General features: G+C 44.6%; 2 protein-coding genes across 5 annotated transcripts in view; both read left to right on the top strand.

Moving 5' to 3' along the window:
* Positions 1-118,351, top strand: part of EFCAB2 (EF-hand calcium binding domain 2) — a 385,449-nt gene extending 267,098 nt beyond the window's left edge. For all 3 annotated transcript variants that reach the window (XM_069234448.1, XM_069234450.1, XM_069234449.1), the window contains exons 3-7: positions 8,273-8,345; positions 93,756-93,835; positions 113,024-113,066; positions 113,154-113,220; positions 115,455-118,351. In XM_069234448.1, coding sequence (XP_069090549.1) covers positions 8,273-8,345; positions 93,756-93,835; positions 113,024-113,066; positions 113,154-113,220; positions 115,455-115,570 — 379 coding nt within the window. In that variant the 3' untranslated portion in view covers positions 115,571-118,351. The remainder of the gene's footprint in view (positions 1-8,272; positions 8,346-93,755; positions 93,836-113,023; positions 113,067-113,153; positions 113,221-115,454) is intronic.
* Positions 118,352-419,690: 301,339 nt separating this feature from the next.
* On the top strand, positions 419,691-997,242 carry KIF26B (kinesin family member 26B). 2 transcript variants are annotated; one of them, XM_069234446.1, is made up of 15 exons: positions 419,691-420,109; positions 422,901-423,332; positions 564,790-565,326; positions 635,547-635,713; positions 759,936-760,119; positions 873,872-874,078; positions 885,916-886,009; positions 902,774-903,036; positions 913,103-913,286; positions 916,391-916,550; positions 958,487-958,649; positions 962,682-966,075; positions 990,390-990,592; positions 991,786-991,936; positions 995,848-997,242. In XM_069234446.1, the coding sequence occupies exons 1-15, from the start codon at positions 420,047-420,049 to the stop codon at positions 995,994-995,996; spliced, it is 6,351 nt and encodes a 2,116-aa protein (XP_069090547.1). In that variant the 5' UTR covers positions 419,691-420,046; the 3' UTR covers positions 995,997-997,242. The 2 variants fall into 2 exon arrangements, with proteins under 2 accessions (XP_069090547.1, XP_069090548.1); XM_069234447.1 differs by lacking the exons at positions 419,691-420,109; positions 422,901-423,332 and adding an exon at positions 545,956-546,030.
* Positions 997,243-1,153,433: the final 156,191 nt, after the last annotated feature.

The raw sequence follows: 1,153,433 nt of genomic DNA, 5'->3' as shown, positions 1-1,153,433 counted from the left end.
GTGTGTGTGTGTTTTATGGCTCAGTTCCCAAGACTTCTTATCAGATTCTGTGTGTATTTGGCTAACCCTATCTCCTGCTCACATTCTTTAAGTCAGTTTTTCAATTTAACAAGAACAAAGAATATTTGTTTGTGTTATAAGCATTAATTCCTCTAAGCTTGCAAACACAAGTTTTCCTTAAACTAAGACCTTGCTGATCACGCACTCAATTTTCCAGTGAACTCTTCACCTGTCTTGCATCTTTGTGGAACTTAAACCTACACTGTTCTTTCACCACGTATAACTCTGTGACACTCTCTATTTATGTCTGTGATGCAACTTCTTCACATTTCATTTTGTCTCTAACATTCCTCCCTCGAGATGATATTTCAACTACTGGCTCTAATCCTAAGTCTGCACTTGGCACTAAATGATATGTATTGCCCAGAGCATCTACTACTCATGGTTGACTCCTAACTATAAAAATCCCTCCCCCCTTTGTACTGATTCTTCTACAACATGCTATAATTAATTGAATAACACAACATATCAACAACAGTGTTACAAGGGCTGGCAATAAAGCTTTTAACACTCTCAACATCCAGGATGGTAGTAAAGCAAACCAGTCTGTGAACCAATTATCTGGGGCACCTCCTACACCTACCATTTTCTTCTATAGATTACGCAAAGTTTGAATAGCCTCTGACGAAGTTCCATTGTCCGTGTCATGTGCTGGGACATACGTACAACAAGCAGTTCCTATCTTGACACATACCCCCTTTCATGACCGTCATAAGGTCAAGTACATAACGGTGCTGCTTTACCATCAATCTTATGGCACACAGCTCTTCATTTATGGCATTAAGTCCATCTTTCATGGTCTTAACTATCTTCAGAAGTTTCCATCTATTTATTTGTAGCCATCGAGCAGTGGCCTTTGCCTGAACAAATTGCAAAATACTTCCAAAGAATAACTGAACATCATTAAACCACCTGTACTCTTAGGGAACATCCTTCCGAGTGGTGTGCCATAATATTCTGCAGCTCTTCTCCTTCAGTGATGATGTAAATAAAATTGTTGGACAGCTCATGGGGTGATCATGTAGCATAGACAAGTTGACTCCCAGAATTAGCAAGGCAGGGGCTTGCAAAGTCACTAGTGAACAAAGGCTTCTTTAGTTCAGCGAGCATGCCATAGTTCTCCACACTGCCAGTAATAGTCCATGAGACTTGTAGTGCCCCCTTGCATGTCGGCATTATCTGTTGTGGCACTGCAGTTGATATTCTGTCCTACGTTAACGTTGCTCTTTCCTCTGAAACCTAAACAGCTGTTAATCACATGACTGACTGAGGGCATACTGTACTATCCTTCTAAGTGTTTAGCAGAATATTATCATCCCATATATATGCACAGTTTTTTACTGCATCCACTAATAGCAGTACCATTCCATAAAGACATGGCCCTACAGGAAATTTCAATATCAGAATGCTATTGATCATAGGCATCCACTGATTCGGTAACTCTAAATTCTGGCCTACAAACGCTATCTGGGGGTAAAGAATTTACCAAATAAATATCACACTCGGGGGGTGGGCGAGTTGCTCCTGAAAACCCTAAACCTAAAACCATTTGTATCCATTCTGCAGTGTTAAGATAGCACCTGTTTTCTTCATTTTATCCCTAAAGACCTGCATGTCTTTAAAGGTATATAAAACCTTTGCTAATTAGTCATATTTTGTGGCATTAAATAGAAATGTTATTACCCTAACATATGTTGGCTGCATTCAGGCCTTAATCCTACACAGTTAGAGATGTAAAAGACATAAAGCTGTGTGTGAGGGTACTTCTTTAGTTAAGTGTAACCTCTCTGATCCTGTGGCATGAGGAATTAATGAGCACACAAAACACGACTTGGTACTTTCTAATACTATGTCTGATTTGTGTTTACACCACGTTATCTAACAATCTAGTGTGAATACTGTGAGACATATTAGACAGTTATTTAAAATGTACATTACTATAAAGAAACAATAGTGGAAATGATAGTGTCAAAAGACAAAAAAGAAAAAGACAGAGGTGGGGGGGTGTTTTTACAGTCACATTTCTCCCCCCCCCCCTAGTTCCATTCACATTGCTGCAGATGCTTGGCGTGATGCTGGGTTCACCCAAATATCTGATTGATGGATCCATGGCTTCCTGCCATCTACATTGAGGGCAGTGGGAGCGACCATTGTTACAGTAAAAGGGCTGTTGAATTTCAGATCTTTCTATTTCTGGACAAAGTTCCTCACACACACCTTGTCTCCTGTGTGCACAATTGGGAGGTCAATCTCAGCTGTGGCACGCTTTTCCTTTCCTTTGGTTACCTGTTTAGAAAATAACTTTTCAGCTTTCATTTCATCGGTGAGATAACCATGCATTTCAGCATTCAAAATTTCAGCTGTACTTTCTCCTTTCTCCCTTTATATTACTTGTAGTGGCATGTATTTGCGTATTCATATGCCTTCTGGTTAATATTTGATGGCGTGTTAAGAGATGATCAGGACTAGGTGTGTTTCAAAGGGAGAATAGTGCTAATGGTAAGCAATACAACCCTTTTTATGCAATGTGGTGTATAGCATGCTGATCTTATTCTTCAGTAAGCCGTTTAGGCGCTCAACAATGCCATTACTCTGGGAGGATAAACAGAAGATAGTTTATGCTTTATCCCTAACATTGTCCTGAGATGTGTGAACATTGCTTTAACAAAGTGTGTACCGTTATCAGATCTTATCTGTGCTGGAATTTCCTGGGAGGGGATTCACCTTTCGAATCAGAAAAGTAGTACCTGACGTAGCATCACAGTGAGCTCATGATCCTGACAAAGCACAACTATGAGATAGCCAAACCGCCAATCTCATAATGTGTCAGTATGCACCGCCAGCCTGTTGGCGGTCATACATAATGAACCCCATAGTATCTTTTCTACACTGTTGTTCTGAAGGACTGCAAATTAATATGTTATCAACATACTGCAACAATGTACTGTCACAAGGAAAGTTTGACAGATCTTTTTTCACCACCCTGTTGAAAATGCTAGGGGATTCACTATTCTCTTGAGGCATACGGGGATACAAATACTGAGTTCCGTGATAGGCGGACGCTATCAAATAGTGACTGTCTTGATGGGGAGGGATGCTAAAGAAAGCATTCTTGAGATCTACGACAGAAAATAATTTAACATCCTAAAGAATATTTGTCAAAATAATGGAAGGTTTGGGAACAATTGGGAATTCTGGTACCATTACATTGTTCAGGGGATGCAGGTCTTGAACCATATGCTAAGTATTACCCTTACATTTCTTGATTGGAGAAATCTGAATGTTTCAAGGAAACACTCCAGGGTAAACTACTCATTGCTCTACTCCTACATATTTACTCTTTAGATGTGTAAAAATGTGTTCTAATATTTTATCATCAATTGTCCCTTCTTTTGGCCAGGGATATGTGTGTTTCTGAGTGGCCTTAAACCATTCCTCACAATACTTTTTTAACCTTTTCTGATCACATGGAAAGGTCTTTTGCATGTGTTCTCTGTAGTTCCCGTATTCCTAGCAGCATTTCCAAATCTAAGCTTTTATCTGTCTACTTAATGTTTTTCACACTAGCCCTCAAAAATAAAAAATCAATCTATCTTTTCGGTCATATATTAAACATTATGGGGGTCGTTATGACCCCGGCGGACGGTGGTAAAATGGAGAAAAGTACTGCCAACAGGCTGGCGGTACTTTTCCCCATATTAAAACATTGGTGGTTTGGCTCAAGCCAAACCGCCAATGTACCACACTGTCCGCCATGGCGGTAACGGCAGCCTGGCTGGAGACTTCAGTCTCCAGCCCGGTGGCCGTCACTAGCCCGCCTGCAGGATTATGATCTCGCCTACCGCCATGGTTTTCGTGGCTTCCTTACAGCCACAAAAACCATGGCGGTAGGCACTATCAGTGACAGGGAATTCCTTCCCTGTCACTGATAGGAGTCTTAATCCGGCTGACGGCTGGTAGCTGCGGCGACAATCTTTTGGCGGTCATTGCCGCAGCGGTAGGCGGTATATACCGCCAATGTTATAATGAGGCCCTAAATGTCACAATAACATTACACAGCAACATCACTCTGTGGCCACATATCTATTTTTAGGCACCCATGCACAGTCATCATCAACATATTTTACAAATATAAACACTTCAACTCTTTCTAAATGTTAATCATAATTGTTTTGACTTGAGCTGTAAACTTAGTCGGTACCAACTGGTCACTTCCCTCCCCGCCTAAGAGAGGATAACTCTCAAACCGTACGTCTCATAGACTATAGAATGACTTCTGGACATTAGGTCCAGTCTGGTGATTCGAGTGTTCAGATCGTACTTGGAGATAAAGTTTAGCGACATCAGCCCTTCAGCCATCCCTCTATGTCAAAATATTAGAACACATTTTGGACTCCCAACTTTGAATCACCTACATTGACCACTTCCAATTTGCATTGGGATAAACACTCTACTGAATATGCAGCGCCTTAACTTAATATTGTGTGACCCTTGTGCACAGTCTTGCATGCAATAACCTTACTTACATTATACCTAGGTTTACCATTGCCAAAATGACAATTCACATTATATACAAAACCTGGAACGGAGTCTGCATTATCCTCACCTTAAAGAAGGCAACTCCTAGTCCTACCTGCTTCTGTGAACTGGCAGAACTTAAGTCAACACAGTGTCTGCTTACCTCATCAAAGATGCACAATAATCTATGCAGCGGTGGTAGGCGGTATTCTGGCAGCAGCAGTTGTTTGAAGAAAAATGAGACTCCTATCTGGCCTGCCAACTGTTGTAGGGAAACTGAAAAAAATAAAAAACAGGACTCCACTTGGCAAGGCAAAAACAGGTTTACTGTCATGGCAGGGAGAGTAGCTATCCCCACACAGGTAAACAGCGGGTCTCAAATGGCTTTTCACAGACAGACCCTCAAATAGTTACATCAACAATGTTTTTACAAAAAGTCAAATAATAGGTTCCCCAACAAGTACATATTTCTTACTAGAAAATCACATCACCTGTGTCCTCAAACTCCTAACCTTTTCTCTACACATTCTTCATTGTAATTCTAACAATCCTTAACAAACCATTTAATTTCATCTTTCATATGCATGTGTGTTTTACTGCTGTGCTCCCAAGACTTCTTATTAGATTCTGTGAGTACTTGGCTAACCCTGCCTCCTGCTCACATTCTTTCAGTCACGTTTTCAATTTACTAAGAACCAAGAACTAAGATCATGTGCTTGGGTGCTGTGGCCATAAATTCCTCTAAGCTTGCAAACTCAGTTTTTTCTTTAACTAAGACCTTTCTGATCATGCACTCTATTTTCCAATGAAATCTTCACCTGTCTTGCATCATTGTGGAACTTAGGCCTACTCTGTTCTTTCACCACGTATAACTGTGTGACACTCTCTTTTAATGTCTGTGATGCAACTTCCTCACATTTCATTTCCTCTCTAACAGCTCCTTCCCTTTCCCAGTGGGCACGTTGCCCTACAGATACTTCAAGGCAGGGTGAGAGCTTCTTCCTTCCATGTCAAACTCCAGGAAATGTCCCTTCACCTCTGGGAAGCTGTCTGCCATGAAGACACCAGTTCTGGCTGCACAGGAGTCCTCTGAGTGCTCTGTGGAGCACTCCCTTCCATCTGCAAAGAAAGCTTGGAACTTGAACAAGTGGGTCAGTGGCTCCCACTTTTATACAGTCAGACAGGGGGTGTGAATTTTCTGTATGTTCTTTACAGAACAGGTTTTGGTCAGTTCTTCTTTCATTTGGTTTGTGCAAAGTAATGCTCCATATAGCAGGGTAGTTTCCAGGTGGAAACACCTGCAACAGATGCACAAAGAGGGTTAGCTTTCTGCATCTGGCTACCAAGAGACAAACTGAACTGTGATCAGGAAAGCGATGAAAGTCTGGCTTCACCTAAAGGACCCATCACGTTCTGAACAACAGAGACTGCAGCCCACCCATTCACCGCAACCATCTACCAAGGGACAGTGTTCAGGAAGACTAATCAGTAGATCCTCTCAGTAACAGAACATAATTTAATTACTCTTTTCCCCTCTAGTGTCTAGGTTGAATCCTCCTTCCAGGTTCAAGGATGTCAGAAATACACTTATACTGTCTGGGAAAACATCCTTACTGCCATTTTGTGCACATGAACAGGCCAAGGGCTTCCAAGAAGGAACCAGCAGGCCTTCATGACTCTGGTTCACTCATACACACAATGTATGTGCCACATAGGCTCACACATAATATACACTTGGGGTGTTAGCGCTCTGATCTGGGTTAGCGTATAGAAGCAGAATGTTATGTGAATGGGCCAGGAGGCTCCCAAACCAGTCACACAGATAGAAAGGTCTGGTCACAACTACAGCCTTGTGGAACCCTGCCTAGCTACAGCTTAGATTATTTTAGGAAACAGAAATGTGACTAAGTGTCTGATTTAGACACAGGAAGATGGGGTATCCAATCACAAACATAACAGATATCCTGTCTGCCTTATTACAAGTGCGGTAGGATATAATGCACTTGTAATACGACGGGCAAGATAACCGTCATGTTTGTGATATTGTAACCAGTCTGCCAAACTCCAAACCAGCCCCTAAGTCTAAAGGTAAAGGCTTGGAACAGCAGGAGGCTTCAAAAGGGGCAAAGCAAACTAGGCATCCATGAAATTCAGCTTGGTCTCCCTTAGAGCTTTTGGCAGTAATACCAGTGGCCTCAACCGGAGCTCATCAACCACATATCCAACTTTAAAGAATTTGCCGGCTTCTGCCTTGGACAATCTTCCTCTGGAGTAATCAGACATCCAAAAAGTAGACTAAGTAAGGAGGCACAGATCTTGACTAGGATGACTTGCTTGGGTGTATCTGACCTCTGCTCCATCGTGGACCGCCTGAAATCATACATAGGTCCTGATCTGCCTCAAGCTGATATTTTTCAATAGCACTCTGCTTTCTCTATGCACTTATTGCTTTAAAACTTAAAAAAAGTTAACCTTGGTTCACCTTGTTCACTTTTTAACGTCTTATTCTAGATTAAATCTTTCTCTATTGTTATGAATGGGTTTAGACATTTCTTTGTGTTGTTTTCTGGACTTTGATGTTGTTGGCGCTGCATGAATATAACACCGATTTCTGCTGGAAATTGCCTGCTGCTTGTCCCATTATTACCCGGGATTGAGCAGAGTGCCACTGATACTTGTGTTGAAACCTAATGACAGTGTGTTTATTAAGTTGATAAAGGTTCCTCATTGCCACTGCTTTACTGTCAAAAGTCAAAACTGCCAGACATAAAGTTCCTCAGAAACTTGAATGGCATTTGAGTGTAAAAAAGAGATAATGTAATGAAAAAAATTGAGTAGGACAGTAGCATGCTTAGATTTGGTAGTTCTCATTTTGTTCAGCCATTGCCCATCTGTTCTCTGACCTGTGAGCCTTGTGAAAGCACCTTTTTATATATGTCTCTAAAGGTTTGCTTTTATTCTAGTCCTCGCTGCCTGGTCCATTCTCATTCTCCCTCCTATTACCCATAAACTCTGTTCTCACCTTTAACAAAAGGCCTTTTCAGATTGGAAGCCAAGTACGTGTAATTTTTTCTTTTAGACAAAATCTAATTCTGTCACTCTGAATGCCAGGCCCAGCCAGCAAAATGTTTTGAGGCTTTGGACACTGCAGCTCAGGTCTTCCCAGGGAGTTAAGCCTTTACTTGCCTTATTTTCATCCAGTGCCTCTGGCCTTGGGACGCTTAAGGATTTTTAACGGAAAATTCATGCTATCCTCTGCTATATCGAAGCTGGTTGCAATGTCTTGGGCTACCTTTCCTTATTCCTGGGCAATTGGCCCCATCCTGCAGAACTTTGATATGGCATGGTAGCACAAACTGCTTCTGTCAGCTTTTCAATGTTGAAGGCTGTTGTCTTTCCACCTAGTAACTTTGTGCCCTTAACTTTGACTAGAAATGTCTTGGTGGCAGCGGTATTACCCTGTTCAGTCTACTGGGCACACCAGCTCTCACCTGCTGCTGAAGAGTGGAGCCTTTGTCTGCCTTGTTCATCCAGGAACAGTGGTGAAAGACCTCTGATGACAAAATCACAGAAATAATAAAAATATGAGTCACTTAAGCTCGAATCATTAAATGATTTGGTGTATTCAGACATTCCCTGAAATGTCAAATGTCGGGATTACATGCAGACTAATAGAATGTTTACTTTTTTCCAGAGAGATCGGTACAATAGTTCGGTCACTGGGATGCTGTCCAACTGAAGGAGAACTCCATGACATGCTTGCTGAAGTAAGGACAAAGTTTCTTTTGGTCTATTTCTTGAATAATTTTCTGTTTAGTCTCCAGCTCTATTGCAGAACTGCATTGCTTTGTGCAAGTGCGTGCAGACGATGGGCATGAGCACTCATTGCTGGGATCAGGACTTATTTTTTATCCTTAGACTTTGACTCCGAGCGAGAGAAACAGGTAGAAATGGGAAAAAGAAGGGGATGAAATCGAGGAAAACAGTGACAAAGAAAAAAAGTAGGGACAAGAGAAGTTGCAACAGTGAGATAAAGGGACAAGAAGTGTACAAAGTTGGCTTATGCTATTCAACAATCACAGCATTTAGCAGCACCGGAGGCAAGCTCCTAAAAAAAATGTAGGTCCCTAAACGTACTTTATTTAAAACAAGTTAAGCATTGGTGTTTAGTCTGAAGGTTTTTCTTTGTTCTGAACTAACTAAAGTATGGCTGTGCTGTTAAAAGACTTTGGGATGGGTGAATTAAGAGGTCAACTTGCATTCTCTGGTATTTGCAAAAGTATTTTAAAATCTGATATATTTTTACAGTAAGAAGGTAGTATATCTAATTTGTAAAATAAAGACATTAATCTTGCCTTTCAAGATAGGCCACACTTGGGATTGACACTGCCGTGTATGTACTACTGGCGATCTTTATTTCCTTGTACTGGCACACTCTTGGCCTTATTACGAAATGCCTAGCTCCCGCATTTTAATTTTGGGTGGGATTGCCCAGTATTATTTTGTTTATGTTTTGCATTTTCACCAATCTATTTCAACTTACTCCTATTTTACTACTAGTTCTTACTTGTGAGGAAGCTTGTCAGTGGAAGAGGGATTGCTGGACCCCAGTTAGCACTTTTTCTTTGCCGATTGGTTATTACTCGACGACGCCATCTATGATAGGCTATTAAGTGGACCATCACCGCAAAAACGCGTTCGCACAGATGCCTATAGGCCACACTTGGGATTGACACTGTTGTGTATGTACCGCTGACTAACTTTATTTCCCTGTAGCGACACAATCGCGGCCAAATTGGAAGATGCCTGACTCCCACCTTCGCCAGATTTCTCGGCGGGATTGCCCAGTTTTATTCAGGTTATGTTTTGCATTCTACCCATTTATTTTACCTTACTTCTATTTTACCAGTAGTTCTTAGCTGTGGGGAAGCCTGCCAGGCGAACAGAGGTTACTGGATCCCAATTAGCACTTTTTCTTTGCCCAATGGTTATTTCTTAGCCACACCCTCTATAACGGGCTACTTAGTGGGCCAGGGAGCGTGTCCGCACATCGGCCTATAGGCCACACTTGGAACTGACACTGCTGTGTATATACTGCTGGTGAACTTTACTTCCTTGTAATGGCACATTCATGGCCATATTTGGAGGTGCCTGTCTTCCGCCTTTTAAGTTTGTTGCATTTCTGGGTAGAATTGCCCACTTTTATTTAGTTTATGGTTTGCATTTTCACCCATCTATTTAAGCTCATTCTTATTATACCAGTAATTCTTACCTGTGGGTGAGCCTGCCAGGGGAATAGGGGCTGCCAGACCCCAGTTAGTGCTTTTTCTTTGCCCATTGGTTATTACTTGGCCAAGTCCTCTATGACGGGCTTCGTAGTGGGCCGGAGAGCGCGTCCGTGCAGCAGCCTGTAGGCCACCCTTGAGAATGACACTTCCATGTATGTGCCGTTGGCGATCTTTATTTCCTTGGATTGGTACACTTGTAGGCATATTGGGAGGGGCCTGGCTTCCGCCTTTTAAGTTCGCCAGATTTTTGGGCAGGATTGCACAGTTTTATTTAGGTTATGTTTTGCATTTACACCCATTTATTTTAGCTTAATCTTATTTTACCAGTAGTTCTTAACTGTGGGGGAGCCTACTGGGGAAACCGGGGTTGCTGGACCCCAGTTAGCACTTTTTCTATGCCCATTGGTTATTACCCGGCCACACCCTCTGCGATAGGCTACTTAGTGGGCCGGAGAGAGCGTCCGCTAAGGAACCTATAGGCCACACTTGGGATTGACACTGCCGTGTATGTACTGCTGGCGATCTTTATTTCCTTGTATTGGCACACTCGTGGCCATATTGGGAGGTGCCTGGCCCCCCTCTTTTAATTTGGCCAGATTTCTGGGCAGGATTGCCCAGTTTTATTTAGTTTATTTTTTGCATTTTCACCCATTTATTTTAGCTTAGTCTTATTTTACCAGTAGTTCTTATCTGTGGGGAAATCTACGGCGGGAATATGGGTTGCTGGACCCAGTTAGCACTTTTTCTTTGCCCATTGGTTATTACTCGGTCATGACCTCTATGACGGGCTACTTAGTGGGCCAGAGATCATGTCCACACAGCAGCCTATAGTCCATCCTTGGGAATGAAACTGCTGTGTATGTGCCGCTGGCGATCTTTATTTCCTTGTATTGGCACACTCGTGGCCATATTGGGAGGTGCCTGGCTCCCGCCTTTTAAATTTGCCAGATTTCTGGGTGGGATTGCTAAATTTTATTTAGTTTATGTTTTGCATTTCCACCAATTTATTTTAGCTTACTCTTATTTTACCAGTAGTCCTTAACTGTGGGGGAGCCTGCCAGGGGAACAGAGGTTGCTGGACCACAGTTAGCGCGTTTTCTTTGCCCATGGTAGATTAGTCAGCCACACCCTCTATGGTGGGTGACTAAGAAGGCCGTAAAGCACTTCTGCACAGAGACCTGTAGGCTACGATTGGGAATGACACTGCTGTGTATGTACTTCTGGCAATCTTTATTTCCTTGTATTGGCACACTCGTGGCCATATTGGGAGGGGCCTGGCTCCCGCCTTTTAACTTCGCCAGATTTCTGGTCGGGATTGCACAGTTTTATTTAGTTTATGTTTTGCATTTTCACCCATTTATGTGAGCTTATTTTTATTTTACCAGTAGTCCTTACCTATGGAGGAGCCTGCCAGGGGAATAGGAATAGCTGGACCCCAGGAAGTGCTTTTTCTTTGCCCGTTGATTATTACTCTGCTCCACCCTCCATGACAGACTACTTAGTGGGCCAGGGAATGTGTCTGCTCATCGCCCCCTAGGATACACTTGGGATTGACACTGCCGTGTATGTACTGCTGGCAATCTTTATTTCCTTGTCTTGGCACACGAGTGGCCATATTGGGAGGTGCCTGGCTCCCGTCTTTTAACTTCGCCGCATTTCTGGGTGGGATTGCCCAGTTTTATTTAGTTTATTTTTTTAATTTTCACCCATTTATTTTAGCTTACTCTAATTTTACCAGTAGTTCTTATCTGTGGGGGAGCCTACTGGGGAATATGGGCTGCTGGACCCCAGTTAGCACTTTTTCTTTGCCCATTGGTTATTACTCGTCCACGCCCTCTATGACGGGCTACTTAGTGGGCCGGAGAGCGCGTCCGTGCAGCAGCCTATAGGGCACCCTTCGGAATGACACTGCTGTGTATGTGCCGCTGGCGATCTTTATTTCCTTATAAAGGCACACCCAAGGCCATATTGGGAGGTGCCTGGATCTCTGCTTTTAAGTTTGCCAGATTTCTTGGCAGGATTGCCCAGTTTTATTTAGTTTATGTTTTGCATTATCACCTATGTATTTTAACTTACTCTTACTTTACCAGTAGTTATTAACTGTGGGGGAGCCTGCCAGGGGAACAGGGGTTGCTGCAACCAGAGTTAGTGCATTTTCTTTGCCCATAGTTTATTTCTTGGCCACATCCTCTATTATGGGCTACTAAGTTGGCCAGAAGGTGCATCTGCACAGCAGCCTATAGTCCATCCTTGGGAATGACACTGCCATGTAATTGCTGCTGGTGATCTTTTTTTCCTTGTATTGGCACAGTTGTGGCCTCATTCGGAGTTGCCTGGCTCCCGCCTTTTAACTTCGACAGATTTCTGGGCAGGATTGCCCAGTTTTATTTAGTTTATGTTTTGCACTTTCACCTATTTATTTTAGCTTACTCCAATTTTACAAGCAGTCCTTAACTATGGGGGAACCTACCGGGGGAACAGGGGTTGCTGGACTCCAGTTAGCACTTTTTCTTTGCCCAGTGGCTACACCCTCTATGACATGCCACTTATAGTGGGCCAGAGAGCGTGTCCACAGAGCAACCTATAGGCCATACTTGGGATTGACGCTGCCATGTATGTACTGCTGGCGATCTTTATTTCTTTGTATTGGCACACTCGTGACAACATTGGGAGGTGCCTGGCTCTTGCCTTTTAACTTCCCCAGATTTCTAGGCGGGATGGGCAAGTTTTATTTAGTTTATGGTTTGCATTATCACCCATCTGTTTTAACTTACTCTTACTTTACCAGTAGTTCTTACCTGTGGGTGAGCCTTCCAAGGGAGCAGCAGTTGCTGGACCAAAGTTAGCTAATTTTCTTTGTCCATTGTTTATTACTCAGCCACACCTTCTATGATGGGACTCTAAGTAGGACGGAAAGCGCGTCCGCACAGCGGCCTATAGGCCACACTTGGGAAATACACTGCTCTGTATGTACCGTTGGCGATCTTTATTTCCTTGTATTGGCACACTCATGACCATATTGGGAGGTGCCTGGCTCCCGCCTTTTAACTTCGCCAGATTTCTGTGCTGGAATATCCAGTATTATTTAGTTTCTGTTTTGCATTATCACCCATGTGTCTTACTCTTACTCTTACCTTACCAATAGTTCCTTCCTGTAGAGAAGCCTGCCAGGAGAACAGAGTTTGCTGGACCACAGTTAGCGCATTTTCTTTGCCCATAGTTTATTTCTCGGCCACATCCTCTATCATGGGCTACTAAGTTGGCCAGAAGGTGCATCTGCACAGCAGCCTATAGTCCATTATTGGGAATGACACTGCCATGTATGTGCCACTGGCGATCTTTATTTCCTTGTCTTGGCACAGTCGTGGCCTCATTGGGAGGTGCCTGGCTCCTGCCTTTTAACTTCGCTAGATTTGTGGCCAGGATTGCCCAGTTTTTTTGTTGTTTTTTTTTGCATTTTTACCCATGTATTTTAACTTACTCTTACTTAACCAGTAGTTCTTACCTGTGGGGGAGCCTGATAGGGGAATGGAGGTTGCTGAACCCCAGAAAGCTCTTTTTCTTTGCCCTTGATTATTACTCTGCTACTCCCACTGTGACAGACTTCTTAGTGGGCCAGGGAGCGTGTCTGCACATCGGCCTTTAGGCCACACTTTGGATTGACACTGCTGTGTATGTACTGCTGGTGATCTTTATTTCCTTGTATTTGCACACTAGTGGCCATATTGGGATGTGCCTGGCTCCCTTCTTTTAACTTCGCTGCATTTTTGGGTGGTATTGCCCAGTTTTATTTAGTTTATGTTTTGCATTAATACCCATCTATTTTAACTTCTTCTTATTTTACCAATAGTTCTTACCTGTAGGGGAGCCTGCTGGGGGAACAGGGGTTGCAAGACCCCAGTTAGTGCTTTTTCTTGGCCCATTGGTTATCCCCCGGCCTCGCTCTCTATGTCGGGCTGCTTAGTGAGTTGGGGAGGTCTTCCGCACAGCGATCTATAGGCCACACTTGGGGTTGAAACTGCTGTGTATGTACCTCTGTTGATCTTTATTTCCTTGTATTGGCACATTGGTGGCCATATTGGGAAGTGCCTGGCTCCCGCCTTTTAACTTTGCCGCATTTCTGGGTGGGATTGCCCAGTTTTATTTAGTGTATGTTTTGCATTTCTTCCCATTTATTTGAGCTTACTCTTATTTTACCAGTAGTTCTTATCTGTGGTGGAAGCCTGCTGGGGTATCAGGGGTTGCCTGACCTTAGTTAGCGCTTTTTCTTTGGGCATTGTTTATTACTCTGCCACACCCTGTATGATGTGCTGCTTTGTGGGCTGGGAAGTGCGTCTGCACACTGATGTATAGGCCAAACTTGGGATTGACCCTGCCATGTATGGACTGCTGGTGATCTTTATTTCCTTGTCTTGGCACGCTCATGGCCATATTGGGAGTTGCCTGGCTCCTGCCTTTTAACTTTGCCAGATGTCTGGGCAGGATTGCCTTTGCCCATTGGTTATTACTCAGCCACACCCTCTATGACGGGCTACTTAGTTCGCGGGCGAGTTCGTCTGTACAGCGGACGCAAGCAGCAGGTGCACCAAAGGCGAGTTTGCCTGTGCCCGGACTGTGCGGTGTGCCAGAATCCCTGGAGAGGGTGGTGTACTCAAGGAAATCGCTTCTCGACCTTGGAGAACCCAGTAAGTCGGTTAGTCATGTAATTAGTTGTATTGTTTTTAACTGTGTCTCCCATTCTAGCCAATTAAATTGTTCTGGTTTTGGTTTCCGTACTAATTTAATACCAAGTCACTAATTTAATACCAAGTCCCGACCAACATGACACTTTTAGGCCCAAGGGACCCTATTTATCACCTTTGGTAAAGCATATTGAGGGGTCCTTATCCTGCATGCTATTAAACACCAGATCTTTAGGAAGACATTGCTATGAGTTTGCTCAACTAATAGACAGCCATGCCCCAGAAGTAGCATTTTTTACAAAGCATCGGGGCCAGAATTTAAAATAGTTATAACAGATGGCGATGATCTTCCCAGACATGACCGAATAGGAAAACGGGGTTGGAGAGTTGCTATAGTTCACCAGAGTAGCTTGAAAACAAGCTTAATACAATAGTTGACATGGAAGTAGAAGCTTTGTTGTTTACATTAAAATTAAACAATTAAGAATTTTGCACCAGCTTCCTACAGTACTGATATACACGCACCTAGCACCAGAATGAATTTTATCAATACACTGCAAAATCTGCTTGATTCATGTATGGAACACTCCAACTTTACACTATTGGGGGCCTTTAATTTTCATTTGGGCCTTACAGAGAGTTGGGAACCCTTTTACTTGGTTGACTGTTACAGTAGCTTTGATTTATGGCAAGTTGTCAAGGACCCCATTAACAAGTCCAATCACATTTTAAATGGTATGTATACTACTAACATGACCTTACCATTGACAAGGTTTTGTCTTTGATATGAACAGGTCGTAAGGCTGTATTTTTCAGTCTAATGGGTGCTAACTCAAGTCCTACAGTCACTGGCAAACCATGGATAGTGAGACCCTTGCTGAAGGTAGGCAAATCCAAGCTTGAACGGGCCTTACTAGAAGACATTCGTCTAATAAATGGTGCAGATTATACCACCGCAGAGGATTACCTTTGCTGGATGAAGCGCCTGTTACCCTGCTTGCTCCAGCAAAGTAAAATAAAAAGCCACAAGAATTGTCCCACTGCTCCTTGGTACTCTCTGGAACTTAAGAAAATGAAACAAAAATGCTGTACTTTGGGGCGTAAATGGTGGAAAGCCTATGACTACATAACCATACTGTCTTATAAAGCAGCCTGTGATGAGTATGAAGCGCCAATTATAACTATAAAATCAAAACAATATACAAAGAAGATAAGTTGTGCTAAAACTTCAACAGCTGAATTATTCAAAACTATGACTTGTCTCTCAAAACAAAAGCTTCTCTTTCGATCAAGATTTCTCCAACGAACTAGCAGATTTCTTTCATGCTAAACTCAATTGTGTTTTTGAATCATTTGTGGCTGGCTCAGGGGAAACTGATCCCAGCATCCATACAAGCTCTAGGTTAGGTAAATCCCTCTCCTGCAATAAGGAAACCGGGAACATCAGGGGCCAACAAAACTTCATTGGCTTAACAGTAGATAAAATCAACAAATTGCAGGAAATTACTAAATCGGGTTCTGCTGCAGACCCATGTTCACCATATGTGTTAGACACTGTTTCTAACATCACAGCACTACATCTGACTGAACTCTTAAATAACCTATTGGACGTCTGCTACTTTCTCACAATTTTGCCCATTCGAAAAAAAAACTTCAACGGACTGTTTTATAGTTAGAAACTATTGGTGTCTCTCTAGGCTACCTTTTCTGGCCAAAATAGTGGAAAAGCCCTAAAAGAAATCCTCATTACTTATTTGCACTCCCATGATCTTGATCCAGCACAGAATGGTTTCTGTTCCAAACATAGGACTGAGTCGGCACTTCTCTGTGCAACTGAGGAAATGCAAAAGGTGGTAGATAATGGCGCTAAGGCTGCGCTGGTTCTTTCAGATCTCTCAGCCGCCTTTGGCATGGTAAATCATTATGTTTTGATCAACTAGCTGGTAGGTATTGGGATACGAGGTGTAGCACTTGAAATGTTCAGCTTCTTCGTATCTAACTGGGAACAGAGAGTTGAGATGGGTGGTTTTAATTCCATTCCCTTCACCCTTCCCTGCGGAGTTCCCCGGGGACCCCCTGTCACCGATACTGTTTAATAACTATTACTCCTCTTATGAAGCTTATTCAGTCGTATAGCTTTGTGATTATCTCATATGCAGATGACACTCAGATAGTTGTGTCCTCATCCATGGTGGCTACCAATTTTAAATGCTGCCAGAGACAGGGCTCAATGTGCTTGAGGGAAAGCTGTCGAAATTGAATTCTGAGAAAATGAGGTATTACTGTTTGGAAATGATCTGGATTTTTCAAATATCTGTTGGTGGCCGGATAATCTTGGGCCTCTTACTGTCCCTGTCAGCAAAGCTAGAAACTTGGGGGTGCTATTTGATGATCAATTGGGATTCTGTGGCCAGATTAATTCCATTACCTCTTCTTGTTTCTACTTAATTAATTCCTTGAAAAAGATTTTTACTTTTGGTCCAGATGATATGCAAAAGATGGTTGTCTTAGCCCATTTACTATCAAGAATCAATTATTGCAAATCTTTGTATTTGGGCTTGAGTAAGAAATCACAAGTTAAACTGCAATCTCTACAAAAGTCAGCTGCACTGCTGATTTTTAAAATCCCTAAGTTCTGTCCCATCTCGGACAAAATCAAGGATCTGCACTGGTTGCCTTTCTTAGGCAGAATGAAGTTCAAGGCCTTGTGTATTACCTATTGAGCCTTGCATGGCAGTGGTTCTCAATTCTTACAAAACACAGCATAATCTGAGATATTCAGGTAGTAAATTGGCAGTTATACCTAAGATCAACAAAGCAAGATGGAAGGGGCAAAAGTTTTTAGTTCGTCGCTGGTAAAATCTTTCCTCGCTCCTCTGCTGGCCAGCACGCCCGCACCCAATCTGGGGCGCAAGCTCCTTCAACTCACAGTCCCAGCCACCGTGGTGAATGCACCAAAGCAGGTGCCTGCTTATGCCCCGGGGGCACTACACACAGCCTCTACAAAGGATGGAGAAAGGGTTCCAACTAGGCCTAACTGGTTCTAGGAGTGTCCCCTGTCTCCTCCAGCATATGCTCCAGACATCAATGGGGGGTAAACAAGCCCTTTGTGTGAGGCCTTTACAAATGCAGGTGTGACCTGCCACTTCCTCTTCCTCTCTCAGCCCAGGCAGACCATTCAATATGCAGATGCACCTCTGTGACACCTCCACCCTCCGTGTGTACAGGCTGTCTTAAGGCATGCACAAAGCCTGTCACTGTTCTCCAGACGTGGATTGGAATCAAGCTGCAAAACACCAGAATCATAAGCACAGGGAAATGCTCACTTTCGAGCAGTGGCATTTCTATAATGGTAATAAAAAATACACCTACACCAGTAAGCAGCATTTCTCACTACCATTACAACCATACCAAACATGCCTACGCTACCCCTCATAGATCAGACAATACCACCTAGATATAAGGTAGGGCATTTCCAATACAATCCTATGAGAAAGGCAGCACTCACAGCAGTGGGAAACCAAATAGGTTGTTTGTCACTGCCAGGACAGGCCTCACAACCATGTCCTGCCTTTTACATACATAGCAGCCTGCCCCTAAGGCTAGCTAGGGCCTACCTTAGGGGTGACATATGTAGTAAAAGCGGAGTTCCAGGCCTGGCAAGCAAATTTAGATGCCAGGTCCCTGTGGCAGTAAACTGTCCACGCAGGCCCTGCACTAGCAGGCCTGCGACAGGTTTGAAGGCTACTTCTGTGGGTGGCACAAGCTGCTGTGCAGGCCCACTAGTAGCATTTCATTTATGGGTCCTGGGTATAGGGATACTACTGTACAGGTAAATTACATGTGCTAATTACAAGGATGTGGAATTCCTATCACCTGACACATATTGTTTGGGGTCAAGGGCAACAAGTTTTCATGTTTATTTTGTCCTTGGGACAGGTAGGCCCAACCCCCTGCAGCACAAACCCTTTGGCTGCTAGTTTACACAGAAGGGAACTATCTGCAGTTGAGGTAATGTGTGCCCATATGTTAATGCTGTTCGAACTTGTATTTATAGTTCATTAATGAAAATCCTTCATTATTAGGGTGAGCACTATAAATAAACGTTTTAAGGTCACAGTGCACTATTGACAATGGTTCCAGTAAAAAGAAAAGTGTACACACGTTTGAAAAGTTTAGCAATATGACGCTAAGTATAATGCTCCTAGAATTCTCTCTGATTAGATGCAAATATTTGCAGAAGCTTATAAGCAAGAGGCATGATTTTTTGCTTTCAAAATAAAATGTTCAACCAAAAAAATGCAAGTAGGAAAAAAAATGTTTCGCTACAATGACGTTTTAGGTGCCATTTCTCTGAAGCGGTATTTAATAAAACGTGTTAATGCGTGTTAGTATTTCCAAAAAATATTCCTAATGGAAAATCAGTGTAACCATTTTTGACAAGATTATAGGAAGCATTAAAATAAACAAGCATTGGCAAAGCCAAACGATCCGACATATTTATGAGTCTTTTGGTTTTGTCAATGCATGTCTTGTTTTGACATGGCTTTTCTAACACTTTATTGTTGTAGGAGCTGTCAGCCCTCACCATTGTAACAAACACTGGAAAAAATAAAAAAGCTTTTGTTCTCCAAAAGCACACATTGCCACCAGTGGAGTAACAAGTGCCCTACAGCCCTCCTACAGGGTGCCCCCTCAGCAAAGCACCTACCCTGAGTGAGTCTGGAGGGGGGCTGCTCTATATTCTTGTGGGGGGCCCCCTCCATATTCTTTGCAAGGGGGGCCCTCCATATTCTTTGCAGAGTGGGGGGCTCCAGTTTTGTTATGCCACTGATTGCCACAGTAGTTCCTGGCACTGAAAAAAAATACTTTGTGTGCTAATATGCTCCTGTGAAAGAGCAGAATGCGATAATTCACAGTAAAGCCAGCTGATAGATAGAGAGAGAAATACAAGTTTAATAAAAACAAAAAATGTCTTTGTAAACGCCGGCCCTAATTAGGGACCCAATTCTTTAAAAAAGTCTCAAAAGTGCACCAATTGGTAGGTCCTTGAATTAGTGGCGTTCATGAATGCAGAAGAAAGAAGAACTTACAGAAGTAGATCAGGAAATTGTACTCCTAGAAAATATTTGTTAACTGTATTTTAGCATGAGCAAATATGCATGTGTAGATTTGCTCATGTGAAAATACATTGAGCATTTGCAAGTTCACTTTCCATCCAACCACTTTTTTCCTAACCCTGGGAGAACCTCTACTTCTGCCATTGTCAGGAGTAAACTTCCAATGATTCTCATTATGGGACAAGGTTAGAGAAGAGCTGGTGAAAATCTTTAAAACATGCAAGTTAGTAGGTTTGCAGACTCAAAAGCGTTCCAGCCCTGGAACTTCTGCTGCTTCCTCCAGCCCCAGTATGTAGATCTGCAGAAAGGTGGCAAAATAAGGAGATTGCAATAGTAGGGATTGAAACTGCAAGTATTCAAGCCCTACTATAGTAATTAGAGAGGCTATTGTCAGAGTGCTTACATAATGGGATTAATTTGTCGACGCACCACATGGCACCAAAGGGACAAGTAGATTTTTTTACAGGACAAGTAGATCTAAGAAGCAACCTGTCCCATGGACAAGTAGATATTTTATTAAATTCCACACCCCTGCAATTAGGTGTAAGCCAATCATATTGGTGGTTACTGCTTAGAATCCTATGCTGGTACTTTTTTTTAACCACCGGTGTGCCTTTGTTTCTGAATTCTATTGTACTTTGTTTGAGTGCCAAGTTGCTTCCCTAGGACATTTGACTCTGTATAGCAAGGGAAAGTATACCTCTGGACACAGCATATAACATACGCCAAAATCAATGTGCAGTGAATGTTACAACTACAGAGAACAATAGGAGCTTTATGTGTAAGTAGATTAAAATGAAAATTTAAAAATAAGATAAATACAAATACTAGAAGAGACTAACACCCTGTTGGTCTGAGATATATCCCCAAATATGTTTTTCACTCCTTAGTGCTAGCCGTCATTCTTTTCACCGGAACAGGTACAATGCAGTTGTATGGAGTTGTGGTCAAGAAGTCTCTGTATTCTTCAAAACTTGTTATCTTCTACCTAGCCAAAGAATGGGATGTTTCCTTGTAAGGAATACAGGTTTGTGATTGGAGTACAGTTTACAGTGACTCTGACCAAATCTTTTAAGTAGTGCAGCTTTAAGAAGCTAAAGCTTGCATGGGATTCAGATACATGGTTAGCAAAAAGTACAAACGTCTATGCAGGCATTCAGACAGAAAACCACCCACCAAAAGGAAATCCTTATTTCACCCCCAAATTATGTTAGCTTAGAAGTGGAAATCTCTGGTCCAGTTGACTGGTCACTGGGCTGGTAACTAGTCCTATATGTGGCAGCATAGCACGGTTCAGCATCAATTTGGGAACCCTTACAAATGTTTAAAGGTTTTTAAATATTATTTTTGGAGACAAAGTTGTGGTTCCATCCCTCTGCTCAGTCCAAGGTTTTGGCTCTTGTATCTTGTGAAATGGGTGAACCCTGTCAAGTAATAGCATAGCTCCCTCTGAGCACCCAGGCTTCACCAGATTAATTTGGGAAAGGGACTGCTTGGGTAGGGTCCTGCCACTGCTGTAAGCAGTGGTGTCTCTGGATCTGTAAGAGTTAGAAAGATAATTTCAACTGTTTGGGAATCACCAGAACCACCTAAAGAATATGGAACCATCTCCCACACAGAGGATCTGAAAGTGTGAAACTTCCTGGATCCTCTGGAGGGGAATGGAAAATGTACAGCTCTCCTGAGGGTCCTCAATGTGTCTTTGCTCTTTGTTTCTTTTGGTGTGATGGGTTGTGGACTCTTGCATATCCTGGGCACTCTCATGACCTCAAATGTCCTTTATAACTGATAGAGACTTCTAGCTGTGATTCCTTACCTTAGAATTTCCAGCTGTCAGCTTGGAATCTGGAATTTTTGCTGAGTAGTACCCCTGCACGCTGTTGGGTGGCTTCATTTGGATCCATGTGCAGTCGTCGGTGTTGTTGGAGCCGTCTATGATGTCACCATTACCTATAAAGACACCACCCAGTTGTGTGTACGTCAGTTCTTTTCCTTCCATGCCAATTAAGCACAGATCTGGATAGAGTTATCCCTCTGTATTCAACCTTTTTGGTGGATATTTTTTCATCTGTGCTGAGGATGTCATCCAGGAAGACGCAACTTAAGCCGTGCAGCACCTGCCATTGCGCCATGTCGGATCCCTATTTGATATGTCTTTGGCGTCCGAAGCGTGGCCATGACTCACAGTTGTGCTTGGACTGCTGAGCCATGGCCCCGAAAGCTTTGAGGAAGCAGTCCCTAAAGCTGCTGGTGGTCCGGCAGTCGACATCGGCTGGTGCGACTCCTCAGAAGTCACAGTCCCTGTTGAGGAGAAGGTCGCTGGACCGCTCAAGGAGCCCCAAGTCCTCTTCGTCCCATTCAAGGTCCTCTAGGAAATCGGGGAAGAGGCACAGGAAGAAGTCCAAATGGACTTCAACTTCACCTCGCCCGTGAGCCGAAGAGGCGATTCGGGAACATCTACGTTCCAGGCACAGTTCAGCAGAATCGTTGCCAGGGCCAACTCCACACCTCCCTACTTTTCCAGAAGCTGGAGCGACCCCTGCTCAATTCAAAGAATTGTACAAGGCCATGTGTCTTGTATTTGACGGCCCCATCAGGCTCTGTGCCGTCAGCTTTGGCCCCAGCTCCAATGCTCATGGATCCAATCCCAGATCCGGAACAGCACCAGCTGCACACAGTCGACCTTCTATGGCGCCGATACTGGTGCCATAGGTGGCGCCAGCCCCATTCTAATCACCAATGATCTGCAGCCTGGAGGGCGCTGCACGACGCCGATTCGGGGGCCGATCGAGCCCACAGGTACCGGATCATTGCCTGAGCATTTATTAGACCAGCCAGACACTGGTGAGAAGTGGGAGGGATCTCTGGACCCTTTAGCAACCCAGAACCCCTAGACTGGTTTGAGAAACTAGTAAAGGTCACCGGACATGACTCCTCACCAGATTCTGGCTTGCTCTCTCCTCCTACTGTGGGTACAGAGCAGAGTGCATCATATGCATAGTGGTGCATAGGGCAGCGGAGGTCCTGGACTTCCTCTTCTGAACCAGTGTTGCCCTTTAATGTAGCCCTCACTGATGTCCTGCTGGGGACGTGGACCAAACCCTACACAGGGGCTCCTGTAAACAGGACAGTCGGTCACCGCCATTACCCTGCACCAGGCTACCCTAGTTTCCTCACTCAACACACCACCCCTGACAACTTAGTAGTCCAAGGCTCCACCTCCCAGGGCGCCTTCCATTCCGCACCCCCAGATAGGTAATCCAAGAGGCTGGATCAGCTTGGAAAGAAGATATTTTCTTCCACCAGCCTGGCATTGAGATCGGTGAACATTTCATGCTTATTGGGCCATTAATCCCACACATTGTGGGATATGGTGGTGCAGGTGCTGCCCCAGACCACAGAGGACGCACAGGACATTCTCTCCCAAGCAGTGAAAGACGGGAGAGATGCAGCGAAGTTCACCATATGATGTGGCTTGGACATGACTGACTCGCTGGGCAGAAAGATTTTGTTGACAGTAGCCCTTTGGCGCCACGCCTGGCTGCATACATCTGGGGGATGTCCAGGCAAACCTAAGGACATGCCCTTCGATGGGACTCGCCTATTTGAAACTCGGCACTGGAGTGCTTTAAAGAATCTTGGACTGTGGCCAAGCCCATAGGCCTCTCGTGACCCCTCGACCACTGTCTGCCTTTCATCCCATCCGCGTCTACAGGAGGGACACAGTACCACGGCACCCACGTGTCAGCCACTGTCCTGCACCAGGCCCACAGCTTGTGCGAGGACACGGTCGTGGTGCCTTTAGACCTAGACGGTCTAGCCAGAAGTCATTCGCCACCCAGCCCCCTGCCTCTACAGCGTCCAAGCATCCGACGTTTTATTCTGCAAGACCATACTTGTCCAGTTGGAGGGAAGATTCGTCATCATCTCCCTCACTGGCGCTCCATGACATCGGACAAATGAGCCTTGCAGATCATACAGAAGGGCTATTCCCTCCCTTACTAGTCTTTCCTTTCCCAATGCCTCCCCAAAAGAATGGCTAATGGAGGCTTGTTTGGTTTTGCTCCGCGACAAAGTTGCGGCTCTCTTGACCAAGGAAGCCATAGTAAGGGTCCTGATATCAGAAGTAGGCAGTGTTTGTCATTCCTGCTACTTTCTGATACCTAAAAAGAACAAGGGTCTTCCTCAAAAAGGAGAAATTCAAAATGCTCACTCTAGCTCAGGTGTTGTCGGCCCTAGACCAAGGAAACTGGATGGTAGCATTGGAATTGCAGGATCCATATTTCCACATCCCCCTCCTGCCGGCCCACAGTCATTACCTGCAGTTCAAGGTAGACCACCAGCACTTTCAGTTTACTGCACTACCCTTTGACCTTACCAATGCCCCTTGGGTGTTCACCAAAGTGATGGCGGTGGTTGTAGCACATCTGTGCAAGTTAGGGGTTTCAGTCTTTTCCTACCTCGACGGCTGGCTGTTGAAGGCTCCTTCGCCCCAGGCTGTTGTTTCACACCTCCAGACTATGGCGAACCTCCCTCATTCTCAGGGGTTCATTATAAACATGCCAAAGTCACACCAGACTCCCTTTCAGATGCTCCCTTTCACAGGGGCTGTTCTAGAAACAGTGCAGTTTCTGGCTTATGCTTCTGAGTAGCGAGTCCAGGATATTCAGGTTATGATTCCAATGTTTTGGTCTCTATTGTGGATTTCAGTGAGACAGACTCTGAGGCTGCTGGGCCTTGTGGCCTCATGCATCCTGTTAGTAAAACATGCCAGATGACATATGCTGGCTCTGTAGTGGGACCTGACGTTCCGGTGGGCGAAGTATCGGGGGAATCTCTCCTACACTGTTCACATCTCAGAGGGAACTGCAAAAGATCTGCAGTGGTGGTTAATGAACTGAAATTGGGCCAGAGGCAGATTACTCTTCCTTCCCCAACCATATCTTACAATAGAAACAGATGCCTCATTTCTGTGATGGGGTGGCCATCTGGGAGAGGTGGAGATCAGGGGACTCTAGGCGGAATCTGGAATCTATATCAACTTACTGGAGCTCTGGAAAATCTGGCTAGCGCTGAAAGCATTTCTTCCTGTTGTCAATGGGAAGATTGTGCAGGTGTTCATGGACAACATCACCACAGTGTGGTACTGCAACAGGCAGGGTGGTGTGGGGTCGTGGACCCTTTGTCAAGAGGCCCTGCACCTTTAGACATGGCTGGAACAGCAGGGCATAACCCTGGTAGTTCAACACCTGGCAGGTTCTCTGAATGCCAGGGCAGACAAACTCAGACGTTGATGCCTAGCAGATCACGAGTGGCATCTCCATCCGGAGGTGGCACAAGGACTCGTTCAGTAGTGGGGAGAGCCTTGGTTAGATCTGTTGATCTCCGAAGAGAATGCACAATGTGAGCAGTATTGCGCATTAGAGTTTCTAAGACGGCACTCGCTCTGCAATGCCTTTTGTCGCAAGTGGAGCTCAGGCCTCCTGCACACCATTCCATCCATACCACTTTTGTCAAGAGTTCTCAAGAACATCAAGAACAATCGGGCCCAAGTAATCCTTGTGGCTCTGGACTGGACACAGAGTCCAATCAGGCTGCCCCTTTGGGAAGATCTTCTGTAGAAGCAGCAGGAGAAGATTTTCCTCCCAAACCTGTCAACTCTGCGCCTTTAGCATGGAGATTGAGTAGCAGCAGTTGACGACCTTCGAACTTCCCCAGACATCTATAAAATTATTCTGGCAGCCTGAAGTCCCTCCACCAAGATAGTATACGTCTGACGTTGGAATACGCTTTGTCGATTATTGTGCAGAAAGATCTATTGATCCTTTTTCTGCCTCTCTCTCCGATATCCTCCTCTTTATTTTGTCCCTTGCCAGGCAGGGCTTTACATTGGGCTTATCTTCTTTTCTACAGCTACCTGATCAGCCTTCCCTCTTTAAATAATCTATTGTAAATAGATTTCTCAAAGCGCTTGTACATATGTTTCCTTCTTTGCCCTTTATCATGCCTCAGTTGGACTTAAATCTTGTTCTCACTTATCTTAGGTGTGCTCCCTTTTAGCCTCTGCTCAACTATCCACTCCGGCTGCTCAACATCAAGACAGACTTCTTAATGGCAATAACATCTGCCAGGATGGTGAGTGAGATGTAGGCTCTATCATCCAAGCCTCCGTATCTCACATTGTTTCCAGACAAGCTAGTGTTCGTACTCATGCCTTTTTTCCTCCCTAAGGTGGTGACCCTTTTTCACCTGGGTCAGAATATCACCTTGCCCACCTTCTTTGCACCCCCGCATCCCTCTAAGGAGACTTCACCAACTGGACCCAAAAAGAGGGTTGTCGTTCTACCTTGACTGCACAAAGAGTTCTGGGTGGATGACCAGCTCTTAGTGGGGTATGTGAGAACAAAGAATGGTCAGACAGTGCAGAAACGAACCATTTCATGCTGGGTCATTCTCTGCATAAACATCTGCAGTGCATTGGCCAAAAAGTAGCCCCCTGAGGGTTTTAGACCCCATTCCACCAGGGGCAAAGCTGCTACCACTGAGTTAGCACGAGGTGTACCAGTTCTGGACATCTGTCAGGCAGCAACATGGGCATCTCTGCCCATGTTGGCAAAACACTATTGCCAGGACAATCAGGTCTGCAGAGACTGGCATTTTGCCCATTTGGTGCTGCAGGAAATTTTAGTCTAAGTGAATTTGTTTGCAGTCCACCGCCAGGAGTTTATGGCTTGGGTATCTATTCTAAAGTAAGGAGTCTACAGCTAGAAGTCTTTATCAGATGAACAAGTTACTTACCTTCAGTAATGCATAATCTGGTAGAGACTCTATCTAGCAGCAGATTACTTACACCCACCCATGCGTTCCCGCACTACGGACTCCTTTACTAGGGTTAAAGGTCGTTCCTTTCGGGGCTCTAGTTTTGTCACAGACAAAATTTATTATTTTCTTCCATGGCTCTGTACTTCTGGCGTGGACGTTTATGAAAAAGTAACTGATGTATGTGCCTGTTGGTGGTGCCTTTATAGGTGACATCATAGAGAGCTCCAAGGACACCACGCAGATCTGAACGAACCCACCCGACGGCGCTGGGGTATTGCTCAACAAAAATTCCGGATATCAAGCTGACGCCTGGAAATTGTAATGTAAGGAACTAGCTAGATCGGCTCTACCAGATAATGCGTTACCTAAAGTAAGTAACTTGTTTGTCAATTCTCCAATTAGCTGTAGCTTGCACAGATTTTCCTGAAATCGGGATGTTCCATATTCTAGAAAGCAGTCTGGCTTCTCTTTCAGACAGTTAAGTTTACCTTCACTTTGCATCTCACGCAGTCTAAAGGGAATGCAGCATCCCAGGAGAGATTCAGTTTGTGGGATTACAGTTTGATTGCATGGGTGCACAGAATACGAGGTTGCCAGTACCTGTACTTGTAAGACCCAGTTTGGGGGTTCCTGGGCATTGACTGGCTACTACAATACAACTTTGTGGGTAGTAGGTGTTTACCACTGCTATCTTGCTGCCTTATTTACCATGGCCAGGCAGATTCAACATCAAGTGCACCCCTTTTGCACTTGACTGTTAATGGTAGACAGGGGCGGGCAGTCTAAAGCTTATCGGGGAGGTGGTGGGGGGCTAAAGACTGCGATATCAGCAGTGCACACAATAAACCTTGCAGTAATTAAAATGTCCTGGCAATACTTGATACCCTTGAAAGATAAATATTCTTACAGTAAACCAGTACTATGCAAGATCCCAATGGATACAGGCACAACCCAGTACAAAACTCTACTCCACTGTAGTATTACTATGCTAAAACGCTGTACTACCTCAGGAGTCCATAGTTCGAATATTGAGAATAATAGGCTTATGTTTAACATGAATATGGCAGATGCTTAGACTATCTTACCAACCCCAAGTAGGTGACCATTTTGGTATTCTCTGGTATCAGTGTTTAGAACCATTTCCCTTGTTCGGCCAGCCTCAAAGGCGGAGCAGTTTCACCTTTACTTGGGCTGCAGAAAAAGTTCAGCCTCCACTGGTGTCACTGATGACCCTGCTCCGTTTCTTGGGCAGCTTCCCTAGAGCCAATAGTAGAGCGGGGAGTCCGCACGGTATGCCCGTGGGGGGCATAGATCAATTTACCATGCAAGTTGGAGCGGATTCAGAACGGACGTCCTCACAGATTCTCCTTGGTGTGTAGGGTCGTTATGAGCACGGGTTTCCCCACACAGGCACTTGCATGACAAAGTGGCCCAGCTGCACTAGGTCTCAACATTGTTGCAGCACGGGCAGTCACACAGTAAAGTGGCAACGCTGCACTGGGGCACAACAATGTCAGCAGCACAGGCAGGTCCACATTGAAGTGGTACAGCCCTCCCAAGATGAGGCATTATGATTTCAGCAACATGGCTAAATGCTACCACACAGGGCACAAACTCAGTGCCACCGTTTTCATCAGCCACTGCACTGACACAGCTACTGTACACCTCAGTTATTCTGAGCAGTCTTGTTCCGGTGTGGTGCCACCAGCACTCTACCACTCACCTCACAGACTGGCCAGAGAGTAGGGAACTCTATCTGAGTTTCTGCCTTGGGAAGACGCTTTGCAGGGACACCTCCAGTGCCTCTCTCTCTCGGCTCAGTAGTCCCCTTTCCAAGGCACATTCTAAACAGCCGGTTTCAGTCTTCTGGGGACAAGGTCTCTCACCCCTTTGGGAAGCTGGCAGCCTTGGGTCACAGAAGACCTTCTGCACCCCTGTGGCTAAAGCCTTTCTTGATAAAGCCACTCTATATACAGTTCTACCTGATATCCTTGTTGATTTTAGAACTCTGCTCAGAAATTATTTCTACATTGTGCCACCATTTGGTGTATTGGCTCCACCTATGTCAGACAGTCTTCTTCTTTAGGTGATAGCAGGGAAACATATGGGTCCGGAAAGCTCTTTCTCAGGGCTACCCAAAAACAATGACACACAAAGGAGGAGAAGTCATTCACAATTGCCAGTCAGCTAGCTTTTATCTGTAGCCAGTGGGGTAACATAACTTGAGCCCCCCCCCTTGCAAAGTGAACAGTATACTGTGCAGTTGGGGTCACCCGGGGCTGTCCCCCGCACCGAGGGTGCTGCGAGGGCTTTTGTTACGCCACTGTCTGTAGCACTTTGTGAGAACAAAAAGGCTGGACATGCCCACGGATCACATTTGCACTTCAAAGACACCACTATCTCCTGTCCTCCTACACCCAGTTATTTCATTAACTTCAAAAGACTAGGTCTTCGTCAGGGTTCTGCAATTCACATAGTCCACCAGGAATGTACCTTCCATTTTGTACACAGCAGAAGCAAAATATATTCGGTAGTGTTCCTGGGTAGAGACACACTTACTTATCGCCCACTTCTGGGACTCATGCAAGTTATAGGACACATGCAAATACACCGAGTCCAGAGGGATGTAGTACAGGACCCAGTGGTACTGAACAAAACAGACAAATTACATGGCAAGGCTAGGAGGCGACTCACCTCCGTAGATATGAGGAAAAAGCCACGTCCTGCTAAAAATTCAGGGTGCTGCCACCACGGTCATTACCTCAAAGCCAGTGAGAGGACAGTAGTCCCACTCTCTAAAGAAACCATGTTTGGTGCGTTCCTTAAGACCACAGAGCCACCCCTCTGGGACCCTGTCCTTTACAGTAACTATCTACAGTAGCTCTGAGTGCACACACGATTGTTGTGTGTGCTGAGCACTAAACAAAAATTTAAAACTGGACAGAAACTTGCACGTCTGCTCAGTCAGGGGAGAAACCCATGCCGGCAAATCACGCATGGTACAGTCATGTTCGATGCATATAATCAAGAAAGCAGCGTGACCCACGTAGCTGCCTTTGTCAAAGTCCAAACACGTCCAACATTCATGGTTAAGTACATCTTCCCTTTGTGCCCAGTTTTCTAAGTCACCTGGAGCAAGGTCTCACACGTCCGATCAGATTGAAATTCTCAAGGTAATTTTGTATATTGTGATTGAGAGAGAAAGAGCCTCAGCCAGGAGACAGTTACCAGGTGACCAACAGCAACACAGGATGATTTGGAACAATGGGTTTAAATTAAACCGGGGGAAACCTACAGTAACCAGGGTATACACCGGCATCCTCCCTGCACCCATCAAGTAAAACATGTTAGAGGGAAGAGTCCTACTCAGGAATATGTGCAGGCTGACAATTTCACCTTGGACGAAGGCTTCCTGCTTAAAGGATGGCCACTGTCATGTTCAGTATGCACACAGATTTAAATAGACCCCACTGTAGGAAGGTCACTCATTTTGGCATGTTTACCACCAGTTTTTGCCTGTTTATCAGTGTGTTTAGATTGTTTTCCCTAGGATCCTGCTAACCAAGACCCCAGTGATTGTGCTCTCTCTCCTCTAAATTTGGTTGCTTTGTTACTCTTTACACCCCACAATTGACACACTAGTGTACCCCTGAAAGGCCCTAGTATATGGTACTTAGGTACCCAGTGTATTGGTACACTAGGGGTCCACAATGGGCTCCAGCATGTATTATGCCACCCATGTGAGCCCATGCAAACTATCTCTCAAGGCCTGCCATTGCAGCCGGCTTGAAAAGGTGCATGCACCCTTTCACTGCTGGTCACTGCACCAGGTCACTGTAAGTCACCCCTGTGGTAGGCCCTCCTAACTCAAAGGGCTGGTTCAGGTCCCTGTGTGTGAGGGCACCCCTGCATGAGCAGAGGTGCCCCCACGAACTCCAGCTCCAATGCACTGGACTTTGTAAGTGCTGGGAAGCCATTTTACCCATGTACTGGCCACAGGTCACTCACTACCTGTGGTCCAGCTATATAATGGTAACTCTGCACCTAGGCATGTTTGGTGTCAAACATGTCAGAATCATACCCCAATACTAATGTCAGTAATGGTAGCATGATTTCATGCACTCGGGGCTCCTTAGAGGACCCTGAGTATTGCTTCTACCAGTCTTTCAGGGTTTGTGGGCAGCCCACTCTGCTGCAGCACCTCAGACAGGTTTCTGCCCGCCTGCTGCTTGACCAGCTCAAGCAGGGGAGGGCAGACCAAAGGATTTCCTGTCATAGAGTGAGGCAACACCCTCTCCCTTGGAAATAGGTGTTACAAGGCTGGGGTGGGGTAGCCACCGGCTTGCTTTGGTGCCCTCCTTGCATAATCTGGTTTGCACCACTCCAGGGACCCACGGTCCCTGCTCTGGCAGAAAAGCACACAAAGTAAAGGGGAGTGACCACTCTCCTGTCCATCACCACCCCAAGGATGGTGCCCAGAGCTCCTCCAGGTGGCCCTGGATTCTTCCATCTTGAAAACAAAGTGTGCAGAGGCCCCTGGGAGCACCTATTTGGTCAGGACAGGTGACTGACGTCAGAGCCCCCCTTTTGAGAGATGATCACCTTGCAGAGTGACGAAGCCCACTGTTAGGGTTATTTAGGGTTTCTCTTGCTGGGGGGTCCCCAGATTCGGCGTGCAAGACTCCATTAGGACTCCTCTGCATCAACCTCTTCTGCTCCTGTCCACTGGAACCACTGCTGGACTTCACAGGAAAGCAAACAAGCCTGCAACTCCTGAGAAGACCTTGCCTTGCAACAATGTTTCTTCGACTCCTTCAGGTAATTGCAACATTTTCACGGTTGTGTATCCTCTGGGGTTCGCAAGACTTCAGATGCACCAAAGAAGAAGAAGGAATCTCCCTTGGAGTGAAGGAGTCACTCCCCTGCATCCACAGGCACCTAAGGCAATGACGTTCGGCTGATGGAATCTGCTTTACTCTGGAACTGCGTGGACTCTGCAACACAGGTGGTGGCATTAAGTGGTCTTCTTGGTCCTTTCTTCCCTCTGTCCAACTTGGGAGAAGGTAAGCCCTTCCTCTCCTTGCAGGACAGTACCCCTGTGCACCACGACTCTTGCAGCAACCAAGGCTTGTTGACTCTGGCTCCAAGGGATCTTCAGGGTCCAAATAGCCCCGGCCTTCAGCGCTTCATCCTTCCAAGGACAGTCTCTCCTCTGCTGCTCCAGCTATGTGGGACTCCTCTCCAGGTGTGCTGATTGGGCCTCACTGCAACTTACTGTGCCTGCTGCCAGTGGGTTACCTGTGGGTGCTGCGACTGCTTCTGCTGGCTCTCCCAACTGCTGAGGGCCAGCCTGGACTCCCCTCAAAGGGTGAGTCACCTGGACCTTGCTAATTCTCTTCTTCTCTGCAAATCTTCCTTTTCTCCAACTTGCATTTACCAAGGCTTGTTGATGGTCCTCCTGACCACTGACCATCTGTGACCTGGCGACCCACGTGGGACATTCTCTGCATGACTCCAAGGACCTCTATGCAGCTCCTGGGCTCCACAACTGATCTTCATCTTTCCCCGTCGACCCAGATCTTCATCCACAAAAGGGTGGGTAGTGGCTCTTGCCCCGTTTGGACACTCCGGTGTGAACTAGACTCTGTCCCATTCTTTTTCAGGTCGTCTTCTTCTGGAATCCAATGTTGGGCTCCACTGGACTGGTCCTGGTCTTGCAATCTTCCTTTTCCAAATCCCCTTGTTAGTTTTTGGGAAAACCAGGTAACTTACCCCTGCTCTCTTGGTCGCTGGGGTTCATCTAGGTACTCACCTTTAGGGATCCCGAATTCTCCTAGCTCCCTTCCACATCCTTGGGTGGTGGACTTCACTTTGCATTCCACTATTTTAGTATGTGGTTTGCTCCCCAACCCCCCATAGGGCCATATCTATTTTTCACTATTTCTTGCCAATGCTTGTTTTGTCACTATATGCTAATTCCTAATATTTACTGCATTTATCTAGTGTGTAGTTACCTCCGGCTGGGGGAGTGCCTATAAGTAATCTGGTTCAGTGTTACTATTATAAAGTACATTTATTTTTGCAAAGCTGTGTGCTTCCTTTCAGGTGTGAAAGGTTACTGTTTGATGGCTGTGTTATTGCAAGTGCTTTACGCTCACCACAGCTACTAACAGAGAGCCCTGGCTTCCTATACACAAGCTTTATTCACTAATATGGGTTGCCTGGGCCTGGTATAAGGTGCAAACACCATAGATGTCCACCACACAACAGGCCACCTTTCTCCACCCACCGTTCACTCACATGTAAAACACATGCCACTCATGCACACAATCTCCAAGTGTTATTCACTTGAGTAAAGCAGGAGGCCCTGTGTAGGGAAACTGGAGAGACATTGGACATTCTTCTCACTAGGGGACAGTAAAATAGATGATTAGCAGTGCTAATAATTGATGACAGGGCTGCCCATCACCACATAGCCCGGGATGAGGTGGAAGTAGTCACCCTCAGAAAGAAATACACTTTGGGTGTCCCTCTGTCCTCAGAGTGCAGCTCTAATGACGAACAGTAAAACTAAAATACAGATCCCCTTTAGTGGGCATGCATGATTAAGTTCACAGAAGGAGAAATGGGTCTAGCTCAGAAAAACAAGCAGGGAATAGAAGCACAGCATTTTCAAGCCATGCAGAGGACTTTCACCCCAGAAACCCCAGTAATTAATAAACTTTTAAAAAGTAGAATCTGACAGAGATTTCTAGTTGCAGATTCCTTACCGTAGAATTTCCCCAGACATCAGCCTGGATCTGTAGCGTTGGTTGACTGCGCATGCGTCGTTGGGGTCACCGTGATAACATCGTGGTCTCTTATAGGAACTGCCCCAGCACGCTGACATCAGTTCTTTTCTTTCCGAGCCAGCCTATGTGCAGATCCAGAGAAGATCTACCATCAGTCATTTTTTGACTGACTTCAACCATTTTGTTGTCATTTTTTGACACTTTTTGGTGTGTCAAGGATGTCACGCAAGTCTGGCTTCAATCTGTTTGACTCCTATCACCGTATGATGTTGGTGACGGATCCGCTCCTCATGTGCTTTTGGTGCCTGGAGAGCGACCACAACCCAAAGTCATGCTCCAAGAGCTGGGCCATGAACCTGAAGGCTTTGAGGGAGCGGTCCCTAAAGCTCATAGCGGCCCGGTGCTCTGCTCCCGGTTTCCCTTGAGAGGAAGGTCACGAGACCGCTCGCGGAGCCATCACCACTCTTCTTCGTCTCACTCAAAATCCTCTGGCCATTCGGTTCACAAAAAGAAGAAGTTAAAGAATAACAAACGTTCTTTGACTTCACCCCATCGCTCACACGATGCTACGCAGGAAGAGCATCAATGCTCTAGGCCTCCATCATCGAAGCCTGCTTCCGGGTTGGCTCCACACCTCCCTGAGTTTCCGGGAGCCAGAGCCACCCCTGCCCAAGTGCGAGTTTTCTGGGGCCATGCGCCTCATTTTTGAGCAGCATGACCCTCCTATAATGCCTTCAAGCCCAGTAGGGTCAGTTGGGGCCTCCTCGAGTTCCACGTTGGTGGCTACAGCCCGGCTCTGGAGGGCCCTTCCGGTTCTGTTATCAGATCCGTGCCAATGCCGGTCATGCCAACGCGACCTTCCCCGGCAAAGATGTTGACGTTTCTTACGTCGGTTAAGCCCACGATCGACATTGATCCTATACTTATACCTGACTCTGATGCGGAGCCGGACCAACATAGCTCAGCCCTGGTTGGGTCTTTGACGGGGCCTACATGCCAGAAAGTTGGATCCTGATCTTTATTCTTATGGGTACGGGGAAAGTTTAGAGGGGTCACTGGACCCTTTAGAATTCTATCTGGATGAGCCTGAAGAGGACTGGGCACAGGAATTGGGCAAAGCTAGAGATCTGGATACTTCTCCTGATGCTGGCATGCTTTCTCCCCTACTGTGGCTATGGAGGAGGAAGCATTGTACTCTGTGGTGGTGAGAATGGGGGCTGAGGTCCTCGGCCTTGAGCTACCTTCTGTGGCAGTCAGGACGAACTTCCTGACTGAGGTGCTTCAGCCTGGGGCTTCCACCTCTGAACCCCTTTTACCATTCAACAAAGCCCTCGCTGATGTCCTACTGTGTGCTTGGTCCAGAACCAGCGTAGGGGCTTCTGTGAGCAGGACAATCGCCTGCTGCCATCGGCCTGTGCTGAACATTAAATTCCTGACCCAACACCCCATGCCTGAGAGCCTTGTCATCCAGGCTTCTTTATCATCCGGCGCGTTTCCATTCGCTCCCCCAGGCAGGGAATCAAAGAGACTGGATCAAATTGGGAAGAAATTGTTCTCTTCCTCCAGCCTGGCATTGCGGACTGTGAACACTACATGCCTTTTGGGCGACTATTCCCATACCCTAATGGATACAGTTGCGAAAGTGTTGCTTGAGGTCCCAGAGGAGGCCTGTGATGTTCTCTCTCAAGCCGTTGCTGACACGGGAGATGCAACCAAGTGCTCAACATGTTGTTGGTTGGATACGATCAATTCACTGGGTAGATGGGCTGCATCAACAGTGGCCCAATGGCGCCACACCCAATTGAGTACTTCTGGCTTTTTTGGGGATGTCGTACAATCTTTTATGGACCTGCCGTTCGATGGCACCCGTCTCTTTAGAGACAAAGCAAACTCAGCGTTCAAGCGCTTTAAGGAGTCCCGGGCTATGGCTCGGTCCATTGGCCTCGCAGCTACACCTCGTTCCATGCAGTCCGCTTTTAGCCACCCCTCCACGCATGCTGCATGGCTGCAGATGCGGGATCCAACATGCCCGTGAATCAGGCAGCCAGCAGTCTGCCCCATCTACCTCTGCCCCCGCTGCATTCTCCAACCCTTCCTAGTCTGTCCCACCATCCTGGACCAGTTGGAGGCAGGATCTGCCATCACTTGCCCCTCTGGGAATCCATCACGACAGACAGGTGGGATCTGCAAATAATCTGAAGGGGCTACGCCCTCTCTTTTGAGACTACACCTCTGGCCATGCCTCCATCTTACAACCACATGATGGAGGATCACTTGGCACTTCTCCACGAGGAAGTTACGGCTCTCTTTGCCAAGGGAGCCATAGAGAGGGTCCCGGTGCCAGAAGTACATTGTGGTTGTTATTCCTGCTACTTTCTGGTGCCTTAAAAGGCCAAGGGCCTTTGCCCTATCCTAGACCTCTGGTTCCTCAGTCTCTTCCTCAGAAAGAAAAAGTTCAAAATGCTCACCCTAACTCAGGTCCTATCTGCCCTGGACCCTGGGACTGGATGGTAGCATTGGACTTGCAGGACACCTACTTCCACATACCCATCCTGCATGCCCACAGACGTTACTTGTGGTTCGTGGCAGGTCATGAGCACTTTCAGTTCACGTGCTCCCCGTCGGCCTTACCAGCACCCCTCGGTGTTCTCAATAGTGATGACGGTGGTCGCAGCTCATCTGTGCAGGCTAGCGGTTTCAGTCTTTCCTTACCTCGACAACTGGCTGTTGAAGGCAGGCTCACCCCAGAATGTCGTCTCCCACCTCCAGACTACGGCGAACTTCCTATATTCACTCAGGTCCTCTATAAATGTCCCAAAGTCACACCTGACTCCTCTCAGATGCTCCATTTTATCTGCACTGTTCTGGACACAGTGCGGTTTTGGGCCTACCAGGATATTTCGGGATATTCAGGTTAAGATACCGGTGTTTCGGCCTCTATCGTGGATTTCGGTGAGAATGACTCTGAGGTGCTGCGCCTCATGCCTTCCTGCTAGTTAGGAATGTCAGATGGGATATGCAGTCTCTGCAGTGGGACCTGATGTTCCAGTCAGCGCAACATCAGGGGAATCTCTCTGTCATGGTCCATATCTCGGAGGGAACTGCACAAGATCTGCAGTGGTGGCTTTTGAATTGCAATTGGGTCACAGGCAGATCCCTCTCCCATCCCCAACCAGATTTTACACTATTGACAGATGTGTCACTCCTGGTATGGGGTGGCCACATGGGGGAGGTGGAGGTCAGAGGACTCTGGTCTCTGGTGGAGTCAAGGCTCCATATCAGTCTTCTGGAGCTCAGAGGGATCAGGCTCACATTGAAAACAATCTTTCCCTCTCTTAAATGGAAAGTGGTGCAGGTGTTCACAGACAGTACAACAGCCATGTGGTACAATCATGTAACTTACCTCCGCTCCTGGTTGCTGTGGACCTTCTGGGTACTTACCTTTTGGGGTTTACTCTCTCCCAGCCCTTGGCTAACTACTCCATAGACTCTGGTGGGGGACCCATTTTCAAATTCCACTTTTTTAATATATGGTTTGGCCCCCCATAGGGCCCTTGCTGTTTTATGCTATTTCTGAGTACCTACCTGTGTACATATTGTGTGTACTTACCTCCAGAGGAGGGTATACCTGTAGTAGTCTAATCTGGTTTTTCATGTATGCTAATTTACTGTGTGACTACTGTGGTATTGGAAGTGCTTAACAGGCCTTTTAGATATGTCTTGACTTGCTCACCATAGGTACCACTAGAGAGCCCTGGCTATCTAGACACTATCTAATAAGGGTTGCCTGGACCTAGTATAAGGTGTAACACCATAGGTGGCCACTACACAATGGGCCAGCCTCCTACAACGTTCACGGAACACACTGCCTGGACAGTCATGTCCACAGGGACGGCTACTTTGGCCGTTCGGTCCGCAGGACTTCTTAGTATGATTTTAGTTTGCAGACCTGGGGGCGGTATTGCTTGGGTATCTATTCTAAGGTAAGGAATCTGCAACTAGAAATCTCTGTCAGATGAACAAGTTACTTACCTATGGTAACGAATTAGCTGGTAGAGACATATTCTAGCTGCAGATTCCTTACCAACCTACCCATTCTTCCCACTCTGTGAACTGATTTCTAGGACAGGAACTTTCCTTTCAGGGCTTTAGTTCTGGTGCAACAGTTTCAGTGTTCTTCATGGCTCTGTGCTTCTGGCGTGGAAAGTCATAAAAATAAACTGATGTCATGTGCCGGAGTGACGCCCATATATGGCTACAATGTGACCACGATGCCATCAATGGATTAGGAGTCAACTGATGCCACATGACTGTGCGCAAGGATACTGCTTGAAGAGAAATCTCAGGATCCAGTCTGACGCCTGGGGGAAATTCTAAGGTAAGGAATCTGCAACTAGAATATGTCTCTAACAGATAATTTGTTACCGAAAGTTAGTAACTTGTTCTTTAAGCACAGTACCACTTCATTTACCTCCTCGTCTGTCTTTCTTGTCTCAGGCCTCATTTAATAAGTATTTTGCCTCCATCTAAAGTATTGACTGCCTGTGCAAGTTTAAATACAATTTACGATTCCAATATGGCTCAACCTGATTACATAAACTTTACTTCCTGATTAAAGAAGCAGACCTTCTCTGAAAGCTTCCACTTTTTTGTTTATTGGTGGAGCGTGATAGCTCCCTTTCATCAAGTGTTAAATAACATTATATGTTGTAATATTTTATGTTTTTTGCTTACTTTGTGTTGTTGAACCTGTTCTAGCAGTTAATTTCCATTAGGAGCACATCCATCTGCTCTTCGTTATGTTACTCAGCTTTAGCGAGCTCCAAGCATCAAAAAATAAATATTTGTTTTCATTGAGTGGCTGGTTTGTCCTTTAAATCTGCCAATGATCTAGACTCCAAACAGTTGTAATTTCCCATAGACTCTAGTTTGACGGGGGCATTACAATACCAGTCAGCCGCCTCGTAGCCTATTCTAACAATGGTGATGATAATCAAGTCTTGAGGAGATGCAATACCCTTGCTCCTAGGTAATTGACCAAGCAGGAAGTTGCTTGCTAAGACCATCAAGTCAAATAATGGCGTTTTCATCTTTCAGTCGGTATTCTACACCAGAAGGCAAGCAAAGCAGTCAATTCTTGCCAGGTTCAAAAGAAGCGCATAAAAAAGAGAAATAAGAACGTTCTTCTGATTCTTTTATGGCAGATGTAGCAGAGACTGTATCTTCCTTGTCCCAGATGACACTTTGGGGACATTCAGGCTACAGATGTTTTGGTCAGAACAGTTCTACATCAAAACATTGTGTTTGGAAACCTCTCTAGGTGATTACACGCTAGATAATGTGGAAGAGGAAGCCAGAGACTGTTTCATTCAAGGCCCTTGTCTAGGTGAGATTTTCTAACATCTAAGGGACAATCTGCTGTACCTGAACCCGTTGTGCAGCCAGTAGATGGTGGTTTATTTGTCCAATAGCAAAATAAATACCAGATTCCATGCCAATACATGCTACGGTCTGCACAGGTTTTAGAGTTTCAATAGAAGGAAATGCAAAAACTCTCATCTTCACGTTTCTTGGATAAAAGGTATCCATTGCAGATCTTTGTGGTTGAATTTCCTGCAATCCATAAATTAAGCACTTCAATGGTTGTGCAAGGGGCTGACAGAGCTGCTGCATGGACCGCCGCTTTCTAGAATTAGCAGCTTGGCAATGTTTTTTAGCCCCTCAATTATATATATAAAAAAAGTAAATATTTTAGTTGCGGGCAGCACATAATTTTTTTATTTTTTATTGGAAATCTGCAAAGTAATGTGTGTTCCAAAATTGTTGAGATGGGAGTGCGAGATCACCAAAAGGTTTTGATCTATCGTTTTACATGGAGCATCACAGTCACCTTCAAAATGGTCCCAGTCAAGAAAAGAAAAACACAGGCTCCTCCAGCAAAGAGAATATACAGGGCGCACTGAATATTCGCATGTTTTCTGCCGATTAGCTTCTAAACAGTGCGCTCTTAACATGCAGATGGCCAGACAGAGAATCAGAACTAGTGTGACCCGGAAATCATACAGAGAAGCGCATGGGTGAGGTGCGGTCAAATAAGGGTAGTTTTTAATCTGAAGAAATAAAACATGGCGTAACAAAGTAATAAAGTAACAATTCCAAAGCAGTACAGTGGGGGATCCTTCAGTTTCAAAAAGGAGCTCAACATTAAAGCCTCCATAAGGAAACAGAATAAAACACTTTAGAACATGCTTGAAACTATAGATACATTTGTTTAATAGCTAATAGACTGCTATTTTCATCCCTTGCAGCGACAGGAACATTATTGCCAAAAATTTGCATTCCCCACACAGGCACACAATGCCATCAGTAGTTCCAACACACGGTTCCGGCCAGGCCATCCACGACCGTAAGAGCCAATCAGATGCACCCCGCCTTTACAATACCTAAGGCAACCCTAGGGGTAGATCTGGAAAGTCCAGTAACATCCACAGGCTGGTCCCACCTCTACTCAGTCCTGAGCCCGGAGAATCGTCTCCGCTATGTAGGGTAAACCAGTGAAATAATAAGCTTATCTGATAGAGACTTCTAGCTGCAGCTTCCTTACTTTAGAATTCCCTGGCGTCAGCTTCGAATCCGGAGTTTTTTGTGAGCAGTAGCCTGCGCGTGTGCCGTCGGACGGCGTAGTTCGGATCCGCGTGCGTCGACCAGCTCCGCGTGCGTCGTCAGCGTCATTGGAGTCTTCTATGACATCACGGTTGTCTATATAGACGCCGTCTCGGTGCGCGTACGTCAGTTCTTTTCCTTCCGTGCCGGTTAAGCGCAGTTTTGGAAAGAGCTACCCTGCTTCGACGGTTTGTCGATGCTTTTTTGACTGTTTGGAGTCATGTCTTCGAGAAAGACAGGATTCAAGCCGTGTGGTGCATGTCATCGCACCATGTCGGTGACGGATCCGCACCGAGTTTGACTTTGGTGCTTGGACAAGGACCACAATTCCACCTCGTGCTCCGATTGTCGGGCCATGGCGCCAAAGGCCTTGAGGGAGAGATCCCTTAAGCTTCTTGCGGCCCGACATTCGTCTTCGGTCGGCGCGACTCCGCGGAGGTCACGGTCTCGCAGTAGGAGGAGGTCGCGGCACCGCTCCCGGAGCCCCAAGTCCTCTTCCTCGCATTCGAGGTCATCGGAAGGTAAGAGGCACAAGAAGAAGAAGAAGTCCAAGTGGACTTCGTCTTCGCCACACCCGTCGACCGACGAGGCGTCTAGGGAACGTCGACGTTCCGAGCGCGGTTCTGCTGAGCCGTCGCCAGGGTCGACTCCGCGTCTTCCCCCCTTTCTGGGGACCGGATTGACCCCTGCTCAAATTAAAGAATTTTATGAGGCCATGCGTCTCGTCTTTGACCGGGCTGTACCCTCGGGTGGGACTTCGGGCCCCGCAGGGTCAGCAGGGGCCCCTTCGGATTCGACGCCGGCGGCTTCGGCGGTTTCTCACAGTCGACCTCCTTCGGCGCCGGGTCTGACGTCGACGATTCCGCCACCGGCACCCACCGGTGGCAGCCCCATCCTTATTCCGGATGATCCAGAGCCGGAGCGACGTCCTTCGGCGGAGCCGATTCGGCCCAGATCATTGTCTGAGCATTATTTGGAACAGCCAGACGCCGGAGAGGAATGGGAGGGGACTGAGGACCCTTTAGAATCAGGATTGCAGCAGGACTGGTATGTGGATCTAGGGGAGGCATCTCCAGATACTGGTATGCTCTCTCCTCCTAAAGTGGCTACGGAGGAGGGGGCTTCTTTCACTATGGTGGTGCATAGGTCTTGGACCTAGATTTGCCTACGGTGCCAGTCAGGACAAATATCCTGACAGAAGTGCTTCAGCCGGGGGTGTCAACATCGGAACCGTTGTTGCCCTTCAATGAGGCTCTTACAGACGTCCTTCTGGGTACGTGGTCCAAACCCAGCACAGGGTCGTTGCCATAGACCTGCTCCCAGCGACCCTAGTTTCCTGACACAACACCCCACTCCTGAGAGCTTGGTTGTCCAAGCCTCTACTTCACGTGGTGCCTTCCCTTCCGCTCCCCCGGATAGGGAATCCAAGAGGCTGGATCAGCTTGGGAAGAAGAGGTTTTCTTCCTCCAGCCTGGCATTGAGGTCTGTAAACACCTCTTGCCTATTGGGCCGTTATTCCCATACTTTATGGGATACGGTGGCGCAAGTGCTGCCCCAGGTCCCGGAGGGCGTACGGGACACTCTCACCCAGGCTGTAAAGGATGGGAGAGATGCAGCTAAGTTTACAGTCCGGTGTGGCTTGGATACGACCGACTCGCTGGGCAGAGCGATTTCATAGTCAGTGGCCCTTCGTCGCCACGCCTGACTACGTTCTACTGGTTTTTCAGGGGATGTCCAGTCCAGCTTGATGGACATGCCCTTTGATGGCTCTAGCCTTTTTGGCGAAAAGGCAGACTCCGCGCTTGAGAGGTTCAAGGATTCTCGAGCCACGGCCAGATCCTTGGGCCTTTCAACACCGGCACGACAGCAGTCTGTCTTTCGTCCCTTCTGAGTCTTCGGGAGGGGCGTGGTGCCACGCCAGCCACAATTTAGCCACTGTCCTCAGGCTTCACAGCATCCCGGAAGAGGACGTGGTCCCATCAGACCCAGAGGGTCTGGCCAGAGGTCGACCGCCACACAGCCCCCCTCCACTGCGCCCAAACCCTCCCAGTGTGGTTCTGCGGGATCACGTCCGTCCAGTTGGAGGGAGGATTCGTTTTCATCTCCCTCACTGGCTTTCCATCACCACGTACAAGTGGGTCCTGCAGATCATACGGAAGGGCTACTCCCTTCCCTTCCAGTCTTCCCTCCTTCTATCCCTCCGACAAAGGAATGGCTGATGGAGGACCATTTAGCTTTGCTCCGCGAGGAAGTTTCGGCTCTTATGGCCAAGGGAGCCATAGAAAGAGTCCCGATATCAGAAGTAGACAGTGGTTGTTATTCCCGCTACTTTCTGATTCCCAAAAAGAAAAAAGGCCTTCGCCCTATTTTGGATTTAAGGGACGTCAATCTCTTCCTCAAGAAGGAGTAATTCAAGATGCTCACTCTTGTTCAGGTTTTGACTGCCCTAGACCAAGGAGATTGGATGGTAGCGTTGGATTTGCAGGATGCGTATTTCCATATTCCTATCCTGCCAAGCCACAGGCGTTACCTGCGGTTCAAGGTGGGCCACGAGCACTTTCAGTTTACCGTGCTTCCTTTCGGTCTCACCAGTGCCCCTCGGGTGTTCACAAAGGTGATGGCGGTGGTGGTGGCTCATTTGCGCAGGTCAGGGATTTCAGTCTTCCCCTACCTGGACGATTGGCTGTTGAAGGCTTCTACGCCTCAGGCTCTCGTCACCCACCTCCAGACGACGGCAGACCTCTTGCATTCGCTGGGGTTAACTATAAATGTGCAGAAGTCACACCTGACTTCCTCTCAGAAGCTCTCTTTCATTGGAGCTGTTCTGGACACAGTGCAGTATCGGGCTTATCCTCCCGATCAGCGGGTTCAGGATATTCAGGTTACGATTCTGATGTTTCGGCCTCTATCCTGGATCTCGGTGAGACAGACTCTGACGCTGCTGGGACCCATGGCTTCCTGCATCCTGTTGGTCAAGCATGCTAGATGGCGCATGAGGGCTCTGCAGTGGGACCTGAAGTTCCAATGGGCACAACATCAGGGAAATCTTACTGACGTGGTTCAGATCTCGGAGAGGACTGCGGAAGATCTGTAGTGTTGGTTAGTAAACTGCGAGTGGGTCAAGGGCAAACCCCTCTTCCTTCCCCAACCAGATCTAACGGTAGTGACAGATGCGTCACTTCTGGGATGGGGCGGCCATCTGGGGGAGGTGGAGATCAGAGGTCACTGGTCTCCGGCGGAATCCGGGCTCCACATCAACTTGTTGGAGCTTCGGGCGATCCGGCTAGCATTAAAAGCATTTCTTCCTGTTATGAAAGGGAAGGTGGTGCAGGTGTTCACGGACAACACTACCGCAATGTGGTACTGCAACAAGCAGTGCGGTGTGGGGTCGTGGATCCTTTGTCAAGAGGCTTTACGCCTCTGGACATGGCTGGAACAGCAGGGCATGACCCTGGTGGTTCAACACCTGGCAGGTGCTCTGAACGCCAGAGCAGACGAACTCAGCCGAAAATGCTTAGAGGATCACGAATGGTGTCTCCATCCGGAGGTGGCGCAAGGACTCTTTCAGCAGTGGGGAGAGTCTTGGTTAGATCTGTTCGCCTCCGCAGAGAACGCGCAATGTCAGCAGTTTTGAGCGTTGGAGTTTCCAAGGGGGCTATCGCTCGGCGACGCTTTTCGTCGCAAGTGGAGTTCAGGCCTCCTGTACGCTTTTCCGCCTATACCACTTCTGCCCAGAGTTCTCAAGAAAATCAAGAACGACCGGGCCCAAGTAATCCTTGTGGCTCCGGATTGGGCACGGAGAGTTTGGTATCCAGAGCTTCTCAAAATGAGCATCGGTCCTCCAATCAGGCTGCCTCTTCGGGAGGATCTTCTGTCGCAGCAGCAGGGGAAGGTTCTCCACCCGAACCTGTCAACTCTGCGCCTTCATGCGTGGAGATTGAGCGGCGACAGTTGATGGTTTATGATCTCCCTCCCGAAGTCTGTGATGTCATTCTGGCAGCCAGGCGTCCCTCTACTAAGTCGATCTACGCCTGCCGTTGGAAACGTTTTGTTTCTCATTGTTCAGAGAGGTCTATTGATCCTCTTTCTTCTTCTCTGTCTAACATCCTTTTGTTTATTTTGTCTCTCGCCCAGCAGGGTTCCTCTTGGGGACTCTCAAGGGCTATCTTGCAGCCTTATCGGCTTTTCTTCAGTTGCCTGATCAACCATCTCTGTTTAAATCACCTATAGTACAGAGATTTTTTTAAGGGCTTGTACATCCGTTCCCACCTGTGCCTTTCGTTATGCCCCAGTGGGATCTTAATCTGGTCCTTACCTTCCTTATGTGTGCTCCTTTCGAGCCCTTGCATAACTGTCCTCTCCAGCTGCTCACTATTAAGACAGCCTTTTTGGTGGCAATTACATCTGCCAGGAGAGTGAGTGAGCTGCAGGCTTTATCTTCTAAACCTCCTTATCTAATGATATATCCTGACAAGGTGGTGTTAAGAACTCGTGCCTCTTTTCTCCCCAACGTGGTGACCCCTTTCCATCTGGGTCAAAGTATCACCCTGCCCACCTTCTTTGCACCACCGCATCCCTCTAAGGAAGAGGAGCGTCTCCATCGACTGGACCCAAAAAGAGCGTTATCGTTCTACCTTGACTGCACTAAAGAGTTCCGGGTGGACGACCAACTCTTTGTGGGGTACGTTGGTGCAAAGAAGGGTCAGGCAGTACAGAAACGATCCATTTCGCACTGGGTCGTTCTCTGTATAAAAATATGCTACACTTTGGCGAAGAAGCAGCCTCCTGAGGGGTTGAGAGCTCATTCCACTAGGGGGAAAACTGCTACCACTACGTTAGCACGTGGCGTACTGGTGGTGGACATATGTCAGGCCGCAACGTGGGCTTCTTTACACACGTTTGAGAAGCACTACTGCCTGGATAGCCAGATGAGGAGAGAGGGGCATTTTGCCCGTTCTGTCTTGCAGGACTTCCTTATATAAAAAAAAAAAAAAAAAAAATCTCTTGCAGACCCACCACCATGGGTTATAGCTTGGGTATCTATTCTAAGGTAAGGAAGCTGCAGCTAGAAGTCTCTATCAGATGAACAAGTTACTTACCTTCGGTAATGAAGTATCTGGTAGAGACTCTAGCTGCAGATTCCTTACACCGCCCAAGCCTCCCCGCTCTGGGGAATTTTTTTTCTTATATGCATATGTGTATATATATATGTATATATATATATATGTTTCATTTTGGCAACTTTTGCCTTTCTTACAGGCATGATAGTGTTTTTCTCCAAACAGTCAAAGAGGTTAAAAGTGTATTAGTTGGTTCTTCCATGACTCTGTGCTTCTGGCGCGGGAAGTTGTGGAAAAAAACTGACGAACGCACGCCGAGACGTCGTCTATATAGACAACTGTGACGTCATAGACGACTCCAACGACACTGACAACGCACGCGGAGCTGGTCGACGCACGTGGATCTGAACGACGCCGTCCGACAGCGCGCGCGGCGCGCAGGGTACTGCTCACAAAAAACTCCGGATTCGAAGCTGACATCAGGGAATTCTAAGCTAAGGAATCTGCAGCTAGATAGAGTCTCTACCAGATACTTTGTTACCGAAGGTAAGTAACTTGTTCTTTAGGGTAGGTCAGTTAATTTGTCTGCTTCTTACTGCCTTTTGTCTTCACAAAAGTCAGTGGGTAAGTGTTTGTTGCGTAGCCCAACCGCCATAGTCAGTACAAACAGCAGAAGATCTGCCAGCAGCCTGACCTGAGGGCAAAGAGGAGGACCCAATACCTGCCTCTGCATTTAAATCCGCGGGGTCCCCTGGGTGTCCCAGAATGATGTCACATGGGCAGAAGGCAAGAGGTAAGGTAGCTCGAGCTTCCATTTAATGCTCGTTGTCCCACAGAAGCCAGATAAATGGTCACCAGGTTAGGCCTCCCCCCACCACATCCAGACACAGAAGTAGAGGTAAGTCAATAATGTGTAGGGCCCATGCCTGTGGAGCGACCGAGGACGCCCCTTCGCTATTAGCAGATGTTGTGGCTCGCAGTGTTAGAGGGGGCAGGGCAGCGCGTGCAGGGAGATATTAATAAAATAAAAAATAAAAAAAGAATAAACTTACCTGGACCACCGCCACCTGGAGAACCGCGCTGCTCCTCACCTCTGCCTGCAAGCACAGGCTCCCAGCCTGACCCCGCGGCCATTCCTGACGTTGCTCAAAGCAGCGTCAGGATTGGCTGGGAGCGCCCAGCCAGGGCGCTCCCAGGCAGACTGGGAGCCTGTGCAGGCTGGAGAGAGGCCAGTGTGCATGAGTGTTTGGCCGGCCGACTCTGGCCGCAAGATTCAGACTCTTCTTTTCTTCCACAGGTCCAGAAGGTGTTCTCAGGAAGGCTGGGAGAAGGTTCACCTTTGTAGGGTTCACCAGTCTGTGGACGGGGAACTCTCTAAGACACTCCTAGTCCCTCTCTGACCAGTGAAGTAAATGTTCCCAAGTCGGTGTCAAACACTAAGATGTTACTGATATCACACCAGAGACATGCTGCCATTATCATGCAACTGTTCATCAATACTCCTGTGAAAATAAAATTGGGTAATGGATAATTCATCACATTTAGAAAAGTATACTTTTTTCCTGCCCTGGGGTTGCATTGTCTTCAAAGGAACAAACCATGTTGGCTGTTAATGTGTGATTTGTTTGATAGTTGAGAAAAAATTAAGGATGACTTTTAATTGGCCACTTGAACTTTTGTCACCTCAGTGTGCTTTCTTCTAATTGGATCATAGTATTTCTAGGCATAAGGTTGCAGCATTGCCTGTAGCAGCTCAGTACTGGGAGGAGGAGCACCCATGGCTATAGTCACACTGTGAGAAAGTAGCCTCTTTCTAGCCTTGTTACCCCCACTTTTAGCCTGTTTGTGAGTGTATGTCAGGATGTTTGTCACTGTTTTCACTGTCTCACTGGGATCTTGATGGCTAGGCCCCAGTGCTCATAGTGAAAACACTATGTTTTCAGTATGTTTGTTATGTGTCACTGGGACCCTGCTAGTCAGGACCCCAGTGCTCATAAGGTTGTGGCCTATATGTATGTGTCACTGGGACCCTGTCACACAGGGCCCCAGTGCTCATAGGTGTGCATGTATGTGTTCCCTGTGTGGTGCCTAACAGTCTCACTGAGGCTCTGCTAACCTTAACCTCAGTGGTTATGCTCTCTCATTACTTTTAAATTGTCACTAACAGGCTAGTGACCAATTTTACCAATTCACATTGGCTTACTGGAACACCCTTATAATTCCCTAGTATATGGTACTAAGGTACCCAGGGTATTGGGGTTCCAGGAGATCCCTATGGGCTGAAGCATTTCTTTTGCCACCCATAGGGAGCTCTGACAATTCTTACACAGGCCTGCCACTGCAGCCTGAGTGAAATAACGTCCACGTTATTTCACAGCCATTTTACACTGCACTTAAGTAACTTATAAGTCACCTATATGTCTAACCTTTACCTGGTAAAGGTTAGGTGCAAAGTTACTTAGTGTGAGGGCACCCTGGCACTAGCCAAGGTGCCCCCACATTGTTCAGAGCCAATTCCCTGAACTTTGTGAGTGCGGGGACACCATTACACGCGTGCACTATATATAGGTCACTACCTATATGTAGCTGCACAATGGTAACTCCGAATATGGCCATGTAACATGTCTATGATCATGGAATTGCCCCCTCTATGCCATCCTGGCATAGTTGGCACAATCCCATGATCCCACTGGTCTGTAGCACAGACCCTGTTACTGCCAAACTGCCCTTCCTGGGGTTTCACTGCAGCTGCTGCTGCTGCCAACCCCTCAGACAGGCATCTGCCCTCCTGGGGTCCAGCCAGGCCTGGCCCAGGATGGCAGAACAAAGAACTTCCTCTGAGAGAGGGTGTGACACCCTCTCCCTTTGGAAAATGGTGTGAAGGCAGGGGAGGAGTAGCCTCCCCCAGCCTCTGGAAATGCTTTGTTGGGCACAGAGGTGCCCAATTCTGCATAAGCCAGTCTACACCGGTTCAGGGACCCCTTAGCCCCTGCTCTGGCGCGAAACTGGACAAAGGAAAGGGGAGTGACCACTCCCCTGACCTGCACCTCCCCTGGGAGGTGTCCAGAGCTCCTCCAGTGTGCTCCAGACCTCTGCCATCTTGGAAACAGAGGTGCTGCTGGCACACTGGACTGCTCTGAGTGGCCAGTGCCACCAGGTGACGTCAGAGACTCCTGCTGATAGGCTCCTTCAGGTGTTAGTAGCCTATCCTCTCTCCTAGGTAGCCAAACCCTCTTTTCTGGCTATTTAGGGTCTCTGTCTCTGGGGAAACTTTAGATAACGAATGCATGAGCTCAGCCGAGTTCCTCTGCATCTCTCTCTTCACCTTCTGATAAGGAATCGACCGCTGACCGCGCTGGAATCCTGCAAACCTGCAACATAGTAGCAAAGACGACTACTGCAACTCTGTAACGCTGATCCTGCCGCCTTCTCGACTGTTTTCCTGCTTGTGCATGCTGTGGGGGTAGCCTGCCTCCTCTCTGCACCAGAAGCTCCGAAGAAATCTCCCGTGGGTCGACGGAATCTTCCCCCTGCAACCGCAGGCACCAAAAAGCTGCATTACCGGTCCCTTGGGTCTCCTCTCAGCACGACGAGCGAGGTCCCTCGAATCCAGCGACGCTGTCCAAGTGACCCCCACAGTCCAGTGACTCTTCAGCCCAAGTTTGGTGGAGGTAAGTCCTTGCCTCACCTCGCTGGGCTGCATTGCTGGGAACCGCGACTTTGCAGCTACTCCGGCCCCTGTGCACTTCCGGCAAAAATCCTTTGTGCACAGCAAAGCCTGGGTCCACGGCACTCTAACCTGCATTGCACGACTTTCTAAGTTGGTCTCCGGCGACGTGGGACTCCTTTGTGCAACTTCGGCGAGCACCGTTTCACGCATCCTCGTAGTGCCTGTTTCTGGCACTTCTCCGGGTGCTACCTGCTTCAGTGAGAGCTCTTTGTCTTGCTCGACGTCCCCTCTCTCTTCAGGTCCAATTTGCGACCTCCTGGTCCCTCCTGGGCCCCAGCAGCGTCCAAAAACGCCAAACGCACGATTTGCGTGTAGCAAGGCTTGTTGGCGTCCTTCCGGCGGGAAAACACTTCTGCACGACCCTCCAAGGCGAGAGGGATCCGTCCACCAAAGGGGAAGTCTCTAGCCCTTTTCGTTCCTGCAGAAACCTCAGCTTCTTCTGTCCAGTCGAAGCTTCTTTGCACCCGCAGCTGGCATTTCCTGGGCATCTGCCCATCTCCGACTTGCTTGTGACTTTTGGACTTGGTCCCCTTGTTCCACAGGTACCCTAGATTGGAAATCCACAGTTGTTGCATTGCTGGTTTGTGTCTTTCCTGCATTATTCCTCTAACACGACTACTTTGTCCTTAGGGGAACTTTGGTGCACTTTGCACTCACTTTTCAGGGTCTTGGGGAGGGTTATTTTGCTAACTCTCACTATTTTCTAATAGTCCCAGCGACCCTCTACAAGGTCACATAGGTTTGGGGTCCATTCGTGGTTCGCATTCCACTTTTGGAGTATATGGTTTGTGTTGCCCCTATCCCTATGTTTCCCCATTGCATCCTATTGTAACTATACATTGTTTGCACTGTTTTCTAAGACTATACTGCATATTTTTGCTATTGTGTATATATATCTTGTGTATATTTCCTATCCTCTCACTGAGGGTACACTCTAAGATACTTTGGCATATTGTCATAAAAATAAAGTACCTTTATTTTTAGGATAACTGTGTATTGTGTTTTCTTATGATATTGTGCATATGACACTAGGTGGTACTGTGGTAGCTTCACACGTCTCCTAGTTCAGCCTAAGCTGCTCTGCTAAGCTACCATTATCTATCAGCCTAAGCTGCTAGACACCCTATACACTAATAAGGGATAACTGGGCCTGGTGCAAGGTGCAAGTACCCCTTGGTACTCACTACAAGCCAGTCCAGCCTCCTACATTGGTTGTGCAGTGGTGGGATAAGTGCTTGAGACTACTTACCACTCTTGTCATTGTACTTTTCATAAGAGAAAAATATACAAAACAAGGTCAGTGTATATACACATAGCCAAAAAGTTTTGCATTTCCTCTTTTCACTCTTTTCTAAGTGCTGAAAAGTACTCCTAAACTTTCAAAAAGTTCTTAAAAGTTTAAAAAGTTTTTTTCTGTCTTTCCAAAAAGTTCTGAAAACTTTTGTCTCTTTCTCTATCACTTTAACTCTCTCAAAAAAATGTCTGGCACAGGCCAAAGTGTTGATCTGTCCAAACTTGCATATGACAACCTTAGCTGGAAAAGAGCAAGGAGTCTCTGTATAGAGAGAGGTTTGAGTGTAGGGAAGAATCCTGCCTTGGAACTGTTAATTAACATGCTTAGAGAACAAGATAAGGCCATAGGTGCCCCATCTGTTGAAAAAGTACCTAATAGTTCCCAATCTGATTCAGGGACTCCCCCAGGAAAAGATTCAGGAAAGAAACTTCCTAGCCTGCCCATTACTAGACAATCTAGCATAGATGGTAATGATGATGAGCCACACCAAATAAATAGTGTTGTCTCACATCATAGCAAAAGCATTTATTCTCACCATACTGGTAGTAATGTTTCTGTAAACCAAGCTGTTAAGTTGGCTTCTGTAAGGGACAGGTCTCCTTCTGTTCATTCCCATCATAGCTCTGTTTCTAGAAATGTCCCTCCCACCAACCCTGATGACAGAATGTTAGAGAGGGAACTCAATAAGTTGAGGGTGGAACAAACCAGACTGAAGCTTAAAAAGCAACAGCTGGATTTGGATAGACAGTCTTTTGAATTAGAGAAGGAAAGACAGAAGTTGGGTTTAGATACCCATGGTGGCAGCAGCAGTATTCCCCATAGTCATCCTGCAAAAGAGCATGATTCCAGGAATCTGCACAAGATAATTCCCCCTTATAAGGAGGGGGATGACATTAACAAGTGGTTTGCTGCACTTGAGAGGGCCTGTGTTGTACAGGATGTCCCTCAAAGGCAGTGGGCTGCTATCCTATGGCTATCATTTAGTGGAAAGGGTAGGGATAGACTCCTTACTGTGAAAGAAAGTGATGCCAATAATTTTACAGTTCTTAAGAATGCACTCCTGGATGGTTATGGCTTAACCACTGAACAGTACAGGATAAAGTTCAGAGAGACCAAAAAGGAGTCTTCACAAGACTGGGTTGATTTCATTGACCATTCAGTGAAGGCCTTGGAGGGGTGGTTACATGGCAGTAAAGTTACTGATTATGAAAGCCTGTATAACACAATCCTGAGAGAGCATATACTTAATAATTGTGTGTCTGATTTGTTGCACCAGTACCTGGTAGACTCTGATCTGACCTCTCCCCAAGAATTGGGAAAGAAGGCAGACAAATGGGTCAGAACAAGGGTGAACAGAAAAGTTCATACAGGGGGTGACAAAGATGGCAATAAGAAGAAAGATGGTGAAAAATCTCAAGATAAGCATGGGGATAAGGGTAAAACCAAAGATCCCACTTCAAATCTTAAACACTCTTCAGAGGGTGGGGATAAAACAAATTCTTCCTCTTCTTCCCAACCTGCACACATTAAAAAGCCTTGGTGCTTTGTGTGTAAAAACAGAGGCCATAGGCCAGGGGATAAGTCCTGTCCAGGTAAACCCCCTGAGCCTACCACCACTAATACATCAAGCTCTAGTGCCCCTAGCAGTAGTGGTACTAGTGGTGGGACTGCTGGCAACAGTCAAGTTAAGGGTGTAGTTGGATTCACTTTTGGGTCCATAGTAGAAACTGGGGTAGTCAGTCCCAAGACAGTTTCTGTCACACCTAGTGGCATTGGCCTTGCCACACTGGCTGCTTGTCCCCTTACAATGGATAAGTACAGGCAGACAGTTTCAATAAATGGTGTTGAGGCCTTGGCCTACAGGGACACAGGTGCCAGTTTCACTTTGGTGACTGAAAACCTAGTGCACCCTGATCAACACATCATTGGACAACAGTATAAGATTATTGATGTCCATAACTCCACTAAGTTTCTTCCCTTAGCTATAATTCAGATTAGTTGGGGTGGAGTTACTGGCCCTAAGCAAGTGGTGGTATCACCTAGCTTACATGTAGACTGTCTTTTAGGTAATGACCTAGAGGCCTCAGGTTGGGCTGATGTAGAGTTTTATGCCCATGCAGCCATGCTGGGCATCCCTGAGGAATTGTTCCCTCTCATTTCAAGTGAAATGAAAAAGCAAAGGAGAGAAGGCCTGAAAACTCAGGATCCCTCTCCATCAACAGGTAAAAAGGGTATCACAGTATCCCCTAACCACCCTACCATTCAGGATACTATTCCTGTGGTGGGAGAAACCTCTCCTGGGGTGGCACCTGTTCCAAGGGAATCATCAGCTGCCAAAGCTGGACTCCCTGAGGTGGAAGTACCTCTCTGTGGGATAACTAACATTGGTGAGAAAAACAGCACCATTTTAGTTAACATGGAGCATCCCTCCAACCCTCCCAGAGAAACTTTAGTGCAGAAACCCTGCACTACCTCACAACACTTAGGACAGCATCCCTGCCCTAGTGTGGAGCTCATAGGACAGCACCCCTGCCCTGCTCCAACTCAAGAGAAACAGCATCCCTGTTCTCTCTTCCAGCCAGATGGACAAAGTTTTTGCCCAGCTATGGCTTTTCTGAGACAGCATCCCTGTCTGGCATTTCCATCACTACAAATAGGTTCAGTGGACAATTCCCACTGCTCTAAACTAAAACTTACTGATAGAAACTCTGAAAATACATCTTCACATTGTTGCTTAGCTAAAAAACTTCAAACAGGGTGGTTTACATCCCCACAGGGAAGTAACCATATAGTGGATGATAAAGGGAGTAACCAGTCTATTGCAGAGCTACTCTCTACTTATCACCACTTAGACAATAAAGTCTCAACTGGCCAAGGTTAGCCTTATTGTCCTTCGTTTGGGGGGGGGTTGTGTGAGAAAGTAGCCTCTTTCTAGCCTTGTTACCCCCACTTTTAGCCTGTTTGTGAGTGTATGTCAGGATGTTTGTCACTGTTTTCACTGTCTCACTGGGATCTTGATGGCTAGGCCCCAGTGCTCATAGTGAAAACACTATGTTTTCAGTATGTTTGTTATGTGTCACTGGGACCCTGCTAGTCAGGACCCCAGTGCTCATAAGGTTGTGGCCTATATGTATGTGTCACTGGGACCCTGTCACACAGGGCCCCAGTGCTCATAGGTGTGCATGTATGTGTTCCCTGTGTGGTGCCTAACTGTCTCACTGAGGCTCTGCTAACCAGAACCTCAGTGGTTATGCTCTCTCATTACTTTTAAATTGTCACTAACAGGCTAGTGACCAATTTTACCAATTCACATTGGCTTACTGGAACACCCTTATAATTCCCTAGTATATGGTACTAAGGTACCCAGGGTATTGGGGTTCCAGGAGATCCCTATGGGCTGCAGCATTTCTTTTGCCACCCATAGGGAGCTCTGACAATTCTTACACAGGCCTGCCACTGCAGCCTGAGTGAAATAACGTCCACGTTATTTCACAGCCATTTTACACTGCACTTAAGTAACTTATAAGTCACCTATATGTCTAACCTTTACCTGGTAAAGGTTAGGTGCAAAGTTACTTAGTGTGAGGGCACCCTGGCACTAGCCAAGGTGCCCCCACATTGTTCAGAGCCAATTCCCTGAACTTTGTGAGTGCGGGGACACCATTACACGCGTGCACTACATATAGGTCAGTACCTATATGTAGCTGCACAATGGTAACTCCGAATATGGCCATGTAACATGTCTATGATCATGGAATTGCCCCCTCTATGCCATCCTGGCATAGTTGGCACAATCCCATGATCCCACTGGTCTGTAGCACAGACCCTGGTACTGCCAAACTGCCCTTCCAGGGGTTTCACTGCAGCTGCTGCTGCTGCCAACCCCTCAGACAGGCATCTGCCCTCCTGGGGTCCAGCCAGGCCTGGCCCAGGATGGCAGAACAAAGAACTTCCTCTGAGAGAGGGTGTGACACCCTCTCCCTTTGGAAAATGGTGTGAAGGCAGGGGAGGAGTAGCCTCCCCCAGCCTCTGGAAATGCTTTGTTGGGCACAGAGGTGCCCAATTCTGCATAAGCCAGTCTACACCGGTTCAGGGACCCCTTAGCCCCTGCTCTGGCGCGAAACTGGACAAAGGAAAGGGGAGTGACCACTCCCCTGACCTGCACCTCCCCTGGGAGGTGTCCAGAGCTCCTCCAGTGTGCTCCAGACCTCTGCCATCTTGGAAACAGAGGTGCTGCTGGCACACTGGACTGCTCTGAGTGGCCAGTGCCACCAGGTGACGTCAGAGACTCCTGCTGATAGGCTCCTTCAGGTGTTAGTAGCCTATCCTCTCTCCTAGGTAGCCAAACCCTCTTTTCTGGCTATTTAGGGTCTCTGTCTCTGGGGAAACTTTAGATAACGAATGCATGAGCTCAGCCGAGTTCCTCTGCATCTCTCTCTTCACCTTCTGATAAGGAATCGACCGCTGACCGCGCTGGAAGCCTGCAAACCTGCAACATAGTAGCAAAGACGACTACTGCAACTCTGTAACGCTGATCCTGCCGCCTTCTTGACTGTTTTCCTGCTTGTGCATGCTGTGGGGGTAGCCTGCCTCCTCTCTGCACCAGAAGCTCCGAAGAAATCTCCCGTGGGTCGACGGAATCTTCCCCCTGCAACCGCAGGCACCAAAAAGCTGCATTACCGGTCCCTTGGGTCTCCTCTCAGCACGACGAGCGAGGTCCCTCGAATCCAGCGACGCTGTCCAAGTGACCCCCACAGTCCAGTGACTCTTCAGCCCAAGTTTGGTGGAGGTAAGTCCTTGCCTCACCTCGCTGGGCTGCATTGCTGGGAACCGCGACTTTGCAGCTACTCCGGCCCCTGTGCACTTCCGGCAGAAATCCTTTGTGCACAGCCAAGCCTGGGTCCACGGCACTCTAACCTGCATTGCACGACTTTCTAAGTTGGTCTCCGGCGACGTGGGACTCCTTTGTGCAACTTCGGCGAGCACCGTTTCACGCATCCTCGTAGTGCCTGTTTCTGGCACTTCTCCGGGTGCTACCTGCTTCAGTGAGGGCTCTTTGTCTTGCTCGACGTCCCCTCTCTCTTCAGGTCCAATTTGCGACCTCCTGGTCCCTCCTGGGCCCCAGCAGCTTCCAAAAACGCCAAACTCACAATTTGCATGTAGCAAGGCTTGTTGGCGTCCTTCCAGCGGGAAAACACTTCTGCACGACTCTCCAAGGCGAGAGGGATCCGTCCACCAAAGGGGAAGTCTCTAGCCCTTTTCGTTCCTGAAGAAACCTCAGCTTCTTCTGTCCAGTCGAAGCTTCTTTGCACCCGCAGCTGGCATTTCCTGGGCATCTGCCCATCTACGACTTGCTTGTGACTTTTGGACTTGGTCCCCTTGTTCCACAGGTACCCTAGATTGGAAATCCACAGTTGTTGCATTGCTGGTTTGTGTCTTTCCTGCATTATTCCTCTAACACGACTACTTTGTCCTTAGGGGAACTTTGGTGCACTTTGCACTCACTTTTCAGGGTCTTGGGGAGGGTTATTTTGCTAACTCTCACTATTTTCTAATAGTCCCAGCGACCCTCTACAAGGTCACATAGGTTTGGGGTCCATTCGTGGTTCGCATTCCACTTTTGGAGTATATGGTTTGTGTTGCCCCTATCCCTATGTTTCCCCATTGCATCCTATTGTAACTATACATTGTTTGCACTGTTTTCTAAGACTATACTGCATATTTTTGCTATTGTGTATATATATCTTGTGTATATTTCCTATCCTCTCACTGAGGGTACACTCTAAGATACTTTGGCATATTGTCATAAAAATAAAGTACCTTTATTTTTAGGATAACTGTGTATTGTGTTTTCTTATGATATTGTGCATATGACACTAGGTGGTACTGTGGTAGCTTCACACGTCTCCTAGTTCAGCCTAAGCTGCTCTGCTAAGCTACCATTATCTATCAGCCTAAGCTGCTAGACACCCTATACACTAATAAGGGATAACTGGGCCTGGTGCAAGGTGCAAGTACCCCTTGGTACTCACTACAAGCCAGTCCAGCCTCCTACACACACTAAGGACTAATCAGGAGCTTGCTAGGTTTATGTTTTGTCATAGCCTCTTGCATTGTGTATCTTAAAAATAGTTGTTTAGTTATTGGTATAGCTGGTCTCATTGTGAGACACAGTATTACTGTTTTAATGTCTACTCTGGTTTTCTACCCAGGACAGTTAGGCCTGCAACAGTGAAAATAGCTTTTATAGCCTCGTCATTGTAGGGACATGTTGACATTAATTTGTTACATGTCCCACTTTTAAATACCATGCACCCTACCTTGTGGGCTATAGGACCTACAGGGGGTGACTTGCTAATATATAAAATGTGCTTCTCCAATATTGAATCTTTTATAGATTCATATGCTTGAATCTTACCCATCGTCATGGTGGGAGCCCCATGGTATTTGAAAATAAGCAGTACCAAAAGTACATTAACAGGCCATAGAAAATCAATTGCTTACCTATTCACATTGTTTTATTAGACTCAACTTCAGCCAATCAAAGGCTAGACCCGTGACCACTTAACCCCTGCAGAGCCAAACCTACCTCAGATTTCTAAGCACATGTGGTGTGTTAGGGAGTCTCCCTGAGCTCTGCTCGGTTGCTACAGTTTGTGAACTTTTCACCTCTCTTTTACTATTCAGGACCTGTTAAAGTCATTTTTGTGGTACTGTACTTTGTTTTTGGCCATATCTGAGAGATCTAAAAATAAGCTTTTCAGGACACGTAGATCTTGTGGAAAAGCAAGATTGTTTTCTGAAGACCCTCCCTCCCCCATAAGGAGTGCCTCTACTGCTGCCATCCTAGCCATGTGCCCAGGGACTGTAAACACTGCAGAACTTTTTCTGCAAAAACTCTTAAAGACAGAGAAGCCAGGTTGCTGTTATGGCTCCAAAAGAAAAAATCCAGGTCTCATTCTGGATCTAAATGAGGAAGGTCCTAGTCACTCTTCCCAGGAGCACAAACGTAAAAATGAGGGCTCAGTCTCATCTATGAAAGATTACAAAAAGGTAAAAACTGGAGATAAGGACTTGTCTAAGACATATGAACAGAAGAAATCTCTCTCATCATTTTCTGTGCCTGTTACTACTCAAAAGACATCCTCATCAACGATGGTGAGACAGTTGATGGACCAATCAATGAGAAAAGCAGAGTCAGCAAAGACTTCATTGACGGCTATTTCTTTGGTGAGGACGATCACATTGATGACTACTACCACAACTACTGCTTGTAAACTGCAGCTCCGACGACAACCGCCATTTTCTAGTTACTGAAGAATCAGAAGATGAGGGTATTTTCGGGCCTGCATACAACCTTCGCAGCTGTGTTTGAAATATCAGAACTCAGAGGATGATGATGACAATCATGGCAAGGACACTTCCAGTTCCTTGGAAGGTGACTGCTCTTTTACAGCCTGTGACCAGCCCATCATGCACAGATATCACTCTTTTCAAGAGCACTAGCCTTACTATGAGCAGGAGGAGGAGGGGCAACACCCTGTGCAAAAGGATACCATCTCAATACCGATCTCACTCATATCTGATTTGAGACATATGCTCAATGATTACTACAAGCACTTCCCAGATTCACATGCACCAACCCCTCTCATTCTGGGAAATACGGTCCCACCTGTTGAACATCACTTACCTGCAACCCCTGTACCAGAAAAGACTAGAGAACACAGGGTAGAAACTCCCACTATAACCATAGGGGATGACTACTTAGATAGTGATCGGGATGACCAGCCTGAGGAAGGAGAATTGCTTAATGATCCAGGTACACCTGGTGACGAATGGGACAATTACATTGCGCCTTCATCTCCTTCACCAACACAATCTCTGACTCGATCCCTGCCCAAGGATATAAGGAGATTCCATGTATTAATGGAAAGTGCATCCATGAGGTTCGATTTGCCTATTCTAGTTAAGCAAGGTGAGTGCTTTATATATGACCTTAAAGATTTCATGAGTAAATCTGTCCGTTCCATCCCAATTGTAGATCACATTCAGGAGGAAGGTCTAAAATTAATGAAAAATCAAGCATTGTTCGCGGCTGTGGCTCCATGGATGAACAAGAAATATAAAGCTCTAGATTCCTCACCAGCATGCTTAATAGGTCATCCTAGAGTACATTCAGTGGTGATGCAAGCAGCTCAAAAATGTTAATGGAACCCATCCGCCCCTTGTTGTATGGTGCCAGTAGTGGCCTTCTTCAGAAGACAGGGTAACCAGGTATTTGCTTATATGGACGACTGGTTGATCAAAGGTCCAACATTCTGTGCTGCAAGAGACTCTGCCTTAGGTTGCAAGCAGCTGTTCAAGTCTCTGGGGTTTCAGCTGAATGTCGAAAAGTAATTTCACACTCCAACCCAGTCGTTGACTTTTGTAGGGGCCACCCTAGACACTAAGGTAGCCAAAGCTTATCCAATTAGGGAAAGGGTACAAAAGATAATACATTTGGCCTTTTCCCTGCTGAAAAGAAGGTCTATTTCAGCCAGGATGTGCAAGTCAATGTTGGAGATGCTATCCTCATGTGTCCCATTAATTCCAAACTGTCTTCTAAAAATGAGACCTCTACAAGAACAGCTAGATGCTCAGTGGGTTCAGAGTCACGGATCATTCAAGGACATCATCAGCATATCTTCAGGTCTCACCTTTGAAGCAACACAACCCAGTTTCTTAATGAAAACTGATGCTTCATTTGAAGGCTTTGAAGCGCATCTTCAAGAGCTGCAAATCTCCTAGAAATGGCCCTCAAAAGAGGCTCAGATGCACATCAGCTGAGAGCTGTCTTCCTGGGCCTCCAGTCATTTCTTTGCAGAACCTGTGACTCCTCTGTTCTAGTCAGAATTGACAACACCACCACAATGTTTTTCCTAGCAAAGCAAGGTGGCACAAGGCCACAGACCCTATCGTCTCAGGCCTAGCAGATTTGGAATGGTTACTGAAACACACCATATCACTAAAGAAAGAGGACATCCCAGGCATAGACAATGTACAGTCGGATTGTCTCAGCAGGGCAACTACTCAATACCACGAGTGGGAAATAGATCAAAAGCTGCTTCATGTTTTCAGAAAATTGGGCACACCAAGTACGGGCCTATTTGCAACTCTATCTAACAAGAAGTGGCAAATGTTTGCAAGCCGATTCCCACCAACAGGGTCTTGGGGAAATGCGCTCCAGATCCAATGGACGGGAATGTTCGCCTATGCATTTCCACCCTTCCCCCTTTCCCCCAAGGTGCTGCGCAAGACAAAGAAGGAGAAATGCCATCCTATTTTAATAGCCCCAACTTGGCCGAGACAATACTGGTACATAGAGCTGCTCTTGCTTTCGATATTGCTCCACATACATTTCCAGTCGGAGAGCAATCATAAGATCAATGAACAACAGGCAGATACTGCATCCTCAGATACAGCCTCTAAATTTATCAGCATGGCACCTCATAAGCATGAGTTCGGATCCCTAGTAATACCAGCGGAATACACATCTATACTGGGGCAGGCAAGAATGTTTTCCACAAATACATCTTATGGTGCAAAGTGGAAGAGGTTTTGTTATTGTTGTACCAAAAATTAGATTCATACTTTTTATTCTCTCCAGAGCAGATATTACCATATCTTCTGCACCTGGCTAAGTCAGGCTTAGTGTACTCTTCCATAAAGGTAAATTTAGCAGCAATCTCCAGATTCTGTAGAAAACCAGGTGAAGTCTCTCTCTGGTCCTACAGGCTTGTCAGAGAATTCATGAAAGGCCTTTTCAGGGCCTTCCCACCAATAAAACCACTGGCTAAAACTTGACAGTTGAATACGGCTCTATCCCAGCTAATGAAGCCTCCCTTTGAACCCATTCATAAGGCGGACATGAAGTATGTCTCATGGAAGACGGCCCTTATAGTGGTCCTCTCGTCTGCCAGGAGGGTTCACTAAATTCAGGCTTTTTCTATCTCTGAGCCTTTTCTGCAGTTCAAAAATAATAAGGTGCTGTTGAGAACAAATCCAAAATTAATTCCTAAGATTCCTTCCTCCTTCCATCTAAATGAACCAATAATCTTGGCAACATATTTCAAAGACTCATCTTCTGAGGCAGAGAAGGCTCTTTACTCTTTGGATGTTAAACGCTGCTTAAAATTGTACATCCACCGGACAAAACCTTTCAGGAAATATGATCAACTGTTCATTTCCTTTGCATCTCCCTGAAAAGGGTATGCTCCTTCTAGATGCAGCATCTCATGTTGGTTGTCGCCAGCTATTGCATTTTGTCGTGGCAAAGAGGGAAGACCGCTGTCAAAGAATGTGATGGCACACTCGACTAGAGAGAGAGAGAGAGAGAGAGAGAGAGAGAGAGAGAGAGAGAGAGAGAGAGAGAGAGAGAGAGAGAGAGAGATTCAAAGGTTACATGGACGTTACAGTTAGATTTTGAATGTACTTGTCAAAACCTTACAAATTCAGCAATTATAGATAGAAGAGTGCTATCAAGTAACTATAACTTGCGCCTTAAGGTAGCTATAACTTGTGCCCTTATCATGCACAGTTTTCTTATCAATAATGTTATTGCAAACGTTGCAGTAACATAATATGTGGATTAATTAGCTGTGCATGGCGAAGGAGCGAGTTATAGTTACCTTAGGGCATAAGGTAAAGTTATTTGAAAGAACTCTAACTATATCTCCTGAATTTCTGTTGTTTTGTACAAGTGAATTCAGAACCTATTCATAACCTCCCTGTGACATTTGTTTTTTCAGTGAATTTTTATGTTTTTTTAACGTAAAGTAATTTTAATTTTACGTTATTCCAACCCCCGTCTCCACTGGCTTGGACCGTGCGCGGCTTGATTGCAAGGTCTGGCCCTGCAGCCAAGTCCTTATAACCACCCAATACCACACCACGCTGGGCCTTCAGCCATGAGAAAGTTGGCCACAGGGCCTGTTTCTGTCAGTGGATGTATGAGTGGGTGCATGAGTGTCTGAGTGGGTCTGAAAGTTGTTGTGTGAGTCTATGAGTGAGTCTGAGTGGGTGCATGAGTGAGTGGGTGTATGAGTGGGCACATGAGACTCTGAGTACATGAATGAGCAAATCAATTAGTATGTGTTTTTCTTTCAAATGTTACCATAATCATGAATATTTCACAAAATGTGTGCATTTTCATGAATATCACTCGCTATGATGCAAAATTATATTAAACCCACAATTTACCTGTAAAATACACCGCTATCACACCCCTGGGGTCAAGGTACCTTCACCGTGATCCCTCATGCTACTTTCAATTTGAATTTTCACCCCGAGGACCGTGTTCCGTGGAATAAAATGGCGATTGCAACTTTCTAGTCAGGTTGCGATCAGCAAATTGCAATGCTTCTTTTCACACGCATATTCACAAAAATCTGCTGATTATTTGCGGCCGGAGATATACACATTTATTTGCCCTTAAATATCTCCTAAATTACTCAACAGATTTACACCAAATAACCAAAAGCACAATCTCCGTACCGGCAGCTAGCTTTCTGACAAATTTGCTGTAATTCCGTCCAGTGGTTCAGGCTTTAGATGTGTTGAGAGGTCAGATGGGAATTAACATGGGAAACGTAGCATTTGTGTTTTTGAGCCCCCTTTTTCTCAGCCCCCACTTGACAGATCGCCCAGAAACTTCCTGTGCACAACAAGAATCACCGGGGCCACTTTTTGGGAACATTTTGTGAAGATTCTTTAAACAGTGCCAAAGATATAGGCAAGTCAAAAAACGCTTTTTCTATGGAAACATGGTCCTAACTATAACTACCTACTGGCAACCACCAGTAGGTTATTTATATATATACCGGCAGAGAGGCGCGTCGCTATCAAAGGCCAGTTTCTTGTGATATATATATATATATATATATATATATATATATATATATATATATATATTTTACCTGCTATTTTTTTCTTCTAGTTGTCTGCTAATGTATTATATATCACAATGCCTTGAAGCTTATTTTAAGTACCTTCTCTTCAGCGTAGTACTGCCTAAGCACTCTAAGGTTATTTACTGCTAGCTATTTTGATTCAAGCATGTGAATCTATGAAAGATTTAATACTGGAGAAAAAACTAGTTACTTACCTGTACACTGTGGTTCTCCAGTATTAACATCTTTCATAGATTCATATGTGAACCCTCTACCTCTCCATTTATGCATACCACTCTAATATCTCAGATATACATGGATACCTCTTCATATATATTCACACTAAGAAATCTGAGGTAGGTTTACTCTGCAGGGGTGGAGTGGTCATGGGTCCAGCCTCTGATTGGCTGAAGTTTGGGTCTATTAAAACAATGTGCATTTTGCACACTTGTATTCTTTCTTTGCACATTTGCTACATTAGCTACTATTCTGATCCTACTTTTAATGATGAGCAAATATTTTTATCTTTTGTATTTTTAAATTTCTAGTCTGCCAAATCTAAGAGGAATTGTGTAACATTGGGGGCATTTGGTCAGTAGTTTGTATCTGGGGCCATCGTTTGGAAGTGGTAGAGGGAACTCGACTCCAGACACGGAAAGGGTAGTTTTCCGACTGCTGTCTTGTGAAGTTAGCTGTCTAGTCTTTAATTGCAGGAGCCATGAAGACGGGGTGCTATGCAGCTGCACCGCTTGCACACTTAATACAAGCCCATCTGCAACTGACCCTGCCAGTTTTAAGGCAGATAAACAGATAATCGCCTAAATTTGCGATTCCCTTCTGGGTTTGAGCAAAGAATCTACTCATAATGCCCTCGTATGTGGGAAAGAATCTCTCGACAAGATAGAAGGGCCATTTTCTTGTCAGCATTGTAAATGTGTCAGACGGCAGGGCAGTGAGCGCTGCATGGACTTGCTAAAAAGTGGGACAGCTTTTATATTAGACTGTCAGTATTTCAATGCCAGGTCAGTGTCCAAACATTGCTCAGAGATCTGGGATATAATTAAGGAGGCTAATCCAGACCTGGTTTTTATTAACAAAACCTGGCTTAAAATATCCACATTGAGTCTCCTTTCAGTAGCCATACCTGCAGGTTACAAAATGGTAAATTACAATAGAGATGATCGCTCTGGAGGGGTCACGGCCATCATGTTTAAAGATACGTTTATTTGTTCTGTTGAACTTGAGTCTAAGTCAAACGATTGTGAGATTCTAGCTTGCTTATAAAAAAAAGGAAAGGTATGGTCCTTTATAGACCTCCAGGATATAACTCGGTTTGGACTTAGAAGATTCTTATTCACTTAACGGAGTTAAGCATAAAATATTAACACTATCTTAATATTAGTGTCTTTAATATGCATTTCAAAAACCATGAGTTCCTGATGGATACAACTACCTGTAGATTCCTCACCTTATGAATTCTCCCAATGTGCCAGCATTCAACAGAAAATTATCTTCCTAGATGTTCTCGCCTGCGTACTGACATCAGTTCCCTTTTTTCCGTGCCTTTCGATGCCAACGGCTTTTTCCTAGCTCTTGAGGAGCTACTGTTTCGAAGGTGTCTTTTTGTCTCTAGTTACAATGTCTCCTCCTAGAAAGTCAGGGTTTAAACATTGTCGTGAGTGGGGGGGGGTCGTATGTCTGTCACGGACCCTCATGATGACTGCTTATGGTGACTAAGTTCGGAGCATGACGTGGAGGAGTGTGTGTCCTTCCAAAGGATGAATCCAATGGCGCTGAAGTAGAGAAGCCAAACTCTTTCTGGCTATGGAGAAGAAAGGACACAGGAGTCATCGGAGACCGTCTTCCCATAACTCATCGAAGAAGCATAAGAAGCGGCGCCGGCATGACTCTCGGCGTTGTTCAGCTAGAGGTCGTTCACGATCCAGGTCTCCATCTAGACGGCATCGTGCAACGTGGGAGGTTAGTCCTACTGAGACTCCACAGCCTCAATGTCCTCACGCTTCTCCGGCGCCATCGGTCTTCAAGGTGGTTGGGCCTCATGAGAGTCCTTGCTTTTCGCCTAAGGTGCAGGATTCTGATGCCCAGCTGACCCAAGTGCCGCAGGAGGATCAGTGGTATCCTGCCTTCCCTGCTCCGGGAGCGGATCCGGCGGAATTTTTGAATGCCATGTTCAACATGTTTAATGCTATGGCCCCTGCTGGTGCACCAGCTAGTCCCACGGGTCCTTTGGCATTCTCCTTGGGCTCTCCGGCTCCATATAAGTCGGCACTGTTCATGCCTTTTTATCCAGCTGAGGGTGCTGTTTCGGCACTGATGACATCGCCTCATAGGCCTACGGCACCGACGACATCGCCTTATAGGCCTGCTACGCCGGTGACGTTGCCTCATACACAGTCGACGCCGGTGACGGAACCTCATGTGTCCACGGCGCTAATGGGATCAGCTTTGGCGCCGGATGGATCCCAATTGGATCGTAGTGTGTCTCCTTCTTTTCCTGGTTCCTGGTCCACGTCTGTTGGTCCTGAAGCCGGTGTCGTCGACATCGTCTAACTCTGTCGACGCCGAGGTTGGAGGCCAGGTTGAAACCGTAGAGGAGAGCACTGAGGCTCTTGGAAGAACAGGAGTACCAGCAGCTGCTGGAAGAAGGAGAGAGTGCTGGGCCCTTGGGGGAATATCAGGGCCTAGACTCAGCTAGTGGGCTAGACACTTCCCCTGAGTGGGATCTTTCATCTCCAGGGGAGTTTACAGAGGAAGCAGCTTCCTTCCATTCTCTGGTCAGGAAGGCGGCAGATTTCTTGGACATTCCAGTGCCGGCTGCTGCGGTTAAAATGAACATTTTGACTGAGGTCCTGCATCCTTCTCCGGCTTCAGCAGAACCCTTGCTTCCATTTAATGATGCTCTTACAGAGCCTATATTGGAGGTTTGGAGGAAGCCTGTGACATCGCCAGCTGTAAACAGATCAGTTGCAAGACGGTACAGGGTGGCTCTGGGAGATCCGGGATTTTTATCGCAGCATCCGACTCCAGAGAGTTTAGTGGTCCAGGCCTCATGTTTGGCACATTCTGCACCAGGCTCCGTCCCTGTTACTCCTTCGGACAGGGATTCAAAGAGGATGGAGCAGTCAGCCAAGAAGACTTTTTCATCCTGCAGTATGGCCCTAAATTCGGTTAATGCTACCTGTGTGTTAGGTAGATATGTGCACGCCCTGATGGACGTGACTAAAGCTGTAGTTCCTGACTTACCACAGGATATGCAGGGGCAGTTCAGTGAGCTCCTGTCAGACGCTCAAGCTGCAGCTAAGCAGATCATCCTCTGGTCTCGATACTACAGGTTCAGTGGCCAGGGCGATGGGTACTTCAATCGTTACCAGGAGGCATGCGTGGCTGAGGTCTTCTGGCTTTTCTACAGATGTCCAGACCACTTTGATGGACCTGCCTTTTGACAGAGAAAAGTTGTTTGGGGCCGAAGTTGGCTATGCCTTAAAGCGCTTCAAGGACAGTAGGGCTGCAGCGAAGTCTTTGGGTCTACAAGCTTCCACTACTACCCCTTTCAGGTCCTTGCAGAGGTTTAGGGGGTTTGGGCATGGAGCCGATTATCGTGGAAGACCCCAGTCCACAGTCCAACAGCCTGCCAGCCTTCCATATAGATCCTTTAGAGGGTGAGGGAGAGTTCGGACAAGAGGGGCCACCCAGCAGCACCTTGCATCATCCTCTTCCTCTGGGGGAGAACCCACAAGGGAAGCAGCCCTAGTTTTATACCTATTTTGAGCAACACTTCTCCAGTAGGGGGAAGGTTACTTATTTTTCTCCGTGACTGGGAGTTAGCCTCATCAAACTCCTGGGTTCTAAATATTGTGAGGAAAGGATATGCCTTTCCTTTTCAGGAGTTCCCCCTCCCATCCTTCCCCATCCCTCGTTTTGTTCAGAAGACAATCCCCTATTGTTGCAGCAGGAGGTTCAAATCCTGTTATTAAAAGGCACAGTGGAGTTGGTTCCAGAGCAGGAAAGGGGTCAGGGTGGTTATTCAAGATATTTCCTGATCCCCAAGAAGGATGGTCGATTGAGACCTATCCTGGATCCGAGAATTTTGAATTGGTTCTTCAAGCAGGAGAAATTCAAGATGCTGACTCTGGCGCAGGTGCTTCTGGCATTGAACAAAGAGGATTGGATGGTGTCTGTCGACTTGCAGGATACTTACTTTCATATCCCTATTTTCAAGTCGCACAGGAAGTATCTCCGGTTTGTGGTGGGGTTGCAACACTATCAGTTTGTGGTCCTTCCTTTTTTTCTTACTTCAGCACCTTGAGTCTTCACGAAGGTGATGGCGTGGTTGCAGCAAGTCTCAGGAGGAAGGGAATAGCGGTATTCCTTTACCTGGACGATTGGTTGATCAAAGCCAAGTATCCAGAACTCGTGCTGCATCACCTGCAAATGACAACTCAGTTGTTGTTCGACCTGGGCTTTTCGGTAAACGTGCCCAAGTCTCACCTGGATCCCTCTCAGCGCCTCCTGTTCATAGGGGCAGTGCTAGACACAACATTCAGTCGGGCCTATCCTCCGCCTCAGCGGATTCAGGATATTCAGGCGTTGATTTCAATGTTTCAAAATGAAGCGGTTGTTCCAGTCCTCAAGGTCCTATGTCTGCTCGGTCTGTTCGCTTCTTGCATTCTGTTGGTCACTCATGCACGCTGGCACATGAGGGCTCTTCAGTGGTGCCTCCGCAAGCGGTGGTTTCAACACAAAGGGGATCTCAGAGTCGATAACGATCTCCAGAGATGCTGCAGCAGATCTACGATGGTGGGTGGTGGAAGGCCGTTTGCTCTACCACCACCAGTGGCCATGGTCATAACGGATGCATCCACTTTAGGGTGGGGTGCTCATTTGGGGGACCTGGAGATCAAAGGTCTTTGGTCTCCAGTGGAACAGACTTTTCATATCAATCTGTTGGAATTGCAGGCAATACATCTGGCTCTCAAGGCCGTCCTCTCTTCCCTTCGCGGTCAGTCAGTTCAGGTCTTGACGGACAACACTACCGCAATGTGGTATATCAACAAACAGGTAGGAGTAGGGTTGTGTCTTCTCTGCGGAGAGGCTCTGCGGCTCTGGTCCTGGGCTCAGGACCATCAGATTTGCTTGGTAGTAAATCATCTGGCCAGAGTTCTCAACGTAGGTGTGGACAGTCTCAGTCGGCATTTCTCGGCCGATCACGAGTGGCGTCTCCATCCGGACCTGGTCCTTCATAGCTTTCGGATGTGGGGTTTTCCGCAGATAGACCTATTTGCCACTCGGGAGAACGCGCCCTCCTGTCGTTCTGCATCCTCCAGTATCCGGTGCAAGGAGCTTTGGGGGACGTGTTGTAGATGTCTTGGTGCGACCAGTTGCTTTACGTGTTTCCCCCCATACCCTTGATTCTTCTGGTTCTGAGGAAGATTCGCCAAGATCGGGCTCAAGTCATTTTAATAGCTCCGGATTGGCCGAGAAGGGTGTGGTACACGGACCTTCTCCAACTCTCACTGTGCCCTCCGCTCCGTCTCCCTCTCCGGGCAGATCTCCTCTCGCAGGTTCTACACCCCCACCTCCAGAGCCTGCACCTTCATGCCTGGAGATTGAATGGGGTCATCTGAGTTCTTTCTCTCTCCCACCAGAAGTAGTGGATGTTATTTTATCAGCCAAGCGATGCTCCACTAAGACTATGCCGACATGTGGGCAAAATTTGCAGCTTGGTGTGGAGAGAAACAAATTGATCCCTTGAGAGCTCATTTGTCTGATGTTCTGTTGTTTGCTTTAACTTTTGCGTAGAAGGATTGTGCAGTTGCGACTGTCAAAGGCTATTTGTCGGCTCTGTCATCCTTTCTTTGCCTTCCGGATCAACCTTCCTTGTTCAAATCACCTATAGTTGTTAGGTTCTTGAAAGGTCTAACAAATACATTTCCTCCCACTCCGTTTCTTATGCCTCAGTGGGATTTCAATCTGGTTTTGAATTGCTTAATGGGCTCACCATTTGAACCTATGCATTCTTGTTCTTTAAGGTTGTTGGTCTTTAAGACAGTTTTCCTTATAGCTATTATGTCTGCTAGGCATGTGGGTGAGCTCCACTCTCTTAGAGTCAAACCTCTCTTTACATCATTCTATGCTGACAGAGTGGTGCTGAAAACCAGGGCGGCTTTCCTTCCTAAGGTTGTCACTCCTTTCCATATGGGGCAGTCTATTGCTCTTTCATCTTTCTACCCTCCTCCTCATCCTTCAAAAGAGGAAGAAAGACTCCATCACTTAGAACCAAGAAGGGCTCTCAGTTTCTATATTGAGAGAACAAAGGACTTTTGTTTGGATGACCAACTCTTTGTTGGATATGTGGGCAAGATGAAAGGCAGAGCTGTTCATAAAAGAACCATATCCAGGTGGGTCATTCTTTGCATTAAGATCTGTTATCAGTTAGCAAAGAAGATTCCTCCTGAGGGTATAAGAGCTCATTCTACCAGGGCTAAGGCTGCCACTTCAGCTTTGGCTAGAGGTGTTCCAGTGGTAGATATTTGTAAAGTGCCAACTTGGGCTTCCCTCCATACTTTTGTGAAGCACTACTGCTTGGATTCAGAAGACAGGAGGGATGGCCATTTTCCACGTTCTGTGTTGCAGGATTTCTTAGTGTGACTAGTCAGACACCCACCTCCGAGTGCGGTACTGCTTTGGGACTCTATTCATAAAGTGAGGAATCCACAGGTAGTTGTATCCATCAGAAGAACAAGTGACTTACCTTCGGTAACGCTTTTTCGGGTGGATAGACTAGCTACCCTATGGATTCCTCACACTCCCCCCCCCCTTCCTGTTGCCTGTCAGGGCATACCAAGACTTTTTTATTATAAGTGTATATATGTTTTGATTATTTTTTATATTAATAAATGTTGTGATTGTATTGCATCCATATGTATATGTGTGCTATTGTGAGGTCGTTTTTCACCTGTTTGCCTCAAAGGCACGTAAAAAAGGGTGAAACTGATGCCAGTATGCCAGCGAGGACATCTTATTGCCACGATGACATCAGACAGAGTTGCGTGCGGAGCCATGCAATTGTGACATCCTCGTCGACATGGAGAGCTGGGAAGAAAATTTTCCGTCGCTTGCTGGCGCATTGGGAGAATTCATAAGGTGAGGAATCCACAGGTAGCTAGTGTATCCCCCAGAAAATGCGTTACCCAAGGAAAGTAACTTGTTCGTTAGACCTGTCAGCCTTAGGGTGGTCTTCCCCGAAACCGTTTGCCTGCTTGCCTCTTTGTCCATCTTGTCTGGGTTTTTGCTGTGATGGTCATTGGTAATCTGTGCACTTAACCACTGCTAACCAGTGCAAAAGTGCATATGCTCACTCCCCTAAACATGGTTTGATTGGCATATACCTGATTGACATATTTAAAAGTTCCTTGTAGAGTGGTATATCATATACCCAGGGACTGTAAATTAAATGCTACCAGTGGGCCTGCAGCACTTATTGTGCCACACGCTTAAGTTGCACCTTGAAGGCAGTGTCTCACTGCCTTGTCAACTTGACATTTGAAACCTCTTTTCAAGCCTTAAACTCCACTTTTATTACATATAGGTCACCCCTATGGTAGGCTGTAAGTAGCCTATAGGGCAGGGCGCTGTGTAATTAGTAGAAGGTAGGACATGTACTTTTTAGTTTTGCATGCCCTAGTAGTGAAGAACTCCCAAATTAGTTTTCTCACTACTGAGACGCCTACCTCTCTCAAGGGGTAACACTGGGGATTCCTTATTCAAATTAATAAATTGTAATTCCTAAACCAGAGGTGGGTGTGGGTGATATGTCAGGGTTGGTACCTACAAACTTTTAACAAGTGGGCATTTTCCTGCCCTTAGCCCTCTGTGCCTGTAACCTGCCTTAGGTCACATGACTGGGTGTAACTGACAGTTGGGACTTTGTGAATTCATACCAGCCAGTCACACAATGAGGATTAGCAGAGCCTGGCTGTGCCATTAACTGACTTGATGGGGTGGGGTGGAGCTAAGCAACTGCAACTGAATAGGCTGGGCTCTGCCACCTCACAATAGGCTTAAAGACCCTGTATTGTCAGTGCAGCCAGCTAGTAGCCAAGACAGAGGAGGCAGGAAATTCCTGGAATATCAGAGAACCTTTCTGGAAATCTCTCCCAATGTCTGGGAGCAGGGCACCAGGGTATAAAAAGAGTGCTTTCAGACCTGCTCTTCTGTTCAATACTGGACCTGTGGAAGATCTTTGAGGACTGCCTTCTGCTGTGATCTGCATTGCACTCTGCCAGGCTGCTGCTGTACCTGGGAGGACTGCTTTGCTGCCTGGAGCCTGCTTGGGACCTTCAGAGACCTGCCTTGCATCACCACTTACACCCAGGACTCCAGAATTGACTCCAAGGGCTAGTTCAGCAGGTCTCCTGTTTTGAGCCACAGGGACATAACAGGCTGCCACCATCTTAAACCTGCACCTGGACCCAGCTTGAGTGAGTCTTGTACCCCTAAGAGGTCTCCCTCCACTCCTGGGACCTTGTCTGTGGTGGTAAAGGTGCCATTTTCTAAAACCGAGGACTTGCTATTTTGAACCTTAAACTTTAAAAATTCAGAACTCTGGTTGGATTTTCATGATTTTGGTTTCCAATAATTTACTAAAATGTTCTCAATTTTTCTAAATTGGTTTGGGATTTTTATTGCATTGTGTTTTCACTTTGTTGCTGTTTGTGTACTGCATAAATATTTAACACATTGCCTCTAAATTTAGCTTGATTGCGTTTTATGCTTGGCTACCCAAGGTTAAGCATAGATTAATTTAGTGACTTTTTGTGGTTCACCCTGCAAGGGATTGTGGCTGTTGCTTGACCAGGCTTCACACCCCAGTCAACCAACAACCCAATTTCTCACATTTGTGTTCAGCAGTGTGGATGAAGGCTTGTGTTTTTGCAGTACCATACAGTGATTGGTGTTACACAAAAATCTCAGATAAATAATTTGGCATCAGGACTGACTTTTTAAATTCTCCTTAGTCTCTATTGGAAGTTGTTGTTATTTTTCTAAATTTAACTGACCCTACCTTCCTCTGCTACCATGGGGGTGGATCTGATCAATGTTGACAGCCTCAGCAAGCAATACACTGTTCCTAAGAGACCAAGGTGAACTATAGAAAGTACTCTGGGATCCTAATTGATAGGAGCAAGAGTCCTCACACACCCAAATGGGTGTCCTGCTTCATCATCGGACCAGCTCCTCGTCAGACCGGCGCTGCAATGTCTGACGGGCACCACCCAGTGGGGGGCTCTTTGCCGGAGATCTTTTTCTCGATGATGCCTCACTGTCCCGCAAATGAGTAGGGAGGAAGAAACGGGGAGAGTTCAAAGAATGAAATAGAAATAAAATTGGCTCAGGACCCTAGATAAATGCTAACTTTATTCTGTTTGTGTAGGGTGAAGGCCAAGATTAAAATATCAAAAAGAGAAAGTGAGATAGAGATGATGCTCAGCCACTTTCAAACTATATGTCTAGTGATGGGAGGGTCAGGGTACTACGAGACCCACCTCAAAATTGACGATTACCTTTTTGACTATCAGCAACACTACATATTAGCTAACTTAGAAGTTCTTTCACACTAGGTCCTGAAGAAGCGTCATTGGATCCGTTCTGGACCACCGAGACGCGAAACATGTCGACCCAATTTTGAGGTGGGTCTTGTAGTACCCTGACCCTCCCATCACTAGACATATAGTTTGAAAGTGGCTGAGCATCATCTCTATCTCACTTTCTCTTTTTGATATTTTAATCTTGGCCTTCACCCTACACAAACAGAATAAAGTTAGCATTTATCTAGGGTCCTGAGCCAATTTTATTCCTATTTCATTCTTTGAACTCTCCCCGTTTCTTCCTCCCTACTCATTTGCGGGACAGTGAGGCATCATCGAGAAAAAGATCTCCGGCAAAGAGCCCCCCACTGGGTGGTGCCCGTCAGACATTGCAGCGCCGGTCTGACGAGGAGCTGGTCCGATGATGAAGCATGACACCCATTTGGGTGTGTGAGGACTCTTGCTCCTATCAATTAGGATCCCAGAGTACTTTCTATAGTTCACCTTGGTCTCTTAGGAACAGTGTATTGCTTTAATAGTCACTTGCATTGGAGGGTATACACTGGACCTTTAATCCTCCCTATCCCCATTATTTGTGACAGCCTCAGCAAGGCTGAGCTGCAAAAGCTCTTCAAGGAGAGGGGGGCTAAAAGTGGCTGAGAAGGCTTCTAAGGTAGACCTACAGATAGCTCTCCAGGCCTATGAGGAGGCTAAGAGGCTGCAAACAGCAATAGAAGAGGATCCAGAAGGGGACCTGGGACTGGATGAGGAAGAGGGCCAAGTCCCCCGGGAGAACCAAGGGGTTCAGAAGGAAAACCCTTGCCCCAGGAGGAGAATCAATATACCCAGGATGGGGCAGGGAGCAGTATATTTTTCAGAGGCCTGTCTCGAGCTGGCACTGGGCAGGCTAATGGTGGAGGAGAAAAAGATCATGCTGGCTCATGAACTGCGCCTCAAGGAGCTGGACATTAAAGCCAAGCAAGCAGAGTCCAGCAGAAATGGTGGCAGTAAATCAACAGTGTCTTCTGGATTGGTGAGAGTCCACATTTCCAAAGACCTGGTGCCCAGTTATGGGTGGGGGATGATATAGATAAGTGGCTTTCAGCCTACAAGGTATTCATGAGGGCCCATAAGGTTCCAGAGGAGCGCTGGGTGGGGATGTGGGGGGTTGATTGTGGAAATACATGCCTCCAGTGGGGAGGGACACACTCCTGACTATAGAGATAGAGGACCGGACTAGGTATACCGCCCATGAAGGCCATTCTTCTTTCTAATTTTGGGTGACCCCTAAAGAGTATAGACAGAGGTTCAGGGACAGCCACAAGCTTCCCAACCAGTTTTGGGTGGACGTTCTGGATTATGCTTGCAAGGCACTAAAAAGCTGGATAGGGGGCAGCAAGGTAGATGATTTAAATGGGCTCTACAACTTGATTCTGAGGGAGCACATGCTCAATAGTTGTTTTACAGAGCTGCGCCAACACCTGGTAGACGGCAAGCTGACTGACCCCAGGAGACTTGCTGAGGAGGCGGGCACCAGAGAGTCCAAAAAGGCATCGAGGGGACTCTCAAAAAGGTGGTTAGGGTTCCCACCAGAAGAAAGAGGGGGGAGATCAGTCCTCTCAATGTCCCCAAAATAGTTGTCAAGGCAAAGGCTCCCCATCCCTATCTGGCTTCCACAAGAAAGGCTTCTCAGGTAAAAACAAATCTAACCCCAAGTGCTCTGAGTGTATGAGTATGAGTACTACAAGGGTGACCCCAAGTGTCCCAAGAGGACACAGCCTCTCACTCGTGGTAAACCCCCAAGGTTGGCAAGTTTATTGCTTGGGGAGGAGATGGCCCCAGTTAGTATGGGGGAAGTCAGTGAGCTTACACTAGTGTCCCTGGGTGATGAAAAGATGGGGCCCAAAGCCCACATGCCTTACAATACTGCAAAGTATAGACAGTGGGTCACCATCAATGGGCAGAGCGTGGAGGCGCTGAGGGACACAGAAGCCAGCATGACTATAGTAAGGTATCATCTGGTATCCTCAGAGAAAGTCATTCCCAATACATTCCACCAGGTTCTAGTAGTAGGCATCTGGGAGAGCCACTACCCTGTAGCTATAGTTCCCTTAGAGAGGGCGGGTGGGTCTCAGGACTTCTGAAAGTTGCTGCGAGTCCTGCTATAACTGTAAACTGTCCACTAGGAAATTACCTGGAGCACACTGCCTGAAAGGAAGTAGGGCTCAGGTCCCACCATAGAATGTTGGGGCTGTCTGAGTGGGTCTGTGTGACCACCAGGACCATGGCTGCCCAGAAAGGGAGTCAAAACGGTATGGAGACTGGAAAGTGGCCCACAGAACTTCCAGAAGAGGAAAGGACAAGGGGCGTGGGAAACTGGCCCCCGTTTGTTTCTCAGAGGAGGTGGATAGGGTGCCAGAGAAGGCCGCCCCAGAACCTACTGAGGAAGACTTTGTTTGCCCTGCCTGAGCTCGCTGGATGGCAAGCAGAAGTGGGACCAACCAGTGAGGAGTTCTATCAAGCACAGAAAGACTGCCCAACCCTGGAGGGAATGAGACAGCAAGCTGAAGCCCAGGCAGCTGCTGAAAGCTCTGGAGATCACTGCAAATATTGGGGGAATTGCCTCCTGTACAGTGAACCCAAGGCATCTTTGCATGGGGCAAAAGAGCCCTAGATGTTCCACAATGCTTAATGGCTTTTCTAGTAAAGTTAGTCCATGAGATTCCCCTGGCAGGACATCTTGGGCAGGACAAGACATTTGCCAGGCTTGTCCCCCACTTTTACTTGCCAAGGGTGAAGGTATTTTCAGATGCATTCTACAGGACTCATGTGACTGGCCAGGCCAGTGTGAATGCAGGGAAGAAGCTGAAAGCTCCTCTTCAACCCTTACCTGTCATTTGCAACCATTTTGAAAGGTTGGTCATCAACATCATTGGGCCCCTGGACCCCAAGACAGCCTCTGGCAACAGGTTTATCCTGGTCTTGGTGGACCATTCTACAAGATACCCAGAGGCCATGCCTCTGAGAACTGCAGCTGCCCCTGCAGTAGATAGGTGTCTATTGCGGATCTTTACCAGAGCGGGTTTCCCCAAAGAAGTGGTGTCTGACAGGGGCACCAACTTTCTCACCTTATATGTAGTCTATGTGGAAGGAGTGTGGAGTTACCCATAGGTTCTCCACACCCTATCATCCACAAACCAATGGGTTGTTTATGAGGTTCAACAAGACCCTGAAGGGCATGATTGGGGGCTTGCCTAACTTCCTGAGGCAGAAGTGGGGTGTCCTCTTACCCTCTTTGCTTACACGGAGGTACCACAGAAACGGGTTGGATTCAGCCTCTTTGAACTTCTGTATGATCACCCTGTAAGGGAACCTCTCAGTCAAGTTAAGGAGGATTGAGAGCAAGCACCCTAGAAACTTCCCCAAGATGTGGTTAGCTTCATGCTAACTCTGAGGAAACAGATAGCCAAGTTCTGGAAGAAGGCTTCTAAAAACTTGGAGGCAAGGCAGGAGGTGATGAAGCAGTGGTACGACCAGAAGGCTACCTCTGTGGAATTCCAGCTGGACAGAGAGTGTGGGTGATGGAGTCAGTGGAATCCCAGGGCCCTCCAAGACCGTTGGACTGGGCCCCATGAGATAATTGAGAGAAAAGGGGATGCCACCTACCTGGTGGACTTCAATGCCCGGAGCACCCCTTAAGGGTTTTTCACATCAACTGTCTCAAACCCCACTATGAGAGTTCTGAGGTCACCCTGCTTTTGGTGACATGATGGGAAGGAGGAGGAGAATGAGCCTTTCCCTGACTTCCTGTCATTAAAAGAGCAGGATGGGGCAGTGGAAGGTGTGAACCTTTCCTCTACCCTGACCCCAGAGCAACAGAGGGACTGTCCCCAGTTAATGGGACAGTTTCCCTCTCTGTTTTCTCTCACTCCTGGGCTTACACACCTGTGTACCCATGATATTGATACTTGAAACAGCCACCTGTCAAGAAAAAAATGTAGAGGTTGTCTGACAAAGTGAGGGCCAGCATCAAAGAGGACGTTTTCAATATATTGGAGTTGTAGGTGATTGAGCCCTCCAGTAGGCCTTGGTCCAGCCCTGTGGTGCTGGTACCCAAAGCTGCACCACGAGGTGCTACTGTAGAAGTCAGGGTCTGTGTGAATTACAGGGGGCTCAACTAAGTCTCCAAGACTGATGCTCACTCCATACTTAGAGCTGATGAACTCATTTATAGGATAGGGAATGCCAAATTCCTGAGCACCTTTGATTTAACCTCAGGCTACTGGCAGATTTCACTAACTGAAAAGGTTAAGGAGAGGTCAGCCTTCTACACTCCAGAGGGCCATTATCAATTTAACGTGATGCCCTTTGGATTAAGGAATGCCCCTGCACCTTCCAGAGGCTGGTAAACCAAGAACCATCTGGTATAGAGGCCTTCCGTGCTGCCTACTTAGATATTTTAGCTGTGTTTAGTAGCAGCTGGAAGGACCAATTCTTCCATCTCCAGGATGTGCTCCAGGCTCTACAGGATATACTTGAAAAAGGGGGGGTTCTATAACCCTATCCTGCCCAGGGCCAGCCACTAATCATAAACACAAAAGAGCGGCACGTAGGGACAAATACACTGATTAGTTAAAGAAAGCAGTACTCAATTCTAGTTTTCTTGGGGTAATTTCTTTCCCTTATTTATTTCAATTATTCTAAAAAAAGGGGGGGTCAACTATGGTTGTACAGTTAACCTTAAAACACTACATCATTACAAACATACATACTATATACAAAACATCAAAATATACAAAATGACACTCACAAATATGACAACTGATTAGATCTCTGAAAATTGACGGTATACAAAAGAGAATTATGCCCCACATATTTTCATTGTGGTCACTATCATGAGATTAGAGTTGTAATCCACTCAAAATGCTATGGATGTGGACTTTTACTGCACTTAACTGTCACAAACCTATATATTTCTTTCCACAGGTATTGTATGGTGCATATCAAGTCTCTTAATTAAAGTGTATTGTTTAACGAGCCCACAAACTTGCAGGGGAAATGTCAACGCGTTTCGGCCTCGTCAATCAGGGCCTCATCAGGACTGGAGAACGGCAATACCATCTCTTGAATTCATTTGGACAAGAGCTGCTGGAAGTTATACCCTTATTTACTTCTGCAGAGCGGTTTTTAGCCAGAATAAACTGGCAATGGATGCTATACTGGGCGCCGGAAACAAACCTCAGTCGCGAAACAGTAACCGCTTGCGTGTATACGAATCCTGACGTCTGGGAGAAACTTGTGCACCCAAATGCGTACCGAAATGTTACATCGGACGTTCACACGAGAGGCTGAAATAGACGCGAGTGTGAACGTCCGATGTAACATTTCAGTACGCATTCGGGTGCGCGTTGTTGCCACAATACAGACGCGGAGGTAGAGCAAGTTTCTGCCAGGCGTCAGGATTCGTATACATGCATGCGGTTACTGTTTCGCGACTGAGGTTTGTTTCTGGCGCCCAGTATAGCATGCATTGCCAGTTTATTCTGGCTAAAAACCGCTCTGCAGAAGTAAATAAGGTTATAACTTCCAGCAGCTCTTGTCCAAATGAATTCAAGAGATGGTATTGCCCTTCTCCAGTCCTGATGAGGCCCTGATTGACGAGGCCGAAACGCGTTGACATTTCCCCTGCAAGTTTGTGGGCTTGTTAAACAATACACTTTAATTAAGAGACTTGATATGCACCATACAATACCTGTGGAAAGAAATGTATAGGTTTGTGACAGTTAAGTGCAGTAAAAGTCCACATCCATAGCATTTTGAGTGGATTACAACTCTAATCTCATGATAGGGACCACAATGAAAATATGTGGGGCATAATTCTCTTTTGTATACCGTCAATTTTCAGAGATCTAATCAGTTGTCATAATTGTGAGTGTCATTTTGTATATTTTGATGTTTTGTATATAGTATGTATGTTTGTAATGATGTAGTGTTTTAAGGTTTACTGTACAACCATAGTTGACCCCCCCCTTTTTTTTTATAATTGAAATAAATAAGGGAAAGAAATTACCCCAAGAAAACTAGAATTGAGTACTGCTTTCTTTAACTAATCAGTGTATTTGTCCCTATCTGCCGCTTTTTTGTGTTTATGATTCCAGGCTCTACAGGAGGCAGGCATGACAATCACGGTAAGTAAGTGGCAGATAGGGTAGGGGTCAGTGGTGTACTCAGGACACCTGGTGGGCAAGGGAAAGGTGCAGCCGCTCAAGGCCAAAATAGAGACTATTCTGACCTGAGAGCCCCCAAAAAACTCATGCGGAGGTGAGGGTCTTTTTGGGACGCATAAGTTATTGTAGGAGGTTTGTCCAGGGGTATGGCACCATTGTTGCCCCCTTGACTGAGCTGACTTCAAAGAAGCAGCATAGAAAGGTGATCTGGAAAGAGGCCTGCCAGAATGCCTTTGACTCCCTAAAGCAGGCCAGGTGCACAAGCCCTGTGCTCAAGGCCCCTGGCTTTTCAAAATAATTTATATTCCAGGCAGATGCGTCAGAGTAAGGTGTAGGGGCAATACTTTCACAGCTTTATGATGAAGGCCTAGACCAACCTGTTGTCTTCATCTCTAGGAGGCGATTTCCATGGATCTGAGTACTATTGAGAGAGAAGCCTTTGCTGTTGTCTGGGCAATAAAGAAGCTGTACCTGTTTGGGGCTCACTTCAAGGTTCAGACTGACCATGGGCCCATAAGGGCAAAATGAGGGGTGAAAATCCAAACTTTTGGATGTGGTCCATCACTCTACAGGGAATGGACTTCATGGTGGAACACAGACCTGGGTCAGACCACGCCAATGCTCATGGTCCATCCAGGTTCTTCCGCCTTATTGATGAGAACTCCCAGGAGGTCGGGTAGTTCTTCCCACTTTCAGCTTGGGGGAACACGTGTTAGACCTGTCAGCCTTAGGGTGGCCTTCCCCCAAACCTTTTTCCTGCTTGCCTCTATTTTGTCTAGCTTTTTGCTTAGTTGGCCTTAGGACTCTGTGCACTCTACCACTGCTAATCAGTGCTAAAATGCATGTGCTCACTCCCCTAAACATGATTTGATTGGCATATACCTGATTGGCCTATTTAATTTACATGTAAGTCCCTTGTAGAGTGGTATACCATATACCCAGGGCCTGTAAATTAAATGCTAAAAAGTGGTCCTGTAGCACTTATTGTGCCACCCACTTAAGTGGCAACTTAAAACCTGTCCCAGGCCTGCCATTGCAGCCTGAAGGCAGTGTCCCGCTGCCATATCGACCTGGCATTTAAAACCCCTTGCCAAGCCTTAAACTCCATTTTATTACATATAAATCACCCCTAAGGTAAGCCCTAAGTAGCCCATTGGGCAGGGTGCTGTGTAAGTAAAAGGTAGTACATGTACTTTTTAGTTTTACATGTCGTAGTAGTGAAAAACTCCCAAATTGGTTTTCTCACTACTGAGAGGCCTACCTCTCCTATACTCAACGTTCGGGATTCCTTTTTAAAATTAATAAATTGTAATTCCTAAACCAGAGGTGGTAGAGATGTGATGTTTGGTAACTATGAACTTCTAATGATAAACCTTCTTTAATACTAAAGTCAGATATATCATCACAAGTTTGAAAGTGCCACTTTTAAAAAGTTGGCATTTTCCTGCTACTAGCCCTCTGTGCCTGTAGCCTGTCTTAGGCCAAATGACTGTTGTAACTGACAGTTCGCACTTTGTGAATTCACCCCAGACAGTCACACAATAGAGGGAATCGCAGAGTCTGAATGGGCCATTAACTCACTTGACGGGGTGGAGCTAAACACAGCCCCAACTGCAACTGAATAGGCTGGGCTCTGCTACCACACAAAAGGCTTAACAACCTTTTATTTTCAGTACAGCCAGCTAGGAGCCAGAGCAGAGGAGGCAGGAAATTCCTGGAACCACAGAGAACCCTTCTGGAGACTTCTCCCAGCTTCTAGGAGCAGGGCACCAGGGTATAAAAAGAGCGCTCTCAGACCTGCTGTTCAGTTCACTACTGGACCTGTGGAAGGACTCTCAGAGGACTGCCTGCTACTGTGACTTGCAGTGCAATCTGCCAGACTGCTGCTGTATTGAGAAGGACTGCTTTGCTGCCTGGAGCCTGCTTGGTTCCTTCAGAGACCAGACCTGCTGCAGAGCCCTGCATCACCGCCTACACGCAAGACTCCAAAAATGACTCCAAAGGCTAGTTCAGCTGGTCTCCTGGTTTGAGCCATAGGGACATAACATACTCCCACCATCCTAACCCTCCATCTGGGCCGAGCCTGAGTGAGTCTTGCACCCCCAAGATGTCTCCCTCCATCCCTGGACCCTTGGTTGTAGCACTAAAGGTACCCAGGTGGCCATTTTCTAAAACTGAGGAGTTGCTACCTAAACTTTGAAAATTCAGAACTCTGGTTCTACTAATTGGATTTTCATGAGTTTGGTGTCAAATGATTTATTAACAGTTTCTCGATTTTGCTAAATTGGTTTGGGATGTGTAGTGTGTTGTGTTTTCACTATGTTGCTGTTTGTGTACGGCATAAATACTTAACACGTTGCCTCTAAGTTTAGCCTGCTGCTTTTTGTGCCTAGCTACCCAGGGTTAGGCACAGGTTAATTTAGTGACATTTTGTGGCTTACCCTGCAAGGGTGTGGGGCTGTTGCTTGACCCCAGTCAACCATCAACCCAATTTCTCACAATGAGGATGTATTATGCAGGCAATTGTATGATGTCATGGGTATGCTACATTTAACACTAGATGTCATGTCCAACCCAAGGAGCAAAGCACACATTAGACATCCTATTCTCTAATAGTGGGTGTGATTCCTCTCACCTGGACAAATCATTCCTTGATGGCTTTTTCAGCTATTTTACCTGGTGACAAAATTCATTTGGTAGACATTCCCTTAAGGCTCAAGTGATCATGGAGACTATAACAGAGCAAACATTTTCTAATCTCTTCACTTTCTATATGAAATATACTATGTAATCCCTCTCTAATCAAATTGGATCATTCAACACTGCTATTATAAACTCTCTTGATGCATGTGCTCCACTCAAAGTGAATACATTTACTAGGAATTCCCCCTCAGAAAAATGGTATTCAGTGAAACTGAAAGTAATGAATGGAAAGTGTACATACCTCAAACAAAAGTGGAGGTCCTCAAGAAATAAAATACATCATATAAAATTTAAAGAAGAGCAAAACAAACTACAAAGCCTTGAAAAGATCTAAGGAGGAATATTTTATTCACCAAATTGAAGAGAATAGTAGCTGTTCGAAAGAATTATTTTAAATTGGGAAGGAACTCGCCCAGCCCAGTTGCCTTTTTCGCTCAATTCCCCACACAGAGGCCTGCTGTGAGGAAATCAGGAATTTATTTACTGATAAAATTTTAAATATTTACTCATCCTTCGAGAACCAACCCCATCTTTCTGATGTGGCTCAGGCTTTCCTAGACCCACACCCAGATGCTAAGGTTAATCTGGAAACCTTTGAATTACTGTCAGACACACAACTAGCACAGTTGATGATAGAAGTTAAATCTGGTTCTCCGTTTGACCCATGCCCTCATTTTATTTACTCTCAATTAATTATGATTCTAGTCCCCCATTTTACTCAAATTTTTAATCGATCTCTGGCAAAGGCTACTTATCCAGAGATTTGGAAGGAAACTGTACTACTACCCTTTGTTAAACAAATCTGGTGTTGATATGTCAATTCTCTCTTAATTATCAACCTTTATCTCTTTTAACCTATATGTCTAAAATTCTAGAAAAATTGGTGAAGAAACAAGTGACACATTCTTTTTAGAGGTCAACAAGTTGTTGGATCCCTCTCAGACGGGTTTTCAAGCTAATAACCGCACCAAGTCCACAGTGCTAGCTCCGTTGGATAATATCAGGTCAGAAGTTGTTCAGGGCGTGGTCATGGCCCTGATTCTACTTGACCTGTCTGCATCTTTTGACACCGTCTCTCACAGCCTGCTGATTGGCTATCTTCATGAGATTGATTGACATCCTTATGCCCTTAGATGGATGAGCTCTTTCTTAATAAACAGAACACAGATAGTCTACATTGGGGCTTGTAGAGCTTGCCCCTTTATATCTAAGTTTAGAGTTCCTCAAGGCTCCTTGTTGAGCCCCACTCTTTTTAATGTTTATGTAGCTCCACTGGCAAAAATCAGCAGGAAATGAGACTTTGAGGTCACTTCTTATGCAGACGATACCCTGCTGATGATATCACCGGATGAGAATCACAATGTGACCTGAAGAATGCTAGGGGATTCCTCACCGAAGTGGATGGATGACAAAGCATTGTCTAAAACTTAATGCACAGAAAACAGAGATCCTGCTGCTCTGTGGTGCACATCTAATTTAGGATGCCTCTTTGTGGCCTGAGTCATTAGGGGAGATGCCCATGCCTAAGAAATCTGCAAAAAATGTGGGGTCATTATTGGTGACCAATTCCCTATGCAAAAATATGTCAAGGCTTCGTGTGGCAAGTGCTTTGGCACTCTCAAGCTTGTGAGAAGGCTGTTCAAATAGATCCCAACAGCCTGGTGGAATCCCATAGAGCAGGCCCTCATAATCAGTAGACTGTATTATGGAAATTCATTATTTGTAGGCATGGCTGATTACCTGTTCACAAGGTTGCAGGTATTCCAAAATGCCGCTGCCACGCTAATCTGTAATATGGACAGATTTGGCTCTTCATCGGCCTGTATAGCCACTTTATATTGGCTGCCTATGCATAAGGGAGTTAATTTTAAGCTCTCATGCTACACTCATAAAGCTTTGTACAATGTGGGTCTGGAGATCCTACAAGCCAGAGTGAAATTTTACAAAACCACTCGTGATCTCATAACTTGGCCCTAGCTAAAAACCAAACCTATAAGGGAAGTCAGGTCAAGGGGCTGATCTTTTCTTACCTGGTGGCTCCTCAGTGGAATTAACTTCCTATGGATATTCATCTCATTGACAATCATAATAGGTTTAGGAAATAATTAAAAACCTGGCATTTTCTGGGTAATGGACTATATGATTTTTTTTGGTTCAGTTGATAGGTTGGCCAACTACTTAGCACTGTGACATCTGCTAGAGGATAAGTGTTGCATTGTACGAATATGCTAAAATAAAATAACAAAATAAAAATTTCTATGATCCACTAACAGTCCCCTCAAGGCTGACACACTATGCCCATCGTTTACATTATGACCCTGGCGGAGGCTCCACAGTCCGACCGCTGGCATCACCAGGTTGCCACCAGTCCTACCCTAGGCATTATGAGTCCCCTCTCCGCCGGCTTTTGCTTAGCAGTTCCACTGGGACTCGGAATGTGCAGTGCAGGGACCTCCCTGGACATCCCCATTGCGCTTTTCACTGCCCGAATTATGGGCAGTGAAAAGCATAACGGGTGCTGTCGCACCCGACGCACCGCAACATTGCCGCCTGCTCAATTATGAGCCAGTGTCAATGTTGTGGTGAGTTTCCCGCTGGCCCAGCGGAAACTCATAATAGGGCCAGCGGGTGGAAAACCTGAGTGGCAGTTTTCTGCCCAAAGAATTTCATGGGCAGCCTCTGCCGCCTGCCAAACTCACAATGAGGGTCTATGTCTGTGTCAGGCATGGGCCTGCCTAGTCCAGTTTTCCTGGCTCCTTTCTCTGTAATGGCACTGGTAGCCCCTCCAGGCTAGTAGTGGCCTCACCCATCTATGTCTTGGAGTCCTCTCCTATCACAGTAGGTAATCCCTGGCTGTCTGGTCCAGGCGCTGTGGGAGCATTTGCCTCCTCCCTCTTACGTTCCTCTCAGGTCTCTGTACCCCCACCTTAGGGACAGTACCCTAAAAAAATCTGCAGTGGGCCAACTTGGGTGCTTCCACCCAGTGGTTCCCTACTGTCATGTAGTAGTTCACTGTCAAAAATGCATTCATTGGCAAAAGAGGGCACACATTCACCCTTCTCTGGGCAACTACGCCCATCCACTCTAAGGAGACTATGGCCACTGGGCAATCAGACTTCCCCATACACCATGGTCTGGTTGGGCACAAATATCTTGCAGAGCAGTGACAAAGTCCCCATTCACTGTGACACTCTGGAAGTGATATGTAGCCCCTCCAGGGACCACCAGTTTACCTTGTGGGTCAACCTAACTAAGGGAAATTAGTGTATGGTGTGTGCCCTCTTCTGAGTAGCCCGCTCTCCCTGGTGCTCTACTGGCCACCACTATGGTGTGTCCCTTAGGCTACAAGAGGCAAGTTTTCTCATGCCTCCTTTTTGAGGCATACAAAATCTCACTTCTTGTACCCTGACTACTGACAGTCAAACATCTGCACTTTTCTAAGGGTTTATTTCCCCTGTTTCCACCTACCTGCTTCCTGAAAGAGTGGGATGGGACTCTTTCCACTCAAAATTCTGATGCCCTAAGTATTTCTCATTTTGCTGCTTCCCTCCTTTTTCTTCTGATGGCCTGCCCCTTCTACCCCATGGAGTATACTGAACAACCTAGTGCACATCCACAAATCAGCTGTCCTTCTTGGTTATCTGCAGTCAGTCAGCTTTGAGTCTACAAGATGCAGGTCTAACTCTTCAGAACAGTACCACAAGATGTGCTCCTTTGTAATTATATTGTGTAGGCCATCATAAATATTTACTTTACTGCCCTTCACCCAGGCCTTTTGTGCTTTCATTGAGATGTCTATGAAGTCATCCCAAGAATGTTTGCGCATATCTCTAAAATTCTTATGGTACTCTTCAGGAGTGAGATCAAACATATTCACTAGTGCATCCTTCATGTGGCTTTAGGGGACTGCTGCTTCCTCATTTAGAGTTATGAGTGTATCCTTTTCCTGTGTAAGCAACAAACCCCTCAACAATATTCACCAGTGCTGTATGTTCATCCTGTGCATTCTCAATGATTGTTCATCAGAAGGGAACGATTTATCAATGTCACGCCCAACTGCAAATTTAGTCACAGCATCTTTAGACAATCTAGGGAGTGACACTGCTGATGACACCACCTCATCCTTGCTGCCACCATCTTATTTGGACTGTAGTCCAAGCTTGGCTTCTTCTCTTCTGGGACCAATTTCTTCTACTTCAGTGCAATCTCCTTCTCCACCAGGCCAGTAGGAGCCAGCTTGGTCTAGTAGTTCATCTTTTACTGCATGTCATGGTAATCCACCTGGTGGACTGCCAGTTCTGGGGGAGGGCTTAGGCTGCTGGAGCCCAAACTCCTAGCCCTGGAAGGTACATGAGGGAAGTCTCATTGAGAGGAATTGTCATTTGCCTTGTCTTCTTCCTGGGCTTCATTATTCTCCTCTGAAGTGGTCTGAAGCTGATGAACCTCTTTCAGAACCTGAGGGATTTGTATAAATCCTCTTTCTTGGACTTCTTGCACAACATCAGCTCTCTCTGCTTGGCCAAGGTTCACAGCCTTCCAATCCGGAGGCTCTCCAGTTCATACAGATCTACCTCAACTTTTCCAAAAGATGTAAGATGAAATAAATTGGAATAAAAAAATGGATTTGAAAAAAAAATGAACCTACCAAAAATCATGTTTTTCTGTCAACTCATTTTGACTTTTGAAGCTGAGTGACAACTGCTAAATATAAGTTCTGGAACCCACCACTGAGCACCAATGTTAGAAAATGGGTTATTAGTTGGTGAGAATTTGGGGCTTTCCAAGGTAATAAGTCTAAATTCTTGTCAGGTTCAATACACAAGTTCATGAATAAATTCTGTTATAACCCCTAGTAGCCATGGCACACAACAGGCAGCCTTAACTAAATAAAACCAGTACCAAAATAATTAAACAGTAAAGACACAACACAATAAAAAATCTCACAACCAATGTCTAAAAACAGAGAATTTTAAAGTACACCAAAATATTTAAAATCCAATACGGGAATGGGAGATATAAATTTGTGAAGTTTTAAGGTAAAAAAGTATCAACAAAAAGTAAAGTGGCAAGCAGAATTTGCTGTCCTTGTTTGACCAGTACTTAGGTGCAATTCCAAGCCGCCTGTTATTGAGCAGAGATTAGCTACACCAAGCGAATCCCTATAACACAATTTAACCTTCGGACTTTTTCTTGGAAATTGAACTAGAAAAATTGGAGGCTTTCTAAGTCAAATATCTGTCAGAGTAGGTCCATTTGAAGTTACTAGTTTTGATGAGAAGAGTTCAGAGCTGGAAAATTAACATTTTGCAGCCACCAAAATCATCTTGTTGAACACATACTTTCACACACTTGCCTGATCGTGATTTCTACTTTCAGACTTAAGACCTGATTTAGAGTTTGGCAGACGGGTTACTCCATTACAAATATAACGGATATCCCATCTGCCCTGTTACAAGTGCCATTCAATCTAATGCACTCATAATATGATGGACACAATATCCGTCACATTTGTGATCAAGTACCCTATCCACCAAACTCAAAATCAGTCGCTTAGTCTCTTTTTTTTAGAGGTCAAAATCCTTCAGTGGGGCAAACCTGAAGTTGTAGCTGACAAACTTCCCACCAAATTTTAAACTGTTGCAGCGAGGTCCCATTAAAGCTCCAGAGGTCTTGGAAATCCTAAAAAAATCTAAGTACCAAATTTTCTGACTTTCTGGAGCATTTCCTCTTGTTCTCTCCTAAGTTTTTCAGGATCTCAGAGACAGCACTTATGGGCCAGAACTCACTCCAGCAGTGTCAATACCAGTGCCTGCTGATGCCAGGCAGCTGGTCACTCTGACAGAGGCATCTTGTAGTTTGTTGTTTCCCTGTAGCTGCACCGGAGGTCAGCTAACTGATCCTTGGAGTCCTAAATTTCAGGCCTCAACGCAGGTCACAGTCAACAGGTCCAGTCCTTTCCTATTCTTCCACAGGTCCAGAAAGTATTCTGGTGAGCTGGACGAGAGGTGCTACTATTAAGATTCATTGAGCAATGGATGGAGGTGACTTCATGACACTCCCTAACCAAGTGGTAGAAGGTTCATAGGTGCAACTCCTCCCTCTTTGCAGCACAAACTGTTTCCTATACCACAAGCTATCCTACTGCACTTTTCTTAGTTAAATCCAACGTGGCTGAACTCTTCTGCCCTTGGAGGTGGGTGTTGTCCAGACCATAGGGCGTATCTAGATAAATGCAGTTCCTTCTTCCTCAGCCACAATAAATTGGTTCTAGGATCAACTCCCCCACTGCACTGGTGCACTTTAGCTTGGCATCAATGAGCTTCCCTTTCACAGGCCTCCCTTTACACTTAACTATGAATGAACAGGCCTCACTATGGTCCTTTTTCAAGTTACTGAGGTTCTCGCAATCTTCCCCTACCTGAGCAGAAATACCTGACACTCAGGTCTTCTTGCCAAAAGGCCAAGCCCTTATTTCTGACTGTGAGCATTTTTGATATCTCATTTAAGGGAATCACTTGCATGGTTAGCTGCTGGCAGGTTTATGCTAATTAGCCCGCTAGAGCTTCAAGCAGGCAAAGTTTAACTTTTAAAAGCTATTTTCCCAGCATATATATCATAAACTCTGCTTCACAAATAAATGAAATGTATAGTTAATATTAAAAACAGTGATTGAATCATTTCTGTAGCTTATCCCAGACCAAATATAGGAAAAATAGTAGTTTACTTTAGTTCTTCCCATAGGACCAACTTTGGCCTTTTACATTGAAAATAGCTTTTTGAGGTAGTCACTATAGGAAAATACCAGCATGAAACCTTTAAATACTACACACCCTACCTGCGAGCTACAAGACCTACTTAGGCTGTGACTTATATAATGTTTAAAAGAAGGGTCCTTCCTGCCAATTAGGATTATTTTGATAGATTTTCCTGCGGGTTCAACAGCTGCAGCAATTGGGCTTCACGTGTAGACATGAAACCATGTTTTTTTCTTGTCAGCCAAGAGGGTGCCACAATAGGTGTTGAAGTCCACAGGTGACAAATTCCAATGCCATTGATGTATTCTCTGGCACCATACACTGTGGTCTTACTGGAAATTTAAATATGCCAATTGGGGGTTAGCCCATTTTCAAACACACAAAAGATTATGTGAGGAATGTTTGCAATAAGTCTTACCACTGGCAATCGCTCAATTGCAAGTGGTTAGAATTTTTGGGAGCATCCTCACATCACTTTTTTGTGTGTTTGATGTAAGACCCTAAGTGGCCAAGGGCATGTCCAGACATGGGTTCCTTGCGCGCTGTGCCACTGCAGAACCCCAATCAGGGCGAAACTGGTCTTGAGATGCTGATGTTCATGTTTCGGAAGGACCTGACTTGGCAGTTCAGGTTGGACTGTTCCCACTGGAGCAGGACTATGAATGATTTGCATATGGCTGTGTCTAATCTAAGGTGGCATGGTGGGCAAAAGAATTATGGATTTTAATGCTACCACTAGAAATTGCCAGTGTTGCAAACAACATCTCATCATGTGTTTGATTAGCCAAATTAACCATGATTTAGAGGTTAGAACACATGCTCTGGTGACTGGATATCAGTATCTTAGTGTACAGTGTTCAGAAACCAGCAATACAAGTCAGTAAAAATAGACTGATCACACAAAAAGAGGGATTTTATCACACTCTCCTTTTCTGGTCCCTAACCCAGTATTATTGGTTCCTCAGTTTACCATTCAAATCAGAAACTTGCACTTCTGAAAATCATGTACACTCATAACCAGCAAAGTTGTGTCCTTTCCTTCGGGAACCTTCTCAAAACTCCTCTCTTCGGTCTTGAACTAAATTTGAATCTTACAAGTTACCCTGTTCTCCCTAATGAACTTCCACATGGTATTTTTACCAAACATTTTACCTATGTGCTCTTTAATTACATATAAACTGACGTAATACATTTTTGGTCCAGCGGTGCCATTGAGGAATGTTAAGTAAAATAAATTATACCATTACCATAATGGCATAAGCAACAGTCAGCAACCCTTCAACTCATAAGTGTCACCCTACAAGTGACGGCACCTAACAAAACCTCCACAATGCATGGACGTATACATTGTCTGCAGAGCATCCAGTTTATCAGTCACAACAAACTTTGTCATGTCTTGGTCGGGAGTGTACGTTACTTTTAGTGGGGTGCAAAATGTAAGAAAGGGAATATGAAACTGGTGTGACTTCAAAGGCGTACCTAGGGAACCTCCAGAGGAAGCGTGGCGGGTCAACACAGCTAAGAGAACAGCATAATACATTGAATTAGAATCATGTACTGGACAAATCCAGAAATGTACACTTACTGGGCAAACAAATATCCAATGTTGGCAGGCAAAAGAAGACCTTTATTTAACGGTTTATAGAGCATCATATCTTGGGCCAATATCAATAAAACACTTGACAAGGTAAATTTAAAAATAAGTGGTGATAACCTGGGAATTCAGTAGGAATTAAATGGTATCTAAGGCCCTGAGACATGAATGGTAAAGTACAGCATCTACCGTGTTGCTTCGTCTGTGTCACAAAGAGCATTTCCAATTACATTGCTTTGCAGCTCTGGGAGGTGACATGAGAGCATAGGCAGTTTTTAGGTCTTCGGCACAAACAGCTTCAGTTGGCAGACCTATTTTTTCCAATGTGTAAGGTATACTTTGAGTAGACTTTGGTTCAGCCCCTTCCCATGATTTAATGGCTTTCTTACCTATCTCGTGTGTCTGCTCTTGATATAACAGTTTTTCTCCCTGTTGTTGAGTTTGTTTCACTCAGGATAATCTTGGCCTCACTGTGTTCTTATTGTATGAGGTGCGTCCTTCCCCGGCTGACTGAAGGAGTCCCTTTCTTTTGCAGTGAGCACGTCACCGGATTGCATGTGTTTCCTAGCTTCCCCACGTGTTCTTATGCCCTCCCCCACACTTTGTTTTATTGCCCTCCCCTACTTCCCATTGCTTCCCAGCGCACTCTACGGATTAAATGTGTATCAATTTTACATGAATGTATTTACTTACTGCACATTGCTAACAGGAGGTTTTCTTCCTTTATTTGTGCCACTTTGCACTTCTTTTTTTTATTTATATAAATGTACCCTTCTGAAATGGCCATTCTCCATGTTAAAATGGTAAATTAAAAATTGAGAGCTGTGCGTCACAACATCCATACACTCATGCATTACAACGGATGTATGCATATGGTTTACGATCCATGCATGCACATGCGTCAGAATGATGATCAACGTTGTAACGTCTTTAATATGCCTGGGTGAAATTGAAATTAGAGTTTGAAATTAGAGTGTCGTAATTCACAGAACACTTGTTACGTGAAATTTCTGACATTATGCCACTTTGCGATATTACTCAACATTTACGGTAACATTTACCATGAAACGCGACATCCGTGGTAAGAATAACCGAACACAAACTGTCGTTTTTGGCTGTGCTTTCTTTAAATGCATCCTTGGGCCAAAAATGTATGTTACGATGCATTTTGTGCTAAAATATAGTGCAAAATGACTAATTTGCATTACACATAATTTAGCTGAAAGTTTGTGTAATAACGCACAAGCAATTTCGCATAACCCTAGACTTATACTGATGTACTAACACTCACTCAGTACTTGCTGTAAAGTTGACACATTGTGCTCATTAAACCATGCCCTCAAACGAATTTCCTTAAAATTAAGCAAATGCCATTGGGGGGTGTAGAAGTTACTTTCTTGTTGCCTCCTGCACTGCTACTAAAGAAATCCAAAACAACTGATATACATCATCATGTAAATCTCTGTTGTAGTTAATATGTTTTTTAGGAGTACGCTGGAGGAATTAAACACACGCTCTCGTCTACAGAGCCCACTTTGAAAGCGACGGTACCCAATATTTTGGCTCCACCACGTGGCTTATTTGTGTACTTCCAGTTTAAACTGGATGAATGTGTGGTGAATAAAATTGTTAGGTCGCTTGCCTACCTACACAAGTTGACGAGCTCAAAACAAAAAGAAAATGGGGCGCAGAGGTGGGAAAGGCAGTCGATTAACTAGGTCTGTGGGAAGTTAGTCAAAAGGACCGTAGCACCAGTCCAGCCATACAAATATTTGATATATAAATTACGAAACAAACGTAGTGGTACAATACGATAAAGTTCTACAATTCAATAAAACAGTCTTTCTTTAAAATGTAGACGTTTCCATTTAGCGAATTACCTGACAGCACTGAGTGACATTTTTTAAAAGGGCGCATTTCTAAACATCAACATTGAAAAATTCATGACATTCCCCATTCAGAAAAGGACGCCACGAGTGAGCAAAGACGCACAGTCTGGTGTCCTATGCCCTTAGAGTAACACCGTTATTGTTGTTATAGATGGGTAAACATTATTGTATATTATACCATACACACAGGAAGGTTTTTGTTCACTTCTCGAACTGAATTATTTGAAGGTGCCCTGGAGAGTAATGAAAATAAGACGCTACGAAGTAGTAATTTGACAAAGATCACCCAAATTGGTCAAGCCTGGAAGCCATCTTCCTAATTACACGTTATGCAATGTAGTCGCTGACCTGATATCTTCTCCTCTATCCCGTGTAACACAGGAGGTGTGAAGAATACTCCGACGCGCAGCTTTAGGATTTGAAGTTCGTAGTAACAAGAGTCCCCATGCAACTCCGCAGCTCAGCCAGTTCATGAACTCCTGCTGGCACTTGGGGCCCTGGAATGCCTACGAGGCAACATCAAGTGGGGAGATAACAAAATGGCTGAGGCGAGCACAGCACAAGTGCCATATGTAACACAACTTTTCCACGTACTCAATATGGCCAAATGCTTCAAATGGGCTCTTAAAGCCAAGAACGACACCCAAGCCTCGCCTGAATGGAAAATTGGCGAGGGTAGCACTGATTTATCGACTCTCCACCAGGATTTGATAAATGAGGTGGAGGGATTTGTTTCTTAACTGAATGCACCTCTTATCAACTTTACTTTGTGCTGATTCAGCTATCCTGGATTTTCAAGACCTTGGTGTGAAGGGTTGAACAAGCTAAAGTGGCGGAGGAGGGAGGGAGGGAAGCTGCTTCTATATCAGGGGTGGATTGGGGGCCACAATTAGGCCCGGGCAGCCAAAAAAAAGTGCCCCCACATTAGCAAATTGCAACCTTTCGTTATAAACTGCTTGGTTATCATCACGAAGCTGAATGAGGCAAACGTGTGGCAATACAAGTATTTTAAACCTCGTAGTGCCATTACTTAAATAAGAAATTAACATTCCAATAGAAACAATATACTTTGGAAGCACTAACTGGTTGATGCTCGTTGAGAGACATGGCATGGCATAGACCTAGACTGCCTTTTACATTCGCACTGGGCTTTTTTGATATTCATTTTATTTTGTAGAGTACGTGAGAGAGACCCTCCAATGCTTAGAGACAGGTGAAACATGCATCCGTTTTTTTTTTTGCTTTACTTGCTGCTAGCATCATGTGCTCATTCTGAGAAAGGGAATGATGCTAGGGTGTAAATGCAAAACATTTTGTCACTTCCCTTACATGCAGTGTTATGTATTACAAACTTTGCCATGGGGCATTGGAGCGCTTTACGTGAGCACCGGGTGGCATCGCAGAGGGTCATATTAACTGTCTTAGGTTCATATACATTGTCATTTGCCCAGACTCACAGGCTGCCGGGCTGACGCTTGGACTTCAACTTGGTCTCCCAGTTTCAGGGTCGACTAAGGCCACAACCTGTCCCTGTTAACTGGAATAATTGATATCTGGCAGAGGAGAACAGAGACTGATTTATCTCCGCCTGTTGCATGTTGCACATATAAAGTGAGGAGCGCCCGCTCTGGCCCCCACAGTCCCCTCCCCTGCTGCAGTTCCTTGCTAAGCAAGTGCTAATGGCTTCCCTTCAGCAGCTCCCTGTGGCCTCTGTCACACCTTGGGGGAGCCAGATGGCGGGGACACGTCATGCTGCGACAGCCGGAGCAGCCCATTGTCACTCCGCCTCTGACTATTGGCGGCTGGAATGACCTTGTGCATGGGGTCAGGCTTACTATATGTTTGGTTAGGCTGTAAGAAGAGCCTTTCACGTTGTTTGCTAGGAATGGAGTCCTTAGGAGACCAAAAAACGACCCACCTACTGGCCTCAGCCAGAGGCCCATCGGAGATGGCAGAGTAAAGGGATGGGTGGATTGCAGTGCATTGTCTAGTTTCATGACAGTTTGTTTTACATACTCGTATAATTACGCCACTTCCACACAAGTTTTGTGTAGCTTGGAAATTCCATAACTTTAAATGACGTGTGTATCAGCTGTTCATGTCCTCGTGCCACTTTTAAAACAACGTTCGGTTCGTGTAGTGAACTGTCTTCATGAAGAACAGGAGGGTGTGGAGTCATAGACTAACACCAGCATCGGATTGGCAAAGCGGGCAATCGGCCAATCTAGAGAACTGTTACATCCAAAATGATAGCTGGTGCGATTTAATGTTTTTACACAAACAACAGTCGTAGAGGCACGCGAGACGGCTTGTAGATTCACAAATTTGATGTGAATAGGAGAAATATGTATTTTGTCACTCACGTTTTCAGATTTCTTCATACATGTTTTTTATTTGTATTGAATACGTTTACAATGTATCAAAACGCAATAAAAACATACTCAAGAAAACTAATGCTCTAGTGCCAAAGTTTTCAAATTTAAAAACTGATAAAGTCAAAGACAGTGAAGAAAACTATGGATTTTTAAAGAACTGCGTTTACATTTTCTTTCTTATGAATGTGTCATAGACATTGATTATACATTGATTCTGAATTCCTCTTTCGCTGTTTCAATTCAATGCCAGCACCTTTCCTGAATATCAGAACTATAAATGGCGTAATGCTATAGTGCAGTGGTTCCCAACCTGTGGGCCTGGGACCCCTGGGGGTCCGCGAAGCCTCCTCAGGGGGTCCGCGGCTGCTTAAAACATTTAATAATATTAGGTCCCAGCTATCAGTAATGACTCCTCGGGGGTCCCCGTATTCCAATAATGATTCATTTGGGGTTCCTGGGCTCCAGTATTGATAAAATGGGGGTCCACAGAAGTCAAAAGGTTGGGAACCACTGCTATAGTGTATTTTGAATGTACAGTGTCTACAGATGCTATGGCACTTGACCAAGATTATCAGGAACCTGGCTTATCGAAATTATATGTTTTATTCTTGTTTTATTTGTCGTTATTAAATAGATCTTTCTTTTTCAGGTTGAAGAAGAAGAACCTACTGGTTTCATCCGTTTTGAAAAATTTCTTCCAATGATGACGAAGGCGTTGCTAGAAAGAAGGTAGATTTAAAAAAAAAACGCACATTAGTAGTTTTTTTTTTTTTTGAAGAGATGTATTTATTTAGGGAGCGTGCCAAAAAGAGTATACACAAATGAAAAAAACACATTCAAAAGACTGCAATTTGCTATATTCTGATTTACCTAGACAAATATATCATTAAAATAAATAAACAATGTTAATATCTAAAACAAAAGCGACAGTGCTTGAGATACAGTGTTCATGTTATGAAGTTAAAACAAATTTACTGATTGGGTCATGCAAGTGTTAGCACAGTTAAAAAAAAAGTCTGTGGCCCAGATTTACAAACACTTTGCGTTGGATTTGCGGTTCTTGATGAAGGTGATGTTGTAGCTCAAAGCTGTGCTGTAGGCTGTTTTGCATTACTTTGCGTCATTGAGTTACTTTGTGCATTTCATAGATGGTGCACGGCCATTTCAATGCAACTACAAAGAATTGTAGACAGAATCTGCCATTGTGTAAAATATCTATCTATCTATCTATCTATCTATCTATCTATCTATCTATCTATCTATCTATCTATCTATCTATCTATCTATCTATCTATTGGAAAAACAAAGGTTACAGGGACATTATAGTTCGGTATTAGCATTAAAAAAAAACCTTTAAAATTCACTGAAAAAAACCCCAAAGTTTACAGGGACGTTATAGTTAGGTTCTGAATTTACATGCACAAAGCCATAGAAATTCAGCTTTTTTAGTTAGTTATTTAAAGTAACTATAACTTGTGCCCTAAGGTAACTATAACTTGCCCCAGCCATGCACAGTTTTCTCCTCAATAATTTTATCGTAAATGTTGCAGTGATAATATTAATGATGCCATATATGATGTCCTCAGTGATATAATATGTGGGGTAATTATCTGTGCATGGTGAGGGCACAAGTTATACCAGGGGGATCCCTGCATCAGGGATAGTGAATCAGAGTGTTCCTACCTTACCCCCTTTTCTTTATTTTTACTTTTTTGGGGGGCTCACCTGAGTCAGAGTCCCAAAACAGCTGCCAGCACTACCTGACTGAAATGTTGGCAGCCAATTAGATTTCAGCACGGGGACTGTCAGATCCACAGAGGATCTGTGTCCCTAGATATACACATTTATTGTTCCTTTCATAACTTCAAAACTACTGAATAGATTTACACCAAATCACAAAAAGCACAGTTTCTGGACTAAGAGCTAGCTTTCGGCCAAATTTGGTGTAATTCTGTCCAGCGGTTCAGGCTGTAGCCTTGTCTAAGATCTCTATGGGAAATTGCATGGGGAAAATGTGTTTTGGGACCCCCCTTTTTCTCGGCCCCCACTTGATGAATCACCCTGAAAATTTCAAGACAGCAGTTGAAGTGAGTGGCAAAATAGTTATGAAAATTTTGTGAAGATTTTTCAAATGGTGCTAAAGGTATTGGCAAAACAAAATATACTTTTCCTGTGGAAACCACGTCCTAACTATATAACTACCTCGTGGTGACCGGCAGTAGGTAATATATATTCGTGTGTGTGTGTATGTATCCACTGAAAAAAAATGAAGGTTAAAGTAATGTTAGAGTTAGGTGAACATTTCAGTGACAACGTAATATTTTAACATAAAAAACACAGAAATTCACTTGTTATAGTTACTTATACTTAAGACTTGAGATGACTTAAAGTGGTGAATTTCAGTGCTTTTTTAGTTTAAAACTTTGTTGTCACTAAAATCTTCACCAAAGTATGACATTATTTTAATCTTTTTTCAGTGACTTTCTAGTTTTTTTTAAACATAAAGTAATATTTGATTATTATATGTAAAGCCAACCCAACAGCCATGCACAATAAACCCAAAATGAAAAGGTCAATAGCCAGCTTCCAAAGACAGAAAGAGGACATTTTCATTTAAAAATATTATTCCACCACCTTTATTGGTATTTTTTTTTAAATCAAAAATACCTTCCCTCTGTCTTTGGAAGCTGGGTATTGATGTTTTATTTTGGGTTTATTGTAGTTTTGTTATATTATGTATTGTATTAGTGATTTTATTTATGCATGCTTTTGTCTGTGTTAAAGTACAGCCCTGAAGACGTTCACAGTGGTGAACGAAATGGGTTGGCTGTGTTGTTTTGCTGTAACACTTGGATCTATATGTCTACTGTACAAGCCAAATAAAGAAGATATGGAGCATTCTACATTTTGATTTGCTCATTATTATTTACTGTTGGAGCACCACTATATGTATTTTTCTGTTTTTCAATATTAATTGCATCTATACATTAGAAAATAGGCATCAAAAGATCATTTTTTTTTAAAAAAAGGCATTGATTAATTGTTTTCTATGATATAGTAAATGTCATCCATCTTGCAAATTTCCTTTGAACAGCTTAGGTGAAATGGTTTCCCAATAAAAGTATTCCATGAAATTGTTTTTCTGTGAAATCACATACACGCACTGTCATGATCAATATGCTAATAATCAGCTTGTTTAACTGCAAAAGGGTAAGGTATGGATCGCCATACACACAAATATACACACAGGTAAATTTACACATGTAGATTTACTACGACTGAATTTACTCTTATATTTTTAGTAAATTTACTCCTTTTGGCTATTGTCCATTTACAAGTATAACGTTACTCTGATGCATAGGCTTACATGTTGCCAACTCCTGAGTTTAGGAGTGGAGTCTCATTTATGATTGTCAAGTTACTACATTATTTTTTCACACTTAGGGCCTGATTTGAATCTTGCTAAAGGGGAATACCCCAGCACAAATGTGATGCATATCCCATCCGCGGTATTGCAATCCAATTATATCCTATGGAGATCATATTACGGAAGACGCTATATCCGTCACAGTGGTGACAGAGTATTCCATCTGCCGAAATTTAATAGTGCCCTTAGGCTTAGGTCTAAAACACTGAAGTGAAGATCTCCCTTTGGTAAAGTATAGGGAAACGTTTAAAAGTTTATTAAACTCACAAAAAATAGCAAAAATATTTTAATGTGGAATATTCATGTTACTTAATTTAAAATCTATATTTTAACCATAGAACAAAATAAAAAATGCAACAGCATTATTAACTCAATTTATAATTAATTGTATAATATATTAAATTATATTAAAACATTTTTTTCACAATTATAATAAAAACACACCTATAGTATAACATTTATATTTATTATTTAGAAACATTATTTTAAGTTATGTATAGAATGAATTGAAATTAACTTATTTATTTTAATTATTCTTACATTTCTTTTTGTAAATTTTAAAAGTTGCTTTGCATAAACTAATGATTGTATTTTATGTATGCATTTCTTATCATTAAAATAAATGCATTTATATTATTGAAAAGTTAAAATATGTTAGTTTAATTTGACATCAGTTTCTATGTGCTTCTAGTCCCCGCCTCCATTATTTTATTGGAGGTTCTTACAGTGCCAGTGGTTGAATCAAACAGCAACTACAGAAAAGGTGATGGGGATGTCCTACTGATGATGTGTTGTTTCAAAAAGTAATCCTTCTCAGTACCAGAGGAACCGCAGGTTCAGACATTTGGTGTATGTGCTTGTCTGAGGAGCCAATGGGGCGAAGCTACGGTCTGTGGGATTATGGCTGAACACCTCTAAGTCAGAATCCCTCCTAACCCATAATGATACAGCAGTGCTGTGGAGCGTGGGTTGGCCTGAAATAGCCAGCCTCATTGGCCAGTGTGTAGGTAACGTGAGCTGGGAATAGTCCGTTGTGGGGCATGTTATTTTTACCTATGATGATGTATTGTTGCAATAGTAATAGTTGTAATAACCTCTGGTAATCGCTCAGGGTAGCATTCCACCTCATAATTTTTCACTGATTGTGACACTACAGACAAAGGATTGCCTTACAGAAATCAGTATTAATCTATCTCCTCATGAGAACAGTCTATCTCTAACTGTGAGGCTGGACTCCCTCCAGAAGGGAACATGAGCCACTCCAGACTGGTTTTGGCCTTGTTAGGCCTCATGAATTGAGTATAGCTTGGATCGTATGGCACAGTGAGCAAAAGACCCATATCCGGGTATCCCATGACCACTTAGGCAGTTAAATCAATCACACAGAATGCTGGCCATGTATTGTGCTTGACTCAATTCAACATTGAGCTGGATGACATTTACTACTGTTTTAGGTCCTATAGAACTACAGTTTGAATAGAATAGCAGTGGGTTTACTCTGTTGTCATTGCTTACATTTCCATCCCTAAACCCTCCCTAGCTCTTCCTTAACCCCGCCTTACTCCTTCCAAACCCCTCCTATTTAATTGTAAGTATTCCCTATTTTCTAGACACTCCCCCGTTCCTTCCACATTTACTACTGAAAAGTATATCTATATGTGCAGAGATCTATGCAGTCGGGCAGACATTTTCACACATAAAAGATAGGAGTGGTGTGTGTGTTTACCTTCGGATGTAGGTGATGAGTAGCACTTTGTAGTACTATTATAGTACTTCATAGCATAGAGGTGGAAGAGCCCACTAATTAATAGGGAGAGCTGAGCCAGAGCCGAAGTTTAGTGCCAGTGTTCAAGCCAAGCCCTGAAAATGTGTTAATCCTACAACGAACCACGTAAAATATGATAAAGTCTGTTCTAAGTTAACTAAAGTGTATTTCCCTAACATGTGAAAACTTTGACATTAGTAAGGTACATTATAGCACTGCACTGAGAAATATGTATTAAAAGTGATTGTTTTGAACAACCGGTAGTCTGAACTCAGATATTCGAAAATGCTTTAATGTACAATAATGAAGAAGAAAGAGTTTTGGTGAAATAAAACATTTGTTTAAAAGCTCACAGTTTATATGGGGAATCTGTTGTTTATCTAGCTTTTCTCTGTACAAATGATCCAATAAATGGGTATCCATTTGCCTTTCTGCAGTATGTACTAAAGTATGAGCTGAGAATCTTAGGAGTAGAATGGAACGTTGTGATGTCATAGTAGGAGTTGGAGGAGATAAGCTGTCAGTTGGACGTTTTTGGGTGGGACCTCTGTGTCTGAAATAAACCTTGTTTTGGATCACAATTCAGCATCTTTATTTCTTCCTGGAATATCCCACTTTACTACACTTTCCTTATGTTAAGGCTTTGTTAGCGCATCCTTCTGCAGTTTTAACATATAGCACTGCTAGAAATTGGGTTGTTGGTTGACTGGGGTGTGAGCCCTGGTCAAGCAATAGCAACAATATTTTGCTGGGTAAACCACAAAAAGTCACTAAATTAACAAAAAGCAGACATGCTTTACTTAGAGGCAGTGTGTAAGGTATTTATGCAGCACACAAAAAGTAATAAAGTGAAAAATCCCGAACCAATTTAGACAAATAGTGTAAATTTTAATAAATTATTTGACACCAAAACGACAAAAATCAAATCAGTAGAACCGGAGTTATGATTTTTAAAAGTTTTTAATGAAAAAAACTAGTGCCTAAAAGACCAAAGTGCCAACAGCAGACATCTAGTTGCGCACAACAGAGTCAAAGTTGAAAAATATGGCCTGCCTTGATGGAGTGAGGCTCAGATACAATAGGTGGATTGGTCCCGGTCAGCACTTATCTTTGGACTTAGAAGAAATTCTGAGAAAAAATGTCTGAGAAGTAAAGTTCAGCGAGGCAAGAGGAGGAACCGTCATTGTAGGACATTGGGGCAAAGCCACAGTGAGGATTTCTACATTTGGACTTAGTTGCTGGAATGTAAATCGAAAGTCTCCAGTGGAACAGTCAGAGGGCTGTAGTCAAAGACAGTTCAACGAGGTTAGATACTCCTATGGTGAAGGACCGCTGAAAAGGATTTGCTGCTGTGAAGAAAAACATAGCGGGAGAAGCAGCAAAGTCAATCCGACCAGCGATGCACCACGTTTCCAAGTCTTCAGTTTTGGAAATTGGTCATGTGAGTACCTTTGGCACCACAACCAAGGGTCCAGGATTGGTGGGACCCCTCTTGGGGGTTCGGGACTCACACAGGCTGGGTCCAGGATCACGTTCAAGATGTTAGGTGCCTTTTATGTCTCTGTAGCTCTGACCAGGAGGCCAGCAAACTAGCCCTTGAAGTCATCTCTGGTGGTCCTGGGTGCAGGTGAAGGTCTAGGGCTTAACAGCAGGGCTGGCCTATGAGGGTTCAATTCAGGCTGCAGGCAGCAAAACAGTCCTTCTAGGTACAGTAGTAGTCTGGTAGAGTGCACAGCAGGTCACAGCAGCAGGCAGTACTCTGATAGTCCCTTCACAGGTCCAGTAGCGAACTGATGTGTGGGCCTGAAGGTTCTATTTTTATACCCAGTGCCCTTGTTCTGGAAGGTGGGAGAGGCTCCTAGAAAGTTTTCTTTTTTTAAGTGCATGGAATTTCCTGACTCCCCTGCTCTGGCTCCAAGCTGGCTCCAGTGACAAAACAGGGTTGTTAGGTCCTTTGTGTGAAGGCAGAGCACAGGTCATTTAGTTGTAAGTGGGGGTGTGCTCAGCTCTAACCGTATCCTGGCAGCAGATGGCACATTGAGACACACCTAATCCCTCTGTCGTATGAATGTCTGGGAGGAATTCACAAAGTCTAACTGTCAGCTATGCCCAGTTGTTAGAAATGGGGTCTCTATTTGGCAGTCGGTTTGCACCCTGTCCAAGTAGGGACCCTCACTCTAGTCAGGATAAGGGAGATACCCACTCAGATAACCCCTGCTCGCCCCCTTGATAGCTTGGCGCGAGCAGTCAGGCTTATCTCAGAAGCAATGTGTAAAGCATTTGCACATAACACACAGTAACACAGTGAAAACACTACAAAAGGACACCACACCAGTTTTAGAAAAATAGCCAATATTTATCTATTTAAAACAAGACCAAATACAATAAAAACCCAACATACAGTAACAAAAATATGAATTCTACAAGATTCACTCAAAAATACAGTTCCTTGAAGTCAATAGCTCCACCTGGGGCTATCACAGCGTCATGAGCAACAAAACCAACAGTTAAGGCCGGCCACGGCCTCGCGGGCCAGCTAAGGTGTCAAGAAAACCCACAAACAGTACCTTGGATTTGCAGGACATTGTGATCCTCGCGGTGAGCTCTGGAAAGTGGCGTCGCGGTGTTGGTTCTGCAGTCGGTGCGGGAGTCGTCGAGCCCTTGAAGTTCACACGCGTTGCGGATGGAACTACAGGCTGATGAAGTCAGGTGCGCCGGCGTGGATGGCATCGGTACTGCGGTGCGAGGTGGGACGATGCAATGTGCGGTGCCCACAGGTTACGGTGCAGGCAGCGGCTCAGTGACGGCGTCCAGTGGCGTCGTGAGACCAGGGCTGCAATGTGCGGTGTCCACAGGTCACGGTGCTGGCACAATCGTCGTCATTGCTGAAGCGCTGTCGTTGGTAGGCCCAGGCCAGCGGTGCGGGACGGGACGGTGCTTTGTGACCCTCACGAGCGGTGTCCACAGGCCACGGTGCAGGCAGGATGCCTGGTGACAACACAGGAGTCGATGATGATGGCGCCGGTGGACCGGGACTGCGGTGTGGGACGGGACAGTGCTTTGTGTACCTCATGAGCGGTGTCCACAGGCCACGGTGCAGACAGCGGCGCCGGTGTCAGCAGGAGCGTCGTCGTCGGGGATGCCCATGCTGCAGTGTGAGCAGGCGATGCCGGAGTGTGGGGCTGTGGGCCTGTGGGGTCGCGGTGTGAGCAGCGGCTCGGTGACGTCGTCCGATGACGGCATCTGTGAGACCAGGGTCGCGATGCGAAGCGACTCCGTGCGGCACTGGCAGGTCACGATGTAGGCCAGTGGCATCGTTGGCAGCAGCGCAGTGGTTTCTCCTCTTGAGCAGCACAAAACACACAGTTCCCAGTGTGCAGGTCGAGGAAGTCGTTGGTGTCCCTGAGACTTCCAGCCGGAGACAAGCTCTACTCCAAGCCCTTGGAGAACTTTCTCAAGCAGGACACACAGCAAAGCTCACCCTTTGCACTCTTTTCAGGCAGAAGCAGCAACTGCAGGCCAGTCCAGCAAAGCAACACAGCAAAGAGACAGTACTCCTCCTTCAGCTCTTCAGCTGTTCTCCTGGGCAGAGGTTCCTCTTGATTCCAGAAAGAGTCTAAAAGTCTGGGGTTTTGGGGCTTCTTCTTAAAGCCAGTTCTGCCTTTGAAGTTGGCAAACTTCGAAGCAAAGTCTCAAGTGTTTGCAAGATCCTTCCTTGTCCAGGCCAGGCCCCAGACGCAAACCAGGGGGTCGGAGACTGCATTGTGTGACGGCAGGCACAGTCCTTTCATTTGTGAACAACCCCTCCTCCCGCCTCTCTAGCTCAGATGGCTCATCAGGATATGCAGGCTACACCCCAACCCCTTTTGCGTCACTGTCTAGAGAGGTGCAAAACAGCCCAACTGTCAAACTGACCCAGACAGACAATCCACAAACAGGTGGAGTCACAGAATGGTATAAGCAAGAAAATGCCTACTTTCTAAAAGTGGCATTTGTAAACAAAACAGACAATTTAAAAACCAACTTCACTAAAATATGTATTTTTAAATTGTGAGTTCAGAGACCCTAAAGTCCATATTTTTATCTGCTCTCAAAGGGAATCTGCACTTTAAGGATATTTAAAGGCAGCCCCCATGTTAACCTATGAGTGAGATAGGCCTTGCACAGTGAAAATCAAATTTGGCAGTATTTCACTGTTAGGACATATCAACCACACTAGTATATTTCCTACCTTAAACATACACTGCACCCTGCCCCTGGGGCTACCTAGGACGTACCTTTGGAGTGCCTGGCATGTAGTAGAGTGGTAGGTTTAGGCCTGGCAAGTGGGTACACTTGCCAAGTCGAATTGACAGTTTAAAACTGCATACACAGACACTGCAATGGCAGGTCTGAGCCATGTTTACTGGGCTACTAATGTGGGTGGCACAACCAGTGCTGCAGGCCCACTAGTAGCATTTGATTTACAGGCCCTGGGCACCTCTAGTGCAATTTACTAGGGACTTACCAGTAAATCAAATATGCCCATCATGGATAAACCAATCAACAGTACACTTTACACAGAGAGCATATGCACTTTGGCACTGGTTAGCAGTGGTAAAGTGCCCAGAGTTCTAAAGCCAACAAAAAAGGGTCAGAAAAAAATAGGAGGAAGGAAGCAAAAAGACTGAGGATGACCCTGCAAAAAGGGCCATTTCCAACACCAGTTATGTGTCCCAATACAGGGTGATTGCATAAGAGGGCTAAGTGAAGGAAATCGCAAACTTTCTAAAAGTGGCATTTTTTAAATTGTAATGAAAAATCTGAGTATACCATTAAAGAGGGGTTATCATCACAGTTTCATAGGCACCAAACATGGTATACATACCTGCTCCCAATTAGAAATTACTGATTATTTAACATAATAAGAAATCCCCAATGTTATCCTACGTGAGGGGTAGGCCTCACAGTAGTGACATTCAAATTTAGGAGTTTTTCACTACCAAGACATGTCAAACTTAAAAGGACATGTCCAACGTTTTACACACACAGCACCCTTCCCTATTGGCTACCCAAGGCCTATCATAGGTTTGCCTTATATGTAAAATGTAAAAAATGGGAGTTTATGGCGTGGCAAGGGGGTTTAAATGCAAAGTTGACATCTCAGTTAAAAACTGCATTCAGGCTGCAATGGCAGACAGGGCTGGACATTTTGTAAGGTGATACTTAGGTGGGTGGCACAATAAGTGCTGCTGACCAACTGGTAGCATTTAATTTACAAGGCCCTGTGTATATGGTGTACCGCTGTACAAGGGACTTCCAGGTAAATTAAATATGCCTATTGGGTACAAGCCATTTTGACCATGTTTTAGTGAGAGAGCACAAGCACTTTAGCACCCTAAGTTGAGTGAGGGAGGGAAGCAGAAGCCACATGAAAGCGCAGCTTGTTATGGGCTTTTGGTCTCAACAGGACTGCAAGCTGAGCCAGAGCCAGGCTTCAGGGTTGAGCTGTCAGTGGCTCACCCACCTCTAACTAAACAGACTATAAAATGCAGTTTGTGAATAGGCCCCTCAGTCTCTAATACCAGGGTATCTCATTGCACATTTTTACAGAAATACAGCTCCCAAAAATATATTGCTATTTTTAAAATATTTTAACTGCTTTTGTTGACCTCTTGCTCATCTCGTTTTTCAGAGCACCAAATACACTAGAGTGCCTTAATAAGTGATAGGGATACGATTTAATTATTTAGTTTAAGAGCTCCATTGTTTTTTCTTTCTTGTATTTTAGTGTAATACAAAGGTTCTAGAAATCTTTTTACAGTCTCTTCCAGATTATGTGCAGCAGTATAGCAATCTTTTAGTACCTGCTGAAGCCTTCTCAGTGCTTTGCAGATAACAACAAATAGGTGGGGGAGTGGAATGGGTGACTACAGAGGGTATATCAGAGTCCGCAAGGGTTGCATGGGGTTTGCCCCAAGGAATTCTGGGACTCTGGATTACCGCAACGTCTTTATACATTGTGCTGCTCTAATGTCACAGCCTGGCCTTTATTTGTATGATTTTCTGCATCTCATCAGGATGCTCCAACAAAACAACAATGCCTTCCCCCAGCAGCATCCAGCAGCATATATCCACCTATGCATTAATCTCCTTCAACCCCTTTCGGGTGTCATACTGTTATGCCTCACTGTGTAATGTTTCAGTGACCTGCTGCGTTACAGTCACACTCCAGCTAATACCTAGTACGCCTTCCACCAATTTCCCTCTGGCCAGGGTAAGAGTCTTCTTCCTATGGTCCATCCGCCTGTGTTGTACTCTGCCAGTGACCTGAGCACCTTCCCCTCAACTGTCCTCACAATTTCCCTGGGGACATCTCCTCCAGTGTTCCTCTGGTTCAGGACACTAGTTATTAAAAATAGCCTTTCCTCTGTTAAGGGGCAAACTACCTATTCTAGAGTTGAGGCATGCACTACCTAAATATCTACAGAGGGCTTTTCAGCAGTGCACAGATCCATCTGTATATTTTCTTCCTCAGAAGTTGCCAACATGGTTGAGGTTGACATGTGTTCACTCTCTTCCCAGAGATCTGGTGTGCAGGACTGTGATCCCCACAATGCCTTCTTAATGTAATCTTTGTTTATTTCTGCTTTAAAATCCCCCATTGTGTGTTATATATTTGTTTTACTCAGTTGCCTATTTTACAATTATAAAAGCATAGTGCATTTAACATTACTTGGTTTACACAAATATGTTGTTTTAAGTTTGTTTCAGTATGATTTGATAGTTCAGCAGTTACTTTCTATATGCTGCAGAAGTGCTCACCAATGCTTCATTGTATTTAATGTTTGTTCGTGCCATTGTTCATATGTGTTCCAGAGCCAATACATAGGTGAAATGTCATGTTGATTATTGCTTTTTGTAGTATTCAATAAAAGGTAAATGCTGATTGTTATCCTCAATAGAATTCTATGGATAAGCTCAGAAAGATATATATACACCTTATCCAAATGAAAGATAGAGAGAGAGGAGGTTCCAGGGGCTAAGAGACTGAGGTTTGGCCCAGAGGCGGCAAACATCTTGTTCTTCAAAGACGAGGACACTAGCTGTCTCCTTAAGAACTTCAGACAGCCTTATCATCTTTCGGAGAACACCATAAACACTGGCTCTCCCTTTGTGCAAAACAGCATTGTAAGGAAATGCCTCCTTGGCATGGTTACCCTCTGACTTTTTGCCTTTGCTGATGCTAAGTTATGATTTGAAAGTGTGCTGGGACCCTGCTAACCAGGCCCAAGCACCAGTGTTCTTTCCCTAAACTGTACTTTTGTCTCCACAATTGGCACAACCCTGGCACTCAGGTAAGTCCCTTGTAACTGGTACCCCTGGTACCAAGGGCCCTGATCCCAGGGAATGTCTTTAAGGGCTGCAGCATGTCTTGGGCCACCTTAGGGACCCCTCACTCAGCACATGCACACTGCCTCTTACCTTGTGTGTGCTGGTGGGGAGAAAATGACTGTTGACATGGCACTCCCCTCAGAGTGCCATGCCAACCTCACACTGCCTGTGGCATAGGTAAGTCACCCCTCTAGCAGGCCTTACAGCCCTAAGGCAGGGTGCACTATACCACAGGTGATGGCATATGTGCATGAGCACTATGCCCCTACAGTGTCTAACCAAAACCTTAGACATTGTAAGTGCAGGGTAGCCATAGGAGTATATGGTCTGGGAGTTTGTCAAACACGAACTCCACAGTTCCATAACGGCTACACTGAAAACTGGGAAGTTTGGTATCAAACTTCTCAGCACAATAAATGCACACTGATGCCAGTGTGCAATTGATTGTAAAATACACCCAGAGGGCATCTTAGAGATGCCCCCTGAAAACATACCCGACTTCCAGTGTAGGCTGACTAGTTTCTGCCAGCCTGCCACATACCAGACATGTTGCTGGCCACATGGGGAGAGTGCCTTTGTCACTCTGTGGCCAGGAACAAAGCCTGTACTGGGTGGAGGTGCTTCTCACCTCCCCCTGCAGGAACTGTAACACCTGGCGGTGAGCCTCAAAGGCTCACCCCTTTTGTTACAGCGCCACAGGGCATCCCAGCTAGTGGAGATGCCCGCCCCTCCGGCCACTGCCCCCACTTTTGGCTGCAAGGCTGGAGGAGATAATTAGAAAAACAAGGAGGAGCCACCCATCAGTCAGGACAGTCCCTAAGCTGTCCTGAGCTGAGGTGACCCTTACTTTTAGACATCCTCCATCTTGTAAGTGGAGGATTCCCCCAATAGAATTAGGGATGTGCCCCCCTCCTCACATGGAGGAGGCACAAAGAGGGTGGACCCACCCTCCAGGACTGTGGCCATTGGCTACTGCCCTCCCAGACCTAAACACACCCCTAAATTCAGTATTTAGGGGCTCCCAAGAACCTAGGACACTAGATTCCTGCAACCTTAACAAAAAGAAGGACTGCTGACCTGAAGCCCTGCAGTGAAGACTGAGATGACAACTGCTTTGGCCCCAGCCCTACCGGCCTGTCTCCCAACTTCGAAGAAAACTGCAACAGCGACGCATCCAACAGGGACCAGCGACCTATGAAGCCTCAGAGGACTGCCCTGCAACCAAGGACCAAGAAACTCCAGTGAACAGCGGCCCTGTTCAACAATCTGCAACTTTCTTGCAACAAAGAAACAACTTTAGAGACTTCACGTTTCCCGCCAGAAGCGTGAGACTTTCCACTGTGCACCCGACGCCCCCGGCTTGACCTGCGGAAAACCAACACTTCAGGGAGGACTCCCCGGCGACTGCGAGCCCGTGAGTAGCCAGAGACGACCCCCCTGAGCCCCCACAGTGACGCCTGCAGAGGAAATCCAGAGGCTCCCCCTGACCGCGACTGCCTGTAACAAGGGACCCGACGCCTGGAACCAACACTGCACCCGCAGCCCCCAGGACCTGAAGGAGCCGAACTCCAGTGCAGGAGCAACCCCCAGGCAACCCTCTGCCTAGTCCAGGTGGTGGCTACCCCGAAGAGCCCCCCCTGTACCTGCCTGCATCGTTGAAGTGACCCCTGGGTCCCTCCATTACTTCCTATCTAAAACCCGACACCTGTTTGCACACCGCACCCGGCCGCACCTGTGCCGCTGAGGGTGTACTTTCTGTGCCTGCTTGTGCCCCCCCCCCAGTGCCCTACAAAACCTCCCTGGTCTGCCTCCCGAGGACGCGGGTACTTACCTGCTGTGAGACTGGAACTGGGGCACCGCTATTCTCCATTGAAGCCTATGTGTTTTGGGCACCTCTTTGACCTCTGCACCTGACCGGCCCTGAGCTGCTGGTGTGGAAACCTTGGGGTGGCCTTGAACCCCTAACGGAGGGCTACCTTGGACCCAACTTTGAGACTTGTAAGTGTTTTACTTATCTGCAAACTTAACCTTTACTTACCTCCCCCAGGAACTGTTGATTTTTGCAGTGTCCACTTTTAAAATAGCTTATTGCCATTTTTCCAAAGACTGTACATGCTATTGTGATTATTCAAAGTTCCTAGAGTACCTAAGTAAAATACCTTTCATTTGAAGAATTACTTGTAAATCTTGAACCTGTGGTTCTTAAAATAAACTAAGAAAATATATTTTTCTATATAAAAACCTATTGGCCTGGAGTAAGTCTTTGAGTGTGTGTTCCTCATTTATTGCCTGTGTGTGTACAACAAATGCTTAACACTACCCTCTGATAAGCCTACTGCTCGACCACACTACCACAAAATAGAGCATTAGAATTATCCCTTTTTGCCACTATCTTACCTCTAAGGGGAACCCTTGGACTCTGTGCACACTATTTCTTACTTTGAAAAAGTATATACAGAGCCAACTTCCTACAAGCATCTTCGTAGTACCATTATGGCATGCAAGAGAGAAGCAATGCCACCTAAAATGCTTACAGGCTCCTTTTAGTGCTAAGCATTATCACAAAATAAAATGATTGACAAGTGTTGAAACTTTTCAAAAATTCACCCCCAGTCACAGATTTTGGTTTAATCCATCGTTATTTTGCTTGCCATGTCACCCCAGTTCAGACTCAGCTCTATGCAAATCAGTCTTGACCCTGCTCCGGCCATCATTTTATTTGTGATAATTCCTTTTAGTGCCAAAACAGTTTAGCTAGAGTCTGGAAGGTAGGAGTTGGAGGACGGATGCAGTGGCATGCTGGATTACCTTTATATTGTTGTAGATTTTCCTTTTATTTAGCCAAATAGCCTGTTATCGCCACTATATTGTTTGTTCTTATAGTTAAATATTTTAAGCACTCGTTTAGTACTTTGATCTTTCTATTTTAAACAAAATCGATGAAGTTATATCATTAGTGTGTATGTGAAGGAGGTTTGGGGGATTGTAGCCCTCCACGTTGTGAGTCTCAGGATTGGTACATTGACTAAGTTGTTGATACTAAAGAATCTGGGGGAGTTCGGGCTGTATTGCAGATAAACCAAGGAGACGTATCATTCTGTTTTACATCTTCGTTTTGGGTCTTGTACCCTGATAGTTTCTTGCTGAGCCCCATGTTACTGGCTTACATTGGAACCATGACAGTGCTGATGGTTGGATACCTTCGTCCGGTAATCAGCAGATTTTAGGGCTCTTCCTCAGCAGTATTTTGGGCCAATAAGTTCTGTGATTAACAGGCATTCCAATTCCCTGACTACTACTCACTGCCCCTTTGAGGCATAGGAAACATGGACCACCCATTTGAGCTAGTTTCCACATTCTCTTTGATTGAAGATCTGCGGTGGTGGAGAACATAGCCCTCAACATGCATGAGTCTTTGAGTCATGTCTGATCTCAGTCTCTAACTCATGCTCTTCACCTTCTTTAAAGTCCTTGATATCCTCTGTCGGCATTGTGTCCATTGTTGTGCCAGAAGATATCCCCTCAACATTTTGCTACTCATTGGCTGATTCCTTGTTCTGAGTTCTCTTGATCTCTGTGGATGTCTCCAGTGACTTGAAGACAGTTCTCTAACCTAGAGATGGGTGCCGGCTCTGGGTGCTCTACAGTGCTTTTGGGCTGCAGTTAGTGGTGTGACCACATGAGTATGAATGTGGGATGATGACTGGGTCTGTGCTTAACTGGGCTGTCTCCTTGCTGTCTGATGATTGGATTGTTTGGTGCAGGTGACGTGAACACATATTGTCCCAATTGCTATGGCTGTCTAAACTCCTCCAGTATGGTGGAAGCCTTTATATCTTCTGCAGGCAGAGCAGTGGTAGAGACACTAGTAGGTTCTTCTAGTCCAGTAGTCTCCTGCCATGGGTACTCCAGTGAAAGATCTCCATCTGATCACCATGTTGAGAGATCATGTACCAGGAAAACATTATGTGTACCCCTCTCTGAGGAAATGTGTTACCTGATCAGTCTTACGTACCAGAATTATGATGGCTCTTTTTTCCAGTGCATGTATAGTATGCCTCCAGGGAGAGGTCTGGACTCCGAGGGCTCACCATAAGGTGGCTGCTCAACTGACATTGGTGAAGGCAGGCCTGGTGCATGGGGCTCTGACGTGTGTCTAGTGCTAGGGAAGCTGTGACCACGTCCACCAACTATGCTGAGGGTTCAACTGTGCTGCCCCCTTCAGGGACATTTTAAGGATTTTGGGAGCAATGGGCCAAAAGTTTTTTGGTGGCCCGTGTTCGGCCCAGCTTTTATTTACAATCCAGTTTCAGCTCTTTCATGTCCTCTTTAGCCATGTCACTGCATATAGTTCTCCCATTCCTCATACGTGATGCCCTGTTTTGATCTACAAGGAACTATTTGTATGTATGTTGCATGAAACATGCAAAATGTCTGTAATAGACTCTCACACATTCACACATTAAAAAAATTACAGGTAAACAGTATTTAAAATAATGTTAATGATTTATTCAAGGTCATCAGGCCAAGACTCTCAGAAGAACAGAGCTGACTCTATCAGGGGGCCCCGTAAAGATTGGGGCCCTGGGCAGAGCCCACTTTACCCGTGCCTTAAAACATCTCTTGCCCCCAGAGAGTGCATTGGCTCAGTAGCATTTACGAGGTGTGCAAGGTGTCTGAGAAGCTCGTAGCCGCTGGATGGTACTGGGCTTGCCCTCACTCAGTGCGCTGCACTCTTAGCATCTTGTTACTGTCAGCTAATGCACTCATCCACCAGGGTTTCTGGGCTCATTGTAATAAAAGAAATATACAGAACACAGGGCATACAGTTTTCAGAATTTACAACTCTGTAAAGACAGACACCACTGAATATACAAATGTTCTAATTTGGAAGTGAGTTTTTCCTCATCTGGTTTAATCCCTCTTAGATCTGCTTAACATGCCAGACAATGAGGTCCTGCACCAGGAAATGACACCTACACAATGATTCCTTGTTTCATCCAACTCTACTATCTGAGAAGTGTCTGAGACAAGTGTAATTCCTTATCACCCCTTAGTCCTTAAGTGTAATGAGGGCCCTGCGTCAGACTCTAGTTCCTTGATCCCATTGACAGGACCGACAATGGGGCAAATTGAGATATCTGCAAGGAACGGGCTTCCCATGCCTTTGGTGGGCGATGGCAGCATCCAGTGTGCTGTGCCCTATGTGGTTGTTTCTAGTACCCAAAGCAGTCTCCTTTGCTGGAGTATATGAATGGATGTTAACTGCATTCACATAGGTTACCTTTGGGAAGTTATTTTCAGACAGAGGATCTAGTCCACACTTTCCAGGACTAGCCAACAGTAACACAACCTATGTCATTCATTTGGGGATACACTCACCCATACAGTGTAATTGACTTCTGCAGATATAAAAGGTGTAGGAAAATGGTAGTAAGATGACACTGACATCCCTTTGTTCTTCCTCAAGCCAAGCCAGCCTTGCTAATCTACGTATGGTTCCTGTGTATCCCTTAGCAGGTATTTCACCGCCATCTAGAATATGAAGGGCACTCTAGCAGGCTAAATTATGCAGTTCCTATGTCTGATCTGGGAAAGCCCCATTTAAACGCCCTTTTAGGCCAAGAATATGGAGATGCACCAACCTTGGGCATAGTAGTGGAAGGCTCAAGCCAACACGCTGTTTGTGGGCCCGTGACTCCATGCTTTTTTTCAATAGCTTGATAAAAGCTAGGCCTACCCTAACCAAGGGGTCGGGTAGTAGTACATTAAATGATTAATTAAACTAGAAAAGGATTTCATAGATAATTTTGAACCAACAATGGGGCTTGTTCACAAGAGTAACTCTACACATGTGTCCTCATTCCCTGAAATAGGGGTTTGATCAGTAAAAAGGCCATATACGACAGTAACGTTACTAGTAGTGGTGACTTTACAGTGATATTTGACCTTCTGCACACTTAGTGGATGAACAGCCTGCCCATATAAAGCACACTGGAGAAAAGGCTTGGGAGCTGGCAGCTTAAGTATGTTTGCTGGGCAGGTTATACCATAGTTATAGTACACAAAGGGAGCATTATGGTTCACTGACCAGCTCCAGATATTCTAATCCCAGTGCCAGTGTGAGTTATTCTGCCTGTAATATGGAATAACGTACTAGGTCACAAAATGCATACTGATGCCTATTCTAGACAAATAAGGGGCCCTTTCCACTCCCATTTGCCACCTGCCCTTTCCACTCCCATTTACCACCTGCTTCTAGCAGGTGGTAAATGGAAGCATGGGGCAGGGTGTTGTCCATGACGGGGAAATCTGTTGGTAGTCATGGGGGGTGCTCAGTGCTCCCCCATTCTGTAGGAGAGGGTCAGGTAGGGGTTGTGCTTCTCATAGCAGCCAAGTTTCTTAGGTCAATGCGTGATTTGCTGCTCCAGACCCGTTTTTATGGGCGATCACAAAGTGCTCCGTCCATTCTGTAATCTCTCTTTGGGCTTGAAACCACGCCCATGCCACGCCAGTCACTTACATTAGTTCGTGGGCTTGCCTTTTAAAATCTGCTTGCTTTCATTTATGAAAGGCATGCATACGTCATGCCTTTTCCAGTGTTTAGCCCACAGCACCAGTAAAGTACCAAAAACATACGAGGCTCGATGTTTCCACCTGGAGTCCGGACTACTTTATTTGTTTATCTTCCACGCAGCGTTTTACATAGCGCGATCGCGCTGCTTTTTTTTTTGCTTTACAGCGCTAATAGCTATAAACCGAACAAGTGCGAGACCTGTTGCATTGAAAATGCTTGTTTATTTTGAATTCTGGGACTTGTAATACTGTTTTATAATGAAATAAACATGCCTAAAATTCCCAGAATTCAAAGAAAAAACTGTACTAGAGCAGCACATCATGCATGGACTTGGGAATCTTAGCAGGGCTGGCTGCTCGTATGACCACACAGCCCTTGCTAGGATTCATTCTCGGTTTTACCTGGTATATTTTTGGTAAAATCGTGCGATGTTCCGAAACCAACTACTCCCAAGTTCGGCTACTCTGGACCACTTGTGTTTGACTAAAGCGGTGCCTCCCATGGGGTTTCTGCTGTGGCTGATTTGTAATCTAGCCTTGAGTGACCATAACATTAACTACATGTATTTCAACCTTGACTTCATACTGTTCCCCAGAGCTAAAAGGTTGGCTACCCAATCACTGAAACCCTAAAGAAATAGATTTTCTTCTTTCAGATTTTTTGGAATTGTTACTATTCAGTTACTCATCACGGAATTGATCTTCATCTTAATATACATTAGTGTATTGCGTGAACAGCTTTTCTCAAATCAAACACTTTCTTTCAATATTTCAGGTACAGACCAGTTCCAGAAGACGTTCTTCTCCGAGCATTTGAGGTTTGCATACACTGATATATAATCTCATTGAAGTGAGAGTTACCATCATTATTGCAATGTATTTACAATGCATATCACTTTTTAAAGGTTTTGGATCAGCAAAAAAATGGATTCCTAACAAGAGACGAGCTAACCAAATATATGACTCAGGAAGGTAAGAGTTTGCAACTAATTACTGTAAAGAGTGCACCCTTTTGATGGTTGCCTGATTCATTTCTTCAATTAAAGATCCCAGAAGTGTATATACAGTGTTTTCTAAATTCAGATATTTGGGCCCTAAATTATAAGTGGCCTGTTAATTCCGATGGGCCCTGTGACAGGAGTTACTGGGACCATCAGAATTATGAGTATAGCGTGGACACTGGTGCTCGTTGGTGTCACACTCGGAGATTCCACCTGCTGCAAGCAGTCAAAGTCTTTGTGGGGGGAACACCAAAACTGATATGCAGAAATCTGCACTTTGTCAGGGTGCTGCATGCTATTTCCTTAAAACTCATAATTGCAAATAGTTCCTCCCGCCAACATTACGAGGACCACGCACATGGTAAATGTGGAGAGGAAAAAACAAGGAAATTTACAGGCTGCTCTCAATGGGGGCATAAGTGCCAGAGGCCACTCTACGCTCCTATATTTTATGAAAGATTCGATTTTGTATGGCCAGTTATTGGAAATGCTTCCTAGAAAATGTTATTTCTGTGAGAATTGTCAATTGCACTTCACCTTGGATTGAGAGCCAGGCCAGAGGTCCCAGAATGTTTAAGAGTTTATTGTCCAGACTTAGACATTTCTTCATTTCTACATAAGAAACCTAGCAGTCATCATTCTATTATTATGGTTCTTGCCACAGCAGCCGGATCCTCAACGAAAAGGCATGGCTATCTCTCACCTAGATCGTATATAACTTTAGAGTTACAAAAAATGTGACTAGGATTTCCAGGCCTAGAGGCCTCTGAATTAACTGGTGAACTGTTGTGAGTGGCAGCAGTTATCCTCCACCGAAACCTTTTAAGGAATCTGCATACTTAGGGATTCCGGGTATCGGTTTACAGAGATAAAACTCAATAAAAGTCCACAAACCAAAAATATTAGAGTTCTGTTTCAACTGGAATCCACCAAGTTTCAGAGTCCAAGCATAACAAATAGGTAGGCAACACAATGAATCATTTTCTGACTCCCAGGCAACCCCATTTATTCTTATTGTGAAGAGGCCTCCAACAATCGGGAAGAGGGACTGAAAGCACTGGGCACTGACACCAGTCTCAATCGCGCCTGCCTTGCTCTAAATTGAAAACCTGGCATATCTTCTTGTAAATGGGCCTGAGCGCCACTCAACGCGAGCAGAGTCATGAACCCACAATCCTGTCCAGTCAGAAAGTGATTTTGACAAATTCCATGAGGCTAGCTGTTCTGCTAACAGGAAACTGAAGGCATGGCATAGAAAGTTGCCACCAGAGCAGATGCTCACAACGTGCACCATATTCCAGTAGATTGCCATCAGAACCATTTACTTTTAGACCACCTGTAGAGATGTTACATTTTAAAGAAGGCTGATCTACATGCGGGTGGGGCTTCTTTGACTGTCAGTAGAGTTGTGGAATCTCCCACTTCCGCTAACATGGCACTTGAAGCTGGTCGCAGAGGCCTAAAGTATAAATCAGGGCCTAAATCCTCTGATGAAGGATCTTACAGTTTTGGGGAATCATTCAGGAAGATTTACCACTTCTTTCACCAACTGGTGGAGGATTTTACATTTCCTGCTCAGTACCTAAAATTGTGGAAACGTGCATTATATAAAATGCTGCATGTTCTACCCCTGCACGCAGCAAGCACAACAGTGAGGTTTTCTTGATTTGTAAATTTCTAAATATATCGAGGCCTGAAGAGCATTTTCAAGCACTTCCAGTAGAACTGCTGTAGCACTCTTAAACATGCTCTTAGATGCCTTTGTGAATTGGGTGAAAACGTAAATTGTAAATGCAGAGGAAACACTCGTGGAAACTTCATATATAAGTTAATACAAGTGGAAAGAACTGTGCCCTCTTCAAACGTTTAGTAATAGGGAGTTGGACGATTCGGGGATTCACAGGAGCATGAAAGACTGTGTACAAAAATACTCCTGTAGTACTAGGATACTCATAAATGTTGATATACTTCAGCCCCTTATGTTATAAAGAATGTTCAGTGGCACATGATGTTGATTTGCAAACTTTCTGTGCTGGTGAAAACCCATACGTGAGAATAGCTAATCATGTGGTCCCTGACGCACTGGCAAGACCTTTCCCTCTACCATGTTATGATGCAATGTGTTGCACCGAGTTACGCCTGCTGAGCAGGTTCCACACACTCACATTGTGCAGACGATGACGCAACTTTTCTGCCTTTTTGCAGGGGAGCCTTTCACCCAGGAGGAGATGGACGAGATGATCTCTGCTGCCGTTGATCCCGAAAAAAACATCGTTCTCTACAAGGAGTACGTTTCCATGCTGGTAGTGGAGCAGCGCTAGGCGGCCTGTGTAATTGACCTGGGGGAAGGGCAGCGCGTGTAAAACTGGAGGTGTTTACCATGGACCTGTTGCTTTCAGCAGCTTGCGTCTGCAGCGCCAAGAAAGCGTCTGGTTGGGTAACACAGCAGGAGAGTGTTTACACAGCTGCTCGGTGAACCCTTAGGCTCATTAACTTTAGATTAGCTATCAAGAGAAACAAAAGTTATATTGTAAAGCTTGTGATTGCCGTCACGTCACCTTTGCGTCAGACAGTTGAAAGTGCCAGATACCAGGATACATGTCTAGTATTCGGCGTAGCAAGGACGCCATGGGCCCCGGGCATGCAAAGAATATTGACCTTTTAACTGATGAGGAGGTCGTTAAAACAGCAAATATCTGAACTCAATGGGTTACTCAGGGCTCTGGGCCCCGGTGCCACTGCACCTTCTGCACCAACGACAGCTACGTCACTGATCTCCATATACCGTGCCCTCCTTTTCCACTGCAAGAACGACTGCAAACCAACATTTTGATCCCTAAGTGTCAAACCAAATGCTCGATTTGTTATCTTGGTTGCCACGGCTGCCGCCCTGACTCACTTGCATTCATTTTGCAACCCTGTTGCTGTACCACTCTCTCACCTGGTATATATGTACACAAGTAACCGTAGAAGTCAGGTGTTTTTAATTATGAGCTATGCTACGAGTACCATCACATAGATAGATGGGCGTGTGTGCTGGCGTCCCCATTAACTATACATTTAAATCCTATTAGTAGGGCCACTACACTTCTTACAAGGAACAGCACACGAGTGCTGCATGTGCATCCATATGGACGTCTTATAGGACAGTTTTGTAAGACAAGCAGAGGGCTAGTGCTTAGGTGGATTTGCCTATTTCTGATCACCCCAATCTTCTGCCTTTGACTCGCAGGGTGCGTTAGGCCTGGCGTGGAATGGGTTATCTGTTGCTGCCCGTGGCCTGAACAACTGATAAAGCATACCAGATCTATGGAGGGGGCTTGGTCCAACAAAAAAGCGATGCAAGGTCCCTCGCTCCTTGTACCCAGAGCTGGCCTTTGCTCAGATAGCGCACTGGGCGAAACCAAATTTGTGCCACCTCGCACTCCTCCTCTTTATTTGTCGATGTATTGAACGTTTGGGAGGAGTAGGGGGAAGGTGAGGGAGGGAGATTAGGAGGCCGCCATGAAAATAAAAACAAAAAAAAATGAAATCAGACAGGGTGCCAGCAGCCTTCAGAAAAAGTGTTTAAACATCTTTTTCTACGGACCTAAGTCGTAGCGAGACTGCTACAGGGAGCTCCAGCAGCTCCCTGGAGGCCAGCCGCCTAGGCTTGGGTCCCTGCTTGCATCCATGGTGGTCAGCAGACAATGGCTTCCTAAAGAAGTTCAGTGATGGCACCATTAGTCCCTGCCTGTGCTTGGGCAGAGGTTTGTGGATGGTGGAATACCTCAGGACAGATTCCGCTATTCACCTATGCAAGGAGAAGTCTAGGTTGCTGCAGCAGCACTATGCCTGTGCTTCTGGAATCTGTCACGACCTCCTGAAGGTTTAGCTGGTGGGGAGAGATGAGTTATACCACTGGCAGGAACATTTCAGTCTTAAAGCCTGATGGCTGTATGTGGCAGGTCATTTTGACAGCAGGGCCCAATGATGTGCTTGGCCTTTACTTGTACAGTTTGTCCTATGTAGGACAGCATGCAGCTCGTCTGTGCACTTGAAAACCAGAGATGGTTTTCCAACATTACACCATTCTCCCCTGTTTTAACCGGTTCACTATTTCACCTGATTCTGAGGAAATGATGGTATAAATGTCTGGAGACCTTCATGTTGGGCTCCAAGTTGCCCCACCTTGTAAATTCTGTGTTATGTCAAAGTGCTCTGAAACGATTTCTTCTGGGCACTATCTTGGCCCTGCCTGCTCAGTTGTTTTTCACCTTAAAGAGCATTGTTATGGAGCGTGCGTTAGTGAGATACAAGTAACTGTGAGTCTTTGATTCTAAGGTACTTCTTCAAATCTCAAGTTAGCAATGATGCCTGTGCCCACGTTCTCCCACCTCACTTCTGCAAAGATGACACAAGTTGGAATTTTTCAGTGTCTTCTTGTGCCCAACAGCACCTTCTCTAAGGGTGGAGAAACTGGAGAGCAGGTGTAGAGTAGCTATTTTAGGACGATTACAGATATGCAGTTGTTATTTTTATGCATACTAGTAATATGTGGTCATTTTTTCAGCTACTCACATCACTGTTGTGCATCATTGAATATTACTTGCGATATGTTCTCTTCAATTATGTTTGCATGTACTCTTGATACTCATTAATCCTCTTCTTTTTGTACTGGAGGCACACCGTTTATTTTTAACATTCCTGTAACTTGACAAAGTCGATGTAATTGATACTCACGGGAAATCACCATTTGATCCAAACTTGTGGACCAAAATCTGCAGTAAAAATGTGAAATTATTAATATATTGCCAGAATGCCTACATCTGATTTTGGAATGTACTGAAGCAACATCATAGACATCCTGTACGTTAGTTGCATGGGTGACATACTGTGATTATTCAAAGCTTTTCTAAAGTAAATTTATATATGTTGCTTGTACAGCAGCGCGGATTATCAAAGATGTACATGCGACTTTGTCTTCCCTGGGCGTTTTACCTGTAGTATCCATCTTTAGGTGCACTTTTTGTGTTTAATTTAATTGACTGTTTTTTTCCTATGCAATTCATGGCAAATGCATATTGGGGATACATTGAATAAACCATTGCTACTCGTTTCTATCTGCTCTGTATTCTTGTGTTTTTTATTTCATCAACAGCGATACATCTTGATTAATAACTATTTGTTTCAATTCATTTAAGGAAGGCAAAAAATCCACGTGTTAGCCTGAGTGGACAGTGTCCACAGACATTAGCATCATATCGCTGATCCACACAGACGTGCACTTTGGTTTCTCCTCTTTTAGAAAGTGTTTTTGGATGGAGAAACAATGCAGTTTAAATAATAACTATCCTAATGCTCAAACCCATTTGTCAAAAATTAAGGTGAACTAACTAACCTCAGCCACAAAAGAATTGAGTAAAAGCGATAAAGTGTCAGTGGTAAAAGATGGGTTTTTGTAGGTCATCCTTAACTCATTTGCCTGCATGTACCTTAAAAACAAAACATAAATCGGGAGAAACAGCAATTCAAAGAGTTACTTTGATGAAAATTAACTAACCACAAACTAAGCAATATTAAATATAGAGTTAAGAATAGTCTTTTATCCAAAAGGTCCTCTAGAAAGCCTCAGCACACCAACATGATTAACTAAATGACCTTGAAGCTCCCTTTGCTTTTTGATTCACATTCATGTGCGAAAAGAAGTTCCACTGAAAGCACTCTAATAAATGTAAAGTCACTTAACAAGCGGAAGAGTGAGATATCTTCATATGGCTTTAACTAAAAGTAAGTAGAACTGGCACGTGAACAGAGCTTGGTGCCAGGAAATTCCAACAGCATAACTTCTTGGTATGCATTTTTCTGCAGTCTTCATAGAGGGCAAACTTCGATCTGAAGAGCACCACACTTCATTGCACAAGGTTACATATTTTTATTTTCTTTATTTTTTCTAATGGGGAGAATAAGTGATTTGCACATTGCCAGTGTGTTGAGCCGATACGGGCTGGAACCTGACTACCCAATGCCAAAGTCAGCAGCTCTGGCTGTTAGGACATCTCTTCTCCTCATCACACCTGATCCCACAGTTTCAAAGTCTGTTTTTTTTGTCTGTCAGGGCATCTCTCTACCGCACCTGGTTCCCCAGCTCCAAAGTCAGCAACTCTGGCTATAAGGCCATCTCTCCTACTCATCACACCTGGTCCCCAGTTCCAAAGTCAGTAGTTTTGGCTGTTAGGCCATCTCTCCTCCACACCACACCTGGTTCCCAAGTTTGAAAGTCAGCAGCTGTGGCTGTTATGATATCTCTCCTCCTTACTGCACACGGTTGCCCAGTTCCAAAGTGGCAACTATGGCGTTAGGCTATCTCTCATCCACACCACACCTGGTTCCCCAGTACCAAAGTTGGCAACTATGGCGGTTAGGCTATCTCTCGTCCACACCACACCTGGTTCCCCAGTACCAAAGTCGGCAGCTCTGGCTGTTCGGCTATCTCTCGTCCACACCACACCTCGTTCCCCAGTACCAAAGTCGGCAGCTCTGGCTGTTCGGCTATCTCTCGTCCACACCACACCTCGTTCCCCAGTACCAAAGTCGGCAGCTCTGGCTGTTCGGCTATCTCTCGTCCACACCACACCTCGTTCCCCAGTACCAAAGTCGGCAGCTCTGGCTGTTCGGCTATCTCTCGTCCACACCACACCTCGTTCCCCCGTACCAAAGTCGGCAGCTCTGGCTGTTCGGCTATCTCTCGTCCACACCACACCTCGTTCCCCAGTACCAAAGTCGGCAGCTCTGGCTGTTCGGCTATCTCTCGTCCACACCACACCTGGTTCCCCAGTACCAAAGTCAGCAGCTCTGGCTGTTCGGCTATCTCTCGTCCACACCACACCTCGTTCCCCAGTACCAAAGTTGGCAACTATGGCGGTTAGGCTATCTCTCGTCCACACCACACCTGGTTCCCCAGTACCCAAGTTGGCAGCTCTGGCTGTTCGGCTGTCTCTCGTCCACACCACACCTGGTTCCCCAGGAACGAGTTCACCTTATATAAAATGGCATAAAGAAAACAATAACATATTAACTGAAAAATCTCACCAGAATCTACTTTTGATTCACTGAAGATGTTACGAAGGTTTTGCATCTTTCCCCACTTTCTGAACCTGTACAACTCAATGAGTGACTTCATCTTTTTTATTTTTAAGGCTGGGTGTAATGAATGCCCTCCTCCAAAACGTTTTAAAATATATAAAATGTTCTGCTGAATTTGCATTGGGATTGTCAGAGCTAAGCCTCCTTCATATCAGAAATTTGGTTTAGCTGCAGCTACTTGCAAATGTGTCTTCTGCTGGTTTCAAGTGTAACGCTGTTAAAATTAATCCTGATTTCAGAGAAACAAGGAAAATATATTGCACGCAGTCTATCTGGTGCGCATTAAATCGCTTTGCTTTATTAGTCAGAAGCAGGGCGAGGTACGGATGGTGTGATTTCCATTATCAGTAGTTCACTAGAGCCATGGACATGGGGTTTCTGATTCGGTAAATCAGAAGGTTTGGGAACATCAAATTCCCTTTTTAAATTCCCTAAACCCATTCAACGATTTGGAAAAGGTTTTCCAATTTGTTACATGGGTTTAGGAAACCATTAGGATTCGCTACTTGGAATGAGGATGTTGAGGGTGCCCCTTCTAAATACCATTTCCTTAAGGTATGTATTGGTGCTTTACATCTGTAATCTGGTTGCAAAACCTTCATATTTTACAACCAACTCAAAGGAGGCGCTAAACCATTCACAAATGAGAAGGGGTTCCCAAGGGAACGCATCCCCTTTATGAATGTTGACAAAAAAAAGGTTTGTGTAACTTTTCACTTTTCTACCACATCCTATTTTCTATTAAGAAAAATGGGTACATTAAAAAAGGATTGCTTTGCTTAAAAGCAAGGATTGACATGGTGGACTGCTGACCTCAGCAGGCCGTCATTGCTGTGACTATGGCCAATCGTAGTGGTTAGCAATTTGCAACCTACTTCATGAATATTGATGAGGTAGTTTGAATTGCGACCCACTGCAAATCTGTATTTTGTGTACTGACCTGTTAGTAAATGTGTCGCTTTGCTAAATACCATTTAGTGCCTAAAATGCAACCACTTTCATTAACTTTATATTTTAGTGCATTCCAAAATAAGAAATTGCAAATCGTTATTTGCCACAATTTACGATTTGATCTTTGGAATCTTTGTACATGAGGCCCATAGTTCTATGGCGATTACTTCAACAATGCAAACTCCTCCCACCATCCTGAGCTAAGTAAGTCAAAAAATACTGTAATAGTACATTTCAACATAATTATTTGGCGATGTTTGATGTGTTAAACTTGATGAATAGCCCATATCACACAGTCCCCCTGTCTAGCTCATTCTCAGAAAGGTTCTGCATTCACACCAGTGCCGGAATAGAACTTGGGCTCCGGTTATGGTCTGTTCACTAAATTGTGAGAAGTGTTGTAAATTGTACTACTGCACATATTGCAATTACAAGTTTTGTGATAAGCGAAGCTGGCCTTGTATAATCTTTTTGCAGATAAAAGCTGCTGTAATGTAATGGTGGAAAAAGTGCCTGATACATAACAGACATGCCTGTGTTGATTTTGTAAGAACCAAAAAACACAAGTTATGCCCCCTTTCCATGTCAGTAATAGTAATTAGGTGCTATTTATCGCACCTGATCATTTCAGATGGGGTGCAATAAATATTGCACCCTTTTTGGGGGGTGACTGTAGTCGTGGCCTTAGTCTTTAAAATAAGATTCATGTCAATTAGGGTTGGCACCTGGCAGCTTCTTTTACTGGCTTGGCCTGTATTTTGATGTCCAGGCTTTTAATAATATTGGGAACATCAGTGAAATCCGTTTTTTTCCTTTTTGACATCAATCTAAAACAGCAATAACAAAGAAATCTGTTAATACATTTTTTGAATTGTCTATCTATGACAAATGGATAAATGGACCAAACAGAGGGATAACTGCTACATCACATAAGAATACTCACAATTTTACACATACCCTTTTTCACCTATCACATCTTGGCCGTTCCAAAAAATGAGAACGTAATAACATTTCCGATATTTATTTTTTTAGAAAGCAGCGACATATTTGAACCCCGTGGTGCTGCATGTTTCTTGAATTGATTGCTCTGACGCCTTAATAAGCTTTTTGCAATACGCACGGCGGTTGTTGATACCGGTGTGCTGTGTCTAAGCACTGCACCTTCTGTGTCTGAAAGTCTATACGTGTTTAGAAGGGCACTGTTTAACGCATTCACAATATTCCATCCGATATCAGTGCGAAATGAATGCAAGGCATGGAATCCATTGATCAAACCTGTGAAGGGTGGCTTAAACTTGTAGAAATTAACGTCAAGAAAAAGTCAGGAGCTCAGAGACTAAAGTCGAGGGATCAAGGCCTTTTCCCACGGCCTTGATCTCTTGTAATAAGCTCCTGGTTAGAAGGCATGCCTACACTTTTTCTACTGTATTTTGTGTTTTTTTTCTCTCTTGTGAAGGGCATTGATCTAAGGGGTTTAAATGCGAAGGAAGTCAGTACCTAAACCTGAGGGAAACCAGGCCTCGGTGATGTTCCAGCCTCCCTGCAGATCACATCTCAGGATCTCAGGGCCTAGATTCACTTTCAGTTTAGCAGCAGCGGTTCAGTAATACTGACAGACGTGCCAGAGGCCGACCCACTAACTCTGTAAACACTATTGTTACCCATGGTATTATTTTTATATCTCGCTGAAATAGATGCAACAAGAGATAACGTGTAAAGCGATACAATTAATCCTCGATCAGGTAGATGTGTAAGGTTAACAGAGACCTTGCTCCACGATGGCACTGTGGCACCCGATATGTTTTATTTTCACATTTTTTTCAAATATACTCTATTGATACGACGCGTGGCCTAATGTTTTGTCATGTACACTTCTTAATTTGTGGACAAAAAAATCTTAGTGGGCCGCCGCCCACTTCCACTACCGCTGCAGACTGTTACTTCATAGGAACCTCCATGTATTGCGACCTAGCTGACCTTTGGTTGTGGCTGACTGCAGGGCACATGATACAAACACCTACAGCCAGTATCACAAAATAGGGATACTTATATCAAACTTTATAAATGGGTGGCAGAATGACCAGCATTACATTTTCTGCAGTTTTTAATTTTGCCACAGGGTGGTGCAAGACCCTCATAATAAACCGATACTAGATAATCAGGACTGCCGTTCGTTGGACAAATAAGTGTCCTGGTTTCCAAAAATAAGTGCTGTGATGCTCATGGGTAACCACCAGATCGAATGAAGCAATGCTTATGTATTTAATGTATTAACAGTAGAGTGTTAACTTTCATGCTCTTGCTTGATAAATATGCATTTAATTGTGCTAATAGTCCTGTATTGCTTTAAGCAGATGTATCAACGAATCAGTGGCTGCTGGTTAAATTTTTAAGTGGTGCCCGAAAACATCCTTCAAGAATTGCACTGAACAGGATAACAATGCCAGACTGTCTCTTCGGAAGAGGGGTGGGGTTGCGATTAGGGAGGGTTTTGGCATTTAACAGTACAGTACCAGTGACACCTTTGTCAAGTTGTACTACTTGTCCAAATTTAAATGTTGTTCAGCAATGCTTATTTTTTGTAATGCTTGCAGTGGGGCGAGGCCCAAGGGTACCTCGTAGAGAGTAGCAGAACTCTCATCCCCAGGTACGTGCTGATGCTTGGCACATAACCTCTTGTACTTAGGGTGGGAGGCGAACTCCGTTCTGCTCATGGAGTTTGCAGAGTTTTTCCCACTCCGCACTCCAGTTAGAGTGCGGAATTCCCCAAAACTCTGCATAGCGGAGTATATTCCTCACTCATATTCACCAACGTTAAGTTGGCGAGCGTGAGCGAGGAAAATCTTACTCAAGACCACCTCCCAGTGAGATTTCTCAGTGCTGGCGGTCGCAGATGGTCGTTACCGTTCACGTTGAGAAACTTTCCGTTCGCGTTGAGGAAGCTGACGCCCGAGTAAAAGATCTACTTGAGTAGCAGAAAAGAAGCAGCGCCCTCTTGCTCTGTGTGTGGTGTCGTTCACACTGATTTTGCAGCACGGAACAAAAACCAGGCTCTATAATTCAGTGTGAATGGCGAGACCTAACACACTCTGTCGCTTTGCGTAACTCCGCATAGCGCAGTGGAGTTTTTTGGTCATGTCGCAGAGTTCCACATAGCGGAACTCCGCCCAGGCCTTCTTGTACTCTAAAGGTGAGAGAAGAGCCACAATGTGCAACAAACACACAACAGGAAAGTGAGTCGGGAAAAAGAATAGGGGAAAACCTTTACAAGACAATAATCTTAAAATGTGACATCTGCTACAAAGCAAGTGAAAGCTGAAAAGATTAATTCTGGCGAGGGTTTCCAAATAATGGCAACGTTGAAGACTATTGCTCCCACTGGGAAAATAAACAAGCAACAGCATTTCAAACAGCAAGCAGTAATTATCCTTAAATACAGCATGTCAAAAAGAAGCACAAATTATCTAAGCTGCATTTATCTGTCTAACTTTTTAACTGCATTAAGTGAGATGAAAAAAGGTGGGGACTCGGAAAGGGCCATGGCCTAAGAAGCGTAACTAGGAATCATTTCCAAGAGGTGGAGCCTATGTAAATAAGGGTGTGGCTTAAAACATGTGAACTATAATTCTGCACTTCCCGTAGTGTGCCACCCGAGCAGTATTTTAGTGCCTCTCTGAACTTTCTCTTATTGCATCCAGACATATCACACAATAAAGGACAGACACCTAAAATAAGCCATCCTAATGGCTTTATTAGCAGTATCAGATAAATGAGTAACAACAACTTTGTTGTGAATAATTAGAATTAAAAATGGTTAACTTCTGAAAACAAGACAGTGAATTAAACATTACTAAGGTCTGTGGCAGTGGTAGTGGTATTTGGAAAGTCTCAATCACTCCTGTTCTTCCCTGTGCATCATTTTCCTCTTCAGTCTCTCTCGCTCTGTTAAACACTTGTTATGTATATTTGAGTGCACTATCACCTGCAAGGGTATTCTGGCACTGAACAGGTGTGTGTCTAGCTCTGCCTAAGGTAGGTGGGTTAATTGAAAAGCCAGGTCTTCAGCTTCTTGCAGAATTCAAGAAGAGAGGAGGCTCTAATGTGGAGTAGTAGGATGTTCCATGTTTTAGGAGCGATGTAAGAGTATGCCCCTTCTCATGACCTGGTTCTGTACATGCATGGGATATGTTAAAGTAGGAGTGATCCCGAGCATAGGTGTCTGGATGGTTGGTGGAAGGAGATGCAACTGTTCAAGTAAGTGTGGCCTACAATGTGTAATGCCTTGAATGGGTGTGTGAGGAGTTTGAAGTTAATACATTTGTGTATCAGGAGTCATTGGATCTCCCTAAGGTGTGGTGTGATGGGAGTTCTGTGTGGGAGATTGAGGATGAATCTGGCTGCCAAGTTCTGTCTGGCTTGTAGTCTTCTAGTGAGTTGCTTCATGATCTCAGCATAGATGGTGATCCCATAATCTAACTTACAGGTAATACGGGGGTGAGTGACAGTTCTTCTAGTGTTGTGTGGGAGACTTTTGAAGATCTTCCTCAGCATCTTCAGGGTGTGGAAGCAGGATGAAATGACAACATTGACTTGGGCAGTCATGTCCAGTTTGCTATTGATGTATATAATGAGATTCCTGGTGTGGGCAGGCTACCAGTTTGAGTGTCTTGGTGAGGCGATCTTGTGGACGGTCACTACTTCTGTCTTGATGGTGTTGAGCTGGAGACAGTTGAGTTTCATCCAGTTAGTAAATGTGGTCATTCAGGCGGTGAACTTTTTTTCTTGTATTTGGGGCTTTGCCCAAGAGGGATGATATGAATTGCATGTCGTCGGCGTAGGAGAGGATGTTGATATCATTCTCACCACATCTTTCTGAAATTCTCCATCTGCATACCTCATGCCTCATCTCTTTCATCTTGAGCACCCGTAAGCACTGCATTTTCTTTTCTTTCATTTGGACAGTATTTCAACAGCTGTGCACTGCCTTCACAATTACAATTGCACTTGTGACTATTGCTCTGTTCTCTCTGCAGAGAGTCAAAGGATTGGATAAGCCTGTATTCTGATCGTCTTAAGTAACAGCTGATAGACACTGTGATACACTTGCACTATCTTCAGTCTCAACTCTACAGGTGTCAATCTTAGCCCTTATAAATAACCCCCCACAACCTGAGCTCGCACAGGCTCCTAGAGGCAATTCTGTTCATAGTATGCACACTAACAGTAATATTCTGCATGAAAAGATAAAGAAACATAACATCCTGGAAAACGCAAACACTCTTAGGGAATGCAAGATTAAGTAAAATATGGGAAATTTACATGGGAACTACATAGCTGCCATGAATTACCGTTACAAGTTTTATAGTCCTTGTTCAGGAATCAATCAGTGCTTTTTTTTGTAAAACTAGTAACTTGAACATACGGCCCAACAGGAACTCGTTTCAAAGTCAGGTTTCAATAACTGCCAGGTCTTATACCCAGGAGACCTGGCCCACTTAAAGCTGTGACTGCATTAAATAAATTCAGTTAAATTTTTTATCACTCACCCTCACACATTGACTCTGTCAGTACATAGTAAATAGAAGTCAGTGGTTGGGCAGAATGCCTTCAATTAAACATTTAAGGCGGATTGCTGAAAAGGGAACTTAAACTCTGACAAAACATGAGTGGATGACTTAATCACTCTAGGCCTTAGCGCCCATCGCCCTGTGAGACCAAATTCCACTATGCAGCAATCTTGCACTTGCTGCAGTCCCTCTGTTATGTGATTATGGGCTGTGAAAAGGTAAGCCTGGACACGCGTAGTGTGCTGACTTTCAGAGCCTAGATTAATGGTCAGGCTCTGTACAAGGGTCAGCCAGCACGGTGCTTTTAGCACTGGTTGGAAGACTGAGGCAATGTATTTTACCTTTGTGGAAACTGAAGGGGTGGGCCCCCAAAACAGGAGCCGCCTCTGGTTGCAATAATTTCAAACGTGATGGTACAGGGAAAGAGGGAATGGGGCCTTAAATTGATGGGGCTGTGGGGAGAGGACGGGGCTTTACTCCCCCACCCCACAACCTGCTGGCCATGATTAAACGGCAACCTCTACCCTGCCCCCTAGCAAAACCAAAGGCACCTGGAGCCGCATAGAAAGTCCTGGGAGGTGTTGAAGTCTTAACTGATCTCTTCAGTGTAGAGCATTCACACACAAGCTGGGAACCCACTATATGCAAGAGTTTCCAACCCATTTTGCTTTTCACCGTATGACAGCTCCTTTTCTCAGAATGAATGTGGGATTAATGCTGTAACACACTGCAGCACTGTGTGAGCTGGAAAGTGTAAGTGCTGCTAAATTAATCTGTTAAATCATTGTTACTTTTACACTGTGAATAGTCAGGTAACAAAGAATTTAAGGTAGGTTTGACTGTTTACATGTTATACTTAACAAAAGGCCTTTTTAACAAAGCCAAATGGGTTGGCACATCCAGCATGGATAAATAAGGAAATGAGACACAGAAGAATAGTGGAAGTAAATGCATGTTTGATATATATATAATACATATAAAATCACAAAATGGTATCCACCCACACCGCAGATATGCCCGGACACAGCTTGTAATTGAAGGAAGGATCGTGATTTTATTGAAGTTAAATCCCCAACGTGTTTCTGACCAACAGGGACCCGTGATCAAGGACCGTATTGGGGATTTAACTTCAATAAAATCAAGATCCTTCATTAAATTTTAAGCAGTGTCCGAGCGTATCTGTGGTGTGGATGGATACCATTTTGTGATGTGAATGCGTTACCGGACCTGAGCTTGGATCGCCAATTGCAGCCGAGGAGCCACGGAGCACTCTCGGAAATCCAGTCATCATTTTATTACCAGTGAACGTGTTTCAGCCATTGCCTTCCTCAGCACTGGTCAAATAATTTGTTGTTATTTGCTAATTGTTTAGGTTGACCTGTTGTAAGTCTTGTGAGTTTTCAACCAAGCACATCACTTTCACTCATTCGTGGGCTTGCCTTTCTAAAATCCTTTGTTATCATTGGTAAATGCTTTACGTTTGTCCCTCCTTGGGGTGGTTTTGTTACCGCCTTGCAAACTGTCCCTGTTATATGGACAATTGCACGTTTGCCCATATGTTTGACTGTGAATTAACTTCTTTTTCCTTTTGTGTCTCTCCTTCACACTTCTGCTCATGGTGGCCGTTGGGCTTTGAATCGGCTTGCTTATGTGAACTGTTTTACTTTTAATTTTCAATTTATGTGGCAAGAAAAGTCCAGTTAAGAATTTACAACGCTAATAGCTCTAAATCAAACAAACACGAGACCCATTGCATTGCAAATGCTTGTTTATACTCCGCAGATGTATGTAATATTAATTGATTAATGATAAAACTCAAAAGGACTGCCAGCATCCTAGCTGATGTTTAAAGTCCATGACAGCCATTACTAAATATGTAATTATCATTGTGATACCAATGTTTGCATCTGCGCTGTGCCCTCCATTCATGATACAGGTCATAGCTGACATAATGACCCATTTTTCTTGTATCAATATACAGCACTGCAAATGCTTTACGCCATCCTGTTAACTCCATGATTACTCATCACAAGCAATCCAAAAATCCATGCTGTCATAAGTTTAATTTTACCAATGCCACAACCGTTAAATCCAATTCGGCTAGTGCTGCACTTGTTAGAGTCGGACTAATGTCCATTATGCCATCAATTTGAATAATTGCCAATTATATTGACAAGGCTGCCCTTTCAAAATGGTACACGGCGGTGCAGGCCCCTGTACTTATACTGCAGTTTCAAAAATTTCACCAGTAACTTGCCGGCTCTCAGGACGGATGCCTCCGTTACATGGTGGTGCACCCCCAATATATGTGTTTCAGAAAAACAAACGCTGAGTGCTCTCGCGATTCCAGCCATCATTTTATTCCAGCCATTGCCTTCTTCAGAACTGGTCCAATAATTTGGAATGGCTGCACCCAATATCGGAAGCGAGACTTTGGCCCTCATTACAACTCTGGCGGTTGGTGTATAAGTGGCGGTAATACCGGCAACAGGCCGGTGGTAAAAAAAAATGGATCACGGCCACGGCAGAAACCGCCAACACAAACAGCCACTTTAACACTCTGACCGCCACGGTGGTAGAAACAAACACTGCAGCGGTAACCACCAACAGACAGGCGGAAGACAATGTACCGCCCACCCCATCACAACCCCCCTTTCCATCAGCTTTTCCGGGGCAGTACCAACGCGATCAAAAGCACGGCGGAAACAGGACTTGGAAGGGAAACCACTCACCTCTCGACACTCAACGAAGAACCAGGATGCCATGGAGCCCGAGCTGCAGGTCCTGCCCATGCTGGTCTACCTCCTCAACTACCAGGAATACGAAAGACGGCGGCAACGACCACGGTGAGTACTGCATCTAGTACACAGATGGGTGGGAGGAAAAAGAGAGTGACACACACACACAACACCCCCACCCTCACCCACAACACCATACACACAAACACATGCATCAACATTACATTTACACCCCGTAACCCCCTGGAAGAATGCAAGGACAAAAGGAATTGATTTAAATCAGTAATATTTTAGAAATAGGCAGATATACGTAAGAAATAGAAAAACTGTATTTACAAAAATATACAATATGTACATAAGACGCTACATTGTCCATTCAAAATGTCCGTGGGCCACTGGGCCAAAAATCATGGGCCAAGCCCACACTTGACTCCTGCCTCAATACGAAGAGAAGACTGCAGGGGCATCAGGTCGAAAACACACAGGCACCTCAGGGGGACGGGGAAGAGGGGGGCACCTCAGCCGGAAGATGGAATAATGCCACTGTTCCTCGAGGGGACTCCATGCCCACTGCTTGGTCCTGGGGAATGTAAAGCCACAGTCTCTCTAGTGGGTGGTTTGCCCACTGCTTGGTCCTGGGGAGTGCAAAGCCACAGTCTCACAAGTCTCTCCAGTGGGTGGTTTGCCCCCTGCTTGGTTCTGGGAGTGCAAAGCCACAGTCGCACAAGTCTCTCCAGTGGGTGGTTTGCCCACTGCTTGGTCCTGGGGAGTGCAAAGCCACAGTTTCACAAGTCTCTCCAGTGGGTGGTTTGCCCACTGCTTGGTCCTGGGGAGTGCAAAGCCACAGTTTCTCAAGTCTCTCTAGTGGGTGGTTTGCCCACTGCTTCGTCCTGGGGAGTGCAAGGCCACAGCCTCTCAAGTGGGTGGCTTCTTCCACTGGTCCTGGAGGGGACTTTATGCCCAGTGTGCTTAATCCTGCCAAGGAGGGGGTGTGTGGATGCCTTTCTCTACTGGTTCTGGAGGGGGCCTTGTGTCCAGTGATGCAACACTTGGGGTGGGACAGTTCACAGTCCCTCACCTGAGTGTCTGAGGCACGAGATTTGCAGGGAACAGGTTGCATGATAGTCGATGGAGGCAAGGCTTGACTCCATCCTGCGGCGGCTAAGGCTGAAAACTGGTGGTAGTGCCGGTGCTGGTGGGGGTGCTGCCAGTGGTGGTGGGAGGCTCCAGCCCTTCTCCTGCAGCCTCGGACGGGTGCCCACTGGGGCTGCTGCTGGTAGTGGTGCTACTTTCAGCAGTGCAGGTAGCAGTACTTGCGGTGGGGCCTGCAGCGGTGCAGGTGGTGTGACCTTGGCTCTGGCAGCTGGAGTCTTTGAGGTGGCCTTGCTGGGTGGTTCGTGCTCCTTGCCCTTGCTGCATGCTGTCCCCCTCTTCACCTTGGCAGGTGGTGGAATGGTTTTGTCCTTTGCGGGGGTTGGTGGCACACTGGCTGGGCTGATGGGTGCCCCCTTTGAGCCTCTGTGAGCTGCAGGAACCACAGTGGACGTCGACTTGGTGGCTGAGGTGCTGCCTGGGTTCTGGACACCCTGGCCCAAGGGGAAAGACGGGGGGTAGGGGAAGGGAAGAGGTCAATGTTTGCCTGGATAAGCTTCTTAGAGACACTGGGATGGGAAGAGAGAGAGAGGGTTTGGGAGTGGAGGAAGAGGGAGTGGTTGTAGGAGGTGTCTGTTTGCTGAGTTTGGGTGCAGGTGCATGGGCTGGACACTGTTGTGAGGTGGATGGCTGTTGGGTGGGTGGGTGCTTGCGTTTGTGTACTTTGGGAGGAGGGGTCACAGACACACTGGAAGAGGACACAGGGGACATGTGCATGGATGTGGGGGTGGTGACTGCCCATGAGGGGTGTGTTGTGATGGGCGTGCTGATGATGGAGGTAGTGGATGAGAATGTAGTGCATGCAGGTGTGAGTGGAGACGCTACTGGGAGGGAGGTGGATGACGAGTAGGAGGGGGACACAGTGGAGGCAGTGGATGTTGGTGTGTCTGCATGGGGATGGTGCTTGTGTGTGTGCCTGTGAGATGAAGTGTGGTGCTTGTGTTTGCCTGAGCCACTTTTGTGTGTTGATTTGGGTGAATGCTGGTCTGAAGGTGTGCTTGGGATAGGCTGGAGTTAATGGGATTGGGTCTGGGTAGAAGAAGTTGGAGGTGGGAGGCTAGAGACAGGGACAAGGGCTGCCATCAGGGAGGAGTCCAGAGCCCGAAATGCTCTCTGTTGGTCCGCCACGCCAGAGTGAATGCCCTCCAGGTATGCATTTGTTGCAAATGCCTCTTGACACCCTGGATGGCATTCAGTATGGTTGACTGCCCAACAGTGAGGGATCTCAGGAGGTCAATAGCCTCCTCACTGAGGGCAGCAGGGCTGACTGGGGCAGGGCCTGAGGTGCCTGGGGTGAAGGAGATGCCCACCCTCCTGGGTGAGCGGGCATGGGAAACACGCTGAGGGGCTGCTGGGAGGGCGGTGCTAGTAGGGAGGGTGGTGGCTGTACCTGTTGTTGGGGTGGGCACAGAGGAGTCCGCCACCACCAGGGAGATTCCATCGGAGGAGGAGTCGCTGTCTGTGGTCTCCCCTCCTGTCACCCTCGGTGGATTCGGCCTCCAGACCCATGTGGGATGCACCTCCCTCCATTGTCGGTGCCTCTGCTCCTCTGCCAGCTGATGCTAATGCACACAAGGACAGGGTAACAAAACAAAAAGGGGGGGAGACAGAGGATACACTTGGTCAATGCCAGCAACACCACTACCGTTGGTGTACACAACACACAGGGAGCAGCCCTATGCACTAGACCATGCACTAACAGTTACTAAAATAGTCACCAGCCCATGGGGAACAATGCCTACCGCCATTAGCTGCACATCTGAAACCCACAGGACCCTGCCCAGTAGTAGATGCCTACTAACACTATTGGGGTAGGAGTGCGTCAGAGCCTGCCCAACAAGGGACCCACCATGCCATCTTTGCCCTGGCCTAGGGGCACCCACAGCCAACATCCCCCACCCAGGTAACCCTTAACGCGCGCAAAGTCAGGATTCAGAATCTGTACTCACCCCCTTGTGGCTGCTGTGATGCCTTCTAGCGCCCATCCAACTCCGAATAGGCCACCGCCAGAATGCGGCACATCAGGTGGGTCAGGGTACAACGGGCACCCCTTCCTCGTTGGGAGGCCATCCTCAGCTGGGCCTCTGCCATCTTCTTTGCCCTGCGGCGCAGGTCCTCCCACCTTTTGCGGCAGTGGGTGCTCCGCCTGTCAAAGACCCCCAGGGTCTGCACCTCCTTGGCGATGGCACGCCAAATACCCCTTTTCTGGTGGGCACTGACCTGCTTGGAAAAGACAGCAGAAAAGGGAATTAATCAACTGTCCAGACCGTCACACTCATGGCCCACCAGATCCCTCCCATCCTCTGATGCACATACATTGACCACCATACATGCAGCACTCTGGCCAGGGCGCCTCTGCCCCCCCACATGTGGCTTACACACACAGCAATGCATACATTCATGGCCCACGCATCATGCTCAGTGTACTCATCCGTTTGTCTGGAGGACCGTAGAGTAACATGTACTGGGTAGGACCCCATCCACCAGTTTCTCCAACTCCTCTGCAGTGAAGGCAGGGGCCCTTTCCCCAGACACATGAGTCATTGTCGCTTCCAGACACAGGTCAGGCAGCCTGCCATTTCATGGGGGCACAAGGCATGGCTCCTAACTGCGTTACAGCAGACACTGGCACATCAACTGATTCTCGGATTCACATACTGGTTCTGTAAAGGAAAAAATGCATCATTAATGCAATAGATGTGTGAATATGACCCTCTGCTCACTGTTTTTTGCCATAGGCTTCAACCGCTGAGGCTGAATATGAGATGGCGGCATCCTCCGGTGTACAGACGCCTGGTGGACCTTGCAACAATGAAGGACAGACACATTATCATAACCTACAGATTTGATCAGGCCACAATCCAAGAACTGTGTGCCCAATTGGAGCCAGACCTAATGTCAGCTATCTGCCAGCCCACCAGCATCCTCCCCTCTAGTGCAGGTCCTGTCAGTGCTCCATTTCCTGGCAAGTGGTTCCTTCCAAACAGCAGTGGCCATGGCATCAGGGATGTCTCAGTCAATGTTCTCCAACGTGTTGACCAGAGTGTTGTCAGCCGTGTTGAAACACATGCGTAGCTACATCGTATTCCCCCAGGTGGAGGATTTGGCCACAGTGAAGACTGTTTTTTATTCCCTGGGACATATCCCCAACATAATTGGTGCCATTGATGGTACACATGTGGCATTTGTCCCCCCGCTGGAGAAATGAACAAGTTTTCAGGAATAGAAAAATCTATCACCCTATGAATGTGCAGATGGTGTGTTTGGCAGACCAGTACATCTCCCATGTGAATGCCAAATATCCTGGCTCTGTGCATGACGCCTTTATCTTGAGGAATAGCAGCATCCCATATGTGATGGGCCAACTCCAGAGGCACCGGGTGTGGCTAATAGGTGAGCCCAAGGTCCTCACACAGTATAAGTAGGTGTCTCAGTTGGGGTTGTCCCTAAGGGTTAGTGTGTGTCTAACAGTTGTCCCTCGATATTTGCAGGTGACTCTGGTTACCCCAACATCTCATGGCTACTGACCCTAGTGAGGAATGCCAGGACAAGGGCAGAGGAACGTTACAATCAGGCACATGGGTGTACAAGGAGGATTAATGAAAGGAACTTTGGCCTCCTGAAGGCCAGGTTCCGTTGCCTCCATCTGACTGGTGGATCCCTGTACTACTCACCCAAGAAGATGTGCCAGATCATCATTGCATGTTGCATGTTGCACAGCATGGCCTTGAGGCGCCAGGTTCCTTTTCAGAAGGAGGATGTGCCTGGAGATTGTCTTGTGGCAGCGGTGGAGCCTGTGGACAGCGAGGAAGAGGAGGCAGAGGAAGAAGATGTTGACAACAGAACTAATATAATACAGCAGTACTTCCAGTGACACACAGGTAAGACACTGTAACTTCACTTTACTTTTCAGTTTTGTGTTGGACATTGTACATGGCAGCCTGATTTCCCTATGTCTATGACCACTTACTGTACCATTTGGCATCTCTATTTTCAGACCTCTGTGCCCCACTCTGGCTCCTGGTGTGTTTACTGCCGCCCACTACAGGTCATACATACCAATGTATATGTAACTGTACATATGAATTGAAATGTTTTCAGATTGTTGTACTAATACATATTTCAATCATTTGACAGACTCCTGATTTGTATTTGTTCCGGGGTGTTTATTTAAGTGCTCAAAAGTAGAGGGGGATGTGCAATGGGCTGGGGTGGTGGTGGAGGAATGTCCAGTTAGAGCCCAGTCTCTTGGTATCACAGGTGCATTGTCGAAGGTGGTATAGGAAGGGGAGTAATGGCAGTTCAAGGCGGACAGGGTGACAGAGTGGGACACATGGGTGACAATCAGGAGAGTCTTATTTCCTGGCGGGGTCTTGGCAATGTTCTCTTGCTTCTGCCTGGATCGCAGGAACCGTTTGCGGGGTGGTTCTCCTTCTGCAGGGGGAGGGGTGCTGGTGGCCTGTAGTTCCCGTGGCGGGACCTCCTGTCCACTAGCGCCAGCGGAGGTGGAGGGCTGTTCTTCGGTGTGGCTAGTGTCAGGGGCCCATTGGTGTGCCACTGCCTCCCTCATGGTGTTGGCCATGTCAGCCAGCACCCTTGCAAAGGTGAGCAGGATGGTGTAGATCTGTTTGAGGTCCTCCCTGATCCCCAGGTACTGTCCCTCCTGCAGCCGCTGGGTCTCCTGCAACTTGGACAGTATCTGGCCCATGGTCTCCTGGGAATGGTGGTATGCTCTCAGGCTGTTGGTGAGTGCCTCGTGGAGAGCCGTTCCCTGGGCCTGTCCTTCCCCTGTCGCACAGCAGTCCTCCCAGCTTCTCTGTTGTCCTGTGCCTCTGTCCCCTGAACCGTGTACTCACTGACACTGACCCCAGGTCCCTGATCATCCTGGGTTTGTGGGGTTGCCTGGGGTCCCTGTAGTGGTGGACACACTGCTGATTGATGTGTCCTGGGGACAGTGGCATGGGACCGCTGGGTGGGTGCTGTTGTGGTGTTTCCTGAGGGTTGGGACTGTGGCAGGGTAATCGACTGTCCAAAGGTCTCTGATGGGCCAGGTTGGTCATCCTGATCCAGGCGTGCAGAGCTGCTGCCATCACTGTGGGCCTCTTCTATGGGGGGACTGGATGTAGCTGGCACCTCCTCTCTGGTGACGTTGATTAGGGGGCCTATGGGGATGCAAATGCAGTGTTAGTGTATCTGTGTGTGCCATCTTGTGCATCTTGTGCATGGGTGTGATTCCCTGTATGATTGTGATTTCCCTGTCAGCTTTGCCTTGTGTGCGTGGTGATTTTGTGGGCTGGGTGATTCTCTCTACTGGGCATGCTGTGGTGATGGGTGTCTATGCAGGTCTGTGATGGGGGTCTATGAATTGGTGTTACATGCAGGGCTTGGTATTGGGATGGGTGGGTTGTGATAGTGGGGTATGTGTGAGTTGGTGGAGTGATGGGGGTGAGGGTAAGGGTGGGAGTTTGTGATGGCATGCAGGTAGGGTGGGGGGGATAAAGTAGTAAATATTTGACTTACCAGAGTCCAGTCCTCCTGCTACTCCTGCGAGGCCCTCAGGATGCATTATTGCCAAGACTTGCGCCTCCCATGTTGTTAGTTGTGGGGGAGGAGATGGGGGTCCACCACCAGTCCTCTGTACAGCTACCTGGTGTCTTGCAACCACGGAATGTACCTTCCCCCGTAGGTCGTTCCACCTCTTCCTGATGTCATCCCTAGTTCTTGGGTGCTGTCCCACAGCATTGACCCTGTCCCCGATCCTCCGCCATAGCTCCATCTTCCTTGCAATGGACGTCTGCTGCACCTGTGATCCAAATAGCTGTGGCTCTACCCAGATGATTTCCTCCACCATGACCCTTGCTCCTCCTCTGAAAACCTGGGGTGGTATGTGTGAGGATGTGTGGGGTGATGTGTTGTGAGGTTTGTGGATGGTGTATGGGTGATGGTGTATTGTGCCTCTGATTGAGTGGGGGCTCTTGGCTTGTCTCTCTCTACTTGCTATCTTTTTTTCACTGTAAGGGGTTGTGGGTAATGTGGGTGTGTGTTTTATATTGGTGTGGTTGTGTGGGTGTGGTGTGTGTATGTGTGTCAGGTGTGTTTAGTTTGAATTGTCCAATGTGGTGGTGCTTTGTAAATGTGTGTGTATTTCGAGCGCAGTGGTGTGTACCGCCAATGGTTTACGGCGGTTGAAAGACCGCTGCGGTGAATCGTGGGTTGTGATACTGTGGGTGTTTTCCTGTTGTCGTAACGGTGTGGGTTTTGCTATTGCCAGTTTATCACTGACCTTTGGTCTGGCAGACTTGTGTGGGTGTCTGTATGGTGGCGGATTTCTCAGTGTGGGTTATAATACCCGTAGAGGAATACCACCGCGGTCACAGTATGTTGGCGGCCGTCAGCACGGCGGTAGGCGGCATTTACCGCCAGGGTTGTAATGAGGGCCTATATTTGTTGTGGGATGGTCCAGAGGGATACCAATCCTGAGTGTGGGTACTATACTGAGTACTATACTTACTAGTGACTGTCTCCACTTAAGAGAAACTTCTGATGTTGATGAGGCCTGAACAAAGAAAGAAATTAGAAGTGTGAACTGGCAGCCTTTGGTCCAGAAAGCTTGCTTTTTGTTACTTGATGTAAATTAATTCAGTAGTTTTTGAGATATTAACGAAAATCCAAATTTGTATATCTGGGTGGAGCCTAAGCACAGATCACATGGTGAATCTGATTTGCTGACAGCACTTCAACCAAAAAGTGATGGCAGCGATCTTGGGAGCAATATACATGATAGTCCCCCCATTGAGATGCATTGTAGTGAATGGCAGGTTTTGAGGGTCACAAAAAGGAGAACTTATAAAGGGTGATAGCAGATTTTAGTTACAATATAAATCATTTGTTGCTAAGGTGATTATACCCTGTGAAAAAGCCTTCTGGTGGGATTTCATGAATTATGTTTGAGAGAAAACTGTTTTGTCATGATTTTCCCATGGAAGGTACTCCGGAAGATAAAATGAGAGCATATTGTCTGTAAATTCACACTATCTTTCTCATTGATATGAGAATATAGGGGGTCATTATAACCCTACCGGTCGGAGACCGCCAGGGCTAAAGTGGCGCCTGTACTGCCAACAGGCTGGCGGTACGGAGACCCATATTTTGACCGCGGCGGTAGCGCCGTGGTCGCACCAGCGGGGCCGGCGTTTTCCCGCCGTTTTAGCCCCGGCGGTGATAATCCGCCAGGGCAGCGCTGCCCTGGGGATTATGACTCCCCTACCGCCAGCCTGTTTCTGGCGGTTTGCACCGCCAGGAAGAGGCTGGTGGTGAGGGGAGTCCTGGGGCCCCTGCACTGCCCATGCCACTGGCATGGGCAGTGCTGGGGCCCCCGTGCAGCTTTTCACTGTCTGCATAGCAGACAGTGAAAAGCGCGACGGGTGCTACTGCACCCGTCGCACGGCCGCAACACCGCCGGCTCCATTAGGAGCCGGCTCCTATGTTGCGGCCGCATCCCCGCTGGGCCGGCGGGCGTAAACTAGGTTTGCGCCCGCCGGCCCAGCGGGGATGTTGTAATGGGGAGTGTGGGAGTGCGGCCGCACAACGGTTACAGCTTGGCGGGCGGCGGTAGCCGCCCGCCAAGCTTGTAATGACCCCCTAAGTCTGACATTCTCACTAACACCCGTACTTCCAACAGGAGCAGTGTAGGAAAGTACCATCTTGCCTGCCATGTTACTCCCATTTTCACTGTATGTATGTTTGTTTTTGCCCTTGTGTCACTGGGATCCTGCTAGGCAGGACCCCAGTGCTCATAATGTATGCCCTGTATGGGTTCCTTGTGTGGAGCCTAACTGTATCACTGAGGCTCTGCTAACCAGAACCTCAGTATTTATGTTCTCTCTGCTTTCTAAAATTGTCACTGCAGGCTAGTGACTAACTTTACCAATTCTCATTGGCACACTGGTACACCCATATAATTCCCTTGTATATATGGTACTTAGGTACTTAGGGTATTGGGGTTCCAGGAGATCCCTATGGGCTGCAGCATTTCTTTTGCCACCCATAGGGAGCTCAGACAATTCTTACACAGGACTGCCACTGCAGCCTGAGTGAAATAACATCCACGTTATTTCACAGCCATTTTTCACTGCACATAAGTAACTTATAAGTCACCTATATGTCTAACCCTCACTTGGTGAAGGTTAGGTGCCAAGTTACTTAGTGAGTGCGGGGACACCATTACACACGTGCACTGCACATAGGTCACTACCTATGTGTAGCGTCACAATGGTAACTCTGAACATGGCCATGTAACATGTCTAAGATCATGGAACTGTCACCCAATACCATTCTGGTATTGTGGGGACAATTCCATGATCCCCTGGGTCTCTAGCACAGAACCCGGGTACTGCCAAACTGCCTTTCCGGGGTTTCCACTGCAGCTGCTGCTGCTTCCAACCCCTCAGACAGGATTCTGCCCTCCTGGGGTCTGGGCAGCCCAGTCCCAGGAAGGCAGAACTAAGGATTTCATCTTAGAGAGGGTGTTACACCCTCTCCCTTTGGAAATAGGTGTGAAGGGCTGGGGAGGAGTAGCCTCCCCCAGCCTCTGTAAATGCTTGATGGGCACAGATGGTGCTCATCTCTGCATAAACCAGTCTACACCGGTTCAGGGATCCCCCAGCCCTGCTCTGGCACAAAACTGGACAAAGGAAAGGGGAGTGACCACTCCCCTGACCTGCACCTCCCAGGGGAGGTGCCCAGAGCTCCTCCAGTGTGTCCCAGACCTCTGCCATCTTGGATTCAGAGGTGTTGGGGCACAATGGACTGCTCTGAGTGGCCAGTGCCAGCAGGTGATGTCAGAGACCCCTCCTGATAGGTGCTTACCTCTCTTGGTAGCCAAACCTTCTTTCTTGGTAGCCAAACCTCCTTTTCTGGCTATTTAGGGTCTCTCCTCTGGGCTATTCCTCAGATAACGAATGCAAGAGCTCACCAGAGTTCCTCTGCACTTCCCTCTTCAACTTCTGCCAAGGATCAACTGCTGACTGCTCCAGGACGCCTGCAAAACCGCGACAAGGTAGCAAGACGACTACCAGCAACATTATAGCGCCTCATCCTGCCGGCTTTCTCAACTGTTTCCTGGTGGTGCATGCTCTGAGGGCTGTCTGCCTTCACCCTGCACTGGAAGCCAAGAAGAAATCTCCCGTTGGTCGACGGAATCTTCCCCCTGCCAATGCAGGCACCAAACTTCTGCATCACAGGTCCTCTGGGTCCCCTCTCATCCTGACGAGCGTGGTCCCTGGAACACAGGAGCTGGGTCCAAGTGTCTCCCACAGTCTAGTGGCCCTTCTGTCCAAATTTGGTGGAGGTAAGTCCTTGCCTCCCCACTCCAGACAGAAAACCTGTGTACTGCGTGATCTGCAGCTGCTCCGGCTTCTGTGCACTTCTCCAAGGATTCCTTTGTGCACAGCCTAGCCTGGGTCCCCAGCACTCTGTCCTCCAGTGCTCAACCCGCTGAGTTGGACTCCGACGTCGTGGGACCCTCCTTTTGTGACTCTGAGTTCACAGTTCTTCTAAGTGCCTGTTCCGGTACGTCTGCAGGTGCTGCCTGCTTCTGCGGGGGCTCTCTCAGTTGCTGAGCGCCCCCCCGTCTCCTCCTCCAAGGGGCGACATCCTGGTCCTTCCTTGTCCCCAGCAGCACCCAAAAACCTCCACTGCGACCCTTGCAGCTAGCAAGGCTTGTTTGTGGTATTTCTGCCTGGAAACACTTCTGCAACATCCAGCACGCCGTTGGACATCTTCCTTCCAAAGGAGAAGTTCCTAGCCCTTTTCGTTGTTGCAGAATCTTTGGCTTCTTCCACCCAGAGGCAGCCCTTTTGCACCTTCATCCGGGGTTTCCTGGGCTCCTGCCCCCCCCTGGACATTATCGCGACTCTTGGACTTGGTCCCCTTCCTTTACAGGTCCTCAGGTCCAGGAATCCGTCTTCACTGTTTTGCTGGTGCTTGTGGTTCTTGCAGAATCCCCTATCAAGACTATTCTGTCTTTCTGGGATAGTAGGGTAACTTTACTCCTACTTTTCAGGGTCTTGGGGTGGGGTATTTTGGACACCCTTACTGTTTTCTGGCAGTCCCAGCGACCCTCTACAATCTCCCATAGGTCTGGGGTCCATTTGTGATTCGCATTCCACTTTTGGAGTATATGGTTTGTGTTGCCCCTAGACCTATGTTTACCTATTGCATCCTATTGTGATTCTACATTGTTTGGACTACTTTTCTTACTGTTACTTACCTGTTTTGGGTTTGTGTACATATAACTTTTGTATATTACACACCTCCTAAGTGAGGGTACTCTCTGAGATACTTTTGGCATATTGTCACTAAAATAAAGTACCTTTATTTTTAGTAACTCTGAGTATTGTGTTTTCTTATGATATTGTGCTATATGATATAAGTGGTATAGTAGGAGCTTTGCATGTCTCCTAGTTCAGCCTAAGCTGCTTTGCTATAGCTACCTTCTATCAGCCTAAGCTGCTAGAAACACCTCTGTTCTACTAATAAGGGATAACTGGACCTGGCACAGGGTGTAAGTACCACAAGGTACCCACTATAAGCCAGGCCAGCCTCCTACAAGTAGCCTTTCAGTTAATTCCCTTGTGTTCTGCTCCAGCCTTCCAGAATGTTCTAAAGAACAACTAGAGTGCTAACAGTCTTACTTATGACAAAAGTGTGGCACACCTGAAGCCAACTTGATTGAATCAAATTGGTAACAATTAAACATTTAATTTCGAAAGCAACAAAATTAATGTTCTGAATTTATGCCAAAAGTGTGGCATATGTGACCGCCATGTTGATGAAATCAAAGTAGAAGACTGAAAGAATTTTCTACTGAGGATACTGCAGTAAATGAGGAGATTATGGAGCTTCATAACAAAGAAATGTTCCACAACGGCCACCAGAGAAAAAAGAGCCCAGATGTAGCACAAGTATCACCCAAATACAGCCCGAGCACAGCCCAATGATTGAAGTGTACAATACACATTTTTGCTGTTTTTGCAGTTTTATATAGCGCAGACTTGACTCAAATGTATTGGAGTGCCTTACATGGGCATCAGTTACATTACAGAAGAACACATTCCTTTTGGTCTTTAGGCATGGGTAAATTAAGTGATTTGCCCAGATTCGCAGGATGAACTTGAACCTGGTTCCCCCTTTGCAAGGTATGAAGCTCTGACCGTAACACCACATTCTTTCCCCAAAATGCAACATATAATTAAGTGATCAACTGGATAAAAAAAATCAAGATAGCAAATAATTTAAAACTGCTTTGTCATTATTTGAGAACTCAGAAAATGTATCCTCATTTCAGTTTGTTAGAGCACTAACCATAATTTCTATGGGAATAAGACCCTCTCATTGTAATCATTTCTAAAAGAAATTATTTAGGTATTACAGTTTTGATTAAATCAAGATGACATCAGGTGTGCCACACATGTAAAAAATATAGAATGTTAGCAATATAGTTGTTCATTAGAATTATGTGGGATGGCAGCTGTCAGGGGGCATAGACTTAGGTAATTGAGGGCAAGGAGGAGGGTGCAGAGGTAACATGTTGACAACGCTGGGCAGGCATGAGGGGCAGCTGCAGCTCAAGGGACCATGGAGGGCATGGGCAATAAACCAAACATGTAGGACAGCCAAGAGAGGCTGTGGCAATTTAACAGACCATTGAGGGCAGAAGGAAGAGGCAGTGGCAGTACAACCATACATGACAACAGACATAATTGAGGTAGGAGACCTCTGATGTTTTTAAGCCCAAAAGGGCATTTTTATGTCTCCTAATTTTCAATGTGAGCATTCAAAGTACACATGTATGGAAACCACCTGCATGGTTAGATGATGATTTTGTAGAACATTTGTATCGCTTTGTTTATTGTCTTATTTTATATTAAAATTGTGATTTATTTTTGTTTCGTATTAATGCTGTTAGATATTTTTTATTCTTTTTAAATAAATAGGGGGATGTGTTGTGGACTGAATGACGTATAGTAGAATTGTAATGGGTTAGGTTGTGGGGAGGTTCTATCTAAGGTAAAGAAGCAGTTTTGAAGGGAGGAGGAGATGAAGGAATGTGTGTGCTGCCCTGCTGTTTTAATCTCTCCTGGTTTCATAAGAATAAACTTCTACTAAGCAGGCATGGACTCCTTTACTTGCTTGCAACACCCACCCTCTGATACCTGTAGTGTGGCATAAATGGACTCCCTCCACCTTTGAGATCTTCCGCATCGACCGGGATGGGGCTGCATCCCAGTGGCCATCTTGCCTTGGGCTCACCCCTCATTCCTGTTAGCTCTCCTCCAGCACCATAGAAATGGGATTGTGTTCTTTTTTTATGCTGGTGGCCATCTGTCTTGTAAGGGCAATCTATTGTGCAGGCACTCAAGATCCATTCAGAGACTGCCCTCTGCTTGAGCTGACCTGAAGCCTTATTTGCCCCTATATTACCTCATCACCTATTGCTTACTGCCACAATCACCTACGGTCTTTGCTTACTGGCCATGTACCCCAGAATTATTAATCACCACCAGAGAGTTAGTTTGGTCAACTACTGCCACTCCCTAGAACGCTCTTCTTTCTCCTCCTAGTGCCACATGCCAAATCGCAAACCCAAGCCGGCTAGGCAACTGTTGTTCTGAGAGGCACTGGCTAAACGCACCCAACCTGTCCCATCACCTGCAGTCATGGACCCCAATCCCGATTCCCTGATGCTGCCTTAAAAGCACTGCTGGAAGAGCTAGTGAACATCAAGTTATCCATTGCTTCGGTGAACTTGGTGTTGGGAACCTTGACTGTGGAAATCCAATCTCTCAGGAAGAGAGAGTCATGTTCAGAACGCTTTGAAGGGCAGAGTTGAAGATTTGGAGTACAAACCGATGACACACCAGACTAGGGGAATGAGCTTTGGCAATTGTGCAGAAAAACTTTAGCCTTGGAGGATCTAAGCTGCAGAGGCAATGTATGCATGATAGGTGTCTCGAGAACATGGAAAAAAGGACCTAACAGCTTTTCTGCAATCCTTCACCCCAGCAACACTGTATCTCACCTTCAACCCTCGACTGGAGTTTGACAGGGCCCACTGAGTAAGAACACAGTTGGTCTCTGCATTTACTTGCGGGTGCTACATGCTGATCTGCTGCACACTACATTTACAAGCCTGGATGTTCATAACAGCGCCCAAGAACAGGCTATATCAACTCGTAAACTCGATTTTCAGTGCAGCAGACGTCTCACCTGACAACAACACTAAGAGAAGGAGATGTATTGCTCTCAGGCCGATTGCAGAAACTGGACTTTAAGTTTGGTCTCTTAGAACCAGCTTGATGATTGTATCACTCAATGGCCACACAAGTTAAATTCAAACTCAATGAGCACTATATAATGGAAACGGAAAAATCACTTTACCACCGTCACCAAGGCAACTACAAACAAGGTGAAAAGGAGGAACAAATACTATCCTTCCAGTTGCTTCAAACAGTGGCTTCTCACTCCATTCCATGTCGTCTGAGCAAAGATGGGGAATTAATCAGACACCCTATGTAGACTGTTGGAGCGTTCCAGTTGTATTGTGAATCTATTTACACCTCAGATATCCACCAGGTAGAAAGTGTCTCATTTCTGCCTACACAGTTTGAATGGGGAAGAGGTAAAACTGCTAGAAGTGGTCAACTCGGAAGAAGAAGTTGAGTCAGCAATCAAAGGCATGACAACCAGCAACCCCCAGAGGACAATGGGTTCCCCATCGAATTTTATCAAATCACTAAACCCATTTTTACCCCCTTGCTGGTTTTGTTATTTCGATAGGCGCTTGAAAACAGTTACCACACCGCTGAATTTGCCAGAGCCCGTATATATGTTACCACCAAACCAGGGAAGGACCAGCTGGATTGTGCCACTTACAGACCTATCTCACTAATTAATGTGACCTTAAAAGATTTGTTGCGGACGCTCCTTTTCCAACTGTCCACGGAAGCTTTCTTATATCCTTTGGCAAGTTAGATCATATGCAGTAGATAAAGTCATAGGGTTATGGATGCTGAGAAAGCGTTCAATCAAGTGGAATAGGCCTACTTGTTACGGACAATGGCAAGGATGGGAGCTGGCCGAGACTTCATCACGTTGGTCAGGGATATGTACAACAACCCTACAACATCGATCACTTGCCGGGAAAATACGGCTCTCTTTTTTTGTATTTGTGCCACTTATAATTCGTGACAACCACCAAATTGTAGAAGTACAGACCTGGTCGGGGAAATCAAAGCATTTATTATGCTGATGACATTCTTGTGACCGTTTCCCGTCCTCCTGATTTACCGAAGGCCCTAGTGAAGTGGAGAGAATCATTCACAGCCTTTTCAGGCTACAAGATAAACTGGACGAAATGCTAAGCGGTGGCGCTCACATCCACCGCCATGCAGAACCTGAATCAGGGGCATGTAAACGTGGCACCAACCAACAGCTGCAGTCCTCTCTAGACTAGGGGGGGTTGGGGAGCATGTTTCAAAAAGTCCCACGCTAGGATGTGGAATCAATCTGAATTACTGAACACAAGATGGTGAAAAAATGTGTACGTTGAAACATCCCAATGAGTACACGCTGCAGCGTGGCAACCTTAGTCTACTACAGACCACGCTGTTGGTCATTACCAATACAACTATAAACTTGACAGAGAGAGGACACACCAGACAGGGACACAAGATAACAAGTGCTACAAGAAAGACCATTGTGCAATACTGTCCTGAGCAAGCAAGCAAAGCAATTAAGCATTGGGGCATGCAATGCCACCAACATGATGATGATCCTCTACCTAAATATACATGGTACCTTAATTTTAGCGCATTAAGGAATTTGTTTTGACTTTTTAGAGTGTGACAACAAGGGAACCTCCCCTCTCCCCCAGACTGATGAGGCCCTTCCCTGACAGTTGCAGGGTAAGTACAAGTACTTCTTAGTATGAGAAAATATATAGTGATTATAGCGTAACACTAATTACCTGCGGGCAAAGGGTACAAAGGGAGTATTTATACACTATCGGTATTCACTATGTGCAGTATGTGTTTCATCCACTGTCGTGTGATTCACTTAGGGTGTCAAGTGGACTTAAAATACTGTTGTCTTATGTACTGGCCTACCATGACAAAAACTTCCCTTGTGATCCTTGTGATCTATTTCACAGGAGACAAATAGATGCATGCTAGACATAACAGACATGCTATAAACAGTAGGGCTTTAAAGACGGTTTGCCCTGAAGAAGGCTGGAGGACGAACGCCTTGAAAAATAGATTTCCTGGCAGGTACCTCCCAGTTGGTCAAAACATGTTGGCAGAATAAACAAGTGTAGGGATCCATCATAGATCCATTAAACACTGTGATCACCCTCAGAATATAAGGGGGTACATTTGTTTTAACCCTATCCAGCAGCATCCATAATAAAGGAAAACATTTGGATAGATGTTGAGGTAGTTTTATCTTTTTAGCACACTGGAACCCTATTGACCAGCAGACACTTTATAAGGATCTCCCTGCCCCAGAAGGAGCAGCTCTCCCCTGGGACTACAGTTGAGACCGCCAGGTTAGTACTATTTCAACCCGGATGGTTGGACTAGCCGATGATGAAACATGCCACTATCAAGTGGGTGAGGCTTTCTCATACATAAAGGGTAGGCCCTCTAGTCTAGGGTATAAACACACGGTAATAAGTAGGAATCAGAAGGGACTTAAGAGTGGATGAAAGCTTCCACCTCATTTGTGGTTATTTTACCCATTAGTTAAGTGCCTAGTTACAGTTTGGGTTGAGCGCAAAAAAGCTGAGAAGCTAACTAAACAGATTTCATCCTTACTGCTGGGATCTCTGTACAACTGTATGTGTAATCTTTTGGAGACAATAAAATGAGAAACTTCGCAATGCATAACAACAAATATCTTGTTTACTGAGCAGCAAAACTGAAGATGCAGTTGCTATATAAACGACACTTTCTTACGAGGCCTTCTGAAAGTGTTTCCTGGCCCCCGATCGCAGCACAGCTGCGATCGGGGGCCTGGAAGCACCACTAGACACCAGGGATTTCACTTGGGGGGGTCAGCCCCCTCCGAAAACCAGCAACAGTTTAGCCAATAGCAGAGATGGCATCTTGATGGATGACTGCTGCCGTCACTCGGGTTATAGAGGACAGCTCTGACATAGGATCAGAGACTGAGACATCAGATACTGAGACAGCATCTGAGGGATAGGACAATGGCGCAGACTCTGGGAGTGATTTTTCAGTCAGAGGAGTCCCATTCCTGCTGTCCCTCCGCAAGCAGTCTGTGCAACTGGGTAATAGTGGGTTAGCCCAACCCAGAGAGCAGGTGAATGCGGCGGCAGGCAGAGAGAGAGAGAGAGTGCTCTCTTGGGAGCTCCCCAATTTAGTTCAGTCCCAAATTCCACCGCCCAAATCGTATTGTGGAGACATCAAAATTATCTATCTCAACACAAACTGGTTTTGTAAGGCAGGCACCTGTGTTTTTGGTCCTGGGTTCGGTGGCCATTTAGAGAAACACACTAAACCCAAACATTTCTGGAAACTAGACATTCGGGGGAGTCCACAGAGGTGTGACTTGTGTGGATTCCCCAAAGTTTTCTTACCCCAGAATACCCTGCAAAGCTGAAATGTTGAATAAAAACTCTATTTTTCTCGCATTTCTGTCACACAAACTACAGGAATATGCTGGGATCCACAAAATTCCTACCACCCAGTGATTCCTCACCTGTCCTGATAAAAACACTACCCCACTTGAGTGCCTACACCTAGTGCCTGCGTCAGGAATGGATCACCCCAGGGTCAACAGCTGCCTCATGTAAGGACCAACATTGACCGTTGTGTGATCTATTCCTGTCGCGGGCACCAGGCCTACCCACACAAGTGAGGTACCATTTTTATCGGGAGACTTGGGGGAATGCTGCGTGGAAGGAAATTTGTGGCTCCTCTCAGATTCCAGAACTTTCTGTCACCGAAATGAAAGGAAAAAGTGTTTTTTTGGCCAAATTTTGATGTTTGCAAAGGATTCTGGATAACAGAACCTGGTCAGAGCCCCACAAGTCACCCCATCTTGGATTCCCCTAGGTCTCTAGTTTTCAAAAATGCACAGGTTTGGTAGGTTTCCCTAGGTGCCGGCTGAGCTAGAGGCCAAAATCTACAGGTAGGCACGTAGCAAAAAACAGCTCTGTTCTCTGTCAAAAAATGGGTTGTGTCCACGTTGTGTTTTGGGGCATTTCCTGTCGCGGACGCTAGGCCTACCCACACCAGTGAGGTATCATTTTTATCGTGAGACTTGGGGGAACGCTGGGTGGAAGGAAATTTGTGGCTCCTCTCAGATTCCAGAACTTTCTGTCACCGAAATGTGAGGAAAACGTGTTTTTTTAGCCACATTTTGAGGTTTGCAAAGGATTCTGGGTAACAGAACCTGGTCAGAGCCCCACAAGTCACCCCATCTTGGATTCCCCTAGGTCTCTAGTTTTCAAAAATGCACAGTTTTGGTAGGTTTCCCTAGGTGCCGGCGGAGCTAGAGGCCAAAATCTACAGGTAGGCACTTTGCAAAAAACAGCTCTGTTTTCTGTCAAAAAATGGGATGTGTCCACGTTGTGTTTTGGGGCATTTCCTGTCACGGGCGCTAGGCCTACCCACACAAGTGAGGTATCATTTTTATCGGGAGACTTGGGGGAACGCTTGGTGGAAGGAAATTTGTGGCTTCTCTCAGATTCCAGAACTTTCTGTCACCGAAATGTGAGGAAAACATGTTTTTTTAGCCACATTTTGAGGTTTGCAAAGGATTCTGGGTAACAGAAACTGGTCAGAGCCCCACAAGTCACCCCATCTTGGATTCCCCTAGGTCTCTAGTTTTCAGAAATGCACAGGTTCGGTAGGTTTCCCTATGTGCCGGCTGAGCTAGAGGCCAAAATCTACAGGTAGGCACTTTGCAAAAAACAGCTCTGTTTTCTGTCAAAAAATGGGATGTGTTCACGTTGTGTTTTGGGGCATTTCCTGTCACGGGCGCTAGGCCTACCCACACAAGTGAGGTATCATTTTTATCGGGAGACTTGGGGGAACATAGAATAGCAAAACAAGTGTTATTGCCCATTATCTTTCTCTACATTTTTTCCTTCCAAATATAAGAGAGTGTGTAAAAAAGACATCTATTTGAGAAATGCCCTGCAATTCACATGCTAGTATGGGCACCCCGGAATTCAGAGATGTGCAAATAACCACTGCTCCTCAAAACCTTATCTTGAGCCCATTTTGGAAATGAAAAGGTTTTCTTGATACCTATTTTTCACTCTTCATATTTCAGCAAATGAATTGCTGTATACCCAGTATAGAATGAAAACCAACTGCAGGGTGCAGCTCATTTATTGGCTCTGCGTAACTAGAGTTCTTGATGAACCTACAAGCCCTTTATATCCCCGCAACCAGAAGAGTCCAGCAGACATAACGGTATATTGATTTAAAAAATCTGACATCGCAGGAAAAAGTTAAAGAGTAAAACATAAAGAAAAATGGCTGTTGTTTTCAGCTCAATTTCAATATTTTTTTATTTCAGCTGTTTTTTTCTGTAGGAAAACCTTGTAGGATCTACACAAATGACCCCTTGCTGAATTCAGAATTTTGTCTAGTTTTCAGAAGTGTTTAGCTTTCCGGGATCCAGCATTGGTTTCACACCCATTTCTGTCACTAACTGGAAGGAGGCTGAAAGCACCAAAAATAGTAAAAATGGGGTATGTCCCAGTAAAATGCCAAATTTGTGTTGAAAAATGTGGTTTTCTGATTCAAGTCTGCCTGTTCCTGAAAGGTGGGAAGATGGTGATTTTAGCACCAGAAACCCTTTGTTGATGCCATTTTCAGGGAAAAAACCACAAGCCTTCTTTGGCAGCCCTTTTTTCCCATTTGTTTGGAAAAAATCGAAATTTTCACTGTATTTTGGCTAATTTCTTGGTCTCCTCCAGGGGAAACCACAATCTCTGGGTACCATTAGAATCCCTAGTATGTTGGAAAAAAAGGACGCAAATTTGGCGTGGATAGCTTATGTGGACAAAAAGTTATGAAGGCCTAAGCGCAAACTACCCCAAATAGCCAAAAAAGAGCTAAGCACTGGGGGGTGGGGGGGAACGGCCCAGTAGCTAAGGGGTTAAAAACGATTGTAAAAATGGTGCAGTGAAATCTTGTAAATTTCACTCTGCCATTTTTTGGGCCTCCCTGCGTGGGAACGACTCCCTTGCATACATTATACCTGGCCAAGAATAATGTGGTACAAGGGGTTACAAAGTGGCGCAATGCATGCATTGTGCCACATTGTAAATAAGGCGCATGTTAGGGGCCTCCTTAACACCTCATTAGTGTAAAAAAAAAAAAAAGAATTACGCTTGGACGGCACAAGGAGGCAAGGGGCTTGTAAATATGCCCCTCAGTGTGCAACTTGGATTGTTTTCTTATATAGATCGGAATGTTTGTAATTATTGGTATATACAATGGTGATACCTTGGGTAGTATAATACATTTTATAGTCCACAATTGCAGTTTCTAATATATTTATTGCAATGTGTTAACTGCTTTGGTCCAAGTGGGGGTGGCATAGTGAGCAAAAGAACGATGGATTAAACCCAGATCTGTGACTAGGGGTGAGTGTTTGCATTGTTCAGCACTTCGTCCATCATCCTTTTGTGCTGCTGAAGTTGCCCTAAGTGGGAATGGTATGCCCAGACATGGGTCCCTTGCTCACTGTGCCACAGGATTCAAGCTAGCCTGGCTGATGAAGGGTGATATCCTGAAACTGGTCCCAGGATGCTTGTTTCCGGTACAGGGAGGACCTGGCTTGGCAGTTCGGGCTGGACTGTTCCCATGAAAAACAGGGTCACGACTGATTTGCATATTTCTGGGTCCAAGCTGGGGTGGCATGATGAACAAAAGAACAATGGATTAAACCCAGATCTGTGACTGGGGGTGAGTGTTTGCATTATTCGGCACTCCATCCATCATCCTTTTGTGTTGCCATAAGTGGGAGTATGCCCAGATGTGGGTCCCTTGCTCACTGTGCCACTGGATTCAAGCTAGCCTGGCTGATGAAAGGTGATTATCCTGAAACCGGTCCCAGGATGCTTGTTTCCGGTGCAGGGAGGACCTGGCTTGGCAGTTCGGGCTGGACTGTTCCAATGAGGAACAGGGTCAAGACAGATTTGCATATGGCTAGGTCCAAGCTGGGGTGGCATGGTGAGCAAAAGAACAATGGATTAAACCAGGATCTGTGACTGGGGGTGAGTGTTTGCATTGTTCAGCACTCTGTCCATCATCCTTTTGTGTTGCTAAACTATATAAAGATAACACTCCACACAAGGTGGAGGTTGACAGTGTACATTGCACTCCTTCATGATCAAACAGAACTTGCAAACATTTCCTATCCCCCTCTTCTCTATTTCTCTAGTGATGGCTGAGAACAATATTCTACACTTGTGGCAAACTGGTGCAGTTTCGCCACTCATATGTGATCACTCCCGATGGAATTTCCATGGATAGATCCAAGGTACAGGCCATCCTGGATTGGGTAGCCCCAAGGTCCATCAAGGAAGTGCAACAGTTTTTGGGCTTTACAAATTTGTAACTGAGATTTATACCCCACTTTTCTACCGTGGTATCTCCCATAACTCGTCTCCTACGAAAGGTGGTTAAGTTTCTCTTGGATGCAGAAGCTGAGAAAGCCTTCCAAAATCTTAAAAACACATTCACTGAAGTACCCAGTCTCCATCATCCCGACCGGCTCAGCCATTTTTCGTGTAAGCAGATGCTTCCCAAATGGCAGTGGGTGGTGTCTTGTCCCAACGTGATCCTGAGTCTGGGCATTTCCATCCAGTAGCTTACATCTCAAAGAAATTGCTACGCAGAGCAAAATTACACAGTGACGGAGTGGGAACTTCCGGCCATCAAGCTTGCCTTCCAGGAATGGCGTCACCACCTACTAGGAGCTAGACACAGCGTAACTATTTACACAGATCATCGTAATTTACAGTTTTTTCAAGCAACCAAGGCCCTGACACCTCGTCAATTATGCTGGCTTCTATTCTTTAATGTGTTTGACTCCGTAATCACCTATAGGCTTGGTACTACACAATAAAAGGCAGACACGTTGTCTAGGATGGGTTTCTCCTCTGATGTTGCGCTAGAACAGGTCAGAAGCATTATACCTCCAGAAAAAATTGTGGCTGTGTGCACTTCCCAAGAGTTCCTTGAGAAAATACAGGTAGCCCAACACAAGGTTCCCTGTTCAACTGATGTGTATGAAAAAGAGGGTTTACTATACCATGCTGATCAGTTGTACGTCCCTACCAAAGAATTACGGGATACAGTGTTACATTGGGGACATGATTCTGTCCTCGCAGGTCACCCGTGTGAGAAAAAGATGTTAGATCTCTGTCAAAGATGGTTTTGGTGGCCCACACTTGTGCAGGATGTCAGAAGCTACGTCCAGACTTGTTCCACCTGTGTTCGGGCTAAAACCCCACATACTCCAGCCACAGGATTGTTACTTCCCATGCCAATTCCGGTGGCCCCATGGCATACCATAAGTACGGGCTTTATTTCTGATCTCCCAGCTTCCAATGGACACACTGTCATATGGGTGGTTGTAAATTACCTAACTCAAATGGTTAATTTTGTTCCATTAAAATGCTTCCCTATGGCTTCCAAGCTCTCTGATTTGTTTGTCCAACATATTGTAAGGCTTCATGGGTTGCCCACCACAATTGTTCCCAATCGTGGACCCCAATTTACATCACGGTTTTGGCGTAGCTTCTGTTCCTCAGTCGGTATGGACGTCCGCTTGTCCTCTGCATATCATCCACAAACGGATGGGCAGACAGAACGTGCCAACCAATCGCTGGAGCAAATCCTGAGATGTTACATTGACACATGGTCTACTGAGTGGGATAAAGCTTTACCTCTTGTTGAATTTGTATATAACAACAGTGTCCCATGGCTACAGGAGTATCCCCATTTTACTGTTTGTTTGGTCTGCACCCAAGAATGCTACCTATAACTGGGTCCCAAAAATCCACAAGAGTCTTATCAGTACAGAAACACCAAAAGAGTTACAGGAGATTAAAAAACAAGTACAACCCCATTTAAAACTCTACCAAGCTCAAGTAAAAAAACAAGCAGACAAAAGAAGGAGCCATCCTCCCTATTATCAGATAGGAGATCAGGTGTGGCTCTCATTAAAAAATCTCCATCTTGCAGGATCCAGGAAATTAAACCCCCCAATTTGTAGGCCTCTTTCCTATTGCCAAAATCATCAATACTGTGGTACGAGAAATGACATTGCCAGATGATTCCAGGGTACACCCCGTATTTCATGTGTCGTTACTCCGTCCCTATTCCCCTGATACCCGCGATGCACCACCACCTCCCCCGGTAAAAGTACACGGGCAATGGGAATTTGAGTTACCATAATTCTTGCCTCCAGGCACGTCCGTGGTGTTCTACACTATTTATTGGCTTGGAAAGGCTATGGGTCTGACGATAATTGCTGGGAACCTGCGTCCACAGTTTATGCTCCATGTCTTACTGAAAAATTCCATCTCCTGCACCCTTCCAAGCCCCGCCCTTTGAGAGGGTCCTTGTTGGGGAGGACTGTCAGGAATCCCCAAGGTGCCTCCTGCGTTATCTGTCAGCATCCCCAGGGATTAGGGTTAAATCATATATTTGTTCTTGGTTAAACCTTCATGTTTCTAAGTAAACATAATGTGCTTTGTTACACAATTGGTTTTATCAATGCTTGTCATACCAATGCTTGTTTGCTAATGTGAGCAGGTGTAGACATGTGCTTCTAATTGGGTGTGGTGTAGACATGTGCTTCTAATTGGGTGTGGTGACTCATCCACATGTGGAAATTCAACTGCTTTCCTGATTGGCTATAAATAGCAGAGTGAAGCATGCCTCCCTGCTTGGCTCTGTTTGGCTTCCTGATCTCAGCATCTGATTTGGCAGTCCAGCCCCTGCTGTCATCTTTGTATTCGGGACTTTTGAGGCAATTCTTTTCTTTGTTCCTGTACCAGCTGACACCAGGCATTCCTCCAGCACTCCGGAAAAGACTGCAGCTAAGTGACTATTATTCTCCAGGGAGTTTGTTCTTTGAGCGCCGCGCTTTCCTAGAACAGCTGCCGTATTTCAGACCTTGTATTTTGGCAGAATGCTTATCTTGAAGAGACAAATGCATTTCTGAACATTCTACATTATTATTGTAGTTACTTGCCTAAATGTGCTTGAGGAAATCTGCTTGAGCTCAAGTACTACAAAAAGTGACAGTGCAATTTTAAAAGAGCATTTACGTGACTTTTCTTTCTCTAATAGCATAACTCTTGGATTTAAATTGTGTCATTCATGCCTGTGTTTCAAGTTTGAGGAATTTGCTTTTGAAAGGTTTTTCACACACACAGTGAAACCAAACCAAACTGTGCCAACCTAACTGGTTAAACCCAGTGTGGACATTTGTATTTCTTGGATTGTTTTTGTTCCTTTTAGTTTAACCCTATGCATGCAGGAAAGTTATATGTGATATAATTAATGCCCTTGTTTGTCTTTCTTGTGCATGATTAGTGCAACCACAGTTCTAACTGTAGTGTGCACCAGTGAATCTCTGTGAAGCCAGCCCTAGTGTTGCAGTACTTATTGTTATGGTACTCAGTTTGGGTTTTTGGTAATGCAGTGTTAGTAATTGTGCCAACAGTTATTATTATCCAAGAAAAGTGCTGGAGCATCCCGGTGTTCTTCTTCCACTCCCGTGCCCATATCAGAAAGAGAGATTCAGTTTCAAGGACGTTGAGTGCACTACCTCTACTATCACTCTGTCAACAATGACCTGCCCCCCGAAGATACAGGGTGCCTGGCTGGACCAGCAAGACGTCTTTCTCTTCCAGTCCCCCTTTCTTTTTGGGACACCTGCTGGGATTTCTGTGTCCACCAGGTAGTGCTAAGAGGTGTTCCAGGAGGTCGGGGGCATACCATCGCCCCTGCAGATATCCTGCTTTTCGTGTGAGTGGCCCGTCTCAACATAAAGCCAAGCCACAACATACAGGGCTGCCTGGGCGATAGATTCCTCAGTGGGTACTTTGAAAGGTTTAGCACAGGCTTTACCAGCTGATCAGGATGCTCCATCTTTATTAGATTTAACTAGGGTCCTAGCGGGATTACAGAAGGAAGTTCTTTCATTAAAGCAAGAGAACCTGTAGTTGCACACTGAACTACAGCGGTATAAACCACAAGACACCCCCTGGGGAGGAGTCAAACTAAACAAAGATCTCCAGTACTACAGGCCCCTCGGTTTGACCCATATAATCATGTTCATAGACCCGATTCAGACCCAACGACTTCCACTACACAACCCATGCAGGTAATGGTCACAACACCAACCCCTTTGCCATTAGCTTCTCCAGAAAGGTTTTTTGGAGATAGTGCCAAGTTCAACATTTTTCTTAACCAGTGCCAGCTACAGTTTTTGTGTCGGGCAGCTGCATTCCCCAACGATGCCGGGGTTTCTGTGTCGACCAGGAAGTGCCGAGAGGTGTTCCAGGAGGTCTGGGGCATACCACCGCCCCTGCAGACATCCTGCTTTTCAGGTAAGTGGCCCTGTCTCGACAACCAACAATGGATATTAGAAACATACACCGCAAAATCCATCCCATTGTTATAGGCTATGTGGGGCACACTTACAAACCCTGCCCCCCAACCTATGTACATCACGCTTCCTTGTATAAGTTCCATGAATTCCAGATCTTTTCATACTTCCAGGGACAGCCCCTGCTCTTATAGATCACCTCCTCAGCTCATTGGCACCATTCCAAGTCCCTTTATCAATCTTGGACATCAGGGGGTCGGCTTTTTCCCTATGCCCTCACTATGTTCCTCTTAGCCATCCCAGTCACCAGCATCAACCAAGTCCTCCGGTGCCTGGGCCACACTTCTTCTCCTGTTATGCGGAGAATAAGCAACCTGGCTTCCAATGGCACTTTGAGACCAGTGACCCATGTCATAATGTGCGTTACTTCTTACCAGTATTTTTGAATTATGGGACAGTCCTATAGGATGTGGAAGAAAGACTCCACCATACCACAGCCTCTAGCACACAAAGAAGAGTTGCATGCCCCAGTCGGTGTAAAAGTGGCCAAGAGTAATATGCACGATGTTGTATCCTGAGCTGTATTAAACAAAAGCAAACTCTTATTGCTACCTCTCTGAGACTCTGGAGTGTCCCGACCCAATCTCTGTCCTCAAACGACCCTATATCACCCTCCCAGGCTTCCCACAGGGTTTGCAGAGGGTCAGGGGAATTAATCATTTATTTTGTATAAGTCATTGAGATGGCCTTGTCTGACATGAGATCTAGCAATAGTCAGTCCTCCAGCAGAGCTGAGTCCGGCAGCGGCACTCCTTCCATCACATGCCGCTGCAACACATGACCTAGCTGCAAATATTTAAACAGTTCTGATTCCCCCATGTCATGGTCTCTCTTCAAATTGTCAAAGGACACAAATGTCCCCCCTCTCCAGATATCCCTAAGATATTCGATAACTATCAGGCTGCATTTATGAAAACCTTTCAGGAGTCCCACTTCCTCTAGCTGGTTGCTTTCCAATAGCAGGATCATATCAGTACGCTTGTTCTCCCATCCCAGGAATTTGGTGGCCTCTCTCCATGGCTGCACTGCTGACTGTGTGTCCTGTGCCGTTATGTAGGGTGAGGGAGCAGGAGAGTGCTCCATTCACCCTCACCCTTTGCAGGGGGTCCCGGTATAGTAGTCTTATCCAGCCGCAAAATTGAGGGCCAAAGCCCAACCTGTCAAGGGCTCCAAACAGGTATGGCCATTCAATGCTGCCAAATGCCATCCTCGCCTCAAAGGACAGCAGAACAGCATTTGTGTCGTATGGTGTTCCGGTCATATGCAGGACTCAGAAGAAGCGTTGGAGGTTCCATATTGTGCCCCTACATGGCATACATAAACCTGGACTGATCCGGGTGGATCACCGTAGTAATTACTTTATGCAATCTATTAGCCAAAACCTTTGCTAGGACCTTGGCCTCTGCTCTCAGTAACGAGAGGTCGGTATTAAGTACAGTCCATGGGGAGGCTTGCCTTTTTTAGGAATTACAATGATGGTGGCCATTCTCTGGTCGATCGGGAGGAGACCTTCTTGTCTAGCCGCTTGGAACATATCCAGCATAAATTTGGCAGCTTTGGCAGACACGCATTTGTAGAGTTCTAAAGGGAGGCCAATGGGTCCAGTCACCTTCCCGGACTGCAACTCCCTGATTGCCCTCCCCACCTCATCTACTGTCAAATCAAAGTCAAGTGCAGCCCTGTCATTGCTAGATAGGGTCTTGAGAGAGAAATCTCGAAGGAAATCGGTGCAATCTTCAGCAGAACTGGTAGTTGCAGTGAAATATGTTCCTTCATAATATGCTGCAAAGGCCTCAGCTATGGCCTCTCCAGTAACATGTGTCTCTCCCTCAGCATCTCATATCTCGACTAGCAAGTTTCTATCCCTGACTCGCTTATCCAGCCAAGCCAGAAGCTTGCCGGCATTACCACCAGTATCATTTAGATGCCGCTGTCCACCCAGGGCATGGGTTTGTGCTGCATCCTCTGCCAGGTCCCTAAGCTCCTGTTGTGGGAGTCAAAGCCTGTGAGATTTGGCAGGATCAGGAGTCCCATTGCCCAATAGCTATTATTCTAGTTTAGCAATATCCCTCTCCAAGGCCTCATATTGCACAATTATTTCCTTGTGAGATCTGACTATCAAAACCTGAGCATGGCCTCACAAGACCGTAATGAAGGCCTCCCACAGGGTAGAAGCTGATTCAACTGTGCCTTCATTCTCCTGAAAATATTGTTCTGTATGCTCCCTGAGTTCGTCCTGAAAGTTTTTATTTTTGAGGTGCCACAGGTCTATCCTGGGGGACTGTGTATGGATTCGGGTGGGGCGAGGGAATACCACCTCCACCAGAGAGTGATCTGAGATACCACACACTAAATGGGCTACACTAGGAAACTGGCCTGCATGGGTATGATGGGTAAATATATAATCTAGCCTAGAGAAACTGCCATGCATCGCCGACAAATATGTAAACTGTCTCATAGTTGGGTAATGTTTAGGCCATAAATTTATGAGCCCCAGGGTATCTACAAACATCTGGAAGGCGGTGCTGTCAGTTCCCCCCAATGCACCTGACATCCTATCCATCTCTGGTGCCATGGTGGCGTTCATATCCCCAATGAGAATCAGAGTACCAAAGTACATCTTGAGTAGGAGAGCACTAATCACTGGTAGCGTGTCTGTGTGGAGACTCGGAGTTACGTAGACCGAACACAGGTTAAGTGTATGGCCCTCCCAAGTACCAGTCTGAGCCACGAAGTGGCCGAGGGGATCATGCCACATTTTACCTAGTGTGTAGGGCACCGAAGATTTAATAAGAATGCCAGTACCCCAGGAATTAGAGGTAAAACCTGCATGGGCCAACAAGGCATACCCCATTCGATCTAACGCTGTGTAATGATTGCCTTTTAGATGTGTTTCCTGTAATAGGACAATATCCGAGGCATGCCTACAGATATATTGTAACACAACAGTGCATTTAATTTTGTTGCCCAGGCCATTAACATTCCATGTCATGACCTTTAAGTCTTTAGAACAAGTGTGAGGTAGCATGCTGTTGCAGGTAGTGTAACAACCTTACCCAATGTATTGAAGCACATGATTAGATTATCCCTCCCTCCTCATGTGTGTGAGATTCTCCCCACAGTGCCTGACATTACTGAGCATAAGCATAGTAAACCGTGCAAAACCATCAAAACAATGCAATGCTGTAAACCCCAACAAACTCCCCTAACCCTGCAACCCTGCTTAGTAGACTATTACATGCTCACCACTCTAACTTTCAGAGCACCTGTCACCCTAAGTTCAACAGAAAAACCATTAAGGGTTGGCTAGCTCAGCCAAGATATATCTGGCTACACTGACCCATCTGGCGAAACCCATATTATTATAATGATATAATTTCCCCACATCTGAAGTGCATATAGGATAGAGAAGCATAGCTACCTCGCGTGGCGAGGAACATCCCATGTGCACCCTGTGTCTCATGTGCCAAAATCTAGAGTATCAGTAATCCCATATCTCAGTCAAGATGTAACCTCTCTTCATCACCCCCATCAGTATATCCCCGGACAGTATGGGAGGGGCCACATCACAAAGGGGACCCATCAAGGACAGCTGTCAGTCTCTGGTCCCAATGACCGCTGTAGGTTGATGATCAGGCTGCTCTGACAGGTCATCCATACACTGTCCCATGGGTCGCTCCCCTTTCACGGGGATCACCGCTTTGGTATGTGCCAGCCCTCGATCCAGTCCCATGGCTCTCCTGGTGTAGTAAAGTATCATGATTTGTCATCTGCCAGTGCCCGCAGTTTCGCTGCATACAGCATCATATATTTGAGGTCTTTAGGAGCAGAGTGCCTTCTTGACTTCATCGAAACTGCGGCGTTGGCGCTGCACCTGCAGGGTGAAGTCCAGAAAAAAGGCAACCGTGGTGTTATCATAGAGCAGATCACCATGTGAGCGAGCCGCCTGTAGGATAGCATCCTGGTCTTAGTGGTTGAAAATCCTCTCTATGATGGTCCTCAGTGGGGCCCCTGGCGGCGGCACCAACGCCCTATGTGCCCGCTCAATAGAAAAACGTTTTGAGAGGTGCTTGAGACAGAGGGTGTTAAGCATGAGATCTTCAAGAAAAAGGTCTATGCTAGGCCCCTCTGCTCCTTTTGGGACTCCCACCGCTCTAATATTGTTCCCTCTTGCCCTGCCTTCCTGATGTTCGAGCTTGGCAGCCATGAGTGTATGTTGCTTCTTGAGAAACTGGACTTGTTCTTCCATTCATTTTGTAGTAGATTGCAACGTGTGGATGTGTGACTCGGCCGTGATGACTTTCTCAGATATTTTCTTGAAATCAGCCCTCCTAAGAGTGCTATCTACTGTCACAGCATCTATTTTAGATTCAAGCGTGCTCTTGAGTCACAGATGGCTGCCATATTGGCATTTGGGAAAGGTTCCTTTACCCCAGACCCCTCGGTACCTGGCTCCTCCCTGCCCAGTGATGGTCTGGTCACAGTGTATTTATCCATTTTGTTGGCCTGAGTTTGCGCTAGTCCCTTTGGTTTCACCATTGTCCCAATAAGCCTGGGCAAATTATAGTGGGAGAAGTGACGTCTCAGCCACCAATATTGTAGAGCGAGTGCTCTGAAGGATGCAGCAGGGCCAAGGTCACCAAGTATCTCTACATAAGCAGGGACCGCACGTCTCACACTAGAAGGATCTTGCAGTGCCTCCCCTCAAAGTGTACATGACTTCCACTCATGACTCCAGGGGACTCCGAACTCAGTAAGCCACACGTAGAAAAGTGCGGTAGGAGGGGAGGTAGAGGGGGAAGCCCTTAATCTGCAACCCACAGAACTTTAACTCCAGCACCCACAGCGTGGGGTATATTCCATCCCACCGAGGGATTCACGACTAGGTCCAGGTTGCTAGGCCACAGTGTAGGCCCAAGAGTCCAGCACACACCCTGAGCCGCCCAATAAATGGCTTCCCCAAGCGCCATGCATTCCCCCTTGATGACAGTCTACACCCCCTCACCAGTGTCACTACAGCCCCACAGGCCCCATCCGACCAGTCTGACCAGTTCCAGCTGCAGCACTCTCCTCCTCACCATTAATGCTGGGGCCCCAGTGCACCAGTCAGTCACTGCCAGCCTCCAATGTGGCAGGCCGCCACAGGTGTCAACTCCAGGCCGTGGACCCTCCCACCTCCTCTGAACTGCTCGAGGGAGAGTGGCGTCCCAGGCAAGCAGTTGCGGAGCTGACGGGCACCGCAGTTCCTCTCAGGCAGACTCGTAGTCACTGGTGGCCCTGCAGCCGCTCAGCTGCACACCCATTATTATCGTGGCTCCAGACAAAGGTAGCCCTTATTCTCCCTGCTTTTGGGCCTGCCGGACCCTCAGACACACAAGGGAGGGTGCAAGCCCAGGGCAGATGTGGACGGATGAGCGGACGGATATTAGGGGTTTAGGTTTATGTGCTGCGTAGTGGGTTCAGAGTGCGGCTATTCTAGCTGGAGCCAATCCATGCCCGATAATTGTGCATTGTTAAGATAGTTAGAATCAGATGCCTCTTTTCACTCTCTTGAGACAAGAGACTTCTCCCCTACTGCTCAATGATTTGGACTCCAAATACATTCTCACTTACTTGACTGACTCTTCATTTGATTCTGCCTTTAGAGGCTTTACTTACTGACACCTCCTGCTTGACTTCTCTCCTAGATTTCCTGATTTCCTTTAGCTGAGCATATTAGGGATTTTTTCATTCAGTGAAAACTGAATTTGCTTGATTTGCTTTTTGACAACTCAGCATTTTGTATAGATTCACAAATGTGAAATTGATTTGAATTACATAACAAAGATAAGTAGGTACTTTCCATTTAGCTTTGATAACCGTGATTGATTTGATTTTGTAATTTTGCTAATCTGTTTATTAAACCGTCATGTTTTGCAAATCTGCTATTCTGTCATTCTTTTGGACCCCAGTATGCTTCACTGTCATTGATGTAATATTGATTTGTTGATGTTAAACCTCAGCCTGAGACTAAACATCCATCCGCTTGAGTGCAATATGTACTTGAGTTTGCATCAACGATCTGCGCTGTGTAAATCTGATCCCGCTCAACAACCACTTCCCACAGCATGAGAAGAACAGGAAGTACTCAAGCATTGGGCAGTGCAGAGTAAGTGTGGATGGAGATAAGCTACCCCAGAAGTAGAGAGCAAGAGGGCAGAGATGGCTTTTGAGCGATAACGATTTAAGAGTACAGAGACAACAGATTGCATGAAAAATTTGTGGTATAAAGGTGAACTGACTCAGTGGACAATAAATTGTCACATGTCTTCCATTTGCTCGTACCTATTATAAAGGTCATTTAGCGTTGATGAATGGACAAACTACAATGGCAGAGGGCCGTATTACAACTCCCTTATAGCCTATAGACAGGATAGCCCTCATGCTTGTGACAGAGTAACTCCATCTGCCAATCTCTAAATCGGGCCCTTAGTTTCCAGTGCCTTGAGACCCTCACGAGTGATTTGCGGCACTTTACAAATCCTGGATTATTATTCTTATATGTATTGACATGTTGAGAAATGTAATATGGCATTTTTAGTTGAATCAATACTTGGCCTGCCCCTTTCTTCCTCTGAAATAAATCCGCGTTTTCTAGGATTATCTGAGTCTCAATAAGCGGAGTTCTGTATGCCACGAGCCCAGTGTGATAGCTATCAGCTCTGGGATTGCCATGTGTGTTATCAATGCTTCCCCTTGAAGAAAGAACAGCGGCCGAGCAGGGTCACCGCTTCCGGAAGAATCGAGATTTTTATCATTAATATCAAACTTCATAGCATGGGTTGTATGTCAGAATATTGTAACAAAAATATCTGACGTGCACATTATGCCTAACACCATTTACAAAAAATGTAGTTCAACTCAGTGGAGATTTTCTACTATTAACTCCGAAGCTGTGATCTTTTTGTAAACAATATTTAGGTTACAATATTGTTGCCAGTTGATATTTACGTCAATATAATGTGGTCCCATACCACCAAGAAGAGATTTAGCAAGAAAGACTCCAGCGTCACACAGAGCGATCTTGGGTTTAGTGCACCAGTAATTGAATTTCACTCTATTTACAACTTAACCGTGCTGTCTTTAAAGGAGTGCACTTCTTGTCTTAAAGAAAACATGTAAGGTAGCCTTTGATTGAAAGGGAAATAAGAAATAAGCAGGTCAAATTCTGGCCAGCCCAGTAACAGGCTCTTCAACAGGTCTGGCGTCTGACAGGCTTCTTAAAAAAAGTGGTTTTATTTGTAAATTCTCCTCTAAGTTTGATGTGGACAGCAAACTGTTTTCATGGATGTTTCAAGAACTGTACCATAGATGCACTGGTAAAGGGCGTATGAATTGCATCTTGTTAACCTTACACGAATTCACAGCGCCGCTATTTAACCACACTAAGGAAAACAAATTGCACTGATTTGTATTAGCCTAACGTAAAGCAAATCATGCACATTTTGATTGGAACTAATGTGTCATATTATTAGCTTATTAAACAACAAGCCTGGATGACCTTACAGGTGATCCCGAGCACTCGATGATGCCCTAGGGTGAATACCCATCGCCATAGAAACCACCTACTAAGTACCAGGTTCTGTTTTTACGGTCAGGTGTTAATTTTATGGACCTGCCCACCTCTGGACCCATCAGCAAAGAGAACATTGCTTCCATGCTAGACAGAGCTATACAAGCCCAGGTCAAATTTTCATCAGGATTTTGAATTGTTCTTGAGGAATATGGGGAGCCCTTGATTTCATCCTTAGGCCCTTCCATAAAGACTTCCGAGGTAGTACCTCGTAGCCACCCTCCTCCCCCTTTTGACCATTGCTGGGGTTCTTTACTGACCAGTTTACTTCAAACCACTCAGTAACTCCACCCACCTTTGTCGGTAACTACCACCGCTATCACACCTCTCTTTAAGTCACCAAATAGCCTGCCCACCTTCTAAAACTAAACATTATGGTGCTGGGAAGGTGGATGATGACCTGATTACTTGCCATAACTCTTCATTACTCTTTGTCTTACTCATACTTGTCCAAGTAATTAGTCATGAGTTGAGTCCCACAATGAGTCACAGGAAACACCACGAAATTAAGATGCACCCCACCCCCCAACTTGGTGACACAAAAGGGCTAGCACTACTAGCATCCGTGTGGCACACACAGTTAGGATGACGTTCGGAATAATCAGGGAGGATTGGACAGGTCTTAATGACTAGGGTAAGGGTGAGCAGGGCTAAAAGTAATGAAGATTACAAATAAGTAATCAAAACACTACAGTAAACAGGGTGCAGGCACAAAATGGTTAGGACAAGAAAATGCCAAGCTTTTAAAAGTGGCACTTTCAGAAGTGTGAAAAAAATCCAATTTTACTTTTAAAGAGGATTGTAAATTACATTTCCTTAGACACCAAATATGATGTTTCTATCTGCTGTCAAACAAATGTTATCACTTTTTAAATGTAATAAGCTAACCCAGTGTTATCCTATGGGAGAGGTAGGCCTCACAGTATTGAAAAATAAATTTGGGAGTTTTTCAGTACCAGGCCATGTAAAATTTTAAAATACACTTCCAACTTTGTAAATACCATGCACCCTGCCCAATGGGCTGTTTAGGGCTTACTTTGGGGGTGCTTTATATGTAATAAAAAGGATTCTTAGGCCTAGCAAGGGGTTTATTTTGCCAAGTCGAATTGGCAGTTTAAAACTGCATACAGGCTGCATTGGCAGGCCTGAGACACATTTAATTGGATGGTACAATAAGTGCTGCAGGCCCACTAGTAGCATTTAATTTATCAGCTTTGAGCATGTAATATACCACTTTAGTAGGGACTTATAAATATATTAAATATGCCAATAAGGTATAAGCCAACTTTACCATGTAGGGAGTGAGCACAATCACTCCAGCACTGCTTAGCAGTGGTAAAGTGAACAGAGTTCTAAGGCCAACAAAAATGAATTCAGCAAAACAGGAGGGATAAGGCAAAATATTTTGGGGGAGACCACCCTAATTCTGACAGGTCCAACAATTATGTAGATCTTAAAGTCTATAATGTTCCCGAAACGTGGGAGGAGAAGCTCATGTTGCAGCCCTTCAATTTTCTGCCATAGAGACTGTAAGCCTTCTTCTTGCCCTGCCCAATTCCAATCCATGAGAGAAACATCTGAGATAGAGCATTCATCTCCATTGAAATTGCGATAATAACTGAAGCAGAAGCCATAAAAGGGAGCAACGAAACATCTTTATCCTCTGGAGATGTTAGTTGGGAATCTCTTCCCAAACTTATAGTGACTTAGGTAGGGCACATTGAGAATATTATATTTAATCTCATTGATGCCCCAAACATTCCCATAGTTTTGGGAACTCCTTGATTTTATCTACATAAATCCTGTGCTGGCTGGAGAAAGCATACTATTACACACAATTCAAACACTGTCTTTCCTATTCGGACATTCAAATGACCAAACCTTTAAAATGCTGTGTCTAGGAATCATCTTCTACAAGAGATCATTCCAGAAGCATACAAAAATGTTTTGATGTGTTCAGGGTTAAAGGAACTGATAGGTTAACACCACACAAACATTATGACTGTCATTGAACTGATACTATCAAGATTGTGCATAGTCATGCATACTTCCCTTAACCAAGAAGGAGGATGATGTTCTCTGGCAATGTCTTTAAACAAATGAGTAAATGGGTTAATTCATCATTTCAGTCCACATGCGGCGTGCCCGTCTTTTTTATATCAAAATCGTATTGACAAATTCGGACCCTGAATTGACTATTAAGAACTGAATGCCATGATGACAAGAAATCGTTATTCCCCGACCATAATCACAGTATTGCTGAGATAAAATCGGCAAAAGTCTTCTCCAAATTTGGTCTTCAAGGGCCATATAATCTGGCATGGTTTAGGTCTAGAGATGTATGGAAGATTACATTAAACAAATGTTACTGCCATTGCAAGTATCTGATCATGATATTTTGCTTGCAGTGCCCCCACAGCATTTCAATATCTTCTAAATACATTTTATCTGACATCTTGGATTTTTATCTAATGTACCTTGATGATATTCTCATCTTTTTTGGAAAACATCAAACAATGTCAAAAGCATATGAGAGAAGTTCTGTCCTGTTTCCAGAAACAAGTTTATTTGCCACGCCTGATAAAAGTCTCTTTGAGGTGTCTACTGTCACCTTTTTGGGTACCTTTTTTCTTTATAAGAAATAAACATGGATTACAGTAAATCTTGTGCTTCCACTTTAGAGGTTTTTATGGTTTAAAAGTTTTACGGACACTTCATTCACGACATTTCAGCCATAGTGGCTGTCATTACCAAGTTAACCAAAAAAAGACAGAGCATTCAGATAAAGTCAAGAAAAGGAAGACACCCAACTATGCTTTCACATCTGCACCCATTATTCATCACTTTGATCTCAATTTACTATTTATAGATGAGGTGGACCCTTCAGCATTCACCATATGGGGTATTCTGTCACAGCGCACTCAGGACGCACGAGCTTTGCGTCCTGTTGCTATTTTGTTCATGGATTGCCAGGTTTTCAGTCAGAACATAAATGAACAGAAATGGATGATAAGGTACAACGGAGAAACAGACACTAGGGAGTTTCCAGGAAAGAATGGAGACTATAGAGGGCTGACTCATGGAGACTGGGGCACACATGCACAGGACTACAGAAACACTCACTTTTGGGTCATTGCCAGCACATACAGTATTGCAATCCAATTGACTGCCTTAAATATGATCAGAACCAGCAGGATGGCACATAGAAACGTTTCCTTTGTTGAAGGACTTCTTCTCTTGCTTCATTCAGGTCTGGCTTTGCGCCCCCTACCTTTGTTGTTTTGAGTTCCGCCTCTGTTCCTCTTCTTTCCCCCCATTTGAAGAGATTCCTAAGACTTTTAGGGGCATATTTATACTCTGTTTGCGCCGGAATTGCGTAGTTTTTTTGACGCAATTCCGACGCAAAACTAACTCCATATTTATACTTTGGCGTTAGACGCGTCTAGCGCCAAAGTCCATGGAGTTTGCGTCATTTTTTAGCGTGGACACCTACTTTGCGTTAATGATATGCAAGGTAGGCGTTCCCGTCTAAAAAATTGACTCCGAGGCATGTGCGCCGTATTTACACTCCCGGGCAAAATTCACGCCCGGGAGTGGGCGGGTCAAAAAAAATGACATCCGGCCGCTTTTGCGCCGTTTTTTAGCGCCTGGTCAGGGCAGGCGTTAAGGGACCTGTGGGCTCGGAAGGAGCCCAGAGCTGCCCTCCCATGCCCCCAGGGACACCCCCTGCCACCCTTGCCCACCCCAGGAGGACACCCAAGGCTGGAGGGACCCATCCCAGGGACATTAAGGTAAGTTCAGGTAAGTTTTTTTTTTTGTTTTTTTTTGTGGCGTAGGGGGGCCTGATTTGTGCCCCCCTACATGCCACTATGCCCAATGACCATGCCCAGGGGACAGAAGTCCCCTGGGCATGGCCATTGGGCAAGGGGGCATGACTCCTGTCTTTGCTAAGACAGGAGTCATTTCAATGGGGGTTGGGAGTCGAAAAAAATGGCGCAAATCGGGTTGAGGCGAAAAATTTGCCTCAGCCTGACTTGCCCCATTTTTTGGCACCCAAGCTCCATACCCCCCTACGCCGGCGCTGCCTGGTGTACGTCGTTTTTTTTCACGCACACCAGGCAGCGCCGGCGGCTAACGCCGGCTAACGTCATTGAATAAATACGGCGCCCGCATGGTGCTTCAGAATGGCGTTAGCCGGCGCTAAGTTTTTTGACGCAAAACTGCGTTAGCGCAGTTTTGCGTCAAAAAGTATAAATATGGCCCTTAGATTTTATAATATTCAGGACCATGTGCCAGTAGTTTGACGGGATCTACAGTACCAGTTCCTTTGGGATTCTGGGGTGTTTCCAGCAGGGGCTCAACATTGTTCACTCTTTTGAAGGATCTGTTGACTCACAAATATGCTCTTGGAGGGCACATATGTTGTGGTCTAGGATAATGTATTTATTTATGGTGGTATGATATCTTAGTAAACACCTTTGACCCAAAAGTTAAACAGACACTGCCGTTGTCTGAATTAGTTCTGAGATGCTCCTCCTGTGTGCAGGCGTGTTCTCTATTCTCTTTCCTCCCTCACCATGAGCTCTGTTATCCACACATGGGATGTGTTCTTAGAGTTGTATACATTCTTTTAACTCGGATAGATGGCAGAATTAACCTTCAAATCCATTGAACCACATTCCCCTATTTGGGACAGGGAAATTCCTAAAAAGAATTCTCAATATTACATAAAAGTCATACAACATTTATAACAGTCTACTCTAATAATAATCATATTGCCATTTCAAAAGCGAATGGCTATTTCACATGAGCTGTCCCAGAGCTAAGAAAGTGTCTATGGAAAAAGAGTTGCACGCAGACAGAAAGAGCTTAGCTGGAACCAAAAAGCCAGTTTTCAGTTTTTCCCTGCAATTCAGTTCAGAAGGGCCTAGCCAATGTTCCACAGGTAATCAGTTCCATATTTTAGGAGTGAAGTGACTGAAAGCACAGCCACCAATCCTAGCTTTTCAAAATCTAGAAACGGAGGGCAATTTGGCCATGACTGACCTCAGATTTCTGTCTGGATCATAGGGAGCAACCATAGCATGCAAGTAGACATGGCCTTGACAGGAAAAGCCTTTTTATAAAAATAAAAATGAGCATTGAAGGTTATTCTTTGTTTCACTGGTAACCAGTGCAATCTCTACAGTGCAGTGCTAATAGAGGCTCATCCTGAGAGCCCAAGCAGTGTCCAAACTGCTGCATTCTGCACATGCTGATGCCTAGTCAAATGCGATTGGGTGACACCCAGATACAGAACAGTGCAGAAGTCCAGTCTGGATATAACCAGTGCTTGGACTACTGTTTTCTGGGCGGACTCAGGAATGAGGTGAATAATTTTTTGGAGAGATCGCAATATCCTGAAGCACTTTCCAGCGAGGACTTTAATCTGGGCATCGAAAGAAAGCTTATCATCAAACCAGATTCCCAGGTTCTTAACCTTGGGTTTGGGAGATGGTAGAGGGCCAAGGTTATCTGGCCACCATGCAGAACCTTAGTCTTCTCAGCATTCAGTTTTAAACAATTAAGATACATCCAAATGGCAACATCCACTAGACACTCACGAAGGGAAGAGGCCATTGTGTCATCAACATATGAGATAATAGTAAAACCATACTGCTCATTAACCCCCGCCAGAGGGCTGACATAAACATAAAAAAGAGTTGGACTTGAAGATTAGCCTTGAGGAACTCCTTGCCGCAGAGAGCAAACTGATGACTGAAATGGTCTTTGTGACATTCCAAACCACCACAGCCAGAGTGGCAGTAATATCCAGCCAGCCTTTTCATCATTCCTCCCCTCCGTCTTTGAGGCCATCATCAGCCAAACACCACAGTACCTCATGTTCCCCAACACACAACTGAAACAACTGGAAAATAAGCAGGGCTTCTATTCCATTGCTGGGTTTCCACATGTGTTTGGGGCAATGGATTGCCCCCATGTGGAAATGGTGCTTCCTGCTGCTACCTCCCACCTGTATCAAAACCATAAGCACACATATTCCATCACTGTACAGGCTGTAGTGGACCATTTGGGGATGTTTATAAATGTGCTGAAATTGCTCATGATTCTACATCTTCTGACATTCCATCATCAATGAGCGCTTCTAGAATGAGGGATATGCAAATGGCCTACTGGTTGGTGAGTAATTTCAAGCACATGAATCACCTCATTACAGTCAATTATGGTGCTCATTTTAGCAATATTCGGGTTGGGAGAGTGAGGCAGTGTATTCTCTGCAGGTGGGTGCCTCATACTTGCAAACTTACACATGGCACATGTGCTATGCAACCCTACAACTCACATATGTCAAGACCTGTAAAACCAGGGTGGGCCTCATGTACAAAAAGCCTGTACTTCTGGGGTGTCTATTTCCATGATGCTCTGGTGAGACAGGTATCTCAATCATATTGATGAGGCTATGCAAAGTCACCCTGTGTACCTTGGCATGGCCTCATAGATATGGACAAAGGCAAAGCAGTGCAAAGTGCTGTGTTACATTACTCTGCATCAAGGATGTGTCACATGAGCCTCATGTTGAGTTTATCCATGCAATACCTAATTCATTTGATACATTCTCTCATGTAAAAGGATGTGGAGAGCTACACATTTTCTACATATATATGCCTCCCCAGGGGAGGTGTAACAAGGACAGCATAACTTAATTGTTATTGTTAGTAACTCTTCATATGTGTGCTTCGTTCTGCAGCACTCATACAAAGGCTCTCATTTACAAGAATCTGACACATCGGCTCAGATGGGTCAGATTTCTGGTGCGGCCCTAAGCCCACCTAACGACACCTTGGTAGCACTATAAGCACTATATTGATGATACAGCACTCCATGCCGCACATTTCTACAGATGCGCCAGAAATTCTGATGCATCTGTGGTGCTAAAGTCACGCATTGCTGGACTAGTGTAAAAAATGACACTACTCTAGAAATGCGAGGAGGCCCCCATATACAAGAGCCCTGCATCAATTTAATGCCCGTTCTGAGCAGGCGTTAAATGTTTGATGCAGAGAAGGCACAGAACGACGCAGTGAAATCCTGTAGATTTCACTGCACCAGTTCTGCATGGCTTTTATATCTCAATATATCTTTATTCCTGGTGCAGGTATAATGTGGAGCAAGGTTTTACAAACTGCTGCAATGGTCCCATAGCGCCAGTTTGTAAATGTACAGGACTGCTTAATGCCACTGCTGGGTCAAAAAAAATTATGCAACAGTGGTGCTAGGGGCTTGTAAATAAGCCCACAAAGTGTCATAAGCCTACCTTGTTTGTCCATATGCAGGAAGTTTTCCATTATGGCATAAAACAAGTGAGTCCACAATGCAGACACACCTGTACTATGGTACAAGGGGGCATGTGTTGCCACCATTCACCAATCTGTGATATTGTACATGCATAAGAAACCCAAATGTGCTGTCTGTCACTAATATGGCACATTCCTGCCCCTTTCATTTAAGGGAAAAAGGGCTGCAGGAGAATTCTTGAGGTTTTTTTCCTTGAAAATGGCATCAACAAAGGGTTTGTGGTGCTACAATCACCATCTTCCCAGCTTTTAGGAAAAGGCAGACTTGAATCAGAAAAGCAAATTTTTCCACACAGTTTTGGCATTTTACTGGGACATACCCCATTTGTACTATTTTTTGTGCTTTCAGCCTCCTTCCAGTTAGTGACAGAAATGGGTGTGAAACCAATCCTGGATCCTGGAAAGCTAAACATTTTTGCAAACTAAACAAAATGCTGAATTCAGCAAGGGGTCATTTGTGTAGATCCTACAAGGTTTTCCTACAGAAAATAGCAGCTGAAATTAAAAAAATTGTGAAATTGAGGTGAAAAAAACATAAATTTTTCTCCACGTTTTACCCTGTAACTTTTTCCTGCGATGTCAGATTTTTGAAAGCAATATACCGTTACATCTGCTGGACTCTTCTGGTTGCGGGGAAATATGGCGCTTGTAGGTTCATCAAGATCCTAGGCACCCAGAGCCAATAAAGGAGCTGCACCTTGCAATGTATTTTCATTCTATACTGGGTATACAGCAATTCATTTGCTGAAATATAAAGAGTGAAAAATAGATTTTTGAAAGCAATATACTGTTACGTCTGCTGGACTCTTCTGGTTGCAGGGATATATAGGACTTGTAGGTTTATCAAGAACCCCTAGGTACCCAGAGCCAATAAATGAGCTGCACCTTGCAATGGGTTTTCATTCTATACCGGGTATACAGCAATTAATTTGCAGAAATATAAAGAGTGAAAAATAGGTATCAAGAAAACCTTTGTATTTTCAAAATGGGCACAAGATACGGCGCTGAGAAGCAGTCGTTATTTGCACATCTCTGAATTCCGGGTGCCCATACTAGCATGTGAATTACAGGGCATTTATCAAATAGTCATCTTTTTTACATACTGTCTTACATTTGGAAGGAAAAAATGTAGAGAAAGACAATGGGCAATAACACTTCTGCTACTCTGTGTTCCCCCAAGTCTCCCAATAAAAATGGTACCTCACTTACGTGGGTAGGCCTAATGCCTGCAACAGGAAATTCAACATGGACACATCACATTTTCGCAAAGAAAACTGACGTGTTTTTTGGCTAGTGCCTAGCTGTGGATTTTGGCCTCTAGCTCAGCCAGCACCTAGGAAAACCTACCAAACCTGTGCATTTTTTAAAACTAGACACCTAGGGGAATCCAGGATGGGGTGACTTGGGGGGCTCTCACCAGGCTCTGTTACCCAGAATCCATTGCAAACCTCCAAATTTGGCCAAAAAAACACCTTTTCCCTCAAATTTCGGTGACAGAAAGGTCTGGAATCTGAGAGGAGCCACAAATTGTCTTCTACCCAACGTTCCCCCAAGTCTCCCGATACAAATGGTACCTCACTTGTTTGGGTAGGCCTAGTGCTTGTGAAAAGAAATGCCCCAAAACACTTTGTGGACACATCACATTTTCCCAAAGAAAACAGAGCTGCTTTTTGCAAAGTGCCAATCTTTGGATTTTGGTCTCTAGCACAGCCGGCACCGGAAGAAACCTACCAAACCTATGCATGTTTTAAAACTAGACACCTAGGTGAATCCAGGATGGGGTGACTTGTGGGGCCAAAAAAACACTTTTTCCTCACATTTCGGTGACAGAAAATTCTGGAATCTGAGAGGAGCCACACATTTCCTTCCACCCAGCGTTCCCTCAAGCCTTCCGATAAAAATGGTACCTTACTTGTGTGGATAGGCCTAGTGCCACATCAAAATTATCAAATACTAAACTACCTGTTTTTGTGGGGGTGGGGACCTGCGTTTTTGGTCCTGGGCTCAGCAGCCATATAGGGAAACCTACCAAACCCAAACATTTCTGAAAACTAAACACCTGAGGAAATCCAGGGAGGTGTGACTTGCGTGGATCCCCCAATGTTTTCTTACCCGGAATCCTCAGCAAACCTCAAATTTAGCTAAAAAAAAATACATTTTTCCCACATTTCTGTGTGGGATCACTGCACTGGGACACATTTCCTACCACCCAACGTTCCCCTCAGTCTCCCGGTAAAAATGATACCTCACTTGTGTAGGTGGGCCAAGTGCCTGTGATAGGGACGAGCCAAACACATGTCAAAATTGAGGGGGAACCAAAGCAGGTCCAAAAGGACAGTTTGAAAAAAATACATTTTTAGGCTGACAAGTGTGGCAGAATTGTTATCAGTATAGATGAGACAATGCTGGGTGGTAGGAATTTTGTGGATTCCTGCAGATTCCAAAAGGTTCCATCACAAAAAAGTGAGAATGATGTGTGATTTCCAGCAAAGTTGGAGGTTTACCGGGCACATTGTGGGTAAGAAAATGGTGCGGGGTGCATGTGAAGCACACCACCCTGGAATCACCCAGATGTTTAGTTTTCAGATGTGTCTAGGTCCTATGGATTTTTCTACATGACAGAGTCCCAAAGTCCAAAAAGTGCAGCCCTCACCTTTCCAAGTGGGACGATTTTGAGAGTTAGCCAAGCTCTCATGGCCCAAATGTAAAACCAAAACCCAAAATAATCAAAAGTCCTTTTGCCTGCCGTGGGATAAGGTGTTTTAGTGTGCGGGGGAGAGCTGAAAGACTGTTACCCCCTTCAGTTGGGTTGGGGGCATAATCAGGCCCTTACTGGTTGGTAGCCACCACCCCACTATTTTTTTATTTCCCTGGCATCTAGTAGACTTTCTGCCCCACCGGTGTGGATTGGGGGTAATTGCCAAATCTGCCCACTGGTGGGCAGAACAACTTTGGCCCCATTTATTTGGGGTGGGGCTATGGCCATAACCCCAACCTCTTATTTTGAAAAAAGATCTTCCCTCGTCTCTGGTGGGCTTTCTGCCCCCCTTTGGGGCAGATGGGCCTTCCAAAAATAGGCCGATCTGCCCAATATGGCCAGCAGTAATGTGCCCCCATGGGGAGCGGACCCTGCCCAAGGGGCTGCCCCCCCAAACAAAACACACACATACACACACACCAATCCCTGGTGCCTAAGTGGTTTCTGCTCCCCCCCTCCTGGGCAGATTGGCCTAATAGAAATAGGCCGATCTTCCCCCAAGGTGGGCAGTAATGGCATAAAATAAATGTAAGTGATTTCCCTTCCAGCCCTGCCATGAGGGGGTGGGGGATGCCCACAGCGGAGCACTAGTGCTCCCTCCGAGCTCCGGTGCTGGGATGTAATGGTTATGTCCTCGGCACAGGAGCACTGTGCCGCGGGACATAACCATTACATCCCCGGCACAGAACCAGTTAATTTGTGCTTTGTATTTGTTTATGGTATTTTTTGTGTATTGTTGGGCGTCTGTCTTTTGGGTTTCTATTGTTCTTAGGTGTAGTTGCGTTTTTTTTTTTTTTTTTAGGATTTTGTTGGGGTCATTTTGTTGTTGGGGAGGAACATGTCTGGGAAGGGAAGGGCACGGAATATGAATGCCCCGGAGTTTGGAGGCTTCCTGTGGCTCATAACCCACTATCTGCCCAACATGATAGCCAGTGGTGGACGGTTGATCCAAGGATACCCCACGCAGGAGCGGAAGAACAGATGGGAGAAGGTGCAGCAACATACGATGCACCTGTACAACACTGAGCAGACGCTCCACCAAATAAAACATTGCTAGGCGGATGTGGTCAGCCCGGAGGGTGACCTCCTGAGCTAAATTGGAGTCCAAGTTGAAGGAGAAGCTGTGCACATTCTGTGGGATCTTCCCTGTGTCTCATTTGCCTATAGATGATTTGTGTTCATAGTTTCTATGGCCCACATATGTGTTTGTGCAAATGTGTCATACCCCTACAAAAGTGTCATGCCCTCATTTACGAGCCCTGTGGCGCAGGGCACCGCTTGCTGCGCCACCCTGTGCCACGGAGAAAGGGCAGAAATGTGCATATCTATAAGAGTCTGGGCATTTCTGTCCTCTCCCCCTGTGCTGCTGTACACGTTGCTGCCTAGCGTCAATGCAAGCACCCTTGCACCATGGCGCTAGGGGGCCTGCATTGTGGGAATGATTGTTTTTTTTGCAAGGAGGAACACCTTCCAACACAAAAACAATCACAAGAGGTGTTTTCCATTTACGATGTGTGCTGCAGAATGCAGCACACATAGAAAGAGGAAAAAACAGGGAGAAATAAAGATATTTCCCCCATTGTGCCATTCTTATGCTACCCCTGAGGTGGCGTAGGGATCTGATGTATTCCCAGATGTGTAAATCAGTGAATGCGTCAGATTCCTGTGGGTTCCATGGGTGTTGCATAGAAAGACTCCAAGCAACACCCATGGATCTCCCCTTTCACACAGTGTTATGTGTGAAAGCAGCCCATATTTACAAGGCCTTGAAAAGCCACGCAAGGTGGCTTTGCGTGGCCTTGTAAATATGAATTGGCATGCTGCGTCACTGGACAAAATGACGCTCTGGTGGTGCAGTGTGCCGCCAGGGCCTTGTAAATGAGGCCCTATATTTAAAAGACGAAGCATGCCACAGAGGCATTAAAACACTGGACTGTCATGAGCCCTCACTGGCCATTTGCCCTATTATACATAGTTCATACTTTCTCTGTTTGCACCATTGTGCACATGAAAACAGGTGTGCTATGTGCAAACATATAAAGTGTGCACCATTCTATGTAATGGCCTGCACCCCGGGCAGCCACACACTTGTGGTGCTCTGGAGTCAGTGCTCTTGCCTGAACAATGGAGTGTGTTTAAAGCAGCAGTTCAGTGTTTCACTGTGCATGCACTAAGCAGCCTGCACTTTTAAGTGTTTATAGATCCCCTTGTAGGCGGGTACAGTGAGTGACTTTACCTGCCTGCAAGGGGATGTCTGGGGGGCTACAGAATATCCCCTTTGACCCCTCCAGGGGGCTGCCATCATGGAGCACACTGACAGTGCAGACAGCTTACTTGTCTTCATGTTTGTGTCTAATATACAGCAGAAACAGAGAGGCAAACGGATTCCCTCATTTGCAAGTGGCCATGCCTCATGCAAATGAGGGAACATGCTGTGGCGATAGCATTGTGCTATATGTGTCCCAGTGCTATCTGTGTTACAGACAGGCCCACACAAGTGTCTGTGGCCCTTTTGGTAATACAGAATTGTTCCAGGGAAGCTTAAAGCAGCCGCACATGTCCTTAACACCCCCATGCCACTTCTCTGATACCAACACAGGTAGTGCAGGGCAGCTCCAGATGCGCTTTTTGCACCACAAGCATCTGGAAGGTACTGTTGTAATGGGGCATTACAGAACTTAAGTGACCCACAAAGATTTCAGCAAAACCACTTGGAAGGGCAATTCACAAGTTATGATGCATGGGCAGTTCAACAAGGCTTCTGGCTGTGCTGGCAAGCATCAAATTGAAAGTGCAGAATTGGTCTGACGTCATGAAATATGGGGCATTCCATTGCTTTATGTCTGCACAGGTCGACTAATTGGTGCCTTTAGCAAACCCAGGAAACCTTTCCCCATGGTGCTGGTGTGTCTGCATTGTTGACACAATTGTTTTTGTACTGGAAGGGACACCTTCCTGCACAAAGACATTCAATTGAGTTGTTTTCCATTGTTTTCACACAACACTGAAAACCACAAAGATAATTGCCTATGACCCTCCTCCTTATGCCCCCCCCCATGGGTAGGCATGCAGTAATGAGCCCTTTCTTGCTTTACATAGTTTGGCAATTCTGAGAAGGTGTTGAAACACATTTATTTTGTTTGGGATAGCAATTTCAATGGAAAAAGGAATGCTTCCTTAAGGTAGAGTATGGCTATGCTGTGCTTTGCGTTGCCTTCTCTTACTCCATACCCCTGAATGCATGCCAAGCTACTCAGGGTGACTTTGAACGTCCTCATACAAAAGATTGAGACGGCTAAGCCATTGGAGTGGTTCTTATAAATAACACTCCAGTTGTTCATGCCTCTTGTGAATGGGGCCCGATGTATGTTACAGGGGACCCCACTCACATGTAACTTTATCCAAATGTCTGCCAGACTGAATTGGACACATCTGGAAATATCTCATACATGTTGGTGTTCAATTTTTTAAATATCACCTTTGGGGCTGCACAGAACATGTATGGGCAATGTCTGGTACTATGCAGTACAGACAGGTACTGACCTCTGTTAAATTGAGGAACAAGGATAGCTGCTGTGTGATATAGAAAATATAGTCAAGGTCATGTAAAGATATGCGAACGGCACGGGTATTGCAATACCTTGCAGAGTGGGGTATGTGAGTTATTTAGGTGCACAGAGCCATGAAAGTTAGCTACCCTTGTGACATTTTGTAGTAATGAGGTATTTGAACAGGTTCAACAATCTGGCCATCAGATGCATGTGTTGGCTCATCATATGTGCGTGCAATTCAGCCTCCCTTACCGTAGGGTATCATTTAGGCATGTCAGCTGTGCCATTTGATTCATTACAACCCGAAGAGTTGCATAGCTAATTGCCATTCATATGCACTGTGCTTCACTTGCCCACAGTGTATGTGTTCCACATATGCAACTGACATGCATTTGAAAGGTTTACCTTCCCCAGCCATGTTCACCTACGAATCCGCTAACATATATTTTCTGAGACTATGGCATTATGGTCATGGCTCCTCTGTCAGCCCATCTATCACGTTATGTCTTGTAGGTGAACCAGACCCATACACAGTCGGTGCAGTGGAGAGCTTTAATGATCCGGATATTACCAGTCAGTGTCATCCTGAATGCTTATTGTGTAGTGCAAGGATTGTGTGTAATGTAGGATGCTGTGTGCAATGCCATGTCCAATGTGCATCCCTGACACAGAGAAAACCTATGTCATATAAAGAATAGTTCAGAAAGCTAGATATTATTTGTAGCGTCTACAGTCTCATTTGACTAATTTCAAGGTGAATATATTGCCAATCTCTGATGGACCACATGACAGATGGGCTGACAGAGGAGCTATGACAACCATGCCATAGTCTGTGAGAATATGTGTAGCGGATTCATAGGTGAACATGACTGGGGATGGTAAACCTTCCAAATGCATGTCAGAGGCACAATTCTACTGTATTTGCTCATATTGCATTCTCTGTCCAATTAGTATGGCTAGTCCACGCAGGAGGGAAGGAAACACACAACAGTAAAGACAGAAAGACTATGGCCCATATTTATACTTTTTTAGCGCCGTATTTGCGCCGCTTTTTGACACAAAAGTGGTGCAAACTTACAAAATACAATTGTATTTTGTAAGTTTGCGCCACTGTTGTGTAAAAAAATGACGCACATGTGGTGCTAAAAAAGTATAAATATGGGTCTATGTGCTATATTTACAAAGACATGAAAACAGTCACGGCTGGCAGTGGGGCAAAGCAGAGGGGTGGGGGTAGGGTGAACAAAACAAATACTTTTTTTTTTTAAACTTTCCTCGCCCCTCCCACACCACCACTTTTCAGGTCTCCGTTGGACTGCAGTCTCCCAGACACACGCTCCCAGCCTGCCCTGCAGCCAATCCTAATGCTGCTCCCATGCTGCTGGCAGCATGGGAGCAGCATCAAGATTGGCCTGAGCACCTTGGCTTTGTGCTTCCAGACTGACTGGGAGCCTGGGCCTACTGTCTCTAACCCGGAAACACAGTGCCGGGTTGGAGAGAGCTCAGTGCGCATGTGTATTTGGCCATCCTGAGACAGCTGGCCAAACACACATGCGCACTGAGGGGAGTGAACACCACTCCCTCTCAGTCCCTGTTATCCCCCATGGGACGTTGTTTATTATCATTTTACTTTTAAAGGTTCTGCAGCTGCTGGCAGGGGGACAATGCTTCTCTGCCATAGTGGAGGAGCCACCGCTACATGAAAAGCCAGGCAGGGGGTCTTTACTTGGGCTTGTAAATATGGCCCTGCTGTGTGAACCACAGGACCGTCACTAAAAGTGACATTCTGGTGGGACAGAAGGGTTTGTAAATAAGCGCCTAAGTGTAGAAAGGCCAAGTGTCACCATTCCACACTTTAATGCATTTGAAGGTCTCATTCATGTTGTCTAATGGCCCATACAGTATGGTGGATACATAAACATACATTTGCCCTGTCTTCTTAACAGAAATGCCAAGGTGTGTTTGACCACAGGTATGTCTGCACAGTATAGTCCTCCAACATGCAATTGCCCAATCCACCTTTAGATTCTGTTGCACATGATAGTCTTTGACAACAATTGCTATTTACATCACAAGATACCTGGGCAGATGAGATGTAGAACATGCATGCACACACCCATCACATGGATGTGCTGACTGCTGATGTGCAAAAAGGTGATATTAATATCTGACATCTAGGCTGTGTAGGGGGCACATGCTATTACATTGGCTGCATGTAATGAGCTGTGGCATGGTCCACCATGGAGTTACATCAGTTCATATAGGAGATGTTTTATACATCTTTGTGTGATGTTAGTTAGCTATCCACCCTCCTTTCTTAAATCTAATACCTGGCACATGTTAAGTCTAAGTAGCGATACGTGTCCTTGCCATGTCAGGTACACAATATTGCAATACAATACATGTACTTTACAGACATTGCTCATCTTACTTTGGTTCATGTCAATGGAATCAAGCCCATGTCAGGATGCAGAACGTACACGAATGATCAATAATTATGACATGTGTATCATACCATGGGTACACAACAGCAATGTTCCTAAGGATACTCTGTACTCATATAGTCATACCTAGATGTGCTAAGATGATGCAATTGCATTAGTCAACATTTGCCTCAGTACTTTAGCATTAGCAAATTTGGAGATTATAAATATCAGGTAGATGTATGCTCACTTTAACCTTAGAGATGATTTTTGGGTTTAGGAAATGCTGCATGCGATGTTGGAAACAAAAATTACGTAGTATGGTAATTGAACCAATTCCTAGTTACCCTCTGTCTGACAGTTTTTTATTCTACTTAAACAGACAACATGACCCCCGGAGAAAAGGATGACACACTACATCCGCGCTGAATGTTACCACCACATCTGTCTATAAGGCAACGGGGAAGCAATTTCTTGAGGAGGGTGCACCAGGGAAATGGCACATAACACCACAGGGACCACCAAAACTGGACAAGGCTACACAAGACCAGAATGTTGATGCAGACAAGGGTGGTTCTGCAGCTCCTGTTGCCAGCACCTCCACCAACCAGCCCACAGGACAGTCAGGCCACAGGACATGGTAGGTCCTTTGAATATTGAAGGACGTTTCTGACCTAAGTACTGAGTTGCTGGCAAGTACAAGGTGGACACAGTAATTTGGCTCCTCCAGGAAGTGAAACAGGCTGTGGATAGACTTTCAACCCACTTCCCCCACAATGAGCCACAGGGACACTTTCTGCCCTGCCCCATGTGTATATGTAGGTATAGTAGTTTTAAGGTTTTTTTGGTGGGGATGGTACAATTTTACTGGGTGGGGACGTTTAGGGTTTTTTGTGGTTGATGTGTTGTATGTGTTTGAAAAATTACAATATGTGTAGGTAGTTTTTGTATAGGTGTAGTATATGTTGTTTCTATATGTTGATGTGTATTAAGGGGGGTGGGGACTGATGTTTAACCTGTTGTGTTATATGTTTAGAGCAAGCTGATTAGGATAAGGTTGTTTTTAGACTTTTTTAGGATAAGATAGTATAGTTCATATAGTATAGTTTAGAAAAGGTTTGATATAGTTAAAGTAGGTCAAGGTATTGTAGATTAGGTAGTTTTATGTAGGCTAAGTTTTATATTTACATTAAATCTGTTTTAATTATACATAAGGTCTAGCTCATGTTTACTGTGTAGGTGTTAGCATATGTCCCTATGTAATGTTAATTACATGCATTTGAATTTGATAGCATTCTTTGTAGACACGCTTAATTTGGTGAAATGCCTATGGTGATGAATCTGTCAGGTTGGGCACAAGATGGCATTAGGATTGACCAACATTTTAGTGCTCTGTAAAAGGCACTTTTAATGTGAAAGGGGAGATGGACCAAACCATGTTTGCTCACTTTATTGCTCTGTCTGTCTGTGTCATGCCACAGGCATTGTAGGTGTGGTGATGTAAAACCATTACCATAAATCCAGGATATCTGTGGTCACACACTGATTGACAGGCCCTTCCACATTGGGTCTTCCATCATTTCCTTGTCACAGCAGTGTAGTTTTTTTACCAGTGTCCGTGGATAGACTAACCACTAGTACTGTGACTTAATTCATCCTCAACATTGACTGCATGGCACATGTTACACGTCATGCTTGGAACCTTGAGCGACTAGAAGCTAGTCTACATACACATAGGGTTCACATGATTGATTTCCCTCTGACTGTAGAGCTTTATCCATGGCACCAGTACACACGTGTCCCTTTGGGGAGTTTGTTTTCTTTTTGCCTCACACAATCTACCAGGTTCTATTTACTACATACTCCTACAGACATACACCACACAGATTTGACTCAGTGCATTTATTTACATGTGCAAAATATTTTGTATCACAGGCACAGTTCCTACAGGAACAACTCCACACATTCTTTTTGCCATTGAATGTTCAGACAGAGTCCATGGGTGAACCACTGCATGCGCCATGTGGAGTAGAGGAGTGTTTAAGTGATGAGGATTATGAACAAATTGCCCATAGGGAAGACCACATTAACAATATACACATGGGTGAGGTCAACAGGTGTGATAGAAAATTTAAGACATTACCATTTGTGACGTTTACCGACATAGTCATAAGCACTGGGCAAAAGAGGAAGTGGTATCTTGGTACAGAAAACTGCTACCGGGCAGTTTTACGCTGGAATGAGGTGAAGTCCACATCCACCTGTGAGAGGGGTGTTGTAGGTGCTGGAAGTGAAGGCAAAGGAGGCACACAGACATCAGGGGCAGAGACGTGACTCCCCAGTCCCCAGAAGCATTCCTTTGTGCCAAGAGATGAGGCAGTACTGCACTGAGAAGAGCCTGCTGGTTAGTCAGCACAGCACCAAGGTCACAGTGGTAGGCACTCATGGAGGTAATGTATGTGTCATGCTTCTGCTCCATGGACTCCAGGATCTTTCATATATCCCCCAGCTGTGTGGCAACCTTGCTGGTGCCACTTTGGCAGGGCAGTTGTTTATGCTTCTGCATCATGACACCAGCGATATCAGCTTTGGATTGTTGGAGTCCACAGAGCGGAGTGTAGGTGCCTCGTGTAGTAGACAAGGTGTCCTTATTTGGACTGAGGCACCTATGGGCTGCCTCTAATTTGCTCACCATGGTCTCCATCTCCACCCGCACAACATCTAGCATCTCCCCCTGGACTCCTACACAACGTTGAAATTCTTCTTGGAGGTCCTCAGAGTCCAGGCCTGGGGGTGGTGTGGCAGGTGGTGTTTGTTGTGTTCTGGGTGGATCACCTGGAGACCCAGCAACACTGTCAACCCTTTCGGCACCCGGGATGGTGTGTCAAGGGAGCCCAGGATTTCCAGAGGGCATCTTGATCAAGGGTGGTCAGGCTGTCATACTCAGCCAGATTGTCATCCAAGACAGGCAGCTGTTCGGGAAGTGTAGGTACATCCTCTGCAATAAGACACAGCAATGTTAAGGGTGTCCTTTGTGCGATGTTGACATGGCTAATTTGTTTGACAATCTGACTTGGTAATGTTTGACTTTCAAAACAACATTTTTGAAAAGGATGTCTGTTGCACTGAGTCTTTGAGTCCAAGTTGCACTTTGATAGCCTTTAAAATGGCTGTATCTCTGCATTATCACTACAACCACTGTGTGACCAGACAGACTTTTAGACTCCTGACACATAGTGCAACACTGTTACACAGGTGACTGGGACTACCATTCCTTGATGTATGTAAAGAAATCTTGTCCACATCTGTCATGTTGATTTGCATTGGTTGATATGATGCCTATAGTGATTCTGTTTTGACATGTTGACCCCACTACTGTTCTGATTGCACCTATTCCCCAGGGTGGCTGCATTCCCTGTGCCAGTATTCATCCCACTGCTCCTGTGCATGTGATGTGGCTCTGCTCATTATGTTGTCATGATCCTGCCATCTGGGTTTCACAATGTGCCCTGTGGGACTCTGCCTTGTTGTGCTGTCTGCCATGCACATCATGTATTCATGTGTTCAAGGGTTGATTTTCCTGCACAACCTTAAACACATAAAAAAGTGATAGACTTAAGGAATGTGTGTGGGCATGTATTTCCCTTGTAGTACCCATTTCTGTCTCCTCATTTGTAATGCATGAATACACTTTGGGGTCCATCATTGTGGACAGTGGGCACTATGTGCCAATTCAGAGGCTATGGTCATTGTCACACTAGGTAGTTTGCTAGCACTGACACTCACCCAAGTTGATACTTGCTAGATTTGAGTATTTGCATAGGCTGATACATCCTTCGACTGAGATCAACTCACTTGCACATGTACATGCTTCCTATGCCACTCCTCAGTTTGGCCCAGGGACACAGCTTACTGCTACACAGTGATGTCACCCAGGTCTTACATTGACTCTCTTGTGCATACAATACCAACAATATGTGTGACCCTGTCCAATATACACTGACATGTCTGGCTTTTATCATGGGCTAGGGTTCAAGCTGTAACACACATGGTAGTAGTACTGGAAATGGTGACAAGTATCTAACTGGTTTTGCAACATGACTGATAGCACCCACCTCAGTCTTCAACCATCACTGACTCCTGCCCTTTGTGTTGGCAGAGAGAGTATTTTTACATGTCCCTTGACAGATCCATATTTCATATCCTCCAACTTGGAAATATCTGGCAATATACAATTTCCCTTCAGGCTCCCTCCAGCCTGATGCTACGTTTTCACCCAGTATGACATAACATGTAGGATGTTGTACCCACTGGCCTATTCTCTGTCATCCCTTCCCAGCTGCAACACACACGTGACACTGTCAGACACAGCAGTGCATGCGTATTGTTTATGTTACCTTGCAGAACACATATCCATTCTGATATCCTTGCTATGCAACGCCTCCCCATTCAGACACAGTGGCAGTTCCAGCTACTCAGCCAGCACTTACAAGATTTTGTGACTTTGGTAATGCTAAAAAGTGTAACACCTCCCCATGTGAGCCACAACAAGGAGAGGTATCTTTTATTATCCTACTTATATTCTTTTTTACATGTGTGCTGCATTCTGTGTCACACATAGCAAGGGACAAAAACTGACATGATTGTTTTTTGTGCAGGAAGGTGTCCTTTTCTGCACAGGGACAATCCTGTCTGCAAAGCAGGAATCCTTGCAACATGGATGCCAGGGTGCTTGTGCCAGGCAGCCCAGTGTGCATCAGCACATGGGGAGTGAACAGGGATACATGTCAACTGGTTGGTACAGAGCATTCTTCGCCTTTCCATGTGGCACAGGATGGGGAAGCAAGATGTCTTGCATTGCTGCCCTCTACCACTTAGCTTAGGATTGAGCCTCCAGGGCATATTTACAAGTTTCTTACACTGCTGGTGCTTCACTTGTTTTGATGCACTAGTAGCACAGGCCCATAGCCACAAGGCCACACAGCGCCACCTTGCGTGGCATTACATGGCCTTGTAGATATGGAATAAGGCAACACATTATGGCGCTGCGTTGCCTTATACTTTGTCAAAGAGGTATTCCATGGGTGTTGCAATGGGTGTTTCCAAGCAACAGCCGTGGATTTTGACACATTCCCAGATTTACAAGGGTATGTAAACCTGGGAATGCGTCAAAAGCCTACGCCTTCCCCAGGGGAGGCGTAAGGGAGGCGCAACAAGGAGAAATACCTTTATTTCTTCTAGTTTTTTCCTCTTTTTCCCTGTGTAACATTTTGAAGCACACATAAGCAGAGGAAAACACCTCTCTTGATTATTTTTGAACAGAAAGGTATCTCTTCCTGCACAAAAACAATCATCCCTGCAACACAGGCACCCTTGCACCAATGTGCAAGGGTGCCTGCGTTGGCGCATGGCAGCCCATTGTGTGCCAGCACAGGGGAAAAAGACAGGAATGTGCCGTATCTCATAGATACAGCGCATTCCTGCCCTTTTCTATTGACACAGGGCAGCACAGCAAGAAGGCTTGTGGCACTGCTCGGCGCCCAAAAGTAGCAAATATGCCCCCCATTGTTTTTAAATTTCTATTGTGTGACTTGTAGTTCTGGTGACCCATGTTGTGCATAGCACTACATGTGCCAGGATACGCAGGTGCGGGATGGACTGGTGCTGAACTTCACAAATGTTAGGGATACATGTGTTGGAGCCTGACTGAGCTATGCAACATATTACTGGGCAGTGTGAGTGACCTTTCAGTGACATTAATGGGAACTGATCCAGATTTCTGCCCTGTGCCCTGCAGGCAGTGCAGTGGAGCACTGGAACATAGCTAGCAGAACTGCATAACTTGACATTTGTTGCACCCATTTCCCCTTATTGATACTTGCCATGAGTCTGTGGTCATTCCTCGTGTGCTACACTGTCTTGTCGGGGGACTCCCGCCACCAACTTGTTTGGGATGATAGCTGCCACCCACTCGCAAAGGCATCCAGCTCCTCCTGGGACACAGGGCTCCCTCCTCCAGTCTGCATTGCTGTCTTTGAGTTCTTAGCCAATTTCTCCTTTGTCCAGCACTTATAATTATGCCAGCACTTCTTGCAATAGGTAACGGTCCTTTTCACTTGTCCCACATTTGACTTTCTCCACAATGGACTGCTAAATTGCCTCTTTCCTCCCTAGTGGCAATTTTGATGTGTCAAAGAGCTGATGCTGGTGCTCTGTCACCTCAGTGAACATGATGACATTCTCCTACTCACTGAAGTTAAACTTCCTCTTCCTCTTGCCCTGTGATGGTTGGTGCTGGGGTTGTTGTCTCTGCCACTACTGCCTGCTGCCTGATCCATGGCTGCCTTCTGTGAAGTGTGACATTTGTTTTCTACAAAGCATCATATTTTGACACATTCTATACTCAAAAGAGACGCAGGGCCAATTTGCTTCATTTTACTTGTCGCAAGTCAGCACTGCGTCACTTTTGCAGCAGTAGCTTCAGATTTCGCTATGACATGCCGCACATATATGCGTCAGCTTTTTTGATGGTAACTGGAACCTTATGCCATGGTGAGTCATATTGTAAATACGACACATCCATGGCGTAGGATTCTGTTATATTGGGGTGCAAGGTTTTCTTATGCATTGCTACCGCAATGCAGCATTTCTGGTAAGTATGGCCCTCAGTGTCAAACGTGGCATTGACCTTGAGCATAAGAATAGCCACCATGTTGCCCTCATCCATATTCTGCCTTGCAGATTCGGAGGCAAGTAGCAAGGCTGACTCTGTTCTATAAGAAGGGCAAAAGCCTGGTTGAGTTCTGTGGAGGAGCTTTTCATCTTCCAAGAAATTGGAAAGCTGTCTACTTACATGCTTTCCCGCTAACTTGCCACAAAGGGACAACAATGATATGTGTCGATAATTTTCAGACCTCTACAGATCCAATAGCATTTTCTTAACCAAGGGGCCAACATGGCATGTTCCCATTGTTAGGAAATGCAACGAGAGGGCAGGGAGCGGTTAATCACTTCACCAACTACACGTTGGATCATCTCACAGCCCTGTTCCAAGATGGTAGGGGAAATTAGACCCACTGGAGAACTAGGTTTAACAATGAATCAGAGGGAAGTCAATTCAGTAGTGGAGTTTGGGTTAAACTGCAGTAACTCGACACTGATGGTGACCGAGTCAAACAACATCTCTAGCTGAAAGTGACCCCTGTTTTTTATAGGAAAGGAAGTATAGATTTTCGCTACTTTTTGAGTGAAAAGAATGCTAGTGCATTTCAACTATCTTCAGAGGGCAAGGAAGAAGGTGAGATAGAAGATAATGACATGAGAGTTTTTACAATCTGAAAAATTTGACATGCAGAATTATTAGCAGCTGAAATCTTCAGTGAGAAGTATGCATGCTTGGACTGAAAAATAAGCCAATGTTATGCTTTCAGCTCCATCTTATAATTCACCTTACAACAGGGGTCATCGTTTGTTCACCAAAGGCACTCAAGCCTCTTACACTCTTCTTTAGAAGCAAGAAGTTCATTGTTAAACCACCCACCTGAGGTTGTTTGTCTCCTAGAAGCTTGTTTGACCACTGGAGCAATTTGGTCAAGGGCTTCTTTTAGCCAAGTGTCCAGTTGAGTGCTGGCTTTATTTATATTGTCATCCAGGCTCAGACTATTATTTATCAGGGCATGATTGAGCCTCACTGGTGTCACTGTAGACCACGGCCAAGCTCAGGAGGGAGAGGGAGTAAAGCTCACTAGCATCCTATCACAGGTTAGATTTAAAGGAATGGCTAAATGATTTGACCAAATTAGTTGAATAGCTGTGCAAATTTCAATTTCCTCCATGTTAGTAAACACGGGGTCAAGAATGTGACCCAATCTGTGTGTGAGGGTAGATACTAACTGGTACAGCTGCTAATTCTCTAAGTCACCAGTTTAAGTGCTTGCTATCTGGCCATCGGTATCATCTAAATGAATATTAAAATCACACAGGCCCAACAGATTAGCATAACGCAGCGCTAAAGGGGACAATATGTCGGCTAATGAGGTGTAAAAGTTCAACACCAGCAACCCTGGATGACAGTAGAGATGTACTCCAGACATAGCAAAATGTTTAGAGAGGGTCAAAGAAAAGAAAGAGGCTTTACAGCCTTCAATAGGTAGGTCAGGGAAAGAACATTTAAGGTCTCCCATAAAGATCATAGCGACCCTCCTCCCCTTCTCTGTGAAAGTTTATCTTGCTTGACAATAGAATAACCTTGCAGGATGGCCTGAAGCATGTCAAGAGAGAACTCCTCATTGAGCCATGTTTTGGTTTAAAAACTGAGTCTGGCCTCAGTTCCTCAATGAAGTCATACATTTCAATCATATGCCTGACTAGCAACCTGCAATTAATAAGAGAAAGGAATTTAAATTTAAAAGGGTCGAGAACTGGTATTGCATGGTTAGTTCTAGTTATCGTAGGAGTGGGGGTTGGGAGTTAAAAACCGCAGTGGCTGCATGTAGAGTCCAAACTTCCCAAATTTATAAGCCCACTGCAGGTTTTGGGCAAAACAGGGAGCAGGCCCATAAGATCATGTTTAGTATACACAATAGGTACTAACTTGAAAGGACCAGGGGTCCTGGCCCCTGCTGCTGCCAGATGCAGACAGCTTGCCTTGGGTGTGCCTCCGGCGTGCCAACAGTGTAGCCATGTAGCACCCTCGCTTTTATGGCTAGCTTCCGTAAAGACTAGAACGCTGACCAAGATGGCACTTGAATCTCCATGGTCGCATGGCTTAACACGCACCACTGCCAATCTGTACCACCTCCTGCACTGAAAGGGGTATAATGCCTTTGACAGATCATTGGAACCAGGTTATTATGTTTATCATCCCAGGTTAGTGCCCTCCTGTGATGAAAGGCTCAGTGAGGAGTTCTTAAGTGGGATTTTGTCATGGTCGATATCAAAGGGCTTGCCACATTCTGTGGTACCCACTAAAGGATTTCCCTTAGCCTAAGTTTTAAGCTATTTACAATGTGACAGAAAACTCAGAGCACTTGTTACACATACTCACTTCACTGGTATGACAAGGGAGGAACTCAATTCATGAAGAGTCATGAAGAGGAATTGAGCATGTAGTGAACTTGGGAGACACATACTGGAGGCCGTAGTCCAAGAGAGCAAGAGTTCACTAAGAACTCATTTTATCCCTTCCACTTTGCAGGTTCAGTTCTACGTAATCATGGGCAGTGATAGTACATGCTTGTCTGTTTCTCCATCATCAGTGTGCTTTGTTGCAAATTTACCTCCAGGATCACAAATGGTTCCTGGTCTTCCTTTGGCTCATCATGGTATTTGACTTGTCAGTGGCAGTTAATTTTTGCTATGAATTCATGACTGAGAAACTTTAAATCAATAACAGTGCATTGTTACACTCACTGTGCATTATCTTTTTCTGCAGAGGTGTTGTCTGCATGTTTAATGAAGTCAACTCTGGGACTTCTACATTTACAAGCCAGTACCATCTCTGCAACTGGTCCAGTGTTTTTCTTTCTTTGCAACCTCTTCCCCTGCATTTTGACGTATCACTGTGTCTTCTACTCTCAGCACAGAGGTTATGGGAGGGTAGGGAGTAGATCCCAACGTTACAGCCCCAACCTCTACTGGAGGTCTACAAAAAAGAAGACAAGTCTGGGCATTGGGCATTGTCCAGAGAAATGAGCAGATCTGGATACCTCCTGAAGATTTCCTGGAACACTGACTGAGTGAGGGAAGGGTCCTAAGAGGTTGGGAAGACTGTACTTGATAATCTGCTTGAATATTATCTAGTCCTCTGATATGAACTGCTCTTACTGATAACAGAAGATGTTCCAAGAACAACCCTATCAAGGCTACTAGCATGCCCAGAGATTTGGATCTTCGACCTCCCTGGTGATATATGTACACCACTATCATCATGTTGTGTGACCTCGCTAACACACGATGACCCAGAATGTGAAGGTGGAAATCTCTCAATGCCCCGAAAACTGCAAATATTTCCCACCAATCAGATGAACAAAGACCTTCCTTTAAAGTCCTCTAGCCCTGGGTTGACATGCTCCCTAAATCTGACAGCTGACACCTGTGGTTACTCACAAAAGAGTGCTGAGATGAAGAAGTATGTCAGATCCAGTCACCAATGGAGTGTTCTCTGAATCGCTAGTGATACTGGAGTTAACAAGTCTGAGACCAATGTGTGTGAATGTGTAGCAACAGAAAATGAAGATGCAGATGAATCCATTTGATGGTGAACACAAAGGATGCCACATGTCCCTGAACTTCCAGCCGCCACATTCTTTATGGTCCTGACTAAAGAGAAAACAGAGTTGACAGGAGGGGGTGCAGTTTCAGTGCCCTGGATTCTGGAAGGAACGCCATGTTATGGTCCGGTCCTTTAAATATTTTAACCATGAAGTCCCCTACTCCAATCAGAGAAATGGTTATCTGCAAGGTTTCCGTTTTGAAAGGTAAAGTCTTCACTGTACTGCTGAAACACTTCAAACCTATCACCAACCTGTAGCCTCCAAAACCCTGTGGACCAGGAGCACAATGGAGTATACTCCTAATCCTCTCCCTGGAGCAGGAACTGGAATCACTGTTTCCTTGGACTGGAGATCCTGGCTTGCCTTGGGGAATGTCTCTTTCTTCTTCCTTTACAGGACAATCTGGCCAAAGAAATTTGAAAGAGAGGAAACATTGATCTGGTAATTTTTCTTGACAATGTGAAGTGCCCATGAGTCTGTAGTAGATCTACCCAGTCGTAACAGTAAGTGAACAATGTGCCCTTCTACAGCTAACTCAGAGCTAGACTTAGCAAAATTAATGCTGTTGTTGTTTCCCTAGTGAATCTTGTTTCTGTTTTTTGAGTATACAGACTAAAGGAACCTTTGCCACAGTACGTCCATGGGTGCATCCATTCTTCTTTTTTAGCCCCAAACACATGATTTCCTTTAAAGGGTATTGGTAAGGTAGAAGATATATACTTGTGACACATTTGTATGTCAAGCTTTAAGAAAAAGATTGTGAAAGGTGTTAACGCTGATTTTAATAATGAATATTCATGTATTTTGTGTCTTGGATTTGTGTAGAAAATGTAATAACTTAGAGAAAACTAATCCAAGCTTTTGAAAGTGTGCCCACGTGAGTGGCCGCCACTCTTCACGAAGTATACTTATTAATTTGAAATGTTGAGCTTTTGTTTGATTAATGTAGTAATATGTATTATGTACTTATTATGTATTAGCTTTATTAATTGTAGACCTTAACTTAGTGGAGGTCTTGGCCTACTTGCACAGCCTCATGTCAAGCTGCATTTCTTAGGCATTTAATAAGATGTCTGCTTAGAGAATTAAATTATGATTTCCCACTGTACTGTCCATGTGTTCGTAGCTGAAGTCAGTTCACATTAGAAACCACTTGCTAGAAGATGCTGTACTTGCTAATGCAACAATGTTTTAAGTAATGTATGTGAGACTGACTTTCTCAGGAGAGGACAATGGAGACTCTGACTGGAGTATAAGCTGCAACAATATTGATACCTGATGAGCCAAATGACGAGAGTGGGAGAAGAGGAGCCAATCATCAACATGTGAACCATGTAGTAGAAGAACTTTATATTAAAGGTTTTAGTTTTATTGGACAAAGTTTGAACATGCGATCCCTTGACCAATAGGGACTTGGGAAGTAGTTTTAGGAAATCTAACTTAGCTAGGCTGCACCAAGAGGAGGGGGCCATTCTGCGATACTCTTCTTAACTGTCTTGAGCTTAGTTATATTCTATCAAACTGCTTAGAGAGGCATTGCTTTTCCTGAACTTTGATGCTGAATCCTGATGCCTTGCTGACCAGACTGATGTCCTGAGGACGAAGACTGTCACAGCTTGCTGATCCAAACTGAGGATAGGTATATTGACTATGATGTTGTTTGCCATGTCTATTTGCTTTTGTTTCTAGGTACCAACTGCTATTTTGATAGGGCCATAGTTAGATGTTTTCCAAGTTTGTGTTGACTAAATTGTTTTGCATGAAGCCCAATGCTAATTCTAATCTGGTGCTAGTTAGGGTTCTCACTGATGAAGTCCGCTATATGTAATAACAACAGATGTCTTTCATTTGCTGAATCTAAATGTATGTAACATAGTTTGCGCAGTTATTCTTGTTATTAATTTGTACTGTAACTTTGGAATGTGTAGTAGCTCAAGCTTTGATTAGACTGTGATTCTTTCACCGCTTTGGTCAGCCAGTGTTGTTTCTGTATGTTTATCAATTGATTTTGAGATTAACCTACGTGACATTAGTATTGTTAATATAGGGAAATAAATATTCTAACTTTTATATGAAGGTGTGGTTATTCATGACTGCATGGTCATGGTGTGTGACAATTACTGACTCTTATCGATTACTAATGTTATTGATTGTTATTGATTATTGATTTGCATGTACAGGATATATGGTGGGAAAACCTCGAAACAAGTCAAAAGGTTCATCGACCTATTCACGTCTCCCTTGTAAGTTTACTTATTAAGGTCTGACGCGCTAACAGACATGGTAGCAGAGGATGGTTCATCTCCTTAAGAGCCCATCATGGATGCCCGGTACAGGTTCCTCTCCTTAAGAGCCCATCATACAGTCCAGAAAGAGAGCTGGCAGAGTATTTGGTCCCAGAGATTGTAAGCAAGAAATAACAGGTGTCCCCAGAGATGGTAGTAGGGTAAGGATTAGTTTTCCAGAGAGAGCAAAATCATTTGCAGATTTGGTGAAATTGGTGAAGATTTTGATTTATATTTTCAATGATACAAATTGGAGAGAAAATGTGCCCCTTAATACCTAAAATTACTTTCCCAGATTCTTGGAGTTTGTCAGTGGTTGTTTGAAGATGTTCTCGGCGTTCTAGTGATGGTGTGAATGAAGTAGGTTTTGCTCTTGCACAGATTATGCAAATTGCAGGTGAACTGTGATGTTTGTGAGGGTTTAGGGAGTTTGCGTACTCCAAATGAAGTTGTAGAAGGAGTGTGCGTACTCCGCAGTGTGAGAGTAGGGAAGTTGTCGAACTTAACATGTGTGTGGCGCTTTGTATCCATGTGGTTGTTGATGTATGGACCTTGCAGGGCCTAAGACTCCTGAGTATATTGAAAAGTGTGTGGGACACTTGGTTTTTGTTGTAATTTGTCTGGTTTAATAGGTCAATCAGGCGTGGTCGACAAGTCAAAGTGTGAGTCAAAGTGAGTGAAAGAATTTGTGAAATGAATTCTGGCGAGTCCTATGTGCACCAGGACAGACCCACTGATCAGTTGAGAGTGAAATTTGAGGGTTGAATTTTGCTTGCGACTCAGGGAAACTGAGAAAGAAGGAGTAGCTGCTAGAGCGAGAGCCGTCAGTGAAAAATCCGTAAACTTTCTGAAGCCATTGTGTTGCCCGACCTGTGGTAAATGGACAAATTGGGTTTTGAATGTGTTTAGTGCTCGCAAAAATTTTGCATTAGTTTGGTGTGAATCTGAGTTTGGGAGAATAAGCCGCAAGACTTTGTCAGCCACAGTGCGTGTGAGTGTGACGTCGTTGGAGCAACGCTGGGATAGGTTCGTTAGTAAGAAGGGCCGCGCACGGATTGCCAGCCGTCCGTGAAGCGCAATTGGTTGAGAAGGTGGATGAAGAGAATGCTTGGATTAAAAGTCACTTCATGATTTGATTTTGAATAAAATAAGGGTCATTTTTCAAAGCTTTAAAGAGTGCTTTAAGGGGAGATACATACATTACAACGAGTATAGGGGATATTGCACCTCCAGAAGGTACATCAGCTTACATTGTAATTGAAGAAAAGGGTGTGGCGCCATGTCTTTGGTTAACATAGTGGTGCAAAGTGACAGAGAAAGATGGGAGTTTAGCGTTTCATGTCAATGGAACATTTAATTTGAGGAATTGAGAGCATTTGAGGAGGCTGCTGTATGATCTGAGTCCCCCTCCAAGACAGCACAGTTCGAGGTATTAGCGATCTGGGAGTTAGTAGCCAGACAGCAACAGCAACAGAAATTTGAGAGGAGAGTGAGAAAAGCAGAAAATACACTAGCAGAGGCTAGATGGGATCATGCTCAGAAATTTTGGAGAACCAAGACTTTGCTGGGGATTAAATTATTCCCAGAAATTACACAAGGTAGGGAAGGAGAAGGAAGGAAAGCTACCAGAAAAACAAACAGGAGCCCTCCGAGAGTAGGGAAGGGAGACCAAAGGAGTCTAGAGGATCAGTGACATTTGAGGAAGAATCAGACGATGATGAGTTTATTTTACAGTTATGGAGGAATCATCCTCTACCGTATGTAGCACAAGAGAACCGTCCGAGCACCAGTGTAAATCCTTCAGCCCCGACACAGGTTAACGTAACGATGAGTACAGTACAGATTAACCCGACTACGACATAGAGCCCAATGCAGAGCAGTCTTAATGCACCTACTACTCCAGTGGTCAAAAAACAGATGCCACAGCCAAATGTCTGGTGAATTAACCCTGATGTGCCCATTGTGGAAAGTGCCACAAACCTAATAGTGTTAACGGGACAAGCTTTCCCGAGCCCGATGTTGGTTCAGACAGAGCCAACTCCAATTTTACTGCCTCAAGTGCAGTCACAGACAATGCTAAAGTACACTCCGATTACAGGGATCCAAACAGATACGTCTGTACTAATGAGCCAGAATATGGGAACTATGTACCAATAGAACTTAAGTGTTAGACCAAGTCCAGATGCTGTATCTGTACCTGTTACTATTGGTCCGATTGTGCCTCTGTTTGCACAAGAGAAAACCAGTGCAGATGCACAGGGAGTCCTGAGTCAGAATTCATTGAGAGGAGGACTTAATGAGAATGTCCAAGTAGTCTCTCCTGTGGGACAGACATTTAACAAGAGAAAACCAATGCAGATGGACACGGAGTCCTGAGTCAGAATTCAATGAGAGGAGGACTTAATGAGAATGTCCGAGTAGTCTCTCCTGTAGGACAGACATTTAACAAATCAAGATCATTGCTAGACCTTAGTCTATTCGGAGTTCCTCCGGATACTGTGATAGAATCGAATGTTTGTCAGAGCCTGAAATTAATGACGCAGCTGACCCCGAATACAGTAGTACAACAGGTGCCACCTGCCCAGGCCGATAATATTTTTAGCAAAGTTTGACTGCCCAGGAATTGACTGAATGGTTAGACAAGCTGATTACCCTGCAGAGTTCTCCTAGGGGAGAGGAGTAATTGAACTACTCGAGACTAGGAATGGAAGCGGGTGAGCTCATTGAAGGAACTATGGGTGTGAACAGATAAGAATCCTACAAAGAAGCAGAGTTGAGATATCTGTGCCTGAAGATTACGAGGGAAGTAAGCAATGAGCATCAAACGCTAGCAGATTTGGCAGATAAATACGACATAGAAAGAGAAAACAAAGCATTTTAAAAGGAGTTACAGGTTAGATTTTGAGACTAAAGATTTTGAACACATGAGATCTGCCGGAATGAAGGCACACCTTAGGGAGTTACTCCAAAGTGTCCTGACATGGGGAGCCTTAGACAAATGGGAAGGCAGATGGGCAAAGAAAAGAGATAAAAGGAAAAGGGATTTTGCAGAGCTGACTGCAAATGTGCCACAGGGCAAGGATCCAGTGAAAATTTTACCAATGAGAGAGATTCCAGGAGGGAATTGTGTTCATGTCCCTTGGAGCAGAAGTGACATTCTGTCCTTTACAAATGATTATCCCAGGTTGAGAGAGAAGCCAGTAGAATGGTATCAGCAAACAAACAGGTTGGTGAAACTTGCAAAGTGCCTTCGGGAAGACATGAACACCTGTTTGAAGACAGTAGTTCCAGCTGATTTGTGGATGGAATGTAAGAGGAGTATAGACTGACCGACAAAAGAACCAGAGAGAGATCAAGTTACAGGTGCGCAGTCTCCTGAGGTAATGAAATATTGCAATAAAGTGATTGAATTTTTGAAGACGAGAATTTCGCCCAAAAACAGTGACTGGCAGAGAATAGACAGGACAGCTGAGGAAACAAAGGAGTCAATACATGCGTACTATGAAAGATTGTTGCAGGCATTCAAGCATTACAGTGGTACCGAAACAATTGAGCCGAAAGATATGATTCATTTTGTGTTCAGATTTGTGGAAGGATTGAGACCTGAAATTAGCCAGTTGATTAAGAGTCATTTAATTTGCTGGCAAGCAAAGCCGATTGATGAGGTGTTGCAGTATGCAAAGTACTGTAGTGATTAGATTGAGTTGAAATAGAGAAAATTGAAGGAAAAGGCAATGGTGATGCAGATTAAAGCTACACAAACAGGGATGCAGGGAAGTTTTCCACAGCAACAACAGCAGCAGCAGGGAAGTGTGTTGTTTCAGAACCAGATGAGAGGTAAAGGTGGCCGAGGGAATGGAAATCGAAGTCCTGATTTGAATTCTGTAGTGGTTCAGAATGATGTGCACGGAATGAAGAGAGTGATGCCTTGTCCTGCTTGCGGAGCGGTCGAGTGTCTGATAATGGCACAGGAAGGTGTCGTCCAGCAAACTAATGACATCAATTCATTCCAAAACATGAGAGGACCGAGAATGTGGGGTTATAATCCAAATTTTCAAAATAATGTGAATCAGATGCAGAATTTTCAACCCATGCAGCAGGTGCAAATGCCAGGTGTACAAATGACACAGTTGCAGCCAATGCAACAGCAGGTCCAAATGGTACCTAGACAGCAAATTCAAATACCTCAAGCCCCAATGGAAAAGCAGCAGGTGGTGCTTCCTCAACAGGCCAGTGGTCAGAGGTCCAGCCAAAGTAATAACACAGTACACCAATTCCCGTTACACAGTGAGATTGGAATAAATGATGATTGGGTGAGTGAGAGTTCAGATGAGGAGGAATGCAGGCACGCAGCTTCTTTGGAAGTAGATCAGAAAGGTCCCTAAGTGAAAGGAAAAGTCATAATTCACAGAGTTTCATTGTTGGTTGACACAGGAGCTACACACGCTACAGTGAGAACTGTAGCGGTTCCAAATTTGCCTGTTTTCAGGAAAGACAGTCCAGATTGTAGGAGTAGCGAATCAGTATTTGACCAACCCAATTACAGAACCAGTTCAGGTTAAAATTGGCAACTATGAAGGATTGTACAAATTTGTAGTCTGTGATTCGAGTCCAGTATCCCTATTGGTTAGGGACTTGTTGTGTAAAACCAGGTGCTCGATTACTTGCTCAAATGATGGAATCGAGATACAGATGAATAGTGAGGATGAGGATGACCCAGCCCCAGAGACCGAGTATGAGACGATAAATGAGGAGTACCCCCTGATTAACTTCTTTCCAGTGTTCACAGTGAAGGAGCTTTGTAGGAAAATGGCTCCCTGTTGCAGCTACCCCCTACTTTTTGCCTGATATTGATGCTGACTTGACTCAGAGGTGTGCTGGGACACTGCTAACCAGGCCCCAGCACCAGTGCTCTTTACCTAAAAATGTACCATTGTTTCCACAATTGGCACACCCCTGGAACACAGATAAGTCCCTTGTAAAAAGGTACCAGTGGTACCAAGGGCCCTGTGACCAGGGACGGTCCCTAAGGGCTGCAGCATGTGTTGTGCCACCCTAAGGGACCCCTCACCTAACACATGCACACGGCCATTGCAGATTGTGTCTGTTGGTGGGGAGAAAAAGGCAAAGTCGACATGGCATCCCCCTCAGGATGCCATGCACACAAAATACTGCCTGTGGCATAGGTAAGGCACCCCTCTAGCAGGCCTTAAAGCCCTAAGGCAAGGTGCACTATACCACAGGCAAGGGGATAGCTGCATGAGCGATATGCCCCTACAGTGTCTAAGTCTATTCTTAGACATTGTAAGTACAGTGTGGCCATATTAAGTATATGGTCTGGGAGTTTGTCAAATCGAGCTCCACAGTTCCATAATGGCTACACTGAGCACTGGGAAGTTTGGTATCAAACTTCTCAGAATAATAAACCCACACTGATGCCAGTGCTGGATTTATTAAAAAATGCACACAGAGGCTAAGATGCCCCCTGCATTTTACCCCAGCCCTTCAGTGCAGGTCTGACTGGTCTGTGCCAGCCTGCCACTGAGACGAGTTTCTTACCCCCTGGGGTGAGAGTCTTTGTGCTCTCCATGGGCGGAAACAAAGCCTGCACTGGGTAGAGGTGCTTCACACCTCCCCCCTGCAGGAATTTTAACAACTAGCAGAGAGCCTCAAAGGCTCAGGCTTCATGTTACAATGCCCCAGGGCACTCCAGCTATTGGAGATACCCGCCCCCGGACACAGCCCCCACTTTTGGCAGAAAGTCCAGAGGAAATAATGGGAAAAACAAGGAGGAGTCACCCTCCAGCCAGGACAGCCCCTAAGGTGACCTGAGCTGAGGTGACCCCTGCCTTAGGAAATCCTCCATCTTGCTTTGGAGAATTCCCCCCAATAGGATTAGGGATGTGCCCCTCCCCACAATGAGGAGGCACAAAGAGGGTATAACCACTCTCAGGACAGTAGCCATTGGCTACTGCCCCCCAGACCTAAACACCCCCCCAAATTGATTATTTAGGGGCGACCCAGAACCCAGGAAATCAGATTCCTGCAACCTGAAGAAAGAAGAAGGACTGCTGACCTGAAAGCCCAGCTGAGACGACGGAGACAACAACTGACTTGGCCCCAGCCTACCAGCCTGTCTCGAGACTCAGAGAACCTGCACAGCGATGCATCCAGCGGGCCCAGTGACCTCTGAGGACTCTGAGGACTGACCTGCACCTAAAGGACCAAGAAACTCCTGAGGACAGTGGCTCTGTCCAAATCTACAACAAAGAAACCATCTTTAAAGGAGACTCCAGCCTCACTCCGGAAGCGTGAGTCTTCACACTCTGCACCCGACGCCCACGGCTCGTGTCCAGAAGAACCAACACCGCAGAGAGGACCCCCAGGTGACTCCAATGACGTGGACACCCTGAGTCAACCTCCCTGCACGCCCACAGCGACGCCTGCAGAGAGGATCCAGAGGCTCCCCCTGACCGCTACTGCCCGGTAACAAAGGAACCCGACGCCTGGAAGAAGCACTGCACCCGCAGCCCCCAGGACCGAGAGGAACGAACCACCGGTGCAGGAGTGACCAGCAGGCGGCCCTCATCCTAGCCCAGTCGGTGGCTGGCCCAGCAAGCCCCCCTGTGCCCTGCCTGCATCGCCAGAGTGACCCCCGGTCCCTCCCTTGACTTCAATACAAAACCTGATGCCTTGTTCACACACTGCACCCGGCTGCCCCTGTGCCGCTGAGGGTGTATTTTGTCTGCCTGTTTGGGACCCCCCAGTGCTCTACAAAACCCCCCTAGTCTGCTCCCAGAGGACGCAGGCACTTACCTGCTAGCAGACTGGAACCGGAGCACCCCTGTTCTCCATAAGTGTCTATGTTATTTGGGCCCTACTTTGACCACAGCACCTGACCGCCCTATGTTGCTGGTGCTAGGTGTTAACTTGAACCCCCAACGGTGGGCTGCCTATGCTCAGGAGACTGAACTTGTAAGTGCTTTACTTACCTGAGAAACTAACCAATACTTACCTCCGCCAGGAACTGTTGATTTTTGCAGTGTCCACTTTTAAAACAGCTTATTGTCATTTTTGCCAAAACTGTGTACATTACTGTTTTAATTCAAAGTTCCATACTTACCTGTGTGAAATACCTTACAACTGATATACTTACCTTAATTCTGAATCTTGTGGTTCTAAAATAAAGTAAGAAAATAATATTTTTCTATATCAAAACCTATTGGCCTGGAGTTAAGTCTTTGAGTGTGTGTTCTCATTTATTGCCAGTGTGTGTACAACAAATGCTTAACACTACCCTCTGATAGGCCTACTGCTCGACCACTCTACCACAAAATAGAGCATTAGTATTATCTAATTTTGCCACTATCAACCTCTAAGGGGAACCCTTGGACTCTGTGCACACTATCTCTCACTTTGAGATAGTATATACAGAGCCAACGTCCTACAAGCTTCCTCATGATTTACAGGGAACAGTTAAGGAGAAAGTGTGGGATCTGACAGGGAAAGAGATTGGTCTGATGAAGGGAGTTGAGCCAGTTAAAGTTCCTGTAAAGACGAACACGATTTTTCCTCAGATTCCTCAGTATCACATGCCACAGGATGTCCTTATAAAGGTTGCCCAAATAATTGCAGGATTTGAGAAACAAAGGGTTTTGAAAGAAGTGTTGAGCAGCCCATGTAAATCACCGATTTTGGGTTTGAAAAAGCCCTGTGGGAAAGTTCGAATTGTCCAAGATTTTAGAAAAATAAATGAGATTGTGATTAAATGTTGCCCCGTGGTGCCAAATCCAGCTGTGATAATGTTTCAGATTCCATGTGATGCTGAATGGTTCACTGTCATAGACTTGTCACAAGCCTTCTTTTCTGTGCCTCTTCACGAGGATAGTCAATTTCTCTTTTGTTTCAAATTTTTGGACCCAGTTTACTGTTGGTTTTGAATTCCTCAAGGGTTTTCAGAGTCACCTTCCATATTCAATCAGATCTTGAAAAACAAAATCGGATTGTTGGAATTGCCTTTCCAATCGACCTTGGTACCATACATTGATGACTTGCTGATTGTGTCCAAAACAAGGGGCAGTGCAAGTATGACACGATTGCCTTGCTGAACCATTTGGGAAAGAATGGTCATAAAGTGTGTCCACTGAAATTGCAGTACTGTCAGGAGGAGGTAAAATACTTGGGTCACCAGATTGAGAAGGGATCCAGGAAAATATCCAGAGAAAGGGTCACAGCCATATTGCAGATGAATCACCAGACCTCACAGAGAGATGTCAGGATGTTCTTAGGGATGGTAGGCTATTGTCGCCAATGGATTCCCAATTTTTCAGTAATTTCCAGCCCATTGCAGAAGCTGACCCACAAGGAGGTTACCGATCCCATAGTATTAGACCAGGCTTGCATTAAAGCGTTTTCTGAGTTGAGAGAGAGTCTGTGCAAAGCTCCAGCTTTGGGTATGCCTGATTTCATGTTGTTTTGTCATGAGCGTGATGCGTGCTCATTGTCTGTCTTGACACAGGTCCTTGGTGGTGTAAACCGCCCAGTACCATATTTTTCAGCAACTTTGGACCCAGTTGCAGCAGCCTTAGCAAGCTGTTTACGTGCAGTTGCAGCGGTTGGACAGAGCTTCACACAGTGTGAAGGCATTGTGATGGGACACCCCCTTAACAAAAATGGTCCCTCACTCAGTCGAAGTTTTACTTACCAGCACCAAAACTCAACATCTAACTGGTGCCAGATTGACCAGATATGAGACGAATATTCTAGGGTCACCAAATGTGTCATTGAAAAGATGTACAGTGCTGACCCCGGCAACCTTGCTTCCAAATGAAAATGTTGAAATTGAAATGTTGGAAGACATTGAGCATGATTGTCTTCCGGTAACTGACTTGTGCACAAAACTGAAACCTGACATTAGAGATACCCGATGGAAGAGAATGACCAAATTATCTTTGTTGATGGTTCTTGTCTAAGGGACAATACAGGGACACTGAGGGCAGGATATGCTGTGTGCACAGTTTCTGGTATCCTAGAAGCGTCTTGGCTTCGAAGAAGTATATTCTGCACAAGTAGCGGAATTGGCAGCCCTTACTAGAGCGTGCCATGTTTCTGCTCAACTTAAAGTTACTATCTATACAGATAGCCAGTATGGATTTGGAATAGTCCATGATTTTGGCCAGTTGTGGGCACAGAGAGGTTTCATGACCTCTTCTAGTTCACCAGTGAGAAATGGTGAGAGAATTAAAGAACTGTTGCAAGCTATCCAAATGCCTGAAAAGATTGTCGTGGTAAAATGCAGTGCACATCTGAAATTGCAAGATTTTGTGTCAATGGGGAATGGATATGCGGATCAAGTCGCAAGGTTTTGTGCATTGAACTGTATATCGTTCAATGATAAGTGGGAATTGTTACCTGAAGAATATGAAACATGTCAAAGTTATGCATTGCATGTGATAGATAAATTGAAAGAGTTGAAAACATTGCAGAATAATGTTGACAGGGAGGAAAAACAATCCTTGAGCAAAATTGAATGTGTGCAGAGACAAAATTAATTGAAGGTTAAAATTGAATGTGTGCAGAGACAAAATGAATTGAAGGTTTCAGAAGAGGGAAGGTTGGTTTTGCCTAACAGTCTGTTGTCTCAAATGGCTAGGTATTATCATGATCAAGCACATGTTGGGAGGGATGCCATGATTCGGCGGTTTAAACATGATCTGTTCAATCCTAGGTTTAGACAAGTTGTTGAAGCAGTTTGCCATTGTTGTGTCATTTGCCAGCAAATGAACGCAGTGGTTAATTTGAGCCACACTTCAAGAGCAGGAGGTCCATTCAGCAGAATGCAAAAGGATTTTATTGAAATGCCTGTGTGTGGAGGTTTGAGATATGTGTTGGTGATTGTCTGCATCTTTAGTCACTGGATTGAAGCATACCCTACACAAAGAAATGACAGCCTCCAGTAGCGAAATTACTGATTAGGGAACTGATACCACGTTTTGGGTTTCCGATCTCTTTAGAATCAGATAGGGGAAGCCACTTCAAAAATGAAGTCATTAAATTACTGTGTGCAGCATTGAACATTGAGCAGAAGTTACCGCCCTGAAGCATCATGACTAGTGGAATAGATGAATGGCACTTTAAAATCAAGACTGGCAAAGATGTGTGCATCCACAAATCTTAAATGGCCTAACACACTACCATTAGTTCGGATGACAATGAGAAACACATCCGACAGGAAGACAGGATTGTCACCACACAAAATCCTCATGGGCAAAGCAATGAGGTTGCCGGCGGTGCCTGCACATGTGCTTGTGAGCATTACAGATGATATGATGCTGCACTTCTGCAAACGTCTGGCTGATGTGGTTCGCTCTTTCTCTCAACATGTGGAAGCCACCACACTGCCACCAATCCATGACCCAGGACACCACCTGAGAGTAGGTGACTGGGTTGTGGTCCGGAAACCCGTGCGGAAGACGTGTTTGGAGCCTCGCTGGAAAGGCCCGTTCCATGTAATTCTGAGCACTACCACAGTTGTGAAGTACGCTGGAGTTCCGAACTGGATCCACGCCAGCCACACAAAGAAAGTGGCATGTCCTTTGGACACTGAAGACGAGTTGTTGAGAGTACCAACAACTACAAGAAGACAAGCCTCAGAGCCGGAAGGAGAAGAAAGAGGAACTGAAACCGGGTCTGAGCCCATTGAGGACGGTTCAGTCAATCCGGTGAGAGATGAAAGAGAAGACCTCCAGGAGGGTGACAGTGAGCCAATCCCAGATGAGGCAGCAGGAGAGCCCAGTCAGAGGAGGGCTTTCCCAGAAGTAGATGATTTTGAGAAGAGACAAACAGAGCAAGTGCCAGACCCCTAGGGGGAAGGAGTTGAGGCAGATCAAAGCCAATGTGATCTAACTCCTCCTGAACCAGTTGCAGGTCTGTCAAGAGAAAATCCTGCAGAGCAAGAAGAAGTTTCAAGTTCAAAATTGAAGAGAACACTGATCAAGGGTCCACCGAAAGGAGATAAGTGGCTGGAATCACAAGCAAAGAGAAAGGAAGCAGTTGGTGAAACAAAAATCGAGGAAAAGTAGATACAACAAGGAGAGAAGATCTAAACGGAGGAGAATTGAATGGAGATCATAAGTTGAAAAGAAAGAGAGTAGGAAGTCGAAGGTATGCAGATCTTGAATGGGCATATGCAACTACAAGTGAATGGCAGAAATAATTTTTGTCTTTTTGTTTTGATCGAGAAATTCCAGGTCAATGTTTTGGCACTTGAAGGAAACTAATGAACTGAACTGATGAGGCAAATTTGAAAAAGTGCAAAGAGAAAAGAGACTGTTGAAAGTAACCGGAAAATACTTTAAAACCTGATTTGACAAGATAACCTGATTTGACAAGCTGCTAAACCTATTTTGACAAGCTAAACTGATTTTTGAGAAAAGGATCCTGAGAGTGAGACTGAAAGCTGAAATAACTGCAGAAAGAAGATTTTTGTTTTTGATTTTTGCTGCATAGTTTCTAAATTTTGCCTTTTCTACTTTCTGATTCTTTACAGATCATGGGTAACATTAGTCAGCAGAGTAGGAAGAACAGGTGCTGTAAATACATGAGTATTGGTTTGGCAATTGTGTGTGTGATATTGTTTGTGATATTGATTGTGGGTATGACTGTCCCTGATAAGAATTAAGCCAACCATACTTAATCTTTAGAGACAACTAATGCATTAACAGCAATAGAGAAGTTTAGGTTAGATGAGAAGTATCTACACGTAGGTAGTAATGCACAAAGGGAACTTCTTTCTAAAGTCTTCTATCTCTTATTGAGTGAGTATGTTGAGACGATGGCTGCGAAGAATTGTTATGTATGTACGCAGATTCCTTCATCAGTCGAAGAAGGAGTTACTTATCATAGTTTGCTTCTTAGTTATGGGGTAAGTTGTAGTCTGTTACTAACAAGATTCTATAACCAGGAGTACATTCAGTACTTTTACTCCAACCATGACGTGGTGCTTTCGTTTATCCCCATAATTAGGTATCTTAGTAGATAAGGAGAATGACATAGTATTAGTTAGAGGTTCCTTTGAGCCTACATTAACTTTTGGCACAGCTTATGTGTACAGAAACAATCTGAAATTCTTGCTTACACCTTTAGAAAAGAGCTTCTTAAATCACACAGATGACAGTAGAAAGGCATTGAAAGAGAAGTCAGAAAAGGGCTTAGAAAAAAATACATTTAGAAATGATTATGCTTATAGTGCAATAAAAACACAAGGGAAATTGGTTTTAGATGCGCAACATGTAGGGAAGCTTTGTATATGTAGGCCTAAATCTCGCACTGACAATTTATTTGTGGGAACGAGTGAATGTAGACATGTGTTTTTGTTTCAGAGTAAGTGGACAGTTATGTTGAATGTACAGGATCCAGCGATTCCTTATATATATTACATCTGTGGTCCTAACGCTTATTACTGTCCTCTGAGGGGATGGTATGGTACTTGCTATTTGGAGGTAGTTTTCCCAAAGATTGTTCAACTTGACGACTTAAAGAAATTTCCGAAAATGACCGAATTACAGCACATTAGAGAAAGGAGATTTAGAGATATATTGGGAGATATATTTGGAGCAGTGATACCTTCAGTAGGAGTTGCTCTGAATTTGCTAAAGATTTTAAAGTTGTCTACTATTGTGGATAACACGCTGACAAATTTTTCTGGAGCCAGGATCCTAATAGATACAGAATTAGCTGCTGAAAGAGCTATGACTCTTCAGAACCGCCTTGCATTAGACATTCTTTTAGCAAAGGATTGCAGAGTTTGCAAAATGCTTAATTCGAAGCATTGCTGTTCATTTATTCCTGATAATAGTAAAGAAATTAGAAGCTCACTTACTAATCTGACTATTGAGAGTGCTGATTTGAAAGAATTAAAGGAACCAGGGGTTTGGAAGAAAGTTGGCAAAGGATTTGCTTTCGTGGGAAATTGGCTCAGCAACATTGGGAAAGGGATCTTATTGAAAATAATACAATGGATATTGACTTGTGATTTCTATAATTGGAGTATGGGCAATATGTAAATTGTGTAAAAGGATTAAACTGAAGAAAATGAAAAGTGATCAGAGGAGGGAAGAAATGAAAAGGGAAAAATTTGTTTAGAAGAAATTTGAAGAAGGGACAAAAATTTGAAGGGGTAGAGATGACAGAATTTTAGCTGATGCAAAAATTTGTGAGTGAAGGTTTAGTGTGATGACACATTTAGTCATCAGAGGAGGGACTGTTAACACAAATTTTAATAATGAATATTCATGTATTTTGAGTGTTGGATTTGCGTAGAAAAATGTAATAACTTAGAGAAAAATAATGCACACATTTGAAAGTGTGCCCACATGAGTGGCCGTCAATGTTCACGAAGTATACTTATTAATGGCCTATTAATATGAAATGTTGAGCTTTTGTTTGAATATTGTAGTAATATGTCATATTAGGGTAATGTATTATGTATTAGCTTTATTAACTGTAGGCCTTAACTTAGCGGAGGTCTTGGCCTAGTTGCACGGCCTCATGTCAAGCTGCATTTCTCAGGCATTTAATAAGATGTCTGCTTAGAGAATTAACTTGTGATTTTCCACTGTACTGTCCATGTGCTCATAGCTGGAGTTAGATCACATGAGAAACTGCTTGCTAGAAGATGCTGTACTTGCTAATGCAACAATGTTTTATGTAATGTGTGTAAGACTGACTTTCTATGGAGAGGACAATGGAGACTCTGACTGGAGTGTAAGCTGCAACAATATTGATATCTGACGAGCCGAATGACGAGAGCAGTAGAAGAGGAGCCAATCATCAACATGTGAACCATGTAGTAGAAGAACTTTAGATTAAGGGTTTTAGTTTTATTGGACAAAGTTTGAACATGCAATCCCTTGACCAATAGGGACTTGAGAAGTAGTTTTAGGGAATGTAACTTAGCCAGACTGCACCAAGAGGAGAGAGGCCATTCTACGATACTCTTCTTAACTGTCTTCTGAGTTTAGTTATCTTCTTTGGAACTGCTTAGCGAGACATTGCTTTTCCTGAACTTTGATACTGAATCCTGATGCCTTGCTGATCCAAAATGAGGATAGGTATATTGACTGTGATGTTGTTTGCCATGTCTATTTGCTTTTGTTTCCAGGTACCAACTGCTATTTTGATAGGGCAATAGTTACATGGTTTCCAAATTTGTGTTGACTAAATTGTTTTGCATGAAGCCCAAACATGCTAATTCTAATCTGGTGCTAGTTAGGGTTCTCACTGATGAATTCCTCTATATGTAATAACAACTGATGTCTTTCTTTTGCTGAATCTAAATGAATGTAATATGGTTTGCACAGTTATTCTTGTTATTAATTTGTACTACAACTTTGGAACATACACTTAAAAAGCCAAAGGTTACAGGGACGTAATAGTTAGGCTCACACATCAAACGTACAAAACCATTGAAATTCAGAAGTTGTAGTTATGGTCAGCTCAAGTAACTATAACTCATGCTCTAAGGTAACTATAACTTGTGCCCCCACCGTGCAGAGTTTTCTCATCATTAATTTTACTGCTAGTATTGTAGTGATATTATCAGTGATGTCATAAGAGATGTTAAAGTGATGTGGCGTAATTAGCACTGCATGGTGAGGGCGTGAGTTATAGTTACCTTAGGGTAAGAGTTATATTACTTGAGATAACCATAACTATAACAGCGGGATTTCTATGGTTTTGTACGTTTGAAATGTGAGCCTAACTATAATGCCCCTCTAACCTTTGTTTTTTTAGTGAATTTCAATGTTTATTTTAAAGTAAAGTAATTTTAATTACTTTACATTAATCCAATCACCGCCGTACCAGGCCCTGCGGCCAACCTCTTATAACCATCCAGCCCCACGCCACACACGCCCTTCGGCCTTGCTTGCCTTGGCCATGTGCATAAAGTTATGATGTCTAGGGGGCTGCGGAGGAAGCCTCAAAGCCCCAGCAGTCCTAGCTAGCTCCCTGCCTCCAGCTACCTCCCGAGGATGGATACCTCAGGAAGAGGCAGGAGCCGGCCCTGAGAGGGTCGCGGTCCCCAGGGCCATGTGTGAGTCCAGGAGGGAGGCAGAGTGGCTCCCCTCCTTTGATCTGCATGGGCCGGCCCTGGGGAGGTCGTGGTGCCCGGAGCTATATATGACCCAGGAGGGGGGGCATGCAGCCCCTCCTCATATTAAAAAAAAAAACTGTTTGGCTCCAGGGATGTGGTGGTCCCTGGAGTCCAGGGGGGCCACGTGGCCCACCTTTTTTTTTGTGTGAAATAGCCCTAGGGAGGTAGTGTATACCGGTGCCCTGGGGGTTCCACAGGGCCCCTCCTTTTCTTTTTTAATATGTAGCCCCGGGGAGGTGTGGTCCCTGAGGCCCGGTGGTTCTTTGCACCCCCCACATAATTATCTAATATAGCCTGGGGAGGTGGTAGTCCCTGACGGACGGTGGGGTCAGTAGCCCCCTCTTTCATTTTATTTTGTAGCCCTACGCATTAGTGGGTCCCCTGGGCCTGGGGTGGTCCACATGGCCCCCCCTGCATATTTATAACATTTTGTAGGTGGTCTCTGGGGCTTTTTAGAGCCCTAGAAGCTGTGCACCCCCACCTCATTTTTAATAAGAAATTATGCCCCTGGGACATAGCCCACTTGGAGACAGAAAATAAAAGCAAGCGTGGGTGACCATGCATGTTTTTTCTTTCAATCATGGCAAAATTTGTGAATATTCACATTCTCTTTGATTTAAAAAAATGCTTTTTTGCTCTGGCAGGTTTCTAAAGGGACCTCTGGACCAAGGCTAGGGGCTCAGGATATTCCTACCTTGCCCCCTTTCTTTTTTTATCTTTTTGTTGGGACTCAGCTGAAGCCGAGCCCCAAAATGGCTGTCAACACTTCCTAGTTGAAATGTTGGCAGCCAATTAAATCTCAGCACGAGATCGGGACTATTCGCAAAGTAGTCACGCTTCTAGATACACAAATCTGGATTTCCTTTAATATCTTGAAAACTGCTGAACGGATTTACACCAAATAACAAAAAGTGTGATCTACAGACAAAAAGCTACCTTTCAGCCAAATTTGGTGTAATTCTGTCCAACGGTTCGGGTTCAGGCATGTCTAAAGAGTTCATGTGAATTAACATGGGAAATACACTTTTTTTACCCCTCCCTTTTTCTCGGTCCCCCCTTGACGGATCACTTCGAAACCTTCCATGCACAACAAGACCCAACGTCACACTTTTTTGGGGGAAAATTTTGTGAAGATTCATCAAACGGTGCCAAAGATTTTGCCAGCTGAAAAAATGTGTTTTCTATGGAAACTGCATCCTAACTACAACCACCTACTGGTGACTGCCAGTAGGTATATATATATATATATATATATATATATATATATATATATATATATATATATATAAACAAAGAGAGCAATGGCCCAGAAATGTCTTCCTGTGTGAATGCCCTTTAGATGGTGGGAACCTTTTATATTGAAAAATCCAGAATAACTGAGTGTGAGAACCCACTTGTAATTTTGTTATAATGTCCAAATTAACTGAATTGAAAACTTGCAAAACTGTCCTTGAAGTTGAATCATTTATTCAATTATTTCAAAATAGATACAGCCATATGGGTACAGCCGACACGTGTTTCACCCTTTATGATGCCTCCGCCTAGGGCTTTCTCAAGGCATCACGATAATCAATCAGAAGATTAGAGGATGTATAATCAAAATACTGATTCAAATAACAAAGTACATCATACAATGTTAGGTCGTCAGCCTTCACCCCGAAGAGCTTCATATATTTATATATATGTCCACAGTAATGTGATATAGGAACAAAATTATGCAAATTACTAATGAAGTGACTTGCGAATGAACTCTTTGCTCAGATAGGCTCTTCATGCACAGATGAAATACTGCCACCCACAATAGCAGCAGGAAGAAAATACCCCGCCATATGCTTATTTGAGCCAATGGTTGCAGTTGGGGACCCTCCGGTACTTATTGTTGGGTTTTGGCACTTATGTTTCTTCACAGACCTCATCAGACTTTGACCTAGAGCAAGCAAGAGAAAACATACAGGGGGAAAGAAGGAGGAAGAGAAAGACATCAAAACATGTGACAAAGGGAGAAAGCAGGGCTGAAAAATCTCTTGCAAGAGTAATATAAAGAGGCAGGGAGTGCCTGATGGTGGATAAAAGAGGCATGAGGTGTAATCAAGACTAATTAGCTTTGGTTTTGGGTGCGCCAACATTCAGTAGTGTGTTACACAGGCTTCTGAGCAAAACTTAGGGCCAACACTTATTTTTTTCTACAAATTAAGCACTGGTCCCACCTCAAAATGGCTGTAGGCCTAAACCAATGCAATAGACATTGGATGGTTACAAATGTCAGTCAGAAGACCCTGGGGTCAGCGAGACACTGGACACTGAGAGGATCGCTTCCTACTGCAGTTGAAGAACAGGAAACGGTCAAGCAGTGGGCAAAACTGAGTGGATCCGCGTAAAGTATGGTGGTAGATATACTCACCCAGAAGTACAGGACAAGAGTATAGCGGCGGCGTTGGAGTGACTAAGATTTGAGAGAAGAAATACAACAGTCGCTACGGAAAAAATGTTGAACAAAGCTGATCTGACTAAGCGGACAGGAAACTGTCACGTGACTTCACTATAAAGGCCAATCAGCGTCGATTGAAACATGGGCGATGTACCTAAAAGTCCATATACAATGACGTGTTGAAAAACGTGAAATGGGATTTTGAATCTGAATTATTACTTTGTATTTCTTTTATTTCCTCTGGAATAAATCGTCGTTTTCCAAGATTATCTCGCTGGTTTTGTATCTCAATAAACGCAGCTCGAAATGCCACGAGCCCTGGTGTGATAGCTAACAACTCCGGGATTACAAGTTGCGTGAAATCAATGCTTTCCCCTTGAAGAAAGAACCGCTACCGAGCAGGGTCACATTGTAAGCTTCACGGACCGCTTCACGGATGCTTGAGATATACATCTTTAATATCAAACTGCGCAGTATGGGATTCCCCATTCAGAGCGATAGCGAGGATCATACCAAGAAAGAATGTGGCATCATGCAGGGCGAACTTGGGTTTTGTGTACTAGCGATTGAAACTTCCATTGTTCAAATTTAAACGGACGCTGTTTTTGAAGGACTGACACTAATAGTTTTGTAGAGAAAATGTAAGGAAACCTGTGCTTGAAAGGGTAATAACATGAATTATACCACAGAGTTACATTTTTGCTACTTTTTAGGAGCGACAATTAACTAGCATATTTGATGACATCACAGAAATGGTGCCACATAAGCTTTGTACATCTTACAAAGCTTATCCTTGTCGCAAACGGCCCGATTGGCAAAATCACACAATATACAAACCCAGTTTTGCGATTAGGTAATCTCTTTACCAAATCGCAAAAAGGGTTTTGCAAGTCGCAATTAGGAGGGTGTTCCATGGGCATCCCTTCCTAATTGCGAGTCGCAGTGGTATGTATGATTGTTTTGTGACCGTGAATGCGGTCGCAATATAATCGCAGTTAACACCAATTTCAAAATGGTATTAACCCATTAGCAAAAAATAAGTAGTCCCCAAGGGACCCCTTCTCTTTTGTTAATGGAATCAAAAATATTTTTTCAGAGTAGGCAGTGGTTCCACGGACCACTGACTACTCTGAAAAAATGAAAAGAAAACTTCATTTATTTTTTATTTTTTAAATGCATCCCATTTTCCTTTAAGGAAAACGGCCTGCATTTAAAAGAAAAAACCCTGCTTTATTTAACAAGAATTTACAATGCAATGGGTCTCGCATTTGTTTGAGGTGGCATAGGAATATGATGCGTTCCCAGACTTGTAAATCTGGGAATGTGTCAGATTCCTTCTGGTTACCTGGGTGTTGCGTGGGAACACTCCAAGCAACACCCATTGTACACCCCTTTCACGCAATGTTATGCGTGAAAGGGGTCCATATTTACAAGGCCCTGAAAAGTCACGCAAAGTGGTTTTGTGTGGCTTTGTAAATATGGGCTGGCCCAGTGTGCCACCGGAGCATAAAAAAACATGATTCTCCCAGTGGCGCAGTGTGCTACAAGGACCACGCAAGTGAGGCCCTGAGTGTCCAAAGTAGGATGACCACCTCACATGGAGGAAAATTCAGGACAGTGACTGTAAAAATTCAGGACAAAAATGTATGTCAGGAGGTAAATTTTATCAACACATTTGAGGTGATCGTGCTATTATAAAATAGATGGTTTGCATATCTACAAATCAAAATGGGTTTATGTTCTTTGGTTTGTTTCATATACATCAAACACTCACATGTAGCTGGACTTAATTAAGGATTAGAAAACTACCCAGCATGTACTCATTAAAAGAATTTGACAACTAACATCAGACGGTAGCTCGCAATCCTACTACCATACCACATTTACCTTGTTAATGTAGGGATTTGTGAAATTCCAGAAACAAGGTGCTTGGGGTACTTTGGCATTTTGATAAGCTATGGCAGCAACGACCAAGCAATGGAACTGAATAACTACGAATGGCCAGAAAAATTCCAACAGGAACATGTTTGAATGCAACAATTGAAACATGAGGAATGTTTACACACCATCTTACCATATAGTACTGTATAGCTCAACCGTATCTTTCCCATGGGGAATATGTACTAAAACACTATGTAGAGCCATAGGGTATGCTGAAATTTGACCACCACCACAGTTTTATCATTGAAAACGTCTGTCTCCATAATGCTTATCTGTCCTCCATTTATCTTTCTTATTACTTCAATTCACAAATTCATCAATACATTTTCTGCCTACACTTCTCATAAAAAATAAAGAAATATGTCCCTACTTGCACTTTGTGCTCCTCAACATCTTTTCTTCTAGCTCAACCTTTCTGTAGAAATCTTTCTTAAGGTGAGAAACCATTCCCTTACTCATAACGAGTGAGACTGGAGGTCTCTACTGTATAGTTTAAATTTTGGGATGAGAGAGTGATGAGATCTAAAGAATCTCCAACAGGCCAGCATTCAGCAAGTGTCTTGAAAACAATGAAAAAGTGCTCTAAATTCACCTCATTCTTTGGGGACAGAAAGCTGCTTTCATGAGTTCTGTCATAGAGACATGCCATTACTTCTCATATGCCTTCCTCCCCAACTGTACTAAAACTATGAGAGTATATCCTCAAAAAGCAAAAACAGGAAATTCACTTTAAAATATTTTACCCTCTTTTATTCACCTAAAAGCATTCTTCCCCGGGAATCACACTGTTCTGTTTGCCTCTGTTCAAAGCGAGATTTCAATATGCCATCAGACCATACGTAAGCCAGCTAAGACATAACTATGCACACTTAAAAATGCAGTGTTTGTTGTCCAAATTGGTTCTTTAAAAGGAGCCAGTTGTAATATAGCAGACTGTGGAAAAAGCAGCATTTCACAACTGACAGCTACCAGTCACAGAGCATTGAAGAGCTGCTCTAGAAGGCCAGTGTCTCTGCTGCACATGCCCCCGCCACTGTTCCTTACCACACTATAGCCCAGATTTAAGAGGGCCTAGCGCCATTCCAATGCCACATTAGCGTAATTTTTTTTACGCTAATGTGGTGTTGGAAGGCCAAAAATGCTGCACCATATTTACAAAGTGGCACCATTTTTATTGGCTAAGAGCAGGTGTTAAAGAGAGGCTCCCATTGTTTTCAACTCGCCCTTGGGTGCTTTGCAGGATTAGCCTCAGCATTTTTTACGCTAATACTGCAAAGTGCTGGATTAGCGTAAAAAAATTATGACGCTAGCACCCCTGACTCCTGCCATGGTGTGCCGTATTTTAAATATGATGCACACATGGTGGCGTTAGGAGGGCGCTAAGTGGTGCAGCACCACGTTTCATAAATCTGCCCTCATGTATGTAGCCAAGGCAGGGAAAATATCACCATACTTAAAAAATAAGCAATGGTACATTTCAGTGTGAAAGTGCCTGACCTTGTAACTGTAGTACACAGGAGTCCTGATTAGTGGTTTATCCAGTATGTGTGCAAAACTAGAAGCCTTCCAATACAGAACAGTTTTAAAGTATGAACCCTACAGGCAGGGGAAGTAGATCTACCATGCCAGATAAAAAAACAAGTCAAAGTACATGTGAAAATATTAAGGTGGGTGATGGATGTTGTGGAGTGCAATTGCATGTCACAAACATGTGCCAGAGGCTGTTTCACTCTCTTGCTATGAGCTCCGCCCATAATACCTGCCATGGTTACTACTTTATAGGCATATGAGCCAGCAAACCCAACAAACCAAGGCCCAAATTTACAAAAGTGTTAAAGATTGGTTGGCAGCAACCAAAATTTCTGCACTGTGTTGCTTGAGAAGGAGAGAGCAGAAAAGCAGAATATCTCCCAAGATATGGCACTATCCTGCACTCTTTCTTGCTTTGGCACAGTCAGGCTGTCTAGCACCAAACACCCACCTTTCCTCCATAGTGCAAAAGAGTCTACATCGTGTGTAGCATAGTTTTTATACTGGAAGGTCACCCTTCCAGAATAAATAATAACGATGCACAACTGCACTAGCGCAGTTTTGTGTAATTTTTCATAAATACGAGCATAGTGTTTTGCCATTCCAGGTGCTGGTCAGTGCCATAAAGCAACCCAGTAGGTCAGCCCATGTGCAGCCTGGGATGAAGGATGTAGACATCTTATGCAAGATCCCTACTTTCCTAGAGTTGAAGGTGAAGCCGGCATGCGCTAGTAAGGAGGAGCCCAACTGGTCTACCACCTTATCATGATTATCTTTCAGGTGGGTTTCCTGTGGGGGAACAAGGTCTGGAGCATGCTTACGCAGATATTGCAGGACAATAGTGTGCTTAATTTTATTGCCAACGCCATTCACATTCCCTGTCATGACCTTCTGTGGCAGGTGTTTAATTGCCCCTATATTGTGGTTTCATGTACAGTGGGCCTGGTGAGCAGAAGGCGTATCGGAACTACATCCCTCTTGCCCCATACCGCCTAAGTCTCCCTTTTCTCCTTTGGTATGGCGGTGCTGAGCAGAAACTAGAAATTACAATAAAGGTAATTAAACTGTTATATAACTGTGCCCCTCAAACGATCTGCCCCCTCCCAGCTACCCTGGTTAGTAGGTTTGAAACTGCCCACCCCCCCAACTTGCAGAACGCCTGTCGCCCGAACTTTAGCATTGAGCTGCACATTCAGGCCCTCCATCACCTGGTCTCTCTCTGCCTCCCAACCTGCCCCATATAAACGGCCACAAGCGACAGTAGCGGGTAATGCCACAGGTGATGCTGGCGACAAAGGCAGTCACGCCCTCGGCTCCTCTGTGGTGCGGTGGTATTTGGGGCAGTCTCCCTCGGGACGCAGCCCACCAGGGACATAGCAACCATGGCGATCTTTATTCGAGTGGCCTCCCTTGTAGCACGTGGCCCCGATTTTCTAATGGCCATGACCAGAGCCCTCGGAAGGCTCCAGATAGCACTCTCCCTTCTACATTCACCAGGCACTCGGGGGCCAAAAGGGCAATCATTTATGATATAGATGCCAGTAGATTATGTTCAGATGTCGAAGTTTAATGATTAGGTGCCGTGGACCTCTGTCAGTGTGCAACCATCTTGGCGAAAGCCAAGCCACGCCCCCCCATGTCGTGTTATTTTGGACAATAAAATGGACTGGTATTTTATCCAGTAATGAATATGAAAGCTCTCAGGAAATTCACAAGGCATCTCTCTTCCAAGACAGCAGCATTACAGCCCATACTAAAGGACAGAGGAGTTTTGTCAGACAGAGCAACATCACAGGATCACAAGATTCAGCTGCCCAGAGCCTGCATGCTGATCAGAGTAGCTCTGTTTGAATTCAAAATGAAGTCCCTAAGATCCATAGGAGCGCAACAGCAGACACTGGGGCATCACAGGTCAAGTAATCCATTCACCCAGAGCTCCACCAGCCAATCAAGTGAATTGCCTGCTGCCAGGGTAAGGACAAACCTTCTTGGTGTATAACTTATGACTAGAAAGCTTTGGACTCCCATTTCCCCCTAAAACCAGAGGCCAAATGCAAGATAAATGATTAACTGCCTACAGTATGAGGCAAATGATCAATGAAGTGTACCGATGATATTATCAAAGTTTTAAATTCACTTGTGAAAAGAAAAATATTAAAATAGTCGAAGAAATACTTTGCAAATATGTGTTGGGCCCGTGTTTTAGAGTCTGCTTTCTAAGACCATGTGATATATGTGCAATTCTTCCCATCAAGTATATCCCATTTTCACCATTGATGATCAGATGGCAGAGGCAAATTCTGGACAGTGACAGTATAATCACTGGGCAATGGGTAAACATTTAATTAAAAAGAAATTCGGGACACAGTCAAAATAAATGACAAAACAATGTGGGACAAAATGTCAATATGAACACAATTGAGAAGGGCATGCAATAATATATACGTAAGTGAAAAGACATCTAACACAAGTATAAGTCAAACTAGGCTTATGTTCTTTGGTCTGATAATACATACCATTGTTGGCTGTGCATTTAAATGTAACAGGGCTTATTCAATTGTTAAAATTCAGCACAATAAATTATGGAGCACCCCAACTGTTTAAAAACACTCTTCATGCTTGCCCTTAACTCTGACTCATGGGAAGTCAAATAATTCTGTACTAGGAAGTCAAAGAACTGATTTTCTGCTCTGTCCTTTTAGGTGTTCCACATTATTCTGAGGATGTCTGTATCTTCGGGAATGCTCAGCTCATCCTTTTTTAGCTATAGGATAGATGTGGTAAAAATGAATAAAATGTAGTGGAAAAGGCAGGTGTCACATTGTTATGTTGTGACATGGTGACCTCCTCACTTTCATGTCCTAAAATTTCCACATAGCTTTGGATGCTTTTTCTTGACCAATAGAAAGGAAATATGATTTAAATGCTGCCCAGTACTTCAAAAGTCAATCAATGGCTGGGAATAAGGTGAAAGAAAGGTTATTACTTTAGGTCTACATGACTCTGCTGTTCGCCAAGCTGAGGAGAAATGATTATAAACCTGTAAAATAAATTATCCCATATCAGTCCGCAATCATTCATGTCTCCTTTAGACAAGTTATGTAGGATGTGGACAGGAAGTTTGCAGGAAGAATATCTTCATTCACTCTCTTCAATAAGTCAAATACACAATGATGTCACCCAAAGTTCACACTTTTGTTGTCTCCACAGTCTGCAACTACACGTTCCAGTTTCAATCCATGTTCAGTTAATTTGGTTGTGATCTGCAGTGCAATTGCAGGATGGGTTTCAGCTGCATCATTTTAGAAATCCAGCAGTGTGTAAGTCACAACAGAAGTGAAATTGAAGTGCCTCAATGAAAATGGATACAGGTTATTGTTACCTTTGTTAATTGCATCATTTCAAACCAAAAAACATCTATGTTGTAAGTCTTCATATGCTTGCTGCAAGCTTAGAGGTTTAAGCACATATTTTGTAATAATGAATGTTTTTGTGTTGCCACGGGGTGCCTCCATTGCGATGGATGAGGCTGGATAAATGACATTGGACAGTTTGAACCCACAATCTAGAGAGCGGTAGGAGATGTGATACTTGATAGCATGGTACACTTGGATCACCTCTGTAGCTGTGATCTAAGATGAAGCGAAAGTACAGATGTATAAGCAGCCTGCAGAGAAAGTCTCCAATGATTAAAAAAATAGTTAACACATCGGTGCTTGGAGCTGCAAATTCAAATTAAATTAAATTAAAGGGGCAGCTGGCAATACAAAACAAGTATAATGTGCTCACTGCCCAGAGTTAATGTGCACAATTCTAGGCAAGACTCAGAACCACAGCCAATGTGCCAAACTCTTTCTTCATAAGCCCCATTTTGAGCCACGCAGGCAGGCTCTGGCTTGCAGCAGAGGCTTGCATGCTTGTGATGTACAGGACCCTGCAAGAAGAAATAGGTCGCTATGTAAATGTATACATAAAAAGCACACAGTTATTGCACTTTCTTTACTGGGTGAAGGTCGGAGTAGTGGTGGCTGCTGAACACGGACTTTAGGTCGCAGCCTTGCCACCTGTGAGGCACCACATAATACTCTGGGCCTTACCGACACTGTGCTAATTATTTAACTGCCAGTGTGCAGGTCAGCCCCTCGGCTAATCCCCAAGCCCCTGATGACGGGAGTGACAGGAGGAAGGGCTGAGGGGCTGAGCAACGATCTATCTACGGAGTGAATATAAAAAATGCGAGTCAACTACGATACCCTCACCCAGGCACAATCCATTTTATTTAGTAGACACACCACACATGCCCCAGACAACACAGTATGGCTTCTAAAATGTGGCTGTCAGAGTGCACATCAGTGCATCCCCAAGGTCAATCAGGAGCCATACAGAGCAGCAGTGGCAGGATCCCAAGCACTGCCTCAGCTTCTGATAGGGCTGTGCTTCCAATCCTATCAAGAATGCTGGAGAGGGTTTGATGTGGGTCTTTTCCTCAAGCCTGGTCTTACTGCTCTATCTGGGTCCTCATTGGGCATCATGTCTTGCTTGCTCCAATTTTTGCTAGATTCATGTCCTACTGCTGCCCTTGATCCTTGGAGTTGGCACTAAAGGTAGAAAGGTAAGTTAAAGAAATACACTAGTGTTGATTCTATGTGAATGTGGGAGTGAAAGTGTGTTTGAAAGGGACTGAGAGAGAATGAGATTGAGTAAGAGTGGGCGCTACTTTACTGTTTGAGTGTCAATGAAAGTGAAAATGAGTGAGAGTCAATGAGTGAGCATAAGCAAGTTTGAATAAGTGAAAGTGAGAGTGAGGAGTGAGTAAACGAGTGTAAGTGAGTTAGGATAAGTGAGTGTGGGGGTGATTGTGCAAGAGAGTGTGAGTGTGTCAGAGTTGCACCAATGCTCAAAGGCCTGAGGAGCCTACTGAAACCTAATTATTATGCAAGAGTGCCTGTACACCAGGAACCCAAATTAGAGCCTTCTGTTGACCAGTAGTTGTGAGTGAGGGTCAGTGGTTGTGAAAGGATGTGTGTGTATTTGTGAGTGAGTGAAAATCAATGAGTGTGAGTGTGTAGGTACACTCGTGTGTGAGTGACAGTGAGTGGGTGTGAGTATGAGTTAGAATGAGTAAGTGAGAGAGTGTGAGTGAGAGGGAGAGGACGTTAATAGGACAGGGAGTGAGTCTGAGAGAGGGAGGGTAAGAGAGCAACAGTGGGCTTGTTTGCGTTTTTTATGCTTGTGAGTCAGCTGCTGGCCGTGGCATACCCTTAATAATTCTTGGATTAGGGGGGTAACCAAGGAAATGTGCTGTTCTTGACATATTGGAACTAATTACTGGTATAAGATGCAGGGCTCAACATACTGAAACTAATTATTGGCATACGTGAGACACCCATGGCAAAATGCTGTTCAGGCATACTGGAGGTAATACTTGGCAACCCTGGCATATTAGGGGAGGAGGGCTGGGTAGGGAAGCAAGCTATGAGAAAATGTGGGCTCTGACATACCCGAGGTAATGTTTGATATGTGGGTCACCCATAGTATAAGAACAGAATCAATGGCAAAATTCTGGTACTGACATATTGCATGTAGATCTCCGCATAACGGAGTACCCACAACAAAATTCTGGTATTGAAACACAGGAGATAATACTTAAGCAAATAGCAAATTTTTGCAAGTATTGCGCCTCAGCAATTTCAGCGACGACCAGCTGCCCCGGTGCTCAGAGCGATTTATAGCTAAATGTTTGTATCCTTGTGCAATGACAATTTTTAAATTTCCTTTTGCTCTGTTCAGAATGTTCTTTTCAGATAAGACAAACAGTGAATGCAGCGGTGTGGATTCCGATCTCGTGAAAAGGCAAGGAAGGGAATACGATATTCCTCATAAGACATGAATATTAATATAATATAAGGGAGAAGCAAATTAATGTGACTAGATATCTCGACTCATATAGATGTTAAAGGCATGCCACAACTTCATATCCTGACAGATAAGTCACAGCAAATGTATTTCCATCAAAATATCACATTCTGTAACTGGACTACCACAAACATAACTTAAACACAAAGAAGAAACTGAATATGTAATTATGTGTTTATACGACTCGAACCACACCTAATGCCACCCACTGAGATTCAGGGGTGCATTGCAGATTAGAAGAAGAGTCACGCCAAACTTGTTTATCAAAACTCAGCTACGATGCTAAATTGTGCAACTAGCAATAAACTTGATGTTATTCACTATTTACAACAAGCTCGGGCAATTCCTGTAGGTCTGGTTTTAAAGTCAAAGCATGTAAACAGAAGCATGCAAAAATGGGCACATCAAGAAACACGAACCGTAGTCTGTATGCGATTAATAAATAATGCGTTTAGGATATGGCATGTTGTACACTATCCAGTAACAGACTGCTAATACGGATGTTGAATTTATTCCTCTATTCGAAAACCTATAATATTAGTTAGTTGGTAGTGATTATATTTTGTTTTATTTTGTATTTTAGTGATTTATATAACATCAAATAAAGCTGAGGAAGTGATTGATTCGTGAAACATGCGCTGGCCAAAGTGTGTTTTTAAAGAAGAAAAAAAGCAATAATAAAGGACATTTCATACGACTTGATAAGGATGCCCCTCGTCTATTATTTGGCCCAATAAAAAAATAGGCAACGAAAAACGTGAGGAGTTTTACATCTACTGCAGCGGATGCTGGTCTGTATGTGACTGGTGCATTTACTTACAGAAGACCACAACAGTATTAATATTTAAGTGTTCACCACATTCAGCACTGGTCCTAACTGTGGAATAAAAAAAATGGTAATATATTCAAAAGGTTAAGGGGAAGGAGAGAAACAGAAAACAGGCAGGAATGGTGCACAACAAATGAATGAATAAATGAACGATAAAATGTATAATGCGCTCAAATATTCCTGTGAGTGTCCGGGGGCTAAGAAAAATGGACTTTGTGAGAAAAGTGGGCTGATTGCAGAAGGCCCTTTACATTTTGCCCCCATTTGTAACTAGTACTGGTGTTTTCTGACTCTCATGGTGCCCTGGGCACAGCTAACCAGTCCCAGGGCCTGTGCTCTGATTAAAATGCAAAATTGGGCATAATTATAATTGGCTCTGACAACCTACTTATACGTCCCTAGTATATTGTAGAGCATGTAGGTCTAGGGACCCCAGAATAGTTAGTGCGCCCAAAGGTGCACTGCTGTGGTGTCCAGTGTCATTTTAAAGGCTGGTCTGCCTTGCTGGCTGCTTGTAAATTAAAGTTAACCCTAAATCCAACTTTGGAATTAAAAGTACTTATAAAGTCCTAAACTACCTTATTTTTTAAATAGAAGTCAACCCTAAGTTCTGCCCTAAGGACCAAGGGTTGGGTGTAGTGTAAATATAAGCAGGGACTTTATAACATATGTTTTATAAGCCCTGGTGAAGGAAAAACAGCCAAAGTCATTTTTAATCATTGTAGTGTATTAGCTCCATAGGCTCCCCAGGCTAACATTGGGATTTATTGGATTTATTTTAACTAGCACAGAGAAAGAATTTTAGATTTTTTTCTGAAAGTTACTAAAATCACCCCTGCAGTGCCCATCCTGATTGGTCAGTCTCTGGAAGCCTGAGCCAATTTGCCTTTATGGGGTATAAAGTGGCCGGGGCTGAAACAAAGGAAGCATCTGGTGGGAGGGTAACTGCTGCAGCAGATGGCAGAGCAGGATGGGGGGACAGTGGCCAAACTTGTTTTCAAAGGAGGGCAAGCCATCTGGGACAGAAACTGGACCTCCCACATTTCCTGTTCCCCAGCCAGATGGGAGCCCCAATAATTAGATTAGGAGAGGGGCTGGTAGGAGGTGTGTTAGCCAGGTGTATCTTTCAAGGAGAGATTTCCTCCATGTTGGATTTTTAAAGAACATTGCTTTCCTGGATTGCTTTTTGCCACAGTTTACAGGAAGTGGTCAGCCCAGAGGGTGGCACCCTGCACCCCGTTGGTCAGTGCCCCTCCCCTCCCTCCTTACCAACCCTAAAGCAAGGATACATAAAGCAGAGCTGCCCAACAAATCAGATCTCTGCTGGAGAAGAAGGGCTGCCCTGATAAACCTCTGGTCTATACCTGAAGGACTGCACCCACGAGGGCTGCACCAGCTGCAGACTTTGGGCTTCACCAAGAAAATGACTTTGCCTTGCTTCTGAAACTCCAAGAGTGGACTCCCTGGAAGCTGCAGGCACAAAAGAGCTAACCAGAGACCCCTGCATCAATTCCTGCAAGAAGGGCCCAGCTGACCAGCTTCCAGTGGCCATTTGAGGATTCTGATCAGGTGCATTCTGGGAACTGTACTCCTAACTTCCAAAGAGAAATTCGGAGCTTCTGAAACCTTGGATCAAGTTTGTGGACACTTCAAGGACCAAAAAAGGACCTCTAGAAGAAGATCCAGAAGTTTGGGGCAACTGTTGTAAAAAGCTCCATAAGTTGAAGAGGTGCATTGTGGGAGTTGTAGTCCCAGATCACAAGAGGCAAACCAGAGCATCTGAACCTTTGGCTGGTGCTGTGGACCACGTTCCTGAATCAAGAAACACTTCTGAAAGTAAGTGTAACAGTGTTACATTGTGGGTGGCCTGAACTCTGGACTTTGTCCCTGTCCAGTGGGACCTTTTTTAACCTTTTGAATGCTATTTGCTTCTAAGGGCTAGGTTTACTTTTATTCTTTAAAAATTCATATCTCTTGTTCCCTACACTGGAATCTTGTTTTTTTGGTGTCATTCTAAAGATACAACTATTTCCTATTTTTATTAATTGGTCGTATATTTTTATTGGGTGTTGTGTTTTACTTATTTACTGCTCTATTGATATTAAATTCTTTACACACCTTTCTCCTCAGTTCAGTCTAACTGCTCGTGGGCAAAGCTATCAAGGGTTGAGCAAGGATAAATTTATTGAGACATTGACTGGGCCTAGTAGGGGACTGTGGTCTATTGCTAAGTGTAGGTATCTACCTGTCCTTGCCAATAACCCACTTTCCAACATTTGTGGTGCACAGTGGTGGTATCTAGTACTTGTGTTTAATATCATCATACAGTGTTTAAGTGGAGGAAAGTAAAAATCTTTCAAATTGACTGAGAGCAAAATTATGTTTGATTTTTCAAATTTGGACAAATTATTTTTTAATTACTTAATTTTTTATTTTTCTAAATCATTCCGATCAATGTGTGCCAAATTTTTTTTGTGACCCAAAACTAGGGATACCATGGAGCTTGACCTGGCTAGCCTACCCACACTCACGGCAGGTGAGCTTAGGGTGTTGTGCAGAAAGAGGAGGTTACCTGCTGCTAACAACCTTAGGAAGACTGAAATGGGTGAGTCCCTTGAAGACTGGGCTGTGCTAGGAGAAACAGAGAAGGCTCTAGAGATAGAAGGGGAGGGGAAGATTCCTCTCCAACCTCCAGGAGGAGAATGATGATCACCTGTCCCTTACTTCAGAGATCAGGGCCTAGTACTGAACTGTTGTGAATGGACGGTCTGTAGCATCCACCCAAAAAGAAGCAGAACTGGTCCTCAAGGAGAGGGAGCTTGAGGCCCAGTTAACCTAAATAGCTTTGGAGGCAGAAGTGTTGGCCCTGGAGAAGTGGAAGTGGGCAAGAGGAGAACAGAGAGATGGTGACAGCGAAGTAGAGTTTGAGGTGTCCAGGGGTGGTGGGGTTTGCCCCAGAGTACCCAAGGGGATACTACCAGGAGGGTGATGACATCAACACGTGGCTGACAGCCTTTGAGAGGGCTCTCAGGATGAGATGGGTTAGTCCTCAGCATTGGAGTTCACTTCTATGGGAACTGATCACAGTGTCTGGGAAGGATAGGTTCCTGACCATAGGGGAGGATGAGACAGAGTCCTACTGCAATATGAAGAGATATCTCATCAAAAAGTTTGGTCTCACCCCAGAGCAGTATAGGATGATGTTTAGGGACACTCAGAAGGTCACTACCCAGTCCTGGGTTGACTTTGTAGATAACTCAGTTAAGGCACTAGATGCCTGGAAACAGAGTAACAAAGTGAGTACTTATGAGAGGCTGTACAATTTGATCATGAAGGAGCACATCTTGAATAATTGTATCTCAGAGAAGTTATGCCAGTATCTAGTGGACTCTAAGCTGTCTGGTCTCAGAGACCTGGGAGAAGCAGCTGAAGAGTGGTTGAGAACCAGAGTATTTACCAAGACCCGGGGGGAGGAGGAGACTCTTAGAAGGGGGCTCAGGTCCACAAAAAACCTAAGACGGCAGGTTGTAAGACCACCACAGCAACCCCCTCAGTACTCCAGAATCCTAAAAAACTCTGACCAGCAGACGCAGGGAGACTGAAGGTTAAAAAGATCTTGGTTAACAGGGCCTGCTTTGATTGTCAGCAGACAGGACACTTCAGAGGTGATGCAGCCTGTCCCAAGAAGGTGGTTAGCACTGGGCTGTCCAGTGTAGGCATAGAGAAGGACTCCTTAGATGATGAGGCCCTCATAGTGATGTACTGGGAGCTAGGTCCAGATGGTAAGCTGGTGATCCCTCAGGGTGGGAGTAGGCACTTTTGCCCCATTTAGGTGAATGGGATCCCTACCACCGGCCTGAGGGACACCTCTACCAGTCACACCAGTCACACCATCGTGAGTGACAGGATAGTGTCCCCAGACACATATATGCCAGGAGAAACAAGGAGGGTAAGGGTAGCCCCAGGGGAGGTCAATACCAAACCTGTAGCCACAGTACCCTCTAGACAGGGAGGGAACGCTTGGCTGGTATAAGATGGCGGTCAGTGCTAACCTCTCCTTAGATTGTGTCTTGGACAAAGACCTCCCAGAGGATGGTCTGATCCCAGGTGGGACAGTTGTCCAGGGTGCCCTCCCATCCAAAGATACTGGGAAGCCAATCCCTACAGTTAGGAGACGGGCCCCCAAAAACAGGGAAAAAGAAGAGGAAAGGTAGGCCACTCTTAAAGAGAGGGCCAGTGAGCCAAGGGCCTTCTGACCCAGTAAGGGGGAAGCCCAGTGTTTGCACAGGTAAGGCTTCACCTGACCCCAAGCAAGTTGCGAGTAGTCAGGCAGTTGTTCAGCTGCAGGGTGTCACCCCTGCACTGACAGAAGGAAGAGTGGATGAAGGGTGTCTGCCACAAGATGTGGTAGCCCCCATTCTGAACAGCAAGAGAGGTGCAGGATCCCACAGTTGCCCCTAAAGCAGCTCACCCACATGTCAGTGGAGAGCTTATGGTGTGGTTCTGGTTTCTGATAGCTGTCACTATCCTCTGCTGGGTGCTGGCCTTCATGGCAGCACTGCACTTGGCATGGGAGGCAGACCCCAGGGTCAAAAGCAAAGTAGGCCCAATGACCCTGTTGGTCACAGTGGGGTTACTCAAGTGCTTGGTAACCCCACCATGATGAACAGGGTCAGTGGGCCTACTTTGCTTTTGGCTATGGGGTTTGCCCCCATGCCAAGTGCAGTGCTGCCATGAAGGGCAGTGTGGTGCCTACCTCCCCTATCCCTAACTGTGCTAGGTGTTGCCCTAGCACCGTTAGGGATAGAGGTGGTGGGCACCTCACTGCCCAAACTAGCAGAGGGAGAGGAGGAAGACACCTCTAGAGGGAGGTTTCAGTTTAAAATAGGCCTATTTACTGTTGAGGAGGGTCAACTGCCCAAAGGGAGTGACTGTGACAGGAGGATGTAAGGCAGAGTAGGTTCTGCAAAAGTACAGACAGTTTTCTTCACTGTCTTCCTGGCCTGGAAAACTCTCCCAGGGTTGGGCTGAGTCTCCTGGACATGTGGGCTGGGGGAATGGTTGTATGAGAAAACTGGGCTGATTGCAGAAGCCCCCTCACTTTTTGCCCTTGTTTGCAACTAGTACTGGTGTTTTCTGACTATGTTTGTGCCCTGGGCACTGCTAACGAGTCGGAGGGCCTATGCTCTGATTAAAATGCAGTATGCAAACTAGGCATAATTATAATTGGCTCTGACAACCTACTTATACGTCCCTAGTATATGGTGGGGCATGTAGGTTTAGGGACTCCAGTATAGTTAGTGCACCAAAAGGTGCACTGCTGTGGTGCCTTTTAAAGGTAGGTGTGCCTTGCTGGCTGCTTTTAAGTTAACGGTAACCCCAAATTCAACTTTGGAATTAAAAGTACTTCCAAAGTCCTAAACAACCTTATTTTTTTCATATAGGTCACCGCCAAGGTCTGCCCAAAGTGCCCCAAGGGTTGAGTGCAGTGCAAATATAAGCAAACTTTATAAAATATGTTTTATAAGCCCTGGTGAAGGAGGAAACAACCTAAGTCCTTTTTCCTCAATGTAGTGTATTAGCTCCATTGGCTAACATTGGGAGACTTTATTTAAAATGAATAAAGTCTCATTTCCACTAGAAAAGAGCTGAAGCTGTCATCTTTGGTATCAAATAAAAATTTTGAATAAACCCCACAACTTGCCAAGGTTGGATTTATTATAACTAGCACAGAGAAAAAGTTTTAGAACTCTTTCTGAAAGTTACCAAAATCAGCCCTGTAGTGCCCTTTCCTGATTGGCCAGTCTCCGTCAGCCTGCGCCAAGCTGCCTTAATGGGGTGTGAAGTGGCCTGGGCTGAAACAAAGGAAGCATCTGTTGGGAGGAGAACTGCTGCAGCAGATGGAGAGAAGGATGGGGGAAAGTGGTCAAACTGGTTTTCAAAGGAGGAAACACCCCCTGGGACAGAAATTGAGCCTCCCCCATTTCCTATTCCCCAAAACAGATGGGAGCCCCAATAATTAGATTAGGAAAGGAGCTGGAGGGGGTGTGTTAGAGAAACTTCACCACATCAGATGTAACCTTCAAGGGGAGATTTCCTCCATGCCGGATTTTTAAAGAATGTTGCTTTTTTAATTGCTTTTTGCCACACTTCACAGAAAGTGGTCACCCCAAAGGATGGCACTCCTGTTTTGCTTTCCTTATCTTATGACCGAGCTGACAAAACATCTCTGGAATGCACTTCTTAGTTTAAAGAAGACATGTATTAATATTATTACTTCACCACGAGGTTCCTGAAAGACGAGATTAGTAGGTTGGAAGTACACGTTTAAAAGTAGTTGCAGCAATGAAAGCAAAATATATCAAAGTACTTCTCAGTTGCAATGTACAAAGCAAATACATGTGATTATATTATAGCATAACTTCAAAGCAAAGAATAAAAGTAAAAATTGCATCACCGTAGGGCCTATCACTGCTCGTCATCCTTCTCATGCCTGCAAGTTGATGACTCCTGTTCAACTGCGGGATGGAGATTTTCCACCCAAACGGGAGGCCAGGCAGCTGACGTCCGCTCCTGACTGAAGTGCTGGAGAATCTCCCCTCGCTGCCGCCCAGGGACACCGTTAAAAAGCCTGGCCCCTTCCTCTCAGACCTGGGAAATAAAACAAGCTATTGGAGATTGGCCAGATCTCCTAAGCCTCTCCTCTTCCCAAGGCTGAGCAGAAAGGAAAACACCAAATATACGCTCTCTTATTACGTTAGGGTTCGTGTGAATTCAATTTGAAAAACACAGCTCATCTGCAATGTCTCAACTGCAATGGATAACTCCACGTTAAAGCCGATAGGCAGCTAACCTAAATACCAAATGTAATGTCTAATGCCAAGTTTAAAGCCAATAGGCAGCTAAACTGAATACAGAATGTAATGTCTAATGCCACGTTAAAGCCAATAGGCAGCTAAACTGAATACAGAATGTAATGTGCTTCTGATGAACATTGAACAACTAATATACGCAGTGGTGAAACACAAAGTCATTGGTCAAACACAATTAATGGCATGACAACCCTGCACCCCATTGACTTGCAGCACCCCCTCCTTACCATCCCTGGAGCAAGGATAAATATGGCAGAACTGCCCAACAATTCAGATCCCTGCTGGAAGAAGATACTGGAGATGAAGGACTGCCCTGCAGAACTCCTGGTCTGCATGTGAAGGACTGCACCCACAAGGACTGCATCAGCTGCACACTTTGGACTTCACCAAAAAAAGGACTTTGCCTTGCTTCTGCAACTCCCTGAGTGGGTCGACTCCCTGTAAGCTACAGGTGCAAAGGAGCTAACCAGAGTCCCCTGCTTCAAAGCATGCAAGTGGGCCCAGATGACCAGCGTCCAGGGGCCATTTCAGGATTCTGACTAGGTGCATTGTGGGAACTGTACTCCTAACTTCCAAGGAGCATCTCAGAGCTTCTGGAACCTTGGATCAAGTTTGTGACACTTCAAGGACCCAAAAGGACCTCTGGATCCAGAAGTTTGTAGACGTTTGGGGCAACTGTTGTAAAAAGCTCTATAAGTTGAAGCGGTGCTTTGTGGGAGTTGTAGTCCCAGTCCCCAAGAGGAAAACCAGAGCCTTTGAACCCTTGGCCTGTGATGTGGACCATTTCCCTGAATCATGAAACACTTCTGAAAGTAAGTGTAACAGTGTTACATCGTGGGTGGCCTGAACTCTGGGCTTTGTTTCTGTCAAGTGCGACCTTTTTTAGCACTTTGAGCACTATTTGCTTCTACGTGCTATTTTTTTACTTTTTGTCAGAGTCACCAGATCCTCGGGGTCTGTGCACGTTCCCAACACTTCCACCACAAGACAGCACCAATACTCTGATTAGATTTGTCACAGAGTCTAAGAGAGTCCAAGTGGGGAAAAGGGGATTAGGAAGGGAACAGCTGGGAAGGAGAACTGTAGGAAGCAAAAGGTTAAAACACACAACATTAAAATTACATCTCATGAAATCAGTACTAGGCTATGACTCTAAGCATCGTCATTCTGAAAACATGAACAACCTAAGAATAGACTTAAAATGACTAGGCTTCAAGATGACTGGATACCTGTGAGGGAATCAAGAGAGGTTAAATGAAACTTTCAAATTCAAGTACTTTCCTTTGCATGATAATCAGGAAAACAATCTGGATAAGTTCTGAACCATCATATGAACCCTTTTTGAGAAAAAATATTAGGAACACACAACATTACATCTAAAACTCTGGCTTTTTGTTCTCTCTAAATGTTGGAACATGAATTGCGCACATTGGAGATTTTCACATAGGTAATAAACACCATAGAAGGATTGTGCACCATGAATAACACAACGTAGATTCAAGGAATAAATCATGGGACTTGTCAACTCGAGTACTACCAAGCAAATACCTTAGAATGGTAGCGCACAATGAATAACATGAATTAAGCACGAGGAGAGAATTGAATAGTGAGCACGTGGAGCTGGGCTGGCTTCCTTTTATAGAGTCTTGGCCCAGCCCACAACCACACCCAGGCATGCTGCTGGGAAAGCTTCTAGAAGGCCCTGAAAAGGGACCACACCCTGACACACTCTGAAAGCCTGCAGCAATCCATTGCAAATGAACAGTATTTATAAGCACCTTAAAAATAAGCCTTCAGGATTAAACTCTGCAATGCAAAAGGTTAAACAACAACATATCAGCACAATGCATAAATTACGTTATCTTGAGAGTTCTGGGTTTTTGCATTCTAGTTGCCCGTTGAGCGCGCACTGCCCTGGTGCTGACAGTACTCCCCTCTCCCAGACGTGCTCTAGGGCCTGGTTTGTCTGGATTGAGACGATGAAAGCATCTCACAAGTACTGGAGCTTGAATATCAGATGCAGAAACCCATGAGTTACTTTTAGGGCCATAACCTTTCCATGAGATTAAGGGCCGTATTTATACTCTGGTTGCGCCGAATTTGCGTCGTTTTTTTCGACGCAAATTCGACGCTAAACTAACGCCAACTAACGCCATATTTATACTATGGCGTTAGACGCTTCGGGCGCCAAAGTGCCCGGAGTGTGCGTCATTTTTTAGCGTGAACCCCTTCCTTGCGTTAATGATATGCAAGGGAGGCGTTCCCGTCTTAAAAAATGACTCCCAGGCCTTTACGTGGTATTTATACTCCCGGGCAAAAATGACGCCCGGGAGTGGGCGTGGCCAAAAACGGCGCATTTGCGCCGCTTTTTAACGCCTGGGTCAGGCATGGCGTTAAGGGACAAGTGGGCTCAAAATGAGCCCAGAGTGCCCTCCCCTGCCCCCAGGGACCCCCCCTGCCACCCTTGCCCACCCCAGGAGGACACCCAAGGACGGAGGGACCCATCCCATGGACATTAAGGTAAGTTCAGGTAAGTATTTATTTTTTTATTTTTTGTGGCATAGGGGGGCCTGATTTGTGCCCCCCTACATGCCACTATGCCCAATGACCATGCCCAGGGGACAGAAGTCCCCTGGGCATGGCCATTGGGCAAGGGGGCATGACTCCTATCTTTACAATGATAGGAGTCATGTTGATGGGGGATGGGCGTCGAAAAAAAATGGCGCAAGTCGGGTTACGACGATTTTTCCGACGTAACCTGACTTGCCCCATTTTAAGACGCCCATACGCCATTTTCCCCCTACGCCGGCGCTGTCTGGTGTACGTGGTTTTTTTCCACGCAAACCAGGCAGCGCCGGTCTGCTTGCGCCGGCTAACGCCATTCCATAAATACGGCGCCCGCATGGCGCTTCAGAATGGCGTTAGACGGCGCTAAATTTTTTGACGCTAAACTGCGTTAGCGCAGTTTAGCGTCAAAAAGTATAAATATGGGCCTAAGTACCATAGGTTACGCTCTCTCAGTTTAGAATCCAACACTTTCTTGACTTCGTATTCTTCTTCCCCCTGTACTAGAACAGGAGCTGGATGAGGGCTGACCTTCCGGACTGCCTTTTTTAAGAGGGAGGTGTGGAACACTGGATGAATCCGTAATGATCCTGGCAATTGCAGTTTATAGGTCACAGGATTGATTTGCTGAAGGACAGTGTAAGGACCTATGAATTTGGGGTTGAACATGTGCTTCTTCTTGAAGTCTATATGTTTTGTGGAAAGCCACACTTTGTCACCTGGTTGATACTGCGGTCCCTCACAATGTTTCTTGTCATAATGCTTTTTGTATTTTTGTTTGGCTTTTTCTAAATGCTGTTGAATCAGTTTCTGGGTTTGATGCAAATGTTGAATGGTTTCTGACACAGCTGGAGTAAGAGAACTTTCTTGAGGGATTGTGATGGGCAAGGTGTCAGGATGATAGCCAAACAAACCAAAAAAGGGTGTAACGTCAGTAGAAGTGTGGAATGACTTATTGTAGGCTAACTCAGCTAACCAGAGAATTGATGTCCAAGAATGAAGTGCTTTTTCAGCGTAAGCACGTAGGTATTGCTTCAAAGTCTGATTTAGTCTCTCCATTTGTCTATCTGTTTGAGGATGGTGGCTAGTAGATAGTGTAGATGTCACTTGGAGTGTTTTACACCATGTCTTCCAGAAATTAGGGGCAAATTGCGACCCCGATCGGAGAGGATCACTTTTGGCAGTCCATGATAACGAACCACTCTATTCAGGAAAATAGTTGCCAGTTCACTAGAGGTGGGCAATTTCTTACAGGCAATGAAATGTCCATATTTCGTGAGACTATCTACTACCACCAGAATGACTTAATGCTGTTGAACCACTGGCAGACCGGTAATAAAGTCTAAAGAAATGTGCTCCCACGGACGACTTGGAGTTGGGAGTGGGTGTAACAACCCTTTCGGTTTAGAATGACTTGTTTTAGTGCGAGCACAGACTTCACAGTTGTTTACCATTGCTCTTTTGTTAGGGTAGGCCACTAAAAATAGCGTTGGACTAATTCAAGAGTTTTAGGAGTACCTGGGTGACCTGCCGTAGGTATAACATGCAACCAATGAAAGACTATCTTGCGAAGTTTGGTAGTGGGCACGAACAAACAAGCATCATGAAAGGGTAGTCCTTGCTTGATTGACCTTTTGGGATCTGCTTGGGCCCACGTCTGCCATTTCTCAACAGTGAAAGAATTGCGGATGTCTTCAAAGAAATCTTCAGTTTTTATGATACACAGGGCCTTGTTAGGAGCAAAGATAGCTCTGGAGGTTTGAACTGCAGGCAACGTGGTAGACTCTTGGCGGGACAAGGCGTCAGCTTTCCGATTATCTTTACCAGGCTGGAAGGTTACCACAAAATCAAATTAGTCAAAAAACAGCCTCCAGCGTAATTGCCGAGGAGGCAAAAGTCTGGCGGAACTCATGAATTGAAGATTGCAATGATCAGTATATACTGTGACAGTGTATTTGGCACCCAACAAATGGAGTCTCCATTCTTTAAAGGCATCACGAATCGCCAGAAGCTCTTTTTCAACAATGACATAGTTCTGTTCGGCTTCGTTCAACTTCGGATACATGAAAGCTACCGGATGAAGTTGACCAGTGTCTTTGTTTCGTTGCGACAAGACTACTCCTATCGCCCCATCTGAAGCATCAGCTTCCACTATGAAAAGTCGATCCGCATCATGATGAGTCAAGATTGGGGCAGTGGAGAAACCTTCCTTCAAAGTTGAAAAGGCTTGGTCAGCTTCTGGGGACCATACAAATTTTTCCTTCTTTCTTAATAGCTTAGTGATTGAAGCCACTGTCTGGGAGAAATGATTTATGAACCTCTGGTAAAAATTTGCAAACCCCAGGAAACATTGTACATCACGAACAGTCTTTGGGATGGGCTAATCAGATACGGCTTTTACTTTCTTTTCTGCCATCACCATACCTGGAGGGGTAAGGATAGCCCCTAAAAACTCCACTGTGATAACATGAAACTCACACTTGGTTAGTTTGCAATATAAATGGTGCTTTCGAAAGGGTGCAAGAATTTTCTTGACATGTTGGACATGTTCATTTTCATTGTCTGAGTAGATCAAAATGTCATTGATGTAGACTATGGCAAATATGTCGAGTTACTCTCTAAGAACGTCATTCAAGAAAAATTGAAATGCTGCTGGAGCATTACACAGTCCAAAAGGCATGACAGTGTATTAAAAAAGGCCATATCTTGTCTTGAACGCTGTTTTCCATTCGTAACCCTGTCTCATTCTGACCAAATGATAAGCACTTCGAAGGTCAAGCTTCGTGTAGATTTTTGCTTTCTTTACTTGTTCCAGAAAGACCGGAATTAGGGGCAAAGGATATTTATTCTTGATGGTGACTTTGTTCAATCCCCTATAGTTGATAGAAGTTTGAAGTTCTCCATTTGCCTTCAGAACAAAAAACAAAGGAGAAGCTGCGGGAGACTTAGAGCGGCGAATGAAACCATTCTCCAAGAATTGATCTAGGTATTTTCGTAAATGTTGATTTTCATGTTCTGACAGGGCATACACACGACAGTTGGGAAGTATCACACCTGGGACTAGATCAATTTGACAGTCATAAGATCTATGAGGAGGTAGTGTCTCTGATTCTTTCTCATCAAATACATCTTTGTAAGATGAATACTGTTTGGGCAGCTGAACTTCTTTCTCCGCGGCAGTAGCTATGTAAGAGTTGCAAACTTTTGATACTTGAATTTTTTGGAGGCGTTGTTCTTTACATAGCGCAGATGAGAACACAACCTTTCATTCTGCCCAATTAATCTCTGGATTGTGATGAGTTCACCATGGCAAGCCAAGGATAATCCCATACTGGGGAGCATGGATCACGTCAAGGATGATTTTCTCTTTATGTTTCTTTCTTTGATTCTTATCTTCACAAATCACCGACAAGGGGACAGTCTGAAAAGTTACTGGACCTCCATTTAAGAGTTTTCCATCAACTGCTTGGATGATTTCTGGGGTCTTCTTTTCAATACATGGGATTCCCCATGCATGAACCAATTGGGCGTCAACAAAGTTCCCGGTAGCCCCAGAATCAACTAGAGCCTTCTTGAGATAGGTCTTTTTCTTAACCTGAACTCTTATTCCCAGTTGAAGATGTCTTGATTGTGAAGGGTCCACGGTGACACCCTTCTCTGCATCTTGGGTGCTTTAGATCTTCCGACTCGACTGGTGCATTGGCTGCAACCTTCTGAACTGGACCTCGCTTGTTCTTTGGTTTGATTGGACAATCTTTGGTAAAATGACCTTTCCGCCCACAATAGAGACATTGTCAATTTTTTCTGCGTAGGTCCTTTTCATCTTTGGTCAAAGGTCTCCTGATGGTTCCAATTTCCATCGGTTCCGGCGTTCTTTCTTTCAGAGTTCTTGAGTCTCTGTTATCGTGAACACGCCAGGAATATTTTTCAGTCTTTTTGCGTGTTCCTTTTCGTTCTGTTAAATGATGATCAAGCCTCAAGACAAGGTTTATTAATTCTTGACAGTCTGTAGGTTGCGGATCGATTTGCGTTAAGATATCTTTTAGCTCCTCTTTGAGTCCCATTGTAAAACAAGGCCGCTTGTTTTTCTTCTGGCCAGGATGTCTCCGCGACCAGACGATTAAAGTTGGCTAAATATGACACTAAGGTGGTCATTACAACCCTGGCGGATGGTGTTAAAGCGGCGGTAAGAACGCCAACAGGCCGGTGGTAAAAAAATTGGAATTACGACTGTGGCGGAAACCGCCAACAAAGACAGCCACTTTAACACTCCGACCGCCACGGCGGTACAAACAAACAGCATGGCGGTCACCGCCACCAGACAGGCGGAGGACAAAGTACCACCCACAGTATCACAACCTACCAATCCGCCACCTTTTCCGGGGCGGATTCACCGTGGACAAAAACACGGCAGAAACAGGACCTCGAAGGGAAAACGCTCACCTCTACACACCCCACGAGGAACCAGGACACCATGGAACCAGAGCTGCAGATCCTGCCAGCCCTTATCTTCTTGCTCCTCTACCAGGAGCACGAACGCCGGCGGCAAAGACCACGGTGAGTACTGCACCTACGACATAGGGGAGGGAAAAAACAGGGGGACACACACGCAACACGCAACACTCCCACCCCCACCCTCACCCACGACAACACACACACTAATACATCAAGATACATCATAGTTAGACCTCCTAACCACCCCAGAAGAATGCAAAGACAAAAGAAAATGAGTGTAACCATTGTAATATATTAAAATCCAGTACGCAAAAAATATATATACACCATAAACAAATATATACACCAAGAATAGTAGTCCAGGTAGTGCTCCATTGAAGTCAGTGGAACACTGGGCCCACACGGTAAGGGCGAGGCCCACACAAGATCCCCGACCATGACGGTGAGAACACTGCAGGGGCATCAGATAGCAATAAAACAGGCACCTCAGGGGGAGGGAAAGGGGGGCACCTCAGTGGGTTGAGTGTACAATGCCAAATCCACAAGGGGGCCACATGCCCACTGTTCAATCCTGGGGAGTGCAAAGCCACAGTCTCTCAAGTCTCTACAGTGGGTGGTTTGCCCACTGTTCAATCCTGGGGAGTGCAAAGCCACAGTCTCACAAGTCTCTACAGTGGGTGGTTTGCCCACTCTTCAGTCCTGGGGAGTGCAAAGCCACAGTCTCACAAGTCTCTACAGTGGGTGGTTTGCCCACTGTTCAATCCTGGGGAGTGCAAAGCCACAGTCTCTCAAGTCTCTACAGTGGGTGGGTTGCCCACTGCTGAATCCTGGGGAGTGCAAAGCCACAGTCTCTCAAGTGGAAGACAGTCTCCACTGGTTCTGGATGGGGCCTTGTGCCCAGAGTGCTTCATCCTGCCAAGGACTGAGGTAGTGGATGGATCTCTCCACTGGTTCTGGAGGGGGCATGGTGCCCAGAGTGCTTCATCCTGCCAAGGACTCAGGTAGTGGATGGATCTCTCCACTGGTTCTGGAGGGGGCTTGGTGCCCAGAGAGCCTCATCCTGCTCGTGATGGACTCAGTAGTGTCAGTGCCCTTGGCGATCATGGGCCAGCGGTGCATGTGCGGTGGTGCCCTGTTCAGCGGTGCTTGTGGCGGTGGTGCCCTGTTCAGCGGTGCTTGTGGCGGCGGTGCCCTGTTCAGCTCTGCTTGTGGCAGCGGTGCCCTGTTCAGCGGTGCATGTGGCGATGGTGCCCTGTTCAGCGGTGCTTGTGACGGTGGTGCCCTGTTCAGCGGTGCATGTGGCGGTGGTGCCCTGTTCAGCGATGCTTGTGACGGCGGTGCCCTGTTCAGCGGTGCATGTGGCGGCGGTGCCCTGTTCAGCGGTGCTTGCGGCGGTGGTGCCCTGTTCAGCAGTGCTTGTGGCGGCGGTGCCCTGTTCAGCAGTGCATGTGGCGGCGGTGCCCTGTTCAGCGGTGCTTGTGGCGGCGGTGCCCTGTTCAGCGACTCAGCTGCTGGCGGTCCTTCATGGCCCAGCGGGGCTGGTGCTGGCGGTCCTCTCTGGCTCAGCGGGGCTGGTGCTTGCGGTCCTCTCTGGCTCAGCGGGGCTGGTGCTGGTGGTCCTCTCTGGCCCAGCAGGGCTGGTGCTGGAGGTCCTGTCTGGCCCAGTGGGGTGGTGCTGGTGGTCCTCTCTGGCCCAGCGGGGCTGGTGCTGGCAGTCCTCTCTGGCCCAGCGGGGCTGGTGCCGGTGGTGGCCACTTGGGCAGCAGGACAGGTGCTGGCAGTGGCCTTTTGGGCAGCAGGGCAGGTGCTGGCGGTGGCCTCTTGAGCAACAGGGCAGGTGCTGGCGGTGGCCTCCTGGGCAGCGGGGATTATGGTGGTGGGCTCCTAGGCAGCGGGGATGATGGCGGTCTTCTCCGCTGTGCTGCTCTTCCCAGACCTGCTGACTTTCTTGTGGCCCTTCCCCACCTTGGAAGGTGTCGCAGCTGACTCCATACTCCCACCTGTACCCCTGGGAGTGGCTTTGGTGGCTGGAGTCTTCCCCCTCTCCTGCCGGGCACTGGCCAACTTTTGATGCTTCACAGGTGGGGGACTGTCCGTGCTGTGGCTCCGTGCCACACTGGCTGCCCTGGTGGCCGGTACACTCCAGATTCCTGTGACTACAGGCACCACTGGTCCCGGAGATGTTGTGGCTGAGGTGCTAGGTTGGGACCTGGAGAGTCGGGCCCTAGGAGACGGACGGGGTGGGGCAGGTGTGGGAAAGAGGTCAAGGTTGGACAGGAAAAGTTTTTGGGAGAAACTGGGAGGGGTAGCTGGAGGGGGTTTGGGAGTGGAGGAAGAGGTTGTGGTTGTAGGAGGTGTTAGTTTGGTGACTTTGGGTGAAGTTGCATGCGCTGGAGGCTGTCGTGAGGTGGATGGCTTTTGGGTGGGTGTGTGCCTGCATTTGTGTATCTTGGGAGGTGGCGTCACAGACACACTGGGAGAGGACACAGGGGACGTGTGAATGGCAGTGGAGGTGGTGACTGCACGTGAGCGGGGTGTGGTGGTGTGTGTGCTGGTGATGGCAGTAGTGACTGTAGATGTAGTGCATGCAGGTGTGAGTGGAGACGAGACTGGGAGGGAGGAGGGAGACGTGTAGGAGGAGGACACAGTGGAGGCAGTGGATGTTGGTGTGTCTGCATGTGTGTGATGCTTGCGTGAGTGCCTGTGGGATGTGTGGTGCTTATGTTTGCCTGAGCTTCCCTTTTGTGTTGACGTGTGTGCATGCTGGTCTGAAGGTGTGTTTGGGATAGGCTGAGGTAGAGGGGATTGGGTCTGGGTGGAGGAAGTTGTAGGGGCGAGGCTAGACACAGGGACAATGGCTGCCATTAGTTCTGAGGCCAGAGTCTGAAAAGCTCGGTGAAGGGCCGCCTGACCAGAATGAATGCCCTCCAGGAATGCATTTGTTTGCTGCAACTGCCTTTCTACACCCTGGATGGCATTCAAAATGGTAGACTGCCCAACAGTGAGGGACCTGAGGAGGTCAAAGGCCTCCTCACTGAGGGCAGCAGGGGTGACTGGGGCAGGGGCTGAGGTGCCTGGGGTGAAGGTGCTGCCCACCCTCCTGGGTGAGCGGGCACGGGGCAAAGGCTGAGGGGCTGCTGGGAGGGCGGTGCTGGTAGGGAGCTCCCATCAGAGGACGAGTCCGTGTCACTGGTGTCAGCTCCTGTTCCCGCCGTGGAGCTCCCCTCGCCCTCAGTCCCACTGGTGAACTCCGAGTCCGTTGTCTCGCCCTCCAGGGCCATGTGGGATGCAGCTCCCTCCTGCTCCGTTGCCAGTGCTTCTCCGCCTGATGATGCTAATGCACACAAGAACAGGGAGACCACAAAAGGGGGGGACAACAGAAGAAAGACATGTTGAGTGCATGCATTACCGCTACCGTTGGCGAACACGACAGACACAGAAGCTCCCTGCACTACGCCGCGCACTTGGCCTCCACTGTTTAATCCCTGGGACATGGCCTACAAGGCTATGGACGACATCTGCGCACATGGATGACACAGGAGCCCGACTAGGTGTACTTGGCACTGTACACAGGTGGGGTGGGGTGCCACAAGCTCTGCCAGAACAAGGGGACCTTGCCTCCTAAACTCGCCCTGGCCTAGGGAAACCCACAGCCCACCTCCCCCACCCAGACACCTCCACTGCGCGCAAAATCAGCAGAATGAGAGTGTAATGGATGGCTGTTGGGTGGGTGTGTGCCTGCGTTTGTGTATCTTGGGAGGTGGCGTCACAGACACACTGGGAGAGGACACAGGGGACGTGTGGCTGCTGTGATGCCCCCAAGTGCCCATCCAACTCCGGGTACGCCACCGCCAGGATCCTGAACATCAGGGGGGTCATGGTGCGATGGGCACCCCTCCCACGCTGGGAGGCCATCCCCAGCTGGGCCTCCACCGTCTTCTTGCTCCAGCGGCGAATGTCCTCCCATCTTTTCCGGCAGTGGGTGGTTCGTCTGTGGTAGACCCCCAGGGTCTGCACGTCCTTGGCGATGGCACGCCAAATATCTTTTTTCTGGTGAGCTCTGACCTACATGAATTGTACAGGGGGAAAAGAAAAGTTATTACCAAATGCACCGTCACAGTCATTGGCCCCCATCCCTACCCTTGCCATGATGCACATGCACTCACCATCGTTTCATGCACGCCTCAATCTCCCCCCCATCTTTCATCCACCCCACTCCACACAGGCATAGCCCATACAGCATGCTCCCAGTGTATTTACCTGTTTGTCTGGAGGACCGTAGAGTAGCGTGTACTGGGGGAGGACCCCATCCTCAAGTTTCTCCAACTTCTCCGATGTGAAGGCAGGGGCCCTTTCCCCAGTCGCACGAGCCATTGTCTCTTCCAGACCGAGGTCACAGCAGCACTTGCAGTGTAGGTTATCTCCTGTCGAAGATCAGTTATCGAGTGATTGAAGAGATAGAAAATGGCGGTCACGTCCGCGGCGGTGCGTATTGTCACCGCCGGCGTACATCGTCATTGGCTCCTGGGACCCATAGGGTCCAATGTTAACCAATGCAGCATTCCGCGACGGTGTACAATGCCAGTGCAGTTACCTCACATCCCATTGTTCCACTTTACAGGTCAGGCAGCCGCCATTTCAGGGGCCCACATGGCTTAATTTTTAACTGCGTCACACATACCTAGACATTTATTAATATTATTACTTCACCACGAGGTTCCTGAAAGACGAGATTAGTAGGTTGGAAGCACACGTTTAAAAGTAGTCGCAGCAATGAAAGCAAAATATATCAAAGTACTTCTCAGTTGCAATGTACACAGCAAATACATGTGATTATATTATAGCATAACTTCAAAGCAAAGAATAAAAGTCAAAATTGCATCACCGTAGCGCCTATCACTGCTAGTCATCCTTCTCATGCCTGCAAGTTGATAACTCCTGTTCAACTGCGAGAAGGAGATTTTCCACCCAAACGGGAGGCCAGGCAGCTGACGTCCGCTCCTGACTGAAGTCCTGGATAATCTCCCCTCACTGCCGCCCAGGGGCACCGTTAAAAAGCCTGGCCCCTTCCTCTCAGACCTGGGAAATAAAACAAGCCATTGGAGATTGGCCAGATCTCCTAAGCCTCTCCTCTTCCCAAGGCTGAGCAGAAAGGAAAACACCAAATATATACGCTCTCTTATCACGTTAGGGTTCGTGTGAATTCAATTTGAAAAACACAGCTTGGTCTACCATGTGGAAAAACACAGCTCATCTGCAATGTCTCAACTGCAATGTCTAACTCCACGTTAAAGCCAATAGGCAGCTAACCTAAATACCAAATGTAATGTCTAATGCCATGTTAAAGCCAATAGGCAGCTAAACTGAATACAGAATGTAATGTCTAATGCCACGTTAAAGCCAATAGGCAGCTAAAATGAATACAGAATGTAATGTGCTTCTGATGAACATTGAACAACTAATATGCACAGTGGCGAAACACAAAGTCATTGGTAAAACACAATTAATGGCATGACGTCTCCAGCCTATGACCAACGACTTTTGTTTACATACCTCTTATTTAAAAAAAAAAAAAAAAACAACACCAAAGAAACATTATAAGCAAATCAGATTTGAATGATAAAAGCAATCACTGTAAAGCAATGGAAGTGAATTAACATATTAATCTCATAACCTTTCAAATCCGATATATCTACAATGAAAAGACTGAAGCTTATATTCTCTGATTGGGATAATAGTGTCTCTAAAACAGCAAGTTGATGTAGCATGAGTTCTACTCATGTAAAGGTACACAGTCCACCTGAAAGGTTTGTTGGAATGTAAGTTAAAGTCAGGGTTCCACACGAAAAAACACAGACAGTTAACTGGCAATGTTGCTTAGTTCTAGTGGAAGAATGTAATCAAAAAAGTTGACAAACTTTATATTGATCCCATGTAGAACTTACACTGAACGCGCCAGTTGCGCAAACTGGATCCATGGGGTTTGTACTTTAATCAATCAGGTTCAGGTTGGGGGTTCGGTCCCTCCCCCGACCCCACACGCAAATAAGGGAGACCACACCGCACACACATGGTCAGTGGTGAGTCGTGGTAGGATCTGCATAAGAAAAAAGTATGACTTTTCTTGCAAATAACATTTGTCATCTGAAATGTGCCCTTCTTCTTCCTTTCCTTGTTTTATAATCAGCAGGACATTATTGGGGCCCTTTGTTATGATTTCTGCAGGTTCTGGAGGGTCATTTGGGGATTCAAACCACACCTTAGCACTGAGGTTTTTATCTGCTGCACCACAGCTTCCCTTTCCTTGCACTGTCAGAAGGGCTGGGGCAGACTCCTTCTTTACCAAACCTCCATTCACTGCACTTTTGACAAGTTGGGCAATTCTGTCTCCAATCTGTATGAATGAATCAGATTCTCTTCTAGTTATCAGAATAACTTTTATTTCGGCTTGGTAATCTGCAGCAATCACTCCCCCTAAAACCTGATCAATTTGCCACATCTGTCCTGGTAACTTTCCTCTCCCCAACTGATCTTTGACTGTTTATGGGACAGATCTCTGTTGTGCGTGCTGACAAATAGGACATTGCAAAATCACAGTTTTTATCAAATGTAGGAGAATGTGCATCTCATAATCTCTGCCCACCTGTAAGTGGCTTTTCCTCCCAGATGTCCACATTTCTGGTGCACCCACGTAGCCATCCCCACCAAGTCAGAATTCTGGGTTGACACTTCTATCTCTGAAATTTTGGCTTTAACCTCTGCAAGGGAATTGAACCAGTTATGTGCAAGCCAAGTGGAAAACCAAACGGCTAATCCATTGGCAGTGAACCAAGAATCAGTGTAAAAATGACACATCTCAAGCAGCTCTTGCTTTAAAGTCTGACACATATTGTGCAACTCTATATATTGGTTATTTTTTCATTCTCCTGTGGTAGACAACAACGTTTCAGTAACTGGATTGTATGACACTGCTTTCCATTGTCTTTTAGTACTCATGCATTTCAATGAATCATTAGTGAAACAAACACGCTTTTTATCCTCAGGGGACACAAATTCAAATGGTGCACTCAATTTCACTGGTGACTCTTTTACCTGTGGTACTCTCTGCACCCTCTCCTCATCCTGAAAAGGGGCCTGTGATACCTGTTCATGCAGGGCTGCAGTGACTCGAGCCTAGTTTTGTATGTACCAGATCCAGTGTATGATACTAGCCTCCTGTGCCTGTCCTATACTGTGAGATTTAGGTGAACTCATCACCCACTGCATGATTGATAGTTCAGGTTTCAGAATTACATTATCAGTTAATGTCATTTGCTCAGTATTCACTAGAGCCCAATAACAAGTCAAAAGCTGTTTTTCAAAAGGAGTACAGCGCTCCACAAAGTCAAATGGTTTTCTAATCCAAAGTTCCAGGGGCACTCTTGTCCTCCCCTGTTTCTGATTTACAGGTAATTCAGTTTTCCCCTCTTGCACCGCACACAAATCTAAAGTCTGTTGAATTATTTAATTTGCCAAATCAAAAGCGCGCAGCTGCTTCTCACTCCATTTAAACTCATGTTTTTTCCTAGTTACTTTGTACCAAAGTGTTAAGATTTTAGTCAGATGAGGGCTATACTGTTTCCAAAAATCAAATAAGCTCATGAAACTCGGTGTCTCTTGCTAAGTGCAAATAGTAAGAGACTCTAAAATCTTTTGTTTTACTTGTGACAACATCTTTCTATTTTCTGGATTCCACTGAGTTCCCAGAAACTGCACATTTTGCGACAGTACTTCTGCCTTGTCTGAATTAATTTTAAACATCGTACTTTGCAAAAGCGGTCTGAATATAACATTGTCAACTTCGTGCTCAGTGTAATCTTTTAAGGAATGCACTTCAACTGCCAACAACCGTGGGCTCCTCTGCACACGGAGATCTACGCTTTGTTCAAGAGGTTCACACTGGCCCCCACCTTTTTTAACCACCTCATTACTGGAATGTGAAAAGACAGATTCTCCTGCAATAGTTTTATAGATTTTAGCATTATCTTGCAATAATTTGTTCTGGATAATTTGCTCACGTAAATTCTTATTTTCATGTTCTAACTGCCTACATCTCTCATGCATTTTTCTGTAAGCAGACAAAAGTATCCAAACCCTTCTGTCAAGAACAAAAGGGACATCATTTCTTTCAAAAAGCACATTTTCAAAGTATGAAAACACTTTTGCTTTATCCAAGCACTCATCCCAAGACTCACAATGTCCTGATAAACAAGAAAACATGTTTTCACAGCACCATCAATCAATCAATCAATCACTGCATTTGTAAAGCGCGCTACATACCCGCGAGGGTCTCAAGGCGCTGGGGAGGGGGGGGGTGCTACTGGTCGAAGAGCCAGGTCTTGAGGAGTCTTCTGAAGGCCAGCAGGTCCTGGGTCTGTCGTAGGATGGTGGGGAGAGTGTTCCAGGTCTTGGTGGCGAGGTAGGAGAAGGATCTGCCGCCGGCGGTGGTTTTTCGGATGCGGGGGACTGTAGCGAGGGCGAGGTTGGCTGAGCGGAGGCTTTGGGTGGGGGTGTGGAAGCTGAGTCAGTTGTTGAGGTAGGTGGGTCCGGTGTTGTGCAGTGCTTTGTGTGCGTGGATCAGGAGCTTGAAGGTGATCCTTTTGTTGACGGAGAGCCAGTGCAGGCCTCTCAGGTGGAGTGTGATGTGGCTGCGGCGGGGGACATTGAGGATGAGTCGGGCCGAGGCGTTCTGGATGCGTTGGAGTCGTCTCAGGAGCTTGTTTGTAGTTCCTGAGTAGAGGGCCTTCCCGTAGTCGAGTCTGTTGGTGATGAGGGCCTGGGTAACGGTTTTTCTCGTGTCGAGGGGGATCCATTTGAAGATCCTGCGGAGCATACGGAGGGTGTAGAAGCAGGATGCGGAGACGGCGTTGACTTGCCTGGTCATGGAGAGAGTGGAGTCGAGGATGACTACCAGGTTGCGTGCGTGGTCTGTGGGTTCCGGGGCTGTGCCTAGTGACGTGGGCCACCAAGAGTCGTCCCAGGCTGATGGGGTGGGTCCGAGAATGAGGACCTCCGTCTTGTCTGAGTTCAGCTTCAGTCTGCTGTCCTTCATCCAGTCATCTACGGCCTTCATTCCTCTGTTGAGGTTAGCTTTGGCGGTGTGGGGATCTTCGGTGAGGGATATGATCAGCTGGGTGTCGTCGGCGTAGGAGATGATGTTGAGGTTGTGTTGTCGTGCGATGTGAGCGAGGGGGGCCATGTAGATATTGAACAGTGTCGGGCTGAGGGAGGATCCCTGTGGGACGCCGCAGATGATCTCGGTGGTTTTGGAGCGGAAGGGTGGGAGGCGGACGCTCTGGGTCCTGCCGGAGAGGAAGGATGTGGTCCAGGCCAGGGCCTTCTCTTGGATACCGGCGTCATGGAGGCGTGCTGATAGGGTGCGGTGGCAGACTGTGTCAAAGGCTGCTGATAGGTCCAGGAGGATGAGGGTGGCTGTTTCTCCTTTGTCCATCAGGGTCCGGATGTCGTCAGTGCTGTGGTGACTGCGAAAACCAGATTGGGACAGGTCCAGGATGTTGTTCACTTCGAGGTAGCGGGTCAGCTGTTTGTTGACAATCTTCTCGGTCACTTTTGCCGGGAAAGGGAGCAGGGAGATGGGACGGAAGTTCTTGAGGCCCTTGGGGTCCGCCTTGGGCTTCTTCAGAAGGGCGTTGATCTCGGGGTGCTTCCAGCTTTCTGGGAAGGTTGCTGTCTCAAAGGAACAGTTGATTGTTTTCCGGAGGTGGGGCACGATGGCTGCGCTGGCTTTGTTGAAGACGTGGTGAGGGCAGGGGTCCGATGGGGATCCGGAGTGGATGGAGTTCATGGTTTTGATGGTGTCTTCGTCGCTGGCGCTGGACCAGACGGTCAGGCGACTGGTGCGAGTGGTAGTCGCAGGGGTGTTGGACTCGGTGGTGGGTGCAGGGGGGTCGGGGTTGAAGCTGTTGTGGATGTCGGTGATCTTGTGGTGGAAGAAAGTGGCCAGGGAGTCGCACAGGTCTTGAGATGGCGGGATGTCGTTGGTGATGGAGCTGGGGTTGGAGAGTTCTTTCACGATGCTGAAGAGCTCTTTGGTGTTGTGTGCGTTGTTGTCTAGGCGGTCCTTGAAGGCGGTTTATTGGCGGTCCTGATGAGTTGGTGATGTCTGCGGGTGGCGCTCTTGAGGGCTGTGTGGTTGTCTGGTGTTCGGTCGTGGAGCCATTTCTTCTCCAGCTTCCGACAGGTGTGCTTGGAGATCCGGAGGTCCTCAGTGAACCAGGCGGCTTTCTTGTTGGTGTGGTTGGTTGTAAAGGTCTTGAGAGGGGCAAGGGTGTTGGCGCAGTCGTTGATCCACTGTGTGAGGTTGGTCGCGGCAGTGTCTGGGTCGGTGGGTGGTCTCAGGGCGAGGGCGGTAGTCAGTTGGTCCTCGGTGACCTTGCCCCAGCAGCGGCGTGGTAGCTGTTGGGTGCGGTGGTGTGTGGTGGGTTTTCTGAAGGTGAAGTGGACGCATCTGTGGTCGGTCCAGTGTGGTTCGGTGGTGTGGTTGAAGGAGACGTGAGGGCTTGCGGAGAAGATGGGGTCGAGCGTGTGTCCAGCGGAGTGAGTGGGTGTCGTTACGAGCTGTTTGAGTCTGAAGTTGGCGAGGTTGTCGATCAGGGCGGTGGAGTTGGCGTCGCTGTTGTTCTCGAGGTGGGAGTTCAGGTCCCCGAGGAGGATGAAGTCCGTGGAAGCGAGGGCGTGGGTGCTGATGAGGTCGGCGATGGTGTCACTGAACTGTGGGCGGGGTCCGGGAGGTCTGTAGATGAGAGTTCCTCTGAGGGTGGTGTTGGGGTCGGTGTGGATCTGGAAGTGCATGTGCTCGGCGGTGGTGAGGGTGTCATCGGTGTTCTTTGAGATTTTGATGGAGTCTTTGTGGATGATGGCAATTCCTCCTCCCACTCCGTTGGTGCGGTCTCTGGCGGAGATCTTGTAGCCCTGTGGGATGGCTATGGCGATGTCTGGTGCTGAGGTGGCGTTCAGCCAGGTCTCCGTCAGGAAGGCGACGTCGGGGGCAGTGGAGTCTAGGAGGTCCCAAAGTTCGATTGCGTGCTTGCGAGCGGAGCGGGTGTTGAGGAGGATGCAGCGGAGGTGGTTGGGTTCTCTGGCTGGTGGTGTGGAGGGTTGGATGCTGGTGAATCTGCAGTTCCGGCAGGTGAAAGGCCCCTGGGTGCGTTTCGGGGTGGCCCGGTAGCAGGGGTGGTCTCGTCTGGTGTTGAGTGCGTGGAGGGTGCTGTCACCAGGCAGGTCGCTCCCCCCATCTGCCACGCAGCCCCCTGTGGGTTGAACCTCCGTTGCCGCTTTTGCAGCCTGACTACTCGCTCCCTTTTTTCTGTACCCCTGCGCTTGGCTTCTGTGCCACTTTGTTTTTTTTCATTCTGTGCCCCTGTGTTTTGCTTTCTCTACCCCTGTGCTCTATTGTCCCTCTCCCGCCGTCTTTTCCTGCTGTTTTTTCCCTGGGTTTTCCCCTGGGTTTTTCCCCGGGTTTTTCCCTTGCTGCTGAGCCCCTGCTGCCCCGCCCCCTTCACTCCCATTGGCCGCCCCGCTCCCACCTCCCAGCTGCTCCTCCCTCCCTCTGCCCTCATATGGAGGCTGCGAAGCGGGCGCGCCAATGGCGCGCCTAAGGCAAGCCCGTCTGCGCCCGTCCACGCCTGGACCGCACCCAGCACCAGAACCCCTGGAACCCTCACCCCCGCAACGCCAGACTGCACTACGACGCAAGCATAAGGCAGTTTAACTTCACATGCATTTTCAAACATGGTCTGCCGTGCTTCTTTAATTCTCTAAACAACAAAAAAAATTACACTTTTAAATAGTGCACTTTCAAGCTCCAATTCGACTCCCAGACTGCCGACTAACGCCAAAATGGTTTGCTTTCCTTATCTTATGACCGAGCTGACAAAACTTCTCTGGAATGCACTTCTTAGTTTAAAGAAGACATTTTTTTTTTTTAATGAAGAGATTTTTATTGTTTTAAGAGAATAAGGAATTACATCATATCAAAAATGTTAAAACAAAATTAACGCAGTACAATAAGTTGCTCCTTATCAACATATATTGAATAGTGAATACTTTAGGTACTTGGTTTGGTTTGGTTTTGGTCAACCCGGTCCATCTGAAAGCATAGTGCATGATATCTGTGCCTCCCACTGGCAGGAAGAGGATTAGTCCCGGACCCCAGGTGTCTGCAAATACAAGGATGAGGGACAGGTCGGGGTGCGGGTCCCGCTTCTGGGTCGAGTGTTCCAATCATGCGTTGAGCTCTATCTTACTCTAGTCTTCCGCCAAGGCCTCCCACTTCCCCCATACTTTGTCGTGTTTACTTGGGCATCCCCTGACCTCGTAAACCAACCTCTCCCACTGTGCACACCAGTCCACTCCCCACCTCCATTTATTCAGGGATGGTGCCACTCCCGTCTTCCATTCAGTCATAATGTCCCTTTTAGCAACCAAGCACGTGATTCCCATGAAAGTCCGGTCTGCTCTCCTTAGTTCTGTATCCCCTACTTCCCCCAGTAGGAACGGGTCCTGTAGGGTCCTGGAGATCTGAGTTTTGATTGCTCCCCAATAGGCCTCTATGACTGGGCAAGTCCATGTCATGGGAAAGAAATCTGCCTCTGGTTGAGAACATCTCGGGCAATCAGTCACGGAGCGGAGGCCCGCCCTATGTAATCTTTTGGGTGTCATGTATGTAGTGTGCAGGAAGAAGGATTGTAAGAGATGGAATTTGGTGGATATTGTCAGGGCTCGGAGTGCCATCAGGGCCTCTTCCCATTCTCCCTCTTCGATTGGTACCACCCATCCCTCCCATTTGCGACGGAGCTTCTCAAGGGAACCCAAGAAGACATTTATTATTATTATTACTTCACCATGAGGTTCCTAAAAGACGAGATTAGTAGGTTGGAAGCACACGTTTAAAAGTAGTCGCAGCAATGAAAGCAAAATATATCAAAGTACTTCTCAGTAGCAATGTACAAAGCAAATACATGTGATTATATTATAGCATAACTTCAAAGCAAAGAATAAAAGTCAAAATTGCATCACCGTAGGGCCTAGCACTGCTCGTCATCCTTCTCATGCCTGCAAGTCGATGACTCCTGTTCAACTGCGAGAAGGAGATTTTCCACCCAAACGGGAGGCCAGGCAGCTGACGTCCGCTCCTGACTGAAGTCCTGGAGAATCTCCCCTCGCTGCCGCCCAGGGACACCATTAAAAAGCCTGGCCTCTTCCTCTCAGACCTGGCAAATAAAACAAGCTATTGGAGATTGGCCAGATCTCCTAAGCCTCTCCTCTTCCCAAGGCTGAGCAGAAAGGAAAACACCAAAGATACGCTCTCTTATCACGTTAGGGTTCGTGTGAATTCAAATTGAAAAACACAGCTTGGTCTACCATGTGGAAAAACACAGCTCATCTGCAATGTCTCAACTGCAATGGCTAACTCCACGTTAAAGCCGATAGGCAGCTAACCTAAATACCAAATGTAATGTCTAATGCCATGTTAAAGTCAATAGGCAGCTAAACTGAATACAGAATGTAATGTCTAATGCCACGTTAAAGCCAATAGGCAGCTAAACTGAAGACAGAATGTAATGTGCTTCTGATGAACATTGAACAACTAATATGCGCAGTGGTGAAACACAAAGTCATTGGTCAAGCACAATTAATGGCATGACAACCCCGCACCCCATTGGTCTGCAGCACCCCCTCCTTACCATCCCTGGAGCAAGGATAAATATGCCAGAACTGCCCAACAATTCAGATCCCTGCTGGAAGAAGATACTGGAGATGAAGGACTGCCCTGCTGAACTCCTGGTCTGCACGTGAAGGACTGCACCCACAAGGACTGCATCAGCTGCACACTTTGGACTTCACCAAAAAAAGGACTTTGCCTTGCTTCTGCAACTCCCTGAGTGGGTCGACTCCCTGTAAGCTACAGGTACAAAGGAGCTAACCAGAGTCCCCTGCTTCAAAGCATGCAAGTGGGCCCAGATGACCAGCGTCCAGGGGCCATTTCAGGATTCTGACTAGGTGCATTGTGGGAACTGTACTCCTAACTTCCAAGGAGCATCTCAGAGTTTCTGGAACCTTGGATCACGTTTGTGGACACTTCAAGGACCCAAAAGGACCTCTGGATCCAGAAGTTTGGAGAGGTTTGGGGCAACTGTTGTAAAAAGCTCCATAAGTTGAAGCGGTGCTTTGTGGGAGTTGTAGTCCCAGTCCCCAAGAGGAAAACCAGAGCCTTTGAACCCTTGGCCTGTGATGTGGACCACTTCCCTGAATCATGAAACACTTCTGAAAGTAAGTGTAACAGTGTTACATCATAGGTAGCCTGAACTCTGGGCTTTGTTTCTGTCAAGTGTGACCTTTTTTAGAACTTTGAGCACTATTTGCTTCTACGTGCTATTTTTTACTTTTTGTCAGAGTCACCAGATCCTCGGGGTCTGTGCACGTTCCCAACACTTCCACCACAAGGCAGCATCAATACTCTGATTAGATTTGTCACAGAGTCTAAGAGAGTCCAAGTGGGGAAAAGGGGATTAGGAAGGGAACAGCTGGGAAGGAGACCTGTAGGAAGCAAAAGGTTAAAACACACAACATTAAAATTACATCTCATGAAATCAATACTAGGCTATGACTCTAAGCATCGTCATTCTGAAAACATGAACAACCTAAGAATAGCCTTAAAATGACTACGCTTCAAGATGACTGGATACCTGTGAGGGAATCAAGAGAGGTTAAATGAAACTTTCAAATTCAAGTACTTTCCTTTGCATGAGAATCAGGAAAACAATCCGGATAAGTTCTGAACCATCATATGAACCCTTTTTGAGAACAAATATTAGGAACACACAACATTACATCTAAAACTCTGGCTTTTTGTTCTCTCTAAATGTTGGAACATGAATTGCGCACATTGGAGATTTTCACATAGGTAATAAACACCGAGAAGGATTGTGCACCATGAATAACACAACGTAGATTCAAGGAATAAATCATGGGACTTGTCAACTCAAGTACTACCAAGTAAATACCTTAGAATGGTAGCGCACAATGAATAACATGAATGAAGCACGAGGAGAGAATTGCGTGTCTTGCCGATTCAAATGCCACCATGTAACTGCCAAGGAATGGTAGCGCACAATGAATAACATGAATTAAGCACGAGGAGAGAATCGCGCGTCTTGCCGATTCGAATGCCACCATGTAACTGCCAAGGAATGGTAGCGCACAATGAATAACATGAATTAAGCACGAGGAAAGAATCGCGCGTCTTGCCGATTCGAATGCCACCATGTAACTGCCAAGGAATGGTAGCGCACAATGAATAACATGAATTAAACACGAGGAAAGAATTGCGCGTCTTGCCGATTCTAGTACCAGCATGCAAATGCCACAAAAACGCCCAAGCGCACATTCACACACGCAAGAGTAATTTGTTTATCATGCAAGAATTAGGCCCCAGAATTCGAGCGTCCTTGATAACGGGGTCGGGGGCCCAGCCCAACCTCCGTCTTACCGCCCTGATTAAGGATCACCAATGTAGAATGAAGGGCAGAGGCCTGGAAGATCAAAGTAGGCCACCGGAACAGGAGCTCAGGAAGTTGCTGCTGCTCTGCACCGGGACCTGTGAATAGTGAGGACGTGGAGCTGGGCTGGCTTCCTTTTATAGAGTCTTGGCCCAGCCCACAACCACACCCAGGCATGCTGCTGGGAAAGCTTCTAGAAGGCCCTGGAAAGGGACCACACCCTGACACACTCTGAAAGCCTGCAGCAATGCATTGCAAATGAACAGTATTTATAAGCACCTTAAAAATAAGTCTTCAGGATTGAACTCTGCAATGCAAAAGGTTAAACAACAACATATCAGCACAATGCATAAATTATGTTATCTTGAGAGTGCTGGGTTTTTGCATTCTAGTCGCCCGTTGAGCGCGCACTGCCCTGGTGTTGACAGTACTCCCCTCTCCCAGACGTGCTCTAGGGCCTGGTTTGTCTGGATTGAGACAATGAAAGCGTCTCACAAGTACTGGAGCATGAATATCAGATGCGGAAACCCATGAGTTACTTTCAGGGCCATAACCTTTCCATGAGATTAAGTACCATAGGTTACGCTCTCTCAGTTTAGAATCCAACACTTTCTTGACTTCGTATTCTTCTTCCCCCTGTACTAGAACAGGAGCTGGATGAGGGCTGACCTTCCGGACTGCCTTTTTTAAGAGGGAAGTGTGGAACACTGGATGAATCCGTAATGATCTTGGCAATTGCAGTTTATAGGTCACAGGATTGATTTGCTGAAGGACAGTGTAAGGACCTATGAATTTGGGGTTGAACATGTGCTTCTTCTTGAAGTCTATATGTTTTGTGGAAAGCCACACTTTGTCACCTGGTTGATACTGCGGTCCCTCACAATGTTTCTTGTCATAATGTTTTTGTATTTTTGTTTGGCTTTTTCTAAATGCTGTTGAATCAGTTTCTGGGTTTGATGCAAATGTTGAATGGTTTCTGACACAACTGGAGTAAGAGAACTTTCTTGAGGGATTGTGATGGGCAAGGTGTCAGGATGATAGCCAAACAAACCAAAAAAGGGTGTAACATCAGTAGAAGTGTGGAATGACTAATTGTAGGCTAACTCAGCTAACCAGAGAATTGATGTCCAAGAATGAAGTGCTTTTTCAGCATAAGCACGTAGGTATTGCTTCAAAGTCTGATTTAGTCTCTCCATTTGTCTATCTGCTTGAGGATGGTGGCTAGTAGATAGTGTAGATGTCACTTGGAGTGTTTTACACCATGTCTTCCAGAAATTAGAGGCAAATTGCGACCCCGATCGGAGAGGATCACTTTTGGCAGTCCATGATAACGAACCACTCTATTCAGGAAAATAGTTTCCAGTTTACTAGAGGTGGGCAATTTCTTACAGGCAATGAAATGTCCATATTTCGTGAGACTATCTACTACCACCAGAATTACTGAATGCTGTTGAACCACTGGCAGACCGGTAATAAAGTCTAAAGAAATGTGCTCCCACTGACGACTTGGGGTTGGGAGTGGGTGTAACAACCCCTTCGGTTTAGAATGACTTGTTTTAGTGCGATCACAGACTTCGCAGTTGTTTACCATTGCTTATACATCTTTTGTTAGGGTAGGCCACTAAAAATAGCGTTGGATTAATTCAAGAGTTTTAGGAGTACCTGGGTTACCGGCCGTAGGTATAACATGCAACCAATGAAACACTATCTTGCTAAGTTTGGTAGTGTGCACGAACAAACGAGCGTCATGAAAGGGTAGTCCTTGCTTGATTGACCTTTTGGGATCTGCTTGGGCCCACGTCTGCCATTTCTCAACAGTGAAAGAATTGCGGATGTCTTCAAAGAAATCTTCAGTTTTTATGATACACAGGACCTTGTTAGGAGCAAAGATAGCTCTGGAGGTTTGAACTGCAGGCAACGTGGTAGACTCTTGGCGGGACAAGGCGTCAGCTTTGCGATTATCTTTACCAGGCCGGAAGGTTACCACAAAATCAAATTTGTCAAAAAACAGCATCCAGCGTAATTGCCGAGGAGGCAAAAGTCTGGCGGAACTCATGAATTGAAGATTGCGATGATCAGTATATACTGTGACAGTGTATTTGGCACCCAACAAATGATGTCTCCATTCTTTAAAGGCATCACAAATCGCCAGAAGCTCTTTTTCAGCAAAGACATAGTTCTGTTCGGCTTAGTTCAACTTCCGAGACATGAAAGCTATAGGATGAAGTTGACCAGTGTCTTTGTTTCGTTGCGACATGACTGCTCCTATTGCCACATCTGAAGCATCAGCTTCCACTATGAAAGGTCGATCCGCATCAGGATGAGTCAAGACTGGGGCAGTGGAGAAAGCTTCCTTCAAAGTTGAAAAGGCTTGGTCAGCTTCTGGGGACCATACAAATTATTCTTTCTTTCTTAATAGCTTAGTGATTGGAGCCACTGTCTGGGTGAAATTATTTATGAACCTCCGGTAAAAATTTGCAAACCCCAGGAAACATTGTACATCACGAACAGTCTTTGGGATGGGCCAATCAGATACAGCTTTTACTTTCTTTTCTGCCATCACCATACCTTGAGGGGTAAGGATAACCCCTAAAAACTCCACTGTGGTAACATTAAAATCACACTTGGTTAGTTTGCAATATAAATCGTGCTTTCGAAGGGCTGCAAGAATTTTCTTAACATGTTGGAAATGTTCATTTTCATTGTCTGAGTAGATCAAAATGTCATCGATGTAGACTATGGCAAATATGTCGAGGTACTCTCTAAGAACATCATTCAAGAAAAATTGGAATGCTGCTGGAGCATTACACAGACCAAAAGGCATGACGGTGTATTAAAAAAAGGCCATATCTTGTCTTGAATGCTGTTTTCCATTCGTCACCCTCTCTCATTCTGACCAAATGATAAGCACCTCGAAGGTCAAGCTTCGTGTAGATTTTTGCTTTCTTTACTTGTTCCAGTAAGACCGGAATTAGGGGCAAAGGATATTTATTCTTGATGGTGACTTTGTTCAATCCCCCTATAGTCGATAGAAGTTCGAAGTTCTCCATTCGCCTTCAGAACAAAAAACAAAGGAGAAGCTGCGGGAGACTTAGAGGGGCAAATGAAACCATTCTCCAAGAATTGATCTAGGTATTTGTGTAAATGTTGATTTTCATGTTCTGACAGGGCATACACACAACAGTTGGGAAGTATCGCACCTGGGACTAGATCAATTTGACAGTCATGAGTTCTATGAGGAGGTAGGGTCTCTGCTTCTTTCTCATCAAATACATCTTTGTAAGATGAATACTGTTTGGGCAGCTGAACTTCTTTCTCCGCGGCAGTAGCTATGTAAGAGTTGCAAACTTTTGATACTTGAATCTTTTGGAGGCATTGTTCTTTACCTAGCGCAGATGAGAACACAACCTTTCGTTCTGCCCAATTAATCTCTGGATTGTGATGAGTTAACCATGGCAAGCCAAGGATAATCCCATACTGGGGAGCATGGATCATGTCAAGGATGATTTTCTCTTTATGTTTCTTTCTTTGATTCTTATCTTCACAAATCACCGACAAGGGGACAGTCTGCAGAGTTACTGGACCTCCAGTTAAGAGTTTTCCATCGACTTCCTGGATGATTTCTGGGGTCTTCTTTTCAATACATGGGATTCCCCATGCATGAACCAATTGGGCGTCAACAAAGTTCCCGGTAGCCCCAGAATCAAATAGAGCCTTCTTGAGATAGGTCTTTTTCTTAACCTGAACTCTTATTCCCAGTTTAAGATGTCTTGATTGTGAAGGGTCCACGGTGACACCCAAGAGCAACCCTTCTCTGCATCTTGGGTGCTTTAGCTTTTCCGGTTCGTCTGGTGCATTGGCTGCAACCTTCTGAACTGGACCTCGCTTGTTCTTTGGTTTGATTGGACAATCTTTGGTAAAATGACCCTTCCGCCCACAATAGAGACATTGTCCATTCTTTCTGCGTAGGTCCTTTTCATCTTTGGTCAAAGTTCTCCTGATGGTTCCAATTTCCATCGGTTCCGGCGTTCTTTCTTTCGGAGTTCTTGAGTCTCTGTTATCGTGAACACACCAGGAATTTTTTCAGTCTTTTTTTCGCGTTCCTTTTCGTTCTGTTAAATGATGATCAAGCCTCAAGACAAGGTTTATTAATTCTTGACAGTCTGTAGGTTGCGGGTCGATTTGCGTTAAGATATCTTTTAGCTCCTCTTTGAGTCCCTTGTAAAACAAGGCCGCTTGTTTTTCTTCAGGCCAGGATGTCTCCGCGACCAGACGATTAAAGATGGCTAAATATGACACTAAGGTGGTCATTACAACCCTGGCAGACGGTGTTAAAGCGGCGGTAAGACCGCCAACAGGCCGGCGGTAAAAAAATTGGAATTACGACCGTGGCGGAAACCGCCAACAAAGACAGCCACTTTAACACTCCGACCGCCACGGCGACACAAACAAACAGCATGGCGGTCACCGCCAACAGACAGGCGGAGGACAAAGTACCGCCCACAGTATCACAACTTCCCAATCCGCCACCTTTTCCGGGGCGGATTCACAGCGGACAAAAACACGGCGGAAACAGGACCTCGAAGGGAAAACGCTCACCTCTACACACCCCACGAGGAACCAGGACACCATGGAACCAGAGCTGCAGATCCTGCCAGCCCTTATCTTCTTGCTCCTCTACCAGGAGCACGAACGCCGGCGGCGAAGACCACGGTGAGTACTGCACCTACGACACAGGGGAGGGAAAAAACAGGGGGACGCACAGGCAACACGCAACACCCCCACCCTCACCCATGACAACACACACACTAATACATCATGATACATCATAGTTACACCCCCTAACCCCCCCGGAAGAATGCAAAGACCAAAGAAAATGAGTGTAACCATTGTAATATATTAAAATCCAGTACGCAAAAAATATATATACACCATAAACAAATATATACACCAAGAATAGTAGTCCAGGTAGTGCTCCATTGAAGTCCGTGGAACACTGGGCCCACACGGTATGGGCGAGGCCCACACAAGATCCCCGACCATGACGGAGCGAACACTGCAGGGGCATCAGATAGCAATAAAACAGGCACCTCAGGGGGAGGGAAAGGGGGGCACCTCAGCCGGTTGAGTGCACAATGCCAAATCCACGAGGGGGCCACATGCCCACTGTTCAATCCTGGGGAGTGCAAAGCCACAGTCTCTCAAGTCTCTACAGTGGGTGGGGTGCCCACTGTTCAATCCTGGGGAGTGCAAAGCCACAGTCTCTCAAGTCTCTACAGTGGGTGGCTTGCCCACTGTTCAATCCTGGGGAGTGCAAAGCCACAGTCTCACAGGTCTCTACAGTGGGTGGTTTGCCCACTCTTCAATCCTGGGGAGTGCAAAGCCACAGTCTCACAAGTCTCTACAGTGGGTGGTTTGCCCACTGTTCAATCCTGGGGAGTGCAAAGCCACAGTCTCTCAAGTCTCTACAGTGAGTGGGTTGCCCACTGCAGCATTCTGGGGAGTGCAAAGCCACAGTCTCTCAAGTGGAAGACAGTCTCCACTGGTTCTGGAGGGGGCCTTGTGCCCAGAGTGCTTCATCCTGCCAAGGACTGAGGTAGTGGATAGATCTCTCCACTGGTTCTGGAGGGGGCATGGTGCCCAGAGTGCTTCATCCTGCCAAGGACTCAGGTAGTGGATGGATCTCTCCACTGGTTCTGGAGGGGGCTTGGTGCCCAGAGTGCCTCATCCTGCTCGTGATGGACTCAGTAGCGTCAGTGCCCTTGGCGCTCATGGGCCAGCAGTGCATGTGCGGCGGTGCCCTGTTCAGCGGTGCTTGTAGCGGCGGAGCCCTGTTCAGCTCTGCTTGTGGCGGCGGTGCCCTGTTCAGCGGTGCATGTGGCGGCGGTGCCCTATTCAGCGGTGCTTGTGGCGGCGGTGCCCTGTTCAGCGGTGCTTGTGGCGGCGGTGCCCTGTTCAGCGGTGCATGTGGTGGCGGTGCCCTGTTCAGCGGTGCATGTGGCGGCGGTGCCCTGTTCAGCGGTGCTTGTGGCGGCGGTGCCCTGTTCAGCGGTGCATGTGGCGGCGGTGCCCTGTTCAGCGGTGCTTGCGGCGGCGGTGCCCTGTTCAGTGGTGCTTGTGGCAGCGGTGCCCTGTTCAGCGGTGCTTGTGGCGGCGGTGTCCTTTGCAGTGACTGAGCTGCTGGCGGTCCTTCATGGCCCAGCGGGGCTGGTGCTGGCGGTCCTGTCTGGCCCAGCGGGGCTGGTGCTGGCGATCCTGTCTGGCCCAGCGGGGCTGGTGCTGGCGGTCCTCTGTGGCCTAGCGGGGTTGGTGCTGGCGGTCCTCTCTGGCTCAGCAGGGCTGGTGCTGGTGGTCCTGTCTGGCCCAGCGGGGCTGGTGCTGGCGGTCGTCTCTGGCTCAGCAGGGCTGGTTCTGGCGGTCCTCTCTGGCCCAGCGGGGCTGGTGCTGGTGGACCTGTCTGGCCCAGCGGGGTGTTGCTGGTGGTCCTCTCTGGCCCAGCAGGGCTGGTGCTGGTGGTCCTCTCTGGCCCAGCGGGGCTGGTGCCGGTGGTGGCCACTTGGGCAGCAGGACAGGTGCTGGCGGTGGCCTTTTGGGCAGCAGGGCAGGTGCTGGCCTCTTGGGCAGCAGAGCAGGTGCTGGCGGGGGCCTCCTGGGCAGCGGGGATTATGGCGGTGGGCTCCTAGGCAGCTGGGATGATGGCGGACTTCTCCGCCGTGCTGCTCTTCCCAGACCTGCTGACTTTCTTGTGGCCCTTCCCCACCTTGGAAGGTGTCGCAGCTGACTCCACACTCCCACCTGTACCCCTGGGAGCGGCTTTGGTGGCTGGAGTCTTCCCCCTCTCCTGCTAGGCACTGGCCAACTTTTGATGCTTCACAGGTGGGGGACTGTCCGTGCTGTGGCTCCGTGCCACACTGGCTGCCCTGGTGGCCGGTGCACTCCAGATTCCGGTGACTACAGGCACCACTGGTCCCGGAGATGTTGTGGCTGAGGTGCTAGGTTGGGACCTGGAGAATCGGGCCCTAGGAGACGGACGGGGTGGGGCAGGTGTGGGAAAGAGGTCAAGGTTGGACAGGAAAAGTTTTTGGGAGAAACTGGGAGGGGTAGCTGGAGCGGGTTTGGGAGTGGAGGAAGAGGTTGTGGTTGTAGGAGGTGTTCGTTTGGTGACTTTGGGTGAAGGTGCATGCGCTGGAGGCTGTCGTGAGGTGGATGGCTGTTGGGTGGGTGTGTGCCTGCGTTTGTGTATCTTGGGAGGTGGAGTCACAGACACACTGGGAGAGGACACAGGGGACGTGTGAATGGCAGTGGAGGTGGTGACTGCACGTGAGCGGGGTGTGGTGGTGTGTGTGCTGCTGATGGCAGTAGTGGCTGTAGATGTAGTGCATGCAGGTGTGAGTGGAGACAAGACTGGGAGGGAGGAGGGAGACGAGGAGGAGGGGGACACAGTGGAGGCAGTGGATGTTGGTGTGTCTGCATGTGTGTGTAATTCTTGCGTGAGTGCCTGTGGGATGTGTGGTGCTTATGTTTGCCTGAGCTTCCCTTGTGTGTTGACGTGTGTGCATGCTGGTCTGAAGGTGTGCTTGGGATAGGCTGAGGTAGAGGGTATTGGGTCTGGGTGGAGGAAGTTGTAGGGGGGAGGCTAGACACAGGGACAATGGCTGCCATTAGTGCTGAGGCCAGAGTCTGAAAAGCTCACTGAAGGGCTGCCTGACCAGAATGAATGCCCTCCAGGAATGCATTTGTTTGCTGCAACTGCCTTTCTACACCCTGGATGGTATTCAAAATGGTAGACTGCCCAACAGTGAGGGACCTGAGGAGGTCAATGGCCTCCTCACTGAGGGCAGCAGGGGCTACTGGGGCAGGGGCTGAGGTGCCTGGGGCGAAGGTGATGCCCACCCTCCGGGGTGAGCGGGCACGGAGCAAAGGCTGAGGGGCTGCTGGGAGGGCGGTGCTGGTAGGGAGCTCCCATCAGAGGACGAGTCCGTGTCACTGGTGTCAGCTCCTGACCCCGCCGTGGAGCTCCCCTCGCCCTCCGTCCCACTGGTGAACTCCGAGTCCGTTGTCTCGCCCTCCAGGGCCATGTGGGATGCAGCTCCCTCCTTCTCCGTTGCCACTGCCCCTCCGCCTGATGATGCTAATGCACACAAGAACAGGGAGACCACAAAAGGGAGGGACTACAGAAGAAAGACATGTTGAGTGCATGCATTACCGCTACCGTTGGCGGACACGACAGACACAGAAGCCCCCTGCACTACGCCGCGCACTTGGCCTCCACTGTTCAATCCCTGGGACATATGCCTACAAGGCTATGGACGACATCTGCGCACAAGGATGACACAGGAGCCTGACTAGGTGTACTTGGCACTGTACACAGGTTGGGTGGGGTGCCACAGGCTCTGCCAGAACAAGGGGACCTTGCCTCCTAAACTCACCCTGGCCTAGGGAAACCCACAGCCCACCTCCCCCACCCAGACACCTCCACTGCGAGCAAAATCAGCAGAATGAGAGTGTATTCACCTGGGAGAGGACACAGGGGACGTGTGACTGCTGTGATGCCCCCAAGTGCCCATCCAACTCCGGGTACTTCACCGCCAGGATCCTGAACATCAGGGGGGTCATGGTGCGACGGGCACCCCTCCCACTTTGGGAGGCCATCCCCAGCTGGGCCTCCGCCATCTTCTTGCTCCAGCGGCGAATGTCCTGCCATCTTTTCCGGCAGTGGGTGCTCCGTCTGTGGTAGACCCCCAGGGTCTGGACGTCCTTGACGATGGCACGCCAAATATCTTTTTTCTGGTGGGCGCTGACCTACATGAATTGTACAGGGGGAAAAGAAAAGTTATTACCAAATGCACCATCACAGTCATTGGCCCCCATCCCTACCCTTGCCATGATGCACATGCACTCACTGTTGTTTCATGCACGCCTCAATCTCCCCCCCATCTTTCATCCACCCCACTCCAAACAGGCATAGCCCATACAGCATGCTCCCAGTGTATTTACCTGTTTGTCTGGAGGACCGTAGAGTAGCGTGTAGTGGGGAAGGACCCCATCCACAAGTTTCTCCAACTTCTCCGATGTGAAGGCAGAGCCATTGTCTCTTCCAGACCGAGGTCACAGCAGCACTTGCAGTGCAGGTTCTCTCCTGTCGAAGATCAGGTATTGAGTGATTGAAGAGATAGAAAATGGCGGTCACGTCCACGGCGGTGCGTATCGTCACCGCCGGCGTACATCGTCATTGGCTCCTGGGACCCATAGGGTCCAATGTTAACCAATGCAGCATTCCGTGACGGTGTACAACGCCAGCGCAGTTGCCTCACATCCCATTGTTCCACTTTACAGGTGAGGCAGCCGCCATTTCAGGGGCCCACATGGCTTAATTTTTAACTGCGTCACACATACCTAGGCCCAGCCTCAACACACATACAGGCCAATTTTCGGATTATAATTTGTGTTCTGTGTAAGCTGTGGGTACATACCTCTGAGTTGTTTGACTCTGTGCTCGCTGTTGTCCTTCATAGGCACCGTCCGCTGGGACATGTGAGGAGATGGCAGCATCCTCCGTTGTACAGACCGCTGGTGGACCTGTCGACAATGGAGGAAAGACATGTGATCATCACCTACAGGCTTGACCGTGCCACAATCCAGGAACTGTGTGCCCAGCTGGAGCCAGACCTGATGTCAGCTATCCGCCATCCCACAGGAATCCCCCCTTGCAAGTGGGTCATTTCAAACAACAGTGGCCATAGCATCAGGGATGTCCCAGCCTATGTTTTCCAACGTGTTGTACAGAGTGTTGTCTGCCCTGCTGAAACCCATGCAGAGCTACATCGTTTTCCCTCCCGTGGAGGATTTGCCTACAGTGAAAGGAGACTTCTATGCCCTGGGACATATCCCCAAAATCATAGGTGCCATTGATGGGACCCATGTGGCTTTGGTACCCCCCGCAGGAGTGAACAGGTGTACAGAAACCGGAAGAGTTATCATTCCATGAATGTGCAGATGGTGTGTTTGGCAGACCAGTACATCTCCCATGTGAATGCCAAGTTCCCTGGCTCAGTGCATGACGCCTATATCCTGCGGAATAGTAGCATCCCTTATGTGATGGGTCAACTCCAGAGGCACTGTGTGTGGCTAATAGGTGAGCACCTGGAAGCAAGTCAGTGGAAATGGTTGTCTGGGTCTGGGGATATCCAGGTTAGTGTGTGTCTAACAGTTGTCCCTCGCCATTTGCAGGTGACTCTGGTTACCCCAACCTGTCATGGCTACTGACCCCAGTAAGGAATCCCAGGACAAGGGCAGAGGAACGCTACAATGAGGCCCATGGGTGAACTCGGCGGATAATAGAGCGAACCTTCGGCCTCCTGAAGGCCAGGTTCAGGTGCCTCCCTATGACAGGTGGATCCCTATTCTACCCACCAAAGAAGGTGTGCCAGATCATCGTGGCCTGCAGTATGCTTCACAACTTAGCTTTGCGACGACAGGTGCCTTTTCTGCAGGAGGATGGTTCAGATGGCGGTGTTGTTGCAGCTGTGGAGCCTGTGGACGGTGAAGACGAGGAAGCAGAAGAAGAGGACATGAACAACAGGAACTCGGTGATCCTGCAATATTTCCAGTGAGACACAGGTAAGAATACAAACCTGCCTACTACATGTACTTTAACACTACTACCTCTCTACTGTCTGTCGTTTTCACCCAGTGTATGGTCACTGAGTTGTCACTTTCTCTTACGATTTCACAGATGTGTGTCCCACAGTGTGACATCTGCTTTGTTTCCTCATGGACTAGAGCTGTGTAACATAGGTATGGTGACATTACAATTGAAAGAACATTTTGCCACAGTAATTGCTAATACACTATTCTGAAATCACAGACTGACTCCAGATTGTTTTGTGCTTCAAGGGTGTTTATTTAAGTGCTCAATATTGGAGGGGGTTGTAAAATGGTGAGGGGTGATGGTGTAGGAATGTCCATGGCAGAGTCCAGTCTATTAGTCTCACAGGTGCATGCCCAAATGGGCATAGGAAGTGGAGCTGGGGCAGTTTGAGGATGGACAGGGTGACAAAGTGGGACAGAAGGATGACATTCAGGGTGGTCTCATTTCTTGGCGGGGGTCTTGGCCTCATTCTCTGTCTTTGTCCTGGATCTCAGGGACCATTTGCGGGGTGGTTCTCCCTCTGCAGGGGGTGGGGTGCTGGTGTGGTGGTCCTGTGGCTGTGCCTCCTGTCCACTAGCGCCGGCGGAGGTGGTGGGCAGTTCATTGTCCATGCTAGTGTCAGGGGGCCCTTGTTGTGCCCCAGTGTCCCTCCTGGTGTTGAGTACTTACTTCAGCACCCCTACAATGGTGCCCAGGGTGGAATTGATGGCTCTGAGTTCCTCCCTGAAGCCCAAATACTGTTCCTCCTGCAGGCTCTGGGTCTCCTGAAACTTTGCCAGTACAGTTGCCATTGTCTCCTGGGAGTGGTGGTAGGCTCCCATGATGGAGGAGAGGGCCACGTGGAGAGTGGGTTACCTTGGCCTGTCCTCCCCCTGTCGCACAGCAGCCTTCCCAGTTCCCCTGTGTTCCTGGGCCTCCGTCCCCTGGACCGTGTGCCCACTACCACTGCCCCAGGTCCCTGTTGTTGTTGGGGTGATGGGTTAGCATGGGTTCCCTGTAGTGGTGGATACACTGCTGATTGATGTGTCCTGGGGACAGAGGTATGGGCCCGCTGGGTGGGTGCTGTGCTGGTTTTTCCAGAGGGGGGAAGCTCTGTAGTGGCCTGCAACTGTGTGAGGGGAACCGACTGTCCCGAGGTCCCAGATGGGCCGGGCTGGTCATCTAGATCCAGTTGGACAGAGCTACTTTCATCACTGTGGGCCTCTTCTGTTGGTGGTGTGGACATGTGTGGACCCTCCTGTCCGGTGACGTTGGGTAGGGGTCCTGCAGTGGTATAAAAGGATGTTTATTACATCTGTGTGTGCCATGGTGTGCAATGGGTGGGTGTCTGTGCACCCCAGTGCTTGCATTCCTGTGTAGGACCTTGTGTGATGATGGTTTAGGGGGGTGTATGGGTATGTACAGTGGGAATGCTTTGGTGATGGGTGTCCATGCTTTGTTGTTGCATGCAGGGCTTGGTGTTGGGATGGGTGGGTTGTGATAGTGGGACATTTGTGAGGAGTAGGAATGATGGGGCTAGGGTGGGGGTATGTGATGGCATGCAGGTAGGGTGGGGGATGTAATAGTTAAGATTTGACTATTCCTCCATCTACTCCTGCGAGGCCCTCAGGATGCAGAATCGCCAAGACCTGCTCCTCCCATGTTGTTAGTTGTGGGGGAGGAGGTGGGGGTCCGCCGCCAGTCCGCTGAACTGCAAGGTTGTGTCTTGAGACCACGGAATGCACCTTCCCCCGTAGGTCGTTCCACCTCTTCCTGATGTCATCCTGATTTCTTGGGTGCTGTCCCACTGCGTTGACCCTGTCCACTATTCTGCACCATAGCTCCATCTTCCTAGCTATGGAGGTGTGCTGCACCTGTGATCCGAATAGCTGTGGCTCTACCCGGACGATTTCCTCCACCATGACCCTGAGCTCCTCCTCATAGAACCTGGGGTGTCTTTGCCGTGCCATGGGGTGGTGTGGGTGATGTGTGGGGTGGTGTGTGTAGTGATAAGTGGGGTGATATTTAGTGGTGTGTTGTGTGAGGTGCGTGGAAGTTCTGTGGGTGATGGTATTGTGTGCCTGTGGATGCTTGGTAGTTGTTTGTGGTGTCTCTCTCTGGCCTTTGTTGGGGTTTTGGTCGTAGGGGTTTGTGGGTGATATGGGTGTGTGTTTTATATTGTATTGGGTGTGTGAGAGTGGTGTGTGTATGTGTATCAGGTGTGTGTGTTTCGAATTGTCGAGTGTGGCTGTGTTTTGTAAATGTGTGTGTATTTTGAGCGCGGCGGTTTGTACCACTAATGCCATACCGCGGTTGAAAGACCGCCGCATGGATTCGTGTGTTGTGATAGTGTGGGCGTAGTTCTGTTGGCGTGACGGTGGAGGTTTTGTTTTCGCCAGTTTATCACTGATCTTTGGTGTGGCAGACTTGTGTGGGTGTCTGAATTTTGGCAGATTCCGTGCTGTGGGTCATAATAGGTGTGGCAGAATTCCGCTGCCGCAGCGGTGTGTTGCCGGTCTTCTGCACGGCGGTAAGCGGATTTTACCACCAATGTTGTAATGAGGGCCTAAGTCCTGATTCCCTTGGCGTAAGTCTAATAATTCACGATCTGCTGTGTTACAGTTCTACGATCAAAAACTTGCTCAAACTCACGAAAAAAATTACTCCAGTTGCACAAGAGGAATAGCCCAGGTAGCTGCATCTCCAGGCAGATATGATAACAAGAAAGCTACTTTGGACTGGGCATTGGGGAAAGTATGTGGTCTGCAGGTGAAATGTAGTTCCACTTGAACGAGGAAAGATTGCGCTTTCAAGGGGTCACCTGAGAAACATTCTTGGGGAGCTAAAGGAATGGCTGAAGGAACATTGAGGGAAATTTTTGTTGGATTCCCTCCAGAAGTCTGAGAGGAAGTACCTGGCCAAGACACACCTGTGGGACTTTGTTCCTTCTTCTCTACCTTATCCTGTAACTGACTCACTCTCTCAGCTAGGCTAGTTGCCAAATCTTTTGATGATACCACCTCTGCCTGGAGCTGGGTGATAGCCTTGACTAGCTCGTCCAGTGTGGCCATGCTGAGAACATACACAAACCAGGAGGATAATAATTTGTGGGCTCACTATTCTGTCAGAGTCACCAGATCCTCGGGGTCTGTGCACGTTCCCAACACTTCCACCACAAGACAGCTCCAATACTATGATTAGATTTGTCACAGAGTCTAAGAGAGTCCAAGTGGGGAAAATGGGATTGGGAAGGGAACAGCTGGGAAGGAGACCTGTAGGGAGCAAAAGGTTAAAACACACAACATTAAAATTACATCTCATGAAATCAATACTAGGTTATGACTCTAAGCATCGTCATTCTGAAAACATGAACAACCTAAGAATAGACTTAAAATGACTAGACTTCAAGATGACTGGATACCTGTGAGGGAATCAAGAGAAGTTAAATGAAACTTTCAAATTCAAGTACTTTCCTTTGCATGAGAATCAGGAAAACAATTTGGATAAGTTCTGAACCATCATATGAACCCTTTTTGAGAACAAATATTAGGAACACACAACATTACATCTAAAACTCTGGCTTTTTGTTCTCTCTAATTGTTGGAACATGAATTGCGCACATTGCATATTTTCACATAGGTAATAAACACCATGGAAGGATTGTGCACCATGAATAACACAATGTAGATTCAAGGAATAAATCACGGGACTTGTCAACTCGAGTACTACCAAGTAAATGCCTTAGAACGGTAGCGCACAATGAATAACATGAATTAAGCACGAGGAGAGAATCGTGCGTCTTGCCGATTCGAATGCCACCATGTAACTGCCAAGGAATGGTAACGCACAATGAATAACATGAATTAAGCATGAGGAGAGAATCGCGCGTCTTGCTGGTTCGAATGCCACCATGTAACTGCCAAGAAATGGCAGCGCACAATGAATAACATTAATTAAGCACAAGGAAAGAACTGCGCGTCTTGCTGGTTCGAAGGCCACCATGTAACTGTCAAGAAATGGTAGCGCACAATGAATAACATGAATTAAACACGGAGAAAGAATTGCGCGTCTTGCCGATTCTAGTAACAGCATGCAAATGCCACAAAAACGCCCAAGCACACATTCAAACGCGCAAGAGTAATTTGTTTATCATGCAAGAATTAGGCCCAAGAATTCGAGCGTCCTCGATAACGGGGTCGGGGGCCTAGCCCAACCTTCGTCTTACCGCCCTGATTAAGGATCACCAATGTAGAATGAAGGGCAGAGGCCTGGAAGATCAAAGTAGGCCAACGGAACAGGAGCTCAGGAAGTTGCTGCTGCTCTGCACCGGGACCTCTGAATAGTGAGGACGTCGAGCTGGGCTGGCTTCCTTTTATAGAGTCTTGGCCCAGCCCACAACCACACCCAGGCATGCTGCAGGGAAAGCTTCTAGAAGGCCCTGGAAAGGGACCACACCCTGACACACTCTGAGAGCCTGCAGCAATACATTGCAAATGAACAGTATTTATAAGCACCTTAAAAATAAGTCTTCAGGATTGAACTCTGCAATGCAAAAGGTTAAACAACAACATATCAGCACAATGCATAAATTACGTTATCTTGAGAGTGCTGGATTTTTGCATTCTTGTCGCCCGTAGAGCGCGCACTGCCCTGGTGTTGACACTTTTAATCTTTAAAAGTTAATATCTCTGTTTCCCTGAATTGGATTTTTGTTGTTTTAGTGTCATTCTAAAGATAAAAAGTATTTCCTTTTTTTATAAATTGGTGTTGGATTTTTATTGTGTCTTGTGTTTTACTTATTTACTGTTTTGCTGGTATTAAATGCTTTACAAGCCTATCTCCTAGGTTAAACCTAACTGCTTGTGGGCGAAGTTATCAAGGATTGAACAAGGATTTATTTATTGGGACCTTGACTGGGCCTAGTAGGGGATTGTGGCCTATTGCTAAGTGTGGGTACCTACCTGCCCTTGCCAATAGCACACTTTCTGACAAACTGACAGACTCAGAAAACCTTGTTATTACATAAAAAGCCATGTTTTAAGGGGGCGTGTCCTGAACGCCCATCATGGCATTCGCATTTTAGGACTGCTCCACATGGGCAACCTAAATCCAACACGATCCAGATATGCACATCAGTGGAGGTGCCGCCATCCTAAGCGCGGTGATCCTAGGAAGCACATATGGTGAGAAGGGCACACTTTTGCTGATCGAGACATCCTAGGAACTTTTGAGATAAGAAGCGGTCCTCTGTGACTTCTGGGCATGGCCGCAAGGCAAAGATGAGGGCCTGCGGCGGAGTTGAGGTGACGTGCCTGGCCTTGCTAGGCACGGATGGTTGCAGAGCTCTGTGGCTAACCCCCCTGCACACCCAGTGGTCCCCTCTGAGGGGCTCCCACCCAGCACAAGGTGTGACAGGCCCTGGTCCAGCCACCTGGGAGCTGGAAGTTGCCTGGCTTTGACAGTTAGCTTGTTGCCAGGGTGGGCCTGTGCTGAGGCCCAGAGCATCAGGGCCAGTGAGAATGATCGAAGGGAGCCACACCTGGTTGGGCGGTTCACAGAGCTTTCTCCAGGTGGCTGCCGGCAGTTAGGAGGTGAGGAGGCGGCAGACACTGAGGGAGAACAAAGGCAGTGGGGCCCGGTGAGAGGGACGAGGACTGGGCCATGCTGCGGCCAGGAGCCGTTTACCCATACATAGGCCCCCAGGCACAGGAGGTGTAGTGGTCCCCATTGCTTGGGAAAGGTCCTGGCCAGGGGTGCATGGACTACCAGGCTGCGCTAGCACACATGGGCACTGTTGCATAGCTGGTCGGGGGCCTGACTGCCTGGTGTAGGCTTTGGGGCTGAGCTCACTTATGGGTGGCCCCCCAACGGTCTGGGGTGTATCTGAGGCTATCTGCAGGAAGTGTCTGGTGGCGCTCCTAGGGACACTCAATCATTCCATTGCCACTGAACCGCCCCCCCCCCACAGACGAGGATACAGCTTGGGGACTACATTGCGCATTAAGCCCTACATTGCAGTGGACTCCAGGTGTGACTGGACAGAATCGTGGCCCTGGGGCTTGTCACACGGAATGTGCCCCTTTCCTCTGGGGGCGCCGGTGTGGCAGAGTTCATGACAAATGGACCTTTGGTGACCCTTCTTGGTGATCTTCCTTGGTGATGTGATGGGGTGGTGAGCCCCACCCGGGTCACTGAACTATTGTAGCGTGGGACCCATTCGGGGCCGTGTCGGAGCCAGCGTGCTGGTTGCTGGGAAGGCTGAGTTTGGTATCAGTGTGATTTGTGGTTGGGTGCACTTCCCCCATTCACCACTCCTGAATATCATTGTTGTCTCCCCGGTCTAGGTAGTGGACCTTGGTATACCAATGTCACCAGGGATTCAGAGCTCTGACTGCTTGTGCTGCCATGGTGCCATGGTGGCCGTCTGGCAGGTCAGTTGAAGTACCAAGTGAAACGAACAGTGGGGATCGTGTCCTGTTTCTCTCTGTGTAAAATGGCCAAGGATAATGCTCCATCCGGTGCCAAACAGAGCAAATTTGTTCAAATGGGGGTGGAGGGACTGCCTCGTTGTCGGTGGCAGGTAGCCACAATGCACTAATTCCAGACAATGCCAACCCCCTTGTGGCCATCACGCAGTTGCAAAACGTCCTCGATACCAAGATAGGTGCAGTGGGCTTGGGCATCACATTGCTCTGTCAGGACCTCTGAAATGCGGTGGATTGGATTGTGGAGGCAGAGACCCAGGTCTCAGGAGTTGAAGACTCAGTTGCGTCTTTGCAGCAAACAGTATCTAAGCTCACCTCCGTGACCAGGGAACTGGTGGCATGAGTAGAGGGTGCGGAGGGTAGAGCATGCTGCAACAACCTACAATTCATTGGATTCCCCAGTGGATGGGAGGGCCCTTCAATGTAACGTTTCATTGACAAGTGGCTCTGTGAGATAATGACGCTGAAGACCCTCTCTCCATGCTTTGTGATTGAGCGGGACCACAGGGCTTCAGTGCGGGCCTTGCCCACCACCGTGGGGGCTAGGCCTAGACCGGTCATCACAAAACTCCTGAACTATAGGGATTTGGACGCCATCCTTAAGCATGCCCAGCTCCAGGACAAAATTCTGTATCAATTACACACTATCATGATTTTCCCAGACTACACCAGGCTGGTGCAGCAACAGCATCAATCCTTCCAGGCAACCAAGCAATGTCTACGAGCGCTGAATATTCAATACATGCTCCTTTTTCCAGCAAACTGAAAGTTCTATATCAGTCCCAGATGCTCTTCTTTGAGGATGTTTTTCAGTGGACCAATGAAAGGATTAATGTAAAATCCCACTCTCTTCTGTGTATTTAATCAAATCCCTTCCAAAGGGATAGAAGGGTTAGCTCTCTCTCCAATACCCCAGCAAAGCACTGTAACCAGTCCAGCTCATTGTGGAGGAACTCCAAGTGAACAACCAACAATCCTGCTGCTGAGGGGGTGCTCTAAGCCTCCCAGACATTGGGCACAGAATCTCTTTAGTGTGAATGGGATGGGGCCATGCTCCATTTGGGACCTCCTACTACTCTGAAGTGAATATCAATATAGATGGCCATGTAAATTAGCAAGTGTTACCCAAACAGTTTGCTAATGTTGGGCATGGGGATCCATTAGGGCGGACCAGGTGGTGTTCCCTGTTAGGGCCCGGCAAAGGTCTGCTTCGTGACAGATATTTCCTGTTACTGAAGTATTGGGGGGATTAATTGGTTGTTTTAATTGCTGATGCTGTTGCACGCTATTGTTATTATGTGTTATTTGTTATTCAAAACAATTTTTGCATGCCAGCCCAATGCCCGCTCTCCACATGTCCCTCAAATAGGTACCATTGCCCTGCATCACTATGAGTGTATTACCACAGCCTGGCCCTGTGGGGTGCCTAAAATTTGTGTTGTCGAATGTCAACATCCTACTTGATAAGTTCAAGAGAGAGGCAGTCCAAAAGCGGGCCAAGCGGATGGGGGAAGAGGTCCTGCTTTTGCAGAAAACTTGCCTCTTTGGGAACAAACTCCCATGTCTTGCTCACTGTGGGTACATACAGTTCTACCATTAGGACTTCATAGGGGGTTCCAAGAATACTGGGGTCTTGATCAGATACGCAGTTCTGTTCCAGCACATCAAGACATGAACAGACAGAAATGGTCGGTATACTGCTGTCACGGGTACCGAATACGAGAATCTCTCACACTGCTTAGTATATATGCCCCACACCCTTCGGACAATCCTTTGTAGATCTAGTGATGAGGCTCTGGGGTGTCCTTCCTGGAGGACTTATAGTAGTGGGGGGTCACTGGAACGGTGTGGTGTCCCCTGTTGTAGAGAGGTGTCACCTCCAGGGGCAGTCCCCGCAGATTGAGGCAACAAACTTATCCTCCTTTACATCATTATGGAGTCTGGTGGGGGTTACACATTCTTCTTGAAGGTTCATGGCTCCTACTCCCACCTTGATTACTTTTTTGTCCCTCGCGCCCCTATGCACAGAGTGTCTTACATTATCATATTACCCAGAGGACAGTCCAACCATTCTCCAGTGGCGCTGGGGCTCCAAGCGGGCCACTTACTACCGGTGTTCCATTGGTGCCTATTGCTGTGGTACCCTCCGGAGCCCAGATTACTGTAAATACATGGAGCACTCTATTGATGACTACCTCGTACACAACGTAGATACTGTGACATCCACTGTGATGCTGTGGGAGGCACTGAAGCCCACATTACGGGGCCGGACATTAGATATTGCACTGGGGAGCAACGATGCAGGACACAGGAGTTGATAGAGCTCGTGACCCGGATTGTGGACCTGGACACGAAAGGTCAACAGAGCGATAGCCAAGTGGCATGCAGAGAGCTCAGTCTCGTACAGCAACAATGTCAACAGACTCTTTTGGTCATGGCTAGGCCTGTCTGGCAGACATCCCAAAGTTGCATATTTCAGTGGGAGACAAATTGAGTCAAATGCTCCATAGATTAAGTCAGGATTTCCTCGATCACGCCCCTTTCCCTTGATCAGGGATAGGTCCTGTATGTTACTCACGAACCCTGATGTGATAACGAGCAGCTTCGTTTCCCACTTTGAGGGGGTCTACGCAAGGAAAGAGGTGCCACACAAGGTGTAAATAGAGGAGTTCAAGCAGGCACTCCCCCTCAAGATCCTCTCCCCAGCTGATTGTGAATTGTTGGACTCTGCATTCACAGGAGAGGATCTCTCATCAGCCTTAGCGGGGTTGAACACAGGTAAGGACCCAGGCCCAATGGTTCTTCTGCAAGTTTTTCATAGCTTACGTTCCCAAACTCCACAAAACACCTGCTGAGGTGGTCCAGTCCATGGTGGCCGAGACCGTTCTGCCATCTGACTTACGCCACACAGAGATTGTGGTTTTCCCAAAGCTGGGCCAGCCAGAAGATGACAACTTGTTGTATCGCCCAATTACCTTTCTTAACCCAGAGGTCAATATCTTTGCCAAAGCACTAGCAAATAGGCTGATAAAGCACATCCAAGATCTGGTACACCCAGATCAGGATGGCTTTATACCCTCCCAGGCCACCCGTCACAATATCTGGTGTGTACATAATGTGCTAACGCTGACAGGTAGGCCGGAGGAACCAGCGATAATTCTACTGGCTGACATGGATAAAGCATTTGACTCTCTGAGTTGGGAGTATCTGTTCATTCTCCTTCAATGTCTAAATTTTGTTCCACGGTTTAATTCTTAGCTTAAACTGCTATATACTGGTTTAATGGTGTCGGTGCGGGTGGCAAGGGCCAGGTCAGATACATTAGGGAACATGGGCAGGATGACCCTCTCGAACTTGCTATTCACTTTTGCCATGGAGCTACTGGCGGTATGGGTAAGGATGGACGTTCAAGTGCCGGACTTTCAGTGATGGGAGAGACTCTCCAAAAGGATTGCACTGTATGGAGATGACGTCCTCTTCATTCTTACCTCACCCACCACCACGGGGCCCAGAATATTGCAAATTATGCCTGTATTTGAGGAAACATCGGGCCTTCACGTCAGTACTTCCAAGTCCATGGCATTCGAAATGGGCACTGGCCCCCAGGGGCTTGGGTGGGCATCCAGACTGCAGGTCGTCACCTGTGGGTTCCAATATTTGGGCATGTTTGTGTCTCCAGATGAGACAGTGGCATGGATGGCTAATGTGTAACCAGTGCTTGCCTGTCTGCAGGAGGATCTGGTCAGTGTTCCCCGGTCCTTGACTGGACAGTCAGCCATCTTCACGATGGTGTCTCTGCCCAGACTCCTCTATCAGCTACAGAACCTCCTTTACAACATTCCATGGCGGTGGTTCCGCAAGTTGAATTCCCTCCTTATTGTCTTTTATAGCAAATGCATCCAGTCTACTTATTGTGGGGGTGTAGCAGCAGCGGATGTCAACTCATACTACCTGACAACCCACCTCCTTATTATAAATGACTGATGGTGTGATGCTCGAGGTGACCCAGTGCATACATTGGATAAATGGGTGATGGGAGCTATCCCCCTTGAGCGTACCTATACAGGTGGGGGTGCAGGGTCTTCCCCCGGCTACTAGGGTGGTGCTGAATCTTTGGCGCTCTTCCTCCCAATGCTTAAAGTGGTGGGGTAGCCTGACAGGGCAGATGCCGCTATGGCAGGGCCTTATACTTTTGCAGGTGGCCTCTTTAGAGGGATTGTGGAAATGGGACCTCAATGGAATCTCAACCTTGGGATCTTATGTACGGTACAGTCCTCAAATTATTCCAATCTCTGAAGCCTGAGTACTAACTCCACCACAGCCAATTTCATAAATATCTTCTGCTCCACCATGGGCTGACATCCTACATAGCCACCTTATCCGACCAACCCGAATGTAACCCTTTGGAGGGGAAACTACTTATGGGCAACCTAGGTGATCATAAAGTCATGAAAATCAAACAGTTGCTGATCTCCAATTAACCCAACACCTTTGTTGCCTTCCATGCGACTGTAGAAGCATTAGAAAATTAAGACTGGATGGAAATCTTGGAGAGACCAAGCGAGGCTGCTATTGCGGCCAGGCTCCGGCTGATCCAATTATCTTCACAGGGTCTACTATGCAAGACACAGGCTTTGGCGGATGGGGGTGTCCGCCTCACCTAACTGTCTTTGCTGTGGTACGAGAGAGGGCACTTTTTTCCATACAGTGTGGAGCTGTCACGATTTAGATAAATTCTGGCAGGGAGGGGTGGCATTCCTGGGTAGGGTCCTGCCATGGCAGATCCCGAGGGACCTAAGACTCGCCCTCCTCCACCTCACAGACGACGTAGGTGGGGATAGGTATAAGCTGTCCTTGCTTTACCTAGGACTGATACTAGTAAAACAAGACATGGCCAGGGAGTGGAGGGCAGTGACCCCCCCACCGTTAGCAGTGTGAAAGAGGGGGATGGGCCACTGTATGGGATTGGAGGTTGAGGCAAAGGGCTGCCCCCATAAACACCCCAAGACATGTAAAGGATGTACAGACTATAGAGGCATAGAATTGAAGCCAATCTATCCCATAAGCCACCTAATTGATGATGAATGTTTCGGTATTCTGGGAAGGGGAGGTGGGAGGGAATGGGATGATTAGTCCGCCATTGGGCTCTATACAGTCTTGCAGATGATATGATAGAGAGTGGAGGAGAGGGATATGAAAGTCAGGCATATTTTGTTGCTAATGTTTTCTTTTTCTTTTCTACTAGTTTATCATTATCTGAAGGCCACGTGGGCCATGTTGGATATTGCAATCTCAAAATATATAAAATATGTTATAAAAAAAGTCATGTTTTAAGAACTTTACCGAACTAGGGTTCCTTGCTGATGGTGTAGTTTTTGAGTGGAGTCAATGCTGGTTGACTTTGGGAATCTGATTTTGGGAATCACTGCAAGTAGAGCATCAGATGAACATAGAGCATCCAGAGTACGGTAATGCATAAATCTATTAATGAGGTCTTGAGGGCCAGACCCATAAAAGTCCCGGTGAGGAGATATTAAAGTCTTCAAGAAAATCCTTTTCTTGATTGGCAAACAATACAAGCCAATAAGGTAATGAGAAATGCGGTCGCATTGAGGAAATTTTAACAAGCAGCCACCTCATTTTGTATGGTCTGTAGTTGGTTGATGAGAGAAGCTGATAAACTCAACTACAAGCAATTGTGTGGTCTGGAAGTAATCCGAGAATATACCATGGCTTTCCTGCAGTGAAATAGTAAGAAAAAAATACATGTCTTTAATGCCCAAAGCAGCATAAAGCAAGAACCCACCACATCGGATACCTGGGGCTGAAATGAAAGATGCTAATCTAATTTAACTCCCAGATTCCTAGGCACTAAGGCAGGGGGTGGTGAAGGCAACAAGACTTGTCGACTATTCTCCCACCTCAGGAAAGGCAGAGACAAAACAGCAAATTATGGCGGTCATTACAACATTGGCGGTAAAAGGCACTTACTGCCGTGCAGAAGACCGCCAACACACCGCCGCGGCTGCGGAATTCCGCCACAGCTATTATGACCCACATCTCGGAATCCGCCAAAAGTCAGACACCCACACAAGTCCGCCACACCAAAGGTCAGTGATAAACTGGCGAAAACAAAACCTCCACCGCCACGCCAACAGAAATACGCCCACACTATCACGACACACGAATCCACGCGGCGGTCTTTCAACCGCGGTATTCCATTGGCGGTACACACCGCCGCGCTCAAAATACACACACTCTTACAAAACACAGCCACATTGGACAATTCAAAATACACACACCTGATACACATACACACACCACTCCCACACACCCATTACAATATAAAACACACACCCACATCACCCACAAACCCCCACGACAAGAAATTCAGAAAGAAGGACAGAGAGAGACACCACCAGCAAGAACAACAGCATCCACAGGCACACAACACCATCACCCACACAACTTCCACGCACCTCACACAACACAACACTACATATCACCACACTTATCACCACGCACTCCACCCCACACATCACCTACACCACCCCATGGCACGGCCAAGACACCCCAGGTTCTCGGAGGAGGAGCTCAGGGTCATGGTGGAGGAAATCATCCAGGTAGAGCCACAGCTATTCGGAGCACAGGTGCAGCACACCTCCATAGCTAGGAAAATGGAGCTATGGCGAAGAATAGTGGACAGGGTCAACGCAGTGGGACAACACCCAAGAAATCGGGAGGACATCAGGAAGAGGTGGAACGACCTACAGGGGAAGGTGCGTTCCGTGGTCTCAAGACACCACCTGGCGGTTCAGCGTAATGGCGGCGGACCCCCACCTCCTCCCCCACAACTAACAACATGGGAGGAGCAGGTCTTGGCGATTCTGCATCCTGAGGGCCTCGCAGGAGTAGGTGGAGGAATGGACTCTGGTAAGACAAAGCTTTGCTATTACATCCCCCACCCTACCGGCATGCTATCACATACCCCCACCCTCACCCTCACCCCCAGCACCCCAACTCCTCATATATGTCCCAACATCACAAACCACACATCCCAACACCAAGCCCTGCATGCAACAACAAAGCATGGACACCCATCACCAAAGCATGCACACTGCACATACCCATACACCCCCCTAAACCATCATCACACAAGCTCCCACACAGGAATGCTAGCACTGGGGTACACGGTCACCAACCCATTGCACACCATTACACACACAGATTTAATAAACATCCTTTTCTACCACCAACAGAATAGGCCCACAGTGATGACAGCACCTCTGTCCAACTGGATCTAGATGACCAGCCCGGACCATCGGGGACCTCTGGACAGTCGGTTACCCTCACACAGGCACAGGCCACCACAGACCTTCCCCCCTCTGGAAACACCAGCACAGCACCCACCCAGTGGGCCCATACCTCCGTCCCCAGGACACGTCAATCAGCTGTGTGTCCACCACTACAGGGAACCCAGGCTAACCCACCACCCCAACAACAGGGACCTGGGGGCAGTAGTAGTGGGCACACGGTCCAGGGGACGGAGGCCCAGGAACACAGGGGAACTGGGAGGGCTGCTGTGCGACAGGGGGCAGACAGGCCAAGGGAACCCACTCTCCACGAGGCCCTCTCCTCCATCATGGGAGCCTACCACCACTCCCAGGAGACGATGGCAACGGTACTGGCCAAGTTTCAGGAGACCCAGCGCATGCAGGAGGAACAGTATATGGGCTTCAGGGAGGAACTCAGAACCATCAGCTCCACCCTGAACACCATCGTAGGGGTGCTGAAGGAATTCGTGAACACCAGGAGGGACACTGTGGCACTACAATGGGCCCCTGACACTAGCATGGACGATGAACTGCCCACCACCTCCGCCGGCGCTAGTGGACAGGACGCCCCGCCACAGGACCACCACACCAGCACCCCACCCCCTGCAGAGGGAGAACCACCCCGCAAACGGTCCCTGAGATCCAGGAACAAGACAGAGAACGATGCCAAGACCCCCGCCAAGAAATGAGACCACCCTGATTGTCATCCTACTGTCCCACTTTGTCACCCTGTCCATAATTAAAGTGCCCCAGCTCCACTTCCTATGCCCATATGGGCAATCCACCTGTGAGACTAATAGACTGGACTTTGCCATGGACACTCCTCCTCCATCACCCCTCACCATTTCACTACCTCCTCCAATTTTGAGCATTTAAATAAACACACCTAAAGCACAAAATGATCTGGAGTCTGTCTGTGATTTCGAAATAGTGTATGAGCAATTACAGTGCTAAAATGTTTTTTAAATAGTAATGTCAACATACCTATGTCACAAAGCTCTAGTCCATGAGGAATCTAAGCAGATGTCACACAGTGGGACCCACATCTGTGAAATCGTAAGGGAAAGTGACAACTCAGTGACCATACACTGGGTGAAAACGACAGACAGGAGAGAGGTAGTAGTGTTAAAGTACATGTAGTAGGCAGGTTTGGATATTGCAGGATCACCGAGTCCCTGTTGTGCATGTCTTCTTCCTCTGCTTCCTCCTCATCACTGTCCACAGGCTCCACAGCTGCAACAACACCGCCATCTGGACCATCCTCCTGCAGAAAAGGCACCTGGCGTCGCAAAGCCAAGTTGTGAAGCATACAGCAGGCCACGATGATCTACCACACCTTCTTTGGTGAGTAGAATAGGGATCCACCTGTCATGTGGAGGCACCTGAACCTGGCCTTCAGGAGGCCGAAGGTCCGCTCGATCACCCTCCTAGTTCGCCCATGGGCCTCATTGTAGCGTTCCTCTGCCCTGGTCCTGGGATTCCTCACTGGGGTCAGTAGCCATGACAGGTTGGGGTAACCAGAGTCACCTGCAAATGGCGAGGGACAACTGTTAGACACACACTAACCTGGAGGGATATCCCCAGACCCAGACAACCATTCCCACTGACTTGCTTCCAGGTGCTCACCTAATAGCCACACACAGTGGCTCTGGAGTTGACCCATCACATAAGGGATGCTGCTATTCCGCAGGATGTAGGCGTCATGCACTGAGCCAGGGAACATGGCATTCACATGGGAGATGTACTGGTCTGCCAAACATACCATCTGTACATTCATAGAATGATAACTCTTCCGGTTTCACCCCTGCTGCCCTCAGTGAGGAGGCCACTGACCTCCTCAGGTCCCTCACTGTTGGGCAGTTTACCATTTTGAATGCCATCCAGGGTGTAGAAAGGCAGTTGCAACAAACAAATGCATTCCTGGAGGGCATTAATTCTGGTCAGGCGGCCCTTCACCAAGCTTTTCAAACTCTGGCCTCAGCACTGATGGCAGCCATTGTCCCCGTCTCTAGCCTCCCCCTCCAACTTCCTCCACCCAGACCCAATCCCCTGTACCTCTGCCTATCCCAAGCACACCATCAGACCAGCCTTCACACACCTCAACACACAAGGGAAGCTCAGGCAAACATAAGCACCACATCCCACAGGCACTCACGCAAGCAACACACACATGCAGACACACCAACATCCACTGCCTCCACTGTGTCCTCCTCCTCGTCATCTCCCTCCTCCCTCCCAGTCTCATCTACACTCACACCTGCATGCACTACCTCTACAGCCACTACGTCCCTCACCAGCACACCCACCAGCACACCCCGCTCACGTGCAGTCACCACCCCCACTACCATTCACACGTCCCCTGTGTCCTCTCCCAGTGTGTCTGTGACGCCCCCTCCCAAGATACACAAACGCATGCACACACCCACCCAACAGCCATCCACCTCACGACAGCCTCCATCGCATGCACCTTCACCCAAAGTCACCAAACGTACACCTCCTACTACCACCACCTCTTCCTCCACTCCCAAACCCCCTCCAGCTACCCGTCCCAGTGTGTCCCAAAAACTTTTCCTGTCCACCCTTGACCTTTTTCCCACACCTCCCCCACCCCGTCCATCTCATAGGTCCCGAAGTTGCACCTCTGCCACAACATCTCCGGGACCAGTGGTGCCTGTAGTCACCGGTATGTGGAGTGCACCGGCCACCAGGACAGCCAATGTGGCACGGAGCCACAACACAGACAGTCCCCCACCTGTGAAGCATCAGAAGTTGGCCAGTGCCCGGCAGGAGAGGGGGAAGACTCCAGCCACCAAAGCCGCTCCCAGGGGTCCCATTGGGAGTGTGGAGTCAGCTGTGACACCTTCCAAGGTGAGGAAGGGCCACAAGAAAACTGGCAAGTCTGGGAAGAGCTGCACGGCGGAGAAGACCGCCATCATCCCTGCTGCCCAGGAGGCCACTCCAGCCCCAGCCCAGCTGCCCAGGAGGCCACCGCCAGCCCCAGCCCAGCTGCCCAGGAGGCCACCGCCAACCCCAGCCCAGCTGCCCAGGAGGCCACTGCCAGCACCAGCCCTGCTGGGCCATGAAGGACCGCCAGCACAAGCCCCGCTGGGCCATGAAGGACCGCCAGAACAAGCCCCGCTGGGCCATGAAGGACCGCCAGCACAAGCACCGCTGAACAGGGCACCGCCAACTCAAGCACCGCTGAACAGGGCACCGCCAACTCATGCACCGCTGAACAGGGCCCCGCCATATCAAGCACAGCTGAACAGGGCACCACCAACTCAAGCACCGCTAGCCCATGAGCAGCAGGGGCACTGACGCAACTGGGTCCGTCACGGGATGAGTGATGCACTCTGGACACCAGTCCGCCTCCAGAACCAGTGGAGAGATCCATCCACTACCTCTGTCCTTCACAGGATGAAGCACTCTGGGCACCAGTCCCCCTCCAGAACCAGTGGAGACTGTCTCTAGAACCAGTGGAGACTGTCATCCACTACCTCTGTCCTAAACAGGATGAAGCACTCTGGGCACCATGCTCCCTCCAGAACCAGTGGAGACTGTTATCCACTTGAGAGACTGTGGCTTTGCACTCCACAGGATTGAACAGTGGGCAAACCACCCACTGTAGAGACTTGAGAGACTGTGGACTACTATGCCTGGTATATGTTTTGTACATGGTGTATATATATATATATTTCTGCCTACTTGTTTGTAATATATTCCGATGGTTACACTCATTTTCTTTGGTCTTTGCATTCTTCCGGGGGGTTTTGGGGGGTGTAACTGTGATGTATTGATATGCATTAGTGTGTGAGTTGTAGTGGGTGAGGGTGGGGGTGTTGTGTGTGTGTGTTCCTGTTTTTTGCCTCCCCCCTCCCCTGTGTCGTAGGTGCAGTACTCACCGTGGTCTTCGCCGCCAGTGTTCGTGCTCCTGGTAGAGGAGCAGGAAGACTATCGCAGGTAGGATTTGGAGTTCCGGTTCCATGGTGTCCTCGTTCCTCGTGGAGTGTGCAGAGGTGAGCGTTTTCCCTTCGAAATTCCTGTCTCAGCCGTGTTTTTATCCGCGGTGAATCCGCCCCAGAAAAGGTGGCGGATTGGCCTGTCATAATAGTGTGGGCGGTACATTGTCTCCCGCCTGTCTGTTGGCGGTGACCGCCGCGCTGTTTGTTTGTACCGCCGTGGCGGTCGGAGTGTTAAAGTAGCTGTCTTTGTTGGCGGTTTCCGCCACGGTCGTAATTGCTATTTTTTTACCGCCAGCTTGTTGGTGGTCTTACCGCTGCTTTAACACCGTCCGCCAGGGGTGTAATGACCACCTATATGTCTTGTCAGAGTTGCATGGTAGGTTACTGGCCACATCCAGTTTAGAACCGTCCCAAGGCAAACTTTTAAAGACTCCTGAGGGGCAGGGCACTCATTCTCAAACGAGAGAAATTAGGTTTTTCTAACAGCTATGTTGTTGCTGAAAAACGAAAAGAAATACCCTGCTGGCTTTGTTGCCCGTACAAAATATGTGCCTACTCTCCGGTGTAAAGAGGTTTCATGCCCTAGGGCCAGGGATGGTATGCAAGCTCTATTCAACAAGAGCGCTTCTGTTAAAAAAAAGAAAGAAAGACTGCTGGTTGATTTGTTATTACAAAATGTGTGCCTGTTCTGCTTTGTAGAAATGCTTTGTGCCACTTACAAGCATAGCCAGGTTGTCTTTTGATGCGAGCATAGCTCGGTGGGGTGCAGTTCATATTGGCAGCTGGTTATTGCATGCCCCCAGCTGGCTTGTCTAAGGGGCAAGGTTGGCACTGCTAACATAAAACATACTGGCTTTAGTAATGCTTGTTTTTTTCTTTTATGAGAAGAGCTGTGAAGACCAACCACTATCTTGAGAGGTACTATTTTGTATGTGAGCCACCAACTAAACACAGACAGTATAAATATCTGAAAAAAGCTTTGGAATGCTCCCAAAACCGACAACTCTGCATGTCAATGTCTAAATGGCCTTCATCCAAAAAGAAAGAATTTTGATTCCAGTTTAGGAAGGGGGGAAATATTATTTTACCAAGAGATCCATGAATTTGATAAGTTTATTCCATAGTATGGCTGTCATAAACATTTTAGGCCGCTTGGAAAGGAAACTTTATGATGTCGCTTAATGGGCTGCCATCGCTGTTTCAAATGCGCGTAATTGTTTGTAATTGAATAGTAATGTTGCGTTATAGATCGGTATAGGTCGGGGGAAAGCCTCTAAACAATAGGTCACAAGATCCTATAAGTTAAGTGTCCTCGACCAGTGGGTGTCCGATGCTCAGTGAAAGAACCTTGAGTTGGGTCGCTTCTTTATTTAAGATACAATGGATTGTAGTAATAACATGCTCCAGAGAAGATGTCGCCCGCATAATGGGGCAGGTTTATCATTCTTTCAGGCAGCAAGCCCCCTTGCTGCATGAAAGGGCAGGAATGCATCGTTTTTAACATTATACGGCGCGTTTCTGTCCTTTTCTAGTGTTGTCGCACCTTAGGCCGGCTAGCGTCTCCGCAGGCACCCCGGCATCATGGTTCAAGGGTGCCTGCGTTGTGGGCAGGATTCCATTTGTGCAGGAAGTGACAACTTAGGCACTTATGCAGCAAGATTGACTAAATTGTGGGGCAAGTAAAGACAAATTTGGCACATTTTGTGATAGTATTACTTCATTATTTTGTTTGCACTTGTTTGGTAGCTCCTCATTTAAAAATAAATTGTATTGGGTTTTGTATGTAAAGAGTCATAGCAATGACATTAGCAATGGCAACATTATCAGTAACGACAGTAATTACAATACAACATCAATATAATAATTACAAAAGTCATATGCATAAGCTTTGTAAGCTGTACTAGGGAACAGGTTGAGTGATAAGCTTTGTAAGATGTAGTAGGGGACAGGTTCAGGAGTGTGAAGAGAGTGAAAAGAGGAGTTAAGAGTGGGATAAGAGAATCCATGGGCCCAGGTAACCGACTGGGCTGAAAGGAGAATAGGTTGACTCGATGGAGACCACATTTGAACTTTTTTTAGTAGAGCCCGAGCCCGTATGATAGCACCTCATTAGTACCTTTGCAACACCCAAATATAGCAATATATAACAGAAAGGAGACCAGCTAACTTTTGCAAATGTCCCGTCACTGCACGAAAACATGCGTCTCTGAGTTTAAATAACTGTTAAACCATTTGAACTATAAACTTTTTTTTTGTTGTTAAAATTTGCAGATTTCGCATCAGATACATTATGTGACAAATGCGGAAAATCTACAATCATGCGAAAAATGCTGTAGCTGCACAGTTGCATAATTCCAGTGGCCTTGAATATTAGTAAATCTGGACTTGGTATCTTGCTCTTTCATGTTCATTCCAGCCATGAATAATGAAAGCACAATTTGTGTGAAATTAAACAAATCAAGAAGCAGTTAATAATTGTTAGACCTGGCATCCTTGGTGTAGTCTCCCCAGTCTTTGTGCCTCTGCTTCCTATGTTTTGACTGTGTGCTGGACTTTGTTTTTGCTAGTTTTTGGAACTCTGGGCACTTTACCACTGCTGACCAGTCCTAAAGTGCAAGTACTCTCTGTGTAAACTGAATTTGTAATGGGCTTTTCCATTATTGGCATATTTAATTTACTAGTATGTCCCTAGTAAAGTGCACTATTGGTGCCCAGGGCCTGTAAATCAAATGTTACTAGTGGGCCTGCAGCACTGATTGTGCCACACACATAAGTAGCCCTGTAAACATGGCTAAGACCTGCCACTGCATTGTCTGTGTTTGGAGTTTTAAACTGCCAATTCGAGCTGGCAAGTGTAACCAGTTGCCAGGCCCAAACCTCCCCTTTTTTTTTACATGTAAGCACCCCTAAGGTAGGCCCTAGGTAGCCCCATGTGCAGGGTCCAGTGTACGTTAAAGGTAAGACATGTCTTAATGTGTTTTACATGTCCTGACAGTGAAATACTGCCAAATTCGTTATTCACTATTGCAAGGCCAATCTCTCTCATAGGTTAACATGGGGACTGCCTTTAAAAATCTTTTAAGTGCAGTTCCCCATTGGGAGCAGCTGTAGATATGGAGTTTTGGGTCTCTGAACTCACAATTTAAAAATACACCTTTTGGTAAAGTTGATTTTTAAATTGTCAGTTTGAAATGCCACTTTTAGAAAGTGGCCATTTTCTTGCTTAACCATTCTGTGCCTCTGCCTGCCTGTGTAATGTATGTCTGGGTCAGACTGACAGGTGGGCTGTTTGTGAATCCCCTCTAGACAGTGACACAAAAGGAGCTGGGGTGTAGCCTGCATATCCTGATGAGTCTCCTGGGCTAGGGTGGGGAGGGAGGAGCTGGCACTTACACCTAAAACAGCTTTGCCTGTCCTCACAAAATGCAGTCTCCAACCCCCTGGTGTGTGTCTGGGGCCAGGCCTGGGCAAGGCAGGATCTTGTGGACAACAGAGACTTTCCTTTGAAGTTTGCCTACTTCAAAGGCAGAAAGGAGTATAAGTGGTGGACCCAAAACCCCAGATTTTTAGATTACTTCTGGATCAAGAGGAACCTCTGCCAAGGAGGAGTTGAAGAGCTGGAGGAGGAGTACTGCCCCTTTGCCTGTGAGAGTGCTTTGCTGGGTTGGCCTGCAGTTACTGCTTCTGCCTGAGAGTGGACAAAGACTAGACTTTGCTGGGTTTTCCTGCTTGTGAAGTGTCTCCAAGGGCTTGCACTGAGCCTGCTCCCTGTTCTGAAGTCTCAGGGCCATCAAAGACTTCCTCTGTCCGCACCTGGACTCTCTTGCTGAGACTCCTACCCTGCCAAGTGGTGCCTAATCCAGTCCCTGGGCCCTTGAAAAGAGAAGCTGGTGGAACCAAGACTGAAATCCGAGCCATGCAGGAGAAAAATCGACACAGCACCTGCTTCACGGCTGAAAAATCAATGCGCCACCTGCATCGCGGCTGGGAAATTGACCCAACACCCGTGTGCGGCTACCAAAACCGATGCACCACCCACACAGTGCGGTTCTTCACTTCCGTGCACCAGGATTTTACAAGCATCATCACTGGGCATCAAAACCACAGTGAACCTGGGCGGATCCGAGGCTGCCTGTTCGGAAATCGATACATCGCTCTTCTATGAGAGAGAAAAATGATGCATCGCCTGCCCAACCAGAGAAGAAACGATGCATGTCCTCACTTGCAAATAAGTAATCGCCGTATCGCTGACTTTTCCAATGTACACTCGCCTGTGCGGCTTTATTTTTGATGCAAACCAGGTACTTTGTGTAAAAACAATGCATCCATTGATTTCTATGTATTAAGACTTTTTAATTTAAAAAGTCATAACTTTGTGTGTTGGATTTCTGTCGTTTTGGTCTTGTTTGATTTAGATACATATTGGCTATTTTTCTAAACTGGTGTTGTGTCCCTTTTGTAGAGTTTTCACTGTATTACTGTGTATTTTGGTACAAATACCTTACACATTGCCTTTGAGATAAGCCCGACAGCTTGTGCCAAGCTACAAAGGAGGTGAGCAGGGGTTGTCTGAGGAGTATAACTCCCTTACCCTGACTAGAATGATGGTCACTGCTTGGATAGAGTGCAAACTGACTGCCAACCAGAGACCCCATTTCTAACAGTATTTTCTGAAAATAAAGTATTGGACTCATTTTAAAGTAGGTAAGGTTAAAAATGATGGGGCTCAGATTGTTCAAAAACATGCATAGATTCTCTTTTTCCTGCAACGGAATATATCATGGACAATATAAAGATGTTGCCATAAATGTCTTCTTTCTGTTGATCACTTTTTCATTTTAGAAAAACATATCATGAGAAGGAAAAGACAGTTCCTATTTTCATTTTTTAAACTGCAACTGTATGTATGCTTTGTGACCTGCCTTTCATCCTTTCTGCTGGCTCTGACAAGTTGCCTGTAACAAGAGAAATAGAGACAGGCTTGTGAAAAGGGGTTGCAGACTTCCATGTATTATAATACACACACTTTTTTTCTACACAACAATGCTAAAAGTATAATATTTTCATTCAAAGTAGTGTTTTTTTTTTGCTGAACATCTGCTCATTCCACAAGGCAGTTTTATAACATGGACATAGCTGCCATATTTTTACATTACTTATGTGTGACAATTTGTTGGTTTCAGTAAACTTATGAGTGTCATTCTATTGTTAAATGTGTGACTCTTTGAGAGACACTTTCTCACTAGTAAAACCAATCAATGGAGCTTGCAACAGGATGCCATGCCACCAGTGATCACCTGCACTACTGACTAACTACCCCAGCCTGTGCCACTGAGCTGATCATGACCTCAACTCATCAATTACGTTCTAACTTTCCTGTGTTGAACTGACTCACCTATGCCAAGAGTTAAGTTCTGACCAGCAACAGTCTAGCAAGCTGAGACAGGTCTTCGGGCTAGTCAGGAGTGCCACGGGTTGGTGCTGATTATAGGCTGAGGTGGAGAGGCTGGGCCTGGCCTACCATGGCTAACTTAGGGCAGTACTCTAATAGAAGTTGCAGCTCACAACTCCTATGCTAGTGCACTAGCTTAATGAAAACCATTAACTGTGTGACTCTGCCTCATCCTTCTCTACCCATAACGCTGTAACTGGACGCACAAGACGAACATAGGATCAAAACAAAAATAATATCTTTCAACCCAGACACACTAAATGGTGTAGAATGCTGCCCTTGGAAGCAAGGACTTCAGCGCCCCACATAGGGATAGTGAATGCTATATAAATTTTGCAATACAGAACAACCAAATAATTACTATAAATGGTATTCTTTTCGGCCAGTTTCTGATCACGCACATTCACTGCCCTGACCAATTGAACTCAGGATCACAGTTACCATACACCAAAGACAGTAATTGCATTTCCAAATCGCTGCTACAGAAATTTTTAACTAAAACTCACATAAAATGACACCACATTCATTTGCTTTTTCAAGTACAATCGATGACTAGATAGATAGTTATATAATCACAAACTCTATCATCACGGTCAAATTTGTGAAGAAATTGAATAATATTTTTTAAACAGTGTGAAGAACACCTCATTATGAATCTAACTGGGCCTGGCATTTGGTACTCACTGATTGAAAATGTCTTTAGGTGCACATAGATTGCATTTTGTTCCACTTAGGGCCTGATTTAGAGTTTGTTGGGTGGGTTACTCCGTCACAAACATGACAGATATCCCGTCTGCTGTATTACAATGGCCATAGAATGTAATGGACTCATAATACGGCAGACGTGAGGTCTGTCATGTTTGTGAAAGCGTAACTCCATCCGGCAAACTCTAAATCAGGACTTTAATTAGAAATGCACACCTCTTAGCACTTTCCTCATGAGAGAAGGATAAACCGCCCTGTTACACTTGGTTTTATTCAAAGTATAAGTGGCTGACGTTACCTAATTGTTGTGAAACTTCAGAGGTTGTTCTCCACAGAGAGGCCATCAGATGGGCCCCCAGCAGCAAAGTCGTTGGCAAGGTCTGTGGGGGGCTAAGGAGGCGAAGACCTGACTTATCTGCCAGACAGGAGACGCAACAGCGGACTGTCCTGTCCGCAAGGCCCGGAATGGGAGTTTGAGGGACAGCCGACTAAGAGAGGGTCTGTTTTCTGGGATCTATTGGGGTGAATGGAGCAGACTAGCGCCTGTGCTCCTTTTAGAGCTACAGCAGTTAAAGGACGTAGCCCAACGGTATTTAAGTGGCCATTTTGGGCTGTCAAGCACCATTTTGACAGGCAACACGGTGGCAGCCCAACATATTCAGGGTTCCCCCTCATTTCGGGATGCAGCTGAAGACAAGATCCAGCAGGCTTTCTGCTTGCTAAAAAAAGCGGGACGCGTGCACCTTTGACAGACAGCGTCCTCGCCAGTACGGCCCAACCCGCTAAACTGTTTCCACCCAGTGTTTTTCAGGCAAACATGGTCCCAGCCAGAGTTGCTGACACCCGGCTACTGGAAAGGGGGCTTCCACTAGCAAGGTAGTAGGCTACAGAGTGAGCACCGACCTTAAAGCCAGGCAAGGACAAAAGGGCCACGGTGACAGCTCTGGTGATGGTGTCCACTGGAATAGATGCAAGGAGGGAAAGAGATGATGAGGGTGCTAAACTGAGGAAAGGCCGGTATGTGAAGGATGCAGGGCTGGACACAGAAGAACAGACTTTGAGCAAAGGGGGAGGGGAGAAGGCGTCAGGAGGAGAGGCTCGAGGATCGGGGAGTATAGGAAAAAGCGTGACTGTAGAAGCGGGGGAGGGTCAAGAAGACAAAGTAGAAGAAATTGGCAGTAAAGAAAGCAAGGAGTTAAAATAAAGAAGTTGCCATACATGAAAATGACCTAACCCTTAGGGGCACACCTTATGCTTCCCACTAAGGAGAAAATATGGAGGGGCGAATACATGTAGAAGTTTAAACTTTTCCACAGGGAACTTAGAGCAAAAGAAGGGTCTAAAGAGGAGGAATATGAGTTTCCCAAGATGCCTAAGGTCCCCATGATGATAGAAAATTGGACAGCAGCATTTCTAATCTACTGCGAAAAATACCCCAAACACAGTGTGGTGCTTTTCAAATATATGGGTGTCATACGCAAAGCACAGATTACTTATGGTAGGTATGCGCGGGCTCAATATGATGACGAGTTCAGAGCGCTTACGAAAGAAGACCTGGAGGTAAAATAGGGAGAGATAAATTTTGACCTTCAGCAGCGCACTATGGGCCCAGCAAAATTTGGAAAGATCACGTTTATGGTTAGAGTTCCTGCCGATAGTATACCACCCGTTTCAAGGGCGCCCCACATAGGGAGGAATGAGAACGCCAACAAAATGACAAGGAGGGTCTCTAGGGGCGTTTTCGGACTTTAACAAAGGCCTCTGCACAAGGTCATACTGTAAGGTCTGCCACGAATGTTCCAAATGTGCAGGGAAACATGCCCTCATTCATTGTTTCGCAACAACACGGGTGCAGCAAGGAGGTCACATAGGGTGTCATATGGGACAGTGGCAGCAAAGCCAGGGTGGCGCCAGTACACCTCATCCCACAGGGGGCTATTGGGAGGTAGGGGGCACAAGGACATGGTGGGAGGAGCTCATATGCCAATTATGCTGGATAGTTTGGATTTTTGGCTACAGGCATACCCTAACAGAAAGGATGCAGCGATTCTACAGGAAGGTTTTTATGGAGGTTTCAGGTTGGGGTTCAAAGAACCTAGGCCCATATTTATACTTTTTTAGCACCACATTTGCGTTGCTTTTTGACGCACAATCGGCGCAAACTTACAAAATACAATTGTATTTTGTATGTTTGCGCCGTTTTTGCGTCAAAAAGCGGTGCAAATGCGGCACTAAAAAAGTATAAATATGGGCACTAGATCGCGGTGGTGGGGCAAAAGATTTCAGATCCGTCAAAGACCATCCACATGTAGTGCGAGAAAAATTACAGAAAGAAATACAGGAAGGTACAGTGCCCTTTGAGGATTGACCTATGGGTTACCTTATTGTGTCCCCCGTTAATGGTGGTTTCCAAGAAGAAACACGGATAGCTTCACCTAATACCAGATTGGTCTTGCCTGGAAGGTCAGTGGATTAATGATTTAATTCAGTAGATGTGGCTATGGCGCTGGTAAAACAGGCAGGGGTAGGAGCAGAGATGGCAAAGAGTGACATTGTGAGAAAGTCATTCTTTTGGCCCTGATCACACCCCACTGTTTTGACCTATACTGGTGGTTACTGACTCTGACTGTGTCCTGGGCTCTGCTAACCAGGTCCAGCATCAGTGCTCTGTTTAAGAGGTATATGCTAATTAGGTATAGTTATAATTTGCTCTCACACCCTACCTGTAAGTCCTTAGAATATAGTAGGGCAAGTAGATTTAGGGACCCCAGTGGAGCTAGGACACCCATGGTTGCACTGCTGTGGTATATGGTGTCATTTTAAAGGCAGGCCTGTCTTGCTGGCTGTTTTTAAAATATTAAGCCCAAATTCGAATTAAAAGTACTTCCAAAGTCTTAAATGTCCTTATTTTTACTTTTTACATATGTCACCCCTGAAATCTGCCCTAGGTGCCCCAAGCGCAGGGTACAGTGTAATTATAAGCAGGGACATTATAAACAGCGTTTTAGAAATCCTGGTGAGGGAAAAACTGCCAATTTCGTTTTTCTCCATTGTAGTGCTCAGCTCCATAGGCTAAACTGGAAAGGCTTTTTTTTTTTTTTTTTTAATAAAGTCTTGCTTTTGATAAGAGCGAGCTACAAAATGTCATTCAAGATATCAAATTTTTTGTTAGAATAAATCCATCAACTTGTCAATGCTAGATTTATTATAAATGTTAGAAATGGGGTCTTTGGCTGACAGTCAGGTTACCCCCAGTCCAAGCCTGGACCCTCACTCTAGTCAGGTCAAAAGAGAAACACACCCGGTTAACCCTTGCACACCCCCTTGGTAGCTTGGCATGAACAGAAATGCTTAACCAAAAAGACAATGTGTAAAGTATTTGTACCAACACACACAGTAATACAGTGAAAACACTACAAAATGACTCAACACCAGGTTAGTAAAATAGCCAAAATTTATCTGAGCAAAACAAGACAAAAACAACAAAAATCCAACATACACAAGTCAAGTTATGAATTATTAAAAGATTAAACTTCAATATAGCGCTTAGAAACACAAATGCTTTGAATTGATGATATCACAGCATTGTGACGGAGTCGTTCCCAACAATCCGATGCTAATGGCACTGGTCACGGAGTCACACGGATCCCCAGGTACAGTACCTTGTGAAAAAAATGCGGAAACAAGCCAGTGCATGGAGTTGGGGATCGCTGTGGCGCTGGATCCGAGGTGACGTTGGTTCCGGTGCTGCAGAGCCAAGGAGCGGAGGCATCACAAAGAGGCGTTGGGTCCATGCTGTGCAGCGATGGAGGTGAGGCAGCGTCGGTGCAAAGCATTGTATCCGCATCCTTCCAGCTGAGTCGATATCCGGTGGGCATGACGTGGTGCAGCGACTTCCACCGAGTCGCGGACTTCAGCGACGCTGCAGCAGTGTCAGACCTGTGAGGACGTAGCACTCCAGCGAGGACCACGGTTTCGGTTGCAGGTGGTGTCCTGGGATTCGGCAGCAGCATCAGTCAGGAGTCGTCTGAAGTCGGTTTCCTTCGATCTTCTTGATTTTCCACCAGCTTCTCCTTTCAAGGGCCCAGGGATCGGATTAGGCACCACTTGGCAGGGCTGGAGTCTCAGCAGAGAGTCCAGGTGCTGGCAGAGGAAATCTTTGATGACCCTAAGACACAAATGAGTGACCCCTGGGATCAAGGAAACCAACGAGGAAAACTGTCCCACCACCTGGTGACAGTCCCTCTTTGACTCTGGGGCCAGTGAGGGGGAGAGGTTCAGACCCTCCACAGACCCATCTTTCTCCTTAGCAGACAGGAGGTCAGGAAGAGGCTCACTGTCTTCTTCCACCCCATCATCTGTTGCTAGGAGCATTGTCACCTCTGTCCTCTCAAAGTGAGGTTCGAGGCGGTTCACATGTAGGACTCTCAAAGGGTTCCTAGGAGTCTGCAAGTTCACCAGATAGGTGACATCACTCCTGTGCTCCACTACCTCAAAAGGCCCAGTTAACTTGCCCTGGAGCACGCGAGGCTCCACTGCCGCCATCACCCACATTTTCTGTCCAGGATGAACCTCAAACAGATTGGCATTCTGGTCATACGACCGTTTAATATCTTCCTGGCTTGCTTCTAGGTTCTCTTGAGCGAGCTTCCTGAAGCGGGAAGTCTGGTTCCAAAAAGCCAGCATGTAACTGAATACATCTTGGGGGGGCTTACTGGAGGCTTCCTCCAAGCCTTCCCTAACCAGACTCAAAGGTCCCCTGATAGGGTGGTCATACAGCAATTCAAAAGGGCTAAATCCAAGAAACGTTTGTGGCACCTCGCTGTAGGTGATCAGAAGGCATGGCAAGAGGACGTTCCACTTCATCCTCAAGGGCTCTGACAGGCCCATGATCAGGCCCTTAAAGGTGGGTTGAATCTCTCAACCAGACTGTTTCCTTGGGGGTGGTAAGAAGTGGTAAACTTCCACAGAGACTTCGTATATGTTGATATGAAGTTGGTGCCCCTATCATATACCACCTCCTTGGGGAACCACATGCAGGTAAAAAACCCCATCAACACACAGGCCACCACAGGGGCTGTGATTGATCTCAGAGGCAGAGCTTCTGGGTATCGTGTGGCATCTTCAACCAAGACCAAGATGAACCTGTTGCCCATAGCTGTCTTGGATCCAGAGGCATCAACAAAAATGAGAGGGACTGGGAGAATTGTGGTCCAGTGTACAGTCTCCCGGAACCTAAGTATATAAGTAGAAATAGTACTCTGTTCCAATAAGTGTGTATGCAGGGAGAGAAGGGGTCAGTATTGGTAGGAGAGCCCTCACGCATCCACTAGGATGCTGAGCATCATCATTGGGCTACCTCCTTCATCAGACCGGTGCTGCAATGTCTGGCGGTCCAAACCACACATGGTGGTGGCACTCAACCGAAAGTAATGTAGCAGAGAAAATGAGGTCTGCGGAAAATACTGACAAAAGGAGAGGAAAAATACAGTTAAAATTGACTCTGACACATAAGCATCATAATTTAATGAATCAGGACAAAGATCATGCCAAGATTAAAAAGAAACAACAGGAGTTGAAACGGGGAATAATGTCCCACAGCACTCCAGAGAAAGGAAAAAGAAAGTGTACCTAGTCCTAACACAGTGTGGTCAACATGTTTCGCGCCGCTATGATCACAAAAATGATCCCTTGTCGCTTCATCAGTACCAAAATAACTACTTCTCCTAATTATATAAAACAATTGAAATAAGTGCTTAAAGGTCACTTACAGAACGAAGACAATTTTGTCACCGTCAAACAGTCAATAGGTCGCCTATCCCATAATAGAGAAAAGGCATCCTAGTCATGCGCAAACCTCAAGTCAAAGGGAACATATTGGAGTTTCACTGATGCGGCAATTAACCTACCCAGGGTCGCGTGCCTGCAAACATCCAGAGGCCCCACAATGTCAATACCAACCCTTTCAAAGGAGGTGCTGACAACAGGAAAAGGTTGGAGGGAAGCTTTACACCAGGTCACTGCCAAGCAGACAATCTACAGACATGGCTGGACTCACAGCTACTCTCAAGGCACCTGAGGCCTCCCCCATTCAAAGGGAACCTGTGCCACTCTGCACAGGTGCTCTGAGTTGTCTACCACAACTACTTGGTCAAGTACATGGAGATCTACCTGCTATTCAGACACCAGGTGACTTCTCACAGTAGTCACACTGGCTCCTATGTCTCTCAGAGCCTCCACCCTCTGTCCATTGATCGTCATCCACTGCCTGTACTTTTTAGTGTTTTCAGGCACAAGTGTTCTCTCGACCATATTACTGTCCCCTAGTGAGTCAAGGGTCTTCTCAGCTGGCTCTCACTCACCTGGAACCAACTCCGCCCCAATCGCTACACTGGCCAAACCCTGTGACTGAGCACCAGTGGGTGCCCGTGACCACTTCGGACATTTGGGATACCCCTCACATGACCCACCTAGTCACATGCATAACACTTGTGAGGACCCCTCTCTGCAGGTTTCGCTTTAGGAAACCATGGCTTCTTTTCAACTGGGGATTGGGACTCCTTACCCTGGGAACTAGGTTGGGGCCCTTTAGAGAACTTCCCCTGTCTGCCCTTACCCACCCACTTCTTCTGAGAGGGACTCTGCCCACCCTTGGCGTGGTCTCCCCATACCTCTTTTGAATGTTGGTGCTCTCCCAATGGTCCACTGCCCGTGCAAGTTTCCTGGGGTCAGTCAGCTTGCTGTCAATCAGGTGCTGGAGCAGCTCTGGAAAACAAAGAATGTACAAGTGTTCCCAGGCAATTAAGTTGTAAAGCCCCTCATAAGATGTTACCTTACTGCCCTTCACCCAACCATCCAGTGACCTGCAGAAAGAGTCAACACATTCTAGCCAAGGTTGGGATTCCTTCTTCTTGGATCTTCTTGATTTTCCACCAGCTTCTCCTTTCAGGGGCCCAGGGATTGGATTAGGCACCACTTGGCAGGACAGAAGGCTCAGCAGAGAGTCCAGGTACTGGCAGAGGAAGTCTTTGATGGCCCTGAGACTTCAGAACAGGGGGCAAGCTCAGTCCCAGGCCTTTGAGATTCTTCTCAAGCAGGAATATACCAAAAAGTCCAGTCTTTGCCCCATTCCTCAGGCAGAAGCAGCAACTGCAGGTTAGCCCAGCAAAGCACAGTCACAGGCAGGGACAGCACTTCTCAGCTCTTCTCCTTGGCAGAGGTTCCTCTTGGTTCCAGAAGTGAATCTTGACGAAATCTAAAGTCTGGGGTTTTGAGTCCAATACTCATACCCCTTTCTGCCTTTGAAGTTGCCTAACTTCATAGAAAAGTATCTGTTTACATGATCCTGCCTTGCCCAGGCCTGGCTCCAGAGGCACACCAGGGGGTTGGAGACTGCATTGTGTGAGGGCAGGCACAGCCCATTCAGATGCAAGCGACCACTCCTCCCTCCACTCTAGCCCAGATGGCTCATCAGGATATGCAGGCTACACCCCGGCTCCCTTTGTGTCACTGTCTAGATGAGATTCACAAACAGCCCAACTGTCAGTCTGACCCAGGCAGAGAATCCACAAACAGGCAGAGTCACAGAATGGATTAAGCAAGAAAATGCCTACTTTCTAAAAGTGGCATTTTCAAACTAACAATTTAAAAACCAACTTCACTAAAACCCAAACTCCATATTTCTATCTGCTCTCAAAAGAAACCTACACGTTAAGGATATTTAAAGGCAGCCCCCATGTTAACCTATTAGAGAGATAGGCCTTGCAACAGTGAAAAATGAATTTGGCAGTATTTCACTGTTAGGACATGTAAAAACACACATGTACATGTCCTACCTTTAACATACACTGCATCCTGCCCATGGGGCTACCCCGGCCGTACCTTAGGGGTTCCTTACATGTATAAAAAGGGATGGTTTAGGCTTGGCAAGTGAGTGAACTTGCCAAGTAGAATTTGTAGTTTAAAACTGCACACACAGACACTGCAGTGGCAGGTCTGAGACATGTTTACAGGGCTACTCATGTGGGTGGCTCAACCAGTGCTACAGACCCACTAGTAGCATTTGATTTACAGGCCCTGGGCACCGCTAGTGCACTTTACTAGGGACTTACTAGTAAATCAAATATGTAAATCACAGAAAAGTCAATTACACATACAATTTCACATAGGGAGCACTTGCACTTTAGCAGTGGTCAGCAGTGGTAAAATGCCCAGAGTAACAAAAATAGCAAAAACAGAGTCCAGCACATAGCCACAACCTGGGAAGTAGAAGCACAAAGTTAAGGGAGACCACGCCAAGGATGCCAGGTCTAACAATAACTATTACACGGAAAGAGTTTTAGAACTCTTTATAAAAGTTACCTACAATCTGCCATGTAGTAGCACTTCCTGATTGGTGAGCTTCTGGCAGGCTGAGCCAAGCTACCTTAATGAGATGTGAAGTGGCTTGAGCTTAGACAAAGGCAGCATCTGGTGGGTAGAGCTCTGCAACAGCAGATGGCAGAGCAGGTAGGGGGCTAGGTCGCCAAACTAGCCTTCAAAGGAGGGAAAGACACGTGGGACAGAAATCAGACCTTCCCCATTTCCTGCACCCCCGGCCAGATGGAAGCCCCTATAATTAGATTAAGAGAGGGGGTGGAAGGGGAGTGTTAGGGAAAGTTAGCCACCTCCAGGAGAGATTTTCTCCATCTTGAACTTTTAAGAAATAGTGCTTTCAGGGATTGAAATATGCCACACTTCACAGAAAGGTAGCACCCTGCACCCCACTGGTCAGGGCTGCCCCCTGCTTGCCAGCCCAGAAACCTACATAAATATGGAAGAGTTGCCTAGCAAATCAGATCCCTGCTAGAAACAAATCAGAGAAAGAAGGACTGCCTTGCTGAACCCCTGGCCTGCACCTGAAGGACTGCACCCACAAGGACTGCACCAACTGCACACGCTGGGCTTTACCCTAAAAAGGACTTCAATTTTCTTCTAAAAATCCAGGAGTAAACTCTCTGTAAGCAACAGGTACAAATGAGCTACCAAGAGTCCCCTTCATCAAACCCTGCAAGAAGGGACCAGCTTACCACCGTCCCGTGGACTATTAACCAGGTGCATTCTGGGAACTGTAGTCCCACGTCCCAAGAAGCAACTCAGAGCTTTTAGAACCTTTGCTCAAGTTTGTGGACACTGCAAGACCCCATAAAGGGCTTCTGGAGAACGACCCAGGAGTTTGGAGACGTTTGGAGCCTGGAGAGGAGCCCCCCTCGACGACGGGAGAAAAAGCTCCAGAAAAAAAACTAAGGGGCATATTTATACTCTGTTTGGGCCGGAATTGCGTCGTTTTTTTTTACGCAAATCCGACGCAAAGCTAACTCCATATTTATACTTTGGTGTTAGACCCGTCTAGCGCCAAAGATCTTGGAGTTTGCGTCATTTTTTAGCGTGGACACCTACCTTGCGTTAATGATATGCAAGGTAGGTGTTCCCGTCTAAAAAATGACTCCAAGGCATGTGCGCCTTATTTAAACTCCCGTGCAAAAATGACGCACGGGAGTGGGCGGGTCAAAAAAATGACGTCCAGCCGCTTTTGCGTCATTTTTTAACGCCTGGTCAGGGCAGGCGTTAAGGGACCTGTGGGCTTGGAAGGAGCCCAGAGGTGCCCTCCCATGCCCCCAGGGACACCCCCTGCCACCCTTGCCCACCCCAGGAGGACGCCCAAGGATGGAGGGACCCATCTCCGGAACTTAAGGTAAGTTCAGGTAAGTAATTTAAAAAAAAAAAAATTGTGGCATAGGGGGGCCTGATTTGTGCCCCCCTACATGCCACTATGCCCAATGACCATGCCCAGGGGACAAAAGTCCCCTGGGCATGGCCATTGGGCAAGGGGGCATGACTCCTGTCTGTGCTAAGACAGGAGTCATTTCAATGGGGGTTGGGAGCCAAAAAAATGGTGCAAATCGGGTTGAGGCAGATTTTTTGCCTCAGACCGACTTGCCCCATTTTTTGACGCCCAAGCTCCATTTTCCCCTACGCCGGCGCTGCCTGGTGTGGGTCATTTTTTTTTACGCGCACCAGTCACCTCCGCCGGCTAACGTCATTCCATAAATAAGGTGCCTGCATGGTGCTTTGGAATGGTGTTAGCCGGCGTTAAATTTTTTGACGCACAACTGCGTTGGCGCAGTTGTGCGTCAAAAAGTATAAATATGGCCCTAAGGGCCTGAGTACTGTAATGCGCATCTGTTTCAAGAAAGCGGTCTTCTTCACACACAAATATGAGTCAGGGGTCCATGCTGCACCTCTCTCACCCAAGGGCAACATCTTGCAGCCAGCACAACTCTACTGACAATATCCGCACCACTGAGGGGGTCACACGCCAGTTCTTCTGCTGAGGGGTGGGACACTAATGGCTGATGAAGTGCAATTAAAAAACAAAGTTGCAGCCTGTCACCTCTGTGTCTGCCTGGTGGGCCACTCATCTCCAGAGTGTAGTCACCACAGGTGTTACCTGCTGCACTGGAATACAAAAAAATAAAGGAGCCTCTCAGGTGCACATGTGCTGTGGTCTATCCGGCAGCCGAGTGTGCTGTTCATGTTTCACTCTGCTGAGAAACCACGTGGTCCAGGTCCGTACATTAACACCAAAGGCCAATTCCATCTAGTTCTGAATCCCAGGGTAGATAGCCATGACTGTAAATACAGACTGACCGTCGCCAGTAAATGACCATTTGTGACACAAGCCAATTCATTTGTCAGAGGCAGGCTGATGAACAAGCCAATTTTAAAGCACTGGAAAGCTGCTTGATATGGTTGTTAATGCAGCTGAGATTGAGCTCTGGAATTAGCCTGCCTCATGGTGGGGTGATCCCAGGGGCGCTCTAATGCGTGACAAATGCATTATAGTACATGATTCAGACAGCAGCACTACAATGCGTTAGTCTAACACCCTGATGCATTGCAATTGGCAGGGCTGCACACAGAGGTTGTACCCTACATACACAGGGGCAGATTTCAGCATTTTGAAATGGGGTTATATTAAAATTGTTTTTTAAAGTCCAGTGGGAATATGACAGTGTCCATGTCCAGCAATAGATTTAAATGGTCTGCACAGTTTCTCAGTGTTGCACCCACATATTAGTAGAATATCTTCATTTTTTCAAAGAGTGGGGCATGAATAGACTGTTCTTCACTAACAGCATGATACATTGTTTAATCATCAAACTATAAGCTCATATACATGCTTACAGAGGCTGGATTTGTGACTTCTAGAAGCAAATGAGATTTGCCTGCCAACATCACTTACATCCCCAGGCCCGGAATCCTGTGTCTTTATTGGGAGGCAGAATGATGTTCAAGACAATCAAGCACTGCATCAACCCCGTGCGGAACCTACCTTTGTTTCACTCCACATAAAATTGTAATTCCATCAACATCTTCTTCAGAGAAAAAATACAGAAGATTCAAATGCACATTGATGATGCCGAGGCTGCTTCATCTCTCTCATCCACCCCTTTGAGTAGAATCCTGCAATAGTCAGCCCTCAATGCCCTGTCTCGCCAAGATATCACTAATATGCTCAGCTCTCTCAAAGTTACTTATTATGAAGATGATGGCTTACCATCATCCCTCATCAAAACATTCTCTGAGGATGCTTTCTTTCCCCTACTTACCATTGTCAATGTCTCCCTCACTCAAGGCATCTTACAAGAAGCTCTCAAGACTGCCAGATCCTCCCACTCCTAAAGAAATCTACACTAGACCCTAATGACCTCACCAACTACCAGCCCATCACTCACCTACCACTTTTTTTATTTAGTAAGATCACTGAAAGAGTAGTCTATGTTCAACTCATATCAATGCTTGCCATCTCCTGCATGGCTACTAGCCTGGCTTCAGATCATGCTGCAGGATGGACACTGCCACCTCATACATTGTAGCCAGTGCTCTCTTGATCACTGATGAAGATGACCGCTGCCTCTTGATATTGATGGACCTCTCAGCTGCCTTCAGCACAATCAACCATTCCAACTTCATACACACCCTCAAATCACTAATGGGATTCACTGGCCATGCCCTTCACTGGTTCTCTGCCAATGTGTCAAACCAATGTCAGTGTCAGCTTGTTCCCATGGGCACCTCCAGGTCACAAAAGATCTCTATCACCTGTGGAGTCCCCCAGTGTTCCATACCATCTCCTGTCATCTTCAACCTTTACATGAAGCTCCTTGGTGCTCTACTCACACATAACAACATCAAGACTCACCAATATGATGATGTTACACAACTCTATTTGAAAGTCTCCTCTGTTTCAGACATCCAATGCCTCAAACTCTGTGTGCACATCATCCAGACCTGGATGTACGTTGCCTACCTGAAGCTTAATAAAACCAAGACAAAGTCCTTATTATTTGTCAAAAACAAAAAACAAGGTATAGTACAAACCTGGCTTAATGATAGGAAACTGGATGGCTTTGAACCCCAACTTGCACGGAACACCAGACCACTTGGATTCACCCTGGTCACCAATTTCCCCTCAAGGAAAACACTGCCAAAAAACAAAGATGGCCTGGCACCAGCTGTCTCTTCTATAGAAACTCAAACAATTTCTTCCAGAAAGCAACTTCAAAACTATTGCTCAAGCCCTTGCACCCATCCATCAAGATGGTGGTAATGCCCTACTCTGTGGCCTCACGGACTCCATCCTGGCACCTTTTAAAGGCATTCTACAAGCCCCAGCATATTTTATCCATGGCCTGAAGAAATAGCAAACCCATCCTGATAGACTTCTATTGACTCCCCTTGCCTGCCAGTACCATCATCAAAATAAACTGCATCTTTATAAAGCCATCACAAGTAGCAAACCACTTATCTTGTAGATAACCTCACCATCTCAGGCGGTTATTCACATATCCACAGCCGGTATACCATCAGACTACAGAATAATGGGAAAAAAACAACATGCCTTTTCCATTCATGCACTCAGGATCTGGAACAACCTCCTCATATCCATGAAGTCTGCCTCAACGCTCCTCTAATTTAGAAAAGTGTTGAAGATTCATCTATTTAAAGCACGCTACTCACAATACATTAACCGTCCACAACTGAGCTTCCTATCGTATTACTCGGTAACTTTAAGCTTACTGACTTTAACCTTACCATTGGCCATGTACAGCTCTCAGCTGCTTTTTGGCTACATTTTCATATATATATATATATACATATGGAAAGTTTCCGGGAGATACGTCACGCTGGGGCAAAAACTATGGTGGGGGGTCCCAAAACATATTTTTCCCATTCATTTTTCCATAGGGATTTTGAACAGCGAAAGCGCCAAAACCACTGCATAGAATTACACCAAAGTTAGCAGAAAGGTAGCCCTTGGTCCAGAAAGAGGCCTTTTTGTTATTTGGTATAATTCCGTTCAGTAGTTTTTAGAGAAATTAATGAAAATCGAAATTTGTACATATAGGGATGCAAGGGATTCCCGACCCCTTCCAAATCTCGTACTGAGATCTGACTGGCTGCTAACACTTCAACAAGGAAGTGTTGGCAGCCATGTTGGGACTTGGCTTCAGCCATGCACAGTTTTTTATGAATAATTTTTCAAAAAATGTTTCAGTGATGTTATGAATTATGTTATCAAAGATGTCATTTGTGCCATAATTTGTGGGATAATTAGCAGTGCATTGCGAGGGCAAGAGTTATAGTTACCTTAGGGCAAGAATTGTAGTTACTTGAAATAACTATAGCTGTAACTGGTGAATTTCTAAAGTTTTGTATGAGTAAATTCAGAATCTAACTATAACAGCCCTGTAACCTTTGTTTTTTTTAAATGAATTTCAGTTTTTTTTTTTAATTCTATTTCCTAACTGTAACATCCCTGTAACCTTTGTTTTTTCAGTGAATTTCTATGTTTTTTTTAATGTAAAGTAATTTTCATTACTACACATTAATCCAACCACTGCCTGCACCTAGGTCTTTAGCCCTGTGGCCAACCCCCTTTAACCACCCAACCTTGCTTCATGCATGACCTTCGGTTGTGTACGGTGGGGTTTTGGCCACCAACTCCCCTAACCACCCAACCCTGAGAAAGAGTGAGAGGGAGAGAGAGAGAGAGAGAGAGAGAGAGAGAGAGAGAGAGATTTAGGCATTGATGAATTAAATACTTAGAATGAGATATTTCCGGACAAATTAAAAAGAAAAATGTTTTTGTCAGTTAAAAAAAAGTAAGATCACATTTCAGTATGAACCTTACAATGTTGAAGTTTAATGAAATTAATGAAGGAAGATGACCATGGATACACCTGGAGTAGAACCCTCAAATTTCAGGGTGAAGGTATGTGACTTTAACCTTTGGGCCATAGGTGACTCCTTACTGCAATGCTTCCAAACATACCTATGACAGTCAACCCATGCAGGTGATTGGAATGAAATGTGAATGTTCCTTCACTAGGAAGGTTTACCAGTTAAAACACTGGTAAATAAACAAACACACTGCTAAGCTATACTAGGATTTGAACCTTCAGTCTACTTAGTGATAGCACAAGACCTTGACCATTAGGCCAGAAGTGACGCTGTTCCGCTCTGCATCCAAACGTAACTATATCATTCATACAAAACATCTTGCTAGTCTGACTCTTTGAAGTCATTGTATGGAGAGACCATTGCAATAACAATCTCTCTCTTTCATCCGTTTATGGGATGGAAGACAGAGAGAGAAAGAGAGTGACAGGACTGCGTGGGGAGCCTCAAAGCCCCGCGTTGCTAGTCGGCTCCTGACATCCTGCGTGAGCCAGCATTGCTCCCACAAGCAGGGTGCTGCCTTAAATAGCAGCTCCCTGCTTGTGGGAGCAATGTTTTCATCGGTTTCCCTGCATGCATATTTGCGTGCAAAGAAACAGATGAAAACTCCACTTTCTGCAGGTGAGAGCTGTTTGACAGCTCTCACTTGCAGAAAGTGAAGTGTTTGCTCCAACGTGGCAGTAGCTGTCAAATTTCCTGCTAAGTCAGAGAAAAGAGCTATGAACTGGGTGTGGGCACCCTGGGACATAGCAGGAGCCCTTCCTGGGGAGTAGCGGTCCCCAGGGCCCCCCTCCAATGTAAAATAGTCCCGGGGAGGTGGTGGTCCCCGGAGCTGTGGGGGGGCACACGGCCCCCACATTGTATTTGACTAAAGCCCTGGAGAGGTCATGGTCCCCGGGCTACAAGGGGGTCATGTGGCACCCCTGCATACAATTAAATCATTGCCCCAGGTAGGTGGCGGTCAACGGGACTGTGGGGAGGGGCCACATGGACCCCTAGATTGTATTTGATTACTGCCCCAGGGAGGTTGTGGTCCCCAGGGCTGTGGGGGGGGCGAATAGCCCACCGCATTTTATTTGATTGCAGCCCTCCCCCCTTCATTCATTATAAATAAGCCCCAGGGAGGTGGTGGTCCCCGGAGCATCAAACTGGCCTAGGAGGAAGCCCCATGCTCCCCCTCCTTTATTTTAAAATGCCCCCAAGACCTGTCCCACCCGGGGCTTCTTAAAAACAAGCATGGGAGTCTGTGCCTGTTTTATTTTTTTTATTTTTGCCACAAATTTGCAGATCCACCACAAATTTGCAGCAACATTGAAAAAAAAAACGTTTTTTAACCCTGTGGGGATCCGTCTGGGACCCCAGCAAATGGGCTAAGGGATCAGGGTGTCCTTGCCCTGGCGTCTTTTACTTTTTTAAATCTTTTTTTGTGGGACTTGGCTGAAGACAAGTCCCAAGATGGCTGCCCAACACTTCCTGGTTGAAGTGTTGGCAGCCAATCAGAGTTCTGCATTTCCCTGCACAAACTCATTTTTATTTGCAAACCCTTTGCGTCTCTAGATATCTATATTTAGTTTTCTTTTAATATTTAAAAAAGTACTGAATGGATTTACATAAAATAACAAAAAGCACTCCTTCTGGACCACAAGCTATGTTTCTGCCAAATTTGGTGTAATTCCGTCCAACGATTTGGACTGTAGTCGTGTCTAGAATCCCTATGGGAATAATAATTGGAATCGTACATTTTTTGACCCCCCTTTTTCTTCGCCCCTGCTTGACGGATCACCTGGAAACTTCCCATGTACAGTAAGATTCACTGGAACACTTTGGGAAAATTACGTGAAGATTCTCCAAGCGGCACCACGGATATAGGCAAGTCCAAAAATGTTTTTTCAATGGAAACATAGTCCTAACTATAACTACCTACAGGAAACCTATAGTTAGGACCTAGTTTCCATAGGAAGAGTGTTTTCTGTTTTGCCAATAACATTGGCGCCCCTTGACAAATCCTCATAACATTTTTAAAAAGTATACTTCAGTTGATTCAGCTTCTGTCTTGAAAGTTTTAGGGTGATCCATCAAGCTGGGTCTGATGAAAGGGGAGGTCCCAAAACACGTTTTCCCCACGCATTTTCCCTCAGGGATTTTGAACACGACTACTCCCCAAACCTGTGGACAGAATTACATCAAATTTTGGCAGAAATCTAACTCTTGGTCCAGAAAACAGTGTAAATATGTTCAGTAGTTTCTGAGATATTAGAGTTTATGAAATATAGATATATAGGGACGCGTATCCTCTGTGGATCCGGATCCGCAGATCCGGACTCGGATCTCAGGGGAAAAGCAAGGCCCTGATTGGCTGGGGCAACCTGACAGAAAAGTCCTGTCCCCCATTTTTTTTGTAGTATCGGCTGAGGGGTGGGAATGGAAGAGTGCAAAAACACATAAGGGGTCAGGATACAAGTATCCTGACCCCATAGGACATATATATTGCCCAGTTTTCATTTTCTCCAATCCGCGCATCTGTGGATCCGCGCAGTGGATCAGCTGATCCAGAGAAAAACTGAAAATAAAACACCCACTGCATCCAAACTCATGCTGCCCACAGCCAAAGGCCGTGTGCAGCTTGGGTTTGGGTGCATGCAGTAGTGTTGGTGGCCAGGCCTGGCCATAGAACAGACCCTGTGGCCAACCCATGCTGTGAACGGCCGCTGGTTATATTTATGTTTCCGCATGTTAAAAAAGCCATAAAAATTCACGAAAGGTTACAGGGACGTTGTAGTTAGTTTCTGAATTTACTTGCACAAAATCATAGAAATTCAGCAGTTATAGTTATGGTTAATCCAAGTAACTCTAACTCGCTCCCTAAGGTAACTATAACTTGCGCCTTTGCCATGCACAGCTAATTACTCCACATATTACATCATTGCTGACACCTTCTTGGGCATCATTGATATTATTATTGCAATATTTGCAATAAAATTATTGATGAGAAAACTGTGCATGGCGGGGGTGCGTGTGGTAGTTGCCTTAGGGTGTGAGTTATAGTTACTTGAGTTAACCATAAAGATAACTGCTGAATTTCTATAGTTTTGTGCGAGTAAATTCAGAACCTAACTATAACGTCCCTGTAACCTTTGTTTTTTTCAGTGATTCTATCTATCTATCTATCTATCTATCTATCTATCTATCTATCTATCTATCTATCTATCTATCTATCTGTATATATACATACATACATTACCTTCTGGTGGTCGCTAATAGGTAGTTATAGTTAGGACCATGTTTCCATAGAAAAAGCATTTTTTGTCTTGCTTATATATTTGGCACCATTTGACGAATCTTTACGGAATTTTTTTTTAGAAGTGTGTCAGTGATTCTTGTTGCACATGGGAAGTTTTGGGGTGATCCGCTAAGCGAGGACCGAGAAAAAGGGGCGGAGGTAAAAAAAACATCCATTTCCCATGTTAATTCTCATAGGAGTTTTGAACACGACTACAGCCCGAACCACTGGACGGAATTACACCAAATTTGACAAAAATCTAGCTGTTGTTACGCAGATTGTGCCTTTGGGTTATTTGGTGTAAATCCATTCACTAGTTTTTGAGAAATTAAAGGAAATCCAAATTTGTATATCTATGGCCGTGATGACTTCGCAAATAATAACAAGCTAGTGCAGAGCTCTGAATGGTTGCCAACACTTCAACCAAGAAGTGTTGGCAGCCATCTTGGGACTCGGCGTCAGCCAGTTTTTATGAAGTCCCCAGGTGGGCCAGGTCCCAGGGGCATTGACATTTTGAATGCTGTGGGGCCACTCTCCCCCCCTGCAGACCCTGGGACCACCACCTCCCTGGGGCATCTAAGTAAATTAATGCAGGGTGCCCACCCGCCCACAGCCCAGGAGTCTGCCACCTCCCCAAGGCTTTAAAGAAAATGAATGCGGGGACCACGCGCCCCCCATGCATCCCCGGTCACCACCACCTCCCTGAGGCATCTAAGTAAATGAATGCAGGAGGGACCCTCAACCCCTCCGCAGCCCTGGGGACCACCATTTCCCCATGGCTTTAAACAAATACAATGCAGGGGGTCCACATGATCCCCTGCAGCCCTGGGGACTGCCACCTCCCTGGGGCACAATTTAAAGAATGAAGGGGTTCCGTTACGCATCCTCAGCCCCAGGAACCACCACCTCCCCGGGGCTATTTAGGTTGGAGGGGGGGCGTGCGGCCCCCTGTGGAGCCAATAATTGCCCTGGGGACCACCAACCACCAGGACTGGCTCCTACTATGTCCTGGGGATCCTACCCCTGGGACATAGCTGTTTCCTCTCGCTTGACAGGAGTTTTGACAGCTCCCACCAAGTCAGAGCAAACACTTCACTGATTAAAACATTGCTCCAGCAAGCAGGGGGCTGTTATTAAAGCAGGTCCCAGTTTGTGGGAGCAATGCCGGCTCCCACAGGATGTGGGGAGCCAGCTAGGACTGTGGGTGCATTGAGGCTTCCCCCTCGGTCCTGTCACACTCTCTCTCTCTTCCATCCCATAAAGGGATGAAAGAGAAAGATTTCATTGCAATAGTATCACTTGGCAGTGTTTTTTTTTTATTTACTGGTGGTGTGACTGTTAAACCTTCCTTGTGATGGAAGATTCACGTTTCTTTCCAATCACATGTGTGGGTTGACTGTCATAGGTATGTCTGGAAGCTTCGCAGCAAGAGGTCACCTATTGCCTAAAGGTTAATGTCACAGACCCTCACACTGAAAATTGAGGGTTCTACTCCATGTGTGCTGTGGTCATTTTCCTTCTTTAATTTCTTTTAAACTTCAAAAGTTTAAGGTTCATACTGAAAGGTGATCTCACTCTTTTTAACTGACAAATACATTTTTCTTTTCAACTTATCCAGAAATATCTTACTCTAAGTATATCATTCATCAAAGCCTCAGAAACTCTCTATCTCTCTCCCTCTCACTCTCTTTCTCTCTCTCAGTTTCTCTCTTTCAATCTCTTTCTCCCACTCAGACCCTTATGCACCCACTCACAGACCCACTCAGACACTCACGCACCCACTCACAGCCCCACTCAGATCCTGACACACCCACTCACAGACGCACTCAGAAATTCACGCACCCACTCACAGACCCAGACAGACACTCCCACAGCCACTCTCACACCCAGATACACCTTCTCACACCTATTCTCACTCCCAGAGCGACAGGCAGTGCATGGCACGGAGTTGGGTGGCTATTAGGCAGCAGTCTTCAAACTAGGGGTGGACCTTCCTAGGGGGGGCTCAAATGATCCTGGGGGGGGGGGGGTGCCAGGCTGTGGCCAAAAGAAGCATCATGCTGAAGACAGGGCTTTGTTTTAAGCAGAAAAACATTATCAGCACCAAACAGCTCTGGAATGAGCCATCACTAACATGCTTTGTCATTTATCCAAGAGAAGGGACTCCAAATACTCTTCAGAACCCTCACCCCCAATTTATCACACTGTTGATACTTTAACACATTAGTAAGGCTTGCCTGACCAGAATAGTATGTTTGGCATCATGTATTTGATTGCATTTTTAAAACACTAACAGACCTTTACTGCAATGTTTAAATAAGTCTAGGCATATTTAAACTTTGCCAATTTATTAGAATAATTGTGAAGAATTTGGAAGGGGGTCTTGATGATTTTTTTTCCCACTCGGGGCACAGCATTAAAGAGTTTGAAGACCACTGCTATTGGAGGTTGGCTGCAGTGCCTGGCCACAGGCCAGGCCTTGCGGCAAACCTCTGCACACACGTGACCAAAGGCTGTGTGTGGCAGGGGTTGGATTAACATATAGTTATGAAAATTACCATACGTTAAAAAGAGCATAGAAATTCACTGAAAAAAACAAAGGTTACAGGGATGTTATGGCTAGGAAATAGCATTTTTTTTAAACCATGGAAATTCACTGAAAAAACAAAGGTTACACGGACGGTATAGTTAGGATCACATTTCACACATCCAACAACAGTGAAATTCAGGAGTTATAGTTACTTCAACTAACTATAACTTGGGCCTATTCAGTCGGGTGTAGCTTTGTTCAAGTAATAATATGAGCAGGAGGACACACGTCTGGGCATCACCTTAGCTACAAAGGGTGTTACATCAAACAAACAAGGGTGATGGGAAGAATGCTGGCCACAAGTCTAACCACTGGAAATCGCTTGTGGTAGCATTCCAACCCATCATTATTTTGTCCACTATGCCCCCTCAGATTAGATCCAACAATATGCAAACCTGCTTTGGTCCTGCCCCTATAGTAACAGGAAAAGCCCAAACTGCCAAGCCAGGTCCTCGATAAACTGGCACACAAGCAACTAAAGACTGGTTTCACCCTGCTTCTTGAGTCAGGTGGCACAGAGATTAAGGGTCCCACATCTGGTCATACCCTTAGCCACTAAAGGCATTATTTCAAACACACAAAAGGTGATGGGAGGAATGCTTGCAATAAGTCTAACCACTGGCAATCACTCGGGTAGCATTCCAAATGATTTCTCTTCTGCCTACTATGCCACCGCAGATTAGGCCCAGCCATATGCAAATGAGTCTTGGTCTTGCTTCAATGGGTACAGTCTAGCCTGAACTGCCAAACCAGGTCCCTTCTGGACCTGAACTCAAGCAATCCAAGACCTGCTTTGGCCTGATTGGGCCTCTTCAGCTTGGAGTAGCTTGGTTCCTTTGACAATCACTCAGGTAGTCTTCCATCCCATCTTGATTTTGCGCACCATGCCACCTCTGATTAGACTCAGCCATATGCAAATCAGTCATAATCCTGCTCCATTTGGAACACTGATAGCTTGTACATGATCCATAAAAGACTTATTTTTGACCGCAATTTGGAATGTCAGGGCACAACTCAAGCCCATTTACATTACGGAGGCAAAGGAATCTAACACGGCTTGAACAGAGACGTACTGGCCAGCATGGACTTAAAGAATTGAATCCATTACACACAAGCATGAGTAGAATCTTCTGCACCTTTCTCCCTTACAAAGAACAGGATCTGGCATTTTCTCTGTAGCCTGGAAGGCCAAACAGTACATTCTTGCAGCAGGTGATTTGGGCTTGCCTCCTAAGGGAGTAAGGGCCAGGAAGGCTGAAAGACCTGGAATGGATTGCTTGGTTCAGTGCAACATTCTTGGTGCTCAACTTGTCCGATTTCAGGGATTGTTGCTGGAAGACAGCAGCCAGGCCTGCACCAAAATCCATGCCAGAAACAGTCTGAAATTTTGGCTTGCAACCTGTTCAGACCTGGACGCGTACCTATAATCCGCACCTGGGTTTTCTTTCTGCTCTCTGAAGTACAGGTGACTTTTTCTAGAAGTCACAATGTTACCACATGCTGGAATATGTGTTAGGCAAGTGCTCTCAAGAAGATGCCATCTTCTCAGGAGGCAAAAGACAAAGGTGTAAAATACCTCCTTGCTGGATAATGACTTCAAAGGATTGAAGAAAACCAGGAATCCAGAATCCGATAGTGGAATTATTCAACTCCAAGGAGCCAGGATCAACAAGTAGAGGGAGCAAGGAAAGAAGTGAAGGAGCACAACTTTGTTGTAATGCACTCTCATCAGACTGAAGTCTTCATATAGAACAGTAAAAAGAAAATACATAAAATATCAAACAACAGGAGACACAAAGAATTGGGAAAAGCAGAACAGAATCAAGGAAAAATAACCAGGATGAAAAAACAGAATAGGTCTAGCTGCAGAACAGCTTCAAAAGGCAGCTGCAAACCCTCAAGTAAGTGTGTCATCTGTACTTCAAAACTGTCACCTTGCCTATAGCTTCACCATGGCAGGAATCCTTAGACTACCATGCTTGCACTCTGAATGTTAACAAAACAACTTTTTGGGACTATGCAAAACAAACATACTATGTGTATGCATGGCATGCATCCTGGGCATTTGCTGAGCATACTTCCTAGTCAACGACACATCTTCAGGGTCAGTTTGTCAGTAGATCCCTTGTCCAAAATGGAACTGCAGTAGATGAAACCGATGGAACACTGACAGGTAGGAGAGACAAAGCAATGGCCCAATCAGCAGGCCAGTGGACCTGCCACAGAAAGTGAAAGGTCGCAGAGAGGAACAGGAAGGTATTGACAACAAGATGAGAGAGAGGAGGCAGGAAGGGTAGAAGGGTGGAAGTCATAGGATGCCAGACAGGCGAGCACACTGCTGTTTTCCCCATGCTAATGTCATTAAATAAAGGTAATTGTGAGGTGGTGAATTTGACAACACAGTCTGATGTGATGAGAAGTGACCCTGCAGCGGAGCAAGAGACAAAACAATGGTTCCCAAGGATTTACTTGAAATATCTATAGTGGAATGAGACTGTTTTTCAGAAAGTTAACTGGAGCCTAATAGCACCTGCCCCAATAGGACTTGTCTCTACAATACTGGGAGGAAAGAAATATGAACCTGGTTTCCCAATTGACATATGGATTAAAAGGTTCCACACAGAGTAGCCTGAGCACTATGGCATAGATAGGGACCTGATTAGATCAAAAGCAGGCATCTCTTTATTATTGCCTAAAAACACTAAAGGCCTACATTTATACTTTTTGTGCACCGCATTTGTGTAATATTTTTCTGCAAAAGCGGCACAAACTTAGAAAATACAATTATATTTTGTAAGTTTGCGCCGCTTTTGCGTAAAAAAAATGACGCAAATGCGGCGCAAAAACAGTATAAATACTGGCGTAAGAGAGGAAACATGATGGAGTACACTATGCCCAATGTCAATAGAGCTCCATTGATAGCTTGTACATGATCCAGAAAATACTTCTTTTTGACCGCAATTTGGAATGTCAGGGCCCAACTCAAGCCCATTTACATTCCGGAGGCAAATGAATCTAACATGGCTTGAACAGAGACGTACTGGTCGGCGCGGACTTAAAGAATTGAGGGCCGTATTTATACTCTGGTTGCGCCGAATTTGCGTCGTTTTTTTCGACGCAAATTCGACGCTAAACTAACGCCAACTAACGCCATATTTATACTATGGCGTTAGACGCTTCGGGCGCCAAAGTGCCCGGAGTGAGCGTCATTTTTTAGCGTGAACCCCTTCCTTGCGTTAATGAGATGCAAGGGAGGCGTTCCCGTCTAAAAAAATGACTCCCAGGCCTTTACGTGGTATTTATACTCCCGGGCAAAAATGACGCCCGGGAGTGGGCGTGGCCAAAAACGGCGCATTTGCGCCGCTTTTTAACGCCTGGGTCAGGGATGGCGTTAAGGGACAAGTGGGCTCAAAATGAGCCCACAGTGCCCTCCCCTGCCCCCAGGGACCCCCCCTGCCACCCCTGCCCACCCCAGGAGGACACCCAAGGATGGAGGGACCCATCCCAGTGAAGTACAGGTAAGTTCAGGTAAGTATAATTTTTGTTATTTTTCAATTTTTTTTTGTGGCATAGGGGGGCCTTATTTGTGCCCCCCTACATGCCACTATGCCCAATGACCATGCCCAGGGGACATAAGTCCCCTGGGCATGGCCATTGGGCAAGGGGGCATGACTCCTATCTTTACAATGATAGGAGTCATGTTGATGGGGGATGGGCGTCGAAAAAAAATGGCGCAAGTCGAGTTACGACGATTTTTTCGACGTAACCTGACTTGCCCCATTTTAAGACGCCCATACGCCATTTTCCCCCTACGCCGGCGCTGTCTGGTGTACGTGGTTTTTTTCCACGCAAACCAGGCAGCGCCGGTCTGCTTGCGCCGGCTAACGCCATTCCATAAATACGGCGCCCGCATGGCGCTTCAGAATGGCGTTAGACGGCGCAAAAATTTTTGACGCTAAACTGCGTTAGCGCAGTTTAGCGTCAAAAAGTATAAATATGGGCCTGAATCCAATACACACAAGCATGAGTAGAATCTTCTGCATCTTTCTCCCTTACAAAGAATAGGATCTGGCATTTTCTCTGTAGCCTGGAAGGCCAAACAGTACATTCTTACAGCAGGTGATTTGGGCTTGCACAGACCTCCCTTACACCTTCAATCCCTTTCGGCGTTAGATGGGCATCTGGTGGACCCAGGATGCATTTGTTCATCAGGAACATCAGGCAGATCAAGTGAAAGATTAGTAGTTTCAGTAGTTGGCTCATTTGTTCATCAGGAACATCAGGCACATCAGGTGAAGGATTAGTAGATTCAGTAGTTAGCTCAGCCCACCTAAAAACTTGGGAAAGAGGAGTGGAAATGAACCTCTGGGGGCACATTTACAAAACATTTATCCAACACAGGGCAGCAAACAAAGTTGCTGCACGCAATGCATGAAAGGAGAGAGCAGAAATGCTTCATATGTACAGTGATATGGAGCATTTCTGCTCTCCCTTGCGCTGGAGTAATGTGTGCAGCCTAGCGCCAGCACAGGCACCCTAGCACCAGGTCACCAAAGTGCAAGGGTGCCTGCATAACAGGTAGAATTGTTTTTGGAGAGGAAGGGACATCAGGCTGCACAAAAACAATCCTTAGAGGGATTTTCCTCTTTGTATGTGTGCTGCAGAATGGAAAGAAAGAGGAAATAATAACGAGAAACTAAGATATTTCTCCTTGTTACACCTCTCTTGGTAATGCATAGTATTTTGTTGCAGTCCAAGATTTACAATTCTTTGTAAATATGGGAATGCACGCCAATCCATGGGTGGATGCATGGGGATGCTTATGCTCCACCCATGGAATTCATCCCAAGTTAAAATGCAATGTAACGCAGTGTAAGCTGCTGCCTTGCAATACATTTCTTTACAAAACCTCACAAGGCCATGCAAATCAGGCCTTGCATGGCTTTGTACATATGACTGAAGCCTTTGCATTGTCTTTTGGTTGCATTGCCTCACACTCTGGTAACTATGTTATTCTCTTTCCTTTCTTTAAGTCAGTATTTAATCAAAATAATTTGATCATAGATTTCACCAAATATGGAATCCATGGGAACTCTTGCCAACTCATCCTTTAACTCATCTTTTACCCCTCTTCGGAATAAGGTCATCTGAGTGTTTTCCACCTAGGTGGGGGCAGCTGCAAGCACAGGAAATTGTGTACAATAGGAAAGTACATCACAACTTCTCTGGGATATTCCAAACTAAGTGCCCTCTGCAGGAGCTTAACGGTCAGTTCTCTCAAATATCTTCCTAAAGTGTGCCAAAAAATTGCATAATTGTTTAGACAAGGGTCTGCTTTGACAACTAAGGGAGTTGCCCAAGTGAGAGGTGCACCGGTGAAGGAACCAATCAGATACTCCTCTTTGGATCTGTCAGATGAAAATCGTCCAGGTAAAAAGGCAAAATAAACCAGCATGTCATCCAAAAACTCCTTTAATCTTAAAGTAATACCTAGAATTGAAGGACTGATGTCAGGAAGGCTGAAAGACCTGGAATGGATTGCTTGGTTCAGTGCAACATTCTTGGTGCTCAACTTGTCCGATTTCAGGGATTGTTGCTGGAAGACAGCAGCCAGGCCTGCACCAAAATCCATGCCAGAAACAGTCTGAAATTTTGGCTTGCAACCTGTTCAGACCTGGACGCGTACCTATAATCCGCACCTGGTTTTTCTTTCTGCTCTCTGTAGTACAGGTGACTTTTTCTAGAAGTCACAATGTTACCACATGCTGGAATATGTGTTAGGCAAGTGCTCTCAAGAAGATGCCATCTTCTCAGGAGGCAAAAGACAAAGGTGTAAAATACCTCCTTGCTGGATAATGACTTCAAAGGATTGAAGAAAACCAGGAATCCAGAATCCGATAGTGGAATTATTCAACTCCAAGGAGCCAGGATCAACAAGTAGAGGGAGCAAGGAAACAAGTGAAGGAACACAACTTTGTTGTAATGCACTCTCATCAGACTGAAGTCTTCATATAGAACAGTAAAAAGAAAATACATAAAATATCAAACAACAGGAGACACAAAGAATTGGGAAAAGCAGAACAGAATCAAGGAAAAATAACCAGGATGAAAAAACAGAATAGGTCTAGCTGCAGAACAGCTTCAAAAGGCAGCTGCAAACCCTCAAGTAAGTGTGTCATCTGTACTTCAAAACTGTCACCTTGCCTATAGCTTCACCATGGCAGGAATCCTTAGACTACCATGCTTGCACTCTGAATGTTAACAAAACAACTTTTTGGGACTATGCAAAACAAACATACTATGTGTATGCATGGCATGCATCCTGGGCATTTGCTGAGCATACTTCCTAGTCAACGACACATCTTCAGGGTCAGTTTGTCAGTAGATCCCTTGTCCAAAATGGAACTGCAGTAGATGAAACCGATGGAACACTGACAGGTAGGAGAGACAAAGCAATGGCCCAATCAGCAGGCCAGAGGACCTGCCACAGAAAGTGAAAGGTCGCAGAGAGGAACAGGAAGGTATTGACAACAAGATGAGAGAGAGGAGGCAGGAAGGGTAGAAGGGTGGAAGTCATAGGATGCCAGACAGGCGAGCACACTGCTGTTTTCCCCATGCTAATGTCATTAAATAAAGGTCATTGTGAGGTGGTGAATTTGACAACACAGTCTGATGTGATGAGAAGTGACCCTGCAGCGGAGCAAGAGACAAAACAATGGTTCCCAAGGATTTACTTGAAATAACTATAGTGGAAAGAGACTGTTTTTCAGAAAGTTAACTGGAGCCTAATAGCACCTGCCCCAATAGGACTTGTCTCTACAATACTGGGAGGAAAGAAATATGAACCTGGTTTCCCAATTGACATATGGATTAAAAGGTTCCACACAGAGTAGCCTGAGCACTATGGCATAGATAGGGACCTGATTAGATCAAAAGCAGGCATCTCTTTATTATTGCCTAAAAACACTAAAGGCCTACATTTATACTTTTTGTGCACCGCATTTGTGTAATATTTTTCTGCAAAAGCGGCACAAACTTAGAAAATACAATTATATTTTGTAAGTTTGCGCCGCTTTTGCGTAAACAAAATGACGCAAATGCGGCGCAAAAACAGTATAAATACTGGCCTAAGAGAGGAAACATGATGGAGTACACTATGCCCAATGTCAATAGAGCTCCATTGATAGCTTGTACATGATCCAGAAAATACTTCTTTTTGACCGCAATTTGGAATGTCAGGGCCCAACTCAAGCCCATTTACATTCCGGAGGCAAATGAATCTAACATGGCTTGAACAGAGACGTACTGGTCGGCGCGGACTTAAAGAATTGAATCCAATACACACAAGCATGAGTAGAATCTTCTGCATCTTTCTCCCTTACAAAGAATAGGATGTGGCATTTTCTCTGTAGCCTGGAAGGCCAAACAGTACATTCTTACAGCAGGTGATTTGGGCTTGCACAGACCTCCCTTACACCTTCAATCCCTTTCGGCGTTAGATGGGCATCTGGTGGACCCAGGATGCATTTGTTCATCAGGAACATCAGGCAGATCAAGTGAAAGATTAGTAGTTTCAGTAGTTGGCTCATTTGTTCATCAGGAACATCAGGTACATCAGGTGAAGGATTAGTAGATTCAGTAGTTAGCTCAGCCCACCTAAAAACTTGGGAAAGAGGAGTAGAAATGAACCTCTGGGGGCACATTTACAAAACATTTATCCAACACAGGGCAGCAAACAAAGTTGCTGCACGCAATGCATGAAAGGAGAGAGCAGAAATGCTTCATATGTACAGTGATATGGAGCATTTCTGCTCTCCCTTGCGCTGGAGTAATGCGTGCAGCCTAGCGCCAGCACAGGCACCCTAGCACCAGGTCACCAAAGTGCAAGGGTGCCTGCATAACAGGTAGAATTGTTTTTGGAGAGGAAGGGACATCATGCTGCACAAAAACAATCCTTAGAGGGATTTTCCTCTTTGTATGTGTGCTGCAGAATGCAAAGAAAGAGGAAATAATAACGAGAAACTAAGATATTTCTCCTTGTTACGCCTCTCTTGGTAATGCATAGTATTTTGTTGCAGTCCCAGATTTACAATTCTTTGTAAATCTGGGAATGCACCACAATCCATGGGTGGATGCATGGGGATGCTTATGCTCCACCCATGGAACTCATCCTAAGTTAAAATGCAATGTAAAGCAGTGTAAGCTGCTGCCTTGCAATACATTTCTTTACAAAACCTCACAAGGCAATGCAAATCAGGCCTTGCATAACTGTATCCCTGTTTTGTGACAATACAAAGTGAATGCATCCATGGCATTAGTCTGCATCTTCTGTAAGACGTCTTTATGAGGTGGATGTAACAGAAAAACTAGCAGGTAGCCTCAAAAAATCCCCGAGACCCCCACCAACCTCCGCAAAACCAAAGACCTCCTACTCTTCAGAAAAAACCTCAAGACATGGCTGTTTGAACAGTAACCGCCCCTTGCCCCTCCCCCCCAAGAGCACCGTGAGACCCTCACGGGTGAGTAGCGCGCTCTATAATTTTTTTTTTGATTGATTGATTGATTGATTGCGGGACACTGGCACTTATTTTTGAGGGCCGGCACTTCATTTTCTGCATCAGGCATTAACTGCGAGCAGACAACACAAACGGGAAAGGCAGAAGACTAGAAAAACTAAAAATAATCAGAAAGGGAGCAGAAAGCTGTAGGAATGAGCTGAAGGGGCAGGAGTGGCTGTAAATGTATTAAAGGGGCTGGGATGGCTTCAGGATTGTGCTGCCTCAGTATTCCATGCTCGCACATTCAAATGCAGCAGTCACGTGTTTCAGAGGAGAGCTTTAGGCACCAACAGCTTTTTAATTACAAATTAAGCACTAGAAGGCTCTAAATCAAGGATAGATCCTACAACACACAGCTCTTATCTCTAAATGGAGCCAGGAAAAATCAAGAATGATCATACAACTATAAACTAAATATAGTACAGCATGGAATAGACAGGGCTAACATTTACAGAAAATTCAGTTTAGAAAATCTTGTCTTCGCAGAAGAGGGGCATTAAGGTACTGAACATTGTTTTCAGCACTTCACAGCCTAATATGTATCCACGTATTTATATTTGTGTTTCATTGATGTGATAAATGATAGAATTATTTCCAAATCCATGGCCATGTTTATGGCCTGGTATGCGCTGCTCTTGCATCACACAACATGGTGCAAGAGCAAATCAAACCTTAAGTGAGATTTAGGAAGCCACAAAAATGTTCACCTCCAGCGGAAATGACTGCCCCAGATGCAAGGAACCAGAAGCAGGCCTGGAGCATATGCTTTGGAAATGCCAGCAGGTAATCCCATACTGGATGGAAGTATTTAAAACCTTGGAAACGATAACGGAACGCAGACTGCAACCTTCCCCGATGTCAGCACTGTTGGGGGACTTTCCACGCCCAGCCAACAAAAAAACAACTAATAAATTCATCGATTTAGCATTACTGCTAGCTAAAAGAGAAATAACGAGTCACTGGAAAGCATCGACCGGCCTTCAAATACAAGGATGGTTAAGTGCAGTATTAAAGTGGGCGCAAACAGAAGGACGTATATTACATAGAGAGGCAGCCCAAGGAAGGAGATCCAGAGATACTGCAAGCCAATGGGACACAATAATAGACAAACTTAAATACCCCGAAGAACCAGAATCAGAACACTCACAAAACGTATCAAATTTAAGCTCTGATGAAGCCTCTTAGAATACATGACAAGAAGTTAATGACCTGAAGAAACACAGACTCACTATACCATGGGTACTCACAAACATTTTCACAGGGGCCAAAAAGTTTGGTCTGTGATGTGCCCGAGGGCCGCATCAATGCCAGAGGAATGGCGGCCTGGCGAGGGGATTAGGGGAATTGGCTTTTTGGTATGGGTAGGCGAAGTGAAGGATAGACGCCTAGGGACTGAATTAAGCAATATGAAACTAGGAAACCTGAGATTAATCTCCGCTTTCCCACTTTTCCAAATTGTGTGATCCTAGACAATTGCTCAATTTCACTTTCCCTCCTTTTTGTCATTATCACATATGAGGACAGCAACATTTCAGCATCTGCACTGTAAAATAAACAATTCATTCTCTATTTCAGATATTTTATTTGTAGAGCTGAATCTAGTGAACAGCAGCCCTTTACTCCTGTTTCTCAGGGGGCCGCATGTAAAGGTCAGGAGGGCCGCACTTTGAGTACCCATGCACTATACAGTACTCAATTATGTATTAGGACATAAACAAAAAGATGTAACTTTTGCTGGATGTAAGGAGGGAGGGAGGGGACAGTTGGGGAGTATTTATTATTATGCAAATGGAAATGTTAACCCATATTTGAAAAATTAATAAAAGATATTGTGTAAAAAAAAAAAAAGAGATTTAAGAAGCCACGCAAGGCCACCTTGTGTGGCCCTGCATTGCTTCATAAATCTCGAGTAATGTAACGTATTGCAAATCGCTGCATTACCTTGCTCTACGCCAGGGAGGCATTTCCAAGGGGGTTGCTTGGATGTTCCCATGCAACATCCATGGATTTTGTCACATTCCCAGATTTACAAGAACTTGTAAACCTGGGAATGCTCCGAAAAGATACGCCTTCCCTCTTTCTATGTAAGGGTGCTTGCGTTGGCGCTAGGCTGGCAAAGGTGCACCAGCGCAGGGATAAAGGACAGGAATGTGCCGTATTGGTTACATCAGTATATATGCAAGGGGGGGGGTTGGAGGGACCGGGAGACTATGTGGTCCAGTGTACAGTCTCCCAACTATAATCCTATGAATTAGAGTACACTGTTCCAAAATACTCTGACCTCCTGGGGGACCTGTAGTCTCAGAAGCAAGAGCCCTCAAGCATCACAATGGATGACTAGCATCATCATCGGGAAATGCTCCTCACCATGCCGGCACTGCAACGCCTAGTGGGCTCCCCGAGGGGGCTCTTAAGCCGTACTGTTCTACTTAATTAAGTGTGTAAACCTACACTCGGAGTAGAAATTGAGTACACTGATACATTATTTTAATCTTGGTCTTCATCCACCCCATACTGATTAAAATTATGATGTTTTGGCGCGATGAATAACCAATTTTAACTCTTTTCTCTGTTCTCTCCAACTCAATATCTACTCCGAGTGTAGGTTTACACACTTAATTAAGTAGAACAGTACGACTTAAGAGCCCCCTCGGGGAGCCCACTAGGCGTTGCAGTGCCGGCATGGTGAGGAGCATTTCCCGATGATGATGCTAGTCATCCATTGTGATGCTTGAGGGCTCTTGCTCCTGAGACTACAGGTCCCCCAGGAGGTCAGAGTATTTTGGAACAGTGTACTCTAATTCATAGCCGTATTGGTTACATACAGCACATTCCTGCCCCTTTCACTGTGATGCAGGGCAGCGCAGCAGGGTGACTTGCTGCGCTGTACTGTGCCACAAAGCCCATAACTATGGGCCATAGTTTATAAAATCTGAGAGCCCATATTTACATTACCGAGTCCGGTCATCTAGACTAGTAGTTCTAAACCAATGCTGGAATCTGGGGACCCCCACTGAATCATTATTCGACTTGGAGAATTCAACTGAGTAATTACTGGAAGCCGGGCACCCCTGCCTAACCAAGTTTCATGATTTGAACGGCAAAGGAATTAACAAAAATACATAAATGAGCATTCAGCAAACAGATACACAAACGATGCAATATTTTATTTTTTTATTTAATTCACAAACAAATATATACAAGAAATCAATATTTTAATTTTAATAGGAATATTGGAGGATTTCCAAATTCAACTAATGCCACCTTCAATCCATACTATTTTCTGTCTGATGCGCTTGCACTACTCCCACAACTCGATCCAAGGATGCCAACATCAATTTTAACCTCCAATTTCAAATCCTTTCACATTTACAGAATATTTAAAAAGGTTCAGTTTTCAGTGCTGCTTCTTTATTTATATGCACTTTATTAATCTATTAATATTATTAATTTTTGTAAACACTAGTGGACCCACTGAGCAGATGTCACAGACCCCATGGCTTGACACCTGGCCCCAGAGATCCTTGGACCACAGAATAAGAACAGCTGATCAAGACGTCTACTCTTTTGTCTGGTTCCAGCTTGTTCCTATGGACTTCGAGAAAGCTGTTTGCCGGAAAACAAAGCCATGATCATGAAAGAGAACAGTAAAAAGTGCACAGCATAATGTGTCTTGAAGGACAATCAGTAACAACTTTTGTGAAGAGTTGTGACCTAGAGAAGATGTTGATGTCAGTACTGCTTGTTATCACCACATATTGCCTCCTGATTCAGTAGGCCGTCAGGGAAAAAATATCCTTTGCTTTCAAGCTGGCTCAGTGATAGCCACATGTGAAATGATTCTATCTTTACAAGCTCTCAATTTTGAATTGTACCTTCAATATGGGTAATGAAAATAACATACCTATCAAAGGCACATTCGATGTAATGTAATGTCTCATATGTACACATTTTTGTAGTATTATACTAATAATGAGCATTTATATAGATCCCAATACAAACTAAATTATTTTGCCACTTAGTAGTAGGTGCTAATTACTACTTGTCAGAAAGTGGGTTGTTCTTTTGGGAGAGGGGGTTCTTACCAACTTAATAAACACACCCTGGTTAAGTCTTGGTGCAATTCTGATCATGCCAGATAGCTATTCCACATGCAGCAGGAAATTCCTTTAGAAAATGAGCCTTATAAATACATCAAAATCATTAAAAGTGGCTAGTGGGAACTGAGGATATGATTGTTTATATTTGTGTTTACTTTTTTAGGCAAAAAGCACCTAGAACAAGCAAAGTGCCAATGTAAAGTATCAGTTCATGGTTGAATTGTGCGATTTCATGCTGACCGCAATGAGCAGTGGTCAGATACACAAGGAAGGTTTCATCACCCAAAGTTTTTACTGTAACTCTTATGGAGGTCAGTTTCTTCTATCCAGGCAAGGTCCAGGGTTGAAGCCCACAAGTGTCTCGCCGAAGTCAGATACATTGTTTTGGGCTCACAAAGAAACATTTTATTTTGGCTCCAAGTGCTCTAAACGAGACAATCTGTATTGCATATCCACTTAAGTCGCTTGCTGCTGGGTTAGATTTGCAACTTTACCCTAATCCTAGGTTTTAACTGCGGTGCTTGTCACTTTTTATTCTCAATATCCTACATTAGGAGAAGGCTTGAGAAAGTAGGTAGGTAGAGCTTCGCACTGCCATAAATCAGATCCACAAGGTCCTGCTGAGCATGTTTTTACTGTGGAAGAAAGCTCCACGTGGGACAAACATGGTTTTCATGCCCCCCCCCCCTCCCCCCCCTTGTGTGCTTATCCAGATCCTCCAGAGACGGGAAGAAACTGCTGCTGAAATTCCTCCTTGTAACTCCTGCAGCCCTTTTGTTCTGGAGCAGACAAATAGAATGACAACCACCCTTGGAGGGCAATACCAGTGCCTGGGTGCCAGCCTGAAGTCAGGGCTCCTTCAGTTTTTTTTTTCTTTCAGCAGGGCCTTCATCTTCAGGTATATTGTTCATGGGTTTACAAATGTTCTGAGGAGGTGGTGGTAAGGTGGCAACCTTCTTCTGTTCACTAACCAGCAATTGGAGAATACTCAACCCTGTCTACTTTCTGACACCATGATCACCTCCTTTTTCAGTGTTTCCTCTTTGTTTTACTAATTCCCAGAAGCTCTAAATCCAAAATGGATAACCCCATCTTCAACCTGAAGGATCCTTGGCTCCATAACCTACTAACCTATTTAGATGAGGTCTTTTCACTCTGTCAAGGTCAAAAACTGTTTTCCTGTGCTGGATTTGGAGGCAGAATGCCAAGGAAGGCAATACGAATAAATGGGAGAAGAGCCTGTCAGCCCCATTTGGGATCTCCAAGTCAAGAGTAGAAATGTAAAGGATGTCCTCTGTTCTTCCAACTGTTTCTTTCTATTTCACAGATGGCCAATCCCAGTTAAACATCTTATTGCTGAAACCACCACTGCCTTCCTGGGCCCAGAGGCCAAACCATTGCCCTCTAGATATCAAGGCTGTTAACTTGAACCAAGAATGTGTATTGGACCTCTCGAGGTGAGAAAAGTGTCAAAACGGGTTTTAACCCACTTTTTATTCAAGCACTTCAAAGTACATTTTTACTTTTCCACTAAAGGTATCATACATCTAACATCATCATTACATGATCATTTAGTGGAAATAAACTTTGATTTAAATATTCAAGCATTTTCCCAGAAGATAAAAATGAATTATTTTAATTAAACCTAGGACTGTTGATAGATAATCTAGCTGGACCTACACAGTGAAAATAGCTTTTGGTTATTTAGTCACAGTGAGAAAGCACTATATCAAATATGAAGTGTGACACTTTTTATATTTTAAGCACCCAGCCCTGTAGGCTCATAAGGGACACATAAGAGGTGTCCTATAAATAAATTGATTGCTTTTCCTGCTTGGCAAAGGCACTTCTCTTTTCCATCTGTCACTGCAGTGTTTTAAACTAGCTCAGCAACAGCATAGTAGTGCTCCTCCCATGGCCATACATTTGTGCCATTTATGTGGGTTGCATAAATAAACACTGCAATCCACATACACCTTTTAGGTTCCATTAGACAAGTACATTTTCTAAACCACCTATCGTGGCTTTTCAGGAAATGTAAATAAACTATTTGGGTGAAACTAGTTTTGACAGTACAATTTTATAACCAGAGCATGCAGACTGTGGCACTGAATAGCAGTGTCAGTGCACAGTACGCAGAGTCCTAAACCTGTAAAAATTGGGTCCAGAAAATGGCAAAACATCCAGGGTAATTGCGTAGATAAAGTGAATTTCCAGCACTACCCAACACAATGCTACTCAGTTTTACTGTCATCATATGATTGGACTTAGCCATAGCTGGATTCACACTCATACCTTTTTGGGTCCATGCAGTTGTGTCTTATTGTAATCTGCAGAAAACACATGGCTGACCACAAAAAACACACTGGACTTAACTACATGCAGTTACACACAGTGCTCTGCAGAAGGCCCATTAGCCTGCTAAGCAGTGATTAATGTGTAAAAAAAAGAAAAAAAAGTGCTGGGCACAAGATGTTTCTCAGTGGTTGCTGCAGCTTGTATCTCCTACTGCCTGTGCAGGTGCTGCCAAATTCCAGTACAGAGGCTACTTGCTAATCATCACACTCCCACATATGTGATAATTTGAACTATTCCAGGTCACCCAAATCTGTAGGAATGGTTGGAGTGTGCTGGTATTTCTTTTTTTAATGGAGTTTGAATTGTTTAAAAATGCTCTTGGGGTGCTCTGTTCAAAATTAGATAAACAGCGTCACTGTGTGGTTGAATAAAATAAGTGTGCTGGTTTTGAAAGAATAGTTCAAAACAGCAGCACAAATTAAGCATTGCTGCCAGGATATTTTATGATTTTTCAAACCTATCACAAGCTGATAAGATACACAGTTCTGTGTTGAGTGCATTAACCTCATGGGCTTTCTTGCCAGTATTACACTGTGACAGTTCCTGTGTGTACCAGATATCTTTGGTAGATATTGATGGCCTGCAGGTATAGCAACATACATAGCTCAGTGGTTAACCCTCCTAGGGGCAGACTCAGGAGCCCCAGCACCTCCTTGTGCCACATTAGCGTAATTTACTTTATGCTAATGTGGCTCAACAAGGCCAAAATCGCCACGCCAAATTTACAAAGTGGCGCAATGCATGCATTGCACCACTTTGTGATCCTTTGTGCTACATTATGCCTGCGCCAGGCATAATGTATGCAAAGAGGGCGTTCCCCCGCTAGGAGGGCAAACAAAATGGCACAAAGAAATCCAAGAGATTTCTTTGCATTATTTTTTTCAGCATTTTTAACGCCCGCTCTGAGCAGGCGTTAAAAAGATGCACACCATTGTTTACAAAGGGCCTCAACGGCCTTTGCAGGATTAGTGTGAAAAAAAACAAATTACACTAATCCTGCAAAGCTCCGAACTAGCATAAAAAATGATGACGCTAGTTCCCTAACTACCGCCATGGTTCACTGTATCTTAGATAAGGTGCACACATGGTGGCGTTAAGGGGCGCTAAGGTGCAGTGCCACTTTTCTTAAATCTGGCCCCTGGTGTGGCAAATTGGAACCAACTTCTCAGGTTCTACTCTTTTGGAGTCAATAGGGTAATGATGTTAAGTCTTGTAGACTTTGTTATTGAACTTCAAAATTGTAGGAACTGTAGTGAATCCTATCTTGTTTTAATAGGAAGCAGGAGTTAGCTTAGCCTTTTGGCTTGCAGACCTGTGCCCACGTCACCCAGTGACTTTTACCCTACTTAGCTTGCTCTGTTTTAGCGCAATTATTTAATTATAGGTTTCCAAGATGGCTGCATTGTTTTTAGTTAGGACAATGTTTTAGTTTCCTGCTATCAGTACCACTCTGCTAAGGCATCACTATCAGCGACAGAGATAGATAAGATGTAGATATTCATATTAGGTACTTTCCTATTTTGTGCTTTTGAGGGAATTGTTTATGTAATTGCCGCCCCAAGGATGTCTTGTTATCTATTGTTTGGGAACAGACCTATGTCTGAGCAGATCTGTATAAATGCACCTCACTTAGACAGATAATCAGAGGGATTCCATCAACGCTATCCATGCTACACGTCACCTTGACGCTGACCCAGTCTTCATGGTCCTACAGAGTCTGAGCTAGAGACCTAATTCCAAGGTAACGAGGGTTGGGGGGCTCTTCTCATGGACATGGCATTGGCAGATTAGGTTTAACACACCTAGCACTCTTTAGGTTAGAGATTAGGTTCATCATGCTAGGGTATTAGGACATATTTCATATCTCATGTCATTTTATGTTATTGCAAGATAGTGGGGGTCTTTGTATTAATGACTCTTGTGTTCACAATTCTGTTTCTTGCATTATTCTTTATCTTTATCATTGCAGCCCATACAACTTATCATAGATTGCAGTTTTTTAAATAAAACCTATTAAAAACTTTACTGCATCTCCTTCATTGCCTGTGTTTGATTGAGACATGTTGTTCATGTGAGAAAGGGGTAATCTCCGTTTAACCACGACACTCCCTGAGATGTCACACTCTTGAGTCCATGCATAAAGGCTGCAACAAATCACCTTATACTGTTTGGGTTTTTGGTGAGGTGTTGCTTGTGAGCCAGGAGGGTTGGGACAACAGTTGCGACTTGTAGGACTGGCAGAGTCGCCTACAAACATAAGTACTGTCATCCTTAAACCAGCAGTCTTGCCTAGAGCAAGAGTCAAACTACGACATGGCGCCACCAACGATGGTGTTTATGCACTAATTTACAGATACCCTGACTATCACTGTCCCAGATACAAGAGGTACCCTAAGTACCATTATACGGAGACGTCCGTGGTCTTGGGTAAGATCCTCCTCAGCTATGCACCTAACTGGGCTGTAGGTTGTTTGAGCTCGAACGATTATAAGGACTTTTCTTCCCACTTGGTGTTCCATCTCTTTACCCACTTCACAATATGGCTAACGCCATAGACATTCCTGAGAATGGTAGACAAGCATTAACATTACACCTAGTAGCGCATGGCTTAATAGATGAGGGAGGGGATGTCACATTCATAGTAGAAGCTAGTGAAGCTTACCAAACAGAAACATTCTACTCTTGGGTCACCTTTCCTTAGGAAGATCAAAGATCATTCACATTTCACACGTACGGAATTGCAAACGTACCTCAACAGTACCAAGTATACCAGTATCTTGAAATCCTGATTACTTATCAAGAACATCAGAACTGGTTTAATGGTGCCTTACCACACATAATATAACTCGTGAGATTAGGTTTCTTAGGTAATGATGGACCAACGTGGCCTATATTTGCCCCATACATACCTCACCCAGGTATACAAAACATACAGGCAGCAGACCTGCGACATCTATACATTGAGCTAGTAACACTATATAGATGACTTGTTCAGTTCGTAATGTGAACTCTGAACACTACACCAGTGCATCCAGCACTACCAGCACCTGCTGGATACCAATTGGCTACTACTGGGATCAGTCCCCAAACAGGAGATTCTATCATGGGTAAAATGCCCACAGAATGAGAGAAACTTTAGATCTGGATAGCCCAGAAAACAAATCAGCTGGAAGGTGTGTTTTACCAAATGGGACCACAGGAGAAACCTAGAATTCTCACAATGTGCTTACCCTTCGGGATGGTTCCCTCAGTGGATGACTGCACCACATGGGGTACAGTCTTCGCTGCAATATACACTTGCACACATGGTACCCCAACACTTGCCAATTTGCCAGAAGTGCTAAAACAAATTCAGAAAGAGCATGGGCCAGCTTCTGCCCTAGACTTCGGGATGAAATTAATGCGTAACTTTGACACAGTCTCCTCAATCATTCTCAGTAACATGAAAGGGGAAGTAGTAGCACTGGCTATACGCCAGCGCCTCCGAGAGATTCCACATTTGGACCAGGAGAAACAGCTACCAAAATAATTTCTGGCACCTATACCAGTATAGGGCGGGATAGTTTGAGAGCCAAGCCCAAAAAGCTTGAAATACAGAGTACCACCCCTAAAGAGGGTACTAGACATGCACAGGCGGGTTCTAAAAAGTGCTGGGATAAACAAAAGCAATTTAAAGACAGACGAAATCAGAGAGCAGATTCTCCACACCCGGAGAACTCCGGCAGGAGATATACTCTCAGAAATAGAGAAAATATAAAAGCTCCTGGCAGATATACTGATTCACGTCCCTCTCGTTCCTTTCAGGACGCACCGGATAGACGTTGCGAGAGAGTGGGCTGGTCAGAGCGATGTCCTGACTATGTGAAACAGAAGAAAGACTCACCACAGTCTTCAGACAAAAAAGAAGACAAGTCCCCACAACAAAAGCCACAGTTTAAAAAGAAAAAGGTGGCAGCACTGTCAGTTACAAATGCCACTTGAGAACATTGCTGAAGAACAAGACATGGGCAGTGACACTGTTAGACAGTGCAGCAGAGGTCACAATATGTCTCCTGAGTCTGAAAGATCATCTGGATGCGACAGCAACTAGCGATTACATTGCAGTTGAGACTGCGGACGGGCACGTCCTCCCACCCGACAGGGTTTATGATTTAAAAATACAAATTGAGGGAGATGTAGAGCATTGGTGTGGTATTCTGGGATGAACTTAGTAGTGATATCCTGCTGGCCGAGGGGAAGTGGCCACCCGAGTACGTCCGTAAGCTCCCACATGGGGAAGATGTCATTTTGCCTTCTTTCTCTGATCTTGTTCCAGAAGCTGTAAAACAAGCCTACACTGTCATTTGGGCTTTAGTGCATGCACCTGCATTGTACTGCAGACATGTAGGTTGGGACAAGGATTCACCTTCTCATGTAATACCTATCAGGTACACACCCCAGCCTCAACCATAATATCCTGTTAAACATGAAGCTAAAGCTCCGGTGAGGGAGATCCTCACTCAGCTCGAGTACCAGGGAGTAATTGAGCCCTGTGTCTTTGCAAATAAATAACCCATTATTCCCTGTTGCAAATCCAGACCATTCCTACAGAATAGTCTTTATTACAGGCACTTAAACAGTCATACATGCACATACGCTATACAAAATTCACATAGCACAGCACTAATTGATAACATAGTGCGCAAAAAAATACAAAACAACCTTGGATATTTCCAGTGTTTTTTTCTGCCGGAATTTAGCACATGAAAGTCGGGCCCTAAGTGCATTCTCATTTGGCTCACAAAAACACTTCTGCCGTTTGCCCCAAGGATACAAGAACAGCCCAGGGCTGTTCTCAGCAAGTGTAACATCAATGTTACATTATATTGATCCTGAGGTGTTGTCTTAAGTGGATGACATCTATCTCACAGATGACGATCTCAACATTCATCTTGCCAGGGTTGATCGGATCATTTTGGGATTTGCAGCCCATCGTTACAAATGTAACTTTAGTTAAACTAAAATAGCCTTTCTCAGCGTATTGCTCCTGGGATACAAGCTATCAAACGAGGGCAAGAACACGGCCCCGCATTTTCTTGAAAAATGTGCTCAACTCCAACCACCGAATACAATCAAGAAACTACAGTCTTTTCTTGGTTTCTTCAACTTTGGCAGAACTTACATTCTTGACTATGCACAACATATCAAGGCACTTTATGACTTAATATGCCCTGATTTTTCTAGCAGACACTGGCCAGTTGAAGACACATGCATCCTTAGGGAATTGCAACAGGACATGCTAGAAGCAAAACATTTGCACACCCATGACAGCAAAATGAATTTGGTCATCAGAATAATTGCTGGTGCCATTGGGTTCTCTTATGCCACCTTTAACAAAGGAGACACAGTGCCCATAGCATATAAATCACATCTATAGTCCAACAACGTTTTGTACCCACAGAAAAAATTCTAACTGCAGTTCAGATGGCTGTCGTTAAGGAGAGGCCACTTGCCCAAGGGAAACGCATTATTGCTGTTATCCCGGTGCCAGCCTTAGAGGCCGTCACCAAAGCAAGTGTTCCTAACGCCAAAGCATTACATCCACGCTGGATTCAGTGGGCAACCTCCCTGACTGCTACAGATGTTGATTACATCTTTGACCCAAAACGTCAGACACAAGAATTTCTCCAATAGGAACAGGAGTACCCCACACCTCTAGATATTTTGCCCCTTGACAGATACCATGCTGCCATTTACATGGATGGTTCAGCACAACCAGCGGTAGGTACCAAACATCAATACTTAGCCGCTTGCACAGCTGTGAGGAAGTTATGAAGGATGGCGTATTCCACCCTCATAATACCTACATGCAGACCATAGGGGACTGCACAGCTCAGCTGGCTGAACTCAAAGCCCTTATTTTAGCACTAGAACACACAAAGCCAGGATTACTGACTTTGATTGTTTGTAACTCATACTACTGCGTTGAGTCCTACAATGATTATATTAATCATTGGCGATTGAACAGGTTTAGAGACTCCAAATGGACCATCAAAAAACACAGACCTCTGTGGGGGAGGGTGGCTGATCTCAAGGATAAGCTAACTTGTCTCTATGTAGCACATACATTGGGCCACCAACGTGTAGGAGTACATGTTATTGGCAACACTTTGGCTGATGAAGCAGCCAAATCTGAAGTAGCTACAGCTTCTGTGGCTGCAGTGACTCATTCTCAGACGAGATTGGATAATGAAATTATGGCTGCCGGGAAAGCTTCGGCTGAAGGCAAGCCTCTCCCAAAAGTATACCCAACAAAATACTCTTGCCACATAAGTGCACAGAATGTTGCCAACGCAACACTTCCTGGGGTTGGAGATCGAGTGATCCCCAACCAAGATCAGAGGTTAGATTTAATGAAAGCAGCGCATGAGGGTGTTGCATATGCTCATGCTGGTAATTCGGCCACAGTAACACTCTTACAGAAATGCTTCTGGTGGCCAGGTCTATACAAGCAGACCAAGCAATATGTCCTTTGCAGTGACATCTGCCAGCAGATAAAGGGCTCAAATATCAAAAGCCCACTGCAGACATCCCTCTTAGTGTCCAACAAGCCACTACAATGTGTGTACCTGGAACATTGTGGTCCCCTACAACCTGATGGTGTATACAAATACATCCTAGTCGCTGTCGATTCTTGTTCTAGATTCCTGTTGGTGTGGCTCAGCGGTTGGCTGACGCTCGAACTGTTATCAAAGACTTGCTGATCTTTATCGGTACGTATGCAGTTGCAGCATTCCATTCAGACCAGGGGCCTGCTTTTGCCTCTAAGGCATTTAGGGATACCATGGGGGCGATGAGTGTTGAACTCCATTACTCCTCACCATACCATCCCGAAGGAAATTCAGTTGTGGAGAGGATGAATTGTGATCTAAAACAGCCCTTAACAGCTAGAGTATTAGGTTCTGGCTGCAGCTGGCTTCATCACCTATATGGGGTCCAGAGAGCACTGAATAATATTCCAAGACATCCTTGGGGGGAACGCACTCTCTGTGAGGTTGTCTTTGGGATACCTATGTATGTCCCAGTTCATGATGGCCCTGGTTTGGTGGCAGCAGATACAGCTTTTGCCATAAATGAACATCTCACTGTCCTACAGGAGCTTCAGCAATTTTGTGATGATAAATCATCTGCCAGTGCTGCCACCTTAGGAATAAGGGATTTGCCAACAACTTCTACAGGCTGGATTCCTAAAGTTGGGTATCTGGTTTGTGAGAAGATCGCTGTAAAGAAGGAATTTGGTCCTTCCTACAGAGCACTGGTCCCAGTCCTGGGAATACAAGGAACCAGAACCGTCATCCTACCACCGTTGCCTGGTTCAAAAGCAAACAGATTTGTCTCCATTGACAACATCAAACTTCACCATGTGGCCAGTCCTGCACAGTAGACCCAGAGGTACCTTGGGTATTCCCGGTTCCCTCTCACTACCCAACAGGACATACTGCTTCAAAGCAGAAACAACAATACTTCTGACTACACAAGCATGTCCAACGATGCTACAAATACCTCCTCAACCATGGGGAGGGCGGAAAATGACCTCTTGCTGATTCCAGTTACCACTTCAATGACAACACCTGTCCAAGATGTGGCTGTTTTCTATTCCAACACAACACAAACTGACAACATCATCTACTATGAACCCCCACACAAAGTGCATCCATCCACCGGTAAAGCACCTGCTCCTACGTTTATAGAGGCTGCTTCTGGTTATTTCATAAACATTAATGACTTTTCTTATACTCTATCGGCACCTGCTATTGAAACTGTTTCAAAGACACGTAAGCTGTATCTATGTATAAGGGAATGCCTCTTTGGCATGGTTACCCCCTGACCTTTTGCCTTTGCTGATGCCAAGTTATGATTTGAAAGTGTGCTGAGGCCTGCTAACCAGGCCCCAGCACCAGTGTTCTTTCCCTAACCTGTACCTTTGTCTCCACAATTGGCACACCCTGGCATCCAGGTAAGTCCCTTGTAACTGGTACCCCTGGTACCAAGGGCCCTGATGCCAGGGAAGGTCTCTAAGGGCTGCAGCATGTCTTATGCCACCCTGGGGACTCCTCACTCAGCACAGACACACTGCTTGCCAGCTTGTGTGTGCTGGTGGGGAGAAAATGACCAAGTCGACATGGCACTCCCCTCAGAGTGCCATGCCAACCTCACACTGCCTAAGGCATAGATAAGTCACCCCTCTAGCAGGCCTTACAGCCCTAAGGCAGGGTGCACTATACCACAGGTGAGGGCATAGGTGCATGAGCACTATGCCCCTACAGTGTCTAAGCAAAACCTTAGACATTGTAAGTGCAGGGTAGCCAAAAGAGTATATGGTCTGGGAGTCTGTCATACACGAACTCCACAGCACCATAATGGCTACACTGAAAACTGGGAAGTTTGGTATCAAACTTCTCAGCACAATAAATGCACACTGATGCCAGTGTACATTTTATTGTGAAATACACCCAGAGGGCATCTTAGAGATGCCCCCTGAAAACATACCCGACTTCCAGTGTGGGATGACTAGTTTTGCCAGCCTGCCACACACCAGACATGTTGCTGGCCGCATGGGGAGAGTGCCTTTGTCACTCTGTGACCAGTAACAAAGCCTGTACTGGTGGAGGTGCTTCTCACCTCCCCCTGCAGGAACTGTAACACCTGGCGGTGAGCCTCAAAGGCTCACCCCCTTTGTTACAGCACCACAGGACATCCCAGCTAGTGGAGATGCCCGCCCCCTCCGGCCACTGCCCCACTTTTGGCGGCAAGGCCGGAGGAGATAATGAGAAAAACGAGGAGTCACTGGCCAGTCAGGACAACCCCTAAGGTGTCCTGAGCTGAGGTGACTCTGACTTTTAGAAATCCTCCATCTTGCAGATGGAGGATTCCCCCAATAGGATTAGGGATGTGCCCCCCTCCCCTCAGGGAGAAGGCACAAAGAGGGTGTAGCCACCCTCAGGGCTAGTAGCCATTGGCTACTAACCCCCCAGACCTAAACACACCCCTAAATCGAGTATTTAGGGACCCCAGAACCTAGGAAGATAGATTCCTGCAACCTGAAGACGAAGAAGGACTGCTGACCTGAAGCCCTGCAGAGAAGATGGAGACATCAACTGCTTTGGCTCCAGCCCTACCGGCCTGTCTCCCACTTCGAGAAAAACTGCAACAGCGACGCGTCCCCCAGGGTCCAGCGACCTCTGAAGCCTCAGAGGACTACCTTGCATCTAAAAGGACCAAGAACTCCCGAGGAAAGTGGCCCTGTTCCAAAGAAACTGCAACTTTGCAACAAAGAAGCAACTTTTAAAGACCACACGTTTCCTGCCGGAAGCGTGAGACTTTCCACTCTGCACCTGACGCCCCCGGCTCGATCTGCGGAAAACTAACTCTACAGGGAGGACTCCCCGGCGACTGTGAGCCCGTGAGTAGCCAGAGTTGACCCCCCTGAGCCCCCACAGCGACGCCTGCAGAGGGAATCCAGAGGCCCCCCTGACCGCGACTGCCTGCTTCAAGGAACCCGACGCTTGGTAAAGACACTCCACCCGCAGCCCCCAGGACCTGAAGGATTCGAACTCCAGTGCAGGAGCGACCCCCAGGAAGCCCTCTTCCTAGCCCAGGTGGTGGCTACTCCGAGGAGCCCCCCCCTCGCCTGCCTGCATCGCTGAAGAGACTCCTGGGTCTTCCGTTGAAACCTATAGCAAAACCGACGCCTGTTTGCACACTGCACCCGGCCGCCCCTGTGCCGCTGAGGGTGTACTTTTTGTGCCTGCTTGTGTCCCCCCGGTGCCCTACAAAACCCCCCTGGTCTGCCCTCCGAAGTTGCGGGTACTTACCTGCTGGCAGACTGGAACCGGGGCACCCCTATTTCCATTGAAGCCTATGTGTTTTGGGCACCAATGTGACCTCTGCACCTGACCGGCCCTGAGCTGCTGGTGTGGTAACTTTGGGGTTGCCCTGAACCCCCAACAGTGGGCTACCTTGGACCCAACTTTGAACCGTGTAAGTGCTTTACTTACCTGTGAAACTAACAAATACTTACTTCCCCCAGGAACCGTTGATTTTTGCAGTGTCCAATTTAAAAATAGCTTATTGCCATTTTTGCCAAAACTGTACATGCTATTGTGATGATTCAAAGTTCCTAAGATACCTGAGTGAAATACCTTTCATTTAAAGTATTGTTTGTAAATCTTGAACCTGTGGTTCTTAAAATAAACTAAGAAAATATATTTTTCTATATAAAAACCTATTGGCCTGGAATTGTCTTTGAGTGTGTGTTCCTCATTTATTGCCTGTGTGTGTACAACAAATGCTTAACACTACCCTCTGATAAGCCTACTGCTCGACCACACTACCACAAAATAGAGCATTAGAATTGTCTCTTTTTGCCACTATCTTACCTCTAAGGGGAACCCTTGGACTCTGTGCATGCTATTTCTTACTTTGAAATAGTACATACAGAGCCAACTTCCTACACTATGGCTTAAAAATAACTAGTTAATTCACCCATGGGCGTATCTATGGTTATCCTTGACATGAAGTCTTAACTCCATATCATCCCTCACATAAGGTCCGAAGAGATTTGTCCCTTGTGAACATTTAAGCTGTACCAATTCCTGATGGGATTGTGTGGGATAAAGTTCCATTTGATATATACGGGCCTACTGAGATCATTCAAATTTCACATCTTCAAAATGTCTGTGACTGATCTAATTACACCTGATGTTGTATCAGATGATTGGGATGTCCAGACAGTTAATTCTATGTTAACTGAAATGAAGGACTATTCAGTATTTCAAAGTGATGATGTGTACACCAATACAAAGAATTATGGGGAAATGTTCTTCTATAACAACTGGGGACATTACTACTTGCACCGTGCAACTAGACATAGATCAATCTTTAACTACACAGAGTTGGAACACTGTTCAACTCCAGCTCTGGGGAGCCCAAAACATTATTCGGATAAAATCACTTATTTTTCTGGGCATGACACAAAAAATCCAGAGTCATATTATTTCAACTTACCTCCTTCAAAGATTAGGAAAAGTTTTCTGACTGACACAAAGCTAATTTATTCAGATTTTTTTGTTTCCCGTCTTGCAGTTGAAGGTTACGAATACTGGAAGAACACTATTGATTTAAAGAATTTATGGGGAACACAAGATTGGGAAATACAGGGTAGGGAAGCTTTATTTAGAGTGTGCCTTATTGCTGTGCAATTGAACTTTTTAAATGATACCAATCAATAGACATCCTGTCTGGGGTTAGTGAAAATGAAAGAAATAAGGCCCGTATTTATACTTTTTTAGCGCCACATTTGCATCATTTTTTGACGCAAAAGCGACGCAAACTTACAAAATATAGTTATATTTTGTAAGTTTGCGCTGCTTTTGCGTAAAAAAATTATACAAATGCGGCGCTAAATAAATACGGACCTAAATGCGCCCAGTATCCCCACACCGGCAAAATTTTATAATTGGTAATCCTTCCTGAATGTCACCGAGGAAGAACTAGATGCAAAGGTTCAGGCTGGTACCTATAACTCATCACTTTCCAGTCCGGCGGGTGGTTACTATGGCCAATAGACACAAATGGGTGTCAGGCACATTTTTTGAATTCCTCAGGGGGTTTTAAGATTAGCCGGCCAGACCATCGCTATGTCTTGGGTCAACACACGGGTATAGTTACAACATACAGTGTGGGTAAACTGTGTCAACAGTGGGTACAGACTAACACGTTAGCCGCAGTTAAGGAACATCTTAACACTCTTTCTGAAGATATAGACTTGCAGGACTTCTTGTTAGGTCCTAGAAAGCCATGCTCTAAAAGATTAATCCTTGCCATATATAATGAGATCTGGAAGCTTTCGCAGGGAGCTGCTGTGCGTTTAAGGCAGATAGACAAAATTTAGAAAAGGATTTAGCTGTTGTCGATAACGGCATGAACACTCTGTCCAACACTTTTTCCCTGATGAACATAGTGTTGTCTGCAATTGATATTATTCAGACAGACATCTCTTTTATACCATGGGCAAAGTCAGCTGGGCTCCATTATGCATTAGGTTGGACATTACAGGCTCTGAAAAACGGCTGAGTTCCTCAGAAGTATATTAACGGTAGTGACTTGTTTGCTGCTTTTCATTTATCCAAAGAAGAACAGACAATGGCTAAAAAGGAAGTGAGTTTCACCATGCTTCACATAGAAAAGTTTGAAAAGTTGCCTTTCACAGTTGTAGAGAGTCCATCGACAGTATGGCTCCTACATGGCATTATAAATCTGCCCATTTCCACTTTTCATTTTTCAAAATGCTTGAAAAATGCTATGGTCAGACACGAGTGGTTAGGCGATAGCTATATTAAAGAAGAATGGGAGTTCCCCCTTGAATACAAGTGTCTGAACGGCGAAACAGAGATCTTTCTCAGCGGAACGACTGTGAGACTACTGTTTGTCATTGAATGATCTGCAAACAGGTGTTCCTTCGTGGCTTTTGCAATGCGGGGTGCGAACCTGGCCTGTTTTCTGAAGGGTCCTCCCGTCCCTTTGATTCAACCAGCATTTCATGTACTTTCAAATGGAAGTTATGTGGTGCTGAGCGACCAAAGCTGTTGCGGTATGCGACCAGGAATTGCCTACGCAATTTCAGTCTCTAAGGTCGGTACGTGTTGCGGACATGTTTAATCCCCCCCCACACGAGAGATAAGAGTATCAGAAATGTGGTCTCACATTGACACTGCTAATGTCTTTAAATTGTAAATTATGACAAGTTGAGCAGACTAAAGGCACTTCTGTTCCAAAAACAAGTTGCGATGACATTGGCTAGAGAGACATATGCTCTCCAGATAGCAAGATCATTAGCCGAGATACAAACCCTATTAAATACCATCTTCCCCAAGCACTAGGGAGAGCTGGTATCCAGAATTTTCAACGGTTCGAGCACTATGGGGATTGTCCATTTCTTTAAGGCTGTTGGGTCTGGATTTGTGTCCATCTTCCAGACTGTCTTCGGAGTCATTCCTTCGGCCATCCATACACTCCTTTTAAGTGTGTTTGGCAGCTTTCATATGACTTTGGCATTAATAGGCGGAGTATTACTGCTACTGCTTTTGATTCTCAGTGGTTGTGCCTTTCCAGCTAAGCGGAGTGATGGAGCCACTGCTACCAGTTCAACTGTGCCATGAACACATGGTTCAGTTCTTTAATGCTCAGTTACAGTAAGAGTTGGAGCATGCCTTGTCAGTGTCATTCAGACCAGTCCTATGGTGTGTGTAGCCCGTCTTTCGCTGCGTTTGGTGTCTCTTCGAACATTTGTCTACAGTGTGTCTTGCTGTTCCACCAGTGCCTCTTATCGACCAAGAACTGCTGATGTCCCCGATGAGGGTTCATTCACGGTCGTGCCCCTTGAGACTAAGACTGATTCGCGAGGTCACTTATGAGCCGCCATTGGTGAACGATCCGGCTCTTTTTGGTGCTGTGGAGAGTGCCACTCCTGCAGGTGGACCTGCACAAGAGACTGCCACGCACTACTGCTCCATGGATCCATCTGCCTATCCTGCCACTGATCTAACATCTGACGATGTGGCCTCTTTTCTGAGGTCCTTCCCATTCAATTGCTTCGAAGATGCTCTTCAAGATCATGAGTATTGTTAAATAGATTTGATGATTGGCTTATCTTACCAAATTCACAGTTTGCATTTATTGCCCTCACTTTGGCATGCTGTGCTTATGATGGTCGACATTATGGCCCTCATTTGAACCCTGGCAGTCTTTTTACCGCCAGGGTTGATGTGGCAGTATTACTGCCGACAGGCTGGTGGTGTATACCACCACATTATGAGAGTGGCAGCCCACCACATTACCACTCATACCGCTGTAGCAGTATGAACCGCCGGGCCGGAAAAGTGTATCTCCGACCTGGCGGTCCCACATGACCGGCAGCGGTATAATGAGCCGGCATACCATCATGGGTTTAGCGGCGGTACCACCGCCAAGAAACTATGGTGTAGGGCTACCAGAGACATGGAATTCCTTCCCTGTCACTGGTAGAAGGCTCCCCCCCCAGCAATCACCAAACCCCTCCACCACCCTCCAGAATCACAGTGCCCCCCAACCCCTCAACCCCCCTAGAATCACAGCACCCGTCAACCCCCACATCCAACACTCCCAGAATCACAGCACCCACCCAACCCTCCACCCCCAGAACCACAGCGCTCCCCCAACCCGCAGCCATCCACCCTCCCACCCTCCCCGCAATCATGCACACACACGCCCACACGCACGACACATGCACCCATGCACCACCACTTCCATACACACATTCACTCACACATGCTCACATGCATTCACACTGACATGCATAGATGCACTCACTGTAACATTCATACACGCATTCACTCACATGCATACAACCATGCATACACCACAACACACACAGTTGCATACACACACGCACACACACAATCATACACACAGACACCCCACACTCCCACACAACACCCCCACACTCCACTCCCCTCCCCTGACGGTCACCCGACTTACCTTGTCCGGCGAGGAGGTCGTCCGGTAGGGAACAGGAAGGGGTGCTGCTACCACCAGCACTGCCCTGCCAGCAGGACACCCCCAGGCCATATGAATGGCCATAATACAGCTGACGGCGTCCTTCTGGCAGGGTGGTGCAGGTAGTAGCACCTCCCAACACCCTCGCCCGCCAGCACGACTAATGCCAGATTTCCACCCTAATTGTGACGGAAATCTGCCAGTGGGCAGAAGACTGCCATCAATGGCGGTTTTCTGGCGCCCATGGCATCGGCGGTCTTGGGAAAAGACTGCTGATGTCATAATGAGGGCCAATGTCTCTTCGTATGCTTTTAGCTGTTTTTTAACATGTTTTTAAATAAACAATTTTTGCTAGTTTTTATGACTTTAGCTTTTTTAGTCCAGGGCATTTTAGCTTGGGTTCATTCGCCTTCAGTGGTGTCATCCTATGGCTTCATACTTCTTCCGGCAATCAGGAGGGTATAGTGAATCCTATTGTGTTTTAATGGGAAGCAGGAGTTAGCTTGGCCTTCTGGATTGCAGACATGTGCCCACGTCACCCAGTGACTTTTACCCTTCTTAGCTTGCTCTGTTTTAGCGCAATTATTTAATTATATGTTTCCAAGATGGCTGCATTGTTTTTGTTAGGACAATGTTTTAGTTTCCTACTATCAGTGTCACGCTGCTAAGGCGTCACTATCAGCGCCAGAGATAGATAAGATGTCAGTATTCTTATTAGGTACTTTCCCACTTTGTGCTTTCGAGGGAATTGTTTATGTAATTGCCGCCCCAAGCATGTCTTGTTATCCATTGTTTGGGAGCAGACCTATGTCAGGGGTCTGAACAGATCTATATAAATGCACCTCACATAGACAGATAGTCAGAGGGATTCCTACCAGATGCCATCGATGCCATCCATGCTGCATGTCACCTTGACGCTGACCCAGTCTTCGTGTCCCGACGGAGTCTGAGCTGGAGACCACATTCAAAGGTAACATGGGCTGGGGGCTCTTCTCATGGACATGGCACTGGCAGATTAGGTTTAACACACCTAGCTCTCTTTAGGTTAGAGAGTAGGTTCATCATGCTAGGGTATTAGGACATATTTCATTTCTCATGTCATTTTATGTTATTGCAAGATGGTGGGGGTCTTTGTATTAATGACTCTCGTGTTCACAATTCTGTTTCTTGCATTATTCATTATCCTTATCATTGCAGCCAATGCAACTTATCGTAGATTGCAGTTTTGTTCATAAAACCTATTGAAAACTTTACTGCATCTACTTCTTTGCCTGTGTTTGATTGAGACATGTTGTTCATGGGAGAAAGGGGTAATTTCCATTTAACCACACACTCCCTGAGATGCTGCACTCTTGATACCATGCATAAAGGCTGCCACAAATCAACTTTTACTGTTTGGGTTTTTGGTGAGGTGCTGCTTGTGAGCCAGGAGTTTTGGGATGACAGTTGTGACTTGTTGTTGGACTGGTATTATTGCCTACAAACATAAGTACTGTCATCCTTAGACCAGCAGTCTTGCCTAGAGCAAGAGTCAAACTATGACGGAATAAGTGGCATGAAAAAGTGAATTTGTCTATATTTGCCTACATGTAAAAAAAGCTTCAAAATGGTGTCTCATTTTCAAGAGCGCAGGGCTTAAACTGTTGATTTATTTCAAGGAAAGGTAGTAAACATTTTCCTAACCTAGGCAAGGAGTCGAACGTCATGACTTGAAGCAGCAAGTGATATTTAAAAAGTAAAGTTATTATCGTTAAAGATTTCCTTCAAACGGTCATGAAATATAATTTATATAAACAGCAGTGTATGGGAATAGGCAGAGCCGGCCTTTGCTAAGATAGCGCCCTAGTCGTGGGCAGAGAGAAATTTCGCCCTTGCTGATGGTGTTGAATTAAATGAGATGGCAGGGGTCCCTTTTGTGTTCACCAATCAGTACGTGACTGAGCAGCAACAAGCCCCTGAATACAAGGGGCATATTTACAAGAAAGTGGCGCATCAAGCCACTTGTGTTGAGCCCCCCTCTAATGTCACCATGGTAGTGCCGTATTTACAATACGGTGCACCGTAGCGCATGTTAACACAATAGCATTGAAAAAATTTACACTACTGTGGGGCGTTGGTCGACCAGCTCCAAAAACTATGGTGCTAGTCCAGCAATGCATGGGGAAGCCGCTTGGAAACAATGGGATTGTCACTTTAACACCTACCTTGGTTGGGCAGGCGCTAAAAATAACAGGAAAAATGGTGCTGTGAAATCTCATAAATTTCACTGCATCATTTTTCTGGGCCTCCTAATGGGGTGAACATACATTATGCCTGGCACAAGCATAATGTGGCGCAAAGGGTTACAAAGTGGCGCAATGCAAGCATTGAGCCACTTTGTAGATCTGGTGCGGGGAAAAGGCCTCCTTGACGCTGCCTTGGCGTACAGAAAAAATGATGCTAGGGCCGCACAAGGGGGCGCTAGGGGTTTGTAAATATGCCGAAACATTCCCAGACCTTCCCCAGATCACCTAAATCAGATAGCTTTGCTGCCTCACGCAGATGATGGTTTTGTTGATGTGTCAGCAGGGCGCTGAAGGGGTGTTAGAACATCGCCCCCGGTATGGTAATGAGAGACTAAAACCACTTTAAACTGGCAAATCAGACAGAAACAAACAGCCAGGGACAAGGACAAGGCTGGAGCAAAATGAGGCGGGCGCTGCTGTTGGCATAGCCCTAATGCGCACAGCTCCATGCCTTCCTCAGAATATTGGCGGCCTGTGTCCAGCTCATGCTAAAGGCATGGGAATAGATTTCAATGGAGCTGGTCATCTACCACATGCTGAATATTTTTCTGATGCCTTGTCGTTTCAATGTGTCTTGGCTCCCTGAATTAGATCTGCGACCTCTGTAGATTTACAGAAGAGGGCGCTCCAGCACCACGAAAACACAAGCGGACGAATGAGAATAAAACCGGGTTGCCCTAATAGCACAGTCACAACATTTCCCCGCAGGGAGTAAAGAGGCGGTGTTTTTTAAATGATTTGTATTATTAATATTAACAATGCCTAGTATTGCATGTGTTTGGATGGAGCTCTCGCGGCTTCCGCCCACTGCCATGTGTATTTTTCGCTTTGTTTTTACACTCTGCTTCAACCGGTCACGAAGTCGTTCATCCTAAATTGAAAGCAGAGGGCGCCAACTCAGGTTCTTGTCCTTGGTTATCAGTGAAGGTTCCCTGTTGCTCTTTCGTCCCGCTGTCTGTTTTCAATGACGAGGAGAGGTTGTGGCTTATTGACCACAGCTGCCAATTTTGGAGCTGGAGAACCACGTTGGAGTCTCGCCCTGGGCTCAACATCCCGTGATTTTGGGCATATTTACAAGGAACTGGCGCATTGGCTCTGCTGCACCAGTTTCCTTACTCCTAATGACACCTTGGTAGCGCCGTATGAATAATATGGCGCTCAATGCTATTGTGGCTCTTTGCTGGACCAGAATTTTGATGCTAGTCCAGCAAAGCTCAGGGAGCGCCATAGGAAATAGCCTAGTGCAACTTTAACGTCTGCCCGCGGCAGGTGTTAAAAAAATGACGCTAGAATGGCGCGGTGAAATCTTGTAAATTTCACTGTGCCATTTTTAGGCCTCCCTGCAGGAGAATGCCCCCTTGCATACATTATACCTGGGGCAGGTATAATGTGGCTCAAGAGTTTACAAAGTGGCGCAATGCCAGCATTGCGCCACTTTGTAAATATGGTGCCGGGTGAGGGACGGTTTAGCGCCGCCTTAGGGTCAAAAAATATGATGCTGCGAGGGCTCTAAGGGGCTCAAGGGGCTTGTAAATATGCCCCTTAATATCCCAGTGCCCTCTAAAAAATGAATGTGTTCTTGTGTAACGTAAAAAGTGCTCTTGTACAGCGCTCCAGTATCTTCTGGTCGATTTTTGCACTATATGATAAACTGCAAACAAAAAAAACTCCTTTCTAACTCCAGACTGCTCCCCTCCTACTCCCAATAAAGTCCTCGGTGTCCATCACGAATTTGACCCATATAATGGCTGCAGGGTCTCTGGAATTTTACTTGTTTACATGATCTGTATGTGAGATGGTTGCAGGGTATTAGGTGCAAGGGCTGAAAATGATCCAGTGAAGGTGGTAGTCCAAGGTTTTTAGTTTGAACTGGCTCCATCAGGATCTCACACCCGGTAATAAATAAAAACGAACATTGAAACAGGTCCCTATCGGGACTCATGTCCTTAATTTTACTGGCAAAAACACTGATTGATTTCTGAAAAATAAATATAAAAAAGTTAAGGTAATCCATGTCAGCAATTTAGTTCCTGTTTATATTTCACATTTCACTTAAATTTACTTTCCTTGAGAGTGTTAGAAATATGCAAGAATCTGTGTTTCTGTGTAGCACATTACTCTTGTACAGTGTATACATTGAAATTAATCGCCTCCAGGTCCCGGATTTACTAACATTGCACTTCGAGGTTGCACTACTTTTGTGATGCAGACACACCACAAAATGTTAATTTTGATTTACAAAGCCATGCAAGTCTTGATTTGTGTGGCTTTGTGACACATTTCCCCAAAACAGTAACACAACTTACTTGTGTACGTTGTGTCGGGTAAGCATTACAAGGGTGGAGCATGGGTGTTACTGTGCATCCGGCCATGTATTTTCATACAAACCCAGATTTACTAAGGTCAGTAAACCTGTGTTTGCGATAAACGGGTGTGCCTACCAGAGAGGGGTGAAAAGAGTAAAATTAACTTTATTTCTCCTTGTTAATTCCTCTTTGAATGTGTGCTGCGTTCTATAGCCCACATGCAAAGAGGAATAAACCTCTAACAATTGTTTTTTGTGCAGGAATATATTTCTTCCTGCACAAAAAACAATCTTCACCACAACACAGACACCCTTATACCATGGCACAAGTCTGACTGCATTGCGCTAAGCTGCCACAAGAGTGCCAGTTTAAAAGAGAGGGCAGAAATGTGCAATACCTTAATAAACATGGCACATGTTTGCTCTCTCCATTTCATGCAGCACAGCAAGCTCCCTCCCTTTGTTTAGTTAAAGATCAGTAAATATGGACCAAGGTGTTTATAAGGAACCACAATTGAGAACTCTGCAGTTGAGGCAAAAGGCAGTACAAGTTTCTCACGGTGCCTGTCAGTGGGCCAAAAAGGTGTTTGGAAAACATGGTCATCCAATCCTTGGCTTCTCCATATAGTGCACAGAGCAATGGTCACAAATTCTACTTGCAATTGTGATTCTGTACAAATTTGTGTGAAGACAGTTGTCAAGGTTTTGACAAGGCGAAATTAAAAGAAAATGCAGTGCTTACAAGTGAGTGTGTATGTTGTGTGATGGAGGGTGGTGAAGTGAAAATGATGCGAGAAAGTGCATTCAGGAAAGAGCAAAATGAGAGAGCTGAAGGGGAAAAAAATTAGATTCAGGATGTACATAGAGACGAATTGTGGAGGGAAAAAGAGGGTACATTTCTAACATGGAGTCAACATAACAAGGAGTGACTGAAACACTCTAAAAACCACTACCCCTGCCAAATGCCTCAGTAATGTTTAACAGATTAACTGAAAGTTCAGAGAGCAACCAAAATACTAGTTGGGTGGCACACTATAGGAATCACAGAAATGTATTTTACATATATAAGCCACACCCTTAATTACAAAGGCTACACTCCTTTAAAAGACTCCACTTTTTTCATTCCACTTAAAGCCATGGTTGTAGCTCAGAGGTATCCAGACCTGCTTACTTTGCATTCATTTTCACCATATGAGAAGTGGTGGGGACTTAAAGGGACATGGTCTATGGAAGGGGTGGGACCATGAACCCTTTGCTTTTTATAAGTCATGAAGAAGCAGGGCTTTGTGCTGAACACTGATCCCCCTGCACCTCATAAAAAGCGTCCAAGGCTGTGGCTAAGTCCTGGGGAGGTTCCAACACCCGTCATGGAACATCAGCTCTGCCTATCCTCTAGATACGCCCTGGGAACACAGACTGTGCAGTTCATGTTGTCTCTACAGTGTGACATCGGCTTCTCACCAAGAGACTGTGTGAGCAAAGCTGATATCATGTGACACGCGGTAGCACATTTTGTGTCTGGGGTACCTCCTAGTAACAGGAGTGTGGTTTGATGGTATGTTTGGTCAAGGTCTGGCTGCCAAAGTGCTTAGTGTGAGAGAGTCACTGGCTAGACCAGTGACTAGTTGTAGGTGAATTTTACCTCGGCCAGTATGTTCAGGTAGAGAGAGGATTCTTGCAAGGTAGGTCCTCTAAAACCCTTAGGAAGGGCCTATCTAGGACAGAAAAGGTTGGAACTAAACCAAAGGAAGATCACAAGAGCTAGAGAGATGGGCAGTAGACCAACCAATGCTTCCGGGTGGGTGGATGATCACTATTGATAGCATGACCACCTTTGCTGCTCCTGAAGGTGGAATAGCCATGACTTAGCAAGTGACGCAGACGCAATACAGTAGACTCCAAGAGGAAAACTGCAAGTGGGGGAGAAATGACCATCACCATTAGGGCCAGCAAATTTATCTATACATCTGGCATGAGTAAGTTCTCTGTCCTCTGTCTGGGATGGGTGCTTTTTGCCATATTGGTGGTAGATGGGGCACCAGCCTAGCTGTCCTAGAGGTAGATGTCATTAGTAACCCATTGCTCATGTCAGTCCTCTGAAGAAGGAACAGGGTGGAAGGGCCCTTTACTTTGGCCCACAGATATGCACTGTCTTGCACAACACCATTTCTGATTCACCAAGCTGGAGGGTGTTGCTGAGTTACGGACACCACAGGAACTAAGATGACAGTGTAGTCTAGAAAACGAATGCAGGTGAAATCTACTTGTAACTCTCCTGTACCTCAATTATGTTGGAGGCTTTATGTGTGACTATACTATGTGACTCGCAACAGTGTACGGAAGGTCTGCATTGCCTAATCCCATGAAATAGGGACCCCGTAAGGGTTCTCTCTTGTGGGAGTACAATCCACACACACCTTGTACAACAGCACATACCCTAAACCAGAGGTCTCCAAACTTTTTAATGCCGCGCCCCCCCAGTTGAAAAATAAAAATCATTGGGCCCCCCTCAGAATTTTTCACAATTATTTTATAAACATGGCAATGTTTAAATATGTCTAAACCTATTTAAACATTGCAGTTAAGTACTGTTACCTTTTTAAAACTGCAATAACATGCTTCTGCTTCAAACAAAGGCGTGTTATCTGTATAATATTTATTTTGGCCAGAGTCTGGGCCCCCCCCTACGATCACTTCAGGCTCCCCTAGGGGGGCCCACCCCCCACTTTGAAGACCTCTGCCCGAAACAAAGTCTTGGCACATTTATTAGGTGTCTGTGGTTCCTGGGGAGAAGTGGTGTGAGTATGCAGTTCTAGGCCTCATAAAACAGGATTGAGGCACTACTTGTTTCCTTTTAGTTGGAGTGTGCACACTGCACACATTCATTCTTTGGATGTTAGCCCACTCCTGTTCACTAGCACAGGCTATGCCAGTCTGGGTCCTACCCTTTGAGACTTTTTTTCGCTGTGGCCTTCTCGCCACATAGTGGGTCAGAATATATGAGGGCGGCAATGTAATTAAACTGTAGGGGTACACAATAGTTTAAGCTACATAAAAACATATTATTATTGGTTGTAGTGTAAGTACTATTAAAATAAAAGGTTGGCCTAAGGAGAGGTCAAGTGGGTGAGATCTATGGGGAACAAAGTGCCTATCCTTATTTTATTTTAGAAAAACAGTTCCCAATACGTTTTGCTGAAAAACAACTGTCCCTGGATGATTAATGCCAACCTTCAGGTGCCTCTGGCTAAAGGTGATGGAAGCGAGTCTCCAGTGCTGTGAAGCAGCAAGGGAGGGACAGAGAAATAAAGAGGTAACAACAAGCCTTCTGGCCAGGGTGCAGGTACCTGAAAGAAATGCAAATGTGTGCAATTGGTTAATTAGCAAATTAAAAGACTGCTTGGGAGAAAGTATAGGCTTTAATTAATGGGTCATTTGAGGCCTCATGGTGACAAAGATTTATTTGGTTTGAAAGGTAATGTAACGGGGTTACCAGCTGAGATTTTAATCGGCTTGCATAAAAAATGTTTGCACTAGGTAAAGCCTGATTGCGTGTTACTAAAATATATTTTTTGAAAGCACTTTTATCGTTAACTCTAAGGCCCTGATTTAGAGTTTGGTGGACAGAGAAAAGATGGCTAAGGGTGGCCAAGGATTTTACATTTGCTACCCTGCCTTTAATAAGACCGCCAGATTAAGTTTACACCTCTGGCTCTACTATGGGCTTGTATGAGCTGCTGTTATGGCAGTTTATATAAAACCATTTAAAAGTTTGGTGTGCATCTTTCAAAGAAGCTTGCATCAAACTTTAAAGTTTTGCTCTTTTCCCAAAAAATATTCCAAAAGCAAGAGTTTTTTTGTTGGAAAAGTAAATACTAATGGCGCCAGCACCTACTGTGTGCGGGTAGGCGAGGTGAGAGCAGTTGCTCGGACAGGGTGCCTCGCTACGCCCAACCGGTAAGAGAATTGCAGACTTGCTGGCGAGCTGCAGCTTAGGGTCTGCAGCACAAAAGTGGGGGTCTCTTTTTTTTTTACTGCCCTTCAATGATAGACAGGAAAAAAAAGTCATCCATCACCCACTCTAAATAGTGCGGAAGGTCGGGTAGCTTACCTCCAACAGCCCGTTCTGCCTCGGGCCATCGGAGGAAAGTTTACACTGACGGAGTAATTTTTACTCCTTCAGCACAAACCTGGCAGTCCTTCCAACCTGGAAAACGGCAGATGGATAGAGAGATTGGCTGAGAGGGTACTCAGTCGCTGTTGCAATGGAATACCCTGTCTGTCCACTTCTAAACGATGGCCATGGGGCCTGCTTTCGAGTTTAATGGATGGAGTAAAGGCTTTCAGGGTGACAGAGGACTTTACATTCAGAACTCTGCCTTTACTCCACCCGCCAAATTTGGAGTTCACCGTCAGCCCTGCGAAGAGCTCTCTGGGCTTGTATTGATTGCTGTCACAGTGGTTCATACAAAGCCATTTAAAAGTTTGGTGTGCATTCAACACTGCGGTTGACGCTTACACCAAACTTCTAAAATGTTTCTTTTCCAACAACAAACTCCGCAAGCTCCATCAGAAAAACCTGGTGGTCTGCCCAACAGGGCAGGGGTACCAAGAGTTTTTGGGTCAGGGTACTCTGGCACCACTGCGATGTATTACTCTGTCTGCCAAACTCTAAATCAATCTCTAAATCAGGCTCTGAATCTTTTTGTACATTTCATGTCGATCTACAGTATCTTATACTGTGTGTAATACAATTTTAAAAAGGTGACAAATATTCAAATTGTGTCTGTAATAAGCTAGAGCCCTTGCCACTATAAATACAAAAGTCACTACTCCCCTTTGTGCCAACCAGGATTCAATTCTGTGACTGGTTACACACAAATACATCTACAGTGATTGCACTAAGCCCACCAGGGGTGCTGCCGGGCCGTTGCCACACACCGGGAGGCGGCCTACAGAGGGACCCAGCCCTCCGACGCAACTGATGGTTGAGTTTACATGCGGAACCCCACCACTTCACCTCCTCTCCCTGGTTTGCAATATAACATGTGGCGAGGCTGCTGCACAACTCGTCGGAGGCCTGATTCTGGTCCCTGAACCCACCGCTAGTGAAGCTACTGGCTGGATCCAGGAGCCCCAGAGTACTAAGAGGCCTGCCCCTCGCTGAGTCCAGACGAGGGTCCTAAAAAGATCTTTAGAGACCTGGGCCCCAGAAGAGCAGTGACAGTGCCAGGCGTAAGCTGGTGGGTGGGGCCTCAGTGATCGGGAGTCCACAGTGCCAGAGGAGGCCCCTTCCTCCTCTGGACCATTGGCTGACCGCTACCTTTGCCAGGGCACAGCATCATCCTCCCTGCCTGTCTGCTGGGGATCTATGCGCCACTGGTGCCCTGAGGAGGGCCAAGGGCCTTCATTGTACATGGAGACACTGATACCTGAAGCACTATGGCCCTCCTGATCACTGAACCCTTGAGGCTAAGGTCATTGCGGCAAAAGCAACTAAACTGACGAGCTGGCCGCTGCTGGCCTAAATGCAGATGATAAAGTCCCTGGCCCAGCCACAGCTGCCCTGCTGGTCACACAACCTATGGCTCCAAATAATTCATGTCCTGGTGGGATCTCACAGTGCCCTGTGTGCGGATGGTCATCGCTCATTGTCTGCTGAGTGTCTCCTAGAGACTGCCATGCTGAGTGTGGGCCGCACCAACTCTCCTGCTGCCCCCCCCCTTTGTGGTCCTTGAATAAAACGCAATGCCCAGTACATGGAGGCCTTAGCAATGTCAGCGCCCAGGGGTAAGAGAGATCGCTCACTCAAAGATTTGTTGCCTAAAGCTCAGAGAGGACATATGGGGGAAAAGCCCCCAGCAGGAGACCATTGACCCTGCCCAGGAACCCGGAGACGATGAGAGCCCTGTCATGCAGTCATTCCTGAAAGCTCTGTTTGCCTTCCTCCATGAAGACCTGCAGACTGTCAAAAAAAGACATCTTCTCTGACCTTCGGGATGTTTGGTATGACCTGGATGATGTTGCAGAAACGGTGACAGCCTTGGAAGACAAGGATGCTGGACACAATGAAGAGATTGGATTGCTTAAACAAGAGATTATGGGGCTGCAGGAGCAGCAAATCAACCTCCGATCCCAAGCCAAAGACCTAGAGAACCGCTTGAGATGGAATAACATACGTATTCAGGGGGTTCCTACAGCTGCGGAGGGCTCTGACCTGGGGGAATAAGTTGGTTCCCTCTACTGCTACATCCTGGGGGTCTGGCTAAAACGGAGATTAAATTGGACCAACTCCACCATGAAGGCCTCCCAAGGTCTGCCAATTGCCCCAGTGGACATTTTAGTCTGCGCACGTGACATTCAAATTAAAGAATCAATGCTACGCAGGGCCCGAGACCAATACCCACTCCAGTTCCGGGGACACACCCCATACTTTATCAAGACCTAATGGCTATCATTCTGCGAAAGTGACGGGACTTCCGACCAGTCACGGCCCACTTGAGAAAGGAGGGTTCTCCTATTCCTGGGGTCACCCATTTCAAATAATCTTCAAACACAGCAGCAAACTAAACCAAATCAGATCACTCAAGGAGGCATGCTGAGTGCTGGGCATAGAGGAACCTACTCCAGAATCCTGGCCGATCAGCCCTCAACATCCCTTGATTCATAAACAACAGCACAAATGGGAGTCCCGCTGGTTCTTAGATACCATACGTCCAGACCTAGCGGCCATGGCACTTGAGAGGCAATCAGTTCTGGACTTGCTCAACAGGGCCTCTGACAGGCCAGGGAGCTCCTGAGCTGAGGAGCATGTCCTCTGCTATAGGAACAGAATTGGGTAGGGAATTTAGGGGCAGGGCTGGACGTGGGAGACTTCCACTAGCTCATCCCTACACTTTCAACCCTAATAAACATTAAGGAGACATAAGGGGATCTTCTATGGGGAGGAAAGTGGGTTGCATGTGAATCTGTGAAAGATACCAATACTGGAGGACTGGAGTTACAGGCAAGTAACTCATTTTCTTCTCCAGTATTGGGTCTTTCAGAGATTCACATGCTTGAATCAGAATATCAAGCAGCTTAAAAATATGATACTCTTTTGCTTGTTGTACTTTGTGGATGGTGGATAGTAAAATTGATAGCAAGAAGAAGAGCAATAATAAGAATAACATCAACAATAATAATAATAATAACAATAACAATAATAATAATAATAATAATAATAATAATAATAATAATGACAAGCAGAATATACATTTATCATGTATGGTGCTAAATATATAATGCAATCTGAGATACAAAACACTGAGTCAAATGAGAAAAAATAGTGAAATCAGAGGCTCACCTTACTGAAATAGATGTCTTAACACAGCCTGTCTGACTGTTGAGTCGCTGGGGTGTGATGAATCTAAATAACAGTGTTGAGTGAACGTGTGTACATTCTTCCACGTTGCAGCACGACAAATCTTTTCCACTGGAACACCTGTGAACAATGCATCCGAAGTGGAAACAGCTCTTGTAAAGTATGCTTTTGTCTTGGAAGAAAGAGGTTTGCCCGCTGTAGAATGGCAAAATTATATTGTTGCTGAAACACACTGTGCAATGGTTGCTTTTGTAAAAGCAGTGTCTTGTCGTGACTGCACATATGCTACAAATAGCTGTCGTACGATGCAAGTAAAACTTGAGACATCTTCTAATGTCTAAAGGATGCAGAGATTGCTCTGCTGAGGTGGTTGGATTTGGGAAGAATGTCCGTAAAACTACAGGTTTGTTAAGATGAAACTGTGAAGGTACTTTTGGAATAAACGTTGGGTTAGTTCCTAATATTACTCCATTTGTGAATCTGAGGAAAGGCTCTTGGGTTGTGAACACCTGAATTTCACTCACTCTTTTAGTGGACGTTAACGCCAACAGTGTGGCCACTTTCCAGGTAAGGTATTTCAAGTCCACTTTGTGAATTGGCTTAAATGACGTTTTTTTCAATTGAGCAAGGACTATGTTTAAATATCATTCCGAAGATGGTGGACGGACTGGAGGGAAGACATGGAATAAGCCTTTCATGAATTGTTTGACTATCCTTTTTGAGCAGGGCGAAGTATTCTGTGAAGTGCATCTGTATCTGGATATAGCTGCGAGGTGTGCTTTCACAAACGCATGCATCAAACCTGAGTGAGTCAGGGAAAGGAGATAAGGTAAAATGTGCTCAGGTGATGTCCTCAGCGGGTGCAAGTTTTCTTTTTGACACCAGAAGCAAAATCTCTTCCATTTTAATCTGTAGGATTTGTTGGCTGAATCTGCTCTTGCAGGGATATCTTTGCATTCTTGGGGAAATGTCTATATTCTGGAATTCATGGAATTCAGGAGCCGTGCACATAATGGAAGAGAGTCTGGATCCGGGTGAAGAACTTGTCCCTGGATCCTCATCAGCTGAGTTTGTTTGGTGAGAAGATGAATCGGCTTGGTCTTGGACAGGAGAAGAAACTCTTTGAACCAGTGTTGTCTGGGCCACTTTGGGGCTATTGGAATTAAACGGCGCTTCTGCGCCTTCATCTTTCTGAGCATTCTCTGTATCATGGGTATGGGGGGAAAAGCATATGTAAATATTCTGGACCATCCTATTGAAAAGGTATTCCCCCATGATCCTGGGAGTGGGTGCCGACTGGCTTAGAAATGGCATTTGTTGTTCTCCTTCGTAGCAAAGAGGTCTAATTCTGGTTTGTCCCAAAGGTGAACATTTTTGTTGAGTTCTTCTTGATCCACCTCCCATTCATGGCAACTCTCCATAGATCTGTTGAGGGTGTCTGCCAATATGTTGCTTACCACTGGCACATGTTCGGCACTCAGAGTGATGTTGTGAACTGTCAGCTAGTGCCATATGTTCTGCGCTTCTCAGGAGAGTGCTTGTGACCTTGTACCTCCCTGTTTGTTTATATAATGCATGCGAGTCGTGTTGCCTGTGTGTACCAGCACTGACGATCCTTGTATACTAGGTAAAAAGGCCTGGAGAGTGAGGAAAATGGCTTTGAGCTCTAACCTTTTGATATGCAAGGACCTTTGAGAGATGGACCGTTTGTCCTGGATTTGCAGGTATTGGAGATGACCGCCCCAGCCTTCCAGAGAGACATCTTTTGTGATGGTGAAATCTGGTATCAATGGTAGGGGAAACATCCTTTATTACGAAGTCTTTTTAACGAAGTCGTGGTTAACGAAAGCGCAACAACGCTTTTTTTAACCACGACTCCGTTATTTTGTGCCTTAACTACGTATGTTCTGAACTACGAATACGCGTGGTTAAGGTACAAAAAAGGGAGTTGGCGAAGGAGGAGGATGCAGGTGACAAGGGGTCGACTAAGGTAAGTGGGGGGTTTTAGGTTTTGGGGAGGGGGTGGGGGGTCAGGGGGTTTTAGGTTTTGGGGCGGGGTTGGGGCATTTTTGGTTTTGGGGAGGGGGTGGGGGGTAAGGGGGTTTTAGGTTTTAGGGTGGGGTTGGGGGTGGGGCGTTTTTGGTTTTGGGGAGGGGGTGGGGGGTCAGGGGGTTTTAGGTTTTGGGGTGGGGGTGGGGGGGTGGGGCGTTTTTGGTTTTGAGGTGGGGGTTAGGGGGTTTTAGGTTTTGGGGTGGGGTTGGGCGTTTTTGGTTTTGGGGAGGGGGTGGGGGGTTAGGGGGTTTTAGGTTTTGGGGTGGGGCGTTTTTGGTTTTGGGGAGGGGGTGGGGGGTCAGGGGGTTTTAGGTTTTGGGGTGGGGGTCAGGGGGTTTTAGGTTTTGGGGCGGGGTTGGGGGGGTGGGGCGTTTTTGGTTTTGGGGAGGGGGTGGGGGTGTGGGGTGAGGGATGTAGGGTCAATGGTGCCTATTTGTAATGCTTTTATCAGGAATGCCTTTACAACGAAAATCGTTGTTAAGGCATTCGTGGTAAAATCATTAGTAGTAGCAACGAGGTCGGTGTTCCGACCTCGTTGTTAAGGCACTAGTTGTTTAGGAAATCGGTGTTCCGTCGTACAACCAATGGTAGGAACGTAAGCCCCTTGGAGATGTGAGTCCAAAATTCCAAAGCTTGAATTATTTTTGGAGTTATCGTTATGCGGCCCCTGAAAGACCCTTCTGTCTGAATCCATTGCTTTTGAAGTTCCTCTTGTAAAGGTAGCATTTTCAGGTGTGCTAGGGGAATCGGGTTTATTGCTGAAGACATCATTCCTAGCAATGACTTGCACTGAAACGGACCTCCTTCTTGATATTGTGAGGGCTATATAAGTTAATTTCTGTTGTCTCTCTATAGTGAGGAAAGCCTTGTCTTGTTTGATATCTAGGATGGATCCTAGAAATGCGATCTCTTGTATAGGGATTGATTTTGATGGTTCAAAGTAAGCCCCAATTTGTGGAACAAAGTCACACAATCCTTTGTGGCTTTGGCCGCTTGAACGTGTTTGTGCCTTTAGCAATCAATCGTCTAGGTATGGGAATATTGTGTGACCGCGTGCTTTGAGAGCTGCTGCAACTGGGACTAGGCTGTTTGTAAAAATGTGGGGTGTTTACTTGAGGCCAAATGGGAGGACTTTGCACTGGTAATGGCTGCCAGCTATGGTGAAACAGAGATATTTGCGATATTTCTGGTGTATGGGAATGTGGAAATATGCATCCTGCAGGTCTACAGTAGGATGTCCGTTATAGTGACCATTCGGAATGATTGCTTCTTGAGAAATTTGTTGAGTTTTCTGAGGTCCAAAAAAGTCTCCATACTCCTGTTTTCTTGCTTACCAGGAAAAAAACTAGAATAAAAACCTGTGCCTTTCTGGTTGGATGGTACCTTCTCAATCTCTCCCTTGTCGAGCATAATGTGAGCTTCCTTTGTAATAAGATGAGGAACGCGCTCCTTTTGGTAGCATGTTTGGTGGTTTCTGAATGAATTCCAAGGTGTGACCATGGGTTATCAGATCTAGTACCCATTTGTACGTTGTTATTTCCCACCATTGAGAAAGATGTTTTGAAATGTTTGCACCCAAGGTATGTGATTTGGTGGTAGCTGGTACCCAATTGAATTCATTGTTTGTGGACGGTGTCCCTGGATTGAGTAAATTGTCTTCTTCTCCCTGCCTGTTTGTTGTAGGTTGCTGTTGGTGGCTGACTGTACGGATGGTGGTGGTATGGAGGTCTAAATTGTGATTGAAAGGGCTGTTGATAGCGCTGCTAGCCTCCTCTGTAGGTAGAAAGACTTCTATTTTCTGCTCTGTGAAAGGGAAACCAGCGAAGCTGTACTGTGCCTAAGGACTTGGCAGTATATGTATCTGTCTTGATGTAGAGTAGGGTATTGTCAATATGCTTCCCAAAAAGTGTCTCAACATCGTATTCCATCAAGTATTTTGGACTGCACCTCTGGCCTAAATGATGTTGCTTTGAGCCACTCTTGTCTCCTCAAAGCAGCAGCCCCTGCCACTTGCCGGAATCCGGTGAAGGCGATATCCACTGCACAGTCTATTATCTCTGAGGATGTGCGCTCCCCTTCCTGTAATATTTTGCACACCTCTGACTTTCTGTCCTCAAGTATCAGATCTAAAAGGCACCTTTATCCGACCACATTTGTCTATCGTATTGGCCCAAGATGACTAGTGAGTTTGCCGCACCAATTGTGATGGCAGACATACTGGATAAGCACTTACCAATGTCGTCTAAGTGTCTTCCCTCTTTGTCACATGGAGCGGTAATTGGGGTAGATGGGTTTTTGGAACACCTTTGCGCTGCTTGTGAGACTACTGAGTCTGCATTGGGGTGCCCTGTAAGGCAGGAGGGAGAATTATCAGGGGTCTTATACTTTTTATCTATGCATGGCACCACTGCCACCACAGATGCTGGAGTTCTCAGAAGTTTGAGGCCCTCTTCCCAGGTGTGATATGTTATAGGAATGGCTTGAATAGACTTCCTTGCTTGCTCTTTGAAGTCATACAGGGAGCATTCGTAGTGATTATCTGTAATAGCTAAGTCAAGGCTTACTGCGGCCCTTTCCATCAAATTGTGGAAACCCCCGATGTCTTCAGGAGGGGAGTCCAAGGGATGTGGTACTTGAGGGGAGGGCGTGGGAAAAAGAGAATCATGTCATTCATCTTGAGGAAGGCGGGTGTCCTGTGGTTCACCTTCTTCCCTGTCATCATCAAATGACGAGGGGTCATCTCTTGGTGGTGCTGCTATTGACGATGCTGGAGTAATTCTTGGTGTCATTGACAGAGCAATAGGCCTTGGTGTTTTAGGAACCGGTGATGGAGGAGGAGGAGGTGGTGGTGCATTGTCCGATGGTTCAGGAAAGCATCAACGGTAATACTGCAACATAGCATGCAGATCTTGGGCTAACTGTAGTGGTACCTGCACTTCATCCCTGGGATGTTATTCATAGGTGTGGTAAGGTGGATACTTACGAGTGAGTTGAGGTGTATAATATTGTCTGTAATAGGAATCATTGCCTTCATCATCATCTTCTTGATATTTTACCTGCAGCTCAGAAGGTTATGAGCTGGGCCAAACAGACCTTTGTAATCAGAGTCCTCCAGAGCTAGCAGAGCACTTGGAGAATATGGTGATACCTTGCTGATAGAAGCGTCCTGCTGTTTGAGAAAGGTTTTGCTGACCTTAATATAGGTTGACGGTATCGTTGACAATGTCGTCAACGAGGGAATATATGGTAATGATGTTGTTGTCGACAGAGGTGGCATCGACGATTATGATGCTGCCTCCAACTGTGTCACCGACGATGGTGCTGTCGACAGTGGTAAAGATGATGGTCCCGTCGACGATGGTTCAGTCGATGATGGTCTTGTCAACAATGTTTCAGTCGATGGGGGAGTCTTCGTCGACAAGGACATTTTAATAGAGGGTATAGGTGTGTCGACGGCGGTTGTCGTTGTAATCATTGTTCCAGGTCTCGTCAATGACGCAGTACTTACCATCATTGTTGTCGTCGTCGACAACAGCATGTTCATGGGGAAGTTTTTGTCAACGGTGTGGAAATATGCTTTGTAGACTTCACAGACGGAGTTGGTCGCTCAGATAAGGCGGTTTTTGTGGAGACTTTAACAGATTTCTCCTTTTTGCCACTGTCTGTCAGCCCATGGTGGTAAGGCTTTAGGGCCTTTCAAGCTACCTCAGAGGTCCCTTGATCAACTGACTTTGCCCTCTTCTGAGAATGAGGTGAAGCATTGATCTCCTCTGAGGAAGTGGCTTGGTCTTCTGTAGCCACACAAGAAGTCTTGCTTCTCTGCCTTTAACAGTCTTTGTAGAGAAAGTTCTGCATACCTTGCAATCCATAGGTTTGTGGTCAGGTTGAAGGCAGTACAGGCAGCTTTTATGTGGGTCATCTACATGTAATTTCTTCCGCCCACAAGTTTTGCAGGATCTGAAGAGCCCCTTTTTAGTAACATCTGATATCTTGATGCTTTCAGAAGCTGAAGTAAGGAAAAAACTGAGCAGAGCTCAGGGAGACTCCCTTCACACGACATGCGGTAGAAAATCTGAGAGACTGGAGCTTCTGTGCTGAGGGTTGTAGAGGATGCTGTCACTCGATTGGCTGGACTTTAGGTATTTTCTAATGATGCAAAAAAACTGTGAAAGTGAATGTACTTTAACATTGTTTTCTTTGGAAATTTGCTCTATACTGCTTTTTTAAGGTACTGTGGGACTCCCACTTCGATGACGGGGATGATTCAAGCATGTGGATCTATTAAAGATCCAATACTGGAGAACAGAATTGTTTACCCACCTGAACCAAGACCATTCTACACCCAAATCTAAAGGACAGGTCCAGTGGGAGGCTGAGCTGAGTAGACCTCTTACTGTGAAGGAATGGGAGGATGCCTTTTACAGGGCTCATTACACAGTGCACATGTCCAGCTCTGAAATGACAGATTGTCTCTTATTGGTACTTTACACCGCGAGGATGCAATGGGGGAAGTGTGGCAGCTCCTCCGAATGTTGGCAGTGGTGTGGAGGCACTGGGACTCTTCTACACCTACTGTGGCCCTGCCCCAAGCTAATGCGCTACTGGGAACAAGTTCTCCAAGATATTGACAGTGCTTTCAACACCTCCATCCCGAGATTACCAAAAATATACCATCCTAAGACTTCCTAATCCCCTGACTTATCCTCTTTGATCTCTTCGAGGTAGACATAGGGCCCTAGCCTTAGGAGCAGCCCATCAGGCCATACTCTCTTTATGGGGCACGGATATAATGCCTGAACACATTTCATGGCTACATAGATTGTGGTATACAATGGGTATGGGGAAGCTATCCCTCGCAATGGACCCCCAACCGCACTGGCTACGTGGACAAGTGGGTCCCCTTCATTGACCTACTTTCCTCTGAATTTCGGGAGCTGACATCCCTGGGATATTTGAGAGTGCTCCATCTGATCCCTGATGGACCCCCGGGGGGCCTAGAGTAATCCTTTCTACCAACCACATAACCACCACACCACTTAATACATGCCCACTGAGCTTCCTCTTTAGCCACGGATAGCTCGGAGTCTGGGGGGTGGGATGGGAGAGTTATGGGAGTTTCACGATATGTATGTCTTGTTTTTTTCTCCTTAAACTGCCTATTTGTCGCTGCCGGCTACCGGGTTGTAGGCAGAAGCTGTGGACATCATACCTTAAGTTTTCTGCTCACCCTTGCAGCCGGCCCCTGTGGTTGTAGGCATCATGCTGTGTAAGTAAAAGTGGCAGCTTTATTAATAAACAGAATTGTTCCTAAAATAAAACACAAGAGTACAGAAACAAGTATACATAAAACAGATACAAAATAAGTTATGAAAATTTTTATTTGATTCACAAACAACATACACAAAAGTCAAAATTATATTGGGAAGTTTGGAACTTAGCAAAATTGACTTTTATATATAAAAGATGAAGCAATATGCTAGATTTTATCATATCGCTTTCTCTTTTTGATTATTTGCATTGCTTTCTCTTGTCAGCTCTTACCAATCCTTCATTTGAAACCACCAATCAGCCATATTAGATGCTATATATTGTTTTCAATAATTTATTTCCTCGTGAATTCAGAGATCAGAAAAAATCATTACTCAATTTAATTTGCTTTCACTTGTAACTTTATTTTCGACCACTAAGATCATAAAAGTATATGCTTTAATAATAAATAGTACATATTGGTAAAAATCCTGCAATCACCCGGATTAAAGTACAATATTACAAATACATTATTGTAAAATCACAATTGTAAAATAATAAAAGACCAAGGCATCCAACAACTTGAAACAGCCATATACAAAAGAGTGAGCTTCTTGGCGAGTTATTGTACATTGTTTATTGTGGATAAACAACAGATGCAGTTCCTATTTAAAATAAAGTTACCAGTGCAGTACCAATTTCTCTAACATTGAGAACCATATTTAAGCAACGCTTCTGATTACCCTAGACAGTTTTTCAACTTACCATGAACAAATGCAGACTCTGTGACCATTCCGTAACACAGGATGGAGTTAAACCATATATAGCACAAACATACATATTACATGAATTTTCGGCTGGTACATTTGCGGCTAAATGGCAGCATCTCGCCCCACTTGTCACTCTGGGTTGTTGTATTATATCACATAAAGAAAGAACAAGCACTCAACCTCCCACTTCGCTATCTAGACGCTTGGTACACCTTAACCGTAGTGCCATTAGATATTTTGCCACACCGAACACAAGTACTCTGCTTGTGCCAGTTTCCAAGATTCTAAAAGCATCAAGATACCTCCCGGTACCCACTTTCTTACAGAGGGGCACAATTCACTTAACCTGGAGTTTAAGATAGTTAGGACAGAAGAACAGTATGTGTTCCAACGATTCTGTACCCCTGTGACAAACTGGACACTGGTCATTTGACTCACCCTTTTCATGCCTTTTAGATCTAAATGCTTTAATGGGTAGGGTGCCATCTCTCAATTGGAGATATAGCTTGCGTGCTAGAGGTAGAACAATTTAATTGACGGTCACCTTATAGCGCACAGGGTGTTACATCAATAAAGTCTAGTGTTAGTCTTCCTTTGCTGTGCGTCATGATTTCAGCGGCCATGAACTCCCAATAATGTTTTTTTTATCCTATTTCTTGAGAACCGGCTCATCGACTCTGAGGAGGACCAATAGTTGTCTAGCCCTAGTTTCTGCAACGGTGACTTTAGAGTTCTGAACCAGGGGATCATCTCTAAGCAATGGGGGGCCATAAGATCAATTATGCCTTCCTGATACATCTCAAGGGCTGGAGTGGTCCACAACCGGTGGCAGAAAGTAAGAAGTCGGCATTCTATTTTGTGCGAAATCTTTCTCTGTGCTAGATCTAAATATACTGGCATAAGGGGAGTGCTTGGCGGAAGGGTTAATATAGATCTCAAAAACCTGTTACACAAAGTCTAAACTGTTAGTATTTGAACTGCCCCATAGTTCGGAGCCATACAAAACAGATCCCATTGACTTTACATTATACATTTCAAGGACTGGGACAATCCTCCTCGATGAGGCCCTACCCGGGAACTTGGCTATCGTTGCAGTCTGCTGGATAAGGGACTTTTGGGCCTTCTCCAACTGAGGAGCCCAACTCAAGTTGGGTGTGAGTCTGACAACTAAGTAATCAAAAGCAGCTACCAGATCCAAAGGGGTGATACACACAAGCATGCAGCAACTCACCTTGCGGTTGGAAAAGAATATACACTTGGTCTGGATGCTATTAAGCTCCATGCCCCGCTCATCGCAAAAGGAATTAAAGAAGTTAAGCAGTAACTGGAGCCCCGGTGGTGACTTAGAAATCAGCAGGGTATCATCTGTGAAAAGGAGGGCCAGAATCTTCCTCAAGTTTGGGGGCATCACACCCATTCCTGCTTAAGTACTCTATCACCCCATTAATATAAAGGAGGAACAGGGTGGGGGAAAGGACCCATCCCTGGATCTACTTTGAAGGTTTTATTCACCTGCCCATCGTCCCCCATCTCACTTGGGCCATATTATCAGCGTGCAGCCTTTTCAAGATGTTCAATAGGGGAGCAGGATTGCCCATTTTCTTTAGCACCTTCCAAAGCCCTCTCCTCAGAACCAGGTCAAAAGTCACATATAAATCAACAAAAGCAACAAAAAGCTTGCCCTTGTTGATAAACATCTCTCTCCAAAAAATGCAAGAGAACCGGACAACCGGATCTAGGGTGCTAACACAAGCTCTAAAACCCACCTGTAAATCAGACAGGACACCCTCTTCTGAAATCCAGTCGTGCAGATGTACCAGCACTTGCTTGCAAAATAATTTTCAATGAAATCGATAGGGCTAATAGGTTTATAGTTCCCTGGGATTACCTGGTCCCCCTTCTTGTAAACTAGGATGCTCTCTGCTAGGTTCCAGGAAGTGGGAACCAGAAAGAGTGCAAATTCATAGGATGTTTATATATGGGCCCCACACTTCTGGGTTTGCCTTATATAGGTCATTAGGTATCCGGTCAGGACCCGGGGCCTGGAAAGGGATGCAGGAGTTAATTGTGACCAAAGTCTCATTTAATGAGAAGGCAAGGTAATTGGGATTATTTATGTCACCCTCATCTAAGGACACTCTATCACCCTTTTCAATAGCGCTCCTATTTGTTTACAGCTTGCTAAAATGGGCCACACACTCGTCTGGTTGTACACAGAAATCAAACTCAGTTTGGGGCCATTTAGGCAGATTGTTGCAGTCCTCCAGAAAGATATATTGGCCCTCATTATGACATTGGCGGTAAGTACCACTTACTGCCATGCTGACTGCCACCAACATACCGCCGCAGCGGATTACCGCTACCTATATTATGACACACACATAGCAATCCTTCACTATACAGCCCCACACACACAAGTCCGCCTGCCCAAAGGTCGGTGATAAAAAGGCGGTATCCAAACCCACACTGTTACGCCAACAGAACTACACCCACAACATTATGACCCACGAATCACCATGGAGGACATCGAATGGCAGTAAACCATTGGCAGTACAAACCGCTGCACTCAAAACACACACACATACAAAACAACACCACATTGGGCAATTCAAACTACACACCTTCACACATCACACCCACACACCCACACCACTATAAAACACACACCCACATTACCCACAACCCTTTACAACTACAAACAAGTGCCACAAGAGATATAGCAAGACCACAGACAAGACCACAGCCACACACCACCATCACCTATACACCATCCGCGCACCTTACATCACACACCCCAACACATCACCCTACACACCCTCACCCACACCATGGCACTCAATGACACCCTAGGTTCTCTGAGGAGTTGCTAAGGGTCATGGTGGAGGAAATCATCTGGGTAGAGCCACAGCTATTCGGATCACAGGTGCAGCAGACATCCATTGCTAGGAAGATGGAGCTATGGCGGAGAATCGTGGACAGGGTCAATGCCGTGGGACAGCACCCAAGAACAAGGGATGACATCAGGAAGAGGTGGAACGACCTTCGGAGGAAGGTGCGTTCCGTGGCAGCAAGACACCAAATAGCTGTACAGTGGACTGGCGGTGGACCCACCTCCTCTCCCACAACTAACATCATGGGAGGAGCAAGTCTTGGCAATCACGCATCCTGAGGGCCTGGCAGGAATAGGAGGAGGACTGAACTCTGGTAAGTCAACTCTCTATTACTATCACCCCCCTACCTGCATGCCATCACATACCCCCACCCTCACTCCCATCACTCCACCACCTCCCTCAAACCCCACCATCAAAACCCACTCATCCCAGTGCCAAGCCCTGCATGCAACACCAATGCTTGGACACCCCTCACAGACCTGCATGGACACCTATCACCACAGCATGCACACTAGAGAGAATCACCTTGCCCACCAAATAACAACTCACACAAGGCAAAGCTGGCAGGGCAATAACATCCATAGAGGGCAACACACCCATGCACATGATGTCACATGCAGAAACAATAACACTGCATTTACATCCCCACAGGTCCCCCAGCCAACGTCACCGGAGAGGAGGTGCCAGCAACATCCAGTCCCCCCCCAGAAGAGGCCCACAGTAATGACAGCAGCTCTGGACCCCTGGATCTGGATGACCAACCTAGCCCATCAGGGATCTCCGGACAGTCGGTTACCCAGGCACAGTCCCCTACTACCACAGAGCCACCCCCCTCAGGAAACACCAGCACAGTACCCACCACCCGGGCCCATACCTTTGTCCGCAGGACACGTCAATCAGCAGTGTGTCCACCACTACAGGGACCACAGGCCACCCCACAGAGGACGATCAGGGACCTGGGGTCAGTGGCAGTGGGCACATGGTTCAGGGGACAGAGGCGCAGGACAACAGGGAAGCTGGTAGGACTGCTGTGCGACAGGGGGAGGACAGGCCCAGGGAACCGACTCTCCAAGAGGCACTCACCATGATCCTGGGAGCATACCACCATCCCTAGGAGACGATGGGCCAGATACTGGACAAGATGCAGGAGAACCAGTGGCTGCAGGAGGGACAGTACCTGGGTATCAGGGAGGACTTGAAAGACATCAACACCACCCTGGTCACCGTTGCAGGGGTGTTGGCAGACATGGCCAACACTATGAGGGAGGCAGTGGCACACCACGGGCCCCTACCACTAGCCAAACCGATGAACAGCCCTCCACCTCCGCTGGCACTAGCGGACAGCAGACCCCGCCACAGGACCAACAGGCCACCAGCACTCTTCCCCCTGCAGAAGGAGAACCACCCCGCAAACATTCCCTGTGATCCAGGCAGATGTCAGAGACTATTGCCAAAACCCCTGCCAGGAAATAAGACACTCCTTAATGTCACCCTTGTGCCCAACCCTGTCACACTGTCCACCTTGAACTGCCATTGCTCCCCTTCCTATGCTCCCTAGGACAATGCACCTGTGATCCACATAGACTGGACTCTGTCCTGGACTTTCCTCAACCATCACCCCAGCCCATTGCACATCCCCCTCTACTTATTAGCACTTAAATAAACACCCTTTGAAAAAATACAAGTTTGTCAAATTATTTAACTATGTATTAGTTTAACAAAGTTTAAACACTGCAATACAGTAGTAATGTATACATAGGAATGACCTGTAGTTGGCTGCAGTCAACACACCAGGAGCGATAGTGGGGCACAAATATCTGCAAAAAGAGATGCCAAAGGGTACAGTGAGTGACCATAGAAGTGGGAAAATCAGCCTGCCAGTGACAATGTCAAACACAAAACTGTCAATTAAAAATGAAGTTACACTGCCTTACCTGTGTGTCATTGGAAGTATTGATGAATTATTGCACTTCTGTTGTCCTCATCCTCATCCTCTGCCTCCTCATCTTCACTGTCCACAGGGTCGACTGCTGCCACATGCCCATCTCCAGCCTCATCCTCCTGCAGAAAAGGCACCTAGCGACGTAAGGCAAGGTTGTGCAACATACAGCATGCCACGATGATCTGGCAGACCTTCTTGGGTGAGTAGCACAGGGAACCACCTGTCAGATGGAGGCAACAAAACCTAGCCTTCAGGAGGCTGAATGTCCTCTCTATAATTCTTCTTGTTCGCCCATGTGCCTCTTTGTAACGTTCCCCTGCCCTTGTCCTGGGATTCCTCACAGGGGTCAGTAGCCATGAGAGATTGGGGTAACCAGAGTCACCTGCAAATATCAAGGGACACCTGTTAGACATACACTAACCCTTAGGGCCCACACCATACCCATACACCAACATCCACTGGGTGGGAACCAGGGCTCATCTATTAACCTATTAGCCACACCCGGTGCCTCTGGAGTTGAGCCATCACATATGGGATGCTGCTATCTGCTATTCCTCAGGATAAAGGCATCATGCACAGACCCAGGATACATTGCATTGGCATGGGAGATGTACTGGTCCGCCAGGCACACTATCTGCACATTCATTGAGTGAAAGCTCTTTAGATTTCTGAACACCTGTTCATTTCTCGGGGTGGGGGGACAAATGCAATATTTGTACCATCAGTTGCCCCAGTAATGTTGGAGATATGTCCCATTGCATAGAAATCAGCTTTCACTGTGGCCAAATCCTCCACCTGGGGGAAAACGATGTAGCTGCGCATGTGTTTAATCAGGGCAGACAACACTCTGGTCAGCACTAATGAGAACATTGGCTGTGACATTCCTGCTGCCAAGCCCACTGTCACTTGGAAGGAGCCAGTTGCCAGGAAATGGAGCACAGATAGGACTTGCACAAGAGAGGGGATTCTGGTGCGGTGACGGATAGCAGATATCAGGTCAGGCTCCAACTGGACACACAGCTCTGTGATGGTGGCCCTGTCCAGTCTATAGGTGAGGATAATGTGCCTGTCCTCCATTGTTGCCAAGTCCACCATGGGTCTGTACACAGGGGGATGTCTCCATCTCCTATTCATCTGCAGCGGTTGCAATCTATGGGGAAAAACGGTGAGCAGCTTGTCAGTATCCCATATTTCCAAACACTACACTTCAACACATGTTGTGATTGTAACAGTATATTGTTGGAGAGGTCCAAATGGTGCTTATGTGTCCTGTGATGCAGTTAGGTGCCATGGCCTGCCCCCTCCCCCCTGAAATGGCATCCACCTGTCCTGTATGGAGGGACATGTGGAAATTAGGTAATTCCACTGACGTTGTGCGCCGTTGCGAGAGGTGGCCGAGAACCGCCATGCAACTCCTCTTTGGTTATCATTGGGCCCTATGGGTTACAGTGGCCAATGGTGATGTACGTCGGCGGTGATGGTACGCACCGCCAAGGACGTGACCGCCATTTCCTATCTGTTCACTCACTTGCTACCTGACCTCCAACAGGAGAGGACCTACACTGCATGTGCTGCTGTGATCTGTGTCTGGACCCAAATATGGCTTGTGTCACAGGGGAAAGGGCCCCTGCCTTCACCACAGCAGAGTTGGAGAGACTGGTGGATGGGGTCCTATCCCAGTACCGAATGCTGTATGGGCCTCCAGACCAACAGGTGAGTACACAGTGAGCACAATGCATGGGGCATAAATGCATGGAGTGGTGTGTGTGAAGACCTCGTGAGGGGGGGTGATGGAAGGGCCCTCGGCAGCGTGCTGCATGTATGGTGGGGCATGTCTGTGCGTAAGGGGATGTGAAGAGTTATGGTGGGCCATGAATGTAACAGGCAGGACGGTCTGACTGATACCTTTTCCTATGTGTATTTCTCTGCAGGTCAGCGCCCATCAGAAAAAGGGTATATGGCATGCCATCGCCAAGGATGTGCAGACCCTGGGGGACTACGGCAGGCAGAGCACCCACTGTCGGAAACAGTGGGAGGACCTGAGACGCTGGGCACGGAAGACGGCAGAGGTCCAGCTGGGGACCCTGACCCGCCCCTGATGGGCCGCATACTGGCTGTGGCCTACTCGGAGATGTATGGGCGCTTGTGGGCATCACAGCAGCCAAAGGGGGTTTGTACAGTGCCCAAATATACTACTTGCACGTGGTGGGGTGGTATCCGGTTGGGGGATGTGGGCCCGTGGGTGCACCTAGGCCAGGCCGGACATTGCAGGGTAGGTCCCATGTTGGGCGGGGTTTGATGTAAACTTCCTCCAACCAAGCTAGTAGGCATCCACTACTGGGCAGGGGTCTGTGGGTCTCAGGTATGCTGCAATTGGTGTAAGGTGTCCCTGTCCATGGGCCGGTGACTACCATTGTGACTGGTAGTGCATTGCCTAGTACGTAGGACTGTTCCCTGTGTGTGTGTGTGTGTGTGTTGTGTACGCCAACGGTTGTGTTGTTGCCGCCATTGACAAAGTGTATCCTTTCTCTCTCCCCCCCTTTTTGTTTTGTCACCCTGTCCTTATGTGCATTATCATCATTTGGCAGAGGAGCAGAGGCACCGGCGACGGAGGAAGCTACATCCCACAGGGCCCAGGAGGCCGAATACACCGACGGTGAGGGCACCAGTGGGACATAGGGCGAGGGGAGCACCACAGCAAAAACTGGAGGGGACAGTTCGGACAGTGATACCTCCTCCGATGGAAGCTCCCTGGTGGTGGCGGACACCACTGTGCCCACCCCAACTACAAGTACAGCCATCACCCCCCTTCCAGCACCTCCCTCCCAGCAGCCCCTCAGCATGTTTCCCGTGCCCACTCACCCAGAAGGGTGGGCAGCTCCCTCGCACCAGGCACCTCAGGCCCTTCCCCAGTTAGCCCTGCTGCCCTGAGTGAGGAGGCTATTGACCTCCTGCGATCTATCTCTGTTGAGCAGTCAATCATTGTGAATGCCATCCAGGGGCTGGCAGCCCAAATGCAACAGAGAAATGCATTCTTGGAGGACATTCACACTGGCATGGCGGCCCAACAGAGATCAATCCAGGCTCTGGCCTCCTCTCTGATGGCAGCCATTGTCCCTGTTTCTAGCCTCCCCCCTCCAACTTCCTCTACCCAATCCCATTCCCCTCAACCCCAACCTATCCCAAGCACGCAGGCAGACCAGCATGCACACAAGGCAACACACAGGAGTGGTTCAGGCAAACACAAGCACCACACATCATCCCACAGGCACTCACACAAACCCCATCCAGATGCAGACATACCAACATCCACTGCCTCCACTGTGGTCCCCTCCTCCTCCTCGTCCACCTCCCTCCCAGTTGCGTCTACACTCACACCTGCATGCACTACATCCTCATCCGCTACCACCATCACCATCACGCCTATCACTACACACCCCTCACTGGCTGTCACCACCCCCACATCCATGCACACGTCCCCTGTGTCCTCTCCCACTGTGTCTGTGCCCCCTCCTCCCAAAGTGCACAAACGCAAGCACTCAGACACCCAACAGCCATCCACCTCACACCAGCATTGAGCCCATGCACCTGCACCCAAAATCAGCAGACATACACCTCCTGCAACCACTTCCTCTTCCTCCACTCCCAAACCTTCACCCTCTTCCCGCCCCAATGTTCCTAAGAAGCTTTTCCTCTCCACCATTGACCTCTTCCCTACCACTCCCCCGTCCTTCATGTCAGGCCAGAGTGGACGGAATCCAGTCCAGCACCTCAGCCACCCAGTCCACGGCCAAGGTAGTGTCAACAGCTACTCCAGGTGCGAGAGGATACCGGGCACCAGGCAGCCACTCTGAAAAGGTGCCTGCACCAGGTGCTGCAGGGAATGCCAAGGAGGCACCACCAGCTGCGTCAAGGAAGGGCAAGGAGGCACCCTCAGCTGTTTCAAGGAAGGGCAAGGAGGCACCCCCAGCTGCATCAAGGAAGGGCAAGGAGGCACCACCAGCTGCATCAAGGAAGGGCAAGGAGGCACCACCAGCTGCATCAAGGAAGGGCTAGGAGGCACCCCCAGCTGCTACAGGGAAGGGCAAGGAGCAATCCCCAGCTGCTGACAGGAAGGGCAAGGGGCCTGCACCAGCAGGCAGGAAGGACAGGAGGCCTGGTGCTGTGACTCATTCAGAGCCACCACCACCAACCATGGGGGTTCAGCCGTCCGAGGCTGCAGGGGATGGGCTGGAGCTTCCCCCTACAAGCGCCAGCACCGCCGCCAGTACCGCCACCAGCACCACTGCCAGCAGCCCCAGTGGGGAGCTGTCGGAGGCTGCAGGGGATGTGCTGGGGCCTCCCCCCACCACTGCCAGCACCACCACCAGCACCACTGCCAGCAGCGGCAGCCCCAGTGGGGCAGCCTTCCAAGACTACAGGGGATGGGCTGGAGCCTCCCCCACCACTGCCAGCAACGCCACCAGCACCACTGCCACCACTGAGCAGCCGTCAGCGCCGGCGGACAGTGTGTAGTCCTGCATCCATGGGCTGTTGTGCGGCCTGGCCCCGGCAAATCCTGTGGGTGTGACATCCAGGTGAGAGACTGTGACCTTGCACTCCCCAAGATCTACATCACAGGGCACAATGCCCCCTCCAGAACCAGTGGAGAAGCCATCCACTCACCCCATCCTTCCCAGGATGAAGCACACTGGGCACTATGCCCCCTCCAGGACCAGTGGAAGAAGCCATCCACTCACCCCATCCTTCTCAGGATGAAGCACACTGGGCACTATGCACCCTCCAGAACCAGTTGACAAACCACCCACCAGAGAGACTGTGGCCTTGCACTCCCCAGGACCAAGCAGTGGGCAAACCTCCCACTTGAGAGACTGTGGCCTTGCACTCCCCAGGAGCAAGCAGTGGGCAAGCCACCCACTTGAGAGACTGTGGCCTTGCACTCCGCAGGACCAAGCAGTGGGCAAAGCACCCACTTGAGAGACTGTGGCCTTCCACTTCCCAGGACAGTGTACAGGGCATGTTGCCCCCTCCAGGACCAGTGGTGTTGTACCATCTTCCGGCTGAGGTGCCCCCCATTCCCTGTCCCCCTGAGGTGCCTGTCAATTTCGACCTGATGCCCCTGCAGTGTTCTCTCCGTGTTGTTGCAGGAGTGAGGTGGGGCCCACGGACATTGAGGTCTGGGCAGTGTCCCTACGTTTGTAAATATGGATATAATTTTGTCCTTGCATTATTCCTGAGGGGTACGGGGTAAATATGTTATTTTGCTGCATCTGGTTCTGTCTATGGTGTTGGGAGTGAGGGTGTGTGTGTTGCCTGTTGAGTGTGTGTGTCACTCTCTTTTTCTTCCCCCCTTTCCTTGTGTGCTTGGCAGAAGTACTCACTGTGGTCGTCATCGCCGCCGTTGGTGTTCATAATGAAGCAGAAGGTAGACGAGCATCGGGAAAACTTGCAGCTCGGGCTCCATGGCGTCGTGGTTGTTCCCCGAGTCTCCACAGGTGAGTCCTTTGACTTCTGAGATCTGTTTCCGCCAGGCTTTTGATGTCGTTGGTATTGCCCCGGAAAGGTGGTGGATAGGCCAGTCATAAAAGAGTGGGCTGTATATTGTCTTCCGCCTGGCTGTTGGCAGTTACCGCTGTGGTGCTTGTTGATTCCCCCCGGCTGTCAGTGTGTTAAAGTGGCAGTCTGTCTGAGCGGATTGCGTCGTGGTCATGATTCCATTTTTGTTCCCGCCAGCCTGTTGGCGGTATTACCGCCGCTTTATCAGCGTCCGCCAGGGTTGTAATGAGGGCCATTGTCTTTTTTAATCATGGCTTCATGTAGTGAAGACCACAGGGAGTTCTCTCACTTATTTTTTGGCTGAAAGCATATAAACAGCAATACAATAAAAACAATTACACGTTGTTTATATAATTAAAATCATTAAAATCACTGGTACATGTTCAATCCAGCTATGCAATGAAAAAATATATATTTACAATTTTAAGAAAGGTCCAAAAAGTTATGCAAGCAATAGCAAATGTTTGAGAAGGAGGATTTAACACTACCAAAAAAACTCCCTTGTACGTTTTAATAGCATATTTTGAGATAATTAATCTTATATATTTATTTCAAATAATAAATAGCCCCAGGCACAACAATAATACATGAACGCTATCCCTCACAGAGCAGTCACTGTACCTACATCCAGGATGTACTCAAATTCCTTCCATATTACATCAGACATTTTCTCCTACTGGTAATAAACCACGTTTCCATGTCATAGACGTTCTACATGCAAAAAGGCACAGATTTACTTTCAGATAATACTGCATTTATATCATGGATATATACATGCCAGATGCTCTTTTAAGGAAGATTTTCCGCGCTGAGTAATAGGCGAAAGCATAGCTGATAATCTGGCCATAAAGCCTATATGCTAAATCGGTCAATCCTAATTGCAAACATAAAATGTAACAGAACTAGAATGGCCAACCCTTAAGTAAAACACCCAAAGATTTGATTCTACAAAAGAATAGATTTTCAACGCACTTTTAGACTGAGTTTCAAATGTGTATAGAGCAACTGATTGAATTTTAGCTACATACACTTTTAGGAGTGATTGTATACCTACATTGCCTACTGCTCTAAAAATGTTCTGTAGCCCATACCTAATTTCTTTCACCTTCGCTGACTGAGCTTTTACACGATTTACCCATGATACATTGTTTGAAATACTCACACATAAGTATAATCTCTTACCAGAAGTAAGTATCATCTCTTACAAGCTCTAATTGAATTCCTTTATAATACTAGTGAGGAGAAATATTTAATTATTTTCCCCCTTTATCATTATTTTTTTCCCCCTCATTTACTTATAGATTGTGATGTTCTGAGAAAGTGGCCAATATAGCTAACTGTCTCTGTAAGCCTACAGAGATGAGAGACATTAAAACTAGATGACCCGCTTACATTAGTGTAGATATTTCATTCCCTCCGCCTCTAGGAATGGGTATTAGCTTTGGTTATGCGCATCGGAAAATCAGATACATTAAAAAAAATCTGTTTGTTGTATTTATGCTACTCCCATGAATCAAGAAAATGATATCACCTATTTTTTAGCCACCAATTTGAATTTCTATTCACCATTACAAAACATTTTAACAGGTTTAGTTTGTAATTTTGCTTTACGTGTAGGTGTACTTAATTAATCTGCTAATAATATTTTACTTTTTAAACGGGTGCAGACCCCCTGAGTAGGTGTAACAGCCTCTCTGGTGTCCACTGACGACAGGTTTAGAACCACTAATTTAAGGTGTGTGCTTTATTTTACACACAGCTACATGTAGGTGAAAGATCATAATGTAGTAGCGAATATTTTGTTCTTTTTTGCTAAGTCTCTGACCATGATCCACAGCCACTATTTGTAGGAGGCTGGACTGGCTTGTAGTGAGTACCAAGGGGTACTTGCACCTTGCACCAGGCCCAGTTATCCCTTATTAGTGTATAGGGTGTCTAGCAGCTTAGGCTGATAGATAATGGTAGCTTAGCAAAGCAGCTCAGGCTGAACTAGGAGACGTGTGAAGCTACTACAGTACCACTTAGTGTCATATGCACAATATCATAAGAAAACACAATACACAGTTATACTAAAAATAAAGGTACTTTATTTTTATGACAATATGCCAAAGTATCTTAGAGTGTACCCTCAGTGAGAGGATAGGAAATATACACAAGATATATATACACAATAGAAAAAATATGCAGTATAGTCTTAGAAAACAGTGCAAACAATGTATAATTACAATAGGATGCAATGGGGAAACATAGGGATAGGGGCAACACAAACCATATACTCCAAAAGTGGAATGTGAACCACGAATGGACCCCAAACCTATGTGACCTTGTAGAGGGTCGCTGGGACTATTAGAAAATAGTGAGAGTTAGAAAAATAACCCTCCCCAAGACCCTGAAAAGTGAGTGCAAAGTGCACCAAAGTTCCCCTAAGGACAAAATAGTCGTGTTAGAGGGAGAATGCAAGGAAAACACAAATCAGCAATGCAACAACGATGGATTCCTGTCTGAAGGTACCTGTGGAACAAGGGGACCAAGTCCAAAAGTCACAAGCAGCTCGGAAATGGGCAGATGCCCAAGAAATGCCAGCGGTTGGTGCAAAGAAGCTCTTACTAGGCTGAAGAACTGTGAATACTGCAGGAACGACAAGGGCTAGAGACTTCCCCTTTGGAGGATGGATCCCCCACGCCTTGGAGAGTCGTGCAGAAGTGTTTTCCCGCCGGATGGACGCCAACAAGCCTTGCTACACGCAAATCGTGCGTTTGGCGTTTTTGGACGCTACTGGGGCCCAGGAGGGACCAGGAGGTCGCAAATTGGACCTGCAGAGAGAGGGGACGTCGAGCAAGACAAAGAGCCCTCACTGAAGCAGGTAGCACCCGGAGAAGTGCCAGAAACAGGCACTACGAGGATGCGTGAAACGGTGCTCGCCGAAGTTGCACAAAGGAGTCCCACGTCGCCGGAGACCAACTTAGAAAGTCGTGCAATGCAGGTTAGAGTGCCGTGGACCCAGGCTTGGCTGTGCACACAGGATTTCCGCCGGAAGTGCACAGGGGCCGGAGAAGCTTGCAAAGTCGCGGTTCCCAGCAATGCAGCCCAGCGAGGTGAGGCAAGGACTTACCTCCACCAAACTTGGGCTGAAGAGTCACTGGACTGTGGGGGTCACTTGGACGGTGTCGCTGGATTCGAGGGACCTCGCTCGTCGTGCTGAGAGGAGACCCAAGGGACCGGAGATGCAGCTTTTTGGTGCCTGCGGTTGCAGGGGGAAGATTCCGTCGACCCACGGGAGATTTCTTCGGAGCTTCTGGTGCAGAGAGGAGGCAGACTACCCCCACAGCATGCACAAGCAGGAAAACAGTCGAGAAGGCGGCAGGATCAGCGTTACAGAGTTGCAGTAGTCGTCTTTGCTACTATGTTGCAGGTTTGCAGGCTTCCAGCGCGGTCAGCGGTCGATTCCTTATCAGAAGGTGAAGAGGGAGATGCAGAGGAACTCGGCTGAGCTCATGCATTCGTTATCTGAAGTTTCCCCAGAGACAGAGACCCTAAATAGCCAGAAAAGAGGGTTTGGCTACCTAGGAGAGAGGAAAGGCTACTAACACCTGAAGGAGCCTATCACAAGGAGTCTCTGACGTCACCTGGTGGCACTGGCCACTCAGAGCAGTCCAGTGTGCCAGCAGCACCTCTGTTTCCAAGATGGCAGAGGTCTGGAGCACACTGGAGGAGCTCTGGACACCTCCCAGGGGAGGTGCAGGTCAGGGGAGTGGTCACTCCCCTTTCCTTTGTCCAGTTTCGCGCCAGAGCAGGGGCTAAGGGGTCCCTGAACCGGTGTAGACTGGCTTATGCAGAATTGGGCACCTCTGTGCCCAACAAAGCATTTCCAGAGGCTGGGGGAGGCTACTCCTCCCCTGCCTTCACACCATTTTCCAAAGGGAGAGGGTGTCACACCCTCTCTCAGAGGAAGTTCTTTGTTCTGCCATCCTGGGCCAGGCCTGGCTGGACCCCAGGAGGGCAGATGCCTGTCTGAGGGGTTGGCAGCAGCAGCAGCTGCAGAGAAACCCCAGGAAGGGCAGTGTGGCAGTACCAGGGTCTGTGCTACAGACCACTGGGATTATGGAATTGTACCAACAATGCCAGGATGGCATAGAGGGGGCAATTCCATGATCATAGACATGTTACATGGCCATATTCGGAGTTACCATGGTGAAGCTACATATAGGTAGTGACCTATATGTAGTGCACGCGTGTAATGGTGTCCCCGCACTCACAAAGTTCAGTGAATTGGCTCTGAACAATGTGGGGGCACCTTGGCTAGTGCCAGGGTGCCCTCACACTAAGTAACTTTGCACCTAACCTTTACCAGGTAAAGGTTAGACATATAGGTGACTTATAAGTTACTTAAGTGCAGTGTAAAATGGCTGTGAAATAACGTGGACGTTATTTCACTCAGGCTGCAGTGGCAGGCCTGTGTAAGAATTGTCAGAGCTCCCTATGGGTGGCAAAAGAAATGCTGCAGCCCATAGGGATCTCCTGGAACCCCAATACCCTGGGTACCTCAGTACCATATACTAGGGGATTATAAGGGTGTTCCAGTAAGCCAATGTAAATTGGTAAAAATGGTCACTAGCCTGTCAGTGACAATTTGGAAAGAAATGAGAGAGCATAACCACTGAGGTTCTGATTAGCAGAGCCTCAGTGAGACAGTTAGTCACTACACAGGTAACACATACAGGCACACTTATGAGCACTGGGGCCCTGGGTTACCAGGGTCCCAGTGACACATACAACTAAAACAACATATATACAGTGAAAAATGGGGGTAACATGCCAGGCAAGATGGTACTTTCCTACACAACCCCCCCCCAAACGAAGGACAATAAGACTAGCCATTACCTGATGAGTCTTCATTGTCTAAGTGGAAATATCTGGAGAGTCCATCTGCATTGGAGTGGCTACTCCCAGGTCTATGTTCCACTGTATAGTCCATTCCCTGTAGGGATATGGACCACCTCAACAATTTAGGATTTTCACCTTTCATTTGTTTTAGCCAAAGTAGAGGTTTGTGGTCTGTCTGAACAATGAAGTGAGTGCCAAACAGGTATGGCCTCAACTTCTTCAGAGCCCAGACCACAGCAAAGGCCTCCCTCTCAATGGCAGACCAACGCTTTTCTCTAGGGGTCAACCTTCTACTAATAAAAGCAACAGGTTGATCCTGGCCCTCAGAATTAAGTTGTGATAGGACTGCCCCTACTCCTAATTCAGATGCATCAGTTTGGACATAGAATTTTTTAGAGTAACAAGGGCTTTTCAGGACAGGTGCAGAGCACATGGCCTGCTTCAGCTCCTCAAAAGCTTTCTGACAGTTTGCTGTCCATAATACCTTTTTAGGCATTTTCTTGGATGTGAGGTCATTAAGAGGGGCTGCAATGGAGCCATAGTTCTTAATGAACCTCCTGTAATACCCAGTGAGGCCTAGGAAGGCTCTCACCTGAGTCTGAGTGGTAGGGGGAATCCAATCAATAATAGTTTGGATTTTCCCCTGAAGTGGTGCAATCTGTTCCCCACCAACAAGGTGTCCCAGATAAACCACTTTACCCTGCCCTATCTGGCACTTTGAAGCCTTGATAGTGAGGCCTGCCTTTTGCAGGGCCTCCAAAACTTTCCAAAGGTGGACCAGGTGATCATCCCAGCTGGAGCTAAAGACAGCTATATCATCCAAATATGCTGCACTGAAAGCTTCCAGCCCTTGCAGGACTGTGTTCACCAACCTCTGAAAAGTGGCAGGTGCATTTTTCAAACCAAAAGGCATTACAGTAAACTGGTAATGTCCTCCAATGGTAGAAAATGCAGTCTTAGGTTTAGCATCTTCTGACATTTTGATCTGCCAATACCCTGCAGTCAAATCAAAAGTGCTTAGATACTTGGCAGATGCCAGTGTATCTATTAGCTCATCTGCCCTGGGTATAGGGTGAGCATCTGTTTTGGTTACCAAGTTGAGACCTCTATAGTCTACACAAAACCTCATTTCCTTCTTTCCATCTTTAGAATTGGGTTTTGGTACCAGTACCACAGGAGAAGCCCATGGACTGTCAGAGTGCTCAACCACTCCTAGTTCCAACATCTTCTGAACTTCTTGCTTTATGCAGTCCCTGACATGGTCAGGCTGCCTATAGATCTTACTTTTGACAGGTAAACTGTCTCCAGTATCTATAGTGTGCTCACACCACGAAGTGGTGCCTGGCACAATGGAGAAGAGTTCTGAAAATTGTCCTAGGAGATTTATGCAATTATCTTTCTGCTCAGCAGTAAGACAATCAGCCAAAACTACCCCTTCCACAAGAGCATCTTGTTCTGTGGAAGAGAAGAGATCAGGTAGAGGATCACTGTCTTCTTCCTGTCCCTCATCTGTTGCCATGAGCAGGGTGAGATCAGCCCTGTCATAGTAGGGTTTCAGGCGGTTGACATGGAGCACCCTAAGGGGACTCCTGGCAGTGCCTAAGTCAACCAAGTAGGTGACTTCACCCTTCTTTTCAACAATTGTGTGTGGACCACTCCATTTATCTTGGAGTGCTCTTGGGGCCACAGGCTCCAAGACCCACACTTTCTGCCCTGGTTGGTACTGAACCAAAACAGCCTTCTGATCATGCCATTGCTTCTGGAGCTCTTGGCTGGCCTGAAGGTTTTTACTGGCCTTTTTCATGTACTCAGCCATCCTTGATCTGAGGCCAAGTACATAGTCCACAATATCCTGCTTAGGAGCTTTTAAAGGTTGTTCCCAACCCTCCTTTACAAGTGTGAGTGGACCCCTAACAGGGTGTCCAAAAAGAAGTTCAAAGGGGCTGAAGCCCACTCCTTTCTGGGGTACCTCCCTGTAGGCAAAAAGGAGGCATGGTAGAAGGATATCCCATCTCCTGCGGAGTTTTTCAGGGAGTCCCATAATCATGCCTTTGAGAGTTTTATTAAATCTCTCCACCAGTCCATTTGTTTGTGGATGATAGGGTGTTGTGAACTTGTAAGTTACACCACACTCCTTCCACATGGCCTTTAAGTATGCAGACATGAAATTGCTTCCTCTGTCTGATACTACTTCCTTTGGGAAGCCCACCCTGGAAAATATTCCCAGGAGGGCCTTTGCCACTGCAGGAGCTGTAGTGGTCCTTAAAGGAATAGCTTCAGGATATCTTGTGGCATGGTCCACTACCACCAAGATAAACCTATTGCCTGAAGCAGTAGGAGGGTCAAGGGGGCCAACTATGTCAACCCCTACCCTTTCAAAGGGAACCCCAACCACAGGCAGTGGGATAAGGGGTGCCTTTGGAGTGCCACCTGTCTTGCCACTGGCTTGACAGGTTTCACAGGACTTACAAAAATCTTTTGTGTCCTCAGACATCCTAGGCCAATGAAACAGTGGTACCAATCTGTCCCAAGTTTTCATTTGACCCAGGTGCCCAGCTAAGGGAATGTCATGTGCCAGTGTTAGGAGGAACTTTCTGTACTCCTGAGGAATCACTAATCTCCTGGCAGCTCCAGGTTTAGGATCCCTTTGCTCAGTGTACAAGAGGTTGTCCTCCCAGTAAACTCTGTGTGAGTCACTGACATCCCCATTAGCCTGTTTGACAGCTTGCTGTCTGAGACCCTCTAATGTGGGACAGGTTTGCTGTGCCACACTCAGCTCCTCTCTGGCAGGCCCCCCTTCACCCAAAAGCTCAGCAGTGTCTGCTTCCAGCTCCTCTGGTGTAGGTTCTGCACAGGGAGGGACTTCTTCTTCCTCAGAAGTAGAATCCACTGTAGAGGGAGGGATAGTAGGAAGTGGTTTGCTTCTACTAGCCCTAGCTTTAGGGAGCACTTGGTCCATTGTTCCAGGATCCAAGCTTCCCTGTCCTTTTTGCTTTTTGGCCTGAGCCCTTGTCAAAGCAAAAATATGCCCTGGGATGCCCAGCATTGCTGCATGGGCCTCCAACTCCACATCTGACCAAGCTGATGTCTCCAAATCGTTCCCTAATAGACAGTCTACAGGTAAATCTGAAGCTACCACAACTTTCTTTGGACCAGATACCCCCCCCCAGTTGAGATTTACAACAGCCATGGGGTGGCTTTGTGTTATGTTGTGAGCATCGGTTACTTGGTACTGGTGTCCAAGTATGTGTTGTTCAGGGTGCACCAGTTTCTCAATCACCATTGTGACACTGGCACCTGTGTCCCTGTAGGCCTGGACCTCAACACCATTTATTAGGGTTAGTTGCTTGTACTTTTCCAAGTTATGGGGGCAAGCAACCAAAGTGGCTAAGTCAATAGCCCCTTCAGAGACTAAAGTAGCCTCTGTGGTCTCCCTAATCAGACCAACCCCAACTAAATTACCAAAAGTGAGCCCAGCTACTCCCTTGGATTGGCTATTAGTAGGTTTGCTCCCACCACCACTGCTATTAGTAGGGACACTAGGTGTAGCAGTAGGGGTTGTAGTGGTAGGAGCTGTGGTGCCTTTCTTTGGACAACTGGGATCTGTTGTCCAATGGCCTTTTATCTTACATAAATAGCACCATGGTTTCCTTTCCTTGTTCTGATTAGAGGAAGGTTTGGGCCCACCACCCCCACCAGAGTGTTTTTGTGGGCCTGATGAAGACTCATTTTTAGATTTGTCCCCACCCTTGTCAGAAGACTTACCATCCTTCTTTTTGTTGCCATCTTTGTCACCCCCTGTATGAACTTTTCTGTTCACTCTTGTTCTGACCCATTTGTCTGCCTTCTTTCCCAATTCTTGGGGAGAGGTCAGATCAGAGTCCACCAAGTACTGGTGCAACAAATCAGACACACAATTATTAAGAATATGCTCTCTCAGGATTAAGTTATACAGGCTGTCATAATCAGTAACTTTACTGCCATGTAACCACCCCTCCAAGGCCTTCACTGCCTGGTCAATGAAATCAACCCAGTCTTGTGAAGACTCCTTTTTGGTATCTCTGAACTTGATCCTGTACTGTTCAGTGGTTAAGCCATAACCATCCAGGAGTGCATTCTTAAGAACTTGGAAATTGTTAGCATCATTTTCTTTTACAGTAAGGAGCCTATCCCTACCTTTTCCAGTAAATGATAGCCATAGGATAGCAGCCCACTGCCTTTGAGGGACATCCTGTACAGCACAGGCCCTCTCAAGTGCAGCAAACCACTTGTTAATGTCATCCCCCTCCTTGTAAGGGGGAACTATCTTATGCAGATTCCTGGAATCATGCTCTTTTGCAGGATGACTATGGGGAATACTGCTGCTGCCACCATGGGTATCTAAACCCATCTTCTGTCTTTCCCTCTCTATTTCTAAAGACTGTCTATCCAAATCCAGCTGTTGCTTCTTGAGCTTCAGTCTGGTTTGCTCCACTCTCAATCTATTGAGCTCCCTTTCTAGCAATCTGTCATCAGGGTGGGTGGGAGGGACATTTCTAGATACAGAGGTATGATGGGAATGAACAGAAGGAGACCTGTCCCTTACAGAGGGCACCCTAACAGCTTGGCTACCAGTATAATGTGAGAGCACATCATCAGTATGATGTGATTCAACCTCTGTACCAACTATGCTAGACTGTCTAGTAATGGGCAGGCTGAGAAGTTTCTTTCCTGAACCTTTTCCTGGGGGAGTCCCTGGATCAGATTGAGAACCATTAGCTACTTTTTCTACAGATTGGGCACTTATGGCCTTATCTTGTACTCTAAGCATATTAATTAACAGTTCTAAAGAAGGATTCTTCCCTACACTCAAACCTCTCTCTATGCAGAGACTCCTTGCTCCTTTCCAGCTAAGGTGATCATATGCAAGTTTGGACAGTTCAACTTTTTGGCCTGTGCCAGACATTTTTTAGAGAGAGTAAAAGTGATAGACAAAGAGAAAAAAGTTTTCAGAACTTTTTGCAAAGACAGAAAAAAAACTTTTTAAACTTTTAAGAACTTTTTGAAAGTTTAGAAGTACTTTTCAGCACTTAGAAAAGAGTGAAAAGAGGAAATGCAAAACTTTTTGGCTATGTGTATATACACTGACCTTGTTTTGTATATTTTTCTCTTATGAAAAGTACAATGACAAGAGTGGTAAGTAGTCTCAAAGCACTTATCCCACCACTGCACAACCAATGTAGGAGGCTGGACTGGCTTGTAGTGAGTACCAAGGGGTACTTGCACCTTGCACCAGGCCCAGTTATCCCTTATTAGTGTATAGGGTGTCTAGCAGCTTAGGCTGATAGATAATGGTAGCTTAGCAAAGCAGCTCAGGCTGAACTAGGAGACGTGTGAAGCTACTACAGTACCACTTAGTGTCATATGCACAATATCATAAGAAAACACAATACACAGTTATACTAAAAATAAAGGTACTTTATTTTTATGACAATATGCCAAAGTATCTTAGAGTGTACCCTCAGTGAGAGGATAGGAAATATACACAAGATATATATACACAATAGAAAAAATATGCAGTATAGTCTTAGAAAACAGTGCAAACAATGTATAATTACAATAGGATGCAATGGGGAAACATAGGGATAGGGGCAACACAAACCATATACTCCAAAAGTGGAATGTGAACCACGAATGGACCCCAAACCTATGTGACCTTGTAGAGGGTCGCTGGGACTATTAGAAAATAGTGAGAGTTAGAAAAATAACCCTCCCCAAGACCCTGAAAAGTGAGTGCAAAGTGCACCAAAGTTCCCCTAAGGACAAAATAGTCGTGTTAGAGGGAGAATGCAAGGAAAACACAAATCAGCAATGCAACAACGATGGATTCCTGTCTGAAGGTACCTGTGGAACAAGGGGACCAAGTCCAAAAGTCACAAGCAGCTCGGAAATGGGCAGATGCCCAAGAAATGCCAGCGGTTGGTGCAAAGAAGCTCTTACTAGGCTGAAGAACTGTGAATACTGCAGGAACGACAAGGGCTAGAGACTTCCCCTTTGGAGGATGGATCCCCCACGCCTTGGAGAGTCGTGCAGAAGTGTTTTCCCGCCGGATGGACGCCAACAAGCCTTGCTACACGCAAATCGTGCGTTTGGCGTTTTTGGACGCTACTGGGGCCCAGGAGGGACCAGGAGGTCGCAAATTGGACCTGCAGAGAGAGGAGACGTCGAGCAAGACAAAGAGCCCTCACTGAAGCAGGTAGCACCCGGAGAAGTGCCAGAAACAGGCACTACGAGGATGCGTGAAACGGTGCTCGCCGAAGTTGCACAAAGGAGTCCCACGTCGCCGGAGACCAACTTAGAAAGTCGTGCAATGCAGGTTAGAGTGCCGTGGACCCAGGCTTGGCTGTGCACACAGGATTTCCGCCGGAAGTGCACAGGGGCCGGAGAAGCTTGCAAAGTCGCGGTTCCCAGCAATGCAGCCCAGCGAGGTGAGGCAAGGACTTACCTCCACCAAACTTGGGCTGAAGAGTCACTGGACTGTGGGGGTCACTTGGACGGTGTCGCTGGATTCGAGGGACCTCGCTCGTCGTGCTGAGAGGAGACCCAAGGGACCGGAGATGCAGCTTTTTGGTGCCTGCGGTTGCAGGGGGAAGATTCCGTCGACCCACGGGAGATTTCTTCGGAGCTTCTGGTGCAGAGAGGAGGCAGACTACCCCCACAGCATGCACAAGCAGGAAAACAGTCGAGAAGGCGGCAGGATCAGCGTTACAGAGTTGCAGTAGTCGTCTTTGCTACTATGTTGCAGGTTTGCAGGCTTCCAGCGCGGTCAGCGGTCGATTCCTTATCAGAAGGTGAAGAGGGAGATGCAGAGGAACTCGGCTGAGCTCATGCATTCGTTATCTGAAGTTTCCCCAGAGACAGAGACCCTAAATAGCCAGAAAAGAGGGTTTGGCTACCTAGGAGAGAGGAAAGGCTACTAACACCTGAAGGAGCCTATCACAAGGAGTCTCTGACGTCACCTGGTGGCACTGGCCACTCAGAGCAGTCCAGTGTGCCAGCAGCACCTCTGTTTCCAAGATGGCAGAGGTCTGGAGCACACTGGAGGAGCTCTGGACACCTCCCAGGGGAGGTGCAGGTCAGGGGAGTGGTCACTCCCCTTTCCTTTGTCCAGTTTCGCGCCAGAGCAGGGGCTAAGGGGTCCCTGAACCGGTGTAGACTGGCTTATGCAGAATTGGGCACCTCTGTGCCCAACAAAGCATTTCCAGAGGCTGGGGGAGGCTACTCCTCCCCTGCCTTCACACCATTTTCCAAAGGGAGAGGGTGTCACACCCTCTCTCAGAGGAAGTTCTTTGTTCTGCCATCCTGGGCCAGGCCTGGCTGGACCCCAGGAGGGCAGATGCCTGTCTGAGGGGTTGGCAGCAGCAGCAGCTGCAGAGAAACCCCAGGAAGGGCAGTGTGGCAGTACCAGGGTCTGTGCTACAGACCACTGGGATTATGGAATTGTACCAACAATGCCAGGATGGCATAGAGGGGGCAATTCCATGATCATAGACATGTTACATGGCCATATTCGGAGTTACCATGGTGAAGCTACATATAGGTAGTGACCTATATGTAGTGCACGCGTGTAATGGTGTCCCCGCACTCACAAAGTTCAGTGAATTGGCTCTGAACAATGTGGGGGCACCTTGGCTAGTGCCAGGGTGCCCTCACACTAAGTAACTTTGCACCTAACCTTTACCAGGTAAAGGTTAGACATATAGGTGACTTATAAGTTACTTAAGTGCAGTGTAAAATGGCTGTGAAATAACGTGGACGTTATTTCACTCAGGCTGCAGTGGCAGGCCTGTGTAAGAATTGTCAGAGCTCCCTATGGGTGGCAAAAGAAATGCTGCAGCCCATAGGGATCTCCTGGAACCCCAATACCCTGGGTACCTCAGTACCATATACTAGGGGATTATAAGGGTGTTCCAGTAAGCCAATGTAAATTGGTAAAAATGGTCACTAGCCTGTCAGTGACAATTTGGAAAGAAATGAGAGAGCATAACCACTGAGGTTCTGATTAGCAGAGCCTCAGTGAGACAGTTAGTCACTACACAGGTAACACATACAGGCACACTTATGAGCACTGGGGCCCTGGGTTACCAGGGTCCCAGTGACACATACAACTAAAACAACATATATACAGTGAAAAATGGGGGTAACATGCCAGGCAAGATGGTACTTTCCTACACTATTCCCTCCCCCATTGCGCTCAGGATCACAGTTCCTATATTTTTAATACACTTTGCCCACTGGAACTAGTGAACGCACAGGCACTGTGAGGGATAGAAGGATGCAACGGGACACTTCTCTCTTCACACTCTACTCCAACCTGAGGGTAAGTGCTTCTGAGGTGAAAGTGTTTCTGCTACAGTGACTTTTAGAGAACACTTGCCCACTGAAAGTGAACAGCCCTGCCACCATATCTCCTGCTCTGCCGCCTATCCCCCACCTCAACTCCAGGTTGGATAGTCTCTACAAGTCACCAGCTCTGTGTGGGAGATACCACATAGCTGCCAAATGTCCCAGGTCCATGTGTGATGTAATGCTCCAGTCCAGAAATTTTCCTTTGAATTGTGGGACGTATTGTCCTGTTTTATAACGGAATAAGCAAGACTGCAGTACCCAGATTTCAAAGCAAAAACCTGGACTGAAGCAGCACATCATGCATGGACCTAGGAAACTTGGCAAGGCTGATACCATGATGTTGGCAACTTCCGAAAAAATATTGTAGTATCATTCAGTATGCCATACAGCAACAATTTACTTTGGAAATGTGTTGTAATCAATGATGGATACTCGTAGGTTATAAAACAAGTAGGTTTATTAGCTTAGTTGTAGGTTACAGATAAAGCCCCACCAGTAGCAACAACCTGCCGCTCAGCCCTTCTCACTCCAACTGTCCACTCATCGAAGCACGAACACTGTCAACATTCCAACCATACAATGACCTCACTCACTGGCTAGGCAGCAGCATTGTATTATCATTCAGTATGCAATACAGCAACAATTTACATTGGAAAGGTTTCGGCCCAAGGTGAGAAAGAAGAAGACAGGGACACAAGAAAGGCTGATGTGGGGGCTTCGGTGTCATATGAATTCCCATGGGGAGCTAAAAATACAAAGTAAAGAAATGCAGCGGGCAGCACAGTGGGCTACAGGGCAAAACGACAACCACTGCCGTACACACTGAGAAACAGACACAGTACTGCATATTAAAAGGCACCCACGGCCCTGCACACGGAGAAACAAGCACGGTACTGTTGATTGTGGGACACCAACAACCCTGCATGTAGATAAGGACACAATACTACAAACTGGGAAGTAGAGACCTGCACATGGAGATACTGACACAATAATGCAGATTTGGAGACATGCACAGGCCTGCACACAGAGATAAAACACACAATACTGCAGATTGAGAGACATCCACAGCCCTGTACACAGACATATATGCACAATACTACAGACTGAGACACAGCCGCAGACCTGCACACAAAGAAACAGACACAGTACTTCAAAAAGCGAGAACAGCTGTGCACACAGAGACACAATACTGAAATGATGACTAAATCTTCACCATTCCACAGGAAGAGAAAGAATAAACTTTAAGGCTTACACTGCTGTCGCTGGGTGGACTCCACAGGGTAGATTCTACAGCTATTATAACTCCTGAAACACACAACCATAAAATGTTGCCCAGCCCCTATCAAAATTGATGTAGACCAAGCAGCTTTAAAGTAAAATCCAAAGACTCACAGTCAAGCACACTCTGCTCCAACATGGTAGCAGACTGAAACTTGCCTGCATTTAAAACAATCTTTGACAAAGTCAGTAGGCCTTGCCTCTGGGACCCATTGGCTTTGCCAAAACCTTTTGGTGATGCTGTAGAACATCAGCAGAAATAGAAAAGGCACAGAGACCACACTACTGGCAATTGCACCATTCTGCTGATGGAAGCATGATGTCATATGTGTGTGCATATGTCACAAAGGATGTGACTTTCATATGGATGATGGGGGCGCCATCTGCTTTGTTTTTATTTGCCAATTGGGTTAGTAAATAAAACAATGAAGAAATTAGAGCACAAAAGCACAAAATTAAAAAAAATAGTCAGCAGAGGGGAGTGGGAGAGGGCAAAGGAAGAGCGGGTGGGAGATAAGTTGAATGGCAATGCGCAAGGAGGAGAGCAACACGTGGAGATGGGGGAGAGAGCAAAACGGAGTGGGTGAGAAACACATGATGGAGTGAAGAACAAGGAGCAAGAGGTGGGTGAGTGGAGAAGTATAGGTAAGCAGCATGTGAGGGTCACAGAAACAGGGAGTGGGGAAGAGCAGAGAAGGGAGAAAACAACTTAGGGAGAGAGGGAGAAAAGTACACAGGAGAGAGGAGAGTCCATGGAGGCAGATACCACTAGGGAGTTCTTCACACACTGTGTGATTTCAACTGTATGATGCAGACCAGTCTAAGGTGATAGATACCCGCAAGACTGTGTCTCATATATATACCAATAGTCTGGTGGGAAAAATCCATTGCATGTGGGTGAAATTAAGAGAAATTGAGTAAGACTGGACTTTGGTTACGATTCATAGATAATCGTCTGATCATTTGTGATGGTACAAAGAAGGACTTTTAACAATATTACCAGGAATTGGGCATGAATGACTGTAGGAAGGTAGCCTCTTTCTAGCCTTGTTACCCCCACTTTTGGCCTGTTTGTGAGTATATGTCAGGGTGTTTTCACTGTCTAACTGGGATCCTGCTAGCCAGGGCCCAGTGCTCATAAGTTTGTGGCCTATATGCTTTCCCTGTGTGGTGCCTAACTGTATCACTGAGGCTCTGCTAACCAGAACCTCAGTGTTTATGCTCGCTCTTTGCTTTAAAATTGTCACTGCAGGCTAGTGACTAATTTTACCAATTCTCATTGGCACAATGGAACACCCTTATAATTCCCCTGTATATGGTACCTAGGTACCCAGGGTATTGGGGTTCCAGGAGATCCCTATGGGCTGCAGCATTTCTTTTGCCACCCATAGGTAGCTCAGACAATTCTTACACAGGACTGCCACTGCAGCCTGAGTGAAATAACGTCCACGTTATTTCACAGCCATTTTTCACTGCACATAAATAACTTATAAGTCACCTATATGTCTAACCCTCACTTGGTGAAGGTTAGGTGCCAAGTTACTTAGTGTGTGGGCACCCTGGCACTAGCCAAGGTGCCCCCACATTGTTCAGGGCAAATTCCCCGAACTTTGTGAGTGCGGGGACACCATTACACGAGTGCACTACACATAGGTCACTACCTATGTGTAGCGTCACAATGGTAACTCCGAACATGGCCATGTAACATGTCTAAGAATATGGAATTGTCACCCCAATACCATTCTGGTATTGGGGTGACAATTCCATGATCCCCCGGGTCTCTAGCACAGAACCCGGGTACTGCCAAACTGCCTTTACGGGTTTCCACTGCAGCTGCTGCCAACCCCTCAGACAGGTTTCTGCCCTCCTGGAGTCTGGGCAGCCCAGTCCCAGGAAGGCAGAACAAAGGATTTCCTCTGAAAGAGGGTGTTACACCCTCTCCCTTTGGAAATAGGTGTGAAGGGCTGGGGAGGAGTAGCCTCCCCCAGCCTCTGGAAATGCTTTGATGGGCACAGATGGTGCCCATCTCTGCATAAGGCAGTCTACACCGGTTCAGGGATCTCCCAGCCCTGCTCTGGCGTGAAACTGGACAAAGGAAAGGGGAGTGACCACTCACACCAGTGTGTCCCAGACCTCTGCCATCTTGGATTCAGAGGCGTTGGGTCACAATGGACTGCTCTGAGTGGCCAGTGCCAGCAGGTGACGTCAGAGACCCCTCCTGATAGGTGCTTACCTCTCTTGGTAGCCAAATCTCCTTTCTTGGTAGCCAAACCTCCTTTTCTGGCTATTCCCTCTTCGACTTCTGCCAAGGATCGACTGCTAACTGCTCCAGGACACCTGCAAAACCGCAACAAAGTAGCAAGACAACTACCAGCAACATTGTAGCGCCTCAACCTGCCGGCTTTCTCGAATGTTTCCTGGTGGTGCATGCTCGGAGGGCTGTCTGCCTTCACCCTGCACTGGAAGCCAAGAAGAAATCTCCTGTGGGTCGACGGAATCTTCCCCTTGCCAACGCAGGCACCAAACTTCTGCATCACCGGTCCTCTGGGTCCCCTCTCATCCTGACGAGCGTGGTCCCTGGAATACAGGAGCTGGGTGCAAGTGTCTCCCACAGTCCAGTGGCCCTTCTGTCCAAATTTGGTGGATGTAAGTCCTTGCCTCCCCACACCAGACAGCAAACCTGTGTACTGTGTGATTTGCAGCTGCTCCGGCTTCTGTGCACTTCTCCAAGGATTCCTTTGTGCACAGCCTAGCCTGGGTCCCCAGCACTCCGTCCTGCAGTGCTCAACCCGCTGAGTTGGACTCCAACGTCGTGGGACCCTCCTTTTGTGACTCTGAGTTCACAGATCTTCTAAGTGCCTGTTCCAGTACTTCTGCTGGTGCTGCCTGCTTCTGCGGGGGCTCTATGAGTTGCTGAGTGCCCCCCCATCTCCTCCTCCGAGAGGCGACACCCTGGTCCTTCCTTGTCCCCAGCAGCACCCAAAAACCTCCACCGTGACCCTTGCAGCTAGCAAGGCTTGTTTGTGGTATTTCTGCCTGGAAACACTTCTGCAACATCCAGCACGCTGTGGTACATCTTCCATCCAAAGGAGAAGTTCCTAGCCCTTTTCGTTGTTGCAGAATCTTCAGCTTCTTCCACCCAGAGGCAGACCTTTTGCACCTTCACCCGGGGTTTCCTGGGCTCCTGCCCCCCCTGGACACTATCGCGACTCTTGGACTTGGTCAGCTTCCTTTACAGGTCCTCAGGTCCAGGAATCCATCTTCAGTGTTTTGCTGGTGCTTGTGGTTCTTGCAGAATTCCCTATCACGACTATTGTGCCTTTCTGGGGTAGTAGGGTAACTTTACTCCTACGTTTCAGGGTCTTGGGGTGGGGTATTTTGGACACCCTTACAGTTTTCTCACAGTCCCAGCGACCCTCTACAATCTCCCATAGGTCTGGGGTCCATTCGTGATTCACATTCCACTTTTGGAGTATATGGTTTGTGTTGCCCCTAGATCTATGTTCACCTATTGCATCCCATTGTGATTCTACATTGTTTGCACTACTTTTCTTACTGTTACTTACCTGTTTTGGGTTTGTGTACATATAACTTGTGTATATTACTTACCTCCTAAGTGAGGGTATTCTCTGAGAACTTTTTGGCATATTGTCACTAAAATAAAGTACATTTATTTTTAGTAACTCTGAGTATTGTGTTTTCTTATGATATTGTGCTATATGATATAAGTGGTATAGTAGGAGCTTTGCTTGTCTCCTTGTTCAGCCTAAGCTGCTTTGCCATAGCTACCTTCTATCAGCCTAAGCTGCTAGAAACACCTCTATTCTACTAATAAGGGATAACTGGACCTGGCACAACGTGTAAGTACCACAAGGTACCCACTATAAGCCAGGCCAGCCTCCTACAATTACCTAAACCTGAGATTTGCTTTTGAAATAAGCAATGGAAGAGTGGTATTTCAAGACATGGAAATATTTATTGAGGATGGAATGCTTCTTACTATACAACATTGAAGCTGTACAACATAATATCTATCTTATGTCCCTATCTGAGAACAACACAGAGGTCCATTATGTCTTACAGAAACTATTCCCTGACAATGTTGATGATTTATCCTACTATGTTAGTAGAGTACATGAGCCATTAATATCCATCAAGGTTGTATGTTGAAATATTGACAGCAAAAACACTGTCAAAAATATCACTGAAAAAATATAGATACAGTAAGTGCTTATAGGTAAGTATAGGCTATTTATTGTCAAGGTACATATATGTGGAGCTACATAAAGTAAGTCTATACTTACCTATATAAACTCACCATATCAATATTTTCATCCTCAACATTTTTCAAATGATATTCGGCTCCCACAATACTTTGAAGTCAATATTAAGGTGGAATACCATCTTACAACATAAATATATCTAGCATTTTGCTAAAATGTTTCCAATTAGTTCATATGCCACTTCTACTTTATCCTCTTCACCTCTGACATCTTCTTGGCTTCCGTCTCCAACATCACCCTTGGGGTCCAGCTGGCAATCATCATCTCGGATGAGTGGGAAGTTTCCCCACATGGAAGTGTTGTGAAGCATACAGCTGAGCGCTATATTCTTGCAGAACTTGTCAGGGGAGTATAATAAAGTTACACCAGCCTAAGCAAGCCTTTTGAAACAGGCTGTTTGGGAACAAAACATCAGCTCAAAAAGTCCCCTGGTGCATACATGTGTCTCCTTGTACATGGCTTCTGCTGGTATTGTTGCGTTCCTCAATGATGTCAATAACAAGAACCTACTAGAATACTCTGTATTGCTCACAAGAATATATAGTTAGAGTTATTTCAAGTTACTAAAACTCACACCCTAAGGTAACTATAATTCGCACAATTTACTGCAGATGTTACAGTGACATTATCAATGATGTTATCAAAGATGTCATATGTGCTGTAATTTTTGGGGTAACTAGCAGTGCATGGAGAGCGAGCGTGTTACAGTTACCTTAGGGCATGAGTTATAGTTTCTTAAAATACCTTTAACTATAACAGGTGAAGTTCTATGGTATTGTATGTTTCCATTGTGAGCCTAACTATAATGTCCCTGTAACCTTTGTTTTTTTCACTGAATTTCGATTATTTTTAATGTAAAGTAATTTTCATTACTATATGTTAATCCAACCACCGCCGTGCACGGCCAAAGGCTTGGGGCCAGGACCTGCAGCCAACCCCTATAACAACCCAAGGCAGGACTCTTCTTTAAATAGCGGCTCCCTGCTCCCTGCATATTTGCGTGAAGGGAAACAGATGAAAACGTAGCTTTCTCCCGCTGTTAGAAAGCGGACTTTGTTTACTTTTGCTTGCTGGGACAGTTGGGCAGCAGCTAGTTGGTAGTTATAGTTAGGACCATGTTTCCATAGAAAAAGCATTTTTTAACTTGCTTATATCTTTGGCACCATTTGACAAATCTTCAGAAACATTTCCAAAATAAGTACCCCAGTTATTCTTGTTGCAGATGGAAAGTTTCGGGGTGAACTGTCAAGCAGGGATCCGAGAGAAAGGGGCAGTCAAAAAGGTTGTGTTTCCCATAGGATATTTAGATACTACTACAGCCCAAATCACTGGCTGGAATGTCACCAAACTTGGCAAAAAGCTAGCTTTCAGTATGCAGATTAAATTTTTGCTTATTTGGTGTAAATCCGTTCAGTAGTTTTTGAGAAATTTAAGTAAATCCAAATTTGTATATCTCTACCTGCGAGCCTTCACAAATAATGACGAGCTAATGCAGGGAAATGCACAGGTCTGATTGATACCAACACTTTAACGAGGAAGTGTTGGCAGCCATCTTGAGTCCCTCTGAAAAAATGTGAAAAAAAGGAGGCCACTGTAGAGACACCTTGATCCCTTAGCTCTGGTGTTGGGGCTACAGAGGAACCCCACCAGGGCAAAAAACATTTTTGTATTAAAAAAATGTTGCCGTGAATTCATGAAATGTGTAGCAAGAAATTAAAAAAAAAAACAAGTGTGGGCTCCCACTCTTGTTTTTTTTACAGCCCCTGGGGACTGCCACCCCACACCGGGGCTTTTTTATTTGAATACAGGGGCTGCGTGCTGCCCCGTAGCCCTGGAGACCACCACCTCCCCAGGGCTTGCTTCTATTAGAATGTGGGGGGCGCGTGGGCCCCCTGCATCCCCAGGGACCACCACCTCCCCAGGGCAAATATAAAAAAAGAAAGGGAGGTCTGTTTCAGACCCCGAAGCCCGGGAACCACCACCTCCCCGGGGCAATACACATTGGAAGGGGGACTGCGCGGCCCCCCTCGAGCAGCCAATGATGGCCCTGGGGACCAAACCCCCCCCATGGCTAGCTTCTGCTGTGTCCTGGGGTTCCCACCCCGGGACATAGATGTTTGCTTTTGCTTGGTTGGAACTGTGTAGTTCCCATCAATCAAAAGCAAACAAAGTCCGCTTTCTGTAAGTGAAAGCTGTGGAACAGCTCTCACTTAGAGAAAGCAGAGCTTTCATCTGTCTTCCTTGCACGCAAATATGTGCACACGGAAGACAGATGAAAACATTGCTCCTGAAAGCAGGGAACTGCTATTAAAAGCAGCTCCCTCCTTGGGGGAGCAATGCCAGCTGTCTCAGGACCGGGGAAGCCAGCTAGGACTGTGGGGGCCTTCGGGCTCCCCCGCCATCCTGTCATTCTCTCTCTCTCTCTCTCTTCCAACCCATAATGGGATGGAAGAGAGAGAGATTGTCACTGAAATGGTATCTCCATGCAATGACTTTAAACAGTAAGACTAGCAAGATGTTTGGGACGAGTGTTATATTTACATTTGGCTGCAGAGCAGAACAGAGTCACTTCTGGGCTAATGGTCAAGGTCTTGTGCTATCACTCAGTAGGCTGAAGTTTCAAATCCTAGTATCGCTTGGCAATGTGTTTGTTTATTTACTGGTGTTTCAACTTTTAAACCTTCCTAGTGATGAAACATTCACATTTCTCCCCAACCACATACGTGGGTTTGACTGTCTGGAAGTATCAAGGTAAGGAGTCACTTATTGGCTAAAAGTTACAGTCACAGACCCTCGCACTGAAAGTGGAGGGTTACACCAAGTGCGCCCGTGATCGTTTTCCTTCTTTATTTTTTTTTAAACTTCAAGGGCCAGATGTATGAAAAAAGCCTTTTGCGAATCGGAAATAGCGATTTTTAATAAATCGCTATTTCTGAGTCGCAAAATGCTATATACCATATTTGCGATTTGGTAATAGCGATTTCTTAAAAATCGCAAATGCTATTACCGAATCGCAAATTGCGATACAGCCCCCATTCGCACCTATGGGCCTGTCGGCCCATAAGTGCAAATGTTTTGCATTTCCCAAATTGCGAATTCCTAACTGGAATTCGCAAGTTGGGAAATGCAAACTCCAGGGTGCTGGGGGCCTAAGGCCCCCTCTGCTGCACCCCAAAGCAATTTTGGAAGACATGTAAGGTGCACACATGCCAAAAGGGCATGTGCGCATTACATGTCAATTTTAAAAATGCATTTTTAATGCATTTTTAAAATTTGCACATGGTTACCATCAAGGTCAACTTGGTGGTAATAGAGATTCCTTAATGCCAAATTCGCATTAAGGAATTGCTTCATACATGTGCTTAAGGAATCGCAACTAAGGATTCCTTATTTGCGATGCCGCATTTAGAGAATCGCAAATTGCGATTCTCTAAATGGGGTCGCAATTTTAAGGAATCGCTATTTCAGCGATTCCTTTAAATTGCATTCAGAATGCCTTTCATACATTCTGAAAGGCCTTTTTGCATTCGCAAACGGGCATTCGCACTGTTTGCGAATGCAAAAAGGCCTCATACATTTGGCCCCAAAAGTTTAAGGTTCATACTGGAAGGTGATCTCACTCTTTTTAATTGATAAATACATTTTTCTTTTCAATTTGTCCAGAAATATCTCATTCTAAGTATATCATCCATCAAAGCCTAAAAAAACTCTCTATCTCTCTATCTCTCTCCCTCTCACAGTCTCTTTCAATCTTTTTCTCCCACTCACACACCCACTTGGACCCTTACACACCCACTCACTGACCCACTCAGACACTCACGCACCCACTCATAGACCCATTCAGACCCTTGTGCACCACTCACAGGCCTACTCAGACCCTCATGCACCCACTCAGACCCACTCAGACTCTTGCACACCCACTCACAGACCCATTGAAACCTTCATGTACCCACTTACAAACCTGCACAGACACTGACGCACCTAGACACTGATGCACACACTCTCAGACCCAGACAAAGACTCCCACAGCCACTCTCACCCCCAGATACACCCCTCACACCTATCCTCACACCCAGACAGACAAGCTGAAGCCAACTCCCACCGCGCATGGCCAAAGGGCCTTGCGCAGCATGGGGTTGGTTGGTTGGGAGGGTTGGCTGCAGGATCTGGCTGCAGGCCAAGCCTTCTATGCAACCCCTGCCATGCACGGGCAAAGACCCTGCATGGTCCAAGGTTGGGTTCCTTTTAGGGGGTTGGCATCAGGGCCGTGGCCTACCACCGACATGCACGGAGGTTGGATTCATGTATAGTAATGAAAATTACTATTCGTTAAAAAAACATAGAAATTCACTGAAAAGAAACAATGGTTACAGGGATGTTACAGTTAGGCTCACATTTTAAATGTAAAAACCATAGAAATTCATCTGTTATAGTTAGAGTTATCTCAAGTAACTATAACTTGTGCCCTAAGGTAACTGTAACTCGTGCCCTCGCCATGCACTGCTAATTACCCAACAAATTGCAGCACTCATGACATCGTTGATAACATTACTGATAATATCAATGTAATATTTGGAGTCAAATATTTTACGAAAAAACTGTGCATGGCGAGGGCCTTGGGACGGGTTTCAGGGTATCACTCCTCATCTACCAGGCTTTTAGTGTTCTTAAAGTTGCCCTAAGTGGCCAGGGTATGTCCAGATGTGGCTCCCTTGCTCACTGTGCCACTGGATTCACGCTAGCTTGGCTGATAAGCGGTGATACCCAGAAGCCGGTCCCAGGATACTTGTTTTCGGTCCAGGGAGAACCTGGTCTGACAGTTCGGACAGGACTGTTCTCATGGAGAGCAGGGCCAAGACTGATTTGCATATGGCTGGGCCCAAACTGGGGTACATGGTGAGCAGAAGAATGATGGATTAAACCCAGATGTGTGACTGGGGGTGAGTGTTTGAAGTTTCTGAACTCCCTCCATCATCCTTTTGTGTTGCCAGTGTAAATATGAGCCATTGTCCCACAGATTGCTTGATGACACCGTCTGCTAGATGAACAGTGATATGGAGGTAGGCTGTTGTCAATCACCCACGATGTTCTCTACTATTTGCCATGTTTACAATCTACCATGTTGAATCCATCATTGCTAACAAGGTGGGAAACTGTACTGAAGAAATCCCAAGCTGCAAAGGCTCCAGAGCCAAACAGAGAAAGCAAAACATCTAGAGCTGCGGATTGAGAATCATATTCGTGAGAAAAAAAACGCAATGAAAAGGGGGAAAATAAACTTTTTCACAATATACTTTAAGTTTAAGCTCAGACAGAAGCAAAGATTCATGATGAGCACTGAAGACCAACAGAAGCCATCCAAAATGACAGTATGGCCATCGACACCAGTTACTAAGCCACAGGGTACAAGTCCTAAGGAAAATACTGAGGAGACTAATAATAATAATAATATGATATTCACAATAACGTCACAAGAAGTGATGTCATGCCCTCATACAATCAAGGGACCATTTTACAAAACAGATATTCACATAGGAATGTAGAAAGAACATTTTTTGTTTTACATTTATACATTACATGTATTTTTTTCAGATATCAATTTTAACTGAGTTTGGAAAGGACTGAACCTAGCAGTATATTTAAATCTTTATAATGTCGACTTTGTTGGTAGCTGCATCCTGGGACGTATGCATGAGCACACACCAGATTAACAATATAGTTTTCTGAAGTGCTTTTGGACGGATCACTTACCAGGATTGCACACTTCAAAACTTTGCCACCGAGTATATGGAGAAAATTTGTGCATATTTGATTATAGAGGTGTGCGGTTTACCACCAAAACAGTCAGTATTTTAAATGGCCATGTGGAAATAACATTTTTAAACTCATTTTAGTGGCGAGTAAACAAAATGTGCTGGGTGCATTTTTAAACATTAAACTTGCTGTATGAGTGTCTGTTTTCTGTCGGAGTTCGTTATCCAGCAAAATAGAGCTTCATATTTGTTATACCTTAAGCTATAGAAGGGTTAACTGTGTCAAGTTATCGGAAAAGAGATTAAGACATAAGGCCATCCTAAACTACTCTGTCAAATAAAGGGGATGCTGCCAGTGGGGTGGAAGTTTACAAATATCCTAAGGCAGTCACAGCCCACAACAACGAGAAGGGGCGGGAAGGGGCGGCGCGCGCTTGGCGGGGGAGGGGTGTAAATACAAATTAAAGAAAAAGAAAAACACTCACCTCCCCCGCCTCGTGCTGCTCCTCTGTTCCTTGTTGCAGCTGCAGGCACAGGCTCCCAGCCTGCACTGCAGCCAATCCTGACGCTGCTCAAAGCAGCATCAGGATTGGCTGGGAGTGCCCAACCAGGGCGCTCCCAGGCAAACTGGGAGCATGCGCAGGCTCTCTCAAGCCCGAGAGAGCCTACTGAGCATGTGTGTTTGGCCGGCCTGAGACAGCCGGCTAAATATACATGCGCAGTGAGGGGGGGGTGCTGAGCACTCCCCCTCGCTGCTCTTCACCCCCGTGGCCCCGCTCCTTTAAAAGAAAAGGATAATAAACATAGTTTATTATCCTTTTCTTTTAAAGGTTTTGCAGCTGCCGCTGCTGGCAGGGAGACGATGCTCTTCCGCCCTAATGGAGGAGCCGCCCCTGTCCTAAGGCAAGGTTATATGCATGCAGTGTTTGCAAATGTAAGCAGCTGCAATGCAGAGCCACAAAGAGGCAACTTTTAGTTTTGGACTAAGGGGAACATAGTCCTGTTTTAAGAAATAGTGAAGGGACTCCTATCAGCATACACCCCTGACTTGTGCCCTTTGGAGCCTGGTCTGATGGATGGAGAAAACCTACAGGTAATGCTGTGTCGTAGGATACCAGAGTAATCAATGTCTTAAGAAGCACCATGCTCCTGTCTCGGGCCCTTATTTAACAACCCAATGCATATGTAGAAGTCCAATTTCCTACTGGGCTCCTACTGATAAATTGACAATATAGGTTTCAAGATTGAAATGCTTGTCTGATTGGAAGACCTATGATTTTATGCAGTCGGTGATGGTGGGTGACAATCCAGGATCTTGTAGAAAATATCTGCTAGAAATCAGAGTATTCCTTGCTCTTATGTGTGTTTTGTCCACTGCTCTGACATCAGCCAGGTGTAACACCACGCTTGTAGGCCAATGCTCTGGGTGTCGGTGGTGGTCTACCTCCTCTGGATCTCCAGAGACGTGAAGGAGGTGGAGGAACGGAGGTGGCACTAATGCAGTATTTGCTCTCACTACTTATTTGATGTCATTGAACTTCTCAATGGAAAACAACACGTTATTGACAGCTACCCATCTTTACTTCTATATTCTTTGAAGAAGCACACAATATAGCATGTCACTGAGTTATAACCAAAGAGTTAATCACTCTACAGGCCTTGCCAGCAGAGACTCACCAAGGAAGTACTGAGTTCAGGTACCTCTGCCAAAGCTCTGACAAGCAGGACTCTACAAAATATGAAGAGGTTACAGTCAAAAGCTGGTAAACAGCATGAATTGGAAGAAAACTGGTTCTAATTTTCTTTGTTTTGGTTTAAAAAATATTTTGCAAACACCTAGATATTGGACGAAAGTTGGAAAAACAGTTACACCGCTACAGACAGGGAGACAGTTTCAACCCTACATAAAAAGAGACACAGTGATGATGATATTTAGCCATGTGCACACAGGTAGATACAGATTGTACACGTTCTCTGACCCCCTGCCATTCACTAAGGGAGACCGTTGCGACCCCAAACGCAATCTCGACACGTGACTGACCAAAGAGAAAGGGACAGCTGCTCTACCCACCCTCTCGCCTGTCTTCTGTAGCAGAAACAATCAGTCAGAACCCTGAACTCAACATCGGTGCTGAGACTGGCTTCGGCCTGCGCACGAGACATGTAGCACAGTACCCCGGTGAACAGGGACAGGGCACGCGCTGAGAGACAGCGCGTGGGTGCGGCCTGCAACTGTAAAGTCCTGAACCTCAGAAAGAGGGGCTCGGGCTTCTGTGCCCAGTGAGAGACCGGTGTCCGCTCCTCAGCACAGGGTCGCGGCTGTCCCTTCAGCGTCAGGGGGCGGACATCCTGCACGCCCATGTCTGAGTGGATCAATCACTGCCTGCACTGGAGGAATTTCTATTTCCGCTGCTCCAGGATGTGCCGAGAAGTCTTCTTGTACTGACAAGATTTATGCACCTCGTTCTCAGCGTGCTAATTCGGAAACGAAGCAAGGTCACACTAGCACAGGCAGACGCGTGTGCCCATGACGCGTGTATTTGTAACGAGATATCAAGTGAGGATGTTTACGAGCAGTACAGTGGTGCAGGCAGGGCGTAGCTTCCATTGGTGAAACAGGCGCAGTGGAACTGGGGCTCGCCGAGCCCTCATTGTAGCTGTATTTTATAATTAAACAGCTTCCGAGGGGGTATTTCCTTCCTTGTACTAAGGCCCTGACGTACTGGCTTAGCTACTGGGTGCAAGGACCATTTTCAGAGTTGGGTGTTCAAAGTTCTTATTTGTAAATGTAAATTAGCACTTGTATAGCGCACTACTCACCCGTTAGGGTCTCAAGGCGCTGTACTCATACCGCTATGGAACCCCTCCTGGCTTTTCCCTGTGAGGCGCCCACTCCTGAGCACCCCCAGGGTGAAGCCAGGCATCCAAGCCTGTTGGGGCCTTTGTGGAGATTAAGCAAGCTATTGCCCAGAGTTGCAGAGTGGGACCCATGAATTAGATTAGGCACCGAGGCGAGAATTATCTGGTCAAGGGGAATTGAGCCCAAGACCTGCCGAAGCGGGACTTGAACCCTGGTCTTGAGCCAGATCTCTGCTTCAGGGTCTGCCGCTCTAACCATTGAGCCACACTTCTCCACTATTTCAAATTGAAAACTAAATTACAGTCCTCAAGAAAAGCGAAGGGGTTCCAGCTGCTATACAGCTGCCAGTAGCAGTGCTTCACTGCCACGTTACCAATTCGGCTGGTCCTTGTGTTTAAGCAATAGCACACTGCATTCTGGATCTTGTAGTTTTGATGTTATTATACTACGTGCTTGAAAATGCCATCGTATAAAGCTTATTTGTCTACAAAGCCGGTGAGGAACGTATCTGATTGAAAACCATATATGTTCTGGTGTAGGGTTTGTACTAGATGAGTCAGTGTTACCAAGATGCAGTGCACCTTTCAAGGACTTCCTTCAACCTATTGTATTCTGAGAGTTGTTGTCCTTCTTCGGTTGAACTGATCCAATTGAATAAATACACCTGAAAACAATGATTTTAGCATTGCTCATTCACATATCCATATAGTGGGGGGGGCTAACCGACAAATTAGCAGGACAGCAGGGCCAAGGGTTTGGTTCTAAGAGCTATGCATGAGCTGAGCCATAAGAGTATTTCACATGTAAAGCATGCAACAGATACTGCGTAAAAATACAATAAAGCCTCAATAATAAAAACATTGCATTTCTTTGAGGCACTGAAGTATTACGCCTAGGCTTAGTATATCCGATTATATCAATGGATTGAGAGATATTTATTAAAAGTGATAATTTTTAAGCATGGAGTTCCAGACCCTGGCGACAGTCAGGGGCGTCCGCAGAAATGTTTTCAGGCAGGGGGCATATATCATACCAGTGCAGGCAGCGTAACATTATGGCGGCCGTAGTGTTACGATGCATTGTGAGCCTGCACACCAGGCTGTACCTAAATCCAGGGGTGGGTCAAATGTTTCCCCTTTACCACCACCTCCCCCCCCCAACGGATGCCCATGGCGACAATGCTATTAGTGAACTTATTGGTAAATCTGTTTTTATGGTTGGTTTAGATTCATATTATACTTGGAGCAACTCAGCAACATTATAGTCAAACTCAAGAGATTTTTGTACAGTACACATCCTGAACTCACATATATGAAGGCTCTTTCAGATGCAATAATGAAGAAAAAGGAGGCTGAATACAATAAAATATTTGCCTGGGATCACACATTTTAGACAAATAGGGAAGCCAGGATTAATCCCAGGTTATCTAGTTTCACATTGTGCAATAGCACTAGATGGGCTTCTCTCTCTCTCTCCTATTTTACACCGAAGGTCGCTACAATGATTTGTCTTTAATTCTTGGTGCATATATTTAGAGCGTGGGTGGCTGGCAGAAGCCACATTAATGCTCGGCTCATTTAGGGCTCAAGGGTTAAAGAGGACCTCGAGCTGACCCACACCCATGCACCTAGCTCCAGCCTGGTTCTCCCACCTCTACGTTCAGACAGACAGACACACACATGCACACACACAAACCCAAAGTCTAGGCTCCTTCCTACACTCCCACTTATTAGTATTGATCTGTTTTGACTGTTATTTTCTCTCTCTATTCTAGCTCCCCATTGTCTCTCATTATAGCTCCACCTCTCTTCTGATGCACTTTTATCTTTTCTCTCTCCTTTCTTCCTTCCCTTCAATATTATTTTTCTTTATCTTATACTTTATCTTTCTTTCTCCTTCCATATATCAATCACCCATTCTATCTCCCTTGATGGACATCCTTCCCCAGCTCTACCTCATTTTCTTTTACTCCTTTCTTTCTCTTTCCTTGTGCCACTTTTTCACACTTCACCCTCCCTCACACTTTCTCCACATCTCTCTCTCTTTCTCCTTGTTCTTTCTGTAGGTTGCACTCTGGTGCTCTGTCTTTGGTTAATTGGTTTGTTCTTTTTAGGGTCGAGCCTGCGTTGCATGCGCTCGCGCCTGCGTATTGCAGCAAGACTCTTTTGTATTTAGAAAAGGGCTCGGAGCCCTGTCAACTTCACGTCAGTGTTTTTTATTGGTTCGTGGGCTTCCCTAATAAAATCTGCTTGCTTTCATTAGTCGAAGGCACGCATATGTCATGCCTTTTCCGGTGGCTAGCCCTCCTCGAGCGCAGCGACCAAGTACAGAAAACATGCGAGGCTCGCTGTTTTCCATTGGGCTCGTGGACTTTTTTCCTCTAATTTACGAGCACGATCTCGCTTGGCAGAAGTCGAGCGCTTTACATACTTGATTTCACTTTTTCGGGTTATGTACATAAATGCACTTTTGCCCGATAGGTGAAAAGTCGGGTTAAGAGTTTACAACGCGATCAGCTCTAACATGAGCAAACGCGAGACCCGTTGCATTGTAAATGCTTATTTTCTTTCCTGTTGCTTACTTGTTCTTTCCTAACTCTCTTCGGTTTCATGACATATTCCTCCCTTCCCATGGCATTATGCAGGTTTGATTTCCAGAGCCACAGGGGGCTGGCTAATAGTTATTATTGGGGCAGGGGCAATGGTCAAAGTGGGCGGGATGGGAGGGGCACGACATAACCATACTTTTTTGATTTGTGAAAAAAACATTTCCCCACTTTGTGTAAAAAGACAACCATTCGGGATGGTTAATTTCAATACTTTAAGTGCTCTAGCTGAAGTGTCATTCAGTGAGTCTCCTGTGTTCTGAAACAGAAGCCAGGCAGACAAATAAACAAGCCTTCCAGCCAGGGTGCCTAGTTGCCTGAAAGAAATGCAAATGTGTGCTACGAGTTAATAAGCAAATCTAAAAGGTAATCTGCACATGTAAAGGATGTGCTTTAAATGATAGAATCACTTGAATCTTTATGATGACAAAGATATAGGCCCTGTTTACGAGTCTGGCAGTCTTAAAACCGCCAGACTAGCAGTGGCGGTCGGACCCCCAGGGGCGTGGCGGTCAGACCGCCACATTACGACAGTGGGGGAGCTGCCACGGTCTGACTGCTGACACTGCCAGGTTGCCGCCAGTCGACAGCCTGGTGGTCTCAGTGGTTGTAATCCGCAAGGGTGGCACTACAAGCAGCACCACTCTGGGAATTACGACTCCCTAATCCGCCAGCCTTTTCATGGCAGTTTGACCGCCATGGAAAGGCTGACGGAATGGGGACATCAGGGGCCCCACAGGAGCCCCTGCTCTGCCCATGCACTTGGCATGAGCAGTGCAGGGGCCCCAATGGACAGCACCGTTGTGCTTTCCATTGCGAAAGCGCTGTGGTGCTGCTGCACCTTCCGCACTGCCACATTGCCGCCAGCTCAATTACGAGCCGGTGTCAATGTCAAGGCTTTGTTTCCCGCTGGGCTGGTCGGCGGAAATGCTGTTTCCGCCCACCTGCCCAGCAGGAAAGTTGTAATAGGGCCGGCGGTGTTCTAGCCGCACTGGCAGTCAGATGGCGGTACGAGTTTGGCAGTCGGCACATGCCGCCCGCCAAACTTGTAATGAGGGCCTTATTCTTTTTGAGTGGTAGTTCAAAGAGCTAACAACTGAGCTGTGAAGTGCCTGCTGTTAATTCTAATTGTATTTATATAGCGCTTACTACCCCTAGAGGTGTTGAAGGGACAGTAATGTAAAAAAATTGCATTAGCTGGGTCTGGGTTATACTGAAATCTATATTTTGGAAGCACCATTTTATCTTAAACCTTTTTGCGCATTTTGTAGCAGTCTATCTTATATTGTAATGCAAGCTTAAAATAATGACTTCCATATTCACAGTGCTTTCGGTCACAGGTTGTGATCTTGTAGCACTAAAGATATACAACCCACCTATCTCCACTGCACCAACCAAGATTTAATTCTGTGGCTTCCTGGTTACACACAGACCTCTGCAGTGCATTAACTGAGACAGGGTAAAAGACAAAAAAATTGACAGAATATTTTGTTTTGTTACACAAACCTTTGACCCGGCCCCCACTGCATGCAGCATCATAGTTCCCATACTTTTTTAATGCACTTCGGCCACTGGGCAGAGGTAGCATGACCAGATTCTGAAATCTAAAAACCATTACATGTTGCAAAGGTAAAAGAGCTACAACTGTATATCAGCCGGAGGGCACAAGGACAGCGCTCTTTAACATAAACACACACACAATGAGGCACAAAGGAAATAAATAAAATGCAGTTTTTAAAACCAGTATTCTATCTATTAATTAAATTACGTTCTCTTAACAGCTGATAGCTAGTCCTGCTTTAGAACACATGCAAACATGCATCCCCCTGTTTCAGTCGACCCTCTGAAAATAACATGAGACAAATTTGCAGAAATTTGTCTAAACAGCTGGTGAAATACCAGGGCTGTCTCAGCAAATTCGGAGTGCCTGATCACCTTATTTTCTGTTACCTCTCATCTCCGTAGCTCTGCCGGCCTTGATTCATGCTCCTGATGTGGCCACCAATACGGAAGCTGCAGCTGGCTGGGAGCGGGAGTAGGGCCCTAGTGTTCTGCTAAGGCATCACCATGCGGTGCTAGGTCTCTCAACGCCTGGGAAGACAGAAAGCTGCCCGCTGTAGCTCTCTGTCTCTCAAGGAACTGAATTATAGAGTAACTGCATGTGGCAGCAGTGGCGTAACAATATCTGCAAGATATACCGAGGCCCCCCAATCTCACATCAGTAGGGGATCGGGGGGCCCCTTTGATATGGTTAAACCTGGTGGACCCCACACTGCGGGAACCTCGGTCCCGCATCTGTACGGCAGGTTGGGACAGTCCCGAACAGAGCCAAGGACAGGGGGTCAGGGGAGAGTCCAGGGACTCCCAGGCTTGGGGTGAAAGCCATGTGCAATGCGTCCATTACTTACCGGTAATGGCATTACTCCTAGTCTACTCCCTCGCCTTCCTTTCCCAACCAATGAAGCTCCTTGCCTCCCCTAGACCCCTCCTTCCCCTTTAAAATGTTCCCTCCACCCCCAAAACCTCCTGTACAGAAACAAGCCCATAACAGCAACTCAGGCATCCCGTACCGGGAGGGCGGGAGGGAACGGAAAGGAAGGCGAGGGAGTAGGACTAGGAGTAATGCCATTACCGGTAAGTAATGGACGCATTACCTCCCGTCCCTCCCTCACCTTCCTTTCCCAACTAATGAGATGTAGCAAGAGAAACACATGAGACAGACACTGAGTTGCAACAAATTTAATCACAACACATCAGGACACCAGAAAAGAACCCCCCTATTGCTTCATTGAGGACAACACACGGTGACCCAATACCGGCTCCAAACGCCCCTAGTCCGCAAGTCTGAAATGACGATCAAAAGTGGAAGGATAGGCCCAAGCAGCCGACCTGCAAATTTCCACCACAGAAGCGCCCTGTAACTCAGCCACTGTAGCAGCGATACCCCAGGTAGAACATCCCTGGATCCCCAGAGGAGGCACAACCCCTTTCAAAGAATAAGCCAACAAGACCATAGAGTGGGCCCAATGACTCAAAGAAGCAGTGGACGGTTTCTCCCCCTTCTGAGCCGGACCAAAGTTTACAAACAACTAATCCCCATTCTGGAAAGGAGCAACAACCCGCATGTATTCCAACAATGCCCTACGCACATCCAAAGAATGCAACCGAAGCTCCTCAACCGAGGAAGGGTCGGGACAAAAAGCAGGCAGAATAACCTCCTGCTGAGCATGGAAAGTGGAATTCACCTTGGGAACAAAAGAGGGAACAGGCACAAGAACAACCCGATCCGGAAAAATCTTACAAAAAGGAAAAGTGCAGGCCAAAACCTCTAACTCCCCCAAACGCCGGCCCGAAGTGATGGCCACCAGAAAAAAGGTTTTCAACGTCAGATGACGCAAATCAAAGGACTCCAAAGGCTCGAAAGGAGGACCAGCCAAGACCTCCAACACCAATGAAAGATCCCAGGCAGGAAAGGAACACACCGGACGAGGAAACAAGTTGAGCAGGCCTTGAAAAATTCTAGGCATCAAATGACCCTCACCAGAAAGATTACGGCACAGACCCCAAAAAGTCGGAATAGCTGCCCATAGGACCCGCAGAGAGGCCACAGGCAAACCTAACTGAGCCCCATCTTGCAAAAACTGCATCACCTCAAACAGAGAAGCCCCTGTAGAATCCACTAGGTGACGCAAACACCAGGCTGAAAATACTTTCCACTGACCTTCATAGGATAGAAACGTGGAACGATGTCGGGAAACCAGCAAAGTCGAAGACAAAGGGACTGGAACCCCCAACCCCGTCAACCCCGGCCTTCAACTGCCAAGCCATTAAGTGCAACCGCCGCAACGACCCAAGAGGGAGGCAAGGAAATGCGAGAGGAGAGGGACAGAGAGGAAGAGCTCACATCTGCCCGGAGGCCATCAACTGAAGCAATGGAAACCAATTTGCCTGTGGCCAATAAGGCGCGATCAAGAGAACCCCCGCCCTCAGTAGACCTCCCTCCACCAGAAAAGCCTGGGGGACTGGAAGGGTGGGAACGTGTACAGAAGACCCCGAGGCCAAGGACACGACATCCCGTCCACCGCCCAAGACTGAGGGCAATGAAACTAGGAGCAAAGGCGCCTCACCTTTGTATTTTCTGGGGCGGCAAACAAATCCATCACAGGAAGATGCCCACATGCGAACCAGATGATGGAACAGAGACAATTGGAGAGAAAAACTTTGGTAGGAGGGAATGACCTGGCTCAACCGATCCGCTCGAACATTGACCACCCGCAGAATGTACGTGGCCCGAAGAGACAGAACCCACTCCTAAGCCCAAATGAAAATGTCCCTCGCAATCCAAAGCAGAGACCGAGACCTGGTCCCACCCTGCCTGTTCACATAAGACTTGGCGACCAAGTTGTCCGTCTGGAGAAGAGCATCCCAGCCCCTCAGGGACACCTGAAAATGCACCAGAGCCAGAAGAACCGCCTTCAACTCCCTCCCAATTTGAGGATCGGGATGACTCCTGAAGAGACCAAAACCCCTGGACCTGCTCTGACCCCAGCCAAGCGCCCCATCCGGAGAGACTGGCATTGGTTGTCACTACAACAGGCCCCAAAGGAGCCAAAGGCACCCCCAACCTAAGATGAGCTGGCACCAGCCACCAACCCAACTCCCTGCGAAGGAATCCCGACACAGGAATCTTTGCCCGAAGAGAGCCCGGACCCGGAGACCAATGGGAGAGAAACCAGTTCATCAGGCAAAGAAGATGAAACCATGCTCAAGGCACTAGAAAAATCACCTATGCCAAATGACCCTGCAGATGCAACCACTGAAGGCCCCTGGGAGCTCTCTGCAACAAGACCTGCAACACCTGTGACTGGAGGCTCAACAGCTGCTTCTTCTACACCGTCACCAATCCTCGTAGAGTCAGAAAGCATGCCCCAATGAAAACCAGATCCTGGGAAGGAACCAAATCTGACTTCCCCCAGTTGACCAAAAACCTGTGACTTTGCAGGACCATCAAAACCCTTGCCACATGAATTTCCAACAGAACCCTGCTGGGAGCCTGAATCAGAATATCGTCCAAATATGGATGGACAAACACCCCCTCGGAATGGAGAAGAGCCACCAGAGGAGTCAGCACCTTGGTGAAAATCCTGGGAGAGGATTTGAGGCCAAATGGAAGAACACAGAATTGAAAATGGTCCCGGCCTACTGCAAAGCGGAGGAACCTCTGAGAAGACAGAGCGACTGGAACATGCAGGTAAGCATCCTGCAGATCCAGAGATCCCAGGAAATCTCCCAGGACTGATCAGTGGAAAAATTGTCTGAATGGCCAGCATTTGGAAATGCACGGTCTTGATCCAGGTATTCACCCATTTGAGATTTAGTACAGGAGAAAAAAACCCCGACACCTTTGGGACCAGGAACAAGACGGAATAAGAACCCTGTCCCCTTTCCCCCACAGGAACCCGGGATATGGCCCCTTTCAACAGCAAGTCCCGGACCCCATCCAGCAATCTGCTCTCTTTGCACTGTCCGCAGGCAGGGGCGTTGGACGAACCCCCGTATCTGGAGCAACCTGGTAGAAGTCTATGGCGTAGCCATTTTCCACAACGTCCAGCACCCAGCGATCAGCGACATCCCCCTGCCAAATGTGAAGAAAATGCCTCAGTCGACCCCCAATCGGCCAACTTCCAGGCCCACAGTGATTGTCAGGAACCCTTTTTGAGGCCATCCTGAACCAAAGGACCCGATTTCTTAGGAGAAAAACGGGCCTGAAAACAACATTTCCTGGAAGAAAAGGACTTGGAATCAAATTTGGGAGAATAGCGAGAATGCTTCCGCCAACCTTTGCCAGACGATGAACCACCTTTGTAAGGCGTGTTTCCTCTCCTTAAAAGCTTTGGAAAGCATGGAAGCCAATTGATCCCCAAACAAAGTGTGACCTTCAAAAGGAAACCGCAGGAGAGCAGCCTTATCCCCTGGATCCGCTTTCCACATCCCCAACCAGAGAGACCTACATGCCCCAATCAATGCCCTAGAAGCCAGAGCCGAAGTGTGGACCACATCAGAAGACATGTCAGCCAGCAACCTGGCCTGTTGCTCCATCCCTGCCAGCAGCTCCGAACATTCAGAGCACTCCTGCACAGCAACCGCAAGTTTGTCAAAGTCCTGCACCAAAGATTGGGCAGAATATGCAGAGAAAATACCAGTCCTGAGGGCCAAATTCTTCACAGCAAAGGCCCTCTTCAGACTCGAATCCACCTTCCTGTCAGTGACTGCATTCTTGCCAATCAAAGTAGCCAAAATGGAATCCAGCTTAACGGAAGGAGGCAACACCTCCTCCCCCTCCAGCAAGTTCAACTTCTTCAGAAAAGGAGGAACTTGAGACTTGTCCACATCCTTCCACTCACGCAAAACCAAGTCCTTAACTGGGCCCTGGAAAGGCATGGCAAACAGAAAAGGCGTGACATACTGCGATAACAAGTGGGAATCAGCCCCAGAAGGCTGAAAAACAGGAAAACCCAAATTGTCCCGAACATGTGCCAGAACATCCCACATCTTCGCCCTGGAGACATACTTCCCACCAGAAGACGTAGAAAGAGCGTCATCATCCGAGGAAGAGAACCCCTCTGCCGCCCCGAGGGACGGGAGGCAGAAGAACGTCCAGGACTGGGTGCCCCGGCCTGAAGGGCCTTAGACACAGCCACCTCAATCATGTCCTGACCCTACTCCCTGGACATGAGAGGAGCAGGAGCCCCCAGCGTAACCTGGCATCCACCAGGCGTCTGAATGGGAACCGCAACATCCTCCCCCTCAGAAGAAGAAGAAGACACAATCCGGGGCCATTTGGAATGACCCTGCATCAACATGCTCCAAGAAAAAATGCACACCATAGCAGTCCCAACAGCAGCCAACTAAAATAGGGGAGAGACCCCCCCCTTACAAGCAGCAAATGAAAATGTTGCACCAATTACACAAAAATAAGAAAAAAACGCGGGCAGAATCGCCCGCCCTACCGTAGCTGCAGGAAGATGACACTACAGTAGAATCAGCCCAGCAAACGCCAGGCGAAGAGCCGGAAGTGCAGCCCCAGCCACCAGAGAGCCGACCGACTCCGTCAGCCCACCTGGAAGTGTTTCCCAAGTCAGCACAGCCGACCTCCTGGAAGACGCTACCGCCGGTGCACCGCACAAGCAGAGAGTCAACTTGAAGCTCCCCCAGGCTCCGCCGTGGAGGAGAAAGAGAAGGTAAGTCTAGCAGGCTAGACAAAAAAGAACAGGAGGTGTTGGGGTGGAGAACACTTTCTAAAGGGGAAGGGAGAGGTTTCTAGGGGAGGCAAGGAGCCTCATTGGTTGGGAAAGGAAGGCGAGGGAGGGATGGGAGTCAAAGCATATTCACAAGACAGCAGGAGACCAAACAAACAAGGCCTGATCCGTAGACTCCGCCTCCGAACCACTCTTTTCCCACCTTGTCATTGGATGAGGTGGTGCCAGAGAACTTGCTTACTTACCCCAGCCTGCAACAAGGCGGGGAAGGTACAGTCAAAAGAAGGTGCAGGGATGATAGACAGTTCTCCTGCTTCATGCCGAGCTGCACGGTCCCACGCCTGAAACATGGATTACATTTTTGGCCATGGCCCTTGAAGTACTTTTTGTGCCTCAGTGGGAATTTACAGCTGCCATAACCACATCCCCACACAGAAGGCATCTCTACTCCCTCGAGCCATCAAAACATTAGGGGGCGTGGCAGGCAGCAATAATAGACAGCATTTTATTGTTGAGTACAGCTGCACTGTTTACTCATCTCTAATAGACAGTGAAAAATATGGCAGGGTGAAGCCCAAGCGCCCATCTGGAGGCTTTACCACTGGTACTAGATGAAATGCTTGAATTAATCTGAACTCCTCTGGTCATAACAGAAGGGGACCAACCACATACAAATCAGCCTTAACCCAGCATCAGTAGAAACAGTCAATCCCAGATGTGTTTGCCCTGTACCCTCTGAACATAAAAACAAACAACCCCAGATGGACTTTGGCCTCACTGCACCTCAGTGAGTGGGAGCTTAAGTCCCCCTGGTACAGTGAGCTACAGTCCCGAGTCTGGACACACTCACGCCACTATAATGTCACAGGTAAACTACAAAATCATGGCATGAAATGTCCATGGAATAATTTTCAGTGGTTCAAGTTTAATCAAGCACTTCCATCCATTGTTTAATTACTCAGTGGTTAGCAGATCCAGCAGTCCTCAAAGAAATCAGCCAATACTATGACGCATCAAGAGCTGTACTTTGAGACCCAGCATGCACTGCCTTGAAACAGGACTGGTGCCTAGAGATCTTTATGGTTTTTTTCCTAGGTTTGACTTTTTTCTAGTTATTCACTGACCTTTTCACGCAAGTTTGCATCCATCTGACATATAAAGAGTATATGAGAGGTAAGGTTGGTCATTGTCCTACTGCGTTTCTTGCCTTACTTGTCAACTATTGCCAAACCTGTTCGTATAACTTTGAGCTGCATCTTATTTTTCCATCTTTCTTCTTTCAGCCCCACTGCCTGACTCTAGGAAAAGCTCGGTCAGACTGTAGAAGTTGCAATAGGAATTATTCAATACCATATCAACCTCGGCATCTGTTCAAGTTCTCTCAATCTTCAGGTTGTCCAAGTGAAATCCCGGATCATCAAGGATGCACAGATAAGTGGGGTCTACACCAGTTTGGAAACATGTCATGAAGGATGCATGGGACTGTCCGACTGGAAGCAGGAGCCAACCTTTTTGTTTACCTTGGGCTATGGAAATCTCTGGCGGATGGGTTGGAACAATAGTTTTCACAGGCTAATTGTTAGAAGTCACATCCATTACTCTCGTTTCTGGGATGACCTTGGTCTAGATGAGAGTCGCACCAATGATCTACTGAGTCAGTTTCAGAGGTGGAATGGCTTTTTGGACTTTTCTCAATAATATTGATATATCATGCCGCATCAGGAGGAAAAAACTCAGTTAATGTGTGAGAATCAAATGTGGAATTACTGAAGAAAATCCTCCTGTTGCTTGAACAATTAGAGGTCCTTACAAAAATTGATCATTAGGAAAAGTACCATTACATTCTGATACATCATCGTTACAGGCAAAAAACTGTCTGTGATTCACCTTGTTAGGCAGACAATAACAGTTTGTGGTCCTACCCTTCAGTCTGAAGACGTCATCAATGTCCTTGACAAAGTGATGGCACCAATCCTGGGGATTTTCTAAGGGATGGAGTGAAGGTCCTTCCACACCTATACAATAGATTTATCCATGCCCACACAAACAAACAAGCATTGCAGATAATTGTGTTGCCGTGCTTAATTTGCATAAAAATATAGGTGCCTAAATTGTTTCTTAGGAGGTCACTGCCCACTCGCTCACTGGCACCTCCCACTTCTGCCACTGGTGCTACCAAGTCTCCTATTGGCACCGTCTACTACATGCATTGACAGGGCGCAAAGCTGATTCCAGTGAGTGAGCAAAGTAAACAAGCCTGCCTTCCACAAAATGTACTCAGGTGAAAGAGTTCCCCGCACCACAACATTTTGAAAAAAATGGGTCAAATTGTGTATTTTAGAGCCCAATTTTCTCTCTCAATTGCTAAAAAGCTATAATCTGAAAGTGCGTTATGCTGAGGTGGTGAAGTCAGTGATGTGTGTCTAGAACTATTCAAGAACCCTAAACATACACATTGTACCAATCTTCATTTTTCGGCCCCCTTCAAAGACTACACACCAGGAGAGCTAGAGAGGAAAGTCCATATGCAGTTATGATTTCAAACCCACACAAATGCAGAGTTCCACAGCCTATTTTGGTGCAAGAACCATTGCTCTCTGACTGTACTTGGGCCATGAGGGTTATGTCCAGGAATGTATCCACCATTAAATCAGCGTGTTCAATGGTACTGGGGTTTAGGGATGTAAAGGTTCCAATGAACCCCAACTATGGCAGTATGTCGATTCCTGATACCAGCCCCTTTCTGTCAGGTGGTTCCTGATCTGGGTGTAGCCCTGGCCTATTTGGTGGTTCCTCTTCTACCTGCATACCAGCAAGATTGGTATACCAGTACATTGCAACTCCCCTGGCTTGCTCCTGCTGTTGAATTATCAGCTTCTGCTCTGCTCCTGTCCTGTGTGCTCCAGCTACTCTCCGTTTACAGATTCAAAACGTTGGCCATAAATGCAAAGTCCTACAATTGGGACAAATACCTTGGAGCTTTCTTCTGCCTTCAGTCACATTCTTTCATGTGCTGTCAGTCACTACTTTTCAGGTGGCATCCTGTGTGTAACATGTGTTAAACCTCGCACAGTGTAGCTTGCAGAAGGGGTCACCCTCTCTTCCGAGCCTCTGAGAAAGTAGTGAAGTACCAAACCCCACGTTCTCTCTTTGACACCATCCTTTTGCCCTGTTCCTCTTGTTGGCCTAAGCGGGGTCATGAGCATCTTGTTAACCACATCCAAGTCATTCGCCGAATTACTTACTGTCATGCTTTGGGTGGAGAAGTGAACTCACTGAGAATCTCAGCCTTCCATGAGTCCCTTCAAAGGCCTTGAGCACTCCCCTCACCTCAGCTTGGAAAGAAGAGGGGAATAGGGAAGGGGAAGAGAAACATAGGACTGCTTCCTGCTGAGACTGTGCTTGCAAAAACCCAGCCTGGATGATGTCAGATTTCAGAGTGGTACGCTGCCTGACTGATTCACGAGGTGGAGTACATTCTGTATAGGAATGGTAAGTGTCATAGTGTTCAGATACAGGCTGGCAGCAGAATCTGTAAGGTGCCTTTCAAGGCCAGAGGATGTTCTTACCCTGCTGTCTGCCCCAAGATGGATGGATGGATGACGAGACCAGATGTCAACCAGGATAATCGTGCTGACAGCCAGAATGCCAGAGAGCAGGGAGAACTTGAACATCAGAAATAACCAGGTGGTAGGCAAACAAGAAAAACAGACTACAAATAAGCCACAAGCACAAGGAACTGGAAAAGAAAATTAAAGAGGTGTAGAGAAACAAGGCAAAGTGAATGAACCATACTGGAACAGAGAGCACATACAACACAAGTCGTTCTTAGGCAAAGAGCTGTCATTGGAGTTATGTTAAATATGCTCTACTCGTGTTGACCCACAAGTGACCCAGACACTATGAAGATCCCACGCTGCAGTGATTAGTGGTCTTGTTGCTTTTAGCTGCCATTGTCCTGTCTTCCATATCCTCAAGCCCGTACCATGTATATGCTGGGTAGTTCTATCATTTCATTGGGAAACCATGGTGTGATGGCTGGTTTTACCACCACTCTCATCTCAGCTGTTGGGGATTTCCATTTTTGTTTTTAAAGATAGAGTTGCATGAACCTCCAATGTCAAGGTACCAATAGCCTTTGATGGTAATTCTAGATACATCATGGACATTTCAGAAAAAAAGTTACCTAGTTACCACACCATTTTGAAACTGCTGGAAAAAGTGGCTCTACCCCCTCCATGATTTCTTGTTATTGCTATTGAATCTGATCTTACAGTGGTTAGAATGTGTTGCATTCCTGGATGTATTGAATGCACAGCTGCAATCAAGGTGTCATTAGAAGAGTCCAACTCAGTTGATCCTAATTCTACTGGTTTTACCTTGGGAAAGTAAAATGCTGGCCTTTTGACTCATCAGTGCCTTCAGCAATACTAGGTGCAAGCACTATCAATTTGTTACATGCCTGATCAACCCACATTGTAAGTAAACCGATCTTTTTTTCTCAATATACATGCTTTCCAATGGAATTTCTGAACCTCCAATACCTTTAGGCACAAACCTGTCATTAAAAGGAATTATAGAAAGAGCTGCTGATTCACAAACTGCACTCTGTTGTACGTTTTAAAGTACTACAGTAGTACTACAAAACGTACTATACAGAACTATTAATAAACTGCACTTGTGTAGTAACATACATTTGTAGTAAGTCTCTACCCCATTATTTTCTATGAGTGTGTTGCAGTACCAGTGATTGGATGTGCAGTGCTGCACTTACTACAAAAGTATACGTTGGTACAAAAGTGCAGTTTGTGAATACCAAAAAGTAGTAAACTTACTCAAAGGTGTAAACTCAAGAGTGTAAGCTAACCTTGTGAATCAGGCCTCTACCCTCCATGCACGTCAGCACAGATATCCCTTGAATAGCTGCTCCAGGGAAGCCTGAGTAAAGCAATTTTGGAGGCAATGAGCATCCCCCCATTATTGATCCATTATTACAGGCGTGGATCGCCCCAGTACTAAATATAGGAACTCCTCGTGCTATTCTTGTGTATGACATTGCGGCCCAGCTTTTGGGGTAGTGAATGTTAAAATTTAAGATTTACCTTGTTTTTTTATGGCCTTGATCTGTCGAGAAATTTTACATCTGCACTGGCCTCGGCTTTGTGCAAAATCGGGGCAGTGTGTGAATTTCCATATTTTCAGGGTGTCAGCGTGAATGTTACTTTGAGCCAAAATCGTACCTCTCCCTATAGTTCGGTAAAAAGGAAAGTTATAAAATTGGTCCATAAAGCTGCATGTTCCATTCAGAATCTCATATGGGATCTTTGACCATCAATGGCACAGAAACCGACGAGTAGAACAACAACTTGGCGGTGAGCCAGAATCTAGACCAAAGAAGTACACTATTGCTTTGGGGCGTATCTGTCGACTAGCTTTTCAAAAGCCTACTCCACCTCAAAAACACAAGTTTTCAATAGATTGACAGTGTTGTCCATGAAGCGATTTGAACTTGAAATGTGGTTTCCAAATTGCTTTCTTAAAAATAAAATCTGTGGCGATCTGGGGCAGGGCAAGTGCATCCCTAAACTAATAGGGAGGAAATGCCCTTCTTAAAAAAAAATTTAAAAAACTAATTGCATTGTTCTGTTTATATACCGAAATGCAATTTTTTAGGTAGCCTTTAGAGTAATGTATAAGTGCTTGATGGTCACCCACTCTCAAAAAAGAGGATAGACACTATACGGTATCTCTCTATAGCAGGTCTACATGTTTCGCGTCCGAGTGGTCCAGCCGGATCCTATGACGCTTCTTCAGGACCAAAAAGAAAATCTACTCCAAAATTCCAAAACAAATATTCAAATATTCAACAATGTCTAAGGATAAGTAGTCACTTACTTAGTTCTACTCATACAAAAAAGTCACCCATCCCCAATATCAGGATATTGAAAAGGACACAGGTCTCCAGGGTAGGTTAATCAGCCTACTGCCAAGGAATTAGAAAATATTAGTTCCTTTTCCTGACCTTGATCCTTCAAGCGCTATCCTGATATTGGGGATGGGTGACTTTTTTGTACGAGTAGAACTAAGTAAGTGACTACTTATCCTTAGACATTGTTGAATATTTGAATATTTGTTTTGGAATTTTGGAGTAGATTTTCTTTTTGGTCCTGAAGAAGCGTCATAGGATCCGGCTGGACCACTCGGACGCGAAACATGTAGACCTGCTATAGAGAGATACCGTATAGTGTCTATCCTCTTTTTTGAGAGTGGGTGACCATCATTCATCACCCTTCACTCTCTGACTTGTTTTTAATCTTGGTCTTCATCACATAAAACTGATTAAATTATGAGTGATATTTGCTGATGATGAACCAATTTTAATTTGTTCTATTCACTCCATTTACATTTGGGTTCTTCGAATTGGGCACCCAGTCTAAACAACTGTTTTGGATGTGCGACTATTTGAGCACCCCGGTTAAGAGCTCCCCCGTGGGGGGAGCCCGTTAGGCATTGCAGTACCAGCTTAACGAGGAGCTGTCCCAATGATGAAGCCAGTCATCCATTGCGATGCATGAGGGTTCTTGCTCCTGTAGATATCTTGTTCACTCTAATAGACTATCTAGATAGGAACAGTGTACTCTTAGATTCATAACGTTTACATTGGGAGGCTGTACACTGGACCTAGAATCTCCCGGTCCCTTCTCTATTTATCCGCAAAAGCTAGTAAAACAGGCAGAGATTTTAATAGACTCAAAACAAATCAAGATGCTTTACTGAGTGATGCATTCATGATAATATTCACTGAAACCCGATTCTTGTACATTATCATTTGTGTGCTATATTGTTTCATCAGTGAATCTGTATGTCTATGCAACTTTAGTGGCCATTTTAATTGAAAATATGTAGTCTGTAAATGACAGTGCGCTACCACAAGATGCTTTAGTTGCACTAAAAAGCACCGCCTCGTGTCCATTGATGTGATGTGACGTGAAACGATTGCTAAAGCGCACGGTTACTCAAAAGAGTTTCCCAGCTCTACACAGTATATTCAGAGGAGAACAGAAGGAGATGACAGTTACTGTGAGAAAGGTCAAGTCCTACGTTTTTTCTTGAATAATGCTTCGTCGTTTATCTATTGCACATTCAAAGGGAGATTGTTCCACCCAACAGGGCCTAGGAAAGAGAAAGAACACCCTCTGCTCTAGCCAGATGAACTCTTGGGATTCTGGCCAGATGGTTATTGGAGGAATGCAGGACTCTTATCAGGTTACAGTAGGCAATCCTGGCAGATAAGTAGGCAGCTCCAGAATGGTGGAGTGCTCTGTGCATTAGCACGGAGGACTTGAAAATAATCTGTTTTTCCATGGGGAGCAGGTGCAGATTACATAAGGGCACAGTGATGTGCTCTCATCTAGAAAGACAAAGAACCGGCCTAGCTGCTGCATTTTGATTAGTTTGACGTCTTCTCAGCTGGTACTTTACCAGGCCTGCATTTAGTGCATTGGCATAATCCAGCCTGAACATATCCAAGGCCAATACCACTGTGATCCTAGCTGAAAATTAAAGGAAATGCAGATTATTTTGCCATGCGTTAGATGGCAAATTACATGCCTACCACTGAGATAATTTAGTTATGAAACAACATTTTATTATCAAATTTGATCCCCAGGTTTTTTACGGAGTCTGCTTGACTATCCGGAGGAGATATCCAGTGGACATCAGAACTAAGAACAAAGTTGTGTCCAAAACTGAACACTTCTGTCTTTTCGGTGTTGCATTTCAGTTGGTTAAAGATCACCCACCTAAAACCATGCCGAAAGACAGGGTGGAATGGAATCCTGTTCAATGGGTAACCCTTTACCAAAGGTGAAAAAAAACTAGGTGTCATCAGCATAAGAAATAATCTTAGCTCCAAAGATTCCACCACCTTAGCTAGAGGGTGCATAAAGATGTTAAACATTGTGGGGCTAAGCCCTGAGGAACTCCTACTAAGACCCTATGGCTTGCTGAGGCGTAAGGAGGTAGTTATACTTGCTGACTCCGGTCCTCAAAAAAGGAACATTAAAGGTAGGTGGGACGTGAAAGTTTGTTGTTCTAAAAATTGGGTTGTGGTTCTAAAAAGTTTGGGGAGCACTGTTATTCCATTGGTGGATTTTTGTCCTGAAGAATGTGCTGTGCTTTCATTGATGCAGTTGGGCATTCACACACGTTGATACAGAAATATGAAGAATGCATCTTTTTGACTCTTGTTAATTTTAATCATGCTATATGTAATATAAGGGTAAACGATCTATCCCTACACATTTTACTTGTTTTGTGAGGCCCTCATATGAATACTGTGTCACTGAACCTTTCTTTTTGTTTTGCCTACTGACTCATGACACTCTGTGCTCAATGGATGATCCCGGGTGCTAGATAGGAGAGCTTGAGGTTAAGGCATGCCTTTATATGTAGGAGAAGTCTTTCGTACCTGTGAGTGTTATAGTCTATTTGAGACCAGGATCATTTTGGTAGGATGCTACACAGGTAGGGCAACAATTCACCTTGATTTATATTACTAGTGATGTAACAGAGGATATTACTGATGCAGTATCATGTGCAACAATTTACAGAAAGGAGACACCACCATTACCAAGGACAGACTTTCTTACACTCTGTAGAAAATAGATGCTGCACTGAAATTCAACAGATGTCCTAACAAATATTTCATACATAAGAAAGACTTATAATACAGAGACAATCTGCATGTGCCCTACAGAGAGATTACGTAGAAACAAATGGTGGTTCTATTGACATTGGCAGCAAATAGATTATCCCACAGAGTGAAGGCTGTATTTCCTCCCCAAGTAAACAGATGTGAAAAAGTACAATGGTGTGTTGGTTCAGTGAGATTGCTAATGAAGTCATTGGAAATGTTTTTTGTCATGTTATTTGTCGTGTTGTCTATGAGCAGTCATAGGCAGTGGTTTGGAGTGTGTTTTGTTTTTGTAGCTTACCTTACTGTGAAATGTCAGGTTTTTTTTTAGGTTTCGGATTGTGAACATAATGCTTCTTGAGCTTAGTTTAATGGGATTTATATCTATTTTATGACATATGTTAGTTTCTGATCTTAGTAGCCAACCACAATGGCCCCCTAAAAAACGATTTGAATGTGAACGTCTTTGTTTTCATACAAACAGTTCTGGGGCCAGGGCATATATAGCTGCACCTTTTCTTTTAGTCATATATTAAACTCAAGTATATTTTTTTGGGGACAAGTTGTGCACGAGTCCAGAAGATCAGCCCCCTAATCCTCAATCACCAAACTGGTGCTGTAATAATGAACCAAGGCTCAGCACAGACGTAATCCAAAATATGAACAATGGAAGACCTCCTTAAACATCTTTGTGTCCTTGGAAAGTAATATGTATGTATATCATTCCATCAGTCAGATCATCTTTGGTCATGAATGATTTTATTGATTCACTTATGAGTGTCTATATAAAACTCAAAACGTGATAAAAAACAATGCCATAGCCAACGTGTTTCATCCCTCAGGGCTTCTTCAGGGCGCAAAACGTTACATGCATTCTTCCTTCCATATGAATCCGATGCGGCGACAGAGAAGCGAGCAATGCCTTTGGGCAAAAAGAGCTACTCCTTCTCCCTGTCATGATCCCTAGCCCCCTATCTTGTTTTGTGTATCAGCCTTAACTGCTGCAGCTTCCAAGACACACATCTTTCAACTGATGCGAGCTAGACTGGTGCTGGAGATGGTGCTTCAATGACAGCCAAATATCCATAGACAAAAGGGCTTAAGAGTATGGGGACTATGATCTTGAGTGCAATGGTGATGGGGCCAGAGACACAGCTAAAAAATAACAAAATGTTCTGCAACTATTTTGTTGGCCTTTCTCCTTCAGGTAAATACATATCAAATATAACGCACACATCTTGAATGAAAAATAAATGCAACTTAAGGTAAACGGTTGGAAATTTATTATTTTACGTTATGAAAGCTCTGCTCTAAGCTGGGGGATGTTATCACTGCAGATGTCTGTATGTGTAACTAGACAGTCACAGAACTGAGTCCTGGTTGGTGCTCCGAGGAATAGTGCATTTACAGTGCTACAAGGCCCAACCTGACACTGAAAACAAGGTGAATTTACAAGCCACTATTTTGAAAAAAGTATCACACACATTATAAGGCTGCTGCAATATTTGCAGAGATTGTTTAAGATAAAACCTGCAAAGAGATTTAAGGGGTCATTATGACCCTGGCGGCCCTGCACTGCCACGCCGGTGGTGGCAGCCAGACCGCCAACAGCATGGCAGTGCAGGACCACCAAATTATGACAATGGTAGTGAACTGGCTCCATTGCAGCCAGTTCACCACCCATACTGCCAAAGGAGTAGGACCGCCTGGCTGAAGGTTGACCACCTTCGACCCGGCGGTCCACTTAACACTGCCTGTGGTATTTTGAGAATCCTTACCGCCAGGTATTCCGCGGTGGCAGCCCCTCCACAAAATTCCTGGTGGTAAGGATACTGCCGACAGAAATGCTCATTCCTGTTGCTATTACAGGACTCCCCAACACCCCCCTCCATGTAGGTGCCCCACTGACCCTATCAGAAGCCCCCACCCCTCAATCCCCATTCTGTACCCCTCTAACCCCCATCCACGCATGCACACACCACACTTGCATATATACACGCACACACCACACATACATACATGCATACATCCACGTTTACTCATACACGCACACATGGCCACAACAGTCCCCCCACCCCCCACATACATGCAGTCACACAGGCACACAGACACTTGCACACACACACACACAAACACACACAACACCCCCATCCCCCACCATTCACACACACTCCCATTCACGCACACAACACTCAACACCCCCCTGTTGGTCGATCACCTTACCTGGTGGTCACGGTGGCCGTCCAGGAGGGAACTTGGTCCATGGAGCTTGCTCCATCGACTGTGCCCCGCCAACACAACACCGCCACACCGTCTACAATGTAGTAATACGGAAGTCGGTGTTGTGTTGATGTGGCGGTGGCGAACCAGCAAGCTCCTCTAGACCAACAACCGCCAGTATGGCTGCTGGTGGCTTTCCCGCCAAATAGTGGCAGAGAGCAGCTAGCAGCCATAATATGGTGGTCATGTGGGGGGCAACTGCGGCGGTCTAAGAAAAAGATCGCCGAAGTCATAATGAGGGCCTTAGTGTTTAAGATAAAACAAGAGTATAAACATATATATTATTTTAGCAATATACAATCATACTGTACCTAGTACAAACCTCTTTATTTAAGTTTCCATTAGAAGAACACTCTCTGGGGCTCAGCTGAAAAATATCCTTATTTTACCTCTCAAAAACAATACATTGTAGTTGTAGTAACCATGAAGCCTTGAATTACTCCATCAATTAAAGCCATATGCTAGCTTCCAAGCAACCTTTAGATATGCCGATTAACCAATTGCATACTTGTACATTTCTTTCAGGTAGAAGTCATCCTTGTCAGAAGGTTTTTTCTTATTTTGATGTCTCTTCTCCTTTGGATCCACATCATAGGACACCTCTCTTCGTTCCATTCAACCGGAGGAACCTGAAGATCTGTATTATCTGTTCAGCAACAGTTTTTTTGACAAAAAGTATAGCAACTGTTACTGTAAAATTTTAAAGTTTTGGAATGTGGTTTTCAATAGAGCCTGCACACTTCAACGGAGGCCATCCAAAAGCCATTTGCAGGTAGAGAAGGCTTTGTTTTTCAGTGCTACTTGTGCTTCATGGTATTGCCGTTCTCTATCTAATCAGCCCACTTGCAAGATGCCCATAGAAGACGTAGGCCTGATTGGGAACTCTACCGAGTGGAATTCCAGTTTAAAAGAGGTCCAGTGTTCCTGTACTCGGATTTACTGTGTGCAGGAACACCAAATGCGATTTTACAGACAGGAAAATCCAAAAGGTAAAATCACTTTGGGAAAAAGCTGCATTGAGGCCGGACCTTTTCTGTGTCTCCTGCTCAAACCTCAGACAAGACACAGGTGAGCATTACATGGTCTCCCATGCCAGCCAACATTCTCCACTACTTCCTTCAGCTCCATGATCCCCTGCCTCCACCCTCACAAGAGCCCCCACACATTTTTACCACAACCTCCTGCACACTTTTATCACCTGCAGACACCAAGGAAAAGGGAATACCAACGATAAATCTGGGTGAGTACAGTAATTCTCCTTTCTGTGAGGTTTAACTAGTAACTGTGCAGTACTGGTGGGCGTTACTGGTAAATACTGGTTCGAGGTTTTCACCCTGTAAGCACTGTACAACTTGTAATTGTGGCCATGGTGGGCTACTTAAAGCACCTGGGATATATCAACAAGGATGAAAGGCCCAGTTATCACATGCCGCCACATATAAAAATAGACAGCAAGGTACTTCACCACACTTTACCTTAAAGAAAAGGCAAAAAATGCAAGATTCTATTAGAATGTAATAAAGAGAGGCAGTGATATTATACTGTATATTCACTTGTATAGCACTTACCTAGCCATTGAGAGGGCCCAAGTCTGTATCTGACAGAAACGTTGCTTTGTTTTATTTTCTAAATGATTTGAAGCCAGCAGGCAGTATTTAAAGAAAAACTGAAAATAAAAAGTATATATTCTGCCATTAGGTTTTAACAATGCTTTTAGTTAATGCCTCAACCCTCCAAAGCCTGTACAGTTTCCTGATCCCAGATTCGTGTTGCATTCAGCAAAGTGTATTGTGGGCGCCACAGCCCTGTTGTACTGAGAAGTTAATATGTTTTTTTCCGTCCACACGAGCTGTTTTGGGGTTGATTGAAAGCACTCTTGGGCATCATGCCTGCCAGAGTACCTGAGTTTGCACCACTCAAGGGTAGCTCCAGCCATCTCTGTGCACTTTCTTAGCCATATATTCTATGTGGTTGAGCTGTTTATACACAGACCTCTCACAGATGCCAGGTATTGGCTTGTGAGGCCATGTCTATCCTTACACGTCTCTCCTACACCCATGTCTAAGCATAGCTACACACTTGTTTATCATAGATTACATCAGTTGCAACCATATTCACACACTGCAATACTTGAAACATAGGCCAGACTGCATTCACACACTTCTGTCCAACCCATCAATTACAATTGAATGCTTAAGAAACCTATCTCTTACTCATTTTCTATTCAAATCCATGCAGAACATAGCAATAAAACGTATTAAGCGTGTAACTCTGGTCCTAAACACCTGTTTTCATCTGGCACTTTCACTAGTGGATCAAAAAAGATCATTACATTCCTTTTTAATAAATCAAACATGAACTGCAGTGCATAGCTAACTATAGGCTCATGTTTCTTTTGCTAGCAGTCACTAAAATTGGCCATACGTTCTAGCTCACTAATTTACTAAACATCTTTAAAAGCACCAACTACTATATGCTAGCTGGGTAACTTTTATTATTTTACAATGAAAACTGTATTCAATTGTATTGTCTTTTACAATAAAGTGTCAAGTTTAAGACTGGTAATTGTGAATATTGCCACATTTCAGCACAAGCAATTTACAGCACTGTTCAATCTAGGCCATAGTTATATAACCATATTCCTCAGACCCTGGTGTGTTTTCTTAGACAATCTAGGGATTCGTAGGTTGGCTCTATAAGTGAGGCATTCAAATCTATTGCATCACTGCAGCCGACCCGTGTCAGAGGGATGGGGAGCACCAGCATCTTGTCCAGCATAGTCTTCCACAAAACCCAGTGGGGCTATCCTTGGGGGCGGCGTTCAATATCATCCCCCACCAATTCTGAGATCTTCGCAAACGCTCTTTGCCAATAGCTCTGAATAATGGGACATTCCCATGTGACATGACAGAAGTGGGCCTCTGCCTGTTGACACTGACAGCAGAAGAGTGCAGGCAATTTATTGGCCTGCACAAGTGCAAGAGTGTAAGATAGGTCATGTATGAAAAGTTAATTGATAAGTCGAAGTCTGGATAGTATCGCCAGTACTCTCGGAGACATACAAGTTTCCCTCCAGACCAGTTTGTTGTAGGGGCCCACCCATTGTCCCCATTTGTCTTTAAGGGAATTGAGAGAGTTATTAACTAGTGATTTGTATATCCAGGAAATGCGCCCTTTCCTATGAAGCCTATAAGAATGTGTATGTTGAAGGGGATGTACTCTAGTGCGGATTGCAGTAGTGTGTATTGAGGCTGGAGGGCTTGTCACTGCTATAAGTATCAGTAGAACTGGGATTTGTGTAAGGAATATTCACTTTGGAGGTCCACGAAGGTTTTTTAATGGGATCCTTGCCATATGTCTCCTACTATAGAGATTCCAATGAGGCCCCATCCCCTGAGCTCTTCAAGATGGGGAGTGAGGTGTAACCATGTGCCTGCCCATTGAGGGGTTCGAGGGTGAACGTTCTGACTCAGCTCATCCATTTGAGGGCCAAATATCATGTCCTGAAACCATTCTCGTGATGTCTGGCAGAGTCCAATGGCAGTGGGCATCCATAGGGCATGTGAAGTATTTGATCTTGCCCCATTTTGGCTACCTCGAGTCGAAATACAGGGCCCTGTCCTCCACCACTCAGCCAGTCATTTACGGTCAGGAGTTATGAGGCCCAGTAGTATAAAAGCAGATATCTGCCATGCCCATTCCCCCATCATATATGGACCGTACACAGGTGCCAAATGCCACTCTGGATGGCTTGTTCAGTTGAGTGAATTTAACATCTGATTTAGGCACCGAGACTTACCTGTGGATGTAACAAATGACGTCAGACAAGATTACAGTGATGGCATTTCCAGCCAATTCATTGTGCTCATGCCTCACTGACCTATGCCAGTTCTTACTATGTTGGCTTTCCTGGGTCAGCTTCAAAGCGTTCCCAATATGGCAATGTGACTTCTCATGAATATCAGGAAATGTAGGAGGTTATCCAAGGCTTGCTTTAAGCTGCACTAGTTGCCAGTCTCTAGAAGGGTCCATTAAAGGTTGCTTTGCATTACCCATGGAGTCTATTACGAACCAGGTCCTATGCTGCTTATGTATTTGCTTCCAAGTCTGAGTGATCCCTTTATTTTGCTTCTTCCCTCCTGCTATCAGTCTACTGATTTAGAAAGGCTCAATTGGATGTGGGCATGTTTGTTCTTTTTTGTTGCTTTCTCTATTTGAAATGCACTCTGTCTTGGCCTGCGCAAAATGGGGGGCCATTCTGTGGTTTGGAAAGTTGTTAACATTCATCTATTTTTACTGATTCTCTTCATATCTTTTCAGATATTGTTAGTCATTTCTGTGCTAAGGTGCCTTAGGTTGCTCATTGCGCTTTAGAAGTAAAAATTCAACTCCTATTTTGCACTTACAGGTTTTCAATATATTTAGTATGTGTCCTCAGGCACTAATTGCAGGGCTTTCATCAATTTCTGAAGCAATCGAGCAGAAAAGATGGGTTGTGGTGCTTGTCCTTTGGGGATGGAGCACTGTCACCTGAGGGACAGCTCAGGTGTCAGATGCCTGACCTATTCGGAGGCTCACTTTCTCAAAGTGTACTGTAGAGTGTATAGAATGTGCTTTGACATATGCCTTATGTGTTTTTTCTACAAAATAGTGTCTATGCAGAGGCAGTACACCTGCATTGCCCTCACGTAGGTCTTTTATCGGTGTGTCCTGCCTCTTCATACTAATGCAATTTGACAGCAAGCGCTTCTGAAACATTATTCTGTTATAAAGCTAAGCCTGAATCTGCAATTAGCAGCATAACTCTGATATTGAGCACAATAGGTTAGAAACACAAAAGCACTGCACAATGAAAACCCTACTTTGTGCACTACTTGTTGCAGAGTTAGAATAACAAACTGGTAGCCATGTTGCCTGCCTGGTATCTCTCTTGTGCTTCATTTAAGCGTGTTCCTTTCTCTGCCCAGGTCAGGCTAATTGCTATAATTAGGATAGACATTTAGTAAAAACCATTGTAGAGAATATGTTCATTCTTCTCTAAGGAATTTTGGACACATTTTAAACAAATGTTGCATTTTACAAAGTGCATTGTCCTTGCAGGATTTTTTTAAAGAAAATGCATTGATATTTTTGTGGATTTGACAATATATGTACTGGGGCCTAAGAGCAGAACCAAAAACATGGTTGCTATTGTAACACAAGCTATTAAGAAGAGCTATTTGTGTTTCTGTTGAGATGATCTCTTTGCAGTACATTGCCCATCAGCCATACATTCTATGTTTTCTGGAGGTGGAAGAAATAGTTCTACCCTTTGCATGTTAGAACACCATTCATGGCAGTTATTTCAAGGGAATTATGTATGTTTGCTAATTTTCCAGGGCTGGTGGCTTTGTGCATGGATGTAGCTCGGTCATCTTGTATGAGAACTGCTCAATGTGGGGGTTCTAACAACAACAATTTTATTTTGATTTGGGATAGCAGATTCCTGACAGAGTAATCAACAGGTGATATTATCGCCATTGGTCATTACTCACTTATTCTATCTCAGGTGGAACGGTAGATGCATTCGGAATCAAATCTGAGACTTGGCAGTCCTACATTACGAAATCAGGTGCAAGCTCAATATTCTGAGACAAGCATATGTGTGGCCGCAAACAAGTATATGCTACAGTGTCCTGATGAGCAAACGGCAAAATGTACCTTTGGTCAACACTCAAACAGAAGCATCTTTCTAAAGATGGAATTAAAAATATCTCATGCGCTCATTGTCATTTCATACAAGGAATTTTTTGGAGCATTGCCAAAAAGGATCATCTTCGGGAACTAACTTTGTGAAAACTAGTTCCAAAGTGCTTTGCAATGAAATGTGCAGAAGCTGCTTTTTTAGTTGTCAAATCACTCATCCCCTTTTTTAATGAATTGTCAGTAGCATATGAATGTTGTCAAAATGTATTAAAATGTGTTGTAATTGTGTCGGGTTTGACCAATATGTTTAAACGTGCAATTTATCACTCTATTTTCTTTTATTGGCTCTAAATGTAGCTCTGCCCCATTGGTTGAAGTAGTAGTCATGTCTGCTTTGCTTGACCTGTCAGCACTCCCACACACATACACAGAGTAAATGGTGGCATGTAGAGTGAACTTTGATGACATCCTGTGCACGCCCCTTGCTTCTAACCTTAGTGTTTGCCGTCTATGCCCTCCAGCTGTGCCTGGCAGGTATTTAGAAAATGGCATAGCCAATGCCAAGCCCTGTGACCAGTACCCTTTGGAGGTGCTCTACTGCAGTATCCACCTGACCCTGGGTAGACTGTGGGGCCTCCGACAAACCATTTGCCCTGTACTCAGAATTAACCTGCTGAGCCTGGCCTGCAGCAGCGGTTGCCGCAAATTTCAATGGGAGGGGTGGGCGGGGGCAGGGTTAGGGTGGGGGGAATATAAAATCATTTTTAAAAACGTACCTCTTCCCGTCGCCGCCACCACCTGCCTCCTCAGTCCTCTTCTTCTGGTGTCTCAGCATTCACTGGGACACGAGCACAGGCTCCCCAGCAATCCTGATGCTGCTTTCATGGTAAATCTAGTGTGAAAGCAGCGTCAGGATTGGTCTGAGCAGCTTGAAATGCCACTCAGACGCTGGCCTGGTGTCTGTGCAGTTACTCCAGCCTGGCTGTTCAAAACAGCTGGCTGGAGAAACCTAAGTGCACATATGTGTTTAGCCGGCCTGAGACCCCCGGCCAAATATACATGAGCACTTAGGTGCACTCTCTCCTCCTCCCTTCTCCCCACTCCCGTGGCCCAGCCCCGCCACTCCCTTCACATGCTGCTGTCTGAATCAGCAGCTGAAAGATAAAACGATAAAGAAATATGGTTTTATCTTTCAGCTCCTGGCTTAGCTGGGGGGCGACGGTCCTTCCCATTGCGAAGGGTCCGCCCCTGCCCTCCTGCACCTGTGCCTATGTGAGCTGACATTGGCCGTGGCCCTCCAGCCATGTCTTGCCCTCAGTATCCCTGGCCTCAATAGCTACAAGCTATCTATGGCCATGCCAAGTCTGCAGCGGGTGTGAGGCATGACCTTCGGAAGCACCAGGTGCACAGTACCCCGCCCCCCAGTGCCTACTGGGCGAAGAGAGCGGTGTTTGGCCCCTGAGAAACGCAGGCTACACTGCCCTGAAATACAAAGGATATCCACAGACGATCCGCGGAGTGCACCTACGTTGGTGCCGCAGGTGCAGTGGCACCAGGGCCCAGATCCCTAAGAGGCCCATCGCTATATTTTACTACACCACACAAAAGTCAAAGGGGTCATTTTCCTTGGTTGCACAGGGGGCCCACGGCATCCTTACTTCACCTTTGGATCCCCGTCCTCTGCCCTGTAGCAGGTACCCTGAGGGTCTCTGCCTATCCCCTGAGTTCCAAGCAGCGGTCCCCCTCCGCAGGACAGTAGCCCCGGATCCCCAGTGCGCATCCCCGTGCAGTGCAGACCAGTCTCCGTCGGGCTGGAGGAGCGCAGCGCAGCGGCGGCGGCAGCCCCTTTAATAGCCGGCTGCCCCGGGCCCTGCCCGTGCGTTGCTCGGAGTGGCTGCCTCGGCTCAGGCTCCTCCCCGGCCGGATCCCCGTGTGAGAGAGCGCTGTGGGCGGGGAGGGCTCCCTGCTCTTAACTCAGTTACAATCCCGGCTGCAGGGGAGCGGAGCGCCGCTGGCAAAGGGAGCCTGGCCGCGCCGTGCACCCCTCTCTGGACCTCCTCTCCCATGGGGGGCGTGTGTGAGCCCAACAGCGAGCGGCCACGGTCTCTCCGTCGGGGGGCGCTGTGACAGCTCCGGGGGTGCAGGACCGGGGATACCCCGGGGAGAATGTGAACCCCACCTGTGCGCACTGCTGCCCTGTGCTCCCGGTGGGTCTGCGCACGGCTCGGGCACTGGCACCCTGCGCAGCCGAGCGGCTCCTCGTTGGATTTGGTTGATTTTTTGGGGGGTACTGTGGATGTGAGGGGCGCCTCGTGAGGAACGCAGCAGCACCATGAATTCCGTGGCTGGGAATAAAGAGCGGATCGCGGTGACGGCCAGGGGCAGGAAATATGGGGTACGTGTCTGTACATACAACCTACCTGCGCGTCCTGCGCAACCTCTGCAGGGCACACTGGCCATGGCAGCGCTGGCCACCGTGCGTGGGTCTGGGTGAGAGAAACCGAGGGGTGCTTTAGTGATATATGGAAACAATCTGTCTGCCAGTCTATCACTACCCATTTACCTATGTGTCCATTTACCTATTACTATTTCATGTGAACATTTGCACATTAACCTATATCAAAATATCGGTCCATTAATATTGTTGTCTATCCTTCTATTATCTAGTACATGTGCCTGCCTGTCCATCCCTCCCTATAGCTATGTCTCGCTATATACTGCATTCTCGTGTGTATTAAATGTGTATCTGTGCTTTGAAATGTGAAATGAGAGCAACACAAGGTGACCAGTGCACCCCCCTGTGCCCGCAGTCCCTTCCCCATGTTTAACCACCGCTACCTGCGCAGCCGCCACGCCCCCTCGCGCCTCCGTTTCAAGGGTATTCTCTCTTCCTGCCAAGGTGGCAGTGCGCTCACGCCCTCTCAGGGCTGCTTTTCCCAACGCTTGCAGTGTGAAGGGGATGCTTTCTCTTGCGTTTACCTGTAATTGTGGGGGCGGGGTGTGCCGTCGTTGCATGTGAACCGACTCCAAGAGCCCCCTCCCAGCACACCAGCTCTGTGCACGGGCGCCAGGGTACGTCAGTCAGGCGTGTGCTGGACAGACCGATAACGGTGATGCGCGTCTGCATCGGAATGTGGCTCGTTTTTCACCCACTCTGTACCTGCACTGCCTTATTGTACACCCCGGGGTTGCTCATTGGCGGTCCTCCCTCTCCATGCTTCTCTGTCGATTAGAGCTCCCCCTTTTCTGTGTGATGTCCTTGTCCCACTCTCTCTGTGCAATATGATTTATTACCAAAACGCACAATGGCAGATGCGTAAAGCGCCAAGTGATTATTCCGCTTGTAGTGCGCGCTACACGAAAGAACCCCGAGATGCTAATCTTTTAAACGTAGAGGTGACTGTGCCACGTCCAGTGGTACCGTACCCTGTCAGCCCTACAAACTGAATGGCACCGCCCAGGCGAGCCCAGGATCGCAGAGTGAGAATCACTGGTGACAGATGTCACGACACGAGGAGAGGGCGCCCTCACCTCAGCGGTCTGTCACCTCACGGCTGCTGCTCCACCACGGATTCAACCAAAGAGTGGACTGAACCAAAGAGCGCTTTAGGGGGCTAGGGAGTCGTTGGTTCGGGAGGGGGCATTGTTTTAAGATGGCAACGGACCAACAGCGCGAGACAGTGATATCTATGAGCAGAGGTGTGCAATCTGAATCCTTGAGGCACGGGCTCTGATCATAGCTTCCACACTTGACCGACTCCATTGTGTAATCCCGGGCAACATCTATTTTTGCCAGTGAACTCCAGTCTCCTACAGGCAATGGCACCGAAGGCTATTATAAACCGCCTAAACGCATCTTAAGCGCTATATTAAATGAACAGCTGTATGGCGCAGTTCTTGTTTTCAACATTCTTTGTGCTCGCCGTTTACTGATCCTCATAGGTGCGGTTGATACCCCATTGGGAAAGCGCCACAATTACACACGGCGTCTAGTTTTCAGGATGCATGTTTTAATGAACGAGTTAGAACTGGCACCTAACGAAACCGAAGCAATACACCTCGAATAGAAGGTCCGCTCAGACGACAAAGCGAATGATGAGACAGTAAATTATAAAGATTTCGAGGAGCACTTGCGCACGACCTCATACCCAGCCCACCTTCCTGCTTCAAGGCGCTCGCCCCGCGCTAAGAAGAGCACAGCTGCACAAACTGTTCGCTTGCCCTCTTTCCTTTGCACCTGATGGAAGTGACGTCATTTTAGATGGTCGAGATAATTTTGGCATCGTACCTCGGTTTAAATCCCCTGATTTGAGATCGGCTCTCGTCATGGGAGTGCATCGAAGCAGTATAGTGTCTATTACAAGTGCCATTCACACAGAAAGGAAAAAAAATCGAGGCATTTAACAAAGACGTTTCAGAAATTAAAATCCGTGCACATCTGCATGGCTGTGGGAGGCTCTGCCCAGCTACCACCACCAGGCACCACCAGTTTGCTTTATTCTTATGTAACAGCCAGAATTTACTGGATGAAAAATCTGTTTTCTCCAAACCTTCTCATATTTCCATTTTAGCAAATGGGGAGGAAACGGGTTCCTTACACAGACATACTATTAACTTTACCAAAAATGTAATTTTAGCCAAGGTGTCATCCCGCCTTTTTAGTAAAATGGCAGCATCTTCTTGCGTCCCCCCATCCCCCTCCCCCCCGTGGTTAAGCCCTCTTGCATGTGGCATGTTTAGTTCAAACCTCTTTATGCTCCATTGTCTCTGGGTCACATTTTAACCTTGAATAATACATACTTTGTCTACAAAACCTGGGTCTCTTTTATGCTTCCCCAATCCATTGGGTGTGTGTTGAAATGCTGATCTATTAGGCACGTGAGCGTGGAAATAAGGGGTGGTGTCTGCAGCCCCACCTTCCCAGTGAAATGACTTTAGTTTGTACTATTTTGAATAGGATGAGGAAAATGTCGATTTATTTCCCTTTAAGCCATGATTCAGTTTGGAGAGGAAATTGAGACGAGGAGGCGAAGGAGGGACAACAGGGTAGCACCATCGTGTACGCTCACACTTGTGCTTCCACTCCTGGGATGCAGTTCCCGTGCGTCCCCCCTCATTCCCAGCATAGCTTTCTCTGTGTGGTGCATATTTCCTCATTGTGGGTTTTCTTTCTTCCCTTTCTGTAGGTAAATGACGTCTGCTCTCCAACCAAATCCACAGCTCCCTTCTCCCCAGAGAGCTGGTACCGGAAGGCCTATGAGGAGTCCCGGGCTGGTGGGCGCCCCGCCCCAGAAGGAGCCGGATCTTCAGTGGTGCCACCCCCAATTGGCGGTTCCTCAGGCACTCCCTCCCCAGGCTCAGGTACTTCCTCCCCTGGATCGTTTGGTGGATCGCCTCCAAGGCCCGCTTCACCTGCTGGTGGGATTGGCACCAGCTCTCCAGGATCCCTGGGGGGCTCACCAGGCTTTGGCACAGGATCTCCAGGCTCCGGCAGCGGCGGAGGATCATCACCTGGTTCTGATCGTGGGGGTGTCTGGTGTGAGAACTGCAATGCCCGGTTGGTGGAATTGAAAAGGCAGGCCCTGAAGTTGCTCATCCCTGGGCCATTCTCCAGCAAGGTAAGACCACAGCGAGTTGCGTTTCACTCCTGGTATGTAGGCATGACCAATATTGCTGCAATCAAGTTTTTTATAGATAAATTACTTGATTATACAGCAACAGTTCTAGCACTGGAGGACTGACAGTGGGGCAGCCTATCAAATCCCTCAAAATGTAGTTTGTAACTGCTGGTATTGGACTGTGGAATCTCAGAACATAGTTTAGTTCAAGAAGTGGCACCTGGCAACAGTTGGCAAATGAATATCTGTTTCAAGGGGAGTAGTGTGCTTGGAGCAATACTGATAGGGGAGTTAATCAATGTTTCTAATTATTGTCCTGTACCGTTTTAAGGTTTCACCAACTAGGTAGCTTAAGCTGCCTAGTCGCAAAATACCTTTTGTGAACTCAGAGTGGACTTGCAGCTCATTGTTTACCATTGGTTGGCTTTACTGTCACTATCATTTGCTTGCTTCTTATTCAATGGCTTGCCTCCTCTTTTTGTGCTTGTGCTTCCATAGTAGCAAAGCCTCTTTACCATTCTTCTGATTGGCTAACTTGTATCCTTTCACTGCTCACGGTTAGAGAACTATGGGGGTTATTACAACTTTGGAGGAGGTGGTAATCCGTCCCTAAAAGTGACGGTAAAGTGACGGATATACCACCAGCCGTATTACGAGTCCATTATATCCTATGGAACTCGTAATACGGCTGGTGGTATATCTGTCACATTTGGGACGGATTAACACCTCCTCCACAGTTGTAATAACCCCCATAGTTTTTATTTTTTTTGTTAGGCACTCTATGAGAGTCCATGTGTTTTTTGTCTCCCTTTCTCTCCCCCATGTGCCAGGTCCAAAATGTGAGACCTATTGATGTTGACAACGCTTGCATCCCTCTCCTGTGACTTGAGCATATGAGATGGATGAGGGCCAATCACAACTGCCGTTTACATTCTTCACAGTGCATATTATATCTTGAATTATTCCAGATGAACTGTAGGCCTCTGATCTTGTGCCACAACCAAGATGGCCTAAAACATCAGATGGTAAGGCAGATAACACATGGAGGGTGGAGGGCAGGTGGGCTTAGTTCTAATTTTTAGGGTCGAGCCTGCATCGCATGCGCTTGCGCATGCGTATCGCTAGCGAGACACTTTAGGGATTAGAAAAGGGCTCAGAGCCCTGTCGACGTCACGTCAGTGTCTTTCATTGGCAAATTGGCTTGCCTGTTGGAATCTGCTTCTTTTCATTAGTGGAAGGCACGCCTACGTCATGCGTGGTTAGCCCTCCTCGAGCGCAGTGACCAACTACAGAAAACATGCGAGGGTCGCTGGGTTTGTGGACTACTTTTTCTCTGTTTTCGCAGCGCGAGGCTCGCTGGGCAGAAGTCCAGCACTTCGCATACTATCGACCTTGTTACTCAGTTAATTGCACTTTTGACAAATCTTTTATTAGTGTGAACTGTAGCAGCGCGATCACACAGTTTTAATTTTTTATGCAAGAAAAATCCGGTTGGGAGTTTACAACTGTGAACAGCTGTAACTCCGACAAATGCGAGACCCTAGTACATGTGCAATGGCTGGAAACCGAACTTTTCAGTTTTGTAGCACCTAGCCATCAGTTGTACAGAAATGCGGATCTACGGTGCAAGTCCTAAACATCAAAACTGTTTGATGTATGTGGGGCAGTATGCATTGGATATGTCTTGGCATGTGTGTTCAGGTAACATGCGATTTCCATTCTGAGGTGACCAAAGTACCTCTTTAAGATTTACCTTTTGATCATTTCATGGCATAAGCTCCATATAGGGCAATGGCAACCCTGACTGGAAGAACACCAGAAAAAAGACTGGCATGGTAACCGCCCACATATGTAACTTAAGCATATCTTAAATGTGGAACCTTTTCCTTTGAATGACCACAAGTGCGCAGAATTTCTGGCGCTGACCTGGTGGAGGTGGTATTCGGTCAGCTGTCCCGTATGCCTCACCCAGCAGCACCCCTTGGTGTCTCGGCCTCGCTCTCAGTGCCCTGGTGGTAGAACTGCAGTTCGAGCAACCAGCGCAGCTGCACTACACTCACCAGTCCGACAGATGGCCCCCTCGCTCCTTGCACAGCTCTATGACATGCAGCTGTTTTTACTATCGCTTTTCTATATGCGACAGTTTGTTGAGCCAGGTGCCTTTTGTTTCCACTAAAGGAACATTACTCTGATATTGTTTTTTGTATTCCCATTATTATAAAATGGTCGTTTGTGTGATGCTATAACCTCAATAAGGCATTAATTGTATAATAAATATCATACGCCGGTGCACAAGCCTTTTGACATTTATCATTTAAACAGACGGGCATCTGAAAGCTGCAGAACACACAGCTGGCTGTAGGTATCCTTGTTCGAGGACTGAGAACGGAAGTCTCCCGGTTATCACCGACCAGGCACAGAATGGGCAGCCAGCCTTTAAGGCCCACTTACTGCCCCTCCCACCAAGGCTACTCACGCGATCATGAAAGAGGCAATCCCAAAAGGGGTAGCCTTGGATGAACTGTACCTAAAATTGTGAAAGTTCCAAGTCCCTTTTTAGGAAGCCTAAATAACTTCCAATCTTAACCATTTCGGAATAAACGATTCCACTAAAAATAATTAATGCCAGGGAGATCGTTCTCATCGGAATTTTCAATTCTTCGAGGAAACGTGGAGTTAAAGCAAATGGGGCGCGGGCGTAGTTTGCTGTAGGAGTCCTAATCTAGGGACAGACTTTGACTGGAGAGACCAGTAGATACTAAATGGAAACAAGTTGACCCCATTGGTTAAGAATACATAAATCACCAAATATGGGAATCCTAATTTAATCATACAACTATCCATAAGTCTGTGACTTCATGGCTGATATTTTTGGATTTTTCTTTTTGACTTAAAATGTCTTAACGGTTTTAACTGCAGCGCTGCATGTACTTGAGAAACCCACTTCCTCTGTGACGTCTTCATCTCAGTGGTGAAAATGCAACCCCACCCCCCCCCCTTCTTCCACAGGGGCCACTGGATGCCAAATGTAGGACTATAGATGCCTATCAATGAAAATGAGCTCCATTCACTCTGTCCACTAAGCAGCCACCAGTTGGTCACGAGCTCGAGCCACTTCTTGGCTCTTGGATTAGAACTAAATACCGACGGGTCAAAGGTTACAACAACGGACCACCTGCATCCTCGGACCACCCGATGCACGTGATTTGGTTTTATACAGGCTTAGGACAGTGTAGTGTGGAGCTCCTTGCGATGCAAAGTGGGGAGACGTGTTTGGAAATTGTTGTTTAAACAGATACTCGCAGTCAGCTGCCCTGGGATAAATTAATGGGCGGGTCTATGGGTGAGATGGGAAAGGAACTGCAGTTTACCGACAGGAATGTGGGCGTGACTGGCACTAAGCATTAGTGCGGAATTGTTGCTAAGGCATGTTGTACAACTGTTTACCTTTATTGTTTGCCGTTTTATGTGGCACAAACACGGCCCGGGGGCATGAGAGCGCTTTAATTTGTAAGATTACCTCACACATTAGTTTTGTTAGGCACGAGGAGATCAGATTTGCGTGGACGTTGTGCCGAGGCCGGGACACACGGCTGGTTCCTCGGTTCCAAGGTCGGTAGCTCTGACCGTTAGGCCGCATCTCCTCCCTTTATTTAGCTTGAAACCACGGGCCTATGTTTTTTAAACTTTTGGCCTACTTGCCCAATAGCGTGATCCCGTATGAATTAAGGTAAATCTGTCGGACTTCTGCAAAAAATGGAGTGCTCAGTCGCATGAAGCCCTTATTATATCGCTATTGTGTATGTTAATTTGGCACCCTCATAATGTAATTAACTCGAAATGTGTTGAATGTTGTTTAAAAAACATATGGACAAATTCTACCGATAACCTCTGCCACCGCTTTGGAGCCCGGGCTACCTACCACACCTCTAAAGCACAGCGGCTCCCCCTAGCGGTGCACGTGGGGTACGACTTGCCACGGAGCAAGACGTCAGATAGCTCATGAATGGAGCTGCTTCAGATAATTACATCTATACGAAGGGGCGGGGCTATATGTACAGTGCATTAAGCAAGGAGCGTGTTGTGAAAGGATTACAGAGAGCATGGCATGATAGTGCTAATTTGAGGGCAACAGAGTAAATTGGCCGGAAGCGTATTCCTTTTTTAGCCAGTTATTAATATCCAGGATCCTGGGTTCCAAAATCAACAGTTTAGCCACTCAGCCATATAATAATAACGTAACATATGAAAATACTGGTAATGATAACAGTAATTATTTTGATACTATTACGTATAGTTATATCAATGATCAAAATGAAATGAGAAAACGATACTAAGAACAGTAATAATATGTGGATGCTAAATATAGAATCATAATAACAATTCTGATGGTTATAACAACTCATTTGGTAACAATGTGTTGCCAAACCCAGTAGGCATAAGATGAAAGTAAACAGATACGCCTTAAAATCAGATCTCATAAGATGAAAGTAAACAGATACGCCTCTCTCAGTCAGACAGTGTGTGCAGAACAGGCTTCCTCCTTACAAACAGAAACTGCGGCCCACAGGTGGTCTGCGCATTCTAGTCTCTTTGTAGATGATTCCTTGTTTGATGTCTTGGCTACGCCTGGCTGCCAGGCTGTATGTATTGTGGAAGATGGGCGCCGCGTCCCACCCGCAGAGGGAGGGGATGGCCCTCCCTCTTCTACAACGCACTGGTCTGTGGGAAACTGTGCAGTCTGAAATGTGGTCCTTATTCCATCTAAGTGTAAAGAAGTTCCAAACCGGAGAGGAGAGCTTCCCTATGGAGACAGAGATGCCTTGGGAGTGCCAAGAAGCTGTGTTTGGTCTTCTCAGCCCCTGGCATTGATCAGAGTTCCTCGACTACTCTGAAATGACCACATGCAACCCAGACCATGTGAAATCCACAACATCATGACACTCTTAAACCCATGCCTGGGACTTCTCAGTTAAGATATTCCAGGCTGAACGTCTGGTAATATACTGATGACACTTAGCTGTATCTAAAAATACGTTTTTAAAAAAGCAGGAGGCAATGAAATAGGGCCTTGAGAAGACTCAAGATGGCTCTGCAACCACTTTTAAAACTATAACAGGACAAAATGGGTTCCAAGCTCTTCACTCCTAATAACAACAGCACTCTCGCTCAAAACTTGGAGACAAACTCTGAAGGCCAGCTATTGTAATCCAAGCAGAATTGCTAGGCTTCATCATGGATAGCAAACTCCTTATGAAGAACCACATGAAATACATAACCAAGAATACTCATTGTCAATGTAAAGCAGCTAGTCCCGGCACAATCCCTTAGCACTCCTCTACAAGCATTGGTTCTCTCCCGACTTCATCACTAAATTGTTCTACTCGCAGGCACCCCCAGCTCCAGCCTTGAACCCCTTAAGTGGCCTTGAACATAGCTGCAGCAGTGCTTAATTTGAGGCAGTTGTTGCAGGTGGGGCCCATCAGCACTCTTTTTGGCGACCAGCACCAATTTGTTCCTTATTGGGTTTTGACACAAAGCAAGAGTGAGAAAAATACACAACGGGAAGAAGGAGGTAGAGAAAGTTGGGAAAATCACGACAGATGGAGAAGGAAAGAACCTGCAGTATTGCGATAAAAGAGCAGGAAGGGTCTAGTTTGGATTAAAGAGGCATGAGGTGGAATTAGGACTGCACAGCCTTAACATTCGGCACCCCCAATAGTCAATTGCATCAGCTGACGGCTATTGACAAAACTAGGGGCACCAGGCACTTATTCTTTTACAAATTAAGCATTGAGCAGTCGGGCTTGACTATAACTTGAAATAGACCAATCACATCTCACCAGCTGTAAGAGCTCTGAAATGGCTCCCAACAAATGGAATGTGCATTCTTGGAACAGCATGCATCACAGATGAGGCTCTGCATCTTAATCCACACTCATACCTAACATAGCAACTGAAAATTATAGGACTAAACAGAAATTATAGGAGCCGAGATAAATTGACTTTAGAAATACCAAACTTTAAGAAACAAAAAACTTCAAACAATCCTTTTCATAGCCAGCCCTCTGAATCTAGAATGCCATCCCCCAGTGCCATGAGCAACAACCTCTGATGGTGCCTCCAATAATAAAATGAAAGTGTTCTAACTAGGTAGGGCACTCAACAACATAGTGAGCAGTTCCCCGATGTGATCTCATGCTTAGATAGAGCGACTAAAGGCCATATACCAAAAGTGCCCCAGGCTGCAAGAGGCTTGTGCACCTGCTTCTTGCTCCTTTGGGACACTTTAGTATTCTAGAAAGGGACTCAGATGCTTGTGCAGCTTCTTGTGTAACATGGATTGCACCGGTGCAAATTTAGCATCAGCACAATCACAAGGGAGATTCACTCATTTGCAGGGCCCCATGCAAATGAGTAAGCAATTTGCCTTGCTGCTTGAGCCATATTACAGAAGCAGACCAGCGACTTAACAAAACTTGAGGAACCCCCTGCGAAGTGCATGAGGATCTCTCAGACGGGGGGAGCGCTGCTCGTGCATAATGTACTGTGCTGAGGGGGCCTCCAGACTACAGGGGATAATGTTACGCCTCTGAAGCAGACACAGAGCAAAAGGAGCAGTCAGGAGGTGCACTGACTGTGCCGCACAAAGAGGTGTAGCACAGCCAGTGAGCCCCCAAAGTGTTCCCCTGGGACATATGTATAGGGGCCTTAGGACCTCATCTTCAGGCAGGTGCAGTCATTCACTAGATATCCGCTCCACTTTGAAATGCATGCTGGATTGCCACCTACATTGAAAAGCATTCCGGTGGCTTAAAACAATCAATTTACTTTTCCTAGTTTGTGCCTGACACACTGTTCAAGGTGTTTTGTGGTGCAGAGGGGGACAAGGAGGAGCGGCTCACAGGGCTTGGGCAGGGTGAGGGGAGCGGGATGGTGGGGGAGGCATCGGAGAAAAATTAATATATATATATTTTTTAAATCACTTACCTGCTCTGCTCCAGCATCACTCCTCTCCCATCGCTGCTGCAGGCACTGGCTCACAGCCTGCCCTGCAGTCAATCCTGACGCTGTTCAGAACAACATCAGGATTGGCTCGGAGCACCCAGCCAGGGCGCTCCCGGGCAGAGAGAGACCTGTGCACATGTATGTTTGGCCGGCCCCAGACAGCGGGCCAAAAACACATGTGCTGTGAGGGGAGTGCACAGTGCACTCCCTTCTGCTCGTCACCCCCAATGCCCACCCCTTTCACAAGGAAGGGATGATAAACAGAGTTTATTATCCCTTCCTTGTGGAAGGATTTGCAGCGGTGCTAGAGGAACAAAAAGATAAAGGCGACAAGGTCAAAATTAAGCCAATGACGAAACTGTGAATAGTGGGGCTTTACATTTTCCTCGGTGAAAGCATAGATGGTTTTCTGTGTGTCTAAGATAGAAAGGTGAACAGATCCAGAATGGAGCTAAGAGAACAGAGACGGTCCTGCCACCCAACCTGAGTTTCTTTTATTTTAATGGAACTGCCTCTGGAGACAAGCCCCGCTTCGTTGTTCGGTGGCCTAGGCTAAGTAAGCCGCTCCCAACAGCTACCAACGTCCAGGGTGTAGTTTATTTGATATCATTGGCGCCAGGGCCCTCGCGTCGTGGGTGGACTCTAGACAGGAATTTTGTGATGGGATGGGAGGCGTTAAGGTGTGGTTTAAAAGTTATTACACAATGTGTGCAGAGCACAATAGTATGTGATAGTATGTAGAAGAATAAAGACATCTGTTAGAAAGCTCTGTGTGTGGTGTATTCATTCACATGCTTCCGGGCTGGGGAGGGCGATACACAGGGTTCAAGAAGAAACCGAAAACACCCCTCTTCTCATCACACCGCCAACTCCAAACGCGGGGAATGCTTGAAGGTGGTTCAGTTAACAGTGCTGTGTTGCGCAAGCCTGCCCATTCATGGTACCTCACAGATAAAGACACTGAGAAACCCTCGTCCATGTTTAATTCTTAGTGGGTGCAGCCAACAACGGATGTGTTTAGACGCTGGATAGCTGTGCTTGTGCTTTTGAATCGTTGCTTCTGAGCGCTGAATAGCTGATATTTGGCATTTAAATAGGTAGAGGTCTGTGTACGCTTGAGTAATAAATATCTGCTCAGGGTACTCAATTCCTTCTTCTGGACACTGAATAGTTGTTTCTTCTGTTGTGTGGCTGATTCTGAGTGCTAAAGGCTTGTTCGGGTGCTGCTGAAAGGGCGGCGTGTGGGCGCTTGACGGCACTAACTGGGCGCTGAGTGTCTGTGTCATGACGCTGAATGGCTGCTTCAGGTTGCTCGCTCTGTGGCTTCTTCTAGGAGTCAAATCGCAGCCCTAGGGTACTGACTTGTTGGCTGTGAGCACGAACGGCTACTCTGCAGGCGCCAAATTGCTGTGTCTCTCTGCTGAACGACTGCTTCGGGTCTCTGAAAGTCTGCTTCTGTTCACTGACGTGCTGCTTAAGTGCGCGTGCTGGCTGCCTCTCTGGGCGCTGAGTGGCCGCGTCTGGCGCCGAATCGTTGCTCCAGGTTGCTCAATGGCCTTCTTGTGCCTTCACTACTTCTGGTTAACGAGTGACCGCTGCATTGCTGCCTCGTGAGGCTGACCGGCTTCGGAGCGCTAGGTGCCGTATTCAGCGTGTATTGCGCAGTTTCATTGAAAGTCTGACCTCCTGTGCTTTGAGGAAAACGCGAGATCTCGTTTGAAAGGGGCCTTCGGTGCTTACTGCGTGCGTCTTTGTAGGGGGTGGGTGCTAGTCATTAAGAGGCCGTGATGTCTTACCGTGTGAAGAAGGTTCTCTGCCTCCGGGTTATATAGAGGAAGTGGGGGGGGGGGGGGGAGCCACGACTCCATTAGTGGAACGAGCTGCTTCACTGCTGCTGGGTGGGGGGGGGCTCCGTCACGTTTGTGCTGATGCTGCATTCACCGGCATCTCGGGTTCGCGCGCGCGCGCACACACATATAGATTAGTGTAATCATTGATACAACGAAAGAAAACGGTGGGAATGCTGAACCAACGCAACGTGCCGCCAAACAGACACACACCTACTTAGCCACACAGAAACAGAAATACAGAATCCACACACGTGCTGCACACAGCCACCCACACACAAAGACAAGAAACCACATATATAGATTCCAGTATAGAATCGAGGGCAAAGGTGCGCACGACACATGCAATTACGCACTCACACAGCCTCACATTTCAGACGTACACTCCTACCCCCTTTGTTTCACACCACAGGTAACCCACTGTCCTAACAAAGCCCCCTTGCCCCACCAGTGCGGGAGGAGAGTGGGGCAAGGGGCTAGCTTCTGGGCCCCCCCTCATCGCAGCACACTGTGCATGGGCGGTGGACCTCTGGCCAGACAGCTGCTGGCCGCGTGGGGAGGGGGCCCTCCATGTACTATGCAGGAGGCCCCCTCAAGTTTCATTACACCACTGAGGTAACCACACACAAAACACAGATCCCTAAAGCCTCACTTAGACGCACGCTCAAGACCGATTTGCATGCATCCGGTCTGTCAAAAGTGGTATAGTGAGCGAAACACTAAGGAATAGAATGGCCCCCAGCGCTCACCAGTGGCTGAAATTCATTCGTGCATTCCTCCCTTCACTTTGTTGTTTGTCACACACGCAGAAACACAGCACATGCAGGATCACACATTTTAAGTTTCACCACACAGTTGACCACAAACAGCCAAAGAGACAGACTGGCTGGTGATGTGTGGCTAGACTGGCCGTGTGACACCGACAGACAGAAGCCTACACCCTCGCACAGACGCAAAATGCAGAGTCCAGGCTGTCTCTCTTGAAATGGCACCGCTCTGCTGGGCTCTGTTTGTTGAGAAAAGCAGGTTTTACTGTATATAACCTCCCTGTTCACCTCATGCTCTCCGACTCACTGCACCCCAGGAATGCCAGCCACGAGCAATTAGAACAAACCCCAGACGGATTGAAACCCTAATCGGTTGATAGAGCGTGCCTGTATATCTCTGCATCTCCTTATCCGTCTGTGAGTGTGTGAGGCACCGCTGGGGCTGCTCACCCGGAACAGAGGTCTGGACATAGTGCCCTCCTAGACGTGGGTGTGCAGTGGGGTTGTGGGCCAACGTGTGGGAGGCGATGTGGGCTAGTTGCCAATTAGCCAACTGTGGAACCAGACAAGGGGTTTTGACCTCGTTTCTAGCGCAGTTGTGTGATCCTGGGCCAACCGATTTATCTGCCTGTGCCTCAGCGCCCCCCCCTCCATCAATTGCCACAATATGAGCGTTTAGAATTCCACTAATAACTACTAAAAAGAAACAAGCATTGGCAAAGCCAGTAGGCCTCGCTTATGCAAGAGTTATTGGCCTTGCTAATGTGTTTTAGCAATGTTGTTCACCATCGTGGCTGCTGTTCGGCATGACTAAAAGTGGCATAGAGGAGAATGGTGTGTTGTAGAGTGGAATGACAAAGAGCGGCATAGAGTGTTGCTAAGAGAAGTGGCAGAGAATGTCATGTACTGGAGTGGCTTTGTGTGGAGTTGCGTGTAGTGGCATATCTTAGAGTGGACTGGTGTGTAGCGCATTGGCGTAGAGTATTTCAGAGTATAGAGGCATAGACTGCAGTGGTGTTGAATGTAGCAGCGTACAATGCACCATTGTAGAATGCAGTGGTGTAGATTAGAATGGTGAATAGTAGAGTGGAGTGGCACAGAGTGCAGTGATGTAGTGTGATGCAGAAGGCAGTGGTGCAGAGTAGAGTCGAGGGGCATAGAGTGCACTGGGTAGAGTGTGGAGTAGAGTGCAGTGGCATTGAGTGGTGCAGAGTAAAGCAGCATAGAGTGGTGCAGAGTAGAGAATAGTGTTAAAGAGTGTAGTGGCATAGAGTAGGGTAGAGTAGTGCAGAGTACAATGGTGTAGAGTTCAGTGGCAGAGAGTGCAGTGTTGCGGAGTAGTGGCAGAGAGCAGTGGAGTACAGTGCATAGAGAGCAGTGGTGTAAAATACAGTGATGCAGTGAAATAGAGTGTAGTAGTTAAGAGTAGAGTGGCATAGAGTGCTGTGGCATAGAGTGAAGTTTTGCAGAGTGTAGTAGAGTGCAGTGGCATAGAGTAGAGCAAAATGGTGTAGAGTGGAGTGGTTCAGGGTAGAGTGCAGTTGCACAGAGTGGTATAGAGTATAATGACATAAAGTGGTGCAGAGTTCAGTGGTGCAGAGTAGATTAGAGTGGCGTACAGTGGATTGGTGTAGAGCGCAGAGGCATAGAGTTGAGTGTTCCAGAGTAAAGTTAATTGACATAGAGTGTATTGGCATAGAGTGCGGTGTTGCAGAGTGGCGTAGGGTACAGTGGCATAGCGTGGAGTTGTGCAGAGTAGATTGGTGTGGCCTAGACTCAAGTGGTGGCAAAGAGTGCAGTGGTGTAGAGTGGCAAAGAGTGCGTTGGCATAGAGTAGAGTGGTACTGGGTAGAGTAGAGAGGTGTAGCGTGAAGTACAGTGGAGTGGTTCAGAGTGCTGTGGAGTGGTGTAAAGTGGAGTGGTGCAGAGTGAAGTGGTGTGAAGTGGTGCAGAGTACAGTGAAGTGGCATAAAGTAGCGTATTGATTGTGTGGTAGCACACTGCAATTACAGACAACACATTTTCAATTGAAATGACCATTACATTTGCACAGACATACAGTTTTACTAATAAAACTATACATTACACAGACAAAAATGTGTGAACATTTTATCAACTAGTTTAATGAATTGTTTTGCTCATATTAATGTATTTGTTTCCAACACAAATAACAAAAAATGTGCTTCATTTGTGCATTCATAATTCTTATATATTCTGAAATGCTTACCTAGTTTATTTAAATGTTGTCGTGTGTTAGAAAAACATTCTTTCCTACCCCGGTATCCAGCAAGATTGCCACAAAAATTCTCTCAGTTTGAAGTCAGAGAAAGAAAAGTAAACAAGTGCCCTTGGAAGACAGCACCTGACTTTTGACCTCGGCCTTTAAATGCACAACAAGTGTGTCGAGATAAGAAAAAGATTTGAAGGCCTGTTAATAGAAAACAAGTTTGTGGAAGAATACAGAAAACAGGGTTTAGGCAACAGGAGGGACAAACTAAACTTGGAGAGCCTAAAACGAATAAATCCAGCAAATGGAGAGTCAGAACGTGTGAGCTACAAACCATAATGCCAATGATAATGAACAAGCAGAATCCATTCCTAGGTCAACTTTCTGAAAGTCTCCAAGATATCTTTAGCAAACCAGACAGCTGTGCTGTCTGGCAGGCTGCGACCTAAAGAAGCATTTATCTTTGACTTGAAAATTCAGGTCTGCACCTACACACTTGTTGCTCGCTATGAGCAACTCTTGTAACACTTCCTTATGCCACACTGCTGCACTCCCTGATTCCTCAACCCAGCATCAGATGGTGCCTACTATTGAGTCTGGAGCAAGTGGGAGACTAGGGGTTTGAGACTGCTGGTGAAGAATGAACTCTACCCCAAGCCCCGCTGCTTCGGGCAGGCGGTCCAGTCCAAGAGTGAAAGATGAACAATTGTTTATAGGCCAGGGTTGGGTGGGGTTTGTTGGGCTTGAAAGGGTTAGCAGCTGTTATTGACCCCTTCCTTTTAGGACTTGCCTGCGGACAGCGCATGTGCTGTCACTGCAAAGGGTATTGTTTACAATAAAGGGCTCGGAGCCTGCCCATTGCTTACCATTTGTTGGCTTTATTGTCACTTTTCTTTGCAGCCTCCTAATTCGCTAGCATGTACCAGGTATCACTTCCTTTTTAATCTATGGAGCATGGACCAAGCACAGATTGCTTCCTCTTGATTAGTGTCTGTCCGCTGATTGCACTGTGATTGAGAAAGTATTTCTTCTTCTCTTCCCACCCACTCCTTCTCCATGTTGCTGCCCCCATGCTGCCACCCCTCCCTGTTGTTGTTGCTTGCCCATACCTCCACTCCCTTCCTCGTCCCTGCCTGCCATTCCGCCTAAAAATAAGCACTATGATGTAGCACGAACGCTGGTCACATCATAGCCCTTGTTTTCTAACTTTAGTTTTAGCCATGCTGCAGAGCAACAATACTGTACAATATGGCTAAAGGACAATGGCAAAGAGAACAGCTCGTGCATAGGAAGCAATATTGACTTTGCAGATGCTTGTTCCTTTTCATAGAGCTGCACATGGTTGCTGATGAGCAGGCTATGGGCAGGTGGTCGCGAAAAGGAATTTGCAGGAATTGAATGGCATTTGGGTTATGTTAGTTAGCACAATGAGCAGAGTGGAGGGGGGGTGGCACCCTGAAAGCCAAGACTAAGATAGCAATATCTAACTATATGTTGGGATGTTACTGGTAGATGCATTTCGGGTGAGGAAAGTGTGTCATTGTACAGGGGAATGTTTAAGGGATTGTTTAGGTGTGCGGGGGTTGGACAGGTTATGAAATGTTTAGTGGGGCTTGGGTTTTTTAGTGTGTATGGCAAGTGTAAAGGGAATATTTACCAGAGTTATGCACCTGTCTCATTAAAGCAGCCTTTTTCACATACTTGGACTGCTGTGTTTTCTGCAAGGAACATCCCGCCCCATAGTAATTCTGCCCAGTTGAAGTGATGTCTTGTGCAGTTTAATAGCAATGCTCCCCTAATGAGCAGCAGCATGGCACCAGCCAGCCTTTCACCTGTGGACTCTGCTTATTGGACCAATTCTGACATGGTTGTCTGTTCCGGCCCCCTCTGACCACTGGAAAACCGATTTCGGGTCATGATGCGTATGCAGTCAATAGAAAGGGTGTTGGATACAAAAGTCAGAGTTAGTCGACACCCCTTTTTCCTTGCTTCTCCAGCACCCAGATGTTGTGCCATCTGACCACTGATAGTAATAACATTATTTTGGATAGCATAGCGATAACCGGGCTCAATGATGAAGCTTCCGAATTTCTCAGAGGTCCTGGAATCCAGTATACTTATGTGACATAAATTTGCACAGTGGAGTAATAAAACCACATGGTTTTTGTGATGAAAGGAAGAAATAGCCAGGAGGGCAGGTGACTTTTTAGAGGCTTCACTGATGAAGTCCCTTTTTGACTGAAGCGTTGCACGTGGCTAGCAGGAATCCCGAGGTGCAGGGAGGATACGGAACCGGACCTCATTGGTTGGTACAGAAAAAATGCGTTAGGATTAATTCTAGGTAAAAGAAAAACTTGGCCTGCAGATTGCCCCTGCAAGAAGCAAATGGGCATAAATGTCGATGAAGGCGAAGTCAAAATGTCCTTTTGCCGAGGATGGTACATGAATAATAACACCGGCCCTGAGAGGAGAGACAAAGTGAAGCTCCCCCCACTTCATTTATACTGAAACCTGAAGCTCCTGTCTAAAGTGATTGGGTTGGGACTATTTCTTGAATCAAACATTAACAAATCAGTGACAATTCTTATCTTTGAAAAATAGAAACCTAGAGTTTTGGGGAATAGAAATATAATGCTCTTGGACAGATGAAAACGTGAATTTGTTAGAGTTGGGGAAAAAAGAGGATTAATGGTAGTTAGGGGGAACATATTTAGTGGTTTTCATAACTATAGGTTTCCCTGTCATCCTGATGGACGTCTCTTTACATCCACCCTACTTTTGCAGCATAGTGTATTAGAAAGTCAGCATCTCAACAGAATAATGTGTCATCAAATATGGGGGATTATGACGTTTTATATTTCTGCACAAGCGTTTAGGGGCCTCACCTTGCATATTATAGTGTGTCTCCCTTTTCTGCCCAAGGGCGGAAGAATTCCCAAAACTACTTCAGCCACAAGGCTTCCCCTACAACTCATTGGCCTAATGAGAGGTAGGAAGCTGTACAAAACGACAAGGAGGGGCTGTTGGGAGCTGCATTAGAGCACATTTTTGTCATGAAAGAGGAAACAAACTAGCCTCCAAAAAAGGGTGGATTTCATAGCAAATGAACCTAACAAAATGTTGTCAGAAGTGAAACTGTAAGCCATCTAGAGGCTCTGGTGCCCTAAAAAGGCACTGGAACGGGTGCAATAGCCTGTCTGGCATATTTTATCTGGCATTGATTTCTCACTCTCCAAAGGAAATTTATTAATCCGAATTTCTCAATATGCGGCATCTCCTTTATTCATGCTTTAGATGTACTTTGAAGGCATAATTAATTTTTGCTGCCGTGGTCACCTGTCGGAAAACTGTGAAATAAACAGCAGGGTTGGGTCCGAGATAAACAATAGGCTCAGCCAACAAAATAAAAATGTCTCCCATTGCCGAATCAGACAGCTAAAAAAGTGTCCCTTCATTTGCAGATGGGGCAGTTTTGATGTAGAGAAGACACACCATAAATGTGTTTTCCAAGGTATGGGAGACTACATGCATTTGTGCTTGTTGCTGTCACTGTTTATGATAATATCAGGGACATGATCAGTAACAACAGGACTACCAGACTATAAAAGTGGCCCGCAAACAGCCAAAATAACAAGCAGTGGCAAAGCCAATAGGTTTCACCTATTCAAAATCTACTGGCTTAATGTTTTTTTTTTAACAGGTTGCACAGCAGCGTGAGCTTCTGTGCAATATGGCTTAAGGTAAAAAAAATAAAAGCAATGTCATAGCCCTTTTTTTCTGTGATGTCATGTTGAACAGCAATCTGCGCTGCTGCGCAACATGTAAAGAAAAAAAAACACCGAGGGGATGCTAAGGCAATCCAAATGCGCAATATTGGGCCAGCAGCAGGGGTCGGGGTGAGGTGGGGGGAAGTTGTTTGAAGACAAAAACAATGGCAAGGTGGGTGAGATGGGGGTGGCTGAAATCATCCACTTGAGAGGGCTTGCAAATCCCACGCAGGACTTGTGTGCACTTGGAGCAAGAGGGTGTCTTAAAAAAAACAGAGCTACGTTCGTAGAAACAGATATGTGATGATTAAGAAGAATGGTTTGTTGAGCAGAATGTATGCAAAGAAAAAAAAGGAAAAACCAGAAAGAAGGAGCACAGAGGATGGAGTTTTAAGAATGAGGGCGTCATGCACACCTTTGATCCTGTGTACTCATATAGAAAGTGTGCATGGTGTATACCATCTACGCGTGTCGGCGGTTAATGAAAAGAGTACATGCAGGAGCCTGCAGTAGAAAGACACTGGCCACCGGAAGCAGAACTTGGTCCAGGCTTCACGGCAGGATCAAGACTAGAAGCCCAGGAGGAAGACGGATGCAAGGAGGAGGAGGCGCTGACCAATATAAATCAAGGAAACTAGAGTGATGTGGGAGCCACGTGGAAGTCAGCCAATGGTCAGTAAAGTGATGTGAAAGCCATGTGGGAGCCAGTCAGTGGTAAGTAAAGGTAAGTAATGGGCGGGCTCTAAGCGTCTTTTAAGATTTTTCATTGTAAAATACAGGAGATTTCGCAAGCACATCGCAAGTGCAGTGCAGGCAAAGCCTAAAAGCGGCCCACCCAATGACCTGCCTGTTACAAACTTCCCTATAGACCAGTCCGAACCTGGTAAACTGAGGTATTGCCTCATAGATTATGACTACTGCTATGTCAGTGGGAGCTTCCCCACCAATGGGCATGCCATGGACAATCCGCAGAACCCTAGAACCACTTATGTCCTCTTATAGTTTTGCTGCCTCCATGGTGCTACTTATGAACCTGCAAGTTCTGTTCAGAAGTACACAGCAGTCTGCTGTTTTGGCATATTCAAATGAGGAAAATTATTTGGCTCCTCCCCATCTCTACTCAAAGAACTATTGTACAGTCTTTGATAACCTCTAAATTGGACTTTGAAAATGTTCTCTATTTAGATGCTAATAAAAAAGCAGTGAAAAGGCTTCAAAGTGTGCAAAATGCTTCAGCCTGTCTTCTTTATCACTTTCTTATTTTTTTCTCAGTTTTTCCTCATTTACACACTCTCCTGTTGCTCCCTACCAGCAAGCGTATTCAAGGCCTTGTGCTATTTGCACAAGGCCTTGTGTGGGTGCAGTCCTTCCCATCTAAGCTGAGTTTGTTCAACCATACACTTCTAATCGTGCGCTTCGATCACACAAACTGAATCCCACAGTGATATCACAAATGTAACCGTCAAAGCAAGGAGGGAAGTCTTTTGCCTTCTTAGGCCCCACTTTATGGAATGCTCTTCCCCTGAAGTTACGCATCTATGCCTCTTTTGTGAAGTTACAAAAGCTACTGAAACCTGGCTATTGTAGTCCTTTTGCCCGCCATCTGCAGCATAGTTAGCTCTGTGAAACCCCACTCTCTATGCAATAGAATAGAATACTGGCCAATGACCGAACCAAGAAAGGAATCCTGTGATGTTCCAAACACAGTTGAAGAGCTGTCAAAATGTAAAGCATCTATCAGCAAAGCTCTAAATCACTTGTCCAAAAGTTTGTGTGGAGCAGAGAAGTACCATCCTTGCCCATTGCTTTCTGACCAGAATGGCTAATACAGTTTGTTATGTGCAGTACTGGAATTGCATGATTCCTCAGACACATCCATTTCCACGAAAATGTGGAGTGTCCTATAATCCACAATTTGCCAGATACTTTGCAGCTTGTAACAACGTAAACTGTTTCTAGACCAAGTGGCCCAACAGCTACTAAAAAAGCTGCACATGTGGTGCAAGACTTTGCCAGACACTTGGTAAAAGTTAGAGGTTCACCTTTCAGCCACTGATTGCTGTTTTATTGCATTAAAAGTTGAGAATTTTGCCCAGATGGTGTTAATGTGACTAATTTAGGAATGTCAGTAAGGCCTTTCTGCAGACAGAAAGGATTCCATTTGCACTGAAATGTAACTAAAAAAACGTATGTTTCACTGTTCGTGTACACTTGTGTTTTTTATCAGAGGCACAGAGCTAAAACTAGGCATAACTCAGCAAAGCACAAATATTCAGAGAACTATTTTTATCGTAAACACGTGCCTCCATAGGCCCTGTTGTGTAAACATATATATATGTTTGCTCGAGTTAAGGCTATTAGCGTTGTAAACTCCTAATCGGACTTTTCTTGCCACATAAACTGAAAATGAAAAGTAAAACAGTTTCACATAACTAACTGGACTTTTCTTGCCACATAAACTGAAAATGAAAAGTAAAACAGTTTCACATAAGAGAGCCGACGGTGGCCATGAGCGCAAAGCAGACACACAAAAGGAACAGAAGTTTGCTCGCAGTGAAACGTATCGGCAAAAGTGCAATTGTCCATGTAACGGGGTCGATGTCATGCAATCTGCTCGACTACTGCCCAGCAAAATTGCGCTGCCTGCGAAATAAAGAGAAAACATAGTCCAAAAACCATACCGAAAACATGGAGCCTCGTATGGTTTCAGTAGCTGGCCGGTGCACTCGAGGAGGGCTAAACACCAGAAAAGGCATGACGTATGCATGCCTTTCACTAATTAAATCAAGCTAATTTTAAAAGGCAAGTCCACAAACCAACCAAACTGATGGGATGGGCATGGGCATGGTTAAAAGCCCACAGAGAGATTACACCAGGGACAGAGCACTTTACGCTCGACCCTAAAAAAGTTAAAACTGTTCCTATAAAATTGGAATCCGAATTGCTTCAATGTGTGTAATGATGTTGAAAGAGGGTGATACCACTACAGAATGGTTATAACTTGCCTTTAATTACTTAATACACGTAGTGTAATGTGCCTTTCCTTTGATGCAGAATTTTGCAGTTTTCTGCCACGTGATTTGGTTTTGCCTCATAATTTGTTGTAACTCCAATGGCTGCGATTACATTGCACTCTTGCCATTGGCCGATGACCGTTCAAATCGATTTGGAGTGTGGGGGCTCATTCCTGCTCCCACAGTTGTTTTGTGAAGCCTTCTCTACCGAGTCACCTCACCAACTCGCACATCTTTAAAAAATTATTTGGCTTACCCTGCTATGGAGCGGCTTAGGCAAAACGCCGATGATCGACGAGGGCCTAACCCACCTCAAATCAGACCTTGTTTTTGGAAATGCCTCGCATCGAGGCCATGTGGCCCTCCCCCCACTATTACCATAATAGCGATGGGGTGACCATGAGTCCAAGTTTTCCCCAGACAGTCCAGATTTTTTTTCTTAAGGACTGTCCCGACCTCCCCATACTTTCTGAGAAGGCATACATGTCCCGTTTTTCGAAAGAGGGTCCAATGAACGTGTACAATATTCACAGAGTTGTGCAGGCCCACGTTTTATCCGGCCCGTTTATTGCACCAGCGACACAATTTATGACGTGTGGCATTTAGTCCTGTTACAGTGTCTGTGCTCGTCCCGGTTTTTTGGTGGTGCAAATCTGGTCACCCTTCATAACGAGCGGTGCGCCATCCACCGAGTGACATATGTTCCTATCAGGCTGGTGCTGCCGGCGCCATTCCCAGCAGAGAGGGGCCTATAATGAACCCTCGCCCGCAGCTTAGCGAGAGGCAGAATAATGGGATTTCATTTCCGCGCAGGCCTTTAATTTGTGAACACGAAGGGCCAGCCAGAACGGTGACTTGATTCACTGTGCAAACATTTCCAGCACCTAATCATTTTGTCCGGCCTCATTGTAATGCAGCCTGGATTACTGCATTAAAGATGCGATTTTAGAGCGCCTGGGGGCATTCCTTTCATAGCATATGGAGCGTTTGACTCCATTTTAGTTTCTGAGGCACCCGCTGCTATTTTACATTGCGTCACGGGTCGCGATATCGAACATTCACAATAACTTGTCCCTGCAAGCACATCTATACAAGTTGTTGAGGGTTATGCACAAGCATAATACCTGCTAAAAGTGCATACTATCTATGAAGACAACCAGGGCACAAATCCTAAAAGAATAAGTGGAGGGACTACCAAGTTAGGCAGTATGCAAGTAACATCGGGGTGCCTGACATTGCACGTAACGTTACAGGAAGTGACATCACAGGAAGTGGCATCACAACCCATGATTTTACAGGAAGTGATGTCATAAGAAGTAACATTAGATCTCAAGACCTCACAGGTCTATCATGAGTACATTTGAGCGCATTATGAATATGCATACATACACTGCTGATTTAGACATAAGACTCACGTTTGTGTATGCTACACATAAAATAATCTTGCCTTTTGTCAGCGCATAGCTTCCTTTAACCAAGGACTGAATATACTAACACCATCCGGCATAGTAGTCCATAGGCAGCTCACTTCATGTAGATGAAATTGCTTTAGCTGCCTGTGCATGTGACGCTTCCTGACGCAAGGTAAAGCAGGCAACATGTGATGCTTTGCATATGTGGATTTTATTTGTTTTTTGTTTTTTTACAAATCAACGCAATCGGGATTCGTGTTGCACTATAAGTCCCAAAATAGATTTTGCATCAGGGTTGCGCCAGAAAAGTGACACAACCCTAACGCAAAATCTGTGCCTCAACTTTTGCATTTGTTTTTATAAACCCTGCCACAAACGAATTGGCAGCAAGGAGAAAAGGGAAAGCAAATCTGATCTGCTTATTTGGTTGCAAAGTCTGATCTTTAAAATATCTTTTGGGATTTAGGTTCCTCTGCACAGATCTTTGGGTTCCCAGTAAATCTGAGAGAATAATAATAATGGTAAGAACGCTTTGGTGTTTAACAAGTTTGCTGGACAGTTCTTTGTTTTGTCTACTGACCCTTTTGACTCAAAGTAGCATAGAAGGTCAGTGTTTCCTGCAAAGCACATCATGAAACCTGTAGGACACAAATTTTTATTTTATGTAAATAGGGAAGTTGGTTACTGCTTTTAACACAGTGATACTTTTGTTACTTGCAGTTCATAAATTGTAATCCTTCTAATTTAGCACAGTGAGCTATGAAGGATGATATGCAACTTCTACACCCTGTAACCCTCGCTGTCTTATATAACATATCCTGAACATTGATGTACAAACTCGTATGATTGATTGTCAATGTAATGAGTATGTTTGATTTAAAGCACTTTGACAGCCTGCATTTTGATCAGTAGCGCTATAACAGTAATACAAAAAAATGGTGGTATTTATATTGTTATTTTCTGAAAATACTGGTACAGACCAACACATCTGACATAATTACAGTGAATGTATAGCTTTCATACGCAGGGACTGAACAAAGTGAAAAGTGTTCCTCTCTTGAGGACTTGTGAAGTGCTTACAAGTTGTGAGCCTTTGTTTCTCCTCCACTGCATTTACATCTAGATGCTAGGCTCCAGATAGGTGCGAGGCAGGATACTCCGACAAAAGGAGGCCTGATGGCCCTTTAAATATGGCCTTTGTCATGGGCTCAGCTGGTGCTTGAATTAAGAAAGCCCCCTTGCTGTCTGAATGCTGTTGCTTGGATCAAAAGCAGACAATGTGTAGGCACCGCTGAATGTGTCTCATTATCTGAAAATTATACCGGGACACGTTCAGCATTTTACAGTAGGGCCCAACCTCTTCTTGACAGGATGGACGGTGTCCACCCTTTGAAAATAATAGGTGGATGCCGTCCACCCGTGTGTTCCCCCGACTTGTGTACTGACAACATCCCTGCTCTTGTTAGCAAAGACCTAGAGGGCTATTGGTCATCCATTTTCCATCCATTGACCCACTCAAGTGTCATTCACATTTTCCACCCACTCACCGTAGTAAACAACATGGGGCATTGGGTTGGCCCACTTCAACCAATGGCTACCTTCACTGTGAGTGACAGCATATCGCTTACTTACATAAATCTTTATGATGCAGAATTATTACTTCATATTACTATCATGCTGGTAATGTCTACTGAAAATATTTGGAAAAAAATCATAAAAATTTGAGGTTTACCAAGCCAAACAAATTTGCTTTGCTAATGCTAGTTAACACTGTATTTCAGATTGGAGTTACAGAATTGTAGGGTAATATATTTTGCTGAAATGCATTGTTCAGCTGTGTATCAGGTGTAATATCTGTGGAAAGTGTAAATTGGTCATGAGCACATTCGGGCTTCTCCAATTCATGAGAACATTTTGACACAGCATAACACATTCCAATTGTATTTTTGGATTCGGTTCTATTTCTAGAAGAGAATGTTCATCACAAGTGCTTTCAATCACAGACATCGCAGCATTTTTGGAAATTCAAAGCACCAAAGTTCTTACTGGACACAGAATCACTATGTATAGTTACTGCATCTTGAGGGTATTACATGTTTCCTCTGCCTGATTCTGAGTTTGCCATTGAGGCATGGTGAATAACATGCAGAACTAGCCTTATTGACTGGTATTACTGTCCAGTATACCACTTTGCGCATTGTCCAAGCAGCAGCTTCTATGACAAATGTCCATTGGTGGAGTTTATGTGGTCAATCCTGGCAGGAGGAAGCACTATGTAAGCACTATAGAATCTGCAAACTGCATTTGGGCCCAATTTAAAGCTTACAGTGACACTCATGTCTTTGACCTTGTATTTGGTTCCTGTGTGTGCTTGTCCTGAGCCATTTAAATTGTGGAAGCATATCCTATGATGGAAGGCTATTCATTGAAATCCCTTCAAGACATGTATTGAAGTAAGAAAGAGTCATACGCAAGGCAACTGCCTTTGGCTAAGGAGTCAGGAAAGCATCACAGCCATGATCTATTTCTAAAAGGTCAATTTGGCTCATGGACTACCACAAAACGTCGCACAGCAAATTACTTCAAGAGAAATGCAGCCTCTTTCACATTGCGGTGCATCCTGAAGGTGCATCCTGAAACACCTTCCTAAAACCTTTGGCATGAGCTAGGGTCAGAATGGGTGTGGTGCTCTGTACAGTAGATGTGGACTAATTGATCCAGGGGCCGCCTGGTATCGTTCATAGAACTTGTCTGCTAGTACCTTTCTAGGAATGGAGACATATCAACTAGACTATGTAGTTTTCCAAATATCAATGGTCAGAGAAGGATAAATTTAAGGAAATATGAAGATGTATGGTCTTTAGTCAAATTATGTTAGAACTGATTTGCTGTCTTGGTGTAGTTTTGTTAAGTCCCCCATTGTCTATCCTACTGTATGTGTTTTTATTTATATATTTGTATGCATAGTTTCATAGGTGCAAACTTTATTTTGGGCATGCCTTGTAAGAGATTTCTTTTTTACCATGTAAATACAGTTACGTGGTTATTCGGACTATATGTTTGAACAAAGAGTTTGCTCTTAGAGGTATATGTTTAATACATTTCTTTAAAATAAAGTCAAACAAAGAGGCAGAGCTGGAGGATGAACCTCGTGGGCCTGCCCACTGTTCCACATTTCCTTTATCTTTCCTGCTCTTATGATTATACTATTGTCCATGGGAATCTCGGGGTGGGGGGCAGTGGGTAGTACTGCTGTTATCGCTTCTGCGGTCCAAACTTGTTTTAAGTGAAAACCTCAGAAGTGATACTATATTCTCCAGGCATCCTGTTGAACCGCCTTTGCTATGCCAGTAACAGTGAACTTAGTAAGCATTAGACAGGATGTCTAGCGCTTTGATTTGCTGTGTTCCAGGCTGGCTCCAGAAAGCTAGTCTGTATCGCTGGCTGTCACCAGTCACCCCTGCCTCTGATAGGGACTGGCCTCATGCTTGCAATGGTTGACTGCAGTCAGATAGCACTAGAGACTTCATCTCTTTGGTATCGGGAACCTTATACGCAGACCTCCAGAAGGGTGTAGAGAGGAATTTGTGGCTCTTCAGTTTGTGGAGAATGAGCTAATGCACCCATTTTCAGTTTAGCAAAGTGCATTTGTCCTACTTTCTAGCTGTAAACCTCCCTTGAAATGATCTCTTAATGGGATTACCACTGCAAGGTCGATTTCACCAGAGGTCTCCGAGAGTATTCCGCACAGAATATAGCTTCCTCCTGTGCCACTAGAAGCTGAGCATTAAGTAAGATATTCTAAAAACAAATCCTGACTCTGTGCCAAAACCTCCATATTGTGTGTCCAACATAAGTCCAGAATCAGAGGATCCATGCTAAATGTTCATGTCCACAGTAGTATCGTACCCTGTGTCATCTTAAGGATTTTTGGGCCCTGGGCAAGACTTTTTTGGGGGCCACTGCAGGGATCAAATTTGAATGTTTTTACCCTTTTCCTGCTAATTCAAACCTGCATAAGGCCAAATAATACTAAATTATATATTACATTTTAAGATGATGACCTACAACAGTTCAAATATGTCTTGCCCCGAACCCCAAAAGTCCTTAAGACAAAACAAATAGCGAGACCTAGGTAGATGAAAACAGAGAAATTGAAAGGACAGAACTCAAATGTAGAGAAAGTTCACTTTCCCAGGGGGTCCCTTGAAATGCGGGTCCGTGGGCAATTGCCCACTTTGCTCCAGCCTTAAAACTTAAAACGTCTCTGAGCATAGCCAGTGTGTCCTCGGCCTTAGTACAAGGAATGAAGTGGCCAGTCGGCTGCTCTTTGAATTATAAAATACAGCAATAATTAGAGTTCAGTGGGCCCCAAAGGCCGCTGTGCCCCAGTGCCACTGCTCCTGCTGCACCAATGGAAGCAGCGCCCCTGATCCAGAGGAGATACATTTAAATAGAATGAATCTAAATGTAACGTGTTTATATAGAGGTTATCCTGGATTTGTGGCTTCGATCCAGCAGGGTACACCTGACGGTTTATATTCAGAAAATATATTTTTCCAGAAGGTGTCCAGCCACTCCTTAAGCCAGTGCTGGATCATTTAAATTGCTATTTCTGACTTAAAAATTAAAGTGTAAGTAGACACCCGGAGGACTTGCCTGCTGGGATTTGGCTTCGGGCCTTTGTCCAGAGTCCCACCACAGCGCATCATGGACGCGCCTCCCCTGACAGTGGCGTGCGTGGCTGTGTCAACAGGCACGTTGGACGGCGGCCAGGGGACGGTGGGCCTGTCAGCATTTGTTGACAAGCTTCCGAACAGCACCCGGATCGGACTCCTGCAGGGCTATCGTGTTTGCTTGTTTAACCTCCCGCCCCAGTTTGCTTGTTTAAACTCCCATGGCAGTTACCAGGACCGGCTCGCACTGTTTTGGTAACGCAGGACTGAAAACGCTTTCAAGTTGATACCAGGCCATGTTTTCTTGTTGATTAGTTTCCACAAGCACTCAAGAGGTAATCTGTCTCTTGGGGAAGCCCGTGTGGTGCAGTGGTAAGACCCCGGGGTAGACACGGTGGCAGAGCTGGGCTGGTCTTTCGGGCGGCCTGGCACTGCGAGATGGGCCACCTTGAAAGGCTAAGTGAGTGGGCACGTTGCTTTGCTTCCTGTATTTTCCACAGGACTAAAGAAATCGGCCCACACCGCACTCTGGCCCTTTCAAGCTGCTCTGTCTGGCAGTGCCAGTCTGCCCAAAGGCCAGTCCAATACTGACTGGAAGGCTCTAGATGCCCTCAGGGCCACGGAAATGCCACTCATTGCTTTTCATGCTTTGTTAATAGATCCACAGTTGAAAAGGGGAGGGAAACGAGTGCGCCACATAGCGTCTGTCAACCCCATTTTGTCCGCCCATCACCTTCTCTGCTCTACCACGGTATACGCCAGCGCTGTCTTTGCACAGTTACTGTCCTGTGCCCCGCATAAGCCTTGTTGGTTACTAATTTAATTCACGCCTGCCAGAAGTCTTGTTATTTACCACTGCGAGCAATGCATGTACATTGGCAACTTGGTCCACACCCACTAATCAAAATGCCTGCGGTTCCACCCTTCACCTGGAAACACATGCTGGAGATGGAGAGAGTCTTTAGGCCTGTGAAGCCGAGTCTGGTGGTCGTGTGGACTAATGCATCCCATCAGAGGTATGTGTTTGATCCCCATAATAATGGGTTCAAATCCCAGTGGATTCATTCTCCCTTTGCATCCAATATCTGTCTCTAGTAAAGGTAGGTCAGTCTGCTGGAATACACACTCAGCGTATACACCTAATGTGTTACATTTTCTTCGTAGTGTAGACCTTTCTGGACAATAAAAGATGTCCACACTTTGTTAATCTGGCCAGCCTTCTCTTATAGGGTTGTGCTGTGCTAAAGTAGTTCTTTGGAAGTTAATGACCGTTTCAAAGCTGTTGAAGTCCACACTTCCCAAACGGAATATGCTAGTACCATTTCTCACAGGATACGCCTATAACAGTGGTCAGAGATTGGTAATTAACTAGAATGTATAGAACCACAGTATCAAGTTTCAAATATTGGCTATAAAAATACTATAGCAAAAATATCAACATTCAAAATATTTGCAAGATTTAACTATTCTTAACTATACATATATGAACAATGATTGTATATACATGTTGATGGTATGTAGATGTGGTGTTAAACATGCCATTACTGTTATTGATGTTCGGACATGCAATTGTGCCAGATGGGAGGAGCTTCATGTGACTTACTCTCTCTGAAAGTGAAACTGAATATCACATTGGTAGGGTCTTAATCCTGATCCTGTGTAAAACAAACAATGCTCCTGTAGCTTTTGAAAATGTCCACTTCCTTCTTCCTTTGGCGGTTGTCTTTGTTGATTCCTGCTTGAGGGGTTAGACTGGTGCCAGATCAGTGTTTTAAATATGTTTGTTGGCACTTTGACAATGATGTCGCATTTGTTTTAGTTCACAAAATGAAGGGCTGGAATGCTTTGGCATTCTTTTCGCAGGTGTGCAAACTACTTGCAACTAAAGAAGCTTTGTGTTGTTTGTAAGGCGCACATGACTGAAATGCGTCTAATCGCTGTAAGAGGTTTAACTTAAAGATCACCTTTGGGAACAGCAAAACGTGTGAGACCAAATCACAGAAAACGGAATTGATATAGAAATAGTATCTAGTCACAGAAGATTGTGTCACTCTCTGAGAATAAGCACGACTTGCCCTGGCCTCTTACTGAGTGATTATCAAGAAGTACTCTTTTATTAGTTTATCAGGCAACGGGTGTGTGTGTGTGTGCATATATATATATATATATATATATATATATATATATATATATAATATTGTGAATAGCTTCTTGTAGAAAAACACTGTACTTGGTGTAGATACATGCTGCTTTAGTCTTGTTGAAGATGGAGGTTCCTTCATAATTTTCTGGATGCCACCATCCAAAAAAGTATCTTCAGTTTCTTCATGGGTGTGTTACTGAGACCAATAGATATTTTCTCCTACTCTGGATTGTTTGCCAAACCCGTGGCCTACTTAGTTGAAGCTTTTGCTATACTTTTTCAGCCCAAGGGTCACCAGCACGTGGGCGGTGTGAGGCTGGAGAAGTGAAAATGGCGTCCTCCCTTTATACATGGTGAATATTTAGTTTACCTCTCCCACTTCATCACACTCTAGCTCTTGTAAACTAATCACACTTCAAATCAGAAGACTGGGCTGGACTTGAAACCAAAATAAACCCTGGCAAAAAATGTTAAATCCAGTCCCTTCCAGCAGAATAGGGTGTTAGCTCCTGGTTAGGTCATAGCTTCCCACTTGCTTTGAGCCCTAGCCTGCAGCGTGCCAGGAACGTCCCAGAGTGGCAGAAGGGCCAGTCCAGCCCTACCTGAAGTGTGAGCATGGAAATGGGCAAATAAGACGAGCACGCTGGTCTGAAAATCCACCACAATCTGTTTATCTGTGAGAATGTTCACTGGATAAAGTAGTTCTTGTTTTTATCCGCAAAGCATCCTGCAGCCTTTTATCGTGGGTTTGTACCCCATGAACCAAGGCCCAGCTAGAATTTGCAGACGGTTACCTTTAAGTGCGGAATAGTCATACCCTGCACTTTCGTGGTGACATTCTTCAGCAAACGTGCAGTGGGGTGTCAGGTATGCGGCGGGTCAAGAAGGATATATCTTTTGAGATCTGCTCTAGAGTGAAGATTAAAACTCACGTTGGGTACCCACCAAAGCATAGAGACTGTTTGGAAATGGCCACAGACAATTTTTGGCTCCAAGATGATACTGTGGGATGGATATTGTATGTGCAGTCTGTTGTAGTTCGCCCTTTCCCATGATGTCTGAAAGGAAGGGTCTCTTTTGCAGTTCTTTTTAAATCTTATATGCCATACTGTTTTTGGCTGCGTCTAGCATTTTGACAGAAATAAAATGCATTGAAATTAAATAAAAAGTGTCTACCACACAGATACCATCACAGACTGCAGCATCTATCAGTACTTCAAGGTGCTCCAATTGTTTGACTGACACATTTCTCGAATAGTGTGTTCTTTATCTATTTGTTTATTAATAGCACTGCATTTGAAGGTATATTTTTGTCACCCCTCACTGCGAGTGTTTTACAAACCTTCCTTGCTCACCCGATGAAACAGTGCACCATGGTGATTTTAAACTCGTGACACTCTATGCGTCAAGTACACAGAATAACATTTACGACGCACATAAAAGCACAAACAGTAAGGCCTTTCTGTCGGCATTAACTGTTACCAGAATGTCCAGATGCATTCCTTACCATAAATGCATAAATGTTCCCCTCCCACCCCCTGAGGAAACCGCACAAGTGGCTACCGCGCCAGTCTCTCGGAGTCTTGGTTTCTCGCACGATGTGCGCCCGTAGAAAGCTTTTATTGGAGGTCGGGGCGGCTAATAAAGTGGGACATGCAATTAAAAAGGCATAGAGCCAAGCGGCCATTTCCCTGTCCCTGCAGGCCGGCAGTGCAGGAATGGCTCGAGCCTGCAAGGGCCGTCACGCTTGGATTTTATTGGCACTTTTGCAGGAAGCTGGGCAGTAAATGGAACACAAAGGTGCCCTTTTAATGCTGCTAACCAGGTTCCTGAGTTCTTCCGGTGCGTGGCGCGCCACTGCAGAAACAGGCGTTGTGATATCAAGTGGGAGTCTTAAATGTGCGTTTTGTTCTTGTGCGGGATCCTGTGACAGTGTGCGGTTGGTTTCATTTTTGCGCCAGCGTCTACCAAATGTTATTCCTTGGCCCTTGATTAGATTCTGTAAAATACATATGTGGTTTGTATGACACTGATTGATATGTTAACATTTTGCCATTTGCTTTGGGACTGTGGCGCAATCTCGATTTATGTTTACCTGGGTCTTATAGCTCGCGCACTCCCCTGCCTATAATATGGTGGTCACGTGACCGTGTTAAACAGCATTCATGAAGCGGTCCAACATAGCTGGGATAAATATACATGCCAACATTTCTAAGTTAGAAAGTGGGAGATTTCGGAAAAATAAGGAAATGGATTGTGCCACTTACTTTCTATCGGAGCAGATGTAATATCTGGAATGACAGCAAAAACAAAACCATGTTTGGTTTCAAAAATCGGCAGTCTCCAGCCGGATTCGCGTCTTTTTGGCATTTATGGATAACCCACGGAGAAGCAGAATTGAGTAGTCTCCTCGTGTTTGCCCAGTTGCATAGAGTTGAACAATAGCTCAAGTGGCGTACAAAACTTGAATGCCCCCCCCTGCAATGTATGCTGAAGCCCCCCCCCCCCCCGCCCCACACTCACAGCAGTAGAGCCTGAGGGTGCAGCCTTCGTTATGGGTAAGCCAGGGGGCCCCGCGCATCGCAAGGCTGCAGGTGCCTCTGTTAGGCCCCTAGATAGCCCAGCTGCAAAGATTGCGCAATAAAGTTTAGAATTAGGCCAGGGCCAAATCATATTTTCCTCTTCCAAGATTGATTAGATGAGTCTTATTGAGTTTAACAACACCTTTTTTTTAGTGTCACCCAGAACATACTATTACATTTATAGCGTATGATTCCTAAGCAGTAGTTAGACCAGTTAGGGCCAAGACGTTATTTATTTCACAGTGCATGCTTTACAAATTATAGCACTCACTATTATAATAATGTTTAATATTGCTGTTAATTGTTATTGTACCTCATGTAGGTATGTGAAAAGGAAGTCATTGCAGAGCAGGTCATAGATGGTGCACTAGTTTGCCATGTGGTTGACTAGTGTGTTGACAAAGAGCAAATGGTATGCGCCTCATCTGTCCTGCAGATTCATTGTTGGGGACCTTTAGATCCAGGCAAGGTAGGCTTTGAGGGGAAGCTGCAACACAACAGCATTTCTCTTGAAGACCAGAGAAATGTAGTGTTAGTTTGACTCTACCTGACTTTGCGTTAGAAACCATTGTTAATCCTATGGCAAGCAACCTGTGCCTAGGTGCCCCTACCACAATTTCAGACTTTTCAGAACCTTACATCTGATAGGGACTTCTGGCTGCAGATTCCTTACCTTAGAAATTCTCCCAGGTGCCACCCTGGTGCACTGATGTCAGATCTTTTCTTTCTGTGTGAACCTATGCACAGATCTGAAAAAGAGCTACCCCTACAGTCACTTTTTGACTGGACTTTTTGAATGGACTTTTTGACTTTTGTTTAAGATTTTTTTACATTTTGGTGCGTCAAGATGTCATCACAGAAGACTGGATTCAAGCCTTGCGACTCCTATCACCGGATGATGTCCATAACTGATCCGCACCTCATGTGTCTCTGGTGTTTAGAGCGCAACCCAAAGTTGAGCTCCGAGTGCTGGGCCATGAACCTGAAAGCTTTGAGGGAGCAGTCCCTAAAGCTACTTGCGGCCCGGTGCTTGGCTTGGTTGCTCCTGGTCTTGGTCAAGAGGAACGTCCTGAGACCGCTTGTAGAAACCATACTCTACGTCGACCCACTTCATGCCCTCGGGATGTTCAACTAAGCATAAGAAGAAGTAGATGAACTGCAAGGGTTCTTCGGCTTCACCCCGTTGGTCGGATGACGCGACATAGGAAAAGGAGTGTCATCTTCTGGGCTGGCTTTGCACCTTCCAGTTTTTCCAGGAGCCGGAGCCACCCCTGCCCAACTGCATGAGTTTTACAAGGCCATGTGCCTCATTTTTGGGCAGTCCAACCCCAGCCGGAGTGACTTTGGGCCCCACAGGGTAAGCAGGGGCCACCTCAGGTATCGCGCCTGTAGCTTCAGCTTTGGCTCATGAGGGTACCCAGGGATCCAGATCCGAACCGGCGTTGCTCGGGACACTGTGACCTTGCTCAATGATGGTTCAGATGTTGACGCTTCCAACACCATCCAGGCCCGTGGTTGGTGTCAATCCTATACTCACGGAGCCGGACTGGAATTGCTTGGTGCATGTTCCGACACTGAGATCTTGCCCCCTAGGTCAGATCCTGACCCTTATTCTTAAGGGTACGGGTACAGTGAGAGTATGGAGGGGTTGCTTGACCTTTTAGAATACCAGCCTGATGACCCCATGGAGTGGGCTCAGGACTTGGGTGAAGACAGTGGTCTAGACACTTCCCCTGATGCTTTCTCCCCGTACCGTGGCTACAAAGGGAGCGTCCTATTGATTGGTGGTGAGGAGAGCGGACTAGGTCCTGGGCCTCGAGCTGCCTTCGGAGGCTGTCAGGACTAACCTCCTGACTTAAGTGCTTCAACCTGGGGCTTCCTCTTCAGAACCCCTTTTGCCCTTTAATAAAGCCCTCACTGATGTCCTGCTGGGGACTTGGTCCAAACCCAGCACAAGGGCTCCCGTTAATAGGACAATTACCTACCACCATAGACCAGCGCTTAATGACCCAGTGTTCCTGATGCAACACACCACCCCGAGAGCTAGGTTATCTGACCTTTGCATCCCCAGGCGCATTCCCTTCTGCACCTCCAGATAGGAAATTGGATCTGCTTGGGAAGAATATGTTTTCTTCCTCCAGTCTGGCATTGTGGTCCGTGAACACCACATGCCTTTTGGGCCATTACTTCCATACCTTATGAGACACGGTTGTGCAGGTGCTGCCACAGGTCCCGGAGGAGGCCTGGTCCATTCTCTCTCAAGCTATTGCTGATGGGAGAGACACAGCGAAGTTCACCATATGATGTGGACTGGATACAACTGACTCACTGTGTAGATCGGTTGCATCAACGGTGGCCTTGAGGCACCATGCTTGGGTAAGAACATCTGGCTTTTTGGGTGATGCCTAAGCCGCGTCTATGGACATGCGCCTCAATGGCACCCATCTCTTCAGAGACAAAGCAGACTCTGCGCTTGAACGCTTTAATGAGTCCTGGGCTACTCCCTTGTCCTTGGGCCTCACAGGTGCTCCTCACCCCCTCACTCTGCTTTTTGCCCTTTCATGGCTATAAAAGGGGTGCCCAACCAAGTCCCTTTCCCTCAAGCCACTGTGCCACGCATGCTGCCCAGCCTCTGTATGGTGGGGAAGTGGGATCCAACATCCTATTGGATAAGGGGGCCAGCGGTCTGCCCAGTCTACCACCCTTCCCGCAGCAGCCTCCAAACCTCGCGTTTCCCCATCAAGGACCAGTTGGAGGCAGGATTCACCATCACCTGCCCCCCTGGCAAACCATCACATCGGACAGGTGGGTTTTGCAAATATTCCAAAGGAGGTACTCCCCCCCCCCCCTTAGAAAGTACCCCTCTATCCATGCCACCATCCTACGATTGGATGACCGAGGATCACCTGGCACTTCTTCGCAAGGTGGTTCCGGCTCTCATGTCCAGGAGAGTCATAGAGAGGGTCCCTATGCCAGAAGTAGGTTGTGTTTGTTATCACCGCTACTTTCTGGTGCCCAAAAAGGACAAGGGCCGCCTCCCTATACTAGACCTCCAGTCCCTCAATCTATTCCTACAGAAGGAGAAGTTCAAAATGCTCACTCTGGCTCAGCTCCATTGTGCCCTGGACCCAGGAACCTGGATGGTAGAGTTGGACTTGCAAGACGCATATTTACATATCCCAGCCATGACTGCCCTACTTGCCCACAGATGTTACTTGCATTTCACAGTAGGCTATGAGCATTTTTATTTACCGTGCTCCACTTTTGCCTTACCAGGCCCCTTGGGTGTTCACCAAAGTGATGGCGGTGGTTGTAGCTCCCAAAGTCTGTAATGCTATCTTGGCAGCCAGGCGTCCCTCTGCCAAAATGGTATATGCCTGTTGTTGGGACAAATTTGTGGCATGGTGCACAGACAAGAGTGTTGACCACCTTTCTGCTCTCCTCTCAGAGGTCCTCTTGCTTGTTCTTTCTCTAGTTTTACAGAGCTCTGCTTTGGGCACCCTCAATGGTTACTTGTCTTCTATCTCTGCTTTCCGGAGATTACCTGACCAACCTCCTTGTTTAAATCTCCTATTGTTGGCAGAATCCTGAAGGGTCTTACTCATATGTTTCCTCCTTCACCGATCTTAATGCCCCAATGGGATTTGAACCTGGTTCTTGCTTTTCTGATGTATGCTCCTTTTGAGCCACTTCATAACTGTCCAATTGGGCTTCTTTCTCTAAAAACAGCCTTCCTTGTAGCCATCACTTTTGCCCTCAGGTTGAGTGAGCTGCAGTCCCTTCCATCGGTGATACCCTTCATTTCCATCCATCCTGACAAGGTGGTGCTTTGTACCAGAGCTTCCTTTTTACCAAAAGTAGTCACACTCTTTCATGTAGGCTAATCCATCACATTACCTACCTACTTTTTATGTGCCCCCACATCCTTCTAAGGAAGAGGAGAGACTCCACCGCCTGACCCAAAAAGAGCGTTGGCGTTCTACCTTGATCGTACCAAAGAGTTCTGGGTGAATGATCAGCTCTTTGCGGGTTATATGGGTGTGAAGGAAGGTCGGGCAGTGCCAAAGGGGACCATCTCCAGATGAGTCATTCTCTGCAGTAAAATATGCTTCACATTGGATAACAAGCAACCCCAGAGGGGTTCCGTGATCACTCCACTAGAGCAACAGCTGCAACCACTGCATTCGCACACAGAGTTCCAGTCCTGGACATCTGTTAGGCAGCAACGTGGGCGTCTCTGCACACGTTCACCAAACATTACTGCCTGGACAGCCAGATCCCAAAGGACGGGTATTTTGCCCATTCGGTCCTGCAGGACTTCCTAGTATGATCTTGATTCGCAGACCCACCTTTGGGGATGGTATTGCTTGAGTATCTATTATAAGATAAGGAATCTGCAACTAGAAGTCCCTATCAGATGAACAAGTTACTCACCTTTCATAACGCATTATCTGGTAGAGACATATTCTATTTGCAGATTCCTTCTTGACCCACCCATCCTTCCCGATCTCTGTGAAGTAATTTCTTGGGACACGGACTTCCCTTTCAGGGCCTAGTTCTGATGCACAAGGGTTGGTGTTCTTCATGGCTCTGGGTTTCTGGAGTGGAAAGTCATGAAAAGAAACTGACATCAGTACACCGAGGTGGCACCTCCTTAGAACCTGCAACATCATATCTGGCAAACACAATGCCAACGATGGATGCAGAGTCGACCAATGCCACCTAATGGTGCACAGGGGTACTGCTCAATAAAAATCTCTGGATCCATACTGACGCCTGGGGGAAATGCTAAGGTAAGGAATCTGCAACTTGAAGTCTCTATCAGATGAACAAGTTACTCACCTTTGGTAACGCATTATCTGGTAGAGACATATTCTAGTTGCAGATTCCTTCTGGACCCACCCATCCTTCCCGATCTCTGTGAACTAATTTCTTGGGACATGGACTTCCCTTTCAGGGCCTATTTCTGATGCACCAGGGTCGGTGTTCTTCATGGCTCTGGGCTTCTGGAGTGGAAAGTCATGAAAAGAAACTGACATCAGTACACCGAGGTGGCACCTACTTAGAACCTGTGACGTCATATCTGACGAACACAATGCCAACAATGGATGCAGAGTCAACCAATGCCACCTAATGGTGCACAGGGGTACTACTAAATAAAAATCTCTGGATCCAGACTGACTCCTGGGGGAAATGCTAAGCTAAGGAATCTGCAACTAGAATATGTCACTACCAGATAATGTGTTACCAAGGGTAAGTAACCTGTTCAATTAGCATGGAAGTTCGTGTTAACTGCATTTAAGCCTATTATGATTGAAATGTTCAGTGGCAAAGTAGGGCTCATCTTTGTCTACATGGATTTTGTACAGTAAAATGATGTTGCAAAGTCTCTTCAGATGTCAATCGCCATCAAGCTTTACTGCTCTCTAACCCGTGATTCAGTATTACCAGAACAACATACATTTCTACACATGCAGAATTTTTGCAGTGCTGACTTTTGGATTAATGGTGGGAAAATGTCTGTTTTTGGGAGAAGAACAGGCAGGTAGTGAGAACCCACAAAATTGTAACGTTGTGGAGTTATTCACAAACATTTGCATTCAAATGCTTAGTATTTTTATGCATATCATGAAGTTTTCAACAAAGCCTGGGTTTATGTCCACCACTGCCATAGCAACTATTTTGTATGTTAATCACCTCTACTTCAAGACTCTCAGATTTTATTTTAAACCGGAAACATTGTCTGTGCTACCTCTTAAAATCTAGTTTGGCTTGGATATGTACTTGTCCAGTAGCCTAGTAACACTTTCCTGTCCTGAATGTGGTGTCCCTCATGTTCTGATCCCATTCACAGTTTTTTTAGACCTGGCATTGGAAAAGCTTGTGTTGTAACACTAGCACATATTTAAAAAATGACAAAAATAAAATACATACATAAAATTAGTGGAGCTTTGGATGAATTAATTGATTGGGCGGTTCAGCTGTCATGCACAGTTTACTTCTGTCACCACAGCATACGGTATTGGATAATGGGCCATCTTATGTCAGCCATTGACTCTTTTGACTGTGAGTGACAGCATTTTGCCTCATCACATATTCCTATTTGCCTAAAAAGAAGTGAACCGTAGTGCCAGGGCTAGTGGGCCAAAACTCTACTGTGCCAATGGTTTTATTTGTATTAATCTTCATGTTTAAACATTTGATTCAGGTTATAGTAATTGTTTTTGTGTGTCAGTAAGAATCATATTTCCAGTGGTTTGCTTAAATCTTAATTAAAAAAAAACTTTCTATAACCATTCCAAGTACACCTCCTTGCGCAGAAGCACCCATACCATTCTATTAAAATTATATACGAGGATTCGTTTTTTTAATTACAATTTTTATTACAAGCATACTGCTAGTACATTAAGGAAGCATCATGTTTTTCTTGTTTACATTGTTTGGCATATGCATGTAATGAAAAATAAAAAAAATATGCACTAGTTTGCCAGTGCTTGTTTTAGTTGGCGCCTAGGTCGGCAGTTAAGGTTTGCCCCTTGGGGGTTCACAGGACCCAGTCCCTTTCATAATCATGCTAGTGGGCGAGATGTGAAGTCTCTGTCATTCTCTCTCAGTGTCAGTCTCTCCCCAGACAGTCCTAGTTTGATTTGCTGCTTTTATGTGTCATCCTTTATTCAAGCCCCCCCCCCCCTTACTCTGAGCTTTGTAATTTAACTGGCCCGAGTGCCCTTTCCAGAGATAAAGGTCTCTTTTGAGGTGGATTGAGTATGGAATAGATGCAAGCTCCGCATACAGTCGGGGAAGCCTGGAGCTGTGGAGTGGCTGCATAGCTTTTTGAAGTAATGACAGTGATGAATGGCCAGGGTTGCAGGCATACTTCTTTTTCAAGTGTTTTTCCGTCCCTTCGGCCCTGCTCCTCTTTGTGAGTAAAGTTTCAGCTCAACTATTGCCCAGCTTGGGTGGCTGAGAATGAAACTAACAACACTAACTGCTTTAAGTACATTTATATCTGCGCATGTGTTTCTTTAATGCTGTTCCTAATTTTTGTAGTTATTTTTTTTATTTTCAAAATATCTTTTTCACTTTTGTTTTGTTCACTCTATCCTAAAAATATAGATTTTAAAGTCATCAGAACCTCGAATTTATTTTGGGAAGAAGTTCCACTTCTACTTCTAAGGTTTGATCTGTATGTAGAATAAACTAGGCTGGTGGTCTAGATATTTTCAAAATGGTTGATGAGCAGAAGGCCAATGCTCTGGTATTTCAGGTCCCCTTTGTGCTAGTATGTTGTATATGTTGTGTCCAGCTCAGTTCTCGCCATCTGGATGGCGGCATGACTGGTTCCTGTGGCTCAGGATGAATTAGGTGAAATAGGGCACAAGTGATCAATAACTGAAAGACTTGCTTGATGACGATAAAATATGGAATTTTGGTCTAAGCAGAAGTCCTATTCCCCTAATTCAGACAATTGAAGGATGAGCAAGGTTGTCAAGGAAGGTACTGTGGAAGAAGAACATAAACATAAGGTGGATAAACACCCCTTCAAAGACCAAGCATTGGCAAAATCAATAGGTCTGGTGTTTGCCAACAGCGATTTGGCTTCGTCAGTAGTTGTTTTGCTATGTCACGGTTTTTACAAAACCTTATTGTTGAGAGAGCTACTGGCTCTCGACAGTCTACAAAAAACGTTGGCTGTAAGCAAAAATAATGGGACTTCAGGTCCTTTCTGAATAGTGTCGATCCCCAAACTATTTAGTTGATAATCCGAAGGGGTGATCCTAAATGACAACAAGCGATGTATTGAGTCTTTTCATGTGATTCTTCTTTGACACTGCTCCAAAAGGCGATGGGTGGAAGTGAATTTACCAGGTGTTGCACCTTCGACTGGGGTAGCAGATCTTATAGTTTGTGCTCTAAAAAAACAAATCCTGTGCTTTGAATCGGTGCACCTGGAAGGGGCTTGCAAAGCAGACTACATGGCTAGTGAGCCTGTATGACTATTGGTGCTCTGTGATTGTCCTGCAGTGTTAAGGTTCGAGCAATTATTCCTGCTCAGTGCAGTACAATAAATAATGAATACTTCAAATATGTGTGCGCACTGCGGTGTTATTTGCTTTCCTGTCTTTTGCCAGCAGCAGAGACTGGGAAATGGGTGAGTGACCACCATTAGCATTGGTAGGAAGATGGAAAGAAGCTATTACCAGCAAACCGGTGTTGCAGCTTATAGCTGGTGCTGTTTTATTTATAAATGCCTCCATGCTGCTGCTCACTCTTGTTTTGTTTGTAGTTATTTTCTAGTGGAATCGTCATGGTGATGGCTGTATTGCTCTCTTGTGGCTCTTCTATCACTGGTGATGTCTTCCTTGATGCTGCCTGCTTCTGGACAAAAGGAGGCTGAGAATGGATGTGCTTACATTGGATAAGAATGTAAACTGCACATATCATGATGGGCAGTAGATGTAATGATGTTAGCATGGTATGTGTCCAGTAGCAATAGAAAGAAAATGTTGCCGCCAATTTAGGGCTCGAAGGAAAGCGTTTTAATGGCATTCATAGACTATGAGCAATTACTTTATGTAGTAGGCTTCCTACAGAGATTACATTTGCACCTCATTCAATGTTTTAATCCTAGGCTGGATAATTCTTATCTATTTACTTGGTACTTATAGAGGGCAGACCTAACCACAAGGTCAGTGGGTCGCTTTACATGCAACGTAACACAGGTATATTAGAACACATTCACATATTATATGATTAGCAACATAAAGGAAACAAACGTGCAGTAACTTCAGTAAAGAACTCGTGGGGCAACAGAGCGCATGCAGATGTGAGGGTTGGTGCTCCATCTGTAGACGAGGAGATAGTTTGTACAAAGGTTGGGGATCAGAGTTTAAGCCAACATTTAACTTGATGGGTAGTGCTTGAGCCGGGGAGTCTTAAAGTTTTTTTTATGATGGCTAGGAGATTTGGGTTGAGTCTGATGATTCCATGTAGGTGGATCCGCAGTCTAGCTATTAAGCTACTTTGTGTTTTGTTTTTTGGGAATTTAAAGCAAGAGGAGAGATTTTCTCCTAGTTATTTTTTCACCTCCTATGGTTTGTAGTTTGTCCTTTAGGTGGGGGTTTGGTGTGCACTGCTCTTTTGGTCTCACAGTAAGAATGGCTTAAAAAGTGGTTTCTCATCCAGCTGAGTTGTCCACCACTCTGTCATATGTACACTGGTCCTGAAGGGTACAACATATCCAGGGCAACTGTAATTATGTGGTAGGGGAGAACCAAATTACGTGTCAGGGTGACTAAATTATGGGGCAAGAAAAGCTAAATTATGAGGCATAACGCAGTACATTTCGTGACAGCACTATGTCATTATTTTGTCACTTTTACACATGGTAACACTGTCTTGGCAAATATTTCACATTGTTACTGCCAATTGAACATGCACATTCAGCAATAAATAGTTGAAACATGACCAGTTAACTTTTGCAAAGGGCTTTCCATTATGAAGGAACAGGTACCACTGCACTTTTAGTAACTTTTGATCCATTTGAGCTAGAAACAAAATGAATCCTTTTGGTTAAAATCTGCAGATTATGTAGCAGATGATGGATTATGTGTCAAAGGTGACCAATCCATAATTATGAAAAAACGCTGAACCTACATAATTGCAAAATTCAAGTGGCCTTCACCGTACCTGTTAAACCCATCTATGAGACGAATGTAGCAGATGCAATGCCGGTGCTCCGTGCACCACCTGCTGTGCCATTGATGCCTTACCAACTGGATGTCCGCTTGTGCTAGTATTCTGCATCAACCACCTCAGTTGTTTTTAGCTCTCTGAAGAGGGAGTGAGGCAACATGTTTGCATGCAGCAAAACATATAGATAAATTTGGTAGCTAGGAACACAGAGTAACGTTGGCCTTTTTCTTGAAACATGATTGTCAAAACCTACAAACACATTTTGTCATATCTTAGACCGTCCACTAAATTATGCTGGACAAATGTCTTCTCTACAAACCTTGCCTTTTCTTACAGTTGAGTATACAAGACAGTAGTGTAATCCATTGATTAACATATTGGCAAAACGAGTGTTCTGTTTTCTTGTCTTTTTGTTAAATATGTGATTGATGATTTTGTCAAAGAATTGGCAAAGACATACACAGCAATTATAGCAAGTATAAAATATAAGGCCTAAAAGTGAGCCCTCAGGTTAAAACGTAGTAATTTACATTATAGCGTAATGTTCTGCTTCCTTCTAGCAGTCTGGTTGTTGAGCGTCTACGGCAAGTGAACATTCCCATGTTAGCCCCTGGATCTAGAGCCAGCTCTTGTCTCCCTCCTAGATCTGCACAGTAACATTATGCAGCTGTGAGTTTCTGTGTGCTGTTCTAGGTCCTTAAGTCAGATAGACATTTCACTAGACATTAGGCCCTACACAAGTGCTCATTTAGAATGTGGTGTATATCAGTACTCTAGTCAATGATCTATGAACATGGATATTTGTCTATGAAAACAAGTGGATTTGTTTTCCTTGCCGAAAACCATTTACCTCACCTTGTCCTTCATCATGTTGTGTTGCAGTCCCAGTTTGACTTTTCTACAGCTGGGGGCACTCACTTCCCTGATGTGGTGTTGGGTGCGCGATGCCTTTGTGCACAAAAAGCGACAACCCTATGGAGGCTTGTAAAACAAAATATTATGCAAAATATTCAAAGTACCAGACAAGATAGGTGGGTCGGATTTTGGATTTAGTTGAAGAGATGGTTCTTCAGATGCCTTCCAGATGAGGAAAGTTTGGGAATATGTCTGAGGAGTTAAAGGGGGTGATTCTGACCCCGGCGGTCAAGGACCGCCGGGGCCAGGGTCGGCGGGAGCACCGCCAACAGGCTGGCGGTGCCCCACAGGGCATTCTGACCGCGGCGGTTTGGCCGCGGTCAGAACAGGAAAACCGGCGGTCTCCCGCCGGTTTTCCGCTGCCCTCATGAATCCTCCATGGCGGCGCAGCTTGCTGCGCCGCCATGGGGATTCAGACACCCCATACCGCCATCCTGTTCCTGGTGGTTCGCCCGCCAGGAACAGGATGGCGGTATGGGGTGTCGTGGGGCCCCTGGGGGCCCCTGCAGTGCCCATGCCAATGGCATGGGCACTGCAGGGGCCCCCATAAGAGGGCCCCACAAAGAATTTCAGTGTCTGCTTAGCAGACACTGAAATTCGCGACTGGTGCAACTGCACCCGTCGCACCTTCCCACTCCGCCGGCTCCATTCGGAGCCGGCTTCCTCGTGGGAAGGTGGTTTCCCGCTGGGCTGGCGGGCGGCCTTCTGGCGGTCGCCCGCCAGCCCAGCGGGAAACACAGAATAACCGCAGCGGTCTTCTGACCGCGGTGCGGTATTCTGGAGGGGGGAACTCTGGCGGGCGGCCTCCGCCGCCCGCCAGAGTTAGAATGACCCCCAAAGTGTTTTGGAGGGCCTTTCCGCCCTTATAGAATCCACTGCCTCCAGGGAATTGATATTTCAAAGTGGGGTGGATTTTCTAGCTCAACAGTTAAATCTCGAAAGTGTGGGCGTCTCCCAGTGACCTAATTAACTTTGAGAGACACTTTGCATCCATGCTGTACAGTGACGACCAAGAAGAGTGTCCTTAACTATCATCTTTCTTTCATCAGGAGTGAGATGTGACTGAAGGGGACGCTGTTTGAAATGAGTCTAGCACCCTAGGCCTGCTGTATCTGGAGTATCTTCAAGATTGCAGAATTTGTACTTTTGAGGTAGCTAATTACAGAGGTCATAATGCAATTCTGAGTCTGAGCTGGTTAGAATGTTTAGTGTAGGTGATTTATTGGGCATTCCCAGAGCACCTCACTGATTTCATATGATAGTTAACTCATAGTTGACTCTTCCATTCTTTCTTATAAGGAACATAAGTTCAAGGTTTTTAATCGTAATAGGACAAAAATATGATGTCTTATTGAACTGCTTCTGTGGAGAATAGAGGTGCGAAGTTTTGGTTCCGGGAATGTAGCAGTAATGGAGAGAGGCAACGGCTTTGTATGGTGAGAGAATGAATCTGCCTTCAGAAACAAGTAAATACATTAGCAAGCACTCCTTTAAATCGGGGTTGTCCGGAGTTGGTCCACAATGACTAGAGGCACGTCTGAGTTTAAGGACACTCTCATGAGATGCATTTAGAAACAGGGGATCTAAATAGGAGACATTCATAATGTCTGTGCTTATAATTAAAATCAAGCATGGCACTGGCCCCTGAGGACGAGGTTTGAATGCTCTTGCTTTTATATAGGCACCCTGACAAACTAACAGTTCACACATGAACGTACAACCTTTGTTTGTATGTTGTGAATATTAATCTTGAAAACATTCACCTCTAATGTAGGAGAAAAAAAGAACCAGGATACGGGCAGAACTATGTTTTGTATTCTATGCCATGTTCACACGTGGGCTGGTGGCCTGTATTATTTTGTCTTTCAGGAGGAGGGATAACAACTCCTAACGTGACATTTCATACTTCCATTTTCATGTCTTTTGTATGTCTACAAGTCATCTTTCTGTTTCTTTTGGCAAGGACTGAATGCTGGTAGCGGCCCTAGTTTAGTTTCTCACAATTCTTTCAGCCAAAGACCATTTACCCTCAGAATGGAATACATATAATTTAAGGGATAAGGAACAAAGCTTGTACAATCAAGTAACACAATTCAAAGGCTAACTACAATCCTTGGAGCACAAGTGAAGCAAAGGACACTCTTTGAGGCAAGTTTGGTGTGCATTTCTATGCGTCAACACAGCAATGTAGCACAGTATGAGTAGAGAAGGCAACAGTCCTGAGCATTTACCTTAGTACTATTTCGGTGAAGCATGCTTGTGGGAGCTGGTACAAGTCGTTTAATTGTACATTTTGCCTCGGGTTGTGCTTACTTAGTAGCCTGTCATTGAGCCCCGCCGGCAGGTGCTCACTGATGTGGAGTGATACTAAAAATCTTCAACCCTTAGGAGAGAAGGGGAGGCTGCTACGCTACCCGGCGTCCTCCCGGATCACAAAATCCCTATCACAACAAGTATGGTAGCATGAAGATCTTATAGACTGTTGCCCAGGATGGGTCAACAGACTAATGGCCCATGTTGTGAAATGACCGAATTACTGGCCTGACAGAACACAAGGGAGGCTTTTCCTTATGGAAGAGGAAGCCTCACACACTTATTTGTGTCATGATTCAACATCAGCAACCTCTCCCACCCCTGGTAGGAAAGTGCCACCAGGGTGGACTCAACCTCCCGATGAACCTAGACCAGAGGGAGTTCTTAGATAAAAGCAGAAAGGGGATCCAGATACATTTAAGAAAAGTACATTGAGGATTACCGGTGTATTTGCCTTTAATAGTGGTGTTCACAGTTTGACTAAAAACATAAAACAGGGTCTGATGGTACTGCTGAGAATAATGGCTCAGTCTGTCTCAGATGGCAGGCATATTTTGGGCCTCACATAGAGCCTGTCTAGGTCTCGGGCATTCCTCAGGGCTAGGGCTCCCTATCAGGAACAGCAAGCTAACGCTGAAACCTAACTTATTAACTGTAGAAACACTCAAGTCCTATGTGAGTGATGGTGCTGATACAATGACCTATTTAGAAATAAAAAATTGAATGTAAAATTGTTGTTCAAACCAATGAATTACTTTCCGTTTATGTAATGTGTTCCTATATCACATAAAAATGTGAACATGCAAGTGGGAAAATCACTGAAAGTCATTGCAAACCAAGTGAACATTGAGTGTTTATGTTGGAGACATGCATTCATGTCCACACAGAATCATATCACTGCTGGTGGTAAATTATGCACTTGAAGGTATACAATTTACAACCCCCAGCATTGCGTTCTACATCTCTGTTAACTAAATGACGCAGAAACCTATGAAGCAACACATGATACTATTCCTTACCCGAGATTGCTCCTGGTCTGGGAAGGGGATGGTTTCCTTTGTAGTCGCACACTAATAACAAGGAGATGTTCAAAGAAAACTCGTAGAGAAGCTATAATCCTTAAACTGAGTGGTATGATAGCCAAAGGCCCATCTTCAATATTTAGTTATTAAACGTTAATTATATGGGGCACATTTGGGGAGTGTACTCTAGTGAGGTACTCATGATCCACGTTGCCGCAAAAAAAGTGGGGGGGGGGGACACAACGCCCCCCACTAGCATTAGGGATTGCGTGTTTATTTATTGAGTGTTCCTTTCTTTACATAAGCATCGTGCTTAATTCATGTTACCTCCTCCCATCAAGCACAAAATAGCTAATACTCACTTGTCCCTCGCCCCTCCTCCTCCTTTTTTCTGTTCTGACATGAATTTGGCCGCCCCTTGCTGTCCTTGGACTTCACTGTCCTAACACATTTACTGATGTGGCTCTGTAGCACAGATGCTTCGCTAAACTTTATGTGTCGGCCTTCTCTGAAATCGTGCTTTGAGAGCCTTACAACTGAACGGTTCCAGCTCCCAGCTGTCAGAGCACAATTTCAGGGAAGGTACTAACACATGAGTACCGAATATGTATTTTTCATAATTTTAACCGGCACTGAAGGGACCACATCTTGTTCTTACAAAGTTATTACATTCTACATTATACAAATCATTGCTTGGTATGGGTTACCCGCTGCCCGATAGACGTCTGGCTAATTGCTAGCTTCCATGAACAGGCTTACCCCAGAGGAGAAAATCAGGGCTAATATCTAAACATTTATATTTTTGCCCAGTAGTCCATCAGAGTGAGAGAGAAGATGCTGTGAGCCAAAGGTAAAGATCTAGCAGGCAAAATGAGTGGGGCTCTAGTGAAGCCTATAGGCCCATATGGATTGGTCAGGAGTGGCTCTATGCGCCAAAGCGTGAGCACGACTTAAGACATTTGTAAATAGAGCAGTTCTGTTGGCCCATCTGGTGGTAGTAAAGAACAGTGCATTTGATTGGTTGATGATGGTAACCTGCACGGCTCTCTCTGTTGCAGCTTCTACTCACCGAACTGCCACCTGGCCTCTGTTGTGCACACCTGATGGGCCTATTTTTACAGCCAGGTGAGGGAAGGATATATAACGTTTCTCCAATTAAATCGTTTGTTTTAAAACCCCGGGGCTACTGTCTTAGAAACTGAGGTTTAAAGCTATGCAGCGGCCCTGCACGTGACAAGATCTGGTTGCCAATGGGGTTACGGCGAGAACATTTAAGTGAGTCTTTTCCACACCCAGGGGCCAGAACGGATTGCAGTTGTTAGCTATAATTGCAGGCTTCACATCCCTGGCTCTAACACCATCTGAAATTTAGCAAGCTAAGGATCTCTGTCGGAGTTTGGGGGGAGAAGAGGGTTTTACGAGCGCGGCCTTATCTTTCAATGAACACGCCTTCTGTGTGTGCAAAAATATGTGTCTTTACATATATTGCAGTAACATTTTTTGACCTGTGCAATTTTATTTTTGTGCCCCACCCCGACTCCCCTGGACCTGGAGAAGGGACTAGAAATGCATAAGAACACAGATTTGCTGTGCTTCATCAATACCATGACTGCCCCACTCCAAGCAATCGCCTTAAGGACTACTTTGCCCTAGGTATATAAATGATAATATGCAACTTCCCTTTTTCTTTTTTAATATATTAGTTTAATATTGCAAAATACCAGTGAAATGGTAACCCCATCATTCGCGTGAAACAAACGGGAGAACTCTTACAGGTTTCACAGCAGCCATGAGTACCCTTCCAACGGGGGTACGAAAATATGCCTTGTCTTTCCACTGCTTTCTTAATATAATTTTCGTGGTTGGAACACAGGGAGGTATTTTAAATACCATGTGACTTCTGTAAAGAGTACAGAAATGGGAGAAAAACGCCTGCTTTATCGCACAGCAGGAAAATACACCCGGTGTGACAATTTACTCACAACACAACTTGCGCTACCCTTTGCGTCTCTTTATAAATGTGCTTAACCCGAGAACATCACGTCAGCAGGTGCCAAGGGTTAGCACACTTTCTATAAGAAGTGTCCACTTTTTTGGTTCATATATTCCATTCTCTTAATGCAGTGTTACATATATATTACAGAGGTACTAGACAATGACAGCCTCCCTTGAACCTGTTTGGAGTTTCTAAATGTGAGGTACCCTTCGGTTTAAAGCACTGGTGTTACATATGTCTAAACCTGCGGCCTAGAGTCAGTCGTCTGCAGCAAGTGTTGAACCCACCGAGCTACTGGATGAGCCATCAAACAACTGAGCAGACTTCCTCTAGCCCTCAGGGGAGGGCAGAGCCCCCAAGACTTTATCTCTGCATCAACCTTGAATGTCTATAGTTTCAAGGTGTATGCAAAATAGAACATTGTCCATTGTCTTCTTTCAGCTTCTTTCAAACTGGTTTAGTCTTTTGTGATTAGTTTTTCTCCTAGTATTGATCACAAGGAAAAATCTCTGGAGAGGCTTTTACTTCACTTTCAGCACTAAAGTGACTAATTTCTCTGGACAATGAAATCATGTAGGAGGGCTTAGGCTTGAGCAAGATTGTGTTTTTCTTGGGTTTTGCGATATTTTTATTTTACAAAATAAAATAATTGCATTAGGACAGTTGTCACCAGTCTCTCTTTTGAGGCCTATTTTGACTACGTTTGTGAATTATGCCCTGAAAATGTATGTGACATGATGCAACCCCTTGAATGCTTCTAGGATATTAAGAGCTACCAAGGAGTTGTGTGACTAGACATGGTCTTGAAGACTTAGTGTGCGCTCCTGGTTCAAGATCAGATATGGGCTGTCAGGAATTGTGTTCCTATTGTGACAACTACAACATCAGCTATGGGCTATCAGGAATTGTATTCCTACAGTGACAGGTACAACATTCGCCATGGGCTGGCTGGAATTGTGTTCCTCAAATGACCAGTACAACATCAGCCATGGGCTGTCTAGAATTGTGTTCCTACAATGACAAGTACTACATCAGCCATGAGCTGTCTAGAATTGTGTTCCTACAGTGACAGGTGCAACATCAGCCATTGGCTATCTGTAATTGTGTTCTTGCTGTGACATGTGCAACATCAGCCATGGGCTGTCTGGAATTGTGTTCCTCCAATGAGAAAGTACAACATCTACCCTGGGCCTGCGGCAATTGTAGTCCTACAATGACAGGTGCCACATCTGCCATGGACTGGCTGGAATTGTGTTCCTACAATGACGGTAAAAGAAGCAGGATCCTCTGCTAGTTATTCAACTAGCAGCTAGTCGTTCCTGTATTTGCATGCAACAGAACTTGGGGAAGAAACACAGCCCTCACTCACCATATGATCGAATATGACTTTCATGGTACTGCCCACAGTGATCAGTCGCTTTCGAATTCCCTGCATTTCAGGAGGGTGGAGAGGCCTAGCCCCCTCTTGCTATCAGAGATGACAGGTCTTTCCTAACATCTTCCTTAGGTGGGCCTGGCCAACCAACAAACCCATCCTCAAAGGGCATGCTCCTGCATGCTTTCTGGTAGAACAAATTAAGAGCATTGTAGGAGTCACAGCATTGGCGATTTGAGCTCAACATTTATGGTTTCTCACCCACACCAGTAACTGAGGTTAAATCAATCAGTAGGAGGATTGATGCCCGTTTGTCTGTAGGCTTTCACATTGCTCGCACTGCTACCGCTCTAAGAGTATCTCTTCACTCCTTAAAAACTTAAACCCATACTTCATCCTCAGGACTTCTACACTACTGTTCAGGCTATTGTTCTACCTCACTTGGAATGTGGCAACTCCACTCTTCCAGGTGTGCCACACTCCTCATTAGCGAATGTGAAAGCCATTCTAAATTCTGTGGCTAGGACAATATCTAGAATAAAAGGTTTTGCCCACATATCACTTGCATCAAAAGCACTTCACTGACTTCATCCAGAAGCCAGATTAAATGTTTTAATGAGTGTGAATCACATACTAGGACATTCACAAGCTACACCTGCACTACTTGAAGGCCTCTCTTACAAATGCTGATGGTGTGGAGAACTAGACGTATCAATAAGGTCAGTCTGGAATCCAAAAAATAAACTCAAGCAAAGCTGCCTCACAGACTTTCTCCAGTGCACCTCTTCATCATCAGGAACTCACTGTCAGCTGCTCTGATTTGCTCTTAAGACCTCAGCCAGTAACTCATAGGACTACAAATGTGCTTAATGTTCACTTAAATTAATCGTCTTCACTAGCCCCCTGCTTATTCCTACCTCTTTAGTTTTAAATCCCTGACTCTACAGACCTAACTTCTGCATCCGTCATCTTTGCCTCTTTTCGCATCCTAAGCCTAATTCTGCCCTTTCCATCATTCACCTTGCCTTATTGTTTACCCTTCACTCCATCTGCGTGAGGCCTCTTACTCTGAGTGTTTCCATTCTTTATTATCCTGCACATTACTCTCTCTATCTATGTCCCCATAAACCATTTCATGTCCTTCAATTCATTGATCCCACCCTCTTGTCCTTATGTCTCTAACTTTTTATATCCCACTGTACACCTACTATGCGCCTTCACCTAACTCTTAGCTTCTCACTACTCGAGTCCCCACCACTTGAGGTGTTATTGATTTGTCCTAATCCCTCTCCTTTATAGGCATCTCCTCTAGGCTTCTCGTTTACTCCAAATCTCGCACGTTTCCTTTTTCTCCCCTCTTACTCCCCCAGTGACATCAGTCTACTGTGTTCTTTATTCACTGATCTCTTACTCTCTGCTCCATTTGACACTGTTTAATTCGTTCATTATCCTTTTGACTTCCTTAGTTACTTTTCTATTATATGTAAAGGGCTAACTCACCCCCACTTTGTGTTCTATTGTCCATCACGCAGCCATCTATCCAGTTAAGTTGCACTTTATAAAAGCAAGAAATAATGAACATAATGACTGTAATCACATAAAAAAAGTAGTGGGGTGCAGAAGCAAGATAACGCGTTGAGGGCTGCAATATTTTTTGCAGCCGTTTTAGCACATCATTCTGAAATGCTCCTCCCACATGGTGCTAATAGACACACTGAGTAACTCTTTAGGGTGGGTGGAGCTGATCACCTGTACAGCTTTCTTAGCTGTTTATGTTTTCAGAATGATCAATTCAGGGTCATTTAGTGTCAAGTGCTTGGCGATGATTTATTTGATAATATGTGCTTTGTAAATAGTTTTTAATAGTATTTTTTTCTGCAGTTTTATTATAGCACGAACTCGACCCAGAGGTATTGGTGCGCTTTACATGAGCACTAGTTACATTACAGAAGGTCGCGTTCTTTTTTTTTTGGCACAGTCAGATCAAGTGATTTTCCTAGAATCACAGACTGTTGAGCTGATCCCCAGTTCCAAAGTTGGCAGTTCTGACCCTAACACCACATCCTCTCCCAGAATTCTGTCAAACACGTACTGCTTGGCCAAAATTCTGATTGCTAAAAATGTCTGAACACTGAGATCAGAAATGAGACAAAAAGATGAACCATCGATTTTGCTTCCAGCATATTCGAAGTAAATCAGTTGTGTTGAAATCAAAGTTATTGGCAAGTTCTGAGGGATTGAGCTGGAATGAGGAAAAAAAGCATTTCATCATTCCTACTAAATATATTTGTCCTGTATTCCTTGCCCCTCTCTCCCACCCGTAGTGATCCTTTTTGGTAATATCTTGTATAACATGAAATCAGGATTTCCGCTCTTCCCTCAGCTCAGTGCGGATATGGCTGCATGTTGCCTCTTGCCTCCTCTCCGTCACTCCACACATATCACATGCGTTATCATTAAGCCAAGAGTATGCCAGAGTAGTCCACCCGCAGCTTCGCCTCAGTAGATGACAATCATACTTAAAATGCTGCGTAAATCTCTCCAAATAAATGGGGGTCTTGCCAGTATGGGCATAACCAGGATAAGTTTCGTGTCGCCCTACAAGACGGGCCGCTGAAGCCAAGATTAGGAGACTCCATCAGAAAAACCATCAATTGTCTTTCAGGCTTACCAGCTCCTCATGACACCTCTTAAGCTGAGGGTGACAAATACATTATGCAAAACAAAGGAATTCTGGGACGTGACGCCTTTGTTAAATATGCACATACGCGCACGGAACAGATTTACATAGGTACACTCATGCACTATAAGGATCATTCGCAGCCAATCATTGTAAGACTTTTAACACAGGATTTCTTTATTGCTTGATACGCTGAACGGTATGTTGTTTAGTCGTCTTGCATTAGAAGAAATTTCCATGAATTACATCTGCTATCTTTTTATTAGGTCTGGTGCAGCCATAACCTTTTGTTGAGAGCTAATATACAGAGAGAGGCTTCAGATCAGTCCCTTTCAATGGGTATTTGCTTTGGGTCAGTCTCCTTCAGACATTGCTTGTGAGGAGTGTCATGCACGTTTTTAGGACAGTTTTTATTTTTTCACTGGTGACTGCAAAAGTAATTTGTGTCTGACTATACTGTTGAGTTTACTATGGGTTCAGGTAGGTGATTACTTTGAGTGATTTATCATGCTTTTTCAGAGAGAAGTGATGTCGTGAGCCACTGTGTAGCGGGAGAAGCAGACTGGACATCTGTTGCTATGTTACGCTGGCGGGCAGCGACCTTCGCGCACAGAAAAGCTGTGCTTTGTGTAAAGAAAAATAGACTTGTACGCTGCTTATTGAAATTAAATGGTTTAGTCTGCAGACCCCATTAAACTGTGAGGGAAATTACTTCATGGAAGATGGGCCCCACATAGTAATGCAGCTGGCATTATCGATGAGGGACTTCTGTGTTTACCAATAGGAGCCAGCCCTCCTCAACCTGATTGTAGCAACAGGGCTCTTCTTGCACCATAGTCTGCAACTCATGCACTCCTCCTCCTCCCATTAAAGAATCGGCAAGACTCCAGAGCTTTTCTGTAGGTCCTTCTCTGCCCTTAAGCATGGGACTCCAATGAAGTTTCCAGATGACATCTCTACTTTTCTCCCACTTATAGCTGTGGAAGTTTCTTTTCTTTCTCCGTTTGCGTGTTTATTCTCCGTGCTGGTTCTGTAAAGATATTTTTGGGGAGCACAGAATCTCTCACTCCTCCCTGACCCATCCATTTTCCTTTGGCTAATGCTTTTTACGCTCCATAATCCTTCCTGTCTTGTGGTCTGTGATAACTCGCAGAGCTTGGTGATTTCCTTCCACTTTGCAAGTTAGGAGTCAGTGCTTCCCTCACCCAGCTTACTTTACTGTGTTAGCCAGTCTGGAATGGGACATTATCATTTCAAGATGGCCGCCAGAATCCTCGAAGTAAGTGCTGAGTGGAAGGCACACTCTGCCTCACTTTGGCAGAGAGTGGCAGAGTTAACATCAGTGATAAACATGGGTGACAGTCCACTATCCTGGGGCAAGGAGCCCCTGCTACTTATTGTTGGGACCCCCGGCAGTCTCTCTCATATTTAGTGTAGGTGAGTCCCACCCTCTCAGCAGCTGTACAGGGGGAAGCAGTCATAGTGGGGTAATTAGCAAGCACATGGGTATCCTTTTTAAACTCTCTGCTGCAACATCCAGGAAAATTAGGCAAATCTGATGTTGCACTTCGTGCCCTCTACGGAGGCTACTGTCCACCTGCCCACCAGGCCTGTCTGCAAAGAGCTGAAATGAGCCACCATCACCCACAGCCACCCCCCACCAATAATTTGACATCACTCGAGCTTTGTACCTGTCCCATGATCTTGTTAGTATTTAATACTCTTCGAAATTTGTAATGTGCGTAAGCCTTTGCAGACCGACTTGGTTAAGAACTGACTTGGCCACAGGTCTATTAACAATACAAGCTTTCACTTGCAAGTGACCCAAATCCTTTGCGGCTTGCATTGAAGGATAACAAATGCCCTGATCAGGGATAATTTTCCTCATCGCAAGTGTGGTGATTAATTTGCTTATGGGGTTGCGTGCAGCGAGCACCCACATATATACATGCCAATAGACCCTATTCAGGCGGGGGACTCCCGATTTTTTAAAGTCAAAAAGGTCTTTCTTTTGTCTGTCTCCCACCTGAAATTGCATCTCTTTCAATAAAAGTTAATGGGGGAAATACATTGTCCTGATTATTTCTTTTTGGAAGCACCCTCTTTCCTCTTCTAAAATCATGGCATATATAAGCATACCTTTTTGTGAAGGAATAGAACTATGGTAAAACAGTGAAAAGGGTTGAAACCTAAACTGCAAAAATTAGATTAATTGACAGTGATTTAAGGGAGTTATGATGTGCAATCAAGACTAGTGAGCCTTGGTATTGACGACCCCGTCCCTAAAAAGTGAAGGCAGGTGACCCTAAAATTCAGAGCTCCTGCACTTATTTTGATGATGAAATTGTTGTCAGCGCTGTACCTTTCAAGAAGTCACAAAAAAACCCGATGGTAAATTTCTGGCGGCGTCCATTTTGTGCCAAACCGCCGCGTCCGCCTTTAAATTGCCTCCGTGCATCAGCGTCCGACACTAGACGCTGCAGATGGATAGCGGGCCCAGAGCTACAGAGAGCTTTGTCTTTCGTTGCTCTTTGTGTTTTGACAGCTTGTCACTCCGCCGCTACAATACAAAACTGACTTTGGGCAACCCGATCCCATGTTTGCCTCGCTGGCATTTTTTCTCCTGACAGAGAAGTGGATAGCAGACGCCCAAGAAGCAGGCAGAGTTTAGGGGGTTTCCATGGAGATATATTTCTAGGGGTTGGAAGAAAAGTAGGTTTTTGGGATGTTGTGGAATGTATCTATGAGTTTCGTCGTTTTGATCCGTTGTTATGTAGAGTCCTTTCTGTGAGAAGGTAGCCTCTTTCTAGCCTTGTTACCCCCACTTTTGGCCTGTTTGTGAGTGTATGTCAGGGTGTTTGTCACTGTTTTCACTGTCTCACTGGGATCCTGATAGCCAGGCCTCAGTGCTCATAGTGAAAACACTATGTTTTCAGTATGGTTGTTATGTGTCACTGGGATCCTGCTAGTCAGGACCCCAGTGCTCATAGGTTTGTGGCCTATATGTATGTGTCACTGGGACCCTGTCACACAGGGCCCCAGTGCTCATAGGTGTGCATGTATATGTTCCCTGTGTGGTGCCTAACTGTCCCACTGAGGCTCTGCTAATCAGAACCTCAGTGGTTATGCTCTCTCATTGCTTTCCAAATTGTCACTGACAGGCTAGTGACCATTTTTACCAATTTACATTGGCTTACTGGAACACCCTTATAATCCCCTAGTATATGGTACTGAGGTACCCAGGGTATTGGGGTTCCAGGAGATCCCTATGGGCTGCAGCATTTCTTTTGCCACCCATAGGGAGCTCTGACAATTCTTACACAGGCCTGCCACTGCAGCCTGAGTGAAATAACGTCCACGTTATTTCACAGCCATTTTACACTGCACTTAAGTAACTTATAAGTCACCTATATGTCTAACCTTTACCTGGTAAAGGTTAGGTGCAAAGTTACTTAGTGTGAGGGCACCCTGGCACTAGCCAAGGTGCCCCCACATTGTTCAGATCCAATTCACTGAACTTTGTGAGTGCGGGGACACCATTACACGCGTGCACTACATATAGGTCACTACCTATATGTAGCTTCACCATGGTAACTCCGAATATGGCCATGTAACATGTCTATGATCATGGAATTGCCCCCTCTATGCCATCCTGGCATTGTTGGTACAATTCCATGATCCCAGTGGTCTGTAGCACAGACCCTGGTACTGCCAGACTGCCCTTCCTGGGGTTTCTCTGCAGCTGCTGCTGCTGCCAACCCCTCAGACAGGCATCTGCCCTCCTGGGGTCCAGCCAGGCCTGGCCCAGGATGGCAGAACAAAGAACTTCCTCTGAGAGAGGGTGTGACACCCTCTCCCTTTGGAAAATGGTGTGAAGGCAGGGGAGGAGTAGCCTCCCCCAGCCTCTGGAAATGCTTTGTTGGGCACAGAGGTGCCCAATTCTGCATAAGCCAGTCTACACCGGTTCAGGGACCCCTTAGCCCCTGCTCTGGCGCGAAACTGGACAAAGGAAAGGGGAGTGACCACTCCCCTGACCTGCACCTCCCCTGGGAGGTGTCCAGAGCTCCTCCAGTGTGCTCCAGACCTCTGCCATCTTGGAAACAGAGGTGCTGCTGGCACACTGGACTGCTCTGAGTGGCCAGTGCCACCAGGTGACGTCAGAGACTCCTTGTGATAGGCTCCTTCAGGTGTTAGTAGCCTTTCCTCTCTCCTAGGTAGCCAAACCCTCTTTTCTGGCTATTTAGGGTCTCTGTCTCTGGGGAAACTTTAGATAACGAATGCATGAGCTCAGCCGAGTTCCTCTGCATCTCCCTCTTCACCTTCTGATAAGGAATCGACCGCTGACCGCGCTGGAAGCCTGCAAACCTGCAACATAGTAGCAAAGACGACTACTGCAACTCTGTAACGCTGATCCTGCCGCCTTCTCGACTGTTTTCCTGCTTGTGCATGCTGTGGGGGTAGTCTGCCTCCTCTCTGCACCAGAAGCTCCGAAGAAATCTCCCGTGGGTCGACGGAATCTTCCCCCTGCAACCGCAGGCACCAAAAAGCTGCATCTCCGGTCCCTTGGGTCTCCTCTCAGCACGACGAGCGAGGTCCCTCGAATCCAGCGACACCGTCCAAGTGACCCCCACAGTCCAGTGACTCTTCAGCCCAAGTTTGGTGGAGGTAAGTCCTTGCCTCACCTCGCTGGGCTGCATTGCTGGGAACCGCGACTTTGCAAGCTTCTCCGGCCCCTGTGCACTTCCGGCAGAAATCCTTCGTGCACAGCCAAGCCTGGGTCCACGGCACTCTAACCTGCATTGCACGACTTTCTAAGTTGGTCTCCGGCGACGTGGGACTCCTTTGTGCAACTTCGGCGAGCACCGTTTCACGCATCCTCGTAGTGCCTGTTTCTGGCACTTCTCCGGGTGCTACCTGCTTCAGTGAGGGCTCCTTGTCTTGCTCGACGTCCCCTCTCTCTGCAGGTCCAATTTGCGACCTCCTGGTCCCTCCTGGGCCCCAGCAGCGTCCAAAAACGCCAAACGCACGATTTGCGTGTAGCAAGGCTTGTTGGCGTCCATCCGGCGGGAAAACACTTCTGCACGACTCTCCAAGGCGTGGGGGATCCATCCTCCAAAGGGGAAGTCTCTAGCCCTTGTCGTTCCTGCAGTATTCACAGTTCTTCAGCCTAGTAAGAGCTTCTTTGCACCAACCGCTGGCATTTCTTGGGCATCTGCCCATCTCCGAGCTGCTTGTGACTTTTGGACTTGGTCCCCTTGTTCCACAGGTACCTTCAGACAGGAATCCATCGTTGTTGCATTGCTGAGTTGTGTTTTCCTTGCATTCTCCCTCTAACACGACTATTTTGTCCTTAGGGGAACTTTGGTGCACTTTGCACTCACTTTTCAGGGTCTTGGGGAGGGTTATTTTTCTAACTCTCACTATTTTCTAATAGTCCCAGCGACCCTCTACAAGGTCACATAGGTTTGGGGTCCATTCGTGGTTCACATTCCACTTTTGGAGTATATGGTTTGTGTTGCCCCTATCCCTATGTTTCCCCATTGCATCCTATTGTAATTATACATTGTTTGCACTGTTTTCTAAGACTATACTGCATATTTTTGCTATTGTGTATATATATCTTGTGTATATTTCCTATCCTCTTACTGAGGGTACACTCTAAGATACTTTGGCATATTGTCATAAAAATAAAGTACCTTTATTTTTAGTATAACTGTGTATTGTGTTTTCTTATGATATTGTGCATATGACACTAAGTGGTACTGTAGTAGCTTCACACGTCTCCTAGTTCAGCCTGAGCTGCTTTGCTAAGCTACCATTATCTATCAGCCTAAGCTGCTAGACACCCTATACACTAATAAGGGATAACTGGGCCTGGTGCAAGGTGCAAGTACCCCTTGGTACTCACTACAAGCCAGTCCAGCCTCCTACACTTTCTACCAGTACTAAAACCAAAATGCTTACAGGAAGTGGAATGGAACTGAAATAAGCATTGACAAAGCCAATATGTCTCCCCTTTGGGACTTAATTGCTTTGCCAATAGCTTTAGCAATATGTTACTGTATTTGAGCTGAATATTTTACAGAAGTAAAACTGAATGTATTAGCATTTTAAATCTGTTTTTGATTTAGTGCAATTTTATACTGTAAATGGAAGTTACTTCTCTAAGTATTGCCAAAGCCAAGAGGTCTGGGCTCCGAAAGGTGGTGTTATTGGATTTTCCAATGCTTGCATGCTACATGTGAGTTGAGTAGCATTTAGGTGTCCTGGTGAGTTCTGGTTCTGGGAGGGTGTTCATTATGGGGCACATCTGAGAGCTCTGAAGCTAAGTCAGAAGCAAGTGTGAGTCAGTGGGCCATACCGGTGTTCAGATTACATGTTCATCCAACCCCTGGCCTCTCTCTAGTGTGCACAGAGTGATGATCAAATATGTATCATTTGTCATGATCAACTATAATGATTAACAACAAATCATTTTTGTTACTCATTTATAGCAAACTACCAGCAAGCACACGCAAATCTAGTTGGTCTGGCTTATTTTAGTCATGTGTTTGTTATGCAATATATCTGTTTAGAATAGTAGAAAACATTCAGAGAAGGACCTAAATGCTTGCCAGGCAACATGCTGTCAAAAGCACAGGATTGTAGTTCACATGTTTTAAGCCACGCTCTTTATTACTTAGGTCACACCCCTTTTAAAGACCTCCCTGCACCTGTTTCATCACTTAAAGCACTGCTGTCCACAATAGGCTTTGGCATATAGGCAGCTAACCTCAAAGGCTGGGCTCCAAGACCCCTCTGTTCTTCGTAAGCCACAATATGCTTTGCAACAGGCTGCACATGAACTGTCTAATAGACTCATAATGGAAAGCACTAAGGTGATTGGACTTTCAGAGCTGGCTGCAGAGCTGTGCCTTATCAGGATTTGATTCAGTATGTATAAAGGTTGCTGCTATGGCCTGGTAAGTCTGAAGCTCTGTAAACAGCAAGAGTAACAATGGTGCCCGGCAAAGTATGGCCTGCACCAGTCAAGAGTCACTGTAAGCCAGGGTGCTGGAAGGCCCATACTCCAGGAACTGGAGGATGGCAAAAGAGAACGGAATGCGGATTAATGCAAGGCAAGTGTTTGCCATCCCAAGTTAAAGATGCTCTTTATGCATATGGAGCACAATTGTAGATAGTTTTCAGGAAGCACAACACCTCCCTTGACGTCTCTGAATGGCTTCACAGAGCTTAACAGTAGACCGACCAAAACCCATCCAAATGGTGGGTGCATGGGGAATCCCACTTTCCTGGATGTGACATGAAAGCCTTTGTTAGCAGCCAACCCTGCGGTATCCAGTCTAGAGGGAAGATGTGCCTGTTGGAGGAAAGGACTGGCTCCTGTTCGGTTTTCAGAATCTATTAACTGAGCAAACAAGGAAAGGAGGCCAGGAGGAGAGCAGCTGATGCACACCCAGCACTGTCAGGCCTGTGGTCTGGCACAGAAAGGTGGCCCTGGATGCTGCAGTCATTCATTGACCCTGTCTTTATTCTAAACGTCTGCTGCTCTAGGCTTTGTGGGCATATGAGTGGGCAGCAGAGATCTCCAATGAGGTGCCTTATAGAACCAGCAGTTGCCGTGGAGCTAGGGTGGGTACTAAATAAATGTACAGTACTGGGCATGACGAAACCAAGGACGCACACCTGACCCACCACATGGCTGGGCTTCTTTCTCTCCTTTGTGAACAGTGTGGAGCAGGAGCAGCAGAGGAGCTGGGAGCACATAAAGTGAAAAGAAAAGCAAAAAGAAATAGCTGAGCAGGCTAGGGAGAGGGAAGCAATGAACTGTCTGGGATGGGAGTAACAGTGGGGGGCTGGGATGTGAGGAGGGAAGCAGCATATGAGAGAAAGAGCTACAAAACAAGCACAAACTTATGGAGTGCTGAAAGAAAAAAAGAGTTGCCTAGTTATCAACAGTGGAAGGATACAAGTCAGCCAATCAAAAGGATGGTAAAGAGGCTATTCCCCAGGGAAGGGACAAACAGAGGAAGATAAGCCATAGAAGAAGAAGCAAGCAAATGAGAGTGGCAAACCACATACTAATGTAAGTGTTTGTTAAGCCCACAATCAGTCTTTTGCAACCACGTAGCTTGCACTGTCTGTTAGGTGAGACATAAAAATACCACTGTCACACTGGGTAGTGAAGAAGAATTCTGTTAGCCTACATAAACAAGCATTTTCAATACAGCGGGTCTCGCATTTGCTCGAGTTAGAGCTATTAGCGTTGTAAAGAAAAAAAACGCAGTGCGATCGCACTATGTAAAATACAGCGCGATCGCACTGTGTGGAAAATAAACAGATAAAGTAGTCCGGACCCCAGGCTGAAAATATCGAGCCTTGTATGTTTTTAGTAGTTTACCAGTGCTGTATAGGTGGGCTAAACACCGGAAAAGGCATGACGTATGCATGTCTTTCACAAATGAAAGCAAGCGGATTTTAAAAGGCAAGCCCACAAACCAATGTAAGTGACTGACGTGACATGGGCGTGGTTTGAAGCCCAACAAGAGATTACAGAATGGACGGAGCGCTTTGCGCTTGCCTATAAAAAGGGATGGATGGATGAGGAAAACGTGTCTGCTGTGGCTGTTCGCTATTAAAGCACTGAAGCTGCTGGAGCCTGATGGGGGAGAGGTGGGAAGAATTGTGCTCTGAGGGTTAGGTTTTGACAAGTACACTAAGGAGGTAACACAACAGATGCAAGCAGCACACACACATTAGATGAATATCCACACCTGAAGCTTTCCTCAGTACCCCGCCCGCTTACTGATAACAGCAGCACATGGGATTATCAGTGGGCAGGCCCTGACAGTGAGAGACGGTGCAAAGAAGTAACAGCAGAAAAGGGGAAGGGCTCACAGGAGGTAGTGTACTCCCCAGGCTGTAAGTTGGGGTCCAGTCAGACTAAGTACACCCTGGCAGAAGTCTGTTTGCCAGCAGTGACTTGACTTTATTTATATATGTCTTCCGGCTGGCTTGGCTCAGTGCCCCAGTTGTCTAACTCACTTTCACTGCCACGCCAACAGTATGAGAGAGAGAGTGTGAGAGAGTTTACCCTTCATGAGTCTTTATATGGCTGTCCCTAAATGTTGTGTCTTCTAATGCTCCTCGTTCTTTAATGTTTAACGTTTCACAAATATAGCCATCACACAATGGAGGTGGCCATTTTGGAGATAGGCAAGCAGTCAATGGTGAAGTGTCTTAGGAGGTGGCGGTTTTAGGGACTGTCATGGTCTGACCTCCAGAAGCCCAATTTTAATGAAGTGATTACATGCTCTGTGAAGGGACACGCTATAACAGGAAGGCTGCATGGGGCAGAGAGAGAGGACATAGGTTGATTTTTATTACAGGTGATCACATCACAATGTTTGCTGGATGGCCGGAAGTGAGGAGGTTTTACAGTTTCCTTTTATCTTCTTTTATCACCATGAAACGGGCCTCTTCACCTTTTTGCACTGAGGTGGATAGTAAAAGGCCCTGATGCCTTAGCCCTGCTGCCTTCTTTGTGGGGAGTATCAGGGTACAGTACTTTTGTTAATTTCTCATTCCCATTCTTTCATTCTGTCTCTCCATTTCTATGTCTCTATCTCTGTCTCTCTCGAACTCAATTCCTCTGTCCCTCTCCACCAGCCAATCAATCGACCAATCATGGATAAATCTTTTCCAGGATTGTGTCGAGGGCAGAATGTTGGGACTGGAGAGAAAGCACAACATATCCCATCCAGCACAGAAGGTGCACAACGCTTCTCATCATAGGACTAAATTAGGATACCCAAAGGGCCTGATACCCAATTAACAAATTGTTGAAGCAATACACGATCATATAAATAAACAATCTTTGAACAGATTTGCTGTTTAAGAGTTGCCCCATTTACTTGGATCATAGGGCCATATGTACGAACACTTTTTCCCATAGAAACAGAATGGGTAAAAACCTTTGCTACATCTGGCCCATAGTTCTTTGTCCCTAAGGATACTAACCAGCCAAGCTGCAAGACAGGTGTGCTTAAGCCAAAACTGCAGAGATCAGTACCCTGCCCTATGATATGCACCAAGTGTTGCATAAAATATGAATGTAACCAAAAGCAACTGTTTCCATGGGACTCTAGGGGATGCTCGCTTGCTATAGATCCTGTTTAATTCCAGCTTGCCTGCGAAACATAGCAACAAGCGTAGGGTGGGAGTTGTAGGCGAGCCCTACCTGTGGCCCCAAAAGTCTAAAAACAAGCATTTACAATGTAATGATCCTTGTGTTTGCTCGAGTTAGAGCTGTTAGTGTTGTAAACTCCTAACCGGACGGACTTTTTGAGTCACATGAACTGAAAATGAAAAGATAAACAGTTTCACATAAGCGAGCCGACGGCCGCAAAGCAAACACACAAAAGGAAACAGAAGTTAGCTCGCAGTGAAACCTATTGGTAAAAATGCAATTATCCATGTTACCGGCAAAAGTACAATTATCCATGCAACCGGCAAATGTGCAATTATCTATGTAACAGGATTGATGTCATGCAAGGTGCAGGACTACTGCCCAGTGAGATTGCGCTACCTACAAAACAAAGAGAAAAAGTAGTCCAGAAAAGAGGTGGAAAACACGGAGCCTCGTATGTTTTCAGTAGTTGGCGTGTGCGCTCAAGGAGGGCTAAACACTGGAAAAGGCATGACGTATGCATGCCTTTCACTAATCCAATCAGGCAAATTTTAAAAAGGAAGCCCACGAACCAACCAAAGTGATAGGTGTGGTTACAAGCACGTATAGAGATAAAAGCAGGGACAGAGAGCATATGCACAGCGTCCCAAAGGCACTGTTTACCCTCTCCCATTGTAGCGTAAGAGGAAACGCCGGCTGTAGAAAAGCCTGGGCCTACAATTTCATAATACACAGAGAAATACTTAATATGGCGACATTCATGTGCATCTATCTGAATATATACTGCAGTAGCAACTCAACCCAATGAGCCACATTACCGGGTACTACATGTCTTTCGAAAGGCAGATTCGTTGAGAAAACGTTGTGGGGGTGAACCTCAAGAATGTCTTCCTCTTTAATCTGCTGTTTTGGGCCACATCAAAAGAAACAACGTAATTCATTCAAATCTCTGTGGAATGGTATAAATGTGCACCCCCTGGGAGACCGGCCTTGCTCGAGGGAGGCTCGCGCGCTTTGCGGCCTCGAAGAGGCAATGTTTCGCACTTGTCCGACCGGCAGCATGTTCTCGCCACGCGCACGACGCCACCCTGACGGGGCGGCTACAGGAGTGAAGCGATCTCTCCTGCGCGCGGACAGTCGCGGGCGCTTAGTTGCCACACGCCTCGTGCCCATGAAGAATGCAGTGGAAAACTCTTGACCATTGCCAGCACAACACTATACAGATTCGCCTGCAACTCTGTCTGGGCAGTTCATGGACAGGACACGTCTACAAATCATATTTACGCTTCCTATGCTAGGGGATTCTGTTGCTCTAATTATTTTTGTGGCTCCCGGTGCATGATGGTGATTTGCAGCGCCAGTCAGACGCAGATGCAGTTATTAAAATGACAAAGATCTCATGCTACATTGTTCAGCCAGGTACGGGGTAGTGTGCCCTGCAAATAGATATACGCAAACTAAAAGAATCCGTTATCAGTGCGGTTCTTATAGGTACTTCCAGGTCGCTGCAGCTTTATAGAACTGCCAAGTACTTAGTTTATCAACTGAAGATGGAGGAGTCCCGAGTTTGCATTATTGTGACTTGAACCCGAGACTAGCAGGCATCATCTAGGCAGTCTTCATTTGTAAAGTAATGAGTGCTGGTGCTCAAAGCTCTACTCCAGCGGCGCTTATAAAAATATATTAGATACATTAAAACATATTTGCAAAAGTCGTTTTTAAAAACTGAGTGACTCAATAGCAAATGACAGGTCCTGGGACCTTCAAAAATATGAACCGCCCTCTTTAAAAAAAAAAAAAAAAAGTATGCAAAGGGCGGTGTGGAGGAGCACTAGAGGAGCAGGGCTGGGGGAGAAATTAGTGGGTAGGAAGCAGCAGGGAGTGGGTGGGGTACCAAAGGAGAAGCTTTAGGTATGATGGGGAGGAAATAAAAAAAATAAAAAAAAATATCTGAGTTGGGGGAAGCAGTGGAAGAACTGGGTGGAGGGAAGAGGAAGGAAAATGGAGCACTTTGGGGGGCAATGTATTTGCAGTGGCTGGGAGAATGCAGGGAAACACATGCACTCTCAGGGAGTGCTGTAATGAAGTAAAAAGTAGTTCCATGATTCTGAACAGTGTAAGGATACAAGTCATCCAATTAAAAGGAAGGTAAAGAAGTTACGTGCAATGGGAGGGACAAACAAAAGAAGTGAAAAGAAAACCAATGAATGAGAACCAAGCAAATGAAAGTGACAAGAAAGCTAACCAATAGTCAGAAATGGGCTGGCCCAAAGCACACTGTAAGATTTTGGTACTCTCCACAAGAGGCCTTTCAGCAGCTAAAAACTGCCTGTATGTGAAACCCTAAAAAGGTCATTTGGGTTTGAGAATGCCCTCTCTGAACCAAAGAAATGGAGAGAGAGGTCCTCTCTCCCATTTGGTACTTGTGAATGTAGGCTGGTTGTCTCCATAATGCCAAACCCTGTTCTTTGACGCAGCAAGGTACTTCAGAAGCCCTGTACAAGGTCACTAAAATTTGTAGGTATTCACAATGCACAGTTCACACGTGCACCCATGTTATTAATGACCATTCCTCACAAATGTATGACTTGCAGAAATCTCTTTGTGTCCGATCTTTTTCTGGTGTGCCCCTCCTCTCACTCAGCCAACTACCAACCACTGTTAGCACTTTAAGAAGTCTTGTATTGCTGTGCATGTTAAAGAGTGGTGTGGGGAAAAATGATTTCTCCCTGCACTATTTGTGTGAGGTTGAGGTGCCCACATCAGGTGGCTTGACCACCATAGATTTGCACAAAGATCCAGGTTTCCACCCCTCCCTGCACTATTGGGTCTGTAGGAGCCTACTTTACTGCCTTACACGAGTGCCTAACACACTAAAGCACATCTGTTTGAACTTTCAGCACTGCTATTAGTGGGATTAACTGCTAACATATATTACTTCTATGCTGCCTACTTCTGCATGAACGTGCCAGAATCATGATACTTTGATGTAACCTGTCGTCATATCTTCTTATCTTTGCAAAGTACTGTGCAGTAACACAGCATAAAGCAATATAACCCAACGCAACAGTGTAAAGAAGATATTTTGTCAGAGTTAATGATTCCAAAGCCATCATTGATGAGTATGTGGTTTCATACTTTCTTTACATCATGAAAAATTGACCGCAATAGCTTAATGCTGTGATTTGCCTGGCCCTTTTTGAGTGGCAATGTGACTTTGTACAACAAGGCTTTCGTCTACCACCCACCAGAATATTTATTATTGAATAAGTGATTTAATTAGGGCAAGCAAAGGCAATGAAGTACAGATGGTGTGAAAATGGGCTTCCGTCTTGTGTGTTTGGATGGAGAAGAAAGTGACACATCATGTCTTAGCGGCTGCCACTTGCTGCGAGTGGCGGCGTGCCAAATGAGGAGTGAAGAGGAACAACTCCTATAGGTGGCTGTTTCATATTATTTATATTTCCTTCAGAGCTGGAAACTTGACAGCGTGGTATAAAAATAATTCCACCATCTGCCAGCTGAGTTCAAAGACTCCTGGTACAAAGGCATAAAAGCAGATCCTTATTTTCAGTCTTCCCAACAGAACACTTGCTGATCTCCAGCAAGTGTGCATTTAATACTGTGCATCTCTTGCTTCAAGTGGTATCTACGTTAGCGATTTGTCGGTAGGAGCGAGAGCTTGGTTCACTTCTTGGATAGGTAAAACCTTGTATTGAGCTCACCTAGTTCTTGCTACCAGAGATACTCTGTTTATGGTCCAATTTTTCCCTCCAACCATTAGAGGCAGCTGGAGATCAAGCAATGACCAGCTCAGGCATTTCTCTCTCTCTCTCTCTCTCTCTCATTCTTTCCGAAGTGTGCAAATTTAGCACTGCTCATCCGACATATAAATAGCTGATAATTTTTGTGTGTACTTCCACAGAACCAACGTTTCTCCTCCTTCACTCCTGTTTTCCCATAAACCTACACTTGAAAGCTTTCAACCAATACTATCTGTGTTTGAGCACTGTTTCCACAGTTTTTAAATCCCTGCTTTTGGCAAAGGGGACCCCTTTTAGTTGTGTGCTCTACTGAATATTTCCAGGTTTCACTACCTCGACTTGTGTTTGTGTTACTTGCTTGGTGGGTATGGTACTGGGGAGTGAATGTTTGATAGTAGATTGTATAGCGAAACCACCACATTGGAATCCCTTGTACTGCCCGAGTTCCAAAGCTTGTGGTCCTGGAAATCATTCAAAGAGATGCCTTAGTTGCCCATCATAGGGTCCCAAAGTGGAGCTTGGAAAAACTTGAGAGATTTGTTGGCAGCTGGTCTACGGGATGCAAAAGAGTCCAAAAGATTCCACTAGTCACCACAACATATCAGCTATCGTGTGGACTCCCCGATCTAGTAGTGTTTGAATTCCTCATCTGTGCTTTGAGTGGTGTTATCAGATATTTGATTAGAAGTAGGCAACAATGTGGGTAGAACATTAAAAGAAATAACAAGCAGCAGACCTGCTGCCAACTTCATAATTAAGGAACTCATGTTTTAAGGTGTAGTACTTAAATAGTTTTTTTTTTTATTTTACAGCCCAAAAGTGGTCATGAATTCTTTTTACCTAGGCAAGAGTCGCTATGTCTGGGATTGATGGTATGAGTTTAAAACTCTTATTTTCTCACTCTTGTGATGTGTTGTGTGTTATTGAGCTGGATTGAAATTACTGGCCGAATTAAATGCCACCAAAATTGATGTAGCCAGTTTACCATATTGCAATTATTCAATACGACTACATGAGTTGAGAAAGAAGAAACTGCATTTAAGATAAATAATCAACAATATATTCAGCAGGGTGTTGTAAAACTGTGTGGGCAGTGCATGCTAGTTTGAAGCTGATTTGCCCTTTCTCCCTGCTGTCCATTTTCAGGGTATGCTGTTAAATTTTCTTCCATTGAATAAACCATAAACAAGCACTCGCACAATATTTATAAACAGGAACATAGGCATGATCATGAACCCCAATTTAATGCTAAAGTAATTGAACCAGAACTTGTATTAGATCATTGATCGACTGAACCTCAGTTTCTACCTTTGGGTTGGTAAATTTGTAGATGTTGTTCCTACACATGTTCAAGTGCAATGGCACAATCCTGGATCTTCTAACACGATTAATGTACACTCACGCAGCAAGATTGCACTCTTGAGCTGGCGGTAGGGTCTTTGCTGATGTCAGAACAATGCTTTTACCAACCAACGGCAAACACAAAGGGCCAGATTCACAGTGCAGTTTGTTCAATTTGCTACACTAATGGTCGTTTGACTAGTGTAAACTCACATTTTTGTATTCACAACACATGACTTTGCTTTCTCAAAGTGACTAACTTAAACGTGTAACCTGCAGGTTTCGCACAAGCATCATCTGCAAGCTATGCCATTGTATAAACTCGTGTGTAGATGCCATGTTGGTTTCTTATATAATGCTTTATGTTGCCTTTAGCTATGGAATATTCATCTCCTTAGACAGGTTCATCTTAGCCTGCCAATGCATTATTTTGCTTGGACCAGAACTTTACACCTTAACACAATGTCCCATTCAGCACATGTTCCCAAGCCTACTCATAATTGTGATTGTTTGATATTTTGCCTGATGTCAGCTGATGACTTGCCACAGCATTATGGTATTTTCAGTAACAATGAAGTCAGCAAACCCAGACATTAAATGATAATTATGGTTAAGAACCGTACAGTGATGAGAAGAGTCAGTGAAGAGATATGGGAGACATGTCAGCTCTTCAGAGCGTGAGTCATCTCGCGCTGGATTCCGGAGGGCTGTGTGACCCAGGATGTGGTAAGATCTTACACTGAGAGAGGAACCTTTTGATGCGGGTTGCTGGGCTAGTGTTTTTAGTTCTTCTGGAATGTTGACTATCCTTTGCAGCGTGTCTCAGAGAGATCACCTTAGGTAGATATGAACCGGGGCTCTCTAATTCACATGCTTCTCTCTGCGCGCTTGTAAACCAAGAAGGAAGACCCCACTACCTCCGCCGCTTATGCGGAGCACTGCTCCTGGCATAAAGGTGCATTTGCAGATTTTAGGATTCTAAGGCTTATGCCTCTGATTTATATAAAGTTTCTCTTTTCACAACATTGTCCAAACCCCCATGCATAAAAATCTGTAAGACAGGTGGATTTCCAGCTCTATATCAAACCACAGGCATGATATACATTAAATCTGAACTTCGGCCAGTTTAAGGTTTAAGTCCACTTTTATTTTTTGCCATCCACCTGGAAAGATGACCCCCTCCCCCCATCCCCTTCCCCCTGCAGAATATATGGGTGTCTCTCTGTGTTTTCACTCTAAGGCCCTGATTATAAGGGATGGGGACAGGGTGATGTATTCACTTACACCCAGTAAATATCAACACTCCAAGGTGCAGTATTTACCAGATATGGTAAATACCTCCATATTCCTAATTTTCCTCAAGGAAATGAGCGTTTACACGTGGAAATGGTACTCTGGCAAATATTTGCCCTGGTAAATTGAGTTGAATTTGACATATCGAAATTTATCAAGTGAAAAATGCAGGGCATTGTTTAATGCAGTGCTCAGAATTCACATATCTGGTCAAACAGGGTAGTGCACAGGTATCTTACTTTACCAGCACAGGTGTGATTGGCCGTGCATGACATCCCCTACAGATAGCTGAAAGCTGCCTGCTAGGCAAGACCTAAAATTAGCAAGCATCCTTTTAAAAAAGACGCTACCGCCTGCGGAAATGTACAGTGTACTTTTTCATATGCATTTGAGTACTCCTGTTTGTCTTCAACAGTCGCAGCTTCCCAGGAGTACGCCTATTAGTCTTTAAGAATTTGAGGAAAGACAAAAATTCCTCTGATCCTAGGTGTAAACCCAATTGATTTAATTTGACTTTGTGCTTTGGAATTTTGTAAATCGGTCATCAGTGAGCGACTGTTGCCAATCAAAGGATTACAATGAGGACCCCAGTAGGTATGTTTTCCTATTTCTTAGCTATTTATGTTTAGTGTAATCTGACCAAATTGCCACTGAGTGTACAGTTCTGGGCCACTATATATTTTTGTTTGTGACGCCAACTTTTGAGACGAATGCCACCGCATACTAATGGGATGCTGGCACAATGAAATCGAAGCCGGATTAAAGGTATTTCGAGGAGACTTCTTCCTCTCCTGTTTGACTGTTCAGCAGCATGTCCCCTTCTGCTACTGAGGATAACCTGCCCTGTGCGTATGGTGTTCTTGTGAGCCTGCAGGAATGTAAATAAATGCATCTGCTCAGCAACAGTGCATCTGGAACAGCACAGTGATTGCATATTAGTAGATTCTGGGTACCAGAATCCATCTCACCACAAGCCCTTTGCAGAGTATCCACCCAATATGTTTATGTGTCCTGCTGTGGGTGCAGATGCCACACACATGGGAATATGGCTCAGAGAGTTCACGCTCAAGTACCATTACCTTGTTATTAATAGAACTTAAGCGTTGAAGAGTGTGGTAGGAAGCTCTGTATTAATATCAGTATATTATTATTGTTAAACCGATCTCGCTGTGTATGTTTATTACTGATATTTTTATTTAGCTCTTAGTGGAACAAAGACTCTGCCCACATGTAGGTAAAAGGGGAAGTATGATGGGTCGAGAGAATGAAAAAGAGCAACTGGAGGAAGAGTTTCTGGTGATTGTAAACAAGTGTGGAATCTGCACTGCAAACCTAAGAAAGTTCTGGGGTCTTTTGGAGAGGAATAAGTAGAAAAGTTTATGTCTCAGAGTAGAAAGTGCCTGGGTGAGGTGACCAGAGGGACGAAGACAGTGAGAATCTGCAATTAAAAAAACAACGAAATTAGCCATGCGGGGCTAAGAATTTCATGTTAAACCAAAATTCGTTCATCTCATGGAATGACTCTGTGTTTGTTATCCAGCAACTAAACAGATGGCATGTGGTGCAGGAAGACGGGGCCCGAGTTTCATGGACTACTAATTTATGATACCTTTTACAGGTAGGTAGCTTCCCTCTTTCATTCGTGGGCTCAGCAATAATTTACTACCATGTCTCCAGTTTAGGGATCTGCCTTCTCCCTGTCCCAGTCCACTCATTAGCAGATTTAGGTTTGGTCCACAGCTAAATGTAAAATGGGTTCATTGCAGCTTTTGTAAGTTGTAACGTATATAAATAGAAATCGACATTCGATAGAGAAATAGCTTTATCACAGGCATTGGGAGAAAAGCTGTTCAAAGCAGGTCCTTTAATATATTACAGTGACCTGATGGGCAACACCTAGGTGTGGTTGGGTCGGGGATAACAGATCACAAGAACCTAAAGTCACCAAATGATATCTTTGCATATACAAAGACACTGGTGCAGCAGAACCTACTTGTAAGTAAGTGGTTTTGAGAGGAGCGTAGACCAGGTCTGACCAAACCTAGACGTGAATGACAAAGGGAGTTAGGTATGGTCATCTCCGATAATCAATGGCAATACTGTTGTTCAGTCGTCAAGACCGTTTCATTAAACGACAGACATAGGTTGGAACATTTTAAATATATTAACCGGGTATACTATACCTCGGAAACACTATATCCATATGTATTAAGAGACAATTCTGACCGCCAAAGATGCGGAGAGGATGAGGCAGGATTCCTGTATACTGCATGGTTTTGCCCTGCTGTGCGCGAGTTCTGGCAGTCAATCTTTGAGTTGGGGCAATCATGGGGACTCCAATAGATTGCACTCCAATGCTTGCATTGCTGACGGGGAGGTACAACGTGTGATAGCTATAGGACTGCTGCTGGCCAGACACAGGGTCGCTTTGAGATGGGCCTGTGGTCCTCCACCAACTCTCACGGAATGGCATGTGGACTTGGTTTACTGCAACACGCAAACAAATACATATGGTGAGCTATTACCCCCTCAGAGTTGCACCAGAGACCCCTGGCACCATATGAAAGCTATCTTCTTGGTGGAAGGAGAGAGGAGACCGGCAGCACGGGTACACCCAATGGGACAGATGTGTGATGGTGATGCTGCAAATGATTTTATGAATCCCATGTGTGTCCTCCGGCAGGGAGGGTGCACACTCCTTCCCCAGTCTCTTGATGGTATACTTTAGGCTGACACCCCTGTGTATGTGCCCTTGGGCTCCAGTGGAATTTTCCCCCTATTTCTTCTCTGATACATGATGCCTTTAAGCAGCGATGAAGCTGACTCGCTAGTTGTCCATCTGTTACCCATATGTATGCTCTTATGCATATATACTTTCTTCATTCTAAGCAAGTGTCTGTAGCTGGGATGTATTGCTTTCTGCTGTGCATGACCGAACTGCTTGTATTTCAAAACGCTTAATAAAAATATTTTTTTTTTAAGTAAGTGGTTTTGGGGTTCAGCATGTCTGCCTCTTTTCTATAGCTGTCAGTGCTAGGGGTCAGGCTGCATTTGAGGGCTCCCAGTTTCAATGAAGGCGTGCGGCGATGAAGTGATTTGGCCAAGATCTAACAAGTTCACCAAGTGGAGAAGTCAGGAGTTTATAACAGGTCTCCTGGTTTCCATACTTGATAGTTTGCTTCCGGGCCATATCTTAACCAACATGAGGGCTGGAAATAGCTCTTATCAGCACCAGAACGGATCCAGCTGTTACACATCACATCGGACCTTACTGTGGTCGTTTATCATCGAAACGAACTGACTTCACATACATGCAAACTTATAAATACTACAAAATGATTGGGACCCTCTCAAGTACTTTTAATTGTCATTATCCCACAGTCTTCTCTTTGGCGCATAAACAATTGTAATTGCGTTCAGATTTCCTCAAATGTGTTGAAACTGGGCATCTTCAAATCTGTCATCTTACGTGTTTTCAAATCAGAAATTATGGCTTGGAAGTCAAAAAGAAATAAAAGTGAAATTCACTCTTGCTCCTCCTGCGTTGGTTAGAATCCCTGCCAGGCACTGGGGGTGCCGGGCTGACTCTGGGTGGGGGTGTGTGTAAGTGGATGGCGCGGGAAACAGACCGGCCAGGTTTGTGTTACTGTAGTTTATTGTGCTGGCTTGTTTGCAGGCCTTTGTGTGGCAACAATCTGCCCAGCAGGGCGCCCCTCCAGCGCCTCCTGTAAGACTGGCTTCCTATTAAGTGTTTCAAGCAGACGAAGGACCCTGATGTGTGCAGCATTGTGAGTTGGACAAGAGGCAGGCTCTCCCCAGCCGGCTCCATAAACAGCCTGGACCAGGCCCAGCGGCAGAGAGCACTTGCGGCCACCCCTCGTCTTCTCTTCACAATGGAAAGCTTGTTTTGTAGATTGTGTTGTTGTTGTAGACCTAGAGCATATTCAAAAATGATGAAGAAGCTATACCTGTATGAATATATATATATACTTGCTTGTTTTTTTTGGTTTTGTTTTTGTTTTTGCTAACATGTCGTCTACGGACGTTTGTGAGCTTAGACCGACTGCCCATGCTACACCATAAAAAAACCTCTCGACCCAGTCTGGACAGCCCACAATGAAATGCCGCACCTTTTGTGTTTAGTCTCTTACTAATGTCGCAACCCCACCACCTCCCCAACAGCTGAGCCTACCCATGGATAGGCTATATCCAAACTTAGCATCACACGATGACTGATAATCTGACCTGTAATAGAAAGCATATGCAAAGTATCTTGCAGTACCCACAGTGGTACTTTATTTATGGTTTTGATATAGCACATCAAGGCCTGGGCGCAGGGTGGCAGAGAGCTTTACAGGCAATGAAAGAAATTATATGAGCAAGCACAAATTAGGTCACGGCATTACCACAGCCTAAGCATGCGCTATACAAATACCTCTAACATAACATAATCTCCAAGCATACCCACCCACTTCCGAAAAAAGGGCCAATCATGATTCAGAGTATCCCTCTTAGCAAGTCAGTGGTCATTGAGACTAGTGTCCAACAGTGTGACTGAGTTCAGTTCTTGGCAACTAAGTTAAACCCAACCTGTGCTTCTCTTGTGTCTTCACATTTAACCCCCTAAATTGTGGACTGTTAGCCCCTGGCATACAAACCGCACACTCACCATTGCCAGCTGCAGATGTGGTGCCCTTCCTCCCAAAGAACAGTGGTAATGAGGGTGGTTTAAAAATGGAAGCCAATTTGCACCCATATTACTAAACTGTGCTACTAATGTCCTCTACCACAACTTTCTTCTTAATTACAGTTCCCTTCTGCCTGGCCACTCATATTTGACCTACTTCTCCAGGCCCCCTGAACCTCTCCTGTTTCCTTCTACACCACACCAAAACCTACACTATATGCCACCCTGCATCCCTTGCACCTTTTTGCTGTTGTCAGCCATTAGCTCAAATCAAAGGTTCAGTCATGATGGAGCAGGAATCCCCTCTCTTTAATTCTAATGCTAGTGAAGCTTGCACTCCTGCCATCTATCCTGTATCCCTTGTGTGTGACATGAGGTTTCATCACTGCTGCCCATTCTGTGCCAGGGGTATTCTTTTTTTTTGTTTTATTGAGGCCTGAGAAAACCTTTTCATTATACATATTGTAAACGGATGCCTTTGTCAAAGCGTGTTTACCTTAGCCTGTCATCACACTCCCTGTTTTCACTTTCATTACCCCCAACGTTTTGGAGAATACTGAAATCAGCAAAAACCTTTTCTGGTGTATGTTTTCAATTTATATCTCACAGTATCACTATTGTTGCCCCTGACATTATTCTAGCTAATACTCAAATTTGCTACAATGTGTCTAGGGAGTTTATTGCGAAAATGAAGATTTGCTATGACCGAGAGGATTTTTTTTGTTTTATATACAGGTCTAAAAGAAAACCACAGGGCATTATAAAACTATCACAGTAACGTACTCTATCTCTATGAATTAGTGTAGGTAAGATTATTATACTCCCCTATAGCTGAAGGGTCAGTGCATCCTTGGGTTGCTCCCCTGTAGCGTCTAGATGGGCACTACATGGCTTATAGCCACGTTCTTACCAGAGTGTCCTGGGGTTGTTTCACTGTTGATTCTTGGTGGACGTCACATGACATATACTACTCTGCTTAAGGTTGTACCTCTCTTGCACCTCGGTGAACACTACATGGCATAATGCCCACTGCCTAACAGAGTGCTCTGGGCTTGTTCACCGCCCTTCCACAGTGGTTGCAACATGATATGTATCCTACTACTTACCAGTCTTTTCAGCTTTTGAGCCTCTGTCGCTCCTTGGTTGACGTGATACAGTTTCTCTCCAGCTGCTTGACAGTGCTCCCTGAAGTTAGCCTGTCTAGCTTCCAGTTTACTTCATGTAGTTAACTTACTGGCTGTTTAACAGCGCTTGGGCCACTGTCGGTCCTGGTTGACACCACATATAATTTACTCACTGGCAGTGCTGGGCCGCTGTCGATCCTGGTTGTTCCAGATATTTTGCTCACTGGCAGTTCTTGGGCCACTGTCGCTTCTCGGAGATCCCATATATAATTTACTTACTGGCAGTGCTTGGGCCACTGTTGCTCCTGACTGACTCCATATACTTTAATCATTGACAGTGCTTGACCCTCTATCATTCCTGACTAACATTATTTCTATTACTCACTGACTGCTTAACACCCCTTCCAGGAGTTGGGGTTCTGTTGCTCCTGGGTTGACTCCTATAGATTTTAACTTGGTTGCATAATTGTGGTACCAGGGGTTGGGGCTTAAGTTACTCCTAGATGGACCTCATAGAATACATGCACTACTGAGTCGGCTAAACCGTATCAAAGGAATCTCTGTGATACAGACTGTTCTTAATATTGGCATGTATATGCATTCATGACAGCGTCTGTTCCCACATTCTATGCAACTAAATAAGGCACAAAGTAAACAAATGAGTTCAAGACCTGCACGGGTGAGTAGCGCGCTTTATAAATGTTAATGATTTGATTTGAAGACGGGAAGCTGCCTTACGGCACTATCACGGATAGCCAAAAGAGGGCACCAGATTCCAACAAATGGACTCCTGAAGGCTGTGTTGGGAGTGATAATGTTCACACCTGCAGAGCAAAATATCAGTTTTCCAGGGGCTTTTGAATACTTGCAGTAGAGCTGATGCTCTTCGCTTCCTTCCTGTGCCCTTGTGTTTGTTCACATGTGCAGTAAAATTCATGAATACCATTTTTAAGGTAACCTTAAAAATATGGAGCATTCCATTTTGAAACAAATACATAGATAAGAAATACAAATATAAATTATGGCTTCATAATCAATTCTTCGCCTCACTAATAGTACTCCTGGGAGAACATACAAATCTGATTGAACTTACGGCTTGTACACTCTACTGTTTAGTCTGGCACACCTTCAGAGCTAATTATCTTTTTGAACTGACCCCAGGAAAATGTGTAAACAGCAAAGTTTGATACTGACTCAGAATCAATGGCAATTATCTGATGGAATCAGCAGTTGATGTCTTTTCATCCATGGTGCTACCTGTGAGCAGCACTTCCCTTCCAAGACTACCCCCTTAAAAGCATACGTTTGACAGTTAAACATATTCAACTGTCCCATAGCGTCAAAAGAAGCCTACGGCATTGGTGCGGCTTGATATTGACTCAGGACACCTGAGTTTGCTATCATAGTGCCAGTATTCCTTACCGTAAGACACAGATGCCAGTCAGACTGAACAGATGCATGCAAAAAGGGATGAAATACAAGCAAATGATTGAGACAACACTTGTTTGTGGGGCAGAAAACCATGCTGCAGAATAATTAATCAAGGAAATGGGTTAACTTACAGGTGATTCAAGGGCAACCAGCAATAAGACCTATGCTGGCTGCCTGCCTGATTAGCCCCAAAACACCATCTACTACACTGCATCTGGTGCTACACCTTTTGGGACTTGTTCCAAATTTAGAACCGTAGTCCATGAATCAGAACTCACAGCCAGGGTGGAGCATTTCTAGGCAAGCCCTAGTTGTTCTGGCTTGCAGCTCCCCATGGAACTCTCTTAACTTCACTATCATCGCAGGGTCATGCCACTTTGGGCTCCTTCCTGTCGTTGCGTTCTATACAAAGTCCTCTGGATCACCCTGTAATTCCACCTGCAATACAGAGCATCAAAACTTATATACAACATTGTTCAGCTCAAAAATAAGACTGATGATAGGGAGGATTCAGTTTGAAAAACTGCTAAAGAGGAGGCAGCCAGGCAGAAGCCTGCCTTTAAATCTCCACACTGCCTCACTACATCCAGGTAGTGACCTCAAGAGATGGGTTGGGCTGCTGCCCTGGAAAAACAAACTTCTCCTGCATAATAAGTGGTGGGAGCATAGGGTTGCGTGCTCTGCTAAACCTCTGTCTGCAAAGGAATCTCACTGGGTGCGATGCGGGCACTCACAATGTATAAACTATACAGTGCATTAAGTTATGGGAAATTGGACAAAATAGAAAAGTTGTATCGCAAATGAAGACAATTTGGTTCTCATTTAAAAAGAGAAAACTTGTGCATCGAGGAATGTTGGCTAGGTCACCAGGATTTCCATAGATTTGCCCATTTTTGATAATTCACAAAAACCTCTAGTAGTCCATAACCAGATCTTTTAAAATCACATATATGCAGGGGTACTCCAAGTGCCCAATTTGTAGTAGTCATTATGCATCTACAGAGCAGTGCAGTACTGATGTCTTGGACAATCCCGCTTGAGGTCTCTATATGGGGTGTTGACCAGCAAACAAGCCAGCAGACACGATTCATGCGGCAGACTCACAAGTGTAAAGTGCAAAACGGCTTTATTTTAGGTCGCCTGCCTAAAATCCCCTCCACTTTAATGTTAATCTATAGGGAAAATCATTTCACCCATTTTTGTTTTTTAAAACATCTCCCTCTTATCACTTTCATAATGTTGGTAGGTATGCTTACAAGGTTCCCAGGGCGTGACCTCTACAATACCCAGTTAATGGGTAATTAATCTCAAGTAGCAGACTAACTAAGAGAAGCAGATATGAGTTAATTAGGGAGGGAGGTAATGATGACCCATGAGGAAGGCCCCAACAGACCTGTTTAACTTCAGAGTGAAAAAATCGGTTTGGAATACTTGTGTCCCACCTATAAGGCAGGGATGACTCCTCCGCTATGGCGGAGGAGTGTCATCCTTCTCCCCCACCAGCAGCCGATTCTAAACTACGTTTATTATCGTTTTATTTTTAAAGGGGGTGCGGCCATGGGGGTGACGAGCAGTGAGGGGAGTGCACAGAGCCCTCTCCTCAGTGCACATGTATGTTTGGCCGGCAAGGCTCTCTCCAACCTGGCACTATGTTGCAGGGTTGGAGAGAGCAAGCCCAGGCTCCCAGTCTGTGTTGCATCGCCCAGCCAAGGCGCTCCAGCCAATCATAACGTCACTTTGAGCAGCGTCATGATTGGCTGCATGACAGGCTGAGAGCCTGCAGTGCAGGGGAGAGCCGCGGCGACGTTGAGGTAAGTATTTTTTTTTTTTTCAATTTTTTTTTCAATTTTTTGTCTTATTTCCCCCTGCCTGACACTTTTCCAAATTGCCAGCCGTGACTGCTATAAGGAATGGTTTTATCCAATGAGAGCTGGGCTCTGAGTGGAATAGTTTACGAGGTGCCGTGTAAGCAGGGGATTGACAATGGTGTTGATTTCGATGGTACTATCCAAAAGAATCACTGTGACGTTATTGAAGGAATGCAGGATGTTATTTAGATTCACGGATGGAATGTACATCCATTAATGGAATGTGAGTGAATGGGGAATGGAGATTTATAGAAGGAATGTGGGTGTTTGGTAGGAATGCAGGTTCGTTGATGGAATGTTGAAAAAGCTGCAGTTCATGGGTGGAATTCGGATGCATGGATGTTATGTGCTTTCGTAGCTGCAATGTGAGCCCAAAGGTTGAATGTAATTTCTGTTACTGGAATAAAAGTGCATGGAAGAAACAGAAATACAGGTTCATGGATAAAACATGACTTCATTGAAGGAATTTACGTTCATGGATGGAATCCGGAGGCAGGCAAGGAATGTAGGCTCGTGAATGGCATACTTTTTACTGAAATGAGGAATTTCATTCTTCACTACCGACCACTAATCAAAACATTGTTATTTTGTCAAAGTGCTCTTATATTTGCAAGTCAAGCATGTGCCCCATAATTTACTCTTTTAGCGATCAGATAGCAATCAGCTATGACATTAAACTTAAGCGTGCCACTGAGTGGAACGGATTTAATTTACAAATTACAAATCACAAGTGTTATCAACAATAAAAAAAAATCACATTTGAATAAAATTGCCCCTGCATGCAAGGATATCTTTGTTAGTCATTTGAATAAACTGTTAGTGGAAATGTTATGTAAATGGTTTTTTACCACAAGCATTTCACAAATTAAGTATTGTATCTGAATCACACCACATTTAGATAAGCTATTGTTAAAATAGTCTGGGAAAATGGGCTTTGACGTTCCATATTTTGAAACACTTTTGATGGGTTTTTTTAAGCATTATTATTGTTGTTCATTTTGATGCCCTTAAGAATCCTACACTATAATTTCCACTTAGTAGTCTTCTCTGTCTTTTGACACAACCTTCGTTGGGGGTTAAAAGGACATTTCAGAAAAGCATCTACTTATTATTGGATGAAGCTGTGAATAAGGCTATGGGCAATTTTAACACTCAACATGCCATGGTCAAAAGCATGGTCATAATATGCCTCCGCTATGGTGATCGGGGGGTTACCGTGCAAAAACCATAAATACCTACAGTGACCTAAAAACTAATTTCTTTGAATCACATATACGTACTAACAGGACTGCTCTGGCTTTATCATTAAAGCCACCATACGCCACCACCCAGAATTTATCGACAGTAATGCCAACACACATCACCACCCAGGATTTATCGAACAATAATGCCACACAAATCACCACCCTTGATTTTTCTCAGAGCACCATTCCTTTTCAAAAGATCTTTAAGCATGTCCATCAAACACTGTAACTCATTGACATATCAATGATTGAGACACACACAGGAAACAAAAGAGTAATCACAAGTGCACCAATGCTGTAGCTACCAAAGCCAAATCAGATTTGGTCTGCGATGGAATCAAAGCCAAGATTTTGAAGAAAGGTACACTACTTAAGTCCTGAGAAGCCTTACTAACTGCAGAAGGTTCACTACACAAATGCATCTAACATAACATCACAAAACATGGTTACAAACTTTTTCTCTAGAGTATCCAAACATCAAATTCCAGGTCAACATAAGTCTGTGTTATAATGTTTGGCTCAAATAATAGACTCTCTGCTGCTAAAGTGGAGCAGACCTTTAAAAAGAGATGTTACATTACAACCATTACTGGACCTCTACAGTTCACTTTGCTCTTCTGTGCCCATTTCTCTATATTAATACATTAGCTTCACATAAGTCTCACCTAGTCACTTAAACCATGTGACCTGTGTGGAATGCCTCTTGGAAGTTCTATTTGACCAACTGTGAATACATTGTATTGGATACAGGTGCATCTCTGTGGATTTTGTACATGTATCTGCTTTGGGGGCGTCCCAGTTTAATTCAATTGCATCCTAGAAGTTGCTGGTGCCTAATAAGGTCTATTATTTTCTCTGGTAAACTTCACTTTCTTTTTAATAAACTGATGGGCTGAGCCAGGACATGATTGACAGAACCTCAAGTCAATGGCTGAAAGAGGCTGAGTGAAAACAGCCAGTTAGTGAAAGGGGAAGAGTCAAATTCCACTCTGTGTATGTTATCAGCAGGGCCACTGGAATTACGCGAATGAGCAGCTGCAGCATTTTTTGCATAATTATATATTTTCTGCATTTGTAACACAATCCATCATCTGCTGCATAATCTGCAGATTTTAACAAAAACAAATTGTTTACAGCTCAAATGGTTCAAAAGCTCGTGAAACGCAGCATCACGTGTTGCCATGCAGTAGAAAGCCCTTTGCAAAAGTTGACTGGTCACGTTTCAGTTGCATATTTCTATATTTGAGTGTTAATCTGGTACAAATTAGGTGCAATCTAAACCTACTGGTAACAAGTGTGAAAATTAACAAATAATTAAGTAATATCTCCACAAAATGTGCTGCATTACACTGCATAATTTACCTTTTCTTGCTGTACAATTTAGTCAACACTGCCACATAATTTGGCCCTCCTCTGCCACATAATTCCAGTGGCTCCGGTTATTAGCAGCAAACGGTATGTTTCAAAGCTAAACTGTCTAAACCTGCAGCTCATCGATAGCAGTCACACAGACTCCATGACACACTTCCATGCATGGCAGTCCTACGGAGTTACATGCAATCCGGCCACCACAAACCGCAACAGAAATGCAAATATAATACAGTAATGTACCACCCAGTTGTGGGTACTGCTGAGAGATGTGTGAGTTAACCCTTTGCGCCGGAGCAGCGCAGTCTGACTGCTTTCTCTCGGCTGTACTGACTGGGTATGGAGGAGGTGGCACGCGAAGCGAGACTTCCCCGCAGAGCAGTCTGCAATTTACGGCCGAATGAGGAATGACAACTCCTGAATTATTCACCGGCGGAGCACTCAGAGCTCGGAGAACGTTATGAAGTTAAACGAGACTTCCTGGAGGGAGGTATGAGGCTTTAAGTCACAAGTACTTCTCGCGCCGGAGCCGGCACGAGACATGCACGCGCGTTTTTACTGCCGTGCTGGGAAGGCCCAGGCGCCGCCCCCCCTTCCGCGAGCCTGCAGCGGCAGCAACGGAGAGCGAACAACTGAGCCCCAGGCTGCCAATCTCGGAATATCTGCCCACTGCTGTTTTTAGGCCCGTGGGTATGGGTTTTATATTCTACCCAAAATAGTCTGTCTGTCAAAATAATTCCTCCAAAGTAGTAGTAAATCTACACCCAATTGTATGACGTTGTAGAAAATATTAAGGAGGCTATATTTGTGGCAGGCGATATTTTTGCCAACACATTCGTACATTAAGCTGGCCCTGAAGAAGGAGCCAGGAGCCAACGGCCATAAGAAGCTATGCAGGTTCTGCTCCTTTGCCCCTGCATGCCACTCTCGGGGCTCCTTTGCAGGCTTTAACCACTGCCATTTAAGCAGCCTGGTCATGTCACGGTAATAATAAAGTTGGCATTTTGTTAAGAGCTCTATTTCATTTCTTTTCGATTTATAGCTTTGCAAATTATAGGTGTGGCTATATAACGCAAAAACAACAAGTGATGGACGGAATGCTGAACATTGTCAAACACTCACCCCCAGTCATAGATCTGGGTTTAATCCATGTTCTTTTGCTCACCATGCCACCCCAGTTTGGACCCAGCCATATGCAAATCAGTCTTGACCCTGTTTCTCATGGGAACAGTCCAGACCGAACTGCCAAGCCAGGTCCTCACTGGACCGGAAACAAGCATCCTGGGACCGGTTTCGGGGTTTCACCCCTCATCAGCCAGACTAGCTTGAATCCAGTGGCATGGGAAGCACGGGACCCACGTCTGGGCATACCCTCTAGGGCGACAAAGCAAAAACAACAAGTGATGGACAGAATGCTGAACATTGTCAAACACTCACCCCCAGTCATAGATCTGGGTTTAATCCATCGTTCTTTTGCTCACCATGCCACCCCAGTTTGGACCCAGCCATATGCAAATCAGTCTTGACCCTGTTCCTCATGGGAACAGTCCAGACCGAACTGCCAAGCCAGGTCCTCACTGGACCGGAAACAAGCATCCTGGGACCGGTTTCGGGGTTTCACCCCTCATCAGCCAGGCTAGCTTGAATCCAGTGGCATGGGAAGCACGGGACCCACGTCTGGGCATACCCTTCCCACTTAGGGCGACAAAGCAAAAACAACAAGTGATGGACGGAGTGCTGAACATTGTCAAACACTCACCCCGAGTCTGGGGGCTATATAACACCACAGGAAAATGTGCGTCGATTTCTTCCCTTGGGGTGATGCTTGACAAAATGTTCTTTTGCATGAAAGTATACACACTATCCACCCTCCAGTCCTTTATCAAAGCGATTAAAGCCTTAAAAAAGGCGCACAAAGAGGAAGCTGTGGCTACAAGTGAATGCATGCACACGAGGTACAAACAAGCACGTTTTCAGGCCTGCCCTATGCACCCTTTGAGCAATTCTTGTCTTTGCATACTTGGGCCTAAATATGTGGGCTCACATGTCCCAGCATTCACAGAGCTGCTGGAAAGCTAAGAAGTACTGACTGAAGATGTCACACCTGGCATAGAACCATTGGTAAAAATCTGTCTTTTCCTCTAAAATAGTTCTCTAATCCTTTTTCCATGGACGGTATACGAGTTAGAGATGAGTATACGGGACAGCTTCACCCACAGATGTTTGACTAACTGAATCTAATAGAGGGTTTGTTTTTGGACCACTGACAAAAATGTCAAACAATTTAAGAGATACTCTTATTTCATTCTTGACTATGCCATTCAAGAGAGTCCAACAAGGATTGTGTGGAGCCCAGTGATAGAAGGGCCGAAGGTGACGCCAGTTGTGGTAGTGTGAGGCACGTGATTGGAGTGTGAATCAGAGAGCCCAGCAATGAAAGTGCAGGGCTCATTGATGGAGTGGTCAGCAGAGAGTGCAACAGTGAGAATGTGGTGCCTGGTGATGGAATGCGCATCTGAGAGTGCCCCATGATTTGTATGGGGGTCTGTCTCTCAACCAGTCATTTATCACTTCGGTTTGAAGAAAATTGCCATAACCCTTACACGTTCAAGTAATAAGAGAGATGTGGAACAAACCTGGGGAATACACATAATGATGGGGTGGTGCCTGATTTTAATACAAATAACCCGTATACAAATGTCATTTGTTGGAGAAAAAGTTCTGGGCTGCATCAACCTCTGAGACTTGCACAAACCAATGTCTGCCTGTCAGATACCAGACTACTGCTTCAAATCCTGAGGCCACAAAGTCACATCTGACCTCTGTAAGTTCCTGCCTCTTTGCTGTGTTCCATTGTTAAGGTCCTGGAAGAACAAGACTCTACTTATCCCAAAATGTGGTCGCCTTCCTCCAGATTGTCGCCCACAAAACGAAAATTCAAACTTAAGGACCAAGACACAATCCCTTCCAAATCCTCTTCCTGAAGCACTGGGGAACTCAAGATGCCAACATTTGAGGCCTCTGCCACATCCACCCAACCTCTCTACCTTCATCTTCAGCAGATCTGGGCTGACAGGAAAGGAATACTGTACCAGAGGTCCTTGAAATGGTGGCCATCCCATATCTCGGCTGACTCCATCCAGTCTGAAGGGAAATCAAATATTGGTCTCCCAATGAAAGTTAAAAGGTGACTGAAAAAAGTTTAAAAAGTTGATCGGAGATTGATTTTGAACATAACTCTCGATAAATACAGACATTTCAGGTCTTGAAAGTGTAAAATGATGACTATTAAGGACAATTATATAAAGGTGACTTGATGAATTATAAATGGTGGAAAGAGTTGGGTTACATCCTCGCATATGCTTACGTTTTGTAAATGGAATAAACAAACTAATAAGGTTGTAATTTGATGCCCAAGTCGGTATTAGCATATTTGTCACTTTTCAGAATACCTCTTTCGCAATAGTTTAGCTATCCAAGTATTTAATTTCACACACTAGTCTGTATTTGTCCTAATTATTGTTGCCTACTATTGTTCTCTCTTCAGTCGATCAGTATGTTGCCAATACTTGGGTTCGTAAGTGTGTATTCAGTTTCATGCCATTTGTCATTGTCACAGACACTTTATTTCATAACTTGACATTCGCGCTCCCAAAAGAAATTACTTTACCAGACACAATTCTATCCCTCCCCTACTCTCGATCCTGCTAACAATTGATCCTTTTGTGTACAAAGTACATCCTGTTTAGAAAAGTGTAGTATACCACGGAAACCTGAACACCCTATGTGGGGTTGATGTGTCAAAGGAAGCTGGACTCTGTTGTTCCTCTCACAGAAGTGCATGAAACACTATCCTGAAGAGATAAGTGAGACCGCCACTTGACAGGCCGCAGATTCTTTATCACAATCATGTCCAAATTATTTTGTCATTGGCTAGCTGCAACTTGTTCCATAATTGAAAATATTTTGGTCTCTTGCAACAAGATATACAGGTGCACTGCGTTATACTTCTAGCAGTGTGATATAGATTTTCGAATATGCATGTATTGTAACCTTGAAGTGCTTATTTCATATGGGTATTGAAAGGTATGGACCACAAGGACTCTGCAGAGTGGACTGCAAGTTCTGTTCCTTTCGCCATTGTGGCACTTTCCCACCCTCGAAGCTGAATATTGTTTCACCTTGGGACACCCTGCCCACAAAATGCCACAACAGAGACAGAGAAGAGTTTCATGCAGGGTTTCAGTCATCTATCAATGTTTTGATCAACCTGCTTAACTGGCCTTTTGACTAATTCGGTTATTTAAACTACCTGTACTGGTTGCTGGCAATCAGAATGCACAGACGTTGTTACCCAAAGGAAGAGCTGGAATTTTCTCTGATTACCCGGTTTCACCTTTGGGGAAACCTCATACTCCTGCTCTGGAACACACTACACACTAGGACCACCAGCCCCACCTGCCCCAGTTCATGTAACCAAGGAATATCTGTGGGCTGCTAGCTTTTAGATGTTTCCACTCATATGAATGTTAGCCCTTTGGATTTTCTTATAGCCTTTCTGAATTGCTTTACCAAATTCTCCCCGCCAACACTGTCCCTGCTGCAGTTGGATCCAGATATATGTAACCCCTATGGTGAAGAATGACTCCCTTGCATCACTTTTAGTTGTTTCCCCTTTGAACCAATTCTATGTGTTTTCTTTCATGGCTCATTGTTCTAGAGGCACACATCTAGAATATCGATGCTTCATTATTTGTGTTTGTAGACCAGAGATCTTGATCTGTTTCTAGTTTGTTTCCCTCTGCCCCTCCTTACTGTCTATATAGGTATAAAGATTTGCACCTCTTTTGTTTAGATTCCTGGGGTACAAAATTGGCAGCTCTACTCCAGACATTGTTGAATTTATCACTATTTGGTGGTGTTGTCTCCAGAACTCGGCTGCTTGTTCTGGATGAGGTTCGCCAGAGATTCTCGGACTCATTTAAAGTTCGGCAGACAGGTGAACCAATATAAACTGGCACTTCATCAGTCTCGGCAACCTTGTGGTTCCTCTACCTTATTTAGATGTGGGTGTAGGGTTTTTGCAGAAGGGTCTCGGCTGGTGGAGCTAGAATAAACATTAAATCTGGCAACCTTTCCGCCACAGGGCTGCCACGTCATAACTGCTGACCCAACCAATATAGGGCAGGACGACCATCACCAGATTTCCCCAGACAGGGGGCAAGCAAGGTAACCTACGAGAAACCTGATGGGTTGCAAACCCAACTTCAAATGACCTTCTTAATCTCTTCTTATGCATTCCAGCTCCACTCTGATTTATTACACTCATTTGAAACTGAAGCAATTTCTTAAGACGACCACAAAACCTCTCTACCATGTAATGGCCCGCAGTACACTCTCCATAATGCTGAAACCATCCAATCCTGTGTTTTACCGCCCCAAGTGAATGACTTTTGATTTGCAATAAATGAATTGATGAACGTAATTTTTCACGTAAAGAGGTAACATTTACTATTCCCACTCCCATCTAATCAAACTTGGGGAAGGTGTTGAACACTAAAGGTGTGACCTTTATTATTCCCACTCGAATCTAAAGCAACTTGGGGAATGTGTTTTATTGTTGTAGTCCATACCCTAAAAGCAATGCAGATATATTGGATTTTTGAATGCATTGGTTAGTTAAATAAAAGCCCGGCACTAGAACACAAGGGACCCTGATGAGGAGTAAAAGGGGTAACTTCACAATGCAAATTCTCACTGGGAAAGCTGTGCACAGGTGTCTTTCTACCAATAAGCTGCGAGTCTTCATATTTTGAGATAGTTGTACATATTGTTATTCATAACAGTGGGAAGCCGGTTGAAATTCCACTTGTCTGCTTTTTCCAGATTTCAGTCCGTGGGTTTCTTAACATCTAAAGAATTTCTAGGGCGGAAACCCCAATATGTTCTAATTCCATTTAACGTGATTTATTTAGTTTTTTTTTGCTCGAGCTGACCACTTTATTTAACTGGTATAATTTACCATGTAAGTATTTTTCTGCTAAATATTTATAATGCACTGTCAAAAAATGAATTAAATGGCACAACTTAAAGCCAACTGGAATTTTCATGCACAAACTGTGTGCAACACATATAGCACATGTTAAACAGACATTGCCATCAAATGAATCTGCAGAGCAGAGAAAACATGTATTTAAGTACTCTCACGCATAAATTAAAGCAGAACCTATAGTGCAAACTGAAAAAGAAATATACTAAGATTGCTCAGTGGAATGAAGACCTGCTGCAGTGATCTGTGTCCAACTTGCCCAGCAGGATCGTCTAAACCATGGGTACTCACAAACTTTTTCTCGGGGCCAAAATTGCAGTATGGTTTGCGGCCGCACTGAAGTGACAGCGGGGGGGGGGCTTAGAGGGGGCAGGGCTTAGAGGGGGAACAACCACCCCGCCCCCTTTTTCAAAACTACCCCAGTAACACACACAGCGCCATCTGCTCTCACCCCTACCCCAGTAACACACACAGCGCCATCTGCTCTCACCCCTACCCCAGTAACACACACAGCGCCATCTGCACACAGCGCCATCTGCTCTCACCCCTACCCCAGTAACACACACACAGCGCACACACACAGCGCCATCTGCTCTCACCCCTACCCCAGTAACACACACAGCGCCATCTGCTCTCACCCCTACCCCAGTAACACACACACACAGCGCAATCTGCTCTCACCCCTACCCCAGTAACACACACTACATTAAAAACAAATAAATAAATAACCAAAGAGCCTTACCTGACTCAAAGCACTGTAAAGGTGCCACAAATGTAGAACGGCAGGCAGGCAGGCGGGCAGCAGACGTGGAGCCGGTGACAGGAAGCAGACGACAAAGCCCCGTAAAAGTTAGCTGCAAGCGCTGACTTTTATGGGGCTTTGGCTTCCAGGATCGTCACGGAAATGCCATAAACAATGGCCGCCGTAGTAAACATAGAGGAGAGCCGCGGGAGCATGCGCAAAGAAGCCACTGTTGCGCATGCTCCCGCGGCCCTCTTCTATGTTTACATACTGCTGCCATTATTATATGGCGTTTGTTGTACGTCTCCGTGGGCCGCCAAGGTAGGTCCGTGGGGCCGCTGGCGGCCCGTGGGCCGTACTTTGAGTAACGTCGGTCTAAACCTTTCAGACTTCTGAAAGCAATAAAATAACTGAAATGCTATGAATTACACTGCAGAGTGGGTAAATGATGAGTCACCAGTCCAGTACCTGTCTGCTGCCTAGCTTGCCTTCTAGTAGGGTTGCCACCAGTCCATGCCATCTTCGCACCATTTGTTCAGGCCTGGTCTTTTCTGTCACACATTGTTGCGCTGTTATTAGATGTATTCGTCCAATCGGTCCAAAGGTAAGAACCCGTGACTACAAGTCCCATAATGCTTGAGGCTTTCTAAAACAGGACAGGTAGGTCCAAACAGCCGTGAGTAGGTGGCAGCCCTAGCTACCACTCTCTTGATTGTGAGGCTTGCTCACGTTTTGTGTCTGTCTGTTATGTGCTACAAAACCCTGGTAGGCAGGAGATTGTTAACCACCTTAACAAGGAAGGATTGGGATGTTTTGCCGTGTCCTCCGCGTTTGCAGACATAGTTAGCACCTGAGAGATGTAGAGTCTTGGCACAGTGCAGTTTTGTTCCAGTCTGCAGCACAGGAAGCCACATGGCCCTTAAATATCATTTCCATAAATCCGATGGCCTGTTGATTGCTGAAAACATTGGTGTCACTGTGACCTGGTGGGCCGACTCTCTGGAGCAAGCCAGAAATTGGTATTTCCCTACCAACCTCTGTTTTTATTACACAAATGTATGTTTTGTTCGATGAGTCGTAGCCATAAGCCAGCCTACAGAATGCAATAGGCAATGACCTGTGGTTAAGGCATACTAATGACAATCAAAATGGTCGATGATTTGCTCAGAGTGCTCTGTTTAAGCCACCCTGTAGGCACCATATTGTAAACTTATGAATGCTCTGAACTCTCAAAGAAAATGAGGGTCATAACATTTCATTTACTAAAAAGTTTCACAATTTATGGATTAAGCTTTGACATTGTTCTCCTGGGGCCATTTGTGAAAAGTTAAAAATATAGGAACTTCTGAACCAAGACGAAACAGACACAGCAAAGGATGGTGTGCTTGCCTCACTTAACAGCCAGGCGTACGCTATCAAAGTTCCTCTATTGTGGTTCACTTCAGTCCTGTGATCATACTTCTGCCTTGACATATGGGAGAAGCAAAGAGGAAAGCCTTCTTAAAACCACAGATCACTGCACGAGCAGTGGCAGGAATCTCCTCAAATTAAGGATGCTTGTGTAGGAGGGTCAAGGGCATAATTTCCTCCTTTTGAAAACCTTCCTCAATTTCTTGGTGTTCGAAGTCCCCAGCCTCTTGTGCTTCAAAAGAATTAAAAGGAATTTTGGATAAATCTCTGTCATATTGACCCACAACTTCCACAGCTGTACATTACTTTTCAGGGTATCAGCACTTCTTTGTTGTCTGTAGCACCCCGACATCCCTTAGCCCAAGAGTACTCTTTTAATGTAAGAGCAGAGAATCAAGATGTAACTGGCATTGGGTGGTGCCCAGCTTCCACAATGTGTAGCAAGTGCTTTTGCTGTGACAATGACACATAATCGTGATCGTAAATGCTGCAAGCCACCACATCCTAAAGAACATGCCAATTTTTTTTAAACATTTACGAGTTTTATGTGTTTCACATGGCAAAGCGGCTCATGGTGTTTCTTGTTAATCAATGATTTAGTTCTTTTAGCTCTTGATTTTGAGTGGTGAATGTTTGTATCAGGAGTGGTGGTCATTCATTGATATATGTTGGTTAGAAACACAACTGGGCTCCCATCCCTTTTATTATAGAATGTGTAACATTTGCAAAGAGTCCTGGGGGTTAAAATAGGTTAAATTATGACCACATCCTATTCTGCCTTAGTTGTAATGTATAATTGGTTGTGGTTTGAAGATGGCATCCTGATAAGCATATCTCCTTATCTACTGTATTCAGAGCTTTTCTGGTCTTGGGCAACGCCTGGTCATTACAGCACTTGGTCATTGTTCAGCACTAAAATGTTTTTGTGGGGCTGGTAGTATGGATTTGCCTAGAGAACGCTTATTTACGGGTTGATCATGCTACACATAAGGTGACAACACAAAACCAGTGTGATAGTTACAAACCCAAAATTTGAGTGGAAACTCTGACCACATTGACTTCTATAGATAAGACTGTTCACCACTGTGACTCCACTTATACATTTCACTTTGTCTTCAGTATTTTGCAGGGAGGGGTGGAAAGAGTGGTAATTTGAGAGAGGGGATGGAGTCAAAAATGTAATGTGTTACAAGTAACATGTGTACATTTCATCTGTCCCAGCATTTTTAACGTCTTTCTTTCTTTCATGCCAAAACGTATGATTTAGGTAGGATAACCATTGTTTTATTTCCCAGGTGCTTCCAGGTCTTGGCTTGTAGACCAGTCTTTAATTGTGGTGTGTCCTACGAGAGCTCAGGTTCAGCTGTAATTAAAAACAGCAATCGAGGACCTATCTTAATTCATATCCTTAATGTTACAAGACAAAACAATGATTTCTTTCTTGACTGTGTGCCAGAATCTTCAATAACCAAAGCCAGTGATGCAGTTCCTGTTGTATTCTGCAAGTTTTCTCTTATTGTTGAATGTCGCTTATGCCCCTCTTTCCGAGGAATATTTTCTTTCCCCAGATAAGTTTCTGTAGTTTTGTTTCTCATGCAATATCGAGTCCTTTGTAGACTGAGCTGATTGGTGAGTTTAGGGTATGGCTGGCGGGTTCATAACGGGGTATGAGGCAGAGCTTTGGTGCGTTGTATAAGTTTGTGATGGTGCCTGACTAAACCTTCATCCAATCCTTGGCCTTTAGGAAGTGCGCACAGGGTGACACATGCAGATAAAAGTGGACGCCTTGAGCGAAGGAGGGACGCAAAGCAAGAACCACACAATGAAAGGTCCGAAAACATTTTATGTGGTTTTAGAGTGCATCTTGGATTGTCTTTATTACAGCAATAGAATACCATATTTTTTTTTTCATCATAAAAACAAAGCATATGGATGAAATTTACTGTACAAACTAAAGATTAACAATCCTAGACCTTAACCTCATTTTGAGATATTTAGTCTACCCTTGGTTGGTCATTCAACAGGTTAAAGCCATACTACATACTCTATCACCTTGTTCAAACAAATCGCCCCTAAAAATTAAGGGAACACACATCTTTCTAATGGAGAAGTAAAGCCATCTCTGCTACTGACATGAGAAACATGCTAGAGCCATCATTGTCAGGGCTACCTGACATCCTTCTGAGAGATGTGTCTACACATGTGGAGAGAGACTTGGTCCTCCAACGCTCGTCCATCTCCCACATACCCATGGTCAATAATATGACGTACTCCACAAAGAACTAAAAACAGCCACATATGCAGACACCCTTCTCTTACCCGTTGACACCAGTACTACAAAGTCCTTATCTGGGAGTAAAGAATTGAGATGGATGGATGGTTGGTGAAAGAAAGGAATCTTTTTGTGAGACTTAAATGGCGGGTAGCGTCTGCGGGTCAAGGAGGGTGAAGTTTGTCTGATCCTTGGCCCGCCTCACATTTAAAGGATTTGCCAGGTCCCACCCTTGCCCACCCCCTCCATTGCCACTAGCGTCAATTGCTCACATCTCTAACTTGCATATGAATGCTCTTTATTTGTGTTTTTTCTGGTTGTTTGTTTATTGATTTGTTAGTTATAAGAATTTGTCAAAAAAATTTGCATTATGTTCAATGTACATTTGCTGCATGTATCACTGAAATAAATGGTGACATTTTTCTTTCGACAAATGCCCATTTTTTGCCTGTACCCTAAAAAAGATTGCTGAAGCCCATTGCACATATTTTACACCAAAACATTTACAATTTTGCATTCACAAGTAGCCTTCATTGCTTTAGATGTAGGTCAGATGGATTGTTTGCATTGCTGCATTGAAACGTACATTATTTCACTCAAATATGGTTGCCACTTCACTCAGAGAAAAATACTGGCTGCTTGTCTGTGTTTTAGGGTTCTGGAGCGGTCAAGAGCTGTTAATGATCACTGACAAAGACAGAAAGGCCATGTTAACAAGCATTTGCAATGTAGTGGGTCTTGCGTTTGCTCGAGCTAGAGCAGTTAGCTTTGTAAATTCCTAACTGGACTTTTCTTGCCACATAAATTGAAAATGAAAACCGTTGACATAAGCGAGCTGATTCAAAGTGCCATGGCCACCATGAGCGCAAAGGAGAGACACAAACGGAAAAAGAAGTTCACTTGCAGTCAAATGTATCAGCAAAAGTGCTATTATCCATGTAATGGGGTCGATGGCCAAGGCGGTAACAAAACTGCCCCAAGGAGGCACAAACATAAGGCATTCACCAATGATAACAAAGGATTTTTGAAAGGCAAGCCCATGAAAGAGTGATAGTGATGGGTGTGTGGTGGGTGTGGTTAAAGCCCACAGATAGATTACAACAGGCCATAGCGCTTGCACGCTTGACCAAAAAATGATTAGAGACACGTTTATATGAAGTCCTTGTTAAGTATCATGTCTGGGCCTTTGCAGCATCTTAAAAGAGGAACAAATGGCTGGTATTTTTCTCTGGGAAAGGTGACAACAGTAATCCTAAAGTTCAAGCAATAAATAAAGAGACTTTTAAATTCTGTATTTATCTTGTCATGCTGCACTTCAAAGACAGCTGTCAAATGCCAGGGTATGTCTTCTGACAACTTGCTGCTTTTCTTGACATGGTGATTGGTGTTTACAAACTCATGACTTTGCAGTCAGAGAAAGAAAGGAAAAGGGAATTATCTGAAAGCCTTGCTGATTGATGAATATGTATTCAAAAGGAAAGCATGTAGGATTGTAATACACAATAAAATGTAAATACATAAACTGTACACATTCAGCAGTTCGGAAACAAAAAATGAAGCCCATTTTTGTGTAACTCTGAAGTGTGATGGAAACAAAGATTTGAATAAGATCAAAACAAATCATGACACTTTACTTGGTGGTGCACAAATGATAAATATGCACCAAATCCCAATTTCCGCACACTATCATTTGTGTGCATTATAGTTTTATTAGTATAACTCAATGTCTGTGAAGATTTAATGCTCATTTCCGTGGAAAATATGCTGCCAGTAAATGACAGCTGCGGTACCACATAATGCTTTAGTTACATTAAATAAATCCCCACCTCTTGTCTACCAAACCTACGTTGGTCGCGAAAGCCTGTTGTTCTAAAAAGTTGGTCTTGGGTTTAAAATGTTTGAAGACCACCGTCCTAGAGTCACAAAACATTGTCAAAACCAGCTACTTGACGTTTAGCAGTGGTAAAAGACGCCGCCATTTTAAGTGTATCTGGGGTCCGCTGTCTACGGAACTGGAAAAGGCCCTTTTTGCAAACGTCCCGCACATTTACACGCTATGGAATTAAAGCGCCCGAATGTAAGCCTCCTGGCAGTGTCTCGCAGGCGCTTGGAAACGTGACCCACTGTTATCCCATAATGTTATGTGAGCTAATGTCATAACGAGGGGCGGAGGTGGGAAGAGGGTGATGGCTGCCAAAACAAACAAAGTGTAGGCTTAGCAGCCGCGAAGGCTGAGGTTACTGCAGGCGAGGGCTTTGTTCACAAGTATTTGCTCATGGATCTGATGTTGTTTCTGTTTTCTTTCTTTATGCAGTCAGTACAGGAACACAGGCCAACATGTCTGCTGCCAGTTCTTGGGTGCAGTCGCAGGGATGTGCAAAAACACTTTTGATGGCACACCAGGCAGACCTCAGGTGGCGTCTGGTGTTACAATGTGTATTTTTTTCAAGTTAGTCTTTGAAGTTTATTCCTTCTTCCATTTTAGTGGTTGACAGTGTTTCCCTTTATTTTCCCCACTTGTTTTAACACTATGGGCCTGATTACAACTTTGGAGGACGGTGTTAATCCGTCCCATATGTGACGGAAATACCACCTACCGTATTACGAGTCCATTATATCCTATGGAACTCGTAATACGGTGGGCAGGATATCCGTCACATTTGGGACGGATTAACACCGTCCTCCAAAGTTGTAATCAGGCCCTATATTCTTTATAATACACTTTGTTCGAAAGAGGGGGTGTAGGGACTTCTCCTTAATGGACACAATGCAGCCCAAGACTTTTCTATATGTGTGATAAGGCCAACCTTAGTGACCGTTTAGGAGCATCTCTCCTGTTTTTTTAAGGATGTCCTCCATTTTGTGTAATGGCACTCCGGGCCCATATGCGTCTAGCTGTGCCTCACGCACTTTCTGTGAACCATTCAACAAAAACCCTGGGAAATACAGTATTAGGCAACCATACTACTCCATCTCTGTATGCAGTAGAATTAAACTTTATAAGGATAGATCATTGCAGTTGATCCTATTAACCTTAGGCCAAGGGATTAATTGCCTCTATATTGCCCACATTACTCTTACCCATCTAGTCTGTGCCCTGCCCTCTGTCCTGCTGTAGCAGAGCGATGACAAATTGTATTGGCTAATGTCCTATGCTGGATCCTGAGGCCACAACCACACTGGTTTAAGAGAGATTCCAGCTCCTGTCCTTGCCTGGCCATGGTCGAAAGACCCACCCCTCTGCAAACTCGTTTCTGCCTACTGCTATATGTGGTGAAAATGTGATAGTGTGTGTTAATTGGTGGACAGAAGTGTTTATTTGGCACAATTATGACCGCGAATCAGTTACACATAGTGTAGTATGATGTTTACAGAAAAAAAAACAAGAGGCCAGAGATGCCACCTTGCGATGGGGCGTCCAGGCCTGTGCAAGTTAAATCCCTGTTTCTATTTTCTCTGCATTGACAAAGAGAATGGTGCTCTCGCATGTGCAAGTAAGGCACTTCCAGATTTGAATACCAGTTCCTAATGCACATGTATGCTGTGCAGATGTGAAGATTGTCACTTATTGTCTTATTACGGTTTCCTGGGATGCCTTTTCTCACCAGCCAGGGGCCCAGAAGGAAATGAAACCTGGGCATGCGCGGTGGGGCCTGGACAGAGTGGAAGTTGGTGCACATGGAATCAGGCAGCACCTTCTGCACCATCTGTAGGGTACCCCTCTTGATCGGAAGCTGCATCAACCTCATGTGCATGGCAGCTGTGTGGTCCTATTCCGTCCTCCCCAGATATTCAGAACTCGTTAGCGATTGATGGCAAAGTAATTGATCATACTCATCCCAATTCTGTGCTCTCCCAGCAGATCCTATATATCGCTCATGACTTTATCCAGTCACTACTCCTTGCTAGGCACACCCATGCATCCTTGCAGCGTAGCTACCTAACCCAGTGATGCTCATCCCACAGCCCAGTTGCATGTAAAATACTAGGGTGCAATTGCTGCTTTTAAGCTTCTTACCAGTATACCTGGTGTGCTGCTTCTGTTTCACATTGAAATGTTCCATACATTCATTATAAAAAGAAAGGAACTAGTCTAGAAAATAGAATTTGCCCCAACAAAATGACTGCCAGCCTTATTTGTTTTACCTTCCACCTCCTGTGCCCTTGCCTACTGTTATACTGTGCCCTTGCTTGCTTACCCTTGCTTACCGCTATACTTCTCACTGTAATGAGCTTGTTGACTTTTAGAAGCAGTTTCTTCCTATAGCTACAATTCTAATAGAATATCATTTCGCAGTCCCCGTCAGTTAGAGGAACTGCGGCCCTCGTTAGCTTTGTTGGCAATAAGTACAGAGGCAGCAGGTGACACGCAGTGGTGTATCCCTGAGCATTAAGACAGGTTGACTTATTTTATGCTACATTTCTGAAGAAAATTACAAAGTTGTAAAAAAAATAACAAATTGTCAAAATGTCAGCCCTGTCAATCTTATAGAATTCATATGAGCTTTTCGAATCTTCCTTGGAACTCACAGTAGGCAATGTAATTCTGTCCGCAGTCTGAGCGCTGTGAAAGAAACGGAGCTGCTCTGGTGGAGGTGTGCAGAAGTCAGTCCCCTTTTGCTACACCTTGTGCAGCCAGAGTGAGCCCCTAGACGTGCAGATATGCCTGTAGATTGTATATATGTTGGTTGGCAGTTTCTCTGAGGGGAGAAAATATCACCTGTTCGGTGAGCAAATACTCCGGCCATTTTCTCACCATGGCCAAGGAACATAGCCAGAAGGAAAGGACAATTATATTAGATAGAAAAAATAAATAAGAATTTTTTTTGGCCAGTGCGGGGCTGTTTCTTATATTCACTGTTGCATAACTATGAAAACTTCTAAGAATTGTAAGGAAAAGCCAATGTAATTTGTCATTAGCCGTATCTAATCAACCCATTTCCCAGTCAGAAAATGTTGATCTTATGATACTGTTAACAAATGCTGGATGTTTGTCTTTGAAATCCTGTTGTGATATGCTGTTATTTGTCTGGTATAACCTGCTATCCAACTTAAAATGTTTGGCTGGAGGCTGTGTGATGTCTAATGGTGTCTGCAGAAGTAGCAAGGAGCCCACTACCTATTGATGAACCTACGCTCATAGTCCTGGGAGGTGGGCATGAAGGAAAGTATTGTAATTGTATTGTATTGTAATAGTATTTATATAGCGCTTACTACCCCTGACGAGGTGTCGAAGCGCTTTTCGGTGAGTAGCACGCTACTCTGGAACCCAACAAGAATTAGTGATGGATTAGTATCGGGAAATATGAGTACAGTTTTAGTATTATTATGAGTTAATTTGAGCCATGGATATGAGGGTTTGTTAGTTAGATTGACTGGAGTAATGGATGGGTGGAGGAGGAAAGAAATCCAGAAGTGTTAATTGGGAGTATATCCCTCATTTACTCAACCCAAAGGCTTGGAATGAGTAAAGGGGGTGGAGGAGGGAAGAGTCTGTGGAAGGGTTAGGGAGATCATAGTAGCAGGGTGAGATAAATGAGGGAGAATTTAGTAGGGTTGTGTGGGAGGTCATGGTAGTAGAGTGAGGTTTGGTGAGTTAGATGTGGAAGCGGAGGGAAGAGCTTAGGCAGAGTTATTTAGGAGATGAAAGTAGTAGAAAGGATTTGGGATGAGTCCGAGTGGGAATGGAGGATAGTTTGATAGAGACATGACATATGATGATGGGTAGATAAGTGTGATAAGATGAGGGCAGGGATTCATAGATATCTAGTATAACAACCCACCCAGGAGCCATGCAATGACCCAAGAACATGCCAGGCACAGAAACAATCATATACATATATATATATATATATATATATATATAATACATATATATATACATATATAATACATATATATATACATACACACATACACACACACATACAAACACACATGAAAACACACACATATATGTACATACAATACATAATTAGAACCATGGGTAAATATACTTAGTCAAACAGGTTTAAAGAGTGTGTGTATTTTATTGTTATGACATAGTAGCAATACATATTTTCTAGAGAACTATACATAACTAGAAATAGACACATAATCAGAAAAAATATTTATCAACATAGGCAATTGCAGTCCATAGTTTGGATATGGTGGTTATGAAGGAAAGAGCCAACTCTTGAGTAGTTTTCTGAAGACAAGAAAGTTATCTGTGGCTCTTCTAGTTGGGGGTAGTGAATTCCATAGTTTGGCTGCTTGAACGGAGAAGGATGTACCACCTATAGTCTTTTTCTTGTATGGTGGTGTTCTATTAACTTTAGAGTCGAAACATGGGAAGAAGAAAAACTGGTGAGCCATGTTTTCTTTTTTAGATTACCAATAATAATCTCTATATGAGGAAATTTAGTTTAGTGAATAATTTACAACCTCTGTTATTCAAGCCTAATTCTCTCTTACTTAGTTTGAAATCTAAATTGATGTTGCTTTAGCTCAGGGGTTAAGGTTTCCATTCAAGCTGAGGGACTATACATGTTTAAATATTGTTCCAGAAATATGTTCCTTCTTTATTCTTATGTGCATTTAATCTTTCTTTCTGCTCAAAATACACCCTACTTACTTTCTGTAGTCCCTGACATTGTTCCTTGTATGTAATGGAGCTCCACGTTTCCCTTGAAATAATTTTCTTAGACTATTGATCTCACCTCCTACAGCTCTATAAATACTGTTCTCATTGCCATACCTCATCCTCAGGAAATGAGGCCTCAAACTATAGTCTTAGGGAAATTCTAGCAACAGAACATGCTAGTGATCTGGATCTTTGATGCAAAGCAGGTGGAAGCTGACCCTATGCCCACACCATGTGCAGTTCTTCTGACGATGCCAACCACAATTGCAGAATGCTGAGTACGGCTTAAGACCGGGAGAAGAAGGCGCTGTAGAGCACTCCTGCTCTGTTACACTGCCAAAAAGGGGAGGACATCATAGGTGCTTGGGCAATTGTGTCAAATGTTAACAAGTGTCTTTGGTTTAAGCCAAACAAGCCTTCCTTAAATCTATTGTTCCTGAACGTGATCTTATGAAAGAGCCAAAAGATTTTATCTCTAATAGCAAGTTTGAACCTGCAAGATTTGTGAAACATATCGTTTTACTACAGAGCGCTACAAATATTTGCTGTTGGCTGATTGCAAAACTCAAGCCTCATGTTCCTTTCGAAAACTCAACCTTGACTACATGACTGATATGATGTTAGACTGCGTATATCTGATTAAATATGTAGTCAGTCACTCTGCATAGAGTGTTGTGACTATTGTTTTCCAAACCGTTGGCATTCTAAATATTGACCTTCTTGCAAGATAGTACAATGGTTTTGAGACAGATGTCCAAGTGCTGCAGTTGCATGGGTGTCCATTAAATGGGATGGCCATGTCGAATGCTATGATGTGATGGGACAGCGCCAGAGTCGGGCAGAGCGAGCCCCAAAGAGAAAAGGAACTGAATAAGACATTCACCCTCAAGTCTGAGTGCTTAAAGTGATAGGGCTTGATGTACAAGATATATATATAAAATTCCAGCAAGGCACAAAGACTGGTGATGATACCCAGACGTTACCAACTCTGACCATGGGGCTGGATGAGACAGCAGTAATAGTGGTATTCCATTATATCTTGTGGTGTTAGTAGGGTTGCCAACTGCCTGGTTTCATACCGGCATAACCAGCATAAGCGGAATTTTAATGTCCATGCCAGTACAAAAATCAGGGAAATCAGTCAAAATCTTTGTTTTACCCCTTTGTCAGTGCATACCTTCAACAGTAAACACAACAAGAAAACACTTGAAAATGTGTTCTACAGCTGCCTTAATGACCACTGACTGATGATAAACTGAACACAGACAGAAAGGATTTGTTAAAAATGAATTCCGAACTTTTTATGTAAAGTTCTTTTTCAAAGTCATGTCCAGGCCCTTGCAGAATCTTAAAATGTGAACAGATGGGAAAGGTGGCAACCGTGAGTGAATGTTGATAGCCTTGAACATCATATAAAGTCCAAAGGCACTGAAGACATAAAGTTACAATATGTGAGGCAGATATTATATGGCCAAAAGGATATAAGGATATAAAGTGTGGCTAACTGTTGTACATAACACTACTCTGCTTTAGGAGCGTGTGTCGTTCCTGTCCCTAACGCCGAGCAAACGTGCAGGGAGCATGTGACATATCAAACATACTAAGCAAGGCCATGTTTTCCTCCCCCATGACCATTTTATTCTCCCCTTCTATCTGCCCATAGAAATACTAATGAGCTACAGGAAATGAGGTGTTTCCTGTGAATGAGGATACAGTAACAGAAGACCCTCCCCCTTTGAGTGCGAAATCACAGTATACTGTACAGAGTGTGACTGGCAATCCAGTGATCATAGGGATCGTCTGGTTTAATGCTGCAGCTAGGCAGTCGGGAAATAACTGGACTTCAATGCATGAAGCCTGAGATGGGGGAGTACATTTACACCCATCGTTAAGGCTCTCGTAGAAAAAATGCATAGATTGTTTTTTGAGAGTTGATTTATTGGGTGACTGCTTTGTCATTATCACTGTTCCAAGCGTTACACACTCACTATGTAGTTGTGGCCACAGCCTGTCCTTCCGAAAGCATAAGCCATTGACTGTGTGTGACTCACTAGGAACGTGAGGGAGGGGCCGAGAAATCTCTTGAGAATCCATAGGGCAAGCAGTAATGCAAGCGGTGGAGCAACAAGCCCAAAACTCATGTGTTTCTGAAAGGGCAGACTTCCTGCAGTGCAACGCAAAGCTGCTATTTTAAAATTGGCGGTGTGCAGTCGTGCCTTGTATAGAGCCAGGGCTGTCTCCGTGTTATGTTAGGTCACTTTAGGTTATGTTATGATATAGTACGACATGTGTGATATGTTGTGTATTTGTATAGTGCACAATTCACTTGGGAGGGTGCCTTTGCTTTAAGTGATCAGGACACCACTTCTACTCTTCATCCTTGGCTGTCATTTGACAACTTGATACATGTGATGTAAATTGTAGTTTGAGTTCCCTTCCTTTGAATTAACTGGATTAACAATCAGTGCAATTTTCAATTGAAGTTGATGATGCAACAATTTCTAGAAAGGTTCACACTTTTCTCCTTTTGAATATTTCGTATCTCTCCAAACCACCCGCGAGAAAATCTACATTTTGTACTGTATTCTATCTTTAGAACCAACCATGCCTCTCACAGGTGGGCAGCTGAGGTTTGTAGCTCTCAAGGGAAGGGGCATTGGAAATATTTATTAAATCTGGTCTCTTGGGAGGCACGAGAGATCGTGTACAGCATTTGCCGGGTGCCTCTTTCGAGATGTTCCGTCATCCTTCACAGGAGTCTCTAAGCCTGTCCCTGCCTGGCTTGTCTGTGGAGCTGCCATCTCTCATCATGCGAGCTGTGGCTCAGGTGCATGGCGGAGAGGCCTGCTCCCAATGAGCTCTGATGGAAGCCAGGAGCAGACTAGAAATTCAACGCTTTCATTTCGTATGCTGGTGCCTTGTGGGATCACCCAGTGACTCCCGTTGGGAAATCATAATGTGCAAAGGAACTGTGGGCAGGAATTGTCAAGGACCGTGAAGCATTGTTTTTACTGAACATATATAAGATCTGTGGGGTAGGCAAATTAGGGACAGTGAATATAGACTACAAAAATTGTTTTGGAAAATAGGTGAATTGGCTTCCATGAAAGACATTTATATTTGCATGTGCATAGCCTATGCTAAATGCGTACGTTAAGGGGATTAGATGGCAGGCATTATGCACTATGGTCCTGCACTTTTCTTGTTTCTTGACCAATAGGGTATGGCTCATATACATCATTGGTAAGAGGTGGAAGTCGAATCAGAGTCTTAGAATTTCTAATAATCTCAGTAATGTCTGCAAGGATCCCATTTATCTTTACGAGCAAAGTGTCTGTTCGTACATTACTTTTGGGCGCAGATTTTTTTGGGGGCTTTTAGTCTCCCTCTAATTACAGGTGAGTAAGCCACACTGAAAGCTGGAGACAGACTCGAACCTGAAGCCTGGTTCTGGCTAAGCTCGAGGTCCTGTTGGAACCTCGAGCCCATAACGTGACAAGCTTTCATGTGACTTCTCTGCCTGCCTCCCTGTACCCAGGATGCGGCGGTAAAACCAGAGCTGGAGTGTGTGGAACTGGTAAACCAGGTTGGAGTCTCGGCGTCGTCTCAACGACTTGTGATTGTGGGCAAATCACTTAAGCTCCCTAAGCCTACAAACAATGCTTGTGACCTGGTCCAATGCTGGTGCTCATGTAACGAGTTCCAGTTCCTTTGGGTCCAGTTTGCGCTATATTTTTAAAACTGTAGAAAAATGCACTTAGGCTGATTTGTACAAACCGAAACCAGAACACCTGGATACATTGCAGCTTCCCTGCATAAATTGTGCAATCTTAAGCAAATATTTTTTTCACCAAAACTTTTTTCTACATTACTGTGTATGAACGCACTTTCAAATAGTTCAGAATTCCAACTGTACAAAACTACACTTCTGATTAGTGAGCAGTGATATAAAGATACTGTCAGTAAGAAAGAACAGTGCTATAATGTACCCTATTACTGACAAAGCTTCCACATTTTAAAGAAATACACCTTTTTTTAATTCTAAAGACACTTTATCACATTTTACCTGATGTTTATTGTATGATTAACATGAAAATATTGGTAGTTCTCGGCTGTTGCATGGACTCTAAGACCTGAACCAGACCACTGGCTTGGATGTGGCTCGAATCTCCTTGTTAATTTGTTGGCTCACCTAGCTCTACCTGTAATAAATTAATCAATGCATTGGTAGATGGTTTCAGGTCATCAGTTGGGCAGAGTAGTGTCTGTCTTGGATATCGTCTGTGGCCAGAAATAGAGTTGGGTGAGCCTCTGAAGACTTGATCCATGCACCGGGCTCTGGATCTTTCAAGATCCTTTTGGAACCTCGAGCCAAAAAAAAGCCACATTTTCATGTGGTTTCTGCTTCCCCTTTACCTTTGCCACATAGGTTCATGTTTAGAAAATAACACCTCTAAAAAAACAAATGCCACTCAATGCAGTGATACAATCTAATCTGCTAAAGTGAAATGCTTCCGCATCTTAAAGAAATACACTTTTCTGAATTTTGAAGACTCTGACACATTTTTACTTGACGTTTGTCGCATGACTTGCATGTCAAATATGTCAATGTCTTGGCTCATAATATGACACTTTGAGCCAAACAAGGCTCTTGGGTCAGCTTGCCATGTTAATTTGCAGGCTCACTCACCTCTAATCAGAAGCATGTGAGACACAGAAGCTTGTTCCTCTAACCCTTAGAAGTTTTCATTTATATTAACCCCTTTTGACCTCCTCCCAGTCTCTCACCTATATTCGCACAGACACTGTCCCCCAGAAAAAGAGCAATTAAACCAACATGGAGACAGTATGACCTGACAAGCACTCGGTATGATGCTATTTCCTGCCTCCTCATCACATTCTGTTTTTAGGTTTCAGCTGCAACAGTGCATATGCACTGTCATCAAAATCTACGGTTTACAAAAAAAAACTTAAAAATGGGCTCATAGCCTGCCCATTACTTACCAATGGTTGGCTTCCCCGTCACTTTTATTTCCTTACTTCTGATTGCTCAGCACCTCCTGCTTCCTCTAGGCACTTCCAATATTGGTCCCTACAATGGAGCATGGACCTAGTACAGCATCCTGCTGGCAGCTAGTGCCCTTCTACTCCTGCAGGGACTTTTTTTTTCTACTTTTGGACATTCACTCTCAAGGAGTGCATGTCTGGAGTCCTCCTGTCCTCCCTCCTCCGCTGCACCTCCTACGTGTTGTCCCCACCTCTCGCTCTCTGTTGTTGCTGCGCTCACCCTCCTCCCCCTTGCCTCTCTTGTGTTGCTTTGTTTTTGTGTTTCTTCTCAGTTAAAATAGTGGATAGGCGACCCTAGGTATTGGTGTGCTTTACATGAGCATCAGTTACATTACACAATGACAGGAGGAGATAAAGAACCCCTCTCCTTTCACCCCCATTGCTGTTGCTTCCTCCTCCCCATGTGCCTCCCTTTTACTGCTCCCCCCACACTGAGGTTGCTTCTAAAAAAAAAAGCATAACGATGCAGTAATGTCTTGCAACATCATAGCACTTTTTTTCTTTACTTTAACCCTTGGCCTTTGAATTGGCTTGCTTATGTCAACTGTTTTACTTTTCAATTTCAATTTGTGTGGCAAGAAAAGTCCAATTAGGATTTTACAGCGCTAATAGCTCTAACTCGAGCAAACACGAGACCCCTTGCATTGCAACATTGCCAAGACTGGACACATCATTGTGCCTTTTTTCCTTCACTTTATACTATTTTTCACAGTGTGGCCCACACAGAAAAAAGTCAAATGAGTTTAGAGTCAGCCCTTTGCTTACCACTGGTTGGCTTTCTTGACATTGTGATTTGCTTGCTTCTTATTTGATGGCTTTCTTTCCTCTTCATGTGTTTGTCTCTCCCCTGGAGCATAGCTTCTTTACCTTGTAACCTTGTACTGCTCAAATTCTGAAAACTACTTTTTTCTTTAAGCAATTCATGAGAGTGCATGCATTTTCTTACTCACTCCGTTGTGTGCTACGTCCCTTGTTGAGTAGCCACTCCCCTATGTGGTCTGCATTGCTTCCCTCCTACCCCCACCACCAGTTTGTCCACTGTTTCTCCCACCCATGTTATTACTTTCCATAAATCTGTTGCGTCACCCACGTCAAACTCCTCTGTTGCCCCACCTCACTTCCTGCTAATATCTTCTGCAATGACTTCTCCCCCACATGCGTGTTGCTCCCCAGCCCTGTCATCCTGATGGAAATGTTTTAATTTGTTTTTCAGTGGCCATTAGCTGTCATTTGCTGCTTCATTTTCAAAAAAGTGTTTATGTACAAGTAGAAATTCATTTTTTTATTTACTGCTGCAATCTTGTAACAGTAAATTACAATAAACAAATAAATGATGGCTTCATCCTTCCATGTGTACACATGGGTGGTGACGAATGTGCGCCCAAAAGTCATCATGCATGTGTATAGGAAATTACACAGCTCCCACAGCTTCCAGCAACGTCCTGACATATGTGTTTGCACATGCGCTTTCCCACATCACACCTTTTTTAAATGTTCTCTTTTTTTGCTGATGCTGCACAGCGAGCATTGGCAAAGCAAATAACTGTGCTGATGCTTGCTTGGTACCATTGTCATGAAATCTAAGGCCCACCACTCCTGGCCCTTGCCCCAACCTCACAGATCGAAATCTTTTTCCGTCCCTGTTTTCAGAAATCTATAACACCTACAACAGCAAGCCATCTGTGTGCTGTGTAAGCGACTAACGGCTCCTAAAGAAATGTACTGTTCCACATCTGCCATAGGCTTCAGCGTTTCATGTGTAGCATCAAAAAATGAGTATCACTCACTATTTTGTTTTTATAGCTCTAATGTGACCCAAATGTCTTGGAGCGCTCTACATGAGCACCAGTTACATTACATAAGATCCCTTTTTAAGGCACGGGAGGATTAAGTGATTTCCCTTGAATCTCCGGATGTTGAGTCGATGCCGAGACTGCAATCTAGTTTTCCAGTTCCAAAGTTTCTAGTTAAGAGTCGAAGTTCCTATTCAAGAGTGGATGGAACTCGCTGTAAGGTGTTGTGCGCAATGTAGAATCTGAGGCAATCTATCCTGCGGCGCCAGTATGACTGCCATCACGCCCAACTGCGCCACGAAGAGTTGGCATTGGGACCATGGGCTGTAAAAACGGCGCGAGGTCACCCCGGTCCGACGCAGGCTGCCTGTGCACTGAGGCTGGGCGAGGGGCTTCGGGTGTGAAGCCCGGGGGCGGCCATGCCATGGTGTTTTTATTAAACGGTTACACCAGCTTCGTGCCTGTACACTGCCCGTCCTCAGCTTTGGAGCATGCTGTGAGGTTTACGAGTCACGCATCCTCTGTTGCTTGTTTTACTGCCAGGCCCTGCAGGGCTTTTCTTCCCGTTTACGGTCCGCCCTCCCTCCAGCACAAAGCAGGCCGGCGTGCTAGCGCTGACCTCTGACCCCCAGGTTACACATTGGTGCTATAATTACACAGATAGCCACCATCAAAGTGCTCTGCAGATGCTTTACATTTCCAGCTCAGTGGAGAACCTCAAAGGGCGTCGGTGAGGGCTCTGGGGATGGACTTGCTGTGGCATCAGTGATGCCCACGCAGAGAAGGGCGCTGGGTGGCAGTGTGGCACAGCTCAGTCCGTCAGAGTGCTGCGGCAGAAATGCGCGCGCAACCAGCAGACAATCCTCTCGAGCTTGCTACGACTCTACGAGGGCCATTGTGTTGGGGGGGACACAATGACACTTGGTAGGTACAGCGCCGTGTATCCTCCGTAGCAAGTGCAAAGGCACAATCTCGACCTCAGGTAGCAGGGCAAAGGAATCCGGAATGGACCGGGGCTTTTTGTTGTGTGTTATGCGGGGAAACATGCCCTAACGTAGTGGGATAGACACATTTGCATAGGTTTGGATCCCATGTGTAATCACAAAGGCAAGCAAAAAACAAACAAACACTGGCACAACCAATCATGAAGTCCTTTGGGTAGAGGAAAGATTATCCCAAGCTTTATTACCTCACAACTACAGCTCAGGTGGCAGATAATTACACCCCAGGCAGCAACACTGAAAGCTTCCTTTTTTCCTTCAGCATCTTTGAGGTTTCATTATGGATGACCTAAAGTTGATAAACTACCAACTGTATGCCATCCAAAACAATTTAGAAGAAACACTTACACTCCAACTCACCACTAAATGGTCTTCTAAACCCTTCCCCACCCAGGAAGTCGCGTGGAGTGTCGTACAGTGGAATGGCAAAGAGTGGAGTAGAGCATTGTAGAGTGGAATGGCAGAGTGTCGTGCATTGGAGTGGCATATTGTGGAGTCACGTAGAGTGGCACACACGGGAGTGGCATGGAGTGGAGGTGGTGACAGGCGTTTTGCTCCATTACCAACCACCTCTCCAGAGTTCGAGACACAGCAGGGCCAGCAAAGGGCCAAGCAAGCACCCACCTTTACAACAACCACATAAGCATAGAAGGCTTTGTCCATCCCTGCACTCCCCCATGTCACTGTGATCATCACTTCTAGCTACTGCTGTAGATGCAGACCTACCATAGGAACCAGTGCATCCCTTGTCTTCGGAGATGAAATGGCTCCTTCTCTAAAATGACGAAGCATTTGTTTGCATGCAGGAAATCGCAGTGTCGTACACATGCTGAATGGACAATTCACCTTGCAAACACACTAAGAGAAGCACTGTTTTGACAAAGCAAGCATATAGAAATGTTTCAGCCTGGGGAATTTTTCTTGTAATGCCACTGTAAACGTTTCCCCTTAGTGGCACTAAACAATCACTGTTCCAAAATGTAGAAAACATGGAACTACTGCCGGAGGAACTCCAAGCAAGGTAGGAAAAAGAAAAAACAACACAACAAGTGGTAGCCATTTCTGGCTTGAAAGCAGAACCTAGGAAGGCTCTTGTTACAGGCATGACAATGATTTCAAACTATCGAGAGTGACAGCAAGTGAAACAACTTCAACAAGCATTTCCATAACATTGTATCATCATGATCGTGGTGCTTTGGCCAATGCAGCACAGTAATGTGCCGACAGTGAATGCCTTGGAGCTCGAAATCTAAATGTTTGGTTTTCTCATATGGTCCTTACCTATGGAGTAAGCTTGATTCTAAACCGGCTCCAATTTTGCAGATGAAGGCACTAAGACACAGAGAAATGAATAGACATGCCAAAGAGCACATCTTGTTGATCTAGAGAAGGAAAGAAAACCATTTTACAGGCAGTAGTAAAATAATTTTTTTTTGGAACAGAGTAGAACTGGTAGTTCGTCCAGCACGTGGACGAAAACAATAGGTCATATTAGGTCTTCATAATATCGGTACAAAAAAGCATCAAAAGACATCAAGAAATTGCATGGAGGGAAGCCTTGAAAAGACATAGTCCAATATAAAACAAGCATTTGTAAAGCTAATAGGTCTAGCTTGTGCAAGAGCTATTGGCTTTGCCAATGTGTTTTAGCCATGTTGTTCACCAGCAGAGCTGCTGTTCTTCATGTCTAAAAGTTAGTGGCATGGAGAAGAGTCATGTGGAGTGTCGTAGAGTGGAATGGCAAAGAGTGGAGTAGAGTATTGTGGAGTAGCAGAGAGTGTGGTGCATTGAAGTGGCATATTGTGGAGTCACGTAGAGTGGCACACACAGGAGTGGCATAGAGTGGAACACTGTAGAGTGCATTAGTGTAGAGTGTTGCAGAGTATAGTGATGTAGAGTGCAGCAGTGTCGAATTCAGCAGTGTTTAATTCAGCATTGTAGAATGCAGTGGCATAGATTAGAGTGGTGCATAGTAGAGTGGGGCAGAATGGCGTGGTGAAGAGTAGAGTGGTGTAGAGTGCAGTGGCGTAAAGTAGGCTGTTTAGAGTGGTGCAGAGTCGAGTGACATAAGGTTGAGTGATGCAGAGGGCAGTGGCGTAGAGTAGAGTCAAGTGGCATAGTGTGCAAAGTAGAGCTGAGTGGCATAGAGTGCAGTGGAATAGAGTGGTGCAGAGTAGAGTTGCATAGAGTGGTGTAGAGTATAGTGTCACAGAATGCAGTGGCATAGAGTGCAGTGGTGTAGAGTGGAGTAGTGCTGAGTAGAGTGGTGCCGAGTACAGTGTTGCAGAGTGCAGTGATGTTGACTGGAGTAGAGTGGCATATAGTGCAGTGGCATAGAGTGCAGTGATGCAGAGTAGAGTGCATTGGCATAAAGTGCAGTGACTACATTGGCACAGATTGTAGTGTTTAAGAGTAGAGTGGCGTAGAGCGCAGTGGCATAGAAAGGAGTGGAGGAGAGTGCAGTGGCATAAAGTAGATTGTTTCACAGTAGAGTTGAGTGGTGTAGGGTAGAGTGCAGTTGTGTAGAGTGGCATAGAGTGTAATGGCATACAGTGGATTGGCGTAGAGTGCAGGGGCATAGAGTTTAGTGTTGCAGAGTAAAGTGCATTGGCATAGAGTGTATTGGCATAGAATACAGTGTTGGAGAGTGGTGGAGAGTGGAGTTGTGCAGAGTAGATTGGTGTGGCGTAGACTGGAGTGGTGTAGAGTGCAGTGGCAAAGAGTGCAGTGTTGTAGAGTGGCGAAGAGTGCATTGGCATAGAATACAGTGGTACAGGGTAGAGTAGAGCGGTGTAGCGTGAAGTGGTGTAACGTTCAGTCACGTAGAGTGAAGTGGTGTAAAGTGAAGTGGTGCAGAATAGAGTGCAGTGATACGGAGTGATGTAGAATGGAGGGGCATAGAGTGGAATGTTCATTGTGTGGTAGCACACTGCAACTACAAACAACACATATTCAATTAAAATGACTATTACATTTGCACATACATACATACACTTTTACTAATAAAACTTTACAGTGCACAGAAGAAAATGTGTGGAAATTGCATCACCTAGTTTAAGGATTTGTTTTGATCATATTAAAGTATTTGTTTCCAACACACTTCAGAAATAACAAAAAATGTGCTCAATTTGTGCATTCATAATTCTGATATATTCTGAAATTCTTAGGCAGTTCATTTAAATGTTGGGTGGGCTAAAAAAAAAACTCTTTCCTACCCCCAGTATCCAGCAAGATTGTAACATAAATCCCCTCACTTTGAAGTCAGAGAAGGAAATGTAAACAAGCACCCTTGGAAGGTAGTGCCTGACATTTGACCTTAGTCTTTGAATACACAGCAAATGTGACAAGATAAGAACAAGATTTATAGGTCTGTTAACAGGAAGAAAGTTTGCGGAAGAATACAGAAAACAAGGTTTAGGCAACGGGAGGGATGAACTGAACGTGGAGAGCCTAAAGCAAATAAAGCAGCAAATGGAAAGCCAGAAAATGTGAGTTACAAACCGCAAAGCCAATGGTAATCAACAAGCGGAATGCATTCCTCGGTCAACTTTCTGATAGTCCCCAAAATGTCTTTAGCAAATGTCAGGTAGGCTGCGACCTAAAAAGCATCATGGCCCAATGTTGTCTGCATCGTCACAAAGATACAAAATTACATCACTTATGTCTCTTGAGAGGAGTATTAGCTCTACAAGAAAACCAGAAGAAACAACCTTGAGGTAAAAAAAAATCCAGACTGGCTGCAGAAAGGCAGCTCATATATTACACCTTCAGGATCGATGCTACTTGCTATATCAGGGGACAAGGAACCATAGGAATGATGTAGCACATAGGATTGAATATGCTGTAATTTCTTTTCGTTGATTGAGACCATCAGGTGTTCAATCCAACCACAGAATCCACCCAGCAAGATTTGGGGATCAGTGCAGATTCGGTGCACATATATGAAGAGCCCACCATCAAAACATTGCCCCTGGTCCAATTATCTCAGCAAGAGAAAACTATTCAACACTATGGCTGCAAGGCCATGAGCTTCTTGACAAACTTTCATCCCACTCTTTCACTGCCCTATAATGCATTACAACTTTAAGCCAAGTATATCTTTGTTGGGATAATGCATTCCCCAACATGACTATATCTAATGTGCAAGAGGCCATTTCCGAAGCCAGAGAAAAAGTGACTATGAACTGGGAAAAGATGGCTAACAAACTGTAAAGCAGCTGCCTTATCCTCTGGGAGAGTAGTGATGAAAGGTGCAATATCTAGAAATGTAGATTGATGTTTCAAGCATCAGAAAGTAACAGGGCTAGGTACGGCTATAATACCGCGATTTGTGAGGATTGGATTCTCTGGGTACTGTCTTCTGATTAGTTGTGTAAAAAACAGGCTTTTCCAAGATCGTGTTTTTGACAAATCTGAATTTCCCATACAAGTGGTCGATGTACTGTAGTGGTTTTACATTCTGCACAGAGGTGTATTCTTTAATACTACTGCTGCTGTTTTGTTCTAGAGCACAAGGGTAAAACTATCGTACTGGTACTACATGGAGGCCTGCTGAATGCCAATGGTGGATTCTGTATTTTTTCCATTTCATTCAAATAATCTACTATACTATGTTACATACGAGTCCAAACATGGCACACCAGTATCTTGAATGCAGATTGGGCGCTTTACTTGAAAGGGCCACTTTCCTTACCAGCAGCTGTCCATTTACATGGAAATTGCAACATTCTTTCAAAGTGTAAAACAGACCAATTTTTCATTATTTGTATAAGGACCAGAAATTGTTATAGTGTACTGAAATTGTCATGATATACTTCTTCATCTCTTTTCTACAGAAGAGTAGCAGTTGTGATTGTAATGTGTGGTGCTGTGGGGACCATCCTATTTGTGAGGGGTGGTTGAGCATATGAGGCCTGTTTTGTGCAATTATTGGTATGGTTTGCGGTGACATGACGGCAGTCAATAAGGGTGGTACAGGTCCGCCATGCGACAGGACAGGTTTGACCATTACTGTGTAAGCGTCTTATTGACCCCCGTCATCTAGCAACACAACAGTAGCACCCTTCCATATTCCAATGAGGTGTAATGTAACAAGAGCGATCTGAATTGGAGTAAAGAAATTCAAGCAATATTCTGTAACCCAGAAATGTGCACAGTAATCTCCTTGTATGATGTAGATTAATTTATGAGTAATGTCGTATAATTGGATGCATAATACTGATAGATAGATTCTGTGTAATTGCTTTCATAATCTAATGGAAAGTCCAGGAATTTTATGTAATCTATCAGCTAGTAAAGTGTTTGGCACAATTTCCTGTGATGTAATACTATAGTAATTAGAATCTATTTTGTTAATCTAATGTAAGATTATGTAGACAGACAATCTCCTTCTGTAAATCGAATGAAGGCTCAAGTAGTCAGATACATCGTCTCTAATCTAATGCAGGGACAAATAATCATAATAATTTTCTTCTGTAATTTAATGGTGTTAATCCAAAGGAGTTTTGTTCTGTAAACCAATAAAGCATAATACTCTCCTTCTTTAATCTATCCTTGATCTCTTATATAGGTTTTCACCTTCCATTTGGGATGCAGCAAATACAGCAGTAACTTCTTTGAAGTAGTTATCTAACGACCATTATCAGTCTTTGCTCATAATTCTAGCCTCTATCAAAAATAATAAAGGTCTGAAGCAGGTACCCACAACCTTTCTTCAGCTTGGAGAAAACTGATCGCCAATGAGCACTGGTAGATTTTCATCTGTAAATGACCGTGTTATTCTTAATTTTGTTTCACCGGCTGAGCATTAATTGAGCCTGACTATATAATCTTTGTATGTGTTCCGCCAGCACTCATCTACACACAAAAGGCTTCATTTGTAGGGGGTGTGAATTACATATTTACCAAGCCAACACGTGGGCATTGAGTTGTCGGACTTTGTGTGCCCAAGTTGTCCAAGCATTCGAAGTGATGTACATCTAGCTGTGAATAAATAGCTACTGAAGATGCATTAAATGTTTTTGTTGGCAAGGCCAGCCCCCTTTGTCACATAAATACACACGCTTGGGAGTAGGGTTTCATGCTCAGTATTTCTTGCTGAAGGTACCAATCTCCAGTGCACAGTTAATACTATTCCTAGGGTCAGGTGACATCATTGAGACAGGAGGTGTCAATTTCTAGTGCCACTTAATGTTTGGCTGCACATCGGAATGCATGTTGGCTTAGTGCCGGCCTGATAGCAAGCCCTGATGGGTCCTTGGCACCTGGAGGCAGATGTTCCATTTTGAGAAGTTGGTTTGCTGGACTGCATTTGCCCTAAGCTGGGTATGTTTTCATTTTTCAAGCTGAGGACTGGAAAAGAAGGCAACCAAAGACATATGTCCTTAGTTGACATATTAACATCACAAAATAAAATGATGGGCGGAGTGTTGAAACTTTTCAAACACTTATCCCCAGTCACAGATCTAGGTGTAGTCCATCGTTATTTTGCTCGCCATTCACCCCAGTTTGGACCTAGCCATATGCAAATCAGCCTTGACCCTGCTTCCCATGGGAACAGTCCAGCCTGAACTGCCAAGCCACTTCCTCCCTGGAACGGAAACAAGCATCCTGGGACCAATTTCGGGGTATCGCCCTTCTTCAGCTGGGCTAGCTTGAATCCAGTGCCGCAGTGAGCAAGGGACCCACATCTGGGCATACCCAAGCCACTTGGGGGCGCACATAGCAACATCACAAAATAAAATGATGGATGGACTGTTGAAACTTTTCAAACACTCGCCCCCAGTCACAGATCTGGGTTTAATCCATGGCTATTCTGCTCACCACGCCACCCCCAGTTCGGACCCAGCCATATGCAAATCAGTGTTGACTCTGCTCCCCATGGGAACAGTCCAGCCCAAATTGCCAAGCCAGGTCCTCCCTGGAACAGAAACAAGCATCCTGGAACCGGCTGAAGGGTATCACCCCTCATCAGCCAGGCTAGCTTGAATCAAGTGGTGCAGAGAGCAAGGGACCCACATCTGCCCACGTTGCACTTAGTTGACATATTAACATATATCAAGAAAGGGAGACACAGGTGTCAAAAATAAAAAAAGTGCCATGGCTGAAGAGGGCATACAAAAGTCCCACTCTATGCATGTAGTAACATATAGGCCTTGCAGATCGCTGTGCCGTCAAACTATTCCTAGAAAAACGGCTTGCAACAAGCATGTGCTCACCTAGACCTGCTGGTGTTACATGTTGCCCGTTGACAACATTTTTGAAGGTACAGTCGCTAAATGGACCAGAAAGTTCGAAATCACAAAAGATGGCAGAGAGACAACATACCAGCTGGTCTCAAGGTGGTAAAATGTCCTGTGGTTCTGTTCCTTTAAATGCAGAATACTGTAATGACACAGCCTGACATAAGGAATGGTGCTTATTACTGTCATCTATCCACAGATACAGTGGTTGTATTTCCAGATTGTAATGATGGTATTACTGGTTATTTCCCATTATTTGTAAGACAGTGCAGTTAAACACGAGCTGTATGGTCAGGCAGAGATTTGAACCAACTGAAGGCGCAGGGCATTGAACCACACTGCTGCCATCACATGAGAAGACCCCATGCACAGAATAACTGCACTCCACAACATCGCTGCCGTCCCATGAGATCCACTCGCTATTGGTAGCCGCACTCCATCAATCTGATGCCATCACATGAGAAGACCCCCCCACACACCGATAGTTGCACTCAACTACACCACTGGCATCACACGAAAAGACCGACACACTGGATAGTTGCAGTCAACTACTCCTCTGTCATCACATGAAAACACCCACATGGACAGGATCAACCTATTCACCCATTTCATTGTCATCGTGTGAGAAGATCCACGTGCTCTTGATCGCTGGAGTCCATCCTTTTGATGCCATCGCCTGAGAAGAACCACATGCCCTGAATAGGCTCACTCCGACATATTGCTGCAAACACACGAGGATTCCCATATGCATGGGATAACTGCTTCTCTAAAAAGTCTGGCATATATGAGTACAGGTCACGTGACTCCTGGGGGACAAGCTTGTGCCATCAGCCTTCGTTGCAGAGAGCATGGCCTCTGACAGCCCATGTTGACGGAAGCCTTTTTTATGGGCGAGCACAAAGTGCTCTGTCCATTCTGTAATCACTCTTTGGGCTTGAAACCCCTCCCATGCCACATCAGTCACTTACATTGGTTTGTGGGCTTGCCTTTTAAAATCCACTTGCTTTCATTTGTGAAAGGCATGCATACGTCATGCGTATTCCGGTGTTTATCCCACCTACACAGCACCGGTAAAGAACCAAAAACATACGAGGCTCGATGTTTTCAGCCTGGAGTCCGGACTACTTTATCTGTTTATTTCCCACGCAGCGCGATCGCGCTGCATTTTGCATAGCACGATCGCACTGCATTTTTTTTTTTGGCTTTACAACGCTAATAGCTCTAACTCGAGCAAATGTGAGACCCGTTGCATTGAAAATGCTTGTTATCAGCTGTTTCAGTTTAGGCTACATATAGAGTGCATTAACTAGCTTGCTAGCCTAATAAATATTCAACCCTAGACTGCAGATTGGTTCCAGATGTACATGAGCTGATTACCTAAGGTGTACACCGTAGCAAAAGTGCAGTTGGGTTTAGGTACCTGCTAAAGTGCCGTCAGGCTGTCCACAGAATTGGCTCATTTAAAAAAGAAAAACCCTCCTAGGGCGCAGAGTACTTGTAACTGGACTCTTTCAGCGGCATGTCTAATTAAGGATAACATACTGCTGACTAAAAGGCACCATGGTCTCTAATGCCTACTGCTGGCAAGCTTCTTTAACAGTGGTGGCACGGCAGCATTCCTGCCTTCACTTTTCAAGTGCAAGGTGAGCATTTAAGTTATATCCGCAGGCGAGTTTATGCCACTTAGTGATTTTTCTAAGAGCGCATTGTTCCTCATCTTCTAAGCGGAAGCATCTGCGAATGATGCAGTGATCTGGAAGGACTATTTTATGTGCTAGTAGTGGACCGGATGACGTCCTATAAAATGAATATACTCTTTTAAATGTGTGTTGTAACCATTCCCTGTGAAAGGAGCTTCCAAAACAAACAAACATTGTTAAAGCCAATAGGCTTTGCTGCTTTATAGTTGAAAATGATCCTTCATTGATTGGCAGGTTTGCGTGTGCAGTTGTGTGGCTGGGTTAATGGGCGAATGTGAGAGCGAGAGCTCTGCTAGATAGATGTCAAACCTTTCCATTGAAGAAGAAACCAACTTTCAGCATGACCACTTAACCTGCCTGCACTATATAGAACTGCAAGTGTAATAAGCTGGCAGTCATAATGGTGTATCACTCGCCCATCAAACTAATCAATGCTTGTAAACAGTCATAGATGGTTTAACGTTTGCACAAGGCAGCGGTTGAGTGTTGTATATGCAAGTAAACAAAAAAGTGATGGCTCGGATGATTGAATTAATCTCAGCCACTATTAATTAAGTTGGCGACATCCCAGCCCATCATTTTTTTTCCCTACTTGTTACCTTAGACATAGCCACATGCAAATCAGCCTTGGTCTTGCTCCAGTAGGGACAGCCTAGCTCTAACTGCTAAGCCAAGTCTTCTCCAAACCAAAGTATAAGCAACCCAAGACCGGTTGCACCCTAGTTGGCTCTTCAGTTGGGTGCAGCTTGGTTTCATTGGCACTGTGAGCACAGGGCTCACATCTGGACATACCTGTTGCACATAGGGTGTTGCACTGAAGTAAACAAAAAAGTGATAGCTGGAAAGATTGAATTCATCTCAACCCTGGTAATTACATGGGCTCACATCCCAATTCATCGGTTTTTTTTTTATCACCAACTCACCTCAGATTCGACCGGACCATATGCAAATCAGCCTTGGTCATCCTCCAGCAGGGGCCGTCTCGCCTGAACTGCCAAGCCACGCCCCCTCCTAACCAGAACACAAGCAACCAAAATTTAGTTTCACCCTAGTTGGGGCTCTTCAGTCAGGTGCAGCTTGGTTGCAGTGGCCCTGTCAGCAAGGAACCCACTGAAGTAAACAAAAAATGGTTGACAGAATGCTTGAATTAAACTCCGCCACTGGTAATTACTCAGGGCCGCATTTCAGTCTATCTTTTTCTGTCTCTGACCCTGTCAGACATCACTGCTGTAATGCTACCTTGTTGCATTGCATTTCTGCTGGCATAAAAACAGGTCCCTTCATGAGAACGCGTTCCCTCATTCCCATTACTTTGCAAAGAGAAGCCATGGTAACACTCATCAGCAACCAAGGCAAGAACCACTTTTCCAGTCATCACTGCAAAATGTAAGCGGCTGCAAAATGCTGTCTGCTGATCGGGGCCAAACTGGGAAAATGTTTAATTAGCCCCACGTAGCATCATGGTTCAGTATACCAGCTATGTCATTTGAGGGTTGGATTATTGCTACCTATACAGTCCTAAATGTTGCCTCCGGTGTGCAGAACATTGGGGAAATACCAACATTCCCTAACTGTCAGATTGACCCTGGGGCTGATTGAAAATCTGAAAGTCTATTCTAACAACTAGTGGCTAAAAGTGGTTGACCCAAACAAGCTAATGGTTGAAGGGGGTAAACAAAATCTCACTCTCTTTGCTTTTTATGACAAATGACCTAGGCTGTGACAGGCCTAAAAACTGTGAGCAAGACTTGCACTGAAGTTAGATGAAAGCACTCTTAAATATACTGTGATATGAAAAATTAACGTAAAAGCTAAAAAAGCATTTTAAAAACAAATCTATTGTTGTAGTATCCAACAACCAGATTCCACTGGGGATCAGCTGCAGGGCTGGAGACAATATCCGTGATATAAAATAGGTCCTGGTGGTAAAAACAAATTATCATGATGCCCCCCCCATTCCCCCCCAATTTTTTTTACAATATGAGAAAACTTCATGGCCCGTTCCTAAAAATACAGTTTCTCTGCAATTGCAGAGTAGACAAATGGCTTCTTTGTGGGCCTTCCCAGCTTTGTACAAGGTGTTTCACCGACAGCATTCTACCATGGGAGGCAGTGAGATACCTCTGGGAGTTAATGCACCTGCTGAGGACATCTGAGAAATGTCTGCAGGACATATTTTGAAATCCAATAGGGCTGACTCAACCGTTCATTCTTCTCAGCTCAAAAAAGTGAGTGCTATTGGGTAGGGAGTAGCAATACTTGTCGTTGCCAGTGCTATACATCCGGTTGATTAAGGCAGCAAGCAATAATTATAATTAGTTTATCACCTGCACCCGGAAGGTGGCATTAATTGTGCATTATACTAATGTATAAAGTGCATGTGGCAAAGCATAGGCGCAGCTACAGTTTTTAAGCATGTTTGAAGCACCCCTCTGAACATCATGGACGAAACCCAAATTATTTGCATATGGCAACTCAATGAACCACAAACCATACACAACAAACTGAGTAGGCTTCTCCAGCAAGTAGCCCTTGAGGTACTGGTAGCTCTCCACCTACCTTAAAGTGTTTCTGCTGTATACACCTCAGCCTACTAAAGTAGACGCTTTTGCTCGACCAAAAGAATATACTTACACCAAAATTGAAAAAGTGTGTATTCCAGAAGAAAATGTGTGTACTTTCAGAATTCATAAGATGATGTTTGGAGAAAAATTGTGTACATTCCAAAATTTTAAAGCCGACATTTGAGTGATAAGTCATGTGGCTCTCGGGAGACATTACTAAATTTGTTACCTTGATGCGACAAGCATTTCAGCTATGTATGTAATGTACTACCTATGTGAATGTTTTCTAGATTGACAAAGATCTTTTTAGGTCGAGAATAGCAGCGCTCAAGCACTGCTTTTCTGACATATTCTTATTTATGTGGACTTTTATCCACGGCCATCACTTTCCCTTGTTTGTGGGCTTGCTGTTCAAAAATCCTTTGATGACATTGGTAAATGCTTTGTTTGTCCCGCCTTGGGGTGGTTTTGTTACCACCTTGGGTACCGACCCTGTTACATGGATATTTACACATTTGACAATATGTTTCACTGTGAGCGAACTTCTTTTTCCTTTTGTGTCTCTCCTTCACATTCATGCTCATGGCGGCCGTGGCGCTTTGAATTAACCTGCTTATGTCAACTGTTTTACTTTACATTTTAAATTTATGTGGCAACAAAAGTCCAGTTAGGAATTTACAACACAATTTTCTCTAACTCAAGCAAATGCGAGACCCATTGCATTGCAAATGCTTGTTTTACATTACTGCTGGTAACCCTGCCTGATGCACCAAGGTGATCATAGCTGGTAATCATGCACAGAGTGGACTTCAATATAATTTTGTCTGATGTGGTCACTCTTACAGCACAAATAATATTAGTACCATAGGATAATTTTCACTGAACATAAGTAGCTCTTGTTCCTGAAAATGTTTGAGATCCCTGATACAGTAATGTCTTACTTGACCACCCAAAATCCCTATGATGCCTCAACAGAGACCCCAGGTGTTACACAAGGCAACAGTGCAACACAATACAATATGAGGGATTCCTACTGATTTTTTCTCTCTGCGCAAGTGTTTATTGCCTCTCATTTCTTCCAGTTGCTGGCTTGGCAGTCTGAAAAATATTCAGCTAATTGCATGCAGCCAGTGCTGAAAATATCAACCATTTGTTTCAGTTACTAGGAGAACAGCTGAGCCATCAGAAACATTAATGGCATTTCAAATCAGGCAATTAAAATATTACACCAGTTTGAGCATTTACCCCACAGATGACAGATAGACGTGAAAGGTGCAGAGAATGTTTTGAAAAGATGTTGGAAGCATCCCAACCTTAGCATCTTATAAGCACTGCTGTAAAGTGTTGTCATTGCTAGTTTCAATCCATGAGGTAATCATCAATAATTGATGATGATATAAACCTCTAATATTAGAAATGTATTCACTCTGGCGCATTTGATGGATGTTATTGTCAACCATACAAAAAATGTATGCAATAGATTCGGTGCTCTCCTGGGATGTGTGAAGTCTACCAAGTCGCGGTTCACGGCTCGCAACGCACTGAAGGGGCGGGGTGGGGCGGCATGCAGGGAGGGACATTTAAATAACATTTTTTTTCAAAAACCTTACCTGGATCATTGCTGCCGCAGCTGCAGACACCACCGCGCCCGCTTATCTGGTGCAGGCACAGGCTCCCAGCCTGCCCTGGGCCAATCCTGACGCTGAGCAGCATCAGCTTTAGCTGGGAGCGCCCAGCCGGTGTGCGCCCAGGCAGACTGGGAGCCTGTGCATGCTCTCTCAAGCCCAGCAGCACAGTGCCGGCTGGAGTGAGCCCTGTGCGCATGTGTGTTTGGCCGTCTTGAGACAGCTGGCCAAACATACATGTGCACTCAGTGCTTGTCAGAGCCCGTGGTCCGCCCCTTTAGAAGAAAACAACAATAAACACAGTTTATTATTATTTTCTTGTAAAGATTTTGCTGCTGGTGGCAGGGTGGCGACACTCCTCCACCCTAGCAGAGAAGCCGACGCTGAGTCTACCTGATTTTAATGGCACAATTGCATAAAGCAATTCCAGACCGCTCATGAAATACATTTTGCAGTAAAAGGTTCACAAGAATCCTGTTTGAATCATCACACAGGCAAGATGCTAATGCATCACATGTTAATATATACGTTTACCCAATAAAATATATATATTTTTTATCTTCACAGGACCCTGCTAACGCAAGTTAGGCACTAGTCGTTCATCATCAGCTTTTCACATTTAATATTTTTCTATAGTCCCTGTTTCATTATCTCTATTTATTTCTTTCTTTAGTAATCTGATTTAAAAGAGTGCAACTGCAAAAATCTGCAGTTGAGGATGCAACAGCTCAGTGGATTAGTGCTCCTGTTGAGGTTTATGCGTTTGAATTGTATTGGATGCTATAAAATGAGCTCCTTTTTTTGTTTTCATCTCTTGGCCACATTATGCGGTTGTCCCAGATTTCACGTACTCTCAGGGTTGAATGCCACAATACTAACATTTGTTGCTCTAAACATTTCTTAAGGAAGAATAAATCAGAACAGTTTAGCATTACCAGACTTCCATGATGTTGTGTTTCTGGAGCTGAGTATGGGAGTAGTGCTCACCATGACTTTTACATAATTGCAATTCTAGTTACTAAGGTTATGGATTAAAATGGCATTCAATGTGGGAAGTTTCTTTCTCTCAAAATGTTAATTCTGCCTGTGGGGAGGGGGACGCCTTTGCTGTGAACAGGTTTAGTGTTGTACTTATGAATGTGTTGTGAGCATGGCCTATCAAGATAGCAGACAGATTATTTTTCAAGGGGAAAATTAACTTTTTGATCCATTCACCTAATCTGAATGATGCTACATAACTTTGTTACTCTGAGTGTGCCAGACTTTGTACAGATGGGTTAGGCCATTCTGTACTCATTCTCTGCCCCACTGGCAAATCGTTTGCCACCTAGGAAGACTGTGTGAAGGTAGGAGAGTTTCCTTAGGTAGGTGTGACGCTTACGTCCCCAACTTACCTCTTCGTGCTTGACAACATGGTTGTAGTGACATCCCCAGTGGAGTATGTTGATGCTATAATTTTCACTGTAGTAGAAGTAAATGCTTGACCTGATCCCAAGTTTTAAAGATTTCTCACCTGCCTTTGCATCTCTCATCTTGGTGAACATTATCATGGGCTTTGTGGATTGTGCAGTTCTCAGCTGCGTTTGTATCTTACTTGTGTGGTCATGTTTGTGGGATTTCTCATTTATGTAGTTCTGACCTAACCAGAGATTTGGGACAACTGTCCGCTTTCCTCAGATGTTCTCCTCTGGGCTGACTTGAGTAGGCATTGTGGTCTGGGTTTCTCCCTTATGCGGTAAAGTAGGACCAAATTATGCAGCAGGGTTTACTAAATTATGGGTCAAGAAAATTAAAATTATACAGCATTATGCAGCATACTTTAAGATGGTATCAGTTCATTATTTTGTCATTTTTACACATGTTAATGCTTGTTGGACAAAGGATTCACCTTTTTAGTACTAATTTAACCAGGGGTGGCTCCTCCATTAGGGTGGAGGAGCTTCGCCCCCACGCCAGCAGCAGAAGCTGCAAACCTTTCACCACAAAGGGATAATAAACTAGGTTTGCGAGGCCACGGGGTGACAAGCACCAAGGGGAGTGCACTGTGCACTCCCCTCAAAGTGCGTGTGTGTTTGGCCAGCTGTCTCGGGCCGGCCAAACACACATGCGCTGAGGGCTCTCTTCAGCTCAGCAACACAGTTGCTGGACTGGGGAGAGCCTGCACAGGCTCCCAGTCTGCCTGGGAGCTCCCAGCCAATCCTGACGCTGCTCTGAGCAACATCAGGACTGGCCGCAGGGCAGGCTGAGAGCCTGTGCCTGCAGCGCCAGCGAGACGGAGGAGAGGAGCGGCGAGGAACGAAGTAAGTTTTTATTTTATTATTATTTTGTTTAATTAATTTTTAGAACCGCTCCCGCGCGCTCCCCCATCGCGTGCGCCTCCCCTGTCCCTCCTCTTTAACAAAGCGAGCCGTTACTGAATTTAACACTGAAATACAGCAATATGCAACAGAAAGGTGAACAGTGCAACTTTGCAAAGTGTGTTCCTTTGCATAGCAACACGTGCTGCTGCATTTTTGTAACTTTTGATCTGTTTCAGTTAGAAACAGTTTGGTTTGTTGAAATCTGCAAATTATGCAGCAGATGATGGATTATGAGCAAATACAGCAAATACATATTTATGCAAAAACACCACTTAGTGACATAGTTTCAGTGGCCCTGCCTATAATGTGGCATTGAGCTGAGATCTGAGTGTGTCACCAGCACCTCTTTTGTGAGTGGGCCAGTGAGATGACCGAGCTGCGGTCTTGCAGTCTGAGTAATGCCCTTGAATCGTCTTATTCACATCTGCTCATCACTTTCCTTCATACACTGACCTGACCAAGGATCCTCATCCTGCTCGGGGTGAGCCATCAGATAACTAATTTGCTGCTGCCCTCCCAGTTCTTACTTTGTTCTGGGGGGTGCAGGCGATGAGTACCTGCACCCAGTTTTTTTTAGGACCAGCACTTATTTCCCATCAGAATTTATTCCAGATTAGTTCCGACAAGAAGCCTTTCACTTGTCTTCTCACTTGTATAAAATAGCTGTTTGATTAAAAAAAAGTATGAATATATTATTAAAATCCTGGAGTTACCGCTGGGTAACAAGGATGAAACAAATGTATGAATTTAGTAGTGTTTTTGCCCTTTACGTTCTTTAGCTGCTTTTATTTTGGAACTACACTTGTCCAGCTATGAAAACAAGATGTGTATAGCATCTTCTGATCATTTGTACAGTGCCGAAGCGCTATTTGGTCATGCTGCTTCTCTGAGCCATGGCTGAAAGGGAGGGGAGTGTTTGCACTGCGATGGCCCTTGTCTAAGACCTAACGCAAATGTTCCTGCCTCCCTTGGCTATATCCGGGTCACGTGACACTTCCCCCTGGCCTGATAGTCTAGTCATACAGTAAAAACTCATTAAGGTTTCACTGTGCTAATTATAAAGCCTTGGGGCTGCTCGGAGTGATTTCCAGTTCAAGCTCTGAAATGGAAAGGGAGCACATATCAAAGGCCCGACTCTGTCTTTAATTGGTACAGCAATCAGCTGCACATTGTAAAGCACTCTAGGTGGGTGTGGCCTGCAGCCTCCGGTTCTCCGAGCAGGGTGTGGGTTGGACCATTTCCTACTACTATGAGTGCAAGGCATTCATCCTGCAAGCTGGTACTAACCTTGCCAACTCTGCACCCTTCCTCCAGGCACCCTGCTAGTCCCTTTGTGGCTGGAGCCCGCGTGCAATAATGTGCACAAAAGCCACGTCAGTGCCGAGGGATTCATGCAGGGTCGGACAGGCCTTTTGTTGCCCTGGGCATTTCACCAGTGGACTGGAGCCCTTGGAGGCCATTTCTGAAAGCTCAGGGCCCCTCCTCGTGCTTCTGTCACTTTCCCTCGAGATGAATTGCCGCAGACACTTTGAAGGCTTCGAGAGAGGGAGGAGGGAAGGTAGAGACATAGCGATAAAGGAAAGAAGGAGAAAGGGTGGATGGATGGATGGAAATAAAGAGTGCATGCAGATGAAGGGAGTGGGACTGGTTTGAGCATTTTTGCCAGAACTGCTTTTGCAGGTGGGGACCGTATTGATACTTTTCAATCAAATAGCCAAATAGTTCACACTGGTTCCCATCTGTGATCCTCTCACCTGGAGGAGTGTACTTAATTTTTACAGTAAACAAAGCAGACTGAAAACTTTCCTGCGACAGAGAATATAACAATTCCCAGGCCGTATTTATTCACAACCACATAAACATGACATAAAAAACATCATCATATTTTTGCATTTTTCTTTCATCCTTTATTTCCAATATTTATTTACAATATGCATCTCAAGTCATAGTTTCAGTTCTTTAAAAGGAGTCAGGGTTGCCCACCCACCAGGCACCTGTGGCATCGACTGTAGACTGGGGCCGTGTTCCCCCAAACAAATTACTCTTCACAAGGCGAGACTCACCTGCCCCCTCAAGATAGAGGGAGCGTGGGCCAGCATGAAAACTGTCCCCAATCCAACCATGCCAGAGCCAACCCTAAGCAAGGGATCCCCCCTGGCACCCGATGGGGATGGTCCTGTGCAACTGGGCCATACCTTGGTCCCCTGGCGCAGTCTCTATCCCCCCAAATTCAAAATTCCAGTGCCATGTAATAGATTATCATGGAAGGAGCTATGGACATTCACGGTAGCGGTCGTCCCAACCCCTTTTCTACACCCACAGCACTGTGACCCTAATTTGAGCCAAAAGGCTTCTGATACCGTTTTGAGCTCGTCTGCACTAGTATTCTTGATGCCAAGGTTGTCCACCTGTTTTGTGCCCAAACATGACTCCTTCCCTCCTACGGACTTCCTACTCCTGCTATTCTTTTGGGGATGGGTGGGTGGGAAAGAATTCCTCCAGTCCTCTGGAGGCGTGCACTTGATCGATCGTCAGGGGCAGCCAGGGTCAAGTAAACAACCTGACCCTCCAGGGACTTGGAGTCCCCTTTTAACCTGTTCTGGCTGCACCTGCCGGTCACCCCAGAAGCCCCCACCACGCTCCCATCAACCAATCGGCTCACTCCATGGGGGGAGCACGATTTTCAGTCTGATCCGGGCCGCACCTGCCCTGGGGGCACGTTAGGCCTTGGTGCCCGCCTCCTGCCCAGATTCCCAGCCCTAGATTCATGGTGCTGCACTCAGGATGTCCTCAAAGAGCCCCCTACAGGGTGTTTAGCTTCTGGTCAAAGCTGACAGGACCCATAGGAAGAGAGAATAAGAATATGCTGCCTTCATTATTTGTAGGTGATGATTTTGATCCGCAAACTTCTTGTTATACTTTAGCATAGGATATTTTGGGGGATAGGAGTAACACTCTAGAATTCCGCTCCCCAAATTAAGTTGTTTTAAGATTGCAGATTCACCTTCCCACACTTAGAAGGGTGTGGAAATTAGTGGAAAATGCACAAATCCAAGAGAAAGATGATGAACTGTTACATTTGCTCCCATTCAGTTGATGAAGGCTACAAGTGCAGCTGTTCCCCCCCCCCGGTTATCAATACCTATACCCACATGAGATTACATCAACTATTTATTTTTTTAACTATAAACCGTAGAACTTGTTGCTTTGCAAGCAAATAAAGTGTAATACATAAGATCTCTGCCTTCTCTTTCAAGACTGCAAATGACTGAAAATGTGAATGGAAACAGTAGCTCCATCATCAAAAAGCAATCTTTTCCATGACTACAATTCCCAGAATGGAAAGAAGAAAATAAGGAATCTGCAGCATGGGAGGATTTAGGATCTCTGATTTGGAACTTTTTTCTAGCTGATTTTCCTTCAGTATACATCGCTATCAACTGGCCTGTGCCAGGAATGACACCCTCTGCCAACCCTGGCATTTGTCTTTTAGCTAGCAGCAATCAGCATGCTGGGACTTGGCATCCAATACTTATGTTTATGGATTGCTTTATCTGATAATAAACAACTGGTTGACTTTGACGTCTAATGTTAAAAGTAAAAGTCTGTAAGATTATCAGAATGCCTAGCTAATAAATGTCACACAGTGCAGTGAGATAATCTAATGCATTACATTGATTTTTTTTTTTAACTTGAAAGTGTCTTTGTGATGTTTTTAAATTGCGTTTATTGTATGATTTGCATTTATTGTTTTTTTTAGGATTGCTTTTTTAGATAGCACAAACTTGGGCCAAATATAGCAGAGCGCTTTACATGAGAACCACATCACATTAGAGACGCTACACATTTTGTTATTTTTTGTTTGTCATTTTTTATATTTGAGGCATGGTGAGGTTAAGTGATTTTCCCAGAATGCCAGGATGTTGATCCGAGTGGGAAATCGAACCTGATTCTCCTTTCCAAAGTCTACAATCCCAGCAACCAGATCACATCTCCTTCCATTTACATACCAAATCTTTGATGCCCTGGCTTGACTGTAAATCAGCTCGCTCTTTGAATATGCTGGCTTCACTGCTGATAGTTAAAAGTGAAACTACAAAACCCAGAATGGAAAGTGCTACTGGCTAGAACTAGCGAACATATGTCACATAGCAATGCAGCGTCTTGCCAGCAGTAAGAATTTAGGACATCTTTGAGAAAATGATTCCATATTTAAGATTACTTGCTTTATCTGGAGGGGCAGAGCTCTCCCGGCAGGAGGCGGGGGTGCGTGTGTTTGGTGGGGTGAGGTGGGGGCTCTTCTCCCACAGCGCCTCCGTGCAGTGTGTGATGAAGCAAGCAACTGCTGCGGCGTTCTCCACTGGCCCTCCGGGTTCATGCACGGCTGCTGCTTGGCGTTCCATTAATCATCAGACCGGCGTTCCCAGCATACAGTGTGAATAAATGTACGTGCCGAATATTCTAGAAAGCGTTAATCCGCAGGGAAGTTTGGGCGAACTGAAAGTGAGTAAAAGAAAAAACATTTTTTTTCTTGGTGAATGTGAACAAAATACCTTGCTGTCCAAGTTTTAATAAAATTAACCACAACTTGAAATATTCTAGGCGTGCTGCTGTTTAGGTGTAGGAATATTCGGCTCTATGCGAGGACTTCTTTCTTTTGATTGTTTTAATGTATTATTCATTGCATTATATTGTTTTCATTTTAGGCCCAGGCACAGTAATGACGCATCACTCATGAGGGCATTAAGTATTTATCACACTTGCATCCTCACCGTGCGGTGCTCGTACAGAGGGCATCTTTTGTGAGGTACCAGGGGATAGGCTGGGTATTCTCTTGTGCATTAAATATGGTAAACAGATGAAGCGCCTCGCCATAGTTGAGAAAGTTAATGAGCTGGAGTTGCTGACAGCTGCTGTGCATTTAATGTCATGTAAATCGAAAGCTACTGGTTTGAGCTGCAGACTTTGCCTGCTGTAAAGGAATTCGGAAAGAAGGGGGGGAGAAAAATATAAAGTTGGAGACATGGGCTTGTGGCTTTTCGGCTCCCTTTAGCACACTTGGGGCAACTAAGTTACAGAAGGGGCAGCAGATCCTTGCATGCCCTGCTCTTATACCATTTACTCATTTAGCCCCAGTGCTGAGTAGGGATGTTCTCTCATTTGCATGGGGGTGTGACCCCCGGGAAGCATGGATTGCATTTGCTCGAATCATATTACCAGGGCCACTAGAATTATGCCCATAAACAATGAGGCAAGCTGTAACCCAGAGAACAAGGTTAATTCAACATGCAAATACAAGCGTTCTGCTGGGAAAGTCATCAAGTGAAGGTTATTTATCTGGTTATGGGACTGGCAGGAAAAAATACTTTAGTAAACACCATCACAATGTAATCAAGCATAACGAATAGACACAACTATAGATGCTTGAACATAGCATGGATTTATTTATAGTATGTATTTGTAAACGTATTTGTGTACAGGGACTGATTCGTCAGACAAAACGGTGCTCCAAGTGGCGACGCAGTGAGTAGTGAAAGTATAACAAAACAAATGTGAGAAAACATATATATATATATACAGAAAAAGTAGGTCAACACCCATAAATATAACCTCATGAAAATCATTCAGAAAAGTCCAAACATGATTCCAATGTCCCAATGTCTAATTATAAATCATCAGGGATTGAGCATAAATAAGGCAACATTTCAACCCCTAATGGAAAATATTGTCTGGGATCTTCATCAGGACAAAGTAGTAACAGAAATGTACCAATGGGCAAAACAGATAAACCGGATTCAGTCTCACATGGGCATCTAAAGCCAACTAATGAGTCAAAACAACAAGATATGTCATACCGGACCAGAACCAATCTTGGTCACAATAATACAGATCCTTCAAAGTCTTGATGTATGCGTGATGTGTCTATAGATAAAAGGATACATAAAAGATGTCAGGAATGGTGCATACAACAGATTGCACAACCAAGAGACATGCCAATTGATGTATCATGCGTGTACCACATATACACTTGTGAGTAAACATTGCACCTTAATATATAGCGGAGGAAAGGCCACTGTATGTTGTTAAAAATGCAAAAAGGGACATGACTCGGTTTAGCTCGCAGCCCCTCCCACTGGTTTCCTTTTTTGGCATTTTTGCTCCTGCTTTGTTTTGAGTCATGTTCCTTTTTGCATTTTTTACAGCGTACAGTGGGCTCCTGGATGTACGCAGAAGAGTGGGACCGTCTCCTCTCACTGGAGTTTACCCTCCCTTAGCCAGGTTCCTTTTTTGGAGGGTGTCGCTGGTGGTGCTCTTTGCCTTTTTCTCTCTCTCAGTTTTCTTTCTCTTTCCTTGAGGGAGTTTCCCCATGACACGTAAAGGGATGCGTACAGCAAAACTTTGAAGGATCTGATTTTCATGAGGTTCTATTTATTGGCGTTGACCTCTCTTCTGTGTGTATTGTATATATTTATGTTTTCTCACTTTTGTTTTGGCACATTTGTTTTAACTACTCTCTGCGTCGCCTCTTAGAGCACTGTTTTGTCTTACAGGTAAGTCTCTGTATATGGTTATGTTAAAAAATACATACTAAATTCAATCATCTATAGTTCTGTCTATTTGTTATGCTGGATAACATTGTGAGGGTGTTTTACTAAAGTATCTTTTCTTGTGAATCCAATAACCAGATGAATAACCTTCACTTGATGACTTTCCTGACAGACCACTTGTTTATGTATGGTACACTGGAATTCTGCGTCAGGAGAGGCCCGGTATGTGGAAGAGTTGACTAAATTATGCAGCAATATAAGGCAAATTATGCAGCATAATTGGGGCATGGCTTCAGGAGTGTTTGCGGGTGTTACACCTCCACCTAATACATTTATTTTCTTGTAAATATTTGGGTACAGGTGCACTCAGTTGGATATTGTGAGGTTTCTTGTCGAATTGCACCATGAATTTTCACATGCACACAAACAAAAACGCCCACACACTCTTTCCCTTTCTCTTGTTTTGAAAGTCTTCAAAAATGGTAAGTTTACAAAATACAGCGTTTTCCCTCATTTAGTACTGCCACCAATCTGCATTCCTCTCCCTTTCCACTGCCCCTAAAGCCCCTTTTATGCGTCCTGCACCCATAACTGATTTTTTACATTATATAAATGCCAGCAGGATTGTTGGAAAATCGGAAGCTCTCACCGCTCCAATCTTAGTGACCACGCTACACCCCTGAGCGTAATACGGCATATTTTGTGAAAGTATTACTTTGTTATTTTGTCATTTTTTCCCCATGGTAACCCTGTCTAGGCCAGTGGTTCCCAACCTGTGGTCCAGGGACCCCTGGGGGTCCGCGAAGCCTCCTCAGGGGGTCCGCGACTGCTTAGAAAATTAAATAATATTAACAGATTAGGTCCCCAGCTTTCAGTAATGACTCAGTGCGGGGTCCCCGGATTGCAATTATGATTCAGTGGGGGTCCCCGGGTTCCAGTAATGATAAAGTGGGGGTCTACAGAAGTCAAATGGTTGGGAACCACTGGTCTAGGCAAAGATTTAATCTCATTTGTACCTGTTTAATAATCAAAAGCAGCAATAAGCAACTTGATGATGACTAGTCAACTTCTGCAAAGGGCCTTCCACTGTGCAGGAACACATCACCAAGTTTTTAGTAGCTTTTGATCCATTTGAGCTAGAAATATTTTTTGTTAAATTCTGCAGATTATGCTGGAGATTCGTAGTTGCAAAGTGACTCCATGTCATGTCCAACACTTTCAGCCCATTCTGGCTTTTGTAGCCAAGGGCACACTTCTTCAATAACTTCACTTTTAATATTGTAAGCATGTGCTCAAAAATCTAAGGATGCAAAGAGCTGTTGGCTGAAGGCTAGCACTGGTTTGAGTCGTGGCATGTGGCATAGGGCCACTTGGCGGCTTTGTACTTAGAAATTTAAATGTTACATTATGCATGTTCCAGCATGCTTTGTACTGCTGGCTAAAAAAATCAACGTCCGGTCTTGAGGCCAGTTGACAACAATGGGATTTTGTAGCAGCATAAACTAAGCTGTACCCCTAGCAGTTATTAATAGTACAGCTAATCAAATTATCCTGATCACCTGTGACCAAATGCTGAACAATTAAACAAAATTCCACTGCGATTAAGACCACAAGGGTCGAAACGTGTTGGTGGGTTTGTTTACTTTGTGATTAAAGGATTTTGACCTGTTCATGGAGTGCAATGCCTTTTTTTTGGGGGGGGGATGAACATTGAATTTGTGGATTGCGGCCTACCCCCTTGAGCGCACCAGCTGAGCAGCGTGCTGTCAGAGAGGCTGCACTGAAACTGTTGTGTGTGTGTGTTTTATATATATATATATACATATATATATATATACATATACACACATATATAAAAATCAAGGTAAAATAAATTCATTTATTCTAACATCATTTCCTATGGGGGTTCTACTTTAAGTCCCAACCTCCATTATTGTCTATGGGAGGGTGTTCCAGTATCAGTGGTTGGCCATGTGTAATGCTGTTTACTACTGCTTCTTTTCTGTTTGGCACTCGTATCTTTGGCCCTACCACCTGCTTCAGAGACATATAAGTCTACACTTTTAAATAGCTTTATGCTTGTAAATGGTGAATGGCCGAAAGTAGTAACGCTTCTCAAATGTGTGAGAGTAAACTTATTATACATGTAGATTTAATGATGTGTAAGTTTACCTTTGTTACCTGGCGTAGAATCCAGAGTTACAATGTGCTCTGAAGTGGTTGGATCACACACAAAACACAAACGAATCCAAATGTTAACTTATGGGGGTTGTGCACATGCCAGTAAATTGAATTCAAGGCCTCTACATCTGATATTTGTATATAACCCGTATGTCACAGATTTTCAATTGTCAGGCCAACTCCGCCTATCATCCTCCGAAGATTGACAAGGAGCACCAATATTTTAGTCAGATAATAACACCTATAATTTATAGTGGTACCAAACGGCAAACCCGGTAGCCAGAGCAATAGAAAGTCAAATTGATAATAGGCTGTATGTTTGAGAGAGAGGGGAGAGAGGCCTTAATGGTCTTTCTCGCAGTGTCCTGAAAACGGGCAGACAGTTGCTAAACCTAATGTAGAGTTTTCAGATTGTCTCATAGGAGATGTAATCGCAGTGCTGGCTCTGAATGCCGCATTACTTTATATTGTGGCGCTTAGGATTTAGCAGCCCCGTTAAACCAGTAACAGTGGGGCCATCATTTTGTGATATGATTCGAGGTCTGCTGCAGCAGCGGAGAGCTCTACTCACGGTTCGTGCTCTAGCTGCCAAGCCCCCACCCCTCCATTGACTAGTCACATTCTGGCGGGAAGAGGAGTGGTGGGGCGGGGGGCGGTCAGTTTCAGTCTCACCGCCCCCTGAAGATACCCCTCACCTGTGAGAGAGAGAGGCTGTGCGCCTGCGTCACCGCGCTGTAAGGTCGGCAGGGTCACCGCCTGTGCTGGACGCTTTCCTCGTCCTGTTGTCCCTGCAGTCATAGGGTGAGGGGGGTATTTAGGAGGGATTTGTAATCCAACCCTTGTCAGACCACACACGCGAGGGTAGTCCAGACCCTGCAGGCATGTCAGCAGCCGATTTTGGGATGGAGTGCCAAGCTAAGGTTACACCTTATTCCTAAACTCCCCGCCCCCTCCTTCTGGAAGCTGCTGCCGGTCGAGAGCTCATTACAAGGCTGCCTCTAGTTTTTTTTGTATGACTTTTGGCCTAAATGCCCCTTGCCTTGGGGCCTGTCTGATCCGTGGAAACGTTTTGGCGAGAAATCGTGTGGATTGGAGAAAATAAGTCTTTTTGTGATTTACAGATCAAAATCTGATGCGCAAACGTCCCTCATCACATCGAAATGAAGGGGTTTGCCTATGCAGCTGTGAAACATAAATATGACCATTGGCGCACGGTTTGGGAGTGAATCTCTTCTTGACGACAGCTGCCACTGACCCCAGGACCAGTGTCACACCTACCGTTATGGTGATCAGACGTCCCGGATTTGCCTGGACAGTCCCGGTTTTCAGAGGACTGTCCCGGTGTCCCGACGCTTTTGTTCATTTTCAATAAATGTCCCGGTTTTTGGTGCAAAGGTCAGGTCAACCTGCGAGGCAGAAGTAAGAGGTGTGCTCCCCTTTCACATGCAGCTCCAGAGTCTTAAATAACTGAGAAGTAATTTATTGGTTTCTGCCCGTCTGCTGCTGCCTGCTGTGTTTACATATACATACACATTTACAGGACAGGTCAGATATAAAAGTGAGACTAATGGCTTTAGTCCTACCTTTATGTCTCACCTGTCCTGTTTTTTTTCTTTTCAAAATCTGATCACCCCACCTACCGTCCAAAAGGGCTTCTTAAAGAAACAAGTTCTCATGGCGTTTTTACGAGAGGACTAATCGTCCCAGAATGCAAAGTTCTGATGGCTAAAATATCAAGAATGGTTGAAGTGGGCTTGCAGAGCCCTCTGCTAACAAGGCTTAACCAAATCTTAAGTAACATGCAGTTTAGGGGCGCGATGTGCAAAGGGTGACATTTATTGTGTTTATTTTGTGTAGTAGAGACTGTGATTCAAATATGCGGCATTGGTGGGTGTCACAGGACAGCAAAGGTGCATTCGGGTGCAGACCTTGTAGGCAAGTGCCCCTTTTGGCATGGTTGATTCCCCCCCCCCCCCCACACACACACACATTTTGCCTGATAATTGATGCTATCTGGACTGTGTGCTGGGATCCTGCTAGCCAGGCCCCAGCACATGTGTTCTTTCCATAAACTGTACCATTTCTTCCACAATTGGCACACCTCTGGCACACAGCTAAGTCCTTTGTAAAAGATACCAGTGTACCAAGGGCCCTTTGGCTACGGAAGGTCTCTAAGGGCTGTAACATGTATTGTGTCACCCTAAGAGACCCCTCACCATAACATCACACTGCCATTGCAGATTGTGTGTGTTGGTGGGGGAAAAAAGGTAAGGTCGATGTGGCATCCCTCTCTATGCCCTCATCTTAGGGCAGTAGGGCCTGCTAGAGGGGTGACTTACCTATGCCATATCCATAAAACACCTGCTTGTGGCATAGGTAACTCACCCCTCTAGCAGGCCCTACAGCCCTAAGGCAGGGTGCACTATACCACAGATGAGGGCATAGCTGCATGAGCAATATGCCCCTACACTGTCTGAGTTCATTCTAAGACCCTGTAAGTGCAGTGTAGCCGTATTGAGTACATGGGCTGGGAGTTTGTCATTATGAACTCTACCACTCCATGATGGCTTCACTGAATGCTGAGAAGTTTGGTATCAAACGTCTTAGCTCAATATACCTGAACTAACGCCAGTGTTGCATTTATTGTAAAATGCACACAGAGGGCATCTTAGAGATGCCCCCTGAAATTCCCCCAGCTCTCTAGTGTGTGGCTGACCTGTTTGTGCCAGCCTGCCACCACCAGACAGGTTTCTGACCCCTTTGGGTGAGATCCTTTGTGCTCTCAGGGTTCAGGGACAAAGCCTGCTCTGGGTGGAGGTGCTTCACACCTCCCCCCTGTAGGGCCAGCAACACTTGGTGGTGAACCTCAAAGCTCCTGCCTTTTGTTCTGTGGCCTCAGGGCACTCTAGCTAGTAGGGAAGCCCCACTTTTGGCACCAGGTCCGTGGGAAATGAGTAAACACCGGAGAAGTGTCCACCACAGCTGGGACCACCCCTAGGATGCCCAGAGCTGAGGTAAACCTCTCCTGGCAGAATCCTCCATCTTGTTTTGGTGGAAGATAGCCAATAGGGTAAGTAATGTATTCCCCTCCCCAAGGGAGTGGGCACAGGAAGGGTGCGGTCACCCTCAGGGGCAGTAGTCATTGAACTGCCCTCTGACCTCTGTAACAGCCCTAAATCTAGTATTTAGGGGCAGCCTTGAACCTTGCTCTTCAGATTCCTGGCAACCTTAAAGTAGAAGAAGGACCGAAGAGCCGCACAACCAGACTCCAGATGACAACTGACTTGGCCCCAGCCCTACAGGCCTGTCTGTAGCTTCAGGACTCCTGCTACAAAAAGGCGACATATCCTGCAGGACCAGCGACCTCTACAAAACACCTAGAGGACTGCCTGCCTACCCAAGGACCCAGATCTCCCGAGGACAGTGGCACTGTCCACAAAGGAAACCTCAAAGAAGAACTCCAGACCCTCCCACATATGCAAGATCTGTCCACTCCGCACCTGACACCCACGGCTCGAGTCCAGGTGGCCCACCAGTGTAGAGAAGGTCCCCAGGTGATTCCGACTTCGAGTCCACCCTGGGTTGACCCCCCCTGACCAACACAATGATGCCTGTAGCCTAAATCCAGAGGAACCACCTGACCGCGACTGGCTCAGGTGAAGATTTCCCAAAACCTAAAGGTGCCCCTGCACCCGCAGACCCCAGGCCCTGGAGAACCCGACCGACAGTTCAGCAACATCCAATGGGCTCTCTACTTACCTCTCCAGCCACTGGTCTTCTTCCGCCGACTCCTGGAACCAAGCCTGCAGCCTCTTCGCGACCCCATGGTTCCTCCATTCAAAAGCATTGGGCGGCTGACGCTGTGTTTGCACCCTGCACCTGGGCACCCAGGGCTGCTGAGGGTGTGTGTTTGGTGCTGACATGTGCGCCCCCCACCCTGGTGCTGATCTAACCCCCCAGCTCTTTGCCATGAAGTTGCAGGTACTTACCTGCAAACTGTTTCTTTCTAAGTGCCCCAGTCTCCATAGGATTCAATTGGATGCCCAACACTAAATTTGGCATCTGCACCTGGCCGCCCACTCGTTGCTGGTGGTGCACTCTTGTGTCTTCCTAAACATTACCATGTGGACATCTTAACCCCTGAAAACTGGGATCATAAGTCGAGTACTTACTTGCAAACTGTGTTTATACTTTTCCTCCCCTAGGACTTTCTATGAAGAATTGCACTGTCTACTTTGGATATTGAAAAGTACTACTTACCTTAAAACTGTTTTAGCTGTGAATTGCAAACAAATTGCATTTGATGCTTGAAAGTGATACATTCTTGAAACTGTGCTTACCTGCACCAAAGATCCTTTTGGTTCTAGAAATAAAGTAACAAAGTATATTTTGTTTTGGTACACAGGCATTTGCCTGGAGTTAGTCATTGAGCGTGCACCTCATTTCTTGACTGTGTGTGTGTACTAGAAATGCTTAGCACTACCCTCTGATAAGCCTAATTGCTTCACCACACTACTACAAAAGAGAGCATTAGTAGTGCCTACTTTAGCCTCTGTAAAGTCTCTGGGGATTCACTATACCTTCCTTTGGCATAGTATATACAGAGCCAGCTTCCTGAAGACTTGAGGTTTGATTACCTGCACAGTACGGGAAAGCTTCTGTGAGAAAGGTGTTATCGCACAGGTAAGATAGTGTGTGTTTGTGGGGGGAGGGGCTGTTTCAAACTGCTCAGGCCGACTCCATGGTCATTGTGGAGTGTATTTATTAGTAGACCCCCAAATACTGAAATGTCGTAGATGAGGGGCACATGATCCTGCCTAAGCATGACGTGGCACATCCATTCCAGGTGTATCTTGTCAACTGGCACATCACTGCATTCCACTGCTGCTTCGTGAAGATGTTTAATGCTAGGAGTTCATGTGCAACCATTGAAGTTCCGGTGACAGTAATTCAGTGCTTCTTTGCAGTTTGCTCTAAGATTGTTTAGTCATTTCTAGTGTCTGTGCCAGCGCTTCGAAAGCTCTCAGTGGTAGTGGTCCTCAGTGACACTGGTTCAGTGGGCCACAGTGAGTGGTGTTCACTGGGCCTCAATGAGCCTTGTAGTGGTCGTCATTGGCATTTGGTTAGTGGTTCCTTGGTCCTCGTTGGCATTTGTTCAGTGGCAGTGGCAGAATGGGCCTCAGTGAGACATTCATGGATCCTTAGTGACAGTGATTCAATGGTTCTCAGTTACAGCGGCCTAGCGGGAGTAAGTGGCAGTGATTTTCTGGCACTTAGGAGGCCACTCCGTTGTCCTCTTTGGCAGTTGTTTATTAATCTTTAGTGACAGTGGTTCAGTGGTACTCAGTAGCAGTCTTCAGTGGGCATCGTCAGTTTTGTAGTACTCATCGAAAGTTGTTCGGTTGACCTAACTGAAAGTGGTTCAGTTGTCCTTTGTGACAGAAGTTAAGGGGACTTCAGAGGCAATGGTTCATTGGTCTTTGGAGCAGTGTTTCGGGGTACCTCCGTGGAAATAGTTTAGTGGACCTCAGCCAGCTAATCAGTGGTCCGTGTTGACAGTTGTTTAGTGGTCTTCAGTGACAGTGATTCAGCTGGCCTCAGTGAGACATTCCGTGATCATTCTTGGCAGTTGTCCGCTTGTCGTCAGTGACAGTGGTTTACTCTGACTGTCAGTCGGTGGTCCTCCTTGAGCTGTTTCGTGGTCCTCGTTGGCAGTCATTCAATGGTCCATTCTGCTAGTCATCTAATGGCCTCAGGGACTGTTGTCTAGAAGTCTCTCAGTGGCAGTTATTCAATCCTCCTTACTGACAGTCCCCAAAAGGTCGTTCAGTGGTCCTCCAAGGCAGCTGTCTAGAAGTTCTCAATGAAAGTTGTTCACTGGTCGTAAGTGGCAGTCATTGGTTCACCATGTGAGTCGTTCAGTGACTTTTGTGTCTTTTGTATCAGGAACCATGAAGAAGCAGACACACCATTTCCCAATTCTTCCGGGAAGTTGGGAAACAGCAGCTGCTTTACTAGTGCCTTCTAGCCTTGCCATGTCTGGCAAAACACGGGAGGACATTGAAACTACATCCAATTCTTCAATTAATAGCTTAAATTACCAATACTCCTAGGGGTGATACTGTTGTCCCCCAGGACTTCCATTTCCTAATAGAGTAAGCCGATTCAAAATCTCTGTTTGAGGGTCGGATTGTGAATGGTCAACTGCAAACAAACCTAGCACAATGTAAAAAGTGTTTGCATCTGGGCAAGGTCGCCACTTTTCACAGTGCTGGCCCTTCATGTTTCGTAAGTGTTCACCAATTGGATTATGTATTTTAGAATTGTTCATTTCTCATTGAATTTCTGTGTTTGCGTAACACGCTGAATTCCTACAGTATTTTCTTAATATCCTGGCACAGAAGTCAGTGTTTTGTGCAGAAACAGCAATGACTCAAGATCAAGTCCCTCATTTGAAGATCGACAGTAAATGCTGCCTACCGCCGCGGCGACGGCCGCCAAAAGACCGTCACCACAGCTACCATCCGTCCACCATATTATGACCACAGCCGGATTTCTGCCACAAAAAGGGTGGAAATCCGGCTGTGGCCATACTGGCGGATAGCGGTAAGGTGGCGCTGCTACCACCAGCAGCGCCACGCCAGTAGACCGCCGCCAGACGGATTATATAAAATAATATGGCCTGTCGGTGTTCAGCTGGCGGGCGCCGCTGGCAGTAGCAGCGCCCAGTCTCCTGCCAGAAGACCCCCTGGATCCAGGTAAGTCAGGTCTCCAACAGGGAGGTGGGGGGTGTTGTGTGTGTGTGTGGGGGGGGTGTGCATGTATGTGTGAGTGTGTGCGTGAATGCAAGTGTGTGTTTCATGTTGTGTGCGTGCATGTATGAATGTGTGGGAGTGTATGTATGGAAGTGTGAGTGCGTGTATGTATGGAAATTGGAATGCGTGTCTGCGTGTATGTTTTGATGTGTGTGCAGATGTGTGCATGAATGGATGATTGCATGCGTGTATGTATGTGGGAATGAGTGGGTGTCTGTGTGAATAGGGGATGTGGATGTAGGGGGGGGGGTGGAGAGATGTTTGGAGAGGTATGGGGGGGAGGGGACCTCCTATCAGTGATAGGGAAGGAATTTCCTGTCACTGATAGGGTCTACCACCATGGTTTTCATGGCGTTACGAACACCACGAAAACCATGGCGTAGGCAGTGACATAATCCCCCCGGCGGCACAATGGCGGCCTCTGGGCTGGAGATGATTTTCTCCAGCTAGGCGGCTGCTATCGCCATGGCGGTCGGAGTGTTATATTGGCAGGTTGGCTTCAGCCAACCTGCCAATGTCATAATGTGGCGGTAAGTACCGCCTGCATTTTGGCGGTACTACTGCCACATTTGCGCCGACCACCAGGGTCATAATGACCCCCATAGTGTCCTATACTTGTTGAATGTAATTATTCATTATGTCATGAGCACAATTGTGCCCAGGCAATGTATAATAACTAAAAATGCATTACATCGGTTTCTTTAATAAACACATGGGGTTCCACGATTGGAAAAAAAATAACATTTCAAAATGCATTGTTCTGTATTTTGTCGTGTAATCAGCGATATTACCTGAAAGACAAATAATTTATTTATGTGTCACTGCCATGCATTTGTCATTTAATTTCTTTATTGTTCCTGAATCAAGTGTCAGACATTATATTATTTATAAACTGAATGCTGCAAAATATAAATATTACTTAGCTAGTGACGACGCCCACCTTGTTTACTAGCTCTTTTTAGTGGATATTGTCAGAAAATGTCTTTAGGGCCCATCTAGTTTACATACTTACTGCACAATCGTAAATGTTCAGGGCCCTTTGTTATTGCTTCTAAGGGTCTTAAATGTAGCGTAGAACTGGAAAGAGTGGAATTTATGGTGGAGATTGTCTGAGCTTTCTGGCTCAAGACTCATGATTTTTAGTCACCTAGTGTCCCAAAGTCATGGGTGTAACTTTCTTTCAGCCTTTTAGTTTTTTTTCTTTGCTCCAGGTACTACTACAGACAGAGACCAACCATATGCAAATCAGCTTTGGTCTTTCTGCAGTAGGCACAGGTCAGTCAGTCTGAACTGCCAGGGCAGATCCCCTGAGAATGATAGTTAAAGCAACCCCAGATCGGTTTCGTTTTTGTAAGGACTCACCAGTAAGATGTAGCTGGGGTCATGAACTCGTGAGCATGGTTCCCAGGTATCCTTCTTAGCCCATACCACTTTGGATGCTGGGATTTCTATGGCCATGCTTATAATTGTGAAATTACGAACTGCAAGTCCCAGAAACTATAATCAAGACTGGCTGGAGTTGTACTTGATATGAGGCCACCTGGCAGCTATGTCACTACTGCTGAAAATTCACAAAGTTGGCAGAAGCGCATAAGGTAGAAATTGTGGCCAAGGGATGGAAAGATGCATGTTTTTTTGGGGCGGTGGCATTGGGACTGTAGTAAATGTCCACACAGCCCCAACTTTGTGCATATTCACAAACGTATCCCATGACTTTTCGCGCTCTGTTAATGCAACTTTAGCCCAGAGAACGGTTAAGGTAAAGGCGTAAATAGGATGGGAAAGTGACCAAAGCTCCCATATTTTCTGGGTGTGTAAAGAATAGTTTTTCTCTTTTTGGGAAAATGCTTTCCGTATGAGGAGAACATTTAAATATATGCAAATGAGCATTCCTACCGCATTTCTACCTACGAACTCTATGGCTGCGGATAGTCTGCAGGAGTGTAAGGAGTAGGGAACAGCTCCTGGAAATATACAGTTTGTGTTGATTTTCAGAGCACATTGTGAATACCAGAAAATGCATAAATCTGTGCAAATCACTGATGCAAATCATAAACATGTATTGTGAATCTGATCCTACTTCCGTAGCTCTGCCTTTGCACTTAAATTTTACTCCATTCATGTTTAAAAGATTTTACACATTTACTCCCCTGCGTATAACGTTTACCACTGGTTCTGTGAAGAGGATCCTCTGTGAAGGAGTCTGGCCTCAGTCAGTACTAAGTGCATTCCATGTTAAATGCTGGTCCTTACTTTAAAGCTAGGGTTCTTTCTCTGGGTGCCATTAAGTGCTGTAAACATATCTCTTTTTAAACAAGACAGCTGGTGTGAGGAGGATTTCAAGGAACATTACACCCCCGAATGAGGCTGAGCTGGGATGTCTGATGGAGTGAGGTTACACCAGTCTGGTCCCGGGACACTGCTGCGAGCAACCAGATATATAGCACTTGCTACTGATTGAGCTATTGTAATGTTTTCGGGAAGCTCTCACTGTCCCTCTCACAACATCACAACACTCTAGCCCCACTGCTAGGCCTGCACTACCCACATATCTTTACGTAAGGACAAGAGCAGGGTGATCAGATGGCTTCCTTTCACCTGGATGACACTGTTTTTCATGTCTGATCTTTGTTTTTACGTACCATTATTATCATGTGTGTTAGTTCTGTTGGCTCGATTAAAGTGACCCAAAACTGCAACTCCCAGAATGCACTGGTATGTTAAATCAAACACCAGGAATAGAAAAGTTGTGCTCCGGCGACAGAGTCATCTGGTCACTCTGGGCAAGAGCCAGTCCAGAGGTGGGACAAAAAGCTAAATTGGTTTAAGAAATGGGATTAGAAGGCTTGATCAGTTTGATTCACACAGACCATTGTCACATCCAACTAGGGCTCAGATTGGATGTCATTGATATTTTCTTTTGTTGTTATGTGTCAATAAACCTAAATCCCACTGGTAGATCCGAGTGTAAAGCAGTTGTAAATCATGGAGGAATCATATGTAAACTGTGGTCCCTATAACTACATTCTTGAGGAGCCCATGAGGTGTCTTATAAGAATACGGGAACACCTCGTCTCCCCTTCATCCCAATCCACCTGCATCTTTGGCCAGAACTCCCAGGTTCAACCTGAACTCGGGGAACCACGCACTTAACTGGCCATCCAGATATCACAATCAAGTTTTCCTTCTGGAAAGGTTTGGGCAAATACACCTATGTTATCAAGCATGCATAGATCGCCGTGCGCACCTCTGTCATGAAGCACGCATACAGAGTCTTCAAACTGGCCTCTGTCAATAAGCATTCAGAGTCTTCAACACAGCTCTCTTATCAAGCATGCATTCAGAGTCGTCCAGCTGGCCTCTGCCATGAAGCACACATACAGAGTTGTCCAACCCATCTCTGCCATCATACATGCATGCATGCTCGCAGAGTCGTCCAACACACCTCTGATATCAAGTATGACTGCAGAGTCATCCAGCACACCTCTGTTTTTAAGCATGCATGGAGAGTTGTCCAACCAGTCTCCCTTCATCAAGCACGCCTACAGAGTCGTCCAACACACCTCTGTCATAAAGCATGCATGCAGGGTCGTCCAAAATACCTCTGTTATCAAGCATGCATGCAGGGTCGTTCAACACACCTCTGTCATCTCGCATGCACGTGGAGTCGTCCAACTAGTCCCTCATCAAGCACGCATACAGAGTCGTCCAGTACACTTCTGTCCCCTATCATGCATACAGTTGTCGTACCCACCTCTGTCATCAGGCATGCTTACATAGTCACCCAAAACACCTCTGTCATCATGCGTGCATATGGGATTGGCTAACACTTCTGTTATCAAGCATGATTCCGAAATCTTCCCACAGGCTTCTGTCCTCAAACATGCATACAATCGTCCAACACACCGCTGTCCCCCGGCATACATAGAATCAAAGACTAGGCCTCTGTCTTCAAACTTGCAAGAGCTGGACAGTGTCACTTTCAGTACTGGGGCTGCCCCCGAAGCTTGATAGTATGACCAGTACATTTGGGGCCCACCTCTAAACATTTGTAAACGTTCACATTAGACTAATGATGACAATCAGATGCCTGCTGCTCTTTTAAACACAGGAAACCCTTTCCACATTAAAGGTTCATGCTCCTAAACGCAACATTGGCTGCTGAGCTGTCGCATTCTGCTTTTGGAGGGGGTAGGGACACACTTTGATAGGTGAAGCTCTGTGGCTCTTGTAGTAAAGCAACAGGATAAAAGTATTTAAGTGCCACACATTTCCCTAGTAATTCAAATACAGCTTATTCCAGCAAGTGGCACGTATTCGGGAGGGAAGGGGGCCTTGAAAGTTTAATTATGAACAGCAGTAAACTCCCCTCCTTCTATAGTCTCCCATAAGTACATATTTCTCTCATGGTAACCACAGACATGTACACACAGACATAATTACATGAAACTGCTCCTGAGTTTACACGTAGGCACCCGCACCCACGCATAAGGACAACACTTCTGCATTTTTGTTCGCTCTCAAGGTTTAAAAGAGAGGAAGCCTTAAATTACTACCTAGTAGCACATCTGCTCCTGTTGGCAGGTGTGATGAGGATACAAGGCCCTGAAAGCCTTCCATGACAACTGGCGGTCGCACTGGGGGTTTCCATATCCTGATGTGCAGTTCTTGTTTGTGCATGGGTGCATGAGAGCACTGGAATGTTGAGAGCTCCACTGAAGACATTGGAGTGACTCAAGACTAGTCATGGCTGATACAGACCATGTGTTACGTTCCAATGTTTGGTTTTCTGTTTCTCTTTATTAAATTTAGAACATTATCCATCCAGTGCATGGAATGTTGTATTATCTTTATTTAACTTTTGCCTCACACTGTAATGGTTCTTAAAGGCCCTCACCCTCGGTATAGGCCTGGGGCCTTTCACAATGGTTATTGACCTCAGCAGCAGGCTAAAGTGCTTAGTAAGTGCACTACCACAGTTGTTTCTCAGGAACCTACAGAAGGTGCTGCTGAGTGGTGGGCTTGCAGAATACCAAGACTGCCTAGTCTTGATTCCATCTCGTGGTTAGGGTCGAGTGCGCAAAGTACTCTGTCCCTGTTGTAATTTCTCTATGGGCTTGTAACCACGCCCATGTCATGCCCATCAGTTTGGTTGGTTCGTGGGCTTGCCTTTTACAATTTTGTTCATTTCATTAGTGGAAGGCATGCACACGTCATGCCTTTTCCAGAGTTCAGCCCTCTTCGAGCACACCAACCAACTACTGAAAACATACATGGCTCCATGTTTTCCGTGTGGTATCTGGACTACTTTTGCTCTTCATTTTGCAGGCAGAGTGATCTCGCTGGGCAGTAGTTGTGCGCTTTGCATGACATCGACCCTGTTACATGGCTAATTGCACTTTTCCCGGTGACATGGATAATTGCAGTTTTGCCAGTTACATGGATAATTGCATTGTTGCCGATAAGTTTTACTGCGAGCGAACTTCTGTTTCCTTTTGTGTGTCTCCGTCACGCTTCATTGGGGCTGTGGGCTCGCTTATGTGAAACTGTTTTACTTTTCAGTTTAAGTGGCAAGAAAAGTCTGGTTAAGGGTTTACAACGGGAATAGCTCGAACTCTAGCAAATGCGAGACTTGTTGCATCGCAAATGCTTGTTTTATTCTGCCACCCTACACTCTTTGTCTCACTATTGCTGATTCTCTTTCTTCCCTAATTTGTCCCTTTGGCAGTCTCTTCCTATCTTCCTTCTTGTTTTTTTGCCTTCTTTCCTCTGTGTCAAAGTCCATTAATGAAAAATGATGTACCGGTTCCCCAAAATGAGAGCTGGTGCCCATCACCTGCATCACCAGCACAAATAAAGCACTAGTGACCTGAAAGTGAGTGGGACATTTAACACCTGAACACAAATTTTCTCACTTCTCTTGCAGCATGCATAGTTTTGCTGTTGGGAGGAAAACTAAAATACAGGTTAATGTATTGTATTTTGCATTTATATACCACTGATGTGGCCGCAAACTGCTGTACAGTTCTGGTCCTGTTTGTCAGACTCCTGGCTTACGTGCTTTGTTGGTGGAATATATGTTTATGGTGTGTGACTGGTATCACATCATTGGGTTTTGGGTGTGAGGGTCTCAGATGGCCTCTAGTTTACACAGTTGCCGATCACCGTGTCTATAATAACTTATAGTGTCAGATTGATAGGTTAGTTTTCTTAGTACAGACCTCCTGTGGACGCGGGGGCTTTAGGGTTGGCTTACCAGCTGTTAGTGCCTAGTTTGTGAGGATAGTGGGCACTCTTTGTTCCAGTGCAATATAAAGACAGAGAAGACAGCAAGAAAAAGGAAGAGAATGATAGGAGAACAGAAACTGGGGATGAAAAACAGCCTGCAAGAGTGAGAGAGAAACAGGAAGTTAAGGGTTTTGGAAGCTAGAGGCTTTCAGGGCTGTTTTTGAAAGCCTAGGGCCACCCCTGATGCCTCTGTCACTTTATTCAGCTCCCTTTAGAGCAGTGGCCTTCAAACATTTTAATGGCCCCCACCCCCCGGGGAAAAAAATCTTTGGGGGGGCCCTCCAAATTTTCACAATTATTCTATTAAATTGACAATGTTAAAGTATGTCTACACTTATTTAACCATTGTAGTTAAGTTCTGTTACTGTTTTCAAAAAGCAATAAAATACATGATGCCAGACATACTTTTCTGGTCAGGCAGTCATTACTAATGTGGAAACGTATCCAGGGTGTGATTATTAGAAGTGGCAATGGGGATTTTAAAGAGTATTGAGAGTCCCTTCCGATTTGACACATATTCCCAGCTTGGATATAAATGACAATGAAGGTAAATGATGGCCCAGTACAGAGCAGGTTACTGTTGCTCATTTTTTGTTACCTTAAAACAAAGCCCTATTATTAGCATAATGCTTCTTTTGGCCAGAGCCTGGCGCCCCCACCTGTGATGACTTGAGAACCCTGTAGGGGGGCCCGCCCCCCCAGTTTGAAGACCCCTGCTCTAGAGTAATTGCAGCAGGCACACGAAGGACGAAGGAGAGGGAGGAAGGGGGAAGGTAGGGTTAAAGCGACCTGAAGGAAAGAAAAGGAGAGAGAGAGAGAAAGGATAGAAAGAGCACGAAGAGACAAAGAGAGCATAACTGATTTGAGCATTTTTGCCAGGGCTGTCTTTGGTTCCCCAATCAGTGGAATCAATACTAGGCTGTCTTGGTTTTCAGTAGCCCAGGTGGCATGCTCCTTAAAGTGCATTATTTTTTATTTTATCAATTAAGCACTAGCTATTAGTCTTTCCTCATTGTCTATTTTATGTCAGGTGGCTGGTTCGTCAGCGGTGGCAGGGATAAATTCCGACGCAGCCATGTTTTCAATGCAGTAGAATGTGGGGCCATGAAAGGAAGGGACAAATACATTTTTGCACCATTGATTTATGGCACTATGCGTTCACTTAACATTTAAGTTTTGTTCCTAATTTGTGTAACAATGTAATTCTCTGATTACTTTTTGTTCTCTGTAAGCAAAGTGGATTTTTTTTTTTTTTTTACAGGCTGTGTTAACCATTGAGGTTTAAAACTTGGACATATTTCCATTTAGACATATTTCGTGCATGTCATTGAACTCTGCTATGTTCTTGAAATCTTTGATTATAACAATCCTTGTTTCTGTGTTCAACTTTTTCAATAAAGGTCTGTGTTTTTCCTTTCTTCTTCTTTCAGGACCCTGCTTTTTCCACCGTGATTCACGACAAACTTCAGGTGCCCAACACCACCAGGAAGGCATGGAACGAGAGGGACAACCGCTGCGACATTTGTGCCACACACCTGAATCAGCTAAAGCAGGAGGCCATCCACATGGTGCTTACTCTAGAGCAGGCTGCCAATTTGGACCACTATGACGCCGGCTCACCCGGGTCACCACCAGCCATCTCCAACATGCCCACTTTGATGGGGGCGCGGCACATGGCCAGCCTACAGCCCAGGGACTGGGTGTACATGCCCACTCCCTACACTACATCTACATATACGGGCTTTGTAGCCAACAAACACAGTACAAAGCCCAACAGTCTTGGAGTGGCAAATGGACAAGAGAAGAAAAGCAGCTCCCCAGTCCACCAGACCAAAGTCAGTGTGCAAATGGCCACGAGCCCCAGCAATGGAAACATCCTGAACTCTGTAGCCATTCAGGCCCATCAGTATCTGGATGGAACGTGGTCCTTGTCAAGAACCAATGGGGTCACCCTGTACCCCTACCAAGTAAGTGCACTATTTTCGTTTTTGGGGCTTTCATATTTTCATATTAAACTATTTGGTTGCCAACTAAAACTCATTTACGTCTTGTACCCCAACTATTGAGGGAATTGCAACACTGACACCATTGTGTTAAACCTGGGAGTTTCTTAACCCTTCAACTTTATTGCAAATATTGATTCCAGACTCTTGAGTATGCACAAGGATATGTGCGAGCCAGAGCAGCAGCCATGTTGAGAGTAGACAAAATTGCAGTGGTTTATTAATATTCTGCATGAGGTAGTGTATTGGAAGTACACTCTGCTCCAGTTTAACATTGCGGGTCCAGTACTATTTCCCTCCACTTAAAATGGCGCCAGTAAAGTATAGCTGTGCACATGAACAGTATCCATTGATGGTAGGTTTGGCAGTATTATGTGGAAAAATATACGTTAGCATGTAGAGCATGGTTAGAAGATGCAGAGCGTCTGGTAACAGGAGGTACCTGCCCGTCAAGTTTACAAGATTGGCGATAATTCTATGGATCAGACATATTTTAAACCGAGAATTAGGTTGAAAAAGCGTTCAAAACCAAGCAGTAATCGGCCTTTTCACTACGACACTGCAGTAGGAGTGAGCAAACTGTGGCCTCAGTTAACAGGAAGCACGTCTTACACTATTAATGCACTGTGTCAAGCTTACTATGCTCTACATTGGAAGGGCCTGCCTATACTTCAGTCTCCACCTGCACTATTTGTGCAGATTTTGAGGTCTGGTTAGCTCACATTTCTTTTGCAGACAGAACTTTACAAGTACAAAACCTTCTAACCAGCCGCTCCTGATCTCAAAGTGCTAAAGACATGCCTGACAGATCCCAGTGAATTTTGCATGATGTCAGAGCCATGTCCTTAGACTGTACCTAAAGGTTTGTACACTGATCACTTGTGGTCTGCAGTCGCCCTATATTTCCAGTTTGTCATGACGATGCCCACCGAACCAGGCAGAGTGAAGAAGCTAGACTCAGTGGCTCCTCAAGTAGACATCTGCCTGATGTGGAGGTCTGTTATCCCAGTCTAGGTGACTCGTCAGAAATGGGTGACTGCCCCAAATGCTGACTTTGTTATTAGTCTCCCCCACTCCCACAACTGTGCACCACAACAACTTTGAACACTATTTGACGCAAGTCTGGTGGTCGTAGTGAAACGTGTCTTAACGTATACCATCTTTGTATGATTTGCACTGGAACTCGGAAAGCACATGGAGTCCTTATATCTGTAACACCTAAATCCTTGGTGTTTTAAATCCTTGAAGTTTCGCTCTTTCATCTTCATTGCAGACATATAAGCAGACTCGTCATAGGGAAATTAAACACATGAAAAAACAGTTAGTAATGTTTGCAAAAATATGTAATAAAATCTTTTTAATATAAATTAGATTAATACAATGCTGTGACTCAGGTTGTGTAAAAAATGCAGACATTCTGTCTTTGCTGTAATGATCTACAGCATGAAAACAATACACATGTTGGTATAAACATTTAGTTTCTACTGATCTATTTTTCTTAAGAAATGCATATCACAATAAGGAAAAAACCAGTTCTGTTTTTCCCTATTAAAGTGCAGCTGTATTTATGCTCTTTGACCTGCCTTTCACCTTGGCTGCTTGCTCTGGCAGCAGGAATTGTGATGTCAAAACTCTTCTGTAATAACGTTATTCCAGTTGAGCAGTTATGCCATTTCTTTGTTACAGGTGGTTAGAAACGTCACAGCTCGTCTGTAATAAGTGCACTAGAAATAGGCTTTTATACATAGACTGCAGTCTTCCATATATTATATAGTTCAGTATATTCCTGGGAATGGCGATCTGTTTAGGAAACCATTGCACCCCTTCAAAAAGAACTAGAGTGGTGGAGCTATTATTAGAATGTTCCCAGCTCCATTTATTTAAGTTCTGGAGAGCCACAAGTGAACCTAGATGTTAACCCCTTCCTTGGGTGTTTTTCCTTTCATGTTGCTTTTCTGTTTTGGAGTTACCTTAAGGACTGCATGGACTGTTTTACACAAAACAAGACCGCATACAAAAGTATAATTTATGTTCCGCTTCATCTTACTCACCTTGGCCACCCACTTTGTAAAGACTCGCCTGAACAAATATGCCAAAGCAGTATTTTGCAATATATAGCGCTGTGCTGTATAGCAAGACTTTTCTTTAGCCAATGCTGGAGGTTTTCATGTTATATTGCCCATGTATGTAAATCTCTGTATGTACTCCAGAAATCCTGGAGTGAAACTGAAAGGCGTTTCCACCGTTGGCTGCCTCCAAAGATCCCAGTTCCCAAATGTGCCCTAAACATGGGTGTCTACTCTGATCAGGCCAAAAACATACGGACCTGACTAACGTAGTCTTCCAGGAAGCCTAAGAGGGTGTGAACATTGAAAGCACTCTCTAGGTCGCCAGAGGCTAGACCAGGTCTAGAGCAGAGCTCTCAGCTCTGCGTGGAGGACTCCTCCTCGAGCCTTGATGTGTGTGATAAGCCTGAACCCCTGGGACACAGGAAGAAGTCCACAGTTATCTCGCCTTCAACTCCATTTTCAGCTTTGGCACACAAGTGTGTTAGCCCGGGAGAGACTGCATGAGAGGTACTACTGAAGACGCTGTGAAGAGAGATGGGGAAGCTGTCCTCTTAGTCCCAGGCCCCTACTGGCATGTCACTCTCCTTGGAGTCCACCTCAGTGTCTCCACTGCCCTACCCATCCCACAGTGCAGGTCAGCACTGATGACCAGCTACTCACTTTTCATTATTGCCCTGTCGGTTGTTATACCAGTGTTTAGGGGAAAGACTGATTCCTCCACAAAGCTTCGTCTTCATTCCTTTGTCTTGTTCCCTTTTCTCCTCAAAACAGGTGTTTCTTTTCCATCTCTTCTACCCCCTCCCACTGTGCGCCTTTAAGTGACCCTATGGTGGTGTAATGAGCTATGTAAATAAATAGTATAAGGTTTTAGTCCCTGTACACTGTGCAAACTGCCTTTGCATCTATGTCAGTTGTGAGAGTTGCTAAAATCACCTGCAAGAAACCACCATTTTGTTCAAGTAACTGTATGAAACCCCAAGTCCAGCCTTCTGAAAAACCATGGGCCAGTTTTGCCTTTGCACTGGGTTAAGAATATTTAAACATATTTTCCAAACTGGCTTTGCCCTTGTATTAGCTTTTATCCTGAGGGTGTGTTTATTATTAATCCCGTTATTTTCATCTTTTGAGGTCTAGCAGTAGCCAATACCTTTTGATTTTGCTAAAATGATGGGCCTGATTACGACCTTAGCGGATGGGCTACTCCGTCACAAAAGTGACCGATATCCCGTCCCCTGTATTGCAATTTTCTTTATATCCTATAGAACTTGTAAAACAGCGGACAGCATATCCGGCACTTTTCTGACGAAGTAGCCCATCCGCCAAAATCGTCATCAGGCCCTATATGTCTAATTTTGTTTACACAGGCTTTAAGAGGCCTCTCTTCCTTCATTGGTCAGCAAACAGCATGTGGCAGCGGCCAGCCATCTTCAGCCATTGGTTAACTGCACTGTAAGTGACTGCATTCTGCCATTTCATGAGGAGTACATCCACACACAAAGCAGTGCCATGGGAAACGATGGCAGTGTGTGTTTTTTGAGACAAAAAATCATATTTCTTTTAGCCAACTTTTTTTTTTTTTTTAGGTTGACGAGGGTATAGCGTTTTCCACAACAATAACGTTTTTAAAAAAACCGTGACAAATGAGGACAAGTACTTGCAACAACAAAAACAAAAACCTAGAGGCAAACGACAGAACTACTTGCTTTGGGAATGCCTGTTTTTGATTATTATGGAGAAAAACCTTACCTTCGCCCCTTAGTTTGAAATAAGAGAGCTTTCCTGGATCACATTTTGTATTCCATCGCAATCAACGTTTGTTGCTCAATGCCTTTGGGTAAAAGTGTTCCCGTTGCAGTCGAATACCTTCTCAACCGCTGTAGACTGCAAGTCATAGGTGATTTTCTTCTGCCAACATCAGCGCCTGAAGTTCATTGTTTATATTTTCGGGGAAAATGCAGTGGCTTGTGTTATAGCATCATTTGTTTCAATGTGTACTTTGTTGAGCGCTATCACCAGAGGAGGTAGACCAATACGTCACACAACCGTATTATACTTAATAGGAGCAAGTCTTGGCGCTCTATTAGTTGATCTGGGCAAAGACGGCAACGTTCTCAAACGGCCTTACGAATGAAATACGTCCGCGTGCGCTGCTTGACTGATATCAGAACAAACCCCCCGTGTCTTGAAGTAGACCACCATCCTGTTTACATCAGCGCTTTGCTAATGAGACCCTGGGTAACTCCGCTGGGATCAAAGGTCCCAGCTGACTGCCTGTCATGTGAAGGGATCAGTAAGGGCTGGTATCACTGTAAATTAGTTAATTGCATCTGACTTGGCGAACTGTTAGACTAAATGTACCCGGACATCAAATTATGAATTACAGCAGAAACTAGAAACTCTCTGCTAATTATACACATTTTAATGGCCTAGCATGATTTCGTCTCACATGGCACATTATGCCTGGTGCGTTGACCCAGCTTAACCCCCTGTGTATGGGCTGATGTTAGGCACAGTGGATATGTGGGTATCCCACAAAAACAGCTATGCAATGGAGGCGGCCTATGCATTAAATGTGGGAACCCGTGACTGCTGAGAACAGAAATCCAGAGGCCTTAAGAGGCCACTTGTTGCTGTGAGTGGTGTGCATTCTTAAACCATTGTATCTGTTCCAAGAATGGTTTTTGGTGTGTCATTGTGTGGTATGTCGCGCATTACACCGGACAAGTTCATAGAATTCTTTGCCCTTAAGTAAGTGAATCCCAGGTCATTTATTTCATGAAGATGAAGCTGCTATTGGACAGCGGTTTAATGCTGCACCACAGGGCCTGCTTTTATTTTAGAATACAGTGTCCAGGTGTTTTTTTGCTTCATTCCACGTTTTTTCCACGCATCATTCTGGATTCCCTCCTTGTTTCTACTACACATGTCCATCCGCAGACCTGCTTCTGATCTGTGCATGCTGTGCAGAAACAAACAGTGCGCCCTGATGTCCCTCTGCTGCCTCCTCTTGTGCACGTGGCCTCCGCACTCTCTGGGATCAATTTGGCTCTGTTGTAGGGATTTTCATAACCTCAGGTAAAATAATATTTTACCATTTCCGAATGCACTTTCCTCTTAAAGCAATTTATTCTATCCTGGAATTTACGGGTAGCCTTAAACTGCCTACTGTGGCATTAATGTGGCACGTAATCTGCCTCTTGTCGAATATTACTTTGCGGGCAGTGTGTGCCTGAACCCATCATGTAATGAGGGTGAGTATCTTCAAATTTCTGTAAGAATCACCTCAGCAGCCTCTGCCTTACAGTACCAAATTGGCTGGAATATGAGATCATGCTGAGCTCCTCAGTCCTATCTCTGTGAGCCTGACTGGTTATCCAATCAGATTGTTAGCTAAGTAACTTACTAGAAGAAATACTAGACTACTGCAATTGGATTGTCTTAGTGGCACATTAGCAAATAAAGCAATCCCAGACTGTCACACATGTGAGTGCATGTTCCACAAACCCTTTTCACAAACCCTACTTTAGTACCTTCAGTAACACGTGAGTATAATACAATCCGCACTTTACCTGCACTTCAAGGAAAAAAATGATGGTTCCAGTTCTGGTTTTGCCTGCCTTTGTAATGCAAGGTTCTGACATCAGCTGTAAACTACAAAAAGAAAGTTAAACATATAGGGCCTCACACACACATATATTTATTGAAGTCATAAATCCCTACATAGCAGGTTTCCTTCTACAATGTATAATAACCGTCAGACCTTTAGGGGAGTCACAAAAATGTCCAGGGTAATGCACATATATCTGTTGACCTGGATTTCCATTTTTAACCCCGTCCTCAGAATATCTGCTCAAGAGGATTGTACATAGCACAGACAATCAGTGTCAGCATGTCTAGAATTGCATATTAGCAAATTCTGCCTTTTTTCATTTTTCGTTTATTGAAAATATTGTTCCATGTGGGCTTTGCTCTACTCACACATACAATATGGGATGTTCCTTGACATTTTCCACCCTACAGAAAGCTCTTGTTTCTTTTTCCAGGGTGGGAATAGCCCTGCAGAATGTTTGTGAATACCCACCAAACTCAGACTGTTTGGGCGTTACAATTTTGCATGACTGCATCCCAGACCCACGCTCTCTCCTAACTTCACCTTTTCTCAGCCTTACACCTAATTTTAATATTGAAGACAATTTGCCAATATTTTGTATCAATAAGTGGAATTTGCAATCACAAACCTACAAATATGTGAAGCAGGATTTTTAATTTCCAATTGTAAAAACTATTTTGTGTGCACTTAAGAGTGCAGAGCGTTTTGTCTGTCTGTGTGGTGCATCGCAGTTTCAAGGGTAGGCCTCACATTTTCCTAATAAGGGGAATCTCACGCCTTAATGGACACAGCCTTCTTTGCTGTCTCACACGAGCGACAGAACTGAAGAAGATGTACACATTTCAGTAACTTGGGTCGTTTAGTAACGTGCGTTTGCACACTTATTTACTTGTTCTACCTGTCGAGAAACTCATTCCATTCCCTGCATCTTCGATGCAATTTATGATGAATCTGTGAGTCACGTCGTGGATTTCTGAACCTTAAATGCCCTTTTAGCATTCTGAAGCTCCACAGATTTATGTAAACAAACCCTTGTAACTCGGACTGAGCATCCCTTATCTCCAAATGTCTTGTAGCCCGTGATTTGTGATGGCTTTTTATCAGCCCAAGAGAGCCCATGTGACTCACGCATGTAATTTTTTAAAAGACTGACATTTTGAATATTTTTCCTTTTTTTTCTTGTGTGGCCAGACTCGTATTCTTCTAGGGTTTTGAAAGTGTCCAAGTCCGCGAGGGCACTTGAGGTAAAACAGACCCCCAGCGTGTCTTCTTACGTTAGGCATCCGCCGACAGGCTCTTTGTATTAAAAAGTCTCTCATCGCAGGGGTCTTCACCGAAGCCACGATGCCTGGCGGCACTGGGAGCAGACAGGCTGTAGCAGCCTCGCTGATTTGAGAGTCTGACCCGGTGTGGAGGCCTGGACTGCTTTAAACCTGACAGACGGCCATTTAGAGATGTTTTGTTGGCTGCGTGATGCTCTGAAAGCAGAAGCAACACATGGCCTGACAGATATCTTTCTGAGTGGTCGGAAATGCTATTTCTTTCACCGAATGTGACGGTATGAGGCAATGGCCTGGACCGTTAACATCTTTTGATTCTGGGTAGATCACTTAACCTCCCATGCCTTAAAAATTTAAAACGAACCTGTGTATTGTCATTTGGTGTTAATGTGAAGTACTCTGATGCCCTTGGGCCGCATTTGTACTATATAAAACTGCAAGCAGTTAAATTAAAGTTAAACTGTCTTTTCAAGTAAAGCATTAACTGTGACTTTGTTGTGGGTCTTCAACTCAATAATATTCACCTTCTTTTGTGATTACTTGCAGACTGACTGCAACTGTTGTGTCCACAATGGGCGCTATTCAGGTGAGATGGAGGCCTTCAATCCTTACATCTCCAAAAGAGGGCTTCTTCCTGCCTCCTGATTATAAATTCTCCTGTCTTAGAACAGGACTTATTTTATTGCCAGTTGTCTCCTGTGGATTCATTTCAGTTGTTTGTGTAATCACTGTTCCATATGTATAAACTTCCTTCCAGTTTTGGCCTCCTCTGTTCCCATCACTGTTGACAGTGAGACAGCTCATTCCCAGCTGTGTCCACACTTGCTAATGAGAACGTGCACTGCTGTCCACCTTCCCACCTCAAGTCACCAAGCCTCTCCCCTGATTTCCTTTCTTGGCGCCTAAATTGCATGCCATCCTTCCATTGACAAACAATCTCCTTCTGTTTCAAACACATTAGGAAAGAAAGGAACTGTGTCGGAGACCCTGTATTGCATGGGACCCAGACCATCCCGTTGTGATGGTGCAAACCTCCCTCCCCAAGTGCATTGTGACAAGGCCATCATTTATGGATTGCTCTGAACAGCATATGGTTCTGCGATAGTATGGCTTGCAACTCCTGTGGATAGATTTGCATCTTTTTTAGATCGAGCTTACCAGGTGCGGAAGGCATATTGTGGGCTTACCAAGAACATATAGGGGTTCGTAGCTCACCTATTGCTTATCATTGCTTGACTTTACATTCAATGGCAAAGCTAGTCCATTTTTTGTCCGTTTCTCCTGTGGAGCATTATCAATTTATTTGTGTCTTTCCACTGCTCACATTTTTAGGAAACTACTTTTTTCTTTTGTCTTAAGCGCTCCATGAGAGTGCATTTGTTGTCCAGTTGTCTCCCTAGTGCGCTTCTCTCCCCCTTCCAGTTTCCGTGTTGCTCTCTCTCATCCATTTGCTCCTGCCTTACTCCCTCTGTGAGGCTCGTGTCCCCACGTATTCCCACCCTCTATGACAGAAATAGCACTTTCAAATGTTTTTTTATTCTTCTTTTTATTTACTGAATGAACTTGGATCGAATAAATAAAATGAAAAAAAGCAACAGTATCATTTTGTACACGCACACTTATAGCCTAGAAAATGATGGGGATGACCACCTCAAATACTTTCTTTATTACTTTTCTTCAGCTGTACTGCACAGCATCAGGGATGCTGTACCGCTGTGCTCAAAAACATTAGTAACCCAATTGTTTCCAAAGGCAAGAGCTGCTTGGATTTGCCAGTGCTTGTTGATTTTAGCATTCCGATTATAAAGCTTTACAATGTAAACTCCATAGTTGCATTTGCTTGTCCTAGCAGCTGGTTGTTTGTCCAGTGTGTATGTGTGTGTATGTTGTATTTTATGCTGTTTTGTGGATATGTTGCAGTTTAGAGTTTCAGCAAAATGTGTTTCAAATAGAATCAGCAAGCAGTAAACACAGTCAACTGGTATGTGACGTCACTTTTGATAGCCCTGTGAATTTCATGAACTAATGCCAGTGCCTTATGAGCAGGGTCAATTTTGTGCAGCCAATACAAATGACCTCACATTGGGCTCTACAGAATATCTGCCATTCACATATGGTGTTATCAACTCATGTTAGTCACACTGTTGTCCAAAGTAAGGATCTGCAGGCACTTTCCTTCTTGAACTGGATCACTGATGGTACCAGAAACATACTTGGCGTGAGCACATGTATGGCCTTTCTCCAGACTCTGGTACATATCAGTCCACACACATGAAATGCAGATTTGTGGTAAGTGAAATAAAAATGTGCACTAAAACCCACTCTTGACACATCTGCAGGCATATTCTTTCTTGAATTTTGTGGTATTTTCCTTTATTGAAGACAAGGTTAAACTATTAACCCTTGTTTTATAATGAAGGTTGTTGACTATTTGACGTACATGTCAGAAGGTTTTGAAACGAGATTAGAATAAAATGGCTGCAGGATTTCCACTTTGTTAACAAATATGAGATAGCTAGCTTTAGTAACCACCACAACATCCAGGGCAAGAAACTGTACACATCATCTAGAGAAGGGCGATCAGAATGCGAGAAAAGAACTAAACTTGTCCATAGCTACAGCTTAGACTTTCATTTGCTATGTGACTGATGTTAACCCACATACAGGATAAACTAAGCATCTCACCAGGGAATTCCACGTTTCCAGTCCTTTACTTTTAGCTTAGCATCCAAAAGCACTCTGGGAGCATGGTTCACTTCAAGTAAAGCCTAATACACTGCACCGAGTTCCCCAGCCTTTCTGTAGACCAGTATATGATTTGCCTTCCCTAAAATTCCCTAGGAGGCTAAGTGTGATAGGGGGTTGGGATGAATATATTTCCCAGAGCTGCTTGTAGCCTCCAGCCCAACTCTATCAACAAATCAACGGAAGTAGCCTTCGTAGGTAAAGATTTCAACTGAGTATGGCATAGATGCAGGGCCGGCTTTAGTGCAGTGCGAATGGTGCGGCTGCACTGGACACTGACCTGGATGACGGGCACTGACCTCAGAGGGGGCATTGTGTTTAGCACTCAATCAGAGATTTGTAGAGCGCGGCTAATCACCCATAGGGTCTCAAAGGCACTGTTTGTGGGCGTGCTTCTCAGTCGAAGAGCCGGGTCTTGAGGTTCTTCCTGAACTGCTTCAGTGATGCAGTCTGCCTGAGCTTGAGAGGTAGCGTGTTCCATGTCCGGGCTGCTAAGTAGGAGAAGGATCTTCCTCCAGCTGTGCTATTCCGGATCTTGGGGATGGCTGCAAGGGTGAGCTTGGAAGAAAGGATATGTCTGTTGGGTACGTAGAAGGCAAGACAGTGGTTGAGGTATGCTTGTCCTATGTTGTGCAGTGCCTTGTAGGTGTGGATCAGGAGTTTGTATGTGATGCTTGTTGACTGGGCCCCAGTGTAGGTCTCTGAGGTGGGAGGTGATGTGGCTGTGTCGAGGGATGTCCAGAATTAGTCTGGCTGCTGCATTCTGGATTCTTTGTAGTCTTGACTGAAGTTTCTTGGTGATGCTCACATAGTGCGTTGCCGTAGTCCAGTTTGCTAGTGACGAGTGCATGGGTAACTCTCTTCCTCGTGTCGGAGGGAACACACTTGAAAATCCTTCGCAGGAGTCAGAGGGTGTGGAAGCATGACTAATAAACTGCGTTGATTTGGCGGGTCATTGATAGAGAGGAGTCCAGGATGATGCCCAGGTTGCGTGCGTGGTCTGTGGGGGCAGGGGCGATTCCCAGTGCGATGGGCCACCAGGAGTTGTTCCCGGTGGAAGGGGTGGAGCCGATTACGAGGATCCCTGTCTTGTCCGAGTTGAGTTTGAGGCAGCTGGCTTACATCCAGGCGGCGACTGCTCTCATCCATTGGGGAAATTTCTCTTGGCCTTTGCAGAGTCCTCGGACAGGGAGAGGATAATTTGGGTATCATCAGCATAGGAGACTTTGTTTAGCTCGTGTTGTTTGATGATCTTGGCAAGTGGGCCATGAAGATGTTGAAAAGTGTCGGACTGAGTGAGGATCCTTGGGGGACTCCACAGCATGTATCTTTGGATTCTGACTTAGTAAGCAATAACTTACTATTTAAAAGCATCTGCTGCAGAGCTCCTTGGACCGCCAGCTTTCGGGTAGCATTAAAAATGTCAAAATAACTCTTGTGATCAATGTTTCCGACAGAGAGAAAGATGGATTTTTAGCTAGTGGCAGATTAGACTCGACATGAAGTGGCTCAGAGGGTTAATATGTCTGCTGCAAATAACAGATCTGTATTTTATGAGGATAGCTGAGTGTATTAGTAAAGCCAGCTTTTACAAGTGCTTCAAAAGAGAGGGGCTACGGAGAGATGAGGGACATTTTTGCCGGGTGGTAGTGTGAGATAACGAGGGGTTGGGGGGGCGCAAAAAAGATTGTCGCACCGGGCTCCACCAGCGCTAAAGCCAGTCCTGCATAGAGGACTCAAGATATTCGCAATCTAATTTTCAAATTACGTGCTATACCTGTTGTCTGGCTACCTGGCTTGACTCACTTTTGCATTGGGGTGTGAAAAGGATGCTCCACCACATGTTAATACTTCAAAGAAATCACAAGATTTAAGTCAAAAGTCCTTCAAATTCTGTTTATTCACAAATGACTGTCTCACAGAATTTTAGCAGAGGTATCTGCAAATTTATACCCGTTTTGTTGCTGCCATCTCTGTTTTCAGTGAAAAGTAGTTAAGAACACCAAACATCTTCTGACAGATTGCCTCAATTGTAAAGTGGCTGATTTTGTAATTATGGCTGCTGCAAGACTTTTTACCAGAACAAAACATCACAGAGAACCTACTGATTGTATCTTATTGAACCTCGCAAACAGACGAGTTGGACTGCAGTGCCAGCCAACAAGAACCCCAGGTTAAAGCTGTCACGACTGCAGCTGACAAACCCTGCAAGAGCCGACGGCCTGGCCACATCTCGTGGCTCTTGAAAGCTCTCCAGTGTCTGTGAGTGGAGCAGGAAATCAAATTTAAAATCAGAAATCCAACTTTCTAAGACTTCTCAGGCGAAGGGCCTGAATCCCCAGCGGGCACTGATTTCCGACAGTGCGTACACAATACAATGCAATTCATGGCCTGTTCACTAACTGCAGTTTCAAGAGACATGGATGCAAAGTTACTAGGGTAGTTGCCCCCTCCTCTAGAATGTCCTGGACCCTAAGTTAGTAGCCATGGTCAATCTTCAGTGGTACGAAAGGGCAGTGACATCTACTCTCCAAGTAAGGATTGGCTTACCAACAAGACTTCACCAGAACATCCCCTTATCGAATGCCGGGCTCCTCTGACTCTCAGCAAGACCCGACAACCTCCATCCATTCAACACTGGTACTATTGACACTGCTCGTAAGATCAGCGGTCTCCTTGCATGGACAAGGAGACAGCATCTACTCACACTCTAAAATAAAGTTTCAGCACTATGACGTGGATAAGTCAACACGCTTGGTGCTGTTCAAAACTAATAAAGAAACACTCTGGTAGCACATGTAGAGATGTGTTGTGGAGAAGGAAAAGAAAGTAGTGAGTCGCACTTTCCCTGGCATTAACCAGGTATCATTATGCAAAAGGTGCCACCCACTCATCCCGCCGCAGCCCGCCCACTACCACGCCACTGGCTACATTGCGCTGCACGTTAGCATAATGTAGTCCTACTCACGAGGGTGACTTCTACTAGGTGCATGTGAATAGCACCTGCCAAGCTCAACAACCAATTATTTTTTTTTTTAATATATTGCTCATTAATGGTTGGGATTAATGTATGGAGCACAACCACTTGTATGCCTTTGAACAAAGGTACATTTAAGGGGGGGTCCGCCATCTTGAGGTTAATCTCTGCGTGACCTGTACCATGTCTCAACGCGTTTGTGAGAACTAAACACTTTAGGGGTTAATAATGCTGCGGTATTGGACCCCTTAATGAAAGCATACACGCGGGGGTGTTTTGAAGAATGGGTCTGCATGAGGGTATGGAAACAAGCTTGCATTCTTATATCCAGCAATGCATTCCTTTAGCGTCTTCAGACACTTTGCAAAATGAAAATGTGCCCTGGAATGCAATCTGTGCTGCCTTTTCTAACCAGAAATGTTTTCTGCACAGGCTAAGCTTCCCTAATCCTCTGCAAATTGCTTGCTAACCCGTGAGGCATGTCCCGTGATGGTAAACGGACAGAAAATAGCAGCATCTGTGTCTTTTGTCAGTTTTTCTAATGCTCCTCTCCTGGCATTTTTTGCTTTAAAAACAAAAAAAATGAGAAGCCTCAGTGCACATCCTGGAATCAGACTGCCACAGCTGGCTTGTCAAAAAAGCAGCTTATCTCGAAAATGGATTTGCTGCTGCAAAATGGTGGGGATCCCAGTCATCTGCCAGGGTTTCCCCCCTTTACTCTTGTCTCGTGATATACATATCCTGGTGACTTATCAGTGAATAAAGGTAGTCCGGTAATCTACATGCTGCTGTTTGACAGTTGCCTGCAAAAGTTAGAAGACTTGCTTTTGTACCGTTAGTGGTTTAGTGGAGGGGCTCATGTGTATGACTGAAATAAAAAAAGTGCAATTTTATGTAAAAGAGAAAAATTATGTAAATGCGCATTAGACAATCACTGAATTTGCTAATTGTTTGCACCAATCAAGGGGCAGATTTGGCTGCTTCTGCAATGTGGAATATACAGGACCAAGAGAACTATGCAATTCTGTTGCCACTGCATTTTCCACATAATTTTAGAATTTCCACCTTTGCCACATAACCCATAATTTGCAGATTTTAGCAAAAAATGTAGTTTCTAGCTGGAACGGAACAAAAGCCAGTGAAATGCAGTGACACGCTTTACTGCACAGTGGAATGCCCTTCGCAAAGACTGCCTCATCATCTCTATTTGCTTATTGCTGTATTGCATCATTAACCGGGTACTACTGTGGTGAAATCTTACCCAGGCATGTGTAAATATAATGAAGTAATACTATCACATAGTGTGCCACATTATGACGTGTACCTTGCTTTTTTCCTTTGCATCATTTATACAACAGTGCTGCATAATTTGATCATCCCCTGCTGTGTATGTAGTCTGGTATCAGCAAAGCCTGTTGCCCTGACACCCCCGCCCCATTTAGCCCATAAGACCTCCACACCCTAAGTCACAACCAACATAGCATTACTTCACCTTGAAGACAACTCTTTGGGTTTAGGAGTCGTGAACTCCTGACCGTATTTTATTTTTAAGAAACAAAATCAAAATCAGTCAACAAACTTTTACGATGTAGCCCCTCCATATTATTTACACAATATTTACATTTTTCAAGATGCCTAGCCTTAACAGAGTCCGCTAATACATCCAAATTCTTAGCACTGACTAAATCAGTTCCTGCATATCCAAAATATCAGTGATTGCGGATGAGATCATGACTGAGTACTAAGTCACCTGGTCCCCGCACCTCCCCCTCTGGGTATAAAGCCCCAGGGTTAGAATCTCCATAAGGGATTGCTTCATCCCCCCCTCCAAAAATTCCTGTTGGTTGTAGACCGTATGGAGGGGGCCCTCTTGCCCACCAGGGTACCTACCTTGGGCACCCCTCCCACCCACAGACTCTCAGACTTAATCCCATCCAACCCAAGGGCCAGTGCTAGGTTCGAATCTTTGTGCATGCGCCGGTGGTTGGCCCTGTGGACCAGATTCCAGTGACCGCTCGCAATCCCTCACGCCCCTGGTTGTCATCCTCACTTCCCAGCCAGCATCCCCTGGAGGGTCCAATTACTTTGCTGTGCTGTTGGGAGAAAATGTTAGCAAATATCAGGTCAACACAGAACCTAATGTAGCATAGAACGGAAGACAGGTGCCATCTGAAAACAAGATAATAGATATAAGACCAAGTAATTGCCACAAGGGGAGGTGAGTGGGTGTCTTTAGAAGTTTTTACACCAACGGAGCACGCTGGAGTCCACTTAGTCAGTGAGCAGGAGTAAAAAGACCTGCTCGCCTACCGCTATCCCCTTTTAAAGGGGGTGAGAGATCACGGCGTCATGGCCAATCCCGGAGACCTAAAGGTGAGGCGGGCGTGATGTACCCCCTCCCCTGACCCCCTGTAAAGAAATGGCTCCCTGTTGCAGTTACCCCCCACTTTTTGCCTGATACTGATGCTGACTTGACTGAGAAGAGTGCTGGGACCCTGCTAACCAGGCCCCAGCACCAGTGTTCTTTCACCTAAAATGTACCATTGTTTCCACAATTGGCACACCCTGGCATCCAGATAAGTCCCTGGTAACTGGTACCTCTGGTACCAAGGGCCCTGATGCCAGGGAAGGTCTCTAAGGGCTGTAGCATGTATTATGCCACCCTAGAGACCTCTCACTCAGCACAGACACACTGCTTGCCAGCTTGTGTGTGCTAGTGAGAACAAAACGAGTAAGTCGACATGGCACTCCCCTCAGGGTGCCATGCCAGCCTCTCACTGCCTATGCAGTATAGGTAAGACACCCCTCTAGCAGGCCTTACAGCCCTAAGGCAGGGTGCACTATGCCATAGGTGAGGGTACCAGTGCATGAGCATGGTACCCCTACAGTGTCTAAACAAAACCTTAGACATTGTAAGTGCAGGGTAGCCATAAGAGTATATGGTCCGGGAGTTTGTCAAACACGGACTCCACAGTACCATAATGGCTACACTGAAAACTGGGAAGTTTGGTATCAAACTTCTCAGCACAATAAATGCACACTGATGCCAGTGTACATTTTATTGTAAAATACACCACAGAGGGCACCTTAGAGGTGCCCCCTGAAACTTAACCGACTATCTGTGTAGGCTGACTAGTTTTAGCAGCCTGCCACAAACCGAGACATGTTGCTGGCCCCATGGGGAGAGTGCCTTTGTCACTCTGAGGCCAGTAACAAAGCCTGCACTGGGTGGAGATGCTAACACCTCCCCCAGGCAGGAATTGTCACACCTGGCGGTGAGCCTCAAAGGCTCACCTCCTTTGTGCCAACCCAGCAGGACACTCCAGCTAGTGGAGTTGCCCGCCCCCTCCGGCCAGGCCCCACTTTTGGCGGCAAGGCCGGAGAAAATAATGAGAAAAACAAGGAGGAGTCACTGGCCAGTCAGGACAGCCCCTAAGGTGGCCTGAGCTGAGGTGACTCTAACTTTTAGAAATCCTCCATCTTGCAGATGGAGGATTCCCCCAATAGGGTTAGGATTGTGACCCCCTCCCCTTGGGAGGAGGCACAAAGAGGGTGTACCCACCCTCAGGGCTAGTAGCCATTGGCTACTAACCCCCCAGAGCTAAACACGCCCTTAAATTTAGTATTTAAGGGCTACCCTGAACCCTAGAAAATTAGATTCCTGCAACTACAAGAAGAAGGACTGCCCAGCTGAAAACCCCTGCAGCGGAAGACCAGAAGACGACAACTGCCTTGGCTCCAGAAACTCACCGGCCTGTCTCCTGCCTTCCAAAGATCCTGCTCCAGCGACGCCTTCCAAAGGGACCAGCGACCTCGACATCCTCTGAGGACTGCCCCTGCTTCGAAAAGACAAGAAACTCCCGAGGACAGCGGACCTGCTCCAAGAAAAGCTGCAACTTTGTTTCCAGCAGCTTTAAAGAACCCTGCAAGCTCCCCGCAAGAAGCGTGAGATTTGCAACACTGCACCCGGCGACCCCGACTCGGCTGGTGGAGATCCGACACCTCAGGAGGGACCCCAGGACTACTCTGATACTGTGAGTACCAAAACCTGTCCCCCCTGAGCCCCCACAGCGCCGCCTGCAGAGGGAATCCCGAGGCTTCCCCTGACCGCGACTCTTTGAACCTAAAGTCCCGACGCCTGGGAGAGACCCTGCACCCGCAGCCCCCAGGACCTGAAGGACCGGACTTTCACTGGAGAAGTGACCCCCAGGAGTCCCTCTCCCTTGCCCAAGTGGAGGTTTCCCCGAGGAATCCCCCCCTTGCCTGCCTGCAGCGCTGAAGAGATCCCGAGATCTCTCATAGACTAACATTGCGAACCCGACGCTTGTTTCTACACTGCACCCGGCCGCCCCCGCGCTGCTGAGGGTGAAATTTCTGTGTGGACTTGTGTCCCCCCCGGTGCCCTACAAAACCCCCCTGGTCTGCCCTCCGAAGACGCGGGTACTTACCTGCAAGCAGACCGGAACCGGGGCACCCCCTTCTCTCCATTCTAGCCTATGTGTTTTGGGCACCACTTTGAACCCTGCACCTGACCGGCCTTGAGCTGCTGGTGTGGTGACTTAGGGGTTGCTCTGAACCCCCAACGGTGGGCTACCTTGGACCAAGAACTAAGCCCTGTAAGTGTCTTACTTACCTGGTTAACCTAACAAATACTTACCTCCCCTAGGAACTGTGAAAATTGCACTGTGTCCACTTTTAAAACAGCTATTTGTGAATAACTTGAAAAGTATACATGCAATTTTGATGATTTGAAGTTCCTAAAGTACTTACCTGCAATACCTTTCGAATGAGATATTACATGTAGAATTTGAACCTGTGGTTCTTAAAATAAACTAAGAAAAGATATTTTTCTATATAAAAACCTATTGGCTGGATTTGTCTCTGAGTGTGTGTACCTCATTTATTGTCTATGTGTATGTACAACAAATGCTTAACACTACTCCTTGGATAAGCCTACTGCTCGACCACACTACCACAAAATAGAGCATTAGTATTATCTATTTTTACCACTATTTTACCTCTAAGGGGAACCCTTGGACTCCGTGCATGCTATTCCTTACTTTGAAATAGCACATACAGAGCCAACTTCCTACATTGGTGGATCAGCGGTGGGGTACAAGACTTTGCATTTGCTGGACTACTCAGCCAATACCTGATCACACGACAAATTCCAAAATTGTCATTAGAAATTCATTTTTGCAATTTGAAATTTTTCTAAATTCTTAAAAGTCCTGCTAGGGCCTTGTGTGTTAAGTCCCTGTTTAGCATTGTCTTTTAGAGTTTAAAAGTTTGTTAAAAGTTTGAAATTAGATTCTAGAAACAGTTTTAGATTCTTTAAAAAGTATTCCAACTTTTAGAAGCAAAATGTCTAGCACAGATGTGACTGTGGTGGAACTCGACACCACACCTTACCTCCATCTTAAGATGAGGGAGCTAAGGTCACTCTGTAAAATAAAGAAAATAACAATGGGCCCCAAACCTACCAAAATACAGCTCCAGGAGCTTTTGGCAGAGTTTGAAAAGGCCAACCCCTCTGAGGGTGGCAACTCAGAGGAAGAGGATAGTGACTTGGAGGACAATTCCCCCCTACCAGTCCTATCTAGGGAGAACAGGGTCCCTCAAACCCTAACTCCAAAAATAATAGTCAGAGATGCTGGTTCCCTCACAGGAGAGACCAACACCTCTGAAATCACTGAGGATAACTCCAGTGAAGATGACCCCCTGTTAGCCAGGATGGTCAAAAGATTGGCTTTGGAAAAGCAGCTCCTAGCCATAGAAAGGGAAAGAAAAGAGATGGGCCTAGGTCCCATCGATGGTGGCAGCAACTTAAATAGGGTCAGAGATTCTCCTGACATCCTAAAAATCCCCAAAGGGATTGTAACAAAATATGAAGATGGTGATGACATCACCAAATGGTTCACAGCTTTTGAGAGGGCTTGTGTAACCAGAAAAGTAAACAGATCTCACTGGGGTGCTCTCCTTTGGGAAATGTTCACTGGAAAGTGTAGGGATAGACTCCTCACACTCTCTGGAAAAGATGCAGAATCTTATGACCTCATGAAGGGTACCCTGATTGAGGGCTTTGGATTCTCCACTGAGGAGTATAGAATTAGATTCAGGGGGGCTCAAAAATCCTCGAGCCAGACCTGGGTTGATTTTGTAGACTACTCAGTAAAAACACTAGATGGTTGGTTAACTGGAAATGAAGTGTGTGACTATGTTGGGCTTTATAATTTGTTTATGACAGAACACATTTTAAGTAACTGCTTCAATGAAAAGTTGCATCAGTATCTGGTAGACCTAGGTCCAATTTCTCCCCAAGAATTGGGAAAGAAGGCAGACCACTGGGTCAAGACTAGGGTAACCAAAACTTCCACTGGGGGTGACCAAAAGAAAGGGGTTACAAAAACTCCCCAGGAGAAAGTGGGTGACACTAGAAACAAAGAAAAAGAGTCCTCTGTAGCCCCCCAAAAACCAGAACAGGTGGGTGGGCCCCAAGACACAACCCAAAACAAAGGTGGGTACCAGGGTAAGAACTGGGATGCCACGAAGGCATGGTGCCACAACTGTAAACAGTCTGGGCACCACACCAAGGACACTTCTTGTCCCAAAAACAAACCCCAGAACAAAATTCCAGGGGTAACCAGTGTAGCCATTGGAGATGACTCCTCAGATGAGGAGGTCTTCATAGCTTTCAACTGGAAAATGGGCCCAACAGGTGAGTTGGAGATTCCAGAGGGAAGTAGACACTTCCACCACCTACAGGTGAATGGAATCCCCGCCACTGCCCTGAGAGACACTTGTGCCAGTCACACTATTGTGCATGACAGGCTGGTGCTCTCAAACCAGTACATCCCAGGTGAGATGGCCAGAGTAAGAGTTAGCCCAGACAGGGTCACTAATAGGCCTGTGGCTCTTGTGCCCATAGAAGTGGGTGGAACTTTTAGCTGGAGAAGGGTGGTAGTCAGTACAGACCTCCCCCTTGATTGTCTCCTTGGAAATGACTACCCAGAGGTTAGTCAGAGCCTAAGAGAAGAACTGGTCCAGGGCCAGTCCTCTCCCAAGGATTCTGGAGTGCCTGCCTCTGCAGTAAATGCAAGTAGGCCCCAGAGGAAAAAGAAAAGGAAACAGAGTAGGAAAGGTGGACAACCTTTAGCCAAGGTTCCAGCAAGCCAAGGAGATTCTGCTCCAGTAGGGGAGAACTCCAAAAATGGCTCTGATAAAGTCCAACCTGACCCACAAGAAGTCCTGGCTAGTCAGGCAACTGTTAAGCCTGAGTGGGTGGCTCCTCAGCTAACAGAAGAAAGAGTGGAAGAAGGGTGTTTACTACAAGATGTGGTAACCCCCCACTCTAATACAGCAGACAGGCACCCTGAACCCAAAGAAGCCTGTAACTTAGCCCCTTCCCTTGTAGGTGAAGAGCTAAAGGTGTGGTTCTGGGCACTGACAGCTGTCAGTGGCCTCTGCTGGGTGTTAGCCTTTATGGCTGCACTATCCTTGGCATGGTGGTCTGACCCCATGCCAAATAACAAGTTAGGCCCCCTGACCCTGTTGGTCATGGTGGGGTTACTCCAGCTCTGGGTAACCTCTTTGGGTAAGCTAGGGGTGACCCTGGCTAAGATAAGATTAGCAGAGGTGGATACCTCTGACCTCAAAATAGAGAGAATGGGTGAAGACATAAAAAGCACAGACAAGAGGCAGTTCAGACTAGGTCCTATCACTGTGGAAGTGGGTCAGTTCCCCAGAGGGAATGACCTGAACAGGAGGATGTAAGGCAGAGTAGGCCCTGCAACAAACCAGCCATTTCCTCTACTCTTCCTCGCCTGACAGACTAGGAAGACTCTTCCAGCGTTGGCTGAGTCTCCTGGCCTGTGGGCTGGGGGGGGCTTGTGTAAAGAAATGGCTCCCTGTTGCAGTTACCCCCCACTTTTTGCCTGATACTGATGCTGACTTGACTGAGAAGAGTGCTGGGACCCTGCTAACCAGGCCCCAGCACCAGTGTTCTTTCACCTAAAATGTACCATTGTTTCCACAATTGGCACACCCTGGCATCCAGATAAGTCCCTGGTAACTGGTACCTCTGGTACCAAGGGCCCTGATGCCAGGGAAGGTCTCTAAGGGCTGTAGCATGTATTATGCCACCCTAGAGACCTCTCACTCAGCACAGACACACTGCTTGCCAGCTTGTGTGTGCTAGTGAGAACAAAACGAGTAAGTCGACATGGCACTCCCCTCAGGGTGCCATGCCAGCCTCTCACTGCCTATGCAGTATAGGTAAGACACCCCTCTAGCAGGCCTTACAGCCCTAAGGCAGGGTGCACTATGCCATAGGTGAGGGTACCAGTGCATGAGCATGGTACCCCTACAGTGTCTAAACAAAACCTTAGACATTGTAAGTGCAGGGTAGCCATAAGAGTATATGGTCCGGGAGTTTGTCAAACACGGACTCCACAGTACCATAATGGCTACACTGAAAACTGGGAAGTTTGGTATCAAACTTCTCAGCACAATAAATGCACACTGATGCCAGTGTACATTTTATTGTAAAATACACCACAGAGGGCACCTTAGAGGTGCCCCCTGAAACTTAACCGACTATCTGTGTAGGCTGACTAGTTTTAGCAGCCTGCCACAAACCGAGACATGTTGCTGGCCCCATGGGGAGAGTGCCTTTGTCACTCTGAGGCCAGTAACAAAGCCTGCACTGGGTGGAGATGCTAACACCTCCCCCAGGCAGGAATTGTCACACCTGGCGGTGAGCCTCAAAGGCTCACCTCCTTTGTGCCAACCCAGCAGGACACTCCAGCTAGTGGAGTTGCCCGCCCCCTCCGGCCAGGCCCCACTTTTGGCGGCAAGGCCGAAGAAAATAATGAGAAAAACAAGGAGGAGTCACTGGCCAGTCAGGACAGCCCCTAAGGTGGCCTGAGCTGAGGTGACTCTAACTTTTAGAAATCCTCCATCTTGCAGATGGAGGATTCCCCCAATAGGGTTAGGATTGTGACCCCCTCCCCTTGGGAGGAGGCACAAAGAGGGTGTACCCACCCTCAGGGCTAGTAGCCATTGGCTACTAACCCCCCAGACCTAAACACGCCCTTAAATTTAGTATTTAAGGGCTACCCTGAACCCTAGAAAATTAGATTCCTGCAACTACAAGAAGAAGGACTGCCCAGCTGAAAACCCCTGCAGCGGAAGACCAGAAGACGACAACTGCCTTGGCTCCAGAAACTCACCGGCCTGTCTCCTGCCTTCCAAAGATCCTGCTCCAGCGACGCCTTCCAAAGGGACCAGCGACCTCGACATCCTCTGAGGACTGCCCCTGCTTCGAAAAGACAAGAAACTCCCGAGGACAGCGGACCTGCTCCAAGAAAAGCTGCAACTTTGTTTCCAGCAGCTTTAAAGAACCCTGCAAGCTCCCCGCAAGAAGCGTGAGATTTGCAACACTGCACCCGGCGACCCCGACTCGGCTGGTGGAGATCCGACACCTCAGGAGGGACCCCAGGACTACTCTGATACTGTGAGTACCAAAACCTGTCCCCCCTGAGCCCCCACAGCGCCGCCTGCAGAGGGAATCCCGAGGCTTCCCCTGACCGCGACTCTTTGAACCTAAAGTCCCGACGCCTGGGAGAGACCCTGCACCCGCAGCCCCCAGGACCTGAAGGACCGGACTTTCACTGGAGAAGTGACCCCCAGGAGTCCCTCTCCCTTGCCCAAGTGGAGGTTTCCCCGAGGAATCCCCCCCCTTGCCTGCCTGCAGCGCTGAAGAGATCCCGAGATCTCTCATAGACTAACATTGCGAACCCGACGCTTGTTTCTACACTGCACCCGGCCGCCCCCGCGCTGCTGAGGGTGAAATTTCTGTGTGGACTTGTGTCCCCCCCGGTGCCCTACAAAACCCCCCTGGTCTGCCCTCCGAAGACGCGGGTACTTACCTGCAAGCAGACCGGAACCGGGGCACCCCCTTCTCTCCATTCTAGCCTATGTGTTTTGGGCACCACTTTGAACCCTGCACCTGACCGGCCCTGAGCTGCTGGTGTGGTGACTTAGGGGTTGCTCTGAACCCCCAACGGTGGGCTACCTTGGACCAAGAACTAAGCCCTGTAAGTGTCTTACTTACCTGGTTAACCTAACAAATACTTACCTCCCCTAGGAACTGTGAAAATTGCACTAAGTGTCCACTTTTAAAACAGCTATTTGTGAATAACTTGAAAAGTATACATGCAATTTTGATGATTTGAAGTTCCTAAAGTACTTACCTGCAATACCTTTCGAATGAGATATTACATGTAGAATTTGAACCTGTGGTTCTTAAAATAAACTAAGAAAAGATATTTTTCTATATAAAAACCTATTGGCTGGATTTGTCTCTGAGTGTGTGTACCTCATTTATTGTCTATGTGTATGTACAACAAATGCTTAACACTACTCCTTGGATAAGCCTACTGCTCGACCACACTACCACAAAATAGAGCATTAGTATTATCTATTTTTACCACTATTTTACCTCTAAGGGGAACCCTTGGACTCCGTGCATGCTATTCCTTACTTTGAAATAGCACATACAGAGCCAACTTCCTACACCCCCTCTCCCATTCCCAGTGTTCTTCGATATTTGAACCCTTCACAGTGGGTGAGGGTCACGTCCATATGCTCTGGTATCGCCAAGGCCTGTCTCCTGGACCCACCCCATTTAGCCCACAAGACCCCCACACCCCAAGTCACACTCAACATGGCATTACTTTACTTCACTTTGAACTACAACAACTATTTGGGTTTGGGAGTTGTGAACTCCTGGACATAATTTATTTTTAGAAACAAAATCAAAATCAGTCAACAAACTTTTACTTAGTAACCCCTCCATACTATTATTTACACAATATTTACATTTTTCAAGATGCCTAGCTTTAAGAGTCCACTGATACATTTGAATTCCTAGCACTGACTAAATCAGTTCCTGCATATCCAAAATATCAGTGACTGCGGATGAGATCATGGCTGACTACTAAGTTACCCGGTCCCCGCCCCTCATCCTCCAGTTATAAGATCCTATAGGTCGGATCTCCATATGGAATTGCTCCATCCCCCTCCAAAATTTCCTGTTGGATGTAGCCCATGTAGAGGGGGTTCTCCTCCCCGCTAGGATACCTATCTCAGGCACCTTCTCCACCAACAGACTCTCAGACTCTACTCCCCCAAGGACCAGTGCTAGCTTTGAATCTTTGTGCATATGACAGCTCGCAATCCCCACATCATTGGTTATCATCCTCACTTCCTAGCCAGCACCCCCTGGAGAGTCGAATTACTTTGCTGCACTGCTGAGGTAAGGAAAAGGCACCTAGTCCCCACCAGTCATGATCTCACCCTGCCACAGGCCGGCATAGTAGACCGACTATCTGCCCTCCCCCCTCAGTTATTCCTTTTGTGGACCAACCACGCCAAAAGGTTTTCAAGCAACATGTCATTCCCCACCTGAGAAAGATGCACCCCATCTTGGAGAAAGAAACACTTCCCCTGTATGTGTCCATGTGGGATGACTGCTACCTCGGTGATCTGAACAAGCTGGCAAGTTTGTTATTGATTCACCTAACCAACTCATTGAGAGCCTTCAATGTGAGGCCGCCCCTCCACTGCAATCGGGGGATAATATTCGACCATATAAACACTGCATGCCAAAATGTTTTGTCTAGCCAACTGAACTCAGAGACCACAAGCTCAAATAGCTGTTGCCGACCCCGTGGGACCAAGTGATTACCCATTAGATGCATTATAATGACATCTGGTTGGGGTGACCCTTGCGGAATCATCAAATCCAAAACAAGTCTCGGCTGAGTGAGGCACAACCCTCCTCTCCCAAAGAAAGACAATCAGAATCCAGCCTGCACTGCATGTGACGCAACACCACTCTTCACATACCAATCGGCGGCATGTCGAACATAAGAGTGGCTGATGACCCACACCTCCACGATGATGCTCTTGCATAAACTGGAAAACTCGGAATCTCCAAATGAATGTCTCGGCCATCTAGAGAAAAAAGCAGGACAGAAGAGAGGTGTAAGAAACCGGCATTCCCAGCATGTGCAATCTCACATACCTCTTATAGCAGTCAGAGGACCCCTTGCCAATTCTTCGAACCACCGCACCCGACAAACCCATTGCTGCAGCCCCCGTTGCGACCCCAATCCTAGAGGAATGAGTCCCAAATCGAGAGGCGTCAAAATCCGCTGTGCCCAGACCACACTTAAGTACTTGTGTGAACTGGTACCTGGTTAGTGGGGAGCCATCAGTATGCACCAAGACCGAACCCCGGAGGGTGAAAAGCAAGGAAGATCTCCAAATTATATACCGGAACATGCATTGCCCAGGGACCCTTCGCAACAATACGTGGTTACCCTTCCCATCCAGGTCCATTTTAGAAGGAGGAATATTGATCCCCAAGGACCCCGTCCCCACCAACCAATAAATGTTCCCCAACTGCAACCCCCCAGTTCTGTCCTTCTTGTTGCTGGCCACCAATTCGCCCAATCTGAAGGCCCCATGAAAGGCTAACGTAAAAGTTGCCTTAAGTAGGGTGATGTACAGATCCGATCCAGGGGCTTCAAGAGAGCGTTCAGCTTCCCTATGTCAATGGGACACCTATTATCAGTCTTGACCCCTTGGGGCTGTTGCCAACCCTTATTAGACGTCTTTCTTAGTAAAGATTTTGTTCTGTCATGCACCCACTGTAACTGGGCAAAAAAGGAATTGGCAGCCAGGTTTCGTCTAGTACATGCAACCAAACTCCCACTCTCCCTCAGGACTTCCAGAAAAGCCAAAACCGATGAAGCGTCTGTCCAAGAGAACCCCCCACATGACCCAGGAAATTATGGTAGGCTGTGACAGCCCACTCATAAGCCTTCTTCGTCTTTGGTGCTAAACTGGCTGCCACAAGGCTTGATAGTCTTGGACACCAATCCACCATAGACATTCCAGGAAGGATGTAAGGCATTCCTACGCTTGTGGATGGGGGACCTGAAAACCTGCATCTTAAAATGGGATAGGGCGTCAGCAGCATTATTCAAAACCTCAGGCATGTATTTTGCTCTGAAAATTCTTATTTAATCTGAAACACAGTAACAAACATTTTCAAGACTCTTAAAATCATTTTACACCTGGCAGCCTGTTGATTTATGCACTCAACCACTGACATATTATCTGACCAAAAAATAACCGACTGGTTGCGGAATCTTTCAGGCCAGATTGACAATGACACCAGAATAGGAAATAGCTCTAGGAAACCAATGTTAGTCACTAGTAGAGATTTCACCCTTTCTGAGGGCCACCTCTGTGCACACCATGCCAAACCAAATACAGCACCAAAATCCTCATTGCCTGCTGCGTGCATAAAGAGCCCAAGCTTGGGTGGACTCGGCCATACGACCATCAATATGAAGACCCGCAGAAAAGATTCCCAAATTCTCATGTCCTGCTTAACCTCGCTGTGAGCCTAGTGTGGTGGTGGTTAACTTTCAAGCCCGACATGGCTTAAACAATGGACCGAGAGAAAGGGAGTCCCATGGGAATGATATGTAGGGCAAAATTGAGCTGCCCAACCAGGCACTGCAATTGATGGAGAGTGACTTTTTTTGCAGTTTGGAGTGCTTGGGAGAAGGTGAGTACTTAGTCTCTCGGAAGCCTGGACACACCTGCAACAGAATCTAATTCAATTCCTAAAAATTCAATTGTGTTGTGGGGACCTACAGTTTTGTCATGCACCAGCGGAACCCCGATTTCACCCATCAGTTTTTTTAAAACTTCCAATGCCCCGCAAACCAATCCGACCCGGAGGACCAAGAATGAGGAAATCTTCCAGGTAATGTAGTACCGACTGATACTGTGCCTTGCGTCTGAAAACCCACTCCAAGAAGATGGTAAATTTTTCAAAATGGGAACAAGACACCGCGCAGTCCATTGGCATGCACCTTTCAAAGTAGTACTTCCCGTCATGCATCTGGGTGGAGTGGTAGCATCCTAAAAGCAGATTCAAAGTCCGATTTGACCATCAGTGCCCCGGGCCCCACCACCCCAGCATCTGAAATGCCTTATCCAAAAAAAAAAAGCATATTTGACTGAATGGAGGGCCCCATCAATCGCATCATTCACTGATTGGACTTTGAGTGCCAACAGGTTATGGCTCAATCTGTACTCTCCCGGTTCTTCCTAGGGACCCCCCCTAAGGGGGAACAAACAAAGTCCTGCATTGGGACTCCATCAAATGGACCTGCTACTCGCCTCAAACTTTGTTCCTTGAGAATCTTCACTCTAGCCAAATTGGGGTTGGACCTCATGAACAGCTGGTTCTTAGTGTGGGGAGCTTGAATAGCCTTGTGATGGTATCCTGATACCATACCAGAATCCCTTATACAAAACCCATGCTGCCACCTTTTTGGAGTATAAATAAGCCAAGGAATCATAGCAAATAACTGAACAGGAGAGTGGGCCTTGCTGAAAACCGAGTTATAAATCACAGTTCCTACCAAATCTTTACTCTTGTTTCTTGCTACCCTCATCTTGCAATCTCTTAAAGCACTTAAATTCAGGGTGGGGGGCCTAACCGCATTAAGAACAGCAGTGTTTAAAACAGCAGGTTCCCGCTGGACAGGCGCACATGTGCCTGTTGAAATCCCAGCAGGCTCCTCTCCTCGCACTACTCCCCCCTCAGAAGAAACTTGAGGCAATTCCTGAGCTTGACTGAAAGGGCTGCCCCCTACTTCCCTGTGGCCGGTTTGTATACCGCAGTCACGTGATTATATCAATCTGTTCCCAACCTAAGCTAGGCTTATTAGCCTTGATCCTTCTAAACTCCTTGTCATAGTCCTTCCAAGCAGTACCACTATACTCATCGTGAGCACCCACAATCCTTTTCAGATAACAGGCTAGCTGAGCTCCCTGATCATTGACTCGCTTGGCAATGAGGGCTTGGTAAATTGAGAAGGCCCTCACCAAGTTGTTCCATCACTCCTCCACTTTCTTTTTCTGAGGCCAATCAAATCAAATCAAATCATTAACATTTATAAAGCGCGCTACTCACTCGTGCGGGTCTCAAGGCGCTAGGGGGAAGGGGTTACTGCTGCTCGAAGAGCCAGGTCTTGAGAAGTCTCCGGAATGCGGAGTGGTCCTGGGTGGTGCTGAGGATGGTGGGGAGGGTGTTCCAAGTCTTGGCCGCCAGGTAGGAGAAGGACCTCCCACCCGCCGTGGAGCGGCGGATGCGAGGGACGGCGGCGAGCGCGAGGCTGGTGGAGCGGAGAAGACGGGTGGGAGCGTAGAAGCTGAGGCGACGGTTGAGGTATTCTGGTCCCTTGTTGTGGAGGGCTTTGTGTGCGTGGGTGAGGAGACGGAAGGTGATCCTTTTGCTGACGGGAAGCCAGTGCAGGTGTCTCAGGTGTGCGGAGATGTGGCTGTTGCGGGGTATGTTGAGGATGAGGCGGGCGGAGGCGTTTTGAATTCGTTGCAGACGTTTCTGGAGTTTAGCGGTGGTTCCACTGTAAAGGGTGTTGCCGTAGTCCAGGCGGCTCGTGACGAGGGCATGGGTCACGGTCTTTCTGGTGTCGGCGGGGATCCAGCGGAAGATCTTTCGGAGCATGCGGAGGGTGAGGAAGCAGGAGGATGATACGGCGTTGACTTGTTTGGTCATGGTGAGAATAGGGTCCAAGATGAAGCCGAGGTTGCGTGCGTGGTCTGAGGGGGTCGGTGCGGTGCCCAGGGCCGTGGGCCACCAGGAGTCGTCCCAGGCGGTCGGGGTGTTACCGAGGATGAGGACTTCCGTTTTGTCTGAGTTCAGTTTCAGACGGCTGAGTTTCATCCAATCTGCAACGTCCTTCATTCCATCTTGCAGGTTGGTCTTGGCGCTGGTGGGGTCCTTGGTGAGGGAAAGTATCAGTTGAGTGTCGTCGGCGTAGGAGGTGATGATGATGCTGTGTTTGCATACGATGTCGGCGAGGGGGCTCATGTAGACATTGAAGCGTGTCGGGCTGAGCGAGGAGCCTTGTGGGACGCCGCAAATGATCTCGGTGGGGTCTGAGCAAAAAGGTGGAAGATAGACTCTTTGGGAGCGGCTGGAGAGGAAGGAGGCGATCCAGTCCAGGGCCTGGCCTTGGATCCCGGTGGAGCGGAGGCGGGTTATTAGGGTGCGGTGACAGACGGTGTCGAAGGCAGCCGAGAGGTCGAGGAGGATGAGGGCGACTGTTTCTCCGTTGTCCAACAGGGTTCTGATGTCGTCTGTGACTGAGATGAGGGCGGTTTCTGTGCTGTGTTTGGCTCGGAATCCGGACTGAGAGGGGTCGAGAAGGTTGTTGTCTTCAAGGAAGTTGGTAAGCTGCTTGTTGACGGTCTTCTCTATGACTTTGGCAGGGAAGGGGAGGAGTGAGATGGGGCGGAAGTTCTTCAGGTCGCTTGGGTCAGCCGTAGGTTTCTTCAGTAGGGCGTTGACTTCAGCGTGTTTCCAGCTCTCGGGGAAGGTGCCAGGCGAAAACGAGGTGTTGATGATGGTCTGGAGGTGCGGGGCGATGATGTTGTCGGCTTTATTGAAGATGAAGTGTGGGCAGGGGTCTGAGGGGGCACCGGAGTGGATGGAGTTCATGGTGGCTTTGGTCTCTTCTGTGTTGATGTGGGTCCTGGCGTTTAGGGTGATGGCTGGGGGTTCTGTAGTGGTCGGCTGGGTCTGGTGTCCGAAGCTGTCGTGTAGGTCGGTAATCTTACGATGGAAGAAGGTGGCGAGGGAGTTGCAAAGGTCTTGTGAGGGCGTGATGGCGTTGGCATTGGCGTTGGGGTTGGAGAGCTCTTTAACGATGTTGAAGAGTTCTCTGCTGTTGTGGCTGTTTTTGTCCAGTCTGTCTGTGAAGAAATTCCTTTTGGCTGTGCGGATCAGGTGATGGTGTTCGCGGGTAGCGTTCTTGAGGGCAGTCATGTTGTCTGCGGTGTGGTCCTTACGCCAAGCTTTCTCGAGGGTGCAACAAGTTTTCTTTGATTCCTTAAGGGTGTCAGAGAACCAGAGAGGTTTTTTGGTGTTGGACTGTCTTGGAGGGCGTCTGAGGGGAGCGAGGTTGTCTGCGAAGTTGGTGATCCAGTTCGTGAGGCTGAGGGCTGCGTCGTTGGGGTCGGCGGAGAAGGTGGGTTGGTTGTCAATGAGGGTGGAGAGAAGCTGTTCTTCGGGGATTTTGTTCCACTGTCGACGTGGGATGTGTTGTGTGCGGAGGTGGCTAGTCTCGCGTCGGAAGGTGAAGTGGACACATCTGTGGTCGGTCCAGTGTAGAGCGGAGGCGTGGCTGAAGGATACGTGTTTGCTGGCGGAGAAGATGGGGTCGAGCGTGTGTCCGGCGATGTGGGTGGGGGTGTTCACCAGTTGCTTGAGGCCGAGGTTGGCGAGGGTAGCGAGCAGTGCGGTGGTGTTGGGGTCGTTGTTCTGTTCCAGATGGAAGTTGAGGTCGCCGAGGAGGATGTAGTCTGGCGAGGCGAGGGCGTGCGGGGAGATGAAGTCGGTGATGGAGTCGCTGAAGAGGGCGCGCGGTCCGGGGGGGCGGTAGATGAGGGATCCTCTGAGGGTGGTCCTGGGGTCTGTGCGGATCTGGAAGTGCAGGTGTTCGGCGGCGAGGGGGGTGTCTTCGGTGGAGGTGGTGACATTGATGGAGTCTTTGAAGACGATGGCGATTCCTCCTCCTACTTGGTTGGTGCGGTCTTTCCTGGAAATCTTGTAGCCTTCGGGGATGGCAATGGCGATGTCGGGGGCCGAGGAGGCGTTCATCCAGGTCTCAGTGATGAAGGCGACGTCTGGTGCGGTGGAGTCCAGGAGGTCCCAGAGTTCAACGGCGTGCTTGTGGACGGATCGTGCGTTGATCAGGATGCATTTGAGGTGGTTGATGGCGCGTGGGCTGGCGGTCGTGGTGGTTTCGTGGTGGAAGGTAAGTTTGCAGGTGTGACATGCGAAGGGCCCGTGGGTACGTTTCGGGTTGGCTTGGAAGCAGGTGCTGGAACGCCCTGGGTTGAGGGCGTGGAGGGTGATGGGGCCGTAGCGGTGCAGCGGGGTTTGGGAGTGCTGAGGGCCAGGGGTCGTGGCGCTGGGCGCGGGCCAGGCGCAGACGGACGCAGACGGGCTTGGCTTTGGCGCGCCAGCGGCGCCGTCGCACAGCGGCCGCCATAAGAGGGAGGAGGGGGGGAGGGGTCAGCTGGGGGCGGGGGACGGGAGTGGGGCGACGAATGGGAGCTGGGGGGTGTGGGGGCGTGCAGGAGGTGGCGGCGGGAAAGCGGAGGGGGGGGACAGATAGAGGGGAGAAAAGATAGGGGAGGGGGGGTTAAGGGTGGCGGGGAGTTTAGGAAGAAAGTTTAGGAGGAAAGTTTAGGAAGATAGGGGAGGGGGTTACAGAGGTGGAGGTGAGTGAGGGTGAGAGATAGAAGATAGGGGGTTACAGAGGTGGAGGTGAGTGAGGGTGATAGATAGAAGGGTAAACGGATAGGAAGATAAGGGGGGGTTACAGAGGAGGTGGCGAGTGAGGGAAAAAGATAGAAAGATAGGTAGATAGGGGCGTTACAGAGGGGGTGGCGAGTGAGGGAGGTCAGAGAGACGAGTCAGGAGCAGGAGGGCAGACGCGGGAAGATCCAAGAAGAAGGTGAAAGAAGAAGAGGAGCAGAAGAGAGAAGAGCAGAAGAGAGAAGATCACAGAAGAAGGTAAAGAAGAAGAGAAGCGGAAGATCAGAAGAGAGAAGATCACAGAAGAAGGTAAAGAAGAAGAGGAGCGGAAGATCAGAAGAGAGAAGATCACAGAAGAAGGTAAAGATGAAGAAGGCCAATGCCCACACTCCCTTGAGTGAGCACACTCCTTACAACATTTAACCTCATCTTTATCTGATCTGTCATCCAGTAGATCAAAAATATCAATGTAAGCACCTTTCCAAATCTTTTCCTTAACCTCCATCAGCACATGCAGTCTTAGGCTGTCATGTTTAGAGCAAATATCACCAAGATCCAAGAGGGGGGACGAGTGACCCATACCTGAATTTGCTGTTGTATGAATAGAAGAGGATGCCACTGAAGTGCTTTCCTCCTCTGATGCCTTGGGTGGTTTTGGAGCAACCACCACAGGCACCGGTGCATTGGTGTACCGTTGCAGCCTGACTGCCGGCTGCACAGGCCAACGCTGATGTATTGGCCTTTTTCAGACTCTCAACTCTCACTCCCTCAAATGCACCTCCTTGAGACTCTTTGAGGTGTTAAGATGGGAAACCAAGAACCATGCCCTCTCCATAACATCCTCCACCCCTACACCCACCAGGGGACCACTAACGAAGGGTGAGGACAGCATGCCCACCTCAGACATCCACGATAGTATGGATGCCAGAAGTCCAACCACATCCTGCTGCCCTACCCCCCTCCTTGTGGCCGCAGCAGTGGACACCACCGCCATTCACTCGCAACTAGCACCACAACAGTCTTGGTTGCTGTCTGAATAGGGACCTGGCCCGCTCCAACCACAACCTGTGCCACACAACCGGAGGGAGGCTTAGCCACCACGGGAACAGCAGGTGGGGACCAAAGGCACCATCACACTGTGTGGGATTACCCCCAAACCACTTGCCTCCTTTACTGGGATAGCCTGCCCCACCTCTGTCAGTTCAGGTATGGCCCCCCTGTCTTTCCTGTGGCCCCAAACCTTCTTCTGGATGGGGGAAATGCCTTCCTAGGAGGCACCCCTGCTTGCCTCTGCCCGATCATTGGGCACACTATCTGAGATGGAAGGCTGAGACCTTAATGACGCTGTGGCCTGGTCCATAGCGTCCATCCGAAGCATCAATGCTTCAAGCAATGCCTCCGTGCACGAGCGGAGCGCTTTGCACCTCTATATCCACTAGCTGCCAAGGCGTAAGAGAAACCAGGGTCACAAAACACAAAAACACAGTACTAGTAAATCCCTACTCCCAGAGAGCCCTCATAGAATCCACACAAGCTAACCTAGTGAACAGTTGAAAACAACCCCCCATTGGGCAAGGGTTAGAAGAGGCTCTCAAATTAATTAAACAAAACAAACAAAGCAGCCCTGAATATCTGCTACAAAGAGGGCACCCCAACAAAATTCCACACAGGCTACCTAGGGAATAGTTGGGCACTTCTACACACCAGGAAAAGGTAAACAATACCCAGAAAAATAATTAAAACACAACCACCAGTGAAACCCCTCTTTCTCCCATGTGGCCTGTGCACACCCCTCACCTGCTGCCCCAGGGCCCCCACTGGAGCCGCCACTGAGATTGACTCGGGTCGGGTGAGTGTGGCTCTAACCCGTACGGCTCCCAGTGAGGTGCGCGCTGGGATGCTCATTACAATCTGGGCCAGATATGCAGAGCGTGCGAGCGGAGTGTTGTTCCTCGCCGATCGAGACAAATACAAAGAGAGAGAGAGAAAGGAGATATAGAATACGTTTTTGCACCAACAGAGCACACTGGAGACTACTCGGTTCGCAAGCGGGAGCAAGAGACCCCCTCGCCCACTGCTGCCCCTTTTTAAAGGGAGTGAGAGGTCGCGACATCATCAAAACAGACTAAAGGCACTAAAGTACTTCCGGGCCCTGCCACCCTAGCTGCCAATCCTAGAGACCTGAAAGTGGGTATCTAGGTGGGATGCACCTCCTTCTCCCACCCCACACTCCCATTCCCGGCATTCCACCATATTTGGGGCCCTCCCAATGGGCGACGGGCCTGTCCAATTTCAGTGGCCTTGGGAATACGAAGCCTAATCCAACACATTCCAGAAGGAGCGTTCTTTCAACTGCACATCATGATTAGGGGTGGATGAAATTGGCAAAACTTGATTCTGTGGAATTGCATTAATATTCTGCAAGACTCAGTGGAATTTCACGGCAGGGTGGATTGAGACTTCTGAGCTATTTTCTTAGAGCAAAATGCACCCTCATATCCAAATATAGTTGCAAGGATGCATTTTGCGCTAAGAAATAGCAGTGCGAAATACTAAATGCACTGGTGTGCATACCACTCAGCACCCTTCCATACTCTGCAGTAATTACTGCAGAGTATGGAAGGGCACCAAGGGACATATACTACACCCCCTCGCATACTCTGCAGTAATTACTGAAGAGTATGTAAGGGCGTTGAGGGGTATGTACTGTAATGGATACCCGTCAACACCCTTACATACTCTGTACTGTAGTGTATACCCCTCGGCACCCTTACATACTCCACAGTAATTACTGCAAATTATGTAAGGGCACAGAGGGGTAAGAATTGCTGTACATAACGCTTGGCGTCCTTAGGGCATCCTTACATTCTCTACAGTAATTACTACAGAGTATGTAAGGGCGCCGAGGGGTACCCACTACACCCCCTTACACACTCTGAAGTAAACACTGCAGAGTATGTAAAACAGAATCGCAAAATGCCCGAGATTCCACCTGCAGAATTAATAATTCCACCCTGGCCTAATCATGATGTTGTGCCCACCATAAAAATTATGGAAAACCCTTCACATGAATCCATTATGGATACAGGCACGATGGCAAAGAGCCAATGAGGCCATAACCCATGAGGTGGTGGATGATGAGCACACAATAGGGCATTGGGGTGAGGATGGAGGGGGCTGGGCAGTGTAACAAGACCATGATCATTAATGTGCATAAGTGCAGTCTGAATACTGGAAGCTCAGAGAGGCTTTAAAGGCTATCTTCATGGTGGCCTGTAGGTCTGGCCCCAAGTTTGGGCTGTCCGGAAGCACATCCCAAGAGACCAGCAGGTGCATCTACTGCTCTGTGATTGTATGCGGAATGATGTCTGCATGTGACCAGGCTGCTGTTTTGCCACATGCCTCCTTGTAGCCATTTCCGCCTAGCTCTGGAATTTACACCGGTGCATCTATAATGAGCCGTTCATTTATCCTCTTGACTTACTCTTCCCTTCTGTTACAGCCTCCATTTTAAAACACACTTGGTGTCTAGCTCATCAGCACTAGAGTTTTAAGCAATTGCTCGTGCGCGCTTCAGCTTAAAACATACCCAATGTCTTCACTCCTTTCCCGAGAAATCATACTTGATGTCGGGCCCAGCTATTACATTATATGTATATTTGATCCCTACTCTCCCTACTGAGAAAAAATATGTTTTGTTAACCCCCTCTTCATGTCACAACATACCTAGTTGCCCTCTAATTTAGTTGAAAAATTACCAAACATTTGTCCTGTTTCACTTCCGAACATACCTTGTTTCCAGCAACCCCTTGGCAAAATAGTTTCTGAGACCATATTACCAAGCAGTTACTAAAACTTTTTCTTTATTTTTATGTTTGCCAGCATTGTATATTTTATTTCGAGCTCCACTTTCTATCTGCGCCCACACCCTTGTATACAGGGCTGGCTTCAGAGCAGGGGCGCCCTGTGCCACTACAATCCGGCAAATGTGCCCCTCAACTGTCCATAGCCCCCCTTTCACATACATTCATTTGTTTTAAAGTGCTTGTAAAGGCTGGCTTTACTAATCTACTCAGCTACCCACATAAAATATAGTTCTGTTCTTTGCAGCAGGCATATCTACCCTACTATATGGAGAGTCAAAGCTGCCCCTAGATGAAACTCCCATCTCTCCCCCCAGCAGGAATATTAATCACAAGAGGTATCTTGACATTTTAATTGTTTCCTGAAGGCTGGACGCACAAGGAGCTTTTCCGCAGGTGCTTCTAAATCGCAAGTTTCTTAAGTCCTTGCTAAGCACAGCGCCCCCTGGGGTCAGCGCCCTCTCAGTGCAGGTCAGCACCTGTTGCTGCCGCACCGCTCGCACCGCTCTAAAGCCGGCCCTGCTTGCATAGGTCACGTGCCGTTCATTCACTACCGCCCCAACACGTGTTTTCTAAATTAAGTGCCTCTTGCTCCCAGATATAGACCAGTAAATGTACCAGTGCTGGTGCTGTTAGTGGTCCTGTTGCCACTCATGTAGTCCACGTGTTTACGGTACTTCCGCTTCGAACTACTCAACTCTGAACCAGGGGCGTAGCTTTGGTGCAGCAGGTGCAGTGGCACCAGGCTCAAAGGCCTGAATGGCACATTGAACCCTGCTTATTGTTTTAGTTACCAGATCAAGCAGCTACCAGGGTTGCCATTTATTTCCCTGCACTGGGACCATTACATACACTGTCTGCGCCACTGGCCTGAGTTTCTCTCCATTTAGTTCGCTGTTGTATGTTATACAGTGCACAAACGGGTGAAAAACAATACAACCCTCAACTTAAGACAAGAACCACCCCGGCAGGCTTCACCACCGCCGAGACTGCCTCCCTGAGGAGAGAGCGCGTGCGTCAGTCAGGAGAGGGGCATCGAACCAACTTCATCTCTCCATGGCTACATCCCCTGTCATGCCTGACTGGGCCAATTAATTGGATTTCTGCGGGCCTCCCTAGAAAAGTTACACCTCCGACCTGAAAATAAACATGATAGATATTAAGCAGTCAATAAATGACACGTTGCTGCGGGTCAAAAGGGCAGAAATAGATTTCTGGTTGTCTTGTGCGTTATGTCGAACTTTGTAGGCGACCCCACTTTCCATTATTTATCGTTTACAGTTGCCTGGTGTCCGTCACTGAAAACGCCAATCCATTTTTAAACCCAGTGCAGCATTAATCTGATGCAGGTGTGCTTTGTTTCCGTGCTATGTGTGTGACTAGTTAATTGATGTGAATGTAAAATGTCAGGCATACCAAACATCAGGCAGTCCGTGCAGCAGGCATTTATCTGGAAATGGTGCGGTCCCTAATCCGGAGAAAGGCCTATGGCAGTTTAAATAAAACATTGTCAAAGCCAACATGTGTGAAATTGGCAAGCATGTCTTTATTTATTTTTCAAGCATATGCTATGGAAGTGAAAAGTTTAAAAGTAAAAAAAAACAAAAAACATAGTGAATAAAAAATAAAGGAGTGATTGGCTCAACAGCCCTGACCGTTAAATCCACTAGTTTTTAGTCAGATGTGGACATGTATCTCAGAAAAAAATCCCATCGCTCACTGTGCAAGAGGAAGCCAATAACTGAAGCACCCCACACTCTATGCAGTGGTGGCAGGAAGCAAAATGTGAATGACAGTTTAATAGACCAATGGATGAAGAGGGCTGACCAAACGTGATTATATGTACTTATATATGTATATAGTTACTGTATTGTATTCTAGCATTTATAGAACACTTTTTACTCTGTGTGGAGTACTTAAGTGTTTATACACACAGGCAGCATGCAACCTACATACACCATGCATATGTGTGGTTTGAGGTGTGCTGTCTTTGCTTTGAGCCCATGTCTGAAGTGTTTCCATGTTGTGTGTGCTGAGGTGCAGTTATCATGTCGTGGGACACGGTGCAGGTTGAAAGCCCCTATAAGTAAGTATGTTATACATTTACATTCATTGAAATCAAAATATCGTGGCTAGCAACCGAACTAAAAAAAAAGTGATCAGTGAGCCTTCAACAGTTCAAACTATATTGGTTAACTAATGTATATGGTATATACATTATATTTGCTCAGAATTATGTTTTTTTCGTCTGGAAGTTACAACATGCAATCTTGAATCTTACACCGCCAGGCCCTTCACTATTGTATTTAAATCTGCCACAATGATTAATTCTGTAGGGAACTTACATATTAATTCCTGAAGTCCCATTTTGGATAATGGAGTCATCGATCGGAGAAAAGTTTGCAAGCGAAAGGCTGTTTAAAAAGGTATTTTGTGATTTTCTTTTTTAAAATGCAGTTATATATTCCCAGGTGTTCACAAACCACAACGCGATTGTAATCTCGGTTTTCTAACATGGCAGCGCCACTTTCGAGGTGTTTGACGAATGTAAGTTTTGTTTGCATTGGCCCCTCTCTGCGTACATTCCTCGGCCATATGTGCTGCTAAGCAGAGTCCATGTTTTCTTTTGTCACTCAAGGCCGCCCCGAGGGCCCGTAGAGTGTAGAGGGGTCAAGGCGTGGAGAGCTCATTGACAAAAACTCCATGCTGAGGCTATGAGAACCCCAATGCACAGATCTTCCACGCTGCGTGTGTGGTTGTGTGAAAAGCGTGGCGTATAGTGCATGGTCATTTATGTATCCCACTGGCCAGATTGCCAGCCCTCTCTTCAGAATAAGCACTATCATATCCTGCTAATTTCTGTCCTTATGCATCGGAAGTGTCAGGTATATAAATTCTGCTAAAGGGAATATGTGTGGATCAGTCTTAAAACAATGCGGTACTGCTAAGTTAATTTCAGCCATGCAAGATAATTTATTGTGCTTTGTATTTGGTACATTTGGCATTTGATAGCTAGAATTTGGAGTATTTTCGTTCCTGGAAGAGCAGTTTTGCATGTTCGCTGAAAACAGTCACTGTCAAGCTGTGCCAGAAGTAACTAGAAGTAATTCAGGCCAGACTCACAAGTTTTAAGAGCGCACCCCTGCAGGGGTTCTACTGTTGCCAATTCCAGGCCATTTCCAACAGATCTACAGGGAATTCATACAACTCCAAAATAATTGTGTAGTGCGGCATTCTCTAGTTCCTTGCTTTCTTTGTGGTCTTGGAGTCTCAATTTACAGACTTCCATCAGAAGGCTGTGGCTTTCCCCAGGGCAGGTTGCTCCATTGAGGGGTAGTAACGAAGGGTGGTTTAGAGGGAGGGCTCAGGACTTAAGAACATCCACCAATGCTTTGAAATCTTTTCTGCTACCACTAACCACTGTGGCATGTATGTCAATGTCTTCTGTATTTAGTGTCTCCTTCTCAGTGTCTGCATGTCCCTGTGTGTCTGTCCTTATGTCACCACGTATCACTCATGGCCAATGCCTCCCTGTCTCAGTGCACAAGTTTTAGTTTTCATTTCCCTGTGCCACTGTCCATGTTTCCCAGTCCCGGATGTGTGTTTGCCTGTACATTTTTTGTATTCATGTCCCACTGTGTATATCTCCATGTCCCCAGTCTATGCATCTTCCCTTGTAAGTGCCTTGCTGAGCCTGCGTTTCTTTGTCCAAGTGTCTTCTTGTTGCAGTGACTGCTTGTTCCAGTATGTACGTTCCCCAGTCTTAGCGTGCCTGTTTAGCAGCTACAGTGTGCATATGGCTTAGTACCAGCATGCCTTTTCTGCTACCCTGGTTTGCAGGCTTCTTTGTTCCAGCTTACATGGTTCCTACCCCCAATGTGAGAATTTCCTGCCTCCCTGTGTGTTTCATAGTCCAAATTTGCATATTTCCTCTCCTCTATCGCCCTCCCCGAGTGATTTCTCATCTTTGTGTCTCCAGATCCTAGCAACTAACTTTTGGATTTTGCCTATTTCCCAGCCAGGGTGTCTTTGTATCCATCCACAATATGCATGTGCACAGCCCAGCATGCACGTTTCACCCCCATTGTGTATATTTTCCAGTCTCTGAGTCCGTGTTTCTCAACCGTTGTGTGTGTTTGTAAGGTTGTGTATCCTACAGTGAGTACTTTAAGGTCCATGTGCTTTGATGCTCCATGGTCCTCCGCGCCCTAAAGAGAAACAGACTCAACCGCTCATGCCCAATATTTGAGATTGCTCCAGAGCGGGAGGAATGGAGGTTCGATAGTAACATGTCAGTTTCTTGCATGAGTCCAGTTTTCTTAAACCAGTCACACATGATGAGTGCTATATTCACCTGTAGAACTGTTTAGAGGACAAAAACAATGCTCAGTCCTTGCGCTAACGCGGTTTCAGAGATTTCTAGATTTAATAGAACCAATACAACAACACACAGTATTACCTTCTGTACCTGGAACCAAGTTAGCAGTACAGAATTGTTTTTAGACTGAGGTACACACAATCCCTTTTGCTAATTTCTTAGGCCATCAGCTTTCAAGTCTAAAAGCAAGAAATTAACAGGATGATAAAGTTGTTTCCCTGAAGTTAATGGTGGCACCAACGGTATTGGAACAGGCTCATTACACATATTTATACGTACACTAGAAGCACATGTAACATGGATGCTTTGTGATTGGAAGTTCTCCTCGCCCACCATGTGGCTGTTGTGAATTAGCTGTCTACGTCTTGACCCCGCTACAATCTATAGTTCCTAAGCGCGGCGTTGAGTGGCAAAAGAAACGTGGACTCTACTTAGCAGCCTACATAGGGAATGAAAATAAGCAAAGAGGCACAAATGTAAACAACACTCACATTCGTAAAACACCTTGGCAGAAGAGGTATCATCCTAGAAAACCGAGTGTTTAATTACATTGTGGTTTTTGTGGAACCGGAAAAACACATTACTTTTTCCAAAAGGTACGCCAAATATTTTTCAGTCTCCCAAAAAATACTTTAATATGCCAATTGCAGGATGTTGATGGGAAAGTCACTTGACTCCTACATTTTCTGAACTTGAAGTATAATTTGATCACATTGGGCACAAAGTCGCAGAGCTCTGTTGAGAAATCTTGATAAAAAATCGATTTTGTGCATATGGGTACCTAAGGGAACTGAATCTGGACTACTGATCCCTGTAAAAAAGCCACATCTGTAGAGCCTCCGAACCCTGTGCCTGGCCAAAAACATACACGTTTTTCGGCTTTGAATGGCTCCCTTGGTGTACCTCAGTGGCACACCCAGTGCTTAATTTGTGCTTGTTGCTTCCGGTGCTGAGCACCGGCACTTATTTTTTAGGGCCGGGGCTTATTCTTCTGCCTCAAGCATTTGCTGCGAGAAAAAGACCCATATGGGAAAGACTGAGGAACAGAAAAACGAAAAATCGTCACAACGGGAGAAAGTAAAAAACTGCAAGAGTGAGCTGAAGGGGCAGGGAGTGGCTTTATATGGATTGAAGAGGCCAGCGATGGTTTCAGGAGTACGCCGCCATCAGTATTCCATGTTCACACATTGAATTGCAGCAGCCGCGTGTTTAAGAGGTGGGCTTTGGGCACCAGCACCTTTTTATTTACAAATTAAGCACTGGGCACATCAACATTATCAACAGGTTCCATGTTCACACTGCCTGATCCTGGACCCAGCCCATCGGTGTGTTTGTCAGTCTTAGATAAATGAATGTGGAAAAAAAGAATATTAGACAATTAATGCACGTAGTCTCATCCAAATGTTTTTAAAACCTTCAAAATGTTTTTCGTCGTTCAGCTTTCCTTTAACTTTGAGCTGTAGGCAGGTTTCATCTTCAAAGCAGAAATAAAGCACTGGAAATGAATAACAAATCTCCGTCCACGAGAGGAACCTCTGGTGGATTTCCGTATTGTTGCTCTCTGACTCTACTCCTATTTTTAATTTCTGAAGATGAATCGAATGGGAGGATGAAGAGGGAGGCAGTAGTCGTAGAGATGCTGACTTAACACATCTGGGATGTGGTTAACCAAAAACATAGTCACAGGCTTTGACAAAGCAGCACCCAGGGTCCTGGATGGGTTTCTTATATGTTCTGCCAATATGAAATCGAAATTAATTGATAATTGAAAAAATGTGCACACCGGTTTCACATCAGCATGAAAAGCAAACTGAAGTTGATCAAAATTTGGAGGAATAAATATTGGCGGGTGACCGCGGATCTGTTGCCCCTTACATCTGAGCATGACGGAGACTTGTACGTACCAGCCTAGTGCCAACAATTCAAAGAAGCTACAGTGGATGGGACCATGATAAGAGAATAAGAATTTACATACATTTGTCAGTCCCAAGGGTGAAATTGAGTGTCATTCAAGGATTATGTAATGTTTATCCATGGATGTTGTATGGACCCTCAGTACTGAGTAAAAGGACTGGTGAGAGCTGTAACTAGTTCACAGGAGTGAATGTCCATATTAGGAGATTTTAGGTGCTCTGTTCGCAAGCTCGCGTTGGCCCCCTTAGGTGAAAGTGCTAATGACGTCCTCGTGGAGGCGGCATGGTTGGTGTAAACCAGTTTAATGCTAGTCATGGTAAATGGTCCTCCATTTGGCCTGAGGAAATTACTTTCCAGGTTCTGATCCTCAGCTCTTTTAAGATTCTGTCTTATGTTTGGTATTGTTTTAGGATGTCCTACACTTATTAGCCAACCATAATCTTTCACAGTCATCCGCTGCTACGCTGGCTACCACTTGCCAACTTCAATCCTTAACAGTGATTCTCTTTTACAATTGTTTCCATTTTTATTTGGAAATGTCATAAGATAGTGTTTCATTTTATGTGTCAGATTTCAAGATGATACATTTTCCCAAGCTTCATTATTTCTCTTGCCACAGTCCAGATGTTGTAATATCCTTCATATAGCTAACAAAACACCCTGTGGCAGGATACGGAGAAAGGTGTATTGAACTGCAAAACATCTAGCAGATGTTAAGAAAATGCTCTTTGGGTTTAGATTTCTTTAACTTTCTAAAACATGTGTAAAACATTTGGTTCATTTGACTGAAAAGAAAAAAAACACTTTCTTCACTTGCGTCTTCTTATAACGATCTGATGCCCTCGGTAGCCGGTGGATTGGAAACTAGGGGCAGAAGGGTATGAACATGGGCATTCTTAGAAGTAACCAGGATTAGCAGATTGTGCACCCTGTTGACCTTGTGTACCTTGACACCGCCCTTGGTACTCCTGGTTTTACAGGTCAAACTGGTGGAAGAAAGGAAAATAAACATGGCTCCAAGCGAGCAGGTAGTTTCTGTGGGTTCCACTCATTGTTACTCCAGTTCGTAAACCACAAATACAAGACTGTTTGGGATTGTTAGAAATGGGGTCTTTGGTTGACAGTCAGGTTACTCCCTGTTCAAGCAAGGACCCTCACTCTAGTCAGGGTAAAAGAGAATCACCCTCAGCTAACCCCTGCTTACCCCCTTGGTAGCTTGGCAGAGCAGTAGGCTTAACCTCAGAGTGCTAGGTGTAAAGTATTTGTACCAACACACACTGTAACTTAATGAAAACACTACAAAATGACACAATACCAGTTTAGAAAAATAGGAAATATTTATCTAAACAAAACAAGACCAAAATGACAAAAATCCAGCATACACAAGTCAAGTTATGAATTTTTAAAGATTAAACTAAAAAAATAGCGCTTAGAAACAAAAATGCTTAGATGAGATGTTAACACGGCGTCGTGACGGAGTCGTTCCCAACAAGCCGACACCAGCGGCGCCGAATACGGAGTCGTGTAGACCCCCAAGTACAGTACCTTTGGTGAAGACTGAAAACAAGCCGATGCGCGAAGTCGGGGATCGCGGCGTCTGTGCGAAACGTTGAATCCGCGCACTTCGAGCGGCGTCGGTCACGACGTGGTGCGGCGACTTCCACGGAGTCGTGGACTTCAGCGGGGCTGCAGCGGCGTCGGGCCTGCGAAGAGCGTCGCGTTCCAGCGAAGGTTACGGCGTCGGGTGCAGGCGGCATCACCGGATTCAGCAGCAGCGGCGGTCCGGAGTCGTCCGAAGTCGATTTCCTTGGATTTCCACCAGCTTTCCTTTCAAGGGCCCAGGGACTGGATAGGGCACCACTTGTCAGAGCAGGAGTCTCTCCAGAAACTCCAGGTGCTGGCAGAGAGAAGTCTTTGCTATCCCTGAGACTTCAAACAACAGGAGGCAAGCTCTAAATCAAGCCCTTGGAGATTTCTTCACAAGATGGAAGGCACACAAAGTCCAGTCTTTGCCCTCTTACTCTGGCAGAAGCAGCACTGCAGGAAAGCTCCACAAAGCACAGTCACAGGCAGGGCAGCACTTCTTCCTCAGCTATCAGCTCTTCTCCAGGCAGAGGTTCCTCTTGGTTCCAGAAGTGTTTCTAAAGTCTGTAGATTTGCGTGCCCTTCTTATACCCATTTTAGTCTTTGAAGTCACCTTTCTTCAAAGGGGACTCACACCTACTTGTGAAATCCTGCCTTGCCCAGGCAAGGCCTCAGACACACACCAGGGGGTTGGAGTCTGCATTGTCAGAGGCAGGCACAGTCCTTTCAGATGAGAGTGACCACTCCACCCCTCCCTCCTAGCAGAGATGGCTAATCAGGAAATGCAGGTTACACCCCAGCTCCCTTTGTGTCACTGTCTAGTGTGAGGTGAAAAACAACCCAACTGTCAAACTGACTCAGACAGGGAATCCACAAACAAGGCAGAGTCACAGAATGGTTTAAGCAAGAAAATGCTCACTTTCTAAAAGTGACATTTTCAAACGCACAATCTCAAAATCAACTTTACTAAAAGATGTATTTTTAAATTGTGAGTTCAGGGACCCAAACTCCACATGTCCATCTACTCTCTAGAGGAATCTACGCTTTAATCATATTTAAAGGTAGCCCCCATATTATCCTATGAGAGAGACAGGCCTTGCAACAGTGAAAAACGAAGTTGGCAGTATTTCACTGTCAGGACATATAAACCACATTACTATATGTCCTCCCTTATCCATACACTGCACCCTGCCCTTGGGGCTACCTAGGGCCTACCTTAGGGGTGCCTTACATGTAAGAAAAGGGAAGGTTTAGGCCTGGCAAGTGGGTACACTTGCCAAGTCGAATTTACAGTGTAAAAATACACACACAGACACTGCAGTGGCAGGTCTGAGACACGATTACAGGGTTACTTGTGTGGGTGGCACAACCAGTGCTGCAGGCCCACTAGTAGCATTTGATTTACAGGCCATGGGCACCTCTAGTGCACTTTACTAGGGACCTAACAGTAAAACAAATATGCCAAACATGGAGAACCAATTACGTACACATTTTAAACAGGAGCACTTGCACTTTAGCACTGGTTAGCAGTGGTAAAGTGCCCCGAGTAACAAAAACAGTAAAATCAGAGTCCAGCACACATCAACAACCTGGAGAACAGGGGCAAAAAGTTAAGGGAGACCACGCCAAGGATGAAAAGTCTAACAGGGATCTAAGATGGTGACAGTGAGCTAGTCCATGTAATCTCTTTTGGGGTCTATGGGTGTGTGGCATCACTTACTCAGTCTCTGGTATTATGGTAAATCCTCATCCACAACATGGCCACAGGGTGTTCGTGATAGGCTATTGCAGTAGGAGCACTGACACATTACATCAATATAGTTAGCATTATTTTACTCTTCTAGTAGCTCCCCATTGTACGCGTAAAAGACCCTTGATGTTTCCACCCTTGACCCGGTGATTGAATGTGTTTGAATGAGGGACACCTCACTTAAATGCTATTTTGGGCTGTTGGCTTCATAACTGTAATGTACTGTGTAAAAATGGTGGCAGACCAGAGCAGTATTTAAAGAGCTATCTCTGTATTTTCCCTCTGCTGTAGGCGGGGCTATCTGGGCCACAGTTAACTAACACCTACTGGCTATGTATGGTATCGTAGGTTTTATATCACACTTCATACACCTGTGTCAGGTGGAGAGGTGCATTTTCCGATGGGTAGTATGCTATATCGTGAGGGAGTGTGTGGTAGGCAGAGTGTTGTATTTGTTGTGACCATTTATGGTAAACATTTTGGTGTCACGCTTCAATGACCTGAGAGGTACTGTTATCACATCCTGTGGCACAGAGACTAGCAGTGCGATAGAAGAGGAAGAGTGAGGGATAGATGTGTCAATTATAGACATGACAAAAACAGATTGGCAGCTACTCAGCGCATCCATGTGTGTTGTGTGTGCATGTATGTGTGTACACCAAAGAAAAGCAGGCAATCCAAGAAGACTGAGTAATCCATGGTGCAACATGGACAAAGCAGCGACGCTGTCAAATAAGAACAAGCTTTAGCAAAGCTAGTATGACTCACTTTTTTTGGAACTATTGGCTTTGCCAAAGCAGTTTGAATGGCGAGATCAGGGGTTGCATGAGAGAAGGCAAATGAGGCAGAGGGCAACATAAACATGGATGTGTTTTTTGGGGGGAAATCACATTATGGAAAGAGCAATTCGCATCACAGTGAGGGGGGTTGCATGGGGAAGCACATGAGAAGTGATCGATATGGATCATGGTGGTGAGAGTAGACACAAGTAGGAGAAAGGAATACAGTGCCTGTGGGTAGCAGGAGTTGCAGGAGGAAGGCAAATGAGTGAGAGAGCAGCTTGGAGCACAGGGGTTGGAGTGTTTGGTTGACGCACAACACAAGGGTGAGAGAAATATGTGGTAGAGCTAGCACACGAGCGAGAGAGTAACAAAAGGGGCTGTTTTCAGAGGGGAGAAGCACATAAACGAGAGAGCAACAAAAGAGTCTGGGATGGGGTGGCTTGCAGGGGGAATCACACAAGGCAGAGTAACACAGTGTGGGTTATTTTGGGGTGGATAAGCATATTGGGGTGAGAGCAACAAGGAGAATAGGGGACATACCAGAGGAAAAGAGCAACACAGAACATGGGGCAGAGAGTATGGTGGGGGAAAAGCACAACACTGAGAGAGCTGGAAAACACTTGGATTTTCACAGAGTACTTAACTAAAAAGAACAAGCAATTGCAATGCAACGGGTCTCGCATTTGCTCGAGTTGGAGCTATTAGCGTTGTAAACTCCTAACCAGACTTTTCTTGCCACACAAATTGAAAGAAAACAAATGAGCGTGATCGCACTATGTAAAACATATGTCTGATATGTGAGACCTAACAATGAGCCAAAAGGGTGAGAATTGGAATTGATAGCTTGAACAGCAACCAGGCACCTTTTTAAGGAGAGATGCTGCCTATTGGTGTGTAAATCTAATAAATGATGAAAGTGAAAAAAACATAGCGACCTGTTTAAAAAATTGACAATCTTTAAAGGCACAGATTTCAATTAATCCTGCTAGGATTAAAGAAGACAACATTTTGAACAGTGCTACATACCCCTGGACCACTCATGCTCTGGGAGGCACCAAAAGGTGGCTGAGCCCCAGTTTGGTGAGCCCTAGTTGGGACTTGGTTCAGACCTTAGTCAGATGGGCACCTTCCACATGCAAGGGTGAGAGTTGAGGCACTTAGTAAATTGTTGCCGTGATGTCTCAAAAATGATTCAGCTGGCTCATGTTACCCTTCTGTCATCACTTTTCGTGTCAAGTGAGCCAAATACTTTTTCTTAGGTCCTAGGCAGTGCTTGAAATGGAAAAATAAAGTGCAGGTACTCTGTGCCAGAGTACCTGCTTGTTTCCGAGAAGTGCCAGTACTCTCCAATTAAAAGTATTACGTTTTTCTTGAGATGTGCCGGTAGTCTCCCTCTCAAAATAAAAAAGTGCCGTACTTAGTAACGGACAGTACCGGCCCATTTAAAGCACTGGTCCTAGGGACCCTTGCTCTTTTCATTTCTACATGAGGAGGCATAGTCCTGCCCTTTTTAGATTATTCTTACAGACAACTTCCTTCTCATTATTAATGGGGATTGACCATGCAAGTTAAGAAAAGGAGAGAATATGGTGAAAAGGACACTTACCATGCTTCCATTGTTTCAGGTAGCATGAGGAGCAGTCTGTGCCAGTCTTCTGCCACATGGCTTTGAGGTCAGCAGATACACAAACACCTTTACTCTTGCCTGTGCTTATATGTAATAGGTTCACTCTAGGCCTTGTGGGGTCTTCCTCCTAGAATCACTCTTTCCTTTTGAGCCATGTCTTGGTGCTTGATCAGGGCTTAGGCCTGGAAGCTGTCCGGGAACAACTCATTCGAGACAGCTACCCACCAAAGATATCTAGAATTAACAGGGCAATCACTGAGATAGTACGTTATATAAATAAAAAAAACAAATAGATTTTCTTTTTACAAATATGGCGACTGTGCCATTATTTCTGACTCTTTTGTGCTGTATGTATACATTCCACTCGTGACAAAGGTCCAGTATCCAAGTCTTTGAGACTTGCTCATGGAATGTTATTTCGACGGCCAGGGAGAGAGGAGGAAATCTAAATTTAACCTAAGTAAAAGAGAGCAGGGGGATTGGGGAAAGCAAGAATAGAATACATCTTAGATTGGAGGAGAACTAACTTTAATACTGCCTGAGGCCAGTCTATATGAGGCATAGCAACTGTGGTTGTTTTAGTGCTAACCAGTTGCTCAGGAGAAGTACGTGTAGCAGTCTACATGATTGATTTACGCTGTTTAACTAATATGCTCTAAATTCTGACCCCACACTCATCCAGCTACAGGATAATATGGCCAGGTACCGCAGAGGCCTTCCACAACAAATTCCCACATCACCCATCAAGGACACCCGCATAGATATTACTTTGCCTTGCACAAAACTACACTCTTTTGGATTTAGGGGTTCTGAACCCCCGGCCATATTTTTATTGACAAAAAAACATAAATCACTCAACAATCTTAAAAAAAATATGTGCAGTAACTCTATAATATTTACAGCGTTTCAGATGCCAAGCCTTAACATAGTACGCTAATACATCCAATTTCTTAACACTGACTAAATCAATTTGTTCCTGCGTATCCCAGTGTTGGTGGCTGTGAATGAGATCATGACTGATTGCTGGTACACCGAGTCCTTGTCCCACCTCCCGCTAGGAGGCCCAGAGGTAGGATCCCCATAGGGGATCATCCTATCCCCTCCCAAACCCACTTATGGTTATGCCCTGTGAGGTGGCCCGCCAGTGCGCCCCCACCACCCTCAGACTCAACTTCCCCCTCCCCAAGGGCCAGTGCTAGCTTCAGGCCTTTGCGCAAGCACGTGTGGTTGGCCCTAGGGGTCAGATGTCAGCTACCGCTCGCAACCCCTGCGCCCCTGGGTGTCATCCTCACTTCCCAGCCAGCACCACTTAGAGGTTCCAATTACCTTGCCAACCTGCTCAGGTAAGAAAAGGTACCTATTTGTCCCCCAAGTCATGATCTTACCCCACCACAGCCAGCATAGTATACCGACTATCTGGCCTCCCCCTCCAACAGGCACTCATCTACCGAGGACGATGGACCAACCAAGCAAGAAGATTTTCTAACAACTTGTCATACCCAACACGAGAAAGATGCCCCCCATACTGTAGGAAGAAACTTTCCAGTGAATGCAGCCATGTGAAATGACTGCTTACCTTGGTGGTCCAAGCAACTTGGCTAGCTTGTTATTAATCCTCCTCACCGAGTCATTGAAAGCCCTAACTGACACACCACTGCAGACAGGGGATCATGTTGGACCAGGTGGTCGATTTGTGTACCGCAGCCAAGTGATTATGTGGATCTAATCCCAGCCTAGGGTCGGCTTATTGGCCTTGATCCTTCTACACGCTTTATCGTACTCTTTCCATGTAGTACCACCATACTCATCCTGTGCCCCCCCACAATCCTGTTACGGTAATAGGCTAACTAGGGTCCCAAATTGTTAAAACGCTCTGCTAGAATGGCCTGATAAATTGAAACAGCCTTCACCCAGTTGGATAGTGACTCCTCAACTTTCTTCTTCTGAGGCCAATGGCCATACTCCCTCAAGTGAGCACATTCTTTACATCGCTTAACCTCATCCTTGTCGGATTTGTCAACAAGTAGGTCAAACATATCAATGTAAGCCCCCTTTCAAATCTTCTCCTTCACCCAAGCGGTACATGCAGCCCCAATTGCTCACGCTCAGAGCGAATATCACCCAGGTCTGTGAGGGGTGAACAGTGACCAGTACCTGAGTTGGACTCTTCCCGGGTTGAAACAGACACTACTGTAGTGTTCGCCGCTGCTGGTGCATTGCCCAATTGCTGGTCAGATACCCCGGGCACAGGGGCAACCTGACTCCCTGCGGGACAAGCCAATGGTGGGAGGTGGTTGACTTCTGTAACCTTGAACTACACCCAGTCCCAGCTCTGCTCCCATGGGACCCCTGGCCACCCTTCCCAGTGCCCAGATGGGAGACCAGACACCGAGCCCTCTCCATAACGTAACCCTCACTGCTACCTGCTAAGGGACCCCAACCACGGAAGTGGACAGCATATCCACCTCACAAAGCCACAGCAACCCTGATGCCAAGTGACCTACCAGGTCCTGCTGTCCAACCCTACCGTCGTGGGAAGCCCCTGCAGTTATAGTGGACCTTCCACCACTCCTGCCCTGCTCTCGGTTGTGGCCTGAATGGAAACCTCGCTAGTACAACCACTAGCGGGCGGCGCCGTAATCAACACAGGTAATCATTGGACCACTGTTGGCAATGGAGGGGGCTGGGGACGGAGCTAGCCCTTCCGGTGTCACCACACTATCCCCCCATTGGGCAGTGGAGAACGTCCTTCAGTCGCGGCCAGCGAGCGGGAGCAAGAAGCCCACTTGGTTACAGCGATCCCCTTATAAAGGTGGGGCCTGTCGCATCATCACCACTTGTGGCTGGATGCACTTTAAGTGCTTCCAGGGCCTGTGCCAACCAGCCCTTCCATGCTTTTAGCGCTTTTTAAAGAAGGGTTGGGGGTTGCATTTCAACCCCTATCCTCCCCCCATACTTCAGGCCCGGCATTGCTGCCATAAGCCCCCACCTCCTGATTGGGGTGGTGGCCTTGGACAGAAACCCTACAATTAACAGGGAAAGGTCACTGTTTTTTGCTTATTGTTAACCCTGGTATTGCCTTCCTCTGTATCAGGTCATCCCTTATCTGACTGTCACAAAGTTGGTGAGGGAGGGAACCTCTATTACTCATCCTGATGAACACTTGAATCACCACAAGGCTTCCAAGAGTTAACCAGACCTGCACTGTGTAAGAGTGAGCTCATTCACTTGCTTGGTTACATATTCATCGGCCACCTGCCCAACTACTAATTCACTCACATACACTGACAAATCCACACACACACACACATACATGCACACAAACACACACCTATCTAGCCTCTTACTCACCCTATTACTTCTGGGCACACCCCTGCACCCTTTCGCTCATTTACACACCTGCAGAGTCTGAGAAGTAAGACTGTCACAGACGTGGTTCTGGTTAAATTCATTCAACTCAATGATTTTTGTGTGGAGCAATGCTGGAAAGTACATTAAAAATCACAGTTTTTATTTATTGTGACTTACTGAATTTTCAGAGGACACATTTGGATAATTGAATTAGCGGGCAAATTGCAGACTATTTGTCCGACTGGGAGTTACTCCACTTTTAACCATTTTAGTTTGTCCTAAAAAAATGGACACCGTTATGTGGCGTGTTAGCATTTGCCTCTACATGTCCACGATGTTCAAAATGGCTGCTGCATTCTTTAAGGAAGAAAGAAGGGTTTCAGCGGTGTTTTTCCTTCACCACTCAACAGTGTGCTTTCAAGATCTTGATGGAGGGCTCCGTGGTTGTGCAGCTCGGATGATGGCGGCTGTAGTCTTGCTCCAGACTGTTGCTGCCCGCTTTCCCAGCAGTCTGGGGCTGGGGAACTTTCTGGGTCATTAGTGTCTTTTGTAGGCTGCCGTCATGCCGACACCCTCTGCTAGCTACCAGCAGCCTCGCTGTCGAAGGCGATGTCAAAGGTCAATGGCTTACAGATTGTGCTGGTGATGTGGAAGCAACTAAAATAACATTGGCACGTCTCTGTGCCCTGGGTGACGCCACCAGCACAAAGCTAGTTGTGAGAGCCGCAGGCACATTGTTAGCGGCGAGACGTTTTCCCTTGTTTATTTGTGTCGACACGTTTTTAGGTCCAGTTCATTGGTTAAGTTCCTTTGCAATAAAGTAACAAAAAAATGCTGAGATCTAATGCCTCGAGTGGTCTGCAGTTCGTGGTATATGCATCTGTACGTAAGTGATCGCTCGGTGCTTCCACGTTCACATGACATGTGATGCCAGGGACCATGACTGGTGCTTGGTGTCAGGATTTGCACTTCGAGTGACGCCAGTATCAGTGTCTGCCCCTACTGACACCAATGCACAAGCTTGTCTTCCAGTATGTTTGTGCCAAACTGACGTACCTGTGTTTGTGATTCTTGGAGGCCCACACCCCTGAAGACCCCGTGATTCTGCGCAGACACCTCAGCAGACCTATCTCTGTGCTCACAAGTAATGCCCCGCATCTGTGCCCTAAATCATTCCTTGATATTTGGACCGATAAGGGGCCCTCTGTATGTGTGCCCCATCCTAGGTTATCAGCATTTCTGCTTGCACTCAAATGGTGGACTGCAACTCAAACAGTTTGTCAGTTCTCCCACACCAAATCATTCGCTAGTCCCCGTGCCTGCACCAATTTCAGCAGCATTATCTGTGCCTATGAAGCACAGCCCAACCCTTCTGTTGGGTAAATCACTGGGCAGCATCCTCTGCCAGTAATTTGGGTCCCAGCGGGAAGGGGCATATAGGAATGGTCTGGCCTTATAAGGGGTGCCTGAGTGTAGGGTAACAGTGCGTAAGCAGGGCTCGCAACATGTAGCAGAGGAGGAACTGGACCTCAAAATATGTAGCTGGTGTGAGTGCCTTTGTACTTCTGTAATTCGTGCATCCACATTGTATCCTAGTTTGTGATGAATCTGGTAGTCAAAGAGATTCTCCTTTTGGATGCTGTAAATTTCTCAATTTTACAGTGGTGTCCTTTTACGTATCCGTATACGCCCTACCTTAGCAGGTTCCTTTCTGTTCTTGGACGATGGGGGAGGGAGGGTTAAGATATGTAATCACATCCCAGTTCAAACATTATCTCATGGCCAAAATGTTAGGGACAAGGTTGGTACACTTACAATTTTAAAGTTAATATGCCTGGATTAGGGCTCTCATTGTATTTGCAATCCTGTTGGCTGGATGTCAAGTTTTATTCTCACTGCATGGGCGATGGTCCTTATAATAGTTTGTGTGAAGGTGAGCTGGTGGTCGCTCACCCTTGCGCGGTTCCTTAAAGCACTAAGATAAACAACTTATAGTAGAATCTGAATTGAGAGACTGCATTCTTGCAGGTGTGCACAATTTTAATTAAAGTGAAGCTGTGTAAGGTTGGTGGGTCTAGTCATTTATTGGTAATTAAGACTAGATTTCTCTTCTATAGTAGTGAGTTTTCTTGCTTGTATGTTTGCTTTCTCTGTCTGTCTGACTGACAGTAAAATTAGCTTGAGGGTCACTATGGTGTACTTATCAGTCTCACAAGATTATTTCATCACATCAAGGGGTTTCTCGCCTATCTCTTTTAATTAGAGTATGAAATTTACAGTCGGCGCCATAGTTGAAGAGTGGCTTCTCTTGCTGAAGGAGTGTGCTATTTTCTTCCTAGCACAGCTATGATGCTCATGGAAAAATCAAAGTGGAATACTACAATGGCCCACTAAGGCGCTATCTATTATGTGGAGTTCCTTCACTCTACACTAGTCCGCACTGACAGCATCAGTGCGCGGGGATATGAATGTTCTCGTTACTATGCCGGTCGCCTCCCTGTGTTGACGAGTGATATGACTTGCAGGCTGAAAGTTTGCTTCTCATTATCTCTTCTTCCACCCTGGGTGGATACCCTGACTGCCGGAGGGCTGAGCCCAGTTCAACTCGCTAGGCAGATGCCTGGACTGAGTGCAGTCATGTTTTTTTCCTCAGTTCCTTTCAGAAGTCATTCTTTACTCCACCCGCAGCCCTATGGCTAGTCAGTTTAGGCCCCGCTTAAGATGTAAAAGAATAAGTGCCAGTGGTTTAAAGTTTACCAGGATCAGTGCTTCAGGATGTCGAGGGTGATGAATATCAAGGCTGCCTTCATCCTCCACCCTACATTTCCTGCCCCTTCATCTAGGCTTGTATGTTCTTTTTCATCCCTGCTTTCTCATTTTGTCACTGCTTTTCAGTCTTTCTTTTCCCCCTTCCCCCGATTTCTGCAGTTCTTTCACTACTTGTGGGTCAAAGTCTGTTGATGAAAAATGAGTCCTGATCCCCCAAAATGAGTGTCAGTGGGCCCGACCTGCCACCACCTGCTCAAATTAAGCATTGAGTTTTAGGCAGATTAGACCATCTCCAACAGCTACCACATTTATTGCACAGATTCCTTCCTGATAGAACCCCCCAAAAAAACGCATTGCATAATTTTCTACCTTGTCACGCAGAATCAGCAGTTGGCTTCTTAAATCACATAATGCTTCCTGTCTTGACTAGTTAGTGGTCATTGCCGTACAATTCATCAAATGCATCTAAGTAAATAAATGTATACCTGTAAGTGCCCCCAAAGTACCTAATACGGGGATTCATACTTTCCCTCTGAACAAGTCTTAACACTTAGTACCCGGATGCCTCCAGTAGGCCCCCGCCCCAACACCCGCCAAACGAAGACCGACAGAGTCTGATTGTTTTTTGGCATTAGAATAATTTTATTTACAAATGACAATTACTTAAAATCACAAATCATAAAAAACATATCCTGTAAGTCAGAATTCAATCCTGTCATAAATCACGATAACAGATGCAATGGCACCTCGCAGTTCACTGGTGAGCTGAGCAGCACAGCTCACAAGAGCTACACAGTCCAAGTGACCCACAGTCTGTATATCTCAGGTGATTTCCCAGTTTGTGCCTGCAGACCACGCAGTCCCCATAGGCTGTGCCCAGGACTCGAATAACCCCAGCTTGTCTCCCTTGTGCCCCGCGTGTGAGCCTGTACGAAGAGGCAAAGCTGTTAACTATGCCAGTGTTCCATATATCCATGCCAGTGCCTAGCGTTGCCCGAAGAATGAATATTAGTGCACGTTCATCTCTCAGTGAGCCACGTCTGATTTATCTAAGCATCAAGAAATCACCAGCATATTTGCCTCAAGTAATAGGTCAGTCTTTGTGCAAGCATCATAAGCACACGGGTGCCACTGTAGAATGAGTGCCACCATTTATGCTTTGTATATGTTTCTGACCCATCAGGCTCCTCCTAATCTGAATCTCTGACCCAAGACTCACAGGTACCATTACTGACTGTCCTATAGTTTGTGATTGTGTCTCTGAATCCCTTTATCACATTTTCCACCTTGTACGCCATCATCAACAGGAAGAATGATGGGGGAAGGAGTGACTGAGCTGCTCCTTCTTATCATCTCGTTGTTTTGGCTCAGATTGAAAAATCACCATACAGACCTTCAGCTGATGAAAGGAGCATGTACTAAGGGCTTAATCGAAATTCTCATCACCACTCACTTACTTGTGAGTGTGCCAAAGGTGACTGATTCTTCATCCGCACCAACACCACCCTCTCACCGCCCACCACTGCTTTTCTGCATAAGGTCTATTCAGGAGAGTTTTGGTGGCAAAATGTTTCCAAGCACCTACGTGTGCCAAGTTCAACTGCTTGTCTTTTCATGACAGCTTTTCTGCCTCCAACTCTTGGTCAAAGGGTCAGCGCTTGCTTAAGGCAAGTTAATGCGGCTTACGTCAAGCGCCATTGCTTGGTGGCACCAAACCACAAAAAAAGAACCTAAAATAGAAGTTTCATATGGTGGAATTGAAGTGCTCCACCGGCAAAATGCTATTTTGTCTGGAGCGCTGAAACTAGTTCATTTGTGCTCTGCAGCTTCTGACTGTACTCAGCCATCTGAAGGCGCCGTACAGCACCCAGCGGTCACTGCAAAGTTGCCTGAGACCTGTTTGAATATCTTACCATCAAACTATCAAGATGCCCAATACAAACTTATGGCATCTATTTATCTTCATTAAACCATCATGGGATTTGTTTGTGTATTTACAGATTATCTTGGAAAGCCTGCTCGTCTCATTCCTTAAATAATTTTCAGAGGCAAAAAAAAATGTCACCACCCTCCCCCAATCCTGGCGAGGTGATCTTTTCATATTGAAAGTCACCTGAAGGAAACATTTGTTGGCTAGGTTGGAGCATCCAGTTATTTTTGAGTGAATGCTTTAAAATATAGGTTTATGTTAAAGTAAAATACTGTAAGAGGCGTTTAAAAAAATTGAAAACTGCTCTTGGAGAATACATTTACATTAAAAGCAGGTTAAACCACTCATGTGACCCACAGCACCAGTTTGTTTAAGGTTTGCATAATTTAATTTAGTCTTCCTAACATAAGATTCACTGTGGTGTTTTTAGGTGGAGAAGGTGGAGTGTGCTGACCCCAGAGACATTCCTAGAGAGGGCAAAAGTTGATGTGTAACATTGTAGGTATTGGCTCTCCCTTAGAAGTAACAAGCATTTTCAGTGCAACGGGTCTCGCATTTGTTCGAGTTAGAGCTACTAGCGTTGTAAAGAAGAAAAAAAACGCAGTGCGATCGCGCTATGTAAAATGCAGCGCAATCGCGCTGAGTGGAAAATAAACAGATAAAGTAGTCCGGACTTCAGGCTGAAAACATTGAGCCTCGTATGTTTTTGGTACTTTACTGGTGCTGTGTAGGTGGGCTAATCACCGGAAAAGGCATGACGTATGCATGCCTTTCCCAAATGAAAGCAAGCGGTTATTAAAAGGCAAGCCCACGAACCAATGTAAGTGACTGACGTGGCATGGGCGTGGTTTCAAGCCCAAAGAGAGATTACAGAATGGACGGAGCACTTTGTGCTCGCCCATAAAAAGGAGTGTGCAGAATGAACATCCCTGGAGAACAAGGAGGATAGGAGGCATTACAGGTGCCTGCATGAAAAACGCCCTACTAACTTTCCCAACCCCACACTTCGTCCCAGCCTTACAGATTTAAGGTGAGGTTCTTGGAGTTACAGTGTTGCTGCAGGCTAGCGTGGCATTCTCACGAGCTTCAAATGCCTGGGACGGAGGCCTTGTCAGCGTACCTGTGTATTTTAGGAAGACAGATTTGAGATATGTAGAAAAAAAAAAAATTGGGGCCATCTGTGAATGCCCGCAGCACTGTTGTCTGCTGGGGTGGACCCTGGTTCCACTCAGAGTATTCTCTTTCACTTCTTGCAGTTGGCTGCTTGGCGTTTCATTCCACCTCTTATGGAGTCCGTGCATTAAAATACACGAGGAAGTACACATTATTGACTTTGCCAAAGATTTTTTATTTTTTTGTTTTGAATATCTTAGAAAGATAAGGGTGTGATGTTTTGTTTTGCCTTTCAAGCTCATGGTGTCTGAAAATACCTGACACACATAAGGGTATATACCTCAGCAAGGGCGGAACGGTCTATTGCAGAGTATTCATCCACCTGTTTATAGAATAATTTAGCATCCAGCGAGGCAAGGAGTTTATTTAGGGAAAAACCTAGGTAAATAACATGCTTTTTGTGGCAGTACAGCAGGACTGAGAAAGTGCCATTAAACCACTTTCTTTAGTGTACGTTTAAATTGACTGAAAGGATTGCCTAGGTAGAATAACGCATTCTATGAGAGCATTTTTTCTTTCAAATAGTGAAGACACATATTTTAGCAGGTATTCTGTTTGTTTCGACTTGTATCTATTCTACGGTCTGTTTTCGTTGACCTGCACATATGTATTGTGCGCTTGGATTACTGCCACTCTATGCCCAGATTGTTACAACAGTGGGCTTCAGCCAGTGACAAAAACATGGCTAATTAAATGTCAAGGCATCCCCATATTGTTGCCTCTCTTTGCCTACATTATTGCCATATCATTGCCCAGCAAACATTGGCCATTGCAGAGATCATGACAGCAGTGCCAATTAACCATTGCCAAAAGCATGCCTATATCACTGGCCAGATATTTAGACACTGGTGCAAAGATCTTGGGTGCACCCCTGCTATTGTGTACTCTTATGATTGCCACTGAATACCCAAATCATTGCAACACTATACCCAAGTCATTGCAGCGTACCTTACCCAGTGGCACAAAATGTCAAACCATTGCACCATTCGTCTTGATTATTGATGTGGAGCAGACCTTTGCCATGTTTTGCCTAGGTCATTGACAGAGCTCAATAAGATCATTGCCAAAGTGTGACTTGAACGTCTCTTCTCCACTGCCAATCTTATACTAGAGGTATCTAAGAATGGCATGTCCAGTGTGAGAGCTGATGTGACTGGGTGCTTGCAGATTCCTCATGGTGGGAGCCAATGAGGAGGTAAATGTTTGGTAAATAGAGGACATTAAGAACATGGTGACATTGAGAAAAACAAGGACATGCTGACAACACTTAAAGCCTATAGACGTTGTATACTTTCTCACTGCAAGGCCTTGCAGGCATCCGAGGCACCGGGGTCTATATCTGAACATCTCATAAATCTACATATGCTGGTTCCTTTGTAAGAGCCCATCTCTTGCAGGAGCCCTTATCCTCTTGCTGAGCCAAAGCTGCTGGAGTCTGCAGAAGGGGCCATCCATTGGTAGAGACCCCATGACAACTGAAACTGTCTTTAACAAGACTGATCACAAAAAAATACCTAATCTTTTAAGGATCTGATTACGAGTTGGTTGGTATACGCCAACCTGTTTACCCAAAGGTCGAAATTACAAATTGGCAATTATCAGATGCGTTAAATACCGTAACCGTTGTTAAAATTTGGCATGCCAAATCTGCCGAAATTTAACTGTGGGGAAGCATATAGTGTTTATTGTATCACGTGGATTTTTTTTTGTTAAACACCAAAATAAACATGTGATTCCCAGCAAACTTGTAATAGGTGTTATTTATCATACCCTGTAGATAACAGATTATATCATTATTTATCAGGGGAACTTAACAACACATAAACTCCTAATGAGCCCCATATTAGTAAATTTCTGTTTCCAAGCAATGCCCATTTGGAAACCAAAAACAAGCATTGACAAAGCCAATAGGTCTCCCATTTGCAAGAGGTTTTATTTTTGTTTTCTATGATCTATAGTATTTCTGTGGACAGTAAGTGTATATTGTTTATGTTAATCCAATAGTTTTTTACTTTTTTGCTGATGATTTGATGTATGTTTGTTTGCATGGGGTGGTGTAGTGTTTTTTAGTGTGGAGTGATGTAGAGTGGTGTAGATTGCAGGTGACTGTATTAGTTTGGAGTGGTTTGTATACTTGTTAGTGATGAAGCAAGCACTTATAAAAGAAGTTACATTTAAGAAAATGCTGCTCCTGAATATCCAGTAAGGCTTGGGTTTTGAGACATGCATCAATTCACAAGGGCCAGTAAAGCGAGTTAAAGTGATTTAATTATAAGTGGAGTAGTGCCTCTGATGGGCTGATAATACAATGCAGGCTGGGCAGGAAAAGTCAGTTGAATATAAGAAACTGCTGCTACTAAACGGCCAGGAGGGCTGGGGATGTGAACTATGCTGCGTCTTACAAGGCTGGGATGAAGCCAATTGTATGCTAGTGAAATATTAATAAAAATAACTGTCTGTTCGATAGGGCTGGGGATGAAGCAGGCGCTGATAAGGCTTGAACACTATGATTCACATGTGTGTGGCAATGACCAGGGAAGCCAATTTTTGAACTTTGGATCAGAGTGGAGTCTTGGCGTTGCCTTAATATGCTGTGTTTTTGGGCATAACACTTAGTCTCCCCATACCATCCATAAATGAATGTGTCTTTGTGTGATGTAATTGATGCTTATATACAGTGCTCCAAAACCTTGTATGCCAGTTTGTGGTACATAAAACTACTATTAAAAATAATAAATGCAACCAGGGTACAAACTAGGCACTTATAAATCCGTTACATATAATACACCACTGCTTCTAAAAAGACAGGAACAGAATGTATCACAAGTATGTGGGGTAACGGCCAGGACAGCCTATTTTGGAACTTTGGAACCTAGAAAAGTCTTGGCTTAACATGGTGTGTTTTTAGGCAAACCACTTGATTTCCCCACGCCAACCATAAATGAATGTGTCCTTGTCTGATAAGTGCTCCAATACCTTGCATGCAAGTTAGCGGTATATAAAACTGCTAAACAAATAGATGCAGGGCTAGATACAAAACAGGCACTAATAAAGCATTCACATTTGATACACTGATATGTCTAAAAGGCAGGTAAGGATGGGGATGAAACCATATGCATGATGGTGAAATATTGGAAAAAAAAACACTGTCTCTGCTCGTTCGGTAGGCTTGGGGATGAAGTAAGCACTGAAAAAAACTGTCACATATGAGAAACTGCTGATTCAGAACGGCCAGTAGGGCAGGGGTTGCAAGATATACAGCGTCTCACAAGGGCCAGTAAAGCGTGTGACACGCAATCAATTGTAATCAGAATACTGCTTCTGATGGCCCAATAAGGGGACCAGAGTGAGCAAGAAATAAAACAACAAGGACATAAATTAAAGGAAGCACATGTAAACATGATGTTTATAAATTCTCGTGAACACAGGCAAGCCTTATAAAGTGCTTCAAAAATATTCCCGATAACTCACAAACCAATTTGCTTTAGCAACAAGGTGATATAAGAAGAAATTGGAACATGCTGATGCAGAATAAATACCATGTAATGTATGCAGAGTTTTGAATAGGCTGGTAAATCCTTGCAAACTCTAACAATTATAAACAGAAAAGGCAAAACCAAAACCAGATGGGAGGAAGGGCCATCACACACTGTATCAAGAGGAAGCATGACTGCGCGTGAATGTAGTGTGATGGCCAACAAAAATGTTCTCGTAGTGAAATAGTCTGTGAGGGAACTAAACACTCATAGGAGGGACATTTATAAAAATGCACCAATAAAAAGGGAGCATTTAAGACAAGCACAACAAAGAATGAAAGGCAATAGTGGACGTGGTTAAAGCCCATAGACTGAATACAACATGTCTTGCCAGACAGCATATGCGCGCTGACTAGGCTCGACCTAATGAGGATGGGTTATATGACTGTGATAGTGAAAATGATACCAACAGTTTTGCCACCTGGGAAGAGAATCCATAACAATCTAATTTCTGCAACATTTTACAGCTTTACTGCACTGCTGTTCTAAGCCCTTCCCCGTGTGGTGTCATCATCAGCCAGTGAACATAGCAAAACGGAAGTCCCTTTCTCAAACTCCTCCCTTACCCCAGCCCACCGACCCTGTCTGTGTAAACCTTATGATATCCCATTCCTTCAAAACATTGTCTGGTTACAAGAAAGGTGATTTGTAATGTTCAAAATAAAGTGAAATGGGAGTGAATTTACTTCTGCTCAAGCACCTGTAAATTATTAAAGATGCTGACTATGACCTGCTCAAGAACTCTGTGTAAGTATCAGTGTACCTGTCACAGGGGGTGTCGATTCTGTGTTAAAGGTCACTTACTTTGGAGATCCCACTTGCACTTTTTGATCATTGCTATGTGGTCACTAGTCAACCGCCTTTGTGTCAGCAACTTGTCGCTCTCTCTACTTGAATTTCCAGAAGTAACAAACAAATTGTGTCAGATACCCAATCAGAACCATTTCCATAACAGCATAGTATGATGTTTTTTTGTGTTAGCATAGTCAACAGAGTGAGCAAGGGGGAAGAGCCTGACAGAATTTACCGGTTGCAAGTCCCAGCAGGCTGGTTCCAGTACTGAGCTAAAATCCATGGCTAATGCTCTGAAGCAATAATAATGATTCTGTGGGGTTTTCCTTGCGATTTAGGGTTCTGTGTAGATAAACGACGAATTAGATAACAAAGGTGCTACACTGCATTTATGTATGCTTGGTTTCAGCGGGTCTCATTATAGTGCAAGACTTTCATGGTATATCCGTAGTGTGCTCCTTACCTATGGCATTTCTCTAAATCTGTGGTAATTGTACTAATGTAAAACCATCATTACGCATTTATAGCATTAAGGCACACCTCTAAATTAATCTGTAGTAACAATTCCACAACTCCTTTAGCTCCCCAGTCTATCTGAGGGGTTCCCTGGAAGGAACAGACTAGGAGATAGGCCACCTAATCATTACAATGTATCATTTTAAACCATCGTGTATCATTTTAAACCAGTGGTTACACACCTCATTTCTTTGCCTGAAATTGAGCATGTTCCGGAAGCGACCTCTGCACCTTCATTACAATCAGTAGTCCTTCCATGTTAAGGTTCTCGGCTAATTAGAAACTGCCGTATATTTTTACAAGGTGGGGTATAAGGGAGCAGACTGAGAATGAGACCTACAGACCTAATTACATTGTCAGGCTTTGAAAAGCTGAAATACCTCCTGCCCCTGTAGGGTCATCTTGAAATGTGCAGCTAGCAGCTGTTAAAACCCTTGTAACAACTACTTGCATTTTGATGATTAACCAGAATATTTAAGAATGGGTAAGGGCTAAAATCACAGTGTTTTGAAGTGTCTGGACTGCATGCCTTTGAGCAGTTAAACAAAAAAACCTGATTGTGAACATCTAACACACTGCCTCCTATCTGTGACACTGGAGTACTGCTATACTTACCGATCAGCGGAATCCTCGTGGCCAGGGTCCTCCTCAACCCACTATCCATGCGGTTTGCCTGCATATGATCACACTAAATGTGTTACCTCATTACATTTACTTCACATTAATTCCCAAATTCGTGATGAGAACCTTGCTGGAGTGAAAGATGACTACATTGTTTTATTATGCCTGTGTATTTTTTTAAGTTTTTTTTATATGTGCTTAAGAGTTTTGCCCTTGTGTAATTGTATTGATAGCCCTAAAGAAAGTGTTTGACAACTGGAGGTGTCACTTTTCTTTTTTTCTTTTTTTTATCTTAACTTCCTAAGTAGTGTTGAACGTGTACCAGGTAATACCCTTTCCCACCACCAGTGAAGCATTCTCAGTGGATACAAACGACTTATTCAATGGTTTGCAACTCAGCCCAATTACTAACTTTCAAGAAAAAAACTGCCTTGAGGGTAACACTTGTGCAAGGGAGGTTTTGGGAGAAGTATGCATCAAGAATTGTGCCAATAAAGTACAGTAGCTGAGTAACTTTGCACGTACTTAAAACAGAATTATAATCGCATGATTTTTGAAGCTGATGCCTACATCTTTACTATATTTCACAGCTTTGAGAATGGTTTGAGGCTTATTTCATTTGAAAGGCTGGCATTTTTCCCACTGCTTCTTCTGTTTATTATTATAGTGTGCGTGCTGGCGCTTCACCACTATTGGTTCCACCCGGATAAGACTGAAGAGTAGCCAACATATAGCAGGTTTTAGATTTGTCTCATTGAAGAGTGGATTGCCAGATATATTTGGACAACTCATGGCCTAGAGGAGTGGTTTTATGTTTGATTGAGTTAACCTCATGCAGCTCTTCAACAGAGTATCTCTGAGCTAGTCTGCCCATCACTAGTATAATAGCAGGAAATACACTTGAACAAATAACAAATGAAGATGTGACCCTGTGGGTGGAGGAAGCAGCTATAGACTAGAGGTCCTTATAACACTTGTTCACTTCTTATGCTGCACAGTCACTTTCCCACCACCATTGATTTCTTTTACTTATGTGATATTATAATATCACCCCTGAAGGTGGGCAAAGTATATAACTCAACAAAATTGTGTGAGAATTTTCCTGCCAGCACATTTTCTGGAATATAGTCCATTCTAGGAAAAGTGGGTTCTGCTCTCTTTGTATCCCTGTGATAAATCCTATATTTGGCAAATTGGTATCAGCTGCTTTTTTAACCTGGCAAAATTCACAAAGCTCACAATACATTAATAAAATTATTAACGAAGTTGGACTAGTCGAGAGGTCTCTACTTTGCCTACCCACAGTTTTAACAAGGAAGGTTTTGGAGTTAAGCAGTTTCATTGTTCTGCTGACACTGGAAAATTGGAACCATAGCTCAGTGGGATTTAGAAATGCATTAAGGCCATAGCGAAGTAGAAGTCTGTCGACAAATAGGGATGGTGGGGTGGATACAAAGAGTACATCACCTTTTTAAAGAGTCCTATTGCTGATTGGTGGCATCACCACCCTACATAGCATGAACAAAGATGTTTAACGGCATGGGCAAAGTGGCCTCTAGCCCAGGGCCCCAGTCTTCCAGGGAAACCCCTGAAAGAGCCATCTCTGTTCTGCAGTATGTGTTGCCCTGATGACGTAGAATAATTCTTAAACAGATTGTTTTTACTACCGCTTTCCTTTCATTTATTTCTTTTATGTTGGTGATGTGTGAGAGTCTATTACAGACATTTTTAAGAGAAATGTTGTGTCTACATTCCATGCAACATCTATTAAAAAGTTTCTTTTAGATCAAAACAGGACCTCACATATGAGAAATGGGAGGGTGTCTTAGACATTATTTGCAGTAATACCAGTGAGCTGTTCCTGTGTCACAATATTGAAAACACACCACACTATCCGTGAATATTAGCTGTACAAATATTTAGAATTAGGAAGAGTGTGCATGTGCACTGTCGTGATGTGGCCAAAGAGGGCATGAAAGAGGTAAAACTGGATCATAAATTCAAAGCTGTTCGGAACAGGGGCCTCTAAAATACTTTTGACCCAGGGCCCCAAAATCCTTAAGATGTCCCTGAGCATGACGTGGTACAAGGAGAACAATTTCTGTACAATAAGCACTATGAGCTGAAACACCTCTGGGAGCTTGGTCTCTAATGCCTGAGGATTGTGGTGGCTTCTGGCTTGCTGGTTAGTTTCTTCTATGGCACAGAGAGCGGCCTCGTGTTACTTCATGCTTTCTAACGTGGATGAGACTGAGCTATCCTGACATCCTGGCAGACAAAGAGCAACAGAAGCCACCTTGCTCTTTATGTAGTTCCTAGTACAAAACTCTTGCAACTACCAGAATTCTATAGGCAACCAGGCCAGACTAATGACCATCTCGAATGGGGGTAGGTCTTAAAAAAAAAAAAAAAAAAGTTCTGTATATGGCCTTTTATTAATATCAGCCAGAAACACAGCACGCGAATACTGTCCCAAACAAGTGTAGTACATTAGTGCAGTGTGCAGAAAGTACAGGAAGTGAATATTACTAAAACAATATAGTGCATCAGATGTCTGCAAGAAGTGTTGCACCTGCAAAAGAGTAAAGGAAAGAAGTTAAGCAGAAAGGAGGAAACAGGAAAGCATGACGAGTAAAAGACATAATAGGACCAGTGCTTAATTTGTGCTTGGTGTTTCTGGTGCGGAGCACCAGCACTTATATTTGAGGACAGACATTTATTTTTCTGCCTCAAGCATTTACTGTGAGCAAAAGGCACATATGGGAAAGATGGAGGAAGAGAAAAACGAAAAAGCGTCACAGAAGGAGAAAGCAGAAAGCTGTAAGAGTGAGCTGAAGGGGCAGGGAGTGGCTTTAAAAGGATTGAAGAGGCCCGAGATGGCTTCAGGATTACGCTGCCTCAGCATTCTGTGCTCGCACATTTAATTGCAGCAGCCACTTGTTTAAGAGGAGGGCTTGGGGAACCAGCACCTTTTTATTTACAAATTAAGCACTGAATAAGACAGTGGAGGAAGAGCTACAAGAGCCTGAAGAAGGCAAACTGAAGTTATGCCATATGTTACTTCTGCTACATTTATGTACCCCGAGAGCATCTTGAAAGTACAGAGATGGAAAGGAGTCAGGAAGGAGTTGTGCACGAGAGTGCTCCTTTCTTAACTGTTTTGTGCTAACAATCTTGCTAACATTTATTGTTCACTTCATCACTTTCACAGTTCCATTCCTTTGTGTTGCCATAGTTGGGGGCAGACATAGGGATGACATAGGGCTTACTTGGGGAACTGTAAATAAGAGCTGTGTGTGTGTGGGAGGTGGTCTCAATGAATTGCCGTCAATGCATCTGTACACTTCGATTATATTTGTAATAGAAACATTCACATCTCCAAGTGTGTCCACAATAGTTGCAGTTGGATCATTGAAAAACAGCTGATCCAAACATGTTGGTATCAAGTTAGAGCTAGGCGAGCTTCTACATTATCGCTTGACATTATGGTCAATGTAGTCTTGACCCGATGTGTTTGCAAACCTGAAAACCCCTTTTCCCTTCCATTAGAAACTGTTCCATTTACAGGATGGTTGCCAGTCGGCTTCTGATCATCACGGTAATCTGTGACACGTAAATTGAAATATATAACGCAGTGTAAATTGTGAATTGATTCTAATAAAAAGTATTATGATTTTGGATAGATGCGCACCGTTTTCAACCCTTATGTCCAACCTGCAAACTTGGAAATATTTATTAATGCTGTGTTCAGCCTCATGAAATCTGTGGAGCAGCTGAGCTCTCCTGTATCAGGAACAAGGAATGATTGTTGATATTTTAGATTGAGTTCCTTAAAGCTGTTAAGTTTGAAATGATCTACTTCTTTTTCTTTGGGAGGAAAGACAGCTAGGAAGACGTTTACTTTTTTTTTTGGGTGGGGGGGGGCACAAATTAGGCCTTTAAGTCCAACCAAGGCTTATTGTTGCCAAACTAAGGGGCGGCAAAACGAATCCCTGTGTTGATGGATTGATTTAGGGAAGGCTCAGGTTAGAATGGGCTCGTGACTTGTACGTTGCAGAACGTCATCAAAGCCTTTACTGATGTTAGCTAAGAATGATTGTACTACTGAATTTTGACACCAACAATACCGTGGTATACTAATATTGAGGATAGAATATTGAGGGACAAAATTTCAAAAGGTAAATTAATCTAGGGAAGTGTAGAGTTTTAACTTGATATTCTGTCCCATCAAAATTGTTGATCGATATTTGGATGGCACACCGTTAAGAATATGGGAGAAATTAGAAAACAATTTATCATATGGACATAGAGGAACTAATAAGCGTACCTGAGGCTTAAAGTCTCTGGATGAGATATCTGAAAGGATTGTGTGGTTGCAAAGCATGCTATTAGCAAATTACAGGGTTTGCAACATCAAAATGACATTTATAAATGCACTAGAACAAGTTTTATAACTCATTTTGAATCACAATTAGGAGAGGGTATGAAAGGGGCACACACCCTTCCTAATACCAATTCCTAATAGGATATATTAATTGTCTGTGATCGCAATTGCGATCCCAAACCAATGAAACATTTCCAGCACTTCAAAGGACGTGGTAACTCCTTCAAACGAGAACCTTAGACCGATTTTCATTTTGGAATAGTGTTGGCCAATACCTTCCCTACTTCCCCCATAACCCAGATTCATCCCAAATGGGAAACAGTTTTTTCTTTTAAAGTAACACCTGTTAAAGAAAACATTTCTCGTTTCTGAATGGAAAAGCAGTGTTAGTGGTCTGTTGCTCCTTGCAAGCCACCATGTCTGTGTTTGTAGACAATCACAAGTGGTCGCCTTCTAGTACAAAGATAGTATTGCAAATTAAAAGGCAGGTTGCAACACATGGAGTGCAATGTGCGCCAGATATTTGCTAAATCTCCTTCCGTACATCTGGCCCTAAATGCTGTAAATTTGTGATAAGGGTGCATTTCACTGTACTAAGTAGATCCTGGTTGGTGTGGCAAAATCTATAATCACCCATAGTCCTGATCTCTCCCCTACGGCAGACAGATTAGCCAAATGTGTCTGTCTGCCTCGTGTCCTTGGTTCAGACTTTTACTATACTTAGAATGCAGGCAAATTACATCTGAGACTTCTGATTTGCAGACTTAATCAAACCATTCCGCAGAGGGTGCTAGTGGGATCTTCACTTTAGTTACTATGGGCCTGATTACGACCTTGGCGGATGGGATAATCTGTCACAAATGTGACAGATAGCCCGCCCCCCTGTATTACAAGTTCCATTGTATCCTATGGAACTTGTAAAACGGCAAGCGGGATATCCGTCACATTATCCCATCCGCCAAGGTCATAATCAGGCCCTGTGTCTTGTAGACTCAACCACCTATCTGTGCTCCTTTTTATACGCCCTTTTTGAAGTGCTCCGAAGACACCTGCTCAAGATATAAGCGCTTTAGCACTCACTAGGAATAAATACTAGCCAGTGCAATCCCGTTGGCATCTTTCTATATCACTTGTTTGCAAGCCTTCCTCGTGGTGTTATCTGGCCTTTCACAAGCTCATCCCTTTTGTTGGCACTTTCTGTGCCACTGAGGAAGACAATAAGGGCGACTGGCAGAGGTCTTGGAAGAGGAACAGCTTTTTAATTTGTACAAGTGTCACATTCTCCCGTGTAAATAAAAGGAGCCCACTTATGTTATTTGATCCTGGGTGATTTATTTCCCTTTTATTAATGATGTATAGCTTTTATTGTGCTAATGATGAATGGAAGAACTGAATAACTGGCACTTGCATTTACAATGACAAATTATAGGCAAATGCAATTTAGCAAATATGTCTGTGCAGGTTTACAAACGTTTTGAAGTAATTGCTTCCAGTATTTATGTCAAACAGAATCAGTGCACTTTTGCACGTAGCTGCTGCTTTGTGGGTTCACTTTGTGTAGAACAAGATAATAAAGTAAAATAATTTTTTTTAAAAAAGGTGTTTATTGGGTTAAAATTACAAAGACGCCTAGGCCACTTAAAAAACAGTACTTAGATTATACGCAATAGATTTATATATGTGTATGTCTCAGATCTGGCTGCGAAACTTACCAATACCTCAAATGAGGTGGTAACTCATTTGCAAAGAAGAAGCTGCCCCCGTTGGACCAATTTCCATTTGGAATTGCAAAGTGGCGTCATAATTCATGAATTACACACATTCAGGTCTTTATATCCTCCTTGTACATTACGGATTTCCATGTTTGGTCTGAAAATATGTGGGGGCTTGTAAGATTATATGTGTGGTCGTGTATTAATAACTTATTATACATCACTCGTTCCAGAAAGCGCTGGTTTAAGCATTTTTGCTTTCTAGGGTTGTAAATAACGTGCTCTGTGGACATATTTTACGTTCTCAGGCTTCAGGCAACAAAGACAAACCACTGTGCCTTATTTCAAATCACCTGGACTTCTTAAAATATTTATTTTTATGTGTTTATTTATTGGAGTTTCGTGCTCATAAACTCCAAAACTGATCTATGGGCCTGTTCCAAGCTGAAACAGTTACTACTTTCATATGAAACTGCAAAGCTACATAAAAACAATGCAACAGAAATATAATCATCAGTTTAGGAACAAAACAATTACAAAATAAATAGCTTTTGAAATTGTCTTACAAGCATTGCAATAAGGCAAAAGAAGTATCAACTTTGTTGGACTTTAAGTCCTGTAGCTAATCAAATGCTGATTAAAGAGTGCGTTACCAGTTCTTTAAAAATATGGCTTTCAGGCATTTTGTCCGTAATATTTTGTATGCTGGGCGGAGAATGAAAATACGTACAAATCATAAGGTTGCGTGATTGGCAGCCAACTTTGTCAATATAAAAAACAGAAACAGAAGCAGGAATCACACTTCATATTAATACTTCAAACAAATACATGTCAGTGTTTATGTAGAGCGCAAAAATGTATTTGCTCTAAACCGCTCTAAAAATCTTTTTTTTACTCTTAAGAAATACTGTATACAGCAATCGTACATGTTTCCTTCAGCTTTACATTAATTTAGTCCAAACCATTTTAATGCACAAATAAATGGTCATCAAAAAAAAGTTTAAAAAAATTAAAAACACATCTTACTCATACCATACACACCATCACTCATTACTGTACATCATAAACCTATCACAACTCATCGTTTTGGGAAAGAAGGTCCCAGTGTGGTTATATAACACCAAGATGTCAAAGTATAATCCACTGATTAGGTAGCCTTTTTTGAAAATACATATTTCTTTCCCACATGTTAATTCATTTAAATCTCTAGAGAATCAGCTTCTGGTAATGTCCATTTACATATCAGGCGGCTTGGAAAGATGTGAATTTTACCATGACGCATGACAAACATTCCGTTAAATATTTGGATATTAGGGTGCTTTATAACGATCACGAGATACAAGTGGAGTTACACACTAAAACCTACTGATCAAAATACTCCATTTATTCTCTACCCATAAGGATCATAGAGAAAACTTGGCTTGAAAAACATGGCAGATGCTGAAAGGCAACTTTCAAAAAATACTAATGGGCTATTGTCTCCTAGTGTGAGGCTAAAACGGGATAAAACAAAAATTAAGGACTAGAGGGAACTTTCAAGAAAACAAACAAGGAGAGAAATGTCCTCTTATGTTTCTAAAAGTTCATGTTCCACTACTACAAGACTGATTACTGACCAGGTTCCTGCATATGCATTTTGAATTGGGGTGCCCTCTTCCCTTCAACTAACTACGGATACTGTTTCCCCTCCTGAACTTCTGGATAATACCCTAAAGCATTCTGAGTGTTGTTGACTTGTTCTGCTTCCATTTGAGTAAATAGACTCATACATATGAAATCAGTGATTTTTCGGTGAAATGGGCAGAACCGGAGACACTGCCCATAATGACCTGGAATTAGGTGGTAACTCCATCTTGAATGCCAGGGAAATGCACGAGGAATTACCCTGAGGTGGACTCATACAGGTGTAACACCATGGAAAGTAAAAGTAGTAGGCGATAAAGAAACTTTTGAGGGAGGCAGTCTTTGGAGCTGCTGTCTTTACTCAAACGGTACTGGCACTTTTAAATAACTGTCCTCAACCACTTTTGCTGTTTTCCTTTGGCAATCTTTGTAAACTGAACACAGATAAATGTCTGGGTTTTCAGTGAAATAGGTTCTCCTCCATCTGTCCTTGTAGAAGGCAAAGCCCACCACATAAAAAATGAGTCATATTATTTCGTTTATTCCACTAGAGTAAACTACTTCATGTTTCAGCCAGCTGCACAGTTTTGCAGAACCTACAATTTATTTTTATGTGATGGATGAGGATAATGTGGAGTGGGCCTCAAAATAAGTAATAAAAAAAATGTCTGATTTAAGGAGTTGGGTAGAAGTGCTGTTGAGGACTGAATCCAGGGACTTCAATCTGTCTAATGAGCCATTTTCTCTCTCTTTCTATTGCAGATCTCTCAGCTAATGACTGAGACTGGCCGGGAGGGGTTGACCGAAGCCGCGCTGAATCGCTACAACGCAGACAAGCCCTCCTTGTACAGCTTCCCTGCCTCCCAGAGCACCTATGTCGCTAGTGAAGCCTCTACCGGCACCTCTGTGGCGGCCTCCTTCTTCGCCAGGTACTATAAGCCCAGTATTGTTGCCTCAGTCCAAGCAGGACTGTCCGCTGAATGCCACCAACAAGGGGGGCTACCCTGTATCGAGCATTGTCTATGATCATTTTGGGATACAGTTATTATGAACTTTCTTCTTCGGAGTACGTTTTATATCTGCAGATATGCAATATGCATGACAATATTTGAGCGGCAAAAATTAGTATGAACATATTTTTGAGCCACAGAGTTTATTGCTTCCAGACTGAGTCGAGGGTCATCGAAAGCGATTTCATGTCAGATTACTTTCAAACTCATATATTGGCTTCCAAACTATCTGGATGATTCTATGTCACTCATGAAATGATGATATGAACAGGGAGTTAGAATTTGTCAACACTGATTTTCATGCACAGCACAAATGTATTGCTAAGTACATGCCGATGGACGGTAGATAGTATTCCAGATTAGTCTCTGCATTACTTAATTTTGGCAAAACCCTAGAGTAGACTTTAAATATTTAGCAACAAAAACAAAACACTTTTTTAGAGACAGATTTAAACGTGGACTCTTTGTACCTGATACTTTAGAAGGCCTCTTCTGTAAATGCCAGCGTGCCTCGTCCTCAGACAGCTTCTAAAAGGCTCTAAACCAACACAATTAAAACAGAGACCTTTGTGTCTACTTTTCCTTAGTTTAGGGTACTAACGCTGCTAGCTTATATACAAATTGCGCCTAGCTTATATGTACTGTGCTTAATACTAGACACTGGGGTTTCACCTGTTTCTAAGTACTAACATATTTTGCATCCGGTTTGGTTACGTGGAAAGAAAGTAAAGTGTTGGAGCTGGAGTCTTCTGGTTCCATAGTCAGAACTTTAAACACTAGCATAAAAATCTTGTACTTTTGAATGTGCATAAGTGTAACATTATTTCTGATTATACAGGTGGCTTGATGATCTCAATATTTGCCACAATCATATATGATGTATTTGTGTCAGTCAATAAGTAACCCAATGTAAATGGAAGTGCTAGAACCTATAGTGAAAACAAATAAATACCTGCACACTATATATACATATATAAAATGATATCTGTATACATTTATGCATAGATATAGATTACAGAATCATAGTAGCAAATGTGTAGCTCTGTAGTTGTGGTTAAACCGTTCTTTCAGTTGAAAATCAATTTTTTTTAGTTTGCTAATAACTTTGGCACCATTTGATGAATCTGCACGAAATTGTGCAACCCCTCCCATCCCCAGCAAAAGTGTCTAAAGTTAGGCATGGCAAATTTTGTGGAAAAAAAGTTACATCCAAGGGAGGAGGGAAAAAAATTGCATTTTGTGTATAAGCTACCCTGGGATATGTTGTCCTCCACTGCAGCATCAAAAAGATGAGAAGATTTGCACAAAATTAGACATGAAAGTTGGCCTTTACCCAGAAAAGGTGTTTTTTTGGTTTATTTTTTCGAAATCCGTTCAGTAGTTTTTGAAATATTCGTATTTGAAAGCTATGTTGGATGGACAATGAAGAGTTAACATTTAGAGCTAACATGGCCTTTTCAACTTGCGAGCAAGAAACCCGCGAGATTTGTCAATCATATCAATTTCTCAGGAATGTTCTTGGTTGTTGAACTGCTTCAATACGTGTTTTTCAGCCATCTTGAAACTCGCGAATTGGGCAAAAATGTGAAATCTTGGCACCGTGGAATTAAGCACGGAGAGAAGAGGAAGCATGATGACAGATAATTACCAAATAGCAGTAAATATGATAACAAATGTGGGGAAAATTGTAAAACAAATAGTAAAAAATGTACTTACCTTATGGTGAGTTTGCAATTTTGTAATCAAAGATGCACTATTTCACCAAATTTGCAAGTTTCAGCAAAATTGCATTTTTAAAGCCATCAAGGCTATGGTTAGGTGCAGGCTCTTTCTTAATGGGTACGTTGCAGATGAATGCATCACCGCAAACTCAGATTTTCTCTGAAAAGAGCACAGGTATAGGGTAGCTATGGTTCAGGGAAAATAAACCCAGGAAGCCCTGGAATTCGCTCACTATGTTAGGCGGTGCACACCATACCTTATGCTTCTGCCATGTTGTGCTGTTCGCACTCAACCTTTTATTTGCCTCTGGCCAAGGGGTGTACTGAGCATGACGGGGCCTTGAGTTATTTTGTGCACTGTGATTTCCACACCAGAACTGGAAAATGTCAGGATTTTTTAAGTTTGTGTTCATTTAACTATAACTAAAATGTATTTATGTTTTTCCCAGTAGTTTTAGATCTAAATGTCAATAGAAACATATATTTTGTAGACACACACCGTGTCCTCTGAGCTCTGTAGAAATAGACACATAGGCTTCCTTCGAAATACTGGGAACTGTGCATCCACCATTGTCTGTCAGTTATGAACAATAATGGGGTCACTTTCCCAGGTGTTTCTCTATCACTTATTCGTCTCCCATTCAACTTATGCAATCATTTCATAACTTTTGCTTAGGTTTATAATTAGTCTGGCGGCGTAGAACATTAGAGGTGGTTTTAGATTAATAATTTCCACTTTTTGGATCGGTGACTGATCGTTGCAGAAGGAGAAGAAGGAAATGTGCTTAGGGTTTTATTTTGTTGTTTATCTACATTAAACATTTATATCGGTGGTTGGTGCGTATACTCGAGTTAAACCTTATTGAGTGGTTTGATACAAAAGAGTTATTGGTGGTTCTTTTGTAGGCTTTTGCTCTCTTCACTCTTCCAGCAGATCTTTAAGCCTATGGGAAATCTCATAAAACAGTTTTCTTTAGGCCATAAAGAGATGCTTGTTCATCGATTTCTGGGAGACAGCCAGGGGCGCAGTGCTTCACAAGGGCCCCATGATTTCCCAGCGTGCACCATCACAGAAGGGTAATCATAGCCGAGGTTCACAGCTTTCCTACATGGTTACAGGGCGCTGTGTAATGAGCATGGATTGAATTTACGGGGCCACAGAGGGGCTTGACCGTTTATACAATTTTTCTGTTGGCTAGTGTGGTGGGACACACTGAGCAAGTCCTTCGGTCCAATGCGGTAAACCCCAATTTGATTTTGGCAAACTGAAAAAGCATATACAAGAGACTAAAATTCCATGCTATTTTTATTTTAACACATAAAAGTCAGTCTAAGTTTTTTTTTTTTAATTCTGCTTCACTCTTTAGTAACTGACAGCGCTTCAATCTAGCCACATGTATGAGGAAGGTAGCGCCATGATGTCTTCTGCTACCACAGTGCCATTCTCCAACAATGGCCCCGCCACCCTGTATTTAAGTGCAATTAGGGCTGCTGGCTGGAAGCAGAGGAATGGCTCAGTGGGGGAGGGCTTAGGCCTCAAGTAGGGTGTCCAGTGTCCATGTGTAAATAGGTGTCTTTGTGCCAAATCAGACCCGATAAAGACTGGACTGTTGGGGGCCAGTTGTGCTGTGATTGACCAATATAAGGGGGCGAGTGAATCCTGATGGGCTGGCCAAACCACGAACAGTATGTTGTGGTAGCCATTACAGGACAATTAACATGTCATGAGTGATATAATATGTGAGTCCATAAGCAGTGCATGATAAGGATGTGATTAATAGTTAGTTTGCTAGGGAATAATTGGCATATTTTAGTGTTTCTTTACTTGTTATTTTCAATAGCCAACCCTTTGGTTCTAGATGTGGCGGCCATGTCGAAACTTTAAAATAACTATACATTGTGTACACCACCATGGCAAGATGGGCATCCACTGAGCATGACTAAGTTTATGTTACTGCAAGTGCATCTACACACTGTGTTTAGCTTGCATCACGCTTTCTTCTTTCTAGTTTCTTTTTGTTTATCTTGCATGTTTTTTTAATTTGTGTGTGTTATTGTGGATGTATTATGAATTATTGTATGCCTCAACTAATCAGTTAAACAAAAGACAGTTTCATTTCCAACTACACCTATTGGCAGTGCCAATGCATGTTTTTTCAGTTGGTGAGCTTTCATAGCTAACCTTCCATGTGCACTGATCTAATACTCTTATTATATTAGGCATCCAACCACTCATGTGCAGTGTTCTAAAGTTTGCTTTACAATAGACATCGAACCATCCTTGCAGGGTGATCTAAAGTTCATTATCTTCAACATCCCACAACACATGCATAATGATGTGAAGATCATGAGAACCTGCACTTCCAACCCCTCAAGCACAGAAATCAAAAACTTACATTGTTCTTCTAACCACCCATGCTAATGTAAAAATGCACTTCCAGACACCCTTGCATAGAAATCAAAAGCTCACTTTATACTACACATTCAACCACCCATGCACAGCGATCTAAAACTGATCTTGGAAAGCACATCCCAAACACCCAGTCATGGTGATATAGGGCTCATGTTACGCTTCAGCTACTTGGGGCAGTGATCTACAGCTCATATTATACTCCAGCTCCAACCATGTAGGTGCAGTGATTGGAAGCTTGTGTTACACTACACGTCTAACCTCCCAGGAAGAGCCGCTCAATTTCATGTTCGTCATATTTCGATTTTGCATTTCATTCTGTTTTACTCAGTCACTTGCTTATGATATTTCAGTTTCACATTTTTTTCTTCCTCTTCTGGCTCACTGTTTGCTCCGCATCTGTGATTGAGACATCTGTAAACACTACATTGTAATCTCTCCTCAGCATACTGCATGTCTGCGGAGCTAGAAAACATCTACATTATTTTGAAAGGATGTTTGTAGGCATAACTTTGAACAACACAATGATGGACGGAGTGCTGACACTTTTCAAACACTCACCTCTAGTTACAGATCTGGGTTAATCTATTATTTTTCTCACCACGTCAACCCAGTTTGGACCCAGCTATATGCAAATCAGTCTTGTCCCTGCTCCCCATGGGAACAATCCAGCCTAAACTGCCAAGCCAGGTCCTCCCTGGACTGGAACCAGAATCCTGGGACTGGTTTCGGGGTATCACCCTACATTAGCCAGGCTAGCTTGAATCCAGTAGCACAGTAAGCACGGGACCCACGTCTGGGCATACCCTTCCCACTTAGGGCAACTTTAGCAACACAAAAGGATGATGGACGGAGTGCTGAAAATGTTGAAACATTTACCCCCAGTGACAGATCTGGGTTTATTTCATTTTGTTCTTTTGCTCACTATGCCACCCCAGTTTGGTTCTTGAAACCGGTCCCAGGATGCTTGTTTCCGGTCCAGGGAGGATCTGACCTGGCAGTTTGGGCTGGACTGTTCGCATGGGGAACAGGGTCAAGACTGATTTGCATATTGCTTGGTTCAAACTGAGGTGGCATGGTGAGCGAAAGAACAATGGATTAAACCCAGATCTGTGACTGGGGTGAGTGTTTGAAAAGTTTCAGCACTCTGTCCATCATCCTTTTGTGTGGCAAACACTAGTTCGGACAGTGCTTAGTGATAGAAAGTATCTGGTCATTTTACAGTTGTTATTAGTATGCATTTTCAGCAGTAAAGGGAGTGAGAGATATGCATAATTGTGCATGAGGCCAAAGTTTGCCTTGTGTGCAACACTAAATAAAAAACAGGTGTGTAATATTAGGCCTGTACACCACCTGTAGTTTAGGGGACCTCCACCATTCTGGACGCTTATTTTTGATCAATGTCTTGGTATATCGGAGAGGTGGCCAAACTCCTTAAGTATATTGATGCCACTCAGCAAATGTTGCATGTGTTCTCGATCATTTAGCATCACTCCATGGTTAGAGTTGCACAGCTCAGCAAATTCATAGGATGAAAAACATGAGGATAGTTTCAGTTGTTATGCAAATCAAATCCTGTGTTTTATTCAGGTTATCCAAAATGATATATATGGCCAAAATCTGCATATAATCAATTTTAGGAAGGTCATTGCTAAATTTGTTGCTCATTCTATAGATTTGAAAATCCAGTGGCTTCACCGCCCTCGGACCTCCTCAGAAGTGGCATGGGTGTGTCTGAATGATGTTGTGGTAGCGGGCATCCTCAATTGGCCTGTTTGTCCACATTTACCTTTAGTCACTCTAAACTGCCAATAAACATAGCAACGATTTTGTATGTCATTTAAAAATAATAATCTTACAGAGTGATCTAGGTCAAAAGCCACACTGTCATGTCCTCTGATGTAGGTCCAAAGTGACATAATGCTTGTTCCTGTGATGTCATGATTCGGCCTAAGGTCGTCTGAGTCATTTGGGGGTGATGTCAACTTTATGATAACTGGAAGTTTTGAATTCTGAAAAATCCATGCGTGCTCAAACACTTGATCCGAATTGTACCATGCTCGTGACTGGATGACGTTTGTGTTTGGCCCAATTGATTATGTTGTTTCACATCAATTCCTCTGTTAAAATGTGGGGGTCCTCGCACAGTAGGACATAGCTGTGAGCTCCCCTGTCAGCACATACCCACCGACCTGCAGGGGATAAAGGGGTTGTCCTGGTCAGGTGTGCAGACATCAGTTGGTAGAAGTTACAGTGCCGTGTCTTGCATTTCTGTCTCAAGGAGCACGAGTGCCGGCAGCCTCAGACTGCACAATCCCAACTCAGACATCACGTGATTGCCGGCGTGCACCACATTTTAGACAACGTGACTTTGATTTGCTTCCCTGCGTGCTTCCTGTTTCTCATGGTATTCAGCACAAGGGGAGGCCTGATTTATATTGTCTTTGCCTGAAGGCTCAGGGGAAGAAAGAGGTGGGGGGGTGGCTAGCATACGGGGCATGAGAGGAGGTAGCAGGGCGCTACTGTAAATTCAGATGGGTGGACACCACCAGGCTGTCCAGTGAGTGCAGGCTCGTAAATCACCCCCAAAGACCCCAGTATTTCCTGCACACCTGGATTGCTGGAGCCCTACTTGCTCACTCTAACCACTGCGGCCTAGTCGGGCCTACCCACGAGAGCACCATGGAGAGTGGAGGCCGGCAGGCTCACAGCACCAGCCCGGCACACCGGCTGTCATTAACCGCGCAACTGCCTGTCAACAGGCCTGCGCCCATTGTGACCCTGAGAAGGCCTCCGAACAAGGGAGGCAATTCTACAGGTCACCCTTCAAAGGGGAAGGTGGAGACCACAATTAAATGTGTTGAGGGCTTGTGGGGCATGTGTATACACTATTTAAAGCTTCAACCAGGAAACATTTAACCGGGAACCTGGCCATTTTATTGAGCCTGCAGGTACACTTGTAATCCCTTGTGTTGTTAGTGACCGCTCCAGCAACACTGGAGCTCTGGAAAGCAATATGTTTTTTTATTTTTTTATTAGGTCGTTACCTATATTGTATTAGAGGTGCATTTTGTTTTGCAAATTTTCATATGACATGCCGGTATGATTTTCAGGCCAATCAGAAGAGGGGGTGATGCGAGGAAGCAGATGGATCATTATTTCAGAGGCCCGCTTTTTTCAAGACCCCCATGCTAGTGCTGCAACATTTATTTACACATTTTAGAGCAGCACTATCCTATTTGTTAATTACAAAGTTAAGCTGGCATTTTAGGCCTCATGCGTTAACCATGCGCCATATTGGAGCTGCATAACAGTTAACCAATGAGGGAGACTCTTTATTGCCACTTGTGTAATTTGACAACTTGTAGAAATTATGCATGTAGTAAAGTTATGATGTGCTTTGTTGGAATGTTTTCCTGCTCAAATCGTTTTGTAGGGGAAATTATTGTGCACTAACCTTTTTTATGATAACAATCCTGCCACGTACAGTATGTTTCATAGCTTTTTTTTCTCCTCCAAAAACAGCTTTTTGCAGGTTCCTTCAAAACTTTGTAAATTATTGGTTGTTAACAAACTTTAAGATAAAAAACTTTTAAAAGTTTGTGATACATGTATATTCAAAAGTCCTCGTGATAGGATCACTGTAGCAGCTTGAGGCATACCTTGTGATACATGCAGGTATGCACCACTGCCTTGTGTTTTTTTTTTTGTGGGGGGGGCAATTGGCAATGTCCATTTATTTGTTATTTTTGACGATGCTATTGAGCCTCAGCAAAAAAAACACTGACAAAGCCAAACATCTAGACAGATTTGCTTCGCCAATGTTTGTTCTTTATTCAGATAATTATCATTTGCAGAATTTAAGAAGAGGAGGGACATCCTCACTTACCTCTAATACTTGTACCTTTTTTACACATGAATTGTTTGCTGCGGTTGTAATTCAAGTTTCCATGAACCCTCTGTTCTCACCTCTTACTTAGATGGTGGAAACTGGTGTCATTTAAGACTAGGCTTCCTCACATGATTTAGTTGTGGGCTCTTGGGCAAATTACCATTTATTACTATGTTAGCTTTCTTTTGACTTTGAATTGTGAATACAAAAAAACTTTCACCAGACTTTAACACTATTAAAAATACAAGCACTGCAAAACCCAATGGGCCTTATCTTTTTAATCAGTGGCTTTGCTTATTCTTTTTGCCCAAAAAAGCCACAACCACACAAATACCTACCTGAGCATGCATGCATGTGCCGTGGCAATACTGGCAGCTGCGCTATTTGGAAGGTGCTCACCTGTATGCTGGATGAAGTGCACAGAGCAAAAAATTGACATTTTGCATTGTAATGCCAGAATCCAGGCCCAAGGGGGCTCCAGCGAGCGTGCAGTGTCTTTCTCTAACGCCTTTCTTCTCCTTGTTTGCACACCACAATGCACACTGAGGTGCTTCCTGAGCCAAGGGGACAGGTTAGTGACACTGCGCTGCTCTCAAGGAAGAGCAGCGACAACAATGTTGTTCCAGATCACATAGGGGAATTGTGCAGCAGAATTTCCACAGACTTTGTTTCTTGCTGGGTCTTTCCAACAGTCAGCATCCTTAAGCAGTGCTTCATTTGTAAATTTAAAATTAAGTGCTAGGGCCCTCCTCTGGAGGGCACCGCAGCTTGCACCACCCAGCACCCCCGCCAGAAGCAGTACCAACACACTTACCAACCACCCAGACTTACGAGTGTGACAGTTCAGAATATTCTAGGCCTTCAAAGCTATAAGAATGGCTCGGGTGGGAGGTAATAGTCATTTTTAATGTATGTTGATTTATTAAAATACCGTTGTGCTCATCTCTAAATCAGACAGATAATGCCACCATATGGCAGGCTGTCATAAGTGTTAGTGTTGACAATTAAGTGTTGGTGCTGAGCACCGGAAAGCACTAGCTCAAATTAAGCACTTTCCTTAAGGCAGAGATGGAAAGTGCCAGAGCTGGTGATGGTTTTATCCGGATTCCCGAGTAGCTTGTTGCCCGTACTAAGCACTCACACAAACAAGTATTTTAAAAGCAATGGGTCTTGCATTTCCTCGAGTTAGAGCTATTAGCGTTGTTGACTCCTAACCGGACTTTTCTTGCCACATAACTTGAAAATCAAAAGTAAAACAGTTTCACATAAGCAAGCCGATTCACAGCGCCACGGCTGCCATGAGCATCAACGATTAAAAAAAAAAAGACACAAAAGGAAAAAGAAGTTTGCTCACAGTCAAACTTATCGGCAAAAGTGCAATTAGCCATGTAACAGGGGCGATAGTCAAACCTCCCCAAGGAGGGACAAACGTGAATCATTTACCAATCTCATCAAAGGATTTTTGAAGGGCAAGCCCATGAACGAGTGATAGTGATGGGCATTGTTAAAAGCCTAGATACATACCAACATGTCGGAAAAGCAGCACATGCATGCTGCTATACTCGACCTAATAAAAAGGGAATACTACATTGCTAGCACGTTTTATCTTCATCTCTGCTATAGCTCAGAACATTTTGAGAGCTGCCAAAAACAGCATAAGGTCGGCACTAAAGGTCATACACTTTGAAGTAACATGCAGTTGAGCTGAGGTATCCAACATAGGCCCACAATCACCAATTCATGCCAGGACTCCGATTTATCGACATAAGATACATTTATCTACAAGGAATCTAAGTAGACACTTTTTAGGTTGCAAGTGTTTGATCTGGCCCTCCTTGAACTGAGCTGAACATCCTTAGAGTATCTCAAGCTACCAATGTGGCAGCGAGTCTATATCCTGTCTAAAGATGGAATCTGTAGATATTAGAGCGATCTTCCTGGAACGTAAGTGGTACTTGGAATAAACACACAATAGATACTCAAACATTAATCTACAAGTGAGTAACTAATTGAAAACTCTTGATTGCGAAATAACTTAAATAAAAAAAATGCTTATTTTCAGATTGAACAGTTACTACCCAGACCTTGCTAAAAATGTACAGGTTTTGCTGTACTGGGAGGCAACGGGGTCCAATATGATTTGCTCACACCTGTATATATGAGTGTAAGAGTTCAAACAGTTTTATGAGGCAATTTGATACAGGATTTTTCAGTTTAATGTGTTTGACAAAAGCACCTAGGTCTGAGATGAAGCCGAAAGTTAAGGTATCTATTCTGCCACTGAAACACGTTTAGGTAATACAGAGGTCTAGGAACACACTCATTTGTAACATATTGCGACACATGTATATTTGTATTACCTAAGGGGCAGTTATAATCTACATGGGACATTTTGACTGAGATAAGGCATTTTGGGCCAGATGTAGCAAAGGGTTTTACCATTATTTTAGAGCCCTTTTAGGGTGCGCTCTGCATATATGCTAATCAATTTCGATACTTTGGCCTGTAGAATGGTTATGAAGTTTTTACATGAAAGGTACTTCACTCTCTCAACTTAGGAGGTGCCTGGTACACACAGATGCAACCTTCCCTTCTTGGCTATCCCTTCCACATATCTGTTTGATGCCATCTAAGCGGCTGACAACCGTGTTCCTGGTGCCCTTGACAGTAACCCAGTCAGGGTTTATCTGAAAACGGACCAGCATTACTTCCTGCCTAACCTGCATTACCCACAAATCTGCCTGACCTCAACCCGCCTGACTTGCTGACCCAAAATCGAGGAAAATTGTGAATCCATGGAAATGAAATGAGTGTGTTGGAATACCCTAGGAAAATGCCCACCCTGAAGCTATGGGAGACAGAGATGAGAGTTATCCCTGAATTTGACAGTGACAAGGACAAGAAACTGCGCTCAGCGAGAATAAAGAATATCCAGGTACATTCATGGTTTCTGGTAGTGCTTAAGTTACCTTTGCTGAGATTCGGTGAGCACTGTAACACACCTGGTGCTTTCTAAACATAAATATAAATGAATCAAATACGCATAATTATACAGATCTAGCATGCACAATATCATTCAGATGTTGACAGGGAGATTGCATGGAATACAGACACAGTTACCAGTGCCAACCTTCAACTCTCACAAAAGACAGATTATTTTATAAAGGGACAAGAGAAGGTGTTGTAGTAGACATAGTCATATCCCATTATAATGGCTGACTCAGGCACTAGTCAACGCTAGTTGTTGTCTGTCACCCTCCGTATGTGCTCTTCTTGCCACTCTGGCCCAATAATTAATGTTAATTACCAGAAATGCAGTCACTAATACAACATAAATGAACATTTCAAGAGGCTTTATGACATAATTATACTCCATCCAAGTTATGCGTTCCTGGCCACAAAACCAAGCTCTCTTGTAGGGTGACTTCCAATTATATCATTGATAATAACCACTGGAGAATTAACTTTTATAAAAGAAGTAGCAGAGAGTTAGTAAAACCCTTCTGAGGTTTGTTTACAAATGCCTTGCATACGCCTTTTTTTCCTAATGTATGTGTAGTGTAGGTTGATGATAATTATGGCATGATATCACACTGATCATCCTAAGAGGAGCTAAGCAGCAGTAGAAATAGTCATATACTGACGAACTAGTGAAGTGTTAGTCCATCACAAGCAGATTTTTGCCAGTTAGTACCTGCTTTCTAAGTAAGTTAATTGGCCTCCACATCCTGAACATTCCATTGCATGTTCTAACACCGGATGATTCAAAAGGTTGCGGGAATCTCAGAAGCCATTTGACTCTTCGGTTTCTCGTTTTTCTTGCCATCACCATGATCCGTCAATGGGCGGTTATCAGCCAGACTCACATTACTCTCCTCTGTTTATATGTGACACCCTTGTGCTGTCTAATGCTGCATTGCTGCACCCAGACTAAAGTGTCCTCTGAAAGTGCTCCCCGTAAATCATCACCTGCCACTTGCCTCTGTTTGATGAAGTGCCTTCTTCTTAAGCAGCCTCGTGCATCTCATTTCCTGGCTACAGAATGGGCTGCAGCTAGTCATTTAGGTTCATGTTTAATTCATCACCATGCATCTTGAAATTGGTGCCTTTAGAGTCCAGCTGGCCTTGAAGTTCGGTAGGACCACACTGGAGGATCCCATCTCAGCATAGTGAAACCTACCGACTCCCACAGCCGATTATATTTTGTCCCTGTGGTTGGTGCAGTAATGGGTAAGCAGCAGTGAGGTTTCCTCCAGTGGAAGCCGTCTGGTGGTCGATAGTTAATGCAGAAGCATTGGATTGATTTAAATTAGTGGAAGCAATCAGTGTGAAACAGGTTCCCTACGAACTGCAGCTACATGTTGGTGCATACAGAACATACAGTTGTGCCGAGTACAATGTGGCGACGGGCATCTGCAATAGAAGGCATGGGTAGCAAAAATAAATTTTATATTTTTTATATTTTTTCCATACCTAGGAAAACAGCTTTATGCGCTCATTCAAGGTTTTTCTACCATCCATGTTAATTTTTTTATCTGCCTATTTTGATAAATTTACCAGTTTATCGCACAAAATGCACCCCTCTGTCTGTCCCCGCAGACTTGCAGGACTGCGGATTTGCTCATTGGGTGCAGTAAAATCTATGCCAACTAATACAAGTTTAAAATGATTCCAAGGACCTATGCTTTGTGATGATACAATGTAGAAGTGTGTACCATCATAAGTGTGATTTAAAATTTCCCAAGAGATTTTTGACTTCATGAAACACCAGCCCGCAGGTGTATATTCCTAAATCTGAGAAATCCATAGCGACACGTCGCTTTAAGTATTGGCTCGCGGCTTGGCTACCTGATCTGTTTTAGAACTGAACCCAAGCAAACCTTCCTATGTAGATTGGAGTGTCTCTTTCCTCCTGTCCCATGCTGTGTCTTTCCCTAATTTTGCACCTGTTACTTTTTCCTTTCACGTTTCCTTCCGACCTTACTATGTGTGTATGAATTGGAGCAACATTCATCACAAAAGTGAGTGAAATCTTCCAGACTGAATGGTCAGGGTGACTGTCATTATTTGTCAATAGAAGAACAAATTATGCAACCGGGTTGATTGCATTGCAGTACGTTCAGAGGTATACTTTTGCCATATTGACACTCATTAATACTGTCTGGGCAAAGGTTTCACATACTTGTTGTAGTTTAACATCTCAATATGGCCATCAGTAACTGAAATGTGACAGGTTAACCTTTACAAAGGCTCTGCCTTTACTGTGGCACTTTTTTTAGTGGCTTTTTAACTGTTTGAGCTCAAAACGTTTTTGTTGAAATATGCAAATCACGCAGCAAATAAACGGTGGACCATCATTTATGGAAAATGCTGGGACTGCAGCATTGCATATTTTCAGAGGTCTTGTGTATAGCATAAAGTGTAGAAAGATGAAACCATCCTTTGGCTTTGTGAGACTATTCGTATGGTTACAACACAGCTATAATGCTGAATCTCTTTGGTAGTGAGCATAAGCAGGAACTTTAGCAATTGGGCAAAATTGTGGTTGCCCGGATGTACTTCCTTGCATGCCTTGAACAGGATTGAAGAATCCCACGCAAGAGTAGGATGGTGAATAGTCGTAGAGTGATGCAGAGTTGAGGTTTCTGCTACCACCCGTCACTATGTGTGCAAATGGCTTCAGAATGGACCACTCCAAGTGGGATGCCATCTGTTTGTTACTGCAAGGCGCTGAAGACGTGATGAGGTATAACGGGAGAATTAATTTCAATAACTATTTCCTTGAGTGAGGTGTTCTTCTTACATCTACAATCTTGGCTACAGCCCGCCAGTTCCCGTCCTGGAGTTTCACATTTCCCACCAGTAAAGGAGTGAGCCTTATCCCGCCCACTCTGAACTCCTACCTATTTCCCATCAAATGGGCTTTGTGGACTGTGGACTTTTTTTTTGTGATCCTCATTGGTACTACACGATTCCTCACACTCACATTTTCTTGCCTTTGCCGTGGCTCTTCTACGTACAGCACACTCTAGGTATTTTGGCCCATATTTATACTTTTTGACGCAAATCTGCGTTAGCGCAGGTTTGTGTCAAAAAGTATAGCGCCATTCCAGGACGCCAGCCGGGCCCATATTTAAGGAATGGCGCAAGCCGGCGCTAAGGCCCGGTTAGCGTCAAAATACATGATGCTAACCGGGTAGAGGAGGCGTAGGGAAAACTGGAGATTGTGCGGGAAAGAATAGCACTAGTCAGGTTAGAGTCAAAAATATGACTCTAACCTGACTAGCATAATTTTTTTGATGCACACCCCCATGGATATGACTCCTGTCTTAGTAAAGACAGGAGTCATGCCCCCCAGCCCAATGGCCATGCCCAGGGCACCTATGTCCCCTGGGCATGGCCATTGGGCACAGTGCCATGTAGGGGGGGCCAAGTTAGGCCCACCTATGGCACTTAACAAAAAAAAAAATTAAAATACTTACCTGGGATGGGTCCCCCCCATCCTTAGGTGTCCTCCAGGTGTGGGTGAGGGTGGGTGGGGGTGTCCCTCGGGGCAGGGAAGGGCACTTGTGGGCTCTTTCCATGGTCTGTGACCATGGAAAAAGGCCCACAGGTCCCCTAACGCCTGCCTTGACCCAGGCGTTAAGAAATGGTGCTAAGGAGGCTTAGTGCCATTACTTAAGGCCCTCCTCCTCCTGTGCAGGATTTTTGCACCGGAGGATAAATAAGGCGCTAGGGCCTTTGAGTAATTTTTTGCCCGGGAACGCCTACCTTGCATCTCATTGACGCAAGGTAGTTTTCCACAGGCAAAAAATGATGCGGACTCCAATATTTTGGCGCTAGACATGTCTAGCGACAAAATATAAATATGGAGTTAAGTTTGCGCTGGGTGTGCGTTAAAAAAAATGACGCAAATCTGGCACAAAAGGAGTATAAATATGCCCCTTAGTTTCAAACTGCTCATTAATTGCACCTACTGCCTCTCGTTAATTACCAGAAACCAGAGATTCGTGCCTACACCAGAGCAATTGGTGAAGTAGTAGCCCTTTGTGGATACCTTTCAGCAGAAACACGTGTGGTCTTCAATTAGGTGTCACCAGCGAATGCTTCCCCAGGCCCTGTCCTTGCTACCCCTTGTCCAGAAGTTAATGAATCCAGCTGCAGGAATAAAAAGTAAACTGTTTCCATTAGAGTTGTTTGTAGTTTCCTCTGCCTTTCTTCACTCAAAACTTTGATTTTATGTTTTTGCATTTTTTTATTATTCAAATGCATGTAAATTAAACACTGTAGTACAATAATAACAGCACTGTGCCGTATGAATATGAATTTTGTGTTTTAAAAATAGCACCCATACACCATAAACAATTCATATTTTCCACATGCATTCTAGACATCTGTCTTCACCACAAACACATGAAAAATACAGATATTTTCATATTCGAACATAAGAAAGAAAAACAGTTATAAAAAGATTCTTGGCGAGCTCATTTCGACACGTTACATTCACATTACATTTCTTAAACCAACCTTTTGACTAAAAGACCACGTTCATGAAAACAGTTTTTCTAAAAAGTAGATTCTTTCAAATTTTCTTTGCCACGGTACAAATTGTAGTGGTCAATTGGACTTCAAATTGGCAGACGGAACAGAACATCCTAACAACACAAACAATCTCAGTTGATCTAGAAGCAGTAAACTCCATGGCTAGTCGGAACGGGATGTTTTAGGTGAAGGGTCCAGAATCGATGAACTATTGGAATAAATTCCTAATATAGTCAAAACTGGCCTCTCAAGAATGATAGCTGACTGCAGGAACAAAAAGCATGAAGTCGTTTTTCCACTTGAGCACAAATACATCAGGGACACACATTTGGCACCCAACAGGGTTGACTTTAAGTAAATTAGCTGGAGTAATATAGAGCATCTACATTAGATTACTGCCTCGGATGCATGCATTATTGAAATTACATAAACTCTGACAAGTACTAAGAGAACGCTGAATACTACATCCTCGTTCCCATTTATTCGATCTACCCCACTCTCCAGCAAGTAGGAGCTGCTAATGCTTTAAAAGAGGGACAAAAATTAATAATGTGATGTCATCGGGTCAAAGTGTATGCAGTCATTGGCCAATGTCTTATTTGGTGAACTAATGTCCATGAACACGTGGGTTCTCTGGCTTCTGGATGGAGTTGGCCATCTCACTGCTCTCCTGACATTTACCATTCTTTCCTTGAGACCCTGTTGTACAAGGTGCGGATGTTCCTTCCACTGTGGTTGGCTCCACTTGAAGGTGTATTATCCTTGTGGAAGGTGGAATGCCACTGTCTCACCTCTGCTTCACTTCTGGGATAAAATCATGCATAATTTTGCATTGCTATCAGCTCTGCCCCGTAAAGGACTGTATTGGACTCCTAGTTGACATCCACCGTCACCACTGTCTTCATAATGCTGGTTATATGTGCATTTGCCTGTTGAACTCTATGTATCCATGGAAGGTTTGTGCACCAACTTCCACCTTGTGCAGTCAGGTGGTAACTGCAGGTTCCATGTCCTTGTGATCGTATACCTCCCGCTTTGTACTCCTATCACACATGAAACATCAGATCGAGTCAATCTAGGTAGCTACTATGCAAAGGGCTAAGTCCCCTACCTGTTTTCTGTGACTTGGGGATTATGTTTTGTCATCTCTTGCTAATTTGACACTAGTGCATTGCTATTTATTCATTGTCCATAATGCTGCTCCCAGAACCTAACTGGGTGTAAAAGTTCTCGTTTGCATTAATTGTACACTTCACTGTGAAAGCAATAGTTTTCACGAGACCATACAAAGATTGTTAGCTTTAATATACTGCAATAGCCTTGCTGACACAGCAAGGAGCAAAACTGTGCAGACCATTGTTTCAAAGTCAATCGATTGCTGAGGGACCTGAGAGATCCCCCATTGCAACGTTTGCTTTTCAATAGGACCCAAAGCACCCTTATTTGATTGAGTCAGCAAGACGTGTGGTTGTATCCCCCTTTGCTGTTGGTGCATTTATGTGTGTGTGTGTTTGTGCACGCCTTGTCTCCTTCTCTCCCAGGTAGTCTTAAAAAACATAGCTGTTGTGGCTAATAAAATGAGGTTGTCAGTTTTCTTGATGGAGGGCCCTACGCAGCTAGGGGATCATGAAAAGTCCTAACAGTGAGCAGTTCACAGTTATCGGGATTGTGTCCTCTGTTTTGCACAGCATTTTCATTTATAAGGCTTCACTGATGTCACTTTGTCCAACTTAAGAGTTGTGCTAATTGGCAACAACAAGACAGTTGTTGAGATTGTCACCTGATTAGCAGATCCATGTTGTATATGGGAGCATTAACTATAGGCTCATTGATAGCAGGAAGGTGGCAAAATGTCACTGTGCTCAGGAAGCCAGATATCTTGGCACCGGCGCAATCTAATGCGTAAGGGCCCGACGCACAGCCAGCACACTGCAGCACCCCACTAAGCACAGTATTACAATATGTGGTCTCAGGTACCTGGATTTCCTGCCCCTGCCCATATCCCCGAGCTCCATTACTTCCAAGAGTCCCAAAGGCGCTAGTAGCTCTTTTGAGTTACTTGCCGCTCCATGAACTTGAAATAGGCCCGATTAAAGTGAGATGAGACTGGTGTATATACCCAACAAGTTTATACAACTTATACCATTAAGTTATCAGTGATGAAAAGTATGTTTTGAAGATTCTTAAAAATTATCTGAATTCTAAATTTGGTAGATTTTGGCAGAGATTGCATTCCAGAGTAAAGCCTTTTGAGCATAAAGAAGCATCATTAGCATAGATTTTTATTGAACCGGTAATGTATGTCAACTTCATATTAGTCTACAGAAATGTACGTAAAACTTTTTTTTATCGTTTTTGCAGAGTATTGAACAATGTCTATGCTATTTTAGTGGCAGGTGTAGTTAAAGGTAAGTGTAAATGTAGGATTAAGTTATTGGGATGCTGCCTACAATTCTGTATATGCTTCCATCTAGTTGTTCTTCTGTATACAATATATTATATCCAAGCACTTTCATTGTAAAACACTCTCCAACCCATTGTGTTTAGTAGCGCCATTTCATAAGCTACTAAATAAATAAGCTTTGTGTGCTAAGTACAGGGTTCAATGTGCCCTCTTTGATTGTAATTCTAGGGAGCAGGTCCCACTCTCACATCTCACAATTATTTCTGCACTCAGAGGGGCGAAATGGGAAAACGAAAAACAAATTTAATAACATTACTAGTGAACCCCGAACACTCTGCCTCCCAGACAGTATTTTAAATGGAAACAGATCGCCTCCTAGGGCAGATTCATTTCTTTCTTGTCCTTCGTGCCAACTCTTTGTTTAATAGGACAGAGGTTATTCGCATATCTCTCCCAGCTGCATTTCAAAACAAATTTATTCCCTAATTTATAACGAAATGTAATTTTTTTTCCCAAAACCCGAGGCTGTATTTTTTGCATTTCAGAAACATTTGCACATGGGAGGCCACCGCAGGTTAATTGCAGCCAGGATTTTGTTCTCTGTTGTTGGTTTTTGAAATGCAGTCTTTGAATTGGAGCTGATAAGTGACTAGAAAACCCTCATCCCACTTCTTATTTCAAAGCCACATCTGCAGGTCCGAATTGTGCTCTTACAGCAGTGTGCAAAAACTGGATGTTTCCCTCGGAAGAGCCACAAAATATAGATTCTGTGTAAGATTGCTATCTTACATAGATTCCTGTGTCTGCCTTCAGTTGTCTTCCTGTTTTTTGGGTGATAGCAGTTTGAAATTGACTAGGGGTTACAGTTGTTGCCCCCACTTCTGGGAGCAGCTTTGCAACTCCCATGTTTTGATCACTCTGAGAACAGAGGCCGCAGCATTGAAGCTGTACCCCCATTGGACACAGTTTTGCATTACTGAGGGTACCAAATGCATGCCTGCTCTTGCAGTCAGGGCATCCCATCATTTGCATGCAGGGCTGGCTTCATGTAAATGAGGTAATCTCTATGACCATATGTCCGCTACATATTACTGAAGCAGTTACATGCGCAGAGATGTTCTGCGTGGATGTACAATGAGCACACCTTCGAAGGGGCCACGTATGGGAGGGCCAAAGGACACTCCTCGCTTTCAGTGTGTGGTCATTGACTACACCCTCCCTCTCCCGCTGAAGTCAGTCCCTGCCAGACACAGTGCCCTTTTCCCTGACAGAATGCAGCACCCCTGTCTCTGTTCTTTCCCAAACACAGTGCTCTTGTTCAGCCACAAGCAATTTGCCAGTGACATCAGCACTTATGCAAGGCCGCACTGCATTCTAGGAACCTACAAGTGTGGCAGTAGCCTTGGACTGAAAAGAAGCAGTAGACTTTTGTCACAGGTCTCCCTTCTCACAATTTACATTGGAAAAATAAACACACTGACTGTCTCAGTCTGCTTTATGTCCATGTCACCGAACCTAGGGCCGGATGTAGCAAAGGGTTTTTCCCATTCTGTGCCTATGGGAAAATGTGTTCGTACATATGGCCCCTAGAGCGCAGCGAGGGAAGTGCGGGGGCAGCGAGGGAAGAGTGGGGGCAGCTGAGGATGTAGGATTGTTCTAATCGAGCTCCAGCACCATATCTAGCTCTGGTCTTGATCATTCCATCACTTCAGGCCGATGGGAGGACCACGAGACACCATTGTATCAAGTAGACCCTGACATTGGGGGACGGGAACATACAGTACATAAAAATAAAATCAGTAAGTGCCATCATTCTAAGCATTTGATTGGACGAGTTGATTGGGGGCTAATATTTTGTAGACCAAACATTTGTACTCTGGTCAATTCTCTTGATTGGTTCTTGAAACTCATGGTACTTCTTATAATTTGAGTATACTGCATAGTGCTCCTTATTGTATTAAGAGAATCTCTGGCACATGCTCTGTTTATATCCAGGAACACAACCAGAGCCAGTTTTTCTCTTCATCCCAGAAAATTGAGCCCCAGTTTAGGCTACATTCCAGTGGTTTTTGGAAACTGATTCATGTAGCTCTATGCATCCCAGAAATGAGCAAACACAATCACTGCCCAGTTCAGATTCCATATGAAACTTGTTTCAGTTCAACAGATAAATGCAGTAACTTAACACATGTATGTCAATGAAGCCTTCCCTTCTGATTTTAACATCATTAACAACAATTGTATTGACAAAACTAGAGGTGGCCTAGCTTTCATCCATAAAAAACTACAAATAACAATTATTGAAAATCTCACCATGGATAGCTGTGAATCTTCCATGATAAGATGTCACATAACTTCATTTATTACCTATTCTTTCCTCTTAATATATAGATTACAACGCAGCAGTGGCAACTTTAAAGATGCTGTACTTGATAGGGTAACCAACACCCACTTAGGCCACCCAAACCTATACATTCTAGGGGATCTCAACAAATGGTTTGACAAGAAGACTCTAACCACAATCACCACTATCACATCCAACCTTGTAGCCTTCAACCTACAACAAATTGTTTCTGGCCGAATCACTACGCAGGACACACACTAGATGTCATATTTGCACCCTTTAAAGATGCTGTACTTGACAGAGTAACAAACACCCACTTAGGCCACCCAAACCTATACATTCTAGGGGATCTCAACAAATGGTTTGACAAGAAGACTCTAACCACAATCACAGCTATCACAACCAACCTTGTAGCCTTCAACCTACAACAAATCGTTTCTGGACGAATCACTACGCAGGACACACACTAGATATCATATTTGCACCCTTAGGACAAGTCACAGTTACAGACAACTCTCCCGTTAGTTGGACCGGCCACAGCATCATCACCTTCAAGATCCACACACCTATCAACAACACTTTGAAGACACCAATAACCAACAGCAACAAACACTCATACAGACAGTTGAAAATAAACTAGACATTCAGCTACTCAACACCCCCTTGAAAAAATCCCATTAAACGTGTGGTTGAAAGAAATACACACCTTTTAGAACTAGATCTTCACTTCACTGGACAAACAGATACCAACAAAAACACATTGAGGCTCAACTACAAAAAGAACACCACATTTGCCAATGACAACATCAAAAGAATGAAAACACAACTCAACATACTACAGTGCAAATGGAGAAAATTAGGACACAAAACAGACAAAAGCATGCTACGGCACTGTAACGGAGCCTACAAAAGTGCTATAATAACCACAAGAAGACTTCACTACTTCATGTGCATAAGTGAAGTAGACCACCCTTCCAAAGAACTTCATAAAATTCCAACAGAATTCCATTATCAGGAGGACCTAAAACAGAAACACCACAATTACAAGACTTCTGTGACAAATATCTAACTAATTATTCTAAAACATGACACATTGAAGGTTACCTGAAGTAGAACGGAGACAACACCAAAACAATGCATGACCTAACCACCACAGAAAGAGACATCAATAACCATCCATCAATGCATACGGTCAATATCATGTGACAAAAAGATTTCCACAATATTATCATTGTAATCAGAACATGGGGATCATCATCATCACACCTAGCACCGCCAATAATCTTTACAGATATCCTTCTCTCAACCTCAGCAGTAGAAGTAGCAAGATGCTTACTCAACAGGTCCTTAGAACTAGGTTTATTCCCACCTGAGCTCAAAACCTACTACCTCAGACCTCTCTTCAAAAAGAAAATCCTCGACCCATCTGATACTACAAACTACAGGCCCATATCAAATGGGTCATTCCTAGGAAAGCCTTTTGAGAAAGCAGTGTTTACTCTACTTTGTAACTTTACCTAACATTATGGCTTAATATCAGACAAACAGTTCGGTTTCAGACCAGGCAGAGGCACAGAGTCGGCCATTATATCCATGTGGGATGATCTAAACCTCAGTGGACAAATACAGAGTTGCTGCCTTATTACTTCTGGTTCTATCAGCTTCAATTGACACTGTCCACCACCACATGCTACTGCAAAGACTTACAGTATTGGAGTCTGTGAAAATGCTTCAAATTGGATTGCTTCTTATCTTAAAGATAAAGTGTAGTCTACCTACCCACTTTCACCTCACCTCCTCACACACAACATTGTAGCAGCCCTCATGGGTCCATCATATGTTCTCTAATATGCAACATCTACCTAACTCCCGTACCAGATCTGATTACAGCCCCAAATACCTTTACAGTTCATAACTCAATGACTCCCTTTGTGCCTTAAGCACATGGGTGATGAATAACCAAGTTAAGCTCAATAATGCAAAGACAAAGATTATGACATGCAGACAACTGGAAAACTACCAGTCTACTGTCACATGGCCTAAGGAACTTTAAACCCCTCCGCAACAACAAAATAAGTTAGAAACCTAGGAGTAACCATGGATTTAGACCTATTCTTGATTCTGTATGACAACAATGTCACAAAAGGTGCCTTATACACAATGAAAACACTACATTGCATATTGTTATACCTTGCATGCCATCATAAACTGCAAGCCATCCTCACGCTCATAATCTCCAAGCGTGACTATGCTAACAGCCTGTACCATGGCACACCGGCATCCATTATACACAAAATACAACTCATCCAAAATGCTGCAGCAAGGCTTCTTCTCTGTCTTCACCCAAGAAAACACATGACTCCAGTCCTGCAATTGCTCCTCAGGCTACGCGTAGCTAGAAGGGTAAAATTTAAGGCACTCTGCATTCGCCATAAAACCTTCCAAGGAAAGCTCTGATAAATCTACAAACTAAATTCAAGCAATACAAACCAAACAGAACACTGTGCTCCAGGCTTGTTCCACTTATCAACATACAACCTTACTATAAGAAATATGTAGGAGGCACTGCCGTCATTGCTTTCTCAGTACAAGTCACCAAGCTCTGGAACTCAGTACCAGCCATTATTAGAAGCTTCCAGGACCAGGAACTCTTTGGAAGACAGAGGAAAACGTGGCTATTTCCTAGATACCTGCACCCCAAGCATCCTAGAAAGTGCAATACTCAACTTACAACCCACAGATTGCCAAAAATTCAACCATCAAACTGCTTTCATTATGCAGGTAAGCAAAAAGAAAAAGGGCTGACCTACGATTCGCTTTGGCATTATATAGCTATGTACTTCCATACATAAGCGTTATGGCCCACAATAATACTAAAACCTTAATATGCAGTGGCCGGCAACAAAGTGTAACTTTTACCTATTAAATTCACGTAATACATATCTGCTATGGGGGTAATCCATCACCAGCACTGTACAGCCAATCACCAAATGAACAGGTATAGAATAACTGACAAGATCTGTTACATATTACTTGGTAACTTTAGAGGACTTTAATGTAGTCCATTCACTGCAGGTCACAAATATCTATACAAGCTGACTGCTTTAGTACATCTCACATAGGCACTCTTATATATGGAATGATAAAAAAAAAAAGTCTATCCCGACAGATCTCTCCACTTCTCTCTCTCCCTCCAACCATGTCAGCTCAAGACCACAATTATGCTCAAAATCTCAGATTGAACAACCCAGTGCAGTAACCATGTAACCACACTGTATCATATGAAATACCATAAAGGGGCCTGCAAAGCTGTTCAAAGCTACCAGCATGCTGAAAACCAGAAACCTGCACATCAGCCAATACACTGCTGCTCGCTGCACCCCATAACATAATAACCACAACTCAGTGGTCATCACACACAACTTGGAACACTTCCCACATAGGATCAAAACAAAAACAGCCTTCCAACCACATATACTACATTCTGAAGCATACCTCAGCACCCCACTTAGGAATAGTAAATGCTATATAAATGCTGCAGTAAATACGATAAGGTACTCGAAAACTTGCCTTTCATTAAATGATCAGGAGGGGAAGTCCTAGGGGTTCTGTGGTCTTCACAGGAAGTTTTGAGATGCAACATGGTATTTCAGGGTCTACAAAATAGCTGCCCTAGCTCTTTCTAATAGAGTTAAAATGTTCCTGTAGCCCCTAAATTCATAAGTGCATAGTTTATATGTATATACTATTATGCCGGTAGAAGTACTTTAGTGCGATTTCATGTATTCTTGACTGAAAGGCCTGCCTCATCAGTTCAACATCAGCATTGCCAGAACTTCCCCCACCTCACTGTTACAAATCACTGTGTGTGCTATGTTGTAACTGCATATCCCATCTTGGGTTTTCAGATGCCAGTCATGAGAATAATTGAAAGTCTTATATTAAGGTATATGCTTGCTTAGCTAAAAAGTGGATAAGAGGCACAGTGGCAATATTTTCTTTAGGGTAAAATTTAAAAAATAATGCTAAAACACCGTTTTAACAATTGAATAATACACACACTTCCTTTATTTTTGCCTTTTTATACAGTACTGTAATGCATGTACTGTTGTAGACACTATTTTATCACGCTAATGAACACCAAAAGTTAATATTCAAAACCACAAATTACAAAAAAGACAAAAATTTGGAGATGATCCTTCAATCTCTTGGCTCAGAGGATTAAAAACAACTATCATCTATCATTAACATCTATTGCCCCTATCTGAGTGTCGAAAAGACCACCGATAAAGTGCAGCCACTGAACAGGGACCAGATGAGACTTTGCCAGGTTCAGCTTGAAGCACAAGTGCTGGAACATGTTCATGGTTACTTCCACTGCCAGCTAAGCCTTAGGAAGAGAGGAAGCAGAAATCAAACAATCATCAATATAGGGAAACACAGAGAAACCCTGAAGCTGCAAAACCCCCACAGCCGGAGCCAGTACCTTGGTAAAAGTTCGGGGAGCGGTGGAGAGCCCGAAAGGCAACACATGAAACTGGTAATGAGCTCCATTCACAGCAAACCTAGGAAACCGTTAGCATTCTTAATAAACAAGCACATGAAAATACGCATCCTCTAAATACAGGGTTGTCAAAAAATCGCCGGGTTGGATGAGTGGAATAATGGACTGCAGGGTGGTCATTGGAAAAATGATCCAGCCTTACCTTTTTGTTCAAAGCCTTCAGAATCGGGTGGTAAGAACCATCTGGTTTTGAGACCAAGAAAAGAGTTGAGTAGAAGTCCAGGCCCCTCTCCGCCTCTGGTTCCTCGACAGTAGCGCCCTTTATGAACAATTTCTCCACCCCTGCCAACATAGCAGTCCTCTTTATGGTGTCTCCTGACAACGAAGTATCCTGCAATTGAGTCCAAGGAGGAGGGCCCAGGAATGGGATCCGATAGCCCTGACAGATGACTGACAGAACCCACTAGTCGGAAGTCACGCTGTACCATTGATCCTGGAAAAAACAGAGCCAGGCACCCACCCAAGCATGGTCATTTCTGACCAGCTTCTCGGGCCTGTGGATTCTGTGGTCAGTACTTGCTGGTAATTGCAGCCCCCCAACCCTGGGCCCATCCACGAAGGGCTGAGAAGGGGAGAGCATACCCTGAAATTTTGCTTATGGAAAAAAGATTTTTTTCTTTTGCACAGATTGAAAAGGCTTCAACAATTTCTTCTACCCTGCAGAACGCTGCACCATCATGTTAAACTCGTCCCCAAACAGCCTAGGACCTTCAAAGGACAGTTTATGAATGAATGCCTTTTGTACCGCCTCCAGACGCCAAGGCTTTATCCACAGTGACCATGTACCAGCAACCGCCACAGAGGAGGAGAAAGCCCACAGGGTATCATTGGTGATGTCAGACAGAAATTGGGCCAACACCTCCATCTGCACCAAGGTAGGAGTTGGATCACAATGATCCTGAAGACAATCAAACAGTTTCACAAAATCCTTAATAAGGACTTGTGAGGGATATGCAAAATAAGTGCTTGCCCTGATTACGAAATTAGAGGAGTAATATGCCTGCTTCAAGTCAGCCTCTACCTTCTGAACAGGATCGGCAAGGAAAGCCTCCTTAGACGGTAATGAACAGGGGAAAGCAATAGAGGAAAAAAATGGAATTGACCTTAGGAACTTGCAGAAATTGGTCATCAAACTGCGCCAGGTGATACCTCTTGCCCAGAACAGTGCCCCCTGTTTATCGATATCTTTCCTTTCCTTTGTTGAGACCTCCCGTATGATATGCACAGGCAAAAGAGCCACCACTGAGGCACTATAATGGGACTAGAAGCCATCCACCACCAAAGACTTAGGCTGAAACCCAGGCCCATCCTGAATATGGGCCATCATGTCCCAAAAGACTTTTTCCTGGACATATTTGCCTTTTGGGGAGATGTCCAGGTCCTCATCCTCATTTTCAGAATGCTCATTCAGTGCAGCCTGAGCTGCACAATTAATTAAGTCCTGTAAGTCAGCCCTGGAAATCTGCATCATGTCATCTTTCTCCAGGTCTGGAATATGTTTCCTTTTGGAAACAGACTTGCTATGGCACAGGACCAGACTCCTCATCCCCCATGATTGGAGAGTCCAGCAGGAAGTGAATAGCAAGAACTTCCTATTTATAACGGTCTTTTAGCAACCAACTCTCAACCCTGACGAGCCTTTGGATGCCAAAAGACCACCTTGCTGACTCACAGGCAGCCACATACAACTCAGATACGGCCGCGGAGGCAAGGTGCTGCTAGAATGCCCTCAGCACCCTAACAACCTGCCCGCGAGTGGCCAGAACACTCCCCACCCAAGCACATGCGCAGAGAGCGCGGTTGCAGGCAGTGCAAGGACACGACCTACCGCAAACACACAGAAAGGACACGTGATCTATTAAAACACAACAGATGAGCACAGTACATAAACAGCAAATACAGCGTACTCACGATTAACATGTTTACACAGCACACTGCGTTCCAATAACCCATCAAGGGACAGGAAAGCAAGCAGGCCTGACATGGCGGAGGGTTGGATGGGTTATGTAACAAAAATAAAAAACAGAATAAGTTTTTGAGGCCTGTCGGGAGGTGGGATCACCTCACTTTTTGTAAGGAATGGGAAGAGGAGGTGCTATGAGGGTGTAATGTCTTTGTCTTATGTCTGTAGCTTCACTTTGCTCCAGTGTACACTTTTTTTAGTGAAATTTGGGGGCCTGGATCTTTACCATTTGAAGCAGACCCCCCTCTGTGTCTCATCCTTGTTTTTAATTCTTCTTCAGACATTTCGTTATACTGAAACATGTTGGCTCTAAATTAGGCAATACCAGGTGTTTCTACATCATTAATATATACAAACGTTCCTGTTCTTTGGCTATACAGCTCTTCATGCACCCCATCATTCCTCTTGTCAGTAACACACTAACTTTTCACTTTGATGCAGCCCTCTAAGAAAGACAGCCATGGATGCTTCACAGTGGTCTCAAAAGCCACATCCCAGGTCATGTAGGTCCAGAAGGCTTTCACATCCAGGGACGGCTCCTCCATTAGGGCGGACAGCATCACCCCCCACCAGCAGGAGCAGCTGCAACACCTTTCCAAGAAAATGATAATAAACTGTGCTTACTATCTTTTTCTTGAAAAGGGGCAGGCATTGGGGGTGATGAGCACTTGAGGGGGAGTGCACAGAGCACTCCCTTCAGAGCGTATGTGTGTTTGGCCGGCCGTCTCGAGCGGGCCAAACACACATGCACAGTAGGCTCCCTGCAGCTCAGCAACACAGTTGCTGGGCTTGAGAGAGCCTGCACAGGCGCTCCAAGCCAATCCTGACGCTGCTTTGAGCAGCTGGGAGCCTGTGCCTGCAGTGAGGACACAGAGGAGCAGAGCAGGTAAGTGTTTTTTTTTATCTTCATTTTTTAATTTTTTTTAATTTGTTGTTTAAAAACCCCCACCCACCCCTGCGTGCGCCACCCATGCTGATTGTTGCGATCCGCATCTGTTTACGTCCTTAACACGACTCTTCGTTTGACTACAGTGAGTACCAGTTTCCACTGCGTCATATCTTTCAGAAATGTTTCACTCGTGCAGTGTCACTTCTGAGTATTGATGCTCTCGTTTTCATGCCAGATAACTTTGGGGCTCTGTTTATCAGAGTCTTTGTCACGTGGTAGCATGGCGTTACCAAAGAAATTAGGCTCGCTTGCTGCATTTCCAAGCCTGGTACTTACTGTACCAGGACTTTCCCAAAACTCAATCAGGTCCCCTTTGAGCCAATTGTGTTGCTGGATACAAAAATTGACCGGAATATTTCTGCCATGGTTTATCCTCTGCAGAACATTTCAGCCACAGAGAGGTTATGAGTTCAGGTATATAACCCTGTCACGTGACCTCAGTGTCCTTGGGTGAGGTTATTGCTTTGAATTGCAGGTGAAGGAACGAAGCAATTAGAGGAGGTAAAGAAGATCTGGTGCGAGGGCTTCATTTACAAAAATCTGCAGCGATAGCAACAGACTACCAGAAAATATTCATTTTGGAAGCCTCAGTCTGGTCCCTTAGAAAAGATGACGCCGCCCCACATTTTCACAGAATGTGCTAAGCGATGAGGTGTGCGGCAGGGCCCTTTCTTTTTTGCAGGATAACTCCGGTGACTGAAAACCAGGCTGCTTCGTAAAATACAAGATGAAGGATTTTCAAAGGGCTTGCTCTCGCCAGTCCCCTGAGACGAGAGTGCAGCCTCAGTTATTAAAAGCCCTTTGCTCCATTAGAGAGGCCTGGAAAAGACCAGGGCAGAGAGAGACGTTAATCCTCGCTTTTCAAGGGGCGTCATGGGCCTTGCTCCAAAATGGACAAAATCCACTTTGCGCACAAGCCACCGACAAACAACAGTAAAAGCTAATTACCGCTTTCGGAGTCAAACGTTTCCTGCGTGCCTTTGTTACCAAACAGCCAATTATTTGTGCACTGCATGAGTGGAGAAATAAAAAGGCGGCGCTGGAGTGCGGAAAGCAATGCATGCAGACAAATTACACTGGGCTTTTTTCACTATTTGTTGTTGCCTGAGAAGGTTTCTGGAGCCGTTCCACCCTGATTTACCAAACATGCTTCCACCAGCTGGAAACAGTTTCAGATGTGCTTTGCCGCAGATGCGTTTAACTCTTACCCGCCCAGGCGGAGATCTGTGAGACCTTTCGAGGCAGGAGAAATTGCCCTTCTGCTGTAGGGTGTCAACCGGTAACCAAGGCAACAGTGTGTGGCAGCGTTATAAACAGGGCTACTGGAATTATGCGGCAGGTAAGGACTAAATTATGCGGTAGGGTTGACTAAATTGTGCCGCAGGAAAACAAAGTATGCAGCATAATATTGTGATATTAGTATTTCATTATTTTGATATTTTTACTTAGTGTAACACTGTCTGGGTAAATATTGCACCTGCAATAGGCCACTGAAAGGTGATTAGTCAACTTCTGCAAAGGGCCTTTCAGTTTGCAGGGCTACATTTCGATACATTTTTAGTAACTTTTTATCCGCTTGTGCTGGAAATGTTTTTCTTAGTCAAAATCTGCAGATTATGCAGCAGATGATCCATTATGTATCAAATGCAACAAGTCCACATATGCTGAAAACACTACAGCTGCAGAATTGCATAATTCCAGTGGCCCTTAGTTTAACAAATTTTGGGGTGTTTTATCACACCACAGCCCACGCGGGGTATGCAATGAAATTGCATTTATATAACGCATACTACCCCTGACGTGGTATATTGCAGATCATCCTTTGATTTTTGTTTGGATACACATTTATGTCATGTGCAGAACCGGCACATCGAGTAGGACTCCAAATGGACCAGTGTTGGACAAAATTACCTTGGTGACACTGGTCAAAACCACCCAACACCGGGGTTGGCTGCATGGCTTGACCTGTGGACAGGCCCTGCGGCCAAGCTCCTATAACAAACCAACCCTGTGCCGGGCATGACCTTCGGCCATGTGCAGCAGCACTGGCCACAGGGCCTAGCCTGCGGCCAACGGCGCACCACTCTCAGCCATTGGCCATGCGTGGCAGGGGTTTGCTGCAAGGCCTGACTTGTGTCTAGGCCTTACAGCCAACCCCCTGTAACCACCGGAGAGGTTTTCTAAACGTTAATATAATATATGGTTGAAATGATATATTTTAGTACAAACTGAAAAGAAAAATGTAATTCTCAAGTATAAAGAGTGAGATCACCTTTTCAGTATATAACTTATACGTTTTAGTTTGAATATAAATTAAATTAGGAAAACTACCAGAGACACACTAAGACTGGAACTCTCAACCTTCAGTGTGAGGGTCAGAGACCTTAACCAGTAGTCCATAGATGACTCCTTAGTGTATAGCGTCCAGACATAACTTTGACATTCAAGCCAAAGATTTTGTTGGTGAAAAAGACTTAACTATTACATCACTAAATAAACATTCAAAACACTAGTAAATAAACAGACACACTGCAGAAGATGCCAGTGACAGTCCAAAAGCTTAACCAGTGGGCAGGGTCACCGTAATTATGCGATTGATCGACCGCTGCAGTGTTCGAAGAATTGTAGATTTGCCGCATTTGCCACCTAATCCATCGTCTGCTGCATAATATGCAGATTTTAACCGAAAAATGTGTTCCTAGCTCACACGGTTCAAAAGTTACTAAAGTTGCAGCAACATGTATTGTTGCAGAGTGGAAGATCCGTTGCAAAGGTTAACTGGTCAACTTTCTGTAGCTTATTGGTATATTTAGGTGTTTTAACTGGTGCAACGAATGCCCAGACAGTGTTTACATGTTTAAAAATAACAAAATAATGACATAATACTATCACAAAATGTGCTGCATAATTTGCCTTCTCTTGCCGCATATTTTACTTAACCCTGCCGCATAATGTGGCCCTCCCCTGCCACATAATTCCAGTGGCCTGCCAGGAGGCCACAAGATTGAATAACAATCTCACTCTCTCTTTCATCCCTTTACGGGATGGAAGAGAGAAAAGGAGAGAGTTACAGGACCGTGGGGGGAGCCTATAGGCCACACGGTCCTAATAGGCTCCTCACGTCCTGCGGGAGCCGACATTGCTCATGCAAGCAAGGAGCTGCTTGAAATAGCTGCTCCCTGAATGTGGAAGCAACATTTTCTCCTGTTTCCCTGTGTGCATATTTGTGTGCAGAGAAACAGATGATAACGTAGCTTGCTGCAAGCAGGAGCTGTTTGACAGCTCCCGCTTGCAGAAAGCAGAGTTTGTTTGCTTGGTGGGAGCTGTCATCTCCCACAAAGCAAAAGCAAACAGCTATATAGCAGGAGCTGGCCCTGGGGGAGGGGGTGGTCCTCAAGGCCACATATGGCTCCATGAGGGGGGCTGCATAGTCCCCCCTCCAAAATTTCATTTGCCCCTGGAAGGTGGTGGCCCTTATGTGGGGGTTCACAACAGACCCCCTTCATTTTTTTATTGTAGCCCCAGGGAGGTGGTGGTCCTGGGGCTGTGTGGGGATGGGGGCACGTGCTCTCTGCAAACAATTGACACTTTGCCATGGGGAGTTGGTGGTCCCCAGGGCTGCAGGGGGGTCTTGTGGTCCCACGCACACAAAGGTATATTTTTCCCCCGGTAGGTGGTGGTCTCCGGGGCTCTAGAGGAGGCCTTATGGCCTTCCCCTAATTAAATCATTGTTTTGCCCTGGGAAAGTGGCAGTCCCTCGGGCGCGGGAAGGCCACGCGGCCCCCAGCATTTTACTTTGTGATCACCGTGGGGAGGTGGTAATCCCCGGGCTTATGGAAGCCCTTGGAGGGGGTCCTGTGCATCCCCTCCTATCTAAAGCCCCCAGTGCCCCCGGGACCTACCCCTCAAGGGGGCTAATTAAAATTAAAGGGCGGGAAACTGCGCTTTTGTTTTTGTTTTTCAAAACATCGGAAAGATCTGCGGATCCCTACCCTGGCCACTTTTCTGTTTTTTAAAAACTTTTTTTTAAACTTTTTTTCTGGGACTTTCCTTGTAGAAGTGCTGAAGCGTTATTTCTGAACCAACAACTAGCTTTCTGCCAAATTTGGTGTAATTCCGTCCAGCAGTTCGGTCTGTAGTCCTGATCGAAATCCCTGTGGGAAACTGAATGTGTAAAGCGTGATTTGGGACCCCCTGCTTTTTCCTGGCCCCTACTTGATGGGCCACCGTGATATTTTCAAGACAGCAGCTGAACTGACCAAAGTATAGGTTTTGAAAATTTTGTGAAGATTCGTCAAGCGGCGCCAAAGTTATTGGTAAATCAAAAAACCCTTTTCCTATGGAAATTAGGTCCTAACTATAACACTACCTATATATATATATATATATATATATATATATATATATATATATATATATATATATATACATATATATATATATATATACATATATATATATATATATATATATATATATATATATATATATATATCTTTTTGAAACACTCAATCTACATGTCTCACACTTTGCTGCTTTCCTCTTCAGGACTGTCTTATTCTTGTATCCTTTTCACTATACCAACCCCCCCCACACACACACACAGACACACACAACACACCTGTATGCAAGATAGCTGTGTACCTTTTTCACACACATTCACATATATAATCACAATTACACTCCTACATGTAAAGGCACTAGCCTACATCAGCACCTACCTTGAAGGCCCTACATTGGTTACCGGTTGCCAGAAGATCCACCTTCAAATTGCTTTTTATCACCCACAAAGCATTACATGGAACAGGGCTGCTTTTCTTCAGGAATAAAATCACCAAGTATTCAAAAAGGGAACCTCTGCTCCAGATGGGTACCTAGACTCAAAATCCCACCATACAGGAAAAAAACATAGGTTGTACTCTTTCTCTGTTCAAGCAGCCAAACTATGGAACTCATTACCCCCAACAAAACATCCACAGATAACAATCTGATCTTCAGAAGACTACTCGAGAGTTGGCCCTTTCCTAAATAACCACCGTACTCAAACACTAATGTACAGCATATCCTTATGCATATAAACATTTAAAATGTGATATGTATCTGGATATTTATATTTCTTTGTACATATTTGTATAATAGTTATGGTTTTTAAGATAAATTAATATTCTTTAGATCTGCTTAACAAATGTTTCATTACTTATGGTTAAATATATATTATTCTATTCTTAACGTGTATGTAGGTAACTACATATTTTTCATATAAGTTATGTGATTAGATGCTTATGGGTCTCTGTTTTATTTATCTATCATAATGTGTAAATATTATCATAACTATCTTATCTACAAGCTGAGGAAAATATAAAATACAAAGTTATAAGAATATACAAATAAATTAGCTTAAAGTGCAGTAACACTTGAAAGTCTGAGTTTACAAAACTTTAAATCTCAATATATTATCTTCCTTATACAGTTACACCTTCTCTATTTACTTATGTAGCTATATATTTATTATTTTCCTCCTACTGTAGAAGAAAAAAACTTTGACTCTCTCCAATGCACTACTCTCTCACCCTATACATCTCTCAATATATCCTCTACTTCCGCTCTCTGACTCAGCCCAAAACTCATTGTGCTACTTTGATCTCCACAGTAACCCTTTCTATACTCTTCCCTCCTTTATTCCGTCTTGGATCACCCCAAACCTAATTTTACTACTATTATTTCCCAAACACCCCTTTCTAAATTCTTCCCTCATATATCCCCCCTTTGACTCATACCAAACCTCATCTTACAACTATGACCTCCCAAATAACACGTTGTAGACTCTTCCCTCTTCTATCTCTCCATTATCCTATTCATTCGAGCTAACAGACTCCCATGTCCACTGCCCAGATTAACTCATATTTCCCTATACTAATCGTTTTTGGGTTCTGGAATAGCGTGCTACTCACTGAAAAGCGCTTCAACGTCTCATCAGGGCTAGTAAATGCTATATAATTACAATTAAAATTGTCTCACCTCACCATTGCTCTTTGTGTTCCGTAGAGTGGCCATGGATTGGATGAGCAAGCATTCTGAACATCTTTATGACTCGCTGACGTACTGTAGGAAGTTCATGCTATCTTTGGCCAGAACTCCACAGTTCTCAATCATGGCCATTATATATACCCACCCACAACCTGAAATCACACAGATACATAGAGGCTCTTTTCACAGTACACACTATACATGAGTAATATGTTGCATGAAAACATTACAAAAGCACACCATCCTGGAAAAAGCAAATACTCTTAGGGAATGCAAGAGGAAATAAAATGTGAAATGTAAGCAGGAGCATCACCACTGCTCCCAGGCTGGGAAAGCAATTTCTGTTTTTGATGGCTGTTGCTGGTGGTGGACCACAAGGGTGGCCCAGAAAATTTACAAATGGTGCATCAGTCATACCAGGTCCTCTTACAGAACCACTGCTGAGTCGGCCCCAGATGATATTCTGCGGCAAAGCGTATAGTGCCCATTCGTATTAGTTGCTTTTCTGCTGCTTCTGGATAGAACTCAGAGGATAGGTTGTGGCAGAGTGAAAAATGCCCATTCACGTTGTTTGCTCAACTGCTGCACCTGGGTGGACCGCAGATGATATCCTGCAGCAGGCTGTGTTCTGTCCATTCATTTTAGTTGCTCATCTGCTACCCTTGTGGGAGTGTGGACTGACGATTGAGAAAAGAGCTTTTATGCGATTTTGTCAGATAATAAACATGCTTGTCTAAAGATCCATAGTGAATACTATGGTGTGTTACAGGAGAGAATGGCCAACTTACAGCTAAACCTATATATTGTCAGTGGCCTTGCTTCAAGGGCGGGTTGGAGTGCAACACCGCCCTAATAAATGGATTCTCTAGTAAATAGTTGGGTACGGGTGCTGTTAGTCGGCTTAGTGAAATATCTGTCATTTTTCACCTAGGATTTTTACACGCACACACAAACAAAAACATACATACATACACACACTCTCTTCTCTGTTTGAAGTTCCTAAATCTGTTGGTTATTTTACAACAATGTGTCTTCTAATCTGCACTGCTCTTCCTTTCCACTGCCTTTTAAGCCCCCTCGTGCCCTTCTTCTCATATAATGTATTTTACTTTGACATGCCAGCAAGATTGTTGGGAAATTTGAACGCTATCTTCCCCACCCACCACCACCAGACTTACTGACCAAGCTATACCCCCCGTATGTTGTACATGTATTGAGTTCATACAATGTTCATGAATATGGTCGCTCCTAGCGCTGACTTTAAAATCTTTGACTTTCATGCTAATATTCTTCACTCTTTAAATATGTCTCTGACTGACAACGTCTATTACAAATGACGTTCTCGATCCTTGCAGCCTTGAGAAAGTGCCAAGGAGAGAATGAAACGTGTTGTCTGCCCAGCTGTAGTTCGGGACATAACAATCATGCGACCTGCTACCTTATATTATGGAAATATTAGCAATATATCCAATACATACCAAACTGCCATTAACCTACTAGAAATATTCCCTCTATTTCATGAATTTTTTAAAATTGATTTAATGCAGTGCACTGCCATTTTTGGAAGGACCAGGAGTGGTGCAAGATTTGGGGCAAGAGGTTCTAAGGCTCCAGTCAAAACAGGCATTTTGCTTCTGAAGGGGTTAGCATGCACTCACAAAAAATGTTTGCTGGCTTTTTCGGATGCAGCCTGCGTCGCATGCGCTTGCGCATGTGTATCGCTTGCAAGACACTGTAGTAGTTAGAAAAAGATTCGGAGCCCTGTCCATGTCACGTCAGTGTCTTTCATTGGTTCGTGGGCTTGCATTTTAAAATCTGCTTGCTTTCATTAGTGGAAGGCACGCATATGTCATGCCTTTTCCGGTGGTTAGCCCTCCTCAAGCTCAACGACCAATTACTGAAAACATATGAGGCTCGCTGTTTGTGGACTAATTTTCTTCTATTTTCGCAGCGCGATCTCGCTTGGCAGAAGTCGAGCGCTTTGAATGACATCGATCCTGTTACATAGTTAATTGCACTTTTGCAGGTTACTTAGATAATTGCACTTTTGCTGATAGGTTTCACTACGAGTGAACTGTAGCAGCGCGATTGCGCTTTTTTTTCTCCATTTAATGAGGCAAGAAAAGTCCGGTTGGGAGTTTACAACTGCTAATAGCTCTAACTCGGAGAAATGCGAGACCCGTTGCATTGCAAATGCTTGTTCTTATTGTTTTACACTTTATACTAGCGCTGGTTGTGTCCAAGATATCAACTCAGGCCTCGAGAAGCCACAATCGAAAACTGCGCCTCTAAACTCTAGCCCCTTTTCGCACTGCAGAAACCTCAGTAGCTGAAAACCATCCGCTGTGGCACAGCAGCTACCACAGCAGTAACTGACGTAAGGACCGGCAGAACTGACTGCCAGGACTCGCGCTTCTGATCAGCTCTCAAGGTGGGCTGGCTTGGCTGTGCAGACATAGGGGAGTAATGTCTCCAAGCTGAAGATAAACTCCCAATCAGCAACATCGGGCTCTGCGATTGATTAACCTGCCTGTTGACACGACAGTATTTTCTATAGGCGTGTACCAATTCACAGTACCGGCCGCGAGTATAACAGATCGTGTGATAGTTTTTAAAAAGCTGTTGTAAAAAGGTGTTATTACTCTCATGATTTTTGATTCATTCCCCGCCTGTGGGTATATAGGTGAGCTTGTTATCAAAAAAATGCTGCATTTCGAGAGCCATGTCACCAGGAACCCATTTTACTACGGGTTTGATTAACAGTCCCCTGTTTGGAAATGCGGCAGAACCATCTTTTAGAAACTCGTAGTCTGTTATCCATAAACAGCTGTAGCAGATTCCAGACTTATTGAGAGCCAGGGCTCAATGCATGCAGCAGCGTCACACCTGTAGGGGATGGGGGGGGGTGGGCGGGGGCTGCCAATATTTACCACATTCCGTTGTATAACTTTAACTCAAATTATAAAACAGTACACGTGGGCAAATGTTTGTCGAGATCAAAAGTTACAGCACCGAAGTGGTGTAAATCAGTCCCTTTGCATCACTGAAGGGTTCTATTAAAATTCATATTTACCAGGTTTATGTGCCCACTTTAGAAGTTGACACATTCTTTACATTTATATGAGGGCCTTTGAAATCGTGGATGTGGTTCATAAACATGCTTGCATTCGCCTTCGCCACGTGACAGTTTGGTTATATAGTTAGCTCTTGTGCAGGGGAGCATGTAGGGAGGGCAGCAGTCTTGATGCGCCACCTAGTGGTGGCTCCAATTTACAATAGGCCCGAAAATGTGTCTTTTGATTCCATGCATGGGGAAGGCTCCAGAGACAAAATAGCATCTTGCTTGGAGTGCTCAAAATCCTCTCACCCTTCCCGATAATGTATATCTTACCTTTTGAGCTGGGGTTACGAACCCACTGAATAGTAATACCCAGACTCGTTTTCAAACCATGCAAAATGAATACGAATGAAAAAAATATACTGATAATGAGTTTAAGTAGAAACTTGTTTGCTTATTTATTAGTCATTGGCAGGGCAGGTCTGGGTGTTTTGCCAGCCCCCGCACGGTGTTGGTGTTACATTTTGTATCTTTTTAAAAACATCAGTTGAGTGTAAGTGTGAAACACTTGCTGGCCCCGGAAGGCTGGAAACAAGAATGAGTGGATTTTGCTGGCTTGCTGCTTTTGTTACTGGGGGGGGGGCGATATTGCAGTACGGTTGCAAAACCGGCCCCAGTAACAAAACCAGCCCCACCCTTACAGCCTTCTGGGAAAACGCCCGATGCCCCGGAATGGCCAGTCCGGCCCTAATCATTGATCATTCCAAAAGTCCTAACACGGTCTTAACGATAAGCCCAGACCTCCTCCTTACGATCACCCACTTGCCTCACTCTACCCCATAGATACTACCGGCGGAAAACACAAATGCACAATTTCAATGTGGAACGCTTATTTTCTGCTTTTGTTGCTCTGTCAGTGATGTAGAGATATGGCATGCTCACTTTATATTTGTGTGCTTGCATTCTGAGGGTGCCCTGACTGTGAAGTGGAAAAAGCACCTGAAAGAACTACATAGACTGAGGGCTACATTTTAAGAAACTTTGGTATTTATTGTTTTCTACAAATTCTTTACTTACCCTATAAAATTGTTTGTAATTGGTATTACCATGTTTTCTGCAAGCTAATGTTGGATTTTTTGACTTGGGTGAAGAATATCGATCTATGTAATGGGCATTTCTTAATTTTTGTTTGATGATCACACAACTGTTGTGTGGGTTTCTTGGTGCTGGCTGCTCAAAAACAGCAAATGGCTAACAGATCTTACCACCAACAGTACACAACAAAATCCTACATGAAATCTCTGGCCTGGCAGGTTAAGTAAAAACAGGTCTTCACTTTTTAGAAGATAGCCATCTGGTTTGATATTTCTGCAAGAAAACTTGAACAGAGGTCCATAATATAGCTTCCTGCACGCAAGCTACACGTCAGCAGCGCACTGTCACCAATGCCCCCGCTTGATGAGCAAAGCCTGTAGAAAGGCAGCTTCTTTGCACATCACACAATGTGTTATACAAAAAGGCAGGCACGGTGTCACAGGGAGTTTTATGTATGATATAAAGTGCCTTGAATTGTATTCTGTGGCAAAAGAAGGGCATTAAGTGCTGGGACAGACTGAGGCACTTTCAAATCAGTGGCTGTGAGACTCCATGCTTATCTGGCACTTCACCCATGCATGATGAAATACAAGGGTACCATGGGTTCTAATGGAATGGAAGAAGACCCCACCCTTCCCCAAATCTGGTTGGTTAGTGTAAGAGAGGTATAGGAGGAATGCAGCGGATCCCTCTCTGGGCACTCCTTTGGGTAACTTTTGCTACTTTTTGGAAATTTGTGACTGTGTTTAGCCAGCAGTGTTGAGTGCCAGAACACAATATGATCACAGAAGGAATTGACCAATCTTTTTCATGGGTTTATTGTAAAATGACACACTAATCCCTGAATTTTAGTAGAATGGTCATGAGAGTTCAGCAGGCAAAAAAGCCTTAAGTGTAGGCCAATGAGTTGTGTGTTTGTGTGTGAATGTGCAATCTACAGGGCTGTGAGTACGTGGAGCGTGAGCGGTGTGCGTGCATAGTAGCGAAGGGAACTCCAAAGGTGTTTCAAAAGGGGTCATCTTGTAGGGATGCGAAGGGGGGCAGTTGAAGAGCATCTGTGATACCTGAAAACTGTTGCTGTGACGCAGGCTTACTCCTTGAGAATAAAGTAGCTTTCCTAATGGCCGACTCCTGTGTATTATTACACACGGCAACACTAACCTACCCCATAATTCGCTACCTACTGCAAGGGAAAGCGATGGCAGCACTCATTGGCACGTCAAAAGGTGCTACGCAGACCTTCTGCCTCTTGGTTTGCTGATTCACTTCTGCAGCTGTAGAATGCCAGTTGCACTGAAAGTCAAGAAACCCCGTCACTCTAGTGAGTGGGTTCATTATTACAATATTGTAAGTGTTCATTTATGCACTATTTTTAACATACCATTGCTTGGACCAGGACTCTTTTTGTTGAAGCAGCTTGTCTTCAGCACACCGACCACCTGTACCGAGCATCAGTGCTTGAAATGGAAAAATAGAAGTGCTTGTTTGTGAGAAGTGCTGGTACTCTCTAATGAAAAGTATTACGTTTTTCTTGAGAAGAGCAGGTACTCTCCCTCGCAAAATAAAAAAGTGCTGGTACTCAGTACTGGATAGTACCGGCCCATTTAAAGCACTGTCGAGCATACAGATGTAGTTCACGCATGTACAATGAAATGCCTATATATTCATGTCCCCGCCTTCTTGCAGCGCTATAGCAAGGATAGATGAAAATGCACGTTCCCGAACTATTCTAAAAACTGGAGTTAGAATAGTAAATTATTCTCGCTTTAAATATTTGGCATATTTCTATGCCACCTTTCTGCTTCCGGTGTAGCATCGAAATATGGCTACTTCCGGGAGGCACAGAACTACAGGGATGCGCATCCCTTAATTACTGTACTTGTTTCTTCTGTGTACATTCGCACGAGACTCACCAGGAGGTGGAGTTTATGTGAAACCAACGCTCGATGGGAGCGACATATTTATGTCCCGACGGACGCGCACAGACAGGAACTGGTTAAATATGGCGCGCGGCCTGTGTTGGTTTCTGCTTCACGGTTTGTCCGAAATGCACCGACTCAGGCCTCTCGTTATTGGTATTCACGAGCCATCCATCCCTCCGGCGACCAGCAACCCGTTGCATTAGTCTGTAATCTTTGCACAAAAGAAGCGCCGTGTGGTCATTTTAAACTCATTTCGTGTAATCTTCCTCGAGCACAGACACACACTCGGACGCACACTTCCCAGCAGCCAATCCAGCTCGCCCCATCTCCACAGAAATTGAAATCCGACTGAAGTTTAAAAAATGTACCCATTATCACCACCCAGATAACTGTTTATCTAACCAACGCCAGGCTGGAAATGTTTTATCCCCTCAGGGACAATACGAAGTATACTTAATGTGCTTTTCTGCAGTAAATGTGTTCATTTGTGTCACCGTTGAGCAGGCAGCACCTGCAGTCTAAAATGAAGATAATTGGCCGTGTAGCAAGCATGCTGTGGCCCTATAACAGGGGCTGCTTTATGAACAGACAGGAAATGACAAAAAACAAACAAAGGACACCGGATTTAAAGTCAAGCCAACACCCTAACAGGGAGAGCCAAGCCAAACCCCAGGCAAGGGTCGGATCAGATCCTAGAGCCAGTGTAGGAGCCGAGCCCTGAAAGTGTTTCCTATGGGAATCATACAACAAAAACACGTAAAATAGGATAAAGTGTCTTCAAAGTAAATAAAAGTGTTTTTTTTAACATGTAGAGCCTTTGACGTTAGTGCGTTTCATTATAGCCTTGTACTGAGAAATACTTAATAAACCTGATAGTTTTTAAACATGCGCCATTAGTGAACTCCGAGGCAAGGCGATTTTCATGTAATCCCCCTGCTCAGATTATTATAGAGCAATATTCTACCCAGTTAAATAAAGCACCATAGTTCTTGTACAACTGGTATTCGGAACCCACATATTTGAAAGTGCTTTCATATGCGATAATGAGGAAAAAATAATTTTACTGAAATCAAATATTTGTATAAGATCACACAGTTTAAGTGGGGAAGGCGTAATTATCCAGTTTTTCTGATTTCGCTTAGTACAAATAAGCCAGTAAATGGGTCTCTATTAGTGTTTCTTTATGTTAAGGCTCTGTTTTTACCTCTTAGTGCATTGTTCTGCATTTTTTCCATAGCATAAACTCGATCCAAATGCATTGGAGCACTTTACAGGAGCACCAGTTATATTACACAAGATCATATTCATTTTTTTATAGGCATGGGTAGATTAAGTTATCTGTCCAGAATCAGAAGCTGTTGAGCTGATGCAGAACTCGAACCTGGTTCCCCAGTTCCAAAGCCAGCAGCTCTGACTGTAACGCCACCTCCTGGGTGCGGGGAGGTAGGCAGAAGCTACATGAAAACTCGTCTCCCTACGGGCTTGAGGTTTCCACAGGGTTGTGAACTGAGCCAGAGCATGGTTCGAGCTTTCATTGGCTGGCCGACATCTATTAATCTGCTGTGTTTTAAAAACACGTTCTCTGTCTGTTGCTTAATCCTAACTATGAGAACGATAATCTGAAAGACTCTGTATGCAAAAAGTAGGTAGCCATCTACCAGGAAACACCCATTACAACGCGGTCATTACCACACGACTGTTACCACAGAGTCTTTACCACGCATACACCTTTACCACGCACGCTTTGACAACAAATTTCGTTGTAAAGGCATGAATAGAAAAGGCATACCCGTGGTAAATACCCCCACCCCCCCCAAACAAAACAGCAATGTCTTTCTGTACCCCTGGGAGGGGCAGAAGGGGGCAATAGTCCCCATCTGCACCCAGGTGCGCAGAAAGTCCTCTAGAAACGAGGGATTTAAAAAAAATAATCGGGGTGGGGGCTTCCAAGAATAGGTATTTTTTAATGCCCCCACACCCCTCCCAAAAAAACTTGACACAGTCTTTCTACCCCCCCGGTGCAAATGGGGGCCATAGGACCACTTGGGAAGGGGGGGGGCAGAAAACCAGGGATTTATTTTGGTAATGTAGGGGTTGGGGTTGCCCAAAATGGGCATGCAATACCCCCACCCCCCCAAATAAATGGGGACACTCTTATTAACTCCAACCTGCCCCCTTAGGCGGGGAGGACACCCAATAGACACCAGGGAAGCATTGTTTTTAAATAGAGGGTTGGGGACTGGCCACCACCATGGGCATGGTTATGCCCTCCACCCAACTGAAGTGTGCAGCATTCTTTCTGCCCTCATGCGAATGAAAGCATCTCATCCCAATGGCAAGCAAGAGGACATTTGACTCTTTTGGATTTTGATTTTACATTGGAGCAAGACAGCTCAACTTACTCCCAATATCATCCCCCTTGCAATGGTAAGCTGCTGCACATTTTGGACTTGGGTACGCTGCCGACTGGTAAAAAGCCTAACCAGAACCAGACACTTCTGAAAACTAAACATCTGGGGGAGTCCAGTGTAGTGTGCTTCACATGTTCCCCATACCATTTTCTTACCCACAATGCCCTGCAAACCTCCAGCTTTGCTTGAAATCACACATTATCCCTACATTTCTGTAGTGGAAACTTCCGTAATCTGCAGCAATCCACACAATTCCTACCACTTAGCATTGCCCCATCCGTACTGATAAAAACTCTGCCCTACTTGTGTGGGTGCCCAGAGCAGAGTCAACGTAAAAACATACAAAAAGTAAATCTGCCCTTTTGGATCCGCCTTGGTTTCTCCTCAATTTCTACACCCTTTTGGCCCTTCCCTGTAGCAGGCACTTGGCACACCTACACTAGTGAGGTGTCATTTTTATCGAGAGACAGAGGGGAACACTGGGTGGTAGGCAATTTGTGTCTTTCCTCATTTTCCAGAACTTTCCATCACAGAAATGTGAGGAAAATATGTTTTTTAGACAAAGTTTGAGGTTTACAAGGGATTCTGGACAAAATAACCTGGTGAGAGCCACACAGTTCACCCCATCCTGGATTCCCCAAGGAGTCTAGGTTTTAAAAATGTACAGTTTTGCTAGGTTTCCCTAGGTGCCAGCTGAGGTAGAGTCCAAAACTGACAGCTATTGACTTTGCAAAAGACAGGTCAGTTTTCAGCGGAAAAATTGGATGTACCCATGTTGTGTTTTGGGCTTTTCCTATCGCAGGGACTAGGCCTACCCACACAAGTGAGGTATCATTTTTAGCAGGAGACTTGGAGAAACACAGAGTAGTAGAACAAGTGTTATTATTACCAATTGTCTTTCTCTGCGTTTGCGCCGTCCAAATATAAGGCAGTGTGTAAGAAAGAAGACATTTTGACAAATGATCTGTAATTCACATGCTAGCATGGGTACCCCCAAATTCAGAGATGTGCAAATAACCACTGCTTTGAAACTCCATATCTTGTTCCCATTTTGGAAATAGATAGATTTCCTCAATACCTATTTTTCACTCTTTATATTTTACCAAATTAATTACTGTATACCTGGTACCCAAGAAAAAAACACTGTAAGGTGCAGCTCATTTATTGTCTCTGGGTACCTTGGGTTCTTTGTGAACCTAGAAGCCCTGTATATCTCCACAGAAGTGTCCAGCAAGCATAACAGTATATTGCTTTTGAAAATCTGTCATAGCTGGAACAAGATACAGATGGAAACTTGGACAGAAAGGACTGTTTTTTTCAACTCAGTTTCAGTATTTTTTTTTATTTCAACTGCTACTTACATTGGGAAAACCTTGAAAGATCTGCACAAATGACCCCTTGCTGAATTCAGAATGTTATCTACTTTTCAGAAATGAATAGCTTTCTAGGATCCACCATTGGTTTCAAATCCATTTCTACCACTAACTGGAAAGAGGTTGAAAGCACAAAAATTAGAAAATATGGGCTATGGCTTAGTAAAATGCCAAAACGATGTTGAAAAATATGGTTTTCTGATTCAAGTCTGCCTGTTCCTGAAAGCTTGGAAGATGGTGATTTTAGCTCTCAAACCCTTCGTTGATGCCATTTGCAGGGAAAAAACAGATACTTTCTTCTGCAGCACATCTTTACCAAAACCCCCCAAATTTAGCTGTATTTTGGCTACTTTCTCAGTTCCATCTAGGGAATAATCAAACCTTGGATACCCTTAGAGTTCCCAGGATGTTGTGAAAAAAAAGGGCACACATTTGGCATGGATAGCTAATGTGGACAAAAAGTTATGGGGGCCTAAGCACATACTACCCCAAACAGCCCAAAAAAAGCTTAGCATGGGTGTGGGCGGAGTTTAGTCTTAGCAGCGAAAGGGTTAACATATCTATGTCAAACCTTATCCAAGTTTTATGTATATGTAATTTAATTTTTTAAAAACATTATATCCAATGTATTTATATTTCCCAAATGTTGAAATAAGTTATTTTAGTTTAACATTAGTTTCCACTGGCTTTTATTTTAAGCTATATTCTCCATTATTTTCAATGGGAGGGTGTTGAAGTTCCAGTGGTTGTCGATGTGTTGTGTCGGACTTACTCTAGCTCTGATCTCTATCACGTGTACAGCTGGTTTGGCTCATTTTTGGGCAAAAGCCTACGCTTACACTTATGTTGATGGGTGCATGTTCCTCCCTAGACCCCTCCTTACCCTTCCTTACCCCCTGCTTCCTCCTCCCTAAACACCTTCCATTTAGTCATAAATATTCCCCATTTTCTAGTCACTCCATTGTCCCACCCATACGTACCCTTAAAGCGTAAACCTACGTGTGCAAATCTCTACACATAAAAGATAGGAGCGGTGAAGACCTTCTCACTTGGTGAGTAGCATTTTGTAGTACAATAGTATTTCTATTGAATAGGCTCCAATGTTATTTTAGATGTTTTCCACATAAAATGTCTTCCGTTTTATTTCCAGGTAATTGGGAACTTAAGGGTCTGATGTAGAAACTCCTTTGTGGTTGCAAAGGCTGTGATTTGCAAAGTCACAGCATTTGCAACTGCAAAAGAATGAGCCTCAATGTACTGAAAGTACTTTGCAAGTCACAAAAGTCTTTCCGAGTCATGAAGTGCCTTCCATGATTCATTCTCAATCACAAAGAAAATGAGACATGGAAGGGATGTCTGTCACTCCATGTTGCAGTAAGCAAGTCATTGAATATCGGTGCCAGACAAAGGTGCTAGTTCATTTGTAAAGTGGAAAAACTCAATGTGGGATAGCTTCCAGCTTGTGAGTGGTAACTGCCAGCCTCGGGGAGAGCAGACAGGGAGAGGCGCTTCGGACCTCTGTTTTTGGAACATGGGGTGAGAACATGCAGCAAAGCTTTAAGACTTATTTTCACTGCAGTGGTCCCCATGGAACTAGCCTGTTTTGGAAAAAAAAATATAAGCTGGGCTTAGCCTTACACCAGACAAGGACCCAAATTAGCATGGGTACTCACGGAGGGAGGGGGCCCTTAAAGAAACGGCTCTGACTAAATGGATCCTGCCACCCAAGCTATCTTTCTAGCCCACTTAACGGCTCTGGATGACGGGCTGAGAGAGGTAATCTATGCATAGCAGCTTCCTGGCTAGTACGCATCTTGGTGAGTTGGTCCCGGGGAATGTTGGATATGGGACTAGGTCAACAGGTGAACAATTAGTTGGTGCCCGCAGAAGGTGGCATAATGGGTACTTATTTGTGTAACAGCGGGTGTGTATCAGCTGGGGATCCCAGGGTGGGACTCTCTTCTGGGTTTTATTGTATTTTACTGCACTTAGATAGAAGGTGCTAGGATCAGGCACCATTATAGGCGCTAGACTGGAGCATGCTGCTTAAGAGCTTTGGCATTTGAAGGATGTTTCTTGCCATTTACTTTGTTTCCTTTAAATTTATTTTAATATAACAATTTTAATTAATCATGCAATAAAGATTCATTCATTCACTGCAGCCCATTCTGCGCACCCTCCACATGCCGTTCCCTACATGACTATTTGTGTCATTAAAAGCAGCGTGTGTCCCATAGGGGACAGGGGCTGCTTAAAGATCAAGTCGATATGCAGGCAGTGCGAATGCAGAGATAGAAGGTTTCTGTCCTTTGAAAGCTTCCATCTCTGCATTTGGAGAAGTGTGGGGTGTTTTTTGAAGCCTCCTGTGACTGGGCATTTTGTTATGTAGTTAAGTACATCAATAATATTGAAAAATGTATGGCAGGATGCAAACCATTCACTGAGCAAAAACACTGACTGGTTGGCGACCTGCCCTTTGCACATCATGCCTGAATTCTCCCAGTTTCATTCTCAAATATCCCTTCTAGCAGTGATGCAGCAAGTGTGCTAAGTGGCCCATTATAAGCAAGAAAAATGCCCCTGCACTGTTGTCCCCTGAGGCCTTGGGCTGTGGTGCAACTGCAGCACCATTGATACCGTCTAGATAGTTGTCATGTATGAGCGTTGCAACAATGGCGTACGTGGGGAGTATGTTTTGACTTGTAAGACCTTCCCCGCTACAAACTCTGCGTCCCTCCCAGCAACTACACCTTCATAACCCTCGCTCCCTGACTTTTTCTAATGTGTTGTTTCACCACTTCCAAACCCGTAGCCACTGTACCTCTGCCAGGGCATCGCTCAATGAGGGGGTCTCCATTTGCCTTCTGGGGTACAGCCACAGTTAAACAGCCAAGCGAGATGCAACATGGTGGCAGGCAAAGACGGGGGGAGTGAAAACGGCATGGCATCCTTTCTGCCGCATACTCCCTGTTTCGAAGGACTTGGGTGGCATTATAACCTGCTGCATTCGCTTCAGTGTTTAACCCTGCTCACTTTGCAGTGGTTTTATACCTGATTGATTGTGAACAGTTCTCTCAAAACATCGGATTGCTGTTGCTTTGTGTATAGAATTTGTATTTTGCCTTTTACTCCTGACGAGGTCTCCAAGCGCTTTTGTGTGGTCAAGTAGGTTTCAGCTCTGTTGTGCAAGATTGGTAGAGCGTGGGCTCATAGAGTTGATTATGGGGGAAGTTTTTGGGTGTTGTGTGTAAGGATTTCCAGTCATGTCAAACTTGTGGCTGTACTTAACCATGACGCAGGGAAGAGAGTTATAAGTGAGATAGTTGCTCTTGCATATATTTATATTTGGGTGAGTGGATGGATACGCAGTTCTACTGATGCTTGTGCTTGGTTGGTAAGGTGTGCCTTTGCTGTCTAGCGTCACTGAGAAGATAAGTGGCTAGACTTCAACTGTACGTGGATATTGTATCTGTTAGAACTGCATACCCTCTGATATTGGTCTTGATAGTCGGGTCAACAGATCACAAGCTGTTGCAATAGGGTTTGTGTCATGTTCACAGAGTGGACACATTTGGACAATGGAGGATATCTTGGCACTAGGACACTGCAGAGGGGATGCACTTCTCCAGGTGAGCTTACAGACCAAAACACCTCTTATTCTTGGAAATTGATACAAGCAATTATTGGCCGAAATTAGATGGGCTTCGTTGTGTTGTATAGGGTCAATACAAATGTCATATATAAATGTCAAATTGATTAGGTATGTTGTTGCAAGAAAACACCACAAAAAAAATGTTGGACGGTGTGTTGAAACTTTTCAAATACTCACTCCTAGTCACAGATCTGGGTTGAATCCATTTTTCTTTAGCTTATCATGCCACCCCAGTTTGGACCAAGCCATATGCAAATCAGTCTTGATCCTCCTCCCTATGGGAACAGTACAGCCCAAACTGCCTGGCCAGATTCTCCCTGGACTGGAAACAAGCATCCTGGGACTGGTTTCAGGGTATCATCCCTCATCAGCCAGGCTAGCTCGAATCCAGTGGTGCAGCGGCAAGGGACCCACGTCTGGGCATACCTTAGCCACTTAGACCGCAGATAGCAACACCACAAAATGAAGTGATTGGCGGAGTGTTGAAACTTTTCAAACACTCACCCCCACTGACAGATCTGGGTTTATTCCATCATTATTTTGTTCACCAAGTCAATCCAGTTTGGACCCAGCCATATGCAAATCAGTCTTGAACCTGCTCCTCATGGGGACAGTCCAGCCCGAACTGCCAAGCCAGGCACTCCCTGGACTGGAAACAAGCATCCTGGGACTGGTTTTGGGGTATCACCCCTCATCAGCCAGGCTAGCTTGAATCCAGTAGCTCAGCGAGCAAGGGACCCACGTCTGGGCATACCCTAGCTCGACTTAGTTATGGCTGGGTCCAAACTGGGGTGGCGTGGTGAGCAAAAGAACAATGGATTTAACCCAGATCTGTGACTGGGGGTGAGTGTTTGAAAAGTTACAGCAAGCAATCCATCATCGTTTTGTGTTGCAAAAATCACCCTAAGTGACCAGGGTATGCCCAGATGTGGGTCACTTGCTCACTGTGACACAAACGGGAAAGAAGGAGGAAGAGAGAGACTGAAAAAAGACCACAAATGGCAAAGACAGGAGCTGACTTGGAGTGTTCAAAGGTGGATTCAGGACTATATAGCCTTGGTATTTGGCACACTAATATTTAATAGTGCTGGGCATGAGCCTCTGAGCAGCACTTTAGGCCCAGGTCTTTACTTTACAAATGAAGCCCTGCTTGGGAGGTATTCTGAAAAAATAGCGTGACTTTTACTCTAATTCCCTGGCACACAATGCATAACTCTCGATAGAGGAATCTCTGCAGAATAGATAGCCAGTGTGACAAGAGCAGAGCATAACAGAAAGCATTACAACACATACGGCTCATAACAGTGAGTAACAATAATAGATGAAGCAATAGATAATTTGGTAGACCAAGATAGGAACTGCTTGTGTAGTTCAACCCACAATGTTCTAAAGTCAGGACCACCTGCACTCTACAGGGGAACTTGTGGAGCATGAGTACTTTTCTAATTGACTTAAGATTGACGAATCTTAGCTTCAGTACATTGGCAAGTTACTGGTCCACGGTCAAGTTGGAGGCCAGTATACTCTAGCATTCCTAATTTGTTGCATTGGCTCTAGGTGGGCAATGCATGATTGCAGCCTGATTCCAGCAGGCCAAGCATCAGCAGGGGGCTAACACAACTAGAAGCTCTTTTCTTTGCATAATTAATTTTAATGGCAGTTGGACACCTACAGGTGGACCAGTTAAGGTAAGAAGCTGTGCTACTGATTTAAACTGATTATCAGGGCTGAGGGCTGAGAAGGATTTCTATTGACAGAAATACCTACATCAGCTTTAGTGAGGAGTTTGTTGATGTTGGAGAATGATGAGCCTGTGATAACGTGTGCATGTTGATTTGAACTCATGTGGTTCAGGAATGTATGACTGACATTGATGTTTGGAGAATGGTGCAAAATATGACCAATGCATGTATAACCTACTTTGGTGTAGATGTCTGAGATCAAGGACCAGGTCTTGTGTGTGACCACCAATGTTTGCACCTGGGGTTATGTAGGATGAGCATTAAGTAGATCTGGGTCACCAGTGGGACTAGCAGGGGCCCGTGTCACCTGGAGAGTGGTATAAATGAGATTTTTCCATTTGTTTCACTGTTGTGTTCACGCAAGGAGAGGAATCATCTTAGTATGCTCAGGCCTGGGACTTTATGCTTGAAGCAAGCTGCCCATGACTGTCTGGAATTACCCAAAGGGTGGATTTAAAACGTTTTGATGTACTGTGCTAGTGGTCTTCAGGCTGTGAGCACTATCTCTATGTTTTGGTCACCCTGACTTATCTTTCATCATAAAACTTTGAATCGGAGCCCTACAAAGTAAGGTAGAAAAGACACAAAGAGCAGGAAAGAGATAAGAAAACCGTCACACGGGGAGAAATCAGGGACGAAAGAATACCTGCAAAAAAGAGGTAAAGAAACAGGAAATGTAGGGTGGTAGAGGAAAGAGGCATGAGGTGGGAATAAGACTAAGAAATGTTAACATGTTGAAACCTTAGCATTTCCTAGCACTGGAATTGAGCTCCTAAATGAAACTTTGAGACCTTATTCCTAATTTTTGAAAAACAATCACTGACAGCAGAATAGAGGAATGCAAACTTTACCTCCCTCCGTTTTCTGTGTCCTCTTCCAAGCTGATTCGTCTATCACATGTGAGAGAATTGGGTGATGGTGGCTGTAGGGAGACATAGTGGGGGCCATTAGTGATGCAGAATGGAGCCAGAGGCAACCCGGTTGTCTATAGTTAAGAATCCGATAACTAAATTAACATAGAGCTCAAACAATCACCAGATGAGATCAGGCCTCCAAGGCGTGTTGCCTACTTTGATTGTGATTAGAGACACTGAGGGGAGAAAAAAACGATGGAGCTGTGGGAAGAGAAACAAATGCAACACGTGAGCATTAAATGAAAGAAGGAAGAGGGATTGAAGGAGAGATGGACGAATGGAGAGAAAGGAACGGCTGGGTGGATGGAGATTTGGATAGCTAACAGAGGTGGATGGAAGGATGAAGGGATGATGGGTAGAATAGAAGTGGCTGACTGGGTGAAATGATTGAGAGAAAGACAGAATTGTGGGAAGAAGAATGAATTGAAGTATGGATGATGGATGGATGAGAAGGTTGATGGTTGGATGAGAGAACTATAGATGATGGATTGACAGAGAGAAGGATTGTTGGATAGAAGTAAGGATGAATAGATGGAGGGTTGGCCATTGAGAAGGAAGGATGAAGAAGAGATGAATGCATATGGCTTTGGGAGAATGAAGGGAATGATGGGCGGGTGAAGAGAAGGAAGAATAAATGAGCAGAGAAGAACAGAGGGAAGGAAGGATCAAATCCACTCACAATATATAGCATCAACTGAGCTAGCCCTGGCCTTGCTTGCCTCTCTGTCACTGATTGTCGTATGGGACAGGGTTCAAGGTGGGGGTAGTTTATTTTTCTGAGCACTCCCTTGGTCGCAACACCTCGTCATGTTGAGCCGCACAGAACTCCACTTTAAACTGTCTTGGCACATAATATTCTTTTTAACAAGGTGCAAAAGGATAATCATTTGCCTGCTCAGATAATTTGTTAGAAGGACGTGTACTCATTAACTGAATCTCCTCATTAAAATCAGATCCTTTTTTCCCTCTTTTCTTGCATGTAGCTCATAAATTGTACAGATTCGTCGTCACGGGTCATTGGCCGGTTATGGAAGCGCGGGTGGCCCTGAATAAATGATGCTGAACAGAATTAGGTACAATGGGCTTCCTTCCCAAGATTGTTTAATTAGATCTGATCCGACTGCTAAAAGAAGCAAATTATCTGATCTGATGAAATTCGTTTTCCAAAGGACATTGAATGCATCCTGCGTGGTCACGAGTGTAGTGTGTGTGAGTGTTTGCTAGTGTAGGTGTGTGTCGATGCATACTTATGTCAGCCATGTGTTTGTGCATGTGTGTACATGACTGTTATGTGCAGGGTGATGCTTTCTTTGATGCGTAAATGAAATAGGGTATTTGTGTCAGTATTTTATCTATGTTTGAGCATGTCCTGAGCCACCAGTATGCAGACGTCACCAATGGTAGTTATCGGAAAGGATGCTGTTGAAATTATTAGAAGGCTGTTTATATTCTCTAGAAACATGAATTACCGAGTCAGTACGAGAGAAAGACCCAGTTATTGGGAATACCATATCATTCAGTGTGTGAGTAACACGCATCTCAATTCTGGCCATAAGAAAAAGGCCAGTGCTTCCAAAATTTTAGCCTGCAACCTCCTCATCAGGTTTTGGAGTAGGTGTAATTGCTTGATTTGGTGGGATGTGCAGGCTTGCATTCGCAATTGCCACACTGTGGATATGTACACGTGTGGTGCTAAAAGTGGAAAATAACGTTGTTAGTCTTTGCATAAGTCAAGGCAAAAAAGTAGCTATGACGGTGAGTGTGTGGATTGGTGTAGAACTGTCTGAACTACCATACTTATGGGTGCCTGCCTGGATTTCCAATCTGGCCTTGCCTATGCCATCTGGGATGCACCGTGAATATTTGTGAATGACCATCAGCAACTAACTTCTTATTAAACCGCTCCGAAAATTGAACCAACATAAGGGCCGATGTATTGGACCAGTATATGTCTGCCAAAGCCAATTTGATCTCTACTTAATCCTTACACCTGGTATAATATCTATATTGTCCTTGGTTTACTGAAACACAGTAAAACGATGCTAACCTCGGTATTGCAGAGTGCTACATTTAATGCAGACCCATTGATTGACACAGTACATTGACGCAGATGTACTGCTCACAGATGCCCAAAAGAACTGCTCTTGCTCCAGCCTTTTCTGTAGCTCCCATGACGCCTTACAGCAGCTGCTGGCAACAAAGCCACCTCACGAAATAGTCTGAGGTGACAAGCAGAAATGATACCACTTTTCTTCATTAGGCGTACCACAGGGCTGCAGGTCAGTACATGTTATCCATCATCTGAAGGTTCTAAAAAGGCTTCCCTGAGGACATTATTGGAGGGTCATGAAAAGTAATTTACACAATCAACTTAGCGTGTAATTTGTGTGGGTGATGTACCTCCATGAATCTCCTTTCTAAATACCATCCTGGTCCTCGTGAAACTTCAGAATGAGGAATAGAAAGAATACATCTTCATAAGCTGGTGGGGTGTGCACTGACCTCTTCCTGGGCACTGACGGTCTAATTTGCAGGCTAACGCCACAATGTCTGCTGAATGGAAGCATTTGCGTACCTAAAGACCTAAGATTTGTGGCATGCCTATCACAATGTTACTATTATGATGTGGTCCTGTACTGCTATTAGGGACAGCCTTGCCACACATTACTGCCTATATAATTAGTCTATACAGATACAGTGGTTTATTGCCTTTGGTTTAAACAGCCTTTGCTTATGCCTTTTGAGTTGCAGGTGGGTGATAGTAAGTAGATTGCTCCCAGATGCAAACACTTGCTTTCTGCGGTTTATTTGTCCCACTGGCAGCAGGAATAGATTGGGGTTTTGTTTATCTTCTTTACTATTCAGGTGTTGAGTGAAAGGGAGAGGCCCATGGTTCCTTTGGCCAGTTTAACCGCTTTAGTGGCCGCCGCATGACACATGGAGCAATGCTTTGAGTTCAAACCTCATGTCCAAATGTTGCCTTGAAGTGAGCACAGCTCAGTCATTGAGCCCATTCTAATCCACATGGATTGTCACGCTACCTGACAATTCCTGCCAAGGAGCAAGAAAGTTCTCAAATATTCCTTTAGTCAGCGGGAAAAATAGCACTGTGATGCAACTGTGTAATCTATTCACCAAAACGTTGCTATCATCCGAGAACAAGTTCACTAGATAGTATGGGGGATGGCAAGTCTTTGCATACCATTAGAAAAGGGTGCATGGCTTTGACTTGGGCACCTTGGTGGCTACACATATATATGAAACAGTGAAAATGTATCAGAGCTACTGGTTCTTCAGCCTTTACTGAGTAACTCCAGATCTGTTTTTCATTAGTGCCTAGCAGCAATACTACTTTCATTAAATTCAGTTCCATCCATCCACTGGCAGTGGTACCACAGCCTTGGATTGAGCATGTCAACCTTGTGCAAACGAGGAAATAATAACAAAAGAAATACTTTTGAGGTCTCACTTCTTCTGTTTCTCAATTGGTGGCTTTTTGTATTGCTGCATTGGTGGCTCGTGGCCGTGCTACTGTTAAATCCGTTACCATGCATCCTTTGGAAGTTGTACCACAGCTTTGGATTGGGCATGTCTGCCTTGTACAAATGAGGAAGTAATAACAGGGAAATGCTCGTGAGCTCTCACTTCTGTTTCTCAATTGGTGGCTTTTCCCATTCCTGCCTTGGAGGCTAGTGTCAATGCTACTGTTGTTAGATTTGTTACCATGCATCCTTTCGTAATGGTACCGCAGCCATAGGTTGATTATGTCTGCCTTGTACAAATTAGGGAGCATTAACAGTGAAATACTCTTGAGCTCTCACTTCCTCTGTTTCTCAGTTGGTGGCTTTTCCCATTCCTGCTTTGACGTTCGTGGCAGTGCTACTGTTGTTAAATCCGTTACTGTGCAGCCATTGGCAGTGGCAGCGCAGCACTGGATTACACACCTCGGGCTTATTCAAATGAGGAAGCATTAACAGTTCAAGTGCGGTTGAGCTGTCACTTCTGTCTCTTACTTGGTGGCTCTTCCACTTCTTGCATTGGTGCCTAATGGCAGTGCTACTGCTGTTAAATCCGTTACTGTGCATCCATTGGCAGTGCAGCACTGGAGTATGCACCTCTAGATTGCACACATGAGGAAGCTTTAACAGTAAAGTATGGTTGATCCGCCACTTCTTTTGTCTCTTACTTGGTGGCTCTCCCCATTCCTGCATTGGTGCCTGGTGGCAGTGCTACTGTTGCAAAATCTCCTATTGCGCATCCATCAGTACTACCAGCACAGCACTGGGTTGCACACCCCTGGCTTGTGCAAATGAGGTATTAACAGTAGAAGTCCAGTAGAGCTGCCACTTCGTCGGTGTCTTACTTGGTGGCTCTTCCCATTCCTTTAGTGGTGCCAAGTGACATTGCTGTTGTCACTGAAGGCATTTCCATGCACCCACTGTTAGTGGGGTCAATGAACTGCAGAGATGTCACTTTGTCCAGTGTGGCGAGGTATGACGGGACCTTTGTTTCCAGGGCGTGTGCTCTTAAGTCTCCCTTCTTCACATTGACCCTGCATTCAACATCCTTCGTACCATGCCCTTGGTACGGTCAGAGAGCCTTTTCTAAACCCTGGAAGTAGTTTGAGCCAGTACACCACCCGTAGCGCTGTCCTACCTCTTCTCTTCCACCATCTTGCTTCCCTTCGTCACCTGAGGATGCTTCGCCTAAGAAATGACTGACATCACAAAATGAAAGTTGGTTGGTGCAGTTCCTACTCTTGCTTGTGCACTGATAGATGTGTCAGAAACAGCATACCCTTCTTTGCTAACTTTGCAAGCCTTGTCTATATGAAGAAATACAGTCATCCCGCGGAACAGCTGCAAATATCACTTACAACATGAATGCAGTAAGGCCCAGCAAAGAACCGGCATATCAAGCAATATAGGGATGCTTTCATGTGAAAAGAGTTCCAATCTACATGAACAACCAGCTGCTTTCACTGCTCTGAAAGTTATTTAACATCTGATTCTGGGCACAGTGCAAACGCACCATTTTATTCGTTCAGGGTGAAAAAAGAGACTGGAATAAAATAGATTAGTAGGTAGATAGAAAAATGCTTTATTTCGGCAGCCAGTGCCATAAACGTTTTGCATAACATCACAATACATAATTAAAACGTTTTAAAAGTAGAACTGGGATATATAAAAGCACACATATTAATGTTTTAGACAGCCGCCACACAATGTTATAAAAAATAAAAGCAACATCATACAAACTTCCATGAAAGTGCCAGAAAATATAAAAATAATGCAGAGAAAGTGCAATGTGAGTGAAGTTGTTCGACTAAACCGTTGTTTTGTAAAATACCCATCAGAAAAATGTGTGTATCGAATGATGTAGTCCTTTACCCATCCATTTTAATTCACAATGCAGCTTCTGAAGGTATGGGAGAATTTAGACTTCGCTTTGAATCGAAGTTGAATCTATACAGATCAAAACATTTAATGCCAAATTCTTAGATTGGCTCAATGCAAGTAATACACAACCATTAATCGCTTAAAAATTAAGGCTATACAAAATAAGAGTAATTTGCTTTTGCGTAATTATGCAACATTTCACAAAAATTGCACAAAAATATGCAAAATGCAAAACTGACATTTAGTGCTGAACTTAAGCACACAATACGACCTTGTGTAAATTTTGGACATGAGGACACAATTCTGTGCTAAACAAATATAGTGCAAAACACATAAGAGCCGCAAATAACAGACACTTAGCTTCTGGTCGTCGCACATTGCTCAAGTCCTCCTGTGATAAAATGATGCCACGAAAAATGGATTATGCCACATGTTGTAATGGTGTAGTTTTAGGAATTGTGCAAGATTACCCCGGCGTCACAGAAATTTCCACCACGCCTAATAAATATGTCAGGGGCTTGCCATGATGGCATCTTAATACTCAGTAAATCCTTGACTATGTTCCATGTTCTAAAAATTACACCCTATAGTAAACAGCATATATGCGTGTGTTGCAGTGCTGTATAGTTCAGAAGAGTGGTTTGGGCACATGTGTAGCTGTACTGACTAAAGGGGTAGTACTGTGATATAGGTTATGCGTTGAAAAGGAAATGGGGAATTCGTTCCCGAAATCTTTGCTTAATAAGTGAGTGCATAATGAATCACTTCTTGTCTGTGTTATGCAGTTTTTGTACATAGCTGTATTCACCAATTACTTGTGGCATAATAAATACCACCGTGTACCTAGTCCCTCAAGCTTCTCTGTGTCTTAAGTGTGCTGAGGCGGAGGGAGTCCCTCTCTTCAGAGTGTAGAAGTCCTGGAACTGAGATGCTCCCTTGTGTACGCCATCAGTGGATTGACTGCGCAATCCACCTCGGATGTACTGCAGTGACTCACTCCACGGTGAGGTCACAGACGTTAGATGTGTGTGGGTCAGTTAGGTGATACATGTGGAAACTTCTTCATGGCCACTCGTAGAGAGTGAGACCAGTCTCTGACATACCTGGCATGAATACCCATTTCGATGACGGCATAGTCACTCTGTGACAGGGGTAGTTGCAGTGCTAGGAACATTTCCATAAGGGTTTTCTTCATTGTAAAAATCACCATGTAATTTTCCTTGGCTTTCAGATCCAAGACCACCTTCGAGCCTTTTGAAATTGTTATGTTTATTAGTTATTCTCTTCTGATATGTGAATTCTCTGTTGAACATTTTCCTCAGGAACGTTTTGACTTTTTGTTTATATGGTGCCTTGTTACTATGGCCCTCAAATGTGTTTGAAACCCGGGTAGTTTAAACTACAGAAGACATATGACTAGAAGGCTTATTTGTAGAGCCTGGCCTGCACTTGGCTCCTGAGGTCTGAATGGTTTTCAGTACGACATGGCCATGTAGTCCAAACGCATTCGCCTCGGTCACGCTGGCCCTCAGCCAAGCATCATTTGCTAGGTCACTTGTGCAGGGCCAGCCTTAATTTCCTCTCAGTTCTGCTCTAGATCAGCCCCCAGGAATTCCACCCCCTGCTTTCTACACTTCAGGACATTTTCTGTAAACACGTTAATGATGCGGTCTGCCCTATCAGTCCGGTAGCTATCTTTGAATCTTGCGGCGCTTTTAATCTAAAGTGGAGGAAGTTAAGTGTAGCATAGTTTTGCATTTTTACTTCCTCTGTCGGTCTCTCTCTCGCTCGTGCTCTCTTTCCGTCTCGCTCGTCGCCCTCTCTCCCCTCTAACTCTGCTCACTCACAACCCCTAGAACGAATGTGTGCCCAAAGGTGAACTGTAGAGACTGTCGCGTGCTGGTCTGTCCCTGCAGCAAGAGCTGCGTCACTTCTGGTTGGCGCGCGCCACTGTTGTCAAGGGACCAGCAGCCATCTGGGGGATGAACGGAATCTGTCTCAACGGTGCTGCCCAACAACATATCCATTCCATTGCGTGCTCTACGCAGACAGCGCTTTTAATGATCCAATCTATATAGGTGACGTCGTAAACGGCAAAAGCCTCTCAGTTTTTGACTTTCCAAAATGTATGTAATGCCTCTTAAAAAGATCAGTCCGGCAGGGAGACGGTGGTTGCTATCTGGAGGCTGAATAAAACATCATTTTGGTGAAACAATTTTCAGAAAACCTTTCAAAAGAAGGTAGTAAATGAAGCCACTTGTGAACATCTGAGTTTTAAGCTTTCCTGCGGTTGCTGTGACACATGATATTTGTGGAAGTAAAGGTATGTATTTTTGTAACAAAGATTTTTAAAAGACTTTTGACCTGATTAGAGTGTGGCGGACAGGCATTTAATCACAAATGCAAGAGGTACCCTGCCCGCCAGACAATCAGTCCGCCGGCCCCATTTATGTATTTAGTCGAAGAAGATTCCTTTGGCTCCATCAATGGAATACGTCGCCCAGTGGCCCGGTGGAGTAGGGGATGTTGGACGAAGAATAAATAATACACCGCCCACCCTATTTAGGGTGGCCGCTGTAATGTCTGTTTTTTTCCTGTCTGAAAATCTGTGACCCTCACACCCTGGGTGAAAACTGGGAGGGTGTGGGACCCACTTTCTTTTTGGCTTTGGTAAGAAAAACCTGCTGCTTTGAGAGTTTGTTTTTGAAAAACAAAACAAGTTAAAGGTTTGCAGAATAACTGTCAAAACTGATGGTGGTCGTCCACCAAACTTTTAGTACGTTCAAGGAAACTCCCATGGCAGTGTTTACCTTCATTGTACCGAGATGGACACAGTGCATCTCTAAATTTGGTGGGTGGTAGCTCATCTGGGGGATGAAGATAATGTTATCACTACCCTGATGCACTGCACTCTGGACTTTACTCTTCCAGCAAAACTCTGCATCAGGCCCTTTGTTGGGACATTGGGGCACTATGTTTGGACAAAGAAGATGGGTGGGACCAACAAGTTCTGGACATTTAGACATTTTAGTCATTGGAAAGCAGGAGAAACCAGTCCGCAGTCAGAGAGAACACCAGCTGAAAACATTTTATTTAGCAATACAGGTGTTGATTATAGAGCCTACTCTGTACCGTGTTTTAAGGGTTGATACCTCGCACTCTATACTCAGGACACCATGATTCCTGCCCACGCTTTCCTACTCCAAATCATTGCCATCTCTATGTTAATCCAATAAGTTGAATGTAGATGTTGCAGTTAAAAAATAAAACAAAATAGAAGCAAAGGACTCATTTAGAGTTTGGTGGATGCAGACGAACCAACAAAAACTGGTGGATGTCCTGTCCATCCTATTTAGCGTGCTTTCATAGGTATGTACTTTAAATAGTGCAAAGGGGGCATTAGCCAATTCAGGCAGATAGTCCGCATCTGCAAAGCTCTAAATGACCTCAACTGCAACTCTAAGAGCACGTTAAACTGTGAAATTAAATCACAGGACTGGAATCATAATATCCTGCTGAATGGAGGCAGGCGATGACCCTAACTTTCTCTAGATTTGTTTAGCCCTAAATTATATTTTTGAGAGCAAAAGTTAAAATAAAATAAAAAACTGATGGTGTTGGGTAGAATTCCATCTTATTTGAAGATGTTATGTTATGTGCATTTATATCACGCCTACCCTCCATTGGGCAAATTTACTGCTTGTGGCTAAAGGCTTCGGAACTCTCTTTAAATGTTAATGTGTTTGAGCCTTCTTGTCTGTGAGGTTGGGCTAGTTTTTTAACACTTTAGAAAGCCTGGTTGCAGTTGGCTAAGATCAGTCACCAAAAGATTTGTTACAACACGTTAAGAGCATAGTGTAGATTGAAGTGTTATAGCGAAAATCCTCTTGTGCTCTGATTTTTTTACTTTTGAGTTGATACTACAGGTTGAGTCCCAGGAGGTAAAAGTGACTTACTTTATAAAGAAAGATGTGTGTGTATCTAGAGCACTATACATCAAGTTTGTGTCCAGTTTTGTGCAAAACGCTTTCAACATATAATCACACTTTACCTCCGCTACAGGCACATTTTTTCATGGAGGATGTGACACTTTTGCTACTATACTTAGAGTAAATACACATAAACTGACAATAAAAATCAGTACAGGTATTTGAAAAAAGAATCCCGGCCCCTACCATAAATCTCAGCATCTATTAACCACATACCTAGAGCAATAATGTAAAAGCAAGAATGCTTGCTGTCAATTTTCAGCCTTTTAAAATTGTTAAATTTGAGTCACCCAGACATAGCGGTAAAGCTCTTTCAAGATGTGTTATGAATGCCAGCATCAGCGATGAATCATGCCATGTCCCAATCGGGACAGAATGGTGCCAGCCGAGTGACTATGTGTGGCACAGTGGGTATTGAGTCTGGGACACAGCATTCCTCGTGTGATCTCTCCTCTGTGTGCTCACTTCAATCAACTGTATGCGGGCATGCATGCAGTCGCCTCTATTTTAATCTGAGGTGTGACTGACAGAGAGCCTGAGCCCATGGTTTCACATTTGTTCTGGACAGGGCTAGAGATCTTCATCTGCACGTTTACTAAACCAACTCTGACAAGCCTGAAAGAAAAAATGGGCAAGCAAAAACTTTAGTGTTAACGGATGACAGGCTTTTGTAAGCCATCCAACTGATATAGGAGTTCTGATGTGTTCCAACCATCAGTTTGAGGCAGCCCAAAAACAGCAAATTGCCAAAGCATTACCGAGTCTGCTCTCAATTTATTCATCCAGAATATGGCACCAAGTGAAAGCTGCGTGTGGGGATACAGGTTGGGGGAGAGTGAGGAACGGTTGTGCCTCTGGTAAGTAAGTTAGGGTAATGGCACAATGACACTTGGCACAGTGACACTTGAAACTTCAAAAACTTTTCACATCCTCTAGTTGGATCCAAATCATCTAGGATCGCCCAGCCTATTTCAAAGTTGAAAGGGGACTAATGTAAGCATTGGATTGTATGTCATGTGAAGGTTAGAGCTAGAAGTGATCTACAATTGACATGTGAAAAGCTCAACATTATAATGCATAGCATCTCCTTTTGATGAAAGCTTGTACAAGTGGTCCTGATACGTGTGGTGATATAATATATTGTGATTGGCAAAGATAATCTAGATTGGTAGAGTGCAGATTTATAGGGGGTTGTTGAAGAAGTCAGGGGGATTTAAAGAGGTATTAAAGTGAAAGAAAGATGAACAATTTGAGTAAAGGTATACAGTGGACATAAAAAGGCCTCTTAACAAATTAAACAGGTGCAGCCCCAACATCTGAAATGCACAGCAACAAGGTCAGACATGTACCAGAGGGCAGTCCTGCTTCTGGGAGATGGTTGCCCACAGGTATCAGGCGACAGCAGATGAGCTGCAGTGCAGGGGCACCACAGTATGTTAACCTTTTAAAACTCTGTTTAGATCGTCTTCAGTGGGATAGGTGCATGAACCCGAAGCTGCCAGATACATGTCACTGTCAGACGATTCGCCATCAAAAGCAAAAGAAACAAAGGTGCTGCATCTAAACTTGTGCGTGCTCATTGAGTGGCGGTTTGCAATACACCTCCGTCGATGACTCAAAAATATCTTATGCAGTTTGACTAGGTCTCCTTGTAGGAATCAGGAAAAGTGAGACTTACTCATCACTTTTTACAATGTGACAGATTTCAGACCAAGTTACTTCATGGTTCTCAGTACATTCCATTCTTATCTGTGGGCTCCCCAACTTTGTATCAGGGGTTAAGAAAGAGAGTAAAGGTCATCAGTGCTTGTGAGCAGAAAGCATCATTTGAGGGTGCCGTCTGTGAGTAAGAAGTTAAATTTCAGGGCAATAAAAGGAAGAGTGAGCAGACCTAAATATTGCTACGAGACAAGAAAGAACCACATCACCTTTTTGGGAGAAAGAGAATAATTATATTAATAACAAGGGAGCATGAACAGAGTGAATCGAGAGTCAGCATGAAGAAGGAAAAAGGAACAGAGAGGAGCAGACACAAAGAAAAGGGAGGAGTTGGAGTAGCAGCCATACTATTGTGTTAACAGATGGATGAGCCCTAATGCTAATTACTCATTATATGATGCATAGAGGCAGGTTGATTGTTCCCAAATTACAGAAATTACATATACCAATATATGACCTCAATCGTGTTAAATTGTTGAACCTTGTACAAAAGGATAGGCAATTTATTTTAGATCATTGGTCTGTGGGTGCCTAGTACTGTGTTTAACCTCTGCGTGGCTTTATCCTCTAACACTTATTTTTACCTCTGTGTGCTCCTTATGCTCTAAAAATGGAGTTCACTTGATAACTTGCTTGTATTAGTTCTTGTGATCACTTTTCATTACCCTGTGCTTGCTGTGAATAATATATTGAGTTCAAACAAAGCATGCAGTGCATATCAGGATTAATAGACCCAATTATTGATGCCAATTTCTTTTTTCATTGGCTAAAACTGCATAAGGAATTTGGTAGAAGCATGTACTTACTTACCAGTCCCAAATGTTCTGCAAAATATTCATACCGAGTTATAAGGTTCTCAAAATTCATACCTCTAGTTCAGATACAACCATAAATTACACTTGTTTTGAAACACGTTTTATGAAAGACCTTAGACAAACAAAAAGTCTCTGTAGTCAAAATATCATTCTTTTGCTACCCCACCTCACCAGGCAATGAGAAAGTCCTTACCTGTGATCTGGTGTTTTCCTGTAAGAAACCCATTGCGCCCTGCTACCTAGAACACCATACCTTTATATGGCCATCTTAGACTTGTTTGTACAGATTTACTTATTTTCGCCTAATCATGGAAATGTATGCCCTGGAGTTTTCTTCAGAAATCAATGTCCTTGTTCAGTGTAAAGCAAGTCTTTCCATTTTGTCTAAACCTTTACTGACTATTGTGAAGTCCATCCATTATATTGAGTGTAGACACTTTTAAAGGGATACCGTACTTTATCCATTTAGCAACATCTTTGGAGTCTCTAGATCAAGGTGGTGGAGCTAATTCTGATGATTACCCTATTGAAAGCAAATATAGTTAGTTTGGTCTTTTACTCTTTTTGGACTTAGGCTCTTTAATGTGTTTATCCATCTAGTTTCTTTACAAGATGGTATCTTGTGTTAGTTTCCTCCCCTCCATAGTCTTGAGACACAATTCTTCATTTGTAGCCTCACTTGTGAGACTGAATAGGTTTTTTTCCATGAGTGTCCTGAAAATTGTACACCTTTGGTGTCTGCCCAGGTTAATAGCGTAACAGGCGCAGCATTTTGTGTATAAAACGTGGCATGTTAGGCTGCGTTGGATCCTGTATGATTTTCCTGAATATATGTGATATATCTATTCTGACATCACTCTAAAACAGAGAGGGTGGATAATGTAAGTAGTTAAGTAGGACATGGATCCATCGGGGGTATTCAGCAATTTGATTTACTTTGTAACTATGGATAAGAGATTGGGCATGGAGACGGAGGGGAGAGAAACAAACTGTTTATAAAAGATGTAAGGGTGATATGAGATGTGGTGAATAAGGTTCTATTCAGTTATAATCAAATATTTGCATATACAGAGCAGATATCTTTTTCAATTAAAAAGAGGGTGGGGCGTGAGTTTGTGACGGTCACCAGCAGGAAATGCATCTTAGAATTATTATATTCCATGATATTAGTTTGAATGAATGGTGTTGCAACTCCGTGCTACATTATTGAGGCCTTTGAGTATCGTGCTTAGAAACTCCTGATGAAGAGAGGGTTTGGCTTCTTCATGTTTATGAATAGTTGCATCAATATATCGGTTGAAGACAGATGCAAAACGTAAACAACTATGGAAATAATGAAAGCATGATAGTCATTTACATCAGTACAGGGTATATATAAACTGTGTTCAAGAGGCAGGCATTTTCCTACTTCTCTTAAATTCCTAAATTAACAGAAAGAGAGAATCGATACTCAAGGAAAGTCTTAGAAAATGGACTCATGTGACAGTGAATTCTGTGACAAGTTGCCAATCTGAAGTGCTGAGGACAAGTATAGTAAATTAGGTCAAAAAGGCCCAGGTAGACATAAGAGTACCATTTTACTGTTAAAAGATATGTAAAGCTAGACCAGGTATGTCAGCAGATTGGATTCACCTGTCAGTCAGTATGTGCTGTCAAATACTCTGTTTCTAATTGATAAGTGGATACGTGGGTTGTTAGGTGTTTTGGGTTGGTAGGGTAACTTGGGGATGTGGGTATTGGGGTACAGTTACTCAGATTCTGTTTGTGTGCCCCTTATGAGATGTGAAGTTTTGCACTTGCAACTTTTCTATTGAATAATAGTTTATTTAGTCTAAACCCACATATGAATTCACTAGTAGATATATGAATACCAGTAGATATTAACATTTGAGTTTTAAGCTTGCAGATGATTATCAGTCGACATTAGCATTTGGGTTTGTAATGAGCTGTCGTGAACAAAATCCCTTTCAATTCCAGCTGCATCTTCAAACTGGGTGTTGCTGTTTATTATTTCCAGTTGGTTATTGTGTACCCTGAACAACTGCCCTTTATTGTCAAGTAGAGTAAAGTTTAATGTCCAAAGGCCCATATACTACAACTGGTTCCAGTAGAAGCCACATAACCCATATACATCTCCTGTCGCTCGTTAACTGCATATTTGCATTTGATCCTATACCTCAGCCTTTTTCTAGGTTCATGCTATACACATACCACATATGCTCATACATACATAAAAGCCATTTGCAGAGCGGTCAGCTAGAACTTTCACTTGGACTATCCTTATAAAGATGGAAATGAGATAATGTGAATCTCATTATAAAATGCAGTGGCCTTGTGATAGGAATTTCCTGTGCTTGCTTCAGAAAAACCGCCACATGCTACACCTCGTCTACGTGGCTATTATTTTACTGACTAATGTGTTTTAATGCGGAGAGTCTGCTGGGTCATGTGTACATCTGGGAACCCAACAAAAGTTCAGCTGCAGCATATGCTTCCCCACTTCTTATTAATGGCCGTCAGCGACATTAATATCTTCAAAATGATTACGTTGCACTTTCTCCAACACTGCACCAATTTGCCTCGCTGTGTGAGCAGATGGTGCTTTTTCAAAACGTGGTTTCCACAGTTGTTCGGAGAAATTTCCTGCAAAAGGCTGAAATGTAATGAAACCTTTGGTGCAAAAATATCTGCCCTGCCAGCTTCCCACTGTATGTCAAAGGTGGGAGATAGTATGCTGTGTTTTCAGGCAATGCTTGCAGAAATAGACATTACTGGAGGAGTTCACTTCTAAGGAAGCTAAGAGGATATGATCATCATTGTAGTACTGAGATATGTTGAGCAGTGCACTTTGGACAGAATGCTTTGCCTACTTGGAATTGACAGAGCCGCATCCCAACCTCTTCATTGGTAAGAATAAATTGATTGCCTGAAATACTGTCAGAACTCGAAAAATCATTAAAATGTTACCAGACCTGCAGGTATAGTAAGTTGAATAATCTACTCCACCTAACTGTAATGTACTAGACCTGTAAACGGGTCTCAAATTAATTGATCCCAGGCAAACATTTTATTTTACAGTCACCTTTTTTGTCATTTTCACGAGTGCATCTTCAAGCGTGTGAGTTCAGCATTTCTGCTGTACAAAAAAAACTCTTGTTTGATTAAATAGACTAAAGATTTGCTCCATGTATAAAAATAATCTAGCCCACATATACAGTACACATGATCCATGACTTGCCTCTTAGTTTACTAATAACATTGCCATCAGAAGGAGTGTTTCTTAGTTTATGTTCAAACACTCACTTTTAAGAAATATATTACTAAAGCATAATGTAGTAGTGCACTGTCATTTACAGACAGTCAATTTCCATGAAATGTCCAAAAACCTTCCTACTAAGGTGCAGCTTTATTGATAAAACAATATAGGGGGTCATTCTGACCCTGGCGGTCCAAGACCGCCAGGGCCATGAATGACGGAAGCACTGCCAACAGGCTGGCGGTGCTTCCAAGCCCATTCTGACCGCGGCGGTAAAGCCGCGGTCAGAAAACCGGGGCTGGCGGTTTCCCGCCATTTTTGCCCCGGCTGGGCGAATCCGCCACGGCAGCGCTGCAAGCAGCGCTGCCCTGGGGATTCTGACCCCCTTACCGCCAGCCTGTTTCTGGCGGTTTTCACCGCCAGGAAGAGGCTGGCGGTAAGGGGTGACCTAGGGCCCCTGGGGGCCCCTGCACTGCCCATGCCTCTGGCATGGCCAGTGCAGGGGCCCCCTAACAGGGCCCCATGAAGCTTTTCACTGTCTGCCTAGCAGACAGTGAAAAGCGCGACGGGTGCAACTGCACCCGTCGCACCGCCGCAACACCGCCGGCTCCATTCGGAGCCGGCTCCTGTGTTGCACCCCCATTCCCGCCGGCCCAGCGGGAATGTTGGAATGCCGGCAGCGGTCTTTTGACCGCATGGCGGCCGATTGGTGGTTCCCGCTTGAATGACCGCCATAGTGTCTTAACAATAACTGTGAAAAATAGGTTTTAGAAAACATGTTTATCATTTGCACATCACCAAGTAAATTGTTCTGATTTGTTTTCATCCTGTTAACATATTTTTTCATCACAGAGAATTACAAAAAATGGACTTTCACAACTAATGATATATATTTTGAAAAGTTTGTACAGTTGACTTAGTTATTTAAATGTTGTGTGTCAGGCAAAACCTGACTCCCTACAGCCTTTCATAATCTGTACAGGTCAGACAGTTGCCTTACAAAATCCTGGAACTCTACAGTCAGAAGGTAAAGTCCTTGTAAGAAGACAAAATTACTTTTGGCTTCTGTCTCTGAACACAGAGCAAATGTGACAAGAACAATATTTAAAGGCATCTTTATTGCTCCTTCCCTTTCTGGCTGAACAGAACACCTGTTCTTTGTGCCAGAAAGGCCAGTAAGTCCTAAAAATAGCTTAACCTAATAAAATATGAGGCATTTAGGGAAGCCTGACAGTACAAATGTAAGTAGTTTGATGCACTCAGATGTAGTGCCTGGGGTCTGATGATGCTTTATAGCAGCAAAATACCATAAAGTGCAACTTAAAACACCATGATTATTCTCCTATGAGGTGTTACAATACAATGCATTTAAGTGTCTTCGTATGAACCAAACAATAGTTTGACAAGACATCTATAATTTGAAAGTCAAACTTGCAATGTGTTTTTAACAGAAGAAATTTATAAATTATATCTATTAACAAAAAGTGCCTCTATTTCAGAAGGGGATTTCATACATGCCATTTGGCAAATATCAGACAGTGCTATGCTCAGATATGGGGTGTCACTCTTTGCATATATTTCCTTTGTGATGATTATGTGATATCTAAGGGGAAAAAAACAACAAAAAACCTAAAGAGTGGAAAGTGTTACATTCCCTAAAGTTCAATTCAATCACGTTGTTATCATCAGACTATCTATTTCTATAAGAACCAATTGGAAGAATGTAGGACCAGGTTTGAGAATGAAGAATTGAAATAAATAATTCAAGATGCATTATTATAAGTGCATGGAGGTATATAACCTTAAGAGACAGCACTGAAGATGCAGACAACTAGGACATCAAACAACTGCGCAAGTGACACCAAGGCTATGATCTTCCTTTACTAAAGAGCAGGAAGTGAGTCTGCACTCTTGACAAGCCTCCCTCCTAGCCTGCCATGCTCCACAGAGAATTGTCTTGGATGAATTAACCGTGGGTCAACTCAAACTTGAAACCCCTAAGACACAGCCCAAGTTCTGTCTGTAGCAGTGAAATGAACTGTAATTTACCTCACTGAATAAGATTATGCAAAAAGTATGAGAACTGGATGCGATTGCAGCACCTTCCTGTTGTTGGACTCACATCCGGTTGTACATCCTGGATATCCTAGATTTGCAAAAAGTGAGTTACAGATTTTCACATATTTCTTGAAGATGTAGTTGCCTGTATGTGTGAAACATGACAAGTGCAATGCTGGAACAAATTATTAGACTTTTTACTGAATAATAATTATGTTTAAGCAAAATTTGTAATGGCCTTGGAGCCATGAGGAAGGCAAGGAAAATATCATGTGTGTGCATGGAAATAAGCAGATAAAGTAACTTACGTAGCATGCATCATTAGCGCCACTGTTCCAAGCAAAACTTAAATCTGTCAGAAAAAACGGACAAAATTCCAATACAATGTTAGGCTGCACGTACACCAGGGACGGCTCCTCCGTTTGGGTGGAGGATCGCCCCCCCCCCCCGCCAGCAGCAGCAGCTGCCAAACTTCTACACTACAACAATAATAAACTGTGTTTATTATTGTTGTAGTGTAGAAGAGGTGGGGCCACTGGCCATGAGGAGCACAAAACAGTACGCATGTATGTTTGGCTGGCCGTCTCAGGTCGGCCAAACATACATGCAGACTAAGCTCTGTCCAACCCGGCCACGCAGTGCCGGGTTGGAGAGCGCAGGCAGACTCTCCTAGTCTGCTTAGGAGCACCCTGGCTGGGCGCCCAGACCAATCCGAATGCTGCTGTCATACTGGCAGCAGCATGAGAGCAGTGTTCAGATTGTCCACAGGGCAGGCTGGGAGCAAAGGAAAGAGAAGCTGCACGGTTGTGGTGGTGGCGGCGGGGCATTCAGGTAAGGTTTTTTTTTTTTTTTTTTTAATTATTACATTTTCTTCACCCTCCACCCCCCCACCGCCCCTGCAGCGCGCCGCCCCACCCCTGCCTCGAGCTACTACTCATGTACAGTACAGGGTGAATTAATGTACAGCTAAAAGACTCTTTATTAAGAAATTAGGTAGTCATAAGGAGAGTCATCTCCAGAAAATCGGTTTAAGGACAGGTTAATCCATTCGAAATTAATTTATACTGATTATCTTGATGGAACTTCTCTTATTGCTCACATGCAAGGCCGCCCTACTTTCAGGCCTTCGGTAATGTTCTGGTCAGGTTTGGGAGAAGGACAATGAGAATTTTCAGAATTAAAATCTGAGAAAATATTGGAAAAAGACTTTGATATCAACCCAGCTGTTAAAAAAAAGAAAGGTAAGCTAGCTGTACTCCAACAATAAAACATTATTTTGTGAGTCCTTTACTCAGCAACTGCATTTCACCTTCTGAAGTGACTACCAACCTTTCTTTTCAGTTGCTGAATTGACATTTCCTCTTATCCACATACACAAAACAGGCAAACCAGTGATTGAGAAGGCACTCCCTCTGCTGTCCCATCCAATCACATGTTGGTTGACCTGAGATAACTCTATTGACACCAGACCTAGAGTGAGTAAATGGGTGCATGAAGACTTCTAGCCAATTAGCACATCTTTTAATCAGAGAAAGGGACTGACATTGCACACTGAGGCTCCTCATACCATAACCCAGCTACCCATTCTACACTAGTACTCCTAAAACCACCTGTTAGTTCTCTCATCCCATTTGCAAAGACTGGAGGAATTACAGGCTTATCACTTTGCACTGACGTATATCTCAACCACCACAAAAGGAGGTGAGAGGTAATCATTCATCAACCATCCTCCTAACATTCAGTACCACACACAACATATGTTTGATGAAAGGGAACTTAAAAAGAAGCTGCCCTCTAAGGAATCCCTTATTGTGGAATAAGAATGCCTGACGCTTCCGCTCCTACCCCAGATTAGAGTTTTTTTATTCTGTCAGAGGAGCCCACAATTAAAGGATCTAAATTAACTGGGTATCCCTAAAGGAGCTGTAACCATATACGACTACAAATGATTCGATCCTACCATGTACTGTCTATAACTCAAAAACATAATTTTGCTCCAACCCTGTTGATGGCAACACAGGGAGTGTAGTAGCAGACCGATGGAGCATGTCACGGATAGTGGGAGAGGTCATTCTTATTCCACTATAAAAGATTCCTTAAAGGGTAGCTTCTGTTGAGGTATATCTGCCAAATCTCCATCCAGTAGAAAAAATATCTAAAGAAAAATTCTGGACTTCTATACTTCAAAAATAGGGAAAATAGAAGAATTTAGGTGGTCATAATGAACATGGCAGTAAACGCCACCCTGCCGGAGGTGGCGGTAACTACCGCCAACAAGTGACAGTCCGGACCACTACATATGCAGTTGGTGTGTACTGTTGCTGACCAGCATATATCACATGTAAATGCCAGGTTCCCAGGCTCATTCCATGATTCCTTTGTCCTGAGAAACAGCAGTGTACCACACTTGATGGGACAACTACAAGGGGACAGAGGATGGCTCATGGGTGAGAGTGTATGACAATGGTTCTGTACACAGGTGACAGCCAGCCAATATGTATGTGCAGTCAGTTCAATATGGTCCTGTTTGCGTCTACTATTGTAGGTGATTTTGGCTACCACAACTTGCAATGGCTCCGGACACCAGTGAGGAATCCCAGGATAGAAGCAGAGAAGAATTATAATGAGGCCCATGGACATACTAGGAGGGTGATTGAGCACACTATAGGTCTTCTGAAGGCTAGGTTTCGTTGCCTCTATCTCTCTGGGGGATCCATGTGCTATGTCCCTGACAAGGTGTGTAAGATAGTGGTGGCCTGCTGCATGCTGCACAACTTGGCTGTGAGGAAAGCTATCCCCCTTCTTGAAGGGGAGGGTGCTGTCCAACCAGCCCTGCAACCCCAGAGAGGGGGATGAGAGTGATGGTGAGCAGGAAGAAGGGGAAGACCTTAACTCCAGGACTAAGCTAATCCGCCTATACTTCCAGTGACCCTAAGGTATTGTTCAATGGTGCTGTTGTCTTCACAGCATAGTTTCAGTCTGACTCATGTAATTGGTAATGTGGTGTCTATAGTCATTGGCACTGTTAACTGAGTAGTGAAGTGGCATGTGCCAGGGAACCCAATATTGTGTATATTGTGACTTCCTTCAGACACTACAGTGCGTGGGATCCCCACCTGCATTAAAGGTATAAATATGCAATTGGCCGGCTAATGCATACACACTCACAATATGAACTCATGATGACGAGGGACATACAATTTAAGTGCATATGTGTTTTTATTAAGTGACACTAATTTGGTATATTGTTGTACATTGATAGGGAGTGGGCTCATGGTGCATATCCTTACTCTAGTGCATGTACTCAGCTGTTGGTGGCACTGGGTTTTGGTCCATGTGCCCATTTTTAAATGGTGTGTTGGTAGTGGCAGGTCTACTAGGTATCACAGTGGCACACAAGGGAGACTGTTCAGGGCAGAGTCACTTCTTAGTGGAGGCCATAGTCTTGGCTGGTGTTCCCGTGCCATGTCTGGGTCTGAGGGCATGTTTGCGTGACTGGAGCTGGGCTGCAGGGCTAAGGTTGCTGGTCTCCTGTGTGTCCTTTAGCAGTGCTACCAGTCTAGTAGCTGCTGCAGATGTGGATGGCAGGGCTGTGTCCTGGCTAGTGGTAGGGGCTTGCAGGTGGGTGGAGGTCTCAGTCTGGCTAGGGTAGTGGTGCTGGAGCACCCCTTCAATGGTGGCCATGATGGCATTGAGCTGTTTCCATCGCTCCATGGCCTCTTGGTGGTGTGCTATCTGCAGCCTTTGATTCTGCTCCAGGGTGGCCAGGATCTGGCCCATCCTGTCCTGGGTATGGTGGTATGCTCCCAGGACCTCAGATATTGCCTCCTGGGCTGCAGCATCCGTTCTTTGGCTTCCCCCCTGGGCCACTGATGCCCTCCCACTGGCCCTTGCCCCCTGTGCCTGTGTCCCCTGCACATGTCTGGCAGTCCCACTTGCACTGGGGCCTTTGTTATCCTGCCTGTTGGTGGGTGGAGACTCTGGCCTCTGTACATGTGGGTCACCAGTCTGTGCACAGGAGACACTGGTGTGGGGTCATTTGGCCAGAGCTGATGTTGGTGGCTGGGTGGTAGGGCTGTCAGTGGTATCCTGTGTGGGGCTGCTAGAGGGTGACAGTCCAGGACTGTGTGATGGGCCAGGGTATTGCTCACTTTCCAAACATCCCTCTCCAGTCTCCTAAGTGTGGCCTTGGTCTCCGTGTGAGGCGCTGGCACTCCTTGGGCTTTCCGTCCGGGTGGCATGGGTGGTGGTGCCGGTGGGGGGGGAATGGACATGTATGCATCATGTACTATTTCGGAAATTGATGCACAGCTTTGCCCTATTTTGTGCTTTTATTCCTCTGTCATGGCATGCCAGGGTCCTTTCGTGTACTTATCTTTGCATTTTGTGTAGGGGTTGGAGTTGCATTGTGGGTGCCGTGGTGCCACTGTCATTCATTGTAGGGGTTGGTGACTGTGCATAGGGGGCAGGATGGGGGCCTGTCTGTGGGATTGTGGGCATGCAGGGTCACTGGTTGTGGGTGTTGTGGACTGGGTGTGGATGGGGTCCTGGTGGTAGTGAGAGGGTGGGGTGCTGCATGCATTGTAGGTGGGGTGACTGTTAAGGTATTGTAGTTGACTTACCCGAGTCCAGTCCTCTTGTGAGTCAAGTGAGGCCCTCCGGGTGCAGGATAGCCAGTACCTTCTCCTCACATTCGGTGTAGTCGGGGGTGTAGGTGGGGTACCGCCACCAGTCTTCTGTACGGCGATGTTGTGCCAGAATGCCATTGACCACACCTTCCCGTGTAGGTCCTTCTATCTCTTCTGGATGTCCTCCCTTGTGCGTGGATGGTTTACCACTGCGTTGACCTTGTTGACAATCGTCTGCCATAGCTCCATCATCCTGGCGATGGGTGTGTTCTGCACCTGTTCCCCGAATAGTTGTGGCTCGACCTTGAGTATTTCGTCCACCATGGTCCTTAGCTCCCTATCTCTGAAGCATGGGTACTTAGGGGGTGCCACAGTGTGTGTTGTGTTGTGGGTGTATTGGTGAGCATGCTGTCGTGTGGTTGTGTGTGGTCTCTGAAGGTGTTTGGGGTTTGTGTGTGTTTTAGTGGTGTATTTGTGCATGTGAATTTTGTTATGTTGTGTTCAGTGTATGCGTGTTGTGTTGTCAGTCTCAGTCGTGCTGTTGGCAATGCAAAGGATTGTGGGGTGTGTATGTGAGTGTTTTATAGTGTTGTGGATGTGTGTTAGGTGTGTGGGTTTCAATGTTGCCAACGTGTGCATTTGTTGTTGGTGGGTCCCATTGCTGGCCATGCCGGTCCGTGCCGCCAATGGTCATTCAGCATCCACTATCCACCACGCTGATTTGTGCATCATTATTTGGTGGGTGGAGGATTTGTCTGCATGGCGGTGGCAGGGTGGGGTGTACTGCCTTTCTGCTGTCGTAGGCCCTGGCAGTGGGTGGAGGTTGCAGGATTTTTGAATGTTTGTCTTTTTGGCATCATAATTCGGTGGTGTCCAGTCTTCCGCCACTGGTGGTCTTCTGTTTAACGTTGCCTCGGCGGTGTTTGACGCCAAGTTCATAATGAGGGCCTTTGTGTGGATTGAAGAAGCCTGTGCTGATCTACATGTGAGCAAATTTTAGTCATCAAAATAAAAACCTGCTCTTTCATCCTTTAGAACCATTCTGGTTTAATCTGCCATGTGCCGGTGACTGGTACCAAAGACCACGTTTTACAAATGTCGGTAGCTTTAAATAATTTAAGGTAAAGTTCGAAGTGGCTCAAAAAGTGGAATCAGCATCACCTAAGTAATGTCTAGAATATACCGTTCTATTGTATCTATTTTACCGTATTTGTAAATCCCCTTTTTGGAATGCAGTTTTGGACCTCCTCACATATTTTGCATATTTTGTCTTAATGTTTTTGCACAATCCCATATTTAGTGAATGCTGTCTTTTGTTTTGCTTCATAACATTTCACTGGGTTTCAGATTGAATCTCCTGTGTTTTCTTTTACTAAGATTGTTTTATGAGGTTATGGTATGAAATATTTGGGTGCAGAGGAAAGAGAGACAGGTTGTTCGCATTAGACATTTGTGTTGTAATTGTGGAAAAATGACACTCATGCAGGGTGCATGCAGTTGTTCTTAGATTGGAAGTTTTCCTACATATTGATACATTATGCTTATTTTACTGTGGCTGGGGAACGATTCAGAGTAAGTTTCTGCAGAGAAAATGACCAGACTTTTCTAAATCAAGGCAGTACAAGGCAGCTGGACATCATAAACCAGAGGCTACATGATAATCCCGACAAGCAGAGCCATCTGCCACTGCAGTGAGGAAAAGAAGTCAGTAAAATGCGCCAAAAATAATTTTACCTTCACTTGGCTTGCATGATGTCATGGTTGGAGAACTATAAATCCGCACTCCTACAAAATACTCCATGCTAGGGAAGAATACACATTACAAATCTAGCATAAGCTGGAACAGCCTTAGTGACTTGTGCAGCAGACCACTTTACTCTGTACTCACTGCTGCCTAAAACATCACAGGCATCCAGGAACCTCCTTGGGACTGACCCTCAGTACTCTGACCCCAGAAAGTGTGACTATATCAATACTAGCAGGAGTGCTACAACCAATGCTAGAAAACCTCTGGTGATTTGAGTGATTGTCATTGAGTGACCATGTTATTAACACTGGAGAAACTGGAACTCTCCCAGTGGTCGACTGTAAGGAAATGCCTCTTTTTTTATATGATCACTCCGAAATATTTGTACTGATACTGCTGTTTTTTTTTACACTGAAAGGCAATGGACCCTGCTGATAAGGCCGTAGTGCATGTGTTCTGACCTCCTCAAATGTATGTGCAATTGAATAATATCTGATTGGCAAATGTAACTTAAATATAAGTCACTAGTAAATGGTACAAAGTGTACTCCAAGCCTGTAAGTTTATTGGCACTAATGGACTACAGCGCTTATTGGGCCACCACTGTAGTGATGAAGTGATAACATTATGGGAGGTCTACCTCTGCAGCCTAGCCACGCAGCTTTTAAACTGAGAACTCGACATGGCCAAATAAACCCTGTTGCCAAGTTCAAACCTTCCTTTTTAATATACGTCACCCAAAATGTAGGCTCAAAAGGCCATAAAGCATGGTGTTGAATATTAAAAGGAAAGGACATGCTTAGTTTGTCAATGAAAACTCACCATTATCATTTTCAGTGTAACAAGGCTGTCGGTGCAGTTGGCTACCATGGGGTTATACTGGCCCCATTAGCGACCACCAGATATAATATTTGAAGGTATCAAATTAATTGTTACATTAAGCCTAACATATTTCTAACATTGGATTTAAAGTAACTTTTAATATAAAGGTTACTTCAGAAAGTCACCAATTTCTTGCCTCAAAGTACTAGTAGCAATTTTTCATTAACTTCAACAGTTGTCACCTGAGACAGCCTGCTGCTCTCCTACCAGGAGGTATGAATGGCTTCCAGGAAAGGGGAACAAAAGACCTGTTGGTGGGATGAGGTGTGACATCCTCCTGACAGGATGGCGAGAGGGGTGTGGCTGCAGATGGCCATGCTTCAAAGAGCCAGCTGCCTGTCACAGGCAAATGCGAGTCACACTATAGGCTGCCCTCTCCTTTGTCCAGATAGACAGGCTGGCATCTCTTCCAGAGGAGGAAAACCTGTTGAAGAACCAGTTTTCAAGGAGGAGTTGCTCATTATACTGCAGACACCTCCTGGTGAGCCAGTAGCTCTCATTCAGTAAAGGAAGGATTTGGGCAGAGATATTCAATGTGGGATTGTTTAAAGCCAATCCTTCTCTGAGTAATGTAAAAGTGGGTAGGGTTGCCTATGGGAATATTACCCTCATGAGTAGGGAGTCCTCCTCACCCACAAACTTGTAACTGGTGTAAGTGGCTCCCCTAGCTGCCAGCCTCAGAACACTACTGCACTCGGTAGAATAAAAAGACTATACCTACTGAACCTGTGGACTTCAGAGGGAAAAGCTTCACTGAGGACTGCACCTGCTGAACCAAAGGCAGGACTACAGAAAGAAAGGACTGCTGCTGATATTAAAGTTGTGGAGAGAGACCCAAAGGGACGCACCTGCTCCCACTTGGGCTAAAAACCAGTGAGTAGACTCCAAGGGCTAGTTAGCTAACCTCCTGTTAACCTCCTGGAATACAAAAGGTACAAAAGCTGTGCTGGTGCAAAGTACCCAGCTGGGCAGTTACAAGTGGGCTTGCCCTGGACTCCATTGGTGCAGCAGAGGAAATTTACTACGGGTCTCCAAGAGGTGCCCCCAAGGTCCTGGACCTTTGGCTGGTGCTAAAGTGTACTCTCGCCTAAAAAAAAACTGCAACTTGTGAGTCTAGAGCTCAAAGATCACAGTTAATGACAAAGAACCAGAGGCTCATTCACTTCCACGCCTGAGTCCCCATCGTTGTTGAAGCCTCCCTGAGATACTGACTACATATTGCACCTGCTGATAAGTTTTGCCAGTTTGTGAATGGCCTCGAACTCCTGTTGAGAACCAAGGCTCAGAAGGGACCAGTGATGTTAAGCCCAAAGCCGGATCCAGGTTGCAGAGGGCCCTGCCAATAAGCCAATTGATGAGAAAAAGAACCTGAAAAGTTTCAAAGTGGATCTGTAAATGTTTGTCCGGGGCCAACTTGGCCCCTCCATCCGACCAGGATTCCATTGGGGTAAGCCTGAAACTATGACATTGGCCCAGACCCTCAGGTTCGAGGCTCAGAGACTACCGCTATTGATGAAAAGCAATGATTTCTAAACCTTTTAGAGTGAATTGCTTTGATTTATCAAATCCTTTGAAATATCTCAACCCTGATTCCCTTCATCATTTTTTTTTCATTTTGTTGTCTATTGAAAGATAAAAACATATACTATTTTTTCAAATTGGAGTGGGATATTTATTATGCCATATGTCTCATTAACTGTTTTGGTAATGATAAATGCTTTACACTTGCTTTCTTCCTCTGAGTAAAGCCTGACTGCTCTGTGACAAAGCTACCCCTGAGGGAGCTAAGATTTGATTGAAATAAACCTAACGGGACATGCAAAAGAATAGTGACGTTATTACTTGGTAAGGTATCACAACCATCTCAACTAACAATCCACTTTCTCAAGGTGTTTTAACCCAACCACTATACAATTTACAATGATACAGAAACACTGAAAGTCCAGGACACTTAAGGGCCCTTACCTTCAGAGCATGTTAGAAAACCTTCTCTACTGGTGCTGGTATGGCGTTTTGTAACACAGAGGCACCCATTTTAAAGATAGTAGGTAATTTTGCAGTGTGGTAGGTCTCTTCTAGTGTAGATATGGCCTGTTCGGTAGCGTTTTGGTGCCACTTCCTTTGGCATGGTTTATGGCTCACGAGTGTAGACTTGGCCATGGTAACGGTGTAAAGCACCTTTGTAGTACTGAGCCATTTCACTAGTGTTAAAGTAGCCCAGTAGTGTAAAGGGGGGAGGGGGGAGGGGACAAACCTACAGAGGAGCCACATTCTTCCCAAGGCTAATGAACATTGGAGATTAGGTGCCCCAGTGCTTAATTTGTAAATAAAAACGTGCTGGTGCCCAAAGCCCTCCTCCTAAACATGCGCCTACTGCAATTAAATCTGCGAGCACTGAATACTGAGGCGGCATAATCCTGAAGCCACCTCGGGCCTCTTCAATCCATATAAAGCCACACCCTGCCCCTTCAGCTCACTCCTGCAGCTTTCCGCGCTTTTTCATTTTTCTTTTCCTCCGTCTTTTCCATATGCCTCTTTTGCTCGCAGCAAATGCTTGAGGCAGAAGAATAAGCCCCGGCCCTCAAAAATAAGAGTTGGTGCTCAGCACCGGAATAACAAGCACAAATTAAGCACTGGGAGCCCCTCTTTACATTCTGCAGTGGGTGGCCCATCATTGTTCTTTATACCGCTGAAATAGCAGATGCATATGTTGGACAACGGTGCTGTACGAGAAACATGTGACAGCTGTGGTGAGGGTCGATGCAATGATACGTTCATTGCGCCGGTCAGCTTGCAGCATTGCCTTCCAGGAGAGGCATGCTTAACGTGTAGTATATATTTTATATGCTTTCACAGGACTGGCGTATAATGGCAGATACTACAAATGCATTTAATTGAACCTTCACGTTGTTCCACGTCCAGTGTGAGCAGCAGACCAATGCCTATTTTTCATTCTTTTCGTCCTTCATTGAATAACGAGACAAGCAAAATTAAATTGTTAAAAACATTTTTTTAATCCAGACATGTACAAGTGACACTCGGCCGACAACGAGCAATGTCAGATCTCCACCATGTAATTTTCCGACACACTGGAATCTGGCCAAGTGCCTCTCTCTTTCGCGTCGGCAGCGATGCGAGCATTCTAGCAGCCAGCACTTTACAATCTGTTCGTCAACCGTGACTGACTTTGACATTGAACGCCCCCCCCCCCTCCCCCCTCCCCCCCCCCCCTCCTCCTCCTCAGGGAGTGGGACTCCCAGTGCTGGCTTCTTAGGCAGGCAACCTCGACTTCAGCAGTGATCTTCGCCGTGTGCTTCAGTTAGAGGTGCCCCACTACAGTGTGAACTGTCGGAATAAAAGAAGAAAACATGGCGACGTTTTAGGTACCTCGGGAAACCAACCAAGGGCAATGTGAAGCGCGCCATCTTTGTGACGCCTAAAGGGAAAGGACAAGCAACCTTGCTGCTTTTAACGTTCGTGTCGAATTCCCACATGTGATGTAAATTACTTGGCTCCTGATTACGCTCGGTATGGAGTCCTCCACAGCAACAACTTTTTTGTGCTTTCCTATTATTTGAAATAAAAAGTCAATAATTGCTATGTGGTCGTAGTTTCCCATCCCACCACTCGTTCACTATAATTCATCTGACAGTGTGTGAAAGTAACAGTTAGCACCATATGATGTGCATGCTTATGCATTAACATCTGGTACCGGGGCTAAGCTACCATTGGTGCAGCAGGTGCAGTGGCACTAAGGGTCTATGACGTAAGGAGACCATTAAACCCTGATAATTGCTATATTTTAATTCCCCAACAGCCGTCAAAGGGACCGTTTTCCTTGTTTGAACCAGGGTCCATTGCACCCTTGCTATGATACTGGCTGGTACAACTTTGATCGGCAGTCTTACCCAAGACGTGTTATTTTCCCTAATTTGTTGCTTTGTTTGGCCTAGCCTCTTTACATGGGCACAGAGATGAGCCAGAATGTGCAACCTTTTCTAGATTTTTGTGGGGTAACGGTGAAAGGCTGACAACATTGTAAAGTGACAACTACAAAGGACAACTGTACATTCCAGCACAATGAAACAAATGGCAGTGTCCTTCTGCAAGGTCATTTATACTCCACGCATAGCCATAACAGGATCTAGCTGCAACCTCCCAGTCGTACTAAGACTGGGACACAGCAAACGAGTGCCGTATCTTTTCCTGACGCTAAGAATTGGTATTAGGACCATATACACATGTTCTGCTCAAAATGAATATTGCAATGCCTTGAGAAAGCCCTAGATGAACGCACCTTAGAGGGCAAAACACGTGTCGGCTGTGTTCAGTCTGCAATTCTCAAGTTTCTTCTAAAATTGAATATCACCGAACAAACGAATAAATATTTTAAAACATAATCTATGGACTACATGATTATTTGACTGCTGAAAAGACTGAATTATGTAATACTATCTTCATAGCATTACTTAAATGGGTTCTCAATCTCAATATTTACGGACTTTTGTTCTTTGAGGGGGAATCTGGTCCATATCCCTTGTTGAGTTCCCACCACCAAATCCTTAAACCCTTATTGGGCATTTACACAGGAAGGAAATTTGGACCTTCACTATCTATGGTAAAAACCTCCCACTGTAACCTGTAATTAAACAGTATGTTAAGCCTATCCTAACTTTACTTGCCACTATGCTTCCGAGGCCCCGTCATCGGGTTTTTCATCCTCCAATATAAGCTATCTCCAAGTACCTCAGCCTGCCATATTCTAAATCCCTGCATGAAAAATTAACCTTGACATAAACTTTTAATTCTTGCGTCCTTTATTTTTTTTGAATGACCCTCTCCTTCCCTTCTAAATGCCTCCTAAGTATATAGACAAATCTCAGTTGCATGCCTCTTTGCCTTGACCTCTTTAAAATGTATATCCCTGCAATCTAACAATATATTGTTTCATTCCACCAACCATGTGCTTCTCAAATAGACTTAGGGCCTGATTCTAACTTTGGAGGACGGTGTTAAACCGTCCCAAAAGTGGCGGATATACCACCTACCGTATTACGAGTCCATTATATCCTATGGAACTCGTAATACGGTAGGTGGTATATCCGCCACTTTTGGGACGGTTTAACACCGTCCTCCAAAGTTAGAATCAGGCCCTTAGTCCTCTAACGATCACATTAAGGTATCACAATGAAACTAGAATAAATGCATGGATTGGTTTCCTTGAGAGCATAATAACCATTACCTCCCGTCCCTCCCTCGCCTTCCTTGCCTTCCTTTAAACCAATGAGGCTCCCTGCCTCCCCATAGACCCTCCCTTCCCCTTAAATGCCCCACCCACCCCCACCACCTCCTGTTCTTTTTTGGCTAGCCCCGCTAGACTTACCTTCTTCTTCCTCCACGGCGGGGCCTGGGGGTCATCAGCTTCGCTCTCCTCGAGGCGCAGAGCTTCTCGTGGAGGGTTCCTGGCGGTCGCGTCTTCGTGAGACAGGTGTTGCTGCCTTGGAGACGCGTCCTGGGAGTCGGCTGACAAGGTCGGTCGGCTCTTTGCGGCTGGGGCTGAAGTTCCGGATCTTTGGCTCGCAGGGACGAGGTGATGTACCGGTTGTGGTTTTTTGGCATTTCTTGTGGTAGGACGGGCGTTCTGCCCGTGTTTTAGTAGTTTGGGGGCTAATTGTTACTGCCTTTTCATTTGTTACTATATTTTTAAGGGGGGGGCTTTCTCCTTTATTTAAAGGCTGGGACCTCTGGCTTGCATTGATTGTTTACATTATGCCGAAGGTTCCTGCAAAGAGAAGGAGGATTGTTTCATCTTCCTCTTCATCAGGGGAGGATGTTGAGGTTCCCCTCTCAACTCCTGGGGGTCACCAAGGGCAGGTGGGGGCTTCTACACCTCTCATGTCCAGAGAAGAGGTTCAGGACATGATTGCGGTGGCTGTCTCTTGTGCTCTCCAAGCAGGGGTGGCCAGGCCTTGTCGTTCTTCGGCTGCCCGTCCTCCTGGGGCTGTGGAGAGGTCCTCTTCTTGTGATGATGATGACGCACCGTCTACTTCTTCTGGTGGGAAATATGTCTCCAGGGAAGAGATGTGGGAGGTGATGTCTCGTGTTCGGGACAATTTAGGTTTTCCTGTTTTTCAACCTACAGGGACGGATTTGCACTTGTTCCCTCAGTATCAAACACCTTCAAGGTTTGCCATGCCTTTTCAGGGCCCTGTGAAGGATATGGTACTCCGGGAGTGGAAGGATGTGGACAAGTCTCAGGTTCCAAGGTTCCTTCAGAAACTGTACTTGCTGGAAGGAGAAGGTGTGTTGCCACCCTCAGTTAAACTAGATTCCATTCTGACGACCCTGATTGGCAAGACGGCGGTCAATCCGGAGGATTGTGTGCCTGCTGATGCCACTGACCGTAAGGTGGATTCCGGTCTTAAAAGGGCATTTGCGGCGGAGAATTTGGCCCTCAGAGCGGGTATTTTTTCTGCTTATTCTGCACAATCTCTTTGGTGCAGGATTTTGACAAGCTGGCGGTGGCTGTTCAGGAAGGTTCGGAATGCTCAGAACATCTGGCTGTTATGGAGCAGCAGGCCAGGTTGCTGGCGGACATGTCTTCTGATGTGGTCCGTACTTCGGCTCTGGCATCGGGAGTTTTGATTTGGGCTCGTAGGTCCCTCTGGTTGAGGATGTGGAAGGCGGATCCTGAGACTGCCTTTTGAGGGTCGTAATTTATTTGGTGATCAGTTGCCTTCCATGCTTTCAAAGGCCTTTAAGGAGAGGAAACACGCCTTGCCTTACAAAGGTGGTTCTTCTTCCGCCAAGGGTTGGCGGAAGCATTCGCGCTCCTCTCCCAAAATGGATTCCAAGTCTTTTTCTTTCAGGAAAACGTCGTTTTCAGCCCCGTTTTTCTCCTAAGAAGTCTGCCCCTTCGAGTCGGGGTGGATTCAAGAAGGGGTCCTGACAATCATTGTGGGCCTGGCATAGGGCCGGTTGGGGGACGGCTGAGGCACTTTCTTTCCGTGTGGCAGGAGAGTATCAGCGATCGCTGGGTGCTGGACATTGTGGACAATGGCTACGCCATAGATTTTGAAGTGGTGCCTCCAGATTCCGGGGTGCGTCCCACTCCTCTGCCTGCGGACGGGGTCCAGAGACAGGCGTTGTTGGATGGGGTCCGGGACTTGCTTCTCAAGGGGCCTACTCCCAGGTTCCTGTGGGGGAGAGAGGTCTGGGCACTTATTCCATCTTGTTTCTGGTTCCGAAGGTGTCAGGGGGTTTTCGGCCTGTCCTCAATCTGAAAGGGGTGAATTCCTGGATCAGGACTGTGCATTTCCGTATGCTGTCCATTCAGACAATATTTCCTCTGGTCAGTCCGGGGGATTTCCTGGCATCTCTGGATCTGCAGGATGCTTACCTGCATGTTCCAGTGGCTCGGTCTTCACTGCGATTCCTACGCTTTGCGGTAGGCCTGGACCATTTTCAGTTTTGTGTTCTACCATTCGGCCTCAAGTCCTCTCCCCGCATTTTCACCAAGGTGCTGGCCCCTCTGGTGGCTCTTCTACTTTCCGAAGGGGTGTTTATTCATCCTTATCTGGACGATATTCTAATCCAAGCGTCCTCTCAAGGGCTGTTGTGGAGGCATGTGGCCCGGGTTCTGTTGGTCCTGCAAAACCACGTTTTTTTGGTCAACTGGGGGAAGTCAGATTTGGTTCCTTCCCAGGATCTAGTTTTTCTCTGAGCTTGGTTTCTGACTCTTCAAGGCTTGGTGACTGTGTCGGAGAAGCGGTTAATGGGCCTCCAGTCTCTGGTGAGGTCGATCTTGTCGCAGCCTGCTCCCAGAGCCCTTCAGTGGTTGCGTCTGCAGGGTCATATGGCGTCGGTGATTTTTCTAGTACCCTGGGCATGGTTCCATCTTCTTTGCCTGGTAACCTGGTTCCTGGTTCCTGGTTCCTGGTTCATTGGTCTCCGGGGTCAAGTTCTCTTCGGGTGCGGATTCCGGTGTCGGGGTTGGTTCGCAGGGAGTTGGGTTGGTGGCTGGTGCCAGCTCATCTTCGAATAGGGGTGTCTTTATCTCCGCCTCTCCCGGTGGTAGTGACGACTGATGCCAGCCTCTCAGGTTGGGGGGCTTGGATGGGGTCGGCTCAGGTCCAGGGGTTTTGGTCGCCTCTGGAAGCCAGACGTTCCTCGAATTGGCGGGAGTTGAAGTCGGTGCTTCTAGCTCTGATTCATTTTCAGGACTCCCTGAAAGGTGTAGCGGTTCTTATTCGGACAGACAACTTGGTGACCAAAGCTTACGTGAACCGGCAGGGGGGGACCAGGTCATGGGCGCTGTTCCGCCTTGCCAGGAAGATTTTTGTGGGCACAGAAATGGGTTCTTTCCCTGCGTGCCACCTACATTCGGGGGTGGTCAATGTTCGGGCGGATCTTCTGAGCAGAGTAATTCATTCATCTCAGCTTTTCTCCCTCCGGTGGTCTCTGTTTCATCATTTGGTTCACCTATGGGGTCTTCCGGTGGTGGATGTGTTTGCGTCTCCAGAGAATGCGAAATTCAGTCGCTTTTGCTCCCGGTTTCGTTGTCCTCAGGCTTGGGCGGTGGACGGGATGTTGTGTCCTTGGCCTCAGGGTCTTTTGTACGCTTTCCCGCCCTTTCAGTTGCTCCGTGTGTTTCTGGTGAGGGTACTTCTTCTGAAAGCCAGGGTTCTCTTGATTGCGCCCCATTGGACGAGGGCAAATTGGTTTCCGTTGCTTCAGTTGATGGCTTCGGATCGCATGTGGACTCTTCCTCTCTGTCCGTCGCCTCTGGATTTTCCTTACCTCTCGATGGGGTCGTTGAGGCGGTTGCACTTGACGGCCTGGAAGTTGAACGACGGGGTTTGACGTGTTTGGGGGTTCCGGTGGCTTTGAGTTCTACTTTACTGGCTTCCCGACGGCGTTCCACTTTGCTGTCTTATGGTCGGCAGTGGAAAGTTTTTTCTTCTTGTTGTTTCAGACATGGATTGGATCCTACGTCTGCTTCTCATTTTGATGTGATGCAGTTTTTACAGACTGGAGCCCAGTTGGGTTTGTCTGTGGCTTCTCTAAGGGTGCAGTGGGCGGCGATTCAGGCTTTTAGGGGTCCATGGCGTAATTTGTGTGATGAGGGTCATTTGATGCCTCGATTTTTCCAGGGTCTTCTTAACTTGTTTCCTCGTCCGGTGCGGTCCTTTCCTTCCTGGGATCTTTCGTTGGTATTGGATGCTTTGACTGTTTCTCCCTTTGAACCTCTGGGGGCCTGTGACTTGCGTCATCTTTCTTTGAAAACTTTTTTTCTGGTGGCCATTACTTCGGCCTGCCGTTTGCGGGAATTGGGGGCCTTGGCCTGCTCGTTTCCTTTTTGTAAGGTTTTTCCGGATCGAGTGGTGCTTGTTCCGGTTCCTTCATTTGTTCCCAAAGTGAATTCGTCTTTCCATGCTCGCCAGGAGGTTATCCTTCCTTCGTTTTGTCCAGATCCTTCCTCGGATGAGGAGGTTCGGTTGCATTCTTTAGATGTGCGTCGGGCCTTGTTGGAGTATCTTCGGGTGGTTGCTCCTTTCCGTAAGGGTGATTCTCTATTTGAGAATTTCGGTCCGGCTCGGAAAGGGGAAAAGCCATCCACGGCTTCCTTGAGTCGGTGGGTTCGCTCGCTGATACTGATGGCTTATTCTTTGAAGGGGGTGGTTCCACCCCAAGGGATTCAGGGCCGTTCTATCAGGGGTATGCTGCTACGGTGGCGGAGCTTCAGGGTGCTTCTGTGGTGGAAATTTGCAGGGCCGCGACTTGGGCCTCACCTTCGACCTTTGTTCGTCATTACAGACTGGCGGACTTGGGCAATTTGGAGTCGGTATTGGGTCACTGTGTCTTGTCCTCTATGATGTAATAGGGGGGTGGTGATTCGGTGGTCTTTATTGGTTGTGATTAAACTTGTTGCAACTCAGTGTTCGTCTCCTGTTTTCTCTTGCTATGTCTCATTGGTTTAAAGGAAGGCGAGGGAGGGACGGGAGGTAATGCGTCCATTACTTACGTTAATGGCATTACTCCTAGTCCTACTCCCTCGCCTTCCTTTCCGTTCCCTCCCGCCCTCCCGGTACGGACCGCCTGAGTTGCTACTTGGGCTTGTTTTTGTACAGGAGGTGGTGGGGTGGGGGAGGTTTAAGGGGAAGGGAGGGTCTATGGGGGGTCAGGGAGCCTCATTGGTTTAAAGGAAGGTGAGGGAGTAGGACTAGGAGTAATGCCATTAACGTAAGTAATGGATGCAGTAACCACTGAACTCACCACTACCTGTGTTCAGAAGTAGCGTGCTACTTGCCATAAATCACTTAAACACCTCAGAAGGCGTAGTAAGCACTACATAGATTCAATTTCACTATAATTCACTGCTAGACGGTATGAAACATGCCCACATTTAATATCAACAGGCTATTTTGAGGCCAGTAAATGGGCAGCCCAGAACGAAGTTGTAGTGAGAACCACACAAATGATCATAACATCACATCTTTAACAGGGGTACTGGAATGATTGATGTTTATTGCAGCGGCCATCATCCTCACCCAGTGATTAAAGTAGGCATGAACTATACTTTGTCTCTCTCCCCTCTGGGCTGACAGTGGAGAAGGACTCAGTGATGTGTTACAGACATGACTTTGAGAGGTCAGGCAATAATCATCCTACTTTTAAAATAGTTCATTTCTAGTGGCACTTATCAGCCAGAATTTAAAAGCACATGTTGATAATTTAAAAGTACTCCCTCTATTAAAAATGGGACATAAACCATACTCAATATATGTAGGACAACATTTTAATTCATTTGTGTACACAATTGGGATTTTTTGTTTCACTTTCACTTGTAATGCCATTTTGCATCTTGTTATATGTTTGAAGCCACAAAATGTGTCTGTTCTCTCAATAAAGAGGGACTAAGCGAGTGCAGATAGGCAGGCCAGCGGGTGAATGAGAGTGTGTGCCATTGAGGATATGGATACTTGAGAACAACTGGCTGAGTGGGTGAATGAACATGAGTGAGCGAACATAGGGGTGAGCAAAGACGACCTGCCAACTTTGGAAAAGTCTTCACAGTGTGAGCTGAGGAAGCGTGGCATTGGAGAGGGGCGGGCTTTTATGTTCTCACTGCCTGAGCAATCATGAAGGAACACTTGCAGGGATAGGGCCTGGAGAGTGCGTAGAGCTTTGTGCTTGAGCAGCCTTTGCACCAAAACACAAACAAAGGTGTTCTGAAGCCGCTGCCTTTGACTCTGGTCAGTTGAAAAATCTGTAATGGTTATGAACTGTTCAGAACACCCCTCACTGCCCAGCAGGGAACCGTCTCTGTTCAGGGGTTTCCAGCTCGCCTTGTGCTCACTATCTGATATTCACCCTTCACCAGTGACTGAACAAAAAGTGCCAATGACAAGTGACACATGGTGACACAGTGCGAGCTTGCAGATCTATAAGTAGGTTAGTGAATGAAAGGGCGAGTACGTTTTAGCATGGGGGGAAGTGAGTGTGTAAATGAGGATGACTGAGTGGTAGAATTAATCACCTTCCCTTAAATTGACCTTCAAGTCACTGAATCATAAAAAAAAAAATCCAGACACATTGCCAAACCCCAGTAATACAACTGCGAATATTTATTCATCTACAAACTGTCCCAAAATCATTTGGCTCTAGCTCCTTAAAAAGATTCATCCCCATGTTGTGGTATTAACCTTTTATTGGTTTATCTGCTTATTAAAATCTAATTTTGTCCAAGCCTTGGCAGGTGGGACCCCCTGCTGCAGCTGAAAACCATGAGGTCAAAGTAGAGCGCTTCCCATGGACACTGGGGAAAAACACTTTTCACAGGACATCTCTCTAAGTGGCCACAATGTAGGCTGTGGAACAAGGTAACTTGGAATATAATCTCAGTTTCTCAGTTTTGTCATTCTGTGCGTCAAAAGCTCTATGATGCAGATCAGTTTACCAACCTGTGCGCCATTTTCCATGGATGGCTTCAATATGAGTTCTTGGAAATGTTCTATGTACTGATTAAACTAGCATTATTCAGCTCACTACTCGCAACTCTCATTGTAAATTCATTTCTGGTGTTTTAAGATGCTTACGCTCGATTACTGATAATTAAGTGCAGAGAGCTATCAAAGTACTTTCTTTAATATTAGGTCAAGGTGTCCTCCGCTTCATCCATATGATATATCTTTAAATGTTTTCATGTAGCCTTTAATACCAAGAGTTCCTGCTTCTAAGCACTCCCACTTTGTGCACACAATAGAGCAGAAACGGAAAGAAAACAATTTGCTTAGGATCACACTATTGCATACTTAAAAACATTTTGATAACCTTTTGGCAGAACTGATAGACATTTCTTTCTTGTTATTAGGGTCAAGCATAGAAGGTCAGAAAAAAAAACCAAGACGTGCTCACAGCCTACCTACAGAACTCTGAAGTGGTCAAATTAACTTGCTGAGCCATATTACTCTCTGCAAAGTGAACATTACCAGGCTCAGCCCTAAAAAAATCTAAATTTAAGTTTCATTGTGTTTGAGCCAGGTGCTAATGGGATAAAATCTAGCAAAATGAGGGATATTTACCTTCGGAAACAAATCATGCTATAAATGCATACTAAACTAGCTTCCGAACGTAAGAACCATACAAATAACTTGATATGTTCTGCGATTCAAAAATGTTTTTAAAAGCGGAGTATGGGATAACAGGACATGCCAGGGGCGCAGCTTCAGGGAGTGTGTTTGGGGAGCGACTCCCCTTAATAAATGTATTTTGTGAAAAATAGTTGGGTGAAGGTTCTCTGAATCGGGTATGGTGAGGTGTCCGTCGGCTTTCACCAGACATTTTTACACACACAGACAAAAAGGCGCACACACTCTCTCCCTCTCTGTTTTGAAAGGCTTCAAAAATGTTGGTTATTTCACAACATAGTGTATTTTCCCTTCCTCAATACCCCTTCCAAACATCATTGCTCTCCCCTTCAAGCACTGCCCTTTAAGCCCCTCTTGTGCACCCTGCTTCTTGTATAATGTATTTTAACATGATATGTCAACCTGATTGTTGGAAAATCTGAAGTCCTCTCAGTCTTACAGACCAAGCTACGCCCATGTCATGAGGACATCTATAGTGTATGGTTGCCTGATCCAAAAATACTGCCAAGCTGTTTGCTAATCCGGGGACTGATTTAGTCTTGTGCAGGCTCTCCAGTTCATGCCTCTGGGATATTTTCGTACCCTCTGCAGCCTGGGAATTCGACCCAGTGCTATATTCAACCCCAGCTCTGGGTTTTATTTTGAAACCCTACACAGCCACGAAGAAGTGGAGCCTGTATGCGGCTGTCCTCGTTCCGCATCTGCCCTGATACAATTTCTCAATAGTACCTGACAAGAGACCGTGAGTGACATATTAGCAATGGCAGGGCCCAGAAACCACAGTGGACACAGGCGATCCGCAGTTGCAGATGTTTCTGTCAAAGTTTCTGTTGCCATCTGGCAATATTGAAAACTCACAAGCTCCCTTTGTTTTACCCCTGCATCAGGCTGCATCAGTGTTTCAAATGGGCAGGTACTCACAGGTGCTGAGTACCTGCACTTTTTAATTCGAAAGAGAGAGTACCAGCACATCTGAGAAAGGGTGCTGTTAATGTCAGTATGGAAGCTCTAAGTAGCAACCACGTGCTCTGGGATGTTGAGTACCTGCAGTTTTATATTTCCATTTCGGCCGCTGGCCTGCATGCATGCTCTTCTACACTAGCTCTTCCTAAACTCCAGGAGCGGCTCGCGTGGCTGGGGCTGGTCCTGGGAGGGGGGCACAGGAAAAAAATAATTAAATACTAATAATAAAATTTTAAAAACCTTACATCTGCTCGCGTGCCGCTCCTCTCCCGTTGCTGCTGTAGGCACAGGCTCCCAGCCTGCCCTGCGCCAGTCCTGACACTGCTCAACGCAGCATCAGGATTGGCTGGGAGCACCCAGACAGGGCGCTCCCAGGCAGACTGTGCAGGCTCTCTCCAGCCCGAGAGCCTACAGCGCATGTGTGTTTGACCGGCCCGAGACGGCTGGCCAAACACACATGCGCGCCGAGGGGAGTGGACATGGCACTCCCCCTCGGCTCGTCACCCCCACTGCCCTGCCCCTTTTACATGGAAAGGATAGTAAGCAGAGTTGATTATCCTTTCTGTGTAAAAGAATTTGCAGCGGTTGCTGCTGGCGGGGGACGACACTCCTCCACCCATACGGAGGAGCTGGACCTGCTAAACTCCCTAAAACAAAAATACCAAACAGTTTATCTGCCACGTGTGTGAGTAAGGTTGTTGTTTAACATGAGTATAAATGAAGCACGCTGTATCTCTAAGACTGAGGATGGAAGTTCATACTACACCCCTAAACTATGGCACACACCCAAACCCCTACAAGAGTATAAATAAAGCTTGCTGTATCTAAGACTGTGGCTGGAAGTATATACTTCAACCCCCCACCCCCCATGGACAGTGATACAGCAGGCTTTTTGACAAAAAAGACTACAGTAGAAAAGCAGGCAATGCAAGTTTCACTCACACATTTGAAACAGCAATCATGGCAGAATCACCCGCATTGCACACTTTCTTACCCACACAGCAGAAATGCAAGCTTCTGTGTGCATGTGAGAGACACGAAGATGGCATTTGCATGATGTGAGTGTGCCCAGTCGTGTGTTGTGTCTTATGATGTGTCCTGTGGGGGTCTGATGTATTTTAGTATGAGTAATCAGCAAGTTCCAAAAATCGAGAGCACTGTGATTTTTCAATCAATTAGGAAGTGTAAGCAGAAGAGAAAGGTTGATGAGGGTAAGGTGCCACTAGGGTCAAAATATGGCTTCTTCAGACAAGGTGCGACACATGTCATTTCTTTTGAGGTGGTGACTACATTGCCTACTCTGGGGCGTGTTGTAATAAACTACTTTCTCAAGCTCCGCCTCGAGTTAAATGCTGGTGTGTGGTAGGCTGCAACAGACAGGTGCTCTCCTCTGTGTTCTCCTGCCACTTGTAGCCTTCTACTTCCCATTCACTGTTCCAAAGAAAGAAGGTGAAGGGAGTGCCAGATGCTCCTGATCCTCGCCTCTGGGCAGCTGGCATGGGAGCTCCAGCTTCTGTGGTGGTAAGGCCTGGGGGAGCAGCTAGACTGTGCTTGAGCTCTGAGGAAACTTAGAAGCAGATATATGAAAAATATTATTTAATAAGTTATATAGTTCCTACCCTTCCCCCTAATCTAATTATTTACTGGCTTCCTTATTGGTCCTTGTTGTATAAGGTAGACATTATTATCTGATGTTAGAAAATAACCACATTGACAAGTTGTAGGAGTCATTGTAGGGTTTTTGGAGTTGTTAATTTGTTGGACATTAAAACATTGCCCACAATCTTACTCTCGAAGTCTTTGTAAATGGAAGCATTCCAGGCATGCTGCTGTTTCCTCTCATCTTAAACATACAGAACACACACACACACTGGCAGAAAAATTCAAAATGTAACGGGTTGGAAATAAGGGAAATGTGAATTTGTACATGTTTTCCCTATTGTGTTCTCCATGTGAAACTCTCCAAGTGGCTGTTAGTGGCTTTGCATTTATGGGTGGTTTTGTTTGGGGTGTGTTGTGATTTGCTTTGCACACAACGGACTTATGAGCGTGTTAATGTGAAAAGGGAGCCATCGACACACCGCTAAGACAACCTTTAAAAACATGCACAAACTACATATGTTGATAACTTTTTTGAACTACACAAAAACTGTGTGTTGAGAAGGGGCAGTTCAAGGACTTCTTAGTCAGGTGGTGTAAAGAATTTGACCATCACATGCAAAACTGCCTACATGTTATGTAGTGGGAACTCCTTTGAATTCTGCATAATTCTGTGTGTCGCCATATTTCAGTGGATGCATGTATTATTTATGGAGTGTATAAGCTTACCATCTCTAAATCTTTAGGCTATGTGAGCTCCATATTTTTTTTTGTCATATGTTTGACATAATTTTAATCACATCACAATCTTTTTACACATTAAAATTTTGACTGTGTTTCAGAGAATGCCCAATAGTATAAGATTATGTACGTCGCATAAGCCTTAAAATCTGTGTGTGTGTATTTTTTGCGTGCAAATCTTTCCATCTGTTATGTATAACACCTTGTGCTTGTCTACATCAAAGATTAAACCTATATCATCTGAGGGCAAACTGGCCACCTGATCATTTTAGGTATAGGTTTTGACAACTCTGATACCAGCGGACCTATTCCAAACAACATGGTAACTGATTATCAATTTCAGTTTTAGACGTTAGCCATTGTTTATTGATTACATCAGTATTAGTCGATTTGCATAAGATTGGCTCTTCAAATTAAGGTACCCAAAACAAATATAATGAAGACCAGCACATGTTTCGTACTTTCATAACTAATTATCGCTTCTTCAGGGCATGACAATCAATCTAACAAAAAAGAAATAAAAATCAAATGTTTTGGTATATATCTTAATTTATGAATTGTTTACACCCAGTTTACTTAGTTCAAAGAATAATTAGAGTACCATTTGACCAGATAACTTTAGAGTGAAGCCATTGGCTTGATACTTTGCAAATCAAATCTTGACTCAATGAGTATTTTCTTCTCACATAATAATATTGGCTTTTTGGGTGTATCCTTCTGCCTCCACTTGAGTTCATACATTGAACTGCATGAGGTACTACTTTACACTTCTAGGCCTCTCAGTCCTTCCTGTGTGTCTCTCTAATACGTTAATTCTGCATTCGTTAGCACATTAAACCCATATTTGTTGGCTTTGCCAATCCTTTTTGATGCATTTCTTGACAATTCAATTGTTAGATCAGACTTTTATTTTCATTTCATTCTGTAGGCTGTTCCCCAAAAGTCATTGCTTGACAGGCAATATAACTGAAGAAAGGTAGATGTATTCATCCTCTGCAAGTGTCTTGTTTTGTGTAGGTGAGTCTGGCTATCTATGTGCTTGCAAACTACAATTCCAGGAGTCAGTGAGTGTAGAGGTTGATTACATGCTATACAGATCCATATTAAACCTCCCAGACAAAGGATTTGAACTTTGTCAGGTGAATAAGGCGGTTATCCTTTCACAGGGTTTTAGAAATGATTTGAGTTGGGGGTATAATAATCTATGCTAGTTACATTACTTCACAGCTGCAATCCCGTGCCAATAATGCACTTTAAATATACTGTATATGGCCTGGTACACCTAGCTTCAATCTGACGTTTGCATTGTCCAGACCAACACCAGACACAAGTTTAAACAAGACCAACCACCACCTCCCTTAATTGGAGATATATTTATGTCATGATTGTTTGACAGTATTATGAAGCTGGCGAGTTTTTGCTAAACATCAGTCAAGACCACCCTTGACTCAGTAACCTGGTCCTTGTATTTCCAGCCCTTCCTTGTCCTGTACATCAGTGGAACGTTCTATAAAAAATAGTGAAGCCCAGCTTTATGTAAACATTCCACTAACTGTGAACCTCTGCTGTTTTGGCACACTCACTCATTCGCTGAGAACCAAAGCGTCTCCTCCTTTTCTGCACCAGTTATTGTTTTTAATGTCAATTTTAGTGCATTATATAAAGAGCTGCTTTTTAATCTTGATAGTGAGAGATATAACATTTTTGTCATTAAAAAAAAAACCTATCACAGGTTTTGGTGCTTTTATTGCACAAAATGCAGTGGTATAAAATGCATAATTCACAAGGAACTGTGCTACACAGGGAAATATTTCACAGCTGTCTGTGAAATACAGATTTTATGATCATAGCAAAACCCCCACCAATCCACTCTGCAGAGCTGTAACTCTGTCTGGGCTACTACGCTTATGCGGCATGGAGAACCAAATTACAATAAGGTTGTCTAAATTTAACAACTAAAATGCAAAATATGCAGCATATTATTTTTACCCATTTGTGATAGAAGCAACATTTTGGTGTAACCTCAGTCTGCAAATAATGTGTAAATAAATCCATCATTTTGTGGTGAACACTTCAGCCACAGAATCACCTAAAACCAGGGACCCTCCCTACTGCTATTGTTTTAGGGACAGTTTATCCTAGAAAACAAACCCTAAATCTTCTAATTCCAATCAGTGCCTATAGTTAGTGCCACTTAAAAGAAAACAGCTTTTTCAAGCTAGCAGCCCTAAAATAAGGATGTAATATAAAAAGTACAAAATAAATTCAAATGATTCTTTATTCACGTTAGAGACATACATAAATGCACATAGAATAATGTTACATAAGTGCAAGTACACAATATCACAAATCGGGGGTATAAATGTAAATAATGTAAATAGATAAGCAAGGTATTTAAAAATTATAAAAATATGGATTTATGACTAAATACTGCAGATTTAAGAAAACTTCCTACCTTAACGCAGGTCTGTAGTTGGACCAAGGGCAACTCTGCGTTTAACAAACGTGTGTTTCCTAAGTAAGGGTAAAACAATTTGTGTAGTAAAATTGACATTCAGCATAGACTGTTCTGAGACCTCATTGCATGGACATGGGTAAAAGCTTGATGTACTATATTGTCCCAGTGGAAAGCACAATCTACAAAGGAGCAATAGAGAGCTCTGCCACCTACCTTTTACTACTGTTAGTTATAACTCAAGGCCAGGAGAAGACTTAAGCAGGGCGTGGGCTTAACAGTAGGTTTACCTAGTTCTGCACATTCTCTTGTAAGGAATTGTCTTTCCCAAAATAGCTGTTTCACAGATTTTTTATCTTCAATGCAAATTGCACGAGCCTGGGTAAATTAAAAAGTATATCCATTAAAAAGTATATCCGCAGACTGTAAGCCTCAATTGTCTGTTTAGGATATTGGGCGACTGACTTCCAGGGAAATCAAAGTTTACATCTACATAGGGAAAACAGATGATAAGCATGTAATATTTAAAGTACACAAAATGGTCCTATATTGCCATCTCTGGGTTCTCGTGATATATACAAACCACTTGGCCTTTGGTCTTGTGGTTGATGCCTCCAGAACCCGTTGATGGTGGACCATATTCCACAGTTAATGTCTATCTATCTATCTATCTATCTATCTATCTATCTATCTATCTATCTATCTAGAAGACATTCAGTCTACAAAGGTTCACAAGCAGAGTGATGTTGAAATATAGGAAAATAACGGCACAAATGCCATTATAACTACACCCATTGTTTTGTAATTGCACTTATATAACGCTTACCCCCCCAGAGGCACCGAAGCGTTAGCTACCACCTTGATAACGCCAGCGTTAAACTTACAACTGTTCGTGACAGAGACATTCGTCAACAAGCCAGCCTTTGTTTGGCATTGTCGCAGTTGTTCCTATCAGTGAAATCCATCTATATGGCACCCAATTCATCTCAATCCAGGTTCAGTGCCGTTGTTCACAACCCCGGCGGCTGCCGTTGGAAGATGATGTGGTGTCGGGAACTCATGAAATGAGCCAATGGAGACCGATGACTAAAGTCATTGATAAGTGGCATGAACGTTCCAGGCAAGGTATCCCCGCCGCAGCGGTGCGGCAGGTGCAGTGGTCAGCCGGTGCGGAGAGCCTGAAGGCCTGTCGTCTCCACCGGTTTCACCTCTTACTCCAGATATAGGTGACAGTCAGCTTGTCGCTTTCACAGGCAAAAAGTAAAGAACACATTCAATATTGAACAACGATTGCAACACAGGGTGGGGGGGCGAAGTGACCCAGAGCAGCCATTTTAGGTTTCCATTCATCATTAAAACTCCTCCTAACAAGAATACAGGAAGAGAGTCAGAAGGAAGACGGAATAACGCAGTGATAGCTACACCAGCAGTGGAGCCCCTCCTGGCTCATTGGCTCACTACACGCATTCAAGATTTACAGTTTCATTTCTAAGTCAATTTTGAAGCATTATTCCCTCTGGACCGTGTGGTCTTCTTCCTGCTTCCTGGTGTTCCCGGTGCCTTGTAGGAAATGGAGGGCTCCTCACGAGCTCATAATGCAGGCCTCGCGTTCTCTCCTTCTCCACCACAGCTCCTAATGTCAGCTGATTATGTTATGAAGTGCTAGGATACCTTGGGCCTCATTACAACTTTGGAGGAGGTGTTAATCCGTCCCAAAAGTGACAGTGAAGTGACGGATATACCACCAGCCGTATTACGAGTCCATTATATCCTATGGAACTCGTAATACGGCTGGTGGTATATCCGTCACATTTGGGACGGATTAACACCTCCTCCAAAGTTGTAATCAGGCCCCTTGTCTTCAGAATCTGTTGATAAAACCCACACACAAATGTTCCAGAAACAAGAGGGGTGAATAAATATCAGTATTCCCGTTGCCGCAGTTCATCAACACTGGAAATACACAAACACAAATCCTTTCTGGCCTATGTAGTTTTGCTTTATGTTCAGGTATCGTGTGTCGATGTGGCACAATGCTTTAGTTCAGAGAGCTTTATTTTCCTGCTTAAATGGCCATTCATTAATGTGCCTCTGTGGAGAGCAGACATAACTGCAGCATGAGAGATGTCATGAGTAACCATACACTGAGCAACGCGCCAAACAGGATGGTTTAACTTACTCTGTTAGGCTGATGATAAAGGTAGGAAAAATAGTTGAGTAGTTTTTCATTTCAGACCACGGTATCAATAACAAGGTAACCATAAAGAATTTTCAATGTGCAATTCAATTGCAGGGAATTTGACAACATCTGAGCAGTGCAATCTCACCAATGCAACCAGAACACTGAGAGGGTCATTCTGACCCTGGCGGCCGGTGGCCGCCAGGGCCACCGACCACGGGAGCACCGCCGACAGGCTGGCGGTGCTCCAATGAGCATTCTGACCGCGGCGGTTCAGCCGCGGTCAGAAGCGGAAAGTCAGCGGTCTCCCGCTGACTTTCCGCTGCTCATTGGAATCCTCCATGGCTGCGGAGCGCGCTCCGCAGCCATGAGGATTCTGACCCCCCCCTACCGCCATCCAGTTCATGGCGGGAAAGCCGCCATGAACAGGATGGCGGTAGGGGGGGTCGCAGGGGCCCCCGTAAGAGGGCCCCAAAATGTATTTCACTGTCTGCCTTGCAGACAGTGAAATACGCGACGGGTGCAGTAGCACCCGTCGCACCTTCCCACTCCGCCGGCTCGATTACGAGCCGGCATCCTCGTGGGAAGGTCGTTTTCCCCTGGGCTGGCGGGCGGTTTAACTGGAACCGCCCGCCAGCCCAGGGGAAAACTCGTAATACCCGCCGCGGTCTTTTGACCGCGGCGCGGTAATTTGGAGGGCGGGATCCTGGCGGGCGGCCTCCGCCGCCCGCCAGGGTCATAATGAGGCCCTGAGTGACAAAATGGAGGACCTTGTGCAATTTAGATATTTTCCCACCTATTGAACTTAAAATCATGAAGTACATTTTTTCCATGTTCTTCCATGTTTGTTTCCGATAAGTCTTTGCATTAACAGCAGTGCAGTCAAACACTGTGTCGTAGATTGTAGATATTGTCATATGATGGTTTCTTATGTTTATGGTCCTTCTAAAAATTTGGCATTGCACTTTCCATCTTCGTTCTACCCTGGCTACTGCCCCTTCACTGCCCGTAGTCTACTCCCTCCCTAATTAGTCTGAAGCTTCTGGAGAGTGTCCTACTTCAAGGCACTTTCCCCACACCTTTTTGCCCCAACTTTAACAAACCTTGTTTCAGTGCCTTGCCGTATTTGTGCTTGTCATTGGCAGCCATGCAGATATCATGCTCACATGTCTTCTATGACTAAGGTCAGTTTGTTTTTAACCAGTGTTAATTTGTAAATAAAAACGTGGTGCCCAAAGCTCTCTTTTGAAATACACGGCTGCTGCATTTAAATGTGCGAGCCATCTTGGGCTTCTTTAATCCATTTACAGGCACTCCCTGCCCCTTCAGCTCACTCTTGCAGCTTTCTGCTTTTTCCCTTTGTGGAGTTTTTTCATTTTTCTCTTCCTCCACCTTTCCCATATGTGCCTTTTGCTCGCAGTAAATGCCTGGTGTAGAAAACCAATTGGCGGCCCTCAAAACCGGAAACCACCGGCTCAAATTAAGCACTGGTTTTAGCTCGAAGAGCAGTGCAGCAATTCTGTGTCTTCCTGTTTGGACTGCATCTCCTGGGAATCTCCAGGTAAATCTGAAACATTTCTTTGATGATTTTCATACCAACCACAGGACTTGAATATTCTTGTCAAATGCAGTGTTTTTTGGGATATTGTTCAATCTGTGTACACTTTCAAAGTGTATAATTTCGGGCTCCTTTGTCCCTTAACTGCTTATGCAACAAAATTGTGTCTTGATGTATTCTCATGGAAAATGCCATTGGTATGTACATTTTCAATAAAAGAAAGGTAGGACACATGCTTACATATTGTTTGGTGGTAAACCCACAAAAGTACCATTCCATATCTGAGCTCTTAAGTTTTTTGCGTCATTCTAACAGTTCTTTTTTTTTTCAATTTCTGTTTGAGGAAAGGTGACACAGAAACCAGTGTTTCATCACAAACATGCAAATTTGTTAAACTAGTTAAATAAGTGAATGGGACCCATCCTACCCATACCGTATCAGGAAACCTGTTTAGTGCAAGGAGTATGTAACTATGGAAGTGTGTCTCAGTTTTATTCTCCAAAAGCCAGCCTGGCCTGCTAGTTCATTTATTTCTTGTTTTATTGGCTTCCTCCTGAGCCAGGATAAAAAGCCATTGGGAAGTTTGTTTAAATCCCATGGGTCAGCAGTACCTTCATATTGCTATGAATACCCAAATATTATTTTGGCATTTCTCAACTTTGGTTGGAGTACCAAGAACGATTACCTGTAAACACAATGGGAAAATTCTACCAGACTTGATAAATACCAAGGTGGTTCCCCTTTATATTTTGATTCCACCTTCTGCCTCTTTATTCTACCACCCCAAGCTTCCTGATTCTGCTTTTGATGTCTCTTCATCCCAAGTTTTTCAATGGGAGCCAGTTGGAGGCATTGCTCTGGATGTCTTTTGAACTTCTCATTTCTTTACCTCTTTTTTGTAGGATGACCAACAAATCCCTGGAATGTTGTTGGAGTTCATAAACAATAATTCGAGGCTGCCTGAAAGCCAGGGAGACTGTGCTGATTCACCAATAAAAGTCCCTCCTGTAGCCCCTGGAGAGCCCATGTGATGAAGTTATAAGCCAAAATGAAGTTTTCCTTCTTGGTTCACTAATCTGTGTAGATTAAGGAGTCTTATTTTCTAACACTCATTCATCCTGATGAAGGCTGCATTTAAATGATTTGAACAAAAACATGTGGTGATGCCCTGCCGACCGTTTGTACCTGCGGCCCTGTATTGGTAGATGCTGTCATTAATTCTGAATATGTTTGGACGTTTTACTGGATAATCACATAACAATTTTGTGGGGCAACAAGGGTTTTGTTTGGATGTAAGGAAATACATATTTTTGGTATCTCAACACTGATTATTTGGTCTAACACGTAATGAACAATAGATCACCACTAACACTCTGGGCCTGATTCTAACTTTGGAGGACGGTGTTAAACCGTCCCAAAAGTGGCGGATATACCACCTACCGTATTACGAGTCCATTATATCCTATGGAACTCGTAATACGGTAGGTGGTATATCCGCCACTTTTGGGACGGTTTAACATCGTCCTCCAAAGTTAGAATCAGGCCCTCTGTCTTTTAAATAACAAGTGTAAACAACATCCCAGTATGAATGCACCTCATCTTTGAAAGGTAAAGATGGGAATATGGAACAGGAATTGGCAAAGCAAATCAGTCTCGCCTTTGGGGTTTACTGGTTTTGGAAAATGCTTCTTGGTGATGCTTTATAATATTGGTAAAAAGCAAGCAGTTTTTTGACAATTTTTCGTTGTAAAGGCATTCCTGGTAAAGGCATTAGTGATAGGCATGCATGGTTCCAGCATGGGTCCCCCCTGGCCCCCCACCCCTAAAAATTACTGCGACTCCCCGAGCCCCTCCTCTAAAACCACGCCAACCCCCACCCTTGCCCCTAAAACGACCCCAACCCCCACCTCGTCCCTAAAATTACCGCGACCCCACCCTGCCCCTAAAACAACTCCAACCCATCCCTGAAACCTAAAGTACCCCAACCCCCACCCAAAAAAACTAAAATCACCCCGCCCCTAAAACTACCCCGAGCCCCCCACCCCACCCCTAAAACCTAAACCCCCCCAACCCGCCCCTAAAACTACCCGACCCCCAACCTACCCCTAAAACCTAAAACCACTCCAACCCCCACCCCTAAAACCACCCCAACCCCATTCGATCCCTAAAACCTAAACTACCCCAACCCCCACCCCTAAAACCTAAAAGCACCCAACACCCCTGCCCCTAAAACTACCCCGAGCCCCCCACCCCACCCCGCCCCTAAAACCTAAACCCCCAACCCCTCCACCCGCCCCTAAAATTACCCAGCCCCGAACCCACCCCTAAAACCACCCCAACCCCCACCCCATCCCTAAAACCTAAACTACCCCAACCCCCACCCCTAAAACCACCCCAACACCCCTGCCCCTAAAACTACCCCGAGCCCCCACCCCGGCCCTAAAACCTAAACCCCCCCAACCCGCCACTAAAATTACCCAACCCACCCCTAAAACCACCCCAACCCCCACCCCAAAACCTAAAACCACCCCAACACCCCCACCCCTAAAACTACTCTGAGCCCCCCACCCTGCCCCTAAAACCTAAACCCCCCCATCCGCCCCTAAAATTACCGACCCCCCCAACCCACCCCTAAAACCACCCCAACCCCCACCCCTAAAACTACCCCGAGCCCCCACCCCGCCCCTAACACATAACAACCCCCAACACTCCAACCCCGCCCCTAAACCTAAACCGCCCCTAAAACAAAAAATAACCTGACCCCCTTCCCCTAAACCACCCGCCGCACCCTCCCCTAAAACTAAAAATAGCCCGACCCCCCCAGCCCCTAAAACAGCCCCACTTACCTGACTCATCGCGTCATCCTCCTCTGCCGACTCCCTTCTTCTGTGCCTTAACCACGCATGTGGGTAGTTCAGCACATGCGTGATTAAGGCACACAGCAACGAAGTCGTGGTTAACAAAAGCGTTGTTCCGCTTTCGTTGTCCACGACTTCGTTGTTACGGAGTCGTGGTTCAGGGCGTTTCCCGGGGAAAGCAACGTCCACTGTTTGGGCAGTATAGTGGGAGGAGGAAGAAACTCTGCGTGGGGTGGGGGACATACAAAGCACACCCAAAAGAGAGAGCAAGGAGGGAAAAAAGTGTGGGAGCAACACAGAGCCCTCATTGGTGGGATATGTTGGGGAGGGAGCAGACTGTTCCTAAATACACATGCACTCTGGAGGAGTGCTTAACCAAAAGAAAAAAGTAGCTCCTAAATGTGAGCAGTGGAAGGATACAAGTCAGCCAATGAAAAGGATAGTAAAGAAGCTATGCTTCAAAGGAGAGACAAACACAAGAAAAGAAAGGAACACCATCAAATAAAAAGCAAGAAAATAATAGTGACCTTAATGCCAACCAATGGAAGCAATTGGCGGGCTCTAAACCCATTAAGTTCTTGGTGCAGCTCATGAAAGGTCTTGCACAACCAGACAGTTAAAATCTCTAGGGCAAAGTAGAGGGAAAAGCCCTGCATACATGAAGTGATCCTCAAGTCACTAACAGGAGCAAGGAATGGAACTTATTAGGTATGTCTTTTTGCAAAAAAAAAAATAATAAAAAAAAAAAAAAGTGTACTCCTATTGGGCTGCTGGCAAACTGATTTTGCTCGGAAGGCACACATAAAAAGCATGAACTCCAGATGACAGTTAAAAAAAGCACAGCATATCTAGTGGCCAGGCTTCCTTCCCCTCATGTAATTGAAACCTACCCTACATCAAGGATGGCCTGTCGCAGCAGCGTATACACAGAGTAGGACGATGCGTTGCAAATTATTTCAGATTTTGGAAATCGCGTGGAATCAGGCCAAGGCATGGAGACTGTTTAATTATAACATGACTGTACCCGGGCGGAACTTTAGACATCCTTATCTCCAATTACTTGCTACCCAGCCACCATGGAAATAGATTGCAGATACCCAGGTTTTTTTTCGCATGCAGCTCATGTGTACTTGCATACATGCATTTAGGTTTAAGTACGCAGAGGTCTTCAGAACATAGTGTATCTTTATATTGTACACATATTGTTTAAATGCCGTATGAATACATTGAACGAAAATATGTTGAGATTGCTCTAATGTTAAAAAGAGTACTTTCTAGCAGACAGTGTCTCGATTCACAAATGTGAAGGTGGAAATCTGAACTTAACTCTTGTAGGTTTACTTCTACTTTTGGAGCACATCTCAAACTGTGTAGCAATTCACAAATAATTTCAGGATTACTGCTGCCAATCTGTGGCTATCACAAATTTCCACATATAGTATCCCGTCTCACTATTTCCATATGTTCAGTAGTAACAATTATACTTAACATGCAGATGTTAGATCCAACATGTTAGTGCTTTTAAAAACGTTTTTTTTCTTTCATGGATGAAATATTTTTCTTCTATGGATAAATCTTGCCCCCTAATCAATTTTGGAGGTGTCCCTGACTTATTTGTAATCAGGCAACACATTTACTCTTGTTCTTAATAGCTTTTCTTGGGAGAGAAACTGCCTTCATATTGCTTTTGAATACCCAAAGGTTATTTTGGCATTCCTCACCTTTGGTTGCAGTACCTACCCAGGAACACAGTAGCGTTCCATCTATAGGGGCTGAGGGTCATCCCTCTCACCTTTAACCTGGTGTGAAGAGTGTCTCTCAGGCTGAACAAAAGTCAGCCTGACAGACACTCTTCTGTTTCAGATCAGGCAGCCAGTAGCTGAACATGCGCTAAATGTGCAGACTTCTGGCTGCCTGAGCCGAAGAAGTCACAGTTCCTGTGGGAGTGACCTCTTCAGCCTGGCAAAGGTGCCTCAATACCCTCCTCCTCATGACAAGGGGGAGCGTCACTGATTGCTTCAGACCAGGGTGCTTCAGTTTTCAGCCCTGATGTGCCCAGGGCCGAGTGTCAATCAGTGACACCTCATCACAGAGTGGGGCGGGGTCAGCAGTCTCACTGACCCCATTCCACTCTGTCACAAGACTGGGACTGCTGCCGTCCCTCATTGGCTGGCCTTAGGTCAGCAAATGAAGGAAGGCCGCATCCCCACCCCTTCTGGGACCTCTGAGGCTTCCCTGTCAGAGCTTCTACTCTTGAGTTACGATTTTTTAATATGTCTGGCGCATGTGTGCATGCCTGTATGAATGTATGTGCATTTGTTAGTGAGTGTTGAGTGGATGTGAGTGCGTTTGTGAATGAATGGGTGTGGGTGAGGTGTATGTATGCATGTGTAACCTCCCTCCACCCCCTCTCTTGTAAATTCCACCAGTGCAGGAACAAACACCTGCAAACACAATGGGAAAATTCCAACAGGCTTGCTGAATACCAAGGTGGGTTCCCATGATATTTTGATTCCACTCCTGCCTCTTTATTCTACCACCCTACTCTAACTGATTATTTAGCTCATTCTTGGAGGTCCTGTTCAGGTCTCGCCTGAGGCAGCATATGAGCTGTCGCTTATGAGATATTTTACTAGCTTCCTGTGGGATTAGGCGGTGGCCATTGCTAATAAAAAAACACAGTGGACAGTGCTGGCTTGTCATGGTGTTTTTTTTTTAACGCACCCTCCATGTTGTACCCCCTCCCTCCCTCTGTGATACCTCCCAATATTAGAAAAAAATTGCATTATGGTCACTCGGGTTCACAGGCATGCTGTACCTATGGTTGCCAGTCCAATATATTAGGCCAGATGCCAGTGCACTAAACTGTATTGCCTTCTTCCCCACCTTGTCCTATCCCAGGGCCTAGGTCCACAGGACTGCCTCCGTGAGGTGGCCGACCACAGCACAAGGCTGCATCAAAGGAAAACTAGAGTATGCTCCTTCATGTTGTTGCTTGCACCCACCTGCCCACCATAACAAAAAAAAAGACTCTACTACACGGCTGCTTCATAGCGCTTTTTTCTCCACGCTGTCTGTTTTTGTGTTACATCCGCTCCCTCCTAGTTGCCTCTCCCCTCTTTCTGTGTTGATTCCCATCCCACCCTCCTGCTAGCAATTTTCTTTGCTAACTTCCACCCATGTTGCACGGCAGCTGACAGAGGCAGTGGCTCTTTTCTCTTAGATGATTCCTGTTGGCCTTGCCAATGCTTGTTTCATCTCTGCTTTCATCATTTTCCCATCTTTCCACATCCTCCTTCCTTCTCCCTTTGCTCCTTTTTTTCTTTTGCTTTAGATGAACGTCTGATGATGAAAAATGAGTCCCGGTTCCCAAAAATGAGTCTCAGTGACTGCCCGTGTGGGCCGACACTAATTTACCGGTTTCTGTAACAGTTGCTGTAAGAGAACTTGTGAGGCACTGTAGTGTAATGACCATTCCCGCACATGCTTCTTTCGACCTCTCTCTGTCTCTCTCTCTCTCTCTCCCTCTTCATTAGTCTTATTCGCTATGAGATCACAGACGGGACAGAAGCCAATGCCATTCCCTCTAAGAAGCAGTCGGCCTTGGCAGCAACAACATGCGACAAGTTAATTTTCATGATGAGTGTACTATGGGGATATGCTTGGGCCATAGTTCACATATGGATATTGTGTCCGACCACAAGAATGTCTCGACTCCCCTAATTTGCTCATCTTCTGGGAAATATAGGAATCCTCTGAAATCAAGACTTTTCAGATCTCCATGAGAATGCTTTGCTTTGCCAGAGCTGCCCGCCGACCTCGCTAGTGTGGTGCCAGACCTTCAGGAGAGGTTTGAGAGGGGCATTCTTCTGAGTGACACGAAGAGATGGTTATGATATTCGATTATCTAGCGATAATTTAGGATTAACCATGGATCCTACTGCTGGGTAAGTGTTTTTGAGTTGCATTCCAAGAGAATACCCGCATATCCTTTGTCTAGGGCTCGTGTTTAAAATTAAATGGTGGTATTGGAATTGATTCATTGGCACTTCAGCTGTTTGCAACTTGTTATCAAAATATGTTTTTGCCTTATAATTGCTCGTCAGTCGCTCCCTCTGCTTCTAATAGCGCAATGCCATTGAGGCTGAAAGGGCATTAAATAATAAACACTCCATGATTTTCTCAGTTTCTGTTTGCGCTTGGGTCTTTTTAATGGTAATTGGCGGATTGCCAGGTGTTTAGTAGTTGCTTTCATATTGAAATTCTATCGGAGTGAAATATTGGCCTGGGGAGTCCTAACGTTTGTCCCTGAAAAGGGAGAGACGTGACACTGAATTTCTGTATAATCTATAGGTTTTTGCCTGCATTTATGGTTAGTATAGGTAAATGTTCTGCTGCCGCAGGCCGGATCCAGGCAACTACTCATACAGCATCTCTCGCTCTCTGCTTCTAACGAAGGAAACATCCAACTGTACTTTCAGGGCGCTGCGCCGCTAATAACTCCTAGTGTGAGTCGCGTGCATTTTCCGATGGATGTTCTTGCTGGGAGGCTTCCAGGCCAGAACTCGGATTTCCACTTAGAATGAGTGAATTAGGCTCTGGTTTCCTCTTCGTGAAAATGGATTAGTCCGGGTTGTCTTTATTTTAAGGGTCTGATGTCATTATGCTCAGAATGCAGCGGGCTGCTCGTCGATGACACACCGGTGACCCAGAGTGGCATCATTCTTTATGTCCCATTTTCCGTAGCAGCAGCTGAGCTCGTGGAATACAGACCAGCCGACTGAAATGATCTGTCTGGGAAGCCACCACCTTGTCTGAGCTTCTTTGGTGGCTTTACCTACCTCTATTACCTTTAGTAAGTGTGGTTCATTTTTAAAACAAAACATGCCTGGAAGAACAATCCAGGGATTTTCAGCTCTCCCAGAGGAATAGCTCCCTATACACTGAAATGAGGCACTTTTAGGACTGTCGGCCTTTTGCAGTAATTTGGTATAACCTCTATATGGCGCTGTTGGAATGGAGAAAATGTATATGCATGCCTCGTATTCACCCTAGCAAGCTGTAGCTTTTTGACTGCATCCTCAACACACACGATGATCATTTGTTTGCGCAGGAGGTATTTTTGGGACACAGACTGAGACCCTCCCCGGTTGATTTGGTACACCATGTGCACCCTCCTTTGGATGAGTGTGACTGCTGTCAGCTCACTGATCTCTAGAGGATGGACAGTTGTGGCAGCGATTTCATTCTAGAATCAGGGCAGGCCGTTTTACCTGCCACCTGATAGAGAGAATAGCCTATCAGCTGTTCTTGTGTTTCTAAAGGGGTCTGCCAATACCCTACATAAGGATCCTTTGCTCATTAGATGCATGTTTGGAGCATGTGTGACACAGGTGCCCGTAGCCACTCTGGGGTCCATTTTGTGTTTGCTGCATTCAAGTGGTACCTAAAAAAAAGGGTTGGAGGGATAGCATAGAGAGCAGATGTGAACTGCCAGGACCCTGCAAGGATATTTTGTTATGGGTCAGACTGAGGAGTGTTAAGGAAAGGAGACATGTGGCCCTTCTGAAGCTAGGGCGTTTTCTCCAGCCTTTTCCTGGTTTATTGTTCTCTGGATATGCTGCTTTCCCAGAGGTTAACAGATAGTTAAGTGGACCAGCTCCCCTTGCATGTGTGGACTTGGTGGAGGTTTCCCCTGAAAGGATCATCCCAGTTCCACTAATGTACTTCACTGTGCTGCTCACATCTAGTGACAAAGACTTAGCTAGTCTGAATGGAATATGCAAAATGGCAGAACTGCTCATAGCCTGTCTCGGTGTTGACCATTCGAATCCACAACTACTCCTTGCAACTTCAGTATAAATTCAGGACAGACGTTTCCAGCCAGTGTGCCAGAATTTCTCATCCGGAGCCCAGGGTCCTAAACCGCCAGTGATCAATTAACTCTTCTGTGCTCCAGGCTTGTGATCCACATCTCCAGCTACCCTTGCCAGGGGCAGGATCAGAACCTGAGGATTTTTGACCACTTGCTAGGAGAAACATCTGTTTAGGCCTCCAACTGTTAAGAAGGAGCACTGGAGATGCCCTTGCTGGTAGGACAGCAAGGAGCACTTAGGGAATGATGAAATGAGGTGGCCACTGCAGCTTGGAAGGGACCTGGAGTACTAACGATAAAGGGAAAAGCCCAGATGACCCGAGTTCGCCAGCAGTGTATGCTGTCTTGTAAAGTGTGCTATGTCAAGGAGTCTTGCTGGAGAAACCCAAAGTGCTTAGTAGGTGATTCTGTTAATAGAAGTCAGCGTCTAGGTCCAGAGGCTCCCATCAACTTGCAATTGTAGTTGGTAGTTACAGTGGACTGAGTTGTGCCAGAAAGGAACGGTGGCTTTATTTTTTATATTGATGTTCTTTTGTTCGAAACTAAGTACTGGTTGGTCACTCAGTTAATAATGGTTACTAGGTGCTTGAGCACTGTCTCTAATTTCATGCTAACTCCCTGAGTAAACCTTTGGCTAGCTGACTTATCTTTCCTGAGCGTCAAGGGCGAAAGAGGTGAGCAATTTTGCGTCCAATAGTAGGGCTAAGCAGCACGACACTGGTGGTAAGTGATTTAGGTTGCCACTGCCTGACCCAGTATCCCCTGGGTACCTTTGGAGTCTTGGAAAAAGTCCCCATGTGCATTACACAGCCTTACTTCACTATGTGGAAGTTCTGGCTCTGAAAGCCACTGCCTTGCATCTTTTAGAGTTTCATTACTCTTCCTTTGTTTTTCCACTGCTTTGGTTCCTCCTGTTATCCATAACTATTGAGACACGGATTTGTTGCAAAGTTGTCGGTGCTTCTGTAAGATGACCACATAGTGCTCTCAAACAATTTTGCACTAAACAACGTGTAGCCATGCTACATAAGAATAATTATATCTTACTTTTTACTACAATAATTTTGCTGATTTGTCATGCTCTCAACAACAGGTGTTCCTACAGCTCAATTTAAAGCTATTCTTTATTGACGTCAAAAGGATAATGGGATGAGTTTAACCTGAGGGCACTCTGTTGCGACGTGTAGGTTATACATTGACCTCAGCAGCCAGTTGTTAACTAGCTGAGCTACCTGTTCATTAATGTGGTAGATGCCCTGCATTTATCAGCTGCTGTGATCCTTGCTAGCATGGTATGTATATTGTGCTGTTCCCCAGCTGTGGTGCTCTTAGGAATAACTACACAAATCAAATATACTGTCTCCAGCTGAAACACTAGATCAGGAAAATTCATGAAAGTTCACATAGCATGTCCACTTGTGTAATTAAGTGAAAACCAGTCTTTTTTAACTCTTTGTTATGTTATACATTTTAGTCCAGGTCAAACAGCTGCTGGTTCCTTGACCTCTTGGCGAGTTATTACATTGTGTGCTAAAATGGGGTTTTCCCAGAGGGCTGAGATCCAAGTTGGATGTGGAAAGAGGTGGTCTGGTTGTACTATCTTAAACTAAGCCTTGGTGCTCAACCAGTGTATGTGCTAGGAGAGGGATTCGCGCCTACTTTTCTGTCATTGTTCCTACCTCTTCGTCAGTGTTATCAAGAGAGAGGAAGCAAGAGAGAGAGAGCAAGCTCGTTATTCGTGTTAAAGTCAGTGTGCTATACTATCTTGTGTAGGATAGACTGCTGCCAGGCCCTCTTAACCAGGATTCTGGAGTCACTTGCGGAATTGTCTGCTGGTCAACTAATCTGTGTCTGATGTGTCTGGGTGTTGAGTTTATCTGGAAAGGTTGGTACCTGCCCACTGACTGATCTTTCGCGCCAATTGCGGACTTTGGGGGTTATTACAACTTTGGAGGAGGTGTTAATCCGTCCCAAAAGTGATGGTAAAGTGACGGATATACCACCAGCCGTATTACGAGTCCATTATATCCTATGGAACTCGTAATACGGCTGGTGGTATATCCGTCACTTTACCGTCACTTTTGGGACGAATTAACACCTCCTCCAAAGTTGTAATAACCCCCTATGTCTCTATTAGCATATAGGAGAATCTCTGATCTATTTTCGGATGGTTCTTCATTTTTGCATTGCCCTTCTCTCATCCAAGCGGTAGCTGCACACATTGTAAATAGGCAGTTATTGCTATTGCCCAAATAAATAGTACTGAGTTTACTGACTTTTGCGTGTTGGGGGCCACATTGGCCTTGCTGGGTATTGAAATTGTGCACATCATGATAGATGTTAATAGTAAGGGTTATACCACTGAGCCATCTTTCCGGCTAGTAAGAGTTCAAACCAACAGCAGCCGCCGCAAATCTCGAGGGGAGCAGTGCAGGGGAGTGGGGTAGAGGGTGAGGGGAAATAAAATAATTATTCAATGAAAAAAAAAAAAAGCTTCCCTGTTTCTTCTACTGCCACCCACCTCGATCCTCTTCCCTCAATGTGGTGTCCCAGCATGCCCTTGCATTCCCAGGCTCCCTAGCAATCCTGGCGCTGCTCTCATGCTATACTTAGCATGAGAGCAGCGCCAGGATTGGTCTGGGCAGCTTGGTTTGCTGCTCAGACAGTGCACTGGAGTCTGTGAAGTTTCTCCAACCCAGCTGTGCCACCCAGCTGGCTTGGAGAAGCCTAAGTGCGCATGTGAGTTTGGCCGGCCTAGGAGGGCCGGCCAAACTCACATGTACACTTAGTGCACTGACTCCAAATCCCTCCTCGTCCCTCCCGCGGACCAGCCCCACCCTTCCCTGCACCTGCTGGCTGAGCCAGCAGCTGAAAAATAAAATTACATTAAAATATTGTTTTATTTTTCAGCTGCTGCCTCAGCCAGTGGGGCGACACACCTTTGCCATTGCGAAGAAGCTGCCCCTGGTTCAAATACTGATGACATCTTAGATAGCTGGAGGGCTGCCAGCTATCTAGTGCATGGCTCTTTTAGCCTGGAACAGGGTTGCCCATGTTCTTTCAGGGATATAAAGCTATATTCCACTTATATGCACCGACAAGTACTGGAATCCTTCCTAGGTTTCAAACTTTATATAATTCAAGCTACCAACCAATCACTGCACTGTCACTCCTACCACCAGCCAAGGACTGTACTCATGTGTGCTTCCAAGGTTGCGACTCTTCTCGATCTTCAGCCATCTCCATGGCTGTCTTTGAGGGTCAGCATGTATTCACTCATGACCACTGTGCACACTGTTGTCACAGCTTACTTTTCCCATGATCACCTGCGTGCACCACAGTGCTTGACGTGTCCTCATCCAGCTATTATTAAAATCTTCAAAGCTACTTTTCTTCTCACATATGGAAGACCTTTTGCCAGCTCTTCCCGGACACAATACATGATTGGTACAGCGATAACACAAAGTGCAAACATGTCCCACCCACCATTTGGAAGCTCTGTTATCATAGCCATAGGCTGGCACTGAAGCCTGTTTGTCACCCCACAATCCTGGGCCTGGTCCTTCATCTCCATCCTGACAAAGAGCATCATCTTTTCTCTGCTTATACCGGGGGTTGGTGGTGCTGTAAAGAACCACAACAAACACAACAAGTCATAAGAATGAGATAATGCCACTGTACTGCAGTGAATAGCTTAGTGGTGTGGTCATGGCACATGACCACCGCTTTTAGAAACACTTCATCATGCAGCTATAAACTAGGCGCTTTGGGATGGTTTGTCTGGTTTTATTTAGTTTGTGATCGGTTGCAGAAATGTTATTTGCCTGCACCACAGGGAAATTGCTTTTATTTTTTTTATCCTTAATGCAGTTGACTCTTGACTGATTTCATTGCAAATTACTGCAATCCTGTTTTGTGTGACTGCTTTATTGCCACCCCTGCTGTCATCAGTTGAGAGAATCTGAAATGTGGTGTGTGCCAATGGTTTAAGATCGCTATTGCTATCCCCTGTGGTATATTCAGGTGAACACTTACTGTGGTTTATATTAGCGTTTCTCCAAGATTAAAATAAGAATTGTGTTACTTAAATCAGCAGAACTACTTGCTATCAACCCAGCAGTCCTCATCTCATGAATAAATAATAAAGTCTACTGGATTGTGGATTTTAATTTGAAATTGTGAACCGGTACACATTGCTATTTTCAAAACAAATGGATCTCACCGCTCCCTGGACTCAATATAGGTTTTCATTTTACAGTTGAAGATAAAACGCGTTGTGCTGGTGTCTTGATTCATGACATGGGGCATCATCTAGTGATGGGCTGTGATGAGACATGTGACACTAAATGATGACGCCCCGTCCACTCACATCTCGGTGCCCCGGCTTGATTTAGAGGTTGGGGGATTCAGGTTTCCTGATGATGGAGCTGCTGCATCTCTGGCATCTGGAAAACAGTTGCGTGGACCTTTCACCGATGGGGATGGCTTCAGAGGGACCACCCGAACCGAGTGTCTTGTTTAGCCATTCTAAGGTGGTGACAGCTGATTACAAATATACAGATATTTGTTGTTGTATTTTTGCACAATTTGCCCATCCATGTTTTCACCCATTACTATGGAATACAGTTTATTGCACATGCTTACCAGTGTAACTGATGATGGACATTTGTGTTCTCTACAACAAAACATTGCCGAAATCCATAATAGGATTGTGTGCACCGCACAGGCCTTTGTGAAAGTTTCAGAAATCGTTTTGTCCCAAAAATGCTGTAGTAACCAGTGTCCATCTCTTGCTCTATCCTCTTCCAGATTACTTTTTGAAAAAGTCTTCGTGTGAAATTCGAGTGCTGCAACATCCCCTGGTATCTTTTGTGGGCCACCTATGTTGGAGCCCCCATATGCATCCCCTTGTCCAAGTTGCCATGCATTGAGTTTTAAGCCGAGATGAGTGGACCTCAGACAGGGCACACTGGGGGAAACATGATTTCTTTCTAGTCCGCCATTAACTATGGTAGAATCTGATAATTTCTAATTTCCATGACTCCTTTTCCTTTGGCCTCACTCTTCTTTTTTTTTTCTCTCACTTTATTTCTGTATTCTTTCTCATTATTCTCTCTCTCTCTCTTGCTCTTATTGTGCCCCACTGGAGCTCCCTCTTGTCCCCCTGTCTCACTTTATTGCATACTCCCCCCCATCATTTTCTTCTTCTCTTCTCTCTCCCCTCATTCCATTTATAGTGAGGACTTCTGCTAAGAGTATTGCCCCTTCTTTCCGATAGGGCATTCAGATTAACCGACATCACCTTGGAGGAGGGCTGGCTGATCGCCTATTAGTAGAGTGTGACACTTCCTGTCATGAACATGGAGTCTGAGGAATCTAATGTCTCTGCAGTATTGCAGAGATTTCTGGGACAGGAAAGGGGTTGAAGCCTAGATGCTGAATTCTAAAATGTGAGCCATGTTGAGTGACCACATTCTGAGAATGCACGTTTGGCGACCTGAGTGTGGTCCTTATTTGTTGTGAGAAGAACTCACACAAATAAAGTCTGCCACAGTCAGAACAAATAAGGATCATTGCAGTGCAAACATGATCAAAAAATTAAATCCAACAAAGTCCGTTTGGAGATGGAACATCCAGCATCTGAGATGATGGGTCACCAGCAGAGCGCTATCCTGAATTAATACTACTTGGTTCTTTAGGGTTAAGTGTAAAAAATGAGCCGCTATCAACTTCCTGGAGTGGGGCATTGTCAGGGAGTCTACGCAAAGTGATTGTGCTACTTGCTTCTTCTTCCTTACTCCAAGAATAAACCCTAACCAAGTCAGTCCAGAGGGTGTAAGCGACAGAGTGTAATAAGCAAGTGAGAAATGACAATGGTGTAGCACTGTGGGCTCTTGTGACGCTATTTATGCCAGCTCCTCTTCAGGCTATGTACTCATTTTGACGTGGGTGGTAATAGGACAGCTGACAATCTTTGGTAGCTAGCCTATCGGCCCATCTCACCCATCCCCTGTCTCATTTAGATGTTGTGCCTTCCCTGGTAGTGGAGCCACTACTATTGATAACAATGAGAAAGCTCTTTCAGCAGGGCAATAACCAATCATTCTGTTTAGGGCAGGCCAGCATGTCGTGGGAAGGCGCCTTCAGTTTAGGGTGGGTAATGTAGATTTTCCTAATAATTTATGACGCAAAGTCTTAATTTTATTAAAGACACGGAGGTGAGTATTATGCATTTTCTTTTCTTGTTTATTCAATAGCAGCAGTCAAGAAAAAAACATTTCCCATAAGGCCAAACAAAAAGTGGCCAATGGGAGCAAAACAGTAGTTTCAAGTGTCAACCAATGAAAGGGCACCCATCCCCTAAATACGTATCTTGACTGTGAACAGCCCTCTTTTCTTGTGCGAGGGTCAAACAGTATGAAACAAAGGTAGAGTAGAACAAATGATGCAAAAAGCCATTACGAAAGCCATAAAGTCCTGACAAAAGTTCTATAACTGGATCAAGGCAGGGGAAAGGATGACATCCGAATGGAACCGATGTAGATGGTGGTCCGCTGATGGATGACAATTACGTTGAAGCCTGTGACGGAGTAGTTGAGGCTACAAGGGCGGGAAAACAATGAAAGCATTAATTGTTGAGGCGGGATAATACTCGCCTCCCTGTCTTTAATAAAATTAAGACTTTCTGTCATAAATTATTAGGAAAATCTATATTTTATGGCTAGACCGGAGGCTCATATTATGCAAGTTTAGAGCAAATTAACAACATCCAACACAGCATGATGAACAGGCTTGCAATAAAATACTTTAAACACAGTATCTTTAGACCAATCAGCCGATTTGAGAATATCCTCCAAACGAGAACCATCCCAAAAGGCCTTAGATGCCATAGCATCTCTGGAGGAATGGGCCCCAAAAACGGAAGTGTCAATACCGGCTAAGGACATGACCCATTTGACCCAACGAGCTAGGGTTGGAGAAGAGACGGGTTTGAAGGGTTTTTTGAAAGAAATAAGTAGTTAGGAAGCAGAAGATGATCTCTAATCGACTGTTTGATGTTCATATGATTTTAAATATTGACCCACAAAGAGTTTAGGATGGTCAAGAAAGTAAGGATAAAACCCAGATGACAAATTAGTTTTAGTGCGTCTGTGCACATTGAATAAAATGCCAAGCGGAGTAAATTGACGGGCAGTGATATCCAGAGCTCTAACATCGGAAAGATGTTTAAATGAAACCAAGCATAGTAACATAGCTAATTTAGCAGACAGTTGTTTCAAAGAAGGCATATCATTGTCAGGCCAGGATAAAAACAGATTAAACACAGCATTGACGTCCCATAGCGAACTGTATTTGGGTAAAGGAGGATTAGAAAACTTTACTCCCTTTAAAAGTCGACAAATCGGGGGATGTTCCCCAACAGGTTTACCATTGATAAATGGGGGGTGTGAGGAAATGGCAGATCTGTACAAGTTAATAGTACGATATGACTTACCTTTACTAGCCTCAGCCGCCAGGAAATTAACTATAAAAGTCACATCTGTTGAAAGGGAATTAATACCTTTTCCCAAGCACCAGCTATGCCATAAGGAGAAAGCTGAGCTGTGGGCCTTTTTTGTGCCCCATGCCCAGGACTGTTCGATGAGGCTAGAAGCTTCTGCCGAAATTTCAGGGACTGGCTGGGGATCCCTGACAATTTCCAAGCTGAGAGGACGAGAAGATTGTGTAAAATCAAATCGTGATGGAATCCGAGAGGGTTGGTGAGGAGGTCCGGAAAGGAAGAAAGAAGGAAAGGGAAATCTATCGTTAATTCTAGAAGAGATGGGAACCATACCTGAGATTGCCAAAAGGGGGCTACCAGTACTACCACTGCTTGTTGCAGTCTGATGTGGGCCAAGAGTCTGTTTATCATAATAAAAGGGGGAAAGGCGTAATTCAGAGAGGTTGACCAATCCTGAGAAAAGGCATTGAAGGCAAGAGCCAACGGATCTGGGTGCCAACTGAAGAACTGAGGCCAATGATTGTTTAGACGTGATGCAAAGAGGTCTATTTGCAAAGAGCCCCATTTGTGAGAAATAGCCCTGAAAACCTCCGAATGGAGCTTCCAATCGCTGGACTCGTGGAGAAAACGAGAATGCCAGTCCGCTACGGTATTGAGATTGCCTGGAATGTACTGCACCTGTACTGAAATTCATCTTCGAAGACAAAAATTCCAAAACCCTTTTGCTAATTCCGCTAAAGGTTTTGATCTTGTGCCTCCCAGGCGGTTGATATACCTGACAGCCGAGATGCTGTCCATCCTGAGAAGAACTGAACAACAGACCCGATCTCTTGCCAGGCTTTTCACTGCAAAGAAGCCGGCAAGCATCTCTAAACAGTTGATGTGCAATTGTGTCTCCTGAAGCGACCATGCGCCCCTAGACGAGATTGTACCACACCGGGCCCCCCAACCGGAGAGGTTTGCATCCGATTCTAATACAAGATCTGGGGCTGACACAAATATGGTCCTGCCGTTCCAGGCATCTAAATGGTCTATTCACCACTGAAGCTCTTCGCGGGACTCGAGATCTAAAGCAATGCTGTCCGAATAAGCGAGTCCCCTTTGAAGATGACGAATTTTGAGTCTTTGGAGGGCTCTGTAATGTAGAGGACCTGGGAATATCACTTGGATGGAAGAAGAAAGTAGGCCTACTATCCTTGCCAAAGACCTGAGGGATATGAAGGATTTGTGAAGAGTGTGAAGAATTTTGGACTTGATAGACTTTATTTTTGCGCAGGGGAGAAGAAGGGTTGCAGAAACGGAATCTATCAGAAACCCCAGAAACTCTATGTGCTGAATCGGAACCAGGGAAGATTTTTCGTCGTTTATAAGGAAACCTAGGTCAGTGAGAAGATTGGAGGTCAAGAGAAGATGAGATTGAAGGATAGTCCGACTTTGATTCATGATGAGGATATTGTCTAGATAAATAATCATCCTGATTCCTTGAGCACTGAGGGAAGCTACTACCGGCTTCATAAGTTTTGTGAAACACCACGGGGCCGAAGAAAGCCCGAACGGTAGGGAAGAAAAAAGATAGAAGTGATTCTCCCATCCAAATTAAATATATTTTCTTGAATCTGGATGCATAGGAACTGCCAAATAAGTGTCCCGTAGATCCAAACGTACCATCCAATCGCCTTGAATAAGAGTATCTCTGAGATGAAGAATAGTCTCCATCTTGAAATGTCGGTAAACCACAAATTGATTGAAATTTTTAGGTTGATGACTGGGTGCATTTTTTTGTTCTTTTTGAGGACTAGGAAAATAGAACTGATGAAACCTGAGGGATCTGGCTGACAGGGGATGATGGCGTGTTTACGAAGTAAAGATTGAATCTCCGCAGAGATTGCCACCGTCATCTCTTGTGAAAACTTGGGAGGTTGAGGAAAGTGAGTCTGAATAGGCTATGAGTAGAGTTCGATATTGTAACCCTGAATAGAATTTAGAACCCAAGGGTCTGAAGTGATCGATTCCCATTTTGGAAGAAACAGCAAAAGACGACCCCCTACAATAGGATGGCCAGAAGCCAGACTTACCGGTTTGTGCTGTGAATCTGGAAGATCGGCCACCTCTGTTCCGGAAGCTGCGTCCTCTTTGCGGGTAAAATTGTGGTTTATAGTCTTGGTATGAGACGTTGGAGGCACCATGGGAACCTTGGTTATAATAGGAGCGGCCGGCAAAGCAGTTCCTACCTCTGCCGGCCCTGGCGAAAACCCGATTATGGAACATTTTCTTGAGGGATTGTTGGGCCTTGTCCAACGAGGCAAAGGTAGAAACATATTTATTTAGCTCCTTTATAAATGAGTCTCTGAAAAGGAGCCCTTCTGCCTTGATGCCAGGGTCTGACCCCGCTAGATTGACTAATTTCGGATCCAGCTTGAGAAGCATGCCTTTCCTTCTTTCATGCGTTATTGCCACATTTGCATTGCCTAAGAGGCAAAAGGATCTCTGAACCCACAGAGATAAATCTGCAGGATTAATGGGACAGTTGTTGAGACGTGCCGCTTCAGCCAAGTAAAAAATGCGGGTGAGGGGACCCACCACATCCAGAAGCTTGTCCTGGCACATGGACCAAGCTTTGTCAACACCTTTCCGCGGATCCTTCCCAAACTTAGAGAAGAAGGTAATAAGCGAAGGGTCGATAACTGGGGTGGCAGTAATTTTTGACGAGAGAGAAGGACGAGGGCATTCTGAGCGGAGTTTGGCTCTTGTTTGCTTGTCTAGCGATTAGCGTAATCTAGACACCACATAATCACCCACATGATCTGCTGGAAACCATTCTGTAGAATTAGGGTGATGTATGTCCTCGGGGTTAAACACTGGAACCCCATCAGCGTCTGAAATAAGTAGAAGTTGAGAAGACTCTTGCGCCATAACTTTTGCCTTTTTTGGAGGAGGAGACAAAACAGAATCATCATCATCTGTATCACGTGCGTCAGAAACAGAATCTGAACCACCATCATCAGTATCTGGAATACTGGTAATCACAATGGGCGCAGAGAGATGATTGTTTTTCTTAGAACACTTAGAAGACTGTTTAGATTGAGAAATGGAAGAACCCTCCTTAGCAGGAGCCTTGTGAGAAACCGCGTCCTCTGCCTTATGTGAGGAAACCTCACTGTCTAACGCCTGTTTAGAAATCTTTTTTATAATAGGGCATTTTCTGCATTTGGGCCAAAACCTTTTGTCTTTGAAACCAAGGACAAAATAGAATTTTCTAATGTTTTGGATAAATTGTTTATGGAATTGGAAAGAGCTTGCTCAACAGAGCTTTGAATAAAGTCACAAATATTGTCATTCAATTTTTGGTGCATTTGTTCCTCCTCCTTCAAGCTAATTCTGCTCACTGAGCTTTTCATATTAATAGAAAACAATTTTGTCAGATAGAAAGGATAAGAAAACACCAGAAAGGGTTAACAATCCTTTGCAGAGTGAGGGGAGTGAACAGGCTCCGCCTATGGGCGTGAACCTGCAAGTCCGTGTTCACAGAAGCAGCAGGAAATACCAGTAAAAAAGACTGGCTCGGCGAGGACGCCAGAAAAGGGGAAACAAAACCAGAGTCCCACGAAGAGGTAAGCCAATGCAGGAGAAAGCCGGTGAACCACCGTTTCTGCCAAGCGACGCTCGAGAAACAACACTCTTGACAGAAAACGGCAGTTTAGAACGCCGGAGTGAAACTATAACAAAGAAATTGCGGCTACAAGCCGACTGGGATTACAACATGTTATATACACGTCAACAAAACCATTAAAAGTCTAATAACTAGTCGCAAACAAATTAACAAGAAAACACGAGTATAGAAATGAAATACTTAGCTTGACTGCGAGCAGCAAGAAAAGAGGGCTGTTCACAGTCAAGATACGTATTTACGGGATGGGTGCCCTTTTATTGATTGACACTTGAAACTACTGTTTTGCTCCCATTGGCCACTTTTCGTTTGGCCTTATGGGAGTTGTTGTTGTTTTCTTGACTGCTGCTATTGAATAAACAAGAAAAGAAAATGCATAATATGAGCTTCCGGTCTTGCCATAAAATTTAGTGCGGTTGCAAGCTGCTTTTTTCCTGTCTGGGACTGCATTGGCACACCAAGGCAGCCTTGTGCAGGACAATGGCAAAGATGCGCTTGGTGTGTGGAGTGCAACTCCCAGCATGTCAGGGACATTTGCCTTTGACAATAGATCCGTGCTCCTGCTTTGTGGTGAGGTGAGAGAGGCCTGTTTTCCTATCTTCAAAGGAGGAAAAAAATGACAACTTCGATGGCAGACAGGACACAACTCTTTTTATTTTGGGGTGGGAGGTGGGTGGGAGCCCTCCTAGCAAACAAGAGGCTGATGACCCAGGTGTCAGCTCTATATTTAGCAAGCTCCCTGGAACTGAGCTGGGCCAGTGGTGGTGACACCTCTTCCTACTGACCTGTTTGGCAGCTGAACAACCATACTCTGGATCTAATACAACAGGAGGCGGCCATCTTGTCTGACTAGACCCTTCTGAGTGGGGGTGCCTTACATAATACCTAGCACTCGATACTCAAGAGCTAAGTCTGCCTTAGCCCAAGTCCATCTGGAGATTTTCAAACATGTGAAACCATTGACTGAAACCGATCAAGGTGCTATTAAGTTTGGGGTTTTCAATGGCTTCTTTTCTCTAGACCATTTACAGTGTCCTATGTTTGATACTTTGTAATGTTTCTATATTTTGGATATATCTTGCCAATCACAGAAATGCTCAAATCCGACCAGTTCCCAGTGGAGTAAAGCGCCTGTTCGGCCCTGTCCCCGGTTAATTAAAGAGAAGCCTTGTGCTCGGTCTGCTACCGGAAATGGGGCAGTTTGGTAACTTAGAAGAAGCCTCTTTTCTGCCTTTGTGGTGCATCTAGACCTAGTTTGGGCCTGCACTTTAGTTGAAGTAGATTTTCAACACCTTAGTCTTCTCTGAAGTTAAATCACCACAAGAACTTTGCTGCCTGGACTCTGCAACGGAAACACATATGTCATTAAAGGTGCAATTACGGTGAAGGAGTGCAGCGATAACCGAGAAACGCTTTCTCTGCCTCAGAGGGACCGCAGACAAAGGTCTCCCAGACCCTGGAAGGGAGAAGCCAATGAACCACTGAACGGCAGATGAGATAAACCTCCAACCGATCAATATCGTACATAAGCAGCAAAGCAGGTTGTCTGTTAATCTCGTGTCCAACAGGAAATTGTTTCACCATCGACCTCTTAAATAAATGGTGGAAGGATTTACTCCCTGCAGTTTACACTGTAGGTGCCGGATTTATCATCGTCGGCTTGATTGCTTTTCATCATCTGTCAGCCTCTGGGGCCAAATCTTATTGAGTGGAAATGAGTGGGCAGAAGAAATGGTACCACCTCCTTGCAGGGGAGAAAAAGTTTAGATAAGTGTAGCCTGAACTTTTTACTTATTGTTTACGTTTGAGGAACACCGGCCATGATTGCCTTCTCCACATTATCTTAATGTGAAACATAAGCACCAAATTGAAAGTAACAACTTCAATTATGGTAAGTTTGAACATGCTCACTGTGATTGTGCTGCCTTGGAAAAGACATTCATTCACAGTACTAGGAAATGATTGTCTGTGTGTGATAAGCAACAAAGAGCTCCCTGGGTATTGCTTTGCAGTCTTACAAATGTTACATCATCAGTCTGCATCATCCGTGGTCTTGGGGGTCTTCACTTTTATCCTGAGTGTGAGCAATTTGGGTGGCGAGTCTCGCCTATAGAGAGAAAGCAAGGCCAATAACAAATGTTCATTTGCCTTGATTATACCATAAAATTAGGTGACAGAGATTGAGAAAGCTTTCTTATGTGCAGGTTTCTTCAGAGGACATGAGGCTTGATTTAGAGAAAGGTGGTAGATACATCTAGATCTATTCCGAATTACTTACAAGACTTCTCCATTTTCAGAAGATATATGTCACCATCACTGTTGAATATGGTGCCATCCATATCTTAAAGAGAAGGACGAAAGACTGTATTTTTAGGTCTGGATTTTGACAGAAGATCTTTCAAACAGGCCTGTTGCTTAAAGTATACATAGAGTATACTTTGAGTTTGCCCCTTTTAACCATTGGCTTTCCTCAACTAGCCTCTCTTTACCATTTGAAGGTGACTTTGTCAATCACTTCTTGACTTATTGACTGTATCTTTCCATATCCACTCCAGTGCTTTCATTGAATTGCCTGAAGCACTATTTCGCATTTATAGCCCTCTCAGTCCTCTCTTGCTGGCTCCTTGTTGAATGTCTTGCTCTAACATGTAAGCACTGCATGTATTAACACACTAAAAATAGATAAATTGGCTTCCCCACTCCTTATTTCTTTTGGTTGTTAACTTTTCGGTCAGTATCAGCAGAGGTCTTCTGTATTTCTACCTCTGGGAGGTGTGATTTTGCTCGGCCAAATGCCAGTCATTCTGAGCAGCACTGAGGTTACATGGAGAGGGAAAGACAGAAGGCCTCACATTACCCTGCATCTAATCTTTGAGGTTGCTGGAAGATATTTTAAATAACAAGCGATGCTTCCTCATCCATCAGTGACTTCTTGAAAGGTTCAAACGTGAGGTTTACATTGATGCATGGTTTGTATGTCTTTTCATACTAACCAATGTTTTTTTATCCTGCCTGTTGGCACAGGCTCTCCACTTGACCATGCTAAAGGATGGCAAACGGGGCACTTGCAGAAGTGAAGGAATCACGTGACAGATGTTATTGGATTAAATAAAACGTCTTTTTTACGTTAGGAACTTGTTTATAATTAGACCTGTATTTCAGCTATATTTCCTGAATGTTCTGCATAAACCTCACTGCACAATCAAGTGCATATTTTTGGGGAAATTAAGGAAATAAATACATTCAGCCTGCTTCAGATTCCACGCATTCGATTTCCTGTTTTTAGATCATTTAAATGATTACAGTAACAATAATCCCATTGCTCCACTTCGTACCTCCTCTTGTACAATGTGTTCATACCCCTCCCGTCCCGGCTGCATGGAAAAAAAGTCCCTAATTAATGCCTTCCACATTTTGTGCTGCGGAGCCATGCCAGCGCGGTTCCCAGTCCCGACAGCGGATTAGCGGATTAGCAGGCCCCGGCCCTCGCGGCGAGAGCACAATGCGTCCTCTTCCGCTCTTGAGAGGGGTGTCTGCAGAACATTTCTTGCCTGAAGGTCACCAGTGGCAAACTAACTTAACAGGATCAGAGTGACTTTTAGGGCAACCACACTGAGCTTCCGGCTGTGCCTGCAGTGTGCACCACAGGGCACTGCCATGGCAGAGAAGCAAAGGCATGGACGTCAACTCATGGAAATGCCAGGGGTAGCAGAAGAGACACCACACGCCCTTTGACCTCCACTTTCATACATACTCACACTTACACACACTTCCTGACACAAAATACACTCTCACCCTCAAGCATGCACACAACATATATTGAAAATAATTTTTACCTACCTCAGCTGCCATGGAAGGGCATATTCCAGCTAATTGTCCTCCATTTTTATTACACTCATAGTGAATAATATACTATCAGAATATACTATTATTTACTATTAGTGGGATAAGGAGAGTGGAGCCCCAACTAACGTCCATAAGGACGAGCTGCCACTGTGTTCCTGGCACTGAATTTGCCACCTCTGAGGCCAGGGGTCGCAAATGCACTGCCAGGGGTGGCAAAGGGCAAGCCAGGGGTCGCAGCTAGGGCCCCTAAATGACGTCCATGAGCAAAGGCAAGGCTCCCAGGAAAGGGTGGCAGGAGAAAGAGGTTGTATGTCTGCTTGCGTAGAGCCTGAGCAGGTGATCTGCTGCAAACAATCAACAACCCCCCAGGCTGTGCAATTGCTGAGGGAATAAAGTAACAGATTGCCATCTATTAAGCATTTTAAGAGGCTGAGACAGTTCCTGTTCTCTGCCTTGTGGGTTGTGCTTTGGGATTTACAGCAATTATAAATTGAGTACACATTGACTTACGTTGCCATTAGCAAAAAATACCCCTCAGACTTTCCTGCACACATCAACCGACAGTGGCAGTTGTAGCATGCTTCATTTATGCAATAGCAAAGCGTTTCCTTTCTAAGTACAGCACTGTTGAGTACTACAAGCCGCAGTCACATGACTGCGGGAGAAGGCCAGATTGCTTGGCAGTGCAGTCATGCATCCTGCAAGAAACACTCCCTCACTGTCAGGCAGTGGCAGTAGCTTATTGAATGGTGGGTCCATTCCTCACGGAACTCTAGAAATATGTATTAAATGGGTACAACTTGAAAAGAGAGCAGTTTACACCATGCAGTTGTACAATGTGCAGCTGTTGGCTGTGATGTCGATTCATCCTAAAGTCCTGTGGAGCGTAAGCCACGTCATATGTCCTTTAAACCTCTTATGACATCACAGGAATGGCACCTGTTGGCAAAAATGGATAACCTGGTATAAACTTTCTTAGTTTTTATTTACCAAGCGTGTTTGTAGTTCGCTATCATTGCACTACAAGTCCACTTGCCACACACTGTATCCCAGTGCTCGGTTTATTTAGTCACTTTCACATTTTGTAAAAGTTTGTAAAGACAGAATGACAAAGGTTTCAAGCAGGAGTACAGGGGTAGCAGCTCCTACCCCTGGTGGCCACTAACTGGTGTCCATGGATGTTGGATATGCCTTTAGCTACATTAGCGATATTATGTTCTGGTATAATACATTACATTCCGTTATTTGACTCTTGATTTGCGACACACCACAGGTCACGTTTAGAGAGGTGCTGCTGCTTCATTATAATTATTTACTTTGAATTATTGTGGATGAAAAATGGGTGGTTGAATTCATATACTTCGATAATGGTCTTCAGGGCTTCATGAACTGAGACCATCACAAATAATAATTATTGACTGGTGTAAGCTAGTAGATTGTTTTTTCACACTTTTTGGGTATCATATCAGGATGGAATTTAGAGATAGAAATACTTAAAATGGCCCAGGATAGTTTCTTCCTGTGTTTTCTGTTTGTGATATCTTACAATGTTCCAATGGTGCTTCAAATGGCATCGCTTCCCAGAAAAAAACATTTTTAACTGCATTAATATGGAGATGCCTGGGCCCGATAACCTGCACAACCATAAGGGGCGGCCCCTTCACTATGACAGAGAAGCATCGCCCCACTGCTGAAAGGCAAAAAAATAAAATGATGATAAAAGTATTTTATTCATTTTATACTTCCGCGGATTGTCGGGCAGGGCGGGGCTAGCATCCTCCATATCACCAGGTAGGAGGAGTGCTAGGTGCACTCTAAGTGTGCATGTCAGTTAGGCCGGCTGGCTGAGGCCGGCCAAAATGACATGCGCACTTAGAGCTCTGCACCGAGCTCTATTTCACAGCCGGGTGGAGACCAAACGCAGGCTCCCACACCCTCACTGAGCGGCATTTCAGCCCGCTCAGGCCAATTCTGGCGCTTCTCTCATGCTGTGTAACAGCATGAGAGCAGCATCTGGATTGGGTAGGGAGGGGAGCAGAGAAGCACTGAGGCGCCAGGAGCATTGGAGCACAGAGGTGAGGTCCGTCAGCTACAGGTAAGTGTTTCTTCTTTTTCTTTACCCCCCTCCTATCTACCACCTGCTGTCCCCCCAACCACACCCCTACTCTGTGCGCTGCCCCTCCTGCCATTCCTGCACCAACTACCACTGACAACCATACACTGTGGGATGTAATCGAAGCACCATGTGCTCTCTAACCTTTTCACTGCTTTAAATGCAGCAGAATGGTCTCTGGAATCACCTGCAAATTAGAAAAAAAAAAAAAAACTATGGTCAAAACCGCTGTGTTCATGCTGGCGGTCAAACCACTGACCACCAGCGTCCCCGGATCCTCGCCAGCCATATAATGTACATTGTTTCCACCCGCCGTCCCACAGGAATGCCTGGCCGGGACATTGATTGCGGCTCCACATGGAGCCGCCGCCAATGCCTCTATGCGGCGGGTGCAGCTGCACCTGTCGCGCAGATTACTGCCCGAAAATCTGGCACTGACCTGCGCAATGAGGCACTGCACAGGGGCCCCTGCATTGCCCATGCCAAGTGCATGGGCAGAGCAGGGGCCACCAGGGGTGCCCTGGTGCACCCCTTCTGCCAGCCTTTCAGGCTGGAGGCTGAGGAATCATTAACCGAGGGGCAGCACCACCTCCGTCAGGCAGCCTGGCGGTGAGTGAGGCCCGCCGATGGCGCCCCTCATGGTGTTCATAATGTGGCGGTGTGGCCCGCCAAGTTCAAAATGACGTCCTATGTTTGTAAGAAAAAAAATCCTCACATGGTCCAGGAATATTTACAACCAGTATGGTTAATCACAGCCCTAGCTATTTACATGCAGTGAAAATTCTGGACAGAGGGAGATTAAGTTAGTGAAGGAGATTGTCATGGGTTTATTTTCCTTACTTAACACATATTATTTATTTTTATTATTTTATGTATCAATGGCTTTTATGAGGCCATGTTCTCAGCAGGAGTTGTTTTGTAATTGAAAACGAAGCCTAAAAGCAGTACATATGGTGATATTCAAAAGATAGTGTGTGTGTCAAGGCTCCAATTAATGTACCTCTAAAAGAAAAGCAACAGTTTTATGTAAATTAGTGCTTAATTTGAGCCAGTGGCTTCTGGTGCTAGGACCTGGAACTTTATTGTAAACGCTGGCCCTTATAACAGCCTGCCACACGGTGACGCTGTTTATCGGATTTTGTGAGAAACACACCAACAATTGTTTAATATTTAAGTATATGTTAAAATTACTAATACCTGCCACCCAAAGCTATAGGAATAGATTGGGTGGCATTTGTGAATCGTTTTTAATGTATGTTTAAAGTCTGAAGTGTCACGCTTGCATGTGTGTGATTGTTAGTTGTGATGGTACTGTGATTGTCAGCACTAGTGGGGCAATTGGTGGTGTAAGCTACAGGGGCCTGCTGACAAGAACCCTGGCACTTATTTTTGTGTGCAAATGCAGTACTGAAGTAAATCCTTATTTTACCTAAACAGTTTCTTGATTGACCACATAAGGATTTTCTTTTACAATTGTGCTTTCTTTTGTCTCCCCCTCAACGTTAGGTGTGTTTTTCAATTACAGTTGGCCAAGTGATTTCCGTTGTGCAGAAGTTAGAGCCGTTTGATCCAGTTTTTTGTAGTGCCACATAATCATAATGCCACAAAGAATGGTTTATTGCCGCAGATTGTAACCTCTTACATTTTGTTCTCCCCATCAGAGCTGCCCAGAAGCTGAACTTGTCTTCCAAAAAGAAAAAGCATCGACCTTCTCCTTCGCTGACTTTAGATCCACCTCTCTTCTCAACCAGCTTCTGTGGAATCCTTCAAACATCCCCACCTCCTGCCCCACCATGTCTCCTGAGGGCCGTCAACAAAGTGAAAGATACTCCTGGGCTGGGCAAGGTAGGCGTTTCTTCTGTCAGATTTTGATTAATTAGGATACAATCTACCTTACAGGGAACCCCTTACTGAATTAGCCCCTCTTGGCTGTGTGATAACGTGAAATCAATTGCAGATGTGCTTCTCCCGAGGGTATGATGAAAGAAGACCGATGTTTGTTTGGATGCAATTTTGTACAATAAACCTAACCATGGATTTTATAGTGAACCTCTTTTCTATTTTATTTTTTGTTCCATAAACTATCCTTTGAACTGTTGTTTCCTTTTAAATAATTGTTTAAGGCAGCTTCATTGTCAATTTTTAAATAGAAGACTACATATTGTGTAATCTTTTTGTTTTTCAACAGAACAATAAATAACAAAGCTTCAATTACCTTAAATTCCAGGCATCTAAACCTGGGTGGAGCGCAGGATGTCTAATCCACATCCCACTCCTAAAATACAAGACCTAACAAAGTATTGCTGTGATTAGATTTTAAATTGTCTCATCAAGAACGACCAGAATCCAGGAAATCCTCACAATTTATAGATCACGTGATGAAATTCTTCCCATCTAGTGTCAAACATTCTAGAAAAATTGGTTTTCACATTCCTCAAAATCAATTGGAGCTGAATAACACTTTTTTTATCCTCCAATTTGCCTTTTGGCTTAACTTTCCAGGGAGACTGCCATGGTAAATCTCTGAGATGGAGTGCTTTAGAGAGCAGACGTGAAACAGGAAACTCTGGTTGTGCATGTCCTGTTCCGTAAGCACTGTTGGTTATGAGTTAATCCTATGAATGTGGGGTACCAGAAAATCGGTGCTGAAATATCCTTTGTCGTAAGTAGTGACCTAACCATCGTCTGCAAAAATGTCGCTCCATTGGAGTTAATGCGAGATAAACTACGTCCAATGGGACAGTATTTTTGTAAATTGATTGTCAGACGATGTTTCTGTATATTATGTTTTGACACAAAATTCCAATAAATACATCCCTCAGTAAGAACAATTGGATTCAAAGCGTTAGACTGATGAAGGCATTTTTGCGTAAACCAGAAATAATGGGTGTTGATTCGTAACTATTTAGTCAGAGCTATTGGTCTCAGAATCAGAAGTGGGCAAATTTCTGATAATTGTGGCACAATTACGTGAAATTACAGCTAATTAAGTGAAATGCTGATCTATCATTTAGTACTATATTTGATGTGAGGGTGCATTTCACATAAGAAATTGCGCAAACAGCACAAGTGTTGTGAGCAGCAGCTCCTTGCATACTAGCCGTTCACGTTGTTCCTGAGCACTCACTCTAAAATGTTGCTGCAAATAGCGCGTAATTACGCATTGTGGCGTAATGGTGTATTCTGCAGTCAATGCGCTGGCATATTTAAAGTTTCACCCAGACCTAGTCAGAATTCACGGTCCTTCAAGTGTCCTCATTATTTTCCACTTTTTTTTTTTAGGTCTGACTTGACATTGCAGCCATGTGTAAGATGATCGTTATTAATTCTTTAATATGTTCATAGAGTGGGCTTCCACTGCACTACACAGGAGTTTCACTCACTCACTTTATGCTATTGGGTGTTTTGTGTATCATCCTTTCTCCTTACATTTCAAAGCTTGGGGGACTATTTTGCATCTCATAAGGACTCTGAACCCTCGCATATTTTGTAACTCATAAAGCATTGTCTCAAGAAAAGAATCCTTTTTTGTTTTGCTTTTTCATTTCTGCAGGCTTTTTGAAACAATGTTACAGAGAATCTAAAATGAAATCCAGAGCTATTGGCTTTGCCAGTACTTCTAATTTGAAGTCACCCACACTAATGCTCCTGATTGGGAGTCTTGTCCATCAGTCCTCCAGTACTATCCCTTGACACGCAATAGTATTGATCAGTGGCAGGCACAAAGGAGGAATCATTCAATTTAGTCTTCCTAAATTCAGCCATGAGAAAGCTGGTTGGTCATTCACATCCTACTCCCTTCCCTGGTTTCTTTGGTTGAGGCACTCTCCATCCCCCCTGTTACCATACCTCTGCTTTAGTATGACATTCATGGCAACATTTTAGAACAGGACAGTGGGAGATTTTGAGAAAAAAAAGAGGGGATTGTATTTTCCCCCATGGATTTTTACTGAAGCAGAGGCGATTTCAGGCGGGAGAGAGGTGAAATAAAGCCACATTGGGCTTAAAAATCGTGAGTCCCTTGCCTGAATTGGGTCTATTGACATGCATGGTGTAGTCTGAATGGAAAGAATTTTTTTTCTGCTCATTTGAGTGTTGTGGGTACACTCCGAGTTGCGTTCACATTCTGCCTATGAAGGGGCCGCACTCTTGACTTAATCATCATGTGTAGTAGAGCCTGTGAGTTCCTCCAACACAAGAGAGGTAAAGAGGCTTGGAGTATTACAGGTACACAAATGACATCAGATACAAAAATAGTAATATGTATACCTCAAGAACCTGAAAGGTCATAAGACACTTAGCAATGTTAAGCTGAGATGTAGAAAAGATTTCTTAGCTCTACCGTGAGCAGCATAAAAAGAGGACTAGAAACGGGAGACCCATCATTGGTTACACGTTTTCTGCTTTCATTCTTCCTTACTTGTTTGAGATGTAGAGTGGTATGTATCCTCGTGCAGGCATCCAAGAGTAACATAGCTATCACACTGACAAAAGCTTTAAAGAAGGCCTTATGGCATGGACATCTGAAATCCCAGTTGACATAAATTGAATCATTTGAAAGTTCACAGCAGGAAACTGGTGAATTTTTTTTGAAGGCTTACAATGCTAAATTGAAGACTTAACCTTACAACTGTGGACTACTCCCAACTATGGAATTGAAGAAAATCTTTCACGTGCAGCGTGATGACAGCTTTGATGCCAGACTGAGGTTAAGAGTGTACAGATGTAGCCCTGTTGACACAAGAAAATGTCCCTTTGTGTCACCATGTAGTTACCTCCCTGAAATATTGAATCTACCGGAAATGCCCAATCATTGCTTAAATGTTGTGTACAATGCAACTTGTGGAAATGTTGGACAGGAAGCAAAGGCTATTTAATGGCAAAAGCGTGAGGTGAAAAGGACACAAGTATCACCTGGCTTCTTGAACGATGCGTGTCAAGTTTACTGGCCCTCTTCTAGTTAGACTTTAGCAGCACTGCGGAACCTTCGACTACTCTCAGAGTGGGAAAGCATTTCAAATCCTTGAGCAGTGTAGTTTGATTAGACGTAATAGTGTTTGTAAAGGGCATCAGAACTCTGGCAATGGCCCTTAGCAGGTTGAGCAGCTGATTGTGAAGCTACATCATACATTACCCATGGTTGGCAGAGTGAGGTTTTACAATGTGGTTTGTGTCCGGATCATTGTGTGCCTTGTGTGTAGTTTAGAAACATTCCACAATTGTGTCGTAAGTATGGGTTGCTGCAATTGAGCATGGAGGTAAGCAGAGAAATGCAAGAGAGAGAGTCACAATGCAGTTAGGTGTATGATTTGACACAGTGTAGAAGAGCATCAAGTTATCTTGATTACTAGGAAGGAGGAAGCAGATGGTACTCGAGACAATTCCTGGGTTGTTCAGCATTAATTTATGTATTCCTGATTGCCAGAAGTTGTACTGGCCGTTTGAAAAGACAGCATGGAGTCCTTCACAGCCTGCAGCTATGCACCTGTGGTTTACATATCTACACTTTATACATCAGTAAGTGTGTAATTCCCTAGTTGTGGAAGTTCTTCCTGGGCTCTTGTAGAGACAGTAACAGATGACTGTGTTACGGAAAAAAGGGATATGATGCTTTCGCCAAAATGCAGGAAAACTCTTAAGGGCTTTCCTGTGTACTAAGGAGAGGAATCCTGTATTGATGAAGTGGAAAGAGCCCCCCTTCAACATTCTATAATGTTTTCACTCTACCTTGATTTCGATTTCCTGGGTGAAAGCAGTCACTGAGTCATGTAAATTAACAGTAGATTGGTATAGTAAAACAGGGCAAATCCAAGTCCCGTGCTTTCTCCAGTATGTTAGTGTCTTTAAGGCAGTGAACTGTGAGAAGTTTGGAAAATTTTGTGCACGACGGCCAGCACTCTTTATACTAAACAAAGTCTAATAGAGCCACATAGAGGAATTAGCTTGGTCTCAAGATCTACAACTTTCAACTGTGCGTTGCCCAGAACTTCACCATTACCTTCCCACCAAACACACAGCATTAATCATTAGAGTGATCATATGGTCCCACCTGAATTCTGTAACGACTCCCTCTATACTGGATTCCCACTGGGGTTTATGACAAAGTCGATCCAAAGTACAGCGGCCAGATTAATTTTCAACGTGAAGGCCTGGGCCTGCATTCTTCTTATAGCCATAAAATGTCTCCTTTGCCTTCCATTTGACAGTGACAAATTATTCATAGTACTGTTAAGTAGCAATCTTCATGTATCTCAGTTGTTGCTTTCAATGGTACTGGCCAACTGAAGATGCTCAGACCCAATCAAAGACAATTTCCTTGTAATTTCAACAGCCAATAAATCCAAAGACAGAGAAATACCAATCGGTGTCCCTGGCTCTAAACTCATAAGCTCCTTACCAGCCACTATCAAAGCCATAAATAATAAATAATAAGTTGAGGCCTCCTATAATCTGACAGCACTTCGGCGCATTCATTGCTGCCCTGGCATACTAATCCACCTCTTCCATCCTTCTGAAATCTTCTTCTTTCTGACTACTGCTGTCCCCCATCTTGGTTGTAGCGCGTTGTAAAGCATTCACTTAGAAGTTGCATGCAGCATGCCAAAAGGTACCCACAATAGATGCATACAAAGACCTTTGCTGAACTGACGTCTCTGCAAATCTCATACAAAGAATGCACATTATTTAAAGATTTGTTTTATGCAACTGGAAATGGAAATGGAAAGCATAAATGGTTTGCTGGAACGCATGGGATTTAGAAACCTGGATCAAGTAGACCTGTTTCTGATTTGATTAAGCCCACAGGAATTGAGCTTGGCCAACATTTAGGTTGATGTATACCACAGATGATTCAGTCGTCATGGGAGTTTAGTGTGTGATTACTTTTTGGCAAGCCTTTCCCTACGCAGTGAAATACTGCAGAGAAACTACAGTGCGAAGCATAGCAGGCGCATTGAGCTGACAGCACAGCCTTCATGTCCCCAAGCAAACCTCTGCTTTGGATTTTTTTTTCTCAGACTAGTCTACTGAAATCCAGGACAGCCACAACATTTTTATTAGAAAAATTTCCCAAAGAGACCTAAACATGCTTTCCCTGGTTCCTTGTTCTTCAAGGTGGATCACAAATCTGGTCTCTGTCAACACGTAGGTATGTCATTTAGTTGTTAGTTACCTTGCAGTGAAAGCCAGGTGGGCGGCTGCTTCTAACAGGGGATTTACCGAAACTGGATACCTGGTTGTTGAATGAAAGTGAAGCGCAATGTGATGAGGTTTTTCAGTTGGATCTCTGCCAGGCGAACTGAACTGACATTGTCTTGTAATATTAATATTGTCCAGATTTAATGTATATGTTTTTAATTTTGTTCAAACTCCTCCAGAACATTTATTGTGTTAGGATACACCTACTGAAAGCTGATTTCCTGGAGTCTTGATATATATTCTCATGACCTCAGAAATGTACATTCTTTCAAGCGGTTTCCCTTATGCCCTTCTTGTATGTCCCATTTCATTAAGCAGGTTGTCACTAGTTTGACACTTAAACGTGTTTTTGTAATGTATAGTCAATCAGACTGCATTGACAAAATCCAACTAAACCCTGCCAATGTATTTTTTTATTTCTTGGCTCTCTTTGTCTTGCATTTTTCCCAAATCGTGTCACAATACTTGCTTTTGGAATTATCCAGATGCTTTGTATGTTTTCAAAAAGTATAAAATATTTGCCTTGCCGAGTGAAGGCAATAGTATGCAGGCGGAAGACAGCGGTACACAAGGGCATCAAATGATGTGGACGATATCCCATGACATATTATATGCTCTGAATTCCTGTTTATGAGACACATTCACTTGTCCTTAAAGCATGCAGATAGGTGAAAGGCCCAATGCCCCTGGATCTTAACATTGAAACATCCTGTCTGACACCTGATTGTTTTCTATGTACGTAGAGAATAGCTCTTCTCCCATCAGGGAATATTCTAGAACATCTGAGGAAAAAGAGTTTTGTTGTATGGCACATTGCACAAATCGTTGTGTTCAACCAGTCAATTATATTAATTCAAATTAATAGAAAGTTCATATTTTCTTTCTGGTCAGAATAAAGGTGCCCATCGGATTACTGAAAAAGTGTCAAAATACCATGCAATTTTTTTTTTTTTAAAGACCAAAAAAACGAATAAAATATAGGTGGCCACCATGACACAAAAGGTCAGTTGTCTGCGATGCGTCAATGGCTGGTTAAGTTTTTGTGGACATGGCCCGACATGGACAATTTTTAAATGCTCAAGGCAGAAAACATACCAAGGCATCCTAATAGATTGGGCGGGCCAGCAAATTAACAGGGCTAGCCATTGGACATGTAAACCTTGCAACAAACGTCATGTTTACATGAGATAAAGACTACTTACTTATACAAGATGTATTTCTTTGTAACATGGGAGCGTGCCACTTTAGATGACATCACTGCACTGAGTGTGATTTATTAGAAGAGATATTTTGTAAATATGAACATTCCTCCTAATGACGAGGCCATTAGTTAATCCAAGATGCAAGTCCGGTGTCATGTGCCCAGTATAGGTGGTTTATGTCCTTGGAGCACTGTTATAATCTATACAACCAGGTACAAGGGAGGGTTTTGTGCAGCACTCATCCTGAATGATGTACTTCAGGGTGCTCTGAAAGCGACGATGGTGTGATAAGCAGCCCAGTGGAATACAGTAATTGCTGAGGATCAAACCTGTTGATCAACCGAGTAGGACGGAATTGATCACAGGCTTATTTAGTTTTACATTGTGCAATTCAAGCAATTAGATGGGTAAAGAGATACTTCAAAATTACTTCAAAGGTTAATGCTTTGTTTTTAATTACATGTTAAATCAAACTGACACCAGAAGGCGTTCTGAATAAGATTACAAAGCTAGATAAAGTGAAGGCAAGGAACCGAGACTTAACAAAGGGGCCCACTATAGAAGAAGCCTAGTAAGTAAAATTAAATGTATTAGCAAAACAAAAGGTGTAGAAGATCCAGTACCAATACTCGACAAAAATGAAAGGCACAGCTCAGCTGCAGAGCTGTTGACAGACTTTAATGCAGAGCTTGCACTATACAAAATTTTTGCATTTTGAATTCCCCCCTGAGGGTAGAGGGGCAGGTACAGATGGGCTATAGGGCTCTTCAAAATATCCCATTCTGCATAAAGAATATGACCGCACAGTGCTGGCCTGCACTGAGGGTGGGTGATGCGCAGAAGCCACAGTTTGCGTCAATTTGAACCCCAGGGTCCAGGAGGACCTCTTGCTTAGCCAGGGACAGGCAATGGGCTCTTTAATGACTCACCCACCTCTCCTTCCTAGCACCATTGCGGAATACACTCAGCCTGGTTTCAAAATGGCCTCCTAAGTTAATAGGAGAAATGAACACTTTTCAAGAGAAGCTTCACTCTGGCCAGGGCCAGGCACTTTAAAACCATATTGCCATCCGTATAGAAGATTTAGAGTTCATTAAACTGAAGCAGAGCACAAGCCGAGCTACATCTGAAAAGGAAAAAAACGCAATGCCTCTTCCTGGAAATGTGCTGACGTCTCTTATTGAAAACATTTGCAGCAAGCATGACCATATGGATTATAATTCTTTGCATCCCAATACACTTCTGTATTTTCGGAAGGCTGGTCTCCCAGCTATGGTAGTTGGTGGATATATCTTATGTCAGCACTAGTTAGCCCTCGATCTCCTGAGTATTCTAATGGGTGACACTTCATAAGTATGCAAGTCACAGATGCCCTTCCATTTGCTCCTTAACTAGCTCACAGCACTGGGCATGTACTGTCAATAATAAGCCACGTGTAAGATCTTCAGCTCTCTGTTCCTGGTTTGTCTCATATAACATAGTCTCATTGTATATTGATTCATATCCCTGTGGAGTCCTTGATGTTACATACAACTTTCTAGTATAGCTAGTCTTTAAGATAAAGAATGAAGGTGAATAGGGAGACCCTTCAGTAGAAGTTATCCCTAACCATGGAAGATTCCTATAAGGTTCTTGGAAGTCTTCAGACAAGGGAATCATGGGCTGCCACTGATGTGCCCAGGCCACAGTAAAGCTGTCTCTGCCTGCTGCAGCTCGGGTTGTCAGCTTAACAATTTTGGGGGCCCCGAGCAAGACATATTTTGGCAGCCCCTGTTCGGAACAACTTTGAATGTTATTACCCATTTTATGCTAACTCAAGTCCCATGATGCCAAGCAATATAGAATTCAACAAAAATGGTTGGGATACAGAAACTGACTGAAGTGAGATAGAGAGAAATGTCACTTTCTCTGAGGCCCTGTGCAATTGCCCGCTTTGCATATGCCATAAAACCTTTATGACAGCACTAACTGAGAAGGCCAGCCTGATGCATGCCAGAAATGATCTGAAACCCCAGCACCCTGAGGTGGCATTTGCAGCAGACCTCAGTGTTTTATCGGAGCTCCACCTTTCCTGTCTAGCAGAAACCACCTAAATCATACAGGGTGTGGGCTCCCGGGACACAGCCCCAGCAGAAAAGCAACTCCTTACTTCGCCAGCACAGAATTCTACCAATGGTTAATTTGGGACCAGGACAGTTGCCTCTCCCATAAATGAATTTAGTGCCGGCGGGATAGGCAGGAAAGAGAGTGCTGTGAAATCTAATCTACGGTTTATAGACTACAGCTTTTGAAGGTTTTATGACATGCTAGCTGTTAACCCTCACTTCTTATCACCTTGACTTTAGTGAGTCTTAAGAGGTAATCTCTTTCTAAACTGGCCCAAAAATAACTGAGTTGGAGGTAAGCTGGCAATCATGCCCTTTTCTGTTGTGCGCCAAAAATATATGAGAAATGCACACATGCCAGCTCACACTGTACCACGTTGGGTCCCACCAATATCACATACTCTGCTCAAACTGAGCCAGAAACACCTTCAGAGAGCGAGTTTCCAGCGTCTGTCTGAAGGGTCGCGCGGCCAATGTCCATCTGTTTTTTTTTTTGTGATCTCCCTAGGATTGTAACAGCCTCAGGGGCCTTCATTTCTTGATTTTTAAAGAGGGCAAGATGGTCAGCCTGAATAGTGCAGGTCTGTAAGAACCACCACACCCATAGGTGGCGTGGTGGTGCTCGGTTCAAATCCTCGCCCCCTTCAAAGCCCACGCAGTAAAATTGTTTTCAAGGTTGTCAAGTCTGAAGATGAGGTAGATAGTCACAGAGGCACACCACTGTTGTTTTTAAACTGTTACCTTGAAGTCAAATATCTCTCTTTGAGGGTGTCCTATTTTGATGGGAACAGGCAGAATGTCTTCATTATAAAAATCACGTCATTGTCTTCCGTTTCATCAAAACGTACACTGTGCTTTGAAGACTGATCGCAGCTTCACATTAAACTGTTTTTGGGGCCTGGGAGCCCGGCTTTGTTTGAATAAACGCAATATCTGAAGCTTGTTGCGAGATGTATTGTTCCTTCAGTGCAGCTAAATCACTCAATCCAGTACAGAAAACTGGGGCATACAATCTTGCACCTGCCACAAAAGAAAGTGAAAACAGAGAACGACAATATCGAACAGTGATTACTTCTAAACAAAGACATCACTGTGTTGCACGCAGATCCCCTGGGCAAAACCTGTTTATGGTATTAGGCCAGAGATGCCCAGTTTGGAACTGGGAACCCAAGTTCGAATCTAGGCATGGGCTCCAGGCGTTCGCTTATGGCCTGATTTAGAGTTTGATGGACGGTTTACTCCGTCACAAATGAGACGGACATCCCATCCGCCGTATTACGATCTCCGTAGGCTTTTATGGGATTCTGATACAGTGGACGGGATAACCGTCAATTTTGTGATGAAGTAACTCCCTCTGCCAAACTCTAAATCAGACCCTCAATCACTTGATTCTGGTCAAGCCACTTAATCTTGCCTCAAAAAATGAATGTGATCTTGTGTAATGTAACTGGCGCTCACCTAAAGCACTCCAACCCCTTCAGGTCGAGTCCTCCCTATATAAAAACGCAAAATAATGTGAAAACGGCTCAGTAGGTTACAGGACACACCCTTTGTCAGTTTATAACCTGGATGCTCATGTGCTGATTTTTACATACCAGTCAACAGAATGGGCTTAACATAGCCCCTTGCACCCACCCAACATAGCTCTGGGGGGCCAGTAGATGGATATCTTGTCTCCCCCAACACCGCTCCTAACTTCAGTTAATACACACAACATGCCAGGCACACGACTTGCCAAATAACCCACTCAGAAGATAAATGCTGTGTCAAAATCTTCGGCCACACCCATTGAAGGTGATAATGCGTCCCTCTGCTAATTATTCAAGCACACATAGAATAAACAATACCTAGAATCCTATGTACTCTACTGACTTTGATGTTACAGCTCACAAACGCTTTTGGCAAACCCTTTGGCCATGCCCATTAAACACCATATCAGTGCCATCTTTTAATTATTAAAACAGAGCTAGAATGAAGAGCTCTCAGAATCATAAATAAAGTACTGACTTTGATGTGACAGCTCACAAACCCAAACTGATTCCAAACTATGTTGGAATGTTGGAAATCAGGGTGAGAACATTTTGAAGCCTGATGGCGTGTTAGATTGGATTAGGACAGAAGGTGTGCTCCAAGGTATGGATACCTTCTCTGTATGGAGTTTCCCCTCATGAAAGTCCGTTTTTCCTCAATACTTTTCATAGAGTTTTGCTTTTTGGTAGAACATTGGAATGCTGAGAGCTCCATTGAAGACAATGGCGACAAGCGCTTTTATCATTGTTTACACTGATAATTTAGGACATTCATATCTGCATCACATAATGGCTTCTTTTGGCATTGAGAGCTGGAGTTCTCAATGTGTATGACATTGTGCCTCTTGCTTGTTGATATGTAGATGACAGTGGTAGCTCCTCACTGTAAGAGTAATTTTACAAATATTTATGTTATGGTTTATTGTTGCGCACTGCGCTATGCTTAGTGGCCACTTGAGAGCGATTGACTGCTGTATGGACACAGTAAAGGTGGAAGTACCAATCTCTAGTCTGATTGGTGGGACCCTCGGAACAAGTGTGGCTCAATGGTTAGAGCGGCAGACCCTGAAGCAGAGATCTGGCTCAAGACCAGGGTTCAAGTCCCGCTTCGGCAGGTCTTGGGCTCAATTCCCCTTGACCAGATAATTCTCGCCTCAGTGCCTAATCTAATTCATGGGTCCCACTCTGCAACTCTGGGCAATAGCTTGCTTAATCTCCACAACGGCCCCAACAGCGCTTGGATGCCTGGCTTCACCCTGGGGGTGCTCAGGAGTGGGCGCCTCACAGGGAAAATCCAGGAGGGGTTCCATAGCGGTATGAGTACAGCGCCTTGAGACCCTAACGGGTGAGTAGTGCGCTATACAAGTGCTAATTTACTGTGGGCACAGGATAAGATCTAGGAAAACTTGTGTTCTATTTGATCTACTGCATTGACTCATGATACTCCCACGCAGTTAAATCTCTCTGATTGCAAATGTAACATACTGATTGGCTCGAGCTGATCTCCGATATGACTGAGGGGTTTTAGTTCTTGTTAAATTGACTGATGAAATGCTAGGAAAGGGATTCAAACCTCGAAATCGATCGTTAGAGCTGAGGCTTTCATAATGAAAGTAAGGCTGCAGCTTTATGGCGCTATTTACTGGTGATTCCAAATTAAAGTTAAAAGCTCAGAATGTATTTTCCAGTATAGGGGGAGCGCTCCAAAAGGCAAAATGGCATTTTCCCTTATAGAAGTGACCATTTTCTCTCTGTGCCTGATAAACTGGAATATGCACATGGCGTGTCGGTAGCTTTATAACAAATGTCTGCAGAAAATAATGTATCAACGTTTGTTTAATCCCTACTGCTTCTAACATTGGAAGACAACACAGAGGATTTAACGCACAAGCTCATTAACACTGAATCTTAAATCAAAAATTAATTGTTTCTATCAAAACTTCTATTGGCTGTGGGTTCTCATCAGAAAGGCTGGAGAGACCAGGCCAGCCCAGTGCTCCATGTAGTCTGCCCCCATTGCTTCAAAGCACCCTATTTTATAGACGCCGTGAGGGTCCTACCGCCAGGGAACATGCCATGCTGTTTCAACTCAATACGTGTTTATCAACCAGAATGAGACTGTACCATTTCATCTGATTTGCGTGTCTATCGATCAGAATCAAAAATATATTAATATGAGATGGTAGCTTGAGTGCGCTATATCTGACACCAATTCTGTCCTTTTACTCTCTGGCTGTAATGCAGGGGGAAGTAAAAACCCTGTGATAATCGGGTCTGGTGGCTCAGGGCAGTGGTGTTAAAAAGGCCCCCGCACCTGATGCGGCGCAGGGAGCCCCTGAGCTCGGCACATTAAACTGGCCTGAGAACTCTTGAGTGAGTTCGAAGGGGGGCCCATCCGTGTACTTTGCAGGGGGCCCTCTCAAATTTTGTTATGCCATTGGCTCAGAGGACCAATACTTCTACTGTAGAAATTTGTTTTTGGCCTTATGGTCACAGGTTTGAAATGTGTGGGCCCACTCAGCCATTCATCCTGCAGAGGTCGATGATTCTAACAAGTTCAGACTGAGTGAGAGAAAACACCACTGTGCAGCTAATCTAGTTGGGGGAGTGGATTACCTGGATTTAACTCTGGTACAACATTGAGATTTAACCACAGGTAAATGTATGCTGCCGTGTGTTCCTTTTTCCCTGTTCAAAGAGAGCCTCCAATCTTTTCAGGAGCTTCTTTCTTGTTGTATATCCCACCCTCCCCTTTTCTAGAACTGAATCTGTGTATTTTTTCTGCTCCTTGCAGGTTTTTTCTTTAAACAAGCATTAGCAAAGCCAATAGGTCTGACACTGGCCACCACCCTTTTGACTTTGTTAATGCTTGTTTTGCTCTGTCGTGTTTTTTTGCAATTTTTTATTGTTGGGGAAGCAGCCGAGCCTGCATCAATCTAAAAAAACTAGCTAAAAACAAAAAATGTTTTGCTCATAGCGATCCTTGGCACTTGAGGGAGCTACTTTCTATATGGATGTGCTCTTTGTGAAAGGGCAGAATGCAGCCACACAGTGAAGCTAGGCAGTCCCGGAAGTGAGCTGACTCTTGGCCTCTGGCCCAAGGTGTAGCGTGTGGAACTAAAATGAGAATGATACCATAGCAGAAAAATGGATGGAGTGGGTGGCTGAAAGCCCCTATAAGGAAGTATATTGCACATCTAATTTATAAAAAAAAATCACAAGGTCTTTGCGAACACCAGATCTTAAAACGCTCTACAGGGGAGGTTTAAAAAGCTGAGTGACTGGGGTTGTTGTGCTTCTCAGCAAGGCGGAGGCTGGCTCCTGCATGAAATATTCCTGCTGAATGACTTCTGGGCCTTCGGTTGGAGGCGCTTCTGTGGGACCAGTGCTACAGAACATGTAGACGCCACACAAAGGCGATCGCCGCATATTGTCAAGAGAGGGCTGTGTGATGGGATTCTGTCCGGGATCAGACATTCATTAAAGATTCAGCGACTTAAAATGCTGGCGGGAGCCCCTTAAACTCACAAGTCTTCAATAATTTAGAGGAACAGAAGAAGAAAAGCAAAGGGAGGGCTGCCTGCAGGACAAGTAACCCAAACAAAGAACTGAGAAGACGAGCAAATATGAACTAGAACGTGTATTGGAGATTAGAAACAAAACTCCCCCAGATTATTTTTTGATTCGCAGGAAATCGTTAAATAACTTTTTCACCAGTTATTTAGAATCTCTTAGCTTTGGTGCAAAGTGATCTGGTTGCTGTGACATAAAAGTGCAGTGAGTGTTAGTACACTGCACTAATATGGGCTCTGGAGCAGCGTGCAGCTTGGCGTAAAGCACCTCAAAGCCTCATCATGCGTAGTAATCGATATATGAATACAATTACAATGCAGTACAATGGGCCGTGTGTCACAATGGAGAGTTTGCGTTTCTGTGGTAAACACTATGGAGAACGGGCCTAACACTGAGAGCATAACCTCGGTTTCCCTTTGTGGACCAGAACTGCTCTAACTGATGCACGCGTGAAAATAGTGCTGGTTTTTGAGTGAAGCAGAACTGGTTCAGGAAAGAAAGCTCAGTTGTTGAACGTAACCACTGTAGATGTTTGTGTGTAACAGGAGGGTCCCACGTATAAATCCTGGTTGGAGTCCTAGAGAATAGTTACATGTTTTCATAGTGCTTTGAGGTCCAGCAGGTGTCAAAAAGCACTGTGAATATGTAATTATTTTGAAACTGCATTATGCGCAACATCATATAGGCTGCTGCAGAATGCACAAAGACATTCTGTTTAAGTTAAAACAAGTACTTTGAAAATATATATTTATAGTAATACTCATTTAGACTGTAGCTAATGCAGAACAAGTTTCCATTTAGACACTCTCCCGAACTCGGGTGCTGAAACACTTCCACTGCTCTTAAAGAGAAAGCATCTTTGCCACCACGAAGCTCAAACAATTCTATTACTGAAAGCCTACACTGGCGCCCAATCATTCTTTAGATTCGGACACATTTACATTTCTTTCAGGTAGCATGCACCTTAGAGGGAAGTCCTGTTTCTTCTTTAGCTGCCTGACCATTCGTCTCTGACTACACAGTGCGTCCGACCAGCTCCCTCCCTTTTACCCTGAGGGACCTGGCACCTCAAGGTCAGCATTAACTTTTCAGGGACAGTTGTTTTTTAACAGAAATAAAAGGAACTACTTTGGTCAAAATGAAAAGACGCTGCCCCCAAGCGATCCCTCCTCCCACAAACTAGGAATTGCATTTGTTTGTAGGTTGGAGCCTGTTGGTGTCTGGAGATGACATGGGCTACCCCATTGGATGGGTCCAACACCATCATCCACATGGAGATGTTTCCTGAGAGTCTTCTTGCTGCCAGAAGATGGGGGTGGTTCACACTTTTGGGAGGCAGGACTTGTTGCAATTAGTCTCCACCTTGCAAAAGTCTGGTTTTCAGCAAATCAGAGTGATTTGTATTTGATTTAACCTAAGGATTCTGATGTATTTTGTGCTGCCCTTTCTGCCCCGCCTCCTGGCTTGCTTGCCGTGGAAGGTTTGTTGCAACTTGGTAATGGCACAGAAAGTGGGTGAGGAGCGCACCATGTGCCATACTCAGAGGATGCAGAAAAAGACTGCGAGGGGGTACACTGCCATTGCCCATTATATTAAGGGGGCAAGTACTGCTAACGCAGAGGAGACTCTAGTGCAGTTACTGGGTTTAAAGCTAGATATCAGCCAGCCATGCATGAATTGTGCTGGGATTGCAAACTACAAAGTCAAGTATAATTTTACAATTATTGAGGGACATTGAAAGAGGGTGGTGGGGATAAAGCAGCTGGATGACACAGGATCACAGGCAGTGTCAAAGAGTTTAACTTCCATCTTTTCTCTCTTCCTCACTTTAACCACATGCATTCTTCTCTTCTCCTCTTTAATCACAGAGAGTAGCAAATTATTCCTTGATTCAACAGTTTTCCCTTCCTTTCAGGTTGAAAATACAGGAAAACACATATTCAAAGCTACAGTGTAGTGTGTTGTATACAATGTTAATGGATGATTTAGAGGAGAATTTAAATGGACTATGGAAATGGATCACTGGGAACACAGGTATAGAAATCCTTCTTTTCTAGAGAGCAGTGGTGAAAGCAGTAGAAACTTCACCACTTTGCTGATGTTGCCGTGACTATGGTTGCTGGCCAACTGCAGTTGACGCAACAAGTGACTTTTTATATAAAGCACACCTTGAATTGAAATGTCTCTTGGTTTTGAAATAATGTGCATTAGTACCCACTTAACTGTCTTGAAAGGATGAGAGGCTGAGATGGCCCTGCCAGAATCCAGTCACATGACCTGCAGTTTGCACATAAGCACTTACATCGCTCAGTGATTTTTCAGACTAATTCAGTAGTTTATTCAGAAGGTACTGGGCCATAATTTTTACTCATGGGGAAAAGTCTCGCAGTCTGAAGTAAAGTATACCTGCTTGCATGCATTTGTCCTTATAACTGTCCTTAAGAGCACACACTATGCAGCCCAGCTGGTAACTCCCTTGAAATACCACTCAAAAAGAAGAAATCTGTGTCATCGGGAAGCTTTAAGTGACTCCATCAATTAAAGCCACTGTCCGCTTTTAAGCGCCCTTTACATTTGCAGACTGACCAGCTGCACATTACATTCCTTTCAGGGAAGCGGGCATCCTGGCAAGGAGGCTTGCTTAGCAGTCTGCCCCCACCCCGACGCCCTCGGTCTCGCAGCACACGAGACGTCCCGCCTTACACTTCAGCTGAAGCATTTCAGTTGTAGGAATTAACCATCCTGGGATGGTGCTCTCTTCCCAAAAAGTAGAGGAACTGTTTTACTTACATACAAAAAATATAAAAAAAAGTATGGGCAGGTCGTGCCCCTCAGATCCCGCCCACTTCGACCACAGGATACAGCATATAAAACAAAGGAATCGAGGACTGAGTGAGAACGCGAGAGTCGCGGGGGCAATGTCGCAGCCACCAAACCTGGTTTTTGCTTAGTCTTTCGCTGTTGACACTTAACAGCTTCACATACCTTCTAATGGTAGCATGTGCATACATGATCAAAGCTACATGTTGGCGGGAGGCCACACCCCTCCACCCTGTCCTAATTAAGTAAGTGTAATTGTTAAGCTCGAACTGAAACACGTGTTCGCGTTGAGTGGAAGATGAATGGACCCGCTGGCAGCGTGTGTTAAAGGCAATAACCCACACGGCAGTGATTAATCTGCGCAGCCCCCGCTGGAAGGCACAGTCAGCAGCTATTGTCTGCGAAGGCCGGGCTCGAGATCAGGTCAGGGGAATAAACGGATCTGCGTAGACAATTGCGCCAGGCAGGCCATTAATACTTCCTCACAGAGATTTGTCCGATAAACTCGCAGAAAGACTGCAAGGGTGAACTGAAAATTGGCGATTCTTATGAACTTATCTTTTCTGATTTGCTTTCTTCGGGCTCTGCCATAGGGGCTTCTGTCTGCTTTTCTTGTTCAACAAGCAGTGGCAAAGCTAATGTGTTTAAGGTTGCCATCGAGCGCGGACAAAAGGAGAGGTGGGCGAGGCAACGAATTATCAGGGCGAGCAGACCAAGGGCCTGGCTCGGATCTTAGAACTCGTGCACAGCCCTGAAAGTATGTTACGTAAATCATAGAACAAACCACGTAAGATAAGAAGTGCAGAAAGGGAATTTCTGTAGCATATGAGGGCTTTGAAATTACTATGGCATATTATAGCACTGCACTGAGAAGTGAGACTTATTAAAAGTGATAGTTTTATTCAGCTGGTAGTCTGAACTCACATGTTCGGAAATGCTTTCATAGGCGATAATGGAGAAAAAAGAGTTTTGGTGAAATAAATATTTGCCCAAGATTACACAATTAAAGTGGGAAGCTGCGGGTTATCCAGGTTTTCTGATTTCACTCTGTACAGATCGTCCAGTAAACGGGTATCTTTTTGTCTTTCCTTATGTTAAGGCTTTGGTTTTATTTCTTAGTGCGTTCCTCTTCAGTTTTTAAAATATAGCACGATCTTGGGCCAAAGGTATTGGAGTGCATTACACGAGCACCAGTTACATTACACAAGGCTGCATGCGTTGTTTATAGGCGTGGAGAGAATCAGTGATTTGTCTAGAATGCCATGACATTGAGCCAATGGAGGGACTCAAACCTGGTTCCCTAGTTCCATTGACAACAACTCTGGTTGTGACACCACATCCAGGGTAGAGGGAGGGAGGCAGAAGCCACCCACAAGTTTGGCTCAATGTGGGCTCGAGGTTCCCACAGGACCTTGAGCTGAGCCAGAGCCAGGCTTCAGGCACAAGTCTGGCTCGAGATTTCAGTGGATCGCCCACCTCTAGACAAAAGCAATACAAATCCATGCTGCAGTGCCAAACAATTAACATTTTGAATAATGAATTGCTTTGAGTACCTGGTTCACGGACAAGGAAAATAATGAATGTGTGATGTCTGAGTGTAGTTTTCCCTTGTAGAATAGTCCTTATGCATTCCAGTGAAAGCGGAAGGGCACACTCAGACAGACAACAGAAAGAAGATGAAACTAAAATACTTCTGTGGGATGATCTAACATGTGATTTAATATCTCTCAAACCTGAAGGTTCTGGAGACCAAGAAGCCAATGGCTGATACAGGCTGGTTTGAAGCCCCTTAACACATCCATTTAACACAATATGTATAAGCGCTTGGACATATCATATCACTTTAGGAAAAAGTGGTTTTCATGAAAATGTTACTATCCGAATTGACTTCACTATTCTGGCACAGTTAAAAGATTTTTCCCTTACCCCCACTCTGAGGTGAAATGAGATAGATGTGCATGCACAGGTGATGCATGTTTACAGAGAGGAGATGTACAAAGAAAGGAAATGGGCCTACACCAGATGCAAGATCATCGTGCGTATCAAAGTGCTAGAGATAGAACGGTTTGTGAGTTTTTTTTTTTAACAATAGTTAATGTTCTAACCTTGAGACTGAAGTGAAGTTGATGTGGTCCCATACCGTGCTCTAGAGGATGACTCTGTCAGGGGTGCACCTCTAATGAGCCTGTCTCTAGGCATCTCTTGTTCAGAACATAGAAAGAGCAACAAACATTGAGATCACCTGGCTTTCCAAAGTCTGGGGTGTCAATCTTATAGATGCCCTCATCCACAGCCTCTAGCTGCCAGTGAAGAGGTAAGATGAGCTGGCACTGCGTCTTATGGGGACATTCACTTTGGAATTCAATCTCAGAGGTGGGCCAGCCATGAAAGCTTGAGCCAGCCTGAAGCCTGGCTCTGACTCAGCTCAAGGTCCTGTTGGATCCTCGAGCCCATAACGAGCTGAACTTTCATGTGGCTTCTACCTCCCTCCCTCCAGCCGGGGTGTGGCGTTATGGCCAGTGCTGCCGACTTTGGAACTGGGGAACCAGGTTTGAGTCTCAGTTTTGACTTAAAATGCTACGATTCTGGACAAATCAATGAACCCTCCCATGTCGATAAGCAATGAATGTGACCTTGAGCAATGTAACTGGTGCCCATGTAAAGCGCACCGACTGGGCCTGCAAAAAATGCACAGATAGGTAAAAACAAAGCCTTAACATAAGGAAAGACAAATAGATACCCATTTCCTGGCTAATTTGCAGAAAGTGAAACCAGAAAACCTGGATAAATCGCAGCTTCCCTGCTTAAATTGTGTGATCTTAGGCAAATATTTTATTCAATCAAAACCTTTTTTCTTTTTTATTGTGCATGAAAACACTTTAAAATATGTGAGTTCATTACAACAGTTGCACAAAAACATATTATGCTTGATTTAATAAGTTATTATGTTGCTCTATAATAATCTGGACCACATACAGAGTGTTCATGACAATTGCCTTGCCTTTTAGAGCACTAACGGTTTATGTCTAAAAACTAACACTTTAATAAGTGCTTGACACTGCAGTGCCATAATGTGAAGTATTAGTGTCAAAGCTTTGCATCTTTAGGAAATAGACTTGTTTTTTCAGTTTTGAAGCAACATATTCATACTTTGTGATCTTTATGTGATTTACATAGGAAACATTTTCAAGGCTCGTCTCTTGCACAGACTCTAAGATCCAAACCAGACCCTTGGCTCTTCTCTGGCTCGACCCTCCCTATAAATTTGTTGGCTCACCCACCTCTAATAAATCTGTTTATGACCTGTTGCGCAAATATAATGACAGTCTACTTGAAAAAAGTTCCCCTTGGCTGCTGATGGTTAAAAGTAAGAACTGAGGGCGGTGAGTGAATGGAGACACAGGACCTTATTATGACTTCGGCAGACGGAAAAGCCCGTCTGCTGAAGTCCCGATGGGTAGGTTGCTGCCAGTATGGCAGCTTCCCTGTCGTGCCCATTATGAGTTTCCTGCCGGGTCAGAGGGCGGAAACTCAGTTTCAGCCTGCTGGCCCAGCAGGAAACAGCCTACAGCATTGTCTCTGGCTCGTAATAGAGCCGGTGGCAATGCTGTAGTGATAGGGTGCACCAAAATGCATCACAGTGTTCACTGTCTGAACATTGCAGCGCTGCCATGGCAGATTAGGACCGCCTGCACTGCCAGCACCGCCAGGCCGTCGTGAAGTCGTAATCTGGAAGTGCTGGCAGTCCGACTGTAATATGGCGCTCTGTCGGCCGCATTAGCTGCGGTCTGACTGCCACTACGACCCTGTCAGTCATTAGACTGTCAGGGTCGTAATAAGGCCCACAGAGTCCACCCTGTATATCGAACCCACAATATCAGTGGGACAGAAAACTGAAGACAACACATCGGGAAAAAAACAACAGGTAAGTACGTTTGGATTTTCTGTAACTAACTCCACATATGTGTATTTACATAGTACACATATCTTCAAGTTACATAGATGTGGAGTTCAGAATAGTAAATCTTTACTTCCCTGTATGAACTTACCTTTCCATATTTTGTCACTCGGCATTCCTCTGTCTCAATATTGTTGGTGTCAATATTCAGTAGGACAAACTGAGGCATGCCAGCATGGCCCAGTGGCAGCATCAAAGCATTTTATCCCTTTCGACACAAAGAGGATCCCAACTGCCTAGGGACCTATTCCCCATGAGCAACGGTGTTTGATGCCAACAGCTTCAGCTAGGCTAGGAGAATGTACAGTAGGCTTAGATCCAAACCACCAGACTCCCACACTGTGCTAGTAATGGTTTGTTTTTCCTGTCTTTTGCCTTATTCACTTGTTTTAATAATATGTCTTTTTATTGGTGTTTTCTCAAATCTGTTCTTGGAATGTGGCCAATATATATTTAGACAGTCCTAAGCATTGATCTGAAGTAGGCCACACTTTACCTTCAGCCAGCTCTGTGTGGTTCACAGGACTTGGTGATGGGCATAAGTGTTCTGTGCCTCCTGGAAAAGTCAAGCAAGCACAGCCTGGTGGAAGAGGTGAAGTACAGTATCAAGAGCTTTATGAAAGACTGGAAAGCTCCAAGAAAGGCCATATCCGTCTAATGTGTAGCACAACACTGGCCAGTGTCGGAGCACGATAGTAAACTGATAGATATTATTCCATAGTCTACAGTAACAATCTGGGTGCCCTATAATCAGACTTAAGGCCGTGAGGGTGAACAGCAACAACCAGAACTAGCACAGCAGCTCCAAATCCTTAAGCCTAGGTAACACTGTTTCGATTTTTTGCCTTTAACAGTACAACATATGTTTGTGTCACTTATGCAAGCGGAGGATGCCAGAAATCACAGCCACACATGTATTAGCTGTGAGATCCAAACGGTTTTTTATTACTATGACAATGTGGAGGTTATTTATAGTTTAGAAGAGTGTATACAGACAGGTATACACTCTAAATAGGTTGGATGGGGCATCTGTCAATTTCTGGAAGATGCCCCACATATGCATAACCCCTTGGTTAAGTGTGGGTGGTCTGCTTGTGTAGCAATATAAAGTTTTACCCTAGAGAGAGAGCAAGCTTGGTACTAACGTTTTATTGCCTAGCTGTGTAGAAGCTAGGAGTAAGGAACTAGTCATTGGCCTGCGTAGACCAATTTAATTAAATGTGTAAAAACTGCACCAGCTTTATTTATTTTTTAAATATATTGCTTACGGGGCTAAGCAGTGTACATAGCAGATGGTAGCAGGGATCCACCAGTCCACCTATTCAGCTCTTCTTTCTTGTGCTCTCTGATTTTTTTCAATTACTCCCTTTACTGGCCCTATACTGGCTGTAAATAATTGTCTCCCTCTATCATTGATACATAATGCCGCCCTGTTCCGATCGCTCACTCAGAATACGTAACCTTCGTAACTTGGTAATCTAAGGTAGGACCTCACCCGACCACCAACAGTTCTCTCTGATGTGCTCTGCACGTGTGACACCCGCATGACATTTTATGGTAGTGGGGAAGAGCGTGTCTTATCAGCACTCTCCATGACTGAGTTTGCTGGTTCCCATACCTTCGTTGAGTACCGCCTGCTTGCTGTCATCAAAGCATGCCGTCGAGTTGTGGTAGCTCAATGGGAGGGAGCGTGCACTTGGACGCTGTGTTGGGAGGCATGCTCCTGTGTCTGTGGGAGATAGCAGGATCTGAGAAGACAGGGGAAGGGGCAGGTGGCCCAGTGAAGAGCAGAGCAGGCGACATGCCGGCGGCTGGTGGTGGATGAATGGGGTCGAGCAGAGACAGCGAGGGATTTGAGGAGGGTATTAGAGGGGCTTTGCCATGATCAACTTGCAATGGTCTTTTGTGTTCTTGCAGTTCCAAGGGCCCGCTCCTCGCCTTTGGTCACGGTGGGGCTGAGAAAATATCTGCAGCGCTTTTAGACTGATTCTGCTGTCGTCTGTTGCAGGCCTCTCTGGGCAGACGTTCCTCTCGAGGTGCCCTTGACAGACAAAGAGAAACCTAATTTGCCAGTGAGAAATGAGGTGCTTATTAGGACCCGTGGCTCAGACCCGTGGCGTCTGCAGTCAAGCAGGCTAATCGTGCTGCAGGCAGACAAGCATGGCCGACCTCCCGCCTTTGTGTTTCCTTGATTAAGACACGATGCGCCCGTTGCCCTTTGCAGCGGAGACTCTCCTTGGCACGGTCTCCTTTGGGGAAAGGTTTTTATCCACCAGCGATGACAAGTGTAGCAAATTGCCAACAAAGCTCAGCCCAGGAAAACGCTGTGGAGAAGGGCCAACTTGGTAAGCTTCAGGAGGCCGGTATTCACTAACAATGTAGTTGTGAACCCTGAGTGAATAGAGCTCGTCTGCGTTTTCCTTTGCCTAGCGCAGTCGCAGTCGGTCAGCTGGAGCTACGTGATAATCTTGCGCCATGTGCTTTCATTTCTATGGCTGGCTCCTGTCGTCTATTAGAACAAAGCTGGGGCCGCCTAGGAATCACCGGGGACAGCTCCTCCAGTCATGCTGGAAGGCACTTTGTGTGGCTGACGTTAAACGGAAAAACATTTCACGTCCGCCGCCCAGCCTTGGGTGGTGCTGGCACAAACACGATACAGTCCTTTCACATGGTAGTACCGTGACTTTTTGCATTCAGAGTTGGCATGTGAATTTAAGATTACTTAAATCCGCCTTGACATTGCGAGTACACATTTTTCTGTCAGCCATTAAGCGTGTTCGTCATTTGGGCCAGATGGGCCAGAGAGTTAAAACACCTATTTAATCCTCAAAACAAACTGAAATCCAGATGTTCTGCTCAGATGGGAAATTATAGGATTTAGGCCCTCATTATGAGTGGCTCGGAATTCCTGATGAGGCCAATAACTACCTTTTGCGGACACTCGGGAATCATGAGGTCTACAGAGCTGCTGTAGGTCTTTAATGGTTCATCTGGAGATTTTGACTGCTAAACGCAGCGAAAATCTCTAGGGGAGAGTAAAGAAATACCTACTTATTCTGACCCAGAATATCGCTTCCCCCAGTACTTCCCAATTACTTAGGGGATTCTCAGGGTTCAAGTCAGAACCCCTGTAAATTCTGCTTATCCGAGGGTATTGGCACCTCAGTATTGCTAACTTGGCCAGGGCCAATGCCGAATTACCACCCCAGTTCCCAGGACCTCGTAATGATGACCTTAGACTCAGTGGTATTGTGGACTTTTGTAGGTCTAGGGAAATGTGTATTTCACAGTGTTGGAAAGCATACTTCCTTCAGCCCTCTGTGGATTTGTGCTTATTTGTCTCTTCCTTTAACATTTCGTATATTGGGAGGCGGCTCCTTGGTCCTGATAAAAGGTGTGTTTATTTTTGCCCAGCCAAGTGGTACTCATTTAATAGATCTCAGAAGGGTGAATGGATAAGTACATTTAAACCTGTGACTAGGTTGCAGATACATTTCTGCAACTGGCGCATCTCACACTGAGCTATTGTTGCAAAAATTGCAGTTTTGATGGAATTGCTTCATCAGCTCGACAGTTTAAGTGGCAGTTCTACCAGATGGCTGGGAGGAGGTCCACCCCACAATTCCTTGCTTACTACAATGTGTTTTATGCTGCGTGGGGCCAGTGTCCAACTGGGACAGAAAAAAGGCCATGGTACCAAAATAAAAGTGGCCCCACTAGTGGAGCTAAATAAGTGGCCCATGTTTGCAAATTGGGCCAGTTTTGACCTTGTAAAGACAAGCTGTATAGGTGTTTTTGCGAAGGTATAGAAGGCTGCATGGATTATGAACTCACTGCAGGCAATATTTGTTGTAATATTATGGTCATTAACAGTCAAAACTGGTCCACACACCATAAAACAGGCACACAAACCGCCAAAAAACAGCCCACATTGACCTATCAGACCAGATCTTTGGACACTGCCTGATTGGCCTATATGCCAATCCGACCCACTGCGGTGCTGCTCTCAGACATCAGCCAATATCTAGAAACCCTTGGTCCAAGGACATCCTTGGCTCAAAAAGCCAGAGGAAGCCAGTAGTAATTGCTTATTCAACTTAGTTCCTAACAGCAAGTAAGAGTGCTGCCTAATGAGTGAGGAGGGTAATGTCTGAGTCCAGGATACTGTATAACCCTGCATTATATAAGGGTCTCTGCTCAACGTGCTAATAAGCTGTATTTCTATTAGGTTGTTTAGAGTTCATTCCTTCTTGTGGCTCCAAATGGTAAATAGTGCATTGCGGCCTAAATTCAGTGCAGATACCTCCATGCTCCCCAAGATGGCTCTTTAACTTTATCTTTTTTTACAATTTGCCTCCCTGATGGGAATCCCTGGGGATTTAGACAGCCTAGTGAAATAACTTTGCAAATACCCTTTTCACTATTCACAAGTGGATGTATGACACAGTTTTAAAAAAGACACTAGGACATAGTAATTATTTTAATTTCATTATTTTTAGGGAAGACTCCTTTGGCCTTTTTGCTTGCACAGAAGGGAAAACTAAGGTCATGCCAAATGACCCATTTCTGATCCATGGGGTAAATCTTTGCAGTGCCTCTAATGGAGACCTCAGCCTTCATGTTGGATGTCAATAAGTAGCACACCATTACTTCTTGGTGGAGGTGGGTGAGCCACTGAAAGTTCGAGCCTGAAACCTGGCTTAGATTGAGGTCCTGCCGGAACTTCTAGCTTGAGGGGTTGACAGGAAGGCCTGGTCACAGACTGACCCACCACCACGCATGGCCTAAGGCTGTGCATTGAGTGCAGTTGGGTTTCTACGGGGGTTGGCTGTAGGGTGGGACTGGGGGCCCCTGGGGGGTTGGCGGAAGACCAGGGCCTGGGGCCAACCCCTACCACACACGTCCAAAGGCCATGAGTGGTGGGGGTTGGCATAACATAATGTAATTAAATATCACTTAACATTAAAAAAGTAGAAATTCACTAAAAAACAGAGGTTACAAGGACATTATATTTCGAAATAGAATTAAAAAAACGTTGGGAATTCACTGGGAAAAAAACAAAGGTTACAGGACTGTGACAGGTTCAAATTTTACATGCACAAAACCATAGAAATTCAAGTTATAGTTATACTTATCTCAAGAAACAATAACTCGAGCATGTCAAAATGTTATCTAACTATAACGTCCTTGTAACCTTAGTTTTTTTTTCAGTGAACTTCTACGGTTTGTTTAATTCTATTCTCTAACTATACATTCCCAGTACCCTTTTGTGTGTGTATATATATATATATATATATATATATCTAGATACATGCACACTTACCATATATATACTTACTGTTTTGTTGTATTGTTGTAAAGGCATGTGTGGTGAAGGCATATGCATGGTTAAAATGATTTGTAAAGGCATTGCATGGTAAGCGATGCGTGGTAAAGGCATTACACTGTAATGCCTGTGTGGTAATCACCTTTTCCCATTGCATAAACTCAGGCATGGGTATTACCACAAAAGGCACCTTGCTGTCAAAAGCAGAGCAGGAAAATGGTTGATTAGAAAAAAAGCTACTCTTCAGTACTTTTTTGCAACACTCAATTATAGGAAAGCAGCAAGCTAAACCGCGGCGACCATCACTGACTTGGAGTTTTGAATCTAATCCATATGTAGTAAAATTAGAGACAGTGTCGACATCAAATCTGGGGAATGTTGGGGTGCAAAATTCGTAGTGGGTTTTAAATTCATAAGTATAATTTACTGCACTTGAATACAGTAATTTGAGAATATCTCCCAATGCAGAAAAATGTCCCTATATTGTTTTCGTCTGCCTGCTTGCACGTATGTCTTCAGCATGCCTGTCTACCTACCAGTTTATCATACATAACACAGTAATTTATCACCTTCGTATAATACACTCATCAGGTTCTTGTGACACAGTAAATACATACAGTCCCTCATTACGATCCTGGCAGTCCAAAGATCGCCAGGGCCGCAGTGGCGGTCTCACCACCGACGGGTCGGTGGTGAAGAACGCCAAATTACAAGTTTGGCGATTTGGCTAAAGCCAAAGCGCCGATACTCCACCCGTCCCGCTGCTTTTCTGCGGTCCGCCAGGCTGGAGGCTAGCGGTATTACGATGCGGGAGACCGTCAGCATTTTTCTGGTGGTCGCACCGCAAGAAAAAGCTGGCGATCTTGCATCCTGGCGACAGGAATAAGCATTCCTGTCTCAAGGATACACTCACACACACTTCCACAAACCTGCATGCATGCACTCACACATTTCTACACACAAACACAACCCCACTCACCCACGCAAACGCGACATACACATCCATTCACACTGACATACATACACCAACACCGCTGACATACACGCATTCACTCCCCCCTCCAGCCTATACCCACATTCATGCCCTCCTTCCCCCCTCACCTGCATTTATCCATTCACTCCCTCCTCTGCACCGCACACCTGCACTCACCCCCTCCATCTGCATTCACCAACATACATGCACACACCTACCCCTGCATTCACCTCACACACACACGCACTCACGCACGCACACACACCCCCACGCACCACCCTCACCTGTCTGACTATCACTTACCTCATCCGTAGAGGAGGTCGCCCGGGAGGGCACGAATCCGGCGCTTCCAACGCTGGCAGCGCCCCACCATCAGGACACCGCCATGCCATATTACGGGTCATAATACGGCATGCTGTGTCCATTTGCTTTGGCGGTGCCAGCGATGGAACTGCCTCTTTCCGACCGACCGCCAGCTTGACTGCTGTTGGAGTTCCACCCGATTTCAGGTGAAAATCTGACAGCAGTCTTAATGCGGCAGGCTTTTGGCACCGCAGCTTTGGGGGTCTTGTAAAAAAAACACCAAAGTCGTAATGAGGGCCATAGTCTTCCTATAGCACACACATACCATAAAAACACACATCCGACTGACTCTGTTTAGCTCTGTCTCTTTCTATCTCTCTCTCTATATCTATATGTACATATATCCTTTTTTAAATTAAATATGTATATTCAATTAATAAGGGATATATATATATATATATATATATATATATATATATATATATATATCCTTTTTATTGAATATACTTTGCCCAAAAGGACGGAGACACACTCTCGTTCAGACATATTTATTAATTAAAATAAAGAACAACTCCAAATCTTCATTTACTCCTGCTGCTTACATCACCTGTTCATTTCCTTCTGCTGCTTTCAATACCTAACGCGTTTCGGATGTCCAGAGTCCTTGTTCACAAGTGAGTAGGAGGCAAACCAACAATGCTGCTTTCATTGTTCATTATATTTACTCATCCCAAGTGGGCTTCCAGTTTTAAGCATGCTGGATATTGTAGTGCCTCTCGCAATTCTTACCCTTCAGTGGGTTGATTTGCAGCAATTTAAAACATTATCCAGGAAATATGCAGCAGCCCTCGCCCTCCCATGGGCTTTAAATTATTACACAGGAAATGTTCTGATGCTTTACCTCAAGCTGAGCATTCCATCATGGCTAATCTCATTCTAAGCACACGGACCAATATTCTTAATGGTGGTGCAGTCTCCACGGCAGGGCTACCATTTCAAATTTCTCCACAACTTTGTCCAAAAGGAGGGAGACGCACTCTCGTTCAGACATATTTATTAGTTAAAATAAAGAACAACTCCAAATCTTCATTTACTCCTGCTGCTTACATCACCTCTTCATTTCTTTCTGCTTCTTTCAATACCTAACGAGTTTCGGACTTGAGGCGAACCCTCTATAAGCACTCAATCTTGCCCTGTGCATGGCCTTTGGCCGTGCGCAGCAGGTGTTGCCTGCAAGGCCTGGCCTGGCCTGCTGCCTGACCATGGGGCCAACACCCCACTCTCTGGTTCTGAGAATAGGTGTGAGAGATTGTATCTGGGGGTGAGAGTGTCTGTCTGTGAGAATGCGTCTGCATTAGTGATTTAGTGGGTGTCTATGTGAGTCTGTGAGTGGGTTCGTGAGGGTTTCAGTGGGTCTGTGAGTGGGTGTGTGAGAGTGAGTGGGTCTATGAGTGGATGCGTGGGTATCTGAATAGGTCTGGGAGTGCGTGCCTGATGGTCTAAGTGGGTCTGTGAGTTGGAGAAAGGGACTGAAAAAGAAAACTTGAGAGAGTCAGAGAAAGAGAGTGAGCGAGTTAGAGAGTTTTAGGCTTTGATGAATGATATACTTAGAATGAGATATTTCTGGACAAATTCAAAAGAAAAATGTATTTGCCAATTAAAAAGAGACATTACCTTTCAGTAGTAACCTTAAACTTTTGAAGTTTAAAAGAAATTAAAGAAGGAAAACGACCACCGGCACACCTGGAGTAGATCCCTCAACTTTCAGTGTGAGGGTCTGTGACTTTAAACTTTAGGCTAAAGGTGAGTTCCTACTGTGATGCTGACAGACATACCTATGACAATTACCCCACGCAGATGGTTGGATAGCAACGTGAATGTTCCATCACTAGGAAGGTTTAATAGTCAAAACACTAGTAAATAAACAAACCCACTGCCAAGCTATACTAGGATTTGAACCTTCAGCCTACTGAGTGACAGCACAAGACCTTGACCATGAGGCCAGAAGTGACTATGTTCTTCTCTGCATCCTAACGTAACTATAGTATTCGTACCAAACATTTTGCTAGTCCAACTCTGTTGAGTAATTGCATGGAGAGACCACTGCAGTAACAATCTCCCTTTCTCTCTCTCTTCCATCCCTTTATGGGGTAGAGGGAGAGAGTGACAAGACTGCGGGGGGAGCCTGAAGGCCCCAGTGGTCCAAGCCGGCTCCCCACATCCTGTGGGAGCCGGCATTACTCCTACAAGCATGGATCTGCTTTAAATAGCAGCTCCCTGCTTGTGGGAGCGATGTTTTAATCTCTTTTCCTGCATGCATATTTGCGCTTTCTGTCAGTGGGAGCTGTTGACAGCTCCTGCTGTCAGAAAGCAGACTTTGCTTACTTTTGCTTGGTGGAAGCTGTCAAAGTCCCACCAAGCAACAGCAAACAGCTATGTCCCGGTGGTGGGCACCCTGGGACATAGCAGGAACCAGCCCTTGGTGGTCACCAAGGCCATCAATGGCTCCCCGAGGGCCTCTTCCACCATTCTATTTGCCCCGGGGAGGTGGTGGTCCCCAGGGATTAGGGGTCCGCAACGAACTGCCTTTCATTCTTTTATTGTAGCCCCAGAGAGGTGGTGGTCCCCAGGGCTGCATCGGGGCCACACATGCAGCCCCGGGGACTACCACCTCTCTGGGGTCACATTTAGTTAAAGCCCTGGTGAGGTGGCGGTTCCCGGGGCTGCAGGGGGCCATGTGCCCCCCCCACATTACATTACATTTGAGCCCCGGGCGGTGGTGGTCCCTGGGTCTGCAGGGGGCCTTTGTGGCCTTCCTCATAATATTTCATTAAAAACCTGGGGAAGTGGCAGTCCCCAGGGCTGTGGGGGGTGCCCCACACAACCCGCCTTATATTACATTTGATCCCTGGAATGTGGTGGTTCCTGGGGCAACAATAGGCCCAGGAGGGGGCCCCATGCACCCCCCTCTCTATTTTTTTTTTGTACATGCCCCAGGGACCTGGCTTTTTTTTTGCTGCAGATTCGCAGCAAAAATTTGTAAAAAAAAAAAAAGTGCTTTTTTGTTCTGGTAGCATTCCTCTGGGACTGGAACACCAGAGCTAAGGGGTCAGGGTGTACTTACCCCAGCCCCTTTTCCTTTTTTTTTGTTGGGACTTAATAACTGCCAACATTTTCTGGTTGAAGTGTTGGCAGCCAATCAGAGCTTTGCATTTCCCTGCATGAGCTCATCATTATTCGCGAAGTCATCGCAGCCAGAGATATACAAATTTGATTTCCTTTAATTTCTCGAAAACTTCTAAATTGATTTACACTAAATAAGCGAAAGCGTAAGCTGCGTACCGCAAGCTAGCTTTCTGCCAAATTTGGTGTAATTCCGTCATGTGGGTTGGGCTGTAGGTGGGTTCAAAGGTCTTATGAGAATTAACATGGGAAAAGCAGCTCCCCCCCCCTTTTTCTCACCCCCCACTTGACAGATCACCCTGAAACTTTCCATGCACAACAAGAATCACCTTGGCACTTTTTGGGGAAAATATTTTTGAAGATTTGTCAAATGGTGCCAAGTATATAGGCGAGCCAAAAAATGCTTTTTCTATGGAAACATGGTCCTAACTATAACTTCCTACTGGCAACTTCCAGTAGGTAATATCTCAAGGAAACCTGTATTATATAACTGTGTGTTACTCAAGCCCAACAGCTGGGCTTGAGTATCATCGCAATGGAGAGGGTGTGATGAGTCAATGTGAAAACCTCACCTCTCTGGGCTTAAAGAGGTAATCAAGAGAAGTGCTGCAGGGCTATCTGTAATAGAAAATGGAAGCTTTTATTTAGGATTCAAGAAATATTAATCCCATCCTGATTGGAGACTCTGCATGGCTCCTTGTTCGCCAAGTGTGTACTAGCTCAAATTAACACTCCTGATCTGGAGTGCTACCCTCCTCCACCTTAACGGTATCAAACACATTTCTCCATGTGCTTATAGCTATAGTTATATAGAATTATAGATGGGTAACAAAGAATAATGAGGATAGTTTTCACCAAGGTGTACTAAGTGACAACAGTCTATGATGTCATTGTGGCCCCCAAAGTGAAAAATATCCATGTTATTCACTGGTACCCTTCTACACATTTTTGTTCTGTGCGGCCCATACAGATGATCTTGGCAGAGGGGTCATAGGGAGTTATACAGAACATGGCATAAGTTGCATCAGCCCCTGCCCAATGTTACTACTGGTGTCCTGCCACTCATTCCCACCCCCACCACCTTCTGGCCATCATGCTCCCCCCAAAAAAAGAATAATGGTATTCTGCGATCTCTGTTGTAAGACACACTGACAATTAGACCCGGTGGTTCAATCTAGAGTTTTTTCAAATTATGACATGATGAACAAAAACAAAAGCTTGCTGTAGCTGGCTAACAATTTATTGTTTTCTTCCTGTGATGATTTACAACATAAAGTTGTTGTTCAGACAATTTCAGTTATCCTTGAGACGTCACCTCAGTCATCCTTGAGACGACCATTCATATTTGCCAATGGAATCCAATGATTTGATCCAATAACTAAATTGATCCAATGCATTTCGGGTTGAAAACCCTTCATCAGGGATAACTGAATTTCAAACTGGGAGTGTGCCGTAGGAAGAAACTGGTGCAGCCCCATGCATCTTTTGCTTGGCCTGCATGCACCCGGAAATGGTTGCATTCGGGGGGATCGAATCATTGGATTCCACTGACGAATATGAATGGTCGTTTCAAAGATGATTTAGATAGTGTCACAAGGATGATTGAGATGGCATCTCAAGGATGAATGAGATTGTTAATTTTATGTTGCAAATTATCATCTGAAGAAAACAAATATTAAGTAAGCAACAGCAAGCTGTTTTTTTTTGTTCATCATTCAAAATTTGTAAAAACTCTTGATTGAACCCACAAGGCCAACTGTCGGTGTGTCTTGGGACTGGCAAGTGGGGGCACTGTCAGCAATTCTTTCATTTACAATGTGTGCTATCGGGACATTGCACACACCAAGACAGCAGGTAACAGCAAATACTTTGAACACATATTTGAATATTCAATAGAGTGCACGCACGGGATAGCTTTTCCATATCCTGCTATATCACACACCACCCTGGGCATTAATTGCAAGTGTTAAAAAAATATCTAGTGACCATCCACTCACCCTAAAACCCTACGTGTTTTACCACACCTCTCAGACCCAAATTTCAATATTAAAACCTAGTGTCCCACCACCCACCCACACAGCCATCTCTTCAGTCTACTCCAACCCTTATCCAAATAAATTAGAAACATATCTGGTCCCTTGCACCAATGCCTCCCACCCTCTGTGCTCCCATCACCTAAAGGTGGTGTCTGCTCTTCGTGAGAGCAGAAAGCCACCACTTCACTGACAAAGGCTCTTTGAGGGCCTTGTCAGAGCAGCCTGGACTTCCTGTATGACATAGCCACAGTAGGAAACCAATTTTATTTATTTCTGTTTGTACATCAAAGCAGTAAATAGCCAGATATAGAATCTGTTATTCACAATAGTGATTGTCAGTGTAGCCACACATAAGAATATTTTTTATATAGTCAGCTGGTTTTCAGTATATTGTGGTAATTCAGACTTGATCCCTTTACCAGATGCATTAAGAAGAAGAAACCCTTCACTATTTCTTTTCTGTAATAATGATTGACAGATTTTTTTTTTCGTTCTCACTGTGAAAAATCATTAGCTGGCTGTGGTCGAAGGCGTATTATCAGGACCACAGGGGTGGATCAAGACTAAATTATGGGTCAGGGTTGACTCTTTTATGCAGCAAAAAAGGCTATATTCGTGGCATAATATGACCCCATTCTTCGACAGTACTACTTCAGTATTTGTTCATTTTTACTCATGGTAGCACTGTCTGGGCAAAGAGTTTTACCACACAAGAACATGTTTAACAACCAAATGCAGTAATAAGCTATTGAATGCCACAATGTTTTTGGTAAATTTTGATCTGTTTGAGCTAGAAACTATTTTTTTGGTTAAAATCTGCAGTTTATGTAGTAGATGATGGATTAAATGCTAAGTCCTTAATTGTGTGGACAATGCCATGGCTACAGAATTGCATAATGACAGTGGCCCTGCCTATTATCTACAACAAAATAATACATAGAGTAGGCTTTAGGTCAGCACTTTGCTCACTGTTGGATGGATTTCGTTTCTCTCAGATCTGTGCTCCTGATTCGATGGTCATTCTCCCTGTTCTTGTTTTTGTTCTGCCCTGGAGCATAGGTTCTTCACCATCATTTGGATTGGTTGAGGTGTATTCTTCCACTACTGTTATCAGGGAACTAAGTTTTCATTTGCCCTTTAGACCTCCATGGGAGAGCGTAGCTTAACCAACTGTCCTCTGTCTGCTCACCAGTTCCCATTACCCTACTTCATTAGTTTTTTTTGTTTATACTTCAGACATTTTTTAAAAGTTCTATTGTTTTTGTGAGGGTCAGGACTGCACACTACTACAGGACCACTCACTGCCCCACTCGAATGTTGCTCCCTGTTTTTCACTTGCTCCACCCTTTCACCGTCTTATACATTTTTGAAAATTATTTTTGGGGGCCTGGGAGCTGCACTCTGCCACCAGCTGGACGCCTTTTTCTTTATGCACTGCCATGAATATCTATATATATATATACATATATATATATATATATATATATACATATATATATATATATATATATATATATATATATATATATATATATGTATATTTTTTTTTTCATTTGCCGAGCTGAAGTGGCACTTGGCTGTCTTGGCAAAGGTAAATGAAAGTTTAACTAAAAATGCTAAAATCACCACAGGTGCATCATGACATGTGCACATATGTGTATGCATCAACAGCCATCTTGGTGTGCATTTATTTATTAGAAAAAGCATTTCAAGATGGATGCCCATGCACACACTTGCATTTTGAGGCACCTGTGGCATTTTGGAATGATTTTTCTCATAAAGAAAAAAAATTACAAGATGGCTGCCCATGTGTGCGTATCCATCCTTATGCACCTACTGCCATTTCAGTTTGGTTTTTTTTTTTGCCAATGAGAATAGCTACAATGAATGGCAAAGCCAGTAACTCTAATCTGCTTAAAAAGGCGAGACATATTGACTTTGACAGTGCTTGTTCTAGAAACGCATCAGATACGAGCCATGAGAACTATTGACATGGACATACTTTATACAGTAAAATTCCATGGTAAGTGTAGTCCCCCATGGATCTTAGACGTTAGACATGGATGAGTGTGTAGACAAGTAAGGTGTTGGTAGTTAACAGAACAATGCAGTGAGCCCATTCCTTTTAGCCCCAGCCCAGGACTAGCCATATTTATGCAAAGACACAGTATTCAACTCTGATGATTCTGTAGGGCGATGTAAGCAAGCAAGCAGCTTTATTGCACCATTTAGTGATGGAGCTAAATTACTGCAAAATGCCTGAAAAATTGCATTTTTTAGTGTATGGGATGTGGTCCTGGAACAAAAACTGTCTGTACCATAGAGTTTGTCAAACCCTTGCACTGTTCCTGCATACATTGCACTAATAGCTTTGAAGGCTACAGGAGATACCGGGGGTCCATGCTGATGTATGTTGTTGGTACTTGATAAAGGATGGGTACTGTGGTTGTTAAGGAGATGGGAGAGGTATAGGTTTTGTGAAGGACCTTATTGTGAGGGGAGTTTCTTCTCCCAGGTTAAATCTAAGTAATAATGGAGATGCAAAAACCTAATATCTGCTCCAGTTTGTTACTTTCAACCGACACAGGAAGCAACATGTACTTTTGTACTGGAGTTATTGCTTTGTCTAAAGGGCAGCCTTGGCTCCCGAAGGTCATTTCCCACTGTGATGACAATACACTTTTATAGTGACCACATTTATAGCTGAAGTCTCAAACTGAACTATGTAACCATACTTAATAATAGGTGCTCTCATTCCCCATCTTAGTGGTACTCATATTATTGACCTTGTTAAGTCGATGGAATATGCCGAATTCAAACTTGTGACCTGTAAGGAATCTCAGTTCGCAACTGCATAACCTGCTACACTAGAGACTTTAAGAAGTTCAAAAATAAATGCTCTCTGCCTCCTGGGCCCCTTCACCCCAAAACGTCTGTTTTCATCAGACATCCATAGTTTGCTAAATTTAATTGTGTATTATATTTTTTACCTTTTCCTATTTTGAAACAGAAGTGTCTTTTTTAGGTCTCGCCCAACAGTGCACATGCGCTGTTGCTGTGAGGGGTACTTTATACAGTAAAGGGCTTAAAGCCAGCCCATTGCTTTCCATTTGCAGGCTTGATTGTCATTCCCATTAGCTGCCTCCTAATTGGTCACCCAATGCCTAACATCACTTCCTTTTATTTCTCTGGAGCGTGGAATAAATATTAACTGATTTCATTTAATGAGTGTCCTTCAGATGTTCTTCCATTACAATCTACCCACTCCACTCCTCTCCACTATTTCCCAATCAACCCCGCTCAACTCCAATTTACTCCAGTCTACTCCACTCCAATCTACCCCATTCCAATCTACCCCACTCCACTAGATTCTACCCCAGTATATCCAACACCACTTCTATCTACTCCACTCCAATCCACCCCACTCCACCATAATCTACCCCACTCTACTTAAATCTACTGAACTCAAATCTACTCTACTCCAGTCTACCGCAATCCTCTCCACTCCACTCCAGTCTACCCCACTCCACTCCTACATAACTCAATCCACCCCAATCTCTACTCCATTCCACTCTACTTCTCTCCACACTATCCCACTCCACTCTTCCCCAATCTGCCCCTCTCCAAGTATATCACAATCTTCCCGATTCCAACCTACCACGGTCCACTCCACTCCAATTTACCCAAATGTACCCTACTCCACTCTACCGCACTGCAATCCAATCTCCACTCCACTCCACTATATCCAATCTACCGTACTCCAATACACAAAAATCTACCCCATTCAAATCTACCACAACCCACTCCAATCTTTCCCACTCCACAGCAATTTACCCCACCAAACCTCACTCCAGTCTTCCCCGCTCCACTCCAGTCTATCCCACTCCACTCCGGTCTACTCCAATCTACCTCACTCCTATCCACCCTAGTCTACACCACTCCAGTCTGTCCCAACCTACCCCACTCCATTCCACCCCAATGTTCCCACTCCACTCTACCCTACTCCATTCTACCAGAATCTACCCCACTCCAGTCTACCCCAATTTACCCCACTCTAATCTAACCCATTCTACTTCGCTTCAGTCTACCCCAGTCTACCCTACTCGACTCTACTCCAATTTGGTAAACAGCCATTACAGCGCGGTCATTACCACACATGACCGTTGCCACAAAGTCATTACCACGCATATGCCTTTAACATGCATGCCATTACCACGGATATACCTTTACCACACATGCATGGTAAATGCGTGATAAAGGTTTTACATGTAAGTACATGTAAGTATTAAGTGTTTTAAGTATATAATTTTAGGTTTTAGGGTGGGTATGGGCTTTTGGCAGGTAAGGGGTGTTTAGGTTTTAAGGTGGGTATGGATTTTTGGGTGGTAAGGACATTTTATTTTTTAGGGTGGTAAGAGGCGTTTAGGTTTTAGGGTGGGTGTGGTTGTAGGGCGGTAAGGGGCTTTTAGATTTTAAGGTGGGTGTGGTTTTTTTGGGGGTGGTAAGGGCGTTTTTAGGCTTTAGGGTGGGTATGGGTTTTTGGGTGGTAAGAGGTGTTTAGGGTGGGTATGGGTTTTAGGGTGTTAAGGCATTTTTAGGTTTTAGGGTGGGTATGGGTTTTTGAGTGGCAAGGGCATTTTTTGATTTTAGGGTGGGTATGGGTTTTTGGGTGGTAGGAGATGTTTAGGGTGGGTGTGGGTTTTTGGGCGGTAAGGGCATTTTTAGGCTTTATGGGGTATGTGTTTTTGGGTGGTAAGGGGCGTTTAGGTTTTAGAGTGGTTGTGGGTTTTAGGGCGGTAAGGGGCATATAGGTTTCAACGTGGGTGTATTTTTTTGTGTTGTAAGGGCCCTTTTAGGCTTTAGGGTTAGTATGCGTTTTGGGGTGATAATTGGCATTTAGGTTTTAGGGTGGGTGTGGGTTTTATAGTGGTAAGGGGCATTTAGGTTTTAGGGTGGGAGTGTTTTTTGCGGGTAAGGGTTTTTTAGGGTTTAGGGTGGGTATGTATTTTTGGGTGTTTAGGGTGGGTATGGGGTTTTGGGGGTAAGGGTATTTTTATGGTTTAGTGTGGGTATGGGTTTTTGGGTGGTAAGGGCATTTTTTGGTTTTAGGGTGGGTGTGGGTTTTTGGGTGGTAAGGGCATTTTTAGGGTGCATAGGGTTTTGGGTGGCAAGGTGATTTTTTTAAATAAATATATATATATATATATATATTTAACTTTATAAATGCAAACATATATATACACACACATATATACAAACGCAATCTATATCTATCTATATACACACATATGTATGAGGGTTATACTTACCATTTAACTTTTTACCAGGCATATGCCTTTACTAACCATGCCTTTACAACGAAATTTTCATGGTAAAGTCATGCGTGATAAAGGTATATGCGTAGTAAAAACTGTTGTTGTAAATACATGCCTAGTAATGACGAATGCATTGTAGTGACCGTGTTGTAAAGGCGTGTGTGGTAGTTGCATGCGTCGTTCCGTCATAGAACCCCCTCCAATTTACCCCACTCCACTCCAATCTATCAGCCTCCACTACCCCAATATACCCCACTCTACCCTCACTCCACACCATTCCAATCTACCCCATTACAATTTACCGTACTCCCATCTACCCTACTCCACTCCAGCCCAATCTACCCCACTCTAATCTAATCTACTCCACTCCAATCCAGTCTGCCCCACTGTAATCTACCCCACTCTAGTCTACCCTCTCTACTCCACCCTACCCTAATTTACCCCACTCCACTGCAGTCTATCCCACTCCACCTCAGTCTATCACAGTCTATCCCACTCTACCCAAACCCACTCTACCTCACTCCAATCTACCCCACTCCACCCCACTCATTTTTCCCCGGGAAACAGCTCTTAACACGGCAGCCGAACCACATGCTGCAGTTAGAACTTGACTGTTACAACAAATGCATCTTTACCACACATTCCTTTACCATGCATGTCGTTACAACAACATGCCTTAGGGAAAGTGGCATTGGACTTTAATGTCCAACGCTTTCCCTACTGAGCTCAGACTGGAGTTGGAATAGTAAATTAGACCGCTTTGAAGTCCAGAGCTTTCCCTAAGCCATGTTGTTGAAACGATATGCGTGGTAAAGCATTGTAAAATATGCAGCGTGATGGCATGCTGGGTAAAGGCATGCGTTGTTCCGACATACAACCATTCCCCCAATCTACGCCACTCCAATCTACCCCACTCCATTCCAATCTACCCCACTCCAGTTTACCCCATTCCACCCCAATCTATCTCATTGTACCCTAGTCTACCCCAGTATACCCCACTCCACTCTACCCCAATGCAACCCCACTCCACCTCACTTCGCTCCAATCTACCCCAGTCTAACCCAATCTACCCCACTCAAAATCAATCTACCTCACTACATTCTCCTCCACTAACTTTTGGCCATGCTGAACAGCAGCTACACTGGTGTACCGCATGGCTAGAACACATTACCAAAGCCAATAGCGCTCGCATAAGCAAGACTGATTGGCTTGACAGTGCTTGCTCTTTTTATAGAAAGTTAAGTTTAATAATCGAGTGTTCTTTTTTTTTTTAATGGAAGATATTGTATTTCTGAATGAATAACAGGGAGCAAAAGGTTTAAACACGGACGGGTTTGGCCTGTATTTTTTACATTTATTTCTCCTCCGTGTTGAAGTACAGCGTGGGGGCTCGGGCTGATAGAAGTGCAGTGTTTATGAGCCGCCTACTTTCCTGATCTCATTAGCCTCTTCAGTATAAACCGCTAAGCAAGGGCTGAACTTTAACCCACCAGCTGAATGTCTTTCCGTGTCTCCCCCACCCTCAGAGTCCGCCCCTCCCAGGCCCTACTCTCACAGAATTATTCTGTTTGAAATGTATTTCACAGGCTTTGAGGGAGATGGGATTTAGATGAAAAGCCGGGACCCGCTTGAAGTCATCAATCGCAGCATTTAATGAAATTTTCTGGAGAGAGAGAGTGAGTTCAGATTGACAGAGGCGGCCTGCTCCGTCACTGGGGCCTTTGACTGAAATTCCCCCAGTGCTCCTTTCAGCTGAAAGATGAAAATTAGGCAATTTGACACAGAGACATGTGCCTAACACGGGCAGTGTAGCTGACTGTTCAATAATTCCTTCTCTATCTGTACTTCTTTCTCCCTCCTCTACTCTCGTGCCCTCCACTCTGCCCATTCTTCTCCCCCACATGCAGACTCCACACTGTTTCACCTTTCTTCGCAATCTCTTGCCCTCCACTCCTCTCTCTCTTCCCACTTCTACACCTCTTCCACTCTGTGGTCCAAGGGTGGATTAACCCAGTGCTTAATTTGTAAACAAAAAGGTGCCAAAAGCTCTGCTCTTAAAAACACGGGTGCTGCAATTAAATGTACGAACATGGAATACTGAGGCAGCGTAATCCCGCTGCCATTTTGGGCCTCTTCAATCCATATAAAGCCACTCCCTACCCCTTCAGCTCACTCTAGCAGCTTTCTGCTTTCTCTCATCATGATGCTTTTTCGTTTTTCTCTTCCTCCGTCTTTCCCATATGTGTCTTTTGCTCGTAGTAAATGCTTGAGGCAGAAGACTAAGCGCCGGCACTCACAATTAAGTGCCGGTGCTCAGCACCGGAAACAACAAGCACAAATTAAGCACTGGATTAACCATTAAGCAAAATACGCAGTTGCTTAGGCATCAAGAGAAGGGTGGCACCACAGAAATTTTCCATTGCCGGATTTACAATGGACCTTATGGTGCAAAACCGTGAATGGTGCGGCTTAACCAAATATAAATAAAGTGGAAGTATACACAAATAAACATTGTTTTCCATCTAACTGTAAGTTTTGTTACATTTCGAAAAATATTTTACTTTATTATTGTTTATATTGTGAATTAGATGTGGATGGGGCACCAAAATCTTTTGAGTGCTTAGGGCCTCTATAGGCCTTAATCCAACCCTACTTTTGTCTACCATCCTTCTCCCTTTTCCAAACACACTTCTTCCTATTCTCTCTCCCGCACTCCCTCCTCCCCATTCACTTACTCTCCTTCATCATTCTCTCACCCTCCCTTGCTCTACCCCCTCCTTAATTATTACTCCTTCACATTTTCTCCCATTCACCCTGTCTCCACTTCTTTGCTATTTGACCATTATCCACTGTTCACCTTCTCCACTACCTGTTCTCCCACTTTGTACCCACCTTTCAATTTTTACCACTTCTCCACTCTCTGCTCCCTTTGCTCCTCTTCCATTAATTTCCTGACTCCACTGTCTCCCCTCACTTCCACGTGTTTGCTCTTCTACTTGCTCCCTCCTTCGCTATTTTACAATCCACTCTGTCCTCTCCTCCACTCTCTCTCTCCTTCTCCCTATTTTCTTTCTCTGTGAAATTGACAGGCATATCCAGTCCTGCTCCGCCTTCAATTTAATCTTTCTTTTTCCCATCTTAGCCAAAAATGATCGGGCCAACTGAGTCTTCCACATGCATGGTTTCCTTGGGTAGTACATGAGGATTATTTCTCCCTCTTCTGCCCACCTCTGAGTACCCTAGGCGAAGCTTCTGGAGCTCCATCTAGACAAACAACCAGAAAATACTATTAACACTACCTTGTACCTGGGCCATCTGCTCCACTGGACCAAGGAGAGTTTTCTCTGAAGGAAGTGAGCCAAGACTAAGATTCCTACAGTGGGAAAACTAAGCCTTTGTCAGCATCCTTTGACTTGCCCCATGTCTTGGAACCCCTCTCTCAACCGCCTCAAATGAGGGAACCTAAGGGCATTTCTTTTTATTCTGAACCTGTGGACAAAAGTCGAAAGCAGTGTTGAAAAAGGTTAGTGCACTAGGAATCTGCACATCTATTGTCAGAAAGATAGTAAAAGAGCTATCTCGTTTCAAGGTTTGTGCTATTACAAGCACTGTGAAGCTCTTTTTATATCACAAGGGAAGTCCTAGGGGTTCCTTAACCAATTCCTCTAGAATTGTTGGTGGGTGAGACGGAGAATATAAGTCAAGACCTTTTAGATTTGTATGTAGATAATGAGCAGAGCTTAGTGTGCCTTGAAAACTGCCTCTCTTCGATGCTACAGAAAATGGTGGTAATGATCCTCTAGCATGAGAATAAAATTGTGAGAACAGTGGTTCAGAAAATACTGAGCCTCAGGGAGATCTTTCTCCCAATTCACATTCAGGTACCCTGGCAAAGAAAAGAAAAGCATTGGAAGTCAGTGGTGCTTATTTTGGAAAAGAATGTGTGCCAGTGCCCCAGGCTCTGCTCAGAAGCCTGCAGGCCGCATACCAAGGCTGCGTAGTCTTGAATCCACCTCATGCCTATTTAATCCACCAGCAGACACTCCAAGCCCCTTTATCTGCTTTCTCCATTTGTGACAGTTTTTCTATCATTCTCGTCCTCCTCCTTTCCTGCTTGTGTGTTTTTGTCTTTATTTCGCTCCCTGCGTTTTGATGAGGAAAAACTCCACCAGCTTAAATTAAGCACAAGAGGTCAAGGTTGAAATGTTAGAGATAATTTGATTGCTTGGGGGGCTTCCACATGAAACTGAAAGTGGACCACAACAGGAAGCACTGACATCTAAGCAGAGTCGATCAGGTCCTTTTTGGACAGTTTCTCTGTGACCTCTGGGTGATGATCACTTTTTGGAGTTCTTGGTTGGTCCAACACAGTCCTGCAAGAGGGTGGAGTCTAAGTCCAGGTGTCTTGAAGGCGAGGAATTACTTGCGAGTGTGAGCAATTTTGATGGAGCTTGGTTTGTGGATTCTTGCCTTCTGTATCTCTCTGCTTAACTCTCTCTTTCAATTCTTCACTGATAATGACTCTTGTGAGCATGTGCAGTGCACTTCACAAAGGGATTATAAGTCAAGCCTTATTCAGTGGGATGTCTTTTCATAGCTTCTTGAAGTCGTAGATAAGTGGTATTGTTGATTCTAGTGTGGATGGTCTGTTCTATCAGCAGCAAACTAATAAAAAAGATTTAAAGCGAAAAATCTTGGAGTGTCTGAATGTGCTGCACATTACATGAGGCACGTGACATCTTTGTATATAAAATTATGCAGCAGGGCTCAGCAACATCTAAATTATGCCTCTTAAGGATCTTTGTGGACATTATTTATACAGCAGTAGCAATGCCTCTGTCGAAGGAATTTGATGTTTTTTTAAACTTCTGCTACGTAATATGGTTCTTGATTGCTCCAGCTCGCAGTTGATTTTGTGGACATCTTTGTTGATTATGTGACCTGGATACATGATTTTGTGCCTGTGGGTGCAGTACATTAAATTAACCTCTTCTGTATGATATGTAGATTGCAGCGGCAGCCTCCGAAAATGTCAATGATGTGGCGGGGGTACGACGGGAGAAACAATTAATATAAACAAAACACTTACCTTCTGCAGCTGCCGTCTCCTGCCACCTCACACCTCTGCTCCTGATGTTGTCCCAGCATTCACTGGGACACCAGCACAGGCTCCCCAGCAATCCTGGTGCTGCTCTCATGCTAAACCTAGCATGAAAGCAATGTCAGGATTGGTCTGAGCAGCATGGACTGCTGCTCTGACAGTGCAAAACACACATGGACACTAAGTGCACTTTACTCCCCCTTTCCTCTCCCCCCTCCTGTAGCCCAGCCCGCCCCTTCCTGTACTGCTGGCTGACCCAGCAGATGAAAAATAAAACGATACTAAACTATTGTTTTATTTTTCATCTGTTGACTCTTAGCCAGCGGGATGACGCTCCTCTGCCATTGCGGAAGATTGATGAGAGGATATGGATGTGTGGTTGAGGTAGCGACGGCAGACACCTATGTTGCTTGGAGCCTGTTGTGGTGCACAGGATTAGGAACTGCATGTCCTCATCGATAGGCACTCTTGTTCCCAAATATTGGTTCAGTTCCTGAAGATGGCATGCACACACTTAAGTAAACGACAAGAAGGCAATGAATGATGACTTCTGCGTGATTGCCTCAATTTCTGCCTTTGTTGCTATGCCAATTTGTTAGTGCCAGTCACTGACCAGATCCTTGCAGTGCAGATTACTGATGGTGGGTATCACATGTAGCTAACCATACTGTGGACGGGATCATTAGTTGCTGCTGGCATCACCTCATCCAGTCATTCTGTCTGAACAGCAGCTGTTAGCACAGCCGCTCTAATAACAGGTAATCAAGCCACCGTGGTTGGCGAAGCTACCGATATTGACATGGCCACTTGCTGCCACAACCACAGTGCGGCTGCCCATACCTCATTAGAGCCAAACATACCCTTATTTCTGTTTCTAAGCCGGTGATTGTGGTTTTTGTCCCTGCAGTCAAAATACACGCTTTTTAAGTGGTTGGATTTGCTTTTTTCAGAAAGGTAGCTTTGCATTATGTGTGTGCTGTTTCAGTGGTTTGGCTACATCTCCCATAAAGCTTAACTTCCTAGATAGACATTACAAAGCCAATTCGTTTATAGTAATATTTTTGATTAAAATGTGCATGCTTTAGCCCTTTCACTGAAATAATGTGCTCGAAGATAGTCTGTTGGGCTGATAACCTGAATAAACCTGGTATTTTTGGTATTCATTTGTATGTGGTAACAACTGTACATGGATGTGGCCTAATGCAAACGCCTTCCCTGAGGAATCTGGCTTGATTGCTTCCATAGTAGAAGCGCTGCCAACTCAGACGGTGTGACACATGATATCTCCCCATTCACACGCTGATGAGCTGATATCACATGGTGGTACAAAAGATGAGTTGGAAGCCCCTTCACTGTGTGGTTTTCCAGTTAGTGCTTCAAAAAGCCCTGTACAGCCTATGTCCATCACGGTGTGTGAACCACCCCCTGGCTTAAAAGCTTTTTTTTTTTTTTTTTTTTTTTTTTAAGTGGGAGAGTTGGGGGCAGGTAGAAGTGCATTAGGCAGAACTCAGCACTAGGCCTTGTCCCCTCAAAGGCTGCTACTCCCTTGCACAAGGTGACATTTTTTAGAAGGTGGCAGGTCTGTAGTAGCACTCGATTAGTGGATACAAGGATACTTTTATTTGCAGTCTTGATTGTGGGAGTATTTTGTGTTAGAGGTGCATAAACCACTAATAAATTGAAGTCTGTTGGCAATTACTCCTTGGCACGATTTGCACAGGTATCTCTTGCACACCTTCTTTCATTGTCTTAGTAGAGCTAGTGGCTGGTGCTCCCACTATCAAAATATAAATGGAGCCTCTTTAAAAATGTGTATCTAATTTTCTTATTTCAGTGTTGCTGCAACATTACTAGTCACCTGTATTAAGAAAATGGCATAGTTGCTCAACTGTAATAAGTTGTTACAATTTAGTGGTGATATCCAAATGCCAGTGTCAAAGCCAGTATAAAGGGCAGGTCAAGGAGTAGAATTACAACTAGTTTAACAAGAACAAGCTTTTAAGGGTCGAGCGCACAAGCGCTCCATCCCTCTTGTAATCTCTCTTTGGGCTTTTAACCACACCCATGTCACGCCTGTCACTTTCATAGTTTCGTGGGCTTGCTTTTTAAAATCCACTTGATTTCATTAGTGAATGGCATGCATACGTCATGCCTTTTCTATTGTTTAGCCCTCCTCTAGTGCACAGGCCAACTACTGAAAACATACAAGACTCCATGTTTCCAGCCTGGTTTCTGCACTCCTTTATCTTTTTATTTTCCACGCAGCACAGTCGCGCTGGGTTTTACATATCACAATCGCGCTCAGGTTTTTGGTTTTCAATTTCAGCGTGATTGCGCTCTTTTTTTCCTTTCAATTTATGTGGCAAGAAAAGTCCTGTTAGGAGTTCACAACGCTAACTCAAGCAAATGCGAGACCTGTTGCATTGCAAATGCTTGTTATTCCTTCTCAACTGTTTTCCTGAAATGTAGGCATTAACAGAGTGGAGAGTGTCCTTATATAAATCTTTTTATTGATTATGTCAAATACAGCAAAACAAAATAGGAAATGAGCCTCTGGCAATCGCAATGAAAGTGTCCACAGAAGATGGGGAGGCAACAATTGACATTTAGAAATAAGAGTACAAAACACATAGATGACAGCCTGACAAGCCAGAATGAAATTAAAAGGAGTGGCAGCATACATAATATTGTTGGTATAAGTCCACCATGAGTTGCATATTTTAACCTTTTTCTTCAGCACTCCTCTGGATGTATAAACCAGCTCCGCTGTTGTAGCACAGAAGTCCATGCCCGTACTCCATTCCTCTTTCAACATGGTTTCTACTTGTCTCCAGTGGCATGCTAAGTCTCTCTTGAAAATCAGAAAACAAATAGCAATGTGAATACGAGTATGGTGGGAACTACCTAAATGACCTGGATGTTTCATGACATCTAAAAGCATCATCTTTGGGTCTAGAACCAATGTCCTCTCTATTAGCCCACACAGTGCAACCCTCATCCTACGCCAATATTCAGCCACCCAAGAGCACTGCCATAACATGTGAAAATACTTACCAAGGAGAAAGTCACACCTTTGACAATTGGGGACCTTCGCTCTCCCCATTCTACAAAACCAAAGGGTTTATAATAGTACCTGTGTAGGCAGTTGCGGCTTGCAGAGTGGGTGGGGTGGCGCACAGGGGTGGGGTTGATAAATATATAAATATTTTTTTTAAACCACTTACCTGCATGCTGCTGCGCTGCTCCACTCCTCCGTCTCCTCTGCTGCAGGCAGGCACAGACTCCCAGCCCAGAGCTCAGAGGAGTGTTAGGATTGGCTGGGAGCACCCATCCAGGGCGCTCCCAGGAAGACTGGGAGCCTGTGCCTGCTCTCTCCCGCCGGCAACACAGTGCTGTGCTGGAGAGAGCACACTGCGCATGTGTGTTTGGCCAGCCCGAGACGGCCGGCCAAACAAACATACGCACTGAGCTCCCCCCTCACTGCTCGTCACCCCTGTGGCCCCGCCCCTTTAGAAGAAAATGATAATAAACACTGTTTATTATCGTTTTCTTGTAAAGGTTTTGTGGCTGCCGCTGCTGGTTGGGGGAGGGGGGTGATGCTCCTTCGCCGTCAAGGTGGAACCACCCCTGCGTGTAGGTATTTAAATTGCATGGGCATCGTCTGGTAGAAATAGCCAGGTGTAGGCCGGGTCAGAGGAATTGGTCACTAACGGCCTCTATACCTGTGAAATTCTTTGATTTCACCCCAGCCTCCTTAGTCAGTTTAGCCTCAAGAGGACTAACAGAGTGAAGATATTTAATGCTGCTTGTTTATTTTTTGCACAGCAACAGTGCAAATACAGGAAAGCTGGAAGGTCTCTAAACGTTACCAAGCATTACGGACTATAGCTGTTTTTGAAAATGGTTCACATTAAATTATGTGTACTATGTTTTTGCAACAAAATACTAGCTCTATGTTGGTGTGTTTAATTTCTTACTACATGTATTCCAATATTTTGAAAATATACTCACTCATGTGTTGGAGCACAAACCAAGGTTTTACACTTTTTGGGTGAAAGGGCAGTGGTGTGCCCCTGTATTACCAACAATAAAATGTACTCTACATTACTTAATAGGATATTGCAAGTCACCTTGGAGATTCAAGCCCTCACAAAAGAATTCCACCATTGTGACGCTCCAGTGGCGCTGTGCACTGCGCCGGATTTACAAGGCGACGTTAAGACAATTTTCATGGGTTAATGCCACCTTGTAAATACATCCCCTTCACATGCAGCACTTTGCATGGAAGGGGCATGCAATGGGTGTTGCTGTGGGTGTTCCACAGAAACACCCATTGCATTTTGACGCTGCCGCAGATTTACAAAGAATTGTAAATCTGTGGCAGCGCCAAAGTCTAACGCCACCCCCTGGGTGGGGTTACAATGGCGCAACAAGGTGCAATGCTTTTATTTCTCCTCGTTTTTTGCTCTTTCTATGTGTGTTGCATAGAAAGAGAAAATTGCTATTGAACATTGTTTTTGTACCAGAAGGTGTCTCTTCTGGCACAAAAACTATCCCCGCAACACAGCCATCCTTGCACCATGGCGCAAGGGTGGCTGTTTTGGAGCTACGCAGCTAGTTTAGCTCCGGGGCAGGGTGAAACACAGCAGTACATCATATTTTTGTAAATGCAGCGCGTCCCTGCATTTCAGAACAGACGCAGCACTGCGCAGCCAGTTTTGGCACAGCGCCGCGACAGTTCTTTGTAAATATGCCCCATAGTTTCTCAGAGCCAGTTTCTAGCTAAATTCCCGATGCATGGTTTTCTTTGTTATGCCCGACTTACGCTTGCACAACTGGTCTTCCTTTCTGCTTAAGGCTGTCGTTGATGTTGCTTAATGGCAGTCCTAGGGTAGCAGAGCATAAAACCAAGAACTTTAAAATAGGACAATTGGCAAGCGCACAAAGGGAAATCCAGTTAACTGTTTAAGCCATGGATAATTACTTGCATTTTATGAGTAGTCAATGATGTGCAACTCATGTTATGCAGCCTATGAGTTGACTCTACCCATGCTGTTGTAGTTCAATCTAAGTTGAATTAATTTCACTCAAAGCTTACCTATTACTGTTAGAAAATTACATCACTTTACGGGTTCCCTTTGTGTTTCTCGCCCTTCTTCCTCAGTAACCACCGAGAACATGTTTCTGGAATGCGAGCTACCCCTGAATCCACCGAAGTCTGGCAGACTGGTCGAATAATTTAGCACTTGAAGTGCATACTCCATTTTGAACTGTTATCAAATTAAATTTCCTCTTCAAATCAGAAAAAGTGGTATTTTTATGTTTTTTTCACCCATAACAACATAATAAGTCGGTAAAAGCACCAGTGCCTCCTCACAATAATATGCATCATAACTCTTTGATGCCAACAACGATAAACACGGGCTGCCATAATAACTTCTATCGACACTACACTGTGCCCCTTATCTCGGCCATTCCAGCCTCTTGCATCTGTCACCATCTTGGAGCTTCCTTATCCCATTCATTGCAGTAGCTTGTCACATAGCCCATGCAGTGCTTAATTTGTAAATAAAAACGTGCCGGTGCCCAGAGCCCTCCTCTTAAACACTCTGCTGCAATTAAATGTGGGAACAAGGAATACTGATGCGGCGTAATCCTGAAGCCATCTCGGGCCTTTTCAATCCATATAAAGCTACTCCCTGCCCCTTCAACTCACTCTTGCACCTTTCTACGTTCTCCCTTTGTGACGCTTTTTCGTTTTTCCCTTCACCCGTCTTTCCCATAAGTGTCTTTTACTCGCAGCAAATGCTTGAGGCAGAAGAATAAGCCCGGGCCTAAAAAAAAAGTGCCAGTTCTCAGCACCGGAAACAGCAAGCACAAATCAAGCACTGAGCCCATAGTACCAAACATAAATAGGAGCGTGGCCTGTTATTCCTGGGAAACTGGGCATGTAGATACAAAATAAACAGTGGTTCCCTCGGACCTTGACACGTGGTGGCATCACTTGTGAGCCAGTCCGAGGGTCGTAGCCAAGGAGTAACACTTTGAAGATACTCATTGCTGTGGATTATCCATCGAGGGAGGTATACGTTCCGCGAACAAGGCTTCGTGCATCACAGTGTCACTGTTGGACACAAGCGGGAAGGGAGGGGCTTCCCTGCATTCTAGCATGGAGGGATGTTGCCACTTCCCCAGTGGGCTGTAGATTAGAGAAGATCCCTTTCCATCTCTGTGGTACGCTCATAGCAATGAGGAGAGGGGTGATCATCCCTGCAATGTTTCTTTCAATTCACCTTGCCATGCCACCTTACCTTACTCCCCTCCACAACAGGTTCATCCATTCACACCCAACCACTACGACATTTTCTTGTGTTTTTAGCAGGTGTTAAAGATCCTATCCTGCTCTTATTCCTTCACTTACATTTAAAGAATTCAGGCGTGTCCCTTTGGGAGTCTGTGCGCACCCTACCCTTGCTCAGAAAGCGAAGTGTAACTGGCAAAAACTTGCAGGTAACCTATGAGAGACCGATCTTTACTGCAGATACCCGTATTCCAGAATCGCACATTTTTTCTGATTACCACCTTTTATGTGAACATTTATGTCACGCTACAGTAGGTTAGATAAAAAGAACCAAACAGGTAGCCCATATTCTGTCACTCTTCCATTGTAGGCCTGGACATAACACCACAGAGGTCCAGGAGTGTGACAAACATGGTGGGAGAGAGGCCTCTATATGAGGCTGCTCACCATGTTCTCGACAGCCCCAGCGGGCTCGTGAGCTTGGGTCTGGCTATTATTAGTGTTCCTCCTGGTGGTGCACATCATAGCCTTTGATATATTCCAGGCTCCAAAGACGGCTGCTAAAGAACCCTCTCGCCTCTGCAAGTCACACCTCGGCTTCCCTCTCCCTCTGGCAGGTCGAAGAACTGAGATGGAGACTTTTCTAAATGTTATGATTCCTGTCAGCTTCCTTTTCCAGGCTTGCTACAAGCACCACCATGCTGCCTCGCTACCCTGCGATGCCGATGCTTTGTTGACACAAAACAGGGAAAATGTGGATCATGTGCTGCTGCAAATGAACCATTTCCTGTACAGAAGCCTTTCGCTCATCCCCCATGATTAGTCTATAAGAGTGTACGGTTAGAGACGTTCATTCAAAATGAAGAGTTACAGTACACAAAACGCGTTTCATTCTGGCAGTGCCAGTTGGTGGAGCTGGAACAATTTTCAGATGCGGGTGCTGCTGTCAATGTTACGTCACTGAAATCATAGGGATTGTGAAGAATCCAAGAGTCACACAAAGAATAGTATACATAACTGTCAAGGTTCCCAGGGCCATGCGTGGATAGTCCAATCCAGTTTTTTTTTCTGTGCATTCTGGGACTTCTACTGGTTTTTTAACCGGAAGAATCAGCCTACAGGTCCCAGAATGCAAAGCAAAACCCTGGGCTTGAGCAGCTAGTCAAGCATGGTCCTGGGAAACTTGGCAGTGTGGTGTATAGCAAATGGGCCAGTTCCATAAAGCAAGAGAATGGAAAAGCTTTGGTGCTATATAACCAGTGGTGCATTTTGAAACGCACTGTTGGGTATATATTGCTAAAACTTAGTGCGGTAGTGCACTGTCATTTACAGTCAATACATTTTCCTTTTAAATGGCCACAAAATTCGCATTGACATACAGTTTTACTGATAAAACTATATGGTGCACGAAGAATATTGTGTGGAAATGTGGTTTCAGCAGATATTTATCAAGGTGCACATCACCACATAAAGCAGGGATCTTCAAACTGGGGGGCAGGCCTCCGTAGGGGGGCCTGAAGTTATCCCAGTGGGGGCGCCAGGCTCTGGCCAAAAGAAGCATTACACAGATAAGTGTTTTGTTTTAAGCAGAAACCTGTTATTGCACTTTTAAAAAGGTAAATTACTTAACTGCAATGTTTCACTACGTCTAGACACATTTAAACATTGCCATCTTTATAAAATTATTGTGAAAAATTCTGAAGGGCGGGCACAATGATTTTTATTTTTTCACCTGGGGGGACGCAGAATTAAAAAGTTTGGAGACCACTATCATAATGTGTCTTGATTTGTTAGATCCTATTAAAATATTTGTTTCCATCACACTATAGAATTACAAAAAAAGTGCTTCATTTGTGCTTTTCTAACTTCTGTTGTATTTTAAAATATTTATGCAGTTAATATACAGGTATTTAAATGTTGTGGAGGAAACAAATGTCATCCAACAGCCTTTCATTTGACACTGCCCTTACCCAGCAAGATTGTCAAATATTCCACTTTACAAAATCCTGTACTTTTGTAGTCACAAAAAAAAAGTTAACTGCTATCTCCATATTAAAAGAAATAGCATCAGTCTGGCAGAAGACAGACCTGAAATTTGACCGCTGTCTTTGAAGGCCCAGCAAATGTGAGAAGATAAAAACAAATGTTCAAGTTATTTTGTTGCTCATTCACCTTCTGTACTCCAGCATATGTTTGTGGGAGTGACACAGCACCCCCTCCCATACCATTCCTACTTTCAGCTGCAATTTACAATATCTGCTTTATTTCTAATGCTGATTTAAAGTATATGCTAACATGGTGCATCCATAAAAACTGCCAAGGACCCCTGTCTCACAAGGGTACTGACTGGTACAAGAAAAACTACAAGCCCCAACCTACTTAGTACTGATTGCAGAAAAACAGACCGGAGGAACATTTCCCACATCACGCGAGCCAGGTGGCAGGTTTGATCTTGAACTTAGTGTTCTTCCCAAATAGTCCAGGGGGTTATTTACTCTTCAGACTCCACTGCTATAATATCTTGGGGAAGTTTGCAAATTCTCCATGTCCTTTATGAAAGGGTTGAAAATGAGTTTTTTGTATTACAGAAGCTGCTTAAGTGAAAACCCCTCTCAAGGCAAAAAAAAATAGGAATACCGTGAGCCTGATTCACAAAGGTAAACGCACACTTGATTATTTGCTAAGGTGTTTTACTAGTAGCATCTGTACGACTGTGGAGTCCGCACGTAAAAAGATAGGACTATCCGATGTTGTTATGTGTGGAAACTTCACAGTCATAAAAACAATACTAGTAAAATACCTTTGTAAATAGCAAACAATCGTAAACTTACACAGAAGTGTAAGTTTACTTTTCTGAATGAGGCCCCTGGTGTTACCAGAGAGTGTGAAATTAAAGTACGTTTACAGGGCTATTTCCTTGATCTCTATGCACGTGTGGTTTATTTTTAAGTTATTATGTTGAAACTACAAAATGAATTGTCAGTAGATACCATAACATTACTATATAATTGGATCATTTTCTGATACTTGCAGTTCACCAAAGTAGGCTATAAAAGTGGATTTAGCTCTTGTGAAAGATTTTGTTTAACGCCTTTCTGGTTTTTACAAAAATGGGATGAGAAGTTCACACATGGAACATAACAGCTATCTCCAAACACTGGCTACCTCCAAATGTGTGTTGACCAAAGTCCAAAGAGGAAGCAAAGAGAAAAGACAGGACTGAGAAAAGTGAAAGTGTGAGTAAATTGAATATTGTTACCTGACCTTGTCAGGCAATAAGAGAAACATGCTTCTTGAGATAGCACTTTATGCTACAGTCTTGATGTTTTGTACTGCTATGATGTTATACGTGTATTATCATCATCAGAAGAATTAATGACTGAATGAGCCTTACAAATTCCTAACCTTAAGGCTTGCCACATAATCTTTGCAGCGGACGCATTTACAAATTGAGCTATTTTACTTATACTTGTAAAATAGGTGCATCTATGTGATCTTCATGTGAGAAAATAGGAAAATGCTAATTAATGTGAGCTTGGGTAGCCCTGGATTCCCGGTCATTATTACAGCAGCCAAACTTAAATAGCATGCATTGTGTTTCTCCCACACCATCCCCATCCCAAAATGTTTCTACCGTCACCCGCCCAACCCAAAACCCTTTTTCATGAATAAAAACATCTATTTCTAATAGCATAAAAAAAGGAGAGGCAAGAAGGTTGCAGCGTGTCTTAGGATTTTCAGGGCGTCTACTCCATGTTTTCGCGTAAAATGAAAAGCCATGTCAGAAGAGGAATATCTGGTGGACTATAGCATGTACCATTTTTCAACAGTAACCATGGCAACCGCATGACTCTCCGGTCCCCAGGGACAAGGAAAATTTATTTTTCTTTCCTCAGCAATTAGTGTAGCTGGTAGTGGCTCTGGTAAATTATCTTGGGGAATAAAACAGCTTCTGTAATTTTTTGGGTTAAATAGCAGTTAGTGAGCTGTAGAAAATTGAACTATGAATGCATCTGTCATGTGCTTCGATATATGACTCGAGAAACTGCTCCAGAGCTCACACAGCAGACGTTTGTGCCTTCAGTATACTGAGGTATTTCTGCAATAAATGCATAATAGTGTTGGCTGGAGTATGTGTGTGTGTGTGTGTGAGAGAGAGTGTGTGCACATGAATGCTCATGTGCATATTCACCTCGGCATCAGTATTTCTGATTTCCATGGAACCTGTGTTTTTGTTAATTGGCCGTTTTCTTGGTGAAAGATTGCCTCTTAGAAGGAACGTGGCTCAGAGATGTAAGACATGTTTTTGACCCCGGACCTTTAGGATAGGTAGCAAGGGTATGGTTGCCACCTGACCAGTATTTCAACAACACAGCTGGTATTTTCAAGTCAACTCTAATACAAAAAGAAATACGGGTTAGACATCGTACTCTGGTATAGTTTCCTCTCTAAAACATAAATTTAAATAGTAAATAAAGAATAAGTGACTCCAAATTGATTTATAAGCTACCATAGATGCAAACGTTTTAAAAGGGGAAGGAGGGAGATTTTGATAAAAAAATAGGGGGAGGGGATATTTTCCTTATTGACTTAAATTGAAGCAGAAGCAAGATTAGAGGGAGACAGGTAAAAGCCATGTTTGGTTCCCAAAATCGGGGTTCTCCCGCCTGAATCGAGTCTTTTTACATGTATGAGCTAAATAGATATTCCTGAATTATGAATAAAGCAGAGCCATAATGTATATATTTCAAAGTAATAGAACTGGTTACACAAATTCTCATATAACTACCAACTCCACCCAAAATCTACAAAAAAATAACACGAGAGAGATTTTTCTCTGAAAATGTGAAAATCCTAGAAGTGCCAAAAGTAGACAGGCCTAAGATAGGGAATTCTAGCACTGGCAACCTATAACTCACATCCTTGAAATGGGTGAGCCGTGGATGCTGGTTAATTGCGGCAATCACATGAAACAAGTAGACCGTACATTTGCTGTCAGTTTTCCCAGCCCATGCAGCAACGTGATGCGCAAATTGGCTTCCGTGAATACCTCCGGTATGTGATGCATAGAAGGTTTTATGGCCCACCTGGAAAGCAAGATGAAATGTGTTCTCAGAGAACAAAGGACCATTATGGCAAGAAATCTCGCAACACTAAAAAGACGCCCAAGAGAAGCTCCTTTGTACTTCCTTTTCAGCGCGCGAGGTTGTCCGGTTTCGTGGTCCGCATGAAAGCCCGGAGGATGCCGGGAGCTCTGTGGCGCGGGAGGCCGCAGGGTATCCGACATCTTGTTTCCCGCATACTGTTGGCCTGCAACCAGGACCTCTGATGAATGCCTTCGACATTTCCCACAAACAAGGCTGGCGAGCCGGGATTTTCTTTTATTCGCACAGGGCGAGCTTTCCATTATTGATCAGGTGCCATTTTGTGAAAGGTTATTGGGAAGAATTACTCCGCAGCTGAATTGCCACCGGCGGACTTACTCGTCTCTCCTTTCACGACCTTGCTGAATAAGGAGAGTTTGCTATTGCTGGCACATTTCGGTGTTATTTATTTTTTCTCATCAGAGGTGTGGACAGTTGACTGCTCCGCAGGCCAGACATTTTCAACAAATTAAAGGGGCTTTCCTTGAGGCTTATATCCTTGAAAAAGAAAAGCGTTCCCGGCCTGCATGCCACTAAATATTTCATAAGGGGCAGTACTACCCAGTGATGCACGGATTGTCGATGGACTCGGGCCTTTTTTGCAGCCACTCTAAATGTCTAATTTAACAGTCACTCAGTGTTGTTCCATTAAGTATGATTATACATCTCAAGACGATTAACACATGAACAGGACTAAAAATTCACAAAGAAAGCAAGATTGTATTAATTGTTTTATTATGTTTTTAATGTCTCCTCTTGTATGGTTGCAATGATTTTAAGTAATTACGCAATAAAGCATAAACTTCAAACTTCAAATTTGCAGCCTTTCTTTATTCCTGGTCTTGGCTGTCATTGTGCCCTCCCAACTACGTCAGTCGCAGGAGGTCTTGTTTTAGTCAGATTCTGGGAGTGGCTAGAATGAGTTCTGCTTGGAGTCACAAGGAATTTTTCTTGCACTCAGGCTACCTTTCTTTCATTTGGCAGTAGTTTTGCACTAGTTAAAATAGAATGGTAGTTCAGGTTTTGATCCAAGATGTTGAAATGTGAGTTATAATCCTTTCGAGCTACATTCTTCCTTTGGGATATACTGTGCCAGAACTTACCGGCATCCTACATCGTAATAACTCCTTTTTGTTAGAATTTTGTACCCGTTTCTCTTGCTATAGCACGTTTCTCGAATCCCTAATGCACTACTATATTTCATTTAAAATTAGCCGGCTACTGGCATGGCTGATGTCAGCCTTCGAGGAGAAGTCATAGTTAAATGGCCACAAAATGATATCTGCCATCTTGCTTGCTTTGCATGGAGCACCCCTGTGTGGAGTATGAGAAGCTTGAGTTTGTGTTGGGGACAACAGGCTTTTCTGAGTATCCTCCCATTATTGAGCGCCTGATAATTCTCCCAAGCATCCGTAGGCCCAGTATATTGGTGACTCTAAACATTCGCACAGACTCATGGCCTTGGTCTTTGTATAGTGCAGCGCTCTCCATTTACTTGCTTTCTTGGCTCTTCCGTCCTTAGTTTTTGCATTTCAGGTTTGAAATACCCAGTTGTTTATAACACTGTTGGATAGAGTAGACGTGTGTTTTTCTCAGTGGGTTTGGTAGGAAACAGTCTCTTTACATTATTAAGCCTAAGAGAAATGAGTGGGGGTGCACCTCAGTTTATGGACTGTGTGTAATTTTGCAAAGAAAAGGGGAAGCATGTGTGTACTGTACTCCTCTCCGAATATGTCTGACCTGTTGGTATTTAAGTGCGGAAGAACATGTTGATCCCAATGGACAGTGGCAATATCTTTAGAGATATTCATTCCTTGAATATATGCTTTCATCTCTTCAGCTGTGATTTTTGCCCAAGGACGACATTAGATGAGACATAGCACATGTCAGTAGGATCTTGGAAGGTCAGTGGGGCGAGCGCCCCCCACAGACACATTTCTAACACAGGTCTATTCAACCTTTTATCCATTCAAGGTTGATTAGTCAATAGTGACACCTTTTATTTGAGTGGTGACAGATATTTCAGTATTTGGCGTGCACTGGTAGCAACGTCCTTTTGATATTTCGATTCGCTGTCGACACATACCTCGTCTTGTGACATACCAATACCAAGTGATGTAAAGGTCGTGGTTTCCTGGGGGGGGATGGCCGGTGGCACATTACCTACTCGTGTCAGTCCCATGGCTGCCACAGTCAGTACCTTTGTCTTGTCAGATGATCCATCGAGCCACGCGCCTCCTCCACCCTCCACCTAATGACTGATAGCTTCAACAGAAACCATCAACCGCTTCCGAGAAGCCTGCTGGAATCATTCACTGTGCTGTCGCCTGTGCGAACACTTGCTGGAGGAGCTTTCTGCAAGGCGCCTGCTTTGTGAATTGTGAAAAAACACAACTTTTAATTATACATGGGTGAGCTTGATGTCACAAACACATTGACTGATTGGTGAGTCATAGACCTAGAAAAATGAACTGCACACAAAAATTAAGATGTGTTTTAAGCAGCTGATTTAACGCTGACCTAGCGCCTAGGGACACAGGGGTGCTTTGCAGAGAACTTCTTTTATTGTAGCTGGGGCATGTTCATGGGTTAGAATGGTGTGGGCAAGCCCGATGACAGAAGGCAAGATGTGATGATGAGGGGGAATCTGCAACTGGGGGAGGACTAGAAAGCACACTGGACAGTTGTTAGGTACATATATTTAGAATTTTCGGCACCCGGGAGTAGAATTGCAGATCTTTTTTGGTCAGTGTGGCAGAATTAATATCCTGTTTTTGAATTCTAAAGTTGGCAATTTAGCCGGTGTAAGAGATCTCCACCCATTTGCGTTATCTGTGTTGCTAAGGGTGTCTTGGAGCATATTCTACAGTGCCTGACTTGTAAAAAATGTAGTGCCAGGGCCCAAGGTATTTAACACTGGTCCACTGCAGATGGCACAGCCCAAATGTCACTTTAAACTTCTGGTTCAAGTCCGAGTTTTAACATTCTTTTAAAGATATAATAAACAGTTACATTCTCCACTAATGAACACTGCTTAATACACATATATTGCCTTCATATGGTAGATTCCCACACAAATATGCTAGTGTTTACAGATAAGGGCCGGCGCTGAGCACTGGAAAACACTTGCACAAATTAAGCACTCATGGTCTACGACACACTGCTGTAAAAATCCATCCACGGTTCTATATTTGAATATTTTGCTGTATAGAATAAAGTTTTCAGCCTGTCTTTATTCTGAGGCTATTTGAGTTATTTTTCAATACGTTTGAGGCCATGGATGCACGGTGGATGCATATCTTGTCTGGCAAATAATCACTGCAGACTTTTGTGCCAGCAGCACTCTGCATGCCGGGATTTGTAAACACCTACTTCCAATGCTAGAAGCAAAACTACATACAAATTGAGGATGCAGAGTATTTTTGATGAAACAGCCCGAACGGTTGAAGGTGTCAACCATGACATGGAGTCACTTGGGTAGGTGTGAAAGTTGCCTCATCACATGGTCCCTTTGCTAACAAAGTGAAAGGTGTTTGGAAGCAGGCTGCTTGAAGGCATCAGCAGAACTTGCTGATCAGCTGTTTGCAAAGGCCCGATATTTCTGGCAGTGGTGTAACACAAGATGATGGCCCCCTGCAGAAGGTGATGAGAGCCCCCAGAATCCCCCCATCTCTTTAATATCCATAGATGTTAGACTGATTAGGGGCCCTCTTGTGCCATAAGGGCTGTAGAGCCCTGCGGGACGCCCCTGATTTCTGGTGGATCATGTGGTCACTATATGAAAAAAAAGCTCTATCCTATCACTGCCAAATAAAACAAGAGGCCTCGGGACTAAGAGGGCTTGACAGTGACACCAATCATAGACGTTACTAGAGACTGATGGAAACACCCCTTAGATTTTCTAGCACTACCTGCATTTCTAGGTAGAGAGAAAATGTGCAGAAGCATCAAAAAAGGAGGAGAAATGGCTGTAGCAAGGAAGTGGGCCACAGGGACAGTTTTCAACACGTGCCAGCAACAAAGCTGGTGAGCGGCTGATTTGCTGTCATGGCGGCTCAGTCCAGTCATTGGCTGGTTCGAGGAGTGAGCAACTCAGTTCTTCATTTGAACTGGCGGTTGCCACTGGGGGCACCCTGCACTCATTTTTGGGGTCCGGCATTTATTGTTCCTCATCAGATGTGCCCTGATACCAAGAGAAGGGAAAACACACAAAGTGGAAACATGTTGGTACTGGATTAAAGAGGCATGAGGTGGATGGAAGACTGCACAGACAATAAGCAGCGCCACAGCAGACTTATGAGCAGAGGTTTGGATGCCGGCACTCCCTACTTTACAAATTAAGCATCAGAGCACATACTTGGTGCAGGGAAGCCCATTGCCATCTCAGTGGAGGCTCTAATACTGAATGTTACAGGAACTCGTGTGCTACCAAGGGGGAGAGAGCCGAGCTGTGTGAGGCAGCCGGGACCCTAGCATCATGACAAGGGGACGCTGACAAGTTTTTTTAGCACAACACAGATATTGACCTCATGATGCACAACGTAGAGGGGGGAGAGTTGTGTGTATCAGGGAACAGAGTCCTTATGCATTCCAGTTAGCTTGCTCTCTAAACATTTAGGCATGTTGAAAATAAATACTCAGGACATCATTTAATGGACTTTGATCCATTTTTGGCATTAAGTTGAACATTTTAATATATATTTTCCCTGTAGTGTCCCCAGATTTATTAGATTTCCCGGTAGAATTTACCTTCTATAACACAAATGTACATATATTTCCACAGATTTTCACATATCTATCTATCTATCTATCTATCTATCTATCTATCTATCTATCTATCTATCTATCTATCTATCTATCTATCTCTGTCTGCCTGTCTATCCGTCCATCTATCTATATTTGCACTCTGCCTGGTTATCAAACAAAGAAAGCATAGATTTATTGACATGTAGGCTTCTGAGCATAGAGGGTGATATTTCATTTAAGTCCCACACATCGAGTAGTACTGAAAAAAACCTAAGGCAAAATAAACGCAATTGATGTGAAATGTCTCTTTTTAAAAGTCTATCTTTTTCTGAAGATGAGGCATGAATGCTTGGTAATAGGCCAGGAAATAACACAGCGTGACACCCTGGCATTCATTTCCCTGTGCATGTCAGAGCGATTGTTTCCTGCAACCGTAAATGGAACGTTTTGCTTGAGCTTTTGCAAGGAGAGCCTTCATTATTTTTGTAATCTCTCCATATAGTCTCGATTTTTGATTCCACCATAGAAGGTGATGTATATTTCAAAGATTGGCGGAAGACCATTTGTGCAGAGCAAAGGTTCGAGGTACCCCGTCCCAAGGTCTTTGTGAAATGCATAGTAGATCCATGAGGCAAACCGCAGCACTGATAGAGATGAAGTAATTACACTCAGAGGCACGAAGGAACAGGCATGTATTTTTTTTAAGAATATAGAAACAAAGGAAGGACTAATTCCCGGCACCCCTTCCCAATATAGCCACAGTTCCCGTACCGTCCAATGTACTTGTATCTACAACCACCTTTTGTAATTGTTTTGTGTGCACTACAATACCCCTGTCTCTACTAGGAAGTCTGTGTTTTAAGGAGACATTTTTGGGATGCAATGCCTCTGGAACTCTAGTCCCATTCTCATAAATTTCATCATGTTTTGAGACCAAATCTAATCTTTGCGTGACTGACTCGACCGCCTTCCTACAGTGAAGTTAAAGGTTTCGAAGCAGCAGATGAATGATTGCTCCACAGTGCAGACTGCTTGTTTGCCCTACTTGGCAATGCCTTATAAGCCTTTATGACTGAGCTTCCATCTGTTACTAAGATCTGGTGCAAAGACTCTTGATATTGTGACTCTCTCCTTAGTATTCCCCTAGGTAGCTATGGGAGAATATCATAGAGTGCGAGAGTGAGCATTGTGTTGGACCGAATTGTAATATAAATAAATGTTCTTACCACCTCTTAGAGAAGAAATACACCTTACCAGACAGCTTTCTGCAGGTTTCAAAGTGATAATTAAAAACACTCACTATTTTCCAGTATTTCCAAATAACATCTTCAACGGAGACTCTTCACGATGCCAGTATGTGTCAAAATTGGCAAATGTTGGGCTAAACAGATAAAACAACCAAATATTCAAGACATGATATGTGCAACTCCAACACTGACCAGGAAGCTCAGTTACACACACCATCTTAGACTCTTTCAGGCCCCTCTCATTACACCGGCCAAAAGGGCTGACATCTTCTCAAAGATTAAAAGGAAGATTATCTGCCTGTTTCCAGCAGCAATTGCTTTTCTATGCATCCCTATAGGCTTGGAATACCAGTGCGGATCTACTCCACCAGACTGTGTGAAAGTTGGGAAGCTAGGAGACCAGAGAGAAGAACTTGGGAAAGTTTCTGTATTTGATTAATATGTAAATGTCCTTACTCAAGTGACCTGGCAAATGGACATCTTCCATACAGAGATATAAGCATTCTCCTTTATGTAATTCTTTCTGATAATAAAAGTCCACATTAGGGAATGTTTTATAAAAATGTGTTCTCCATTAGTGCCTACAGATATTGAAACTAAAATTCCTAATTAGTTGGTGCCCCTTGTGTGCTTTTGATGTTCAGTGTTTTTCTTACTGAGCTGGGGAGGTTTTTAGTTGTCATTTGTCAGACCCATGTGATATGGTGAGGTACTAAACATGTTGTCAATTCAGGTTCTTTGTTGATGAACACTTTAATGCTTTCTTAGATATGAGTTGGTTCTTTGGACATGCAAGCCATTTGGTCAATGTTTTATGCTGATTTCCATGGTATCCACGCTATGCCCACATGTTCTCTCCTAAACTCCTAAGTGAAAAGGAGCCAACAAGATTTCAAAGTTTTGTTTAGTGACAAAACATATCCAAAAACACCAGGAAATTGATGGTGGTGAGAGTTATTAGGAGTAGGAAATCTGGCCAGAGTTTGTAAGAATATGAGCAAACATCGTAATAAACAAATTAATTAAATGAACTTGAGTTTTAAAAGTAGACATGCCATTCAAAGGAAATTATCAGAAAAATAAGTATACGGACTTGATGAAAATATTTGTTGTTATTGTATCAATCAAGAAACCATTGTTCAGATTTGTGTGTACATATTCAGTAGATATTCAACACATTAGCCCTCATTATGAGTTTGACGGGCAGACTCAGACCCCCGAGAGACTGACTGTGAAGTCCAAACACGACTGGCCCTATTTGGAGTTCACCGCAGGGCTGGCGGGCGGAAACATCGTTTCGGCCCACCAGCCCTGCGGGGAACAGGGCCTTAACATTGCAGCCTGCTTGTAATTGAGCCGGCGGCAATACGGCAGTGCAGCGGGTGCACCAGCACTCATCACGCATTCCACTGCCTGTAATTCGGGCCATGGAATGTGCGACAGGGCTGTGAATGTGGGTCCCAGGTGCCCCCATTCCGCCAGCCTTTCCATGACGGTATGGGGACTCGTAATCTGGAGGGCAGAGCTGCTTGCAGCACTGCCTTGGCAAATTACAACCACCGGACCGCCAGGCTGCTGGCTGGCGGCAGCCTGGCAGTGTTGGTGCTCCGCCCGTGGTGGCTCCACCACAGTGGTAATGTGGCAGTAGGACAGCCACAGCCGCGGCGGTCCGACCGCCACCATGAGTCTGGCAGTCTCAAGACCACCGGACTCATAATGAGGGCCAATGTGCTTAGAGTTTAGGGATTATCAAAAAAGTTGGTGTCTGTGGCAGGCTGAAAGAGCACATCAAAGGATTTTTTTAAATAAAGTTCTTGATTTGCTGTTTCAGGACCAAGAAATCTGCACATGTAATACAGACATTATTTCAGTTGTGTATGGCATTTAGGTCACACAAGGAGAACCTACTTTTTTATGGGTAATTCCGACATGCACACAGATATATTTTGACATTCAGATCTGTACCGGCAAATGCAGATTTCATGAGATCCATGAATATCAATCATTTACACCCATCAAAGACTTTAGAAAAGTATGACACTGGTGATTTGGGGGCTGGCATCACCTCCCTTTGAAAAGTTAAGGACTTTGAAATCGTGTCCCCTCTTTGAAAATGTGCTTAAAGTACTCTTGCAGGAGTGGAAGCACTTTCGTTAACTCATAAGTGATTCTTTAAATGGGCGGGTACTGTCAAACTCTGAGTACCTGCACTTATTTTAATCTAAAAAGAGAATACCAGCATTCTCAGCAAGGTTTTAATACTACCAGTAGGAGAGTGCCAGCACTTTTCAGCAAGGATTCACTAGTACTAATGGGAGGTTTCATGCACTTCTCAGCAAGGATTCGGTACAATCAATAACAGATTAGCAGCACTTTTCAGTGGGAAGCAGGTATGCAAGGATACTGAGCACTTGCTCCTTTCTCTGCACTTAAAACCCTTGTTTCTATGTAATCTTTTGAAATATAGACGCAGAGTGGCCCGATCTGTGAGATGCATAGCTACACATGGGAACATTTAGGTGAATTATCAGTCATTCAGGTATCGGCTTTTACTAAAAAGATAAATGCTGACTTTATGTGCTAATTCGTTTTTATATTACTGGTATGTTGTTTGAGGGAAGCTGAATGTTTATGTTGCTTCATTTGTTCTTTTTGCTTGAATTTCAAGATGGCAAACTTTTTCTCATGACTGAGCTATTGTGCATGATACACATTACTTGATAGCGTCAGAAGAGTAAACAACCAGAAGGTGCCTTGTTGAAGCATGTATTTCAATGCTTTTTGGTGTTATCTGGAAAGCAGTAAGTGTAAAATATGTATATATATTTTTTTTTAGTAACTCAAATCTGCAACCACCAAAGTCGGTGCACAGGGCTCTTTGGGTCGAGTGTCCTTGTTTTGAATTTGAAAATAGTGATCACATTTGGCCCTTTTAGATAGAATGATTACAACCAAAATAAACCAGTTAAGTGATGCCTAAGTACTACTCTGCCAGGCTTAATTTCACTTTTTTATTTTTAGAAGTATGGTCATTTAAAACTTTTGTAGAAGATATAATTATAGCGAGTGATCGATTGCTGAGGGTATGGAATGCTGGTAGCGAGGGATGGTTGGACTGTTCGTCAAATTAGCTTGATTACTTCAGAGGATTTGCAGTCACCTGGCAGATGAACTGATTTACACATGGCTGCTGGAAGCAAGTCGCAGTCAGCTGTTTTGTGGATACCTAGTTTCGTGGACTGGCACTGGTGGGATAGAGATTAAACCCAAGAGTAACTGTAATTTCCTCACTGAACTCCTCAATATTTATCAGATGAGCAATTGTCACCTTCACTGGCCACCGCCTAAAGTCTAAGAGTGAAGTCATATTTTTATAGTGAATACCGCCTCCTAGGGCTAACATATGTTTTTCTGCATGTTGACTCTATTGGTATGTTATTAAGCCAGTTACTTAGATGTATGTTATCCATGTGGGCTGGTAGGGCCACCTTCATTATTTGTAAGAGGAAATCCCATGGCAGTGAGTCTTGTTCCCATCTGCCTGTGCCCTGCTCAAGTGCCTCTCAGACACTGTCCATTCCTAAGTCACTGCCTTCCTGCTCCACTTCCCCCTGGATCTCCTGGGTACGCTGCTGCTGATGCGCTCCTGTTTGGCAGAGTGCGCCAGTACCTCTGATTAGAAGCTTGCTTGAGCGTGCTCATCCATGTTGAGCTGCATTTGCCACTTTTTGTCACTCTGGTTTAAATTATGCAAATCCACTTAGTGAAGCATCCCCATCACTTATTCATGCCCTGTGCTGAGCGTCATCATGCGCAAACACAAGCTTTATCATGTGTAACGCTATCGCTGCACTTGCATTTTGGCAGAAACTACACACATCACAATTGTAGTACGCCTTGGGTAGGGTGGTAGGAGGCATCTGGGTCCCCTGCCGACAAATTTCAGCCTCAGAACTTGTTCAGCATCGCTTTAGAGTAGAACGTTGAGTAATAAGAACTTCTGATTAATGGTTTGCCAGGCGACAGCTCCCAGTGCCACAGTTTGTACTATTCATTAATGCACCCTCTTCAAACTAATTGGGGACGATAGAGGTACAGAACGTCCCTGCGTTCGAACTCTTTTTTAATGAAGCTTTTCATATCAAGTGGTCGCTTCACGCCGGGTGAGCTGGCACTTTTTAAATATCGTGTTCTTTTCCTTAGCGCGTGATTGCAGTAGCTGCTGCCGCTGTGAATATACGCACTCAAGGATGTAAGGAGCCTGATGATGAGTGTCTGAAATTACCCAGGTTTTTTTGTGTCATGGTCAGTTGCGCTGTAGATTCCTTTCCACAGAGAAGACCTGTGCGTTCATGAAATCTAACAAGACACCATTGACATTAGTGTGAAAATTAGCTCAACTCCGAACTACTGTTTTTTTTTTCCATGCGCCTGTCTCTCTGCACATCTTCCTCATGGTCTGGCTTTATATATGTTTTCTATGAAGTAGATTTGGGTTTTCTTGCTTCTACGCTCCTGCCTATAGTTGGGTAACCATTAGGCATGATCATTGGCTATGCAACATTGCATCTCATGACCGGGTGAAGCCCATCCTTTGTCCCTTCTTCTTGGTTTTTCAATAAGAAAATGAAGGGAGGCCATTCATGAAATGTTTCCCTTGTAGCAGCAGGACAGCCTCTACTTTTCATCACCTAAACTCTCATTGATTTCATCTTTCTTAGGACTTTGCAAGCCCGAGATGGCTGTGCTGAAATGTGATCCTGTGACCTGCCTGTCCTAGGGCTGTGTTTAGCCCACGTAGAACCCCATTACGAGTGCCATGGTAGGTAGTGGTAATTCCACCGCTCTGGAGCTATCGGTTGCAGAAGTCATAGTCACTCTGAGGGGGGGCAAAGTGCTGGGGATTAGAGGTGGAACCCGGAAGTTGGGACTTTGCTTCCCCTAGCAATGTCCCATTTTCACCTAGAGATTTCCGCAGTGTTTCCGCGGATCTCATAATTACAATATTGTGAGAACCCGCTGTTACAGTCCCATCAGAAGCAAAAGGTCACTCATAATTCGAGGTTTAATCGTTCTCCGTTCACATCTCTACAGTGTAACAGAGCACAATCAGAATGCATTTCTCTTTGTGCCTAGAGCTCAACGAAACGAATAAAGTTTGTGAAAAGCGAAACCTGAAATGACTCCATACATCAGAAATCAGATTACGCGTGGGTAAAGTTTCTTAAAAGTAAGTGATCCTTTTCACTTCCTTTGACAGTGTGAGAAAAGGGATAATTTGGAGCCCTGCAGTAATGGAAGGAAGGGTTCGAACAGTATTTGTCCCTATTTTAGCACCAGAAAGTCTGCATTTTTTAGATACATCAGATGTAAGTATTTTCCCTTCTCTATAGGGTCCAGTGGTGCAAAACACAGGAACAAAAAAATCCTGGTGCGAAAAAACATTTGTGCCAGGTAATTTCCAGGTTTTCGCTAAAGTTTTACATCACCTCAAAAAATGGGGAATTAGCGGCGAAACGGCATTGGACTTGTTTTGTGGATGTGTGAGAGTACTCCTTCTCCCAGAGAGGTGCCAGTACTATTCATTCAAAATAAAGACTCCAGGCACAGAGTACCTTATAGTACCTGCCCATTTAAAGCAATGGACTAAACCACAAGTGACTGCAATTTGCACTCAACTTTGAACATAGTAGAATAATGCTGGCATACAAATGCCATGCATGTCATGTGAACTATAATGCACTGCATATGGGAAGCTTGCTGTTTTAATCCGTGAGAAACAGTGCAGCGGTGAAGCTTCCTGTCCTCCTGCTAATTTTGAACCCCTAAAGCATTTGAAAGGGCTTTGTAGAGTCAACTACGGTTAGCGAGCCATCATTATGCACAACGATTTTAGTATGGTGCTCGACAAGGACCAAAAGAAAATTAATGTGATGCTTTGCATCTGAGAACCTATGCTACCTCTCCGCATAGCTCACACTTCTGTTCTGGTACATTGCACATTTTGTCGACTTGTTGAAATTAAGTCGTTTTGCTGCCTGCTGGAAAACAGATGTATAAATTTGAATTAAATTTGCTTCTCTAATGTTGAAATTCTTTATTGGCATCTCCATATTGCCCCCATCGTGCATGAAGAAGCAGGCCTAAGCCCTAGCTGGAACTCCTGATCTCATGTTCGAAGAAGATACATGCCTTACCACTCCCCCCACACAGACGACGGGCCAGTTCTCAACAGGATTAGTTTAGAATCTACCATTATGGATCACACTGCAGGGAAAGAATTAAAAAAACAAACAGGAAACTGTTTGAAAACCGACCTGTTGCCAAGCTGTTAATCTGCCTTCGTAGTTGTCTACTGAGCTGTAATGAGAAAAACATACTTGCCAATTCAGCCAAAAATGTGAGCAAATTCTTAAATGATGTAGCAGTCATACAGCATTCAGACCATGCCTCTGGAACAGATGGTGTAAAGCCTGTTTATTCTGGGTGTGAAAACATTTAGTGCTCAGAAGTTTGGTTTATAAGAGTAAAAGTGTCATTTATAGGTGCAAATGACGGATCGTGATTAATGTCAAACATTCCAACCTGCATGTTAAATCGATGACGCCTTCCAAAATCCACGATTAGAGTGGATCTTCCACAGTTGTAGGGTTAGGGTTAGAGGCAGAAATGAGGATGTTCCTTGGTGATAAGTAGGTGGAAGCCTTGGGGAATGTTGGCAAAACCCACTATGGCACAACTTTACGGTTCTCCATCAACAATCTTATCTCTTTCCAGATCCAATTTGTGCACTGCACTTTGAAGCCAAAAAAAGCCTAGGTATGTCCGTTGCATGTGAAAAGCACTTGAAAGGCTCTCGACTTTCTATGCGGGTTAGAAAAGAGATGCTAGCACGTGAAAAATATGCTACATTTTGAAAATGAAATGGGGTTCATTTGCATTTGAACCTAAACAGAAAGCAGTAGCCAGGAATTAAACTGGTTTATGACCAATCAACGTTAACATATTCATGTACCACTTTTGGATGGTCACAACTTGCAATCGCTACTGATCACCACACCCAGAATTGTCAGGCCATATCATAGACGCACCTAAATCCATTAACTAAATTCATTAAAAGAGCACTACCACTGACATTCGTATTTAATATTCTGTTTTAAAATATGAGCACAACTAGATGAAATCAGTTTTTGTTGATGCTTCGTGCCAACAAATCCACTTGGTTTCATGTGTAAGCTCTTTCATAAATGGCAAGAACAAGTTGAAAACCGGTTTGTCTTTGAAGCCAAGTTTTTCCATTTGTGCTTCCTTAGGAGCATGCATAGAAGCAGCGCCAAGATCACTGCAGCATGACCAGATCAAGTGCCACTCTACAATGTACTGCAGCCAACTCTTCCCACGTAGGGCAATCTACTACCACACGTCTATCCAGACAGGCAAATCCACCCGCATCCTCTTCATAAAGACTGAGCGCCACAATGCTAGTTGCTACGTTTGAGTGCTAGTGGTGGTTTCGCACTATGCACATGTTAGCTAACATATATATGTCACTTCCTGTTGAATAATCAAGAAAGGAAAGTGAGCAGCAAGGTTTCAGGTGCTAGAGTTGACACCACTTGTATGTTTTCAAGATGTTAAAACCGACCAGCATTTATGTCGAAAAGCTCTTCAATTATGTGCACTGACATCCTTAACATTTTAATTTAAAGTGAACAGTTTACATATGCCTTCTAGTATGTGCAAGTTGCGGCTTTCTCCTTAACTCTGTGGGTTAGGCAGACCCACACTCAGTCCATTCTTCCATGACATCACTCACTTTGATTCATCCTTGCATACTGCACCCAGACAGGCTGCATAGTTATCCCATGCCCACCTGCTGGTCTCAGATGTCCCCTACAAAGTTCCTATCATTTGCAGTTGTCTCTCCTTGATAAAACTGCTAGACTCCTGCAGAGTAGGAAAAATGTATAAAAGAACATTTCTGCACAAACACCCGTTCCACACTCTCTATTATTTGTTTTGAGTAGGATCAAGAGTGCCTTCTGAAAAAAAAAAAAAAATGCCTGGCTGGCCTTGAGAGATTGAGATACTGCAAAGTAGCTGGTGGGAAATCCTGCAAACTCTGCGGTAATGTTGAACCCATGCCACGAGTTTCACCCAGCCCACGATTCTTATAAGACCTGTTTAATTTATCCTGGGGATGCCTGTATCGTCATCCTAGGGAAGCTCCATGCTAAACAAGCATTTACAGTGCTAATAGGTCCGGCTTGCAAATGAGTGCTAACAACAGCATATAAAGAACAGGCATCGGTAAAAAAAAAGAAAAAAAGACAGCAATTGTTTTCTATAGAGAATGCTTCTATTGGTTAAAGAATTTAACATGTGATGATTGGGTGTAGTTTTGCTACGTAAATCAGTCCCACATGCAATGCAGTGTGAGCACTCCATCTGAGACAGAATGATACATGAGTCAGCATGAAGGAAGAGTCCTCGGGGTGGAGCCAACACCCACCCTGTGTGTATTTTAAAGAAATGATAACAATAGGTCTTGCAGACCTAAACCACATTTTGCACCAGTCTCCAGCCCTCCTCTTATAATGTAGTAACTAGCAGGACCTAATAAACTGGAAGTACAGACCCCAGAATGGGGCATGAATGACCAAGTATTATTTAGTCTGGTACCTGCTGCAACGTCACTTGAAAGTAGAGACCATGGTTACTTTAGGCCAGATGGAAGTCCGCATCTCCGAATTTATGCGGCCAGTTTAACGTTTGTCAGCTTAATCCAACAACTTTCTCCAGATTGACTCTCTGCTGTTCTATTTTTGCTGTTTATGTGCTTTCTCTTCTAGAAGGTAAGACAGCAATGCTTAATTTGTAAATAAAAATGTTCCGGTGCCCAAAGTTCTCCTCTGATACAAGCAGCTACTGCAATTAAATGTGCGAGCACAGAATACTGAGGCAGCGTAATCATGAAGCCATCTTGGGCCTCTTTAATCCATTTACGGTCAGTCCCAGCCCCTTCAGCTCACTCTTGCTGCTTTCTCCTTTCTCCCTTTGTAATTCGTGTTTGTCTTCCTCCGTCTTTCCATATGAGTCTTTCGCTCGCAGTAAACGCTTGAGGCAGAAAAATAAGTGCCGGCCCGCAAAAATAAGTGGCGGTGCTCTGCACCGGAAGCCACCAGCACAAATTAAGCACTGTAAGGCGATGGCTGTTCGCTCTTGATGGAGCTTTTACAACTCTACTGGGTGATCCATTTTTTTTTAAGGCTTCTTGGTCTGATGCTGAGTTATGGATGAAAGAAGGAACTGGGCCTTGGTGGGAAAACTTTAGTGACAGCAAAATGGCAGGGTGATAATAATGGGATGAAAAAGGGAAAGATGAACAGACAAAGAGAACTTCCGAAAAGATAGGCTTAAACATGGTGATTCTGAAAAACACTGGTAGATTTACATTAATGGTTTTTAAGAAAGGACCTAGGCAGAGCTTAAAGACCCATGGGCCAGATGAGAAAACAGAAGTATATAAGATGAAACACATAAAAAAACAAGCGGGGCTACTCATCTTATAATAATGCAACATATTAAACTATAGGTGCTTACACATGACATCTAAAGACAAAGAGAGTCCAAAATGGACTGACTGCTCTATATTGTGATTCAGATTCGGCCCAGCAGTAAATTTAATTACACTGGAGTAATCTGAGTAATTTTAGTAATTCTGCGTTACTTGTTGATGCAGAATTACTAATAATTATGAGAGTATGCCTGCTTGTGTAGTTGAAGAGTTATTTCAGGGGAGTAAGCACAAAAACAACAAATTAAGCTGCTTTTCTTGTTGTTTTGCATTTAGCGCCATTTTTTTGTGCAAAATGCATCCTCTTATCCACTCTGGAAACAAGGGTGCATTTAGTGCTAAGAAAATGATGCTAAATGACCGAAGTAAATTGGGGAAAACTCACACTGCTATTCCTATTCTGTTTAATTTTGTGTTAAGATACAGGGCTTACTGCCAAACTACTACTCTTGAATAATTAAGCAGAATTTCACGTTATTTTGTCGTAATTCCACTTAATTATGCTACAGCAAGTTGTGCATGTTACGGCCACCTCTGATTTAGATGCCCTCCATTTTTTGGGATACTCATACGGTTGATGCCAATTCTCTGATATTTGTTCTGGGTGTATTCTTGGGGTGCTGGTATACAGTGTTTATCTGTCGTGTTATGTGCATGTGAAGTATAGCCTGTACTACCTCTCACCCAAGCTAATTGCCTCATGCTTGAAAGTCTGCCAGTGCTCTCCGACTTACCTACTGGAACTGACTATATTGCAGCTTCAATCACAGGTGTCTAACAGCACTACCATCTCTACAGAGCAGTCACCCCCAAGTACCTCTGAGGGTGTGCACTCACTGCTCATGAACCATGTATATGCAAGTGTGTTAATGTGTGCGTATTGTATTGTATTGTAATAGTATTTATATAGCGCTTACTACCCCTGACGAGGCGTCAAAGCACTTTTTGGTGAGTAGCACGCTACTCTGGAACCCTAAAGGAATTACGGGTGGATTAGTACAGGGAAATAGGAGTACAGTTTTAGTATTACTAAGAGTTAATTTGAGCGCGGATATATGGGTTTGTTAGTTGGATTGACTGGAGTAATGGAGGGATAGAGGAGGGAGGAATCTTATGTTTGCATATGTTCTTTTTTAGTATCCTCAGTGGTTACACTAAATATTTATATGTGTATGTGTGTTCGTATATGCATACTTTTCTAGTATTCTCAATTATTCAGATTGAGTCACAGGAATATTGTGATCCCTGTTAAATAAGGAAAATACTTCATATGTATTGGCATGAATCCCGTGCATAAAAACCACAACCACCCACACATATATGAGATTGAAATCCGGTCAATTCCTAAATATGTGATATAGACATCATACAAGCGTAAACTCAAGTGCCATAAAGTGGCCAGAGCGAGACATATTTAGTGCTGTATTATGTGAAACAGGCATCCTGCGTAATTCTAAGTCAGTGTGCTATGCATGCAGTGTCTAACTTTTTAATAGGAGAGGATTTACATCCTTCTCTTCCTCTAATATTCCTGTGATGTGCAGCTTATTTAAGCTGAGACACACTGCAGCATTAACCATCTCCCAGTGATGTTTCTCTTAGGGATTTAAGAAAAACGCTGTTATGCTCTTAATGCTCTCTGAAATGCACAAGGTAGTGCGCTTAGTAAATAATTCTATATCCCCGAGAGAAAGAGGCTGCATTGCAAGTACCTTTTCGATCTACATCCATCACTCGAAAGTAAATATTAATTTCATAAACAAGGCCGAGGGCATGGGCGAATAGTCCTAAAATGTTGTAGCGTAATATTACTTTCTGGCTATCATACAGCAAATGTGTTTGCCTCCATTATTTACAGCTGTAACAGTGAGAAATTACATAGCCTACTCTTCATTAACCTCCAGGAAGGCTGTTCTTGCGGCCAGGGACCACCACTATATTGATGGAGTGCTAGTACAGCTCAATAGCTCCAGTCTAGCTGCCTCTCGCTGCCTTCCCAACGAGTGCTCCCTCCGTGGCTCCCCAGGCCTTGCGCGGCGCAGAGGTCCAACAGTAGGCGGGTATGTGATTGATGAGGGAAGTACCATAGAGCGACAAGCAGAGTGCCCAAAGCAACAGCTGTCTCTCCGTGTTCAGCTAGTAATTAGAGAAGTGAGCCTGAAACCTAGGCTTGCTGTCCAAGATGGAGAAGGCTTTAATACCACCAGCTTTCTAGCTGTACAGATGTAACTCTCCTGCATATCATGGTCAATAGAGTTTCTTTTGCGCCACCCTTTATTCATGGTGTTCAGATGCTGTCTTTTGTGGTGAGTGCCGCGTGTAATTCACATCTCTTGTAAGCTTTGCAATTTGTTTTACTGTCAACACCAAATTTTCCATTGACCTAGTAATTAACTGTTCATTCTGTTGCATTTCGAGATGTTGTTGTTTTGGTTGACTCATGTCTATATGTTTCTCTTGCTCATGCTCTAGGCAGCAAAAAAACAATTCTAAAGAAGGGTCAAATAGCAGTAGTGGTTACACTGGGTTTTTATATCAAAAGACACTTTGCACCAGCCTCGGGATGGCGGTCAGACCACCACAGACAGGGTGGTCCGACCGCCCCATTATGACCGTGGCGGATCCGCCATGGTAAAACCACTGACACCGGCAGGCTGCAGCCAGCCTGCAGCCTGGCGGTCCGGGCCGTTGTCATCCGCCAGGGCAGCGCTGATTACGTGTCCCCATCCACCAGCCTTTCCATGGTGGTAAACACCGCCAATGAAAGGCTGGTGGAATGGGGGTTTCGGCGGGCCCCTGGGGCAATACCACTGACCTGGTCAGTGGTATTGCCTATGCACTCAGCATGGGCAGTGCAGGGGCCCCCATGCACAGCCCCATTGCGCATTTCACTGCCGAATTACGGGCAGTGAAATGCGCGACTGGTGCTGTCGCACCTGACACACCACAACATTCCCACCTGCTCACTTACAAGCCGGCGTCAATGTTGTGGTGAGTGTTTCGCTGAGCCAGAGGAACACTCTTAATATGGCGGGCAAAAGACCTCCAGTACTGGTGGTCTTTTACCTGCAGCGCTTTGGCGGTCCTGTGAAAGGACTGCCAAAGTCGTAATGAGGCCCTTGGTTTGCATTCTTTCTTGTCCATACCTAGGGCATATTTACAAGCCCCTAGGGCCTCCTTGTGCCACATTAGCGTAATTTTTTTTACGCTAATGCTGTTTTAAGGAGACATTTTTGCTGCACCACATTTACAAACTGGCACAATTTGGCTTATGATTCCATCCTAGTAGATTGTGTGCCATGTCAATTTCAAATAATAACAAAATAGTCCATGAATTAAAACCAATATTTTCAGAGGACGGGTTTCCATTTAGGGATTTTATCTACTACAACAAACTTGAAAAGGTCACAGTGGGGCTTAGAAGCTTGAGCTCCAAAGAGAGAGTGTAAAGTAATTGTGGAATACAAACAATAGTATAGAAGAGGCAAAGGGTGGGTATTATGGTGAGCGGTAGGTAGAAGGATCTTGACAAGAGACCGGCAGTATCATTTATTTAAGAAATAAATAAGCAGGCAGCTGGGATCATGTGGTAGAAGCAGTGCCAGATTAAACCCTGTGGAGGTCCCTAGGCAGTCAAACTTTCAGGGGCCTCCTTGGAAATTAACTTCTTTTTAATTTTACCAACCAACAATTTTAATAAACCAGTTTTATTACACAAAACGAAACATTGCACATACATAGTTTGCACCAATTTTTTTACAGGCTGACAGAAAATTAGTTTTTAAGAGACAAACTGCTATGTGAATCGGATGTCTATGGTTTATGTACTTTAAATTGTTAATGGACACATTACAATAATATAGTATTTTCATTATACAGTCTTTAGTGTAAAGTTTCTTTGAGTTGATTCATTTTTTTCTATCTTTTGTAAACAATTTAAGGAAGCTTGATTGTAATTTTCTCTGAAGATCAAATCAATATTATTATTGTTCCGAGGCCCCTTAAAGGAGTGGGGCCCATAGGCCGGCGCCTACTTTGCCTGTTTAGTAATCTGGTAATCTGGCACTCAGTAGAAGAGGGAGAGTGCCAATTTAGCATTACTGTGTGCATAAACTGACAACAACCAAGACCTTTTGATTTTACTAATGCATAATATGTTTATGGGGTCTTTCAGTCAGCCCTCTTCATCTACTAGTTTGCTATTGTATGGCCCACAGTTTTTTTCTGCCCACTACAGCATATAGCATGGCATAGTGGGTCAGCCCACTTCAGTCATTGGCTATTTTAACTTGACAGGATTCTGCCCATCCACACACAAAGAAGTACCTTCAAGTGCCATGGGCTAACTATGACAATGTGTGTTTTTGAGAAAAAAATATTTTACTTTCAACCAATTTTTTTTTATATTCACAAGGACCAGTCAGGCAGCATCTCCAAAAATAAAGTTAAGCAAAAACCATAACAAAACAAGCATTGACAAAGCCAAAGGAATGGCGGTTTACACCAGAACTGTTGGCTTTGCCAATGCTTGTTTTAAATAGAATTGGCGCGACTGCTGCCCAGTTTCAAATTAATGAATTAAATTAGATTTTAATGCTTCAGAGTTCAGTTTAAATATTGATGTTATTTGTACAAATCGGTAGGTATTTCTTTTGTCATCTCGTGTTCCCCTCAAGTGTAGGTCACCTCTTAACTCACAGCTTTGAAATTGCTGGGCACAAGATACGCCTCACCATTTCCCACATCTTGGCAAATATCTTTGTTATTGAAATAGTAATTCCTCTTCCTCACATTTCATATCTTTTGATTTTAAAGTTTTGAGCTGTAAGGAAGTTATTGTGCTCATGTCCTTCCCCAATGCCTATTGTCCGACTGAAGGACACCAATCAATTTCAGTAGAGGGAAACATTCCACTATCGTGACATAATTGCCCATTAGTGCAGCGAAAACACAGCGATCGCGGGCACATCCAGCTACTTAACATGGCAGCCAGCCTTGCTGAAGCCAATCTTTTGTTTTAAAAAACCCACCTTCAGCTCCTGGAGTAAAGGACGCTTGCAGGGGAGATAATGGAGCATTTCAGGTAACTGAATTGCAAGTTCCCTGTAGTAGATTTAAAAAAAAAAAAAAAATACATAAATAGCAGAATAGAGTGAAAAAAACGCAGGCACAAAGAGTACAAGTCTCTTAATGCCGCAGACAGCTTTCAGCAGAAACCTCACAATCACATATCATTATGACAATTATTGTTACTAAAAGCAATATATTCTAGATTCCCGTGGGAGGATTTTTACTACATGCCTTGAAAATGACTTTAATTTTGGCTCACGGCACCCACTTTATAGCTCTGAAATAAGAGTGTTCTCATCTGAAGTACATTATCCGATATTTCTATTTTCCCTCAAGTTTTTTTCTGTCATCCAGCTTAACACCTTCTGTTAGACATGGCAGAATGCAGATTCAATCTTCCCTTTTTTCACTATCTTATCCCGTTTCAGTCAAAGTGTAGTGGTGTTTGTATAGCTCTTTCTACCCCTGATGAGGCTCTGCAGAGCTTTGCTTGCATCTAGAAATAGGGCAACCGTGCTTTGCAGAATTTCCTGTGGAAGAGGCAGATTTCTCTCTACTTCCCACAGATTTTCGACATTTTGGCAAGTTTCTGTAGATGTTTCTCTTCTAGGCAGAGTGGAAGTGTGCAGAAAAAGCAGCAGGAAGTAAAGAGGAATGACTAGGGCCAAGGAATCATGGTGGTGCCACAGGTATAAAATTAAGTTGCTAGCACTTCTGGCACTGATTTAGGTGCTCATCAGGTCAAGCGTGCAAGCACTTTGACCTGTTGTAAGCATTGTGGGCTTTTAACCACGCCCATCTTATGCTCATCACTTTTACTCGCTTGTGGGCTTGCCTTTAAAAGAATCCCTTGATGTCATTAGTAATTGCTTTAGGTGTGTACCCCTTGGGGCGGTTTTGTTACCGACTTGCAAACTGACTCTGTTACATTGATAATTGCATGATTGCTGATATACTTCAGCGTGGGCAAACTATTTTTTTCTTTTGTCTCTCCCGTTCGTGCTCCAAGGCAGCCATGACCCTCGCAGCATGAACCGCACCAACCCAGCACACTCCAATGGCGGTATTAGAGCGCTGGTCACACTGTTATCTAATCAGAGTAATTTCTTTTGGTTCTTCCCCTTCACGCTCCATAGTTTTTCCAAAAACATTTAAAAAGGTTAAATGCTTTATGTAAAAAACAAAGAAATCCACAATGTGGCTCTCCCCGCACAGCAGGAGAGCCGATACTACAATATTCACTGTACTCAAGGAAAAGTCGCCCCATAATGAATTGCAAGTAATTTTTTCAAAACATTGTTGCCCATAAATCAACCTATGGTGGTCCTAGTACAATGGGACCACCACCAAAACGTTCAGCATGACAGACTCTTTCTGTTTAGGCCATCGTAGATTTCCCCCACTAGGTTAGTGGGGACCCCAAAATAATAACCTCTCCCACCATTCAGTGGCTTTTCAAGTTTTCTTATGGTTGGAACGTTTGTTTTAGAGCTTGGAGTAGTTTGTTTTTCTAAGGGCTTTAACACTGTGGTAGGCCTGAAGTATGTAAGGCACTATGCTCTCTAGGGGTTAAATATATGTTTGCACTGTATTACTTTGTGCTATTCTATTTTCATGTGGGTATGTCCTCTAGAGGCTAAAAATATGGTTAAATGACCATGTTTCTTACAAATGATTTTCATTGTGAAGACCTTTGGGGGCTGCTCTGAGCACGACTGTCAACATACTACAATATTTGCTCCACTTGGTCATCCCATAATGCTTTGCAGGGCATTCTTTTGAAAAACATTTTTGCTCATAACTCAGCCTTTCGTGGTCCTAGGACAATGGGACCACCTTCAAAACCTTCACCACAACTTGCTCTTTCTGTCTAGAGCATCTCTTGATCCCCACACTAGGTTAGTGGGGACCCCAAAAGAATAACCCCCGTCCGTTCAGTGTCTTTTAAATCTCTCGCATGGCTGGTACTTTTGTTTTACAGCTGATGGTAGTTTGTATTTTAACGGTCTTGTTTGTAATATCATTATAGTAGGTCTGCTAGCCCTGAAAATGTCTAATGCATTATGCTCTCTAGGGGCTAAATGTATGGTTACACCGCAATACTTTCAGTCTTTTTTCTTCTATATGGTAACATGACCATGTTTCTTACAAATGCTACTTTATAGTGTTCTCTAGGGCCTGTTCTGAGCATTACAGTCTAATGCCAAATGTTTATTTCCGCTAAAAGTTTTATTGGGTTTATATGATAACTGTATATGTTTTATTAATATCTCCTTATTGTAATTATGACCATGATTCAGGCCATCATAACATCCGTATTACACTATGACTGTTTGAAAACGCTTGTTGTGGGTGACCCTTCTAGGTTATTTGTCTTGTTACTCCTCTGTGGCTGTTTTGTTTTGGGAATTGTGTTAGCCATCCAGTAACTCTGACAGTGGGGTTGGTGAAAGTAGTATTCAATTGGAATTAGCATGGCAGATTTAAATTAAGATGCTAAATGGCAACATTTTCATTTTTGGCTGCAGATAGAGGAAGAAGGTAAAGGGAAGTGCTTTAGTTATAGGCAGGGCCACTGGAATTATGTGGCAGGAAAAGACCAAATTATGAGGCAGGATTAACCAATTTATGTGGCAAGAAATGTCCAGTTAAACATTTACAATGCCAATAGCTGTAACTCAAGCAAATGCAAGACCCATTCCATTGCAAATGTTTGTTTTTTATTGCAGTGGCAGCTCCGCTGAGTTACAGGCTTGTATGAGCAATGGCCTTTCGCATAGTGAGTCCTTTTAGTGACCCTGCAAAGCTCAAGGCACCCTCACCTTTCAGTTATTCCCTATGAATGTGGCACACTTTGCTCAGTTATGGGCTCAAACACTCAAACAGGAAGATTTAATCACATATTTTTACATACACATGGACAAAAACGTACACACACTCTCTTTCTTTTTCTGTTTTGAAAGTCTTCAAATATGTTGATAAATTTACAAAATACTGCGTTTTCCCTCACTTAGTACCCCTACCAATCTTCATTTGTCACCCTTTCCAATGTCCCTTAAACCCCTCTCATGCACCCTGCCCCTGTTTAGCGTATTTTTACTTTATATACCATAATGATTGTTGGGACTAAGCTATGCCCTTGCCTACTTGCGTGATAAAAAGGCAGTGATAAAAGGTGTCATGTATGCCTGGAGCATCCGGTGCAGAAGTCCCTTCATATCCCTGGGTCAAAGACAGCAACACACATGGTAGGTGTGCAACAGCAGGCCAGCCTTTCACATTTTGGTGACTTTGCGAGGCAGGTGTCTATTTTCTGTTTCTTTTTTCTTTATTTTTTAATTCAATGTGCCTGGGTGAACGTAATAAGAAAATAATTATAGGAAATGGAATCATTTGTTTTTCATTTATTTGTATCGTTTTTATGGGGGATCAGTGACAGGAGAGGTTACTGGTTATTAGATTGTTACTGCATTGTGATGTAGTGTTCCTTACAGAGGTGTGTCTTCAACTCTTTACAAAATTAGAGCAGTTAATCTCCCTTAAAGAGCCTCCAGCAAATAGAATGTGAATGTGAACTGCCACTCTAAGGTGGGTGTATATTAATCAATCTAAATTAAATTTAAAAAAAGCACCTGATTTTATACTGTCACAGTTAGATATGTGGCCAATAAAGACCCTATTTGATATGTTCATTTATTACTTCCTACAATTCAATGAAGGTGGACAAAATGCATTTTTTTGTGACATGCCATATTTTGGCAGTAATCCTTTTTGTTGTGTAAAAGTATAGATTATTTAGAATCCACTGATCTATGGAAGGAAGGGCATACGACTTCAAGAACCTTTTTTTAGACCATGATTTATTCTGAACCTGAATTGTAGAGGGCCCGTGGGGAGAAAGAGGTGATTGGTTTCACTATCTGCAAATAAATGTGCATATGTGGAACCCTGAGAATCAGTGCGGTGGGATATGTGAATGAAGTCAGGTACACAATTAGACAGATGAGCTCTGCTAAGTGTGGGATGCAGAGAGTGGAGCAACGTCTGCCACGTATCGTGGAAGGTGCTGGTTACCCTTCCCTCACTGATTTTGTTAAAAGGTATCACGGATACGTATACACTGTTTGCAAAGTTTGGAATTTCTGTTGAGCTCACTGTGGACAGTCTATGATACCAAACACTGAAATATTATCTGCTTTTAGGTGTCCCTGGAGTGCATAGTTTTGATGTGCAAGTAAATGCTTATCAAGGGTAGTCATTCAGTGGTTAAGATGCAACTCTGCCAATTACTTGAACTAAGATGTCATCTTTTCAGCATACGCTGAGTGACCTTATGATTAGTGAGTTTTATCGCCTAAACTCAAAATTCCAAGGAATTAGACTGGATTGGGGGAATAATGGCACACGGTGTATAAACCCCCCATTACTCTTGTTGACATTTGAAAAACACCTTGAATTCAAGAAAGCTTTAATCAGTACCTGATTATGGTTACAAGCCATGGAATTGAGCATGTTTGTTTGAAAAGGATCTGTGCTAGGAGGGTTCGGTCTTAGATATTTATTCTTTTTTAAAATTTTAGGTTTTGTAGAGCACAAACGAGGCCCAAAGTCATCAGTGTTACAGAGAAAAGTGCTAGAAACCACAAATTATTCTTTTGCAGATCAAATCTTCAAGTTGAAAACGAGATCAACATTAGCACAGTAAAACAATTTCAGATTCTGTGTGAAATGTGGATAAAGGGCAGAGGAGAGGACTACGCCGGACTGGGGTGAACAGTAGGTAGATCAATGTCTTGGAGTCCAAAAGCATCATTTCTAAGGGTACTGCTGACACAGCAGAGTCTCCAACAGTCTCATGGAAACCACAAAAGACAGCAGTACACTTAAAGGGCCAGTAATAGGTTCCAGTTGAAGGTAGATGATCCAGAAAAGGATTGTAAGTGTCCGACCTGTTTTGAATTTTGGATTTCCCTGTCTGGGGTGGATTTACTCCTTAGACCAGTGTTTCCAAAACTGTGGGTTGCGAGTCGGTTTTGGGTAGATTGTAATATTCCAACCAATAAATAAAGATGCTTTTAAAATGTTGTATTTATCTTGTCACATTTGGTGCTCTTTAAAGACAGAGGTGAAATTCTAAGCTATGCTTTCTGACAAACTGCTCCTTAGGGATTGGTATTCACAAATTCCTCTCACTTCACAGGCAGAGATAAAAAAATAAAGTGAATTGTGCGACAGTCTTGCTCTGTACAGGGAGAGTTAAAAAGAAAGGCTGTAGGGTGTCATTTTTTGTAACACACTACAAAATGTAAATATGTGTAAATGAAGTGTACATGTTCTGCAGTTAGGAAAGCAAAAAAAAAAATGAAGCACTTTTTTTGTAACTCTGAAGTGTGATGGAAACAAATATTTTCATAGGATCAAAACAATAAAGATACTTTACTCCTGATGCACAAATGATAAAAGTTCGCTGAAACCCAATTTCAAAACGTTATTATTTGTGTGAAAAATAGTTTTATCAGTAAAACTGTGTATCTGTGCACATTTAATGACCCTTTCAATAGAAAATGTGCTGTCTGTAAATTACAATGAGCTATCACAAGATGCTTTAGTTATATTAAAAAATTGCCTACCTCATGTCCATTAAAGATAGGTGGGTCGTGAACGTTTATCATTCTAAAAAGAGGGTGATGGTTCTAAAAAGTTTGGAAAGCACTGCCATAGACTCTTGGATCTTTAAGAGAGTTTGATTTTAGCTTTGCAGATTAATAGTTGTAATTATCGATAATCGTGTGATGTATGGAGAACCACTTGCATGTGATTTTGGTTGGTGCTGGAAGCTATGTTAAGCTTTCAAATGTGGGTGGTGTGCAAAGATATTTTTGCTCATGAAGCTAATCTATGTTCATCATAGATGGTATTTTCAGAGCTGCTGCTGGCCTGAAGATCAGTTAAAATCACATTTTGCGATACAAGGCAGGGTATACTCATTAACTGAATGACTGAAAGTCCTTTGGTGGGAGATGTTTCTTAACCATTTTTAAGCAGATCAAGTCAGATTACTAGATTAATATTTACACCTACCCAATTATTTAATTTTAGTTATGTGTCCACTCTTGAACACATTCTAGTATTTTTCCAGTGATGCAGAAAATGGTTGGTTATGGTTGTTTTTTTAGAGATGTTTCAACTATTATTCTTGACCTTAATATCTCATTAATCAACTATATAGCTTAAAACAAATGTTAAGATATTGTTCCTTCAAATGTTTGAATGACTATATTCACTTCATCTCTCTATTTTTTGCTAATGGAAAAACAGGCACATGTGTCTAGCTTTTTTATTTAGACACCCAACTGTGCGTGCCCCGGAATGTAGTACATGCAGTACCTGGGACGCTGGTTACAGCTGTGGTTTCATGGATCCAGCAAGAAGCAGATGGCCAAGTCACAGCGCGCAATTGGAATTACCTCAACAAACCTGTCCCTTATGTGATAGCGTAACCTACACTATGAATAATGGCAGACATGGTCAAACCCTGTCATGTCTGAGACTAGAATAAATTGAACTCCCTTAAATGGAGTTGTCGGTGCGATTGGGAGCAGTGAGAACATACCTAAGTGAGCTGTAAACGAGTGTGTCAAATAGGCAAGTAATCCCCCAGAACACAAATGCTTTATAAGGCATAAATGGTTATCCTGTATCCTGTTGCTGCACGACTTGCCATTCACTATCGCAACACTCAAGCCGAATTTGGTGCTACATACTATCAAGCGTTATTTCAAATTGAAATTATGTTTTCATGTAGGCCACAATCCTAATTGGAACCTTACGTCTGATTGAGTCATGATGAATATTTTTTATTTGAATATTATGTACTGCATTCAAAGTTCAAATATAATTTCTTTTATCTATCTCTTCTATCTCTTTAATCTTTTATGGCTTGAAGAATCAAGTCTGGTAAAACATAAGCAACCATATATCATAGTTAGTTATTATGCACCCATAAACACAACAGACTTGGAGCTATATATTGTGTAATGATTGTACCAGTTTTTCACATTAGATACCAGTCTTTACCCCCTAATGTTACTGTATGGTCACTCGGTTTAACTAGGTATTCTCTTCCGTCAACCCATTTATTTTTCTGCCTCAGTATCTTATTTTTTGTGTTGTGCACTGAAATGTTTAACTAAATTAATTGTTATTTTATTGAACCTAATAAAAATGCACTTAAAAACAGCACATCTTAGACTTTGGGGCCTTCTCCTGTACATTGTTGTCTATTTTTTCTCTGGCTTTTTTCAAGAATTGATAGATAACTTGACAAGATCAAGCAGAGTGCGGGACTGTAAGAGCAGACAGTGGCTGCATCTGGATGAATTTTATTAAAACTATTTGTTGGGTAACACAGATTTGTAATGTTAGCTTTGATCATTTTGCAGGTGCATGTTTTTAACATGCTGAATCTGTACAGAGTGACTGTTGGGAGCAAATAATGATAGGTCACCCAAATGTTCATCAAAGGGCTCGGACACAGCTGATGGGAAGTGCTAGTGGCAGAGCAGCTAAGTAGATTTCTTATTTATTCAGAAAGCCTGGTCCACTTTGAGCACTAAGATTCTTAATCCTGAGTAACAAAATCAGGATTGTAGGAAATTTGCTGTTGTGAAGTGCATTTGTGATTGATCAAATATGTCAGAACGGTGGATTTGCAAATTTAGGATTAGGAACTGGTTGGTTGCGCTTTCCGATTAGCAAAATCTGCTAAAGTGTTTGAAGAAATGCTATGCATTAGAATATTCAAAGAAATTTACCACAATCGTAATGTTCCAAGTGTAATCTTGTGACCACTGTGAACACCATAAAAATCATAAGTTTGATCCATATGTAGGATCCGTTCTACAGGTGAAAATGTCCTTAATAAAAAGGTAGTGATTTGTTTATTGGCACCTTAATTAGGAAAGTTTGTTTCACGAGGTGTCAACAATTGCACAGCCAAAGGTAATGCAAAGCATGAAAGTATTGTGGTGTTCTAGTCTAGTGGCATCATCCATTTACAGTCTTCCTTTGGACTGACATATATGTAACTGCAATATGGATAACCTGTTTACGGACCTTTTTAGAACAGATTTGTCCACATAAACATCTGTGTGTGACCAGTGAGAATACTTGGTCACTGCACCCTCAGGACATTTTTGGACAGGTTGTTTTGAACAGTCAGTTTATTGTGTTTCGTCCAAATGAGCATCACTTTAGAAGTAGCAAGTTCCTTGCTCAATAATAATTATGCTACATAAAGGTAGTCACTTTGTGGCAAGTGTCTTAGGAGAAATACAAGTATTTTTTCCCCACAAGTTGGGTTGGCCAAACCAGTGGGTCTTTTGTATGTTAAAATAAACTGTATGAATTTATTATTACTCCAGCCTTGTTTATTGGATGCCTCATGATAACAGCAATTTTGCTTTGTAGTTTGACTTTTGGCCATCTTGCCACTTGTTGACAGTAATGTGGTGATGCATGTATGTGTGTAGACTATGCGTATTGGATCAGTTGATGTGACGCAAAGGACCTCTCGACTCACCTATGATTGTAATCAAATTCCAGTATTCAGGGTTTTGTGGTAATTTTATAATTTTGTAGGCATGCGATGTACTTTGGGAAGTGTGCCTGTGTATGTTTATCGCTGTTTTCCTTTTGCTAGGCTGCCCAACCTAGTATCACAATCATGCTGAACAGCCCAAAAAAACATTAGAAGCTTCTTGTCTCGATTTCAGATCATGTTGAAATGCCCCCTTTCCCTTTTTTGGCCCTTGACATTTAAAATTGAAATTCTGAGCCAAAATTGTTTTCCAGTCATTTAGCATCGGCCTTTACGGATGCTTTAAAGAAATGGGTTTCATGGCACTTGTGATGCTGCGCACAAAGAGCTATTTGTTTCAATTTTGTATGGCAGGCATTCATAGCGGGTCTTTCTGATTGATGCGTCTCCCTGCCTGGTAGCCAGTCGCTACGATTCATTTGGTGTGCAGTCTCATGTTTGATTGTCTTTATGCAGTCGATGGTCTGCAGTCATGGCCTTAGCCTCGCTCCTGATTGTGGAAGCAGAAAGGCATAGAGCGAAAGGCATCATTTTTTTAGGACTGTGTAAGTTGATAGGATTTTCCTGTAGGTGGAGGTATGCTCCGTGTTGACCAGCCAATTGCAACCTGTCTCTTTCAAACATTTGCTTAAGTAACTAGCATATCAAATTTTAGTACATAACAGAGGCCGTCAAAAAACTCTACACAGGTTAAATGGTGACCACTGTTAATATTTGACGGTGCTTGGAACATGGCAGGTTGTCTGTGCCTATATGCTGCAGTAATCCTGAATATTACAAAGAGGGCAACTGGGATACGACCGAGGATGTGTGTGAACATACACTATTTGAAACAGGCTGGTGAGAGAGGTGTATATTTAAAACTTTGGGGAGTCTTTCAGAGCTGTGCCCATATTACAGATAAGGCGCTTTTTCCATGTTCGCACCACAGCGACCTTAAAACAGGTGTGCCGGGTGCAAACATGAAAATTGCACCCTTATCAGGACGAATGCGCTGCCCTAGGTGCAGCCGTGAACTTGTTCTGCCCCCAGGGCAGTGCATTCAATAGAAATACGGAGCAGCTCCTGAAGAGCTGCTCCGTGCTTCTCTTTGCAGGTGGGAGCCCACCTGCACTTTTAAAAGGGATTAGAAATCCCCTTGCAATTGGGTGCAGTGAGTGACTGTACCTGCCTGTTGTGCAGGCCTGTCTGCCTGAGTGCAGATGCATGTTTGCCTCTGGACCCACGTCAGTAAAACAGCGCGGGTGCAGAGGGAAAGTGATTCCATCATTTGCATTGGACCCCTCCCCCATGCAAATGAGGGAATGCCCTTTAATAATAGAGCTGGTGCAATATGTCCACCAGTGCTAACTGTATTACAGAAGGGGCTGCACAAGCATTTGTGGCCCCTTTTGTAATACCAAACTTCCCTAGGGGCGTACAAAGTGGGCACAAATGTCTGTTGTGCCCCTAGGACAATTGTGTAATACAGCCCCTTGTGTGTACCATTTTGAACAAGAGACATATGCAGTGGTTTGCATGGACAGATTACGACTACCTGCTTTTCTTTAATTTGAAAGGGAGGTTCAATACTTTTAATGGAAGAATACCAGCACTTCTCAGTAGCACCCCATTACTTTGGGCTAGTGAGTTATTACACTTTTATGTTTCTCTTTTAATCACTGAATAGACCCGGATCCACCATTGGGCCACTCTTCTAGTGGTTCTTAAGAATAGTCTTTAGAACAATTGCATGTTGTATCCACCGGTCTTTAACAATACGTCATCAGAATGTTTGTTAAGCCTGGTTCTCTTCATATGATGCCGTAATTAGAGTTATTGGGTAGTAATTGTTGGTATATGTTCAGATCTTTCTCATGCTAGGCAATGAAAGTGTGGTATAAATGGACATAAAATTACTGAGGAAAGAGTAGAATGCTCCTTCAGGGATGGTTTTGATAGTTACGCGTGGGAGTCTGTACCATATTATTTCCATCTAATCTATTCAAAGAGGTAGAGCAATCTAAGGGTCAGTATTTAGATCCTTCACAAGTGCAATTGGCTTAACTAAGATGCGGGGTTTTGTTGCCCATACCTTTCAATCTTAATATGAAGGCAAAGTGAGATCTTGCAGCTTGGTGCGGGGCGTCATGCAATAGTGTGCTGATGGTATGCAGCTTTGTTTTCCACTTTGATTGTCTAGCAAATGCCCCATATTGAATCTCACCAAGGTTGACAGTGTATCTATCATACGCTAGCAATTTTAGGGATAGACTGAAAAAATGCAGTACTGATTTGCGATACTGAAATTCACCCATGACATACTGAAATCTAGAAGAGACATGACAATGCCTGTTGGTGTGATGACAGTTCACGCTTCGAGATTCTAAATTGCCTGCTTTTGGGAACCTCATTTGCTTTAGAGTTCACTATTATTAATGCAACACACATATACACTTGCATATTGTTTTGCAAAAAGGTTGGTTGTCTCGTGATCATAGCTCACGGAGATCCAAGAAGATTTCGTGCCATTGTTCATTTCTTAATATTATAAAACTGCTTCAGACATAAAGCTGATAGGCCCTCTCAATGTGGAATTAATTGCCCTATGAACCTATTTAGTTGAAATCTACCATTTTTTACAAAAAAAACCTTGACATATCCCTTTTAAAAAATATCTCCATATGTTCCTGAATTCCCGCTTATTTATATTTTTAGTATTGTTCACTGTGTTTTAGTTTTGTAAATCTGTTTTAAATTTGCTTCACATTTCTATGGCATTCCCTTACCCTTCGGGCCTGGAACAAATCTTTAAAACTCTTTAAAATAGTTGCGACAGCTAGTGATGTTAGAGAAAGGGGTGGAATCATTTTGATTGTACTATCTAATGTGAATGCCTGTAAAGAACATACAAATGCAACGTTATTTATCTTCCATACAAGCCCAATGGATTGATATTAAGGCAATTGCATGCTGTTTATATATATATATATATATATTACATTGTTCTCAGCATATGATTTAGCAATATACCCCATCACAATAAAATTGCAAAAATATATACAACAAATGCATAAAACCAGTACTAGGTTCAATAAAATTGTTACAGTGAATAATCCATTGAAAAAAAATAAAACAAAACCCCGGCCCATAGTCTACTAACTCCCAGCTGGCATGGCAGGCTAATACCTCGCAAGACTAAAACACAATGTTAATACACACTCACCTAAGATAGTGATAGACTGAAAACGGCTTGATTTCTCTTTGCTATTCAACTTCCCAGTCGAGATCCTGGCACTCCAAATGTACTTGGAAATTGCAAGACAAATCGGTGGGTGATCCGTCCTATGGCACAAATCTAGATGATCTAACTCCTTCAGTACATTTTAGGAACTGAATGGAGGAGTAAGCCCCTTCATACAAGGACCTGTTGCACTTGTGCAATTTGACAAAAGGTAGGTAATGCTTTATTTTTCTCCACTGGAGCAATTGCAAATATTGCAAAGATCTTCATTGTTATCCATGGCATTACTTCATCTGGCAGTATATGCTTTTACTGGAAGAATCCCCCATCAGAACTTAAGATATAATTAGCGCTGTGCCTCAGTTACATGTCATCAAACGCAGGATTCCAACACAGGGAGAGATTTAGATTTCAAACATCTGTGTAACAAGGATCCCCTCCTGCTAGTGGTGTGGGTGGTTTGGAATTTATACTGCCAGTGGGCATCCCTAAACTTGTGGGATGTCACACCATTAATCACAGTAGCATCCTCATAGATGCCCTCAACTTTAATAATTTTTAAGGTGGTTTGAATATGATCCCACCCCGGCATTCTAAATGGTCTAGGGTAGTCAACTACCTCCCCAATAGATTCCAAATATATACCTTCGTAACCGTTCCTGTGCAGGTTGACCCAGTAGAGTATAGCAGCCAGGGCAATAAATTCTGAAATTGGTTTAACACCCACTCCGAAATAAAGTGCCACTCAGGGCATACTATGTCCCAGGGAAAGTAATGATCTTAAAAATGTGGTCTTGATTTTCTGAATTGTGGATACAGCTATATAATCTCAGATTTTTGCTCCATATCTTACTGCCAATACTGCCTTAGCTCTACATACATGCAATAGTGCCCTGAGGGACTGCCCCCCTAACCTTTGTCTACATCTAAGAACTGCCACCCATGTCGGTTTAAATATCTCTGCTGCCTTATACCTGTGGTAGTTCCAAGTCAGCTTAGTATTGTAGGCCGAGTTAAGCAAAATAATTCTCTCTCTCCAGGATCTTATTATTCACAGAAAAGGAACATCTTAATGCAGACTTTGGTTCCATTATCATATTTTAGGTTTTGGTGAGATTAATAACCCTACATTTCCCCAAACAATAATCCACAAAGCCCGCAACCATTTTATGCATTGAGAGCCTGTTGAGAGATAACAGAACTGCATCCTCCAGAAATAAAAGAACAGAGATCCTTGTGCCCTCAAGTCTCGGGCTGTACAATTTCAAACACTCAGGTATGGACATACATTGTTCTAAAATGATGAAAAAAAACACAGGGGAGCCACCACACACCCTTGGCGCACACCGGTGCTGATAGAGAAACTCTCTGTAATTTCCCCTTCGGTCCATACTGTACTTGAGCTATGGCATCTTCTTGTAGACCTTGTAAGGCTATTAGCAAATACTGGTGCCATCCCTGCTGCCGCTGCGCAAGCCATGATAAGTCTATATCTACACAGTCAAAAGCTGACTTTAGATCGATTAACTTTAGAATGAGAGGGACTCATAACATACTTTATACAAACAGAATATAAGCACATGGCCTGATTAGTTGTTCCAGTGCCCTTTCTAAACCCAGCTTATCAGGTAGTATTCTCCCAGAGTCAAAAGGAAAGGCGGTTGGCAAGGATCCTCCCATAGATCTTACCTACCCTATCTATTTGTGACATGGGAAGGTAATTAGCTGGATGTGTTGTAACACCTTTCTTAAATATTGGGACTATTGTTGCTGCGTGCCATGATCTGGGGTTGCTGTTAGATCGCAGTACTGTGTTGAAGACTCTATTGAGAGTTGGAACCCATAGGCAGAGATCAGCCTTGAAAACTTCTATTGGTACAAGGTCGGGACCTGGAGCTTTATTTGCCTTCTGATGCAAAATCGCATCTTTTACGTTGGCTCTGAAAAATCTTCAGTGCAGAGATGAGTTGGTTGGATCATGGTCTCAGTGATTTTTAAATTCTATAGATTCGGACCTGTGAATACTACAGCACTCTGACTTTGGAAACAAATTTGATTACACTTCTAAGGGAAACAGCATTTGCAACGCAGCATTTACCAGGCAATGCCTTTACCACACATTTGCCTTTACCACGCATGCATTTATACCAAAATGGTAAGTATGAGAGAGAGAGAGAGAGAGAGAGAGAGAGAAAAAAACTCTGACTCTGTGTGTGTCCCCAAAATCAGGCCCAATACCCATGGGGGATGGAGCATATGCCGGGGGAGCAGATTGGCAAAATTATAACCACAATCCCTGAATAAGCACGCTCCCTCAGGCTGCAGTTGAAAAAAAGAGATTTACTCCAGAAACTGACGCATTTCGGTTGACTCTGTGGCCTGATCATGTGATCAAGGCCGTGGAGACGGTCAAAATAAAATAAGTAAATCTCTTTTTTCACCTGCAGCCTGAGTTAGCGTGTTTATTCTGAGATTTTGGTTTTATATATACATTCAGTGCATATATACATACATACACACACACATATTACCTTTTGGCAGTCACCAGTAGGTAGTTATATTTAGGACCATGTTTCTATAGGAAAAGCATTTTTTGACTTGCCCATATCTTTGGCGACATTTGATGAATCTTCAAAAAAGGGTGGGAGGTGGGTCAAAAAAAGTGTGTTTCATTTCCCATGTTAATTCCATAGGAGTTTTGAACACGACTACAGCCAGAACCGCTGGATGGGGTTACACCAATTTTGGTACAAAGCTAGATTTTGTTCCGCAGATTGTGCTTTTTGTTATTTGGTGTAAATTAATTCAGTAATTGTCTAGAAATTAAAGGAAATCCAAATTTGTATATCTAGGGCTGGGGATCTTTCACTACGAATACTCAATTATTGTGGCAAATTTGCAAATATGTGCGCCAATAGGAATGCCATGCTTGGCTGGCCGCAACCTGAGCAGAACATTTTGGCTGCCATTTTAGGTAACGGGACACAGTCCCCAGGGCTGAAAATTAAAATCAATAGGGGGCCAGGGTAGAGGTACCCAAACCCTATGTTTGTCTTGTAGAGGTCTTTGAGGGACCACTTAGGTGTCTAATATATTGAGGAAAAGGCATTTTCCCCACATGCAATATTCACAAATTCGTCGCAACCGTCAACACTGCCCCTGGTGTAACGTCATCATGAGTTTGCTAATTCATTCACTCATAGATGCACTCAGAGACTCATGCACCCACTCAGAGACTCATTCACCCACTCACACACCCACTTAGACACTCATATACCTACTCAGACACTCCCAGACCCACTCACAGACCTACTCACAGGTCCACTCAGTCATGCATTTGCTTTCCCATCTATTCAGAGACTCATGCACCCACTCACAGACCCACGCCGAGACCCATGCTCCCACTCACAGACCCACTGAGGTACTCATGCACACACTCACAGACCCACTCAGAGACTTATGCATGTGTAGTTGGGTGGTTTAGGGTGTTGGCCGCAGGGCCTGTGAGCTGGCCCAGTCCTGCGGCTAAGCCCCTCGGCGTACGACTGAAGGACGTGCATGGCGCAGAGTTGGGTAGTTATAGCGGGTTGGCCACAGGCCAGGCCATGTGGCCAACCTCCGCCTGCAGTGGTTGCATTAACGTACAATAATTAAAATTACATTGTTAAAAAACCCATAGAAAATCACTGAAAAAAAACAAAGGTTAGAGGGACGTTATAGTTAGGAAACAAAACAAAAAAAATATAGAAATTCACTTAGAAAGCCAAAGGTTAATGGGATGTTATAGTTAGGATCTGAAATTAGTCACACAAAACCATAGGAATTATAACTTGCGCCCTTCCCATGCACTGCTAATTACCCCACATATTACATCCCTCATGACATGTTTGATAACATCATTGATAATGTCAATTTAACATTTGCAGTAAAATTATTTAGCAGAAAACTGTGCATGACGGGGTACAAGTTTTAGTTACCTAAGGGCATGTATTATAGTTACATAAGCTAACTGTAACTGCTAAATGTCTGTGGTTTTGTGACAGTAAATCCAGATCCTAACTAAAACGCCCCTGTGACCTCTGTTTTTTAAGTGAAAATATATATATATATATATTATATATATATACATACACACACGCTCACTACTGCCCAGTGTTAGTTATAGTTAGAACCCAGTTTCCCTAGGAAAAGAGTTTTTAGTTTTTCTAATAATTCTGTCACTGTTTTTTGTAGTTATTAAAGAAGGAAGATTTATGTATATTTAGAGATGCGGAGGGTCTGCGGATCTGATAGGTCTCATGATGAGGTCTGATTGGCTGCCACCACTTCAACCAGAAAGTGATGGCAGCCATCTTGAGACTTGGACTACATAAAAAAAAAACGAGAAATTCACTGAAAAAGACAAAGGTTACAGGGATGTTATAGTTAGGAAATAACATTAAAAAACATAGAAATTCACTGAAAAAAACCCCAAAAGTTTCAGGGACATTATAGTTCGGTTTAGATTTTACACACACAAAACTGTTGAAATTCAGCAGTTATAATTAGAGTTATCTCAAGAACTGTAAGGGGTGCCCTGAGGTAACTATAAATTGTGCCGTCACCACACACTGCTAATTACCGCACATATTACATCACTCATAACATCTTCTATGACAGCATTGATAATGTCAGTACAACATTTGCTGTGAATTATTAATGAGAAAACTGTGCATGGCAGGGGTGCAAGTTTTAGTTACCTTAGGGCATGAATCATGTTATGTTACAAACATTTATAGAGCGCATTAAACTCAACAGCATCAAAGCACTGACAGAAACCCGACAGACGGCAAAAGCATTCACTCAAAGCTATGCAAAGTAAAAAGCCAAGGTTTAAAATATTTTTTAAAGATAGAGAACATTTCCATGTCCGCAATGTGAGATGTGAAAGTGTTCCATAACTGAGCCACCCTTACAGAGAAGGTTCTTCCACTCCAACTAGCTTTGCGAAATCTAGGAACAACTGAATGTTTACACAGAAAAGATCTGAGAGGTCTGGAAGGAATATACTACTGGAACCTTGCATTAAACTGTTATATTCTGGGAGTAGAGGGCCTTGTGCACCATGCAGAGAGCTTTGAAAACTATCCTCTTATTGATAAGTAGACAATGAAGAGCACGCAGCCCGTCTTTTGCTGATGTCCGTCTAGGGATGTTCAAAGTGAGGTAAGCTGCTGCATTCTGGACAACCTGCAGTTTGTTAACACTGGCACATTTTGCATTCAGAAATAAAGAATTGCAGTAGTCCAAACATCAATAATGAGCGCAATCACAACTGCCTTGTGCAGCTCTGAAGGAATAAAAGGAAAAGTCTTCCTCAGAGTTTTGAGAAGGTGGACACAAGTGCTAGCCATGTGGTTAGTCTGGGTGTCGAAGATCAAGGAGTTATCCAACAGAATATCCACATTCTTACCTGATTTCACTGGAGTAGGAAGAGACCCACACTCCTCAGGCCACCAGTTCTTAGACCAAAGGGAATCTTTGGCACTGAAAACCAGGACCTCTGTCTGGGGTTCACTTACCTGATATCTACTTATCTTTTCTTTTTACTTTACTTATCTTATCTTTTCTTTGAAAAGGAATGTGTGGTAAAGGCATGTGTGTGGTGCAGGCATTTGTTATAATGTCAACGATACCACTTCCAATGTATTCCAATGTATTAACCTCTCACTACATAATTATTGGTAGATAAATTATACATCTCATTCTCTGGTGCAAAATAATCCTGCCATCTGCCTTGGTCATCATGTCTGTGGACAATGGAGTATAGGGTGGACACCCGTTAACCAATTGTTCTAGAGTGGACCTGAGCCCACAGAAAAAACCTATTGTTGTACTTTCCACAGCAGATCACATTTCAAAGTGGTGGGAGCTATATCGTTAAAAATCAGATTAGTCGCTCATTTCTTGCATTCTCTTTCAGAGATGTGACAGTAAAGTGAACGGAAAATAAACCCAGCAACGAACATCATCTTGAAGAGCTCAAGTACTTTCAGAATTGAGACTGAATATATAAATCATTGCAAGGCACAGTTGGTTCCCTCAAAATGAATTCATGCATGACATTTTAAGGGCTTTGTCTAGGTTTGTCATGTCACAATACGGACTATGGATAGGCCAGACTCCCAGGGAATCAGGCCTCTCCATGTCAGTCTAAGGGGCTTTATCTTTTTTTAAAACTAACATGATATTCAGTTGAAAAAGAAACAAAATAAATTGAGAAACTCAAATTACAGAGTAACAAAGAAAAGAAAAATTGGGAAAGACCACATGCTAAAATGAAAAGGAGCCTCTGTTGCCCCTTTGCAGTTTCTGTAAAGCCCTAAATGTCTGGACACAAACAATCTGCTCAGAGAAAGCTTATTGAATGTTAGTCTCATTGGAGCTTCATCCAATGCTCCCCTCACCACAACCCATTTTTAGGTCGAGCGTGCAAGTGCTTTTACCTGTTTTAAGTATTGTGGACTTCTAACTACACCCAACGCACGCCCACCGCTTTCACTCGTTCATGGGCTTGCCTTTCAAAAATCCTTTACTATGATTGGTAAATGCTTTACGTTTTTCCCAACTTGGAGCAGTTTTGTTACCGCCTTGGCCATCGACCCTTTACATGGAAAATTGCACGTTTGCCGAAACGTTGACTGTTAGCGAACTTCTTTTTCTTTTTGAGTCTTTCCTTCGCGCTCATGGTGGCTGTGGCTCCTTGAATGGGCTTGCTTATGTCAGCTGTTTTACTTTACATTTACAATGTATGTGGCACGAAAAGTCCAGTTAGGAATTTACAATGCCAATAGCTCTAACTCGATCAAACGTGAGACCCATTGCATTGTAAATGCTTGTTGTGCCTTTTGATTTAACTGCACAACCCCCTCACCCCCCAACCCTTGCCACCTTAATACATGCACATTGACCCTATGGAAGAGCCCTGTGCAGATCATTCAAGAATGGTGGCAGTAACAATAGCGTCCAAAATTACCAAACATCATGTCAGTTCCCATAGAGAATCATTCTTCTTACCCACAGCAAAACAAAACACTTGACTTACACCAAACTAACCCAAATGATATGCAACGGCCCAGCATAATCCCACTGTGACCTCGTGACAATAATAATAAGTTAATGCTAAAAAGCCAGGAATCCAGTGAGATCAAAATATTTTATGGACATTTTGAAATCTGGACAGTCACGTCAAACTTTCTAAGTCAGTTAAACACCATAAAATCTTTTCTCTGCTCCTATGTAGTCCAGAAAAACCAGGTCGGATTCTGTGTAACAGATTACTTCCGGTTCTTTTTTATGTTTATGAAATGCCACTTGTATTTTATAGTATTTTTCTTTCATGTATATGTTGACACGGGAACCCTGACAGTTGACAAAGTGTGTTCCTGGAATTGATTAAACACATCACAAACCAATCGTTTTCACACTTATTCATTTAAAAACATTTTTTGAGCGTATTTATATGGTGCGGTTGGGCCTTCAAGGAAATAGCTCTGAAATGTGGTTAACTTAGACCCTGGAATTAGCTGGATCAGCGTTTACCACACCTGGCTATGCGAGTTTGTGTGTGGCTGGCTCTGCAGCAATTAGATAAGCTGTATAAGTGCTAAATTACTATTATTTTCAGTAATATTCAAGTCAAGGAGATTAGTTCCCCATATAATTAATAGCTGTCGACGGGAAGTGCAATGAAGGTGCCAACCTTATTGGCATGTGTAGCAATTGGCGTGCCAGCAAAGGATGCGCCAGCAAAGTCTGCAAATCGTATCACACCTCCAACAAAAATGGGGAGCAACTGGCCTTAAACATTTTCACAGTGTCCGTCTCTTTAATTCTCTTTCGTAACCAGAAACATCACACAACAATGCACTACTGATTTTGGCATAACCTGTATCTCACACTTATGACGTTTGCAAACTCAGCTTGGTACTTAACCGAAGGATCATGAATATTGGGACGTAGTTCACAGGCAACAACACATATGAATTTAATTTATAATTTGGAACAAAGTAAAGCGTAACAGTGCCCTTGTATAGTACATGAGTCATTTAGTCAGCCTTTGAAAAATGGAAAAACCTGTGTCATCCACGTGTGAAACTCTTAGTAAAATATCTTTCCTGGGGCTACCTGCATGTGGTATAAGCCTGTGCTCCAGTAAAGCCCACTGACACCCAGTTGGGTCATGTTCGCAATAAATAAAACTGGGGAAATAAATGTATACATGCTGTGTGGTATCAAAGTCTGCTAGGTAGTCAATAACTTTTGACCATATGCAGACACAGAAGTCCTCGCCTTCCTCGTTGAACTGTGAAATTCTCTCTCAGTTCGACTTTTTCTTGACCACTTGACAATTTTCCTCTCACAACCGACTTTTCCACTGACGGTGCACCAGGCATTGCAGACCAAAGGCTCCATCCAGCTTACGCTCCTGGCATGGTAAGTGGTGGCCACTTCCACCTTGATTCAGGCCATGAACAAAATTGATGGCTGGCAGCGGCTGAGATTCTGTTATGGCGCTCAGGCTGTATACGACTAGAGCAAGAGGCAACTCACTTGCAGTAACAGCTTCAGTTGACGTGCAGTCCGGTAACATGTCCTTTTGCTGGCACCGCTACTACACACCCAACACAGTGTAGCCTGCTACCCATGTAAGCGAGTGCTTTACCAGCCCGGATGGGGTAGTAAGCACTATATAACCAGGTGCTGTCCATCCTTTAGGGTGGAGGGGCCACACCCCCTCCACCATTTGTCCCTCATGAAGGGTGACTGTCAGGCTGAACAAAGTGCAGCCTGACAGACACTCTTCATGTTCAGGTGGAGAAGTGTGGCACAATGGTTAGAGCAGCAGACCCTGATGCAGAAATCTGGCCCGGGACCAGGGTTCAATTCCCGCCTCAGTGGGTCTTGGGCTCAATTCCCTTGGACCAGATAATTCTCCCCTCGGTGCCTAATCTAATTAATGGGTCCCACTCTGTAACTCTGGGCAATAGCTTGCTTAATCTCCACAACGGCCCTGACAGTGCTTGGATGCCTGGCTTCACCCTGGGGGTTGTCCAGGAGTGGGTGCCTCACAGGGAAAAGCCAGGAGGGTTTCCACAGTGGTATGCGTACAGTGCCTTTAGACCCTAACGGGTGAGTAGTTCGCTATACAAGTGTGACATTTACATTTTACATTTTTTTACAGGTCAGGAAGCCAGGAGCAGACATGCACGATTTGCGCAGACTCCTCGCTGCCTGAGCTGAACTTTGCTGGGCTGAAGTGGTCACAGCTCCTGTGGGTGTGACCTCCTTGGCTCAGCAAAGGTGCCTCGAGGTCCTCCCCCCGGGTGACGAGGGAAGCGTCACCCATTGACTTCGACCTTGTTGCTTCAGGTTTAAGCCCTAAAGTGCCCAGGATGAGTGTCAATCAGTGACACCTCGTCACAGAGTGGGGTGGGGTCAGCAGTCTCACTGACCCCATCCCACTCTGTGACAAAGTTGGGACTGCTGCCTTCCCTCCCAGTGAGGGAAGGCAGCAGTCCCAACCCTCCTGGGTCCTCCGAGGCTGAAGGTAAGTGTGTGTGTGTGATCTTTTAAAATGAATGTTTGGTGCATGCGTGCATGTTTGAATGTTATGAGTGTTGTTAATGGATGTGTGTTCGTGCGTGTGTGTGCTTCCCGCCCTCCCTCCTAAAACTGGCAGCCGCCATTGTATATAACTGTTACAGTATAATGCTCATGTTAACACCGAAGGCCTCTATCCAGGCACGCACAACAGGAGTATCATTATTGTGATGTGCAGGGGGCCAAATAAGCACGGCAGCGGTGTAGGTGACCCACTGACAGTATCCAAGAGCTGCTTCTGTGTAGTTATCTGTCTGCTATTCTGTGCTTTCCTAGTCCTGCATCACAGAGACTCTTAAAACACATAAAGATGTGTCCTCAAAAAATGAGGATGCTTTAAAATAGCGACTTGTTTAAGGTAGAATTACCCCTGTAGCAGTGCACTGCTACCTCTTCATGCATGAGACCATTTAACCGCAAGTCCAACTGAATGATTTGTAGGTTGACAGATTCTAACTCGGATATTTATCCGTGCATTATAAAAAGTGAAAGCCCATTTAACAAAATGGCAACTGCGCTTAGCTTCACTTTCAGCCTGTGGCCATTTACTCTCCGACGGAAGTCGTCTGTTCATGAACTGCTAATATTTAATTCGGTTCATTGTTTTTCACCCACATAGTCCCTCACACGCTTGCTTGAAGGCTTTAGACACCATCGCATACTTTTATCACTTTAATGGGACATGCAACCAGTGTAAGCTTTGTCTATTTTTAGTAGTAGTACGTTGCTTTCTTTAGCTGGTGTTATTTACACATGAGAGGTTCTATCTAGAGGTGTGTATTCTCCTTCCAAAAAGTAAATGTTTAGCATCTGCTGTTGGAATTTGATGGCGCAGGAGAAGTCACTCACAAGAGTGTGATGATTACAGGAATCCTGCAGCACTCCTGATCAGTCCACAATATCTTATCACTCCAGATGAGTTCATATGAAGTAAGATCCTTTTATTGCTATTTAAAAGCATTGGTCTTGCAAGTAAACAAATGTAGAAATATCCAAAGCCAACACGTATTTGAGTGATCGAAAAAACTTCCCTAAGATGCATCAACCAATGTTAATAAACAGAGTGTAGGGAACCAATGTAAATCTATTATAGTTCTTGTGGCTTTTTCATGGCTATTTTGACTTTGATGATTTTTTTATTGTACAAGATACTGAGTGGTCCACGGATCTCCAACTCTTACTGAAAACAAGAGAGTGTTTGTAGATCTTTGAGTTGGATGGTTCCGTCTGACAGCTGCTTGTAACCTGTACTCTGCGGGGTCATGGTGTGTGCACCATACTTTTTTTTTTTTTTTTTTTAATTGTTATGATGGACGCTACAGGAACTAATCTGAAGAAGCTGAAATCTGACCTGTAGAGCTGAATTAGGTAAAGAGAAGAAGAGGACAGAGTAGCTTCATCATTAGCAAGGACCCATTACTGAAGTTCAGAAACTAAACTTAGTTCTGGGCGGGAAAAATCTCAACAACAACTCAGTCACTTGCACTTTAAGATTAACCTCTTAACTCAAAATATTTTTGTCAGATCACTGTGTTTAATGTTCACTTCCAATATGATAATTAGATCCAGGTGTGCCTGCCTCGCGACATTCCCAAGGAATGGCTGACATGTACTGCGGCCATCATTATGAGCAGCCATAAAAATGAGCTGGCGTTTCTCCATCCCTGGAGTCACCCAGACCGGGAGCATCGTAGCCCCTGAAGTGGGGATCATCTAAGCCATTATGAGTGGGACTCCGCAAGTCCAGTAACAAATGTGGAATTACCGTGGGAGTTGGTAATTCTGGCTCATATTTCCTCATTAATATCTCATTTTGCCAGGACTTTCACCCTCTACCGAAAGCAGCAGAAATCCCCTGGTGAAAGTAAACAAATCTCCGCTGTTCATGAATTATGTGGAGATTGTAATGGGGGTCTATGTGAATAGGACAGGAAAAAATATGTGTAATCCTTTGCTCGTTTGCAGCATTCTCACCTGGGATTGATTACGAGCAATAGAATACTATACTGAAGGTCATCAGTCCACAACTGTAATTGCACACCAATACTGATGAGGTTAAAATCGTTGCTTTTTTACAGGATTATAAATCATGAATGGGGATTTGGGATTTCAGTTGCCGTTTCATTAATACCCTAAATCACAAGTCTTGCTATGAAGCTGACCACAGATTAAACGAAATCGAAATTGGCAAAACATTTTTCAAGTTCTTTGTGAAGTGTGTTAAAATTGTCCAGTGCACATCTTTATCATGAACCACATTTTCTTTCCCTGCCTTCTCCCACCCAGGGAGGTGATTGAAGAATCAATTCTTCATTTGCAGCTACAATAAATTCAGTTTGGCTTTAAAAGCCCAGACAGATCCAATCATTTGTGTCGCCATTTTATCTCTCCCATTGGAGTTTGGGGCTGTGAGTGCTCTGTTTTCAGAGGAAGTCATTACAAATGCCAATTTAGTAAACAATTTGGGATAGGTCCATAACTCCATGGAGGCTGTGTTTATCTCCTGAGCGTAATAATTCAGAAGATAAATAAGTCACTGCTGTGTTTTACCAGTGATCGGCCATTTTATCTATGAAATTTAAGAGCTGGTATAAATCCTCTGCAGCCCTTTTAACAGAGAGTGTGCGGTTTTTGAAATCACTCTCATTGCTTGCTGGTAATTGAAACCCTTATATGTGGTTCCTAACCCCTGGAGCGAAGCAGAGCAGTGGTGTGTCAATATTTTGGGGTCTTGGATGAGTAGAGGAAATCAACAAGCAACTTTTTCAAGCAACCCATGTGTGTTCATTGCTAGAGCACTGGTCACCCATTATCCCTCCTCTGGCAGCACTAACGTTCCTCCCAGTCCTAACTCAGCATTGCGGAAAATATATCATGTTGGCCAATTTTAAAGTGACCTATGTTCCACCTGCTAATGTCAATTTCCGTGGATCGTAGGCCTGTGAATGTTGATTTCGGAATCTGTCAGGCTACTTGTTGTACACCTAAGTTCAACTTGAGTGTTATAGTGATGGCGATAAGATATTTTAAATGCACAGTGACAACTGAAGTTACTGTAACTTACAGCAGGTGCATAACGTGGAACTGAGGTGATATAGGTGACTATTAAAGGAATATGTGCTACTGAGGGGAGGAGATGTGGCCTAATGGCCAGAGCTGCTGACTTTTGAACTGAGGAACCAGGGTCAAGACCAGGCGCCGGCTTCACATCCTATGATTCTGTGAAAATCCCTTAGGGCCTGATTTAGAGTTTGGCAGAGGGGGTTACTCCATCCCAAACGTGCCGGATATCCCGTTCCCCGTATTACAATGACATTATAGCCTATGGAACTTGTAATTCGGCAGCCAGGATGTTACATTTGTGACAGAGTAACCCCTCTGCCAAACTCTAAATCATGCCCTAAATTTTCCCAAGCCGAAAAAAAAGGAATCTGACCTTGTGCAGTGTGCTCTGGAGCTGATGTATAGCGCTCCAATGCCCTCGGCAAAGGTTTTAAATTTTAGAATATTGTAGAGTGGAGGGGTTACCTACAGGGAGTGCAGAATTATTAGGCAAATGAGTATTTTGACCACATCATCCTCTTTATGCATGTTGTCTTACTCCAAGCTGTATAGGCTCGAAAGCCTACTACCAATTAAGCATATTAGGTGATGTGCATCTCTGTAATGAGAAGGGGTGTGGTCTAATGACATCAACACCCTATATCAGGTGTGCATAATTATTAGGCAACTTAACAAAAAACAAATATATACCCATTTCAATTATTTATTATTACCAGTGAAACCAATATAACATCTCAACATTCACAAATATACATTTCTGACATTCAAAAACAAAACAAAAACAAATCAGTGACCAATATAGCCACCTTTCTTTGCAAGGACACTCAAAAGCCTACCATCCATGGATTCTGTCAGTGTTTTGATCTGTTCACCATCAACATTGCGTGCAGCAGCAACCACAGCCTCCCAGACACTGTTCAGAGAGGTGTACTGTTTTCCCTCCTTGTAAATCTCACATTTGATGATGGACCACAGGTTCTCAATGGGGTTCAGATCAGGTGAACAAGGAGGCCATGTCATTAGATTTCCTTCTTTTATACCCTTTCTTGCCAGCCACGCTGTGGAGTACTTGGACGCGTGTGATGGAGCATTGTCCTGCATGAAAATCATGTTTTTCTTGAAGGATGCAGACTTCTTCCTGTACCACTGCTTGAAGAAGGTGTCTTCCAGGAACTGGCAGTAGGACTGGGAGTTGAGCTTGACTCCATCCTCAACCCGAAAAGGCCCCACAAGCTCATCTTTGATGATACCAGCCCAAACCAGTACTCCACCTCCACCTTGCTGGCGTCTGAGTCGGACTGGAGCTCTCTGCCCTTTACCAATCCAGCCACGGGCCCATCCATCTGGCCCATCAAGACTCACTCTCATTTCATCAGTCCATAAAACCTTAGAAAAATCAGTCTTGAGATATTTCTTGGCCCAGTCTTGACGTTTCAGCTTGTGTGTCTTGTTCAGTGGTGGTCGTCTTTCAGCCTTTCTTACCTTGGCCATGTCTCTGAGTATTGCACACCTTGTGCTTTTGGGCACTCCAGTGATGTTGCAGCTCTGAAATATGGCCAAACTGGTGGCAAGTGGCATCGTGGCAGCTGCACGCTTGACTTTTCTCAGTTCATGGGCAGTTATTTTGCGCCTTGGTTTTTCCACACGCTTCTTGCGACCCTGTTGACTATTTTGAATGAAACGCTTGATTGTTCGATGATCACGCTTCAGAAGCTTTGCAATTTTAAGAGTGCTGCATCCCTCTGCAAGATATCTTACTATTTTTGACTTTTCTGAGCCTGTCAAGTCCTTCTTTTGACCCATTTTGCCAAAGGAAAGGAAGTTGCCTAATAATTATGCACACCTGATATAGGGTGTTGATGTCATTAGACCACACCCCTTCTCATTACAGAGATGCACATCACCTAATATGCTTAATTGGTAGTAGGCTTTCGAGCCTATACAGCTTGGAGTAAGACAACATGCATAAAGAGGATGATGTGGTCAAAATACTCATTTGCCTAATAATTCTGCACTCCCTGTAGTCTATTATAACAGAGACCAATCAGCTGTCAAAATGTATAGTTTTCAAACTGTAAGTTTACCTTGTCAGAATCACAAGATCGGTGTGCACTGTCAAGTCTCCAGAGTAATGAGGACAGTGTTATCTGAGGTAGTAGGGAGGTAGAAGGTTCGTGATAGTCCATTGTGATCTGGGAGAGTCTTGTCTTGATGGTATCCTGTTCCGGGTGTGTTCTATATTTTGGTGACTGTCTAAAAAGGTGGCCTCACAGCCAATGACAGAGATAGTCAGTTTTGTGGACTTTCTTGATCTCTTTGTCACGGAACTATGGCATTTCTCCTTATTATGGACATCACTTCGCGGTCCAGGAGTACCACTGGTCTTGGGGAGCCTCAAGGCAGTGGTTGGAATAGAAAGTAAATAAGCCTTTAAGGGCACACTTTCATTTCTGTAGTTTTGTTCAACGGAATTAACCCTTTGTTACCATTTGGAGTCAGAAGGTGCATGATGTCTCTTCCACTACCTGTGGTAAGTTGGTGAATTGACCTCCATAGTGCTTCACTGATGGCTGCCACCTAAACCTCTAGTGCTACATCATTCTATCTGCAGAGGCATGCTGAATTAAAGAAATTGACTTTTAGAGGGGCACTATGCCTCCCTGTGATCATACTTCCTTGCTTTAGATACACTCAGGAAAAAAAAAACAAGAGTAGCAAGGCACAACATATATAGAAAGTGAAAACCTCTTTTTCTGAAAACTCAGATCTGTCACATTATACCCGAGCTCCTTCTTGCTGGCAAAGAAAGAGGTATTAAGTGAGATCCTGAAGAGAAAACAGATAACTTTGCTTCTCCCCTTCTCAGTCCTTATAACTGGTAGAATCATTATCGTTTCCTTTACCAAAGCAATTTCGTGAAATTCTTTTGATTTAGACATAGGGGTTGCTCACCATCCAGAAGACCAACATTTACTGATGGATGAATAAGTCCTACTGGTATCAGATGAAAGGACAATCTGCAACAATATCACAAAAAAGTACGCTCCAGAACACTGAATTAAAAATCTCCTCCTCCATGAGTGTCTCAATACAAGAACTTTTTCAAACACCAAAACCCACTATTAGCTTTTGCCCCCATATATCCTGGGACTGGTCGTAGAATGATCCCAGTACAAAATTATATGGGAAGATAGTTTGACTTCGTTTAATAATTCAGTTCAGAGTGAAAACCCTATAGGTAAATATGTGTGTAAGTCAAGATTTTGGGCTTTTAGGTTTTAGAGCCAGTTTTTACAAAATATATGTTTGAAACCTGCTTTTTGCATGAAACCATCATGCACACACTGTTGTCTACGGACATACTCAAAACAATGGTTCACCTGGAATTCATTTATACACACTTGGTAGATAGGTAAAGCAATGTATTCTAATCATACAGTTAATGTATGTTTAGAATATATTTCTTAGTCTGTCTACAAAGTCCGTATAAATGAATTCCAGGCGAAGCATTGTTTTGAGTATATACTGAATGCCCAGGATCTACTGGAATAAGGGCTGTTCCTGTCATATATGGGAGCACCCTGTCTTCTACAGCTACGGTGACCCGTGAGCCCCTAGTGTAGTGGAATGCACCAGAGGCACTGACAGAATGGTTGCAGGGCAAATATACTTCTGTATAGTAGCGTATAACATAGTCAATAAGTAATGCCAAATATTTTTAAAATATTACCTTTCGCAAGAGTTAAAGGCTTGAGACCACTGGCTGCTCAATACCAACCCAACTGTAAATGCATGTGAAACAATCTTTAGCAAAGCCAATAGGTCTTGCTTTTGGGAGAGTTAGAGCTATTGGTGTTGTAAATGACAATGTCTTTTACCCATGTGTTTTGGAGTGGAGTGGATATATGTGGTGTGGAATTATGTGGGTTGTATTAGAATTGTTAGTTGTGGAATTGTGTGGCGTGGATTTGTGTAGTGGAATTATGTGGCACTAATTATGTGGTCTTGAGTGTCGTGGAATTAAGTGGAGTGGGGTTGTGTGCCATGGAGTGTAATTATGTGGAATGGTATTTTGTGATGTGGAGTTGTATGTAGTAATTATGTGGTGTGCTGTTGAATTTTGTGGCATGACCTGGAATTCTGTGGTGTGGATTGGATGTATATTCTGTGTTGTGTAATTGTGAGTATCATAGCATTGCACAAAATAAGGTAACATGCAGAATACATCTTGATCACTCTCAAAGCTGTTAGATTACAGCATTTCACTGTGTACAAGAAGCTCTTGTCATCTCCAGTAAGTCTTAACAAACAGTAACTGTTTATAACAAAACATAAATAACACACCTGCTGTAATATATATCAAAGCTGTCTTTTTCTATCAAGACTGGAGATAGTCTTGATAGAGAAGACATACTTTTGCAAGTTCCTGTTTCTTTTTAACTCCTTTCCTATTATGTTTTTCAAATTCATGCAGCGTCTCCGTATTCGTGTTTCCACTGTGTTGGGTACAAGTTTATTGTCTGTATGATACTGAGGAGTGCTTGTGCCAAAAATTAATTAACAATAGTTACAAAGAATTATCAAGACATATTTCATGTTGTTGATAGCCATCAAAAAAACATATTCCAGAGTTTCCAGTGGGAATCAATTTCACTTTCACCCTCACAGAAAAAGGGGGCTAATTTGGAAACAAAACTGACAATAGCATATTACTTTATCAAGAAAAACTGCTTTTATTCGACACAGGGTCTGTGTTCAGTGATGCATACACGAATGACGTCATTTTCGGATGACAGGCTTGGTTAAAACTTTTAGTAACCACTGTCCCTTTTTTCGAGACCTTCTCCCGTGATTCACTACCATCCAGTGAACTTGTATTATGCTTGAGAAACTCGGTTAACTTTGTTAACTTTGTTTAGGACGTTTTAGAAACGTGTTTGAGATTCTTCCGACAATGGGTATACGCTAATTTAGTAAAATATGTTATGGGGATACTTGTCTGTTTTATGAAGTTTAGACGATAGATATCAAAAACAGTATCGGTAATTGATAGTGGACGTTCTTCTGGCGCAAGTGGCAAGTTGTAAACTGGGCTGGTGTTAAAGTATCCTTCCAACCTTGACACACTTCGAACAGTCAGCCACTACATTTTCTAAAAATTTAAGCTGATCATGTTGGATGCGTGCAGCTGCGTCAGATCTTTAAGTAAGCGCATATTGTATTCTTTCACATCAGAATCTGCCCGGGTCCCCTTGTTTCGCGCGGTACCATTAGAGCTGTAATTCTGCAGCTTTGAGGGAGAGAAACGACATGAGGGAAAGCTGATTTACAAGACTATGCTTAATGTCAGCATCATAAATCTGCAGACATCATAAAAAATGGGCGACATGATAGATGAGCAAATGCGAGACCAGAAAATCCTTCTCAGCCTCACTTTGCTGGGTAGAACCGCCCCTTACATTGTTTTCAGTGAAGAGCAGTGCCCGGTTATATGTACAGTGGGGTATCTAGCAGTGTTCAGCACAATTTAAACACTTCATATGATTATGGCCTATTGCTTCAGAGGCACAGACAGGTAACAGCATTTGCCCAAGATCACACAAAGTGGAGAGGCTGAGGCTACATATCGAATTTGAAGTTCCTCCAGAGTGCATTCTGCTGCTATAGGGTGAACAGAAAGAGCGAACTGAGAGAACGCCAAGTAATAGGGTGTAATCTGAAATAAAAGGTGGTGCATTCCTCTTGCTTGCTACTAAATTAATCTGCACAGCGTGTGGAAATGAATGTGATGGAGGGCTCCTTTAGTGACAAATGGCAGTGTACGTCTTCATTGATGCGCTCGCTCCTGTTTGAACAATGAACATCATTCCCAAATGCAGATTGGGATATCTGTTGTGCTTCGTTTGTTATTGTCTTCAGTTGCACTGCTTTGAAAGTGAATACACTGTGCTTAGTTGCCAGCTGACCGTCATGCCAGTCGTGATACCTTAAGTAATTTCTGGGTGTCCCCTGTGCAGCGCTTTGCATTGCAGACCTCATAGTTTCACTTTGTTGCTAAAGGCATGTGTCTAAAACAGTGGTCTCCAAACTTTTTAATGCCGCACCCCCCAGTTGAAAAATAAAAATCATTGGGACCCCCTCAGAGTTTTTCACAATTATTTTATAAAGATGGCAATGTTTAAATATGCCTAGACGTATTTACACATTGTAGTTACGTGCTGTTGCCTTTTTAAAAATGCAATAACATGTTTCTGCTTAAAACAAAACACTGTTATCTGTGTAATGCTTCTTTTGGCCAGAGCCTGGCGCCCCTCCCTCCCCCTGGGATGACTTGAGGCCCCCTAGGGGGGCCCACCCCCCAGTTTGAATACCCCTGGTCTAAAAGCTCTGCATTTAAAGCACTGTCTGTGAAAAGTCTGGAGTGACAGGTGGGATCACAGGAGATGGATCCACTTGGCAGACATGAACTTTCAGTTTTTTTGACCATTATGGCATGAAACTTTTAACTGAGCTACACTGAAGTCCTTCTGTCAGACCGCATAAAACGTGCACTGGCAAATAGCAACAAAAGAATTCCGTCCAAGTCTCTTTTTCACAGTGCAGAGCATCCAGGCCGGTAATTCTGACTTTCCACGCTGTTTCCTATGCTTTTATGTTCAGCAGCACTGTAGCAACTTTTTAAACATTCTGATAGTTTGTTTTTACGAACTTAAGGGTTAAATGGGAATCAATGGGGCACACATGCTACAGCGTGCGGGTCTGGTGACACCGGACACCCTTCAGGGCGCCGGCTGCTCTGGTGGCAGGAGAGGCCAGTATGGCGGCACGCCTCTTCACTGGAGGAGGAAATAAAGCGTGCAATGCGCAAAGTCCTTCCATTGTCTTTGGCCACCCGGCACGCCTGTACTGCGGGCAGCAAACAGATGTTTCCTCCCTGACACAGCTCCCCGCCTTGATTTATCAATCATTTGCTCAGATCTCTTTGCTGTTTCTGCACCAGCAGAAAAATAATTGCTATTTTCTCTGACACAAATGTTTACGCCATGACGGGCAATTTCGGTCACTCATTCCCTTGAATGATAGGGGTACAAAATCACCTGTGTAACACCATACACTTCTCTGCAGTTCTCACTTGCTGCGTGTCATGGGCAGAACAGAACAAACACCAGCGCAGCTAGCCAGTGACGTCAGCATGGAAGCGAGTCAGTGCTGGGCACGATGAGGCATGTAGTCCCTGCAGCGCTGGTACAGCAAAAGAAGAGCATTGATACCACACGAGGAACTGCATGTCCCAGTCGGCAGTGCGTCTTGCACTTAACAGGGTGGCAGGGACAGCTCGGGTACCTGAAAGCAGCAGCGGGGATGGGGAGGCAGGTACCCTCAGAAAATTACCTTTAACATTTGACATCGATCTTTCAATGTCCAGCAAATCTAACAAGAGAAGAACGTGATTTATAGCCTTGTTTACAGAAACTAACCCAGAGCGACTGAAATCATCTAGCGCTCCTATCAGATGCTCCTAGAGAAAGAGAAAAGTAGTCCCTAAACAGATTCTATAATGGGACAAGTGGATGGGTGCAAGTACTGGGGGCGTGTGCTACCTGGGAGTAGACAAAGGAGGAAAAGGTGGGACAAACAGGAAAGATAAACCACTTGAAAGCAAGGATTTTTAAAGGACACTGACATAAACTAATAAGAAGCAGTGGGCAGAATTGAAGCCCACAAAGAAGTATATACTAAAGTATATACAAGAGGTCTTGAATGCTCGACCTAAAAATAGTAGCCTTCCAGCTCTCTTGCAAACAACGAAAACCCACATAAATATCTTTAGCATATATTCTTACTGCCAGCACAGGTTGTGCCAGAAAGAGCAGCTTACTTGAAACAGATCATGTGCTGCCAAATGTGTGTGAGGTGGTGCCACATTGGGTTAGTAAATTCTTATTTTGGTTTGTCTTAATCAATTGTCTCTTACCGAACTGCACTACAAAATGTGTAATCCTTAAAGAAAATGGACTGAGGGATTAGAATGCACTTTGTAAACATTTTCATTTGAATGTGTTTGAAGAATATACGTCTCTTGCATAAAATAATGTTTTTATATGACCATTTAAAAATGGCTTCTGCTTTTTTCAATGATGCAGTAGGTTAAGAAGTGAATGCCCCGACCTCAGCCGTGCCTTTGTCAGTATGTGCTATAATCTATGCAGAAGTGTTTCTGTTACTCCTGAATGACCTTTTTTCTGATTAATTTATTGTTTCTAGCTGCTATCCTACATACTCTGGCCCTCATTCTGACCCTGGCGGTCTTTGACCGCCAGGGCGGAGGACCGCGGGAGCACCGCCGACAAGCCGGCGGTGCTCCAATGGGGATTCCGACCGCGGCGGTAAAGCCGCGGTCGGACCGGCACCACTGGCGGGGTCCCGCCAGTGTACCGCGGCCCCATTGAATCCTCCGCGGCGGCGCAGCTTGCTGCACCGCCGCGGGGATTCTGACCCCCCCTACCGCCATCCAGATCCCGGCGGTCGGACCGCCGAGATCCGGATGGCGGTAGGGGGGGGTCGCGGGGCCCCTGGGGGCCCCTGCAGTGCCCATGCCACTGGCATGGGCATTGCAGGGGCCCCCGTAAGAGGGCCCCTACATGTATTTCACTGTCTGCTGCGCAGACAGTGAAATACGCGACGGGTGCAACTGCACCCGTCGCACAGCTTCCACTCCGCCGGCTCTATTCCGAGCCGGCTTCATCGTGGAAGCCTCTTTCCCGCTGGGCTGGCTGGCGGTCTGAAGGAGACCGCCCGCCAGCCCAGCGGGAAAGTCAGAATTACCGCCGCGGTCTTTCGACCGCGGAACGGTAACCTGACGGCGGGACTTTGGCGGGCGGCCTCCGCCGCCCGCCAAGGTCAGAATGAGGGCCTCTGTGTTGTATAATTTTGGTTCTTGTGACCATGTCAGATGCATACTTACAGTTCTTCGCGAAACACGTTTATGTCCAGAATGTAAGCATAAAGAAGCAGAAAACACGTGACTGTATTTCATTGTAACTGTTGCAACACAAGCTAGGCACACTGCAAATTGAGGAGAAAACCTACATGCGTTGGAAGCAGCTAAACAACTCCGTTCAAATTGTTAACATTAAAAAGACCAAATATTTTTTTTAATTATATATTCATCACTGCATCCTGCCATCTATATCTGTGTGCATGTAGGTGTTCCTGTGTGTGATGTGCCTGGATGCCTATACCTGTCTGCATATGTGTGTGTGTGTGTGTGTAATGGTTTGTGTGCACATGTAAGCTTGCTGCTGTTCTGCTATGTCTACATGTGCCTGTTGCTGTACATGTTTCCTTGTGTATTTTGTTCCTGTTTGTCAATTCACTACGCAAAGACAAAACCAAAATATTTTACTTTGTCCATGTTTCTTGATTATTGTGACAACGTTGTTAGTGCATCTGCCATCTCATGCAAGAGACAACAACTGATCCTGATTGAGTGATTCCTCCAATTTTTTTTCAAGTTGATCTTAAATTGCCAATCACTGGCCTCGGCCATAGACGCCATTTTGCAACTATTTCTGGAGCGTTTTAGCACATTTATATTATTTTTATGTGTGCCCTTTGGAAAGACGGCTTCATTGATAACCAACTGCTTTAAAACAATAATTATAGGATGTTAGAGAGAGAAGATAAATGGTAATTCTTTCATTTCCCTTAGCCAGCTTGTAACGCAACACTTGCTTGCATGTGTCCATCGCAGTGCGATGCACTCCCACGGAAAACGGAATTTCATTTCTAGGAGTTTATTAGCAAATTAATCATGCAGGGTTAATGTAAGAATGTGTGAAGAAATTCTTCACACTCTAAAACTGTGCAGGTACGTAAATATTTTCAGAGTCATGACGTACACAACACTTCACAAAAAACAGTTTTCACATGGGTTATTTTAAGACTGCGTGATATCTCCCAGTGGTGTGGTTTAAATCCAAGGTGTATCATCTGCAATGAATATAATGATCTTGGTGGCAATTATGTTTAAATGGCAGCTCCTTTTTCTTTTAGCTTTATCAGGAACCGTCTTCATTGAACAATAGTAAGATCCCTAGAAGAAGTTTGAAAGCTTATGGTGTAATGCGGGAGATCACTGGGCATACTTAAGAGAAAAAGTATATGTTATACAGTCATATGGGGCGAGGTGACATAGTCTAGTGTTAAGCTCTGATTAGGAGTCTGGAAGAGCTATCGTTGGAACAGGATCATTTTTGGAACCTTCTGGAATTAGATGAAGATTGCAGACACTCTCGCTATCACAGGGAGCTAGTCATTACAGAACCCAAAGAGACAGTCTGAATGTGAGTACTTTACTTCCAGGCTTTGTTGAGTTGAAGAAAGGCAGAGTCTAGACTGCTTATAGATCTGCGGCGACCTGAGATAGTGATTCTGAAAGCAAGGTGGTTCTGTTTGGAGATTTAACAGTGACGCAGTAAGATTTGAGTTTCATGCATTCTGGTCGATGAAGCCTGTATAGATCTTTGAGGACCGGAGTGAGGCGGTCATAGTTTCTGTCACCAATTATTAATTGGATGACTGCGCAAAGAGCAGATTTATGGGTCTACGATTGGTACTGCAAATGTGTTTAGCAAAGCATTTTCCCTTTCATGGTGTCACACTAGTGGAGCCTAAATCGAAGTTAGGAGAAGGCAGTGCTTAATTTGTGCTTGTTGTTTCCGGTGCTGAGCACCAGCACTTATTTTTGAGGGCCGGGGCTTATTCTTCGGCCTCAAGCATTTGCTACGAGCAATAGACACATATGGGAAAGACAGATGAATGGAAAAACGAAAAAGCGTCACAAAAGGAGAAAGTAGAAAGCTGCAAGAGTGAGCAGAAGGGGCAGGGAGTGGCTTTATATGGATTGAAGAGGCCCGAGATGGCATCAGGATTACACCGCCTCAGTATTCCATGTTCACACGTTTAATTGGAGCAGCTGCGTGTTTTGGGCACCGGCACCTATTTATTCACAAATTAAGCACTGGGAGAAGGAGACATTGTTTGGTTTCACCAACATGTTTCATAGAGTGGCAAGTGGTCTGAGCCTCCTTAGTAAGGCAAGCCATAAGGGAGAAGGGAAAGGGCAAGTGTGACATTGGAGGGACTTTGTGTAGTGTGCAAGAGACAGTGGAAACCCTAAAATTTCATGATTTACAGCCAGGCTTCAATTTGGCTTTTTAATTAGAAGTGTTTTGATTAGAATCAAAGTGTTTGGTTTATTAGAGTTGTGGTTCAAGTGCTACACCTTTTTTCAAGGATTTTGCAGTGGAAGCGTAGATAGCTGATGGGACAGAAAGTGGTTGGTTCTTCTGGGTCCAAGCCCCTTACTTTGAAAGGGAAAGAGTAACTGGTTTTGAGAAAGGTAGAAGTAATAGAGGAGAGGGATGTATTGAGAATGTGGAGATGGGTGAGGTAATTTCGTCTGTATTCTATTTATTGGGGGATATAAAATGTCCTCATTATAAGAGGTGGCATTGACAAAATGAAATATTGTTGCAGAACCCATCTATAGTACAAGAGGTGAAATATTGTCAGACATGAGTTTCTTCAGCTGGGCTTTAGGAGTGGAAGAATCTCTGGTTTAGTCAGTGCTGTGTCTGACATTGCTGATTTTAATAATGGAGATTTTGTTGTTATCAATGGATCACTTGGCTGAATTACAAATGGAGTTTGGTTGGAGGAGCGATGGTAATTCTGGTTTAGGGAATGTGATGTATATAGTCAGCCTTGCTTGTTTATAAGCTCCCCGAGTTCGTATGAGTAAGGCAATGTTTGATGGGAATGTGATTTATGCCACAGTTTTACAAGTGTGTATAAGCCTTTTTGCCAACGTTGAACACGAAAGAGTAGTATGGAAACGAGAATCTGGGTTTTGATGCCTTTGTATGATAAAACGTTGATATATGTTGCAATGTATAAAGAGAATCTAAAATGTGATTATCAAACAAACGGAGGAGTTTTAAATGCTCCAAATGGACATTTTTAAATACATTGTTCGTGATTTTTGACTGGCAGGGTTAGCAATTGTTTTTTTATTGAAATGAGAGATAAAGTAGGAATGTCAAGGTGACGAAACTAGTCTAAAAGTTTCAGATTTGAGAGGGTGAAGGCACGGTGCTATTCAGATCTAGGATGGTTCCTTTTGAATCTGTGAGTGACTTATGAATTGAGAAGCAGGAGAATCTACCAGAGTCCCCAGAGACCAAGGAAGCAAAAATGTAGTTTCCACTCCAAACAAATATAAACCTTTTTCAGACAGGAGTCTGCTGGAGTAATCTAGCAATGGTACAATGGTCCTGAGAATTTAACTCAATACTCTAGACTGTCATGGATAGTTTTTCAGTTTTTGAGGCACAGTGGGTGCAAAATATAGTGTAGCAATATTCAGCAATCATGCATATTAATCAGTCTGTCACTCACCCTTGACCTAGACAGCTCTTACATCATAACTGACCACCTATACGTTTGATACCCCCCTGTTTTTTTCACAGTACACAGGTGATGAGGATGCTAAAAGTGACCAGGCTCATTCTTCAGACATGTCCCACTTTAACCATTGGTAGTGACGAGGTAGGGGGACCTCGATGTCTGTTGGGTTTTGCAAAGGTATTTATGTCATCTTTGGAACATCAGATCTGCAGTACCTTTCCAACAGATGATGTGTGTTGGGGCATGCTCATCCAAAAGGACCTCTGCCTAGAGCAATGGGATGGGGCGACAACTAATGGCACCTAACGTTTCCCTTTCCTAATAACACCTATCAATAGCAGTCTCCGCTTCACACCAGCAAATGTTGGAGAGGTATTCAATAAATGGAAGGAATAATACAACAGAACATTACCTGAGCCCTTCTTGCATGACCATGGAATATCCTTCAAATGGAAGCTCCATATGGATGAGGTTGATAGGATGCAGTGTATTCAGCTCAGACACGGAAATAGATACCCCAAACAAATAGACGTCTTCCAGGCTGGTAACAAAATTGTAATTCTTTGTTAGAGAGTATGATCGATCTAGTGGCCTAATTTCCAATATATATGATTCTTACAGACAGACCTGAAGTCATAAAGTGGGACTAGCAAAAAATGTGAAGGAACATTAACTGATGAAATGTCTGTTGACCAATGGAAAAGGCAATGGTTACATATTTGAAGGTTTTTATGTGAATCCTCTATAAAGAATCCTCTTATAAAATCCTGTGAGAGTGGTACATAATGCCATATCACCTGCAGAATATCTATTCCACATCACCCTATATATGTTAGAGATGTTCATATGGGTCAGGCTCATTTGCACACCTTTGATGGGCATGCATCCTAAAACAGGTTTACTGGAATTAAGTATTGGCGTGTGGAGGTGAGTACTGGACTCCTGTATTCCTGAACACAAAAGCCTAGTTTTATTGGGGAATAAACACCAAGAAGTAGATGCTATGACTAATGTAAATTAGTGTTTGGTACTAGAAATGCTAGGAGCTGGTAAGATTTTGGTAGCACTCAAATGCAAGTGAAAGACAGCACCTTCTATTACTAACTGGTTCCATAAACTCCACCACCTCTTGGCGATCGGAAGGCTGCTGCACGGCTGAGCTGACACCATGAAAATATTCAGGAAAATATTGTCTACATTATGATAAACAAATTCAGTGCAGAGGTCTTTTACCCCACATAATGACGAACTCTACAATTATTTGATTATAGAAAGTGCCTATGCAACACAATTGACATTTACTGGATGCAACCAAGGGGAGAGCTCATGGTCTTATTTATCTTTCAGCATGCCCAGTCACCAACTACTTAAAGACACATAATGGGTTGTGGGGAGGGGCAGGTGGAATTTGTATTCAAAGTTTGTTTTGAAAATCGTGGTTTATATGTTCATATGCATAACTTGTATAGAACAATCGGGGATACTATGCATCTCGTCATGTGATGTTCATGACTAAACCCTAAAAAAATGTTGAATGATGAAAAACACAAATGACAATTGTAGAAGACTAATATGAATGCCAATGCAAAAGCAGAACCGTAGACTTTTTTAAGTTAGGGTTGCAGCTGGGATTGAATGAAGTGTATTAGGTGGTCCTTATCTGCGGTACCTTTCACATGTATGAAAATGAGAAGAGTATTCCACCCACACATGAGCAGTTTGTTGAATGAGATCAAAGAAGAGTGCTACCCAATTTCCAAAACATTGTATCCTTATAACAATCTAGCATTTCTTTCCACGTTATGTATGCCACCAAGAACCATTAATTCGGAGCTCTGAAGTATTTCATTGCAGTTTGTCATTATGAACATCTCTTATCCCTGTTTCCCACAGGTGAAGGTGATGTTGCGCATCTGCTCCGCTCTTGGCAGAGAATCATCGGAGTCCAGCGCCTTCTTGAAAGTGGATCCACGCAAGAAACAAATCACTCTGTATGACCCATTGTCCTGCACGGGCCAGAATGCCTTCCCAAAAAGGAGCAACCAAGTACCTCCAAAAATGTTTGCTTTTGATGCAGTCTTCCCACAGGATGCCTCTCAGGTAGGTTAAGTTACTCAATGTTTTATCGAAAGGCTGCAGAATATTGAATAATATGTGAAGAAGGGACATTATGGACTTGACCCCTAAATATTCAGACATTTTCTACCATATGGTTGCTCCTGAGGGCGGGCAAATTCCATTTTATGTAATGTTACAAAGAATTCCAGGAGTCTTTATGTAAATTTGCAAGTGCTACAGTTTGCAAGTAATACTCACATGCAAAAGTATTTCAGCATAAGAAAATCGAAAAGGTTTACCTTTTCGCATGTGTAAATGTAATGTAAAAGTGCACATCAACTTGAACCTTTTTATTTTTACTTCATCTCGTTGGGGAAATAATTTTTGTTTGTAGAGAAACTTCTTTTATTCCTTCTCCAAATCCTTGCTCCCAATAGTTTTAGTGGTGTTGCCACCTCATTCCTATCCTGAAGACGCATTTAATCCTGATCTCATTTGGGAGTGCAAAAGGCCACCATTTCTGAACCTGTGATTTATGAAAGTGATTTTGACCCTTTTCCTTTTTTTAGGCTTACCTAAGTGTAAAAATGCTTTTGACTGAGCTGAAAGTGCTGCACAAACAAAAATTAAATAAACAAATTTGTATTTTTTTTTTAAGCAAATAAGGTTTGTCTACTAAAACGGTGCAATGTGCAGACATTCAAAGTTGTCAGGGACTGTGTCATAATCTCAGCCAGAGCATGCATACTTTCAGACTACCGAACTGGATTCTGCCCAGGAAGAGGCACCGGATCAGCACTCATAGCAACATGGGATGATCTTAAAAACACAGTCGACCGCAATGGAGTTGCTGCACTACTTCTCTTGGACCTCTCAGCTGCCTTTGATACTGTTGACCATGACACCCTAACTCAAAGACTCCACGAAGCTGGCATAGAATGGACTGCTCTCGACTGGAATACATCCTACCTTCAAAACAGAACTAATATTATCAATTCTCCCCCTTTCTCATCCACACCCTACCTCACAAAAATCAATCATCTTACCTATCCTTTTCAGCATCTGCATGATGTCATTACCAGAGTTGATCAATACTTTTCAACTCACATGCTACAACTATACATCTGACACACAAATACCACCTAAATTGGAATGCGTCAAAGACATTGAAAACTCACAAATCTTCAGTTGCCTCAGAGCTGTTGATTAGTGGTTGACTTGGAGCCATCTAAAACTGAATGCTTCCAAAACAGAAATACTGACATGTGGTGACTGGAAAAATTATGACCCACTGTGAGCCTGGCCTGACGATCTGGGACCACCTCCTCAAGTATCCAAGGAAGTTACCATGGACTCCAAGTTAACAATGAATGCCCAAGTGTACAAATTAGCACGATCAAACTTCATCACATTGAAAACTCTGCAACGCATCTTCCCCCACCAGGGTGCAGGCTACTATCTTTCTTCTACTATCTAAACTGGATTATGCCATTGGCCTCTACTATGGATCATCTCTATCTATTATGAAAAAACTACAACGTATTCAGAACTCAGCTGCCAGGTTACTATTACATGTAAAGCCACAAGCACACATCTCTCCTGTCTTGAGAGCACTACACTGGTTACCGGTTGCCAGAAGATCCACCTTCAAGCTGCTTTCTGTAACCCACAAAGCTATACATGGAACAGGACCGCTTTTCATCAAAAACAAAAAACAAAAAATACATTCAACAAAGAAACCTCTGCTCAAGATTGGCACCCCGCCTTAAAGCACCACCATACAAGAAACAGAGAATAGGTGGTACGTCCTTCTCTTTTCAAACAGCCAAACTATGGAATTCATTATCCCCAAATATAAGATCCATGGAATAATCTGATTGTGTATATTCTATATATATATATAGTTCTTTAAGAAATATGTATTAGTTACTCTTCCTTAATAATAAATTATACACATACTCTTTAAGCTTGACTAAAAAATGTATATTTGCTCTCGATTAAACATATATATATATATATATGTGTGTGTGTGTGTGCATGTGTATATGTGTGTATATATACATATATATGTGTATATTATTCTATGCTTAACATGTCATAGGTCATTGCATAGCTCCTAGATAAGTTGTTACATTATGAATTCCTGCTTTCTTTTTTATATCACAATGAGCAAATGTTATCTTAACTATTTAACAGCAAGCATTTCGCTATTGAAAAATTGAGGAAAAATAAATGAATCTTAGAAAAGTACACTTATTAACCTCAAATATTACAAATCTTGAAAGTCTGTTTATTCAAAACAACTTTACTTCTCATATTATTATACTCATTTGTATATTCCTTGCACATATGTTCCCTTTGTAGGTATCAACATATTTTTTTATTACTCTAGTCCTACTGTACTAGAAAAAAATAAAATAATTTAAATCTATAAATAAAAGTAAAACATTTTTTTTTTTTTTTTTTAAAGTAATATAAATTTTACTCTCGTGTAAGCTTTAGGCTGTCTCCCCATCACCCTATGTCTCTAGCAATCTATCCTCCATCGCCACTGTGACTCATCCCAAACCCGTTCTACTGCTTTGATCTCCAAAATAATCCTGCCTAAGCTCTTCCCTCCTCTACTGCATCTAGCTCACCCCAAACCTCAGTTTAATACTATGATCTCCCAAACAACCCTACTAACTTCTCCCTCATTTATCTCACTTTCAACTCATCTAAAACCCTTCTGCTACTATGATCTCCCTAACCCCTTTCCACAGACGCTTCCCTCCATCTCTCCTTTACTCATCCCAAGCCTCATCCTATCACTATAAACACCCAATTCACACTTCTGGATTATTCCTTCCTCTATACCTCCACTACTCTAGTCAATCCAACTAACAAACTCACATATCCTCTGCTCAAATTAACTCATACTAATACTGTACTCATATTTCCCTAAACTAATCCACCACTAATTCCTCTTGGGTTCAGAAGTAGCGTGCTACTCGCCAAAAAGTGCTTTGACGCCTCATCAGTGGTAGTAAGCGCTACATAAATATAGTTACAATTACAATACACTAACTCAATAACTAACTGCGAGTTAGTGCATAAGCTGTACACAGCGCAGACCAGCACAGAGCCAAGGGTGCTGCTCTGTGCTTCTGTAATCTTAAATTTGTAGCTCAGGCACTACCTCATGCACTAGCTTGTACAATTGATGGGTTGTACATGCTGCAGTCTGCTCAAATTTGTTCCATGGCCTTCTTTTGGCTTTTGTGCTTGGATGCAGGACTGGATCATGATACAGACTCTGATTCCGTTAAACTATCTGAGGGTTGAGCAGCTGTCTTAGAAATGACATTTAGTGTAGTGGTATTCGACAAAGGGCTTTATTATGGGTTTTCTAGATTTGGGAACGGATAGGCCAGAATCTCTGATCCCAGATGGTATTATTCAGTGCTTAATTTGTAAATAAAAAAGTTCTGGTGCCCAAATCCCTCCTCTTAAACAGTTGGCTGCTGCAATTAAATGTGTGAACACGGAATACTAAAGCAGTGTAATCCCTAAGCCATCTCGGGCCACTTTAATCTATTTACAGCTTCTCCCGGCCCCTTCAGCTCACTCTTGCAGCTTTGTGCTTTCTCCATTTGTGACGCTTTTTCGTTTTTCTCTTCCTCTGTCTTTCCTATATGTGTCTTTTGCTCACAGTAAATGCTTGAAGCAGAAAAATAAGTGCTGGTGCTCCGCACCGGAAACTACTAGCACAAATTAAGCACTGGTATTACTGCAGATAGGCCAGGGGGCTGGAAACTCTGAATCCAGGTGATATTACTGCACATAAGTCTGGGTATTACATGTTATTTCCCGGGGAATGATGAATAAAATGTGGACCTGGGAATACAGGGTCCCAATTCACAACTGTCTCCGTCTTCAGGGGGAAATAACAGTCCAAATCTGCACCCATTTACCACCCGCCTGAAGCAGGTTGTAAAATGGATGTGGAAACTTTTTGGATGCCTTTGGTGTGTGGGTTGGAGGATACAAGGGCTGCTGGAGTAGGTGAGGGTAGGGTTTACTGTTACATTAATGGTATACTTAAGGAGCATTTGTGGGGGGAGGCCAGGGGGTGACTGCTGCCTGCAGACCCTCAGCTAGGCTCAATGGGTAGGTGTGGTGCCTCCGGTGCTGGAATTATATTGTCTGGAATTTGTAGACTGGGTAGTTCTAGGCTTGGAGACACTGCGAAAGTTAGAAGGGCCGGGAACGGGTCCCCTGGAAACTATGACTCGTGGCATCCCGTAAGGAGGGCCGAAGTCTTTTGGAACTTGAAACCTTAAGCATCAAACATCATGCCACCTATTCGAACAATTTTTGGTTAGTTCAATAGAATATGTAGACTATATCAATTCAACACCTGTGTCTTTTGGAAATATCAAGTCACCCTCCTAACCCTCACCTTCCAAATACCGTATCATTAGTAAGCCGATGCTGGCATTTAATTCTGTCAGAACGGTGATTTTGCATAAAATGTAGTTGCCAGCTTTACCACATCCATTAAATCAGGGCTCATTAGGGCGAGCTACGTCTGTTTCTATCCTTGGAATTAAATATGCATCTTAATATTTTATGCGGCCATAAATCTCGGTGCCACGGTGTAAGACGGTTGCAGGAAGCTCGGCGAGGCTGTGTAAACCACGGCCGCTTCCAGCGCCCATTGATTGTATCAATGTTGGAATTCATGCATGGTTAAAAGGCTGTGCTGTGCGCGCTCCCTTCCCCGGAGAGCCGGGCACCATTTCTGCGGCCTTTCGGCGCGGTTTGTTTTGAAACGATCCGGACTGCGCCACAAACCAGCAAACCCAGGGGTTCCCCATGAGAAGGCCTGTCTCCAGGACCCCGGGGGGCTACAATCCGGGCGTCGCCTGAATCTGATTTACCTGGGAAAATAAAGAGTTTCTGTAAAAAACAAAGAATTCTTAAATCACTCCCGGGAATAGAAGACAGTTTCAGAATAAATTAAAAGCAGCTTTCCTCTACCCCTGCTACCAACAGATGCATAGTTATTATTTATGCATCCAGGCGCTGCGCCTTTTTTTTTTTGTGAGCCCCCCTCCCCCTTTAGTCTTCTCTATAAAATAAATTGTATTCTGCGTATGCACTAATAAGCTTTCCAAAAGTAGCTAATTGTAGCAATATTTCACGGCATGTCACTGAATTGTGTGATCATTTATGTGACGTGTGAAGGGTGTTTATACTGGAAACAATAGGCCATTTGGAACGATAATGACGCCGAGTTACGCCGAGGCGGGGTTGTGGTGTCGCATATCACATGATGGATGCAGTGTCATCGAATATTTCAAAATACTGCATGTGAGACACAGCCGAGACAGACTAATAGCTGTATGATATAATATTATTTGCCCCTAGAACCAATGGGGTCATTTGAAAAACGGAAGAATGGGTGGGGATTTGTAAAATTCATTTATGAACATTACTAGGAAATGTGTCTATATTGATAATTATGTAATCCACACCGAACTGCTGTCACTTAATTGGAAGGGGTGGGGTAAGTGGGGATGTAGGAGACCGTATAGGTGGTGAGTTTACGTGCTTGAATTACACATGCATTTATAATTCCAACACATTATAGATAGGTCACTGAAATAATGAGTGAGGGGAGTATCAACGTAAGTCGCTGGGATGACTAAATTATGTGGCAAACAGACAATTATATGGCATAGTTTTTATGGTATTCATTATTTTGTGATTTTAATATGGTAATATTATCTGGGTAAAGGTGTGTGTGTTTGTGTTCTATACTCTGCTTGTGGACATCCCCAATTCCTCTAATAATCCCAAAAGTGCATTTTTGGGGGTCAGATCAATCGTACACCCCAGGACCTCTGATATCTCTTTTCCGACCACCTCCCAGAAGAGTCTAATCCGAGGACAGTCCCAGATCACATGAAAAAAATACAATCGAGGAAGATTACATCTAGTGCAGGTCAGGTGGATCTTAGGGGACATACGCTGTATGCTTGCAGGGGTTAGGTACGTAGCATGAAAGCAGTTAAATTGTACCATTCATAGTCGTGCTGATATAGCCAGTTCCCTTGGGGCTAGGGCCGCTTCCCACCAGTCATCATCGTCTAGGTCTCCAACCAAATTTGCCCATTTCTGTCTCAAGAAGTCAAAACCGTCGGGGCATGAGTGAGCAGGGATCGATAGATTTGGGATAGTGCTTTTTTCCCCCAAGTGTCCCATTAGTATCTCTACCTCGAGTGGGTTGTATTCGGGTAAGTTAGTCACCGGGGGACATGTACCCTGAGAGCATGTTTCATCTCTAGATAGCGGAAGAATTGTGTGTTCGCTAAGTCATATTGTTCTTTTAGGTCCAGAAAGGATATTACATTTCCTCCCCTTATACATGTCTCCCAGGTAGGTAGTCCCTATCTGGTCCCAGTTGTGGAAACCCTTAAGCACTGTGAGTTGCTGCAGCCACGTGCCCTGCCACAAGGGTGTCATCCGCGTTAAGTGATTATCCCAATGGATTAGGTGCAAAGCCGCCCTCCAGCAGTGTATTGCCACTTGAGTGTAGGAGGGCATCTCATTGAACTCCCTCCCCCCTATAGAGTAGGCCTAGAAGCCCATTAAAGCATACTGAGTAAATCTGAAGTCAGTAGGCGGGGTCGTCCCAATCATTGACAGCACTAGTTGTGAGGCGAGATAGTAGATGTATAGATCTGGAATGCCCAATCCCCCTTCAAATGGTGATTTCCACGCCGTATTAAAGGCTACTCTGTGCCGCCCCACTTTCCATATAAAAGTTGTAATTTTAGATGTTAAGGAGCAAAACCACTCACGTGGTATGCAATAGGGGAAATTCACCAAAACATACAGATTGCGTGGGAGCCACATCATTTTAAGGAATGCGGTGCACACCATGGGATTTAGGGGTGCACTTTTCTAACGTTTCAAATCTCGCTCAAAGGCCTTGGTCAAACCTCCAAAATCAAGTTGCCATGCCAACTTGGGGAGAGATAATATATGGATCCCTAGATATTTAAAGGCATCCTTTCATACCGGGAAATTTAGGCACCAGCAATGACCTTTGGCGTCACCTATCACTGTCAACAGGGTAGATTTACTAACGTTGACACAAAGCCCTGAGATCTCCCCATATAAAACTAGTAGCTTCAGGCACCTAGGGTCCAAGGTAGGGAGATCACCCAAAAATACAAGGACGTCATTAGCATATAATGCCACTCTATTTCCTAGTCCGTCTCCCCATCTCCAGCCCCAAATCAGAGGTTTGCAGCGTAATAGGCATACCTACGGCTCTAAGGCTAGAGCAAATAACAATGGGGAAAGGGGACATCCCTGGCGCGTACCCCCCCGAATCGGGAATGGGGGGATAGGACTCAGTTCACTCAGTCCTGAGCAACTGGGCTTTGGTACAAAAGGTGAATCATTTTGCGTAATTGTATTCCCAGCCCCATGCGCACTAGGACCCCTTTCATAAATTCCCATGAGATCATGACAAATGCTTTACAGAAATCTATCAGAAGAAGAGCCCACTTACCATTCGGCTTTGGGACTCGGGAAAGGGCTGCCTGAACCCGACAAAACAATGTTGGGTGCTACAATGTCTGGTGCTTCTGCCAGGCATAAATCCACATTGGTCAGAGTGAAAAAGATTGAATAATGTACGGGTCAAATGTTAATATTTTGGCATAGATCTTAATATCAGCATTAATGAGAGAGATTGGTCGATATGAGGCCCACTGGTCCCGGGGGAACCCCCTTTGGGAAGGACCACAAATGAGGCGCAGTGGAGTTCAGGGGGAATAGACCATTTTTGCAACACCTCTTCATACATGTTTAGCAGAAGGGCCACCAGAATGGATCAAAACATTTTAGAGTACTCTATAGGGTATCCATCAAGTCCTACGGTGTCCGTGCTTTAAGCTGTGAGATTGCTACGTCTACATCTTCCCTCGTTATCGGCTGGTTCAAATCCTGTACTAGGGAGGGTGGGAACGAGGTATGGGTATGTCCCATATGATGGACTTTCCCTCTGTTAATTTTGCTGATGAGCGCCTCTCATAAAGGTCTTGGTAAAAGATCGAGAAAGTCTGAGCAATCGCTGGCAGATCTTCCTGGAATTTCCCTTCCTGATTACGTATGGCCGGCACCACTCTAGTGAGGGCAGCACACTTTGCCAGCCAGTACAGTATTTTACCGGGCTTTTCTCCCATTCTGTAAATTCTATTAGTGGAGGCCCGACAGCACTGTTTTGCCTCTTCAAGAGACACTTGTCGCAACTCGGTTTGCACCCTTGACAACAGACATTGTATCTCCGGTGTGTCTCACAGTCAGGCTTGTCACTCCAAATCAAGTATAGTATTCTCTAGAGTTGTGCACTGTTCCCTCTGTTTCCACTCCTGTCGTCTTACATACCCTTTGAGCATGCCCCTCATTGAGTGATTTCAGGCCACCCACAGCGTACCTCCTGACATCACCGAGTCTTCATTGGTAAGAATGAAAGCTTTAAGCTCCCCTTCCACAAATTTGGCACACTGTGGAGACTTCAAGTGCCATACCCTAAATTTCCAAGCCGGTCTCTGTGTCTGCGGTGCCACGTCCCACTCCCCCAGGAGTGGCGTGCGGTCTGACATGCCCCTAGGTCGTACGCGTATAGAGCGCTGACTAACGAAGGCTTTTGCTGGTAACCACATGAGGTCTATTCGGACATCAGTGTGGTGGACTGCGGACTGGTGAGTGTATGTACGCACTTTAGGGTGCCAGACCCGGCAAGCGTCAGAGACCTATAGAATCTGCCCAAGTATTTAGACACGCCGACCAGGCGCACCAACTAGTGATAGGTTCCACTGAGGTATCCCGGACCGGGTCGGGGACTGCATTAAAGTCTCCACCCACCAGGGTGGCTTTAGATTTTTAAATCCCCACCCTCCACCTCAATACACATAGCCTTCATGTGTGTGCAATGGATGAATTTTATTCTGTAAAAGGAAGCTATGTGGTCCAGAGGTGCACACTATGTGCGTCTTCTTTAAGCTGATTCTGACTACTGTCAGGTTGCAAGGTTGAGGGTAACTGACGCAGGTGGCAGCGAAAAGATTATGGTGGCAAGGCAATACTTTTTACATTACGTGCCTGGGGGAGACACATACCTATCTCTTCCACATTTTATAATTGACCAACTAGTCCCCTGCAACAGAGTCCTTCCACCATCCATGTGAGACATTGATATTGTGTGTCTGGGCCTTCTTTTGTGAGCGGAAGCTGTGAATCCATTTTGTATTTGGTTCATTCAAGTGGTACCTAAGACATAGGGCTGAAAAGAGCTGAGACAGCAGATGTTGATTACAGGGCTCCATGAGGATATGCCAGTGATCCTTTGTAGTGGGTCAGTACATTTGGGTGCAGAGCAGAAGAGACACAGGCACTCCATTGATGTTTAAGGAGCTCCCCTGACCTTTCCTGGCCTATTGTTCACTGGAAAGCTTACCCTTACAGTGTAACAGATAGTTAAGTGGGGCAGTCTCCTTTTCTGTTGTGGCCTGGTTTTGGATTGCTCCAAAGAGGAGACTCTGTGCTTCACCCCACCATCCTGCTAGCGTGGCGAAACAAAGAGCTTGGCTGGACCAGTCTTGATGTATGCTTAAATGACAATACTGACCACAACCAGTATCAAAACTGACTGTTGGAAAACACTAATACTTTCCGTAACTTTAGTATAAAGTGGGGTAGAAACTTCCAGCCAGTGTACCAAGATTTCTTTAACAGAACTAATGGTTCCATATCTGTGGCAACCAAGGGACTCTTTTGAGCTCCAGTTTTGGATGTTTCCTTTGTATGAGGAAAATGCAGCAGGGAAAAGAAAGACAGTGAAGGACCTAGAAGGTGGCAAACTGAGATGGTCACTGTAGCCCGGTGAAGACCTGCACATCTGCAGATGACATCCGGGTGGCTTGAGTGCACGTGCAACATGTACTGGGCTGCTGAAGTGCCTAAGATCCAGAAGCCTTCCTGACATTCAAATACATACTTAGGGGCAACGTTTAGGCCTAGAAGCATGAGGTGCTCATCAACGTACAACCTCAGTCAGCGGTTGCACTCTGACTAATCTGAGCTAAGGAATAGGCTAGTACCTGTTAATGGACAAGTAAACTGGTAGTCACCTGACTCACTAACTAGGATGGGCTGCTGGGTGTGTGTGTGGTTTTGAGGCTGATGTCAGGGCCTAGGAAGAAACTGTGGAGTTGGACTCACACAACCCCGAATAGCTTCACTGCTACACAGCCACTCCGCCACTGACTGCTGTGCTCCCCTGACTAAGTGTACATCTGCAATTCTACCATAAGCCACAACCGATGTCAGTGTGGCCATGGAGAAAAGCAGGCAAGTCCTGCTCAGTGGGCCATGCATACCATACACCACTCCGATTGGTGAGGCCGCGGACTGGTGACAAACCTTAGGTTTGGTCCTTGTGAACTACCGCTAATGACAGAGAGGTACAGTGTCATTGTAGCTCTAGAAGGGAAGAGGAACAATCACAGATTTGAAGCAGTAACTCTTGGGCACAAGGGTGAATGGAGTCAAACAAGCTTTAAATGGACATCTCCTTTGAGATTTACCTAGAAATAGCCAAGGGCAAATGAACATTACCACTTAAAACCTATCTTTAGGAAACAGTTTAAACCAGGGTTTTCCAGACTTTGGGTCTCAAGCGAAGCCAAAATGCAGGCAATAAATACAAGATGCCTTTAAATTCTGTATTGATCTTTTCACATTTTCTGCACTCAAAGACAGAGGCCATGTCTTCTGCTTCTTATTTTGTAACAGGGAGACTGGACTTTTGGAACTCTTCTCACTTTGCAGACAAGAGAATGAAAAATAAAGTCAATTATGTTGCATTCCTGCTGGGTACATGAAGTGCGAAAGGAAAGCTGGAGGGTGTCATTGTTTCTTAACATACAACAAAATGTTAATACCTGTAAATGAACTGTACACCTTCAGCACTTAGGAAGGCAACATGAATTACATTCTGAAGTGTGATGGAAACAATGATTTTAGTAACATCAGAACAAATCAGAGACTTGCTAATGCATAAATTATAAATATTCACTAAAATCGATTTTCACAGATCATCATGTGCATGCAACTTAGTATTTTATCTATAAAACCTCGTCCTTGCAAATTTAGTGATCATTTCAATGGCAAATGTGCTGTCTGCAAACAACGTGCTACCATGCAAAAAACACCTGCCCCATGTAATTTAAAGCTAGGTGGCTCCCGAACGTTTATCCTACTAAAAAGTAGTTTGTGGTTCTAAAAAGCTTGGGAAGCATTGGTTTAGACTGTACTGCAGTTTACTGTAATCACTAGATACAGTCAGTATGTCCTTTGTAATGCCCTCTAATGTTTACTGTCTGATTTCAGCATGCTTCTTCAGTGTGTTAAAAATAAAGTACCTTTCTTTTGCAAACTAAAGTACTGACTTGACAGTGCTGTATTAGTAATAGTCAGAGATTGTATTGAGTTATGTGTCCTCCCTTTGCAAGCTTTGGACTGTCTGATTTTGCTACCATGAGGTTGTAGTGCTAAAGGGATGTACTTGGTTTCACAGTGTTGTGGTCAATAGCAAGGGAAAGCCTCAGGACACCAGTGGTATAGGGCTGTGCTTGACACACTCTGAGCCAAGCACATCCCTGATAGGCCTAGGGCCCTTGAAAAAGCTCCCACACCCTCCTTGTTAATGTCTATAAGGGTGTCCTTGATCATTGTCCTCCCTTGGGGCAAAATCGGGTGGGGTGAAGATCCTCTTGTGCTGCAGTAACATCCTTCATTCCCTCCTCTCATTTGCACAGGCGGAAGTGTGTGCGGGGACAGTGGCCGAAGTCATCCAGTCTGTGGTGAACGGTGCGGACGGCTGCGTGTTTTGTTTCGGTCATGCCAAGCTTGGTAAGTATGCTCCCAGATATAATTGATCCGTGGCTTTAAGGTACTAAAACCTGTGGGCTTAGCCCTCCTATGTTACTTGAAAATTATATTTGGTGGTTAGCTTTACTGAAATATGTATTTGTTACTATACAATATATAAAACAACATGTGGATTACATGGGCAAATAAAACTGAGTACATGCCTTCATAAATTAGCTGACTTCCAGTGATAGAGTACTAAGACGTTATAGTTTATTTATTTTAAGTGCACAAAGCAGCAAGTAAATAAATCCATAAAAAGGCAAATACCATGAGCATCAATATGCTCACTCAGGTCAAGTAGTGTGCGTAACATGCACAATTCACGATGACCAAATGTTTTTGTCAAGTGACAGCCACTAAACTAAAGATGGTGGGTGGGAAATGAAATGCTTGTGAATAGAAAACAAAACATAACAGAACCCACAAACACACGGGCATTTAGGGGTCTGCCTAAAATTAGAAAGTCCCTTTGATATGAAGAAACGTGTAATTTCCCAGGCATGGTTTTGTGACTGTTTTGCAACTAACGTTGTGGCATCTAATGAGAAAAGTAGCAAGTGTTAGGCAGAATGGATGGCAGGTTGAAGATGTATACAGTCTGGAATAAGTTGGAAGATGTAACAACTAAGCTCCTTGTTCAAAAATCAAACCATTGGTTTACAGCGTTACAGAATTATGCAGACCTCTTGTGTTCAAGATACTCCTAAATTAAAGTTTTAGTTTCAGACTAGTTATAATCTCAGATGTTTGAGTTTTAATCCACATTTTTTAACTTCTGAATTTGAGAAAGCCCCACCTATGACTATAAAATTAGAAAAAAAAAGATTTAGCAATGTTTCCCTGAAACCGATATGTCTATTGACATCTGATTCCACCATCTCAGTTTGTCTTGACAGTTGTGCTGTGACATATAACTTTTTAATAATCTTAAAGCTGTGATCAAATATCTCCAACCAATATTTCTTGATTTTGTCGTTTAATGGATTTTAACTAATAGTGTATTTTCTTTTTCATTCCTTGTTGGAAAATGTATGGAAATCTACTTATATGCGGTATTGGTGTTAAGGACTGTCCGAAAATAAACTGCATCTTGATTGATTGACAGATGTGCTATGTGTGGTCGGGGGTCACTTAATAAGAGACGGTGAGGACTCTAATGGTGACTATAAATAATTGGGCACTACTTCTTGACTTACTGTTAACCGGCAGAGACCTCAAAGATGGAGTTAACCACCTCAAAAAGAGATCACCACGCTGTAAGCACAACAGGCACTCATTAGAAGTATCGAGGCTGGTAATTCAGAAATCTGTGAAAAGTAGCACATCATGGATGGTAGAAAGATCAGGAAAATCATCCAAAAATTGTTCACAGAAACCGACGAAGGGCGCTGACATTCTCCGAGAAATGTTTTCAAGGTTTTGGTAAAGAGATGTATGATTTTTTTGTTTTGTGGTTTACTTAGATGCATGGTAGGCTTTTATTAAAAGCCCCCTGAAGAAGTTCATAGGCCAAAAAATTCATGAAGGCATACAAAAGTAGTGACAGGAAGATGAAGAATGCCGATATGTTCAAGTGTTGTTTAATAGTAGTACACACAACTCGCTTTGGAGCAAAGCCTATGGCCAATACTAAAGGGATGTGGCCACAAGCACCTTGGCCATGGATGACTCAGTTAACCACAGTGCATGCCACGTGCAGTAACGATGGAGACTGTTATGCTGTTGTGAAAATGGTGGCCCACTGTGTGACCCATATTTGCAGCTACGCAAGGGTCCATGTTGGTCATTGCTTAACATCCTTCCCAAGACATGAGAAATGCGGCATGATTGTATGAGTATGTATGTCTGGAAAGTTTAGAACATGAGGCAAGGTGGTAAGCAGTAGAGCATTGTACAAGAAAGGGAAATGAATAGTTCAGGATTGTGAACAGTCGGATTGAGTGTTCTTTTACAGTGTAGTCAAGAGATTGGAGGAACTAAAGTTTCGAAAAATGATGATGAATTGCTCCTTGAAAAGATACATTTTCATTCATTCCTGGGTCGGATTCCATATCCTTGATCGATAACGTGAGAAGCCCATGTCCTATATATATATATTTTTTAAAAACAAAAGTGACTTCTATAGTGCGTTTTCAATGAAGAACTTGAAGCTCCTAAGAGGATGCATAAAATCAAACTGAGCCTTTATTGCGACAGTTGCGTCGTCAGGTGCTCTGGTGCTACCGTATATGATCTCATCAGTCTGGCATGCAGTACAGTCGTGGGAAGCTTCATTTAGACCCTTCTAACCATCATCAAATCATAAAACGCTAGTATGGAAAATGCATTAGATGTAATATCATGCCTTCCTGTCCCATGTTTGTGAGCTTGCAACACAAGCAGCTGCTAACCAGCAATCAATGTAGACACCCAAAAAGTGTCTTGGGGACTCAACACTATGGCCCTCATTATAACCCTGGCAGTCGGTGACCGCTAGGGCTATAGTGGTGCTAGTACCGCCAACAGGCTGGTGGTACTAGTCACCATATTGTGACCACCATGGTGGTCCCGGCGGTCATAATCTGCCAGGGCAGCGCTGCAAGCAATGCTGTCCTGGGGATTTCGACTCCCCTTAAAGCCAGCCTGTCCATGACAGTAAACACTGCCATGGACAGGCTGGCGGTAAGGGGACTCGGGATGCCCATGGGGGGCCCTGCACTGCCCATGCACTTGGCATGGGAAGTGCAGGGGCCCCCAGGCCTAGCCCCGTTGTGCATTTCACTGCCCGAAATTGCGGGCAGTGAAATGCACGACGGGTGCTACTGCACTCGCTGCACATCAGCATTGCCGCCGGCTCTATTACGAGCCGACAGCAATGTTGATGTGACTTTTCCGCTGGCCCAGCGGAAAAGTCATAATAGGGAGCAAGACATACCACCTGCACTGGCGGTATTCTGGCTCCCACAGTCTTGGCGGTCTTTTGCAAAGACTGCCGAGGTTGGAATGAGGGCCTATATCTTAATACCACAAACCTGGTAGCAACAAAATATTCCATACTGTTCTAGCAGGGGTTTGGCTTCTGCACCAGGATGCAGCAGTTGATTTTTCCTTAAAATCCGAACGCCTATGAAAATGTTTACCAACGCGACTCTCCTTTAGAAGATTTGTTATGCATGGTAATGAGGCCACTCATCATCACTTGCTTTACAAGAAAATTGCATCGTTTAGTCTCGCTCTTCAAAGAATTTACACTTGGCACTTCCCTGCATACAGATGTATCTCTGCCCAGGAGGCTTGATTTTGTTGTCATGACTTTGTTTAAAGAACAGCTAAAGAATAATACTTTCATTTTCTGCAGTGGAAGACTTTAACTGGGCTAGACACTGTGTGATGTGCCTGCCAAGTTTTGCTTAGCGTCATCTCGGAGAAAGCGGGTGAAATGAGGATACTGTATACCTTGTGTCCTGAGGTATTGCTTTTCTGAGTGAATAACTGGCCAACAAAAGCAATGGTCTGTGCAAAAAAGTGGATTATTGATTGGGGTGGATGGTAGTCTACCCCAGGTAATAATGGAACTATTCCTTTTGGGTCTACCTAAGGTACCAGTCATTTAAATCTGACCTCAACCACTGGTAGCTATGGCACAGAGCAGACAGTTGTAACTTAAGAAAATGTGCGTGTAGCACATTTAAAAGTACCAAGTCAGTTAAAAAGTTGAAAACACAACATAATAAAACTCCCACTTCAATTTATAAAAATAGAGGATATATTAATGAACAAAATGATAAAAAAATCCAATAAGGGGAACTGGAGATAGATTTTTAATTTTTTTAATTAAAATAGCGCCAAAAAGCTCAAAATGCCAATCCTGGGGTACTGGTCCTTTAGGCCAGGAAAAAGGTAAGGTTTAAAGCTGACAGCAAAGGAGTGCAGGCTGGATACGAGGACTAGGTTGGTCCCAGTTAGAGAGTTACCTTCAGACTCGGGCTGGCTTTAGTGCTGGTGGCTCCCACTGTGACAATATTTTTGGCACCCCACCCCATGATCTCCTCTTCGAATTCCCTCATTACCACCTGACAATAGTGTCCTTCATCTCCTTATATATTTTGTTTGTTTTAAAGTGCTGGTAAAGGCTGGCTTTACTAAGTCACTCTGCTATCCACATAAAATACAGGTTGGTTCTTTGCAGCAGGTATTAATCCTCTGCGCTACTTTATGTCGAGTCAAAACTGCCACTAGACAGAACGCTAATCTCTCTCTATAGCAGGAACGTTAATCACAATTGTTATCTTGACATTTTCATTGTTGCCTGAAAGCTGGACGCACAAGGAACTCTGCAGCAGGTGCTTTTAAATCCTAAATTATGCTAACCAAAGTGCCCCTCGTGAGGTCACTGCCCTCTCCAGGTCAGTGCCTAGCATGGCCGCACTGGTCGCACTGCCCTAAAGCCAGCCCTAGTCAGGCTTATGCATTTTCTGGAGAAAAGTAATCATCTGCGAGCCGTTGGTGGTTTAAGCGGCCAACTGGATTTGAAATGGGACTCAATGACAGTACATTGCAGAAGTGCTGGGCCCCGCTTCGGACATCAATGATCTGGGTGTGACATCAATTAGGTTGGAAATCTCCAAATGGGCACAGTCCAAATTCTCTGGTCAGATCGGATTCTGCACTGCATTTGTCCCGGTGAAGCATTCTGTGTTCGCACGTAGAAATTATTCTGAAAGTTGGATTCCCTTCAAACCAGAAAGTTTTGGCGAACCAGTGATTCAAAGGCTACTTCAGCCATCCTAGTCTGTGTCAGTACTCTAGGCACAAAGTTGGCAAAATGTTTTGGAGCCCCAGCATTTACTGTATGGGCTGGAGGAGTACACTCTAACACCAGCCAAGGGTTCCAGGATATCAGGAACAGCACTTAGGTTCAGGACTCACTCTAACAGAGGCCAGCAGCAGGGTCCAGGGTAGTTCTAGTTGAAACTGGTCAGCTGGGCTTTTTCAGGAAAGTGGTCTTCTTGCAGCTTTTGTGTCGTTGTAGTTCAACAGGAGGTCAAACAACTGACCCTTGGACTCTAATCTTAATCCTGGGTACAAGTTGGAGCATGTCCAGTACTTAGGGTCTCCTATTTGGTCACAACAACAGGTGCATTCCTTATCCTGTTTTACACAGATCCAGTAGTGTTCTGATGAAGGTGCCCAGGGGTGCCAGATATATCCCTGGCACTGGCCTGTGGGTGGGGTGACTCTTTGTCACTCCATGACCAACAGGGAGAAAGTTCCCAGATGTAACTCTACCCCCTTCTGCAGCAGTTCCTGTGTAACCTACCTCAAGCAATCCTACAGTGCCCCTCACTTCCTAAAACCAAGATGGCAGAGCCTTTATTTTCACTTCTGCCGACTCACATTCCCATCCTAGAGTTGTGGCCAGGGAATGGAGCAGACCCCCTACTTGGTTACTCAGAACCGGTTCTGGGGAAGCTCCTTTCCTCTTGGATTGGTGCTTGGCTGGCTAGAAGGAGAGTAGAGGGGCAGGCCGCCCAGGTGTGAGCTACATCTGCCTGTGACTGGGCAGGACCCTTTGAAGATAATTAAGTTCCTGGGCATTGCCCAGACAATCATCTTGTCAAAAGCAATGTCACACCTAATCAATGAGATATCCAGCTCTTGGGTGACGGCTGGAAGCTCATGCAAGTGGGCTTCTAGAGGCTCTAGGCAGACCACAATGTAGCGTTCTAAAGGTACAGTTTGTTAATTATTTGTTACAAATTCAATTTTACCAATGAATTGGATTTTTAAAAAGTATTTTAAGAAGTCAAAGAAACAGCTTTATATCTGGTTCCTAGGTAGAGATAACATTGTTTAATTTTGTCATTGACTCCCAGTGCTTTCCTTTGGAACAGATAACACTACTACAGTGAAAATGTCTTTTTAGTCTTTCTCACTGTAGGGACACGTTTTACTTTAAATATTTACATTACCCTAATCTTAAAGGCCAAGCACCCTGAGTTATGGGCACTTAAGGACAACTTAAGATTTACTTATTAATATTTAAACAGATGGTTTAGCCATGACTAAAGAGGTTGTTTTAACAGGTCGAATTTGTAAATACAGCCTTCACAACCAGGCTACTATTGGCAGTTCTGAAGTCATGTTTTGCATTATCACTTTAGTGGTGGCACAATATGTGCTGCAGTCCACTCATGATGTTTACCTTACAGGCCATGGGTCACTTGGCACCATTTATTTCCTGTTAGAAATGGGGTCTCTAGTTGGCAGTCGGTTTGCACCCTGTCCAAGTAGGGACCCTCACTCTAGTCAAGATAAGGGAGATACCCTCTCAGATAACTCCTGCTCACCCCCTTAGTAGCTTGGCACGAACAGTCAGGCTTATTTCAGAAGCAATGTGTAAAGCATTTCCACATAACACACAGTAATAAGTGAAAAATCTACAAAAGGACCCCACACCAGTTTTAGAAAAATAGGCAATATTTATCTGAGCAATACAAGAACAAAACGATAAAAATCCAACATACAGGCCCTCATAATGAACATGGCGGTCTGGACCGCCATGCTGGTGGTGGTGGTAATTGTCGCCAACTGCATAGCGGTCCAGACCGCCATATTCTTAACGTGGCTGAACTGTCACGGATGAAACGCCGCCACCAGGCAGCCTGGCGGTGGCAGCGTTTCAGATCCAACAGCAAGCAGCGCTGCCCTCCGAATAATGAGCCATGTTCCACCAGCCTTTCCCTGGTGGTTTACACCGCCAGGGAAAGGCTGGTGGAATGAGTGACTCGGGCCCCCCGCCGGCCCCTGCACTGCCCATGCACTTGGCATAGGCAGTGCAGGGGCCACCATGCACTGCCCCGTCGCGCATTTCACTGCCCGAATTACGTCAATGTTCAGGCCCTCTTTCCAGCTGGGCCAGCAGGCGGAAACCCTGCAGGCAACAGCTCGGTGACGGCATCCGACACATTGGTGAGACCCGGTCGTGATCAACAAAACCACGACATTATGGCAAGCTACGGTGTCAGAAAGACCAGCAAACAGTTCCTTGGATTTGCAGGGCGTCGTGATCCTTGCAGTGAGCTCAGGAGAGCGGCATCGCAGTGTTGGTTCTGGAGTCGGTGCGTGGGTCATCGGGCCCTTGAAGTCACACACGTTGCGGCTCGAACTCAGGGATGATGAGAAGTCAGGAGTGCTGGTGTGGATGGCGTCGGGGCTGCGGTGCAAAGCGGGATGATGGGACATGCGGTGCCCACAGGTCACGGTGCAGGCAGCGGCTCGGTGACGGCATCCAGCGGCGTTGGTGAGACCAGGCTGCATTTTGAAGGGGGCGGTGTGAGATGTGGTGTCACCAGGTCACAGTGCAGGCAGCGGCGTCGTCATTGCGGAAGAGCTGTTGTCGGTAGGCCCAAGCCAGCAGTGCGGGATGGTACTTCGTGACCCTCACGAGCGGTGTCCACAGGCCACGGTGCAGGCAGGGATGCCTGGTGACGACACTGAACTTTCTCAAGCAGGACACACAGCAAAGTTCACCCTTTGCACTCTTTTAAGGCAGGAGCAGCAACTGCAGGCCAGTCCAGCAAAGCATATTCAGCTCTTCTCTGTGGCAGAGGTTCCTCTTGATTCCAGAAAGATTCTAAAAGTTTGGGGTTTTGGGTCTTCTTCTTATACCCTGTTCTGCCTTTGAAGTTGGCAAACTTCAAAGCAAAGTCTCAAGTGTTTGCAAGATCCTTCCTTGTCCAGGCCAGGCCCCAGACACGCACCAAGGGGTCGTAGACTGCATTGTGTGAGGGAAGGCACAGTCCTTTCAGGTGTGAACGACCACTCCTCCCTTCCCTCTAGCTGAGATGGCTCATCAGGATATGCAGGCTACGTCCCCGCCCCCTTTTGTGTCACTTTCTAGAGAGGTGCAAAACTGCCCAACTGTCAAACTGACCCAGACAGACAATCCACAAATGGGCAGAGTCACAGAATGCTTTAAGCAAGAAAATGCCTACTTTCTAAAAGTGGCATTTTCAAACAGACAATTTAAAAACCAACTTCACTAAAAGATGTATTTTTAAATTGTGTGTTAAGAGACCCTAAACTCCATATTTGTATCTGCTCCCGAAGGGAATCTGCGCTTTATGGAAATTTAAAGGCAACCCCCATGTTGACCTATGAGAGAGAAAGGCCTTGCACAGTGAAAAACGAATTTGGCAGTATTTTACTGTTAGGACATATAACACACACCAGTATATGTCCAACCTTAAACATACACTGCACCCTGGCCATGGGGCTACCTAGGGCCTGACTTAGGGGTGCCACACATGTAGTACAAGGGAAGGTTTAGGCCTAGCTAGTGGGTACACTGGCCAAGTCGAATTGGCAGTTTAAAGCTGCACACACAGACACAGCAGTGGCAGGTCTGAGCCATGTTTACAGGGCTACTGATGTTGGTGGCACAACCAGTGCTGCAGGCCCACTAGTAGCGTTTGATTTACAGGCCCTGGGCACCTCTAGTGCACTTTACTAGGGACTTACCAGTAAATCAAATATGCCAATCAACAGTACAATTTACACAGAGACCATATGCACTTTAGCACTGTTTTAGCAGTGGTAAAGTGCACAGAGCCCTAAAGCCAACAAAAACTGGTCAGAAAAATTAGGAGGAAGGAGGCAAGAAGGCTGGGGATGACCCTGCAAAAAGTGGGTGACAATGCCAAAAAGAGGCATTTCCTTACATTCTCAAAATAAGTGTTTATGCTAGTCATGCATCCGTCTCTTATAATGTCACCATTAACAAAGTTATTGTAGGGGCTGGGCCAGCATCAACAGTTGCCTCTTGGATCCTTAGTTCTGCTTTGGTTTCAGCTAAACAGATGAAGAGGTTCTGGCAGAAGACAGACTTCATTTAGGGGTGTTTCCCTGTTTTGATATATTTAGCTCTTCTTTGTGTGGACACACAATCTAGATGGCCATCTAGTTTGTGTCAGGCTTCAAAGACTAGTAATATTTTGGGGACAATTAATGATGTTAACCCACAGTATAGCATGTTTTTACATGCAAGGCAGCAATCTACATGACCACGAAAGTATTCTAAGCTAGTGAGTGGTGGTTACATAAAATCTTTATGGACAACACATTAGTATTATTTTGGTTCTATTGCACTCTCTCTGTATATTCTGCATTCCATTAACCCATTACAAATGAGGACACTCTCTTTTGGGTAACTCTTATGATGTGTAAATGGCAACCTTTATCATCATCAAAGCTTTTCTGGAGAAGCTACCTGAAGAGTTCAGTAACTGGGGATTGAGTCACTTTTTAACAAAAAAAACATGATCCTAGTGGCAGCCTGGCTGTAATATATGCACATCATGTGTGTGGCTTAGGTCTTCCTAATGTTGCCTTGTGGTTTGGATTATTTGATTGGCCTGTCAGTCCTCAAAGCCTTGATTGTACATGCTTATCATCTCTGTTCACCAAATATGTTACAACCAAATCCATATACATTCATTTATTTGCGTCATATTGTTATAAATATGTTAAGTTCTTACTGGCATCAGCCACCTCTGTACGTGGCTCCTATTTTCCCCAGTTGGCTTTGTGACTTCCTTTGTGATAGTGGGTGAGCACGGGTCACTCGTGCCTCTGGCATTAAACAAACTCTCAGAAATATGGGTTGTAAAATGGTTGGTTATGAAAGTATAAGATTATATTAATAGGAACATATTGAGGAAGACCAAGAAGTGACGTATAACAGAGCCAGGTCTTTGTTTTGAGTACTTTACCTTATGCATAATCATCTGAAAGGAAGCCGGGTGGAATGGGATTACATGGAAGGAAAAAGGAGGTGGAGTGACAGCCAGGAATGTGGGGGCAAAAATCAAGAATAGATGTGGGTAGCAAGGCCGAACTGGCCGTATCCGGCATCAGGCATTTCCCTGGGAGGCTGGGTGAGGGGACTGCGTTTGCTCCTGGGGGGCGTATTGTAACAATACAGCAGTTTTAAAAGCAGTGCAGAATTCCTTGTATATCCATCAGTTTTCAGACAACAATAAAAGTGCAAAGATAATTTTGGTGTTTAGTGTACTTGCTGGAGAGAGATCGGAGTTTTGTTTAGTGGAAGTTTTGATTCATGTAAGGTAGCTCGGAAGGTTAAAATGCCTGCTGCAAAGAACATGTACTATGCAGATCACAGAACAGTATTTTATGTTCAACGCTCAGTGAGGCACTGCTTTTGTCACAGAGATCCTTTTGTTACTGTGTAGTTCATTAGTTAGAGTCATAATCTAAGATAGTGATCTATGAACTACCATCAAAGCGAAGCATGCAAACTACATGGTACAGCTTAGAAAGTTATGTTTTTTCCCAGTCTTTGATTATCCTAATTGTGCTTAAAAAAGTTTTTTTTTGGCAGAAGTAAATTAATAGTAAAGTCAACCCTAACCACTTTATGTTCTGAATCCTGAGTTTATGCCTCCCCAGATCAACCAATCTTAAAAAATGCCTACCAGGATGGGTGACATGTGAATCCTACACCTTGTTGTCCCCTTTGTCATATGTAACATTTTCTATACACTGGTTTCCACACACATGATTCATTTTCTCTGTATGTGATGTAAGGTGCTCCAACGCCCTATGCTTGTAAAAGAGGTGCTACAAAACGAATGAAATACATGTGAGAGAAAGGCTATTGAGAGATGAGGCACCATTAGAGGGTGACGGTAAGGGAATAATTGAAGAAACTCAATAAAGACTGCTGTATTTTGGTGCACTGCAAGCCCATAATTTACTAATAGAATTGAATATATAATGAAAATTGTAATTTTTTCCAAACTTTTCTTGGGGGAAAACCCCCGAAGCCCCATTTTGTTGGTCAGGCTTGCTATGCACCCTATAGGGGCTGGTCTAACAAAAATTGCCAGGGCTGCTTTGGGTTCCCAGCCCGGCCCTGGTGAATAGAGTGAACAGTGAAGGTAGCGAAGTAGACGGGCAAGATAAGGGGCAGTGATTTCATCTCGAGAGTAGCCAGGGGGAGATCGATCAAGGGCAATCATTTGAAAAGAACAAGGCCTATCTTTCATGAAGAAGACAAGAGGCAGACCAGCAGAACGCAAAGGACGGGAAGAAGTTGACTCTACATTCTCCTTGAAACATCTTGAGGAAGCAGGACAACAAGGTGGCTCAGAACGAGCTCCCATAGGGTACAAATTACAAATCTGTCATTTCTGCATTCGGCAATCTTTTGAGTTGACTTGTATTTACCTAATGTAGATGGACATTTTTCTTTCTGACCTGGTAGTATCATTTTTAATGGGCTTAAAAATTGGAGGTGCCAAAGGAATGAGGCCCTCCATGTAGACCATTTTCCTTCCTTCCTCGCTCGCTATTGCATGTTGGGCAGTTTCCACAGTGCACCCCGGTATTCCCTCTTTGATCTTTTAGGCAGATACTTGACATCAAGCAGTTCTATGGGGAACCATGCAGGCGTCTGCACAGCCCCAGCCTTAAGCCTTGCACTGCCCTGACCCTCATCAGAAACAGAGGTCCCTTTTTTACTACAACTTGCTTTGCAAGGCCCAAAACAAGTGATATTCTCTTGAAAACAGAGCCCATGTTGTGTGAGTACTTGGAATTGCCTTTTTTTAAACCACAAGCTTTTACTGTTACAATTTCCAACAATATGTTTGAACTAAAATACTGTGGGCGAGAGTGAAAGATATGTCTGTTTCTTTCTTTGAAATCGTTAAGCAGAGTATGAAACGCTCATTCCAAATTCCCCCTAACGCGGCTTTTCTGGGAGCCTTGGTAGAGTTAGTTCAATTTCCTCATTAGAAACCGGAATCTTTTACTTGAAATGGCCCATTTACAGGCCTTATACTTGAAATCAAATTTAAATAAAAAAAAAACAGAGGAATGCCTTGTGCCTCCTGGGCTGAGATGAGTCTGGGATGGGCTAGTTTGTTGCCAGTTGTCTGGTACAGAAATAGATTTTATCAGACCTTTGCTCTCTAATCTAGATGAAAATAGGATCAAAGACCTCATACATAGAACACTAAAGGAAGCTGTGAAGGAATGTACTTTTGTCAGAAATAAAGGCAATTGACACACAGTACAGGTACTTCAAAGCCGGAAAATGTTCTCTTTTTAAGACTGAGCGTAGAAGAAAGATTTTAAGACTGAGCGAAGAAGAAAGAACAGACTGTGTGGCAGTGAAAGACTGACAAAGCTGTCTCCAATCAGGACCTCTCACAGATGAACATGCTAGTTTGGTGAGGAATTCTTATTCGGACCCTTGCAACTGGTGTTCTCATGAGCACCTTGCAAGGATTTATCAGTAGGGATTTGTTAGGCCACATGAAATAACTGGTAGCCATATCCTCTTTCTGGTGATTACCGCCAGCACATAGTAAATGGTAATGCTCAGCTCAAGTGTTTGCATCCCTCTTTTTGGATCCCCACCTTTAAGTTTCAGCATTCTGAAATGAAACAAAGTTAGATTCGAACTCTAGATGTGGAATTGGTTAGAGACCATTTCGGAGAAAATAAATAGTTTTGTTGATGTGTGTATATATGGCAATCATATTTTATTTGGGAAATCATTATAAAAGGATGACTAGAACATGTAATGTTAAATAATGTTTTTGTATAGGAAAATTTCCAGGACCATATTTCTTTCTTAAGGTATTCTCCTTCAGTACACACATCCGTTTGACAGATTTCACCAACTGAGCTGAATGTGACTGTATATGGAATACAAAACACATTTTGTGAGAAAGAAAGAGCAGGGGATTTGGGGAGTTCTCTGACAGTTCCAGTGTTGGAAGGAATGGTTGTTGGGTGAAGGGTATTTGTAAGATGAACACTATAATTTGCTTTGTGTTTTGAGAGCTACCTTGGCAAAGAGGTATAGATAGAGCATCTTTCCACCTTTAGCCATTATTTGGAATTTCTGTACAAAAGTATTTTCCACTAAACACCTTGTAGCAAGGATCCTCAGAGAGGCTCATAGTACTTAATAAACCATAACCTAAGAATATAATTTGAGCTCTAACTAGGGCAGGGGATCACACTCTGATATTGGATTGTTGTTTTATCAATAGCAGATGCCAGTCATTAAGTTATTGCACGTTTTATAGATTTACTGTTCTTCATTAACGATGAAAATCTAGATCACATTAATGCCTAAATTGTGGCAGATTTTCTCTAATCCTATTGTGGTTATATGTAATGATGTATTCGTGAAAAGGTAATACCAAATGTCTTAATAGACAGTACATCCTTTTTACGGATGATGAGCTCTCATCCACATTAGGTGGCATACTTCATCAGTGAGTACGCACATCCACAGTGAAAACCATAGTTGGTACCCTTAACTTGGTACAACAATGATCTTTCAAAATCACATCTGTACATGAAGTATCTTAATACATTAAAAGCACTTGTTTGCTAACATGTTTCCCAAATATCATTTTGTGTTTGTGTTGCATAAACTTCCTAAATCCCAGCCAACATGCAGTTCATCTTCTGGAGCTTTCCAGGGCATTAACTAAGTCCTATGAAATATTTGCTAAACTGAAGATTTTGTACGTTGAACCTTTCAGGGGAGTGTAGTTGTTTTCCAATTTGTAAATGTTTAGCTAAGTCTACCACTCTGTAATTTTGTCATTGATGGGATCAAACCTTCGATAAACCAATTATTTGTTTTATTAAAAAGATTGTTAAATCATTGTACACAACATATGTACACACATATTACACACTTGTGATAGACAGTACGCAGCTATGATTGGTTAGAGGTTTTTATTGAATAGTGTTTTTTTTTATAACGTTGGTGTTATTTGACAAATCTGCATGAAACTTTCCCAAAAAAGGTTCATTTGATTTGGGTTTGGCAAGTTATGTGCAGACGTGTCAGGGTGAGGCGGAAATAAAGGGAGGGGCCCAAATGTGATATTTCCCACAATTGTAACTCCCTTAGGAGTTTTTGCTTTGAAGAAAAAAACTGCTTGACTGGAATTACTCCAAATGTGGCATGTAAGTAGAACTTTCATTTGTTTGGTTTATTTGCTCAGTTGTTTTTGAAAAATTAGGATTTAAATTGTTTTTTTCAGGACAGCCATTAATGGCTTAATTTATAGCGATGCCTGGACTGTTAATCCACAGATCGTCTGCAAAGTACTTAGGTTTCATGAATCCATCTAAAAAATATTAAATATTGATATTACGTTATTTTTATAGCTGGATATGGAAGTCCTTGCCAGATTTGCAAATTATAGACCTTCACTGAGTCCTGCAAACTTTCCAGGGTTCTATGTATTCGCAAAACCTGATTTATTTTTTTATGAAAAAGAAATTGGTGCACTGGAGCTTTGCTTTGACAACAGTGCTGCGAGTTATGGTTTGCTTGGTTCTTGTGCAAGTTATGGATTGGGGTCCTAACCATGACTTGTACATTTCAGTGTTTTTTCAATTTTAATTTGCAACCATAACTGCATTTAACTTTGTTTGTTTTTAAGTGAACTTCTGGGATTTAAAAAAAAACGTATGCTGAGGTATTATAACCAAAGCTAATTATAATTTTGATTTACCTTTTGGTTTTCTTCAGTCAGTACAAGATATTCATGAATGGAATCATTCCATCACATAATCACAAAGATATGGTTTCCTGGAGATCCTTGTCTGTCTCTTTACTTCAGCCTCTCCAAGCAAATAATATGTTAGCCCAAATCATTCCCTGGGAGCATCATTCGTCTGATCTTCCCTCTGAAATAAATCATGGCACTCCATCATTACTACTCTCACTACCGCTACTTATCACACCACCTCAAGGCCTCAACATAGCCACCCCAACCAAACTGCATATTCAACATCTGTTTTCACCACATTCTTCATTAACTTAATCAATCTGAATACAAGTACATTTAATCAAATATACATTAACTATAGAAGCCTTTATCCTAACCAAATCTCACACATGCACCCATCACAGACTACCTTTTGTCGAATTCCTTCTTTCCTTTTTTTTTTCTCTAGCTCTCCTTCACCAAATCTAAGTGTCCTCAGGAACTTAAATCCTTATTCCATGGCGTCCACCTCAGACCCACGTGTTCTTGATTCTTGAACAATTCCAATGGGGTCCTCGCTTCATTGGCCTGAGGAAGCGGATCATAGTGTATATTTATGTTTGCAGTTCTGCTCATAGCTTTACATCAGGCCGATGAATGACAGCCTTGATCGTTTTGTTAAAGCATTCAACCGTGCAGTTGGTTTCTGGATGTTATATTGTATGCTTTTTGTGTGTAATACACACGCCATCACGAAAGACTCAATTTCTACAGATTACAGTTGAACCTTATTGTCATTTAAAAGGGAAAGAGGGGAAACCTGCCTCTTTTGAACACTTCATCTAAAAACGTTATATTTCCAACTGATGCCTTCCACCCAGGCCAATTCCAGCCATTTCAACAACAAATCTGCCAAAACAATGATAAATGGAAATACCAGCTCACTAGATGATGGATACACAAAGTCCAATGAAACTTCCTTCCTTGTCCTGAAAGCAATTTACAACAAACCATAGGAGGAGTTCTTGTCATGTCAATCTTGTGGCTACCCAGTCACTCTACAAAATCTCTTACCAGTTGTTTCACATCACTATTCAAAACTGGCCACCAAAAGTCCATTCTGAGTGTTTGCTTAGTTTTGGCAATGCCTTAATGGCAAAAATGAACCAGTTCCATCCACCATCTACTTTGTTTGGGGAAAGAAGTGTATTGCCTCTAAACAACATATGACAGTCAACGCCTAGCTAATGCTTTACAGAACAACAACGCATGCATTCCTCCATAATTTTCTTCAACTTTCCATTCACCAGCTACATACCTCATTGCCAACTTTTTACATCTCAAGACCTTTTAATTCCTTTTGCCATACCTTTTCAGCGAATCCCCATCTGTGATTACACAAACGTTCGGCCACCCTCCACACTGGAAGAGCTGAACGAGGCAAACCCTCCTTAGTGAACTATAAAGTCTTATTTATAAATACATTTTCAGTATGTGCTCTTGTACTAATCAACATAGAAAATAATTGTGACAGCAGGACTGCTTTTTTTTAAAGTAGGTACTTAAACAAAAAAATCAGTCCTGCTACCACAGGCAAGCTGCAAACAACCACCTGCGGAATATTACAAAGATCCAAAGAATGCAAATAATGATAACATAGAACACTGCTTTTTTTTTAGAACAAAATCATACTTTGTAAGAACATAACTGCATAACAACAATGGTGCTGTGCCACTGTCGGTGATCAGCCTCTATTTTACAAATGCTTCAGATGAGCTTTGATTCCTTGCTTGGTGAAATTTTTAACTTCTAGGCAAGCATTTCCACCCGCAGCTCAGTATTTGAAGCTTTGCTTAACTTGATATTCGATGGAAATATATTTGGAAAGTGAAATGTAACATCGGGATGCTGTCAATTGAGGAGAGGAAGGAGGTCTTTAAAGAGCAACAAAGTTTCCCCTGTCCACATTCAACACTGCTTCTTTTCACATGGTCATAATTAAATTATCGACAGATGAAGAACCTGGAAAGTTCAGTCTTGAATTGGGTAGGGTGAAATATTAAAATATGAAGGCAAAATTTGATACTGCCTACTCAGTTTCCCTTATTTTGACTACTTTGCATGATTATTAAAAGCTACTTTGTTTTCTGTTGGAAATTGGCCCACGATAAAAGGGAAAATTCTTATATGACTGCTTTCCTCTCCGACGCAGGAAAATCCTACACTATGATTGGACGAGACGACACCATGCAGAACCTTGGCATCATCCCCTGTGCGATCTCGTGGCTCTTCAAGTTGATTAATGAGCGGAAAGAAAAGACTGGGGCCCGCTTCTCCGTACGTGTATCAGCGGTTGAGGTTTGGGGGAAAGAAGAAAACCTGAGAGATTTATTGTCTGAGGTTGCTACAGGCAGTCTTCAGGACGGCCAGTCTCCTGGGGTCTACCTTTGCGAGGACCCCATCTGTGGAATGCAGGTACATTTACAGACGTCCTAATAATGTTTTCTCACTAACTTTAATTTCTAGATGTTTTGCATTTCCAAAGTTTGATGGCTCCTTTTTGCTCTGTTTAAAGTATTATCGATTAAGTGTTGTTAATATTCAATGTTGTTTAACACTGGTGGCAGTGGAAAGGTCCAATGAAAGAACAATCAATTGTAGGATTAGCCCTGACTGTGATACCCCTCATAGTCAATATAAGTAGCCATTTTTAATTTAACTGTATCATTTTAGAGTCTTGGAATGGGATCTGCGGTGAATAACTATTCTCAAATTATAATTTAAATTACTACATATTATCCTATAGCATGTCTATGAGGATTTTGATTATAATATTCCAATCAACCATCTCTTGTCTTCGTTTGAAACTAAGTTTCATTGACATCAATCAGAACACACTACACCTTTTTCACCAAGGAAATGTTCATACTTTGACCTCAATATTTGAAATTATTGCTGTTGACATCTTGATGATATTTTCTAAATATTCTTGCTCCGTTTACAGGTCGAAATCAGTGTTTTTGTGGCCTGTCAAACTTCCATCAATTGATCCACTGTTCTGCTTAACTAACAATTAATTGTGTTGTATGTCTGAACTGATCCCATTTCCCTAATCCACCAAGAATTTTACAAGCAAAACACAAGGACCTACTAATATTAGAAATTGGCTATTAATATTAGAAATTGGCAACAATCCTTATAGGGCTTGCACTTTGTCTGACCTAAAAACCCCAAAAAGAGAAACTCGTCTCTCTACTTCTGTTGGAGATAAGATTTTAATATAGTTTTAAAAAGAGGGAGAGTGGAGGCATCTGAAAGCCTTTTGGGTAGGGAGTGTCACATCTTACCTTCATCAGTGTTGATGGATCTGGCATCCGGTTTTTCAGGTGAGGATCTTGCCACCAAATATTGGGATTATTGCTGCAACGGACACATCTCATAAGTGTCTGATAAGAAATGAAGGGCCTGGTTACAATCTTGGCGGGCAGGATTACTCTGTCACAAATGTGACGGATATCCCGTCCACCATCTTATGAGTCCTTTATATCCTATGACAGTCGTAATACAGCAGACAGAATATCTGTCACATTCATGACAGAGTATTCCATCTCCCAAGATCATGATCAGGCACCAAGTCTGATAAATACTTAGGCCGGAGGCGTTATAATCATATAATGTCTCTTGCTATTTAAGATTGTTCTGTATCAGAAGAAGTGTTTATGAGTTTCAGCTCTTGTTTCCTTCTGAGGCACACATTATATCTTGTAAATTGTGCTGTCTATGAGATCTCTTGTCACCAGTCTACTTTCCATGGCTTCTTGGCACGTGAAGTGAGCCCCCCAACTTATCTTGACTGTTTGATGGTTTGTCGTTTTCCCCTTTTCTTCTGAATTCAGCAAGTAGGGCACATATGCTCTGTCTGAAATGGTTGTCTTGTCCGAGATTGTCATGCAAGTAAGGCCATTGTAGCTTGCTGATTTGTTTTATCCATCGTTTGTTGCTGTGACTTGAACTCAATATCTGTAGGCATCAAGTTATTAACTGGCAAAGTTAATGAAAGCATCTGTGGGATTGAAACCCATGACACCAATTGAAAAGTAAATCTGCCCTTTTTGCAGTCACTGTTGTCACCAGAATTCCTAGGACGAATGCTCCCTTGGGATACTTAGGTTCATACCATTTCTGCTCTTTATGTCTGTCTTGGCACTATGGTACCACTACATGGCAGGTAGCCTTATCTGTGCAATCAGTGCCTGAAAAGTGTTTAATCCAAGAGGCCAGCTATGCTGATGAGATCCCTAATGTTATCTGATGTGTAACTAAGGTGGAGAAAAGCGTCAGTAAATGCATACATTTATGGAGAACTGTATAGAAATAAGTACAGTTCAAGATCGCTGCAGGTGCTCCTATATCACGGTCTCAGGTTTCTGAAATTCTATGTTAATTTCCAATCACCAGGCGGTATTGATAAACAAAAGCTTTCACTCAGAAAGAATAAGGGAAGAAGCCTTGTTTTACCTAGGTTATTATGTTTTTGAATTCATCTTTTTGTAACACTGTTGAGGCCAGAATAACCAGCTTGTACAGGGCCCTCCCCACTGGACCACTGTACACCTGATTTTTTTTTTTTTTTTTTTTTTAATAACCACTGCTTCATTCTGAACAGACCCTCCCTCTCGGACACTGTAACTGTCGCACATCACACAATGTCACTTTGAATGTTTTGCTTTCAGACAACTTCACCCCACAGTATACACCCTCAGAGGTCAAAGACCCAAGCACCCCATAGACAGACTCCAAGAAAACGTGATATTCAAAGTGCCAACTGATAGGCCTTTGCATCACACTTTTTATTAAATGTGTGATCTTGTGATTTTCTGTTGAAAACATATATACATTTAATATATTTGAACTGTGAAACCTTGTCCTTGGGACATATATAATCAAACTATCTAACCCTGATTAATTAGGCAGTAGTAGCATCGAGGGGGTGTCTGGGGAGATCATTAACGCGTTCATTTTATAAGGTCATGCAGACTGATAATGTCACCAGATGTTGAGGTAGTAAAGGATACGATTTTTGTGGCTCTTTAGTTGAAAAAAATGATTGAACCTTTTTTTCCAACTGGATAACCGAAATGACCCCCTTAGAAGTGGCTTTTACATATTCGGATGCTGTGCGCCGCTTGTTTATCATTTTGTTTATATTCTTTTTATTGAATCGTCAAGTCTTATTGCCGTGAAAAATAACATTTAGAGAGTTCCCATTAGTACGTACGAAGTTCCTGAGGCGACACTTGTTTAGAGGGAAAGAAATCAGCCAAAATTTCCAAAAATGCAACCGAAGCATAACGTCAAAACGAACAATAAGCAGTGACAGGTCAGATTTCTACCGAAAACATGTTCTTACTACAAAAGGCACGTAAACCCCCTTATCCATCCGTAGCGCGCATGTGAACATTTAGATGTCTTATAAAAAGTTGTTGCAACTCCATTAAGCAACATCTGATAAAGACACCATGGTAAGAAGAGTGAGTGTAACGCCGAGCACTCAGCTTTTCAATATTCTTAGAAGTGAGAACTAATTAGCATGTTGGTGACGTTGCAAGGCCGCAGGCATTATTTGCTGGAGATACTTAAAATAAATGTAAAATGGTTGAAAGGAATCCCACTGAATGCATAATATGTACAGATTTCTGGGTGAAATGTGGAAAGTTTATTGTTTGTAAAATGTGGAGAAATGGTATGCAATGCCAAGAATGATTCATCACCTGAGCCAAATAAGATGGAGGAGTTTTCCACCTCCGATGGAAGGTTTCCTCCAGCCTCTTTGGCTGCCAGGAGCTGCTCTGTACACCGCATATGTCTGAGCAAACTTAAATCTAGAATTCAATATCTGGTTGTCCTCACCAATTCAATTCAATTTCTGGTTGTCCTCATTCAGCCTGGTTTGAGTGAGAGCTGAACCTGACCCATACATGCGGTATAAGAGCGGGGGCAGTGCTTAATTTGTGCTTGTTGTTTCCGGTGCTGAGCACCGCCACTTAATTTTGAGGGCCAGGGCTTATTCTTCTGCCTTAAGCATTTGCTGCAAGTAAAATACACATAAGGGAAAGACGGATGAAGTGTAAAGCGAAAAAGCGTCACAAAGAGAGAAAGTAGAAAGCTGCAAGAGTGAGCTGAAGGGGCAGGGAGTGGCTTTATATGGATTGAAGAGGCCCGAGATGGATTCGGGATTACGCTTTCTGAGTATTCCGTGTTCACACATTTAATTGCAGCAGCCGCGTGTTTGGGGAGGGCTTTGAGCACCGGCGCCTTTTTACTTACAAATTAAGCACTTAGCGTGGGCTTGAGGTTTCTGGGCTATCCACTTAGCATAACACTGTCAACTCGACCTTCAAGCTCCTTCCAGGCTGTTGGTTTTGTTGTTCTGGTGCTTTGATGGTTGTACCCTGAAAGAAATATGATTGGGTCTTCCAAAAGTCAGGTCTTATGGAGTACCAGGGTTGGGTCTTTCAGTTGGGCGTTGTACAATTGCTACTGTTGTTGAGTGACCTGGGATACACAGCAGGCTTTTAACCAGGTAATAGGGTGGCCTAAGGAATAGTGTTCTTTATGTGATAAGTTTAAAATGGGGCCTTTTCAGAAATGCGTGTATGGATAAAAATATAAAAATACCTACCAAGTTGAGTGGCGCAAGAGAAGTTACTGAAACTTGGCCGCACACCCTCCTAGTATGTGAGTTGGCATCACAGAGCTAGATTTCACCCACCACTTGCTGCCCTTTTATTAGTGGGAGGCAAATATGATAGCTGAGATTTTAAAAGGACTGGATAGAATGAGATGGTGTAGAATGACCAAGCACTAACAACGACATTCACAACTGGGGTATTCTTTTTCACAAGAGTGAATAATCAGTGGAGACTTTAGAAACGCTATTGACAGGACCTCACTCTTTTCTTACCTTCTGGTGACATGGCTTGGTTCCTAGGATGTTAGTTTTGGGGTTTTGGTGATCGTCTGGTGGCAGAATGTGCTTTGTGAAGGGGCCTTAAATGTGTTATTGTCTTTGTGCCAGCAAGACAATTTTATTCAGATCCTTTGAGCTTAGAATCGCTGGGAAGCTCTGAGTGCTTTTTTGTGTACATCAATAGGCTAAGCATGAAGAATGGTCATTGTGACTTGTGACCAGGCTGTAAATGTGTGTTGTTAGAACAAGAGACAATTGTGTAGTTATTTATTCATTTATTTATATTTTGAAGAAGTCCATTATTTTTTCTTAGATTTGCACATGGAATTAGAAAGTCCGTATTGATGAGCTCGAGGAGCAGTAAGCAGAGTTCATGCAAATGTGAATCTCTTGTGGAGATGTGTTAACTGGGTAGAATGTTGGAGCAATTCTTTAGTGTATATAAGTTTGTTTTGTGAGTGCTGGTGTGGTACAGGAAGGTGTGACAATAGTCTGTGGTATTAAGGAGTACAGACCGCTATATACCGTTGCCTGAGGGTAGGCACATTTCTGTCCAGGATATATATTTGATTGCATATCCATTGCTAGTTACTTTGTGACTTTCTTTGTGTTACAGATTGTTTAAAGGTTTGCTTGAACCGTTTAGATTTTTAAGAGCTTTCAGAAGAACTTGTGATATGATGCTCTCAAGCATATGTTAAGTGTGTTCCTTAGCAATACTTTTTATTCCAATGGTGCCGAAAGTGCACGATTTCTGCTTCATCAGTCACAGTTTAGGAAGAGAGGCGGCCGAGAAGATCCCTGGGTTACTGCACATGCTGCTGAACAAAATCAGCCATGACTTGGTCATGCATACTATTTTGAAAGGGAAGCAGTTCCATGCTCAATTCCGGTTGCTAAAAATTATGGGAAGTAAATCCACTTTACTCATGTACTTAGGCTTTTGAAAGGCTTGACTTCTAGCACTACATTATTACTGGTATTTTGACGCCTCCTGTATAACGTCTTAGAAACATAACAGTAACTTAAACCCACCTTCCCCATCTCAGACACACGTCCATATGATGAACTTTGGAATGCTGGGCACTCTTTGTGGGGCAAACGATTGGCAGGGAGGATTAATGGCTGATAAAGGCCTTATACAGTAACATTCCAGTGCCTATCTTCCGGTTTCTCTGTGAACCTTTAAGTCTCAGGGGATAGATTGCTGTAATAACTTTATCGCCATTCTGCCCTGTGCTATAAAGATTGCTGCAGGCCATCTCCCTTATCATATGCCTAAACCGCTCATCAAGGTTGAAACATATCCAAGCTTTTCCCTCAACCAAATATTTTCTTCAGTATTTAGCTTCTCCATGTTGAAGAGGTATGCCCTGCCCTGAGTCCCAAGCCCACTCTACCTGCCGCAGTAACTTGAACAGATGAAGCCTTAGAAGGCCAAGACATTTCGTGAGTTGTTTGTGGTCCCGTTCAGCGGGGATGTTGCTGACAGTTCCTGTGTAACTACTCCTCTATGGCATAGAGCGGAAACTATTTTGTAGATGTTTGATCCTCTTCTGTAGGGAGGCAGACAGGCTAAAAATAGAGAATGGGATGCTACCCATGGGAAATTCCAGTAGTTAACAATTTCAACCCATCACTTTTATGGATCTCTCTTTCAAACAGCATACCATACCTTAATTTGTCTCAGACCCATTTTAATGTTCTATGATATTCCTAAATCTGTTCCATTTTGCCATCTACCCTTCTCAGTTCCACTCAGTTCTCCTCATTTTTCTCCTCAGATTAAATGATGTCCAAACTTCATGAACCATTATACATTACCTGCATGTGACTCTCCTGAGGCTTTGCTTCATGACTATAGCTAATAACTAAAGGGTTTCAGACTCTGACAAGCTGTACAAGAGCTTTGGTTTTTTAAAGTATAGATTAAAAACATATTTAGTTGAAGGTTGTTTTGAGGGTGTACGTCTTGTAGAGTGGGTTATGAACCAGGCTGTTTTTATGAGATCCTCTCTTGTTGTTGTGTACAGAAGAGCAGATTAGTGCATGTCCTTGCTTAAGCAACCATGTTCAATGAAATATTTGGTGCTTCATGATTAGTGACACCCATTAATACAAGCATTTTCACCCATAGATGAATCCTGTGACAGAGGATCGATCGTAACTTTGAATGTCAGTGAATGAATAATCATCTGTCGCGATATGTATGGCCAGTAACTGAGCATGTGCAATGCAAAGCAGCAGAAGATAGGGCTTAAGAGAAAAATAAAACTGTCAGGGGCATTATTAGCCTATTCACCTGCTTATTAAATGGACACATGATATAACTACCTTTCGGTACATGCACTTATTCATTTATCTTGCAAGCAATCCTTCATTTCAATCTTTTCCCACTTTTTTGCACCGTTTAGTGGGAAGACCTTCATAATGTTTTAAGGAATTTCATAAACCAACTTCTTAGCCATTTTGCGACTCATGGCTTTTGAAATATTTTTTTTTAATCTTTACATGCATTGTACTACAGCAAATATGATGCACTTAGTAGTATTACAATGAAACATATCAGTGTTTATTTATTTTGAGGTTGCGGCTGAGACAGTGCATACGCTTTCACTTGTGAGACATTTAGTTGGCTTGCAGAGGTCGTAGTGCTTGTCCTCGTTTCAATTGGTTGGCTTCATTGGCCCTCTCATTTGCTTGCTTCTTTGTTGTTAATCAGAACATGCCAGTTTCACTTCCTCTTCTTGTGTTTGGACTTCCTCTGAAGAATGGTACTTGTACTTGCACTGCTTACGTTTTGAGAGCTTTTTTTTCTTTTTGTTGAAGCACTCTACGAGGGTACATGTGTTTGCAAGCTGTGTCCCTCATGTGCTTCTCTCTCCCTATTTGTGTTGCTTTCTCTTACCTGTGTGCTTTTGTCCCCTACCTCAACTCTCACCCGTGAACTTCTATATCGTCCACTTCTCTGTCTCACGCCTGTGTGCCTCAGTGTCCCCACCTTGTTGGCCTCTCTCTCCCCTTGTTTCTTTGCCCCTGGTCTGTCCTCCGTGTTGCTCTCCTGCCCGCTCCACATTGCTACCATGACCGCAATACCACTAAAAATAAAATAAAAGTGTGATGACTTGCCCTCTGGGCTGTATCACTTTGTAGGGACACACATGCATGTTTAATGCATGCACTCACCTACAAAATGACAACGTCCAGCAGCTGCATCATTATGCTTCATTTTTTCATTCCTTTCTTTAATCTTTCCTTCAATGCTGTACAGCATCTGTGTTGATGCTGTGTAAAGCATGAACAAAAAACATTTGCAGAATCAATTCTCTACTGCAAGACCTTTTGATTTTGCCAATGCTTATTCTGTCTGTAATGCGTGCCTGTGATGTCATTTATAGGATACAGTGAGAGCATTGTCAGTGAGATGTTTAAAAGTCCTGGATTAGTATCACGATCTTGTGGTTTACAGTCTATGAATGATGGTATGACGGAGATGTTTGAGAATTTGTTGCTGCTTTTATTGGCAGTTTTCCATTTGCTAATCTTTCCATCTTTGTTGGAAATATTTTAGCTGGTTTTGAATTGGTTTGAATGGCTTAAGTTTTAGTCAATTTTTAAATTGAATCTGAGCTTCCATTGACTATTTATGATTTTTTTTATGGGTTGCCATCTAATTTATGTACAGTTTAGTGCATTTGTCTCTGGTTCGAGGTTACTGAAATGTTTAAGCAACATTCTGTGATGTGTAAACATATGGATAACGTATTCTGCACCATTTACTTCTATGAACCTCAGTGTTCCCATGTTCTTCAGGCAGAAATCAGTGATTTTCTCTGTTATCCTTAGCTGTAGACTGGGATTTGTTTATTTGTTTTTGTTTCTAAATATATTGGAAACTGCTTTAAATTTCTATGTATGTAAACTATGTTCCCCTCTTCAATGTTTTCATACATTTTTGTATACTGCTTTTCATACCTTCTCCTTTAGCACATTGTGACTTACTTTCAAAGATGTAAATAAAAAGTTTTCTTGCTATTTCACACGCTCTCTACTTTATATGTTTTCTTTGTACACATTTTCACATTTTGTCTGTCATACATTTTTAAAATTTACAATAAGTCTGTTCAATATAGAGGATCAGTTGTCGATTTTTCACATTCTTGTTGAGAACACAGTGATAGTGATCAGTTGAGGCTCCATGGATCTGTGACTCCGTGGAATATCAAATACCGTTGCTACCAATATTACTTTATTTTTGTACATAAGTGTATTTTATTATTTCTGCTTGGAATTGATATCCTCTCTAAATGTGAAATCTGTTAAGGTCATGAAATCCTGATCCTTTATGGATCTTGCCTAAAGGATGCATGTTTCCCTTTTTCTTCCTCTCAGAAATATTTTACGAGAGGGTTGTTTTTAGGATGAGGCAAGGGACTTAGGGGTACAATATCTTTTTTTTAGCAAATTTATTTAGTCCTATAATCGGGTTTTAAACGTTTGCATCATTGGACACATTTTCTTACTTTGAGAAACAATGTGTACAGATACCTTCTTACGGTGTCAGTGATCCCATTTTTAGCTATAAATGGGTTTACACAGTATTGTTCCTATTTAAGCTCCCCGTTGGGAAATTTTTTAGAAGGTCCTTTTGAGAGAAGTATTTAACAATATCTGTTCAAAGTTCTTCGAATCACAGCTTTTACTTGGACTTTAATTTGTTGTAACAGTTCAGGCCTGGACAGAAAGGGTTTTGCAAGGAAAACCATTTCATGGCCTGTATATTGAAGCATGCTATATGATTTTTCAACTTCTATTCTTTAATTTTGGTATGTAATTATGTAGTAGACACATTTACGGTTGTGATTGAAGTGAATCTTACTCATTGTATTCTCACTGATTTTTTTTAATGCTGTAGCAATATTGATCTAGTGTTAGATTCAATTTGATGTTCTGAAGCACAGTTATTGGGTCTTCAATTCAGTTTTTTTTAGTGCTGAGCCTGGATTCACAGTTATTAAATGCCGCTGCATGATTCAAGTTCAAATCACTTGTCATGTCTGACTCGTTTGCACGATATAAAGTGGTATGTCTTCCTCAATATCCTGTAATATAAGTACATCTTTCTTTAGAACATCTTTGAAGCTTTTAGCTTGCTTTTGGTCAGCTCACTTGCTTCGGGTGCTGAAGGATTTTCAGATATATATTTATTTATATGTATGTGTGTGTGTACATATGTGTGTGTGTGTGTATATATATATCTATCTATATATATTATTTTTTTTAATCCCTTTACATGCAGTTTCATTAACTACATTTATCCATAGCTTTTGCAGTCATATCTATACAAAGAAGAAACTCTCTTGAGGAAGACTACTTTATCACTACTGAGGGGTCTGAGTTGTCAATGAAGCTGTTTTGCCGTTCATTAGTTTGAGTTTCAGAACATCATAATTGACTGACTGTTTCCTTTGCCACATAACCTACTTCAATGTTCTTTGTAATTGTAGTTCAAAAAACAATTTACTCCTAATTTCAAAAGTATAACAGTATTTGTGTGCTTTCCTCCTTCAGCTACAAAACCAGAGTGAACTCCGTGCTCCCACAGCAGAGAAAGCTGCATTCTTTTTGGATGCCGCCATCGCCTCCCGCAAGGGCAGTCAGCGGGACTGTGATGAGGAGGACCATCGGAACTCGCACATGCTGTTCACACTGCATATTTACCAGTACCGAATGGAGAAGAGTGGGAAAGGTGGCAGTGAGTACCTCAGTTTCTACAGCCTTCAGTCAAGACTTAGCTCAATGGCTCACATTCAATGATTTGGATTCAGTGATTGCTTATAAAGAGGATAGACTATGAGTTGGAGGATAGAAAATGAGGTGGAGGATGTGATCTGAAAGCCTGCAGCTACCATGAAAATACAGGAAGGGAAGCAGGTTATAACGATTTCACTAACCAAATATAATTTTAGTTGAAAGCAAACAGAATTTCTGAAATAGTTAATGTAGTGTATTTTGTTTGCTTAAAGGTGCTCATCTTATAATGCCTCTTCATTAACTTGCTTCAGTCACACCTAGTAGCACTCCTTTTACTTCACATGTCTTGGTCACTTAATGTCAGTCAGTCTGCTACACTGGACCCAATCCACAAAATATTTTTGAAAACAAAGTTGTAAATACTCGTGTACAAATTATTAAATATTTTATTGAGAAAAGAGTAGAATGAAACAGAAAGGAAATCATTTTAATTTCCTAGTACTATGCATATGTAAGTTAAACTATGACTATTGTTACGTACCGTCATCGTTACAAAGCCCTCATAATTACCGCCTGGGCCGCTGTGGCGGTCTTACCACCGTGGGACCAGCGGTGCAGAATGCCATATTATGATAGCGGCAGTTTGGTTACTGCCAAACCGCCACGACCCTTCCTGTCCTGCCGCTTTACCGCAGCCTGCCGGGCTGGAGGTTTCCACCTGCAGCCCAGCGGGAGTCGGATGACCACCGAGGTCATTCCAACTCGGGACTCCGCAGCATTTTCCTGACAGTCTCATCACCACAAAATGCTGGCGGTAAAGTATCCCGACAACAGGAACTTGCATTCTTGTCGCCAGGATACGTCCCCAACCACATCCGCACACACGCATGCATGCAGCAATACACACACAATCACACACAGACATCCCCCACTCACACACGGACTCACAACATTCATTCCCATAGACACGCTAACATACCCATACACATCACTCATGCATACACTGTCCATTCCCCACCCCCTCCCTTCAACTACATACATACACACACTCACTCACACTTCCCCTTACCCCCTACACATTCACCCATGCACACACACCCACCCCTGTCCACATGCATACCCACACGCATCACCACATTTACACACAGGCACACATGCATGCACAGACACTCCCCCTCCCCCCTATTCATGACACTCATACACACAGGCACACACACCCCCAACCCCCTCCCCTTGCAGATGACACGTAACTCGTCTGACAAGGACCTCCTCTGTTAGGGGATGGGACCTGCGGTGGAACCGCCTACATGCCGCCGGCCGCTGTGATGAATGTCGCTGGATATCCGACTGCCTGTGGTGTGGATATCCAGTGGCAGTCATTAGACAGTGGTCGGAAGACTGCCAGCACTGGCAGTCTTCCTGCAGCTGTGGCGGTTTTGGCAAAGGACCGCCACAGTCATAATGAGGGCCATAATTGTAAGTTAGCTATCTTTGTGAGCTCCGAATATTTTCTGTGGGTATGTATGTAATCTGTAGACAGCACATAATTAGATTAGATGCTGACAGAGATAGTTGTGAGTTAGTAAAACATAACTTGCTCATCTGTAGGCAAATCATTTAAACTGAGCGAGTTATGACTTTTTGAGAAAACCTTGGTAGATCTGACTGCCAAGGTTCAGTGTCCATGCGAAGATGCTGTTGTCCTAGTGAAACCGTCAAGACAATGAATCCAGAACTTTATACACATGTAAAAACAGCATAGAGCTCAGGAAATGGTTGTACTGGGTACAACATTCTGTGTAAGGGAAGCGAAAAATGCAAATTTGCAATGGGCATGCGTAATTAAAATAGGTACCTATAGTTAATACCGCTATATACTTTCAGTGTAAGTGTCCTTGTTTAGATGCTCAAGAACATGTTTTATAGGGAGAATTCCGCCCAAGTCTAAAGTGAGTCTTGAGATACTGGTTTTATGAGAATGAGATGTTGAAAATTGTGCATTGATCTTACCTTCGGACTAAGTAAACTGTTCTAGGTCATTAAATTGCAAAATTCTACGCATTCTTAGCAACATTTTCTATTTTCAATGCCAGGTTGTGTGCTTTTGTTTGATGCACACATTTCTTATACGACGAAGCATGTTGTTATGGGCCAGCTACATGCACTGGCTCATTGATCCATTTTTATTAAGGAGCGGGCAGACTGGAAAAGAGAAAGAAATGAACAGAGGGCTGGCGTTTGGGGCCTACTGATGTTCACACTGTGATTGTGACAGTGGTGCTGATTAAAGGAACATATGGATGACATGTCCAAATCTCTCATCTACTAAAACTTTAGTAAGGCTGGCATAACTTTTGCAAATTATGAATATATTGTGGTTGCCATTTAACCATGATATAAGCACGTATCCCCCCCCAAAAAAAAAAAATCACTGTTGCGTTAATACTTTGTGTTTTTTTTTTATCTTTAATGACGAATACGAAGCACATCCTGACAGTAACACTATGAAGTGGAACACTTTATAGCACCTAGATGCATTTTTGCACAATAATACATATTTGTAGTTGTGTATCTTTTTTGTGTCTTGTGTTTTGTGCTGCATTCTTCTCTTTTGTGACTGCAAAAGCCATTGTTCATATTTTGTCTGCATCGACAAAATAGGATTGACCACAGCAAAAAAATGTTATTTCTGCCCACCAAAAGTCGAAGTTTGTATTTCGTTTACATGCACGTAACATGAATAGTGGTTTTTTTCTGGTAGTGCAAAAAAGCACTTGCAACCATAGATAGAAATACTAACCCACAATTGTGTTGTGTAAATTGGCAGCACTGGGTAGGTTAATTGATTCTGGCTTTGAAATTTAGTGAGTTTGCTCCAGCAGCAGATATCAAGTAAATGTTTTTACAAATGTGTGCTTACAAACTTTGTAATGCGTAATTGTTTTATAAAGTGTAACTCTTTAATCACTTTGTTTAAAGATGACCTCCCTTGTAGACCATGGCAGGATTAGTTCTTTTTCTTTATCAAGCATATCTTTCTTACAGGTAACTCATACACAGCGGATGTGTAATTTGATTTTCTCTGTCCCTTCGCCTCCTCTGCAGTGTCTGGAGGCCGCAGTCGCCTCCACCTCATTGACCTGGGAAGCTGTGTGAAGGTGCTGAGCAAGAGCCGGGATGGAGGCTCAGGTCTTTGCCTCTCGCTGTCTGCTTTGGGCAATGTCATCCTCGCCCTTGTGAATGGCAGCAAGCACATCCCATACAAGTAAGTGAGGGAAAGTTACACATCGCGATGACCATCCAACAGGGAAACTGTTGGAGAGAGCAGACTGTCTCTTATACTCCGAATAGTACAGCCTGCATTAGATTGGATACAGAGCATGTTATTACTACCTTAGTATGCATTGAGAAAACTATTTAAATTGCTATAATATGCAATAATCTGTGCGAATTTTCAAAACCAAGTTAATCCTTGGGAGATCATGGAAGATTGCATTGTCTGGCTCTGCATTAGATTACAAGACATGATTACTGTAATTTATTTTACCCTGTATCAGGTCGCTGCTCAGATTACTTAACAGTGCGTTATGTTGCACAAGGAAATTACTCACTCCCGTATTCTTTAGTGGATTATAGTTTACATTTTATTGCATTCCTCTTCTTTATCAGACATTATTTCACAAAAGGTGTTTATGATCATTAGTGTATGCCAAGTTAGATTTTGGAAAGATATTATGTCGATTACTTTCCTCTGCTGTGTTAAAGAAGCACATTGCTTTGATTACTTTACTGTGCATTTGGTTGAACAAGATTATGCTATGTACTTTACCATGTGTTTGACTATATAAAACTTTGTAAGGAAAATGGACCTTCCATTAAAGTCTTTGAACACTACAAATATGAGATACACTCGCATCTAATCTACCCTTTCTACAGCCAAATCCTCTTACTACCGAAAGATAGTCACTTCCCTGTACTCCCACCTCTCCAGCTTGCGTGTATTTTACTTTTCTTTCTTCTCCATACACACCTGCTAATCGATCCTTCTTCAGGCGAAGGCTTTGCCTCTTATTTCTTATCTAAAAGTTTTGTTTTTAAAAATAATATTAAAACTCTCTCCTCCAGTCCTTCTTCAACCACTCACTATTTTACTGCCTTCCTAGTAACCCTGTTAAACTCCGAGCCGCCTTTGCACATCTCCTGCTAAAGTCATTCCCATATTGAAATCTGCTAACCAATCAATTCACGTGCCCTGTCCTCTCCTATCCTGACTTGCATGACATCTCTTTTGACTCACTTCGTATAGGCACTCACCCACCATGTTTCAAATCTGTGATGATTCTGCCCTTGTGAAAAAACACCTCTGGCCCTTCATCCCATCTTTCAACTCAAACATTCAGGAGCGATTAGGATTAAGTTGCTTATCATCTATCCATAACTCTAACGGTCTGCTAGAACCCCTTCTGGCCAATTTCTGAGCATTGTACTACATTGAAACTGCGGCCGCACTCGTGCCGGATTTCATAGAAGCAGACCCTCATGACCACTTCTCAAATCTTCTCATTCTTCTTGAGCTTTCCGAAGCTTTAAACATTGTGGATCACCCCACACCGCAGTTCACTATTTACTATAACCAATCTTGGTATCATTGACTCAACACGCTGGTTTGCGTCCTACCTTAGCTTTCCTTTCCAAATCCTCTGTCAACAGGTGTCCACTGAGACTCAGTCCTGACCTCCTCTTCTCTCTTTGCATCCCCTCCTTTGGCAGCTTATCTCTTTATGTGGTTTGCCATATCATCTCAATGCAAATGACATCCGAATCTTCCTCTCACCTACTTTTACCCCTCACCTGCAGGACCACACTTCAAACCGCCTCACACAAATCCATCTCTGGGTGGTCATTCGTTCACACTAATGCTAGCTTCATCGAAACGATGAACAATCCACTTTCCTACCACTTTGGCCCCCACGTTTTTTCTGATTCCATGTTCAATCCCCCTGGTCCCAGCCACCCTCACAATGACATCATTTGTCAGAAGCCATGGAGTACATTTTGATCCTGCAGTCAACTTGCAAACATTCTAAATAAACGGAGTCTCAGCGACAAGATGGTGGCTTTGTGTAAACTCCACTCAAGCATCCCTTTCCACAGAGCCAAAACACTACTCTCTTCATTAGTTGTCATTAGTTGTCATTTGGATTCCATCATAATATTTCACACAAAGTCCTAAACTTTGCCGCTCAGTCTGTTTAGAGTCAGTCCAATCACACTCATCATCAAATGACCTTTACCAATCAGGCAGGCTGGCTGCTAAAATAGAGCTATCTATAAACTTCTAATCCTGGTCTGTGACATCACCCTGAACTACCTATCCATAATAATCATTCGTTATACTCGCAATTTACTAAAAATTGACGAAAGCCTTTCCTTCTATAAAAACAAAAAAACTGCCTTTAATTTCTAAATAATAAGCGACTTGTGCCCCACCCAGTCGCCGATTATGAGGAAATGATGTCAGAACTTCACTGTAATAATTTATTACAGTTGAGTTCTGCCATCATAATATCTGCTGCCAGAGCCAGCAGCCGAGGTGAAAGGCAGGTCAGGTAATGGAGCATAATTAATGCAGCTGTTAAATGAGTGAAAACAGTGCCTGGCTTTTCTTTCTTCTGACTTGTTTTTCTAGCTGTAAAGAGAAAGGAGATATTTATGGCAAGGTGTTTTTTTGCACTCCTTTTTAGAATCTTCCTGCATGTTTCTACACATTCCGACCTACTGCATCTTTATTTTTTAAACAACTGCCTTGTATTAAACTGACTCTAATATATTTTTGCATCAAATCTCCAACAACTTTTTGATGTGTTTTTGCATTATAGATTGTGCACTTATTATTCTTCATGTCTGCAAACATGCTTTCTCTTTCATATGAAAGAGCTATGCACTAAAAATGTGAGTGGTTTGTGGAAAAGGTGATGTTGTGACCATATGTTACAAAGAATTAAGTACCCCCTGCTGTACGAGAAAAGGATATTGCAAGTCACCTCAGAGTTCCATGACCGTATAAAGGAACTCGGCCTTCGGCCTTGTTTACTTATATGGTCATGGAACTGTTCTGTGAGTTGCAATATCCTTATAATGTACTGCAGGGTGTACTTTATCGCGTATATATATATATATATAACAACCCACAGCTCATCTACGTCATGCACTGTTTTCATACTGGTTTCCTGTTGGAATGCTTCTGCTACAGCCAAATAATGAAGAAAATACATTCACAATTATTGTAATCATTCAACTATTTTCTGTTTTGCAAGAAGATTACCATGGCTGCTTTACTTTGCATTAGATGACAGAAAGGGATTACAGTCCATACAATGTATCTTACTTCAGATTACAACAGATGAATTACTTAGCCCAAAATGAGATTATAGAAGTAGAATACACTAATTATTTCATTCTGCTTTAGATGACAGAAGATTCAAACACAGAGTGGAGGTTCAACACTGGCAGGAGCACTGGAAACTGTCCTCACCCACTTGTCAGATCAACATGCGGTATCAAAAGTGCAGCCATCAATCACACATCCAATGCATACATACACCACACAGGTGGGGCGCAAAACAACCAATGCCAGTTTCAACCACACACAAAGCACATATATTTTCAATATAAGCCACATTGTACTCCAGTATCACGAGCACAGCAACATTGTCAGCTGTGTAGTTTCTCATACATATCACAGTCAGCATGAGTAAAAAAAAAAAAAAGAAAAGTTCAAGATTTGTACTTTGAAAATGTTTGTTTCTGCACTTGAGATCATTATTTGTATGTCACTTCAGGTATTTGATAAAGGAACCTATAGACTTCTTTGGACAGCTGTACATCCTGGCAGAACAAAAACAAAATGGCAGTGTACTTTGGCACAGTTTCCAGCACATAGTGCTTCACGCAGATCCTTAACTAGATCTAGTCAGGCGCTATCCAGTATAATACATCACTAAACAATACACTAATCTATTCTACCCTCACAAAAACAACATGACTCCCTCCCAAAAAAATATAGTTTCAGCAAACTACTTTGATTTCAGTCAATGTACCTCAGAGTGAAAAAGAGTGCCCCAGTTCCGAAGGTGTACTCATACAAATGGTAGGAATGCCTTTCACATTACCCACAGAAACCAGGCCATCACCATCTTCTTGTGCATAGGTAAAAATGCATCTGCCATGTTGTAGTTCCTTTGATACCGGTCAGCTGTTAGCAGTGCGGAGAGTGCTTGGATTTACCATTTTGACTCATTCCCACGGTTAGAGTTTGTTGTGTTTACATGATTTTCATACATCTAGACCTTACTCAAGACACCAATTGTTCAGTTTAACTGACCTCACCAGCATGCCCTGGTTAAAAAGAGGTTGGCAGCACAGTTGAACCCACAATGAATCTAATATTTAATAAATGAGACCCTGCATGGATTGTAAAAAGTTTCTAGTCATATGGTATACACAGGGACCTTATATAGGCCCATGAAAGGGAGGGGAGAAGTGGCCCAACCTTGAGGGTGGGGTTCACACTGAGCCTAAGCCCCTTGTATTTCTGTGAGATGATCATCTTTGGATGAATTATAGTTGTGCCTCAACAATGTCCAGGTCACATTGATGTGCTAAATTAGTGCTGAACCTCAAGTTTGCACACAAAAAGAATTTATAGGATAGGTGTAAATTGCACCTGACACAGGAGTTTTCCCCTGCAATTTGCAAGCAGTTCCAGATCATGCACCAGTAGACTAAGGAAATCATGTATAAATTGTGTGTAAAACGCCATAATGAAGGGTGTAGCTTTGAATTGGGTGTTAATTGTGCACCTGCTAATTACCACACACTCTGCCAGCGGACGTTTACCTAGACAAAAAATACCTGTGAATGCGCCTGCAATATAGTCAGGGCCCCAGTATTGTTTCATTGCCTAGGCTACTGCACTTGCTGAATGCTGATGAAATATGAAATATCATTGGCGGCTACCTTCATGCTCCATCAACGTATAGGGGTGCAATGTTGTTAAATGCATCTGTGGAGAAAAAGAAATGTGTGCATGTGATTTGTGTAGCGCCGCATTACGGCGGTGCGCATTGTGATAGTGTGTGCGGATAGTTTTAGTTCAGCCTGATTCCACCATGAGATTCATTTCTGCTTTTTGTGCGCTTTTTCATGTTGAAAACATTGACCTTCATTTATCATATGAGACAGCTCTGACGGTTGCTGATGCTCCGCTTCAGGTCGCTGCTAGGACATCATAGGAGATGCTAGCATTGCTTCTCAGCATCGTTTCGCGTGTCTTGTGGGATACAAATGCATGCAGTTGGGCGAGATGCAGGCTGCATCACCCATCACTTGCAGGGGGACCGGAATAGTGGCCAAACACCGCGTGCCAGATCACAAAGCCATTTTCCCTCCTTTCAAAGGAGATGCTGCCATTCCCTTCCAGCATCATTTTGTGCATTGAAATGTAGCGCTATAGGAAAAAAAACGATTTCACAGGAAACCAAAAATATGGGAAATATTTCACAAGTGGCTGTGAAATATGGATTTCGTCATCATAATGACACCCCCCCCCCCCCCCCCCCCCAAACCACTCTGCAGAGCTTTAGCATTGTCAGGGTTTCAGGGATTATCCAGTATAGGAACAAACTATGGGGGTCATTCTGACCGCCAGGGCCAACGACCACGGAAGCACCGCCAACAGGCTGGCGGTGCTTCCTGGGCCATTCTGACCGCGGCGGTAAAGCCGCGGTCACAAAAGGGGAACCAGCAGTTTCCCGCCGGTTTACCCCTGGCCCAGGGAATCCTCCATGGCGGCGCTGCTTGCAGCGCCGCCATGGGGATTCCGACCCCCTTCCCGCCATCCTGTTCCTGGCGGTTTTTACCGCCAGGAACAGGATGGCGGGAACGGGTGTCGTGGGGCCCCTGGGGGCCCCTGCACTGCCCATGCCACTGGCATGGGCAGTGCAGGGGCCCCCTAACAGGGCCCCACAAAGATTTTCAGTGTCTGCTTTGCAGACACTGAAAATCGCGCCGGGTGCCACTGCACCCGCCGCACACCTGCAAATCCGCCGGCTCCATTCGGAGCCGGCTTCCTCTTTGCAGGGGCTTTCCCGCTGGGCCGGCGGGCGATCTTTTGGAGATCGCCCGCCGGCCCAGCTGGAAAGTTAGAATGACCGCCGCGGTCATTTGACCGCGGTGCGGTCTTTTGGCGGTTTCCGCCCGTTGGGCGGTGCCCGCCGCCCGCCGGGGTCGGAATGACCCCCTATGTGCCATGCCACTGTTGCGTGCACCACCCAGTGCCCCTGCCAGCGCAGATACTACTTATCACACTCCTACAAGCGTGCCAGTTCCGACTATTTCAGGCCCCTCAAGCTGTAACAATCATTTGGAAAGCAGTTATTAGTTATTTTTAATGTATATTGAATCAATAAACAACTGCTGTTCTGCTCATCTCTAAAATAAACCAACGGCACCTCCCATAAAGGACAATGTTGACAATTAAATGTTGGTGCGGAGCACCGGAAACCACCGGCTCAAATTAAGCACTGCGTATGATTATCTAACTTATGCACCAAACTGTACAAATTATGCTGTCCACTCTCCCTCAGTACTACTTTTATACATATGAAATAGAAAGAACCTTTTTTTAGTGAACTCTGCAAACTATGTAGCAAATACAGTAAATCCATAACTCTGCTAAGATGCTGTAGCCACACAGTCACCTAAATCCACGGTATCTCATTATTGCCCATTGTTTTTTATTAACAATGTATTCAAAAGCCTGACATTCTAGTTTCTATTAATACCCATTACTGCACTTTGAAGAACACAGCCTTTTGAAGCAAACTTCCTGGAACAAAAAATTTAATATAAAAAATACATAAAGAGTGCTATCATAATATGTCCTATATTGTCATGGCACCTTTTCTCTCATGATTTATGATGTCAACAAAACCCTCTCTGGCAATTGTGGACCATATTTCATGGTTACCTGTGGTACGTATTTTTAGGAATATGCTCCTGGAAAGGTGCGCCGTTTATAGGTTTCCAGGCACACACCTGGAAAAGTTTTGTGAATTCTGTGTTTTACATAATCGCCGCTTTTTGACCAATGAACATTTTTAGGCAGTGTGCAGATGTTAGATGGCAGCATCTTTGTTCAAGAAGCACATTGTTTTTTAAATGGGAAATATTTTCCTTTCCTCTGCAGCTCAACCAAGTTATGGGGGTTTCACTCCTCTTCCCACCCTGGAATGTGATTTCTCCAGACTTTAGCTCAAGCAAATCTAGTACCATTTCCAGGTTACGAAAGTCAGATGGAAGGTTGTGAATGCCCACATACCAATGGGTCTGTGGATGTTCACAAGCTGCTGAGGCACCCGACAGCTAGAACGATTCGCTCCCAACTAATTGCTCTTTTTTCCCTTTCTAATATTACGGTGGTAAGGTCCAATAATACACACAATTACATGTATCATTTTATATATACCTTACACGTGCAAATCCAGCGGTGTATACGTGCACTCCCAAACTAGATATGGAGTTCAGTGGTGCACCATCACCGGCAGCGTCATAGTGAAGAGAAGTTGTTCCTAAATTTCTGTCTGGTCGGAATAAAAATATTTGTTCCTTCCTTTATTTCATCATTTAAGATGCAGGTAGCTGCAGATGTCAGTGGTAAATTTTTAACTCAATTAACCGTCTTACCAGTTAGAGGCAAGAATGCCCCTAAGAAATAAAAATGCTCTTGTGCAAGGGTATATGTCTTTCTACGAATATAGTAACTCACTGTAAAGGCATAAGCCTTGACTGTACATGCTCTGGCAATGGGCCACAAAAATAGGTCTTTCTAGGCGTCCCCAGTCAGTCTGTGATCTCCTAACAAGCACCACTCCACTGATTTTCGGTGTCCCCCAGGAGACCTTTGCCTCACACCTATCATATCTGTTCTGATATAAAATATGAGGATGCTGTTGTTTCTTCATGAAATATCTCGGTGAGAAAACTAGGGTTGGTTGGGTTGAAAGCTGTCACTGCACTAGGACCACTTTGCTTCATGCAAATGATGCCATTGTTTACTAGCGGATGTCCCAGGAATAAGGCTAATACAAGGCGGGCTGGTGTTTAAAATGGGACATATGTCAGAACCATTCAAATTTAAAAAAATCTCGGTTTATTTTTTTCACTGCTTCAAGGGAACAGCAGTGCAACAGTTGCTAATGCCACAAATGTGAGCATGCATCCTATCAAATTATATAAAGAAAAGATTTTGTAAAGACAATGGAGAGAGTTTAAACAAAGCTGACAGCCAAAAGAGAACAATTGGCACATGCAATATATGTACTCATGGTGAACCAGTCTTTTCTAAGTTCCAGGGGGTAGTCAGGTCACAAGATTGACTCTGCTTGCTGCTGTGGAAGTCATGGATGAGACTGGCCTTGGCATTATTGGCATTATAGAATGAGATTGTATGGCAGAGGAGTCTAAAGTAGGTCCAGGGCGGTGAGATGGAGATGTGTCCTAATGGCCAAAAGGGCTGACTGAGAAACTGATGAGCCAGGTATAAGTCCTGGTGTTACCTCAACATCCTGTGATTCTGGGCAAATAACTTAATTTCCCGATGCCCACAAAAAATCGGACTTTGTGTAACGTAATCATAACGTAATCTGGCACTCATGTAAAAGTGCTCCAAAGACCTTGGGCCACATTTATGCCATATAAAACTGCAAAAAAATCACATTTTCAAGAACACCCTCTACCTATGTAAGTCAATTTCATTTAGACCAACTGCATGTAATTGTACCTTATGGGGAAATTTGAAATATTTTGCTTGGTTACATTCAAAAATAAAAATCAGGATAGGTGCATAAGCTAATTTTATATGCCCTGAATATAAACAGAACTAATCTACAATTAAGGTGGGTATCCTCAAAATGTGGCATGGGTTTGAAGTCATGTATACATTCTGGATAGCTGATGTCTAAAGTGTGCATTGCTGTGCTGTTAGCACAGCACTTCTCTCTTGATAGCGGGTGTGGTGCTTTCACTGCTAATATAAAGGGCCACTAGAATTATGCGATTGTGCACCCACGGTGTTTTCCCCATAATTATGGATTTGCCTCATAATCTACAGATTTTAACTAAAACAAATTCCGTTTCTAGCTGAAATATTAAAAACGTGGCAACACATGTTAAAGGTTGAGGGGTCAGTGTTCCGTTGCTTAATTTCTGTATTTGGTATTAATAAATATTAATCTCTGCACAGGCAATGTTGCCATATGTAAACATTTCAAATTACTAAGTAATATTATCATAAAATGTGCCTCATTATGCTGCATAATTTTCTTTTTGTTGCCACATAACTTTGTCAACCGTACAGAATAATTTTAGTGGCCATACTAATATCCCAGTGAGCGTAGGCGCGCGACAGACGACGTCTAGCAAGCAGATATGCTGATGCCCACCAGATTACACACCTCTGGTAGCGCATGCAGATATTGTAACATGTTTCCACGTGACGTTCAATTAGTGGTTTGGCCGCCACACGGCTGAGAAGACGGATTGCTAATCTTGTAGCCACCGTGCAACTGGAAGCCTCTTCCTTAGATGCTTTTCACTCCTCGCTGTGAGGCGCAGATGGCCCCCCTTATGTTGTGATGGAGTGAGATGAATTGTCGAATGGCTTCTGCATCACCGCACGATGCAGCTGTCATTTGGGCCACATTTGCATGCTATTAGCTGGAAGTAAGTGTGCCACGTCTGCCAGAGTCGGTATTGGTTGGAAGTGTCAAAATAATTGTTGTAGCAGCACTTAAGGTCATTTTTGGTGAAAAGGGGAATTAGTCTAATGATATTGTGGCATTTCTTGCCAGAACGTCACATGTGTAACCGAAATGTGCCTGCCAGTAAGGCACAAATATCACCTGTTAGCAAAGTTACAGACCTGTTAGAATGTCAACATGCTGCAGGCAAAATCATTTCTGTGCTTTCTAAAAGTTTTTAAGTACTGACTATTGTACCAGGTGTTCATTTTTAATCCTTAAAATATGGAGTGATTTTTTTAAAACCCTTTTCAACTAGTAATACCAAAAAGTATTACATTCAGTACATACCCATCTTTCAAACTCAATTACAGCAGGTCAATATATCATTCCCTCTGTTCATTGTAGGACTCTCTATCTCGTACTTCAACTGGTAGTTTTGTTCTGTAGCAGTAAGGCTTCGAATTTGTTTTTATGATAAAAGGCAGAAGGTCATTTCCGTCCCTGCACCTGGGGTCTGGAAGATTGTCACTCAGTCTATTAGAACCACCCCAATCCTGCATCAATTTAGGATAGAATTAATGAGACCTCTTTAAAAAACAACAGGTCACAATGATAAGATGAGACCTCATGTATCTTCCAACACTTCCATTCTAACTGGCATTTTGCTTTTCCTCTCTTGATCTCATCACTCTATTGCATCTACAGTTGTATCCTCCATTGCTAGGTTCTGAACAAATGTTCAGGAGTGGCTCCTTCACTATGGCTGAGGAGTATCGCCCGCCCACCCCCGCCTGCAGCAGCAGCTGCAAAAATGTTACTACAAAACGATAACAAGCCATGTTTATTATCGTTTTGTAGTAAAAAGGGGGGGAGGGGCAGGGCTATGATGGGAACGAGGAGGAGTGCTCAGCACACCCCCTAAGTGTGCATGTATGTTTGCCCGGTTGTCTCAGGACGGCCAAACACACATGCGCACTGGGCTCTCTCCAGCCCAGCATCACAGTTGCCGGGCTGAAGAGAGCAAGCCCAGGCTCCCAGTCAGCCCTGCCCTAACAAAGCCCTGCAAGTCGCTCCTGATATGTTCTCTTATCTATGGTGTGCCCCTGTACTCTATTTTTTTCCTCTTTAAAATGTCATTCTTCCATTGTAGGTATCTTTCTCTTTGTACCCTTGAGCGAGTCTTGCCCAAAAACCTCATTATATACTAGACTTTCATAGTGGCCTCCCATCATTGTCCGGTCTACCAGATCTTCCCTGAGCTCTTTGCTGGTCCTAGTGACATGTTTTTGTCTTTCCTCCACATATGATGTTTAACATACTGACTCACTTTATCTGTATCCCTACTGTGAACGGAAATGGGAACTCGGTGTCAGAGTGCTCAAAGTATAACGTTGACTTGAATAGTAGATGTAAACTTTGACAAACCACATCAGAGGAAAGCCATACTTAGAGCTGTGAAGATGGTGCACAGAGTAGGGTTCCTCCAGTAGAAGAACCTCAGAATGGGTATCTATAGTGATCCGTGTACTGCTACTGTGAAAAACATCCCTTCAGTTAGTCAATTCAGTGTTTTCCGAGGCACCAAAAATTCTACTACACATGTTTATAATCAATTAATTATTTCACTTGTTCCCTCAATTTCATTTTAGATACTTCCAGAGCTGTTTTCTTGATGTGTGCAGCTAGCCACACTTTTCTTGATTTGTGCAGCTACCCGCATTTGTTTCCCAGCTACTCGCATGCCGTTTCTTCAGGGCTTAGATATTTTGCGGCGTCAATATTTGTACCTAATGTACTCAAGATTAGTGCCCCTTTTATCTTACTTTGGCACATCACACCTTTTTCTTTGTAACCTCATTCACGAGTCCTTCAAGATGCTTACTTTGGCGATGACAAAATGTTGGAAGGAGTATGTAGTAAAACCTTTCTGTGCCTTGGAAAACAATAGAGGAACAGCACCATTAAAAGAGAGGGTTTAATAACCTGAGAGTACCCAGCCTCCTGGTATTATCATTTCAATAATTTCCACATATCTTTGTACCTGGTCAAATAATCATTGTCCACTTGATCAGTTGCATGCCAACTGTAATCTGTAATCATAACACCTCCACTGGAGTAAGCATTGGCAGAACCAATTGATCTGGCATTGGCTGCCAGCTGTTTGTTTTTTTTCATTGCTGTTTTGTCATGGTTTTTGCAAAACCTTGTTGTTGGGGAAGCTGCTAAGCCTTCATTAACCTAAAAACAAATTGGGGAAATCAGAAATATATTTGTGATCACAAAAAGCACACATTGCCTTAATAGACCCAAACACTTAATGTAACTACTTTGTATGTGGATAGACTTCTTATGAATGGGCAGAATGCCATCACTCACAGTAAAGTTACTCATGGGTGATATGAGCTGATCCATTGCCCCATGCTGTATCCTATAGTGGGCGGAATTAAAATGTAAATGACACAATAACGGACCAGTGGATGAAGAGGGCTGATTTAAAGCCCTGTAAGTAAGAATATTATAATCTTAGTAAAATCAATAGGTCTTGGCTATCACCAGACGCATAGGCCCTCATTATAACATAGGCATTAAATGCCGCCTACCGCCACGGCGACGGCTGCCAAAACACCGTTGCCGTGGCTACCAGCCGACCGCCAGAAGGCTGGCTGAATTCCGGCTACGGTCATGGCGGCGGACGGCAGTAAGGTGGCACTGCTGCCAGCAGCAGCGCCGCGCCAGTAGACCACTACAGAACGTATCATGATCCATGATATGGCCTGGCGGTGTTCTGCTGGCGGACGCTGCTGCCGGCAGCAGCACCCCGTCCTGTCTCCTTCTGGAGGACCCCCTGCAAGCAGGTAAGTCAGGTGCTCTGACAGGGAAGGGGTTGGGGATGTTGTGGGTGTGTATGTTTCTGTGTGCGTGCATGCGGGTGTGTGGCGTGTGGAATGCGTGTGTGCATGAATGGATGTGAGTGTGCGTGTATGTCGTATTGTTTGAATGCATGTGTGCTTGTATGTTTGTCAGTGGGTGTGGATGTGTGTGTGCATGGATATATGCATGCATGGGTGAATGTGGGTATGTGGGTGTGTCTGTGTGTGTAGGTGTGTGTTTGTCGGGGGTCTGGAGAGGAAGGGATGGGGAGGAAACTGGGGAGGGGGAGGGGGACAGGGGAAACTCTTATCAGTGCCAGGGAAGGAATTCCTTGGCACTGATAGTGCCTGCCACCATGGTTTTCTTGGCGGTAAGAAAGCAGCGAAAACCATGGCAGTGGGCGGGGTCATATTCCCATGGGCGGTCTAGTGATGGCCGCGGGGCGGGAGACTGTAGTCTCCAGCCCGGTGGTCGTTACTGCTGTGGCAGTCTGTGTGGTACATTGGTGGTTTGGCTTTTGCCAAACCACCCAATGTCATAATATGTCAGTATGTACCGCCAGCCTGTTGCTGGTACTACCGCCACTATAACACCGGCCGCCGGGGTCATAATGACCCCCATAAACCTTTAGAAGAGTATTCATTCATTACTGCCTGGGATTTCTAAAGCTCTACAAAGAATGGTTGCCTATCAACTCCAGCGCTTAGTTCTGACAGTCTAGTGAATTCCATGACCAATATCAGTCTGACTTTAGACTGTACGGAGGCATGGAGTCACTCTTTGTGCCTGCGTGGTGGTTTTTGAGTGACCTTTAAGCTGATTTTGGTGATGATGATGATGCCGTATTGATCCAGTGCCTCGAGGTGTCTCTTATTTCTGTGGTAGCACTATACTGGACCAACGCATTCTTAATTAACCAAAATCAGGAGGCCTCAGTGCTGTGTTTTCATCAAAGCATAGTCTGATTCAAAGGCCTAAGCTTTGTCATCCATTTTTTAAATGTTTGCCTGTGTCCATAAGCCACAGCCATGCATGGCCATGGTACTTTCTTTTACATGTGTGCCAATGGTACACAGATCATCCTTGTATTTGGGAGTAACCAGACTGTACCATAGTCTTGCATGAAGTAATACAGTGGGTGAGCTGCAGTTGTCTAAAACTCAATTTCCGAAAAAATGAGGTTCTTGTTATGGATGACGTTGAAGATTGGTATTAGCATTCAAATCGGAGGAGGTGAGCATATGTCTAATGCCGGTTGAGACTCATCATTTTTGGTTCTGCTTTGACTCTGGTATGTGTTACTGTTGTCACATCTTCTGTTTTCTCCACTTTTGCACTATCATAACAGTGCTATCCTGATTAAATGCTGCAGTAGGTTTGGCAGGCATACTTTGTCGGCATCCAAGATTGTTGGCTAGTGTTGTGGCGCATATGGAAGACCTACAGAATGTCTCCCTCCTCTGGTGGTTGGACTTGGTTTCAAAGTATTCCTTGATAGATGCACAAGTCTTTGTCAGAACCCTGGTGGCTTTACCATTAGTGCATGATCATCTCTGAAGTGTCTTGTTGTATTTCCTGTGATGCATTGTGGTTGATTTTGAGGCAGGGAGCCATCAACTGTGTTTGCAAGAAGCAGCCACAGCTTTGGTTTGGGAGAGGGATTGTCCTCTGAATGACTGGAGTAGTATAGGTTGGTAGACAAAGGGGCATATTTGTGAATTTTTGATGGCCAGATGTATTCAACTGATGATCTCTAAGGCAAGGGGAATGCAAGATGCTTTATGTTTCACAGATGTTTTCTGTGTACCTCTGCGCTCATAGTATTTCAGTGGTGTCCTGGAGAAGGTGATATTGCCTGCCACATGGGGTTTGAGAGTATCCATGACTTGCCATAGCGACTTGAGAACAGATCAGTGGTTTACTAAGTTGGTAAGGATGCCCTTGGTCCGTCTGCATCTTTGCTGACATTCCCAGCCAGTGAAATGATGGAGTACTGCCTTTTGCAATTACTTTTATTTTTGATTGGGCTTTTCTCTATCTGGTGTCTCACACATGCATGCGAGCCAGTTGGAGCTGCATGTCTAGAAGTTGGAGCTTTTCTCACAGATTATTATTGTCAGCCCGGCCCATTCATATAACCTTCTTGGAAGACAAAGACCAGCACTAGGCTATTTTGTCGCTTTCAAATTAAAGGGGTCATCGCTCCCTAAGCAGCCACCTCCCCATAAATGAGAGAAATTGGCGCTAGGAGCAACAGCAATATGCAGGCTGGCAGCATTCAGCATGTTGTTTGTCACCCACGCAACATGCTCATGTTCTGTTTGTAATTAAGGGATTGTCCATGATGTATTTTTCGATCTTTATGTTAATGCTCTGCTGTAGTAATGTATTGGTATTTTCATACAACACACCTGCCAGTGTACAGTTGTTCATTACTAGTGGCTTAAGTTAAGACATTTGTTATGGTGAATGTTAGACTTGGCATCCTTGGCATGGTCTCCCTTAACTTTTTGCCTCTGTTTCCCAGGGTGCTGATGTATGCTGGACCCCGTTTTTGATAATCTGGGCACTTTACCACTGCTATCCAGTGCTAAAGTGCAAGTGCCCCTATGTAAAAGGTATGGGTAATTGGCTTTCCATGATTGGCATATTTGATATAGTAGTAAATCCCTAGTACAGTGCACTAGAGGTGCCCAGGGCCTGTAAATCTAATGCTACTAGTGGGCCTGCAGCACTGGTTGTGCCACTCACATTAGTAGCCCTGTAAACATGGCTCAGACCTGCCACTGCCAATTCGACTTGGCAAGTATACCCATTAGCCAGGCCTAAACCTTCCCGTTTCTAACATGTAAGACACCCCTAAGGTAGGCCCTGTGCAGCCCCATGGGCAGGGTGCAGTGTATTTTAAATGTGGGACATGTACTTATGTGTTTTACATGTACTGGCAGCGAAATACTGCCAAATTCGTTTTTCACCGTTGCAAGGCCTATCTCTCTCGTAGGTTAACATGGGGGTTGCCTTTAAATGTTCTTTAAAGCACTGATTTATTTTGGAGAAGATAGACATGTGGTGTGTGGGGTCTCTGAACTCACAATTTAAAAAGATATCTTTTAGTGAACCTAGTTTTTAGATTGCGTGTTTGAAAATTATATCACTTCTGGAATCAAGAAGAACCTCTGCCAAGGAGAAGAGATACGGAGAAGTGCTGCCTCTGCCTGTGACTGTGCTGTCCTTCAGTTGCTGCTTCTGTCTGTGAAAGGGGACAAAGACTGGACTTTGTTGTGCATTTCTGCTTGAGAAGAATCTCCAAGGGCTGGAACTGTGCTTGCCTCCTGTTGTTGAACTCTCAGGGCCATCAAATACTTCCCCTGCCAGCACCTAGACTCTCTGTTGAGACTGCTGCCCTGCCAAGTGGTGCCCTATCCAGTCCCTGGGTCCTTGAGAGGTGAAGCTAGTAGCTAAGAACTGAAAATCCACTCAAAGGCTGCCGTGCGGGGAAACTTTAGAAGAACCACCCGCCTCGCAGCTGATAAACGATGCACCACCGGCCTCGCGGCTAAAATCAAAGCTCCACCTGCATTGCAGGTGCAAGATCGACGCAACGCAGCTGGACAAACGACATGTAACACCCACAGCAGCTGCTGTTAATGACGCAAGACCCCACGCAATGTGGTTTCTTGACACAGTGCAACCGGATTTCAATGCAACATCGCTGGGTGCGGGAAATTAATGCAAAGCCTGCCTGGACCCAAGGTGCCCGTCTGGATCGACGCATCGCTCTCTTGCGGGAGAGAAGAAACAACGCATGCCGACCCGACTGAAGGAGGAACGATGCATGTTCTTGCTTGCGGTGAGAAATCGACGCATCGCTGGCCTTTTCCGATGCACGCTCGCCTGTGCGGCTTTATTTTTTTCGCAAACCAGGTACTTTGTGCTAAATCAACGTTTCCATTGTTTTCTATGGAGTAAGACTCTTATTCTTTTGAAAATTCATATCTTGACTTGTGTATGTTGGATTTTTGTCATTTTAGTTTTGTTTTGTTTTGTTTAGATAAGTATTACCTATTTTTCTAAACCTGTGTTATCATTTTGTAGCGTTTTCACTGAGTTACTGTGTGTCTTGGTACAAATACTTTACACATTGCTTCTGAAGTTAATCCTGTCTGCTCGTGCCACGCTACTAAGGTTGTTAGCAGGGTTAGCTGAGGGTGATTCTCCTTTACCCTGACTAGAGTGACGGTCCTTGCTTGGACAGGGGGTAACCTGACTGCCAACCAAGGACCCCATTTCTAACAGTGAATGTGTGTGCATTTAGAGGCATACTATCAGTGACTTAAGGAAACTTGAGGGCCACCCTGCAAAGTCCATGTACGGGGCCCCCGTCATAGTCAGGAGCTCTCAAGATAGAGGCCCGTTATCTGTGCACTGTGTACTGTGCTGAGGGCCCCACTCCAACACCATGGGAGGCATAGGGGCTTTTGTTATGTCACTGCATACTATCATTTGATTTGGGTATTTCCGGGTATACACTGTATTTAAACACAAAATTTAACTTTGGCTCAGCATACGGTGGTAAGTGATTTTAACTCCACCAATTTCTGTGAAAAGGGTGACATTTTTGCTGGAGAAATTAAAAGCCACTGTTACCTGCTTCAGGTGACTCCCTGGATTTCTCTGTGGTCATCTGAGTTCATTTGACCTCTCAACCTCATAGCTGCAAATGACAAACAACTAAAGGCAATTTTGCTGGGTGTTCCTAAGGCTGTGCCTGTTAGGACTAGAAACGGGCTAAGGCCCAGACCACTGCCCCTGCACAGGAGGTGGTCACCATATGTCTTGCTCCCCCATCACCATCCTCATTCACTCAGTGGCATATCCACAGGCAACCAACCTTACCTTCGCTATACCCTCCAAATGAACACAATCCTCAACCACATCAACAAAACTGATGCACTTCTCCACATTCAAACACATTCGCTGCTCTCCAGGCAAAGTGGTCACTCTGCACTGCCTTGCATTCTTGTATAAAACTATTCTCTTTGAACCCTCACTTCTCATCACACGTTCATCTTTGAATGCCTGTACTTCACACCCACTTGCATTAATTTAATCTGCCCCTCATTGGAAGCAACAAGCCCTCTCTTGACAGCTTCTCCCATCTCACCCCTCAAGATTCATCTCAAACACTAACAGCAACTAGCTTGTTGATTTCAACCTCTCTGGTTTGAGCCACTATAAATTCATAACACAGTCCCTACTGGAACCTTCCTCACATAAGTTCATCTCCCATGTAACCACACCCACCAGTTTCCACTCAGAACATTGGAAATTACCAGTACTTCATCCTCTCGGAAATGCCATCCCTATCTTTTCTACAAAAATGGAGCAACCACCTTTGCCTTACTGAATCATATTTCGCTTCCAGCATTCAAAAGGGCACCAGCGCATGGAGAGAATAGAACAGCGCCTAATCGTAATGGATATGGTGCTATTCTGCTCTCTCTTGTTCATGCAAGACAGCACAACGACTTTACTTGCTGCTCTATGTTACATGATTTTTTTGTACATTTGGCTCCCTATGAGAATGTTTGCGAAGACCTGGCAAACTAGGAATTTCTTGACAATCTCTTGGCTCTCAAAAACTGCTTCCTCCACACAAAACCAGTAAAGCTAAATCAGAAGACTACATTGGAACCATCTCTGATGCTGACAATTAAAACCAAACTTTATTCAGTGCAGTCAAGGACTGCATAAACCCATTCCCAACACCTTCCACCCTGCATTCCATCGAAAGGTCCGGCAGCATTAACCACCACTTTGTCAATAAGATCACACTTACCTTATTTGGACTATGATAGGTTATATATGTATGAGCAGTAAATATTTCACTGCAAATATTTACCGCAATTCATGCGGTTTCAATGTAATTATTATTAAGTAGATTTTATCAATGATATATTTTGCCTCATGCAAGTAGAACTTATTTTTGTCTCCTGCAATGAACAAGAGCAATGGCAGGTATTGATGGTGTATGAATACAGCTGTTAAACATAAATATAAATGCTTCCTAATAGAACAAGCATTTTCAATGCAACGGGTCTCGCATTTGCTCGAGTTAGAGCTATTAGCGTTGTAAAGTCCTAACTGGACATTTCTTGCTACACAAATTAAATGGAAAAAAAACACAGCGCGATCGTGCTGAAATTGAAAATGGAAAAACTAAGTGCAATCGCACTATGTAAACCCCAGCACGATCGTGCTGCATGGAAAATAAACAGATAAAGTAGTCCCGAAACCATGCTGAAAACATCGAGCCTCGTATGTTTTTAGTAGTTTACCGGTGCTGTGTAGGTGGGCTAAACACCAGAAAAGGCATAACGTATGCATGCCTTTCACAAATGAAAGCAAGCGGATTTTAAAAGGCAAGTCCACGAACCAATGAAAGTGACTGACGTGACATGGGCGTGGTTGGAAGCCCAAAGAGAGATTACTACTGGGGATGGAGCGCTTTGCGCTCGCGCCTAAAAAGGCATGTGGGGCTCCACAGATTTGAAAAACAATATGCAGCCTTAATGTCGATCCCAGATTATTGATGGGACATAATATTGAGGACAAAATATTGGAAAAAAATATTGACAGCCAAGTATAGATTTCATATACTCCACCTACTACATATATCTTAAAGATACATACATGTGGGGTTAGGAATAGTAAATCTATTATTCCCTATATGCACTTACCTTTCGAAATGTTGTCCCTCGATATTCAGTCCTCGATATTATTGTACTATGATATTCTGAGAGTCGATATTCAGTAGTATAATCTTGCAAACTGCTTGCCCCTTCCATTCTCTTAGTTTGTGGTTGCAGTTCTCCTTGCATCCTATACATTGTTTTCTACGTAGACATCTACACACTCAAGCGGATACTGGCTCTCTGGCCATATATCAGCCCTGCATACAGACCCGCATGTCCAGAAATCATAGCTATCAGCTCACAGGGCTCTACGCAAAAAAAAAAAGTCCCTGGTTGCTAGGCAACGCCTATGGCGCTAATTCACGGTAATGCTCTTTCCAAAGTAATCATTTTTAATGCATGTTAATGAACGTGAGAATTCAGAAATGCTCTGCTCGTGAAAGTAGCAGGATTTGTCAATTGCTCATTTTGCCTAAGACTTAGCTACGCTGCATGGGTCACTTAAAGCTTCAGATCCTGCATTACCGGGGTTTTAGCCAGTCTCGGTGCGAGCCAAGCGCGGATGCTGGGATCCTGGCACAGTGAAACCCGCTGGAACGGGAAGGTGTGAAACTGGCCTAGACCGGCTGATTATACAGCAAAAAATAAGGCAGGCAGGCATATCCGTACCAGAAGAGGTGCCCGAATGTGACGCAGGATAAAAAAATGTACCTGAATAATGCCAGTGCAGATGTGTAGCAAGAACCCGGGGGCCAAACCAGTCAGCTTGATTAATGGCCCACTCTGTCCCTGGTAGGGTCGGAAAACAACACATGCACAATAGTGTTCATTGGGCCTCTCCCATCTCTGGGCCTCCGTGCCACTACACCTGCTGCACTAGTGATAGCTACGCCTCAGTGTCTGTAAGAGGAAGAGTTCTTTTTTGATCCTTGGCTAGTTGAAGGTTCAGTAAGTGCTCTAGCGAGCCAGCCACACTCGGTTGATTCCCACATAAGCCCTGATGGGGACTCCTTTCGGCATTAGTAAGGGCTTTCCATTTCAATGTCTGCTCAATTCATTAAAATGTGATATGGAGCGGTAACAGATCTCGGATTAGTGTGCGGAGACGTAAATTTTCACCTGCATTTCAAGTGGTTCTGGCTCAATTGAGCGTTAACAGAGTCCCCTGCCAGCACTGATCATTCTCTGCAAATGGGCAATATTTAATTTAGCTTGTAGATGAAGCCTTCTTTAAGCAGCAATCTGATCTGAATTTCTGGGCTCCGTCAGTGCTATACTGCTTTAAAGCCCAGTGTTGGTCTGATAGCGGTGGTAAGATGATAACGCCACTGATGGCCTAACACAGTGGACTAACCAGTTTAATCTTGCCTTACTTTTCCATTTCGTTCAGGCCTGTTCTTGTCTCACAAACTTAATCTTGTGCATGTAGTGTTAAGTGCACATCAATATGCTAATGCTAATGTCCACCAAAATACTGACAACCACCAAAATACTCACAATAAGGTGCAGTTAACTCAGAGCTTCTTAGGTCTTCCTTGAAAGTATAGATGTAGAACGTCCTATTGTTACTGAATCAGATCATGATATTGGGTGCTTGGCGTATCATTTCACCTCAGTGGAGTGCTTGGATTGCAATACATATGGGACTATTTTACATCGCAGAAGTACACTGAATCATCCCCATTAAGGTTACTTATGCCATATATGTATTGTATGTAAAAAGCAATCCCCTTTAGGTTTAACTTTACAGAAATTCCTTAAAATCTACATGGAGTGGGCTTTGGCTCTGCTTAAATGAGAATTTCTCTCTCACCTCAAGTTGACGGTTGTTTGGTGTATCCCACCACCCCCCATGGAATGCCAGGATTACAATGTCTGAGGCACTTTTTTACATCACAGAAGTACACTGAATCATCACACATTCAAGCCTTTGTCCCGTCCATGCATTGTACAAATAAAGAACCCCTTTTAAGGTCCGGCTTGACATTGCAGCTTTCTTCATGACCTATTGTTAACAATTCCTTGAAATATACATTGACTGAGCTTTGGCTCTGCTTGGAGGGAGTACTTCTCTCTTATCGCATGTTATTGAATGTTTGGTGTATCATTCCATCTCCTATTGAGTGCTTATATTGCAATGCATGAGGGACTATCTCACCATTTTAAAAGTACTCCAAACTACCACACACAACTTTCTTCATTTCAGGTGCATTGTATACAATTATCATGGTAGCATGTGTTTTTGTTTGGTAGAGCAAGCATTTTTTAAATGTTTTTTTCAGGACTCAAAATGCAATCCAGACCTATTGTCTTTGCAAATTGTAATTGTAATTGTAATCGTATTTATATAGTGCTTACTACCCCTGACGAGGCGTCGAAGCGCTTTTCGATGAGTAGCACGCTACTCCGGTACCCAACAAGAATTAGTGATGGATTAGTATAATTTAATAAGGAGTACAGTTTTAGTATTATTATGAGTTAATTTGAGTTGCGGATATGAGAGTTTGTTAGTTAGATTGACTGGAGTAATGGAGGGGTGGAGGAGGAAAGAAATCCAGAAGTGTTAATTGGGAGTTTATCCTTCATTTGCTCAATTCCAAGGCTTGAGATGAATAAAAGGGGGGCGGAGGGGAAAGAGGATGTGGAAGGGTTAGGGAGAGCATAGTAGCAGGGTGAGATGAATGCAGGAGAATTTAGTAGGGTTGTGTGGGAGGTCACAGAGGTAGAGTGAGGTTTGGTGAGTTAGATGTGGGGGTGGAGGGATGAGCTTAGGCAGAGATATTTAGGAGATGGAAGTGGTCGAAGGGATTTGGGATGAGTCCGAGTGAGAATGGAGGATAGTTTGATAGAGACATGACATAAGAGCGATGAGTAGATAAGTGTGATAAAAAGAGAGCAGAAATTCATAGAAACATGCCAGGCACAGAAACAACATATACACATATATATATATATTTATACACACACACACACATGACTATACACACACATCTGCACATACAATACATAATTAGAAACATGGGTAAAAAATACTTAGTTGTCCATCCATCATCCTGGTAAAAAGGCGGGAACTCCCCCACCTACCTCGAGGGTGGACGGGGCGTGGCCCAGCGGGCGGAGCCCACAGGTGCTCCACACAGGGAGAAACCCTCCACTCTGTGTCTCCAGCAGAGGAAGACAGAAACCGCGCGTCCCAGTCAGACACAGACCACGCTCCAGCACATCATCAGCTCACCTCCAGGAAGGATTCCAGATCCCCTCCGCCATGGGATCTCTGAGCGCACAGCCCCGCCCCGCCCCATCCCTGCTAAGCCCAAGAGCCAGGGTGGGCCGTCCTTTCCAGAAGGTGAGCTTCAACCGCGGCATCTGCCGCGTCCACATTGTACACTAGGGTACGTGATGGGCCACGGGGGCAAAACGTCTTCAGCAACCTTGTGTGCCCCCGGCAATGTCATTGCCACTAGTGCGTCCCCGCGGAGATGTCCTCGCGCCCCTGCGCATCAACAACGCACCACGCGAGTCGGCGGCAAACGCAGTGGGGTCGCCTTGGAAAGCTGTCCATCATTCTGGCAAGAGGCGGGAATTCCCCTACCTACTTCGAGGGTTGACGGGGCGTGGCTCAGCGGGCGGAGCTTACAGGTGCTTCATAAAGGGAGAACCTTCTACTCTGTGTCTCCAGGAGAGGAAGATAGAAACCGCGCGTCACAGTCAGATACAGATTACGCTCCAGTACATCATCAGTTCACCTCCAGGAAGGATTCTGGATCTTCCTCTGCTATGGGATCTCTGAGCGCTTGTTTGTTTTATTTTTCAGTGGGGTAGTGCTTTAGTCAGGGCTTACATTTTGTGTATTAGAGCTCTCCATCTACCTTATAAGCAATTAACGGTGAAGCCAATATTCAACTCTACTATATCAACACAGGTGTGCATACATTCCCATATTAAAGCCAGGCAAGTAGGCTCACTGTTTGAATTGATGTAATTGCAGAAACACTATTTTTGAACGGCATGTAAAAGGAGGACTAGGGTGAAGTTCAATGGTGTAGTAATTTTCTTTCAGTCTCTCACCTTAGATTGCACCCCTACTGTTGGTTTTTTTCTGTATATTGTTATCATGAATAGGAAGGTGACTAAAGGCAGGGGCCACAGCATGATCGCTGCTAACTTTAAATTTGAGTTTCTTCTTCCCAGGTTTTCGGGTTTGCTCAAGTAAGAGCTATTAGCATTGTAAATTCCTAACTGGACAAAGCGAGCCAATTCAAAGCACCGTGGCCGCCATAACCATGAGTGCAAAGGAAAGACACACAAAGAAAAATGTTTGCTCGCAGTCAAACTTATCAGTAATCGTGCAATTATCCATGTAACAGGGTCGATGTCCATGGCGGTAACCAAACCGCCCCAAGGAGGGACAAACGTAAAGCATTTACCAATGATAACAAAGGATTTTTGAAAAGCAAGCCCACAAACCAGTGATAGTGATGTGCATGTAGTGGCCGTGGATAAAAGCCCACAGATACATTACAACAGGTCAGAGAGCTTGCGCGCTCAACCTAAAAAGTTCTGTGGGACGTTGTGTGGAGGAAGGTGGGAGCAACTAGTAGAAACAAACTATCAAGGATCTTCCCCCGATTATCTACCTGTGATGATATCATACAATATGCTGAGCTTGATTATAAAATATTCCAGGTTTCATTGTATGTGTAAGGCAATGTTTGGTTTGTAATGTGCAAATACATATGAGTTTTGGTTCGTGTGGAATGGCACATAGTGAACAGTGAAGCTGAGGGAGTCTCTACAGAGAATGATTGTTGCAGTAAGTGGATTTTAAAGCATTTTCAAGCGAGTAGATTTTGACATAGCTGCCAACTGGAAAGAAACGAGTTGAAAGCTCCTTGAGACCGTTGTAGCAGTGTTTCTTGAGACTGCATGAGGACACCACCATATCAGCACTGGATCTGAATGAAGGAGTGGTGTTACACTGATGAAGAGGTTTTGGAGGTGAAAAGGAGCATCTTACTAAATGCCCTGCGGATACGTCATAAAAAATAATTGATTCTTATATCGAAGGAACCCCTTAGGGCTTGCATTTTCTATTAATAAAATTAAAGCATTAAAAAATAATCAGCGAGTGAGAAGCAGTTTTACTCCTAGGTAACAGCAGAATTAGATGAATTATCTGTAATGTGGACGTGCACGGATGTGGTACAATTGTTGAGCTTTTTTTAATAGTTCAGTGTCTTAGATGATGGGTAGTGATTCTTTCACCACTTCTTATCACCTAAGCGCCTAGCCTTGTTGACCAAGTGATGCTCCTTGTGCCCTTTGATACTACCGTGCCCTATGGGACTCGTGAGGGTCCATGGTGAAGTTTAGGTTCAGATGGAAGCCCCGCCCCTTTATGAACCACCTTCTTCACTACTTTAGTGGCACCTCCATAGATCTACCACAAAAATCTATTACAACTGCTTCACCTGGCACCAAAACCAAATAGCGGATGATCACTGCTGTATTATGCTTGTGAACGTTCACACCCCTAAAACATTTCAGCGCCCCCTGGTGCTTCAAAATATTGAGACCAGAATGGTGTTACAAGTGTAAAGCTGTTGATGCAAGTCTGTATCCCACATGAGCACACTGGCGTTAAATCTTCTTCTGGTTAACCTGCTGCGTGGGGTGAGGTTGTGTGCCCACACAGCTCTGTCCGATTCAAAATCAGAATGATGAGTTTCATGCAGTTTGGAGCACCAGGAGGCCTAGATGTTTGTTGGACTGTACCCCTTCAAGCATAGGAGCTACATGTGTCCAGGCTGGCAGACATGCATCCATCTTTTCAGGAATACTATGGTTTCCTCCCTTCGTTCTCTTTCTCTGTGTGTATGTTCATATCTGTGTGTTCTCACTGTGAATAGCACTTTTCAATGCCCTTCCATGCAGTTTGGCCATGGTGCTGTACATTCAGGGAAATGACATAAATGAATGGAAACTTTACAAGTCTTCTGTCTCATCTGACTCAACTCCAACCCTGCGGCTATTTACTTGCTTTTCAGTTGCGTTGTTTGTATAAATCGGCACTCACAATGCTTCAAAACTTGTGATATTAGCTTGTGACGTTATTCAGAAGGAGATCAAAGAGCTGGCAATAGACCGTAGGCAGTGACCACTGCGCGTGAATGAAATGACAGAAGTATTAGACTCCGGGGGGGTTGTGAGAGCAGTTAGGGCTACACACGGCTTACATAGAAAACCACTAAACTCAAAGTGTTATGGAGCGCTCTGTGGAATTCCATATTACAGGTGGTGCATTGCTAACTAAGCTGTACCTCATACAAATTATGGAATTCTCTTAGCCTCTCCGCGTGTTTCCGATACCTATCATGTGCAGAACTGAGCAGGCCGCTGAGGGAAATGTAAAATATCTATTTTGCACTCTCCAAGTTTGTGTTTGGGGAGGCGGAGCAGAGAAAGGTTTACAGACCTTTTAGTTCCAACTGTATGGTACAACTGTAGACGTCATCCTGAGGGTTTAAACTCCTCCCGGAGTCATGCAAGGCACGGTTCAAGACAGCCTTATCAGGGTAGCACAGTCTGGCTTTGTGCCAGGAGATCCTGCGCCTACTTGTTGAAGGTGAATTAGAAGGGCCCTACAAGGGCACACCAGGCACATCCCAACAGACCGGTGTGTGATGACATTGCTCTGTCGGGTATATAGGCTTCAGAACTGCATAGATGTACACACAAGCAACATGTATCTTCACAGCAGTTTGCAGCACTTGTATGTAATATGCAAACTGGGCTGCTCTGAGAAGCATTCATGGGAAATCCCCTTGTTCCCAAAGGTGCAGTGTTTGATCCCTGCTTCCAAATGAATAGGTTATTGGTCTTCTTAAAGACTTTGGCATCAAAGTCCTAAATCTGGGTCCGTCATAACAGTAAATGCTTCCAACCTGGAAGATATATATTGCGCGTTGCCCAGTACTCACCACACCATCCAGGAGATGATGGGTTCAGCTATGATCCTTTCAGTCTTGTCAGGCAACCTACAGATTTTGCAGGTGCAAAATTACAAACTCCAAATAATGTTGTCCTTGGCCAAAACCGTCAGTTACGGTCTTACTAGTAACTTCCTGCAATTGTTCAAAAGTTATTAAGAAAGGGACTGGAGGCTAATACATGGGCCAGTTTTTGTTTCACATAATATGCTCTGGCTGACTCAGTCTGACTTTTGCGCTTACTAGTGTCCTGAAATTTTAACTTTTAAGCAAACTGATCAAGTTCCTTGCCTGCCTCATGGATTCTCGGTCCCTTCATTTCCCTGGGTTGTCTCGAGCTGTTTTATTGCCTCTCTGTAGTATCTGCCTGGTCTCCTCCTCCTGTCCTACTCATTGTTCTCAAAGAACAATACATACTCAAGGAATTACAATTACAGTTGATATCCATTATATTATTAAATGGTTCCTTGCAAGTTTGTCAGTGTGCGGTAACAAAAACCTTGTTTTAACAAAACCCTCAGTGTATTTCGACTGAATTGAGCTGCTTTGATTTGCAATTGCGCTTAATGTTATCTCAAGTCCTACAGAATTAATGCTCAATAGACTGCTGGATCCTCAGTGGGAAATGTTTTTGAGGTACCTGAACTACACACTGTAAGTTTTTCCTCGTGTATCACTGAAAACAATATTTAGGAAACTGAAAACACACATTTTTGTGAAGATTGTTGTTTGAATAACACTCAAGCTCAAATTACTCGAATTGCAATGGGTATTCTCATGTCTTGTGATACTGCTATTATGATTACTCTGTTTACTGTACCACAAATTGCAGCAATTTATTTGCAAGCACATTCAGCCACTAAATCCGTCCAGCATCTGCGCCTTGCCCACATCATGTTAGGTCTGTTCTGGAATGATCAAGTCTTTCCTTCCGCTTTGGTAATCGCCTGGTGACAAAGTTAACCTAAGAAGCCTCTCATTTTCACATCCAGACTTTGGCTGGAAATCTGTGCCAGCGGTTGTAACAAGTCAGTTTTGCAGTACTAATATACTGCAAAATTCTCACCAAAATTGCATAATTCTATCTGTTTGGTTTTACATTAACTTTTTTGGGAATTTGAACGTCAAAGATTTTTGAACTATAGCTAGGTTCTAGACAACCATGCCATTCTAGGCAGAAATTGCGAGCTTTTCTAAAAAATATGAATAGCAATGTACCTGTAATTTTGTGGATCTCTGAATTTTTTGGGAATTGCTCTGAAATTTTCTTAGATCGAAAATTTGCCTTTACCTTCTAACGTGCTCTTTGCGCTGGATCTAATGACAGAATTGTCACAATGCTTTGTTCAAGCTGATTTCCTTGAGGCTGTACCAAGTCTGACATAATACAGTACTGATGCATCGCAAGACTAGGAGGATGCTGCTTAGGACTGGAGTGACCAGATTACACTATTGCTATTCTGTTTTCCCAGGCCACAACTAGACTACATCTCCTTGGATACACTGATTTGTTAAATGAAAGCCGAGGGTTGAAAATGGTATTCCCTAGTGAAATGTAATCTCTCAGCATTGGGTATTTGGGCCCCAAATTGACCTTACAACCAACAAATGCATTCATATTACAAGGTGAGCAGTGTGGCTCGGCGTCTTCTCTAAGGGCTGCATAAATCCTTGTACAACCTTTGCTGACTTCACCTTTTTCTTGATTTAACAATATTTTTAGCCTTTTGTTCCTCTGGCTGTGCTTTCACAGCAGTGCAATGAACACCGTAATCGTCCTCTGAAGAAGAAAAACGAATCTCTGATGATGGAAATCGCTGCCGCAGTAGCTAGGCCGGAGGAAGCAATCTCATTGTCTGATGAGCATTCTCGACGAGGGAACGACAGTAGATTAATCTCAGGAAGCCACACAGGGCAGCTGCAAGCACTACCCATTATTCTTCAATCACCCACTCCACCCAGCGTAAAAAGTGGTTATATTTTACAATAAAGCACCCCTCGCAGTAGTGAAACTGTTCTGGAGGGCAGACAATATCTGTTAGCGGGTTCTATGTTGATGGCCTGCTGCCTGGTTGTGTATCTGCTTGTTCGTTGAAACAGTCAGCTAAACAGACGCGCAGTGTTAGGTGCTGCTCTATTGCAGCGCACTTCCCCTTATCTGCTGCGAGTCTGCCCCACTTGGCCGTGCGCCAGCCCAAGCTCCACTGTGGTGGAACCCTGATAACGTTGCTTCATAAAGGATTAATCAGTCATTGGGTGATGCACATTTATTAATATATTTAGTTGAAGATACCACCCTCAACCAGTACAGAGCAGGATTAGGTTTTTAGGGGCGAGCGCAAAGGGGGATTTTAACCACGCCCATGTTACGTCAGTCACTTTCATTGGTTCGTGGGCTTTGCCTTTTAAAATCCGCTTGTTTTAATTCGTGAAAGGCATGCATTCGTCATGCCTTTTCCTGTATTTAGCCCTCCTCGAGAGCACCGATAAACTACTGGAAACATACAAGGCTCCATGTTTTCCATATGGGTTCTGGACTACTTTTTCTCTTTATTTCACAGCGCGAACACAGCGCGATCGTGCTTGTTTTTTTTTTTTTTCCATTTAATGTGGCAAGAGAGGTCCGGTTAGGAGTTTACAATGCTAATAGCTCCAACTCGACGTAATGCGAGACCCGTTACATTGCAAATGCTTGTTTTAACTGAAATCAAGTCATTTGCTTAATTGCTCAGCTTGGGTGTGTCTCCTGCCACTAATACATCGATGGCTCTTGGAAAGTGTGTCTTAGAGTCAATTACTTCTTGGAATGTCTTCTGTGGATGTTGAATTTGTGTATAGGGATGACACACAAGAGTGGTACTCAATGGGGATATGCTAGAGTTTGACATCTCTTAAGACCACCTAAACGCAGTGTTTAAAATGGAAATATAGAAGTGCGGGTACTCCTTGTCCCACAGTACCTGTTTGCTGCTTAGAAGTGCCCACACTCTCTCATAAAAAGTATTGGAGCTGAGTAGTGTTGGAATGTTTTGCTTTCCTTCTCTTATCTTATGACCGAGGTGACAAAACTTCTCTGGAATGCACTTCTTAGTTTAAAGAAGACATTTATTATTATTACTTCACCACGAGGTTCCTGAAAGACGAGATTAGAAGGTTGGAAGCACACGTTTAAAAGTAGTCACAGCAATGAAAGCAAAATATATCAAAATACTTCTCAATTGCAATGTACACAGCAAATACATGTGATTATATTATAGCATAACTTCAAAGCAAAGAATAAAAGTCAAAATGTCATCACTCATAGGGCCTATCACTGCTCGTCATCCTTCTCATGCCTGCAAGTTGATGACTCCTGTTCAACTGCAAGAAGGAGATTTTCCACACAAACGGGATGCCAGGCAGCTGACGTCCGCTCCTGACTGAAGTCCTGGAGATTATCCCCTTGCTGCCGCCCAGGCACACCATTAAAAAAGCCTTGCCCCTTCCTCTCAGACCTGGGAAGTAAAACAAGCCATTGGAGATTGGCCAGATCTCCTAAGCCTCTCCTCTTCCCAAGGCTGAGCAGAAAGGAAAACACCAAATATACGCTGTCTTATCATGCTAGGGTTCATGTGAATTCAATTTGAAAAACAGATTCGTCTACCATGTGGAAAAACACAGCTCATCTGCAATGTCTCAACTGCAATGTCTAATTCCACGTTAAAGCCAATAGGCAGCTAACCTAAATACCAAATGTAATGTCTAATGCCACGTTAAAGCCAGTAGGCAGCTAAACTGAATACAGAATGTAATGTCTAATGCCATGTTAAAGCCAATAGGCAGCTAAACTGAATACAGAATGTAATGTGCTCCTGATGAACATTGAACAACTAATATGCGCAGTGGTGAAACACAAAGTCATTGGTTAAACACAATTAATGGCATAACATGGGACTATCCCTTGCAAATTAAAGACATGCAGGTACTGAGTACCTGGTAGTACCTGCCGAGTTAAAGTGCTGGCTTTTTTTCTTCGTAGACCACGCTCACCACTGAAGTCTGAGCTCTGAGAGGACACAGTGGCTGGTGTGCAGATCAACTGGCAAACTATCTACAGCATAAAACAGAAATATCAAAATAAAAGACAGGCCAGTATACTGACTCAGCAGGCATTACCACTGTTGATAAGGAAGGAGGAAATATTGAATTCTATGAGTATTCTGAAAAGACAGTGGAGTCACGCATTAAAGCGACATTCACATTTTTTACACTCCTAGTCCTCTTTATGCAGATAACTATTAAGTCAGAGAACCTACATGAAATGGACTCAGAATTGTTAAATAAAATGCTAATTAGTGCAAGCGCTCTAAACACTGTACAAAGGCTTGAAGGTATTTTCTCTGTGAAATGCAGACTTGGGATATTAGTCAAACATTGCAAATGAGAATAGTGGGAGGCATTGCTAATCAAAAGTCCAAAAACTATGTTCTCTAATGCATTTCTGCTTTCAATATCTCCAATAACTGAAATTTAAAAATATTGCAAGTCAAGGATTGGAATCTAAAGGCCAGGGGTTTCATACATCCTAAAATTGTTGACAAATATAGATGTGCAGCTCTATTGTTAATGTTCAACATTGCAATAATATTCTTTCTTACCTGTTAAAACCACATTTTGCCTCACACATTGGCAAAAGGACGCTGGTTTTCAGAGACAATATTCAATTTACATAAAAATGTCTGGTTCTCTTTTTTTTTTTTACCACAGTCTTGTCTCTTCCTGGAGACAACGTTAGGCCCCTCAGAGGGAAGGCCCCATCCAATGATTGAAGACCACTGTCCTATAAAGAAATTTAACAGCTAAAATTTGGAATGTAAAGTGTTTTTCAGGTGTCCTGAATGTAGCTCAGAAGTTCAGGAATGGGTACGACTGGCGTTCATTGGCTACAGGCCAAGGAAACCTGTTGCCACTGTAAATCTGGTCCAAGGTATAAACATGCATCTGTATCATATAGATTTTCTTGTAAAATATCCAGCGGGACAATAGAGTTGACAAGCCAATCTGCTGACAAATGCTAAACACCTGTTGTGAAATTAATACTAAGTATGTACAAGTGTTTGTTTATTGATTTTATATCTCAGGATGAGCAGAGCCCGTGGATGTAGTCTGGCATTTCACGAATGTCACCTTATCACCTGATGATTGTCAGAGAAAATCTCTCTGTCCTTACTTTATGGTCCCCCTATTTCAGACTCACTACAGAACTTACTTTATATTAAGTTAAAATTATTGGAAATCAACTTACTAACATGGTCATGAGACAGTGAAATTGTGAATGGATGATGTCACTGACTGCATGGTTGATCTGGACATAAGGCGCATGCTCATCGTTGTCATATTGAATTTATTTGTCTGTTGTCCGTGCCCTTGCTTCTTAAACACATCTCACAGTCACACTGGCTTTTGTAATTCCATCCAATCATTTGACTGTACTGTTTCCCGAATAACAATGTGTGCTACTGTACATTTCTGATCGAACTGTTATAGGCTACTACAAACATGTGATCTAAGAAAAGTTGCAAGATTTACACTAAAGCTTACCATAGCCATGTTATTTACCTGCAACACAAGTTGTCTTAAGAGTAAGCCCTTGGCTGTTCACTTTATTCTGCGGTACACAATAATATCCCTCACAACCAGAAGATGTATGTAGCTCTCTAGTATGTATACTATCTGGGGTACAGGCACTCTAGAAGAAGAAAAAGAACCAATGTGTTTTTTCTGTAGCTACTTTCAGAGCTCCAATGTATTTTAAAAACTTTAAATAGGGGACTTGGTGACTGCACACTGTTTTTCCAATGAATATTTCAAGATTGCTTACAGACAGAAGTAGGCAATATAATGTTGACACAGTGGAGGACTGTGCAAGACTTTGAAAACTTAACTGACGTTAAGTTTCTAGTCTCTCACCCACTGATTAACGTCTAAAAGTGTTTGTGCAACCAATCCACAATCGAGCATGATTTATACTACAACAAAAGAAAATGTTGGAGTCGATGATCAGTACTTTTTAGGTCTCACCAACAAGCAGCTTTTAGATGTCTGTTGTCAAAAGACGTATTGTGGACAATATCAAAAGTAACTGTGGGCTTTGGACCAACCCATTGCTTACCATATTTTTGGTTGGATGATTGTATCCCTCCGCTGTTCATAAAAGGAAAACTACTTTTTTTTCTTTTCCCTTCAGCATGTGTATGTGATATTTTGGTTCCATCACTTGTGTACCGCTTACCCTAAAAATAACCTGCATGCTCCATTATGCTCTCTCCTCCTCCCCCAACTTGCACATTGCTTCCCTGACCCCCTATCTTATTTGCTTTCGAATGTATTTTTCTCCCCCACCACCTCTAACTATGCCATTGCGCCTACCCCACCTTCTCCCCATTGCTTCCACCACCCTTACTGCCTTCTCCCACAAGTGCTCCTCTACTACTCCTGTCCAGCCATTTAAAAAAATGCATGCATTATCTGGGAAAACCCTGTTGTGAACTTACAGCCTCCCTTTGCTTACAGTTGGTTGGTTTTACTGTCCCTGTCATTTGTTTGCTTCTTAATTGATGGTCTGACTTTCTCTACTTATGTTGGTCCCTCCAGTGGAGTATATTCTCTTTACAATCATTTTCACTGGCTGGCTTGCATCCTCCCCAATCCCGATCCACTCCACGCTTTGTGTTCCTGCCTATCTCTCCCAGGTTGCCTGTAAAACCACTGTAGTAGGAATATATTTGCTGGGTTATGGCTGAAGAGCAGACTTTTAAGCATTGTTTTTGTTCTATCTCCTGTATTCCTCACATCCCATGAAAGTCACAAGATTTGACGCATAAAGGCATTTGTCCATCTATTGTGGAAGGGCCATCTGCTGCACTCACTCAGCTAGTGTTTGGGGCAGAATGTGTATTTAGAATGACAGTTTTCCAGGAGGCCCAAAAATAAGCCGTAGCAGCCAAGCATTTCCCTTTACATTTTGACACTTGTTAATATTTTCAAATTCTGTTCAGTTCCTTATGTGAAAAGTATTTGAAAAATAAACCACACATTTATAACACTGAAAAGACTAAATTCACTGTACAGTTTTGATATACCATTAGATTTGTGTTTGCTTTTCCTTCAGTGTATTTTTTTAAAGCAATACTTTACCCACTTTGGCCAACCCAACACCTCGGCACTTGTTCTGTAAAGGTGAAACCTATTGGTTTTGCCAATGCTTGTTAAAAATGTACTTTTGTGTACATTGAAAATATTTTTTGATTACCATTCCACGATTAGTGTCTGACATCTTGGGACAGTACTCTTAAAAGAAAACGATGGCTTCATCTTAACGAATGTGCACATATGCATGGTGATGCAAGCTTGCACATCATCAGGCTGCACGAGCATAGCGAGAGTATGCACATGCGCACATGAATGATGATGCATATGTGCGTACAAGTCATCATTTTATTCTCAGTTTCTTATTTTTTTTTTTTTTTTGAGAATGCTATCCAACATCAGTATGAAACACTTATTAAAAAGCATTGGCAATGGCAAAGGTTGGCATTGTTATAACTTACAAGTTCACAATTTGTCAAAGAATCTTCCCCTGAAGTCATTACCAAAGTGGCATGATACGCTGCAGTGGTATTTTGTTGAGATTGAAATGGAAGAACAGATTTGTTTCAGATGTATTTGGTAGTTTTTGTGCCAAGCAAGAAAAGGTATAGCTTGCAGTTTTTAGTTCTGGGCTTCATTAACAATATGCCCAGGTAAGGGCTGGGTACTATCTGATGGATTTTATGTACATTCTTTCTTTAGCTTCAGACTTGAACACACAAGGCATATTCTCATGCACTGGACCATGTGCGTAATATTCCATCGCCAGCCTCGTAGTCAATACCCGGGCAAAGATAATGAGGGAAAAGTCTAGTGGTGCTAATCCCGGAAAAAGGGAAGTTGTGGACTCACCCGGTGATTTACTTGCCGTAATAATTGGAGAAAATGTGACGCAGTGCAGCAGAATCCTTCTCCTTACACCTGCCTCTATCGTCCAGTGTGATCTACAGAAGCCGAGTCATAAATAAGTAATGAACCTCTAAGATTTTAATAGCCTTATTTGTCGTCCCCTAATCATCCTGTCAAGCGTTTGAAATGTATTGCCAGGTATATGTAGTAAGAAAAGACGGTGCTTGTGCTTGTGTGCTGAGAAGTGGCCTCAAGCTGACATCCTAGCAATATATAGAGCAGAAAAAATAACATTGAGCGATCAATACGTGATCACCCCTTTCTTCCAATCGAAAACACCAGGCTGGGTGATTAAGTAGCCATAAGTAAAAAAAGAAGAAAATAGGCTTTCGTTTGGAGGGGTGATACCATGCAACAAATGCTCGCACGCCATCAGTTTTACCCCTGCGTTTTCTTCCAGCTAGTGTTAATTACTCGTCCGGTCACTTGCATGTGTTTTATCTCCAAGCCTTGCCTTCCAAAGGAACCCTTGAAATCATTCCTGCGTGGTTACTGCTGGACCTTTGACCTCGCGCCTTTCTGTGCTGACTTTTCCTTTCGCTTGCCTGCTTTAGCCTCGTTGACCCCGGTGCCCCCTTTTCCACAGTCCCCTGTAAGACTGATACAGCCTGTCCAGCAAAGACAATTGTTGGGTGACGGACATCTTGTCTGTCGAGTTCATGAAGGGAGAGTTAATCGATAATCCACGTAACACACGGCGTGCTTTCACGCTGCAGTGCGCGCGTGCCAAAAATGGGCGGAGCTAGAGAAGACACAGTGTGATTAACCCTGGCTCCCTTCGAATACGACATCCAAACCAGGCCAATATAAGCCAGACTAGGCAAGGCCTTTATACGCAGATGCCTTATGGTTCCAAAAAAAACCTTTAATTAAAACATTTAAGTTCAACCTGAGGTCCCAAACCGCTCTTAAGATCACCAAAGATCATTTCTAAAACAGAAAACCTGTCTTTTCCATTGAACGCAAATGAGACTGAACATGATAAACAAATGGAACGCTGCAAAGAGTGATGTATTCACCAGTTAAATGTATGTGTATGCTTTGTCAACCATCATTTTTTCAAGTGAATCTGTCCCTTCTTTAAAAAAAAAAATAAACATTTTCCTCATGTGATCCTTTCTAAAAAATCCCTCATTCCTCTCCTGCCCTCCTTCCAATCAAAGCTCAAGGGCCCTTCCAAACAGGGCAGGCCTCCTTCCTCCCCTTCTATACATCAGAAGTGGTTTGAAGTGCCCTGTGGCTTATACAGGCTCTATACAAGCAAACAACATGTTTACACTGACAATCTGAACCTCTGTGGGACCGCTGAGAAGGGTCGCTGGCAATGGGATGTGGACTATGGCATGGGTCACTGACTATAACACTGAAAAAGGGGCAGCAAAACCTAGGCATCAGCAAATGACATTTTGACTCTTTCACAAGCAATGACACTGACATGTAGACCCTAAATTACACACATTCTTTTGCAGGCACCGAGACACTGACACAGGGATACTGACAGGTGTTCACATAATCCAAGGACACAACATGGAACCCATTACACAGGGAAACTCAGAGGCCACAGCGCCAGAATCACATTTACATAGCCACATTAACAGTGGGAACACTATGAGAGAGGGGCAAAGAAGCATAGGCAAAGACATTGCTATACTGATACAGGAAAACTGACATAGGGACTCTGACACTGGTACTTGTAGCGGTGATGAAATGACCTTGAGACACTGACATGGGAAAACTAACAAGGGAACACTGACAAGGGAAAATCAATGCGGGGATACTGATGTGGGGAGACTGACAAGGAGATCTTGACAATGGGACTTTGAAAACGGTACACTGACAAAGAAAAACTGATAAGGGCTCAACGAACTGAGACATGACATTGGGATACTGCCATTGCCAAGTCACCTTGCTGCGCTTCCCTGCGTCGCAGAGAAAGGACAGGATTGTGCTGTATTCATACAATACGGTGCATTCCTGTCCCTTCCCCTTGTGCTGGTGCCGTTTTGGCAGCCTAGCGCCAACTCAGGCACCCGTGCCTCACAGTACCTGTGTTGTAGGCAGGATTGTTTTTGTGCAGGAACGTGTGACTTCCTGCACAACAATAATCCTGGGAGGCTTTTTCCTCTTTCTATGTGTGCTACAAAACGCCACACACATAGAAAGAGGGGAAAAACGAGGAGAAATAAAGATATGTCTCCTTACGCCTCTCCTGTGGAGGTATATCTTTTTGGCACATTTCCAGATTTACCTGGTTTGGTAAATCTGGAAATGGGTCAAAGATCAAGGAAGTTGCGTGGGAACACCCATGCAATGCCCATGGAACGGCTCCCTTGCTTAGAGTAATGCAACGCAGCAATTTGTGCCGTGTTGCATTACTCCAGATTTTTGAAGCCATTCAGAGTCACGCAAGGTGGCTTTGCGTGGCTTCAAAAATCTGACCTAAGTTTTGTGTCGCTTTTGTACCACGTTCCCTGGTGCAAAAGTGACACAAACTGGGTCATAAATATGGCATTAAGACACTGGCTGGGTGACATGGACATGAGGGCACTGACTGTGATGTCACCACAGGGCACTGCACAATGACCCTGCCGGTGTTGCACTAACACAGATATTTGAATTCTGACACAGACACAAAGACATGGGGAAATGGACACAGCAACATTTGTAGACATTGTGACAAAGACATCGGTTTTGGGACATTGCCATTCGGGCACTGATACCAGAAGAAATGAGAATAAAAGGACATGGGCACAATGGCGCAAACATATTTAAAAACTGGTAAACAGTGACAATGAGATGCTGACAATAAGACACAGACGTTGAAGACTCGTCGTCATTGGAACAACAAACAACAATGGACATGGACTTCGGTGCAAACGGACCTAGGGTCCCAGCTCAATATCACAATCCTTTAACAGCCCTCAGCACCAAAATCAATGCCAACTATTTCACCCAACAAATACCACATGTTTTACTTAAACCAAAATCTGAATTAACTGATTAACTAATTTATGCAAAGTGCTAAGGCTATGCAGATATCTCATTCTCAAGTTAATGTTGTACAGTATGTCTTTCGCTTGTTTGCATTAAAAATGGCCATGTTGCACTGCGTTCCAGTGCCATCTTGAGGTGGAGAAATTCGACATTGATAAACATCATAGCTACTACATGCCATTCTTTTTTTAAGCCATTCTTTGAGTATTGTACTCTGCTCAGGCAGTGCTCATCTGTTGGCAGGAGGATGCTATGGGTTGTGTATGCAGCATGTGCCCTTCTATTCTGTAGTTAAAAGAACCCTACTTATTTTAGGGGTACTGTAAGCACTGCCAGCTAGCCTTATGCCTTGTGGTCAACTTCAGAGAGCCCAAAAGCAGTGGTTTGTGTTTGTTTTTCGAAAAAGCATCACCTGACGGAAGATGCCCCTTAGGACATGCGCCAGTTGGCAGCTCTGCCCACTCCCTCGTAGAGGTATTGCAGCTATTATTGGATAACCATAAAATGGCATAATGTTCATTTGTAAAGCACACATTTACATCAAAGAACCTTTTAGCAATATTAAACCTGTAACAGATCTTTATTATTTTCCAACACTTTGGAACTGTTGCCTAGACTTGGAGGAAGTAATGGTGAATGGATGTGCCTGGACTCAAACCTGTCATCATGCGGCCAAACACAGACTCCTGAACTGCAGGAATTAGTCCACAGAGCCACCAGATGTGGCTATTGGTCCTTTCCAATAACACTGTGCATTCCTGCTGATAAGTGCTGGTACAGCCCATTAAATGCATGACAGTCCTGATGGGAAGTGATGGAGTCGCCCAATAAAAGAATGTCCAGTCCACTGCAAGGTATTGGTACTGTCCATGGGTAGTGTGTGAGCTCTCTGGAAAAATGTTGACAGTGTCCATCAAAATTATATTAGCGCTATTGACATGTGGTGGCCCTATTCCATGAAAGTATCAGCAGCCAGGCAGAAAAGTGATGGTACTGTATACTATCATACGGCAGCTAAGCTTTCCATCACAGAGAATCGTCGCTGTGTTGACTAACATTGGCACTGCCCATTAAAAGTGACCATCTTCTGCGGAGTGACTCTAATAATAAAAATGTAGCAGCCATCCTGACAGGTGGAGGTGCTGGTACCCTCTGTTAAAAGCAGAGCGGACCTTGGAGACCTTGCTCCCCAATAAAAAGTAGGACAGCACGTTTTAGAAACTATGATATTGTTCATGAAATGATTGCACCGCAGTGCTTAATTTGTGCTTGTTGTTTCCAGTGCTAAGCACTGGCACTTATTTTTGAGGGCCGGGGCTTATTCTTCTGCCTCAAGCGTTGCTGCGATCAAAAGACACATATGGGAAAGACGGAGGAAGGGAAAAACGAAGAAGCGACACAAAGGGAGAAAGTAGAAAGTTGCAAGAGTGGGCTGAAGGGGCAGGAAGTGGCTGTAAATGGATTGAAGAGGCCCGAGATGGCTTCAGGATTACGCCCCCACAGTATTTTGTGTTTGTACATTTAATTGCAGCAGCCGCGTGTTTAAGAGGAGGGCTTTGGGCACCGGCTCCTTTTTATTTACAAATTAAGCACTGATGCAACATAGTTAAGGTGTATTGGTCCTATCCTATTAAGAGCTAGTGGCATAATGATAGTGCCATAATGGATTGCTTTCATTGCGCTTCAACTATGCAGGATATCAGCTGCTAGACTTTACAACCCTACTCTCCTCCCCCTCACAATGATGCATTTCTAGAGTATATTGCTTAATTTCCAGCACGGGCAGAATTTTTAAGGTGATCAAAAAAGCAGTATTTACTATAGCCTTAGAACCCGCCATAGCGGGCTCTACCAGCTGTTCAAGGCCCGCTCCCGCATTTAACAAGGGAAAGGGCCTTTAATAGCCGGTAGAGACCGCTACGGCGGGTTCTAAGGCTATTAGAACATTCTGCCACTCAGGGCAGAATGTTCTATTAAAAAAAAAAAAATGTTCACGGAGCCCGAGGGGATTAAAATCCTCTCGGGCTCCGTGAGGCTTTGTTCACAGCTGCTGCTGTGAACAACCCGAACATTGGAATGTTGGCGCTGCGGGCTTTTACTGGCCAGTAAAAGCCCGCAGCACTCCATTGTTTTCAATGGAGCCCCCAGCATTCCAATGTTCTAATAAACATTTTCACAGGCTTCTTGTGGGAGAGATTTGTATTTATTATCTTTCCTGTTTTGATCAATGTTCCTGTCCCAAAGAGCACCACGTACTTTTCCTTTTCCCAAATACTTCTTGAGTGAGATCTTCAATGCACTCTTATTTACCTGCATTTTGCTTCTTTCCAGTTTTCACCAGTATAAGTGGCCTCCACTGCTTTTAGGCATATGATTTGCCACATATTTCCCAGAAATTCCAGGAGAGCCGCATATACCGACCTGTAAAATTCTATCCTCAATACAATGTAAATCTGACAGTAGACAACAATAGGCTTTTAACAACATTTTGCCGGGCAACCCCCACAAAATCTTTTTTACATTGTTGTCATTGCCAGTGTCATTGCCCCCCAAAACCTGTACTCCTGGCTACAGGCCTACACTGAAGAGGCCTTGTGTCTAATACCAGAACTGTTTTTATTTGTAACATCAATGTAACATCGGATCGGGGAGGCAGGAAATAGTGTTTTTCCGTATGCCAGTTTCGCTGTACTGTGGTAATCGTATGGATGTTTACCTTTGCACAATAACAATAAATGTGTGACCGGGCTTGTAATACAATTGCTCTAAACGTGCGTTATTGGACCGCATTTATTTTCACTGACATGGGACATTTATACACACGTATGTGTCGTGTACACGTACCTACGCGTGAAAGTGTGTTTTTAGTGTGATGTTCGTCCCAGGGCTGCTCAGCTGGTTGGCATCACACGGTGCCCTGTGCTGCACATTTCCGATTGGCAAGAACGGCAGACATCGATAAAGTCTTTGCTCATTCCTCTTCCCCGTGCGGACCTCCAGTGCTGCTGTCTCTGAAGACGCCCACCATGCCCGTCTCCTCCTCGGCCGCCATTAAGCTGTCACGACCTATTCATGCCGCAGTGATGGAGATGAGAGCGGTGCCCGTTACTCGCTGTGACTAATTAACGGTGCCAGGCAAATAAATGCATCAGAGATGCCCTGAGAAATGGACCAGCATTTCAGATAACGCAGAGCAGCTTGAAGTGTAGCCTTAAGACTCAAATTTGCTGGAAAGATATTGCTAAACATAATTAATGAATGCCTGATATAAAGCCCCCAAGTGGTTTTAATGGCTCATATATATCCGTTGCAGATCAACATTATCCACTTAATATATTTCAAAAGCCTGATAATTGCAGCATACAGCTCTCTGATATCATTGTTTTACTTCGTCGCCATGTCTAATTGCCCATACATTCACAAAGGGTTTCTGGGGATGTACACACACTGGCTGTCAAGTTTGATTTTAAACCCGCTGACAGCGGCATAAGGGAAACTGTTGCATTCTTTATGCTAGGAGGAAGCTTTATATGACATGCTTGTTGTACTGTAAGGGAGGAAGCGTACAAAAGTGGTATAAATGCATGCATGCAGCATTGTAGTCTGCTGTCCAGGGTTTTACTGGTCGTTAAAGGCCCTCTGCCCATCTTAGCAGCAGGCCTTTAATGGCAGAGAGGGCTTTTAATAGCCTGGCTAGACCAAGGTAGGGGACTATAAAGTAATTGGAACATTCCACCCGCTGATAGTGGAATGTCCCAGATAAAACATTGTGAATCAATTGGACAAACATTGGGATGATGGAGAAGTTCTTTATCAGCCCTATTGCCCTCCACCATACAGCTGTCTTCAGCAAAGCTCCCAAAATTCCAGAGTAAGAATTACTTTTAACACGAGTTTCTACTGCTACCATTGTCTACTCCTATCTGAAGTCCACATCTGGCAGGCAACAGTACCCGGTATTTTGGGAGCCGAATAATCAGTATTACCAACGCCAAGATAACTGTCTTAGGACCATTTGAAGTATGCTTTGTTTGTTTTGAGGTTACCTGGTACAGGTCTATTTCCATAAGTAATGCTTTGGCCCACTTTATCTGAACATCAGCAAAATGTGTATCCCCATTTTACAGAAATCTACATTATTGTCTGGAAATGTTGTCAACATGCTGCCTCAGCCAGTGGCCATGACTACTAGAGTTAGCCATTGCTGTAGGTGCCTCTTCACTGACCTTTCTCCTTTCCCAGGGTACAGAGTCCATGCTTCGAGGCTGTAGGGTCTGTGCAGACATAGGGTTCGGGTTCTGACTCCAGTATATTTGACTACGACTACTAGTGTTACGAGATGCTTAACACAAGGCCGAATGTGCCTGATCAAATATGGCATCTGCAATTAGATCCCAAAGTGCATTACAAGTCCATTAGATAGACTGGTAGCCAAGAGTGTCATATTAGGTGTTATTAAGTCAATGCACATCGTCTAAAATGCTTCTCGCTCCATGTTAGTTGTCATAGATGGTTAACATTACGTACGCCAGATCTGGCTCTCTTCAAACGCTGTGCTCAATCTGGCTTTTCAGCTGGAAGATAATTTCTTAAAAGGAGCATTGGTGGGGAATTGGAAATAAGTTTTTTTTTCTGTAGCTGCCCCATCTTTCAGCTCACTTATCTACAGACACAACACAATGCGGACCTGCAGCATGGCGGCGATTAGTATTCCATTAAAGAACGCAGGCCCTCCGAGACCTGAAGTCACGTCATGACAGTCCAAGTGAAACATGGCTCACTAATGCAGCTCTAATTCATTTTCTTTTGCAGGGACAGCAAGCTCACAATGTTGCTCCGGGAGTCCCTGGGGAATATGAATTGCCGCACCACCATGATCGCACACATCTCCGCCGCCGCGGGCAGCTACGCGGAAACCCTGTCCACCATCCAGATTGCGTCCAGGGTCCTGAGGATGAAGAAAAAGAAAACTAAGGTAGGGCAGGGCACTGGAGAGATATAGGCCATAGGATCACACAGAGTGATGGGTCGTTTGAAGATATTTTGGCTTGTACAAATAATAGTTCACAAAATGTATGATTGGTATTCGTATGAAGTCTGCAAGATCTGAAAATGCTTGCTTCATAGCGGAGTCAGATCTTTGAGATTTGTAAAAAACGAAAACTAGAAAATAACCTATTCCCCCACCGTGTAATTGGTGGGCAAAAACACTCTATCCGGTAACTAAAAGTAAACCGTTGTGGTCAATATGTTTTTATTAGCTGGTTGGTATTCCAGAATCCCTCCATGTGACCCAATCAGCCAATAGGAAATGATGAAGGTGTAAATTGAGGGTTGCCTATTGATGCATCGGTACATGGTAACCCGTGGGTACTGGGTAAAGAACTCTTTCACTTTCGTTTCTCATCATGCTTGCCAGTACAAGTCTGCTTTAACCTGGCAGTGATTGCAAGGGTATCTGTCTCACAGTTCTGCATCCACTCAGAAGAAATATTCCCAGTGCAATAGTAGAAAGCTCGAGGCTGAAATCGCAAATGTTTGTTGTTTCATTTAGAGTTACAATTTTGTTTAACCCTAAGCATTTTGTGTACTGTTGTACAATTAACGACACATGGTGCAGATGTGAGGACAACATCTTGATATTCTACAGCTGCAAATTATATACCCGTGCAATGAATAGTGCAGAAAGGGCCCAAACAAAAAGCTGTGCCTCATTTTGTAATACCCAAATACCCTCAGAGCACAGAAATAGTTGCAAAAACTTATGTAGTCCAGCCTCAGGAGTTTTTGTGTATTTGTTTCCCTAGCCATGTGTAGCATGCTGTCTGCGAGAAGGGATGTGTGAAATCTGCATAATTCCTCTTTGGGTAATTCGGCAACATTTCTAGAAAATGTTGCAAAGTTTCGTGTATACCAAAACAAGCATTTTGCACTTTTTTATTTGCACTATTTTTCAGTGGTGGCCAGCAGCTTTAGGTGGGAGAGGGCGGGCAGGAAGCACACACACACTCATTCTTTCACACACACACACACGCACGCACATCCATTAATAACGCTCATAACATTCAAACATGCACGCACGCACCAAACATTTATTTTAAAAGATCACACACAGACACACTCATTCTTTCACACACACACATCCATTAACAACACTCATAACATTCAAACATGCACGCAGGCACCAAACATTCATTTTAAAAGACCATACACACACTTACCTTCAGCCTCGGAGGTTCCAGGAGGGTTAGGACTGCTGCCTTCCCTCATTGGCTGACCTTAGGTCAGCCAATGAGGGAAGACAGCAGTCCCAGCCTCGTCACATAGTGGGATGGGGTCAGTGAGACTGCTGACCCCACCCCACTCTGTGATGAAGTGTCACTGATTGGCACTCGCCCTTGGCGCTTCAGGACTTAAACCTGAAGCGCTCAGGTCAAAGTCAGTGGGTGACGCTTTCCTCGAACCTTTGCTGAGCCGAGGAGGTCACGCCCATAGGAGCTGTGACCTCCTCAGCCCAGCAAAGTTCAGCTCAGGCAGCCAGGAGTCTGCACAAATCGGGCATGTCCGCTCCTGGATGCCTGACCTGAACATGAAGAGTGTCTGTCAGGCTGTCCTTTGTTCAGCCTGACAGACACTCTTCATGAGGGGCTAAAGGTGGGGGGCGTGGCCCCTCCGCCCTAAAGGACAGGACTCGCCCGCTATTTTTATTGCTAAATATGGTCCTACAAGGAGGTATTTTGCACTAATAAATAGCGCTAAATCGTGCATGACACGAACAGAAGCTGCTGCATAATGTTCCCTCACCTTGATCCCGTGCTCATGTGATAAGATTTTCCCTCAAACAATGGACAATTTTGAGATGTGACATAATGGCTTAATTTGGGGCAATTAACCCAAACAGTTAAGGTGAATTGACAGAAATCTTGAGAGTTCATGCCAGCATAACGAAAATGTCACCCGGGACTAACTGTGAGCCTGGCTGGCATGTGAACATTTTCCACCTCTTTCTGTTATTCTCGGCTGCAAGAAGACAAGGCCACAAGCATCATGCCCTGGCTGCCCCTGTGCTTACTTCGCAGTCCAGTGTGTGCTGTCTCCTAGTCCACTTGTGAACCAGGAGGAGCGAAAGTCCACGTGCCTGTACATCTTTGATGTAAAGGCTGGACCTGCTTACATATAAGCTCAGAGATGATAATGTCTTTATCGAAAAACTGCAACCCTAAGTTTCTAATGCGTAGCTGATTGCAACATGCATTACATTTTACATCCGATATAGGATCTTAAACTGTAAGTGATTCCTTGGCACCCTCCTTTTATACCTCAGGTTGGTGATTCTTTCATGAACATAGGCTATTTAAGTCACCCAATCATGGTCCAGCTCCTGACCGACCTGTGAGATCGGTGAATTCTTATTTTGCCAGTCAGGTTGCAATTTTTGAAGAGCTCCAAGGGACACCCTGCAATATCTGTGATCACAAATGGCATTATTAATTACATCACTGCTGGCCAGTGGCGGCTGCCACTCAACAGGAGTGGCATGGTGGGGGGTAACGGGGTGATGAGGACCTGAGGGGGGAGGGCTGAGGATCGGGGTGATCATTTTTTGTTTTTAAATGCTTACCTGTGGGGGGAGATGTGTTTGTCCCCCCTATCCTTGTTCTCTTCCAGGCTCCCAGCCAAACACAATGCTGTTGTCACCAGCAACAGCAGCATTGTGATTGGTCTGAGCAGCCTGCTTCGCCACTCAGACTAGGAATGGGAGACTGGGCATGTTCTCCACTAGGCTGCGCTACACAGCCAGGTAGAGAACATGCAAAGTCTGCATGTCTTTTTGGCCGGCCCAATACGGCCAGGCAAACAGATGTGTGCAGTTTGTGTGCCTATAGCCCTCCCCAACCCCCTCCCTCCAGCCCAGCCCCGCCCACCCCTTCTCCCAGGAAAAATAAAATGATAATAACATAGCGTTATTATCATTTTATTTTTCCTTTCCCCACAATCTAGTGGGGCAACGCTCCTCCGCCTTAGTGGAGGAGCCGCCCCTGTTGCTGGCAACACTGAAAAGGGGTAAAAGTTTGAAGATGGGGACGCAAATGTTCTCTATTTTTTTACGCCTTGCTAAATTCATTCAGCCGCAGAAGAGTGAGACAGTTAATTTCTTCTTATGCTTTACATTGTAAGCTGCATAGAGCACAGTCCACATATGATTGCTGTATTCTTGATACTGTGTTGAGGTCAGAGGTCAATTAGTGTCTCTGTCCTCCTGCTTCTTCCCTTCGCGGGAGTTGTGGGATCAGTCAGACTCCTTGTGTGAAGCCGTGTTTGTGAACCTGCCATGAACCCCCGCTGCATGCAGTGGCATCATGCAAAATTACAGAGACATCCTGCAGAATCGGATGAGGAGCCCCTCAGTTTCCTTTATTTTACAGATATTAATTGATCTTCTTGAACAGAGTGGCCCTCAGAGGGTTGGGGGCCCCCAAGCACCACAGGGCCTGTAGGGGCCTGCGTTACGCTCCTGGCTGCACCACTCAGTTCAGCGGAGACAGCGCATGATTTTTCACTAATTGTGCAACAGGTATTGGGATGCAGCGGTGACGTAGTTGGTGGTGGCATCTTTTATGTCAGATGTGAAATAATCCGTTATCATTTTCGCCAGTAAATTATTTGAGGAAGTAATGTTAAGATTGCATTGTTCCTTAACATCTCCATTTAACTTAATTTTGACTTCGGGAGAGTATCTTAATATAGAATTGAAGTGATTATCCAATAGTTTGAAAAGTATACAATTTTTAATAGTTTTTTTGTTTTATTCACTAAGTGTTTAAGTTATGCTTTTTTTCTATTGCTTGATGCATTAATCTATGTTTTCTATCTGCTCTTTTTTCTAACTGCCTTTTTGATATGCCTATGTGATGTTTATATGCACGAGACATTGTCTAGCTTAATTTGCAGTAACTGTTTGTTTGAAGAAGAGTTTTAGAAACATATTTTTCTCATTTGTCCACAGTACACATCCAGCTCGTCTGGCGGGGAAAGCTCATGCGAGGAAGGAAGGATGCGAAGGCCGACACAGCTGAGGCCATTCCATTCAAGAAACGTGGTGGATCCAGACTTCCCACTTCTGAACCTATCAAGTGATCCAGATTACTCTTCGAGCAGTGAACAGTCCTGCGACACAGTGATTTACGTTGGTCCCAATGGTACAGCATTGTCTGACAAAGAGCTCACAGATAATGAAGGTCCCCCAGAGTTTGTCCCCATTGTTCCTATGCTTCAGAAAACAAAAAACGATGTGAAGATGGAGGAGTTGAGTGAGCCTGCAGCCAATAAGCCTGAAAAGGATTGCCTGAAGTGTAACACTTTTGCAGAGTTGCAGGAGAGGTTGGACTGCATTGATGGCAGCGAGGAAGTGAGCAAATTTCCCTTTGAAGAACTGCCTGCTCAATTTCTTTCAGATCAGGCTGCCAAGTGTTCCATGTCATGTCAAGTGTCAGAACCAAGGCACATATCAGAGTTGAGTAAGACGGAAAGCATTCTGGAGTGCCAGCATGCTGATGTGGACACCAGAGACCATATGAATGCAAATGCTAACAAAATGCAGAGGAATCAGTCTCCTATCCCATCAGGACCTCTGAGTAACATTTCCACTCCTCCCTCCCCCCGAAGTGTGACAGGTGGCTGCAGCGCTCAACAAGGTTCCCCCAAGCTGGTCCACAGTACAAGTCTGCAGGGCAGCAGGGAAAGTTTGAACACATGTGGCTTTGTAGAAGGAAAGCCAAGACCAATGGGATCACCAAGACTAGGAATTGCTAGCCTCTCCAAGACTTCAGACTACAAGCCACCAAGCTCACCTTCCCAGAGATGCAAGGTCTATACCCAGAAAGGGGTCTTGCCAAATCCCCCACCTCCACCAACATATTCGAATAAGGATCTGGGAATAATGGCAGGGGACTCACTGTTCCAACCAGAAATTCGTACACCTCCAGTAGGCATGAGCCCTCAAATTATGAAAAGGTCCCTTTCTTCCACCAGCGAAGACTTTTCAGACAGTTTCAGTGAAGAGAAGCAGAGTATTTTGTCCAACTGCAAGAAAGAAGTTTTGAGCACAACTATGGTTACTGTGCAGCAACCCCTAGAACTCAATGGAGAAGACGAATTGGTGTTTACCTTGGTTGAAGAATTGACCATTAGTGGTGTTCTTGAGAATGGAAGACCCACCAGCATTATCAGCTTTAACAGTGACTGCTCTGTTCAGGCTCTGGCATCTGGATCTAGGCCAGTGAGCATTATCAGCAGCATCAGTGAAGATCTTGAGTGCTATTCCAGTACCACTCCTGTCTCCGAGGTCAGCATCACACAATTTTTGCCGCTGCTAAAATCAGGACAAGATGACAAAGGCCAGGATTCTGGAAGTAGGCGGTCATCTATAAGTTCCTGGCTCAGTGAAATGAGCACTGGAAGTGATGGAGAACAGTCATGTCACAGTTTCATTGCACAAACCTGTTACGGCCACGGTGAAGCAATGGCAGATTCAGGCATACCTGAATTTACTAGCAACCTGCAGCATGCCAATGTGATGCGCACAAATGACAAGCATAAACCAGTAACTGATGAATTGTTCATTCTGTCAGAAACTGATGAAGATACTTTAAGTGAACCTGTTCCCATCAAAGGTTGCAAGATATCTGCCCTTGGCAAAACCACAGTTACAATCTCTAACACATCAGGCCTTGCTAGTTCTGAAGGCTTTCTTCCTATGAAAACCAATATAACTGTTTTCCCCTGCCTTGCTGTGAGACCTTATAATGCAGACGAGATTAACGAGAATTCATTAGCAATCAACACACAAAGGAAAGTGACAAACGTACAGCCAAGCTGTCATAAGGAAATTACATTTGATGATCCTTGGTTAAAAAGGAATGTTGATGCGAAAAAAGATAGCCGTAACTGTAATGATGTGCCAAGGTCGGAAGTGGCATGTGGTTTACCCAAAACTGAAATGGACAGCAAGAGTCTGCCTGACAGGTTTAGCAGCAGCAGTGGTGAGGGATCTCTTTCTCCCATCTCAGATAACCTGAAAAGGATCATTGATGGGTGTGAAATGTCATCACCAGATTCTGTCAGTCGAAGCTCCAGCCATTCGAGTGATTGCTTCAGAACGGGCAGCCTTCCACGGGCGATGCAGAAAGTCACAGAACAGGAAGAACTAGATGATAGCCCTCTCAACTGTGAGAACACTGGTGCATACCATTTTGCTGATTTTCAGGCATCAAAAGCTTCCCTTGAGAGGAAAGTTGCTTCACCTAAGCACTGCGTTCTTGCACGGCCAAAAGGAACTCCACCTCTGCCTCCCGTGAGAAAGTCCAGTTTGGATCAAAGAAACAGAGCTAGCCCCCAACACAGTGTTTGTAGTGGAAGCCCTTCCCACCATCCTTTGTCTTCTCTAGCCAGTTTTCCTGATGAACTTAACTATAAGCTGAAGGGTTTAAGCATGGACACCAGAAGCAATAGCAGCAGCAAGTTATTCAGTGCCAAACTTGAGCAACTAGCAAGCAGAACTAATTCTCTGGGAAGGTCAACGGGGAGTCACTATGAATGTTTGTCCTTGGAGAGGGCAGAAAGCATGTCTTCTGTGACTTCCAGAATGAGCCCTATCAAAGATAGCACCATGCCAAGAGCCGGGAGGAGCCTCAACCGCAGTGCAATGTCCTCACCGACCCACTCTAACCTTTCCCAGTCTGAAGGGACTTCGCCGAAGGGCAGCCCATCAAAGATATCAGCAGTGAGCAAGCTTCTTCTGGCGAGCCCCAAAGCTCGTAGTCTTTCGGCATCCACCACGAAAACTCTCAGCTTTTCTACCAAATCACTGCCGCAGTCTGTAGGGAGAAGCTCGAGCTTGCCTCCAAATGGAAAGAACATGTCCTACTCAACACAGTCTCTCAGTAGAAACAAGGGCTCTGGGATTGCTTCTAAACTCCCCCTTCGAGCAGTCAATGGTCGTATTTCAGAACTACTTCAAGGAAATTCATCTGCCCGGGGTTTGCATGTACGAGGAAATGGCGAGAAAGAGGATCGCACCACCATTCATGGAGATGAGAAGCCAACTGTTCATACTCTGCCTTCACCGTACAGCAAAATCACCCCTCCCCGGAAACCTCACCGATGTAGCAGTGGACATGGAAGCGACAACAGCAGTGTTTTGAGCGGGGAACTTCCACCTGCCATGGGGAAAACAGCTCTCTTCTACCACAGCGGAGGAAGCAGCGGCTATGAGAGCATGATGAGAGACAGCGAAGCGACAGGGAGCGCTTCTTCGGCACAAGACTCAATGAGTGAAAACAGCAGCTCCCTCAGTAGCAGGTGCCGAAGTCTCAAAACCCCAAAGAAGCGGTCCAATACAGGTATGCCACTGCACACTTTAGTGTTATTATTTTGTCATTGTGGTTATATTCAGCCCGTACTATGCTATTTTAAAATTCCCAATTACTCACTTTCGGAGAAGTTGCTAATGTGGACTCTTTGAGTACCCATAAAGTGGGTAACAGTAGGTCCTGTTATTCAAAGCACATATGACTGCAGACATGTGGTATGAAGCAGTTTAGCAAAACTAAATTACTTATTAAATACAGACAAAGACGGACTAGCACTCTACTTCATCAGAACACCACTAGCCCTCCAATCACTCATTGACTATCTTTGCTTTCGACCATTTAGTGCTCCACTTCTGCTAGGTTCACAGTATACAAATTCCAAATACGTACACACATGGGGAATGGGTGGGGGGTTGGGTCTGTGGTGCACTGCAAGATATGTAGGGTCTGCAGTAAGAACCTCAAGTCACCTGGAGAGAGATTGTGTACTTCGGAAGTACTATTATAGCAAATAACACAAAATAGAAGATATAATATACTCAAGAGACCTAAGCAATTTTTAACGAGAAGGTGTCTCTCTTAACTTCTGACTTTACTTGTCATTTCTTGGTACCTGGCTTGATGTTGAAGATTTCAGATATTTCTCGACGATGTAGGCAAAACATGTAACTGAAACTTGAACAAATATGAGAAGAAAGAGACCACATACTCACCACTCTTTACATTTTTGATGAAAACCGATCCACACCTACTTATTTAGAAGTTGATACAGATGTTCTTATGTGCATTTTAAAAATGTATTTGGTATGAGCTTTTTCCCGCAGAAGCATCATCGGGAAGGCTGATAAGAATAGTGAAACAAGAATTAGGGAACTCATATCTGTGGTCGACATAAGGTTGAAAGATGAGGTTTCAATAGAAAACCTTACATCAGATATACAGTTAAGTACTGATTACTCTGCTAATATTATTTAATTTTATGAACAGCTGTAGAATCCCTGAATAGGCATCACTGACCCTGGGGGTCCGCAGTCCATGGGTTAAGAACCACTGACCTCCATCATGCATCCTTCTTGCTCCCTCTTCTGGGAAGAGACGTTCAAGCTGGAGTTTCTAGCCATGTCAGTCAGATGCTACAGAAGGTAGTAGTCGAGGCCACTGCCTGGAGTCCTTTCAAGAGTGTGTGTCTCCGGTGATGACACATCCCTCCATTGTCAACAAAACCGCTTCTAGGCTTGGGTGAGGTACAGGATTAGATGGCGGAGGGTCAGAGGCCACAGAGCAGGGTCTGCCGTGGGTGCAGTCTCTGGTGTGGTACAATTTGACTCATGTACAGTTTCTCGATGCAGTTGCACAGTCTTCTTGGGCCCACTTCTTTGACGCAGTGGCAGAGTCCGTTCAGGCATTGATTCTCCATTGCAGCAACACCGTCAGCTTGCACATAGATTATTCAATGCAGCATCACTATACGCTCAGCCACAGTTCGTGCTGTGGTTCCCATCGAAAACCATTTGTATGGAGAGACTGTGCCTGTGCTTCTCATCTCAAACAGATCTCACCCTCAGAATTCCTCTTTTAGCAGACCCATGCATAACTGGAGTTAAATCTGCTTGTGGCTGTGTCTGGGCAGTTACACATTCTGTAGGTGTGGCAGGCCCCTCCACTTTCTCACCAGGCAAGTTGAAGTCTAAACGCTTCAGGTCAGAGGAACAGCTTTTATCACTGAGGCAAGACTTAAAATAATTTCCCCTCACCTCTGTGACACTGGCCGTCACTGGCCATTGCTCTACTGTGCAACACCAGCTTTGGTTGCACAGCAGAGCCCTTCTACCTTGGTCAAGGAGAATGTGGAATTGACTTGCCTCCCACTTTTATTTAATCAAATCAGACAAGAGATGTGGATCCTCTGTCTGCACTTCCAGAAGTGGTTTGGGGTGATTCATTTTTCAACCATCTGTTTGAATTCTAGACTCAGACTTTATATAGAGTAATGAAACTCACAGCATGGTAAGTCCCCAGCCTGGAACATCCACAACAGCTTAAGCTCTGACTTCATTGTCTACAGGCTGTCTGTTGGAAAAGGCACTAGTGAGGTTCAAGGTGTCTACGTTTTATCTTTTCTGTGTCTCTTCTCCTTTTGCACCTTCAATGTTCCTTAGGAGTCAGGTAGTTAGTTCACGTAGGATAACAGGTTGTAGATGTATTCAAAAGGTTACAGGTTACTTAATAGAAAAGCCCACCAGAAGCAGCATCCTCCCTGCTCAGCCCCCTCTCTAACTGCCCTCTTCTTCAGGCACTCAAAGCATTTCATGGCATCACATACTGGCTGAGCTGGGCAGGGAAACAGAAAAGCTCTGCATAAAATGCATTACAACTATTTCTGGTTATTACTACTATTACAGGTTATAACACATCTCCTTTGCTTTAAACATAGTAAAATACAAACAGAACTGTAGAAGACTTTAGATTCGATAGAACCGCAAGAGGCTCTAGCTTTGAACTTTGGGGTTTATTGATCTAGAAAATCCATTCTTCTTCCAGGACCTAATATCCTTGAGTGGATTACCTTGAGTAATATTTAATTGTAGGTAGAAACTTAACATTTAACTACTGTGATCTCCTTAATCCCTTTCTATAGACTCATCCTCCACCTCTCCTTTACTCACCCCAAACCTCATCTTGCTACTATGACCTCCCAATTAACACTTCCGGATTCTTGCCCTCCTCCATACCTGCGTTATTCTATTCGAACCAACTAACAGACTCACATGTCCTCCCCTCAAATTAACTCATACCTCCCTGTGCTAAAACTGTACTTGTATTTCCCTATATGAATCCACCACTAATCCTTTTGGGTTCTGGAGTAGCCTGCTTCTCGTCGAAAGCGCTTCAATGCCTTGTCAGGGGTAGTAAGCGCTATATAAATGCAATTAAAATTCAGTTACAACAATGGAGTGTGATTAGCAGAGCTAGTGCATGCCCACCTAAAACACAGATGGAGTACACAAGTAGTAGCAGTGCCATGCTGTATCAGTGAAGAAAGCCCTTGGTAACAATATACCACAGATATATAAATGGACTTAGAGTCATTAAAATCAGTAAAGTAGTGGGAACATTTATTCTATCATTAAATATGTTTGAAAGGTGAGATATTTGAAATGACACAGACTTACCACTGCTAACGGGTAGTCCTGATCGAGGTCGGTGTAAAAAAAAAAAAAGGTGAGCAGTAATAAAACAGCAGTTCTACCAATTTCTCGTCTTATTTCTCTTTCCTAGAATCCAATTACACATAGTAAGCCTCTGAATACTCCTCCGCCTTTGCCTATGGTAGTATTACAGATCTAGGCGGAAAATCTGAGCTGCAAGGCCATCTCCTGTGCAAAGAAATAGAACTGTCCGGGTGGCTGCGTGCATCACGATTGTCACACAGCTGGCCTAGAGATGCTGCTTCCAGGTGCGTGCTTAGAATAGAAGCCATTCACAGGTAGATACCTTTCTTAAGTAGAACACCATTGGAAAGAAGAAAGGAAACCCCCAGTGAAAAGAAAAATAAACGAAGGACAGAAGCAATAAAATGCTATGTTTCATTTTGATATTACTGTTGCTCCCACATTGTCCTTGTTAGATTTAAATACAATCTTGACATTCAGTGCCTACATTTGTCAGTCCCTGCATGAGGAAATACCCAGTGCTTAATTTGTAAATAAAAACGTGCCAGTGCTCAAAGCCCTCCTTTTAAATGCGGCTGCTGCAATTAAATGTGGGAACGCGGAATACTGAAGCAGCGTAATCCTGAAGCCATCTTGTGCCTCTTCAATCTATATAAAGCCACTCCCTGCCCGTTCAGCTCACTCTAACAGCTTACTGTTTTCTCCCTTTGTGACACTTTTCCGTTTTTCTCTTCCTCTGTCTTTCCCATATGTGTCTTTTGCTCGCAGCAAATGCTTGAGGCAAAAGAATAAGCCCCGGCCCTCAAAAATAAGTGCCGGTGCTCAGCACCGGATACAACAACCACAAATTAAGCACTGGAAATACCACTGCTAAACTTGCCATATGTTTGTCTATTGGGCCTAACCCAAGGCACGTTGTGTGTGGACTTATTTAAGTAATTAATGTAGTTCAATATTGTCTGTAGTTACATATCGTAGTCACAGGTTAAAATCCTGCCAGCTCCCCTGTCTCAGCTTGTCACCCTTCAAAGACTTAAAATTAGAAGCATTGTGTTGAAGTGCAGTAAAACCGGTTTCTGCAGTGCTGGTAGATTTTGATGGTCTACGCAAAAAGTCATCATTAGTCTTACATCCCCAGAACAGTGAGGCTTACTTAGTCTGTGTTCCTTGGCGAAGTGATGGCCCCTGCTAACCTGCCACCGCTAACTTACCACTGTGCATGTCTGGTGTGATGCGGAATCTTTCAGCCTCTTTCAGCCTCTCAGTGTCTATTTATATTGTTCGCATTGTGTTTTGCTTTCACTTCGCTATGAACAAAAATGAATAAACGCTCGCAGACACCAACAACAATAACTACTCTTCTTACTACGGTTTATGTTGGAGAATAAACCGATATAGGTAAAAAAATATCCGTCTTGGCAAACCAAATATTTCTTTTTTGCTTCTGACTGGTATCACGTCAAGTGCTGCTAACAGGGCGTCGCATGCTGGGTGCATGTGATGTCAAAGCCCCTAGTCCAGCGGTTCTTAACCTTTTGACTTCAGTGGACCTCCAGTGAATTGTCACTGGAATCCAGGGACCCCACTTAGCTGTTGTTGGACACCCGGCCCATTCAATTTTTAAGATTTGAACCTCCAAACAATACACAAAAAAACAAAAACAAGTATACAACAAACGCATGCTGAAAATTCAAAATATTTTGTTTAGTTCACAATCAAATGTAGAGAAAGTTTTCAAATGTTCAATTTTGCTTATTTAACTGTACGTACTTTTGTTAATTTAAATGTATTAATTGTAATAATGTTTCATTTTGTAAAACAGTAGCGGACCACACGTTAATAATCACTGACCTAGTAAATCCCTGATCAATAGAGGCTAGAGGACAAGTGTTCTAACCTCGGGGGCTCTCTTTGTGTTTGAGCCTCCCATGATGAACCATGTTTCTGTTCTTAGCCTCACAAGGGGAGGAGCGGCATTAAAACTTGCTCAAATGTACGACAACAGATAATTCACTATTGGGATCTTAGTTTTAGAGAATTTTGGGAAAAGTGTATTTTCAGAGTTGTGGTATATTGTTTAATTAGAAGGGAGACCAAAAATAGGGGATGTTACTTAGTACACATGCTGGCAACGTGTCCACATTTTCAGTGGACTTGGTAGGGTACTTAGAGGCAGGTAGTTCCAAAAAAACAATTTTTGGATACTGTTAAACCGATGGATTAGATGAGACCGCTGCCGCACATTTAATGCACAACCATCAAGTTTTTTTCATAACAGTTTGCAGGGCTTTAAGTGGGCCGGGCCGAGTTCTAAAAAGCAGGGGCTGAGACAGGTCCCTATTGGACTCTCAATTTTTGCCCTCACCCTCAGGCTAAAAAGAAACTATTAACTCTGCGGCAGTGCCACCCTGCGTTGCCTTTGATGTAACTTCAAAGAGACTCGTTATAGTTCTTTCATAGTCTTATAATTTCAGAGCTGAAGCGTTTTCAATATTTTTTGCAACAAAGCCATTGTTGTTGCTTATTTATATTATGCAACTAACAACCACTGACAAACCAGTAGTCCTGGCTTGTTCTAGGTATAATGTTACTTGTTGTATTATATATCTGGTTGCTGTGAAAGAAAGAAGCAACAAAATACCAGTCGGGTGGCACACTATGCTAAGCACAGATTTTTAGCTTATGTGTTAATAAGTCACGCCCTTAATTATATCGACCACACCCCTCTGCAAGACCCTTCAGTTTTTTCATCCCACTTAAAGCCCTGGCAGTTTGTATTTTCTAGATTAGGTGTGAGGTTGTAAAGGTGCCATAGTACCCAGTACAGGCCTAGAAAATGCTGCCCACTCTCCAGTTTGTAAGTACTTAAAAAAGGTAATATTGGGTGACAGTCAGATCCGTAGTATCCTGTTCCCCGGGGTCACTGGACCTGCCTGACTTTGTATAGCTGTGCTCAAGAGTAAATTCTTGAAGCATTATTGGTGCATTGGTTACTTGAAGTAGTCGTGAGCAGTAAATGCCACAACCCACCATTTGAAGTAATGTTTTTGGAGGTGAAAATGTTTGTAACTTTTTCTTCTCAAGCAGGCTGTGAACTAAGTAGAAATACCAAATAATGGATAGAAGTGTGAAGTAATTTATTTGGTCATCAGATGTATGTTCCTATTCACTTTACTTGTCAAAATAGAGCAAGCTAGGTTTTGTCAGCTCTTGAAATTGGCTGCCATTTCTGTCAGCAATCCATTTGTGGTATTAAGAGATAAGGTGACACCTCTTGCACTTACTTCATTTGCCAAGTACATCCATACGCCGCAATGTGGGTGAGGTGTTATTAACTGAAAGAGAACTGCTGCAGCATCCCAGCTGATTAACAACACTGCAATGTGCAATGTGCCACCTGGCACCGACGTGACACTGGACATGCATCCACACACTGGGATGCCGGGCACAGCATCAGGCCAGAAATAAGTTGCCCTCAGATGATTAATGGCCTGCCAAGTAAATGCCTGTGTTTATTCGGTGTCACCTTCACAGCCACCGTGCTCGGGATGAGGGAGGTGTTGACCACTTCATGTCGCCCACAGAAAAAGCCTGCCCAGACCAGGTTGTACTCATTCTTGTGGGGCCATGTGCCTGTGTTGCAAACCCCACATTGACAGAGAGAGAGCCCGCCTGGACCCTAGGCCCAGCATCAACCTGTTCCTGCTTGCAGCTGATAGCACGTGAGCAGTGCTGGGATTGGCTATGGCAGTTAGAAGGCTTACTTGCCATGCCCCACCCAGTAAGGGGACCTTCCCAAAGCCTCTAAAAAAACCTAAACTACAAGCTAGTCCTACACCTAATTATCCTGCCCACGGCATTTGAGTGGTGAGGCTCTTCCAACACCACAACTGAAAGGGCCACTGTGGGTTTGGATACAGTGAATCTTGCGTGCATAGGGTGAGGGAAAGAGCGCTATTCAATCACCCTGCCAACGCTTTCCTGATTCAGTGAATTACAAGAAGGGAGTACAGACTCCACCAAGACATAACTATTGAATATCTGATGAGTACAAGTGGCATTCCTGTCACCTTCACCACCACTCATAGCCTGTGCCCTACAGCAAACAGTGAGTCATGTTATGTTACTTTATCTTACAGTGCAAAAACAGTTGTCTAAATGGGCATCCTGGCACTAGATATTATCTGAACATACATTCCTTCCACATGAGCAGATTACTCAAACAAAGCAGTATTCAGGGCTGTCCAAAAGGAATAATAAGGCTTAATCCCCTTCATTTTGTCAGGGACAGTGACCTGGGCAACTTAGACAAACCCACCACCCCAGAGTGTCCCAATAGCTCTTGTTGTTCAACTAGCCCAACTTCCACTTTCTCTGGGGCAAGAGTTCAGTCCTGTCTGGTGCACCAGCTGGACTGCAACACCAACAGACTCTTGGCTTTCAGTGAACTGAGCGACCTGGCTACCACTGCACCCAGGTGGTATGTGTGGGTTGCTTGAACTGATAACTATTTTAAAGCCATGAACAAGACAGATGGGAAGATCACACCTACTTCACTAAGGTGGAGATGCGATCGAGCTGTTCCATAACCTTCCCAACACAGGCGGTGAGCACAAATATGAAAAGGCTATGTCATCCCTGAATACACACTTTGGCCCCAAGATGAATCCAGACATTGAGCTTTTTCACACGAAGCCTGACAGGGAGAAGGTAAGTCCATTGACGACATCTTTGTAAGACTGAGAGAACTTGCTACAGCGAAAGATGACCCGACCAAGGAAGTGCAAGTGCAGATCATCCAGGGCTGCAGGCCAGCAGTCCTGTGCCAGCCCATCCTAAGGAAGCCTGGCTTCTTGCTGAATGAGATTCTCACCCTGTCAAGGTCCCACATATTTCCCAGAACAGCCTTACCAGAGTAGATGTTGAACTGATACTAATACCACGAGGAGGACGACGAAAATGAAGACATCTTCCTGATATTATTCACCAATGGAGGTACAAACCAAAGGATGAGCCATCCGATTTTGCAGAATAAGGATACTGAGTTTACCCATCACAGCTCTTACTGACAGGAGTTTCTGTGAACTTCATGAGTAGAGAACAATATGAAAACTCAAATTTCTACCTAAAGAAATCTGAAAAACCTGCACTTAGGAGACACAAGACAAATGACTGTGAGTCACAGTATAAACACATGTTCCATTAAATTCTTGGAGACTATAGCTGGAGCAGGAACTCTACACAGCTGCCCAAGAGCAGAGGACCTAGAACTGATATGATTTGCTCACATCATCCAAATATTAAAAGACATCAGCTAGCCGTTTGAAAGTCTCTTGTGATAAAGGCACCACCTATAAACCCTCTTATAGATTCCATGTTCAGAGCTGCTACCCTCCACCACAGAAGTATACCTCTTCATCTGAGGCCAGCAGTTTTAGAAAAACTAATGAAATTGGAGTAACTTTGGATCATCAAAAATGTGTCTTGGCCTATCACCGATGGTGATCACAAGCAGAAACAAACAATCTGGTGTCATATGATTATGCATTGACATGAAACTTCCAAACAAGACAATAAAAAAAGAGAGGGACCTTCCACCCACTCAGTGATTGCATCCATTTTCATTTGTACCTTTACAGACACCACTATGGTGTTGTCACTGATCACAAACCTCCCCTACACCTCTTCCTTGGTGTTGCATTACACTCTCAAAAAATGGACACTGCAGTTACAGGAGTATCAGTTCTGACTGTCATGTCAGCAAAGATACAACAACCTGACAGACTTCTTGTGGTGACACCCCCTCCTGGACACCTCCTGTAGAGCTTACCACACCACTGATGCAGACAACTATGTTAATCATGTAGTCCAAATGTGTTATCACTTGAAGGCATCCCACTTAGCTCTCGCCAAGATGAGTGTCTAAAAAATCTAAAGTAGAGTTGAAGACATTCAGATGTGCTGGACTCGGCTGGATTGAGCTAGGTGTCTCAGATGTTGTGGAGGGTCTGGAGCGAGCTTAGCATCACAGAGGAAGGGGTGCTATTTCAAAGTGATAGCACTGTGATTTCTCAATCCCTGCAACACCATATGACACGCCTGGAGCATTAAGTGCACAAAGAGACATTGAAAACCAAAAGCAGGCTCAGAGAAAATGTCTGATTCCTAGGCATGGACTCCCTGCTTGAACAAAAGGTGGAAGAGTGCTGATGGCGTCAATCTGCAGAAGCCCCAGAATGCCTAGCCTTCACCATCACCAAAGTACTTCCCTGATGGCACATACTGTTTGAAACGGATCCATACACAAAATTTCCTGTTTTATAAAATGGGCTCTTGACAGGAGTGAAAATGTACGCACAAATATGGAAAAGATCTTGGGTACACTATTGCTGCCAAAATGGACAATCATCTGCCATGTTTCACTGGTATGTCCATTGGCTTGGTATACACCACAGGAAGATGACTCCCCTGTGGTCCCAGTCGAATGAGGAAGTGGAACTGATAATGCAAATACATTATTTTTTTAGAACATATCCTAACAAGCCACTCTGTACAACTCGCTACACTCTGGTGGCCCTGACTTTTGGCAGTCCACTGATGGACATCATACAATGCTACCACATTTATCACCGGCTACCTCAACTATATTCTCAACCAACAGGGTTGGAGAGTAAACAATGAGATTTACCAGCTGAGCACGGAGAGCTAGACAAATTGAAATACAGCTGTGGGACAAGGTGCTGGTTAAAAATTGTTGCAAGATTATAAAATTCAAGATATCTTTTCAATATGCGCAATTAGACTGCGACTGACCAGAAGGGCACGATGATCACAACTAAAAAACATACAAATCACCTAAGCCAGAAGTGGAAGAGTGGGAGATGCTTCAAGAGGCCAGACCAAGCACGCCCCCTGGGCCTGTTATCACTCAACACTACCTTTGGTCGAATCCACAGCTATCACAAAGACTGTGTGACTATGCTTGGTAATCTGCATTGTGGTCTGGGAGGAGGAAGAAGACGTTTGTTTATGCAGTAGGTTGTTTATAATTCTCGTTGGGTAGGAGTATAATGTGCCACTTAACGCTGACGTAACACTGGACAAGCATCCATGCACCCTGATGTTGTGTATGAAGTCAGGCAACAAATACATTATGTTGCCTAAGTTCACTGGCTCAGTCAACGGGTGGCCTGCCTCGGTGAGCCCTTGCATTTTATTTGGTTTTATCCTCGCTGGTACTGCAAACACAACCAGATAGTGCCTTGAAGAGGCAGCTCTCTAATGACTATATCCACTGAGTTGCCACTGATTCATGATATCTCTGGGCACATTTTTAGTGAATGGCTATGAGCAAAGAGATCTGGGTGCCTAAAATGGTGCTATTACGCTTTCAGACCACTCCTCAAAATGCATTTTCTGTCATAACTTGCTTCTCGACGATAATAACATGAAATATAGACCTTGTATGCCCGTTCCAGGTTTTAGCACTGCTCACCTACATACGCCTCACAACACCACATCACTTACTATTTTAGAAGTCCTTCTTCAGTCTGAAAATTAGGAAAACATTATCTTTTCTTAGTGTCAGTATCTAGCAGTGCATAGGAAAGTACTTCCTGACAACTCAGTTGCAAAGGCCAGACATGATGAGACCTCTTCATTTAAAATGAAAGTTGTTGGTTGTCAATTGTGCCTCGGAAATTCTTAGAAACAAATGTCAGGCTGGCCAGTGGTGACTTGACCAGACTATTCTTGAATGTAATCATTAGGAGAGCAGCCTCTTGGCTGTAGGTTGCTATGATCACATATCAGATGGTTTTGTTGGCAAGAGGTCGTGAAAGACGGGATTGTATATATTGCACCTTGACAGGTACACTCCCCAAACATCGGGTTCTGGCATGTCAGCCGCGCAGTGCACACACCTGGTGCACGATGGTAATGTCCTTTACAGTTGCCTAAAAGCAAATTTAAGGGCTTAGCTTATGTCTGGAAAGCTGCCTTTATTAGTGACTGATGCATGCTGTGCTGACCACTTCACATCCACCGAAAAGGTGCAGTTAGGAGCAATACAATGCAGGACACCAACCACATCGACCTGGAACATGTCAGCGTCAGCTGCTGTTGTGAGAGCAGGCATGACACTTGCAGTTTTCTGTGAACAGCAACTCCCACTGAAGCTGTTAAATTCCTGCTGATCAATTGTGACAAAGATTTTCTACGAAAAATTGCCATCAATAAGTCTAGGAAACTCACCTGATCACAAATGAGCAAACACGACTACTGCTGTTTGCACTATTGAATGCAGCATCTGCAGGCAGACATGGTCACACCAGGAATGGACTAGACGAACCAACAGAATGACTAACTTCACTCTATTGGTAATTATTTAAAGGAATGGGCTACCTAGAAATATATACATATACATTTTTATTTTTGTGGTTGTTTAGTACAAACCTCACACGGAGGCATGGGCAATAAATTCCAATAGGTTTGTAAACAAATGTAGGAAACTTAAAAAAACTCCAGGTGAGATGGTGGAAAAAGAGGAGCAGTGGCGTAACTAATCTTGAGGGGGGGGGGGGTGTCCCTGCAAAGTAGGTGGAGAGCCCCCCCACCTGTGCACAGTACCGGCCAGTGCACCGTGTGTGGCTGCTGTGGGCCCCCCCTGGAGCTCGCTCTGAGCCTCCCCCCCTACCCACACACAGCAGCGGCTGCGGGGGCTAATGGTACACCCCTGAAGGGAAGGGGAGGTTTAATAGTTCATAGTAAGCAAGACTTGAATCAATGCATTTTTATTTAAAAAGAGTAGAGATGGCCCGGTTTTAGGGTCCCTGGCCACCAAGATTTAGTTTATAGCTCTATAGGCCATATTATAAGATTTGTTTTAGGTATTTCACATTCAGATTTTTTTACCTTTTTTGTAGACTGAAGGTGCCTCTTTACCACTCTATGCAGGGAAAAGCCATCCTGGTCCTATTATCCTCCACACAATGTGCCTTTTTTCCAGGTCTGGAGGCAGCCAAGACCCTTTAATTATACTAAAATGATATACTTAGAGAGATTTTCATCCAACCCTCCTCTTCCATTTGTTTGTTGCCATGTCAGCCCACTACAGCACACAACATGGAGCAGTGGGTCAGCCTACTTCAGCTATTCGCAAACTTCACTGTGAGTGATGGCAGTTTTTTTTTACCGAGGTACACATCCATACGGCAATGGGAATGTGTGCTTTATTAAGAGCAGATTTTTTTTAGCTTGTAGTCATGATTCCGATTTATTTTGACAGGGGCCAGATAGCGCCCCCAACAACTTTTTTTTTACAAAACTACGACAAAACAAGCACTGGAAAAGCCAAAAGTATTGCAGCCAACGTCAGATCAGTTGGCTTTGCCAATGTTTGTTTCGTTATACAACTGGATCTTGAGTAGAAGAAACGAACGAACCTTTCAAGCCTTTGGGCACATGCGACCACCCTGCACTGATGGCCATTGCTGAAAGGGCTATCACTTTGGACTGACTGATGCCACTTAGGAGCGAGGAAGATCCCTGATTACATTATGTGAAAGCGGGCTGTAGCGTAATGCTAGAAGCTTCTTGTCTCTGATGTAATCAAGGGGATTCAGCTCTTGGAATAATATAATAGTTTAAAGGATACGTGTTGCAGGGAAAACTAAGCCCGTGCTTCCGCTCTTTTGTTAGATATTCACATGCTATAAAAAAAAAAAAAAACGAGGAGCAAGAGTGGTAAAAAATCTGAACTTTATTTTGTAGCCGCGTGGTTTAATTTGGCGTTGACTTTACAACGCTTTACCGACATCTTTAAATGTCGTGCACATTGATTATGTGTTGTTTATTAAAAAAAAAAATACATTTCGAATTAAGGGGCACCACGCTTGGATGCTGGTGTGAGCATGTGAATAGACATTCCTTTTCAGCTCTCAGTCTGAGTTGGCTAAACAAATATCCAGTTTCAAATTAAGACTAATTTCAAAACCCTTCATAACTAACAGTGGAGACGAATGTCTCCTTTCAGTGAGCCTCCTCTTAAATATTCATGACATTGAGCTTGTTAGCATGAGATGTAGCAATAAAAATTTGCATAAAAATTAAACCGGCAGTCACCTCGTTTCCCGACTGCATGTCTGCAAGCAAACTGTCATAAAATGCAATATGAGATTTAGAAATTGGAGTATCATCATTTCCATGTTTAATAAATTATTACTGATCTAAAAATGCTTGCACGAGGGTAACCAGTGAATTTGCTACCTGACAGATATTTATTTCATAAACTTGAGCATCTCTGGTCCAAGTAGAGCATTTTATCATATATGAAATGCCATCACGCTTTCGTATATTTTATTTAACCTTTACAAATTATGAAGACCAGACAGAATTCAGCAACTGTGGCTAACAAATGAAAGATTCAATTAGTTATTATGACTCTCATAGAATTTTTCAGGAAAATCATATTTAAAGAAAAGCATACTTTAAGAAAATATTCTTGCTATTACATGGTGTTGAGGAATTATCGTTGCCTTGCAGGACCCGAGCCAAGGAGTTAAAACAGTATAGTTGAATCAGATCTTAAAATATCAGACAAGTTGGGCTCTCTGTGGAGAACAATGGAGTAACTGTGGGCTCTAAATACTTGCAAAACCTGCCACTTACAAAATTCCAGGGACCTACTTTATGCCCTTTGCATCTCTTTTCATTGGGGCGTAAGGCAGAGACTTTAGTCATCGGAATAGATAGGAGGCTGGCTCCGCCCTCCCTTCTGTGGCTGCCAGGGTCCGGCTGGTGTATAGGGGAATTAGTCGGTGCCCAAGAGGCTGATCTTACAGGCTAGTGAGGGGGTCGTTTTCTGTTTGTGGGCCTGGTTTATGGTCTGGTGGGCCGCTTTTTACTGTTTATTTCCCTGATATTACAACAAACATTACCTGCAGCATGATCGAATCAATGCAGACTCCTGTGCCATGCCAAAACATACAGTGTGTCTTTTTAAGTCAGAAGTGCCCCAATTTGCAAACATTGGCCACTTGTTTAGCTATTTGATTCGCTAATAGGGTCCACTTTTATTCTGGTGCCTGGGCCTATTTTCTGTCCCGGTCCGACTTTGGCGTAGCCACTACAACACAGTGAAAGTGGGGGCAGAGAAGGGTAAACCTCTGCAGCCCCTGCCTCTCGCTCTTTCATGTCAAGCTGCAGGGAAAAAATGGCCTGGCAGAGCAGAGGTAGCAGCAAGGGCTGTGTCCTGAACCTGTCCATGGCTCCTGCTGTCAGTGAATGGCACTTTCGGCTGGAATGTTCCATTGATTCAAGGGGAGGCTCAGGAGGGCAAGGGGCCTTTCCAGAGCTGTGGGGATATTTTAGGACACGTGACCCCGCCACTTGTTATTAGAACATTCTATCTTACAGGGTAGATTGGTTAATAGGCTTAGGGCCCACCAAAGAAGTCTACACCAGTTACTAAAGTCCAGCTCCATCCTTCTTCAGACCAGTAACCCCGGAGCAGGCTTTTCATGGTCCATGTAGGCCTTTTAGTCACCTTACCACACTATTTTAAACAAACATCTTACATTGTGTTTTGAAAGATTACCGTAGAATATGCTTATTTTATTTCTTCATGGGAATGTCTTCTAGACAGAAACTACATGAGAAAATATTAATTTTAAAAAACAATTTTAGTCTCTTTTTGATGTTTGTCTTTATGTCTTTCTCTTACTAACTAGTCTCTGCGTTTTGATTTCGCCAGGTGTTGAGGTTTCAGCTTATAGGACCCTCGGAACCACATAATCTTTACAAGCAGACCAACATATGGAATATGATTCTTGGCTTACATTCTCTGAAATCGAGGTATAAAGATAGAGGCACCCTGGCAAATAAATATACGACATCTTCCTATTGTTGGAAGTAAAAGGGGGACATGGCTCAGAGTGCCTTTGTTAGAGAATTGAAATACTTCCCGATTGTGGGGAAATGATATTATAAGCTGATTACCCTGTATCTCCCCTATAAATAAGCCAAAGTAGAATCCATAGCATTTCAATCCGCATCCAGTGTGAGTACGAGTGCCCGGCTCAAGAATGTCCACAAACCATACTGCCCCACCCACTGAGCACTAAATTCCCCTATAGTCTTAAGGTGAACCACAGTATAGACGGTTAATGGTAATTAAATTGTACAGAATTAAGGAACATACTGAGAACCAATACCAACTTAAGTGTTGTCTGCAAGTGAAAGGGGATCAACATTTAAAAGTGGGGACATTGGTGCAAAAGGCTGAAACATTCACAGTATAAGAAGCCACTTCATTCGGGCCTATCATGCTAGACATACGGCTCTTGTGGGATCTAAGTAACATAATGAGAACAGTGATGGACCATGCGTGGTGTGATCATCTTCTGTGTGAGGTAATGCTCAGGATAATGGCGGGAAATAAATCTTTCGGTGCCATTGACCCCTTTTATCATGTGACAGCTGACTCCAAAGCATATTTATGAAGGAGGAGGATTAGGCATTTCTTTTGTTCATTAAAACCGCAGCATTGATTTTCCCAGGTCAAAGCCAGGCCATTTCATGCATCAAATGTGTGTAAAAAGAGAGCAGAAGCTTAATTCCCGAATACCATCAGAGGTATTATAGATTCTCTGACTCATGGATTGTGTAGAAGAGGTAACATAACTGAGACTGTTCTCATGATACGTCTTGTGAGTAGTTTATAATTAATTGTAAAGCGCACCGATATGACTCAGGGCTGAGTAGCGCTCTATAAAAAATATTTTTAAAAAACATAAACGAGCGAGTTGAACACTATTTGACTCGATGTGCACAGAATGTGCTTAGTGCGCCGTCAAGGAAACAGTGGATGAAATGCAGCGCATGTCCCTCTTTGGAGATGGAGTGATGGCTTTTGCTGCCTCAGCAACCTCCATTCTCTGGCTCACCAATCAGAGCAAAGCTTTCTGTCTGTTACATCGACCTGTCGTGTATCATAAAAGCCGGCTTTATTAACCCCATCTGCCACCCACGCAAAAGAGTGTGAGAGAAACAAAGTGGAATGCAAAGCCTACTGATATAAAACATAATAGAAGAAAGGATTGACATTTAGAACAAACGGGGGGGGCATCTGTCTCATTTGAAGAAATGCCTTCTGAAGGTGTGGAATGAATGATATTAATGTGTCGGTTGAATGTTCTATTTCAACAATATTTAGTGATCAGTAGCATCTGTAGATACGCCACACTAAAGAGCTTCAAACAGAAGAAGCAGTATCGAGATCGGACACTAGGGGCCTCACTTACAAGCCCCTAGCGGCACACTTCGCCATCAGAGCATCATTTTTTTTGTTACACTCCAGTGGCATAGTATGCCTGCACATATTTACAAGGCCACGCAAAGCCAGCTTGTATGGCTTTTCATGACCTTATAAATATGGCCCCCACTCACTCATAGCTGGGTGAAAGGGGTGGTCCGTGGGTGTTGCTGGGAGAGTTTCCAAGCAACACCCCTGGAATCTGATGAATTCCCAGATTTATAAGGCTGGGAATGCATCAGAATCCTATGCCACGTCAGTGGTGGCGTTAAAGTGGCGCAAGAGGGAGAAATAACATTATTTCTCCCTGTTTTTTCATCTGTGTGCTGCATTCTGCAGCACAAATGCAAAGAGGAAAACACCATTAATGATTATATATGTGTAGGAAAGTGTCCCTTCCTGCACTTAAAGCCGTCCCTGCCACGCAGACACCCTTGCACCGTGGCACAAGGGTGTCTGCGTTGCCACTAGGCAGCAGTTTGTGCGACAGTGCAGAGGAAAGTACAGGGATGCATCATATTTCTGTAAATATGACACATCTCTGCACTTTCAAAATGATGTAGTGCGGCGTAGCAAGCTGCCTTGCAGCGCCAGGTTGCGTCATTTCTTTGTAAATGAGCCCCTCAATTCCATCCCCTGGAGTAACCTGGACCCATCCTTTGGGATTCAGCCTATCTACAACCGCAGGAAGAAAAGTCCTTGCATGTTAATATGAGCTATGCCATGCACCACTGTTGAGGTCTTCTGGCATGCCCTATGTTTTTCTCGTGGTATGCACAACTACCTGTAAGTTATCTCAAAATGCATTTTTATTGCTATCCCAGTAGTAAAGCACATCCCCAAAATATACACCAAGGGATAATTGAGTGTGGCTGCCCCCACTTCATCAGATGTTGCAGTAAGGACAGTTGGCAGCAGCTGAGATTTTAATGAGGGCACAGCCAACCCCATTTTACTTGTACCTTTAGGAGAGGTGTTTATCCATCCTCTCTGTGTAAAATCTGCTCAGTTTGCACATAACTGAGTTCTTCACTGCTCTTTCCATCTGTTTGGTGAGTTGGAATGAGTTGAAATCCCTACAGCATGGGGTGACTTTGCGTGCGGCACAGATTATGTACACCCCAAAGTCACAGCTAATGCACTTTTTCCACCACATCATCTTGTGGATGTCACATTTCCTCGCATTGACCTGTTGCCCAGCCAGGAGCCTGTGGAGAATCCATATTCAGTTCCAGCCAGGCCCTCTCCATGCTGGAAAATAAAGGAGTGACCAAAACTGTTTTCAGTACTTGGTAGATCTATCTGCATACTTGCCCACTAACAAGCTATCAATGCTTGGACTTTCTAGCCTATCACTTCTCAGATCCACAGCTTGTGGACATGTGTGGCTACACCCATTAGTCATGCAACAGGGACTTCCTGGAAAGTGCATAGACACCACTCAGGAAATCTACACCCCCCTTAGAATATATATTTCTGTGACCAGTTGGAGCTCACTTCAAACATGCATTTATGGAATACTATCCTGGGTCAACAGAGTTATGGACTTTGACAGTGGCACATTATGGTGGGACCTGGTTCCCTGTCAGTTTGAAATACATGCTATCAATCCTTGAGTCAATATGTTTTAGTTATCTCAATGTTTAGTTCCGCTGCACCCCCACAAAGATGAACATCCTCCCACTGTTAAAGCAAATCTCGTTTGCTGGAGGAAGCTCCGCTCTGTGACCTACCAGGGAAGAAGGCAAAGTTGTACTGCTTACTGAGGAGAGGAGCTGGCAACTCAGCAGGAAAACAAGAGTAAGGCTTAACAGACTGAAGCCTGACTGAAGTCTCCTATTCGTCCAGGACAGGACAAAGAGGCAGGGCTTCTTCTTAGCAATTAAGTCACTTCCCATACCCCAGGCATTTTGGTGAATCTGCATTCATGGACAGTGTGCACCAGTTTGACTATTGTACCTGCCTAGACACCCATATCTTTTGTGACAAGAGATATCATGCTATACCAATAAATGGCATTCTGAATATGTGAACCCTATCAAAAGCAGTGGTAAAGCACTCAACTGAGCATGGCTGTTCTATGACTTTAATTCATGGCACCCTGGCTGCAAAAAGAGTATAACTATCATTAGTGGAAACAGACACGGATTTGCGTGCGGCCCTTCCCACTCCAAAATATTTAATCTGTTACGGGGTTTCCTTTTTTGCATTAAAGCCCCTAACGCCCTTTCTACACCACTAAAATGGCTGCTTGTCCAAAACAGGAATTGTTGCTTTCTTCAGAGATGAATGTACCTTTGGCCCGGGACCTTTAAATTGACTTTATTCTGAATCACTGGTGTTGCTGAAAACATGTTTCAATAAGCACTGACAAGGCCAATAGGTCTCACTTTTAAAAGGTGAATGCCAACCTTTTCCTTTGCTAGTGCTTGTTAGTATTAGCTATGTCATGATGCAAGCGAAAGGACGCACCAGTGCAAAGACGATGCCATAATGTGTGAGCGCTGCCTTTGGAATGGTGAAATAAAAAACGTTCTAAAATGGGTGGTATTAGTGCGCATGTGTCACAACGTGTGCACATACATGTAACGCTGTGTGCACATGCAGAGTCGCATGCACACGCATGCGCTGTGATGTACAGCAGTCCATTTTGATACACATTATTCAATTTACTGTTCCAACATTGCCGTAAATTTTTTTATAAAAGTGCGTGGAATGCATGAATACTTCACCAAGCGGACCTGTGACAATGTGCAGTTGTCGGGCATTGTAAAAACAAAAAAATGTTTTTCAAAGTGTGCAGGCATGTGTAATACACCCTGGGAGTAACGGACACGTTGCAGGCGGGAGACGGCCGGGGGAAGTGGAGAGCGCGAAGGGGCCAAGAGGCATAATGTAAATGTGTATGTTTGAGAAATCATTTAAATAAATATTTAATGCCGTGGACAGCCTTGCAAAAGTGATGGGCAACCCTAACGCCTATGCCCAAAGCTTTCCAAAGCTCATATCTTGGCATACTTGTATGTTTTCTGTGGTATGATGACATGAGCTCTGCACAACAGCTAAAGCTGCGTGTTGGCCAGACCTAACGAGTGCAGGCAGCAAGAGGCAGCAGCGGTGCATAAAGAGCTACGGCGACATTTTTTTTAAATTAATTCGCACTTTTATTAATTACACGTTGAGATTTATGGCCTGCCAGCTTCCTGGCGACCGTTCACAAATGTTTATTTCTTGCTCCCCGTCCAATACTCCTCACCCCTTTTGCTCCCCCCTTGCGAGAAATTGCAATTAAATCCCCGAGCTGTGTTATCGTGGATGAGCAAGCTGTCGACTGCCCCATTACATTTTCCCCTGCAATGCTGATTCAAATTTGTCTTCCTAACCTGTGCCATTTACACAGGAATCAGATAAACCGCAGAGCCCAAAAGGAATGAATACAGTCGGAAGGCACGTGTCAGCGCTAGGTACTCTCTTTCTATTCCGACTAATAGGGAGCGCATTAATCAATGGGCATTTAAAGTAGATTAGGTCCCATTCAACTTCACTTCAAACATGTTGTAGTCATTTTCGTTTTTACTCACCCTTCAAGTGCAAAAGACGAGGAGGGAGTGATATGTAGCTTGGCTTCTGTCAAGTAACGTAAATAATGTTGTAGAACACGATGGAGGAAGAAATAAAAATGCTTCGCATTAAATGTGTTTACCGAGTGCCAGTCGTCCTCGCTTTTCGTCTTGTAGAGAGCAAAGAGAATGGCCTTTATGATGGGGAATGCAGGGAGCAGGCATTTTGTGTGGGGGACGTGTTGAGCAGTGTGACACAATCTAGGCCCGACTTTGGAAACAAGCATTTGCAATGGAATGGGTCTCGCATTTTCTCGGCTTAGTGCTATTAGCTTTGTAAAGTCCTAACCAGACTTTTATTGCCACATAAATTGAAAATGAAAAGTAATACAGTTTTACATAAGCAAGCCGTTTTAAAGCGCCACTCCATGAGCAATAAGGAATACAGAAAAGGAAACAGAAGTTCGCTCGCTGTCAAACGTATCGGCAAATGTGCAATTATCCATGTAACAAGGTCGATGTCATTGAAAGCGCTCGACTGCCCAGCAAGATCGCGCTTCGTAGGAAATAAAAAAAAAAAAAAATAGTAGTCTAGAATCCATACAGAAAACATGGAGTCCTCGAGGAGGGCTAAACACCGTAAAAGGCATGATGTATATATGCCTTTCACAAATGAAACCAAGTGATTTTTAAAAGGCAAGCCCACAAACTAACAAAACTGATGAGCATACGGTGGGTGTGGTTAAAAGCCCACAAAGAGATTACAGCAGGCTAGAGCGCTTGTGCACTCGATCCTAAAAAGCATTCATGATAGGCAGACAGTTATATGCAGGGTAGCACAAATGGGTGTTGCTTCCTTTTTTGAAGAAAAGGCTCCTGGTTTTCTTTTGTATGAGGCAGCAGTACATTTGTTTGCCTTTTTCAGAAATGATACATTGTAAATAAGACACTTGAAGCTGTGGTGGCTGGTGTGTATTTGGAAGGGCTTATGGAGTTTCTGAGTTGCATAGATCCATATTTTTCTATTCTGACTGCACCATTGTGGCTTTATGATGACTGAAAGAAACATTAAAATACAAAGATACCTCAGCCCAGATTTACTATGTTTTTGCGTCAGGGTTGTGTTCGTTTTGTGGCCCAGGCTTGGTGCAAACTTACTTTTGGTATTTAATAAGCCAGGCAAAGGCACTTTGTGTGGATTAGTCAATACAAAGTAACACAAGGCAGAACATAGCACTACTTTATGTTACTTTGGGCCATGTAGGTATTAGATGGGTGGAGCATGGGCATTCCCATGCATCCACCCATGCATTTTGACGCAAACCAGACTTATAATGACTTATAAATCTGGCAGGGTACAAGTCCTAAAAAAAGAGTTGAGGGGACTAACCAAATGAGGTTGTTTTCAAGTGACATCATGGTGCGTGTCTTCATTGCGCGTAACATCACAGAGTGTGACATCACCTGTAGCATCACAAGAATTGTCATCACAACCATGAAACCACAAGAAGTGGCATCAGATCTTAAGACGTCACACACTTTTAACAGGTCTATCATCAGTGCATTTGAGCGCATTACAATATTTAACAAATTAGATAGTGCATCGGAGTTGTCCCAAAAAAGTGACATAACCAAGACAAAATCTACACCTCAACATATACATTTATTTTTTAAAACTTTGTCACAAAGAAGTTGATAACAAGCAGAAATGTGGCAGTAAATCTATTCTGCTTATTTTTTTTTTGCAAAGTCTGCATTTTAAAATATCTTATGGGATTAAGGCACCTGCTGCGTGTGTGGCCAGTAAATCTCAGGGAATAATAATAATGGTAAAACAACCATGGAGGTTAATGCACTTGTTTGAGAGATCTGTGTTTTGTCTTGTTGCAGTTGTGATTCAAAATAGGATAGCGTTTATATGTTTCCAGCAAAGCACATCATGTGATGCTCAGATTACATATTTTTATTTCATGTAGCTGGGTAAGTGAGTTACTGCTTTTAACACATAGATCTTTTTGTTTCTGGCAATTCAGAAATTGTAATCCTTTGAATATTGCACAGTGAGCTATGAAGGTCATGTGACTCCTGCACCTTGTAATCCTCACTGCCTTATGGAACACATACCATACATTGATTTACACACATATGATTTATTGTCGATATAGAATGTGTATATGTGATAAATACTATGACAGACCAACACATCTGACATTCTTAAAGTACATGCATATGTCTTATATACCGGGACTAAACAAAGTCAAAAGCAGGTCTCTCTTAAGTACCTGTGAAGTAATAAGCCGTGAGCCTTTGTTTCCCCTCCTTTTGCATTTTCAGCTAGGTGTGAGGTTCCAGATAGTTCCCAGCCAGGATACTCCAACAAAAGGAGACCTGATGGCCCCTCAACTTTGGTCTTTGTTTTGCACTCAGCTGGAATTTAAAATAACAAAGCCCCCTCACCTGCACATTGCTTGGAATTAAAGCAGACAACATGCAGGTACTGCTAAATGTGTTAATGTATCGGAAAATGGCACTAGGACAGGTTCAGCATTTTTCTGTAGGGCCCAGCTTCTTGGCAGGGCAACGGCATCTACCCTGTGAAAAGAGTGGGTAGATGCCCTCTGCCCCTTGTATTTCCGACTTCTGCCCTGAAATCTGGGTTTTCTTCAAAACGGTGCACCTTCCCAACAGAGACTGCGTGAGGAGATAAAACTTTATTGCTCCTCATTACTTCTTCTTTCCATGTGTGCTGCATTCTGCAACACACATACTGTAGTAGGAGGAATATGCCTCTAAGGATTGCTTTTATGCGTGAAGTTATCACTTCCTCCACAAAACCAATCCTGTCCATAAGGAAGGTACCCTTGGGAGCAAGGATGCCTGCGATGGCGCTAGGCAGCAAGTGCCACAGCTTAGTAGATATGGCGCTCTTCAGCTCTTTTCCTGTCACATAACGTAGTGGAGCGACTTTGCTTGCTGACCTGCATTGCGTGAACTTTTCATAAATATGTTGATCGTGTAGGACTAGCTTGACTGGAGAAAATATTTTCACAGCAGCCCATTTTGCACAGAGAGTTAAAGGGAATCCAGCCTTCTGCAGGAGTACATTTCTTTTCGAGGTGGTGGTGTTCTTCCAGTAGTTATATTTTTAAATAGCAAGGTTAAACTATTGGTATAACAACACAGTTTTGTCTTACAAGCTCATGAAATATTCCAAAACCTCAAGTTCTGCCCCTCCCCCCCACCTTCCAAACCCCCTGGCAGCAAATCTTGAAGGGCATCGGTTTATACCTTAGAAATATGCTAATCCGAATGACCAGAGTTGCCCATCCTCAAAATTCTGGTGAAACCAGGATGTAGTTTGGGTGTGTCAATAACCAAAAGCCCAAAGCAAACTTTTAGATCTTAAGGGTACCTTGCTCTCCATGTCTCCCCTGCTCAATCATTGGGCATTTAATTGGCTCACCGATTGCTGCCTCTTACACCCTATGATGTTTCACTGTGTGATTCCAGTATATTTTTCCTCATAATTATCTTATGTATGCAGTTAGTCTCACAGTTGGGACACTATTACAGGTGTCCTTACTCTTCCTTCTTTGTACTACATCTCTGCCTAAGGCGTGTATGGTACTAACATACCCACAGAATAACCAGCAAGGACTGTTTCCACCCTGCTTCATTTAGACATGTTGTTACTTTTATAAAAATATTCCTGTGCTTTGACCAAGAAGTGTTAGCACATTCCATGTATAGTCCATTCTTTGTCTGCAACGCCACATGGTTTGTGATTGACACTGTTGTACACTTTATGTCTATGTCTATGTCCATTTCCTACCCCCTGCATCCCTTGATTTTCCCCCATGCATTTCACTCAGATGGCTGGATTGGTCTAGTCTAAGTTGCAATTAATAAGTACAGAATTTATAGAAATGTATTTGTGGTAAATAAAGGATTTGTTTGTATTGTTATGGTTATGAGTGCATTGACGTCTGGATTAGGGTAACCATTTGTCTACTGCGATAATCTATTTAATCTTTTACAACCAATCCCATCAACCAAAGAAGGAATGAAATTATAACAAACAAAAAGGCAATAAACACAGGTTTTCTGTCCTTTAATTTTTCATCCATGTTCTTTAAAACAAAAAATGGTTGAGGAGTCTGAATTTTACTGCAGAATATAATGTAGTAACATATAAGCTCCTACTGATGGCCACATCAGGAATATTAGAGAAAATGTTTGGGAACTGGTGGAGCTGTCACAACCTGACTGACCAAGCTAACAAATCCATCTGTTGCACAGGTTCCCAAAGACGAAGGCTTATCCCAGCACTGTCCCTTGATGCCACATCCCCCGTGAGGAAACCTGCCAATAGCCCTGGAGTCCGCTGGGTGGACGGCCCTCTGCGAAATGCGCAGCGAAGTATGGGTGAACCCTTTGAGATCAAGGTGTATGAAATTGACGATGTGGAGCGACTTCAGCGACGACGCTTGGGGGACTGCAAGGTGAGGCTCAAATACCTCTTAACATTCCATTCTCAGTTGTCAGGATTTAGAGGACTATGTCTGAAATACCGAATGTTTGCAAGGCCGCCCAATTTTGAAGCGCTGGCCTGTAATCTATATGGTGAAGTGCATGTTGGCTTCTTGGTTTCTTCATTCCTCATGGAAGCCAAGTGATGAATGGATGCATTTATACTTTGTAGGATTACTTGCGTTCTTCAGTGGTTATGTAAGGGCACTTGTGTTGGCTAGCACTAACAATGGTTGCCACACACATGATCGTATCAGCAGATTTAGACAGACTTCAGGCAGTTAAGCATAGATTGTGGCTCTGTGATGTAATGCCATGATGTAGTGAGCTGGCTAAAAGATGACTGGATAGCAAGCATGTTTCTGTTGTTTGTGAGATAAAATAAAGGACAAATGTATCCTACTGCAACTGTTCCTGACTATGTGAACCTGCTCAGTGGCATTCTCCTTGCCAGAAGTGCCAGAGTGTCAGATTACTGTGTTGTAGGACATAGAAGGCAAATGATCCCTGCAGTATCTGAAGTTAGAAGATAGATTCTCTCCCAACCTACCAAGGACCTACCATTCAGAGATTCTGGGAGATTTGAAGATATTGAAGAGAAGGCTGACTTTAAAGGGGAAAAAAATCAGATGATTTGTGAGAATAATTTACTGTATGAGTCCATTGCAACTAGATGTAGTTTGACTGATTAATTGAAGTGCAGTGTTGAGGATGACTAATAGTACATTCTGACTTCTTTTATTTCTAGAAAGTGATAAATCTTCACAGCCTGAACTGAGGCCCCTCCATTGTGGATTGAATGTCTCTTAGTTCAACAAGGATGTGACATGTCTAGTTTGTCCTGAAGCAAATGGCTCTGAACATGTTCTAAATCATTTCCAGTGTTGCCAACTACTAAATGGAAGTCACTGGCTTCTGTTGTAAGAAACATTACACACTACAGTATAACCCCAGGACTGTTTTTAGATCCTGAATCATTTTTACAGTGTATAGTTCTACACTAAGCAAAGACAAAATCCTCATTTTGGAGCCAATAAACAGTTAAGACATGCAGATCTTTGTGAACTGATATACCAACCTTTTCCAGGGGAGAAAAACCTTGGAAGTGGATTGTAGTGCCTTACCATTTTAATGCTTTGATCTTTTTTCACGCCCTCGTTTTCAGGAGGTGATCTGCTTCAGTGCCAAACTGAAAATTCTGGAGCATCGTCAACAGAGAATTGCCGAGGTCCGGGCCAAGTATGAGTGGCTAATGAAAGAGCTGGAGGTGACCAAGCAGTACCTGATGCTGGATCCAGAAAAGTGGCTCAGTGAATGTAAGTGATTTTTTTTAAAGTGGTTGCCTTTAATAATGTTCACACAGCCCAGGTCTCTTGAGTGGTGCTTTTGAGTGACGCAAGACTTTGGCATAAAATCTGGAAACTGCTTTGACCCACCTGGTGACACTGGGTAAAATCGTCAGCGTATAAAATATACACGTTGTTGTTGATATGTAACTGTTAAAAAAGAAAACCTGTTGAAGTAATTTGTAGGATTTGTGATCAAAATGCTGCATTCTGTGGAGACACTCTTGGTAGTAGCAATGTTCTAATTCTGCCTCACAGCCAACATTATCTTCGGTCATTGCGCTCAATGGTTGAACCACCAAGGATCAAAGAAGTCCTTCATTTTCTGCCAAGAGCTGTGAGGAAGCGCGTGCTTCTCATCACAGTAGGAGTTAACTTTGATAGTACTACAAGGAGTCATCGAAGCAAGCATGCACTAAAGGGACGCCTTTAAACAGATACTGTGGACTGCAGCTGGCCCAAGTGGAATAACCCTTCTGTGTGCCATTATAACTCATTCCTATTGTAATTCAGTTCCTTTCACTCTTCCTTAAGAAAAGTAACCTCTATCCAGAACCAGCTTTGTCTTATGGAAGAGGATGCCCGTGTCTCTAAATTTAAGCCTACTGAACATAAGGTTACTGTGTTAAAACTCCATCCTCTTTAACGTGCTGTGATGTGCTACTGAAAGATGACCTGGGTATCATGATCTTTTTCCTGTAGAATTGTCAACCATCAGCGTCTTTATTGAGATGTCATTTAGGCACGATTTCCTGTTTTCTGACTATCCTTTGAAACCTCAAATATTTTAAACTCACCATCTATTGGCTCACCTTTTATGACTCACGACACATAAAACTCTATGCTTGTATGACTAACCCAGTGGTAGAGTGCATCATGTCATCCACTTCTATCTAAAGTGACCTATACCTGCTCGAGAAAAGTGATTTATTGAGATTAACAGTAGTTCTTAGTTCCTTTGCCAAATCCTTCCTACGACTTGGTCCTGAGATCGCTTTCACAGCAGGGTACAGTTTGTGACATTGCTCCTGAATCTAGATCGAAAGCCAGCTGATCCGAAGGTAGACAAATTCACAAACGTTTGCATACGCCATTTATATATAAGCATAGGTACTTCACCCAACATGGCAAGCATTCCAGTGTGTATGAGTAATGACTATAAATGATGATCTAAATTTGTGCCATAGTATATTTTGTATTTTAAAATGTGCAACATGAGCAGAAACGTGATGCTGTACAAATGAGACATTAAAGCAATGAATACAGTTAATAGTTAAACATTGCATACATGATTAAAAAAACACATAATCTAAAACAGACCGAAAGATCTGCCAGTTACTTAAAACCCACCAGAAAAATGCAGTCTAAATAGCTCAGCTTTTCTACTCTCTGGGAAAGGCGATTATTAAGAAGGCACTTGGAAATCGGAAGAGAATTCGGTGCTTAATTTGTGCAAAAAATGCCCTGTTCTTAGGATCTGCTAGGGAATGCTGCAGTTTACCAAATACTAATGCTGCTTGGTTTTGATTCCAAATCATACCCTTTCTTCCACCAACCTGCATTTAATTTCTCTTCATCTCACTCTTCCAGGTACTTTTTCATCCCGACATTCTCCTATCACTGTTTTTCTGTTGATTTCTTCCTTCTCCTTTCTCTCTTTTCTGCCTTTATTTCGCTTTCTTGGATCAAATTCTAATGATGAAAAAATATTCCTAGTTTGCAACAAGCACCAGCAAAACCAACATTTTTAAAAAGGCTTCTGTAGTGAAAAGGCAACTTAAAAACAATTTCCTTCAGTTTACACTGCATAAACAATTTCACATGTAATGATTTAGTGTACTTTTGATATTGAAATTAGTCCATGACGTATTGCAATGTAAGAATATAGAGGAGGTGGGACCATACACAAAACAGATAATAGCATGAGGTGAGAGGTTAATACGCCTGTGGGGTTTAGCCAAAGTTCGATCTATGTATACAGGGAGTGCAGAATTATTAGGCAAGTTGTATTTTTGAGGATTAATTTTATTATTGAACAACAACCATGTTCTCAATGAACCCAAAAAACTCATTAATATCAAAGCTGAATATTTTTGGAAGTAGTTTTTAGTTTGTTTTTAGTTTTAGCTGGTTTAGGGGGATATCTGTGTGTGCAGGTGACTATTACTGTGCATAATTATTAGGCAACTTAACAAAAAACAAATATATACCCATTTCAATTATTTATTATTACCAGTGAAACCAATATAACATCTCAACAATCACAAATATACATTTCTGACATTCAAAACAAAAACAAAAACAAATCAGTGACCAATATAGCCACCTTTCTTTGCAAGGACACTCAAAAGCCTGCCATCCATGGATTCTGTCAGTGTTTTGATCTGTTCACCATCAACATTACGTGCAGCAGCAACCACAGCCTCCCAGACACTGTTCAGAGAGGTGTTCTGTTTTCCCTCCTTGTAAATCTCACATTTGATGATGGACCACAGGTTCTCAATGGGGTTCAGATCAGGTGAACAAGGAGGCCATGTCATTAGATTTCCTTCTTTTATACCCTTTCTTGCCAGCCACGCTGTGGAGTACTTGGACGCGTGTGATGGAGCATTGTCCTGCATGAAAATCATGTTTTTCTTGAAGGATGCAGACTTCTTCCTGTACCACTGCTTGAAGAAGGTGTCTTCCAGGAACTGGCAGTAGGACTGGGAGTTGAGCTTGACTCCATCCTCAACCCGAAAAGGCCCCACAAGCTCATCTTTGATGATACCAGCCCAAACCAGTACTCCACCTCCACCTTGCTGGCGTCTGAGTCGGACTGGAGCTCTCTGCCCTTTACCAATCCAGCCACGGGCCCATCCATCTGGCCCATCAAGACTCACTCTCATTTCATCAGTCCATAAAACCTTAGAAAAATCAGTCTTGAGATATTTCTTGGCCCAGTCTTGACGTTTCAGCTTGTGTGTCTTGTTCAGTGGTGGTCGTCTTTCAGCCTTTCTTACCTTGGCCATGTCTCTGAGTATTGCACACCTTGTGCTTTTGGGCACTCCAGTGATGTTGCAGCTCTGAAATATGGCCAAACTGGTGGCAAGTGGCATCGTGGCAGCTGCACGCTTGACTTTTCTCAGTTCATGGGCAGTTATTTTGCACCTTGGTTTTTCCACACGCTTCTTGCAACCCTGTTGACTATTTTGAATGCAACGCTTGATTGTTCGATGATCACGCTTCAGAAGCTTTGCAATTTTAAGAGTGCTGCATCCCTCTGCAAGATATCTCACTATTTTTGACTTTTCTGAGCCTGTCAAGTCCTTCTTTTGACCCATTTTGCCAAAGGAAAGGAAGTTGCCTAATAATTATGCACACCTGATATAGGGTGTTGATGTCATTAGACCACACCCCTTCTCATTACAGAGATGCACATCACCTAATATGCTTAATTGGTAGTAGGCTTTCGAGCCTATACAGCTTGGAGTAAGACAACATGCATAAAGAGGATGATGTGGTCAAAATACTCATTTGCCTAATAATTCTGCACTCCCTGTATGTTACAGAATTGTTAACAGTCTTTCATAGATGCACTGTCAAGGCAGACCTGATGCACTGTCAACCTAGACCTAAAAATGAGTGCCAGTACCCACCACCTGCCCAAATTAAGTACTGAGAGAATTCCTCAGTCGAGAAACAGCAGCCTCATCCTAAATAGATGTACTGTTTCATGACTGACCTCACCCCAGCACAGTACTCTGAAACCAAACATTTCCTAACAATTTCATTGGTGCAAGTACATTTTTGATGAAGATGCAGGTTCCTGCTAAGTACACTTTAGCTTGCATGAGCGATATGGCTTACAATCTCTATTTTGTTTTCCTCTTCCAATCTAGTTGACGTGGAGCAGGTGTATGAGACAGACTCCCTGGAGTACCTGGAGGCTTTGGAGTGTGCAACGGAGCGCTTGGAGAACCGCGTCAACTTCTGCAAGGCCCACCTCATGATGATCACGTGCTTCGACATCACCTCCCGGCGTCGGTGAAGCGAGCCCGACGGCCAATGGCGGAACCCAAACCCTCCCTTGTAACTGACACCCAAAGACAATGGAACGAGGACGAAGGCTGGTGTTAAGTGACTCTGGGTCGCACGCGCAAGAGAAAGAGGGAGAGAGAAAGAGGACGATTTTCTTTTAATTTATCGAGGGACAGCATTAAATAGAGGAATATATTATATATTGTGAGAGCGAGAGAATGTGTGGACATGAAGATGTTCTCCATCGAAACTGAAAGAGCACTTTGAGGAATTTTAAAAGGCTATGTTTGTAAATATGGACAGTTGCAAAAAAAGAGACTTCCTCCCGCCAAACCTGCATGGCTGCGAGGAAGGGAAGGAGGCGCGAGGGTTGGACGTTGGACTGAACTGACACGTCAAAAAAAACTAATGATGCAGAGAAAGACGTTTTAAGTGCCTTGCAAATCTTTATTCTCTAAACATTCATGTCGTACTTTCCTGTGTACAGATGGTGCTAGCTGAGAAAAAAAAAAAGATGAAAGAAAATCAAGCTCGCAGCTTTTTTTTAAATGTATTTACAGCCTGTTTTTCTTGGTGTTTTATTCTGACTTGCTGTTTATAAGTAACTTGTGTTTGTAGAAATATTTCCTAATCGGTACACATATAAATGTTAACTGTATTTTATTGTTAACAGAGTAAAGGCCATTCGAGAAAAAAAGTTTGGTTCTGACATTGGTACTGCGGCTTCTTTTCTGACATTTACTTTTATGTCCACTGAGGGGATTGTTCGGCTCTCCTTTGTATATCCTTGAGAAGACGGTACCTGAGACGGGGGCCATGTTTTTTCCTGCTGTGGATGCAGTAACTGCCAAAAGCTTGTGTGCGCGACTATGTCACAACCATGCATGTAGCATCTCACCTGCCAAACGAACTCGAAACCATAAACCATGTGAAATAAAAATAAATAGAAAGAAACCAAACGGTGGTATTGTGACTGTAGCAAATGTCCCAGAGCAATCTGTTTTTTTTCCCGCAATAGTAATAAACTATTGCTCAGTTCAGTGTTATGGCAACCAATCACTGTCCTCCGTTTACAGTTTATTCATTGTGAGGGAATTTGGTGAGGATGGTTGTGATTTTTTTGTACCACACTGATTATGATATTTGCACCATACATTGTATAATGATTTTGTTATTCCATCTTGTCACCCATTGCAGATTACACGTCACCTAGCCAAACAGGAGCCTGCTGTAAATAAATAGTGTTTGTCATTGTTTATTGTGTCTGTGTCTTGCATGACAGGCGTTTGTCTGCAGTGTGGTCTTTATCAACATTATGGCTCTAACTCCCGAGTTCGTCAGAATCAAGGTGCCACAACTCATAAATAACGATACTGCAGGGTTTGTTATTTATTGGATGTGATTAATAACACCTATCAATGGTATCTGGGGAATAACTTGCATTTTGGTGCTTACCACACTAAAATCCGTGTGGTAGGGTAAATAATATACATTTCCCTGTTAAGCTCCGTCAGGTTTGACCTTGCAAAATTTAAGGAAGAGATATTTAACACACTCCATAATTTTTTGGGGCGTTAAATAGCAGTCAACTTGCAAATACGACCCTTGCGCAAACAGCAGCGCAAACAGGAGTTTGTGCGGTGGTTGGAAAACAGCGACCCTTGCACAGTCAGGACCATTGAATCTACAGGCATGGCTCAGTCATTGTATCCTAGATGTCAATTCAACAAAATGCAAGGGGTAGTGCAGTTGACATTACACCTCAAAGACATCAGTGTTTAGCCCTTGCCTCATCCCTGGTGCCCAGTAGCTTTCTGTTTGCCCCAGAGGGGTTGCAGGAGTGAAAATGAGAGAAACTAAACAGGTTTCTGATGCCACCATACTTATTAGGGTTGAGCGCACAAGCGCTCCGTCCCTATTGTAATCTCTCATTGGGCTTTTAACAACGCCCATGTCACACCTGTCACTTTCATTGGTTTGTGGTCTTTCCTTTTAAAATCTGCATGATTTCATTAGTGAAAGGCATGCATACGTCATGCCTTTTCCAGTGTTTCCAGTTTTTAGCCCTCCGCGAATGCACCGGCCAACTACTGAAAACATACGAGGCTCCATGTTTTCAGCATGGTTTCTGGACTACGTTATCTTTTTATTTTCCATGCAGTGAGATCGTGCTGGGTTTTACGTAGCGCTATCGCACTCAGTTTTTTGTTTTTCAGTTTCACCGCGATTGCGCTGCATTTTACATAGCCCGATCGTGCTTGTTTTTTTCTTTTTCTTTCAATTTGTGAGGCAAGAAAAGTCCGGTTAGAAGTTTACAACGCTAATAGCTCTAACTTGAGCAAATGTGAGACCCGTTGCATTGCAAATGCTTATTTTTTTTGTTGCTGCTTTTATGATCACACTAGTCCTGGGTTAGCAAGGGCAGTGCTAGGGATGCTAAAGAGTAAGCCAGAGATCAGAGGTCACCACTAGTTGCCGTTAATTGACATTCTTGCATTATATCTAGGCGATTGTGGTTTTGGGAGGTAACCATGAAATGTCAACAAAGAGACACCTTACCTGAAAATGGCGGATATAACAACACAATTTGGATATTGGTATTCCATTATTTTGATGGTTTGATTAGAATCATTGCCCTTATAAAGTAGGCACTGGAATTGTGCACGTTCACAGCTTCTGACTCTGCCTTCATTTTGGTTGAATTCCTCTCGTAAGAGGATAGTAGGTAGAGGTGCAGATACTTACAGAAATGTTTTTACAACATTTTTCTTTGTATGTGTTTCCCCATTTTTTTTTTTTGTCACCATACCCACGAGATGGCTTGGTTTCATACTTTTTAGAATCAAAACAGAAACAAATTGTTGCTCTCTCCTAGTCCTAGACTCCATATATACCTACCCTCCTTCAACTCTAAACAGCATTATTTTAAACCTTTTCAATGCTTCTCTTTTTCCACTACTCCCTGAAAGCTGCCCAAATGTGTTTCACCTTGAGGAGAGCATCAGAATGATGCATTTGCAAGGATTTCCCGTCCTCTTATCTGTTAACTGTTGTGAGTGCAGTATCAGTTTAGGCTCCTTTCAGGCGACATCGAAGAACTTGTACTGGGGGATAATATACCTTAAAATACACCTTAAAAAGAACATCAAGGTCTTCATTGTGCACCTACCTATAAGATGAATATTTACAAAATGGAGCAACCAGGAGTACTTTGGTTATGTACCCAACACCCTTGGCATACAAGTCAATGTTGACATACAAGTCAGTGAATGTTGACATAGAAGTTAGTGAATGAAGACAATTGCCATAAGTAGCTGCACATTTTTTATGTTCTCAAGTGTATTTCAAACTCATTAAACAATATCTGACATCATATAGGAGATCTGTGTTTATCTTGTGTTTTATTAGCATTCTCAAACAGCCTCCCTTGACTGTCTGAACGCTATGTGAAAGCAATCTCATAAATAGAATCACACATGTAAACAAGAATGAATGATATATGTTCCCCCTAAAGCAAGTTACATATAACTCTTTCACACTTAAAGGAATAATTGTGTAGAACTCAGTTAAAGTGTAAACATTAAAGCAGCATAAAGTCTATAACATTCACCTGACTTATGTACCTTTACTTTTACTGGTCTAGGTAGAACCGGTTGTAAGAAGTTGTGCTTCAGGAGGCACATGCTACTGGAGCAACACTCGCCAGTCGAAGTCTAGTTTTTTTAGTTAGCAGCAATCTCTTTTAAAACCAGAGTAAGCACATTTTCGCCACTGGTGCACCATCAGTGTGCCAAAAATATGCCTTTTTGGGCTCGACTGGGATCAATCAACAAGTCGCTTCTAACCTTCATCCTCAAACTGTGGCGACTCATTCGTAGTCCTCCTCACATTTATGTGAATTGTGAGATGAAGCTTGCTTACTTATGTGCTACCCGAATCAATGCTTGATAATCTTCATAGTTGTAATGTTCTGATTATGTTCTAAAAAGCAACTTGACCATAATTGTCCAGGTACAGACACTCTTTGCTATAGGTGGGTGAGTTACTGAAAGCCCTGAAACCTGTCTGAGCTTGAGATTCTTTTCGAATCACAAGCCTGTAACAAGCTGAGCTTTCATGTGGCTTCTGCCTGTCAACCTCCATTTACCCAGGATGAGGCCTTACAGCCAGAGATGCCGATTTATGAGCTGGGGAACCAGGTCCGAGTCTTGGCGTCAGCTCAACATCCTTTGAATCTGTGCAAATCACTTAATCTCTGAGTGCCTATACAAAGCTGCTTATGTGAGCGCATTCTCTTGCCTTAAACAACAATTTGATCAGTGCATAATTTGTAAAATGCACTTTGTAGAAAACTAGAGGTCGGTGCAATTAAATGTTGGTGCACCAAATACCAAGACCTGTAGTCTTTAATTTACTGCCAGACATTGCTTGCCCCTTTTTCTTGCTCTTGCAGGTTCCTGCTTTCTGTTTGTGACAGGTTTGCCCTCTTGTTCTTACTCTGTCTTTTTGATCTGTGTGTTTTTCCCTCTCTTGCACTCAGTAAATATTTGACACGTAAAGATAGGTGCCAGTTCTCAAAAATAAGTGCTGGTGCCCTCCACTAGCAACCACCAGCTCAAATTAAGCATTGGATTTGCCATTGTCCATGACTTGAATACTTACAGGATATCTGAAACCTGGTTAAAGAAGGGTGTTGAAATCTTGTAGGAGGCTGGCCTGGTTTGTCGTGGGTACCTAAGGTACTTACACCTTACAGCAGGTCCAGTTATCCCTTATTAGTGAAATATAGGCAGTGTCTAGCAGCTTAGGCTGTCTAGGGGTAGCTGTAGCAGAGCAGCCATGGCTGAACTAGGAAACATGCAAAGCTCTTGCAATACCACAATAGTCACATAGTACTTATACACAATAAAATACAATACTCAGTGTTACCAAAAACAAAGGTACTTTATTTTAGTGACACAAGGCCGAAAATATCTTAGAGGCAATATTCCTTCTGGAGGTAAGTATTATATACAATATATACACTAGTAACCAAAATCAGGTAAGTAAACAGTCATAGAATAGTGCAAACAGTGAAAAACACAATAGATTGCTATGGGCCTAGGGGCACAACAAATCATATACTAAAATAGTGGAATGCAAAAGTCGGATTCCCCCCTAGGCAAGTGTAGTGCATAGAGGGGCACTGGGAGTGTAAGAAAACCCCAAAGGTAAGTAAAGTACCCCACCCCAGAGCCCAGGAAAACAGGAGTAAAGTACAGCAAGTTTCCTCAGAACACACTAGAAGTCGTGGTGAAGGATTATGCAAGAACCAAGCAAGACTGCAAGAAACCAATGATGGATTCCTGGACCTGGAGACCTGTGGAGAGAGGAGGCCAAGTCCAGAAGTCGATGAAGAGTCCAGGAAGAACAAGAGCCTCTGCCAACCTGGAAGAAGGTGCAAAAGTGGATTCTACGGTTGGAAGAAAAATACAGAAATGCACTAAAGAAGATAGCTGCGGGTTCCTGCTTGGTGCAGGAGATTTCCTACGTCGAGTCATGGGATGCAGACTGTTTGCGTCGCTGGATTCCGTCAACAAGCCTTGGTTCACGCAAGAACGCGCTTTGCATCAAGGGGGCCTGTCCGGACCCAGGAGTGACCTGGGGGTCTCAATCCAGACTGAGGAGACTGAGAGGGCTCTCAGCACTTCAGAGAGCCCTCAGAAGACCAGGCAGTACCCATGGGAGTCCCAGGACACGGGGAGCAAGGAGTTGCAAAGTGCGGTCATCGCAGCACTACACAGAGGGATCCCACACTGTGGGAGAACAACTCAGGGAGCTGAGCGTCACAGGATAGAGTGCTGGGGACCTGGGCTATGCTGTGTGTAAAGAACTTTTGGAAGAAGTGCACAGAAGGCCAAGGAGCTGCAGAGGACGAGATGCACAGGGGTACTGTCTAGCATGGGGAGGCAAGCTCTTACCCCCACCAAATTTGGACAACTGGACCTTTGGACAGTCAGGATCACTTCGGTCCACCACCTTTGTTTCTGGGATCACACTTGTCGACAGGAGAGGAGTTCCAGAGTACAGGTTGTCGTTGCAGAGAGGTTCCTGCTGAAGCAGGGAAGTGACTCCATCACTCCACGGGAGATTCCTTCGGTTCTTCTGGTGCAGGGTGAAGACAGGCAGTCCTCAGAGCGTGCACAACCTGGCGTGGCGTGGCATGGCATGCTGTGCTGTGCCACTGGGACTTTAAACATCCCAGTCTCAACTTGCAGCCTTTACAGTGAGCCCACAGTGGATTACTGCAGGTAACTCTGGACCCTGCTAAGTGAGGGTGGGGTCCGTATCTGAAGGCAGTTGCTGGCTGGAACTGAAGTTGCAGGTCAAAGTAGCCTTCTTGGACACTTTGTTGCAGTTGCAGAGGTTCCTGGAGCAGTCTGCGGTTGATCCTACGGTCAGAAGCTGAAGCAGGGGATGCAGAGGAGTCCTGGTGGAGTCTTGCAAACAGAATCTGAGGAAACACCCAGAGGAGAGACCCTGCATAGCCCTGAGAGGGGGATTGGCTACCTTTCCCAGGTATATACCTATCAGGAGGGTCTCTGACATCACCTGCTGGCACTGCCACTCAGATGCTCCCAGAGGGTCCCCACACCTTGGAATCCAAGATGGCTAACACCAGGGACACTCTGGAGGAGCTCTGGGCACCACCCCAGGGGTGGTGATGGACAGGGGAGTGGTCACTCACCTTTCCTTTGTCCAGTTTCGGGCCAGAGCAGCGACTGGGGGTCCCTGAACCAGTGTAGACTGGATTATGCAAGGAGGGAACCATTTGTGCCCTTCAAAGCATTTTAAGAGGCTCTGGGAGGATACCCCTCCCATGCCTGTAACACCTGTTTCCAATGGGAGAGGGTGTAACACCGCTCTCCTAAAGGAAATGCGTTGTTCTGCCTTCCTGGGATTGAGCTGCTCAGTCCCCAGGAGGGCAGACACCTGTCTGTGAGGTGGCAGCAGCTGGGACTGCAGTGGAAACCTCAGAGAGCTGGTTTGGTAGTACTGGGGGGCCTATGGTGGAGCCCCAGGGTGCATGGAATTGGCCCCCGATGCCAGATGTGGATTGGGGGTTCAATTTCACAATCTTAGACACCTCACATGGACATATTCAGAGTTACCATTATGGAACTACATATATGCATTGACATATATGCTGTGCACACTTACAATGGTGTCCCCGCACTCACGAAGTCCGGGAAATTGGTCCTGGACAACGTGGGGGCACCTTTGCTAGTGCAAGGGTGCCCTCAGACACAGTAACTTTGCACCTAGCCTTCAGTAACTGAAGGTTAGACATATAAGTGTCTTACAAGTTACCTGGTACAATGAAAAATGTCTGTGAAATAGTGTGTGCACTATTTCACTCAGGCTGCAGTGGCAGTCCTGAAGGAGTGTTTGTATGTGCTCCTTATGGGTGTGAAAATAAATGCTGCAACCCATAAGGATCTCCTGGAACCCCAGTGCCCTGGGTACCTAGGTAGCATATACTAGGGACTTATAAGGGGGATCTAGTGTGCCAATCTGAATTGGAATATGGAGTCACTAAACTATAGTGACAAATTTGGCAAACAGATAGAGCACAAGCACTGGAGTTCTGGTTAGCAGAACTCCAGTGACACAGTCAAGCATACTGACAACACATATAGGCCACAAACTATGAGCACTGGGGTCCTGACTAGAAGTATTCCAGTGAGACAGTAAAAACACACTGACAAACAGGTCAAAAATGGGGGTAACCATGCTAGAAGAAAGCCACCTTCCTACAAATCTATATTAACTTCTTTCTTTCTTCAGAATATCACTTATCAGTCATGATTGCCAGGGAGACAAAAAGGGTGGAGGTGTTGCCCTATTATTCAGAAACAATATCAAAGTTGCTCATTCACAGACCCTTCACCTAGACAATTCTGACATATTACTGTGTTCATTAGCAATAACCAGAATGTGTCTCTGAACGGTATGCTAGTCTTTTGACGACTGTTCTTCCCGACAACCTTTCTGAATGAATATCTAGATTTGCATGGTCAGTCGTAGGATTTTGGCACATTTCTGGGTCTACCAGTTCTGGTAAATCCCAAAATGTGTCAAAATCCATGGATATTGCATGGTAACACCCACGCAGCACCCGTGGAAAATCCTCCCTGGTGCAGAGTAATGCAAGGCAGTAATTTATGCTGTGTTGCATTACTCTGAATTTATGATACAAAGCACTGCCCCTGCATGGCTCCAAAAATCTCACTTAAGGTTTGCTTTGTGCATGTACCATGTTGCACGATGCAAACCGGGTCATAAATATTGCCCTAAATGATCAGAGCTAACCACCGTTTGCAGGCACTCTGCATACCTCATTTGTTTTGAGTCATTTTGAGAGCCTTTCCAAGACAAATTATTTTCATTGATCAAATTAAACAAATCTGTCTCCCCCTGAGATGTACTTCCCATTAGCAGTCTTCATAAAGCCCTGCCAGGAATTACCAAATCTATTTGTAAAATAAATAATTGTTTTCTTTAAAATCTGGTTTTGTACCCAAAGACCTGAAGTAAGGGACTGTAAAATCTCTGTTAATAAAAGCCAAACCCACACCCTGACGACCCCTTGAACTACCATCCAATCATGTTGCTGCCTGCCATCACAAGGACCATGGAAACATTATTGCTAGTTAACTTACTAAAATCTGGAAACTCACCAGTTACTTAACTACTCACAAGTGGGTTTTGGCCTTGCCTTATTAAGGAATTAGCCCGTTAGTTCTGAATCATCTTTTATTGACTGTCCCTGACCCAGTGGACTGTGATGGGGTATTGACGGCCTTCTCTTGATTGGTTTATCTCCTTTCCTACCAACCGAATTCAGAAAGTCACACTTGGAGAATATACTACAGCCTTTTCAGATGCCCAGACAGGAGTGTCCCAAGGTTTGTCCTTTTGTCCCCATCATTTTAACATTAATGCAATGTATGCTTTACTCCTGTACTAATGACACTCAGCTTATTTTTTTTATGTTAAAAATTAATTGTCCTTTGTCTCTAGCAGAATGTCTCAATAACATCAGACTCTAGCCTTGTATATCTGTTTCCTGGCCTTCAGACTGTGGCTCTTGTTCTGATCCTAAGCCTTCTGTAAAAAGCATCGGAGTTAAAATTGATGCTACCCTAAAACTCAATCTACAGGGGGTGGCAATGCATCTCACTTGCACACCTATACATTTTATTTTGGAAACAAATACTCTGGCATTAAAACAATCAAACTAGGATGAAATACTTTCCCCAAATGAAAGAAGTTTTCTGGACATCATCTCCTGGTGCCCAGTCAGATGTTTGGGTGTGACAAAGTATATGGCCGACCATGTCTGCAGGCATGAATAAGCCGCTGTTGAAAAATAGGGGTGACAGGAAGCCTTGGCAACACAGCAATACCAGGACGGTGCTAATTGAACTCTGCCTACCAACAAAAGAGTACAATGATGGCTTGAACAGTCTCTTGAGAAAGAATAATCAACCAACCCTACACTATAATAGGCCAGTTTTATTTCAAATCATTTTTAATCAATAGTGTAGTGGTCAAGAGACCTTCATTAAACACTGACCTATTCCTTTACTGCCAGAGATCCAACTACTAAAAATTAGAACAATAAATGGCCTGTGTCTTTTTGGGAAGTAGTTGTGGAGGGTAGTGGGAGAGAACTGATAATGGGATAATTTACCCCCAGCCAATACATTATAAAGATATTGCATATCCTAGAGAAGTTACATAACCATATAAAGGAATGAGGCAGAAGGAAGAGTTTCTTTTTAAAATCATTAAACTCCAAGGTGACTTGCAGTATTCTTTTAATATATGGCAAGGGCTATTTTATTACTTATAATACATGGTCACACCATCACCCATCTTACAAACCGCTTAAATCTTTGGTCCCTCCTTATGAATTCAGGGCTAAACTACGATCCTTGTGCAAACAAATGTTTATACAGGGATCAGAATTACGAGCTGTGGGATAATTATTACACCCATACAGTTTTCCTCTGATAAATTCCATCAAGTCAAACCTGCCAAAACTTATCAGGGAAAAGACCTGGAAAAAAGGCAAAACATATGAAACTGTGTGCGTTAAAAACCGATTCTGTATGTTATGTTTTGTTGTCTCGTTCAACGAAACAGGAAGTATTGATCCTAAGTGGTAAATATTTCACCATATTCTGACAAACTAGTAATGAGAGCCTTAGGGCCATATTTATACTTTTTGACGCAAAACTGCGCTAACGCAGTTTTGCGTCAAAAAAATTAGCGCCGGCTAACGCCATTCTGAACACCATGCGGGCGCCGTATTTAATCAATGACGTTAGCCGGCGTTAGCCGCCGGCGCTGCCTGGTGTGCGTGGAAAAAAACGACGTACACCAGGCAGCGCCGGCGTAGGGGGATATGGAGCTTGGGCGCCAAAAAATGGGGCAAGTCAGGCTGGGGCAAATTTTTCGCCTCAACCCGATTTGCGCCATTCTTTTCGACTCCCAACCCCCATAGAAATGACTCCTGTCTTAGCAAAGACAGGAGTCATGCCCCCTTGCCCAATGGCCATGCCCATTGGGCATAGTGGCATGTAGGGGGGCACAAATCAGGCCCCCCCTATGCCACATAAAAAAGAAAAAGAAAATACTTACCGGAACTTACCTTAATGTCCCTGGGATGGGTCCCTCCAGCCTTGGGTTTCCTCCTGGGGTGGGCAAGGGTGACAGGGGGTGTCCCTGGGGGCATGGGAGGGCACCTCTGGGTGCCTTGTCCAGGTGCTAAAAAACGGCGCAAAAGCGGCCGTATGTCATTTTTTTTGACCCGCCCATTCCCGGGCGTGAATTTTGCCCGGGAGTTAAATACGGCGCACATGCCTCTGAGTCAATTTTTTAGACGGGAACGCCTACCTTGCATATCATTAACGCAAAGTAGGTGTCCACGCTAAAAAATGACGCAAACTCCATGGACTTTGGCGCTAGACGCATCTAACGCCAAAGTATAAATATGGAGTTAGTTTTGCCTCGGAATTGCATAAAAAAAAACGACGCAATTCCGGCGCAAACAGAGTATAAATATGCCCCTTAGTGACTCCCGCTTTCGTTTGAAATTATAGTATGGTTGCAGACATGAAGAATAAACGAGGAAACTGTAGACCAAAATTAAATTAAATACATCAAAAACATTCAGGGAATTTGATGCAAAATAAATTAACACCAGCTTAACATAAGCCAAAAAAAAGTTATATCTCAGAATGCAGAATATGCAGGGATTTTACCTTTCCTCCAATGCCTTAAAGCAGAAGATTCCACTATAAGTAGCCCCTTTTTGCTGATTGCACTGCACTACTCCTTGAGGAAAAGATCAGTAAATCGAAAATCCGTTCCTAGTTTTCATTGTTTGAACTGCAGCTATATTTATGCTCTATGATTGGTCTTTCACTTTGGCTCTAGCTGGAGGCATTCTGACATCACAAATCAACTGTAATAACATATTACATTTGAGCAGGTACGTTATTTGTTTTTACCAAAGGTGACTGGACATGTCACAAGTCATTTGTCATAAGAACATCAGCTCAGGGCTCCCCACACTGTGGGGGCTGAAGGGGCGTTTGTTACGTCACTGGTGTAAGTTATGCTCTTTATTAGGCTGAATATTGAATTAGGTGATTTAAATGATTCTGGGGCGAGCCACATGCCCCTGCTGATTTTGCTGTTTCGTGTTCATCCTTGTAGCATCTCTTGCTTGATTGGGCTGTAACCCCATGAGACACTAGAAGCCTTATTTAGAGTTTGGCGGACTGGATACTCCGTCACAAATATGGCAGATATTGCGTCCCCTGCACTTCAAGTCCATTACAGTTATGGCACTTGTAGTATGGCACACGGGACAGTCGCCACATTTGTGACGAAGTATACCATTTGCCAAAATCTAAATTATCACTTGTAGTATGGCACACAGGACAGTCACCACATTTGTGACGGAGTATACCATTTGCCAAAATCTAAATTATCACTTGTAGTATGGCACACGGAACAGTCACCACATTTGTGACGGCGTATACTGTGAGAAAGTAGCCTCTTTCTAGCCTTGTTACCCCCACTTTGGGCCTGTTTGTGAGTGTATGTCAGGGTGTTTTCACTGTATCACTGGGATCCTGCTTGCCAGGGCCCAGTGCTCATAGTGAAAACCCTATGTTTTCAGTATGTTTGTTATGTGTCACTGGGACCCTGCTAGTCAGGACCCCAGTGCTCATAAGTTTGTGGCCTATATGTGTGTGTTCCCTGTGTAGTGCCTAACTGTCTCACTGAGGCTCTGCTAATCAGAACCTCAGTGGTTATGCTCTCTCATTTCTTTCCAAATTGTCACTAACAGGCTAGTGACCATTTTTACCAATTTACATTGGCTTACTGGAACACCCTTATAATTCCCTAGTATATGGTACTGAGGTACCCAGGGTATTGGGGTTCCAGGAGATCCCTATGGGCTGCAGCATTTCTTTGGCCACCCATAGGGAGCTCTGACAATTCTTACACAGGCCTGCCACTGCAGCCTGAGTGAAATAACGTCCACGTTATTTCACAGCCATTTTACACTGCACTTAAGTAACTTATAAGTCACCTATATGTCTAACCTTTACCTGGTAAAGGTTAGGTGCAAAGTTACTTAGTGTGAGGGCACCCTGGCACTATCCAAGGTGCCCCCACATTGTTCAGAGCCAATTCCCTGAACTTTGTGAGTGCGGGGACACCATTACACGCGTGCACTACATATAGGTCACTACCTATATGTAGCTTCACAATGGTAACTCCGAATATGGCCATGTAACATGTCTATGATCATGGAATTGCCCCCTCTATGCCATCCTGGCATAGTTGGCATGATCCCAGTGGTCTGTAGCACAGACCCTGGTACTGCCAAACTGCCCTTCCTGGGGTTTCACTGCAGCTGCTGCTGCTGCCAACCCCTCAGACAGGCATCTGCCCTCCTGGGGTCCAGCCAGGCCTGGCCCAGGATGGCAGAACAAAGAACTTCCTCTGAGAGAGGGTGTGACACCCTCTCCCTTTGGAAAATTGTGTGAAGGCAGGGGAGGAGTAGCCTCCCCCAGCCTCTGGAAATGCTTTCTTGGGCACAGATGTGCCCAATTCTGCATAAGCCAGTCTACACGGGTTCAGGGGACCCCTTAGCCCTGCTCTGGCGCGAAACTGGACAAAGGAAAGGGGAGTGACCACTCCCCTGACCTGCACCTCCCCTGGGAGGTGTCCAGAGCTCCTCCAGTGTGCTCCAGACCTCTGCCATCTTGGAAACAGAGGTGCTGCTGGCACACTGGACTGCTCTGAGTGGCCAGTGCCACCAGGTGACGTCAGAGACTCCTTGTGATAGGCTCCTTCAGGTGTTGCTAGCCTATCCTCTCTCCTAGGTAGCCAAACCCTCTTTTCTGGCTATTTAGGGTCTCTGTCTCTGGGGAAACTTTAGATAACGAATGCAAGAGCTCAGCCGAGTTCCTCTGCATCTCTCTCTTCACCTTCTGCCAAGGAATCGACTGCTGACCGCGCTGGAAGCCTGCAAACCTGCAACATAGTAGCAAAGACGACTACTGCAACTCTGTAACGCTGATCCTGCCGCCTTCTCGACTGTTTTCCTGGTGGTGCATGCTGTGGGGGTAGTCTGCCTCCTCTCTGCACTAGAAGCTCCGAAGAAATCTCCCGTGGGTCGACGGAATCTTCCCCCTGCAACCGCAGGCACCAAAAAGCTGCATTACGGGTCCCTTGGGTCTCCTCTCAGCACGACGAGCGAGGTCCCTCGAATCCAGCAACTCTGTCCAAGTGGCCCCCACAGTCCAGTGACTCTTCAGTCCAAGTTTGGTGGAGGTAAGTCCTTGCCTCACCTCGCTAGACTGCATTGCTGGGAACCGCGACTTTTGCAGCTACTCCGGCCTCCGTGCACTTCCAGCGGAAATCCTTTGTGCACAGTCCAGCCTGGGTCCACGGCACTCTAACCTGCATTGCACGACCTCCTAAGTGGTTCTCCGGCGACGTGGGACTTCTTTGTGCGACTTCGGGTGAGCACCGTTTCACGCATCCTCGTAGTGCCTGTTTCTGGCACTTCTCCGGGTGCTACCTGCTGCTGAGAGGGCTCCTTGTCTTGCTCGACGTCCCCTCTCTCTCCTGGTCCAATTTGCGACCTCCTGGTCCCTCCAGGGCCACAGCAGCATCCAAAAACGCTAACTGCACAATTTGCAGCTAGCAAGGCTTGTTGCCTTTCCTTCGGCGGGAAAACACTTCTGCACGACTCTCCACGGTGAGTGGGATCCGTCCACCAAAGGGGAAGTCTCTAGCCCTTTTCATTCCTGCAGAAACCTCAGCTTCTTCTGTCCAGTAGAAGCTTCTTTGCACCCGCAGCTGGCATTTCCTGGGCATCTGCCCATCTCCGACTTGCTTGTGAATTTTGGACTTGGTCCCCTTGTTCCACAGGTACCCTAGATTGGAAATCCACAGTTGTTGCATTGTTGGTTTGTGTCTTTCCTGCATTATTCCTCTAACACGACTTCTTTGTCCTTAGGGGAACTTTAGTGCACTTTGCACTCACTTTTCAGGGTCTTGGGGAGGGTTATTTTTCTAACTCTCACTATTTTCTAATAGTCCCAGCGACCCTCTACAAGGTCACATAGGTTTGGGGTCCATTCGTGGTTCGCATTCCACTTTTGGAGTATATGGTTTGTGTTGCCCCTATACCTATGTTTCCCCATTGCATCCTATTGTAACTATACATTGTTTGCACTGTTTTCTAAGACTATACTGCATATTTTTGCTATTGTGCATATATATCTTGTGTATATTTCCTATCCTCTCACTGAGGGTACACTCTGAGATACTTTGGCATATTGTCATAAAAATAAAGTACCTTTATTTTTAGTATAACTGTGTATTGTGTTTTCTTATGGTATTGTGCATATGACACTAGGTGGTACTGTAGTAGCTTCACACGTCTCCTAGTTCAGCCTAAGCTGCTCTGCTAAGCTACCATTATCTATCAGCCTAAGCTGCTAGACACCCTATACACTAATAAGGGATAACTGGGCCTGGTGCAAGGTGCAAGTACCCCTTGGTACTCACTACAAGCCAGTCCAGCCTCCTACATTGGTTGTGCAGCGGTGGGATAAGTGCTTTGAGACTACTTACCACTCTTGTCATTGTACTTTTCATAAGAGAAAAATATACAAAACAAGGTCAGTGTATATACACATAGCCAAAAAGTTTTGCATTTCCTCTTTTCACTCGTTTCTAAGTGCTGAAAAGTACTTCTAAACTTTCAAAAAGTTCTTAAAAGTTTAAAAAGTTTTTTTTTCTGTCTTTCTAAAAAGTTCTGAAAAGTTTTTTCTCTTTTTCTATCACTTTAACTCTCTCTAAAAATGTCTGGCACAGGCCAAAATGTTGATCTGTCCAAACTTGCATATGATCACCTTAGCTGGAAAGGAGCAAGGAGTCTCTGCATAGAGAGAGGGTTGAGTGTAGGGAAGAATCCTTCTTTGGAATTATTGCTTAACATGCTTAGAGAACAAGATAAGGCCATAGGGGCCACATCTGTTGAAAAAGTAGCAAATGGTTCCCAATCTGATCCAGGGACTCCCCCAGGAAAAGATTCAGGAAATAAACTTCCTAGCCTGCCCATTACTAGACAGTCTAGCATAGTTGGTAATGATGGAGAGCCTCACCATACAAATAGTGTTGTCTCACATCATAGCAAAAGCATTTATTCTCACCATACTTGTAGTGATGTTTCGGTTAGCCAAGCTGTTAGGGTGGCTTCTGTAAGGGACAGGTCTCCTTCTGTTCATTCTTCTGTGTCTAAGAATGTCCCTCCCACCAACCCTGATGACAGAATGTTAGAGAGGGAACTCAATAAGTTGAGAGTGGAACAAACCAGACTGAAGGTTAAAAAGCAACAGCTGGATTTGGATAGACAGTCTTTTGAACTAGAGAAAGAAAGACAGAAGTTGGGTTTAGATACCCATGGTGGCAGCAGCAGTATTCCCCATAGTCATCCTGCAAAAGAGCATGATTCCAGGAATCTGCATAAGATAGTTCCCCCTTATAAGGAGGGGGATGACATTAACAAGTGGTTTGCTGCACTTGAGAGGGCCTGTGTTGTACAGGATGTCCCTCAAAGGCAGTGGGCTGCTATCCTATGGCTATCATTTAGTGGAAAAGGCAGGGATAGGCTCCTTACCATGAAAGAAAATGATGCTAATAATTTCCAAGTTCTTAAGAATGCACTCCTGGATGGTTATGGCTTAACCACTGAACAGTACAGGATAAAGTTCAGAGAGACCAAAAAGGCGTCTTCACAAGACTGGGTTGATTTCATTGACCATTCAGTGAAGGCCTTGGAGGGGTGGTTACATGGCAGTAAAGTTACTGATTATGACAGCCTGTATAACTTGATCCTGAGAGAGCATATTCTTAATAATTGTGTGTCTGATTTGTTGCACCAGTACTTGGTGGACTCTGATCTGACCTCTCCCCAAGAATTGGGAAAGAAGGCAGACAAATGGGTCAGAACAAGGGTGAACAGAAAAGTTCATACAGTGGGTGACAAAGAGAACACTAAGAAGAAAGATGGTGAAAAATCTCAAGATAAGCATGGGGACAAGGGTAAAACCAAAGATCCCACTTCAAATCTTAAACACTCTTCAGGGGGTGTGGATAAAACAAATTCTTCCTCTTCTTCTCAACCTACACAATTTAAAAAGCCTTGGTGCTTTGTGTGTAAAAACAGAGGCCATAGGCCAGGGGATAAGTCCTGTCCAGGTAAACCCCCTGAGCCTACCACCACTAATACATCACGCTCTAGTGCCCCTAGCAGTAGTGGTACTAGTGGTGGGACTGCTGGCAACAGTCAAGTTAAAGGTGTAGTTGGGTTCACTTATGGGTCCATAGTAGAAACTGGGGTAGTCAGTCCCAAGACAGTTTCTGTCACACCTAGTGGCATTGGCCTTGCCACACTGGCTGCTTGTCCCCTTACAATGGATAAGTACAGGCAGACAGTTTCAATAAATGGTGTTGAGGCCTTGGCCTACAGGGACACAGGTGCCAGTATCACTTTGGTGACTGAAAACCTAGTGCACCCTGATCAACACATCATTGGACAACAGTATAAGATTATTGATGTCCATAACTCCACTAAGTTTCTTCCCTTAGCTATAATTCAGTTTAGTTGGGGTGGAGTTACTGGCCCTAAGCAGGTGGTGGTATCACCTAGCTTACCTGTAGACTGTCTCTTAGGTAATGACCTAGAGGCCTCAGGTTGGGCTGATGTAGAGTTTTATGCCCATGCAGCCATGCTGGGCATCCCAGAGGAATTGTTCCCTCTCATTTCTACTGAAATGAAAAAGCAAAGGAGAGAAGGCCTGAAAACTCAGGATCCCTCTCCATCAACAGGTAAAAAGGGTATCACAGTATCCCCTAACCACCCTGCCATTCAGGATACCATTCCTGTGGTGGGAGAAACCTCTCCTGGGGTGGCACCTGTTCCAAGGGAAGCATCCGCTGGCAAAGCTGTACTCCCTGAGGCTTAAGTACCTCTCTGTGGGATAACTAACATTGGTGAGAAAAAGAGCACCATTTTTGTTAACATGGAGCATCCCTCCAACCCTCCCAGAGAAACTTTAGTGCAGAAACCCTGCACTGCCTCACAACACTTAGGACAGCATCCCTGCCCTAGTGTGGAGCTCATAGGACAGCATCCCTGCCCTGCTCCAACTCAAGAGAAACAGCATCCCTGTTCTCTCTTTCAGCCATATGGACAAAGTTTTTGCCCAGCTATGGCTTTACTGAGACAGCATCCCTGTCTGGCATTTCAATCATTACAAATAGGTTCAGTGGATAATTTCCACTGCTCTAAACTAAAACTTACTGATAGAAACTCTGAAAATACATCTTCACATTGTTGCTTAGCTAAAAAACTTCAAACAGGGTGGTTTACATCCCCACAGGGAAGTAACCATATAGTGGATGATAAAGGGAGTAACCAGTCTATTGCAGAGCTACTCTCTACTTATCACCACTTAGACAATAAAGTCTCAACTGGCCAAGGTTAGCCTTATTGTCCTTCGTTTGGGGGGGGGTTGTGTGAGAAAGTAGCCTCTTTCTAGCCTTGTTACCCCCACTTTGGGCCTGTTTGTGAGTGTATGTCAGGGTGTTTTCACTGTATCACTGGGATCCTGCTTGCCAGGGCCCAGTGCTCATAGTGAAAACCCTATGTTTTCAGTATGTTTGTTATGTGTCACTGGGACCCTGCTAGTCAGGACCCCAGTGCTCATAAGTTTGTGGCCTATATGTGTGTGTTCCCTGTGTAGTGCCTAACTGTCTCACTGAGGCTCTGCTAATCAGAACCTCAGTGGTTATGCTCTCTCATTTCTTTCCAAATTGTCACTAACAGGCTAGTGACCATTTTTACCAATTTACATTGGCTTACTGGAACACCCTTATAATTCCCTAGTATATGGTACTGAGGTACCCAGGGTATTGGGGTTCCAGGAGATCCCTATGGGCTGCAGCATTTCTTTGGCCACCCATAGGGAGCTCTGACAATTCTTACACAGGCCTGCCACTGCAGCCTGAGTGAAATAACGTCCACATTATTTCACAGCCATTTTACACTGCACTTAAGTAACTTATAAGTCACCTATATGTCTAACCTTTACCTGGTAAAGGTTAGGTGCAAAGTTACTTAGTGTGAGGGCACCCTGGCACTAGCCAAGGTGCCCCCACATTGTTCAGAGCCAATTCCCTGAACTTTGTGAGTGCGGGGACACCATTACACGCGTGCACTACATATAGGTCACAACCTATATGTAGCTTCACAATGGTAACTCCGAATATGGCCATGTAACATGTCTATGATCATGGAATTGCCCCCTCTATGCCACCCTGGCATAGTTGGCACAATCCCATGATCCCAGTGGTCTGTAGCACAGACCCTGGTACTGCCAAACTGCCCTTCCTGGGGTTTCACTGCAGCTGCTGCTGCTGCCAACCCCTCAGACAGGCATCTGCCCTCCTGGGGTCCAGCCAGGCCTGGCCCAGGATGGCAGAACAAAGAACTTCCTCTGAGAGAGGGTGTGACACCCTCTCCCTTTGGAAAATGGTGTGAAGGCAGGGGAGGAGTAGCCTCCCCCAGCCTCTGGAAATGCTTTCTTGGGCACAGATGTGCCCAATTCTGCATAAGCCAGTCTACACGGGTTCAGGGGACCCCTTAGCCCTGCTCTGGCGCGAAACTGGACAAAGGAAAGGGGAGTGACCACTCCCCTGACCTGCACCTCCCCTGGGAGGTGTCCAGAGCTCCTCCAGTGTGCTCCAGACCTCTGCCATCTTGGAAACAGAGGTGCTGCTGGCACACTGGACTGCTCTGAGTGGCCAGTGCCACCAGGTGACGTCAGAGACTCCTTGTGATAGGCTCCTTCAGGTGTTGCTAGCCTATCCTCTCTCCTAGGTAGCCAAACCCTCTTTTCTGGCTATTTAGGGTCTCTGTCTCTGGGGAAACTTTAGATAACGAATGCAAGAGCTCAGCCGAGTTCCTCTGCATCTCTCTCTTCACCTTCTGCCAAGGAATCGACTGCTGACCGCGCTGGAAGCCTGCAAACCTGCAACATAGTAGCAAAGACGACTACTGCAACTCTGTAACGCTGATCCTGCCGCCTTCTCGACTGTTTTCCTGGTGGTGCATGCTGTGGGGGTAGTCTGCCTCCTCTCTGCACTAGAAGCTCCGAAGAAATCTCTCGTGGGTCGACGGAATCTTCCCCCTGCAACCGCAGGCACCAAAAAGCTGCATTACCGGTCCCTTGGGTCTCCTCTCAGCACGACGAGCGAGGTCCCTCGAATCCAGCAACTCTGTCCAAGTGGCCCCCACAGTCCAGTGACTCTTCAGTCCAAGTTTGGTGGAGGTAAGTCCTTGCCTCACCTCGCTAGACTGCATTGCTGGGAACCGCGACTTTTGCAGCTACTCCGGCCTCCGTGCACTTCCAGCGGAAATCCTTTGTGCACAGTCCAGCCTGGGTCCACGGCACTCTAACCTGCATTGCACGACCTCCTAAGTGGTTCTCCGGCGACGTGGGACTTCTTTGTGCGACTTCGGGTGAGCACCGTTTCACGCATCCTCGTAGTGCCTGTTTCTGGCACTTCTCCGGGTGCTACCTGCTGCTGAGAGGGCTCCTTGTCTTGCTCGACGTCCCCTCTCTCTCCTGGTCCAATTTGTGACCTCCTGGTCCCTCCAGGGCCACAGCAGCGTCCAAAAACGCTAACTGCACGATTTGCAGCTAGCAAGGCTTGTTGGCGTTCTTTCGGCGGGAAAACACTTCTGCAGGACTCTCCACGGCGAGAGGGATCCGTCCACCAAAGGGGAAGTCTCTAGCCCTTTTCGTTCCTGCAGAAACCTCAGCTTCTTCTGTCCAGTAGAAGCTTCTTTGTACCCGCAGCTGGCATTTCCTGGGCATCTGCCCATCTCCGACTTGCTTGTGACTTTTGGACTTGGTCCCCTTGTTCCACAGGTACCCTAGATTGGAAATCCACAGTTGTTGCATTGTTGGTTTGTGTCTTTCCTGCATTATTCCTCTAACACGACTTCTTTGTCCTTAGGGGAACTTTAGTGCGCTTTGCACTCACTTTTCAGGGTCTTGGGGAGGGTTATTTTTCTAACTCTCACTATTTTCTAATAGTCCCAGCGACCCTCTACAAGGTCACATAGGTTTGGGGTCCATTCGTGGTTCGCATTCCACTTTTGGAGTATATGGTTTGTGTTGCCCCTATACCTATGTTTCCCCATTGCATCCTATTGTAACTATACATTGTTTGCACTGTTTTCTAAGACTATACTGCATATTTTTGCTATTGTGTATATATATCTTGTGTATATTTCCTATCCTCTCACTGAGGGTACACTCTGAGATACTTTGGCATATTGTCATAAAAATAAAGTACCTTTATTTTTAGTATAACTGTGTATTGTGTTTTCTTATGATATTGTGCATATGACACTAGGTGGTACTGTAGTAGCTTCACACGTCTCCTAGTTCAGCCTAAGCTGCTCTGCTAAGCTACCATTATCTATCAGCCTAAGCTGCTAGACACCCTATACACTAATAAGGGATAACTGGGCCTGGTGCAAGGTGCAAGTACCCCTTGGTACTCACTACAAGCCAGTCCAGCCTCCTACATATACCATTTGCCAAAATCTAAATTAGGCTCTGGGACTGTTCAGTCCCCTCTCTTCATGCACACATTTCTCCTACCAGGCTTGAGGAAAGGGGTCAGCTGGTGTCTGTTAGCTCCATGTCTGCAACTAACACCCATCTTCTCAAGGAAGGCTGCCATAAGTTCAGATTGACTGGGTGCTGAAGGTCCATGTTTCTGTCAGCTCCTGAGGGGAATGTTGGACCAAGCATGAGTTGAGAGGTGTCTTAGCTAGCAGGGTACCAGGCTCTCAGCCATCAACCATTGCCAGTGAGCCACTATTTCAGGCTGGTCTGCCCTGGGCAGGATGGGGCCAGAGGATCCATGCCGCACCACTGAGCTGGCTGTGAGGTATGGCCCGGCCCTGCTATGTCTGTAGGCAGGTTGTGTGAACCTTAACGGTCTCTCCATACACTACAGCACATTTCTTCAGTTATGGTGTAGGCACCAAACCACAGTTTGCCACCATCTTTGAGGAGTGGAACAATATGCCAGGTTATCATTGATCCACCTCAGGTGAACCACCAGGCATCATGTTGACATTTCACGGGGAAGGTAGAAGCTCCCTGAGGTAAGCTTAGAGTAGGTAGCAAGAACAATAGGAGTTATCCTGCAGACCTCTATAAAACCTGGGCTGTTAAATGTACTGTACAGCAATATTTTGTGAAAATGATAGCTAAGGTAAATTTGTAATGGATCAAAATTCTTAAGGAGGTCTGTTCATTCAAACTCTGATTCAAGTAAATTAATTACAGAAGAGATTTAAGAAAGAAAAAAACATACTTTCAGGCAGTAGGTAACTAAATGGCGGTGATACATTATTAATTTATGCAGCAATATCACACATATAAAAAATACGTGGGGGGCTATATCCATACGTGTATCAAGAAGCAGCAACAGGCACCAGCCAGAATATGTTATGACCAATATTTGCAGAGTCAAATAGCAGTCAAGTAACTTCTAAACGTTCCATACCTTGTCAAGGTTGGAATGATGGGTTGCATTTCCACCCATACATTACAAGAGGGTCATCATCAGGACATGGGGGCAAAGAGAACTGACACTAGTAAGGAGCCGAGCGATTTAGAAGGCAAAATGTGCGGCAATTGATCCCGAACATAAACCAAAGGGTTGTGCCCTCAGCTGTCTGAAAGGTGCTCATATAATACCAGGGGGAGTGGAGTATCAAAATAAAGCAATGGTGCAATCGCGAATGAATGACCAGGTTATCTTGGAGGGATGGGAAACTTTAGACTGCTATGGGCATTAATCATATCAGGTTTGTTTACTATAGTGCACAAAGGTGATGTATGATGAGGCATGCCAATGAATCCATGCCTTCAGAGGGTGGGTCGTGAGTGAGATGCCTTTGGTAAACTTGGCACACTTTTAATTGTTCCATCTGCCCTGCTCTCTGAAATTAGAAGTTTCCCCTGTCAGTCAATCTGGGGACAGGACACAATTAATGAGCTCTGTGCCAAAGGGTCATCTCAGTAATAAGGGGTATTCTGGAGGGACAGTGTGTCTCAGACTTCTCCTCCTGTAGGCGTGCAGCATTATATCTCCTGCAAAATATGGCTGACCGGGTGAACTGGAAGGACTAACTTAGGTCGCTGATGTCTGCAAAATTGCACTAACTGCAACCTGAAGCCAACAGACCACCTAGCTCTATGTAAAATTTGCACTGACAGCACCTCCTGCCCTCCATCTTCACCTTTCCTGCTGCTTCCGTAAAAAAAACTCCTAAGGTCTTTCATTTTTCCCCATTATCCAAAGCACAGCATAAAGGGAAATGTATTTTCTGCCAAAGGAGGAACCTACACTGGGCGAAACTTCCCATCACTCGCTTATAGATGACTGATCAGCAAAAGAAACAGCAAGTTATATATAAATGGAGGATTTGCATTCTGTGTACTTTGCCTACTTGCCAGTTCACTTTCAGTCAAGTATAGACTCCTTTGCCATTTATCTACCAGGATCTTCAAGAAGATGTTACAGAGCTCTTTCTTCTTGACAGAGGCACAAAACCTCTACAGCCACCCCAATAACACACATCATCTATGTGCACCACCCTGATGTACCTACAGGCCAAGCTCTGACAGTAGGAGCTCTGGGATTTGATAGAAAATGGTGAAGTAAACTAAACAAAATATCTCAGAATGGACAACCCAGTGAAGTAACCAACTAAGTGGAGTATGATCGTAAGAAATACCATAAAGGAACCTGCAAAGCTGCTAAATGCTGCCAACTTACCGAAAACAATAAACTAAGGGGCATATTTACAACCACTTTGCGTCACACTAGCATCATTTATTTATGCTAATGTGGCATTAAGGAGGCCATTTCTCCGCACCATATTTACAAAGTGGTGCAATGCACACATTGCGCCCACTTTGTAACCCCTTGCGCCACATTATGCCTGCGCCAGGCATAATGTATGCAAGGGGGTGTTCCCACACAGGGAGGCCTGAAAAAATGGCGCAGTTAAATTTACCGCATTTCACTACGCCATTTTTTCTGTCATTTTTAGCACCTGCCCAAAGCAGGTGTTAAAATGAGACACCCACAGTAACCTATCTGGCCTCACTGTGCTTTGCTGCACTAGTGTTAAAATTTTTGATGCTAGTGCAGCAAAGCGCCATAATGGAGTCACAAATGTTGACGCTATTGTGCTAACAACTGCCATGGTGCGGCGTGTTATGAATACAGCGCAACTATGATGTCGTTAGGTGGCAGTAGGGGCATTCAAAAAAAGTGATGCATCAGGACAGATGTGCCACTTTCTTGTAAATCTGCCCCTAAGTGCCTCGCTTTCACACCACTTCATTCATCACACTGCTAAACATTGGGTGAAAATCATAACTCAGTGGTCATCACGCATAATATTGAAACACTTCCCACATAAGATCAAAACAAAGATACACTTCCACCCTGACACCCTACACTGTGTAGCATGCTACCCATGTAAGCAAGCGCTTCAGCACCTCACATAGGGGTAGTAAACGCTATTAAATGTGCAATATTATACAGAGGGTTCGCTTGGGTCCATTCTGTCACCGCATACTGGTTTTTGTCCCCTAACCTATTTCCTAAGTAGAGGGAATCAACCTTTTGTTGTAAGCATGTTCGTCTTCTGGAATACTGAGTATAAGCTATGCTATAACTAATGTACAGAAGCCATTTTATGTTGGTTTCTCCTTTCTTTGCATGCCATGCCTGGTATCAACAGGTATCATTGAAACCCCAGAGAGGCACATTCACCTACATGCATCCACACATTTGGAGGAGACATTAACTGCATGCCCTCTCCATCCAGGTCAGCTCAGTTCACCATTCCTTCACTGGACAAGGTACTCTTAAAGAGGGTGATGAGCCAAACATTCTTGTGCATCGCAGCTTGTACATAAAGCACCAACAACCTGCTGCCTTGTTAATGATCCAGAGTGACTGCAATTCTTTTAGACATGCTGATTTACATGTAGAAAATATACTTTCCTATCATTCTTAATGAAGAAGTCAACCTGTTATACCTCTGTTCGTGGTGTATGTGATATCTCTTAAAGCAAAAGTGTATAGAAAAGAAGTTGGCTAGGCAATTTGCTTGACAGCAGTTATTCTATATTTTACTGCATGTTGCACTAAAACCCATATATGGGTTCCTCCCACTAAGACAATTTTACCAAATAGTGGGGCCTATTCACAAATGTAATTTTACATATTTATATTTAGTAAGAGTAAATTTTATTTTACACTTCTGAGTAACTTTACTACTTTTAGCTAATCAACATTTGTAAGTGTAAAGTTACTCAAAAGTGTAGACTCCACCCCCTGAAAGAATACATTCACAGGTGTAGAGTTGCTACCTATAACTTTTCAAATATTGACAAAGATCTCCTCCACTGGGGTGGAGATCTCGCTATGTTAAAGAATAGTGAAATGTTAAAAAGTTTAATAGAAAATAGTAAAAATAATTTTATCTAAAATATTAAGATTAAATAATTGTTTAATTTTAAATGTGGAACAAAATATATACAATGTTATAGCAGTTTTTACTTGTTTTTAAAATAAATAATTAAATATTTTCAATATAATAATTTAAATAAAAATGATTTGATAGATACTTCTAACTGCAGATTCCACACCTTAGAATATCCCCGGGCACCATACTGGCTCCAGAAACTTTTCATAGCACTGCTCAAGTGCAGGACACATAAACACCACCCTATGCACTGACGTCAATTCCATTCTTTATGCATGGTATGACTTGGATCCAGAGTTCTGCTCCTAAATTTGTCAGTTTTCCAATGACTTTCGAACTTTTTTTCAGTGTGCTAGGGAACAATGTCTTAACCAAAAAACAGTAGAAATCAAACCATGTTGTGACTGCAGGAAGATCGTGTAGGTCGCAGACCCACAAAATGTGTGCCTATGGTTCCTGGGCCACAACTCTAAACAGGTGTATAGAGTGTGCCCTCATGCACCAAAGGTGGCTTGAGACCAGGTAAGAACTTGTTGCTGCTCCAAGTTGCAGGCCTGGACACAATCCTGCTCTGCGCCTGTGACAGTTCCAATTTTCACTTGAAATAATCTGGTAAATTGAAATCCAAGTCCAAATGCAGAGATAAATAAGTGAGTCGGGCCTCAACCCATCACACCACTCTGACTGTAAAGAGAAGATACAAGGGTGCCCAGATATAAGGTACACTCCATCAAGGTCATCAGCCATGTAACCAATACCTCAGTAAGTCCCAGCGTGCCCAGAGTTCCCCAGGGCGTCGTGAGACCTTGCCGCAGATCAGCACCTTCAAAGAGGCCATGCTGCAAATTATCAGTGCTCTTTGAGGTTTCTCTGGTGCCCCTTTAGGCCCTAAGGAACCATAGGGGCCTCCAGTAGGGTTACCACCAACGTGTCCCGCCCTGGCATAGTTGATCACTTTGGGACCTGTTACTAGACCTACACTGACTCTGCTACAGACTTCCACTCCTGGGTCATAATCCGATATCAGTTCAATCTCGACCTATGCATCCCTGCAAAATTACAAACGTGCAACTGATTAAAATACAGCTTGACTGATTATAGCCCTACGCCTCTAGTGCGTTACAGCTACCAGTAAAGCCCCCATTATCTTTTTTGGCTCAGACTCTGATGCTGCGACACAGAAGGGTGTACCCTAGAATATTGATGATGATGATGGTAAGTGGGATGATTGGATTTCCCCTCATTATACTGATGATGCTTTATACTTTGATTTATAGAATGCCAGTAGGCTTGATACCTCTCTTGAGACAGAGCTTGACTTGCCACATGGACCACCAATGGAAGATAGTGCCTCTTTTGCAGTAGTGGTTTGAATGGTCAGCTAAGGTGCTAGAGCTACAGCTGCCCTCCATTGAGAATAAAATAAATGTTTTGAAATAAATGTTGCTTATTACATGTAAGGCCTTACTACCAGATACACTGATGGCTACCTGGTCAATTCCATGTTCTGGCCCCTGTGAACAGGCAGGTATTCAGATGTCATACACTGGTACCTCATGACCAGGATTTTATCATCAAGCACCCCACTCCAGACAGCGTTATTGTCCAGGCCTCAACCAGTAAGGTGAAACCTAACTCATTTCTGACTACTCCGCCGAATAGATAATCAAAACAAATTGTTACCTTTGGTATGCATGTGTTTTCATCTACCAGTTTGGCATTGTGATCTGTAAATGTAGTCTGTCTCTTGCGCCAGTACACCTATGCCCTTCGGGATGTGGCCAGCAAATCTTGCTGGCTGTCCTGGAAGATCTGTGAGCCTCTTTGGTCTAAGACGATGCATGATGGACATAATGCAGCCAAGTATGTAGTCGTTTGATAATCAGCGAGGACGGGACAATGCAGCTACACACCTCGGAACTGCAAGACATGGAACTGGGTAAGAGCCCTCAATCAGTCCCTGATGGAGCTGAGACTGGTGCCTGAGCCCAATATTGGACTTTGTACCCAATAGCATGGTTGCCCCAGAAGTGGGGACTGGAGATGACTGACAGAGATACCTGCCTTTTGAATGGACGAATTAGCATCTGTGGAGCTGGTGTAATATGTGCCTGGGGGAATCCAAATGCTGCTGGCAGATAATATGGCACTAGTATAACTGCAGCACCATATGGTGGTGTGTTGTGCCGCTAGATAACATTGAACTGATATGACATGATTGTTTACCACATAGACTACCAGACTGGAAACGTAGACTCACCAGGTGAGAACCGTTGCAAATGGAAGGAAGCTGGGGTATTGTCTGCGAATGTGAGTGGCAGGTCGAGTTGATGGCTGGTGAAGTGTTTTAGCTGGTCCCCCTTTGGACAAGCTGGGATGCTGTGCAAGTCCTGGCACAAGCAACGGGTGGGCATAGATAGTCAAACAGTTGCACTATATTTGTCCGTGGGTGGGTGGGGGGAGTTTGGTTTGTATTGTTTACTTGTGTTGTTAGTTGAGTGGCAGTTGAGAGTAGTGATGGTGTGGTGGGCAGAGAGGAGACTCACACCTGAATTAAGAGGGGGCAGAATTCTAACTTGGAATGTCAGGGGATTAGGAACCTACATTAAGAGGTTTAGGGTACTCACATCTTGAAAATGCGTAAAATTAGTATAGCATGCTTGCAAGAAACTCACTTGAATGACGCAGGTGCCAAGCGACTCGCTAAAAAAGTGGTGGGGGCCCTGGGAGTACTGTTTTCCCTAACTTACATGGAGGCTGATGTGGGAGGGTGATATGTCTTGTTACAAGGGACCCTGGACGGAAAGCAACTAACTGTATTGAGCACCCATGCCCCAAACACTGATGTCCCATCCTTTTTCCTGGCCATTCAGGACCTGGTAATGCAGAATGCAGAGTTACCCCAGATATGGCTAGGTGACCTCCACTGCATCCCGGACTCCAATTTATACAGGATGCCTCGCAGAGCAGGTACCAAACTGCTTATGAAGTCAGCACTTAGTAGGGTATTGGCAGAAAGGGGTCTAGAAGATGTCTGGCAGATGAGCTACCCCACCCAAAGGTTATACATGTGCCATTCCAAGACGCATAACACCTTCAATGGGCTAGATAGGTTACTGGTAGCAGGGATACTGAGAACAGAGAGCATCGAGGTAACACACCTAGCACACTTTCTATCAGATCACTCCCCAGTCAGTTGTGCATTAAACCAGGGAGGCCCAACACAAAGTGAGGTATCATGGAGGAGGCTGGTGGATATCCTAATGGACCCGGCTGGGAGGGAAGCACTATCACAGACAAGGATACATGGATGCTAACTAGGGCTCCATGGCCCATAGGGCCACGCAATGGGAGGCCGCCAAAGCAGTAATGAGGGAAACTTGCCTGGGAGGGAGGAAATAGGGCTGGCCCAGATACAGGCAGGGGTCCTGACCAACCCCGAGGTATGCAGGAAAGAACAGACTGTACTCAGGTGCATAGCAGATATCAGGAATCTTCTAGACAAGTACACACACTGATCAACATAGACAGGGGCTACATAGAGAGGGCAACAAATCGGCTGGGCTCCTGACCTGGATCCTGCATAGGGAGCACACACCGCCCCTTACAACACACCTGATGACACCTGGGGCCACCAGTGTCACCACTAGGGCAGGCATAGTTGATGCGTTCCGGGAGCACCTGGGTTCAGATGGACCCAGGTACATCTGAACCATGGGCGCGCTGGGAGCTACGGGATTGGGAGATGTTCAGCACATCATATTGCTGTAAGCGGATGATGCCCTGTTTCATCTCTCCTCCCTCCATGTTGCATTGGCGATCTTGCTGCATCTGATGAATGAGTTTGGAGACCTCTCTGGTCTTTGGCTCAACCGTGCAAAATCACTGCTGTTGCCCTTTGCGTCCCTGGTCGGTACGTGGGTGAGTGCCTCCGTCTATGCTGGGAGCTGGCACAATTTAAATACCTGTGGATCAAGGTAGCACACACCAGAACACAACAACTGTGCCTCAACATAGACAGGGTACTCTACTTACAAAAGACCTCTGTGATGTTCTGGAACACAGTGCCCTTCTCTTTGATGGGCAGACTGGCCATTCCTGCAGAATTTGCTATGCCCTCTCCCGGTGAGGCTGTTCAGACAAATAGACTCAATCCTCATCGCCTTGCTGTGCGCAGGCAGGTGTAGCAATGTGGCCCTGGCCACACTGATCAGACAATATGAAGAGGTTGGGCTGGAGGTGCCACAGCTGGACCTGTCTTACTATGCGGCGCATACACAACACGCAGCCTGGTAGCTGGATGAGGGAGACAACTGGGAAAAGCGTTTGCTGGCAGGGATGGTGGAAACAAACCGCCTGCTAGAACTGTTAATGGAGAGTGCAGGGATCTCGAAAGGCATCCCATATGTAGTGCAACAGACAGCAAGAATATGGCAATGCTTTATGCTGCTGAAACGTGCCCCATTCCACTGAGAACTCCCAGTTTGGATACTGATGCAGACAAGGCAAATGATGGACAATATGTTCTTCCAGGCATGGAGAGAGGGAGGTTGTGCCTTACTTGGGGACTGCAGAGAATTTGATCACATTCAAGGAGGCTTGCGCAGAATATGCTCTAGGGCTGGGGCACTCACGCACGCTTGGCCGAGATAAGCTGACCTAGTCCTCCGACCCTGCCATGCCCAGGACCACCCACTCACTGGGGATCCTCCTGTCTTGCGTGACAGGCAGGCATCTTATCACATTATTATATAAAGCTATGAGGAATGAAGCAGGGGGAAGGCAACCTCGGCAAATGCAGCCTGGGATGCTGACCTAGAAACCCCACTGGAAGATGGGGACTGGGAACGTGTCTGCAAACTTACTCGCACAGTCTCTGGGAATGATCGCTTTAAGTTGATGCGCTATAATTTCCTGCACAGGACTTATTTAACCCCCAGAGACCTTCATTGCCTGACTCCAACCAGACTGAACAGCTGCCCATGTTGTGGTGCTGGAGAAACGGGCTTTTTACACTTGGCCTGGGACTGCTAGGCAGTGCAGAGTTACTGGAACCAGGTGGTGGATGACTTAAAACAGGTTACGCACCTAAGAATAGAGCACACCCCCCAGTGCTGCCTACTAGGTAACATTAAAAGAGTGAAAGGTCGCAAAATGGCATATAAGTTCTTGCAATTAGCAGTGGTGCTAGTGAGAGGCAGAGTCACCATCACTTGGATGGGTCAGAGGGCTCCTGAGTTAGAGAACTGGCACAGGGATGTACAGGATTGGTCACAAGCAGAAGAGGCCCATGTGAAGTTCAGTAGGAGAGATGAAAACGTAGATGAGGAACTCATAATCTGGTGAGGCCTCTGTGAGAAACTTCTAGACCCCAGATGCTACCATAGCAACAGAAGCGACAGAAGATAGCGAAAAACTCTGATGACAATTTGGATGATGTCGTGGATCTAGTGGGGGGAGAGGACCTTACCCACGCCCAGTGAATGGAACATGTTATAGGCCGATCACTTGAGCCCTAGAGGGGCGCTGATACTACGAATGAGTGATGGATGGTTAGATGAGCTCTTTCTCTTGTTTCACCTACTGTGTGATGTAAATCATACTCAAATAACTGCTGTGTTGTATTTGATACAACTGAAAAATAAAGTTTAAAAAAAAAAGGTACGTAGTCCTTAAAGGTTTTGATAACATGGATTGCCTTGGCAGGGCAATTGGTACTAGGAATGTACTTTGTAGACACACTGAGATCCACTGAGTTATTCGGCAACATACAGGTCCCACTAATGGACATGATAAGATAAAGCTCTCCTCTTCAGAGAGAAGGAGGTCTCCGCCTTTCAACACTTTAAAAGACAGTGTAGCTACAGCACATTCCTTTTGCCTTTTGACCCCTACTAACAATTCTCCCAAGAAACCTGCATTTCAGTGGCTAGTCCAAAGGGCTGACTTGTAGGTGGGTCTGCGGGCATTGAGCCGCAGACAACGTAAGCAGAGAAATCAGGCCTCTCACTCCTCCTCTACTACAGCTGCCACTAAACCACATCAGTTTGCACTCAGCCACACTTGCCTGTCACTTTCAACAAATGAGTCTTGCATAGTATTCAGCTAGGTTATGCCTTGTATTTTCTTTCCTACTTGCCCAACATCCCTCACACACCAGAACAGATTTCATAAGGGATCATGTAAATCCTGCTACAGGAGGTATGCCTATTGCCTTCCAAAGGTGCCATAGATAGTGCTGTGGACTTAGAAATAGGTGGAAGTTGTTACTCTCAATATTTCCTCATTCTGAAAAAAGATGAGTGGCCTCAGACCGCTCCTGGACCTTAGACCTTTGACTGCCCTCGGCTGAAGGACAAATTAAAAAGTTCCCATGTTGGCCCAGATTCTGCCTGCTGTGGACCTGAGTGACTGGAGTCCTTAGATGTGATGCATATTTTCATAAACCCTTCCTGCAGGCATGCAGGTGTTATCTTCATTGTAAGGTGGGCCAGGATCATTTTCAGTTTGCTGTGCTCTTGTTTGTGCTTAGCAGAACTCCTCAGGAAAGTTGATGACTGTGGTCACTGCCCATCTGCGAAGGTTGGAGAAAATGTATTCCTGAACCTCAACAGCTGGCTATTGAAAGCAGGTTCACAACAGTAAGTTGTGGACCACCTCTGGACAATGGTGGAACTCTTGACATCACTGGGGATTCTATATAAAGTAGCTGAAGTCACACTTGATCCCTCACAGAGGCTTCCATTAATTGGAGCAATTTTGGACACAGTGGAGTTAAGGGGTTTTCCTTGTATGCACCTAGTCCAGGACACACAAGGTGTAATCCTGATGTTTCAGGATCACAGTGATAGTGACTTGGCCTCTAAGCCTTCTACATCCTCCTTGTCAGTTATGCAGGGCAGCACATGCGTGCTCTGCAGTGGAATTTGAAATTGATTTGATTGATCCATGATTTTTCAAAAGATAGGCCCCTTTCTTTTCCCCACTCGGACCTAATAATAGTAACAGATGCATCACTGTTGACTTTGGGGATCACCTGGGGCAGGTGGAGATCAGTGGACACTGGACTCCAGGGGAGGGTCGGCTCCACCTCAATCTACTGGTGCTGCAAGCCATCCATCTGGCCCTGAAGGCCTTCCTGCTGTCAATCTAGGGGAAGCTGGTGCACGTCCTCACGGATAGCACTACCACCATGTAGCACTGCAACAAGTAGTGCACAGTGAGGTCTTGGGTCCTATGCTAGGAGGCTTTGTACCTCTCGATGTGGCTGGAGCTTCAAGCATCTTTCTGGTCCACAACAACCTGGCAGGGTCCCTGAATGCCAGACTGGATGAATTCAGCAGTCATCGTCTAGCAGGTGACGAGTGGTTCTTACATGCCACAGTGGCACACAGCATCTTCCAGGGGCAGAGCCATGGCTAGATCTTTTCAACACCCTCGAAAAATCACAGTGTCATTTCTATGTTTAAGTATTTCCACAAGAGCACTTGTGATGCATTCCAATTGGGGTGAAACAAGAGACTCCTGTTTGCCTTCCCGCCATTTCCTCTACTGCCCCCAAGTTAAGAAGATAAAGAACAACAGGGCCCAGATTGGGCCAGCAGAGAAGTATCCGTAACTCTGGGGCATGAGTATTTGTCCTCTGATCAGGCGGCTACTTTGGATGGCCTACTGTCCCATCAAAGGGACAGAATCCTCCACCTGAATCTATGTAATTTACCCCACCCAAGGATGGAGAATGAATGGCAACAATTGAGTTATTTTTATTCATTGCCTGAGCTGGTGGATGTTGTCCTTGCTCTTGAGCACCCATCAATGAAATCCACTTATGTCGTGTGCTGGGACAAATTTGTAACTTGATGTGGTGCCTGAGACACAGATCCCCTCTGGGTCAAGCTGTCAGATAACCTTTTAGTTGTTTTGTCTTTAGCCCAGTAAAGTCTTGCTGTGGGCACTGTGAAATGGTGTATGGTGGTGCTTTTAGCCTTTCTATGTTTGCCAGAGCAACTGTCCATGGTCAACTCACCTACTGTGATGAGATTTTTCAAGGCTTGACACATGTTCCCTCCCAAGCCGTTTGTCATGCTATAGTGGGACCTTAATATAGTCTTAACGTTTCTCATGTGTACGGTCTTCTTTATTGTGATTATGTCAGCTTGTCACGTGAACAAACTAGAGGCACTTTAACTGCAACCACCCTACACCACCTGTTTTCCAGACAAATTGATGCTGAAGACCTGGGCGGCTTTCTTACCAAAAGCCCTTCCATGTTGTACACTGGATGAAGAAGGCCCCAGAAAGTCTGAGAGACCCTTACACAAGGGCCGAGAATGCTAAGACTGCAGTGGCGCAATCAATACCTGTCCTTGATATCTGCAACGGTGCAATGTGGGAGTCGGTAAATAGGTTCACAAAGCACTACTGTCTCAATAACCCAGCACGGTGAGAAGGACACTTCGACTCAGTTCTGCAAGACGTTTTGGTCAGCACTCACTCCACAGACCCTCCACCTAGGGGTTGTGCTGTTTGGTATATTTTCTAAAGAGAGGAATCTGCAGTTAAAAGTATCCATTAGAAGAACAACTGCCTTACTTTCGGTAACACTGTTTGTGGCACATGTTCTATGAAAGACTACTTACTGGCCACTCACCTCCCCATTTTGTGGAGTGGCCTCTTTTTAACATCTAAAAAGGTCCCAAGATAAAACTGAGCACACTGCTGCCAACTAATGTTCATTCTCTCCATTTTATGGTGTGGAAAGATAAGAGGCAAGAAACGGATACCTGCGTGCAGAGGTGAAGCTTACTTGAGGGTCCACTATGTAACTTCTAGGGTGGAATGGAGCCAATGCGAGGCTTCATGGCACCACCTAACAACTCACAGCACTGCTATGAAAAATCTCTGGATCAAGTCTGGTGCATGAGGGAAATTCTAAGGTGAGGAATTTGCTGTTAGACAGAGTATCTACCAGGAAGAACATTACAGAAGGTATGTAACATGTTTATTTAAAGATTTATTACATAAAAAAAATCCTATCTAAAGTATAAAGTTTATATCAGTTTATTATATGCTGAAATATACTAAATGTTAACATTAAGCAATAAAGTTACATTTATTAAAAAAAAAAGGTAATTTAAAAATATATATATATTGTATTCGTTTTCCTTTAACAAGTACAGCACAACAAGCATTACTTAACTCCTCCTGCATTGAGAACCCAAAACGTCTTCTCATTACACGCTCTCAGTGTTATCATCAACCCACCTACGATCGTGTATTCATATCCAATCACATTTTGTTTTGTTTAGCGTAGATGAAATTTCCAGTAAATCTCCCAGCATTCGCTTGTCTAAGTCTCTTGTTGATCATCTTGATCAGATTCATGGTGGCATTCCAGTTCTGTCAGCTCTGCTATTGCAACCTCTTCATCACTCCTCATTCTGCGATCACCTAATCATATCTGCTTCCCACATTTTATATTCAGGTGCCTTTTTGTTCTTGCAAAGTAATGAAATCCTCCTCCACCACCTCCGATACTTTCAGTGTTGACTTATTACGGGGCACAGCTGGATGGTTAACTGTACTGGGATGGTCGTTAGGTCTTTGGTCTGCATGCTACTTCCTGACAGAAATTCTGAATTCCCCTACACGAGTATATTGTGCATTTAAGGTGGTTACTGTTATTCCCTGTGTCAATCTTATGCATCAACTGAGGTGTCACTTACATTCTGTGTACACATTTGTAGTGGATCAGTTAAAATTTAGAATTCCAAGTGCCTTTTTTTTTTTTTTACAGTTTATTAACATCGTTCACCATGTTGACTCCACCATTTCGTCACAATTATCTGTGTTCCGTACACCCTTCAAACCATTCAGCCTCTTGGTCTCATGTGGAAGGCATGTGTGGTAAAGTCCGGAGATCAGTTCTTTCCCCATCCCTTCTGTAGTCTGGTTTACTGTAAGTGCTTTCTGGCTCTCATAGAAAGTCCGACCAGCTTTCCCAAATCATTGTGGCAATTCCAGTGTATGGGAGGAAATGGTTGTTACTGATGCCCCACATTGTCCAGAAGTCTGCAAACTCCAGGAGGAGCACATGCACTTCTCTCTGTGTGTACTACCTCCTTCAAAACTGTAAGTCTTGTGTTCACTTGTGTCAGGCGAGGTTTTCCTTGTCAGGAGTAGTAGAGAGGTCAAAGCTCTTGGGTGCACCAGTGCTTGTATCTTGTTGGTTGTCAGGTCAGCACAGCCAGGGTCAAACCAGGGCAGTAGAAATTGAAGTTGGGTTGCTTTATATTAGGCCCTGAAGTCAGGTACCTGCGTGTCTCTGCTTTCTCACAGTAGTCTGTGTGTTTCTAGTGATATCCTAACCTTGCCTCCTTCTCAGTATAACATCCTCACTAATGCATCTAACCCGTGAAAGCATGCCTTAGGTATAGGCATCAGAGTGTGTTGTATCACATGTAGGAAATGTGGTAGCACTATCATTTTATTATCCCCTCAACCCTATTTCTCATACCAATACTTACATATATGAGGTGTTCTACCTCTGCTGAGACCCACATGCCCTAGCCCTAACCAATCAAAAGGATTTTTGTGCAAGACAGGAATCCCCCCAACGACCCCCCCAATCACTTATTCCCATATCTAGGTATAAAGGGTCATGGAGCCCTAAAGACATTCTGTTCTTCCGCATACCCAATGCTTCTTATCCAGTCATAAGGTAAGCCCTTGGAGGCTGGGCCTCCTGGGGTTGGCCGTTTCATTTTCTGTGCCCTGTTTGAGGCTGTGCAGGGCACTGTCCTTAGGGTTGGGGTTTGTTTCTCACCGATGCGGGGTTGGCTGGGCTTTCCTAAGGTGAGCTGTCTATGTTTTTGTGCTGTTAACTGGAGCGCCGCGTGTCTTCCTTGTGAAGGACTTGGTGGACTGCGGTTATGTTTATTTTTCTGCAGCGCGCTTTCTGGCGGTTCGATGCTCCGTGCGGCACTGTAGGACTGCGGCCCGGCTGTCTCCTTGTTGCCGTGTCGGTTGTTCCCCGCTGGCCTGTGAGAACTCTCTGTTCTCCTTGCTCTCCCCCCTCCCTCTGGCATTTTCACAGCCCAAGGACTTGGGTAGCTCTCGCTATTCTCCCTCTTCTCTTACTTCATCTATTTCTTCTTTGATGGTGTCTTTGCCCTCTTCTACTTCTTCATGGCCTTTTCCTGAGCATGATGAAGATATTGTTTCTCCAGGGGCTGAGGCTGTGCCAAGGTCCAAGTTCCTTCAGAAATTGGATCTATTGTCCTTGTTCAGGTATCTTGGCGAGAACCTCAGTATCCCTGTGGAATATGACTTCCATCCTCAGACTTGTTTGGCTGTTAACAGTGAGGTGTTGGATCTTCTCCCTTGTGAGTGGCGAGATCCTGAGAAAGCTGATCTCCCTAAGTTTTTGTTATGCCTTTATCCTCTGGTCAAGGGAGATATTGAATTTCCTTCCTCCCTGAAGATTGATCCCCTGCTTTCTCACCTGGCTGGCGATCCTTCTATTAAGTCAGAAGATGTCCCCTGTGTGATATTGTTGATCGTCAGGTGGAGGCTTCTTTGAAGAAATGTTTTTCCAGTTTAACCTTGCCCTTAGGACTGATATTTATGCTGTTTATGCCTCCAAGTCCCTGGTTAAGGATTTCCATTCTTTGACAGAGGCGATCCAGGAGGGGGTTGAATGCTCCTCACTTTTTTCTTCCATGGAGACTCAGGCCAAATTTCTGGCAGATGTTTCATGTGACTTATTGAAAGCCTCTGCTTCGGCCATGTCTTCTTCTGTTTCAGCTCGGTGCCATATCTATCTCCGTGACTGGACTGTGGACTCTGCTTAAAAGTCTGGCCTGTTACACAAGCCTTTTGCTGGCAGCCGTCTCTTTGATGAGGATCTGGAACAGATGCTCCACAAAGCGTTTAAGAATCAGAAGCACACCCAGGTTTTCTGTTCTCGCCCCAAGCCTGCCCCCTCTAGGAAGGTTCCACCTAACAAAAACACACTAGGGGTTTCTCTGGGCAATTTCAGTCCTCGCCTCAGAAGCTTGCCGTCTTTCCTGCTTGCTTCCTTTTTAAGCCTCAGCCTCCCCCTGCTCCTAAAGACGTAAAGTGTTCCTGACTATTCCACCATCCAAGTGGGAGGTTGTCTGGCCTTTTTTCTGCCCAGCTGGGAAATGCATGTGTCAGATGCCTGGGTTCTACAGGCCATTTCAGAAGGTTACTTCCTCGATTTTGTTTCCCAGGCTCCCCCTACCGGCGTCATAGACACTTTGGCCTCCTGTTCTAATCCTCCTGTGATGTCTCAAGAGATTGTGGACATTGTCATGAAAAGGGCTGTGGTACCTGTGCCGGTGGGGCAGCGAGGGAAGGGGTGCTACTGTCTGGTATTTCTGGTCCCGAAACCTGCAGGGAAGGCCAGACTTATTTTCAATATCAAACGTCTAAACATGTTTTTGAGGATACCTCACTTCAAGATGGACACTCTACAGTGCATTATTCCCCTTATTCGCCTGGGCGCATCGCTGGCCTCCTTGAACTTGAGGTATGCTTACCTGCACATTCCCATTGCCCGATCCCATTAGAAGTTCCAGGTCCTCATCTTTGGTCTGGCTACCTCTCCCAGGGTCTTCACCAAGGTGCTAGCCCCTCTGGGGGCGTACCTTAATGGGCTGGGGGTGATGATTCATCCATACCTGGACGATTGGCTTCTCCATCATCCTGTGCTGTCCATCCTTCAATCTCAGATTGTGCTGGTGTGTGAGACTCTGGAGGCCTTTGGTCTGCTTATCAACTGGGAGAAATCAAATCTGTCTACAACACAGGATCTGCAGTTCATCGGGCCCATTTTCAGACAGCTGTAGGTTTTGTCAGTCTACCTCGGACTGAGCACAGAGACTGCACAATCTCATCATGACTCTGGGCACAAAAGTTCTAGAACCTGCTCAAGACTGCTCCATCTTCAGTGGCGAATGGTAGGTTGCTTTTGTTGTTCCCTGGTTTGCTCATCCTGCATTCTTTATTTCTGGTTGTTTTTCTTTTACTTTTTGTTTCTTTCTTTTTTCCTGTAGGCCTCCTGCATTTTTGTCGTCCCGTGGGCCCGAATGCATTTGGGTCCTGTGGCCCATCATCTACTGTCACATTGGGTGCTGTGTCTGAATCCACTGGACTGTCAGGTTCCTGTCTCCCAGTGCATTTGGCACCTACTGTAGTGGGGCTCGATCTCCGTCATTTGGCCAGAGCCTTTCCTTTGGCTCTGCCTCTTCGCAAGGTGGTTACCATGGATGCCAGCCTACTGGGGTGGGGGGCGACTGTGGGTACTCTTTCCGTTCAGGGACAGTGGTCGCCTCAGGAGAGCAGGCTCTCATCCTATTTGAGAGAATTGAGGGGGATCTTGTTGACTCTGATTCATTTTTCTCCCTTCCTGCAAGACCAGATGGTGTTGGTGAGGACGGACAACACCGTGGCCCTGTCCTATGACAACAGGCAGTCTGGGACGGGGTCTCGGGCACTGGCCTCTCTTGCTTTTCAGATAGGGTGTTGGGCAGAGTCTCATCTTCTCTCCCTCTCAGCCACTTATATTCAGGGGATGGACAATGTTCACACTGACAGCCTCAGTCAAGTTTTTCCTTCGTCCCTAGAATTTTGTCTGGCCCCAGATAATTTCACCCAGATTTGCCACCGGTTCGGTACTCCTCAGGTCGACCTGTTTGCTTCCAAGGCCAATTCCCTCCTTCCCCAGTTTTTGTCCAGATTCCAGTACTGGGTTTCTGGGGGAGCGATGCTTTGTTCAACCCTTGGCCCCAGGGACTTCTGTATGCCTTTCCTCCCTTCCTTCTTCTTCCTAGGCTCCTGGCCAGGCTTCAGAGGGATTCGGTTTTCCTCATTCGGGTGGTGCCTTTTTGGCATTGGATGAGTTGGTTTCCCCTGTTCCATCTGCTGGTGGCTGTTCCAGAGTGGTTTCTCCCAGTCCATCCTTGTCCTCTTCAGACACCCATTCTTCCCATTTCCACTTGCCACTGGACGTGTCTGACGGTTTGGCTCTTGAAAGGAGGGGTTTAATGTCCCAGGGTCTGGCTGTTTCCGTTCAGAACTCTAGGAAATATTCCACCAGGAAAGCTTACGCTCATCACTGGTCTTCCTTTGCACAATGGTGTAGGGGTTATTCTTTGGATCCGGCTTCTTGTCCTGCCTCTTTGGTCCTTCAATTCCTTCAGGATTGTTTCCATAAGGGTTTGGCTATTTCCACCTTAAAGGTACAATGGGCTGCCATTTGGGCTTTTCGCTCGCCTTTTGGTTTGCCTGAGATTCTTCCTTTGGGTGCCCGTCTCCTTAAGATTTTCTCATTGCTGAAGCCTCAGGTTTGTCCTGTTGTTGCTCCTTGAGACTTACCTTTGGTTCTCATGGCTCTTCAATCCCCTCCGATTGAGCCTCTGGACTCTGTGGATTTGCGGTTTCTTTAATTGAAAACTTCTTTTCTAGTGTCTATTACTTTGTCCCGAGGTTGGGGAGCTGGGATTTTTGTCAATCCGGTCTTCCTATTCACAGGTGTTTTCTGACTGGCTGGTTCCGGTTCTTCGTTTACGTCCGACCTTCCTTCCCAAAGTTGTCTCCTCTTTTCACCGTCACCAAGAGATAACTTTGCCTTCTTTTTTCCCAGATCCTGCTACTCCTGAGGAAGTTGCCTTGCACAGGTTGGATGTTTTGTGGGCTGTATCCATCTACCTCTCTTGCACCAGGGGCTTTCATCGAAGTGTGGCCCTCTTTGTGAACTTTGGTGAGCTTCGTCATGGCCTGAAAGCTTCTACGCCCAATTTGAGTCACTGTATTCGCTCTTAAATTTCCCTAACTTCCTGGGTGGAGACTCAGGAGATTTCTTTGTTGGACATTTGTCAAGCTGCTACTTGGGCTACTCTCTCTACTTTTGTTCCCATAGCAGGTTGGACGTTCAGGATCTACAGTTTTGGCTTCTGTGACTCATTGACCATCCTGGTCTCCTGTTTGCTCCCTTCTGTTACAATAAAGTTTGTTTATGCAGTATCAGGTGTTGTGGGCGTCTGTTTCTGGGGATCAGGTTGTTCTGTATTGGTTTTGGCATAACCTCATATATGTAAGTATTGGGTCTAGAAATAGGGTTGCAGAGGTAATGATTTCATTACTTACCGGTAATCTTCATTACTCCGAATACCCTTTTTCTCGTACCAATACTTGTGTCCTCCCCTTCCCCTACCTTCCCGGATCACAACCTGTTCCCGTGGTTTTTGTTAGGCGTGGGGATGTACAGGATGTGTTCTGGGCTTCATGACCCTTTGTACCTTGATATGGGAAAGAGTGATTGGAAGGGGAAGATGGAGGGGGAGAGGGCGTGGCTTGCACCAAAATCCTTTTGATTGGTTAGGGCTAGGGCACGTGGGTCTGAACAGAGGTGGAACACCTCATATATGTAAGTATTGGTATGAGAAACAGGGTATTCGGAGTAATGAAGATTACCAGTGAGTAATGAAATCATTTATAGCTATCCGTGAAATGAAATCAGATATTCCAGGCACTCTGTAACAGTCTGTTAGTGACATCAGCAAAGCTCCTACGTTTCTGTTGTAGCCCTGTTCACATTCTTCACTCATATGTAAATGACAATGTGTGTTGCTGTAGTGGGATGTCTTGCAGTTAGTCTAGATCTGTTCTCGGTAGTGGGTATAGAACTGACTTAGTCAAATATAAATTGAGTCTGCAGTGTCCCCGTATTTCTATCAGTATATTGTCTTCCCTCTCCCTACTATGAGTGGGGTTTAAGATACTTAACAATATATCATCTTCATATAATGATAGAAAATGCTTGATGTTCTGTCCTGGAATCCCATCTTCCGCATGACTGTGCCGAATTACTTGTGCCATAGGTTCAATCACTAGTGCATATATCAACAGGGAGAGGGGGACATCCTTGTCTCATACCCCTGGACACATTCTAGTCACTTGGTACCTACATGCCTGTCTTGACTCCGGTTGTTGTTTCATTGTATAACAATGCCACCCATTTCTTCTTTTCCTTTTTGATATGGTTCCTTGGGCATTGTGTGCCAGTGAGTGTGTTATTCACCTCGCACTGGTGAAAAGAAAAAGAACAATATTAGGTTGAAACACCCGTGCCCCCACCCAAGAAACGTCACAGAGAGCCCAAAAGCAACATATGAAGGAAGTTCTCTGAAAATCCTAATGTATTCCCCCCTGATGAGCTGAACAAGTTTGTGGTCCAGATGCTTGATACATATTTCAGAAACAAACAGAATAATGTGAAACAATGGATTACATATGTCATTGCAACCTTGCAGTATTTGACTAAACAAAGTCTTCTATAAGAAAAAGAATCAATAGGAGAATCATTCCAAAACAGATTAAGCCCAGAAGAAGTTCTAGTTGAACGAAATGCATTGGCTACAGAAAATGTTACCATAAAGTGAATGATCAATAAAGGAATTGTTAAAAATCACAATGGACCGTTGTGCACCTTTTTCCTCTCAGTTGCTATGAAAATTGTGCAAAGTGTGGAATTTGGAATCACTCATTTGGGTATAAGAGTAATTAAGAAGAATGCTGGGTTGATTTATAGAATTCACATTTGTGGGGCAGCCCTGTGTAGTTTTATAGTAGGGGACTGTGGTGGCTGATCCCCCATAACTCATGCACCATGAAGGGTATATGAACAAATTGACAGTTAAAGACAATAGTGACAGGTGCAGTTATTGATGAGAGCCTGAGTCACTATACTGTAAATTGTTTATTGTATCCTGTCAATGTCTTCTGTCAGGCACTGTCCGCTTATGGTAGAGGTCTGTGTAAATTGTCTGACTCTATCATTTTTCGTGGTTTAGCCCTCCAGTGTCTTTCTAGAGTGGTCCCGAATAGCCATTATAGTCTTGTCATCAACCTCCCTGTTCACCAGGCATGCTAGTAGGTGTCCTGTCTTATCTTCGCTGTCGTGTTGTGTTTCTAAGTAGGTACTTTTGCCAAATCTAGTTTTAGCTTCCTCCAGGTCCGCCACCTTCTGTCTCCTCATGCCTTTGTCCCTGACCCCATCTCTGATCAGATTATCCAGTTTTGGATCTTTTGTTTAGTTGGTTTATTGTGGCACTAGAGTCTTTCCCACCCTATACATTAAACCCATACATTTGCTCCTAATTGTGACTTTGAAGGCTTCCTGTGCTATCCCTGGGGAGCTAGCTGAGTCTTTGTTGTGAGTAAAGTATTCCTAGGTGACGTTCCGTAAGTCTTCCATATATTGGGGGTCCATTAATGCCCTTGTATGCATTTTCCACTGCTATATTGGCGCCCCCCGAAGTCCCCAGTTCCATTTGCCATTAACAGGGCGTGGTCTGACAATCTATGATCTAAGTAATCTGTTGTGTGGAAGTTGTTTGATTGCCCTGGGTGTGTTAGAGTGAAATCAATTCTCAAATATGTGTCATTTGAGAGAGAGTAAAAGGAATAGCCTCTGCTGTCCCAATGTTTTGTTTTTTTCAGTTCTGTTGCGGTGAGGAGGTTGACTGCACAAGCATGGCCATAGAGGAGTGCCCTATTACTATATTGGTTGAGTTAGAGCTTTCAAGACTTCTATTGAGTATGCAGTTAAGGTCACCTATCATTTGCAATTTATATTGAACATATGGCAGGAGAAGCAATGCTATCTTCTTACAAAAGGAAAGGGTTTTTATATTTGTTGAATGCATATTCAGAAGGAAGGTAAGACACCCAAGGGATGATCCTCTATTGCTACATATCACCCATTCATATCCTAAATATCTTTTCAGCCTGCAGCGGTACCCCAGGAGCCACCCTTATAGGAACTTCTATCACAGAGGAACTGAATTCAGCCAAAGTTTCTCCCCCATTTTAGCTGGAGCATCTCATGTTCAGCAGACATTAAGGGGGTCATTCTGACCCCGGCGGTCTAAGACCGCCGGGGCCAGGGTCGGCGGGAGCACCGCCGACAGGCCAGCGGTGCCCCGCAGGGCATTCTGACCGCGGCGGTTTGGCCGCGGTCAGAAGAGGCAAACCGGCGGTCTCCCGCCGGTTTACCGCTGCCCTTAGAATCCCCCATGGCGGCGCAGCTTGCTGTGCCGCCATGGGGGATTCTGACACCCCCTACCGCCATCCTGTTCCTGGCGGTTCGCCTGCCAGGAACAGGATGGCGGTAGGGGGTGCCGCGGGGCCCCTGGGGGCCCCTGCCGTGCCCATGCCAATGGCATGGGCACGGCAGGAGCCCCCATAAGAGGGCCCCGAAAAGTATTTCAGTGTCTGCTAAGCAGACACTGAAATACGCGACGGGTGCAACTGCACCCGTCACACCCCTGCAACTACGCCGGCTCAATTCTGAGCCGGCGTCCTCGTTGCAGGGGCATTTCCTCTGGGCCGGCGGCGCTCTTTTGGAGAGCGCCCGCCGGCCCAGAGGAAATGTCTGAATGGCCGCCGCGGTCTTTTGACCGCGGTGCGGTCATTCAGCGGCGGTACCCTGGCGGACGGCCTCTGCCGTCCGCCAGGGTCAGAATGAGGCCCTAAGTGTGTTTCCTACAGTTTCGCTATCTTTGTGTTTCTCCGCCTCAAATATTAATGGATTCTTTGCCTTTTAATCACTCCATTTATTTCTCACACCCAATATGGCCGCCACTCTGCCCAATTATCCAATTTTCAAGTCCTTCTTTTATCTCAACGCCACTCCCTTCCGCGGTCTTAAGACGAGATCAAAAGTCCTTTCCGACCAGGATACGTTCCGATTACTTGGTGCCACACGTCTCCACTTTGCTCTTCAGGTATGCCTTCTTCTCCTGCCTTGATGCCTCCTTGCCTTACGCTGTTATTGTTCCACCTTACGTCTACTTAGCGGTTCACTTTTTCACCGCGTTCAGGCCAGCGTTTAGTTTGTACACAGCTCATTTTTTATTTAGATTTTTTTGATGTGTTCACTCATTGTTTGCTTTATCTCTGACTAGCGCTTTTGACTGTTTTTCATACCGTCGACTTGCCACAATTTAATCTTCACCTCACCACCAGTCTTTTCTCTTGTTCGGAAACAGCAGTTTCCACGCCCTCAACGCAGCCCTGCATACACGGGCTTTTTTTCACATGTTTCCCCACTAACAACCCGTTTTTCCTATTTTGGACGTTTTGCATTGTTATTAGTGGAACTTGTCCTAGCTGTCCGTACTGCACTTGTTTTTATCCTAACTCTTGTCACCAAATGAATTACCTTTAATCCGTGGTCACAACTTATTACGCCATGACCACTTTACCATCTGACTAGGATCTCACTTTTCACTTGTCTTTATTACTTTTCGAATTCCACACCCCCATAGCTTGACCTGGAATTATACTAGAAGTTTATGTTCCTGTTTTCCTCATTTAGAATACATTGGCTCATTTCTCTTTCCCTTTCCCTTTTATCCGACACTTTCATAGGTTTTTTTTTGACAACAGGCTTATCAGGGCCTGCCACACCTGCCCTTTCTTACGTGTTCATTACCTTACTCAGCCACACTAACGATAGGTCCACTCCTAGAAGGTATGTATTGTGTGACCTATTCTTCTCATCGATTTCTTCCTTCTTTATTTACATACCACTCATCTAGACTTCTTCTTTCCTCCCTTTTTTTACTTTGTGTCTCTACTTTCATCCTTCACCTTTACTGTGTACTGTATTTTTGGCTATTCACAACCTATTATTGTCTCTCTTCCCAGTTCCAATTGACCCTCTTGAGCCCAGCTAACTGATCACGGGGCTCCCTCGTTACTTACCTTTGTTACGTACCATTCTGGCCGGACGGCCCAGGTATGATCTACGTACTCAGTCCCTGCTACCCCTCTCTTCGGTCCATTCACTATATTTACTCTTATTGACTTCTCAACTTCTGTGTTGTGCCCTTACTCATCCATCTGTCGGATCTCTCTCTCAGCCCTTCTCCTCTCCTCTACCTGTTACACTTCACTTTGTAGGCTCGTGTATACTACTCCAGAACACTGCTGCACTTGTCCACCTTAAACTCTGGGTATATACCTCCCATAACTTTGGTCCTAGGTTACATAACACTCAGCCACAGTGATTCACTTTCTTTCTCATGCTCTGCACTTTGGGTCCCAATCACAAACTTTTGTTTGCTGTGTTTTTCCAACACTCACCTACTCACCTTTTAAGGCCCACTGAGATCACATACATGTCACTGGGTATTGCTATCCAACTGCTTGGAGTCTTTTCCGTATGCTCACCTATGAGCTCACGTTCAATTTCATACACTTCTGTATGCCAAAACAAAACAACAAAAAATGTTTTTGTTCTCATTAATGTTTTACAGCCTTGATGAAGTCACCTGTGTGACGAAACACGTGTTGGCTGTATCTCGTTGATGACACAATGATTTCTAGCATCTACAAATAAAGACAACATCTGCAAAACAAGACCTGGGACTCCAGTCTACTTTTCACTTCCACAATATACCATCAGGGATATTTATCCCTGTCACACTATTGGACTACTTATCCTGTGTGCTGTGGCCATCTTGTCCAATTTTGTCTTTGGGTACTTTGATACCCGTCTTTGTGCCTACCGGGTAGTAAGGCACTGGGCCAGTTTGCACCAGACCCACGCGTTCACTTTGATACTTTTCCAAAAACTATTGTTTTACTGCTTAGATGTGCGGCGTCTTTCACCCTTACTACCCTTTTGTGTTTTTTCCTTGATTACGTTCCATGATATGACTAAGTTGAATCTCTCAAGTGTGCAATATTGTGACTCATCATCAGCAGGTAGACTGTTTGCTGAGAAACTTCCCATGAGTGCCTTCATCTTGTGGTTCCAAGGTACCACTGATTCCTCTTCCCTCAGGTGAGGCCATCCTTAGCTCAGTCTTCGTAAAAGGTACATGTAGTAAATCCCACCCTCCTTAGATACATTGATTATGTATGTACCTAGAATGACTTTTCCAATTATGTGTGGCACTCCTTTTTGTCAAGTTGACAACAATATATTCATAGGTGCTACATTGGTTATACAATATGGAGCATATTTACAAGGAATTGGTGTTACGCAGCACCGCGAATCTTCTTGCTGCGCTGCCCTACTCTAATGTGAAAGGGCAGGCATGCACAGTATTTTTTAAATACGGTGCATTTCTATCCTTTTCCCTGTGCACAATTGGCTGCCTAGTGCCAATGCAGGCAAACTTGCACAGTGGTGAAAGGGTGCCTGGGTTGCATGCAGGATTGTTTTTGTGCAGAAAGGGACTCCTTGCTGCACAAAAACAATCCAGAGAGGCGTTTTCCTCTTTCTAAGAGTGCTGCAGAATGCAGCATACATGGAAAGAGGAAAAAACGAGGAGAAATTAAAATATTTCTCCTCGATACACCTGCTCTGAAGAGGCATAGGGCTTTGGTGATGCCCGAGGTTTACAGGCTCTCGTAAATCTGTGGCAGTGTCAAACTCCATGGGTGTTGCGTGGGAAAACACCCCCCAACACCCATGGAACCCCCCTGCACAGAGTAAGGCAGTGCAGGGACTTGCGCTGCTTCGTCCTACTCCATATATATGAAGCCATGAAAAGCCACGCATAGTAACTTTGCATGTCCTCATAGATTTAAGAGGCTTGTGCCACTGGAGCTTCAAAAAAAGTAACGCTCCGGCAGCTCAAGCCACTTGTAAATATGACCCTAAATGTTTATGCGTAGGCTTTTAACAAAGTTCATTGCTTCTCTTGGGTGTTCAAAAAAATATGTTTTGCTCTTTACATGTATGAAGAGCTGACCCGTAGGCAACAAAGCATACGTAATATTCAATGGCCTGAGTTTTTGCTTTGACTCATCAAATGTCTGTCTCTTTTTTGTGTTTAGGGACCAGAGTCAGAATTAAGATTTGGTTCTTGTTATATATGATTTTCTGTTGTTGTCTTGCTGCCATCTGTATTTGAATCATTTCCCGACATTTCTGTAGTCTCTCCATATTCATCCTTGGGAGAGCACCCTCAAAGAGCCACTACGATAGTGAACTGTGTACTTTGACACCAGCTAATGTGGTGAGCAGGTCATTATGGTATACAGTTCTGCTTAGATTGCTCCCTTAACAGCACCATAAATTGTGTCTCTGTGCTTCTTAGTTCACCCAATGTTCATGCATCATTTTGCCAGGATCTATCTTCAAGGTCGGATTGTTTCTCTTCTTGGCTCTTCATTGTTTGGTTCAGCTCGGTTAGTAGTGCTGTTTGCCCCCTATATTGTCTTCCATCGTAGAAATCCTGTGTTTCACTTCATTCATTGATTTCCATATTTTGTCCATATTTTGCCCTAACAATGTGACACTAATTGCTAGGCTATCAATTTTCCCATTGATGGCCTATTACCATTTAGTACTAGCTCTTTAATTTCAGAGGTAGGGGTCACTGTACTCTGCCATGTGTCTTCTAATGGGGGACCCCAGCCACACATGACTGTTCTATCTTTGCGTGATCTCTCCTCCAATCATATTCTTGCTTCAGTGGGGCTGTGCAGTACCCCCTTTCCAACTGCAGAGCGTTTGCACAGTGTCTGTAGGCTGCTGTTGTACTCATTGTGCCCCTTATCAAGCAACTTCTATTTCAAGTAGGGGTTGCCTGGTAGGAAGACGGTGTGGTGTAATACCCTGAGCTGCCGAGCTGGGGGAACCAGGTTCGAGTCTCAGAATCGGCTTCGGCTCCATATACTGTGGTTCTGGACAAATCACTTAAAGTCCCCATGCCTAAAATTCAGTGCCTCGAGACACTTACAGGTGATTAGCCACGCTTTAAACATCCTGGATTTATTTAACTTGTCTTTCCTTTTTTCTTGGGCATGTTGGCGTGTAATGCACTGTGTAGCTCTTGCCACCAAGCACTACCTCGCAGTGTTATGTGGCAGTCCTTTGTCAGGCTTCCCCAGTTGTCACTGCTGAACCCAGTGAAAACATTGCCCATTGTGTAACCAGTGGCTCCAGATACTACCTCACAACACTGTGGGCTTGGTGGCTTGAATCCCTGCTTTGTTCTGGTGCCAGTCAATGGGAGGGGATCCACTGCCTCCCTTGGGCTGCTCCCTCGTACTCTGTCTCTCCGAAAGGCTCCCTTTATACCACTGCCTCCTTGACTTCAAGTGCAGCTCAGCCCCACTGTCAGCATCAAACGCCAGCAGCATTCTGCCTTTAATGTCTAGCGCCCGCCAGCAAGAATGAGGGCCAGGAGACTGGACCACCCCATCGGCACAAGGGTCCAGGTGTAGCCCATTTCCAGTCACTTGGCATGGCCTGGCCAGAGGGATACATCCTCAGCTATTACAGTAGTGGAAGATAGAGACCTGGCGAGACCTTGTCACATCGTACACCGCACTACATCTGTGTACAACCTGACCTGCTTTGTTGTCTGATAAAGCAGGTGTTCATGGATGCCAGAGTAAGTGGCTCTACATTATCCAAAAGGGGCATTGAGTGCTCATCAATGGTCTGAGGGCTCACATCTCATCTGTGTTAACCTCTTATGCTACAGATTGACAAACGTTAAGTTTAACCATCTAGAACCCCTTTCCCCTCATGTAACCTTTATCCCTCAGGTTGTGTCTCCGGAATTTTGTTTATCCTATTGTGCATGCCATTGAGAAGCTTCCTAATGTTTTTTTTATCCTTAGGTTAAATCTAGGCAGTACATGCCAGCACCACATTTGGTCGCTTAAGATTGTTCTGTTTTAACTGGGGAACTGGAATAATGATAGTGGCCCAGTGTACACTTTCATTTAAAACCTTGCATTGTATGAACATTCTCTTTCGTTTTCTGTGAGAAAGGGCATATTAACTTTCCTAAGAATATTTTTTGTCTACACTTTCCATCTGGCCTTTCCTGCTTTCTTTCAAGATGGCGATGCCACCAGGACATGATCAATTATTCAGCTACTCCCTCTGGCTGCACTCCCACTGACCTAAGCCCGTTTCTGACCTCTTTGTTTCATCATGGTGCACATTCTTCAACCTCGTTGCTAGATTGTTCCACTTACCAACTCATTCACCCAGTTCCCCTAAAGCATACTTGATCCTCGCTGTAAGTTCTTTGGCTGTGGTGGCCCACCAGATTTCAACCAGGGGCTGCGTGATGAATTAAGGTCTCTTCACACCTTCTCTTGCAACTCTGAAAGTCGACACAATGTACCAACTTACCCTCAGCCATGACACCTCTTCATGCGTCAACGGTTCCCACCTCTGATTACGCTGATGTAGGCCCAAAAGTCAACATGGATCAGTTATTCTTCTTTGACGCTGAGAGACCCAGGTAGGCAGTGGGTGACGTCTTCCTCTTAACTCACAAATTGACATTTTTGGGTTTTATAACTATCTGTATTAATGTAGAGATAGAAGCATTAACAAAAGGTGGACTTTCGTGTGACCCTGTCAGGATTATTTCACTCAGATCTTGCACTCTTTGCTGATCCTAGGCTACTATTAAGTGTTTGTACAATCGTTTTCCTTGTGATAGATGCTCTTGACTTCCTCAGGAAAGTAGTAATTACAATGCTCTTCTGAGGCCTGTGTTGGTGTGTTCTTTTCTGAAGTGAAAGATGAAATTGGCGCTTTGTTTTTAAAAATTATTACAACCACAAACAGCTCAAATTAGCAACAATCCCCCAAAAGCTGATTTTTTTCAGATTACATTAGCCTATCATATTTGGCTTCCCACTGACCAGGAAAGACATCTCACAATGGAGGTTATTCCTCTTGTCTTATGTGCTCAGAAGAAAGAAACTAATATTTCACAAGTGGCCATATATGGCATAAATGAACTTGTCCGTCCTAGTTCTCCGGCTCTGCAAAGAGAAAAAACTGAAGATCCCTTGCAGCCAGCTCTCAAGATACCAAAGGGCATATTTACATGTGGCTTGCGCCGCTGATGTGTCACCTTTTGTGATGTCCCTGCCAGCGCAGGCTGCAGACGTACAAGGCCATGCAAAGTCACTCTGCATGGCTCTTCACAGTCTTGGAGATATGGAGTAAGGCAACGCAGCACAACTCACTGCGTTGGCTCACTATGCATCAAGGAGACGTTCTATGGGTGTTGCGGTGTGTGTTCGAACGTAACACCCATGGATTGTGATGCATTCCCAGATTTACAAGAATTTGGAAACCTCAGAATGTGTCAAAAGCCTATGCCTCCCCATGGTGTAACGAGGAGAAATGATTTTATTGCTCCTCGTTTTTCCCTCTATTTGTGTTGCATTCTGCAGCACACAGGAGGAAAACAAATCTATTGATTATTTTTATGCAGGAAGGTGTCCCTTCCTGCTCAAAAACAATCATTTCTACAACCCAGACATCCTTGCACCAGTGTGCAAGAGTGTCTGCTTTGGCATACGGCAGCCAATTGTGCTCCAGGGCAGAGGAAGAGGAAAGGAATGCTCTGCATCTCATAGATACGGCTCATTCCTGCCCTTTTCTCTTGAGGCAGGGCAGCACCACAAGAAGCCTTGCAGCACTGCCCTGTGCCAAAATATTGTCAATAAGCCCCCGGTCCTGCCTGGCCTCTGTGGGGGTCTGTGGGTGAGCAGCCAACTCTTCTCTGAATGGAACTGCATACAGCACGTTAAGGTCAGGAACAGAACACTTACAACAGTTGTGATAAGGTATAAATGCCAAGAGTTGTGTGACAACACAACACGTTAATAACATATCATCATAATCCATAAAATGTATTGACAGCATAAAGAGTAATAAATGCCACAAAACACAATATCAACTAGTAATCTTCATTAAAAACAATATTCTCACGAAGACACCAGTAAACGGCAATCTCAAATGAAATATAATAATCAGTGTATAGCAATGAAACCAACGAGCCTGGCGAAACACCATATACCATTTCTGAAGCTCTAACGTTTGTGAAGCATGGAACACGATAAGAAAGAAACAATTCAAAGCAATATAGTACGAAAACAATGAGATACATTGTTGGAGCTTCCAAATAGTTAAGGCCAGTCAGGCTTGGACAGGATGTGGTTCAAAATGGAGAATCACAAACTTTCTGCCTTAAAACGGCCATTTTGTATCACTCAGTTTATCGTTTTTCAAAAATCTAAAGTCAATACAGAACAAACCAAACACCCAAGGCTATTCAACAACAGTATGAAATATAACCGTAAAGAAAAGAGGGCAGTGTCTCTGAGTTTGTACATGTAGTTTACAAAACACCGAGAACTAGGGTGACATCGGGTTTTCAAGGTGGGCTTCAGCATTGCAAGTTCAGAACCACAGGTTGCTCACAGTTCTCTAGATCTGGCAAACTGGCTAATCAACGAGGAGCTGGACCACCACATACAGCAGGTTAAGGGAGCAACAAATGAAATAGATACAAGCAACAAAGGTCAATGCAGTGAGAATTGTGCTCAGCAGGCAGGACCACCACCTCTGTCACTTGTGGATGTATGAAATGATCTTTTAGGCCACCCGTTTCTATCTCCAATAAGGATTTCAAGGGACTAAGCAGCTGGTCGTTAACATCTGTTGTCATCTAAGGTGATTCTTCAGGAGCTCATCATCCAGACCCCAGACCAGTGTTGCAGGGTAGAGCAGGCTTCAAGGTGCTGGAGCAGTTCTCCGGTCACCTTGGTCAGGCAGTGGGTTTCAAGAGAACTGAGCTCCGCCGAGGTGTTCATGCTCCGTCTTATCAAGGACTGATTAAGCTGCCTGAATCTCCTCAATCTGTGCACACTGGCAGCAACATAGCCCCCTCATCCAATTCCAAAAGATGATCATTGAAGATTAGGTTCTCCAAGCTTGCCATTTGCACATGTGACAGCTGCCATCCAATGTCTAGAGCACCTTGCACAATCAAATGTACAGTCATGATCCTTCCTCAGAGAAGAGTCTTGGAAGGTGAATGTCCTTCAAAGCTCCTCTGGCAGAAAAGTATGCAGACTCTGCGAGAAAATGCCCCCTTTTGCATCGTCACCCCCATTTGTTGCTCAATCCTTTTGCTGATTGTTAGACTCAGGAACACTAGGACACTGATGCCCAGTGCCCAGTGTATGTTCTGTGACCCCCAAAAACATGTGGAAACTGACTAATCTCCGATTGGTGTATTTAACTTTACCATAAGGCCATAGAGGCCTATTTATGAGCTGGATAGCATCACTCTTGCACCACATATCATTGTGCAAGAGAGACACAAGCCTCACGTGATTTATGAAGCCATGCAGGGCCACTTTGAGTGGCCCTGAGTGGAGCCATAAATCTGTAGTAAGGCCATGCAGCGCAAATCACTGGTATAACCTGTGAATGCACTAAAAAGATACACCTTCTCAGGTGATGCGTAACGAGGAGAAATATCTTTATTTCTCCTTGTTACTTCTTTCTACGTGTGCTGAATTCTGCAGAGCACATGAAAAGAGAAATCTGCCTCTCAAGATTGTTTTTGTGCAGGAAGGTGTCCGTTCCTGCACAAAAACAATCCTGCATGCAACGCAGGCACCCTTGCACAATGGTACAAGGGCACCTGTGTTGGCACTACACTTCCAAAAGGGGGCCAGCACAGGGGAAAAGGTAGGAATGCACCACATTGCCTTAAATGAATACATTCCTGCCCTTTCCCTGTCATGCAGAGTAGTGGAGCAAGCTCAATAGCTGTGCTGTGTGACATTCTTGTAAATAGGCACCATACTATATAATGAGGAAATACATCCACAGCATGAAAAGTTAAATGTTACCTGTGGACTGCATCAGTTATGGTGCCACCTGCTAGTGGGACAAAGTAAAACATTGCTTCAGGCCTACCTTTGTACCCTGAATGCTGTAGATTAAACCTGAAGTGTGACCTATTAAAATGACCTTTTTTTTAGAGGTGTAAACCTCCCTTAAAAAATGTGCAAGTCATCCCTATGTCAGCCTTATACTTTTATCCTGTAGGGTGCTTGGCATTTAAAAGTGGAAAATTATTATTTAACATGTCCCTACAGTGCCATGGCCCTAAAAGCCATTCTCACTATGGCAGGCCTATGTGAAAAACCTGAGTACAGATTACAATACTAATGTTGCCAACTCGGGAAAGAAAAGAAACTAGAAAAATAATTAAGACACTATTTTTAGTAGTTATTAGGTTCCAATTCAGTGGCAAAGTTGGATTTGTCATAATTATTAAGGAAAAATTACTTTTAGAAGGTTATCCTTTACCTGGATGAACTTTCTGGATGGTAATTCACATTAGCCCCACCAAGCTTTCATTGTGTCCTCAGACTTGAATGAAATGTGAACGAGGTGTGAAATTCCTCCCAGGAGCTACACAATAGACTGACCTGAACCATCAAGGATGACTCTGAGCTATGCATAATCTTAAGCGTCTGGGCTGTGGGCACCTTGTTGACACCACAGTGTTGCATCCAGCCTGACAGGTTGGTTTGCACCTCATGTAACACTTTAATGCACTTGAAAGGAAGAAAACAGGATGCCAGGATAATTAAGGTGTTTTCCCCGTATGTGGGTAGTAGTACCCTACCTTTGTCCTATCAAACTACTGTCTCCCAGTTTATTGTAGGTGTAGGGCCAGGTTCAAACAAGATTTCAGTGTTAGATGTGGCAAGACGCTGGTGATTACCACAGTTAACTCTCCTAGACACCCACAACCCTTGGAGTCCAAGTTTAGTGTGGACTTTCACCATTTTGGAAATGCCTTGACACATGGCATTTTGGGCATGTTTGCACTATGGCAAACATGAACTTCTGAAAAAGTGGGTAGGGTTGCCACCTGGAACTTTTACGCCATTGTTAAGGGAATAACGAGGAGTCTTGACGTCAACTTGGTAATGCCACACATAAATTTGGCAAGACAGCCCATCAGCATACTTTCTGGATCCGTGGAAGAATAGAAGGACATTACCTGCTGTTTGAGACCTATGAGGAGACCTGAAGGGCCGGACATGCTCCCACTTCACCTAGTTCAAAGATGTGGACTCCAAGGGTCAGTTGGCTGACCTTCTGTGTGGCTATAACATAGCTGTAAGAGGCCTTTTTCCAAATGCGACCCGCTGACCAGTAGCAACTGGACCTGTATTGGATTCTGCTGTTGGCGTCTGCCTCATAACCTATGAGTCTCTAAGGGACTTCCCAGGGGCCTTAGAGGTGTACTCCTGTGGTTGGTTAGGCAACAGAAGTTTTGGAATATTTTGAAAAACTTTCCTCCATAACAGCGGGACATAGAAACTTTTTGGAACTTTTGAATACCCGACCTTCAATGGAACCAGTCGACTTGGTGAATCTGACCAAATTTCCATCACAGTTGGCCTGAAATTGTACCTTATTCCTGGCCTACTGTAATCATTGACTATCTTTAGCACTTTACTTTTTCTTGGCATTTGTCCACTTAAAGCTTTACAAATTCGTATCTCCAGTTCCCCTTATTAGAGTTTTTGCTACTTTAGTGTAATTTTGCCAGTGTTTTTTTTCTCTTGTTTTATACATTTAGAGGGACTTTTAATGTGTAGTGTTTTTGACTTTTTATATGTTTCGGTATTTCTAACTGCTGTGCCATAGCTAACAGGGGTTCAACTCAGGATTACATTAATGAAAACTCCGAGTGGTCCTAACACACTGTGACTTTATTAATTTCAGTGAACACCTAACCACCCCACTAAAAAACACTTTTTCACAGACTGCTTTAGACTGGCTTTAAAACAGTGGAAGAGCTGAAAGAAGAAGTAGGGGATAGGGAATTCCTTTGTGGGAAGTATCCATCCGTGCAGATGTCCTAGTTAAAATAATGTAAATTATTGTGACAGATGCATCACTTCCCATACTCATTTGTTCTAATGTACACCACAGTTTAGGTCATTAATGACTATGAGGAATGTTCCCAAGCACTTTAATGGATATCAAAAAATTGAACTAAAATGGGGCCCATTTGCTCCAAACCTCTCAGCTTCAGTTGAAACAAGGATGCCAGTTTTTAACTGTTCTTGATGCAAATATGTCCCCCAAACAAAAATCAGCTGCCACTATAAATGTTTTGTACAGAGATGTTAAAAGAGGGAGCCACTTCAGACTGCACATAGGGTAAGTCACCAGATGCTTTCATCATATTGGGGTCACATCAAGTGTGTCTATCAGAAACAGTTGATCTTCTTTATGAATGTTCCTTAAGAACCTCAGCCAGAAATAAAAATTTCAGTTGATCAGTGCCTAGACATTACATGCTCCACAAACTCTGAAAAAGCCAAACATTTGGGAAAAGAGATAGGAACAAAGGGAAAAGTGACAAGTGCTCCGTGCTGGTTCTGGACATTTGTTCCCACATACCCTTCAAAGACGGTCAAGGCATTATCTTATATGACTACATTATACTTCTAGAGCAGCAGAAAATTCACTACTTCTGGAAGCTCTGCCTGGATCCTGGAGGACCCACCATGTGTTGCATGTGTTGAAAGCCTCTGCCTCATTTTATGTAGCTGTGCCCGCCTACTGGGATTGTCTCAAAGAATAAAATGAGCCAAAACCACCAATGAAAACAACATGCTGTACCAGGAAATGGACCATTATTTAATTGTGTTTCCCCACATTCCTCAGTGCATCAGTCCACAAACCATGTAATAATATGTCAGAGTGCATGGGAGACTCCTACCTCAACTGGGACCCTCCCATGTCAGGTGCAAGGGACACAAGAGTCTTGGATTACTTCTCTGGAGAATTTCTGATTTCTGATGTTGCTTCTGATAACAAGAACCTGGAATGACAAGTCAGCTCCCCTCTGACTTCTTGGTTCCACTGGAGAAATTAGTCCTGTTTCTTATCAAATATTCTACTTACTGTGAAATTCAAAAGACAGAATCTTGGAGGACAGTATTGATGGTTTTCAGCAGCAAAGTGCTATCCGAGGATATTGTGCACTTTATATATGACATGAGCTTGCAAGAGCTTAGCTGACGCTCTCAGTCACTATTGACTGTCAATTAGCTTATATCTGAGCCCGCATAAAAACTGTCACAAATGCCCCATTATACTTTACCATGACTTAAAAGCACAAGGGACAGCAAATGAGGTAACCTAGTTTATATTGCACAACTATAAAATTGTGAAACACTAATGTTAAGCAATATTTCTTAAAACATAGTAACAACTGGCTCACCTCCTGCAATGCACAATGTATCATAGAACAACTCCTAATTACAAAAAAGCAAGTCCAGAACCTAGCATCCATTCCAGTGATAACCATCAAAACAGGTATATTTGTGCCTCATGGAGTGAAATAACAATCATTACATTAATTCAAGAAGAAAAGAGTGTAACCCAGTGACGAAGGATCCATATTCCTCCTGGACATTCAGAGGAAGGTATGGTAGAAACACTTGCAAAGCCGGTAAGAAAACTGGACAAAATAACCCAATATAGTTTCCGTATTAACACATGGTTCAAAAAGGGCTAATCAGCCAAGGACAACTCCTTCTCTAGCAGATTACTCAATCACCAAAACTTCACTACTGTGGAAACAGCACTCTTTGCCTCCTTTATAACCCTTTATCCAATTTTCAATAAATTGAACAGACTCTAATATAAGCAAAATTGGATATATAGGAAAAGCGATTCTTGTTGTTGTTGTTCTTCCAACCAACTCATGTGCCTGGGTAATGTGTAGTGCCATTGACGACTTCACAAACAAGGTAGGCATGAATGCACAAGGGGTCCAAACAGGTCTGCATGGTGAGCCCTACACAATTCAACATCTACCTCCAAGATAAGAGATGCTCTGATCAACATGGAATGTCTGCTACACTCTCTTGAAAAGGGACTATGCCCATTTTAAATATAATCGAATAACGTGGCCATATGAGCATGATGGGATGCACCAAGTTACAGATATTATTCTCATATGCAAATACACCAATATAAAATAGTATAAGTTATGATGCCAAAGACCAATATATAAACATTTAGGCTGAGGAGGGAGAATCGTTCTTGGTTCATTAGAAAACGGTAAAAAGCATTACACACACTTTAGTATCAGAAGACATTAAATTCAAGGATAACAATGAAAAAAGCAGGAACCACAAATCTGAAGGCCAAGCTCTCCTATGAGCCCTGAAGGCATTTGATATCAATGTGGAAGGAATGTCAACGACAGCCCAGTGGACCCTCAAGATAGCAAAGTCCTATCAGGCCCTGCTATAATTAAGATGAGGAAATGACCCACATAGCAATGTCTTCAGGTGTTAATTGTGTTTTTGTTTTTTACTACCAGCGATTATAATGCCTCTAGATGCTGGGATTGTTTTGCATCAAATTGCCCAGTGCCAGTCCTTCAGCAACATGGGTGTTTCTGTGCTGCCAAGCCTTCAATTGCAGGAAATCACTGGCAATGCTTTGTAGCATCTCATGGTCATCCATATATTTGTAACTTATAAAAGGCTTTCTTACTTTCAGTAATTGCACAAATACTATAACATTAAATGATTTATTTGTATGTGGTGATAAGTGGTACAATTCTTTTAAATGATGTAATAATTTGCCAAATGTGAAAATATAGCAGTGTTTGGCATCAACACAAGATCTTTCTGTGGTGAATGCATACTGCCTGTTCTAACATGAACTCCTGTTGATAATCAGCAGCGAGAGGGTTTGACACTGTAGTTCAGGATTTCATTTAGCTATTATTAATCCGTTGTGACAAATTCCAGCATATCGATTCACCTACTTCACCTAAAAATGCACATCAACCTCATTCACAAATTAACAAACAGACAAAGTCTACGTCTATTTCACCAAGGCAAACTTACACTTTTGTGTCCTGATAAAAGTCTACTACTTTTTGGTATACACAAAACATGCAGAGTTTTCTGACTATGAGCTTCCTACGCTTATGTGTGCAGAGTTTTTCACCCAAATGCAGAGTCTCTTGTTGCGGAGAACTCCCCACACATAAGTATAGGGAGCATGGAGTCCTAAAACTCCACAAGTAGTTTGTGAATAGCAAATAGTAGTGAACTCACACAAAAGTGTGTTTACTTTTGGGAATCAGGTCCTCTATTATTTAACTGTATTTATATCTCAAAGACAGCAACAGATTCGAAAAGAGGGAGTCTTTACTGTTTCTTACAGTGCTTTTAATTTGTGCAAATGTATGTCACCATTCTTGTTTTCATCACTCTTACTAGGCTAACAATTAGATCACAGTATCATTTCTGGAAAGACCTTGTACCAACCTTGTACCAAGATGGGCCACCTTGCAATCAGTTCACAATAACTTTATTTGAGAAACTGTAATGAGGATAGTCGTCTTGACTTTGATATGTTTTAAGGGTTCACTAAACCCTCGTCACTGAGGACTTTGTCAATATGCCAACACAAACCAGAAAGCCAGTTGGACTTCAACCACCCCGCAATCCCCTGAACACTGCTGGAGTGAGATGTCACCTGCTGAGCACTGCTTGAGTGAGCAGACTTTCAGGTAACAATAAATTCTATAAAACATCACTGAGATAGGTAGTGAAATCCAGACCCACACCCAATAACACTAGGAAACAATGTATACATTTTCAAGATTTAAAAAAAAATGAAAATCCTATACCAAGGAGCACAACATGTGTATTAACTATTATAAAAACAAACAGAATAGTAGCTGCAATGTTTATGATTATTGTGAACAGCAGAAAGCATTGAAGCATATTGGCTGTTTAACTTTAAATCAATCCCATCTTCACATCTTTGGCTTACTAAGCTACATTCAACATCAAAATGAAAGCCTAAATCAAGTTTCAAAGATGCTTCAAACGTACATAAATGATTTGGGAAATTAAGCTACTATTCACTATAACATCATCTTCTGCTATTCTCATACATGCTGGATGGCAGGCTGCTATGCCTAGCTGCCTCCCGCTCGCCATCAGCACATCAGCAGCCGTAGGTGAAGTGATTCTGCATAGCCTGTCTTGTCTCAATGTTCTAACACAAAGTTCCTCTGTGTTAACATATATATATATATATATATATATATATATATAAAAATATGGTCAATGTTGAATCTTTCAGAATCAACAATCAGCAAAATAAGCACTGACATCCTTTTACTTATTTTCATTCTGTGAAAACCGTTCACTTTCAAAATTAATAATAATAAATGAGAAATGGAATTATCAACTTCCATGAAATCTTGATCACAATTCAAATACAATTATTTAGAAAGGACATTTCAATTCAAATTAAATACTGAAAATATATTTGCACAAACTTGATTATCACCTTGCAAAGAATAATGACATTAAGTGTGCATTCTATATTTGTCACACATCTAAATAAATACCAGGTGTCTCTTAAGGGCATACCTGGATGGGAACCAGCATGATAAATATAACAATATGTTTTGTGTCAGTGCAGACAACCTGCACGTCTGGCACTCAGCCAATTTTTCCTTTGCTGCGGAAGGTTGCACAGTGGTTTATGTATTTTGGTAACAGTCTGCGGTTCCCCTCATCTCCAGCAGCCTCCCCAAACTTCTCATGCCCTGGGTAAGCGCTGAGAATGAAGTGTGTTTTGTGTCCTCATCTTGGTGGCAGCATTTGAGGGTGCCTTGTGCCAATCAAAAGAGTTGCTTGCTCCCTTCCCTTGTAGAATGAAGTCCAACGATTTGGGCCAATAGGAGCTCGTTTATGTGTGTTTCTTTTGTAACTGAAATGTTCACTAAAATTATGTGCAGTGATCTCTGGCATATATTTTCTTAGTCTTTGGTAGGAGTTATAAAACGGGAGTCTTCACAGACCTTACCAGTACACTTGCTCCACTTGAGCCCTGCACAAAAGCCTTGTAGTACTCCCCTACATCTACCCAGAGAGCTAAGGACACTTAAGTGACCCAACATCTCTGTTCGGGACTGAACTCATTCAGCGCCTGTTGATAAGGTTTCGCTGTATTAGATATCTCACTGGCCCCAGAAGTTGCCAGCTCTGATAAACACTGACAGCTTTCCTCTATGTATTGAAAGTGTTAACGCAAATATTTTAATTAGAAATTATTAATGAAATGTTATAAATAAAATACGAAGTAAAATGATTAATGTGGAAAAATAATGTGCACGTTTGAAATTGTGACCTCGGAGAGCGATCACCAGAATTGACGAATCTATATTAAAGGATCAACTAACACATGTGAAATATGGAAAATGTATTAGATTAATGTAGTATTATGTCATATTGAGAGATATATCCTATGCTTTGCATTGAATTATAGGGCTTAACTTGGCTAAAGGCTTGGCCTAGTTTTGTCAGGCCTCGTGCAGAAGCTGAATCTTTAATGTGCAATAAAAATGCTGACAAGCTGAACTAACCGTGAACTGCTCATTGTTTAATAAAATTTGCTTAGCTGAATCCTTTGCATGAACCGACCGACAGGAGATGTTGGCACTGGAAATGTAGCAACTAAACGTGTAAAGCGATCTGTGTGTACTTTCCCAGGACGCGAACAATGAAAACACTGACTGGAGAGGAAGATGCAACATTTTCGATACCTGATGAGCTGGATGATGAGGACATCGTAAAGTGAACCAATCAACAACATGAGAACTGAGTAATATTAGAATTCATAGATTCGAGTTACGAAAATTATTGGGTAGAGTAAAATCTTATGATTAATTGACCAATTAGGAATTGGGGGATAGTCTGGGTGACTTTGATATAACAATGTGACAGAGGGAAAAGAGTAGAGATGTTAGGGGAGAGACTGCGAGATCGAAGAAGATTTGAGATTCTGTCATTGGGCTCATACTCTTTGAGAGCCTGATGTGATGCTGATCAACTGATGACCTGAAGACGAAGACTGACTTTGTTGCTGATCCATACCAAGGATAGGTAGATATGACAATGTGACTGAATTACCTTTTGTGCCTTTTCTTTCTAGGTACCAACTGCTCTGTCTAATAATTTTACTCTTAGCTAGATGTTTTTTCCAAATTCATGTTCTAAACTGTTTTCACATGAAATCCTACATGCTGATGCTAATCTGGGTGAGGTGAGGTTTCCTACTCTATGACACTGACAGAATTACAGAAGCAAATGATTGATGAACTGATTTGCTGAACTCTGCTACTTATGTTGACCTCTGTGTCTTTAATTCAATTGATGACTTATGCTAATGCTCTAGAATATATTCTGATGCAAGTTTTGATTAGGTTATGTTTTTGCAGTTTACTAATGAATTAATGAGAGAATTGCTCGAATTGAATAAAGTTTGAAATAATCTCATGATTTAGTATTGTAATACACAGGGAAATAAAATTATTAAACGTATTCTGAGTTGTGGTTATTCATGGCTGAAAGGTCATGGCGTGGTGATTATTAATTGTTGATTAATGACTAGCTTAATGGTTATTGAATTGTGTCTATTGATTAATGAGAAGCATTGGTCACATCATAGCTAGGTAATCCATGCCAATCAAAAGGTTCATCAACCTATGCGCGTCCCCTTGTAAGTTTACTTATTAAGGACCTGGCGCGCTAGCAAAAGTGATATATACTTGGATTTCACTGTGTTTTCCCTAGCCATCCAGTTATATTCATTTGGTGAAAATGTACTCTTCAGTGTGTGCTAATACTTCTCATGTATATTCATTGAAGCTTTCCTGAGGACACGAGTGATTGCTTTGTGTCTCTCAGCGATTTTGGGCTATGTTCCCCAGGGTAATGTGCCAAATTTACTACTCAAACGTACGTGAAGACAAGCCAGCGCAAAAAATAGCAGTATGACGCAATGCAAAACAGCGTAGCATCACCACTAAGCAGAGCTTTCAATGCAACATGTAACATAGAGGAGAAAACCAACAAGATCCTCAAAGAAATGCAAGAAACAGCAGCAGAATCCTCTAAAGTGGCCTCACATGAAGGATAATGGAAAAGAAAATTCAAATTTACCCCAAGAAGAGATAGAAATCCTAGTAGCAGAGGTGACAAAGTATCAACACCAACTTTTTTTTCACTTACAAACTACCTCACAGCAAAAATTCTGCATTATGGAGAGTGAGCCAAAATAGAATCAATGCAGTAGCCCCAACAGTACGAACTGTTCAAGAGGTCAAAACAGGTAGCACGACTGTGAGAGGCATACAAAAGAAAAAATGGCACTCAACCGTCGTTGTGCAATGGCAACAGGTGGGGGGGCCGAATTGTCACATCGCACTAACAGCAATGAAGAAAAAAGTTACATCAGTAATTGGACCGGAACTGGTTGAAGGACCTGAGGGGCCAGATGCAGCTATGACTGGGGACAATGCAACTACCAGTAAGTGAATCTGCACTACATATATGTTCTTACACATTGTCAAATGAATAAAAAGAGCACAAATTAATCTGTAATGACAACAGTATTTTCACACCATAACTCTAGTATCAATGTTACACAGATGAATAAGGTCACATGCACACATATGATTATATGATTTGCAACAAAAACTGAAAAACTAAGCCCAAACACTGACCTGATTTGTAATACCTATACAATGCACCATGTCAGGATAGGATGATCGAAAGTGGTGCTTAGGACCTATGGAAACGACATTCTAAATGCATCACCCATGAGAGAGATTTTGATATGGGTGAGCCTAAGCATATGAAGGTACTTACATTCACTCACACAACATATGTGCACAAAATCCTAACATCAATATTTCCTAACATGTTGTCTGATAGACCTTGTTTGTGTATCCTGTACTTGCAGATCATGCATTTGTATATACTGTCCAACAGCATAGAAAGTAAATCATCATAGAAAGATACAAAAATGCATTCTTTCTGCTCAGGGTACCAGGCCTGTGAACCATTTTTGTATTGTGTGAGTAAGAGGCCACAGTGGTGAACATAGTCATGGAACAAAGTGACACGCACATCCATGCAACAAAAAATATCACCTATAGACGTACAGGAGTTGCTAGCTCTGGTATCCTTGGTGTTGCTTTACCTGAAACTTCTAACCTCCAGGCCTCTTGTGTTTTCAAACAATTTGTGTATCTGCTCTTAGGGTTATGCAAAACAACTATTGCCACCCAGTGCAAAAATGGTATGTAACCCCCCCCCCCCAACATGGTACTATTTGCCTTTACCAATAAGCACATTTACTGTACCTGTAGGCCCCATGTAAAGTGGCACAACCAATGCCCAAGCCCTGTAAATCCATTGCAACTAGTGTGGCGGATGCACTGATTGGGGCCCCCACAAAAGTAGCACATCAAACATGTCTCAGGCATGCCTGTGTGTGTAGTCCAAAAATGCTAGTTTAAGCATGCAAATGAAAACTAGGATATGCACAGACCTGTCTTCCATGCCATTGATCTCTGAAACATATCATAAACAGGAACACTTGGCCTGTAAGTGAAGCCCGAATGCTCTGTGCCAACCAACTGGAGCTTTGAGTGCAGGTGCATGGAAGGTTGGCCTGGGTACCCTAATGATGATTGTTATTGCTCCTTCCCCAGAGCACATCCCTAGTCAACCAGCAACGCATTTTACTCACTGACTCATCATATTGTAATAGGAAAAAATGAGAGATAGATATTGAGCAACATATAAGCAAACAATGTCATATACAATGTGTAATACAGCCAACCTGCTGCTCCATACATGTCCACTATGCTGTGATGTTGCATTGTTAATGTAACATTGATAGTAGAAAGATCACATACTTTTACTCATGCTACAGGAGTATACACGCTAAAGAACCTAATTATGTTCCATCTCCTTCCTTGTGAAGCAATTCCCACTGTGCCTGACCAATGAAAAAATGAAGGACTTTGAAATGAGGATTTAAGTGGCAACATGGCTCCCCTAGTTGACAATACTTTGTTCATCACATTAAATGACTTACGAACTCCATTCCCGTAGACTGTTGCTCAAACTGACAAGATAGAATCACACAGGATGAAACACAACCCAGACCACAAAGGATGAAAAGAACAAGCAGACAGACAGCCACCAGAACATCAGAAGTGGCTGAATTAGAAGAACAGATATACCAATCACAGAATCAAATATGTGAAGCAGTGCATGAAGGATTCTCAAACTTACGTGGTGTTGTCAAAGATATGATAGATTGTCTAAATCCAAACAAGTGAGTGCCTGACAAAATAGAAGGTCTATATTCCTTCCTCAGTGGTATGGGCAACTCCCTCATCGAGATGCATGAAGACTTATTGTCAATAAATAAAAAAATGGATGTCAGCAGTCAAAAAACATACTAGATCCAACTACATCTCCAGCAAGCTCCAATGATTTATTGAAGCTGACTTCACAATCCAACCACATGATAACTAAACTTGTAGATACAGTGAATGGTCTGAGAGAAGATGTCAAAACAATCATAGCTTTAAATGTAAAGATATTAAAAATCAATATAGAAATAGTGAATAGAATAGCTGCAGCCAGAGTACAGACAAATTCTGGGGCATCAGCTTCACACCTAACACCTATACCCCAGCCTACACACCCTGATTGCGCCAAACAATCACATGTTGCCACAGAAGAAGAAGATATAATTTATCGAAAAATCCAAAGAAGATGTAATCAGTCGTGATGATTAAGTAGATGAACTTGTTGCTCAAATAGTGATTGACCAAATGAGTTGCCTAAGATGGATATGTATAGAAATGTACAATTCCTAATTACCATCTAAAAGTGAATAAAAAATATGAATGCAAAAATATTTTTAGACACCTTAGACATGATGGTATGTGTACATGTAAGGGTCATGTGCTGTCAAATATGACCTTTTCAATGTGATGTGTGTGACATGCATCACTCTGTAAAAAATATTGCTCAATAGTCGTGAAAAGCACCAAATGTGGACTTGTGGAGGGGCTATTATAGCATGTTTTAATCCACAAGATCCGCAGTTAAATTGCACATTTGTGGGTTTTATGCCCCTAGCTTTACAGTAACGCAATTGCTGAGTAGGGTTTTTAAAAAACGATTTAAAATCCTAAATTATTCAACTGTAGGCTGTAGGAGCACCTTAGGGTACCCTGGAATTAGTTGCTTAGTGAGATTATTTAAAAAATATATATTATTTTAAGTATAAGATTATTTTAATTGTGGGTTGTCTGAGCACTCTAGAGTACCTTGGATCAAGTTGAAAAAATCCATGCTTAACCCAAATCACATATTGTTGCACTTGACAGTACAAGCACTGGGTCCCTTTTCAGTGTCTGATGAATTTTAGTTGATTTAATTAATTTTAACTGTGATTCATTTTTTAGCTAAAATGATACACTTCATTAATTAATCTTCTAGAAACACCTTTATTGAATTATGTCATTACGGTTGGTTCTACAAGCACTTTAGTTTAGTGGTGCCCAGGAGACACTATTGCTGCTGTTTATATACACTTATGAGTAGTTAGGAAGGCATTTTGTGTTCTTGTTTTTAACAAATCATATGTATGAAATTTAGGTGGTCGTATATAATGTAATGGTTTTAAATAACTGAAACAGTAAACTTAAATTGAATTGAATTGAATTGACAGCACCAAATCTGTTGCCTCAACAAATCACAACAGTGATAAAGTGTACCTGTTAGCAAAATAGTGAATAAAGAAAATTTAAAGCACTTGACATGACATGCAAGACACTGTACCAAATCAGTGGGCCAAAAATGTATTTGTCATAAATTACATTGTGCTGCAGCTTGTTTGTTCAACTGATACCAGAATGACAAATACTATGAATTCCATGTGTTAACTATCATCATTTCAGTTCACACCATCTGACATTAGCCTCTGTATCTGCAAAATGCATCTTTTGTATGCATATGAACTACAAGTCAATGTCATGGGTTTGTAACAAAAATTCAGAACCCAAACACGATCATCTTATCATGATAATTTTATACTAAGTATTAGGTAAAGATCCATGGCCATTGTCCAACGTGACTGTCTGTTACTATAAGGTACCTGCTAACACTTGCAAGCATTACAGAGAGAGAGAGAGAAAGAGAGTGAGAGTGAGAGGGAGGGGGAGAGAGAGAGAGAAAGAAAAAGAGAGAGAGAGAGAGAGAGAGAGAGAGAGAGAGAGAGAGAGAGAGAGAAATTTGGTTAGCATAACTTATTTACAAGGGCCTGTTCCTTAGGTGCTGCATGGCCAACACATGCATACACCCAAGCAATGTGGGCCAGAAAGACAATCTCCCAAACAACAGAAAAATGGTTGGTCTATGGCCCCCTCACAAATGACTCCTATCACATAATCAACTTCAAACAAGTTAGCGTGAATAGCAACAAACATACATTTGTTAATAATAGAAGAGCCAGGACATAGGGCCTGATTACGACCTTAGCGAATGGGATACTCTGTCACAGACGTGACGGATATCCTGCCCACCATTTTACAAGGTCCATAGGATATAATGGAACGTGTAATATGGCAGACGGGATAGCCGTCACATTTGTGACAGAGCATCCCATCCGCCAAGGTCGTAATCAGGCCCATAATAATTATAGCTAGGATTTTTAATTGAAGTCATTAGAACTCTTGCGTTAAAAAATCTGTCTTAACAGTCAAATGAAACATACATGAACACAACACTAACGTTACAATAGTTAACTGTAACATACCATCAGTATAAAGTGTCCGAAATCATTTCTTTGCCTTTGCACATTTTAACAGAGCCTTCCATATTTCCCTAACTTCCTCCAATAGCTGTATTGCAGGATTGTATGGTGCCTGCATGACATATAGGCTGTGGATGCGGGGATCACAGTACTTTAGTCTGTGCTGCCACCCATACCAACAGTGGTACCATGGATTCTCGAAGCAGCCTTAGACCTTTGTCCTTTGTGAATGTTATTTGGTTGGTGTCTTGGGACCTTCTGACCCTCCTGGCCCTTAGCACTCTTCCTCTCACTGTGAAGTTCTACTGCATGCTGGAAATGTGATGCCACATCCTCATGTGTTAGAGCTGCATCTTGCATTTTTTCATCTTTCGCAGTGCAGCACTATCCATGTTTGCTAAAGACATATCAAATTACTTTAATCACATTCCGCAGGTACTCACACATTAAGATAAATAACAGCATGACATTGTGTCAATTTATCCCAACAATCAGCATCCAATTTCTGATTTACCTTGGTCACTGCCATGAATGATATCCATACATAAAGTCAGATCAGTCCCTGTACACAATTACAGTGAACTGTGATGTAGCACTCCCAAACTAGTGTGCTTAGGGTGGAAACAAAAGGAGAAAAAGGTACCCACAAAGTAGCTAACAGATCTGTGGTACCAACTTAACAGCAATCTAGTTTACTGTAATTAATATCACACTTGTACCCCATCTGTGATGACTACAAGTGGTAGGAGAAACCCTACAGAACAGGAAACAACTCCACAGATGGCATGTGTTAGATGTCAACTACTAAGATGATTATGTTACCCTGACACCTCTTCTGGTGCAGATTGAGATGTGAACTGGCCCACAGCCAAAGCCACTCTTCAACATATAGAATGATGGTCCACAACACCACATCAGGTGTCTGACCCAGACACAGCCGGAGATGTGCACCCATTGTTGCCACGGATGACACCTGCATGACCATGGACCGAGGAGACACAGCAACCCACATCCTACATGACCTTTCTGCAGCATGTCACTCAGTCTAACACCCCATCTCCACCCAAAGCATGAGGCAATCTAATGAAATGTACTGAGTGTAATTGGCTGGCAGCTGCGTACAAATACCCACTCATTCAGAATGACAGTATGCACCTCAGATCCACACTGCCACATTTGAGTTATTTTGTCAGGGGGTAACAGGCGCCTACCTGGCCGATCGGGATTTTGTAGTCCTTAGGGACTACATATCCCATGACGCTTCGCGCGGGAAGACCGCATAACTCCGGCACTTCCCGGAAGCGGTTGCGCGTTATTCTTTCCTCATTTCCCCGTCGGAGGCACAACGAGGGCAGGGTGGACGGCGTTCCCATGGGGGAAGTCACCACGTCCACAACGACGAACTGAAGGCATCCGGAACCCTCACGGAGATCAGCATTTCAAGGCAGCTGGAGATACGAGCTGCCTCCCTTCGAGAATTGGAACCTGTGGTAAGAGGCGAGCCGGTTTCTTGCCAGAGGCTTTCGCCTTCCGGTATGGTTTTGGATCTAGTGATCCGACATTTGGTGTACTTCCGAGATGGTGCACAAAAATTAGAGATCCTCGTGAAACATGAGTGGTGGTAGTTCAGGACAGAACCTTGGTGGTAGTTCAGGACAGAACCTTTGTTTTCTTCGTGGCAACTCAGGATCAAGACGTACTGTTTGCAGAAGTCAAACAGCCGGGAACATTTGTCCGTTTATCTTATTCTATGAATTAGGAAGGGGTGACTTCTTCAAGTGCGTGACATTACTTAGAGGCTCAATGTTTTAATTGAATCCAAAGAAGAAGTGCGGGACAAGTTCTTTTCCTTATTATATATTTTTTTCTCTCTTTTTTGTTGCAACCTAGCTACAGGATTAATTTGCTTAAAACATAGGGTTTTGAAAAAACCCTTAAGTGACTAGTGGTGTTCGTAGTCGGCCTGGGCATCCATCGATGATTTAGGTGGAGAATAGACAGGCGTTGGACTAGTTCTGCCCACCTGAGTTATGGGCAGGGACGGTCGTGGGTATTTTAGTGAGACTTTATGAGAATAGATAGGCAATGTGATAATTAACACTGTGTATTTTTTCTTTACAGTTATCCCGTCCCTGCTGTTCCTTCCCCTTCCTTCCCTCACCTGATGACTCCAATGCACCGTGGTTTTTATCGGTGACTTGGTGGTGTCGGGAGGTGGACCTTATTTGCATCACATCGAGTCTGAGGAGTACCTACAACGTGACAGAATAACGCGCCCACGAATAATACTCCTCCCGCTCGGTGTAATGCAAAATGGCATCTATGGATGACGTATTGCAGGCGTTGGTGGTGGTGCAACAAGAGTTAGCTAATTCTAGGGCCGAGACGGCGACCCTAAGGGAAAAAGTAGAAAGGCTTACTAGGAATCCCTTCGATGCCTCAACATCTACACCGCAGATAACCGTGAACGTCTCCCCTCCAATCCCTTTGGCCAGTCCGGAACGGTTTTCAGGGGACCCCAGGAGAGTTCAGGCCTTTTTAACCCAGTTGTCTCTTCAATTCTCTTGTAAGCCTGCGTCTTTTCCCTCTAACCTTTCCCGGGTAATGTTCGCTATCTCTTATCTCTCGGGAGACGCAGCTAACTGGGCAGTGCCGTTAGTCAGAAACGATGACCCCTTATTAGCGGATTGGAATGCCTTTCGGGCGGCCTTCGAGAGGGTGTTTGATCATAGAACAACCACCTTTAGCGCTGATAGGGAATTATTGGAGCTGAGACAGGGGAGATCTGACCTGGTCACTTATCTTACGACCTTCAATAGACTGGTGGCGGAATCAGGGTGGCCAGAGGAGAAGCGAATGTCTCTCTATTATCAAGGCTTACGAGACGACATGAAAGACATACTAGCTCAAATAGATCCGCAGCCTTCCACTTGTACGGATCTTGTGAATCTTACTCTAAGATTGAATCACAGAATAGCAGAACGAAGAGTTGAGCGTAGAGCAGGTGATCGGCGACCTGTCATTCCAGAAAAGGAGGGGCAACCAGTTCCTAATCCCAATGATTTGAGTGGGGAGCCTATGGAAGTGGGAGCCGTTAGGGCACCCCTGTCAAAGACCGAGAAGGAGACCAGGAGGGTACAGGGGTTGTGCATGTACTGTGGCAGGAAGGGTCATTATGTGAGAGAGTGTCCCCAAAAACCAAAAAAAAAGGTTATCCTACTTCCCCACTCAAAAGGCAGCGGTTACTTCAGGGAAGACTTCAGAGAAAGAGGATTTGTCTCTTATAGATTTTCAACCGGGGTTACGGTTAACTTCTTTAACCCTTGCTCCACAAGAGGAAAAGGCGTCACATCTCTTGTTAGCAGTAGAGCTGGGGTCCCGAGATCGAAACTATCCAGTAAGGGCAATGATAGACTCCGGAGCCACGGGAAATTTCATAGATGCAGGTTTGGTAAAGAGACTGGGACTTCCTAGCATTCCCAGGAAGGAACCCGAAATAGTACTGGCAGTTGATGGTACACCACTGAAATCTGGACCCCTTACAGAACAAACTGAGGACGTTGAATTGGTTTTTAAAGGGGTATCTCCTGCCCATAAAGAAAGGATCAGGCTAGATATAATAGAGGCTCCTCAGTATGAAATAATTTTGGGGATGCCTTGGTTAAGAATACACAATCCTGTTATCAATTGGCAAACCAAGACGGTTAGTTTTCAGTCTTTGAGGTGTGAGAGCGTCTGTTTCTTGTGCGACAATCCCCCCACGTTAGCATTGGCTCAAGGGCTACAGTTGGCCACAGTGGTGGAGAAAGCAGTGATATTACCCTCTGTGTATGCCGAGTTCAAGGATTTGTTTGACGAAGGTCAGGCTGAGACGTTGCCACCCCATCGTATATATGACTGCAAGATAGATCTGATTCCTGGAGCACTCCTTCCTTCTTGTAGGGTATATGCTCTATCCAACCCAGAAACCAAGCATTTGAGAAATTATTTGGACCACTTCCTGGAAATCGGGTTCATTAGACCCTCTTGTTCTCCGGCAGCCTCCCCACTCTTTTTCATAGCTAAGGCTAATAAAGAGTTGAGAACCTGCATCGATTATCGAATGTTGAACAAGAACACGATAAGGAATAGATACCCTCTTCCCCTCATTCCTGTGCTATTGGAACAGGTGAAAGAGGCAGTAATATATACAAGGTTGGACCTGAAGGGAGCTTACCATCTGGTCAGAATCCGCGAAGGGGATGAGTGGAAGACAGCGTTCAAAACTCGCTATGGCCTGTTTGAGTACTTGGTAATGCCGTTCGGGTTGTGTAACGCCCCGGCGGCTTTCCAGTATTTTCTGAACGATGTTCTCAAAGAATACATAGACCATTTCGTGATCGTTTATATAGATGACATTCTGGTGTATTCTACATCCTTGGAGCGCCACCTTGAACATGTTTCCTTAGTACTTCAAGCATTGCGACATCACAGTCTTTATTGCAAACTGAGCAAATGCGAGTTCCATGTCCAGAAGGTTGAGTTCTTGGGAGTGGATTTAAGCCCTGAAGGGTTCGGCATGTCGACAAGAAAGATACAGGCAGTTCAAGGGTGGCCAGTACCCACTAGTGTGAGAGACGTGCAGTGCTTCCTTGGGTTCTCCAATTATTACAGGAGATTCATTTGTCGTTTTTCCCACATTGTGTCACCTATAACAAGGTTGCTAAGAAAGGGTGTGTCTTTTGTTTGGTCAGAGGAGGCAGAGAAGGCCTTTTGCTTTTTAAAACAGGCCTTTTGCTCAGCACCTATACTTCAACATCCACAGCCAGACGTACCTTTTATAGTCGAAGCAGATGCCTCGGACATAGCGATTGGGGCTGTGTTATCCCAAAGAAACAAAACCACCGGACAGCTTCATCCTGTTGCATTTCTATCTAGGAAGCTATCCGCTGCGGAACTCAACTATACGGTAGCAGAAAAGGAACTGCTAGCCATAAAAAAAGGCTTTTCAGGAATGGCGACACTATCTGTGGGGGGCCCAACACCCGGTCACGGTATATACTGATCACCGAAACCTTCAGTATATGAAGGAGGCTAGGCAGCTTACCCAGCGACAAATGAGGTGGATGCTGTTTTTTTCAGAATATGAGTTTGTAGTCACTTTCCGTCCTGGGGTTGATAATCGCAAGGCAGATTCACTGTCTCGACAAGAGGATGTGAAAGAAATCGCTTCAAGACCTGATGAAGCAATCATCCAACCTGAAAGAGTGATTTGTGCCCTTCATGTCTCCCATTTCCTAGAAAAGGTTTCGAAGCATAAGTCTGCTGCTCAATGGAAGAAATGGGCCGAAGTAAGTCAGGACCGTACCCTTAAGCATGGAATACCGTTGCAAGGTAATCGTTTATATTTACCAACACACGAACTCCGAGTACAAGCCCTCAAGTGGTGTCATGATGCAGTAACGGCTGGTCATCCAGGATACACCAAAACCGCGCAAATAGTTCAACGACATTTCCGGTGGGAAGGTTGGGCTAAAGACGTTGCGACATGGGTGGCTCGGTGTGAGATATGTGCTCGAGCCAAGGGAGAAAACGCAAAAAGCCAGGGCAAGTTGATGCCTTTGCCCACTCCGGAGAAACCCTGGCAAACCATCAGCGTGGATTTTGTGGTGGGATTACCAATGGATCAGGGGTACAACGCTATCATGGTGGTAATCGATAGTCTTACCAAGATGGGTCACTTTCTCCCTTGCAGAAACCTACCTACAGCAAGCCAAACCGCCCATCTAATTCTGTCGCAAGTGGTGCGGTTACATGGCCTACCAAGAACCATTATTTCGGACAGAGGCCCCCAGTTCGTCGCTAGGTTTTGGCGCATGTGGTGCAAGGTTCTGCGCATTGAATCCGCCCTATCCACCAGTTTCCACCCACAAACCGATGGCCAGACGGAGCGCCTCAACCAAACCCTGAAGAAATATCTGAGATGCTATGCAAAGGACGCCCAGGAATCTTGGGTAGCGTTGCTGTGGCTGGCCGAACTATCATACAACAATGCTTGGCATAGCTCGATAAAGGAGTCTCCTTTCCGTGCTAACACGGGATTCCACGCGGAGATGTTACCTTTAATCATACCTCGGAATGTCACGGATCAACCTACGGTCCATGCTATGATTAAGAACCTCCAATCCATGCACAAAAAGATACGATTCAATCTGGAGAAGGCCAAGGAACAATATAAGAAATGGGGTGATGAGCACCGGCGTGAGGCGCCGGTGTATCAACCAGGGGATCGAGTGTGGCTTTCCACCAAGTATATACGCTTCAAGATACGTAGCGTCTTTCATCCTCGTTACATTGGTCCCTATGTGGTATCACGCCAGGTAAACCCTGTGGCTTACCGTCTTAACTTACCTGCTTCCTTAAGGATCCATCCGGTGTTTCACTGCAGTCTTTTGAAACCAGCTCTTTCAACGGCCCAACGGGCGGTACCTCCGGTGGTTAGAGATGGGCAGCTGGAGTATGAAGTGCGCAGTGTGTTAGATTCCAAGCGGAGAGGGGGTAAGTTATGGTACTTGGTTTCATGGAAAGGGTACACTGCCGAGGAGGATTCATGGGAGCCGGAGGGCAATATCCATGCCCCTAGGGCGGTGCAACGGTTTCATGCTCGCCATCCCACTAAACCTGGCCCTAGGAGGCGCGTTGGAGGGGGGCGTACTGTCAGGGGGTAACAGGCGCCTACCTGGCCGATCGGGATTTTGTAGTCCTTAGGGACTACATATCCCATGACGCTTCGCGCGGGAAGACCGCATAACTCCGGCACTTCCCGGAAGCGGTTGCGCGTTATTCTTTCCTCATTTCCCCGTCGGAGGCACAACGAGGGCAGGGTGGACGGCGTTCCCATGGGGGAAGTCACCACGTCCACAACGACGAACTGAAGGCATCCGGAACCCTCACGGAGATCAGCATTTCAAGGCAGCTGGAGATACGAGCTGCCTCCCTTCGAGAATTGGAACCTGTGGTAAGAGGCGAGCCGGTTTCTTGCCAGAGGCTTTCGCCTTCCGGTATGGTTTTGGATCTAGTGATCCGACATTTGGTGTACTTCCGAGATGGTGCACAAAAATTAGAGATCCTCGTGAAACATGAGTGGTGGTAGTTCAGGACAGAACCTTGGTGGTAGTTCAGGACAGAACCTTTGTTTTCTTCGTGGCAACTCAGGATCAAGACGTACTGTTTGCAGAAGTCAAACAGCCGGGAACATTTGTCCGTTTATCTTATTCTATGAATTAGGAAGGGGTGACTTCTTCAAGTGCGTGACATTACTTAGAGGCTCAATGTTTTAATTGAATCCAAAGAAGAAGTGCGGGACAAGTTCTTTTCCTTATTATATATTTTTTTCTCTCTTTTTTGTTGCAACCTAGCTACAGGATTAATTTGCTTAAAACATAGGGTTTTGAAAAAACCCTTAAGTGACTAGTGGTGTTCGTAGTCGGCCTGGGCATCCATCGATGATTTAGGTGGAGAATAGACAGGCGTTGGACTAGTTCTGCCCACCTGAGTTATGGGCAGGGACGGTCGTGGGTATTTTAGTGAGACTTTATGAGAATAGATAGGCAATGTGATAATTAACACTGTGTATTTTTTCTTTACAGTTATCCCGTCCCTGCTGTTCCTTCCCCTTCCTTCCCTCACCTGATGACTCCAATGCACCGTGGTTTTTATCGGTGACTTGGTGGTGTCGGGAGGTGGACCTTATTTGCATCACATCGAGTCTGAGGAGTACCTACAACGTGACATATTTTTCAAGGTTCCTCCCTGAGGCCCACACTCTTCAATATGTGTAGATTATCACCTTAGCCTGCAGTGCCCAACCTTATAACAGCAACGCCCTGTCCTCCATCAACAACTCCTATGTTGTCATCTTCATCACTGACAGGACACCCAATACCCAGATTACGTACAATACCTGCATGCCTGAAATTGCCAATGGGTTGGAGTCCAACTGTTTAAAGCTGGACATGGCCAAGCCAGTTAAATGACTTCTGGGGATGAGATAATGAGCATTATACAGCACTTGGTAGACATCAAAGCTCGGACAACACCCATTATCACCACACACATCAACAACTGTAACCAACACATCTCAAGCCTAAAATGAATGAATAAACAACAATATAAACAACTATTAATGGTTTATCAAATTCAAAACAAACATTATTATAACATTTTTCTAAAATGTATGATCTAGTTAGATAGTAAGATAGAATGCAAAAGAAAAAACAAAGGCGAAACCTATTGGCTTTGCTAATGCTTGCTTCATATGTTAGTGAGTCAATAGGTTTATCTGTTGATGTATGATTAGCATTACATACCAAGGCCAAGACATGTGAATGAGACTTACAAGACTGATAAATCTATTTATACACCGACAATAAACTATATCTACTTGCTTCAGTGATTTCTGCCAAAATAAAAACATACGCTTTAGAAAGTGGCAGATGTACTGATTGACTCACGCAGTTCAATTCTCTCACATGTTACGCTGTGCTGCATTGTTTGAGATTGAGGGTACAGGTGTGGGACTTGTTTCCTGACAAATGCCACTCTCCTCCCCACTGCCAAACACTTGGGCACAATCAGGCAGCCCAGTGTCAATCACACATCATCGCATCATAGTGCATGGATGTCTGCGTGACTCAAGCATTGAATTGGCACTGGAAGTATACCGTTCCCTTACAATTTGCAATGGTTAGGCCAACTTGTCACACTGGTGGTAAACCCATTCGCAAAAGGGAAGGGGTCCCAGTGGTCCCCTTTGTGAATGGCATAGAAAACATTTTTCAGAGCAGGCAGTAGTCCTATGGACCACTGCCTGCTCTGAAAAAATGAAACGAAAACATTTCTTTTTTTCGTTTTGTAATGCATCTTGTTTTCCTTTAAGGAAAATGGGCTGCATTACAAAAAAAAAACTGCTTTATTTAAAAGCAGTCACAGACATGGTGTGCTTCTGTCTTCAGCAGGCCACCATCCCTGTGAGTGCCGCCACTCGCAAGGGGGTCGCAAATTGAGACCCACCTCATTAATATTAATGAGGTGGGCCTTTGCAACCCCCTTGCGAGTCGCAGATGGTGTCAGGGACACCATCCTACATTCTGGATTGCGACTCGCAATTTGCAAGTCAGTCTGACTCGCAATTTGCGACTCTCAATCCAGAATTTTGCTACATCTGGCCCTCAGTCCCCACCTTCCTTGATAGGAAGGTACCATCCCCAATTTTCATACTAGTCCACGTGTCAGAATACAGCATCTGCACTGCTTTTTATTATTTTGGTGGGATACCCCAGGAGTTTAATTTTGCCCACAGCAGGCTACGCTGTACTGAGTTGAAGGCAGATTTGAAATCCACAAAACATACATACAAAGGTTGTTTTCTTTGTTTACATTTATCTATAATAGTAGCGGGGATAGGATGTTTACTGCTGTTATAGGCCTCTTTATAAATCCTGTCTGATTTATCAGAATAATATTTTTTTGAGCAGCCCACGCCTGTAGATCTTCCAAGAGGGCGCCCGCATAGTATTTAGCCTCAGTGTCAGTTAAGGTAATTAAACAATAATTCTCAGGGTTGGAATGATCACCTCCTTTAAAAATCGGGTAGATAATGGAATCTTTCCTGGAGCATGGGATAGTTTCACACTCCAATGCACTATTATAGATCATGACCATACTCTCTACCCAAAAGCCTGGGTTGGTATTATATAAAGCATTTGGGATCCCATTTGGGCCTGGGGTCCCATCCTGCCTGCTTCTATTAATAAGTTTTGTTATCTGTGGAACAAAGAACATTTGGTCATTATCATCCGTAGATCTATGACTGACTGAATTTTCATCAGATTGCAGGCCATGAGTCACTGATAGACTCCCTGTGCAAAGCGCCTCTTCTTTAGTTTGTTTATCATGATTAAAATACTGAGTAAGAAAATCGTACCAAGATAGCTCAGAGATATCTGAACTTGATAGAATTGTAGGTGCCCTGTTCAGGTCATTAATCATTTTCCAGAAGGCCTGAGAATTCTTTTGTTTGCTTAGGAAATAGGCCTTTGCCCAAAAGTCTTGCCTTTTCTTTGTTTTTTCTTCCCATATCTGTTTACAATATTGACTATTTATGACTTTTAAGTCTTTTTGTATGTCGGGATCATTTGTTGGCTAATTTTGATAACCGGTTCCTCTTTTTCCTCATTAGTGTAGTGACCGCTGTTATTTTTATTTTATCTCTATTTTTTTCTTTCTCTAACTCATAGTGCAGATGAGGTTTACAGAGGGGGGGGGGGGCGGTCAGAGAGAAATCTAGCTACAAATTTCTCCAGGAATAATGACCACAGGGTTATTGGTTCATCAGTTGAATAGCACCTAATTTGGTTAAAAAGCTCCTCAGACGTTTTCCCAATAGTTTTGATTGAATCCCCACACTACTGAAGCGTCGTGTAATTGGTTGAGATAAGGTTCCTAGGAGAGGTAATAGCTGGTTTATGGTTAGGAACACTATAATTTATCTCAATACTTTGCAAGCAGTGGTCACTTAAATCTGTTGTTACAATACAATAGGATAGGATTGACGCAAAAAGTGGCAGAGTAACCATTGCATAATCAATTTCTGACTGAAATCCCAAAGCATAGCAGGTAGGAGCAGAAGAGGTGTCCTGTTGGTATCTCCCATTCAAGATCTTTAACGAAAGAAATCACTTTAGCCTCTCCCCTGCCCCTAACTAAATTCACAAAAGTTTGTTGTGGAGCAGACCATATAAAATCCTGATTTACTATCTGTTCCTCTCTATGGTATGGTTGCAATAACTTCATGTTAAAATCTCCTTCTATTAGTAGCTCCGGGGCATCAGATTCTTGCATCCCCGTTAATACTAATGCCAGTTTAGTGGACAATGGCTTCTTAGAGTGGACATCTGGGTGTATATAAACATTTATTACCCACAGAGGTCTACCCAATGTCTTATGCCAATCTAGCAGTTTTATTACCAAAATATCAGCATAGTCTTCTTTTAATTGAATACAGGTTACCTTCAGCCCAACTGCTATCCAGGTTGCCAGACCCCCCCCTTCGGCCACCCAAATTTCTTCACCTTATAGGCTGGGGAAAAAAACCACAAAGAGCCATCAATTATGAAAGGATTAATTTTATTGCCCAGGTTTCCTGAAGAAGCACAATTTGAAAGTCTTTTAACAGGGATAGATTGTTTCGCTGTTTACCAGCACTTATCCCGTTTATGTTCCAGGAACAGATTTTTAATAAGTTACGATGGCAGTTAACTTTGGGAGATCTAAGTAGAGATGAATTTTGTCAGTAGTTCACAGCATGGTGGAGAGCCCCTGAAAGCCATCCCATATTTAATTGACCTGAATCATGTCCATTATGTAGCATATAATTTATTGAGTGATAAATAGCCAATGTAAGGTTTCCAGTTGTTGTCCTCAAAATTGAATAAAGTTTTAAGGGTTTACTCTTTCTTGTGGGATCTACCTCGCGTCTAACCGAAACCAAGAGTTCCAGATAGCCGATCAGCTGTGGAGTTTTAAGCTCAATTCCCCATTTATAAAAGACATCTTTCTCCTTCAGAACCCTGTTGGCAACAGATGGCGAAGACCAGATCACCAAGGTGGATTCTTGGTGGGGGCTGTTTAGCGTCCATTCCCCAGTTAAAAATTCTATGGATTCTATGTCTGCAGATTGAATATTCTCTAGCGGGGGTATGGTTTGCAGGAGTTTAAGTATATTCCCACAATTTAATATGCCTTGTGAACCCCTAGTCTGCTATCTCGGAATTAAAATTAACTTAATTACACCCACGGCTGGTTTCTGCTGGTAACCCTCTGCTACTGTTGATGGGACAGTGCGTGCTGAGCACTCATAGAGGTATGTGAGTGGCACTCTCTACCATTCAATGGTAGTTTGCCATGATCAAGATCTATTTTTATGCTAACATTCGTAATCGCCTCTGTAGAGGGCTCGATAAGGCCTTCGTCCTGACCAGCAACATTTTTTGAAGCTTTTTCATCTGCCTTCCTTCTACAATTCCCTCTTTGACTTTCTTTTTTCTTGATTTCCGATTTGGGACCCAGTCTCTTGTTGCACTTGGGCTTCTACTTCCCCATAACATAGATTATCCATATTTGATATAGCCTCAGCCTCGGCTTCTTCTAAACAAGGGGAGGACACACTTGAGCCTAAGTTGAAAGACCCCCCCCCCTTCTTAAATGTTGAATAAAAGGTGCATCTTGGTCGTTAAAAGACTACTCCCAATTTTTGAGTTCCTAATACTTTCCCTTTTTGTAGAAATAATACTTTCAGGAATTGGAATATTTTGCATATCTGTATCACTAGTCCTTTCAACCTTTTCCTAGCCTTTCTTTGCTTTTTTCTTTGCCTTTTAGTTTCTGGTGGTTTAGATAGCTGTTGAAGATGGGTTTTTATAGGCCGGGTGGAGGAAGAAGAAAGGAGTGAAAGAAGTTGGTTGGATAGCCCACCCTGTTCTCCTATTAAGTCATTTTCTGGCACTGTGAAGCATTCATTAGCAGGGCTATGATAAACCTTATTTTCACCGTCCCCTGTTATACTAAGTAACTCTGTAAAACCTTAATTATCAAGGCAATGATAAACCTTTTGTTTACCAACCCTTATTTCACCCCCTTCTTCCTCTTCGCTGTTTCCAATACCGACCGGTTCACCCATATTTAACTTTAAGGGGGTCATTCTGACCCTGGCGGTCACCGACCGCCAGGGCCAACGACCACGGAAGCACCGCCAACAGGCTGGCGGTGCTTCCATGGGCATTCTGACCGCGGCGGTACAGCCGCGGTCAGAAACGGGAAACCGCCGGTGTCCCGCCGGTTTCCCGCTGCCCCAGGGAATCCTCCATGGCGGCGCTGCTTGCAGCGCCGCCATGGGGATTCCGACCCACTTACCGCCATCCTGTTCCTGGCGGTTTTCACCGCCAGGAACAGGATGGCGGTAACGGGTGTCGTGGGGCCCCTGGGGGCCCCTGCAGTGCCCATGCCCATGGTATGGGCACTGCAGGGGCCCCCTAACAGGGCCCCACATTGATTTTCAGTGTCTGCCAAGCAGACACTGAAAATCGCGACGGGTGCCACTGCACCCGTCGCACGCCTTCAACTCCGCCGGCTCCATTCGGAGCCGGCTTCCTCGTTTAAGGCGCTTTCCCGCTGGGCCGGCGGGCGGCCTTCTGGCGGTCGCCCGCCAGCCCAGCGGGAAAGCCAGAATGGCCGCCGCAGTCATTTGACCGCGGTGCGGTCATTTGGCGGCTCCCGCCGGGCGTGCGGTTACCGCCGCCGGTGGGAGTCGGAATGACCCCCCTAAGTCCATATCATAACTTTTTGAGGTGGCCAGATTAGCTTTAAAATCAGTCATCAGGGAGTTTGTAACCTCAGGAATTGAGACTAACTTATTGATTATTGGGCGTAGATGAGATCATGCTCTGTTGTTTAGGCATAGGTCTGGGCTCGTTGGATCAAAGCATTTAAGTCTGCCAATTTTTGCTCAATCCCAGCAACCGAATGCACCATTATGTTCAATAGGTCCACCTGCACATCCATTTTTGTAGACTGATGGGATAAAGCATCCAAAGTTAATTGCGAGGTTTTAAAAAAGATGTCCCAAACTTTGTTTTGGTCTAAAGGACCCTCCTGGGCCTCTTCAAGAATGGGGCAATCATATTGGTGAGCTAGCATTGGGTCCTTCTCCTTTAGGCTCAGTTTGCCTTGTGATGACAAATTGGCCTGATAATTGGTTGCAGTAATCTGCCCTATATGCGGCACATCCACAGACTCTAATTTAGAATAGTTTTATGAGTTGCTGGATATGCAGTTACCTTGGCCCTTTTGGGAACATATCTGCCATTCATTACATAGTCTCCCGCTGCCCGCGCTAGGACTTCTTGGCTACTGTTTCTGTAGAGTGCTGGCCAGTTTGCTGCTGACTGCCGGTGTAGCTTTGAGAACCCCCCCATTGACTCTTTACTAACCAGCATTTTGGGATATTCAGTAGCTATTGTCTTCTTAATGATGACATTTACTTCTAGAGGGGTAGAACCTTTAGTCTGCAAAAGGTTATTGGCTCTATTATGAAATGGTGATAATGGAGGAGAGGGACATCTCATCGTCAGTAGTTCCAAATCAGTAATCGAGCCTCAGTCATTTCCTTTATCGACCAATGAGTTGCTAATATTGATTGGGGAGTTCTTTACCCCTTCTCCATCTAATTCTATTTTGCCTTGATTCCTGTAAGAGTTTATCAAGGTCCTCCCCGTAGATTCACTCAATTTCAGTGAAGTTGAAATATAGGATGACCCTCGAGTTGCAGGAGCTTGAAGAGAGGCAAAATCAACCTGGGCATTTGGTGGAACCATTTGACCATCACCTAGCCCGCCATTATCCCCTTTTCCAATTACGACGCTGCTTTCGCCTTTTGTTGGAGAAATGGGAGATGGGAGGGCTGTTTTGTATTTGGTAGAGGAAAAAATCACTTCCAAGGGGTCAGCCAAAAAGTCAAATTTATGCAGCGGTTTTGCTCCCTTCTGAAACATACATGCAATAGGGGAAATCAGAGTCAAACTCTGTTCCTCAGAGTTTTTTAGTCGCTTTGACTTCGCAGATTGCATGGTAGGCGATTTTTGTTTCCTCTTGTTTATTTTTGCTTGTGAAAGAGATGCCCTCTCTTTCCTTGAATGCATTCTCACTTGTGAAGAATAAATAATAACTACTTTCTTTGGACTGGGATATCCACCTGTGTTGGCTTTGCTGCTTTACAGACTTGGAGGAATACTCAATTGGTGAGGAGTGCTAGAATGGACTGGGACGCACCACCACACCTCAACAATCAAGGGGCACGTGCACACAGGGTACCATTAATTGGGGGGACGGAGGGAAGAGAGGAAAGGATTATAGTATATTGTAGTTTGTTGTGGCTTATTACCACTTCCTGGTTGCAAGCTGCACCCCTAATCTTGGACCGCTCCCGCAATCCACTGCCTCCAAAATTCCCCAATTTCCAACTGAAGCCCCTCCAAGCAAGTCCCACCACTTCCACGCTCAACACACAGGGACAAGTGTTGCCTCTTGCGGGCCTCTGATAGTCCTACACTACTGGTGCAAGAGGGGCTCACAGGCCTCACAGCAAGCGCACCCGAACCTGGTCGGGCCGCTCAGCAGTGGGCCACTATGTCCACTACACTTGCTGTAGATTGGACTCCTTCCAGGTGCTACCCTAGTGCCCTTTTGGCCCTATGGCCTTTAAATTCCCATGGCCCTGTATTTCCTGGAAATGGCTGGTTCTTAATGAGGCTGGATTTTGAAATGGCAGCCAGGCTGATGTTGATGTATTTGATGCTGTTAGTGCTGATTATGCAGCTGACCACATAGTTGAAATAGCCGCTAGCGGCCAACAGCCCAAACAGGCACAAGGGTGGAAACTGGAGGTAGCGGCAAAATCTGTAGTCTATAGGGCTGGTAGGTAGGTGGTGAGGCGAAGGCAGAAGATGGCGAAGTGAGGGGGGCAAAGGCAGCAAGACAATTGATATTGAATGGCAAGGAGCGGTAGGATAAGGAGGGCAGTAGGGCAGTGCTGCAGAGCGGGAGAAGCTGAGGGCGGAAAGTGCTATTGCTATAGCAGCATTAACTCGGCTCTCATTGCCTGCAGCCCTCAAACACTCTGGATGCAGCACAGTCCAGCTGAGTTCTAGCGCGACTTCTGAACTCTGCACTCCCGACTCCGGAGTGTCTGGGATATTCGCCGCCACCTTCCCCGTGTGCTGTTGCCATGTGCCGCTGCTCTGCGGACACGGGGGGACACAGGGTGTCTGCTCCTCACCGGGAGGTCCAAAGAGTCCACCGCCACGACCCTTCCTTTCACCGCACGCTGCACTCACGTTGGTCTCACTGCAACTTCTGCTTCTGTTACTTTACCAGAGTTTGCAGTGATTTTGATTGAACTCGCATAAATTCAAGCAATAACAGCTGATGAGACTAGATCTTGAAGTAGTTTGGAAGTTCAAATCAAGTCTTAAGTGCAATTAAGGGAAAACTGAAAGATTTTCTTTGAAACCAATTTGCAAAAAAAAAAAAGGGTTACAGCTTTGAGGTAGCAGGTATCAATGCACAAAATAAAACCAGTGAGGAAGTAACACTTTCACTCCTGCTTTCCGATTTGTACCTGTCCATTTTTAGGAAAAGCTTGTGCTGATGCTACCCTAGCTGTAGCTTTCTTCTGAAGTAAGAAAGCTTGCATGACTTCTGGACAAGGTGTAGCTGTTCTATGAAGAGAGGTGTTCCCACTGTGGTTGCCCCATCATACAAAAGACAAATCATAATTTGAATGCACTTGCTTAAAATGCCTACACCTGTCAGTAGCTGTTATTGGACCTCCCCAAAACTAATTTCGGGGCCCTGACCAAGAGTCCCTTGTTTCAATCACAGCTTCCTTGCTTGACCAGACTGTGTGAGCCTTGGTAATCACTTTTTTCCCCTCCGCATTCTTTTCATTGATCATCACATCTGAGAGAACCTTGAAATAATTCAGTTCAAGATTTTCAAGAAACTTGCCTCCTGTATCTCTAATAAAATTGTCATTAGGGCAGAAAGGGGGAAAACGCAACATCTAGGCAGGATCTGAATTCCACAGTGCCTAACTAGGAAACCTGGTTTCAATCCCACCTTCCACACTTGACCAGGCAGCATGACCCTTGGAAACTTCTTCTTCTGACTGTGCCTCCTTTTCCTTGATCTCTGCATTTGAGAGCACCTGAAATAGTTTAGGATGCACACTTTACAACAACCTCTCTTTTATAAAGTATTACATTTAAAGTATCACTTACAAACATAAAATAATAATATCTCCTTTAAATGTATAAACAAAATAAACTTCATATATAAAAAAATCAAAATTAAAAAAGAAACATTAACATTAAAACAAAAATCTATTATTAAGTAATAACGATTAAAAAAGCTATATATCATATGTAAAAAATATACCTAAATACAATAAAAATATTAAAATGTAAAAAAAGATATTGTTATTTCAGAAAATAAAAGTAGATCATTAAAATTAAATCACAAAAAAACATTTAAAAAAAGAAAAACAAACAATCACATAAAAATACATTTGTAGGGATCAAATCTTTTGTTCCCACTAGAAAGTAAGAAACAGTAGAGAAAGTGATAGATTTCAATTCCTGCTCCAACCTAAGCAACAGTAGCGGAGGTGTTTGACTTTAGAGGGGTCAGATTCACCAATTCCACTCCAACCTGAACAACAATAATGAAAGTGTTGAACTTTGAAGAGTCCAGATTTACTATTCACACTCTAACCTGAGCAACAGTAGTGAATTGTTAGACTTTAGAGGGTTACAATTTACCATTACCACTCAAAAGGAAACATCAGCAGGGAAAATAATTGGAATTTGGATGGGTCACATTCACTATTCACATACTACACTGAGCAACAGTAGGGAAAGTGTTATACTTTGGGAAACTCAAACTTACTATTCCCACTACAACGTAAGCAACGGTAGGGAAAATGTTGAAGACTGAAAAGCTTACATTTACTATTCCCTCTCCCAAATGAAAAAGTATAAATATAAAAATAATTGAATAAATATATTTAACAAATATTTAAAAACATAGTTTTAACATCACAAAAATAATAACAATAAATACAAATATATAAATATATAAATATACATTAATAATTAAGAATATATAAAAGAATAACAATATTTACCAATTGAAACCATTAATAATTATATACATTTAAAATGCCTCCTCAACATACTACCTCCAATATCCAGTACCCACAAAGTAAAACAATAGTTGAAAAAAATTAACAATATACAATAATTTAATAAATAATACAAACAATAAAAACATAAATCAACAAATAATTGAAATAATAATTAAAATAAATTAATTAACAAACCCAATACTCTAACCCCTTAACAATTACAAATAAGAAATTCTATTAAATAATGTACAAGTAAAATAATTTACATAAGTAATCAAATTAACAAATTAGAAATATGCCATTGGTAAACATTTATGATTAAGTATTAACTATTAACTATTACTTACAAATCCAACACCCCACCAATAATTACATTCAAATACATGAAGCTAATAAAATAAAATAAACTATGCTCAAAAACGTATAAACAGTTCACATTAAAATATTAACTCATGAAACAAAATGAATACAACTCCAAAATAAATAAAAACATAGTATATACAACTGTATTAAAAAATATAAAGCACCTAAAAATTGTATTCTAACCTTCTATATTACGTCCCACAGAATTGTTGACATCACAATATGTTTTGCCATAACATTTGTGTGTCACAATATTTTTGAAGCAATAATTTGGCAGAACACAGCCCCTTTTGAGGTTGGCGAACATGCCCTCTGTAGCAAATACTTTTTTCACAGTTCCTGGGGAAGATGCTTGAGATAATAGGAGCAATATTCAAGCCCTAAAACATATTGATAGAAAATAGAAGTAAGGTTTGTTGCTTGGCCCTCCAGTTTATAATTTCAGGGTAGGGAGACACCAGTAGAAATCATATAAACTCACCCACGTAAAAATGTAATATAAGTCTGAAAGTTTGACAAAGGAAGAATCTAAATGCTGACATAAGTAACATAACCACACCCAAATTAAGAAAACCCTCAATAAGAGACTGTACAACTAGTGCACAATAGTACACTTCCATGCTCCAAAGTGCAAGATATAGAAACCACTGATGAAGCATTCAGTCTGCTAGAGTGGTGAGCATTCATCATTCTATATTGTAGGATAGAATAATAATCGTATAACATGATTGGCTGTTTCCTGCAAGAGTTTTGTACTTCATGTGTATTTATGAAAATCATACAACAGTCCTTTAAAGCCTCTCACTTATTCTTTAGAGTGTTGGCTCTCTGTGTTGTACCTGTAATGTATGTGGAAATCATATGATATTCCTTTTGAAACGTCCACGTGTCCATAAGTTATTATTTGTGTTTAGGAAGGTTGGGCTGTGAAGTTCCAGGCAGTAGCTTTATTGTGTTGTGAAGTTCAGTATAAAGGTTTCCACTACACGTAGGAAAAAAAACTGTTTACATTGCCAAAGCTTGTTTTAATGCATGCTATGAGTGAAAGAATGAACCCTCTCAAACTTTGGGAGAGTTTTCTTGGGGTTTCACACATGAAGTAAGCAGTTGTTGTAATGAAGTAGTTGACCTTTTAACATTTTGAAAAAGTATGTGAGAAGAGGCTCCATGTAATTGTAATTGTATATATATACTGCTTACTACCCATGACGAAGCGTTAAAGTGCTTTTCTGCAAACCCATAAGGTTTAGTAGTGGATTTGTTTAGGGAAATATGAGTATAGTATCAGTATTAGTATAGGGAGGTATGAATTAATTTGAGTGGAGGACATGTGAATCTGTCAATTGGATTGAAAAGATTAATGGAGGGATAGAAGAGTCAGGTATCCAGAAGTGTTAATTGGGAGCTCATAGTAGTAAGATGATGTTTGAGATGAGAAAGGAGAGATGGAGGAGGATAGAGTCTGTAGAAAGGGATTAGGGAGATCATAGCAGTAACGTGAGGTTTGGGATGAGTCAAAGGAGTGAAACATCAGGGAGAATTTACTATAGTAGTTTGGGAGATCATGGTACTGAGGTTTGGGGTGAGGCAGGAGGAGTAGAGGAGGGAAGAGTTTAGGATGGGTTATGTTATTTTGGAGATCATATTAGTAGAATGGGTTTGGGATGAGTCAGATAGTGGAGATAGAGGATAGATTGATAGATCTATCGGGTGATTACTTCATTTGTGTACTTTTCTAACATTATTGTATCTTTTCTCACTATTTCAATAGTGAAATGCTTGTCGGTAAATAATTAAGATAATATTTACCTATTCTGATTGATAAAATAAAAACAACACTCATAAGCATCTAATCAAACAACTTATATAGAAACTATGCAATGACCCATGAACACGTTTAGCATAGAATAATATACATATATATATAAACATACATAAACATACATATACATATATACAGTATATATACACATACATATACATATACATTTATCCATGAGTATTACATACATTTGCTAAACAGGACTAAAGAGTATATATATATTTCAAGATAAAATAGTTATACATATTTGTACAAAGAAAAACACATTTCTAGTTATATACATTAAAGCAAATTATAGATGTTTACAAACACAGGGGTATTCAGTCCATTGTTATTTGAGTATGGTGGTTATGTAAGAAAGAGACGACTCTTGAGTAGTCTTCTGAAGATAAGATAGTTATCCGTGGATGTTACATTTTGGTGTAATGAATTCCATCCATGGACTGATGCTTTAACTGAAAAAAATGTAAAACATATTGGGGGTCATTACAACCCTGGCAGACGGTGTTAAAGCGGCGGTAAGACCGCAAACAGGCCGGCGGAAAAAAATGGGAATTATGACCTTGGCGGAAACCGCCAACAAAGACAGCCACTTTAAGACTCCGACCGCCACGGCGGTACAGACAAACAGGCGGAAGACAAAGTACCACCCACAGTATCACAACCTACCAATTCACCACCTTTTCCGGGGCGGATTCACAGTGGATAAAAACACAGCGGAAACAGCCATTTCAAAGGGAAAACACTCACCTCTACACACGGAAGGAGGACACCATGGAACCGGAACTCCAAATACTCCCTGCGATAGTCTTCCTGCTCCTGTACGACCATCATCAACGCCGGCGCCAAAGACAACGGTGAGTACTGCACCTACGACATAGGGGAGGCTAAAGTCAGGGACACACACACGCAACAACCACACACCCACCCCGACCCTCACCCACTACAACACACACACCAATGCAAATCCAAACATTACAGTAACAACCCCCAACCCCCCCCGGAAGAATGCAAAGACAAAAGGAAATGAGTGCAACCATTGCAAAATATCAAAATACAGTAACTAAATATATACAGATAAATATACACATTCAACAAAATATACATCACGATGAGTAGTGCAGGTAATGCACCATTCAATGTTCATTGACCACTGGGCCCAAAATGCATGGGCGAGGCCCACATCAGATACCTGAGCAAAACGGAGAGAACACTGCTGGGGCATCAGATAGAAATACAACAGTCACCTCAGGGGGAAGGGAAGGTGGGCACCTCAGCCGGATGACTGCACCATGCCAGATCCATGAAGGGGCTCCATGCCCATTGATGTATCCTGGGGAGTGCAAAGCCACAGTCTCTCAAGTCTCTACAGAGGGTGGGTTGCCCACTGGACCATCCTGGGGAGTGCAAAGCCACAGTCTCTCAAGTCGATAACAGTCTCCACTGGTTCTGGAGGGGGACTGGTGCCCAGAGTGCTTCATCCTGGTAAGGACAGACGGAGTGGATGCTGTTCTCCACTGGTTCTGGAGGGGGACTGGTGCCCAGAGTGCTTCATTCCTGTTAAGGACAGACGGAGTGGATGCTGTTCTCCACTGGTTCTGGAGGGGGACTGGTGCCCAGAGTGCTTCATTCCTGTTAAGGACAGACGGAGTGGATGCTGTACTCCACTGGTTCTGGAGGGGGACTGGTGCCCAGAGTTCATCACTCTCCCCGTGACGGTTCCAGTTCCGTCACTGCCCCTGCCTCACATGGGCTAGCGGTGCCTGAGTTGGCAGTGCTTGCCCTGTTCAGCGGTGCTTGCCATGGCAGTCTGTGCCCTGTTCAGCGGTGCTTGACTTTGCTATCTATGAACTGTTCAACGGTTCTTGCCATGGCGGTCTTTGCCCTGTTCAGCGGTGCTTGCCCTGTTCAGCGGTGCTTGCCATGGCGGTCTGTGCCCTGTTCAGCGGTGCTTGCCATGGCGGTCCTTCATTGCCCAGCGGGGCTGTGGCTGCCGGGGCCCTCCTGGGCACTGACTCTGGTGGTGGCCTCCTGGCCAGTGACGATGGGGCTGCTCTCCTGGGCACTGACTCTGGCGGTGGCCTCCTGGCCAGTGACGATGGGGCTGCTCTCCTGGGCACTGACTCTGGCAGTGGCCTCCCGGCCAGTGACGATGGGGCTGCCCTCCCGTGCTGCTCTTCCCAGACTTTGGCAATTTCTTCTGCCCCTTCCCCACCTTGTGAGGAGTCACAGCTGAGTGGACACTCCCCCCGGGACCCTTGTGAGCGGCTTTGCCGGCTGGAGTCTTCCCCCTCTCCCGCCGGGCACTGTCCAACTCCTGGTGCTTCACAGGGGGGGGACTGGCTGTGCTGTGGCTCCGTGTCACACTGGCTACCCTGGTGCCCGGTGCACTCCACATACCTCTAACAGGCACCACTGGTACCAGCAATTTTTTGGCTGAGGTGCTAGTACGGGACCTATGAATTGGAGGGGGGGGTGCTGGGAAAGAGGTCAAGGTTGCTCAAGAAAAGTTTCTTAGGAACACTGGGACGGGTAGCTGGAGGGGGTCTGGGAGTGGAGGAAGAGGAGGTGGTTGTAGGAGGTGTAACTTTTGTTGATTTGGGTGCAGGTGCATGCGCTGGAGGCTGTCGTGAGGTGGATGGCTGTTGGGTGGGTGTGTGCCCGCGTTTGTGTACTTTGGGAGGGGGGCGTCACAGACACACTGGGAGAGGACACAGGGGACGTGTAAATGGTAGTCGGGGTGGTGAGTGCAGGTGAGCGGGGTGTGGTGGTGGGTGTGCTGGTGCGGGACCTAGTGGCTGTAGTGGTAGTGCATGCAGGTGAGAGTGTAGACGACACTGGGAGGGAGACGTTGAGGAGGGGGACACAGTGGAGGCAGTGGATGTTGCTGTGTCTGCATGTGTGTGATGCTTGCGTGAGTGCCTGTGGGATGTGTGGTGGTTATGTTTGCCTGAGCTTCCCTTGTGTGTTGATGTGTGTTCAGGCTGGTCTGATGGTGTGCTTGGGATAGGCTGGGGTACAGGGGATTGGGTCTGGGTGGAGGAATTTGGAGGGGGGAGGCTAGAGACAGGGACAATGGCTGCCATCAGTGCTGAGGCCAGAGATTGCAGGGTTCAATGAAGGGCAGCCTGACCAGAATGCATGCCCTCCAGGAATGCATTTGTGTGTTGCAATTCCCTTTCTACACCCTGGATGGCATTCAAAATGGTAGACTGCCCAACAGTGAGTGACCTGAGGAAGTCAATGGCCTCCTCACTGAGGGCAGCAGAGGTGACAGGGGCAGGGGCTGAGGTGCCTGGGGCAAAGGTGATGCCCACCCTCCTGGGTAAGCGGGCACGGGGCGAAGGCTGAGGGGCTGCTGGGAGGGCGGTGCTGGTGGGGGGGTGGCGGCTGTACCTGTAGAAGTGGGGGGCACAAATTTTGCTGCCACCACAAGGGAGCTCCCATCGGAGGACGAGTCCGTGTCACAGGTTGCTGATCCTGTGACCACCGTGAAGCTCCCCTCACCCTCCGTCCCACTGGTGTATTCAGAGTCCGTGGCGTGCCCTCCGTGGCCATGTGGGATGCAGCTCCCTGGTGCTCCGGTGCCACTGTACCTCCGCCTGATGATGCTGATGCACACAAGAACAGGGAGAGCACAAAAAGGGGGACCAGAAGAAAGACAGGTTGAGTGCATGGCTGACCGCTACCGTTGGCGGACAATACAGACACAGCAGCCCCCTGCACTACGCCGCGCTGTTGGGCTCTACTGATGCAGTTCCTGGGATATGGCCTACATGGCTATGGTGGACATCAGCACACATAGATGATACAGAGGCATGTATACCTGTACTTGGCACTCTACAGAGGTGGGGTGGAGTGCCACATGGCCTGCATTACGGAGGGGCCTAGCCTACAGAATTCGCCCTGGCCTAGGGAAACCCACAGCCCTCCTCCCCCACCCAGACACCTTCACTGCACGCAAAGTCTGCAGAATAATGTTGTACTCACCCCCTTGTGTCTGCTGTGATGCCCTCAAGTGCCCATCCAACTCAGGGTAGGCCACCGCCAGGACCCGGAACATCAGGGGGGTCATGGTGCGACGGGCACCCCTCCCACGTTGGGAGGCCATCCCCAGCTGAGCCTCCGCCGTCTTCTTGCTCAAGCGACGAATGTCCTCCCATCTTTTACGGCAGTGGGTGCTCCGTCTCTGGTGGACCCCCAGGGTCTGGATGTCCTTGGCGATGGCATGCCAAATATCCTTCTTCTGGAGGGCGCTGACCTACATGACATGTACAGGGGAAGAAGAGAAGTCATTACCAACTGCAACGTCAAAGTGGCCCACATCCCTACCCTTGCCATGTGACACATGCATTCACAGTCCTTCATGCACGCAGAACTCTGCCCCCTTCCTTCTTACAACCAGCCCTCCCCACCCAGGCATAGCCCATACCACTTGCTCCCTGTGTACTCACCTGTTGGTCTGGAGGACCGTAGAGTAGCGTGTACTGGGGGAGGACCCCGTCCATGAGCTTCTCCAACTCCTGTGCAGTTAAGGCAGGGGCCCTTTCCCCAGACACACAAGCCATTGTCTCTTCCAGACCGAGGTCACAGCAGCACTTGCAGTGTAAGTCCTCTCCTGTCGAAGATCAGGTATCGAGTGATTTAACAGATAGAAAATGGCGGATCACGTATGTGGCGGTGACGTCCGCGGCAGTGCGCATCATCACCGCCGGCGCACTTCGTCATTGGCTCCTGGGACCCCTAGGGTCCAATGTTGACCAATGCAGCATTGCGCCGCGGTCTTCGTCCGCCTACCGCAACGGTGTACAACGCCAGCGCAGTTACCTCACATCCCACTGTCCCAGTTTAGAGGTCAGACAGCCACCATTTCAGGGGCCCACATGGCTTCATTTTCAACTGCGTCACACATACCTAGGCCTGGACTCAACCCACATACAGACAACTTTTTGGATTATGTTTCGTGTTCTGTGTAGACTGTGGGTACATACCTCTGAGTTGTTTGACTCTGTGGTCGCTGTTGTCCTTCCTTGGCACCTTCAGCTGGGACATGTGAGGAGATGGCGGAATCCTCCGATGTACCGACCGCTGGTGGACCTGTTGACAATGGAGGAGCGACATTTAATCATCACCTACAGGTTTGACCGTGCCACAATCCAGGAACTGTGTACCCAGTTGGGGCCTGACCTGATGTCAGCTATCCGCCATCCAACTGGGATCCCCCCTCAAGTGCAGGTGCTATCAGTGCTCCATTTCCTTGCAAGTGGGTCTTTTCAAACAACAGTGGCCATGGCATCAGGGATGTCCCAGCCTATGTTTTCCAACGTGTTGTCCAGAGTGTTTTCTGCCCTGCTGAAACACATGAGGAGCTACGTTGTTTTCCCTCAGGCGGAGGATTTGGCTACAGTTAAAGGTGACTTCTATGCCCTTGGACATATCCCCAACATCATCGGTGCTATTGATGGGACCCATGTAGCTCTGGTCCCCCCCCACAGGAGTGAACAGGTGTACAGGAACCGGAAGAGTTATCATTCGATGAATGTACAGATGGTATGTTTGGCAGACCAGTACATCTCCCAGGTAAATGCTATGTTCCTTGGTTCAGTGCATGACGCCTACATCCTGCGGAACAGCAGCATCAACTTCAGAGGCACCGGGTGTGGCTATTAGGGGACTCTGGTTACCCCAACCTGTCATGGCTACTGACCCCAGTGAGGAATCCCAGGACCAGGGCAGAGGAACGCTACAATGAGGCCCATGGGCGGACTAGGAGGGTGATCGAACGCACCTTTGGCCTCCTGAAGGCCAGGTTCAGGTGCCTCCATATGACAGGTGGTTCCCTATTCTACTCACCAAGGAAGGTGTGCCAGATCATCATCGCCTGCTGTATGCTTCGCATCTGGCTTTGCGACGCCAGGTGCCTTTTCTGCAGGAGGATGGTCCAGATGACGGTGTTGTGGCAGCTGTGGAGCCTGTGGACAGTGACGAGGAGGAAGCAGAGGAAGAAGACATTGAGAACAGGGACTCAGTTATCAAGCAATATTTCCAGTGACACACAGGTGAGAACACATTCTTGCCTACTACTAGTACTTTCACAATTCTACCTCTATCCTGTCTGTCAGTTTCAACCAGTATATGGTAACTGAGTTGTACATTTCCATTACGGTTTCACAGGTGTGGTTACCAACGTGTGTCATCTGCTTACATTCTTCATGGACTTGTGATGTGTGACATAGGTATGTTGACATTACATTTGAGAACGGATTTTGTCACTGTCATTGCTAATACACATTTTCAAAATCACAGACTGACTCCAGATTGGTTTGTGCTTCAAGGGTGTTTATTGAAGTGCTAAATATTGGAGGGGGGTGGTAAAATGGTGAAGGGTGATGGTGGAGGAATGTCCATGGCAGAGTCCAGTCTATTAGTCTCACAGGTGCACTGCCCATATGGGCATAGGAAGTGGAGCTGGGGCAGTTTCAATATGGACAGGGTTACAAAGTGGGACAGTGGGATGACAATCAGGGTGGTCTCATTTCTTGGCGGGGGTCTTGCCATCGTGCTCTGTCCTGTTCCTGGATTTCAGGGACCGTTTGCGGGGTGGTCCTCCATCTGCAGGGGGTGGGGTGCTGGTGTGGTGGTCCTGTGGCGGTGCCTCCTGTCCCCTAGCACTGGCGGAGGGGGTGGGCAGTTCATCATCCATGCTAATGTCAGGGGCCCCTTGGAGTGCCACGGTGTCCCTCCTGGTGTTCAATATCTCCTTCAGCACCCCTACAATGGTGCCCAGGGTGGAACTGATGGCTCTGAGTTCCTCCCTGAAACCTAAATACTGTTCCTCCTGCAGGCGCTGGGTCTCCTGAAACTTGTCCAGGACCGTAGCCATCGTCTCCTGGGAGTGGTGGTATGCTCCCATGATGGAGGAGAGGGCCTCGTGGAGAGTGGGTTCCCTTGGCCTGTCCGCCCCCTGTCGCACAGCACCCCTCCCAGTTCCCGGTGTTCCTGGGCCTCCGTCCCCTGGACCGTGTGCCCACTACCACTGCCCCCAGGTCCCTGTTGTTGTTGGGGTGGTGGGTTATCCTGGGTTCCATGTAGTGGTGGCGAACAGCTGATTGACGTGTCCTGGGGACGGAGGTATGGGCCCGTGGGGTGGGTGCTGTGCTGGTGTTACCAGAGGGTGGAAGGTCTGTGGTGGGCTGTGCCTGTGCGAGGGGAACCGACTGTCCCGAGGCCCACGATGGTCTGGGCTGGTCATCTGGATCCAGTTGGCCAGAGCTGCTGTCATCACTGTGGGCCTCTTCTGTGGGTGGGGTAGAGATGTCTGGACTCTCCTGTCTGGTTACGTTGGGTAGTGGTCCTGCAGGGGTGTAAAAGGATGATTATTGCATGTGTGTGTGTCATGGTGTGCAATGGGTGGGTGAGCGTGTACCCCGGTGCTAGCATTCCTGTGTGGGGGCTTGTGTGATGATGGTTGGGTGGGTGTTATGGGTATGTGCAGTGGGCATGCTTTAGTGATGGGTGTCCATGCTTTGTTGTGTCATGCAGGGCTTGGTGTTGGGATGTGTGGTTTGTGTTATTAGTACATTAGTGAAGAGTTGGAGTGATAGGGGAGGGGGTGAGGGTGGGGATCTGTGATAGCATGCAGGTAGGGTGGGGGATATGATAGTTAAGATTTGACTTACCAGAGTCCATTCCTCCACCGACTCCTCCGAGGCCCTCAGGATGCATAATGGTCAAGACCTGCTCCTCCCATGTTGTTAGTTGTGGGGGAGGAGGTGGGGGTCCGCCGCCCGTCCGCTGTACCGCGATGTTGTGTCTTGAGACCACGGAACGCACCTTCCCCCGTAGGTTGTTCCACCTCTTCCTGATGTCCTCCCAATTTCTTGGGTGTTGTCCCACTGCGTTGACCCTGTCGACTATTCTTCGCCATAGCTCCATCTTCCTAGCTATGGAGGTGTGCTGCACCTGTGATCCAAATAGCTGTGGCTCTACCCGGACGATTTCCTCCACCATGACCCTGAGCTCCTCCTCGGAGAACCTGGGGTGTCTTTGCCGTGCCATGGGGTGGTGTAGGTGATGTGTGGGGTGGTGTATGTGGTGATGAGTGTGGTGATGTGTAGTGGTGTGTGGTGTTTTGTGCGTGGATGTTGTGTGGGTGATGGTGTTGTGTGCCTCTGTGTGGTGGGGTTGTCTATGCTGTGCAGTCTCTCTGGCCTTCGTCAAAATTTTTGGTCGTAGGTGTTTGTTGCTGATATGGGTGTGTGTTTTATATAGTGTTGATTGTGTGGGAGTTGTGTGTGTATGTGTATCAGGTGTGTGTATTTCGAATTGTCCAATGTGGTGGTGTTTTGGAGATGTGTGTGTATTTTGAGCGTGGCGGTGTGTACCGCCAATGGAATACCGTGGTTAAAAGACCGCTGCGTGGATTAGTGGGTCGTGATAGCATGGGCGTGTTTCTGTTGGCGTGACGGTGGAGTTTTTTTTTTTGCCAGTTTATCACTGACCTTTGGTGTGGCAGACTTGTGTGGGTGTCTGAATTTCGGCGGATTCCGAGATGTGGGTCATAATAGCTGTGGCGGATTTCCGCGGCGGCGGCAGCGGTGTATTGGCGGTCTTCTGCACGGCGGTAAGCGGCTTTTACTGCCAATGTTGTAATGACCCCCATTGTCTTTTCCTTGTATGGTGGGGTTTTCAGACGGGGTGCCAACCTTGAGCTGAGGGTTTCTTTGTATTTGGTGATTTTGTTCCTAATGAAAAGTGTCCTGTTCCATGTATTGCTTTGTGGGTGATACAAAGCAGCTTAAAGATGGATCTTCTGGCAACCACTAACCAATGTAGGGCCCTCAAGGCAGGGGAGATGTGGGTTTTACATGTAGAAGTAGTCTTGCAGCAGAGTTCTGAATGCATTGTTGTTTTATCGTAATAGATAGAGATGATCTATGGCAGAGGCCATTGGCGTAATCCAGGTTAGAATGTACAAGAGAGTTAGTCGCCTGCACGTTTTGCGGAAATCTGAGTTGGGGAAAGATCCATCGCAGAGTTTTCATGGTGAGGAATCTCGATCTTGTTAATTGGTCCAATTGGGCATTCATTGACAACTTAGAGTCCTTGGTAATTCCAAGGTTTCTAACTTCCTTAGATACTTTAGGAGGTGGTCCCAAATCCTCAGGTCAGGCGCAGAGTGGGCCATAATTTTCTCAGTCGCCACATGTGAGTATTTCTGTTTTGGAAGCATTTAGTTGGAGATGGCTACATGTCATCCACTGATCAACGGCTCTGAGGCAACTGAAGATTTGGGAGTTTTCAATGTCATTGGGGCATTCTAGTTTAAAGAGTATTTGTGTGTCATCTGCATAATTGTAGCATGTGAGTCGAAATTAATTGATCAGTGCTGGCAATTACTTCGTGTAGATGTTGAAAAGCAGGGGGAGATGATTGAGCCTTGATGGACCCCTGCTTTTGTGAAGTAGGTTTCGGCTGAGAAAGGTGAAATGTGGATGACATTTGTTCTGTTCCAGCAAATTTTGGCATTTTGCATGCTGGGGATTTGAGTCCATGATGAAACTGTTAAAAGCAAAACTACAAGCTCCAAAATGCAATATGCTGTTGGTTGAAAAAAGAACACAAATAAACAATGGTATCTTATGTCATACTTGCAAAGCGCAGAGTTGTGAAATGCAAAATAAAATTTAGTTCCAGGCTGTCTGCCTAATGTTTTGCAGGCAATCATAGTCAAACAACCCAGTGTCTGAGAAGGCAGAGATAGTCTTTCAGATGCAAATACGAACACCTCTGGCTGATGGTCTAAAACACCTTGGAAAACTGGCATGCCAAAAGGACCTTATTTACCAGGACAAGGCAGTTAAATGCGTCTAGAGACACAGAGAAAAGAAAATATTGACCTGTCACCTGCTCATCTTGACCCCATCCTGGATGATTTGTTTGATTTAGGTGGTGTGCAAACACCACCTCTATGATGTGTCCAGGAGTGAACAAGTGCAGCAGATACTGCAGGTGATACACGGCTGCAGCCACCAGTGGGTCAGCCAACTTCAGCCTTTGGTTCCATTCTCTGTAGGAGATGGCAGTCTGTCATCATCCACAGAGAAAGTGGTCCCTTCAGTGCAAGGGATTTGTGGGCCATTGTGTATGTTTTTGCCATAAAAACATTTTTATTTGTTTACTTATTTTTGCAGCCATGTTTTGAAATGGGTTTATTCCATTCTGAAACGACCACCCATATTTGCACTCAGTGCACATGCAAGTCGTCCATCTTTTTTGTAAAACGATAGTACGTCATTCAAAGACGCAGGCCTGCACAGCTCACGCATGCATCTGTAAATGTGTATTACAAAACATTAAAAAACAGCCATCTACTAATCCTCAGACGCTTCCATGAATGGGGTGACCATTTAAAAAAAATGTTTTTGTGATGAAATTTAAAAAACATAAAACAAATTGGCAAATCAATCACCTAGCAGCTGACGCCAGACCTATTGGCTTTGCCTTTGCTCGTTTCGGACTCAGAGGATCCTGTATCTTGTGTTATAAATTACTACTCACATTGAAGCTAACTCATCAATACACTCCTCAAGTTACATTTTCTGAGTGGTTTCCATTTTCTCATCTTAGTTATTTTTCTTATCTTGTGTTGTCTCTAATTACAACGCAACGATAGTGTGCCCATCATATTTCAGTCTGGAAGTGCATTAAACTAAATTGGGCGTGGATTGGATGCAATAAGATGAATAACCGCACCAGTTAAAAATCTAGATAAGTGTGTGAATTAATTACCAAAGAATGCATCATTTTCTTTTTGAGAATAAAATCCATTGCACTAGAAGAGAGAGTGTCCTTCTAGCGGATGCGACCTGAACGTCATTTAGCTGCGACTTCCAGATTATTTTTGTAAGCCTTAGGAGCTGAAACCGTGACCAGCGTGTTGCTTAACCGCTTTCAGTACACGGCGCACCAATTTGTCATTCAACAGTGCAGATCTGACACAAGTATCGCTCACAATCAACATAAGTCTTACCCCATTTTCGCAGGTCAGCTGATTCGAGATTCTTCCTGCATCAGAAAGCCACAGACCTGTCATAGGGTAAACTGCACCAGTCATTGTAAGGGAGATTCTATTAAAGCTCAGAATGATTCACATCCCAAAGTTCCTTCAGATACCACAGTGAAGCATATCTATCTATCTATCTATCTATCTATCTATCTATCTATCTATCTATCTATCTATCTATCTATCTGTAATCACTGATAAAAAACAAGGGGCAGATTTAAGGAAAGTGTTACCGCACCCAGTGCAGCGCCACTTTCCTTGCGCCTCTTAGCGCCCCCCTACCGCCACCATTTGTGCGCCATATCTAAGATACGGCACACCATGGTGCAGAGTAGAGGGCAATAGTGTCAAAAATTGTTACGCTATTGATGCACTGTTCAGGGTTAGCACCAACAATTACTTTTCAAGGTAAGTCATGTGTGAAAGTACAAATGAAATAAAATTTGAAATGCTTGTTTGATGCTGTAAGATAAAGCAACATTTATTGTCAGGTTTTATATATTGTTCTATCAAGTTGTTGATTTAAACATTTAAATGGTAAGAAATGCCCACAACCAATGTCAGTTAAGTCACCAAAACACAAATAGAAGGCACTATTGGTACTTCCAGTACTGTGACATTTACTGCTTTTTGCGGTTGCACCCTGAATGGGTTATGACCACATGCTGTGCAGTAGGAGTACGGCTGCTGCTGCTGCATTGCAGTGAGCATTCATCTGCACCAGAGATGCTGCTAACACTGGACATTTTTCACAATCTTGAGGTTCAGCAGCTACCCCACTAGCCATTTGGGCAATCTGTTGTGCCTTGAGTGCAGAGGTAATGTGCCCTAAGACCCTTGAGATATCCACACCAAAGTGGCCCACTTCCATATGGAGAGTGACAGTCTGACTCAATAAGGTTGAAGTGACGTGCCAATTTCCCAATGGAACATGTTACCCCATTCATCCGTAGTGCAGTGCTTCTCTCTCCACGCCTTTGATTGGCATTATTCTCTGCCAGTTGTAGATATATGTTCTCAAGTGCGGTGGTGAGGCTGTCCTATTTTAGTGTCCATCTGTTCTTATTTTTCCACCAGATGATTGGCCACAGTATTGAAGCCAAAACGAAATGCATTGCTGCATATTTTTCAGTTTTATGTTCACTATTTTGAACTGCTTATGTTGCAGAGCTGAATTTGCAGCACAGAGGCCTCAAGCCCACCAAACAACTGTGTATTTGCAGCTGTATTGCCTGAAAACAAAGCTTGATTGCCATGAGACACCTCACAACACCAAGGGGCATATTTATAGGCCCCTAGCGCCACCTTGCGCCACATTAACGTTATTTATTCTGGTGTTAATGTGGCCCAACAAGGCTAAAATTCCAACGCCGTACATGCATTGTGCCCCACTGTAACCCTTTGCGCTACATTGTGCCTGCGCCAGGCATAAGGTATGCAAGGGGGGGCGTTCCCTCGTTAGGGTAGCCAGAAAAATAGGCTAAGGAAATCTTTGAGATTTCCTTACACCATTTTTTACGGCACTTTTAACGCGTGCTCAAGAGCAAACATTAAAAGGGGCCTTCCATTCTTTAGAATGGGGCCTGTGTACTCTGCAGGAGTAGAGCCAATATTTTGGTGTTACTCCTGCAGAGTACATCAATAGCGTCATGAAAGATGACGCTATTGCCCCCTACCCTGCGCCATGGTGCACCGTATTTTAAATACGGCACACACATGGTGGTGGTAGGGGGTGCTAATGAGCGCAGGGAAAGTGGCGCTGCACACAGTGCAGCGCCACTTTCCATAAATCTGCCCCCAAGTGTGAGCACGCACTGTGACTCGTTGGTGTTGTGGCCTCACAACTTGATGCCCTATTGCACTATAAGGCTGTTATTTGGTGGCTGTTGGGAGTATGAAGCACTGCTACAGTGGCCAGGAGGTATGGTTGGCTGACTGTCTATTTCAATGCGATCTTCCACTAGCATGTGTGAGTCGTCCTGTCCCTCCACATTTGAGTTATCATTGTCTTCCTCAGGTTGATTTGTTTAAAGAATGAACTTAAAATTATTTTCTGTATGAGTGAAAAGCACTTCTTACTATTTGCTATGATTTGCTAAATAAAATTCTTAGACTGACTATAGTGAGTGAGTAAATTATTGACCACATGTCCCATGATTCACTATGATGGTTGTCTAAGCACTTCTTACTAAAACTCTTTATTATTATGATGAATAATTAATGCGTTTAGAAGACATTTTTTGGGTAACAGATGTGTAAATGAAAATTATTATATTTATTTTGAGATGTTGCAGATGCAGATGTATCAATCCTTGTTACACCCACAGCTGCCTTAGGCTCCAAGGTAGTCTCCACCATCAACTCCAGTGTAGTCGGTGAGGGTAAAGTAGAGGGGCACCTCCTGTTGCCCTGAACTCACTCAGGTGAGTATCAACTTTCTCCTTTGTGAGTGACTTGAGGTCATACTACCTCTTCCTAATTTCATCAATGAAGCCCTGAGTTACTCTAACAGCATTTATTTTTTGCTGCATATCCTGCCATATTTTTTTCTTTGCCTCCGAGACCTTCATGGACAATCTTCCAAACAGGAGGTTATGGTTGTTGAAACACTCTTCTGTTAATATCTCAAGTTAGTTTTCTGAGAACTTGAGTTTTCTTATTTGGCCTCCAGACTCCCCAGCTTCTTGGCTTGCCATTGCTGGTGTAGAAGGTTGTGGCTTTCTGCTCCAATTCTCAAATTGCACTGGAATCTGTGCACCACTTCTTCTCTGACTGTTTCTCAGCATTGAAATGGTAAGCAAAAAGTAGAAATAAAACTGTCCAAATTTCAATGGCAGCCTGGAGTGCCAGGCGACCTGAACAATTGTTTGGGAAAAATACAGAATGGATAAGTTTGCATATTAAAGTAACAGGTGGTTTGGATTTAATTAAAGACAGAGGTGAAGCCAATGAACTTTACATCTTTACTGTTTCACTATAGCAGCAAGAAAGTGTTAACGCACACCCCATGAATAAATAAAAACACATAATAGCAAATGGAACAGTAGGACAGCTCTCTAGTAGCTGAATTAACTCACAATAGGGGCACCAATCAGTGGTCAATTCCATGTACAATCGCCTCTGCAGAGCAGCAAATCCCCCTCTTCCTTGCAGTCATAAATGGTTATTTATGAAGTCCTTGTAATTTAAACAGAGAAAAAATATCTGTATTGCTGTGATGACGATGTGAGAAAGAGAATTAGATTTCTGAGGTGTTTAGTAACAGTTCGTCAGTGTGCATAATGTCTTTTTCCAGTAGTTATATATGTTCAGTTTAGACTGGAACAAAAAAATAAAAGACTGCAATAAGGGAGAGGTAGGGAGAGTAAATCATCACCTCTTTGTCTTTAACAGAACCCAAACTGTCTGTCACTTTAATGGGAGATATTTTTCATTCTGTTACAATATTGGAGGCTGGGTGATGAGAAGTTTAAAAATTTGTAGGAAAACCACAAGAAACACAGTGGATCGGATTTATAATAAACAATCTTACAGGTAGACTCTGTATATCAATTTGCTGTTTTAAGCATTTCCACAGTGACCAGCTGAAATATACACTTTAGACGCCAGAGCCCTCCTCAAAAGATGGGGCACTAAACAATGAAATAGCAGTTCTAGCCTTAGCCATAATCCATTTGACTCCTCTAGTGAGAGTAAAGGGAGATAATGGTTTAAATGGTTTTTCTTGTAAGAAATCAACAACTGCAACTAAAAGAGGACATAAAGCAGATAAAGCAGACAAGAAACCATACATAGCTTTTTGCAAGCATGGTAACCAGGGCAAAACATGGATGAGTACATTGTGCTAATATGTCGAGTAACATAAAAGGTAATGCCAAGTGGTGAAAATGAACTAAAGGTCTCATTACAAGTACGGCGGTCCATAGACTGATGTACTCGCAGTGGGGGTCGGACAGCGGCAACCTTGGCAGTCTGACCACCACATTACAATGCTGGTGGTCTGCCACCGCCACCACCAGGATCACATATCCCAATGGGTTGCCGCCAGTGACAGTCGTGGTCAGCCACGGCAGTGCTGAGTTCAACACTGCCATGCTGATCACAACTTTCCTTTCCACCAGATTTTTCATGGGGGTGTCACAGCAATAAAAAGGTCGGGTGAAAGGCAGAGTTAGGGCCACAGGGGGACCTTGCACTGTCCTCAACAATATCATGGGCAGTGCAGGGCCCCCCCTGGCAGCACCCTCGGAATGTGCACTGTCTGCTCTGGGAGACAGTGCGCATTCTGAGGGTGCTGTGTGCGACGACATTGGCCTCAGCTCCCCAAGGAAGCTGAGGCCAATCCCGCTGCACTGTTTCCACCGGCCAGCCAGGCGGAAACATCAGACCGTCAACTTTGTAATAAGGCCCTTAGACTTCTACTCTTCTGAAGGATAACAAACCCATATGCATGGTTAATTTATCTGACAGTTGTTTTAAAGAGAGAAATTAATTACTTGGCCAAGACAAAAGTAAATCCCGTATCAAATTTACCTCTCATAGAGCAGAGTATTTTGGTCTTGTCAGAACCTTACACATATTGATTTCAAAGCCCTGCATACTAAAAACTGATTCCATAGTGATTCCCCTTCGACTAGGACATGGTCAGCAGAAATAGCTGATCTCTAGGTACTAACCATTCTATACGCTTTCCATGCAGAAAATATAGATACAAGGATCTGTGAGCAAGTGAGAAAAGAGATGAAGAATTCTTAGAAAATCTACAGACAAGTTGAGACTGTATCTGAGTTTGTAGTAACAATTTAGAATGGGCCATCCGTAACATATCATCAGCTGTATTACTAGACTGGCACCATCTCACCTGAGCAATGCAGCCACTGCCTTGATAATCAGATGCTTGGTGAAACAATAATCTGAGTAATGCAACCGCAGGCTTCATAATCAGAAACCTGGTGAAAAAACAAGGTGCTGCAGAAAGGTCAAAGGAGAGAGGAATCTTTCATTGTTCCACAGAAACTGTATGTAAAGCTGATGAATTCTAACTAATAGATAAGCATCTCTTTAGATCTATTTTTTACTAACCAGTCTCCAATCTATAAGGAATCCCTCAAGCAATATACTCCTTCCATCTTGAAAATTCTGTCGAGAAGGAATGTGTTCAGTAGATTCAGATTTCTAACCAGACATTGAACTTTCTGTATAGCCCATTTCTAAAGGAAATCATGAATGTCTGTTATTAGGTCTTCTTCTATAATTGTGAATACCATGGGACGGAAGGAATTAGCTGAAGTGATTGGGAGTAGAATCTGATTGTATATCTTGAATTGTTCTGATTACCCTCAATTTATGAAGAAAGAGGGTGAGTCTATGAAAGCCTAATATTTAATAAAACAAGCAGACAGTAAGATTTTAAAGTGCAACTTTATATAATGCCATTGCATGGAGAATAGTGCCTCTCAGGACTAGCATGCAATAGAGAAATTTAAATGAGGTTTTTATAAGTTACAATATATGTTGTACACAGATAAACAGCTAAACAGAGCATTTTCCAAAGAATGTACTATTGAGTGATTAGTCAACTTTGAACATTCAAATATATATGGCCATTGACTTATGAAATCAGCTAATGAAACATAGCCACAATTTGTCTCACGCACTCATGATTTTGTCAGTTCTCAAGGGGCTGCGATGACAGCAAGAGAGCACCAAGTTCAGACACAGGCGAGAAGGCCTTGGCATGTTCTGCAGGCTCCTATTTAGTTTCAGAAAGTGGAACTCCAAAGAAGATGGATTCAGGGCATGCGGTTCGGGTGTTTTGAAGATGGCCTCAAGCTAATTGTGCTCCTGATACCTTTTCTGACTTTTGGTCCTCTTCGCTGACTGGACATGCATACAGCCACAGTTCTTGGTTGTAAGAGGCAGTGCAGGGGCTGGGACCATGGCAGTGAGTTTCTTTTTGCATCCAGCATCAAGATTCCCACCTTCTTCATTGTCCTACCTTTTTCCCCTGACAGGTTTGTTAACACTACACTCACTCCTTATGTTGTGGTTTTTTTCACCTCCAACATGTGTGCTTCACTTTTGCCTTCCTACTAATGGTGATGTCTTCAGAATAGCATTGATTCATCGATTTTTGAGGATTTTTGCTTCTTGTATTGGCATATCTGTCACTTTGTCATTCAGTTTGCTGTGGCCCTCTCTACCAATCAGCTAAGGTCCAAGATCCTGTATTATAATTAACTTGCCTTTGGAGGTTTCGGCACAGGGGAACAGTCTTCAGCACTGCATTTCTCTTCTTTTCGCCTTGCTGATTATGCTCTTTTCTTCCTTATGCCCACTCTTTTTCCAATATGACTGAGGGAGGCAGTTCTCTTTTCAAGAATGGCTCCACCACCAATGCTGTTCTTCTTTCACACAAGGAAAGAAGTGCAGGCAGTAATAAAAGACTTTAAAAAGATCCCACGTGTCACAGGAACTCCCCCTTACAATTTCAATGGAATACCAAATGGATGAACTCAAAATGCTGAAACACTTGATGATGTAAACTTCCAATACCCTCAAAAGTTTAGAGGACAAACGGTCTTCTCTCGAATCTAGGATTTTTGATATATCACTCAATATGGTAGAAACTCTAGATTTACCTTCAAAGGTTGCTGCTATGACCAAGGAGATCAATGCTCTCAAACGACACACTGAAGATTTAGAAAATAGGAACAGATGCAACAATCTTCTTGTTTATGGTATATCAGAGGGAGCTGAAGGGGGTGATATGATTGCCTTTCTGCGCATCAATTTACCCAAAATAGTGGGTCTTACTGACATTTCTCCCCTTAACATCCAAAGAGACCATCATCTTGGGCTCAAACCTTCTGGCTCTAATTTTCGTGCTACCTAGAGGAATAATCCTCCTTTTTATTCAATCTACAGACTAAATGCAAGTCCCCTCTGCCTCCAAACAAAGGAAGCAGATGTTTTAGTCTGGTCACAAGATCTTCATCTTCCAGGATGTTTCCCGAGCCACAGCTGCTCAACGCAAAGAGTTCTTGGATATGCACCCTCCGCTGAGTGCAATAAATACTAGATACAGACGTCTCCATCCTTGTCTTTTTAAGGTCACCTTCAAGAATAAAATCATCTCTTTTGACTCTCCAGCCCAACTTAAAGATTTAATTGACTTGCACAGAAGAGAAGCTATGAACACTGCTGGCATTTGAACTTTCTTTTATACGTTCTGTTAGTTGCCTATTTTGTAGAATTTTCATTGGAATAATACTTTTCCCTTGATGATGCTTCTTCCTAAGTAATGTTTTTTCTTCTCTCACCCCAGGTCCCTTGTGTGTTGTTCTTGGTGTCCAAGATTGTGCTTCACGTTTAAGTGTTTTTTCTTCCTTCCCTCATCCCTCGCCTTCCTCTTTGAATAGGTACGTTTTCCTTTTTCTGTCTAAGCAGCCCCATATTGCAGAACTTAGTTCTTGTGTACACCTTCTCTTTTCAGTACCTTTTCCTTTCTTGTCTTCGGTCCTCCTCTTTTCTAGTTTTATATACATCAGACCAGAGGTTCCGGTTGGTTCATTTTCCATGGTGCTCTTCTGTGCTACCCCTCTAAATTCTTCTTTCTCTCTAATTTTTTCCCTATGCTTCAGGTCTTTCCGACTCATCACCATACTCCTGTTTTCTACTTTTTGAGGGGTTTCTTCTGACCCACCCCCTGTACCATTTGTCCTTTCCTTTCTTGCTGTCCACTTTTCCTTTTTATTAAACATGTTTTCCTTGTCCCATTTGTTAAATTTGCCTGCATGCAGTTATTCTTTAATATGCTTTCCATGTTTGAAAAGGTTGCACTTTTATATCTTGTTCGCCAATATTCTAATGAATACGTCTAGGATTGTTTCATGGAATGACAAGGGCCTTCAGAACCCTACCAACTAACAAAGAATACTTACACATCTCTCCATACTCTCTTGTCACATTGCAGTGTTACGAGAAACCCATCTTTTGGAAAAAGATATTCGTTTGTTAAAGAAAAGTTGAATCAGTTCAGTTTATTGTTCTCCTGCTGTTCATGATAAAAATGGGGTTATTATTTTATTTCACAAAAGTTTATTAGTTCATATTCTAAAGCAATGAATTGATGTTGATGGTAGATGGCTTCATTTAGATACCACAATTGATGATTGCCCTTACATATTTCTTAATATTTATGGACCTAATGGGGTTGACACACACTTTTTGGACTCACTTTCAAGTAAACTAATGTTAGTTATGAATGTCAGTCTCGTCATGGGTGATCACTGTAACCAATTGTTAGATCCCTTCATAGATCGCAAATCTGCCTTCAAACACATTCCCAATAACATGCAAAAGGCATTTCATAGGACTTTCTTTGATAGAGGTTTAGTAGACGCCTGACACATTTTCAATCCTGATCTTCTAGAACAGAGGTCTTCAAACTGGGGGACGGGCCCCCCTTGGGGGGCCTCAAGCGATCCCGGGGGGGGAAACTCTGGCTAAAAGAAATATTATACAGAAAACATGCCTTTGTTTTAAGCAGAAGCATGTTATTGATGTTTTAAAAAGGTAACAGTACTTAACTGCAATGTTGAAATAGGTTTAGACCTATTTAAACATTGCCATCTTTCTAAAATAATTGTGAAAAATTCTGAGGGGGGGCCCAATGATTTTTATTTTTCAACTGGGGGGGGCGCGGCATTAAAAAGTTTGAAGACCAATGATCTAGAATATTCGTTTTATTCCCCCATCCATCACTCCTTTTCTAGAATAGATAATATTTTTTTGGACAAAACTCTCCCATCAAATTTGAATCATTCTGAATTAGGACCCACCTCATCTCAGATCTGGAGTCTACTCATTCACCACTCACTCTAATAGATGGCGTTTCAATAATTTTTTACTGCAGGATCAGCAATATGTCACGGGATTTGACTGATTAATTGTCCATGTTTTTGACAATAAAATTAGTCCTAACATTAAGTTTCACCATGTTGAAGATTCTTTTAAAGCAACAGCACAAGGCTTCATTATTACTTTTGTATCCCACAAATAAGACTGCTACCAATGAATCTTCCATTCTTTTTCAACATATCAAGAAACTCAAACATGAATACTATGCTTCTTCCCATAAAGATGGTTTAGAGCAGCTAATTCAGGCCAAACTCCGATTTGACAAAAAATCCATCTACAACCCCAGTAGTGTTCTTTTAAATTTAAAAATCAACAGGGGGAGATTTAGGAGCTCCTAGCGCCTCCTTGTTCCACCCTACCATTATTTTTTTATGCTAATATGGCCTGTGTCAGGCATAATGTATGCAAAGGGAACGTCCCCCCGTGAGGGGGGCCAAAAAATGGCGCAAAGAAATCTAGAAGATTTCTTTGCATCATTTTTTCTGCACTTTTAATGCCTGCTCAGAACAGATGTTAAAAGGAAGCACACCATTGTTTACAATGGGCCTCAATGGGCTTTGCAGAATTAGCGTCAACATTTTTTACGCTAATCCTGCAAAACTCCGAACTAGTATCAAACATTCTGACGCTAGTTCCCTAACTGCCGCCATTGTGCGTTGTATCTTAGATACTGCGCAGGCATAGTGGCATTAGGGGATGTGCTAAGGGGTGCAAGAAAAGTGGTGCTGCACTGGGTGCTGCGCCAATTTTCTTAAATCTGTCCATAAGTACTACAGCGGTTTCAATAATGCTAGTAAGTTGTTGACCGATTGTTTAAAAGTTAAAAAACAAAAGTCTAAAATTTAAACCATTCATGGTGCCTCTGGTAATCAATTATTTAGGTATCAGGCGATTTTGACTCATTTTGCTGAATGGTTGTACAATGAAGATACAACTTTCACTCATGATTGTCTAGAGTCTTTTTTCTGCAAAATCCCCAAATGACAAGCTCAACACAAATTTTCTCCATTGGAAGCAAATATCTCCTGAGCCAAGATCCGCAAGGCTATTTCTAAACTTACTAAGGACAAAGCACCAGGTCCTAATGGTTTTACAGTTGAGTTCTACTCCAAATTTTCTAACTTTCTGGTACCTAAACTTTTTCTACTTATTTAACATCTTCTTGTTTCCATTTCTACAGCTGGTTCCTTCTTGGAGGCCATGGTATGTCTAAGCCCAAAGAAAGACAATGACTTGACTCAGTGCAGGAATTACAGGACAATTTTTCTTATTAATACTTATTGCAAAATGTTATTCAAGATATTAGCCCTCTGTGCTACTGATTTAATTCCCTTCCAAGTTGGTACTGAACATTCATTCGGGTTTTGTCACAGGTCAAAATATCTAAGACAGTTCCTGAACCTTCTTAAACATTTTTCACAGTGCTTTTAGAAGCACAGCTCCTTTAGTGGCAGTTACTTTGGATGCTGAAAAAGCTTTTGACCACGTATGATGGGAATTTATATTTCAAACCCTCAAATGGCATGACTTCGGTCCCAGGTTCCTGTAGTGTATTAAACTACCTTATGCCTCCCCTTCCACTTTGGTTTTCACCAGTCGCCTCCAATCTCACTATTTCCCCCTTTTGAGAGGCACTCAACAGGAATGCCCCTTATTGCCTTTACTTTTCATTCTCTCTTTAGAACCGTTTTTAGAACCTTTATGACAATCTCAAACCCTCAGTGGCTATACCCACAGATAGCTAAATATTAAATTTACTGCTTATGTGGACTATATTTTACTTTATGTCTCCAATCCTCATTCCTCTCTTTCTGAGTTTTTTGGCTTTTTATCTCTCTATTCTTCAGTTTCTGGATACCGATTAAACATAGACAAAACCAATGTAATGTCTTTCAACAAATTCTGCCTCAATGACATGTAGAAGGACACATGTTTCTTGTGGAATCCTCTAAGATCAAATATTTAGGTATTCCGTACTCCCCTTCAATTAAAGATACCATTAAGGCTAACATAGTGTAAAGATCACGGCTTCACATCTCATACGATATTCGCTTTTATTGAAAATCAAAATTATTGTGACACCTTCAGCACAGCTTCTCTCCTGCAAAAGCCTCATTCTCAGTTCCCCACATTCCATATGATGTCACCACCAACATCATCACATTCCCAACACTTCTCTACAGGATATCTCCACACATCTCCCCTCACATTATATAATATATAAAACATAATACAACTATATATATAGATATTTTTTCTTCCTTCTCCCTTTTAAATTCTAAAAGGAAATATATCAGTAGCAACTAACACTAAATCTAATTTGTCTTTTACAAACATGAAACAAACTCCAACAATTTAACGATTCATTTTGCATACACTTCCAATGCTTCATGACGAGCCATTCTCCAAGACTACTACATTTCGTTTAACTTCTTTTACTAACTGAGGAGTGGAATATCTGCTACCCCCTTTTACAACAATTCCACCTTTCCTTGTCACCACCCAATCACCCTTTTCTATGTGGCAGTGTTTCACACCCTTTCTCATATCATAATGTTGGATGTTCTTCCTTTACATTTTTTCCACTCTTCCTCTTACCGTTTCTCTGTGCACTGATGCAATTTTTTAGTTTTTAACCACACAGGACACTCTTTCACACTGGGTTCTCTCCCTTTTAAAGATACAAGCGGTGACACACCTGTTACTGAATGTGGAGTTATACGGTATGTCCACATCATTCTGTTCAACTCCCTTCCCCAAGGAAGATGATTGGCCAATGACAATTGAATATTCTCCATCACTATATGATTTACCCTTTCTACCAAACCATTGGCCTGTGGACGGAAGAGAGCAACTCTTTCATGGATGATTCCTATTTTCCTCAAATAATCAGTCATTTCTAGTGACACAAATTGTACACCATTATCTGATACAATTGTTTTGGGAATCCCTTCTTCCATGAAAGTTTCTTCAAAGAATTCTATAACGTTTGAGGTATTCACCTGATCAACAGCTTTGACAAGGAACCATTTTGTGTGCTAATCTACTAACAACATTATAAACCTAACTCTCATACCCAGCCTTGAAACCGGACCAATAAAGTCTACAGCCAGCTTTTCCCAAGGTCTATTCAAAAAATTCATAGGTGCTAATGGGGTTTGCCTTATTACATTAGTTGTATTGATGTTTGCACATGCAACGCAATTCTTCACTGTTTCCTCTATTTGCTTATCTACCCCTGGTCACCAGAATGACTGTCTTATCTTTCTCTTCATCATTCCTCATTCTAAATGTCCTTAATGTGTAATATCAATAATGTGTTTTCATACACCTTCTGGAGGAAAAATTTGATCTCTCCTCAACAATCTTCCATTCTGTATACTTAACTGATCTCTAACCTTAAAATAGCTAGAAACATCACTACCTTGTTCATCTTCACTTCTCCACCCATTGACCACTTTATCCTCTACCTTTCTCATAATAGGATCATTCATTTTTGCACACTCCCATCCATATTCATTTATAGCCAGCTCTCCTAAAACTGTTTCAATGATACTTCATACTCTACATTCCATCACGTCATCCACACTTATTGGCATCCTTGAAAGATAATCTGCCTCCACATTCCTTTTTCCTTTCACAAATTCAATATCAAAGTTGTAATCCATCACAGACAATAACCATCTTGAAACACGTGGTGTCACATTACCTTCTAATCCGCGTCCACCCTTAAAAATATACGTTAAGGGCTTGTGATCTGTCATTAGTCTGAAAGGTATTCCCCATAAGTAGAATCTAAAATGATTGATTCCCCAGCAACAAGCCAAGTCCTCCCTTTCAATCACAGAATACGAAATCTCAGCACCCTGCAATCTTCTTGAAGCAAACCCAGCTACATATTCTTGTCCATCTTTAACTTGCGCCAACATAGCTCCAGTGCCTACATTACTGGCATCAGTGGTTCTGTAAGTTTTTGCAGTCACATCAAATACCCCTAAGGTAGGAGCCTCCAAAATACACCTTTTTAATTCCTTAAAAGCATGCTTACACTCATCATTCCAATCATACACTACTCCCTTTTTCATAAGTTTCCTCAAAGGTTCAACTATTTCTGTAAAGATTTTTATGAATTTTGCACTGTATTCTGCAAGTCCTAAGAATGATCTTAACTCATCCCTGCAACTAGGCTCAGGAGCATGCTCTATCGCAGCCACTATGCTTTTCTTAGGTCTAATACCACTGTTAAGTATAGTGTGCCCCAAGTATGTCACTTCAGACTTCTGAATTTGACATTTTTCTTCCTTTATAGTTAAACCTTTTTTTTCCAACCTACACCATCACTTCTTCAAACAAGACATCATGTTCAGACTCACTGTTCCGTACAATTAATATATCATCCTGAAAGCACAACACCTTAGCCATGTCCCCAAAAATCTCTTTCATTATCCTCTGAAATATGGCAGAAGCAGAGGCAAGACCAAAAGGCATCCTCTTGTAACGAAAAGCCCCTAAAGGGGTTACAAAAGATGCCAGATGTCTAGAATCCTCGTGCAGATTCACTTGATGATAGGCAGATGACATATCCAGAACACTAAATATACATCCGTTTCCTTCTACAGATAACATTTCTGAAATGTTTGGCAAACGTTGTCTATCCACCCATATATTCTTGTTTAGGTCTCTAAGATCAATGCATAGGCAAATCTTTCCAGCATCTTTTGGCACCACCACAACCGGAGCAAACCATTCCAAAGATTCGATTGGTTCAATTATGTCATCTCGTAACAGCCTATCTAATTCCTGTCTTAAGGGTTCTTTCATCAAATTAGGAACATTCCGTACTTTGTGAACCACTGTCTTTGCATTTCTCTTCAATACTATTTTGTTGGAAAAACCCTTTAGGAGACCCAGTTTATGTGAAAAAACTTTTGGATGTTTTGCAATCAAAGGATGTTGGGACTTCACGTTCACTTCCTCAACATCCTTTTCCTCCGTAAACAATACAGATTCTTTAACATTGGGATCCAGAACTATGCCCAAGTCTCTTTGCTGATGCCAACCTAATAAATTTGGTCCATAATCTGTGATATATACTTTTTCTTTTACAGCTCTACCCTTAAAGAAGATCGTTATCCATCGCATCTCAATCATTTCGATCCTCTTCCCGCATATCCTACAGCCTTTATGTTCGGTTCCATCAAGTCCTCATTTCTTGAATTTGTCCATTCAGCTTCATATACTTTTATTGAAATAAGCATTAACAAGCTTCCAGAATCCACTAGTAATTTGATCGGTACTTTGTTCAATAATACTTGGGCATGAGGTTTCTCCAACAAGTCATTGCTCTCCATCTTAACTTGCCCATTAGACATTTTAGTTTGAGAAGTTCCACTTCCAACGTTGTTATGATTGAGGTCTCCATCTATGGTTAAAATTATTTCTTCAACACTTTCACACACATCCTGAATTTCTTGAACTGTCTTGCCACCACCACCACCATTGAACTTCAATTTACAAACTTTAGCAAAATGTCCTCTTTTGCCGCAATTGTGACAAATCGCATTTCTGGCTGCACACATTTTGCTAGATGCAATGTGTCCTGGAGCACCACATCGATAACACTTTATTTCTCTTCTCCCACACCTTCTTTGCTTTTCTCCTTCCATTCCTTCGCATTTTCCCATAGATTGGTTTCTTTCTGTATTTATTTGTAAGTCATTTTTATTTTTTATTTCACCAACAATACTTTGTTTGCCTTCTTTATTAGGTTCACCCATCTGTTGCAGCCAAATAGCGGTGTGTTCCATTCTTTTTGCTATCTGTATTGCTTCCTCCAAATTCGGATCCCTCATTAATAATTTCTCTTTTATTTTTTTGTCATACGTGCACTGTACAATTTGATCCCTTTTCAAAGAATCAGACAATTGTTCAAAACGACAAGTCCTCTTAAAGTTGCTACATAGGACGCTATGTCTTCATCCATTATTTGCACTCTCGAAAAGAATTTATGACGTTCCAAAACAAAATTAGTTTTAGGCGTAAACTGAATATCCAGCATTTGCGTAGACATATCAAAAACATTTGTAGGTTGTCCATCCCCATTCCTAAGGAGACTTCAGGTAGATCCTCATATATTCTTCTCCATTCAACACCTAGATGGTGAAGAAGAATAGCTTGCCTTCTGAGGGGGCCATAACGATCACCTCCAATTGCCAATATGTAAGTCATAAACACTTTTTTTCATTGTTTCCATGGAATGGGTGTTTCTCCCGGAGTAGCTAAGAAGGGTTGTGGTGAAGACATATATTTTGGTCTCCCATAATGTTTGTTGTAATGTAGAATAATTTTTTATTATGCTTTTTGTTTTATTTTTATTTTTAGTATTCCATACTGCTCCTCTCCATTGTTTTGATATTACACTCAATTATCTTATTTTAATAGTCTTTCCTTTGTTTCTTTTTAATTGTTATTCTTATTGTCCTTCTTCTATTTCTTTCCAGGAAAGGTGAAAGGTGGTACCCCTTTAAAAGAGCACGTTATATTTTTACCGTCTGAAACTTAAAGTCACAGGTAAACCATAACAATGTCTGCTTCATCGATTGTAAAAAGTTCCTTCTTTTTAGCCTGTGGACGCCTAGTAGGAATGATAGTTCTGTCACGGCATTAAAAAAAAAACATTCACTGCTGGCATGTCCACTTTTCCATTTACCTAGTGCCTGTTATACTTGTGAGATCCGGCATTCGGTTACTGGGCGTTTTAAAACACAACGCGCCCGTAATATTTTCTACATTTGTGCCATGGCTGGCTACCGGACGCAACTGATACACGGTGCGCACTGGAAAGCTGCATTAGCCACAATAGACGCTGCCGGGTGCGATTAAGGAGCGTTTCTTTCTAGTCTTGCAGCCGCATCTATAGAAGCTGCATTAATTGAAATGCCGGGCATTTAAGAACTGTTTATCTTCTTTTTTTATTATTTCTGCAGCCCCTGTTTTACGCGAAGAAGCATCACAACAAGGCTCGTTAAGCTTCAAGCGCTCGTTCATTCCCCTACAGTTACAGTTAGAGATAACGCGCTTTGACAATGTTAGTTTTGATATATAATGCTCGTAGCAAATTAATTAAACTTGTTCAACGCAGTTTCCTTTCAATATCAATATATTACCTTGAAGTTATATCCACTGGAATAAAACTCGAATTAATAAAGTTCATATGTAGCTGTAGTTCATTCCAGGAGTGAAGATGTCCTTTTAAAATCCGAATCCTGCACGGAAGTCCCTCGTCGCCAATGTAAAGATCACGCCTTCACATCTCATACGATATTTGCTTTTATTGAAAATCAATAATATCGTGACACCTTCAGCACAGCTTCCCCTTCCAGTCTTCTCACCTTCAAAAGCCTCCTTCTCAGTCCCCCACATTCCATATGAAGTCACCACCAAATTCATCACATTCCCAACACTTCTCTACAGGATATCTCCACACATAGAAGCTCTCAAACATAAAATATCTACCCTTTCTGCTCAATGTTCCCCTTTATATCTTTCATGGTGGGGCAGATTGGACACAACTAAAATGATGCAGTTGCCGATTATTATTTTTTATCTGCAGATGCTTCCGCTCCGATTACCTAAAACTTTCTGTAGATCTATTGACTGGCTTCTTTCCATCTTCTTATGGAATAAGTGACCGGCTTGGATTTCCTTATTTAAACTTAAGAAGCCAGAAATGAATGGTGGTGTCAACTTTCCTAACATTACACAATATCCCTCTGCCTCCACCCTTAAACAGATATGGTCTGCTTTTGGAACATCAATAGTTTTTCCGCATTGGTGTTCCCTTGAGCTTTCTTTGCTCTTCACTTTTTCAATCCTTCAATTTTGCCTTATTGCCCAAAAGCATGGATCTATGTCTTCCACTTTATTAACTCACTTAAATCATATTGCTAAAAAGTTCATTTCTCAGGTCATTTTCCACTTCTCAACTACTAGTATTATCCCCCATTTGGTACAACCCTAACATCAGTCTATCCAACAAAGTTCTTAAGTGGTCTCCCTGGTTGTCTAATGTTATTGCTTCAATTTCCCAGATCATCTCCAATAATCAGTTTATTTCCTTTGAGAAATTACAGAGTCATTTCCATATTTCTCCTCATATTGACTCAAGTGCACCCTCCTCTCAGAAACTCTGAGACAAACGGCAATAGATCTCTCTTCTGTCCCTTCCCAGACTTTCTGCAGTCCTATAATACCCCAGGATTTCTCCACCAAAGTCAAAACATCCTTTTTATACAAACAGCTTTCACCTCCAGACACAGATAAGGTTAAAACCAAAACTGAAGAATCCTGGGATCAGGATCTAAAGTTCATACTCTCCATTTTTTTTATAGCTTAAAATACATCATACCTCTTGTTCTGCCAGCACCACTCAGACTATGTTTTCCTTTTACAATAGGCTACTTTTAACTCCTTGTTCTTTATGCGAAATGAAACTTTTGAATAACAATACTTGCTGGACTTGCAATGCATTCATGTGTCTTTTCTTTGTCCAAAGGTTTCTTCCTTTTGGCAACAGGCATAGTGTAAACGTTCCCAACTGTTATCTATTTCGATTTCTTATAACATTGCCCACATCTTTCTTTGAGGCTGGTCAGTCATTTGGTATGGATATAACGTTCAGGGCATGTTTGTTGATCTTCCTTTGGCGATAGCCTTTCAGGTTATTGCCTCCAATTGGAAGAATTTTAATCATCATAAATATTTTCTCACATGGTAGACTTTGACCTGTCACAGTCATAGATTGGATGCTGCACATTCACCCACACTACAGGTAGCCAATAAGAAGGATCTGCTGTGGTTGCATTTGATTTCTTATTTATCTAACCCCAATACCATTGACATTAGAACAGTTGATGTTTCCAAACCTCCACGAATGCCTTACATTTAATTTCATATTTTTTCAAATCTTTTTCCCTCACTCACTGCATACCTCCTGTTTATTTACAACCCCTTTTTCCTTTGCCATTCTCTACCCTCAATTATTTATTTGTAGGCACTCATTCAGTACACATAGTTCTCCCTCCTGTTTTTTTTCCCCCTGCCCTCTTTCAGCTGGCAACATTGTTTGTAAATCCCTAGGCATTTGCTCTACAACAGTGGTCTCCAACCTTTTGACATCTGTGGACCCCCACTTTATAATTACTGTAAACAGGGGACCTCCACTGAATCATTATTGGAATCCGGGATCCCCCCAATTGATCATTACTGGAAGCCGGGGACCCAGGCCTTAGCATTGTTGATGATTTGACCCACAAAACAATGCACACAAAATACAGAGCCAAGCATTCAATCAAACACATACATAAATGAGGACACTTTTTACTTAATTTGCAAACAAATAAAATAAAAAAATAAAAAATTTAATCCTAAGGTTGGAGATTTTTGAAATCCAATTGAAGCCAAACATCATTCATACTATATTCTGTTTGATGTACCTGCACTGCTCCCACAAATCAATCTGAGGATATTAATTACATTTTAGTCTCCAATTTCAAATTCCTTGACATTTACAATACGTTCTAAAATTTTCAATTGTATATTTAGCCACTTTATTTCTATACACTTTATTAATCTGCTAATATTAGTTCATTTTCTAAGCAGTCACGGACCCCCTGAGGAAGCTTTGCTGACCTCCAATGGCCCCGGACCACAGATTGGGAACCACTGCTCTACAACGTAGTAAGCGAAAGGCAACAAGGTGTAGACTTTTCCAATGAAGATGCAAGCAATAAATAATTTGTTTCTTGACAAAAACAGTCCTGGCAGACCAAAAGGCAGCCCACGATAATAAAAAAAGAGAAGCAACCCCCCATCCTGGATGGTGCTCTTTGAAAATAGCTGAGCATGAGACCTGAACTTAAGAAAATCAGGCTTGCACAGCACCTGCAGCCTGGCCTCTTACACATCCCGTCCTGACTTCTGTCTATGACAATGGAGCAACATGCAATGCTCCCACTTGCCAAGGTTCTTTTTCACCTTCCATGCCCTAGCCTCCTACCCCTGTTCCCCAAACGTCATCCTGCAGAGAAGTCAAGGAAGCTGAACAAAAGGGACATACTTACTTGAAAGTGGCGCATAAGCAATGATGCGCCACTTTTCTTGCGCCCGCACCCTTAACGTCACAATGGTAGTGCTGTATTTACAATATGGCGCATCATGGCGCACGTTAGCCCACTAACGTAAACATTTTTTATGCTATTGTAGCGCATTGGTCAACTAGCACCAAAAATGATCGTGCTAGTCCAGCAATGCATGGGGAGGCCCATTGGAAATAATTGGAGTGTCACTTTCACGCCCGCCTTGGGCAGGTGTTAAAAATGGCGCAGTGAAATCTTGCATTGTGCAATAATGTAAATCTGTTGCAGGGAAAAGGCCTCTTGACGAGTTTTCATGTAAAAAAAATAATTACGCTAAGGAGGCACAAGGAGGCGCCAGGGGGTGGAAAATATGCCCCAAAGATTCCTGGCCGGGGTGACGTGGAAAGCCATATTGTGGGGGTAGTCATGGACTTTGCAGGAGTTTATGCTTTCTCCATGAAGCAGACTGTTTTAAGTATCCATACTAAAAAGGCAATATGGATACAGGTCGATATGAGAGAAGGTGACTTGCATATATTACTTTAAAATTAAGAATAGTTTCTTCAGGCTTCATCAATTTTAAGGGAGCGAGTGTTTCTTGACAGACTCTCAGGCCCACATTTATACTATTTTAGCGCCGCATTTGCGTCATTTTTTTACGCAAAAGCGGCGCAAACTTACAAAATACAATTGTATTTTGTACGTTTGTGCCGCTTTTGCGTCAAAAACAGCAGCGCGAATGCGGCTATAAAAAAGTATAAATATGGGCTTTAGAACTTCGTTAAAGAAGACATGAAATTCTATTTATTTTGCAGTTTTTTTTTATATAGCTCCAACTCGGCACCGGAGCGCTTTACATGAGCATCATTTACGCTACCCAAGGTCAGATTTTTTTGTTCAGTTACAGGGAAATTAAATGATTTGCCAAGAATCACAGAATATGGAGCCAACGCTGGGACTCAAATCTGGTTCCCCAGTTCCAAATTCGATCACTCCTGTCCTTTGTTATTATTTCTAACTGCATTTGCCAAATATACTCCTTTCCTGTTACATATGGTTCACACGACTGAAATTCAAACCCCCATTTTACACAATAACTTCTATTACAATGGACATTACCATATAAAAATAGATTCAACACAGGTTTCATGTAGTTCAATTGCAAGCATTTACAAGTCGTATGTGTATATGATTTCAGTTGACTTGTGTTTTGTAACGTTTTGACGCTTTTTCAAGGCTTTAGATTAAAGACAGAAAAGTTAAGAAAAGTGCAACACATAATGCTACAGAGGAGCAAAATTGGCCAAAAACATAAGACTTAAAGCCATATCCAGAGTTTGGCAGATGGGGATACTCTGTCATGGATATCTCATTCACCTTATTACAAACACATTACAATCTATTGTACTTGTAATAGGACAAACAGTGACATTTTGACTTAGTATCCCGCCTGCCAAACTATTGAAAAGAGTGGATAAAAGACCCTTAGGGCCCAGTTTGCAAAGATTTTGCTATGGGTAGGTATGATTTACTATTAGGGCCAGATTTACCAGTTTGTCATGCAGCCCAGTGCAGCAGCTGCAAATGCTGCGCTGCATGAAAAGGAGAGAGCAGGAGAGCGCCATATTTACACAATATGTCACTCTCCTCCCCTCTCCGTAACGCTGGTGCAGAAATGTGCAGCCGTGCACCACCAACACACCTTTCATGATAGTGCAATAGTGTCTTTATGAGTCTAGCATAGATTTTGTGCTGGAAGGGCACCCTTCCAGTACAAAATAGTATGCTTAGACTAACTTTAAACATTTTATCACTTTGTATGTTTGCTGTTCAGTGTAGCACACATGCAAAGACGGAAAATGAAAGAGAAAAAAACATTTCTCCTTCATAGTGCCTGTCTGAAATGGGCACTATTTTCTGATGCTAAACCTTGTCTACTTTTTTAAGTAAATAAGGTTAGCGTCAGAAACCTTGGTTGGTTGCATGGGAACACCCATGCACCACCCATGGTACGACCTCTTGGCACTAAGTAATGCACTAATGCATTGCTTTACCCTACTTTCGAGTTAATTTCCAGCGTTATACAAGTTTAGCGCTGGAAAGTAAATTAGTGAAAAAAGATTTAGCGTCATTTTGCATCACATTTGTGATGCAAACACGACACTAAAACTTAGTAAATAGACCCCTTTAAGTACACTTGGTTTACTCCTGGATTCCATGAGTAAGCATTGAGTACTCGTGGCTTATTCCAGAAATTCAGGAGTAAGCCAGTAGAACTACAAGAATAGATACGAACAGATGAAATACTATCAGTAAAGTTGTGGGATACCCTCTTTCCAACAGCATTCAGTGTATTTGTTTACTTTTTATTTAAGGTTCTCAGTAGTAGCAGACTTACTCCAAGAGGATGTTAGAGAGCTCTATAGAGAGTAAATCAATGTTACATCAACAGTTTCTATTCATCATTGTCATACTCAAGTAGATGTTTGTGAGTTTCAAGCACGTGAGTACAGCACAAGACACAAATGTTATTTTTACATTGTTAAACCTATGCCTATAACCTTGAAGAAAGCCCTTTGGCGAGTTTCAGAGATAGTGATCTTGCATACAATTATGAACTAATGTACTTGTGGCCAACAAATATTCCCATTTGTTCGCCTTGAGGAGCTCATGGTGGTGAGTGACATTTCAAACAAGTTGATGGAAGTCAGTTTAAGGCTTCAAAGCAGATATACCTGAGTGGGTTGAGTGCCTGCTTCGGTGGAAGTATACTTATATTAAATTTTAGTTGCATTTATATAGTGCTTCCTGCCTCTGAAGTGCATAAGCGGGCACAAAACATTGTGCACTGTGAGTGATCTCTTGAGTGTAGGAGTGTTGTATATTGCAGGATATTCTACGTGGGAAGCATTTTGGTGTTAGGTTGGACTATGTGGGTCTCCATAGACTCCCCAATATGCAGGATATGAAGAATCCATGTATGCACTGGATACGACAAGGTAGGGACCCATTTGACCCCCAGAGATTGAGGAGGCCACCAAGTAGACATTGCTAGAGAACAGCCAGTCTTCACAGAGGACTTCAGGCTACCCACAGATTGCTCTGGATTAGGGGTGTCACGGTATGGCATCTATGAATCCTCCTAGGACAGGATGGTGACAACCTGAAGGCCAGCTAAATTTCTATTTGGGCACCTGCGGAAGCGGTCTTACAAATAACTACTAATGAAAAAATGTCAGCATTGATAACCTATAGGCATTACCAATGGGTGGTGCAATACTGTCTATGGTGTTCAGGTCATCGGTTAACCACCATGCCCACTCAACCTTCCAACATTTGAATGTCACTCAGATGAGCAGCATTTAGTAGGATACCAATAGCACCTGATATTTAAGCACCAAGAAATACTTACGTTTTTTCGTTTGTGCTATATAAATGATCTATAACAATACAATGTCTACATCTGAAGTATAATAACCTTACATATGAGTGCAAAGGTTAGGGAATGAGAGAAAATGTTTGATCCCGAGAAAAACAAGCACTGACAAAGTGCTTAGGTCTGGGTTTGATCCGCTAAAACAAATCACCTTTAGCTCATCAGAGGGAGACAGACATATGAGAGCCAGCAGAGTGGGCTATATTTGTAGATTAGTCCCTCATGCAGTTCATGTAAGCAGTTGAGCAGAGGTGAAAGATGTACTAAAGCAACAAATAGCTTCAGATAAGAAATGTATACTCTGCTCAACTGAGGTAAGACGTCATAGAGAAAGTCTATAGCCCAGGGTCGGACTGGGAGAGAAAATAGGTCCGGGCACCAAAATATATGTGGCCCCCATTAGTGAATTAGAAAGCTAAAACAAAGTGGCCCATGATTGCCAATTGGGCCAACTTTTAACTTGTAAATACATGCTGTGTAAGTATTTTGCAAGGTATGGAAGATTGCATATATTTGAACTTGCTGCAGGCAACATCAGCTAAATCAACAATAAAAACTGGCCCTACATACCATAAAGGAGGCCAACAAACAGCCAGAAAACTGGCCCACACACTGGCCTGTCAGACCAGCCCATTGGGCTCTACCTGATTAGCCTATAGGCCAGTGCAACCCTGCTATAGCCAAAAACTACAAGAGGCTGGTTAAAGAAAGCCAGTGGTTGAGACGGGTGGATACAAAGCCTACTTAATGTACTTTGTTAACAAGAGGCCGTTCAACAGCTGTGCTGTAAAAAACCCTTACCTAATGAGAGTACAGCAATGAAAATTACACAACTCTCTGCTCGGAAGTGGAGATGGGCCTTTCTGGGAAATCCTGACACAATTACCATACATGTATTGCGCATATCAGAGGTTGCAGCATTAAGAAGTACTTTCAAAGTGCACCAAAATGTAAAACCGAAAACAAATATGGAAAGCGAACAGACAGAATCAAGTCACATTAGGTGAGGCATGAAGCAAAGTGCAAAACATTTCAAGCCACCATTTTTGTTTTGAAGGCACACACTAAGATCTTCTTCAGTGCTCACAAAGGGGCCACCATCGTTCACTGAGCTCCTCCATTTTGTTTACATTGGCAGATGACACGCTCCTTAGGCGCTCTACAAATAGCAGGCGCTGGAGGAAGGGAGGCCCTTTCAAAAACCGCTTGCAGCCACAACATTGGAAACTTTGTTTGAAGATGGTGGATATTTAACGTAGAAGATACTGCCAGTGCGTGTGCAAGCAATACAGCCAAGTAGCTATAAACATAGGGGCTGTAGCTGATCCCTGGGAAGTCAGCATACCCCTGGGTTTACCTCCTTACCTGTATGGTTATGCTGCTACCTGCCTAGCTTTGGGATCTAGCAAATCATTTGACCTATGACCTCAAGATGAAAACACCAAAGAAGCTAGAAACAAACTGCAAGAGGACACAGATATCCTGATTCACATTCATGCTTAGCAAATGTATGAACCACCAAATGCAAAGCGTCAAGAAATATTGATGTTGAGAATTCAAAGTTAGCTAGCCAACTTTTAAGGTTTTATCTCTACTGTGCTGATGGTTAAAATGAATGCACAATAATGTCGTTTCTGGATCTCTGTCACATTTGCTGGAGGCATAGAAAATAATTATTCAACTTTACACAAGCTTCAATTGCATCAACTCTTCCTTGTTGAGTGAAAACTGTCTCCGATTACGAAATACGGGTAAATTCTCACTCCCTTGGAAACCGGAGTTTGACTGGAACTGCAATTCAGAGTGATGTGGCAAATACTTCACCCTCAAAAGTTTCACTTGGGAAAGTATTTGTAGGTCGAGCCTGTTGAGATTTACCGTTGAAAATGTGTTTGAAAATTCTATTATTTCCAGAGGAAAAAAATAGAATTTAGTCGTTTCCCACACCTGGTAAATAGCGCCTCCTCTGGTATCAATATTTACAGACGCAGGAAATACTTCACCCTTCGCCACAACCTCCTAATCAACCGCTTCGTGTCCTTTCTGCCTCCTCTAGAATAACAGACAATAGGGAACAGAGGAACACAGAACCTAGTCTTAGAAGAATCAGACAAAATTTGCCCAACACAATAAGTGCCAAGTATTTCTCAGGTCAATCATTTTTTGTAAGTCCAGCATTTACAAAGGAACAGGAGCGTTCCAGTGGTGTCTGGGGTACAGTGTTTCTGCAGTATGCATCACTGAGCCACAGATGACTGTACGGAGCGTGCATTTCCTTCCCGTAGATGGAAGCAACATTTTGAAGTGCGGGAAGGCCCAACTTCCTGTTTTCCTGCAGTGAATGATCTGCTGTTGAGTAGAGGACCTACTCACAAAGGGATCAGAATTGACTCTAACTGTGGTGTGTAATTTCCCATTTCACAATATTGAGCTGAAACAGATGGAAAACTCACCTGTTCAATCAGGGGTGCTCTACGAATGTGGCAGGCTGCCTATCCCAGACCATCACACTCCTACTTGCTACACCAAAAACAATGTGAGGCGATCACTTCTTACTCTTACAACATCCTTCCAGTGACTATGTTGTTTTTGAATTCTAGGGATAAAAGCATATTGTTATGCACTAGCAAAGGGCAGTCATGTCATTCATTTGGATCTTGCAGTGAATCTTTATAATCTACTGCCCATATTCAGGTTGTGGGATGAAGTTGAGTCACAGGTACAAATAGGTGTTGACTCCTCACTTCTTAATCTTTCTTTTTGTGGTTCCTAACACCACTTGCACTCCAGTCACATGTTTCTTCTTTCTGAGGTACATTGGGGTTGTTTTTGAGCTTGCTTTTTCCTTGATTTTAAACACTTATTTTTCTCTTTTTTTGTTTGCTTTATTGAGTATTTTTTAATGCCTGTGCCTATACCTCTCTTAGGCCCTCATTATGACTTTGGCGGTCTTTTTCAAAGACCACCAAAGCGCGAGCGCCAGAAGACAGCTAGTGCTGGCGGTCTTCCGCCCACCATATAATAAGTACTGCAGGATTTTCGCCACATTTTGGGTGGAAATCCTACAGTAGTCGGTCTGGCGGGTGGAGGCGCATGGGCGGTTCCCCCAATGCCCACCGCCAAAAGGACTTCACCAGCCATATTACGAGCAGTAATACGGCCTGGCAGTGTCCTGATGGCTGGGTGCTGCCGGCGGTGGAAGTGCCTATTCCCGTTCCCTGACGGACGATACCTCGCCTGACAAGGTAAGTCAGGCGTCCAACAGGGAAGGGGAGTGGGAGGGTGGGGGGTGTTGTGTGTGCATGTGTGAGTATGTTTGCTTTTGTGTATGGGTGTATGTATGCGTGTGTGTATGGGGGGAAACAGCCTTAACAACGTGGCTCAAACCATGCTGAGCCTTTAAAGCGAGGCCCGAACCACGAATATGTCTTTACAACGCATTCCTTAACCACACAAGTCATTACAACGACTAGCCTATGGGAAAGTGTTGTTGGACTGATGTTGGACTTTATGTCCAGCACTTTCCCTACTGTGGTGCAGACTGGAGTTGGAGTTGGAATAGTAAATTATACTATTCCAAACTCCACGTTCTTAAGGCAGTTGTCATAAATGCCTGCGTTGTTCGACATACAACCGTGTATGGGTGTGGGTATGGCTGTGTGCATGTGTGGTTGAATGCATGTATGTATGTTGAAGTGAATGCGTGTATGGATGTTGAAGTGGATGCGTGTATGGATGCATGTGAGTGAATGCATGTATGTCAGTGTTGGTGAATGAGTGTTTGCGGGGTGCGTGTGGGTGTCTGTGTGCGTGTGCATGTATGCGGAGAGGGAGGCGCTGTACCAAAAGGGGGGTTGGAGGGTTCTGGAATGGAGGGCGGTATTGTGCTTGCTGGGGGGGGGGTGGGGGAGTCATCTGCCGATGACAGGGAAGAAATTCCATTACCAGTAGCCTTTCCGTCAGGGTTTTCGTTGCGGTGCTACCACGGCGGAGACCCTGGTGGGGTTATAATACAGTCCGTGGTCTTCATTGGACCGCCGGGTCGGAGATGCTCATCTCTGGCCCAGCGGGTCCAACCGCCTTAGCAGTACAAACGGGGATGTGGCAGGTTGGCAGAGGGTATCGTTGGTGCTTGCAGTGTCTGTGTAGAGTAGGTGCTGATGAGTCTAGCTGTCTCCGACAAGTGAGTGGTATCATTTTTGACTATATAGGTCTTTGTGTGCTTTGTATTGATTGACTTTTCCTTTCAGATAACTATAGGCCAGTAGTTTTACTTTCTGCTTGATAAAGTCACACTTTGTTTATTACTTATTTTACACAATGTTGATTATTGTTGACTTATTTGTCAAGCTAAATTTATTAGTAAGCATTATGGATAGCCGCAGAATTACTGCCCAACTGGTTGTTAGGCTTTTCGATTCTTCCTCTGACCATGATTGTGAGACTGACTCTGCATCTAAGACAGAGGAGGCAGTCCAAGATTCTGGCAGTGCATTTTCTGTCCGAGAGGAATCATCTGATGATGAAGCACCTCTGTGTGGAGGGAGTGCCTCTTTAAGATGAGCGCACTGATGTGCCGATAGTGCAGCAAGATGCACCTGGATTGCAGCCTAGGGCTGCAAGCCTTCCTATTGGGAGTGCCAAACTCTAGGGTGCCCTGAACGTTGCCTGCCTTTACTGTTGTCGGAGGGTGTAGAGTGAATATTGAAAACATTTTGGTGGTCATTATGACATTGGCATTGAGTGATAAAATGGCGATACCCCCAACAGGCTTGCGGTAATTACTGCCAAATTATGACAATGGTGGTGAAAACTCACATAGACAGCCAATGTACCACACCAACTGCCAGGGTGTAAAACCACTGACCACGGCGGTAGCCATCAACAGCCAGGCGGAAGACAAGGTACTGCCACCATATTATGACACAGCACACCGCCACGATTTCCGGGCGGTACCAACACCATCAAAAGCCTAGCGGAAACACAACACAGAAGACCAAAGACTCACCATTAGAGACACAGAGAAGATCGACGCCACCATGGAACGGGAACTGCAGGTCTTTCTGATGCTTTTCTACACCATGCTCCACCTGGAACACCAACGCCGATGGAGACAACAACAGTGAGTACAGCCACCTAGCATACAAGGGAGGGAGGGAGGAAAAGGAGAGTGACACACACATGCACAACACACACCATTCACACACACACTATACACACAATCAGCTGCAGACGAGAAACAGTGTCATAGGACACACCTCATAATAATGCAAGAACAACAGTAAGGCAGAATTGAAAATGTACTTGCATGCCAACAACCACCATTGGTACCGAAGTGACAAATATTATACAAGAGTCATTGTCCAGAAAAGGGCCAATGCCCAGTCCAAAGTACAAAAGATCCACATGGCCACAGGGCAGCATCCTAGACCCAACTTGATCCTGACATTCTCCACACCAAGCTGTGCAGGGGCAACATGTTGGAAGTGGGTAGGCACCTCAAGGGGAGGGTCACTTCAGCTGAAGTGGGGAACTTGCCCACTGGTTCTGGAGGGGGTTCCATGCCCATTTCCCAATGCTGGGGAGTGCACGGTCACAGTCTCTGAAGTGGGGAACATGCCCACTGCTTCTGGAGGGGGCTCCATGCCCATATCCCAATGCTGGGGAGTGCAAGGTCACAGTTCTCTGAAGTGGGGAACTTGCCCACTGCTTCTGGAGGGGGCTCCTTGTACAACAGTCCCTGGAGGGTGGCCTACATTCCCTCTGCTCCAACTCCTCCGAAGTGAAGGCAGGGGTCCTTTCCCCGGTCACATGGGCCATGGTAGGTTCCAGACACAGGTCACAGCAGCACATGCCATGTGGGTGTTGTCCTGTGGAAAGTCAGGAATCAAGCAAGGATTTAGATAGAAAATGGTGGTCATGTCTGCGGCGGTGTACACCTTCGCCGCCGCCGCTGACCTCCATTGGCCACTGTACTCCATAGAGCCCCATATTAGCCAATGAGGAATTGTACGGCGGTGTGAGACCACCTTCTGCCACGACGCCCAACATCAGAGAAATTACCTCGCTTCCACCTGTCCCTAGATACAGGACGGGCAGTCGCCATTTAATAGAGGTGGACAACATTCAGATAATCCATAACTCCGTCATTGCTGATGATTGAACATACATGCCATTCCCACTGTCCCATCACATTAATGCTCCATGTACACAGAGGTGGTGGTTCCATTGTTCAAATTATGATAGCCTACTCACTCTTGTGACCCTTAGATACCTAACACTGTGGATGAATAGGAGGAGGAGAAAAGCCCCCCGTGTACAGACCCCTTGCGGACTTGGCTACACTGGAGGACAGGCACATAATACTCACCTATAGACTGGACAGGGCCACAATCACAGCAGCTGTGTGCCCAATTGGAGCCTGATCTGATATCAGCTATCCGTCATCCCACTGGGATCCCCCTCTTGTGCAAGTCCTATCAGTGCTCCATTTCCTGGCAACTGGTTCTTTCCAAGTGACAGTGGGCTTGGCAGCAGGGATGTCATATCCAATGTTCTCAATCGTGCTGGCAAGGGTTCTGTCTGCCTTGTTCAAACACATGTGCAGCTACATTGCTTTCCTCCAGGTGGATGATTTGGCCACTGTGAAGGCAGGGTTCTATTAAATGGGAAATATACCCAATATTATTGAGGCAATTGACGGAACACATACTGCGTTTGTCCCCCCCACCAGAATGAACAGGTGTTCAGGAATCTGAATAGTTTCCACTCACTCAATGTGCAACTAGTGTGCCTGGCAGGCCAGTACATCTCCCACATCACTGCCAAGTATCCGGGGGTCGGTGCATGACGCCTTTGTTCTGAGGAATAGCAGCATCCCAAATGTGATGGTACAACTACAGAGGCAAAGAGTGTGGCTAATAGGTGAGCCTGGGTGCCCACCCAATGTATGTCTTCTGGTGTTAACCCATACCATTGTGTAAGGCTAATGTTTATCCCTCAATACTCGCAGGTGACTAAGGCTACCAAAACCTATCGTGGCTCCTGACCCCTGTGAAGATTGCCAGGACAGGGGCTGAGAATCGTTACAATGATGCACACGGGTGGTCCAGGAGAATTATGGAAAGGATCTTCGGCCTCCTGACGGCCAGGTTCAAGTGCCTGCATTTCACAGGTGCTACTCACCTGAGAAGGTCTGCCAGATAGAAGCGGCATGCTGCATGTTGCACAACCTAGTCCTCAGATGACATGTGCCTTATCTGCTGTAGGAGGAGACTGGAAATGCCCCTTTGGCAGCAGTGGACCCTGAGGACAGTGAGGATGAGGGGGCAGAGGATGAGGATGTGGACAACAGAGCATCAGTTATACGTCAGTACTTCCAATGACACACAGGTGAGACAGTACAACTGACCATTCCTCTGACTATTGTTTTATCTGTGTGGCTGTAGCAGGATCTCTACTTTCTGTTATTTTGCAGATGTTGGTGATATTATAACAGTGTACTGATGTGATGACTACAGACAGCTACAGGTCATTAATTGTATGCTATCACAGTGTTCAGATCATTTGCACATGATGTGACTGTTTCCATAAATACACATTTTCATCACATAAAACACTATCAGTCAAGTTGTGTTCAAGGGTGTTTATTGTAGTGCAAATAATTGATGGGAAAGTGCAATGGAATGGGGTGATGGTAGAGGAAAGTCCAGGGTATGGTTCCATTCTGTTTGTAGCTCAGGTCCAGTGCCAAAGGGGCATAGGAAGGGGAGCAAAGGCAGTTCAAAGTGGACAAGGTGACAGGATGGGACACAAGGGGGACATTCAGGAGGGTCTTATTTGTTGGTGGTGGTCTTGGTCTTGGAAAGTGTCTCTGGCTTCTGTCTGGGTCGCAGGGAACGTTTATGGGGTGGTTCACCTTCTGCAGGGGGAGGAGTGCTGGTGGCCTGGGTCCTGTGGCAGGGCCTCCTGCCCACTAGCTGCAGCGGAAGGTGAGGGCTGGTCAGTAGGCTGGCTAGTGGTAGGGGCCCACTGTTGTGCTGTCCATTCCCTCATGATGTTGGCCATGTCTGCCAGCATCCCTGCTATGGAGATCATGGTGGGTTTGAGGGCCTGCAAATCCTCCCTGATCTCCTGATGATGTTCCTCCTGCAGCTGCTTGTTCTCCTGCATGTTGGTAAGGATCTGGCCCATCTTGCCCTGGGATTGTTGGTAAGCCTCCAGGACATTAGTGCGTGCCTCCTGGAGAGTTGGTTCCCTGGGCCTGTCCTCCCCATGGTGCACAGCGGTTCTCCCAGTGTCCCTATACCCCTTGTCTCTGTCCCCTGAATGGTGTGCCCACTGCCACTGACCACAGGACCCTGATTGTCTTGGCTGTGAGGTGTGGACTGGGGTCCATGTACAGGTGGGCACACTGCTGATTGACGTGTCCTGGGGACAGAGGTATGGGGACGTTGGTTGGGTGATGTGGTGTTGGATACTGATGGGGGAGGCTCTGTGGTGGACTGTGAGTGGGCTGGGGTGGCCGACTGACCAGTGGTCCCTGATGGGCCAGGTAGTTCATCCAGATCCTGAAGTCCTGAGTTACTGTCATCACTGGGGGCATCTTCTGTTGGGGAACTGGTTAGACATGGCACCTCCTCTCCGCTGAGATTGGCTGGTGCACCTGTGGGGATGTAAGTGATGTATTATGCCTCATGTCTGTGACAAATTGAACATTCCTGGCTTCCCCTCTATCGTTGCTGTTGCCCTGCCACCTTTGTTTGTGTATGGTGATGTATTGTGGGCTTTTTAGTTCTCCATGCTGTGCATGCTTTTGTGATGGGTGTCCATGTAGTGCTGGGAGGGCTGTCCATGCATTGGTATAGCATGCAGGGCTAGGCTTTGGGGTTAGTCATATGTGTATGTGCAGTGAGTGGGATGGAGTGGAGTGATGGGAGTGAGGGTGAGGGAGTGTGATGGCATGCACTTATGGGGGTTATAAGTAGTAAATATTGACTCGCCGGTGTCCAGCCCTCTGGCAACTCCAGTGAGTCCCTCAGGATGCAGTATTGCCAAGTCTTGCTCCTCCCATGCTGTGAACTGTGGGGGAGGAGATGGGGGTCCACCGCCAGTCCTCTGTATGGCCAGCTGGTGCCTTGCTGCCACAGAACGTACCTTCCCCAGTAGGTTGTTCCACTTCTTCCTGATGTCGTCCCTTGTTCTTGGATGCTATCCCACGGCGTTCACCCTGTCCATAATTCTCCGCCATAGCTCCATCTTCTAGGCAATGGATATTTGCTGTACCTGTGCTGCAAACTGCCGTGGCTCTACCCTGACTATTTCCTCCACCATGACCCGCAACTCCTCATCAGTGAAACGGGGGTGCCTTAGTTGGGACATGGGTGTTGTGTGGTGTGTGTTGGAGAGAGGGTGTTGAGTAATGTGGTGGGGTGTGGGCTGTGGGGAGCGTGGCGGATGTGTGGGTGTTTGTGGTGTGTGTGTGTGTAGTTGTCTCAGTGGTCTTGGTTTCAGTCTGGTGGCAATAACTGGTGTTCGTGGTTTCAGTCTGGTGGCAATAACTGGTGTTCGTAAATGGTGGTGGGTAATGTGAGTGTGTGTTTTATAGTGCTGTGGGTGGGTGGGTGTGGTGTGTGTATCAGTGTCAGGTGTGTGATTTCTGTTTTGGCCAATGTTGTGTTGTTTTGTATTTAGGTGTCCATTCTGAGCGCGCCGGTGTGTACCACCAATGGTTTACCTCCGTTGAATGTCTGCTGTGGTGATTCGTGAGTCATAATGTGGTGGGCTTTGTTTTGTTGGCGTATGGGTGTTGGAACTGACACTTTACCACTGACCTTTGGGCTGACAGATTTGTGTATGTTGCAGTGTTCTGTAGGATTGGTGTGCATGTGTCATAATATGGCAAACAGATATCCGCCATTGCGGCTGTATGTTGGCAGCCGTCACCACGGTGGTAAGCGGGATTTACCACCAATATCATAATGAGGGCCTTTGTCTATAATTGTCTTTTAGTTGTTTATGGACGATGTATTTTTGTATGGGATTGTTGACCAGACTAATTTGTATGCTGAATAGTATTTGGGGGACAACAGTGCCAGACTTAAGCCCCACTCTCGAGGTAGCCAGTAGGCTCCCACAAATCTGAATGAGCTGAATAAGTTCTTAGGTTTAACTTTTTTGACGGGCTTGATAACTGTCACTGTTTTCATATTGGTCTACTAGCCCCTTGATGGTAACCGCTAAATTTCCTGCAAATTTTGTTGATAATGCTTTAGCGTTGCCTGATTGAGACCATCTTTTTAAGATTCGGCCTGTCCTTGATCACTTTGAAGATAGATTTTCAGAGACCTATGTTTCAGGGATAGAAATAGCTGTGGCTGAGTCTTTGGTTCTGTTCAAGGGCCGTTTGGTTTTTAGGCAGTACATTCCTAGCAAGAGGGAAAGTTATGGAATTAACATGTTTATGCTACTTCTATAATTGCAGGGTGTACACTGGTAGGGATTCCAGTATAGACCCCCTGGTTTTTCGTCCACCTTCGGAGTTAGTGAGAAAATTGTGGGAACTACCATCCATGATGAAAGTACTTCACCTGTGACTATTTGGGATCAGATTGCTGAAGTGCGCAAACCTGTGTGCATTTTAGATTACAATAAGCACATGGGTGGTGTTGATAGAGTAGATGAGCGGTTGGAGCCTTACACTGCTGTTCGTAAGGCTTACATTTGGTTTAAGAAGATGTATATCCATTTATTCCATTTAGCAACCTTCAATGCTTTTGTTGTAATCAAGGATTGTTCACCAGATTCAAAGATCACATTTGTTCAGTTTCAGCAGTCTGTGATAGGTAGCCTTGGTGCAGTGGAAAAGGCAAGTATTCCTAGAGTTGGAGTGGTGGAGGATGTGGCTAGATTGAAAGATCACCATTTTCCTGATTACATTCCTCCCATGCCCCCAAAAAACTATTGTAGTAGGAGAGGTAGAGTCTTTATCTGAAGATGCGTGCTGAAAGAGAGTCGTATGTACTGCCACAAGTGTCCTTCTAATCCTGGGCTATGTGTGCCCGCATGTTTAAATTGTACCACCCAAAATGGAGTTATTGGGAGCAACCATAAGCGTAAAATTAAACTGACTGGTCTGTATTGTTTTATATTTTTTCTTCAGATTTCACGTTTGGCATTAGTGTGATATATTTAGTTAGAGCTTCAATGTTTGTAAGTAAAGTTTTTCATCTATTTAAAAATGGTTTGTGTTTTCTTTTTTGTTAAAAAAATGTGATGGCGGTGTGTGTGGACTGGCTCTTGGCTGGCGGTGTGCGTGGACTGGCGCTTGGCTGGTGGTGTGCGTGGACTGGTACTTGGCTGGTCGTGTGTGTGAGCTGACGATTGGCTGAAGGTGTGTGTGAGCTAGTGCTTGGCTCGTAGTATGTGTAAGCTGGCATTTGGCTGGCGGTGTGTGAGTAGTGACTTGCTGCTGGTCACTACACCCACTGATAGCCAAACGCCAGTTTACACATTTCGTCAGCTGCCAGATAGTGTGATTGCTGTGTCAGTCATGTGGGCTTGTGAAAGCGATGCCCCCTTGAATGGCACTCTTTGTTGATGTGAGTATTATAATGTGCTGGGCCCTCGGCTGGGGGTGTGAATGGTCTTGTGTGTGACAAATATGAAAGGTGTGTGAATGGCCAGTAAAGCGGAGTCTTATCGCAGCTTTTTAGCTCACGAGCGGTGAGTCATTGGTTCAGTTTTTGGACCTTTCAATTATTAACAATGCATTTCATTTTTGTGAAATCTCTTGTTAGTAACATTTTACGTGCTGAAACGTCACTCACCCCTATGTCAAATCCAACCAGTATGTGTGTGTACTTGAGCAATAAATGGTTGTGAAGTCATATTTGTCTTTTCTGTCTTTCTCTGCCAGCGTGTACATTGTCTCTACATTGTCTGTTGATGTGAGTGTTGTAATGTGCTGGACATGTGGCTGATGGTGTGAATGGCCTTGTGTGTGTCACGTATTAAAGTTGTGAGAGTGGCCTGTAAAGTGGTTGGTGCCTTGTGCGGCTTTACAGCTTGCAAGTGAGTCATTAGTTCAATTTTTTTACCTTTCAGTTATAAACAGTGTGTTCCATTTTTTTTAAATCTCTTGTTAATAAAATTCTGCGGGTTGAACCTTCACTCACCAAATCCAACCAGTATGTGTGTGAAATGCATCATGCACGGTCATTCTGGGTGGGTGCGCCGATACTGATCCTGCAGTATGAGGGTGATGTCGATGGGGTTCCCACTTTGTCTGGCAACCCTTCGGATCCTTTGGTTTGGCTTCTCCTGGGGTGGCGGTACTGGGACTACAGTCCCCACATTGTCAGGGTGGAGAGCGTTGTCAGTCAGGGAAATGCAATGCTCGGAAGACGAGATGTCACACAGTCCGGAAGTGTTGCACCTGGTCCGGGGCAGTACAGCGAGGCAGCAGAGCCAGAGAAGCACTGCACATACACCGGGGGTGGAGAAAGGTGGTGCGACAAAGTCCCGCTGAAGTGGGACCAAGAGGCAGCGCTCTGAATAGAAAGCGTTGAAGCACTCCACATACTCTGGGTCCCAGCGCTGATCCTTACAAGGCAATCTTTTTCCGATCAATGAGAAGTAGTTAGCAAGGTCTTTGATGTCCCTGAGACCTCTTGGAGAACGGGGGGGGGGGCAAGTCAGCACGCCATTGGAGTCACTCTGGGGTGTTCTTGGCGGGGCAAAGATCAGCAGGCAGCAGGGCAGCACAACCAGGCAGAGCAGCAGTTCCTGGGAACATTTAGCGGGTCATTCCGACCCTGGCGGTCCAAGACCGCCAGGGCCGGGGACCACGGAAGCACCGCCAAAAGGCTGGCGGTGCTTCCCAGCCCATTCCGGTAAAGCCGCGGTCAGAAAAGGGAATCCAGCGTTTTCCCGCCGGATTTCCCCTGCATGGCTGAATCTCCATGGCGGCGCTGATGGAGATTCCGACCCCCTTCCCGCCACCCTGTTTCTGGCGGTTTTTACCGCCAGGAACAGAATGGCGGGAACGGGTGTCGTGGGGCCCCTGGGTGCCCCTGCACTGCCCATGCCAATGGCATGGGCAGTGCAGGGGCCCCCTAACAGGGCCCCATAAAGATTTTCACTGTCTGCATTGCAGACAGTGAAAATCGCGACGGGTGCAACTGCACCTGTCGCACCCCTGCAACTCCGCCGGCTCCATTCGGAGCCGGCTTCATTGTTGCAGGGCCTTTCCCGCTGGGCCGGCGGGCGCTCCTTTGGCGGGCGTCCGCCGGCCCAGCGGGAGAGCCAGAATGGCCACCGCGGTCTTTTGACCCCGGAGCGGTGTTTCGGCGGCCTGATTTTGGCAGAGTGGCGATCCTAGCAGCACTGCAGTCTTTACTCCAGCAGAGTTTCATCTAAGTCGAAAAGTGTACTACTGAGTGGGTCAAGAGAACCAGTATTTATACAAGAAAGTGTCTTTGATGTGGGGGTTTCTACAAAATAATTTTTGAGAAGTACACAGGTCCCCTTTCAGGTCAGTCTCGGCTCCAGACAGCTAGTGGGAGGTAATCCCAACCTCCTACCCAAGAAGACCCATCTATAGGCAGATTAATGCAGAGGTGGCTGAGTATCCTGTGTTGTGGGTGTCTGAAGGGAATGCACAAGTGTAGCTTTCACCTAGCCCACGCCAGACATGTATCGGAGATAGGCTGTAGACACACAGGGCAGAGAGTGCAGAGAAATGTCCACCTTCTAATAGTGGCATTTCTAAAATAGTAATAATAAAAATGACTTTACCAGTAAAGAGGATTTATTATTACCATTCCAATGGTACTAAACATGATGCAGCTACTCCTCTCAGATCAGGAATTACAGTTTAAAGATTTTATAATTAATTCCCAATACTGGCCTATGAGAGGTGCAGGCCTTACAGTAATGAAAAGTAACTTTAGGAGTTTTTCATTACTAGGACATGGAAAACTTAAAGGTACATGTCTTACCTTTTCCTTAGATGGCACCCTGCCCTATGGGTTGCCTAGGGCCTACCTTAGGGTGACTTATATGTAAGAAAATGGGGAGTCCTGGGCTTGTCAAGAGGTTTTAGATGCCAAGTCGGGGTGGCAGTGGGACTGCACATGCAGGCTCTGCAGTGGTAGACCTGAGACATGGTTACAGGGCTACTTAAGTGGGTGGCACAATCCCCTGCAGACTGGCAGGTGAAAGGAGGACCCGCCAAGGAGGAGTTCTTTAGGGCACAGAGGGACTGTCCAACCCTTGAGGTCATAAGGCGACAGGCCAAAGGTAAATTAAATATGACAGCTGTGAATACACCAATGTTACCATGTTTTTAGGGGTGAAGCACATGCACTTTAGCACTGATTAGCTGTGGTACAGTGCTCAGAGTCCTAAGGCCAAAAAAAAGATACAGCAATAAAAGGTAAAGGCAAAAAGTCTGTGGCAAGACTACCCTTAGGATGCCAGGTCTAACAAGGGTGGTGTGCCTTCCGTGGAGCCCAACATGTTTTCTTACCCACAATGCACTGAAAATTTCAAAATTGGACTAAGATCACACACATTCTTTGTATTTCTATGCTATATTCTTCCAGAATCAGAAGTGAACCACAATATTCTTACCACCCAGCATTTCCCCACTTGTCCCAATAAATATGCTGCCCCACTTCTGTGGCTGGGTCTAATGCCTGAGACAGGAACTGATCAAATTTACATCACTGGAGTCCTCACAAAGGGATTCTCCTTGACCTTGGTTTGATTTGCTCTGGTACAGGTGGTAGTCTCAGCCACACAAATGAGTTGCAATTGTTATGGGGAGACATTGTAAAATGCCAGGTGGAAGGAAGTTTGTGGCTACTGGGGGACTCTAGACCTTTCTATCACCTTCCTATGAAATGTGAGGAAAATGTGTTTTTTTAGTCAAAGTTTGAGGTTTGCAAGGGATTCTTCGTAACAAAATGTGGTGAGAGCCACTCAAGGCAGGCAACCATGGATCCCTCTAGGTGTCTACGTTTCAAAAATGCCAAAATGTATGGGTTAGCTACGTTTGCCTGGTGCCAGCTGAGCTAGGTCCAAAAGAAAGAGCTAACCACATTGGAAAAAGAGAGTCAGTTTTGGGTGGAAAAATGGGCTGCATCCATGTTGCTTTGTGGGCCGTTTCCTTTTGTGGGCACTAGGTCTACCCACACAAGTGAGGTATTATTTTGTATCAGAAGACCTGGGGGAATGTTGGGTGGAAAGAACTTTGTGGATCCCTGCAGATTCTAGAACCTTTCGTCACAGAAATGTGAAGAAAATGTGTTTTGTTAGTCACAGTTTGAGGTTTGCAAGGGATTCTGGGTAACAAAATGTGGGTAAAGCCACGCAAGTCAGCCCACCCTGTATACCCCTAGGTGTCTAGTTTTCAAAAATGTACAGGTTGGCTAGGTTTCCCTAGGTGACAGTTGCGCTACGGTCAATAAAATCTAGAGCTACCCACATTGGAAAAAGAGTGTCAGTTTTAGGTGCAAAACGTGCTGCAACCATGTTGCGTTTTCGGCTGTTTCCTGTCACGGGCACTAGATTTACCCACAAAAGTGAAGTACCATTTTTATCGGTAGACTTGGAGGAGCAAAGAATAGTAGAACATTTGTTATTACCAATTAAACTTTGCTGCATTTGTGTCTTTCAAAATTAAACCAGTCTATAAGAAAGATGACATTTTGAAAAATATCCTCCAAATCATAGGCTTGTACGGGTACCCACAAATTCAGCAATGTATAAATAACCATGGCTCCTCATCTCTATATTTTGTGCCCATTTCAGAAATGCATACTTTTTCTCGATACCCATTTTTCACTCTGCCTATTTCGCTATAAGAATTGGTCTGTACTTGGTACTTGTTGAAAACCCATTGTACAGTGCAATGCAGTTGTTTGCTCTGGGCATTGTGGTGTCTAGGAGAACCTCCAAACCATATATATCCTCACAACCAGAGGGGTCTAGTGGACATAATGGTATATTGCTTTTGTAAATATGCCATTGTGACAAAAAAGTTATATATGAAAATGTTGTCACAAGCGTCAATTTTCCTACTAATTTTCAATATTTCTTTACTTAAAAAGTCATTTTCCTTGGGAAAACCTTGAGAGATCTACACATATTGACCTCTTGCTGAAAATGGAATGTCTAGTTTTCAGAATTGTATAGCTTTTCCGAATCACCCATGGGTTTCACACTGGTTTCCACCACAAACTGGAAGTAGGTTGAAAACACATAAATAGGGAAAATAGGCTACCTCTTAGAAAAATGCCAAACCTGTGGAAACTGGGAAGATGGTGACTTTAGTACAGTAAACCATTCATGGATGCAATGTTTAGGAAAAAAACAGACACTTTTGTCTGGAGCACTTTTCCCCTATTTTTGTTTTAGAAAAACTCAACATTTTGCTATATTTTGCCTATTTTCTCGGTCCCCTCCAGGTGAATCCACAAACCCTGGATATAATTGTGAAAATAAAGGATGCAAATTTGGCATGGATACCCTATCTAGAAAAAAAGTTATTGAGCCCTAAGTGCAAACTACACTAAGTAGTCAAAAAAAGGCCTCAGCAGTCGGGGGAAGGCCTAGCAGCGAAGTGGCTAATACAGATGCAATATTTAACTGTCAGTACTTAAAATTACAGCTTTGTCATATGAAGCATCACTGATAGAAGCGATTACTGTACTGTATGAAAAACACACTTTGGAAATCATCATGGATTTTGGAAGTTAACTCTGATCACAAACTAAAAAGTAAAAGCCCGGCGTCAAGATGGCGGTCGCACTCTGAGAGTGCTCTGGACCCCTCCGTCATCCGCCTGTAGTTAGAGTGGCCTGACCGAGTTGAGGACGTCGTCTTGACGATCCTTGCGACCCCTGGACCCCTGGGAGTCTCCGGCGGCGAGTAACTTCATGGGAGCGGCCCCGTTCCCGAGCCGCGCCCGATCCGTCCGATCCGTCCCTGGAAACAAAATGGCGGCCGGGGCTGATTTCCGCGGCTGAGTCGGGGCCGAACCGACGATCCCGCCCGATGCGGTCGAGCTGGAGCGGAGGTGTGGCGGGGTGAGGAAAGAACCCTGGAGGGAGCTGAGGCTGCGCTCCAAACGTGGTCCCCGCGGCATGCAGGAGCAGCGCTGCTGCATCTAGGGGGAGAGAGCGCTGTGTGGGTGGCGCTGCGGCCGTGCGCCGGCTCGAGGGCATCGGCCGAGGAGAGCTGAGAGGCTGCGCTGCACCCAGGGGAGACCCTGCGGGCCGGGGCTTGAGCGGCGGAGGGGCGTTTGCGGAGAGGGACTTCCTGGTGTCGTGAGTGATGACGGAGGTTTGCTGAGGGTCCGCGGAATGTGGCGGAGACACCGGGATGGGACGAGGCCTCTTTGAGGATACTGACACGTCCGAATAATCAAAATTGAACGGAAAGACTTGGGGCCACCCTCTCCGGGTTCCCGTTCTGCCGCGCCGAGAAACACACCGTGATCCGGCCCAACGAAGGGCATAGGCCTTGAGTGACTTCATGGCGCCGCGGGTGCAGCGTGATCAGCCCTGGGGCCGGTCGAGGCCCTACTGAAGGTAACGGCACGAAGTGACAACAGGGTGGGGGAGGGGAGAGGAGTTAGGGAAGAGGATGCCCTACCCCCCCCTTACCATTTAATACCTAATGGCGGTTAGCGGCTGGGTCGGGATGGAGCCGGACCCATCGTGGAGCCACCGGATGCCAAAGGTGGAGAAGACCACAACTTGGGCCTGAACACCTCTCCCCACGCCCTCTTTATAACTGTGGTAACTACAAACGCGCAGGGGACCTAGGCTGGACTTGAAAGACCGCAAGAAGTGAGCTACCTGACTCCTGTTTCCGATATTGCGATGGGGAGAGACAAGGCGAACAAACAACCCCCACCCTCCCAGCAAAAGATTGACCAGTTCACGACGCCAGCGGGCCAGCGAGGAGAGGGAGACACAGCCAGCGGAGGCCCCGCACCAGACGGAGTGAGTGCCATCCTTCAAGCCATTCAATCATCACAGTCTGCGGTAGAGACTAAGATCGGGGAAGTGCGAGAAGACGTGGGTCTTGTCCGACAGGACCTCAGAAACGCAGTGAACCGGATCACTGAGGTTGAAACTAGAGTCTCCCAGACTGAAAACGACCTAGCCGACCTCAGAAGTAAAGTGGCCCAGCTGCAGACCCGAACCGGCGAGCTTCACCGCCGTGCGGAAGATGCAGAAAACCGGTCAAGACGCAATAACCTGCGTTTCATCGGACTCCCAGAGGGCATAGAAGATGGTGGTGCATCTGAGTTCCTAGAGAAGTGGATTAAAACCTGGATGCCAGAGCAGTCCCTTTCGCCCTGGTTCGCGATCGAAAGAGCACACAGGGCATTGGCTCCGCGCCCCCCTCCAGGCGGCCCAAAACGTCCAATGATTGCGCGCTTCTTCAACTTCAAGGATAGAGACAATATCCTTAAAGAGGCCAGGAGGTTGGAAGATCTTCAATGGGAGAACCATAAAATCCTAATTTTTCCAGACTATACCCGTGAGGTCCAGACCCGCCGCCGGTCGTACGAACACGTTAAGCAGAAACTTAGAGCGATGCAACTTTCATACATGCTCCTCTTCCCCGCGCGGCTCAAGGTCCTCCTGGCCGGGCGAGCGCATTTTTTTGAAACACCTGAAGAGGCTTGGGACTGGCTGACGGAGGAGGGTGTCGGAGCCCGAGGGGGACCCTCGGGACACTCGGAGAGGGCCCCTCGGGTTGGTCCCCTCGCCCCGGGGGGTCCCCGGAGGAGCCGGAGGCGCACCAGATCCCGGAGAGGGAGACCGAAAGACACAAACACCTTGGAAAATAATGAGGAAATCCGAGACTTTGGCTCACAAACAGAGGGGGAACCCGCGGAACCCTCGGGGCCTCAGACCCCAAACCAAACAATAGATGACAACAACTTGAGCCAGTCCCCGGCCCTTGGTTAATATGACGCATTTGACACCCACTGATGGGAGTCCAAAAGACTTGGGATGTCAGACTTACCTATGCAGACCTTACAAGGGTCACTATAGAAGGCGCCAAGCCTCCCTAATATATGACACCCGAGACTTGGCAGGCTTTCTCTAATTGTAATTGATCCGACTATATGGAGGGGTCCACCACTCCACCCCAAGGACAGTCCTGCTGGCTGTCTGGTTTTGGTTGGGTATTTGGGCGACAGATGCTTCCGGGGTGGGAGTATGGGGAGGGGGGTGGTTGGGGGGTGGGGTTTTTGAAGTTAGTTTAGATAGGAATAGGAATAAGTTGGTTAGGTCTCTTATTATTTCTTTGTTATGTTTGGAATGGTCGCCCCTGGGTCCACAGCCTGACACTCAGCCCTATGTAACACCTACGCAACTCATGCCTGGCACTCACTAACCCAGGTCCTTTCCTGGAACGTAAATGGCCTGTTGGACAAGATCAAGAGGTCAGCAGTATTTAACACTCTCCGCAGGTACTCCCCCTCAGTGGTCCTCTTGCAGGAAACTCACCTCCTTGGGACTAGGTGCCCCATGCTCATGCGGGGAGGATATGACAGAGTATACCACGCGGGCTTCTCCAGGGGCTCTAGAGGGGTAGCCATTTTACTTCATCGCTCTCTGCCTGTGGTGATCACAGCCACGCAGGTCGACCCACAGGGCAGATTTGTTGTGGCCACGGGGACTCTTCATGGAACACCGATAAACTTTATATCTGCATATGCCCCCCCGACGAGACTTGATGCCTTCTTGCACTCACTCCGCCGAGTGGTTGTGGGACTGCCCCAGGGGACCACCCTGTTGGGAGGGGACTTCAACGCGGTTCTTGATCCCGATTTGGATGTATCCGGCGAGATCACGGCCAGTAGATTAGCCAGGGCTTCGGCTCTGACTGGTTGGACCGAGAGCCTTGGCCTTTGCGAGGTATGGAGAACCTGGCACCCTAGGGATCGTCGGTACACCCACACGTCGGCCGCCCACCAGACGCAATCCAGAATAGATCTGGTATTCATGTCCGCTCTGGACCTCTCAAGCGTCACAGGGACAGAGATACTTCCCCGGGGAGTTTCAGACCACGCACCGGTGCGGGTCCGCCTAGGTGGAGCAGATCCCTTCAGACGCCCGGTATGGCGCCTAAACACATGGTACCTTCAAGACAAAGACTACACCCAGGAGATCAGAAATCAACTAACCCAATATTTTGATCTGAACCTGGGGTCGGTCCGGTCCCCGGGAACATTATGGGCCGCCTGTAAGGCTACCCTTAGAGGGCATGCCAAGCACCTTCTCCGCACCCGTGAGCGAGACAGGAACTCCCAGATCTCTGACCTGGAGGCTAGGGCCCTGAGACTGGAACGCCAACAAACGACCTCTTCGTCTGCCACTGCCCTGAGGCAACTGACTATGGTCAGAGAAGAAATTAAACACATAATGCTAGACTCGGCTAGGTGCATGTGGAGAGCTTCGGTAGCCCGTATATATGGCTGGGGGGATAAAAATGGGAAGCTCCTGCACTGGCTGGCGGCTCGCCCTCTGGCCGGCAGGGTTATACCTGAGATTTTAGATCCCTCGGGCTCCCTCTCCAGGACACCTGCTGAAATTGCACAGAGCTTTGCCTCGTACTATGCCCGCCTCTATGCAATGCACCCCCGCCCTGCCATTGAGAAAGAGACCCCTCTTTTGAATGACGTCACTCTCCCCAGGATCTCCCTGGAGGCAAGAGATAGACTGGATGAAACTATTAGCCTCGCAGAGATAACCAGTGCAATTTCCGGCTTGGCATCGGGCAAAACTCCAGGCCCTGACGGACTCCCGGCAGAGCTATATAACAAATGCAGTGATATACTGGGTCCCCACTTACTCAATATGTATGGAGAAGCCGAGAAACTAGGCCGATTCCCCACCGAGATTGACCAAGCTACGATAGTTGTGATACCAAAAACCCAACCCCCATCGCGGCATTGTTCGGCATACCGACCCATCTCACTTCTGAATATTGAGATCAAAGTGCTTTCCTTGACCCTGGCCTCTAGATTGAAAGAGATAATGCCCACACTAGTACACCCTGATCAATGTGGCTTTATGCCCACTCGTAGCACCAGGCACTGCATTAGGCGGCTGCATGTGGCTCTGGCACATCGCAGGACTCTGTCACACATACCCTTGGCATTACTCTTACTGGACTTTGAAAAAGCCTTTGATACAGTGGATTGGTCCTACCTTGAATTGGTCCTGCAGAAAAATGGACTCGGCCCCAAATTCCGAGGCCTAGTGAGACTCCTGTATTCCAAACCGACAGCTCGAGTCCGGGTGAATGGAGTGGTCTCTGACCTGTTCCCTATTGGCCGCGGAACCCGGCAGGGTTGCCCACTATCCCCATTGCTCTTCGCATTAATGATAGAGCCTCTTGCGATACTGCTGCGAGGAGATCCCCTGATCGAAGGCTGGTCTTGGCCCGCTTGCGCAGAGGACCGTGTGGCGCTATACGCAGATGATGTCCTCCTATATCTCTCCAACCCGGCTAAAAGTGGCCCCGCGTGCTAGAGATTCTGAGCCTTTTCGCAGAAGCCTCGGGGTTGATCCTGAATCCCGCCAAGTCCCTGTTGGTCCCCCTACACCGCTCCGGAGACTGTGTGGACTGGCAGCGGAATATTCCAGTGCGAAGAAACAGCTTTAAATACCTGGGAATATTTATTTCACTTCTCCCTGAGTTGACATGGGAACTTAATGTTACACCGTTAACCAGGAAAATTAGAAGCGATCTCCTACACTGGAGGACACTCCCTCTTAACCTGCTTGGTAGAATTGCGCTCTACAAGATGATGATCCTCCCTAGGCTCCTCTATCTCCTGCAAAATTTTCCCCATCCCATTCCTAGGAAATGGTTTGGGGAAATGGACTCATTGGCACGCCAATTTATATGGAGCGGAGCCCGCTCACGGTTAGCACTCAAAACCTGCCAGAGAGATGTGTATGATGGAGGTTTGGGCATGTCTAATATCCATTTCTACCACCTCGCGTCACAAATACTTGTAATTAATGACTGGATGGGGGGTGGGTGGACAGATCCGGCATACCGACTGGAGCTCCAAACGATGGGATACTCACGGATTTGGGACACCCTTTATGGAGGTCCGATCTCTCGAGACATCCCGGATGTGACCAAGGTGGTTCTGCAGGGATGGCGGACGGCTCAAAAATCGACAGGGTGGTGGGGCCGTCTTACCCAACAGACCCCATTGTGGCAGGGGAGGCAATTGGTGGAGGTGGCGGGCCTGGAGGGGTTTCAGAATTGGGATAACATTGGCATCTCCACACTAGGCGATGTCTGGAATGGGTCACACATACAATCCTTCGAAGATCTCCAGAAAAACTTTTCATTAAATAAGACACAGTTCCACAGATACCTCCAGCTCCGACATGCCTTATCAGTACATATCCGAGTGGGAGAAACCATACCCGAGTGCAACCCCATGGAGGCCAAGGCACTGATGGGGAGCTTGGGCAAGGGGGGTGTTTCCCAGATATATCGCACCCTGGTCTCAGGCACCTCGGGTTCCCTGGGGGTGCTCCGCCAGAGATGGGAGGGGTGGGTGGGCCCCATGGAAGAGGTGGAATGGAGTGAGGCGCTAATGGCCCCGCGTGCCCTGGCGATTGCTACCCGTCTTAGACTGATACAAACGTATTTTTTGCACACAGCATACCTCACACCCGACAAACTACACAGAGCGGGCCTCCGCCCCACTGCGGAGTGTCCCCGCTGCAGAAACCCCACAGCCGACTTCTTTCACATGGTATGGACCTGCCCGGCCATGGTAGCCTATTGGGGAGCTGTCTTGGGGGAGGTTTCTGAGGTGTTGCAGGAGAATATAGAAAGAGAGCCTTTGCCCCTCCTTCTTGGGAGCATGGGTGACACCGAACTAAGGAGACAGGATCGAATCTTCCTCGGGGTGGCGTGCTTAGTGGCTAAGAGGGATATAGTGGCAAACTGGAAGGCCAAGAGTGCCCCATCACTGGCTAAATGGAGACGGGGAGTGGATTGGTGCGCACAGAGTGAAAAACTTGTATATGAGGCTAGAGGATGTCCGGATAAATACAATAGGATATGGGGGAAATGGGAGACCGCAATAGGCACCTGAACAATATGTCATCTCTAATATTAGTGCTGTCTGGGATCACAGGTTCGACCAATGTTGGGTGCCCGTTGGCATCGTGTTTTGATGTTTGTATCATGGTTTTCTTTCTTTTGCAAAAATCAATAAAAGTTCTTTATAAAAAAAAAAAAGTAAAAGCCCGGGTGGAGATTTAAATCTTTGTCTGACCTTACTTTTAAGTTTGTTTTGGAATTCACACACATTCTCAGAAGTATGCTTGGAAAGCTGCCCGGGACCAGTGTTCCAGGTATACTGTAGGAAAGATGTACATTTTCCAAAAGGCTTCTATTTCCCATTTGTGAAGCTCTTCACAGCAGAGAACTCTGCACTGGGGAAACACAGAGCATTCTGTTCAAATGCATGCTTTTTTGTCAACAGAGAAAATACTTTTTACACCCCAAGGAAGCCAAGGGTAGATCCCGTTTCTATCCCAGAAAATGAGTTACTTCAGCCCTTGACTGGAGTACATCTCTGACCATCTTTAAGGTGAAAATGAGTTGGAAAGCAGTTTGAGAATGCCCACAAACCTACAGGTTTGTCGGTGTGCCCAAACTTCCATTGCACACCTTGACCTGGAGCGCTGACTTCTCGCTCTTTGAATGGGATTTCCCACTGTGGATTGCTCCACACTGGTGGAAGAAAAAGACAGACTAATAAACACATTTATGCCTGCCTGGAACTCCTGACAGGATCCTGTCTTACATAAAAGAAATATGTGTGGTTGTGAACTTACATTTTTGACTAGATTTACCTGTGTGACTAGCACTAATAAAAGTGAAGTCGGAAAGGTATAGATAATGAGATTTTTTTCACAGAGGGGTGCCTATTGACTTCCTAGACAATAGTGTGGCTTGGAACACTGAAATAAAAACAACCCTCGGTTCATAACTATCGGCCTACAATTTCATTTTGTGCATTGCCTATGCCTGGTCTCCTCTTCCTAGACTAACTGTACCTTTGAACTATGGATTCACATAGGGTCCTTACAAAATGTTATCCTTTCTAAAGCATATTTGGGTTTCTGGCACATTTCTCTGAACTCCACAGCCACCCCAATAAATATACATCTTGACAGCCTGCCTCCCTCCCATACCGGGATCCGAGCAACACTCCCTCTTTCAAATCCATTAAAAATTATGTGGTTCGACATCTCCATCAAACGTTCCACCCCGCTTACCGTTTCCATATATTTTATTAATATGTGGAACAATACTCTTCCATACCTCCCCCTGGCCATTGTTTCTGCTTCCTCTTTGAGTGGCCTGTTGCTGCTACTCTACTAGAAGACAGATATCAGGTAGCATACTCAGCAAAACTTTGTCAGACAAAGCCACTGTCCAACGAAAAGAGATCTGTGCTTCCTTAAGGTACAGTACAAAAATAGAGTGAATAATTGTCTTTTATATAATCATACTTATGTACTAATGAGTGAAATAATTTGACTATAAAAATTCATGTTAACACAGAAAGTGTATTTTGATTGGCCCCATCACGCGAAAGGCCTGCACATGTTTTCTAATGTTGTATTAACGTTGAAATGGAAAATATTCTGTCTCTTTAAGAAGATGTTCTCTGCTAAAATAAGTGCTGAAATAATATGAGTATTTCTTGTCCTCTGCTGAGCCTCAAGCAGACAAGGCCACAGTGCAAAGTTATCTAACACTTGATGTTCTTACTGTCGAAACATTAGTATGCTTTCAAGTCAGTTGTTTAACAGACTCCATTCATTGAATTTGCATATTTGTCTGTAGTTATATTTCTAACTCATGTATTTCTCTCGCGGGAATGGTGTGGAGAAAATGTTTCCATATCTTTGTAACTACTGTCCAGCAACAGCGCATTCAGAAGGGGCTAAAACAATGGATCCACAGCTTGCAACCAGAGAAGGAAGTGTGCAAGATACATTCCAGGAGAAGCACCCCTGACAAGAAAACAGGACTCTCGCCCAATGAAACCCTCATGGGAAGAGCTATGAGATTGTCAGCTGTACCTGCAAATGTTTTTGTGAACATTGCAGATGATACGGTGTTAGACTGCTGCAAGGGTCCAGCTGATGTGGTATGATCTTTCACTCATCAGGTGGAAGCTACCACACTTCAAGCACCTCAAGGACACAACCTGAAAGCTGGTGATTGGGTTGTGATCCGAAAGCACGTGAGAAAATTGTGTTTGGAGCCACGCTGGAAGGGACCCTACCAGGTGATATTAATAGCAACTACAGCTGTAAAGTGTGCAGGGCTCCAGAACTGGATCCACGCAAGTCATACTCGGAAAGTAAATAATCCAGCAGAGCAGCAAGAAGTGTATTCCAGGTCAAGATAAAGAAAGAGAAGAACTGGAGGCTACACCTGAAAACATTCCAGTCAACTTACCCACCCCTATGTCAGACGAAGTGGAGGGTATCCTGGAAAATGAGGATGAATCATCCTCAAATGAAACAGTTAGAGAACCGGTCCAAAGAGCACAAAGGAGAGTACCAGACCAGAGGAAACCTGCTCAGAGGAGGGTGTCTTCAGAAGCAGACTGAACAAGTGACTGACCCCAATGAAAAAGGAGTTGAGGCAGATCCAAGCCAAGAGGGTTTGACTCCTCCTGAACCAGCTGCGGAAACGTCGAGGGAGAAGAATTTGTGTTCAATTCTGCGAAGAGCATTAACGAGAAAACCTCTGAAAAGTGACAATTGGCCGGAGAGAAGCTCAGAGGCAGGGAAGATTAACATGGTGCCACCAATTCAGGAAGAAAACGAGTTAAACAGAGAAAATCTGAGTAAAGGAGAAGCAAACAGTGGTAGAAGATTGAAAAGGAAAAGAGTGGTCAGTGAGAGATACTCTGGTCCTGAATGGGAATATGCAACTACTAATGAATGGTAAGAAGAATTTTTGAATAGTTTTTTTGACAGAGACATTCCAGGTCTATATTTTGGCACATGAAGAAAAAAGGGACTTGAGTGGAAATAAATACATACGAAATTGAAAAGAAAGTAAAAAAGACTGTAGAATCGTACCTTAAAAGACTTTGATAACTTAATTTGACAAGCTGCTAAACTGATTTTGACAACTTCTACCGAACTTTGACAAATGGTCCTGATAGTGTGAATGAACGTTTGAAAAAAAAGAATAGGAGGGATTGATGATAGAAGATTGAAATTTGAAGAATTGAAAATCTTTATTTTTTGTCTTGTTTAGATTTTTGCTGCATAGCCATTCTTCTGTTTTTGCTTTTACTTTTGATTCCTTACAGGCCATGGGAAACTCTATCAGGCAACACTCTAAGAACAGATGCTGTCAATTCATAGGTATTGGTCTGGCGATTGTTTGTGCAATAGTATGTTTGTTATTGATTGTGAGTGGTTTTGATTCGAATGGAGCCAACCATACTACAGCTATACACACAGCTTCTACATCTTCAGAATTAATTCCTACTCTTTCAGCAATCAATAGGTTTAGAATAGATGATAAATACTTGCATGAAGAGAAAGAACTTTCTTCTAATGTCTTCTATCGTTATTGCATGAGTATGTTGATATAATGTATGTGAGAGATTGTTATGTTTGCACACAGATTCCAGCCTCTGTTGAGGAGGGAATTGCATATCATAGTTTGCCACTTACTTATGGCATAAGTTCTAGTCTTTTACCAACACAATTCTATAACCAGGAGTATAGTCATTATTTCTACTCCAACTTTGATGTGGTGTTTTCTTTTGTATCTATCATTAGGGATCTTGGTAAGATAGCTAAGGATAATAATATAGAAATAGTGGAGGGTTTCTTTGAACATAAATTAACCTTTGGGACCGCATTCGCCCATAGAAATAATCCAACCTGTTTACTTTCACCCTTATAGAAGAGTTTTTTTAGATTACACAGAAGATAGGAGAAGGGCAATCAAGGCTAAGGTAGATAAGGGATTAGTTTCACATAGTCCTTGGATTGACTATGCATACACTGACATTATTAAACTATTAAACAGGAGAGATTAACTTTAGATACACAACACGTAGGAAAGCTTTGTATATACGGGCCGCAATCTAGAGTAGATAAAATATTTGTGTGTATGACTGAATGCAGACGTGTTTTTATTTGAGCCTAAGTGGATATTTATGTTGAATGGTCAATATCCGCCAGTGCCAGTATCTATTACATCTGTGGGAGAAATACCTATTACCATCTTCATAAAGGATGGTATTGCACATGTTATTTGGGATTAGTCTCCCCGGAAATGTACCAACTGGATGACTCGAGGAAATTTCCTAAATATACAGAATTACAACCTAGACATGCGAGAATCAGTTTCTAGCATTGTGGGTGACATATTTGGAGCAATAATTCCTTCAGTGGGAGTTGTTATGAATTCAATGAAAATACAAAAGTTGTCTACAGTAGTGGATAACATGCTGACAGGATAATCAGGAGCTATTCTCCTCTTGGATACTGAAATGGCTGCGACAAGAGCTATGACTCTTCAGAACTGCCTTGCATTAGACATACTCTTCGCAAAGGAGGGCGGAGTTTGTAAATTGCTTGGTCTGCGTCACCGTTGCTCATACATATCAGACAATAGCAAATTAGTTAGAAGTTTGATTAATAATTTAATGAAACATGAATCAGAACTAAGGGCCAGATGTAGCAAAAAAGCAAATTGCGACTTGCAATATGCGAGTCCGTGCGACTCGCAAATTGCAAGTCACAATTTGCTATGCAGAAAGGTGTCTCAGACACCTTCTGCAACTCGCAATGGGGTCGCAAAGACCCACCTCATTAATATTAATGAGGTGGGTCGCAGTTTGCGACCCCATTGCGAGTATGGGCACTCACGGGGATGGTGGCCTGCTGGAGACAGCAGACCACCATGTACGTGACTGCTTTTTAATAAAGCAGTTTTTTTTTTCCATCTCCAGCCCGTTTTCCTTAAAGGAAAACGAGCTGCACTTGGAAAAAAATACCGAAACCTTTAGTTTCGGTTTTTTTCAGAGCAGGCAGTGGCCCATTGGACCACTGCCTGCTCTGAAAAAAAAAAATGTTTTTTCCATTCACAAAGGGGAAGGGGTCCCATGGGGACCCCTTCCCGTTTGCGACTGGGTTACCATCCACTTCAAGTGGATGGTAACTGCGATTTCATTTGCGACCGCTTTCGCGGTTGCAAATGAAATTGCATAGCATTGCGAGTCGCAAATAGGAACGGAACACCCCTTCCTATTTGCGAGTCGGAAATGCATTTTGCGAGTCGGATCCGACTCGCAAAATGCATTTCTGCATACCGGAGAGGCTTTTGCGCCTCGCAAACGGCATTTTTCGCCGTTTGCGAGTCGCAAAACCCTTTTTACATCTGGCCCTAGAAGAATTAACTGAAACTAATATTTGGGAGAAAGCAGGCAAGGGAATTGCATCGGTGGGAAATTGAATTGGCAACCTGGGAGAAGGTATTATATTAAAATTAGTAAAATGGATTTTGTTTAATCGGAATTTGGGGAATGTACAAAGTATTTCAAATGATCAAAAGAAGAAGATTTGAAAAGAATCAGATGAGGGTAGATAGTCAAATGGAAAAACCTTATGGAAAAATTCAAGAAGAAAGAAAATGTTCAAAAATGTGAATGAAACTAGGTTTTAAATTGTGCTTTGAAATAAACACATTTATTTGGGGTTTTTGTGTGATGACATACTGTATATGGTTATCAGAGGAGGGATTGTGAGAGCTGAACAAAAGAGTGAATAATTGTCTTTTACATAATCATACTTAAGTACTAATGTGTGAAATAATTTGACTATTAAAATTTATGTTAACACAGAAAGTGCCTTTTTGATTGGCCGCTATCAAGTGAAAGGCCTGCATATTTTTTCTAATGTTGTATTAACGTTGTAATGGAAAATATTCCATCTCTTTAAGAACATGTTCTCTGCTAAAATAAATGCTGAAATAATACAAGTATTTCTTGTCCTCTGCTGGGCCTCAAGCAGACAAGGCCACAGTGCGAAGTTATCTAACACTTGATGTTCTTACTGTTGAAACATTAGTATGCTTTCACATCCCTCGTTTAACAGACTCCATTCATTGAATTTGCATATTTGTCTGTAGTTATATTTCTAACTCATGTATTTCTCTTGAAGAAATGGTGAGGAGAAAATGTTTCCATATCTTCGTAACTACTGTCCAGCAACAGCGCATTCGAAAGGTGCTAAAACAATGGATCCACAGCTCGCAACCATAGAAGGAAGTGTGCAAGATACATTTAGTGTAAGTCTGAATTACGTCAATAGTGTAGAAGCCAATCAATGGTTCGCAAATAATTATTGTATCATCTTTAGTGTATTCTTGATATCGAATGTCTTTGTAATTGGATACTCTTTCCTCGTATAATGTTTTATCCAATGAAATTGGATAGTAAACTTAATTTAATGTTCAGTCGCCATTGGTCTGGGGCTCTTACATTCCTGATTTCCAGAGACTTTACTTTGTGCATTTAGTGTCATCTGTCACTTTGACATTTCATATTTTGCCAGTCAGTCTACTGACATTCTGGTGTTTTTATATTTTCTGAAGTTTACTATGTCTGTTCAATCCTGAACCAATGTTCCGATGATTTAGTAATCTTATAGTCCAAACTCTAAAACGTCCCACTACCCTGTTCCTGTCTTGATGCTGACGCTGTTGTCCTCCTGATGAAGTAGAAGTTGTTGCTGATTACCTTAGAGATTGGGTAAATGTATGATCTGTGTATTGTTATTTGTATTTTGTTTTCTAGGTACCAGCTGCTACTGTTTTAATACTGCTGCTGTTTTGATAGTGCCATAGCTGGATGTTTTCTAAATTCATGTTACTAAATCTTTTGCATGAAGCCCAACATGTTAATGCTAATTAGTGGTTAGTGAGGTGTTACCCTCACACTCATGAATGGTCATTGACGTTTTGTTTGTTGATTCAATGTATTCAGTTTCTCTTGCTCAGATTCTATTGCTATTGTTTTGTGTATTCTCTATTGAAATAATAATTCTCATTGCATTGATTAAGCTTAGGTTAATTAGTCGACTAAATCAGCCTTTTTTGTTTCTTTACATGTATCAATTGAACTTTAGATTAATATTTGTGACTTTGGCATTGCTAATATAGGAATTTTAACTTCTTAATAAACTGGTGTGGTTATTAATAGTCGCATTGATCATGGTGTGTCTACATTGGCTTTACAATTATGTATAGTGCATTGTTTAATATTTGATTTGATGCCTCTGACGTTTTCTTTCAAGCAAATTCAAAAGATTCATTGTCGTATAGCATGAAATCAGCTATCTAGTCTGTTGTGACTATAATATAGCCGAGATTTCTGCTTTTACACAGACCACACCTTGGATCTCTGCAGACCCGAGAGAGATAGAGAAGGCAGAAATCTCGAGCCACCATTTTACAGCTTCCCTGAGGTCACCAAAGAAATAGCGAAGGTGGTGTATCATCATTCACAGTTTCAGCAATTACCATGGCTTTTTTGGAGGCCCAGGGAAAGTGAGACCAGACACAAGGTAGGCAATGTAGCGCTTACAGTTCAATGACGTCACAGTTGTGGAAAATACTTTTTTTTTCTTTCTGCTTTGACCTCACAGAATGGACTAAAGTGGCATTTGATAGGGCTCCTAAACTAATAACGTGCATTGGAAGCCATACACAACCTATAGAATTATCCATTGGAAACAAGAAGTAAACATGATATTTTATGCTCCTGCGTTCTGAGTGACATCATACACAGCCAGATGAAATGTTGAGTAGTCTATTTAATATATATATATATATATATACACTTTATTTTATTCTGTTCTATACATTACCGTTAAAGTGCAATAAAAAGCATTTACAACTTCTCGAATCCATATATCCACAAAATATTGTGGATGCAAATAATTAAAAGTATTTAAAATATGCTTAATTAGTTAATTATTAGGGATTGCATCCCTGCCCAATAATTAGGATACAATAGAAGAAAACGGCAACCTGTAGTAAAAATTCCTATTCATGGATAGTGGTTTAATCAAAAAAGGCACTGTAAGAATGAGGTGACATATATAAAATTAGTTCACAAAAACTCCAAAAAGGTTCTATAAGTTCACTGGCTATAACTGCATCTCATTCTCAACTACAAATTGGATATATTATTGGTGCTCTATAAGCTTTACCCTAGTCTAAGAGGGTTAATCTGTGCATATACAGGTACATTTTGACCATCATTCCTTTTAAGTCCCTATAAGCACAGATTATACTATTCTTTATAAAATACCAGCTACAACCATAGGTGAGATTGGGATCATCTTATCCTAATAAATTTGATGTCCTCAAAATCACTGGCTTTAATTTAATGATGAAATTTGCTAGAACTCGACTGCAAAGAGAAACCTACTTAAGCTGGAGGCAACTGTCACAGAAGTATCACTTTTCAGTAGTCTAAAAGCATTCAGATATTGCATAAGGCATAAGTTAAAAATTGTTGACCTATCAATTTCTTCCTGGGTACCACATAAGCAGGACAGAAGAACAGAATGTGTGTGTCATATTCTCTATTGTATTTGCGGGGCAAAAAGCACAATAGCAGTCATCATTTTTATTATCCTATTTCTTCCAATTTGATGTAAAGGTTTTGAGTTCTGAGGTGTTGAAATGCAATTTTATATACAATGTCTTGGCTAATGGTCGCTGTATATCATTAAAAACCTTTAAAATGAGGTTTAATACCGAGTAATTGGGCTGTCAGTCTTCCTTTATTGGGCCAGTAATGCAAACTAGAGCACAGTTCAATAAGCAGCATACACAACTATTATTGTTAGGGAGGATGAACCTGTCTAGTAAGTTTCTATACCTAAAGTACTAAGCCTCGTTTTTACATGACAGGGTCATGGGAGTGTTGTAGAATTCTCTAGCTTAATTAGTTCTTTGAGTCCCTCCCCATTGGGTGATAACTCATCCACTGACCATACCCTGACCCAGTAAAGTAAGGGTCTCAAAACTGCCAGATGCTCTATCCTTTTCAAACCTATATAAAAGAACAAAGACATAAGCGGTGTGCTTTTTGGGAGATGTAATATTGACCTTACAAAAAGATTCTCCACCAATGTCAAAGAGTTAACATTTGTATGCCCCAAATTTCAGCTCCATATAGGGCAACCGCCTGAGCTTTCGCTTTGTAAACTTCTAAGGTGGCTGAGATGGCCCTAGAAGTCGTGGTCTGGTGCATTTTGGATATAACTGCCACCCTATTTTGGAGACTGGTTCTACTTTTCTGGAAATATAGGTTTCAAGATAATATGCTATCAAGCATAATACCAAAATAGTCAAACTTGAAAAGTGCATTCCAGTCTGGGGATATGTGTTTCCTTTTAAGGTCTTATGTAGTCTTATCGCCACATATTTGGTTGTAGATGCTTTGATCTCTAGCTCTTTCTTGTCACAATAGTCCTTAAAATATTCAATAGAAGCTGCAGTCCCATAGATGTTCTTGATAGCACAAGAGTTCCATCCACAAATAGAAAATACGAGACAGGGGAATATTCTAACTGTGAGAAATCATGGGTGCACTCTAGCATTGCCTCAATAACATCATTCACATATAAGAAGAAAAGAATGGTCAAGAATGCAACCCTGTCTGACTCTTCTTCGTACAGCGATGTGGTCAGTAAGCTCACCCTGGCTTTCCCAGCACCCCTGCGCATAATTCCCCTCATGCAGTCTTATTATCTGTGATAAGACAGTACCTGGAACACCTGTTGGCCTGAGAGAGTCCCACAACAAATATCTAGGAACTAGATCGAAGGCTGCCCTCCGGTCGAGTGCTATGCAAAGTTGGCCATCTCTTATTTTTATATATTTCCTGGTGATGATGGACAGTCTAATAACCAGGTCTATTCTACTCACCTTTAGCCTGAAGCCCAACTGGTATGGTGAAAGAATCTTAGTATCTTCCCTCCATTCATATAGATTATTTGGAATCTGTTTGGCGTAAACCTTTTGAGGCTACCTATCAGAGTAATTGGTCTATAATTGCTAGGAGCACTCTTGCCTCCATTTTTGAAGATTCAGATGATTTCCATCCCCTTCCATGTTTCTGGCACCATAGTTCCAGTGGCTATTGGATTAGATAACAAATTAGATAACAAATTGACACTGGGAACTCCTCTTGAGGTATTAAAACTGATTAGTTCCCTGGGGGATTTTGTCGGGGCCAGGCACCTTGCCCAGTTTAATAGGCTTGATAGCAGCTGTTGTCTCTCCCAAAGAGAATCTTATTTTCTCATCTGTATTAAATGTTATACCACTGCTATTTGATTCATTATTAAACATGGATATATAATGCTGAGACTCTGGACTATATGAGGATAGGTTTGAGAGATAGGGTGAGAGAATGTTTGACCCACTCTTCAGGTTGCACATAGTGGACAGTCTCAGTGTAACTTTTTCTATGTGGTATGATTCTCAAAAAGGTCATAGAATCACCTGCCCTCAAAGCCTTAATCAAGTCAGACCAAGTTACACCATCCCAAATCCGCTTGGCAGTTACCAGCACTCTCTTTTACTGAGTCTTTGCCTTACGTATTACTAAGAGAGACTGATATTTTAATGCACTTAACCAGAGCTTTTTTTTGCTGTACAACGCCTCCCTGAGTAACAAGGATTACTCTTTTTGGGATGCAATGCATTTTTGGTGGTCCTTAAGTGGTCCTTGATGAAACCTTTTTTTAGTTCCACAAAAAAAGTGCTATGAGTGTCGACAATGGGACTGTCAGCTAGTTGGGAATCTACATTCAGAGCTAAAGTTTTAGTGTATGCATTATAGATCTTTGTTAGGGCGACAGTATTCCCTAAAATAATTGGCCCTTTGACTGTACTGGGATTATTCAACTGATTGGAGATGTGATAGAGGAAGCAGGGTGACAGCGAAACTCCATTATTAGGGAGCTTATCATAAGATGTAGAGGAAAATAGTCACTGCCTGCTCTTGGTTCTATCTTAAAATCCAGCAATGAAACATCAATGAAAATATAATCGATTTTGGACCTGCTCTGCCTTCTCTGGTAAAGGTGTGTGTTGCCATTTTATTAGATTTGATCAGATTTTGACCTACCTTTGCAATCCTGCAGTCCCTTTGTAATTGCCGTAGGGTCTAACTGCAGGGCAACTACAGTACAGGGTTTAAATGAGGTGGTGTCAAGCACTGGAATACCCCCAATCTTGTCCTCCTCTGTCACCAGGTGGAAGCGGTATAATGGCTCAAAAGTTATATTAAAATCCCAACCTATGAAAATTGGTCCTTTGTTCTACAAACCTACAATTTTTTTTTCTAATAAGGCAATAGCTGGAGATTCTGTATTCCTCTGTCTTGGCCAAGCATAAATGTTCCATGTGTTCAATAGAGTTCCCCTTGGAGTTCTTTGTTTCAGGCCTAGAATATCTGGCGTTTCTAGATATACAGTTTCAATATGACAGTCTAGGGATACTTTGACCCAAATTTCAAACCTATCCTGAAGGTCCACCTGCCAGAGATAGAATGACATTAGCAAAATATGCTTTGAAGTCTAATCTATTTGATGTATAAATTAGCTGGGTTTCCTGGAACATACACACCGGATACTGGTCAATGTTTTCAAGCCACAGCTACATTCCAGGAAAGTAGATTAAAGGGAATATCAACTGTTGTATCTTGTTAGTTTTAGGACTAAATAGATCAGGAGTTAGATGACGGAGGGTCACTGATGAGGTAGATGTGAGATCTACATGTTGTTCAAATGTGATTGAATGTGATCTGGCTATTGGTAGTTGTCAATCGATGCTCACTAGGTTAGCAGTAAAGGGATGTGATTGGGGGTGAGGGGAATGTTTGACTTCTAGTATCTTCTGAAAAACATTTGAGTCATTGGTGACACCTGCTTCTGAGAGGCCACTATTGGTACTGAATTTACTTGTGCTCTCTGGCTTGGGTGGAAAGCAATTGGTGGAGCAGTCAACTTGAACTACAGGTGATCCAGTTAATGAAAATGTCCTCAGGTTCAAAGCAACCAGGCCATCCACTAATTTCTGACCTGATAATATATTCTTTAGGGGCTCTAGATATTAGGTGGCCATTCACAATATCTGCTTAAACCAACTACTTCCAATTGTATCTGATCCAATTTAGGACTTTGTTTACCAGAGATTCGCTTACCTCCCTTTTGCTGCTTGTTAATTTGGGGGCACTCAGTATGTAAACTATTCCTCCTATGTGATTTTTAATTGATTGGTACGATTACTAAATTTGGATGTTACCTAGGGTAAAGATTCATTAGTGCCTGTTGCACTTGAAGAGGAATTCTCTCGGAAACCCCTCTTTCAAACTTTCTAAGTACAGAGTGGTGTGGTAGAAAGGGAGTATTATTTGCAGGCTTTTCTGTGCCTGGTAGGCTCTCTTCACAGTTATAGGTAGGAGTATTATTGTTGATGTTCTGACTGCCCTGTTGACCAAAGGAATGTTCTCTGAAGACAAAGAGGTTTCTATTGCATAGATGCAATTGAAGCAACCTAGTGGTCAGCAAAGAGCCAAGTTTTCTTGTTGTCTGCTCATTATCTATAGATCTAGTTGGTTGTACTTTTAAGGTACTGCAAATGGTTTAGAGGGTTCGACTTCCACCAATACCCTGGAGGTAGGTTTTACTAGTTAAGTTCATTCTGCGGCCCATGTTACATCTGCTTGTGTGCCGTGGTCAACTACTTGCCACTTTTGAGGTTATTCCCTCTACACATTTTTAATTCTGGGGACTTATCTTTGTTTTTGTGGTGGATTCCCGCTTATTCTTCTCATGTGATTTTTAATAACACCAAGTTATTTTACCAGAGGGTTTGTGATTACAACTGAGGTTGTTATCTTCAAATCACACCGTCTCAACCTCTTCTATTAAATTATCTATCTCGGCTAAGGTACAAATATTTCATGCATGCTTTGCAGACTTTGGGGTCTTGCCTGCTCCTGGCTCAACTGCTTTCCGCTTCACCATTCTCACAATTGGTCAGAAGTGTTTGTGTTTTGTGATACATAGATATATCAATGTGCAATTAGCAGTGTGGCAATATATAATCAATTGAAAGTGCCTACCCTATGTCTGAACCTAATTATAAGTTGTTAAATTCAGGGGTGGCTCCTCCATTAGGGCAGAGGAGCATCGCCCCCGCCAGCAGTGGCAGCTGCAAAACCTTTTCAAGAAAACGATAATAAACTGTGTTTATTATCGTTTTCTTGAAAAGGGACAGGGCATTGGGGTGACGAGCTTTTGAGGGGAGTACACAGAGCACTCCCCTCAGAACGCATGTGTGTTTGGCCGGCCGTCTTGGGCCGGCCAAACACTCATGCGCAGAGCGCTCTCTCCAGCCCGGCAACACAGTTGCCGGGCTGGAGAGAGCCTGCACAGGCTCCCAGTCTGCTTGGGAGCACTCTGCCTGGGCGCCCCCAGCCAATCCTGATGCTACAGCATCAGGATTGGCCGCAGGGCAGGCTGGGAGCCTGTGCCTGTCTGGCCTGGGGAGGAAACAGAGGAGCGGCGCAGCGCGGAGAAGGTAAGTGGTTTATTATTTTTTATTTTTTTATATAATGTTATGTTTGTCCCACGCCGAGCCAACCCACCTCTTCTGCGACCCGCAAGTCACGACTGGTTAAATGTAAGCTACCCAAACTGTATATCTCAGCTACTTCATAAAGTGTTAAAAAGTATTCTATTGCCCCAAAATGTATTTAATTAGATGAATGCTTTATTTCGTCTGAGCAAGATGGATAAACGTTTTGAGGGCACATTCATACAAGGGTATAATGTGAATGGTAATATTAGAATAAAACAATTTTACATATAACAGAAGTGATTAAAAATGAATTGGTATCCAACTCAGGAATATTTCTAAATAATGGAATTCAATGT

Source organism: Pleurodeles waltl, chromosome 5 (assembly GCF_031143425.1).
Source record: "Pleurodeles waltl isolate 20211129_DDA chromosome 5, aPleWal1.hap1.20221129, whole genome shotgun sequence".
Taxonomy (NCBI): domain Eukaryota; kingdom Metazoa; phylum Chordata; class Amphibia; order Caudata; family Salamandridae; genus Pleurodeles; species Pleurodeles waltl.
This window is presented reverse-complemented; position numbering and strand designations above follow the sequence as displayed.

Coding starts and splice junctions, on each gene's coding strand:
- KIF26B (XM_069234446.1), top strand. CDS start 420,047: ATGAATTCCGTGGCTGGGAATAAAGAGCGGATCGCGGTGACGGCCAGG. Junction 565,327..635,546: donor TCACCCTGTACCCCTACCAA/GTAAGTGCACTA, acceptor TTTCTATTGCAG/ATCTCTCAGCTAATGACTGA. Junction 958,650..962,681: donor TGAAGAAAAAGAAAACTAAG/GTAGGGCAGGGC, acceptor ATTTGTCCACAG/TACACATCCAGCTCGTCTGG.